Below are 839,770 nucleotides of genomic sequence, written 5' to 3' on the forward strand. Positions count from 1 at the left end.
GTTTTTTTTAAAAAGTACGTACTTACTTGATGAATAAAAATGATAAAAATAAGTCCAAAAACTGATATTAATTCCCCAAATTCAAATTTCACCATTTCCAGCTATTCTGGAGCATCCAGCGCGATTTTTCAATTTCTCCAGAATTTTGGATTTGTTCCAGAAGGCGTGAATATGAAGCTGGGCAACTAAAAATCGAGTTGTGCATTATATTCGACCTATTTAACGAGTTTATCCACATTTGAGCCGATTTTGGGAGGGACACCTCAAGAATGGTTTTTTGTCCAGCTCTTTTAATAATAAAAATATATCCAAAAAATCAAAAGTATCACGTTTGCCAGGAAATTTTTGAAATTTGCGCGAATCGCTGTATTCGTCTACAACTAACCTCTCGAGGACGAATTTTGCCGTTTCCAGCCGATCTGGAGTCTCCAGGGCGATTTTCAATTTCTCCAGAATTTTGAATTTGCTTCTCAGAAGGCGTGAATATGAAATTGGACAGCTAAAAATCGAGTTGTGTGTTATACTCGATCTGTTTAACGAGTTTATCCACATTTGAGCTGATTTTGGGAGTGACACCTCAAGAGTGGTTTTTTGAGCAGCTTATTTCATAACTAACGCCCTGAGGGACTGAGGGAGAATTTCGGCATTTCCGCAAATTCAAAATACGGAAGAAATAGAAAATTACCTACCTACTGTTTTTATGCTTCTGTAATCTAAATTATTCCGCTTGAAAATCGCTCTTCCATGCAAAGAGATTCTCAAATCAATGAAAAAATTTGCGAAAAATTGAGTACCTAATACCTATTGTCCATATAATTCATTCTCATCTCATTCGTCGCGCCCCTTTACTGTATTCCCATTCCCATTATATTCTCTTCAGAGTTCAGAGCTTCGTATAAAAAATAATAAAGCTCTTTTCTACCATAAAACGCCCTCTACATAACATCCTCATCACCACGCTCATCAATTCAGCGCTCTCTACGAAATGTAGACGAACTTGAACTCATTTCGCTGATTATAATGTATGCGGTTCGACGATGATTATTTTGTTAGAGTATTTTTCAAAGAGCAGTCAAGCTGCCGACTTCATTTCACCTTGAACATAAATTTATTGTATTGGAAAATTTAAAAAAATAAAATGAACGTTCGAGTACCTAGACCTACGCCATACATAATCGATGTTTATTCATATTCTGAAATGGTAAATCAATTTATAGGCTACCCATAAAACAGCTCGGTGCTGCACCATCTGAAGATATTATTTATAATTGGTTCGCTCCTCAAAGGTAATCTCAACGAACTAGAATCATTTATAACATAGGTAGGTAGAGGTACCTATAAACTCTGCTTCTCGATCGTTACATTACATCGTTCAACGATGATTTTATTTTTAAATTTCGAAAAATGAACTTGCACCATGAAAAGCGGTTCAGTTTGCGAATTATGTACGTAACGTTTCAAATAAATTTTGTCGTATTTTATGAAAAAAAAAACACCTGCCATAGCTACGTTATTTTCCTCGTTCAATAATCGTCATAGGTTTATGTGTTAGTATTCATTTTTTTTTCGATTTCGAATATTACGGTGTTGTGTCGCGTTTACGTTTTGCGAAGTTACATAGTCTGAAAATTGATACCAAAGTTCGAGGTTTTTATCTTTTTTCGCGGAATCAGTAATCTTGATTGTTTTTCGAAGCAAGTACAGTGGAAATGTGCGTTATCATTGTGAAATTGAATGGCAACAAGTTGTGCTGTAAGTTGAAAGATACTGTGACCTCTTTCATTCGTGTAAATAAGCTTTATTCGGGGAAAATATCGGTTTAAATTACGAAAAATATTACAATTCGATGGTCATCAATCAGTTTGTAAGAAAAATTTGAAAAAAAAATTAAAAAATTTTAGGGGGCACCCGGGTTTGAACCGGGGACCTCTCGATCTGCAGTCGAATGCTCTACCACTGAGCTATACCCCCACATGGTGAAATCGGTAGAAAACTCGCCAGACTAGCAACGCTACGTTCAGGATATGTTTGTAACCAATTGTTTTGAAATATTCATGGTCCATTTCATTCCATGTGAAGGCATAAAACACCGAAAGAAAACTGGAAAGTTGAGATTTCACCCAATCGCGTATTTTTGAAAAATTCCAGTCTTCTCCAATGAAAATTCTTTTTGTCGTAATCACGATTTTTCATTGGACAACATCAAATGTCTGTTGAACTTTCCAGTACCTATCTTCGGAGTGTTTTATGCGCTCCTTATATGAAACGGACTATACTATTGTTTCTTATTTGTCGAATAATTTCACGTAATTTTTTTTACAATATGAAATTGATTCCTCTATGAAGAATATGCAATTGTTTACAACGTCGACATACCTTAATAATGGCGATAATAACTCTACGTACTCGGTCGCACCCTGCGTTTCTCTACCTTACCTACCTTAGCTTTATTATCGTGTCATTTGTTATCACTTTTATCGTCGAATGATGAATTTTTGCCATCAGTTGTTATTAATTTCATACCTCTTTTTTCGACGACGACGACAACGGTGCTTCTTCGTAGAAATTATAAAATGAGTTCAAAATTGTTATGCTTTTAGACAGGTAGGTAGGTATAGGTAATCGGTCGAAAAAAACTTGTAGTACAAAATTGGCACGTTGATGATGTTGCGTGAAAGTATTAGTAGGTTAGGTTGATAGGTACCTACCTATCTAAGTGAATATCTTATTCTATTCATCATTTTAATGCACATGCAGACTGATCATTGCTCGGAACGAGTATAGTAACGGGGAAATAAACAGGAGGAGGAGGGGGCAAATTGCATTGAAAAGTTTCATTTACAATACCTATCCTATCCTATTCGATAAATAGGTAGGTAATCTTTTCATACAGAAAACAGAAACAGATGAATATTCTATCGTGCCCCTGTATGCCCCCTTCCCCTGTTCTATAGGCTTGTTTCCTCATTAGTACATTAATATAAGGGATCTGAAAAAGTATCCGAAGCTTTTTTCATCTATAATTATCTAAAATTTTGGTTTAGGGGAAATAGAGATGCAAATTACGCGCTAGATGATTCGAACCGTGACCACTTAAATGAGTATTATCGTCGCGAAAATGTGTTCTAGATTGATTGTTAATTGTTTACGCATACGAAACATTCAACTCATACCTACCTACGTTTTGTTTTGTCACTGTTCCTTGAATTTGGCGCTATATTTTCGCTGCAACGATAAAGAAATGAGACCATGGAATGTGAAGTTCTAGCACACGAAACCATTGAAATAAACATTATGCCTGAACCTGACACTAGCGATTCTGAGATTATGGGTAAGTTATCGTATTTGTTGTAGAAAAATCTGTTTTTCTGGTGGCTTTGCTGTTTGCTTGCTTTGGTTTTTTTTTTTTTTTGAAATTGATGCAATTTTTGAGACATTTGAAGTGAGAAGAAACGTGTATGAAATGAGATTTGTTCCTTTCATTGTGTGATGGGAACACGCCCTCTCAGCTTGAAATTCTATTATTTGTAATTTTGTCTCAATACTCATGTTGAAGGAGCTATATGTACTTACAGCTTACGAACTTTCTCTGGTTAATTACTCTCATGCAGCTTAAAAACTTCCAAATTCCTTCATTGGTCTTCAATTCAGTTATCATCACAGATAGACAAAAGTTGAACAAGGTTCCTTTTGCAGGTCTCTTTGTGGTCTTCAAAAGTGGTCAAGTAGGGATTTTGCCTGTCTGTCATATTAAAGGCGTTAATAAGCATTCAAAATTTGCTCTTATTAAACATGAATTAAAGTTCTCGAAGAACAACTATCACAATGAGGCGCATTTAAATTTCAAAGTCGCACCCCCTCCAATTTTGAATTTTGAGTAAAATAGAATTGTTGTAAAATTATTCATAAGGGATTTAGCGATTTATCGAAATGAGCTGAAATTTTGCGAGAAATTCAAATATTTCGACGAGAATGTTTTTTGAAGAATTTCGAGCTCAAAATTGCGTCATGATTTTTGAGGTTTTTGCCAAAATTTCGATCGAGTCATGATTTTTGAGATTTTTGAAAAAGTGCCATGCAACTGACGTGACTTATCAAAATGGATTGAAATTTCGCGAAATATTCTAATATTTCAACGAGAATTTAAAAAAAAATTTTTTGAAGAATTTTGAGCTCAAAACTGAGCCATAATTTTTGAAATTTTTGGAAAAGTGCCACGTGATTCATCAAAATGGGTTAAAATTTTGCGAAAAACTACAATATTTGGACAAAAACGTTTTTTGAGAATTTTGGAAAGATTTTGAGCTCAAAATTGAGTCATGATTTTTGAGATTTTTGAAATAAAAAGTGCCATGCAATTTGTTAAAATGGGTTAAAATTTTTGTTGTTTTCTGCCCTGCTGTTGAGTTCAATTTGCTATGATTATTTTCATATCGTTTTTCCTGCTTTTGGAAGTGATGAGCATAAGTAATCTGTTGAGCTCCTTCTTCTTTTGGTCTAGCATCAAATTATTGATTTCATTAGGTACTGAAATAATTAAATGAATGTGAATTTATTTTGAATTGGTTGGGTACCTTTTCGAAAGATAACGTTTTATTGGTCTTTGTCTTTTGCATTTTCTTCGATGGAACCTTAATGAGCCATGCGATATTTAGTGTATGATAATTTATAACGATCGTAATTCGTAATGAGGCATTCTTTGTAAATTGGTTAACCATTTTCTTCGTTGACCAGACATCATACTTAATTTGTATAATGAATTTTATTATTTTTAGAAGTTTATTTACGATTTTTCGATTAACTTTATCGACATGCAGGTATTTAAATTTATTTTTATACCCAACCTAGTCAGTCTCTAAGTGCCTGTCTACCAATAATAATAACTATTTATCGTGAAAAACGTAACTGAAACGAATTTAACTTTGTTTACACGATATTTACTTTTTCTTTTTCTGTACAATGTCACAAGTCTCCGATGGTCTTGTTTCGGGCTAAATTCAACGTGAAAAATTAGCCGGCGAATTTCTTCGTGTATAATTTATTACAACCATACGTACTACGTAGATCTATGTAGATATAAAGAAAGAAACGTATGTGTAAGTAAAGTAAACCTCGACTTGGTTATTACACGATTATAACGTAAGAAGAATAATGCATAACGTTAACGTAACCAACATCTGTAAACTGAAAAAGGTTACTCCAAAACCCGTTTTACTCGAAGAAACGGGACGACACCGTCCTTTTTTCGGTACCAGGTGTGTGACGTCACTTGAAAGGAGATCCTACATTAATACAATGATGATCGCGTAATTTTTCATGGTTTTTTAATTTTTTTAGCAAAAGGAAGAGGTCTAGTAAAATTTTATTCAGAACATTATTCATAGATATTAACATTCTCTATTGATTGGTATATTTTTTTCTAATTTTATGTAGTAACTACGATTTTATAATTGTTTTTGTTCTCGGATTTTTACAGTATGTCAACTTTACATTAAAATTACTCGATATTTTCAGCAATCATTTTGGTGTTTTGAAATACAATATGTTCGGAATGTTTCGCTTTTCAATTTGTTTTTTTATTCGAAGTGCTAGCTTTTTTATCGTTCAAAAAATATTGTTAAAAGTTCAAAGTTGTAAAACATGACATGGCGCGCGTAGCAAAAATCTAACTTTATTTTCAGTCGGAACATGGGTGTTAAATTATCATTTATCATCATGCCAACATGTTCAGAATTTTATGCTATTCAAATTGCAATAAGTAATCATAAATAAATCCGGTGAAATAAACGTTTAAACTAGAAATGAATCATATTTTCATTCATTTCAATGAAATATCAAATTTGTTTACATTTAAATTACAATGATATGAAACCCTCTCGCCCCTTTGTCAAACTTTCTGCAACTTTGATTGAACTTGAATAACTTTTGAACATTTGAATTTGAAACTAGCGTTTTAAGGGGAAAATCATGGTAAAGACAATAAAATTTTGCATGTTCTAGTTTTTCAAAAACCCATACTCTCACTAGTCACTAATAATAAATTTTGAGTACCTATAATTTTAATTAATTAAATCTGAATTTTTTTTACTCCATGAGACAATTGAGACATGTTTTTACGCCTTCCAACTTTAATAACTGAACAACAAAAGCTAGCGCTAGCGCTTCGATTAAAAAACCAAATTGAAGAGCAAAAAATTCTGAACATTTTGTGTAATTGTACTTACAAGGGAATCTCTTTAGGTGTCACACTCCGATTTGAAAGGGACCGCGATTTTTGGAAAGAGCATAGTCTGAAACCCGCAAAACCAAATTTTCAGCTTCCCAAGTTCATTTTTCGATTTTTGGCGAATTTTTGAAAATTCAAAATTGACTGTTTTTGGCGAATTATGCCTTTTTTAAAAAAAGTACGTACCTGATCAGTAAAAATGGTCAAAATAAGTCCCAAAAATAATATTAATTACCCAAATCCAAATTTTACCATTTTCAGCCATTCTGGAGCCTCCAGCGCGATTTTTCAATTTCTCCAGAATTTTGAATTTGCTCCAGAAAGCGTGAATATGCAGTTGAGCAGCTAAAAATCGAGTTGTATATTAATCTCGACCTGTTTAACGAGTTTATCCACATTTGAGCCGATTTTGAGAGTGACACCTCAAGAGTGGTTTTTTGAGGTGTCACTCTCGCTCCAAAACGGCTGGAAATGGTAGAATTTGCGCTCCGGGGGGTTAGTTCTTGAAGAAATACAGCGATTCGCACAAATTTCAAAAATTTACTCACAAACAGTTATCTTTTGATTTTTTTGATTTTTTAATTTTGAAAAAAGCTGGTCAAAAAGCCACTTGAGGTGTCACTCTCAAAATCGGCTCAAATGTGGATAAACTCGTTAAACAGGTCGAGATTAATATACAACTGGATTTTTAGCTGCCCAACTGCATTTTCACGCCTTCTGGAGCAAATTCAAAATTCTGGAGAAATTGAAAAATCGCGCTGGAGGCTCCAGAATGGTTGAAAATGGTACAATTTGGATTTTGGTAATTAATATTAGTTTTGGGACTTATTTTGACCATTTTTACTGATCAGGTACGTACTTTTTCTAAAAAAAGCATAATTCGCCAAAAACAGTCAATTTTGAATTTTCAAAAATTCGCCAAAAATCGAAAAATGAACTTGGGAAGCTGAAAATTTGGTTTTGGGGGTTTTAAACTATGCTCTTTCCAAAAATCGTGGTTCCGTTCAAATCGGAGTGTGACACCTCAAGAGGTTCCCTTGTTAGTATGAAGTTGACGTGCAGTGAAAATCTGCGGATAAAAATAATTATAAAATTGTATTATCACAAAATTGAAAAAAAATTTATACCAATCGGTAGTAAATTTTGATATCTTCAAGTCTTTTCCAACAAAAATTTCACGTAAACCCTTTCACTTGGTCAAAAAATTTAAAAAACGCAACTTTTGTCATGTAAAAATGCATTGTAAACAATGTATCTCTACTTTCTAGCTTCTTCTGGATGACGTCACATCAGTCGATGGACGATTTCAAAACCGTATAACCATTAACTACCTAAGTATCTTCTTTTTGGCGTAACCTCTTTCAGTTTATCTTTATGGGATGTTGTAACGTAACGTGTCTACGTTGAAAAGAAAACGCAGCTTAGTAACCCCTGCGAACGTCTCTTACGATTGTAACCACTGATTTAATATGACCATGAATGTCTATTCATAGAATGAGATACGCACGCGCAGAGTAACTCAACAAGTAGTTCTGTTCTAACATGATGGTGGGGGGATTACCGGCGGCAAGGTTGATTGTGGCAGGCATTTTCGGTGATCAACGAGCAATAAGACGAGTTCAGTGCTTTCGCAGTAGTGTACTCATAACATGTGCATGAATTGTGCGGTAATCAATTGTACATGTATTTCGCGTTTTTTTTTCACTTCACTCTCATGATTACACACTCGTGATATAATCTGGGTTAACAGTATTGATGATTTTTTTTTTATCAATCTTAGACGTATCTTTAGTGCTATTATGGCTGTGTTCTTGCGTGTAGCTTGATCATCGTAGATCGTACAAGTGTCAAGTTAATTCGTCTCATTTGTTGTTTATTTTCCGAAGAAGAAGCGGTTGTCGTTGGCTTCAATAATGATAATGATAGCGTATTTCGAGTAAAAAATTGTCTGCCTTTTTTTGCGCGCGCTTTGTGGGCAATTTGTGCTGCCTGTTTTGTCAAGTCTTCGCCGCTATCGGGTGTTCACGTAGTTTGATGCAATTTCGTAGTTTATGCGGTTGTTTTAAATCGGACCGTCTTTTTGTAGGCGGCGAAGAGAATACCAGTGCTGTTGGTGGCATAAGTGAAAATATTAAACCTGTTTACCAACATTTTAGCAACATGACCGAAGGTTAGCGGCTATAAGTAAAAAATCTGTATTTTATTCTTAACCGAACACGAGTATATACATTTATAATGTAAGAGTCTACTGTAGGATTACCGCCGTTTACGTGTACTATCCATGTATTTTGAGCGAAAACGAGAAAAAGTTTGCAAACGTCGCCTTGTCGGTCGATTCCATGCTCTCTGCATTCTAATTTAGAACCTGTTTCGGTGACAAATTTCATGTCTGGTTTGGACGTACACACTTGGTGTACTTACGTATACGATAAGCCATCGAAGATCTGCATGCAAAACCATCGCATCCGATCCGAACCGATCACATTAGAACGTGTAAAATTCGTGAAAGAAATGCAACCCAATAACGTCCAGTTCGATAAGCTAACCAATCTGGTACGCCGTGTTTGGTTTGGTTGGTGTTTGGTGCCGAATTGAACGAGTCGAAATTTGTCTGCACGAAGGTAGATGTCCTTCCAGAATCTTCGTGACTAATTGCATACCACACACCTTTTGTAACTGGCGCAAATCTGTAAGGACAGCCACCTTGTGATAAGAATCTTACAAATGGCACGTAGTGTAGCCTTAAATATGCCGAAATTCGCCATACTTGTACCATTATCTGATCTCATTCGCCTTCGTGTTGATCTTAACGAGTTTACTCGAATACTTACTCGATGTATATTAATCATTTTTCTGATCATTTTTGTAGTTCCTTGTGTGGTATATTATGATTATGGAGGCGATTTGTTGTATATACGCCTTCGGATCAGTGTATCCTGCGGTCAGTGGCATCGAAGATGGCGGATCGTTCGATCAACTCGAATGAATATGTGTTTCTGAACGAAATGAACATGATTCTGGTCTGCATTCGTGGTATGGCATTCAAGTAGTGTTTACTGGTATTAGTACTAATCGAATATCATCTTGATGGGCTGCAGGTACATACATCATCTTGAACGAAATGTACCCAATTCTGGACTGTTTAGACGAACTGAATCGAACATTCAACAGGTGTCTGCTGGTATCAGTACGATTTAAATGTGATCCTGAATTATCGACGAACACTATCAATTGCTCAACTGGTGGTCTACGAATATACCAGACCAAGACTGTGCCTGAGATCATTTCCTCTACGAAATATGGAGTAAAATTAGTGCCAGTTCGAAGTGATGGTGAATCACGCCGTCGATATTTTAATCAATTACTGCTAGCGTTAGATTACCGAACGTGGCTACGAAGGATTAGTTCTTGATACTTCGAAATTACTCCTAATTTCCAACGTTATTACTATGTTGATCAAAGATATGGAAAGTTCAACTGCCGGCGTCGAGTAGATAATTTGTGAACCGTTCATCGTACCTATTCTGTGCATCAGCATCCTACACGAATCAGTACCATCAAAAGTTCAGGTAGTGAAGACTGAACGATCGTTAAACAAGTCTATTCGAGATTTCTTCCGGTTATATATGAAAATGGATTCGATACAAAGGAGGTTAATGGAATATTGAAATGGCGTATTGCCTATACCACGTTGATTTATCGAAGTTTTAATATTCGACGATAATACAGTATGCTTATTTTAGCGAGATAACAGCGTATTTCATAATTATTGCTTCTTATCTGCGCCGTTCGTATCCGTTGGGGTAGTCATGCCAGAGAGAAACGGAGAAGTCTGCGTTTTGATTGCTAACAGTCCGCGTGATACGGTTAATTTCCTACTTAACAATCTATTATTGGCTTATCGTATATAAATTACAAGTATTAAGAACGAATCGACAATGAAAATTAGTCATCGAAGCAAATTTTCAAATTAGAATACGCTGTCGAAGCGAAATTATTTCCAGCACGCGTTATTCGACTCGACTATGAACCTTTTTCGGGCCGAAAGGCGAAAATTTCGTATAAATAGGGAAATACTCGTATGTCGTCAATACTTACAACGACGACGACGCAATATTTCAGTCGTCGCATGTCGTCGCCGGCGCGGTGATGGTGATTCGCTGCCGATGATCGTGGATAAAAATTATTATGATTACGTCACTGTAGTATTTTGTTGTAACGCTTTCATTGGTATGTCTATATAAATCTATGTAGTATCATGCGGGAGTTCAGCCTGCGCTGCACCTTGTCAGCTAATTTAATACTTCCTTCATGCGGTTAAATATAATCGTCTCTGTGATATATTAAAAGAAAGAAATTACGTAGGTATTCTTCTTATGTTTCCCAAGATTACGTTACTTTCGTAATATGTAACGTGTCTTCGTGATTCGCGTGTTTCTATAATGATACAATTTGTAATCGAGATGACGACGTTTGATTGAGGGGGTAGGGGCGAGAAAATGACGAACTTCCTTCTTGGTGTTTATAAATCGTAAATTGATCGCGGCGAAATTCAAATTCGCCTCCACTGCGTTTGATATTGAACAGGTGATTTACATTCGCTGCGTTGTCATAATTTTGAAAAATTACCAACGAAAGTGTCTACCATTATGTACAATACTCGTGTTCCTTAGTGAGACTAGATCGTTAGTTATTTATTATTTTGGTTATCGATTCTGGTATCTGATTTTTTTCGTTTTTGTTCCAGCTCAAAAGATGCAGGAGATGCAGGAGAAGATAGAAAAACTCGAGAAAATGCTCCAAGTGAAAGAGCAGGAGATTGTCGATTTACGATCACAACTCGATAAATTCCAGAGTGTATTATTCAAAAGAGGCGAAACATCTTTCGGTGGTGGTGCTCAAACTCGAGTACGAAAGCAACGAGCTCAAGGAATTTCAGCCGAACCGCAAACCATCCACGATTTGAGTCAGAAGAAATTCCAAACGTATCCGAAGAATGACAGGTAATTTTTCGTTGCATCGTAATTCGTACCTATATAATTGTTTGGAGTTAGTACTCCTTTTCAAAATTCTATTGACTATGAGAAATGGGAGGCTCGACTTCGAGAGATGGCGAAAGGCAATGAAGCAAAATATGGAATTCGAGAGAGTGTGTGATAGAAGCATATGAGGAAACGTCCTCTCAGGTGGGTGAATATACAAAAACAAATTACATTGAAATGAATACACTTGTAGCTTGCTCTGAGAGACTGAGCGAGGGTGGCAAAATATGGCGAATGAATTATAGAAAATGGCACCATATCGCTTGGGTGTTTTATTTTTAAAACAGTAGCTTCTGCGATTCGTCTTTTGAATAGCAGAGATAAAGTGGATGCGAATCGCGTTCAAAGAATTTTATGGGTCATTAAGCTGTTGGAAGGCGACCACCTGTGGATTCCAGTGCTTCTGTCGGGAGGTGGTTTTATCCTATTCGAAGTGCAGGTTTCCAGTGTTAGTGAAATTAGCAAAATCGTGGGTACCTATTTCTAACCCGCATGAATACGTACATATATGACCTAAAATGTCTCACAAGTTTGAAATTTTATTCCGCAAATGGACGTAGCGCTGGCGTTGCAATATTATTATCAATTTACCTATACTCAGTGTTTTTTACATTATTCATTCGTCTGGTGTGAGAAATTTTTTTCCCACGTGCATTTATTTTAAAAGTTTCCAATTACGTGTTTTCATCGAATGCTAATTATATTTGCGGTGCCTTTGGTATTCCGATACCGTATCACTTATTTAGCGTTTTACCTTCTATTTTTGAACTGCGAGTATCTAATCCATTATGAGTTATAACGCGGTCTTCTTCTTGTTTCGTTGATGGATTTATATTTCTCGGACGTTGTCAGCTTTACTGCGATTTTAAAATTGAATCTTTTGTATGGTTGAAAGAAATATTTTTCAATCATCTCAATTTGAAATATCACGTGAAGTCGACAACTTGATAGCAGTGGCGCATGGCGTAGACAAGATTTTGCCAAGGCGGGGGCAAATCCAGATTTTTAGGCATTAAAAGTTGAAATTTGAGGAAATTTTCTGATAATGCTTTATGATGTACGAGTATGATAATTTTATGAAAATGAAGGCAAAATACTGTTCGAGGTAAGCGAGAGCAAATTGAAAAATAGGTTCAAAAAACAAAAATACGTCCATTTTTATGTTTAATTTTAAAATTTCATCCGCAAGGCGAGTAATCGCCCAAGTTGCCCCCCCCCCCCCCAGAAGCCATTGCTGGATATGTAATGGTCTCTCCCGCCACCAAAGCTTCAACAATTGAACTGTCATTTTATGCAGATTTTTTAAGCTTTATTGCAATTCGATTTTTTTTTATTATCGTTATACTGAAATTCCTTTCTCCGTCCCAATAAGCTGTCTTCGAAGCTAAGATGTTGGTCAATTTTATCAGTTTCTTGAGTGCGATCAAATTTTTGGAGAAGGATAGTCGCTCTTGGTTTTCATCAATTTTCATCTAATTTAAATTTTAATGAATTGGATTGAATTTCAGAAAATGTGGATCATTTTTGTTTTATTACTTAAAGCAAGTTCTGGAGCTGGGAAGTTTTTTTTTTTCAATTACGTGCAAAAGTACAAATGAAAATAATTGCCACTGAAAATATTAGTATTGTACGGAATGGGAGCAAGAAAATAGTAAATCTTCTCCGTACACCCATTTCCTGAAAAATTGCGAATCTGTAGGAAGGAGAGAAAGATGTTTTCCTGAAAAAGGAATTTCGATAGATTCCGACACTAAAATTGAACATTTTGAAACTTACTGATTCAAATTTTTCTGTTGATTTTTTATCATTCAAATACGTCCTTCAAATTGAAGCAACTTCATTTCTTCTCGTGATGTCTTCGCCTTTTTGCTGACGCTGAGTTCAAGTAGGCTCACCGTGGTGACTTTTATTTATTTTGTGGAGTAAGCTAACTCTTATACTCGTATACCACCTCGTTCAGTCGGGGTGAACTTCACCTTTAATTTATTGGCGGAATCATGGATTCGTGAAGTAACCATTCGAGGAATTTGTTTCGGAAAATTGCCCTGTAATCGGTGAAAATCGTACCTGTAATTCAAAAACCATTGATTCGAGTTGAGAAAATAACGACTCGAAGTGGGTGAAATTCATTTTTGATCTACAAAAAGAATGATGGAATTAAAAAAATATATATTATTCAAGTATAAATGGTGAAGTATTGGGAAAACTATGCTCCAAAAAAAAATTATAATTTGAGTGGAAAAAGTTGGAAAAATTCAAACTAGAACGATAAATTTCAGTCTGATGACGCATGCTGAAAGAAGCCAAAAAGAGTTGTGCTATTGATTAAGAAATTCTCTGAAAGTTTTTAAAATGATCATTTTTTGTTGTGATTTGAAAATGACGACTTCTGAGAAAATGTTACTTAGGTTTCATTTGGCAATACTTCTACCTTTATGTCCCTCTACCAGCTTCCTATATGGAATATTTCTGTACTTATCAAGATCGGAGGACAGGATTAGCCATTTTTCTGCATAAATATCTTATTTGCTGTTTTTGACGATACCATTATTCATAACTTAACAAAAGCGCATGCTCATATACCTATTTAGACCTACGTCAGTTCAGTATCTAATTCTATTGAATGGGCATATCGTATTCAAAGTGTGGTTAAATAATGTATAGGATAGGTATAGAATATAGGATAGTGGTATGTCAACCGCAAATGTTTTTTTCGCCTCTTTTGCATAGAATCTTGAATGATTGAACTGCTCGCCTTGCTCTCAACAAGGTAATTGTACCTGACTCGAGCTGGCTGCAGTTCTCCTATACTAATTAAATAGATACTAGTAGACGGGTGCACAATTTGACCATCGGCGACGCACGCAATTCGATTTAAATCACGGAATTCAAGAATGCTGATTAGTTGCCTCGAATAAGTTTCCACAACTTCACGTATGATTTACATTTTGAAACGTAATGATGGATTTTTCTAATGAAAAAAAAAGTAGTCATGAGTGTAGTTTGAAAATTTATGATGTATATAGAGGGAGGATATCAAAAGTCTCGATGTTCGAAGATAACTCATTTTGAATCTATACCAGGAGTAAAATGGAATAGGGAAAAGGAGGACGAGATCGCTTTGGATGAAAAAATTTGAAGTACCTACCCTGCGAACCATTTGATCCTTAAGGTATTTTTTTCGAATGTGAAAATTTTCTAAAATTTCATTTTGTAAGTGTAATAGGTAAAGGTACCATTTCTTGGTATACGAATCTCAAAAATGTTGAAAAATTTTTATATTGAGGTATATCTGGGAAGGTTTGGTAAGAACTTTTGTCTTGACCTGAGTTTGTTAAGATTTTCAATGATTTTTTTTTTTCATATGAATAAGGAGGAGATTTACTGTATCCAATCTACCGGAAACCGCCCGTGGTAACTTGTTAGAAAACATGTCCGATTATCCAAACATTTTAATCAATTAGGTACTTTGAGTAAAATGGCAATGAAATCAGAACCGCGACGAGGACGTCTCGATACCTTGCATTATACCATTTCTCAAGGGTGATATAAAGAATACGTTACTGATATTTTGCGTTAAACTCACTGTTTTTCTGAAAATCATAGATATAAGTGCACGAACATTGATTAAAATCATACAAGTAGGTATTGATTTAAAAAATGTGATCAAATTCTGTTGAGTATCATGTGCAAAAATTATTAAAAATTCGTTAAAATTATTGAAAATATTTCATTGAAAAAAAAATCAAAATTTTTCATTATAATGCAATTAATCAAAATTGCACTTTCAAACTTCTGTCCAATGGATCTCGAAACAAAGTCTTTTAGGAAAAAATGAATCTTACTCTGTCTTATGATCAGTTAATTTTTTCATTTCAAATTTTTTTTTTTAGCTATACCTGTTGAAAATGGCAATGGAATTTATTTCATCTACTCGTATGTACCTATTTGAAAATTATAGCTTAAATTATTAGCCAAATTCTTTCAGTACCAATCAACACGACAGTTTTGCTACTGAAATAATACTAATAATTACGCAATGGTGGTGCCTGAAAAGGCTAAAAAGCTGTGAATAGTGAATCAACATTGCAAATACAGTTCGTTTTTATGAAATTATGTACATTATGTATTAAAATTTCCAAATCTTGGGCAAATCAATTCCGCAATGTTTAATATCAAAAACATATATCGAAGTATAAAAACCTCCAATTCTGAATGATTTTGCTATAGTGAGCTTATCGACCATCTCAACGTTTCGAAACCTCGTAAGAAAGATGATGCAAGATTATTAAGTATTCAATATCTTTTTCGAAATATCTGCGTTAACTTGGCCATGAATTCTGAGAAGTTCTAAAATTTGTGAAATTAAGTTTAAGGTAGGTATATTTAGAAACGTTAGATGGCCACGTTTCGTCTATGAAGCCTCAACTTCCTGAACTTTCCGAGTAATCACTTAATATTATCAAATAAGATCGAGTTGCTTTCGTATTACCTTACTCGGATATGCCCCGAATAAGTAAATTGCGGTCGGATATCCTGAATTTTCAAAAGGCTAAAATAGATAATGATATTTTTTCAGTTTTTCACTCTAATGAAGTACTTGAGGTATTTAGCGGATGAAAAAGGTGTCTTTTTTTTTTTTGACTCGGATCCTGGCCTTGGCCGGTGGAGAAAGTTTATCGAATATTGATCTGATTAGAAGATTTTCATACGCGCCGTTTACAGGATTGTACGCAATTTTTTCTTTGAGCCCTTTCAAAAAATGCTTACCTATTATGTTTTTTCGTGATTTACACAATTTTTAAACCATTTTGGAACCTTTTTAGGGCTCTCAATTTTTTAATCGAGAAGCTAGAATTTCTTTGTGAGGTATCCTTCTGTGCCTTTACTACCTTCATGATTTTCTTCGCACTTCAACTTGTTTATTTGTAGCTTTCAAAATGTATCAAAAAGTGGAAAATTTTTCAAAATGCGGAAGAAGGTCACAAATTGAAATGGTAATGCACTAAGAACTCTTCGTTATTTATTCTGCTAATTTTCCTCCTTTCGACGGAATGAATTATGATTGTGAGTTAAGTGATTGATAATTTTCGTTTATTTATGCGAAGCACGAATAAATTGTTAATCGCATATTTTCCTCGAAATGATAAACAGACAGCGTTGAACGGCCATTCGTTTGCTTCCTTTTTGATGGATCATTCAAATTTCTTTCCTCAAACAATGTTCTTCGCTGTCAGCTGTGAAAAAATTCTCAAAACAGAAAATGATAGATTTTGATCGTCTACAGCTTTCATTTGAAATATTTTTCCATATCTTCGTTATCGTGTTTCCAACGCAAAACACTGAACTGTTTCAAAAAATTTAAATTTGAAAAAACTTTAAAATATTTGTGCAGATTTTTTTAGCGTATTTTAAATGTTGGATATTAATTATATTTCATTTATGAAGATGTACGTATATTTTTTTAAAAATTTACTTCAGTGTTTTTTTCTTCTTTTCGTACTCCACTCTTTTTACTGATGTTTTTTTTTTTTTTTTATATATATCTAAGTGAAGATGTTAATTTCGAATTAGTACGTCATTCTACACAATAATGATAAAAAGAGTTTGCATGACAAATTTATAAATGTAGATAAAATTAATAAAAGAGGTATGAAAAACTAAAAAAAATTTCAACTTGAGTCAGCCAGAGCGTTCAGTAATTATTCACAAGGTAGAATGAAACTATGTATTCAAATCGAGATTATAGGAAAACACCTAATAAATGAACTTTCCATCTATCAACATTCAACCATATCTCCATTATCTTTTGCGTATCTTAGATTATTTGAATATTCCAAAATATGTTTCATGATTTAAAAAAACATTGGATTAAAACGGTCCTATATCGGTGAAAAGAGAACAGAAAAAACTAAATCTGACGATGTAGGGCGTTAACTAGACCAAACTGGTTTTATTTTACCGTGTGAATCTGGCAATATCCCAAATTATCCGTCAATAATAAGATGACAATGGTTGGAGAAAAGTTCAAAACAGAGCCGAATGCGGCAATTACGACTCGTCGTGGATTTGTAAATTCCGGGTGGTAATTTCGCGGCGATTTGACGCCGGTGAAAAATTTCCAATCCTGCTTTCCAAAATCAACTTCTAAATAGGTACCTACTATTAACTTCTGCAAAATTCACTCGAATTGTAGAAAGATATACACACGCACTTATGCTCATCCCAAATAAATATTATCTCTAGAGCTTCTGCAAACAAAACAACTTGGCAATAATAAACAACCAACGGTAGTTAAACGAACAAATAAAGTAATCACACTTTTCTTTATCGCGAGCCAGCGCCATGGTAGTACACCAAACCAACAGGCCACCAAAGCCATAGACGCGACAAATGTATGGAAAGTTTTCGTTCGTGGCGCCATTTAAGGCCGTGTATATGCAACCTTTCCATCATGCCGGTACTTGAAAGGTATCACTATCCGTATCGCGATCCGCTGGTATAATTTTCGATGGACATGTTGTCCGCGATTTCGTTCGTATATTAGATCGAGAAGACTAAATTAAAACTACATACGTGATTTCGATTCTAAAAATACGTCGGTAACCTTTTACCTTTATTATTTCTGTCAGCCAGCTTAGGTATTTTTACGTGCACGTACGAGTATTGTATTTAATTCTTGTATCTGTCTATACTATCTACATTCATAAGTGTCAGGTAGCGAATCAGTAATATACTCGATCGTGAAGTAATTTTCCACACTCGAATAAATATCACTAATGTCACCAAAACAATAATACACAAAAATTATCGCGAATCACCCAGCAAATTGCCACTTCATATGTAATAATTATCGGTTATTTACTGGTAATATTACGGTAATTGAAGTAATTTAGTTGTAATTACTGTCGGAAACGTTTCAGTTTATTTGAAACGTGAATGTTTTTCCAAGATATTCTCCCGGTCGATGTGGAACTGAATTTTTGTGGAAATATGTACCCACTTACAAAAATTTTGATCGATAGTTTGCCGTTTGTGCAACTTTGGGTTTTGACTAAGTTGGTGTCCTTTTTCAACAGGAATACCTGAACTGTCTTTTTTAGCGTAATTTTTCCGCCTCAGTGATTAGGGGATTGTAGTATGTATTTATTGTTCGTATACGAATGTATTTACCTATGAATTGTAACACTTGGCTGGTTTAGATGGTCGATGTCATGAATTGGCCCCCTACGTTTGTCGTGTAATGGCCTCATTCCAACTGTGATCGAACTGATTATTTCGGAATTATCGTCAAGTTTAATTACGTATAGACGCTGACACAAGGTATCTATCGTGACCTAATTTTAGAACTTTCAGTTTTTATTCATTACGCCTTAATAATTATTTAGGGAGATTGGTGCCCAATTTCATGGTGTCCGTAGTAGAAACAACTGCTAATTTGGAAATGAATAAACAATACGAGGAAAATTACTCTGAAAAAGAGCATAGTAGGGGTAAAATACTGGTGATTTCCTCGGATTTTGAAACTAACCGCTGAAAGTTGATTGTTCTCTGTGTTCTAAAACTCCTGTGGTGAATTTTTTTAGGTCGGTTACTTCATTCCTATCCCTTCCAAAATGAGTGAAATGCAATTTCTGTCGAAAATTTCCATTTATAGCGGTTTCCACGAATGCAAAAAACTGATTTTTCACTATTTTTCCCACCCAAATATTTCAATTTTGGACATAATTTTTTTTCTTACATTATCATGAAAATCATCCAACTACATAGTTCATTAACCTGAAATTGGAGCTTTTTCAATTTTTTCTGCGGTTTATATGTAAGTATCTAGTAGGGCTAATTTTATTTGAAAAATTGAATCACGCAATTTTGGGAACAGCTTACCTCCTTCTTGGGTGACCATCTGACCAAAATTCATGTGTGCACTAATACCAACATGAAATGCATAATTGAATCGGTGAGAACAGAAAGGGACCAAGTCACATTTTAGGAAATTTTTTTTTCACAGATAGGTATAGGGGTTTCAAAGTACGGCGGATCGACTGGTGATGTCAGATCTCTGCAAAACTGCCGGGAAAGTGGTATTTGGGTGCAGAAAAAAACCGGATCCGCATTGATGACTTTTTTGTTAAATTTTTTGAATTCCTTGAAAAATAACTAACATTTTTGAGAAGACCATTTTTTTGAAATTTAAGTTCATCTCTGTACTGAAAAAAGACGAAAAAATTAACAACTTCGGTAAAAAGTCTTATACTTCAAGGGGTTTTTGGTCAATTTTAACGAGATAGCAGTCTAAGTGATGTACTGAGATGTAGAATCAAGCCCCATTCGTGCCCGAGCAATTTCAAGAGAAATTTTGGAGATTGAGTGCAGAAAGGGTCTAAGTCCCATTTGTTTAGGCAGCAACAGCGCCGGCGCACGTGAATATTTTTTTTTCTAAACAGTGCTAAAAATTGTGTCTTGGGGTCCTCTTTCAATGACCTTAAGCATGTTTACCAAAAATTTTTGATTTTCAAACTAATCAGTTTTTTGTTATTCCTGAAAAATGCGGAAATGGACTTAGCCCCTTTCTGTTCTCACCGACTCAACAATTTATATTGCAATTTCTGAGAAATTGAAAATCTTGGATTTTTTTACCTGTGATGAGCACATTTTTCCAAATTGAAGAAAACTCTCTGTTGGTGAAAATGAGTACCTAAAACAAATCAAAAATATCAATTTCTCTGAAATTACAATTTGAATATAGAACGTATGATATATTAATTCGAGTTAATAGTAGTATGAATTTTGACCTAGTGGGTAGTGGGTCTTCCAAAAGGGAGGTCAATGGTTCCCAAAACTTCGTGGTTGAATTTTTTGAATGAAAATACGAGTATAAAATATATCTTGATCAAATTGACAAATGTGGTTCGAATTCCAGTGTTCCTACCTATGTAGTTACTAAAGTTACCAATAGTACCTAAATTTGGTTACTTTTTAAAAATTTTGGATGCTTAACTTGAGTTACATTTTTTTTAAATATTCAAAAATTTAAATTGCCCAAGTCTTGCTTTTTGCCAAAAATTGCAAAAAATCTCGTCTTCGTCAGATTACTCAAAAAGTTTTGTTTGCTGACAAAAAAATTTTGTATTGTCATTTTTTGGCGAGAAGCTCCAAAAAGTCTCACTTTTTTGTAAAAACAGTCTAAAAATCTCATTTTTCAACTTAAAGTTGTGAAAAAGGTCTCGCTTGTGCTTATGCAAGAATTGGAAAAATCCACGTTTTTGCCACATTGGAAATTGTGATTTTATCCCTTTGAGTAGGGGGGGGGGGGTGAGGTTTGATCAATGAGACGAATAAATAAAAAAAAAACCTCTTTAGCCAGCTTCATCAAAAAAAAGCAATTCAGATTTGGTCAACGAGGTACATAATTAGATAGAAGCAGTATTAATTATTGACCATTGAGGTAGTTTCATCTCGATTGACTTTTCCTTGGGGGCGATTTTCATATCTACCATTTATATCCAAATTTTTGTTGACCAATTAAAATTCTAGGTAAATTTATTTTCAACCAGCACGTCTTTGTTTATTTTCTTTAGCCGTACTATTCTTATATTTTTTCGCAAAGTTTGGAACTTTGTTGTTGTTACGGATTATTCATGACATCAGAGTGTGTATCTAATCACGTTTATATACTGCCTACATCCTACGATGATTCACCCAAATATACATCTCATAAAAATTAAACTCAACTATAAATATTACGCATACGATGGCCATTAATTGAACGGATTAAACGTAAAAATAAAATGAAAAAAAAATTACCCACGATAAATATGTAAATGAATAGCGAAAGTTTTTAGGTTTAGCGCAACATTCCCTTCAGCCATTGCGAAATTTAAAAACAGCGTACAATGGCGCGTGGGCATCGAATTCGAATACATGCGCGTTTGATTTTTCGGCAAAATAAGCCACACCTGTCGTCGTATCATACAACGATAATTTTCGCCACCTGGAGGCTTCGATTTTGCCCATTCAAGGTTAACAATATGTATACTTGACGAAGTTTATTCACGTCCAAATTGTGTCTCGCTTTCACTTGGCAAGTGATAACCCATAATTACGAGTATAATGCCAATTTTTTTTAATTGGTGCAGTGGGACATGAGGTATACGTATTTCGTTGAATTCATTGGCATCTGTGAGGGGTTTAAAGAAATGAAAACATAGAAATTGGATCATCAGTTGTTATTGATCTTTTCATTGAATATGTAATTTTGAAAAATGTATTGTTTTAAAAAATGGGCAGGTGGGTTGTTGGATATTTTGATCCAAATTCGCAGGTATGGAATTTGAAGAGCTTTTCTCTCTGATTTCATTTGGAGAGGAGATGTTTTATTTCTTTCTATCCTTATTTTCAGTGCAAAATTGCAGATACATTTTAGATGCTTGTGATTGGACGATTTTATGGTTTTTTTCTCAGCTTACCTCTTTCCTCTCCTTTCCTGTTAGGAATTCGTGACTCGATGTTTATCGCAGCCCATCAAACCAATAAACTAACTGAACAATCGAATTCGTTTGATAGACATGGAGGAACGTGCGACTAAAAACTGAGCCTTAATTGGTTCTTTTTTAAAGAAGTACGAGTCACTCGAAGTCTAATTAATAAAATTTTTCAATTTTGGGTTTCTACATCTCGTCGATTGCTACTTCTCTGGAGTGGGCAGAATTTGTAAAAATTGATGCAGATTGAGAATCACCAATTTATATCTTTTTGTTTGATCGTTGATTTTACCTCTCATTTGTTTTATTTTCACATTAATTTTAATTATACCTAGTTGAATTCACCCAGGTCATCTACCTCTTATTCCTTCAAACCTTCGAAACGGAGTATCAATTATTTCTATACCTTTTACAGGATTAATAATTTATTAATAGCATGCTGCATAGCCACGTTCAGCATTACTATTCATAAATGCAATAAGAGTTTTCTTTCCCACTTGTCAGCATAATACCAACTCGTTTCGAATTTTTTCAGTGTATATTTTTTAAAGAAGTAGTGCGGTTGATTAATATGAATAATTTGGTAGATTAATCGTCTCTTCCAAAAAATAACCACTTACCTATCTGGTATCTTCTTGGCCCATTATATTCGTATTTTTTTTTTTTTTACGAAACCTCTCTATATGATAATTTGCACCAAATACGTTAAAATCACGATCGATTATCGATGATTTGCAAAACCTCGCTTGATGAAGAAACACAGGCACTGCTTTCGTAGGTGCTCTTTTTTAATTTATACTCCCAAGTTCGCTCTGTTGACCGGTTCTTCGCAATGCTGGAAATTTACTAGTACGGCTGCGGGTCTTTGAAACGAGAGGAAAAAAATTGCGCTCACGAATTGATATTCGTTCAACGTGCGAGAGCGGAGATGAAGGGGAATGCTAAAAATCTTTTAAACAGCCTTGCGTGTGTTTTTTTTCCTTGGTCGTTTCAATACAATGGATGGCCAACGGGTTAATTTCTTTCGGCTAAAAAGAATCATCTGCCCACAGATGCAGTAGGTGTGTTTGTACGCGATGTCAGTTTTGATTTTTTTTTCGCTTCAAACCATCGACGTTTGCGTAGGAATGCGAATAGTTTGCAGTGCGATTGTCTCGGAGCATAAATTAAAAAGGGTAAGAAGGCAGTATTTCTAGCTTGATTAATCAGAGTAAAGGTGAAGTTAACTAAACAGTGTTGTGATTAACGGGTGTCCGATCGTCGTGCGAAGTTTTGATCGATCGTGATTTTTAGCCTATTTTGTGCGAATTTCTGTACTGTCTCGGAAGAATTCTGTCGCAGTGGTTGTTACGATGTCGACCGATTGCGAGAACGGTGTTATGGATGAAAAAGAGAAATACATTGATAATCTGGAACGTCAGCTGGACGAGCAAAATGTGCAAATTAGATTGTTGAAGAATGAGATCGAAAAGTATAAGCAGATCGTGCAACCGTTGACTAGCATGGTGTTTAGTTTGCGTACAATTGGCTTGAATGATGTGCTCATCGATGACGGAGTCGGTAAAAGGATTAAGAAAATTGCCATCTCAGGTGAACCGACTGCTTCGAATGTCGAATTGGAAAATATGAAGATCGAGAAGGTGTCGAAATCGCAGAAGTAAGATTATGCTTTCGTCTCTTTAAACAATAACCGATCAAATTAGTTTTAGAAACTCGGATTAATGTCGAGATATACGTACAGAGTGGGCAAAAAGTCAGGCAGTTTGCCCCGGTCCCACATTTGAAAAACAAAATGTTAGTGAAGTTAATTTGTAGAAGAAAAAATGCAATCGTCATTTTTTCCAAAATGAAATAAGAGATGCATTTTTGAACAGAAAATGAAAAAAACATTTTTGATGAGAAAATTTAAATTTCATTCTGGAGCGAAAAATTAATACAACCTTTCATTTTCGGTTCATTTTTGAAGGGATAATGGAAACTTAATGGAACAGAAGTTATCAGACTTTGCTTTTAAAAAAAGTTTCTTGTGAAAAACTTTCTCGAAGAGAATTCACTGCAAGAGAAAAAAATTCTCCAAAGATTGTTTGTCTCAAAAAAAAATTTATCGTTGAGCTCATTGTCAGTTTTCATTTTTGAAGGAAACTTTTCCTTTAAAAAAAACTTATTTTAGAAGGAAATTCTCCCATTAATTTTTTTTGGAAACAATTATTATTTTTCGGAGCAGGGAGGAGGATTTTACGTAGAGGAAATTATGTGGATAAATTCTGTTTGGTAAGCAACTCATTTTTGGCCTCGATTGAAAAAAATAAAAAAAATATTGTCAATTCTATTCGAGAAATTATGAACGACATTTCAAGTTTTTTTTATGGATGAAAGGGACAGAATGATGTATTCACGTTGCATTCGTTAGATCGTTTTCATCTGTCGTGCAGACTGCAGTTGATGATCATCTAGTAACAGTGTTACCCCTTCAAATACTGGAGTTGGCAAACTCACTAGCGCCTGTGTCGATACGTCAGAGGATCGTTACCGAATAAGCGCGCCTTATCTCTAAAATAGTCCATAACGTTGTTATTTCAATTATCTTTAAACAATCTGTTGGCACAGATTAACATTCCAGAAAAGGCTGCGGCATTTTCAATATGTAGTACCTACTTTGATTTTGAAAAATTATCTGGAGGAACAGGACCGTCGAGAAGGGGGGGGGGCAATGAGGGCAGGTTACCCCGGATTCGCTCAAATTGTTTGCTATGTCCTTGGAGCATGTATTTCATACATTTTTCTATGTCACATGAAAACTATTAAAGTTGTCCGAACCCCCCCCCCCCCCTCCCCAAAGAAAGTGCGAGCTTTATTGAGAACCTAGTTTTTTTTCGTAAAAAATGGGAGGGGGCTGGAAAAAAGGTCGCGAAAAGTCGCGATTTTTGAATATTAAATTTTTGTAGACACCCTGTATAATCTAGACTAAACGATTTGGAAAAAAATGTATTCCTGGCATATGGCACACAAACATGGTAATTCTGCATGTTGATACAACCGTGAAAATTCAAAAAATCATTCGCCAACATTCTCGATCGGGTATTAACAGATGCTCGAACTCGCAAGTTCATGGCAATCAGTCGAGTCTCGTTCAAATGATTTTATTCCTTCAAATATTGGAGACGGCAACTCTTTCAACATCCAAGTACACACTTCCATCAATGTGTTGGAAGAAGGCAATTTGTGTGTCCATGTCCCGGCGATGGTGATTAAGACCTTAGTAAAATTCTTGAAAATACCGTGTTTTTTTTTCTTTTTTTTTTTTTTTGAAAAAGAGAATAGATATCGGGAAAGCAACCATAGGTTGGATGATGAAATGATTGATATATTTTTATGACGAGTGCATAAAATGTTTAAACCATGCCATTCGAGTGATAGACTTCCTGCCGCATACAAGGTTCTCGCCCAACTATAACATTAAAATAATACGATTTTTTATTCGCGAGCTGTACCTACAGACGTATAGGTACTTTCTGTTGAAATATATTGCTCTCAATTTTTCGGTGGCATCCTAGTTCTGGAGTAGAAATCTCACTCGAGCTCATCAACGACTTCACCATGTATGGAATAATAGCAAACAATTACCACAAATACCTACACTTGTGGGTTATTTCTGCTGTCTTCTTGATGATTTATCAACTCATTTTTTTTCCTATCCATCTGCTGGAAAATAATAAAATTGGCGATTGTCGGTGAGATTTCGCCTTATAATTTTTTACACTGAGTTCGCTGTGACTTATGTGTACAGTGACTCGCTAAAATTTCCGGATATCGGAGTATGTTTTCTTCAGCTGTGATTTTTCAAAGCTTTGAGTAAGCCTAATAATGAAAATACTCGTACTTGGTAGAACGAATGATGAACTGGACGCAAAAAGAAAAAAACACAGAGCATTTGCGATAAAATTCAATTTTTTCGATTTTTAGCGAATTTGAATTTGACTCATCTCCTTTGAAGAAATCAAAAATTGATTAAAGTGAGTTTGTACCTATACGCTATTTTTAGTTTATCTACTGAATTGATTGGGAGAGGTGTCGAGTCGTTCTGGGGCCGAGTGAATTTTTCTTTTAAAAAAATGTAAAAAGAGATGAAATTAAATGTAGCACCTGCATATACCTATAGGATTCGTCGTTCGAACGCAATTTTCAAAATCCGTGTTTATCCATCCCATACCTTATTTAATAGCATTTCTCAAGAACGTGGAAAATCGAAAAATCTGCCGCGATTTTAGAAACCTCAGAACCACAACAGATCGACTCAGAAAGTTGAGACTGAAGTACATTCTAAATTTCAGTTTTCTATCTAAAATGCAACTTTGATTTTTTTTTGTTGAGAAATGAGCTCAATTAGAATTTTTAAAAATTGAAAAAAGAAATAAAGCATCCAAAATTTTTCCTGGTGGCGTATTTTTGAACGTTCTTTTGTTTGTTTTTTGTACAGTCCAAATGATTTTCTGCTGATTGGAATATCTCTTCAGAATTAGCCTTTTCTTCGGCACGCTTTGCACTTGTTCCTCTTATGTCTTTTCATCGAAGTCTCAGGTCAGTCCAAATAAGAAACAAATCTTTTACGCGACAAAAAAATGAATCAACTTTTATCACAAGTTCAAATCATTATGCCAATTTTACGAAAAATCCGACTCATAAGTAACTAACGATGTAAATTTTGCATACTTATGCATCAATCGGTATTTCGCTATCACTCGAAAAAGCCATAATGGACGAAAATTATTTTTTTGTGTCTTGTCGACGTTTTTCGTTGTAATTTACGAAATAATTTCCTGCCATTAATAATATTACTCACGTGTTACAATGAGTCACCATTCGGTACATATGAATTTCCTCCTTGCGAATCATTCCGGCGTACTCGTACATTCTGTGCGCTGGCAGCTGGTTCTGCTACCTGTGAATCAGCCGGTTCTTCCGAATATTCGTGCATTAGATCACACTCCTAGTACCCATTTAATAAACACAATCAGCTGTACCGGAGTACCGGCTCAGCTCTGCTTTGAAGGTGTTATTATGCTCTCAACTCTTTGATCTGCATATTGCGAGTGCATACACTTTTGTTTTTTTATGAATTGTATCGCACCCTTTATTTAGGTAAGTTGGAATCTCAATTCTCAAGCGAAATTCACGAAATTCAACTATTCGAGCGGTGCATGGTGCATACAGTGTGAATGATCTTATCCTACTCGCCCTGTATAAAATCGAACTTGCTTCGTGTACACGTATGTATTATTATGTACCTTACTTGCGGTACTTGCTGCAGTACTTGATTGGATCATTTCAAAATTTCAAAGGAGAGTTCACGGAGAGCTATTTAAAGCAAATCAAGTTCTGACTTCGTTTCACTTACATTGTTGCACATTACGAATAATACAGCGAGCAGCTGTTCGCGAGTCAAGTGTGCATTCGTTGCGCGAAACTAATTTATTGAAGGTATTGTTGCGATTCAATTCGACAGCAGGCGATCATATCAATTCCGAGAACTTATATTTTAATGAAATCTTATTCCATGTACTATCAAATCCGAAACTTCATGAACGAATTTTCTTTTTAATGAACTTCAAACGCGAGTATTAATTTGTCCACCGAGTCTCAGAGTCTGCATGCAATGTTGCTTGCTGTATGGATTTTTTGTTACATGTTCAATATTTGCATTTCAGGTTATCGATTCCCATTTCACGTATAATAATTTTTTTTGTTTGCCTTCTCAAACTACATAAATACTTACCTATGTACAACTCAACAACGGATCTAAATATTTATGAATTTTGTGTGGAATTATAGGGGAAAAAATTGAATTATTGTTGAGCTGTCACCCAATTTCGCATTGTAATTTTCAATTTTCCAAATTTAGGAACGAGAAGGCATATCATTAAAGTCATTAAAGATTTTTCTTCATTTTTTTTTTTTTTTTTGAATAGTAAACTATGATGAATGAAATTAAAAAAAAATACTTTCTCTTACAGATCGAGAGAATTGATAAAAGCGGCGATTTTGGACAACGATTTCATGAAAAATTTGGAGATGACGCAGATTCTTGAAATCGTAGATTGTATGTATCCTGTCGAATATGCAGCTGGCAGTCTCATTATTACGGAAGGCGACGTTGGCAGTATTGTTTATGTCATGGAAGGTAAGAGACTTCGAATAATTTCAATTTTAGGAGTATTTTATGTTTCTTAATTATTTTGAATTTTTGTTCGTTACTTGAGGAGGTGGATAGCAAAACGCAATAACTCCATTTTTGGTTTTTTTGAGAAATTAGGAAAAATTGTCAGGAGGGGAAGGGTGGGGGGTCGAGTTCCGAAATTGGTGTCAAATGAAAGGGGAAGGTGCCACAAATAAAATTTCCACTCAATTTCAAAATTTCGGTCACCTGGGTAAGCACAGTGAGGAAAAGAAAAAAAAGTTATTGCGTTTTGAACGCAAAATTTTTTTTTTTGTGTTTTTCTGCAAAAAAACGTATTTTTTATTTGAAAAAATTGATGTTTAATCGAGAATTTTCGATGAAAAACAATTAAAAAACTGGAATGTGAAATTCAAACAATTCCTGTGTGTGATATGGCATTCAGAGAGTGGCAACGAAAGCACCATTTTTTTAAGTAACTCCTACCCAACGATTTTCAGTACCCACTCGATGAAAAAAAACAGTGTTACCACATCTGCGCAACTGAAATGTATAAAAAGTAGTGGAGTTATTGCGTTTTGCAAACAAAATCTCATTTTTCAATGCATTTAGCTCTAAAATCAGACTTGTTTTCCTCGATTGTGCTATGATATTCAACTGATGGACAAAATCTGACACCGGGAATGGATTCCCCGTTGAATTTTACATAAGGATAGATATCAAACTCAATTTTCGTAATTTTGGAGTTATTGCGTTTTGCTATCCACCTCCTCACTTGTTAATTTCTGTTTATCATCTGGAAGAAATATTTTCTGTCAATTTAACGTTCGCTGAACCATATTTTTAAAATGTGAACATTTTGGATTGATGTGGATCTGTGAGAACTCGAGTTAAATTTTTAGATTTTTGGCGAATTGTTTTTCAAGTTTTTACCCTACGGGTAGTGCTGCCTTGTATGGCCATATGAGCGTTACATTTAAAAATTTCAGATAAACTTCAGCAGGTGAAATTTTGACCGAAAGGTATGTGTTTGTTATACCAGATCATCCGATAAAATCATAGGTCAAAGATTACAGCTGCTAAAATTCATTGGTGCAGAGATTATGAGCAATTTTTTTTTCAATTCCACGTTCCATAATCAGCATTACTTGCAGACAAAAATTCCCTAAAAATCGAAAATAAACTCGAGTAACTGTAAAAAATAGTGAAATGAAGGTTTTATGAAGTTCTGTTTGGACTTATCCATGCTGGAAAATTTCGTAAATTCCAGTATAATAATTGTTTTTCTGTCATCGAATCTAAAAAAACGACGATGTATGTATTTTGAGAAAAAATTTCTCGAATGAAAAAGGCGATGTGTTGAGCAGGTTCGTCGAATACCGGAATACGTTCGAGATAGTGAATCGAAATAATGCTGAAAAATTTCCTGCACTTGGTTCAAAAAATTGATTTTTTTATTGGAAATTCATGAAAAAACTATCCGGGGGGGGGATAATCATTCTAATTCAATTAGACAATCCGACAAGAGTTTTCATCATTGTTTCTTCTATAAAAATTTTAGCTCAGAAAATTGTCACCATTTTTTGAGAAAAGTTCTTCGAAAAGACGTTTAACGCTTGTTCCCTTCCCTTCCCTTCCCTTCATCTTTCAATTAATTGTCAAATTTTTATTCTTGAAGAAGGTTGGGTTAAAGTGAACGAATTTTTGAAAATCAAGCAGTGTTCCATTAGAGTGTCTGTTGATTGAGAAAGTTAGGAAAATAAAGTCAAAAAATCGTCTCAAGCTGCGAAATTGTTCCAAAATTGAATTGAGTAAAAAGCGAGTTGGTAATATTTTTTTGCCTATTTAGAGTAATGTATTGCTCGATTAATTCATTTGGGGGGGGGAGGGTTGGCAGGAGTTACAAAATTGAATAAATGAAATGTAATATTTTTTGCCTACTTGAAGAAATACGCGATTGATTCCATTGATTGGGGGGGGGGGTTACGAATAAAAAAAGGAAATGTCCATTTTCATATTCCAGCAGCACAGGTCTGATTTTCCTCAAGCATATGTGAAGTACACTGGTTTACCTGTTGTGTAACCTGAGAGCTACTGCTACAAAAAACTACTTATTATTAAATATGATCCGCCTCTCTTTCTCTCTTTCTCTTTCACTGTGCGTGTAATTGTAAAATAAAAAATAAGAGGAGGCTTAACCCCAGCGTGTTGGTACTTGGCACCTCCACCGACCTGCCTTCTTCGAGCACACCATACGGAGCGAACGGGATCGGGATTCGGGAACTCCGTCGAGTGTCAGTGGCGGGTATTGTGTTGCTTTGCTTGGCAGTGGCAGTGGCAGTGGCAGTACCGTAGACCGTGGTTATCGGTGCAATATACGCGAGAACGGTGGTATTGTTGCCCACGCAGACGCTGTGTGATTCTCATCGCAGACGTGATCAATTGAATTCGCGTTCAGTGTGTGATTCACGGGCGATCGTGTATTTCGTGCGTACTGTGTGATGCGAATTCTCACGTGTATCGTGTGCGTGTACGAGTATTAATACGAAACATTGGAGAGAAAAGTCAGTTCGCGTCTCTCTAGTTACGTTTTCGCCAATGAAAAAATTTTCCTCCTTTTGTCAATCACGATCGTTGGTGTTTTAAGTGAATTCGCGTAAAATAGTTCGCGAAATGTTGCGAAGTGCTTTAGTGATGTGGTGACTGCGAATAAAGTGCAATTTTTAAAAAGTGAGTTGATTATCAATTTTCTGATTTCACGAGGTCGACGAACTGTTTCCTAGAAATGTTCTATCGAAGGAAAATCAAGTGATTTTTCCTATGAATTGGGAGTTTTCTTTGTTTTGAACAGGTATACACGATTTTGTGGAGTGTATTTTGGAATTGAATTGTCTATTTGGTTCGTTTTTCCTATAATCTGAATTGTCGACAGGATACCGGATAAATACTGGAAGTTGGAATTTTCCTCGTCATTTCGAATGAAAATTTTTTGAAAAATGTCGAAATTGAATCTTCAGTCAGCATTGCTGATTCCTTTTGACCAGGATCAACTTTTGATCGAAAGATCCACATCCATACAGCCTTGTTGGTCCTTCGTTGAGCAATGAAGAGGGTATGGAGTGAATGATTGTGATCACGATGCTCTCAGAGCAGGAAGTTCAGAACCTGCAGATTGATTCTCGGTTGTTTTACTTTTTTTCAATGTATACTCGTATTTTAAAAATCTGAGTAATTTGATATTCTACGCATGACCGGAGGTGTTATTTTTCCTTCATCTTGAGATTTACAATTTTCTCGACTTATACAATCATCTGGCCAGATAATTGATTGGTTTTTAAGAATATTTTTTCAAGTACATTGCTCGACAACTTAAGTATCATGTAAGGGACATTGGTTTTTATAAAGATGGTCATCAAATCGACAACTCGTATAGGTAAATATTTCTTCAGGCTTTGGTAAAATTTTCAATCAAGTTTAACCTTCGTTCTATAAATGCGTTTTAATTAATCGTTTCAAGTAATCTGCAGACCTACTCGTAGCAGTAACTTCAAATATTATTTTCGTTTTATTCGCTGATGGTTACGAAACCTTGAACGTGTGTTTGCGGTACGCGTGTGTTGATTGACAGTTGAGAAATTTTGAGGTGAGAATTCCGAAGTTGGAGGTGTGATTTTTGCTTTTGATTTCGTTATTTCACCGCGAACGTGTTCATTAAAAATCCATTGCAGACTGTAGAGATATTGTGAGGAAACAGTTACACGTATTACGATGTAGAAGGAGGCAAGATGGGATACTGAATTGGAATTGATTCGATGAGACAGCAACTGGACGGATATCGTCTATATGGAGTGAAATTACGTAACAAGTTAACAACGAGGATATTTTACGCGATGACTACGTTAATTGAGAATACAGTTGGTCGATCAGACCAGAGCACCTCGAAAGGTGTCAGATTATATTCCAAGTATCGATGACTTGCGTTAGACGTATCTATTGGACGACAATAAGGTGGAAAAATGATGCGATTTGGTATTGTGGTCAATTTGTCGGATGTGGCGGCGACGACGGACGTACGATACTGAGATGATTTTTTTCTGCATTTTTCTTCATTTCAGTTCAGGTTATTAGGTTACGGACTGATTACTCGAGTTCATTTAGCATCGGAAGTGTTACATCAGCATCGACATGATTTTCAACCGGTTTAAAAATAAAAATTAAGAAAAAAACGAAAAAAATGACTCGTTGGTATTAAAACAAAGGTGTTGCGAGTTCGTCACCTTCACGTTTGATTATTGTCGTCGCGATACAACGGTGACTGACGAAGATGGTGTTGTAATAATGTCTTATTAAACAGCAGTAACAATAATAACGACATTTGGAAATTATGAAGATTCGAGCGCTGAAAGAGAGGTAGAATGAGAGAATACGTGAAATGTTACGTTATTCATTTCGGTATTTGCAGTACCTAGTACATGAAGTAATTTTCATACGGATACGTTAAGTAGAGTACTTGGTATTATAGTCGAAGGTTAAATTAAATGTCCAGATACGCCTCGGTGTCCTTTTAACGATTAATTATGCTACGTGGAGAAGAATGCGCCATCCATCGTGGTGCTATGCTACAATAAGCAATCGTTGTAATTTTTACAAGAATGACGTAAACTTGGTTTTGGTGATGTGTGCGTGTAGTTGATTCATCTCGTGATCTTGACTCGATCTCTTCGTCTTTGTGGCTGTACTGTGTGAAATCTTAAATGTGTAATGAACGGTGACGGCAGCGGCAGCGGCAGCGCGGCGGTGACTCCAGCTAAAATATACCTAACGTTAAACCTATTACCTACAACAACCAACACTGATAGGTATCTATTTAGGAAGAATTGCGTTTAGACGATCAAAATGTCTAGTTTTTGGAAAAATTATTATATATTGGGTTTTTGTTTCCTGTCTTTGTCTCTTTCTTCTCACTCTATGGGTTCTTTAAATGTTTTTATTTAATGTGTTTTACCGTGTACCTTACCTATATACTTACCTGTGTAGCTGGCTATGTGTTTGAAATACACGATGTATTGGATTGGACTTGGTTGTATTAGGTATAGAGCTGTTCAGATTAGAGACCTTGGATCTACCTACAGATTTGGTACGAAGATATGGTCATTACGGAATGTATTTGTATGCGCATATATGATTTGGATACGGTATCGGTTTACGAATTCCATAAAGAGAGTTTGAATGTTATATTGAGAAAAAAAATACTCAACGAGTGTATGTTTTTGTGTACGAAATCAGTGGACCTGAAATTATCGAATTTTTCGAATTTCTTTATACGCTTTGTTTAGAATCGGAGATTAGGTCATGTTTGAGAGCTGAGTGGTACAGACGAAAAGGGAACCTACGTGGTGAGATTTTTTTTGACTGAGGAAAAAAAGAAGATCGCAAATTGATAATTTTGCGGAGGAGGGAGGGGGGTCGAAAATTGCTAATTCGGATGCTTTTTCCATAAATATCTACGAATACGCTCATTGAAATCTTGGTGCAATTTGTAGCACTTTCTGTTGTAAATTTTAAATGCTATCCAACAATTCTGGAAAATGAAAACCTTGAGTGTCAGAACAAAATTAGTCAGATTCGAATTCTCGGTGTGGGAAGAGTCATTGAAAGTCTTTGATCACCCAAAAAACATAAAATATCCACTCTCGGTTGCTTGTGAACGTATTAACCACATTTGGCCACAATCAAATGAAATCAGAATTGAACAGTCTAAATTCGAGTGTCCTAATTTTTGGATGGAAGGTGGGTGGATTAATCAAAGATTGAGAAATGTCAAATATGTTCACCTAGTATACACAATCCATAAAGAATCGAAAGCGTTGTATCACAGTTCAGATTTAGAATCATAATTTTGGAAAAATTTAATATGGAAAGGAATCCATTTTACAAATTTTTTAACCCCCCCCCCTCCCCTCCCCAATAGAACCTTAAAAATGGTCTTGGGTTTTGACGGCAATATAGCATAGATCGACGCAGAATCTCAAATACTTTCATTTAAGCTAGAAGGGCTCAAATCTCCCTTACAGGGGCTCCTCCGGGGCTGAAATTTTTTTTGAGTAATTTTCAACTCACAATGAAGGTTTTTATAATTAATTTGGTCAAAATCCGCCGACTTTTTTTTCGCGATCTATTGCAAATATTTTTTGTGTGGTCTTCAATGTATGTGATTTTGACCTAAGAGTTCCAAGTCAACACACTTCGTTCTATTTTTGAGTGTCTTATGCAGTCTCTATCCGTTTTTTTTGGAAACATTTCCCAGCCTTTATGAAGAGTATTTCCAGGTACTCTGCCAAACTGGACCGAACACTTTAGCGAACTAATCTTTAAGCGATCGTTTCTTCCAAATGAAATGTTCTATTGTGTCCACTCTCTTTCTGATACATTGTAACTCGCCGAAACTGTCGCTGCATGTCTCAACTCGCATTTTGTTTTGTTTTTTGAGTTATAAATCAGTCCTAAATCTCTGGAGTCTGAAACATTTTCCTATTTACGTTTACAATGTCCGTTAGTCAAAATGCCCTCGTCAAAGGAACGTGCCAAAAACGATGAAAATGAAGCCTATACAATACATAAACATACAGTATCTTACCGTAAGACCAAAGCAGCAGCTTCAACGTGCTTGAAAAGTAACAAAAAAGAAAATAGCAAAAGCCGCACCACGCTCTCTCGAACATACACAAAGATATAATTGATTCGTTTTATGAATTTTATTACTCCCTTAACAGCATCCAAATCAGTAATACCTACTATAACATAATGGGCAGCATTGTATATTTTTTGTTTAGGCGTTTGTTTCTACACGAAAACGCAACGTAAAAAAAACAACAACGATTTCTCGTATGTATGCATTTACAAGCACGAATAAAGCGATTTAGAATGCTAGTATAATGTAGCTTATGTATGTTACAAGCTAAAAAGGAGGATGGATATTGTAAAAAAAGTACCAGTATTTGTAGGTTTTTTTTTTGTAGTGTACAAGTATGATTTTTCCGTATTAGCTCAGCGGTGGTATTTCCGTTTACGGGTAATGGACGTGTACGGTGTATTTATGTTTACACGATGAGTGATTTCTTCGTTGGCGATTGTGTGTATTTATTGGGTTAGTCATCAAGTCATCACGAAATTATAGGAGAGGAAAGGAGGAGGACGGACGTAAATATTGTTTCAAGTTGCTATGTTAGTTTGGTCGAATTTTTTCTTACTATGTTGTGGTTTTTGTAGTGGTTTTTATGTAATTATTATTTGAATTGGAGGCGTATAGGTTTTCGCTTTTTTTTCTGCCATTTTTTCAATTCGAGCTGAATGAAAGGGAAAGGTGGGAAATTGAATTATTCCGAAAGGATCGTTAACTGCTGAAGTTGTTTTAAAAAATGATAGGCTACTGAAATCACTTTGAGATATGGCTATCATTGTCAGAAATTCAACACTAGACTTGATGATGGTTCAAAACACCTAATTATCATGATTTTTTTTGGGGGGGGGGTCTATGTATACTTGAAACTCCTTCCAAATTATAGAATAAAATGAAAAAACGTTTTATGGTTTTTTTACTCCAATTATTGGAACCGGAGCTACCTGAATTTGGAATTTTCAAACGACGCAATTTTGTAAAAATTTCAAATGCTCATCACTAGCAAATGGATCCAAAAGGAACGAGAAGTATTAACCTTCCGAGGTTTTATATTTTTCATCCCTCTTTCCAAATCTGAAATGTGACAAAATTTTGAAATCTGATCGCATTTGTTACAAATTTATCCTTTTTAGTAGACCTCATGATGTATAGGAAATTCAACTAAAAACTGAATCCAATTTTCATGCAGAATACGTTTTAAAACACTTACGAGTTACTAGCACAATATAATGGTTATGTAGGTAATATGTAATGTATACCTCTTTTTTTTACCTTCGATGGAAGGTTTGGGTTAGTCACGTCTATTATAGTATAGGATATCTCGATATACACGAGTGATGAGCGATAAAACGTCGATGATTATTCGCAGGTTAATTGGATTTGCTCGATGATATTGTAATTTGGCATATAGCACTATATACCTGAGTAATAAAGCACAAGAAGGAGGGAAAAGAAAAAGAAAAGCAGAAAGTGAAATTAACCGTAGAAGATAATCAACGTTGCGGATCATGCGTCCAAAAAACGTTTTAGCTACGTAAGAAAAAGAACGAGCAAGAGCAAAAAGCAGCTGTGTTAGCAGACGAAGGTTGAAGAGAGAGACAGGCTCAATCGACGTATCGGATTTATTCTTCGAAGATAACGAGATTTAACGCGCGATATAAAATTTCACCGCGCGCCAATGCATTTAATGAGTAATTTGTTTATAGAGACGATGATACTTAATTGAGTAGGTACTTGCGAAGATAGACGTCGAAAAAGGCTCGAAGCCAAGATGGCTAATGTACAACGATGTATACATTGTACTCGTACGTGTGGATAGGAGATTTGTCATTGGCTCGTATAAGGCAAGGTAAACGTCGAACTGGGCACGTTGAAAAAAAAGCAAATAGGGGAAAACTCGTTATCGAGAGTATGGTTCTTACTTATACTTATAGGTAAAGTACCATACACATCTAATGTACATACGATGGGCATTGGCTTGCCTGCTCAGCATGTGTGTGCGTAGCTTTTCTCTTTCTAGTTATTCTACTTTCACTGCTGAGACGATTATTTGTCTGAGTAACTAGAACGATTGTCCTTCTGTGGTCTAATTTCTTTGTTGCTATTGGCATAGCGTGCCTATGGATGTTTACGATGGTTATCGGATCGCGTTATTGCATGGTATGTTTTGCGTAATTACTCCGCCGGCTTGTCTATAGGTGATGGAAATATTGCGGATGTTTCCGGCAACGGTTCGTTGTACGTTTTACGAGCTCGAGCTCGTAGAACTCATGTTTATGTACGTAGATATGCGAGAGAATCATCGTGGCGAGATGACGATGGCGGATTTCTATGTCGTTTACGATGATCCGAGTATTGTGTTGGTGAAAGGTGGTTTTTCTCTTCTTTGGTCGTTTTTTTCTTTTTTTAGGGTCTGGTATTCATCGTAAGGTACCACGGGTAGTTAGACGAGCGCTGAACCATGATTCCAAAGTACCGGCAATGGGATTGTTTGGACGCGACAATGTAATATTACTATCTACTCGACGCTAGTTTACGATGATGCTCTTAACCAGTTTTGACTTCGATTTCGATAATTAAAATTTTTTTAGTCGTCGAATACTCGTACGGACAGTCGCATCGTTTCGGTTTTCTCTTATCTGGTATATCGCGCAAAAGTTAATTAGCCAAATACCTCGGTACTCGAAATCTGACTTGAGCTATAAATATACGTAGGTACCTATCTCGGTACTGCAGGTATTTATAGTTAATGTCGTAATTATATCATCGGACCGAATCGTCTTGATCTGTAATGTCGATGATGATACTCGGTGATTTAATTATCCCACAGAGTATGTGGGTCTTGAGCTTGGTTTTTTCCTCTCCCATCGAAGAAGGCTTTTTCAGAGATTAGCTGTTGGTTTTTTTTTGTCGGTAAAATGCGGATTACTAGTGGAATTTTAATGGCGTAGAGTACTCGACGAGTTCACCGAGGCAGAAGACTATAAAAATGGTGGGTTATGTAAAGGGTTGTCTAGATCTGATGTGTGTGTTTGAGCGATGACTAAACCGAAAGAGAAATGGCGATGGTGGTATCTGATTTTGGCAACGTTTTGGTGCGAAAGAGTTGACTGATTGAAGAATGAGAGAAATTGGTTGTATAGTTGTAGTATTCATCGTTTGTTAAATCATATTTTTTTTCTTTTCAAAAAAAAGTAATTTGGAATCAAAAAATCCTGAGTAAGTAACCAAAAGCGAGCCAAAAAATTACAAAATGTGAGCAAAACATTTTAATGTACAAAAAATTATCAAAGAAAAAAAAAACGTTCCTGTTGAAATTTAGTTTAATGAAACTTGATCGAGATTTCGTTAATTTCAGTTAAAAAAATGACCTTTTTATTTTTGAAAGACTGTTGACAAAAACTGTTACTTTTCTGCCATGTTCACTAAAAAAATGAGGTAATTTTGTAACTTTTTGGTAAAAAAGGTGATTGTTTCATGTTTGACAATTTTTGGCGAAAAGGTGAGAATTTTTCGACAATTTCAGCCGAAAAAGTCATACTTTTGTAACAACTTTTTGAAAAAGCAGGACTTCTGCGTCATTTTTGGCAAAAAGGCGAGATTTCTTGTCAATTTTTGACAGAAAAGCAAGATTTTGACAATATTAGTTAAAGGTGGCGAGATTTCAGTAAATTTTATTAAAAAGTAAGACTTTTTATGAGCTCTGGTAAGATGTAAGGCGATGTACGAGTAATTTTTGTTTAAAAGTGAATCTGTAGAGCAACTTATTGTTGAGAAAGCAAAATGTTGAGCAATTTTTGACCGAAAGTTGCTACAGAAAAGCAAAAGTTTTTATGCCAATTTTCAGCAAAAAATAAGACTTATAGTTTTTTTTTTTTTCTGCTAATGAGTGATGATTTTTGATGATTTTGACAGAAGGCAAGATTTTTTCAGGAAGTAAGGAGGACCCGGTTTTGAAAAAAAATAAATTTTTGAAAAATCAACTTTAAGAACTAAAATTGTTAAAGAGTAAACATTCGATGATTTTGAGTTACTTTCCTCGCTTCGCTCGGGAAATAAACCTCAAAAGGTCTTGGAAAACCCTTTGGATTCTTTCTCGCAACAATTTTAGAAAAAAATTTAAACAGTTGGGAAGAAAAGAACTACGAGGAATTAAGTTTTAAAAATCATACCTTTTCATTATGCCAGTTGAGTATTTGGAAGATGTAAAACCCAAATCTTCGAAGGGTCATCATATTCTGAAGTATGTTTGTGAGATCTATGCTTGTATAGTTGTAACATGTTGACACAATATGTGTTAGCTACAATTATAGATATTTCCTAAATAGTCCTCAGTTGTTCGCAACATGCCAACTTATACATGTTGGCTTCGGTGTCGGTGGATTTTCACATAATTATTCAACCCATCCGCAATAGGTACATAGTACATACCTACCTACTATAAGTCCAAAAAACTACCACAATTTTCTGCAACGTGTCTTAAATTTCACAGTCGCACAATCACACTTTCGACTATGGTACGTTATTCTGGTATCTGTGGAGCTGGTTCATGTTGACGTTTTCCCCCTTTGAATTGACGAGATTTTGGTTTCTTTGTAAATGGTTGGTTGATCGTGGAAGGTTTGTTTATGGCGACATTCGCGCCGGTGTAGTTCACGGGCGTATATTGGATGTGGTTCAAATAATGTTTGGATTGGAACTTGTTTAATGTACAGGCATGGTTTTTTTCTCTTTTTGGAAACAGTTCGTCGATTTTCTCTCGTATACAATTAGTTTGTAAAACAACGCCTCTCTCTCTACTGTGCTATGTACAAAAGTACAGACGTACAGTGAGAGAGATCTGGTGATGCGCGACACGACAACGACGAGCGATGGCGACGCCAAGTTTTGACGTTCGTGTTGCGAATATTGTCACCAAGTACGAAGCAGTTCGCAACGTAACCAGTGAATTTTGTTTATTTACAGAGAGTAACGAGAAAGAGTTTGTGGTATTGCGAATGATCGTGACTTATTGCGGTGCATGAATATACTTCTATACCTTTCACGCTGGTACCTATGTATACGTTCGTTGATATACATATTTACATCGATAATATTCGACATAGTACGAGTATTGTGTAAACTTTCATAGTCGTTTATATGTACACAACGCAAACGGTCGACGATCCGAAAAGCCGATGAATTATGACAAATGATGAAGATCAGGCCATACCCTGGTAAAATAGCCCTGGTACAAAATCAAGACGGTGTCGAAAAAGAAGTCTCCACGATGAATTACGAATCGAGCTGGCAAGAATGTCTGCAGCTTTGGGGACCTCAAAATGGCGGCACTTACGCTTACGGCGGCGTTCCGACGGTCAAAAGCGCGCATTACGCGATGAACGGTGGCTCAGGTGCTTACATTATCGCCGAGGATTACGAATGCGCGACGATTCCGGTGCAGAATCATCATCAGCTGATTAATAATAATAATAGTAATATCGTTAATAATAAAATCCGATCGAACGGATACGTTGCCACGGGTCAAGACGTTACCGGTGTGTATTCGGATTGTACCTCAGTTAGTAGCAATGACCATCGCCAGTACAATGGCAATAACGAACCAGTATCTAGTCATTCGTTTAATTATTACAATAATTACCCGAACGGAGATGCGACGACGATTGGAAATTTAGCTCTGAACTACGCTCCTCCGCCTCCGGTTACCATCAATGGTGGCGGTAGTCCTTCACCAACAATAGTACCTTCTGCGGAGGAAAAACCTAACGGCGTTGTTAGATATGCTTGTAGACAACAACAACCACAACAACCGCTGCAGCAACAGCAACAACAACAACTACCTCAACCTCCGCAACATCAACAGCAACAAAGATACCAGTACCAGCAACAAACGACGACCCCGGATTTCCAAGATAGTCATCAACAATTGCAACATAGTCAGCTCCAGCAACAACAAAACTCCATTCCTTATCAATCGGCCGGCGAGAATGTGGCCGGATGTTCGATCGAGTACGTTAATCCGTCGGCACCGATGCAGAGTTTTCCAGCTACCGAAACCACATCTTGGATTATACCGGAAACGGTGCCAGCAACGGCGACATTAGTCAACGGTTCTGCTGCTTTGCCAACAATACAAAACGGATATCTAACTACGAATCATTATCCGTATAAGAATCATCGCAAGTTATACCGTACTCCGACTATGATCGATAAAAGTATGACATCGGCGGCGGCGACAGCAGCTTTACCCTATGTTAGATCTGCCTCGGATTATGGTACAACTATAGCGGACGTGGCTGTGACCGCGGCTAATGCCGGAGCTGCCGCTGTTGAGATCAACTCGAGCAGAGTTCCATTGACGGATAATGGTTTCTTGATTCCTAGACCAAAATTAATAGTTCCTGTGCATACGTACGGATCTCGTAAACGACGTACCGGCAATATATTACATTCGAAGAGACGAGGCAGCGATACGGAACCGAGTGGCGGAGGCAGCAGTACCGATGGAGGCGGCGCAGGCGGTGGTAATTCGTCGATGAGCGTCGAAAGTAAAAAACATCATACCTCGTGTCCAGGTAAACAGAGAGAAATATAACTATAGCGTAATTTTTTTTCGTTTCTTGTTTATGTTTAATGTTCCCTTTTTGTCCCCATGCCCCCCTCCCCCTACGGTGTGTGTTAAATGACATGATTTTATACGCTTTTACCCGACTCGCCCGTCCGTCCATTCTTCAAATACCACCGCACGTTTTCCGAGAGACTCTTTTGAAGTCGCGTCGCGTTCAGAACTTGGGATGCTTCGTGATGGTGATTTACGACTCGGACGAATGAAGAACGGATAAGAAGCGTTTTCAGATAGATTGGTCGAGGGTTTGGGCTGGAATCGTGTCTAAAAGGTTTTTATTTTTTTGGTCGAAGTACCTGCGCTAATCCGGATGACGCTGAGGTGTGACAAAAATGGATAAATTAGGAGTGTCTGGTAGAGTTTTTTTTTGTTCCGAAGCAGCTCAAAATTTCAACTACCCAAATTGATTTTTCGGTTTTTCACATATTTTTGAATATCCAAAATTGACCACTTTCGAGCTTTTTCAGGAAGGTACATTTGCTTTTTTCAAAATTTTAATATTTCTAAGGAAGACTCACTTATGGAAAAATCAAAAATCGTGCTGGAAACTCCAGAATGGTTCAAAATAGTGAAATTTGTATTCGAGGGGTTGGCCTTACTTAAGATGAGGTACAGTCTTTTGTTAATGGGGGATCCTGTTCAAATCGGAGGCGGGCACCTCGAGGAGTTCGTTTGTAAGTCGCTAAAATGATGTGAAAAAATTAAAATCATAATTTTTCGCTCTCGTGCTCTCTTCTCCTCCTTGTAGGTATAGAAAGGTGCGAGAATGTTATTATTTTTTTGCCAAATAGTAGGACTTCATGAGGTCATGGGTTTGACCTGCTGGTAATTTGTTCTGTTGAGGGTCATTTGTAGTTCGTTTACCGAACCATTAAAGGGAAATACTCGACCGTTGTGATTTATCATTTTTTAATGATCCTCGAATTTTTTTTCAAATCAATTTCGCGGCGATTACTTGCTAGCTCTTAGATCGTGAAAATTTTTCAAAATCACGTGGAAAATTTGAACTCCAGGAATTGGTTGGTTTCATTATAGTGAAATCTGTAAATTAAAGACTGGGAGCGGTTTCTCATTTTTTTTCTAATGACTTTAGAAAGAACGGAAGAAAGAATTAGAAACCCGGTTGCGGTAATTTCAAAAAGAAGCCCGTCAGTGTATTGGATTTTTTGATCATTGCGAAGGTCGTTAAAGAGTTGTTGTTTATTTTTTTCTTTCTTCGGCAATTACCATACGTAAATTAGGTGCACGTTCGTGTGCTTGGATTGTTTGTAGTGTAGTAGGTCTAGGTACATAGAAGACATACGACTAAACGTATATGTATGTATGTATTTATTTGGTCTATTTCGTATTGTAGTGTACCTACTTATTTACCGAAAGTTTTATATATTCGACTCGGTAGTGAAATTTACGTAGGATGAGAAAATTCTCAAGTAGGTTCGCGAAGAATGCCAGAATACCACACACATTACGTTTGTACGCGTTCATACCTATAAGGAAGACGAGAGGAGCACGGAGGTGGAACCTATATCGCGCGAATACGTTGGTTATTCTTATTACGTAAACGTCGGAATCAATTAAAGAGACGAATCTGCGATGGAATAAGGTTAATGAAGCGCTCGTGTATTCCATTTCATTCTCGAGACAGCAACGATGCGATGTTTTGTGAATGATAAAAAAGAATTTGTAAAATTATTTTATCGAATTACCGCTTCGATGTACCCAGCCTAAGGAGGTGTGAGGGGGCGCATTGCGGAGGGCTATGCGAAGATTACGTAAGAATCCATCGAATATTTTTTTTTTTTTTTGCGTGCAATTTAATCGTTGCAGCGTCGAAATGATTATTGGGTATTGTATTGTGCTCGCGTATTTGTGCTCCTTATTATATTATACAAACGATGGCGGAATGATTACGAAATTCGAACAAATTGTCGATATTTACGTACTGTCGTCGTCGTAGTAATCGACGCTCGTACTACAGAGTATTTTCGGCGTGTCGAAATCGATGTCAATAATTGAGTTACCGTGCTACGCCGCCATAGCCATCGCCATTCATTACCTTATGCGTTACGTTCCCGCGTGAAATCGTAATCGTCGAGTCGCTCTATTACGACTGGTTCACGTTGCATGCGCGTAGCATAGCTTATTTTTTGGTTAAATATGCAAGAAAGATGTCCGAGTAATGCGAATTTTGACCGGTCCAGTTTACTCTTTACTCGGATTGTTTTTTTGCGTTCTTTTTTGCGGTTAATGAGATAGAAATTATTACGATATAGTCGAGAAGTCTCTTAACGTAAGGTAAGAGGCATGCGATAAGGAGGGATAGGTAGTGAAAAAATGAGCAGCTGGTTTTACTAACGTTGCAAGTAATTCGTCGACGATGCGATGGGCACCACAAGATTTTACGAGGTTTTATGATCACGTCTGCGTCTGGATGCGATGAGCTTATTGTACGAGCATAATGTACTCTGTGCTGCATTCACCTGATGCAGTTGGCATTTACGAGTAAATTACTGCAGTGGGTAATAATTTTGACCCAAGTATACGGGTGCTATCGTCTGTGATTGAGTTTATGTTGATTTCGTGGCCTATTTTTAGGCCGATCTTTTTTCTTGAATAAAAAATAAAACAGCCTGTTGCAGTACTCGTATATCAACCTATTACAAAAGTCGGAGTGGTTAAGATAGAAGTTCATCATAAAGCTGTCATATTTAGAGGAAAAAAAACGAAATATCATTTCGAGATTACTTCTTGAACTTGACGAAGATGAACTTGTTTTTTTAATGATTTAAACGCAAAAATACGATTAATTTTAAATTTCGGAACTAATGTCAAATTTTGAGTTTTTGTCAAGAGGTAACCAAACATTGACTTGTCAGCTCCATCAATTTTGTTTTTTTTTTTTTTTTAATGAAAAATGGCCCACCTCAATAAAGATTCCAACCTGCGCGGATGTTTTTTCTGCCCAAACATGCTTAGTCCTTCAGGCAAAATTTTCAGAGTTGAATTTCATTTTTCAATTTTTTTTTTTGAGAAATTTTGCTAAATCTCATGAAAACTTGAATTTTTTTTATGTGTCGAATAATCTTGAAAATCCCGTCAGTCTTTTTTTTCAACCGAACTTCAAATTCTTCTATTCACATTCTTCCTTTGTAGAATCTTGAAAAAAATTCATTGTAAAATTCTCCATTTGCTTACTCGCTGCTCTGAATTTGAAATTTGTCAATTTGTTCAAAACCTGTGGCTTAGCTAACAGAAAATACATGTAGAAGTTTTAAATCGTTTTGGGGGGGGGGGGGGGTGTTTATAATTACTAGATTATGAATTAATGTTTGTAAAATGTCTGTCGATGAAAAAATTGAATTGTAAAAATAGGTATTTTTGGCATTCCCTCTTCCGATATAAGCCTTGGGAAAACGAAAAATTGACATACGTATAAAATTTGTAACCCCCTCCCCTCCCCACCCCCAAAAAAGAAGAAATGAAGTGCTTGAAAAATGCTCTGCCAAAGTCCTGTTCTCTTTTATCTTGATATTTTCTTAGACCTTGTTGATCGTATTCTCAATTTTTGATGCTTTTGAGCTGTTTCGTTTTGAGAACGTTTTTCAAGTTCCTTTTCTGCCTGTTGTAACATTCATTTGTATACAGCGGGTATTTTTTGAAAAGTGGGTGATCTAAAAATCGGACAGAGCTAGACTCCTGAACAACTCAAAGGTACCACTAACAATTATTGATTAATTTTTTTCTGTTTTCGATAAAACTCGTTCTGTGTCTATTCATGAATTGTAATGATTTACATACTTCATTATGTGGAATTTTTTTACATTTCGTGGTGTGCTGCGGGAAGAAAGTGGTTGTCCTCACTCCCCAATTTTATTGCATCGGGCTTTAAGACATGATTTAAATGCATTCAAGAAATCGATGTTCAAAGTCAGTTTTTCTTATTCTCCCCCCCCCCCCCCCTCCAAAAAAAAACATCAGAAAAACTAAAATAAAAATTTCAATTTGAAAAAAAAAACTGAAGAATCTGCATCAAATCTGTTCAAACTTGTTGCATTATTCAATTACTTAGCTGTTTTCCCACAAATTCCGGCGTTACTCTTCAAATTCTTTGAAATATTTTGCATGTAATAAAAAAATGAAGTGTTATTTCTTTGAAAATATGTAGATATATATTTAATCCAAAGTATTGCAAAAAAAGAGAATGAAAAACCGGATCGTGCCTGTATCCACTTGTGCATATTTCTCTTCTCCCACTGATTATCTGGCTATGTGCATCTGAATGTGTTTAATTCTTTTCGCCGGATCATCTCCCGCGGTCTTCTCTGAAGCATCCTTTCTCGCAATTACATTGTATTTGGTGTGTTTTCAAAAGATCAAAGAGTTATGCGAAGGCATAGGTAATGTATGAGCTGGCGTGTATAGAAAGATACATAGAAACGTTATTGCGAATACGAACGAATATGTTGGAATTTTAGCTTACATATCGACTATTGACTGGGTTGACGTGTACCTCTACTTAGGTATATGTATAAGGCTTGGTCATCGGTTGTGTATGTAATATGTATGTATGTATGTATGTATGTATATTAAATACGTATACAATGTACATTTAAAAATAAATACCTACGTATATTTTATTGATAATTCACTAGCTGAATAATTTTTTCACGCATTCGGCTCGCGAGTCGCGATTTCCGCTCGAGTGGCAAAATTATTCAAGGTTTTGGATAGTTTTTTTTTCTTTTTTATGCGAATATCGATGTCGTGGTACATTATTTTGCGAATAGCTTGCTTATGGATGTGTGTGTGGTTTACGTATGGGTACTCATAGACGCTCAGACACCTCGAAGTGAACCATTACAATACGTGTTGTAATAGTTTTTACGAGTGGAATGAGGTGTACTGCTGAAAACGCGTAATGAGTACTCGCGTAATGTGGTTTTTTTTTTACAAACTCTTTTATGCATTTACTCGTACGTACGAGTATGTACTTTGCTATTGAAGTATAAATAGTCTATATCTAGTACAATGGAGAGGTATCTCTTCGAAAGAGAGAAAGAGAGAGACTGAACTAGAACTCCTCTTGTAATATGGTAAAATATTCACGCGATATGCTGTTTAATGCTTGCTAAAACGTTTTCATCTCCTGGAGGTGTACCATGGTTACAAGGTGTCGTAATACTCTCTGCAGCCAGCGGTATACGCGGCGATAAATCGTCTTTTTCGCGATATTTACGCGCGTTTATATACTTGTTGTAGGAGTTACCTACTGGTACATGAAGAAAGCGTAGGAGATACGTACAGTACGTGAAGTTAGTTAGAGCACCGCGAACGGTTGGTTTTGTCCTTGAAGGTTATTGACGTGCTTGAGTGAAACCGCAGGGTGTAATAAGAAACCAATTGTTATCTGGTCTGTTGTCATTTTTTTTTTCAATGCATCTGAAAGGCGGCGAAATCCGGTTCGGATATTTAGCAGATACGGTGCCATTATTTTACAGATATTTGTATTGTTTGAAGATGACCTGTATTTGATAATTTTCGTGTATTGCATCTTTCTTCAGTGGATGACATTTTGGGCTCAAAAGTTGATAGTTTGATGGGAGTTGGTGAGGAAAAAGGACAAAAGTGACCATTACCAAGCAGAATCAAACTTTTTCTAAGGTATACGTACTTTGGGGGTATCAGGTAACCCCCTCCCCTCCTTCCAATTGGAAATTGAAAGAGCTACGGTTTTAAAATGCTCAAAATGAAAATGATTTTTGAATACAAATAAAAAAGGTTCTCTATCGAAATGACATGGTTCTAAAATTAAAGGAGTTATAGTCAGTTGAAAATTGAGTAATTTTTTTGAGCCATTTTGAAATCTCCAGTCTAATTTTAATTCTTTCCAAAAATTTCAAGTTGTTACGGAAGCTCCAAAGTACATTTGAATGGTGCTTTTCAAGAAGGTCCTATCGACCGATAGGACCTTTTTGAGGAGTTCATGAAATTTGAATCTCTGACGTTTTCTACACAAGATGGTGCAAACCGCAGCGCTCCATGTGGTGTTGTTCACAAACAGCAGCTATATGAAGTTGGCTAGGAAACGCAACTAGAAAATGCGCGCATTACCTTCTTCTCCGAAATGGTTGATCACAACTATACCAGAAGGCACTCTTGAGTAGTAATTTTCAACGCAGAATTCAAATTTTGAGTCAATTTTGCCCCTCGACCCCAAGGGGGGTTGGTACCAAATGAAAATTTGGGGAAAATGTGAAAAAATCGAGTATAGTGTCGAAATCTTGATACTTTGGGTTAAAAACAACGATTTTTGAGTCAATTTACCTCGTAGCCCCCCGGGGGGGTGGTATCAAATAAAAATGCGAAAAAATCGAGTATAGTGTCGAAATCTTGGTACATTTGGGCTGAAAACCCGATTTTCGAGCCAATTTTGTCCTTCGCACGCCAGGGAGAAAGGGGGTGGTACCAAATCGAAATTTGGGGAAAACAGTGAAAAAATCGAGTGCGCACTCACACATGCATGGCTAAAGTATGAGATGATACAGACTTTCGCAGGTTTCCGCAGGTAAATCGATCGCAGTTATTTTACATACACTAAAATGCATAATTTTTCATATTCGTCGTTTTGGGGAATGCTGGCGGAAGAAACTTCTGCCCTACAGTATTAAAGATATTACATTAAAGTACTCAATTTTTTCACTTTTATCCTAAATTTTGATTAGGTACCACACCCCTCCCCCCGGAAGCCGAGGGACAAAATTGACTCGAAAATCGGGTTTTCAGCCCAAATGTACCAAGATTTCGACACTATACTCGATTTTTTCGCATTTTTATTTGGTACCACCCCCCCCTGGGGGGCTACGAGGGAAATTGACTCAAAAATCGTTGTTTTTAACCCAAAGTATCAAGATTTCGACACTATACTCGATTTTTTCACATTTTCCCCAAATTTTCATTTGGTACCACCCCCCTGGGGGGCTACGAAGGAAATTGACTCAAAAATCGTGGTTTTTAACTCAAAGTATCAAGATTTTGACACTATACTCGATTTTTTCACATTTTCCCCAAATTTTCATTTGGTACCACCCCCCCTGGGGGTCGAGGGGCAAAATTGACTCAAAATTTGAATTCTGCGTTGAAAATTACTACTCAAGAGTGACTATTTCATGTTTTTGGTGGGTTTGAGAAGGAATAAAATCGATTTTTAGGTGAATAACCGCAAGAAGGTCCTGTCGTTTCAAGAAGGTCCTATCGGGGTCTTTTTTGTAAAGCGCTCCCATGGAAATGTTGGTGGTGGAAAAAAAATTACTACGCAGGAAATAAATAGTGGAAAGATGCTTCTATTCAACAAAAAAAACCGGAGCTCGCTATATCATTTTAAACCAAAATGGCAAAACACTGAAATATAAAAATGCGTTTTTCTCAAAACCAGTTTTTTGTCGATAGGACCTTCTTGAAAAGCACCATTCATTTTAAAAGTGATTCTTTTCAAGTCAGATGGGAACATCAGACGATCTTTTTTAAAAATTACCGAGTTTTAGTCCAAATTAACTCATTAGGATTAAACTGGATTTGAATAAATTTTGATTTTGAATTTGCGTCTGTTGAATGGTGCTTATTACGGTAGAAGCAGTAGTGATAAGCAATATTCGAATATTATTGGAAATTCATTTGTTTATGTTTACTAAAGCGAAGAACAATCAAAGTTCAACGAACATTTTTATTTACGTATTGTGAATGAAATCGTGGGCGAGTGTTTAAATTTCAACTTTCCTGGGAAATTGTGTAAAATTAATCTATTACTTTGAACTAGAAAAAAAATCTTTCTTTTCACCAAAATTGTCTGCATTTTTCGCTCACTCAATGAGCTTTTGAACATATTTTTTAATCGAAAGAAGAGAGAGAGAAAACGATTTAGGACTATGCGATTTCCTAAAATCAGTAGAACAGTCAACCTGTGATACTGCTTGAACATCTTCAGCACAGGTGGGAAGTCTGCAGATGTTGCTTTAATATTAAATATTACATATACAGTGTTCATGTTAATTTTGTGTATGTATCCTACTCGTGGTGCGTATACTATATTTGAACAGGGTCAACGTTATTGCAATTGTACCCGCATTATAGGCGGTCCTTGATTCATCTCACGGCCATCTTACAATTATCATTGTACCTACGTATTACGAGCGATATTCAGAGAATAAGATCGTCAAATATGTGTGCATTACAATTAAATACATAATATTGTGCTGTCTGGTAATGAAAAATACAAAGATGAAGGCGAAGAAGGGAATAGTCTGATGATAATTATTTTTTTCATCAACACGACACCGATCCAAAAATGCGATCAGTGTAAGTTTAGTACTCGAGTATAATTAATCGAAAGAGACGTACGTTGATATGAACTTGAATTACCTCCATTTCCAATTATGGTAGGTGTCTGCGACAGTATTTGTCTCATTTCAATGATGTAGACTCGTTCCAAGACAGAAAAGTAAATATTATAGCGTTCTATATACGCTTCCATTCCATCGTATTTACAATGTTGAGTCTGCATCGATACTCCGTCTGTCATCTGAAGACTTTATATGAGGATGACGTGCTCTGCGGTGTTTGGCATACCTATTGTAATGAGTAAACCGAGCGAAAATTTTTACATAACCGCGCCTCCAAATACTTAATTTTTGATCGCGAATTCGATTATTGAACCGATGGAGGCGTAAAATGGATTTTTAGGGTGTAGATGCGAGTTACATGCTGTGCTGATTTGAGCCATGAAAGACTGAGAAGGAGAATTCAAGTCGTGTCGTGTAAACGTTTTGTAATTATTTCTCTTTTGAAATGCAGTCGAAAATCACGCGTGACTACCCTCACATGTAGTGGCTTGGTGGGTTTAATGTTGCATTACGTAGTCGTCATCGCTGGTACCGTTATTATTGAGTTTTGATTTCGTATCGTACATATTATTATTTCTGTTTGAAATACGTCTGTGCTGTCTGCAGTTTCGAAGGGTGTCTTGAAATGAGCATTTGAATTGAGATGGAAAGAGGAAAAAAAATGAGAATGTAACTTGGGGGTGTTTTTTTTAAAATTTTTTGGTGGCTTCGTTACAGAATTTGATGCTATTGGAAAAGGGTAGGGGTCGTATCATCTTTAAATATTTTTTATTATTTCAAAATTTTCTGTGTTTGATATCTGCCATCCAAACTGATTCATTTATACCGAATTTTGATAAAACAAGTTCACTTTGACTGTTTGATTTTTTTGCATAACAATCTTTATGTAATTTTCGTCGCCCCCTCCTTCGGCCCCTTAACCAAAAAATAGTCAAAATTTTTGCCATTCAAACCTGCATCCTCAATTTTCATCTTCAATTAATTTTGGATCTAAAATTCAAAATTTGAAGGTTCCTTATGTTTGGATGGATGTCTTTTAGATTTAAGAAAGAAATACCAGTTCAGTTTTTTAGCGTATCACAGTTTACACATCTCACCATGAAAATAAAGCCATAAAACAATTTATTCGACAATTTTACGGAAATTTTGGTTTGAAAAAATTTTACGAGGTTGAGAATTTCTCGATGAAACGATATCGTGATCAAAAACCACATGTAATTTTTATTTGAAATCTTTCGGTTTCCAATTTCCACAAATAATTTCACCTATCTTTTTTAATAAGAAATTTGCAATTTCAAGTTTCACAAGTAGGTTACTTACATTAAAAGGGAATTTTTAGTTTGATGTAAAATTGGCATTTTTTGATCGATTCCAGAATTTTCTTTCTCTAAATCATGATGTGGTTTGTGGTATTTGATGAAATTACACGTTCATTGTTCATTCGAAGTATTTGTATTCATTTAAAACGTGTCTTTATCGCTGGTTTTAGGAAAATGCTTCGCTAAAATCGTGTTAGTGAGTCTATTCAACTAAAATCCGGTTAAAATGTGGTCTGTGGCGGTCAAAAAAAAACGTTATTTGTACTATTGTACTGCTAAAAAATATTTCACCCAATTTTATGTACCGAGTTGACAGTTGCAATCGATGATCTGGGTTAAAAACAAATTATGTACTTACTTGCTGCTTTATTGAAGTTAAAAAATTTGGGGAACCCTGTAATATTAAATGATATTAATGATAATTTAGAAGTATAGTACGTGTCGTTTGTGGTGTAAAACCTCTTGAAATACCTACATAAAAACGACTATAAGAGTAAAATCTCGCGTATACGTTATTTACGAGGAGCTCGTATCAATTTATAACAGTAATCTGAAACGTGATAAGTCGGACGATTTGTTTTTACCGATGATTTATATATATTGTATTTTTCCTCGGAATCCCAAGTTCACTGGAATCTCGACACAAATATGATTATTTGTTGTATGTATTAATTAATACCCAAACACGCGATAAGCTCGACTCGATCGACTCCGACGTCATACCTTTGTCTTCGAAAGATGGTCGTGTGATCCCTTATCTGTTCACGTGTGTACGATATTCATTATCAATGATTATTAATTAATCGTTACGTTCAATTTATACTCTTATTACGAAATTACGTAGAGTACGTAACGTAGTGTAATTGATTTTTGGTTTTACGTAGTTGACGCAATGGCCTGAAATTAATTATTCCAGTGATACATAAAAGCCCAAAATTTCCCGTTTATTTTTATTTTTTCGGAAGTTCTAAATAATACTTCAACCATTAATTTTGAGCGAAAGGGGTTACCCTTAGTTCACAAACTTGAAAAATATTGCCCAAGCACGTAGAATTATAAAAATTGCTGAAAAAGGTGACCCATTTTGTCATTTTGTTTGAAAATTACCTTTCAAAAGTCGCTGTTTTCATGCTACAAGTACCATTCACCCAAACTACCCTCACCAAAAAAAAAAAAATGGTTTAAGGCAATGTTACGAAACACCCTTTGCGATAAAGGTCTTGTTTCTGGAACCTATGCTTTGAAAATGTACGATTCCAGTCGGATTATCTATCTTGATGCAGAACTGGCGTTTTGTGATTTCACAGCTGTCTTCGAATTAGGCATACTTATCTACGTATATATTTGCGTACGTGCGTTGGAAAGAGGCTGAAAGAGTGAAAATAAATAAAGGATCCAGACATCGTATTAGACATGGAAAGTATTACGGAGAACAGAGACAAAGTATGTACTCGTACTCGTACATAGACGTAAGCAGGCGACGAAAAACAGAGATAAGCCATTTCTGTATGACTGGGTCCGAAGCGAAGGGTTCAACTCGATCATGGCCTGCTCTGCAGTGCTAATGTAACGGTTCAGTGTTGAAATCTTTTTCATTTGCTATGGCTATGGTCTTATATTCTTGGTTGTAAGTAAATGTGCGCGATGGTATGGGGAGAAGTCGTGGTGTGTCTGGTGGCAACTGACAAGATACGGAGCATGTACTAGTATGAATTTTCGATGAGTGATGGGATACGGTTGGTAGATTTTCTATCGAGGGAGACGATATGGTAGCAGGCCATGTCAATGTAGCTGAATGTAATGTGTGGTGTACACTACAGCTTCGAGTTGGTATGCTACATGTGTAATTGTGTACCTACCGTACGATTTAATGTGTCAAGATTATCTATACTGTGTGTGCATTATGTGCTGGTTCTGAATCGAATAAAGGATGAAAAAATTTCTGATTTTTTTGTACTTACATGTGTTTGGATCTTTATAGTTGACTTGAAGCGCTGTAGTGTAATATTTCGTAATCGTTGTGATTGTACAGGGTGTCCTAGATGTCTCGTTAATAGGTGTATAGTCCAGTGTTCACGCGTCCAGCTGCATGATTTTGAGTATTTAGATGGCTGTGTTGCCTATTTGTGTGTTGGAAGGGGTAATATCTGTCGAAGGAAACCAAATTTTGAACGAATTTTTGACGATGGATGAACAGTACTTCAAAATTTTGGGAAATTTCCGTATGGGTAATTCTCAGAAAAAGGGTCGATTTTGATATGCATAATTTTGAAAAACGAAAATCATTTTTTTGGAAAATTTCAAGTGGGAATCATTTGTATATGTGTCCCAGATCCCTTTTCTAGTGTTGGCCTCAATTCAATCCCCCCCACTATGGACCCCGGCCCCCCTAAAACGGAGATAATTAGAATTCGACCCTCATCGATGTGTAATATGTCGATTGACATGTTTTCAAGGTCGTAGAATTCGAATCTGGAGTTATTTTTTTTGTAGAGGTGGAGGGTGAGGCGTGGGGAGGGGGAAAATGTCAAATTTTGCTTATATTATCGTGTAATATGCCGATTTATGTTTTTCAGGCCGCAGAGTTCGAATCTGGACTTATTTTTTTGGTAGGGGTAGAGGTGAAGTGTGGGAAGGGAGAAAATGTAAAATTTTGCTTGTATTATCGTGTAATATGCCGACTAGCGCGATAAAAGTACAGCTGTCTGAAATTTGGCCAAGTCGAAGGACAAATGGGCGCTGGACAAGCCGAAGGACAATCTCAACGTTTTTTCGTTTCTAGCCTTACCTACTGGACATTATTCGATTTTTAACACGTAATAAATGTGTACTTATCATGTAGAATAACTTCCCGTGCTCAATTATTGGTTTTGACGGGTTCATTGGCGTAAATGAAAACACCAAGCCGAAGGACACAGATTTTGCGAAATATCAAAACTTCACAGATAAGTACGATCAGAACGAGCTGTAATGTAGTTTTTAAAAAGAACGGTGCAGGGTAACATTTCTATGAGAACAGTGAACCAGTGCAGCCACTCACCAGAAAAAAATTTTGGATTGTGAAGCTACCAAAAATAATTGAAAATTGCTCGAAAATTTGCGCAAAAAGTGTGTGACAGTTTTCAAATGTGAAATGTCAGCTTCCTATGGACTTATTCCAATTGCAATTTGCACAATAATGGACCTTCGTGTTCTATGATAATGAGAATGTGTCAATTTTTCCAAAAAAAAATGAAGTTCATGACACTTTATAACATTCATTTTCAAAAACATGATGTGTGACAGCCAAGTCGAAGGACATTTGGGGTATAAAATCAAATGTACACCAATGAAAGGAGGGTCTAAAAACCTCAATACCATGTGTGAAATGTGTGCGGGGTCATTCTTGAATGGACCAAAAAAAAAAAAAAAAAATTCATGCTAAAACCGTTGAGAAATTTGCCATGTACACGAATTTTACCTTTTTCTGAGAATTACCCGTATACGTATGCTGTCAAGTGTTCAGTTTGAAAAAGCAAGCAATTATTTTTGAGGGAAGGGAAGGGAACTAATCGTAGATATGGTCAAGAGTATAACAACTGATCAAAGTTTGTTTCAAGCATTCTTGGGTCCTACGAGTAAATGAAAATTGAGTGAGTTTCAGAAGTCAGCTTACACTCTGCTGTGTTTGAATAGCTCTTTTCATCGTGACAATATTTATTCAGCTTTCAAAGTTGTAATCATATCCACTGTCATTTTTCCTCATCACTCACCAGTAATGTTTAGACACTCTTCCATGTAGGTACTGAAAATCCTCCAATTTCTTACGATCAATTTGGATTTTCCAAAGAGATATTTGCAGAAAAAAATCATTGAAATCCAAACCCAATCTGACTTGAAAGTCAGAAATTTTGGTTTCCAGCCACCCTCAAGATGATCAATAGGTTTTGAACCAATTTTCCAATTTCTTAAAATTTGGTTTGTAAGTTTGTTGCAAAATGCCCATTTTTAGATATCAAAGCTGTACATTTTAAGTGGTGCCTTTTCATTTTTGGCTGCTTTTTAGTACCCAAATTCCCGAATATAGCGAACGTTTGAGATTCGATGGGACATTGGGACACCCTGTAAGTGTAAAAATCCGGCTCGGATTTCATCTCACCAGACTGCATGTATTGTATAGAAATGGCGACGACGTCAACGACATACGTATGTTTTCGATGAAGCAGAAACAGACAAAAACGGTTACGCATGTAACATCATCATTACCGTCGTATCATCTCATCTCATCATCACGATAAATGTATGGATGGAAGGAAGGTTGATCGGAAATTATCTCGTATCTGGTGCCGAATCGGAATCAGATGCGTGAAAGAAGCCAAGTACAAGCTGTTGAGGCGCGGGCGCGGCGTCGGCGTACTTGGATATCACGTTCCAGGTTCCAGCACCAGTCGTCAGTTGGCGGCTTATTTATACACGAATTGATACCAAAGATCACATCTCTGGTTACCGCAGTCGAAGCGGTATTGTGTGATGTATTTGAGAGGTAGATATTAGGAGCGAATCCGGGAGGATGAGGGGGGGCAAGAAAGAGTAGAGGAAAAGTGCAGCGGAGAGCATGCACATAACATTTACGCGATGCGTTCGATTGTTAACGCGTTTGAGGTAATTGGATATGGTTGGTTAATGTTCGTGATTCGAAACAAAAGGGTTCATAATTTATTTATTGTTTTCACTTTTACTCGGCCAGATATTAACGCCGTGAACAACATCCTTCACGCGTTTTTATTACGCGACACGGTTTGTTGTTGTTGCTGTTTGTGTACTTATTATATATTTTTTTTCTTAAATGTTATTTTATTGTATTTTATTTAGGTACTTCTTTTTTTTCGCAAATACGATGTAAAAAGATATGAAATCGACGATGTTATGGTCGAAAAGTAATTTCACTTTTGTCGGTGTTTTATCGTCTGGAATTGTGCTCGCTGCGTGGGTTACTCACTCGCTCGACCTAGTTGTTTGACGAATATTCGATGTGTATCGGGATAATATGTTACAGATTGAATTGATTATGATGAGCTGCCATGGGTTGTGGAATTATATGGGGAGGGGAGAGGGGTAGTTTGCCGCTAGTTCGTAATGCATGAAAACTCAGTTCATATTCATGCAAAAAAAATTAAAAATGAAATTATTTCATCTTAACATATAATTTCTGTTTTTAAGTCAACGCCCCCCCCCCGAATCGATGTGACTATTTCTGAGCTGATTTGAAGCTTCAGGTTTCAACTGCCCGTGACATTATTGAATTTTCAGCTTCTAAAATTGATTAAAAGCCCTTTTGAAGTGCTTCCAATGCGCTGGGAAATATTCAGTATTTTTTGGAAATTCCAAATGGCTTGAACTGCTTGAAGTTTAAGTCAATTTAAAGAATCGACTTTATTTCAAAAACTGATTTTCTGAGTCTTATCTCGAGATTTAGGTTTTTTTTTTTGTTGAAAGAAGTCCTCATTTTTTCGAGAAAATTGTCAAAAATTGTAAAATCAACTTGAGCAGTTCATTCAAAAATGATTCCATGCCTCCTCTACATTATAGAGAAGAAAAAAAAGAAGTCTCTAAACCAGCGTTGCTTTGCTTCACTGGTGGCATTGAGAGATCAGCATCATATCTATACCACCAGCTCTCAAGTCATCACTGTGAGATCACTTCCTGTTACTTCCGTTTCTGCTGCGTGCATTTCTCCAACGTTGATTTGGTGCGTGAAATTGATCTACACACGTCTTATATCGAGGTGTATTAGGTAGTCGTTGGAATTACACCCATCAATATGATTTTTACGATCATCACCTGCTCGGTTTTATTAACGAAAGTGAACAAGTTCAACGGGTGTGCGTTTCGAGTCATAGAAATGCACCGTTATACTTTTTGATATCACTTATTTCTCTCTATTACCGAACTGGTATCACCATACACCGCGCATGTACATGTACACTCACGCGCAGACTCGCGAGCGAGCATAGAAAGTTAATTTTTAAAGTCATACGCGCATACACGTGCGCCTTTGCCGCGCCACGCCACAGACAGACGCCCGTCATCTTTGTAATTAATAATTTCGTTCATAACCACTTTTACTTTGTACCGTCGTAATAAGTCTCGCGTTATAAGTTCACAAATGGTAATGGTAATGACGATTTTACATACAGCACGTTTAGTATCTTGGTTGTTTGCTACTTTTAATCGATATGGTCGACGTATCGAAATAATTATAACGGTAGTCTAGACGTCGAGAGCCTTGTCAGACGAGTACAGATCATGTCGTGGATCCGAGTATACGAGTAGCTCGATCATTTACGTGAAATTTTCTCTCCCAATTCAAATCTAGAGTGAAATAGTAGCTCCTATATGCTCGAAAATCATCACCGCGAGGCACGTGAACACTGAACGTGATGTTCTTCTTTTTTCACTCGGGCTGACTTTTTTATCGAATGAAATATGTCATTTATTTTGATATCTTTTTCTTTTTTTAACTCGTAAATAGAGTTTTTCCGGTCTTCGCGTGTATAATAGGCATTAGGTACGACGTACACATAAATGTATACATTGTGCTACGGGTGATATGTCTACATTTTGTAGAGCTAAATGGTCAACGAGAGTGTAATTATAGCCATATCTCTCTCACAGTCTCACTCGAGTCTTCTTCTCACATGTTATACGCCAACTGACATCGCGTCCGTAGTCTTCGTCGTCGATAATAAACCAGATACTTAATCTTCGTTGACCTCTCTGGTATTATGCTTTTAAACGAGTCTCCCTTTTAACACTTTCGATTCAAACTACACGATACACATTCGTGAGATTCAAGTCGGTGTATTATTAAGGCTAATAATCTTCGTTTTCATTTAAAAGCCTCCACGAGTTGAACGCTAAATGTCCATCAACGTTCGTCCTGTTTTTATGCCTCGCTATTACTATTGTTTGACTCTGATTGGGGGGGGGGATTTTAATTCGGTATATATGATGAGGAACATACGAGATCAGGAGAAGGAATTGTTCAAAATTTTCCATGTAAAGTTGAAAGTTCGGTGTGAAAAATGAATTTTGAGCTACCAGCGGAAAATGATTGAATCCAATTTATAGATCCTGGCATTTCATGGATCCAATTTGACCCGACTAGACCTAATCAGATGTGGTCAGATCGAAGATTTGATTGGAGTAGATCTCTTCAGACGTGATTAGATCCAATGTGGGAGATCTGATTGGATCTGAATAGATCTCATCACACTGATTAATCAGATTTGATCAGATCCGGACATTCTTCTGATTCTATTGATCTAATCAAATCACAATTTTGATTGGGTTACATCTATTCATCCTGATCAAAGCTTATTATTTTCCGGCGGATTTAGGCAAATTTGACTGAAATTGAAAAAAAAATTGTTTATAATTTCTAAAGATTTTGATGTTTTTTTGAGTGTTTTATTTTTACATAATTTTAGTATGTTTTTTAAAACAATTTTTCGCATTCCTAAAAATGTATCAGTTACTTCTGAAAACATGAATTTTTGAAAGCTTTCGGCCTCCGTTTGATTTTTTTTTCAAATCATCATTCGAATTTTAAAATTAATTTTGAAACAAAAATAATAAATTTCTTAATTTTATTACACAAGAAAACATCGTTTTTATACCTCTCAAAAAACTGATTTTCGAGAGCTTTTGCCCTCGCTTCGCCAGGGCTAGTTTGTTTCTGTTTTCCATAGGTAATTACAAAATTCCGGACTTGAAAGAGAAATCAAAATTTTTATACGTTATATGAATACTTATTAGGCAGAATAATTATACATTTCGAATCACAAAAATTGTTATTTCACATCTCTCACTTATTTTACTTTAAAACTCGCCGTTTTGTTTCGAAAAATTTGAATTTTTTTCACAAAAATCGTTCAAATGCATTAAATTTTTATATATATTATATTTTTAACAAATTTTTGTTTATTTATTTATTTTTTGTAGACACCCTGAAAAAAGAGGAAAAAATCGATCCGGGGGAGGGGCTGAAAATAATTTAGAAGGTGATGATTTTTTTTTTTTTTGAAAGGTAGTGAAAAAGTAGTGAAAAGGTGATTTTCGATCAACAAATTTCTTTAGACACCCCCTGTGATGCCTGTTTGAGTGCTTTTACATCATTGGTCTTGATTAATATGAGATGTATGATTGTTCTTAGTACGTAGATGGCTGAACTTGGTTTTTAGGGATTGATGAAGGAATTTTATGGCATTACATAATGTCGAAAAATGAGATGCATTCCTTGTGCACGATTAGACATGACTGATGGAATTCTCCCTTTCAAAATGAAATAATACTTTCATAAATTTTCGAAGTTGAATTTTTAGCGCATAGCATAAATAAATACTTACATACAGTAATCACGGCTTCTATAGCCAATCATTGAAAATTTTTGTGTTCATCAAATGAAAGAATCCGGAATCACCCCCCCCCCATTTTGCATACTCTGTAAATTCCATCTAGAAGCACACTTGCTTCGATGTTCAAAGTGTAATTTTCCATCGTTGAATTAGTTAGATTACTCGAATCGCTGTACGTGTATGTTAGCTAGGCTGTAGCACGATCAATGAGACAATTTCGAAGGTATTTTCCCATATTAAACGCGTCATCGCACGCGGAATCTGGTCTTTCGTGATGTGTGTTATCCTCGAACCTCGAAGCAGAAGACACGGACTCGTTGTACTCAGCGTAAGATACTGTGAGAAGTATTTTCATTGAATTTTACTGTAGTAGCGCCACTGCAATGAACCAACGAACAAGAGGAAAGACGTGGTTTATACGAATTTAATTACTAGAGGTTATTTAGATCGAGGAGCGTAGCTGAGTGAGTAAGAGAGAAGGATGCTGCTATAGAACAGATAGGATACGTTTTTTTTTTGCACGAGGTATCGCATCTGTTTCTGTGTTCTGTATTACGAGGTCGCAACGATCATCGTCGTCGTCGTGTTTCAAGGAAATGGAATTCTCCGCGACGTGATCGTTTCATTGAGCTCGAATCGATCTTTTAGAATTGAACTTCCTGCAACTATTACACGACGAAAACGATTGAAGCGCGGCCACCTCTCTCGCGTTCGACTTGTCGTAAAATTGGAATCTGAATCTGAATCCGAATCTGCGAGATGCGCACTGCGCAGCAGGGCTGGGAGTGTGAATTGTTAGCTTTCTCAGGCCTCCTCGATGGCTGCGTTGCTACCGCCGCGCCGCGCCGCTGAAAGCGCAATATTAAGATCAACATCTCGCTCTGGTAATTTAATCGAGCAACGCGAGTCGTTTTAAATGAAGTAATTTAGAGCTTTTTAATCGATAATGTATGTTGACGGTGATCTGGGTACTTTCGATTTTTATTATTTTTCAAGGTTACCTCTCTCGTTGTTCGCCGTTTGGTGCGATAATTATGGTGTTTTGTGATGGAATTATCGCGTTGATTGTTGCGGAATGACCACCGACTAGCGTAGACTTGGGCTAGACGGAAGGGTGGAGCTGGTGAGCAATATACCGAGTGTACCGAATGTATCGGCGTGAACGTGAACGTCTCGGGTGGTGTGTGATTTCCTATCTATGTATTTTTTAGAAAAGTAGAACCGGTTGCCTACTTGAAGCCCCTGTATGTTGAACTTGAATGCGTGAAAAGGGATGGTGAAAAATTAGTTTGGACTGAAAAGCATATTGACAGAACTTACAGTATTCGTACGTTTTTGACATTTTACGTGAAAAATAAACATTTTTAGGAAAAAATTTTTACAAAAAATGAACTTGTAAAAAAAATGAATTTTCAATCCCATTTATGTGCTTAGTACCTATCAAATTTTTACCCGATGTTTTGCGAGTTATAAATTTAAAAAAAAAAAAAATAGTAAATCCTTTAGTCGATCATCAAAAAACAAAATTGTCATCATCTGCGAAATACGTAACAACGTATTGTGAGGGTAGTGTTTAGTCGTAGGTTCGCAGGGTCTCCAACTACGTAACATGAAGTTAGTATACGTGCTATCAGTTTTGCCTACTTCAAATGTTCAAGGAGTTGAATATAATTCGTTGATATCGTTTCTCTAATAATTGCTCTTGACTCATATTGTTGAATTTTCTCACAAAGAAAAACGTTCTGTGGTATGTCTGTAGGTTTGTGTACGTTGTTTCTGTATTAGGTTTATCTATATAAATTTTTGAAAATAGAATTTTTTTTCATTTTAAATCTAAAAAGGAAGCGTCGCACCGCACATGTTTGCGACTTGCGACAACATCGTTTCACATTATCAAATTTAATAAAAGTACAATACGTAACGTATGCATTTTCTTTGTGTATAAAATACGTACGCGTGTGTGTTTTTTTTTCTTATTCGGGCAAAATATACTACATATAAACAAAAAGGTTGACTCATTCAGGTGTTCTGCAGTGTACGCAGTTGTTTTATTCAAACCCGGCATTGTGTGTGATTTATAAAGAGCGCAAAGAATCAGCAGTAAGTAAATGAAGAAGAAGAAGAGGAAGAAGAAGTGGTTTAGGTTTACCTACCAAAAGGGAAACAAAGTGAACATTTTTTTTTGCAATTTAATATTCGTTCAGTTGTGCCTTGTTACGCTTCGAACACGTTGTATGTATAAGGTATTTCTTTTTTGGAATAATATCTTTTCCGAAGGAGACAAGAAGCGGAGGAGTGCGAAGTGTTCGCGGGTCGTGTATGGCGAGTGTTGCGAATACGTAATTGGTTTCGCGTGTGCTGAAATGATAATAAGAGGTTGCTTTTCGTAATAAGATGCAGAGTTGTACAGGTACGTTAATGTGCAATGCGAGCGTTGTCATTTTTTCCTTCTTTATGCCTTTTTTTCTTCTGTTCGTTGTTGTGATTTACGCCATCCAGCAGATTTTTCCATACTATGGGCGCGGGCTTGCTCGCTGAGCTAACTTGAATGTTGGTATATTATGGTAATTTCGAAATACATATACGCGTATATGAAGTCATTTTTGTGATAAGAAAGCATAAAGGAGTATGTGGCCTGTTTTTTAGACCCAGAGTGAAGCTCGTTTAACGAGTAATTTGAAAGAAAAATTAAATATGTGACTAATTCGCGTATGGTCGGCTGCGTAAAACGAATTTATCTACGAAGTGTTTCGTACTTATTATTTTCTGTGTTACGAAAAATTGAAATTTTGTGTGAATTGCTTGCATATATGTTACGTCTTTTCTTACTTATTATTTTTTATATGATTCGAGAGGGAACATTTTTAGATTCTCGATTTTTCTCAAGTACAAATATGTTGTTGATTTCAATTTTAAACTCATCCAAAAAAAATGTTCAGCTCTCAAGTTACAATTTGCCATCTAACCTCAGTGTTTCTCCATTTTGAAAATAAAACGCATTTTCTGCGAAATTCCCAATTTTCAAACTCGCAACTTTTAATTAAAAATTTGTCAACTTGTCATAACTTCTTATTTTGCAAATGGAAAATTTCTAAAATTTTCTGAAAACCCATTATATAAATAAATTTTTGAAGTGCATGATGTATATATTTTAAAAAATATAACGTTTTTTGATGTTCTAAACCGATAAACCGAAACTTTTTAAAAAGTGATTTTAAAAGAATCAATTTGCATTTTTTTTTTTTTTTTTTTAGAAGAATTATTATGCTGTAAATACCTATATTATTACTTATGATAATTGATGAACATTATAGGTATTAAAAATGCCTAAAAAGAAGTTCAAAATTGAGTACCTTAGAGTCAAACCCAGAATTCTCCAAATTTTTCAAAAATGAGGTTATGATTGTTTTGGGTATAGTTAGTAGGTACGCATCGATTGCCATTCTCCGTTTTTACATATCCGACACAATGACGCAGTCAGGGGGGTCCAAAGTACTGGGTCCGAGTCAAACTCCCAAAAATGTCCAAAATTTTCAAAAATGAGATTATGGTCGTTTTGGGTACAGTTAGTAGGTACGCATCAATTGCCATTTTACAATTTACCCCATCCGATACCATGATGGTTAGGGGGTCCAAAGTACCGGGTTCAAGTCAAACTTTGAAAAAATACTTCAAAAAAAATTTTTTTGTTTCATTCCAGTCTACTATAAACAACCTTGAGATACTTTCAACAGGCTTGAATCTAGAAGTATCCCTCATTTTATCATGCATTTTCGTGTGTTTTCGACATTTTTTACAGACTTGGAGTCAAAACCAGAATTCTCCAAAATGGTATCGTGAATTACTGCTATGGAAACACTTGAAAAAAAAATTTTTTTGTCAATTCGATTGTTATCTGAAGCACTATATATAGGCGAGATCAGAAACCTGCTACTACTTATACCCATCTTCCATCAGTTTTTTGCGTTTTTCCATTACCCACTGTAGTGGGTAATGGTTTTTCTCAAAATAGTGAAAAGTGGAGAATTCTGGGTTTGACTCTTAAGGTACTCAATTTCGTACACAAAAAACTGAAATGATGAAGTATTGTCAACAACTCCACCCCCCCTCCCCAAAAGAATTTCCAAAAACGTTGGAAAAGTGAAAAGTTGACGTGTAAAATGTTGACACCTCCGCCAGTCACCCACGCTCTAGAAGAAGTGTTGAAATGTTTACAGAGTTCCCAGTTGAAAAACATTAAAATAGTAAGTAATGGTATTCTTGACACTCCCGTCCTCCAAAAATGGGTGTAAAGTCTCCTCACCAGGGAAAGTTTTAAAATCATGGATATGTTTTTTGCTCAAGTTGACTCAAAAATTCATAGTTGCATATTTTTAAAAAACTTGATAAAATATATTGGAAAGCCATTTTTGAAAGTTAGATTAGCATAATTTTAGTACCTAATACGTACCTATCTACGATCCATTGATTTTTTTTTTCAAAGTCAATGTCAGAAAATCAACAAGCTTTTTTTGTTTTCAAAAGTCAGCCTCTGTAAAAGTCGATTGATTTTCTTCCAAGTTTTTAAAAATTTGACAGAATGTCAGAAAGTCATAACTGAACTTTTTTTACAAGTTTTCCAAAGGTCAAAGAAATCTTGAAATATTCGAAGACATCGAAAAATTGACGTTTGAAATTTTGACTCCCCCCCCCCTCCGTCCCAACAAATTTTGTGTGAACTTTTGTCAGCTTCAAAGGTAAATTCTCGTGTAACCTATGAAAACGAGGGAAAATGTTATTTCATGACATTGCCTTCTATTGACTTCGACGGAATTACGTGCTATAATTTACCAAATTTTGGAGCACCCTTGAAATTTTTTTTTGCTGAAGCGCACCTTCAATTTCAGAAATAGGCTATTTTGTAAGAAATTTTTTTTGTTTGTCTTGAAAAGTTGTACTAAAAACCATGGTCAAAAATTGGATTTTTAAAAATTCATCCTTGTTTTTAAAAAAATAGAAATTTGATTAAATTGAGGCAACTGCAAATAATTGAAATCTTATATGTAGATACTAGATACATATATCCGCATTGAAAAAACGTTATCCATGAGAAATTAAAATTTGTTGAAATTGTACCTATTTGCAAATGTGAGTTGTACGCAATATCTAAATTATTTCTCGGACGTGTGCTCACCAAAATGAAAGCAGAATAAACGCGAGTGAAAGATGAAAATAACCTCATCTTGGTAATGCGTATATAGAGTAATTACATAGCATGTATTACGAATTCTCGGCTCGCGATGATATTATTAGAAATAATTGAAAAAAAAAAAAATATTCCTAAGGAAAAGCTCTAATATAACCGTCAATACTGGTCATATCGTTTGTTTGGCTTCCTCGTTCCGGGTTTCGAATCACAGATCACCGCGCCGCATCAGATGATAAGTAGAGAGAAGAAAAATGTGTTGAAAATTTTTCTACTCGACTTCCGCGTAATTGCTGATACTTACCTGGTGGCTGGTAGCTGGTGCGTTTTTTTCGACGCCGTCGTCGTCGTCGTCGTCGCCGCCGCGATGATGAAAGGAAATGCTATAAGAATTGCGAAGAATTTGCGCCATTTTGAGCACGATAAATGCTCGTAAAGTAAGCGTACTGTTGCGGTTTATCGAATCGTAGTACTCGTATTATTGTCGAAGTGCGATTGAGAATTATGTTTAAGAGTACTTATTTATGTGTATTACCTACGAGTATTATAACCGCGAATTTCATCATGTGTAACGACATCTAGGTACGCACTAGATGTAGCCGATTACTTACCTATACTTATTTGAGCGTTATTTTTTATTTATGTTTCAGAGGGCAGAGTAGAAGTATCGAGAGAAAATAAGTATTTGAGTACCATCGCCGGAGGTAAAGTTTTCGGTGAATTGGCCATTCTTTATAATTGTAAAAGAACTGCTACCATTAAAGGTGAGAATGTAGTTTATTTATCTATACTTATACCTTATTTATTGCCTCGGGCTGCAGCTTTATTCTTTATATTATTTAAATGTAGATATACTATGTAGGTAGTTGGTAAGGTACCTAATCGAATATTATACGAGTATGTCTAATGGATAATGAACGATGGTCTCGAGATTGGAGACGCGAATTGAATGATATTATACTCGTACTGATGTGCAAATCTGTATTAACCACGAAAAGAGTTTGGAACTGAGTTCTTATTTGAAAGAATTTGCATATCGAAAATCTAAATGACATCTTTCAGAATGAACGTAACTGACTATATTGATATGTAGATCGAGAAGTTTAAACCTACCCATTATTTAGAATAACTTTATGCCCTTTGACAAATTTTTTAAACAATCTGCGGAAATTTTGAAATAATTTAGTTGTGGAACGTGGAAATATTTTTGAAAAGTTATATGCATTGTGTGATTGCTACGTATATCGTCGAAATGGTGCAATTGAAAGCTTTCCTTTGAAATGCCCTTAGCAAGTTCAACCAAAAAATGAGCCGTGTTGCAAAAAGAGCCATAAAATTCAGAATTACGATAAACAAATTTCTAAAAAATACCTGAAACTCGAAAATTTGCATTCGCCTTAAGATTTGATTAGGGGACGCCAATTTTTGAGTTATACCTTTTTCGACGATAATAGAGTTTTTATGAGCAATTTTTTCAGATTCTTTGGCAAAATTTTAAATTTTGTGGTTTTTTTAGCCACTCTTCTCAAATGTTTTTGCTGCGATTCTGATGCCTAAAAAAATAACTTTTTTTTCACAGGGTGTCTAAGGGTCATGAAAGTCATGAAAAAGTCATGAATTTTGCTAGAAACACTCTTGAAAATTCTTTAAAAAGTCCATAAAATGAAAAAAAAATCAAAAATTGTTCAAAAAATCAGACAAATTAAAAAATTGAAATACCTACTTGCCTACAAATTTTTTAAAAATTCCTCACAGTTTCAAGTTATTATTTGGGGGGGGGGGGATGGGATATTTTCATGCGGTAAAAATGTGAGAAATATGTAGATCATGAAAAGTCATGATTTTTTTTGTCTGGGAGTTTTGTTAGACACCCTAGCTGTTTCAGTTTTCATTCAAATCTTTTTATTTCTTTGAAGTAAGAGTCTTTCCTTCAGGAAAAAAATTGAAATAATTATTAAATTTTTTCAAGGACCTGTAACAATATTTATGTACCTCTTCCCTCGAGAGATCTAAATTTTGGTGGGTGAAACTGTTACTGAATTATTTTTTTCCTAGAAATTCAAATGATAACTGATAAGTAAAAAAGAATTTTTTTGAAAAATTTTACGGTTGGTCAAAATTTTACTCCCCTTTTCCTAAAAAAAATAATAAATAAATAAATTTCTCAATAAATTATACATCGGACTCGACACTTGACTCTCCAAATTTTATATAGGAACCATGTTGAAATATTTTTCGAAAATGTCAATTTGCCGAGCGTTAGATAAATGAAATTGAATTTCAATCTACATATATCTACTTATGTCTGTTTTGATATTCTGATTTCAAATGTCGTGTAGGAATTTTAGTCGCACCAAAAACAATCAAATTTCATTTTTTATGATGAAATATTTTTTGAAAGAAAGGGACGAATTTGTAATATTTATTTTAAATTGACGAGCATCATTATCGAACTTTTGTCCGCTTTTGCTTTGACATTACAATTTTCGACGTGTTGTGAAAATTCTAGTGCATCAAAACAAAAATGACATATTTAAAAAAAATAAATTTTCCGATCTATGGCATAAAACTTTCATCTGTTTTTTTTCCAAATTTCTCCGAAGTGAAAATTGTATTTTTTTTTATTTCCAACGTACAACACTGTTTCAATTTTTCAGGACTCCCCCCTCCACCCTCCTAAACACTATACCTCCTAATATGAAAATATGTAGTTAAAATAACGGCATTATTCCTGAACTTTAGGGAAAATTTCAGAATTTTTTCTGAAAAGTGGTCCATTTAGATTATTATAGATTTCTAATTTGAACTGGAAATTCATATACTTGAAAATCAGGTTTCAAAATTTCGGAGAGTATTTATCAAATATTTTTTGAATTGATGAAACATTTATTTTGAAAAGGAAAGCTCTCGTTGAATATAGAAAACATGCAAAAATGGACGTTTTTTTTGTTGTTTGGACCCATTTTTTCTAAAAATTTTCGCTCTCGCTTCGCTCGAGCAGTAATTTTGCCTTCATTTTCAAGATATCACCTTATATCACGATAGGTTTCCAGAAAATTACCCCTTATTTCGATTTTTCATGCCCAAAAATCTGGTTTTGTCCCCTCCTTGAGAAAATCCTGGCTACTACGCCACTGATTGAATATTTACTCCAAATATTGCAAAGAGCAGATTTTGATTTTTCTGTGCCTTTTTTGAGTGGGAGGGGGTGATGCCAAACTCAATACATAGAAATTTTGAAAAAAGTGTTTTCTTCGTGGCATTTCAAGTCGAAATCCAAAAACTGAATATTATGGATTTTATTTAGAGAGAGATATGCTCCAAAATTTTCGGTATTTTTAATCCTTTCTCATCCTTTGTTTCTTTATTTTTAAAGTAAATCAACTGAAACTGCCGCATCTTTTAGTACGGTTTCCCTGTCATCTATAGTCAAAATTTGAACCATTTTTCATTCATTCGAAGGTTCAAATTGTACAAATTTTTTCATTGTAACATCTCATTAATCGGTTCTTCATTTCGAGAATTGATTTTGCGAAAAATTTGACGGTCAAATCGGAAGAGTTCATCTCTATACCACTACCACTATACCATTACGCAGGCACGTATTACAAAATCAGCTGCTTATTTCATACGATCAATTTAATAGGCTTTGATTATATCATCGATTCAAAAAAAAAAATGGCCATACAGGGAGAGGAGAATCACTGAAAGGGCAGGCCAGCAGACTGCAGAGGCAGTTCGAATTTAGCAGTCGCCCGCAACTATGTTCACGACGATTGACGATACTGATATATCACATACAAGTACATACCATAATTGCCTGCCCTTCGGGCCTTCGCCTGCATGTCCATCGACTCGAAATAATTTATTAATTTGTAATTACTATTGAAAAGTGAGCGGTACGGTGCGATGGCGGTATCGGAACCGAATTGAACGTTACGGTACGCTGAGGAGGAATACGTGCACGCTTCGCGAGCGTGTTAAGGTTACAATTCTATTGGTCTTTGAAGAAAGACACATTAATGAAGAGAAGAAATCGATTCTACGAATAATAAATTCGCCATTCTCGATTATTAAAAAGTCATCAGCGGCATCGGCGACGACGTCATCGCCGTATTACTTACACTATCGTAACCGAATAGGAAGACCAACAACATAGCGATGAAGAGTATATGAACTGAAATGAACATGAAAAATTCATATAGACGAAGATAGAGAGGTATAGAATGGTATAATATGGAATACCATGTACATCTACGTACGTATCGTACTTTACCATTTCATTATTCTGGTATGTGCGATGTGTTTATCGTATAGTCGATCTCGATATGTGTGTGCGAAACCTCTCTAATATAGAACGACTTGACTTGTCGTCGTGGTTGTCATTGTGGTGGTTCGTTAACAAATTAACAATCGTTCATATTTCGTATTATAAACGTATATAAGTACTCTATACATAGGAGTACAAATAACGTCATCATCTGGTATAATGATCTGACGAAGTAGAAGAAGAAGAACAAACAACAAGAACAAGTGGTAGTAATAGAGAAACAACAGAAGCAGATAAAGAGCGAACAGAAGAGAAAAATAAGTCCATTTTCGCACTCTTATTCGTCGATAGAATAGTAAATGTGTCGTCGTCGGCGCGCGTACGTATTTGTATATTTCGCAAAATACCATGAACGACCTTTGCTCTTTCACAGTTGGACTCTCGATTGTCGCGAAACAATATTCACAATCATCAAAGACGCCATCTGCGATGATGCGTATTCTGCCTCCGCCAACGTTGGCCTAGGTATGGTTTCGTGGTCGCGTGACAATACAAGTTTTCAGTCAATTAGTGATTTTTCGGAGTGAAGGTGTCCGTAGTCTACCGGACGAGATTGTTTTTTCTTTTTTCGAAAAAAAAAGTCCGAAATGATTCCAAAAACTAGAGTATTCGTTTGGTTTGTCGGTCGGTTTTCGTTGGTTAGTTGACGAACGTGGAACGTGATCGAATTGAAATGCTTTTCATATGTAAACTTCGTGATTCGATCGTGATGGCTATTGGAAAAACGAAGAAGAAATTGAAAAAAGGTATGATCTAATTATTACGTATAATCGGTAAATATCGTAATGTGTAATTGAATTGATTAATGTAGTCGCCATTTTGTTGGTGGTATCTTTCGATGAAATCTCGCTCGTGTATTGTCGAGTTGATGGATTTTTTATTGTAGTTTGTGTCTTGTACCCCGGCATTGTGGTGTTACGTAAAATGCAGGTAGAGGTACCTCTGTCTACATATCGTATCGTGGTCGTTTCCTGGTCTGAGTCTGATTGTACTTACTATTATTATTGTAGGTACCTATGTAGACTTGGTCTTATTTTTGTACAGTATCATACCATAAGTATAATATAGTGTACCTACCTCTTCTTCTTCTTCGACTTATAGTACTCTTTACCTATGGCCAAAAAATAACGTACTTTTAACGATGGAGATTATTTTTATTGGTAATGGTAACTCAACTCTTTGAAAGTATATCCTACACAAAAGATTTCTGGATTCGGCTTTATGTAGTTATAATAGAGATAATGGTGGAAGTGTACACAGGTAAAGTACAAGACAAGGTACTATTTGCAATGATATTATCATTTACCATCATCTTAATCGTATTCAACTTGCAAACAAACACGTTGTGTATCTGCTGCGCGAGAAAATATCTTCGAATGTGGTATTATTGTTGCATGTAATATGTAGCTTAGCTTTAGCTTAGTGCCTATATCTTTGAATGTTGGAACACGCAGACGAATTCCTCATTTTTATGATTCAATGCGCGATATGTGCGAGTAAAACGACGACGAGTATTTTTAATATTATTTTTATTATGGCCTATAGTATTATCATTTACAACGATTTCACCGGTTAGAGAGTCTGGACAGGATTATCTGCGACTAGCTGGACTCTAATGTAAAATGGTCTCAGAAATCTCAAAACTGTGCCCAAGTTGGAGAAATTTTTTTTATTTTCAAATTTTGATTTATGATTTTGGGTCAAGATGGATCACAAAAAATTTGGAAGATTGTAACCTCATGTACAGTGTACACTGTGAATAGCAAAATTTGGTCGAAGTTGCAAATACACTCGAAAGCACGAATTTTTCTCTCAATTTTCTCTACTTATTTCGCTATGATATTACAAAAAATATGGAGAAAGTGTGTACCTACTTCCTTAAATCATATAAATTCTCGAATTCCAAAAGCTTTTGCCTTCGTTTCATTCTGGATCATTTAATTTTCTTTTTCAAAGTTGGAAGTTTCTGAAAAAGTACATATTGCTCAAGTCTGAAAAATGCCAAGGTTAGAAAAATCAGCTTCTCGCGTTGAAAAAAATGTCATTTTACTCGTATTTCTTGAAAAAAAATTTCCTAACGCTGTTGCCCTCATTTTGCTCGAACCAAATTACTTTTCCTTCTCAGAAATTGAAGTTTCATATCATTACTATTGATTCTTATGCTTCCAAAAGTTAGAGGGGAGAGGGGGAGAAGTATGGATTATGGGTAAAGTCGGGGTGATGTACGAATTTTTTTTTTCAAAATTACGAAAAATATGCGAATTTTGTTTCTTGGATTTTAGTTTACATCCTGTTGAAGATCTTCACTTCACTATATGGCTTAAAACTCACTAAGAAAAATTTCAGTCCCGAGGATGTTTTTAAAAGGGGCTCAAAATGGGGACATTTCTGAAAAAAATCGTACTGTTTTCGATCTCGCCCACAGGTATTTAGAATAGAGTATTCGAGGTTCTGCGTACATCTGGATAATAAGACGGTTCATTTTTTCTTCCATGGAGTGAAAATTTATTGAAAATCCGATTTTGTCGATTTATTGTGTAAGATTCCAAAGGTACAAAAGTTGCATTTTTCTTTGCTGACCGAACATGTCAATACCGAGTCATGATCAAGTAATTGATTTATGTAGACTGAGTACAGCCCATTTTTAAAAAAGAAGGGGGGCTGTAAATGTATAGGATACTGTGAAACCTCGAGGAAGAAATTTTTGAGAAAGGAACGGGGAAGGAGAACCATGATTTCAAAATTCTGAGATGCGCTTTGTTCAATGGTTACTGCAGAAATTTTGAGAAAGTCTTGCAAAAATCTTTTCATGTAGGAAATTTTGTTGGACATCCAGTGGAAAATCTAAGAAACAGTGTGGTCGAGATAGTGCTGCAGAAATTTTAATCAATCAATTGCTGCACAATTTAATTTGAAGATTTTGTTATAACCCCATCAAGTGCTGCAGGTATTATAATAAAGTTCTAAAAAAGACACTAGTACGTTTTTGAAAATTTTACTCAAGTTTTAAAATTGGTACCTTAAGTGTTTGGAAAAATTAAAATTAAAAAAAAAATAGGCATTCTAGTGAAATGAGTTTGGGTTATTCACAAAGGTCGCTTAATAATTGGAAAATTCAATTATTTTTTTGCATTCCTCTCAACTTCTGCCCTTCCCTCCCTTGGTTGAAGGAAGCAAATGTTGATGTTCTTATTGAAAAATAAATCAGGACTTCTTATTCCTCATGTGAATGGATTTCTCTTGATTTTTGGGATGGATTTTAATTCAAGGGTGTGTGTTTTTCGAAGGGATGAGATAGAAAATATGCATCTCTACCAAACTTTTGCAATACCTATATGTATTTTGATGTCGAAATTTTGTTACTTGTAAAATGATTCCTGATTTGATTATAATGAAATGATTTCAAAATTTTGATTCATGGTAAATCTTAAATCACATGACATTGTTTAATCCTTTTGGAGCATACTGTAGTGTATATTTAGCGAAAGGAAACATTTTTTGCCCATGTTTATTTAAATTATTTAGGTGGAGGTTTAATATTATGTACCTGTACCTATCCCTATTCCCTAGTGTAAGCTTAGCTGAGTTAATGCTTTTCATCATGATGACGACGACGATTGAAATCTGTAGAAGTGTGTATTGTATAATATCGAAAGACTATAAACGATTTATAATTGGATTTATTTCTTGATTAAAGATTTCCATTGTTATTTTATCAGTCTGCTGCAAAAATACTCTTTGTATTCGTGTACGTAATTCTAATTACTTACCTATATGGGATCTCGATTCCATAATGTACTTCTATGTACTGCGGATTATAATCAAATCGTCGCTTTCTTGTACGTTCAATAGATAAAGGTACATGGTAGTACATTACATACTACAGATTCAGGACGCACGTAACTCAAGCATGCAGATTGTAGATGTGCTTATATACCTACAAATCATATAGAATGGATGAAGATTTGATTACTACTGCAACGTAGCTATCTGAAAGAAAAGAAAAAAAATTAGTATACCTATCTTGAATTGGAATCTTATTAAACGCGATTAATTATCGAAATGGTGCGTGCCAAACGGTAAATATACAACGACACACGGTGCTACTTATGCATATCTCGGTGATATTACATATACCTATAAGGTATACAGTATACTGTATTATTGAGAAGAGTTTGCTATAGTATGGTACACAATGAGATAATTGGTGTCTTGCTGCGAATATACGCGTACAACACGTACCTTTACCTATACTTATACTTACCTTACCTACCTACATCGTATAATATCGCGTTTTCATTATGCAGATATTTAGACGACGTATGCTGGTAGAATTTTTCGCGATAATTATCATATCTTACGATACGAGCATAACTATATAGTAAGTGTTCGTCTACGCACAGTAACATCGAAATATGCGAGTAAGATACTAAAAATCGCCAACAAGATAAAACACATACTATGTATTGCTGAACTATGTATCTGTAATACACTTGTACTTGTACTTGTACTTAGACTCACATTCAGAACTGTATACTCAAACTTACCCATCCATGTATAGGGTACATGGTGTGTAACCTCGATTTCAACATTGTATAAATGTGTATTATAATGTATTTATATTGTTGTTTATGTATTCATTACGGTGGTTCGGATTCGTTAATGGTTTAGTGCTTATAATATAAACGTGTAATATTCTCTTGAGTTGAATTTGGTGTTAATACATATAATCATGTACCTACATATCATGGTGTTAAAAGGCTGTAAACCTGTGTACAAGATGGTCATTTGTTCTAAGTTCAAAGATATACTCGTATAATATGTATAGTAGATGCCGATACCGCTAAATAATAATAAAAATGTTACTATGTTGTAAAATACAATACTCGAGTGTATTCGCAAACTTTGTATCAAGACTTCTACTAGAAAACTAATCCTGTGTATTGTTTGATGATTACAGCCGCTACTGATTGTAAATTATGGGCTATCGAAAGACAATGCTTCCAAACTATTATGATGCGTACCGGTCTGATAAGACAAACGGAATATACAGATTTTTTGAAAAGGTAACTATGTCATAATTTTATTCTACCTTTTGTAAAAAAATTTGCTGTTTGAAAAATTTTGAAAATAGTATTTTTTTAAAATAACTTTTAAAATTTGCTCTTCATGTGGTAAAGGGTGCAAAACATGCCCAAAATAATAGGTAAGTCAAAAAATAGGGCAAAAATGAGAAAGTATGCCAAATGATTCATTGTAGGTTGAAATATGAAATCTAAAGTGTTTTCAAAGAATAAAGATCGATCTTTGCTAGATCTTGATTTTGTACGAGAAAAAAAAGAGTAAAAAATTTCAAAATTTCGAAAAATAAGTAAAAAAGCAAATACAAATGGAAAATTTATAAGTTTTATTATTGTACATAAAAATAGAAAAAGCCGAATTTTTTGAAATTTTGATTAAAAAATGAATTGTTTGCAATTTTGACGAAAAAAACAAATTTTTTTACAATATTGTGGCTAAACAGCAGCGTTTTTTGCTTTTTTTCCAGAATGCCAATTTTTTTCGATATTTTGACAGTTGAAAAAACAAAAAAAAACTGAATTTATATAATTGCAATTTTGGTAAAAAAAACAAGATTTTTTACAATTTTGACAAAAGAATAAAAATTTTGCATAATTTTAGCAAAGAAATTTTTTTTACCATTTCGTCGAATTTTCTTGCAATTTTGACCAAAAAAAAAATTTTTCTTAAATTTGTTCAGAAGAACAAGATTTTGTACTTTGATAAAATAGAGCCAAATTGTTTGCAATTATTGTTAAAAAGTGCTTTTTAAAAAAAATTTTCAAAAAAGTAGATACTGTTTTCTGAATTTTTGCAAAATAGTGCTTTTTTAAATTTTGACCATACCTGTCCTACCACGAATTTTTTTCAACTCTGAGGAAAAAAAACAATAAGTATCGTGTGCAATTTTGGTTAAGAAGCAAAATCTGTTTGCAATTTTAGATGAAAACCAAATTTGTTTGAAATTTTGGCAAAAAACAGAACTTTTTGGCTTTTGGCAATTTTATCAAACAAAGCAGAAGTGATCGAAAACTTTGACAATAGAGCAAGATAAAAGTGAGATCGTAAACACAGTGAGCAAAAAACTAGACAAAAGTCTGTTGAGACATCGCGTCGATTATTGAAGAATTTTCATGAAATTTAAAATTTTGGTTTTCATGTTTAGATATTATTATCTTGTGTTTCTCTTTCTAAAAAATTCCAGCCGTTCATCATTGAAAATGTGAACCAAAAAAAGCGGAAAAGCATATTGTCATAAGGATTTATGGTAATTCAGATTGTAACTTCCTGCGAAATTGACGAGAATTTTTTTTTCACGTTTACCAAAATGAATTAAAATTGAGAAGGAATGACGATAGATAAGTATGGAGGGGGGAGGGGAGAATGAAAAATTTTGCGAAAATTTTCTCTTCAAGTTCTCTAGCTACAATTTAGCATTACAGCATTGATATAGAATTTTGGTCTTTCGCGAACATTTTTCTCCATTTTTCTCTCAAATTTTTTTTGAAAATTTCGTGCTTAGTTTTAGAAAAATATTATGTATGTATTTTCAGTATTTCACTACTGTAATCTGCTGAATATCTACGTAAAATAATTGCGTCTAATTCTAATTCACCGATTTTCTTTGTTGCAGCGTACCTATTTTCAAAAATCTATCAGATGACACGTTAATTAAAATATCAGATGTATTGGAAGAAGTAAGTAGAACTTTTTGTGTTGTATTTACGATATGATATGACTTACGTTACTGTAATGAAAATGCTGCTTATCTGGATGGAATGTGGAAATTGGCGTTACTTTACTCTTTTCAAGTTGGTAAATACTCGTATTATGTATAGGTAAGAGCAGAGCCTATTTACTTTCTGTTTAATAACTTGAATTATTAGAAGTAGGAAATTGGAAGTTGTAAAAAAAAATTAGGTATAAAGTAATATTATCGCCAGCTCGTTGCACGCCTCCCATCATCTCATCATCAATTACTGGAAAATTTATCAATTTATTATGATGTGCTATGCCACAGCAGCACAGTGTACTGGTACTCGTATAAAGCAGTGGATTGGCAGGTCTACGTATATTTATTAGTCGAACAATCACCGGTACTTTAGTTCACGCTCGAACATACCGCATCAGTTAAATTAAACAAGGTGCATTAAATTTTTCTATCGAATCTCTCATCGTGAGTCCTCAGCCAGATGCCATGGTACTCGCGTAATATCCAATTACCGGCGACACCAACCAACGTGTATTTATTATACGAGTTTGTCAATCAGACAATCGAATCGCGACAGCTAACAGCAACGGCAAAGGCAATAACACCGGTCAGTTGTGGCGCTGGCGATTCTAGTGTGAAATTATTTGTGCAAGTATTGGCATTAGTGTGTCGATACTGGTTACTGGTTTCCTCGATGTCGATGTCGTGTAATAGCTGCTTGCCTTTGATCGATTGTTGTAATTAATATTCGGCCATTTGTCAGCCGTAATACCGCTGGTGACTTGGCAAAATATCTGCTTCTGTATATTCTGGCTTATTGAATACCGGTGTGTATGTTTATTCGTTTTACCTTCGGTTTGAATAACTATGCCTACTCGTATCCGTGACAAACTAGCAATACCTACGCGTAGATGGAATTTTTGTATTGGATGTGGCGACTGGCGGATGGCTAATTTTGAAATGTAGCCATAGATACGTACAAGGTGTCCTATCAGACGTTCGTTACTCGTGCTTCCAATTTGGATGTTACTTATTTCGAGGAGAAGTAAAGTTCAGTGTGTGTTTTTCTTTCTATCGAGTGACCTATTCTTATTTTTTTGTACATTCCATTTCAAAATTTGTCTCAAGTCATCCGTTCTTAAAAATCAATACCCCTTCAAATTTCAAGGTTGGCATACCTAACATCCTTGTAGGATTTTTTGCCTTTTTTACTTTTCTCTGCCCAACTCTGAAATACCTATACATACTAATACGTAGACGTACGTATAACAGATGTTTCGTGGGAAACCGGACACCCTGTATTTGCCTATTCGATGAATGTTTCTGTATTTATACCCTTTGATCCTCTACTACGAGTACTCTGAGGAATAGGTACACTTTACATTTGCCTGTGGGATTATCGATAGAAACCTGGATATATATTACATCGTAAATAATTACACGTTTGGCCAATTAGACTCATTGGAAACAATAGGTCGTATTTTCAAAACAGCCGCAGAGTAAACACAAAATGCTCGCGCCCTAGGGTAATAAAAAAAAATTAGGCAATTTTTAACGCGGCGGTTTAATTGTTTCGATAAGTTTTTCGTCTGATAAGACGTCTTATTATTACGTCAACGATTTAAATTGGCTAAAGAGTCGTTTAATCGTGATATGTATTTGCTGAAAGTATAAATATTTGTATGTTATTTTCATCGCTGCCTCGTCGCTAATGATCCTACAAGGTTGTTTGTTTTACAAATAGAAAATATAGAAGGAAATACAAAACGTTTAATCTCTTGTGTATACCTACGTGTAGAATTATACCTGGTTAAATAGGGTTGATTTTTTTGAACACCTGTTGGTACCTGGAAGCGGGGTTGTTAGTGTTGTTTCGATGGTTTAGGTGAACAAAGTCGAGTAGGTCTAGGTATACAAAAACAATAGAACATGTTTTTGAAATCTCGCTCTGGCATTCGAAACAGTCGGGTATTTTACGAAATAAGTCAGCGGTAGATATTCTAAATGGGAATTTCAACAAAGGCCCACTTCCTTTTTTTCTCGTCTTCGTTATTTTTTTAGAAAATTAAATTCGTCAGGTATGTCTGCTTATCTGATGTCGCTGTCTGGACTATGAACTCTGGAATATCTAGTAGTATGAGATTTTTGACCCGAGGGTTTACTATTTTCACTATCTGGTCGTATGGTTGGTCTGGTGTGTCAACTTTCGATTAACTACATACACTGAAAGAAATAAACGGTAATCGTTACATTAAAACGATGCACTCAGTGCATTAAAACGCGGTAATTTTGGTATAGGAATGAAACGCATTAATCAGTACATATTTAGAGAAGTAACTATTACACAGAAGTGCGGTAACCATTACATCGTTTTTATTCAAGAATATTTAAAAAGTGGGGTTAGGGGGTATACCAATTTCAAGTTTCTCCGCACATCTAAATAAGCCTCACTGGAACGAATTTTTCAAGACCTTATTTACCTACGAAAATTTTCCGACCTAACTGGGATTCGAACCTGCGACCTCTCGTTCCTAACTACCTGCACTTAACGACATGGCCACGAGTAGAATATTTGATTCAGGCCCTAGAAGTATTTATATGTTTTTCACTGTTTGGGAATAAAGGATTTCATTGCAGTACGGCGATGTACTCAGTACATCGTTTACTGTATTCAGTAAATCACTACAAGGTTCTCAGTCATGTTTAAGGAATGCAATCATTGCTTACTACATGATGTAATTATTACCCACCAAACGATGTTTTGAATACCATGTTTGCAGGACTGAGTCCCCAAAGAAATGCAATGAGAACATAGAAATGAATTTTAAAAAGTGATGCAATAAATCCATCCTGGCGATGTACTCATTCCATTATTTGATGCATTCTCTGATTTAAACTATGTAATCATTACATCAAAATGAGGTAATTTGAAAATTACTATACTGTGCAGTAACCATTGCATCAATTTCGGGACTGAATAACGCGTTTTGAAAATCATTTCTTTCAGTGTAGTACTAAAATCACCTTTTCTATCGTATTTTTTTCTCGGTGCAGCTGTGTTTGGAATATTTACGTGTGTAAAATGACTGATACGTGTATTAAAACAAAAGCTTGTGATTGATGAAAAAATTGGAAGTTTCTATAAGAGTAGATCTGAAGGAGTAATGTATTGTTAGATTTTTTAGCTATAGAAATCGATCATGAAAATGGTCGAAAATCATCATCAGGTACACAAATTTCTATAAATAGTGAGTCGATGATTGTGAGATTGAGACTAATAAATTAACAGATTATGGTCTATGGAGTTTGAAATGCATAATCGTCAGTTGTACTTAGCTTTTACCTAACATTTTGTTTAATTAACGAAGTAATTTAAGTATGTAGGTAATTGTCTATCAAGTGTGTATAGGAAAAGAATGGGAACTGCGTAATAAATTGCGAATCTGTCAATGAAAATATATTGAAATTTATTCAAGGAAGAAGTACTCGTAGAAAAAAAGATACAATTTCTCTGTATATCTAATTTTATTTTTCAAAATGCATAGGAAATTGTTGTTTTTAATGGGATCAAAATAATTTCAACCCTTGGTCGACTTGGTCTTATAAATTTGTGGATTGTGGCATGTTCATTGTTCATCTAAATTATTTTCAAAGCTAAACGTTAAGTAGTTAGGTACGTGACATTCCTAGCATCGCGTTTCTAAATTGAATGATGCATTGGGAAGCTATGAATTCTCGTAAATTAGGCATTTACATAATGTTAACTTATTAATGAGAACTAACCTTTGTCTCGCTATTTATATTTTTTTATTTCATTTATTCTATAAATTTGTACGTTGGTTAATAAAATAGATATTATGAGTAACTGCCTAAAAAAGGTACCAGTAATAACCTTGGATGACTCGTTTACGGTTGTCCACGATTTCACCGATATAATCGTAAAATTATAATACCTACTGGGTGTCTAACTGTCTATAGCCTGTTTACAAGTCATTAAAGTCGTGAAAATTAAGTCATATTTTCATTTAATGAGCGAGAGAATAATAATTGAGAATTTCTCAAAAATCGTCTTAGATTATAAATCCGTTGAAAATCGTTTTCTGGAATTTTTGCACTAAAGTCGATCATTTCTGGGATATTTGTTCAGTGTCGTAGTCAAAGAAATGGGACAGAGCTGGAACGGGGGGGGGGTATTTTAGTATAATAGCGCCACTTTTTGACCTTTGCATCCAGTTTCAAAAACCCCCAAAAAAAATTGATGAGTTTTTGCTTGTACCTACTTTTCGGGATTGGTAATAATATGTAACCAGAAATTGGTACCACTGTATTCCGAAATATTTTGTCGAAAAATTAGCGATTTGCAAATTTTCACCTGCTCAGTGGATCCTTAAAAATGATCTTGGATTTTGATAACACTAGAGGCAGAATCTCACGTGCTGTCTTTTGGAACTCGGTGTTTTTTCCAAAACAGGTTTGGGTAATAGTGGAGGCAAATTAGCATCATATTTCGAAAATAAAAACATTTTTGGCTACCAAAGATTTTATGATGAAAAATTGTCAAGGGTAGTCCCCTGAATAATTCCTGAGAATTACCACCCCACAGACCCCTTGCTAATTTTTTTATGGGGGGTTGAACCCCCCCAAAATAGGTTTTTTGCAGTTTTATCTTCAGGAGTTGATTTTACGTCAAAAATAGCTTTATATTTGAGTTCTACGTCAAATTTCCGATCTAGTGACATATCAACTGTCCTTCTACCTCCAAGGGGGGTGGGGCTAGAACCATTCAAATTAGAGGGGGTTTCTAAAAAACACAAAAAAGCTATCGGCACGTACGAGGGGTGAAATGGGCCCCGAGAGTGTTTGGGTTGATACTAGCTTGGAAGGTGGATACCATCGAGAAACTACCGCATGGAAAATTTCAGATCAACACCATCTCCCCTTTTTGGGGAACACCCCTTTTCTGAAATTTTAATAACACTTTTCTCAGCCCCATTTTAACCGATTTTGAAAATTTTTCAGCATGTTATGTATATCTTCAGTAGGTATCCCCACAAAAATTTTCAACCCCCTCCTCTCATATTTACCCCTCAAAATGGTGTAAAAATGTGTCTTAGGGAGAGTTGGGGGGTAAAATGGGAATTTTGGGGAAAATAACTGAGTATTAATGAGTAGGGTGGCGTTTTCTTATGATTCGATACTGCTGAGCACGAATATGACGTCAGAATTTTTGCTACACTCACCTAGCCCTCTCCAGCGCACTTAGCCCCCTCAATTTTTACTATTGTTAAAAAGCATCAAGTTAGTTGAAAAACGCTATTTTGAGGGGTAAATATGAGGGGAGGGGGTTGAAAATTTTTGTGGGGATACCTACTAAGAATATACATGACATACTGAAAAATTTTCAAAATCGGTTAAAATGGGGCTGAGAAAAGTGTTATTAAAATTTCAGAAAAGGGGGGTTCCCCAAAAAGGGGAGGTGGTGTGGATCTGAAATTTTCCACGCGATAGTTTCTCGATGGTGTCCACCTTCCAAGCTAGTATCAACCCAAACACTCTCGGGGCCCATTTCACCCCTCGTACGTGCCGATAAATTTTTTGTGTTTTTTAGAAAACCCCTCTAATTTGAATGGTTCTAGCCCCACCCCCCTTGGAGGTAGAAGGACAGTTGATATGTCACTAGATCGGAAATTTGACGTAGAACTCAAATATAAAGCTATTTTTGACGTAAAATCAACTCCTGAAGATAAAACTGCAAAAAACCTATTTTGGGGGGGTTCAACCCCCCATAAAAAAATTAGCAAGGGGTCTGTGGGGTGGTAATTCTCAGGAATTATTCAGGGGACTACCCTTGACAATTTTTCATCATAAAATTTTTGGTAGCCAAAAATGTTTTTATTTTTTCTTATTTGCCTCCACTATAAGCGATGAAGCGAAAAAACCACGATTTTTTTCAAAAATTCCCTCTCTTTGAGAGCCCATATCTCTTTTGTAGGGACACTTCCGAGGTTAACTTTTTTTTTAGGGTGCTTTTCAATTCTGACTGAAGGTCTTTGCCAAATTTGATCAACATTTTTCAACATTTTTTTTTCGCGATTCGGCCCAGTAATAAGTTTATTTTTTATGCCAAATACATCGAAATAGTGTTCTTAACTCGGTATGTGAACTATATCAGCTGTCAACCTATTGAATTTCACCGGGTTTTTAGATAACCCTTGATTGTTTACTCACCTAGAAGGCGATGAAATATAATAAATTCATTTTTGTATTTTGGCTTGAAAAAAATTTGACGACCGATATGACAATGAATCAGTTTATCTAATTATACCACAATACATTCTAATTGATGATCAAAGATTGAGTTAGATTATTTAAAAATAATGGGTAATAATAAAAAGCTGAATACTTTCATTAGGTACTATAGACACGTTTTATGACAACGTTCTATTTGCTATTAGTGATTGGAAAAAGTAGGAGGATTGTCTTCGAGTTCTCGTTTTGTTCGCAGAATTTTGATCAACGCTGACGATTCCATAATGATTCCTAAATAAATCAGAAAAACGATGTGAGATTAAAATATGTGGGTAAATCCTTAACTGAAGTTATCACTAATATAAACCGCTTTGAAAACACGTTGTTATTTTCATCCAATCAAAAATCAAAGACATCTGTCTGAACTAAGCGTACACTCAGTATTTATTCATTATAAAAAGTACTTTACATACGTGTAACCCAAATTCCATTCGAAATTATCCAAAAGAGACCAAACAGTGTAGCCAGTAATATTACACTTATCGTCGTATTTCGCTAATAGAAGTTGATTGAGATAATCCTATATGGATATACAAAAACGAATTAATTTTTAGTTAAAGACAATTTTAGTATGATTTGACTGATTCGATCAAATAAAATTTCGAATTTTTATTCTTACTCGATAATAATTTATGCGAACAGTGTCATTCATTTCGCCATCGTCGAGACCGTTTTCGCTGATGATGATTGCAGGATAGTTATACGCTTTCGAAACTGAATTCAACACAGATCTGAATCCTTCCGACTTCACCTGTAAATTGGTCAAATGATAAAATTCGCACGCGTTATCTAGGATTATTTTAGACCTGTCTATCATTTTTAGAAATACATAAGTATTTAAGCTTTACCTCCATTTTCTCGCCTTTGGTTTCAGGCGATGTTGTGTTTTCCTCCTTATTCGTCGCGTTTTTATCTTTAAAAAAATGCAATTGCGATTTTGAGTTTTCCTCCTCATTCATCACATTCATATCTTTGTAAAAAGGTAATGTGATGTTTTCAGGAGCATTTGCGGGAAGTGGACTGCAAATATAAGTTAGGTAATGGTTTAGACTGAAGAAGTCGGCAGCTCCTGTAAATTATAAAAGATTTGGTCACTTCGACAATATTTATATTGGAATTTTCGTTCAAATTTTGACCTTTCATCCAATGAAAGTGTAATCGTTAAAGCTTATACCTTTTAGAGATTTTTTTTCTTCTTCTGTAAATGCAGGAAGTCGCGACATCGTTAAACCTTCCGCCTTGCTATTATTATAGACTATTTCTCGCACCAGTTTTGGATAATCTCCCTCGGACGAAAAAATTGGATGAGCGAATATTCCTAACTGATTATATTTTCATTAAAAGTCGTATTTACTTTCAGAAAGTATTCTTTGATAAAATAGTTGTCGAATTAATGCGGATAGATGATACGAATGTATTTGTTAATTTACCTACATTGAATTCAAAGTATCTTTTCACAGCTTCTGCATCTTCTGGCGATTTTGTTTTTGGAAAACAAGCGTCGTAATTTAGAGTAATGCTGACTTTTCCTGAAAATATAATCGAGCAATTTCATTTAAAAAGCAGGTTACGTTTGCTGAAAAGAGTTTTTTTTTTTAGTGTATTAGAAATTTTTGGCGGTTGGTTCACGTTCAAAAATATTGGTCTTGTAGGTAATGCTTTATACCGTGTGTTATCTTAATTAGTTGCTTATCAGAAAATTTCTTTAGCGTCATCAAATCACATGCCATCTAATTTTAAAAAATCAATGGCACCCGAGCTTACCCACTTAGGCTAAGACTTTTGTATTTCCTTCAGCTGTTCAACCTTTGGGTATTCGCACCACACCCTTTAACGCCACAGAGTTGAATAATTCGATCCATCACTATCATTTGATTTGAAAATTGAAAATTTCCTAAAAATGATGATTTAGATTTCCGAAGCCAATTTTGAAAATGCAGAATTGCAGATGGATACACAAAGTCATGTTGTGTAAAGATTTGTTATAATTTTTTTTCCATCCCCCTATCTCAATTTTTTGAGTGTACCTCGTACAATTTTTCGCATGAAACATTTTAAAATTTATTTGTTGTACTACCCGCTGCATTTTTTGAAAATTTTTTTAAACAAAAAGCACGAACTTTCTCCAATTTAAAAGTTATTCCAAGTTCCCACCTATGACCTATCGAGATATTTAGTCAAACCTAATTTATACGAAAGTAAAATTTAATGAATTCAAGCTCACCATTTTGTTGTGCTTTATATTTCTTCTCATACAATCTGTAAATTCGCATGTGCGACAATAAAATATGATGACTGACCCTGTAGTCGGCCGGCGAACCTAAGCCTAATGCAGGTGCGTGATCGTCTTCGCTATACCCAAATACGATAAAATAAGGCTCGTTTATCGTTGTCCACCATTTCACCTGAATTCGAAAAAAATGAAACACTTCGGATTACTCAATTTTAAAAAATAATATGAAACGTTATTTTAAAGAAAATTATTTTACCCTGTCGCCGTAATTTTTAAATAAAATGTCAGCGTAATGCTCCATATGATCGACAATTGTCGGATTGAGCCAACCTCCGGCATCTTGAAGTTTCTGAGGTAAATCCCAATGATAAATGGTGATCTGCGAAATGAATATATCGATATTTTGGTTCAATACAAATTATATACTCGTACGTGTTTTTGGGGTAGACGTAGTTGCAATTTGTATACGTACCATGGGTTGAATGTTTTTTTCGAGTAGATAATTTATTACATTGTTGTAATACTGAATTCCAGCTGGATTGATTTTACTCAAGTCTCCATTTGGTAGGATGCGAGCCCAACTGATGGAAAATCTGTACAAATTGAACTGTGCAAACGTGTAAAGTATGTTCGAGGATCATTGATGCTGATATTGTTGAAACGTACCATGTACGATAGGTAACTAATGTTTATAAAAGACTTACCCCGATTTCTTTCAAAAGATCGATATCTTCTTTGTAAAAGTAATACGATTTAGCAGCATCATCGCCATTATCTTTATTCAAGATCGCATCTGGGTCCGAGTGAGTTAATCGGTCCCATATATTTTCTCCTTTTCCTGTAAAAAGAAAACGATAAAGGCTTCGAAACACACACGAATAAATTAAAAATCTAAACAATCTATACAATTACCATCGACATTCCATGCTCCTTCAATTTGATAGCTCGACGTAGCCACACCAAACAGAAAATCGTCGGGAAATTTTAAAGCGTGCGTGGTCGGATATTTCGTTAAAATATTCCACGCGCATAAAGTCAAAAAAAATTTTCCGAGCATTTTGATAGACTTTTCATTACTTTCACATGTGTCAGCAAGTGTTTCAGCTGACCAACTGCGTTTTGACAGTGATAACACCTATACTTATATCTACAAATTACATAAATATTTCTTCTTTTCATTTATTTTAGTTTTTTAAATCGTTTTTTAGAAAAAATAGAAATAAAATGAACAAGGTAGCGATAACACATACTAACTGTTCGAGCACAGACTATTTGAAAACGCTATTTATAAAATTGTGTATTTTCTTTTGTATTTTATTGCTGAGGGAGTTTCTACACTTATGGCGCGGTTTTATGTCGATTTCTGTGGTTTTTTTTGAAATAATTCGAGAAATATCCTCGAAAGACCAGGTGAGGTTGGTCTATACCCCAACATCAATTTGGTTCCACTCAAACTATGAGAACCTCGAAAGGGTCAAGGTAATGAAATGCAATAACTTTTGAGGTAACGATTTGCGAATTTTTTCATAAATATTTTCGGTCTTTGTTGCCGAGAAAATTGCTGCTCCTTCATGAGCTTTTTGTGGTCAGTATTTCTCGAGTTATTCCAAAAAAAATAATAAAATGAAATTAGAATTCACACCGCAAGTGTATCTACTCCATGGAACAGGAATAATACCTGGTACAGAACGCAACTTTTGACTGGCAACAGGAATGGCAACGAGAAGGTATGGCTGGTAAAGCACGGAACAGGAATAGGGAATAGGAACTCTAATATGTGACCAAAATCAAAAGCGCATGTTCTTGAAGGGCTGGTTTTTCAACGCTCAGATTAGGATTTTCATGCGCCTGGGGCGGTTAAATCCTTATCTGAGCAATGGAATTGGAAAAACCAGCCCTTAATGTTCCAAATTTATGTTTCCAGTTAACGTTCCGATGTCTTCAAATGGTCAATATTCCATTGAAAAAAAAAATCAAAATTCAGACATGGAAATTGGAACAATAACTGGAATGGTGAAGTCGGTGACTGGAAGGGGAACTGGAACTATGTTGGATCATCAGAATACGATCAGGACAGATAGAAATTAGGAGCTCTTATGAACAATGGTGATGCTAAGCTTATCAGTACGTATTGATAATGCAGGGTTGTCTGATATACTGTTGAAAATGTTGCATACTTATTATGTACCAGAAATTCGAACGTGGTTTTTTTTTTTTGGTCTTGAGTGGCTTTTCTCACCCTCACGTCCCCCTCACAAAATTTTTTGAATAGAATTCTAATGAATATCAATACAGCATTGTGGTATATTCATGCTGGCAGTGTGAGTACTAATTTAGGAATTGCTCACATTGCTCACCATAGGAAGAAATAGTGGAGTCGCGCTCCGAATTTTCTGGGGGTGGAGGGTGGAGGGTTCATATTATCTCATTTTAAACCATTTTAAAAGTTTGAAGTTGATTTTAATCGAATTTAGAGATTCTCAAAATAATAGTTCTTCCCTTTAAAATGTCATAATTTTGTGACCTTTTCATTCTTGGTGGGAGGAGGGGTAGGTTAAACAATGACCAAAAAATTTTTTGAATTTTTCTTGCGTTTAATTAATGTTAGTTGGCCATAAATTTTTGCAAAGCCATCAAGTTTTTTTCTAAATTAGAAAAAGACCTGCTATATTATCTTAGTATGGTGGTTAGGATGTCAAATAGGTCGCGAAAGTCGTGAAAAAGTCGCGATTTTTACCAAAAATCACCAAAAAGTCGCTGAAAATCGTCCTGACTTAAAAATGCAATTTTTTATTGAAGTACTTCCTACTTAATATCTAATATTGATTTCATTGAATTATAAATGAAGTTTTCAATTTTTTCATATTTCTTTAGTACAGAGTATGTTATTTTTAATACATTTTTCCATGGCACATGGGAACTGTTGAAAGTTGGCCAAAAACTCCCTTTAAAAAAGTGTGAATTTTACTAGAAATTGGAAACTCATTTTTAAAAAAAATTTTTGTTAAAAAAGGGGGGACTACTAAAAAAAAAGTCGCGAATTTTGAATATCAAATTTTGGTAGACACCCTGAGTGATTAGTGCATCAATAAAATTAGATTTCAATATTTTTCATCTAAAAGACCTCGCTCCAGAAAATACCTATTTATCTTGCAAATTCCAAATGTTCAAAACATTTTTTATTGCTCCAACTTTAGAGCTGTTTTTCTCAAAATCCACTTTTTTAACTTTATGTTCTTTTTTCTCGAGAATGGATGAACTGATTGATTTCATTTGGGAAGGGGGGGGGTCCTATGATGAATTAAAATTTATTGAAGTAGAACGCTTGAATTATTGCAACCAAACATGAAATGAATTAAATTTCAAAAAAAAAAAAAGTAGAACGCTGAAATTGATCTGACCTAAACAAATCACAACACATTTAAGAGAGAGAAATTTAATCGTCATCCGATAATCGGATGTCAGGTGTGATTACAAACGTATTGTGCATCGATGAAACTTTGTAGAGAACACATAATAAAATAACGCATCACCATTTTTCAAAATACGGTATTAATCTAAAGGATTTATCACATTTTTACCGGTTCACTTTTCTTCCTATCAAAAAAAAAAAAAAAAAAAAAAAATCAAACTGATGAAATCAAAAATTATACACAAGTCACAGTCACTGCACAAGGTACCACCACTCAATTTGTATCACGTCGCGTCAGTAATCACTTTTGTGAATTTTACAAAAATTATTTTTTTACGAATTCTACTCATTTTATAGTAAAATTCATTAACTTAAGTGCCATCTATCGCAGTGTTTTAAATTACAATATTCGCATTGTAATATTTACCACATCTGTGGTTAAGTTTTGTTTCATACTATGGTAATTATTTCTATGTAGGTGTTTTTACTATAGTGCATAATAGGTAATTGAAACAATGAACAAAGTACATATTTTTTTAAATACAATATTGGAAAATGCACCATGGTACATAGCCGAATACATATAATAAAGTTTTCTCTCAATGTACATAAGTTGTACTCGATATTTTGTAATGGGTCACTTTCTTATAATCATTGTGCCATTTGTTTATTCAATTAACTACGTTATAATAATGTTATTTCGATAACAACTCATTTCTTCTCCGATTTTCATACATTACATTTCATCTTATGTAATCAAATGCAAATAGGGAAAGAATATTTGCCAATCGGATGTAAATATGAATATCCTATTGTATGCTCATTTTGCTTACTTGTATTGGTATACTATTCGTTAAATATAGGTAATGATTGTCGAAGAAAAATGCACTTGTAGGTACATAGAAACCAAAATGATCTAGGGAACCTCACGACGACGTGTCCCTCAGGGATTTGGATGGAAAGTGGTCTCAGTGGTAGCCCTTCGACCATATATTACACCATTAAAATTTTAGCTGCCAGTTGTGAGTTTAGCTCCCACAGTAAGAAGTCCCTTGGTCAAGCGCGTGGGTCAGAATTTTCCCACGACAGCGCCGTGGGAGAAACCTGAGCGTCGGGGTACCGATTTTAGAAAATTTTAAAATTCAAAGTTTTACTGAAAGAACTCAACTTAAAACTGGCTGCTAAAATTTTAATGGGCTGGTTCTTGAGCCAAGGGCTATTAATGATACCACTCTCCATCCAAATCCCTCCGGGGGACACTTCATGAGGTTCCCTAGTTACAAATAGGATTCGAATATCGCAAAGTTGATAATACAAATAATCTATCTTCAAATAATAAATATTTCTGATTTCTCATGTACGTATGTTATTATGTTAAGGTATGGTAGGTATAGGTATTAGATGCCGGTAGTTGAGTTTATGTAATTAAATACATAGATTAGGTACCTAAGTAAATAATTCGCTTAAATCGGCAGAATTATTGTACGGATGAAATTGCCCAGTGTACTCCTCCCACCCCCACTGACAAGCAGTCCATGTCGTTGATCGTACAAGAAATTGAATAATACATATTACGTATAACGTGTGCAGACTACAGAATTGCAGATTTATTACGTTTTGTATCTATTGGTAGAAATGAAGAAATGATTATGTCTATATTTTATTTTAGAAAAATACGCTTCGGTAGTTGAAATCGAATCGTACCTATTCGATTGCTCGATGATTTGCAATAATTCTACGCTTTATTATTTATATAAAAATATAAATGATATGTTTTATCACTGTTAGCACCGTAGGATACAAAATATAAACATAATACTTGCGCGAATTTGTACAACTTAACGTACATATCGAAACGAAGAAATGTAAAAAAAAAAAATTATTATCATAATCGTGAGATGATAATCTACAATAGAATCCGGCATCTCGTAGGTATCTAGGTATCTATTTATGAGCGTTATAAGTACAGGCATTCTTGTACACATACCTACTTCTTGGTAGTACAAAAAAAATGTGCTCAAATCTCAACATAATATTACTTACGAGAGAGGGAAAGAGATAGAACGCAATTTCCACATAACCGTCGAAACATAGCGCAGCAGAGTACGAGTACATTTGAATTTGAATAATGTAGATGTTTCGGACTGCCATGCCATGTCCAGTATTAATACATACTCGTACATACTCGTAGTATGTCCTGTATGTCTATGTACTACATCCTTTTCATAAGTATTCGTACCAGAGAGAGAGTATATAAATATCTATGTATGTGCGGTATATTAACGACCGTGAAGTTTTCAATTACACTTACACGTACTAATTTTGTTGTTTAAAATTACAGATGTACTATAAAACCGGAGATTATATCATCAGACAAGGCGCTCGAGGAGATACGTTTTTCATAATCAGTAAAGGAAAGGTGAGTTATAATTAAGATGTTTCGGGCTAAAGTTGAATTTACTTTGTACTGTGCGAGAAATTATATGCCTATTTATGTTGCATTTTGTACGTTCTATGTTCCTATAGGTTAAAGTGACCAAAAAAGATCCGAATACTAATGAAGAAAAATTCATACGAAATTTGACTAAAGGCGATTTCTTCGGAGAAAAAGCATTACAGGGGTGAGTATTTTCTCGAGATATGTAGTATAGAGTTCGGATTGGTGACAATGATGTTGATTGATTACGTATCTAATTCGAGTAATTATCGAAATCTTCCCTCCCTGATCCCTTGTGGAGAAATTCAAGTTGATAATATTTTAAAAGTACTAATTTAAAAATAGATACTCCAATCACCACAAATGTTATCAACGTTGAGTATTTTGTTGTAAAAACGTAGTTTGGTGGTCGCCATTATCAGCAGAACCATTCTGAGGGACATGAGTGTTGAGCAATCTTGTAAGGTGTCAAAGGTTGTCACACGTAGAGATAGGTGAATTGCTCCCTTCGGCGTTTTTTTAAAAATTTTTTATCGCAGTCCTCGATGGGTACCGACGATAAGAAATTCCTCATCTGCTCTCATGTGTACGTATCCTCGAAATAGGAAATCCATTTATGTTTTTAGGTGCTATTGTCTCGTGCGTTTTTTGATCAACTGAAGCAAAAATTTTGGCGAATAGCAATTTTCTTGAATTCAATAAATATTCTAGGTAGGTAGGTACATTTTTTAGACTTTTTTTTTAATCGCATCAACTTCGAAAATCGACTTTAAAATTTCCAAAATGACTTACCGAGCGTCGTTGGAAGAAAATTGAAAAGTCGAAACATTCAAAGGGAGTGAAAATAGAATTTCTTCAATATGTACGAACAAGAACCAAATTTCAGCCTCTCAGGGGTCAACTTGGACAGGGTTTTTATGGGCCAAAACATGCAAATTGCAAACCCTCGAGTTCCTTCCATCCTATTGGTCTATAACGCTAAATTTTTTGATACCTTTTTTGTTCAAACGCTGTCCTTTCGATGTACTTATTCCTATTTTGACTTTTTCAAAACGATTTTTACTCTCGTACTCTACCCACCACTGAAAATTTAGACTGGTTTGAATTTTGAGTCAAGTGATTTCCTCTCAAACTGCTCATAAGGGAACTTCGTCAACCTCTCACTTCCTTCTGGAGCGATTCGATTATGCTGCAGAAAAACTAATTTCTGCTGGAGGCTTCAGATCGTCTCGACAATGATCGCAATCGATTCAGAAAGTCAACTTTAGTTTCCTAATTTAAAATCTCAGATTTTTATCTCGTGGTTTATCATTTTTTATGAAAACCTTGCGAGTAAATGGGGCTATTTCAGCCATTTTCAAAAATTCGGTTCTGAGAGGGGTAAGTGACATGCACTTTCAGTGAGCCAAATTTCAGTCAAATCGGAGTTGACGAGGTTCCCTTGTCAGTGCTGCTGACTGCTCAGATGAGTGTCTACTGGCAAGAAAATAGCAGGAAAGCAAGAAAAATACGAGAAATTGACTTGGGTGGCAAGAAAGCAAGAAAATAGTATAGAAATTCCTTCGAAAAGCAAGAAAATTTCCAAAAAGTTCACATAAAAAATCTGAAAAATTGAAGTTATTCCACCAATTTTGAGAAATGTTGAGATCAAAAAAATTTAATCCTTTCATCAGAATTGATGTTTTTCTACTTTTTGAATGACAAATTTTCCCGAAAAAATAAAGAAATTTGCTTTTTTGGTTTTAGTAGACACTCTGCTGCTGCCGCAGCTCAGTATGTTTAAGTATCGAATTACAAATTCAAATGCCAATTTTTTGTTCATATGTAAAATTTCGAACCGAACAAAATTAGGAAAGCATACAAAAATACATCCTCAATCAGAATTTCAGATGCTAAAGTGTTTTTTTTAAAGTGAATTTTCAAAAATTAAATTTTGATCCAGAAATGTAAAATTAAAATAAAAATCCCACTTAATTGATCAAGAAAGCTTAAAGAGCCTTTCAGGATAATATAGTAAAATCAACACTTTCTCTAGTTTTGATAAAACTCGCCCAAAATGTTAGTTTTGATGTAAAAAATCATCCTAAAAAAATGTTGATTCGTTTTGGGCTCCTTGTGCATCAAGCAAAATTTCATGCTTTTATCATGAAAATGCTGTTTGCCTCTGGTCTATTTGTTTTTACCTACATTTGAGGCTCATAATGGAAAATTGTTATTTTCGTGTCTTTTCACGTATATGTTGCATAAAATTTCATTTTTTCCAAACATTTTGACCTTGAAGGTCCAAACATGGCAAAAAAATGACGAAAAGGTACGCTTTTTTGCAAGATTTTGATTTTTTTGAGCATGTTGCACCGATTTTTGAGCTCCTAAAAAACATATGCTATACCTTAGGGTATAACTGAATTTCTGAAAAAAGTTCACAGGGGATAGGTAAGGTTCTCTTCGTTTTTTTCTACGAATTTTTAAAATTTTCAACCCCCAAAAAACCCCAAATATGAAATTTTTTCACACCTGCCTAGTGTCTATTTTCTATAACCAACGTGAAATTTCAATCTACGAAGTACCCATGATTCATGGAGACTTTGTACTCGTAGGTGATTTTCAGAAAAAATCAACATGGCAGTTTCAAAATTTTTGGATCACCCCTTCCGTAGAACGAGAATTTTGAATTTTGATCTCGTTTGAAAACTAACATTTTGGGTGAGTTTCGTCAAAATTGGAGAAAGTGCTGTTTTCACTATCTTATCCTGAAAGGCTCTTGGATATGTTCCCGATTTGACGATTTGATTGCAAAAAATAGTCCTTGTCAATATGTAATGAAAATAAAAAGAAGCAAAACAAAAAACCTCTGCCAAGTCCTGGTGGAAGAGGTTGCCTGGCTTTGTCTTTTTAGGTAGTAGATAGGATTTTTACTGAAAATGACGAGATAATCTACCAATACGTGTCTGCAATTAGTATTTTTCAAAAGCCTTGACCAGCTGCTAAAGTCACGGGGCTTTTTCGAATAGCTATCTTCTAATTTAAAGCATTATTTCATCACAAATATACCCCTAAAACTTTGAGGGGGAGGGTGTCAGTGGTTTCAAAATCTTATTATTATTATTTTTTTCATTCTCTCGTATTACTAATTGTATTTTAAATAAATTATAGCCTAATATCTAAGTATCTCAGTATCAGTTGGTAATCTTGAATGTATTTTTCCTATTTTTACAGAGACGACTTGAGAACCGCTAATATTATCGCTGACGACGAAAATGGAGTGAGTTGTTTGGTAATCGATCGCGAAACATTTAATCAGCTTATTTCAAATCTGGACGAAATCAGGACCAGATACGACGACGAAGGAGTCGAAAGAAAGAAGTACGTAATCATGATGGTATTGTTCTCACTTCGCGTGTAGGAAAGATCACCGCGTGTATTTCCTATGTTGGGAAAACTACATAGAAACGTGCGAGATTAAAAAATTAGCATTTTACAAAGTCATCTAAGAACGATCAGCTTGGGATTGGGAACTTATGATTTAGTTTAGCGCGACACAAGTCGTACGGAGAAAGAATTGCGAGACAATTATTATGGTATTTCATAAACCGTCGTCATCGTGTATTTTTGTATTATAAAAAATATGATTTTAATTGACGCATGCATACAAACTTTTAAAGGATTATTAACGCTATGTCATCGATGGTGAGTTAGAAAAGTTATAAAGATTTACCGCTAATGCTACATAGGTATTAGGTATACGTAAAAATACGAGAAGAAAAGTTGTTAGATAATTTTTTTTTTTTTAGTAATTTTGCATCGTGTGTGTTTTCTTTCACTTTTCCCTCATCTGTATCATTTTTTTTTCACTTTCTTAGTTGTTTGATGTGTAATACTTTAATATGCTTTTACGCAGGCTAAACGAAGAATTCCGCGCTGTTCGATTACAAGATTTAAGAGTTATTGCCACACTCGGTGTTGGAGGTTTTGGACGCGTGGAACTTGTACAAATTGCCAGCGACTCGAACCGTTCATTCGCTTTGAAACAGATGAAAAAGAGCCAAGTAAGGAGCCAGATCCAGATCTGTGGTCTTTGTAAAAGAGTAAACTACGCGTGTAAATATTAATCTTTTTTGTTGTTTTCGTTTTTGTAGATTGTAGAAACCCGCCAACAACAACATATCATGTCTGAAAAGGAAATCATGAGCGAAGCGAATTGCGAATTTATCGTTAAATTATATAAAACTTTCAAAGATCGAAAATATTTGTATATGTTGATGGAAGCCTGCCTAGGAGGAGAATTATGGACGATATTAAGGTAGGATGGAAATCCAAACTGGCTTTCTTCGGTTCAGATTTCGATGAAACAATCGAATAAATTCGATTTATTGTCGATATCTGGTGATAGACGATTTGATGAAGGGAATGGTGAGGATTATGATGAATTTGTGTGGAGTATTTCAAGTGTAGTAAATTACACAGACACCTTTGAAAATAATTTTCGTCACGAAAGCTAATTTAAAAGTTACTTTTGCTCTATGATGATGTGAAAAAAACACCAAAATCGAAACGAAGCAAGTTTGATTGAATTTTTATGAAATATCAAAATAGTTTTTGTTGTTTGTTTTGTTGGGTAGAACTTCACCTCTTTTTAAAAAACTGTATTTATTACCTGTCGAAGGGAACCAAACAAAATTGTATTTCAAAATCTCTCAAAAGTTTTCCCATTTTAAAAATTTAGCTGAAAAAGCACCGTACCTAATATTTTACAGTTATTTCTGTAAAGTTTAAGTACTATGTAGATAGATATATTTTGATGTATGTATTTTATTTTGATTGTTCACAGAGATAAAAGTTTCTTCGACGATAGCACGACGAGATTCTACACTGCATGCGTAGTTGAAGCATTTGCCTATTTACATTCTCGTAACATTATATACAGGGATTTGAAACCAGAGAATTTATTATTAGATGTAACCGGCTACGTGAAATTGGTGGATTTCGGTTTCGCTAAAAAATTACAGGTACGTGTCGATGATTTACGATTAAATAAAATAACAGGACGAAGCGGTGGCGTGTAATAATTAAAAATGGAAAAACAAAAATTAAAAGAAAAGTAAAAGTATTCGCCGCGTGTAGTCGTTAAAAATCTCGATCGTACCCGAGTGAAATTATATGATGAATTGGTTAACGGAATATTTTTTGATGTTTGGTATAAAAAATACCTACGTGAGTAATTATTGAAGAAATGAAATTTTTGTGTTACAGCACGGACGTAAAACTTGGACGTTCTGCGGTACGCCGGAATACGTTGCTCCAGAAGTAATCTTAAATAGAGGTCATGACATTAGCGCAGATTATTGGTCGTTGGGTGTGCTGATGTTTGAATTGTTAACCGGTGATTGAATTATGAAATTCGTGTTATCAATTTTTGTCGATTTTAGGAAAATTATGTTTCGCTGTTGTTCTTCCGCTTTTAAATACAAAAAAAAATCGAAAATACAGGTCTAATAATAAATGAGCTTTGATACATTTTTTTTTTAAAATTTTGTGTACTTTTTCGCGTTTTTTTTCAAACTTTTTTGAAATGTTTATAAAACAGGTACAAAAATTGTTTGTAGTTCATTCTTTTTAATTGTTCATGGGGAAAATTTTTCAAATTCTTCATTTAAATGACTCATTTTGATGCTTAAAAATTTTTTGAGCATATTTCATTTTTTTAAATTGAGTATTTTTCGTCATTTTTCTTATTGTGTTCATATTTTAAAATCTTTTCTGGAACTTGGAGAATTTCAGCAACTTTTTTTCTTCTAAAAAAATATTGAACCAACTTTTTTTGGATTTTTTTTTCAAGTTTTGGTATTTTTTAAAATACACTTTTGAGGAAAATATTTTCAAGTCTTTTCTATTTACTTGTTTGTCAATACATTCAGAATATTAGAAAAATTTCAGTTCTAATCGTTTGAAAAAATATTGTTTTTAATTTTTTTGAATTGGTTTCCAGTTCACTCAAATTATTTGTGGTCATTCGACATTGTCTATGAAGTAAATTGCTTCCATTTTCAAAAATTTTAATACACATAATTTAGGCCTTTTTGTCTCAAACGTGTTTTTTTTCTCGAAGAGGAATTTTTTTCTTTTTGGTTTTTAAAAGTCTGAGAAAAAAATTCAATCAATTCTGAAAATTACAATACATATTATTTTGTTAGATTTTTATAGACTAAAAAAAAAAAATTATAAAATTCTTGACGTCAAGTCAGACGTTTAAAGACTTTGAAAGTAATGAACAATTTCGGACATTTTGATGTTATCATTATCAGTCTGTTTAGTTGAAATTTCAAACATATCCATGGTTTAAACTTTCCTTGGAGAGGAGACTTTGCACCATTTTGAATTCAGAATATTTTCACCAGTTTCTTTGTGATCTGAGAATTATTTAATTTTATCAAAAATCTGTTTTACTCGAAAAGAATAAAATGGTTTTTTGGTTATGATTTTCCAATTTTTTGAATTTTTTGATCATTTTTTATGCCGTTCTTTGGCGTTTTTTTTTTTCATTTTTGGAAAGATTTTTTGCCCTTTCTTTTTATTTGTTTCTCAATTCCGTAATTCGAAGGTCAAATTGTTTGCGAATATTTCTTATTGCTTGCTTTCAGTTTTTTTTTTATTTTCTTTTGATTTATTTTTTGTAAACTGTAATTTTTCGCGTTTTACTGAATGTTTTAATATTTTAGTTTTTTTTCTTTGAGAAATTTTTTGCTCGACTCTTTTATTTGATTTCTTGGGGTTTAATATCACGAACCTATCTCTATTTTTGGCCTTTTTACTACGTTTACATTTTTTCCTTCCTCTTTAGAAGTATCTTTAGTACGTACTTAATTATTTTTGTTCGGTTTTCGAATTTATTCCCAGTATTTTGATGGTCCCTTTATTTTGTCTTTTGGAAAAAAATTTCTATTCTGAAACATTACTTGGACGAATTTTTTTCAAATCCAGTAACAATTAATAATTCAGCCAACCTTCGGATATATGTGGATTTCGCCCTATTCCGATTCAAAATTTGCCTAGGTATTTTTCATGGATCTGAAAAAAATTGGTAGTTCAAAAATGAACTGATACATCGATTTCATAAAGTATAAAATGGTATTGATAAAAAAGTTTTAATCGAAAAATCTTCTTTTGTTGCAGGTACACCACCGTTCACCGGATCAGACCCGATGAAAACCTACAACATTATACTTAAAGGAATAGACGCCATTGAATTTCCTCGAAATATTACCCGTAATGCTCGGGTGCTTATTAAAAAATTATGCAGGTAAAATTGATGAAAAATCTCCATGCAGATGATGCACTATCCCATGTCTGCATTCTTATACTAATAATTTTCTCGTATGTTGCAGGGATAACCCCGCTGAAAGATTAGGTTACCAGAAAGGTGGAATTAGTGAAGTTCAGAAGCACAAGTAAGTTGTTTTCTTGAAACATGATCTTTCTTTTTAGGCTGGAATTTTTCTAAAAATATTTGTTTCGCACAGATGGTTCGATGGCTTCAACTGGGAAGGTCTACGAAATCGAACCTTGATACCACCGATTCAGCCGAAAGTTCGAAGTGTTACGGATACGAGAAACTTTGACGAGTACCCTCCTGATGCGGATGGACCACCACCGGACGATTTAACCGGATGGGACGCAGAATTCTAATCCTCACTGCCATACGAATACTACTGTGTAGTGATATCGGTGTCTTCCTTGTGTTTTTTTTCTTTTTTTTTTTCGTAAACGTGACCGTTTCCGTTTTCCCATTTTTTAAATTATTATTATTTATGTAATATTGCGAGAACAGTGTAATATGCATATCGTATTACGGAAAGAATGCTCTCAAAAGATGATTATATTGTTATCGGAGAAATAATGGCTAAATATTTCCAATTTTTACTTTTGTTTTGTAAACGAAAATTATATCACTGGTATTAAGTACATGTTTTATTTTAAGGGCTTGACCTAGTCTTAACAGTGATGTTGTGTATACCATTAGACAGTTTTTATGTTGTTTTTATGTTTTTATTAATATACTTTTTTTTTTCGCGCGCGTAAATATTAAGACTAATATTGTTGAGAAAAATGAAAGTGTATTTTGTGAATTTATACTGCAAGGTACATTTGCCAGTAAATTATTTATTAATACGGACGCGTGTGGTTATTTTTATTCGAAGAAAAAATTACAATAGAAGGAATTGGCGAGTCTGTTTTATTTTTTGATGTAGCCAAATGCAAAGGTCGATTTTAATATGAATCTTATATATTTTAAAAATGAGTTGGAAAAAATGAATTTAAATTGAGTAAAAAAACGTCTCAAGGAATCAGAAGAGTGCATTTGACTTTTGCTAGCTTATGCTACAGTTTTGATTGATATTTCATATTTGTTTAAAGTGTAGGTATATCTACTTAGCTAAAATTCCTAATTTAAACCACCATGAAACAGTATCAGGTGTCCTAAGTTCATAAATGCACATAGATACGTAAATTTTTAGTACATAAATGTATAATTCTAATTGATTATGAAGGAGGAACTACGAAGTAAGGACAGCGAAGATACTGAGTATTTTCTTTCAATAAATATTCGAATTCGAAATTCCTGGCAGAATTACTCTGAACTTCACGAAAAATTTCTGAAATAAAATAAAGTAGCATTTGATCTGCGGCCAAATCCTCATCTCAAATATTCGCTGCATTAGGGCTTAGGTGTTGGTACAAGAAGGCCTAAATTTGTAGCCAGCACTGAGCACTGAGCAAGGTACCTATGGTACCTATATAAGGTAAAGGTAAGAAATTAAATTAATTATGAAAAGAGAAAAGACTGAAAAGAGCAATATCGTCTCTTCGTCTGTGTCTGATCTCTGCAATCTGTATTGATCGCATTGATTGATGCATCAATATTTTAAGCTTGGTATCAGCCAACAGAAGCTTGGAGCTTTGGCATAAGATATGTAGATGAAATCTGTAAAATTTTGAGAAAGTTTATACAAGTACAAGTAATAAGTACGAGAGAGAAAGAAAGAAAATACAGCTTCTCTCGAAAGTCGAAACACTTTAGGTTTGTTCGTTTTTAACCAGGTTTCTTACCCGGGTAAGGTTAAATCCAGAGACCTGTTATAGGTCTTTGGTTAAATCAGGGGTAAAAAGTGGAGAGCGGAGTAAGGAGAGTAAGGAAAGTGTAGACCCGGTTAGACCGAGTAATAAAAACGAACAAACCTTTTGACTTTTTCCGTTTTCGAAATGAAAATTTCACTAGCGTTCCTAATGGAGTCAAACCGAATCGAGATTTTATGAAATGTTTTGGACTGGCTTACTACAATTAACTGGTGGTTTGACCTTCAGCTGATAACATTTTGTCCTTTCATGCTATTTACCGGTGCACTCCTCTGCCTGAATGAAATATCGCCCTTGTACGTAACAATTTCAGTCATCTAGATACTTCCGAAGAAAGAAGTGGTCGATATCACGTCGTGGTTAATTAATTTCTCTTTCAAGTTCTTCTAACAAGTAAGTACAATTTTCAATTCAATATTCTATTCATTCCAACTTTCTAAAAATAATTAAAAATATTATCATTGTATATTTTGTGTGTTCCTAAATCCGAACTCCCATCTTTCGAAATGGTGAAATTTTCCAGTGCATTGCACAAGCATGCTTTGATAGATCCGTTTTCATCTAATACGTAACTGTGCATTGTGCTCATATTTGTCTCGTCTTGACGTGCCCATCTTGACTCGTACGAATACATATGGCAATAAGTTGATCACTTTCGGTTTCGAAATCTACTTTATTGTTGGGATTCATATCCAAATACCTTGATCTTGGCAACCTTGAGTTTTCTTTTAAAGCTATTTTTGTAATCGAATAGAATCTCGGCCAAGATTTTATTTACACTCGCTACAATCCTTTCGTTCGAACGCGTTAGTAATTCAGAGTATTGCTTATCGATCTGTTCTAGACAATAATTAAAAATGGCACCCGGTCCTGAAAATATTGGAATCAACGGTTTCGGACGTATTGGACGTTTGGTATTGAGAGCAGTTATCGAAAAAGGAGGCCGAGTAAGTACCAGAGTCCTGCACGGTATAGTTAAAATAGCCGAATAACCGCCGGAGCTATCGGCTAATTCAACTACACGTTACGAACTGTAGTTAGTTTTGTCGGCGCGCGCAACCGACAAATAACTAACTATAACTACCTGCCGAGGCAGCGGTAAGTTAGCTTCGGTTCTGTTGATGTCTCATCAATACATTTTGGTGACTCATCAAACAGATAAGAAAGAAGCAAACGTTATTTTTCCGATAAGAACGCGGTATAATCGCAGGTAGTGTAGTTATTTTAACTACAAGTTAGTCAATGGTTACGTTATCTGAGTTACAAATATTAATCGCACCGGCCGGTGCGGTTATAACCTGCCGTTAGGATGACTACTAACTATAGCTATCCGCCCTGGACACGCAACTAACGCAGATAACTTTTAACTATACCGTGCAGGACTCTGGTAAGTACCAAGTACACGGTTGAACGAACTCTATTAATTATCTATTTCGATTTCGATACTAATCCTTCGTTCTTGGTACAGGTATGCGCTGTTAACGATCCATTCCTTAATGTCGAATACATGGTTTACTTATTCAAACACGATTCTACTCATGGTCACTTCAAAGGAGAAGTTAAAGCCGAAGGTGGAGCTTTAGTCATCAACGGTGAGTATTTCTCATAATTACTGATTCGGCTCGAAGTTCTGTATAATTAAACGAATCGTTTTTATAGGTTGTAAAATCACCGTTTTCACCGAAAAGGACCCTAAATCTATCCCATGGGGTAGTGTAGGTGCTAATTACGTTGTTGAATCGACCGGTGTATTCACCACCATCGAAAAAGCCTCTGTGAGTATTCGCATCACTGTCGTTGAACGCTTTACGTCGACTCTTGTTTCTGATTTAACTCTTTTAACTCTTTGTTTTTACTCAGGCTCATATACAAGGTGGAGCTAAGAAAGTCATCATCTCAGCACCCAGTGCTGATGCTCCGATGTACGTCTGCGGTGTCAATTTGGACGCTTACGATCCATCTGCCAAAGTTGTCTCGAACGCCTCCTGTACCACCAACTGTTTAGCTCCGTTGGCTAAAGTCATCAACGATAAATTCGGTATCGTTGAAGGTTTAATGACCACCGTACACGCCACCACGGCTACCCAAAAAACCGTCGACGGACCATCCGGAAAAGTGAGCTTATTCAGATAACTAATTTTCACACATGACGTAGAATTGCAAATTTTATTTAAAATCCCATCCTGTAGTTATGGCGTGACGGACGTGGTGCCGCTCAAAACATCATCCCTGCTTCGACTGGCGCAGCCAAAGCTGTCGGCAAAGTTATTCCAGCTTTAAATGGCAAATTAACCGGTATGGCATTCCGTGTACCTGTACCTGATGTTTCCGTCGTTGATTTAACCTGCAGGTGAGCTTACACATTGTAACTCTCGAGTAGTCCATCGGCTTAGAGATATTTAATCTAAACTTTTCTTTGTGTAACCTTTTTGAATGTCATACCACTTGAATACATGATGAGCGATGTGTTATCATCGTTATATTATGTACGGTTTATCAGCGTTGAAAAAATATATTCCGAAATTAACTCGATCGTACAAGTACGATTATGAGAACGTTATCAACGAATGAACCAATATTTATCGGTCATTGAGGTACCCGAGCTTTCAATATAACGGAATATTATTCTACTAGGTCGTTCGATAATTTATACCTAAATTAAAATTAAAAACCTGAAGTTTTCAATTTGAACTTCATTATAATAAACCGGTTGAGCGAGTCGATTTTGTCTCGACATTGTAACTATAAGCCTGCGAAAATTCACCACGCTCGTGGTTATAGGTTTACGTATTTTTGTAGGTATTTTTAATATTTCGCTGCGTTGAAAAAATAGCATTATTTACTCAACGTTGACCTTGACCACCATAATACGCTTAATTGGTCGAAGTATTCGTTTATAACGGGTGGATTATTTACGCGAAAGTTAATTCTCGTTTTACAGACTCGAAAAAGATGCAACTTACGATGAAATTAAGAAAGCCGTTAAAGAAGCAGCCGAAGGCCCGTTGAAAGGTATCTTGGGATACACCGAAGAACAAGTCGTATCGTCTGATTTCATCGGAAGCAACTTATCGTCGGTGTTCGACGCCGAAGCCGGTATCTCTTTGAATTCAAAATTCGTGAAATTGATTTCATGGTGAGTGCACCTTTCCGCGTGTAATCGAGTGTTTGATTGATTGATAGAGATGAATTTAACCTTGGTATTTTTTTTCTTTTTGTCACAGGTACGATAACGAATATGGATACTCCAACCGTGTCGTAGACCTTATTTCGTACATGCAATCCAAAGATCAATAATTGCAAAGAGCACTTTGAAATGAATATATACACTCTGCTTATGTTTTACTGCTTGCGCTTCTAGTGATTATTTATTACCTGTCTTTTTTTGTCGTTCTCGTAATGAATTATTTTTTTATTATTATTTAATTTAATACTTACGCAAAGATTTAAATTCGAAGTTCCATTATGTAAATTAATTTTTAAAATTATCCGTTAATCGTGCTGATTCAATGTATTATTTGCTTCGTGAGATAAAAAATATAAGCAATAATTCCTAGCTCTGTTGTTATTCTGATTAGTGATTTAAGGTCAACGTTGTTCTTTGACGTGTAGAAACTTTTGTTTGTTTGTGATGCGATTACGATGATTAAAATCAAAGATTTTGGACGTTGTTCAAAAAGTTGCCTAAGCAGACGAGGGAGGTGAAAAATTGAAGTGTAATGAGATCGATGGCAGCTAAATGGTGTGATAAATTTCTGGGGATATTAGATGATGAAAGTTATGTCTCAGTATTTGAAAATGAATTTATTAAGATTGCTGAAAATTGAGTAAAATGATGGGATGATAGTTAATGAAATTGATCGAGTCAAAAGCTGGGTACTTCGCCATGACGCCATGACTATTTGAATTTAAGTTTACGAAAATAATTTTTTTTTTTAATTCGTAACATTTTCATAATTGAACCGTTGTTATTTTGAATTTAAATTGAGGATTCTATTCACTTTTTCTATGAATAATTCAAAATTTAGGTAAACAAATGTGTGATCTGTCACGAGAAAACCAACCTAGTGTCCAAAACGTAAATTTTACAGGAAGGGCATTTGAAGTTTTGAGTCTATGTATCAGGCGATCTAAAATTTGTAGGTCCCTGAAACTTGCACCACTTTTGGCCCTCATCAGTGCCAACATAACCCGATATTTTTTTTTTCAGAATCATCACATTCAAGGTTGCCAAGTCCAATAATCGAAATTTCCCAAAATCGATTTTTTCGATTTTTTTGAATTTTTTGCCAAAAATGTTGCAAAAACTACCCGAGTATGAATTATTAATGAAGAATAAGTTATTATTATTAAATTTATCACGTTTCTGACGTTTCTTAAAAAATTTGTTCAAGCTGAAAAGAGTTGATTTTTCCAGAGTGAACCTCATTCAAATTTCAAAAAAACGGCCTAAATCCTACAAATGTGAGCCGATATCCACAAAAATTTGTATGTTGACTCCCCCGGACATACATTTCAAGAAAATCAAAAAAAAAAAAAGTTTTTTATTTTTTTTGTAGTTGCTCAATTTTTTTGACCTTAAATTTAGGGTCAAAAGAATCGTTCGCGAACGTTTTTAGCACCGCAGGCAGATTCAGCACCCTGAGTACTACCAATATCCACCATAAAAAAAATATCGATTTTTTGGACACTAAGTTGGTTTTCTCGTGACAGATCACATGATGGTAATTTAAAAAAATGAATAAAAAATTATTCTTGAAACTTGGCGTAAAAAATGTAAATAAAAACATGAAATGAAAAGTATAGGAAAATTTATTTATTATTCATTTTCTAATGCGGTAAAATTTGTTTTTGGGAGAAAGAAGATCAATCCAATAAAAGAACCTAAAGCTGGAATTTATGCTGACTAGTCAGTTCAATGATTAACTGATAAAAAATAAAATATGGAAAACTTTGTTGCATGAAAATGAATCTTGCTAAAATATGGGAAGAGTATCGCGAAGAAATCGAGCGTCCAAATTTCATTTTTTAAAATCAATTTAGTGAAATAAGTCATTCCTGAGGTACTTTATTTTAATGAAAATGTTGGAGAAATTAGAACTTTTATTGTTATCGTAATTATTTAATTACTTAGGTTTATTTGGTTCATTTATTATCTAAGTAAGTTATATTCAGCATGAAATTGCGTTGTAGGAGTTGAATAATTTTTCAGACATGAGGGAAAAATTAGGAATCAAATCAAATTGTATAGGTACCTATAATAATGCTTTGATATGGCCTCTCCTTCACTTTTGGAATAAATACTCTCGCCAATCGCTCGAGTGATCAAAATACGCGTTTTCTTCCCACGATTGATGATCCCCTCACCCAAAATCTCAGCTGTCCGGGTTAATTTTCAGCTTTTCGGTGAATTTTTGAAAATCCTTTGACTAGATAATTCAGGGTAATTATGCTTTAGAAAAATATATTTATTCATTCAAAACGATAAAAATTAGTCCTAATACAGGGTGTTCCAGAATAACCTTTCACATTTGTTTTTTTTATTACTCTGAGAGAAAAATGTTTACAAAAATTCTTTTACAACCAAAATGAAGTAGAAATATGCCGTTTTTAGACCGCATATTTGAGTTTTCATTAAAAATGAAGTTTTAAAAATTTTTCCATCGAGATATTTTCCTTCATTTTTCACACATTCAACCAAACATTTTTTCAAATTATTGAACACTTCTCTTCCAATCAGTTGCGACTCATGAACCTAGAAGCTGTTTCAGAGTCCTAGATTTATCTCAATACACTTTTGACTTGGAATAACTCCATAAAAAAAAATCGCAGGCTGAAAAGTCAGGGGATCAAGGTGGCCATTAAATTTCTGGTTCAACACGTCGACCATAACAAAATTATTTGATGACCGAAGTGCTCACGCGCTAAACATATGTGTACATCCCTGGTAGTTCCAACATGTTGGAAGGAAGTAAGTAACTCTATTACATCGCGTCTGTCTTTTAGTTTGGAACAAGAAACTCGTTTAACATTTTGCCTTACCCCTCACCGTTACTGTTTCGTTAAACACACATGGTCCCACTATACCGAATTTAGCCACGCCCAACCAAACAGTCAACTTGGCGGAGGTTTAGATGTTTCTCAAGTATTATCAACTGATTCTTTGTACACTAGAAGCGCACATTCCAATTATTCACTTCACCATTTAGATAAAAATGAGCTTCGTTACTGATGAGTAAGGAGTAAAGAGTTACAGGAACCTTTATTTTTAAAAAAGGCCTTCACAGTAAAAGCACACTGTACAGCCATCTACTTCTCCAGGGCAAAAAATAACTATTGAAACATAATTCGGCATGCTTTGGCTACCTAGAACCGCCTTTACCATTCCCCTAGCTCCACTTGAACACAGATCAGTGGTTACCAAAATGTGAAAGGTTATTCTGGAACACCCTGTACTAATACCAATCCTCCGAATCCTAATTCCATAGTCTCGAGCCATTCTGGAGCCTTCAGCGCAATTTTAGATTTCTCCGCAATATTGAAATGGCTCTAGAATGGCGAAAACTGTGAAATATGGATTTAGGGGATTCGTTTTAGTTTAGAAACAACAATTTGTTCAAATTTCAAAAAATTTTTGTGGACAGGAAATTTGTAATTTTTTTTTACTCTTTTTTGTGAATATTCTGGTTTAAAAAACTCTTGAGGTGTTCGCCTGGAAATCGATGTGAATAAAATCGTTTAACAGGTCGAGTATAAGTCATTACGTAACTTAGCTGCCCCAGTAAATTTCTGAGGAAATCGAAAATCGCGCTAGAGGCTCGAGAGTCCAGTCCAGATTGGCTCGAAAGTGTGAAATTTGGATCAGAAAACGGAGCATCACATAGAGTAAACAAAGAGGAACTTTTGTGAAATGATGTAACAATTAGGCAGATATCGCAATACTTTGATCAGATCTGATTATGTCATACGAGGTTCTTAGCGAAAAACTCATCTCATCACAGAGTAACAATTTTCATTGTAATTTGAGAACAACTTGAAACCATTTTACTCGTTGAGTGATATTCAATGATTTTGGAATCAAGATGAATTTCTCTTGAATCTCCGTAGACGGAAGTTGGTACTTTCATTCGAAGATCTCCAAACTGAATCGAATATATAGTGATCTACTCACTCCTCATTTCAATTTAAATTAATTTGAATTTCTTCAATTCACGAGACTTGTATGCTTTCCATTGAGTTCATCGCTTCCTAGAAAACAGCAAAAATACCATAACCATGGTATACAGCGCAAAGCAGCTCAAAAACTAATTGAATTAATGCACACGAATATATAAAACCTTCGACACAATTTTCAAATAAAAAAATGACGAAATTTATTAGATAAATTATAAAATAAGTACGTATTACTTGATAAACTAATACAGTCGAAATTCTGCTAAGCAATATAAAAACTAAATAAACGAAACATAATTTTTTTCAAAACGTAGGTAGGTACAATAAATTTAACAAATAGGTCAAGAAAATCTTTCGGTAAATAACAAATATGTACATTATAAAGGTAATCACGTAATAAAAATAGGTACTTCGTTTCAATCAATAATAATAATAATAGGAAATAGAAAAATAATAATATTCGCATCAAAATTCGATCGAGTACCGCTGTCGAAGTTCCCGGAAGATATGTCTGGTCACTTCTTCGGTAAAGGATTCGGAATCGATTTCGAATCCAACATAATTACGAGTACTTAAAGGACGGTACGGACGCGGCGGAGTCGTTTGATAATATACCACACATTTTGGATTAAACGCGTCGTCTTCGAACTTTACGACCACCATATTACTCTTACTTTTGTAAGTATCTATATTCTTTCTGGGATACTGGGAGTAATTACAGGAAACTCGAAGTTCCTTTCCGGTCAACACTTCGCATAATACGAAAGCTCGAACAACACCTGTTGAATACATACCATTATGATACAGAGGTTAGGTTGGTGGTCAAATGAATCTCATACAGAAAAGAGACAAAATTGAAATCATTCAAATCTTACCATTTCGCTCATTACAGAATTTATTCGCGTAACTTGGACAGCTACTAAAGCTGACTCCACAACCGAATCTTGAACGTTTTACACGACGCCAGTCCAAGTTATCTTTCAAAATTGGAGTTACATTTTCTGCGGCTGTTGCATGATACAAGGTTTCAGTCGGGCAAGCAAATCCAACAGTTAATTCGTATTGCGCTTTACGAAGCTGATACGCAGCGTTTATAAATTTATTATGGACTGCTTCAACTCTCGTGATATAGATCTGAAATCGTACAGATATGATATTCTTATTATTCATATGAGCATCGTCACATACACCTAATGAACTGCAAATTACATACAATAGAATGTATTTATGTGAACATAATTAACAGGTAGATAAATGTATATAGTTACCTCCGGCATACGTGATCTTATAGTATCGCAGACATTATCTGCAAACGATGTTGAAATTTGAGTTTTTTTGGTTTCGGCAACTTGAACAATGTACGCCATTTTATGGCATAGATCACCGCTACTACTGACGAAGAAAATCTCCAAGCGGAATGCTGATATTTATATTTTCAATCCAAAGGAAAACGAACAATATTTGAATTTGATCAAGTTTCATCAGAACATTCGAACAATAATCGCAAATCCGCGCGTTATACTTAAATTATCACAATGCACAATCAACGCGATGAATCATGTATTTCTCGTCAACAAACAAAACAGCAATAGAACACAATATAGAACAACAACAGTCGACTGTCGAAGTGTCGACATTTGACATGTATTTACTTGCACTCACACACATGTAATGTTTCGTATGTCCACTGCCACTCTCCCAGCCCAGTTCTTTTTTTTTTTTGGTGTTCAAGAAAATGCTCTACGTATTAACGAGTTGCATAACTAAGAAGCCACAAGGCATGATTTGCGTTTTTGAATTGCTTTTTTTGATAATGTTTAGGACTATGTACCTCTACCTGTGCTACCAAAGTAAAGTGATTGAATGATTGAATATGCTTAAATAATATTCAATTATTTTATATCACAAGAAGTGAATAAAATCATTGGACACAATAAATGAAAATGATATAAAAGTTGTAGCAATCCGGTACTCAGGGCCTTCCCGGGGGAGGGGAGCTCCCCTCCAGGAGTCCGGAAGATGGAAAAATTTGGCAAATTGCAATTGGCGATTGTCGCTTGTCAGTTGGCAAAAAGGTCCTAATTTAAAAAAGTAAAAATTTTGGAAATTTTAACTTAAATTCCAGCATGAATTAGTTTGTTGCCAATTAAATTTTGAAACACCAAAATTCTTCATTTTTTCAAAAAAAAAAAAAAAAACGTATTGTTCAAAATCAAGAAAAATGTTCAAAGTTTGAATCTGAAAAATAAACTCAAATTTTAAAATTTTGAACCAAAAATAAAAAGCTCTATCATTTCATTTATTACACAAGAAAACGTCGTTTTTATACCTTTCAAAATTCTATTTGGTTTATATTTTCGACCTTTGTTCAATTGAATGGTTGCGAGGAGCAAAAGAACACCAAGAAATATCATCGACGAATTGATCATTATTACTGTTACGTACCTTATCTATGTACTACCTTCACTCGCTGGGTGCTACTCACGTCTGCTACTTCATATTTTGTCATCAGACAACTCTGACAACTTCGATTTTAGTCACTCTCAGAGTTCCAGCATTTACGATTACGGTGGTTTGAACGGTAATACTTAGTTGATGATTAATCGGACTGATTTGCAATGATGTTTCAGATTTTATCTGCTATCAGTTCCAACAACCATATGATTCGAATGTTGAACGGAAGAGCATCCTGTGAGTCTGCTGGGCAGTGGACAGTACAGCTGATTACTTGTTAGGTTGTTCTGTAATCACTCAAATTTTGTGAATACAGTACCAAAGTGGATTTTTCTTCTCATGTAGTTGTTTAAATGTGTTCAGGTGTACCTACTCATTTTAAAAGTGAATGTAAGTATCGCAATGCTAAATATAAAGTTTTTTTTAAAAATTACTTACCTATAATTTTTAATTAAAAAAAAAAATTATTAAAAATTTAAATGCTTGGTAAATACTTGTCTGCCTAATTATGATCTTCCTCAAATTCATTCATCAGATGACTAATCCTGGAATTTTATTCATTTTTAAGGATATAAGTACCCTACCTGTGTAACTTATTAACGAACGACTTATTTTCATTTCAGGTCAAGTGAAAGTATAATTTGCGAGCTTGAATGAATCGCAAATTTCTTACAATCATATATTTTGACAACACATTCCCAGCAGGTATTCACTGACAAGTTTTCTAAAAATCTTTTTGAATGCATCTTTCCTCTCAAAATTGACATCGAAACGATGACGGACAAGATGCTATATAGAATGAAATTCTTTACTCGAGGCATTTAAAAATAATATCTTCATTAGACATATGACATGGCAATATTTGGTTGCTAGCTAGCATATTTTATTGAAATGTTAACCTTATATTAATGAGATTTTCTCATCCACAGATCATTAAAAATGACCAATGGACAAGCAGAACCAGAATTGTATCTTCAACCAAATTTCGACCTATCTTCGCCTCAGTTCAATCATGCACAGTTCTCAATACTTGATGCGCAGTCACAGTCATATAAGCTGAGTTTGAATCCAGTTTGTATAGTTTGTCCTGAGTGCCACCGCGAAGTACTCACGAGGACGCTTTTTGATCCATCAATCAGTCAGCATTTGTGTTGTATTGTCATGTTACTGCTTGGTTGTATGTGTTTTGCATGTGTACCTTACATGATGGATTCTTTGAGCAACGTTCGTCACGAATGTCCTCGCTGTGACGCTTATTTGGGAACTTACAAGCGATTATTATGATTTGTTGTCCTTGTTTCGCGCTTGCAGCTGGCTTATAAAGTGCATACTTACTGCGTAAGTAGGTACTTATTTAGGTAAACTCGTAATAAATTTAAGATAGCGTAGGTATCTACGGTATTCAATTTTATTCGAATTTTCTTGAGACATTTCCATCATGAACAGGTTGTCACTTTGATTTTATTTTAATGATATAAATAAAAATTTAAGTACTTAATGTAAATGTGAAATGAAAATATCTGCTCAATAAATTATTTTTGGATGAACAAAAAGTGCACTTTATAATTTAATTTTACTATTGCTTCACTAAAATATCATTTAAATTAGGTAGGGTGGATCGCAAAAAAAAAGTCAGATTTTGACAAAATTTAGAGGTCGTCTTCATTTTGAAGTCAAAGAGTAGGCATTTTCGAAGAAATCGTGTTTTTTCGCTGCAGCCCCTACCCAACTTATTTTGGAAAAAGAAAATATAGGTATATAGTGTGTATTTGAGAATCCATGTTGATTGTTGACCTATAGCAGGACCATTCTAACCTGAAATGGGTAGTGCAAATCGCTTATTTTAGGGTAAATTCGACTTCGAACTTATAATATTTTTTTTTAATATTTTGCATTAATTATTCCAAAACGAAAATACATATTTTGGAATGCAGCGGTGTCGATTTTTCGGTTATATCGTTGCCAAATTTACAAAAAATTATCAGATGTCTCGGAATTCAAAATACGAATTTACCTCAAAATAGCGATTTGCAAAAATTCTCGATTCAACCGTTCAGTAAAATCTCAAGTGGTCTTAAATTTTAACGGCTATGGTTTAGATCGACGTAGAATCTCAAAAACTAACTTTTGAAATGCACCATTAATTCTCCCACAAAAAATACGATTTTTCATTTTTTTTTTTTTTTTAAATACTATCCCTGAACTAATAAAAATTTTTCAGAGTAACTTTCAACGCAAAATGGTTCCTACAGAATTTTTGTCAAAATCTTCCGGCATCTATTTTTATTTTTTTTCGCGATCCACCTGATCCTCTCTATAGAGAAATAGGATGTCCTGCTACCGAGTACCGACCCCATGGCCTTGAGCTTTGAATAAATTATACCCATTATACCAATATGCACAGACAGAAGCAACCCATTTGAAGTTAATGCGTGGATGTTTGCCTAGTCCCTTAATTGAAAGGTTCTATAGTTCGCCTAGTTCAAGGCTCGCCAAACCGAAAAATCGTGTACGGTTTCGGTTTGGCGATCCCTGGCCAAGTGGCCGTAACCAAGTTACTGCTCACTAGAAATTTTGTTCCATTTGGCTCTACGCCAACGGCCAATGCCAACAAAATGGTTTTTCATCTTTCCTATTCCTTTTTCCAGTTTTTCCAACGAAATAATTGATACAATATGTATATAGGCACATACTAACTACTTACCAGACATTTTTTTTATTCAATCCAAATTGATCCCAATTCCGAGCAAGTTTCAGAATGAAGCATTTTTTGTATCATTTTCTTTTTAAAGATGAAATAGCCTTCCTCAGAAAGAGAAACGTGAGTAATTCTGAATTCTGATAGAAAAGTGAACTATTATTTTCTTTGCTCACTATAATTTTTTAAAATAAAAATACAAACGTGAATATTATATTGTGCTTGTATTACTTCTTACAGGGTGCACAAAAATATCGAGTACCCCTAAAAAAGTTTTCTACTAAATGTTTCGATTGGTCACAATGAATGGTAATAATGACACATGATTGATAGTTGGACTAAAGTGATTACATTCCATCAATCATATGCATCTACATATATTTCACTTCACGTTGCTGGCCATCGTAAACCTTCATGAAAAAACTTTATTTGGGGTACTCGATATTTTTGCGCACCCTGTACTGTACTGTACTTCACCGCATCACACTCATTTGACACACTCGTTGACTCGCAATTTTCCTTGTATTGGTAATTTAGTTTGAGTGGGCGCTGAGATAAAAATATAGAAAACGTACCAAGTATTCTTATCTTATTTAGCACTTTATGACATTATAATCTAAAATTAGTGAAGTGGTGTGTTTCGAGTTTCGACGTTCAATTCATTTTTTAAAAATCGTTTCTTGACGATTTAAAGCGAATAAATTCGCCACAGAATAAAATTGGATAATTTAAATTTTCTCTTGTTTCTTGGTATTGTGTTTTATGTTTTGTGCTTTCGTGTAGGTAATCGTGTTACAAACGGAGATTGGTTATCGTTCGAGTGTGATTGATATTAGGTATGACTACGCATACCTCATACCTCCCTACTTGTTGTACACGTTATCGAAGTGCTGTTTTGAGTTTTACTCGACAAATTTTGTGATTTGAACTTTGGAGAAGTAATTTCAGAGTAAAGTAAGTTGTCGCTAACATATCTTAACTATTATTATGTAGTTTCTTTAGCGAGACGTGGATAGTGGAGTGATTGAGTGAATCCTTCAACTCTTTTAATTCGATGTGTGATATCAAGAAGAACAAAGAAACGCAAAGCATGTGTGTAAAAAACGCCAAACGACTGTTGAGTCAGCAATCATAGCATGATAGATATTATTATCGTATCAGTATAACATCCGGCAGTTGGTTGCCATTTTAGTTTCTAAGAATATAGTCTAGGTAGGTAATAGGTATAGGTTAGAGGTTAGTGACGAGATGATGGTTTAGTTTTATAAAGTCAGTTGACCAATAAAGATGTAAAAACGTTATTTGCTTTTTCTCTGCTAACAGGGTTATGGGCCCAGGCAGACGTGTCGCGAAGTAAAGTAAAAAAAAATAGTAATTTGTAAAAAGTTGAGTATTGAAAAGTTCGTGTTTTAGTTCGTTTTTTTTGAAAAGTAAATTTTTGAAAAATGACGAAAGAAGATAATTTTTTCAATTTAAATAATGAAGTCGTGTTCAGAGGAAAGGACTACCATGCCTGGAAATTCAGATTGAATTCGATTTTGGAGGCCAAAAGTGTAGAACATGTTTTAACGGAAAAATGTCCAACTGATGAAGAAAAGAAAAAAGCATGGGATAAATGTGAAAAGACAGCCAGAGCAATAATAATCCAGTTGTTGAGTAATGACCAGTTGAGCATCATACAAGGTACCAAAACGTCAAAAGAAATCATAGAAAAATTGGATGGAATGTATCTAGAAAAGGGTATGTTTGGAAAATATTACTTGAAGAAACAAGTGCTGAATATGAAAATGAAACCAGATGAAAATTTAAAAACTCATTTGGTGAAATTTGAAAATTTAATTCGAACAATGCAAACCGGTTCAGAAGAAATTAAAGAAGATGATAAAATCTGCTACCTATTTATGTCGTTGCCTGATAAATATGAAAACTACATTGAGTCGTTGGAAGGAGCAAGTGAAACTGGTAAAATGACTTATGATTATGTCGTTCGTAAATTGAAAAATTTTAATGAGAAGAAAAATGCTGGAAAGGAAGAAAACGGAGAAAATAGTGCAGTTTTTCTAACCAATTCTCAGTCCAATCAAGGTCGAGGTCAGAATCGAGGTCGAGGTCGTTCTTTTCATGGTGTTCGTGGATCAAATAATTTTCAAAATCGTAATTTTTCCAATGGTGCAGAAAATTCAAATTTTCCCAATGGTGCTGAAAATTCGAATAATTTTCCCAGAAATCAGAATAATTTCAATTCGAGAGGAAGATCAAATTTTCGTGGAAGAGGTCAGAATCAAAGTGTCCAGTGCCATAAGTGTGGGAAATTTGGCCATTTCAAAGCTGAATGCAAATCAGATAAGCAGTGTTTCAATTGTAAAAAATTTGGTCACCTGAAATCAGAGTGTTATTTCCTGGACAGAAATTCAAATGCAGGTGGTTCCAGTCAAAATCAAAGCCAAAATAAAAGAGAGGAAGTCTTGTTTTATTCAAATACGGAGGTGGAGGAACCTATGGCTTTAACAAGTTCGTCATCAAGCAACAAAATAAAATTCTATCTTGATTCTGGATGTTCCGAGCACATGGTGAATGATGACAAGTATTTTTCGTCAATGACAGTTCTTCAAAGTCCGATTAATATCAACGTTGCAAAAGATAAACAACAGCTATCAGCTTCAAAGTATGGTACAGTTAGAATAAAATTGCATAATGATATACCATGTAATATTAATGAGGTTTTATATGTGCCTGGTTTACGTATTAATTTATTATCTGTGTCAAGATTGGAGGATAATGGGTTTACTATTGTGTTTGCAAACAAAAGGGCTCTTATTAAAAAATTTGATAAAATTTATTGTACTGCTGAAAGGAAGGGTCGTATGTATGAACTTATTTTTGAAACTTATTTACCAGATATTATTCAGGCTAATGTTACTGATGCTGTTGCTATTGATATTCATAAGAAATTTGCTCATTTGAATTTTGATTCCTTGAAGGAATTATTTGAAAAAGGTATGTTGAAGAATACTGGAAAAATTAAATCGGAGATTTTTTGTAGAGATTTTTGTGAAAATTGTGTTTTGAGTAAGCAAACGAAAAACCCTTTTGTAGGTACATCTCCGAAGGCCACTCGCCCCCTTCAAATTATTCATACTGATTTGTGTGGTAAAATAACACCAGCTACCTATGATGGGTACAATTATTTTATGACTTTAATTGATGATTATACTAATTATACTGAAGTTTATTTGTTGAAAGAGAAGAGTGAGGCGTGTGATATTTTTATAGGATTCCATAAACGAATGACTGCTCTGTTTAGTGGTGTAAAAATAGCAATTTTGAGATCAGATAGGGGAGGCGAGTTTATGTCAAATAAATTTAAAAAGTATTGTTTCGAGAATGGTATTAGGCAGCAATTTACTGCAGGTTTTTGTCCTCAGCAAAATGGAAAGGCAGAACGTTATAATAGGTTGATAATTGAGAGAGGTAGGGCTTTGCTGTGTGAATCAAAATTGTCAAAATCATTTTGGGGAGAAGCTGTGAGGAGTGGTGTGTATATTATGAACAGGAGCCCAACAATACATGGAAAAACGCCTATAGAGTTGATGTTTGGATACAAACCAGATTTTGAAAGAATTAAGATGTTTGGTTGTGTGGCTTATAATTTTATTAACAAGCATGAGAGAGAAAAATTCGATGATACCAGTAAAAAGTGTATTTTTATAGGCTACTCGGAAAATGCTTATAGGTTATGGAGCATTCGTGACAAGAAGGTTATATTAGGTAGGCATGTGATGTTTAATGAGTCAGAAAATATCAAGGATGTAGCAGCTGATAAAAACGAATCTAAAAATATACCTTATGTATTGGAAAACGATAGCAGTGACGAAGAGCTAGAAATTGATGATGTAATCGATAATGAAAATAAGCATGTTGAAGAAGAAAGAGAGCCGACTCTAGCTGAAACGAAACCTAAGAGAAATACCAGCATGCCTGCTCGTTTTAAAGATTACCAAGTGTATGCGGCATTGACTTGTGCTGACGAGATACCTAATAATGTGAAGGAAGTTGAAACAGACGATGATTGTGAAAAATGGAAAGAGGCAATGAATGAAGAATTGAAAAGTTTAGAAAAGAATGGTACATGGGAACTTGTAGATAGGCCTAAGGATGTAAAAGTGATTCCAAATAAGTGGGTATTTGACAAGAAACTTGATGTAAAAGGAAATGTTAAAAGGTATAAAGCTCGTTTGGTGGCAAAAGGTTGTGCTCAAGGTGAGGTGGATTTTACTGAGACTTTTTCTCCAGTGGCGAGAGGATCAACGATTAGAACTATGTTGAGTGTTGCAAATCATAAGAAATATCATGCTGTACAGATGGATGTGAAAAGTGCTTTCTTGCATGGTTATTTGGAAAAGCCTATTTATATGGAGCAACCAGAGGGGATGAGTGATGGTACTAATAGGGTGTGTAAGTTGATAAAATCGATTTATGGGTTAAAAGAGTCTTCAAAATGCTGGAATGAAAGGTTTCATGAGGAGATGAAAAAGCTTGGATTTACTAGGTTGGAGAGTGATAGGTGCGTGTATGTGAAGAGGTGCGGAGGTGTGATTATTTACGTTTTGATATACGTAGATGATATTATTGTCGTTTCTAATAAGGTGAGTGCTTTAAAAGAGGTTACTTCCTTGTTGAGAGAAAAATTTGAGATGTCGAATTGTAGCTCTTTAGGTCAGTTTTTAGGTATGAGCATTGATTATGATAGGGAAAAAGGTGTACTTAAAATCAATCAGACAGCTTATATTGATAGAGTTTTGAAACGTTTTGGAATGACTCAGGCTACACCTAAGGAGGTGCCAATGGATAAGGGTGCGATTATTGTGCCAAATTTTGATGAGAGTTTGAGAACAAAACATCCTTTTCGCGAGTTGTTAGGTGCTCTTATGTATGCTATGTTGTTTTCTAGGCCTGATTTGAGTGTAGCTCTAAATTTATTAAGCAGAGTGCAGGAAATGCCTACTGATAATCATTGGAAATATTTGACGAGTGTTTTGAGGTATTTGAAGGGCACTAAAGATGTGTCGTTGGTATATAAAAGAAGTGACGAGACAGAAAGAATTTTATCTGGCTATGTAGATGCCGATTTTGCTCGCGATGTATCAGATCGTAAATCAACTTCAGGTTACTGTATGAGAGTTTTTAACAACACAGTTTTATGGGCTACTAGGAAACAGGCGTTAGTCACATTATCAACGACAGAAGCGGAGTATGTGGCTATGGCAATGGCTATGAGTGATTTAATCTATCTGAAAAATTTGCTGACAGAGATGGGAATAGAGATGGATAAAAAGATCGTTTTGTTTGAAGATAACATGGGTGCTATCTACATGAGTAAAAATGCTAGTAGTAAACGATGTAAGCACATTGATGTAAAATATCATTTTGTTAAACAGTTTATCTTAGATGGAACTGTATGTATTGAACATATTGATACTAAGAAACAGATAGCAGATATTTTTACGAAACCCTTGTGTAGTGTATTTTTCAAAATGCATTGTAATGGATTAGGTTTAGAATAAATATGAAGTAGGTACCTATCCGTTTTTGTAAACGATAGGTATAAAGTTTTCTATGGGTATTTTAATACTCAAGTTTTATTTTATTTTTAATTAGGCTACTATGCTATGATTGGGGAGGTGTTGTTGAGTCAGCAATCATAGCATGATAGATATTATTATCGTATCAGTATAACATCCGGCAGTTGGTTGCCATTTTAGTTTCTAAGAATATAGTCTAGGTAGGTAATAGGTATAGGTTAGAGGTTAGTGACGAGATGATGGTTTAGTTTTATAAAGTCAGTTGACCAATAAAGATGTAAAAACGTTATTTGCTTTTTCTCTGCTAACAACGACAGTATCCCTATCCTGTTCTTGGTGTCAATTTGAGCAATATTATTGTATGTAGGTACTTATTAGCTTTGGATGGGTTACATGTAGTTTTGAAAATGTAAATAAAATAAATGTTCTCTGAATGCGTTTAGCCTATGTCGGATTGTCTTTGTCTGACATGAGTAATTTGATCGGCTAAATGTAAATCTAAGTAATAATAAGAATGGACCGAATTTTTGAGTGAAAAAATTATTCTCATTTCTTTGAACCAGAAGTTTTGAATGTAGAAAGTTTCAACGAGTATTCAACTTTATGAAAGTATACAGTATCAAATTAGTGATTGTTGCTTCAGGGAGGTAAAAAAAAACTCGAACTGCATGCTATACATAGCTATACAATATACATATGAGGCGTTTCCTGTAGATATCACATTGTTTACGTCTTAATACCTTATCTGGGATTTTAGATTTTTGAAATACCTACTTACAATTTCTCATATCTTTATTTTCATTTTTACAGGACATCGAAAATGACTTACGTTCCTGAACCACAATTTCAGATCAACACGGCTCCACCTCATCTAGGTGAAAGCCCAGTCCGTATGACTTGTCCAAATTGCCGCAATGAAATATTAACCAAGGTGTCGACCGAATGCACAGCCAAACAGCATATAATATGTTGCCTCATGTTTATAACCGCATGCTGTACAATTTGCTCGTGTCTACCATACTGCTGCTCAAATTGCCAAAATTATCGTCATTCTTGTCCCAAATGTAAAATGCATATTGGATCGTATCAGCCATAAGGTGATGTCAGATGTGTTGTGTTAGCTTGGTCATATATGTATTTAGTTGCAATAATTACTTACCTTACTTACTCACGCATTAATCTTTGTTCTTACGCATGATCAAATTCATTACAGTAGACTCCCAATTATCCGCCATTCGATTATCCGCCCTTCGGCTTATCCGACCCAATTTCATCCGCCCTTCCCTCCGGGTTATCCGACCTACTGAGGGCGGATGCACACATATTTGCATATTTTGGCTGTTTTTAGCGCATATTTTAGCATATTTTGCTCTTTTTACTCGTTTCAATGCATATTTTTCTCATTTCTGCTCATTTTCTCAATTTTTTTGTAAAAAATCATGTTTTTTTCATTTTTTAGCTGGAAAGTTTTTTAAAAAATTTCACCCAAACGAAACGAATTTCCCTGAAAAAGTTATTTTGGATTATCCGCCATTTTTCGTTATCCGCCAGACCTTCAGCCCCAATTAGGGCGGATAATCGGGAGTTTACTGTATTTTTATTTTTCTTACGATTTTTTAATTATCTTTCATTTCTTATTTCAAGCCTTTTATTAATTCTTTGTATTGTGACTATGCAAACGTGCATACTTCGTTATAAACACTCAATTTATACTTATTTTTATTATTATGAAATCTAATATTTTCTTACTTAAATTTAGTTAGGCCTACAGAAATAAACTCAGCAGATATTTTTTTTGTACGAATCAATTAGTTATTTGTAATTGGCGAACATTAAAATTTTTTTTTACTTTTAGAGCATTCAAAAAAAATTAATCGTGATCTCTCACCAACATGGTGACTATACAATCACAACGTGATAGGTATTCCATCAACCTAACCCCGGATTAAATCTATTTTTTTGATAAACATCTTACCTTACTTATGTCCTTTGAATTTTATTGAGCTGCTTGATTAATGATTTCAGTTCAGTTTAATATTTCACTCAAGCAAGATTTATAGATAATGAAGGTACACTTGCTTAAAAAGTTATTGAGTTTGAACTCGAGTTCATCGAATAATGATTATGGTTCGAATTGAAATTCATTATTCTTTATTACATAATAGTTGGATAAATTGGCGCATTGCATAATCTAAATCTACAGGTAAGTTGGTAATACTATTAAGTAAGTACCTAGTTTTATTTTTCAAAAAATATATATACCTTACTTAATTAACGAAGAAAATTGGCGGAATTTTCGCTGACTGAAAATTGAAAATTTTTTTTTTTTTAAAATTCGTATTCGTCAACTTTTCACGGTTGCCTTCTGGTAAATTTAATAGGGTAACCTATTTTACTTCTGATATTCAAATCCATCTCTAACTGATCTTCCCTTAATTCTGTCACATTTGTTGAAACGTGATAATTATATAAAATGTACGTCAGTTGAGTTTTGATCGACTGCAATGAGTATTTTATTCCTGAAAATGAATTAAATTCGATTAAACATTTAAAATTACACTTTCAGTTATTGAATGATCAATAAATTACCTACCCACAGGCCACGTTATGTTAGTGAATCATCAATTTAGAGCTCGATATAATACGTGAAAAAAATACCCTAATATGGACATTATTAATATCTGTTTTTTTTCACCCCAAATATGGATGGCCAAAATATGCGACTTTAGTGAAAATATTCAAAAATTTGAAACAGCAATAGATATGTGTATCAATTTGCATCTTTTCAAACCCCAAATTTATTTGCTGCATAAATTTCACAATTATTCCATACTGTTACACCTAAATCAGGAATTGCAAGAAATTATAATTTTTTTTCTAAATCGTACTAATCATCATTTGAAAAACATGAATTTCCTGATCAGGCAGCAATTTACAAATCGCATAAAAGGGTTGTTTAATGAGAGGAATCATATTATTTTAATGAAGTTCATTTCGAAATTCAAAAACATAAAATCGTAAAAATAATGAAATTTTGATAATTCACACATGTAGGATATTTGAATTCTTTACCTATGCAAGATCGAGGTCCAGATCCGAAAGCCATGAAACTGCCTTTTGGACGCTTTTGTACAGCTTCTTCGCTGAAACGTTCAGGGTCCCAAATTTGAGGATTTTCGTACAACTCGGGATCATTATTGGCGAAATGTAAACAATAAACAACCTGGGTACCACTTGGTATAACAGTATTATCTGGAAGAATGTGGAATTGAAAATTAAAAGTTCACAAGTGGATTCGATGATTTTGAGGGAAATTTGAAATTTGCTGATTTTATACCTTTTAGTGTAGTATCTTTACGCAATCGTCTTGTAGTAAATGATACCGGACTGTATCTTCTGATTGTTTCATGTACAACTTGCTCCAAATATTTAAGTCCCTCCATTAAATGGTCCGGGGTGAGTGTGTTTCCTCCTCTGAAAACTTCTGCGACCTCTTCGTAAACTTTTTGCTGTAATAATGTTAAATCAGTTAGCACGTTCGTTAAATGTCAAATTTTTTAGGTAGGTACCTAGAGAAGTTTGGGTAAATAGGAACACTTTAACCCCATCGTAATTATTCGAGTTGAATAAGATATATTATGTAGGTCAAGACTTGCGGTTTGTTTTATTGACTTGCACTCTTCTTCGACTATAAAATGATATACAAACAAATACTTTTAGGGCCTTTCAAAAGCCCCAAATTTGAGTTTGAAAAAAAAGGTAAATAAGAATAATATGGGATGGGCATAAATGAGCTGCAATTTTAAAACATGACATGCATGACTTGAACATTGGGGATGTCTTATGTTATCAATTCGTGCATGACTTTTTATGGGTTAGAAGCTCTGTAGGGCATTTTAAAGTCATCTTTAATTGTTCAAGATTTTTTCAAAATTCTAGCCCAGGGCAAATAGGAATACTTTTTTTCAGTAAATTTCGTTTTTGCAATGTATAGAGATTCGTAGTTAATTTCAAAACTGTAGGTACTACTTATATTTTTTGAATACAAAATTATGTTTAAAAAAAACACATTTCAAGATTTTTGGAAGTTTCTCTTTTAAAAATTTCAGTATGACATTTGGTGAGAAGATAGGGCACTAGTGTGGGCAGGTGGGCACAAAAAGAAAACAAATTTTTGTTATATCTCGTCAAGGGGTCTCACAGAGTCGAATTATCGCGAATGTTCCGATTTATCTCGGTGTTCCTATACATATAACCGGACTTCCCCTAATAATAGATAAACATTTTTTATACTGGTGTCTATAGTTTTCATGTAAGTAAGTACATACATCCAGATCCAACATACCTGAACATCCTGATGAATTGCTAGCATTAAAAGTATACTGCTGATAGTTAAAGATGTGGTTTCAATCGCCTGTAAGAAAAAAAAATATAATCTATCATTTTGGTATCTAATATGCCCACACACACAGAATTATTTGTGAATAGCTTCTTACTAGGTCTAGGTAGGTAGGTAAAAAAAAATCACTCGTGTTTTTTCTTTTTTTCTTACAAAAATTAGTTCCTTTGTGCGTTCATTTTGAGCTCAGGGTTCATTTTAAGCTCAAAATGATTTCAAAACGGGTTTTTCCAAAACTCAATTTTCCTTTTAAATTTAAAGTCAAAATAATATTTTAAAAAATTGATCGAGTAGGTAGTATAAAGTGTGCGGATTCAGATAAATTAAGTAATAGGTACCTACTTTATATGAGATTTTCAATAATTTGACTTCTTATCCCTCTTTCTGAAATCTTTTCGGTTTTTTGACACCCAATTTTCGTTTTAGGATAAAAATAATTTCAAAATTGAATTCAAAATTTTTTTTTCATATCATTTATTCTTGTTTCTAATCCAAGAAATTTATTAAATTCAACTTAATAACAATCGTGTTCTTTTTGTAGTAAATTTTACAATTACATTTTTAATTACATATCTAACATTTGAAATGTAAGTATGAATAAAAGGTATACATAGTAAGTTAAGTACTCACTGCTATGATGATATGAAGTAGTTCATCTTTCATGCGGGTTTCAGTGAAGCCAGATTCGTGTACACCCCCTTTAATGACCAAGTCGATAATTGTTTTTGAATCAGCTGTTGAAAATTTGAATATTAGTTTGGTAAGTAGAAGTACCTACTTATTATAGTATGTAGGTATCATAGCACTAAAAAATATACTCTTTCAGATCAGCAATGAAAGACGACTCTGATAGTGAGCGCAAGTAAGCATGCTTAATTGTTTGCCTAACCTTCAAACTACAGGAGTAAAGAAACACGAAACCGTTATTATTTCAATTTTTTTTCAAATTCTTTCTGAACTCAAGTAGGTATGTACTTTTCCTCGGTAATCATTATAGGATAGGTAGATAGATCAATTTTATGTGAAATTTTTTTGAATATAAAGTGTGTCATTCCATACCCAACTAATCAAATATTTGATGGAAATTATACAAAATTAGTATAGGTAGATAAGTGTAGAAGTGTTTTCATTTCTCAAATAATTTTCCGAAAATTTTCCTTATAACACATCTTCTTATTTTGTATGTTGCAGAATGAAACTTATTTTACATATCACTGTTTTCCTTCTTCACATGCAAAAAAAAAATATGGTTAGGTATACTTCATTTTTGAGGAAAATGATGAATCAAATTTCAACATATGCAAATTTCAAGTACCTACGTAGTAAGTATACCTATGAAAATAAAGCATCAATGATCAAGATTTTAGAACCCTATTTTTCAAGTCACTATAATAAAGGACGATGAGCTATAATCTGCATAATATTACAAATATGTACTCAAACTCAGGATGAGTTGCCTAGCCTTTGAATTCCAGGTTAGGCAATTGTACATATTACACCCAGGATGAACTGCTTACTAACTAGTTTGAAGGGGAATCATTCGTTACAGCACACTTTTCGTACGTAATAAAACTAAATTAACTGACTAGGTAATAGGTATAAATAATTCAATGCAATTTCTATTACCATCTTCGAATGATGATCCACTTTTATTTCTGTATTCATTTAGTCTACTCTTCAATATCTAAAGAAAAAATAAAACAAGATTTAAATTTTACATCGTGCACGGTAAAAAAAATGCTATTCTCGAATAGAGTTTTCATTCAAAATGTGTATAGCGTTACCTTGGCAGGCAAATCGTGGAACTTGTTGACAGTCTTAATTTTTCCAGTTAGTTTTAAATACGCGTTGTACATGAAACGTGGATGCAACCATGGTGTTATTATTCGTTCCAAAATAGCGAAAGTTGCTCTGTAATATTAACAACAATAATTTATAAAAACAAAGTTTGTTCATTTTAATGTCACATCTTCATTCGTGGCATCAGTAGATACTTTAAAAGTACCACCTACCATCCTTATATGTACGTCCTGCAGTACTATACTTGTAGTAGGTACTTCCAAATTATTTATAGCATTTTTTACCATAATTATAAAAATTTTTAATGCAACTATAGTACTTTCAATCACTACAATTATAGTAATATTGACTATGTATATTATAGTGTCAAAAATGAAGATATTTTTCCAATTGTGAACATGTTTCAGAAATTTAGTATGGAAATTTAATTAGAACCAATACAGGTAAGTTAATCATTCATTTTATGCATTAAAATAATATGCTGTAATATCTTAAGTATCAAGTATTAGGAATTTAAAATATTTTTAAATCTTACTCTTCCATAACATCGCCATATTCTTTTCCTTTATCTCCCATGTTTTGCATCGCAACGCCTGTTGTATTTTCTGTAATAAAAAAAATGATATTTTTAGTTTATTTTTACTAGCAAAAGTACCTATCTAAAAACGATTCATTGCTTGTCAGCTAAATTGAGAAAATTTATGTAGGTATATTTTTCAAAGTACCTATACTTATGTTGACGAGTTGAGAAATTGGTGAAATAAAAAATTGAAAACTCTATAACCTTTTTTTTTTAAAAGTAAGTAGGTAAGCTCTCATCAGTCAAATTATAAGTAAGTACATACAACGTACAAACAAAAAAACTAAAATTGAAAAATAACTTGACTTATCAAAAAAAAACAAAAAAACATTTCAAGTATCTCAACAAAAATTCCCAACGTCTACCAACACAATAAGTAGGTACATACAATGAACAATTGAAAATGCTGCCACTTGTACATACAAAATGAAATGAAAATGTATTTTTTCCTTACCTACAATGATATAGATATTGTTCTTCATTGCGAGCTGGAAAATATCTATTATTTTTCCAGAATCTGCAGCGGGTTTTATCCAATCAACAATAGCCAATGATCTTTTTTTGAAAACCTCAACATATCTTGCTGTCATTTCTGAAGTAAAAGCTGGATTCAGAACTTTTCTCGATTTTTTCCATTCGTCTTCAGCTGTGATCAATTACACAATTAATTCAATTCGTGATATTAACACGATTTGTTATGTTACTCGTAAATATAATATTTATCAGAGGGTTTGTGATCGTATGTCTTATAGTCTTACGTTTGGCGCTAATGATTCCAAATCCAATCCATTCGTCAACGAAATGATGAAGATCACGATTATTGCACTGATTTGAAACAGTCTGGAAAAACGAGTAAATCGTACTAAGAACGGTGATACATTCAAGTGAGTGGTGACTTTTATCAAAAATAACTCACTATAATATCATCGTGCTTCCATAAAAACATGACTGGTTCGTGACAGACCCAAAAAAGCAGCCTACGATAGGGTAATATCACTTTGGCCATTTTTCTCAGAAATCCTGATAATTGTTGAAAATTACTTTCGTTTTATAAACAGTTAATCACAATCACGCAAATACATAAATATTAAAAAAAAAAAAAAAAAAAAAAAAAAACTTAAATCAAGTAGGTACTTACCATTTAATGAAAAAGACAGCAAACTCAAGTTTCCAATCAAAGGATACGTCGGATACGATGGAAAATCCTTGTATTTTTTCTTCCTTCTTTTTTCCTTGATTGTTATTAAAACAGCCAGTAGACTTAAAAATACGCTAAATAAAATTATTATTAAATAATTCATTTTTGAATAAAAATAACTCGTCTATTAGATAAAATAGCGAAATACTCGAATAACTCTTTGACAAAATGCAAGTAGGTAATTCTACGAGTGGTTTTCTTTCAGAGTACACACAGACTAGGTGGACAGGTAAGAAGCCAATCTACATGGAGTAAAGCTGGATACACGTGCTTGAGCAGAATGTGATGGGGATGCTGTTGATGGGCGTTGCAAAGAGAATGATAACAGTAAATCGCGATGAAAATAATGAGCGGCTTCCGACATACGGGGTTTTTCTGTTTTTCAAAACGAGTATTCTTTGCTCATGATTTTTTTTAGACCTACCGTAATATCAGATTTAGATAAATACATGAATTAGGTGTCAAAAGGTGACTTTTCTAACATCTGCAACGATTGTTGGAAACTACTCGCATAAATTTATAATTCCAGTTTTGTTTTGTAAAAAATTATATTTACGAGACAATTTTCCCATATTTGCTTATTCGCAAACTTGATTTATAATTGAAGGAAATAAAAAACTTGATTTTAATGACGTTAGTAGATAACTTTTCTACATAATCTTCTTTAATTTCTGTCCAAGTTTAAGGCTATTTCGGCCTCCAGGACTTCCCGGAGTTTTAACATGAATTACCTACTTTGTAGTTTTTCGATTTTAAAGGATGAAACCAAGAATGCAATTTTCGTAACTTTCGTTTAAATTGTTACTTTTTATTATTATTGTTCTCATTTCAGCGTCACATTCAAGTCAATCAAGAGGATAAATCTCAGTGATCTGGATTCTTCACTCGTAAGTAAACCTGCAACCAACGTGGCATCATGTTATAATGGTTGCATATCAGGACAGATCGTGGTTGATGGCACATTGCAGGATGTTGTCTGGGCTACGTTCCTTTATTACTCAATATAAGACATCTCTTGTATTTGAAAAGAGAGCCTTTTTCAAGAAACATAAAAAATTTGTTTTCAATTTGGACCCCTGAATTTTGTAAAGAGATCTATAACTGATTTTATTTAAAATATAGAAAAATTGGTTTGTTTCTTTGGTATAAAAACCAATCGCAGCGATTTTTCAAGTTCTCATCTTTTTTAAGGAGTGCCAAAAATATATACCTATTAGATATACTCTTTTGAAAAGTTACCAAATAATACTTTAGCATTTTGTTATTTTCTTTTAAAAAATAGGTAGGTATAACGGAAGAAATAGGTATGATTTTTCTGACGAGACTGTCTAGCAATTTTTCGTATTTTTTTTTCTTTCTAAAGTTCTAAAATTTCCTAATATCGAAGACCTTCTTAAGGAGAGGGAAAGCCATGTTTTTTGGTGTAAAAAAGTCAAAATTTGAGCTAATTTTTCAAAAGTCTTTTATATTAGGTAGGTATTTACTATGAAAAAGAAATTGAAAATAGGCAGGTATTTTTGGAACAAAGGTACAAGAGCAATTTTTTTTAAAAATTGAGCCGAAGGGCAAAATACGCTTATTTTTGTATTATTTACATCAAATTTCATCTGAAAAGGGAAAATTGTCCCTTCACTGCTTCCCTCGGCCGAGCCAACGGTTAGCGAAACGAGGTCTTACCCATAAAAATACTTGAGTAAAAAAATTTCACAGTAGGTAACTACATGGCTGCCCAACCGTACATTTCAAAGTTTTAGAGTTTTTTTTTTTTTTGGTAAAAAATTTGTCTTAATAGGTATTTTACTTTTTCTCACTCAAGTCAAAAGTAGATCTTGTTGAGTACGTATACATACATTTTGGGATTGCGGAGCATTTTCTGAAAAAAGTATTGGGTGTGAAATATGAGCTCACACTATTCCTTAACTCGTGTCGAAAGCACTTAGAAAACCATAGTTGGTAATTGGAACATTAGGGCGGGTCGAAAAAAAACGTAAGTCTCAGAATTTTCTGAAATTCACATATGTGGTTCCTTTTGAGTTGAAACCACCCCAAAAAAATTTTTAGCCCCCCGCGGCACCATGGGGCTGAGCCACGTGGCCTCAAAGTGGGGCCATTTTAGCTAAAAATTCACGTTTTTCAGGTTTAAAGCTCCAAAATCGATTTTTAAAATTTAGCCTTAGCACTCAATTTGTAGAGTTTGAGATGCTGAATCTCCCTGTGGAGTTCATTTTTTTTTCGGTGGTCGCTTACGTCGGCAACTTTTCGTTGAAAGTATGAAAATTGCTGATTTTAAGGTGTCAGAAAAACGTTTCCGCCAATTTATGCCCAAATGGTGTTTTGTAGGGGGACATATCGATGTAGTAAGTTGTATATGTAGTCGAGGGGTTAAATTTAGAATCATCAATATGCCCTCAGATCGCTGATAGGGTACATGATTCAACTTTTGTACAACATTTTAGGATTTTATCAATTTGAAAATTTCATCAGATTGCTTCTACCTACTTTTTTCATGTTTTCAAAAAAATTTTCATTTCATTTTTTAAAAATTCAATTTTGAATGAGACATGTATCTTGGAAGTACACAAAACCTTTTTTGAAAAATGTGATAATCATTCAAAAATATGAAAAAATGATAAGACAATCAAAAAACGACAAAAATCGAAAATAAATTGAGAAGCATCAACGCGATGCCTAAAGTGGAATCGAAAAAGGGGTTTTGTGGTCTTTGAGGTTTTTTTTGTTTTTTTTTCTAACTTTTTTAGGATAATTTGTACTTTGAATTTTGAAAATACATAAAAACTGTTTTTTTTTGGCTCAATTTTGACAATTTTTATGACACTTTCTGCAGTTTTGACAAATCATCATTCAATTTTGAGAATTTCCGATTAATTCTTGGCAGGTACTTTTCAATAAACCAAGCAGTCTGTGCAAAATTTTACGCGAATGAGACATTTTCTCAAATTTTTGTCGTTTTTTGATTGTCTTATCATTTTTTCATATTTTTGAATGATTATCACATTTTTCAAAAAAGGTTTTGTGTACTTCCAAGATACATGTCTCATTCAAAATTGAATTTTTAAAAAATGAAATGAAAATTTTTTTGAAAACATGAAAAAAGTAGGTAGAAGCAATCTGATGAAATTTTCAAATTGATAAAATCCTAAAATGTTGTACAAAAGTTGAATCATGTACCCTATCAGCGATCTGAGGGCATATTGATGATTCTAAATTTAACCCCTCGACTACATATACAACTTACTACATCGATATGTCCCCCTACAAAACACCATTTGGGCATAAATTGGCGGAAACGTTTTTCTGACACCTTAAAATCAGCAATTTTCATACTTTCAACGAAAAGTTGCCGACGTAAGCGACCACCGAAAAAAAAATGAACTCCACAGGGAGATTCAGCATCTCAAACTCTACAAATTGAGTGCTAAGGCTAAATTTTAAAAATCGATTTTGGAGCTTTAAACCTGAAAAACGTGAATTTTTAGCTGAAATGGCCCCACTTTGAGGCCACGTGGCTCAGCCCCATGGTGCCGCGGGGGGCTAAAAATTTTTTTGGGGTGGTTTCAACTCAAAAGGAACCACATATGTGAATTTCAGAAAATTCTGAGACCTACGTTTTTTTTCGACCCGCCCTATTGGAACATGACCTGATAATTTGATTTATTCTCTAAAAAAAAAACTGTAAACAAAGTGTGTCTTGGAATGTACCTACCTAGTGTACCATAAAATTTTCAAAAAAATTCAATCTTTAAATCAAAAAGCGAAAATTGAAAAAAAAAACTTTAGAAATTGAGGAAAAACATCCAAAAAAGCAGAGTACCTACGTATAATATATCAAACTCTTAATTTTATTTTTCAACTTTTAATGAACATTTGACAAAAATTGAAAAATTTTCAAAACTGAATCTCCAAATAAAAAGCTATGTTGGAACATTAGTAGGTATAGCATGAAGTTATTATGAAGGTTTCGTTTAGATAGCGTTCATGTATCTTTTTAAAAACGCAATTTGACAACTAACAATTATGGACAACTAACCACCCGTGACCCTACGTACTTATTTCAATGTTCTTGCTAGATTTTTCCAAAAAATTTTCTGTCTTGAAAACTTTTTGACTGTTTATGGTCGAGTCATATAGTTTCTGTCTCTTTTTGCAAAATGTTGGTAAGTTTTGTTGTTGGGTCATTCCATGTCAATTCGACCAACGTTTTTGAGTCATGTCTTTCGATTTCGCTCAAATTTTTTTTACAGTATCTACCCACCCAGTAAGTAAGAAACCCGTAATTAGTTTGGTCCCAGCCCCCTCAGGGGGCGGGTGGGGGAGGCTTCCATTATTTCCACATTGTTTCGAGGTATACTCAACTTCAGCAGCGCATTCCTCCAAAACTATGATACTTTGATCAAAACTGATTTCACAGTTCGAAGGGTATTAAATTTTGAACTTTTAATTTTCAAAATGGCTCTGTAAGTGGGAGCTACCATTTAAAATTCTGAAAAAATTTCCATAGATGTACCTTTTGATCCTTTATTTTCGAAATATCTAAGTTTCGAGATGGGATCTCTTGATGAAGGGGGAGCACCTCATTGGGGGAGGCTCTGAGAACTATGGATGAGGTCAATTTGAGAAACTAAAGCTATACTCGTGTTCAGCGATATCAAAAACATACTTTTTCATGTTTCGCACACGATTGAAACAATTTTTTTGTTAGTTTACCCCCCTCCCCCCTTGGAGAGGTGCTGGGGGCCGTAGATGGGTCCAATAAAAAATCTGACGTCGTATTCGTGTTCAGCGTCACCAAAAACATACTATTTGATGTGTCGCACGAAAAAAACCTATTTTGAACTTTTACCCCATTTGGGGAGGTGCTGGGGGCCGCGAATGGGGTCCAATCAAAAATCTAACGTCACATTCGTGTTCACCGGTACCAAAAACATGCAATTTGATGTATCACATGCCCCAGATTTTTTTCCGAAAGTTTTGCCCAATTGAGGGCGGGGGTGCTCCCCCTCCATCGAGAGATCCCATCTCGAAACTTGAATATTTCAAAAAAGCATCAGAAGGTACATTTATGGAAATTTTTTCAGAATTTTAAATAGTAGCTCCCACTTACAGCGTCATTTTGAAATTTTCAAAATGCTTAAAAAGTTCAATATTCAATACCTTTTGAACTGTGAAATCAGTTTTGATCAAAGTACATATAATAGTTTTGGAGGAATGCGCTCGAGACAATGTGAAAATAATGGAAGCCCCCCACCCGCCCACCGAGGGGACTGGGACCTAACTGATTTCGGGTTTCTTACTTACTGGGTGGATAGATATTGTAAAAAAAATTTGAGCGAAATCGAAAGACGTGACTTTCAAAATCGCATTATTTCACAAACGTGGTTCAAAAAAATCATTTTTTAAATTCTAGCACAATTTGACATCTAAGTATGCAGAGGGGCAGAGGGATTTAACGATTCAAGGAATTAAATTTTTGTTTGCATTGCAACGGCCAAAATTGTGATTCCAAACTTATCCGATAAATTTTCCAATTTTTCGAGGCATTCGCGAATTTTCTCAATAATATTTGGCCACGCTCGGTTTTTTGATTTTTGTTTATGTACTCACTAAAATTTTGTCTTTTTTTCCATTCCTTTTCGATTCGTTATACGTCAATGTACTTTTTCTTATGATTTTTTATGTACGCGAATTCGCGAAATTTATAAAATATCTATTTTTTCATGTACTTTTCATATTTTCTTTATAAATGATTTTGTTTAGATGACGATTTTTTATTTTTGTATCGTCATGTTGGTTACATAAATGGGGGCCCGTCCGGGATGGAAAAGAAACGGTTTGTAATTTCGTTTTACATATTATTTTGTTTTTAACTGTTTAAAAAAATGTTTGATCCAAGAAGTGATTTGGTTGAAATTTTATACCAAAATATAAACATCTGTATCGTCTGTACGTATCTACGACTACTATCTACAACTATGTTTTCTCCGCGGAGTTTGAATACGCCGAATGCGTCGACCTTGATATTACGTCACTACCTCCGATTTCTGTCAAATGAGTCTGCATAATTTGCCAAATTCGTTCGATTTTCTGCAATTATCGATGTCGTTTTTTCTCAGCCTGAACCGCCAGCACTTGTGTCAATTGATTGGTAATAATATTTCGCTGTTTTCATTTATTTCATTCAGCTCATCACCACTCAGGTCATCACATCATCGTTTTCATTTGGTATTCAAGTAGACCTGGTATTTATATTTTGAAAAAATATGTTTTTGTAATTTTTGTTTATTCGCAATGTTTTATTTGATAAATCGTCAATTTATTTTCACATACTTAAAACCCACGATATTACGTAATTAATTATTTTTTTTTTGAAAATCGATTGATCAAGGTAAGAAATGGAGGAATTTTCAAATAATCCAAAATTGTTCAATTGTCTCCTTACATTAACTAAAACTTTGATAAGACTTCATAATCATCTAGATTTATCAGAAGGTAACAATATCCAAAATGCAAATCAGTTAGATTTCTTGAAAAGATTTTATTACTCTGGTTTATTAGCCCAAAACAATGAAAAAGGTTTTTATCAGCCTTTTCCTCATCAATTACCTCAAATACCTGTGTCAAATTTTATAGAAACATTTAAAGGTAATGTTAATTTGTCTTCGAATAATGCAACCGATAATTATGATTCTACAAGCTTAATTCAAATTTATGAACAGAGTTATGGAAATTATCTCAATTTCAATGATACAAAAAGATGTCTTTCCGAAAATAAGGAAATTAATGATTTTATTGAACCAAAAATTGTACCTGTTTCTCAAGTTTACGAACAAACTTATGGAAATTATCTTGATTTAAGCCATGTAGGTACCAGATTTTCTAATTTTCACAAAAAACCAGATCACGTAATTATCGATATGTCTTTTATGGATGATTTTTGTGAGGAAAAAGTTTCGAGCAAATCTTTAGAACTTGTGAACGAAAGTACAAATAATTTCCAACTTGAAATTTTGAACTCAGACAAAAATCACGCATGTGATTTCACTCATAATTCTTTGAGAATGGAATTTAAAATCATTGATGATTTTCCCAAAGCAGAAAACTCAAATAATTTTTGTCCTGATTTTTCACCAAAGTTTGAAACTTGTGAGATCAAAATATCTGAAAAGGCTCATTCAGTTGAGAATTTTTCGGAGATTGAAAATATTAACATAGTTGAGATATCTGAACCCTCAATTTTATCTCAAGTTTGTTGTGATTCGGAAAACTATGTTTTCAGTCCAAGTTTTTTTGAATTTGATTTGTTAAAACTAGAAAATGAAATATTTTTTGAGCCAATCATGTTTGAGTCGTCTTCAAATAGTGTTACTAGACCACAAACTTCAAACTTGATAAATTTAGGATCGCAAATTCCAAAAGTTCATGATAAACTAGTTTTAGATGTAACTATAAGTGAGAACTCTCACGAATCCAACATGTCTGAAGATCTTAAAGTTGAAATCAAACTTATAAATCCTTTTTTCAAACTTGTCAATAATTTTGACACAAAATTTATAATCATCAGTATAACAAAATGTTATTTAAAAATGATTTTTGATAAAACCGAGCTCTCTTATTTTACTGCATTTTCTCATGCAGGGGGCAAGTCTGTATCTTTTGTAAAACCTTTGCAGGATGATAATTTTTGTGGATATAATAAAATGTTCGATGATCAATCGATTTTGAAATTTATTTTGATTTCCCTGAAACGCAAAAGGAAAAAATGTTTTTTAGATCTTTATGGTTAGCTTTACTCTGTAAATTTATTCGCTCAAACTGCTCGAAGTTATTGATTTTTCTGATCAATTAATTTTTATTCTCAAAATGATAATGATTAATTTTTTCTGATTTAGTGGCATTTCTATGCACATCTTTCTGATCAAATTTTCCAACTTTCCAGTTTTTCTTCCTAGTTTTTTCCTATTAATCTTTTTGTTTTCCTTTGTTTTCCTTTCCTACTCTCTGGAATGGGGTGAGGGACTTTTGTCCAAGCCTTACATTCCAGAGAAGGTGGCAGACCATGGTGCAGGCTTGTTGTTTTCCATCTACACAAGTCTCACGTTGGTGTCACTCTCTTCTCCTATTTTTTGTTTTTTCCCATGATGTCTCCCAATTTTTGTCTTCTCTTTCTCATAATATTGTCCTATATATTTTTTGTTTTTTTTTTAATTTATTGTTTTGTTTAATTTAGAACGCGATAAAATTAATTTAGGTAATTTTTGATTGTTTATTATTATTTCACAATTTTGTTATTTTCATCTATGGTCAATTCAATTTTCTCTAAGCTTGCTTTGAGAAATTTGAATTAGCCAGGGGGCATATGCAACGGCCAAAATTGTGATTCCAAACTTATCCGATAAATTTTCCAATTTTTCGAGGCATTCGCGAATTTTCTCAATAATATTTGGCCACGCTCGGTTTTTTGATTTTTGTTTATGTACTCACTAAAATTTTGTCTTTTTTTCCATTCCTTTTCGATTCGTTATACGTCAATGTACTTTTTCTTATGATTTTTTATGTACGCGAATTCGCGAAATTTATAAAATATCTATTTTTTCATGTACTTTTCATATTTTCTTTATAAATGATTTTGTTTAGATGACGATTTTTTATTTTTGTATCGTCATGTTGGTTACAGCATGCATTCCCAGTGACGTTTAAATCAGCTTTTTGACCCTGTGTTGAATGTCAAAGAATCAACGCAACGCCAAGACCATCATAGTATAGGAAGGTACGTCAAGGTACGTCCATGTTTAAATTTTTTATATTTTCAAAATACATATGTAGTAGGTACTTTCGTATTTTTTTTTCCAATTAGTTATCGGTGATTTTAAATTACATATGGTACATACTCGTATTTATGTACGTTGTTAAAGCTATAGTCTACGATGAAACTGTATAAGTAATCGAAATATTCGATACGATTGCGTCAGAGGTTTTTCCAAGCATGAAGAGAAAAATATACAGAATGTCAAAGTTGTTCAGCCGTAATCACTTGTTTCCTTAAAACAGGTCATTTGCATTATTTTCTGTTCTAATCTTGAACCCCTTGCGTGGGCATTTTCTTGTTTCGAATAACATCACGTAATAACGTGCGTATATAACTAACTACCTGTCTACGAAAATTCAAGTTTCCTGGGAATAAAATTCTGAAAAAGATGAAGAGGGATGTAGCACAAAGTTGAATGTGTTCCAATGCTCCATAATAATATGTATACCTAAACCTAGCTAAGAGTAACGTCATTGGTTGGAGGTCGATTTGACATTTAAAAAAACAGGATTATCCCGCCTCCTTTTTCTTGGAATCTCTATCGTCAATTTTGTCTTATACCTAGATAATATGCAAAAATAACTTGACTAGGTATTCACCTTTGATGTATGCCTATTGCCTATGGCTTACGATTGATTTGAAAACATGAAAGATGAAATAACGTTTGAGCATTCGCTCAATATAATTACTTACGCAAATATGGGTTTTCCATTTTGATTTAATAAAAAACAATAGCCTATACCTATCTTCTGTAGGTACCTATAATTATTTAATTTATCATCTTCTTTCTTCTTTCTCATGATTCAAATAGATAGGTAGGTATATTTAAACTTGTTACAATTTATTTTAAAATCAAAAAATATGAAGATAGGTACCTATATAAGTATACCTGCATTCTTAAGACTTGGATTTTCCCTCTCAAAAACATACTGGTGGAAATACTTAATCAATTATATGGCAGTTTGCAAATTCGAACACGAAATAAGGAAGGGAAAGAAGAAGAATCCCAAAGATGATTGTTTTCAAGATCATTTTAAAGACTCTGGAAAAGAACTAGAGCAGAAATACAATCTCAGAATTTTTTGTTTTCAATTTCTTAAATACTTCTTGCTATGTTTTCAACAATTTTTCATTCGTTTTTTTTGTTTTTTTGTTTTTGTTTGATAAGAAATCGGATGAATTTTTTTAAAAGTAAAAATGCGGAATTGCAGAGTCAAGCATTTTTTTACTTGACAGATGAAACTTGTACCTCAAAAAGAATAGGTAGGTATAGTAATAAAACGTTGACTCGCCGAAACAAACGTCTCCATTTTCAGTCTTCGACTGAAATTTTACTGAAAGGATAAAAATTTTGATCAACTTTTAAACAGCATCAATTTCCTAGTTGGTTGTGAAATTTCGAAAATTCACGGAGAAAAATCAAGTCTTGCTGAAGGCTCGTCAAGATCGGCTGAAAATGGCGAACTTTTCGATTCGGCGAGTTGAAATGCGAAGGCAGGCATTTGTTTTCTTAACCATTACCAACCTATTAGCTTTTTTGGCATTAAATTTTATTTAAATTATGAATTTTTGAGCCGGAAATTTCGAAAAGTGAACAGATAAAAAAATTTTCTCTGTCCCAATAAATTTTTAGGTAAAGTACTTCGTAGAATTCTGAAAATTCTTTAAGGAAAAATTTTCAATCTTTCTGGAAATTTCAGTTCGACCTCAAATAATAAAGTTAGTTACTACGTTTTGAAAGGCCGGTATTCGTAGGTACCTACCTACCTAGTTGACGAACAAAATTTTGTTACATGCTTTTAAACTAAAAGTTTATAATGTGATCCATTTAAATAAATTCCAAGGAATAATCGGCTCGATGAGATTAATTTGGTGTTGAAGTTTGGCCCATGTTTACGATGATTTTTTCAAAAAATAATGTTTTTTTTTCATTATAAAAAAGTAACGCTTACATAACGTAGATACTGAATAGTTGAGTCAGCAGAATGTGGACCTAACGGTACCACAGGGTTAAAATATTTGAATTGAACTCGTAATTTGGACAACGAAATCGAGAAAATGGAATTTCGGTAAACTAATAAATTACATAGGCACTTAAGTATTCAAATTAGGTTCGTAAAAACAGTAGGTAGTTTACGTCTTTCGTTCGTTGACCTTTCTAAATCGATTGATGACGGTTTCGGGTAGTTCTGACGTGATATGTTCAGCAGATGAGGTATTCCATATTTGTGACCATATCGATCGATTTAAACAAAACTTTCCAAAGCTCATTAATACCAGTTCAAATTCACGTTTTGCAGAGAAAGCCAAGAATTTGCCGGAGAGTTAATTTTCGCTATTGTTTGAATTCTTTCAGCCAAATTTAGCGGCTGAAAGTTTCAACTCGTAGAAATGATGCACTTTCGGTTGCTTAACATTTTGTTGTCTTACGTTTTGACACTAAATTTTGCTGCTAGTTTTGATACCCCTAGTAAATTACCTGTAGCTAACTGCTAAATTATATGAACAGAGTTGTACTCAACCTTGAAAAAGAAACTAGGTAAATTGTTGATTGGTCGTAAATCTGCGGTTCCGTTGGTAGGTACGTAACGGTTTGCACGTTCACTGTTTTTTAATAAAAGGAAAACAAAAATATTGCGAACAAGTTTTATTATTTCATAAAAACAATATAAAAAAATTTCATTCATTCATAAATAAATAAACAAACATACAAATAAAATAAATAAAAAACATAATCATGTACAGAAACAGAAGAGAGCAAACAAACAATTAAGGTAGGTATGGTCTAGGTAGATACATAAATAGATAGGTAGATGTACATCGTATGTACGCAAGTTTCTATCATTTAGGACTCACTAATGATTACTTTAAGATTTTACGTAGGTATAATTCGAGTGGAAAAATTTGTCTTAATAATTATTCGTTGTCGAATTTATAAAATTAACTATACCCCTGGCCCACCTTACATAATAACTGAAAGACGACTCCATCATTAAGTAAAAAATTAGATACTTTGTAATATTGGTGGTAGAGTATCATTAGGAGCAGTAAATGGGTCCCAATCTCCTAGTCCTACCATTTGTACGCTTAAATCCCACAATTTTTTCGCATCTTCGGATTTTCTCGCTCTGGCAGAAGGAGTCACTTTTTTGCAATCACTGTAACATGAAATTCAATTAGAACATAGTGGCGTAAAAGGGTTAAAAATTGTTCTTATTTATATGAATTTGTTATCCTAGTAAGGTAATTAGACATCATATTTACCTATAATAACATCCGGTCTCATCTTTCACCTTTTCGTCAACCGCGCAATAAATAGTTGTTTGTGCGCCTTCTTCTGGAGTTTTATCAAATGTACGTAAAAACATTCGAACAATAGGACGAGCACCAGGAATAAAAGCAGTATTCAAATGACGTGTTAATTCGGTACGAACGACTCCAGGATGCAAAGAATACGTATTCACTCCTTTGCCTAAAATAATAAAGCACAGTTCATCATTCTGTAAGACGTATTTTTTAAATCAAATATGTACGATATAATTAGGTACCTTTTAATCTTTCGGCGAGTTCTTTGCCGAATAAAATGTTGGCTAATTTGCTTTGGGCGTAGGCTATAATGGGCGTGTAACCACGTTCTAAATTGATATCATCGAAATGGATTTTTCCTCCCGCTAATTAAAGCAAAATAAACGATACAAAAAATTAGGGGTATTTCCACTGGAGAGATTATAAATAGATACTACACACAAAATGACAAAATAGTTGAGTACGAGTGTGATCTCAAATTTACAATAGTAAATAACAATAAGACGTACACGTGACATTTGTCCTTTTTGACTTACTTTTATGAGCTAAAGATGAAACGATCACTATTCTTGCCGGGGTAGAATGTCTGATACGAGGAAGTAATAAACATGTGAATAAAAAATGTCCAAGATGATTAGTTCCAAATTGTAATTCGATACCATCTTCAGTTTTATTTTTCGGGCACATCATAACACCTAAACAAAAAAAAATCAATATTACTCGTACTATTCGTGTTCTCTTTTTAAGTAGGTATAGGCCTCGATACGATTTTTTTAAAATGAAATTTACAAAAAATAATTATATGTAGTTATAGGTATTCAACAAGTTACCTACCTGCATTGTTAACTAAAATATCTATACGTTGTTCGGACTGAAGTATGTCTTTGGCACATCGTTTAACTGACGATAAAGAGGACAAATCTAACTGTTTGATAATCAATTCTCCTAAAAGTTTTTTATCCACCGAGCTGACAGACTGTTTGATCTCATCTACAGCTTTGGCTGCTTTATCTAAATCACGGCAGGCTATTATCACTCTTGCACCTAAATTGAATGACATTCGAAGAAACATAAATAATTGCAGTTTACTGAAGAGAAATCTGCGTAAAAAATTAAAGAAGATTTATTTAGGCTGTGTATCTTGTTCTTACCTCGAACATAAAAGTCTTTAGCAGTGATTTGACCAATTCCAGTATTTGCTCCGGTCACAATGGTTGTTTTATTATCCAATCTCGCGTTGCTCTCGCATTTTCCAGCTTTGAAAAAATTCATTTCTGAAACTTTACGTGATTTTTACTAATCATAGATACACTACACTCACATTGTAACTAAGTAACTCGCGTATACTAAGCGTATACGTGTAACATCGGGACAGATTAACCGACTTCTATGGACCCAACATGTTTGCTGAACTTGAAACGAGATAGCAAACATTTCTTAGTGATACATTTAGATGCTAGATGCCGCTAGCTGTTGGTATTGTATTAACTATTAAATTAACGTAGTTGGTCAGTTTTCAATGTTTTACATTACACGGAAATGTTAATTGTCAATTTAGATGTAAGTACATTGCATACATTTCGTACATTGTATAAGTTGCCTTCATTAGAAAAATAAAATAATCACAGGTGTCAGTGTCATGTGACATTGTGTACCTACATACATAGGTACAATGAGGGACTCGGGTAGAATTGTCATCAGACGTTCAGAGGCGTGCAAACAAGATTTTCAAGTTGATATGAAAAACGTACGTCATATTACTCAATTTTTTCACAAAAATATAGATGATGAAAATATTATGTTCAAGCGAAAATTTTTCGAACAAATTGGTTCAAAATGCAAAAAAAACAAGTTTTAGTAAGTAAGGTACCTACCTAGACCTACCCACCTATGTACCTACACCTACCTACCTCCAGTTGGGATAAAGTTCAAAAATCTGTGCTGTAAATAGTCTATTGTCAAGATAAAAGGAGTCAAAGACACTTGAAGATTTTTTTTAAATTATAGAATCCAGTTTCTCAAATTTTATGAACGAAGATTCGTTCTGATGGAAGCCAATCACACTGATCATCGTCCTTAAGGACAAAAACCCCCAAAATGAGATACCTACAGAATGAAATTTTGCCAAATAAAGTCGTTTCTCGAATCACTTCTAAAAAAATAAGTGGGGGGAGTAGGTACTTACAACTCACACGGCTCCAGCTCCAGACCCTTAACCAGTAGCACAAATACGATACTAATGAAAATAAAACAGTTAAAACAATTACACTTGACATTATAAAATATACACGAAAGTTTCCATGCGCGGCGGTCCGGAGTTATATATATAAACTCCTTCTTCAGATGATAGTGATACACGAATAATTATTTAATACGTCTATTACGAGTATCGTGCAGGCATTGACTATGAGCAGAAATTGGTAGCGAACGATCCCCCTCCACGTCCATCCTCTAATTCATCTCAACGTGCGATGAGAATTATACTCGTACATAGATTCAACGTAGGTACCTAAGTCGCGATTTAAAAAAAATATATAATATGTAGTATATTTGATAAACTAAGGAATCTACCTCGCATAAATTTTACATTACCTTCGCATTAATATCAAATTTTCAGCTGTTTATAGTTTTACAATAGATCATCGTTATTTTAATTTAAGGTACCTACCTACATATTCGTATTTATGCAAGTATTTATTTTATTTGTTTTGACGTTGTACCAACTTGACTAGGTAAGGTGCGCGGTCTATATGAGATATAAAGTATTGTTTTTTCTCCATCGACGCATACAGCAGTATACAATTCACAATTTGAATCCTGACTTAATTTAATACACTGACAATCGAATATCCCAATAAGCAAAAAAATATTTGAACTTGACTAACTTGAGAAAAAAAATCGAAAAAGTGTTCAAAAATACACCAACAAGTTAGATTTTCACGTGCTGAATTTAATTTTTAAATTTTTTGGTGAATTTTTAAAAATTTAAATTTGGCTTTGTTTTTTCCTCATGGAGCCTCCGATGAATTTTTATATTCTCACTCTTGTCGTGGAAAGGGTTAATCAGAGTTTATAAGTGCTGACTTTCATTTAGACCATTTTAATGGAATTTTTGAAAACTGAAAAATGCAAAAATTCGCTATACAGACTTCAGAAGGTCTTGAAATGAAGAAATACAGAAAAAAATCCACCTAATAATTTCGTTTCAAATTTCGTATGGTAAATTTATTTTGAAATACGTATCAATAGGTAAGGTAGAGTGGGGTAGTTGCAAAACGGGGTAATTGCAAAATTGTGACCTCATGCAAAAAAATATCAATTTTCTGGTTGTGCCAACTAGGGGGTGTCGAAGCAACGACCTTTACCGACATATTCACTTGGTCACAATTCGCGGGGTTCAACTTGTCGCTCCGTAGCAAACACTTTTATCAAAGCATCTTGAAATCACTCATAAGTAAAGTGAGAGGTGTTTTTTAAACAAATTCATGTGAAATAGAAAAAACTGTCGATTTATCTGGAACTTTCACGATTTAGGGTCATGAAGGATTAAAGTTTAAGGTAAGATATCGCAATTTGAATTTTTTTTTTTTATTTTGGCCGTAAATTGCGTTGTTGCAATTACCCCAGAAAAAACCGACTCGAGGTAATTGCAAAAACGATTTTTTTTTTCGTTTTTGTACTTAACACAAATATTTTTTTGCTCTAAATAACTTGAAAATGGTTTGAAATTACAAAAAAAATAAACTTCCACGGTCACATGATGAGTTACACGTTAGAGAAGTGATTAACAGTTTTACTGAATTTTAAAATTATTGCTCCTTTTTAACGTTTTACTAATTTACGAGTATTTGACGAAAAATATATTTCTATGACGAGTTTTTTTACATAAAAAACATCAGAAATGATCAATAGTTGATTTTTTGTTCATTTTAGCGAGTTTTAAAAAAAATATTTTTTCAACATTTTTTCACTCCCCTAAAAATTTTTTTGGGAAGTGGAAAAGTTATCGAATTTTTTACCGAATCAAGACCACGAATACATCAAAAGTGAGCAAATGACACGTAGAATACAGTGAGTGTGTTGAAAATGCAAAAAAAAAAAAAGATATTGCCCATTTTTGCATTTACCCTAACATGGGGTAAATGCAAAAGTCGATTTTCAAATTTTAAAATTGCAATTTTCTCCACGATTTGTGGACCAAACTGTACCAAAATTTTACCATTGATAGAGAACCCCCTGAAATATAAGTGGTACAAATTTCAGTTTCATCCGCACAATAGTCTTCTCACAGCGCCCTCTCAAAGTGTCACTTATCAAAAAGTGCTTTGCAATTACCCCACTCTACCTTACCTACTAAAAGTTTTTGAATTTTTTGAAAATTCGACAAAAATCGTAGAATAGAATAATTTCGCATCTTACTTGCATCTATTATAATACGTATGTAGGTAGGTATGTAGTGAGGTAGGAGTACCTACCTACGTATAAATCGAAGACAACTGCATTTATGTAGGTAAGTATAGGTTCGAATAACGTTTAATTCAATCTAGGCATATGGGTACAGGATTAAAGAATGCCTAAATAGTTCAGTGGCAAAATGTATTTTTTGGGCAATAAACGGCAAATTATGATAAAGCTTTGAAATTTGGTATGATGAACAAGGACACCAACTGGAAATTTTTAAGCCTGGGAGGCAATCGCTAAGTCCCATAGAAGAGGAATGGGGGTGATTTGGGAGAGGGTTCAACCCCTCATTTTTCCAAATGGGGCTAACGGGGTGATATTGGTGTCAATTCCATATGATTGAACCCTGCTGAGTTCAAAAATACCATTACTTTCAAAATCTGAGGAAGAGGCATGCCTCAAATTTGAGATTTCCTGAGTGAAGTTTTTGCATTTTTCTCAAAAAAACCCCAAAATTACAGTTTTTCAACCCTAGACGACACGCTGACCTTCCATCGACTTTTTTATGGTCATTTTCGGATTCTACAGGTCAATTACAATGCGAATCGACCATCAATACTTTCACATACCTCTACCCTGGGTGTACAGAGGGGTCTAAAGGGGTTAAAAATTGGCGTTTTCCGGAATTTTCTTGCAAAAATCGGGGTTTTTGAGCTGTGCGCTGGATACAATTAGCGGGAGAAGGTTCTAATGTCGATTTTCGAATACTACAAAGCAAATGCCATCGAATAAGACTCGGAGGCACTTTTTACACTCCTCCTGGGAGATAGTAGAGGGGGTCAAATTTGACCCTTATCTTGCTTATGTTGAATCAATTTTAGAAATGTAATCAACGTAAGTGTACATTTTCTTACTACCGAGATAATGATGTTTGTATCAATGTTTTTTGTACCGTCGAACCCAAATTTGCAATAATTTTTTCGATTTCGGGAGGGGGGGATGGTGAGACCATATAGGGGAGTAGGTCTATTTTTCACAAAAAATCGACATGTATATATCGAAATGTAGGTTTTCAAGGACGCTGATTTCAGAAATGCTATCAGTTATTCATTTTGGCCGAAGCTAAGGGGATGATACAGCATTCAAGCGGTGGGGGATGAAATTTTTCACAAAAAATCGACACGTATATCGAAATGTAGGTTTACAAGGATGCTGATTTCAGAAATTCTATCGATTTTTCCCCTATATGGTCTCACCATCCCCCCACCGAAATCGAAAAAATTAGAACCTTCTCCCGCTAATTGTATCCAGCGCACAGCTCAAAAACCCCGATTTTTGCAAGAAAATTCCGGAAAAACGCCAATTTTTAACCCCTTTAGACCCCTCTGTACACCCAGGGTAGAGGTATGTGAAAGTATTGATGGTCGATTCGCATTGTAATTGACCTGTAAAATCCGAAAATGACCATAAAAAAGTCGATGGAAGGTCAGCGTGTCGTCTAGGGTTGAAAAACTGTAATTTTGGGGTTTTTTTGAGAAAAATGCAAAAACTTCACTCAGAAAATCTCAAATTTGAGGCATGCCTCTTCCTCAGATTTTGAAAGTAATGGTATTTTTGAACTCAGCGGGGTTCAATCATATGGAATTGACACCAATATCACCCCGTTAGCCCCATTTGGAAAAATGAGGGGTTGAACCCTCCCCCAAATAACCCCCATTCCTCTCCTATGGGACTTAGCGATTGCCTCCCGGGCTTGAAAATTTCCAGTTGGTGTCCTTGTTCATCATACCAAATTTCAAAGCTTTATCATAATTTGCCGCTTACTTACAGTTTGCCACTGAACTAAAAGAAGTAACCTACTTGCATCATTAAAACCAAGTTTTTTTTGTTTTGATCGTTTACTGAAAATTAAACTTGCAAATTAACAACTTGTATTATGGGAAATACGTCATTTTTGTGTCGATCTCTCGCGAATAAAAATAATAATAAAAATATGAATGAACAAATAAATAAGTAGGTAAGCAAAACTGGAATACAACGAGTTAATGAGCGTAATTTCCAGGCACAATATTATACAAGGTATAATCACATATAGGTATGTACTTCAAAATCAAAACTTTTATTTCTGTTCATTCTTCTAACCTTTGCCCTGTAAATTTTCCGTATTACCTACCTACCAAAGTTCTGGAAAAAGTGAAGGTGAAATGTGCGTGATTTTTATTTTGAAAATGTAGGTAATGTTTTGCCAAGAGTGTAGAAATAAAGATGATTAAATTGAGGAGGTAATTTAATTTGAAAGCTCAGAGTTGACTAATTTTATAGCAGGATTGGACAGGCGATGTTTTTGGGGCTCCGGAAAATACTTTGACAGGGTCTCACTGGTCACTGAAAAATTTTCGAAGTGACGATTTGAGGTAGGTATATATATGGGAAAAAGAGGCGGTAAAGAGTAGTAATTTAGGGCAGGATGTTAACCGTGATCGTAATTTTTAACCAAAATGGATTTTAACCACTAAAACGAGCCAAAAACCGTACCCGTAACAATGAAAATTAACCGAAATTATTGATTTAGAATTTACGGTTATGGGCTGTGTGCACAAAGTTCAAGTAATTTAAACGATGTTTTATGCAATTTTAGCAAAATTTTGACAGCTTTTATGGAAATTTCATTGTTTTAATGATTTTCAGAGATTTTTTTGAAGTCTCAACATCAACATGTGTCAAAAGAAATTTCAACAATTACATACCTACGTATTTACGTAACTTTAGCTTAATCTTGTTGAATTTTACAAAATTTTCCTCACTTTTTGGGTGATTTTATAAGCTTTTTTGAGCGTTTTTACCTAGTTTTAGTAACACGTTTCAACACTCCTTCTAGCACTTTTGGAAAATTTTACCAAAATTTCATTAATTTGAAGATATTTTCAGTAGGTACATAATATCAATCATTCAATCAGTGCTCTTTATTTTTGGTCAAATTTTACACGTTATGTACATTTTTTTTTGCAATTTCGGCAAAGGCCCTAGGCAGATAAGTATGGTCGAGCGGACCCCGGAACCTTCGGAAGTGAAACTTATGTGATGTATAGGTACCCCCAAGATAAGTATTTTCCACAAGTTTTGGATCTCAACTCTGAATGGTTCTTGAGTAATTCCACAAAAATCGAAAATCGTTTTAAATTTTTTTCTCATCAGGATTGACTCGGTCGATTTTTTTCAAACTTGAACCAAAGTGTACCTACGTATGCATAAGGGCTTTTTACAAAAAAAATCTACAGCCTCCTCCCCCACTTTTCCCCCTCCAAAATTTCCATGCAATTTTTTGAGGTCCTCCTTACCCCCCCCAAGGCCTTTCGGCACACTTTTTGAAAAATATTTTTTAGATGCAGTATTGATCCTAGAACAGCATATAACTTACCCAAAATTGTACCTCGAGTGCGCCATAGTCAAATTCGACCAAAACCAACACCCTCTCACCTGTATAATAAGGTTAAGATGGTACCTACGCCACTGCTATTGAAGTAATTTCTGGAGTATTGTTTATAATGTTGTAATTTTTAAATGGAAATGATGTTTTTGAGAGTCGTTATTCACAAATTCCGATTAAGGGGAAGCGAAGCACCCCCTCCCCCAAATTTGGGCGAAACTTTCAAAAATACACCTGCGGCATGTGACATATCGAATTATATGTTTTTGGTAACGTTGAACACGAATATGACGTCAGATTTCTGATTGGACCCCGCCCACGGCCCCCAACACCTCCCCAAATGAGGTAAAAATTCAAAAAAGGCGCTTAGCTCAATTTATGAGCGTTTTGACTCTTTTGAACACGTTCTCTTGGTTGAAAGTTGACGCTTAACATTTTTTGTTCTATACATTTTTTGCATATGTATGTATATCGCATAATTTTGCAAAACAAACGCCGAAAACGCGTATTTTTCAGGGTTTTTCGCAAATATGTATGAGCCTTTTTCAGACAAAATTTTAATTTTATGGAATGGTAGGAAGAAAGTGCTTGTAAAAAGACACATTTTGGCGAAAACAGTTTTTATGATTAAACCATACAACCCGGAGCTGTGGCGGTTCAAAGTTTTCTTTTATCAATTTTACCTCTACCACTATGATAAAAAATTTTGAGAAAAATCACGTTGAGAAGCCCAGGCTTCCTCTACATATTCCGCGTAATACCAGAATTTTCTATTCACTACTCATGGATACAGAAATTTTCCCCCAAAAAACGCGTTTTTTGGCTATAGTGCCCAAGGGGGGGGGGGCATCATAATTTTCCAAATCTGGGAACAGCGCAATTTCGCCTATGTTACCGTGGAATACCCTTTCTGGTAAAGGTATGTAGGTATATCCCATCAACAAAAATGCAAACAGAAAATACAACGTTTGATTTCATTTGTAGTGTGTCGTGTGTCCGAATTTATGTTAGTATCGCTGTATTATATATCTTAAGGGTTCTCAAATCGATCGAAAAAATATCCAAAGCTCGAAGTGAATTTTGCATAAAGATTTTGTAGGTTGATAGCAGAAATCAGAAATACCTACTCGTACTTAATTCATACCTACCTACTCGTATGTAAGGTGAAGATTTCTTCAAAATTCATCTAGATGTTACTTCTTTTAGCTGAACTCATTCCGTAATAGAATTTCAATCGGTGGAAATTCGACACATCTCGTTGAAGATTGCTCGATATACGAGTATTTACCCACTACGTTTTTTACATTTCTAATACCCATGTGATGAGAAGAGGAAGACAGATCAGAGCACCAATTTGAGTAGGTACCTAATCAAATCACAGATATGTGATTTTGATCTATCGGTTGTCAGAAATAAGGACATAGTTTTGTTTTTTGCATAAGTAAAAACAGTAACATCTTTTTTCTAATAACTTTATTAAATAATACCTTACTTACTTAAAATTATTACATGTAAAATCGTAACAAAAACTAAAAGTAGTACAAGTGCCGGCATTCAAATAACAGATAATGATATAAATCAACATCGTCTAAAGTAAATCATTTTGGGTTGAATTAATTGAAATATAAGTTGATGAAAATTCTTCCTACTAAACATGAGAAAACTACTCCTACAAGGCTAAGTACAGCACCAATAGCGTAATACGCAATAAGAAATCTGAAAATGAAAAACAATAACAACATTGAAATTTAAAATGTCATACAATATACAAGTAATTGAAAAATATAATTCATAAGATCAGTTAGGTAGGTATGTGATGAAAATTTGACGAGAAACTCACCCATTTCTTCTTTGTTGAGCTCTCTGCACTGTGGTTTCTTTATCCTTGGCTAAATACAACCGTATCCCACGTGTAAGAACATCGAAATACTGCTCCGTATTCAAGTCATCCAAGTTGCAATAGAACAGTTTTTTATCCTTTTTAGATAAAGATGACCATATTTCACTGATATTATGATTCGTTACAGTCAATTCTTGCGTGGTGATGGGGATCATGGCGTTCAAATAATATTGCGATTCGCGATAAACCTTTTTCCATCTAAAATGAATTCATTTCAGTCAGAATTAAATCATGCAACAAAACATCGTTAGGTAAGTAATAGTTTCAGTTCATCGAATTTACCTGAAGTTTGAACGAATAATTAAGAAAAACGTATCATATATATCGGGTATGATTATATGAATGAAGACTAAAAATCTGTACAGTAAGTAGTTATTGACTAAATTCAGACTTGGTAAATTGACCTGAAAGAAAAAGTACCTATTATTAGAAAAATATTTATGTATTACAATATAAAAAATAGGTAGGTATTTCAAATAAGACTAAATTTACCATTTTTGTAAATGGGTATTTTTCCACTGATTTTGAATATTCCTTTACAAAATTTCCCCACGTAACTCCGAATTTGGTGGCGCAGTTGCTGTAATTAATTATGGGTACTTCGAATTCGGATTCTTCAGATTTACTTTCCCTATGAGAAGGAAAAACAACATAAAATCTTGTTAAAAATGTACCTCCAACAAATTAATTAAAGTTTGAATTCAGTATTGAAAAATTACCAGGATCGACTCATATGGTAGGCAGATAGAATTAACGCATTTGTACTGTAATCTCCGGGAACTAGGCTAGCTTTGCAAGTTTTATCAGCACATATAACTTTTGTCAGACCCATCGCATTGTTTTGAAGAACTCCAGCCATACCGTAAGAATTATTTATCCATCCTGGAGCAGGCTCCTTGTAAGTAGGTAATACTGGTAACAAAGAATACAATTTTAATAAAACGTACTTCTGTATGAAATATGAGCTTTGATGAGCTTTTTATTTACCTGCAGCTGGTCTGAAAATGCATATGGGTAATTCCGCAGCTTTCTCGCGACATAAATCTTCGGCAATTGATTTTGTAAACAGATACATATCTGGATTTGATTTCATTAATCTATTTAGAAAAAACAGTTAACAAACATGAGTACCGTAGTTATTTATTTAAAAAAAAAAAAAAAAAAAAAAAAAACAGATTTTTCATGAATGATAAAAATACCTTGGAGTGATTTCGGTGAGAATTGTGTCATCTAGCTGGTCTATTAATGACAATAATTTTTTTGGTTTCACTGGCGGATTGTGGAATTCTTCTTGAATAAATTTCGTCTCCGTGCATGCCGAATATGCCGTAGAAACGTACACAAAAGCCTGAAATTTGAAAATAAATGAAAATTGATTAGAACAACACGAAGTGTCTGACTATTGTCAAAGATTTAATGGTACCTGTACCGACATATTAAATTATTAAATGACAGTAATTTAGAGGTTCTGCATATATTTAGGTATCTGCACTCTGCACTCGAATCAGTGAATTTTTGTTATTTTAAGAATCAGGAAATTTTAATCGGCCATTTATTGGGAAAAAAATCCTGAATTACCCATCCGACGATTGAAAATTACACACAAAATTTAGTGATTTTTCTTAAGTTGGGCAGTACAACTGCTCAATAGGCTCATTAGAAACTCAATATTGACTTTTAAATAATTTTTCAATGATTTTTTTTTTTTTTCAAATACACCAACTAATCTCACACTATGTACATTTTAAAAATTTTTAAAATATAATAACCTACCTAATTCATTTATACTTAAATAGATGTAAGTACACGAAATAACTTCAACTTAGATTGATGGTTACATACCTTTAATTTCGTCATTTTCTTCGCCATGCCCAATAAAATATCCAGGGATCTGACATTGACATAACCAGCTTTTCGTAATGGAGCGTCGTAATTTACAATCGAAGCGACGTGAAAGACAATATCGACTTCATTTTCAATTATAGCTCGATCGTGGTCTGAAATTCCAAGATGATTTTCGAAGCAATCTCCCTGTATAGCTTTAACTTTTGATTCATAATCCGGGTGTAAATCTTTAGCACGTTCGAAGACCTGTCAAAAAAATTCAGTAGATATTAATGAAGGATTCGAGATAATGATTAAGTAGGTAGGTGCTTGGTAAAAAATGGATAATAATTATTACCGAACTATCGAATATTTCTTTGATCCTCTCATTAATGCGTTTCCCTCCTTTTTCTCTGATTAATAGGTAAATACAACGTATTTCTGGACACGAGCTGTAAATAAAATATTTTATATGTTTAATAGGTGCGAGAAAAATTTATTCCGCATGTTTAAAAATAAAAACAGTAATAGGTAAGGATTAAAAAAAAATCAAAAGGCGAAAAGCTAATCATTTTGGTGAATACATTTTCAAAGGATTGAACTCGGAACAGATAGAATTTTCAAAAAATCTCTGTACGAGCTCCGAGTACAACCTCCTCAGTTCATTCAAAATAATTGTGAATTTCTCATTCTGAAAATTTGTCTCAAATCCTCAAAAAATTTAAGTAAGTACATAGTTATTTTACGTATATTTACCACAGCAATTTTGAAAGCAACATTTGTCCTTGGAAGCCAGTTGCTCCGGTGATAAATATCGTTTTGGAGGAAAAAAAGTTTTGCACTTCGGACGACATCTTGAGAATAGGGATTAAGTAAATCAATAAAGAAAAGGATTATTCACCGGTGTAAATAAAGTAGGTACTTGATGAAAATATAAACGAGCGAAATTTTTTTACGAAATTCAAGTCAAATAAATAGCTAGATAGCTTGCGTACGAATTCTGAAAACTGAAAAAACTAGGTAGGTATTTTCATTTTCTTGAAGCACAAGGCGACTATCTGTAAAAAGTGCTTCCTCAGTAAAGTTTTCCGTATTTATACCTCCGTTATAAACTATCACCATGCACTGGAGGGATAGTGCGGAAACCTGGTTCATGCGTTGATATGTGTTGTAGTAGCCTATGGTCTCTCTTCACTCCTCCAAGGTGGATGACATGAAGTGGTGGAGTGTATGCTATATTCAACTTACGGTAAACCATCGTCAAGTTCAAGTTTACGAGAGTTTTATAAATATAACATTGGGATATCCAATTTTCGAAATTAAAAAACCCAAAGGTCCATTAAGAAAAATAGCAATTTTTTTTGAGCAGTGCTGAATTTTATTGGAGCTCATGTGATGGGATAAAGTAAAAAATGGAGAACCTCTAACAAGGGTCGAAAGTATCCCAACTCGCAAAAAAATTTTTCAACCGGACAAAGTTAGATCGAAAGAGCGCACAAAAAGATATCATCAGTCAAAATTTCTTGTGCTGAAATGTGGGCCAAAAGTGAGAAAAAATCAAAATTTCTCCAAATTGATCTAGAAATCTGAAATTTGGAATATACTCTATTTTATTTTTTCGACCCGTCAAATCGATTGTAAACAGTATTTTGAACCATTTTGAGCATTTCTGGAGCTTTCAGTAGATTTTTAAAACGTGAAATTTCCACCAAATTTCACCAAATGAAATTGGAAAGCTGAAATTCACCCTGCATATTAAATTCAACATGCTGAGTAGACTGGAGGTGGTTTCAAGCCGTTTTGAGGCTCCAGCAACTTTTTGGAAATTTCAATTTTCCAAAATACACGCCATGAATTGAAATCTGTCCATATCAACTTTACCACATACTTATGCTCGCGATTGGTTGAAAAAAAAATGGTACGTTATCAGTCGAGTAGGTCACTAACAAGCACCAATCGCGAGCATAAGCGCTGAAGTTTATTTAGACCGATTTTATGGCAATTTTTGGAAAACTGAGATTTTTAAAAAGTCACTGGAAGCACCTGAAACCACCTCCAGTCTACTTAGCATGTTGAAATTAAGGTGCAGATGTGAATTTCAACTTTCTAATTTCATATTTTGGTGAAATTTTGTGGGAATTTCAAGTTTCAAAAATCTTCTGAAGCCTTCAGAACTGCTCAAAACAGTTTGAAACCGTTTCCCATCGATTTGGCAGGTCGAAAATAGGGTACGGTGTATCCTTTTCAGCTTTCTTAGGACAATTAGGTAAAATTTTGATTTTTTTTCTCATTGTTGGTCTTTTGATTTATTTGAGGAAATGGCCATTCGGGCTAATATCCGTTAGGGCAAAATGGATTCGGGAATTTGTCTATGAATCCTGAAGTCGACCGCTCGAGTCAATGGCCATTATTTTCGAGTCGATCTGGAGCCACTAGGAGAATTTTCATCAAAATGGAAATCTCAGATTTTAACAAATTTTTAAATAATTGTGAGTTTTTGCGGTAAATCACTCTGAACTTCTTCTACCTCCTAAAGTTGACCTCAGCCCCCCCCCCATCTATTGCACTATGTTCAAGTCGATTTACAGCCTCTCGTGAAAGAATTGACTTTTTTTCCAGCAATTTTATGTCAATCCATAAGGCGTATAATAGATACATAATCTTACATCGGTAGCTGAAAATTTGATCCGGTCGTGGCTTCTGATCTAAACGTCCTACGGAAAAAATTATAACGTGTATTTTTTAAATTTACCCATCACCAGCCAAAATTTCAAGTGCTAAGGTGGATATTTCGATTTGTGGTGAATTTTTGACAATCAAATTTTGGTCAAAAATGATTTTAAAAAATCAAAATCTTAACAAATTGACCCATAAAGCTTAAATTTTGAATATACCCGATTTTTGACCTGCCAAATCGATTCGAAACGGTTTCAAACCGTTTTGAGCAGTACCAGCGCTTCCAGCAGATTTCTGAAACTTGAAATTTCCACAAAATTTCATCAAATGAGAGGCGTTTCGCGATATGGGTCCTTGTGGTGATTCGATGTTTTTTTTTTATATTGGCGATTCCGACTTACTTTTTCACGAGAAATCGAATGGTGCAATCAGATTTCGCCTATCTTATCAACTTCTCGTTTTAAAAATTACTTGAACATGAACACTCAAAAACTCACATTTTTGGGAAATCAAAAAACAAAGTTTTTGGTTGTGTTTGATTTTTTTTTTAAAAAAAAAGGTCGATGGAAAAATTATTTTATTGTTGTTACCTATGTAAAATTTCATGGCGAATCCGAATTTCTCGGTATTTTTTTGCGGGGTAGTCTGTAACGTTGTGTAAATTCGGCTGTTCACCACAAGGTCCCTTTTCTAAATCACGGATATCAGGCGATGATGAACGAATTTCGTCAAAATTTCCCATCCAACCTATGCGCAAGACAACCCTGCACCCGAAAATCAAAAAAAAAAAAAAAATCGAAAAAATCGAAGCAATTCGATGTTTTCTCTCTCCTGAAAAAATCGAAATATCACCACAAGGGCCCTTATCGCAAAACCCCTCTCAAATGCAGTTGGAAAGCCAAAATTTATTATGTGAACTAATTTCAATTCCTATGTTATGAAATCGACTGCAGGTTATAAATTTCAAGTAGTTTTGGAGCCTCAGCTCCGGCGACTTTTTGAAAACTACCTATACTTGAGCCTCCAATATCGATATTTTAAACTTGAAATTTATACAAAATTTCATCAAGTGGAATTAAAAAGCCGAAATTCATTTTGCACAGTACGTGCTAAAGTTATTTCGGACAGCAGCTGTCTAGAAGTCTAGGTCAATTTGGTAAAATTTTGATTTTTTTCTCTCATTTTTAACCTAAATTTGATTTTCAAAAATTCACCAAAAATCGAAAAATGCACTTTATAGCACTTGAAATTTTGTCAGGTGATAAGTAAATTTTTACACGCTCTTTCGATCTGATCTAGCTGTGTCCAATTCAAAAAATTTCGTGCTAGTCCCATGTTGGATCTGTCAATTAAAATAGCTGCCATTTTGTTAGTAAGGCCAACTTTTATTTTTGCAAGTTTGTTTTAAAATGTTCCTTAGGATGTCCCATTTAAGAAAAAAGTTGTCTCATAGGATCGGCGGGTGAGGGGGGTGGAATTATTCCTATTGTCACAATATGCTGGACTAAAAGTATGTATCCACTCGTATGTAGCAAAAAGTTCGAAAATTGTAGTTGAAAACTTGCTTATAACTCACAGAACTTCCAACCGATAAATTATGTAGTATGAGACATTCTAATAAGTGGATAATTTTTTCAAAAAATTGAAAATTTACTTTTCCGACCTTGGTGTTATTCAACTCTTAATTGCGCTTCGCACCTATATCATTTTTACTTGTAAATTTTTCGGCGAATTTTTCTAAAAAAAAAATCGCGTTTTGGCGAATCTATTGTCGAGTAGGGATACTCAAGTAGTTGATAAACGAGAATTTTTTTCGGGCTAGGTACTTAATTTAATTACCTAAATTTTAAAAATGAAGAAAACCTTTGGGTTCAATTGTTTGTAAAAATATTAATCACATTAAATTAATTAGGGTATTTAGATAGAACACGACTAGACAGACGAAAATTCGAGAATCTTAAATTTGAAGGTAGGTAGGTAGGTACCTACTTAAGTAAAGTTTTTATTCTAAAGCTACATTTATCGTTTCTGTCTTGCGTTAAAGCTGGCATATACCAATGCGTGTCTGCATAAATATTTGTTCCAACTTTTGGGATTCGGAAAAATTTTTATTCACTGGTTGTAATTTACAAATACCAACTACCTACTTATGTGGTTGCATGCGTTAGCGTACGAAAATGTACAGTTTAGCGCCATGTCCAAAATCACGCATTATGGTACACCAACTTACGCATAATTTTGTCAATAGGATAGGTATCATATTTACATAAATATAAAAAATAGGCTTTCATTTTTTAATTTATTCCACGGTGGATTTTTTTTGATGCAACTTTGTAGTAATTTGGTAGGTAGGCTACCTAACTTATGCTATAAATGATAAATTGTGGCTTTAAAATACGAGTAAAAACTTTGATTAAGTACTTTTACTTGCCTACCTAGGTACCTTTTAATTCAAGATTCTCGGATTTTTAACTATTTAATAGTCGTGTTATATCTAATTACCCACTTACCTATTACTCCAATTAATTTAGTGTGATTAATTGATATTTTTACAAACAATTGCAAACTCAAAGGTTTTCTTCATTTTTAGAATTTAGGTAATTAAATTAAGTACCTAGCTCCAGAAAACTTTCTCACTTATGTATTACCTAACTAGGTACTTACGTATTCCCATACAACAATAGATTCGTCGAAATGTGCGTATTTTTGTAAATTCGCTGGAGCCAGTAAAAATCAGCCGTTTTGAAAGCGTTTTTTAAAAAAACATTTTTCTTCGTCGGAAAATTTATTGTCACGAGGTTTTTTTAACTCAAGTAGGTAGGTACTACTGTAGATAAAAAAAAGAGTAAATTTATTATTAGGTATCATGGGAGGAGTGAAAATATATCAAAAAGAATGATAGGAATTATTTCATTATCACGGAATATTTTGTTCTGAGATATTGTTATTAGGTGGTTCAATAAAATCAACTTCAAATGGGAATTTTCCCTTTTTTAACCAAAAACTCAACTAGGTACCTGCCATAAATGCAGATCTCGGATTCGTATTTATACCGAACGAGTTGAACAGTTTGAATAATGATTCTTTTTACGATGATATTGGATTTTTTAACTGGATTTTTCATGAGAAATTGTGGATTTCAGAGCGAAGAAATAAAGAATAATCATCGCGAAATACTCGAGTGAAAATTGGGATAATATCACTTCCAAAAAAAAAAAAAAAAACTTTTGGGCGAATACGTTGTTCATCTTGAAAATTGAAAAATCGAGCATCGTTTAAAACAGAAAATTTTTACCCAAATAAAGGTTTTGAAGTCGAATTTTTAATTTTATAAGTAGGTACAGGTAGTACATACATAGATAAACACTCTTTGAAACTTTTGCAAACTTCATCGTTTAATTTAAAAAAAAAAAAATGCAAAATTGCATTTCCTAGATAGGCACCGATTTAAAACTTCGCACGCAACATAATTATATCCTCACAATAAAATGCAAATGTAAAATTATTATGCCCAAGTACCTATCTATGATCATTGATCACAGATGTGTATTGACGTCAAGACCTCGAAAATAATAGATGACCAGTTTGTAAATTGAAAACAAAAATGTCTTCCAAGAAATCGAAATGCACGAGCACAACTTGTTTTCAGCTTAAATAATGAGTACCTACCTACCTACCTAAAAAGACAGCTGGCCCTTTCAAGCCTACCTATGCTTAAAAAAAAGAGAGAAAAACGATGGGAAATTCAAGCAAGATGACAAGATTGTATCGTGACACTACTTCTATTTTAAAATTGTAACCGAAGAAACTTAAAAATAAGTAGGTATAATTTATTTTGATTACAAAAAGAAGTAGATGACCCTGTGAACTTTTAACGGTACGCATCAAGTAAACAGCTCGAGGAGCCACGTGCTTATAGTTAACTCGTATAGTGACGTATTAGGCTCAGGCTACGTTATGGCTTACGAGACGAATTTGTTTTATATACCTACCTATGTGTTTTTTGTTTTTTTTTGTGATTTACCTGCAAAACGAAAATATTATATATTTTTTATCCTGGGAAGTTCATATCTGGAAATACCAAAACAGTAAATATGTAATTACTAATTAGCGTGGAAAGGAATGTGACAAAACAGAATGATCTTCCAACTGAGAGGATATCCAGAACTACATCATCAGGCTACTTATATTTCAGGCACAGCACATCATTTTTCGATTCTAGGTGAAATTTGTGAAGTTCAAATTTAGCTCCATTTTTCACAAAGAACTCGAATTTTTATAAAATTGAGGTAGGAAGCTGAAATTTGACGTATGCCACATTTTTGACAGCGTTGCTTGATCAAGAAGGAGAAAAATCATTACTTTCAGAAGAAAATGTAGCGATAAGTTTTCACTTTCGAGTTTCGTGTTCTTAAATTATTTTTCCAAGAGTTGATCTTTTATAGAAGGGACGATGGACAAGAGAAGCCAAATTGATAGGAAGTGACAATTACTTCTGGCAAAGCTGTTTCGACCTGCTAGATCAGCTTATATGCATACCATACATTGATGAAACTTGAATTTTCTAATTTCTGAAATATCTCATTGGTTCATACTGTTCGTATTCCTAAGAGATTTTTTAAAACCGTTTAGTGCTAATGAAAGTAAAATCCAAAACTCTGCTAGAGAATCCAGAAACAATTTGTTGCCAGTAGTTGTCGATAAATTCAATGCTATCGTGTACGTTACTTTATGACCATGAAGAGAAAGAAAGAAATGTAGGTAATAGTATAAATTTGCATCGGGGATTCCATGTACGTAACGAGATATGAAATTAATGCATTTCGTTATTGATGTGTTCTAGAAAAATAGTCACGTAGGTATATCATACCTATTCTTAATTCTTTTGCCAACAGAGGTCAAAGCTGCTCCGAAATCGTATTTTTATTAGGGTTTTACCAGATCAGTCTTCTTCTCCATTTATTTTGTCGTTGGCTGGAGGTGGTTCGAGATGAATTCTTTTTTCTTTTTTTTCTCACGAGCCGGGAAGTACGCCTGTTTTTCAAGGTTTTTCAGAACTTGAAAAACTACATCGTTTAATTTTCAAGTTCCTTGTCCCCTTTTAAATCTCGCTACCTATCACTTAATTGTTGTTCAAACCATCCATCTTGGAATTTTCTGCAGATTCGGGCGTGTTCCATTTTAGACTTTCCTACATTGTATTACAAGACCTATTATGTAGCTTGTATAAAAACGTTAGGTATCCGCCTATTTTTTCGAACACGCGTACCTTTGAATTTTAGCGGTATTTTCTTGTAGAAAAACTTTGTGAACCTCAAAATTGAACTTCCAACTCTCATTTTAAGAGTCGATGTTGAAAACTATAGCCCATAAGTACATCCTACGTATCTTACCTACCATTCGAAAAAACAGTTAAATCGTAATGCAAACAACTTTTAAAAGTAAAATGTTTCATTGATTGATTACCATGGGTCAGTGGCAGATCCAAGAAAAAAAGGCTCAGTCAGCAAATCATTTCCAAAGGGTGTACTTTAAAAATGGTCATTAAGAACCCCCTCCCCTCCTTATGTACGGCGCTTTTATACCTACTAAAAATTGATATTCTTCAATTGATTTGAACACAGTTCTCAAAACTTTTGGAGTTGAGTTGACTTTTCTATCCTTATAGAAAGAACTTCGTCAAACGCCGATTTGAAACCCCCGTGATAAATTTTTTAAATTACTATCTCACCTTTGTAACCTCCACAAAAATGGTGAATTTGCAATTTCAGCTAAAAATGTCGATCTTTGACAGTTTCCAACCAAATTTTTTCAAACGTACCGCGACTCGTATCATTTTCGGTACCTCACTTACAAGTGAACCTCTCGAAGTGTCCACCACTGATTTAAATTTGACCACGTTTTTTAAAAACAGCATGGTCTGAAACTTTTATGGATATAACTTAAATTTCAGCAAACCAAATTGATTTTTCTATTTTCCAAAAAAAAATTATAACTCAAAAATTTACCATTTTTGGCGATTTATGCCTTTTTCAAAGATAGATGCCTATAATAATTATAGGTGTTTATCTAAACGTATTTATTCAGTGAAAATGACGGAAATTATTAATCCTGAATTTAACATCAACTTCCTCGAACCAAAGTTTACCATTTTCGGTCATTCTGCAGCTTCAAGCTTGATTTTAAATTTCTTCAGAACATTAAAAGACTCCAGGTGGGTAATTTTCAAAAAGTGGTAAATTTTGTGTCCACAGTAAATTTTTCAATGGTTTTAGCATGATTTTTTTTTTGTTGGTCGATGCAAGCATCACCTCCCTCACATTTTACACTTGATATTGAACTGTCCAGCCCCCTTTTCATTGGTGTACATTCGATTTTATACTCTAAATGTCCTTCGACTTGCCTGCCTCACACCATGTTTTTGAAAATAAATGTTATAAAGTGTTATGAAATCCTTTTTTTTGGGGAAAAATTGACACATTCTCATCATCATAGAACACTAAGGTATATTATTATGCAAATTGCATTCTCAATAAGTCCATAGGAAGCTCACATTTCACATTTGAAAACTGTCTCACAGTTTTTGCGCCAATTTTAGAGCAATTTTTAATTATTTTGGCCGACTTCCCAATCCAACATTTGTTTCTGGTGAGTGGCTGGACTGGTTCACTGCTCTCATAGAAATGTCACCCCGCACCGTTTTTTTAAAAACCTAAGTAGGTAACAGCTCCGCTCGTTCTGATCGTATTAATCGGTGAAGTTTTGATGTGTGGAAAAAAATGTGTCCTTCGGCTTGCGTTTTTATTTACCCTGATGAACCCGCCAAAAACGATAGTTGAGAAAGGAAAGTCATTCTACATGATAAGTACACATTTATTACGTGTTAGAAATCAAATAATGTCCAGTAACTAAGTAAGGCTAGAAACGAAAAAACGTTGAGATTGTCCTTCGGCTTGTCGAGGGCTCATTTGTCCTTCGACTTGGCCAAATTTCAGACAGCTGTACTTTTATCGTGCTAGTCGAGATATTACACAATAATACAAGCAAAATTTGACATTTTCTCCCTCCCCACGCCTCACCTCCACCCCTACCAAAAAAATAAGTCCAGATTCGAACTCTGCGGCCTCGAAAACACATCGATCCATATTACACGATAAATAAGCAAAATTTGACATTTTCCCCTTCCCCACGCCTCACCCCCCCCCACCTCTACAAAAAAAATAACTCCATATTCGAATTCTACGACCTCGAAAACATATTAATCGACATATTACACATCTATGAGGTTCGAATCCTAATTATCGCCATTTTAAGGGGTTCAGAGCCCACAGTGGGGGGGGGGGATTGAATTGAGGCCAACACTAGAAAAGAGATCTGGAACTCCTATACAAATGATTTCCTTTTGAAATTTTCCAAAAAAAATGATTTTTGTTTTTCAAAATTATGCATTTCAAAATTGACCTTTTTTTTTGAGAATTACCCAGGTACACTATAAACTAGAATTGGTTCCAAATCTGAAATTTTGGTTTCATAATTTTTACCTTTTAAACTCTGAACTATAAAAAAAATTGAATCGTGTAATTTTGGAAACTCTAGACTCCCTCCCCCGCCCTCTCGGATTACTCACCAGGCCAAAAATCATATGTATAGGAAGTAGGTACATATAATAGGTATGCTGAACATTACAATACATATAAATTTTGAATTGAATTAAATTGGATATTACCAATAAATATCCTATTATAATTTCAGAAAAATTAAAAATGTTTTATTTTTTTTAAAGACATTCATTTTAAGTAGGTAAGGTTTGTTTCGATCGATTTGGTAAATAAAAATGTACTAGTCATGACTAGAAGATAACTATAAAGGCAACTAAAATTTGGGTACTGAAAGTTGTTGACTTCCACTGAAATCGATGTAAGTAGTGTAAGTACCTAATAATGTACGTGTAACAAATTTTTTTTGCATGATCCTCGAACTACGAGTAGGTATACTTATATTAAATTGATAAAATATGGAAATTTGTGTCAATTCTGTTTCCTCACGACTCACAAAGCCAGTAGAGTGATCGACTGTTTCAGAAAATATTTCGATCATAAAAAATCAGGAAGTTCTTCTAACATTTTTTTCCATTTTCCTAACAAAATGCACTTTTGAGGGGGGGGGGGATTGAAAATCTACTCGAGCGAAAAGTGACGAACGAGAGATAATAAATGAAAATGATATCCGCGCATGATATTCACACGTCTTATCAATAGAAAATTTTTAAAAAAGTTTCAAGAAGTACTTACTTGGGTGTTAGAGATATTTAACAGTCGGCGGTAAAATTCTTGAATTTTTGAAATGAGTGGGCATGGACATGAGCAATTAGGCATATTTCTAGGCTTATATTTGAGCATTAACTACACAATTATACGACAACCTTCACTGCCTCCAACTTATACGAGTAGATTTGAATAACATAATGATAATACGCTAGATACCTCATAGCATGAAAAGTACATAATTATTTTGTTGAGCGATTTTTATAAAGTTGCAGATCTCATTCTAATTCGATGAGTAATTTTGCGGTACCTATCTACCTACCTACCTACTATCCATTTTTCTTTTAGAAAAGTCAAGATGTAAAACCGTTAAATTATTATCCACGCCTACACATCTACTATCGATTTTCTTCAATGTTTGATCATCGATAAAAAAATATCAGTGTAGAATACTCGGTTTCCATTCTCGTGAATTGTACATTTTATGCCTACCTACTTACTCTCTGTGATTTGTTTAATGCCATCGAACCATCGGTTGCCTCACATTACCTGGAACCATAAAATCGATTTTTTTCTCCTACCCTCGAATTTGTCAACGCAGATATTTTCAAGATTATTTACCTGGAAGGTACCTAACCTCTCAAATACTTACCTATTCAAATACTTACTTAGATGATTTCAGCAAGAAACAAGAATGTTGGGACTCGGGAGCATATTCGTGTACATAGAGCTGAGATGATTAGATGAATATGTTATGATGATTTTTTAATTTTTTTGTGTGTCAAAGTGAGTTGAATATACCTATGTAGATCGAATAGTTTGTAAAGACATTGTCAAAACAAGAACAAGTAGGTAGGTATACATGTAGTATTTTCATGGTATTGGGAAATATCAATTGTTAATTTGTTAGAATTTTTTTTAAATTTTTGATAAATTTTTAAAGTTTGAAAATATTTGCTTCTAAAATTAAAAATTGACTATTAAATAGATTTAGCTCCCTTTTTTACTTTTTCACATTCATTTTTTTTTTCATTTTCGAATTTTTCAAGCAAATAAAATGCAATACTTTTAATTTGGACACTTTTTTGCAGATACCTAATTCTGAGATCTGTTCGGATTTTGTTTCCACATTTTCAAAATAAAATCGAAAGTTAATTCAAAAAATCGAAATTTCGCCTGAAATGTGAATTGAAACGATTTTTTTTCATTGTCTGTGTAACAATCCGGGTGATTAATTACTTATTTTTAATAAAGTAGGTACTGTCAACAGCCTTAATTTCGGACATCGTCGAAGGTAATTTCGGACACTAACACTTTTTTCAATTTTTCTGATAGAAAATATGCATAAACGTAGTGGACCTTCTCCCTGAAGCAAAAGTTGTTATCTTTGATCTTATGCCATTCGTTCGACTATTCACGTGATTTTCCTGAATGTCACACATTAAAGTCCGGTGATAAAGTTATAGGTATCCACCGAACCTAGACAAACATTTAGATACCTTACCTAACAAAAAAAATTGTCCTAAATTAGCATAAAGTGACTTTCGATGAGGAAATAAAATATTCCATTTATTTTACTATTTACTTTTGCTAGAAAAAGTTCAAAAACTGTAAAACTCGGAATTTTCATCGAGGATCTTAAAATGTGGTAGATGGGAAATTTTCGCCTGCATGCTCATATAAAAGAAAATAGGCATCTTTCTGGAGGTCCAAATCAGCAGGAAATTCTAAAATTCGGGGTCTGAAAAATCGGTAGTAAATGAGGAATGAAACACCAATTTTTGAAAAAAATTAGTAATAATTTATTCGTTATTAATCGAATATCTTAAAAAAATTCAATAAATGGTAAAAACTCGAATTAATTTGGAACGGCTGAAATTTTCGATGCAGAGATTTTCGAACATAGGTTTGAGTAGGTCTCCAAGGGGCAGACATCCCAATTCTTAGGGTTTTTCTATATTTTAAATGTGTCGCTGACGTACTTACGAAAATCCCATGTGCATGAAAGCTGCCGATCAAAGTTTATCCTCCATAATCCATCCGCTGCGTATTTTTCTCATTATGATTACCGGTTTTGAATTCGCATGTGGTCTTTCACACCAGTGAGGAAACGATCACTTCGTTCTTGAATTTGCATTTCACTCGATCGACGCCAGCGAACGGACCTAGTCAACGAAGAAACGAACTTTGAACTGCACACTTCTGTTTGAACTACGTATGCGTAATATTTACCCGAGAATACGCATTTCGGTGCACTAGGTAAGTACTTAATGTTTATAGTTTTTAATTCCATTCTTTGCATTTATTTTTGACGGTGTCGGTCGGTAATTTTACCTTATATTTTTAATTATTAATTAGGTTGTCTCGATTCAGATTCACGATGTTGTCTGAGGTTCAAAGTTTTTACTATGGCAAAAAAATATTCATCACTGGAGCGACTGGTTTTTTGGGACAAATGCTAATATCAAAACTATTGTGGTGAGTACAAAATTATCTACTGTTATTTTTTCAAAATAATTATGTAAAATTTATGAACATGTATAAAAAAGATACCTGCTTACATAAACATATTTATACCTACTTATTTATAAAAAATGTGGAATGATATAGTACATACAAGAATAATGAGGAGAGATAACCTCTGCTGACTTCAAGCTTATAGTTGGAATTTGGATATTTTGTTTTCCAGTCTTCAGAAAGTGCGGGGTGATACTAATTTAAAATTTTGAAATAGTATAGCCAGGGTATTCCTGCATCTAAATTAGGTTTTTTAAGGGAAAGAAACGAATTTTGATTCGACTTGTATCTTTACTCATCATAGTTCACACCGTCACCCGCAGAAGGGGCATTGGACTAATTTGAAATTTCAATACTTTTAATTTAGCCTCATTAAGTATAGGTACTTACTTATGCGCACCTATACTTATCAAAATAATTTATTTTCAACGCCTTTTTTCTGTGCATTCAACAAGATCGAAAACAGTGGTCATCTACCAACTTTGACATGGATTTTTGGGAGAGAGGGGGGGGGGTTAAAGGTGCCCACACTTTGTTTTTTCGGTCATAACTTTTTAAATAACGCTGCAGATATGCAAAAAATATTCCAAAAGTTGTAGAAGACTAGAAAAAGAAAATTTTTTGTTATTACTGTTTTTTTTTCTGGGGCCTCGTCGTAGAGCTTAGAAGGACTGTACGCGGCTTTTTGAAAACAGTCATTTTTTAAAATTTTCAACAACACTGAAAAATTTATAGAATCGACGCAAACAAATTTTAGGAGTTCTTGTTTCGCAAATTTCTTCCAACTGGAAGGTATGTGGAATGAAAAAATTGGAAACCCACCCCCTCCCCCAATCATAGAGTGGGGGCCTATTTTGGAAGAATTTCAAATTTTGAAAAACGATCCAAATAACCGTTGTACAAAATTAGAAGAGGAATATTTATCACCCCAGAACTTTTTTGCCAAAAGTTAAACATTGAGGGGAGGTCAATCGCGTAGGTATTGAAAAAAATGTTATCAGAATTACCCTTAATCTCGATGAATAATTGGAACCACCTCTAATCTGCATTAAATCGAGGTACAGAGCATTATTTTAAAAAGTGGAGTAATTGGCCCCTAATTTCAAAGAAGGGGTGGGGAGGGAATTTTGAGTAAAGCTCAAAATGGCCAGTAATGCCGTGTGACATATCGTTAGTAGAGTACTTAGGTGTGCTGAGTTCGAATATCAACTTGGTTTTGTGATCAGGCCCTCGACGATCCCAACTCTTGCCTACAGACACCCCAATTTGACCCAAAGGTCAAAAAAACGATATAGCCGTGGACATATTGTTTGTTAGGGTTTGAAGGGTGCCAAGTCCAAATATCAACGTAGTTTCTTTATCTGTCCCTCCTAAATCCCATCACCTCCCTCCCACCCGCGCCAAACCTAAGTCTAAGGATGGGAAAAAAAATAATGATGCCATGTGACATATTGTTTGTCAGATTTATTAGGAGTGCTTACTCCGAATATCAACTCCATTTTCAGATCTGATCTTCCCAGCCCCTGATGAACACACCCTAATTTGGTTTCAAGGTCAAATATAAAACAATAATCCGCGTAACATTTCGTTTTTGTTTGTTTGTTTGTTTGTTATTTTATTATTTTTAATGCACTTTTTTATTTAAGGTTGTAAACAGTGGCAGACTGGGTCGGTTGGGGGCGTTTAAAATTTTATACCCTCCCCATTAAGAATCTTTTTCGTCCTGTTTTTTCTCCGGTTCGGATACTCGAATGCAAGTTGTGCTATTGATTTTTGTTTCTGTCTTCTTATTTAATTTCGCAAAAATTAGTCAAACTGACACGAACAAAACTAGAGATTTTTTTGGGGGGAAAGGACAAAAAATTTGCCAGGAGAAAAAAGTACCAATTTTGCCAAGTGAAATAAAAAAATAAAATTACAATTTTGTCAATTGATATAATTTGCATTAAGGCTTATAAAAAATTGTTATTTTCACTTTTGAATTTATGGAAGTTTTAAAAATGATTTTGGGGGGGGGGTTTAAGAAAAGAGATAAAAATTGACCCGAGCAAAACGAGGGTAAAAGCGTTTAAAAATTCGTATTTCGATAGGTAAAAAAACAATGTTTTCTAAAAATTTGCCAACTTTTGTACTCATAGCTAAAAAATTTTAGAATTTGAATAGGTAACCAATTTTTATAAATTTCAAGTTTGAAAATGAAAAGCAAACAGACTCGATCGGGGTGAGAGCAAAAATCTAGTCTCTAGAAGTAAAAAAACGATGTTTTTTTTTAGGTGAAAAGTGTGTTTTTTTGGTTTGAACTTTTCTTAAAATTTGAATAAGAAAGTATGTACTTAATAGATTTTTATAAAAATTCTATTTCAATTTGAAAAAAAAACCACAGAAGCCCAAGCAAAGCGAGGGCAAAAAAATTTTAAATCCGTGTTTTAAGAGGTAAAAAAGAATGTTTTTTATGATGAGTTTATTTTTTGACAACGCAATTTTGAATTTGAATATTATATCTACTTACTTACATATGTAAGGAATTGAAAATTTCTGTTTTGAAATAAAAGAAAAGTAAACTGACCTGAGCAAAGCGAGGGGAAAAGCTTGCAAAAATTTAAGTTTAGAGAAAATGAAAATAGCATATTTTTGGTTTAAACGTGGCCCGGTGGGGCCCTTGGAGTCTCAGAGCCTCGGGCAATAATTGCCAGGTAACATCATAGGCCAGTCTGCTGGTTGTAAATTTCTGCGAATTACAAAAATGTTGTGATGATTGTGCAATCATATCAAATACCTACTGCCCCAATAAATAAATTTTTATAGGTCTTCATTTTTTAATAAAAAAAAGTTCTAAAATGCGTGTTACAAGATGAAATTATGGAATAGAATCATAGAACTTGAAGTACCTACAAAAAGACCAGAACTGAACAAAACAAAAATCACGAATCAGAAGATAAAAAACAAATAACAGAAATCATGTACCTACCTACAAAAATTGCGAACCAAATAGGTACCTACATAGATCGTTTTGAACAGAGTCGACCTAGAAACTAAAAATTCCATTCTGCGATTCCAAATTTTAATAGGGGAGGATCAAACCTATTTTAAATTCAAACTATAGTACTTATAGGTACCTAATCTTTATTTTTGTAAATTATTCTTTAAAATATTGATCACTCATCAGTCATCAGCCATCAGCTCATCACTCTGTAGCATATTTATTTATGTTAACTAACATTAGCCTATTTCCTATTTTACACAGCTCATGTCCTGAAATAGACTGCATTTATATATTAATCCGCGAAAAATCTGGAAAAACCATACAAGATAGAATTAAAGCTATATTCAATCATCCGGTAAGCTTCTTTGATCAATTTTTCTATACCTACTTAATTTCACTTTTGTGTGTGTATTTTACAGTGATTAAAATCAATAAAACCTCATTTTTCTCGGTAGATCTTCGAACGTGCCAAAGAGTTACACCCTGACTATGAAACCAAAGTTAAACCAATACGAGGAGATTGTTACGAAGAGTATCTGGGTATTTCAGAGAAAGATCAGGCGATTATTGAAGATGAAGTTGACATTATATTTCATATTGCTTCCTTGGTAAACTTCAACGCTCCTTTACGAAGTGCAGGCTATATCAATATTAGATCTCTCGATAATTTATTCGAAATCGCGAGAAAAATGATCAAGTTGAAGGTAATTAGTCTTCTTGAGCACATATCTATTATCTATAAGTAACTAGGTAGGTACACTTTCCCGGTTGTACGCCTCAAAAATGTGTTTCTTTTCGTAAGAACCTTATGAGTCGCTAGTCCCTCAAACCACGATGTTTCGAGAATGTCCTCCCTTTGAGGAACGAAATCTCTCCTCCAGAGGCACCTCCGGAGCTAAAAAATGTTGTGGGTAGCTTTCAACTCAAAATGAAGGTCTCTGCTGAATTTGGTCAAAATCCGCGTCCTTTTTTCGGCGATTCGCCATAATATCTCTATATCTACCATATGAAATTTTTCAATTACGTTAAGGTACCTAGGTAATATGAATTGTAATTTTTTCAAATTCCAGGCTTTCGTTTACGTTTCTACAGCATATTCGGCCTGCATGGAAACGAAATTCATTCAAGAAGAATTCTACGAGCCGCCTGTAAAACCTCGTAAATTGTTGTCTCTCATCGAACATCTCGATGATGACGTTCTCGATGAAGTCGCTCCAAGGTAGGTAACTCTATCTACTATGATATGTTTAAATTTGAATGAACTAGAATGCTTCGTTTAAGTATTCTGTATTAACATCCATTGGGTCTTCTTTTCGGCCGATTGTTGCAGATTGGCGAAATCATACCCCAACAGATACGTGTTTACGAAATTAATCGCAGAAGACCTGTGTCGTGAAAACACTACCGATTTACCTGTATGCGTTTTCAGACCAGCTGGAGGTAATAATAATGATACTCATTGTCAATATTGATCATTTTTATTAAAAAAACAACAACAAATTAATTATAAGAACTGACGTAGGTAGGTTGAACTATCTAGGGTAACACCTACCTACCTATACCTATTAAGTTGTAGTCATCAGTTAATTTAATAATTTATTCTTTCCCCCATAGTGTTACCTTGCTTCAAAGAACCTCTACCTGGATGGATAAATAATTCTTACGGAGTGATTGGATTTTTCTTTGGTTTTGCACTCGGTATTACAAAAGTTGCATGCGTCAATGAATCATGTAGAGCTTGTGTAGTTCCAGGAGATTATAGCACCAATGCTTTAATCCTATCTGCATATCATATGAGTAAATCCTGGTAGGTACCTATATTAAATTCGTTTTTTAAAAAATACATGTAACTATATGTTTCAAGTTGGGAATACTTAAATTTTTTTATTATCGCAGGAAAAATAAATCAGAAGAACACGAATTCGATACACCAATAATTAATTACAGCAACTGCACCACTAACTTCAAAGTCACCTGGGGAAGTTTTCAAAGTGAATCCAATAGAGTTGTGAAAAAATACCCTTTTTACAATATGGTAAGTTGTTTGCAATAATGATTAATTTAACGTTTTGATTTTGAAGCATTATAAGTAGGTATACCTGCGTTTTAAGTAAGAATATTTTGCTAAAAATATGCTATAATATTTTCAGGTCGCTCTGCCAAATATATTATTAGTTAATAATTACGTCATGTATCGTTTATTCACCTTAGTATTGCATATTCTTCCTGCCATGGTATTTGATACAATGTTACAAATGATTCGTCAAAAACCCAGGTAAATACAACATTTTTAAAATTTATTTATAGGTATCAATACCTAACCTGAGTAACATTCTTCTAACTTGATTAATGATTACTTTTGATTGTTTCTCCTCAGAATGTTGAACACTTAAATAGCTGAACCAATTGTTGCTAATCTTTTGTAATGAATAATTATTTAATTTTGGTCACAGATTCCAAAAAATATATCAAAAAGTGCACACATTTCTGGATGTCATGGTGCCTTTCGCTACGCAAGAATGGACTGTAACTAATCGTAATATCAAGGAAATATGGAATTCGTTGTCTAAAAAAGACCAAAAACTATTTTACTGCAATTTGGATGATTTAAATATAGAACAGTATTTCGATACGGTTGCTCGAGGTGTCCGTTTATATTTAGCCAATGAGAATGAAGATAATATGACGAAAGCTAAATTGAAACGTTGTGGGTAAGTTTAAGTATCTACGTATAAAGCTGTTGATACCTAAAAGTTACATCACCAAAAATTGAAAGCACAAATTTTTGTGAAAAAAAATGAAGCTTACATTATGGGAAATAATTTGTACCATTTTAGATATCATTTCTTCCTTGGAAAAAATTCTCCTTATATTTGATTTTAGTCCGGCTTAATTATTTCAATTGCTCAAAACTCATTTAATTTTTCATTTTTTTGGCTATTTTTCTAATCACACTTATACCATAATATTTTTATTCATTTTAATTTATGTATTTTTAATTTTTTTTTTCAGGTTTCTTTTGATGTATTATACTGTGGTTACACTCATCGTTTGTGGATTCTTTTACCTTCTAAGAAAGTTATTTTTTGGATATTTAATTAATTTGTTTTAAAGTTACTTAAGTTATGCTCACGCAATGAAATGTATAAACAATAAAAAAATAATGTTCACAATATGATTTCATTTTTAATTTTTTTTTTTGGTTAGAAGTGTCAGAACTTTTCATAGGTACATATACGTGAGCTTGAACCTCAGTGAATCGATCATTTTCCATAAATGTTCAAATAATGAGAACATTAAAGCACTAAACCCAAGATGCTAATTTTCATTCAAAAAAAAAAAAAAAAAACTAAATGTGCTGAATCTCATTTTCTACTCAGCAAGGAAACCATCTCCAAAAATTCCTTCATCTGATTTTTTAAAATTTAGTACACTTGCACCCCTAAAACTTTTTAAAACTTTCTTTACTTGAAAAAAAAATTAATTGAAAAATACAAAAAATGCTTGTCAAAAATGGAGCTTAATATTCTCAAGGAGAGACTTGAATCATGAATATGTTTATGTTTTTTCCTTGAAACTTGATTATGAAAATATCATTGATAGGAATTCTATAACCTTACATGATTTTTCCAAATTTTCAAAAGCCTGATATCGAAAAAGTGACAGGAAATCATTTTTTGAATTTTTGGCATAATTACTCAATTTTAGCTATTAAATGACTTTTTTCTCAACTTTTCAACAGTCAGATTGTATAATGTATACCTATCTAATTAAAAATTGGTCATTTTTTCAAAGTTCTTAAAAGCAGACTAAATATTGTAAGATCAGATTTACTTTAAATGTCTGAAATAGATCTTTTTTCAAAACTTTTAAAAGTCAAATATATCATTTTAAAACGCCAAAAAGGGATTGTTTTTTCAGTTTTCAAAAAACTGACATAATATCAAGAATTTATTGACATTTCCCCCAAATTATGAAAAATCATTTATTGTAAAATCGATATAGACATGTAGACTGAATATCGGACATTTATCGATTGTATCTCCAAATTTTCAGATATTTTATATAATTTTAGGAACAAGTTTTCAAAAGTCAACGTTACACGAATCAGCGTCTCGTCGAACAGACGTCCCGTCGCAAAAAACACATTCACGCCAAAATCCTTCAAAATGAATTCTAATGGAGCTAATATTTACCTACCTAAGTACATATAATAAATATTGAAGAAATTGTTGGAAAAAATTTTTGAGCATCTGAACAAACCTCCCCATGAAAAAATCCTGGATGCGCTATTGTTCTAGGGTGATCCGAAAGGTTGTTTAAGGGTTTCCAAAATGGCGAGAATCAATTTTTTTAAATAAAAATAATAAAACACGAAAAAATGGATAAATTGGGTTCAAATTTGAGTTGATGGTGTGGTTGGATATCTTCTATGATATATTACGAGAACAAAATTTTCGGCTAAAATTGACCAAGTTAAGAAGGAAAAGCCATGAAAAAATCTGATTTTTTTGCATTTTTAAAAGTCATTCGCCTGTATAAAAAATTCAGAAAAAATATGTTTTATTTTATGTGCATCTATGTGAGGAATATATATGTAGTTACATTTCTGAATTAAGTGATCAAAAAGGCTGTTTGAAAGCTAAAAATGCTTGGTTTTCCCTGAAGATATGCTTGAAAAAATTTCAAAAAATTCTCATTCATTTTTTCCAGGCTATGTTTACTAAAATTACTGGATTTTGGTTTACATCAGTAGCATTGATAGGCAGTGGGATTCCAATTTTGTACTCGAGGCTCTAGAAAGTTAGAACGACTGGAAATGGAAAATGGAAAATGTTTGAAATGAATTTTCAGCTCTTAAAGTATTCAGTACTGCCATTTTGGAGATGAATATTTGAAATTCCTAAAGAATTTTGAACCGAAGACCCCACAACGACTGGAATTTGCGGAAAGTGGATAAATTTGTCAAATTCACGTCAATCAATAAAAAATTTCTCATTCCTGCATCAACACCGAATACGCAACCGGCCCAGACACCAACCAAATATGATACAACATTAACTCAAAAATGAAAAGTGATACTTTATATTTTGATATTTTCACAACATAAATTAAAATAACAAGCTAGCAAATAACAAGCGTGTTACATCAAGTTGAAAAAAAAGAAAATAAACAGCCTAAATTTTTATATAATTCCAATGAGATTAATGACCAGATCTTAATAATTGTAAATATACCGCTTGTGCATTATCCGACATTGTCTAATACGCGTTATAACATCACGTCTTAATAGATTTCCAAATACGGAAGACAAATACAAACTAATAGTTAAGTTTTTTCAATACGTTTTTCCACACGTTACGCGATGAAAATGGAAAAAGGTATCGTACAAAAAATAAATATATACAAAAACGCTTTTACTCTAATACCTGGTAACTGATGTACATTTAAGCATACGTATTGTTCATTTTTTAAAAATCGGTTTATTTAAAAAAACAAAAAAAAATCGTTACTCGATCACCAAAATCAAACGGATGTTTCGTCGAAGAGCGCTAAGTAAGTTTCTAAGGCCGCAAGTTACAAAATAATACTACACGAGTCTCCATTCGTGAATAAATATTCCGTAGGTACAGGTAAGTAACTTTTCTCTAGGAAAAACTGATACATACAATCCGATAAAGATTTATAGAATTTAACGTCGAAACGAAAAAAAAATATGTATATTTTGGTTATTACAAGCGCTTCATCGTCATCGTCATCAACATAATCGTATAATTTATAAACGCGCTCACGTAATATTTAAGGTATATCGTTCGCACTAAATAAAGAAAAAAATATTCTCCGGATTACTCCATACTCCACACGCGATATGATTATTTACAAAATTACGTTTAGTATCTCGTGTCTAGATGCACACGAAGCATAATACATACAGTGAATGGCTTGGAAAAATTTTCAGTGCCCGTAATGGCAGCTTTATAAAAATTTACCTCGCGCTAATATTTATGCTATCTACGTTACCGGTAATAATTTTATGTAGGCGCGGCACCATTGAATTGCTCTAATATGTAATGTAGAAAACCCAGCCTGCCTTTTCGTAATATGAAATACTGAAACGTTTCAAAGATACACACATATGAAATATATAAATAAAATATAACAAAAAAAAAAAAAAGAATCACCGTAAGTATATAAAATATATAAACATTTCAAATGAGTATAAATGGAAACAAAAATTGACGATTGTTAAAACGGATCGACGGGGGAAATGAATATAAAAAAAGTTATTAGATAAAATTCTGTAAAATTATGAAAAATGGAAGTTCCGGAGTAAACTTATTTATTTTTTATTTTTTGGTATATATTTCATATAGAACACAGTTTTTATATTCTTGAATGTAACGAAAAAAACAAAACAAAACGAGAAACGAAAGAGAAAAATTCAACGAAACCAACTACAACATACACGTAGGTAGATATATAGCCAAAATAAAAACGATTTTATTACATATTCAGTGGGAACGATTCAACACACGACGTATTAAACTAGGAAAAAAATTTCTTTCAAAGAGGAAAAGAGAGCCTACATTAATCTTTAAATAAGCTAAGTACACATTAAATAATTATAAATACATTTTTTTTGTTTTGTTTGTTTTTAAAAGAGAATTCAATATATCTATTAATACTTATTGCAGCTAAATAAATATAATTAATTTAATGTTATATAATTTAATTCGAAAAAAAAGTAATTCTTTAACGCAGTCAAATAAATTATTTATTGCACGCAGCACGAATTTTTATGTCCGTTTTTCATTTTTAATCGTGATTTCGGTCGGTATTTCTCTAGGAAAGCGAGTTGTTTAGAGTTAATTGCACCGCGCCTTTTCCTGCAAACAAAGGAAGAAACATGTACATTAGCATTGAATTGTTAATAAAACAAACTATCGCATGTAAACTAACATCCCGTGCAAGGTGATTCGAAAATATTTACAAAATGCACCTTAGAAGTACGTATATGTCATTATAAAGTGCATTTCACCAATTATTGATTTTAAAGAATAATCGATAGCGGATTAATTAATTTCTCAAGACTTGAAAGTTGTTTACAAATTAGTTGATTATCGGTCGATTAATTACACTTTAACATGGTGAATCATAAGACGATAGGTATTAACTGATAAAGTTCGTTCAGAACGATTTATTCGAATGGGTATCGAGTTTTTTATTCAAGGTTTCAGGATTTGAAATAGAAATTTTATTTGGTACCATCAATGATAAAAAATGTTAATTAATTATCATTTTTGTAATTATTAATCACAGATGTCGAGAAAATGGATTTCCATCTCGGTCATAATCAAAAATTGAGCGTAAAAGGATTTTTGATAATCAAACACCTACGTACTTCAAAATTCAAGATCGAAATTAGATTCATTATCACGAAAAAAAATCAATTATTTATAGAATTAATTTCGATGAAATTCAATAACCAACTAATCAATTCCAAAAGTATAGCTACCTAAGTACCTACCTATCAATTGATAACTCAGCAATTACGAATTTCAACTTTGTAATCTATAATAATATCGAAATGTCGATATTGAAAATGATTGAATTTAAAATTTTTACGTTAGAAATTTATTGGTCGAAAACTTAGCAACGAGTAAACAATCAAAATTACAAAATAATCTAATAATGATTCTGAATTTCTGAGAAAATAATAATTCCAGACTTTGAATATTAGTCGATAATTTTTCATAATTTGGTTCAAAATTAGTCTTCAAGCGATAATCTCATTTTAAAATTTAATGTTTTTATGACTATTGATAAATACGACCGGCCCGGGGGAGGGGGGGGTGTCCAAAAATTACCAAATTGCAAGTAATCAATTAAAAATTACAAAATTACAGGTACAAAATTACCGGTAATTTACCAGAAATTACAGAATTACCGGTAATTTACCAAAAATTACAAAATTATCAGTAATTTACCAAAAATTACAAAATTACCGGTAATTTACCAAAAATTACAAAATTACCGGTAATTTACCAAAAATTACAAAATTACCGGTAATTTACCAAAAATTACAAAATTACCGGTAATTTACCAAAAATTACAAAATTACCGGTAATTTACCAAAAATTACAAAATTACCAGTAATTTACCAAAAATTACAAAATTACCAGTAATTTATCAAAAAAAATCACAAAATTACCGGAAATTTTGCAGAAAACTGCCGCAGTAATTTAATTTTACCAAAAAAATACCAATAAATTACCAGAAAATACCAGTAATTGATCAGAAATTACCAGTAGGTATTTACCAAAAATAACCAGTCAAGTACCATAATGTACCAGAAATTTACCAAAAATTAGCCTTTATTTATGTATTTTTGACAAACTTGAAATGAAATGGAATAGAACGTCCTTTTTTTCAAAAAGATGATGGAAAATTAAAAATTTCGAAATGTAAAATTGAAGAAAATTGTCATTTAGATAGCGTGGGTGTTTTAGATATAGGTAGGTACTTTGAATCTATGAAAATAATTCTCAAATTTTCCGATTTCCCGAATGTCCAAATTTGCAAATGGGATCGCGATTCATTCCTTTATTCAACATTGATAAAATTACGGATTAAGTACATCAATCAATTTCGATATCAAAAAGCCTTAAAATCGATCCAATGATCGAAACAGAAGAATTAATTTTGAAATTGGACGCAATTCAATGGTTAAAACCAGCATCTCATTACTTATGAGAAAACATGATTCATCAAACTTTAATTCAATTTTTAAAAAACATTTTATGACTTGTTCTTCGCTCCTTATCGAATTATCGACTCATCGAGTAAAACACCGCTATCTACAGACAAAGTCGACAGAAATGGATAAAAATAGCATCTATAAAAATTACAATCTGTACCGCAAACAAGACAAACAGTCTGACGAAATTTTAGAAGAAAAAAATTCACTTCATTCATCAAACAAGTACATACTTCGTGCCTTTCATCAAAATTTTTCATTTTGATTCAAATTTTCAGCAACATGACCAATTCTCGAGAGAGAAATAATAATAACGAAGCGACGACGTTTTTTTTACCAAAAAGAAAAGAACTTATTTGAAAAATTTTCCAAATAGAACATTAATCATTATTTTTGTCATCTAGAACAATTTTCCCAATAAATTAAAATTCATTTTGTCATTATTTGACAAACCGAGTCATAATAAAACGTAAACTTCGCAATTTTCCATTCGTTAAAATTTATTACGTAGTATCACAAAGGTCTTGAAGAAAAAAAAGCTCGCGAATACTAATTCCTTTTTAGAGAAACGTGGCTTTAAATTGATCCACCATAGGTACGAGTACGATAAAAAGAACACTCGGAGGTAATTTTTGTTCTTCTACCTGCGTGCAATACGAGTATTATTTAAAATTCCGAAGAGAAGTTGAGAAAGGTCGTCTGAAACGTTTTTGAAATATCTAACATACACTGACACGTGGACTTTTTCACATGCACGAGTTACGTTAAAAATTTAACTCGCTTTAAATTATATTCGTTTTGCGATCAACTTGATTCTTTTTTATTAGCAAAAAAGCACTCAGTAACCCACCGTAGAGTAGGTACTTTACTCGAATGGATATGAAAAGATGAAAGAATCTTTACACAGATAGGTACGTATCTGTAGTGAAAAAATATGAAAATGTCAAAGCACCTGAAAGTGAAAAGTAATTTGAAATATTATCGAAATATTTCGTCGAAAAAATAAAGCTTTATAGAAGGTTATGAAATGATGAAAATTTCGAAGCGCGAATATCTCACTGACATCTTTCATCAGTCTGCGAATGACGTTAAAATTGCGAGTTTGCTACCTACGTTGATTAAATGTTATACAAAATCGATTAATTTCTATGTAATTTGAATTAGGTCAAATGGAACGAAGTTTTTCAATTTTTGTTTTAGCTCAAACTTTTCCACCATCAAATTCCTCATACCCCCCTCCCCCCACTAAAAAAAAATTGAAGAAAGGAAAAAAATCCAAGACAGGCGAATTGAAATCCATTACAAAAAAAAATTTCAAACACCAACAAAATGGACAAAATTGCGCGCTTATTCGACTATACTGCCTTTTGAACCAATCAAAAAACCTTGACCAAAAAAAAAAAATACACAGCTGTTCCACTCCCCTCTGTCTCATGCTTAGGCACATTTTCGATACACAGAAATTAAACGTCGAAACAAATCGTCGTTCAAACATTTAAACGTACTAATACTAAATTAAACAATTGACACGTACTGTCTTATCAATTCGACAGCATCTTCGTATTTCATTCCAAGTTCAATTAATGCTAAAGCTACCAAAACCGGCGCTCGTCCCAAGCCAGCAACACAATGAACTGCGATACACGCTTCGGGATTTTCTTTGGATCTTTTCTTTAATATTTCAAACCATTCGTCAATAACCTAGAAAATTAAAACACATTTTTAATCGTCTTCATCATGCAAATAGGAAGGATGAGAGGGCTAGGGAGGGTTTTATCGAATGTGTACATTTTGGGAAATTCGTTCGCGGATCAATGAAAAAGTAATAGGTATACGTTTTGCGTTGTATTTGACATTTTTTTTATTACCGGGGTACCTTTTAATAGTACTATACGTGTACGTATTTCGCTTCGTTGCCTAGTTTCATGGCAAATATGAAGACATTAGCCAAACTTTGAATTTGGCATCGAATAAAATGTAAATATTACGATATCGAGTAAAATAAATAAATGAATAAACATTATCCGAGTTCGATTAAAGATCGCGCTATTAATAAGCAGGTAGAGTACATATACGTATAGTATGCACCATATAAATGTAGATCGTAGAATATTATTTTATGTAAACAAACAAAAAATATATTTACTTCATTTGGGGGTGATGTACCGTCGTCGTATGCGAGATCAAAAACGTTAATACCTTCTTTCTTCAATTCTTCGACGCTATACGTTGGTTCGCAAACGCGTACAACATAATTAACATTGTGCTTTTTTAATTCCTGCGTAGAGAAAAACAAAACAAAATAGAACACCAATCGTGATTAGATCTCAAGGTCATAAAATGCATTCGTGTTATAGATTTATCGTACCTACGGTAAATTAATCAATTAATGGATAATATATGTATTATGTATTTGTATAATATTAAATTATGTAGTATCAAATATAATGGAGCCTCTCAAATTTTTACCTACAAGAACAACAATTGCAGTTTTCAAAAAAAATTTAGCTGCCCAAAACGAAAAATTTAGGATTTTACGGGAACTTGAATTTTCCAAAAATACCTACTCTAAAAATTGGACAAATTGATGGAAAAATAAAACTTGGCCACTTGACCAGCTATCATAGCAAAAATCACATTTCAAGTCACAGTTGAATTCCCATCCCATGAAGAGTCTCAATAATATGAATCTAAGCAAGGGTCGAGGTTTTTTTTGGGGCCAAAATTTAAAAAGAAAAACACCAAAAATCTTGAAAGATCCGATTATGCAAGTACAACCACTTTGAAAATCGTCTTTCTAGGTCATATTTTTACTTCAATTAGGAACGCGTTTTGAAGGCCATGTTTTTTAAATAAGCTAGGAAAAAAGTGTACCTTCCGATTTGAAATTTAAAAATATGCAAAATCTAGTCAAAATTAATCCTGTAAACGTCACTGTAATTCAATAAAATGAGGTTTTTATTCCACAATATCAACCTTAGATTTTTTGATCAATTTTCGCAATTTTTGGACAATTTTGGAATACATATCTATTTAAAACCTTGTAGGGCCTTCAATTTTTCTTCCAGGCAGTTGACATTTTTTAGGGGATTGGTCCCTAATTCTAATTTCCCATAATTTAGAAAAAAAAAACGAGAAAAATGGGTGACTAAGTTTGATACGTGCCAAAAAACAGTTCTCATAAAAAAATCGTATTTGCCAACAGAAAAAATTTCTCTTCTCCAGTAAACAAATTTCTGCGCATGGCCAAAAAATTTCTGATTCATCGATTGGAAAAATTATCAACAAAATTAGAAGGAAAACTTACAAAAATTTTAATTTCCTGGTGGGAATCCGGTACAATATCCAGTGTTACGACATCACTAGGATTTATTAATTTTCGTGAAATACATATCTAAAAATTCAAATTTGGAGCAAATTTCTACTAGTATAATCTACAATAGAGCCTGTGGAGCCACGAAAATCAATTACCCCCTTTATCGGCACTTCAAACCGTAATGAATTTTGACGAAAATAGCCAAATTTTTTGGAATTACTGCAATGAAAAAAAAAATTTCAATGGTAGATTGGTATTTTTGTAACCACACAAGTGAAGTACTGAAACTGGTTTTTGAGATCATTGAACTTTTTTGGAGTCGTGAGGTCCGTATTTCTAGTTTTAAAATTTGAAAAATATCAATTTCACAACCTTCCCGTTGAGCTCCGGTGATTTCTTTTTTATTGATAATTGTGCTCAAAGTGGCCCAATTTAGGGGGCTGTGAAAAATGGCGTTGGTATCAAAAAATTCGATTATCGATTTCCATTTAGTCAATTTTCAATATTATTTTTAAGAACCCCTAGGAAAAAGTAAAAATACTCGATTCGCAACAAACACATTGTTTATGGATGTATATTAGCATGATGCATTCAAAGTTGATTTCCAATATTGTTTTGGGATCATAATTCGAACCATTTTCTTTTTTTCTTGTCTATGTTTGGGTACCCCATGAAAAAAGTTGAAATTTTTTTTCTCAAACCAAAAGCTAAAAAACGTTGTCTTACATGGGACCTTCAGGGGTATTTCTGGATTTTCTGATTTCCAAAAAATCTCATAAGAAAGACCTTCAAAAATAACTTAAAAAGAATCAAAATTTTACTCGATTGGTGTGAAAATATGAAATTGGATTTACTGTATTTTCAACCTTCTAAATCGATTGATCACTGTTTTGAACTGTTCTGAAACATCCAACGGAGTTTTGATGGGATTTCCAAATTTCGAAAAATCTCATTAAAAACACTCGAACAAAATCTCGCATTGGTGAACTCATTTTTTAACCACTTCGTGACTCTCTTCAATCAGTTTGGACACGAATCATTTCAAAATCGTGTTCTGGGTTTAAAATGTTCAAACTCCCGAACAAATGAAGAAATGTTTCACTTTTGGAAAATTTTTTGTATCAAGTTAATATCCTATCCATTTTTTGACAAATACCAATCTAATCATAGTATCTAACGTAATTTTTTTTTTAAGTCAGTACTTTTTCACTACTTTTCCAACTTTATTTTCAGAAAGCTCTCCACTCGACTCCCTCCCCCCTCCACTCAACATAAATTAACAAAGTCGAATTTTTTACAGGAAAATTTTTAAAAAAATGAAATTGAAAGACAATTTGCATGCAAAGTATTTTTTAATTTCATCAAAAATAAACATTTTTTTCAATGATTTGAAGGTTTTTGTTGCACATTTGAATTTTTACATTTTTTTATCACCTTTTTGACTAAATTCACTACTTTTACTATTCATTTTTAAAATCACTACTTTCACTACCTGTTAGATACCCTGCTAATTTTTGCTTTTTTCGTAGTGAATTTTGTACCCAGGTAATAAACAACCAATTATCTTCAAAACATTTTTCAATCAATTCAAATATTTCTCAATTTCCTTGAAAATTTTCAACTCAAGGGAACCCTTTTCCCCTCCAATTTCAACACCCTTCTTCTCCCATGAATATCGAAAATAGCTTATGCGTTCAAATTCAAAAATCATCATTCAGCAGTGTTGAAAATTAAAATTCCAACTAGGGGTAGTTTCACTTTCAGCATGATCGCGGTAAGTACTGAGCTAAAGCCTTTCTGATTTTTTCATAGGAAATAGGATAAGTTGTCATTGGAAATTTAAAAATTTGTCAAAAACTCCTAGGACGGATCTTGGCGTAACTTTCAAAGATAGCCACTTTTTTTCTTGCATTTTCCCACTTTCAAGTTAGAAAAAAAAAAGGCCAAAGCTACACGCAGTGTATTTCAATGCACAGTTTTGTATCGAAGAGTCTAACCAAGCGCGTTTCAATTTTACTCAACCGACGTAGTAAAGAGAATTCGATGTCCCACAATAAACAGGATGTTTATGAATAATAATTTTGGCCTGCGCCCAGTCCATGATTGACAATTCATTAACCAAGTTTAGTTTTCAATCACTCGAGGAGGAGTATTCGTCAAAATAAAGTGCCAGACGCATTGAAACAAAAAAAGTACCGGGTAATTTCCACTCGGATATTAATACGATAATTATCGTTAGTTTGGCTTGTTTTTCAATATACAGCAATGGCAGTCTATACGGTATCGACAATGATATCGCGAAGGCGTCTTGATATGACAAAATTATCACCTAAATTGTTCGAGTGGTTTGCGTTTAAGTGGGCACTGTGCAATATTTCGCATATCCTCTACCATTCGACTCATACATATAGGGGTACCAGACCACATAATATTTCGTTAATATAGCCAGCCATACACGGCGGTGTTTCCTCGTTTCATTATTGTACGAGTACCTACACAGAATTGTATTTTGACGAAAATCCTTTTCGTGTGGCTGCGACCCAGCCATGGCCATGTTCTATGTTTCCATCTCGTATCTTTTTAGTAAAACAAAACGAGTAATTTTTCAGCGAATTACTCGCCGAATGCAATCTGTTATACGCCCGAGTCCAAAATGAGAAATTTTCAGCTTGATGGTAAAATTCGTTTTGCAGTCTTCGGGGGAATGAATTGGTCCGGTACAACGGCGAAGTCTACCTAAGTTGACTATACATATATACCTACGATGGGGGATGGACTGGGCGGCGAATGCCAAGAGTTTCCAAACGAATTTCACTCGATTTTTCTACAACGATAGACATACAGAGACAGACATATCGGGCTTCTCTCTCGCTCCCCGCGTAATATAAAATGAAAAACTACACGTCTCGTTTATCTCAGTTATTTCCAACTTCATCGAGGTTATTTTTTATTTTTTAACCTTGAATAACGCGAAACGCTCTGGGCGACGTAGTAAGACAAGGGAAAAAGTTAATTTTCCTCGGGTAACAAAATTTACTCGTAGTAGATACAAAATGATCCGACTTTAGGGGTCTTAAAGTATCAACGAGTTTACTATACGTATCTAATACGTACGTATAGCGTCGTAATAAAACAGTTACCAATGAATTCGCACGGAATAATCCGCGTCGGGAAATTGCTTCGAATCGTAAAAATTATGAAAACCGAAAATTTTTTTACACGAGATAACCGTTTCGACAAGGTAAAAAATTGGAAAAATTTTCAAGCTCGTGAAATTTGTTGGTTTTATCGAAACTGATATGATAGGTAGAACACAGGTCTACATCCTATTTATTTTATTTTTTTTTTCAAATTCAGTTTGACTGCAGAACTATTCCAATTTCAGAGACGGAAAATTCAATCGTAAACCTTATCTAATTGGATCTTCTCTTAAAATTTTTTTTATTTGTTTCAGTGGGACGAAAACCAACAACTTGCTACCTTTTCGAGTATATAGAACATTTAAGAATTGGGAGGATTAGTTGCAATCTGGGCAAATCACGATTTGTGATTGAAAGGAATTGACCCAACAAGTCGATTAAGCTGATTTTATGAATTATTTCAACTGTAATGTCGATAGGAAATTTTCAACAACAAAAAATCCTTTCCAAATTATGCACCTCCACTTCATGTGCTTCCATGAAACATTTTCTAATAACAAAAAACCTTACTTTTATGATGGCCTTATGGTTAAACAATTTTTGAATATTTTTTTCGTAATCACGTACTTTGAAATTTTATTTTAAAAAAAAACAAATGGACCGTTTTGATCTACTCACAGGTTCATATTATAATGGGCTTAAAAGGAAATTCAAGAATGCAAATTTTCCCTTCTTATTATGTACATGGTGGAGAGGTGGATTTTTAATCAAAAATATGTCTGAAATAAAAATGTTTCAAGGAAACGTCAAGAGAAGATTCAAGAGGTCTTTGGCGTTAATTTGATCAGAATCGCGATTTTCGGAAATAGCATGTTGTTCTGAAACCCCCACGACAAAAATTTCAGATGCCCAAATTGATTTTTCGATCTGACGACTTTTTGAAAATCCAAACTTGACTATTTTTAACGTGTTCATTCAGTAAAAAAGATAATAATTAGAATCGAATTTCACCACTTTGGAACATTCTGGAGCCTTCAGCGCAATTTTTCATTTCTCCAGAAGTGTAGAAATTAATTTAGCTAGACTGCTAAAAATCGAGTTGTGGCTAATTCTCGACCAGTTCATTCACATTAGAACCGATTTGTTTTTTTGATCACATTTACTACAAAACACACACTCGAGAAGTTCGCCTGGAACTTGGCTCAAATGTTGATCAATCCGTTGAAAAGGTCGAAATTAAGCAACAACTTTGATTTTTAGCTGCCTAAATTAATTTCTACAGTCACTTTCTGGAGATATGAAAAATTACGCTGAGGGCTTCAGAATGTTCCAAAATGGTGAAACTTGGTTCGGGTAATTTAGTTTCAGCACTGATTTTCTAATTTTTGCTGAATACCTTCGTCTTCGTCTACCATACATAATTTTTTTCAAATAAATTGCCGGGGGTTAATTTTGAAATTTCAAATATTTCCAAAAATTAGAAAATCAATTATGGGCAGCTAATTTTGGTAACAATAATTGCAGAACAAGCACTTTCCAAAACTCACGGTGCCGTTCAAATCGGAGGCGAATACTTCGAGAAATTCTATTACAATTAATCACTTTTATTGAAGCAAATATTAATTACCTCTTTAAAAAAATGCCCTCAAAAATAAAGAGCCCATAAATTTCCTCAAATCTCAACATTCAAAATTTTTTGAAAATTTGGTGACAGATAGGAAATCTTTTATTTCTCCAGATTTGCCTGAAATTGTATATTTTTTTTTGTTCTAAAAATGTTAATTGATTATTGCAATTTTGCCAAAGTCAACTTCCTTCTCACGCCTTTCAACTGAAAAACGCATGTTTACTCAAAAGAGGAACAATTTGTAGCCTAATATCATTTTTTTAAAAATCACATTAAATCAAGAAACAGAAATATGGGGGAGGGGACAGAGGGAACAAGCACACGATGCAAAAAAGTCTCGCCATATATGCCGAAAACATGTATTTCAAAACAGAAATTCTGGAAGAGTTCTCCTTATTTATAAATACGTAAATATGTGAAATGCTACCTCAAAACAGCCACATTTGGTATCAAAATTTTCCAAAGGGAATATTTTTCGAATTTTAGCCCTCTCAATGCATTATTAACGTTTGGGGGCATTTTTGAGGGGTTTTTGCCACCTCTTCACAATTTTTCAAAGAATTCCAAAAGATGAGAATGAGAACTACGTTCTCCTTTAAAAACATAACTGGTTCACCAAACTGAACTGTCCCACAACCTCCAAATTTTCTTTTTCAACTTTTTAGTTAATAGCTTCATCTTTCCATCTCTTTGCAGCTCATACTTTCCTCATCCAACGAGTAAAACTATTTTCCAACACATGGGCGATAAAGACAAAAATAGCTAAACTGTACATCCAAATCGAGCGTCATTCCAACACGCACAACCTGATAACCAACGACAATGAGGCAAGTCAGCAGCACGATGACATAACCCATACGTGCATATAATTCAAACTAGCACTCGATAAATGGCCGATAAAGGAAACCAGTGTTATCCGTAAGTATAGGTATAGGTAACGATTATACGACGAAAACAAACAAATTTAAATATACTAAGTAGCTTAAACACTAATTAGGTATACCCATTAGGTACCTAGACCTACGTAAATCTATTATTATACTAATTGTAAGTACTTCGAAGTAATAGTTGAAAATCAATACTCACAGTTACATAATACTGAACAGTTTGATCCGATGGTCTATCCGTTATTAAAAATTTCAAATTTTTATATTCAATCTCGGCCGGAGCTGGTCGTATATCCTTCGGGCGAATAACCGAATGATTACTCATTTTGGTAGGACTTGTCATTAAATTAAAATTATATAAAAACAAAGGATATACGAGAGAGGAAGAGAGAATAACACAAACGTACGAAGATCGTTAATCTATATCGATCTCGAAGAAAGGAAAAAAGAAGATACGAACGAAGGAAAAGCCCTTATAACAATAGGAAAAAAATAGTAAAAACGACTTATTCAACTAGTTTTGTACATCAACAAAGACGACAAACAAAAAGAACAAAAAAAAGAAAAGAAAAAAAAATTAGTACGATAATTTGTAATGCCTAACTACTTTTTAAGTCCAATACATGCGCCGACTGATCACCCTGATGAGCCGGAAGTCAGCAGCGGAATCGTATTCGAAATTTTATAATCGCTACGATGTTATTCGTGATAGCCGCCGCTGAACCATTCAACTAGAAAATTTGCACTCTTTCGCAAACGTACACTTGCTCTCTTTCTTTCTCTCAGGAACACGTCGTCTTCCGAACTCGATCACCAGATGATGTCGCGGCGCTCGAATTTTACACCACTTGGTGATATGGCGTATTAAAGTATCGCTCTCTCTCTTTATTTGTGTTGAGCTTGGCAATATTCGCTGCTATCTAACAAAAACTCCATGAAGGTAAAGCAGAGCGCAGATTTAGTCTGAAAACAAACCAGAAAAAAACAAAGCCAAAATTAGAAAAAAATATCTTGTAAACAAAATAAGTAGGTAACTAAGTAATATCTATTTTAGACGTATTTTTTTAAAACAAAAATTAATAAATTTTGATGTGTAGTCATGAAAATTGAAAAATGGGAGCATCCCCCACCCCAATCTTGAGTATAAATTTAATTTATAACCAAACAATGAATTTGTATTATCCTCACGTGCTGGGGGGAGGAGGGGAATGGCAAGTGTTCATAAAAATAGGCATCTTTAATATTCCTAATGGAGAACTGAGAAGTAAAAAAGGATAAAAAGAATTCTGATGACAAATTTTGAAGCAAGGACAAATACTTACGATATAACTTCTCAATATTGATGTTTCGACCGAACTTGGAACAGTTTTGGGTGAAAACATCATCGAAGGGAGAGAAAGGTCGAAATGAAGAATAATCACAAATTTCAAAATCAGAGGAAAATTTTAATTTATTTCAATGGGTTACATCGATATTTCCGAATTAGTATTTCAATATTAAATATTGTAATAAAAGGGGGATGGCAGTACCTTTTATCAGTTCACGCTGACACGAATTTTCCGAAAGTTTTTTCGCAGTTCGGTCTCTTGGAATAGTCCCATCTAACAAAAATATTCAGACCAATTAACGCCCCCCGCCCCAATCACGATGCCTTAAAACATGTTCAAAAGAATAGAGTGAAAGAAGAAAGTGCACAAAAGTTGATGTAAAATCGTTTTCGTGACCCACTTATCTTCAAGTGCTGAGTTGAGGGCTACAAGTGATCGAATTTCAAAGTCGATATTTTTTTCACTCCAGGTCCACATCAACGTTCAAAATACAAAAAATTGAAAATTACCAGTGATATCATCTGCTGGATTTTTGCAAGTTCTGAGTTTGAATATGGTATTTATTTTTCTTAGATACAACGCTTCAATACCCACGAAAAAATAAGAAAATGTGACGTGACAGATCAACACTTTCAATTAAGGTAGCTAAATCGAAAATATTACTCAAACTTCTGGATTTGATCACTCAATGTTTCCTCCCAACCCTGACTTTTTTCAAAATTAATGTCGAGCTGGGGAGACACCGAGGAGTTGAATTTAAAAAACAATTCCATATTCAAATTCTTCACCCCTCCTTCCTCCACTAGCTCCCCAAACATAGTCGAATCTCCAAGCCAAAAAAAAAACGACAAAATAGTAAAACGTCTTTTGCAGGGGTTCCGATTGCACCAAGTTTGAAAGTTCGCTTTTTTCATATTTTTACCGCATGAAAATACCCCCCTCCCCCAAAAATTAGATAATTTGAAACTGCGAGGAAATTTTTCTCAATTTGTAGGCAAGTAGGTAGGTATTTCAGTTTTTTCATTTTTCTGATTTTTTGAACGAATTTTTTATTTTGTATTTTTTATTTTATGGGCTTTTAAAAAAATTTTCAAATGTGTTTCGAGCAAACTTCATGACTTTTTCATGATTTTTCATGACCACCTACCAATAATCATGACTTTTTTTAAAACTTTTCATGACCGTTAGACAGCCTGGAGTTGGACGAAGCCTCAAATGGATTTTTTTGGCTTTTGATTAGTCAACAAATTTTTATCAAGTGAAATTCCAACACTTTCTTCCCCTCAAACCGTTAAAAATGTACGTGTACGTATATTAGTAAACGATACCTATGTGTGTACTGCGGACGAATTTTTGTCGAAATATTTCTGAAGCAAAAAGTGCATTTTCAAAAAAAAAAAAAAATGCCTGAAGATATTCATTTCAAATATTTTGTGATTTTAGATGAATTTTTAGAGTGTTTGGGCAATTTTTTCAACTTTTTTTTTGTTATGATTTTTCTGTTCCTAATCAATCAAGTACTTATTAATTATATAAATCTCATCACTTCTATAACGATCTATTTAATAAATACCTAAGCCACATCATCATTTCACTCAACTCAATTACATTTCGCATAATAAATACTTGGTTACCTGTTTATCATAATTACATTTAACCATATCGGTTTCACCGAAGTCTTCTAAATAGACATCTCGTAGGTATACTAAATTATCAAAACGGTTTCGTTACTCGGAGGAATTTGCATACGAAATAGGTCAAAGGATGTGTATTTAATGAGAAGGAAAATTGTTCCATGCCACTTGTTGCCTTTTACAACATAGCGAACCCAATAATAATAACTTATACTTTAGAATTTTATTCCTCCTCAGAGATGGTATTACCGTGGCGAAAAAAAGATCACCCCTAAAATATATCAAGAATCAGAAGGGATTTCTACAAAACGAAAAAAATATAAAATAAAACACGTCATGTGTTAAGAGAGAGGGAAAAAATTGATCCCATCACCAACAGATTTAGCTGCTCGAAGTTACATTTTTGTAACTTTGACGAATTTCAAACGGTATAAGGTTTGGCTATATAGGTACGCTATATTATATGTATAGTAATTTCTCTAAATACGTCATTGAACTCTACTCTATTCCCTCTCTCTCGGTCTATCTTCAAGCCCAAGCCACTTACTGTTACAGTGAGCATAGGTTACCAAGACGCGGTGCAGTATTTTGACCTCACCACTAAACAGCGTCAGTGTTTCTAGACACAGGGTCGATAAACTTACAAGTTATATGTACATTCGCGTATGGCGGTTTGGATTAAGGGTATACTATACATACAGTGTACCACTGTCTGTCTGTCTCTGCTCTCTGTTCTGTACCCAAACATCGTGTGCGAGGAATCTAGTTCGAGTGTTGCATTTACAATTAATGTAGATACACACAAAAGTGTATACGAGATATCTTTAAAGAGAGAGCTATTCTCTTGAAAAACAATCCGTAACACTGGTGACAATGTTCTTGTAACGATACATGTATTGTATACACGTACGGTATGCACAGTTCAATTTCTGATACAATATTACAGACTACAGTCCATCAAATTTATTACGCAGTAAAATATGACGAATTACACGAGAATAACTTACAACCATAAAAACTGTTGAAATTTTCAAGACAGCTATTAGATTAATAATGTAAGTGGACGAAAGCTTTCAGATAGAAAAAATTAGGAAAATATTTTTCATTCGAAATCATTAAATTTGCGATGATGACGATGAACAAAAAACGCGTTTCAAATAAATAATTGAGTATTTAAAAATTCAATTCTCGCGTGAAATGAAATTAAAATAAGAAATTTGTCAAAACAGTTTCATGCTGCCTCGCAAACGTGTCAAAAATGTTTTTAGAATCTTTTGAAGTTTTCACGAATCATCGCATCTTGAAATGACAGCTTCGCGTTGAGCAAAACAACTCTTCGAAGAGAGAACAGTGAAAAGTTTGTCAATTTTTTCAGAAAATATTCCATTCATTTGTACGACAAATTTCAGTTTTTTTTTTTTTTAATTTTTAGCGTTAGTGTGTCAAATGCAGAATTTTTTTTATTGATAGCAGATGGTGAGGAGAGGACCAAGGGGGTCAAAATTTTACTGACAAAAAACATATTAGCATAATGTCATGAAATTAACATAGTAAGATCAGTCTGCCATTTTCTTTTAAAATATTTTCAATTTGGAAGAGATGATCTCAATTCCCTTAGTTTTATTACACACCTTTCCAGGTTTTTGAAGTTTTCCAAACAAAAAAAATCAGAATTTGAAATCCTGGCAAGGCAACAAAATATGTATAGAAATGCCAGAAAGAGAAATTTTCAACATTAATGGGGGAGAGGGGGGGGGGGTGGAAAATCGTATTTTTTCAAACTTGAAGGAATAATATTTGTAGGTAATATACTATTTGAAGGACATTCCCTGAAATATTATTAAATTTCTACAGGGTATTTCACAGGTGACCTAATTCCTTACACCTTTTTAGGCAACACATGCTGCACACGAGTAAGTCTAGACAATGTTTGCCTACTTTTTAGATTAAAAGAGCTGGGTTAGGATAACATGAAAAATTTCATTTTTCTTCAATTTTTCTACAAAGTTACAGATCTTGTAAGCATTTACTTTTTTTTTCAAAAAAAGTAACTTCTGTGGCTAAAAAGTAACCAAAAAATAACAAAACATGGGTAATAAATATGTATTATAATGCAGAAAAAAATCACCAGAAAAATCAGAACCTTTTCATTTTCAATTAAAATTTTAATAAACGAGAATTTTTGCAATTTATGGCGACCTTTGACAATCTTAGCAAAAGAAAGGGCTTTTTTTAGCACTTCCTAGCGAAAAAGTGACAAAGTAGGGCAATTTTTAGAAAAGAGTGGGACCATCAATAGGAAAGGCTTCGGCAATAATTTCAGCAAAAAGTAGCGCTTCTTCGCAATTTGCGGAAACACAGCGAGACTCGGTGGCAATTTTCCAAAAAACGAGAATTTTTGTTAAAAAGTTAGATTTTAAAAAATTAACAAAAAAGCATGATCTGTTTGGCAATTATTGGCAAAAGTGATAAATATTTTTTCGAAATTTTTGTCAAAAAAGTTGGAATATTCAGCAACTTTTAGATAAAAAGCGAGATTTTTGCTGATTTTTGGCAAAAAAGCTAAAACTTTTGGATACTCAATAATGGGGAAAAAGGTGTTGTCAATTTTTTGCAAAAAGCAAGTGAAAACATTTGTTTTTGTTTTCTTCCAGAAATAAAGCCGGTCAAGATTTGGAAAAATTGGATTTTCGAAAAATTTTTAAAAAATGAAGTCTAAAAAATCAGTCTACAAAAAAATCAAAAAAAAAATTCAAAATAATTTTTTCACCTTCGAAATTTTTTTGAATTTTTAATGCAGCTTTATAATTATGAGTATGATAATTTCTTACAAAAATTTAAATAAATTATGGACAATCAAAAAGAAAATTTTTTTTGGAATTTTTTTCTGGACTAAAATTTTCATGACTTCAACTTACATTTTTCAACGGAAATTACTTAATTTAATTTAAAGAAAAAATTATATTCATGTTTGATTAACGAGTTCGAAAGCTTTTCGGAAGTACCTTCGAAAGACCACTTTGATATTTGGCTTGGAAATGAAATGCACATTTCAACAAGAAAACAAGAAAGAAAATTTCTACGAATGACCTCTTGGGTGATTCCATTATCTATTCAAGATAAAAAAATCACTTCTAACTATACTGGAAGAAATACGGGGGGGAGGGGTGACTGGAGGCTAAAAATTTCACAACGAATATGTAAATAACAGGTCTCAACTTCCATTAGCGAGATCTCCAATTTGAATCGGGGTTTATTGACCTGTCAATTCCTTCCTTAAAAATCTTCAAATATTCTTGGTTGAAAAATATTAAGATATGCAAGCAGCATTTTGAAGGGGACTGATGAACTGAAAATATGGTTTCAGCATTGTAATCGTATTTTTCGACAACGCCCTTCTCTTCCCCGTTTTCCCTTACCCATTTATTCAAACTCGAAAGTGGAAATCAACAAAAAAAAAAGCATACGTTAGCCAATTCCTCCGAAAGAATATTCACAACGTCGACCAATTTTTAAAAGTTATCGAAAGCTCGTCTTTCGAAAAAGTCTCGAATCGTACCACAAAACGCTAACTTGGTTCTTTTGGCGATAAAACGACGTGAAATTGGTACGATAAGTAAAATAAGACCACTTTACAACTTCACGGAAGCCAGAAAACGTGATATAACACTCGACGAGCATTACTATGCGCTGAGCAATACATAAGTACATACGATTTATCGAGAGCAATATGGCACCAATACTCAAACTCAATTGGACTTGACCTTGATATCAACAACTTGTACGTACATTACACAATATACATACGATTGTTCTGGCAAAGATCAAATTTCACTCCATAAGCGAGCGATGCACGATGCGGCGACGTTATGGTAAATTCTAGGCAAATTACACGCTCAAAACAACGCCATCGTACCGCAAAGAATAAAGAGTTTATGGAAAATAAAATCAGCATCGTAGTTTTAATAAACGCAAAGCGCGGCGCGACGTTAGACAAATATAAATGAAAATTGCTCGTAATAACACCCACGCAAATTGGCTAAAGAATTCGTAGAATTTAACCGTCTCTAGTTACGAGTTATCTGTTCGGCTCAGGTCACCCACCCGACCCTTATTTTTTGCCTTTTGCTTTCCCCATAAATTACCACGTTTTTGGAATTCGTAATGAAAATTGTGCATTAACGATAAGTAATTCTCGTTCTATACGTATACAATACGTAGTAGGTACGTTTACGTTTCACAAGCACAAAATGATTTTCGTATTCTACGTACAATTCCACGACGATTTTTAGACGATAGGTAATTGGATACGATTTTCCCTTTAATTTCAAATACTCCTGGCTAGGTTTTCAATTCAGTTATACAGATAAAACGACACGATGAGAAGATTAAATTGCATCAAAGGCTGCGCTGGGGCACAAGACAGTGTGGAGTGTGGAAAAAAATTCGTCAAATTTTTTCCACTACGTGATTTTGTTACTCGACGTAAGGAATTTACACGCGTGAACGATGTGTGAACATAATGACAAGGTTATACAAATTCTCATGTCTAATACACAAATATACGTACGTACTTATCGAAAATACACAACGGTGACGTATTCATTATTAAAGCAATATAACAGTTTACGACAACGACGACAAAGTTGGAGAAAATGTCGAAATAATATACGAACGAATTCGGCTTTTCTTTTTACACAACTATATGGCGATGAAACTGCCAAATGATAAAAGGTGTAATCGAGATTGGAACACATGTTTGTTTCGGTGTTTTCACCTCGTCACTCGAAGGTGGGGAAAATATAACTGAAACTGTTTTTGTGTTGATACGTTGTTTATTCGCTATTGACGTCATTTTTCAAGTTCAAGTTTTTTGTATTTGTATTCAAATTTTTTGCTCGGGAGAGTTCCACTTCTGTTGTTAACGCGAAAGCCCAAAAAATGGCGATTTTTCGTTTACAAATTCGTATACGATACAGTTTTTGAGGCGCAATTGAGGAAAATTCATTTGATCTTCGGGGTAAGTCCGATTCGAAGGTATTCTTTACTACGCGACATTTTTTCATAGAATATCGAGAAAAAATTGTGATCATTTTAAAACGTATCTAACAATTCGAAAAATTTCAATTTTTTTCATTTCACCAAGAGTACAGAAATTCTGCACTCCAAAATTTACATTATCATTTTTTTTTTGTTCTAATTCTGAGACTGAGCTAAGGATTCTCAAAGTGAGGCTTTTTTGGAAAATAGTGATTTTATTCCATTTTTGTAAAATTTCACTACAACGACTTTTCACCATGAATTGAAATTTAAAAACTTATTAAAAATTTGTCGATGATTTTTTTTCAGTTTTTCTGCGTATGTACTTTTCATTTCTTTTTATTTACAACGAGAAGTTAAAATTACACTAGTATTGAATGGTCAATTTAATATCGATATAATCTGACCAAAAAACACACTGATAACGTTGCCTAAAAACGTAAAACTCATCCACGAATGCACGTAGTTTTACGAAGATTTATTTATACGCCGATGAATGATGGGTAATTGCTTAATCAAAGATAAAGCCATCAAAATACATTATTTTTCAAGAATATTCTTCACATCTTATCAATGTTTACGTTTCCTTTCGAATAGAAACGTTTTTATCGCCTCGGCTCTGCTCATTAGCTATGAGAAAAAATTTAGGGGGGGGGGGATTAAAACAATAAGGTTTCAAGAAAATTGTATTTCAGCTTGGTTCAAAAATCAAAAAAATGGAATAAATGACAAAATGTTTCAAAAAATCATGACTTAGAAAAACATTGAACGAAAAAAAATTTTTTAATGAAACCACAACCTAAAACACTACGATCCAGCGCACACTCCACCAAACCACGGTGGCTCTTTACTGATCATTGATCAACTCTACACTCTACTCTTCTCAACGGTAAACATAACATGCTGCTGAACAACGAAAACTACCGCCGCCCCCCCCCCCCCATAAGCATACGTACATACGCGCAGAGATTTGTGATTGAATCATTCTTTCGTTCATTCGCGTGGGTGCAATATTGAATGATAAAAAAAATGAAAGTCATTCAAAATCAAATAATTTCAAAATTTTTAGACAAGTCGTAAAAAAAAATTGACTCCTAAAATTTTCAGATGAATATAGAAGGTCAACAATTGTCGAATTAGCAGCCCTTTGGCGGCTTTTTAAACAAAAATGAGTCTAAGGTGTCGACTACTCGGCCCAGAAATGGACGAAAATTATTATGAGAGTGGGGGTCAAAATGTGGTTTTCAATATAGATTTTTTCAACGTTCATCATATTCGGATAGAGAGTTCATATTTTCAGCAATAAATTCTCAGTGGTGAGAAAAATCTGTAACTTAAAAAAAAACACATTTTTCGCCAACTTGTGGCAAAAAAAAAATTAATTTAAATATCCTGTATTGAAGAATTTTTCTCGACGAGGTGTTGATCGACTCGATATTATTTGAATTTCAAAATTTCCAAAAATCACACACCTTTTGAGACTATTGGTAGCTGAAAAATCGCTTTTGAAAAAAAAAAGAGAACAAAAATAAAACACGTTCAGTTTCCACGAGGAATAATAATTAGGGCGAAAATTTTCAACAGTGACCTATTCCCCTTCAACACGTCCGAAGAAACCATATAAGGGAATTATCCAGCGTTAGCTCGGGTCAGTCCCCCAAAAAACCCTAATAATTGGGTTAGCTTCTTCGAAACTTCGGCAGTGAGTTGAATTAAACAGCAATAATCGAGTTACTTGTTCAGATTCTCTGCATACAACTCATCGAGTCGATGATTTTGATGTAGTTATTTGAACCCTCGAGTGAAAGTGTAGCTGTAGATACTTGTTGCTATACATATACTCGTGCAGACATCAGGTATACGCGGTACGTTTACGCTCATCATATTAGTTAAGTTTCTCCACAACCGAGAGACAAACTTTTAATAGAGAAATCCTTAAATTCGAACCAGAGAGATAACTTGAATAGCTGCGCCATACGAATGTGTTGAAAACAACAGTTGAAACTTTTCATTCGACGAACGGAGAAAAAAGATAAGTACAACTTGAGAGAAGCTCACTTTTACGAGAACTTGTTAAATAAATAAAATTTTCAAGTTCTCGATCTGCAAAGAAACTTTTGAACCGTCTATTTTTAGTATTTTATATTATGTATAGGAGAAATTCTACCAAAAAATGGTTTTTAAATGGTTTTAAAACGTAATAATGTGAACAAAAATAATTTTCAAAATCGAATATAGTTTCAAAGCGTATTAAAAACCAAGTCTTACTTTGCAGATCGTGTTTTCCGTATTTTAATCACAGCTTGGTGAAGATAGCCCTCTTTGGGGAACTAGCGCAAAATGTCGACTGAAAGTTGCACGTTTCTCTTGTTTAGAAAAATTCCAACTTTACTCCCCGTTCACTTACTTAAAATGCTTTCCCAGCTTCATCTCTCAAATATTTGATAAAAATGGTCAAGTGTTAGAAAATAATAATCTGAACATTCGGGGGAAAAACGCGAAAATTTCATAAAAACGTAAACGCAATTTTGCTCACTTCAGCTTCAATTTTTTTAATGAATTAATGACAATGACTCTCACATTCGTTTAGATTTGGCATCTTTCGTTTCTTTTCTCTTTTCAATTTTCAGTTACCTTAATCACGTCTTCACTTACATCCTCTCAACCTCTCTCTGCTTTTCGAAAACTATCGTTTCGCTTCTTATTTATTTTACAAATTGAATTCCATCTTCTGATAATTTTTTTTTCCAACAATTTCATAAAAAAATTCCATCTCGCAATATTTTGATTTGCTAACCTTATAGCGATGACAAGTTTGGAAATAGAAAAATGAACGATATGACGTAGAAAAACAAAGTGGAAAGTGAAAACAGCCGTATGACACGACTGCTCTAAGTGATGAAATTCTCACCCTTTGCGATATAGTTTACGAAAGGAAAGTTTGGCAATGAGGAAAACACCTTCGGCGTAGTAGAAAAAAACACACAGTCGCAGTCGCCTCTGCTTTTATCAGAAAACCGCCCAAAAGTTAGCAAAGTAAAAGCCTGACGAGCTGGAAGTAACTATGCGGCCGGCATTTATACGTTGTAGCGTTATTTCGCCATAAATCCGAGTGTAAATTTGACGTGTATATGCAAATTGAACTATTTCAGCTTTAAAGCTCTTTAGAAAAACGTGTAAAATATATAAAGGTCTTCTTTACCTCCCCTCATCCCGTTCGTGTTGCTTTTCTTATAGGCCGAAGTGGGTAATACGTTGCAAAAAGCAAACAGTACATACCTACATACAATGAAATTAGACGAACAGCCAGGGTATCGAAAAGTCGAGTATGTACGTACTACGTACATTGTGTACATAGACATACTTGTAGACCGTTTAATATGAATCTCTCTCCTCTCTCCCTGCCACAGCTATATCGATGAAAATTTGACAGTATTTTTATTTGGCGTAAATTGAGCTTTTTCCATGCGGTTTCACGTTGGGGTAACATGACGTAATACATGGTTAGTATGACGTCATCACAACAACACGATCGAATATTCCTCGTCGGCTGCGAATACTAAATGCCACCACCCGGTTTAAAGGCGAAGTTTTCCATTATCCGCCGGCACAGATTGGAGGGGAGGGGGGCAATCGAAGAGAGGGTTTTAAACCTCGTCCTCATCGTCGTCTTTTTTTCTTCTTTATCGTCTTTTCAGAATATATATTTTTATACATAGCTTGGATGCAGTCGTCGTCGCCGTCGCCACTGTGTACATTTGTTTGTGGAAAATATACGAGAGAAAAAACAGCGAAGTATCGACAAATACACATAAAATTTTCTAAAACTTTATTGACGAGAAACATGCGAGATATGAGCACAACCTACGGAGGAATACGTGCCCGGTAATTTATTTTCCCTTTAGGGAAAACACATACTTACACTATACATTTATAAGGGTGCGCGTTTGTGTACTCATGAAGTCTTCATATTGGTAAGGTACATATGTACTTGTGAGGTCTTGAAATGGGAATATTTTTTGAGTAAAAATCGTACATTATCGAGGCATTTTATAGTAAAATTATGTAAATATTATTCGTAGGTAGATCTCTTACAATTTTACTCCCTAAAGAAGGTGTGCAATACACAAAGGGACGAGCGAAATATCGCTCCGTTCTTTTAAATATCAAGCTCAAATACAGCTGTAAAATCGGCCATTGAATTCTCCTTCCCAAAATCTCTCTGATTCTCCGTAACATCATAGCTAATAAAAAAATGAAAAATTTTTCAGCATCTCAACAGCATCTGATTCTATAAATAAACACTCGTGAAATTTCAGAAATTTTCTTCGCCAGAATCCTCAAAATGCATAATAATATAAGTTCAAATTTAAATAAGTAAACAGAAATTGGCTCACATAAAGAAGTAAAAATTGAAAAAATTCGTAATTCATTTAAAATTTTAAATATCAGTTTGGTTCATTTTTCATTTAAAAAATCAAAATTTATCATGTGTAGATAAGTGAAAAAAAAATTTCTGAATTGCCCGGTGTTCGAAAAAAATAATTAAATACACGAATAAAAGGACAAAGCAGCGCCTAAAAACTGGGATTAGATTAGCCGCATTTTCTGCGACTTTGTGACTTCGAGCAATCTAGGTACGGTTTTCGAAAATCCGTTTCTGTTAGTTCATCAAAAATGCACAGAAAAATCTCATTATCTTAATTATCAAAATGACTGCTTCTTTTTAATCAAAACTGCCAACAAGTCTTTGTTGTATGAAATAATAGGCAGGTTTTATCAAAACGATGTAAGGTAGAGTGGGGTAATTGCAAAAATGGAGTAATAGCAAAATTGTGACTTTATGCAAAAAAATATCAATTTTCTGGGGTGTCGAAGCAACATCCTTTACCGTCTTACCGACATATTCACTTGGTCACAACTCGCGGGGTTCAACTTGTAGCTCCGTTCCGTAGCAAACACTTTTATCAAAGCATGTTGAAACCACTCATAAGTAAAGTGAGAGGTGTTTTTTTTTGAAAATGCATGTGAAATAGAAAGAACTGCCGATTTATCTGGAATTTTCACGATTTAGGGTCACAAAGGATTGAAATTTAAAGTGAGATATCGCTATTCGGAATTTTTTATATTATTTCGGCTGTAAATTGCGTTTTTGCAATCACCCCAGAAAAAATCGATTTGGGGTAATTGCAGAAACAATTTTTTTTTTCATTTTTGCATTTACTCCAAATATTCTTTTTACCCTAAACAGCTCGAAAATGGTTCGAAATTACAAAAAAAAAAAATAAACCTCCACGGTTACATGATGAGCTACACTCTAGAGAAGTGATTAACAGTGATGTACACGGTTCAACTGTCTCAGTACAAACTTACTGCCTAGCTTGATATCAACTTAATTATAAACAATATAAAAACGTCATGTTTGAGTGTCCCACTTATTCATTCTCACACTCTTCAACCTATTCCTTGAACTCTGACTCATCCAACTAGCTCACTCTCTGTAAACTCCTTTTCTCATACAATAGTCTTGTTTTTTGCCAAAATCTCAGAAACACCTCTTCTGTAAGTACGAGTATAGGTCAAAATAAATCGAACATTTTTGTCGCAAAAAATCTGCTTTCTTTGTTAAAATTTCAACAAAAAAAAATCAGTTTTTCATCAATTGCGAAAAATGCTACTTTTTTGTAAGAATTGTAAAAAAAAATTGTTATCTACCAAAATTTTCACAAAAGCCTGGTTTTTATTGTCAAAACTGCCAAAAAAAAGTTTGTTTTTTAAGCTAAAATCTCAAAAAGGTCTGTTTTTAGTTGACATAATAAATTTAGCCAAAAGTCTTACTTTCTGTTTGCCAGAATTGCAAAAAAAAATCCACTTCTCCATAAAAGTTGCAGGGAAGTCTCGTTTTTCATTGCCAAAATCACCTTAAAGTTTTGTGTTTTTTTTTTACTAAAATTGCAAGAAATTCGTACACTTGGAAATTCAAGTTTTTGAGGAAAATTCATTCGGGGGAATTTATTGGGGGGGGGGAGGGTGGTCATTTGGGAAGATATTAGTGAAAGATAATGGATAGAGGGATTGTCCCAGAATCGTTTTTAAGAATGTTGCGATCGTCGCAAAAAATGATATTCATTTTTCAAAGCACGCAAGGGATGGGAATTAAGGTAGCAAAGATAAAGGCTCCAAAAGAAATCGTCATTAACCTTCAAAAAATCACACGCCAGATTTTAGCTCATATGATCAACTAGGTAAGTAAGGTTCTAATGATAATGATGCATACAAAATTGAACTCTGCTTCCTAAAAAGACACGAAAATCTACTCACACCGTCACCCGGCTGTACAGGGGTGAGGAGGGTTGAAAATTGACACCCCTCTCCCAAACATCAAATTTTAGTTTCCTATTCTTATGATTTTGATGGTCCATTAACTCGATAGGAGATTTTCAAGGCCAACGAACGCATGCCTACATATATTTGGGTTCAAGGTCAGCCTAAAAAAACACCAATCACCATCAAATGATTTTACTGAAGAAAATCGAGCTAAAAAGTAGAAAACCCAACGTAGGAATTGTACAATTTATCGTCGTGGAATCCCCTCCCTCCTTAAATTTTATCGAATAAAACCACTGATTTTTCATAAAATTCAAATTTTCAAACAATTTTCTCAATGTTATCCATAATTTTTCGCGAAATAAGCTATACTTGTACACACACACGGGCACAGACTCCAGCAAAAAAATCTAAGACAGAAGGGGTCAAAAAACAGCCAAATCTAATTCTGCATCATATTATTCGACCATCATTAATAACCCGTTTATCGCGAATGTGAACGCGCGTGGAATAAAGCCGATAACTTTACATCCATCGTTCATTGAACTCGTGTAGGTAATGGTATACCGATCACATACAGTCTAAAGATTATCTGCTAATTAGACGGCATTTGCTCTTTTTCCTCCGTGTCTTTCCCCTCTCGTGCAGTCTTCGTAGAGTAAAAATGTCTGTTATCACGACGACGCGCCTTCATTGACCAAGCAAGCGCACTTGTCCGACGATTAACGCGAACAAAGTGCAAACGCTACAAATATTTCGAGTCACGTTCATTCATCATAGGAAAAATCTACGACAGGGCAAGGTCACTTGGAGTTATGTCATCGATAAACGATAGAACGAGATAAACTCGCGACACCGACCCACCGCGACCGTCGCTCTCCATAGTCGCATCGTCGTAATCGTAGTAATTACACCGGCACGCGTAGTAATTTGGCCACACTTGGCAAATGGCTCGTAATCTTGCGTTAAATTACCCATATTTTTTCAATTTTTGTGACATCTTTTCACAGACACATCGTATTCCATTGTACATCATAACATGCAGGTGCTGAAGATGAAACCAAAAAAACAACAAAAAATATTGCGAATACGCGACATAATAATATAAATACTAGAGACGTATAAAGAGTACAAATTGCAATACATATAAAAAATTTCGTCAGTCAGATACACTAGATCCCCCTCGTCTGTAGAAAAAATACGTATGTACTGTCACGTATATATGATGCTGGCGGATGAGGAAAAAAACTTGATTCGATTCCACCTAACGATGCCCTTTCTTTAACTTTTACGACGAGTACATTGAGGCTAAATTTAGAGACATGGGCGAACGTCAACGCTGACAATATTTGCGTTTTTTTGCTCCTCGCTTCATCTCTTTCTCTCTCTCTTTCTATCTAGGTACCTTTTACTGGTGTGACAATTGCGCATTCAACAGGCTTAATTTCCCACAGGAGCATGATAGAATTTATCTCGCAAATAACGTCAAATGGATTTCTATACCGAAAGAGGATGAAAATGTAAAGTAGCCTTGCGATTGATGCATTTCAATATTAATCAGTTTCCTATTACGTACTCATATGTATTCATCGGGAATAAGTGAATTGCACTTAATTGTACACATTATTATGGCTTGGAATTATAAATAATCGATCACTGATCGCTATTTGAATTTGAATAGCTGCGAAGGAAGTCACGATCATGTATGGAATGATCTATAGACCCAAAGACCTTCTTCTATGGCTCAGTTGTCCCATCCTCATTATTCTAGATTTACTGAAAATACCTTGGAATGAACTGTGCAGATGCACTCACACTATGTAGATACAATAGATTCATATACATTGAAATGGAACACCAGATTTAGATAAGCTGTAGACAGATCAGCAGTGAACTTTTGCTTCATCGTCTAAGGTAAGAAACACTACCACAATGTCTCGAGCTGTTACTCACAGCAATGGGGAAAATCAAAAAGGACATCATACCATTCATTCATGATATTTTTTCCAATCCTGACTTCAAAATCATTTAGATACCTAATACGAAATTTATCAGTCCAACTTTCAACAGCTCAACAAAAAAAATTTCAGCAGCTCAATCGTAGAACTTAAGGGTCTCAAAAGGCCAGTTACCACCAAGAAACCTAATTTGCAAACACAATCAGGTTTACAGACCAGCTTCTAGTACTTGTAACAGAATGTTAAAAAGATATTTTCATAAGACTCGTAGGTACTCAATTTTGTCCAAAATACCTACTTACATAAAAATAACTTTAGCGACCAATAAAGTGACAAAACGTGAGTAAAACATTTAAATGTAGAGAAAAATCACCAAAAAGCCCAGCACATTTCAAATTGAAGGGACTGACGGAAAAGGGGCCTTCTCGGCCGGAGGCCCTTTTTCCGCACTTTGGTGATTTGAGTTCCTTGAAGTCTTGGCTACCTTGGGTGTGAGTTTCAGTTCATGATCTTGTTCCTAGAGCAAGTTACATGATGTTTTATTCATATCATCTCTTTGAATAAAACATCTCAATCGGCATACCGCCATACCGTAGGTACGTGTTCGGTGTTACAGTTTCATAAAAATTGATCTGGAGGCGAAAGGAAGGAAGCATCCTACACAAATTTCAAGCAAACAAAGTTATAGAGAATTAAATTTTCAATCGACATCATGTTCTTAATTTTTTCTTAAAATGCCTTGTTTTTTTTTATTTATATCACGTAAAAGATGAATGTGAATAAAAATCAAAATCAGCTTAATGGAAAAAATTGATCTGGAGGTGAAAGGAAGCATCCTACGAAAATTTCAAAAAAACAAAGTTGTAGAGAATTAAATTTCCAATCGACATAATGTCGTTAGTTTTCTTATAAAATGCTTAGTTTTCGATTTAATCACGTTGAAAGATGAAGTTAATCAAAATCAACTTATGGAAGAAGGGCCTCCGACGCGAGTTTTTAAATCTCATTTTTTTCAAAGATGTGGATAAATTATTTGGCAGGTGATGGTCAATACTTGTTGCTGACACTTCAAATTTTTAAAAAACACCTACCTCAAATCAATACGTTGAGTAGTTTTTAATTGGCAACAAAAGTAAAACTTGAACGCGTTTTTCTCAAAACTATGTTTTTCCGAGGGAGCCCTTCTTTCATCAGGCCCTTCAATTGAAATGTTCCAGTTTTTAATTTTAAAAAGTTGGACTATTTTTCAACTTTTTGGTAGAAAAAGCGAAATATTTTAGCAAAAAGTAGGACTTTTTATAGACAACTTCTAGCATGAAAGGAATTCTTGAATATTTTTGCAAAACGAAAAATTGTAGCTATTTTTTTTCAAAATTTTCGAAACTTTGTTTTAAAAAAAAAAATTTTAATAAAACTTGAATTGAGATTTTTTAGCGAAAAAATCGAAAAGTTTTTGTCAATTTTTGAAAATTTAGAAATCTTCTTTGTATGACTTGGCAATCATCTTGCTAGGCCGTTTTGATACTCGTAGGTATCTAATTGTGGCAAAAAGGTGATACTTTTTGACAAAAAAAACGAGATTATTATTGAGTAATTCTTGAAAGAAGGGTAAACTTTATAGCAATATATTTTGCTACAAAGCGAGAATTTTTGTCAAAAAACAAGAATTTGACAATTTCAGCAAAGATAGATAAGGACTTTTGGTAATTATTGTAAAAAGGTAATACTTTTGGACAATACCTGGGAAAACAATGAGACTTTTGGTTTAAAAAAATGAGACTTCGTTGGATAAAATTTTGTCAATTTTTTCAAATTTTTGGAATAAAATATTTTTCATTTCATCCCCACCATTGGTTAAACTGTTTATTGAATGATGACTATAAACCGGAAATTATACAAATAGACTTGGAAACCAATTTGGATATCTATTTGTTTGGTTATTTTAAATAAATTGAAGAGACCGAAGAAAGTGTTGAGAACGTTAGTATGTACTTGAAAATCAGCTTTTTAATGAGCTTAATTTGTATCACGAATTCTTTTAAATGACGTACCTATATCCAGCTTATTTATAGTAACATTATTGTAATGGACTCAGTTTATTAAATATGCATATAACGCCGTACAGGAGAATTAGACATTGAGGTCGGAAAAATTCCTATCAAAGGGGACTTTTTTCTAAAACGTGTAGAATACCACCCTAAACAACATACTAAAAGTCCCCATCGCTAGGGGTGGTGCTAACCCCAGGAGGGGGGTGAGACCTCCCCCAATTTCAGTTTTTCGCCATTTTCTCCTCCGCATTGCATTTTAACGAAAAATGTGTAGTTAGGTAAAAAAATCTACGTCAAATTTCCGATCTAATGATGTATCAACTTTCCTTGTATGTTCAAGGGGGGTGGAACTACAACCATTCAAAAAAGGGGGGTTCCCTGTAAAATGCATAAAGGCTGTAGGCGCCTAAGAGGGGTGAAATGGTCCCCGAAAGCGTTCGAGTTGATATTAGCATAAAAGGTGGGTACCATAGAGAAACCTCCGCGCAAAAAATTTCAGATCCACACCCCCTCCTTTTTTTGGGGAACCCCCTTTTCTGAAATTTCAATAACACTTTTCTCAGTCCCATTTCAACCGATTTTGAAAATTTTTCAGTATGTTATGTATATCCTTAGTAGGTATCCCCATAAAAATTTTCAGCCCCCTCCCCACACATTTACCCCTGAAAATAGCCTTTTTCAACTTATTTTATGCTTTTCAACAATAGTAAAAAATGAAGGGGCTACGTGCTCTGGAGAGAGCTAGATGAGGGTAGCAAAAAATCTGACGTCATATTCGTGTTCAGCGGGATCAAATCATATGAAAACGACACCCTACTCATTGATATTTAGTTATTTCCCCCAAAATTCCCATTTTACCCCCACCCTCCCTGAGACACATTTCTACATCATTTTGAGGGGTAAATATGAGGGGAGGGGGCTGGAAATTTTTATGGGGATACCTACTAAGGTTATACATAACATACTGAAAAATTTTCAAAATCGGGTAAAATGGGGCCGAGAAAAGTGTTTTTGAAATTTTAAAAAAGGGGGGTTCCCAAAAAAGGGGAGGTGGCGTGGATATGAAATTTTTCACGCGGAAGTTTCTCAATGGTACCCATCTTCCATGCTAATATCAACTCGAACGCTTTCGGGGACCATTTCACCCCTCTTAGGCGCCTACAGCCTTTATGCATTTTACAGGGAACCCCCCTTTTTTGAATGGTTGTAGTTCCACCCCCCTTGAACATACAAGGAAAGTTGATACATCATTAGATCGGAAATTTGACGTAGATTTTTTTACCTAACTACACATTTTTCGTTAAAATGCAATGCGGAGGAGAAAATGGCGAAAAACTGAAATTGGGGGAAGTCTTACCCCCCTCCTGGGGTTAGCACCACCCCTAGCGATGGGGACTTTTACTATGTTGTTTAGGGCGGTATTCTACACGTTTTAGAAAAAAGTCCCCTTTGATAGGAATTTTTCCGACCTTTGGCTCATTTTATGTGTAATTCTACTGGGCTACTAATCTAATAATTCCAACGCTAACTCGGTGTCGGTGAATACGTATGATTAATGCTTTGATGATAGTCAAATGTTCACAATTAGTAGGTAGAGGTACGTCTACGTACGTACTTTTACAACGATGAAATATAAAAAAATTGATCCGTGAACAAATAAATAGGATGGGCATTTGAGCATACCTAATAGGTAATTATTACTGAAGACTTCATTATTTCTGAGCAATTGACAAGTAACTAAAGAAAGAAGTTACGACACAACATGAAAACAAGTCGTCTCAATTTTGATTATTTTTTTCCTTCTTCATTTTCAAATCGTAAATAAATGTAGATGAAAACTAGCGAATCAAAATCATAACAAAAACAAGGATTGTACGAGAGTATCTCATTCAATAATCTACACACGATGCTCGGTCTACAGTCTACACCTATTTAAACAGTCCTACACAATAAACACAAGTATCAGAATAATACTGAGAAACACGATCGATTATTCGTGAATAAACTTTTACTAGAATACAATAATTTAGGGTTATTACCGTATAAGTACTCATTACTACTCCGAAGAGTACCAAGAAATAAATAGCCATGATATTGATTCCCTGAAATACATATTATTTACAGGTACTTACATCTCAACTTCTAGTACGTATAGTAATTCATTAACCCTCCCCCCACCCCAGTTGAAGGGGGTAAAATGGAAAAACACAATGAAAATACTCGATCCGAATATACAATATGTACCTGAAAAAAGATGTTAAAGGGCATATTATTTTTATTTGATGTGAAATGACTTTAACGACGACGATGGGTACTTCATTAATTTGCAAGCTTTTCGACGAAGAGCTTCATTAAACTCGACGACTGAGTCGATGTCAAAAACGATAACGCATAGCTAAATCGCAACGTGTATAAATTTACAAAACAAGCTCATAAAAAATTCGTAAATAGGCGAATTCGGGTCACATCTAACGAAGGGTAAAATTATAGGTAAACAAATTTAAAGAGCATTTATTTATAAACGCTCGATGTCCGTGACTGGAGTTCATACAAGTCTCGTAACTACCTACATGTACTTAAATCAAATTTTGTTATGTACACAGTACACACGCATATAAATTAGTAAAATACCTGAAAAAATTCATTCATCTGTAACTATCGCAGAAATCTCTAAATACCTTTGAATGAATGAAATACTTATGTTCACATCATAATGCCAATCCTTTCTCGTATGACTTTGTATGATTGATATACCTTGATTTTTTAATTGATGAATTAATACAAGCAGACAAACCACATAGCCGAGTCTATCAGGGGTGCAAAAAAATTTTAGAATCATTCAAAATTAGATAAATTAAACACATTCAATCAGTCAAAAATTGCGAGTTTTCAAACATACAACAAATAAAAATCAGAATATCATTTTCAATAACAGAATTAATTTGGCATTATTTTAAAAACAAAAAAATGAAAAACGGAGGAAAGTGTTTCAAAAGAATAAGTTTTCTAATACCGGACCGGAATAAATTCTAAATCCATTAATATCGAGTTCATGTATGTAGCAAAGACCGGTCCATATTCAATTCACCAAAATACTACGACGAGCGCCATCTTATTGTCACTGAATTACTGATCGTTATCTTTTGCCAATTCTGTAAAGGTTAATGTCATGTAACATTTCCTTATCCTCACAATGTCTAACCAAACGATGGAATTATTTTGGAATTTGTAAAAATTAAAATCCCCAGCATGAGCAGAAACTTATCGTGTTCATTCCGGAATACTTCGAATCTTCGAGTTCGATTTTATCTTCTGAAAATCGAATTGGGATATACACGTATATTCGAAAGTGTATGGAGGAAATGAAATGGCTAAGTTGTTACTTCAACGGACAACGAATTCTGGTCCAGCAGAGTAATTCCATCCAGTATTTTAGTAACTATATCGCGAGTAATTCAAGTTCATGACGAATGAATAGAGAAACATTCAGAACTATTCATCAACTTCCGAAAGCTTTTTCTCGGGTGTTTAGTGCAGGGTGACCGATTCTAAACGATTTCCATTGAGCTTGGAAGGATAGCTGATGATCAAACTTCAGCTCAAAGACAGTTTTAAAGCCGAAATAATCGAATAAATCGGCGGAAACTTATTAGAATGAGCGAAAAATAAAATTATATCAACGAGTCCGATCAAAGATGACGTTGACTTTTGAAAGTTACAAATTTTGAGTAAATTGACAAAGTGTTAGGTGCTATGAGATTATAGTTATCGTACTGGAAAAATTGATTAAAACTTACCACAATATCCATCCAATTGTACACACAATAAAAGCAGCAAATTATTTTTAATTAGAATAACAGCACAAAACTACTTCGAAATGGAAAAATTTCTGTCGAACTGAAGAGAGAAGATATTTACTAGGCTTTAGAGGTTGTTAGGTGTTGATTTACTTTGGTGTCGGTATCGGAAAGGTTTACCCAAGTTCATGTTCAAAAATTCTCACAAGATTTTGATTTTTAGATTTATTCGTTCAAATTTTTTAAAAACTTTTTTAAAATGATTTTCATTACAAAAAATTCAAGATTATTTAATTTTTTATACTAAATTTTAATTTAATAATGAAAAAATTGAATAATTCAACAAACAAGTAAAACAAGTTACTATAGTGGGAGAAATTATTCAAGATAGTAACACTGCTTCTGAACTCATTGAGTAGTTTGCAAACAATGCTTAGGAAGCTAATCAAATTTTTTCTCGTAAACAAACAAAAACAAAATATTTTTGAAATTTTCATTTGGCAAAGTGAAATTTGAAATTTGAATGATGAAGAACTAATAAAAATAACTATTTATATGATCGAAAAATGTGATATAAACCATTTTCATGGTTTGTAAAAGCCTTTTAAAATGAATTATATTAAATTTGCTGTATTTACTCTGTGTGTATTATATAAGCTAGAGGGTGAGTGACTCAGTAACACCTTGCTAGGGTGTGTCCTTAAAATTTTGCTTTTTTACGAATGATCGAGAGTTTTTCTGACTAAATTTTCATTTTCAGATGCCAGATCGATAAAATGTTACCAGTGTTCAACAGCAGAAGATCCTGACGGCGAAGACAACTGTGGCGCTTATGAAGACTTTCGTCGAGAGAAACACGTCGCTGTTGACTGTTCAAGCGATGAATCCAAATCTCCTGGCTCATTTTGTATGAAAATAACACAACAAGGCCCTAGAGGCTTCATTTGTGAGTAGACGTACTACCTTATTTTAAAATTCTCGTGTCCAGTTCAAATGCAAAGTGATTATATTGATTTCCAGGGGATGGTCGCTGGAGACAAGTCATCAGGCAGTGTGCGTCGGTGGCGGAAAATGGAGTAACCGACGTTTGTCATTGGGGTGTTTTAGAAAATGGTGTTTATTGGGAAAAGTGTTACTGCTCCAAAGACGGTTGTAATTCTTCGGTGAAAAATATTGTATCGAAGAGTTTAATGTTCTTTGTAATGAGTGCCTATTTAATGTATTGTAAGTATTTATTTTAATTCACTCAGCCTTTCTTAATTCGTAACAGATCTTGAATATTTGTGTAAGCGAGTCCGTCCAAGCATTTCTCAAAATGCGTCTTCCATCAACCAGAGTATTATGTGATTTTCATAGTATTATAAGGTAATTTATTTTTTGTACTTTGTTATAATGTTGATTTTAAAGTTCTCATAATTTATTAGAAGTAGGTATATGGTCGACGAAGTATGATAGATGGATCTTTATACTTGAATATTTTCAAAAAGTCGTATTTGATACTACCAGTGTTGCAAGAGTGGAGTAAGAGTAGGAGTAAGGAGTGCAAGGAGTGAGATTTTTTGAGGAGTATATGCTTGGAGTAAGAGCACTCCATGCTGTAGTGTAGAGCCATACTCCTATGCTGGAGTACTCCCACTGTTTCAAAAAGGAGTAGGAGTGGAGTTGGAGTGTTGCCAAATCAAAACTCCTTACTCCTCCTTTTTTTCCTAATTTTGTGACTAATTACATCAAAATATTGCTGTTACTCACGTATTTTTAATTTTTTTATTTGTTTATTTTACTGTTTTTCTCATTTGTTATCGCCAATGATATAATTTCATCAATTATTGATATACTTTTACCATCTTACACCTTTTATTCATGGATATAATCAATCACTCAATATCCTGTAGAGGCTGTAGAGTCAAAATTCCTGAAAAATAATGAAAAATGATAGGAGTAAGGAGTGGAGTAGGAGTGGAGTAAGAGTGTTGACAGTTCCTTTGGAGTGAGTAAGGAGTGGAGTATAATGAGTAAATTCCAAAACTAGGAGTGGTGAGTGGAGTTTGGAGTATGATAAAAATGCTTGGAGTAAAAAGCACTCCTCCGGAGTGCTGAAACCAGCACTCTTGCAACACTGGATACTACATATTTGTAACTTTGTAAGCTATGTGAATGATGCACTGTTATATTATTTGATTAATAGAGTTTTTTTTTTTTAAAGTAGAAAATTTTATTTTAGATTCACGAAGTATTTAACTGAGTTGAAACCTGTAAACACACGTTCTTCTTGAATATGGAATGAAAAGGTAGATTCGTAAGTACCAATGAAATATGGCGCGTTGGAGCAAATTATTTGTTCAATAATTGCTATTCCACCAAACTTATACGTTCAATTGTGTAAGATAGGTGAAAAGTAACCACTCTGAACGATGGTAATAAGCTGCGGAAAATTTCAGCTACATCTGCGATATAAAGCCAAGTTAGAATTGCGAAATGCGAACCAAAATCCGTTTTAAAAAATTTACAACATACCTTCGTTCATTTCATCACTGATTAAAAATGCCGTGGATAAAATACTTTTTGAGCTTTTCTTCTATCTGTACAGAAGCCCATTTTATATTGGGAACATCTTTATAGATCGGCTTATAGCGAAATCTTTTCTTCTTAAATGTGTGCACAGATACGGGTTTCCTTTTACTTATTTATTTTTCTGAAAAAATTAAAAATTAAATTGATCAGCGGTGAAAATCTTCAACATGAACATAACGATAAATGTGCATATTATAGAGATTGTATACCGATGAAGTCCGTTCAAGTGTGAAACTGGAATTTAACTGAGTTTGCATAAAGTCTGAAGCGATTTGTTTCAAATTCTCGTTGAACTGCATACTTTTCCTACAATTCCAATAATCTTTTCCGCCATAAAAATCATGTAACACTACTGCTGCATGCTCCAACACGATGAATCTACCATTAAAAAAACTATGTTATGCAATTCTGAATCAATTTGATCAGGAATTAAATGTTATGTTTTGTACAGCGTACCTTCCTGAAAAATTATTCAAGAGGTTCTCCAATAGTGAAGCTGGTCCATGAAATGAAACACATTGGATTTTTTTCACCGGCATATTGTAACCAAGCACAGGCCATTTATTATAAAACCTTAAATCTTTAGCACTAAAATAACAGTCACGAATGAATAAATAAATAGGTAGGTAATTTTAAACGCTGGGAAAACTGAGAATTCAAATTTTACATCAATTTTATATGTTGACATTCCTCAACTGCCCACTTATCCTCCCAAGAGTAATTTCCGAACGAAATCTCTTTGAAATGTTGTAGAATAAGAATGTGATCTATTGCTTCTTTACCATAATCTGGAACTCATTTTGAAATAATTCGACAATGAAAAATAAACATATCGTGTGCGCTATTAAAAATATACCTTCTAAAAATTCGTACATTTTGACAACCGGAGCGAATGATTTTAAGCTTGAGGCTTGATACGTCAAAAAACAGATCCCAAGGAAGTTTGCTTTGAGAATCGATTTCAACAGATCTCCAGTGAGGTAAATGACTCCATGGTGGTAAAATCTGTGGAATTTGTAAGGATCATGTAGGTAGAGGTACTAAGTAATGTAGATATCTCAAATTATGATTTTAAAAATGTAAATTTCGAATCCTGTATTTACCAAGTGCCATTTGATTTCATCTTGTGGTAAATTTTTGATGAAAACAGCTAATCGCATGTACACATCACGTCTGAGGTTGAAACCTTCTGGAGAATTGACATCGTACAGTAGGTACCTATAAGAGATTAATGCGAATTTTTTATTAATCTAAAAATAAAATAATTTACCAAATAATTTGGAATTAAATGACGGGTACTTTTTGGGCATACGTCTTCGGTGTTCGCTTTTGAATGACATTCTTGAGAGTGGATACATGTGATAGGAAACAAAATTGAAATAATGCAAATCAATTTGAATGAAACCACTGTTAACTGTTAAGTTACTAAAGTTTGCCATCTCCGGTGAATCACATGATGAAGAAATTGACGCGGTTGTTCATTCATTTGTACAATATTATACCTATACGTAGGTATGAGTCGCTTTTATCTTAAAAATGTAGCATCTACAGTTCTATACTTCATATGATCAATCTTCATGCAATTTTCAGCTTCGAATCAAATTGAAATTTTGAAAATAGGCGAATTTCAATGTAGCGGTGACCAGATTCCTTTCCAACACCTTGAAGACTACCTATCAGGAAAATGGTGTTACCTTTACCTATAATGTGAAATAATCAGTGACAAATTGACAATGTCGGGGTCGGGCATATTAAAAAATATCTGTATCAGTGAATTCAAAATTCATTCTTTCGTCTCTCTCGTACTTCTTTTTCTTCTTGCCAATAGAAGTTGTTCAGTTCAGATTTTCGAGAAAGGAAAATTCGTCAAAAAGTGACCCATTTAACTACCTAAATTAATGAACAAAGCCTAGTACGTTTCCGTTCAAATTTTCAACAAAAGATGGCGTATGAAATGCAACAATAGCAATGGCGTTGCACGTTATCACTCCCAAATTTTCAAAATTTTGAATTTTCTATCAACAGATTTCAAAGTAAGAGTGGAAAATAAATCGAAGTGATACGAATTATATAAGTGTTCGTAAGTTGGCGATAAAAGTGTAAATTCTAATCGTGAGAATCTGTTCATAATTTCGGACTAATGACTTTACTATATCATTTTTTTTTTCGATCTTCAAGGCATTATTGCCATGCTTATTGATTGTTTCCGCGGATATTGTTTACAAATCGTAATTCTTTTTGCTATCATTCTTATTTCAACGTTTAATTTACGAACATTCGATGAAACGTGTTGAGTTTGATTGAGTAATGTACTTTAATAATGAATTATCAACGCTGACTTACTTAAACCCAGTGCACTTCACATCTTGAACGTGTTCAATTGTTCCTAGAGGTTTGTTTTGGTTCATTGAACATATTTCATTCGAAATCGTGTAAATTTTGTAATAATTTTGACTTGATTTCGTTTCAGTTCTGCTAACCAGTACATATACTAATATGACGGAACAAGTCGAGGATAACCCCATTTTGAATAATCCCGAAGTGGAACACCGCGAAGAAGCAAAATTTAACGAAGTGCCTCTCAGCGTATCTATCAGTGCTAATTCGAATAGTGCCTCTTCTCCTGTGAATCCTAATCGAGACAATACCAGTGCGATAGATAGTAAGGTCGATGACAACCATATTGAAAACAACTCCATAAGTAAGACTTGCGAACAAAAAAACGATACAACGTCGAATGCAGTTCCTGGGCAAGCTCTCGGAAGTGATTCGATTTTTGATACGATTAAAAGCCTCTCAGTTCAAAATTATCGCGATGACAATAGTGACGATAATTCCGATTCGAGTGATTCCGACAGCAGTTCTACGGTTTCCGAAGAAAACGAAGACAGTGACAATACTTCATTGAGGTGAGTTTGGTCGTAAATATTCAGGGCAATGGCATCTCTTTCTGTGGTTAATAATTGCCTGTCCTTATTGTTTTATATAGTGAATTGACTGACAAAAAAGCCTTCTCTTACGCTCGTACCAAAGGAGAATTGACTTTGCAGGATTTACCTCCCATCGAAGATTTAACAATTACGGTAGAAGAAAGCAAATGTAAACCTATAGGGTCTGTGTTTAATATGGTTGACACTATGGGTAAGATATTGGGTAGTTGCTAAAGTTACCGTTGTTGACTTCAAAATATCCGTAGACTGTGCTGTTTCTGCAGGTTATGGAGGATTCTTCAAATAAATCTACTAATTATTAATTGTTGTTTAGTGATTGTTCAATCGTTTCCGAATACACCACCGCTTGACATCGACACTGTTTTGTTTTTGGATCGTGGTCAACGTCCATTGGGTAAAATTTTCGACGTATTTGGACCGGTGCATGAGCCGTTATATTGCGTACGATTCAATTCGCCCGACCATATTAAAGAGAAAAATATTTCCAAAGAGCAAGTGGTATATTGCGCTCCTCAAACCGAGTATACTTCATTTATACATACAGCTGAATTAATGAAGTACGTATTGTTATTTTTACTATTAGGTCAATTGTTTCGCTCCTTATTTAACCGTTTTATTGCTTTATAGGAATAAAGGAAGTGATGCTTCTTGGACGGATAACAACGAACCACCGGTTTCATGTTTAGATTTTTCAGACGACGAAGAAGAGGCTCGTTCAAAACGTCGTTCGAAACCGGTAAGTAACATTGCTTACACAAATGTCGATGAAATAAAAGTTTAGCATTTAATAATGAAAATTTCAATCCAGGTACCGGGTTCGAAACGCGAAAACCAAGGAGAAACCGATTCCTTCGTAAAGAAAATGAATCAACGGAATCTAGAATTAACTGCTAAACGAAAAAAAGAAGACGAAGCGAAGCAAAAACGAAGCCCGTTAATCAGACGAGTAATGTCAAATTCTAGCAGCTCCGTAGAAATGGTGAACATGAATTCGCAGTCGTGTTTTCCGCCGTTTACCGCCAACGATAATTATAAACTGAAATCGAGACCTTTTGCGGGCGATTCGTCTCGATTAGCGAATTTCCATCACAACTCGAGCAGTACTCACGTAAATAAATTTGACGGACCGTCGCAATCGGTCAACTACATGGTCGGCGGATACAGCTCACCGTCGAATTTCACATTCCCTCCACAGCCGTTTTTATGCTCTTCACCACGCCAGTTACCAAGTGTGGCGCCAACGGCGCAAAATTATCTCACCGTGTATTCTCGTCCTCCGATGCATTCTCCTATGGCGCCTTATTCGTCGTTCAGCTCGACCAGTATTCCACCGCTGCCGTCATTCCCTCCGCAGCCTCCTCCAGCGATACATCGGCCTTTACCGCCGCCTCCGACCATGCATCCGTCGATGCCTCAATTTTCAAATTTTAACCCCATGTCAGCTCTTCCGTTACCTACGACAATGCCTCAAGCTAATTTCTTCCCTTGCCCCGATGCTCCACCTGTACCTCAACAAGCCTTTATTCCGTTGAACGTGAGGCCTAACTTATCGGCGTCATTCCATCCGCAATTCGTATTACCACCTCCGCCGCCGCCGCCTCCTCCTGCTTCTCAACATCATTCTCAGCAAAGAGATAATTCGCGGCCGGATAGAAGATCCCAAGCTACACATCAAAGTAATTCCTTTTATCCTACGTCTTATAACTCCTAATTTATTGTTCGTTCTACCTTGGTTTTTTTTCTAAATAGTATTTTTTCCCTTTGAAATAGTCATTTTTCTTCTGCGAATTTTTAATAACGTATTACAGAAATTTCTGACTACGTTAATTGATCGATACATAGCGTATAAATAGAAAGAACTAGTCAGTTTTTTTTCCTTTTGTATTTTAAAGTACAAAGCTTCGAATTATTTATTTTATTGTTTATTTTACAAAGTACCGGATAATATGAAAAACCACCCTTTTTACGCTGGTGTCAATATAGTTGCATACGTCTACTCTTCAAAAAAAATAATAATATGTATTTGGAGTTAATTGATTCACGTACATACATTGTCCTGTGAATAATGTGACGTATCGCTATATTTTTACGTATTTTATCGTAGTATCTAAGTGTTTTGAAATTTCACGTAATAATGTTTTACGTTTATACTTAATATTTTGTTTTGTTCAAGGTCATTGTGTTTATTTATTGACTAAAAGTGAGCTTTTGTAAAAGCGCCGAGTTGTGTTTAAATATTTTTAATTTAGTATATTATATTAGAAAGTGTATTATTAATACTGAACCAAGTTCTATGCCAATTACGCTTACTCAAATTTTACAAAGACGGCTATAATTTCAACTACAAAGATATCTCTGGTGAAATAGTTACCCTGCCTTGTTGAATCGGTAGTTGTGCCATAAGGGAAAAAAATTAAAAATGAAAATAGTTCAATCTACGACTTCGCCATTCTATCTTGATAGCGAAAATTTCTTCATTATTGTTTCATGTTTGATATTCTGTTTGATGAAAAATAAAAATTTCGAGATTATTTAACATCGGAGCTAACAGCATTGGAGATATTAAAGAGTAATTGCCTTTTTTAATATTCTATCCATCTTATGAAAATATTAATCGAGTTTTTTGGTTTTGTTTTTATGTGTTTCGATATTATATTACAAAATGTAATCCACTACGCTGTAGGAACTTAATTTCACTATTTTTTATGTATTAAAAGTTGTTATAAAATTTAGTTTTGTTATTTTAAAGACAGGCGAAATTCGAAGACATGAACGAAAAAGAGTGCTGCAGATATATATTTTTTAAAAATAAATTTCTGAGCTGAAGGATTTTTATGTGAAAATAGAATAGGTATAGGTAATCTTTTCTTTTTTCATTTTTCCATTAAAAAAATGAAATTTTCAATTTTTTTTTTGAGAAATCGTTTTGGCTTCACTTTTTTTGTTCATATTATTTCAACATCTTGTCCTTTGAAGCTACTTAAATTGAAGAGATGTATGAAGATTTGCCGAACTCAACGATTTGAAAGGGAAAAGTTATTTGAAAACAAATGCTGATGCTGATCACCTACATATAATTGATTAATCCCATACAAGTATCTATTGTAAAAAAAAGTCACGTTTACAAAAAAGTATTATGAAACTTGTATTTTATAGTTCCTGTCTAAAATTGAAACAGCTACACAGCTAGAGAATACATTTGTATGAAAGATATTATGAATGTATGTATTTACTACACAATCCTGATCATGACACAATTATACAAAAGGCTAAATAATTTATAATCAAAGTAACTACAGCATTTATGAAAGAAGACTAACATATGTATTAATTAGGCAATGGCGAGCATCTACATACACAACAAGAAGGAAATAAAAACCAATCCATGAAGATACCTTTGCAGTCATTGTCTGGATCATATGACAATAGACGATGCCATTTGTACTTCTGTTCGCAACGGCAGTCGTTTGAACACCTTGGAGTTTCACTCTTCCTGCAATCAAATGTAATTCATCATCATGTAGGTATCATCTTACCATTATAGGTATCAATCAGTATAGTAATTGTAAACACACAGTACCACAAAGATGGTAAAAATTGAAAAACAAACAAAAAACTTACGAGCATACTTCTTGATGTATTGCTTGTTCAAAATGCTGTGTATTTACAATAGCTCTTACTTTACCAGCACTATTGGAAGCCCAGTAAGGTGTAACTACTTCTAATTTTGATTCACAGGAATCCAATCTGTAAGATAGTAGGTACCTATTTATTATTTAATTACCTATCACTTATTAATATTGCCAAGGTGGCACTCCTACTTAGCATAACTTAAGCATGTACCTATGATAGCCATATGTACCATAGCACACCTTCACCAAGGTAGGTATACAATATACATTGCCTACCTATGTAAAAGTACAATATATATTTGAAGCAGATGACTGTAATAGTAAGGTAAAATTATACCAACTAAAGGTATATGTAAGCATTTAAAGAGACACTCCACACTAGAACTTGAATTTGTTACTATTTAATAGTTATTGATTTTGTTACATAATCCATGTATAGGCTACATTGGTGAAGCAAAAAAAAAAGAACTGTTGGATGGGCCACAAGTCTGCATTAAATTAGGCATTAAAGGAGTAGCAAATTTTTTAGATGTGGAAGTACGCGTATCAGTTAGTTTACAGGTAGATTAGATAGGTAGGTACCTACCTATACCTAATGTACATAAAAGAAAGAGAAGGTGATTTGTAAGTACACCATCCATAAGAAAACAAAAGACAACAAGAACAAACACTTCAAATCGATATTGAAGCTTAATAAAAATTCATCTATGCACCACAACAGTAATCATTATGATGTTTTACCATATATAGAGCAGATGCAAATTTGCTGTTAAATTTACCTGCCGCTTTCACTTTGCGGAGTTTTTGGTAAAGTTTGACGTTTATTTAATATTCTACTGAAATACGATTCGCCGCCATATGTCGCTGATGGAGGCTGCGGTGGGTAATTGCGAGTACGTTTGTTTCTTTGCGGATCATTAAATTGAGGTCCATAATCGACATTACTGGTTTCAAATTCTCCGTACATTCTTCGCATTAATGCTTTATTATCGTCAATAAATTTTTCTATTCGTTCTCTAAAGGACGGATTTCAAGAAGAAGCTGGTTGAAAAGCAATTTTAGAGGATTGATATGTGAAATGTAGGTACAATACATACATTGGGTAACTGTTACCAGCTGTTGGACAAAATAATTGATGGTAACGTTTGATACATGGAGCTCCTCGAATTATGTCTCCACGAATTTCGTATCCTAAAGCTAATGATAATGCTGCCCACATTATCTGAAACAGAGAAAATGCAAATGTGTCACATATTTTGCCATAAATGAAAAATGAAGGGGCCTGGAATGAGCTAAAAATTGAATAATTTCCCATTTTTTGCCATGTAAGATGCCTCGAGGGCGATACGTTGAGACTGACACGAAGTCACAAAAGTACAATCTAGAGGATTAGTCATTGCCTCGTCAGCTTATTGTCCAAGAATCCTAACACGTTACCTATCAGTGAGCTTTATTTCATTTCACCTGTGTCAATTATTTACAGGTAGGCACCTTTATTATTTTGATGATTACTGAACAGATGGGCATTTCTGATTCCTCTACCCACAGACATATGAATAAAATTATCTTAAGTAAAATAAAATGCATTGGCCACACGATTACCAAGAATGAACTGGGTACCTAATAATTTTCTCAACATTTCAAGATATTGTGGATTTGTGCTCCAGCAAGACAATGTCGCGTTTTTTTTTTGTTTTTTTTTTTGAAAGAATTTCGATTTTGGGTAAATTCAATAAACTACAAGGCTCAGTTATCGCAGGTCAAAAATTACGCAATTCCAAGTAAATTCTTTTTTACTACCTACCAATTTTCTAACAAACATTTTTTTTTTAGATTTAAAAATTTAAAAAAAAAACAATAACTAAGTAAGTATTTAAAATTGAATGAAGTATACCTACGTAGGTACATTCTTCCTGTTTTTTGGATGAATTTTGAATACCTATAGGTATTTTTAATGATTTCAAGTTTCAACTTTATGAAAAAACGTTAATTAAACCATTTGAACTCAAGTCTCAAATAGATGAACAACATTTTAATGAAACTCAATTTTAAATTCTTTTTAAATGTAAATAAATTTTTTAAATCTCATTTTAAAGCAAAAAATAAAATGTCTATAAAATCTGAAGGTTTTTCGATTTTTTTTTAATTTTCAATGTTTTAAACACATTTTGAATTCATTTAAAATATGTACTTACCCAGAAAGAAATTCACTCAACTTTTTGGAAAAAGTTCTGTTTTGTTTTGAATTATGATCAAAAGTCAGTGAGATTTAATTTTTTTTCCTATTATTATCAAAGTTCTCTTAAAGACATCAAAGTTGATGAAAGCTGCTAAACTTTTCATTTTTGAAAGTCTATTGTGCCGATGAATTTTATCCAAATAAATCAAATATAATGTTATAAATTCATTTCAAATTCTATGTTAAAAATGGTAAAATAGACGTTGTTCCGTAGACAAAACGAATCTCACTTCGAGGGTACGGAAATGTGGTTCTAAGTTTTAACTGAAAATTGATTTCCACCTACTTTTAAAATAGGTAGGTACTCAGTCTGAAAATTCCTCAACCCAAGTACATAATCCTCAAAATTTGTAAAAAAAAAAAAAAAAAAAACATGTTTCACTCGAGTTGAAAGAACTCAGAGCATGATCATAGCTAAAACATGACCAAAATAGAAGATTTTAAAATTTACATTTGCCAAATTACATTCCTTCGCGTTCCATAGGTTTTTTAAAATCCCTCCTTCCCACCCTCCCACTCTCTAGACTTCCTGTCGGTACGAAAAACTGGCACTCGAAACGTAATTGTACATATTTAAAATTGACCACGTGTATTTTTTCATCTACTTAGGTAAGTTGGTAAGTATGTATTTCAGTATTGGTTTTTTGGAAACTGGTGTCTTATTACTTAATAAAAATTGGCTCGAGGGGTTTTAAATAATCATATTTGTATTAGCGATTTCAGCATTTGCATAAAGACTTTCTTTGAAGTACCCGATATGTACATTCGTGTAGTCCTATCTATTCTATTTTTGGCTGACGAGTAGGTATAAATTAATGCAAGTAAAAAATTTGATCAGTTATGAAATACCACCTGTATTTGTGACAATAAAGGTGATTTATTAGATCATTTATCCACCGAAAAAAAGAATATGCACAATGAGAAGAATAAATAATCGTCGAATGATACGTATTAGGTAAAATTTTAATTCTCATCTTAGAAAACTATAGTTCATTTCTTGCATTGAAGCCTGCCAGCAGATACCTAAGTAAGATTTTATAAATCATGAAGTAATAAACTAATTAGTAAGTCGCACGTAGAATAAATATCGCATAAAATCTATTTCATAAGTAGTTTAACACAATAAAAGATGGTAATTATATCACGCGATACCATATTTCAACACCCACTATACCTAAGTAGGCACTACACATACTCGTAAATACAAAAATGCATCAAAGTACGAGTATAATAATTCGAATAACGCGTCTATGAGAAATGCTTGCGATCACGCATGCGGGCTCTGTCGTTGGTCTCATTAAACCTTGAAATTTTACAATAATTTATCATCGTATAATATGCAATACAGACTATACACACGTAGGCATCGTTTTAAATTCGGTTAATATAGGTAAGTATCTAAAGTTTTCAAGTTGTGATTTTTTAAACAATCGATTTTCATCTCATAAAAATGAACACTCCTTTTTGTGATTCTAGGAATTCACACCTTACTATAAGTACATCGTGACAGTTGATTAAAAAAATACCTATTTATTTCATAAGCATGATGAGCAACAGTTGGGTTGTGCACCTGACCTGAAGTGACGTAGATTCGAAAGCTTTTTTCTAATTACCCACTTGTTGATCTTTTTCTTTACTTAATTTTGGCCGCATTGTAAGTATGTATTTTTTTTTTTTTGGTTATTTTTTTCCTGGAATCTAATCGAGTTATGAAGGTTGTGTTTCGTTTGCAATGACGCATGTATTAAAAAATACAAACTATATAACTTACAAGCATACCCCTTCTGTATGGCGACTAAAAATTTTAAAAAATAATAATTTTTAACTCTATTTTTTCTTAATAAGAGTAGGTATTTTGCAGGGTTCCAAAACGTCAGAGGAAATGATGAACATTTCGAATACATAGGTAGGTATTGTATGTTTACTGTTTTATTTGACTGAGAATTATCATTTCTAAAAGTTATAGTTTGCTGTCATAATCACCGGATGTTCTGAAAATTAATTGCTCCTCGCAGAATAATTCTAATACATACCTATGAGGTGAGTAACTAAGTAGATGAAGAACAAACTCGATTATTTGAATAATGTAAGTATACCTATGTAGTCTTGAAATAAAGAGTTCAAGGATTAAAATTTATATTAATCGAAATTGTAATTTTTTTCGCCCAAATTTAAGATCAAATCAATCATATAATAAACAAGGGTGGGTGGTAAAGTAGACTTATGTAGGGCATAGTGCCAATCTGTAGTTCAAATTGAACTATAAGCATGGAGAATAAAACATTCTTCTGCAAGCCATTCTTACTCTTCATGAAGTGTTACGTGAATTTCAAAATTTTCCACAATGGTTCAGGAAGAAAAATTTAACAAAACCGGTTCAATACACCTTTAACCCACCTTCAATACTGAAAGCATAACATCATCATTGTTTAAAAGGAAATCAAAAAATTGAGAACTAAAGATACATATAAATCGAAACAACGGCTTCAATTTTGAAAATATTACACAAAATCATTAATCTTTGGATAAATTTATCAAATTATCATTTCAATTCCTTTCCTCAAACTTTTTTTTTTAATTTTTTTAAAAATTAGTTTGAGATAATTGAAAAACGAATTATGTTGGTAATAAGTAAGTAAGTATGTAACAAAATAAATCTCTAAAAAAAATAAAAAAAAAAAATTGAAAAATAAAAAAAAAGTTACGCTTAGCTCTTTTTGCGGGATACGAGTAGGCAATTCTTCCTGCAGGTATTCTGTTATAACGCCGAAGAAGGCTGAGAGTGTAAGAGCGGGGTTACATATTCACTCTTGAAGACAGCGAACAAAATTAAAAAGAATTTTGAAGTGAAGATAAGTAATTGTTCAATAAGAATCCGGGCTTATGAGCGTCGTAAAGATGATACGCGTTGGGCTAGGCGAAATATTCACATTTTAAATGAATTTTTATCACCCATACTTGTAGACGATATAGTACAATAAAGACTACGTACCGGTATCTGTACAAGACTGCCATTATTGACTTTTGGATAACTATACAGTGGTACGACAGGAACACTACCGTTCTTTAAAAAAATCGGCCCTTGAATCGGCGTCACCGTTGGCAGTCGATCATCGTTAAAATCATCGTCGTAATCGACGACGACGTGAACTGATGTTTTGCCATTTCGAGGATCTGTCCCGCCGGTAACCCTCGTATATGTCGGCTGATATGACTGATACGGCTTTCGAACAGATTGCTGCGACGTCTGCCGATCCTCAAAACCGAACAATTTTGGCGGTACATTTTGTTGCGCATTGGTATAATAAACTGGCGAAGGAGACGCGGTTTCAGGAACACCGAAATAACCAGCTGACGAATAAGGTAAACTAAAATTCTGCACAGACATTACAAATAGGAAAAAAAATTTAAAACTAGGGCGAAAAAACGCATCACATATAGGAACAATTTACGTTACTGATAACTTTTTTTTTAGAAAAAAAAGGCGAAAACCGCGTTATAAAATATCAACCCATACCGACGTATATTAGAAAAATTATTTTAAAAATTTATCTCTGCGAATACGTTAACCTACTAAACGAACTGGTTCGTTTTTACTGCGATACTGGTTCTTTAAGACTTGACTTCACCTTCTGATGGTACTCTAATCCGATCCAGCCAACATTCAAGTTCGGATAGACATGTTGCCTGCCTTGTAATTCGAAGGAACAAACGCTTTTGCCATTCTAAACGAGTAAAAAGTTACCTCCCTCCATCCCTTTCTAGTCACAAATATAAGTGAATTTATTTTCAGTCATACGAGTATCATAATTACATTTCCCCAGTGTCTTTGTTTTTTTAGGCTCCTTTTTGTACCACTTAATGAAAACGTTTCGTTTAAATTTTTCAGAAGTACCTACCTGATATGATATTTGACGTGAATGATTCATTATTTTATCACAGGTCAGTCACAAAACCTCAATAAGAAAAAAATAGACAATATTGGTTTCGGTTATTCTGAAAAATTGCACCGATTTGACATTGAAGATCTTGGTGCCAGCTCGGTGACCACTGGTGCCACGTGTCGGCGGCGACTGCCACCGGTTCAAGTTTGTTTTGAAAACTGTTCTCACCTAAATTGAGTTTAGTGATTCGTTTTGGTTACTTATAAATCTAATGTGGTTGGTTTTGGCGAGTAATTGAATTAATTAGGTAGGTATTTTAGCAAAACAAATCCTCTTCGAACACGAATGTGCGTATGAAAGGTAGCCTATCTATAGTTGCGAAGGTATAGTGTGAATATTGTAGGTACAGGCATTGATTTTAGCGTTAAAATCAATCTTTTTGATACGATTTTTCTCTTCTTTTCACCTGTGAAGAACACTTATCAACGATGAGAAATTTTTAAAAAAATGATTTAAATAAGTAATTATTATTCAGTACCTATTCTGTAATAGTTGCAATTTTTCTCATCTACATCACTTCATTTGAATAAATATTAAGGAATCCATCTCTAAATAACGCTGTAATTGTCAATTCAAGTTCCCCTGAACATACTCGCCTCTATCTACGAATGCCCTGGGTACCATACTGACCGTTTTTTGGTTTCCCCACTGCTGTTACAATTTCTCAATTACGTTACTTACACTCGTCGATTACGCTTTTAAACCCGTTCATCGTGAGCACTGAGCAGGATGAATGAATACCAAAAATGATAATAAACACGACAATACCTATCTTCATGTGTGAAATACTATAGTAAAGACAATTAAATGATCTGGTTTTCCCAAGGTTATGAGATAATACACGCCGAAAACAATGTGTAGATATAACGACGCAAGAAAACTATTCATATACCAACTCGTATAGGTAAGGTATACAGGTAAAGCAAATCTAGGCAGAGTTAAGCATCAAAAAGTATAATAATACAGTATGATTCATTGCATCGAGAAACTCCATCCGATACGCTTCATTCGACGAAATATGTCGTCAAAATATTCGCGCACGACATCCAAGTACCTTATCTATCAGTACACTATACAGATACACTGGGTTCTCATACAGCAATTCGTGCTCGTGCAATTACTGTAATTTTTTCAACCTGCCAAGCAACTGGTATATTACAAAAGGATGTGGTATAGGTACCATAAAGACCATGGTAAAAATCAAAAACGGAACTACGTGTACGAGTGCTCGATTGTTTTTCGATCTTGAAATTGGAAAACCCGCAAAATTTTAATGGTTTCAGATAACATCGTCATCTATTTGCAATGTTCATCCCCTCATCCGGGTTCAAGTGGTTTGGAAATTTTTCGACGTAATCCACTTTTATATGAATTGTCATTGTACGAGAAGGATATTTTTGTGACGTTATATGAGGGCTTGATAAAGACGTAAATGTTTGGAAGTTAGCCAATGGTTTGTAATCATCGAAAACATTTGAATTTTTTTCAAATTCAAAACAACGACCGTGTTGGTAAAATGTTCCATGTCATATCGATTACGAACGAATTTATAATTACAATGTACCTATAGGATGTACCTGTACCTACTCTCTGTGAACCTGAATAGTTTAAAAGTTGAATCAATTCATGGATATGGGCGTTGTTCCATTGTACCTGTGTTCGTGATTTGGTACCTATAATGACTGATTGAGAAATGACGAGTCGACGAGCATAAAATTTCAGAGCGAATCTTGATAAACATCGAAGCGTTATAAAATTTAAAAATTAAGAATTATGGGGCAACAGACTTCTCATAACATACTGTCAAAAACGTGAATTGCATAATATTGGGTAAACATACCTATAGCTGTGTTTACAAATTTATAAACTTTCGTTATAATGTAATGAGAAATGAAATTATTTTTTCAATATATGTTTCAAATCAAGCTTTATATTATATACCTATGTAGGTATATGCACAAGCAAATGTGATAATAGACATACTAACACTAAAAGTGCAAGTAAACAGAATTAGATATAGGTACATACATAAACTTGCGTGTACCTATATAATCTTTCCCATAAGTGCATTGTTCTTTTTCTTCAATAATGAGAAATAGAGGTACATCATTTATGCATATCCTACGTACACAGAAAGTACATTTCTCTCTGTGTAAAAATTATCTTTTAATGGAAATTTCACAACTTTTTACAATAGAGTACGATTGAATAAATTATATTGATGCCATTTCCTTCGCACAAGTTCACATGCAAACAAGGTAATATAATCATATAGTAATCAAAATTTATCTACGTTCATTTTATCGACCATAAATTATTTCATAAGCTTTTTCATTCCTCCAGTCAAATAGTATGTAGGTACCAAAATAAACCATTTTGTAGGCTTTTAGCATTAATTTCTAAAAATGTTTTATTCTCTCAGGCTCTCTCAGCAAACATAACATTATTGCTGACTCAAAAAACCCCAACCATAAGTAGTAAGGTAACATTATTCACTTCTTGAACAGACTTCGTTACGAAAATCCTTATCTTATGTTATCAGCAGAGTTACTTAATTTGAAATTGCAATCCTTATACTCAAGTTACTCCGATCGAATACCTATAAAGTACTAAATAAACGCCTGAGATACAAATATCGAGTTCATCTTATAGGTACCTAGTTACCTACGACATTATTCATGCGAAACACATTAAGGTTTACAGATCAATTTCACGTTACAGTTACACTTATTGATTTGGATCTTCGTATTTACCTCACAGATGTAGGTATCGTAACGTCCTTCACATCATTTATTCATCTCATCTGCGTATTCATTACCTACGCCTAATTGCGTTTATATGAAGAGATGATCGTCGAATATGATTGCTAGAGAACGATTTCAATCCAACGTGAGGTAACTAAACTTGGAAAAATTTTTTACGATGAAATGAAGCAATTGAATTGATGTGTTATTTTTGAAAATCAATGTACAGAAGGAAGAAATTAAAGTTACCGAGCAGCATCACTCAACCTTGGAGACTTCAATATAATAGGAAGACACTTGCACGGGACATCTCTGACAACCGGTTTTTTTTCTTCAAAAAAAAAAAAGCTATAGCTATGGTGTTGTATGTATTGAGATGATCAATTTTGTATAAACAAACAATATATTTACCGGCGATCTTATAACTTAAGTATTACGAGCATTAAAAAATGTTACAGGATAGGACAGTTTGAAAACACACTGCAGGTGGTGTACTTCTACCTAGCATTATTAATGACTGCTTAAAAACCTGCAACTCAGCTGATATGTCAAACATTTTACATTACGTACAATTTTGTAGACTAACATAGGTAGGTTTTGTACGAGTATGAAACCGCAATATACTTATATGCATATCAATTACCTACGTCGGCTCTACTTCGCATCTGAATAGCTCATCAAATTTACATTCAGCGCGTTTCAATGCTTCAACCTACGATATATTCCCATCTACTCGTACAATGTAATGTCAAGTTGAAACAGATTACGCGACGTCTAGACATCGGCAACGGTTTTAATCATTTATGCACACTACACGCTTATTTCTATAATTTCATTAAACAGTGATTCACGCCGAACCGTTCTTTCGTCCAAGTTCCTGTTCGTTATTGCGGTGAAAAATCTTCGATTATTCGTCACTATTACCTAAAAATACTCAGAATTAATCCAGTTAAAAACGCATCACAACTTGTTCGGCGATATACCTAGTTTCAAGGTTACGATGAAGTTGAACTTGTTATTGAGGTTAATTATTATTTAAAAATCGCTACATTCGAGCGTCAAAGTTTCGCAGATGTTGAAATTAAACGCTTCCTCGATAATCGATCGCAATTTTTAGCAAATTTAATTAAGAATATTACGATTAAAAAAAAAAAGAAATTTAAAAACGACAATAACGTGTATTTTTACTTTTTGACTATTTTACTGAAATATAAAGGTCCAAAATTAGCGGTTAGATGGGGTAATACAACAATTCCATATTTCAATCCGACATTTTCTCCGAAACAATACAGAACTTCAGCTGGTCTGAATGCTTCAGTCATGTCTCTGTAAAATAAAAAAAAATAAAATAATCAATTATTGTAAAATTTGCACCGAAATCCAACGAATATTCAATAATAAAACACGTACTGGACTACAAATTCGTATTCGTTTTCTTCCCACAAATTTTTCAGTGCCATTTGCACCACACCGTCATTTTGCACAGGAGATAACGAACATGTTGAGTATACCACAGTTCCTCCGGGAGCAACCAATCGCAATGCATTCCTGAAGGAGTGAAATTAATATGAAAATGCGTAGAACTTATCACCGCCACATAATTCATAATTAGATAACTTACGTTAGCAGGTCAGCCTGTAATTCAGGGAGTCTTAAACGTTGTTGCATTCTATTAGTCTCGAACCAATTACCCTCGTCTTTGTTGACAGAACGCCTATCATTTGTACAAGGTACGTCGACCAAGATCTGTTGTAAAAGGTAAAAATTAATTCTTGAAGGGGTAACGATTTACTCATAATGTTACAAAAAATGAGATTACTTTATTATAGAGATCTCTTTCTGTCATATTTAAGCCGTTGCGATGGGATATCTTGAATCTTTCTTTTTGCGGACAGTTGTACAAATATTCTTTCACAATTCTAGAGATACGATTAACTCTACTTTTGAAGCTATCGTTGCAAACTAATTCGTCTGCCAAGAAAAAAAAATATATAACATTTTCAGATAGGTATTCATAGTCAGCATAAATGTATGTAGTGTTATTTACCGAGTGATAATGTTTGAAAAGCAGTCATTGATTTTCCACCCGGAGCACCACACATATCGAGGAGTCGATCGCCAGGTTTCAAATCTAATGCTAACACTGGTAGAATAGATGCTCCGTCAAGAAGGTAAAAATCTGAGGAAAAACATGTCTTTCAATCAAAGTTGGAAATAAATGAATCAAATAAACATCATAGAGATTCGTTACCGAAAACGCCTGTTCGTCCTCTTTCTGGATGAGGAAACGACGTAACATTACATTTTTCATAAGAATAGATATCTAAATGTTCGGGAAAAGTTATGCTCAATTGCTTTTCAACGTTGATAGGAAAATCAACACTCTGCTTGTAAAATTCCAGCTGCGCGGTTTCAGACATTATTCTATCGATTCCCTTTATTTTAGATGCTGGTACAAATTCGTAAAGAGTAGATGTACTCAGACCATCTTTAATATTTATGATTCTACGATGGTCGATATGAGCATCCTTTATACCCTCTGCCAAAGACAATTTCCCTTCGTACTCCTTCGGTTCTTCGGTTTCTTTCGGTTCGTCTTTTTTCTCAGGCGGTTTTGCGTCTTTGTAATGCTCGTCGCTAGAAAAATTCAAATCAGCGTTTTATTCTCGAAAAACGCGAAGCTGATTCATGCGAACTCGTTGGCCGTTCATACTTACAGGACATTGACATAGTCGTATTTCGAGTAAGTGCCGGATATTAAATCTCTTTTCGCAGAAGCTTCGATAGCTTCCTCCATCCTTCGCTCTAGTGAACCTTCTTCGGAACTTACTTTTTTAACAGCAGTTTCTGATCGTTCTTCGCGTTTTTCCTCTACCAGAGCCAGCAATTCACGCATGTTTAACGCGCCACGATTCTAACACGTCGAAAATAGTTGTGAATTTCGTAATGTTTCCAGATTACAGTATTTTTATTGTGAAATTAAGTTACTTGTAAATTTTCCTTTACTGCATCCGGTTCGCTGAAATTATTAACAACGGCGCAATATTTGTTATTGCAAAGCAAGCCCAAACGAAGTGATCTCCATAATTTTTCACCGTAAATGTTTTTATAAAAATCATCGAAATGGGTAAGTGCTCTATATCGAGGAAAATCTCGGTTTTCATATTTTGTCTAGAAAAATGAAAAGGATTGAAAGGATACCACCTTTATTGCATCAGAAGAACACTATTTGAAAAATAAATTTTCATTACCCAATGGATGGATTTCTTGTAGAACCGTTTCCATTCTCTCAAAGGTATCAATAAATTTTGAAGGTTTTTATGACTGGTAGAGCAACGGCATTGAGGAAACATCTTCTGGAATCTGGAAAACGAAAAAATCCTTCAAAATTGTAGGTAAATGCATACCAAACTCATCTAATTTTGTGGGTTTCAAAAGCATTTAGAGCATAAACACTTACAGATAGAAATGTACTGAATCGTTGCTGATGAACCTAGATCTGAAATTTATAAATTCGGTTTTTCACCGACTGAAATTAATCCAGGGGAATGTTGAAAAATATGAATTTTCTCACTGACGATCTGACGAGTGAATGTTTTTATCAGAAAATTTTTTCTTATCACTCTACCGGGACCACGCGATTTGCTGGATACTCTGGGTCCGGGTCTGTTCATTGGATGGGATGCAGTTACATTACCTGATGCCAGATAGCACCACGTAATGTTGTATGAAAACACTTCGATCGCAAATCAACGCCGATCGGGCTGTCGGTGTTTCTTCAGTGGTTCGTTCTCTGGAGTTTGTGTTTGTAGCGAGTAGCAGCGAGAAGAAGCAATACAGTAGAAAGATTCAATATTCAAATTCGAAATTGAAATAATTACCTACGATTTTTTGTTCGGTCTGTACATATTTTAAAAAATTTTGTGAATTCGTTCGGCTCGATTAGTATAAATTTCCAATCCACTTGTTTCCGTACTCAATTAGAAGGAATGAAGTTCGATTGTTACAGATGATTTATGGACGTTAGCAACGATGAAAAACCATTAAGTTGAAATGACCAATACTCAAAAAGAAGAACAATCTTTGGTGTATTTGGATTTTTCTGAGGATGGCGAATTCAGTGAGTAACCCTAAAAAAATCTTCTTCATTTTCTATTATCACCATCATCATAAACCCATCTTATTGTAGTTGGCCGTGTTGTGATAAAATTATTCAAAGATATCGTTCCTAGATCAGCGGAGAATTTCCGAGCATTATGTACCGGAGAGAAAGGAATCGGAAAATTGGGAAAACCCCTGCATTACAAGAACAGCATCATTCACAAAGGTATGTTCATCCGAAATAAACTCGATACTTACTTACCTACTTAAAAACGTTTAATCGGTGTTTATTTTTCTCTCAGTTATGCCCAAATTCATGATTCAAGGAGGTGACATTACTGATTTCAATGGTAGTGGCGGTGAAAGTATTTATGGGCCATTTTTCGATGACGAAAATTTCACTATTAAAGTGAGTAAAACTAACGAGAATTTTCTGCAGACCATTCAAATCGAACTAAATGAGAATTTTTTTCTAGCATTCGGAGCCTGGTATGGTTAGCATGGTAAATGCCGGTAAACCGAATACCAATAATTCGCAATTTTTCATTACCGTTGTGGAAAGCGAGCATTTAAACAGTCAAAATGTTGTTATTGGGAAAGTAGTCAAAGGTTATCAAGTTGTTGAGTATATCAGCGAAACAAAAGCTGAAGATTATCGCCCCATTCATGTAAGATTTTTTTACACCGTAATTACCTATTTAATCAGAAATGGTTTTATGCAGTTGAGAAATGATAAAATTTTTCAGAAATATGTGATATCTGATTGCGGAGAAATGCCAGAAGAGGATCTCCATGTTACAAATCATTACGATGGTACGACTGATATTTATCCACTTTGGCCACAAGACTGGGACATTGATAAAGATAATTTAGATGTAAGCTTTTCTGGATTTTCTATCATTATCAAACTTATTTGAGAACTTGACCTGACCTGGTTCAAATTTAATTTTATCTTTGTTGCAGAAAACAAGATTATTGCAAGTACTCACCGATATTAGAAATTCTGGAAACGAATTCTTCAAAAAAAAGAGCTTTTCATTGGCTGGTGTGAAATATCGTAAAGCTCTCGAGTACATGAAGTGGTAATTAATTAATTGATTATTGCGTGTTACGATGGTTTATTTTACTTGAATATCGATGTGATTTTTAATTGCCTACAGTTTCAAATCAGTAGTCGATCAAGACACGGACGCATTTTCCAGTATAAAACTAATTTGTTTATTAAATTCATCAGCTGTGAAGTTAAAAATGAAAGACTACAAAGCATGCATTGATATATGCGACGAAGTGAGTAGTTTCAATGTTATATCTGCTTGAGAGGTTTTTTTTTCTCAGTATAGGTAATGTTTTTTTACTTTTAGGTGCTTAAATGTGATGAAAACAATGCAAAAGCAATTTATCGCAAAGGTAAAGCCAATGTTGCCCTGAATAATCATGATCTCGGGTTGCAATATTTGAAACAAGCGCGTAGGCTTGAACCTTACAATAAAGATATTATAAACGAAATTCGCGAAGTGAAAAGATTTATGAGCGAATATCTCATTATTGAAAAACAATTATTTGCTAAGATGTTGAAAAAATGATTTCTCTTTTGTTATGTCATGCTTTATGTTTTTTATTATATTTGTTCTTTTTTATGTACTTTTAATTAGCATTTTTTTATTCGACGTAGAATGGTAACTATCTTGAAAGCAGAAACTTTGGTGTTTAAAACTTTTTTATTAAAAAAAAAAAATGATAAAATTTTTATAATTTGATATCAAACATGTGAATAAAAAAATTAATATTTAGTTGTAGAAATTCGCTTATTAGCGGTGGAATCGTATGTCATAGGTTTACTTCGAATACAAGTGGTTATTACTGCGAAAAGTATTAGCAACTGGATTCCCAGGTTGATCAAGGCAGTTAATAAAATCGTTGTTTTTTGTTCCCGAAGCCAATTCTCTAACGGAATAATACATCCCTGCAACAAATATTCGTAAAATGGAGTTTACAAAATAAATAGAACATTATAATAATGAGAAGGTACGTTCTAAGAAATATTACTTCGATATGTCTCGCCGTGTGTATTTTTTCTGATTCAGGTTGTTGACATGTTGTGATATCTAAAGGAACCGGATCGAGGAATGATTTCGTTTGATTTTGGTCAAGATGGCAACATGATATTGGCACTGTTAAATTCGGAGCTGCAAGTTTTTCAGCATGCCATATTGAGCTCAAATAATCTTTTCCACTCGAAACTCCGCAACATTCTAACTACATTTTGCGACAAATATGTTCGTAAAAAAAGATAAGTAATTAGGTAATCGGTAAAAGAAAAGTTCTGCTGTAAATGAATGAAATGGAAACTTGAAAAAACTTTTACATAAGTTGTATGTACCTTTACTTGAATCAGATCAATAGCTACTGTGTACTGTTCTCTACCAGGTACTCCGTAATTACGCTGCCATACATCGGACAACGACTCTTTGTTAAATTTTAAACCCAAATACTCCGGACAAATTGCGGTTACAACGCCCATAACGCTTTCTCCGAGTAATAACACGATTACTCCAAAAACGTACTGCACATTTCAGAGAGAAAAAAAAATAGAAGTAATGACGATTTTCAACTTTCAAATGAGTACCTAGCTGTCAGTTTTAGGTGTTTTTAAAAAATACTTACTATCGAAAATAAACAATAATTATCGGTGTAAGTAGCCCAACATCCTACTGTTGACAAGACAGATATCAACAATCCTAGCAACAGCGTAGCCATACAAATGTAGTATAAAATCGGTTCATTGCTGTTAATCGGTATCAATCTCGAGATGAGAATTCTTTCGGAATCTGTGAGTATGATGATACTTCCAGCAACCAAGCAGAGGCCACATACCTACGTGAATTTTTATACACATTTTTGTACCGTTATCAACTTGAGAAGTTTATGTAGGTATAGGAATACAAGCAGAAAACTGAGCTTAGACAACGCGATATAAATAAATAATACAAAAATGTACTTACTAGATACAAAAAATTAACGAAATTGAAAAAACAATACTTAAAACTGGAATCGTTCATGATTTAAAATTGACCATTTCTGTTTCATAACTGAGTGATGTAAATATATGTGTGTTGCGATCGTTGTCCAGAGTATGATGATCACTTTGAGGAAGCATGGTTCAGTGATCACCACCTATTGTTGCAGGTGGGTTCCGTAATTTTCATCCATTCATCCCACGAATCACCGCAGAATAATTTTAATTTATAACGTAAATACGGTGTAAACACCTCGTACGTACTCTACATACAAGTTTCTTTCTATTCAAATGCATGCGTACGTAGTACGTAGTACCTAATTACTTTTTACTGTTTTTTTTTAGGACAGTTTTTTTCACTATACTGTGATTAAAATTAGGTAGGTATTTTGAAGCTGGAAACACAACTACATCATAAAGATAGATAATACATTTTGTTTCGGTATTTTCAGTTCATTAGCTGTTTTTAAAAGTGCATTGAGTACCTACTTGAGTTAGGTATACCCTTATCTTATTAAATAATCAAATCACGCGCCTTAAACCGGATTCAATGTTTCGTAAAAGTACGAGCATGTTTACGATAGTATAGGATTTCGAGAAAGAAAACCAACAACGCAACACAATATCCTACGATTAAAATGATGATAGGTTCTTTGAGAAAACGCAATCTTAATGTTCTACCTTTGAACCTTTCAACGGGTGAAATTTTGTTTGATCCTAAATGTAAAATCCAATAAGGTATGACCCCGGTCTCGAATAAACGATTCAAGATTACGTTTACGGGTTCTATCAAATAGGATCCTCGTTTAAACATGAAATGTGTAGTATGGGCTCTTAATAGGCATCCAGGAATAAACCTAAATGGTATTTTAACTTTGATACGTTTTGCTTCCCAAATCGAATGATAATACAAACTACGTTTAACGCCTAATACGGCGATGTCGCGTTTACGAACGACACGTGACATGACATCCTCATATTTACACGGTTTTAATACATTAAATCTGTGCAAATTTTGGTTGAGGATGCCACTTTTTACGCTCGTAGCGTTAAGCAAATTCAACATCTCCGGAGAGCCGTAAATTTTCAACGACGAGTTCAAAATATCCCTAACGTTCATAAAATCCCTACCATGAGACGATACGGTAATAAAACTACCAAAAGAAGCTTTATAGACAGCCGTAATAATCAAACTGTAAAAACTGAAATTTACGAACAACATTTTAAAACTATTCCTCGATTTGTGTTGAGTTACGGGCTGTTCGAGTAAAATTCGATACACCGATAATACGGAAAATATAATATTTTTGTGCATGAAATACACAAGACAAGCAGTAAGCAGGAATACGCAAACAATCAACATCCACGTGACGTTTTCAAATTCGTACGAATAGTACGCGTGATTAGGCGGTTTTGCTCCAGCACGATACGGTACAGCCCAACCAAAACAATCGATACTACTTACACGTGCCAGTTCAACGGTCAAATCTAAATTGTGGATTTCGATGCTTGCGTACGAAAACCATCCAAATGCTAAATCCGCTCCCTTTCTATAAATAGTCTCCGATACGTATTTTAATTCTTCGTAAAAATAATACCAAGTATGATCGGTGCTTAAATTAGTCGCCATTATGATAGGCGTAAAATTCAAATATTGGCTGACAATTTCCAACATTTTATACCCGACGCCAGTAGCATTCCAGACGTTTTTTTCAAAGTACATAATATTATCCGGTGGCTGATGGTTACCAATCGCCTTTAAAGTACATCCGTGTAAATTATGCACTTTAAGACTGGATAAAAATAAGTTGAAATTAAATTCGAAGTGTTTTTCACGAATATTCCACGTATCGATCAATACAGGATCTCCAACCGAATTGCATTTATCTTTGGTGTAGGGTAAAAAAGTGTAAATCTGGTTTTCAATTAATGCGATCACATTGATGTATTGAAAATACCAAAATTGTTCAAAAATATTTCGAACAAAAGACAAAGTTGCGTTATTTCGGTGACTCCAAACTAATAGGAATTTACTTTTATCGTAATTTTTTGCGTTGAATATTTCCGTATAGGATTCAGAATTTATGGGAAATAGTACGTAAAAGCCTTGAATATCAAAATTGTTTTTCTTCTCAACGATTAATGTAGGTTTTTTCAAATTTTTTATCAACGAATCGGACCACCATACTTGAGATACTTCATCTTTGAAAAATACAACCGGTACACGAAATACAAATCTGTCGACGATACGCTCGATACAGTCGAGTAAATACGATGGCTCTGAAAAATACGACATTTCATTTAGAATTTCTCCATGAGCAGGTACATACGTAACCAATAAAACGAACGCAGCATTAACGCACGCGAAATTCATATCGAATGGTTTGGCGTTTATGACATAAAAATAACAACACCGTGAAATCATTAAATAAAAAATTAGGGGAGTTTTAATTTTAATTAAAAATAGTGACGTACCTGTTTATGAACTAATTATCAAACTTTTTTCAAAAGGAGCCAAGTTGAAAAAAATTGTAAATACTCAAAGATTTGAACTTTTGCATTAATTAAAAAGCTTTTAATAAAATTACATTCTTATAAAACAGAACGAATTACCTGAAATTAATTCAACGAAAAATTATATCACAATGTATGTTGTACGTAGGTAGAAGTCAGTTGAAAATTTTCCATCTAGGAATATACTTACCAGTAATACATAAACAACGTTACATTCCATAAGAATATTTTCAAAATTGATTCGCAACCGATGCAATTATTTTCTGAGTTTCGTATTCTTTAGAAACGTCTTCACTTTCTCGGTGGGTGTTTTCTTGAATATCCGGAGAAATATGCAACTTCTGTAATTCATTTAAAAATGATTTTTCCATATTAGACATAGGTAATTAATAATACTCCCGATAGTTGATTTTATAGGTAGGTAATTAGGTACATATATCTTACTTCTATACGGAAATGTCTCTTTTTCGACTTGAATGCCCAATCATTACTTTCAGGAATATAACAATTCCAAGAATTAATCGCTGGTAATTTTTCCAAAAATAACAGACCATCGTAATCGCTGTACAATGGATTTCCATCGTTCAATAAAGACTGTAACCTGATAACTGTGTCGGACAAATGTTCGCTGCGATGAAGCTCGTGTTTTTTCTACGAAAGTGAAAATATTTCATTTTTATCAAAAAATAAGGTAATTAAGAATTAAAAAATTAAATAAAATTCAACTCACTTCAAATAAATTTGGTTGAACAGTAATAAAACAAGTTGAGCAAGTATTCCTTAACAAAACTCGTAATTTTATCAAAAACTTGATGAAATCTCCGGTCCAAAACATATTCCCGAGTAAATGAAGCGCGATTCTCAAAACTGTACGGTTCTCCACCGGAGCATTGAAACTATACTTGGTATCTTGCACGATATCTCGAAGAAAATTAAACAAGTCATCGTATGCGCACTTTTCTGAAATTATCAACAAATTAATATCTTTCTAGGTGTACAGGTGTAAATATTCGGATGATATAAAGGATGAAACGAATACCTTCTGAATTTACCCACGAATTTAGATGAATCTTATCCAAAACTGACTTATCAAAACGTTTAGTCAAGTCATAAGTATGGCCGAATAAAGTAGCTCCAGGTTCAGAAGATTCTTGCGTTTGATCACGGTATCGCCATGCAATTTTAAGTTCACCTGACATTGGTAAATCATCCTCCGTATCGACAGTCTGGCTTTCAGTAACAGGAGCTGGTAATTTCGAGATCTATAATGGAAGATATGCGTTAGAAGTATGCAAACCTTGTCACATTCGAGGAAAAAATATTACAATACTAACGAATTTTTTAACTTCTAATTCGGGACTGGCAAATACCAAAGTGTGGTCTGACAGTACACCTTCGGCTAAGTAATGCTTCAGTATTATCTGACTAAATGCTCCAAATTCATCTTCCTCTAAATAAAGCATAATTTACGATGATAATGTGTTTTATCAACAGGCAAAATTGATAGAAAAAAGTGTTACCTAATAAAAATATGCTGCCGACTGGAATACCACCTCCTGTAAGAAAAAAATTCAAGAGTAAGCATCAAAATACGTACGTTCGAGGATTTAATTTTCTTCCTTTTCTCGTAATACTTACCAATAATAGTATCTAACGAAGGAAGCCCAGTGGAAATGAGTAATTGATTATTAGCTAAGACCTTTTTAGTTCCTCTAACTTTTGGTAACCTGTTATTTAACATGCTGATGAATTGAGAAAACTATCGATAGAGACAACAATATCCATAAATTAGTCACAAATTTAACGGTACATTTGAATTAATTAATGATTAGAAAAATTTATGAAAATAGTGTAGCGTTTTACTTTTCTAATTAAAATTGAAATTGAAACACATGAGTGATAAGACGAGAGAAGATAACGTTTACCTGGCCATTGCGATTCTTTATGATCATTTTTTCGCCCGGGATATAGGTGGGGTAGTTGGTAGTGGTGTGGGTTTCAGGTAGTTTTTTCCTCCGGAGGAAAAAAACCTCCTGAAAAAAACAACCGGAGAACTACCGGAGATTTTGAAAAACTACCGGAGGAACTATCGGTTATAACCGGTAGTTTTTCACAGCTTTTAAAACGCATAAAGTGAATGTTGAATTATATATTTTTGGAACAGAATAATTAACGATGTTATTTAATCGTGTAAAATAACGCAAAAGTAGCCTAAAATGTCTAAAAAAGTTAGCCAAATTAATCTTGGCTCATTTTTTTCGAGAATTTAGGCACTTTTACGTTCATTTTTGGTAAAATTTGATGAAAATAGTACAATCGGTAGGTAGTTTTTTCCTCCGGTAGTTTCGGTACTACCTAACAAATTAAAGCGGTAGGAGGTTTTCGGTAGTTTTTGGGAAAACTACCGGTTCTTCTCGAGACGATCTATACTCACCACGTTCATGGAACACAAGTGAACGACTGACTGAATCATATGTTCGACTTCGGATTTGTAATCATTATCATTTCTACACTTAGCCGACTTCGGAAATTTTTTTATCAAAATTTTACCAATAAAATAATGTGAAATTTTAAAGGTGAAAAATGAAGGATGTGGACGAGTGTTTTTTAAGTAAATTGAAAACGTTTGATGGCGTTGTCCTATCCGATGACGCTTCTTCTTCTGGACTATGTAGTAACGTAAATTTTTACATAGATAATAAGGAAAACTTTGCGGATTTTTTAAAACACCTAAAAAGAGATGGCTACGAGTTCAGCAAGAGAAATTCTCGCTGTTTGGAAGGCAAGTATCCAATTTTTTTATTTTTTCAGTGCTTGTATACTTTTATGTACAATTACTGTTCTCATTATGTCATTAACAAAACCATAAATTTCAATTTTCATTTCATTTTGTAGGTTCTGTGCAAACTGAAATAAATGCATTAGATGTAAAAATCCCATACTTTGATCATCCTTTCGTAAAAGTTCAAACCTCCTACTATGAATGCAGTCACGGTGCGAAGTATTTTAAATCAAAAAATGATAATGTGGTAAGCTAATTGTGATATTATAATGACATATCTACACACTTTTCATGTTTCATTACTTTCACTGATTGATGTTATTGTTATGTTTGATAGCAACATCAAGATCATCCGGTTTGTAAAAAAAAGAAAAGATTCCGAATTCAAGACACGAAAAAAATGAACTGCCCTGTTGTTATGAAAGTGACTCGAATTGTATATTTCCCCAAAGTTGAATTGAAAAAAGATGTTAGCTCTTTTAAAAGGAAAAAAACCAAGGTATGGTGTCTATTTTGTATTGTAGTATTGAAAGTTCATATAAAATGAGATTCCTAATTTTTCTTCTTCTACTGTCAAAACCCCTAATTTCGGACAGGGTACGTAATTTCGGACACTCAGTGTTTTTGCTCTTTTATTGATAAGAACCAAGGGTACAAGTAAAAGTGAACACTTCTTCTATTAGTTTAGATCACGGACAATCTCCCTGATGTAAGAATTTTCATTTTACACTATTTATTTAGTTATTAAAATGGACTTTACAAAGTGCTTCATGTAAAGTGTGGGGAAAAAGTTATTCACAGAGTCTATCCAAATGCTTTCATAACCACGAAAATCGCTCTAAAATATCAAGAAGTCACTGGTAATTAAAAATAAAATTCATTTATCAAATTTCACGTTTTGTTTCTATTATTTAAATCATAAAAACTGAAAAAGTCGCGAAACGGATCATTATTTCGGACACTTTGGTTAACGCTTTACCGAGTTTGGAAGGGTAACACTGATGCACTTGCAAATGTGTATTTTTCGAGTTCGATGGTATTTTTTTAAGTGTTTTCAGTTTTGATGAAGATATTGTACTATTATTTCACTCATTTTCCTAAAAACCATACTGAAAAGTAAAAGTCGGAGTCGTAAAATCATCAACAAGGAGTTTGATAAGAAATTGTTCAATGTTACCAACTTATTTTTCTAATGAGAAAGTGGATAATGAGAGTGCTGAACATTTCCTTGAAAAATCGTTTTTCTCTACATTTCACATCATGATTCGAGCTGTTTTTGATTGGAGTTGTTTTTCAGAGGTAAATAATTTCTTTTTCAACTAAAATTTTCGAGTTCCCACGTTAAAGAAAAAGTGTCCGAAATTAGGGTACCTTGGACCTAATTTCGGACACTTTTCGGATTCAAATTAAATAAACAAAATCACGTAAAATTTATAAATTGATGCTCAAAAACGATTCACACGATGACATTCTATGAGAATGTGAAGACAAACACCAAGTTGAATCGCTCGTTTTAAAGCCTTTTTCGAAAAACGTGAAAAAGTGTCCGAAATTAGGGGTTTTGACAGTACTTTTAATAGATGATGAACGAAGTACGTAGAGTATTGCAACTGTCCGGTGATAAAAATGGTGAACTGGAGGGTAAAGAACGGTATTACTGCACGTTTTCGTTGCCAAGCAATCACAATCATCCGATAATGACCGCTTATTTGAATCAAAAATTGGACCCTTCCATCCAAGAAGAGATTAAAAAACTTGTCGAAAATGGTATAACAAATACGTACTTCGTGAAAGCTGCCCTGAAGAAGTTTGTATCTGAAATGCCAAATGGAAATAGCATACCTCGGATGTCTAAAGCGTTCTACCCATCCATTAAAATCATTTCCAATTACATCGCTAAATTTACGTTGGAAAATCGAGTAAGCAACATCGATCAAGTTGCATTGCAATCAAAAGTGAATAAATGGGAAAAGAACAAGTCCTGCAGTATTTTCTACCGTCCGCATGATACTGAGAATGATTTTTTACTTTGCTATCAAACTACATGGCAGAAACAACTATTGAAAACGTTCGGTGGAATCACTCTTCTAGATGCAACTTACAAAACTGTGAAATATGCCCTGCCAATGTTTTGTATTGCTGTCAAAACGAATGTAAATTATTGTATCGTCGGAATGTTTATCACGCTCTCGGAATCTTCTGAGAAAATAAAGGAGGCTCTCGAAATATTTAAATCATGGAACCCAGATTGGAATCCAGAATATTTTGTAGTCGATTATTCGGAAGCGGAAATTAATGCTATAAAATCGGCATTTGGATGCTACATTTACCTATGTGACTTCCACCGAGAACAGTCCTGGGGAAGATGGACAAAAAAACGTGATAATTTAGATTATGCTTCCGATGAAGATGAAATTATGGCGATTTTTAGAGCATTTGCGAACTGCAAAAGTAAGTCAGAATTTGAGGAGAAAATTGAAGATCTCAAATCTAATGACGTGTTTATTCGAAACCCAAAAGCACTTCGTTACTTCGAAAATACCTGGTTGCCTGTCAAAGAAATGTGGATAAGGTGCTTTTTTCCTGATGAATTTGTATTTAAAATTTCCACGAATAATGGGATCGAATCGCAATTTAAAATGCTAAAATACGGATACCTAAAAGTTCGTAATGTAAACACCTTAAGCGAGTTAATGACGTTAATGATTGAAGAAGTTTTCTACGATTTGCTGAATAAATACACCCAAAAGAACTCGTCGCTTTATCATGGTTATAAACTGTATAACAAAGAGATTCCTCATTTTCTTCAAAACCGTCCGAAGCCATTTATCAAACACGTCTGTAAACGATATGACACTGCTGAAGAGTACTCTTATGATTCAATTCTCTTTGAAGGTGGAAAATTGAAAGTTTGTAGCAAAACGAATCCTCTTACTCTTTATGAAGTAGATTTTACCAAACCATCTTGTAATTGTGAAGATTTTTGGCGATACCGGCTTCCATGTGTACATTTCTGTGCAGCTTTTCTATACTTACCGCATCTGCTCTCTTTTGAAGATTTGCCTGAAACGTATCGAAACTCTCCATACATCACGATCAATAAGGATTTCAACCTATTTGAAAATCAACCACAATGCGATTGGAATGCTGAAGCTCATTCGAATTACCAGTCTATTGAATGTTGTACTAATACTGCAGAACTTGGCTCGGATAACATGACGAAGAATACAAATGTGTTCGTTGAAGAAGTTTCCTCAGTTAATGTGAATGAGAAAAACCAAGCTCAAGACGATGTTGAAAATAAAAAGAAAGAAAAAAAAATTCGTAATATCCGAGAAATCTGTAAAATGTTGATCGATAAGACATATAACATGAGTTATGAACATGATAAAGTTCAAGTAATTGAAACGTTGCTTCAAGAAGTTGATGTAAAAATGAACGAGTTACAATCCTTTGAATTTTTACCTCTACGAAGTATTGAAAACAAGAAAAGAGGACCAGGATCACAGCTGCGAGACCTACCTAAACGAAAACGATTGAAGAAAACCAAAGCTGCCGGTGAAAATGATGCTAGTGCTATTGCAATGAATCTAGTTATGGAGGAAGCTACACCAGTGCTGATTGAAAGCACTTTAATCGATAATATATTAGTCTAATCCGCAATATGTTAGTCTTGTCTCTTATAAGTTGAAACGTTATATTTTTTAGTTACTCAACTCTAGTAATAGACATCAAACAAACTATTTTATTATACTCACTTATTATAGGTACCTTAAGATTTAAGAATGATTAATTCTAATCGTTACCTCGAATTTTTGTACCTTTTATTATTTTTAGGTATACTTCTGTTTCGTTTTTCATTTATGATAATTTAAGTCTACCTATTTTGTTACTTTCGTTTATGATTATTGAAAATTCAAGTCTTGTAATTTTCATTATTGGTGCCGAAGAATGATTATTTCTAATCGTTACCTCGAATTTTTGTACCTTTTATTATTTTTAGGTATACTTCTGTTTCGTTTTTCATTTATGATAATTTAAGTCTACCTATTTCGTTACTTTCGTTTATGATTATTGAAAATTCAAGTCTTGTAATTTTCATTATTGGTGCCGAAGAATGATTATTTCTAATCGTTACCTCGAATTTTTGTACCTTTTATTATTTTTAGGTATACTTCTGTTTTGTTTTTCATTTATGGTTATTTTAGTCTACCTATTTCGTTACTTTCGTTTATAATTATTGAAAATTCAAGTCTTGTAATTTTCATTATTGGTGCCGAAAAATGATTAATTCTAATCATTACCTCGAATTTTTGTACCTTTTATTATTTTTAGGTATACTTCTGTTTCATTTTTCGTTTATGATAATTTTAGTCTATTTCGTTACTTTTGTTTATGATTATTGAAAATTTAAGTCTTGTAATTTTCATTATTGGTGCCGTAGTGTTACCTAAAGACCTAAGACCTAAACTTTCAAGTGTTTGATTTTCCAAGTCATTATTATTATTATTATATTGGCAGTTATGTACTTTTATTTTTATTAAAGAACTGTCAGAAGTAAATAAACGCAATTGTTCATGATATTTCAAATTTTTATCAATTTGGGTACTTTCATAAAGAAAAAAATACGTGAACTCTTCTCTATTCATTGAAATAAAAAACAACAACTCATATGTTCGAAGTGCGAAGAAAAAAGAACGAATCTGCACTGATTCTTCATAGGCATGTTCCATGAACGTGGTGAGTATAGACCATCTCGTTATTCTCCGGTAGTTTTTCCTCCGCCCACACCACTAGTAGTTGGTGACATATGAACGAATCATTCAAAAGCTACCTTACATAATAAACACATGACAAACTACGAAGGAGGAGACCGAGGAGACACTCACTAGACAGATGCCGGTTCGAGGAAAAAAGTAACAAAAGGTAAAGTAAAGAAATGTAACTTTCGCTGAAAAGTTCAAAAAAAAGTGATTTGTAAAGCTACAAAATTTAATCAAAGTCTCAAGTGTTCGTGGACCCATAGTGATGTTGATTTTGATGTAGTTATAAGTAAGTTTTTTAATATGCTTCCAATGAAAATGTATTTTGTTCCAAAGAAGACCGTAAGCATGGTGGTTTCACTTTCATGTGTTTGTGTGTGTTTTGCAGACGTAGTGGTAGTTTCATCGTTCATCGAGAAAAGTTGCATCATCGAAAGTCAGGTCTATTCTGCGAGTCATCTGCATATCGGATCCGATTAGTTTGTTTGGCGTTCAATTTCATTTAAATGACAGCATGCATTCTATCAAATTGTCATCACTTTTACTCGGCGTTTCAATCGCAAGTGTAGGAATTATCGGTCTGATATTGTTTTACCGTAAGAAAAAGGTATATTTCTGCTGTATAATTGCTTATTACTTGACTAAGATACTTGATGTATTCTTACAATTCACAAATTACTAAATTTTAATTTCCACATTTCATGTGTTTCAGTCCAAATCGATAGAACAAGAACCAAAACACAAATCCGTGATCTATATACCGAACTCTTGCGTTCCTTTCATCTTCGGTAAATATGGCTGTGTTCTCAAAGTTCTTCAAAAAAAATGCTCCACGCGTTTCAGTTTCACTCCTCCAGGTAATCATTTTGTAACGCTACATCACTGACCAGCGTCGATTTGACTAAATGATCATTTATTTTTGTTAAAACCTGTAGGATTGCTTGCTGATGAAACCAAATGTGTAATAAAAGGAGATCAAGAAAACGTTGAACTAGCTGAATCAATCATCAGCAGTATCGTTCAGATTTTCAGGCACGAGTCGAGCACAGGTGTCGATATTGAAGGAATCTTGAACAGACACGAAATCCCTGATGACTCCGGTGTTTCCCTGGATCAAAAAGAAATCCTCACTGAAATTCTGAAATTGCTTTCCACGAATAATAAAGCAAATGGTACATACCATACTAGATTATCTCGTGGGAAACTTCCAAAAAAAGTTACTAATTTTGTAATTTTATTGTTGTAGAAACCACCGAACATAATGCCGTAGTTCCCGATTTACAGGTATTGTATAATTTTGAACGAAAAATCAGTTTATTTTAAGAATATCCCGTCTGATTACTCGTGTGTTTTTGTAGTATGATCTCGTGCAACATATTTCCGATTATAAAGACCGAACTCAAAAATTGGTATCAATCGGTGGAGATAAACGGATCCCGGTTTATGTTTCATCTGTCGCATATCCTAGTCAGTTTTGGGTTCAAGTGAGTACTCGAAGTTCAGTACAAGATGAATAGTCTATAGCCTTTATCCTGAAAATGCTAATTTATGGATTTCGTAAAGGCTCTAGGTACTAAAGAACATAGCGAGCTGGACCAAATGACGCAAGATATATACGATTATTTTGATTACAATCCAGAATGTAATTTTCCTCCCTCGTATGAAACGGTTCGTATCGTGTGTGATAGAATTGCAGATTTAATTTTCTTCATGTAATTGTTAAACGTGGGTATTTTGATAGGTTAAAATTGGAAATTTATACGCCGCGCTTATTGAAGGTAATAAAAACTGGTATCGAGTTGAAGTGGTCGCTGTAACGCCCAAAGATGAAGAAAACCCTCTGAGTACATGCATTGATCTCTACTTTTTGGATTATGGTTATTCTCTGTTCACTCCTTTAAAGGACATACGAATTTTACCGATTAAGTATTTTGAACTGAATTTCCAAGCTATCGAATGTTGTGCTGCTAATATTAAAGCGAAGTAAGTGCTCGGGTGGCTGTAGTGTATCATAATATGACCTGCAGGTCAAGCCCTTAAATATCATTATTTTATTTTATAGCGATAAAGATTGGTCTGAAGAAGCGATTGAGCAATTTGAACACTTGACGCATGCTGGTATGTGGTATAAGTTACATGCGGTTATCGAAAGCGTTCTTGAAGATCAAGGTACAATGAATCCTGTTCCATGTGTTACTCTCATCGATTCCAGTAACAATGTTGGTATTTTTTCAATTTTTCAAAACTACTTTCACGATATTGTGGAATATTAATTTTTTTTCGAAATGATTACAGGATTTGAACATCAATGATGAAATGGTGGCCACTGGATTTTCTCAGTATTCTGTTTGATGTGCAATGTGTTTGCATTGTACGGTTCCTTAAGACAATCCCAACGATAAAAACTGCATTTTTTACACGGAGTTTGAAATATTTTCGTTTTTGACTCGGTGATCATACTTCGTTTGATACATCAACTATTTTTTTTTCGGATTTTTTTGTTTTAGTATTTTTTCTACGTGTTATGTATTTATTGTTCTGTTTTTTCTGCAGTTTTTTATAAGTAGATACCTATTAACAATAATTTTTGTAACCGTACGGAGTTCTATTCGAAAAGAATAATATATTGTTATGCGAATTTGTCGTGACTTGATGTTGTATGTATTACTCTCGATGATAGATTATTGTTATTGTAATTTCTGGAAGTGATTAAGGTAAGAAAAACTTAGGATGGGGGAATAAGAGAGTTGTACTAAGAAGTATCTTCAGTTTCAGCTCAAAAAATTCAATGGACTCGTCGTCTGTGTACAATTTCAGATCTTTGAAGTGTGAAAGAAAGCCAGGTTCAGTGACGGGGGAATAAAATGTCTCAACAAGACAGCTCTTTTTCAGACTATCTGTCTCAAAATTACGCGATGAGTTTTCACGCCTCAACTTCCAATTTTGATGACATACCTAAATAGGTATTTTTCAGAGTTGATGAATCAACTTTCAACTGATCAATCGAGAAAAAAAATGGTAAAAATGATCGCATGAGACCAATGAAGGTAGTCCTGCTCGAGGGGGGGGGGGGTGTCTAAAAGTATTTCGAATTTTTTTTCGAACCAACGTATTCCTTGAACGTTTATCGATAAAATAACCTCAGTTGACCATTAATTCGATGGAATTTTTACACTAATTCATCCAGAACTGTAATCGTAATAGTTCTATGCTTCTGTGGAATGATATGTCATTATTTATCTGTATTAAATTACATTAGTTACACTTCGAGTTAGGTAATCGTTCGTTATATAGGCCTACATGCGAGCGCCTATTTGAGATATGATTAGATGTTCACGCTTGTATTGAAAAATATTCATTTTACGTTTTTTAATATTTTTTATATTCGGTCTCGTGATTGTACTCGTCGTCGCGACGAAATAAATTGTAATTATTGGTGAAAAAGAGAACTTAATTATTGATATTTGTGTGGTTTATGAATTCTGAATGAAGCAGTTACACTTCATTAGATAATATATATTAAACGCGAATAACGCATTCTTTTCACTTTTTTTTTGTGCATCGTGAAAGTGTTGAAAGTTAGTATAAAATAACCATAATATTTGTAAATGATTCAGTATTGATGTGATCACGAGCACCATGAAGTTGGTAAGTTTATGATTATTATTTTTTTTTCTAAGTATCTTATGCTTTTGTTTTATCGAGTAGGTATTTTTATTAATAATTTTTGCAAAGACTTTTATGGACGCTATTCAGTTAGCTTAAGTACACTTATATATGTACAGAAGGCAAGACCTTTTCAAAGTACCTTTACCTACCCACTAAGTATAATAATGGTGTTGTACCTATAGCTTCTGATAAAAGTACCTATTTTAACCTAAAAACGTACATTTAGGTGAATAAATAATTTTCGAACTAAGCCATACCTACATAAAGTCATAAACAATATTAGAATTTGCATAATTAATCGCTCGTAATCTCATGTAGAGCTTTTCAAGTAGTTCGAAATGAGGCACCTATTTGACCAAATTTATTATTTATAAATGAGAAAACAGTTCAATTATATCAAGAACGTGGTTACTATTTTGAATTTTTAATATTGTTTCGCTTTTTGTTTTATGGTTAGAAACATATTAAGTAGGTGCCTACGTTTTTAAACCGTATAGTAAACATTTTTAAATAGGTAATGAAATGACGTATAATAAGGTTCAATTTAATCTTCCCTCTATCATCTAGGTAAATTAGACAACTCCTTCCATAGGTTATAATCGATCTCTTCGAATTTCTAAAATTAAAATTGAAAATTTTTCCTCGATTTTCAAACTTGTAGTAAAGTTATCTACATCTGGGATGTTTACGTTTTTCTTTTTCAGATATATCAATTGTTTTGCCTCCTAGGCATTTTAGTCACAATTCAAGCCAGATCGAAATACATAGCAATACCTTTAGATAACTTGCAATTATTCGAAGTACCAGATCAAGATGCACACATGAACATGCCGATTATTCGTGTACCTAGACACGCTCTCAATAATAAACCAAAATTTAACGGGCACTACACGCAACAACCTCAGGCCGAAGCTTCATCTCATTTCGAGCAAGCCAATTTTAGTCCTCAAGAATATGTAGATTACGGAGCACATACCGGACATCACGGAGCTTTTGGATGGTATGCAGATTTCCCCGTGCATAAAGATAATTAATAGACGGTACATCTAGGATTACAGTTAAATAAGTACAAAGGCGAAGATCAACGGAAGCGTAAATACACAAACAAAAATATCGTTTATTTAACATTAAAACTACCTAACAAAAGAAAGAGAGAGATAGTAACATATGGCATACGTTGAGAATTACATTACAGTCTTTAATAAAATGCAAAAGTCTTGCCTGGGAAATTGCTGAAAATATTTTTTTAATAAATAAACATGGAAGAATTATTGCTAAGATTTCTTAATTATAATATTCGTTGTTTGATTATTATTCAATTTAACTGATATCCAAGCTTTCGATTTTACTACGGTAAAAAGAGGTAACAAAGCGGAAACCGCAAAGTAGCGGTGAATCGATTTGTAGTTCCAGTCTCTGGTAAGCAGATCCGTTCCAATCGTACAGTAATAGTTTACGTGACTAGAAAAATAATACAGTTTTGGTGAAATATTCACAATACAAACAGTAACAAACAAAAAAATAAAATAAAAAACACACAAAAAACAAAATTTAAAAAGCGCTGTAAACTCAACAAATAAAAAAAAGTGAAGAAAAACGACGAAAAAAATAAGTCATGTCAGCGGTAAGCTCACTTGGAAAAAAAAACATTTTTCGAAAAAATAGCGAGTAAGTATAATAAGTAGGTTCTTAAAAATACAATATGGTAAGTGAATTTATTAATTAGGTATGGTGCGTATCGTAATCGTAGAAAAGCGTCGAAACAATTACACCTTCCATGCCATCACAACTTTACGAAATGGAACAAACAGACCGCAATTTCTTTCGCTAAAATGAGAAGAAAACACTAGTGATCATCAAAAATGATTACGGAATTTAAAAACAAAATTGAATTTACCATGAAAAATATCGTAATCCTTGGAATGTTCCGTCTGTTTCACCCAAACTTGGAGGTAGCAGTATACCGATATATGGTTCAGATTTACCCGGAATGTTTCCGACAAATTGGATTCTTCCTCCGACCACTCTACCTTCTTTATTAATTACTTTGATGAAGTAATTGATTTTCAAGTCATTTACGGATCTAGCGATAAATGGCCTAGCTGAGAATGGTGGCGAAAATTCTGTAAATAAATTTAAAAAGGTGGGTGAATATCTCAGTAAAAGACATCGATTTTCGTTCATTTATAAATCATTCTATACCTAAAAATAAATTTGGCACCGAATGAGTACGTCCAACGTAATGATAACCAACATAGGGCCAATCTATTGCGGTCAAAGTAGAATCTATTGATTTCCTAACACATTCTTCCGATTCGTCTATGAGCGAGTCTGTCGATTCTTCGCCACTTTCAGTATCAACGTACATATTCGGTAATGACTGGCGAGATCCTGTGTTTTTTGAAAGGAGCGATTCTGCAGAATAAAAAACGTTTACGAAATAAATATCGTAGGTACAAAACTAGAACCTAAAATTCAACAGAAATTTGACGAATGTTTACCTTTGAAGGAAACTTTAGTCTTAGGTTTACGATTAATGGACGTAACGCTGGCATTTTTCAACGTCGAATTGGAAAAAGTCTTGACGCTAAATTTTTCTGGTAAAGGGTAATAAAACTGGGCCTCTGTGTTAGCTGAAGGAGAATATGATAATGCAGCTGAATGTCGTCTCAACGTGGGCGACGGAGGAACGGACGAGGTACGATTAACATAATACGCATCCAAAGAATACATCGATGGTCTCCAAGATTGTCTTCGTTTAGCATGTAAATCTTGTGCCGATCGGTCTTGATCTGATGCGTACGAATTTTCGTAACAATTCCAATTAGAATTACCCACGTTGAACTCGAATCTAGAATACGACGAACCAGTGCTAGCTAAAGCTGGACTTTTCAAATATTTCATCGCGAACGGAGTCTGTAAACTGGTGCTAGGTAAACGAATACCATTATGACATAAATGATCCACACTTCTTGATAGCTCCGGTACCATGCTAGTGAAATTTATATCAGATAGTAATATTCGCCTAGCCTCCTGCGTTTTTTCAGTCAATTTCAACGGAGGTTTTTGATGATGTTCTTTTATAGGTATTGCGAATTTAGATGGTAATGTGGGGAAGTTTTGAGACGCTTTGTTATTCACGAGAAAACTTTCAGATTTCCAACTAGGCGGTACAGCCGAAATATCAGTCTGGGCTTCGGAGTCGCGCATAGATGCGTTGTTCTCGTTCAGTACAGGTCTCACCAAGCTTACCACAGCTTTGACGGGAGCGTGAGCTAACCGGCTGGTTTTTCTTTCGATGGAATGTTCTTTTTTGAGTGCATTACGAAACGAAGTATTCAGTCCGGCCTGGCTGATTGGACTCAGAAACGTGTCTTCATCTTTGTAAACTATGCCACATTTCGAAATATCAGTCTCGACTAGAACAGATTGCGTCGCAATACCATGATGATTAATTTCCAATTTAGATTCGTACGGTTCGCCATCATCCGAAATAGGCTCGAGTTCTTCGTGTAAATTGATGATGTTGGTATCATCGGTGGTGAATATCAGTTCAATATCGTCGACTTCTTCGGATTCTTCGGAGTCGGTTTTATTTTTGAAAAACACGAACTGATTATCCTCGTCTCTTTTTTCTACATCTCTGAAATCATCTTGTCCGTTACCATCTGCCTCAGACGATGGTTCATTCGTTTCGTTTTCTTTATCTTCGTTTCGCGTATCTTGAGAAATATTATCCATCGAGAAGCATTTAATTTCGGCACCACGGTCGAAAAATGTGTTCTTATTTTTGGCAGCTGAGATCCTACGTCTTAGAATATGGTTCTCTAATGATAATTGTTCGATAGCGATATCATATTTACGACTAGAACTACGACTGGGTACTTTTTTCTTCAACGAATGCAATTCACTTTGCGATCTTTCCAACGCTGTCCTTAAGCAAACCACCGTTTGGTGCAAAGCACGAACAGCGTTTAAACAATCGTTATCAACGGGAATAGATTTTAATTCCGTCCTGACATCGTTCAACTTTCCGCAAGCAGCCATTTAATACACCTTTCCTCATATCGAATTTGTGAAAAAGCTCCATTTGGATTACATTCTACGATACAACTGTAATGAAAAACAAGAATTGTGTACAAAAACTGCAACAGATATAAGCATTTCAAGTAGAAATTTGGTCGATACTCTTACCTTGCTCGAATTGGCAAAACCTTGACACGAAATTCAACTTTCAAATGTTACACTTTGAAAGATTCCACTAGATTTTTTCGACAACTTGAGAAACGCTTTAATTCATTTCGTTTTCCACGAAAGTTTTATTACTGAAGCGAATTTATAACATTCATAATATTTACTATTGGCGCTGCATTGCTGCTACCCGAACAGTGAACTGATAATTCTTGGTGGGTGGCGTTGCGCCCTTACGTCACAAACGTCTGAACAGGTAGGTAACGTCCTATTCGACAGATAACCTTGTGGAAAATTTCGAAAATTTCAAGTTCGAGCTTCCAGCTTTTCGGGTGTTTTATTATTTATGTATTTTTATGAACCAAAAACGCCAATTTTTTTAAAAACTTTTCCCTCCATAATCTAATGAGAGTAGAAAGCAAAGTTCAATGAACTAATCGTACAAAAAGTCAACTTTATACTTCAATCAGTTTCGTAGAAGAAAAAAAACAGTTGCGCCCTTTATTTGTTTCCTCACCGCCTCCATTAAATATTCATGAAATGAGGTCGTCAATAGCGATGTTTCCTTTTAAATAAACCTTTCGCCTGTCTATTTATATTTCCCGAAACATTCATCCTTCCATTAAATACTTCATCAATTTTGAGGATATAAGTAGGTAGTAAAAGTTCATTGGTTGACATTTTTGACAAAGCTGTTAATGAAAACCCCATCAAGAAGGTGAGAAGTCCAAATTTGAATAGGTTGCTGAAAATGAAGATTTTGAGAACTTGAAGGCTCAAAGTTTATTTTGTGGGCGCTTTTCGCCTTCAACATTTTCAATCCTTTCTAGTCTTTCTGATTTTTTGAGGGTTTCAATTTTGTTTCACTTCTTCGGATCTTTCCACATCGACTGAAGAGCAAAGAAACTGAAAAATGTGGAGTGAAATTTTATATACCTATGTAGGTAGTTTCAGTGTTCGTGAGCACGATCAATTGATTCCTCATCGTTTGAATCCCTCTTTATTCGAGTATTTTTATTTTTAATGAGTACTGAACAGACTTCAAATTTTTTTTGCAACGACCTTTTCTAATGAAATTTTTTCAAATTCAGCTGTCAAGTTACTCCAGAGAGACCAAAAAGACAGTCCCTTCAAATGAAATTAATATCTTTTGCAAGATACTTCTACTTGCCAACTTCCTTAGCTCCAAAAACTAATTACAGCAAATTTCGCCTCAAGGGATGTTTTTCAATCTATTCAACTTTTACTCGTAGTTACTTACGTTTTTCAAATTAGCATAAAAACGACAACTTTATAATTACACCCAGTAAAAGTGTTGATATCTAAGAATAATGCGAATAAAACACCAGATAACTATGCAGTGCATTTATCTTTATTTCGTTTATGTATATTAATAAACCCCTAAAATCCCTACTAACACATTAAAAGTAGCTACGTAATTATAATCGTTAGAATGCATGAAAACGGATAGACGGTACAAAGGATTATAAAATAGTTACAATGAATATAAATAATGCAACATTATACCAATTATAATAAAATGGTCGATATATAAAAACATAATATGTAGTCAAAAGAGTAAATGAAAACTTTCAAAACCGGTTTAATAATAAAAATTTCAACTTGTACTTGATTACGTAGTAAATAAATTAAATAAACCAGATGAGTTTAAAAAAACAAAAAAAAACAAACAAATGAAGCCAAATCGATTTCTCTAAATATTCTAATATCACAGGTGCACAAAAATATGATATCTGTTTTTTTTTTTAATAAAAAAAATCTATGTAAGTGGATGCAAGTTGAATTTTGATTTTAAAATCACTCCTCGACTCGAGAAATCTTTTCAAAAGAAAATATGAATTCAAATTCGAATATTTTTTATACAAGAAAATTGAATTAAAAAAACCGATTCAAAGGACAAGAAGTTATATTCATCGAATATAAAAAAAAAATAAATGCCAACGGACATTTTTTTTTCATGGTAATCTGCTTCCACTAGATGAACTAGTTAGGTAGAGGTACTTAGGGGAAAAAAACTTTGGTCGAAGTTGATTCATTCACCGGACGATATAAAATATTCCTTTAAACCTTTTAATATTTACGTGCTACGTATTTCTATTATAAAGATACGTTCCAATAACCAAGAAGAGAAACTACATAGAGAAAAGCTTACGTTTGGAATAAACTATTTATAATGAAAGCCAGTTAAAAAGAGAAAAAAACTCCATCAAACACTTTACAAACTATTTTGTTTAAATTCCTCAATATTATAAAGCTATGTACTAAACCATTTTTTTTAAAAATACATAGCATATATTGTTTTTATTACCAACAATAATTTACACATCCATGATTTAATATTCTTAAATAATACGGTAAAATTAGAATTTATAGTATCTTTTATAATAGTAGTATAATGATGATAAATATTTCATCTTAGCTACACGTCACGTTGCTTTTCAAAGAAAACAGAAAAAAAACATACGATGAAAATATTTACACCATTACAGGGATTTTTTCTTTACACTGATATGTGTACTACGCAAACTAACTTCTCGTTTCAGAACAAAAAAAAAGATACAACGATTAGAATAAAAAAACTGCCTAACTACGATTTTTTACGTAAAATATAAATATCTTTTAAATTTTTTTTTAAAGCCAAAATTCACACGTCACGCCGCTAAACCAATGATTAATCAACTTATAAATTAGTATATCACTGAAAAATAAGCTCATAATTACTAATGAAAGAGGAAGAACGATACTGAATAATTTACCGTAATTTTGCACTCACACAAGCTTAAACCCTGTCCTTCCTCCTTTGTTCAGATACGTTACCCTGTAAAAAATAACTTCGTTAAATTAACGACGATTTCGTACTCCCTGGTTAAAAATTTCCAAAACCATTCGCTACTATGTTAAATATTTAAACCTTTGTACTATACTCGTACTAAGCACTGCTTCAGTCTAAAAAAATTTACGAGAAAAAAAATCCCTGAATTTGCCTCTCACTACGTAACAAAATGATCGAGGAATTTTCATTCGGGATACGAACGATAATCGAATATTGATCAGACGATACAACACTCTTAGGAGGTACCAGGAAGCCATTTGAATTCTGTAATACTCTCGATATTTGTACCAAAAATTGTGTAAAATGTAGCAAGGGGGAATGCGAGGTAGGAACTAAACAAATTACTCTAAAATTTACACTTAACGGAAGTCATTTACGTACAAAATAGCAAAAAAAACTCATCCTAAACTCCACAATCTTATTTCTTATACAACGAATAAATAAATAAATGAATAAATAAAGTATATACGATCCACAAAGAGAACATCCAGTTTCGTTTGTTTCTCGTACATTAAATTTACGTTAAAATTTCAGAGCGAGAGAGAGAGAGACACGAAATTTTGAGCCATCGAGGCACATTCATCATTTTCATTACGTCCAATCCTAATTTCGAGACGATTTAATCGCAACATCGTAATTTAACAAAGTTATACTTCATTACGAAACTCCTTTCTACGATAAATTAAAATATAAATAAAAACCAAACCGTTAGCATAGGAGGTAAGGAAAATGAAACGAAACGAAACTAAACGAAACGAAAAAAAAACACGAAGTCAACACAGAATTCTAGCGCACACATTTACAACTGCTAACACAACCGTAGTATTTACAATATAAAAGTATATAAACGACTTATTAAGTGCCAATTATCACAAAGCGAAAACATATTCCTGATTTAGTCAGCCTATTCATTGATTACGAAGAAAAAACACGAAAAAATAATTCGTTACAAATAGCCATAAAAAGAGAAAAAAAACCTGCATAGGCGAAAACACTCGTTTAGAAAAAGAAAACTGCAGTTAATTGACCAAATTAATATGTATAAAGCTACAATCAAACGCTATAATAAAAAAACAACTCGAATATATTATATATACGTGAATAAGCCACGAAATTGAAAAAAAAAATATTAACGTAAAATTTCAAATTTTTAAAAATTAATAAATATATCTTGGTTCACACAATAGTAAAAACACAGAAAATGCTGTAAATCACAAAAATATAATGACTACTTTTCTCTAAAAATTCTCTCTTTTCGTCTAAAATGATAAAAAAAATTATCCGTTAATAAAGGTAAAATATGTATAAAAATAAAATTCAAGAATCAATCCGAAAAAACAAATTAGGTACATATAAATTAAGTAAAACAAACACATCCCTCTTAATTTTGGTTCTATTAATGTACTCGACACCGAAGAATTAAAAGAAAAAGTCGATCGATTTGCACTTAACTATACATACACAGAAGACCAGACCTCACCGAGGAATTCCAATAATATCTCGCAACAATAAAATAATATTATTAATGACTACTATAATGAAAATACTGGTTAAAAAATACATAATATTTTATATATTATATAGGAGGAAAAAAATATAATAAAAAAGATTTCAAAATAAATAAGTGCAAATGATCCGATAACGTTAAATAAAAAAATCAACTTTGTACAATTCGCTTATTGCTAAATTCTATGTACAACTGGTAAAAATGCAAGAGATCTAAATACAACACGAATTCGTATCTAAGAGAAAAAAAAAGGATAACTAACATTTGAACAGAATTCCATCAACATAAAATTTCTCTCACATTACTTTTTCTCTCATGTCACCGACACACGTAAAATAAAAGAAGAAAAAAGTAAACAAAGAAATAAAAACAGAAGGGAACTACCGAGAGAACACGAATTAACGACTAAATTTACACTAAAACACGTCACACGACTAGGATCTCGTATTCGTTTGAAGTAGGTACTTCATAATTTTCGAATAAATCAAACATTCGTTTTCCAAAATTATAAATTCACAAAAACGGCACGTGTAGGTACGACGTCAATCGATATCGATGTCATTTCAAATGGTAAATAATTTAAAAATTTAACTCTATTCTAATAGTTATTTTATATAGGTAGGTAGGTAGGTACCGTAAGTAGAATTAAATAAAATATAAGAAACTAATACCTTCTCGTACACCTGATTTAAAAAAAGAAGTAAAGTTCTCGAGAATAAAAATTATTACAGGAAGAGAGGGGTCGACAAGAAAAAAAACAAACAAAGAAACAAACTAGTAAGTATCTACACAAGGTAGTTATCTTATAACTTATTACACCAAAACTATATGTAGTTAATTAGGTTGAGTAAAGAATAAATAATTACTATAACATTCAGTACGAAACCTTAACAAATTTCTTCTCACAATTTTTTTTTTCAATACAACAAAAAATAAATACGCATACGTGAAAATTAGTAGTACATACACAAAAATACTTCAAAAACATAATTTTGTTAAGAGGAACGCTAAACGTTAGACTTAAACTATCTCCATCAATCTTACTTCTCTTCTTTCACAAGCTACTATCATAAAAATAGTACAAATAACAATGATAACAACTCACACCATACATATCATAAATGAATTACACACACTCGATGATTAATTTTTTTTCTCACTCAGTAAACCATAATCCGGCCGAGGGCTGATGATGGTACTGTGTTTTTGGACTAAGGTACCCGTATGTAGCTGCCACCGCTTGTGGATGAGCCGGGAATACAGCTCCAGGCTGCATATGTGCTGGTAAAGGATGCGAAGTATGAGTAGTCAATAGAGGGCGAGCGCTGGCGTGATGAGCTGGAGGTGGTATTGCTCGTCTGCGGGATTGAAAATCAAATACCACTCGTTTAAGATATAATTATTTTTTCAAAGAAATGGTGACATTTCAAAGTGCAGAAAGAACAAAAAAATACTTTTTTCTTGAAGAAAAAATGATTGATGTTTTGCTGAGATCAAGATATGATTTGAGCATTTTTTGAGATTTTTTTAAAAAAAGAAATAAAAGAATTTCAGCTACTCAAATCAATTTGTCGATTTTTGAAAATTCAAAATTGATCATTTTCGGCAATTCGTATTTTTTTCACAAGAAATATAAATTCATTCAGCAAGCGATGGAAATTGGTTCTGAAACTAATCGACTACCTCGAATGAAATTTCATCATTTCTGGAAATTTTGGAAGCTCCAAAGCGATTTTTTACTTCTCCAGAGAGTAGGGACATTTATTTGGGTAACTAAAGATCAGTTGCAGCTTATCTCAACTGGCTTGAGGCATTTATCCTCATTTGAGCCGATTTCCAGGCGGACATCTCGAGGGTGTTTTTGACCAGCATTCTTTAGTTATTGTAAAAAATATTCTGTTCAAAAAAACGCACTAGGGGTATCTACCTAGAAATTGGTCAAGGTGTGGACAACTAGAGTTTCTTAGTTAAATGAATCCATAATAAGCCACAACTTGATTTTTAGCGTTCAAAATTGGTTTCCATGGCTCCTGAAGAAATTTCATAATCCTGGAGAAATCGAAAATTGCACTGGAAGTTCCAAAATTACACGAAATGGTGAAATTCGAATTTGGGAGGTTGACGAAGTGGTTTTTTGCGATGAAAAAATATGAAAAAAAATACAGACTTTTCATCACAATTAAACTAAGTTTCCGATTTGTCTCAAAGTATCTCAAAAACGGATCTGCCATGTAAAAAAAAATCGCACATCACTGTTGCGAAATTTCATGTTCGAGAATTTTACTTCTCTCGACTTCTCTAATAGGAATTAATTTTCAAAAATTTGAAAAATGAAACTGAGCACTTGAAATTTGGCCTAGTAATGTATTTTCAAGCACTTTCCCGATTTCTCTCTCAGTCTATAGCAAATATTTTCCTGTCAAGTGATGATTCACTCATGTAATCAAAATTATTCAACAAAAAAACCGCTGTGACTCAAAAAAAAATCCTACAGAAGAACAATACATTTTTGAAGCTATGCTTTTCGGTTCGAAATGTATTCTATCGCGGTATGTTACTCCGAGTCAGTATCTAATCATAATAGTGTACTTACCCAGTCGTAAAAGCTGCGGGCACTTGGGCGGCCGGTAAATACGCGGTGGCCGGTTGCGTTGTCGTTACATATACCGCTTGCCTACGGAATAAGTCACTTTGATGATAAATCGGTTGTCCAGCTAACGGTGATAGGCCCCTATTCGTGGCTAACGATTGCGGCGATAAGTGCGAAGTGCTGTAAGCAACAAAAACGTTCAACTTTTAGCTACGTACGCTCTCAATTCCAAAACCTTCATCAACCATTCCCGACTGTAAACAAATATCTGAACAGTCGACAGAAGAAAATCGCAACTCGCTCACCTGTAACCCTGATGCACCGGTAAAGCTTGCTGCTGCCATCCTGATGTTTTCGAACTGGTTATTACATGTTGTTCACGACCCGAATGGGCAGCTGGAGGTTGAACTTGATACGTATCGTTTGAACTTGGAACGCCTCTTTTATGAGCCGACGGAATCGAATACGACACGCGTTTATCTCTGCAAAATCAAAAGCGAGAAAAAAAAACGAAAATTAAACTCTGTATCGCTTCAAAGAACCGAAAACTACTTTTTTTCACTTTTTTTTTCTCTATCCTTCAAATACCCATAACCCTGACATTTATTCTATAATGATTTTTTTTTTCTTACACCACCGAGCCAATCTAATACGCTACGTAGGTATGTATTAAAATGTAGGAGTGCGTGTACGATACGGCAGCGTATAACAAAATTCGTTCGCACTTACGTCGCATAAACAATGTGCTGCTCTTGGGGAGCGACGCAGTGGTAAAGATCTTTACACGACGAACCTCCACTACAGTACTGTAATTCTGAAGTGACGTTCGAAGGTTCTTGCTTAGTAACCACCGAACCGTTATGTGTAGTAGCTGGTATAACAAATTCGTTCTGAGCTTTCGCCAGTAATCTCTTTTTCTGAGATTGCGTTATTGATGATGAATATGTCGAACTAAAGGGAAAATATTAAAACAAACATTAATATACCAGCCTTTCGATGAATATTACGCACACGCCCACACGTATCCTTCTTGGTCGCCTAATATCTCAATCATTTCAAGAGCAGCACCGCAATTTTTCCGTAGTCGAGACCGAATCAAACAACCAAAGTAGGGAGCAGACACATCGTTGATTCATGACCCCTTCCCCTCCCTACAGCACGTGTATGCCCTCGCATTCGATCGTATATTGCAGTCACTTACCTATGATGGGGTTCGTGTTTAACACTATGACTCGAAGCTGTTGGGGTTGGAACGTACATCTGAGATGAATTCGAATGGTGGTATTGGATGGAGCCGTTTTGGGGTTGATGGTGTTGTACGTAACGACCAGATTCCACTTTGGGACTACCGATGCAAATGGTCTGCGCAAAATTAACATATTTTCGTATTATAAAAACCGTACGTATCTTTCGAAATGGTAAATAAGGCCATAGCGTTACTTACAGGTTGATGTTGTACTATATTCGGAGTATGAGGGTAGATAACCGGCGTTACCCTGGTGCTTTGGTAATTCTGATGTTTGGGACTTTGTTGCGAATCTTCGTCACTGTCTCCGACGCTTACACATGAAATTACATTCTTCCTTTGATGCGATTTATGCGAATTTCTCGAATGTACCATCGAAGTTGGTTGGGGTGCACTGAAAAATCGCCAAAACGGATAATTAGCCTCGATTTTCATCACGATATCACCGGAATGTGGATTTTAACCGGTAATACTATACCTTTTAGGCGCAACATCGTCTTCACTATCTGAGATAGTGATAACAGTAACACTTGGTGAAGGTGTATCGTTGATGGTGATTGTTTGCTGACGATTAGGTATCTGCACGTAATTCAAATTATTAGTCAACTACGGATAACTACTTCACATGATTTGGTCGTTATTTCATCAAATGAAAATTTATTTACCGTATTTAGATGCGAAGAAGAGTTTCCGTTGCTATTCGAATGCTGCCAATGATGATTTAAATTCGAACTGATCACCGGAGAACCGCGATTACGACGACCGCTTATACATTCTGAAATAAAGTGTCGTAAATAAATAATGCAAACTTTTCGAACAACTTAAAGCTGTAATATTGGTCGAGATTCACTTACCATTAGGTGGAGTACCTTCCTTGACGCGTTTCTTTACTGGACTCAACTGCGTATCTTTCTTATCGCTGTTTCGTGGCACCGTCAAATGATGATGATAATGATGATGATGGTGGTGCGGAATGGACGACGGCGGAGCTAAATGTTGAGACGATTTCGACACACCACTAGATCGTTTTTCCCATGCGGTACTTCTAATCGTGCTCGGACTTTCCACCAATCCGTCGTACACTTCGGTGGTGAATGCGACGGGTCTTTGATCCTGAAAACGAGGAAAACGTTTATGAAAACCAAATTTAAAAATGTACAATTTGATATTTCTATCATTCAGCTGCGGATTCGATAAACAGAAGACTGGACAGTTTCTTTTCCATCTGAATTTTTTTCGGAAAAATTCCAACATTTCCCCCGATTTTTTCTACTAGAATATTCATAGGAGGATCTTGAATGCGCAGAATTCTTAATACTCGAAAAAAGGAGGACGAGGGGTGGGGAAAATTCAGAAAATTTTCAAACGTATGGAATCGATTATCAGAATGAGGGTTTCTAAAAACGCTGATTGTATTTTTGATATAATTTCCGCCTCTCAAAAGATGGTTCATTATCCGTCGACTCCGGCGCTGTCATCAGACACATTTCGTTTTAATATCAAACGTACCTGTATCAACGCCGACGAATCCACCAACAACGGCCTACCCCAATCGGTCAATTCAGATAACGGCTGTTGTATGGTGGCATGCTGGGTGGGAATGCCTTGCCACGACGGAACGATGGCAGTCATTTGTCGGCTCGACGTCGGCCAGGACGTCTGCACCGCCAACATCTGTCTACCACTCGGCTCTACCATCGATACGGGTACATACTGTTGTTGAGCAGCCACCTGTAATCCGTCCGGCCGATTATATCGGTGATTTCCACCAGTCGTACACAAGTCGGCGATCGCGCTGCCGTCGACGAAACCGACCTGTTGCGATAGTATAGGTGGCTGTATCTGTAGCTGCGGCGGTTGTTGAGTGACCACGGTGACGTGTTTGCCGGGAGATGGCATACCTTGATAGCTACCGGAACACAGTATCGATAATTGATGCTGAAACGGATCGCTACGTCCACTACCGCCGTACTGTCTGGCTACCGTACGACTGTTATACAACTGATACTGTAAAACGACGAAAAAATTGATATTTTACATATTTCACAGTCATATCTCATTAACAAACACCGGATGCTTACCAAATTATCGAAACTATGTGGCGGCGGTGCCGGAGGTGGTGCGGCGACCGCTCGCTCGCGCATAATACGCGGGACCTGGTTCGTTAGCTGATTATTAAACGCCAACGTAACGTTACCGTTCGAAGACGGTACGAAGTTAGCGACGACCGCTTGAGGTGGTCCGGCCGAACTATGATGATGGTGCGAGCTACCGCTAGAATTATTCACATAGCCGTTGCGGCGGCAAACCTCCATCATTTGAACGCTAGCTTTCACGTTGTTACAATGAGCGTAATCCACCAGATGGGCTAACGTCACAAACGCGTGATTCAAAGCTTCTCCCGGTGTAATACGTCGTTCCTGTAATTATAACGAAATCGATTAAATTCCATCGTAAAAATACCCCAATGTAAATGTTCAACGCGTAAAAATCGGTATTTGGTATTGCCACCTGGTCCATGGTAAGCATCCGTTTTAGAAGATCGATGAATTCGCGTCTATCGGCTTTCTCCGCCAGTAATTCACCCCCTTCAAGATCAGTAGGAACATTAACCTGACCAATATCGTCTAAGCAGTTGAATATGTATTTTCGAGCTTCCTTCGATTTAATCGCCGTCTCCGCTTCGTGTTCTTCCGGCGTCTATTTAAATAAAAAACGAAAATTAGATTTCATCCCACTTGCGTAGGTTTTTAGCCTGTTTCTGTGTGTTACCTTTAGCCTCCAAAATGGATATGTACTATCCATATCTCTATAGAAAAATTTCGTTGTTTTAGAAGCGTTATTTAACATATGCTCGGTTGGTAATCCTTGAGTCTGACTGATGTAACGTATTTGATCGTACTCCGACGATCCAGGATACAAAGGCCAGCCTAAAAATAATTCTGCTACTACACATCCCAACGACCACATGTCAATTGCTTCGCAAAACGGTAAACCTGCGCAAAAATACGTCAAAAATTAAACACTCGAATCGCAATTAAGATATAAATAATTCAACGTCGAAAAAAATTTTGCACCGCTGCGTAATTCACTGAAAATAAAAATCCGAAGCATACAGCTTTGATAACACGTCATTATTGACGCATTTCTAAAACATATCGAATAACCTTAATTACTCTTTTTTAATGCTCCTGCTTTTCGATGCATGATTACCTACGTATTAATTTCATGAAAGAAACAAAGATAAAGGAAAAGGTTTCCTTTGACGTATTACGCAATAATATTGGGAGAATACCAGATTAACCGATATGTACGTTGACGTACAGGAATTTCAAAGGAAAATTATCCATAAAAATATAAGGAAAAAGTGAACTTATATTGCTACATCCTACTGATAAAAATTAAACAAATACATAACAAAAACACGTGGAAAAAAGGGAGAGATAGAACGACAACCAAACTATTGCGGAAAAAACGACAGAATTCAAAGCCTTATCAAGAAAGCCGCTTTTTCATGAACACAATAACAATAAATTCATTCTTTTTTTAGTTTTCACGAATATACCAAAACTTGAGATAATTTTGCTGAGAATCGCAACATTTGAATGATTTAATTCTGAATAAAACCACATTCCTCATTGACCATTGTTACCTCAATTTCAAGCAGTCAATTTTTTTCTCATCGCAGAAATTTAGTAAATTATTCCAATCAAAGAACAAAAAAAGCGAATTAGAAAAAAAAAACAGAAATTGTAACTCAGGGATACAAGTACACGGTAGACGAAAACAGAAAAGAGAAAAAAATACAAAAGAAACGAAAAGGTGAACGTCTTGACAACACCATTCACCACCAACCCCATTCATTTCATTCGCTGTAAAATGATAAATGAATTTCTTTCTCATACCGACAACCGTATCACCTACGAAATCAAAGCTAGCTGGCGGGTTACAAGTGTTAGGAAGAACAAGCGATGAATTTTTTTTCAAAATTTACTCGACTGGTACGAAATGAACACTCGCTTCAGTAATAATTTATGTTAATGACCTCACGAACTTCTACCATTATCGTCAAGTCAATCGAAAAAAGCACCGAGTGTATTTTCGAACGAATTTTATTCTGTTTAAAGACGTGGCTGTCTAGAGGTATTATATTTCAACGAATTGATCGCGTATTTAAATTGAGAATTGAACGTACGATGAATACCATTGTTAAACAATCTCATGTACATCTGTACATAACGTTGTTAATTTTTTAGGAATTTGAATATAGGGAAAATTAACTCAAAACTTGTGTAATTTCATTCTCATCGAGATATCGTTACACATTTGAAGTAAAGCTTACTCAAAAAGAATACCGCTATATAACTGAAGTTATTAACAAATATTCAACTAACCTAAAATAATTTCCGGAGCTCGATAATATCTGCTTTGAAGATACGTGTTACAAACAGCTTTGCTAACATGTGAAGCACTACCAAAATCTATCACTTTGACACGATAAGGTTGGCGCACTGGATCAACCAACATGATATTTTCTGGCTTCAAATCGGCATGGATTAATCCCAGTTGCTGTTGAGAAAAAAATTATCGTTAATTATCATCATATCACAAAGCTATGTTCAAGTGTCTATGAAACTCATCACTGAAAACTGATAAAATTTTGATTACGAGAATCAGTCATCATTTTCAGTGAAATCGACAAGAAACACGTGAGCGCGAAGTAATAAATAATCGAATTTCGTAATAAATTACCTTCAATTTTAGTAAAGCTGTTAGCACTTGTTGCAGTATCGGACGAATGTATTTCAAAGGTAAAGGACTGAATTTATTCTGTTTTAGAAAATCGTATAAATTTTGTTCGAGCATCTCAAACACAAGACACGTGTGGTTCTTGTGCTGAAAACACTCGTAGGCACGTACAAAGTTGAATTCGTCGGCATTTTCTTGACTCAAGCGAGATAGAATACTGACCTATAATGATACGATTGTAAATTAATATGGTTTCAAATGCGTTTCCTCGAATAACTCGGTAAGAACTTACTTCAATTTGTCCTTGACGAGCGTAAGAGGGATGATTTTTGAGGATTTTTATAGCGACTATTTCGTTCGTACCTTTCTTCCAACATTTTACAACCTGACCAAATGTACCTCGACCTAAGAACTCCAATACTTCGTACTGCGTTGTCATTGAGTAGAGAACTTCGTGCTGCACCAGTTGATAGTCCCCGTCAGCAGATCCCGACTGGGTACCTGCTCCTGCCTGGGTACCCTTACTATGATTTGTTGTAGTGGTAATAGTTGTATTACAACTGTCTTCAGATCTCTCTGCATTACCTTCACAAGATTTTCGCTGCAAAGAAATACATCGAATTGGAGATTTTGTTCGTGAATTCGAACACTTACTACAGCGGGATACCGAAATGCGTACCTTTTGTCCACACCGTGTATAAGAATCTAATAACTTGATGGTAGATGCACGAATGAAACTTTGTTGACTGCCGCTAGACGGGCTTGTTTTGATGTGTGCATTCTGTCTCCGATAATTTATGGCACCACCATTAGTGGAATTGTTCGAGTTAGAAGATTCGTAAGTCGATGTCGTTGAAGAAACCACGTCAGATGAGGTAAAGTGATGGTGATCGAGTTTGCGTTTTTTATGATGCGTAAGGACGGTTCCCTCTGACACCACACACGATAGCTGTGGTTGGGTGAACATGTCACACTAGCGGTGTCTCTGTAAAAAAATAAAATAAAAAAACACATTATATTAAAATTTCATAATCTCCGAAATAAAGTCCAACAAAACATTTGTAAAAATAGGTTATTAAGGGGTTAACTATCGACGATTATTATGTAATTTATCCATATTTTCGTATCGTAAATACGAACGCAATACTTTGATAAAATCCAATCAATACGGTGTGTTTACGTAAACATCATTCTACGCATAAACAGCAAAGGCGACATTGTAATAAATTTCACATACGGTCGATTCCAAAATATCTTCAATTTCTAAAAATTTATCACTTTTACCGTTGGAAATTTCAATTACATAATCTTTGTTTACATTAAAATAAGACAACACATCACTCGTCACTGTACTCACTCTAACAAAAATTATTGATTAAAACCACCCACCGAGTATCAACAATATTGCACAATGATGTATAATACTAAAATATATTTTACAATATATAAAAATCTAACTTTGAAAATTCAGTTCAATATTTCAATTGAACACAATGAACATACATCCAACCATTCAGAAATAATTTTTCTTCTTTACATTCACCGACGTCATTCCGTCAATTAAATTTTTCAATGGGGGAATGATTTGCAGAAATTGTCAAAAAAGGACACGCGATGAAAAAGTTCAACATTAAAGTTACTCAACTTACCGTTCAAAATACCGTTTTCCTTTGAAAAATCCTTCTTTCATAATGAATACATCCGAAAGATTAGTATGCTTTCTTTCCAGCCATCTTGAAATATCTATATTAAGAACAACGTAAATTCCACTTTAGATGAGATTTGAGAAAGTCAACACATCTTGAAAACACAAAAATTGCAACTCATATTATCGAGGGTAAGGAACATTACCCTCACTCGATCACTTATTCACTAATTTATCGAAAATCTTAATTAATAACTTTCCAAAGTACGAACATCACACCACCACACTTTTACAGTCGAAAATGATAGAGTTTTCAGTTTTTGCTAGTTTTTGCAGTTGAAGTCTTGTGACGTGTAGTCTTTGTGCGAAGGGAGTACTTGTAACAACCAGCAGGCCAGAAATTATTTGTTACCATACAGGTAGCGCGCTCTGCAGGACAATGGAAGAATAAGAAGATGAATGGCAACAACCAATGAGAACGTTGAATATTGACGGAATTTTTTTCGATTTTTTTTCCAGAAAATAAATAAAATAAAAGCCCGAATAAATTCCCGAAATTCCGAAAGAAATACAAAAAATTGGAACCAGAGAACTGAGAGAACCCAAATTTGAAATTTGAATTTTGTACTTCCCTTGCCCTTGACCTGTAATGGCCGTGCCGTAACAACTACATAACATGGAAAAATTTCGGTCATTAAGGGTTCTGTTAAATTCGCATTCAATTCAATTTTGTATCCAATATCCATAACACTAAATTACAAAAAAAAAATCCAAGGTACTTACCTACATAACAAATTCTGAAAATGATTTGATTTTGAGGTTAATCAGAAATAGAAACTGGTATCTAAAAACATTTTTTTTTCTCTGATAGCGAACTATCCATCTTACTCGCTTATCCAATATCCAACCAACTCGTTATCAATGGGTAGGTACTTGAAGTTTAAATCAGCAAATCATTTCAAGAAAATTTTCAAGTATTGAGCAGCAGAAAGGTTATCAAAACCGGTATAAGAGTCAAACTCATATAAAATAAATATCACGAAACAGCGTGATTTTCTGATTCCTTCAGCAGAACAGTTATAATGCAAGTAGGTACTAATACTGAACAAAAACACCTCTCAAACGATACGTTTGAATTAGCAATCAAATCATTTTTAATTTTTTAAAGCATAAAACTAGATAACCGAGAAAATTTTATTAATCTGCAAACATGAATAATATAATAAAAATGAAGTAAATTATCATGAAACAAGAAGAAGAAAAAACTTATAACGAAAGAAAATATGAAACATTTTTCGGTAGGTAGTACCTACAAATACTGCTTTATTTATTTGTACGAATATCTGGAAGAAATATTTTTTATAAAAATTCACGTAAATAAATAGGTATTGTTTCTGTGACTAACTGTTGGAAAATTTTTTCTGATAAGGATATTAAAAAAAAAAAAAAACAAGTTCGTTAAACGCAACACAACGATAGTAAAATAACAAATTTCAGAAGTTTTAGATTGATATTCAGAATTTAAGACATATTCCAAGCTTACCTACTTCTCAATGTTATGTTGATTATGTCGTTTGTAACTTTTAATAGGGCATTTAAAAGTGACGTCACACCCGTCTGATAATTGAAGTGGTGTGCAAACGATGCGAAATGTACTAGGCATTGTGCTCGCTGTTTAAACTAAAATTACTCAAAATTTTCAACGAACACATTGATATTTTAATACAGCAAAATGTTCCTAGTTTTATCCTCTTTAAATTAGTTTTTTCCCGAAAGCTCTACCTTTTACCGTTCAAAAGTTTTAGTAGTTTAAAGTTGCGAAAACAATGCTAAAACCAGCTGCGGGCGGCAAGTATTGAACTTTGAACTAAAATTACTCAAAATTTTCATCGAACACATTGATATTTTAATACTGCAAAATGTTCGTAGTTTTATCCTCTTTACATTGATTCTTTCCCGAAAGCTCTACCCTTAACCGTTCAAAAGTTCTTGCAGGTCAAAGTTGCCAAAAGAGTTCATTACTTGCCGTCCGCAGCTGGTTTTTGCCTTGTTTCCGCAACTTTTAACTTCAAGAACTTTTGAACGGTAAAAGGTAGAGCTTTCGGGAAAAAATCAATGTAAAGAGGATAAAACTACGAACATTTTGCAGTATTAAAATATCAATGTGTTCGTTGAACATTTTGAGTAATTTTAGTAAACAGCGAGCACAATACGATTCTCCATTCAGTACTGTATATTATTCGTCTTGGTTTACACACCAGTTCGTTATCACGTGACTCGGATGACGTAGTTTGAAATGCCCTATATATACTATCAAATTATATTTCATTTTATGAAAATTTTCAAAAATGTGTCACACACGCGGTGCAGATAATTTCCAAGGTGAATGTTTTCAACACCTTAATGAAGGTTTAAATTTGGTTTAATTTTGTGTTTTGTTTAACGATGGACAAGTGGTGCAAGTCAACATTCTGGGTAAATCTCACATGTGTTTGCTAACTGTACTCGTTTTTTCCCCATGTATCCCGCGTATAATTATTTTTATATCACGAATAGGATTCCAATCTCACATGGTACGCTGAAGATCCAGAATTTACGCCATGTTTTCGACAAACTATACTAGTTTGGATACCTTGTGGTTTTTTATGGGGGTTTTTACCTTTGAAATTATACTACCTCAAGAAGAGCTATACCAGAGATATACCTTACAATACTTTCAATATTATTAAATTGGTAACTGGAATTTTATCATTTTAAAAAAATAATGATTTTGTTGGGGAATAATTAAAATATCAGAGTGCATTTTAGGTTTTCATTGTGATTGCGACATTACTCAAGTCAACTGATGTTGTTCAAAGCATTTTGTTCCAAAATTTCGAACCTCCGGTATATTTTTATTCTACTATTGTAGAATGTTTTACATTGGTGAGTGATTTTTTCCCTATGATAGGTATCTAGTTATATATACCTACCTATTTGCTCGTAATTCAAAACAAGGCAGTTCTGCAATTTTAATGATAATTTTGACCTCTTTGTCAACTTCAATTCTCTGCGATTTCAAGTAGAGTAGGTAGGTAGTAGGTACCTACTTACTCTATAACGAAGATGACCAACCAAATTCATTTTCAGATGTTATTTCTCATTTTAACTTGGGCTAATATCAAAAGAGGAATTAGATCATCTGGAATTTTATTCTGCTTTTCATTCCTTTCGGTGGTTTGCGGAATACCTGAAATTAAAGCAGTTGTTGAGAATGGTTACATCTTCATAGTGAGTAATAAATTCATGCAGTTTATTCGGTAAATTGTGCAATAATTACACCATAATAAAATTATAAAAATTAGAATCGCAGCAAAGACGATGCAAAGGTCTCCTACGCTCTGTATTATATTTGCATCATGGTTATATTTCTCATGAATTGTTTCGCCGATGAAAAGCCTCGACGTTCATTACGTATCTGTCGACAAGTAAGAATTGTCTTCTATGAAATGACAGATATTGGATGCTCATTGAGTACATTACATGGGAACTCATTTATAACATTTTTTTGTTTATAATTCCTGACAGAATATTTATCCAGCCAAAAAAGCTTCATTTTTATCAAAATTATTTTTAAACTGGTTCGGTACTTATGTTTGGAATAACCATAAACAACCGGTGAAGAATTACTTATGGGATTTAGATTCCAAAGATTGTGCAAAAGACATTACCACAAGGCCAGGCCCTGATCCTGGATTAACAAAACTATCAATTTTATTCATATTGCATAAAGAACATGGATTATATTTCTGGTTCATCACTGGTTTAAGAGTGGTGTTTGAAGTGCTCACTACTGATTTATTCATCATCTTTGAGTACGTGCATCGTGTTTTTTTTTTTCAACAACCAATTCGTTCATTATTCTGATTAAAGAATCAATTTTCTGTTTTTCAAGCTGGCTTCTCTCAAGTTTGCACGCCAACGAACCCATTTGGAAAGCATATTTTTACGCCAGTTTATTTTTCGTTAATATCTTAATTCAATCTGTTGTACTGACAAAATATACAGAACATGGCAGTCGAGTTGAAATCCGAGTAAGAAACACGGTGATCTCATGTTTGTACAAAAAAGTAAGCATAAATTGAAAAAAAAAAAAATAATTTAAAATCAATTTTAAAAATTGCATTTTAATTTTTTAAATTATGCATTGTTAATGGGCATTTACAGGCGTTACTCATTTCAAACGCAGTTAGAAAGAAATACAGTACTAGCGATATTGTGAATTTAATGTCCGTGGATACCTTTCAATTACAAAATGCTGTGAGAGTATTAATTTATTTTGTCTCTTTGTGCACACAAATGACGGTGTCTTACTTGTACCTTTGGTATCTTTTAGGTAAGATTGAACTAGTGAAATTAAACATAGATTAAGTATACCTAGGTAAATACAAAAGTCGTTGACCAGTGTCAGACAATGTTGTCGTTGGGTATTTAAAAAAAAAGGTATTCTAAGAATTTTATGTTTAACCTGATTTTTTTTCCAACTACACATAAATACCTACTTTTTGGCAAAATATTAAAAACAAAATTACCCACAACCACATGAATATTCAGATAATACGTATAAAACATTATCACGTATTTTTTTTCCACGAAGGTAAAAGTGTTATCGTCAGTATTTTGGTTGTATTGGGAATATTCCTAGCAGGCTACCTATTAACAAAGCGCATGAAACAACTCCAAAGAGAAGAAGTGAAAAATAAAGATATTCGAAGTAGATTCATGCAAGAAATTTTTTCTGGAATCAAAGTACGGTCTAGATGAACCTAATCAGAATAGGTATAATTATTTGAAATCATCTGTTAATCTGGACCAGATACTTGCTTAGGTTTTGAAAATGTACGCTTGGGAACGCAGTTTTGAAAAAGTGGCAATAAATTTAAGGCAGACGGAGAATAAAACGCTGAGAAAAATTGCAATTACTAATACACTATTTCAAAATCTATTTTTGAATTCTCCATTTTTGGTATACATATTTATTGGAAGTACCTACTTTTATGTTTTGAAGATTTAAACTCTTCATTATCATTTCTTTGTATTTTAATAGTCAAGTCTAGCAGCATATGCTAGTTTTGTTTTGGTGACACAGAATGTGATGGATGTTCGAATAACGTTTGTGTCCTTCGTCGTATTCAATTATTTTCGAATCGCTTTCGCTCATATACCTCAGCAACTCCTATTTTTGCAACAGGTGAGCAAAAATATTACAGCAGGAATCTCGAAAGTAGGCAAATATACATCTTTGTTGGTGGGATCAATTGCTTCTCTAATAAGTTGAAGGGGAAGTCTCCAAGCTCAAATCGAAACCCGCCACAGAAAACCTTATTTTCACTTTCGAGTGACTGTGATCGTTATAAATATTATACCTACCTATGTTTAATGTGAACATTTTTTAACTTGAGGGTTAATGGTATATTTTACAGCTTAGAATTTCAATAAAACGCATGAACGAATTTTTGAACTCCGAAGAATTGGATCAATCTGCAATATCTCACGATGCCACAAGTAATAATCACATTTGTGAACCAAAATCAATTTTAAAAAAAATTAATTTCTACTCAAGGGGGATTTTTTTCTCCGAGCAGCTGAAAGACTGATCATGCAGAATGCCTCGTTTTCTTGGATTTGTAAAGACGGACCAGTTACATTGGAAAATATGAACATAGAAATCAACAATTCTGAATTGGTTGCAATTATAGGACCAGTTGGCGCTGGGAAAAGTTCGCTGTTTTCCGCCTTTCTGGGAGAAATGTACAAAATTACAGGATACGTGAATACCAGAGTAATTAACCAAATTTGAACAGAAATCGTCAGATCTTCAAAACTGTTTAAACTCAGTTTTTCAAAAATGTTTTTTGTACCAACACCTACTTACAGGGAAAAATGGCGTATGTTCCTCAGCAAGCGTGGATTCTAAATACGACCATCAGAGAGAACATAAATCTAGGCGATGATATTGATAAAAATGTTTATGAAAGAACTATCAAAGCTTGCGCATTGAATCAAGATTTAAACGAATTAACTGATGGAGACTTGACGGAAATTGGAGAGAAGGTATATATACCTTTACCTACTTACCTACCTCATTAGTCATTATACATGTTTTTAAGATTGATTTTTTTTTTTTTTTGTTCAATTCAACATCCAAAAACACCCCAAAAAATGAGATTTTAATTTTCAAAGTTTTATCTAAGTATTTATGTTTTCACTTCAGGGCATTAATTTAAGTGGTGGTCAAAAACAAAGGATAAGTTTGGCCAGAGCCGTTTGTCAAAATGCTGACATTTATTTTTTCGATGATCCACTGAGTGCAGTCGATTCCAATGTTGCCAATCATATATTTCAAAACGTATTGGGACCAAATGGACTTTTGAAAGATAAAGTAAGCGAATGAGTACAAATTTGCATAGGTGTGACTGGAGCTTTTCAGGAGGTAGTGCCAAGATGGTGTGTGGGAGATGGGGGAGGGATATTCAATGTTCTCACAAGTTCTAAAACGTCAATATTCATGAAAGTATATATATCAAAAATATAATTACTTATTTGAAAAATAACACATTCAAAACATTGAAACAATTAAGAAAATAGGTACTTGAAATTTAATCAAAATTTATTATTTAAAGTTTTATTTGGCGATCTTTTTTATTTTTAAAATCAGCAATGACGGACTTCACATTCACATTTTTGGCTAAATCTTGTTCTACATATGACAGCATCAAATTATCAAGCCTTTCTTGTGACATCCTAAGACATAATTTTGATTTTACAGTTTTACACGAGTGAGCTTACAAAAACATCTTTCACATGAGCAACTAGTCACCTGAATAACTGTGAATTTTTGTAATAGGTAACGTGTTAAAGGTCGAAAAAGTTGCACTTGTGTTAAATTCACTCATCCATTTGATCCAGTTGTCCACAAGGTATCTTGAACTCTTTTTCTGGCTCACACGTTTGGCAGGTGAATTTTCAACTCTTTTGAGTAGGTGAGGCTAATTCAGCTCCAGGAAGTTATAGTCAAGCGAAATAAGTTCTCCGTAGAAAATATGTATAATATTATTCGTTTCTTGAGAAAAATGGTTATCTATTCTGGATATTAGAGAATCTAAGAAAGGGTAATTATGTGCAAATTCTCATTTCCTGTTCTTTACTTTCATATAAGAATTGATTTTCTGGATTTTCATCGATTTTTTTGGATACACGCCTCATATTTGCATGTATTTCTGGGATTTCAATACCAAGGCTTTCACATGTTTGGACAACCAATCAAAATTTATTTGGAAAACTATCGACATCATTTGGGTCATCTTCATTTCTGAGTTTAAGTAGTGCACTTCAGAGGAGTTTTACTATTATATGCTGTGCTGAGATTTGAATCAGGATCTTGGAGAGATTGACTACACTAGTCAGCAAAATTGAATTTAACACTGGCAATACTGTTTCTAAGCATAATGAAATTACTTTTTAAATTTTTCTTTAATAAATTGAAAATTTTAAATTTTACTTTCTTTTAAAGTGAAAAATGAATAGATAGTATTTTTTTTATTGAGAAATGATAATCAAGAAAGAAACTGGAAAAAGTAGGCAGTGCCAGAACATGCCTGGCATGCCCTGCAGTCACGCCTATGCAAATTTGCATGAGCAGAGTGAACGATTTCTACAAGTCATGATAATTTTCAGACGAGGATTCTCGTGACCCATAGCACTAAATTTTTTCCTTTTATGGATAAAATAATTGTGTTGAAAAATGGATGTATCTCTGAAATGGGTTCATATCAGGAATTATTGAACAATGAAGGCGAGTTTACGAATTTTGTTCGCACACATGTTGAAACTGACAAATCGCCTGAGACTCAGCAAAATGCAAGTGAGTGTATTTTAGGAAAAGATTCATTTTTTCCCTTCAATTTTCATACCTTTTGACAGGGTATATTTTAACCGAGGCAAAGATTGAGTTCATTTAGTAATTAATTACTTGTAGAAAAGGATGAAGCATTCGTGTAACTAACTAAATATTATGAAGAGAATATTCTTCCTCTTTTGTTCCTATTTCAAAATCGGTCATGCTTATGATTTTTTTCCCCAAGACAATTCAAACACTGAGAATGCCTCAGAACTGCCAAAAGAAAAAGATTCAAAACTTTCCAAACCACCGAAGAAAATCAGAAAATCAACTCCGCGTAAATTAATTGAAGACGAAAGAGTGAAATCAAAACAAGTGAGATGAAATTACCTACTTAAACGCTTTTCGTCTTACCTACATACATACAAAAATGAGATGAAATTTAGTAAATACGAATCTACCTAACCGAATTTTCAGATCGATGGCAAATTATACTGGAAATACTTCAAAGCAGGAGGGATTTTCCTCACTTTTGTATCGCTGTTCATGTTCGCATTTTTCCAAACTATTCTGATGGTTTCTAATGTATTTCTGTCAGAGTGGGTAACCAGCGAAGATGCTTTTCAAACAAAATATTCTTTCGTTGAAATCTACGTAGGATATGGAGTCGTTCAAGGTACGTGTAGGTATACCGTGGAAAGTTTCACCTGATATTTGTAATGAAACGTCATCGACTTTTGATTTTTGTTTTTACAAATTAGTGATTGTCATCTCTCTGGGTGCTCATTCATTTTACAAAGTCAATGTGAAAGCCTGCGAATACTTTTATCATAGTTTACTTCATAGCGTTCTGCGTTGGCCTATGGCTTCCTTTGATTCCACACCAATAGGAAGGATCATTTCAAGAATAAATGATGATGTGTACACTATCGATAACTTCATTGCAATGAAAATGGTGCAATTTGTCACCCTTTTCTTTAGGGTAAGTTCGATGTAAAATAGCGTCCTGTATTTATCACATTCAAGACTCTATTGGACAATCGCAATGTTACAAAATATCCTATTTTTTCAGTATTTTTCTATATTCGTGTTCATGATAATTACAATTCCGTTAAGTTGCATCATAATCATTCCTATCAACATTGTGTATTTTATAATACGAGTAAGTGGGCATAAATTATTACAGGTAATTTATATTTTTTTAAAGCACTGGGTTTTTCTTAAGACAGACGTTGGATATTTCAACTTGTGATACCAACATAACAGAAATTCAAAATACACAAGTGTAATAGATTTTTCGACCATAGAACTCAAAGGGGTTGAACTTTTCTAATCCCTCGACGCCTTCAATTTTTAACACGGGGAAAATATGAACATGACTTTTTTTTGTGAAGTGTTCAAAGTTCTATGCTGGGAACTGAGAGATGTATCATCTTTTGCCTAGCTTCAAAATTGAAGGAATTACAGCATGTTGACAATGTTGACAGTTTTCATCAGTTATGCTCCGTTCAATATTGAAATCGAAAAAAACTGTTGCTCCTTCAAATCTCAAAATCAGCAACACAATTTACGTAAATGTGGTGTGTGTTGCGTTGTTGCCACATATGCTAACGCAAGAGCAAAATTAGTCTAAAAAGTCACTTATATTCCAATAATTTTACGCTACCTATACCTAATAATTTTTAATCCTGTTTGATTATTAATTTGAATGCAGAAACATTACATTGGTCTTTCTCATCAATTAAAGCGGATTGAAACAATTCACAAATCACCACTTTACTCCCATTTAGTGGAAACTGTGACGGGTAGGTAAATAAAATAACTTCTAGTACCCATTATGTCATTTTTAATGTTTCTTGCGATTATTAAGAAAGCATTGGAACCCTTAATTTACGAATTTATCTGATCAAAAATTGATGTTTTTTCTAACAGGTATTCAAACAATTCGAGCTTTTGGATTACAAGAAAAATTCACGTCTCGATGTTATCAAAAAATTGACTTGTATTCCGCTTCATATCATTCTTCAGTTATCTGTACAAGGTTGTAATATTAATCCAATAAGCTGAGCTCAAGACAAGTCCAATACGCCTACCCTATTATTTGAGCACTCATCTCACTCTTTGTTTCTGTTTATATAGGTGGTTTTGTTCCAGAGTTGAATTTCTAGAAGGCATTATTTTGTGCTCATTGACAGCATTACTGCTTTTTGAAAGAAATTCTCTAACATTGGGTCAAATAGCTCTGCTAATTGCATTAGCATTACAAGTAAGACCACTCTTCATCAACAAAAATACTTCAAAAAAGTCCATTTTATCCATATCTTTAAAAAGGCATAAATTGTATACCTATTGAAAGATGATTCGAGGAATTGCCTACATGTCAGATGTCATAAATGAAGTCGAGGATGGTATCATAGCTGTTGAAAGAATCAGCGAATACCTTGCTTATCCTCAAGAACCTGATTGGGATGAATCATCAGTCAGTGTTTCTGACACTTGGCCAGATAAGGGAGAAATTATTTTCCATGATTACAAGCTGAGGTATCGCGAAGGTCTGGATTTAGTTCTGAAAGGAATTTCATTAACAATTAAAAGTGGAGAGAAGGTAATTCCAGGAAATTAATTTTATACTTATATTCTGCATTACTTAATTTATTTTGAATTGATAAATTTCAAAGGTGGGAATCGTGGGTCGTACTGGAGCAGGTAAAACATCAATAATCCAGGGACTGTTTAGGATTGTTGAACCAGACGATGGTACAATTTTCATTGATAATGTTTCTATAATGAATGTAGGATTGCATACATTACGATCTAAACTAACAGTCATTCCTCAGGTAGGTAGATGCCTATTTAAAAATTATTCTTTGTCAGATTTGATCTCATTGCAGTTTTCAGGTATTCAAAAATATTTTAATGAAATTTTTCAGGATCCTATTTTATTCTATGGAACATTACGTTTCAACTTGGATCCTTTCGATTGTTATAAAGATGAATATTTATGGAATATTTTAGAAAAATCTCATCTTAAAAATTTTGTCAACGAATTGCCTGGCGGTCTTCAACACATGATCGACGAAGGAGGCCAAAATTTAAGGTAAGCCCAAATCAAACAGGTATTATCTACACATACTCAAAGAATGGTGTGAATTGATTAAATTGGATTTTTGTGTTCGTCCTATACCTGATTTCAGTTTTGGTCAACGACAATTGATTTGTTTAGCGAGAGCTCTATTACGTAAAAGTAAAGTGCTGGTTTTAGATGAGGCAACAGCTTCAGTAGATGTGGAAACCGATGAACTGATTCAAAAAACAATTCGTGATGAATTTTCTGACTGTACAGTCATCACAATAGCTCATCGACTCAATACAATTCAAGACTACGACAAGTTAGTGAACGATGTCTTGTAATTGTTTTGAATAATTTACTAACCAGGCCTTATTCTTTTTTTTCTTTCATAAATTAGGTATTACAAACATAAAGTCAATGATCTTAAAGTATCTTTCAGAGTCCATTTATAAAAAATTCTGAGCTTCTCAAAACTATCGCAGATTCCACAAAAAAACTGTCAATAGTGACTTGCCCCTTCATGTCTCGTACATCTCTTGGCTTTTATCCACGTTTGACAGATTTTTTTTTAGTTTCACGACAATTCCTTCAAAATGTTGTATACCTACCTATAGTTTTTTTTTTGTAAGATTGAACTTTTACTAGTGATGTTTTTTTGTACTTTTTGTGCAGGATTTTAATATTAGATGGAGGTTGCGTGGTCAACTTTGATTCAGCAGAAAATCTACTAAATCCAGCAAATTCTCAACTTCGGAACATGGTTCTTGAATCAGGATTACAATGACGAGACGAATAGAAAGAGAATATTTGAGCGCTGAACTGAGCATTTTTATTCAAATATCATTATACTTTCAACATATGTACTACTTCAGAAAAATTTTAAGATACTGAAATACATTCTTTATAGACTGATTTTTGTAACGAACCGTGAAACCAAACCATTTCCAAAGTTTCAACACTTAGTTCATAGCTTATTTAAATTTTTGGCAAATTCTAAAAATAGTCTATCAAACTGAAATTTAAATTTTTACAAATAATGTCCACCAGACTCCAGTGAATGGACACTCCTTCGAACTAGGTACCTACCAATTTTTCAAGTTCTCGTAAAATTTTTGAATATTGCCAGGAATTTCTTGAAATTTAACAAGTTTAAACTGAAATAGATAGAACGCAAGTTTGCTTTATCTACTTATCTCACCTCCTGAGGCAACATTTCACTGTTTCAAATCATTTCGAAAACTTCAATTTTTCAGTTTGTTCAACTTCACTTCATGTTAGACGTCGAAATACGAAAATAGAGCAAATAATTCTTTCTACATTTTTCTTTTCAAAAAAAACATCAAATGAGTCCAGAAATTTGTTTGCGTGTGCGAGACATTTTTTTTTAGAGTCATTTGATACATATTTTCAAAAGTGAATAGAGATTCTTGAGATTGACATGGTTTTTTGTTATCTTTTCTATTTATGTAGGTACCTCTACCTAAGTACATACAAATACATACCTATATGAAAATTCGTAAATGTTCCATTTTTGAAACAACTTTTAAGAATAACCTCGAAAACTGAGTTGATGGGTAAGGTTTTAACACATTTTTATTGCCTATTTCAGCATTTTTGAAAACATGAAATTTCCACTCACTTTATGAGTAACATTCTAAACAATTATTACATTACTCGTATTTAAAGTTGGAGTAGATATAGGCAGCGGGTTTATTTTTGTTACATTGGTTTTAACTTCAAACGCAATACTACTCGAATTGTCACGATGTCTTAGGTTTTATCGCAATTTTTCGAGGTTAGTAAAGTATCATCATTAAGTAAGTAATAAGTACCTAAATATTATCTTTCAAATTTTAATATCGAATAAAGCTGGCACATTCAATTTCGACATCGAATTTCCAACTTTGCAATAAGTTCAAAGTCATACCTGATGGCAAATTTTTCAGTCAACGTGATGTATTATAGTAAATTAGTTATATTTTTGAAAAAAATTGAAATCAATACCTGTCGTTAATGAGTACTGTAGAGTAGGTATAAGGAATACTTTTCTGAGCCGTCATGTTTTATTACTCAAAATTTTTTTCAGAAATGTCATACGAGGCTGATAATACAAAAGTTATGGCGCACGTTTATCGAATTCACGATTAACTGAAAAAACACTTAGTTGTGTTCTTTCCTATCATTTACCTATCTACTAGAGTCAATTTTCAACTATGAGTCAAACTTGTTTAGGATTTTAAAAATGTCACACACTCGAGGCCATCGAAATTCATCTTTACGAGGAAGAATTTTGTTGCGTATTATGTCTCATTTTTTGAAGTGAGTAAGTTCTGCTTTTCGGATTTTAAATTTTACCGTAACAAAAAAGTCAATACCATCAATTTCGTTCAGTCGCGATTTTTTGCATAATATGTTTCAACCTGTCATAAATTTGATAACTATACGTTTATCCGAATTTGTCGAAAACTTGACGTAACTATCAAGCATATTACTGCATTAAACACTTAAATGTAATTACCATTGCTGCATTTCCCCTCTGAACAATTTTTATAGATAAAAAATAAGAGAGCTTCAAGTTGGAATATCACCCAGCAACAAACTACGTATACATTTTTTGGTCATTTTTGAAGGTAAACAACTTTTAACATGAGCTGGTTTTGTGGATCTTCCTTTTGGGTATGTATTATTTTCACTTGTGTAATTGTGCTAATTTGGTGATATTTGAAACATATTACATAAGTAGGTCAGTTTTTCATATCAATGTCTGATATTTAGGATGAGAAAAAAATTTGGTACACAAACAATCCAGATTTCAGTCTATGTTTCGAGAAAATTGTGCTTGGATGGACTCCGTGCCTTTTTTTGTGGATAGGATTCCCTTTTGAATGGTTAAATTTACGAAAAAAGAAATTGCATAATGGAAAATACAGCACGTACAGTAAAATTAAATTGGTAAATAGAAAATAATACGAAATACGAGTAGTATTTTATCCAATAAAAATCTACGGGCATTCATCTAATTTTGAATTTTAGGGAGCAATAGCCTTAATCATATATTTGGACGTTTTTGGGATTTTGTTAAATATTTTCAAGAATGATGGCAATGCACTCAATGTATATTGGTTCACAGGATTATTCATTACATACGTAAGTTGCCCAATATGGTTTTACTACTAGCTTATGAGTATTTTATTAGAATAATAGGTATATATTTCAATTGATGAAAAAAGCTACGTAATTATACAGGTTTTGTACTTTGGACTTTCTGTGATGCACGTGAGAAAAAAAATAGCATCGCCTGGAATATCGTTTCTATTTTCTCTTATCTCAGTTCTCTGTGGGCTTCCTCAATTGCGAACTGAGATTCGTTTTATGGAATATACAGTAAATAACTGATCCAACGTCTCGTAAATTTATAGTCTTTATCACGAGAATTCGATATTTAAAATACTTATCATTCGTAATATTACAGTCCTCAAAATATTCAAGCTGGGAATCCTACTTATACGCGGTGATATACGCGACTGTAATTATACTCTTTGTTTTAAATTGTTTTGCTGACTCAACATTAACAAATAAGGTAGGTAACGTGGGTAATTTCCAAGCGCATCATTTTTAGTAGGTACCTAATACCTGCCTAATTGCACCCTGGACTATGTAATCTTACGATAGAATGTTTGTTTTAGTATGAAAATCCAGAAGAACGAGCTTCATTTGTATCTAAAAGCTTGATGATTTGGATGCACCCATATGTTTTACAAAATTATAAAAACAGAGACACGCTCGGAAATCTTTGGAATGTCGACTACCGTACCACTATTCTGTATAGTATGCCTATTTTTGAAAAATATTGGAAACGAAAATCGAAAACGATAGGGTAAATTACGAGCTTACCTTACCATAATCTTAAACTAGCTGTACCTACAATTGGACCTACCTATTTTTACAAATGTAATTTCAGAAAAATACAAAACTACATGTCTGAAAAATCCACCGAGAATGATTCGACATCGAATAATATCTCACTCAGAGACGTATTAATGAGAATATCGAAACCGTTCCTCAAAATGATAATAATAGCGAATTTGATAGCAGCTTTATTTCAGTCAATTAATAATCAAGTTATTAAGTGAGTAAATAAATAAGCTTACAGCCTTTTAAATTTACATTTTTCAGTATTTACTCTATCTAATGGCAATGAATTTTTCAGTCCAATGATCACTTTTATGCTAGGTGGCACTTTTGAATGGCATGGGTATTATTTCGCAATTTTATTACTTTTTTATTCTGTCATTGGTTCAATTTTTTCGGTAATAGCTCATAAAATAATCTACAAGATGAAACTTTGTCAAGACATCTTTCTGCCTTCGATTATTTATAGAAAAGTAAGTACTATAGGTAAGTATACAAAATGTCCCAATTAGGTCCTTAGCAAGTTGACAGAGTGTGATGATATTTGCAAAAAATGACCAAAAAATTCTCAAAAAAATACTCATAGAGAATCAAAAATCAGTATGATCACGAAGATGTTTAATTATTTCCTCCCCATTTTTCTGCAGTAGAATAATGCTGTACCTATTTAATATAACAAACGTAAAATGACTTGTTTTAGGCGTTACGTTTATCGACGAATGCTCAAAAAATTTATGACAATAGCAAAATAATTGATCTAATAACCTCCGAAACTGATTCCTTGACTAACAGAGCAGCTTTAATTAGCAAACTATTCATGACATGTTTGGTTGCTATTTTTTGCATGGTCTATGTGGTAGAAATTCTAGGTATGTATTACTGGCTCAAATTTCCGAATGAGTAGGTATAAATTTAGTTACTCACTTAGGCACAGAAATAATTTTATGTGTAAATCTGATTGCTAAATTTAATGTTTTTAGGAGTCAACACTATAATATTACTAATCGTATTAGGTGTATTATTCATTATTGAAGAGAGTGCATCTAAAAAAATCAGTGAAAATATGCGTATAAAAAGCTCCATTATGAGGAAGCGTTTAAAACTTACTCAAGATGTTTTAAACGGATATAAAGTAGGTGCTCACAACCTATATCAACTTAATTACCTACCTATCTATTAGGATAGCGTTAATGAGATTCCATATTTTAAAAGCATATTGAAAATATACCTATTATTTTAGGTACTGAAATTATATGCTTGGGAAGCTGCATATGAAAACGAAATTTTAAATTACAGAAACGCTGAAATTAAACTTTTGGAAGAGAATAAAAAAATGGAGTCAATGTTAGGATCATTATGGTTTAGTTTCTCCATCGTAGTAAGTTGCAAGATCTTTTAAACATGCCTATTATACTAGATTGGTTTTTAAAAGAAGGAAATATTTTTGCTACGTTCATTAAGGTTCTGCTGTGCCCAATACTGTCATTGCTTCTTCTGAATGAACAAAAGGGTGTAACAATTCAACAAATTTTTCATTTGATTGGATTAATTAATTCATTGAACTCGTCGTGTTTAACTTTTCCCCAAATAGTCAGCAGTATTCAAATGGTAAGTAAAATTGTATAAAATCTATTTGAATACCCAGCTACAATTTGAGAAAGGTGCACCTCTGCCAAATGGCTCGTTTCACGAGCACCTGACATACTGTTGTGTACAATGGCTGCCTTTCACCTCACACTTTGATTTGATATTTTTACAGGTGAAATATTCTTTACGAAAAATCAATAACTTTTTAAACGCCGAAGAAAGAGATAACGAATATTTTTCTGCAAATAACGGTAGGTGAAATGATTGTGATTAGATAACTCATAACTCTGACTTACTAACCCAAATAATTTTTCATTTCATGTCAAGGTTATGCTTTGAGTATCGAGAATGGAAACTTTTCAAGGTACAAAAATGAAAATAAGGAAATTTTAAAAAACATTAACATTCATATTAGCAAAACCAAATTAGTAGCGGTAATAGGACCATTGGGTAGTGGAAAGACATCGTTATTACTAGCTTTTCTGAATGAACTGCATAAGTCCTCAGGAACCATAAACAAACAAGTAAATTTACCTAACACTAAAATTCATCAAAATTCATCCCTTCCTTTCGGGGGAAATGAATTAATAATTGATTCTGTTCAGGGTACCATAGCCTATGCTGACCAACAAGCGTGGATATTGAATAAAACAGTGAAAGATAATATCATCATGAATAAGCCTTTCATTGAAGAATTTTATAATACAGTGATAGAAGCTTGTGCTTTGAAACCAGATATAGATTCATTCAGTAATGGGAGTCTCACTCTAATTGGAGAAAAAGTAAATACCACAATGACGTCTCGTGAGCAGAAATGTATAGTGAGCTCCTCTCTCAATCTTTTAAAAAGTCTCTCGTTCCTGCTCATTTAATCAAAAAATTCCAATAATTTTCCAAAGCCTCTAAAAAAAATTCCAACCAAGCACAATTCACAGTGGAACAGTGGTTAGTTTCCTTACCTCAATTATATCAAATTTTTATATTTTCAGGGGTGATACTAGGTGAAAAAAATTCACCAAAATCGATAAATGTCTAGTCGTTTTTTTAAAAGTAGGTGCATACCTACTTACTTTAAAATTTTCTTCATTCGGTTCAACAATTTTTCAAGGACAGGACTTGCAATACAGACATCAAAAAAAGCTACATACTTTGTATTAGTGAGAGTTTTCTAATTTATATCCAAAACATTTTATTCGAACTTTTTTTTTAGTGAAAATGAGTGCAATTTCCTCGAAAAAAACTTCAAAACAAGTCTCGAGGAATATGAGGGGTTGGGAATCATTTTTTTAAAATTTCTATTCCTATCTACCTACTATACGAAAAAGTCAACTCGCAACATTTCTGCATACAAACAATCAGGATTTTTAAAAAACGAAACAGACATACTTGATAATGATCAAATTATTACATCTCATCAGGGAATAAATTTGAGTGGAGGTCAAAAACAAAGAATCAGCTTAGCAAGAGCCGTCTACACTGATGCAGATATCTATTTATTAGACGATATATTCAGTGCCCTGGATCTTTCCAGTGCTAGTCATATTTTTCAGAATGTAATCGGACCAGATGGACTATTAAAGCAAAAGGTTTGAGTTTCATTTTTAATCAGACTCATCGATATACTATTTTTTTACTCATAAAAAGAAAACTGTTACAGACTCGAGTTATTGTCACTCATAATACACAGTTTTTATCACAGATGGATTTCATAGTGATGCTAAACAATCAAACTATTGTTAAATCAGATTCCTATGCCAACTTAAAAGATACTGATGAAGATTTTATAAAATTGATGAATAAATTTTCCAATAAAATTCCAATAAAGGAAAATATAGGTAAGCCTGCAATTATTAACTAGAGTGTTATTTTTCAATTTGTGATGAAGATGTATGATGAATAGGTTCAAATTGGCAGACTATGAGCCCATTTTTTGTGGGATGAACTTATAGGTAATGGGAATTTTAAATTTTCTCGGCAGAATTTGCGATAATTTTTTTTTAAGTGATGGACGGGAGGTCCCGTTAACGCATGAATATAAATTTGTAAAACCAGAAACAACAATAATAATTTTTTCAAAATTTGAAAATTTTCATCCATATATGTAGTTTGCTAGTTAATTCATTGTCAAAAAACCCTCATAAATCTGACATTAACTTTTTATTATGAAATTATCAGGTAAAATAGATGATATAATGGAAAGTAAAGGTGCGATTCCTATCGAAAACTCTGATATAGAAATAAGCAATATATTCATAAGGCCCAAAACTAAGTACATTGACCTCAGAAACAATTCATCAACTCAGGTTGTTCTAAACGAAACGATTTCAAATAAGTGAGTGTAAATAATATGAAATTATTATCTAGGTAGGTAGGTACCTAATTAAATTCTCATTAAACTATGATTTTTTCATTTTATGCAACATAGTTTAGCAAAATCAAATGAAATAGAAACCACTATCACGAAACTCAGTTCAACAAAAAAATTGAAAAAAGAAAAGGTACGAACAGATGGCTCTGCAAATTTCGAGCTATATAGGTTAACTACCTACCTACTATACCTACCCAGGAATTTAATAAAACGATATTATTTTTTCAGGGGATCATAATGGCGTACCGTGATACTGTTCATCGCGGTGATTTACTGATGTCTGCTTCAATTGTAATCATGTGTATTGTGTACCATATTTTTCGAATATTCATAAATCTCGCCTTGGCTTATTGGAGTATGAAAATAAATGAAATTCACGCAACCAATTTGCAGTATTTGGAGATCCTTATCGCATTGATAATCATAAGTTGTAAGTACAAAGTAAGTTGGAAGATATAGGTACAAAAATTTAGAGCATTCGATAAAATTTCATGTATTTTCAGTTGTAATATGCTTCATTTATCAAGCAAGCATTGGTAGAATATCTTTCAATATTTCTCGACATGCCCACGACAAATTATTATCCACGTTTATGAAATGGCCAATGGTTCTATTCGAAGCTATTCCCAGTAGTAGAATCATCAATCGAGTTGGTTTATATTTAAGCATCTTGGATGATCGTACATCTTCATATGTAGCAGTGGTACTGATTAAAAAATCCCAGGTAGTAGAATAGCTAGGTACTCCAGTGAGAAATATTACTGAAACATTATTACGAGTACCTTACTATTAATAATTATGAACTTTTGAGACAGGTTTTTGTAACGCTTCTATTCGCCGTCTATGTCAATCCTTTCTATTTGATAATGGTTATACTTTCATTCATCTTTGTATACATCACTGAGGTATGAATTGGGTACATCTTAGCTACAGTACCTAATAAACTGCTCAATACATATAATCCATAATAATTTTCAGAAGCTGACCAAGAACCGAGTAACACGACTGGTTGAAGAAATATCAAAACAAACTTCAATTATTTCAGCTCATACTTCCGAAACGTTGCTAGGTAGGTCTAGGTACCTACCAATTAATTTTCCCTTCAATTAACTCCTACCTATACCATTTCTAAGTTTATTTTTGTAAAGCCAAACTCAATTTGATTTTTAGGTCTTACAAGCATTCGTGCCATGAATTTACAGTCATATGCCACTCAAAAAATGGATGAAATTGTACAACGGAAAGCAATCTTGCAGAATAATCGTGATCAATATCTGATGTACCTACTCAAAGCAAAACTCGATACCTACTTAAAGTTAATTTCAAGACCTGACTTATCTTCTGTTTTCCAGCTGGACATTATTCCAAAAATTCATGATTTGGATACTGCTTAGTTTTGTTGGTGTATTGGCAGTGATTTTTAAAAGACAAGATCCCATTGAAATTACCGGATTTGTAATCACTTATCTCCTAACGGTAGGCAACCTAACTGTCCCTGCAATACCTACCATGCCTAACTAGATAATCAAGTATTTATTTCGGTGAAATAAATAGTCAAGACATCTAATACCTATCGAAAATCAATTGATTAATGATTCGTCTTTTGTTACAGATGCCAAATGACTTTTACATTTGCGATAAATTAAAAGTAGAAACAGACAATTCGATAAATTCTCTTCGACGGATAACCGAATACATTGATACTCCTTGTGAAAATCTTACAGAAAAAAATACCATTAGGCCAAGTTGGCCTGAAAATGGAACAATTGTATTCAGAAATTTAAAAGTTCGTTATCGTCGAAGTGGAACTTTAATATTGAAAAATCTCAATTTTAGAGTCAATTCCGGTGAAAAAGTAAGCCTTTCATTCTTTTCTATACCTTATAATGAAAAATGATGATAACAATTAACATCGCAATAATTTTAAAGGTTGGAGTTATTGGACGAACCGGGGCTGGAAAAACCTCCTTGATTTCTAGTATTTTCAGAATGACTGAATTTGTCAACGGTTCCATAGAAATAGATGATGTAGATATCACAACAATCGCTTTATATGACTTGAGATCGAGATTAACAGTGATACCACAAGTTCGTTATAAGCATAAGAATTTCACCGATTAATGTTGATATCGAATTAATTTAATAACTTGAACATTTTCAGGATCCAGTATTATTTTCTGGAACATTACGATTAAATTTAGATCCACTGAAAGAACACTCCGATGAAAAATTATGGGCTATTTTACAACAAGCTCATCTCAAGTCTTTTGTGAACAATTTACCAAACAAATTAGATTACGTTATTGGAGCTGGTGGAGAAAGTATAAGGTCAATTCGAAAATTCCATTTCAATTAATTAATCAATCAAATTCTAACATAAATACCAACCTAATCATTATTTTGTTACAGTGTTGGCCAAAAGCAACTGATTTGTTTAGCCCGAGCATTATTACGCAGAACAAAAATACTAATTTTGGACGAAGCCACTGCCTCAGTAGATTTAGACACAGATGCTTTAATTCAATCCACCATACAGAGTGAATTTAAACATAGTACAGTATTGACAATTGCTCACAGAATACAGACGGTGTTCAATTATGATAAGTAAGTACTTTTGTTTTGCATTAATAATTCTCATCAGAATTTTAGTAGGCACCTTTCAATTCATAATCTTCACTTCAAAAACATCAAGTAGAATAAATAGAGGTGCACGATCAAATTTTAATTTCATAGAGTCATGAGACAAAACTTGGCTGAAAATGAGAGCGGTAAGTTGGCTCGAAAAAAGAGAAATTGGCCGAAAATTTTTCAAAATTTGCTGATTTGATGCTTAAGTTCCCACGAGTATATTAATACGAGTACCTATTGTCCGAAAATTTTCAACTTTTGGCAGATTTTGAGATGTGAGGGAAATAGAGCACTTTTCACCCTCCTTCATTTTTTACATTCATTTCAATAATCTAAACATCACTGAAAATTTTTTCAAAATGAAGAAATTATGATGGAGCTGTATTTCGTCACAATTTCTATTCCCTTCGAATTTCACATTTACCTAAGGATAAATTTGACGCCTTTATTGATATGTAATTTATTACATTTGTGTCATCATTTTCAGGATTCTAGTCTTAGATAACGGTTCAGTTATGGAATACGACACGCCTGAAAATTTGATTCAGAACGAAAATTCAGTTTTCCACAAGCTGGCCTCTATTGCTCAGTTGATTTAATCAATTCAATTCAAGATATCGATTTCCTATTCAATTTTTCACACGATAAATTAAGTGTTTTTCGATAAGATTGATGACATTATATTATCGCGAAAAAATTACGATTAATAAAAAATTTTCTGAGTAATGAACAGACATTTTTTTTTGATAAAATTTAATAAGAGGAAAAAATTGTTATCTTTGTGACAAAGTATGGCGATAACACGACCATTAATTTAAAAAATGGTTCAAGATTTGAAATCCAAAAAACCCGATGAAACGAAAAAAAAATTGGCATGTTTAATATTTCATCGGAAGAAAGTGCTAGGTCCTTTATTTGCCATTAGGAAACTTTAATTTGCGAATTTCGATTCAATTTAAAGTACCTCCAAGTACGAGTACCTACAGACAGGCCTTCGTCGCCTTCGAATACAAAATTGGAGTAGTATAAGGAGGAGTAGGTGAAATTAAACGTTAAGAGCTACATCATTTTGACTCGAATAGGTCTGAAAAATTCCGTCAAGTACCTACTACCTAGTACCTGTCTTTTACCCTCTTCCCCTAAAACAAAAAATTGGGTCGTATGCATGCCGCGAGATGATTAAAATACCTACCTATAGGTCTAACATGCTTACAAGTAAAAATTCGGGTAAAAATTGACAATTCAACATCCTGATGCGAAAATTACGACAATCATTGTAAATATAGCCTATAGGTAGGAAACAGCTGCACCAACCACAGCGACGGATGAATCAAGTACCAATAGTACCATAAATAGGTATTTATTTCGGACAAACGCTGAATTCAAAGATCCCCTCTTGGCTCTCGCAACTCGATGTTCATGACCTTATATGTATTATAGTCATATTTTTCTTATCAGTAAACATTTCAACAAGGAACAAAATAGACTATGGTGTATTACGACTCGTCGACGCGACGTCGACGTCGAATAACGTGTACAAGCGTTATTGCGTTGGCAACTACAACGCGAAAAGGATGTCTGTGCTGTGATTGCGAAACTTTTTGAAACGAATTGCGCGGTAAATCGATGAAATTGAAAATTGAATTTAAACGAGTTTCATTTTGCTGGCATTTCACAAACTCAGAAAAATGCTGTTTTCCGTAGAGGAAACGAACAGATACATGGATGCGTTTTGTAATTCAACCCTTTGGGTAAGAATTTCAAATATTTCTTTCCAAGTGCGATATACGAGTACATAGTTGGTGTTCAACACGAGAAAGATGATCGATTATATGTACTTAGCAATCATTCGTGAAATTTCAAGAATAGGTATAAGTACTTAATAGACAATTGTTTTTCTTCTTTTTTTTCCCTTCAGAATACCACATTAACATGGTATCAAGACACACCTGATTTCACACCATGTTTCAAGAGAAGTGTGTTGGTGTGGATTCCATGCTTTTTTCTATGGAGTTGCCTGCCTTTTGAAGTATACACTTTGAAAAATAGCAAATCGCGAGACATACCTTTGACGATGTTCAATATAAATAAACTAGTAAGTCAAGTAATATTTTGAAAAAGTTGGGGAAGTTACATTGTAATAATTATGACTATTACAATCATGTTGATTTACTTACTCACTTATTACAGACGTCTTGCATCATACTGATAACGTTATCTGTCGTACATTTCGTGCGAAATGTATTAATGAGCGATTCTTCAACTCTGGTTGACATTTACTCACCTGTAATTCAATTTTTCACTTTTGTAAGTAATGCTAATACATAGATAGGCACTATAAAATTACTCTTACCTACTCACCTACTAGATACATACAAAAATACAAACTGAAGTATCTATAACAATAAATTATGAAAAATGAAAAATTGTAGAAGTAACTCCCAATGGATTTTTTTAAAAAAATAGATTTTATTTCTCACACTGACATGGATGAATTTCAAGATGGGCATACGATCATCCGGGTCCTTATTTACATTCACATTACTCTTGGTGATTTGTGGAGCTCCAGAATTACGCGGTGAAATAATTATAATTCAAAATCTTTCGGCGGTAAGCAAACTATGTGTACGCATCTACTCATCGACACAGGTGAGAAATTTTTAGAAAATATTCCTTCTTTGAACGGCAGGTTTACGAAGAGCAAAGGCTGCAATTCATCCTGTACACCGTTTACTACGCGACGGTGTTGCTGTCATTTTTCTTGAATTGCTTCGTGGACCCCAAGCCAAGATACGTAATGTGCTCAAATGTGCCATCACGTAATAAAGAAAACCCAGAGGAAAATGCATCTTTCTGCTCTCGACTCTATTATTGCTGGTTTGATCGTGTTGTTTGGAAAGCATACAAAGAACCTTTGCGAGATGATGACTTTTGGGATTTGGATCAAGAATACACCAGCGCCGTTGTGGTGCCAAAATTTGAAAAACGATGGAATGCTTTGATAGAGAAAAATAAGAAGTAGGTAGTCAATATCTTTCATTATTATCTGCCTACCTATTCATTTTTTCAAAAAAGTAGTGAAACATAGTGAACATAGAATAGGTAGGTATTTTACCTAAACCTATGGATTTTTGACAGATCCTGAACTGAGGGCATGGTAATGGGAAACAATTTCAAGACACCGTAAATAGAAGTTGAAAAAAAAAATTTAATGAAAAAAAATTCTTCCAATTTGTATATTTACGTAAGGTAGAGTGGGGTATTGCAAAGCACTATTTGATTAGTGACACTTTAAGAGGGCACCGTGAGAAGACTATTACACGGATGAAGCTGAAATTTGTACCACTTATACTTCAAGGGGTTTTCTATCAATGGTAAAATTTTGGTACAATTTGGTCCACAAATCGTGGATAAAATTGCAATTTGAAAATTGACTTCTGCATTTACCCCATGTTGGGGTAAATGCAAAAGTAGGCGATATTTTTTTTATTTTTTCATTTTTTTTTTGCATTTTTAACACACTCACTGTATTCTACGTGTCATTTGCCAACTTTTGATGTATTCGTGGTCTTGATGCGGTAAAAAATTCGATAACTTTTCCATTTCCCAAAAAAATTTTAAAGGGAGTGAAAAAATTTTGAAATTTTTTTTTTAAACTCGCTAAAATGAACAAAAAATCAACTATTGATCATTTCTGATGTTTTTTATGTAAAAAACTCGTCATAGAAATACATTTTTCGTCAAACATATCAGTAAAACAATTAAAAAGGAGCAATAATTTTAAAATGCAGTAAAACTGTTAATCACTTAGCTAACGTGTAACTCATCATGTGACAGTGGAAGTTTATCGTTTTTCCAATTACCCCAAGTCGATTTTTTTCTGAGGTTATTGCAAAAACGCAATTTACGGCATAAATTTTTAAAAAAATTCAAATTGCGATATCTTACCTTAAACTTTAATCCTTCATGACCCTAAATCGTGAAAATTCCAGATAAATCGACAGTTTTTTCCCCATTTTTGCAATTACCCCACTCTACCTTATCATTTTAATTTTTCGTTAGGATGTATTTTTTGTTAAGTAACTACGTAGGTAGCCTAGGTACCTTGGTTTGGAAAAATGGTTTTAAAATGATATTGGCTATCAATTGCAGACCTTTAAATAGCTTACACTTTTTCTTCAAAAAATCACCCTTTTCAATCACTGCACCGTAAAGAATAGCAATTTGCATGCTTTCGAAAATTTTTCAAAAATTGAAAAAAGTCAATTTGATCAGCTGAAATTTTGTTTAGATTAGTTTAGAACTTGATCTTTTTAAAAATGAAGTTCTCGTCAAAATCACAGAACTAGATACCCCAAATGGATTTTTTGTTCGTACATAAAAATAAATTTCGTATTCGTGTGATTGAATACCTAGTTACCTACCTATTTATTCAAACACAGAAGTTTCATAATTCATTTTTTTTTTCAATTAAATTCTAACATGAGTCATTTTTATTTTTTCAGACTGGAAATTAGTACAAATGTTTCATCGAATCGTGCTTCAGAAAATAAATACGAAGTGGAGTACAGAACTCACCCACAAAAAAGTTCTTCTTTTGTGGTACCGTTATTTAGAATTTATTTACTTCAGTATGTCGTCATCATGTTTTATCTGCTGGTCGAGAATGGTCTTCTCTTCGTCAGTCCTCAAGTTCTCAAGTAATGTACCTTAATATATTTGTAAATTATTTAAAATACACAAAAATAGACTGTGCAAAATTGCACAGCATGAAGAGAGAGGAAGGCGAGGGAGGATTCGCTTAGGGCTTAAATTTCTTGAGAAACCTATTCAGCTGTAATTATTTGATTTTTCATGGGAAAGCGGGAGGGCGGGGAATAACATTGTCCTAAATCCGTTGGCTCTCGACGAATGCTCAGGAAAATTTTTATAACAAATTGACATCTAAAAATCCGCATAAAATTTCTGTTTTTTTTTTAAAATAAATTTTACCTCAATTTTTTGAATTTAATACAATATTTTTCAAATTTTATTTTCAAAAATGAGATGCTACTTCTATACATTAAAAACCCGGATTTTACCCACAGTAAAATGATCTATTTTGTAAACCTGACAGATGAACATTTATTTTCGTCACAGCTCATTGATTTCATTCGTAAGTGGAGATGAACCATCATGGAAAGGATACGTTTACTCAGCCCTCTTATTGGTAACAGCTTTGGGCCAATCACTCATATTATCCATTTACAATACCAAGTTATTACTCATTCAAATGGTAGTTAGATCTACAATGGTAGAAATCGTTTATAAAAAGGTAAAGTATCGGTATGGTTCATTTACAATTTCAATTCCTAATTTAAATTTAGGTATACCTCTATTTTTAAATTAATTTTAATCCAACAGACATTAAAAATATCCAACCAAGCAAGAAAAAATTTCACTACAGGTGAAATAGTGAATTTGATGTCCAGCGATATTCGTAAATTTACAAACATCATATGGAATTTCAACGTAATATGGTCAGCTCCCTTTCAAATCATAGGAGTATTTTATTTTCTCTGGACAATTCTAGGCAAGCAGAGCAAAATATCAGTCAATTTGAAAATTACGTTTCTATAAATCTGTTACATTTTTTCAGGGCCGAGTGCTTTTACTGGAATAATAGTTATATTGGCATTAATACCGTTAAACAGCTACTTGTCATCAAATTTGAAAATTTTACAAAGATTACGTCTCAAACATAAAGATAGACGTATTCGAATCATGAGCGAAATTTTAACGGGAATAAAGGTGGGTAAAAGTATTTTTTTATGTTTTTTAGTGCTCTGGAAATTAGTTTAGACTACTTACATTGAGTAGGTATACCTAGCCCATATAGCACCTACTTCCTGTCTAATTTTTTTCAGGTAATAAAATTATACGCATGGGAGAATAATTTCGAAAAACAAATTCAAGATATACGTAGCGAAGAACTGAGAACGTTAAGAAAACAAATAGGCTTAAACATTACTTTAATTTTGCTATGGAATATTATACCCTATCTGGTAGGTATAAATATCAGGTTCAACCCAGCTGCGTTATTATAAAGCAAAGGAATGTGTGTGCCTCTACCTATCAAAAATTTTGTAATTTTTTCAGATTTCTTTGGTCACATTTGCAACGTACGTGCTTTCCTCTGATCAGCATGTGTTAGATCCTCAAAAAGTATTTGTCTCCGTATCGTTGTTTAATATTTTAAAAAATCCTATGTCAATGTTGCCACAAGTTGTTTCTGAAATGATGCAAGTAAGTCGCGTACTCATCCTTGAGCAGAACACCTTTTGGAATTGCCTATACCTACTGATAGTATGCAAAAAATTTAATGTAATATTTTTCATTTAAAGGCCGGTGTTTCCATCACTCGAATAAATAAATTCCTGAATGCTGAAGAATTGGATCATCACGCTGTTACTCATAAAACTAATGGTAGGTTAAATAAACAGGTACCTAATGGAAATTCTCTCGTCTAAATCGATCATTTTGACTTATTTTAATAACGTAATTTTAGTTGGATCATTGGCCATAAAAAATGGCACGTTTTCGTGGACAAGATCAGACGAATCACCTCAACTGGAGCACATAAATTTAGAAATAAAACAAGGTGCTTTGGTGGCCATTGTTGGACCAGTAGGTTCTGGAAAAAGTTCACTAATTTCGGCATTTCTGGGCGAAATGTACAAGCTTACTGGCACAATAGATACAAAGGTGACGACAAATTACTCATCCATTTGGACTAACAAATAAGAATAAGACTTTACAAGGCATTAACTCTATTGATGATTTTCTCTGTTGAAGGGTTCAATAGCATACGTTCCTCAGATATCGTGGATTCGAAATACAACCCTGAGAGAAAATATTACTTTGGGATTTCCGATAGAAGAATCGTTTTATAAAACAATTATCGAATCGTGCGCTTTAACCCACGATTTGAAAATTTTACCAGGAGGCGATTTAACTGAAATTGGAGAAAAAGTAAGTAGGGCTATTTCCCACGACAAACTAAAAAAACAATCTGTTTCCTCAAATACTTATTTACACTCGCGAATTTGCACAGGGAATTAATTTAAGCGGCGGACAAAAACAAAGAGTTAGCCTAGCACGAGCCATTTGTTCAGAAGCAGATATATATTTCCTGGATGATCCTTTGAGTGCTGTTGATGCTCATGTAGGCAATCATATTTTTCAGCATGTGTTGGGTCCTGGTGGTATGCTTGAAAATAGAGTAAGACACAATTTTATTTTCTATCCAATCAAAATTTTGAATCATAGAATATTATTTTTGCAGAAAATATATCGCATTTTTATTACAGACTCGAGTCATGACTACTCACAGTACCACTTTTTTAGCACAAGCAGATCTCATTGTCGTCATGAAGAATGGAACGATTTCAGAAATTGGTACACTTTCTCAGCTGTTGAACAATAATGGAAGTTTTGCGGATTTTTTACGTAATTATTCCGCGGAAAAGGTTATTGAATCTGCTGCAAGTAATAAAATCGAGTAATCTATTTTAAATACAAATTTTATTTGGGTATAGGTAAAATAAATTCAAATCAGCCTCTAAATAATTTTTCAATCTTGAATAGATGAAATGGATTCAAATGAAGTTTCTGTGTCATCAAAAAAGTTTAAAACCAAAGACGATTTTTTAGAAGAAAATAAAACGTAAGTACATACTTACCTATGCAATTTCGCAATCGTGACAGAAAAAAGAATAGCCTAGTACAATCAGTAGGTATACTTTGAACTTTTGTCGTTTCAGGGAACAAGAATGCGGATTTTCAAAGATCTTCGTTCAGAACGAAGCAGTAACCAAACCATTAATTAAAAAGGAACACGTTGAAACAGGATATGTGAGGCATAATTCTACTTATACCTACTTACACAAAGAATTTTTTTTAAATAGTGGTATTTTTCAGGTAAAAGGAAAAGTATATCAGCATTTCATATCTTCCGTTGGTATATTTTTTCCTATCGCAACCATAGCTATGTTTTTCTGTCTTCAAAGCGTCATTGTGAGCTCCAATTTTTGGTTATCAAAGTGGTCAACTGATGAGAGTGTTTCTCAAGACGGAATACAACTCATTGATAAGAGGAATTATTATTTAGGATATTATGCCTTTTTTGGGTTGCTGCAAGGTAAGTTTAGTTTTTTTTTTTATATAGAGATAACCTACACCTCCGAGAGAGGAGGAAAATATGTCAGGAGGCGGGGAGGATTTAGATGAGGAATTCTGTAAATAATTTCGCATTTTTCTTTGATTTAATTTGACTGTATGACAAGTATTTAAAAAATTAATTAAAAATACCAAACCACCGAAGTGGAAAGGGGGTAGGACTCGTGGGTTTTGAAACAATTGTTACGATAATAGCAGGAAAAAATGGAAACCACTTCACTTTACGTACAGAAAACGTATTTTTCCTTTTAACTCAAACCTGGGATACATTAATAAAAAAAGTTTAAAATTTGAACATGGACAAAACACTGAACGAGACTAACGAGAGAATAAATCCGAATTTGCCACCCTTTCCAACGAGACTATAATTATGCGACGTAATTCTGATATAGCGTTTTCCTTCTGGGCATTTCCGTGTTTGATAAATTGTCTACCTGAATTGTAAAGGCATAAAACATATTTGTTATAATTTTCAGCTATTTTCACTATTTGTGGCAATTGCATTCTGTTCATTGGATTTTTAAGAGCATCGAGCAACATGCATGAAAAATTAGTATCAAAAGTACTGAAATGGCCTTTGAGAATTTTCAATGTCACACCATTGGGACGAATATTAAACCGATTTGGCTACGACATAGATGTTGTGGATTATACTTTAGCCATGAAGAGTAGTAAATTGCTTCTAAAACTTGGAATGGTAAGGAAATGACTTCCAACCTTTAAAAAAAATCCCGTTTTTCCCTTTGAATTTGATTATTTTTTTGGATTCTTTTCTCAGATTATTTCAACACTGGTTGTCGTCAGTTACACAACGCCACCTTTTATCTTCATATGCATCATATTACTGATTTTATTCCGCTTGATGCAGGTAAAATTTTAACGCAATAGGTGAGTCTAATTATATCGCGATAATTGTGATTAAGTACCTACATTTTTTGTCGCAGAAATTTTACTTAGCAACATCACAACAGCTGAAAAGAATGGAATCAAATTCGAGATCGCCGATATATTCTCATTTCGCTGAAACCGTAGCAGGTGTGTAGGGGGATCATTAATTAAATTAATTTAAAATGCATCAAATTTTATTTGTATTTCATTTATCATTGCGACAAGGTTCGTAAAATTTGTCGATATTTTCATGTACACATTAGCACATTACATATACTGATTTTTTTTTTCAATTTTGAAAATACTTAAACGCAGATGGTCAACGCTGAGGTTGGAAATAATTGCAAACATGGTGGTATTTTTTTCATCATTATTTGCAGTTATTTATAGATATCAACTCGACGCTGGACTTGTCGGCGTCTCTGTCAGTTATTCATTGCAAGTAAGAACCACTTGTACTTTAAAAACATTTTAAACAATTCATTATCCTGTTTTAGTTTTACACATTGCACCTTCGAGTTTTAAATCACGTAAAACCTGTTAATGAATCATATAAATTATACTCTAAACGATAGGTACTTTAAACACAAAAAACACATAAATTACGCTTCAATACTTTTCCTCTTGTGATTAGATATAAGTACCTAGGTGAATACATATATCTGTATGTACTAATGCAGATAACCAAAGGATTTTCTTGGCTTATGCGAAATCTCACTGAAATCGAAACTTTAATGGTGGCTGTCGAGCGAATCAAAGAATTTGAAGAATATCCTATCGAAGCAGCTTGGAATTTATTACCGAAAAACCTACCCAATAATTGGCCTCACAGTGGTGAAATACAATTATTCGATTATAAATTGCGATACGATAAAGATTTAGATTTAGTGTTGAAAGGATTAACATTTTCAGTCAAAGGTGGAGAAAAAGTAGGCCAATGATTTTTTCATACACCCATTTAGCGAATATCTTGCAGTTTTAAACATATTATTGGTACCATAAAAGTAATTAATTTTATAGGTAGGTATTGTTGGAAGAACGGGAGCTGGAAAATCCTCCTTGGCGCTCGGATTATTTAGAATATTGGAGCCAGCAGGTGGAAATATTTTTATTGATGGAGTAGATATATGTAGCGTTGGGTTACATAATTTACGATCCCGTTTGAGCATCATTCCACAGGTAAATAGAGAATTTTCGAATAAACATAGCGTAGGTAAGATTCTAACGGAATATTTTTTAAAGGATCCTGCGTTATTTTCTGGAACATTACGTGTCAACTTGGATCCATTTGAAAATTATTGTGATGAGTCTATATGGAATGTTTTGGAGCAAACTCGTCTGAAAAAATATTTCTCAGCAATGCCCGATGGTTTGCATTATATTATTGATGAAGGAGGCATCAATTTAAGGTAGGCATACGTTGACTACCTACTTTATGTAACTTTTATTGCAAAAAATACATATTGGAAAGGTAAAAATTCCATACATTTTACGTAACTAACTAGATACACAAAATTTTTGAGCCCACTGTGTAAGCGTTGGCATATCATGTAAGTGCATATGTCTCATCTTTTCGTTCTTTCTATTTTTTTGTTTTTTTTTTTTGTAGCGTTGGACAAAGGCAACTTATATGTTTGGCAAGAGCATTATTAAGGAAAAGTAAAATACTAATTTTAGACGAAGCTACTGCTGCTATTGATTTAGAGACTGATGAATTAATTCAAACCACAATTCGACGTGAATTTCGGAACCACACCGTGCTCACTATAGCTCATAGATTGAATACTATAATGGATTATGATAGGTAAAAATATTTTTTTAATAAACTTGAATTGAATCTTTTTCAGTTATGAAACTGAGGACTAACCATTGATTATAAAATTCTTCCAGAATCCTGGTTTTAAAAGATGGTTCGGCGGAGGATTACGATACACCTCAAGCTCTTTTAGAGAAAAAAACTTCATTTTATGAATGGGCACGAGAAGCTGGACTGATTTAATTAAGGCAGAAATTCTATTGTTCAATGTTGAGTTATGTATTTTTTTTTTTTTTTTTTTTGGTTCACAGTAGACTAGACTGAATGAGTCAAGATTTTGAATGGAGAAGTGATATTGTGAATGTGATATTACGCTTATCTACTATTCTACATATGTTTTTTACATAAGAGGAGTACAAATCCATTCCATGTCCATTTGTCAAATTAATTTTATATGTATTTCCAATATTCATTTTTGAAATTAAATTTTTTATACTAGATTATTCGATACCTATATGAATGATAAACAGTCATTTCTTCTGAAATAGTGATTCCGAACACGAAGGACGACGTAAAATTTACTTATTATGAAAATAAGAAGACAAAAATCATTAGATAGGTACTTAGGTAGGTACTTGTATAACTCAGTCAGCACATGGAATAAAACGAAACGAAGTAGGTACCAACTTACTAGTGCTTACAAGAGCACGAGTAGGTAGTAGGTACCATGTACCATGAGCATGTACATGAAACATTGAAGCAAAAAGAATGAGGGAAAACACAAAACATGCACAATGATTAATAAATTTGATACGAAACACAAAACTGAAAAGTAAAAAGTACCTATGAAAATAAATACGTAATTGTAATATGAAAACACATGACAGACACGATCAAGACAAGTACATGTACAATATGCAAGATTCATCAAGACCAAGAGATGATTCTATGCAAGCAGCGCGCACTGCGTATCCGAAGAGAAACAAAAAGCTTCATTCATTAGGTAGGTAAGAAAATAGGATAAAAGAATCAATCAGACACACTCACGTGGCATTGATGTAAAAATATAACAATAACAAACAAAAAATTTTCCGCATTTCATTTTGGTGATATGCTTTATCAAGTTGAAGAATCTACGAAGGTACGAACTGCGAAGATTCACAATAATTAGTTACTGATCGTCGATTTGTTCGATAATCAACATTATTGCCCTCATCAATATGTTAAATATGTGTTTGATGTATTAATTAAAATCATCGTAAGTATTTTCTACTTATTTCGCACTACTAGTATTATATTTGAGAAGGGGTATTCTAAACCTTGACAAACTGGTTTATGTTTATAAAATGACGCGATTGTTTTAAACATTACGTTACGATTACGAACGATGTAATTGTTAAGGAAAATTTCGTATTCTAAAAGTCGGGTTTTTCTTTCAAAGTAAAGTTCACGTGTGGTGTTTTTACAATGGAGGTTACAAAATTGGATAAAGAGGAGCTTCAATACGAGTTAAAAATCCGCGGATTCGAAGGAATTCAAGATGTGAATCAAATGAAAGTTTTATTGCGCGGTTTGTTAAAATCTGGTGACAATTATTTCGAACATCACGTTGTGTTAAATGCTAAAACCGAAATCGATACGTGTGTGATAAAAATCCGCGAACTTCAAGAACGCATTGATCAAATCACTGGTAGCAAAATGGACGACAGTTACAGAACTGCTGATACTAAGCTATGCCATTTACTCGGGCGTATAGATAGGATCACTACAGATGACGAAAAGTTACTTAAAACTAGATCTCTATTGCTTAAAACAATATTACATCTAATGACTACAATGGAATCAAAAGTGAACACTTTTTCGGACCCTTTGAAAGCTGCTTGTACTAATATTGTTCCTGGTACATGCATAGTTTATTACGTTTTATTCGATAATTATACATAATTTATTGTGTGACATCTGTGACGTAATATGATGCGTATTAATGTCATGTTTCGTAATTTTTCTTTACAGTTACCAGAACACTGACTGTTACGAAAAGCAAGATGCCCAATCCTACGACTGAGAATTCGCACTCTCATTCACATCCGAAGAATGGCGATGATGACCCTGGAGAGGTTGATTTTACATTTCATTGTTTTATACAACACGACGATTATTTTGAAGTACTTATTTGCATTCTCTTCTTCTTGTTTTTTTTTTTTTCAAGATGGTATTTTGTCATCAAGCAGTGGCGTTAAAAGTGCTCAATTCCGATAACAGTACTACGTTGAAACCAGGAATTCTCAGCATTGTACAATACGTATGTTTCAATTCAGCACTTAGTTTATAAAAGTGATGATAAAATTAAATGTATAAATCCTCCCAACAGAGAACTGGTAGATGGATCGAATGGAGATCCGATGAATCGTCATTCAAATTGGAGAACACCGATGCTGAATGGGATATAGTAGATGCAGTCAGAAGACGAACATGTTCCACCAGTAGTAAGTAGTTTGTTCAAAAAATTCATCGAAAAATGTACGGATTCCACTTAATAAAACTGAATTTTCAGGTAATGTCGATAATTGTTCGCTTATCCCAACGATTCGTATCCATATAGCGAATTTACGAAGTTACAAAGTCAAGGAACATGGAATTCAAATATCATTGATTGATCAGAACAACGATCGCTACTCGTTCGTGTTTCAAGCTGATAACAGCGACGGTTTTGTGCACCTTCTGCGTGGTTTTTTAAACACACGACGGTATGATGTCATTAAATGTTATTTTTATCAGTTTCGCTCGGCATCGATTACTTTCGCGAAGTACGATCCGAGTTGCGAGTTGCGATCCGTGTATTAAAACCTTATCAGTGTTTGTAAACGTGTACTTAACGAATACTGTTATTTCGAGTTGAATAATATGAGTGATGATTGCAGGGCTGGTCGTTCGAAAACTACGTTTATTGTGGTCGGAGAACGTAAAGAAGTTAAAGCATTGAAGACATTCGATGATGTGAACTTATATCCCGTTAATCGAGATCAAAAAGAGACCTACGTGTGGAATTTCGTCAGAAACTTGCACAGCAGACCGTATGAAACCACTTTACAAACTTTTTCTAAATTGAGTGAAATTATATGTAAGTTCTTGCTTGTCTTCGGAACAACATGTCAACGTAATTATTTCTAAACTGTGTTATTTTGTTCTAGTGTATAAGGGTCCTGAAGAAAGACCAGATGAAGTTGTTGACTTGCTTACTAAAAGTTTTCACGTAGATGAAGGCAATAAAACTCCTGAATCCGATTTCACAATTATCGAAGCTAAAAAAATATCTCTCAGTCCGAGACCATGTTTTACTCGCCAGAAACCTTTAAATATTCAACAATGGACATCGTTTTTGGATACAGAAGGCAGAATCAGTAATGCAGAAGCTATCAAGTTCATAGTCTTCAAAGGAGTAAGCTTTTTGATAATATTTTCTAGTTTCAATTCAACTGTAGAAAATTTTCCGCTCATAAATATCGTATTTTCTCTTACGGTTTTCTTCAGGGAATTGAACCTTCACTAAGACAAAAAGTATGGAAGTATTTGTTGAAATTCTATCCGTGGAATTATACTTCGACAGAATGCGATCAACTCCATAAAGAGAAGATGAACGAATATTTCATCATGAAAAGACAATGGCAGACGATGACACCAGGCCAGGAAGAACGTTTCTCAGGATTCAAAGAGAGAAAAAGTTTAATAGGTAAAGTAATTTGATTTGCTAAATAGTGCTCCCTTTATTGGAAAACACTGACTTGAACGTTATTGACATTATTGCAGAAAAAGACGTAAATAGAACTGATCGTACTATGCCCTTCTACGCCGGAGACAATAATCCCAATTTAACCATTTTATCAGATATTTTAATGACATACGTGATGTATAATTTTGATATCGGCTACGTTCAGGGAATGAGTGATTTGTTATCACCTATTTTATGCCTTATGAAAAACGAAGTAGATGCATTTTGGTGTTTCGTCGGTTTCATGGAAAGAGTCGTAAGTTATATGAAAAATAAAGAAAAAAGAAAAACTTGGCGGAAATGTGAATTGATGTTTGTTATTTATTTTCAGGGTAAAAATTTCGATCTGGATCAAGCCGGAATGAAGAAGCAGCTCAATGAAGTGTACCTTATATTGAAATTAATAGCGCCAGATCTCGCCACTCATTTGCATACTTTCGAATCTAATAACATGTTCTTCTGTTTCCGATGGTTATTGGTATTATTCAAGCGGGAATTCGTTCTGGAAGATATTATGGTATTATGGGAGGTAAGAAGGATAACAAAGAATGTTACTTTTTTAATCGAATTTCCATTTGAGAGAAAAGAAGTTGTAAAACGCATCAAATTTCAACTGTAAAATATGGTAAAAAGATCGTCAAATTAGTTTGTTGTATTTTCGCTACCTTTTATACCTTTATTGGTTTGTTATGAGGCCCTTTTTTTCAAAAGAAATTCGACTGAAAAAAATGTCTGTGCGAGACTTCAAAAAACGAAAAGTTTTAATTTTTCATAATGATGTCTAGGTATTGTGGACGGATCTACCGTGTCCTAATTTCCATTTATTGGTCGCTGCAAGTATACTCGAAATGGAGAAACATCAGCTAATGAAACCCGGAAATGGATTCACAGAAATTTTAAAAGTAAATCATGAGTTCATGACCACTCACAAACATATCCATTTCTTAGCTTACGAGTAATTTACGCTTAACTTCTATTTTTTTTTAGTACGTCAACGAACTCTCAATGAGGATGAAATTGGATGAGATTTTTGTTCAAGCAGAAGGTATTTTCTACCAATTGAAAGATGCAGGAGATAAATTACCTTTAGATATCAGACGCATTATCGGATTAGCCAGTCCTGAAGAAAATGACACCGATAATAGCGACGAAGAAGCTGCCCCTTTCAACCCTCACGATTCCTCAACTACTAAAAATTCTGATGATGATTCTCTTGCCGATGACATGGAACGTGTTTCATTTACAAACGAAATCGGATTTGAAGGGATAGAAAGAGACATGGCGTTGAACTATTATTAATTTATGAATCTTTTTTACGTAATCATAATGATTTGTGATTTTTATAAGCAATCTTTTTACTTTTTATCGAGGAATTTTTATTTCTTCTTAATTTTTTAAAATTTAATAGAATTAAAACTTCAGTTAATTAAACTGACCGTAACATGAATTGACTTACTCAGTATTTTATTCAATTAAAATACGTTTTGTGATCAAATTCTTTAGAGCAGATGGTATAGTTACCAATGATAATATTTTTTTTTCGCTCGCTAATGTTTCGTTATGATTTTTTTTCTTGAAACAATTTCCATACTCATCATAATTACAGTACTTCTTGTCACAAGTATTTTTTTTAATTGAGTATGCCAAAGTTGATCGATAATGTGATAAATTACGTTTCAATATTTGTAATTCTATTGTTTTGTACAAATTTTTTAAAGTAAGTTTCATATTTTAATATTTTGCTGCCTAAATCGTATGTAAAAAATTTAATATAAAAAATTTTGTAATGAAATATTTTTAAACGGTGCATGAAATACGTGCCTATTATGTATAAATTTTTAAGAATAACTAGCGGTGTTTGGTTACAACTTGCATTGTACCATAATTATGCAAGGTTGTGGTCCTGAAAAAAAAAAAAATTTAATTTACCGGTTTATAAAAATATTGTTTATATCTATATATTTTTGTAATTTTCAAATAAAGAAAAATTGTGCCACTGGTATACGTTCGAATTTGAAAAAAATCTCAACAGAGAAATTCGCGCATGCGAAATTATTATGCGAAAAGATGTTTTAAAAAAAGACAACTATGTGTACAATATTGCCTTATCTGCTGCATTTAGAGCTGACTTCTAAATTTAGAGCAATTATTAACTCTGACCTGCCTTCTGTCGTTGTATACTTAGTCGACTACACATACAAGCTGTGAATAAATGTGTAACATTTTAAAAACATCTGCAAGTTTATAATCGTTTCAATCTCGTGTTTTTCACCGGGTCAAGTGTTCGACGTTTTCGAGATTTTTTTTTACCGGAGGTGTTTTTCGAGTTCGCGAAAACATGCTATTTCGCGGACAGTGATAAGTGTTTCGCGGTGATCGGGTTACAACGTACGAATAGCTTGATGATAAGATTCGGGTTCCGGTGCTAGAAGAACACACGGAAGGAAATACTTTTTAGGTAAAAATTTGATGTAGGCTATAATGTTAAACACCGGTCAACTAGTAGAACTTGCGGAATTAATAAATAAAGTTAGGATATATCGAAGAAAAAATTAACCGACAGATATTTTTGGAAGGGAAATGAGTACTTCTAACTAATGGAGTAGTAAAATCACCATTGATTTGTTATAAAAACGAAATTACGAGCTGTTTACTACCTTGAAAAAACTGATGATGGATAATTTAATGGTTCTTAAGGGATCGAATAAACAAATGCCGATAAGAACCATTTAAATGCCGTTTAATTTTCGGGAAGTATCTCTATGATAAGTTTTCAATAAACAAATAGAACTAGGTAACCTAGCAAGAACATGGTTAAAAAAAAGATGTGATTTTCGTATTTCGGAATGAGAGAATAAAGTAAAACTGACGTGCAAGAAAAAATAAATTAAATCTTTTGTCCTAAACAGACCTAATATACCATCTCTCACACGCATTTAAAACAACCCTTAGGTTGACTAAAGACAATCCCAAGGGAAGACCTAGCTATCTAGTAGCTTCGCGAATGTCTGGCGAATTACCGCCTCGCCATTCGCTTTTCGGTGAAATAAAAAAATGTAAGCACTTTTTAAGCACTGGTAAATCCCATATATTTCAGGAATAAAACAAGATAATATATGGGTTAAAACAAAGGAACAAAAAGGCAAAAAATAAGGAACAAAAAGCAAACAAAAATAGTTAACAATGAATGGGATTATCCCAGCGCTACCCTACCAGTCCTATACCCCTCGGTACCGGGCACGAAAGCATCCGAGAGACAGGAGCACCCTCACTCCATACCTACCCAAAAGGTGTAGGTACAAGGTCGGATTCCCTATTCCGTAGCTAGCGGATAGGTAACCCTATGAGCTATGTACTTGCACTCGTAAGCGAAGTACATAGACTGAATTTTTACACGTAGAACCATCGCGTCGTTAGCCATAATCATAGCTAACGAATCCCTACCTAACAACGTCCCTATACATGCCGTAGCGGATAGGTACGCGGTCTGTTAGGTAGGTGCACTGCTCTAAATTCTAAAAGAAGTTACTTTTCTTCCCCCTTAGAGGAAATAAAAGTTTACTTTTTCTCGCACTACATTGCCCCGATTTATTTTACAAAAAATGCAAGCATTCTTTATAAGATAAATCTTCGACACGAAATACGGAAAAAGTGAAATTTTGAAAAAAATTACCCTGAAACCTACACACTCATGGGTGGTCTATGAGGAATGCCCCGATTTATTTTTTAAAGAAGGCACCGGTAACAAAAGGTATAGAATAACAAAAATATTTTGTAAAAAATAATAACTAAACAGAAGAAATTAAAAAAACTAGTCAGTCTTAGACTTTTCAAAAAAGAAAGAATGTTACGAAGTATTTATATAGACGTATCGTAACGTTATCAGTAAATAACCAAATAAAATAATACTTCTAAGTAGACATTAAATGTTTGTAATTAGTCATCTTAGAGCAATGAAACTCAAAAAGAATAAAAAAAACACTTGAAAAGACAAAATACTAGTAAAGACAAAACGATATGTCACGAATAAGAATTAAACAGAATTAATACTTCTAAGGGATATTAGAATGGCTAATATTTAAAAGGACATCTTAATGTTAGAAAAAATACGAAAATCATAAAATGGCCAAGGCCGGAAAACAAATCAAATTACGAAATAATAAAAAAATTGTCTATCTAGACATTGAGTATATGGAAGTAAAAATAGAAAAATTATGTACAACTTATTGATTTCGAAAATCATAGTATACCTATGGGTATTTATATAAGACATTAAAACTAAAATACTAAAGTATTTGGTAAAACAAAAATAAATTTCCAATTGAAAACACTCGAAATTGATCACAATCTAATCTTAATTAGGTTTGTATACAAACAAAAAAAAAATAAAAAATCAATTCGTATATTATTGGCAGCCCTGCTGTCTTCGGTTTTTTCGTCGCGTTGGTCAATCGGTTGGCAACATTGGTGCCGTGGAACGTTTGCCGGTGATAAGAAATCGAGATCGAAGGTGATAATAAATCGAATTTGAGTTGGTTCTTCGAATTTGTGAATAATTTTTCGAGTTGAAATCGTTAAAAACGCCGAGTAACACGCAGATGATGATCGGATATTTTATTTAGCGTGAGAAACGATCGGTAAGATCCTCGTGATGATCTCTAAAATGATCTGATTTAAAAGTCGCGGAATATCCGAGGTGATATCGTACATTGGCCCAGTACGATCCAATGAATCCTCTACGAACTCCAGGTACATTACCACGCCGGGGGCGGCCAACTTTGTTGCCTCTTCTCGCAACCACTTTCGGAGAGATCTTCTCTTGAGTGGGTGCACCCCATACAAGATCGGTGGAATTATCACGATTCTTAGCGCGTTGCGTTGCAACAAGAATTCAATCAACTGTTTAATTCCAACCCACATGAGATTCTCTGGAATGTTTTGAATCTCATGCTCCCCTATGCAGAGGAGAATGAACGAAGGTACGGTAATAAGATGATTTTCAATGTTCTTTCCGAGTAACTCCGCACTGATCATTTCGCCGTTGAACGAAGACTCGTATAAAGCCATTCTTCGATCTGGCTTGTTTCCAATGCAGTCCAATATCATGGTAAAGACGACCCCATCACCCAGCAGTAAATACTGCTGCAGATAGTAAAGGTATTCGTCGGCGCGGCGCTTTAATTGAACACGGGCTTCTGCCAAGTAATAATGAAAACGCTGCATCACCAGCTCAGGACGATGGATGTAAGGAGGAATGGTCTCTACAAGGTTGAAGCCACTATTCCTTACTATTGACTGGAAATTCGAAATATTAACTGGCAAATCGACGATATTATTATTGAACATGACTCGTGCGTCATGCCGGGTGGCGTACTCTCGGCGCGGATTTCTCGACGATGGCACTTTAAAATTTGCGCTATTTTGAAGCCTTCGGTTAGCTAGTTGTTCTAATCGCTGCTTACAACGTTCGCTGCGATTTATAGGAGGCGATATTGGTCGTAACCGATATGGTTTTTCAATTCTACCGTTGGCTACATCTCGCGATGGAAACTGTACACCCGAAGGACCTGCACGAGGAGAGTTTCCACCAGAAGGTACAGTTTGTTGATGGTTCGAATCAGAATTTCCAGCCTGTTTTACGTCCGCCGGTGGGGATGACTTAGGTTTGAACGGAGTCACCTTAGCTGTTGACCGTGATACTTTGGAAATGCTATTGATCGTAATGCGTGGTTGCCTCGAGTTCTGTTGCGCAACATGGCGTTTCCAAACGTCAGAATTATTCGAGTCTGAATTAAACTCGATGTTAGGAGACGTCATGAGATCCAAAGGTTCATCGACGTCGGATTTCATTGGAGAATCATCGCGGTAAGTCGGCTCGTCTCGAAGGGGGGTTCCTATGTTATTTTCGGTATCGATTGGTTTCCATAAAACTAATTGGTTTTCGATTTTTTCAGCCTTATTCGGCGTTGATGAGAACGGCGGTAGAAAACTGGCGTATGGTTCAGCAGGCACCGGAAAATCATCGTCCTCCTGCATAGCTGCTTCGTTTACAATGTCGATGATGTCACCATCGTTTGCCGGATGCTCAAGATCGTGGATCAATTGGTTGATTTTATCGCTTTTCGCGGTATCAACATACGCCTGTAGGGTATTCCAAACTTGTTCACCATCGATCGAGATTATAGAAGAGGAGTCGTCAATCATAGCCAACAATTCGTCGATGGCACCGTTCAAACGTGGAAATTTAAGCCGAAGGTCACGTAGGGCGATATGTACATCATGGATATGTTCGCGCTGCGCCTCAGCCTTCCGATCGAGTTCTGCATTTTTAGATTTTACTTCGGCGAGCTCTTGATTGAGCTGATGGAATATATTCTCTATTTCTTTCCTAGCAGCTGCTGTATAAACTAGGTGAGACTCAATAGCGGTATCGATGACTACGAATGAACTCCGATTAAGTCTTTGAATGCACAGTCGATACGCACAGGGAGCGGTATTCTTAAATGAAACTAGCTCGATATGTTCATCGTAGCATCTACGATGATATGTATGACCGCATTTTACTGCGGCTACGATTCCAATTTTGGCATAAATTCCCTGGAAATTACCAGCCAAAGACTGATTGCATTTTACACAAGTGGCTATCTTCAATCGAATTGAATCCATCCTGTTACAACACGTATGTTGTCTAATAGAAATGCGAACAAATATCTCCTAAGATATGCTATGAGAATAATACCAATAGTGCTTCGTAAAGCACACTAACCATTAACAAGAGAGACTGGGTTGTAAGCAAGAGGTGTTGCTTGTTGAACTAAAAAACACGTAATGATTTCTCAACTGGTTGGAGGTTTGAAGTCAGCTGCATAATATTCAGAGAGAAGTGGGGATAGAAATGATCAAGATCGGCCGTTACCATATATGGTAGTGATGCCGTAGAAATGCCTACAGCTTTTGCCTTATCTCGACCCCACCCTTTGTACTTGCATAGCGTAAATGTATGTATCATAAATGCACCGACCGTTAATGTTTTGTTTATCTGTTTCAGGACGTTCGAGCTACGTCAAGAGTAGGAGAGGCGAGCCTTTTCAAGATACCTGCCGTTGAACTACCAATGTTCCATGACTACAGCGACGAAACCGAATACTTTGATAATTAGATTGTAAAAATAAAATTTTAGTAATTTCAATTGGAATGTATATAATATGTAATAGAATAAAAAAAAATAAAATTAAAAATTAAAATATCTTCTGAGAAGAAAATAGAAATTTTGAATTATTCGTAGATTTTAATGCATAAATCCCGTAGGACTCTCTGTCTTTGTGAGCGATATGCGAAATTCTTCTCTATGTTGAGTTTTTCTTCGTATTGACACAACTTAGGCCTAAAAATTCGAAATGAGTGCTCGTAAGATGGTTTTTTGAAAAAATACAGGTTCGAGATGCCCATATTTAAGCGAGGAGGTCGTTCGAGATTTATTGAAATAAAATTTGACCTACTGTCTAAAAACGTAATAGATGAGTAATTATTATTTGTACTCATTTCATCGATAATGTTATTTAAAGTTGGAACAGAATTTTCAGCCATATTAAAACACCTTGGTGTTGCTAGCGTTAGACGAATAAAGATACTGTTGCTATCGAAAGACAAAGATGTACCACGAGACTTTTATAAAAATTCCTACCACCAATTTATAACGCTGCCATTATCACTTCTGTCCGAAGCAACGTCACTTCTATTAGACTCCATTCTACTCTGATCATTATTTGAATGAGAGTCTTGCTCAGAGCATGAATCAGAGTGACCATGATGATGGTGATGACAAAGTTGGGTTTGGAGGGCTTTAAAAACTATCGCTTTTTCTTTTTTGATTTGATTGAGCTCAGCCTTAAGCTCCAGGTTTTCATCTCGTTGCTTAATGATCAATCGATCATTGGTAGCGATGGATCTTTGCAAGTTTGCATTGTGTCGACGAACGTGTTTCAGTTTTCGTTGTAAATACTGAATTTCTGCTTTTAGATCGTCGTTTTCATTGCGAACGGTGGTAAAATCGTTGAGGTGAACAAACGGTCCAGCCGTGTATTCATCTATGGTCATTACTGACATATTAAATAATCGAGAATATTAGGCTTATTCGCAATGAAAATACTCAACACTTGTGTTGTCTAACCAGGCTAATGTTCAGCACAATTACTCGTAAGTAATTCTAAATCAGTAATGTGATATGGTATGTCTGTCCTTTACGTTAGTTGTTGAATTTATCTTTTAGTAGTGGGGGGTATTTCGTTCTGAATTCTTCCACCACCAGCAACGTTGAGTTTTAACTATAGTTCTTCGTAGTTACGCCTATGGGTTTTTCCTAAAAATAATAAGACAAGAAACGCTTTCGAGATATATTTATTTTCTGACATTGAAAATGCATCTTAATTCAATGTATTTGAAATCAAGCGTAAGAACAAAAAACAAAAACACGAAAAACGTAATGCGATTAAGAATACAAATTAACTCACAAAAAACTTCTTTTAAATTGATGCAAAATTAAATTGTCGAATCTTAATTCGAGCTACAATCCAAGTCAACCAAAAAAGCAAGAAAACGAAAGGAAAAAACCGTTTGAGTAATAATAAAAATGATATTGAATAATTCAACAACCATAATGGCAACCGAATGCAGTATTAGATACCGAAAGATTCAACATCGTAAAAAAATTGAGTCGTAACTTAAAGAATAATTCTGAGTATGTCAACACAAATGATCAAACTCTGAGTACTAATAAAACAAAAACAAAGTAAGGTAAATCGTAAAAAATATTGTAACTAATTCAAAAGACGAATACTCGTTTGTTTTTTCTATTGGTAATGGACCGGATAACGATAGTTACGTAAATAGAAAAAACAAGATCGTCGCGAAAATTACCTTTGACTTGTCTTAACAAGTAGCTACAAAAGAGATGACTCGAAATAAAAAAAAATAAAAAAATCTTCAACATATCTCGCTTTGTACGTTAACAAATATTTTAGGTAATGGACCACGAGAAATAACACTTATCTCTATTGAGTACAAAAACAAAAAAACTTGTACTATGAATACCATAGTCATGCAAAAATAAAAAAAAACGAATCAATGATTAAATGGCATGAGTACCGAGGTCATAATCTTGAGTACTAGAAAACTAAACTAAAAATAGAATTACCGACAATAACGAAATCGCGAGTATTTTTTGAAACGAAACTTAGAAAATAAAAAAAACTCTACAATTCTACGACCTTGTCTGAACGAATATCTACGATTTATCCTCCGCGATTAGTATACCGAGAATTCAGCAACGGCATGATATGCAGAATTGCTTCAAGCGAGGTCTTAAACCCGATAAACGGATTTCCATTGCCATCCGTACCGAAAGGGCTTCTGTCGAAGATAGGTTCTAGGCAGCTGAGATATTTCACGACGACATCGGGGTATTGAGTATTAATTTCTCGCGCTTCACCCTGGAGGAACTGCCTGAATTTTCGCCTGCGTTGCAAATGGTTCTCGTCATCTCCCAAGACGGTTGGGATGAGTATTAATTTTTTCACTCCATTTTGGATGAGTACCGCTAAAAGGTTTCGAATCCTTTTATAGTTTTCCTCTTGACCGGATATGTTTTTCATCTCGTAAAAACCGCACGATAACACTACATATGGTGACATCGTCTTTCCCATGTAATTAAGACACTCAGCGATGTCATTTGCTTGACGATTCGGGCCGGTTAACATAGACGAATGTAAAGATGCCAAATAGCTTTCTTCGTTGTTCAGCGCCGTCTTTAAAATAGAGAATGCCGCCCCGTCACCGTAGAATGCGTATCCGTTAATGAAAAATATACGAAGCGGTGCTGATTTGGAGGTCTTCTTGTATTCGGTGACGGTTACATATTTGATCACCTCTTTACAACCGTAGTGTTGGGACACTCTCGAGGGTAGATGATTCAGAATTGAGAGACCATTCGACGCCATTCGTTTGAAAAAGTCTTCAAAAGCTGCGGTTTCCTCCAGTTTCGATCGTGGGCGGACGTCCGAATTCTGATCATATGTCGATGATCTTTTTGGCGCTGCGAACGGCTCCTCTGTCGAATTTGTCCTATTCTCGGCAGTACGCTGCGAATACGATGAACAACCGCCTTGATTTTTGCGATTATTATCGTAATAGGGACGCTTACGTTGGTTCTGGCTATTACTTCCACCAGATCGGTAATAATGTCCGGAATTTTTTGGACGTAGCGAGGAACCACCGTCACTGCCGCGACCGTCATCATCATTGGGCTCGTTTTTCGGAGCTGGGTTCGCTGGAGCTGCGCTACGATGTTTGTAGTTGGCTAATTGTTGTTTTAGATCGTCTATTTCTTCATTAAGAGCCGCCAACGCAGTTTCATGTTCCGCTTTCGTCGTAATGGAGAGTTCAATTAGCCGTCGCGTTTCGTGTTCGAGAGTAGTAATGCGGACGTCTTTTTCCTGCATCAGTTGTTTCAGTAAATTATTTTCACCGATGATCGGAACGGTATCAAGACAGTTGCCAGGCAGCGGTAAGGCAATGCCGATCGGTTTTCTGCAATTTTCCACGGGACAGAGAGCAGCTACAGGAGCTCCACTAGGAGTCTGGCAGTGTGCGTATTCGTTAAAACAACGCTGATGTAAATAATGCGAGCATACATCGTTAGCAACAACTCCCAAGCTCTCTTTGCAACCGCCACAACAAGCTGGTCTCTCAGCCATCTATACGACGAAAATACTTGTTAAATACACGAAAGATAGCAATACCATACACGTATGTAGGTCTAATGTTGAAAAATTCTTACTTTTCGTCGTAATAAACACGGAGGATCGAGAAAAATAACGCAAAACTTGTCGTAAATGAATGGTAAATTCCGTTCTTCAGTCGTAACTGGAACCTATTGAATAAATGGTCAGTACGAAAGAAAAATCGTTCACACAATTTAGTACTGACTAAGTACTCACCAGTATCGACACGATCAGGAGTTAGGTAGAAACGAGATTAGTAGATAACTAAATATACTCTGCCGGAAAACGTACCAAGATTCCTACGTAAACGAGCCAAATTCTACGAACAAGAATAACGTGCTGTCGTTAATACACAATACACCATCGTAATGGTATCTAACGTATAAAATGCTCACCTCTTTAACGTAGAACTATTCTAAATCAATCGTACCGATGACAGAGCTTCGTTCGATCATATGTCCGTTGATGACGCTAAATCTATTTAACACACAGACAATTGATGTAATCATCCATCGTAATGAGATCTAATATTGAGACAGTAAACGTACCTTCCGAGATTAACTCTAACACACGAACAATAACGATACGGATTAGTTTTCGCCGTAGATTCTCTCTTCGTATATAGCGTTCAAATACACTTCACCTAACAGAAACAAATATCAACATCCATCGTAATGGAATCTAGTATAGAGAAATGCACTATTATCTGAATAAAATACATACCTTGGTATGTCTAACGTATGCAATATCGACAGACGCTACGCCAAATCTACACCGTAAAGGTCACTCTTCGGTACTCTGAAAATACATAACGTATTAGAAATCGAAAATTATTACACTCTTTCCTCTACAAGGGAAAATGGCCAACACGTGAGATGGTGTTTTGTTTTGAATTTTATTCAAAGCACGTGTATTTTGCTAATTATACTATTGAACCAGTCGTACATACCTGCTAACAGTCACTACGGTCAATCTTAATAGAAAACAAATATTTAGACGTAGAAAAATCACATTAATACGCATTTACAATTAGATAACACATTTAGTCCAAAGACAGCCATTAAACATATTCGAATAAAGTGATGAAAATTACATCTAATTCAATATTCGCTTTGTAATGCGTATTGTATCGGTTATCGCCAAAAACATCTGCTTCGAATCTAAAAGCAACCAGTTAAACGGAGTCAGCGGCAAGGGGTTTAGTATCCTCGTCGCTGATTGGCCAAGAACCGTAGGATCTGTACAGGTCTACGAAAAGCGTACTGTACTCGATCCCTACGTTGTTCAACAAGAGCTGATTGATATTTTTAGTGCGTTTGCGTTTTTTAATACGAATCTCTCGACCATTTTTAACTAAATTAACGTATCGTTTCTTATTTCGAGTATAATATTGGTGTTCGGATTTTTTTCTAAGTTCAGCAAACTCAGCATCATTAGCTATAGCCTTTTCAAGTGATTTTTCAAACTGTGTTTGTGTTTCCTTCGTGAGCTTTCTACGAGTGTTTTTTCTTATCTTACGATACTCTTTTACAGCTTCCGGTAATTCAATTTGAGATGGAAGATCGTTATTTTTCATCATCTCATCGTTATGAGATTCCGGTAGTTCTTCAAAGAAATCTTCGAGTACGTCTCGGTGTTTAGCGAATTCTTTGAGCTGTTGTTTCAAAGTTCGCTTATCAAATTTCGACCTCAACTTTAGATCCCGTCGAAGCTGTTCAATTTGATGTAAATTCAAGTAAGTAATTATTTGTCGTACATTTATTAAGCGTTTATCTTTTTTATCAGCTACGTGTTGGACTTCGTAGCAGTTCGGTTTTGCTTTAGCTTTAATAATGTACGGTCCATAACGTTTTGGATAGAGCTTTTTCGAGGTACCACGATCATATGATGATAAACGGTGATCAGTGATCAAGATCAATTCACCTTTTTCGAAGATTCTAGGATCTCCATGTTTCTCGTTAAACTTTTGCTCTTCCAGTTGAACTTTCCGATATCTTCGTTCACGAACCAAGTTCATCAAAGCTTGATGATTGGTCATATCTTCGATTCGCGTCTTTTCGAAATCATCAGTGTACACAGCTTTTCGAGCTAAACGATCAGCTGCAAAATTTCCAGCATCAGTTTGACGTGCATACGTGTGCTGAAGTTCGAATTCATCAAACTGAGCTTTCAAGCTGATGATTTCTTCAAAGAGATCTTTGTGAACTACCTCTTTTCTCGATGCATTTTTCCATTTATTTTCCTTCCATCGCTGGACCGATGAATTTATTGCCTCTGTGAGGTACCGAGAATCTGAAAAGACCTTGAACTTTGGAACTTTATGGTCGATCATAACCTCCATGGCTATCTTTAATGCCATTACTTCAGCGAGGTTATTAGTAGTTCGATATTTATCGTGTTTTATTGTTTCAGATACATTTTTCGAGCCTTCGGGATGCCAAGATATGCCAATTCCAGCAACAGCGTCGTCGGAACCGTTATTGGCGCAAGCGCCATCGATCCATGCCCAAGCGAAATTGTCAGTGCCATGGTACACATCTTCAAGGAGATTAAGACGAATTTTATACAACTCCGTTGAGGTTACTGAAGGTGTATCATTCTCTTTAATGGCTTCTCGTAAAGCTCTTAAGCTTTCTTTTGCGATGACTGCTGTATTTGGAACCGGTAAATCAGTGTCAAGGGCTTTTATGCCCCAGAGCTCGTAAGGTACGATATCGACATCATTTGGACAACTATTAATTTGTTTTTCGATGATATCAACGTGTTTGTGCCAACCATGGTGAGTATAAGCTCCATTTGAATCGAGATTCAAACGTACTCTGAGTTTTTCACCAATGGTTCGCATCATACGCTCGACCGGATTCGATTGAGGATTGTACGCTGTGGAATGATTCAGGTTCGTTTTATATTTCTTTAATAAATCTTTCCACATTTGGTTGGTAAATTGTGTAGCATTATCGGTTAGAATACGACGAACAGATACTTTGTGTTCATTTATCTGTTTCAGTACGAATTCCATTGATTCGCATACAGTTTCTTGGAGAATATTTTCCATTGGACGAAGCCAAACTCTACCGGAAAACATATCTTTGGCCACTAAAAGATATCTCGCCTCATCTGACTCATTAGCGATTGGACCAAGTATGTCTACCGATAAAATATCTCCTAAGGTATACGACTCTATTGTTGCGAATTCTAATGGTTTCTTTTCACTGTAGGATTTGTTAGCTTTACACTGAATACATGCCCCAGTGATGAATCTCGCGTAATGTTCGATATTCGGCGAATAATATATACGATGGAAAATCACAGCAAGTTTTTTAGAACCTACGTGACCGAATACTTCATGAATATAGAGCATAGTATCCCGAAACAGCGAGTCAGGAATTACAGGTACTAATGAACCATCATTATTTCGATGCATCAGTGTTTTACGACCTTGTAAATGTTCAATAGTATATTTATTAAGAATATTTTTCTTGGCTTCGAGTTTGGTTTTGTTTAGGAGATGATCAGGGGTTAGTATTTTTCTCATCTTCGAACGACAATGAGAATCACGTTTCTGATAAACTTCAATACGATTCAAACTTTCAATTAACCTGTCTTTTACACGAGAAATAAAATCACTCGGTTCAGATACGAAATGGACAAAATTTAGATGGTTGATAGTTAATTCAGGGGCTTGCAAACCAAACCACGATTTGTGTTTCGTTTTGATGTCGAAAATAAGGTCATAACCTTTAATTTCAACAATCCACCAAGCAGCTTTACGGTTAATTTCTGATAGAATTCTAAATTTCTCAACGATAGCTTCCAAATCGCGACGAACGTGAATTTTTCGTCCAATTAGCCAAAGTTTGAGCTTTCGTAAAAGCTTAGTTAACGTATACATTTCTTTTTCAACAATGGTGTATTCTTTTTGATGTTCTTTAAAACAATGGCTTGCGAACATAACAATTTGTTCTTTGCCATCAACGATTTGGTAAAGTACACCGTTGCTAGCATCGTGTGATGTGTACGTGTCTAAATACAAATCTAGACCGTTTAAAGCTGGTTGTAAGGTGAATTCTTTGGTATATTCTTGCTCCAGTAATGCAAGGGCTTCATCTTGGCGAGGACCCCAAACGAAGTCAGGGCCCTTTTTATTCACCAGTTCGTAAAGTGGTGCTAAAATTTGCTGATAGTTCTTGATAAAACGTCGGTACAAGACAGTTAAGCCAATAACTTGAAGGATTTCTTTGTCGTTACGAAGCTCAAATTTACCATTACGAATATGAGATAACTTGTAAGCCATGAATTTGTCTAATTTCTTCGAGTCTTTGCATATTTCACGATGTTTTAGAACAAAACCAAGATGATTTGTAGAGTCTCGAAAGAACGTAGTTTTATGTGCATTGAGTTTCAAACCATATTTTCTCAATAGTTTGAATATTTTCTCAATTAATGCAAGCATTTCTTTGAATGTTTTAGATCGAAGAAGAATATCATCAACATATTTGCTGATTCCATCGTCATCGGGGATGACTTTATTTACAAGATTAACAAATTCGGCTGACGAGATTTTTAAGCCGTACGGGAGACGTGTAAAATGATAAACGCGACCATCTACTTGGAAAGCACAATACTTTCGACAACTTTCATCCAACACGAGTTGCCAGAACCCTGAAACAAAGTCCAAGGAACTGAAAAATCTCGCGTCAGGATCGTCGGTGATTATTCGGTCTAAGAGACCTGCTTCGTTGTAATTCACTTCTAAAATAGGATTCAAATCTACGGGGTTAATGCAGATTCGAAGTTCACCAGTTTTCTTCAAGTTCGCAACGATTGGATTTATATAACGTGAGTTTGAAGGCTCGATTATGCCAAGTGCTAACATGATTAATAATTCTTGTCTAATACGATCCATTAATGATTTTGCAGGATTGTATTTTGCACCACGGTATTCAATTTCCTCAAGAGGAATATTAAATTCAAACTTCACCTTTTCTCCAACGTAACGGCCTGGGAAACGACTAAATATATCTTTGAATTGAGAAAGTACAGCGAATGCATAATCACACTCAGCTTGAGTAATTTGCTTCTTTTCAACGGCGAGTTTGAGATCTTCCTGTAATCGTTGGATGAAAACAGTTGGACCATCATCTTCAATACCTTCGGGTAGTCGTCGGTATTTACGAGCTAAATTTGCACGATTGAGAATTTTTGCAACTTCAGGCTCAAGTGAGATATCGAGTCTAATTTTATTAATTATTAGCGAGTCTTCGTATTCGTGTGGTTTTAAATACCTTAACATCTCCTTAGAGTGTTCTGACGTAGGTTGACAATATGCTACGCGCTCACTAATTTCAGGTTTGATTTTTAATAGATCCATAGTTCGAGTACCAATAATAAACGTTTGATTACAACCTGGTAATACGTAAAATGGAATTTTTAATTCGTGTTTTCCGAATTTCAATTTAGGAACTATGACGTAATCCGCGGTTTGTATTTCTTTATCATCAGCTAATGTACAATGGACCGGATTGTCCAAATTGATGTAATCTATTTCATCTGCGTGTTTTTTCCGCAGGAGATTAGCTGTTTCTTCAGAAATTACGTTGGGGACCGCACCGGAATCTAACTGGGTTGGATAAAATGATTCCCCTAAGCCGAGTGAAACAACACAGGTAATTATTTCTTCTGGTGGATACGTTAATTGATTTTGAACTAATGGATCCGCATGTTTTTTATTATAAACCTGTTTCGACGCTTTCACTTGATGAACTCTCAGCTTCTCATACGAATCTTGACCAGGGCGTTCGTTGATAGGTGGTTCACACATTAGCTTACCGACAGAAATTTTATCGCGAGGGGTAGTACGTCGATCGGGTAATTCAGAAAAATGTGTTACAATACCAGCGATTTCTCGCTTAGTACTTACGTGTGGATAATAATTCGTACCTTCTTTTGATAGGTAGAATTTGGATGCAATCGGGCTTACATTTTGATCCGCGTCTAACGCTGGCACGATTTGATCAGCAATACGAGCATGACTAGTGGCTTCGAGAAATAATAACGCGGGTTCAAGTAAAAATCTTACTCCCCGTAGCGAGCAGACTTCACTAAAAATTCGTCGAAACGAATACCATTTTGCACTTGGAACTTTTTCACCGGAAACTGCAGGTTTTACAAGTGGAAACAACACGATGATATCTTTAAAGCCTTTATTGATTATTATTATTAATATTTCATCGAGTTTAGATCGTATCCAATTGAAGTTCGTATTATTATTGTCACGATTTAATTCAGATTGTAGACATGATAGAACTGCATGTGGTTTCGTAAATTTAACTTGTTTAATTGCAGTAATTAAATCGTCAATATGAATACTTTCTCGACGAAATGGTTTACGTCGACGTGCAGTAACGTCAACCAATGAAGAAATAAAATATGCTAGCGAATCTCCAATTACCTCGTAGTCTTTTAACGGCGGAGCTCCAGTAGCAATAATTGAGTGAGTTGGTAATGTTTCTATTCCTCCGACTCCCCCTCGCTCGAGGACTCGGAGTTCGCTACCTCGTTTTTTGGAGGCTCTTCATTATTAGATGATTTGTTATTAATTTTAGCCAACACGTCCTCAAGCTGCGGTGGATTTGGATCAGGAGTACCGGTTGAATGAATGGGAGGTTTGTACCCAGATGCCCCAGAGCTCGAAGATTTTGAGTTATTGTTGGAGTTAGATTGGCCACCATTATTGGAATTATCGAAATTATTCCTAGATTTGCGAAAACCATGATTTTTCTTCGGAGTTTCAGAATGAGAACTCGTGTTTGGTGTTATTTCGTATGGGCAATCGTTATATTCTTCGGTCTTGGTAAGTTCACCTAACTTTTTATCAAATAAATGGTAGTCTCGACGTGCACGGCTATTAAACTTTACTTTTAGATCTTTTGGAATGCGTTCGTATACGGTCTCAATCAACATATGATCAGGAACGTCAGTTTCAGCCAAGATATGAAGCCATTTTCGAAGTTCAGCACAGATCTTTTTGGATGAACTGTGATTAATTCGTAATCGCAGAAACGTTTTACGGGCCTCGGTATGTTGCTCGCCATTCCAAAAGTGCTCATAGAAAGATTTTCTTAATTCTTTATACGATTTAATTGGTTTTGTGTTATCTCTCCAGAATTTTGCATCGGTGGTCTGAATGGCTGCTCGAAATAAACGGATCCATTTTTTCTCGGTAGCGTCGTATTCATCCATGAACTCTTCGAATTCAAAAATGAAGTCTACCACCTCGTATCGACGACTATCATCGAAAATGACACCATTACTAATGATGTGTTTGGTTTTAACGTCTTTTTTACCTTTACCAAACTTAATTTTTCGGTTGAGTTTACGACGACGTCTAAAAGCATTACCTTCGCCTTCCTCAACGGAATCAGAGGACTCTCCGTCGTCATCGTCGTCGTCGTCGGTAGATTCAGGAGTTTTAGTTACTTTCTTTGGTGACCTTTTACCACCACCTGAGCGATTAGTACGAATAGGCGTTTCATCAGCACCGCCATCTCCATCACCACTATGGTCAGCTCCACCAGAGGATGACAAAGGTATCGTTGTTGAGATGGCATTGGTTGAACCCTGCTGCTGACGAGTCTCGTTCAACGCTACAGCTAATTGAGTATAGCCATCTCTAATCGTCTGAAGTTCTCGTAATATGAACTCACGATCTTCGTGCATAAATTGACGTGTATTATTAGACCATGTTTTTAACCTCATCAGCTGATCACCAATACCCATCGTGCATAGCAAACCAGTATTATTGAGTTTAAAAGTTTGCTCAGCTTTTGAATTAGCGAGCTTTATTACGCGGTCAGTTTCGTCTAACTCAGCGCCGAGTACCTCACGCCACTTATGATCCATTTGTTCCATGTTCTTCTTAAGGAACTGTTGGACTTTACCGAAATGTGTGTTAATATCGTTTACGCTATCAACGTATATTTGATTAATGTCACGGCGTGTTTTGGATAACGATTTTTCGAGTCTCTTAATTCGCTTACGGGCTCCATCATCTTGCATACGATAATGGATAGCGAGCCAATCAAGCAATTTATTATAATTATCTTGAGTGACTATTTGCACATGAGCAAGTTGGAGATCGATTGGAGGATCTTCCGTATCGAATGCTTCATCAGAATTAAGTGGATCAAAATCAAATTCGCTGACATTATCGTTATTGTCATGATTTTCGGCAGTAGGTACTCGTGCTTCCAAATTGACAGTATTATTAGGAGCACTGGCTGCACCCTTTCCGCTAGCACCAGCTTGCGTTGAAAAAATTGTGCTGGTACTATTTACCGTAATAGTTGGGGCTACGGTCGCAGCACCAGTTGTACTTGAAGCAGTGGTTACCAAAGTTGTAGTCGGTACAGCAGCTACGGTGGTAGGCGGAGGAAAAAATATGCTCGAGTATCGACGATGACGAGCAGCTGATGATGATGTAAAATGTAAATCAGAATTATCCCATGATAGAGATCGAGCGTTAAATAATGGCATCGTCATGTCACGTCGAGTTGCACTGGGAATAGGTGAGATTTCAGGGCGTTCAGTCGACGGAGCTGTTGATTGACGCACCGTCGAACTAGCGACATTTTCCACGGTCGTAACTGGTGAACCAATTACTGTTTCGGGTAAAACCTCAGGAATCAAGGGTACTTTCGACACATCTGTAGGTTGGAATAGTACCCTCGGTGTAACCTGAGTTGGTGGATCTGAGAATTGAACATTAGTCCCAGAAGTGGAGGCTTCCGGTGAACCGTCCATTATACCTCGTTCAATTAATTCTTTCCGAATTTGCTCAAAATTAATTGGCAAATCACTGGTTAGAATTGGATCATCGGGAATTCTTAAATTCCTCATTTGCGCTAAATTACGAGTTATTGCACGGTTTGGAGCGCCTTGGGGAGCTGGTTGTCCCCCTTGCACATCCGGACTATTAGTAGGTGTTTGAGACATGAATACGCTATCTTCGGAGCAAAAGCTCGGTAACGAATTTTGTCTTGAAGGATATGGCGAACTCGCGTTGGAATGTGATTTCAAATCACTAGTTACTATGCAGGAATTGTTCGAAACCGTTGAGTTGATTCGTAAATCGCTCATACACTAAGTACGAAACACGTTTTGAATTTCTTCAATAAAACGAAACGAAAACTCAAAGGCACGAATAATAACGCGAAGCACAATTAACACGATTCGAAAAAATAATTCTTTACTATAACAGCATAGCAGTAGGAACAAAACCACGAATAATTCGATCACGTATGACTTTAACGACGGCATAAGCACCATAAAGGATACGCGAACTGAACACAATGAAGTAAAAAATTATAATGTTTCTTCTTGATTAAATTTACAAGGCTTGCAGACGACACCAAGTACCGATAAATGGAAGGGTTAAATCTATAACAATAGATTGGGCTTATCTCCCACTGCTCGGCGCGTAGGTCCGACTGCAAGGAAATTTTCTACCTATTTAATTGGTAAGATAACGGATGTGATATTTGCCAATTTTCGAATGTAATTATCGTTATCTTTTCGTTGCTGGTTGATATTGTGGTGGATAAAAAACCCTTGGGTTTTTCTAGCACTTAATTTTACAATAGGCTAGACACTTTTTAATTTATTCGGTTGATAAAAAAAACCGCAACGCTAACGATTAGGTAGGAACGTCAGTATTTTTAGTAACAGAATAATAGATTCTAGTTACTTGATTGATTTTGGTGCACAAAATTTTATCTCTGTAGAAATTTTCCCACGACAGTACCTATGATAGGTAGTCTGCATCAGATAACAGGGTTTTTACTACTTATTTTCAACCTACAACGTATATAATTTTTGACATGAATTATACACGAAAATTCGCGAAATGAAGAACTTTACAGATATTTGCACATTTAAAACAACGTCATAATCTCTTAGGACAGATACACATTGGCCGATGCATACCTATACCCATGAAAATAGACACGTTCGCATAATAACTTGCTCAGTAAATATTTCACTAGGAAGAAATACCTATAATAGGTACAGTAAGAACTAAACTACCTATGATAGGCTTCGAGAAAAAATTATCTTCAAACTTGCGTTCGTAAATCGCACTACATGGTGATAGGATTTCTCCATATGAAACACAAAAGACACAATTGTATCTAGAATCTGTTACTACCTACTCGTATGTATAGGCGAACCTACCAGTGACTTGAGGTGTTCTTCACAGAACTAGATACCCAAACACAAACACTTATGTATGTCTAATTACTGGGGCTACTAATCGTATAATAGGCGCAATGACTATCAGTGACTACTTTTCGCTATGTAATATAGAACACACTAAAAAAAAAAGTTGATCTGGTCTATCTGATCAGTACGTTTGATCTGCGTGAGCTGAATCAGTATCCTATTTGCTAATATGTGTTACATATAGCGCGAAAAATAGAGAACGCTTGCGAATGAGTGAAACATTCGACTTAGGCAAAACAAAGGAAAGAAAAAGCAAAAAAAACTGACCGTAGCTCTTTAGGCGAGGCGTGATGTTAAATATAACGCACTTTTAGATCACTAGTATATCTAAAGGACGTTCCCGGGTTTCGGCACCAAAAATGACGTGCAAGAAAAAATAAATTAAATCTTTTGTCCTAAACAGACCTAATATACCATCTCTCACACGCATTTAAAACAACCCTTAGGTTGACTAAAGACAATCCCAAGGGAAGACCTAGCTATCTAGTAGCTTCGCGAATGTCTGGCGAATTACCGCCTCGCCATTCGCTTTTCGGTGAAATAAAAAAATGTAAGCACTTTTTAAGCACTGGTAAATCCCATATATTTCAGGAATAAAACAAGATAATATATGGGTTAAAACAAAGGAACAAAAAGGCAAAAAATAAGGAACAAAAAGCAAACAAAAATAGTTAACAATGAATGGGATTATCCCAGCGCTACCCTACCAGTCCTATACCCCTCGGTACCGGGCACGAAAGCATCCGAGAGACAGGAGCACCCTCACTCCATACCTACCCAAAAGGTGTAGGTACAAGGTCGGATTCCCTATTCCGTAGCTAGCGGATAGGTAACCCTATGAGCTATGTACTTGCACTCGTAAGCGAAGTACATAGACTGAATTTTTACACGTAGAACCATCGCGTCGTTAGCCATAATCATAGCTAACGAATCCCTACCTAACAACGTCCCTATACATGCCGTAGCGGATAGGTACGCGGTCTGTTAGGTAGGTGCACTGCTCTAAATTCTAAAAGAAGTTACTTTTCTTCCCCCTTAGAGGAAATAAAAGTTTACTTTTTCTCGCACTACAAAACTTGAATGCAAAAAAATTGAAAAATTAGGTTTTAATATCCGAGAGAAAATTGAATAAATTTTTACTAGGCACATAAATAAGTACCTATGTAGTATCTCTACCTACCTATCAAACAAAACGCATTTTATTTTGATAGGAACAGATCGCAGAATCGTCTATGAAGAATATTGTAGATACAATTTTGTAATTTGTACATTATATTTAAAAGGAACATTTAAATAATACATAACGTCAGTCGCTATGTTTATAAAGGAAGGCATTCATTCCTTGCCAAGTTATTATTAGTTTGGTAAAAGTTGAAACTAAAACGATTCATTTTCTGCAAATTGTTTTAATGGTGACATTTATTATCGACAACCGTTAATTTGAATTTCAACAAGCATGTAAAATGCGTCACTTGATCAAAGAGAACATTTTATCAATTTGACCACAAATTATTTTATTTCGCTTTTTGTTGAAATTTTTCTACGAGTACTCACATTTTCCTTTTGTTTCTGATTACAGATTGGAATGGCTATAAGCTTGTGAACCATCAATGTCTTGGCAACCTCCAAATTATCCAAAAGGATGGGGGAAACCGCCTCCTCATACTCCATCTCCTATTCCATTCCGTCAGATGTACACACCATCGCCTCCTCATATTACATCCTCTAAACATTATCCTGCTGGCTCACCATGCATGTCTCCGACAAGCAGCTCAGCGTCGTCTTCGAGATTGCCGCCTCCTTATATCCCTTGCCCCAAACCCACACGTCCTTTAGCGATTTCTCCCTTAGCCATGCCGGTGTATCTGCCTGATCAGCATGTAAGTAGACATATGCAATGGAAACATGATATGAATATCATGGTGAAAGTCTCATTTCAAGCACGTGACAATGAATACTTTTTTCTTAATTTTTAGGGTGGTCCATCTCAACATATTAATCCTACGCAAAATTATTTATATCAAGATAACCACATGCCAGCCAATGTTTACTTAGAGCCACTTAGTTCGATATTGCACGAAAATTCATACAACGACCAAAACGATGGCAGATCAACCGCTGAGATTATCGCTAATCAATCTCAAGATTACGTTGATGAAAAATTGGCAGAGTATCAAGCGACGATATTCCAGTTGCAAGGTACCACCGTTGTGTACATGTAGTACATATAACACGTAAATAACTAACATCGTCTCGCTGTTTCTTTCGTTTTATGTTTTTCGTTTTGCTTATCATCGTAACTCAATAAATTCTATTAATATTTATTACGAAGTAATACATATTATACTAATATCATTCGATGAAACAAACGTATTTATTTACGATACCTACGTGTATTATATTATTTGCCCGAATTGAAACTTGCAAGACACAAATGAGGCTAATTTTACATTTAAAAAATATCCAACTGATCAAATTGACCCGTAGCTAGAGCTAAACAGAACAACAGTTCAGCTACTTGTTAACGCAATAAGATTAAGGGAATGAGTATATGTACTGTGTAATATGAATTTCAAAAAACATGATGATTTTGCATCAAATGCATCATCGTTTTTTCATTCTGCGAATGCATCATACGTTTTATAAAATATCAAGAAATGATGTAAGAAAGTAAGAATGCAACGAAAGTTACCTAGGCCTACATCATGTTCCCAGTGAAAAGTTTTCAGTTCATTTCTTAGAACAGATTTTCTATGGATTTCTTAGTTTTACCTACAGGCGGCATAGTACTTCATAGCAAGTAATAATCATTCATTGAAATAGGCAAATCAACAAAATAATTACTTACAATTTACAAGGATATGAATGCGTTCATTTCTGTCGAATAATCCAGCGGAAAAACTGGAAAAAACTTCAGCAATCTACCCGGACAATGTACAACTACTTGTAATCTTTTCATTTTCACTGATCAGGATCACAATTCACAACTCACAAATTCACAAATTTTCCTGGAAAAGAAAATGAAAACAAAAAGTGTGAAAAAAAAATGAAAAACTTCATTATGATGATAAAAAGTTGGTAGTCTACATAAATTTTTCGAACACTTTGCCTTATCAAAATACGTCATCCAGTTCAAGGTCATGTTTTGTTGTCATCATTTTTGTTTTCACTTTCTCTTTCGATAACGACGCAACTTTTATAACCGGGGTTTTCGAAATTGTGCCATGTGCAATTTTTGAAATATTTTGAGTTTACTCTTTATGATATAGATTGAAATGTTTTCTGAGTTCCCTTTCATTGAACGTATCGATTTGAGTGATCAACTTGATAATGTGCCATTCGCACAATGTAATATTTACAAGTCTTTTAGAGTGTTCGAATAATATGTAGACTATGTAGACCTCGACCTGTGTTATCGTCGATTTTCAGTATGATTTTAAAATGAACTTCGCTGTTCCTTTTATTTTTGGAATGAAATATCCCATCAAACGTGAGATATGACATAGTTTTGAAACTTGCCATCAAAACTATGAAGCAATTCCATCAAAATCCGTTAATATCGTCCATGGTAAGCTTATCACATACTTCAAAATTGTTGATTAACTTATGTCAATTGTCAATATACTGCACCTTGGTTATATTTTTTAAATTCAGATCACAAGAGTTATATTTTGAGTGATACAATTCTATACAAACGAAAAGAAATTCTCGTGTCGTTTATTACGGCTACTTTCGTTTTCTATGCATTGCAATAATCAATAAAAGTCGCGTATTAAGCTTCCTTTATAGTGGCGATAAGCTGGCAATAGAAAATTTCTACAGAAAATCGTGGAATTTTTTCAAACTCAATTTTAAGCACTTTTGAACCTCTAAACTTGTAAAATAATAACATTTCTTATAAATTCTGATGATTATTCACTTTAATAAAAAGTTTTCAATCTTCATCTCATTCATCACTTTTCTATGGAAAAGTTAAAAAATTTTGACTTTTCCATAGAAAATTGATAAAATTCCACAGCCAGTATAAATGCTTCCATTTGAATGTACACATTTGACTTTTCTGTAGAAAAATTCCACGGCCACTATAAAGGAAGCTTTAAGTATTTCGGTGTTGTAGAAAGGGTAATCCTCTTTTGTAGCTTTATTAGGTCAGTAAATCAAGGAGTACGATTCATAATGTAAGCTAAAGATCGATAAAAGTGATTATAGAACTGTAAAATGATTTTTGATCATTAATTTTACATTTTATCCAGTGATGATGTTGAAGAAAAAAATGAGTTGATAAACAATATAAATTCACATCGTATATACTTGGGTAATATTTCCGAGTAAAAATACGACATTGTTCATCAGAAAGAAAACACTTCATAGTTCATATTATTTACAAAATTCTCTCTTTGCATATTGTCAAAGTAAATATAACAAACTCCTAGAACATCAATTACAAAATAACAATAATATCGTGATTCTTGTACTGCATTCTCAATACATACTCAATACAGATACGTTATCTTAGCCAAGAACAAACTGGTTTGAAAACCAATACCGTATATTTTGGTCAACGAAGTACAGCGGAATACAACCGGCTGTAGTATGTTATTGGTGTTCGAAGTTACCGTACACTTTTTTTCGTGTGAATCGTTAAAACTTTTACGTTGTAAATTGTGAATTTTTTGTGCATTATTTTGAACAATTTTTTTTTGTTGAGTGTGTTACCAAACTGTAAGAGCGATTCATTTTTTGTTAATTTCGAGTATCATTTTTTTTTATTCAATGACGATTTCTAAAAATTTTCATCATTATTAGCAAGTTTAGATCTGCATGTGCATGAAAATTTTTGCATAAGCTCAAGTTCTTTTCTCAAATTTCTCGTAAAATTGTTTTTATTTTTGCTCATATGAAATTAAAATTTGTTACTGGGTATCGTTTCTTAATTTATTCCCAAAAATCGTACTCCATTGATGGTATAATTATTTTGAAATATAAGGTACTAAGCGTACATGATTCTTGTTGAAAATTGCAATGTTCCATTTTGCTTAGGTATTTCTAATTCTACCTCTGTTTTATCGATGCGATTTCTGCATACATGAACTATGAAGTAGTCAAGTTCTCGCTTGAATTACATAATGCTAAATTTATTTTTTTACTATTCGAAAATTTACCAATTTCATTGGAACTACATACGTAGATGATGCATAATTGCAAATTAATAGGTAAAAGCAATAATTCAGCCAAAAATAAATCTATTATTGCTCTGATAATAATTTTTTAAAGCTCTATTTAATTTGTTATTGTGTTAATTGCCCTTTTATTCTTGAAATAATCCTTAATTACTTTTTTTGTAAAAAGAATTGTGGGCGAAAATCCATAAAACATAGATACCTATTTGTAAATTTATCAAATTTTCATTAAAAAAATGATTTTAGTGGGTATTATACGTATGTTTAGCTTTGATTAGATAACGTTTTCAGAAGGCAAGGAAATAATTAGAAAAATTTTGAGAATTTATCATCAAATATGTAGTATAAATTGGTATGTTCTATAGTGCTGAAGTTCATAAATTTTACAAAGTAAAAAAAGTTAGAGCTGTCATAAATTAAACATTTTTTTTGTTCTAAAATTTCATAGCAATTTTTTCTCAGCTCAAAAAAATTAAAATAGTCGTCATTGTAGGCTAATTAGAACCGCCCACGACTGAATTTCGTGTAATAAAATTGCAAATTGTTATTTCTAGATGAATCGCTTAATAAATTCGTTCGGTCATGATCGTGTTTAAAGTGCGAAAAATGGTTACAAAATGAATAGGTTTAATTCGTTCCGAAAATAATGGACCAGTCACCATCAACGTCGTCGAAACTGAAGAAATTCTTCGGATTTTCAAGTTCCGACAAGGGCGAAAGCTCTTCCACTTCATCGGATAAAAAATCCAAGTCGTCGGAAAGCAGCTCCTCTAATTCTAAAAATGGTAAGTGTTTTACAATGTGATTTATCTTATCTGTAGTGCGATGTGTAATGAACTTTGGTATTTTATCTTTCTTTTCGTGTTATTAATTTTCATTTCAATGGTACGATGTAAAACAGTGACAGAAAATCGTCGTTTATCAAAATCAATATTGAAGCACTAAATTTATCAATGCACATACTGTATGTACATAGCATTGTACATAGCCCTATGTATGTCTGCAATTTTTTCGAATCATAGATATCAATCATCGTCGTTTGAAAAATTACCTTAAATTACGATCAGTTCGAAGAACTCGTAAAAATTCAAGGCTATGACTGAAAAATTTGAAAATTCAGTGCATCTATGAAAAATTATTCTGACTCCCTGCGGGTTCTTCATTATTATAATTTTTTATGTTCACAGTTACCGGCAAAGGCAAATTGAAGAAAGACGCGTCCGGAGAATGTTACGAAAAAGTAGTCAGCGAAAGTGAGATCGTCGATAGCACCGGCAAAAAGAAAGGTAAAATTATACACGTCGATCGAGTAATCGTTCATAAGAAGAAGAAGACTAAAAAATCGAATTCGGAAAAACCTAACTCGAAACCGGCTACCAACGAATCTCCCAGCATCGCAAAACCAGATCTCATACCCGAAGATGACAAACGTGAAGAAAAGGTTCAAGAACCTGTCTACGTCGATACCGCAAAGGCTGATATCGATGTTGCTCATAAACCAGCGCGTGTTGTTGATACTACAAAGGCTGACGTCAATGCTGCCCCTAAACCAGCGTACGTTGATAATACAAAGGCTGATGTGGACGTAGCTCCTAAACCTGTGTACTCCGGTACTTCAAAGGCTGCAGTCGATGCTACTCCTATTCCAGCTACGTGCACAAAACCTCTCGATAATGTTACCCCTAACAGTGATTCCTCCGGCTTGACTACATCTCCCGATTATATCGCAGCTTTTGATGAACTTGTCAATGCTGACGATGGTGAAAAAATCAATGTCTCAGGCACTTTCGATTCATTCTACGAAAGTTTGAAACCAGAAATGAACGACGATATTAAAAGCAGAGTACCGTTTAACGAAGAAAGCTGGAAAAAATTGGATAACGAAAATGAAGCCGTTAAGTACGTGGTGAGAAATAACGACGGTGACGAATTGACAGTCGACAGCGTCGAAAGCGTGCCGCCAGGATACCAGATATTTAAAACAATCCTTACGAAATCTAGCGAACATAAATTAATCGGTACTTCCAAGCTGAACGTCCCCAAAGATTTGGGTGATCCGGAAAATTGGCTCGAGTTCGAAAACGAAAATGAGTCGTTCAAATACGTAGTCAAAGATAAAGACGGCAAAGAAATGATTTACGATAATAAAGAAAGTATTCCTGTCGGATATGAGGTAATAAATGTGATAAAAGTTCGCTCAAAACAACGCCAAGTAGTCGGTAATTCGAAACGCGAAGTGACTGCCGAATTTAGCGGACCCGATAAATGGCAAGAATTTGAAAATCAACACGAAATGGTCAGATACGTAATTCGAGATCCCAGCGGTAAAGAATCAACGGTCGATAATGTCGATAACTTAGCTCCTGGTTACGAAATTGTGAAAACAGTCAAATATAAGACCAACGAGAAGAAAATTATCGGTATTACCAAACTAGAAACCAAACGTGAAGTTCAGCACCCTTCCAATTGGCAAGAAACCGAAAATGAAAGCGAAATTGTACAATATATTTGTAAAGATCCGGAAGGTAACGAAGTAACGTTTGGAAACTTAGATGAAATCCCCTCGAATTACCAGTTATTCAAGACAATCAAGTTCAAAACAAATCAGCGTCAGATAATCGGCTCATCGTTAAGAACTACTTCTCGTAATGTAAACCAAACTATCAAGTATGTCATCACCAAAGATGGTAAAAAAGTTTTGGCGGATGATTCTCAAAATAACTCTGAAACCTTTGAATTACAACCCGATATCACCGAATACCTTGTGAAAGATTCGACTGGCAAAGAATTCAAAGTAGATAATATCGACAATTTACCCCCTGGATACGAAGTATTGAAAACCTTTAAATACGTCTCGAGTGGGTCTGCTCAGTTTCCAAGTGATGCGGATACAACCACCGACGATAGCTCTGAGGTGACAAAATATGTTGTCAAAGACGCCAGCGGCCAAGAAATCACCTTAGATTCCATCGAAAATCTACCACCAGAGTATACGTTACTTAAAACCCTGAAATATAGAACAACCACTCGTCGAATCACCTCCAATGAATCGCACATAGATCAATATATTGTCTCCGGTGAAAATCAAGCTCACAGTAGAAATGAAATAATCAAATACATCTTCGTCGACAAAGCTGGTAAAGAAATAACCTTAGATAACCTCGATGACATTCCACCTGGATACGAATTATTGAAAACGTTCAAATACGTTACTAGTGATTTCGTTCAATTTCCGAGTGATGCTGATTCAACTTCCGACAATAGCTCTGAGGTGATTAAATATGTCGTCAAAGACGCTAGCGGTCAAGAAATCACTTTAGATTCTATCGAAAATCTACCTTCGGAGTATACTTTGATTAAAACGCTGAAATATAGAACAACCAGTCGTCAAATCATCCCTGGCGAATCGCAAATTGATAAATATATTATTACCGGTGAAAATCAAGCTCACGATAAAAATGAAGTTGTCAAGTACATCTTCAGAGACGAAACTGGTAAAGAAATTACCCTCGATAGCCTGAACAACGTCCCACCTGGATACAAATTATTCAAAACGCTCAAATACGTTTCGGGTGATTTTGCTCAGTTTCCGAGTGATGTCGATTCGAGTACCGACGATACCTCAGAGGTGATCAAATATGTTGTCAAAGACGCTAACGGTGAAGAAATCACCTTAGATTCTATCGAAAATTTACCACCGGAGTATACTTTGATCAAAACATTGAAGTATAGAACAACCACTCGTCGAATTGTTTCTAACGAATCGCAAAGTCATAAATATATCGTTAGCGGTGATGAAAATCAAGCATACGATAAAAATGAGATAATCAAATACATCTTTAAAGACGAAACCGGCAAAGAAATAACTCTCGATAATGTTGATAACATCCCACCTGGATTCGAATTACTGAAAACGTATAAATTCGTCACAAACGTGCCTACCGTTAAAGGAGCGTTAAACGTTAATGACCCTGAAAATTGGAAAGAATTAGAGAGCCAATCTGAAGTCATAAAATATCTCATTAAGGATCCAACGGGTAAAGAAACCTATTGGAATAATGCTGATAATCTGCCTCCGGGCCACGAACTCGTCAAAGCTCTGAAATTCAGAAAAGCGAAATTATCAGAAATTACGTCTCCACACCTCGAAGGATTCGAGGATCGCGTCGAAGAGCCCAAAGATGTTATCAAGTTCATCTGCAAAGATGAAAGTGGCCGAGAAGTGACCCTCGACGATACTGATAATATTCCAGTTGGATTTGAAGTTATTAAAAGCTACAAACTTGTCGCCAAAAAACCAACTGTAATGGGATCCTTGAATTTAAACGATTCTTTGAATTTCAAAGAACTCGAAAGTCAACCCGAAGTTATAAAATACGTAGCTAAAGATCCTACCGGCAAGGATGCACTTTTTGATAAAATCGAAGAAATCCCAACCAACTTCGAATTTGTAAAAGCACTAAAATTCCGTTTCAGCGAACCGGTTTTATCTGATGAAAAAATCGTGATCGGTGATAATTCGGAACATATTGATGCAGAGCCAAAACACATCATAAAATTCATCTGTCGAGATGAAAATGGTCAAGAAGTTACGTTAGATGACGTTGATAATTTACCAGCTGGCTACGAAGTATTGAAAAGTTTCAAGTTCATCATCACCGAACCGACGTTGACTACTTCGCCGCCAATTCACGATCCCGAAATTTGGAAAGAATTGGAAAATCAAGGCGAAATCACCAAATACGTAATCAGAAATGCCGAAGGCGAAGAAAAATTCTGCGATACTTTGGAAAACATTCCCTCGGGATATGAATTTGTAAAAGCTCTCAAATTCCGACTTAATAAACCTGATATCGAACAGACAGCTCCCGCCGTCGATGTTGAACCCAAAAGCGTCATGAAATACATCTGTCGTGACGAAAATGGTTGTGAAGTCACTCTGGAAGATATCGATAACCTACCAGCCGGATACGAGATTATTAAAAGCTTCAAATTCGTCGTAACTAAACCCACGTTGACTGATTCAACTCATATCAATGATCCTGAAATGTGGAAACAGTTGGAAAGTGTCGGCGAAGTGGTCAAATACGTAGTCAGAGATCCCAGCGGCCATGAAACCCTGGTGGATTCCATCGATGATCTTCCAACCGGATATGTTCTCGTAAAAGCTTTGAAATACCGAATGGAGACGCCTCCTAAGCCACTGACCGACGACGAAAACGACGTATTCGATCATACAGAAACCAAAAAATACGTGATCAGGAATAAAATCGGAAAGCAGCTGATTGTCGACCGTCTGGACGACATTCCAGACGATTACGAACTAATTCAATGTCTTGATTTTGGTAAACGCCCTCCGACTTCACCCGATGCATCTGAAAATAACGCCAGAGAAGTGATCAAGTACGTGATCAAAGCCCCGAACGGCGAAACAACTACAATCGATAGCTTGGAAGACGTTCCAGCAGATCACGAAATCGTCAAAAGCGTAAGATTCATCGTATTTGGATCATCGCCAGTAACAGGACCTCAAAACTGGACTGAGTTAGAAGATCAAACGCAGGTATTCAAATACATCGTTCGAGACGATGATGGTAAAGAAATCACAATTGATAATCGCGACGATATTCCTGCCGGTTTCAAGCTAGTCAGAGCCTTGAAATTTACCAACGTTGGCCCATCAAGTCAATACGAACACGTTGAAAATCCGATACGCGAAATCGATCTCGTTAAATACGTATTCAAAGGTCCATCAGGGGATGAAATCACTTTGGAGGCCGATACCGAACCACCGGCCGGATATAAGCTCATCAAGACATTGAAAATAAAGAGAACCTTTTCATCGACTGACGAACCAGATGGGTCGTTTAATACCCAAATTAAATTACCGGGTGGTTCGTCGAAGTATATTTTTAAAAATCATCTCGGCGATGAAATCGTTCTCGACGATGTCGACAATGTGCCATCCGATTACAAGTTAATCAGCAGACTAAACGCTGGTCCGAATGACGGAAATACGACACCCACATCGCCGTCTAAAGAAATCATCAAAGATGTGTATCGTTACATTGTAAAAAGTCCTAAAGGAGAAGAACAAATCATCGACAACGTTGACGAACTACCATCCGGATTCACCTTGGTTAAAACCTTGAAAGTACGACCAGATGGCAGGGTCATCGAACAACCACCTGCATCGGCTCTGAAAGTTGATGAAAGTCACGTAAAGAAACTCGTGCAAAATGTTTTCGAGCCGAATAAATCGACGCAATCTTCATCCTCGCCGAGTAAATCTAACACCATATCGTCAAATTCATCAAACGAATTACCTTTAGATCCTGCTTCGAGTAAAATGAAAAAGTCTGTTTCAACCGGTAGCTTCCGATCTCAAAGCAGCGACACAGACGGGTCAATACCCGAAAAGGTCGTCGCGAAGGCTCCGTCTGAGGAAACCATACAACGAATCGAGAAATACATGGTCGACGCTGACTACGTTCCTTCGTCTAAATCGTTACCATTGCCGAACAGCTCTCAAAGGACTGATAAGGATCTACCGTCTATGGATTCGTTATCAGAACGATCAATATCGACAGATTCGTTCCAGGCCAGCTCCGATGACGCGTCTTGGTATTCGGATTACAAAAAAAATCAAAGTTCTTCCAACGCATCCTTTGGATTCGAACACAAACCAAGGAGCAAGGCTGAATATGACAGTCATATCGCCCAAGTTAAAGGTTCGTTAATTTCAATTACATATTCGGTGACGGTATTAAGCATGTATTTATTATTATTGTAGGTTAAGTGGTGTTGTAAATTGCTGCACTTTGAGATGAACGCGTCGCGGTCGAATTTATTCGAGTGAGAAATTATTCGGTCAGTAGAAGTACATGTAGCGAGTAGTTGTATTTACATCTTAACTACCTATTTAATTGAAACAATCGATAACTTAACCCATTTGTTAGGCTTTAAAGTCAGGTATACTCGTGTCGAGTTTGTATGAAAGAAGAAATCGTGCCTATAATTTTTCAAATTTGTCTCGCTGTAGTCGACAAATTATCAATGGTTCAATTCGTATATGCCAATGCATTTCCTCCGCTTAAATGAGTGATTTATGTGTTTCTGTCCAGTCTGGTTTATAATTATTATTTATAAAAATGACCGCTACGCTGGCAAAATTAGAAACCATGTCTTAGGTTTTTTACGCGAAAACGCCCGAATGAGTAACTCGCTCGTAAATCATACTCGTGCGAATTCGCGTGCGTGTTATCCTATCCTATATCTTTACCCCCACGAGACTATTAGCACCAGTTTTCCAAAACGACGCGACGACCGGGTCCGGCTAAAAATCTTTGCGGATCTGAAATTGTGTACTTACACGTTGAATAATTTTTTGTCTTGATTAAATTTTTCATCTTGAAAATCTGATCTATAATGAAAACCGTGACCTAATCTTTATTCAGAAATTACGTCATGAAGCAGGTCGATTCGTCTGCCATTGACCACCGGTGGCGAGTAATTCGCTTTAATGCATACAGTTAAGTAATGAATAAGTACCGCTTCTCCGCTTCTTTGATGAACTGTCACGGTTGATATATTGCCAAATAACGCCCACCATTCTTTCCCACCTTGTCCCGTACTCGTGTGTTAATTTTCTACGCGTAATTAGTATTATCCTTGTATTTAGTTTGTATCGAACGAGTTGCATTCTTCGAGGAAGCCTTTGAAATTTCATTTCATTTTTACGTGTAGGTATGATTTTTTAGCGGCTTTTTTGTTACCTTGGTTTTATCGATAAGGGTACGAGTCACCCCCGTATACTTATTAGAATAGAGGGTATTCTTATAGTGTTCATGATTTGTAAACATGTCGTGCATGCTCACGTATCAGAATTTAGTTTAGTAGGTAACATGAGACATCTATCAACACGTGTAAGATATATGTTTTCTACAATGTAATCTCTACTTAATCACCTAATGATTTCCATTTTGGTACGATAAGGTTGCTTGGTTTTGAATTACTATTTAATTGAAGTGGAAAGTTTGAAGTGCATAATGTATTAATTTTTTTCCATGGTTGATTTGAATTTTAAAGAAATTCGAAGAAAAAATAAAATACCTCCCTAAGTTTGTATTGATGTCAAGATGAAAAATATTTTTTGATATTGTCAGAAGTCTCGTCTTTCAAGTCAACTTCCACAAACCATTTGCTCTGATCAAGCTAAAACTTGACGTATTGAAAAAACATGTCAGTCACTTTTCAAAAGCAAAATTTGAGCTTTCAGAGTTAATTTTTCAATACCTATACTTGAAACATTTTTGAAAATTGCGAAAATATTTTTATTAATCGGTGTAATTGTTTACCAAATATGTGAGGGCGCATACGAAAAGGGACCATACGATCAAAAAAAAAAGTTCCCTGAAATTGTTGTAGGAAGTCTTTAAAAGTCCTACAACAATTTCAGGGAACTTTTTTTTTTGGTCATTTGGACCCTTTTCGTATGCGCCCTCACATGTATAATGAAAGTATTGAGATCAAAATTTTGAATATTCTGAAGATCTCAGCAAAAGTACATACGGTTTTCTTCAACTTACTGGAAATGCTCCAGAAAACGTTTATTATCAATTTTGGTTTTCCTGCAGGATCTAGATCTGTTCAAAGATAATTTACAAGGAATCTATTTTGTTTAATGGGGGGGGCAGAGGAATTAGTTTGTGGTAATTTATTGTAGATATTCTGTAATTTTCTTTTTTTTAAATACTCGTATGTAATTTTCAACTCGCGAAGAAGAATACTTTTGTACCCTAAAGAAATCTCATATCGAGCTTATGACAAGATTGAATTTTCAGCTAGTTCACAGCAGCAATTTTTTGTGAGCAATTTCAATATACGTATGCTGTAGAAAAATCAATTTTTTCTGGGAGTATCAGATCGGCTTGAAAGTGTTCTCAATCGATTTTTAGATTTTTATTTGAACTGTTTCCACAAGATCTTAAAACTTCACCAAAAATCGAAAAATGAGTAAACTTCGACAGCTCAAAATTTGGTTTTTGAAGAGTAGGTGACATGCTTTCTTAGTGAGCCAAATTTCAACGCGATCAGAGTTGAAAGGGTTGGGAATATTAGGTAACTTATTCGCAAACAGATTCAATACTTTAAATTTAAAAGCGAATCAGGGATTTAGATTTTTAAGAAGTTTTAAAGTTTATTGCTCATGCCCAAAAGGTTCAGTCTGAACTTACATTGTGCATACTACATATTTGTGAGAGCATATTTTCTAGGTACCTATCGAAAAATTGAGGAGGAAGAAAAGGAAGTAGGTATAGATGAAATATTCGATTTTTTCCCTGCCTCATGGGATAGGAGGGGTTGAAAACTAATGAATTATTCCTGACAATTTTTATGCCATAATTAAACTTCGAGTGGATAAAAAACGAGTCTTCGAGAAGATTAAAAATTCCTTTAAACTACTCTTGAATTGAATATACAATTTAACATAATAAAGGCCTTGGCAAAAAAAATTTGTTCAAAAATTTAGAGGTATTGTCTTTTTAATAATTGCAACGAGGGAAATGAATTTGAAAAGTTTTTCTTACCCATACCTTTTACGTTTAATTAAGGTCTTCAAATAAATCATTTATTAGTACATATTTTTATTCCATACAAAATCATTTTTGTTCGTACGAAGGTCAACTCGTTAAAGAAATATGCTGAAAGATCGATTTCTTTTCTCAACGGGGGAGTTCCTGCGAATCCAAGTTGCCATAAAATACATTTTTTATGAATTTTGTTTCTTTTTATACTCGTAAGATCTGATGATTTTTTTTTTTCAAAAAGTACTTTTTGTTGGTTATTTTTATTAACAATAGTAGCATAGTAATAAAAATTGTCATAAATTTTACGTTTGATTTTTAAATAGCCGCATCCTTATTCTATTGGTTTTAAAAATTGAAGAAGACATGCGTTCCTACGGCTTTCCGTATCCAATATTAATTAAAATCTGGAATCGCTATTTTCGGTGTAAAAATTACGAAGTGCTCGACTCGTTAATATAGGTTTTGAAATAGTTATGTACCTATTTTATTTGGTGAATCGTTATAGAAAAAGGTGAGAGGAGAGATTGGAATGCCCTCCTTACTCTCTGATTGGTAAGATTTGGCGAAATTGTTTTCCGAACAAGTCTCCGTATTGTATGAAAGTTCACGTAGACGTCGATGTACATATGTGGGTGTTTGGGAGCATAGCAACACTCGAAATCAAAACTTGAAAGCACCAAAGACGGTCGAAGATTTTCTCTTGGCGTGCAGTGACAAGAACTAACGACCATGGCCTATCGTTCGTTCGTGTGTGCAAATTTTCAATATTTTTCTCAGCCAGGATGTTTAGTTGCTAGTCCATGAAGGTCTAAGAAAGTTCGTTTTAATATATGTGATTTGAATCACGTTCCCCTTGTTAAAGCTGATTGCGAGTAGGTAGGGGTACAGTTTGTTCATGTAGGATCCATCAGGAGCTAATAATCCAAATGTACGTTACTGCTATTCACGATTACGATATAGAGTGTAATAAATTCCTGTAGTATCATGCAGTTTATGCAATTACATATTCGAGTACTTGTGCGATAAACCCGGGTAAACGAATTTATCCATTGTACGCATCGTTCTATACCGGTCGAAATTATCGACAATGTTAAATTGATTATCATCGTGAAGATATTAAACGTTTTGGATTTTACAGAGGTACTTGTAAATACCAACAACGTTTGGTGGTACTAAAGAAGTCGCTACACGAATGTTAACACGATGCTGCATGATTAGACAATAGAATCATGCTTATAATTAACTCGTGTCTTCTCAATTGTTCTATACGTAATTGCCAAATAATTACGTTCTGTGGCTTATGTCTCCTACAAAGCGAATGCGTGGAGATTAATTGAAAAATTCTCCGCGTTAATAGATTTTCTGTGTTCTTCCAAGTTTACTAACCCTTAGCAGACTACTCGATAAATTTAGCGATTTCGTAGTATCGAAAAGATATAGGAAGAATTGAAGAGATTGAAAAAATTCATGGACAGGAGAATTATCAGAGATGTACAATTGTACATACATCGCGAATCGATACAATACTTTGTCATAGATGTGTTTTTCATTCATTTTTTCTCCAAAAAATTTGCATACTAGGGAAGGGAAGGGAAGGGAAGGGCAAACTCAAGGAGTTATGAAGGCTTGTCAGGACTATGTACTGGCAATCGGTGAACTGTTCATCCTCTCCCCCCCCTCCTTTCTAATGACGATTTTCTTCCAGTTAAAATTTTTTGAGGTCAATATTGGAGCAAAAGAAGGAGAATTGAAGGTTAAGAACTTCATATCGTTTAAATTTTTTGTAATTTCAACATGAATTTGAGAGCATTTGAAAGCTGCAAACCTTTCCACGGTGGACTAAATGTCAAAAAACATCAGGTTTCTAGTCGATAGGACGAAAGTGGTTTATACTAGATGGGCGAAATTGGTAGATTTGATGGACAGTGCAGAATCTGGTTCACCAGCAGATAATTTTAAACATATTCCGCTTCATTTGCAAAAAAAAAAAAAACAACTGACAAATTGGCCCAAAAAAAGGGGCGAAAACAGATCTGGATACAATTTTTAAGACTCGTTAAGCATAATGTTTTTCGTGAAAACAGTTTTCAATTTTTCGTTTTTTTTTTCATGATAAATTTTTTTAAAAATTAAAAGCAAGAAGTCGTGTAAGTTTTTGAGGCCTTTTTTTTACCAATTAACCCCCCCCCCCACACCCATTAAGGAGACAAAGAGGTGTATCTTGAGAATCTTTCAATATCACTTTTTTCTGTTGAATGTGTGGAGTGGAGAAAGTAAATGAACAAAAGGTAAACTCATGACATCGTTGTTTATGAATAGTTTTCAATTTACGAGTAAATTAATGTTTTCCGAACTGTGTGTGTGAGCAATTAAATTTCAAAGAGAAGATGAAAAAATAATTATGAAAAATTTTCCAAATTGTGAATCTCTGAGCCCAACATTTTTCATTAAAAATTTGTTTAAAATCCCAATTTGGTGCAAACAAAGCTGTAATAAAGTTCAGTTTAGTAGAAATCCAAAAAAAAGTTCGCAAATGTTGAGAAGGAATTTTGTTTCAGAATAGGAACGAAGCTCAAAAATCCGAAAGCAACCAACTCTCAAGCGCTTTTTTGAAGGGGGGGGGGGGGATCTAAAAAGTGATGTAAAAATGTGAAGCCCTGTGAAAAATCCAACCTTTTGATATAGTAAGTAGAGTCAAGTGTGTCGTCTTGTCTCGATCAGCAATGCACACTTCTGATAATTCGCTGACGAATAAAATATTACCTTCCTTCAATTTTTTTTTCATAAAGTAGGTAGGTACCTACTACACAAAGTTGCAGTTTCGTAGAAATGTTTCACCATTTCACGAGTTGAACATCAATCACCTGTCGTCGTCGCCATCGTCATCGCCATCGCATGGTTCAGCCTACGCGACTAATTTGCGCTCATGCAAAATTTACATAAAATAACCTATAAAACATACTCGGTGAGAATTTTCATTCAACCGCAATTGCAAAGTATTTCACCCGTACAATCTCGCGCAGCCAGACACGATATTCGATATAAATTATCAACATGATTATTAAGTGAATGAAGGTAGGGACAGGGACAGAGACAGGAGCAGATGCGGTGTCTCGCACTCATGAACTCGTTAAACACTTCATTAACCCAGGCGAATGCATTGATCGCCTTCAAAATACTATACTGCCAGTGAAGAAAATTTCGTTGAAAATTTTATTAGCGCTACATTAGCCGCGTAATTACGTTCCTCTTTTGTCGGTATGCGTACAAAATGAAGGTCGTATAACTGAATAGTTCTCACAGATGCGATAAATTTATTAAAAAATTTTTCTCGAGGATGCAACTAGTCTCCGCCGCCGGCGTTTAGTATAATTTTATAAATGTTGGCAGTGTTTTTGAACTTTTCCCCCTCCCACGACTTGTCGTCACAATTTTATTCTCGCCTGTCATGTGCTGTGAATTTTTTATTCGGTTGCGTGAAATGGAATTTTTTCACGCTAAAAAGTTTCTTTCGAAAGTTGTCGATAGAGTAATTTTGATTTTTAATTTCTTTTTCTTTCTTATCGTAACGTACAACACGACGATTAAATAAACTCGCCGCACAGCGTTTACTTGAAAGTAAACCATTGCCTGATAGAGCATTCCTAGAATTGATCACGATATGTTGGAAAAAGTTGTACTTTGTTTTTCTTTTTCATCGCTAATTGAAATTTTTAAACGGCGAAATTTAAAAACTTACCATTACCAATGTTTAAACGGGAATTCATATCATCGCACGAACTTAATTATTCGTTTCACGTTTAAATTACCTATACGTATACAAAATATCTACTTAAAGTTCTGATACGAGTGTTTTATTTTGGCCCACTGATTATTCAGGAAATTTTTCCCACTTTTGATATACCTAAGACCTATACTCGTGAAGTAGGAAATAGCATTTTTGGAAGACCCAATTTTTCCAAAAAACATAGTAAAATATCAAAAAATCAATTTTTTGCTCATGTTAAGAGTTGATTTCAAAATGCTATGGAAGGGAGAATACCCGAATGGAAGAATTTTCAGAGTTGTAGATGCACAATTGCACATTTCGGGATTCAGTTTTGGGGGAGGGAGATATTTTGGCTCAAAAAATTCATTTTTCCTTGCTCATGTCAAAAGTGATCCTCAGAAAGTGATGGAAGTTGGCTTGGAGTATGATATGCCTCAGTAATTGAATGGTGCTTTTCAAGAAGGTCCTATCGACCGATAGGACCTTTTTGAGGAGTTCATGAAATTTGAATCTCTGACGTTTTCTACATAAGATGGTGCAAACCGCAGCGCTCCATGTGGTGTTGTTCACAAACAGCAGCTATATGAAGTTGGCTAGGAAACGCAACTGGAAAATGCGCGCATTACCTTCTTCTCCGAAATGGTTGATCACAACTATACCAGAAGGCAGTCTTGAGTAGTAATTTTCAACGCAGAATTCAAATTTTGAGTCAATTTTGCCCCTCGACCCCAAGAGGGGGTGGTACCAAATGAAAATTTGGGGAAAATGTGGAAAAATCGAGTATAGTGTCGAAATCTTGATACTTTGGGTTAAAAACAACGATTTTTGAGTCAATTTACCTCGTAGCCCCCCAGGGGGGGTGGTATCAAATAAAAATGCGAAAAAATCGAGTATAGTGTCGAAATCTTGGTACATTTGGGCTGAAAACCCGATTTTCGAGCCAATTTTGTCCTTCGCACGCCAGGGAGGAAGGGGGTGGTACCAAATCGAAATTTGGGGAAAACAGTGAAAAAATCGAGTGCGCACTCACACATGCATGGCTAAAGTATGAGATGATACAGATTTTCGCAGGTTTCCGCAGGTAAATCGATCGCAGTTGTTTTACATACACTAAAATGCATAACTTTTCATATTCGTCGTTTAGGGGAATGCTGGCGGAAGAAACTTCTGCCCTACAGTATTAAAGATATTACATTAAAGTACTCAATTTTTTCACTTTTATCCTAAATTTTGATTAGGTACCACACCCCTCCCCCCGGAAGCCGAGGGACAAAATTGACTCGAAAATCGGGTTTTCAGCCCAAATGTACCAAGATTTCGACACTATACTCGATTTTTTCGCATTTTTATTTGGTACCACCCCCCCTGGGGGGCTACGAGGGAAATTGACTCAAAAATCGTTGTTTTTAACCCAAAGTATCAAGATTTCGACACTATACTCGATTTTTTCACATTTTCCCCAAATTTTCATTTGGTACCACCCCCTCCCCCCTGGGGGCTTACGAGGGAAATTGACTCAAAAATCGTGGTTTTTAACTCAAAGTATCAAGATTTTGACACTATACTCGATTTTTTCACATTTTCCCCAAATTTTCATTTGGTACCACCCCCCTGGGGGTCGAGGGGCAAAATTGACTCAAAATTTGAATTCTGCGTTGAAAATTACTTCTCAAGAGTGACTATTTCATGTTTTTGGTGGGTTTGAGAAGGAATAAAATCGATTTTTAGGTGAATAACCGCAAGAAGGTCCTGTCGTTTCAAGAAGGTCCTATCGAGGTCTCTTTTGTAAAGCGCTCCCATGGAAATGTTGGTGGTGGAAAAAAAATTACTACGCAGGAAATAAATAGTGGAAAGATGCTTCTATTCAACAAAAAAAAACCGGAGCTCGCTATATCATTTTAAACCAAAATGGCAAAACACTGAAATATAAAAATGCGTTTTTCTCAAAACCAGTTTTTTGTCGATAGGACCTTCTTGAAAAGCACCATTCAATTAGGAAAAAAATTCCTGGGGATATATTTTCGGATTTTGAATTTTTTTTTGAAAAATGTTCCTCTCTCCACCCTTGCTACCTTAGGAAAACAACATTATTCCCACGTTTGTCACTTACGTCAAAATGAGGCCCCTAAATTGAAAATTGATCAAAAATGTGTTTTCTAAAATGGAAACTAAACTCGACGTCATTTGATTTTTTTCATTATAAAATGTGCCATTTTTGGACAATTTTGCTGAATTTAAATCCCCCATGGACTCTCAATTTTTCGTTTGAAGAGCTGAATTTTTTTGAGAACTATCCTATGGGTTGCTATGATTTTTTAATAAAGTGAGTAAAATTGATGACTGAGTGACCGAGTGGTTTCTTTGTTGAGAAAAAAAAATAATCATATACAAGGATCGCAAAAAAAAAATCGGAAGATTTTGACCAAACTCTATTTTGTGTCAAAAGTCACTTGGAAAATGGGTCGTCAAAGATGGTAAATTTTCAAAAAAATTGCGGTTATTTCGCTCTAGTCCCTACATAACCTGTTTTGGGAAAAATGACTCAGTTCCAGAAGATTATTGTATTTGAAATTCTGCGTCGACCTCGGCCATTGCCATCAAAACCCAAGACCACTTTATGTTTTGGGTTCTACTGAGTGGTTCAAAATTTTAAAATCACTCATTTTTCGGTTAATTCGTTTTTTGAAAAGTTTTTCTTCTCACAACATTTCGCATTAATTAAACCAAAAAATCGAAAGATTTTGTTTCTGACACTGAGGATGTTCTGAAATACAGTGTTACCAATTTTTTGGTCATTATTGCCGGTTTCAAAGAATCGAGAAAAGTATGTAGCCAGAAACTTGACTATTTTTCAATTTTTTTGAAATTGGCTAAAATGAACAAAAAATTAGCTTTACTGTATTTCAAAATATTTCCCAACTTAAATACAATAACCACCTTATGAGAGTGGCAAGTGTGCGTCCTTAAAGATGTGCTGAGGAGACTCTCTTCTCCCTCCCCTTCCGTGTTTCTTTCACCTCTCTTTATTAAGATTTTGTTATTCATTTAAAATGAATGTATATTTCATTTTCTAAGAACATGAAATTAATGCTTCAAGTTTCCTAAATAAAATTGACTTCTCTCCCATCCCCCTAAATGTAAATCATTCAAGGATTCTTCATGATAATTTTTCTAATTTTTTTCATAAATAAAGCTAATAAATATGTATACGTATTTATAACCCTCGAAAACGATGTTTCGGAAAGTTGGTCATTGGGGCATTAGTTTATTGTTTCGAAGTTCGACATGACATGTACCTATGATTGACGTGTATACGGTGAAAATTTCATGTTTTATCAGTTCATTAAGTTAATGCTGCTACTTTTTGCGATAACTCACTAAAAACAATGCATTTTTCAAAAAACGCAAACCAACAAGGTGCTAACCATGGCAGACCAGTTATACGGCTAATTCCTGCTGTGAATTTTTCCTCGGGGCAGTTATGTCTATACTACTTGTATATTTTTTCGTATACCAAAAATATTTTCATTTCGTTTTCGTACCTAAAATCGACGGTAGGAATTTATAATTACCCATGCTTGTGTTGGAATACATGCATGTTTAGAATCACTTATCAACCAATTAAGAAAGAAATATGTATTACATCATTTCTGGATGTTGTATTTACTTATTTCCATGTTATGAGATATTTCTAGTTCAAACTTCTGTGATAAATGTCTTGATTATAGAATATTGTATCAACGCTTGGTATATTTTCATCACTCGTTTCTCTCTCTCTCTCTCTCTCTCGTTCATCCGAACACGTTCGTTCGTCAATATTATATAAATAATATTTTAATGGCTTGAATATGGAAATTAGTCAACGTTGTTTTTGTCCTATGCGAACAAATTTGTCTTTACGAAGGTCAGGGATGTGATTTTTCTCGACAGTGTCGATAATGAATTTTCGCTGTGAGGGATAACCTTGTACGGTGCTGTATACACGAACATGTAAAATCTTGTTGCTGTAGCTAGAACTACATCTCCCATCTTCTCTGTATGTTTTCGTATATGTCGGAAAGCTTATAAACAAAATGATCCGACGGTGTTAGAAAAATTTAATAAAAAAATTGGCAGAGTACGATGTTCTGAAATTTCGAACACATGTTCTAATAAATACGAGCCGCGGTGAGTCGAATGTATTCTGAAACATTTACCTAATGCGCGCGTGTAGCCTATGGTACCTAATATCCGATTTTGAGGTCACAATTTGACTGGTGACTGGTATTTTACGTAGATCCAGTGTCATGTTGTAGGAGAGAATATCTTCATTTCATTAGTATCAGACATACCACCTGAGATGGACCAAACATCGACCTTGAAAAATTCAATAAAATTTTTCACCGGGTTATCTATAGGTACCTAGTTGCTTCTCGTTCTCTCTTTTCGATCATCTCACGTATGTGTGTATTAGCGAGATTCTGCGACTACGAGTCGATTGAAACTTGTGTAAAATTCACTAACCTATTCCGAGCGACTTTGTATTTAGCTAATTTCAACCTCGTCGGCCTCAATTCAAGGCGATGTATTAATTGTGATAGAAATTACACGGTGTAGTCATTACGACAAACGTTATGGTTCATTGGGTTCAAAATTAACTATGTACTCGTAGGTGACTGAAGTCTCGTCGTTCGTTGATGCACCTGGGCAGATTTATTAATTCGCGTGATCAAAACTGGCTCGATGGTCGAGTCTTCCTCCGATATGATGAAAAGTGATGTGACATTGTAAACAAAGATTCAAGGTTGTTGTATTGAACATTTCGTCCGATATTTGCTTTTGTTATTCGCGATCCATAATCAAAATTTGATAAAAAAAATTAATCTGAGTAACTGGAATGGTGTCTCGAGGCTTTTTACATTGTATTTGAATTAGCCTACCTTGAATGGTAAGAAGAAAGTTGAAGCTATTTTTGAATTTACAATAGGTACTAGGTAGGGTGTTGCTTTGGATGTAAGCAAAGGAACATGCTGGTTCTACTTCAAAACATTCTTAAAGCCCTTGAAGGTATAACTGGTGGACTTGGACGGGCCCGTATTATCGTATAGTTAGGTGTTTAGATGTGGAGGTGGAGGTGCATCTTATAGCTAATTCATGCTAATATGCAGATGCACATCTGCACAAGCCATAGGGTAATTTATTAATTTGTTGAGATGTACAAAAATGAAATTTTCGAGGACGGGTGCAGGCATAATTGTTGGAGATACATAAAAGAGGTGCTTTTAGGCAGTTGGATAGTTTCGAAATTTAAGGAGCTGTACCAATTTGTTCATTAAAGCACCAAAGTCAGAACTGAGTTTGGCCCTTGATAAAAGTCAAATGTCCTTGAAAATATGCCTGATACGAAGTTTTTTTTTTTTTTAAATATCTCCATAAAAAATATGCAACTCCAAGTGTGAAGTTCAGCACTGACATTCTGACTTCAATGTTTTCAACCCCAATCTTAGCTGCCGAGAGCTGCCAAAGTTGATTTTTCGAATTTTGACGAATTTTTAAAAATGGCTAAAATAGCTTATGTACTGACAAGGTTTTCATAAAAATGGTAAACCACGAGATAAAAATCTGAAATTTGGCTTAGATATTAAAGTTGACCTCTCGAATCGATTGCAACCATTTTCGAGACAATCTGGAGTCTTCCAGCAGAAACGAGTTTTTCTCCAACACATTGGAATCTCCTCTAGAAAGCGCTGTAATTAACTTCGGAAGATGAAAATTTGGTTCTGAGATGTTAGTGAATGAACTTTCAGTATGTCAAATTTCAGCCAAATCGGAGGAGACGAGTTGACGAGTTTCTCTTGTCAGGAGAAAATAGTGAGAAATTCTCCCTGTTGATCCGAAAAAGAACTCTGCGTACAAATATGCCTGATGAAGTGATACCTTAAATTCAGTTTGTTCGACACAAGGCTGTCTGAATTTCTAAAAAAATTTCAGACCGTGGTTTCTGGCAAAACTTTTACTATGCACAAAAAAGGTTCTCAAAATAGCCTTACTCATCTTTAGATTTGAAACGTCTATTTTAAAAAAAAAAAGCGCTGTTTAAAGTCAAATAAACTTCTGAAGTTCCTCTTACCTACTGAAAAAAATTACTCATTATTAGGACGAAAAAACGAAAAAAAAACATCAAAATTTCACCGAATTGAGCTAGAAAGCGGAAATTTGGTACGTATCTTATTTAAGCAATTCTAAAGCCTCCAGCAACATTTCGAAAATTCCAGCTTTCCAAAAAAATGTACCAAAATACATAATTACATATGCCCGAATGAATTTGAGCACTTGAGTAAAAAAAAATGTTCATTTAGATTACGAAACGAAAACGTTTTCAAGAAACTGATTGTGAGATGAAAATTTGGTACACCAGCCCTCCAGGTAGATTGTGAAAATTCAGGGAAAGTTGCTGTGATATGTAGAAAATTTACGTTTTTTAAAACCAATGTGCCTACCTACCCTACAACTTTTCAACTTGACACACAATATACTGGACGAAATGATAAAAGGTGCACTGGTGCAGGATCTCAGTGTTATATTCGTCCTCATGTATGTACTCGTATGTGTAAATAGAAATGCCCGGTTGATAAAATACCTAATCTGAAACACGTGTATTAAGTATCAAATCGCTATTTTCTTGATCGATTTCTATAACTAGTTTTTTTTTTTTTTTAATGTTGACTATCAATTAGTTTCCGCTCCATTAATTTAAAAGAACCATCAAACAATCTAAATTTACAATTTACCTCCTACGTAATCATTTTTTTTTTTTTAGGTAAGTTATTCATAAAAAAATTCGACCTTTTATAATATAAATTGGTAAATTTCTCTTACAATTTTTTTAAATCGAAAATTGTCCAAAATCAAAACTTTTTTAGTCTCAATTTTTTTCAAAATTTCATTTTTAATTGAACGTTTACAATACTGTACCAAATTTTTACAATACTGTATGTACCATGTTGCAGACTCTATTGACTTCATAATAAAAATAAGCTAGTAAGTAGGCAGCAGGTAGCAGTGGCGTAGCCAGGATTTTCTCAAGGAGGGGGCAAAACCAGATTTTTAGGCATGAAAAATCGAAATGAGGGGTAATTTTCTGGAAATCTATTGTAATGTGTAGTGATTTCGTGAAAATGAAGGCAAAATTACTGCTCGAGCGAAGCGAGAGCGAAATTTTTTAGAAAAAATGGGTCCATACAACGAAAAAACGTCCATTTTTGCATGTTTTCTTTCAAATTTTCGCTCGCAAGGGGGGGCCATGGCCCCCTTCGCCCCCCCCTTGGCTACGCCACTGGCAGGTAGTACCTTTCTCTACCTATATGTAGCTACCTACTTGAGCTTTTTCTATTTTTCTTGATCAGATGTACCGATTGGAAAAATACTGTGAAAAGATACTGAATCACCTTGCATATTCAATGTGAGAATTTACATACATACCTAATATGTTGAATACGATTCAATACTTTTTGTAAATTTTACATCGAGCGTACGCGTAGCAAGAGCAATGTATGTACATTGTACCTACCTATACAGATCTGGAAACCTACACATCCGTTTATGTACTCGTACTCAGACTTACTTACACCTATTTTTTGATGCACGATTTTATCATATTCAAACGTGTTCCAAGTTTTATAAGTATTTACGAGGTTATCGATATGATGACCGCTAATATACGTACTCGTATGTATCTATATGAACGCGAGCGCGAAATCCAAACCAATTCATTAAAATTAAAAAAATTTAATATCCTATTTAATGCCTACTTTATCAACAGTGTTGAGTTAATATATCCATAGCACATCATCGTTATAATACATATGTAATGTATTTATAATTATACGATCAATAATCTTTTATAAGTTTGTATGCATACAAACAAGATAAAAGGTTATCGTTCATTTACATAATATTCATAGAACCTACTACATATGACTTTAGGTTATGGTACGAGAGAGATAGTATAATTGTTATTAAATACATGTACAACTTTACGATGATTATACAAACTATATTTTGTATGGTTACTGATGGGCTATTTTTAATGCGGCTAGAAATTTTGCCAATTTTTTCATAATGCACATGCAGTTGGACTAAATATGACATGAGATATGTTTTATTATACAAACGTAACTTTACTATAATATTAAAAGCTCAGTTTTTCAAAATGGTGGTCCAGTTTTCAGATTTATTTTCATTACGTAATATTGTCACTTGCTTTTATTTATAAGTTTTTTTTATGCATTTTCACGAATGCATTAAATACTTATTCATAATTATGCACATACGAATTACGATATATTCTCGATGTGAATTTTAATTGACTCGCATGCTTTGGGCGTTATAAATGGCTGCTCCTTGTCCTTAAATAGCGTTTCATTTGAAGAAGTAATTTGTTACTGTAATTGAGTATAAGGAGAAGACTCGTGCCGATTTGTTACACGATCAGTAATATCGATAAGAACTGGTTTTCTATTGAAGGAGTACTTTTTTTATGAATGAATCGAGTATAGTGATGTTGATAGCTGATGTCCCATGATTTTATCACCTTATAAATGTCCCATTATACGACATGCTGACATGTTTACCGTTTGTGGGATTATGATAGAATTATTATTGCTTCGTTGGTTTTTATTCTGAAGTGTTCATATGTCATTATGAGTGATAGGAGGAAGGATTTTTTTTTTTTTTTGGAAAAAGGTAAAACTTGGAGGAAAGGATTAGCGTTTAGTGATCCCCTGTCCCTGTATACGTGTCTGAAAATGAATACCTAGTATTTATTTCAATCAATTTTTCCAACACCTTTAGGGCCAGGTTTCAAAATATTCTACTAGTTGAAAATTAAAATTTCAAGAATTGAAAGAAATTAAAGGAACAATGGGACAAAAAATGTAATTTTGCCTACGTGAGTTGGAAAATTGAAATTTTATTAATCTATACCCATGATTGACTCCTCCTTGCCTCTCTTTCTTCCTTCGTCTGTCCTCCCCCCTCCTCCAGCTGATTGGAAGTGATTTCAAACCATTTTGTGTTGTAAGTAGTTGTAAAATAAATGGAAAAATACAAAATCTGGTAAAAAATATATTTTTATACCAAAAGTCATTTAAAAAAAAGGTTTTTCGTCAATTATGCTTTGAATATCGACAAGATTTCCCGGGTCGTGTTTTTGAATAGATCTAAGAGATTGTCTGAGTGTTCACAAATCCAAAGCACATCCTATCATCCATGTTTGACGAAACACTGTATATTATTAATTGTAGTAGGGTACACTCGATAGCGAAAAAAAAAATGTTGGAGAATTTTGACCAAATTCATTGGAGATCTTTATTTTGATTGAAAGTCACCCTGAAAAAATTTCAGCTCTGGAGGTACTTTTGGAGGGGAAATATGAGTTCTCAAAGAGGAGGCATTTTTGAAAAAAATCGTGTTTTTTTTGCTCCAGCACCATATCGAAAGATATCATTTCTGAAACTGGGGGAATATTTTGGAATCTAGTGGTGCCAATTTTTTAGCCATTGTTGCCAATTCCAAAAACTTGAAAAAATTTGTTTAGTTTTTGCTGTTAATTTTCTCGATTTTTTGTAATCGCCGGTAATGACCAAGAAATTGGCACCACTAGATTCCGAAATATTTCTCCAGATTATTACCCCTTCTTTAAGGACTCATATCTCTCTTCCAAAGACACGTGCAAGGTTAAAATTTTTGTTTGTGTTTTCTAACTCAAAAATGAAGGTTTTTGCTAAATTTAGCCAAAATTCTTCCACTTTTTTTCGCGATCTACCGTCATGAATAGTATAAATTCCTTTTTGGCAACAAAACCAACTATTCAACATTTTTGTTGTAAAAAATAATCGTTAGTTAAATATTCAATTACAAGTTGATTAGTTTTTTTTTTTGAATCAAGTTGGATTTTTTGTCAGAAAAAAAGTTGTTTATATTTTTATTACGTCTTATTTTTGAATCATCTTGAAAACAATCATGTATTTAATTTAATTTTTGTTTTGCCTTGAAACGTCAATATGAATCATTTTTATTGAATAGGCCAATATTTGATCATTTCTGTTTCGATATAGGTTAGCAGAAAATAATAGTTTCGTCGAAGAATAAGATCCGAAAAAAGCACGAAATTTCATCGAATGATTTTTTTTCTCGAGCTTTTCATTAATAAAATTAACAAAATGTGCGTCAGCCATAACAAATCATCTTTTTTAGTTCACGTAGACGTACGCATAGCCTTAGATACGATCGTACTATAACATACGAAAATCGCATTAACAATGCGTGCGTATCAAATTCGGTCAATTTTTCAAAACCAATAGGCCTACCTTTGCGCGAAACTCGTATATCTTACCTACCTACGCTGCTCATGGTGGCGTTATGGGTTATAGTTCCTGAGACAGACATACATTTTTATTCTTCATTCGTTTGTATATTGGAATTGCGTGTAAAATCTACACGTGACAATTTGTTTTTCCCCAATGCAGCTCGATCGCTTACCCTACTAACATTGTAAACCACTTTTTATGGATGTAGGTGAAAAAAAGAAAGAAAAAAGTTTTACTTTTACTCTAAAACGAATAAAAACTATAGGCAGTTGTATCGAACGCATCAAATATACGTATTTTTCGTATATAATACGAATTTTCTCTCTCTCGTGTCTACATTCATTGAGGAAAATTCAATTTATCTTACGAAACGTGCGGAAAAATGCTGAATACACGTATTATTCATTATGGCATATTTCAAAAAAGAATAATTTTTATTGAGTCGTGCTTTTGTTCAAACAAATTATTTTGCATACTTAGAAACTTAGGAATAGGGTAGTTGACTCTGTTCTTTCCGTTTTAAAGTTAGTGCCAGCCAGTACTTTGCCTTTGTTAGGAATATTAAGTTTTTTTTTTAACCCCTTACAATATCCGGTGAAACCGATCAAAAATACTTTCATTCAACAGTATGTGACCTATGGTTGTGGTAGAGTGGTTTTTTTTCATGCCGAAAATTTGTTTTTGTCGTAATTTTTTAGCGTTGGTGCTTTGTTGTAAAAAAGTTTGTGTGTGTCGATTTGATGGAACGTGTGCCTTCTTTTTATGAAGTCTGTAAACATAAACAAGGTATTGTGTTGGATTTCGAGTGATAATGTGCTGTTTCGATATTAATATATTTTCGATTAACGTTTTTGCTTGGTTAATCTATACTAAATTAGCGAATTAATCTTCGGTGTTGGTTTTTTGTACATATGATTTTATTTGCGAAAAAATTTTTAATTCAATTTTTTTTCCAATCGTTTACAGATGAACAAGAACGAGTACAGAAGAAAACATTTGTTAATTGGATCAACTCGTATTTATCGAAAGTAAGTTACGAAATTTTTCACTCGTTTTTCTATATTATAATTTGCTTATAAATTGGTCGACATTTGCGATGAAAATATTCACAGTCTGGGGTACTTGGCGAGTTAAAGCTACCAGCCGGTCATTTGCGTTAATATATTCAAACCGCTGCAACAATTTTTTTCCTCAGCTGAAACAAGGTCAAATTCGGCGTGTTTTTAAAATTATCAAATGTGAAATGCATGTTAAACAAAATGACTAAATTGTAAATATCGAATGTAGCCAAGTTTTCACAATTTTATTGAAAATTTATTCATGATTTTTTTTAATCGTCGTGACGAATAGACGATAATGAATCTTGCGGCAAAAAATTCAAATAAAATTGCAAATTTGCATTTATGTATAATTATTCGTCTTAGATATTTTTCTGGCATTGTTTTAAGAACAGGTTTATTTGAAGAGATTTAACGGAGTGATTAATGAGATCGATTATCTATCGTATAATGAACTGGCAAATTTGATTGCTAAATTTATACCTAGGGGTATTTTTGATGAAATTTACATTTTTTTTAAATAGACGTAAAATCGCTGATGAAAGTGGGTATGTCGTATGTCGATCAATGGAAAATTAGAACGTTTTTTGTCGTATTTTTTAAATGATTGACGAACTGTATTTTTCAAATTTGTTTTATTATTTTTTACAGAGAAATCCGCCTCTACGAATAAACGACCTGATCGATGATTTAAAAGATGGAACTAAGTTATTAGCTCTTCTAGAAGTGTTATCCGGAGAAAAACTGGTAAATAAATGAATTATTTTATTTAAATTTTTGCCACTTGTTCAAGTTCAGCTTGAAAATGGTATATTTAATGAGTTGCTTTTTTTGCTAAGTCAAATGCCTGCAGAGATATTTGGTGAAAAATAATATTACCCAATGTTTTGCAAGCGTATGTAAATAGGAAAAAATTTTATGCTTGGGTAGTGCCAATTTTGGATTTTAAAAGAATATACTTATTTCGAAATATTAATTGCGGAAAAATACCTGTATCTTCTGGCTCTTATACCTACTTATCGTATGATTATTCAAAAGAAAAAAAAATGCTTCCTCTATGAAATTACACATTTTTAAAACTGTAGGATTTATATTCAAAATTTCTAATATTTTAGTCTCAAAATATTTAAAGTTATAATATCTAATCAGAAATTGTCAGTCTTCGCATCCTTCGGAATTGGAGAATTTTTACGGAACGTACCGACAATTTTTTCGTTGAGTATTTGTTCCCTCGTAGTTTTGCAAGTCCTTCTGAGAACTTGATCATTGCTATGTCTGCAACTCTGGGTTAAAGTCAGAGGCTTCTACTTGGCATTAAGAGCCTCGCGGCCACTAAATTTGAAACCGAAATTGAAGTATTTTGAGTATCTTGACTTCAATCTCAAATTTTTTCAAATCATCAATAAAACATTGAATTTTTTTTGAAAAATTCCAAGATTTTTTCTTTTTAAAAGAATATGAAACTGATTTTTATTTTCACTTCTTTTTTTTTGAGAAGGAAGAAAAAATAAAATTTTCTATTCTTTTCAAAAATAATGTGCGAATTTTGCCGTTCACGTGTTATTATTACCCAAATTATTCCAAAATTCCTCCTAAATTCATTGTACATATACTTAACTGTTTGGTACAAACAAGAGGCTACAATAAAATTTCAAAAAATTGTCGTAGCCGATTCACCATAAAATACTTTTTAAAAATTTTTTAGATTTGAAACTAAAAAGAAGGAGGGAGCAATTTTTAATTCATTTTTCCATTAAATTTTTCTTTGCTGTAAATTTTGTTTGAACAAATATGAAATAGGGACTCGTATTCAAAAAATATGTTTTAAAAAGTCTGATTTTCACAAAAAAAAAAAAAAAAACTAAAACCGTTTGGAAAAAGAACAGAATCTCATAGCTCAAAAAAGGAGTCATCCCTCCCTTCCTTCGCATCACTCAAATGTTTTTCAAAAAATTTCTACATAGTTGGACAACCTAGAAAAATAAAAGAAATACATTTTTGATGCCATGTTGTCAGCAAAAAAAATAATTTTTGGTCAGAACATGTTCAGATTTGTTGTAGTTGTGATTTCACAGACATCCTGCTTATAAATGTGCAAAAAAAGTCAAACCTTTTAATTCCAAAATATTAATTTAAATTTTGTATTTTGCAGCCTATGGAGAGAGGATCGAAATTACGAAGACCTCATTTCCTGAGCAATGTGAACACAGCTTTACAATTTCTACAGAGCAAAAAGGTAAACTTTTTTATTCAATTTTATGTTTTAGTAACTACTACCTATCTCTTTGATTTATTTGATAGTCACGAAGGAAAACCTGCAAATAATTTCTTGATTAGGTTCTGGCGAATCCGCGGGCTTTATGAAATAAGAAAGTAGTTTTCCTTCAATTTCTTAGAAAATTTACATTTTTTCAAATTGAACTACATTTCCTTTGATTTAGTTCATTTTTCGAACTGGTTCTTAGAATTGGTTACATAGGACTATCACTTATTTACATAGGTATTATTAAACAGTGAGTGCAGTTACATTCCTCGGCGGAGTTTTCCAATCAAATTCGATTATAATGACGTAATGCAAATAATGTTTGTTTTCTTCCTTGTAATAACTGCGAAAAAAGTGTCTATCGGATACTAATCGTTCAGCCTTGTAGGTTACCAAGTACAACGACAATTAAATAAGGCGTGTTAAATACTAAATACTGTTATTAAAAGTTTTTTAAATATTACTCCGGTCATTTGGATTTCATCGCCATTAGTTAGGCTACCTTCTTTTCACGGCATGATGAGGCGTTAAAGATTGAAAAAATTTCGTCGGTCCGGAAAGGTGATAAAACGTGGTTATGTTTTTATAAATATTTGTATAATAATTTTGTTGATAAAATTGGCATACCTAGCTCGAAAAGGTGTGTTTATTTAATTCTAAATTTTCCTTATAGCAGGATAAAATTTACATAACCTGTTTGGGCATACCTATTTTAAAAATAAATTTTTATTTGGAAGCATCCCGAGTTGCATAGCATATGTATATGTAATATAAAATCTCAAGTATTTGTATTTTTATGTTCAATCGAGAGCATAATGTGTTTTATTAGTGGGGCAGTGTGGATGTATGGCTACAGCTAGTATGCTATAGGATCCGGATTGCCTTGAGAAGTTCGCAAACGAAACGTAAAGTAAATCTTGTGACATCCTAACTTGTATTTTATGCATGTTTTCGTTTACTTTTATTTTATCTACTCGAAATGGTAAAGGGTTGAGAATTTTTAAATTTGTAGCTGTCATATTGGCATACCTACACGGGTATTTTACTCGCTTGAGTATATTATTAGAATCGTTTAGATCTTCTCGCTTCTTCAAAGACTGCGTCGTCGTCGTGACGTAGAAAAAATTCTATACCTTGTGGGTGAATTTTAAACCAGTTTGTGAATTAGCCAGCGTATTAAATCAAAACGATAATTACTAGGTACCTGTGTGGATAATACATATTCTGTGAGCGTATTGTTAATTAAACCATTTCTCTGGCTTGTGCTGCCCCCCCCCTGAAGTCTATAACATCCTTCGTGCAAGTTGTTGGTAAATCTTTGCTTTGGATGTTTATGTGATAATGACCTCGTTTTTTTTTCTTTTTATCGGAACTCTATTGTTATAAAAATTGATTTTTTATTTCCTTTTCGCAATCATTGAAAGTGATTCCTGTAATGTGTCCGTGTATGCCATGTTACATACGTGGTATAATGCCCTCTTCTGCGTATCAATATTCTGTGGTGGAATCGAAACCATTCCTACGATTAGGCTGACTATGAGAGTCATATAGGTATAAGTTGCTTATAGCTGTTCTGCGAATGGTTATCTAATGAACGGAATTAGGGTTCAAAAGACATTGAAATGTTTGTACAATGTTCCATCGAGTATAATGTGAATGTAAACATTGCACGTAGTACGCATAGATTTGCCTCGAGTACTTCGTCTAAACAATCAACTTATACAGAGTTAGACATTGGCGAAATTTTTCTGGGAAGTTTGTAGGTCGTTGTTGAGTCAGAGACGTCGTTGAGTAACTCACGTATGCGATTATTTTGAAAATTGTCTCAAGTAGAAGGTAGAGAGAAGGTAAATGAGAAAGGATCCGGATCCATCCTGTTCCTGTTGTTAAATTTTGAAACGGTCGCGCCTCGTGCCTCAATGCTGATCGAAATGAGTGAAAGATATTTATCGAAAAGTTTTTCGTTTTTGTAACCTTGACCGAGGTATGCTGAACGTAATTGAAGTTGTTAAATAAACGAACTTTTAAAATCATTAGATCCCATATAAACTATTAACAATTAAGTAACTCGAAACGTAAATTAGTTCAACGGTTTATTACATTCACTTCCTCGGCGAGAATCGCAATTACTTACTTACTTTTTTCCAAGGTTAGCATTATTTTTGGTTTATTATGTCAGTCGTTCGTTGGTCGTTACGGATGCGTGAGATATTCCAAAAAAAAGTATGAGTAGTGTGGTTTAGTTTTTTGCTCGATTGTAAAATTATCATTAATTTTTCTTTTGCGAGTTTAAACTTTGATGTTGAGCACTACAGAGTTCTTGTTTGGAAATTGCAATTTTTATGGCAAAATTTTCGTTTCTGAGAAAGGCCTAAAATCTGTCGTACAAACAATTTTTTAACAAAAATTCTTAAATATCAACTTTTGATTATCAATAAAATTTTCCTTATCACTTTTTATTTCTAATTTCAATCCCAAAGCTATTATTTGGTGCAAACTTTTTAAAAATCCCTCTGTGAAGTGAAAAATCTCTCAATTTCTACCGCAAATCTTCACTCGAGGGCATTTTAGACTGGGTGACCTTGTAGTACGAGCTAATCAAGTTAGTCTCAGTCTATATGCTATACGTTTTCAAGTTCGTTGATCTATCTCGGAAATCTTCGCAACCACCCCTCTTCCGGATAATTAGGAAATGTTATACTAACTTGACTCGTGTTGAGCAGTGATGACTGGATGAGGTGGTGGTGTTTTACTGGCAAAATTTTGGGAGTCCATTCTATTGGGTCATTCCATGCCAAATCAGCCAAAATTTGCACGACGGGTCACCGATTTTTTAAATATTTTGCACGGTGCAAAGCGGAGGTTCTTACGACTTTTTTTGAAATTTTCGACGAGTAGTTATTATTTGATTTCATTTTTAAAATAAAATCGGTACTTTTTCTGAATTTGACAATTTTTTAAAATTTTATTTTCCACCGATTTTTATACTTTTGGCAGATAAAAAGCTCATGCAAAATTGCAAAAACTACGTTCATAAAAAATTGGCTGTACCTATTTAGGTAAATCATTCAAATACATAATTTTGGAACCACTGAATGCAGTTTTTTTTTAAATTTTCAGTTCTTTTTACTTTTTTGAAGGCTGTATACATAATTTTTACTAATTTTTAACCCAAATATGATTTTAGAATGGGGGGGGGGGATGTGAATAAAACATGACATGTTTTTTGAAATTTTGAAACAGCGCATCCTGTCACATCCAATGCTCTGTAAGGATTGAAGGTTTAAAATTTTCGGCACGTTCATTTTAGCTCATGTTTATTTTTCAAAATTTGAAAAAAATATACAAAAATAACCCATTTTTTGAAATTTAGCACTTTCAAAATCCATTTCTTCCTATTCAGATTCAAATTTTTATGATATTTTTTGAAAATTGGAAAATTCAAGGTACTCCTGAATAACTTTAAAGTATAGATTTTTATGCAAAATAACACAAATTCGCGAACATAAATCACATCTGATAAATAACGAGGAAAACGTCTCAGCATGGTGAAAATACGGCATCCCTCCTTCTCAAAATTCAAATTTTCTCTAATACATAAGCTAATTATCAATAATTATCTAGGTATTTTTTCTGCTCGCATTTTTTTTTTGGTCGAAATACGCCCATATGATGGACATTGTGCAGTCTATGGGTTGTTTATATGCTTACCTATTGAATTTCCTCAAGTATGATGCCAAATTTAAAAATTTTGGCATTTCAGCCATCTCTTAACGAATTTGAAATGCACGTCTGTCTCAAACTAATAAGATTGTTTTTTCTATGTAGTTAGGTATTTCAAAAAAGGAAACTAGTTAAGAAATTCCCGTTGAAATGCTCTTTACGTCAAGGTCGAATAATTTTTTTTTCGCTAATGAATCAATGCTTGAACAACAAATTATGTCATTATGTCTTTATAACATCTCTTCGAGAAGATCGTTTTAAAAATAGGTGTATCTGTATAGTATACTCTTAAGCCGAGGAATTACATGAATTCAATTTTACTCGTATCAACGAAACTGCATGCGCTATAATAAAATTACAAAATCGTTCTGCAGTATGATTTATGTCGGTCATTTATCTTCGTCTATTGTTACTTTTTACATCACAGACTATTGTTTAACGTTCAAATTTTCAATTTTTTATGTATTGATTTCAGATTAAATTGGTGAATATAAATTCGACAGATTTAGTCGATGGAAGACCGGCTGTGGTATTGGGTCTCATATGGACGATTATCTTATACTTCCAAGTACGCGTCTGAATCACTTAACTAACTTATAAGCGTAATTTTATTACCACTTTGTTGCGGTATATTCCTAAAACCTTGAGAAGAATTTGCCATTTAAAGAAAATTTTATTCGGCGACGACGAATTTGACTGTAGACGCGATTGTTGTCGGCATTGATAAGTGAAATTTTAGAAGACTTTCGCGTTTCGTACCGTTTATCTTTTATGGTTTTGGCTAACGTTGGTCGAGTATGTAAGGGAAGATGATTTTGGTGAATTAAATGTCCTCTAAATACATCGTCGATGATAACACAAATCGCGACAAAAATAAAAATTGAAAATTATTCATTTTTTTTTTGTTGCTACCTCTGGTGCTCGTGTCATAAGAATAACATTACTTGATGCATAATGGATGAACATTGTCATCTTGCAAAATTTAATCGACATCACGAAAAGAAAAGTAATTGTGGAAAAGTATTCTCATATGCAGTACGGCACTCTAAGTATTTAATTAGTCGTTTCTATGAACAATAAATTGACCCAACTATGCGAGATGTTTTTTTTTTCTGGCTCGTGATCAAAATATTCTCGGAAATCGTATCGCTGATTTTTATGAATGATACCTCCGTTTTGATGAGTAAAAATTTGATAAATAGGTCAAAACAAGGTATTTTAATAAAACATTTAAAGTAAACATGACCTTAAGTAGTAAATTTTTGGCCCCCTTGAGACATGCTCAAAGAGAAAAATAATTGCTTTTTGTAGCATTTTAATTGTCAAATTAATCTGGCCTGCTTTTTGACGAATGTTTTTTTACTCGAGATTTACGATATTTTAATTTTTTTATGCAAGCTTCGCCATGAAAAAAATAAGGAATTTTTAGCAGTAAGTTATTCGACTCGATGGTGAACAAATTTAAAACGATGATGTTTGATAATTTATTTTTGTTTTACAGATTGAAGAAGGTACACGTGCTATGTCATCTTTGAGTTCGCATTTCGACGGCAGTACGAGCAGTTTGGAAAGTTTACGATCTCCTACACCTGATAAAAAAATTAGCGGAGCCAGAAAATCTCTGTTGAAATGGGTTAAAAATGTTTTACCTAGGTAATAACATGTTATCATGTTTCTGTGTAGAAATGAGTCTATTATGGAGCAATTATAGCTCGGTAAATGAGTGAACAAATTCACCCTAAAGATAAAATCTTGCTCGGGTCGTTGGGTATGGCCTGTTTATCGACTTTTCAATTTAGAAACGATGAGACATTGGTGCTTTAACGAATTTTCAAAGAAAAAATTGATTTCATTGCGTAAATTTTAAACTTGGGCAAAATTATCGGCCCTCCTTCCTTCCTTTTCTATCTTCCTTCTGATAAATTCTGATTTTTTTTAAAAGTGGAAGTCTAAATTCATTTGGAGTATTCAAGTGCAAAAAATAGCTATTTCGGAGAGTTGGAGTTATTTTTTTTATTTTTTATTGTGGAGCCATTTCTTTCAAGATCTACCTACTATTCAAACTGGATGTCTCTCAATGAGAAATTTACTTCTTAAAAAGCCGTTTTTGTTTATTCATTTACTAGAATAAAATATAAATATCATTTATTCGGATTTGAGTAACAAAATTGAAATATTTCAGAGAGTGCGGCTTCGAAGTAACAGATTTCGGACCCAGTTGGCGAGACGGGCATTTGTTCCTCAATATTATTAATACTATTCAATCGAATTTAATCGATATGTCATCGATGCGCACGGTTACTAACCGTCAACGCTTAGAAACAGCTTTTACTGCCGCTGAGCAAGGCCTAGGCATATCTAGATTGTTAGATCCTGAGGTATGTGCAAGTTTTAACTACCCAATTTCAAATTCCGGAAACTCGCCGATGAAATAACGCTCAATTGTTGTATCGCAGGATGTAGACGTAGATCGACCAGATGAAAGATCAGTGATGACTTACGTTGCCCAATTCGTATACAAGTATCCGGAAGTTCGTAGCTACTCCGGTGAAACGATTAGCGTTGTACAAGAGGAATATAATAAATTTATTTCGTGGTTGACTGATCGTACTCAATTGTTATCTGTACCCCAAAATATTACCAGTAATTATTCGGTAATTATAAAAGCCTTTAATTAATTACTTGTTAAATTCGTTATCTTCATTTCAAGGTTACGTGTGAAATTTTTTACTCAAATGTTACAGGATTACTACGAGATCTATAACGAAAAAGAAAACTACTCGCCGTTATTCGAAAAACTAAAGAAACTCGTTCTTTTCCAAGGAGCTATTAGTATTACTCCGGAATCATGGAGAGAAATCGAACGACTGTGGCGATTACTCGAAACTCAAGTATGATTTTTTTAAAAATAGGTGTTGGAAATGGAAATATCCCCGATCTAATTGAATCGAGTAATTTTACAGTTGAATCAATGGCGGTGGGCGTTGGACAATAATTTACCTTCACCTTTCGATAAAATTGCCGATTGGCTAATTAAAGCGGAAAATGTTATTTATAACGATGATATACCGACCATAATGAATGAGGATACGGCTACTTTAATTAATCAGAAATTAGAAGAACATAAAGTAATATTTCAAATCATGCGTGTATCCGCACTTATGCTTACCTACCTGTTTATTTCTTTTTCCTCGATTTAATTAATTTTTTTCTATTATAGGCATTTTTCTCGCAATTACCTACCGTGCGAGCGAAATTAGAAGAAGCCGTTGGAACTATTCCTATTTCGTCTCAAATCTTGGAAAATCAAATAAACAACATGTTCGCTCGTTTGGACGATATTACTGTCAAAGCTGCTCAACGTAGAATTAGATTAAAATATTTAGAACATAAGGTGAGATCATTTTCTGACGATATTCAGTCTCAAAAGGATAAAATTTTTCATAAATGATTTTATTGCAGTGTTGTCTTATCGCCTTCCTTAATCTAACGGAAAAGAAATTAAAAGGCTGGACTGTGAAATATGGTTACGAAGAAAATGTACAAGCGCTTCTTGACCAATACAATAATTATGTGATCGGAAACGAAATAATTCAAGAATTCAATAGAGCTTTTAATGATATGCAAAATGTCGTTATAGAATATAAACGCGATGGAAATATTGGTAATTTTATACCTATTTACACATTAAAATTTATTTTTTTGAACTTTTTAAAAATTTTTTGAAAAATTTTTGTAGATAAAACAGAGGCAGCAAATGTAGATCGATTTTTACGTGACATAGAAGAAAGATGGAAAACGGTTTCGGTTGAATTGTATTGCGCTCAGAGTATGTTAGAAGAAGTTGTAGCCTACTGGAAACGTTGGAAATCGCTTTCTACCGAATTGGAGAACTGGATCGATGCTTCGAGATATAAACTGAATGCGTCCGAAGATGAAAAATTAGAATACTTCCACGTAAATATTTTTTTTTCTCAAATAGATTCAAAATTAATGTATGATTTGATGTTTAATTATGCGTATTTTTCAGGACCTAAAAGCTTGGCAGGAAAAATACTTGAATTTAGAAGATAATGTTAACTTTTTAATAGCCACCTGTGAAGATTCTATTGGTGCCGAATTACGTGAAAAATTCGCTAGAATTACGGGAAAATGGAAAGATTTATTCGACGTGAGTTTTCCTGTCATAGATATCAAAATTTGAACCAAATTTCATGTTTTTATTTCGTATTTGATTCTGTTTTTGTCCAGGTTGTTGGGAAATATATGAACGCCAGTTCGATATCTAAACTTCGAAAAGAGTATTACGAGTCAATGGAAGATTTACAGACGTGGATTACTAAAGCTGAGCATATTTTGAGCTCAACACAGCCGAATTCCGATGAAGGATTGCATTTCTTTGGCCGTGAGCTTGCGGTATGATTTTCAATTTGATAACTTATAAAAAAAAGTGTGTGAAAAATATTACATTTTACATTCTGGTTTGTTTTCTAAAAACAGAATTTACAAGAAGAAATTTCCGAAAAAGACGAAATACTTAAAAATATTTCTAAATTGTTGCAAAACCTAATTCAAGATCTCAGTAAAGAAGAAGTTGAACAAATGGTCAAGGAAGTGAAACGAGAGAAAGGTTTGTATGGTGGTTTTAGATGTTCACGTAGTGTGCGTATTCATCCATCTAATTTGTTTTTGTTTTTTTTTTTTTAGAATCGTTGCTTCAAATTCGTACTCTTATTCCAATGCAACTGAATCTCTTCAATCAATTGATCGTTCAAAGAGAAGCATTGAGAGAAGGCCAATCAGAAATTAATTCTTGGTTGGATAAAGCTGAAAATCTTCTCGACTCTTATACGCTTACCGGTGGCAAAGAGCAAATTCAGACTCAACTGGAACGACATAAGGTGAGAAATTTATTCATTTTTTAAAATTATTTTAGTTGCGAAATGGTTATATTTTCTGTGGCATTTTTTAGGCATTTTTCTCTCGCATTTCTTACTACCAATCAATGGTGGAAAGTAAAAACAAGCAGTTTCAGAGTATCGTAAAATCGATTGATTCCGAAGAAAAACTAGAACTCGGAGATTTTGTACAAAAAATGGCTGACTTGAACTCGCGTTTCGAACGAGTTTCAAATGATGCTCAAGATTGGCAAGTTGTAAGTGTTCTGAAAATAAATGAAAAATATTCTTGATATTTCTGCAACTTTTTACGATAATTTGTATTTTGTTTCGTAGAAACTCGAAGAAGCCATTCGTTACTGGCATAATTTCAAAGAAATCGAACGTGTCATTACCGAATGGTTACAAACCGCTCAAAAATTATTGACTGAAAAGAACATCGATTCGAAACAATTCATCCAGACCGAAAAAGTAAAATAAAATTTTGGAAACCCCAGCTTTGGAGAACGAAAAAAAAGTCTAATACAATTTTACTTTTTTTAGGCGTATTTCGAAAATGCAGACCAGAGTCGTATTAATGAGCTCACGTCAGCAGGTAAAGAATTGAAGAAACACATATCTCCAAATGATCACAGTTATGTCAATAGGCGAGTTGAAGCATTGCAACAAGCTTGGAAGGTATATTCGAATAATAAATTATGCATACATCTGAGTATAACTTGTTTAAAAAACTTGAGAAATTCTTTATTGTGTTTTAGGAAGCGTTTGAAGTTGCTCATCCTCATCTAATTAGGTCAGAATTTTCACTCGATTTAACTTCGTACAATCAGCTAATAAAAGAGATGGAAAAAGAATTGATCTCGGAGCAACAAGCTTTCACTCAACATGAGGATATTGAAATGCTGCTTGCTAAACATAACGTTAGTTCTGGGAAATCCTTTTTTTTTCAAATTCAACGAATTTTAGTGATTAATTGTTTGATTAAAATTGCAGGAATATTTTAACGACCAAAGTGCCTACATAAGTGATGCTAAAGAATTGATGAATAATCTCGCTAGGCTAAGCGCTTCCTATGAATCGATGAATCGAAATTCTGAAAGCGATACTCTCAATGATGCCTACGAACGTGTCTTACAAAACTGGAAAGTCATTCAGAGTAATATCAGTGTTGTAAAGAAACAACTTCAGCAAGTACCTGAGCAATGGAAAGAATTTACTCAGAGGTAGGCATACGTCAATGAAAGAATCAATTGAAATAAAAATTGAATTATTTATTTATAACACCATCTGTTTTTTACAGAATGGACGAAATATCTGCATGGATGGACTCAGTCGATGGAAATGTTAAAGTCTTGTTACAAGATTTGACCACAGCCGAAGAATTCGAAAACCAGAAAGCTACCTTCCAAGTAATTTTATCAATAATAAAATTACATTGCATTTGCCATAACATTGTCTCATCGATCGATGTTTGAATTTTATCAGGAGATTTGTCGTGATGTGGATAAGAAACGAGCTGACATTCAGTGGTTGGTGCAAACGTCAGACATGCTGTCTCAGTTCTATCCCAAGACTTCTACCGATGTACAAAAACAAGTCGATCAAATGGTTACCCGATATAAATCCTTATTACCTACCATCGAGCTTATTATCACTCGTACCGAACTGTATTCAAGATGCTACACGTACAAAAAACAAGTTACCGAAGTAAGTATTGGAAAATTTTAAGCCATTTCCTCAGATAATTTTATATTAATTTTTTTTTTCAATTCAGGTATGTCAGTTACTGCAGAAAGTTCGAGAAGACATTAAATCGAAACCGAAATCTATTGAAAATATCGATCAATTGGTGATTCAACAACAAGAAGCTGTTAATTTGCTAAATGACCAGAGGGCAAATGTCGTCTCTATGATTCAACGCGGCAAAGAATTAGCTAGACATGGTGACCAATCTCCAGAATTTTTGAATGATTTGGTCTCCAATTTGGAAGTAGAATGGGAAGATTCTTATTCCAAAACTGTGGAGAACTTGAATAATTTGAAAGGTAAATGTTTAACTAAGATTCGCAAATTCGACTAGAAAATCCATTCAGTCTCATTAAATACTCTAATTATTGTTTCAGAAACTCAAAAAGTATGGACTACTTACCAAGAACAAAAAGAGGCTGTTATGACGTTACTCAAAAAGGCGGAAAAGGAATTGAAAGACGTGCCTGTGAAGTATTCCAACTCTAAACAACTCGTCGCCGAATTGAACTCCAAGAAGGAATTAAAACTGGAATTGAAAAAAGCCATTGAAATCAACCTGAAAAAATTGAGAGATTTGTCTAGCCATGTTGGTAGAATCGCTTCACCTGAACGTGTTGAAATCATTAATAAAGAGGTACTAGGATCAATTTTTTTGTACTTTAAAATACTCGTAGAATCTGAAGTATAATCATTTCGAAACTTTTTTCAGGTGGAAGATATCTCCAAAGATTTAACCGACTATGAAAAACAAGCCGAAAAGAAAACCGATGATTTAGAAAAATTGTCTTCTAAATGGTCTGATCTGGAAAGCAATATCAAGCAAGTCAAAACATGGACTACTGAATTAGCGCCATCATCCATAACGGCCATCAATACTACAACATTGTCGCCGGAAGAACAAGCTAAAACTACTCAAAATTTACAGAATCAGTTGACGTCTCATATCTCTACAGTGGAAAAATTGAACGATGACGTTGATTCTCTTATTGGTAAATACAAAATATTCCATACCTATTTCATTTTGTATTTGCAAAGTTGAAAGTATTATTCGAATGTTGTTTTATTGTAGATATTGTCGAAGAACCAATTCTGATCAAGAAAGAAATAGAAACTTTGCATTCTACTGTACACGATGTGAAGCAAAAAATGGATGTTCAAAGTGCTCAGTTGCAAAAGCAGTTGGCTACTATCGAAGAGTATAAAAAAGAAATCGAAGAACTTACTCCATGGATTGCCAATGCAGAATCTGAAACCGAAATCAGCGCTATTAAACCGGCTGCTATCAAAGATATCGAAAAACACTTAGCCGACGTTAAAGTAATTTTTAAACCATATTTCTTAATTTAATCATTTTTTTTATTCGAGTATTAAATCTTAATTTTTTGTTCAGAATTTCAAATCCGAATGCGCAGAAAAAGAAAGTAAATTGAAAAAACTTTTTGCTATCGAAAAAGAGAATCCAAATTTGCAAGAAACTGAGACCCTGGTTTTACGTTTAAATGTCATAAAAGCGAATGCTGACAATAAAGTGAAACGTTTGCAAAAACTCAACGAAAATTGGAGAGAATTAGAAATAAAAGAACTCGAGATTAAAAACAAATTGAATAATTTCGATTTCAAGCATCTGCTCGACAGTCCTATTGAAAAAGACACCGAGCTGCAAGTTTTGCAGAGTCGTCTCGTAGAATTAAAGGTAAAGCTTTGAAATTCATTTATTGCCAATGAAAACGTTTCATATTTTTGTCATTTTTTCTTTAAAATTTTTTAGAGCGCTGCACAAAGCACGGCTGAATTACAAAACGAAGTTTCATCCTTGGGCAACTCTTGTAACGTTATTGCAAATAATGTCTCTTTACAAGCTGCCGAAGAGAAGAGAAACAATATCGATGCTCTGAAAGCCCAGTGTAAAAATGCATTGAACGGTATTCGAGAGCGAATCAATTTGTTATCTGATATCATTGTATCGAGGTACTAAAAAATAAGTTCATCTAAATGAAAAAATTTCCGAATCAAATATAATCTGATTTCAACTTTTTACAGAGAAGTGTACGAAGAACAAATCACCTCCTTCAGTTCGTGGCTTCACGATGTGGAGACGAATGCTGCTGATATGCAAGAAATAGAAGATGATGACTTGGGCAACACTCTACAAAAGCTTCACGCCTTTTCGGTGGAGTGCTCTGAGAAGAAACCCTACCTTGAAGATGTCGAAGTGAAGTTACATGCTGCTGTAGGACAAAAACCACCGCAGAAGAATTTCGCTGTAACCCATTTCAACGAAGCTAAACTCAAATTTGCGGTAGGTTAATTTCCGAAATTTTTTAGTATAATTTTGAATAATTTTTTTATCGAGTCTCTTCTTCTTTTTTTAGGACATTACGAATTTACTCGATAAAAGGAAAACAGCCATTGAACAGTACAAAGCCTTTAGAGACTGGTATCTTGGCGTCACCGAAACCGTCAATAATTTGAAATATCAAGTGGAGTCGAATCAATATCCAAGTTCGATTAATGCCGATCTCGATAAATGTTGGGCTGATTTGAATGCTCACGAGCAAGAATTTGGAACTATTCAAAAACTGTGTAAAGACGCCAATATCAATGTGAAGTATAAGGTCGAACCGCTGTCTTCGTTGAAAGATATGAAAGCTACGATCGATAACTTGAGGTTAGTTGCATTCATTTATCAATTATTCGTTATTTTTTGCTATTTTTGATTAAAATACATCGTACGTATTTCTTTCAGAGTGGATATCGCCAAGAAACGTGAAAAAGATAAAGTCATCGAAACCCACAAGAAGAATTTCCTCGAAACTAAAGAACGTTTCATTAAAGAAATTGGCAGTTGCAAAAAAGATCTCGAAAAGGCCCTGTCTGACATCAAAACTCCGGAAAAACTCCGTCCCGGAGTGGACGATTTGATGAAACTAGAAACGAAATTCGCTCAAGTCACTCCAATTAGAGACGAAATGCAGAAAAAAGCAAATTCTCTCATCAAAGAAGACGATACCGTTATACTCGATGTACAAAACGAAGTCACTGGATTGCTAAGTGACTGGGAAAACTTGAACGATCAGCTGAAACAAGAAATCGACGCATATTGCAACCTCCAGCAAGCCTTAACCAGTTTCAACGTAATTAAAAATGAAACCGGTAACATGCTAAATGATTTCGAGGGTTCTCTTGGCAACATTAAGTCACCTAACGATTTGACCGAAGCTTACATCACGAAAGAAAAATACAACGAATTGAGCAAGTCGATCTCAAACAGTAAAAATTACTTGGATAAGATGGATAGTTCGAGTAAAAATATCTTCAAATTGAGCAGAAATGTTCCGCAATTCGATGTTCAAGTTATTGAAAACGAAATGAAAACCACGGTGAAAAAATGGAACGATGTTTCCGCCAAAGTAAATGATCAGTTATCCACAATTGATACCGAAATCGCTTTGTGGCAACAGATCGAAGAATCGAAAAGCTACTTGCTTCCATGGCTAAAAGAAACCGTCGAAGATACCAATAACCAGTTGAAAACTTTGGTCGATGTGAACAACGCTCAAGTAAAATGGAAATCCTACAAAGAGCAACTTGCTGTTAACGAAAAATTGAAAGATGGAATTCAAAAAAGACGCCAACAGTTGGTAGAATTGAATGAAAACAAACCAATTCCTAATTTGGACTCGTTGATGTCTGTATTGAACGACGGATTCAGTGAATTAGATCAAGAATTGAAACAACTGGGTGATTTAATCGGCACCTGCGAATCCAAAGAGAGTATTCTTAAAGATGAACTCAAAGAAGCAGTCTCTGAAATGAATTCGATTCGGGAGAAGTTAATGAAATGCGACGATTTGACGGGCGATATTACTCCAATTTGCGAACGTCTAATGATCTGCCGAGAAAAAAATAAAGATTTGGAGAAAATTCAGCCAAAATTAGAGAAAATGGACAAAATCTGCGCGGAAATTGTAGCAGCTAATCCTAGTTACGCGAATTCTAGCGTGGCAAAAGAATTAAACGCGATCAAGAAACGCTATGCCGATACGTCCTCTTATTTGGTTAAAATCGAGAACACTCTTATTTTGTTCGTTAATAAGAGTTTCAAAGATAAACTCACGAATTTGAAAGATACCGTCGACATGTGCAATAATAAAATCGTCTGGTGTCTGCCAGAAGAAAATTTCGATGTAGAACACCTAGAATCAAAGCTAACTTGCATAAAAGAATTGGAAAAAGAACTAGATTCCGTCAAAGGCGTCAAGCAAGATATCGAATCAATGATTGAACCTTTGAATGGAATCCAGTGTCCTGAAATCACCGAAGAAGTGAGTTATTTTCTTACATTCTGCCTATTCTGCCACAATGTGTATTTTTGAATGTGTTTCTAAGTTTTATTTTTATATGTTTTCAGGTCTTTCCTATCCGTGATAAAATCTTCGCCGATTTGGATGCTCTTCAAGCGAAAACCGACAACGTGAAGACAGTTTTGGAGAAAAATATCAAGTTACTTAACACCTACCAAGATGACTACGAAAAAGTATCATCGGATTTGCAAAATTTGGAGAAAGCATTGAATACGAAATCTCGCGATTTGATCGACGTTTCACAAATCGATAGTTACTTAGAAAAAACCAACAACATGAATTCCAAAATTTCGGACATCATTTCCAAAATCAAGACTCTAAAAGGAAGTTACGACAAATTACAAAAACTCGATACTAAGCCGCATATAAGTAACACCGATTCTTTCGAAAACAAAGCCAAGAATATCAAAGACACCGTCGATTCTCGTTTAGAGAAGCTCAAAAATGTATCAGACTTACATGCCAAATACGAGAACAAAGTCAATCTGATGAACGACTTTCTAACGAAAAATACCGCCAAGTTGGATAAATTTGAGAAAGCTTTTAACGAAGGAAACAAGAACACGGAGCTTTTGAAAAATACATTGAAAGAACTCAAAGATTTTGCTCAAATTAAAGAACAAGGTTTGGCTCAAATGAATGAAATTATCGAATTAAGCGAATCTTTATTCTTGGAAATTATTCCTCAAAATCGCGACACGATGCGAGTTCAACTCAAAGGTCTACGAAACGCCTTGGAAGCATTGAACGAGAAATGGACATTACTTTTGAAGAAAAACGAAAGCATCGTGATGCAAAGAGCCAGTATCGAAGACAGTCGTAACCAAGTTCTTCAATGGCTAACTGCCGTTGAAAATAAAGTCGAATCGAAACCTCAGCTGAAGGAAATTTTACCAGAAAAGAAAAAAGCTCTGAATACCTATCGAACCTTATTACAAGATGTACAATCGCACAAGGCCATCATTGATCAACTAAATCAAAAAATGGAATCATTATCCGAAGGTGGTCTCGATGATCTGGTTGAAAGATATGGCCAGTTGCACAATATCGTTTCCAATCACGTCGATTTGCATGAAAAATACGTTCTCAATCATGAAAACTATCTCCATGCTTTTGAAAAGTTCAGAGATTTCTTCGATGTTCTCTTAGCCGAAGAGAACAAATCTGCCAAATGCGACGTTGAAAATCAAATCGCTATTTACGAAAGTATTCTGCAACAAGATAAATCTGGCGATGAACTGATCGCAGAATGCGAACAGTTACTGAAACCTGTTCTGTCTGAGACTGATGACACCGGAAAAGAGTTTTTACAAAATGAAATAAATAGTCAAAAAAAGAACTGGCGCGAATTTCTCGATAAATGTAAACAGGCCAAAGAAAAACTGATTATCAAGAAAGGTCAAGCTGAAAAGCTTCAGAGTAAAATTACATCATTGGATGAGTTTTTGAAAAACGCCGAAAATAAATTCAAAGATCAAAGCTTGAAAAATTGTTTGGAGTCGAAGAAACTTTATTTGGACGATGTAAAAAGTATCTTCAACGATTTAAATAGTAAAAATATCGAATTCGAAGATCTTAAAAAAGAACCCGGTGCAACGAATCCTGAGCTTACCGAAATAGTCATGAAATTAATAGCGAGATATCAAAACGTCAAACAGAAAGCAAAGGTGAGAATGATTTTCATTCACTATATAAATTATTCTGCTCTCAAAGTGGTAGACTACATGTAATTATGACTCTTCGCAGTTGGAGTAATTTTCAAATGTCCATTGTCTCCTTATTCTCATTTGTTTATTTTTATTTTAAAGGAATGTGTTACCAGATATGAGAAATTCGTCAAGGAACATGAAACTTTTGAAAACGATTATAACAACTTTTTACAGAAATGTAATAAACTAAAAGAAGAAGTTGAACAAAACAGTAAACCGATCGGAAATGTCAGTTCATTAAAGGTTAGCATATCCGCGAAATTAATTTCTTACAATAAATAGGTAATAACATTTTGTAAATATTAAATATTAAAATTCTTATAATTATGTAATTATTAGGAAAGGCAGAAAAAACTGAACGAATTGCTGGATTCAAAAACGAATGAAAACGTACAATTCGAATTGATCAACGAACAAGGGGAGAAGCTATATGCTCATACGTCACCTGACGGAAGAGAATTAATCAGAAAAAATTTGAGGTAAAATTTTACAAATCTCTTTGAAAAAAGAACGATTTACATTAAGTAAAAATTATTATATTTGTTTGAGTTTATAAAATCGCCAAAATTTATTCTCGTTCACTCTTCAGCCATATTCTCAACACGAAAGGTTCGCTTAATTTTTTGTAATATGCTGTTGATATAGGTATTCATCATGTATATTCTAGTTTTAGTGAAACTCGGCGGTAATTTCGAGATTTTCAGCGGCGTTATAATTTCGTCTTCGATTTTAAATTCATTCTTCAAGATTAATATAATACGCGACATATTATCCAGAACGTAAATTCCGCAATCTGTGTTGTTAGTCTGTTGTTCGCAGTCGACGTCGAATATTTGGTAAACTTCGAAGTATTCGCTTAACTTTTTGGATAACTCGAGAGCTATTTTGTAATTCATTCCTTTTAAAGAGTCGTAGTGGCAGAACGCTTCCATGTCTTTACTTAATAACAAAAGTGACCAGTGAGTGCCTCGGCTTCCGTTACTCGTGTCATTAATTACGAAAAAAATATTATCGTATTTCTTAGCTTCGATAGGTTCTAGGAAAGAGACGACCTCGTTGTCTTGTGAAAATTGTATGCACTGGGTTATGCACGGATTTACGAATAGGATATCCGGGTGTTTTTCTTGGCATGCTTCCATAACGGTAGTGATGACGTCGTCATCTAAGAGTTCGCCCATTGCTACGTTATTTATGTCCTGTAAATCGTGAAGTATATTAATTATTAGGTAATCTACGTACGCCTCTTTTTCAGCCCTGTTCAAAGGTTCTGGCAAACGTACGAATTGCTGGTCCAAACTGATAACTTGATCTTTAATCGTGTCGCGTTTCACCTCTTGTATGCGCATAGCAGCCTTCTTAGCTTCCACCTCCAAACATACTTGCTTATATTGGTCGCGCATTTCCTCGAGTTTCCGCTCCATTTGTTGGTCGATTTGTTGAAGTCGTTCTCGAGCCAGGATCTCTTGGTTTTTAACACTCGGATATACGTTACGTTGATAGGTTTCGAAAAGTTCTTGCATGTTACATCCTCCGTCTAGCGAATAAGCTTGATTAGGGTGCAAGTGAAATAATTGCTTTTGCGTGTCTTCGAACGGTTCGCCGTTAGGGGCGTCTTTTTCGAGTAACTGCGCTTCTGAGACGTCACATGCTATCAACGATGCGTGAGCTGTTCTGAGATCGCTCTGCGATGGCATGTTAGTTTGGTATACAGAAGGGATACTATGTGCTGATGTCGTGTTCCGGTGATCTAAATGTTTCTGGTAATTTCTGCTTCTGAATGGAGTTAAATTATAATTTTTTACCATTTCAGAAACACATTCTAATAAACAATTAAACGATTGCATTAATATCAGCGACATTAGCATCAGCTGGTGACCTTGCTCTTAGAGACGTACTTTGCTTTACCTGATGTACTTTGCTTTACCTGATTTACGATTCGAAGCGAATCTACCATTTTACCTATTTGCTTAGTAATTTGAAAAAAGTTGAGAATCATTTTCGTGTATGGCTTCAACTTTGGAGTATTTCCAAAAATATTGGAAATTCAACGATTCAGCGTGAACTATAAATTCATCTCTTATTAATTTTTATTTCAGAAAATTGCGCTCTATTTGGAATGAGCTGAGTGATGATTTACAACGAGAAATAGGCGTAGCTGACCAATGTCTTTTGAAATTAGCCGAGTTCAATGTTGCTCAAGATGAACTAACTGCTTGGTTAACCGGTGTGGAAAATTCTATCAACCAAAACTCAGAGTTATGTTCGACTTTACAAGAAAAACTCGCCCAATTTCAGGTATTATTTGGGAAACAAATATCTGCAGCTGTATATCTGCAAATGTAGTTTTTGTTTTAAAAATGAATAATTGCCAAATTGTAATGATCTGTTTGCTTGCAGAATCACGTTAATAAACACCAAGAAACTCTTAATCAAAAGAATGCCATCGCTAATGTTTCTAAATTGGTATCACAGCTCTCAGAGCACACCGACCATTCTGCCTTTGGAGATTACTCAGCATCTATCGAAAAGCAGTATGCTAGTATTATAGCCAAATCCGAGGTATCTGTTTTTTTTGTCGGTAGTTTTGAGTATAAACTTTTATATAATTGATCGTAATTTACCTTCATTTTCTGAACCGTTAGGAACTGAAAAACACTTTGGAACAAAATGTTAAGATTCATAAAGATTTTAAAGCAGCTTGTGACAAAATGCAAGATAAGCTGAAAAACGAAGCTGAGCATTTGAAACAGAATGAAGCTGTGTCTGGCGAAAAGTCAGACGTGGAAAAGAGATTGAAAAATGTTGAGGTAAATTGAGGCTTGTCGAAGGTTAATTTTTTATTCTCACGTAATTTCAATTTTTTCTTTATAATTTATAGTCGCTACAAAAATTCGAACCCGAGGGAAAGGAAACATTCAAAAAGTTGAAAGAATTATTCGAAGCTACTTATAAAACCACTGCTAAGAAAGGCATCCCTGCTTTGGAGAAAGAATTATTCGATTGCAACGCTGCTCTTAATAAACACTTGAATAATTTAGGTAAAAATTTACCTACCGAATTTTTAAATTGATTAATTAGTTCAAGATTTAATTCATCATATTTTTAGATCAAGCTCAAGATAAACTCAACGAAGCGTTGAATTTATGGTTGAAATTCGAAAGAGAACAAGAGAACATTACCAACTGGCTTCAAGAACACGAGATCGTGTTTAAAAATCAACAGTTGAAAAATACCTTGGACGAAAAATTGGAGCAATTGAATGAATTCAAAGAAATTGGAAACGCCATCAACCATAAAGAGAAAGATATCGATGGGTTCATCGACGTTGGTCATCTGTTGTTACAAACCTGTTCGGCAGATCATGTAAAAACAGCTTTGTCGCAGATTAGCAACAGGTATTCTACAGCACATTAACGACCTTTTCTTTCGAATTCAAGTTTTACCTGTCATGTGGGTAAATTTTCAGGTATCAATCGTTGGTGAATCAATATAAAGAAACAGTCGAAAAATGGGAAACCATTTGTGACGAGCATCGTACCTATTCGATCAAACGTACCGAAATTCTCAAATTATTGGATGATTTGGAGAAACAGTTCACCGATTTGCAAACCGACACAGACTCAGATGTTTCGAAAAAAGTCAAAAAATCACAACATATTATTACCGAATGTAATCAAAATGCCAATCAAGTATCGGAATTTTTGCTGAATGGCGAATCACTATTCCCTGATACTGCCGCCAGTGGACGTGAGGATATTCGTAATGAGTTGAAAGATATCAAAGAAAGGTTATTCGACTTATATTTTCATTTTGTACTCCCACATTTTGGATTTTTCTTCAATTTAAAAAAAATTTTTTTTTTAGATGGGATTCGCTCTGTGATAAATTGAAATCTTTCGATAAATCCCTCGGAGCTTTGAATATCCAATGGAACGTCTATCAAGAACTTTACTCTCAACTGTTAAACTGGTTGCAACAAATGGAAAAAAATGTTCAACAAGATCGAACTTCAAATTGGACCACGTTACAAGAATTACGCTCGAAATTGTTCAAAGAAAAGGTAAATTTCTTACCTAATCAAAATGTAACCATCTGAGCATATTTTTATTTTTTATTTTTGTCGACAGACAATGCTCCAAGAAGCCTCTTCTCGTAAACGTACCATTGAAAATTTAAAGGAAAAGGCTGACAGCGTTGCTCAAGTTGTCGATTCAAAAAATATCAACGAGACTGCTCAAGATGTCGTTACTCGTTACGATCACCTGATTTCAAATTTGACCGAAATTGTCAGTACGAATGAGAAGTGCCTGGAAAATGTCCAGCAATTCTTAGATAGCCTGAAACAATTTAGGGATAATTTGAAGCAACTTTGGGAGACCCTATCGAGTCACACAGGTAACGTTTTTTGCTCATTTATCGCCGATATTTGAAAATAATTTTAGATTAATCGGAGTGGCATGTTTTCTTACAGATTACACGGGCAACAAAGAGATGCTTAATAAGAGACTGGAAAAATTGAACAGTATGAAAGAAACATTCCCAGAACACGAAGAAAAACTGAAGACGATTGAAGCGGAAGTTGACGCAGTAGCGGCTAATTTACCTGTTCATTATAAAGAATCCATGGTTCGAGATTTAGCCAACGTTAGGTAATTCATTTTTGAACCATTCCTATTCATTCATTAATTAATTCTTGAAATTTTTCCTCTAATGCGTTTTATATTTTAATGAAGGTTCGATTACGAAAAATTCGTTACTGCTTTGAACGAGCTTGAACAAGGACTGCAGAAACAGCTGAATCAGTGGTATCAATACGAGTTGTCACTTCAACAGGTGGTTTCCTGGTTGAACGATGTTGAAGCTGCGTTGAGAAATTATACCGAACAGAATACGTTGGAAGAAAAGCAGGAACAACTTAACAATTACATGGTTAGTATTGATTTTTCATGAAGCTCTCATGCTGAAAAATAAAAAATTTAAGTATTAAATTTCTATGAAAAAAAATTAATAAAATATTCGCGTACGTATAATTAGGACCAACAAAAAATGGTAGAAGGAAAAAAGAACGCTATTAATGAAATAATTACGATGGTTGACCATTTAGAACAAGTAAGAGGGAGTGAAATGTTGACATTCTTTGTGTTTCTGAGTAACGAGTGATAATTTTTCAACTTGATCATCTAACTTAATCCTTTTTTCCCCTCAATTTCATTTGTTATTTCTAGCTTTAAAAAATCATTTCATTATTAATTGAATTCGGTTGTTTCCTAACGACGTTTTTTCGTGTTATTTGAATTAATATTTTAGTAGTTGTGTGATCTAACCTTTATAAATTCAACAGTTTTCACGTTATTTTATAACGCATGCTTATTTTATTTCAGTCATTAGTTGTGAACGCCACACAAAATGAGCCTGTATTGGAAAAGTTGAAAGATGACGCCAGCGAATTATCAGACTACAACGAACGCCTATCCAATAATGTCCAGCATGTTTCATCAAGATTCCAAACAATTCAGAGAATGTTGAAGGTGAAATTGAAATTCATTGAATTGGTATAAAATCGATTATCGCAAGTTTCACTGATGGACATTTCTAATTTTCAGGACTTGTTGAAAAAATGTCAACAATCCGTCAACGATCACAAAGCATACTCGAATAAATATACAGAATTCAACGATTGGATAACTCAGGCAGAAGATAAGCTCAGCAAATGTCTGAACGCTTTGTCTTCCTTGGCTGTTCAATCCGAAATGACTGATAATTTGAATAACTTGAAAAACTTGATCGGTGAAAGACCTCAAGCGGTTTCTCTTCTAAATTCAGTCGTAGAATCGGGTGAAAAATTATACAATGCTACCGCGCCAGAAGGTCGAGAAATCATCAGAACTCAACTAGAAGAAGCTCAAAATCGATTGGATAAATTATTTGACCGTGCTACTGCCACCGAACGCGATGTGCAGTCTAAATTATCAAGGTATGTAGATTTGGTTTTATGAATTACTCGTATACTAACAACATGAATCAATACCCAATACTTATGAAATCGTTTTATTTTCAGTTGGAGCGGCTTTGAGCAATGTTTACTCGATCTCCAAACGTGGCTGAAAGAAATCGAAGCCACTTTGGCCAACGAACCACAACTCAAGTGCACCCTTGATGAGAAACGAGCACAATTACAGAAGTATAGGGGTTTGTTGAACGATGTTAATCAACATAATCAAGGTTTCGTTAAACTCAGATCTATGTATGATGAATTACCTCAAAAAGACGACGATATTAAAGAAACGCTCGAATCCGTTATTTCGAAATACGATGATATTGTCAAGAAAACTAAAGTAAGTTAAAATGATGCCTAAAGAAAATAATTTTTCAATGCGATTTTGAGATATAACAATGGATTTTTGTTTTTTCTTTTAATTTTTAGGACCTAGTAGATCAGTATGAAAGAATTGTTGATGAACATCAACATTACTGCAAAGCGATTATGGAAGCTCAGGAATGGTTAGATGCTACGAATAACACAGTTATATTATGGAGTGACTTGGACCCTGAAAGAGTCTCCGTTGAAAATAATCTGGAAAAATTAAAAGTAAACACTTCATAAATTCGTAATTTTGATTCCTAAAAAAAACAATGTTTACATTTTTTGAAAATTTCATATCAAAACAGAATCTAGAGAAAAAGTTACCTGAAGAGAAGTATAGAATTGATGAAATTTGTAATTACGGAGAGAAAGTTTTACCTGGAACGAGTGATGAAGGTAAAACCAACATCACCAAGCAAATTGATACATCTCAACAAGACTGGGAAATTTTGTCGACATCTGTAAGGTAAATGAAACCCAGATACATACAAGGTTGTATTTTTTTGTATTACATATTATTAAGAATGAAATTGATACATTTTAACAAATTTTCAGGAATGCAATTACCGTTTTGCAAACCAAATTACAGCACTGGGGTGAATATGAAGCATTGAGGGATGAATGTATGTCTTGGTTAAGAGACACCGATTCAATCGTTCATGCTATAGATTTAAAAGCCACTCTCGATGAAAAACGCGAACAATCTGATTTACTCAAGGTGAGTATTGAAGTTTCAGCAGTGTTCTTTAAATATGTCCGAATTTGAGAACCTTATTGTTGTATTTTTTTTTCTACAGAAATTGCAAGGTGAAGTTAGAGCTAAAGAAATCGAAATAGACTCGCTGATGGAAAAATCTCAACATCTGTACAAAAGTTCTTCCATACCACGTTCATTTTCCATCACTGAAATAGGTCAAAAATATCATCAATTATCAGCTACCGTCAAAGTACGAGTTATTTTTTCATTTAGAGTAGAAATTTCTAAAATGAAATGTGAGTTTGATTACCTAATATTGATTCTACAGGATTTGAACAATCGTTGGCAACAATATCTAACCGACCATCTGGAATACGAAAAACAAATAAATGAGAATGTTAGTTGGTTGGATGGTATCCGAAATAAATTGGAATACTGTTCGGATTTGAGCGCTTCGTCGCAAGATGATTTGGAACGTAAATTGGAAACCATACAAGTAAGCTGATTAAAATTTTGTAGTTATTTTTGGTCATTTCAAGTTTCATCAAAAACTAAAATTATTTATCGTATTAGGACTTGATTATGTACAAAGAAGAAGGATACGGTAGAATGCAACGTTGTAACGAACAAGCTCACATTGTTCTTGCAAATACCGCTCCTTCCGGTCACGACGCTATCAACTCGAATTTACAAAAATTACAAGAAGATTGGAATATGTTGGCAGCCAAAATGGTTGAAACAAAGGTATGATTTAATTAATATTTTGTGTCTGAGATTTTGACTTTGAGGCGTAAAAAAAATCTTGAATTATTTCTTTATTCGAAATTTCAGAGAATACTGGATGATTCGATTTTGAAATGGTTTGATTTCCTGGAACAAGTACAACAGCTTCATTCCGTTGTCGAATTATTAGAAAAATCTATCCCAGAACTGAGTCAGTTCCAATCTACGTTACCCGAAAAACGTTCTCAATTAGATCAAATAAAAGTACGATTGAATTTTTATTCATTAATAAAATGGACCATGGCGTACTCATCTAATTGATTTTTTGATCCGTTATCAGAAATTGGACGAAAGAACAAGATCAGAAACTCTCGAAGTGGATGCTTTGAAAGCTAAAGCCGATGAAATGCTAGCCAGTGGACAACAGTCTCATGCTGCTAATCAAGCGAAGGAGATTCTTGATAAATTGGACCACTTACAAGATCAGTTGAAAGTATGTGTGCTTCTGATTCATTTCATCTCACGCTAATACGAGTACATTTTATTAATAATATTTTAAATTATTAGAAATTGGTTTTGGATCGTGAAGAACAATGTAAAGATCACAAAGCGTACAAAGATTCAACGGAATCGTTGCAAATTTGGTTGAATCACGCTAAACAAAAAATACCTTCCATGAAAGAACGCTCTCTCAGCGATAAATTAGCCATTGAAAACGTTTTAACTCCGCTGGAAAATATTTTGAACACCAAAGCTCAAGGCGAAGCTTTGTGGGAAAATGTTAAATATAAAAGCGAAATCGTCATTCCCAGTACATCGGATGAGGGCAAAAAAATCATTAAGAAGGAAGTTTCGGATTTAACCAACGGTTTCAATTCCTTCTTCCAAGGTATGTGAATTCAGCTATCAGAGGAAATTGTGGATCAAATTGTGATACGATCGGTGATTTTTTTTTTTAGATGTGAATAATCAAAAAGCTCAATTAGAAGAGATCATCATTCAATGGAGAGCATATAAAGAAGAATATGAACGTATTTCGGATTGGTTGCAAAAAATAGAAGACGCTATTAAAATGCATAAAACTACCCTGTTTTCCAATGTCCCTGAAAAAGAGAACCAAGTAGCTGAAGTTCAGGTATCTATTTTGACAGATTAAAAAAATGTTTGAGATTTTTTTCAATTCAATATTGATACATTTTTTTTGATACCCAGAAACTTTACAAAGAACTTGACGATGGCCAGTCGCAGATAGAAAAATTCAACAATACTGCAGCCGTATTATTGGCTTCTCATTTAGATACTTATGTTAATAATCAGCTACGTCATTTAAATTCGAGATACCAGGTAAGGAAACCAAATCTTGTATAATACGATAATTCGTGCATATTTCATGAAGAATTTCATCTTCAATAAATATTGTCTCTAGGTTCAAATGAATATAACCAAGGATGTCTTGAAAAAAGTAGAAACCAATTGCGAACAACACAAAGAATTCGAATCGTTACTTTCTCGAGCTAAAGTATGGATAGAAACGGCCAAACAAACCGTCAAAGAATGCAGCGAAGTACCATCTAGCAGTACTCACGAAGAATTGCAAGAAAAATTGGATCGCATTCAAGTAAGAAATTTAATAGATTTATCAATAAATATTATATTTGTTGTTAATAATATTTCATTTTTATTCTGATAGGAATTGCTTCGCGAACGTGACGATGTCCAAAATCTAATCCATTCTACTGTCAATAGCGGTGAGAAGGTGTTACGTAACACAAGAGCTGACGGCAGAGATGTCATTAATGAAAACCTGAAGGAAATCCAAGCCGATTGGGATCGACTTAATCGTAAAATCTTGACTGCCAAAGTTCAACTGGAAACCAGCTTGTTGCAATGGGCTGATTATAGTTCGTCTTATTCCCAACTTCAGCAACTTCTCTCTGAAAGAGAAAATAAATTACAACAAGTTTGCGAACAAAAGGTAATTATATGCGTTTTTCGCTTGGGCATAGCTTTGGGAAATTCGACTATATTTTAATTTTTTTTTTTTAGATCTCGAAAGCTAAGGTGAAAGACGTCGAATCCGGTATTGTGAACAGTTCTCGCTTGGGAAAGAAAAAAGACAGATTACGTGAAACTAATAACATAGTTCGAGACATCGCCAGTATCGAACCTATGATTCAGTCAGTACATGTTAGAGCTGGCGATTTACAACAGGCTGTGCCCGCATCGGAAATCTCTTCAAAATATGAAACTCTTTCGAAACAAGCCCAAGAACTTTACCAAAAACAGAAGGAAGCTATCGATAGTCATCAACAGTTTATTGACGCGGCTCTGATATTTACTCAATGGTTACGAAACGCTCGCGATCGTTTGAGTAAAATTTCTGATACCACTGGGGACAAAGAAGCGCTGAGTGGAAGAATGACTCAGCTAACGGTAAATCATTTCTCGAAGTACTGAAAATTATTCGTTGATCAATTTGATTAATTTTTGTGGTGTTTCAGATTTTACAAGGCGAGTTGCCCGAAGCGCAGAAAAAATTAGAAACTGCTCTCAGATTCGGAGACGCTGCTTGCACCAAAGCTGATGAACATGAAAAAGAAGAACTCGAAGAAGAAGTTGCATTATTGCAAGAAGAATACGATAACTATACTGAAGCTTTGGTTCAAATGAAAACATCCCTTGAGGTAGAGATTTCTCAATTATTTGCCATTTTTAGTCAAGTTCTGAGGTTATAATGTGGTTTTTTTTTGGCAGCGTGGCATTGCTAAATGGTCAGAATTCGAAGATTACCAAAAACGAGCCAATAATTGGTTAATTGAAGCCGAAAAATTGGTGCAGTCGTTCAATAAACTTAAACCTAATTTGGAAGAAAAGAAAACTGTTTTGGAACAATTTCAAGTTCATCTTGAAGCTCTATTTGATTGGCAAAAAGAGCTTGATGAACTGAATGTTAAAGCTCAGGTATTTTTCTCTTTTGAAAAATGACCAACCATATATTTTTCGATATTGTTCAAACACTCATGATTTTTTTTTTTTTTTTGTAGGAACTGTTGAATATCTGTTCGGATGCAAGAGTGTCCAGCATGGTTACCCAAATGTCGACTAAATACAACGCTTTACTTTCCATGGCTAAAGAAACCATGCGTAAGTTGGAACTTCATTATCAAGAACATCAGCAACTTAATTCGCTGTATCAAGAATGTCTAGATTTTGTTGCTCGAACTAAAGAAAAGGTTCGATATTTGTTGTCTTCATATTTTTCCTTTTTTCTGTATTTCTTCGAGAAAAGAACTTTATTCGATACTTAATATGTTTTCAGATAACTGAATGTGAAGATCTACCGAATACGTTGACTGAAATTAATAATAAATTACAAATGCTTAAAACAATCAAGAACACTTTAGAACAAGGTCAAAATAAATTACGTTATGCTTTGGAGCTCAAAGAAAAAGTTATTCTTAGTACTGAACAAACCGGAGCTACGAAAATTGTCGACGATATCGAGTCTTTGAAGGGAGAATTTGACAAGTTGATGAACGATGTTCAGGTACGATTCAGATTATAAAATAATTTTTCACGATAATTTGAAATTTTGGTTTAATGTTTACTGAAATTAAATGATATACAGGATCTAAGACAGAAATTATCAGTTCGTGCTACCCAACTTGAAGAAGTCAACAAAGTTTACATCTTGTTATCCGATTGGCTGAAAGATGTTGAACAAAATATCAAAAGAGATCAAGGTGAAGGGCCATTCCGCGATTTCAGTGAAAAGAAAACAGCGTACGATAAGTTTAAATTGATACACGCGGATATTCAGCAACATTCTGAGATGGTAATAATTTATTATATGTAAAATTAATCCCTCACCCTAAAATATCCTTTGGGTACTTATTCTATTGATTGATTTACATTCTAGATTGATCGCTTGAAAGGATTCCTAGCTGATGACAGTTCTTTATCTAATAAAGATTTCCAGGAAGTCTTCGATAACTATGAAAGCGTTGAAAAACACGTATGGCTCAGTTTTCTAATTTTTCATTTGATTGAGTGAAGATTTTATTTAATATTTTCTAATTATATAGGTGAAAGACGTTATCGATAAACTGAATAAGAGTGTTAAAGATCACGAATCTTATCGCGAGCTCCACGACAAAGCTTTGGAGTGGATTAAAGTTACGAAAATTCAAGCTCAGTCGTATACAGATTCTCATGGGAAGAAAGAAGATGTGTTGGAAAAATCGGACAGGTTATCCAAGTTGAAAGAAAAACTTCCTCATGGTAAGTACGATTATAGCTCTCCATTGTGTAGTGATCTATCAACATATACTGACGTGATGGTTTTTTCAGGTAATGACTTGATCGAAAAAGCCAAACAACTTAGCACCGTTGTAATTGAAAACACAGATTCTGAAGGCAGCGATAAAATAAGACAAGATATTGAACATTTGGAAAACGAAAGAGACGAAATCAATAAACTTATCGAAGAAAACGAAGATACTTTATCGAAATGTGTCGTAGCATGGGATAATTTCCTTACTGTTTTTAATGCTTTATCCGAATGGCAAAACAGTGTCTTGAAAAAAGTCAACGAAATCAGCAATCGAGACATGAAAGCTTGTACTACGAAAGATTTAGATGACTGTATTGTTTTAATGGATGAAGTAAGCGATCAAAAAGTCCCCGTCGAAGAATTAGCCGATAGATGCGAAACACTGATGGAGCTTTCAGCTTATACCCCTGTTAGAGATGATACACTACATGTCCAGACAACGTACACTACTTTGTTAACCAACGTTCAGAGGTATTTTAATATTCATAAATTCGGCAAAAATGTCCAAATATGAATTAATTTTAAATTTAATGTTTAATTTTTTCAGCCTCGTATCGAAAATCGAAAAGAATATTTCCGACCATAGCGAATTCACGAAGGCCAAAGAAAGCTTACAAGACTGGATCAAAGATACTCGAAAGGACATTCAAAGTTGTGTTGGAGAAGGTGATCTATCTTGGGTCAATGATAAAACGAAAACCCTTAGTGCAGTTTCCCAACGTTTACCCGAAGGTAAAAATTGACTGAATTATTTGCAATAAAATGATATTACTTACCTCTATTAATCAACTCGATAATGTATTGTAGGTGAACAATTATGGAACTCGATTCAAGAAATATTTACGAAAGCGCTGAATGCTTCTCCGGCCAATAATCAAGTTTCTCTGAGAGATGTCATGACTGAACTTCGAAACGATTGGACTTTACTCAACAACGAGTTCAGTTCAATTTCCGGTCACTTGAAAGTATCTAAAACTCGATGGGAAGATTTCAATGATTCCATTGAGAAATTCAAAAAATGGCTCATTAACGCTAAAGAAAATGTTAAAAAACAAGAAACAAAATCTGAGCTTTCTGAAATGAAGACTCAATTAGAAAAGTATGTTATCGGTTTCTTATTTGAGATATTTTCAAGGACGCAGAATAAATCAATTTTTTTTCTGTTTCAGAATGAAAACTATTCACGAAGAAATCTCGAGTAAACGAATCGATGTTGATCATTTGCTGAAAGAAAGTGAAGTGCTATCTTCGTGGGCTAAAAATGACAAAGTTAAAAAAGAACCCGAAACTCTACAGAAGAATTGGCAACAATTACTTGAAGAGTGTTCCAAGAACGAAAAACAACTAGAATCTGAAATACAAGACTGCTCTAATTATCACCAATCTTTACAAGATTTGGAAAAATGGGTATTACAAATGTCCTTCCAATTGATGGCTCATAATTCGTTGTATATTACTAATAAAGCTCAGACAGAGGAACAAATCTCTCAACATAACGAATTATTACAAGAGATTCTCAGGTAAATATTCTTGATTTAAAGTAATCTATTCTGACGTTGCATAAAAATTGAAAATGTTTCCTTTTCAGTTATCAAAAAGTAATCGAGGATGTAAAAGAGAAAGGAAATCAACAGATTGATCGTTACGAACCGGTCAATCCAGCGATTCGAGATGTTATCGAACAACAACTTAGTAATGTACAAGACAGTTACGATTCATTGATTAAGACGGCTAACCAGATCAAGGCTCGTTTGGAAAATTCATTATTGAAATTCCAAGAATATGAAGATACATTGGACAGTATTTGGAAGAACTTGGATGAATTAGAGACATCGATTAATATCGATATTGACGTACCAACAGATTTAGGCAAAGCAAAAATATTATTGGAGTCTATGCGAGTGAGTTATTTTGTAAACATTTTTATCGCTCTTTGTAAAATAATTTTGAACAATTTCATTCACCATAAATATTTTCTTAGTTACTCCATAATAAATTACAAGCGGAAAAAACACGATTAGCTCATGCTGTTCAGAATTGCGAAGCAGCTATTGCTTGCGTTTCCCGACCTGGTAGTCCTACTGGAGCTCTTCATCCTCCAGTTTTCGACAAAGAAATTACCGTTCGATTGAGACTCGAAGATAATATCGATCAGGTATGGATTGAATTTTCTAAAGTGTGGGTTAACGTTTGAAAATTATGTATGAAAGTATTATTTGGTGACGTCCTGTGTGTTTCACATGTTATTATATTAGTTCATGTGTGCCGTCCAATTCACTTGTAGATAGTTATTGGGTTTTTTAAAAACATTTACCTATAATTTACATTAACATTTTTCAACTGGGGAAACAGTTGATTATTTTTTTTGCACGTTTGTTTGTATTTAATGCGTTCTTGCTTGCTATAACCAGCCTCCCCTTGGAAATATTTTGTCGATTGAACCTTCTCCAAGAATTGTGAAATTATTAAACGATGCTGAGTCTACTGGTATTGTTGAGAAACTTAATAACTATTCCACTCCCGTAAGTAGCGTGAATGTTTTGCTTTATATTTAATAAGCATAATAATTGATCATTCCATACTAATAAATATTGATATAAATTATTTTTTGAAAATTATGACTATTTAACATTTGGAAAAATATTTACTTACTTAATTTTTCATATTTGTTGGAAAAATGAATAATGATCTCATATGGAGAAATTGAAAAATATAGTACAATTTGATTGAAAAATTTCGATTGAATTTTTAGGTTCAGAATCACCTGTCAATGTTGACGAAAACTGTGGCTCAGCTGGAAGGAGCGGAGAAACAAAAAGACGAATTATTAGACTGGATGAAAGAACAAACTACTATCGTAGCGGAATGGAAATCAAAACCAGTGAAATTACGTGTCGAAGCAAACTCCCCCGAGCTGTCGAATATTCAATCAATTATTCCTTTGGTCGACGAGAAACGCAAAGAAATTCCTGATTTACCAGATGATGATGAATTATCGAAACAGTTAGATTCCTTGGAAGAATTTGTTCGTATTTCAGTTTTTATTAATTTTAAATAATCGTAATATTGATTTAATTAACATTTGTTTTTCCCTCAGATCAACGATACCTTGACTACAAAACGTAACCACATCAAAGATATTGAAGAATTCAACTTATGTATGGCCCATCTGCACCATTACTACGATGAAATTATAAAGAAAATAGACGCTACCGATTTGGGATGTGGTTTAACTTGCAAGCAAAAATTAGACACGTTGAAAAATTTACAAGAAAATTTCGAAGATGAAAGCTCGAAGAAAATGGCCGATGTAACATCGACTGCTGAGAAAATTTCTAAACATGTTAATAATTTCGATGTTAAGCAAGTTGAAGATCAAGTGAGTTTTACAATAAAAAAAAGTATTGGGTAATAAGTTTATACCTATTTAAACATATTATTCTATTTTCAAACAGACTAAATCATTGCAACGCCGCCATAAAGATATTCTTAAACGCCTGGAGAGGAAACTCAACGGTTTAGATTCAACGATTAAAATTTACGATGTTATTACACAAGAAATCGCTGATACCCGTAATTGGATCAAAGAGAAGATAACAGCCCTTCAAAATCCTCCTCATTTGGGTTACGAATTAGCAGTTGTTGAGAAATATATTCAAAGTCTGAAGGTAATTTTTTTTCCGTTTTTAGAGGTGTGATTTTTCATTTCAATCGGTATTAATTTTGTGCTACATATTTTCAGGCTGTGATGAAAGAAAAGAACAGTAAACAGGTGCTTTTAAATTCTCTAGTGAAAAAATCCAACTCACTTCAGTCGCAGCTAGAACCTGCCGAATTCGAGGTTTTAGAAAGTAAAGAGTTGAAATCACTGGAATCCGAATTGAACGAATTAAATGACAGTACGTTCGAAAGAATTTCCAATGTACCATTTTAGACGAGAAATTTCATGAGAATTTATTTGCAGAAATTTCCACTGAGATGACGAACGCTGAAAAATACAAAAATGCTCGAAAAGAATTCGAAGACTTGTTGGCATTCTGCCAGACTTGGCTGAAAGAGAAATCTGGCGATGGATTTATTCTGAAACACGAACCTCTATCGTCTTCAGCTGTCCAACAAGCTCTACAAAATTTGAAGGTTCGTAGTGGAGATTGGTGAAAAGTTGATTTGATTAGATTTGATTTTTTACGTGTATTCGTTTAATTGATTTCAGAACTACGAATCAACCTTTATATCATTTGAAACTGAAGAGCTTGATCAATTGCAAAAACAATCCGGTGCTTTGCTCAAAGACTGCAGTAAAGAAGATTCCGATAAACTGAAATCGTTACTGGAAGGTACTACATAGTACATACATATAAATGAATGAGACGGAATTTTTCACGTATGAAGAGGAAAATATTAATTAATGATATAATTTTTTTTATAGATGTGTCTACAGGCTTCGATAAATTATCCAACAAGCTAGCGCCACAGCTCGAAAAACTCGAAAATTTGATAATTAATCGTAAAGGTTTCGAAGCCGAAGTGGAAAGTGTCACTAATTGGCTCAATAATACGGAAAATCTACTCAACACTGAATTGAAGACTACGTCCTTGAATGTAATTCAGGAACAATTGAATCAGGTATTATATTACTTCATCGTGTGCTTAAAACGACGACTTGAAAAAATTACTCTTTAAATTAATGCCACTTTTGACGATTTCAGTTCACCAATTTTGAAACATCAATTGATGAAATCGGTTCACAAATTGATAAACTATTCAATACATCCTCTGAAATGAAACTCAACAACCTCGACAGCATCACAGTTACAGATATGTTATCCTTGATCAAGACAAGATATACTCGTGTCCTTAATGGAATGAAAGATCGCCGCGCTCATCTCGAGAAGATGCTCGAAAAACACAACGACACTCAAAAGAAAATCGAGCAAACCTTAGAACTGATTAAACGAGCCGAAGAAGAGATGAAAGAACTTAATCAGCCCATTGGACGTAACGTTGAAGATGTTTATGAAAGAACTGCCGCCTATCAGAATTTATTATACGAACTGAAAAATTGGCGAACTGGTCTAAGTGACGTTGACGGAATCACTGAGATACAAAACGTCACCCATCAAGTAGACGATTTGATCTCAGCTGTAGAAAAACGTATCGCCAAACTCAAACAAGCTGTAACAATCAGAGAACAGTTTATCGATCTTGTTTCAGACATCAACATGTTTATCACTAAATATACCGAAGTTATTAGAGAAATCGAACGACCCGGTTACACGATCCAGGATAAAATCAAAAAATACGAAGATGTTATCGCCAAGATACAAGAATACGAAGCTAAATTGTTGTCGGCTTCCGAAAAAGGCGAACAAATCGCCAACGAAGGCACCGTCATCGATCGCAATAATATTATGGAACAATTACAGCAACTTAAACAGCAATTGCTTACTTTGCGTAAGACTGTCGAGCAACAAATTCAGCATCACGCAGCTACTGCTGCTGAGCAAGCAAAATTAGTACAAGAACTGGAAGAGGTTATCGAATGGTTTTACGGACGTGAGGCTCAAGTTCAATCTCGTCCTTTGCTTTTGATATCTATCGACAGTGTCAACGAAGAGATCGATAAACATCAGGTAATCATCTGTTTTTTTTTTATCCCAGTAATTTTACAAATTTTTTTGAATATTTTTATCAATTTTTCTGCGTTTTAGGAGTTGAAAGATGAAATTGAAAAACAGCTGGCTCGTATGAAAACCATCAAAGAGACAATTCAAGGTAGTGATGCTGCATCGAGTGCTGTAAAGGAAAAATTAAGCGAGGCTCAAGTTCTACTGACTAGATTACCGATCGAATTACAAAATCGAGCCGATTACTTGCAAACCAATCTTAACTATCGAGTCGAATATGACAACTTGAGGGAGAAGTTTTTCGAATGGATTAATTTAGCTGGCGAAAAATTAAACGCCAATGAAAAAGGAATCAATTTGGATACTGTCCAGTTGGATTTAGAAGATCATATTGTGAGTTTTCTAGAAAATGATTAATTTATGCTTCATTTCAGCTTGAATGATAAAAATGAATTTTTGGTATTTCAGGCCTACTTCAATAATGAAAGCAGTATTCGCGAATTAATTAGCGAAAATATTCAAAATTGTAGTGATCTCATTAAAGTATCTCTTACCCTCGAAGAACAAGAAGAACTCGCTATGAATCAGCAACAGCTTCTTCAAATACTTAAAAATACGCTTAATAGTGCCCGGTCTAAACAAGCTACCCTTTCTCAAGCTAACGAATTATGGAAAGAATTTACCGCTATGATCAATCAAATTGAATTGGTTATATCTAAAGCGTCTCTAGTCGAAGAACCAATTTGTAATTTGTCCGGTTTACTATCAAAAATGCAAAAAATTACAAATGTATTGGACGATATTAAGGTACCTACTTAATTTATAATTGATACCTATTATATTATCTTGACTTGACAAATTTCAGCTAATAAAATAATTAAATTAATTTTATGTTTATAGAGTCATCATACCTTATTAGACTCGTTAGCAGAAAAAGGCGAAGAGTTGAAGAAAATATCGAACGAAAAAAGTAAACAACAGGTTACCTTGAATGTTGATGAAATCACCGCTAAATGGAATGCTTTCGTTGAATCCCTAGAAAGTCAAAGAGATGATCTGAATAAGTTAGGCGAAGAATGGAACGTAAGTGTTCTTAATTGTTTTTTTTTCCAATTGTTTATTAAAAGAACAAGTTCTGATGATATTCTATTAATTTTTTAGGATTTTGAGTCAAATTTACAAAATTTCGAATCTTCTGTTCAATTTATGGAAGATAATTTGAAAAATGTCGATTTAATTGTTCGTAGCAAACCAGATATAATAAAAACTAAAGAAACTTTACAGGTACGTAAAAATAATTATTTTCAAGATTTAAAGTATTTAATGTCCTTTGCAATTTTTTTTTCAAATATGCATTTTTGCCATTAAATTTATGTTTACAGAATTATTTGATCGAATCAGAAGGTTTCATTTCATTATACGATGAGACTGTAAAATCGTCGAAAAATATTCTAGCTTACTTAGATGAAAAATCTGAAGATGGATCTACTATTTATCAGAATAAAATCAAATCTGCTCATTTAGCATATCAAACGTGAGTACATATTCACCTATTATTTTTTAAAAATCATAATCGCCTCCTTCTCTGTACTTGATCCTATTCCAAAAAATGCCCTAAATAAGACCATAATTCCAAATGAAGCCCTATTTTTGCATATTACATCATCAGTGTGTAAAAAGCATGTACCTACTGATTATTTTATTTTTGCCCTGATTTCAAAAATTCTGAGAATTATAACAGTTTGTTCTTCTAGCTCTTTCACCTTTTAATTACTGTTTGGGTACAATACAAATGGGGCGTTTTCTTTCTTCCATTTCTTAAAATTCATAGCTGAACTAGATCATGTAGATTGAAGTACCGTCGGAGCAAAAAATCACAAACAAGTGACACATTAAAACGCAGATTTGAAATTGTTTACAATATACGTTCATCTTGAACCGTATTAAAAATAGACTTGTCTTGTTGTTCTTTACAATGTGCTCGCACATTTTAGTTTTGCATCTACTGTTTAGCAATTAAGTATCGTAAAAATTAGGTTTCCCGCTGATTTATCATTTTTTTGTGTGAATTTGCGTGGTGAACAAACTGTAGACAGTGTAGAAAAAAAATTCGTTAGTATAGTGTTTTTTTGTGCGAAATTTAAAAAAATCGATAGTCGTGTATCGCGCCAAAATTCGAATCGAAAAGTGATGCTGTTGGGTGAATATTGAGGGTATGATTTTTCTTTATTTTGTATCTGGTGTCGTGTCGTATTAATTTTTTATCGATGAAATTATTGAAATGGTAAAGTTTTGTGATATTTTCGTGGATTTTTTGTTGTTGTTTTTTTTTTGCTGATCGACGATTATCAGGTCTTGATAAATCAATTTATATTTTCTTGATTATATTTTCGCTTTCCAACTTTTATAAAATTGTATTAAAAAATATTTAATCATCGAATATGTTAAGTATTTAAATTCTTTTTCATAAGATGAAAGTACTGTTCAACGAGCAGATGAATTTATATTTTTAGATTTCTTAGCGTAGGTCGACTTTTGCAAGAATACTGCATACTTTTGATAATATGCCAACATCTTCTTATATTTTTTTAACGATTATGTCCTATAATCGTTTACGATCCCTTGCTAACTTCACAATGATATTCAACTAGCATTTCTTTAACAAAACTTTTTTATTTTAATTACATTGAAATTAAAATAAGTACCGTTGTTGAGTACAATTTCTAAAAATAAAATAGATCACGAAATTAAGACAAAATTCCAGACAAAATTACCAACATGTCTCTAAAAATCTCCGTGAGTTTTTCGACTCACTTTATTTCGTTTATTTTAAACTAGGTGTAGGTACATTATAATATATCGTGTGAATTTTTAAATACCTATTTTACGTTTGCTCATATGGATTGATGATTTTTGTTTCAGATTAATACAAAAATTGAAACAGAACATTTCTAAGGTCATTGCAGATTTAGATAGCTTCATTGCTATTGAAAAAGTCATCGACGATTTGAACTCGGAGTTACAATCTTTGAAGACCGAAATCGAAAGTCTTAGTGTGTTTGGAACAGATTTACCGAATATTGAAGAATCGTTCAAGGTTACTTTCAAATCTAATAGACTTTTTAAAGAAGGTTTGAAGTCTTTTCCGGTGCATGTAACTCTCAAGTCACTGTGACGTTTGAGTCCACAGGGCCCAGTGTCCCTGAGACATTAGAATTTAGTGACCTCGAGTCAGTCGGAAATTGGGGAGCTGAAGGGGTATTTAGGGGGATGTGCCCAAAAAATAAGGAAATATTCAAACTAGGTTCCTTCGAAAACTTGAACAATGCGTCACACGTTATTTTTTAATTTTATTGTTGTTTTATGTTTTTTTGATTTTTTTTCTTTCTTTTTAAGGCAGAAGGATTTGAGCGCAAAAACAAGCCGTTATTGGAACTTGAAATCTTTAAAATAATTACTAAAAATGCCACTTCAATCTGACATTTTTTAAATTTTCACCAAAATTGAGAGATCTTGTGCCCTGAGATGTGTTGATACGTAAATAACGGTGACGTTGTTTTAGTAAACGATCGAAAAGAATTTGAAAAAAATATATTTCATTATTTCTGTTCCGAAATTTTTTAAGTGATCATTTTCTGAGGGGTTGGTAATTAAATGAAAGTCACTGATTTAGTTTCAAAAAAAATTTATTTTTGTCAAAAACACGGACACATAGAAATGACTTTGTTAACCACCTTTTAAAGTAGCGTTTATTCACTGGTAGTTTTTATGTTCACAGATCATCGAAAACAAAGTACGAGATAGATCTCATCGAGTAAAAGATCTCTGCTTGGATACCAGGCATTCGTATACAACTTCTCAAAAACTAGTACCCGAAGATATCAATAAAAAAGTAAATTATTTCATCTCCATTAGAACTAAAATATTGGTGAGAATTTTAATAACAATTTAATTAATTCACAGCTAACATCATTGGAGTTATTCGCTGAACAAGTGATGAGTCTGATGGAGGAGAAGAGCAAGTCAGTGAAACGTGCTCGAACAATTCGATTCGAGTATAATTCCTGTGTAGATAAAATACAAAAATGGCTGCAAGAAGTAGAAGTAAAGGTTCAAGACAGAATTATCGAAGCATCTCAATTAAAGCAAATCTTGCAAGTACGTCTAAGAAGTAAATTAAAGGACTTTTTTTATGTTGCCCAAATACACGATGTTATTTTCATCTGTTCGCAGCAATTACTGAACGAAGCCGTAACGATGAACGATCACCTGGAAAAAGCCTCGGCCAATGGTAAACAAATTATCGAAAGCTCCAAGGACGACAGCGAAAAACAATTTATTAATAAAACATTAGATTCATTGAGCCAGGGATTAAGCGAAACAAAAACTCTAATCGAAGATAAAAAGAAACAGGTAATTTGGCATCAATATACGCTCTATTTCGCATACCCAGCTAGTGAAATATTTTACCTAACGTTTTAAATTCCCACTTTGAGCGAATTATTTGAAATAAAATCACATCTGTGTACATTCAATTTAATTTTGTCCACGTTATGCCAAGTTTTCGGCGACAAAATCATTTGCATTAGTGCCAAAATATTTTTATCAATTCTTATTACGAATTTTTTTTTCAGGTTGATAAGTCGGTAGAAGCGTGTGAAAGATTTTTGAACCTATACGAAATCGTCATCAAATGGATCGCTGAGAATAAAACTTTCACTTCCGAAATCTTAATTTTGAGCACGTTATCTCAAACAAAACAAAAATTACAATTGTATTCGGTAGGTTGATTACGTATTTATAATAATTCTCATCACTATGTCATGTTGTCATGACGACTTTTGTTTATTTTAACTAATTTTTCTCACGATTTGTTTAGTCATTGATCAAGATTTTTCTCTTTCATTTTTCAGAATGCTGCCAAAAGTTGTAAGCAAGCTACGAAAAATGTTAGTGATATGAGTAAAGAATTAGAGACTATTTTAGTTACCACTGATACGACTAAATTACAAGAAAAAATGGACGAAGCTAAATACGTTTACGATATCGAAGCTATTCTATTAGAAAAGGTGCGATTTTATGCCAGTCACGAGTACAAATTTCTACGATATCCTTACCCTAAATTTTTTATTATAATTTTTGTATTATTTTTAGACTGCCTTATTATCCGAATTAGCCGAAGAATGGGAACAATGCGAGAAAAAAATGAAAGAAGTTAAAGTATTCATCGATAAAACGAGAGAAACTTTAGATGCACCGCCGCCTAAAAAACGAACATTACGTGATCAATTAGCCAATCGAGAAAAAATTATTGCCGATATTACGATTCAATCAAATAAAATAAGCATGTCCATTGAAAAATTAGAGGTAGTGTATTGATTTCGATGCAACGAATTTTTTCAACTTGAAAATTCGGTTCTTTGAGTAAAACAAGATTCTATTTGTTGAATTTTTAGGTTCATTTTCGATCGTCACAAATTAGAGGAGATGGTAGTGTACGAAAAGCAGTCGACGAATTACTCAACGAGCTTAAATCTTTATCCGCTGTTGTTCAAGAACAAGTACATTCCACTCAACAAAGTCTCGCTCAAATCGATACCTACCAACAAGTGAGATACTTCAATATTCTGACAATTTCCCCATTACCTATACATTTTTTTTTCACGTTGTAATTTTTCTAGGAAATTCAACAATTACATTCTCAAATTGTACATATCGAACAACAATTACGACTGGTCCAAAGTCCACTCTATCAATCTCAAGAAAAAGACAAAGCTATTCAAGAACAAAATGTAAGTAATTTTCATACCCTCGGGCACATTTCGGTAAATGCATATTTGGTTCACTGAAATGCTTTTGTAAATTCTATTAAGTTTATTTCGCATAGTACGTATTTTTCGTTCAAAATTATATTAAATAGGTGGAACTGAAGTTAAATTAGTCTGCGTATAGCCTGCGATTATTGTTTTGGATTCGCGTTGAACCAAGTTCATTTTTCGATAGCTTTTGTAGTTTAATTATATAGCACCGGTTTAGTGGGATAATTGGAAATACTCAATTTTTCATAGAACATATACCACAACGGAACAAAAAATTAATAATTTCGTGCTGGGAAATTCGCACATTCGGTATTCGTTGTTTCTGTTTTTTACGCTTATCAATGTTTGGTGCTGGAAAAGCGAGAAACTTTGGTCTGTAAATACAGCTTGATGCTTATCTATTATACCATAATTTAAGGCTCTACGCAGTGATTTAAAAATCAGTTACACCTATCACTGGAAATTTTGATTTTTTTTTCTTCGCTCTCTCCTGAGACGCACGTATTAGTAAACGCTCTTGAAATTCTTCGAGCTTTTGTGGTAGCTGGTTATTTTTTATTTATTTTGTAAAATGTTTATTTGGTATCTGTATAGTTTCTTACTTGCTTGCTTTTTTTTTTGTTTCTGTTTGATTCGTAAAATACAGTCCTATAGAGAACGAATTCAAGTCGCACAGAACAAAGTATCTGCATTTACGGAACGAATTAAATTAATTAACCAGCATGGATTACCTGGCACGGAATTATTTCATAATCTTTAAACCGATTTATTCTTTTTAACCGTTTTTCGTCTACCGTACCGCGTACGAACGCATTTAATTTTTACGATAACATTTTATTATCTATTTATCCGAAATATACTATTTGCAAAAAAATTTCCAACTCCTGTCATTTTTTTTTCTGTTGTGGTGTTCTGTTAAGATTGAGTATTTTATCAATTTTTATACGGTATTTTGTTGAATTTTACCCATTTCGAAAGTAAAATGTAATCGTGCCAGTGCCATATGTAAGTTCCGAAGGGTACTCTTTCACCTGTATTCATATTTTATAGTAGTTAGATAGCTTTGGAGGTTATATTATTTTGGGTAGATTCACTTTTATTATTATTTGGTGCGCTCTTTTTATTTTGTGCTATGCAAATTTTCAGTTGAAATTCTTGTTGCGTATTGATTGCTTAATTTGTGGATTCGTGTATCTTTTTTTTTTTTTTTTTTGAACGAATGAAATATGTGTTTCATTTTGGTCTACATCAAAAATCATCAGTCGTAATACGCACAGTAAAAAACTGTTGAACAGGGAACGTCATCGATAATTATTTTTATTTTTTTAAAATTGATAATCCAAATTTCCTCCTGCTTAAATGTGAGGTATAATTGTGTAAATATGAAATAATCTGGGGCTTAACGATGTTAAATATCAAAGGTACTTGATATTCTTTATTTCGTATCTGTCTTCGGTCTCTCTAACACATGGAAAATCACTTTCCTAATGCTTTATACACCTATTGTACCTATTATAAAAAAAGACCTGTGTCATTCTATGTCAATTCAGTTCATTTTTCATCTTGGGTTCTTCCAATTTTCATTTTTTTATTTTTCATCTCACGGATTTTTCTCATTTCAAAAATAGAAGAGATTATCGTCACATCTTCTGCTCCCCTCATCCATCTTGAGGAGTTTGTAGGAGAAGCTTTGTGGGTTTTTTCCTTTCCTCATTTTCCAGACGTTTTCATATTTCATGGTGGAGATTAGGTAATTGTGCCTGCAGTTTTTCTCAAAATTGAAATAGAATTTGAAATCGCTTTGTAAAATTATGAAAATTTAAAAGATTAAAAATTTTTGTGCGAAACTTTTAATATTTTGAAGGTTTTTGAAAATCCAAATCCATCAAATTATGAAAAATCGCATGAACAAATATTTTTTGGCCTCCTATTTCTTCATCGTCACTTTTTTTCATGAAAAATATAGGATTTTTGAAAAATTCACTCATCAGTTTCTGGATCTTGGAAAGTTGAAAATCTTGGACATGATGAGAAATGTACAATAGAGAAAAGAGGAACAGAATTGAGAAAAGGTGAATGAGAGAGAGACGGGAATGGTGGAGGAAAAAACATCATCGACTTGAAAATGTCGTTGTACATTTTCATTTTTTCTCACAATACCCTTTGTTGATTAAAACGCAGTTATTTGTATTTACGGCGAATCGAGTAGGCAACTTATCTTACATCATCTTTTTTTTACATCGCATATTCACGGCAAACTGGATAGGCAACTTATCTTACGCCATTTTTTACCTATAATATGCTGGAAAATGACAATATTCTGGAATCTGGATATAAAATCTGGCATAAGTTGTGATGGCGAACAAAAAACTTTCTCTGACAAAATGGTCCATTTTCGAAAACTGAAAACGTTTCAGAAACTGATTATTTTTTTGGGTGTTGAATAGAAGTTTTGGTGTAAATTTTTTCATCTTCGAAATACCAGAATTCGTTTTAAGAAGCGTAAGTTTTTGCCCTATTAAATTATTTTGAACAAACTTGAAAGGCTCATGATCAAAGATGGTAGGTCGAATTGACATAGAATAATTCAAAAGTGATTCTTTTTTTGGATTTATTTCACATGTCACTTCGAATTGTGATTAATATTTACCCACGATGTGTTACTTTCGGAATAATGGTACCTAATTCAATGAAATACTAATATACTTCTACGTTGAATAACGAATACCTACTTGTTTAAAAGTGTAAAACCTACATCACCTGCATACTTACACGTTACTAAAAACCAGGTATATGTATCTTAGGATTTGCAACGTGTCTTGAAAACGTTTCACCATAGAGTACGATATCTGGCCAGATTGATACTTCAAATCGATTCTAATTACACGTTTAAATTCAAACTCGAAAGATTAGATTCGTGCGACGAAAACGCTCTGTCGTACCAATCCACTTTCTCAGACATCCACTTACCTAATTTATTCATAAAAGAAGATTCCGAAACTCGTCTCTCAGTCGAATTCGAAACTCCCATTATTGACTCTACCAAAGATACTACCCATTTTCCTACTATTATGGTCAGTGATTTGGGTGAAGAGAAGCAGGCCATCGAAAGAGGTAGAAAATCACGATTGTGTTCTTTCAACGAAGCTAAAAATCTCCTCGGTGCTGGATTAAGTAGTAAAACAAGTCGATCGTCTAGTCCTGTCTGGATTCCTGGTGAAACTTCATCGTATGCTGAAGTTGTTCGAAGTGGGTCCGTTTCCAGAAGCGGAAGCCGTTGTACGTCGCCGGAAAATATGTCGCAGATCCAGTTGCAGAATGTCTCCGCGTATGTTGATCGTGATTTTGTTCGAGCTGATCATAAACGAGAAACTCAAGATCATGATTTTATAGAACATTCGCCTTTCGAGGGTGCCGGTAAACAAAAGAAGCAAAAAAGTGAAAAATCCAAGCGCTGCGTCAATAAAAACGAACAATTTTCTCTCTCAGAAAATCAACCATTGATGCCTGAAATGTACAACGTAATTCGTAGCCCTGAATCAGAATTTTCGGTTCCTTTTACCAACCTGTCTGGAAGTAGTTATCCCCCTGCATCTACTTTTTCTGAAATTCCGTACCAGATTGCTGCATGTTCTCAAACAAGCGAAAATCAAGGCTCACATGATTCATTCACTATTCCTGATACTGTCTATGACGAGTGTTACAGGTCAAATATTAGATCATTGACTGAAATGATCGACGATAAAAATGATAACGAGGCTAGTTCTCGTTCAGTATTTTCTGAAATCATTACTAAAACCACAATTACTCAAATCACCGAGAAAATTATCACAAAAAGTGAAGAAGTTCGAAATGAAAAGTTCCCATCTGATCAGAATGATGTGATCAAAGTCCTGCCTGATTCTGTACCAAAAAGTGATGAAGATACCAAAAAATCTCGTAAGAACAAAAAGAAAGAATCAAAAAACGTTGAACTAAAGACCCGATTTGACCAAGCTGAAAAATCGTTGAAGCAAAATGATGATGTATCTCAATTTATCGAAGAATTTAAACCGCCTGTTTCTCAGTTTGAGGTGCCAAAAGACGATAGAGAAGAGAAACCCTCAGATCTGTCCCAGGATACAATTTGTGAAAAGCAAACGTCCGTCATTACTCTTGCTTCCTTAGATATTTCTCCGTCAGAAAAAAATAAGGTAGAGAGTTGTGGAAGCAAAAAGAAGAAGCAAAAAAACAAAAAAGCTACACAAAGTACTGAACCCATTGCCAATGATGAAATTTCTCCGATTGAAGAAAATATTCACTCACCTAAACCACAGTTTGATGCAAAAAAATCTGAACCAATTGCTGATAAAAACAAAGAAGAAAGTTCTCTGGAAAAAACTGATCAAAAGAGCGTTTCATCTGAAGATAAAAAAACAGCTGATAGTCTTAGTGATTGTATTCGATTGAGACCAGACAAACCAGATGCTGGTCAAAAATCAAAAAAGCAAAAGAAAAAAGATTCAACTGAGGAAATCACCAAACCAGATTTGTTGAAAAACACTTTTGAGGAAAATCAGCAGTTCAAAAAAGATAAACTGACAGAAGTTGATTCTATAGAAAAATCTGTGAAAAGCGAAACAGTTCAAATTGAACTTTTGGAAAAATCAACAAAAGAACAGAAAATTAAAGCAGATAAGCCCTCTCCAAAACTTGTCAAAGAAGACCTAAAAATGAAACAACAATCTGAGAAAAATAAATCTCAAAACAAGAAAAACACAGATGACCTTGTATTAGAAGTTGCCAAAAATCTGGAGAAAATTGAAAAAGATTTAGCCAAAGTTGGTTCTGTGGAAAAACCTAAAAAGAATAAAAAAGACCAAGAAATTCATTCAGAAGAATTCGCAGAAATTCAGCAATATCTCAAAACAGACGAATCGTCACAAAAATGTGCCATCAAAGACTCAGAAACACATCCGAAATGTGTTGATAAGGTCGAGTCTGTAGAAAAGAAGATTCATAATACTGCTTCAAAAGTCGCAAAACATCATAAAGATCTTGAAAAAGATTCTATCAAAATTGGCTCAGAGAAAAAACCTACAAAAAACAAAAAGGATGAAAGCATACCATCAAAAGAAATTGTAAATGCAGAAGAATTATCTCCAAAATCACTGAAAGAAGACTCAAAAACCAGTTTGCAATTTTCTGAAAATCCCAAGGCTTCAGAAGAGGAGACTAATGAAGTTGATGTGAAAGTTACCAAAAATCAAGTTGAACTTGAAAAGAGTTCTGACAAGGTTTCCGTGATAAAATCAAAAAAGAACGAGAAAGATGGAACAATGTTCCAAAAAGAATTGTCAAAAAATCAACAATCTTTCAAAACAGATGAATTGTCACAAAAATCTGCAAACAAAAACTTGGTAAAAGATCAGAAACACGTTGAAAAGGCTGAGTCTACAGAAAACAAGAACACTGATGATGCTGTCAAAAATCATGAAAAGTTTGAAAAAGAATCCACCGAAATTGATTCTGAGAAGAAATCTACAAAGAACAAAAAAGATGAAATTATGCCTTCCAAAGAATTTGTAAAACCACAATCTTCAAAAACTAAAGAATCGTCACAAAAATCCCTGAAAGAAGATTTGAAAACCAACCTGCAATTTCCTGAAAACTCCGAGTCTTTAAAGAAGGAGACGGTTGAAGTTGATGTAAAAGTTGCCGAAAGTCAAGGAAAATTTGATGAAAGTTCTGGTAATATTTCTGCAAAAAAATCGAAAAAGAACAAGAAAGATGCAGTTATATTATCAAGGGAATTGGCAAAAAATCAGGAATTTTCCAAAACTGATGAATCTTTACAAAAATCTACAGATGACTCGAAAACGAATCAGCCAAGTATTGAAGAAACTGAGTCTACAGAAAAAGATACCAAGGATGTTACTTCAGAAGTCACCAAAAATAAACCTGTCAAAACAAATGAATCATCACAAAAATCATCAACAGCAAACTCGAAAACCAATCTACAATTATCAGAGGAAATCAACTTTACAGAAAAGAAAGAGGCTGATGAAGTTGAAGTAAAAGTTGATGAAAATCAACAGAAAGTGGAAAAAATTGATACCAAAGTTTCTACAATAAAATCAAAGAAGAACAAGAAAGATGAAGCCATGTCCTCAAAAGAATTGGCCAAAAATCAGCAACCTTTCAAAACAGACAAATCTTCACAAAAATCTAAAAGTGACTCAAAAACGAATCAGCAATGCATTGAAAAAGCCAAGTCCTCAAAAATGGAGACTGAACATGTTGCTTCAGAAGACTCCAAAAATCAGCAACCTTTCAAGACAGACAAAATGTCAAAAATGTCTACAAAAGAAGACTTAAAAATCAATCTGAAAATTGACTCTTCAGAAAAGAAAGAGACTGATGAAGTTGAAGTAAAAGTTGATGAAAATCAAAAGAAAGTTGAAAAAATTTCTCCTGAAGTTTTTGTGAAAAAATCGAAAAAGAATAAAAAAGATGAATTTGTGCCTTCAAAAGAATTGACCAAAAAACAATCTTCAAATGAATCAAAAATAAATCAGCAATGTGTTAAAATAATTGAGTCCATGAAAACAGAGACTAAAAATGTTTTATCACAACCCTCCAAAAATCAGCAACCTATCAAAACAGACGAATCCTCGCAAAAATCCGCTTACGAGGATTCAAATACAAATGTTCAATCTCATGAAAAAACCAAATCTCCAGAAGAAAGTAAGGTTGATGATGTGGACGTAAATGTTTTCAAAAATCAAGAGAAAGTTGAAAAGTGTTCTGCTGTGGTTGATTCTGTGAAAAATTCCAAGAAATGCAACAAAGACAAAACAATCCCTTCAGAAGAATTGGCAAAAACCCAGCAATCTTTGAAAACTGATGAATCCTCACAAAAATCTATCATTGAGGACTCAAAAACAAGTGTGCAATTTGAGTCACCAGAAAATAAAGAGACAAATAACATTTCTCCAGAAATAATTAAAGATGATGAAAAACTTGAAAAAGAGAAGAAAAACAAATCAAGGAAGAAAGGTGAAAATAAAACTCCCAAAAATCAGGAAATATCTATTAAAAATCAATCTGATGGCAAATATAAGCAGTCTAATGAGAAAAATGAAGATAAAATTGAAAATGAAGCCCAAGTGGTCTCAATCAATCCAGCAATAGAATCTATAGTTACAACAGAAACTGAAGAGGAAATTGTATTCAGCAAGAAAACCAAGTCTCAAAAAACGATTAAAATTGAAAATCAAACTTCATCATCTGGAAAAATTGAAGTAGAACCAAAACCTATCAATGAAAAAGATTCAAAAAAATCAAAATCAAAAGAAAAATCACAAGTTACCACAGAAGAATCCTTTAAAAATGATGATATACCTTCTCAGCCTGTAAAAATGACCCCTAAAGAAAAAATTGGTGCTAAAAATGGCAATAAATCAATCGATATTTCAGAAAAAATTGAAATTCCTACAAAAACCGTCAGGTTTGAAACAACAGTTGCTGCAGAAGAGCCAAACATTTCGAAGAAAACTGTCGTTGAATTTGATGGTAACAAAACAGAGAAGGATAAAATTGTTCAGAAAGCAAATGAAGAAATTATTGTTGATCAAACAGGCATTGAATTTGAATCTAAACAAATGGAGTTATTGGATGAGAGCAAGAACTTTTCTGATAAAAGTTATGAGCCAAAGGTAGCTGGAAATCAGGAAACAAATTCCAGTTCCAAAAAAAGTAAAAATAAATCTGGAAAGAGAAATATTGCTCAAGAATCTGTACCTATAACATCTCAATCAACAAATGATGTGGTCAGTGAACTGGCTGTCCCTACAGCCATTGAGCTAGATACTATCATAATAAGCTCTGAAAAAGAAGGAAAGATTCCTGAAGAATTATCATCAATATCTTCTTCTTCTGGTGATATTTCGGGCAATTTTGAAAAAGAAAGTCAGAATGAAATCCATAATTCCGCTAAAATAACAATTTATGAATCTAAAAGTGACGAAATAAAATTAGTAGTGGTGAAAAAAAATGAAACAGAAATAAAGAAATCTGAGGAAATACCTGTCTCTGAAATTTCTTCAACTAATGAATCCATAGCCCAGCCCTATGTAAAGACTATGGTTACCGAGGGCACAAACACAGAGCCTGTTAGCAAGAAAAATAAAAAGACATTAAAACCAGAGAGCAAAAAAATTATGGCTGCAATGAAAGAAACGGTGACTCCTGTTGAGGAGAAAGTACCTGATGAAAGCGTGGGCCCATTGGGTGCTGAAACAATATCTTCTGTCAAAATTGAAAAAGAAAACATATCTTCTGATTCAAAGGAAGTTGTTAGTGAAAATCCAAATGTGGAATCTGCTGATATATCATCAATTCCAGATGAAATACCAACTAGATTAAATATTTCCAAAATAGAAAAAAAATCTAAAAATCAGAAACTTTCATTCCCTACTTTGTTGGAATTGGAAAAAACATCTGAAATTCCAAACGAAAAAACAGCAAAAAGTGAATCGAGTGAAGCTAAACCTCTGGATCAGATAATTTTAGTTCCTACAGAAACAGAACAAATTGAAAGAGAATTTACTGAAAACGCTTATAAAACAACTACAGATTTGAAGAAAGTAGTTTCATCTCCAGATGCATCTACTTCCAAGCCTTCAAAAATTATCAGTGACAAACCTGCTGAAAAAATATCCAAAAAGAATAAAATATCGGACAAAAATGAAATTTTACTTCCATTAGCCTCATCAGAGCTAATTTCATTGACAGAGAAAGTCCCAGAAGATATGGTTTCTACAACATCCAAAGATGATGACAATATGGAAATCCCACTGGAAGGAAAAGAGCAAATGAATGAACCAATAAACAACACTGACAAATTCAACTCAAAGAAGAATAAATCAAAAAATAAAAAATTTGATTCCAAGAAGTTACCTAAAGATTTACTGGAACAAAACCCAAAAGATGTTGTAGAGTCTGTTAATGACATTATAGCTGATCAGCAATCCCTTGATGCGGTTGGGATAGTAAACAAGTCTGTTGAAAAATCACATGAAATGCCTGAAGAAACACCTGAAACTGCAATTTTGAAAACTCACGAAGAAAAAGATATTGTGAAATCCACTCAAACAAATAACGATTTTACAATTTCGGAAACTAACTCTAAACCTCAGATTTCAACCAACATTGTAGTATCTTCATCAGAACTATTGATACCATGCTCTTCCAAAAAATCCAAAAAAGATAAAAAGAATTCAAAAGATTTAAAATCCAACTCAGCAAAATTTTCTGCGAATTTCAAGCCTACTGAGCTAGAAGTAACATCTTCACAAACCAACCCTTTGTCTGAGGTTGTTGATTTGAAAACTGAAGAAAATGAATTTGTATCATCTGAGGTTCCTCAGTCAACAAGATCTAGGGATGAAAGAATTCCAGAAGAAAAATCTTCAGTATCTTCTTCAGAACCACCAATGCCGGAATTTTCCAAAAAAACAAAAAAAGATAAAAAGAATTCAAAAGATTCGAAATTCAACTCAGCAAAAGCCAAAGTTGAAGAAAATGAACTTGCATCAGAATCAATTTCTTCTGAGGTTCCTGAATCAAAAAAATCTGGGGATGAAAAGATTTTAGAGGAAAAACAATCAGAGAGGTATTGTGAAAAACCTATAATTTCAGATTCTCTAAAAATAGATGAACCTTCAGTGACTGTTCAAACCCAAATTTCTCAAACTGGTAAAAAGAATAAGAAGTCAAAGAAAAATATTTCAGAAGAAACTCAGCAAAAGGAATTAATAACCTCTGAGAAAAAAATTGATGAATCAATTGTTGAACTAACAAAGCCTGAATTGCTTCCTGATGCAGGCTCTTCATCTCAGATTGATATTTCTACTGATGACTTCCAATGTATTGGTGTTTCAAATGATGTAACATTGAAAGAAAGTGTGAAACAGTTGAAAACTTCAACAATAGTAGAAGAAACTATTGATCCCATTCTTCCTCAATCCAAAAGACCAAACAAGAGAACTAAAAATCAGAAATCGCCTGATTTACCAAATACTAGGGCTGAAGAAAGAAATTCAAAGCAAATCAAAGAATCTACTGCTTCTCAAGATTTACCCCAAAAAATACGTGAGGTTAATAACGCATTATTAGAAATGGATAAATTGTTGTCTGATACTTTAAGACCTGAAATAGGAGAACCACAAGAGCCGGAAAAGTCCAAGCAGTATGCAAAATCTGTACCTATTAATGATGAAATTGGGAAGCATACAAAATTGATGGATGGTGACATAAAATCGCCTCAGATCAAACAAATTTCAAATGAAATTCTTAAGATTGAGGAAAAAGACCCATCATCTACAACTGACTTGTTGAAATCATGTAAAATTTCCAGTCCCCCCTTTACCATTGTAGAAACAACTTCTGAGCTACTTTTATCTACACAACACTTGGAAGAAGAAACAGCAAAAGAAAACTCCGAATTGCAGTATAAATCTTCAAAACTTGATTCAAATGAAAAAACTGTTGAATCAAAAAATGAAAACAAAATTTTGAATCAACCTTCTTCATTTCCAAATAATGAAGTTTTTCCATCAAATAAGTCTAGAGATAATAAAAAGAAATCTAAAAAATCTGACAAAAAGTCTTTTTATCCAGAGAAACTGCAGGATGTTAAAACTGAGAAAGATGATGAGAAATTTGCTGAGAATTTACTTGAAACAGATATCAAATCTGATTTGCAGACAGAAATCCGAGAACAAATATTTTGTTCAGAGAAGAAATCTTCAGATATTGAAAACCTGTTCTCCACAACTTCAAAATTGGAATCGTCTAATAAAGAATCACAGAATTGCGAATTTACACCTACAATTATTGATTCAACAGCATCAGACATGAAATTTGAACAAATCATAGAAACTGAAAAATTGAATGATGAAGTTTTCAATAAATCTGGTACTTTGAAGAACACAATTACCAAAACCATACTTTCTGAAAACGATGTCCCCATTCCACAAACAAAAGAGGTTTCAAAGAAATGTAAAACAAACAGAGAACAAAAAGGAAAAAATTATCAGCTTGAACCAAAGAAGGATGACTCTCATGAAGTTCCTGTTTCTCTTGAAACCAAAGAAATTGTTGAAAAAGTATTAGAATCTGAAACTATCTCCGCAGATGAAGCAAATGAGCCAAAGAACAAAATTAAAGAGTCTATAATACCTGAACAACCTATAAGTTCTGAAGATAATGTTGATAAACCAATTTTGTCAACTGAAAAATCAGTTGCAGTTATCCAACAAAATGATATTCTTCCAACAAAAAAATCTGACAAAGACTACAAGAAAAAATCAAAAAAGAACAAAAAAGTTACAGAGGATGAGAAAGATACCTCAGATGTTTCCAACAATTCAAGTTCAGATCAATCAAATAAAGTTACATCCAAAATTGAGAAAGAGGTTTGTGATATCTCTGAAAAAAATACACCAATTGAAGACAGCAAATCATGCACAGATATAAAATCCGAACCTGCAGCAGAGACTTGTGATATCACTTCTGAAGTAAGCATACATTCAGAAAGTTGCCCTGCTGTTGATTCTAATGAAACAATTGATAAACTTTTGCCAGATTTCACATTACCAGAAAATTTGAAAACAACCCCATTGGGTAAGAAAAAAAATAAAAAATCAGGCAAGTCTGTTCTTGAAAGTTTGACTGCTCTTCAGACTGGAAATGTATCTGTGGATGTAGTTACAGGATCTGATGATAAAACTGATTCATTGATACCATCCACTGTTGCACTCTCATGTGAAATTAAAGAATCCCCAAAAGACACATTTTCAAAAAAATCCAAGAGCAAAAAAAAATCTGGAAAAGTAACAATCAATGCTGTTCAAGAGAAATCAATACTTGGTTTATCTACTGATCTAGATTCAAATGATGATAATACAAAAAATGTTGACGTAGCTACTACAGAATTCCCATCTACAACTTCTGACAATACTAAAAGTGAAACCTCCGAATCACAATCTAAAAAAGTGAAATGTGTCAGCTTCAGTGACACAGAAGATATAATTGAAATCGAACCATTTGTAGGGGAATATTCTTCTTCTCTAGATCCACTGAGTAATGATTCGACAGAAACTGATAAAATTGTTGATCAATCTGAAATCAGCATTGAGTCTGAAATCCAAGAGCAACCTCCTGTTGCACCCAAAAGAAAGTTGAGAAAATCCAAATGTGTAATTGAGTCTTCTCAAGACCATAGTCCTCCGTCATCAACACTTTCAGATACATTAGAGCCCAGTATAAAGTTATGTGAGATCTTTCAAATACCCAAAATGGATTTTTCTCCAGAAGGCTCAAAACATGACTTTGATGAAGTATTTGTCGAATCCATCCCTGAAACAGAAGTACCAGAATTCCAAGAACCTCCACCTGTGGCTCCTAAACGAAGACCAAAAAAATCAAAAGATAAACCTGAAATTCAACCCGAAGATACGACCTCTGAGAAATTAGAAGTGGATCAAGCAACTTCAGAGTCACTTGAAACTCTCGATTTCATAAATACAGAACAAACATGTTTATTGGATAACAGTGTCTTGAAATCAAAACGAAATTTAAAAAAGCGAAAGCCCAAAAAAGACGAATCACAAGCATCAGTTTCTGAAGACAGTATCTTCGAAGAAGCTGATCTGATCAAAGGTTGGTTGACCAAGCAAAGCACAATCATTCAGAAACCGCCTGAACCGACTCCACTCACATCTGTTTCCCTGCCTGAAATTGAGTCCTCAAGTAAAAATACTTCACCCAGATTGAGCATAGACTCTGTTTACTCGAATCCACCAAGTCACAGGCCTAGTATAGAAGGCATATCACCTGATAACATCATCCTAGAAGCTCAGTTGAATGGGATATTTGGCTCAGTTATGGACAAACATTACAGAATGCCAGAACTTAGTGATAATGATAAACCTAATGTTCTGCCTGCATCATTAGAAACTGAAGTGAAAAACATTTTCAAAACTGATAAAAAATCTAAAAATAAAAAGAAAGAAAGTTCCAGTCAAGTGTTTGAAACTGTATCATTATCCCCAAAACCAGACACCCCCAAAATATCACAATCTTTACCAAGTTCACCTCATAAATTGATGCATACATTGCCTCAATATTTTGTAAAACCTACTGGTGAGGTTATTAGAGAATTTCCTTCACTGCCACAACAGTCCAGTGACCCTGGATTTTCGTATGTAACTGACGAACCTAATATTGAAATGTGGTTTGTTAAAGATGATAAACCAAAGATTACTTCTCCTACATTAGAACATACTGAAAAACTAGAACATCCCTCAGTATGGTTTGATGTCCAAGAAAGTGGATTGGCTGTCGCCAATAAATCTTTAGGTAAATGCGATCTTAAGGGGGGGAAATTGAAGAAAAGAGATAAGGGAATATCCAAAGACAACGTCGAATTGAAGCAAGAACAAATCCAATATCTTAGGAATTATATCGAAAAGGTTTGATTTTCATTATTCTTGAGTTCAATAGCCTGGTACACTTATGTACACTTAACGCCAAGGTGTGATTTTATACCTAATACGCATTTGAATTACTTACCTGCATATTTGGGGTGACTTAATTATTTTCAGTTTCAATATTGAATGATGCTTTGTGAGATGAATAATGATTTGAATTTTATTAAAATGATCCACTCATATTGAGTCAATAGTTTTCATCCTTGAAGTTTGATGGAGATTTTAATTTTTTGAGATAGGTACTTACCTGGTAAACACACCACGTACTATTCAAATGAAAAAAGAAGAAAATCATATCAATAGCTCGCGAATAGTGTGCAAAAATCGCGGTCCATTTGTGGGTGAAAATCTCCACTTTTTTGCAGAAAAATTTGAAGGCGAATAACCTGCAAAAAAAAAATCATCATGAAAAATTCAACTACTTACTTACCTAAATAAAAAAATTGAATTCTAAATCACTATAGGAAAATTTATTATTTCTGAAAATCACCAAAAAAAATTATCAAAAATTTAAAACTAAATAATCACTGAACAATTTATTCTAATCCACAATGAAAATTACACTAGAAATCATCACAAAAAAATTTGCTGTAATCACTCAAAAAAGTTTATATTAGAATTATATTTTTAACTCAAAAGAATTTGAAATCAGATTGAAATATCAGGCTGAGTTTAAAAAATGAATTGTAAATCATAAGAAGGAAAATTATCCAAAAAATCTCAAAAAAATTATTAAAAATTACCACGAAAAAATCATTTGAAATAATCATGAAAGAGTTCCAAACTACGTAAATTATCACAGAATACTTTATTATAAATTGTTGGGAAAAATCCACTCAGAATCTTCACGAAAAAAATTCATTTGTAAATCATTTTAAAAATATTCATTGGAATTCAACACTATAGAAAATCAATTTGATTTTTGAAATCAACTCGAAGCAAAACCTGAAATTCACAAAATTCTAATCTTTATTGGTTATTGGGAGGCAAATCAAATGTGAAAATCTTGTGAAAAAATTTTCTTAACTCGTGTTCTATTTGAATGCGAATAGAATGCAAAAATCGCATTGGAAAAATGGAAAAAAATCACTGTTGAATTTGCCAGCGAAACGCACTCCAATTTAACAGTGATTTTTTCCTTTTTTTTTCAGCGCGGTTTTCACGTTCATATTCTAATTTAAATAGAACGCAAATTTAGAGGAAGTTTTTGCATAGTTGTATCCTATGTAAGTACCTAGGTATGTACCTATTTGATTGCGAATTAAATGCAATTTTATCCATCATGATTTTTGCCGGCAAATAGCATTTGGTGTGTTTACTATGTAGGTAGGTACCTGCCTATATGTATACTTACTTAGTTCCTAATCTCATGAATTTATTCATTTTGTACTTCGTTACCTACTCTGTTTTTAGGTTTGCAATTGTGTGTAATCATGTGTTTTGTGCTTTTTATGTCACATTGTTTAATTAATATTGTATTCAGTGGCAGATTTCAAGTGTGAAGAACTGAATTTTTATTTTTGATACAATTTTTTACTATGTTTCAATTTTGAAGTAACCACAGAAAAATTGCTGAGAAAAAATTGTTCTACATATGAAAAAGTAATTATGGTTTGGTCTTGTGTATGAAGAATAATCTTGAATTTGAAAACTAAATCAATTTTGTCATCAGGGCTTTTCGTTTCATCATGATAGAATCTGTTTTATTCTTGAAATCTTGGGCTCAAAGCTAGAAAAATTTGAAAATTTTTGATATTTTTTGAAAAAAGTTTCTTCATTATTCATACCTACTTCTTTTGAAAGAAAGGTCTAAGTATCGCATATTTTGAGAACTCCTGAACTCGACAAAGATGAACTTGGAGCTTTTCTAATGGTTTTTTTTTTCGTAATTATAAGACGTACAAATCAATTTTTTAAAGCATACGGAAATTTTTGAAATTTTGCAAAATTTGTATTTTTGTCAAATGAGGAGGTAAACATTGATCTAAAAATTAAAAAAATTTCCAATGTGTTGTTGAGATCATTTGCAGCCAGGATTTTTTGCTTGACTATCTTTGAAAAAAATAAATTGAAAAAGGACTGACCCCAGTAAACATAAAGTGTACAGTAACATCTCAGATAACCTACCAATGACCATTTTTGCAGGTGTACGACTGAATGTTACCCCCTTCCTACTACTTATTCATAGCACACAAAATGATCTGCCACTGAATGTAGGTAATGTACTCGCTACCTACCTACGTACCTGCGCTTGATGTGTTTAATATTTTTTAAATTTTGTGTTACCAGTAGTCTTGGTTATGGTGTATTTTTTAAATGATGATTCGTAATGTTTGTTTTAATTTATTGTAGCTAGGTACTCACATTGTATGTAGTTGGTGCGTTTTCAGCTTAAGTAAAATAATGTTTCATTGTATCGCTTCTTTGTGTAGGTACATCGCTTTTTTTTGTGTACAAAAAAGGAGTGTAGAAAGCGTTCTCAGCTAACAGTTTTCATTTTCAAGTTTTGCTGTAGGTCCCTATTTTTTATTTTAAAATGTCATATTTTTGAAACCAGAGTTACCCACCAATTTTTCATTTTTAAAAAATGAAACTGTTAAAAATTTACTTTGCAATTTGCATCTAACACCTACTCGTGTCTCGTAGAATAGCCAAAAATTTGATTTTCACCTACATACTACATTTCATACTGTGTTTCTTCAAATATTATGTTTACCTTTACCTTAAAATTAAAATGTGTAAAATTTTTGAATTGAGCTGCAATGCATACAAGCAGGTTAAAAAACAAATGTTCGGCTAACAAAATAAATTTACGCATCCATGGTCATTGTGATGGTCTCAAACATTTTCCAAAATTTGAAAAATGAATTGCGTTGCTGAGATTTTGTTTGTGGGAGTTTTGGATCATGCTCTTTTAAAAAATTCATTTCTCATTAAAAATGGAATTATACACATTTTGACTCCTCCCCTCATCTTATCGAGCCCCTCAAATCTTATGGGAGACATGTCCTCAATCTCAGTTTATTTTTTGAGACAGTAATATTATACTCACATTGTTTGTATAATACTATGATTTAAAAAATGACTTAAATTTCAAATACTTGTTCTCTAATATATTGAAAAATTCATGAAATTTTAGATCCAAGAGAATTTAGATGGTGCCAAAAGTTTACTGAAGGGTAAAAGCCCAAAAGAAAAATCTAAAATGATGCAAATTTCGGAAGACGTGAACAAAAAAATTGGCATAGTCAGAAGTAAATCGGAAAACCTTGATGATTCGACCGAATACGATGAGCTGGTTTCAGAATTGAAAATTTTGGAGGATAAAGTTGACCGATTGAAATCACTCTTATTGGGAGTTCCTGAGGTAATGTATTGAAAATAAAATTATATCTAACAAAACTACAGTGACAGAGTGTTAATGAATTAAATTAAAATTTTCAGGAGGAACAAAAAAGTCCTCTAAAGAAACATATCAAAGAACCAGAAATCTCAGTTAAACCGGAGCCAAAAGTTACCGAAATTCCTGCCAAAGCACAGGATCTAGTCAAATGTAAAGAGTACCTGATTAGATCGGAAAATTGGATCAAGACAGCCGAATTAAAATTAGCTGCTGCGGATGATGCCGATCATCCTGCCGAGGAACGAAAAGTATGCGAGGTGAGTACCTTTTTTAATTTTAGTTGGGCTTGGTTCTTATTTTGCACATTATTTATAATTTTTTTGGTACATATCTTCCTGAAGGAGATACAAGAAGAAATCGCTCATCAAATACAACAAAATAAAGAGCATGCTGAAATCTGTGTTCCATATCTGACTCTGAATCCAAGTGATCCAGACTTCAAATCTATTTTAACCAATATAGATCAAAGAAATATTGAAATTACCAACGTTATAAAATTAATCGAGGAAAAACTTGATAATATTCAGGTAGCCCCAAAATTTAATTAAAAAGCACATGGTGTTAGAACCTATTATAGGCTTTCTTTATCTACCTACTCGTATAATATTCGTTGCATGCATGGGATTTGCTTTCGCTTTGGTATCTTTATTTATATACTTTATTGTTGAATTTTATTATTTTTGATTCGATTCATGACATAGAGGTTTGCTTGTAGGATTAGTTTTAGTTGAACACGATTATACAGGCATCGTATGTAAATATTAAAGGTTCGATTGTACAAAGATGTGTTCATTATATCTTAAATTGGTAATGAAACTCATCTATATATGTCGTACAAAAATAATGCTCTCTGTATAAAATGCTTGAATGGGAGCACATATTATTTTGACGTTCATTTGGAATAATGTTTCTTTGCCTAATCTGCATCACCAAATTCCCTAAATGTTTTTCTTCTCCTTAAAATATATGAAAATAATCTAAAATTTTGACGTTTCTTATCCTACTTATGTGTGCTTTACACATTTTTAAAAATCCCATGCTGTGAAATATAGGCACTTTCAAATTTTGATCCCATAAAAATAATTTAAAATGATGTTTCTTATCCTACCTATGTGTGCTTTACACATTGTATCAATCCTATGTTGTGATATCTGGTGCTTTTGAATATTGATCCTTCTTGTGTTGTCAAAAATGTGTATTGTTTTCAAAAAAATTTTTGCTTGAGAAAAATCAACAAATAGGTAGATTTTAGTTGTACCTACATATTTTCCAAAAATTGATTATTCTTGATCTCTCAAAATTTCATTTTTTTTCTTATTAAATAGATACCTTTACTTAATTTATTGAGTTACCATTATATATGACTGTTTGCTCTCATTGGTTACCACCTATTTTCTTTATTATTAATTTCACAATGATGATGTAAATATTATTATTGTGTTTTTTCTCCTTTTTTTCAATAAATAAGTAACTATGTATGTTTTATTTTTTTATTTTTTTTTGTTCAATTAAAAATGAGGTATAAGGTGTGGTGATTGTTGTGATGAATTATATTGGTTCTGTTCTTTGTGGCGAATGTGAATTTTGTTTTGTCAGACTGGTGATGGGTATGCTTGTTTGGAAAAAAGAATTGGTATCTATTAATGTCAGTATATTTTTAAAATACGACCTATTGAAATAAGCTGCACAACTGCACATGATCGATCATTTTATCATTATCACGTTTCGTTTTTACCATGCAAAGTAAGGAATTCTTTCAGTTTCTTCTATTTATTTTTTTCTATTTCAGGTTCTAATTGATTGAATAAAATATTGCTAATTTAACCTGCCTTGTCTCATTAACTTTCCGTCTTTCTTGAATACTGCTACTGCCTATATCTAATTCTGCTATGAATTTATGTGCATAATATCTCGTCAATCAAGTTTATTAAGTTTTATTTATAAGAAGCAATTAAAAATTACCAAACCTCTTCAATTAACAATACCCAATATAAGCGCTTTGAATTTGGTGTATCTGCTGGATTTTTATTGGATCAGTAGCTGCGTTTACTGTAATAAAACTATTGTTTTTTAGGTAAAGGAACGTAAACTTGCATCTGATGCTTCAAAACGTTCTGATGAACCAGCCACCCAATTGGTAGAAGATTCAATAATTGCTCCTGGTGCAATCAATGAAAAAGAGCAAGTATCACCTGCAAATGTTTCTGGAAAAAATATTGCAAAAACAGCCAAAAAACCTCTTTCAGCACCACTTGATGTTGAAAAAGATTTGCAAGCAGCTCCTGACAATACTGGAAAAGATATGGTTGTACAACCTTATGATGTTTCTCCTGATCATCCACTGAATGTGGTTGAAAATGCTGTATCAATTTCTCAAACAATGAAAGATTTGCAAGCTGTTCCTGACAAACCTGAAAAAGAAATGAGTGTACAATCTCATGATGTATCTTTTAAGCACTCTCAAGAGACTTCTGAGAAAGCTGCATCCGTTTCTCATGGCTCAGAAAAAGAAAGTTTTTCAACTGGTCCCAATGAAATCGAAAAAGACAAACATGTGCAATCACATGATTTGGTTTTCAAGCACTCTTCAGAAATGGTTGAGGAAGTGGCACTGCCACCTACTAGCACAGTAAAAGATCTACAAGGTTTTCCATATAAAATTGATAATGCTGATGGAGAGAAAAACATTTTGTATGAGTATTCTCTACCAACTGTTGAAATTCCTGAACCAGTTATTCCTGACTCAGAAAAAGGAGATTTACAAGTCTTTCCCAGTAGCACTGAAGAAAAAGTTGAAAAGCAATCATCACCTCCCATTTCACACAAAGATTTTGAAGAAACTATTGAGGAAACAATATCAGCTTATCCAATCACAGTTGAACAAACAAAACTAAAACATCCTAGTTTTTCACGCAAGCACCCTGATGAAGAATCAGCACATACTGGTTTTGAATTAGACACAGCCAGAGAAAAACATTTTGAAGAAATGGCCTATATTGCTCCTGGTGCAGAACCAACTATGGAAAATGAAAATTCTCTTAATGCTTCTAACAGTCCAATTTTGAAAACTATCAAGAATGCAGTAAATTCTGCTCAGAAATATTTATCTGGAAAACCATCAGAAAAAGAACCTACATTTAAGGAATGTGAATTGATTCAAGACTCACCCAAACCTGACAATGAAGAGCTTAAACATGGATTAGAATCAGAAAAATTAGGCGTAGAAAAAATTGCATCTTCTAATGAACTTGGAAATATTCCTTCAGAAGCTGTATCAGTGATATTCACTGCTGATGTAAAACCTGAAATGATTGTGACAGAGGTGCAATCAGATGTTGAAATTCATAATGTTGAACAAGTTCCAACAGCTTTTTCTAGTGCTGAAAAAAAAGCAGATATTTCTTCTAAAAAAACTAAAAAAGGCAAGAGATCTCATAAACATGCAAAACCATCTAATGATTGTGAGGTTCCTGTTTTAGAACAACAAATTTCTTCTGTAGAGGTGAATAGGTTTGTAGATGATGAAAAACCAACTCAGACACCAGTTTCCTCTATCAGTGATGAATTAGAAAAATGTGTGATTCCAAAGAGATTATCTAGGCACGAATCTGAAAAGGTTTCATCAAATAAACCTTTGGATGAACATACTTCTAAAAACAAAGCTATTGAACCTACAGATGATCCTGATCAAAAGCCTATTTCTTCTGAACAGGGAAAAATTACTTCTGATCTGATTATATCAATCAAACCAGTTGGAGATTCAAAAATAAAACTTGAGGAAATTGAAGTTGATGCCAAAGAGCTGCCAATTTCTTTGGAGAAATCACCTCATGATATAAAGGTACACTCAACAGATCCAGTATTCATAGAAAAAATATCCACAGCTCCTATGAAACATTTCAATGATTTAAAAACAGAACCACTTACTTCACAATGTAAAATCACAGGTGAATCATTGCTTTGTCCTGACATTAAGAAAATCACAAAATCTTCATCAACAGGCAAAGATGAATCTGTTGTGCCCATTCAGATATCCCCTGAATCTGAGATAGAACCAATCAAATTTGACTCAGTTGAACTTGTTCATGATAGTCAGTTGGTCTCAGTTCCTGATAATGAATTGTCTCTAAATAAAAAAGGGCTGCCAATTGAATCATTTGATTTGCAGAAAGTTCCCAAACGCCAATCTGTATCACCAATATTTGAATTTAGTCCAGAAACAGAAAAGGTTGCTTCACAGATCAGAAAAAGTAAGAAAAGAGGCAAACCTACAAAACCAGTTGAATCATCTGATACTTTTGAAAATAAATCAGCCTCTCCTTTGACTATGAGTCTTGGAGATCAGACAAAACCTATTGGAACAATAAATGAACCAATAGAAAAACTCATTCAAATCAGGAATGAAGGCACAGAAAAACCTGGGTCATTAATTTCTGAGTCACCAAATTTGCAAAGTACAAAAATTATTGACCTAATTAACGAATCAATAGAGAACCCTGATCAAACCACAAACAAATTGTCAATTTCTGATTTACCTCAGGATTCTATTAGTAAACCTCATATACCTGTGCAGGAAATTGCACAGATACATGAGAAGTCAGGAAAATCACCAGATAGAAAACCACAAAAAAAGAAAAAAGTTGCATTTACTGATCATGTTGAAGAAGTATTCATATCATCCGAGTCCATTTGTGAAATGGATGAAGCAGAGTTCAATACTGAAATAGAACAGAAAATCATGGAACATTTTGATAAAGAATTTGAATCTGATGTATCAAGAACTAAAACACATTCTTACTTGGAAGAACCAACTTCATTTATTCATAATGTTGAAGAAAAGTCAACTTCAATAGATGAGCCAAAAAGCAAAAAAAGTAGTAAGAAAAAGAAATCTAAAAAACAAATCAGTGAACCTGAACAGTATAATGTAGTAATAAAATCTACTACATCAACTTCTGATCTTGAAAAGCAATCTGGTGGGTTTCCTAAACTTCTGATCTCTATTGAAAATCAACAAGAAAAACTTGATATGTTGACTGAGTCTAAATCTAACCACAAAGAAATATTGGTAGCATCTGACCTTAACAATAGAGAAAAATGCTCAATGTTTATTGAACATGAGAGAAAAATGTTGGAGATGGAACGCAGAGTTGTGGAGATACCTATTACAAGCCCTGCTCTATCTGACAATTTTGAGACCACTTCAACTGAACTTCCAGAGGAAGTACACAAAGTGGTAGAGACACCTGTTGAGAGCCCTGATTTATCTAATAGTTCTACTGAACCTTCTCAGAAAACTATTGGTGAACATGGAGAAACATCTTATGATTCTGGAACAGTTCATAGAAAATTTACACCTCCCCTGCGCAGTCCACCAAAGAAATTATTAGCACCATTATATCAAGAAACATCCTTAGAGTTTATACCTGAAAGACCATCTGTGCCAATGTTCAACTTGGAAAACAAACCTGTACCAATCATATATAATTTTAAAGGAAAATCATTCATACCTTTATTTGACACTAATGATGATGTTCTTCTACCTGTATATGATGGGCATGGTAACTTGGTTGTCCCTTCCTTTGACAACAATGGAAAACTCATCACACCTTTGTATGATGCTCAGGGAAATCCCATTGTGCTATCATATGATCAAGATGGTAAACCACTTGTTGCTTTGCAGGACATACATGGAAACCCTACAATATTCTTGCAAGATAAAAGTGGGCAGACAATTGATTTTAAAACAAAGGATAAGGCAGAATCAATATTTACCTTATCAGTAGACAATCAGAAACAACTATTTAATACCGAAGGAAAACCCCTTACTGTGTTTTTTGATACCAGAGGGTCTCCAATGGTATCTTTGTGTGATTCAAAGTATAAGGCATTAATTCCAACTTATGATGCTCAAGGTAAAGCAATGAAACCCTTATTTGATGAAAATGGGAGGTTAACTAAACCCCTTTATAATGCAAAAGGGAAACCATTACAAGTTATTTATGATTTGGAGAGAGAACCACTTGTTCTGTTATTTGATGATGAAGGAGAACCTATAGTGACTTTATATGATGGTGATGGTAGTCCAGTGCCCATTGCAAATGTACTGCAATATCAACAACCTTCTTTCAAGATTGCAATAACTGGGCATGATGATCATAATATTTGTACTAGTGATGAGGCAACATCTTCAGGAAATTCTGGTGATGCATCAAAAATGTTAATAGCAGATTCATGTGTGAAGGAGCAATTAATGGCACCTTTGAAAAAATCAGAAATACTTTTGTTTGATGAGCATGGAAATATTGTAAAACTATTCCATGACAAGCAAGGATTACCACTAGTACCTTTGTATGATTTGAACAATAAGCCTATCATACCATTGTATGATTCTAAAGCCAAGCCAATAAAGCTATCTTTCAACAAAAAAGGACAGCCAACAAAACCTATTTATAATTCTACAAATAAACCATTAAAGTTAATCTTTATTGAAAAGCAGCCATTGTTCTATTTGTATGATGAGAAGAGAGAGCCTCTACTTTCTTTATTTGATGAACATGGCTCTCCTATCAATGTTGAAGAATTTCTATCATCCCAAACCTTACTTGAAAAACAAGTGAGCCCAGATACTTCATCTTCTGATGCATTAGATCCATCTGGAAAGCTACTTGAGAAACCTCCTAAAAGTGAGCTGGAGACTGTGTATTCTTTGGAACATACCAGTTCACCTGAGAAACTTGAAAATATTGCAGTTTGTGAAAGATTTGATTCCTCTACAGCATCATTACCATACTTATTAGAATGTTTTTACAACAGAGATGGAAAACAAATTTCTGTATTTTATGATAAACAAGGATTACCCATGATTCCTTTATATGATTCAAAACACAAATTATTGATTAATGTGTATGATTCTCGAGGTAAATCTCTCAAGCCATCCTTTAAAGATGGTCAACCCACTACACCACTTTATGATTCGAAGAGAAAACCTTTAAAGTTGGTTTTTAGCCATGAAAACCAAGCATTGATACCATTTTATGATGATGAAAGTAAACCTATTATACCCTGTTTTGACAGAAGTGGAAATTCTTTACCTGTTGAAAAATTACCTAAAATGCAACTGAAACTTGATGAAGATATTTCATTGGAACATGTGCTTCTTGAAGATTTAAAACCAATCAAGCAACCTTCTTCTTCACAATCAAATTCTGCCAAACTTATTGCAACTCCTGAAAAACTTGAAATAGAACCTTCTCATAAAAAAATTCAAATTTTACCTGCTTCACAAAATGAACAGTTGAAACTTGACAAACAACAATTGACATCAATTGTTGAAAATATTGAAATACAAAAAGCAATGTCTGTTCCATTACCTGAACAAATTTCAACTTCAGTGCATGATGATAGTTGTAAATTGGAGGTGGCAGTTGAAACACCTGAAGTAGATTTGTTCACTGAAAAAATGAAGGTCTTATCTCCTCTACCTACCCAACCTTTGGGGTATGATGAACAACCTTCTGTGTTGAGCCACATTCACAAAATTGAGTCTGAAGAAGCTTTCCCCAGCAATTCTGATATTGCTAAAGAGCTAGAAATTCATTTATTCAAATCATCTTCTGATGATAAAAAATCAATATCTTCTTCCAAAATTGAACCTGTAATTATACTGCCTAGCTCTGATGATCATCTAGTAAAATCCACAAAGCAGAAAAGGAAATCATCTAGTAAAAAGCTTAAGTCATCTGCTTCACCGCCTAAAACATTCACCTCTAGTGAATCACCTGTTGCATCAATCTATGAAGAAAAAACTGAGCTGCAAATCAATTTGGCAGATCAGGATAATGTTTCAATAAAATCCAAACACGAATCTATTCCTATTTTCTCTCAACCACTGAAAGAGGATGACCAACCATTATCACCTCCTCATGAGGAAAAAATTGAAAGAACATCTCATGATCAAGATGATCTCTTAAAAGTCTCATCCCTTGAGAAAAACATATCCAGTTCATCACCTAAATCATCTGAATCGAATAAGCAGCAATACACATTGAGTTATGATGAGAAAGAAGTTGAACTTGAAGAAACATTAATCCATGATTATTTACCACTACAATCAGAAAAACTTGAAAGATCATCTCCTGCAAAGCAAGAAACACTCATTTCAGCAATTAAAACTTCAGAACTGAGTGAGCAACCATTTGTATCTGCCAAAGGAGAAGAGGCCAAACCTTTGGAATCATCCATTCATAATAATGAACCTCCAAATGTTGAAAAATCCAAAAAAGGATCACCTGAAAATAATAAAGTCCAGATTTCATCATCTAAATCATCTGTACCAGGTGAACAGCTTCCTGAAAAAACTCATCTTCCCAAAGTTCAGTCTGAAGAAACGTTACCTACCCATTATAATGTTCTTGTAAAATCTGAACCTCCCAAAATAGAACCATGCTCAGAGGAGAATTCTTTATTGGTGATATCCAAGTACATTGATAATCCCGTATTTGATGCAAATGGAAAACGTATTATAATCTGTGACTACCAAGGAATACCTGTGGTACGCCTATATGACTTGGAATCCACATCTATCATACCTTTATTTGATTCAAAAGGTAAACTTATCAAACCATCATATTTTAAAGGAGGCGAGTCATCCAAACATCTTTTCAATGCCAAAGGTAAACCTTTGAATCTGATACATGAAGTTGAAGGACAGCCAGTAATTTCATTATATGATGACGATGGTGAACCTATTGTAGCTTTATTTGATGAGCAAGGTAATCCTATAACCATCAAAGAATCAGCCTTAGACATGCAGTTACATGATGTTACTGAAAAGCTCACACAATGCCTAAATATTGAATCTATCATCCCAACAACAACAATTTCTCATGACCAGCCAGCACTTTCAACTCCAGAAAAGGGAACTGATCCAAAATCTGAATCCACAAAAGTGAAATTTGAATCACCTGATCAAGAACTCCAAATATCCAGTACGCCATCTCTGCAGGTTGACAAATCAGTTTTTAATATTGATGGAAAGCTTATTTCTCTATGCTGTAATGATGAAGGAGTTCCCATGATACCTCTCTACGGCATAAATCATGAACCCAACATATTATTGTTTGATTCTCAAGGAAATCCTACAAACACTTCATTTAATAAAAAAGGACAACTCAAAAAAAAATTGTATAATTCAGAAGGAAAACTATTGCGTTTTGCTTATAAAAACAAACAACCTTTTGTACTTATATTTGATGGCAAAAAAGAACCAGTAATATCATTGTTTGATGAAGCCAAAAATCCAGTTAATGTTGAAGAATTGGTCAGACCAATGGAAACATCAAAAGAAAAAATTACCCTTGCACAATCTGATGACTCAAAAGTTTTAGACCTTGGAGAAATTGTAGAAAATGAAGCATTGGATTCAATTTCTGAACAATTTGCTGAAACATCTTCTGAGAAATACAAAGATGTCCCCATTGACATTGGAAACAAACTGATGTCTTCTTCTGACCCTAAACATATCCGTAATACTTCTGAACAATTGATTAAAACACCAGTGGAAGCATCTATAGTTGTTCCAATTGACATTAAACATAAAGTGGAGTCTTCTGATGATACTGAACAAGTTATTAGCAAACATATTGAAACTCAAAATTGTCAAGTCAACAATGAAACCAAAATGGTGCCTGCTTCCATTCCTGAACATTTCACCAGTAAACCTGCCAAAACTGTTGAAGATATCCAGATTGACATTGATAGCAAAATTATGCCTTCAGCCCCTGAATATTCCGCTATTACACCTATCAAAGTTCGTGAAGATGGTCGAGTGAGAATTGAAGCCAAAATTGTATCTTCTTCAAGACCTGAACATTTCATAAGCACACCTCCTAAATCTCTTGAAGATAGCCAAGTTGATGGCGATGGCAAAGTTGTGTCTTCAGTTTCTGAATGTTTCACCACCACGTCATCTACCAAAGCACCTGAAGGTGGTCAAGTCGAAATCAGAACCAAAATCAGCGCACCTGTTCAAATTGTTGAATGCAGGGGAGGTGGTATTGAAAGCAAAACTGTACCTTCTTCAGTTCATGAATGCTCCACCGCCGCACCTATCAAAGCTCCCGAACATGATCAAATCAACATCAACAGTACAATACCACGATTGTCAGAGCATACCAGCAATGCAGCTGTTCAAGCTTCTAAAGATGACCTGCAGGTCGACGTGGAAAGAACTGTAACATCTTCTGTTTCTAAACAATACACCAATGCGCCTACTAAATCTCCAAAAGATTTTCCAACTGACACCATCGAAGTACCTCCTAAAGATGCTGTTCCTACTAAATCAAAGAAGAAGAAAATTCGTCGCTGTGATACCAAAGCTTTACCAATCATTCCTAAGAACTTGTCAGACGATGAAGAGGAACTTGCAGCTTTAGATGAACAATATGATGAAATCAAACAAAAACCTGTTCCTGTTTCTACCGATGATTTAGAACATGTCAGCGATTCATTGGTTACCAAATTACATGATGTTTATACTGTTCCATATACGATTCTTTATCTTAAACCTCAACTAGATTTGGATCATATTAAAAAGAAAACAAAAGATTTCCAAACAATTTTGAAACCCATTGAGATTTACGTTCAAAATCACGATGTTGATGGTATTAGAAAATCGATTGTAGATTCTGTGCAGTATGCTTCTGACTTGTTGGAAAGTCTTGAATATCACATTACCACTTTAGAGGTGAGTCATTTTTTGTAAATACTTACATATTTTGCAGCAAAAATAATTTTCATTGAATAAGAGCGTAATTATTTGAGTATGACTTATGAGGCGTTTCAGTTGTGAATAATGCATTCTTGAAGTGTTGAGATGAGATGTAAATAGGTACCTACTACCTACATTATTTAGCATAGCGCATATTTTCATAACCTCCATATCTTGAGGGAGTGGGAGAGTATGGATGGTATACTCTGATAATGATTCATACCTATACATTTCCCATTTTCATTATCTTCGACCTCAGATAGGAAAATTGTGTAGTTCAAAATAGATAATCGGTAGGTTTAGGTTTCTAAAATAATTGAGAAATTCAAATTGTATGTAGATTTCACTTAAAGCACGATCAGCAAATGAATGAAACGTCTTTGTACCTGCCTTTGTTGCATGAGTTGTTGGTGTTTTGTGTTGCACCCATTTGTATTTCTTTGTATTATATCCACAGTAATATTGTGAATGCATTCAATGCTTATTGGAATTTTTTCCATAGCATTCCCATTAGGCCTACATTTTTAGTTTATAAATGTCAAATTTTGTTCGTCCTAATAATGATTGATTTCAATATTGTAGCATTCATCGGAGCCTCAAGCTCCTGCAGAACAACAGGCTATCCTTACATCTATCGTCGAGGTCGAAACTATTGTCAAAGAAGAAGTTATCGATGTTTTGACGAAATCTAGTGGTACAGCTCTCGAACATTTGCCATCCGAAGATGCCGAAAAATGCAAATACATTTTAGGCCTACTCTATAATCAAGTGGAAAACGTAAGCAATGTGATCAAGTCAAGAGCTGTTGATTTGGAACATGCTCAAGTTTCTATTGATGATTTCAATGCCAAATTGAACGAGACCGTTGAATTTATTCGATCGTTGAAGTCCAATATTGAAAATGTAATGTATGATGATGCGGATCTACCTGTTGAGGTAAGATATATTGGTTCACTTCACTTTTTCTGCCTGTTAGTGATCCAAAAAATATCGATTTATATCGATATACCTAATATTTTACCTTGATACTGCATCACTAGGTGTGACGTGTACTTAATTTTATTATAATTAATTACATACCTGTTTTTTTTTTCTTCAGAGAAAATTGGCAGCTCTGGAAGAGTTTGAAGAAGAGAATCAAAATCGCATATCTCAACTTCCAGCTTTAATGGCGACAGTTGAAGAAATTCTGCGATGCTATCCTACTTTCGAAGTTCCCATGGAAATTTACGACGTTTATACCGATACCAGGAATATGGAAAGTAACATAACCGCCGAAAAAGATAGATTATTGCAAATTATTTGCCTAATCGAAGAGTACGAATTAACGTTGAAAGAATTCGATAAAATCATGGATATTGCGGATTGCTTGATGGTTTTGCCCATAAATGTTTCATCATTCAGTCACTTGCAGGTACCTACCTAAATTTTTACCTACCTACTTGTTTAATTTTTGTATACTGTACCTACATGATCTGTAATTAAAATTCTGTCTACCTACCTAATTATTTTGAAAAATTTCTCAGGATGAAATGCAAACCCATCGCAATTTCTTCGTGAACTTGAACCACTGCAAAAGTATATTAGAGTCTCTGGAAAGCCATCTAGATAACGATACCCGTAACAAATACCATCCGCAACATTCCGAATTAATCAAAAGATCATCGGAAATATTGGATAAAGCTTCTTCGCACTCTCAGCAAATGTCTTTAATTGCGTCAAGATGGATGATCATTAATAAAGGCATTGAAGAAGAAAGATTATGGCTGAAATTGGCTTATCAAAGGTTACCAGACATATCAGCGGTGAAATCTACCGATTACCAGCAATTAATGATTTTATATCAAGTGAGTGATTGCCTATATCGTTTAATCGAATACGTATTTTAAAAGATACATACAAGCGTTAATTTTCGATACCATGTGGTGTATTTTTGTCACCAATGAAACTACGAAAATTAATTATAAGCTTGGGCGGTTTTTATGGTTTTTATTACGTCGATTTATGACTCGTGTACATGTAACAAAATACGTAAATTTTCAACTCACGACTATTTTATCAAATATCAAATTGAGAACTCATTAACATTTTTTTACGTGTTGCATATTTTGGGACGGATGGTTGATCTCCTTCAAATATTCGTCTAATTAGAATCTTTTTTTAAGAAAAGAATATGTACCTACCTACTGCAATAAATTGGTAGAAAATTTGTAGGTATATTTGATGAAACTAATGAATATTTCATTTTCTCGTTAGTCCTTATCCAACGACATCAATCAACATTTAGCGAGAATAACGCAACTCATCGAGACAGCTCAGAGTTTACATCATTTGGTTAAATCCCCCCAACTGCAATTCGGTTACGAGAATGTCAAACAAGAAGTGATCGCATTACGTGACAATGTAAACAACAACAACAGTTTATTGGACATGTTCGACGAAAACTGGAGTCAGTACGAGATGAATAAAAAGAAATTAATGTCATGGATGAATACCAAAGAAAAAGTAATCAACCAATGCGATCAGACTAGCGACATGAAAAAGTTCTGGGTTGGTATTAGCAGTCACTACGGCAGAGAAAATAAAAAATAAAATGTATCGTAAAATTAATTAATTTTGATTTTTTTTGCAGGATTTACTGGCCCAGTTTGACGTACACAAGAAAATGTTTGAAAAATTGAGCGCCCAGTTTAATCAGGCTTTGAAAACGCTATCTCTAATCGATGCTGAAGAGCAACGCAAGAAATTCCTCGATCTGGAGCAAAAATGGGAAGCACTTTCGAATACGATGATCGATCTGCAAGCCAAAGTTACATATAATTTTGCCGATTCCAATATACCTCTGGATCAGAAATTAATATCTTTGGAACAAGATTTAAATAATTTATCAACTTTGTTTGGTGAATTGGGAAAAACCATAGATAACGAAGAAGATTTTCAGTTTTGTTTGAATCAAGTTCAAGTTAGTTCAGTTTACTTTTTCCTGCAGTCGGTATCGGGTAGTTTGGTCTTCAAAATTGAATGTGTGGAGATATGAGATTGCCTTCTGAGAAATTTGAAAGTATCAATTTTCCTGCAGTCTGTATCGTTAATCCATTTTATCAGTTTAGTATGTCCTTTGTCTTGTGAGGTCCGCTTGAAAAGTCGAATGATTTGCCTGATAATATTGTAAGAGAGCTATACATAGATGTAAATTGAATTGCAGATCCTCAGATTTGAAGGATCAGATCAAAAAAATCATCAAAAATCGTTCATAATGGACTATCTTGATTTTTGATCAAAGTTTAAAATTTTGAAACAGACTGCATATGATGCAAATTTTCAAAGTCTCTTAACAACACTTCAGTTTTGAACTTGTACTAAAAATAGAAATTATTTTTTGCGATATTTCAAAATAATTCGAAATCTGCATGTGACTCAAGTACCCGATAGGTATAATTTGCAAAAAAATTAAACTTTCGTCCTTTAACAATTTAATATCTATATTTTTAGGTAATGGAAAAAGCAGCTCAGAATATCGAAAACGAGCTCCTCTGCTATAGATTATTAACAGTCGACGAATCGGAAAAAGTAGGTGCTCTCACCTCTAGAGTACAAGATATCCATCGAAACCTTAGCGATGAAGTCGCCAACGTACAAAATATCGACGATCACATTAATTCGATCAAAGACGGCATAAAGAAAATCAATCGAGAGCAATCTCGCCAAAATGTTATCCTCGATCAATGCGAAAAAAGCTTAAAACTGAGACAAAATGACGTCAATCAAGCTCTGAGAGATTGCGAGGTAGATTATTTTAACACCATTATTTTTTTATGTTTCTTTCCTGGAATTTGACTCATCCGGTCTATTTTTCATTCGTATCAGATACTCGACGGTGAACTGAAATCTCAATGGCAAGATATTACTAAATTACGTCAAATATTCCACATGATACCGAAATCGTCAAGAATTGCGGTCTGTTTACCCGAACTCGATCAAAAAATCGCTCTGATACAGAAGAATCAAGAAACCTTGGAATCTCGATGCAATTCAGTGCTACAGATTTTAAAAGAACGGTCTAATTTATGGAAGAAATTCACCGATAATGTTCAAAACGTCAAACAATCCGTTGAAGAGGTCGATTTCATGGTGGACTTGATGTCAGTTCATAGTCACATTGATTATCCCAGACTTGCTACGGCTACTGAAAATTTACAGGTGAGTTATCAACCTTTTGAGATTTTTTTTATCGCGTGTAATTGCTCACGTACATTTATTTAGTAATTCTTTCAAACGTGATTTTTCCCATCTTATTCAAATACCTGAGTGAAAATTCTTCGTATTCTGTTTGATTGAAGAATACGAAATTACCGATTATACCTATTACCTACCTACCTACTTCGTGTACCTTATCGTTGAATTTCAAGGTGTTTTATCCATATATGATTCAAGAAGTGAATATACGAAGATCGCATGTGTTGTACGGAGTTTATTCGGATATATTCGTGGACAAAATTTAGTCTCGTCTCGTGTTATTAAATACAAGTTGTATTCGACGTGCATATGTAGGTAATCGTACTGATGTTACGAGTTACGACGTCATTATATTTGCCATAAATGAAAATGTTCCAATGATTCTCATTTTAGTCATTCGAATACCATACCGATAATTTAAAAAAATTATTTCCCATCAAATTCTTCGATAACATTTTGCGATAAGAATTTTTTTCACCGTTATGATGCTATCATGCATACTTAGTATGCGTCAAATTCGTGACAATTTGAAATCAAAAATCAAAACCTTCATGATTTGAAGTTTTGTACATATGTCATAGTAATGTTAAAAAGACCAAGGATTTTTCCCTCCGTAATTAGCTCGAAAATGGGCAAAGGATCGGTCGAAGAGCGAGGGAGGCTGAGTAATTTTTTGTAAGAAACGAAGATGTATTTTTTAAACGTGAAATTTTTAACGTTAAAATAATACTACTGTTCTCAATCACCAGTCTCTTCGGATTTGCGATTTACCTATTTTAATCAGCTTACGATGTCGAAATTATGACAGAAATATATTTTCAACTGACGAAGTCAATTACAGTGCATTCTAAAACAATTTCAATTAGCTGGAGAAAAGTTAATTTTTTGCTTGAGGCTGCAGATATGACTTGAAAGTTGTCGCAATGATTTTCATGTGTTTATCTCGACGATTTATCGTTCTTTTGGACATTTTCAAAAAGTCGTCGAAAATCGATAAATCGACTTCGGTAGTTCGAAATTTGGTTTTGAGGTGTGAATGACATGCTGCCCTTTCAAAGAGACAAATTTTAGCTCAATCGAAGCGAACAGGTTGTAAAAGGTTCCCATTCGATAAAAAATATGCACACCTGTTTTGTGTAGGTACCTATATCTATTTATCTGTGCTGCGGAAATTTTTTTAATTCGTAGCTAATAAGTCATTTTATTGCAGAAGTGCAAAATTTTAGGAACCTCTCAGAAAAAATTAGCCTAATTACTTACTTACCTCAATCTATTTTTTTTTTTTTTTTTTTTTTTTTTTTAGTTTGAAACTTTTGGCTTATTATGTAGTTTCTTTTCATTAATTTGTTAAATTTGAGTAATTTTCATGTCACAATTAAAAATAAATTCTGAATGAATCAAAAATGAAAAACTCATCACTCACTTAAAAAAATTGATTCTTTAGCCAAAAAAGCACACCAGAAAAAACATGAATAGAAATGAAATGATAGGGTGTAAAATTTCATATTAGTAAAGTTTAATAGGTAACATTTTTGTCTGAGAAGCTTGGTTTTCGTAGCCTTATAAATAGCTTTCCTGCGAAAAATAATTTTTTTAGACGAAAAAAACTTCAACGAAAATAAATACATAGAAACAAAATTGCAGACTGTAAAATTTTCAAATTGATAAGGTTCTATTCGATTTTTTATATAAACGCTTAGTTTTCTTGGAATCTAAAAAAATTGTAATTAGGTTGGTCTAAAAAAATCTATTCTCATGTAGAAAGTGTCAAAAAAAAAAAAAAAAATGAACAAATCCATTTTCAATTTTTATACAAATTTTTTGTGATTTCTCTTGACCCTTCTTCTCTCTCACTCGCTTTCTAATCTTGAAAGTAGAAACTTGCTTACATCTATGTTAAAATAATTACCTAATTTTTTCTCTAATATTTGATAACGAATGATAAAAATGTTATGTATAAATCTGGCCCTGTAACTGTACTGACCTATTTATGACGTACCTATATGAAAGTACGTACTTTATCACTGAGTAGCCTACCTCATTGAAATAACGTCATTGTAAAGTTCGAAGCTCGCGTACCGAACTACTGAGCCACGTGAGTTCGAAAGCAGATTTATTTATAATTTTTGGCAGAAGGTACTGGAACGAGGTAAATGAATTATTAGGAATACAAAAATAACAGTAGTTGATCGCGATTTAATTAATGGTATTTTTTTTTCAAGGTACATTTATTTAGATAATATTCTTTTTCTGGAGTTTTACTTTGTGATTTACCTACCTATTTAAATACTTAGGTAGCTTGGTACGTCTACGTAAGTATTAAATTGTGTGTTTTTTTTTAAATATTCGTTTCAAAGTGAAAGGATGGGCAATTTTGCGATTAAATGAAGTGAATATACTCAGTAGAGGATGATTAAATCACATAATAATTTTATCGACGGTATTTTTTTTATCTTTTCATAATGATAATGATAAATGTTGCGCAATAAAATTCAACCGTTGATAGATGATCGTGTTTCAGTATTGTCGTTAAAGTTTTTATTCTTCAATCCGGAATAAAATTAACTACAATAACCGATACCTACTTAAGAAGTGGCTATTCCTAAGCGACTCGTATATATGAGATTGGTAAACGTTTGTTTATCAATAGGTCGCAATACGTCAGCATTTTCGTAGCGTATTGTTTTAAAATTTTCTGGTACTTATTTACATAAATTATTTCTGTCAATAAAGCCAATCCTCAGCTCTGTTGGCCTAGGTTTGCCTGTATGGTATACGATTTCTCGGTTCGTGTGAAAATTAGTAATCGAAGCGTACATATAACTAAAAAGGAGTCTTAATTCGTAAAACAAACATTCGTTAACGCTAACGCCACGTAGTTATCGAAAAAGTTTACAATACTGTAATGGTATCGCCCCGAGTACCAGTACAGTAAACTTTTCAAGTGCAACTTTAAAATTTTCATTAACGCGAAAAAATTATGTTACGATAGCAACGGGTAATTTCGTTCGTTTCCGTTACGTCTAGCGTCTACGAGTGTAACGTAATTTCGCGATCGAGGTAATTTGAATTTTATCGTATTTTTACAACTTTTAAATTAATACTGGTAATAGATCGAGATGCTAGAAAATTAAAGTGTTCCGATCGAATGACATTCATACCTATGTATCAATTACCTCTGTCACTGTAGGAGGCAAACGTGCCAATATGACCGATTTTCTATCCGGCGTATTGTGATTCGTTATTCTTCAAATATTCGACTCGCTGCTGTAGTAATTTTTTCTCGTCAGTTATGCGTAAATAAATAACCGACGAGGTAGTGCGTGTTAATGAAGGTTTTTAATTAGTTATACCTACGAGGTTTTCGATGATAACACGCTTAATTAAAACTACGTGATTGTCGACCAGCTGATGATACCTGAATTCGGTGTTATTTTTGTACATAAGATTACGTGATACGAATGTTTTTAAACGAAATTCATTTGAGACCGGTGTAAAAACGTTGATAAAATGTGAAATTTTGCGCGAAAATTTTCGTGAATTTTTTTTTTGATTAATGGTGACTAAAAATTTACGATTTTTTTGACTGTTTGTTGTGTTCGGAATGGTGACTTGGTGCTTGGAAAATTTTTTTGTTTTGAAATTTATTTTAATATTTTTTGGACATAAATTTTAACTGTGCCGACTACTTTTTTTTTACTTGAAGTTATCAAGGTGAGCTCGATTCTAGAATTTTACGTAGTAATTACCTACTTATGTCAATAACAGCGTTAATCCTCCACTCAGACCAATATTGGTTTATTTATAATTGGTTAATTTACAATTTGCCATAACTACCTGCTTCAAGAAATGAGCTTTGAAAAATTCTTTGTTTTTAAAAAAAATGTCATTCCATATGTGACAGTGAGTGTTGAACAGGGCTAGCCACCCATTTCCTATCGATTAGGGCGTTTTTGAGATAACTAACATCTGTCTCAACTATATATGTCTGGTGTCTGGGAATTGATTTGATACTTCGTTTTTTCTTGTTTTTTTTTTTTTTAATTTTTGGAAAATTATTGGTCTGAAAATGTTTGAAAATTTTGCCTACGAATTTTCAAGAAGTGGGCTTTGTAATTGAATTTGTGAAGAGACAGGATTCCCCAAAATTTATGATAGCAAAACACGTTGTTTTCGCAGATTTTCTTTCAAATTCAAGTAGTTTTTGTTTAAAATCTGAAAAATGACTTGTCCATCCATTTTAATATTAAATTTGTATTTTCAAATCTTCTTCCGGATTTGTGCAACTGAAAATTTTTCTGGATATTGGCTGCAGAGGAGGGGAGAGCTGCTAATGGAATAACTTGTCCCAGGTCCCAACTTTCGGGTGTGTCAGAGAAATGAAAAGTATTTTTTTTTAAATTTTTTTTATATATCATTATTATTCTTGTTTCTAACCTATGAACAAAATTTCATCGTCAAATAAAACATCAACACCAAAACTTTTTGCGTGTTTTTCTCGAAAAATTGATTTTAGTCACTTACATCCAACCCAATCTTATTGTATGTACGATACATTATATCGAAAGTGCTGGACCCCTTAACAAAAATAAAAGATTCTCAAAGTTACTACCTATTAGATAGTTACTTGATTGCTTTTTTTTCGAGGTCTTTTAAAAAATAAAAAATAATTTTTGAAAAATTCAATTTTTTTGACTCATATTTAAAGTGGATCATAAAACTTTATGGAAATTAGAATACGACCAAAAGAAGTGCTTCTCGGAGCTTCTCGATCGCATTTTTTTGAGATTTTACAGTTACTTGAGAAAATTTGAGTCCAAAAAATACACTTTTTTCATTTTGTGGAAAGTAACCCTCAAACAATTTAAACCCCCTTTTTTTTAAGTTTACCTAGATAGTTATGTATTAAAAAATTGTTTTTTTTTGGATTTTTTTTCTCAAAAATTCGTCAAAAGTTGAAATTGGGCTGTTGAAATTTTGGTTACATAAGTTTCAGTTTCAAACCATGCTTATTTTTATGTAAGAATCGCGTTCTCATCTGAATCGAAAGTAGATATCTACCTCCAATGATTCCCACCCCTCTTGCTAGAATGTTTTAAAGTTAGGTATAGAACTGGGGTATTGGTAAGATAGGTATACCTTATGATGAGTGAAAAATGAGCCAACATATTTATCCTCGTACCATAAGTAGTACAGCTATCAGTATTGCATTTCAGAAGCATTTCACCAGCTTTTTAACACCCTCGATTATCTCCCTATTTTACCACCATCGCTAATAAGGAACCGAACACTAGCACGTGACTTCTGAGTCAAACATATGTGTGAACTGAGAATTTGTGTGTGTGTACCTATAGTGTACTCGGCTTAGGTAGGTATGTAATTAAATAGACAAAAGTCTCGAGTATCTAAACAAGCAGGAAATAATAAAAATCAACTTGGCAGATTGCCAAATTAGTAGGTACATATAATTTCATTTTTCAAATCCGTTAAGTGATTTCAATTCTTTTGAGATATTTTAAAAGGATCGCTGTGTTCCAGAAACTATATTTTCTAGCGAAATATTTTTGTTCGCTCTTAATATTCTATTTTTAGGATGGGGCTAGGTGACAGGATAGGCAGATAGGAAAGAAGGAAGTACGTACTAGGTTCTATCGTTTGTCATAATGAAAAAATATATGTAGTTCGTAGTCTGTTAGGTAGTAAAGTAGTAAATTAAATACATACAGTCCAGAAAATATGTAATCATGCACCATTTTGGGGGTGAGAAGGAGGAGAGGGGATCAATTTGAAGGAAAGGTGTAGTTTTCATGTGGTGTAGGCACGTCTACAGAGTGCCCAGAAATATCGACTACTCCTAAGAAAGTTTTTCATTAAAAATATAGGTTGGCAACGTGAAATAGATGCATATGATTGGTGGAATGTTATCTCTCCAGTCCAGTCCAACAACCAATCATGTGCTATCATTATTATCATTCACTGTGACCAACCAAAGTATTTTAGTAGAAAACTTTTTTAGGGGTAGGTACTCGATATTTCTGGGCACCCTGTACGTAGTATTTAGGATTACATATGTATTTCAATTAGAAGACTTTAAGGTTGATGACTAGAACTTTTTTAAAAATTACTTACCCAAAATTACAGATTGGTAACTATGTGACTTGAAATCTATAGATAGGTAGAGATACACTCAATAAGACAATAACCGGTTTCTATGACTTTCGTAAGCAATTTTAATTTAAACGAATGGAAATTAGATACGCACATGGACCGTCTCCTGTTTGTTCCTGTCTTATGTACACAATTCCGCTGACATTGGATCACTTGTGTTTGGCTCTTTTGAACCCCATCCCCACCCATTTACACCATTCGAGTTACCTTGAATTTTTGACAAGTTTTGATTCAGATTGATAAAAAGTCTAAGAAAATTTTGAATAAATAATTATGAACAATCTTCCTTCGCCCTTGTTGCGTTTTGCGTTGCATTAATTTCAAAAGCTGAATTAATTTTGAATATTTTTTGAATTATTTGAACTCAAGCCCATGCTTGTCGTCTATTGGTCCATTGTTGTTTATTATTAGTGGACTGGCGGGAATTGTAACACGTGATTAGAGATAGAGATGATAACGATTGTAAATAGCATTTTCGACAAAAATGTGTTTAAGCTGTTCATTCTAATCTAAACTAATAATAGACGAACAAGTGCTGCGATGTAATAATAAAATTGGTCTTTTAACTGAATATTTCTTTCGAATGACTATAGTAACTATTTGACGATGGATATGGTATGTTCAAATTTCCTCATGTAGATTTTTTCGCTCCTTGTGTTTATTTTAAGAATCATTCGCGTTCGTAGGTAATTATTTCTCAAAAACAATACTTATCTATGTGTAATACTTTACAGGAACTTTCCGAATCATTATCGACTCGAGAACCCGATATACTTGGAGAATTACGCTCAGCTGCCGATCACTTGAAATCCTGTTCTTCGCCGGAGGTTCAAAATGAGATCGAAACCACTGTCGAGGAGTCTGTCGTACAGTGGAACGATTCTCGTAAATCATTACGAAACTTATGCGAACGGTATCAAAACGCCATCAAAATCTGGACAGTGTATAGAAAAAATAGCGATATCGTTAACGAATGGGTTGATAATCAGTTGAGTTCGTTATCGACTCTACCAGCCGAAGAAGCTGTCCAGCAGTTACAAGTACGTATTTTCCTTCATACTTGTGGAAAATTATCCGCGCAGAATTTCTTAAAACTCGATCTTTACGTAGATATACGAAGAAGCAGTTAATGAACAATCGGAAAAACTCGTCGAGCTACGCGGTATGGTTATGGAAATCGCTACCGAAGTCGGTGTCAAGGAAGATAACTTATTAGCCGATGAGATCGCCTTATTGAGTAGGAAACTGGAAGATGTTAGATCAGCTATTAGTACTTTGCAGGATGTTACCGTTTTCGAAAAACGTAAAATCGTCAATGGCGAGTTGGCTGAGACGCAGAAAACACTCGATTCTATGAAACAAGTACGTATAGAAATCATTTCGTGACGAGTAAGCTTGTGAAAAGTTTTAATGAATTGTACGGCCTTGATAATGGTACAACTTCACACCCGATCAAATGAAAAAACTTTGTATATTATTTTCTTCAGGAGCTATCATCGAAAGGCGATGTGAACCCGACGATTAATACCGAACATATACAAAAGCTCAACGATCACCTTCGTGCGCTCGCTAAAACCGATACTTTATTGAATAACATCAAGGAAGAACAAGCTGAAATTCTAACCGATCCAGATGCTTCGTCTGATAGGCAAAAAATTTCAGTTGTGAATTTGCTCGAGGTAAAATAATATAATTTTTGTGCTTATATAATTAGTGTTTTTCGATCATTTTAAATTTATTTTCGGTTCCAGTCGTGGCAACAAGTGTTCAAAGAAACGTTCCAACAGTATCACGGATTGTTCTCGTCTGTATCAGGCGAACAGAACTATCTTGAAGCTTTAAAACTATGGACTGATTATTTACATTACATTCAAGACTTCCTCGCATCCGCTATTCCTGATAATTATCATAATTTAAACAGCGACGATCAAATTTGCCAGGTATTGCTCGTTCGTTTTATATTGCTGATTTTTTTCTATCGTATTTTAACGTCGATTTGTTTGCAGCTGTACGAAAATCTTTTACTATCGCAAAGTGCTATTCTGCTTGATGAAAAAACCAAACGAATAGGATCATCTTTGAGTGGAGAGTTCGAATCTTTGAATAAACTTCACAATGAAACTCTTTCCGATGTCATCGCCAGGCATCATCAAGTAATGTTTTAAAATTTGAATTCTTTTTAGTCAATTCTTTGAGATTTTACTGATTTTTTATGAAAAATTGCTGCTTCAATCTAGGTTAAACAAAGACTATTATTATGGCAACGTTACCAAAAAGACCAAAGAGAGCTGTTATCGTTTTTACGTTGTATTGAGTCTGAACAGTCACATCTTAACTTGAGATTTATTTATATTCGAACAATAGACACATCATTACGTAAAATCGAAGTAAGTAAATACAGTTTCGTCAAAAGTTGCTGTGATTCATGTATTTCATGATATTTTTTCTTTCATCAGGATTTGCTGAATAAAATAACTAAAGGTATCTCAATGGCTGATAATCTACGCGACCAACATGACGCTCTGTTGAGTGGCTGCAGTCAAAGCGTCGTTACGTCGGTTAAGGTCGAGTTGGATTCTAGCTACAAAAGACTTCATAATTCAGAAGCGGCTCTCAAAACATGGCACGAATATCTTTTCAAGATCAAAAGTGTAGCCAAACTGTACGACGACATAGCTTCCAATATCGAACAAATATTTATTAAAATTCACGAAGGCCTCGATAGCGAACATTGTCCTTCTAAAGAGACAACTTACGCCGTAGCTGAAATTAAACAAAAAATTGATAAGCTTACGGTAATTATTTTATTTATTTTTTTATGCGAATTTCCGAAAAAATAATTCATGTTTTTACGTTTCATAGAAATTCAAAGAGGAAATTGTCGCTCTGGACGAAGAAACGAACGAATTAACAAATCTAGAAGAGAAACTCAAACAGTCAGTGAATCCCAAAGATATGAAAGTCGTTAGGCAAAGAATATGGTTATTGAAACAACAACAAAATGATATAAAATACCAGTTGTCAAATTTGATCTTTAAATTAGAAGAAAAATTAGCTCTTTGGGATACATTCGATAAAAGGTACAACTTGTAACTTCAATTAACTATAATATTGATTTTCTTCCGGTTGAATTTATTTATACCGGTTTCATTTTGAATTTACAGACAACAGAGTTTCATGAGTTGGGCAAACGACCTGAACACAAATTTGGAAAAATTCAGTGAGAACCAAGATTATCCCGAAGTTGTACTGAGACGATTAGAAAACGAATTCTGTACCGATGTAGATTCCAAACACGGTGAATACAGTTGGCTGTTGAGTACCGGCGAATGTTTATCAAAATACGAATCTGAATCTGCGACTGAACCAATCTGCGGCCGGATTAATAATGTAATGGATGCTTGGAAGAAAGTCAACGACAATACGAAAGGAGAAGTTGAAAAAGTTAAACATATCATAAAGGTATGAAATATAAGATGCTCGTTTACGATTTCAATTTTAATGAACGAATAATTAACGTGATTTTTCATTTAATAGGAATCGACAATATTAAGAACCAATATCAAGGACCTTATTGTATGGATTCGAGAATTGAGTTTTACGCTAAACACGATTATATTTTTCGAACGATTCGATGAATCTGCTTTAAATGAGAAAATTCAAGAACACGAGGTACTTTTCGTGTTGTAGCGATGTGGAATTCCGTATCAGATTTAATTATAGCTATCTATATTTTGTAGGCATTGCAAAAAGAAATCGATCAGCGGAAGCAAGAAGTATCTGATGTGTTGCAAAGGTGCGAGATATTTGTAATGGATTGTGAACATTGCAACGTTTCATTGGATATTAAATCCTTCATAGTGAGATACGCCTCGTTGGACAGAAAGTAGGCTAAATATTTTTTAGGAAGTTCGTATTCGTGTTTTATCGTTTTGATAAACGAAAATGATTTCTTTTGCAGTTGGACTTCGTTGCAAATGGAATCAGCTCAATGCAAAGATCGTATATTTGTCGTATGGAAAATGATTCAAGAAGTATTATCTTTATGTCGATCGGAAGATCCGTGGTTGACAGAGCAACACGAACTTTTGACTAACATACAGTCGCAATGTGATAAAGTACCATTTTCTGATATTAATAGCCTGGCTGTCAAGTTGAACGTAATTTATTTTTCATTTTAATCGATTACCTGCTTTAAAATTCAGATTTGCTATAATCTTCTTCACTTTTTACAGTCAATTTCTGTAGCGATAAATAATCATAGTACACAGTTCAAATTATTGGAAGAATCGTACGCTGATTTACTGTCTAAAAATCACATTCGTAACTCCAGCCTTGTTCAAGAAACGTTGGATCGGTATTTGGCTCTGAAAAAATTCGTCATACGATTGAATGGAAAAATAGACGAAGATTCGTTAAAATGGAAGGAGTTCTTATCGTCTCATGGTAACCTGATTTTGAAACTTAGTCAATTGGACGCGAAATTAACCCAACTTCAGCATGTAAATGACTCCAACGCCGGTGACGCTGAAGATGTGAACAAAGCAAAATTGGAAAAATTATTGGTACATTTATTTTTTGTTTTTTAACCTTTTTTATTTTTCGTGTTTGTTAATGAATGAATTTCTCAGGCTCTCGAATCGGAGTTTGAATCATATAACGAGCCAATTACCACGACGAATCAAATGGCCACCGAATTAATGTCCAATAAAAATCGACCGGATGGTAAAGACGTGCAACAGATGATGGATGAATACCTGGTCATGTACAAAGATATCAAAAAACGTATCAAAACGCTGAAGCAATTCTACCGTAAAACCAAATCAATTAAATCGGTAAATAGACTGAAATCTGAAATCAAAATATTTGCCAAACGAACTACCTATCTAAATTTGAATTTTACTTTAGCAACAGAACGTCAGCGAAGAAGTACAAGTGCAGACTTTGAAATTCGAGCAAGATTTCGCAGCTCAAGTGGATACGTTACCTACGTCTTTACAACGAAAGGACGCCTTCTATTACGAATTACAAAGTACCAAGAAAGAGTCGCAAGATAATATAGAACGATTAATCGAACTATCAAACGAAAATCCCAATTCTGAAGAAACGGTAAATATTTCTGTTGCATTGAAAAAAAATAAGAATGATTTGTATTGAAATTGCGTTATTTTTTAGACCAAGGCAATGGCATGTTGTCAATCTTCTGTCGACTTGATGAAGCACTTGAGCGCTGTTTTAATTGGCCAGTGTGGAATGTTATCCGACGAAGTAGTTCTGGTTGAAGTAGACGAGCTCGTTAATAAATATCAATTGCTTTTATCTGAAATCAGGTTCAAGCAACAGCATTACCAGCAACAACAAATGGAAAATAATAGGTGAGAGCTGGTTATGATTTTAAAAACTGAATGTATTCTTTTGTATATTTTGAATCTCCTTTACATTGTATATTTACGCCTTACTCCTATTCCTTACCGTAGGTCTAGCAATGAGGAAGGATATGTATTTTTTTGTAAACAGTTGAGTAACCTTGGCTTAGTTTAGTTGATTGAAAATTTTCTGAAATACGAATCAAGTTGCGGCGATATTAATTTTTATGAATTTTTGCAGCGAACTTGGTCGTCTAAGATGTCCATTGTGCTCTCAAAGAAACTGGTCGCAACTCGATAATGACATTTGGAGATTAGAAAAATGGCTCGAGCATGCTCAAGGCACACTGCAAGCGAATCCAGCAACTCCTCCTCATAATATCGAACAGTTAGAGGATGTTATTCAAGAGCACAAGGTACCTAGCATTTTTATTGAAAATCGATGTCAAATCAAGTTAATGCCAAGATTCATCAATACAATTTTTGGTTTTCTTATTCGCAGGAATTTATGGTGTATTTGGACAGCCATCGCGATGTTATCGTCAGCTTGAACATCGTCGGTAAACATTTAATGGAGCATTCGGATAACGAGCAACAGTCGGTAGTACTTCAAGATCGTTTGGCTCGAGTGAACGAAAAATGGGAAAAAGTGTGTACTCAATCGTTGGCTTGGCAGCATAAATTACAAGCAGCTTTAATGGAGGTAGGATATAAACTATTTGATATTTATTCGTCGTCAGATGGTCAGATCATTTGTTTAACGCTGATTTTTCAATTCAACAGAACGAAGAATTCCATAATATAATAGAAGAACTCTTGATCTGGATTGAAGAAACCGAGAATTCCATCAAGAGCTGCGAACCGGTCGATTTAACCGAAGAGACGTCTGTGATAAAAGAAAAATATAATAAATTCAAGGTATTCGTCTATCCATTATAGTAATTTTAGTTTTTCAAAATTTCGTATTCGATCATCACATTTACTCTTTTATTGGGCAGAAATTACACAAATCATTGAAACGATGCGAGCCTCGAGTCGCCTCATTGCAAGCCGCCAATCAAGTCTGCATTACTCAACAAACCAACGAACTGGAAACATCGCAAAATAAACTAGATCACTTGAGATTGAGATTACAATCTTTGATACGACTCACGTGGCTGTATATGATGAAATTAGGCTCTGTGCTCGGATACGATGTTAGAAATTACTACTCTGGAATGGATCTGAGTACAACCTCTACAATGACCTTGTCTCAAGAGGTACGTGTGTACTTTTGAACGAATTTTATCAAATTTTTTAGCATGCGTAGTTAAATGGTAGACGCACTTACACTTGTGATGGAGAGAAAATACAGTCTTGTCGAGTGTTTTACTCTTTTGTCTTAAGTAACGAAACGTAGATACCGATCGGATATTATTGTAAATGCACCATAAATTAATGGCTTGTTTTTCACTGTATTTAATAGTTTTTGGACGAACATGCAATCGAACCGATGGACCGGGCCGATACACCCGAATCAACTACATCGAAGTAATTATTTTAGTTTATTAGATTTTTTTTTCTCGTCGAATATCTTATTTTGAATATTTATACTTATTTTCAATCGTGTCGTACTAATTAATTAATTTTTGTCTGCTTTCTGTGTTACAGCGAAGACGAAAACCGAAGTATACTGTCTCGTGGAAATAGATTCTTCGGACGAGTAATACGAGCTTCTTTGCCTATACAGGCGTTCATTTTTGTCATGTTAGGCGTCGTAACGCTGTTTCCGCGGGTCGACGATGAATATACATGTTCGACTGCGAATAACATGGCATGGAGCTTGGAACCCATGTTGAGGTATCCGGATGGACCACCACCGACGTAATTCCATTTAATTTATGTAACCTATTTAAAAAGATAAGATTTAAAATTAATCCTAATAAGGGTTGTGATGTTAAGTGTCCTTATTGATATTATTTGTGTTGTTTATTATTAAGTTAACCATGTTATTTTGAAGCTCATTATTTAAGTTTAAAACCATTGAGCTTGTAAAAATTATTTTTGTATAAAGTTGAAGTATCAATACGCTTACAACGTGATTTATACCAAATTTTGTAATTTTCAAATATATTGCGGTTGTTTATTTAGGTAGGTTGTTTTGTTCATTACAGATTTGAGATTTGCAATAGTTCTACGAAAGTTGGAAGGTTCAGGTTGGAACGTGAATATTTTCAAATCAAGACTGCCAGGAATATTTTAAATTTTGAGAATTTGTCTTAGATTACAATTGTTGGAATTGGAATGACACAAAACATTGTAATATAATGAAAACTCGTTTAGACTCGATGATCGATGATAGTAGTTTTAAATTTCATTAAAATTTTGTTTTAGTTTAAATTCAAGGCTGAAAAAAATCAACGTGGCGAAAAAATGTTCGAAAGTACACAAAATAACTGAATTTCAAACGTTCGAGTGCGTTTATTCCGCCCCGCTAACCGTCCCAAACCTTCGTATCTAGAATGTGATTAAAAAGTATTTACCTACTCGTCATATTAATCGGCAAAATTGTCATTTATCATTCATTCAACTTGAAAAAAACACCGTTTTATTTGGCGAAATTGGTGTTTTTCCCCTCATAATCAGTCGGAAAATATTTATTAGGCCCCCCTCCTCCCCAATATAGTTTCGTTCTTGGTAGATATTCGAATAATGTAAAATAAAAAAAAAAGTAAAACGGTATAATAAACGTACCTACGTTTAAATTACCGCGAAAATTTGTGGAATTTATTTATGACAAATTTCCCAGTTATCCTCCAGTAACTCGAGAATTTTCTTAATGAAATTTTAAGAAAACATTGCTTACATCTTGAGTCATCAATCATGTTGTTGTTTTTGTATACCTACTCGTGTTCATTTCACCTAATAGGTATAAGTAAAATATGTACATAGCATTAATACGATTAACACGACAACTGACAACACGTGTAATTAATTGATAATTATCAAATTCTCACCTACCTGATTATCTTATTTAATGATTTTTTGACCACAAAATAATAAATATTGTCGTTTACTTTTCACATGTAAGTAATCACTGTAATTTCAACGGTTTTTAAATTTCATGCACATTGCACAACCTGTTTCCGAGGAATGCCTGAACTTGACTTTTACGGCAAACTACTTATGCAATATTAGACACCTATTTTACGCAATGGTTGCCTAATCGATTCCTTTGAAACATTATTTAGCGGAAAATTTTTTAGTCATGGAAGAAAGTAAACCTGATGGAAAATAAATATACCTAGGATTTTCTAATATCAAAAAGCGCAGTAAATAGACTGAAAATTAAATTCATCACTTATGAACTCGGATTTATCCTCTTTCATAGGGTGCAAACAAAATTGCAGCATTTCTTAATTTTTGGAGAATTTTTGTAATTTTAAAGTCCCATCCCTATTATATGGTGATGGTTTCAAGTCATGTGAGGCTTTCAAGTCGTCAATGAGAAATAATTTTCGAAAAAATCACATCCTTTTGAGTATAAGTCTCAAAAAATTTGTGTCCCCCCATGGACCATTGAGCGCTCAAAAGTACTTGAAAAATGGAACATCTCATTCTGGTGTTTAAAAATTTCACCAAGCGTTGAAACATCAATAAGAGCAAGTCGTTTTGATGCTCATAAATTAATTTTAATTTCAAAAATCCATTTCACCGTAAAAAAGAAGAGATAAAATTTTAATTGTAGGTATAGAGTTAAGCTACCTACCACATACGTATGTAAGTAGGTAATATGGATAATCGTAAGAAAAAGGAGAAAATATGAATTACGATATACGAGTATGTCGAGTTAAACTAGGCACCTGTATCCATATGTAAATGTATGGATGGTCGAGCCGAAACAAGCTTCGAACGTAGACGTACATTCATACGAGTATTAGATATAGCAAATTACTTTTTGTCATATTTTCTTTCCACACCCGAATGAACTTAAACGTGGAGCCGGTACCCGGTTCGCAAGGACATCAAGTAAATACAGCGCCCAAACTATGAACTTTTTCACGACCGTTTTCTCTCGGTTTTCCTCCGATATAGGTATGAATTTGAATATCAAAGGGAGATTCATTCGATTAGTCGATGTCAACATACTGTTATGAAACCATGGACTGTCGAGTAACAAGAATTGTGTATTTCGTTCTCGTTTACACGTACTGTTCGTTGTTTTGCGTGGTAGCTTTGGAAAATAATACTGCTGAAGATGCGTTCACAAACGAAAAGAAGTTACTTGGGAGTATTTACAATGAGAGTTTTCATAACTTTGAATCAAATACTCCTCAAAGGAAATGGATTACACAATTGTTTCACGAGGCCGAAACAGTTTTTGAAATGGATTCCAACGTGAATACAGAGTGTAAAAGAGATTTCGATTTGTATAAATTGCATCTAAGAAATCAATCTGTGTGGGCTGTCAGAAGTGAGTATTTCTTCTTTTTTTATCCATTTATTTTTCCATATTTAATATTCCTTTGCAGCATCATTAATAAGCTAAATTTAAAAAATTTATTAAAATTTTTTTTCAAAATTGATAATAGGAAGATTTTTGATTTTATCCTGCTTGTAAAAATAGGAAAAGGTATTCCTTTTTTTTAAAAGCAATTTAAAACGTGAACCAAAACTCTATTTTTGACTGAATCGATTGGTGGTGGTTTCGAGCCATTCTGTGTTCTTCACTATAGATTTTCGGATTTTCTTAAACTGTTAGGAAAAAGCCAAAATAAAATTCAGTAAATTATTTTTAATATATACCATCTTTCCTTTGTGACTCTTTCAAAAAAATTTCAAAAATTGTTTCCCTTTGTTTCAAATCCATGGCATTTTGCTTAATGATTGTCATTTTATTTAATTTTTTATTTTTTTGAAAAATGGAAGATTTAAAAACCCGATGGAGGCTCTAGTATGGTTCAAAAATATCACCAATCGATTTTGGAAGTAAAAAATTGAGATACCAAATTTTAGTCTTTAACGTTAACGCGTTAGTAAACGAGAATAAAATTTTGAATTTTTCAAAAATTTGAACTAGGCATTTAGATTTTTAAAAATTTACGAAGAATTGAAAAATGTAGGTAATTCGGCGTCCAAAGTTTGGTCAATTTCTCTTTATTCGGTTAAAAAAAATTTCTGACCTTGGTCTCGTCTTCTCGACCTTCGTAAGACGATTTTATTTTTTATTTTTCGTATCTAGGTAAATTCAATGTTTAGGAAATTTTCTTTTGAAATAGGTAGGTAATCTTCCGTTTCCCCAATTTTCTGACTCGAGTTGGTTGGATAAAAACAATATCACACATCGCTTCGCTTGAAGCTGAGATTTCCCCATTCATTTAATATTCTAATGACTAGCGCATAGTTTTTCTCTGAAGGTTTGAAAAATTGAATAGGTACCTAATTTTTAGAACGCAAAGTACAGGAAATCGAATTTTTTGGGCTAAAGAGGTAAAGGAGAAGTGTTCAAACTCATGAAAGGCTCATGTATAGAGTATTTTCGGAATGTGCATGTCAAATTTTGGCTTTCTGGAGTAGTTTGAAGGGGAGGGGAGGCTCAGAATAAAATAATTGAAACCTATAAAAAAAAGGCATAGAAATAGATTTTTTGAGAGTATGTTAGGATGGGGAAGGAGAGAAATTAAAGGGATTTAATCTTTCTACCTACCCTTGATGGTCTATAAGTTTCAGTTTTGGGTCATTCCATTGCATTTAAACTTGTTATAGGTACCTATGTAGTCTACTATCAAACTAGCAAAAAGTGCTCTAGAAATCGAATTTGACTTACTTTTTTGCAGCTCAAAAAATTCAGTTAGCATTGTGTAGACATAGGTTGAACAAGTCGTCAGTACGTACCTATTTTTGATTTCGCAGTTGCACATTTGGGGAGAGGGTGCTTAAAACTCTTGATTTCTAAAATGGCTGGGGCCTAAAAAATTGTTTACATGTTAACCTCGTCCATTACTTAAGCCAAAATCTGAGAAAAACTGCTTGCACAATAGGGGGTAAACGAACTTCAAAGTGGTGCTCCCTCCAATTTCGAGTAAAAATGAATCGCCGTAGAATTATTCTAAAGTGACCGTGGTAAAAATGTTTTTTTGAAAGTTTTTGAAGAATTTTGAGCGTAAAATGGCGACATAATTTTTGATATATTTGAAAAAATGTCATGTGACTTATCAAAATGTGTTGAAATTTTGCCAGAAATTCAAATATTTCCACGAAAATGCTTTTAAAAACTTTTTGAAGAATTTTAAGCCCCAAAATTGGGCCATGATTCTTGGAATTTTTGAAAAAGTGTCATGCAACATATCAAAATGTGCTGAAATTTTGCCAGAAATTCAATTTTTTCGACGAAAATGCATTTAAAAACTTTTTGAAGAATAGCCTCATAATTGGGTCATGATTTTTGGAATTTTTGAAACAGAGTCATGCAACCTATCAAAATTTGTTAAAAGTTTGCCAAAAATTCAAATACTTATTTCGACTCAAATGTATTTTGAACATTTTTGAAAGATTTTGAGCACCAACATCAACGGATAATAGTTTTTGGAATTTAAAAAAAAAGTTTCATGCGAAGATGTAGAATGAAATTTTGTGAGAAATTGCAATAGGTAGGTATCGATAGTAATCGGATTATTTCCATGTCATTTTCATTGTTGGAAATGTCTTAGAATGGGTGCTCGTGTATCTACTTTGGTATTAATTTTCTGGGTTGTTTCCATATTATGAAAAGATTATATATTTTATTAATTTATTTAGATATGATTTAAAAGCATTTCATATAATTTTTTTCCTCGTAATACAGTTTCAACCTGTTTCAATAGACCGTATGTGTATCACTTTTTCAATAGTTTTCAAAAATCGATCTTTGAAGCTGCTGTTTTTCAAAACTGCTCAATAGAAGCTTCGATAGAAATTTTCAATCTTGTGCTGAAACTTTAATCCATTTTGATAGGTTGAACTACATTTATATTAAAAAATCTCGAAAATCATAATTCCATTTTGGCCTCAACATTTTTCGAAGCTTCTTTTAAAGAAGCATTGAGTTCTAAAGTTTTAATCCATTATGATACTTTTTCAAAAATTCCAAAAATCCTGGCCCAATTTTGGTGCTTAAAATTTTTTAAAAAATCCTAAAATTCATTACCGTAGAAATATTTGAATTTTTAACGAAATTTCAAATTTTGATAGGTCGCGTGACACTTTTTCAAAATCCCAAAGTGCGCACCCATTTTTAGGCTCAAAAGTTTTCAAATTTACCCCACTTGAACATTACAATATCCCTATTTTCCTCAAACGGTGATTTGACATGGAATGACCCATTAGATACCAGATACCTGCGTAGGCAAACTAAATTTCAGCTTTCTGGCTCGAGGTTTTCTAATTTTTTTTTACCTTTGGCTCTTCCATTTTTAGCACTTAAAATATTGGCTGGCGCACAGTGACTCGGATGGTGAAAAAAGAAGAGCTGAAAGTAGTTATTTTGTAGTAATTTTCAACGAGGAATTCGAATCCGATGCCCTTTTTTTCGCCAGACCCCTGAGGGAGGGGGTGGACCAAAATCAAATTTTGTAAAAATGAAAAAAAAACGAGTGGTATGTCAAAATGTAGGTTTTTTGGATCGAGAAACACAAATCTGAGGTTCTTTTTTCCCTCAGACCCCATAGGGAGGTGCTACCAAAATCAAATTTTGTAATAATGGAAAAAAATCGAGTGATATGTTAAAATATAGGTTTTTTGGGTCGAGGAACACGAATCTGAGGTACTTTTTTCCCTCAGACCCCTCGGGGGCCCTTGAAGAGTTGCCACCATTCTTGAGATATTTTGTATCAAACGCGACTACATTTTAACTAAATTAACACGAAGTAATTGCAAGGGAATAAGGCATACGTTTTTTCATTCAACTACCTTCAAAACCGCGATTGCGTGAAAATGTGTATTGAAGTGTGTAGAATTTGGGCGTGCTTAGTTACTTTGAGAATAGGAGCGATTTTTCAAGTTATGATATAAAATAACCGACGATATCGGGTCGAATTATTGAAAAACTGACTAATAAAACCCCTCAACCAAAAAAATCTAGATTTTGATAAACTACTCAAATTTTTGTGATTTTCTAAAAATTTTATTTCGGTAGCACCTCCCCTAGGGGCTGAATGAAAAAAAAGACTTCAGATTCGTGTTTCTCGACCCAAAAAACCTATATTTTAACATATCACTCGATTTTTTTCATTTTTACAAAATTTGATTTTGGTAGCACCTTCCCAAGGGCCCCCAAAGGGTCGGGTCTGAGGGAAAAAAGGACCTCAGATTCGTGTTTCTCGACCCAAAAAACATATAATTTGACATATCACTCGATTTTTTTTTCATTTTTACAAAATTTGGTTTCGGTACCAACACCCCCCCTTCCCAGGGGTCTGGCGAAGACGATATCGGGTAGAATTATTGAAAAACTGACTAATAAAACTCCTCAACCAAAAAATCTAGATTTTCATAAACTACTCAAATTTTTGTGATTTTCTAACAATTTGATTTCGGTAGCACCTCCTTTAGGGGCTGAATGAAAAAAAGGACTTCAGATTCGGCGGTATATTCTTGCGTGCTTTTTCGATTTAGCTTTGCTTGGATATAGAATTTTTTGTCGATTCGAAAATCAATGTGGCAGATTAAAAATTTTCCACTTTTCAGAGCAATCTCATAGGTAGAAGGTATACTCGTAGAAACATACCCACGATCCTACTGTCATATCGGGGTAAATTATTTCGAGCTGATACTGAAATTACGTTAATACATCTTGGTAGATACAAGTTATACAGGGTGCCCAGAAATATCGAGTACCCCTGAAAAAGTTTTCTACCAAATACTTGGGTTGGTCACAGTGAATGATAATAATGATAGCACATGATTGGTTGTTGGACTGGAGAGATAACATTCCACCAATCATATGCATCTATTTCACGTTGCCAAACTATATGTATTTTTAATGAAAAACTTTTTTAGGGGTACTCGATATTTCTGGGCACCCTGTACATATGGTATAAGTGCGTATTTAGGTAGGTACTTTTTGGTGTTTATATCCGCTTGAAAATTTACCATTACGCTATCGCGCTAATGTTGTTAGAAGAGGAAATATTTGGAAAAAATAATTTACAATATAGGTTGGGATGCTGATGCTTATCATAATCATGGCGGGTGTAATAAATGTTTATGATCTCATGGCCATTGTACTCGATCAAAACATTCATTACTTACCTAGCTCAGTACCTATACCGCAAAAACCTCAAACGTACAAAAATTCTTCGTAGTCTTAGGTGAAAAAATGTATTCACGTCTACTGAATTCACGCGCGAGATGAGGCATCCAGATTATTTATTCGATCTGGAATTTTAGTTCATTTACGTAGGTACCCGTTTATCTACGTATTTATTTAGAAAAACTCGTTAATGCATGAATTTACACCGGAACGTAGTTAGGTACCTATAGCTCGCGCTATTAAAGTTAAATGAAATTATACAACCATTTTGTCAATCTTCCAAGTTATGATATCCTTGTTTCGTAATATTTTTCCATGATGCGATAATTAAATTCTTTACTTTGTACAGATGTGGAATAATTTGTATCCATGTGTTATCATGCTAATAAAAACGAGTGTGAATAGGTAACTAAGTTCCGTTTTTTTGCGTTTTTGTGAATATTTATAATTCAAGTAGATTTGGCTAGTACTTTAAGGTAAACGGCATGAGTATACCTATAAATTGTGTAATTAGTCTGGCATATAAGGGTACCTACGCGTTGATTTGTACACGATACCCCCTAAAGGGGTGTTACGTCACGATGATGATTCATGATGAGTCTAGTAAACTAATTATACCTAGTAATTAGGCCCACTAAGGAGCAGATTTATATGAACTTATGATTTTTTTTTAAATTTGAAGTTGAAGTGATATATTCCAGATATACTTTTTCGTTTCCTGAACCTAAGTAATTTCAAAGCGAATGAGCCCAACTTGTTTTTTATATTTTGCATATTTTTCCTATAAATTCATATTTTTGATATTTTTATATATGGATTTTGGCCATTTACAGTAGCACATATTTTGATAAATTATCTTTATCACATATTTTGACGTTTTTTAAAATTTTTTATCGCCTTATTTATGGTATTTTTCAATTTTCAACTTTTCTGACTTCCGGATTTCGATAAATGTTCAGTTTTAGATTACTTTAGAAGTCAAATTTATTGTTGTTCAATCCTATAATAAAAATTCTGTTATATGAAAAAAATTAAAAATCTAAGACGTTGAACCTTGAAATTAAAAAAAAAAAATTGAACCACAATGAACGAAATTTTGAAAATCTACAAGAACAAAATTAATTAAGTAGGTAATCGAGAGAATATTTTATTACAGTGATGGAATCATCGGAATGGCCATCAGTCGGTATCTTCTCTGGTACGGGGGCTCATTTGGGAAATTTCGAAGAATGTTTGACGATTTCATCATACAACATCAAAGGACAATATTGTCTGGCCGACGCTATTTACGATTACCCGGATATTCTTCAAAATGAACTCGTGGAAGTGCCCGATGAAAGAATATCTGCTTGGGAAGCTGTCTTAATGGTACCTATACTTTGTAAAAATATTAATTTACCTTATTTGAAATCTCACCTTTTCGTTAAATTTAATTTCATAGCTTTCTATGTAGGTAATTTAATTTTTTGTCATCTTTAAAAGATCAAATTTTCCTCTTTATTGTTTTTCAGTATGAAAAAAATCCAGTCAGAGTGAGCAGAAAAAAATTGAACTTCGCCATGTGCATACCGTCATCTTGTAAACCTACTGATTTAAAGATTTCCCTCAATAACACCTTGTACCCGTTGTTCAAAAATCACGGGCTCGATATGACAATTGACGTAAATCCTACATTATGTAAAGTTCGGAAAGAAAACACTTATCCGCAGGGATATTTCATTGTCAAGTTAGTCACAGCAAAAATTTTCTTATAAAAATGTAAAAATAAAATATTTAAAAATAATAATAGGTAATAATAATTTTCAGGTGGCTTTTTGCGGTTCTATTTTTGGTTGTAATGTTATCTACTTGTTTAGATTTCAGAGAAAGTACGTAAAATCCTCGATAAATGACTTCTGACTATTACTTTTGAAAATAGACTACCTCAATTTACTCAATTTTTTAAAATTTTATTTTCATATTTTGTGCAGATGAAGCAGTTAACAGATTCACAGACATCCTACAATGCTTTTCTTTGGCGAAAAATTTCAAAAAACTGGGAAAATTCGATCCAAAAACTGATTATGCTTCTTTACATTTCGTGAAAATTTTCAACATTTTATTTGTGATTTACGGACATCGTTTCATTTATTTCCTCGGGTATCCTAAATTCAATCCCGAAACTTTAGAGAAAGTGCGTTGAAGAAAAACTCTCACGTACCTACTACTGGATGTTTTCAGTACCTAAATAATACATATGTACCTATTTGCTTATTTTTTTTCCAGTGGTATAATGCTTCCAGCATTGAATTAATACATACGAACGTTGTAGATGTGTTTTTCGCGATTAGTGGTTTTTTATGCTTTCATTTCGGGTATTCATCAATGGTTAAAGGAGGAGGATTTTCACTTATATTTAGTGTCCTGTTTCGATGGATAAGGTAAAGATTCCATGTTCATTGTTCATTTCTAATCTCTATATAAGTAGGTATAGGTACTTTGTTAGTTACCAACCAGCATTGGTGATATTAAAAACAGGATTACGTATACGTACATCTCATACTGAGATCTATAGGACTGCATTGCATTCATTTTGTTAATAAATGGTTTGGTAATCATTTTTTTATTTATTTTTTTAAATTTATTTGGGAAGTTGGAGAAGGAATGAGAAAAAAATGTAACATGATAATAATAAAAAAAAAAAAAAAAACAGAATTACCCGTCATCTAAGTGGAACTAAAAATTTTAAATCCTCAAAAAATTTTAAAAAAAAACAATTTTCCCCATTTTATTGATCATTTGTTACCTATTAAAAATTAAAAAAAAAACTTGTGCTTTACCGAGGGGTTTTTAAGGTTTTCTGGAATAAAAGCTGTTTATGTAGGTCCTAATTAATTAATCATACTTTGTGTACTAGTTTATTTTTTTCCTTTTTTTAAATTATTTTTTCAATATTTAGGCAGGCCTGATTTAATTTCAAGATATTCGCATTAAAAATGACGATTTTGTAGGTTTAATAAGTCTTTTAAGTTTTTAATTTTTTTTCAGATTGGTTCCAGTGTTTTGTATTGTAATCTTATACATCATATACATATTACCTTACACGGGTGAAGGTCCAATGTGGGATTATAGAGTAATGAATGAAGTTACCAAATGCAAGGAGAGTTGGTGGGCAAATCTTTTAGCCATCAATAATATTGTTAAAACTGATCAACAGGTAAGTGCGTAGTTCCTAGACCTATAGATGACTTCTTTGCTTACGATTATTATACCTGCAAAGAATTGTAGCAGATATATATTTGCAAATTGTTTGGCGTCAGCATGGATACTTTGTCTACCTACGTATACCTATTTTAAATGTGTGTGTTTTTTTTAGTGTTTAGTGATCAGCTGGTATATATCAACGGATATTCAATTGGCTATCATTGGTGGTATTTTATTGTACATTTTCACCAAGAATGAAAAAATTGGAATTTACGCCATAGGATTTACTTTAGTTGTATCTATTACCACCACATTCACCGTAGCCTACATAAACAAATTCCATGGACTTTTAAGACTTTACATGAGGTAATTTCGATATGAAATTTGGCAGTACTTTTCGCAAAAATTGTTCAATGACAAGGAAACAACCTACTTTAACTGGCACTTTTTGATTTGAACAAATCTTAGGTTGATCTTTTTTTTCTGAATTGTTAAAAATTTAAACAAACATTGAAAGGGGGTTGTTTTGCTGACCGGATTGGAATAGAACATAATTGCATACCTAGGTACTTACCTATACGCTGCTTGATTTTTAAATGCTTTCATTTGAATTTTTTATAGTTTATTGGAAGAACCAAGAAATGAACCCGAGTTTACCAATTTTTACATTGCTCCATATGTAAGAGCAGGTCCTTACTTGATCGGTGTTATTGCAGCTGTTGCAGTTAAATTACTGAAAGACAGAGAATTCAAATTAACCAACGTAAGCGGAATGAGTGGCATAAAAATTGAAAAGTTCACAGATTTGCTAATTTTTTTTTTTTTGAATTTATTGCAGAAACAAATATATTTAATTTCATTTCTATCCATATTAATAAGCGAAGGAAGTCAATACTACGGATGTTTATTTTACAATTTTAATAGACCATATAACAGATTTGAAAGCGCTTTATTTGCGTCACTTAATCGTTCGTTATTCGTATTCACATACGCAGTGCATATATTTTTGTATTTCACTTCTGGATTAGGTGAGTAAATTACTGAACACTTGCGATTTGGCAAAAGTATTGATTGATTCCTACTTATTTTATTTTTTTTCTCTCAGGATTTATAACTAAAATTACAGGTTTAAAAGTATGGGTTCCACTTGGACGATTAACCTATTCGGTTTTCTTAATCAATACAGTGATCCAATTGTATCACGCTTCCATACAAAAACAACCAATGCCATTATCTAAATTGAATTTGGTGAGTCACAATTTCATCGTACCTCTCCTACAACTAATTTAAGTTACCTACTTGATTACCTTACCTACTTAGTATAATTTTTGGATATTTTATCTTTTGTAGCTATGGTTGGCACTTGGCGATGCAGTATGGAGCTACGTGATAGGATTAATTTTACATTTATTTGTTGAAGCTCCGATTGCGAATTTGTCAAAACTGATCCAGAAACCATTAGTGAAGTACGGAAGATCAATTATTCAATTCCTTACAAAATCATTCACCTCGTTTTGTTTTCGAATATTTAAAAGATTATGACATTAAGTATACCTTTATCAATTTATGTTTTACAGGGCGATCATAAAAATAAAATCGGATAAACCCAGTGAAAAGACTAATTCGAACGTTGAAACCAATGAAGTGAAAAATGGAAAAATAAATGATCTCGTGAGGTAAGTTTCAATTTTAATCCTTGAACGCTGTCTCTTGCACGAAAGACATTAGTGATACCAGCTTGCTCTTTTTTTTTTTTTTTTTTTTTTTTTTTTTTTTAGAACAAATGGAAAATCCCTTCCATACATTTACAATAATGAAACGTTCGTTAATGAAGAAAATTCTTCAGAGGTTCCAAAGTCGTAGAGGTAGATTCTAAAACAGGTGTCAGCCATTTCCTGATTTTGAACTTGAAGTGGATACCAAACGAGAAAAGAACAACGGAGAGCAGAACCTGAAATAATCGATCTTATGGTTGCATTGAAAGAAGATGAACTTGACATTCCCAGCTGATTCCGGCTGTGATGAGACGCCGGGTTTTTCATTCAGAGTACAGCTTTTTCATTCGTAACCCTCAAAAAAATTTTCAATGCAGATCATCAGTTTCAAAAATTAGTTGATTTAGTTTATAACTTCCCAACAATGTAATTGTGAAATTCTAGAGAAGAGGACTGCCCCGTGATTAAGATAATTTAGATGTAATGAAGGGCGTTGCTTCTACCTATTAAGTAATTTGAATAAAGAAATTATAATATGATTTTTCAACTTTTCAACTTTCAACTACATGACTTTCTTGACCATCTCAATTTTTCATGTATTTTTTCTCATTTGTAAAAATAGAGATAGGTATACTATTACTATATGTACTATTTTGTGTTGAATTTACTTGGTTAGTAGATACCTAATCGAAAAGAATGAATTACATCTTTGATCTTTTATTCATCTTTCGAACATTTGTTTTTCATGCTTTATTATCACAGCTTTGGTCATTATTTAAGCAACTTTAGCACGTCAAGGAGTTGATAGACGAGGGAAAAGAATATCTCCGATACAGCGGGACATTTTGATGCGACGTATAGAGTTGTTGTAGGGGCGTTTGAAATCATTAAATTCAATGAATTACAAATTGGCGAACCTACTCGAAAAACAATCGCCCCATCTGCAACTGAAAACAGAATTTGTGATGCAATAAAAACACACATTCTTTAGATAACTTCAAGTACCTATTGGCTATTTGTATGCATGTTTGTTGTAGGTAACACGTCGTGTAGATTGTACCTGGCTGGTCATTTATCGTAGGTATACTATACTTAGGTAAGACCGCGTAAGAGTACAACAGCCCTCACCGATATTTATTTTTATCAACTGCCTGCAATGAAATTATCTTCTCAGTTCTCAGCAATCAGTTTTAAAAGTACTAATGGTATGGGAACTTGGGAAAGGAAGTGAGGGACTGAGGAGTGAGGAGCACCTGAGTGTGAGCGATTTTCAGTTGTATCTGATTCCCTTTCAGTAGCAAGATCACTTGAATTAAATCAAATTAACCTTTATATTTTCATTCTTTTCTGAAAAAATACGTGTAGGTTTTACACACTTGCGAGGCAGCAAGGCTACGAGTGCGAAAAAGATTGAACAAAAAATCAAACCGATCAAACGTGTATGCACAGGCAGGATGGGTGCTGATTATTTTGATTCGAGATGAATATGATATTAGAACATCTGATTGGCTGAGCTACCAAAATAAAGTCTTCCTATTGGATGGATTCTTTTAGCCTAGCTTACCTTACCCAGTTGAATTGAAAGGAACTGAGCGGAAATCTATTCTGTATGGTCTGCGGCAAGCTGATATCTAAAAATTTTTTATCAATCACGAAACAGAAGAAAAATAAAACATTTTATTTTTAATGAAATATCAACCAAAATTATGATTAATGATCTAAGTGTTCAGGTTTATTGTTTCGAAGTCTGTTAATACAAGCTATCAGTTATTTAAAACCGCATAACATATTCTAGGTATTCGACCAGGTATGTCAAGAAATGAAGATTCGTCCAATAAACCATCTAAAATGGGACCTCATGGATTAGGTAAATTGATGAATAATTCTCCAGAGGACGGTTTTAATTTTATAGTTATTCATTCTGCATTATGAAATGCAACTTAGTGACATTATTAGACTATGCTGGTTTTGTAATATCGAACTTACGGAATGGTGCTTGTAGTATAGATAGTTCCAATGAAGCCGGTCTCTATCTATTTCGATTATTAAATCATTTTTTTTTTTTTAAACGAAGGTGATCCTGATGATAAATCATTATCTAAGAATGAAAGAAATTTACTAATACCTCAAATAAGAAGAAGAATTGTCAAGGAAGAAAAATGTCCCAATGAAATCAAAGGTAATGATGTAACACTCTTCTTATCAGTTGTTATTACTGATGAGCATCTTATTAATCTTTCCATTTTTTTGCTACAATTTCTACAACAATTTGTAGCAGTGATATGTAAATACATTTGCGACCACTCCTTCAATATCCTGCAGTATTGTAGATTGTAGAAAATTGCAGGAAGTTGCAGCAAATAAAACGAACCTAACAATTTTTGTAAATTTTGCAGAGTACGAAGAATGTGTTTGTAGTATTGGTCTCATGATGGCCGGAATAAAATGCAAAGATTTGAAAGTCAAGATGTCAGATTGTCTAGAATTTTGGAACGATTGCGACGAATTGCAAAAGAGAGCCAGGAGAGAATATCTCGAAGAAAGAGCAGAATACAGACGTTCCGGTATTTGCTCTGATAATCGTAAATTTATGGATGAATATTTAGCAGCGAAAAAGAATGGAGAAAATTTAACAACTTAGCGAGTTATTTTACCACTTGTGACTTAAAAAAAAATCGAAAGATGCTTCTTTTTAAAGTAACAAGAAGATACGTTGAAGGGTGATCGAGTTATTCAGATTGCAGAGTTCTATTTCTGTACAATGTAGATTCATTTCGTAATTAAATTTGTTGAATTTCACTTTTTTGTTTGTTTTTTTTTCAATATTTATATTTTTACTTCGATACATAATACTCAGTACATTTTCATAATAATCTAACAACAACACAAATAATAACATTTATTAACTTATTCCCGCCGGCATGGATCTTTTATATAAATATTCGGAAATCGTACAACGACTAATCTGATCAACATCTTTGTAATCCAAGTCTTCAGGTATGTAAATTTGAGCGATCAATAGCTCCTGAAAAAAAAATCAGTCAATACATTAACGTATACTTGATACTTGTAAATTAAAAACCACTTATTTTACTTTTTTGACTTGTTCAACTCCTCTATTAATAGCTTTCAAAGTATCACAGTCAATATTCTTCATATCCTCATTAACGTTCGAGATAATTAAAACTACAGCAGATCCATGGTAGAATGGAGGACCTTGCTTGTAAAGTACTGAAAAAAAAACACGAAAACTTGAGCTTCCCCATTCTCCAAAAACTTCATTCTAAACATCAATGTACGAATACAAACACTAACCAAAATCTCCACCGAATTTCAAAGCTGATTTGACTACCCATCCTCTAGAGCGGTAGTAATGATAAGTGACGTATCTTTCTACAAAATAAGGCTGCACTTGTTGAAATTTCTCCCACATTTCTTCCACTTTCATAGCACTATTTTGATGTTGCACAGTGAGACATTCCAGCACGAATGATAGAAAAAAAGCTTCCTCTAGCATTAAATGAAGATATTCTACGACGTGATTGCCTTCCGAAATTAGAACGTCGGTTTGTTTATTTTTCGTATCATCGACTCCTGAAGAATGATTATTCCCATTAATTTTGATTATTTTTTCCAAACCTGTAAGAAAAGTGATAAATTTATGTATGTAAATCAAGTATCAACCTCATCGAAAAGATGAAAATACATCATGATCAGTACGTTTTCTTTTTCTTTGGTTGAAGGCTGGATACGCTTGAGAAAGAGATCCTTTACCAAAATATCCCTGAAAAATTCATCTCATTAAAATTGGTTCAAAACATACACAAATACGAAAAGATTATAAAATCCTACCATCGTGTATAAGGCTTCCATGCTCTCTCGTTTTTCGATCACTATACTCAAACCGTTGAAAGTGCCATTATAATGAGGCTGTTCGTCTTCATCGTCTTGATCGTAAATATTGACGGGGAAAGGAGCTTTTGGAGCAAATGCACATCTTTTGGGAATCGGCGGACGAAGTCTTATCATGTTTCGCGATTTTAAAATACATCTCTACAATACGAACGTAAGAATAGGAATACTGTGATTGAAATACTCAGCGAATTCAAAATGTACCAGAGCTTTCAAAGCAACTTGACATTCAGGATTATGAAACTATGTTTTATTTTTCCAATCATCATTAAAAAATAATCGTAGAAGTTTTAAAACATCCATTTGAAACACATTTTTGATTTTTTAATTAGTCGATTGATAAAAATAATTATTTAAAAATAAAAATAATAACACGTGTCTCATAGACCAACTACGGACAGAACAACCACTCAACCAATTCTGAATTTTCATTGGTGCAAAGTTTCAAGACGTCATAAAATTAAAGAATTTCATTGGTCGGACATAATTGCAACATTGCAATATTCTGTGGCAACGTTGCTCTATTTGGAAATGAAAATATTGGAAAAAGGAAGTGATAAGCGACGTTTTCATTTCATTTTCTTTCTAAAAAATTAAAATATCTGGATTGTGGTGTTATTTGTGTACTTTTCAACATGTCAGAAGAACAAGATAAAACGTTATCGAAAAACCTATCATTTCAAGAAAGAAACGCCGAACGCCTTAAACGTTTACGTGATTTACACACTCAACGAGTAAGTTGATATTTTCGCTCAAAAACCACCATAAACTATCAGATTCTGAAAAATGTACTGTTTCAGAATGAAGCTAGACGTCTAAATCACGAGGCAGTCAAGGAAGAAGAATTGAGACACTCATTACCTATCAATTGGGAAGCTAGAAAACGTCGAGCTGAATGGATCTTGAATGATGAAACCCAACGTGAAGATGCCAAGAAGAAGGTAAGCAGTGCACGTACCATATTGAAAATATAATTATTAAACGCTGTTATTTCATTACCATTATTTAATAATTCAAGGGTGAAGACTTCGATCGAGTTAAATTACTCAACGTCACCGCAAGCGAAGCTGAAGCGCTTGAAAAGAAGAAAAAGAAAAAGAACCCTGACACTGGATTCGCTGATTTCGAGCAAGCGACAATTCGTCAGTATAATCGTCTCGTGAAACAAATCAAACCCAATATGGACGAATACGAAAGACAGAAGGAAACTTTGGGTGGAGCTTTCTACGGTGACAGAAATACCATTTTACAAGGGCTGCATAAAGATTCCAAAGAAAGCATCGATAGAATGGTTGAAGATTTACAGAAACAGTACGTCATTTCTAGTTACATATTTCTTATCAATTATCATTACAAATAAATCAAGAATACAATTCATTTGTCTTTCTTGCATTACAGGATCGATAAACGTGAGAAATACAGTAGAAGAAGAGCGCATAACGACGACGAAGATATTGATTACATCAACGAGCGTAATGCGAAATTCAACAAGAAACTGGAAAGATTTTACGGAGAACATACGTTGGAAATTAAACAGAACTTGGAAAGAGGAACGGCTGTTTGAATTATATTTTTATTTGCAATTGTACAGGTCGATTTACGTATATTTGATGTCCAGTCACTGAAATGATTTCGTTGTGATGGATTATAACTTATAAGACGAACTTTTAATGAAAATAAATTTGAAAATTATGATCATTATGATCTAATCGATTTTATATAGTTGAAATTATCGCCATTCGCTTAGGATCCCATGGGTTCTAAAATCATGTATTTTTAGAGTATTTTGTACATATTTTGTATATAAATTGAAACGCAAATTAAATTTTCAATAAAATTATACAATTTTATTTAATTCTTTGAATAAAATATCAAGTAAGAACAACACAAAAAAACCGACAACTTCACATCGGTCATATAATAAATTCAATAAGTTCATTATACAATAATAAAATACTTATAAAAATGAAAGTGTATCCTTAAATACCGGATTCAGAATAAAGCTCGTCTAGGAAGACAATTTTTTCTATTATCGAAACGATCAAATCATTATTTTAAATAGAGTTTCGTCTAAATAAATAATTCGTTTTTCAACAATATCGTACGATTGTACTTTTCAATCATACTCCATTTATTAGGCACGTAAATGTGAATACCTAATTATTGCTTTGGAAAAGTTTTCGGTAAATGAGAACATTATGAAAGACATGAAACATTAAAAGCTCTTTTGAATAAAATCATCTATTATTCATTAATCAAAATAATTTTCTTCGAATTCAAAATAAAACTACCTTCGCGTGAAACAGGTAAAATAACCCCAACTTTAACAATACGCAATAACAAAAAAAGAAAAAAAAATGAAACAAAACGAAAAAAATTTACAATAGGAACTTAATGTTTAATATTGCGCCATACACATAACTACCTTTCGAAAAAATAATTTTATATAACTTTCACCCGTTTCGAAATCGAAACCCTAGTGTTGACATTATCTCGTGACACGACTAACAACAAAACGGTTAATAAATATCGAGGAATGTAAAAGATATACGAAGTCTTCAAATTTTAACCAATCTTCATCTGTACAGCTTCGAATCCGAACCGTCGCGTCGTCTTGACTCTTGATACAATTCACGTGAACGATTCAACCGGCAATGTAACCATTCAATTCTTGGTTAAAACATCGTGAAAACAAAGTAAAAAACCTGTAAACATTTTCAAAAGTTATAATAATTTACTCGTAATTTCATTATTTCAAATTAACATTTTTCAAACATCAACACCTACTTACCATAACCACACGAATTTTTCTAGTCTATCTACACGCGAGGATGTATGGCTGGTAACTGTGGTGAAGCTGTATGTGGTCTGATAATATTCGGTAATAAACTGAACTCGGCTTTGGCCATATCACATTGCTCACATTTTGGTAACATCGGATGATTCTTGAACGTACACATAAGACATGTCCAATTACCATTATCGACAGCTGGAAAATAACGATTCAATTAATATCAAAAATCAAATCATATATTTTTTGTATGATTTACATTGTTTTCATAATTATAATTGATGCAGTAATTTTGAGGAAAGAAAACATTAGGGGAAGGAAGGGGTATGAAAAAAGATATGTACCACAGCAATTGGTTAGAAATGAGGGCCAAATCAACGCCGATCGCCCACGTAAACCACGAAACTCCCAATCCCAATAAGTACCTGGTACAGGCACTCTTGTTTTTTACCTTTATCTAAATACCACTCGAGTAATCAAACAACTTGAAAAATTCCTAGAATGCGTGAGTTCGACGTGCAAAACGTGAAAGCCATATTTGAGTGACTCTCTTTTTACCAGATAGGTAATGTAGGTTCATTTTAAAACACAGGAATCTTTGTTACAAAACAAGTACCTACAAGTATTATCTAACAAGAAACCTACCATCATCCAAAAGTAGATTTTGAAGAATTCTCTACGATAGTTTACAAAAAAATAAGCTGTACAGTTGAGAAATTAAGCATTCAACAAGGTTATAAATTTTCCAAAACGGTCCAAAAATTGTATTATTGTATGGAAAAAATTAAACTGTCAAAAATTACAGGGCAAAACGTTGCTTCTCTGGTGACATTTAATTTCAACAAGGGGCCTAATAAACAGGACAACTTGCAGAAGCAATGTTTCAACTCACAATCAGAGAGAGGGGAGAACATTTATCAGACTCAAAATTTCTCCTCTTCAAAAAAAAAAAAAAAAAAAAAAAATGGGAGAAATCAAAATTCTGGAAAAAGAAGAAAACAAAAATCGAAAATTTCGAAGTCTGAATAGACATTTTTTCAAATATTTTCAGACAAAAATTTTTATCTGAAAATTATTTTAAAAAATCAAAATTTTTAAAGAGAAAAAAAATAAAATAAAATTTTGAAGTTTGATTCAAAGACAGGAACCAGATCTTTTAGCAAGATTTTTTCAGAAATTCGATTTTTTGGGAGGCTAGAAAAGTGGAGGGGAGGACATTTATCAGACTCAACATTTTTCCACTTCAAAAAAAAAAGAGAAATCAAAATTTTGGAAAAAAGAAAACAAAAATCGAAAATTTCGAAGTCTGAATAGTATAGATATTTTTTTCAAATGTTTTCAGGCAAAAATTTTTATATTTCTGAAAATTATGAAAAAAATCAAAATTTTGAAAGAAAAAAAGAATGAAAAAGAACATTTTGAAGTTTGATTCAAAGACAGGAAAACAGCAGGACTTTTTTTGGTTTGAAAAACCAGATCAGAAATTCAATTTTTTGGGAGGTTAGAAAAGTGGTCAACATTCATTCAAGTATTTTACCACTGAATCAGATGTCGGAATATGAAGATTATCTTAGAGATGAATACATAGAAAAGAAAAACACAAATCCATAGCATAAACGAAATGACAGACTGAACTTGCAGACGAATTTGTATTCGCCGATTCCCAGAAAAATTTTATGACTTGATAAAAAATCCTATCTTTGCAGCCTAGAGTTTTGTTTTCTTTATTTTTAGGACAAGAGCATTTCTTTCAACAAGTTTTCATTTTTGCTCAAATGGGGAAATGCCAGATGACCTTTTTTTTACTATTGTTATTATTATTTTTTTTCTTATTTATTTTTATAGAATGTTTTCAAAAAGTGCTTTTGACGTATGATCTCTAATATGTACTTAACTTATGTTATTGAATTATTTTTGAAAAAAATTTACAACTTATACTGTATCAAGTAATTTGTTCCTTTTTTCTTGGAAATAATAAAGGATTTGGCTTTTTCAAAACTTTCATTTTCCAAAATGATTTTTCGTTGAAAGCTCAAATTTTTTGTGATTTGGTCAATTGGTCAAGGTATGCTATTACACTCTTCAATGCAATTTATTTCCCCAACATGGAAACCTGGCTGGAGATCCTCCAAAGTGTTGAAACATTTGAAAAATTGAAGAGTGAAGACCCTTTTCGATTTTTTTTCTAGCAAATTAATTTCCAAAATTGGATATCTACTTCGGGGGAGGGGGTGGCGTTGCATAAGGAGGGAGGGGTCCCCATTTTATCGATCCGACACCCCCGAACCCCCATCCCTTCTCATCTATGCTTTTGAACATGGCCAAAATACGGAAATATTGAAAAAACGAGTCCTTTGTTAGGTTTCCGAAAGTACTAATGGTCGACTGGTCGTCTTAATAAAAATTTAGTAATTTTTTTGGCTACTGATTTTTATTGCCTCTGCACCCTTCCCCTATACATATTCTGAAAAATTGTTTGGATATGGTAAAAATACAAAGTGACACGTCAATTTTGAAAATTATTCACTTTTTAAACTTCGTTTCACGTAGTTCTCTCAGTTACGATTTTTTTCAAAATGGGAGGGCTAGAGGGATATTTGTCATTCGATTGTTTATTCTCATAAATATTTATGCGATTGGAACCATCTCAAGGGATTAAAAATCTTGAAAGATCATTAACTTTTTAATGGGAAGGGGAGGGGTTAGGTAATTTTCCAAGTTCAAGACACCCTTAGGTTAAACTAAACAATGAAAAGGAAAAATTGACAACTCTGTGGATAACCCTAAAGCCTGAATGAAAATATTCTTCACATTGAGTACATACTTCTTTTGTAAATAAAAAATACTCGATCGTTATTATATGGGAACTTACCAGCAGGTAAATACATGTTGCAGGGTTGTTCGGCCATATCTATTTGATCATTGATTTGAGCACAGGCCATTTGTAAAGTACGAACTTCCGCTCTTAAAGCTAAGATCTGTAACAGAAAGAAATACGTCAAGATAAGTAAGTACATATATATACATAAATCAATAAACAGTTGGAACGAATGGAATGGAAATATGTTTACTTAATAACATACACTATACACTCTGCGGCTCGCATATACTCTACACTACACACGTTTCCCTATATTTTTTCGTACTTACATTTTTTTTGAAAAAACTGAAGGTCTTTTGAAGAAAACGAAGAGAAACAAAACGAAATACTTGATTGATGAAAAAAATACCCCTTTCTAGAAAAATAATTTTTAAAGTAAGATCTCAAAAACTCTGGAGTCACAGGTGGTCTCCAAAAACATTAAAAATTTGAATCAATTTTAAAAGTTGAGAGGGACAACGGGACATCGATTATTACTGACTCGAGAGGGTTCAATTCGAAAATGGGTTCAATTTTTCGAACACACTGCAACATTTGGACCAACTGCACTTTCCAACTTTTTCACGTCGTTTTGAAAACCTGTCTAATACTTTTTCCTGAAAATTTACGAGTTTTTTCACCCTTGGTAAGCGCATTTTCTTCTATTTAAAATTGGTACGTAAAAACAATTTAAAATTTTCAATATCGGTATCACTAAACGCGCATTTTGGGATACCATAAACACTTGTAAACAAATAAAAAATTCCAATATTGTTCTCATTCTAAGATCCGAATATTCCGAGAAAGTGTCTACGGTCGTATAAAAAATAGGCACTGAAAATGAAAACAAAAATGTGAAAAATTTCCCAAATAGCCTCATCCCACGATATCTCGAGTAACGCTTATTTTTAAATAAAAATTCTACAAAATTCGGCGAAAATAAAATCTGCATACACAGATAAACAACGGTACGCTACTACGGTAAAACCTCCATCCACTAAATCCGAGCAATAAATACGACGAAGCATTCTACTCCTCGAAACACTTCAGAGAAAACCTCATCCGCTGAAATAAAAATCAAGGCAAAAAAATTACGAGTGACGGAACGCTCTGGTAGAAATTTCGCTAATGATATCAAACCTATTAAAAGATGCATTTCTCAGAAGAGAACAAGTCGTATGTGTAGAATATCGTACGTACTACGTACGTACGTAGAAATGTACACAAAATCAGAAGGTGTGAAAAGTTGCGTAGGCAAGCTTCGAAAATAATGAAACTCGCGCGTTTTGCAGCAAATATTTTCACACATGTAGGCAGGAGGTACGTAGAGGTACCTACTCGTACACAATATAGTTATAGTACACACGACATTCGCAATTTCGCACCGAGAAAAAAGAAAGAAAGGGAAAGAAAAGAAAACCCCACCGTAGAACATTCCACTATATGGGAATTATAATCTAATTTCAGAGATATAGTCCGTGACACTATCACCTAAACTTTTTGAATGGCAGTAAAAATTTCGCTATGCATACCACAGCTATAGTCGAACCACCCCCTCATTTGGCATACATCCGATATCTCTCCCCGTATATGTCGTATGTACATGTAGTATGTATATTATATTATCTCTTAGTAACGTTTTAATTCATTAAGTTACGTCTTATTTACCAGAGAAACTATTACAATACGCATCTTTATCGCGCATTTGTCGCGATGAAATAATTTTCATTAATAAAACGCGTTGGTTCGCCCAAGTATTCCGATTCCTTTGAGCCTATTTCGGAGAAAATTTCTTGTTATAACGATGTCGCATAGCTGTAGAAAAAATTTCGCGTTTCCTGTCACAACCTAATCCACACATATCCGACCAACATCCGCGCTTTTTTTTTCACGCCGCGATTTTCGGATCTTCTTTCAACACATATGCCAGTTTCGCAAACTGTGTACGGTGTACCCTCTCGGCTGAAATCTCGTGCATGCTACAATTCACTCCACACATTCGAATTCACCATCCATTATAAAACCCTCGAACCATAGATTAAAAAGTGTTTCATACCTTTATATACTCTTAAATAATGTAGCTCGATAGCACATGTGCCAAAAACAACGACGCCGACACATTTACCCATTCGTTATATATTTATAGACCAGAAATGGTAATTAAGGCTACACACTATGACAATTTAATTAACACGAAAATATGTACTTAGTACCTAGAATACTTGCGAAGTTCACTTAAGTTCAAGGACATCGACGACACAACCATCGAGCTTATACGCTTCAAAATGTTAGGGATTCAATTTTTTTCCTCCTTTCTAATAGGTAAGGTACCCTACTCCGTTGCACTTATGCACAATTTATTTTTAAGCATACGTTCGTACAATGTAAATGAGTTTTTTCTCTCATTTTAAATGTCTCATTAAACGCGAATGCTGTCGCTGCAGTGCAGTCGAACCACCAAATACCAGTTTGCAAAAAATTCCTAGATGTCTCGTATAAAATAGATCGTGTCACGTTGAAAACAAGATTTTTTCGTGTTTAGAAAGTTGGAATGATTTTAGATTTTTCGTGAATGGAAAACATAATTTTATGGGTTATCGTTCTACTTTCCAAGTACCAATGATTTCGGTTTGATTATGCAACAGCTATTTTTTATGAACTTTTTTGCATCAGAATATATCAACGGGGCAACAAATCATTTTACAATAATACATTTGAAAAATTCAGTATTTTTTAAGAATGAAATTCATGGTATTAAACAGTCCCATTTTCTACTTCATCGCAGTCATCACTAATGTCATTGGGGAGGGGAGGGGAGGGGGAGATAACTAGAGATATTAACAACATCAGAAACAAATACATATCGATAAAGCACAAGATTCAAATTTTTTCCCCTCCGACTTCATCCTCCTCACCTCAAGTAATGCCAGATTTGGAATTTAAAAAAGTAGGATTTCAACAAAATTCAAGGGAGGCCTTCATTTTGAGTTGAAAGCACTCAGAATTTTTTTATAGCTTCGAAGGTGCTCCTGGAGGAGAGATAATGGTCCATGATTTTTCTCCAAGTTCCATCACATTTCAAAAAATGTTGGAAAACAACTTACCCTAATCCTTCCCCTCTCCTCTTTGTACAAACGAAGTGACAATTTTAAAACTGCGGTTTTTGAATGGAATCGGCGGTACCTTCATAGGATTGTGGTCTAATTGAGAATTTTGATTGTCTTTAGCTGCTCCCGTGCAAACAGAATCAAAAGCCAGTCAGCCGAATTCAAAAGAAGAAATTTTGAAAACGACAGAATTAATTTTGTTTTTGGTTTTTACTTTTCACGTGTACCTACTTATTGGTTTTTGTTTTTATTAATTGGCAGTTTCAGTGGTTTTGGTTCTTTACTCTTGACCTCTGTAACGTTGATTCCAAATGTGACATGGGATAGAATTGAAATTCGTCCAATATTGGCTTCTATCATCATTAGTTTGGCATATTACAATAGGAATAAGTGCACCCCCTTCGGTTCTCTGGGACAACTTTTATCTCTTAAAGAGGACATCCTGAGGAACAGTTTAAAGCAAAATTGCAAAAAAAAAGTAGGCTCTAAAATAGTGTCCATTTTGAATGACAGGTCAGCCGAAATCGCAGATATTGCTCGCACGGAATTTTCTGAACTGGAAGAAGCTGAATCGAAAGAGCTTGTAAAAATTTATCACCAGTCAAAATTTCAGTAACAAAAGTGTATTTTTCAATTTTTGATGCATTTTTAAAAATCAAAATTTTACCAAATTGAGCCAGAAAGCTTAAATTCGGAATATACCATATCTACGACCTGCCAACTCGATTGGAAACTGTTTCGAACCATTTTGAGCTATTCTGGAGCCTCCAGAAGATTTTGAAACTTGAAATTTCCACAAAATTTCATCAAATGAAATTGGAAATCCGAAATTCACGTTTCACTCCAAATTAAACACGCTACATATATTAAGTCGACTCAATTTTTCTGAAATTCTCAAAAGTGACCAAAGAATTGCCATCACTGCATTCCACATTTTTTTCCTCATTTCAGAAATGATACAATCATTTCCTTGTTCTGGCTCTATTGGAGTGAGGGAAAAAAATTTCAAAACATTAATTTATTCAAAATTAAGTGATCTGCAAATTTTCAACCGCTCTATAGGACCTTAAAAGTGGTCTTGGATCTTGATCGCAATGGCCTAGGTCGACGCGAAAATGTCACCTCTTTGAGGATAAATAAACTCAACAAGACGCAGAAAAATTCCTGATATTTAGGGTATGTACATGTTTAATCACCCACCTCCCCTCCACCTTCCTCCAGTGTTGAAAAAATTAAAATTTTCTGTGTGTGGGATTTTTTTTACAATTTTTTTTATGAGATCCACAATCATCACAGTGGCTCAATTCAAATTTCACCATCTAAGAAAATAACAACAGCCTTGCCTACTAAAAACATAAAGAAATCGCCTGATTGTTTTTTTTTTTTTTTTTTGAAATCGAAACATTTGAAAATGTTAGAATCTTTCAAACTTGAAGTTTTAGTCCAGGAGAGGGTTAAATGAGGACCTATTAACAATTTGAATTTTATTCGCATCTTGTTGAGGTCATTTGAATATTATGTTTGGCAAAAATACAATTCAAATTTCGAAAAAAGTTGAAAACGACCCACCCCAGGGAACCTCACCAGAGGTGATTTTGGGTATGTAATCGTAGTAACAAAAAACTCGACGGATTTATGCGGGGAATGGGGGAGGGGGGGGTGAGGGGGGGGTCTCTTGATCTGATTTTTCCCCATAACACCCGACACAATTGCATTCTCTATTCCGCTTTGAATGCAATTTTTATGCATTTTTGACCATTTTTTTTTTGAATGAAAAATAGCTCTGTTCACCCGAGTTTAGATTGAAACTAAAAAATTTGTACTGAAACTTTCATCTGAAACTCTCTCGGTGAAGATTTATGCACTTAACTGAATCCAAGTAACAAACGCAAACATTTTTTGCAAATTACGCAACGATAATGAGGATTAGTCGGTTCTTTCGCGTCATGTTGTACAAAAATTTTATTCTCATCTTCTCAAAGGATTAAATTTCTTGATCTATCTTTCTCAATTTCGAGTGGGTACATACCTAAACTTACGTAAATTTATATGTACTTAGTACCTACGTCATTCATTCCGAAACATATGTATAATCACACGATATAAGTACGTAAATACTCTATTTCATTATCAGAATAAAGATATATGCGTGTACCATCTACGTCATCAAATATAATCACTGTGAAATTCATCTGAAACTTCCTCCTTCCCAGTAATAGTAGTTTCCATAATCGGCAAATTTATAAACGAGCGTAGGTTGATTTCCGAAAACAAAATTTATAATTTTTTTTCTATTCTAATTTGAACTCTTTCTCATAAATTCAGCATTGAGCTTCCTTGATTACGCAGAATTCGCAAAGCATACAAGTGAAAAATAATTTCGTATTATTTCAATTTGGCTGATTTATTTTTACTTGAAGAAAAAAATGATCATCTTCTTCAAAAATTCAAAAAAAAACGAATTTCAACTTATTTTTTGCTATGAGTGTAATTTTTATCAACTTTTTCGTGAAATACGTCAGAAGGAGGTAAAAATAAGGCAACTGAATAAATTCAAACTTTTTTTGATGTTTAGAATTGAAAATTGAATTTTTTCGAATGTTCATTTCAACGAGTGAGAGGGGTTTTTCAACTTTTTCAACAGATACGTAATAGCAGGGGTCAAATGAGTCAACTTCACCAATCAAAACTATTTGCCATGTTTCAAATCAAAAAATCACATTTTTTTCGATAACTTTCAATTTTTTAAAATCAACTTTATGAATAACGCCATCCAAATTTTTAAATAGGTATGTTGTTTGGCATGAAAAGTTGTCCAAAATATAAGTATTTTTTTCAGAATTTTCAAGAATCGGAAAGATATGAAAACTACGTTTTGAAACTTTTCGAGCCAATCTTTCGTACGAAAAAAAGTGGAAACACTGATTTTTATGATACCACTTAAAGCTCTTTAATATCATCAAAAAGCCTTTCAAAACTCCTAACTAACGGAAAAAGTTCCATTTTGGTAGGTATCGTGGTTATCGTGTAAATCCACTGCTGACATGGATGATATTTCAAGTTCACTGAAAACGTTGACACCCCCCTAGCAGTCTTTAAAAAAGGGATAGCGAGCTGCGATTTGCGCCATTGGTCAATTGGTCATCCCTTCGGAAGGTCTTCCCACAGAAAAAATTGCAAAAAAAATCACCGACCCCCCCCCCCACCACCACTTCTTTGTCGAATTGACGTAGAATGACCCACAGGCCATTCTCTATGACAAAGCTCAGTAGTTCTGATCGCACAAAATTCCTCTAACATTCATTAGGTCAGGTAAGGTACCTACGTATTATTAAATATATGTACTGTATTTGGCCTCTGAAGACAGACCTCCACCTCTCCTCGCACCAGAAGATTCACCTCTTTGTTTGAGTAGAACTTCCTCTTCAAGTTGCTGGTATTCGAGAGTAGGTAAATTTGTTTCCTCCGAAGGGTCAAAGGAAACTACTTATCAAGTAACTCATGCTGGCCAGCATCAAATCACTCAAACTACATATTTATAGTTAACAAAAACAAAATTAATTACTTCTTTCGAAACGACCGGAACTTTTCTTCTATTTTGCAAGTCTATCTCTAAAGTTTCGATATCTTGACGCATCCGGTGAAGTTTCAATTTATCTCGATCCAGTTCCCGTTTCAGAATATTCTTGCGTTTAATCTGTTCTTGCAGTCTTACTACAAATACAAACAGAGAAGGAAAAAAACGAATAATTAATAAGTACATCGTGTTCATTGTTTTATAGTCTACAAAAAAGATAGGTACGATATTCGCGCACATGCCGCGAATTTCCATACCATTAACAAGACTACAAGTACGTATAATATGCATATAACAGTCATTCTAATTAATCGTTTACTCGTCAAGTGACGCGATAAACTCGCGTATACGGAGGTAATTAAAATGCCAAAATACACGTTTATAAACATCACGAAAAGAAGACGAGGACGACTATACAGTGTGAGGCGTCGTGTCAATTGGATAAAATTTTTCTAATTTCACCACCACGTGCGCGTCTAGTATATTTCCTCCCTTAATTCATCGCTCCTGTACATAAGCATTATATTATTTCTTATATATTTTTTTTCTTTCTTTTTATATAACTAATATCCACATTATTTATAATCGCTTTTTACGTCATATATTTTGAATTTTTTTGGCTTCCAACCATCAACTTATTCGCCATAGTTTTGTCGTTTGTAATATATACGCGTCGGTGAGAAATATGTAGGAGTCCGGGTCTTTCTTTTTTACCCATTTTTTTTCAACACGATTATTGTACGAAGAAAACATACTTATACGTATACGCCAGCGAGAAAAAATCTATCGCGAAAGTACCCAGAGAAAATTATTTGAACGGTTTATTTTTACCAAAAAAATACGTCTTTTTTAGACGGAGTACTGAAGGAGATCAAGGGGAGTTCTACTATTCATTCAGTCTCTCATATTCTAGTTAAATTTAAATACTCGTGCAAAAAATCCCTGTATTAAAAAGTTGATGGAGGCGTAGCCGTGGAATTCAAACAGCATTCTATACCTTCCCCCCTCATTCTGTGCCTGTGTCTCGAGTTTTGAAAAAATTGAACAAAAAATAATGTAAAATGGTGAAATCAGCTATTAGGCTTAGAATCGTGAAATTTTCAGTCGGACAACAACAACAGACGAAAAATAATTTTTTTCAGAATTGAGGTGTCTAGCGGGAATTTTTTGAAATGGTAATCTTTTCAGGTTTAGAGCCTACAAAACATAATATAGAAATCAAAATTTTCAAAGGATATCAATCAAATAATGTAGGTAAATGATTAAATTAAGTAAGGTATTCGTCTTGAAAAATGATTAAATTTTTATAATGAGCCAACAACAATAGGTGAAAAGTACATATAATTTCACCCAAAATTGAGGGATTTGGCTGCAATTTTTTGGAATAGTGCCCACCTAAGTTTTCAGCTAAAAAGCCTCAAAAGTAAATGAAGTCCAATTAATTTCAGGGGTCCAATCAATTTTTATACCTACCCCTAATTTCAATTTTTTTTGGAGAAATCGAAATGTCCCGAAGACCTTATCGATCATGTTCTAAAGTACTGAACTTCAACTTTTTACGAAATTCTACTAGAATTTTATAACACATAATTTGAAAATAAGTATCATCTTTTCCCTGAAAACTAATTGCTTTCAATGAAAAAATGTTCAAAAATTCAGCAAGAATTGAAAAACTAATTTGAGCAGCTGAAATTTTTGGCAACGAGAACAATAGAGCTTTGAAACTTCACTGAACTTGCTCTCTCCAAAAGTTCCATTTTCACAGAAACGGAGGTTGAATGGGTCCAATACCTTGACTGGTTCCTTTTTTAGTTGATTCACAAAAAATTACATAGGTAGGTATTTTAGAAAATTCTGCACTTCGGTCATTTTTTTTAGAATCAATGGCTATTGGTTCAAAACTATACAGAAACCAGAAACCACAGGGTTCATTTATCTCGTACCTCACAAATTCAGCAATAATCGACAATTTTTTTCTGAGTCAAAAAAGGAGGGGATAGGGATGATATTCCAATTAAGCCGTTTTTTAAACACCTTGTGATCAACTTTTCCAGTATTTTACATAATTTTCAAGATTTGGTTTGAATTTGGGTCTATTTGGAGAGATAGTCTAATTTGTGATCAACTGATCAGTTTTTTTGCTATAATTTTTTTTGTTGGTCATTTCAATAAATTTTTTCGATGCTTCTTACAATTTTTTGGAATACTACATACTTATAAAACTTTAGGCACCAGGGCACCATTCATCACTTTTTCACCACTTTCAAGAATTTTTCGAAACTTTTGAATAGTATTAGGTACGAGAAATTTTTAGAATTTTCAAACTTATTTCTTGCATATTTTACATAATTAACTTACCTAAATTTTGATATTTTTTCAATATGCTGCAATTTTTGCAATTTCTAATGGTTTCGAGAAATTTTATGGAATTTAATAAGATTTTGAAATAAAATAGGTACTTAAGTAGCAGGACTTTGTAAACAATTTACAAATTTTTTTTGGCAAGTCCAAAATTTTACACATAGATTCTTTGCCTTTTGCAATGTCCTCCTGAGTGCAATACAATATTTTTTTTGAAAATGGATCAGAGGAGGGGGAGGGGGGGGTCAAACAACACCTTCATCATTTCAATTTTTCATTGGCAGGGCATTTTGCAAACAGGTGGACATTTCTTTTTTTTGGGATGGGGAAGAGGTTGAATAGATTACTTTCGTACATATTTGAGCAATTTGCTTCCAATAATTTTAATAATCTATGGATTTTTGACAGATTATTGTAGAATTCAGTTTTTTTTTAATTCCTGACACTTTAGTGGACACATATTGAAGAAATTAGGGAAGGTAGGTAGGTACATATAAATTAGGATCAGAGATCGGAATGGAAATAGCAGAAAATGTAAAACCTTCAAACGATCAAAAGCAAAAATCAAAGTTTTAAAGCGATTACGAGAGAAAAAACTGGCATCTTTGAGTGCATTTGATATTAAAGCACCTCTCCCTCCAGACCTGAAATGTCCCATGCAAAATTTGAGACAAGTTTTACGTAGTGAGAAGTATCACAGTGACAACGAACGTACCTAGTTTTTCGATTCAAAATCACAACTCATACCAATTCCACGTTCTCCTAACCTAACACCAATCAACACCCAAACTATCGGCTTACTCATCAAAACAAACAAACCCCAGCTGCGTTCGAACGTAATAAAAATTCATCACGCGCACTACCGCAGATATTCCGTTCGGCTGATCCGAATTCTAATAATTTTAATCACATTGACCCAATTCCCTCGCAAATTCTCCAAATCCCGTACAGTAGCCCGGCTAAATTTCACAATTATAACCCTCCTGGCTTCTTCGCATCACTGCCGGCAATAATTATCAATTATCATTTAAAATCCGCACCCAAAACATGTCTCGCCTAATGACAAATCGTCGCCGACGGTACATTCAAATTTCCAAGACCAGAAGACGAAAAAAAATAGTAATCACACATAAAAAACAAATGTACTGGCGACGAGAAATCGTCGCCTATCGGCTATGTTTCAAACCACATAGTCATAAATTTGCGACTTTTATTCAACTCGACTATGGCCTTTTGCCAAAAAATTGGCATGAAGTAATACAGAAGGATCATCCAGAGGCTCCGGCTGCGACGTCTGGATGATGCCGATCAAATGTTCGCCGTACGAGTACGACACCTAAAATACGTACAGTACATGTAACTTTGGAATTACGAATTTAAACGCGAAAGTACGCCACACATGACACACGGTGAGTCGTTTATATGCACCTACCTCTACGAGTACGAGTACTTACTGAAGTGAAAAATTTTCGAGCACATGGTAATATTAAAATTCAACGTAGCGCGTTAATTCGTACTACAATTGATTACAGGGTAAATTAGGCGAAACAAAATTGCTCTTTTACGTAAGCTGTGAAAAAACTGTCTGCCAACCTTCACCCGTTTCTAATTACATCTCAACATCTTGCGAACACCGGGTCAGAAATAGTACCTTTAAATGTTTTTCCTTTAGAGGGTGAAATTCGTGTTGAAAATGCCCGAATCAGGCTTCAACGTCAGTCAAAAATAGAATGAATTTATAGAAGAAAGCAGCAAAGGTTTCAGACCATATTATTCTGAAATTGTTTCGGCGTAAATAAAATATCGTAAGTCACATAATCGAGTTAGAAGAATAGAATTGAATGGAATTCCAGGCTTCAAAGTTCACTTTCTAAACTTTCAATGTGTAGGTGTTGAGCATTGAGCCTGAGGAGAATGGTGCCTGGATAGAGGTTGGGATCTCGGACTTTTCAGGTGGAAAGGAGCTTGAATTAAGAGAAAATCACTTTTTTTCTTTCACCAAATTTTCACGAAAAAAAAATTGTACAAATAAGTACGAGTAACAAAAAATCGTCGTTTTTCGAATATTTACGCGATTTGAAAAGTTATTGCCAAAAAAGCCAAGATGTGGACCCTTCTGACCCTCAAAAAGAACACAAGATTCACATTTTTTTCAGTCATGAGTGAAAAAGCACTAAAATACAACAACGAGAAAACTGCATAAGCCACCTACATACGTCCTAAAAAAATAATGCACTCGCTCATGGACGTCCTTGGACACTGACCGAGTTCAATGTAAATTAGATGGAACAACGAAGAAGGAAAATACCTACCTACATAAAAATATGGATGAAATTAGTACACGTGATGGTGAGATGGTATCCCATCTACGATTACTCTGAGGCGATGAGCAGCAGAACAGAACAGAAGCGAGGAAAAAATAATCTCAACGAACTCGTGTCTGGTGTACGTTTTGCCTCGTTGACAAGATAAATGCGTGACAAAACTGAACAAATTTAGCGCCAACGCGCCCGTTTTCTGTTTGTCTATTTCATTGTATTTAAGGCCATCGAAAAACTATATGGCAGACTGTTGATTTTGGCAACAATGCTCGTAATTTAACGCAAACCACATATGTTTTCAATCAATACGCTCATTATCAACGATATGATAGTCTAGGTCTACCGATGAGTGCGGCATTGTTTTTCTTTATTGATTAATTGATAAACCTGGAAGGCTTCACTATGGGGTAAACATTCACCTGTGTACTTAGTCTTGAATCTTGATGTATGTAGCACAAATTTAGCACCGAATACCATTCTGGTGAATTATCGTCGGGAGATTCGTTACATTAATATTATAAACATCGTTCGATTTGATTGATAATCAAGCACTTGTTGATAAAATAATTATTCAATTTGGTTACGACCACGCGATGCTTGAAATAATGCTGGTGTAATTTGAGTAGGATTTTCACACGGAACGATGAAAGGAAACTACTTGTGATACAAAAAACCAACACTCTGACCAAATGATCACACTTAACTAAACATAGAGTATGCACTATGCATGAATTAAAACGAATCAGTGTAGCAGATGTTCTGGAGTATTTTGATCAACAAGGAGTCAACGACTTTTTTTTTCTTTTTTTTTTTCATATACATTTATAGGAGTTTGAAGGCATGGCTCAAGTGGGTGAACGAAATTCGATTATTTGAAAGAGCCTCTAATTTCGATCGTATAAATTTTAAGTGTCGAATATTGGTTGATTTTTTGATCTGACTTTCCTGAATACCTCAAAAATTGCTTTACACACGGCCGAAAAAGCGAAAAATTATGAAAAAATAACGAATAACGCATGAAAGTGCTGACAAGGCAACTTCTCGAGTCGTCCAACTTCGATTTGAACGTGACTGCAACTTTAGAAAGAGCACTGAGCAATGTGCATGGTCTAAGTTGCCCAAATTGATTTTCGCTTATTAGCGAATTTTTGATTCTAAAGCCCCCAGTGCGAGTTTACAACCTTCCAGAATTTCAAAATTTATCCAAAAGAGATGGAAGTTGATTTGGGGAGCTGGAAATTGAATTGTAGCTTACTTTCCACTTGTTAAAAAGGGGGTTTCCACATTTGATCCGATTTCTAAGCGAACTTCTTCATCGATTAGAATTTTCCAGTAACCGTATTAAAAATATGCCGGATTGCTGATCAAAAAAACACACCCAGGTGTCAGCCTAGAAATGGGGCCAAATATGGATAAACTACTTGTAGCTGAATAAACTCGATTTTTAGCTGTTGAGTTCAAATGATTGATTTCTTTGCCTTCCGGAAAAATCTAAAATCTCACTGGAGGCTCCAGAAAGGCTCAAAGTGATGAAATTCGGATTTCCGGGGTTAGTTTAAGGCAAAGAAATATGATCATTTCTGCAAATTTCTAAAATTTCTCTATGAAAAAAATTCCAATTTTTCCCTCGTAATGCAGGTCGGAAAAACGCACTTGAGGGGTCCGTCTGGAAATCGGCATAAATGAGGATGAACTCGTTAAATAGACCAAGAATACGCAACAACTCGATTTTTAGCTGCCTACATCAATTTCCACGTCTTCTGGAGAAATTTTGAAATTTAATTCTAAGGAAATCTAAACCGTGGCTGGAAGCTCCAGAATGGCCGGAAATGATGAAATTCAATTTGGGGGAGTTGATATTAAATTTCAAGAATCGAAAAATCGATTTAGCCAGCTGGAATTTTGGTAGTGGGGTTTCACACCATGCTCTTTCCAAAAATCGCAGTCCCATTCAAATATTTCAATGTCTGACAGGAATCTTACGAGTAAAAAAATTCAAAACATCAGTGGTATGACACATTGATTTCTACTAATTCAAGGATGTTGTTTCAAACATCAATTTGTTTATCTAGATTACATCCCTGGGTATTCCCCATGAACGGCTCCAATTTCATAAAGAAATACCGAGATCTCCGACATACATACCTAGGGAGGTGAAGAGCACAAGGACTCCCCTTTGAATCAAGATTTAAAAACTGTTATCAATAATAAAGTCACTTCTCAATTACCAGAAATCACTTAAAATGATGGAAAAATAACATAGAAATGAAAGTTGGAAATGAAAAACGTAATTACCGAAGCATTTTTCTATGTAACCTTTCAATCTTACTTCCTTCATTTCCCTTTCACGTCATAATTCATCATTGAATCTGTTGACGTCATATCAATATGTAATACTAATATATAAATTTCTGATTAGTGAAATAAATTAGGTCTAAAATAGTTCAGGTGTTTCGCTCCAAAGGAAATCAAAATTAAATTTCTTTCTATAATTATCATATTACATAACATTAAGTCTCGAAATGACGTCAAACATTTTAGAAAGACGATTGAAATAGAAATTTAAATCAAGAGATTAAAAGTTAAAAAAGCGTTGATTAATTTTGGAATTGAATAAATTAGTGATTAATAATAATTAATTACATTTCATCGATTGAAGCTTACGATAGATTTCCGTCCTTTTTACGTCAACTTCAAAATTTCAATTTTTGGCGATAAAGTTGAGAAATTTATTCATCGAATGTTCATTTTTCATGAAAGTCATCAACGCATTGAAATCAAAAATAATTTTCACCAGGAACTGATTTTGAAAAATGGCTCGAGTTTGTTTATTTTTCTTTTCAACTTGGAAAATTGAAAGTGAAATTTTTCAAACAGATGCTCTGAAAAGGAATCATTGAGAATGAACCTGATTTTTCTCCACTATTTTACATAATTCAGTACCTATGTAGTTGCTCTTTTTGTTTTAAAAAAATAAAAATATATTGATCAATTTTGTGGTCCGAAAACCGCGGTAAATGTAAAATTTAGTTACATTCAAAAATTACAGTAAGTACAACACGACGAAAAATACTTCAAGTTTTAAAAAATTTACAGAAAAATTCGAGAAACAAAAATCTCATCAAATACAGAAAAATTCACAACAGCAAGAAATTCTCGGAATTTAGAAAACGAAGGAAACTAGGAACATTAACTATTTCTATAAATTCCTAGAATAATTCTGAGATTTTATCAACCCTGCTTGATGGCCAAATCAGTTCCGTTGACTAGAAAATTTCCCAGTATCGGCGTTTACGGGATTTCCTTCGGTTTTATCATATTTTCATGCAGTTCGGTCGTAGGACCGTTGCCAATAATTTTACACGTTGAAATTACTAAGAAATGGGCCGTTAAATCTCAAAACAAACGACAATTATATCTACCGACAATATCTCCAACTAAACAAACGCAGACGTCGACGAAATTTGATACCTTACGTTTTTGATGAACATGATGAGGAATTGAGGACATGCAGCAGCATTAATACTTGCTCAAGTAGCAGGTATATGGTATATGTATTTATCTCTGAATCAGCGAATATTGGCAATGATGCGCGCGCAAGTCAGCATAACGACACGTTAATTAGTCTTGAATTATGAGTACTTAATACGAAAACTTTCATCATCCAATTACAATAAATTCCTACGAGTCAATAAACAGCCATGATCGGCGACTAAATCACTAGACTTACTTTCAGTAGTGGACGATAAGGGTTGAATGAACCCCGGCACGATACTGGAACACGTATCATCAACTTCTGTATCACATTCGACTTGAGGTTCGATGGTTGGAATGGCCTTAGGCGAAGGTGCCTTCGTACGAGACGCTGACAGCGTAGTATTGCCTTCTTCGCTTATACTGATTTGCAGCTGATTTTGGTAGCCTTGTTTGGAATTATAGCTGCACGCAGAATAGGTCAAATTGGATCCCTTGGTTAGGATATTGATCGGCGCCGGTTGTCGTTCCGAACACGGCGGTCGCAGGGTAAGATTGACTGACGTAAACGGTCTTTTGATTTCGGAACTCGGCGAAGCGACCGAACGATCTACCGTCAACGATGAACGATGTTTCCGCGCGTCGTTTTCGCTCGCGATACACTTCTGGAAAGAGGAAGGCGTCGTAGGCGCCGAATGCGAAGCACCGCCGCCATTTTTCTTATACCGAACACGTAAACTAGTTCTTTCGCAGCCGCAATTATCATTTTCGAAACGTAACTTGAGATCACTAACAAACACATCCGACTGGTTACTCGATATCTCGATATTTTTCACCGATTCGCTAACATCGACTACGTCGCGATCACCTTCACCTTTCTCGTAACTCGCGCATTTCGCACCTTCATTTTCACGAATCGACGAATCGCGCCGCAAATCCATATCGTAGTTTTTATCCGCGTCCGACGCTCGCGAACCGGATTCCACTTCTTCGATTGAGACCGCTTCGCGAACACGACCGTCTCGCGAATATCGCCGAAATGTCGACGTCGGAGTCGTATCAACGACACTTTGCAGCGATAACGTTTTAGGACGTTCTTTGTTTCCTTCCGTCATTTTATCAACGATGCCAATCGGGTAACTATGCAGCTGATAACGTTGATATTCCTTAATTAATTTTCTTTCGCATTCTTCTCGGTTGTACGCCACCTAAAACAACAAACACCACGTTATAATACGAGTACGTAAACATAATACGCTTTCAATGAAACACATTTATAACCCAATGGCCAATATGAATGAGAGACAATGGGACCTTGAAACAAACAACACGTATCGTTTATTATTGTCCGACTGTGTGTTTTCTTTCTTTTTTTTTCTTCTGCTTTTCGAAAGGAAAGACGTTAATATATTCTTACGCGATATTTTTTTCCCTCTCAACTAAATGGTGTTAGTCCATACGGATGAGGTTAGTAGAATGTCAACGCTGGCAATGTTTCAGTTCTCAGCCAAATATCGCTACCAAGTTATAAACACGCTTTTATGTAAGAAATTAATTTTAAATGTCGAAAAAAACCTAACAAATTTACCAGAATTCAAACAGCACGAAAAATAAATACAACTGACGACATACTTAAATTTAAAAGCTCGCCGTTCGAATCGGTATAATAACCCCGCGTATGAAATTCGCAGAAATTAGTCAAAAATCGCTCCTACTCGTATCTTTATCGAAGACGCATCTTTATAACCCAATTGAATATTTCCATTTAATTTCGCACGTAATTTTTTTGGCGACTACCCTCTTCTCTCGCGATTCCGAAGAGAAAACATCGTCGTAAATGTAACATTTGCCACGCCAGACGCTACAACGTCGTTAATTTTCATTAGTATAGACGAGAGAACGTTAAACTTGACGTGATTTTTTAATCCTTCGAAAGAATACATCGTCGCCGCTATCACCGCCGCCGCCGTCACCAGACTAAATAATTTCGGGGTTAGATTTTATCGCGACGAGATCACAAATGCGCTCAACAATTCAAAGTCACTGCAAAAAAAAAAGAAAGAAATTCGCATGAAATTCGCTCGATAAATATTTCAAGAATGCACTCGGAGGCGTCTCGAACCAACAGGCTAAAGTTCACACTAACGATGTTGACTAGACATATTTATGATTATAATTCAAATAGGAACATTCCACAATCTCGACTCTAGTGAGAAAAAAAAAGGAATATAGAATTTACACGTAAGAAATAACACGTATTCGAAATACCTCAATTCGCTGTTAATGAATAGTTAGTAGTTTATAGACACCAACGTCATAACACCTAACACAATAGTACCAATAACCGAATGATATTCAACAATACGTGAAACACGACAAAATTTTAAAAGCTCCGAAATAAATATCGCAGAGAAATCATTCGAGAGCTCGAAGTGAGCAACAGTTTATACGAAAACTCGAGAGTATTTTGACAGCTGAACTCATTCAGAAAAAAATATACCAAGGTAATCAATCATGTTAATGGTTCTAAACAAACGTTTGCAGCTTTAAAAAAAATTTTACATCGTACAAGCGCGGAATTCACCCACTCGATAGAGCTAAGCGACGATTGTTAATTGAAGAAGCGAAAAGCTATTTGCTCGAGGATTATGGTACCTGATGCATAAAGTCTGTCACTACTTGATCCGGAATGGTAGGAAATTTTTGCTTCAATTCGTAAAATAATTGCATGACTGCTATCTTGTTGTACGGACAATCAGCCATTACCATACATTACGAATGTACTTTTATTTCCCGTTCTATAATAAAAGAAAAGTGAAACAAACGGATAAATAAAATACCGAACAAACTAAGATGTCGAGAGACTGTTTCGTGGTTTCGTTAGCTACGCGTAGAAGAGCGATTTTCAAACATATTAGACAAGCGACTGAGTGTTAGGTACTTGGGTTACTGATTTTTAAGAAGGATCATTTTCTAAAAATTAAAATCATTAGAGATACCTCGCTGTTATCTATATTTTACACTTACAATGATTACGAATATGTTATGCCCAACATCAACAACTATGGAGTTCACAGGTCAACTTTGAAATCACTTTTCGAACTAAACACCGAATCGATTTCGACGCGAGATAAAATTATGCGAGGAAAAGAGTTGAACGATCAAACGTGAAAAAATTAACGCCTAAAATGAACCAAAAACAATTCCGATAAATAATTATTCAAACCCACACGAAAGCACAGTTTCCAACTCTTCTCTTGACCGTCTTCTCTTGTTGATTCTTTAGTTTTCTGATAAAATGGATGATATGTAATACGTAATTAAAATGGTGCGATTCCTCTGAATCCTAAAATTCCCATTTACGCAATACTGAGAACCATTGAATCATAGATGTATTTCGAATGGATCGGATCTAGCCAACCTGGCCAAGTCGAAACTTTTTTTTTTCACCGATAGAGAATGCTAAATACATTGTCTTGAAAAAATATGATAACAAAATGCAGCGAAATTGATAAGAAAATGAGAAAAATTTGAAAATAATTTCAAAAATTACTGATGTGACACGAGAAATTGGACTTTTAAAAGTTTAAAAAGAGCAAAAATGTTATTTAGAAACTTTGGAGGAACTTTCTCAGCTCTTGGTGGACTACCTGTGCAGCACTTTTGCATATTTTCTCCAAAAGTAAGCAACATGATTCAATTTTATTTCAATCAAAATGCGCTAGCTTCAACAAGTTGCAACCTACGATATTTGTCAGATGTTTTGCTTTCATCAAAATTTATTCGTTTTCAAAATTGCTATGACAAAAGATATGTTTGGGATAGTGATATGTAATTTTGAAAGTAATCTTTTTATTAACAGGCTGCTACCACATCACATCATACTCGCCGTAGATCTATAAAAGTCACCATGGATGTTCACTTTTTCAGACATACTTTACAACCGAAGCCTGGGAAGGAATGGAAGCGCTTTCGAATTTCCAAGTAATAATCAAGATCTAATTTGATCAAGGATTAATGAATTAAATTCAATGTAATTTTTAGGCATAGAGAATCTTATTGATGTCATCAGAAGTACGATGCCCGATGCCTGCTGTTTCTGAAGCTGACTACGGAATCTGAATCTTGTTAGTTGTTCATTCTTCTCTTTTGTATCTAGTACATACATTTTTAAAATTTTGTAAAGTTTCTCAACGTATCATTTTCTTTTTTTTTTAGGTGTTTTCTGTGGTTCGTTGATACTTACGGAGAAATTACCAACTTTTAATCGAACTATTGGCAGTAGAACTGCTTGGGCGGAGAATATGAGAATTGGTTGACTTCAGAACTCGATCAACATATTTTCATGTTGTTCCATTGAAGTATTCCCTCTATTAATGAGTGGCAAGTGTGCTCGCCGTCGATAAATAGGTAATTTTTTGACACCGATTTTTATGAAAATAATTTCATCGAATATTAAAATGATCAAACATGAAATTCAAATTTCTTTCTCAAAATTACAATTAATTTTAGAAAGCCCGATGACAGATTGCCACAAACTTCTCCCCGAGAAAATTTTGAAAAACCATCCTTCCATAGGTTCATTCTAAATAATGATCTCTAACTATGCTTTTTAACCTTCTATTGATCCTTTAAAAAAATATTAAATAGCAATTTTTTGGCAGCAGATGAATAATGATAACCATTTGAAAGATTAATGATGCTAAATTATGCCATAAGTGTACTTCGAGAACGAAGTCAATCAATAACAACCCCATTTTAAAATGTTTTATTCATTGTTACTCGTTAATTTATCATCCTTAAGTACACACACGAGGTACATACAGCTGAGCTCGTGCTTTTGCATTAAGTTTCCTAACGTAATTTAGTCATCTTCAGGCTTGAGAAACCTGACTGAATGCTTGTAAATAAAATGCGTTTCTTTTACTCCGATTTGATAGGTTTTCAGATTTAAAGGTGAAAAAAAATCGATTTCAGCTAAAAGGTACGAGATTTTTTTAATATAAAAAAAAAAATATCCACCTGTTCACAAGGATACTTTTACTCACGAAGGAAAGTAAATAATGAAAGCGTTGTCGTATTTTTCTAAAACAATGAATTGTTAACGAATGTTATTTAATATCCGCAAATTTACCTACTGCCAGGTTGTTCTAATGTTTCAAACACCCTTCGCTCAATTAACTGAGAATGCTTTTTACTCGTCCTCTGTCTTACTGACATACCGTCCGTAAAAAGTCGACATTCTACTTAAATACCTTCATTTTGAAAAGTTTTAGCTTACAAAGCAAAAAAAAAATCATCTTCAACGATATCAAGCACGATTTACTTGAGAAAATAATGCTCATTTTGTTGTTCTTTTTGCTTAGGGCGTTTCCCCGCGTGCTTATCCTTTGACGCAAGCTACGTGACAAAAACTTGAAGCTATGATGCTTTTAAAAAAACCTCCTGTTGCTAATAAACAAAAGCATCAAATAAAAGAGCAAATTTTACTCCGTTTGAACTGCGCATACTCATCAACAGACCGAAACCTTTGTTGCATTGCGCGAAATTTCACGGCGAGGATACTTTTATATTGAGTGCCGAACGAGCAACATTATTCTGGATATACGAGGTAAGAATAAACTAGTAAATATATTTAGTAGATTTACGAAAATTCATTTCATTTTATTTAATTAAAAAAAAAATTATAATTTTAAATGCACAGAATACAATTTGATATTTGGTTGAAATTTAAAAACACAAAATTTAAAAGATTTTGGATAGGAAGTATTAGATCAAATAAATTTAATGTAAGAGTACATCTCATTAGCATTTCAAATTGCTTATTTAGGTAAACCAGGATGCAATCCTTTAAACGAGGGATTTATTTTATTCGACGTTTACACAAATTTATTTTCATTATAAAATGTCGAGTAGGATTTTCAAAATGAAAACCAAGCAAAATTTCAACATTGGGATTATAGTCGAATTACGAGTTTGTGAAAATTATTTGTAATGCATTGTGAATGGAGAACATCTCTGCGTATTGTTATCGTGAAATATTTAGATAATAAGTGGAAACTTTCGTCAGAGAGATGCTTTCTACAGAGATACCTAATCGATTTGACGAAAGGATTCTGTAAACAGTCGTAAAGATGAAACGTAACGCTTATCTTGTCATTTGAAGTGGTATTACTTTGGTTTCAATGCTTTAGGGTGAGCTTTTCAACTGAAATGCTGCTTATCTTTGTTGTACATTACCCAACATCTACCTGTAGTATTTTTACGTAGACCTCACATACACAATTTAAGGTTTTCCAGACATTCATTTTCTAAGCAGTGGAATAACTTTCCAAAATACGTTTATGAAAACATCAAATTCTCTCGTATTATCTTTCGTTTTGTTGGCTTAATAGAACTGTTTTGGAGTAAAGTTCCTTTGAAAAGGGTTATAGGCAATTTTGTTTACATTCATGTCAAATATTTCATCATATTAAGTTACCTGTGTTTTTTCTTCCTCATTCAGAAGGTACCTATTCGTCATTTTAGTTATTTTGTAATTTTAATTCAAGTCCTCTGTACGAGTAGGTATAGGAAAATGTGCAAAAAATGTGAAACTTTCCCATATACACGTAAATTTCATTTCATGAATAAAACAACAGTTCGATTTAAAAACAAAATGAATACTGTTACACACTCGTAGGCCTACTCGACTCAAAAGTGTTTTTTTTTCTAATTCCTTTTGACAAACAAGCGTGTAGGTAGGTAAATCTATGTATGTATTTCAATTCGTTCGCCAAAATAATGCCACTTGGAATTGGTAATGATGAAACTAGCTACATAAATATTAAACTGCCAAAGCTAGTGGTATTTTTTTCACACTATCAATCTTTTTCATAATGTGAAAACGTAAGAAGTTACTCACGTTTGTGAGTAAAAATCGTTTATTTTCTTCATCGCAACGATCTGATTCAAGTTTACAATGTAGTCAAATAAAACTGCATGGCTGTGGATAGAATTCGTTTAATATTTATAGCACACAGCACACAGTTAGAAACTTACTCGCGTCAATTTTTTCGTGATAAGGGTTTACTTAGGAACGTTTTGGGTTTGTTTGAAATTTTATTTGCTCGAATCCGCGGTGTTCTTTTAATATAATTGCATTAGCATTTTCATTGGTTATTTACATTTACCATTGTTTGATTCTAAAATTTTATCGTGTAATTCGGTTAGAATACGGAAAACGTGTGCTCCTAAAAGCACCCACCTACGTATCTGTCTACACGTTAAATTCTAACGTTATTTTGACCTCTTTTGTATAAGATTAAGATGGATTTTGTCCGCGAGTAATGGTTTCGAATACCTGCAGTTTTATTACGGTCTACGTCGTGTAACGTGTGCGGATTTTCTTACCGAAAGGGTATATTATCTGAAAATGAACATGGGATGTAAGAAGTAGTTTAATGGCAGGAGGTGCATGTACATAGGTATATTCTATTGTATTAATTCACATACAATACAATATACATTTACATATTGTTTTTGATTTGGGTAGGTAATTAGGTATAGGTATAATCATGTGGGTACCTACTTCTAATTATCATGGAAACTACTTGATCTGATACTGATCAAGTTGAGTTAAACGGAAAAATAACGGCAAAAGCGTCGTTTCAGAAATGGGAAATTTTGATTTTCACCCTTCTCTCTCTCTTCCTCAAAAACTGAATTTTTCATGGAAAATACTGCAGGTAAAAAAAATAATCAAAAATTCAGGATTGTAAAGATTTTTTTCTCAATAAGGTACCTATTGAATTTATGATAAATTTGAAAAAAAGTTAGTTATATTGAGAAAAAAATATTGAAGTTTTATCTGCACAAATTTTTCAGAAATTCATTAAGAATGTTGCTCTTTTGATTTAAAGTAGGTACCTAACCTTTGTGGCTATGTTCGTGAATTTTTTCCTCTAAATATTTCGGTATGCTTTGATGTCTTAACACTGGCGTCTGAAACCAAACTGACATATTATGTGCCCTATACATTCATCAAAAATATCAATTTCAGCATGTCCGGCATTTTTAGTCTCATCTCGACTACTTTGATGAGTAGGAAATTGATAAGTAATTTGGAAATTTTTTTCAGTTCATTATTATTATTAATATAGGTACATATTTCTGAATGAAGAAAGTTGGGTATAATTCAAAAGTACAAAGTGTGCATTTAAATTTAAAAAAAAAAAAAAAAAAAAAAAAAACTGTAAAAATGTATTTATTTCTTGACAATTTTTCAAATTTATTTGTGTATTTTTCTTTTGATCTAGACAGACAAATGACGTTAGCACTACTAAAAAAAAAACGATCTCTATTTAGAAACGTATTGATGATACCTGAGAATACAAAAGGCGTTCCAAAACTCTACTGTCACTTTATTTTACCTTCGCCTACACTACTTTCTTTGCAACAAAATGACGTCGGATTCTTAAAATTCGACCTTCTTGTTCTCTTGAAGAAATTTTTTCGAGATCGATCAGACCTAAGAAAGGATAGGACATGGAAAAGCTAAAAATATCACATATTTTTTACCTCGTGAATTTTAAAAAAATTGTTGTTTTTGATAAAAGTTGAAAACTTTTGATTAGGCACATATTAAAATTGTTTTGAAATTTGAGATCAATTTTAATTTACATCAATGGATGAAAATTTAAAAAAAATTGAAAATCTAAATTTTACAAACGATTAAGGAGAGTTAGAGAGAAGAAATGATTCGAAATTTGAACATGGATTTCTGAAATCTGCCTTATTTCACATTGGTTTTAGGGGGAAAACTTTAATGCTAAAATCCAGAGTCACGGATGCATGGAATAGGCTCAAATTGGAAATAGGTACGTACTTGCTTTTTAAGCCATTTCAAACAATCCTATGCATGCATTTTTCAATTCATTGAATACCTAGTTTTTGAAAAAATACGGTTTCAATAAATGTTGGGTTTTCATAAAAAAGTCCAACTCATAAACTGTGATTTTTTGTTTTAGTACTTCCTATCTAGCTATTGCTCCGCATCTCTTTATTTGGTTTGATCGACCGCAGAAAATTATTTTTCACGTTATAGGCCCATGATAAACGATCTTTCGTAGAAATTTTTTGTGAAATGCTCTTTTTTGCAACTCAAGGATCAAACACTAATTTTCTGTCTATTACAGTTGAAATTGAGTACAATCAAATTCAGATGCTAAAATTTATTTTTGAAAATTCAGAGGAATTTTTGAAAACTAAATTGAAGTAAAAAATGTTGAAAATATCAACATATTGAGCTGGAAAGCTGAAATTCAGTAGTACTCTATTTTCGACAACCAAATTCGATTAAAAACAGTTTTGAGACATTTTGTCCTACAGTTCTGAAGCCTTCAGTAAATTTTTCGATCATATATTTTCTACGCATTGAGTCAACTGGAGGTGCTTTCAAATCGTTCTGGAGCCTCCAGAAAGATTTTCAAAATTTCACTTTTTTAAAAGATGCCTTAAAATCTGTCTATAAGAACAGCACTTATAAAAATTGAGAAAATGAATGTTATTATAGCTCCTGAAATTTCGACTGGTGGGTTTTTTTTTGCATATTCTTTCGATCTTTCTTCATTCATTCTGAAATTGTCTTGCTGGTTAGACCACTTTGAAAATTTTTTAGAACTATTGGAAAAATCTTTTTAGTCTCAATAAACTATAGGCTTACTGAAAATAAAAAAAAATAACTTGAGCAGTCTAATTAATGAAAATTGTCTTTCAAGGGTTTCGTTCAGTTTGATATCAGTTTTGATTTGACCGATTCCCTATGGTAATGAAGGTCATCTTAATCTCAATAAATATGCAATAACACAGAGATAGAGAATATAATAATGCTGTAACACCTGTCGTAATTCATAATTAGACCATATGATGAACAAATTACGTATATTTGAATGGTTACTTTCGTATACCGTGTACCGTAACTAGACCTATCAACTGATTTAAATTCATGAATATACCTATTTCCATTTATGTGCTAAAAGCATTTTCGTTCAAGATATAAATTTATTATTCAGCAGTTTCACCTACGCACTCTTTATAAATCGACTAATTTGCACCAAATTATCAAAATAAGTTTCGGCTCGAAAAAGCTCGCGTAGCTTTTATAATAGCTAGGTGTGTAATTTTATTAGTGAGGGAAAAAATTACAAAATTAAAATCTCATCTTTCAAAGATTTTTTACAGCTGCGAAAGAAATTAGTTTTTAATGAAAGCGACGTACTAAATTATTACTGAATTCAATTAACCTACCTGTTATTAAAATTTTCAAAATTCAACAAAATAATGAAAATCAATTTTTTACCGTCCTCTGTGACTTCATTACGTACCATTTGAAAAATTCTAATTGCGTTTTGTTTGCCCAATTTTTATTTTCGAGTTGATTTTTTGAAATATTTTGTCTGAAAAGTGTATCTACTTTTATTCAAAGTTATATTCCTTCGAAAGAATATTAATATAGATTTGTTCAAGTTTTTTTGGGTTTTTTGTTTTATATTATTCTCCGAGTTTTATCAAAAATATATCCGTAATATTTACAATTTTCATTTTTTCGTTTTCCTTTTTGCAATGAGTTATTCGAGCAGATTTTTTCCATTTCGTCAAATTTATTATTTTCTTTTAAAACACATTTTAGCCATTAAGTATAGTTACAATTGTACAACTCTGGATGGTTTTATAAGTTGTTATTTCCATTGCGAAAGAAATATGTAGGTAGGAAGGTATCTAAATAGAACAGATTTTCTTTTTTGTGCCGGGTATTTGGGATTGAAACAAAATGGCTAATAAAATTATCGATTAGAGTGTATGAATTTCGGTTCGGAATGAATTTTCAATTTCTGAAAAGGTTTTTATTTATTATTTATTCGCCTGGTTGACGAATCTACGAAGAGAATTGAATAAATCTGACCGGCTACGAAAATAAATCAATTCGAGTTTTATTATTATTTTTTTTCATCAGGGTTGTTTTTGTACTCTGACGTTGATCTTGATTTTCGTAGTATTGTTTTCGTTGAACTCTATCTTCAAAAAAAGGATAAAAATAGTACGAGGTTATTACGTATAGAAAGAAATTGTTCGAGGGTAACGAATGATGATGTAAAATAAAGCCATCAGAGTACGGATTTTTCCTTATAGTGTAGTTGTAATGTCCCCAGATGAATGTTATTTTCAAATTAATAAACCTACATTCAATTTGTCCGGATGAGATGATTCGTTAAACGTTGAAATCGATTCGCGATACAACAGGTTTTAACGATATTGATATTAGAATCTGATAACCTTTTCAAATTTCGCGAGTGTTTTCAATGAGTATTTTTGAAAGTCATTTATAAAAGGTATAGGTTTCTTAGGTTTTTGTACCCTTGCTACCTACACTCATTTGTTGAAAAACATTATAAAAATAATATACCTACCTAGACTTACCTATGCACGTGTTTCATCATTTTTGATTTGTTGATATTTTATTCGCTACAACTTTCATCTAATTGAATTTATTCCTGTATAGAGATAGAGTAAGACTTTAAAATTTGTCCATATTTTTGTATTCCAGATTCCCAAGACGATGGCACGACACAACAATCAGTCTGGGTAAGCGTTGCAATATAATTTCATCGTCGAAGATGATTATCCTGCTATTCAAAGCATAATTAGCTGTGAATTGAAAATCATCGCCCGGTTACGACGAACGCGCCCTAAGAAAATATAATTTGGTTACAGGTCTTGCAAAAGATGTATGCATTCGAATTACTGTTCAATTATTAAAGTATTCACGATAATTTTCATCTCGGCTAGTTTCGATGTCGGTACCGTATGTGGGCTACAATCGATCGTTTTAGCAGATTTGAAACAGGTAGAAAGGGCTCCAGCTCGTATCTCTAATAAAGGTAAGCCAAGGAATTGATTTTGGGACGTAAGGTTTCCATGGTGACGAAATTTTTTTCGCTGCAAATTCTCTCCGTTTTATAACTTAATGCAAACTATGCTATTAATATTTTCATAACGGCAATTTTTTTCCTCGCGAAGAATCATCTTTCATTTACATGGCGCCGTGTGATGCTGTAATATGCTATTTCTTTTTTGTATTTTTCAGTTAAGCGAGCTCAAGAAGTTGTTATGTTTGGCAATCAACAGAATAAATTATCCGAACATAATTATGTTCGAGCGGATAAAAGAGGTAGGTGTTTGTTTGTTTGTCTGATTGGTTTTGATCCATTTGACATGAATGTTTTTGAAAAGGTACCGACGGATTGAAGTTTTTTATGGTTTATTATTTTCCGCATTAAGATGCCTAGGCGGAAAATTTGAAATTTTGAAATAAAAAAGAAAGCGGAGATTGATAAAAATATGATCAATTGTGTCAACCACAATTTTGTGGTGTTCAGTTCTTTTTTTAATCCAGGCAATTATTCTTGCGAGTCATTCAGTGATTAATGAAATTGAAAGAATATTATTAGGCGTATTTTATCTTTCTATTTCTAAAAAAATGAAAACAAGAAACAAAAACCTGTAGATGGATTCAGATTTAGATCTGCTCAGCTATCATCAAAATTGATTTTTAATAAAAATGAATAAATAAAAACAGTTCCAGCCTAGCACAGATTTTAGTCAGTTGTGGCATTTCTCAAAAAAATTATAGGTAATCTCAAAAATTACCTCACTGATGCGAGATATTTTACTACCTATTTATTGAAAATTAATGTAACATTTTTGTTGACAGACATTCCAAATATTCCAGTACCTGATGTACAAAACAATTTAGACAAGGATGACTCAGATGATTCAATTCCTTATGAAGCAATCGATCGCATACCAGCTTATCAGCAGTTACCACTTCGTTCTAATTATTATTACGAACGTCCAGGTAAATGCAATGAATTACCTATCAACAAATTTTATTTGACGTAAAAAAGGGTAGTTCTAGGCCTACCAACTTTTCCTTATTGGTGATGATGTTGGTCTGATTCTCTTTGGAAAATTTGAACTAGGCTGTTGATACCTACTCATTGTTGCGAATGAAACCGCGTTACAAAAATTAATTTTGTGGTTCAGAAAATATGTAGAGTAATCCAAATTAGAAGTAAAGCATCAAAACTACATACATTGTTTTGGAATTTCTTGGCTCATTTGAAAAAAAATGACCAGACATAAAAATGGACTTACTTTTTTTAAATTTTGGATTCATTAATATTATCAGACTTACAATTAGATTTTTTTTTCATTTTGGTTCATTGAAGATTGAGTCATCAATTCATCAAATTTTGATTAATTCACGAAATTTTGACAGAAGAATGTTGAATATGAAGTATTTTTTTCTCTTGCAAACGTTAATTGAAAAGTTTGAGCTGGGATTACGAGTGACCTTGAATTATAAAAAAAGTACGATTCGTTATCAAAAAAAGGGAGGGGTAGGAGATAAAAATTGTATTCAAAAAGTTGAAACTCGAATCAACTGTTAGTACGAAATAAAAATTATTCAGAGTATTCAAAATTTGGCGTTCTATTAATATCGGAAGGAGGATGGAGCATTTCCCTGTTCTTTCGGAGGTGTTGACTTTTCAACTCCTCTCCATTCCTTTCCAGTTTTGAAAAGTCAAAATTGCAATATCAAAAAGGTGCTGGTTTTTTTCTTTCAAAATTGCAAAGAAGTTTTACCTGTGCTAAAATTTTGAGAAGAACGAAACGGAACGCAAACTTCTGTTTCTGGAATCCCCGTTTTCGTCAAAATTCCAAAAAAAGTCTTTCTTTATTTCAAATTTTGATTTTTTGCCAAAATTGCGAAAAATTCTGATTTTTTTTCAAAATTGCTAAAATGCGTTGTCTTTTCCTCAAAATTTGTAAAGAAGTTATGTTTTTCCTCAAAATTGCAAATAAGGAATGTTTGGCAAAAAAGTTTTTTTTTTTTTTTTTTTAATTTTGACACCAAAATATTTTTGCAATTTTGAAAAGGGAAAAAGACGGATTTTTTTTTTGAAATTTCAACAAAAAAAAACAGGATTTTTTGAAAAAGGCTAATTTTTTGGATTTTAATAATAAAAAAAAAGGGAATCTACTTATTTGAACTTTTTTCGGCGGTTTTCAATTTTTTTTTATCATGGCTGAAGCTAATCCTAATTGACCTAGTAGAGAATTAAAATTTTCCAAGTTAATACTTTTTTCAGTTTCGACTTTCTAGACTAATTTTTACCCCTATTTTAAGTGTTTTTGATTTCATGTAATGACTGAAAGGCACTGTATTTAATCCGAGGAGTTTCTCTACCCTTTTACAGCTTTTAAAAAGTTGACTTCGCGCCCCTTTTCTGCGTCTTTGCAAAAACACACCCTAATGGACTCAGAAAGTCAACATTTGGCGACTTAATGTGCAGAATGGATGTGGTCTTTTGACGAGCTAGACTATTAAACTTCTCTCATATTTTTTTTTTCATATGTATTAATGGTAAAGATCAGGGAAGAGAGGGGAAGGGCTTGACATTATCGTGTAGTAAGGTCGAAAAACGACGCTTTGCAAAGCGTCGATTTTGGTCTGAGCCTACGGGGGAGGTGTAGGCAAAAAATCCATTTTTTCCGTCTATCCTATTATTAATTTTTTTAAATTATTAAAATCAAAAACTTACTAATGTGAGTACATTCTATACCTTGTACTTTTTATTTTCAACAGAAGTCTACGATATGGAAATGTACGAAGATCGTCAGAAAAGAAATATCCACAAAAGATCTCCTTTAAAACGAAGGTAAAATGCTCACTAAAACAACAATACGTACGCTTTAGAATGTAGGTTGTACCGTCGCTCAAAATGCGTGTTAATGTTTCACGTCTAACCACCGAACAAATTTGCTTTTGTAGCACCATTCTAGTTTAATAATTAATGGCGGATGAATCTCAATTTTAACTGTCTCCTATTGAATGGAAAATTCATAAGAATAGAGCTTTAGGTGTGTTTTAATCATGTATGATTTTATTACGAGAAGCCATGTTAGCCTTTTCCCACACAATGTAACGTACAAATTGGCGGTATTAAACTTTGCGATTAGACCTGAAATAATGCGGTAGGCGAAAGTATCGTCTTACTCGTTGACAATATACCAAGTTGAATTTTACTTTAAATTGGCGGTTTGTTAGTTTTGACAGATGGAGGAAAATAATCGGATTAGTTCTCGTGCGTATTTATACTCGACTACCTTTGCGTACTTTTGATACTACGATGACTTTTTTTTTAATCTTATTATTTTGAGATTTGCGAGTTGTGATTTAGTGAAAATTCAAAAAAAAAAAAAAGTCATTCGAGGGTTTCTACACGGATTTAGTTGTGATGAATCATGTCACAGTATGCATTGCTCACTTGAATAACTTTTATGTGATTTACCTAACCTACCAATTTGTTCATTTTTGAAAAAAAGATTCTTTGACGTAATGTGTAGTGTAATTAATTGATTTTTTTTTTTGTTAGTGATCGAGTATTTCGTTCAGTTTCCGAAGACAATGGACGAATAAAACGAGAATCTCAACTAGATCCGGAAGAATTACTCTCTCTGTTAGCAATGTGGGAAGCCGAGCAACGTCGTAAACATCCTTCAGATTCGAGGTACTTATTTCAAGTTCATTCTAAAGCCGAAATGATTCTGTAGAATAACTGTAAAATAAATTTACTTTGCAGACCTCAAGTTCACTATGGCCAAACTGAATACGAACCCTATACAAACGAAGGTCTGAACGAAATCGAAAATGACGACGTAGATAGCGAAGGTAAATACCAAATACCCACTTGATTAATTTAACAACAGCTGCGAACTTGACTCATCAATGTTTACATAAATCAATCACCAATGAAAATGTCAGATGTTGATATAACATTTTTTTCAGGCACTTGGTTAGACGAGCCATTATTTCCTCACCGTTACAACCTGAAACCGCGATTTTATCCGCCCTACAATAATTTAATCCCGAGTAGACCAGCGAGGAGATACAGTTCGGTAATTTTTCTTTAAAACTGAAATCGAAATTATAGTTATTATTTCACACGCCACGTCGGGTGAAAAGTATCTAAAAATATGATTTGTTTATCTTTACTGTTTCCTAGTTGAAAACAACCACCACCGTATAATTTGTAAATCGATAAGAGTTTTATGACGTGAAAGTTTTCGTACCTATTTTTTTGATGATTTTTCAGTCGCGTGAAAATACGCGTGAACAGTGAAGAGGCTTTATTGATTTTGAAATAAAACAAAGGCGTACTCGAGAAAAAATTTAATTAAAAAAGCCAATAAACAAACAACAACATTAAGTTATTATGAACAAAGAATTACTCTCTATAGTAGACAATAATAAACAGGTTCTTCGAAAAAATGCCTTTTTAGTGTATTTTACGCAATTCATTTAATTTCGATTTCATACTTTTATTCGTCCTGTAAAAAGAAATAATACAAATATACCAAAAGTAATCAATTTCATTTCGCAGGATAATGATTACACGCGAGCATTATCGCAATTGGCGCAGAACGGTCGTCCATCTGATCAACGCAGTCCATTCCAAAGACGACATATTCTATAAGAAACGGTTCGTTTAATCGATATTTAAAAATAAATTCATTCCGTTCGTATTAAAGTGTTTTTTTTTCTTTACGTTGTAGGTGTTACCATAACGATCAACATGATTGGTCTAACTTAAAATATTTTTATTATTAATTCTCAAATTTATACTATTAACACTTGAATATTAATTGCACTTAAGGACTTGCGCTGTTTTACATTGAATAACGTAATTTTAATCTTATTATCTACTATTTTCTTACCAAAATTATAACTTACCACAATAAAAAATTTTTCTTTATTTTTAGTCATTTGTTCTACGTTGTTGTAAGGGATGATATACTATGGGTAACATCTGACATGTGATCGTTATTAGAAGGATTCAGTTTAGTTCTTTTGATACTTGGTTCTTCGTCATCGTCTTTAGTGCTTAGTTCGACGGTAATGGCAACCTTTCCATATCTTCTACCAGCTGTAATGAAATTGGTATTATTATTATTAAGTCTACAACGAATGCTCAAAAGATGAGAATTTAATAATTATTTACCAGCAGTCAGTATCAGCATTTTACAATTACGAGTCAATGAACATTTAGATTGCTCTTCACTAAGCCCAAGTAATAATCCTCTGTAAAAAAAATATGATAATTTAAATATTAATTTGTGCAGTAATATCAAATGAATATGTAGTATAATGAGATTGAAAAAAATGCTCACAAATTTGCTACATCAAATGGATTCCTCAACTCGAGATAGTTAACAGCACCACTAGAAATTATAACATTCTAAAAAAAAAAATTAAATTAAAATGGTTATTTAACGTATAGCGAAACCATTTACATACAAAGGTAACTTGAAAACATTACTTTTGATTTTCCATAAATGTGAAAATATTGAGCCATTGTGATAGTTTCTTGTCGTCTCACAGATGATTTTAAAGCTTGCGAATACATGATTTCAAAATATCCATTTCTATCGGTCAACTGCTTATGTAATTTCCGATTCGGTCTATAATGGGTAACTTCAATTTCAAATGATAACAAATCGATAGAACTATTGCCACAAGCGTGCTGTAGAATGAAATATAATGTCATCGATATCCAAAAATTACAATTACCTAAATCATTTCAATGTCAACGAAAAAGAATATTACCTGATAAGCCACATCAGTTGTAGGTAACACTGCAGTAATATCATAAGATTTGTACTGTTGAGAGCTGAACTGAAATTACAATAATAAATGTATTAATTTTACTCGATTGGAATTTCACGATGATACCGAAAAGTACGCAAACTGAACGTACCACTTGTTTAAGTTGATCCGGCTTTGAAAATACTATCGTGATCCTAAGGAAAACTTTTAATTTATCTGAATATTTCTGTAAATTGTCATGTCAACTCGATTAATCCAATGCAGCAAAAAATTTAAATCATTAACGCAATTTTGCTACTTACAGAGATCAAATTTTTCTGAGCAGAAATCAGTTCTTTTGGAAGTATCACTAGATTTGAATTATTATCTTCGTTACCTTTTTTCTTCTTACTGGGTAACTTTCCGTCGGTTTTGCTCACATCGACAGTCCAGTTCAAAGCTATCGCTTTATATCCATCTGTCATAAGTAGAAATGAAATTTAAAAAATTGATGAGAACAATGCAAAAAAGATTTGAAAAGCATAAACTATATTTACATTCAATGACCCTCTGGATGAGACGATTATCTGCATTGTGAGCGATATTCAGATCGCAGAATCCATTTACTGAAGGAAAGCTCATATCACTTGTACTATTGTGTATAGATGTAATATATGAACATTTTACAATTTAAAATTCTGGTTCTTCATTTAATTCAGTTCTTCAGTATAAATTTCATTTCGGCGGTCCATCGAAAAAAAATCACATGGTAAATATTATTGATAACGTTAATGTTATCAAACAACACAGACATCATCAAAATGGACAAGCATCTTGTTTTTGAAAAAAGTCCAGCGCATGCGCAGTGTTTTTTTTCTGAAAAACGCGTTTTTAAAATTTTAAATTTTTTATTTAAAAAAAAAAATTGATGAAAATTGAAAATAATGAAAATTAAGAAAATTTATTTAAAATATTGAAATAAAAAAAAATTCAAAAAATTGTTTTTGGTTCTATAGTTCATTATCATTGGTATTTGGTTGAATAAAAATTTGAAAAATAAAGGTTGAATTTCATATTTTTGATTTTTTGAAATAAATTTTGAATGCTATTTTACAGATACTAAACAAACCTAAACTAATTATAAATTAATAGAATTATTGGGACTTTTCATCAGTTTTTTGTTTTTGGTTACCTGAAAATTTCGATTCGAAGTTTATTCGATGACTCCAGATGAGAGATGACTCATATATTTTTTGAAAGTTTTACAATTTTGGTTACCTACATTTTGATCAGGGCTGTAAGGTAATTTATGTTGGTAAATTACGGCGGTATTTTACCGTATTTTACGGTATTTTACCAAAAGTTTATTACCGTATTTTACCGTAATTTACCAAAAAGCTAAATTAACACTTTTTTTTTCATCTTTCCTTCATAAATTTCCAAATTTCCATGGAATTTTATGATTTGAAAGTTACCAAAAATTTTCCCCATAAATTTCCAAAAAATCGGGGATTGTGGAGCGGTCCGGGAGCAGGAGCCGAAGCAAGAGGTACTTGAAATTTTTCTACTGGAGCCGGAGGTGGAGGCGGAGGCACTTACAAAAAAACCCCAGAGCCGGAGCTGGAGCCGGAGGTATTTTTTTTCAAATAACCGGAGGGGAAGGCTCTAACCCCCCCTCCTCGACCTCCGGAGGCGGAGCTGGAGGGCAGGAGCCCCCCGGAGGGTACCCTTTTTGGGGCCTTGCTCCGGGAGCCGGAACAGGAGGTTCTTGAAATTTTTCAAGTGGAGCCGGAGGTGGAGATGGAGGTACTCATAAAAAATCTCCGGAACCAGAGGTATTTTTTTTCAAATTTGGAAGCCGGAGCTGGATATGGAGGCACTGACACCCCCCCCCCCCCCCCGCGATTCCTGCAAAAAATGTCCATGGACAATTTTCTATATTCTTTAATAAGATCTAAAACAGATGAATATTAGAAAATTTACTTCAGAGGCAGGTCAGAAGTTCTGAACTTCGAAGTCAAACTACAAAAAATAACTCATCATATCCAAATTAGTAAAATACCATAATTACCGTAAAATACCGTATTTTACCGTATTTTACCGCCGTATTTTACCAGCGAATAAATTACGGTAATTTAACAGCCCTGATTTTGATACATACCTACCAAGTATCTCAATCTCATTACCCCTCTTTTACTTTGATACACAACACCGGCAATGGCAGCTGAGGTCAGTTTTTCATCGAAACATCACAGAAAATTCAAATCAACTTGTCAAACAGAAAACATAAAAATTCACGGAGATACAATATACAGAAATTTGTAAAGAAAAGTTCAAGGCTCGCAGAAACAAGAAGTGAATGGTTGTCGGAGTTCATACGCATTTTCGAGAAGTTGAAAATACTCGGAAATTTTATTAAGTAACGAGTTCAAGAAACGTGACGTGGTAGAATTAGAAGAAAAAAATTTCAATGAAAACAATATAAGAGCATGATCAAGGATGTAAATTACATAGGTAGATGTGAATTTAAAGCAAGCGTTTTTGAAGTGAGCAAGCTGAAATTAAATAATTAGAAAAGAAGCACATGAATTTGAATACTAAATTAAATTTTATTTCAACTTTCAAGAAACAAGATCACCTGTTGAAAATTGTATAGTAATAACATCACTGAAACACGAAATTAAGCTTGTGGTACGAAAAAATTAAACGTCCAACTTCTCATTATTTTAGCAAATGACAAACGAAAAAATGAAAATAAATGAATGAAAACAAAAAAGATCCACAATTTACCATGCCTACCGGCCTACGATTAATTAAATGCACTGTACTACCTAATGTAAGAATTACGTCGGTTTTGCACAAATTGCGGTATCTTATTCCTACTTTCAGATTGAATTGTAGACATAAGACATTACTACTGCGGTAATTCCAGGATGGTTTGCCGACATCGACGAATAATTCAGTGACGCGGTGAAGTAAATTGAACAGGAGATCGGTATTAAAATAAAAATATGTAGGTACCTAATAAGCAATTTTCATACTCCGGATTTCTCGATATTAGAAGGACCGAACTGCAGTCGTCTTCTTGCAATTCTACGCTTTGCCCATTCTTTTCTCTGAATTTTTCTTCTTTCTTTCAAGAGCAATCTTCTGACTTCTTGTTCTAATAACATCGCCAGACATCTAATCATAGCATTTAAGATCTCTGAATCCATAATTATTCTGAAGAATAACTTGCATAAAATTCAAAATTGTGTTCAAACTAAATTAAACCACAAATGAAAGAATCGATGTTATCAGTTTATCACTTTAGACCTCTCGGAAAGTTTACTGTCTGCGTGTGAACACAAATCGGCAAGTTTACTGGCCACTTAGAGCATATAGTATAGCTACATGCTCTAAGAGGAGTTGTCTTTAAGTATTCAATAGAATGGGTCGTTTGACTTTTTTTTTGAAAAATTAGAAGGGGATTGGATATAGTCAAAGGATAAAAGTAATAGGTGGACCTCAAAAGATTGCAAGAAAAATTTTGCATCTCTGGCTTGAACCTTCACTTTTTTCACCAAGGTTTCAAATTTTAATATTTAGCCTACCTATATAAAAAATGAAAAAAAAAATTTTTGAAAATTTTTCAGGTGATGTTAAGTAGGTAAGTAGGTATGTATTATATAATTTTGGTCTTATTAAAAAATGTGTAAAATGATCCAAAAAAAGCGTAAAAAAATTTCAAAAACGGTATTCTTATTTGAAGTAGGTAGATTAAATTTAATATGATCAATCACCATTCACCACCAATGTGGCGTAGGTAGGCTACACAATAAGTAGGTTTCAAGTATTAATTATACAGATCTTAAAATTTATTTTTCAGCGAAAACCGTGATCACAGAGTACTCATAAGTGACTTCGTTTGTTTCATGTAAGACACATAATTTCTCATCCCATAATGTTTTTTTCCAGGCTCGATCGTATTCATCTAAGACATTTTGTGGAATATTTTTCAGGAATGGGTTTACTCCGTCCATCCATTCTGAAATAAAAATTACCACATAGCCAAATCAATAAAATTCAACTTTATATCAGACAGCTGGTGAAAAAAAACTTCCTTCAGGCTTTTTTATTCGTGACTTACTGTGGAAAATTTCTTTTGTAGGAAACGTGTAAGATTTCATTGCATAAGAAGAATTCTTAATATGAAAACCTACATCTTGAAATAAATTTCTAACATCAGATACAGGGTCATTGCTGTAACGATAAGGTGATATAGTATCTCTGTAATTCTGTAAATAAGTATAAACCAATAAAAATGGAAGCGTTCTTACACACACAAGCAATCAAAGGTAGGCCAACACCTTCAACTTACCTCCATATAAGGGGACCATTTTGGAGAAGCTGCCAATAGCTCATGGAGCGGATAATTTGGACAATCGACGACCAGAATAACTAAAATTTCACCATCTGATTTCAATACCGAATACATATTCTTCATTGCACTTCTGCAGATAGGTAGGTAAATATAAATTCAGTTACAACGTACAATATACTCAGTGCTACAGATTCTGCTGCCATAATTGTTGCCTATTCTACGGATAAACTTACTGCTGATCAGGTATCCAGTTTAAGCAATAAAATGAAAACACCGTATCGAAATTTGACTCGTATTTTTCAACAATTTTTGGTTTGGTTACATCCAGAACTTCGAAATTTAAACGAGGATCGGTCCAATATTGACTTTTTGCCAAGCCTATCATCGTTTCAGACATATCAATAGCAAGCTACACAGATGAATTCGAAAATTCAGCTGATTTAGTGAACGAGAACATTCAAATAGGTATAATTTCGTCATTTTACCAGTTCTGCATCTCTCGGAATTAAAGGCAACAAATAGTTGCACGTCGTGTCTCCAGGACCACAGCCAATATCAATAATTTTCTGTTTACTGCTCCATTTTATTTTCGATTTGAATTCCTGTAAAAGCATATCAACATCTCGAGCTTGCACCGCGTGATATGCATGATATTTTTTAGCATGGAACATCCTGAAACTGCATAATTATATACGACAAAAATGTCAACTACGAAGAAAATAGGTATAATTTATATGTACCTACCTAATTCAAAAATAATTGAGGACTTTGTTAAGGTATGCCCCAAAAAAAACAAATTATTATATTTTATTAATGCATAGGTACTTAGTACTTACAATAAAAATCAGGTTCAACACAATTTTAGGAATTAATGCTGTAACTCGATCACTTTTCTTTTGCAAAATAAACTCGCAAATGATTATTCAAAAGTAGGTAATATTATAAAAAACAAAAATGAACAGAATTCAGATTAACGAACATCTACCTGAAAAAAATACCATTAGAAAGAAAAAAGTTCAATTTTCGGTTTCTTCAAAGTATTTTCATTCGATTCTTACTACCTATTTGAAAATAAGTATGCTACACTAAAAACGATAAAGTTATTTACCTTTTAAGAAATACCAACGAAAACTCTGTTCAAGTACTTGTAGAGATAAAAATTTGAAATTTAACTTGTAAAAAAACATGAATATCTACTCAAAACGACGGCAACGAATATGTACGTTGATTATAACGAAGACAACAAGAAACAAAATTTTTATACAAATTTATCTCACTACCAATAACAGATGAACTGTGCTATAGCTAATTTAATATTCGAAAAATTTGTAGGTAAACAGAATAAATTACACGCAAACGCCTACGGCTAATGGACAGAAGGACAAAACCATTGCAAAACGCACATTGGCGTCACACAAAGTTCTTCATACTAATTCTTCGATGGACGATGATTGTAATCAGAAAATCATTACTTTTATGTAAATTCAGAACCGGTTCAATATTTACATATTATCAACATTTTCGATTAGAAAACGGTCAATCAGGAAACCTTTAGCACATTTCCCTCGTTTCTGTCATGCTTAAAATGGGTTCAAGCGATCTGCCTTAGGGCGGCCTCAGAGTAGGCAACTTATTCAACTCGTACGTACTACGTACATACCAATCCGCTGTTGGGTCAAATCCTGTTTTAAAAGTACCAGTTAGTTACGTCCAAATTGAAAAAAAATATGCTGAAAAATTCGTCGAAAATATTTACGAAGTTAAAATTAATTTAATAAAAATATTTGATAAAATAAAAATTTTATTATTACCAATATTTTTCACAGAACATACAAAAATTCAACACTTAAAACACACAAGCAAGAATTAAAAATGTATTTAGTAAATTATATGTATAAGGGTAACAAGAACATATTTTATACTATTTACACAATGAAGTAGTATTATTATGAACAGTTGGTATAACGGAAATATTGATATCGTAAAATACGTGTGTCTACTTTCGAATTAAATTTTAGTCAACCCGCAGCCCGCAGCATTTCGATAAAAAATTTCATAAATTTATAATCGATTCTAAAAAAAAAAAAAAAAAAAAAAATTAGAAAATAACTAAAAAAGGAAATAAAAAAAAAGGAAACTAGGTCATAAATCACATATGATAATATTCTGCTTTCGAATTTTCCATAAACTTTGTAAACGGAGATTAAAAAATAACTTATTTTATAGATTTGGTTAAACCGAAAGAAAAAATACGATTTATGATCCACAGCGAAACAAAACAGAAAAAAACGCGCAATAAAACTTAATGTAATTAGAACCACTGAGATCATTTGTGATATTAAATTTCGAATGGGGGCGAAACTGATGGAATCCATTATTCGTGTATTTTAAAATACAACCGAGCCTTGTGAAAACTTCCACGTTTTTTTTTTTAAATAAATATTTTCTGTATTCTTCGGGTTTTTCTCTCTTTCAGTTATTCTTTTCAGTTTATTTTCGGTATCACAGTTCATTAACGAATTTTCAATGTAACTACAAACATTATAATAAATCTGTAACAAAATAATAAAAAAAGATAGGTATGAAAGATGTTCACATTTTTCCAACTGATGTCTGATAAGAGCCAGGGAAATGAATAATTTATTCGCCTTAATATACCCTACCTTAATTTACATCCTTCATTGCATACATAAATGTCACCTTCTTGGCATATGGTAATTGGTAACCATCAACGAACAAAGTGTTAATAAGCAAATGGTGATCAGACAAGAAACCATGGTATTTGAACAACCGCCATGTATCGCTGCAGGTAGCTCACCTGAAAAAATTACTCATTTAGTTAGAATCTCAACAGCAGTGAAACTGAAAAAAAAAAAAAAAATGAAAAAAGGAACGATCCGTGAGAAAAAAACATCTTTTCCGGAAGAACACCAACATACACATAACAAGTCAATAAAAAGATAAGCATTTCAATCCGTATAAGTTGATCTGGCATCCATAAAATTGAACGTAATTTATGGAGGAACATGCTCGTAACATCTTGCGAACGGAGGCCACTCAATTTTCTAAAATCTACGCCAACTGATCCGCTCAATATTTTTTTTCTGCGCTTTTGAATAAAAAATGAAGAAAAGAGATTGAAAGTTTATGTGTCCGAAAATAAACACGATTCTATAATGGTTCGCGAATTCATGTTTTTTCTGTATTTCGTTGACCCTTTAGAAAAAGGGTTATTTCTTGTCGAATATGGTTCGAAACGCAATAAGGATTTTTTCGGTATCGTATCTTTGGTTTGAATCGCCAGTTGGGTGCGTAGTACAAGTAGATAGGTACATTAGGTACGATTCCGTAGGCATTTTGTGACTATGTTTCGTGCATTGTACAACTCCGCAAATTAGAACAAGTATATGTTAAATAGGTATGATTAGGGACCTATTTGTATTACATATGTAGAATCTACCTACATTACCACTCAGCCAAATTTCAATTTAGTATTTAATTCTTCACTCTTGTTCGTACGTTACATTGTTAGAAAATTAGATTAGATTCTCAAGTTTTCAAGCGTTGAAGATTTTACGTTAATTTCGTTGTCTACAACGACAAGTAGCATACTTCCGGTCGTTTTATACATTTCCGTGTAATAGAAGTTGAACCGCAAAAGCCCCATCGAAATATTTAAATTAGTTTTCCCTTTAGTAATTAGTAAATAAGTGAGTTGTGATTTAGATGCTTTTTCCCCAATTTATAAGCGCAGGTATGATTATTAAATATCTTGTAAAGTACCTACCTACCTACCTACCTACCCTATGTGTACATAACCACCTACACTACGCTTTGCTCTTTTATTTGAAAAGAAATCGTACTTGTACCTTTTTCATATAATTTTATAACAGAATTTAACACTTCAAAGATTAACAGAAATGCGGATTATCGATTGTAAAAGCAGCTTAACTCAAAGTACGATAATTGGACCGCAGTAAGCGATAAGTTTGCTTAATGAAAATAGCGAGACGGTTATTTCCAGTATAATTAATGCGGAAAAGATTAACAAACTTTCTGATCTGCCAGGGAGGAGGATGGGATTTTTCTTTTTTCTGAGAAAATGTGACGTGTACTGCGGTAATAGGTCTTAGCGATTTGAATGCTAATTCTCTACATTTTGATATGAGAACTACAGTTGTGGTTTACTTTACACATTAACTGGCAAGAGGCGTCGGCGGACTTTAATATTTTTTAATAAAATGGGTGGCTAGAGAAGAGGTGAAAGTTAGCCATAGGGAGGGGGGAGAGGATCCGTTCAATTTTTCTTTGAAACATTAAACAAAGAATTCCGAAATCTTGAGAAATACAAGTTGGGAGTAGGTATTCGGGTAGTTTTTGATAATGATAGAAAAAGTTTGAAAAATTCTGTTTATTCTTTAAAAATCCTTTGAGAAGAATTTCTACTTAAAATATGAGCTGGAAAATTGAAAAATAAAACTAGTTATCTCACTAGGTATTTTTTGAAATACCTACGCGAAAACAAGGAAATTGTATTTTTTAAATGCATTTAGAAAGAGGGAAGATCCTCCCAAAATTTTAAAACTGGAGAGGAAAGAGCAAAGTCTCTCAGTATCTTTTTCTTTATCCGTCATAATCAGTGGGTGTTTTCAGACCCAAGCGAGGACCTGTGGTTGAGACAAACACTGATAAGTGGTGTTTCCAGACCCAAGTAAGCGAGTCTTTCTGCCTTTCACGTTTTTTCGCCTTTTCGCTTTACCGCCTTAAAAAAAAATGTTGCTAAAGTTCTTTATCAGGGGCTGTAAAGTGCGAACAGCAGGTTTTTATGGGTAATAGTCAAATGGGTGTCTGAAAATAATTTTAGAGAAAAAATTGCTGAAACTAATATACAAAAAATTGTAAGTAAATTTTGAAATTTCAGGCAATTTTCACAGCTGATTTTTCAATAAAACAATAGTCATAATTTTCAATAATTTTTAAAATTTTTTTAAAAATGAAGCAAAATTTAGAACAACTTAGGGAAGAACAGTATGATCGGATTAGATCGGTTCAGACCTGATTAGATTGTATACATAGTTGTACAACGACATTTTGAGTGACTACCTATTTTTGAAAACTTCACAACTAAACGTCCAATTTTTCCAACTTTAAAATGTTCAACATGAGAAAGGGTGAATTATTTGAATCTTATTCATTCAATTCAACTATTTGAAGATACTTTTGGCAGAAATGCTCCATTTTTACATTAAAAAAGAAAAACTATTAGGTAGTGATTTTCAGTAACCTATTTTCTAACAACAACAAAAAAAAACATCCTAAAAACCACAACAGACGAAACTATAGCATATTTTTATTCGGCCGAATGATTCAAAAAAGAAAAAAGAAAAAAAGGTGAAATATGGCATGCATTGAAAGCTAAGAAAATGTTTACGGTCTTTTTTCAACATCCTGAATTGATTGAAAACGATTTTAAGCCAATCTGAAGTCTTTACAATGGATTTTTTGGTCCTAAATTTTTGAAAAATTGCACAAAAATGCACGAAAAATGTGATTAGGTATACTCGTAGCTATAACTTTGGAAACCAGTTTTTCTTGTCAGAAGTACCTACACTTTCTGACGATTCTAAAAGTTGTAGCAGCCTTGAGGTCCTCACTTGGGTCTGAAAACACCCACTAATTGAAAACTGTGTTTGAAAACTTATCCACAGATCCTTACTTGGGTATGAATACACCTACTGATTAAAATTTACAACGGTGTTTGTCTGAAACACAGGTCCTCATTTAGGGTCTGGAAACACCCACTTATTAAAACAGTGTTTGTCTCAACCATAGGTCCGTTCTTGGGTCTGGAAACACCCACTGATTAAATCAGTGTTTGTCACAACCACAGGTCCTCACTTGGGTCTGGAAACACCCACCAATTGAACACTGTGTCTGAGAACTCATCCACAGATCCTTACTTGGTTATGAAAACACCTACTGATTAAAACAGTGTTTGTCTCAACCACAGTTCCTAGCTTGGTCTGAAAACACCAACTAAATAAACCGGGTGTTTGTCTGAAACACAGATCCTCACTTGGGTCTGAAAACAGCCACTGGTTAAAACGGTGTTTGTCTCAAACACAGGTCCTCACATGAGTCTGGAAACACCCACTGATTAAATCAGTGTTTGTCTCAACCACAGGTCCTCACTTGGGTATAAAAACACCTACTGATTAAAACAGTGTTTGTCTCAACCACAGGTCCTAGCTTGGGCCTGAAAACATCCACTTATTGAATTAGTGTTTGTTTCAACCACAGGTCCTCACATGGGTCTGAAAACACCCACCAATTGAAAACTGTGTCTGAGAACTCATCCACAGATCCTTACTTGAATATGAAAACAGCCACTGATTAAAACCGGGTTTGTCTCAACTACAGCTGTCCTTTCTTGTGTCTGATAACACTCACTGATTAAAACTGTTTTTGTCTAAACTACAGGTCCTTTCTTAGGTCTGAAAACACCCACTAGTTAAAACGGTGTTTGTCTCAAACACAGGTCCTCACATGGGTCTGAAAACACCCACCAATTGAAAACTGTGTCTGAGAACTCATCCACAGATCCTTACTTGAATATGAAAACAGCCACTGATTAAAACCGGGTTTGTCTCAACTACAGCTGTCCTTTCTTGTGTCTGATAACACTCACTGATTAAAACTGTTTTTGTCTAAACTACAGGTCCTTTCTTAGGTCTGAAAACACCCACTGGTTAAAACGGTGTTTGTCTCAAACACAGGTCCTCACATGAGTCTGGAAACACCCACCAATTGAAAACCGTGTCTGTCTAAACTAAGTACACATCCTTTCTTGGGTCTGAAAACACCCAATCATTTCAGATGCGCAGACTCGAAATCCTGTCTAAACCACAGGAAACTAGACTTGTGACTATAGAAAAGATGATTTCTACAGTTGTTGCTGCCAATCACATTTTTCAAATATTTTGGGTCCAAAAATACCCTTTCGAATGTGCAGATTCAAAATCACGCCCAAACCCGATTTTTTGAAAATTTTGGACCCAAAAAATACCTTTTGAATGCGGAGACTCGAAATCGTGTGACTAGAAAATATGACTCCCAAAGTTGTATGGTCGCCCAATCATATTTTTCGACCATTTTTAGACAATTTTTCCAAAATTTGAGGCCCAATAATACCTTATGGGTCCTATGACTTTTTGACGCAAAATAGGCCAAAAATAGAAATTTTGAGACCTTCGGACCTCAATGGAACCCATAGTTTTGCGATTGGCCTAGTTGAAACGTGACCAAAAACATGACGTTTTCTGCGCCAGTTAATCGATCAATATACAATTCTTGGACTATTTGGAAAAATCCAAGCCGCTGTCGGGTTCTTGGTTTCCTAATTACCAAAGCAACTGAAATTTCTTCAGCTATTCTATCAATGTTCATATTCTAGAAAAAAAGTGAATGAAAATTGATGACTGGTGGACCAAAAAAGGTTTTCTTGAAAATTTTAAAATTTTAAAGTCAAGTAGCCCTCAATCATTGTCAGAGGAATTTAAAAAATTTTAAAAATTTACAAATATTTCTAGAATAAATGAAGACAATTTTTTAGAGGAGTGGAGTTGTTGAATTCACAATTCACTTTACATATGCACTATGCAGCTACACCATTAAAGAAATCAGATCGTTGGCCAAATCATTTTTTATTTACTCGCTGCGAATTGAATCGAATCGAATAGAATTAAATTGAATAGAAAAACAGAAACTGACAAAATAAATTTTAAGTCAGCCGCGGATAAATTAACTGATCACCATTTGATAAATTCAACAGTGAAAAGAATTCGCTAAAGGCAACAAAAGCTTCATCAAGCAAGAGAAAACATGGCGTGGTAATTTCATATAATAAATCACGAGAGCAATTTAATTTTCAACCCTTCTCGAGACGTTTTATCGGTTCGATGACATTTGCGCAGAGAGATACTTAAGCTTCACACTGTAAATATAAATGATAGTACGAAATAGTTACGCGCGTATAGTTCAAAAAATTATAAATTTTTTCACAATTTACATTTCTTATTAAAATATAGCCCTTATTTTTACTCCGCGCTATAGCTCTAAGAGGGGGGGGGAGAAACCTAACACGATGATGGCGGTTTTCGCGAGATGGTACATTGTTTTCTTGTTTTTTTTTGGATATTTTTGCAGTTATGTATGCGTAAATTACACCAGGACGATAAATTATATTTATTTACGACATCTTGCAATGTCAAAAGATTGGATTATTTTGTTTCCGCATTCGTTAAGACTCAGATATAAATAACAATACCGAAAGGGTCAGGTTTCCAGTAATCTGTGTTAAAAACGCACAGAAGCTCTAACGACGCTCTGTAGCTTTCGTCGGTTTTAAAACAAAAGAGAAGTACAGCTTAGTTCTCGTCTTTGCCGACAATTTATCTATGTTTTTGCCCGGTGTGTTTTAAAACGAGCATCGTTTTGAAATAACCGAGAAGGGTTTCATGACGGCCGCGTTAACAAGTTTGATTATTTGCCAACATGCTGTTCTTCTAATACATCGTAGAGGAGAGAACGCAATTTAACTTATATGGACTTATAACAAGACTTTCTTCAACTTTGCAACTTGTATTTTTTTTTCAACTTTTATCATGAAATTTATCGTTATTACTTCTCCTATTCATATCACTTTACCCAGTATCACCCAACTATAAATGGATTCAAGTCGAAATTTCGGTACCGTTTGGTACCACACATCGTTTCACGCGTATAAATCGTTCCTTTTGAAATATAAAATAGGTACACGTGTCCATCTAGTTACCATTTAGTATATGTATTGTAACCGACGCCGATGCTAACTGGTCCACTGTACAAGTGTATAAACCACTGTGGTGTTTCTGAGCTTTGGAGATTTTCATGTGGGATACAATCTCACCTGGGCTCGAATTCGAATTGGTCCTGTAAACAAAAAGAAAAATCATCGAATCAGCGACTGAAATCCAAAACTAAAAGTTTTATCTCGAGATTATAACTCCGCACGGACAAATATCACAGCCTTATTCACTCGATAGTGAAATACTTTAATTTTTATCCGGCTTTTCGGAATTGTAAATGACGACCCGTTTTTGCTTGTACACACCCGACACAAAACTCGAATAAATTTTCCTACTTAAGAAAATTAAATCGTTTATTTTCGTTCTGCCTTCTTCGATATCGTCTTGTATACGCGATGTTTCAAAACAATCATACTGAAACGAAAATTTGCATTACAAATTTCACTTTTTCTTACCAACAACGCCCTCGAACTTCTTGGTCGCGTAATTATGACGCTGCGAAAAACATTTAACGAACGAATTCCTTAAATCAACCGAATATCGTTAGGTTTGAAAATGAGTAGCACGTGTTTCGCGCGATGTCATTAATGCGATGTAGTTTTTCTCTCAGACTAATACTTCGGTATACGAAGGTTCCATAGCCAAAAAAACGCAAGAATTTTGCAAATTTTGAAAATTAAAAAAAAACGGAAGAAAATATGCGAGAGAATTATAACGAATTAAAATGGTTGCTGCATTCCTGGTAAATGTGTAGGCAGTTTAGTGAATTTAGGTATTTTTTTCGCTGTAGATTTTTTAATTTATTTATCAAAACAAAAGGATAGAGATGATTATGAGAAAACGGATGCGGAAAAGATGAAAAAGTTGAAAGACACCGCACACAAAAATGTACTTAAGTATACCAAACAGCAGGCAAATTTTGGATGAAAAAAAGTCGAAAAGGTACACAAAAGTGTCTCGAATTTCATTTTATAATTTTAGACAAATTTTTAAAGACTCAAAATTTCTTAAATTTTTATAGAAAAATCAAAATTCTGATAAAATTGTGATATAAATTAAACTGAAATATTTTCGACTTTTCAAATCAATTGGCGGTGGTTTTAAGCTCTTTTAGAGTCTCGGATTTACCAGATTTTTATGTTTTCCAGGTTTTCCTAGGTTGAGAAAAGATGCTGAATTTCAGTTTGATTCTTTTTACAATAATGTTTTCCAAAAACTGTACAATATAAAAATTTGCTGGAGGAGGCCTCAAAGCAGCTTGAAAACATCACTAATTGGTTCGAGAGATCAAAAATAAGACATGAATTTCACCTCAGTTTCATCAAATTTGATTTTTTCCCACAGGAAATAGATCATTTGAATTTTATTACAAAATTTTGGAAAAAACCAACATAGTGATGTAATTAAAAGAGCCTATCAAGAACTAAAATACATAATTACCAAAATTGTGTCAAAATATTCACAGATGGATCAAAATATGGCTCATTTGTTGGATGTGCAGTGCTCAGTGATAACTTTGATGTTATTCGTTAATTCACTACCATCATTCTACTCTATTCTCTCTGCTGAATTATTTGCAATCAAATTAGCAGTTCAACAAACTTCAAGCATGCAAAATAAATCTCTCATTCTTACTGATTCAGCTAGTGCACTTCATTGCCTATTGGATCCTCATCACCATTCTCAACATCCACTCGCCAAAGAAATAATCGCTTATTTGACCTGATTACCTATTGGTCAAGTTACACTGGCATGGATTCCTGGACACAAAGGCATTGAAGGGAACGAATCAGTTGACAAAATGACAAAAGAAGCAGCCTCACTTCAACCAGTACCAAACATACCAGTCCATAGTGTTGACTTCAAAACTGTAGTGAAAAACCAGTTATATGTAGTATGTACTCAGAATGGTCTAACAAGCACATCTAATAAACTGAGATCCATCAAACCTTCAGCCAAATTCTGGTCCACCTCCTACCAAATTAACCGCCAAGAGGAAACAGTTCTGTGTAAAATGCGTATTGGCCACTCAAAACTTACTCATGCCTATCTCCTTGAAAAAAAAACTCCTCCTTTATGTAGGTACCCTATGTTCTGTCCAAATCATAATCCAGCACATATTAGTGACTGTCCAAAATATCGTGAATTAAGAAATAAGTTCAAACTACTAACTACTTTACCAGACATTCTACTTGATGACCCAGAGACCATAGCCAACCTATTCAAGTTTCTTCACTCCAGTGGTGAGTGGACTAATAACTCAACTGTAACATTTTTACCTGCTGTGCCTCTGCCCTTTGTTGCAGTAAAGGCACGTTAATGGAAAAAAGCAAAAGTAAGTAAGAATTGCCAAAAATTGCCAAAAATTCATCAAAAATTCAAAAATAAAATTCAACACTAGAAAAGTTAAAACCTCGACAATTTATCACATAAAACCAAAAGAGATGTGTTTTTTAGCCATAATTTTTCACGTTCTCATGTAGGCACATATGTAGTAACTTAGTAGGTATAGAATAGATAAAAGTCAAAAGTTTACATTACTATTTTACTAATTAGTAATTACTAATACAAACAACAGTACAAGAAGAAACTATGTGTAGTATAAGGCACTTGTCTTTCTTTTTATAGTTCTAAAATTTACACCTCCTCCCGAGTGTAACTTCATAAGAATGCAGTAAAAAAGTTGGCAAATTGATTGATAATTCAGGGTCTGTTTCCTTTATTAGAAGTGTTTTTTTCCAAACTACCAAAAAGATAATATAGATAGGTATGCAGTTTGTTTTCCACCCAAAATACTTGACAAAAAATATCCTGTTTTGTCAGAATCGCCTGAGAGTCCCATTTTTGCCAAAATTAATCTATAAGTTCCATCTTTTGTAAAGTTACAAAAAAGTCTTAATTTTTGCTTAAATTGCCAAAAAAAAGTACTATTTTTTTGTCAGATGTGTCAGAAAAATGTGGGTGTGATTTATCGGCACGACATAAAAAGGCGTTTTAACGACGAAAAAAGGGCATTTTAACGACAGAAAAAGGCATTGCACGGGAAAAGAATTATTTCACGACGAAAAAAGTTTTTGAACGACAGTAAATCAATGTCAACGACGATATAAGGTATTACCCGACAGAATAATTTAATGCACGTCTATATAATACATTTAACGACAAATCGTGCACGGCAAAGAAATAAAATAGTGAACGACAGAAAAAATATACGAATTGCGCATCAAAAATTGATAAAAAGCACGACATTAAAAAAAACACACAATTCATTTAGTACGTATCATTATACAAGTAGTGCTTTTTTGATTTTTGAGGATCTGCCTCTCTTCCGTTTCTGTCCCAAAGGAATTGACTTCCCTTCAGCAGGAACTTCAATGAGCTTGAGACGAATGTGCATAGGTACCTACCTAAAGTATGCTTGCACAGTGCTGATTTTAGTGTTGTAGGGGCAGGAACAAATTGACGTACATAGGTACGCTTTTCTTTGCTCGACTTATGCAGATCACCAGGCAGCAAACCCAAATAAAAAATTGGAACATCTCCAAACGAATTAAAATCTGAGCTGAACTGAGCAAGAGGCAGGAGACAGTTTACCTTCCTCCAGAGTGATTTTGAAGTTAAAAAATTGTTTAACATGAGGAAATTGAGAAAAATTGCGAAAAATTGCAGTATCTGATTAAAGAAAGAGAAAATAGTGTATTTAATTGAGGTTTATTACTCAAAATATATGAGTTTTTTGACCTTGCTCAGCAATTAGTTCAGCCATATGAAATCAAGAAACTCAAAAATGAACTTCTTGCATAGTCACAAAATGAGTTATTTCTCTGAAAAAAATTTTTCGGCGGGAAATAATTTATTTTGCCGGGCATTTTGTTTTTTTTTGGCGGGGAATAATTTATTTTTCCGGGCAATTCTTTTTTTGGCGGGGAATAATTTATTTGGATGTGGATTACATTTCTTTCGTTGTTTGTATGAGATCGAATTGTCATTTGTATCACTTCAGTTGTTGTGCTGGACTGTCGTTGAAAATTGTTGAAAATTGTCGTTAGAATGCTTTATTTTGTCGTTTGAATGTCCTGTCGTTCGAATCACTTTTTCTGTCGTGCCAATATATATTCCCCGAAAAATGTGTATTTGCAGCACTGTCTTTAATTTATGCCATAATTGTCAAAAGTCTTTTCTCGAGGCGTAGATTGCAGAAAAATTTTGTTTTTTGTCAAAGTTGTCAGAAAGCCAAATTTCTGGAAAAAAAATTGTCAAAAAGTAGGTAGGTATTAACTTTTGTCTAAATTGTCAAAAAGTTCCAACTTGTGCCAAAAATTGTCAAAAAGTCCTGTTTTTTGCCAAAATTGTCAAAAAACGGTTCTCTTTCCCGCCAAAATTGACAGATAAAAGATTTTTTAAATCAAAATCGTCAGAAAGTCGCATTTTTGGTAAAACAGTTGAAAATATCTTCATTTTTGCCTAAAAATGTCAAAAAATTGTTGTATGGATTAAAATTGTCAAAAGTCCTGTTTTTGCCAAAATTATCAAAAAAAGTATTAAGTAGGACTGTTTCTCGTCAAAATTATCAAAAAGTCTCATTTCTGACAAAATTGTCAAAAAGTTTCAATTTATGCCAAAATAGTCAATTATCAATTAATTTTGTTGTAGGTACGTCAAATTAGTCAAGAAATCCCAATTTTCTCAAACATCGTCACAAAGTCCTTTTTACCAAAATTGTTAAAGAAATAAGTAGATATAGGTAGGTAGGTTCCTGCTCACTGTATTTAGCCAAAAATTGACAGAAAATTAGAAATTATTTTTTTTTGTCAAAATTGCCAGAAAGTCCCAATGTTTGCCGAGTTGTCAAAAAGTCCTATTTTTGTTAAAATTGTCAAAGAGTAGGTACATATTGTTTTTTTTGCCAATGAATTAAAATTCTTGTATTTTTGTCAAAAAATCCCACCTTTTGCCTAAATATTCAATATTGATTGTTGAATGATTGAAAAAAAAAAAAAAACGCACGAAACCAACGTAAAACATTGAAAGATGAATCATGCATAATTTTTTTGTACGACTATGAAAATGTTTTTCTGTTCTCCTGAAAAAGTCAGTACACCACTAAACCGAGGTGCTTATTATCACACGCTCTTCTGACCTAGCTTTTCTGAACTTGAAATTTTTCTACCTACTCGAATACCAAATTACCTACCCCGATTCCGAGTGTTATTAAACAGTTTAATAACAGGCAAACACACACACACACACACACACACGCGGGAGCTCTCAGAAAAAATGCTCATACTTTTCAACTGCGTCTGATATACCTCGACTTGGTGAAAAGTTTTTAATAGGAATACGTCTTATTGTATTCGCTGCGGATTAAAGTGATTGATGCCAGATATCGCTTCCCTTTCGTATATATTCAAATTCCCAACAACTTTATATTAATGAAAAAGTTTTTAAATATTGGATCATACTAGAAAGTATTAAATTTCTCGCCGCAGAAATACCACATTACATTTAAAATGAAATTCAATCTTTTTCTTCGATATACCGTATCTGTGCGCGTAATGGATCTATTTCGTAAAGGAAAGCACTTTAGGCTGCTGCTGTACTGATTTTACATATAGAATTATTCTCTCTATTTGAGAATCATTCATTTTATTGGAGATGATGAAAAAATGGAAAATTTTTGAACATTTATTGATCTTTAGGTCATCTACGAGATGATATAAATGTGAAGCTGTTTCAGCATATTCTGGTCTATCTTGATATGAGAAGCAACAATAAGTACGGTTTGCTGTTCTTTTTATTTTTATTTTAGCTATCTCAAATAAAATATGAAATGATTTTTTTTTAGATTACAGTATATCTAATAATGAAGCTGACTCTGACCTGAAAATGCTCCTATAAAACATTTAAGACATCTAGATCAAAGAAAGATGGATTTAAAATACATTTTCTTGCTCCCCCCGACTTCATAATCGTACTTCCGTGAATTTCTGAAGTTTTGCAAAACGTTATCTGTTTATTTTATTTTCTCATCAGATTAAATATAGCTCATGTGATTTCAGATAGAGAAGTGAATACGTAAATGATTAGGGAATGTTTCATACCTATCGAAAATATGAATCAGATAACTCTCCATTCTGAAAAAATATGTTCTCATGTAAACGTTATACGATCTCAAGAATATGTTGAAAAAATTTAACAACCTCAAAAACGGTAAAATCAAAGCCCATTTTCAATCAAAAATTTCCACCGAGTCATGACAATATTAGAAGATTAAAAAGGTAGGTAAATAATCTTTAAAATTCTTTAATTAATTTGTTCCAGACTACAAAATGCATTCGATGAATACTTCTCATTGAATTTTAATTCAATTTTGATATTTATTCACAACAGAAATGTTCCAGAATATCCATTTTCTATTTATATTTCTCACCGGAGTAGCATCATTCCCGAAGTCACGGGTCACTTGCCCAAACCCATATTTCGAAGAGGGTTGGAAAAAATATGGCGATTGTATGGATGATTGCTTTGACAAGTGCATATACAAAGGAGAAATAGGTTTTTATTGTACACATGAAGTAGATAAGAAATTTCATTGTTTTTGCGGTACAATAGGAGAAACAGTGACTTATTTTGAATTCCAGACAGAGAAGCTGACAAAAAGCGTCTTGTTCAGGAATTGATTTTCTAACAGGGAAGATCGCTATAGTGTTTTAATTATTACGAGGCACGAGTATGGAGTATTTTTTGATCAAGCTTAGATATGTATTGGTCTTAATGGGCCATTGAAAATAAAGAAGTTCGAGAAGAGTTGCGAAGAGATCACCTGATACGTGGTATGTTGGATAAAAAAAAGAGGTGTCCCTAAAAAGGCTACTCTTCATTTTGAGCAGATTTTTGAGCTACGTACCGTAGATTTTTATAAATACAAATGTAACTTCAAATCCTTCACTTTACATTGACCTAGTTGATTTCCCCCTTCCCCAATTAATTGAAAAATATTAAACGAAAATGATCTCATTCGGAATACTTAGCTATCCAGCTTTACGAAGACTGCTTTACATTTTAAAAGAAGATAATGTATTATTTTGAAGAAAGGTTATCTAATAATATTTTTTCATAAAATTTACTTTACCAAAATCTCTTTTTGAGACCTGAAAGACTCTGAACACGCTTATTTGGCACCTTTAAAGTGTTTTGATACTTCTAAACAATGTGTTTTTTTTTGGAATAATTTCTTATATTTCACTGTTTGTTTACAGTGGCTTCATTAGGAACCTACGTACAATATTCATTTTTAATATGGATGTCCAAATTTTCATGAATTATACATACTTTTAGTATTTTCTAGCATCCTTGAAAATTTGAAAAAATTCAATTGAAAACTGCCAAAGATGAAATTTTTAAGCAGAAAAGTCAATTTCATTCTTTTGGAGGGGGTAGGGAGTAATCTATTGATCTGAAATTCTGGTCGCGGAGGTAAATTGAATTATTATTGAAATCAATTTAGCTGTAAAACCTCTTACCTACTGTTGTTGAAAAGTACATTATAACCATTAGGTATACCTAAGCAATAAACTCTTCTTATTCTTTTTCAAATAACGTGGATTTAAAAAATTTTGAGATACAAACCACATCTAAGGTGAAAGTATAAACTCTGGTTGGAAAATGCCCCATAAAAAATGTGAAATCGCTAGATCGAAGATCATTCAATTTACTTCAACGTTAGTTACTTTTGGACAAATCAATGTTTTATATGTAAAACGCTAATCTGTTTATTCAATTTTCACTCTCATCGTAATAGCTAATATTGAAAACTTCTCAAGTAGGTAGGTACCTAGATTCGAAATTTTTGACCTACAACCAATCTGATTAAGCGTATGTACATATTTCACGTAATTTCAGATAAAGAAGAGAATTATCGAGGTAGGTAATTAAGGAATGTTTCATATCGAAAATACGTATAAAGCAGATAACTCTCGATTTTAAAATGATGATACATGTTTATAAGAAAGTGTTGAAAGTTGAAATACTTCAAAACGATGAAATCGCAGCCTTTTTTTCAGAATAATCGTCACCAAACCATGCTGATAGTAAAAAATTAAGCAATCAATTGTTGGGTAAGTAAAAAGCCTTCGATTTATTTGTTCCAGATTAAAAAATGCATTTGATGAATAAGTGATAGGCCTATACCTACTTCGTTCTTACTGAATTTTGATTCAATTTCAATATTTTCAACAGAAATGTTTCAGAATATTTATTTACTATTCATAATATTCGTTGTTGGAGTGACGTCATTAAAAGAGCCACCAATGCCACCACACAATCCATCTTCATACCGCTCAAAGGGTTGGAAAAAAATAGACAAATGTTTAGAAGAGTGCTTTTCCGAGTGCATTTCCCCATGGGAATTGAATTATTACTGTTCAAAAGAAAAGGATAAGAAATTTCATTGTTTTTGTGGTATAAATCCAATCGGACCTACAGTGACTTTCGCAGTAGAGGGGACGACATAAAGTGTTTAATTCGAGAACTTGTTTTTCAGCAATGAAATCAATGGCGTTTGAATTGTGTATACTCATTGAGTATTTTTTGATCTACATAAAAGGGCAATTAAAATAAAAAAGTTCGAGAAGAGTTTTCAAGAAAACAGACCAAAGTATCCCTTAAAGTTGGCCATATTTATGCTGGGTGAAAATTACTAATGACTAGCATAAGGATTGATTAACTCTGATTTTTAGTAGTTGGTTTTTATATTAAAAAAATTGTCTAATTTCAGTATAAAGCACCTTCTTATAAAAAAATAAATTTTTTACGTTTTTACATTCTAATACTTACAATTAGATTTGGTGCATTTTCGTGCATTTTCATAAGAAAGGCCCAATGTAATATAGCCTTCATAAGCTCGGGTATTAAACTTTCTGTAATAGGCTATATGGGGTCGGTTTATATCCCATGACTTTTTGGTCATAGAAGACTTTGTGGGGTCATGAACTCATCACAAAAAAATCAATTTAAAAAAAATTCAATTTTCAATTCCAAACATCAAAAAAGTTCAAATTTATTCAGTTGTCTTATTTTGACCTTTTTCTGACGTACCTATTTCATGAAAAAGTTGATAAAAATTACACTCGTAGCAAAAAAAAATAAAATTTGTTTATTTTCTCAACTTCCTCAGAATTTTGATTTTTTTGTGATTACCTTAGTTCATTTCATCGAGTGTACGAGTTTTTGCAACTTTTTCAACGGATACGTAAAAATAGGGGTCAAATAGGTCAACTTCGCCAATCAAAACTTTTTTTTCATGTTTTAAATCAAAAAATCGCATTTTTTCGCAAACTTTCAATTTTTTAAAATCGAATTTACGAAATAATGCCATCCTAATTTTTTAATATGTTGTTCAACACAAAAAGTTGTCTAAGTATAATATATTTTTTTCAGAATTTTTGAGGGTCGGAATGATGTGAATACTACGTTTTGAAACTTTTCGAGCTAATTTTTTGTACGAAAAAAAGCGGCAACACTGGTTTTTATGATATCGCCAAAAAGCTTTTCAAAACCCCTAACTATTGGAAAAACTTCAATTTTGGTAGGTATCGCGGTTATCGAGTAATCCACTGCTGAAATGAATGATATTTAAAGTTCACTGAAAACTTTGACACCCCCTAGCACTCTAGCAGCCTTTAAAAGAGGGCTAGAGGGCTGCGATTCACGCCATTGGTCATCTCTTCGGAAGGTCTTTCTACAGGAAAAATTTCAAAAAAATCGCCGACCCCCCCCCCACTATTCTTCGTCGAATTGACGTAGAATGACCCACATTTATCTTCGGAGAGGAGACTTTACCTCGATTTTTTTCGTAAAAAATGGGCGAATTTTCACCGTTAATATCGAAGAACGTATCCAAACAAATTTACCTTTTCAGCTTACTTAATATTGTAATGTATCATTAAAAATACTTCTCGACGAATACCGAATGAGCGGAAATTTCCATCGTATTCGAGTTTCATATAAAAGTCAGCAGTAACGAAAACACCAAAAGTCACCGATAAAAGTTTCGTATATTAATGTACAGCGAGCAACAATCAACAAACGTCCAGATAAAGTTACAATTCTCGAGTGTACACACGATTACAATTTCATATTTTGTAATTCTTAGCGAAAAATAAGCTTGGTACAGCGAATAAATTCAGCACGATGGGGAGCGTTGCGTTCGCTCTTCGCTCTTCGTTGTAGCATGACTGATATGGCAAAATACTATAAGTAATACGTATACAGTGGTACAAGACCTCGGCGGACGAAGTATGCAGTATAAAATAGTCTCTAATAAAAAGTGGAATACTTAACCGCCATAAATCAGTATGCATATCAGCTGAATATATATACCGCGAATCGCGAATCGCGAATACGAATGCACAGTGTAAATATTTGCATTCACTTTGGGAATCACCGACAAGTTTCTAATCTAGCGATGCACGCGCCGAACATGATGAAGACATGCGAATAGATACCGTCGCTAATACACCGGGGGTTTAAAATTTAATTTTGTCTCTTCGGATAATTTCACGGTAGAGAGGTGGAAAACACCTTCGCATAAACAAAAATCACACAGCATACTCACGTAATTCCTGTCGAAAGTAACTTTCCACGAGTACTCCAAACTATACTATCGGCTGGATTTCCTTCGGCTTGCTTGGCAACGCACGATACTCGTACCATACTACCGGCTTTGTAATATCGTTCCGAGACCGGCCTACCTTTTTCGTCCAATATTTGCACTTCGGGAGCTGCGAAACAGAAAAAAAATTCGCAAACGTGATTTTTCTGCCATAATGGTATTTGGAAATTGTTCTCATTTTCTAATGTACTTTTCCCAAGTGTAAGTATATATAAGAAAACTACGTCCAATTCCCCGTTGCTACATACGAGTAAGTATAACTAAGCGAGAAGTTTCTTTCTTCTTTTTAAAAAAAGAAGCCACGTCAGCACATATCAATATTATTTTATTTAACGAAACTCGAACCGTCGAAATGCAATAATTTACACATGAAATAGTTCAAATGATACGAACATCGTAAACGATTGTTTTTTTTTCTCTCTACCAAACGATTCTCCGTCTTCTTCCTTCTATTTCTCCATTTTTTTTTTTCAGTAAGAGCGAAACATTTCGCTCACATTTTATACTTAAGTATGACACTAATGCAAGCGCATTATGTCAGTTTAATATTCCGCTTAAAAATTCTACAAGATTGTTTTACAATAGCTTTTGAGAAGTAGTGTTACGAAATAAGAATTTTTTGAAAACTTTTTATAACGTGCTATCTGCACAGTTATGTAAAAAGTTGAAACTATACAGAGAATGATTTCGTATAACGAATCACACGACATGAAATTAATAAGTGTTTTCGTCCAATGAAAACACAATTTTATAAACCCCTATTATATTGTAAGTACCTACATAGTAAGTATACGTAGGTACTCATTACCTATACTTTTACGAGTATATCCTAACAGTTTACTTGCATAAATGCATATAGCAGATACACCATTTTTTTCACATTAAGTACCCACTTACCGATCCATCCACCTACATACCTAACGTAATATAACTTCACGTGTAAGTACGCGGTAACATTCCGCAATCCACAAAAAAGAGACCAATTTTACTTTCAAATTCGGAGTACCTTGAAGTTTCTATGACATTAATTTTTATACAGAATAACAAAAAGTTGCCGGTATAGAAAAACTTGGGCATAACTTTATGAACACGTCTCACCAAAAAACGATAAATAATGTAACTTGGCATGACATTAAGCATAGCAAGGCACATGTATTAGCCCTTTTGTGCCTGGAAGGAAACTAAAGGTTACTTTTTAAAAAATTTTTCGTACAAATGCGTTTCATATCGCAGGTTTTGTATGGAAACAATTTCGAGCAATTTGTCCAAATTTAATACACTGTAGGAAATATGTACCTTACCTCTCTACCAATCTACCTACTTGAGTGATCTAGTATTACAGTTCCATTTTCAAGCATGAACAATGATTTTTTTTATTCAAGATTTAATTTCCAAGAAACACGAAGAATCGCTCGTGATCATTTACCTAGCTGTTTCAAAAATTCTATCTTGGATTTTTCGTCTTGGATCACTTTTAAAAAAAATTTAAAAATAGAGAAAAAAATACTGAAAATAATATTGCTGCTCGAGACTAAAATATTAGATAGGTGGGCGAACAATTTTTTCCATCACAACTTTTACTAGGTTTTGAGTTACAACAATTTGAAATTCTTTTTTGGACTTTCTCGCTAAAATGCAGCATCTTTTTTTTCAATTATGACAAATTGGTCTACACTTCCTCAAAACACCACAGAAATTTCAAAATTGTAGGCTGAATTTGAAATGAAAACCTAAGACCTTTTGGGCGAACATCGTGATTTTTTCACAAAAAGGACGAGTAAAAGGGAATTTTTGTCACCTTTCAAGTGTTTTAATCTTGCAAAAAATCCAAACCAAGAGCCGAGTCACCTTTCAACTCGATTTTTAATTTATTCAAGTAGTACTTAGTTGCCTATAATTCTTCCCAAATTCCCCACCCTCCAAAAAAAAGTTTGTTATTGAAAAAATCTCCAAGTGAGCATAATTCAATTTTTATACAAAAAATACTAATATTCTCTCTTCCTCCTTCCCTCTCCACCTCCCACTATCCTCCTTCCCTCTCCACCTCCCACTACGAAAAGTCATTTTTCATCCTTATAAAATATAATGTGAAAAATTATCACTCAGATGGACTGTTTCAGTGAAAATATAGCCTATTTTCAAAATATCCATTTTTCAAGTTGAAAATTTTCGAAAAATTTAAAACTTCAATTCAAGTGTGGGGGGGGGGGTCCATTTCTCACACTGTGCGATATTGTTACATACAACAATTTGAATCGTTTAAATGTCAAAAAACAGACTGGGTCTTCTCATCACCTTTTTGTTTTTTTTCCAAATAAAAACTTTAATTTTTCCATTTAAATGAGCAATTTTTTAGTACTTACGTATCTAATTATTTCCAATTTGAAAATCAATAATATTTCAACTGGCAAGAGACAGATGCGAGCTGATCCGTTCTCTGCCTCTTTCCACCAGTCACAAATACATACGTAGTGTATTGCTCTTCTACACTGTCGAGTTCTGTACCTCGAATTGCAAAGTTTAAACAGATAATTTGAAATCAAAAAGTACATAATACGGTGTGAGAAGATTTTGAAAATACGACAAATATTAAAAAATAGACGTACTTATCTCAATGGGACAAAAATTTAAAAAAATTCTAGTCACGAAATTTCTTCACAATTCTTGAAAATTTTGCGTTGAAATTTTCAGCATACAAAAAATTTAGAATACACAGACCAATTTTTTGAAATTCTTTTTTACATAAGTACATACTTAATCATTTTCAGACGACATGACTTATAATTTGCTAAAATTGAAATTCCAAAAAATGTTGTCCATTTTCAACAATGATTTATAATTTTATAATTTTAACATATTCCAGAAGTGATGAGGGTGTAAGGGAAGGGGATCAACATTTTTGTTTAGATACCGAATAATAATATTTTGGGTTACTTTTGACGCAATTTGGATGGAGCATTGTTTTCATTTCACAAAAATTCATCTCCCTAGTAGAAAACATCGGCCTCACAAACCAAATCTAGCCCCCCCCCCCTTACGGGTGTAATAATCTTGTAATTATAAACACCCCAAAAAAAAAAAAAAAAAAAAAAAAAACGTTCTTATCAAAAAAGACACGTTGAAAAAACAAAAAAACACCTACAAATTTTTCAAAATTTTCGAAATCAGGAATTTTCTTTAAACAAATTTCTTGTTTTACTTTTAGTAGTACAACCAAAGATATCAATTTGCGACTGTAGTAGTTTTTCGGGAATACGGTTTCAACTTGAAATTAACCGCAGAGTATTCTGATTTTACCATGAAATAGAAGATTTGTGAATATAAAGTTTCCACGCATTTGTTGGTAGGCTCTAGCCTAGCTGACTCATCGTTCATTTAACAACCATTTCTTTGAAAAATTGTGCAAAAAGCTCCAGATCTGCTGAAAATGAAGGATTTAAAGTGCCCATTTGTATTACTTCATTTAATCTGCTTTCATCATCATTCGTGTTAATTGAATTGCATAACAGTTCGCCGTAAATATAAATAAGGTATTTTACACAGCTGTTAATAAAATTGCATAACCAGTTTGCCGTAAAAACGATATTGCGCCATTCCTGATGATTTCATCTTTATAAAATAGGTACTATTTTTGATGCCAAGTCAAATTTAAAACTTGGAAATAGATTCTCATAACTGAATAGCATGAAATTAATTTCCAGCAATAAGTATGAAAGAATAGGTAGTAACTCAAGTTCAAAACCGTGTTAATTTTAATCCGATGACTTTTGACAAATTTCCAAGTCGAAGGAGCTCTAACAAACTGTGCTTTCAATGCAAGAAATTTTGAAAAAATTGTATGCACCTAGCCTTGAACGAAATTCCAGAAATATTAATTTAAAAAAAATTGAAAGTCCAACATCAAAACTGAAGGAAGTACATGATACAAGACATTTGAAATTGATCATGATCAACTCTAAAAATTCATAGGAATCCTCGAAAGACTGAAATAAATCGTTCAAGGGGTTAAGAGCCCAAAAATGAAAGCAGACAAATTTGGGATGGAGGGAGGGAGGGGGGAGGGAGGGAGGGAGAGAGTAACCAAAGGGGTATTTGAAATACTAACTATTCAAAAAACTTAGCATATGGAAATCACATCACACACATATTTTTTTCCAAAAGGTAATCTATCAGTTTCCTCCCATATTACCCACTAGCTAGAATCTCGACATCGTGAAACTTTTGATTTTCTCTAACGCTCGTTTTTCTTCACTAACGTCGCATCGTGTCGCGTTAATCTGGACAATATGTACCTTTGAAACGTCTACAGGGAGCTTTCGTATAAAATCTCAAGTTCAAATATTGAATATCTAATAATTATTTTTAAACCAGCGCGGCGTGTATAAGCGAAATCCCAAAACAAATGAACACTTGCTTAAAACTAAAACTATTAAGCTTTGGATTACATGAAAGTTTTAACCAGATCGAAAGTTTAAAACATTTTGCACAGATACATTGTCAACTCTGCTTGTTGACGTGTAAGATCATAAAAGGGTAAAGATATCATTTAGTATTTTCGCATCGCTTAATACAACGGGCGCTGTATTCGTTTCCTTTTCGAATACCATACAACGTTTCGAAAATTTCACCAGACACGTGAGTTGAGTATCGCGGTAACTAAAATAATATAGGTATACCTCCTATCGCGTAAAACCTGAATCATCAGTATGAATTTTTACTTTTATCGAACACTCGTTGTATATAGAAGTGTATGTTCCATTGTGCATATCTACAACGTTTTTCCATTTTTCAAGCCACATTATGTTATAGGTAGGTAAAGTAAAGCCGATCTAAAACATACGAGTACTTACGTATAAAAGAACGAATTGGAAAAGGGAACTTTTAGTATGCACTGTAACCATCTTCAGACATCATGTCGCAATAACTTACTCAAATAAACTTCCAAAGAGTAATTCGTTCCAGTGAATTAACATTTGATTTACGAGGTAGCAGCAATTGCTGAATCCCTGGGTAATTCGTCTTAATCACTTGATAAACGCAATTTATGCGCTGCTTAAAAATTAACGTGGTGTACCAAGTGAGTCCAACTCAAAGACTGCCAGGCGAATTCTTTAAAATTAAATTACTTCTCTATATTTAATTTCAAGAGTCCACGTGCCAATGTAGCTTATACAATGCCAACAAAAAACTATAACTTGATTTCTGTGGTAAAGTAAGTTGATTAGTGAGAGCCTATGTAGATTTAGAATTCTGAACACACGGATGTTGAAAAAGAAGAGTAAACCACCCTTTTCCTAATTTTTCCAACTTTTTTTTTTTGCATCAAAAATATAAAATTTTGAGGAATAAGTAGACGTATGCTTTAAATCGAGAAAAATTATTTCTGAAACTAGGATGAAGTACATATTTTAGAATACAGGTACCAATCTTTTAGTGTATATTTCAAATTTCAAAAAAAAAATCGAGAAAAATACCCAAAAACTCAAGTAAGTACCCATCTACTTACTTACCTACCTACCTAATCAATTTTTTTGACCTCGAATCTTGATAGCAATTGTCCAGGTCAACGCAGAATCTCAAGAGCTATCTTTTAGACCATTTTCTTCAAACCAGGTTAGGTAGAGACTAGAACGAAAAAAATCGCAATTTTTTCCTCTCGGAATTCAAAATTACGACTGTCGAAGCAAAAACGTTTGATGTTCCATTTTACTAATTTTTTAGTTTAGTAAATTTGAAGTCGATTTAAAGAACTGCCCATTTTTCTGTTCAGAATTACACAAATCATTTTCAGGACATGTCGTTTTATTACTGCACTTTTCCATTCACTCTTCCTCAATTTTCCATTCCACTTGATTCATCCTAGTACATACAAGAGAACTTACATTTTTTCCAGCGAATTTCGATTTAACCCAAAATCAAGCAGCTCATTCTCAATTTCTTACGCACTTATTTCAGTGACAATTCAACGAAAAGAGGCAAAGTTTTTTATTTTTTATTTTATTGTTTACGTTCGTCAAAGTTTTCATAACCAAGAACATAATCTGTGTGGTTTGAAAGCTTTTCCAATTTCCGAATGAAGCAGCCATGAAAATAAATTCGCACAACTTTAAAATAATATTTCGTTCCATTTCATTTAAATTGTTCAATAAATTAGGTATTAGATATATTTGTTAGGTAAGTAAGTGTTTCAAAATTCATTGAAAATTTATGTACTCTTCAAAAATAAAAGTGAAGTGAATGCAGAACAATAAAAATAAATAAATAATACTTAAATAAAATATAAAATGGACAGTGCACGACGCACGTTATTAAAAGAGCATTTATTACCTACAAAAAAACAATTCTGACAACGAGTAGATTGTGTAAGTTCAAATTTTTGACACTAAAATATGCAAGATATAAAATTCAAAAGAGACCTTCATTTTGAATTGAAAATCATCCAGAAAAATGTTTTGTCCCGGAGATGCCCCTGAGAGAAATGGGTCCTCAAAGAGGGGTCAAAATTGTGTTTTTATCGCGCTAGCCCTTTCCCATTATATTTTGGAAAAAATGGTGTAGAACCAAAAGATAATACTTATTTAGTCTAAGATTCTGCGTTGACGTAGGCCATTTCCTTCAAAATCTAAAATCACTTTCAGGGTTCTATTGAGCATTCAAAAAATTTCTAATCGTTTATTTTTTAGCTGATTCGGGTTTTGAAGATATTTTCTTCTCGAAATCATTTCTGCAACTGGGGGAATATATTGAAACTAGGGGGCTACGCCCCCTGAGCCGCTTCGCGGCTCCAACCCCCGGCTCGCGCCCTCGCTTCGCTCGGGCTGCTCGCATGGCCCTCGCTTCGCTCAGGCTTTGCCTCCTCCTTTCACTCAACAGCTCGCGCCCTCGCTTTGCTCGGGCTGCTCGCCTGATCTTCACGTTGCTCAAGCCTCTTACTCTTGTTTTCATACAGTCATTGTTAGAAGTGATATTTAAAAATAAAAAATGTAACTAAGAAGCTCGAAAACAAATGAAAGAACCCTCAAGAAATAAGTTTTTTGGATTTTTGACCGAGGTCCACCACTTCAAAAAATTTGAAAAAAATACCTATGTACTTTGGTTTGCACCACTTTTAGGTTTAAAGTAATAGCAGTTTGAAATTATTTTCTTTTCAGCTTTTTGCCTGGCATACAGTCCATGAAATTTGTAAAAAATCTACGGATTCACCTTCCGTATTTCTATACACCACAGAAGTTTAAAATTCTATTTTTTTTTTTTTTTTTTGGTTCCCCAAAAGATACTCTGCGATTTATTAATTTGATAACATATTCTTGAACATATGAATATTTTCAAAATTTGGGCTTTAAAAAACCTATTCACTCAGTGATGGGATATCAAAATTGTATTTTCCTCCTTATCTTCGATTTTAGAAGCGGGAAATTCCCCACTTTTTCCGACAAAAATTCATGATAATTATTATTTCCCTTGGTTTTCCCATTTTTTTGAAATTAAAATTACGAAAAAAGTACCTACTTATAAAAAAACAAAAAAAGAAAAAAGTGAGGAAAAAATAAAAATCACAACTGCTAATTTTAAAACTTTGGTATAAAAAATGGTCCGATATTATTATAATTTTTTTAAGAGTAAAGCAACTCAAATCTCAAAATCTCTTCACTTTCTCACTTTTTTGGGCGAAATCTCAAAATTTCCTACATTTTTTCCTCATTTTGAGAATCAATTTCTCATGTTTTTTCCTATTTTACAATTTCCCACGATATCTCATCACCAAATTATTCACTTATCACAACAGGGGTACCCTTTAATGATTTTTTTCTTGAGTGATAAGTAAAAATCTATTTCAACATGAATAAAATTTCAAACATTGTTTTTTCAAGTTCTTAAAATGCAGACAAAATATTCTAAAATCTGATGTATCTAATATCTCTATCTATCCTTTCTGTGTTTCCCAACTCACCCCCTCCCTCCCTTCCTTCCTTCGAAATGCAAATTCAGATTTACTGGTGTATAATGTATGTATGCATGTATGTAATGTATGTAAGCCTATGTGATCTGGTTTTCGTGGAAATTGTGTACAATAAGGCTTGGCTGTTAATTATTGTCTTATTCATATTATTGATGCATGTGTCTGGTGTTGTGGAGTGTTTGGAAACGGCAAAAAAAATATACATTGTATCCTGAAATGCTTTAAATCATGAAATGTAGGGTGAAGAGGAAGAGGCGATTTTCTGTATTGTTGTGAGATACCACAGTCAGGTATTCGCGAAAGAGCCACAAAATACTCGCCAACCAAACCGGTTTTAGTGCATGATGACGTGTTGAACATCCCTAAACGTTCCAAAACGTCGCTTTACTGGATTCGGCTGTATAAGTTCTCAACTTTCAACTCACTCTAGAAGCTTTTCTAATTAACTTTTCAAAGTTTTTAGATTTTTCCTGACAACCTGTTATCCACACCTTTCCACACCCCAAGTTTGAGCTTTCTAGCTATCATAGTTTCTCTAATAATTTCTATCACCAAGTAAGTAAGTAACATTCGGCGATATATATATTGATGCATAGTAGTATCACTTTTTTGACCATTAGATACCTATTGTAAATTTCAAAAATCCCGCAAAATTTGATAAGTTTTTGACTAACAAAGCAAATATTTCAACTGAGACAAAAAATTTTGACACAGATGAAGGAGCATCGAAAGAGGACCTCTTTATGTAAATAGCCAGAAAAATTAATTTATTCTGGCGAATTTTGAAAATTTTAATCATTTGGTCCACTCGGTTATAATTATGAAAAAAAATCAAAATTTGATCAAATTGACTTACAAGGCTAAAATTTGTTTTGTGCTCTGTTTGCGATCTTCTGACTTGTTTCGTGATTGTATCGAACCACTTTGGAACCTCCGGATGATTTTTATGACTTTTTTTCCAAAAATAATCGTTGGAGAAAATTTTTGATTTGAACAACACAAAAAGATTTTAAAAATGTGTCCCTAGAACGATCGAAAATGTCATAAAGATGCTCAATCCGAGTCTATTGCTGAGGAATTTAATTGTCACATACTTACCTACGTTGTTTTCTCTAAAGATGTAGAGTCCAAAAATCTGCTGCAGGAGAGTCCAGAACAGTTCGAAAGCATCAGCAAACAGTTTGGGAGGTTGAAAATGAGATGAAAATCATAATTTAAGCATTTTATGCAGATCAATTGATCATTTTTTTAAAATCAGAAATAGTTCTTTTGAATTTTTGAAAATTCAAAGAAAAACGAAAAACGAATTTCAGCATTTGAACTTTTCGATTTTTTGGAATCAGCAATTTATGTTATAATTTCAAATGCATGCCTTATTTTAGGACTGCCTAGAGTGGGCTATTTTTCAAAACAGGTTGGATAGAGGCAAACGTGAAAAAAATCGCAATTCTTACGATCTTACGAAAATAGTTCCTCTTTGAAGACTCATATCTCCACTCCAGAGACACATCCGAGGCTGAAATTGTTTGGGGTGACTTTTGATACAGGTACTGAACAGAATAGCTGAAATAAACGAAACCCCCCCGTTTCCCTCTCTGGGAAAGTTGGGCCAAATTATGGTTTTCTCAACTTTTAGGTGAATAAGCTTTTTTCATAAATTCTAGTGGAACCGAAAGATAGGCATGAGATCGACACCTTGGCCAAATTGACATAAAATGAACCATTTTCAGAAATACAAAAAGTGAAGAATCACATCCTAAAGAATGATCACAATTCGCCATTTTTTTACCCCTCCTCCTAAAAGTAGTTTTTTACAGTTTCAAAACACCAACTCAATTTTTTTTTTTTTTGAAATCGAAAATATACGAGACAAGTACACGTAATATGTAAGTATGTACCACCAACGAAAGTAGAAGATATTGAATTCATGTTCGTGAACAATTTCCTTAAAATATTTGGTAGGTACTCGAATACACTCAGACTTATGTACAGTACACTCTCGGAAAGCAACAGAAAATTGACGATGAAACATTTTAAATTTTATGTATGTATACAGGCGGAGATGTTTCGTTGCTGGCAATAAAGTTGAGCAACGCCTCGGACTATGAGTAGCACAATAAAAACTTACGGGCTCGATGATGGTTGTTGAGATACTTGAGGCGCCAACGCACACCATCATGGACGGACCACTAATGATAGAAATTCACGCACGAACGTACCTAAAAGTCGGCTATAGGTGGATATAAATTCAAAAATGGTTCTGCAACGGGTCACGTATACATATATGCAACCGCCATAAAACGTTTCGATATATTTATAAAACAAACGCGAAAGGAATATATTTCAAAATGGGCCAGATTTTGCACCCGAAAACAACATCGCGGCTACATTGAGATTTATTTCATTTTAAGCGAAAGTTATTCTTATATGGTTGTTTCTATAAGGGTAAGGGTATTCTGTCGCTGATAGACTATCGTATTATTTATTAAATAATTTATCCGTGCAAAACGACCGCAAAAATATGTCTGGGTCAAAGTTCAAAATCGCGCATTATACACATTTAATACCCTATCAGAAAAACTTTCTACATTCTTTGATTCGAAAACAATTTTTTTTTTTTTAGAATATGGTTATTTGTTAAGCACGTGTTACTCGATAAATATTGATAAAAGAAGAGTATAGAGAAAAACGCCCATAAAAATGAGAGCTTTTCCTAGTTTTTTTTTTCATCCTCCCCGAAAATATTCGAAGGAAGTTTACGTGTCGTGCAACTTTCAAAAGAAAAAGCACAAGATCAGAATAGAGCGAAAGAAAAAAAAGAAGAGAAGAACAGAAAGGAAAATGTACATAACTCTAGCGAGCGAATTCTGTTATCAAGAAGGGCTACATTAGCGTTATACTATCAATACGTGTAGAATTTCCATTCTTAAAATGCAGTCTGTATTTTATCTAGGCGTTGTATCTTTAAAGACGCTTTCTCTCAGTCACCAGCAACCACAGATATACGAAGGAATTACAAGTTTGCGCTTGTATTTCATCCGGAATACCGCACACGGGGTGTGCTTTTCTTATGCCATATTTCAACGGTGAAGTTTACACCGCGTCGCGTGAAACAAACGCCGCCGGAGAGAATGTCATTTATCAGGGTACCGAAAAAAAAACTCGCACAGTACGGTTATTTTTTTGAAAAATTTCGAAACCACGTTCAATTCGTTCTATTGTTTGATAAAATTTTACAAAAATTACGTTTCACCGAGCTCACGACGACGTACTCGTATTTGCAAGCTTCGGAGTTTTTATCCTAGCTTTTCTGCCTGTGTATACAGTACCATACTCGTATACACGAATTTACGGATATTTTAATTTTATGTATCAGCTGTGTCTCTTCGTTGAAAAAAAAAAAAATGGTTTAATATTTGAAAAAAATTCGTCTGCTAATAATTTTGAATTATGGGAATATCTCGCAATAAATTCAAAGTAAGATGCAAGCTAAATTTAGATGACATTTTTTTCACTCGTGCAAGCTGTGTTGGATTTTAGGCTACGAACAGGATGCACGAAAATTTTGAAATTATCAAAATCCTAGGTTTTAATTTATGGATACGTAGGGTTGAATTTGTTATTCTATTCGTAAACTTGGCCTTGTACAGAATAGCACGTCGTAAATACTAATTTGCAGCTATTGAAAAAGTAACACGATTACCTCTTAAATTTTTATCTTCGCAAGAACTAAGCTTATATATACCCTACATATATTACGTATCATCAGTCATAGTCAAGTCATTGAATGAGATGAGTTGATCATTCTTCATGGATAATGTCACAAATTTACTATTAAACAATTGGCCCTACATTTTTTTGATGCTAAGTGAATGGTCATATAACCTATCAATTCTAAATTAAGCTACAATTTGACACATAGAAGAAGTAAATCATTCAGATTTTCGAATCAAGCTTTGAACAGAAAAGGCTATTTTTTGATTTTTGGCGGTTTTTTTGAAAATATGTAGCAGAAATAGCACATATGGGTCATTCCACGTCAATTCGATCAAGAAGTAATAGGGGGAGGGGGTCGCCGATTTTTTTGGAATTTTTTCTGTGGAAAGACCTCCCAAAGAAATGACCAATGGCGCAAATCGCAGCCCTCTAGCCCTTTTTCAAAGGCTGCTAGGGGGTGTCAAAGTTTTCAGTGAATTAGAAGTATCATCCATTTCAGCAATGGATTACTCGATAACCGCGATACCTACCAAAATTGAACTTTTTCCAATAGTTAGGGGTTTTGAATGGCTTTTTGATGATAACATGAAAATCAGTGTTGCCACTCATTTTCGTCCGAAAAATTAGCTCGAAAAGTTTCAAAATGTAGTTTTCATATATCATTCCGACTTTCAAAAGTTCTGAAAAAAATATATTATGGACAACTTTTTATGCTGAACAGCGTATTAAAAAATTAGAATGGCATTATTTTGTAAAGTCGATTAAAAAAAATTGCAAGTTTGCGAAAAAATGCGATTTTTTGATTTAAAACATGAAAAAAAGTTTTGATTGGTGAAGTTGACTCATTTGACTCCTATTTTTACGTACCCGGTGAAAAAGTTGAAAAAACCTCTTTCACTCGATAAAATGAACTCATATATGAACATCAAAAAAAGTTTAAATTTATTCAGTTCTCTTATTTTGACCTCTTTCATGAAAAAGTAGATAAAAATTACACTCATAGCAAAACAATTAATAATTTGTTCATTTATTTGTTTCAATTTACTCAGAATTTTGATTTTTTGTGACGAGATCATTTTATCGAGTGAAAGGGTTTTTTCAAGTTTTTCAACGGATACGTAAAAATAGGAGTCAAATGCGTCAACTTCACCAATCAAAACTTTTTTCTATGTTTTAAATAAAAAAATCGCATTTCTTTCGACAACTTTCAATTTTTTAAAATCGACTTTACGAAATAATGCCAGCCTAATTTTTTAATACGTAGTTTACTTGTTCAGCATGAAAAGTTGTCCATAATATATTTTTTTCAGAATTTTTGAGAGTCGGAACAAAATGAAAACTACGTTTTGAAACTTTTCGAGCTAATTTTTCGCACAAAATGAAGTGGCAACACTGATTTTTATAGCACCAAAAAGCCTTTGAGAACCTCTAACTATTGGAAAAAGTTCAATTTCGGTAGGTATCGCAGTTATCGAGTAATCCACTGCTGTAATGGATGATATTTCAAGTTCTCTGAAAACGTTGATACCCCCTAGCAGCCTTTAAAAAAGGGCTAGAGGGCTGCGATTTGCGCTATTGGTCATCCCTTTGGGAGACTTTCCACAGGAAAAATTTCAAAAAAATCGCCGATCCCCCCCTTACCACTTCTTGGTTGAATAATGAATTGACGTGGAATGGCACTTGACTGCTGTCAAGTCATAAAATCTATTCCCCCTTTACGGTCTTTATTCCGGCCTTTGAGGCAAGTTGAAAAAATATATATAAAATCAAACCATCACCAACCTATAGTAAACCAGAAGACCATCCAGTTCAAAAAAATTGACCATATCTTGGAGTGTAGTTATATGTTTCTGAACCCACAGATTACGAATCCGACGTTAATTATGCACTTCAGTTTTGAGGTAGTCGGGCAGTTTCCTTATCACTTTCCACTGTCATACTAATCACTGTTTTTTAACTGACTGAAGGTATGTATTTTAGAAGCACGCAAGTAATTAGTCGGAATTCATAGCTGTTCCAACTTATCACAATTTAGGAAGAGGGAATACGACACCACAGGTAGGTATAAGAAAATCAGCTCGCCACTACGATTCATTCCACTGAGCAAAAATTACTTTGACGATTGCGTTCAAAATTTTACCACAGGTTAGAAACCCTTGTACATAAGATAACAGAGAAAAAATGTAAGCCATATCAGTTCGTTTTCAAAGGCCAGTACCACGTTGCTGGTTACGGTTGAAATAGTGAAAAAAATCGTCCCAACTCACCCCCGTAAACCTCATTTGAAAAAGCTAAAAAGACAATTTCAAGATAGGTACCTTACCTATGCACTTCATTTTCCCATTTTCAGTTCTTCGCACAGAGGATATCTTGCGAATACTTCAACTCACAATGCATACTGAGAAAATCGTTTCGAGAAAACTTTTATTGTAGTAATTTCGCTGCTTCTTTCAATTATAATGAACACTTCAATTTTGAAAAAAGTACAAATCAACGGGTTTCTTTTGCAACTACACGTAACTACGAGCACATACCAAGTCTGATTGTTATTTAAAAAGATAACATTAACGCTGCGCAAAAGCAGCAATTATTTAGGGCGAAAAAGCGATTAAAAGAATATTCGAAAACTATCTGCTTCATCCTATAAAGCTGCAAGAAAAGAGAACGAAAAATACTTGAAAAAATCGGGAAAAATCCTGAGCTCCATCTATGACACCTGGAGAGCCAATTTTTTAAAAAATCGACACCTTAATGCCTCTATAATAATATAGGAAAAATACGAAGCCCAAAAATTTTGAAATTAAGGACCCAAATTTCGAGAAAAAATGGGCCGTTTTTACCGTTATCTCGATTATTCTTAAATATATCAACAACAAAAAAAGCAATAAAGGAGGTTAATGTCTCATTTTAAAGAGCATGAAATTTTGAACATTCTCCTCGCTTACATTACCCCTCTAGGGTTCTTAGATTTTGAACTATTTCGTATCCAGATTTTAAATTTCGGTTACAAAATTTTGAATTTAATTATATTGTATCTCGAAAACTAAAAATGCTAGATCGGAGGAAAATGTTCAAAATTTCATGCTGTTTACAATGGCGTAAATTTTGTTAATCAAAAAATTGATTAGATCATGCGATTTTCATTGTTTTTGTGAGGCATTTTTAAGCATAACATTTTCAAAAATGCAATATTCATTAAGAGCTATTCCCTAACTATTTTCGTATTTTCAGGGATTGTTTTTTTTTAGAATGCGTGCTGAATAAAGTAATTGTTTGGTGGCTGAGGAAAATTTGAGTCCAAGCGAGCAACCCAAAAGCGAAGAGAAGGCGCGAGCCGAGGGTTGGGACAGTATTTAAAACTTTCCAACACATTTTCATTTCACACATAACTTCATTACGTCTAAATTACATTTCATAATTCACTTTTAAATTGATGTTTTTACGACTAAAAACTCTCCGCGAGTTTTCTTCGAGATTAAGTTTTAATTATTGGTAACTTTGCCGAAATATTTTCTTTGGAATCGCTCGAAAGTGTGCGAAGATTTGCTATAGAACAAAAACGCAGGCATGGACTTTTTTAAGAGTTTACCAAGTATCAAGGCTGAAACAGTTTAGTTTTCGAGGAGAATTTATTTTTCACCGAAGAAGGAAGTGGACCTGAGAGAAAAGTGATTTTAACGCTAGATTATTTGAAAAAAAAGAAGGGAAGGAATAAAGAAAATTTTCAAGGAGGATTTTGTGAGGTGTCATAAATATTTTGTAACGTACCAAGTCTCATTTGAAGACGAATTTTCTACAAAGTAAAGTAATTCATTGTTCACATTATTTAGTCTATCCCCAAAAATTGAATGCGAGAATACTTTGAAAATTTTAATCGATCACAGCTCCTTCAGTTTCTGGGATCGTCAATGGTCCAACCAAGTTATCAGACTACCACATAACACCCAGTACATATAATTTTTTTAATTTTAATTTTATTTGTGGTAAGGTATCCTAAGTATTGACTACACAATTCTCTGAACCCCCTGTATATCCTGCCTCAATAATTTTTGTACACGAAATATAAAATAAGGCCCAAAACAACGTAAGGTATTCGATATTACGTGTATATGAAAAATTTCATCGTATTTCTAACACAGTAAGTATACCAAAAACGATCGCATAGCAAAGGAATAAAATTACCTATAGCATGGTTTTCGGTCTTATTAAGGCATAATCTCAGCGAATAAAGTGGATCACCGACCCTAAAATAGATTTACGGTTGAATTATTTCGAGTAAAGGGCGACTCTAGCTATAATATTTAAATGCTAAAAGTATATCCTTCCGCTTTATCGTACACACGGTGGTTTTTTTTCCTCTTCCGAACAACGCAAATTAGGAAACACTCTAATCGAGAAGAATGTGTGTATATCTATATGCGGAACTAATACCCTAAAATTTCAAAATTCGCAACCACGATTCACGAACAGTGGTTTATCGTGGCTCGGTTGGCCGCGGTCGTTGATTATTTTACCGTGTACATTTCTCACTTTATAGTGACATATTCGAACAGAATCCAAGAACCGAATTAAGCTGCGGCAAGCGGCGGCGGTGGTGGCGTCATTAGTTAAGAAAATGTAATTTTATCGAAATGTTGACGATTTGCCAAAGAATGGATTTACGTAATGCGTAATTTCAAGGATACGCTTTTTCATGGAGAAAATTCAACCATCTCTGGTGCAAGTAAACTACATCGTATCGCTTTTTAACACATAACTCGACTATGTAATACATATAAGTACAACGCTGATACTTTTGGTATCAGTTAAAATGAAAACAATACTTCGTTTTCAATTCAAAAAATACTTACGTACATATAAAGTAATCTGCAGTTTTGGAATTTTTATCAAATCATATTGAAAAGCTTCGAGCGTTATAAATACCTAATTCGACTAAAAGAAACGACATAGGTACCTAAAATTGAGAATTTTTTTCCTACCACACCTGAGAGCATTTGTTACAAACTGGAGCCGTTTAAACAGCCTTTAAAATATTTATCGTTGACGCAAACTCTTATATTGACAAGATTACTTTCATCAATTCGTTTTTTTAACTCGACAAAGAAACGAGAAAACTTCTCAAATAAATTGGTTGGTAAAAATTTCCAACGTAAGGATAAAATTAAAAATGCCCCTAGCAACGAAAAATTCTCACATCCGTTTTTTTTCCTTCAATTTCACTGCCGATGTTCTTGTATAGACTTAATGGAACGATTTGGTAATTATTCAATGAAACAATAAACGAAAATGAAAACTACTTTGAAAACAAAGAACTATTCTAGCAATTCGACTTATTGGAAAATGTTACTCGAAAAAAAGAAAAGAACGAAATATCGAAACAGACGAGCAACATTTAACGCAGCAAAGAAAATTAAAATATCGAAAAAGATAAAAGCGCGAAAAAAGAAAATTTTGAATAGGCCACGAGGAAAAAAAAATCGAATTTCGGGTACCTAACAAAAGAACCGAAGAAAAGAACAGAGCGAATAAAACTCAGTATTTTTCCAAAATCGAAAACTTTTCCAACGAGACGAAGTAAGTAAGTATTAATAAAGAAAAACAGAAACCTCATCATTATCAAAAATCGACTTAGGTATACAAGTATTTTAATAAAAAAAAAAAATACTTACCTAGAACTTTGAGGAAAATTTTTTTCACCGTTGTAGGATGGGTTGCGATTTGGCATTCGTATAATCCATCGTCTCTTCTAGTAACTGAAGTAATTTGTAATCTCCAGTTATTGGGATATCGAAAATTCAACTCTATCCTTTGATCAGCGCTATAAGTTGTTCTTCCAACGGTAAGTATATGCATTATATCGCCTTTCCTTCTGACCCAACTCACCTGAAAGAATTGAAGAATAATTATATTAGGTACAATTACCTCGAACTCGACGAGAAGAAACTCTCGAGCTAGACTTGGACTATACTTTTGCCAATAAATATAAAATTGATGGCTATCTTTATCATGAAAAGGCGTACACTTTCGACAAGAAAGTTAGCTTTCTCTACAGCACATAAATCACTATACAGTAAAAAGGTCAGTTAAAAATTTCCCGCCAACAGGAAACATTCGATACCTCGAGTTTCGCACTTGGCTGATTATTAATTTAATTTCACAATTCGAATAACCAACGATTACTTGGTTCGTTTGGTTGTTTGCACGAGTAAAAGCCTCGCTTAAAGTAAAGCTACACGCTAATATAATGTTCGTAGTATACCTCGCTGATAAACGAGCTTTACACGTACCCAGCTACACTCTTTCTCTTCCCCCCACCATTCGAGCAATGTACATGGTGATGGCGTGTGATAAATGGTAACAGATTTATTTGCTTTTGATTCGCTATTAAGTATGCAATTTGTTGAAAGATTTTATCAACTTGGAAAAATGTTTGAAAATTTGTAAATTGGTAGGTATTTATAGAGAAAATACTTGTAAGTAGGTAATATTTTTCATATTTCAGGTAGGAATCATTATTAGAGGCGGTCAGGGAGGATCTGAAGAAAAATCATCACCCATCAAGAGGTAAAAAAAATGAAAATTATTGAATAATGTTCAAATGAGATTATTCTCGTCTTCATAAGTATGTAATTTTTTTATGAAAGCAGCAACTGAAGAAAGAGCTACTTTACCGTCTTCACTAATGCCTGTAGTCTGATCTACGTTGATCGTTTCTTTCCTCACGATTCAGAAATTAGTGAAAAAGTATCAATTATACCTTCACGAGAGATGCATTTTAGTCTATAGATAAATTTGTGGACCTTAGACAAAGGAAAATCGAAAGAGTATCCAAAAATGCACCAACAGCCAAAATTCTGGAGTTGAATATTACATATTTTTCCATTATTAGCAAATTTTGGAAATTCAAGAGCTCGTTTTCCATAAAAAAAATTAGAATTCGATCAAATTGAAGTAGAAGCATATTAACCCATATTTACTGTCTACAAGACTATTTCCAGTGATTCAGCTACAAATTTTTGAAAATTAGCCTCTGTCAGGTTAAATCCAAAATAATTTTGGATTTACTCATGCTTTGAAAAAAAAATTAAGAACGTATTAACTGAATGAAAAAGCTGAAATTTTGTTCATAAAGACGATCCCTAATACTAATTGAAGCAGGGAAATACAATGTCGGCTAAGTGCCAATCACGTTTTTTACGGGAGAGCGTAAACGAGTTCGCATAACAGGTACATCTTATAAAAAGCTCTATCTCTCGGTGTTCCATAGTACAACTTGGACTCCAAGTTGTACTATGGAACACCGAGAGATAGCGCTTTCTATAAGATGTACCTGTTATGCGAACTCGTTTTCGCTCTCCCGTAAAAAACGTGATTGGCACTTAGCCGACATTGTATTTCCCTGCTTCAATTCATGTTGGCCCCTTTTATACTCAAAATCTTTTCCGAAACAAGAAAATACAAAAATCAACAGGAATCCACCAATCGATTCGGTAAATCAAAAAATCAAAAATAAGGGACCAATTTCAATTTTTGGAGAATTTTTGAAAAACAAATTTACCTCTCAATGAAAATTATGGAAATTAGTCCTGAAATTGATATGAACTTCTATAAATAAAATCCCACCTTCTCGAGTCATTTTAAATCCTTCATTGAGGTTTTCGATTTATCCAGAAGATTTTGACGAAAATTGGCGAGGAAATTCATCTTGAGTGAAAAACTACCTATCCAGAAAGTTTTTGAGTCCCCTAGAAGTACGAGATACTGAATTAGGGGTTCTCAAAGTGGAGTCATTTTTGAAAAAAAAACATGATTTTGTTTTGCTATTTTGGGTATATGTAGGTATTGTAGGTAATGTAACCTGTTCAGAATCACAGTTATCCACCTAAAAAATGGCGATTAATTTTGAATTTTCAAATCAACCCGACCAACTAACTTTGAGATTCGAAACCATTTTCAGTCCTTTACCAGGCACCTGAAATCAATTCTATAGCTTTTTTCCACCATTACAAATTCTTTTTATAAAAAGCTAACAAGGAATTCTGTTTAGCAAATCGAATACATTGATTACCAAACTACTCGTATTTACAATTACCTACTTCGATTATACTTCCCAAATTCACTTTTTTTACGTCAATTTTTATTCGCACCTTGATCAAAATAATGGCAAAAAACGTGTTTAGGGATATTTGAACCTACTGAACACGTATTTAGGGTCAGTTGAGGACTCCTTGGTTCAACTCCTAGCATGGCTAGGGGGCTCAAAATCTTTCCAGATGGTCTCCCACTCAAAGTTGACTTCCTCACAAATTTATTTCGTCAAATTCCAAGATTTGTTTTTTCCGCTACAGTCAAATGTGAATGCGTATTGACGATAAGAGAAAAAAATTCACAAGATCAAAATTTCAGTTCGTAGACAAATTTTTAAAATTTGCAAGAACGGCTGTAATTTGTCTACAATCAACAACTTGGATTAGAATTTCCACATCTTGAGACATTCTAGAGCCTCCAGGACGCTTTTTTTAATGTCTCCTGAATTTTTTTATTTCTTCAGAAGACGTGGAAATTAATTTGAACAGCTAAAAATCGTTGTAGGTGGATGTACTTCAAAATGAAAAATTGCACTCCGAAAATAAACTATCAAAATAATATCGCAGTCAATTCTACGCCAGTAAATCAACCACCTGTTAAGTTAACTAGGTTATTCGACGAATCAATTTTTCTATTACAAACAAACTCAATCATAACCCATCATTAAACAAAATTAAATAAAACCTGGCAAATTGTTTAACTTGATCCAAATTTGGCTAAATAAGTAATCATTCCTTATTTAGGTAGGTAATTGGAAAAAAAGAATGGATTTTTCATTATACCGCCTCGTTTACCTTAATATTTTTTACATTACTGGTTTATTTAAATTTCGCTGCAATTCAGCTGGCTAACCCCGGAAAATGGAATAATTTTTATATTATTTTTTTTTCGCTTTTTTGTCGTCGCAGTGAAAATTGTAACAGCCGAGTGAAAAGAAGATAGAAACATCTTTTATTTTTCTCTCGCTCAGTGCAAGAAACACATCATTGTTTCGCTTGTTAGTTTTTAATTTTCTTACACGAAGCCGACGCGACGTCCTTGGCTGGAAATTTTTTTGGCTCGCGAAGTATTTTCATTTTAGGTGCGTTTTCGTGACGACGACGACGACGACAACGACAACGACGTTAGTACGAGTAGAAAATAGGAATTGTGTTCTGTATGCGTAGTCTTAATTTAAGTTACGCAATGACGATAAATTGTTGTATTATGAATTTGAAGTAGGTAGCGACAATTTAACAAATTAATTTCAAACCATTGAAATTCATTTAAATTGGTGTATACGCGACCTTATCGCGTCGTGTGTTAAAATGAAAGAAATTTTCGCCTGGTTTGATACCGTAGCGTTAATGAAAGCTAGCTGAGTAGTGGGGTGCTTTTTGCCATTTATACTTACACGATGTCTGTTTCTTGATGTCGCAATGTTTATTGGAAATTTACAACTTTGGCAGTGGAATAGAAAAGTTAATCTTTGAGATGTAAGTAATAATACACATTTATAAAGGCGATAGTCTCGAGCAAAGCTTCATTATAACATTACATTTTATTGGTTATCTGTGACACATGTTTGAACCGCATATAATAAACTTTTATGCGAAATTTAACCGCGCAAAATCCAAATATTCGCGTCGTTTCGTTTGTATGTTGTAAAGACGACGAAACATTTAAGGGTTTGAAAAATGACGTTTAAAGTAGAATTACGCATCGCTACTGTATCATTTTTTTGAGAATATGAAATTCGCTTGTTCTCTTCAAAATAGCATTCTAAAAGTAAAAACGAAAAAAATACTAGATTTAATCGCGGTTTTCGCGCCGGTTTCATTGTAAATACTTGTTTATAGGCAATTTTGAGTGAGGAATACAAAAATTACATTCGGCTTTATGATTATTTACAAGTTTTATTTTACGAGAGGCGTTTCTTCTTGTAAAATTTGTAAACAAGGTAGTTAAAAAGTTTTCGCAAGGTTTTCTCTACTCTGTAATAAATTGGCTTAGCTCAGAATTGCAACGATTTACGAGAACAGGACTAAATTATTAGTTCGCTTTACGAACAGGTGTGTCGCAGGATGTAAATTTTCTCAGGTTTTATTTTCCTTGTAATTTGCCTTCATGTTTTCAACAAGTTTTTAGATGGAATAGCTTGCAAGCTGTCTTTATTTGTTATGGGCGCATTTTGTTGAGATGTTTATATACAGCTTAATATGCTGAGCAAGGCGTGGTATGTAGCGTACAGATAGCGTAAGAATTCATTATACGTGTGTCCAACTGATCCTACTTATTCATGCTTATGAATTGTCTTACTTTTTTGCCAAAATAAGAGGATTAGCAGTTTTGTCATTTAGAAATGTGCCTAAATCTAGGTAGTAGGTAGGTAGGTATTGTTTCTCTTTTCCTCAATGGATCTTGAGTCTTGTTTGAGCGAATCATTCTCACGTATACAAATTAAGTCAAAATGACTTGTTTACGTTAAAAAATTTTCTCCGAACGTTTTTCCGGGGAACCCATGATGCTCTTCTTACAAATGAATTTCTTGTATGTATTGGCACTATTCGATTTCATTGAAATTAAGCTAGATCAAAAATAAAAAGCACATCCCGAAACTTCCACAGTCAAAATTCTATGCGCTGATGTTTCTTCTTGAATTTTTGCCGAATTTTAGAGGATTGCTTCTTCTTGAATTTTCGTATTTTTATTTTGTATTTTTTCTATGGACTTGGTCCCATCGCACTCCTCTACAGGAGATAGTGTATACTTCCATCTATATTAGCCGGTTTCTAGTGTATCTGATCTGATTGTTTCTTTCGGGGTCTTACAGGAAGAGTTGGCTAGTGAGTTTGTTGTTAACAGCTCAAATTGTTTCCTCTCTCTCGTCGTTCTTCCTTAGATTTTCCCCTGTGCCAGTAGCATGAAAATACCATTTTGTCCTATTTTATGAGCTACTTAAATACTTCAGCTTTCTATTCTTAATATCTTCCACAATAACTTTCCACTCTTCTCCCATTCTTGCTAAGACTTCCTTGTTGGTAATGAAGTCGTTCCATGAGATCCGTAGTAGCCTTAGATAGCACCACATGTTGTAAGCGGATTCGGAGTCAACAAACAAGTGTTGCACTCTGGCGGTGAAATGCATGAAATACATGTTATCATGCTGAAAGGGGGATATTTCCATACTCACGCACGCTTACACGCGCGCACACTCGACCAATTCTCTACAAAATGACGTCAAAATGTCCCCTTTTCAGCAAGTCGATGGTGGCGCTGCCACGAGATGTCAACGCCGGATACTTTCTTCTCGCATTCTGCACGCATGGTCCATGTTTTGCAGGTATACTTCAGAATGGTCCATACGTAGCATCGCATAATTCTCTTCCTCAGAATTAGACTCATTGTTTGATTTCCCAGAACATTGGCGAGGTTATTGAAAGCACTTTTTGTGATTCCAATCCAGGATTCAATTACTTTATGATCTCTACCATCATTGTTTATCATTATCAGTGCTCCAGGGTACCTATCTGAAATAGTTTACATTTTCAATTTCTTGCGTTCCAATGTTGATGTTGACCTCTTTATCATCCCCTTTTGTAAATCTCATCACCTTGGTCTTGCTACCGTTTATTTTCATTCCGTATTTTAATCCAGCGCTGTTAATTCGGTCAACGACTGGTTTCAGCTTGACCTCTAATCTTACAAGTAGTATCCTCTCTGATTTTGGAATTATGGCACTGATTTTATAGCTGATTCTAGTATGTATTAATATACCCACGCTGTGTTTGTGTGTGTCTTTCCCTGAGTAAATCATGTCATAGTCTTTATCTGCCCAGTTTCTACCATTTCCAGTCCACCAGGTCTCATTTATTCCTAATACGTCGATTTGTAATCTCCTAGCTTCTGTAATTTCATTAGCAAGTTTTCCAATTTGATACAAAGTTCTTACAATCCAAGTTGTGACGTTGATGTCCCGCCATGTTTTAACTCCAAATATTCTTCGCACCCTATCTGGCTGTCTTAGCGGATGAGGATCAGCCTGATGGAGACTTAGGGCCATTGCTAAATTGATATCCATAATATGATTCTAGGGAAATGTAATGGTAGTGGTTTCCTATTGCCTTCCACCATGATTTTCTGTTGGGGTTTACTCCCTTGGCCAAATTTGCCAGTTTTACGCGCTGGTATTCGCCTTCTCACTCTGAAGCTCTTGCGTTTCCCTGGGGCTGGAACGAGTGAGTTGTTGGTGTTCTGCAGCTCTTATGCATTCTTGTTGTAATCCATATTTATGTAGAGGCTTGGCCCTTAATTGGCTTGTCACTCCTCCCAGTCGTTCCACCAACTGGAAAATTCTGCTTTAGCCATGTTTATCAATTATTCCAATCAATCAAACAGCACCATGTTACCACCCCGCATGACGTAGACTCGCATTTCCTTTTAATCATCTCATAGTTCTGGAATGCCCCAAAATTGATTGCTCTCAAGTTGGAAAGCTATGCAGACCCAGCAGACGATATTTCAGTTTGTCTTTTTCCCAGAATTGTTTGTTGGTCAAGAATTCATTTTTGAACTAGCACACTAATTATAATGGATTGCGGGAAAAAAAATGCTGGGGGATTTTGACCAAATTCAGTAGAGACCTTCATTTTGAGTTGAACGTCACTCAGAAAAAATTTGAGCTCCAGATGTGCCTTTGGAGGGGAGATATGAGTCCTCAAAGAGGACAAATTTAAAAAAGAAATGTTTTTTTTTGCTCTAGCTCTAATACAACCTGTTTTGGAAAAAACAGCTAGGTCCCAAAAAAATAGTATTTGAGATTCTGCATGGATCTAGGTTAATGTCATGAAAATTTAAGACCACTTTTGAGGTTCTACAGAGCAGTTGAAAATTTTCAAATAGCTTATTTCTGAGTAAATTCATATTTTTAAAATTTCTGAAGTTGGGAAAATATTTTAGAACGCAGTGGTGCCAGTTTCAGAAATATTTTTTATAAATTTGGGAGGCCAAAAATATATTATTGTCAAAATGTTACTTGATGAGATACAAGATACAATATTGTTCGATAGGTACTTAGGTACATACTTGAATATGTAGAACCTAATTCCAAATTTTCTTTAAAATTTATTTTGCTTCTTTTCAGAAGAAATTAAAAAAAAATTATGAAATACAGCAACATTTCAGTTTTGCGAGTTTTGGATCAAAGAAATTTCGTTTTGGTCTCAAATAAAAGGGTTTGAAAAATTAGAAAATTTTTGATATTGAACATTTTTATTTTCAGGGACACCATTTTGAAGAAAAATAACCTAAGTATACGTATTGGCAGCGTATTTGTTTATTTCGAGCGTGAGAGCTGGAAATGAGACATGCAATTTCCCACAATTTGTTCCGAATTGTTTTTCTGAGCTCTAATTTTTTCGCAGACTTAAGCCTGCCACCCAATAAAAAAATGAGTACCTATCACATGTTTTTTTCTTACAGATAGCCATCAAAGATTGCGTATTTCATACAAAAGATCATTCCAGTAGTAAAAGTGATCTAAATAAACCGCACAAAACTTTCATAACAAAGGAAGTAGATTCTCGAATACGATTTCGATTGCTTTTTACTCGCCTTAGGCAGTTGATTGTTGTTTTCCGAGTCTTACATAAATAGTAAATACTCGCCAAATAACCCGCCATTATGCGTGAAATAAAAGATGAAGCAATTCGCTTGACTGGTTTAGAATCATCAAGATCGCAATATAATGTTGAATCGAGAAAAATAGCAGATAAAACATCAAAGGATCAATGCTCAACATGCTACGACTCCACTACAGTATATCATTTGAGAGATTTTCTTAACAGGAAAGTATTTTTATAGCGAAATACTCGGATACATTTTGACAGCGATGACATATATTGAAGCTAGCCAAGCGAATCAACGTTTAGTAAATAGCCAACACGGAACAACTCGTATAAAAACTGTTGAAAGTCCTGTTGCGATGATAATAAGACTAGACAATATTGTTCGAGCATAAATGAATGATTTCTTTTACCAGATTTCTCTCCTCGAATGCGTTTTTTTTTCAGTGTGGTAAATTATGTCGCAGATTATAGGCAATAACTGCGGTACCTATATTTCATACGAAAAACATCGTAAAACTTTGAAACATAAAAATAAATATACCTATTTCTACCTATACGACGAAAATATATGTAGGTACCTAGACGTATCGAATCACCTGAACGAAATTTTCCAACGTTAATTTTACGCGGGGCGTTAAGTATTGAATTTCGAAATGAAAAATTCACGCATTTACCAAAAGTTTCACACGAGCGTCTGTAAGTACATTTGTGAAATGGTGTTTTTCCCCTTTTCGGCGTAACTAATATATTGCTCAGATATGTATACAACTTGAAAGTAATAAGTTTCCATGCCTAATACCAACAATCGAGATAGACAGTTCGCGTGACAAAGTTTAGTGAAAATTTACCGTCATTCCTCACTATCGTACTAGGCAATAAGCTTATGAGAAATAATAAAGTGACATTTTTTCCAACGAAAAAAAATCTTCTTACACGTAAAGAATAGCACGACGATTTTTCAAATGTTCAACAATTTCTTATACTTTTCAAAAATCTGCAATTTATTCGATAATTTCAGGTACTTTCGAAAGATAAATGACAAGAACGTATTATCTATGGCTATCCTATTTATTTATTTTTGGCTGGTTTAAGTAACTAACTGGGGGAGGGGGCTATCTCAACTGCCACAAAAAATTTTGAACAGGGCAAATCTAAATCGAAAGATCATTACATCACCAGCCCAAAGTGCAGTTTTCGATTTTTGATGAATTTTTAAAAATCAAATTTGGACCAAAAAAGGGGGGAAATCAAAATTTCACGAAATCGATCTAGAATGCTTAAATTTGGTAAGTACCCTATTTTAGAACTCCTGATTGGAAATGGTTTTAAACCATTTTGAGTATTCTGGAACTCAGATTTTTGAAAATTGAAATTTTCACAAAACTTCACTAAATAAAGTTAGAACGCTAAAATTCACTCTATACTTACCTAACTTCAACATTTTGAGTAAACTGAAAGTGGTTTCAAGCCGTGTTGTGGCCGTCAAAGACTTTTTGGAATTTTAGCTTTCAAATTTTATGAGGTGAAATTTTGTGGGAATTTCAACTTTTAAATCTGCTAGATACTCTATAACTGCTCAAAATGGTAATGATGATTTTTTCCTAGGTATATTTTTGACCTAAATTTAATTTTCAAAACTTCAACAAAAAATCGAAAAATGACTTGAAATTTTTGCTGGTGATATATTTCTGTTTGATCTTTCGGTCTAGTTTTGTCCAGTTCAAAAATTTTGAAAAGACCAGAAATTACCAGAAAAGAAAAAAAAGTTGAAGGACACCCTAAAAAGAAAGATTTTTTGTTACCACAAATTTTTTCTTAGAAGCTCATAAAACAGATTCAAAGTGTTCGGGAAACAGTGATTTTTGAAAACTTGCTACCAACACTAAAAAATTCACGAAATCAACCTACCATATTTTTAGAGGTGATTTTCATGCTACATTGCGCCACCTGAATACAAAATGAAGGTGGGGTTGGGGGGGGGGGGGTTATTTTGGAAAAACAGTGACAAAAGTCGGTAATGTCAATGACTCCACATTATTTGAAAATTTCTTTTGAAGACCTATATTGCATCTCGTTTAAAACACAAAAGCACTCACCTTGTAAATGTCTCAGCACCAGAGACATTCAAGCTATGTTTCAAAACAAAAAACATTCGCGGTGAATTATTCATTTTTCGACTCTTCTCTAGCTAGAGTAGAATATGAAAAAACACCTATAATTTAAGTCCAGGTACTATACATATAATAAAGAGTCAGCAGGCCTATTTTTTTCCTGAACATATGTTACGGTTATGATGACAAAATAATCCTTATCGTTGTCAACAAACTCTCCATTTCACAATGAAGTTAAATCTTTCGAGTTTTATGACTTATGAAACATACTGCTTGATTAAATTTTTGGTAGCCTTTTTTCACGTAGTATGGCAATCATACATCACTTTTTTTTTTATTCTTCCACGTTGTACGTACTTCTGCCACAATGAAGAGTCAATTTTATTTAATATGTTGAACTTGTTGCTCCGGCGTACGAAATGATTAATGGCGATATTCCATTTATAAGGCTTCAGAATTGAAAAATTTCACCCCGAATAAGCAAAGACGAAAAAATCAATACGGTTGTGATGAAAAAAAAAAGAATTGAAAAATTTCGTATTCTCATATTTTTTGGCGTAGGTAGGCAGCTAGGTATACCTATTCCTTTGTATATAAATCAGAAATTGTGTGAAAACGACAAAGTTAATTTCTTATTCTCGCATATCTGAACTTACATTACTACCTTAGTAGGTACATTCCTCATACAATTTCAGTGGCAATTTTTTTCTTCACGAATAAAATGGTTTTTTACTTTCTCGTACTAGCTGTTTCGTCGTCGTTTGAATCGTATCCAGACCTTGAAATTTTATTAACTTTCAACGAATATAAACATTTCTTCGGGCAAATTTTTATTCGCTTTTTTTTTATTGCAATTTCTATCATTTATTTTTACGCTTATGTTTGTTTCTTTTTTTTTCTTTTTTTCTTTTTCGTAGCAAATGATATTTTCACGTGAGTCACGAATCATTGAATTATACCAACGTGAATGTACGTATAGTTGCATATCGAATCAATTTTTTACCATTTTCGAGTAAATTCTGCCTGTTTGATTTGTCTGAACGAAACGCAATCTTCTTTGGAAGAAAGACGTTGCGCGTAATTTATACACCTAATCATCGCTGGAAGACAAACGAAAAATAATTTTGTTTCTGACGATGAAATTTACGTCTGGAAAAATTTTCCAAGGAGATGATATGAGAAATATTTCATTAAATATTCACCTTTGGCAATAATATTCTCGTTCGTATGCATAAGACGTGCTAAATGTTACACGAATAAACAAATAGGCGACGAAAAATTAAATTCTTCAATTTTTTATGAAATTTTTTGAGAATAATTTTCTATTTATTCCCTCAAAAAATCTTCAGTGAAGACAAAAAAACTTAAAGAGCATCCAAAAAATAAACGATCGTGCATAATTTCATGGACCGAATTTGAAGATCTACTTTTTTCAACTCATACTGATTTAGTATGCAAAAAACGGGGCATGTAGCTTCTCATAATGGTAATTTTCACCGCCGAAATTCATTTTGAGATTTTTTTTCGTCAGACCACGAAGGAAGTGGTCCCCAAAATTCAAATTCGAACCAAAATCAAAAAAATCAATTTTATGTCAAAATCTTTGTTTTTTTTTGAGGGGAAAAATACGATTTTGCGGTGATTTTCAAAACTGGTCCTTCGGGTGAAAGAGAAAAGAGATGTACAAATTTCAAATTTGAGAAAAAATCCATCAAGTTTGGTGTAAATGTCCAAGCTAGAGCTATAGAGAACTATTTTTTTTTTTCAAAAAATCGAAAGCTCTCAATGAGAACTTGCTCCTAAAACTATAGTGAAGGGCCAATTTTGATTTTAAGGGCCCCAAATTTGGAGGAGGGGTCCTAAAATTGCCATGACAAATTTTGAATTTTTTTTTCTGAATTGCATATAATCTCAAATCCAAAATTTGAACCGTTTTCACATTTTGGCTCCATAGAAACTAAGATATGCAAAATCATCCAAAAATCAAATTTTTGAAATTTTTGGATCCCATTCCCATTAAAATATTTAAGAAACCGAAATATGTACTTGTGCAACCACAACACCTTTTGGTACACAGTACCTATTATATTCTTATTATGTAGTATCTGGTGAAAATTCGAACCGTTTGTCCTCCATTGAGGAGTGGGGGGGGGGAGGGGTTACTTATAATAAAAACCAAAAATATGTTATTTTACATGCCAGATATTGGATTTTAATTTTGAAAAAAACGTTCAACAGCTTGACAGCGAAACCGGTTTTTAATTAGATGACTGACTACCTACTCATAAAAATTATTTTCATGTTGAAAACATTCAACAGTAAAAAATCAAGCTAACCATCTCATTATGTAATACCAAATAACCTCGCATCAAAAAGGCGCTCATTTGGTTACGCTTTTGATTAATTTAGACAAAAGAGAAATTCAACAGCACGAGCGCCAAATATTACCCGAATCTAATAATAACGTCGGTATAAACGACTATAGATCGTAGTCATTAGCAAATAAGTAGGTCTACGTATAGTGTAAACTCCAAAGAGGTAGAGAATAGTACTCACTGTTTTATCATAAAGTAGACCGATTTTACAATCGAGCAGAACGGTTGTTCCTAATTTAGCGGTCACATTTTGAGGTTCAGCTCCATCTTCAAAAAACGGTCCCCAAGCGGATGCTTTGTTATTCGGCGAACGAGGAGGTGGCTGCGCAAGGGTAATTCCAGGTCTTGATGTTTCGGTGATCATACTGCGAACATCGTCAACAACTGCATTTTCCGTTTCCGTTTCGTGACTGTTATCAATTTCATTTTCCGCCAAGTTTATTGTTACGTTGCCTAATAAACTCGCTTCGTAGGGGGTAGTTCCATTTTCTTGAAACAAAATGAAAATCATAAAATAAAAAAAGAATACAAGAAAGTGTAGTCGTAAGTATAAATGAACGCGAGAAGCTCGGGTGCGAGTAAATAGAGAACGAAAACTCATCTGGAAAATCGCAAATAACATATGAAAATAAACAAAATACTCCGCTTTAAACTTATACGTATTCTCGTTTTACAAATAACGTCTGCCATTTTACCAAACACGTACTCGATTCTGGTCACGTTTTTAGGGGGCTTTATAAGAAGGAAGGCAAAAAATTAAATATATTACAAAACTTTCGCCTTACATAATTAAGTAATCGCGTTGCATATTAAATCAGTCGCATCTGCCTGAAAATTCAATCTCATCAAGACTTTTAACCGCGCAAAAATATCAAATTAGCCACGCATTTTTAACCTTGAATTTTTTTGAAAATTTTCATTCAACAAAACGCGTAATTTTACATCGATTTGTAGGCAATGATTTTATAATTTTGTAAACGAACCTAGAAACATGTCCTTCGGTTTTGTTTATTTTCACTCCTATTTTAATGAAATTTCAGAAAGGTCCGAAAACAGTTCGCGTAAAATGATAATAATTCAAACTAGAAATCGAAATTATAAGCGACGTTATTGGCATCTAGGGTTCAATTTTGTACTTAATTTTCATATTAAATTAATTGATATCTATTCAGATTTTCCAATCGTCCACTGTTGCAGGGTTAGTGAATTTTGTTACACCACCAATGTAAACTCGAGCTTGACTGTCTTTTCAAATCAAATTTTCCGATCATTTTGTTGAGCTGTGTTCTCTCAATAGCGTGATACATAGTATATCTACTTAATTTAGTACTTTCTTCTCCGGTCTATGTTCTTTCTGTTTCAACATCGCCAACTTTTCCATTTACTACCTACCCCTTTCACTTCCTTTAGACGTACTTTTTATTTTTCTACACCACCTGCTTCCTTCATACAATTTAAAATCTTTCAAACGAATTCTTTTTAGGTACAGGTTCGATGTGAAGTAGATACCTGCCTATGGTATAAAATAAGTACCTACCGTGAAACACTTATTTAGAAGATAGCTAACTTTCAAAGGCCCATAAAAAGTGTTTCTCAAACAATTTACAGGGAATTTAAACTTCCAAGAATAGGTTTATTGAAAAAAACGAAAAAAGGAAAAATATAACTTTCAAAAAATGAAAACGAAGAATTTTAAGTGAAATTGTAGTACGCATTTGAAATACATAATGAGAATAATATAGATAAAATTAAATTTGCTCCAGGTCAGTTCTGGCTCTCGACGGCTATGCATGAAGCATTCTTAGAACTGAATTGATTTGGAAAGTAAAAATATAAGAGAGAGCTTCTTCTTCAAAGGTGGGAATTTTTTGAGCTGAGTGAATAAAGGAGCTAAATATTTTCTCCCTCTCCTCAAATTTCAAGTACAACTCCCGCCTTTCTCAGAAATTGCCTAAACTCTTGTTCCAATCATCCAATTTCAAATAGAGCGGATCGATCGAGTAGGAAAACAATGGCGAATCAGCTCTCGGCTGAGATTTTAAAATTAATCAATGGAAATTGGGGTTCTTGTGGTCCAAATACATCTGAAACTCCGGTGGAAAATTTTCAGATTGTCTTATCACCTTCACCTCCAAAAGAAGTGAAATTTGACACTTCTGTTCAAAAATTTTTATCGTTGGCAGTTTTCAATCAAATTTTTCCAACCTTGCAGGAATTCTAGGTCTAAGAAATTGAAATTTTCTTTGGGATATAGGCAATTTCTTGATAAAATGCACACTAAACTTATTCAATGGCACTTTCGACGGCTTTCTTCAGAGGTACACTACACACAATAAAGAAAAATTGTCATTCATGATTTAAAATCACTTTTTTCTTTTTTCATAGATAATCTGAATTCGTAAATGTAAATGAGTAATTTTTCATTCATCTCTCTCCAAAAAATGTAAAAAAATTACTGAAGAAGAAGATGCCTTATTTCTAGAGAACCTTTCGAGTACAAAAATGGTAATAAAAATATTGACTAAAAATAATACAACGATTTTCACTTAAAAATTTTTTTTAATTAAAAAAATTTCAAGAACTTTTGACCATTAGTTTCAAGAGTAAATTCCTCGCACAGAGAAGCAAACATATTGTCAAGTTTTCAATCAAATGGATAAGACAATTTTATACGTAAAGCAACCAAAAAGGCATCACATCTGCCAAACAGACGCTGAAATCCATTTTTCGAATTTTGATTAATTTAAAAAAATTCAAAAACCCTGCAAATGATTTTAAAATTTTGAGTCAGCAGCGATAGAAAGCTGAAATTTAATTCGCGCCATTTACATTATTTGATTACCTGAATCGATTGGTAGTAATTTCAAAATATTCAAAAGTTTCAATCGGAGTTTAAAATTTTTCAGATTTAGAAAAACGTCACAAAAAAGTCTTGATAAAATTCAGCACCAACAAAACTCAAGTATAAGTGGTCTTGTGGGTTTTGTGACCTCTGCAAATCATTTTTAGGGTTCCCCCCACCTGTGGGGAACCCTATTAAAATCGCTCAGTTTTCAGGTTTTCAGGTTTTCAGTTTTTCAACACATCGATACTAGCGCTATCTGGAGTACCAATGTCAAATCCGAGACTGATTTAGAATTCAATTTTCAATTTGTTTACATACGTATGAATGCTTTTATAAATTTGAATGTTTAAATCTAAAAGAAATTGATCCGACTTCATTTCAATAAAACCATGTATACTCTTTTTTGGAAATTATCAATTAATTCCCAAAGATTGCATTAAGCCTGGTACACACGATCCAATATATTTGACAAAACAGGCTTGTCAAATTGGATGAAATTTATCACATATATTTGGTTACATGGAAAGTCAAATATATTAGATCATGTAAACGCTCTGATAATCTAAGTTTTTTTTTACAAATTTTCAACGTTTTGTTGATCGATGACATCAATACTGAAAATAGAAATTATTTATATTTTCAGAATTATTTTCAGAGTTGTGTCTATGGTGTCTCCGATCAACAAAACGTTAAAAATTTGAGAAAGGCATCAACAGAGCGTCCACACAACCGAATATGTTTGATTAAATTCAATTTGATTTGACAAATCGAGTTTGTCAAATATATTGGATCATGTGTACGCTCCTTTATCAAAAATCAAAATTAATTTCGAATATTTTAGAGACTAATATAAACATGGCCAAATATTTCTACTATGAATGTACATGAAAATGAAATGCCAACACTTGACCAATCAGCGATTATTATTTTCAATACCAAATCCGGGACTGATTTAAGAATTCTATTTTTTATTTTTTATTATCAGTACCTTGGTACATACTTATAATTTATTATTATAGTCCGTTCCAAATAAGAAACGCAAACTTTTTTAAGGAGCAAAACATAGGGTCCACACGAATAAGCAAGGTTGAGCACTGCGCTAAACCAACGAAATTGATAACCGGTTTGCTTTTCGTTGCTGTGTAAAGTGGTTTACCTCCCTGTCAGTTCCCCGGAACATCATGCCTCGTCGTGTGTTGCGGGTTGCAGTTTGCGTTTCTTATTTGGAACGGACTATAAAGCTTTGTGTATGTCAAATTTATTTAATCCGATATTTTAATAAAACTAGTGTACCCTATAACCAAAAAACTCTTGTCCGAATTGAATATTGATTTTTCAATTTCTGCTTTCGGATTTTTGAATATTTGAATTTTTAATTTTGGAAAAAATCTTATTGACGATTTTGGACTTGGATTTATTTCATTATTCATTTCAGTGTAGTGTAAAACAGAACAGAGAAATAGCAAAAATTAATCACTTTGGTTACCTATACATATAGAAAATTTTAGAAACAAGTTTTATCAAATCTGGGGAACCCTCTTGCCAGGTCCCCCGGACCTCGCTTGTTTCAAAATCAGTGTCTCCAAGTTCAAATGTTTTTTTCAGGTTTTTTTGTGGGGGGAGGGGAAGGAATAACCATAAAATTATCAAGCACTCGTCTCCTAAATTGATTAGTGACGATTTTGAGAAGTTTCAGAGCACCAAGTAAATTTTTTTTGATTTCCTAATCCTCAAAATTTTTTATGAAAATATAGATTCGAATCTTAGAAACGAATTAAAAAAATATGTGCTTGAATAAATTGAAGGAGTTACAATTGTTTCACTGGGCAAATTCCGATAAAACGCCTATATCCAGCTTGTTCTACAATAAATTGTAAATAAACTCAGAAATTCTTCAAAATTTTGTGTCGTTCCTTCACTTGGACCCATATCACCTCATTTTTTCATCTTTTTTGAAAGAAAGAGGCTTTTTTCCTCTACTCAAGCCTACATTATTGGTACATACGAGTATATTCGACATTCGTACACTATTTACTCGAAATCTACATAACTTTCAGATTAGTTATACAGTCACCGAAGTCCTTCCTTAAAAAAAAAATAAATAAATAAAATGACCTAGGTACTTATTTCATAATGAAGAAAATGATTTTGAAGTTTTTGGAAAAAATCAACGTATGTAATTGCATGAAATGAAATGGTGTTCAAAAGATATTATGTTGATTCATTTTTTTGCTCACTAGCGACCTAAAAATCTTGTGAACCATGATAATTCATTATTTATCTGAGATCTCTTATTTTTCAAGGTCTCCAGGAAATTGGGGTCCTGCAAAAAACCAGAGCCAGGATTCACGTTTAAAAATGCTAAAGAATGAATTATACAGCTAAGTCATTCAATTTTATTTTTTCATTAGGTAGATTGGTATCATTGTTGGGCAATTTTGGAACATTCAAAACCTCGTGGGACCCTTAATTTTTCGTTGGGACAATTAATAATTTTTTGTAGTCGCACTTTGAATCTTCATGCTCTCACTCTGCTAAAAAAAAAAAAAAAAAATGGGTGGAATCGGCGACTGACTGAATTGAAAGGTTCCCTCGTGAGTATACACTTAATAATAATAACATCGATCAAATTCTACGTGGAATAAAAACTCTAAAACACAACTACGAGTAAATCTGTTTACAAAATTTATACCATAATAATAAGGATATAAAATTAATAACAATTACCGGCTTCCAAAACCACCAGAAGAGCGACTGGTAACAGTGCCAATAAGCTGCATGATATTATGAACATTCTGTTGAACTTATCTTCTTAGTTCACATTTTCCTGTAAAAATGAAAATAAAATTTTCTTAGTCAAAGGGAACTTTAGCAGTTAATGGTTATTCGCGCCAAGTTTGCAGGGAATTAAAGACTTACGACTTTCGTATAATTTCGTGTCTTTGCATAATGAACGTCTTATTATTATATTATCTTAATATATCCTTCGATGTTACTATAATAGTACATTACATTACTAGATTAATAATGTGGGTGATTATGAACGAGTGCAAAGTTACTGCGCGAGTCGAATCACACACTTTAATAATCGCGTAATGTAAGGTGCTTTACATAATAAACACTCGTAACCTCACCATTACACTTCTGTTGTTTAGATGCAAAAAATGTGCGTCTTTACGAGTGACCAAACTAACCAAACTTCACCAGTTAAATTATGTCCAAACGTAACGCGTACGTAATGAGGAGTTTCGCGGTGTTGCCACATAACACCACGTACATAATACGGCTATTACGTACGTGTTTGACCCGGCATTAGGTCGCTCATAATGACGTACATTTTGCATCTAGCGACAGAGGTGTAATGATGAGATTACGAGTGTGTATTACGTAAATAAGATTTTTTCTTTTTTTGAACTCGGGCTTTGTCGGCGTCGTTGTCGTCGCCATGATACACAACCCATTAACCCTACCTACAAAATCGACTAAAATATGTTTCCGATATAGACTCTCATAGTACGTAAGTTGTAAAAATGTATTATTTTCGAATGTATTTCATATTAGTACGGTATTACACAATTTAAGTACCTATACCTAAGGACTACCGGCTGCAAATTAGTCAAGCGACGAGTAGGTTTATGGCAAGATACAAGTATCGGGGAGGACGTATGGTATGGTACACATCAGAGACACAGGCAGTTATTACGGTGTAAGTAAACATAGTAGAACCCGTGGTAATCTACGAAAGTACAAGTTACTTGGAATTTAATCTCTTCGTATACAATACTATCCGCAAGTTCACGTGCATAGCTTTAAAACGGTACGCACTAATTTGCTTACTAAGCCTGGAGAAATAATTTATAGCTACGTTGCCCCTCACTCAGCCCAACCTCAGGTAGAGGTATCTACATGGTACCGCGAATGGTAAAACATTCGCTGGTATTACCGGATCAATATCTATTAATGAAAACCCGCACATTTTGTCTCAATTACAAATTTTCAAAATCAGAAATATCCCGGTTTCGAGTTACAACGGCGGAGAGTGCAAACCTTTCACTTCATGGTTTGGCGACAAATTTTATCGTTTTACAAGTTAACCGTGTACTCTGCTAATCGATAAATAAAGCGCGGTATTTTTCTAAGCCGATGGATTACACGTTATTTCCCTTCGGCTGCGTTTTATTTGCAATGAATATAGTTATAAACGCGATAAAATACAACAAAGAGATCGCATACGGAATGTTAACTACACGTATATGCCACACGCTGTATAGACAGGGCAGGGTTGCGCTCCGCGCACGTTTTCTTTTTATTCTCATTCGATTAACTAAATCAACATTAACCCTTGAAACCAATTATTTTAATAGGTTAAATTAATTAAAAATGTTTATCCAACCGGCATAACCGAACAACTGTTATAAAAACAATCCTGCGTTATACACGACCGTTCAATTTTCACGTCTGAAAACGCACCGGAGTATCTACTACGTATCCTAGCTATCTATCTACCTCCTACATATGTACGATACGTAGCCCAGCGTACGAGTAGATATATCTCGATATGAAAGTCAAAATTACGCAGCTCCGTTTCAATTTTGTGAGCTTGCAGTTCTACACCAAAAGTCTGCGGCCTTTCTTGAAATAATGTCGTCGTATATAGCCCTTGGGCGTGCGGTCGCTGTTGTCATATGGTTTGAAATTTTAGTAGACCTTTATTTAACTATCAACTGGATGTTTTTTCTCTCTCTCACTACGAAAATAACGACGACGAAAATTAGCTCCTTTCCCTCGGTGATCGTATCGAGTTAGTTGGTGATGAGGGTTTTTATGTAGGTAGATAAGTATAGTACAATGGCACATTCTTACCGCAATATTACTTAATTTTGTCTTTTATAGTATCATTTGGAAAAAAAATTATTTAAAAGGAGTGAATTATAGCTGAAGATATTACGTTCATAAGCTGAGGAAAAATCTAAAAGGAAAAGGGGAGGAAAAAACGGCGTGATTTGCTACAACCACTGATGAGGGGGGAGGGGCGAGGGTCAAAAAACGAAGTATCTGACCAGGGTATCTCTCGATGAGGTGTTCGCCTGCGATTTGAAATTGATCACGATTTTTAGCAAAAGTATGCTCTGAAACCTTCGTAACCAAAAATTCAGCTGCACAAATTGATTTTTCAATTTTTTTTACGAATTTTTAAAAATTCAAAATTTATTATAACCGGCGAGTAGGGTAGTTGATTTTTGCTTCATGAATAATTTTCATACTTTTTACAGAATAAATAATTATACATGCAGGTACGTACCTATTATTTTTAAAAATCAAGGAGACAAGTAATAGATAGTCAGATTACAATTTTGGATTTTCAAAAATTTTCCTAAAATTGAAAAATGAATTTGGGCAGTTGAAATTTTGGAAAAATGTTCTTCAGACTAGGATTTTTCGAAAAATTGTAGTCCAATTCAAATCGAAATCAGACATCTTGAGAAGTTCCCTACTAAGATTTCAATTTTCATGTTTTTTAAAACGAAAAACTCTAACGATATGTGTTGGAAAAGATTGATTTTCCATACGGTAATTGAGATCGTTCAATAATTCTACTAAAAAATAATTAAATTAAAAATCAGAACGCGAAACAGGCATAGGTACATAAAGAATGGGCAGCCATATTTTTTTGACTCTTGAAAAAGTCTTACTTTGATAGAAAATTTCCTTCTGTTTCAAGTAAATTGTGTAGTGTATTTGAGGTAAGAATTGCCTTCGAAGGTCTTGCAAATCTCACTGCCTTTTAAAAGTGAATTGGGATTCATACATGTTAATTAAATTGCCTAACCAGTTTGCCGTAAATACGACTGTTGTTCAGGAAAAAATGTTTTTATTTCGCAACCGGTCAACAGGTAGCTGCATTCCAAAAAATACCTAAACTGATGATTTAAATTCAGGAGTCAAGATTCAGAATGTTCAAAATTGAACTTTTAAAGTGAGAGCTCAACTTTTCATGATGAATACAAAATTTGAAGTGATCATTAACGAACTTGAAAAAGCTACAGTAAAGGCCTCTTGCATCCCTTTTAATAAAAAGTTAATATCAGTATGGAATCTGAACACTCGAAAAGGAATACAAGGCCAGTGGTGGTTCAAAGCCATGTTTTTTGAGAAAGGGGAGGGAGATTTGGCTGTAGGTGAGTTGATTCTCGTTTGATTTTTTTTGAAATGAAGGTGTCCGAATTGATTCCCACCTTTTCTTTTCACATGTACGAATTGATTCTCATCTTTTCTTTTCACATGTACGAATTGATTCCCACTTTTTATTTTCGAGTGTACGAATTAATTCCCATGTAATTTTTTATTGCGTATGAATGAATTGATTGCATTTCGCACCTTGGGAGTAATAAGGTTACATCTCAAAAAAGTGAATTTAATGTCAACAAAGTTGTAGAGAATTAAATTTCCAATCGACACGATGTCGTTAGTTTTTTTCTAGAGGGCTTACTTTTTGAGTTTTTCTCAAAAAACTAAAATTTCATAATATGTGCAAATTCATTCTTTTGAAAAGTGATCAATTTAAAAACTTTTTTCCATTTGGTACAAACCAATAAAAAATGCACTTCTTCTGACTATTTCTATCTGACAAACATTCAAAACAATCAAAACTGTTTGTTTACACTTTGTATGTACGAAATTTGCTCAAAAAAGGATACAGTTTTTTAAGATGAACCCTTATAACTCCAAACAACTTGCAATGTTGTAGGGATTTTGAGCTGACTTCCTCGTGGTGTCTCCTGGGTAACGCTAATAGACTGGAATCAATTCGTACACTCGAAAATAAAATGTGGGAATCAATTCGTACATGTGAAAAGAAAAGGTGGGAATCAATTCGGACATGTGAAAAGAAAAGGTGGGAATCAATTCGGACACTTTTTTCATTTTGGGAATCAACTCACCAACTCCCGGAGATTTATATCATGCCATTTATTCTGACAAAAATTGAAATTTTGACTTTCTTTAGCATAAAAGGGCATAAATTATTTTGAAAAGGCATGTACCTACTAACTAGGTCTAGGTAACTAGAGATTTTGTTCAAAAAAATTGGCATTCTTCAAATAATTGGAGCAAACAGGAATTATATTATATTTTTGAAATTTTTCGGTACAATTTTTCTGATTTATATTCTTAAAAAGAATTGAAAAATTCATAATTCAAAAAATGAAACAAACTCTCGGGTTTTCTTATTACTAGAGCTGGAATTTTTATGTTTCGCATATTTTTCAATGGACTAGAAAAAGTGCATATTTAATAAGATCTCCACGAATCACGACATTTCTTGGCGAACGAGCCCAATATCATTTTGCATATTTTGCATTTTTCAGACCAAATTGCATATTTTAGCATAATTGTGTTAGGAGAAAAACCTGCATATTTCTGTATATTTGAGCATTCTCTGGTATGTTTTTTGCATATTTACGAAAACTTTAAACATTTTCTTCGTTCAAAAATTGAAACACTGCTAAAATGCCATCAAGAAAATTTTTTCCCAAAATAGTTAATTTATGAATTTGTGAATGACTTCTTTTGCTTATTTTAAAAAAGAAAAATGTATTTTTCGATCACTGGGTTCATTTTGTTTTGAACTAACAGTTTTCATGTTTTTCAGCTCGAAAAATTCTTCTCAAGGGTACGTCATTCAAACTGAAATTTTTGCATTTATTGTTTGCATATTCTGGATGAAAAAATTGCATAAAATATTGCATTATTTTCATCATATTTCTGCATAAAAATCCCAGCTCATTTCAACATTTTTCATTATATTTGATCAATGGTTTTTTGAAATTCTAATTTCGGAGAAGAAAACCAAATGGGCTCGGGCAAAACGTGGACAAAAACTTTGCAAAATTTTGTAATTCAAGAAGTGAAACAGCGTTAATTCATCAAAATTTTAAAAAATCCAAAAGTAAATTGGAAGATACTTGAAAACAGTTGGTAGAATCCATCTGTGAATACATTTATGTACTTTATTTTTTTACAAAAAGAGTAAGCCTTAAGACAAGCAACGGAAAATCTAAACTTGCATCTTACAGTAAATATGACTACTTACTCCAAAATTTACTTTCAAGTAGGTATCTCTAGAATTAACCTAAAGGAAATTTTTGCTACTAAAATTTTAAGGCGGCGCACGCCCACATTCAACTCAAGTTCAACATGACATCGTCGGAGGTAGGTAGTGCTGATAGACCTACAAACTTATTAGACATATCTACCTACTGCATTCCATTCTGTTGGAATTCATAGAAAGCTCTTATGGGACTAACGTTGACATGTTTCCATAATGTTTTTCATCAAATGAAGAGCAAACAGTAAAATATTTACTTTGCAAAACTATAAAGTTTTGAAAGCTATACCTAGTGACCTACCTTTGAAATTATCTGATTGAAAGCTTCTTAGCCGTAGGTAGTAGAAGGTACATATACTTATTACGATTCACTTGAAATAAAATATACTTAGGTGCTTAAAATGACAAACTTATCAAAAAAAAAAAAGGCAAAACTTTCAAAACACGGTGAAACTAAAGTATTTCACAAAAGTACTGAAACATTTTAACATTTAAAAGTGCCCGAGGTATTTTTTAGCCATACTACTTTTTGTTGCAATTTTTGTTCTCCATTTTCTACTCACCTCCACTCCGCCAAATTTTCAATCAGCATGAAAACAATCAAGCAGTGTTCCCAAATCTGAGCTTTTAATTGACCACATATGCTCATTTCAAGAAAATTAATCGAGTGATCCTTAAACTCACCTATACAAATAATGCCAATCTACGAGTAAGTACCTATAATACCTATAGTAAGAGAATTCCTAGACAAAATACTTTATGTTCAAAATCTTCTCGATCGTTCGCTTCAAATGCATGGCTAATTTTTCATCTCATGTTTGTGTAAATTACTTAATATTCAAAAAAGGACAGAGCTAATGTACCACGTTTGGGTATTTACTATTAAAAGCAAGATTCCGTATTATACCTCAAAGATATAATAAAGCATATACGAGTAAGTACGTACGTATAAGTAAGTTTCACCACAACAATTACGTAACCATTCCGAATTGGAAAAAAATTTCAATAACTGTATCGTAAAACGTTCCATTTCGTTCGCAAAAAGCTTACTCGTACACAAATTCCGAATTCAGCCATTCAGAACCAGATAGATATGGCTCGAATTTCCTTTCAAAAAGATAAAAATTTCACCCTTAGTACATCTCTTTTTCGGCGAAATGTTAAACGTGAGTTAAAAGCGATAGGTTTTTCTCTTCATTTTCATAATTCCAGTCGAATAGTGCCTTAAACGCTTCCACATGATGATTCACGGTTACAGCTATAATTTCCCAAGAGTGAAAATAAGAAAGTTTAAAGATTTTTTTTCCTCTTCAAAAAATGTCAACAAGCGATAAAATTTTGCACTACTCTGTGGAAACACCATTTATTCTGGATTTACATTCGATTATACGAAACTCGATTTTTGGGAGGTCAACACACGTGGGAATGTTATTGGTATTTGATAATCTTCGACAAATAAGTTTCGCCAGAGTTTGTAACATTCGAATTTCAAATTAACCTATCACGAAACAGGTACTCGTTACCTATTTATATAAAAGCAAAGAACCGCGATGTATTTACGTGTTTTCTTTGACGAGATATTAAATTCACTTTTATACCAATTAACTAATATACCATTACTAAAGCGAATCTAGAACACACGATTGACGATAGGTACGTTTAATTGCCATTCAACGTGCCTATTTAATTACTTTCCTCGAGTAATGTCTATTTTCTGTCTGCTCGTGTATCGAAAACATCGAACCAGGAGGGAAAAAATGCTTTCTATACGTTAAAGTTGAGTTATTTGAAAAACGAACAAAGATACCGTTTCGTCGAAAACTCATATAGTTGATGGTAGAAATAGTCAAAATTTTCGCCGAGTTCATTTTGCAAAACACACTATCTCCGGAATAAAAGTAAATTAACTAAATTTAAGAAGATGAGCCAGTTTATCACGTTCGTGCTATCGATAACGACATGATAAGTTTCTTGAAATGCTGGACGAAAAATCGAAAAATGTTGTGAAAACGCCGAGAAAAGAATACTAACTAGGTTCGAACGAAGAGGAAAAATACCATTAAAATGAAAAATATATATTTCCTTGTCAGTAGAATCGTTCAGAATGTTTCCAAGTAGAATGAATTTTGTAGCATTCACAAAATTCAAAAATATTTCCACGAATGAAAATTTTACCCTCTTATATAAAAACATGACATTTTAATAAATTAAAACCCCAGCAAATGATATTTATCAGTTTTTTATTCAACAATTTTTTTTTTCACGATAATATTGCGATTCTAATTTTTTTTTCTAGAAAAAAAAACTTTTGATATTTTTTTAAAACACAGAATCGTAAAATAATTCAACCGCGAATCGTTTAAAACAAAATTCTTTCAACGGCTCAATATGCTCGAAAGGTGATTAAAAAAAAAATTCGTGTTATCGAACACAGCCTCTCCTATCGTGTAATTCGTATTAATGGGTTATCCATTTTTAATTTTTTTTTCACCTTACTTATCGTTAGTGCAGCCAACGAGTTGAAAATCCATTTCGACTTTTATTTATCCAATTGAACTTCTATTACGAAAATTCCACTCGATTACCACGTTAGAAAATTTATTCGATTCAAAATTAGTCCAATTTCGCGCACGTTAACCTATTTTTATTTTATTTTTTGTCTCTTTTAAAATTTCTTCTCCGGCAGAGATTCGCTTTACGAGTTGCATTTACGGTATCTGGCTTACACCAATTTGTCTACATTGAGAGTAAAAAATTTAAGACCAAACGTAAAACTGGTATTATGTGTGCGTGTATGAGCCATAAAAAATAAAAATATGTAAAATATTCATCAGTTTTGCGGATAAAAACAGGGAAAAAAATCGCTAACCGAATACAAATAAAATTATAGTAATTACAAGCACTTTTTTTTACGATCTCGCGTAAACTTGTATGTAGTACAATCCTGGCCATAAATTGAAAATAATGATAACAAAAGTTTTATAAGCTTTAATATCCATTTGGGAAAGATGCTCGAATTATTTCTATCATCGATATATATATTTTTTAATAGAAGCTCACTAAAATGATGACAAAAGGCGTAGAATTTTATTTTATTTTATTTTTCCATATACTCTCTGAAAATTCGAAAGCTTCTTCATCAATACATTATACACGTACGTCACATTTCGTCGTAAATTTCCTCTACGATTGAGATTTCTCAAAGGAATGATCACATAGAATGTATAGCAAGATTGAGTTTTTTCGCTTCGTTCTTTTTTTTTCTCATTTTATAGGTCCGTGTACTATACTATGTTCTGTAGGTTTTAAGATTTAACGTGCGGGAGTTATTTATAAATTTATATCACTATTGGCCAAAGGTTAAGGTCGTAATGGTCAGATTAGGTAGTTTCGCTTGAATTCTGCTTCTCTTGAAGCTTGAAACGTCGTAAAAATCAACGATATCGCGAATTTCAAGAATTAAGGAAATAAAATGGTAGATATTTTCATTAAATGTTCGTTTTTTTTTGGAATTTGAACAGTCAAAAGCTGTAGGCTAAAGAGATTCTTGAGAATGCTTTTTGCAAATGGTACTTCGTCTTTTTTTTTTTTTTTGAAGTCGAAATTCTTCTAAGATTTGTTTTAATACTAAGTAGTATAAGTTTGAATAGAAAATGTTTGTTAAATTATTTTTGAAAAGTTTGAAAATGGAGTTTCTTTGTACGTATGACATTATTTGACGAACGATTTGATTTGGTCGTTTGAAAATAGTACGATATGGTTGACGATTATTTCAATAATTCGTGAGCTGGTAACAAGGTCATCGAAGGATAGTAAATGGAACAATTCTCTATCAAGTGTCAGTAATTTTTTCCAGTAAAATGATAAGGTCTTGAAAGAGCATCATGGGATGAGAGATGGGTGAAATTGTATAGAGCTGAAATCGAAACTAATCTCAATTCTCACAAGTGAGGTAGGCACCCCCATTGGCAGAAAAGTACCTAATCGAAGAGCATGCAGAAATAAGTACATCACTAGTCAAAATTTCAGCAGCTGAAGATGTTTATTTTTTATTTTTGATGATTTTTGAAAATCAAATTCGTCGATATTTTAAAAAGCCAAGTTGGAATTTTTTTTAGGAATTAGAAATTACGCTTTCAATTTGGCGTTGTCTCGTTTAAAAAAATGCCTGCCAGTTGGAATATCTCTTTGTACGTAAATAGATAACTTTCAAAATTCAATTTTAAAATGAGCTTTCATCTATAAATAGAAATAAGCTCATATCAAAACTTTATTCGTATTACGAGTAAAAAATCTCTTTAAGCTGAGAGGATCTCGTTGAGAAGAAAAATCCTTAAAATTAGCTCTTTTTTTATTTTAGCATTTTTCGTACTTGTTTTAACTTTGCAAGAAAACAGATTCATCTCGAGTAGGTGCTAGATAGGTAGGTGTCAGTAACCCAAGCCCATATTTCTGCCACCTAGGTTACTTTATAATCATAAAATCATAATATAAAAACGTGTCTGAGAAAACCTTTCAAACATGCGATGATAAGGTGAATGTTCGTTCGGTGTGAAAGAAAAATTACATATAAATTACGAAGGAGTAAAATTTTACGAGGTAAGAATCTGACAGGCTTATCTTAGTTCTTTCCTATATTTCCATATAAAAAGTTACAAAAGGATTAAAGTTCGAAATATCATATATTTAAGCAGCAGCTTTTTTTAATATAAAAGCCTTTCTAGCAGCTAAACTTATATATATAACTTTTTTGGTATAGGTAGGTAAACAGCTAAAGATGAAATTTATACCAAACCTGTATAAATTGTTCGTCTACCTGGGAATTTTTATCGTCTAAAAATACGTATAAGATACCTTATATAGATAAGGTAAACGAGAAAAAAAAATCATTTCCATGTGTTCCTTTCTATTTTTTGAAAAGTCACTGCGTTATACACAGCCAAACGTGCGAAATTCAAGTACCGAGTCAATTCGAGAAAAAAAACTGTTTCCAAGAGCCGCCTTATAAGTAAGTTATTCTAACTATTTGACCTTCCAAAATGGCGGTTGCTAAGGTGTACTCGATAAGCTGACCATTTCGCCATCAGCGTAAACTTTTACTGTAACTTCTTTTGTTTCGAAAAACTCTCCATAATCCAACTCGAAAAAGCTTTTTGTACTGGGGCGAAATTTTAACAAAAATACACGGCTGCCAGTCTACATCAAGATCTTTTCGCAAACGTAATTAAAGCGATGATAGAAAAAAATGGCTCATATAGTTGGCGCGATATTATCAATTTTAATAGACTATATTTTACGTTTTTTTGAATTCATACTGAGGAAAATATTTTATAAAAATCTTCCTCCGGATTCGTTTACCAAGTTGATCAACGATGCTAAATGGGATATCAGCGAAAATATCGAATTGTTGGACGAAATAGAACACTTGATCAAAGTGATTCGACGTAATCCCCGCAAGAAGTGCAGAAAACATATGCATAGTTCTATACCATTCTTCGATAAATTCCACTAAATGGTGAGTACTTACATAATACCTATTTTTATACGAGTATAGCTCGAGAATTCCAACCATACGAAATATGCTTCAATGGAGCTTATAAATTGAAAAAAAAAAAAATCACTTCATCATCTAATAGTACCAACGAATACCTACAAGGTACGTCTACTATTTTGAGAAAATTTGCGAGTAACGAATTGAGATTTAAAAGCAGAGTTTTTGCTTGTTAACGTGATTATGCGCTTTTTGCAAATAATACGGCGAAAATAGCCAACAGCTGTTTATGTTATAGCTGACTCGTTTTCCAGTTATCGCGAGGGTATAAAATTTAGCAAAAACTTATCGCACCATCGTTTAAATAATGCAACGTCATAAAACTAACGCAGCTATTTAATCGCTGGAATAATATATTAACGTATTATTAGAGAGATAATAATTTTGAACGTGAATTTTCAACTTCTATATACAATGGAATGAACATTGAATTATCTGTGTTTGTTTTTTATTTCGAAGGGGGAAATATGGGGGAGAAGATCCAGGTATCTTCTTTGAAAACGAATCGCAAAACAATTCAAACTTTAACAGGAAAATACATTTATGAAAGGGTATAGGAGGATAAGGTACGGTTTTGGGCCCAGAAATGGATTTCGACGAAATTCACACCAAAGGTTACCCATGATGAGAAGATACGCTCAAAAAATTTTCAGACCCCCAGACCTTTTTTTCAGGGGGGGAGGGGCCAAAATGTGTTTTTTAAACTTTATTTTCCAGTGTTTCGCCAAAAGTAGATAAAAATTTCGCGTTTTTTTGTATCGATTCTTAAGGGTGAGGGGAAGCCCCTGAAATTTTTTCAAAATTTTTCGGACCATTTTTCACCAAATTGTGGCGTTTTGAAAATTTTGAGCGGCCATTTTGTAAAGAAGTTGCGGAGGTACAGTCACCATTTTTTTCCCTAAAATACGTTATTTAGTCAAGATTATACCATAAAAGTTTCAATGAGTTTGAGTTGGTGCAACATTGTCAAAAAAAATAAAAACTGACCACGCGTCATATTTGCCGGGGGTTGGGCATGATAGTCCACGGCGCTATCGTGGGAAGTTACGTAGCGTTCGCGCGCGTTACTGTCGTTCGTGGTTGTCTCATAGTCCAGTCAAATAGGGGGGGAAAATGGGTGAACCACATACTCGTTATTCCAATCAAATATTTTTTGGTGAATATTGTCAAGAGTAGGGTGGTGAACAACATATTAAAATCCCCCCGACCCCTCCCACAGTGGATCACACCCCTTCAAAATCAGATTTTCGTTAAAAACTTCTAAAATATCAACTTTCGAGTAGAATGAGCTTTGTGATCATTTTATGTCCTCTCAAATACCTATCGAATGATCTATCAACCAACTCCCTAGCCCCAAGGGGGTGGCGATACGATCCCTCGAAGTGACGTAATTTTTAGAAATGGGCTCCGTGAGCTTTTGGATTGATATTTGCATGTTAGGTAGGTAGGTACTACATAGGTAGGTAAAGGTACTTAACGAGGAACTTTCGCATTGAAAGTTTCAGATCTCCAGACCCCCTCATCCCATTTTTGAAAAACACCCTTTTTCTGGAATGGAATAAAAATTATTTTCTTAGCCCCATGTGAACCGATTTTTCTCATTTTTAAGTACGTTGTAAACATTTGTAAGGGGTGTACCCATAAGAAATTCCAACCCCCTCCCTTCATATTTACCCCCTCATAATGACGTTATGATACTGGTGTCGTTCGAACCTCCCAAGCGCAAATGTTGCGTCAGATTTTGTTTTACACTTACCCGGCCCCTGTAGAAGCTCTGGAGGGGCTGGGTGCGAGTAAAACGAAATCTGACGTTTGTATTTCCATTCGGGTAGTTCGGTTCACTTGAAAACTACACCAATATTATAAAAGTAGTTCCGTTTAAAAAACAGTAGAAATTGAGGAGGGGACTGAGGCCCTGGAGAGGCCAGGTAGGTGCAAAACAAAATCTGACATAAAATTTGTGCTCCGTAGGTTTGAAACATATGAAAACACCAATATCATCAAAATAACTATATTTCAAAAATATTAAAAATTGAGGAGGAGGCTGAAGGAGTGAAGACACGGGGGGGGGGGGGCTTGATGAGTCCAGCAGAAAATCTGACGTCATATTCGTGCTTAGTGGTATCGAATCATGCGGAAACGACACCTCACTCATTAATACGTAGTTAATTCTTCCAAAATACTCATTTTACCCCCTCTATGACTCGTTTTTTCAAATTTTCACCATGACGGACCTGCCAAAACAAAAATTTCGAAAAAATATATGATATTGAGGGGTCGTAAATACATCCAAAAAACATGTTTAGAAAATTGTTCCTCGCAATTTTCATTGTTAAAAAACATGAAATAAGACGAAAAAACGCCATTTCGAGGGGTATATATGAAGGGAGGGGGTTGACATTTCTGACAATATTCACCAAAAAATATTTGATTGGAATAACGAGTATGTGGTTCACCCATTTTTCCCCCCTATTTGACTGGACTATGAGACAACCACGAACGACAGTAACGCGCGCGAACGCTACGTAACTTCCCACGATAGCGCCGTGGACTATCATGCCCAACCCCCGGCAAATATGACGCGTGGTCAGTTTTTATTTTTTTTGACAATGTTGCACCAACTCAAACTCGTTGAAACTTTTATGGTATAATCTTGACTAAATAACGTATTTTAGGAAAAAAAATGGTGACTGTACCTCCGCAACTTCTTTACAAAATGGCCGCTCAACATTTTCAAAACGCCACAATTTGGTGAAAAATGGTCCGAAAAATGTTGAAAAAATTTCAGGGGCTTCCCCTCACCCTTAAGAATCGATACAAAAAAACGCGAAATTTTTATCTACTTTTGGCGAAACACTGGAAAATAAAGTTTAAAAAACACATTTTGGCCCCTCCCCCCCTGAAAAAAAGGTCTGGGGGTCTGAAAATTTTTTGAGCGTATCTTCTCATCATGGGTAACCTTTGGTGTGAATTTCGTCGAAATCCATTTCTGGGCCCAAAACCGTACCTTATCCTCCTATACCCTTTGGTAGATGTTTTCCAATTTCTTAAACAGAAAGAGAGAACCGGGAGGGGGAAAGCAGGAATGAGAGGAAATTCAAAACGTCTATAGGTAGCGAAAGAACAAAAAATTCTCCAATCCAAGTGTACACGTGAGAAAAGGGAAAGGGACCAGCAGCCTGAAAACTTCCATTTTTCTCAAAGGAGAGGGGAGAGGGGGAAATACACAGGGTTACAGAAGGAGTACTTTTTTGACCTCAAACATGCATTCAAATTACTGAGCTTCTGGCACGATCACAATTTACATCATTGTGAATTATGGCTATTTAGGGTCCAGATTTAACCCATAAATCCACGATTAAACTAGAGGAAAGGGGCAAAAAAAACAGCAACATAAGTACTCGTAGCTCTATTAATTACTCGTAGAAGGTCAATGAACTCTCGTTTTTGTAAATTGGTTTGAATAATAAGGCCTTTTGAAATTTTGAATTTAACGAAAAATATCATTGCAATTTATTGAAATGAGAAAAAATTTTGCTCTGAAATGAAAAAAAAAAAATTATAAAATCATTCACTTGAAAATTTTCCAAGTCCAGAGTGTTGAGAGGTGCATATAAAGCATTCAACACCCACTCTTCCATCAGCTCCAGTAGTCTAGTAGGAAAGTCAGATGGATAAGCAAGTGATGAGCAGGAGTTCTCGGGTTCAAACCCCACTCCGGGTGGAAAATTTTTTTAAGGTTTTCAATACTTTTTTTGGAAATAATTCTTCAATTTTAGCACTGCAGCTTACAGGGAAGCACTAAATTCGATCATCAAGCAACATATTTCCATTTTTTACATTCACAATGTAAATACGAGTAATTTTCAGTCAAATCACTAACAATTATTGTTAGTGATTTGACTAACAGTTACTTAGCCTACGGGCCGAATTCATAGACGTTACTTAAAGGACACTTGGCCAAGTAGTGAATTTTGATTCAATTTTTCTCACGAACGAATAAAAATTTTATATTTTTAAAATGATAAATCAACACTTCGGAGTCCAATCTCTCAATTTATTCAAAAACAAAATTTCAAAAATTCAATCACGCCTGGAAAAATTGCTTCAAAATTCACCACGTAGCCAAGTGATCCCTAAGTAACGTCTATGAATCTGGCCCTAAATCCTTAGAAGGTGACGAATACAAACAATGTCTGACAAGGAATTTCTGCAAGGGACTGAACTCAAAAACATGAATGAATTGAGGGGCTTCACGGAAAAGGGGCATTGGTCGATTTTTTTCACTGATTTTTACAAGTTCAAAATAGGCTTAAAACTTTTTTCTATAAGGAAACATTTTCCAATTCGTTTTTTTTTCATGGAAGAACACTTCAATATCACTAATGGTGAATTCAATAAAAAAAAATGTTTAATACATTCAGAATTTTGTAAAAATTAAAAAAAAAAACAAAAAAAAAATTCGAACGTTCGTCCCTTTTCTATGAAGCCCCTCAATTTTACCCTGACCGCAAAACTAAAATTTTTAGCAGAAAATACCTACTTGGTTTCTTTAGCGAATTTTTGCAATCTTGAAAACAGCCACGATAAAAACACCTCGATTTCTCTTCCCAACCAATTTTTTTAAAAATTCCAATCAAAAAATAATAATTTCAATAATTGAAACGCTGAATTTGAATATTACAAAATTGAAAATTTTTTGGTGGGTTTCAATTTTCTTATTGGATTAGACTCGCCAAATGAAAATAAATGTCTGTTTTTTTGAATAAGTATTTTGGGAATACTAAAATGCAGCAAAAATGATTTAAAATTTCAATAATGAAAAAAGGGTAGCTTTTGAAAAAAATTCAGAGACGACAGCAATTTTCCTTTTCACTTAGAAAACTATCTACTTGTTTTAGTCCGTTCTGGAGATTTCAGCGAGTTTTTAATTTCCTCCAAAAATTCCAAATTGTTCTGAAGGGTCCAAAAATTAACTTCCGCGTCTATGACTTTGATCATAGTGCTATTGGACACTCACTCGACCTTTTTAAACGATTAGCGCAGAGTTCGAAGGGGGTCAGTTCAAACCTGAATTTTTGACCATTTTGTAAATTCCAGATAAAATGAACCAATAAGAAAATCAAAAATTTCTTAAAAACGATGTAGGTATCATGATCCTGTCCGACTTGAAAACAACCGATTTTTAAAACATTTTGGAGTTTTGATATAAAATAAAATTTCTTCGACTTAATATATTCGCGATTTCAATCCCCCTTGTCGATGTCGTGTCGTTACGAATCACATCGTTCAAAAAACTTGGATAATTTCAAACGTACAAAAACAAATTGTCCGTTCATCCATAAGACAGAGTGAAATTTTCAAGCGAAAAGTTTCTTAAAACTGACATCGAAAAATCCATAACAATTAACACTTTTAAAACAAAAGCACTACGCGCCATTACAATTTTACGACCTTTTTTTTCGCTTCGAACAAAAGTAAGCACCTAGATATAGGAATACAGCGAGCCAAAATGAAAGATATTAGATGAAATTTCTTTCGCGAACTTCGCGATTCTTATTAGCTTTTCTGTAGTAAAATTCTCCACTATTGCAAACGGAGAATAATAATTATTCCAGGAGAATCTGGAAAACGTTGATCGTAACTCATATTTTACTGCGAGGAGAAAAGTAAAAGATTGTTTTCGCCGTCATCATCTCGCAACTCCCCAGTCTATAGTCCCTGGTGACCGATGAATAGCTCGTTAGGCGGTTTGAGAATTAAAATTATAATCACGCAATTTTAAACTCGCATTTAAACTGCACGAGGCACGTGTTTCGTTCATGAAATCACGCTCCACGTATATAATATTCCTACCTACACCTACCACTACCTACCTACATTGTACCTACGTAAGGAGCAAAAAAAAGGGGAGATGCACGTCGATATACGCGTCAATGTAATCCAAGTACTTAGCTTTTCCATTCTTCTCACGACAACGATAGCGTATATAGCTTCTTCAGCAAACTAAAGATTACACTACGACGACGCCTTTTTATTATTATTTTTTTTATTTTATTTTTAATAATACGAATAAAATTGAGGAAAAATCACGCGTATTTTTTCGCAAATGTTCTTACGCGACGAGAAAATCTAAAATTATTCGCCGCGCGTATAAATTGAAAAATAATGTAACTCGGTATTGTTTTCAAATTATTCCTATGCCATTGATATTTGAACCGAACCATTTTACCATCACACGCGAGTAAAACTTATTTAAAAATAATTCTTTCTAAAGAATGTGTAAGTATAACGCCGGAGTATCTGCGAGAAAAAAAAATTAAAACCGGCGATACCCCGTTTTTTCCACCATTTTTTCAGCTACATATATCGTCATCACACGAAATTTACATAATGACGGATCCTATAAAGAAATTTGTTTTCCGTAGAATTAAATTTCAAAGGTACACAAATGGTACAGAGGAAAAAAAAAGGTAAAAGAAGTTTTAAAACTTGCGAACCCGCAACGATGACGCGTAACGCGGAATATTTACAAGGTAAACTCGACTCGTCGACAAATTAACAATGAAAATGCGCTTTTACCGAGTAACTTTTCTCTCGCGAATGTTAATGCGAACTTTTTTTTAATAGACTGCACACCCGGTAACGTTGTTCATCATAAATCTTACACTCGTAAATGAGACGATTACGCCACAAATGTAACCGCAAAACACCGAAACTTGTTTTAAAATTTTTACTACTCAAGTTTTAATTAAATTATCCGCCGAGAGTTTCGGATTACATTTTTCTATTAAAATGTACTTATGGTGACTTTAGCCGGGTTACCTTTCGACGTAAATGTGTAGGGTATTGTGGGTGTCACTTTTTTACCTCTCAAAAGTGGCTAGTGGGATAAAATGTGAGCAATTGGTTACGTTTTAATTTATGCGATATAAAATACTCGAGTTTCACATTGTTCGTTATTTCAGGTTAGGTATTATTATGTATGATGACAAAAATGAGAGCGATTAAAAGTGAAATAAAATGAACTCGAAATCAAAAATAAGTTCCCAAGTATCAACGTAAAAGTGGCTTATTTATTTTTAAGGATGAAATCAGTAAAAAATTAATTTTTGTCACCTCTTTGTGGGATCCATTATTTTGCCCAGGAAATAGGATCCTGTCAAACTTGCCTACTTAATTGAAATTTTCATGATCAACAGGTAGAAAAACCTACTCCAATCAGGTCATACCTGTACCCGTACCTGAATACCCGAACAAAAATCCATAAATTTGTGTACCCAAACCCTCACCCATACCCGAAAAAATAAAACTAGGAATACCTGTACCTGTACCTGTACCCATACCCATACCCAATAGAACCATTTTAACCCCGAATACCGGATACATCGGGTACTTTTTTCAGGTATTTTATCAAAATTGTATCCAAAATAGCAAAAAAATGAAAAAAATCCAATACCCTACCCGATACCTGTACCCGAAAACATTTGGGTATGAAGCCCTGGATCATTTCAATCAAGTTGTATCAAGGCTATGAATAATTTTTACTCAACTCTGAAGTCATTGACTCTTGATTTGATTTTCAAGTTGTGGCAAAGACAACAGCAATGTGGTCGATAAATGGGAGAGATTTGCCAATTCAGTTCAATGTGATGAAGAAATGACAATCGAGTAAGTATTTATCCTTGACAAACTCCGTCTTACTCAAGATGTTGGCGCTTTGGTAACTTATAGCAAAATTCCATTCACTCTGGCTTAAAATTATCTGAAATTGCCGAATATCTCAGTCTTTGACCATAAGAAAGCAGCAGACTGGATAAAATGTATCAGAAAAATCTAATCAAGCAAATCAATTCAACACCAGCAAATGATTCATCATCAAAAATAACAATGTTGCTGAAAATGAAAAACCAGCCAGTTTTGAAGAGAAGAAGTCCGAATTGGTGCTATTATCCAATACATTGTTGGTTAGGTATTGTTTGAGAAAAGTACTAATGAGAAGAAGGGGCTTATCAATGGAAAACAGATTTTGGAAGAGTTGATGGATAATGGAAGTAGTGTTTGTGTGATGTGAGTGTCAACAGCAGTTACCCTATGTAAAACCATTCAACCCCCTTCAAAAACCAGAATTTTTGGAGTTGGTAACTTCGAAAATCAAACCAAAGTGCTTCGAAAAATCATGAGTAAGTACAATTTTAATCAATAACGTAGCAGTCTCAGATACAGAAATCCTGATCATACCCAGTTCCATTGGTCATCAATTCAATTTCAATGTTTGACTTTTCAAAAACACAATATGAAATTTCTGATAGGTAATTTACCATTATCAATGGGAATTTCAGTAAGGAATCATCAAATTTATACCTCAATTGTAATTTCCTCCAAATCTTATCTGTTTTTTTGAGGTGAGAAAATCACAAAAATTCAACATTTCCTATATAAAGAAATGTAAACTTGTAGAGGAGAGGGAGGATGTTCTGGACAAAAAAGTTCAAACTCAATTTTTGACTCCCAGTAATGTGGAAAAAATTTATCAAGTGCGGTAAATGATTCCTTTGGGTGACACATACATCATATATTTTTTGCAAATTTTTAAATACAAAACTGGTGGAGTAATTCAAATAACTTTGGGTGCCATGTTCTGGATGCGAGGGTGCCATGTTCTGGACAGCATACAAATCGTACCTATAAAATCAACGATGTGGTATTCTAATCAAAGGAAAAACAATTGAAATTTATTAAAAAACAGTTTATGCGTTTATTCAGAACATTTAGGGCATTCTACAACATCTTGGTCATTTTTTGAAAATCCGAGGCAAACATCATGCAAAAAGATGACACATTTTGAAAAAGGACGCATATCCACGCAAAACCAAGCTTTCTTTCTTTCTAGGCCAGTTTTCAGTGAGTACATTTTAGTAGAAACAGAATTTAAAAATATGCAATAGGTTCGGAGTAATACAGGTTCTACAAAAAGGTTCCCATATTAGGGCAGGTTACCTTATAATTACTTTATAACAACTAAAATCGAGTAAATTGATGAAAACTACTCACTTTTAGTTGAATTTATTCATATTCAGTACATTTCGACATATCACACATCATTATAGTCAAATTTTGAATTTTTCACCGTTTTCACCCATTTCAGCCCCCACCATTGACCCCTATGAAAAAAATATTGTCAAATTCGTGATCTACACCCTCAAAAACATACATTTCGACATATCACACATCATTATAGTCAAATTTTGAATTTTTCGCCCCCCTCACCCCCCCACTCCTACAAAAAATATTGTCAAATTCGTATTCTGCGACCCCAAAAACATAAGGGAGGATATCATTGTACCATTGTACCATTGTTTTAGAGTTCATTGTAAGTTTTTGAATTACGCCCGTTTTGAGGGTTCTCATATAGCCCACTGTGCAACATAACCAGTGGAGTTTTTTGTGTATGATTAGTGGTCTACGTTAACTAAAATGTTGATGGTTGGTACTAGAGCTGAAAACGGTACTCGCTGACAGCGGGTAACTATCGTATCCGTATGGTAAATTCTCGCTAATTGCTAGTAGCGGGTAGCGAATTGAAAAAATGTCGCACCGGTTCAGGATATAACTAGTAGCGTATTGAATGCGTAGCTGGTGTACCAGCATGACATCATCATTGTCATCAATCATGTCAAACGTCAATCACACATACGAACGACAGGTGTCGAAGCGTAACTCCTCCCACTTACACATTATCAAATTTTGAGGTGCGTGCGCAGACCAAGTGCGAAAACATTCGGGTTGTACCGTCGACCGTATATAATGGACGAATAATTCAAATCGCAGGAAATGACGGCCACATTTTGGATGCAGAATCCTGGAAACGTTCTGCACATGCGCCAAACATGATGCTTACGGCACTGGTGGAGAGAGAGACGGTTCCCTGGTTCAGCCCATGTTCAACGAGTAAACCGTCTCTCTCTCCACCAGCACCGTAAGCGTCTTGTTTGGCGCATGAGCAGAAGGTTTCCAGGATTCTGCATCCAAAATCTAGCCGTCACATTTTGTCATTTTTTCACCGTTGAATTATTCGTCCATTATATACGGTCGACGGGTTGTACGCGCTATACGCTACATCTATATCCGAATCAACCCGATACAACCACTAGCGGGTTTAGCCGGTATTTTAACCAGATACCGGTAAGCGGGTAGCGTAACCGTTTTCACCTCTAGTTGGTACATACTACATCCATTACAGATTAGATCTCTTACAAAAACATGTTTGTGTTAAAATTTTTATATACAACCTACTATCTAAATTATTCGTTTTCTTTACAAATTTTGTTATTTTTGTCTATTTTATCAATTTTTTATGTTCACTTTGTGATCATAATGCTGATGGTCAAAGAATTAGAGCACTTCTGTAACTGCATATTTCATTTTTTATTGTGCTGTAATTGTATTCCAAATAATAATTTATTGGTTATTTCTGGAAAAATTTTATCTTTGAACGATAAGGAGGCTGACCTTCAGATAAGTAGCAGCATATAACCCATTAATCATGGAAATTAGACCTTTGAACAATCACACTATAAGATTATTGAATTTCTATAACCTAAAGATCAATTAGGGATCTATTTGTACACTTCATTTTCCAAACTAATAACTTCAAGTAAGAGGTCACATTTCAAGCTCATTTGTACATATATTAAAATATGTTGAGAATATATCTCATTCCTAAAAATTTTGAGCTGTAAGATGTATTTTCAAGTCTTAAGAAGTATTGTCTTTTTATTTTATAATTAAATGTTTTTAATTGTTGTTTGAGTCGTTTAATATGTCCTACATGTATGACTCTCCCTTGCTTAAAAAATTCAAAATTGGTAACTTTGTTCAACTCCTATTCCCATCTGAAAAAAAGATTGTACCTATTCGATTTACTATCAGCATGACTTTGTTGTGTATACTATACCAATACCATACCCCTCTCTAACCAACCTACACTTCCAGTCTAGCCCGCAAATAAGTTGTAAACATGACAACAAAATGATACTACTGCTCCTAGCGGATGATACGTCAACTGGCCTGGGTCAGGTCGTCCATTTCTACCTTACTTACCTCTGCTCTCCCCTTTCATAGAAAATCCAAGTTAGCACACAAATTGTGCAAAGAATTCCATAGACTTCACGCAACACAAGTGAAAAATTTTCAATCGTTTTTGTATGCCAAAGCTATACTAGATATAGATAACAAGACTCCGCTTTGTTCTAGAAATCCTTTCTTCGGTACAGTTCAAATCCATCCGAGTGAAAGAGAGAAAAATATGAATACACAAGATTTGATTTTCAAGTACATTATTTCGAACACGAATATCAAATTAATTTTACATTATAGCGACAATAGTTAATAAAAACTTATCCCCGGAGGTTTACAGCTATTGCTTGTAGTACGAGTATTTCCTCCGCAAAGGCGACCAAGATCGGGTAATAATTTTATTAAAAGAAAGGTTCGGGGCAGTTAGTTAACTGGCAATATGCCTGAGTCTTGTGTAGGCCTACGCCCGTAGTCTACTTATCTTACGCAGGAAGGAAATGTACCAGAAGTTTTCTATGTTGAAAAACGTTTCTGAATTATGGAAGCCATTCTGTTTTCTTATTATTGCATCTCTTTTCCGTTATGCTGGCGAAGAAAATTTCTTATCTAGTTTGCCCAATTGCTGGCATCTTCGTCGTTCTATTATATTTCTACAATGTAGCAGCTATAGGGTAGGAAGGTAGGTAGGTATACGTATAGTGGTTTCGCGCGCGTTGAAAAACTTCGATTTTTCATTATCGAGAAAACGAATATGTTTTTAATCTTTATTGTTATCGAATGAAATACGATGACAAGCCTGTGTATTATCAACGTGCAGACTACTCTCTTGCGTATTTGCGCCTTGTTGGTAATTACCTGGAAAATTGATTGCGTCGGAGATTTCTTTTTTTTTTACCTACCTATCTCTAATTTCCCAGTTCGTTGTAGGTACAAAATAATTATAGAGGATTTTCCCTCTTTTTCTCGCTTCTTCTCGTTTGTTTGTAATACTTGTCCGAAGAAAATAAGTGAAAACAGAGGGTTTTAATAAGATTGTAAGGATTTTTTTTCTTTATTATTATTATGGGCTTATATCGCAAACGATCATGTTTCCATTTGTTGGATTTGTCATTTTGTATCGAAAACTACTAGTTATGGTCAGAATAATTTAATCCTGACAAGGTGTTCTGTTACCTACGCTTGCGTATATCTATCGGAGAAATGAAATTGACAATTTCATGTGGAATTTCATGTGGATGGCCAAACATTTTTTCGCAGTTTGAAAATGACCTTTTATAATTTTTAAAAGTAGTTACCTATCATTTTTCTCTAAAAAATTTCCCCCTTTTACTTCCAGCATTTTATGAAATTTCACTGCGAAGCTAACAAGAAAGATATTTGAACCGGCAGAAAAATTTGGATGCATGAATAGAATTGTAGTTCGAAAAGAGCGTACAAAACACTTCATTAGTAGAAATGTCAGGCAATGAATTACGTTTTTTGAATTTGGAAGGCCAAAGAAGGAATTTCAAAATTTTACAAAATCCAACTAGAAAACTGAAATCCACCATGAGCCTTATTTTTGACCTTCTACTTCAATCTACTGAAAGTGATTTTAAACAATTTTAAGCAGTTCTGAAAATGTTTATTGCTTTTGTAAACAGCAAACTTCATTTTTATGGTCACATTTCTACGTACTGCAATTTCATTTTGAGCTCCAAATAATGGCAAATTATAAAAATATAGGGGGGGGGATTTCTGAAAAAAAAATAGAACATAATCAAATCTCGAAAAGTGCTAATGAACAGCTGTAATAGAATTAAAAATTAATCTCAATGTGTAATGGGGGGGGGGGAAACTTTGTTTATCGAGGTAAATTTCAGATTTTTTGAAAAAAAATCTGTAAATTTTGAGTATTTGAAGTCCACAGAGTTACTTTTTCAACATTTTCCCACACAATTCCATAAATTTATTTACTTCCTGAAAATTTTCTAAAAAAGTTCCACGAAAACCCGCTTCAATAGTCTAATTGCTTGTTGAATGTTGATGGTATGCCTATCTCTTGTGTATTCATGTAGAGCTATCAAAGTACATAAGTAAATCAATCGCTCTGATAGGTGGAATTTCGTCACGAAGTCACACATTAGAGGAATGAAAAGCATCGATGAAGATGCAACCATCAAAGCACAACAAGCTTTATGCATTACAATGCAAAAAAAAACGAAACTCGATCAATTAGTTCATTTACAAAACCGGGTAATTGAGATAAGTACCAGAACAATAGAATAGCACGACTGTAACGACGATTTTCCCGATGATTAAATTCTCGATAGGAAAATTGGTGGTATAGAAATCAACGAACGAGCACGAGAACACGACGACTATACGACGACAACGAAGTATATTCATCGAAGCGACTAAAATATCAAACCAATTATCAGCATCGTGCATCGACTGCGAGGAAGATGCTGGTGGGGGGGGGGGAGTCGATATGAAAATGGGAATCGAGCTAAAACGAACGAAAAGCAGTATTAAAAACCTTTTACCCCCGAAAAAAAAGAAGGCAAGAAAACTGCGAAATTGCCGTTTTTTTCACTTTCTCCCCCCGAAGCTTAAGAAATTAAATATTAATGACGGGGAAAAAGAGCGTTCATGGGGAAAAAATTTAATGGGTACAAAAGTCGATTTAAATGTTAATACTCGAGAATAAACGTTGGAAACAGAACGAAGCAATAAAAAGTGAAATTATATCCTTATGGAAAAAACTCGGTTATTTCAACGGACAATAACATTTGACGCGAGAGAAAAAAAATACGAAAAAAGGGAGCAAAATAGCCAAGTCTTGGTTCGGCCAGGCAGCCGTTTCGAAAAGAAAGCCAAATCCGGAAACGCTCGCAAGTTTTTCTCGCAGGACGGAAAATTAAATTAGCGCGAATAAACGCGATAATTTTTCGAAACATTAATTATATAAAATCCTCGCTGCAAAGGTTAGGTGCTTTGCGAGATGGGCAAACGGCGACCACGACGACCACGACGACGTACCAGAGGAAGGAAGAAAATTCTCCGGATGTCATAGATGAAATGAGCAAGCAGCAGGGTAGAAGTGAGGTGTTATTATACAATACAGCTTATTATATGCAGATTACACATATAATATATTAATCACCATTTTACCGTTACTGCGACGCTATTAATCACAATGATACGTCGCGTCAACCTCGCCGCGGATAACCAAGCCGCGTCCGGTGTTGCCGTCCATTTCATCTCCTCCACGTAGACCTATGGTGTATATTGGCTAGGCTACCTGTGTAATTTATAGAACGCACACCTCCCCAGTTCCAACCTTATAGCCCGCAGAAATGCACTACAATCTGAAGGAGAGAGGCAAATTACTCGCGTGGTTTGGAATTTCCCAAGCGACCTCGTAATGGACATTTTTGCGGTCAAAAGCTCGCCACAGTTTTTTCTCCTCTAAATCTAACCAGTATACACGTTGTTTTTCATAGGTACCTACTTAATATAATCAAATCACTCACGCCCCCCTCTTCCCACACATTTCTAACAATACAGACAATTTTTTAAACGACATTTTCTTGATTTTGTTTGTTGTAGAAACCGAGCTACGTAAACGCAAATCTGCCTACGAACTGGCCAGATGTGGATGACATTTCGAATACACCGTTATGACAATTTTCAAGTCAGTTTTCCGATTACAGGCTTCACCATTTTCCCTACATATCTACGTTGTACGTTGCTGCGGTGAAACACTCGTTATAGTGAATTGTGCGAAACCATACGCGAAATAAAATAATAATTGAATTCGTTCGAGTATAACGAATTTAAATATGTTTTCGATAAGATCTGTTACGTATAGGCTATATGTAGAATGTCAAGATCGCATCGTTGTGTGTACAGAATGATGATTGTATGATTTTTTTTTTTCAATCACCGATGTTTTTACTACACAGTTGAAAAGTCACGATATCAATTTCGTGATTTTTATTCTTTTTTTTTCGATTAAAAATTACGCGTATTTTTTCAAAATTGAATTGTAATGAAGGGTGAAGAGAGAAAGAGAGAGTGTTTATACAGTTCGAAATGTCATCAAAATTATTAAATAATCCGCTTATAAATAAACGATGAACTAAAAGTAGCGGGTTTTCCAGCTGAATTTTCTCAATGTTAAATAAATAGGTCTAGATTTTTTTTCTACCTAACTATTTATTTTTTAATTTTAGAGGGTAGACATTTCTTCAAGTTTAACTTTTTTTTTCAGTGGATGAAAATATTCAATGTTCCTAAAAAATACTTGCAGTACCTATTTCTTTGGATTTACACTAGAATTTACTTTTGTGACCAATATACCTAGGTAGAGGTACCTACCTACTTGTCTATTCAAGGTGATTTTCATTTTTGAATCTTTTTTTTGTTTCTAAAATAATTCCCTCCTCCAATAAAAATGGTTTCGGAGTTCATTGTGAATTTGTTGAAGTGACGGTTTGAGGGTGAGGTGGAGGGAATGGTCATTCGTGAAAATGAAAAATAAATTTGCTTTTTCTTTCAAATACTATTTTAATCACTTCCTCATCTAAAAAAAAATCTTCAAGAATGGAGTTGTTTGAGTCAAAAAAGCAATAACTACTTACTTATTTTTCTGAAAATTTTTTGACAAGTGAAATTTTCAATATTTTTTCTCACTTGTTCAAAGGCATGAAGAACAATTATCAAGTAAATGCTGATAAGGGAAGTAATTATTGCAACTGGCGTGAAAATGTTTGAATCCGACTAAGAAGACTTGACACTTTAAAACACATCACCAGCCAAAATTTCAGCCACTGAAGTTCATTTTCCAATTTTTGGCGAATTTAAAAAATCAAAATTTTACCAAACTGGCATAGAACGATGAAATTAGTTCATATCCTATTTTCTATCTCCCGAGTTGATTGGCGACAGCTTTGAATCTTTTTAGAGCTTCCAGCAGATTTTTGAAATCTTCAATTTTCGAAAAGACGTAATAAGTACCTACGGCTGGAAATGAAATTCAGCACGTATAAACTTGGATTTACACTTAACCTGGCCGTTAACGGTCATTGGCCCATTTGTACTGACTCTAAAGTTCACTGACCAACCAGTCCAGCTTGCCAAAGTAATGTATTTACTTGGCGGGTCTCTTGAGAACATTTTCTTCGTAAAAATGGTTTTCCAAGGTAGACACTGTCTGGCTTTTAAAGGTCACTGGCCCACCTGTGTAGCCTCCCAAGGTCGTATGTCTGCCTGTCTGGTCTCTGAAGGTCATTGACATTTTAGTGTGTCTTCCCAAGATTATCTGTCACCTATCTGTCTTTTCAAGGTAATCTGTGTGTCTGTCTGTCATTGACCGCGAGTCTGGATCTCAAGGTCACCTCGGGTTGTCTATCTGCTTGTCTGGCCTCTCACAGTCATTGATCCATCAGTATGGCTTCCCAAAGTCGTTTGTCTGTCTGTCTGGTCTCTTATGTGAGGTTGTTTGACTGCCTGTTTGGTTGACTAAGGTCGTCTGTCTGTCTGTCTGGTCTCTTAAGTGAGGTTGTTTGACTGCCTGTTTGGTTGACTAAGGTCGTCTGTCTGTCTGTCTGTCTGGCTGGCTGACTGGCTGACTGGCTGACTGGCTTCCTAATATCATTGACCCACTTGTCTGGTCTGTCAAGGTCATATGTATTTTGTCTGGCTTGTCAAGGTCGTCTGTATTCTTGGTTAATTTGGTAAAATTTCAATTTTTCTTTATTTTTGAAAAAAATCCATAATCCGCCAAAAATCGAAAAATTAATTTCAGCATTTGAAATTTTGGCTGGTGGTCGAAATTCCTCGAGTATCATACTTTTCCCTATACTTTTGATCAAAACATATCTACAAGTTTACATTTTTTATTTAAATTAAAAAAAAATTTTATCAATAGGTTTTACCTATTCATCAAAATGCGAAATTGGGTGCCATGTTTGTTTTTTGTGGTTGTCTGTTGAACATGTCATCAGCCTTTTCATCAAAAAATTTTGACTATAGCACCCAGATCTCTATTTACAGTAGTAGGGTAGGTGGTATAGTATTCCGTATCAACAGAGGGACAAAACCACATTTTTAAGCATAAAAAAATTGAAACGAGAGGCAATTTTTTGAAAACCCCTCGTAATATTACAATAATTTTATGAAAAAAAAGCGAAAACTTTTCGAAAAAATGGGTCCAAAAAACGAAAAAACGTCCATTTTTGCATGCTTTACTCTAAATTTTCGCTCACAAGGGAGATAGGACGATGGACCACGCCGCCCCCTCGCTGGGCTACGTCACTGTTACTCACCAAGAGAGGTAGAGTGAGAGTACCTAAAGAATGCGGAAGGACATAAAAATTTGTCAACCCCACCCTCTTTTCTCCGCTATAAATTGTTCGATCAAATGTTTCGAATTATTTCGAGATATTTCGCGAATAAATTTAATTTTATATACCGACCCACGTAAGATATTCGCGTAAAATTTGTAATGGTGCCTTATTGATGTCTCAATTCTTTTGAAATTTAACATTTGGAACTCTTCACAACAATTCGCTAAATCCATTAGGTATTTCTCGTATTGCGAGGTTATTCACCAAAGATACGTAATTTAGAAGTCAAAAACATCGAAGTAGATGGTCTTTTCAAAGTAAGAATTTTACGCATTTATCAAGACAGCGCGAATCATTCGAGAGATTAAAAAATTGCGAAAATTTTTGTTTCAAAGTTATTAAATTCTGCGAAAGATCAATTTTGGAAATTCTTTTTAAAGTATCGCGCGAAGGGAGTTTTAGTGTTTATAAAGTGAAAGTTTTCATTTCAAAGAGGAGAAAACTCGATGAAACTCGCGGATTAGTTTCCGACAATTATTTAATTCGAGTTCTCGACGTTCAGGTAGAGAAAGACTGAAAACAGTTTTTGTGTAGGATACACGACGAAGGCGAAAGTTGTATAAAATCTTGAAGAATTCTAAAATATATGTTCGACGAGGCTGGCGGCGTATTGAAAGCTATAAATATGCGAATGGCAGTATGTTACGTATAGACGTATAGCATAGGTTAATTAGTCAACAGTGTGAACCAGTACACAATAAATCGCGTTTAATCAGAAGTATATGGTATGGTAGGTTGTGCGCTTTTACGTATATAAAGCATTAAATTAATGCGCTTCGCTAAATTCGCAGCATTATATAATTAAGTATGTTTGACGTTAATAATTAATGAATTCGTAACTATGGTCTGTTTCGCTATTTGCTTTGGTAAATTTTAAAATTAACAGAAATACCGGTAACAAGCAGTAATGGGAAATACCGAACGTATGTAAATTAAGCTTTTATAACTCTCAAGGGTGGTAAGTTTGCGTGAAAATCTTGCCACACTGATAACGACAAATTTCTAAACCACTCCGTCATTCTTACTGATTAATTCGCTATTTATCTTATCAAGAGAAATTATGTACATTCAACGGAACGTTGATGTTTTTGAATAGTAGTCGTTTAAAGTGCCAACATTATGCAGCTTTGTGCAACGAGCTAGGTACGTAGTATGGCTCTGGTTTATACTTTTACGAGTGTATTACAATAAAAGCAGTAAGCAGTAAGCACCCTACCTGTCTACGAAAAGAAACAAGCTTTTAAAATATTCGAGTGGTCTTGGGTCTTCGTTGATGAAAAATCTCTCGTACTTTAAACTCTCCTTCCCTTCCCCTTGCCCTTCACATGCTATGGTACCAACTATGGCGGAAAAGAAAGCTCGTTAGGCAGAATCTTCATCACTGTTTAACGAATTCTCAAATGCTTAGCATTAACGTGTCGAGTCTTCATGTCTTGCTAGGCGTCCGTTTTTGTTGGCACGTTAGATGAACCGTATAGCGTAGGTATAGGTACTACCTATTAGGTAGCTAGATACTATGTGTGTTGAACCATTACCATAGTCCAACAGTAATAAAACGTGTTGCTAATTATCGCTATAAACAGTAATAATGGCGTTTACTCTGACGCTAAAACGTTTTGTATGCGGTAAGGTAACCAGAGCTTGGCAAAAATGAAGTGTATAATATACACAAATTTTACCAGATGTCAAAAGTTTGCCTTGTTCTCCAAGTAATTTCGTTCGCCTTTGTTCGCTGTTGACTCGAATGTCTTGGGTTTTGAATCGATTAGCAAGGGGAGTCGCTAGTGGGTGATTTAAATTCAATGTAGAAATTGATTTAGTACAGTTCGATATGTTTCTATTTTACTTATGTAGCTAAGTTGGCCTATCTATATGATTCAGTATACGACGTTGTTCTGAAATGAACAGCTTCAATTTAACACAACAATACGTATTTTCTTGCACTAGGTATCTCAATTATTATTACACATTGCGAAGTAGCTGATTTGACATTATAATACATAGGTACCTACCTACCTACTAACCAAAAAAGTATTTTCAAGAGTCTAATACTTTGAAAAAATAAAAATTTAAAATTTCAGTAAATTTTAAAGAAAGCAGTTGGGTTACGTGTATTTCGAAAAATTGTCTTTTTTGATCTCTCATAACGCTTTGAGAGCTTCAAGATTTGAAATATGTTCATTTTAGGGTCCGAATTTTTCAAAGTGAACCCAAAATTGTGGAAAACTGCAACAGTCATTCCAATATTAAAACCTGATAAAAACCCAAATCTGGTATATCGCCCCTTCTCCTTAACTTCAGCTCCTTTCAAAATACTTGAAAAAATGGTTATTAAACGTCTTAATTGGTATATTGATTCCTTAAACTCTCGTAGCATTTATCAAAGTGGTTTCAGAAAGAAAAGATCTACCCTAGACCACCTCTTTAGTCTCCAAAAAGAAATTAGTTCAGCCTTCCAGAATAAAGAAAGTGTTCTTTCAGTCTTTTTTGATCTTGAAAAGGCATTTGATAAAGCCTGGCGTAATAAAATTCTCCAAAAATTACATTCAATTATAACATTTTATGTAAAGTCCGTTAATAAAGGTTATTTTGATTTGGAATTAGAGGACATTTGTCCTACTTTATTCAGAATTTCTTAACAAACCATACTTTTAGAGTGAGAGTTAACAATACATACTCAGAATTTTTTGAAATTGAAAATGGAGTCCCCCAAGGTTCAGTTCTTAGCACAGTTTTATTTATATTTTTAATTGATGACATTTCCAATGTTGTTTCTAGACACATTTCTCTGAGAATCTTTGCTGATGATATAAACATTTCCTTTTGTTCAATATAATATTCAACTAGCTCTTCAAGTAATTCAAGAAACCCTTGAAAAAATTGAATCATGGGCAGATTCTGATGGTCTAACCTTCTCACAGTCAAAAACTCACTGTGTACTTTTCACCAAAAAAATAAGATTCCTCCAGATCTCATTCTCAACTTCAAAGGACACTCTTTAGAATTCAAAACCACTACTAAATTTCTTAGCTTAAATTTTGATAGAAAACTAAATTGGATCCCCTAGAAGTAAAATCAGATCTCATGAAACGCCTAAATCTGTTAAAAATAATCAAAAATACTAAGTACATAATCCATCCCGCAAACTATTACTTTACTTGTATAAATCTCTAATTCGCAGCAAAATTGAGTATGGAAGCCCATGTTTTGCAAATATCTCAAATAAGACTTCTAATATCATAAAAACAATTCAAATTTCAGCCCTAAGGATCTGTATAGGAGCCCTCCATTCCTCTCCAATAGATAGCATTTATTGTGAAGCAGCAGAATTACCCCCAGATTTTAGAAGAACTCTTATAACAAACAAATTCATCTCAAATGCATCCACCAACCCTTCCCATCCACTCCAAAACTCAATTAACCCACCCAACCCCTAACATTTTGATCATATCGAAGGACCCATTTCTAAATTCATCACAATGTTGAATGATCTTCAAATCAATCCTAAAACACTCATCCAAAAACCAATATTATATCCCCCTTGGCTCCTCAAACCTCCTCAAGTCAATACACAACTTATTAACTTCTCAAAAAATAGTCACTCTCCACTAGTAATGAAAAAAAACTATCTTGAACTCTTATCAGAATACAAAAAATTCAATCTCTGCTTTAAAGATGGATCAAAAATACCAACACTTCATTCAGGGTATGCCTACTCTATTAATGATAAAATTTCAAATTTTAAAATCCATAACTGCTCTTTAATCTACACTGCCGAACTCACAGCTATTTTCCACTGCCTCTGTGATATATTCACTTATGAATCAGAAAATAAGTCTTTCTTAATTCAGAGTGATTCCCTCAGCTCACTAACTGTTATCCAAAATCTATTTTCTGACAACCCCTCAATTCAAAATATTCATAAAACTCTATTTAATTCACAAAATTCAAACTTCTCCATCCAGTTTATGTATGTACCCAGCCATGTTGGAATCACAGGAAATGAAATTGTAGATGAAAATGCAAAATCTGGCACAACTCTTTCTCCTCTCACATTTATCACAGCTGACGACCTTAAATCTACGTATCTTCACCCAAAACACACGTAAGGAATGACAAAACTTTTGCTCCCTCCAAACATCAAACAAGCTCTTTCACCACAAAAAAACTACTCAGCCTTGGAAAAACCTAAGTATCTCAACTAAAATAGACTTGAAGAAATCATTATAACCAGATTGAGAATTGGCCACACAAAAATCACCCACAATCACCTCTATGAAAAGGCCCCAAAACCCACATGCCAGTTCTGCCTGTCAGAACTTATATCTGTCCAACACTTACTATTTCACTGTCCCTCCTTACATCAGCACAGACTATCCCTACAAATAGAATGATGAAAGATCCCTATTCATACCAGACGACCCTTCCAAAATTAAAAAATTCTTAGACCCAATTAAAAAACTTGACCTTACCAACTCGATTTAAATCTCACACGACGGGTGTAATAATCAAGTAATTACAAACACCCCCCCCCCCCAAAAAAAAAAAACTTCTAAAAAATATCGCTTGATAAAATAATAATTTGATAATATTTTGTAAAAATCTCATCATCTGTATTATTCTACTCGTATAGTGAAAAGAAGTTCATAACGTTTACCTCCCCCTGCTGCTTACTTCACTGCCTTCAAAGATGGATTGGAATGTGTACATGTTAATAAAATTGCATAACCAGTTTGTCGTAAATATACACGAAAAAAAGATTGGTATTGTAGGTATACTGAAGCCTCAAATCGCCATACTGAAAACACCATTAGAACCCCCCCCCCCCCAGATAATTCCAAATGAAGACCTCCATGAACTTTGGTTAATGCACTTTAATCTAGGTAAATTAGAGTAGGTATACCAACTAGAAAAAAAATAAAAAATGACCTAAAATTATTCGCAGGTTGAAAAAAAATGCTTCCAATTACTTTTTATCACTACTTATCACCGGAATGCAAACTAGAAACAATTGAATTAGTACCTTAAAAACTTTGCAACTAACACTTCATCCGAAATAATTTTTTTCCTCTCGAGAAGAATAAAATTGGCGTAGAAAAAAAATGCGTTTTTATTAAAACGTTTCCTATTCCGATGAATTATACGAAACGAAACTTTTTTTTGAAAACTTCCAGATAAGTTTCAAGGAGCAAATTTTTTTTTCTTTCGCATCTAAACAAACATCGAGATTTTAGAATTTATTCAAATCAGCTTGGATTCTTTTCGTTGTTATCCGCGCGCATGGTAATTTTCCTAAATTGGGAGTACATTTCTCATTTTTAGGCTTAAGCAAATTCAAAAGCAATACTAGGTTCGTTTTGTATACGAAAAGCATGAAAATCGAATTTGTATGCAGGACTCGGTATCACGTAGTTACTAACAATACTTTTACATAACTATTGGTGCACGCAAACGTGATCCATGTATCATTTTCTTTCTTCATTCGTTATATGAGTATAGGCTACATATATGTAGCTGTAGGTGAGAATGAATTATGTGGAAAAAATTCCTAACAGGCTTATAACATCTAAAATACTGATAAATTAGAGATAACTGGCCGATTACGTGCAAAATGTATAAAGTGTAACTAGATTTCAAGCCATTCGAGTGTACGTTGGTTGTTTCGAGGTTAACTCAGTAGCAGGCTATGCGGCGCGAGATAGCAGTATAAAATTGAATCCAGCGTAGGATTAGAATTACCTAGGTTCACCTCGAGAGAATCAAATTTTCAGCTTATGTAAAATTTAAACGAAATTTTACGGAGATGGAATAAGGCGTTATTTTTATTACTGATTTCTTTTTAAATATTCGATTAATAGTCAAGTTTTTGGGAAGGGAGTCAGACTAAAGATGAAAATTTGATAAAACTTACGTAACGAGCAAAATTATATTTCCCATTTGATATTAGGCAATTTTTTGTCATAATTTAAACGACAACGATGGTTTTTTTCCACTCGATATAATATGTACAGTACACGATTATCGTCAGTAGCTTCTCATGCAAATAAGAGGCTTCATTTTAAATTCTATTTACAACGTAGGTAGGTATCAGATTTCTTCTCGTGTAGCCGGAAATACGCGACCTTTGCTTTTATATAGCCAAATGCATATATGGGAAAACGTTAAAAGCCTGCACGTCTGTGTGTTTCCTTATCCACCACCACCACCGCCGGCGGTACCAACGTGCACGATTACACGTAGAAAGTTAAACTAGGCGTGCTTAAATTTAGTAGCAAAGTTTTTAAAAAATTTTTCGCCAACAATCGTACCGGGATATAAGTTTAATTATTGTCCAATGTAAAAACCGTAAGGGTTGAAAATTTCGCGGCAACTGTTCCGTTTGGCGTTTACAATGAAATTAATTTCCAAACGACCTATTTCATTCAACTTTGAATAATGTTTCAACCTATACCGCAGACGAATCCAATTTTAAAATCACGCTAGGTAACCTAGCAGTAGTACTTGCCTACAACGCGAATGCGAAATCTTACCTAATCCAAGGTATTCTCTCTACTGTTGGCCAAAGTGTTAATAAAATTATCGCAGATGCTGATTTATACGTTTTAATATTAATTTTCCATTTGACTAAAACGTTCGTTGGCTCCCGCACTTCCTCTCCATAGCGTGAAGAATACGTATTTACGGCGGTTTCCGTATGCAACTTATCGAACATTTATTTCGCTAATTCTCTACTTCCTACAAAATCGTCGTTTATGTCATCGAAGTAATGTATTTTACACTTATCTATTTCACTCTCTACACTTCCTTCATTTACCATGTTCTTAAAGAATACATTTTTCATTTTGTTTTGTTTTTTCTCCCTTACTAGCTCAGGAGCGACAAAATATGGGAAAAGTTCTCATGAAAGTGAAGTGACTTTTGCTATGTTGTTTTTAACCTACATTTACACCTGAAGGTTCCCTATATGATCTGAGGTGAGCTTACAGAATACAGTTGGCTCTGTATGGAAGAGTCCTCTGTCAATTTATCGCAAAAAAAAAAGATTCATGAGAAAAATAGATGGTTCGACACAAAATTTTTCTGCTCTAAATTCTCTATTGAAAAGGTTCTAGGTAACTAATTTTTCAATTAACTTAACCCCTTCTCCACTTTGTAAAACACTCCTTTAAAAGTTGTATCTCTTATGATTGTTATTCAAGGTGGCTGAAAAAAAAGGTTTATGTTTTCGAGCCGAATACATCTATATAATAATTATGTATAGAAGAATCCTGAGAAAAGTTTGTCTCACCGACCCTGGCTCTCCTAACTAACCGATTTTGCTCAAATTTTTAAAAAAATGTTCGTTATGACATGTAGGTAGAATGGTAGATATTATGTTATGAAACATTTTTTTGAAACAGTTTCACCAAGCAGTGATGAGCATATGTGATCGATTTTGTACTTGGTGACTTTCCTGGTGATTTTTGGTGAGTCAGTCACCAAGAAGTCGCCAAAACATAGAAAATTCTCACTTGACTGTCTGGTGACTTTTTGGAGATAGGTTCACCAACCAGTGAGCATATGTGATCGATTTTGTACTTGGTGACTTTCCTGGCGACTTTTGGTGAGCCAGTCACCAAGAAGTCACCAAAACAATGACATATGAAAATTGTTACTTAACTGTCTGTAGACTTTTTGGTAACAGGTTCACCAAGCAGTGATCAATTTTGTACTTGGTGAATTTTGGTGAGTCCTGGTGACTTTTGATTAGTCATTCACCAAAAAAGGCATCAAAAAATATGAAAATTATTACCTATTTGACTGTCTGTTGACTTTTTGGTGACAGGTTCACCGAGCAGTGATCATAATATTGTGATCAATTTTGTACTTGGTGAATCCTGGTGACTTTTGGTTAGTCATTCACCAAAAAAGTCACCAAAAAATATGAAAATTATTACCTATTTGACTGTCTGTCGACTTTTTGGTGACAGGTTCACCAAAAGTTTTTTGGATTAAACATCCTACAAATAATTCGTCATACTCAACAATATGTATAGGTAGTCCAATGTCCAAGGGAAATCGCGAAAAAAATTTAAAAGGGGATAACTCGAGTTATCCCATCTGTTATCTGCTTGCGCTGCTTTCAATTTTTTTAGGATTAGAGACTGGAGGCCACCAAGGAGTACTAATTTCAAGGAGCACGTAAATATTCAAACTCAGCGTCCTTAAAAATTGAAAACAGTGATGGAAAGGGATGGGAGTTGATAGCTAAAAAAAGTTGATGTAATCAGAGCCTAAAATGGGCGTTGATATCGAAATCTCATTCAGAAAATTAGTTCGTTGAAAAACATGAGAAGAAACCTGTTTCTTTTCAAATTTTTAATAGGTACAATTGTATCTGGGCTTTCGCTTTGAAAGTTCATTTTTGGGCTTTTCAAATATGTAAGTACCTCCATATCAATTATTTTTCTTGAATTTTTCATCATTTTTTTTGTTCGAAACTCCGCAAATAGATTTTCTCAAAGTTCATCCAACCCTGAAACACATATTATACCTAAATTTTCAGGTCTCAGTGTAGAAAAGGTAGTGAAAAATTATCCTGAATGATTTTTAAAGGCCTCAAAATTTTACCAAAAGTAGTGTTTTTTCTCAAGGCCCATGTCAAAAAATGACAAAAAATTGAAAAGACAAGAATTTTCATTGTTGTTTGAAACAAAAGGTGGATGAGCATCTGAAGCTGAATCGAAAAAATTAATGTTTATAAATTAATTTTTAGAAAATACCTATACAATTCTGGTGACTGTTTTTACTTTTAACGTCGTTCATTCCTTGAATCATGAATGCATCTAATTTACCCAAAACAACGATTTTTTTTGTGATACTTTCCAAAACCTTAGCACCTCCACAGCTAAAATTTATTCTGCAATGTGTCTCATAAGCTCCAAAAATGGAAAAATCTCAAAATCGTTGATTTTTTGAGATGTAACTTGTATACGATATTTTCATAATTTGTCAGAACTTGTGCATCAAAATCGAAGAGAGAAGAGAGCGAGGGTGCTTCGAAGGATCGTGTTCCGAAAATAAGAGGATACTCAAACTTAGCGCCTTATTTACGGCGAACTGTTTAGGCAATTTTATTAACATGCATGAATCTCGACTTACTTTTTTTGAAAGGCAGCGAAGTAGATGGACGATTATCAAAGGTTTGCATAATTATTTTTGGTTAGAGTTTATGTGGAATAAGAGCCTACAAAGATTATTTTTCGACGTAGTCACATTGTAAGTATAAATGTAAAACCTGAGTCAAGAGGATGAAACTGCCATTCTGAAGTATACACCCAGACTAGACATAGGTACTTTTGCTTTTCCTTCCCCGATTCAAATTTCAAATAAATAAATAAATAAATAAATAAATAAATAAAATAAAAATCAAATAAATTGGGACTTTTTTTCATGAAATCCAACTTTGTTAAATGAAATACAACCAAACAACCGAACCATCCATCACATTCACCAAATGACCAGTGTAACTCGAAACCGTCCAAAATTTATACGTAACTTAGAAACGATTCAATTATAAAAACAGCCATTCACTTCGGCAAAAAAGAAAAAAAAGTGCTATAAGATGTGAAAAACGACGAAATGTGGGCTCGTTAAAGAAAAAACCAAATAGTCTCGATGCGATTGGATGCGTTTAAAAGGCCACTGTAAATTAATTCCTAAAGAAACAAATTAATTACCTTTAAAACTTTTTTCAAGCGAAATGAAACGAAATCGCGACGGTGTAACTTAATTACCATTATAAATCCAATACACGGTAACAGAACACCATAACACTACAGCGACAAGGACACACGACTAATTAAAAACCTAATTTCCACCCTTAATCCGACTGCGGTTTGTTTCCTATAATTTTGTCACAAACTAAAATGTGAAATATGTAGGGTGAAAAAAAAAGGAGCAAAAAAGCACACAGTCTATGTCAACAATTCTTTCCTCCGGAAATATTGCCAGAACCCTTACTCAGAGATGCCCGAGATGAAAATAACGTCGAGTTTATATCGTATGGGTACTTTTATTTGACGATTTGATGTTTTTTTTTGTTTTGTGTGTTTTTTTTATAGCCTACTACATGAGAAAAAAATACACGAATAATGATCATATTCGAGGGGGAAAAGTTATGACGTAGATAGTTTATAAAACCAAGATTATGAGGTAAATATAGATTATTAAACTGAAAACTGATGTTAGACAGTTTCGGACCCCTGGTGATTTTTTTTTGCCTGACTCAAGGCTGTAGATAAAAAGAAGGATGAACACGGGAAAGTATCTTTTTGTGTCAGAATGGTTTAGTATTTTTGCTGAGAGAGGGGAGGGAACTAGAAAAGGACACGATCAATTAATTTCATATAAAACAGCACAGCTTGTATTTCCTTACTCTAACAAAAAAAAACCTACATTTTAAATGCTCCTACAAAAAATATTATCAATCCATTTTTTGACCTCGATGACCTATTTCATCAACAATTTCTTCGTATGTATTATTTTATTTACACAATGCACATCCTCAAAAGAAAAAATCGAATTCTAAAAACAATCATATTGGTATCCAGCTTTCCAGTCGTAAATCAAAGTGTGACGAACCAATCTTGGTAAAAATTGTTCTCTAATAAATTGATCGAGTGTAAATGGGAAAATACAAATTACATTTCGTTCATGAAGCGTTATCATTTGTCAGTCGACAAAACACATAGTAGGTAAATAGATGAATGGAACCGTCAAAGCGTCGAATCGCAAATTATAAAACTTTGTATTGAAATTTTACGCTCAAAAAGAAACAATAAAAATACCTATAAACCGAATTTCCTTGTTTTCGTCACATTTCGAATATAAAAGGGTTTAAAAAACAAAATAAACCCGGCGAACGAACTTGATTATCTATCTATAAAAAATTCGACGAGTAGAAATTGGCTTACCTTAATAATATGTTTACGAAGAGCACGTGAAATACCGAGTTTTTCTACACCGTGTGAAATTTCGCCTCATGTTTTTTACTAATTCTTGATCAGTTATTTTCATGTATGGATTTGGCAAATGTTTGAAATCTGAAAAACATATACACACTGATTAAAAATATGTACTTAGCTTCGGTAAGTATATCGAAAAATAAAAAATAAAATAAATATTCGTCGTCGTCGTTTCATAAAATTCTGCCAGTATACCGCCACGCATACATCAAATATGTAAGGAAGCCGAGTAATTCGCAAAATTATTTTCAAAATTCCTAAAGCGACCCGGCAAAAGGTTGTTTTTTCATCGACAGATAACATACCACATTCTATATCCCGGATACGCTTCAGGGTCGAGTTAACCTTACATAAAAATTCATAGAATTTAATTTCAACACGTACACGTATTTATAAACTCGTAGACTTTTAAAAGCTCACAACCGTCATTATTTTTCAGGTTTTTTCATCCCTACGAATACGTGCACCAATCTTTGCTTGTGACTAGATAATTGCGTATTCGTGAGTGTTTCAGCTTTACACGAGCAATATTGATATTTTGTTAGCGAAGACTGTAATTAAGCGTGACAAGTTCCAAGTTGACCAACCTACACGTCGCGTCTCGTGTCGTATGTCGTGATATGTATTTCGGTTATTTTACACCCACTTGACAGAGTTTGTATTGTTTAATTATGCCCTTTTGACTTGCAACAGCCCGAGAATGGGTTTCATTTAATAATCGTCATAACTTATTCACCATCTTCAAAGTTCACCGTGTGAATGCGTGTATCAGGATGACGGCAATGAAACGAATCCCAAAAGAAAATAGAAGAGGCGGAGACTTTAATTTTGAGTGATTTTGTACCATTTCATTATTCAATAAACCTGGGAAATGAATGAATGTCTACACAAAAAAATTCAGTAACCTATATCTACTTTTTTCTAAAAAAAAATCAGATGAAGGTGTAGGTACTGTGAGAAAAATTTAATATGTAGAAGGAATTTTTGGTTACAAGCACATTTCAACAAAAATATGCAGTTTTTTCGGTAATTTTGACAAGAAATGGTTCTATATTCAACTGTTTTTGCAAAAAAGTAGGATTTTTCACAATTTTGGCAAAAAGTTGATATAGTGAGATTCGGAATTACTGGGATATAGAGAAATTATAATTATAACTGGTTAGGTGGTCAAGTCAAGAATTATTCCCTAGAGAGTGAATAATTACTCAGTCCTGGATAGCTCTGGGAGAAAAGACCTTGGGTAAAACCAATCCACAATATACACAAAAATCATACTAAAATACCAAGAAAGTACTCAAGATCGCAGAAATATTCTTAAAAAGCAATTTATTAATATTTTAGCACAACAAAATACATGTAGGGAACTAGAAATATATAAAATAACTAGGTATCATTATTTTATATTCGATAAAGGCCTCAGCCTCTACCTGACGTCTTGCGTTATTATAGAGAAAATCGTAATATAATTAAGTTTAAGCTTAATTAGTACTACTTAGCGATGCAGTTATGTATTATTTAATTAGACTAGGTGTGTTACATCCCTCAAATATATTATCATTAAACAAGTAAGTATATTCCACAACTTACGACACTGTGCTTTTCTTCTGCCTCTCCTATGCTCCACTAATACTAAGAGCGGTGACAGACTTGGGTTATTTTGTTCCATATTTCCCGAAATAGGTACCAGATCGGAGAAATAACCATGAAATGATTAATTTAAATGAACTTATTTAATTGATTCACATTATTGAACAAATTATCCACAGAGATAGTGGTCAAAATCAGTTAAGAGGGACGATGGTTTTAAGGCCTTCATTGACTATACGTCTATTTGTTGACGAAGAACCAGCCATCTCGAATGGCTTATTCCAAGTGAGGATCATGGCTGGAAATCCGATGCTCGTACCCTCGAGTTTTCACTCGATCTATGAGCTACCGGATAAATAAATCATTTTCCCCTCTTTACATAGTTCTCACGTTGCCATACTTCCAGTATACGTAAATCTTATATACCTAAGCGAGTAAATACTACGTGTAAATGTACGAAGGGATTAATTTAATTATCGCTAAGGCAATCAGGGCATATCGTTACCTTAATGCAAAATCCGAGTATGTCCAGGTCCATCCAAAAAAACATCGTCGTTTTGCGTCACTGATAAGACTCTGGGAAGCCCTGAATTGAAAAATTTGCATCTGACTACAGTTAAAATGCACCACCAAAGATGCACAAAGCTGACCGATGTTCAATCAGAACTCAACGAGCCCTTCCGAGCATATCCGAACCTTATCAGTGATGCGTAAAATCGTACTTTTTTTGTATGGACATACTCGGATTTGGCATTAAGGTAACGATATTTCCTCATATGTATCAAAGTACAGTGGAGTCTCGATAACTCGAAGCTGAAGGGAGAAGGAGTTGACTTCGAGTTATCAGAGTTTTTGAGTTATCAGAGTTCGAGTTATAGAGGTTAATTTTGGTATATTTCGAGTTAGCAAAGTTTTGAATTGGATGAGTGTTTTTTTACTAGAATGAAATGGAAACACATATTATACCTGGTCGAAAAGATTAAATTATGGAATGAGATTGTACAATAGATACCATTGAAGATACTGATATGTGAATGTGAAAGAGTTTTGTATCAATAAGATTCGAATTTACAAGACTTGTAAATTCGAGAAATTCGAGTTATAGAGGCAAAACGCTGGCAACGTTCGACTTACAGAGGTTTTTTCTTGTCTTTTTCGAAAATTTTACTTCGAGTTATCGGAGTTTTTGGACTTGTTACTTCGAGGTAAAGAAGTGAATTTTACATTGAGTCTTATGGAGAGTTGAAGGGAAACAGACTTTGCTTCGAGTTCTCGGAGTTTTCAGTTAACGGAGTTTGAGTTATCGAGACTCCACTGTAGTTTTTTTTAGTAATTTCGATAAAAAAATTGATTTTTTTGCAATTTTGCCAAAAAGAAAGAAAGCAGATTTTTTAAAACAAAGAAGCAAAACTTTCTGGAAATTTTGACCAAGAGAAGTTTTTTCTGCAGTTTTGGCAAAAAATAAGTACTTTTGGCAATTTTATTTTTTTCACAATTTTGGTTCAAAAAGTAGGCAGGATTTTTTGCAACGTTTGCCAAAAAAAAAAACAGATTTCTTGAGAAGTTTGACCAAAGAAAATTGTCTTTTCAGCAACGTTGGCAAAAAACTGAACGTTTGCTTGCTTTTATGCATTCGAGAGAAAGGGTTTCGTGCTTTCGTGGAAAGTGGATTCATAATGATGACCATTCGGGTTTTTTCTCGAGAAAATATGTTGGGGGAATGCCCGAGAACCCTCTCTCACGTCACACCGATTAGGTACAGAGACTTCCCTAAGGCAACACGTTTAAAAATATTTCGAAATATGCAAACCAGGTCTGATTCGTCTTATTGACCTATACAACACGGATTGGCGAACAAGCGGATTCAAAGTGTCAATCTGTCAATCCTGGAGAGAATTTCAGCCTAATTGACTGGGTACATGTTTCACGATTAAGTTAAACGTCACCGTGGCTTATATTTGCGTTGAATTATACGGTCGAGAAAAAGTAGCTAAAACGTATTAACTGAGGATTTTTACATTCATTTGAAATTCAAAAGCTCTGTTGTATTACACTGTAGGTACGAGTATCTATGTAACAAACTGTACCTACTCAGCTACTACGAGCAACTTATCTGAGCGGAATTTATTGTTTCTTTTGAGAATATTTTATTTTGCCTTTGTCCGCACACCTGAGGCTTTTTTCTCCTAGTTGATAAAATACAAATATAACATAAATTTAAGACGAGTGTTTTATAAAAGTATACCAAAGCTACCTTTATATTCTCTCGTTATGTAAATTCTTTTTTCTTAAAATGAGATCGTCGTAAAATATTTTATATTTTATCCCATTATGCAACATATTTTTTCAATCACGATAGAAAGTATACCTACACTCTATGAAGAATATTTTATCCGTACTTGATATTTTTATTACGAATGTTTTAATTGAATAAGAGAGCCTATTTCGTATAGATGAGTCGAATTTTGCTATGTACTTACAAATTTCTTTCTTTCTTTTCTTTTTTTTTTGCGCATACATGATTAGCGTAAAATATCGCGAAACGCGTCGAGCTAGGAAATTTTTTTATCCTCGTATGAATAAATCCTGGTATAAAAGTTCTTCGTTTAAGTACTTTTTTTCCTTACGCGGTGCGCTGAAAAGCGTAATTATGTTTTTTACGCGTAATATTACGTCTTTGTGTTAGGAAAGCCTTTCGTACAAGACCACACCACCATGGTCATGGTTCAGGTTTCACGAATAAATAAAAAGTATTCCGAGGAGAGATGTATTTGGCGACTAACTTCTTGAATTTTTTTACATGGAGAATAGTTCGGTCGTTCAATGTCATTCTTGATGACACTCTTTATCCTCCTTCTGTTCCCTCGACATGAATTTTTGTTTCATTTCATCATTGTATATCCTAGATAGAAAAAAATTCAGGAATAACATCATTGTAATACCTATAGAGTTTTAATTTTACTTAGTTGAATTGACATTTTTAATTTTTATAAACTTCATATCTACCATAACAAAAGGGTTAATATTTTTTCGCACACAGAATCGTACAAAATTGCATTATACGTAGTCTGAGTCTCTCTTTAAAACACGTTAAAAGTTCAAAAATTGAACGTAAAAATATTTGATTCAATTATCTCAACTTCTCTGTGAACATACTTCGATAAAAATTACCCCCACTAGCTTGGGAAAATCAAACTTTTGCTTTAAAAGCGAGATTATAACTCAAAAAGCGACTTTTTGCCTACAGGAAAAAAAACAATTATTTCAAAAAAATATTTTAATCTTCTTATTAAACTTCATCGAAATATTCCGGTTTTAACAAGTAATAAAAAAGTAAAATCTTACATTCTAATGCTTTCCACCAGAACGAAGAAAACTTTGCGTCGCAATTCGCAAATAAAAAAAATAGAAAGAGAGCGTTTCACCAAACAATTCCACAGTTTTTGTGAAATTACTTTTTTACCCCGTAGGCTTTTAAGAGAATACATAAAAATATCCGCACCTAATCTTGCTGCTATGTATTCTGTGTGCATGCATCATATTTTTTTAAGTACATTTTTATTTATGTTGGGTAATTAAAATAGGTAAATTTTTGATTGAAAACGTCCGTACCTATGTTGTTTTTTTTTTTTTAGGGTGAAACTAATTTTCATGACGTTTCGTAGTGAATTTATAAAATGTTTCGAATGCTTCAACGATATTTTGAATTAATTTCGAAATATTAATTATCATTGCTCTCTTCTCTCCCCTCCTTCTTGTATCGCTTTTTTGTCAAAAGTATGTGTTTCAAGATGATCTAACAAAAAAATGAAAAAAAAAGTATTAAAATTCAATCAAAAAGCCTATTTAAACGTTGGTAGGTATACAATGATACCGTAAGGCATACGAAAAGATATTCATCGCGAGAATATGGCATTTCATTTCTACCCTTGTGTGTCCCTATATACGTACGAAAGCACGCACTCATTCGAGTTACATGAAAATAACAATCGAGAATATTTTTTAATTTCACATCGACGGTCCGAATAAAATGTCATTCTGTTTCAAAACCAACCATACAATGAGAATAGCGGAAGTACATACTCATTGTTTGATAAAATAAACAAAGAACAACGCTGTCCGCGCGTTTTAACCGGAAGGAAGTCCATATTTGCAAATGCGTTCGAATAAAGAGAAAGTACTCGAGTTTTACAGAAAGCCCGCGCTTTTCTCACATTATTACAATACATAGGGTAGTTATGTTTGTATACATCAGAATAATCTTCCGATACTTTGTTGTTATTTTTTTTTTGCGCCGACTTAACAGATCATTAACAACGCTATGTTTGCTATGGATGGTGGTTCAAAATATCACGTTCAATGTTTGTATGTAATACGATTTTTTTGAACTTGAAAATAATAATTTCTGTCTTGCAAAGTTGAATTGGTTGTTATTATTTTTTAAAAAATTATGTTAGCAATTTTTTTTAAACCATGATTTTATGATCAATGAGTTTTTAAATAGAGAAAAGAGAGACAGGAGGTATTTCGAAATACATGCCCAAAAAAACTGATTTAAAATATCAATAGAAAGTATCTGTCAAATTGTTATTTTTTTTGATGGTCTTCTGATTGTATTTGATCTTTGCCGATTCTTCAGATGCGATTTTCAGAATTTTTGGACGAAATCTCACCTAATAAGGAAGGTGATTGCCTCTTATTCGAACGGGACCGCAATTTTTAGAAAGAGTATTGAAACCTCAATAGCCAAATTTTCAGCTGCTCAAATTGATTTTTTGGTTTTTGGCGAATTTTTGAAAATCCAAAATTGACCATTTTCGACGACGATTCGTGCTTTTAAAAAAAATGTATTTCATTCAGTAAAAGTAAAGAAAATTAGCCCTGAAACTAATATCAACTCTCCTGAACCGAATTTCTCAATTTCGAACCATTCTGGAGCCTCCAGTGCTACTCTGAATTTCTCCAGAATATTTGGATTTCTACAGAAGAAGTGGAAATTAATTTAAAGAACTAAAAAATAATTGAGCTTTGATTTGTTCCGAACCTGTTTAACAAATACATATATTCAAGTTTGAGCCAATTTCCAGGTGCATGCTTCGGGCGTGTTTTTTAAACTAGCAGAAGAATTTTTTTTTGGAAATTCAAAAAACATCCTCGAAGTGTTTGCTTTGAAATCGACACACGTTTGGATAAATTCATTAAACATGTAGAAAATGCACCTCGACTCGATTTGTAGCTGCCCGAATTAATTTCCAAATTTCTTCTGCAGAAATTCAAAAATTTTGATGAAATCGAAAATCACGCTGAAGGCTTCAGAATAACTTGAAATTATTGAGCAATTTTGATTTGAAGAATTGGTTTTAGGCAAGATACAACCATTCGTGCAAATTCAACAAAAATTTGTTCAAACAGAAAATTTTCAAGTTTTTTAATTTTATTTCTTGAAAATCATACTCGACGTTCCACCAAGAAATCAACCCAAATGTGGATAAATTCGTTGAACAGGTTGAGAATAAACTACAATGTGATATTCAGCGACCCAAAATAATTTTCATACGTTCTGGAGAAATCGAAATACTCTGGAGGAATTCAAAAATCATGCTGGAGAATGCAGAATGACTCAAACACTCCTTATGAGGTTTCAATTACATAACCTCCCTCAAGCATTCAGAGCATTTAATATAGTGAAACCTAGCAGAACCTATGATATAGTGGAAGTTGGACTGACTTTTTAATAGAATCGGCTAAGAAATATTTACTAGGGGGTGAATATTTTCCTCTTGTCCCTGACTTCGCGGGATCCTATACGTATATGATCACTCGTGCGAGCTTTAAAAGAGTTTACCACATTACCCCACTTCCGGTATATGGAGAATTGGAGATAAAGCATAGACTCTGCTAGAGAAACGTATTTATAGAAGCATCTCTTAAGGGGAAATTATGAGAATAACTACCAGGTGGTGAGGGCATTCCTGCTCATCACACATTCTCTCATCTTTTTTGAACTCTACATTTGACTTCGTAAGACTCCTATCTTTTCTTTTATTCAAAATTCCACCTCTCTCAGTCAAACTTTCTCTATGATTGTGAATCAGCTCTTGAGAAGTTCAATGACACGGGGAACAATTTGCTTTTAGGTACTTTGATCGCTGCTGACATGAGAACGAACCAAGCTAAGTCGTCGTCGTCGTCGTAGTCGCGCTCCTTTACAGGAGATAGCGTATATGTCCATCTATATTACATAGATAGACTTGAAAATCTGATCTGTGGACGAATATCATACATTTATGCAAACGTTTGATTATCATGTCTTATATGGGCTTATGATTTGATCTTGTCTAGAAAAATCAGAATTTTAGTGCTCTACAGGGTGTTCAGAAAATGATTGGCAAAATTAAACATTTTAATTTAATGAAGTTCCATATCTCAAATAATTGTAGATGAATTCTTTTTACTTTTAATCTTGAAAATTTTTGGATTAAAGAGCAAGGTACTGAACAAAATACTGTGAAAATTGTGAATACGTCAACTTCGGACATTAATGCCTTTTAAAAATTAAGTTCTTTGTTGTCGAGAAGTTGTCATAGTAAAATTTGGTCACTTTTGAATTTTTACCCATTTCAGCTTTTCAACTTCATTTTTGTTAAAATTTTGGAGAAATATTAACTTCTGAACATTTTTTGGAGGCTCTAGAGCTTTCAAAATGGTTCTCAAGCGTTTCTAATAAATCTAATGGAGAGGGAGACCAGACAAAAGAGGGCACATACAAATTTTTAAACTCAACTTTTCCAATACTTATTTCATGTAGATCTAGGTATTTCAGTATACGTACACGGCATAAGCCAATTTTATTATTCACGTCGACTTCAACAACACATGTTGAGATACCAGGATTATAATAACTACACATACGTATAATACATTTCGAATGCCTACTTACTGTGAGAAAAAATATCAACAGTGATTTGCATTCAAAAAGCATGCTACCTATTCTGATTCCTTTATACATATTTTTATTCGACAACATTTGTTCGGAAAACGTACTAGCGAAGTAATCAGATGCTTAGTTACTGTAAAAGTACCTCCTTAAAGTTTGACGAGTTTAATGTTCTCACTGTGTATTTGTAGTTCCAGTTCTCCACGGAACCGTTATCATTTTAGTTGTACAACTGCGCCAGTAAGTAAGTATAAAACGTCACCATTCTACAAGTTTGAAAACTCCATTGCTAAAATGTACGTAGTACTTTGATTTTTGAAACTTTGCAGCACAATTTCAGAAACAAACACTTATTTACATTCAACTCAACAAATATTTCCTGTTATACTGGTGTACATTGGAAATATACTTTTTTTTCTTCTCCCTATCCTCAACTTCAATCTACGTACAATCGAACTTGTCACGATTTCACGTCTAAATTTACACATGGAACAGTTTATCTTGAAAGTAATGACAAAGACGAATTTTCAATCTTCCTGGTTTGTTGTGATTCAGTTCAGCTCACAGATTTGCGAGTGAAATATTTCTTTTCTGGAGTTGGAAAAAAATGAATATAAGTGTTGAAAGTTTTAAAATTGAATTGTTGCTTTTGACGCAGGTTGGTAATAGGTAGGTAATGCAGGTAAATAATATCGAATTTGGAAATTTAAAACGTATATCTAGGTATCAAGATCAACAATGTAGATTTTTCAAAATGCTACCAAATGAACTTTCCTACTATCATAGATAATTCACGATAAACTGACAGAGCGCAATTCAATATTTTCCACGTACCTATATTTGTATTTTTGAATAAATAACAAACATATAGCCAAGAGCTAGGTATTTTAATTATCGTCAGAATTTAATTTGTTGAAATATACGTACAGAACATCGAAATATTAAAATCGCTGATAGGTACATGTTTTTCATTTCGAAAAATCGTACATCTATTTATACCTATCATGCTTTGGTACCTGATACAAAACTGATTATGAGCCAGTATGTAACGTGAAATAAAATTTTATATTTAAAAAAATAAGGCACAATTCGTTAAACAATAAAATTATAAAAATTATAATATTTATAAGGAAACTGCGACGCGACAACGACGACGCGAATTTTTTCCAACGAAGAAAGCCTCCGATCAATTTTAATATTTTCTGTAAAGTATGTTAATTTTTCGATATTTCGAATTTAGCGATTGATTTATTAGTTGAAAAAAGTAGGACGCAATCTCCATTTTAAAACTGCATTTTATATATTATTCTCGCCAAATAAGATTTATAAAAATTTCTCTGCCACATATAAATTTCTCGGCCAGGCCACGGCGGTATACTTCGATATATACGATTTTATATAAACTAACTTGGTCAGCGGCGCTCGGAGTACGTTTATGAAATTGTTCGTGTCCAGAACATGTACCTACTTTATACAGTGAGTTTGTCCGATATAATATGGAAATTCAATTCACTTCGGATAACAAAAAGATACGGCTTTACTGCTCGTGTAAATCCTGTTTATGCATGAAAAAAATTCTATTCGAAAGAAGCAAATAAGAGAATAAATTATTAATGAAAAAATACATCGCACGAGACTTTCTGTAAAGTTATCTAGTATTTTAGATACATATTAACATGAAAGGCGCGGAAAAGCCGGAAAAATATTTATGAGACGTGAAATCCCTTTCGATAGAATAAAACTTGAAATTAATTTTACTTTTTAATGATGTGGCGGCAAATCTACCTATCTGAGTATTAAATAATATTTGGCGTTGAAACGTATACCTAATGTCATAGTCGAATTCAAACATGACGTACGATTTCACTGATCATGTTTTTCCTACGATCTAGTAAGTATAGGCAACGAAATTTATGTTGATACATAGTACATATGTATATTTGCCTAAACCAAAAAGTTCAGGGGTCAAATTGAGCTATACATGTTTTGAATGTTGCAAAGATTGTGGGATTATTGGTAAAATTCTTTAAAAATTTACAGTATACGAGATGAAAAGAAAAAAAATCAAATTCAACTGATTGAAACAACAAGCAAGTAAAATAATATAGAAATGCAAAATGAAGAAGTAGTTTTTAAAATCATGTCCTAAGACCATGACTAAAAAAATTGAAAGTTTTGAGAAAAATATACGAATTTCTGAGCAGGATTTCCATTTTAATTTATAGTAAAATTTTGAACTGTAAGTATTTGGCACAAAAAAAACACACACAATTTGACTAAGATGCGGCAACAATCTAATAAATAGAGTTATCCCAACTGGAAGAAAAAATTTTGAACCAGAAAAGTACCTACGTAGAGCAGGAAAATAACGTAAAAAAGCGAGGACAAAAAGGAAAAAATTGGCACATAAATTTTTTCTTCGGGAATGTGTTCAGATGAACCCCCCGAACTACCAAAAAAAAACCGAACCTCCTAACCCTGGAGTTAATTTTTTTAGGGGGCTACTAGGGGGCTCCGCCCCCTGGCCGCTTCGCGGCCCAACCCCCGACTCGTTCCTCGGGCTGCGCCCTCGGAACTTCGCTTGGGGGGCGGAGCCCCCCAAACCCCCCTCATGGCCCGTCAACCATTACTATCTGCGTAATAGAAGAAACCTTCTGGAAAAAATTGATATTTCATATTTTTTGATACATTGAGCTTTAAAATCTTGTTTTCTATTGCACCGATAACTTTCTAACTTAACTCTATCTTGTACAGAACTTAGCCTTGATCGTCTTCCATACCCCAAACACGTATGTCCTTATTCAACATTTCGAGTAAATTTGTAGGTAATATGTACTTATTTTAAATACTAAAAACAATTTTTTCCAAGAGTTTTACAAATTTTAGTTTTTATAACTTTTTTTCTATCGCATGGATAACTTTTTAAGCTACTCCATCTTGTAGAGAATTTTACGTAGATTATTTTCCTTACCTCAAACACCTATGTTCTCACTCAAAATTTCGTTTAAATTGTATTTTTTTTAAATAACACGTTTCTCAGCCCCATTTCAACAGATTTTGAAAATTTTTCAGTACGTTATGTATATCTTTATTAGGTATCCCCACAAAAATTTTCAACCCCCTCCCCTCATTATTTAACCCTCAAGATGGCGTTTTTTTTCATTTTTTTATGCATATCAAGAATCAAGATTGCGAGGTACAGTTTTAGAAACGCGTTTTTTGGATGTAATTTTGACCCCCAAACGTCATGTACTTTTTTCGACATTTTTTCAATGGTGCGGCGTGCTGAAAAGTTGGAAAAATGTGTCTTAAGGGGGGGGGGGTGAAATGGGAATTTTGGCAAATATAAATATCAATGAGTAGGGTGTCGTTTTCTTATGATTCGGTACCGCTGGGCACGAATATGACGTCAGATTTTGTTTTACACTCACACAGCCCCTCCGGAGCCCTAAGCCCTCCTCAATTTTTAATATTTGAAAAATAAACTTACTTTGATGATTTTAGTCTCGTTTTCTTATGATTCGATACCGCTGAGCACGAAAATGACGTCAGATTTTCTGCTACAATCACATAGCCCCTGAGAAGCCATCAGCCTTAGTGATGTTATGAGCATATGCTCACCGAGCAAATTCGCGAAATATGCGTGAAGAAAAAAGCATGTGACATATCAAAATACACGCCAGAGGTCGCTATTAATGAATAAACTGATAAAAACGCTATCAACTCAACTCACCTCCTCGAAGTCAGAAAATCGAATGATTTGAGCCGTTTTTAATTTTATTCCATAACAATTTCTCAGTAAAGACTGAAAAGTGATGAATTTTGGTTTCATTTGATTCCCAACGTTTAAAATATTTGAAAAAGTTGTCTTTCACTCCAGAAAGTTCTGCTGTTTTCCTCTTTTTTACATGACGTCCTGTTTGTTTGACACTTTGTAGTCTACTAACTTCTTCTATTTTTTTAATCATGAAACAAAATTTGAGACACTCCCTTCTGAAAAATATTGAAGTACCTATTTTTAAGAGGAAATGATTTATTTTTTCACATTTTAAATAACAATTTTTGTACTTCCCATTTATTCTTTTTTTTCTTCTTATCATTTTTTTTAAATAGGTATGAATTTCTAAAAATTTTCTGTCAAGTGATGATGAAATCAAAGTAAGTTTATTTTTCAAATATTAAAAATTGAGGGGGGCTTAGGGCTCGGGAGGGGCTGTGTGAGTGTAAAACAAAATCTGACGTCATATTCGTGCCCAGCGGTACCGAATCATAAGAAAACGACACCCTACTCATTGATATTTATATTTGCCAAAATTCCCATTTCACCCCCCCCCCCTTAAGACACATTTTTCCAACTTTTCAGCACGCCGCACCATTGAAAAAATGTCGAAAAAAGTACATGACGTTTGGGGGTCAAAATTACATCCAAAAAACGCGTTTCTAAAACTGTACCTCGCAATCTTGATTCTTGATATGCATAAAAAAATGAAAAAAAACGCCATCTTGAGGGTTAAATAATGAGGGGAGGGGGTTGAAAATTTTTGTGGGGAAACCTTATAAAGATATACATAACGTACTGAAAAATTTTCAAAATCTGTTGAAATGGTTCTGAGAAACGTGTTATTGATGTTTCAGAAAAGTAGGGTTCCCCAAAAAGGGGAAGGGGTGTGGATCTGAAACTTTCCACGCGGAAGTTTCTCAATGGTACCTACCTTCCATGCTAATATCAACTCGAACGTTTTCAGGGACCATTTCACCCCTCTTAGGCGCCTATAGCCTTTATGTATTTTTCAGAAAACCTCCCTCATTTAAATGGTTGCCATGTGATGGTAAAGAAGCGTAGTTTTTTTCTTTCAACAACTAAAGCAAAATCTATGTAAGATGAAATTAAATATATAGCATTGCGAAGTAAAGTTTCTGTACAAAGTAGGGTGGGTTTAAATGTCATCTGCGTGATAGAAGAAAACTTCTGGAAAAAATTGATATTTCATATTTTTTTGTACTTGAGCTTTAAAATCTTGTTTTCTATTGCACTTTCAAACATGCCTAATTTTGTAGAGAATTTTACTTTCCTTACATTTTTTTTTCTTCCTTTATAAAAACAAAAAAAATCAGTGCATTACGTTGTGAGGTCAGCTCTAACAGCCTAACATGCTTGAATGTAAAGCTCACCACTACAAACACAGTACTATGTTAGTACACGTCACCTTGCAATTCCACCACTCGAACATTTTCAGTGTATTTCAACTCTCACTACCACAAACATACAGCGTCTTGTAAACGTCTTGTAAACGCCTTACTAACACATCTCCGACTTCCGAGTCATTCGCTCTCCTCCAGAAGTTGTTTGACGGGTTTTGATTTTTTAATTATAGAGAGACATCAAAAAGTAAATTTGGGACTTTCCACCTCCCACGCCTCATCTCCCAACCTCTACTGCAAAACTAACTCCAGATTCGAACTCTGCGACCTCGAAAACATATTAATCGATATATTACACGATAATATAAGCAAAATTTAAAATTTTCTCGCTCCCCACGCCTCACCCCCACTCCTACAAAAAAAATAAGTGCATATTCGAATTCTACGACCTCGAAAACATACTTATTGACATATTTCACATCAATGAGGGTTGAATCCTAATTATCGCCGTTTTTGGGGGGGGGGGATCTGTGGCCCACTGTGTACTTCAAGAATTCGTATAGCAACATACTATTGTTTTGCGAAAAAAACACGCGGAACTGTGTTCACTCGAAGTTCAAATTGAATTTTTCGAATATCAAACATTAAAAAGAAAAATTAGTCGTACGCACTTGAAACTTTGAAAATCAAAAATCAGGGAAATTTGTTTATGTAAAAAAGTCAGTAGAATCTGAAAACTACCTTAAACAACTGAAATTAAAACTCACTCTTTTTTATTTAGGGTCTAAACATCTATTAAGCCCATGATTTTTTCAAAATCCGTAAATTTCGAGTTTTGCGAAGCAATTGGCTCCTTCAACTCACAAAAAAATCAACCAGTCATAATAACGATATACAGTTGAATTTAATAAAATCCTGAAAGTTTAAATTTAAAATCTCAAAACTAAATCTAACCGATGCCTCAGGATGATTGAAGTCACATAACATTTTTTGAGCGTCGATGGATTCTTGCCCACGGTGGCACCGCAGAATGAATTCGTTATAACGCGGGAACTACGAAAATTCGCAACCATATCCCCCCCTCCCATCAAAAAATAGCAGGACGTACTTCGGCGATCTAGTGATATCCGCATCCTCGCTTCATCTATCCTTCTCTCCTGTACTTGAACCACACCAGTTCTTTCAATATAATGTACTGCTTTCCCGCTCTCCTTGTCCCTCTACCTTCTTTCATCACCTACACTGTCCGTTCTCCTTTCTCCTGTTCCTTACTGCACAGTACTATGTTAATACACGTCACGTTGCAATTCCACCACTCGAACATTTTCGGTGAATTTCGGCTCTCACTACCACAAACATACAGCGTCTTGTAAACATCTTGTAAACGCTTTACTAACACATCTCCGACTTCCGAGTCGTTCGCTCTCGTCCAGAAGTTGTTTGACGGGTTTTGATTTTTTAATATAGAGAGAAAACCGGTTCCGATTCACGTTTTTTGCGATTTACTCCGAAAATATTAGGTTTACGAGAAAAACTACTATGACTAAAAAGGTTCCTCTTCAAATTCTCGACAATTTGATACTAGGCTCGATACCCACCCCTCAAGAGGGGTGTCTGAAAAAAGTGGTGGAAAGAGTAGGTGTTTGAAAAAAAGTCAGTCCAATAAATTGATCAAAGTTACCACTTAATATCATTCGTTTTCGCTCAAATTTTTTTTGCAAAGTCTACTCACCCAACTATTGATCACATCACCATTGATTCATGATTGGTCTTCAGCCCTCCCAAGGGGTTGGTAAGGGGTTGGTGGGGGATGCTTGGTTTTTCAAGTAAGTAACACACAACTGAATCATATATTTGAAAAACGAATCTGGACATGCAATATATCGAATGGTATGTATTCGAGGTCACTGAATACGAATACCAACTTATTTTCTGGGTCCGACTCCTCAAAGCCCCTCTGTGCCCCAAAAAGGGGGTTAAAATTTTGAAAAATCGTGAAAAGTCGAGTGATATATTGAATGGTATGTTTTCGAGGTCGCTGAGTACGAATATGAACTTATTTTTTGTGTCCCACCCCCCAATGTCCCTCTGAGCCCCAACAAGGGGGCCAAAATTTCAAAAAATCATCAAAAAGTCGAGTGATATATCAAATAGAATGTTTTATGAGGTCGCCAAGCACAAATATGAACTTACTTTTGGGTCACAATATATTTATCAATCGACTTTTCATGATTTTTCAAAATTTGGAACCATTTTTGGAGCGAAGAGGGACATTGTGGGGTGGGACCCAAAAGTAAGTTCATATTTGTGCTTGGCGACCTCATAAAACATTCTATTTGATATATCACTCGACTTTTTGATGATTTTTTGAAATTTTGGCCCCCTTGTTGGGGCCCAGAGGGACATTGGGGGGTGGGACACAAAAAAATAAGTTCATATTCGTACTCAGCAACCTCGAAAACATACCATTCGATATATCACGCGACTTTTCACGATTTTTCAAAATTCGCTCTCTGCAAGTCATCAGCAAAGACCACCTGACCATCAGGGAATAGCAGGGTAAGTATTGACATGGGTGTCATTGATGTCTAGCCCTTTTGGCTTGGTTTTCAGCCGTTCTTTAATCATGTCGAACAGGCTACATGACATTGGGCATCCCTGTCTTACTCCTTTTCCTATCTTCTTTGCTTCCAACATGTTTCCGGATCTTACTCTCATTACATTATCCGTGTATATATCTTCAATTAAGCATACTAATTGTTCATTCACTTCGGTTTTCCTCAGGATTTCAAACAACTTTTTCCTTTGTACTCAGTTGCACAGTGCACACCTTCTCCAGATCAACAAAGCACATGTGGGTTTTTAGTTATACTCTTGTCTCTTCTCCATCTGCAGCTTCGTTGTGTACATTCCATGACAAAAGAAATGTAATCCACGTCCAAATAAAATTTTGACCCCCCTCCCCCAAAAAAATTATTGCCTGGAAAAATGAATGATTCCCCGCCAAAAAAAAATTCCAGGAGAATAACTCGTTTTGCAATAGAAAAATTTTTTATAAAAATAAATAAATAAATTTTACAAATGGGAAGTCTTTCATTTTTTGAAAAAACTCCTTTTTGAGACGAGTTTGAAAAAGTTTTGCTTTCCAAAAAAATTTGGTTTCTTGCAGAAATTGCTAAAAATTATGAAAAAAGTTGTTTTTTTATTTAGTTGCTAAAATTGTGAAAAAGATCTGTTTTTTTGGTCAAAATTTTCAAAAATTTTCAAAGTCTTTCTTTTACCCAGAATTCTGAATAAATTTTGCTTTTTCCAAAACTGCCAAAAGTCCTGTTTTTTTTCAAAAACTGCCATAAGTTTTCTATTTTTTGAAAAAATGTTCCTTCCATGTTTTTTTGTGAAATTCCAAAAAAAAACTCCAAATTACTAAAAAAAAATGTAAATTTCAAACTAGTTTTGCGATTTTTGGATTACATATATCTTAGAACATTTAGAACCCCGTAGCGTTTTTGGTCAGAGTGAGAGGATGCATCAAAAGTTCCTTCACGAGTACATAGGTACCATATACTGCTCTTGAATGAAAAATGATTATATTGGAGTGCATCAAACTTATCTAGAAATAATGGAAATTGGTTTCCGCAATCGTGGAATGTTGTTTACACACATTCTTCCTGCCGCATCCACACATAAGTTTATATATCGTAATAACCTAGGTTTCCTTTAGAAAAAATTCGGTTAAAACTACATCAAAGGTTTCTTTCAATTTACAATCAGATAGGAGAACCGAATGAGATATAAGTACACTTCTTTCGGTCAAAAGTCTTTCGTTTCATAAAATACACTACAACAGCGGCGACGTCGACGACGACGACGAAATCGAACAGTACAATCAATTTTATTGCGAATAAAAATTCGCTCAAATAAACTGTCCACTTTTACCTCATAAATCTATACAGTGAACCGTGACTCGAAAACATGTGCAGCAAATTTAAAACAGCCCGAGTTATGTCTTTTCTTGCACATCGTCACGCCTTTTTTCATTATCTAAGTGTACCCTTTTTAATAAATTTGCAATCGTGGACAAAAAAAAATCGCCGTCAAGTCTCAAAACGAAACCACAGCATGAAGAATATAATTCTTGATTCTTTTTTTTTTTTTTTCAAGTGATAAATACGCAAATGTCCAGCACACCCAGCCTATAATATAGAATCGTGGTAGTGTGGCTTAACCACATAATACGAGTAGCGCAGAAATTCAAATAGGTCGAATCGTTTTATTTGAAAAAATACTCTGTTATTCTTTTTCAAAGGCGCTTATAAATCATTACCTACAGTTATTCATTTTTCTCTATTTTCAATAAACTGCGCGCGGACTTCGCAAGGAAACGTTTCCACGTAATAACACGATTGTAATAGAGTATAATTTAATTTAAAAAATATCCGCAACTTGCCACTGTTGCGGGTAGGTGCGTATTAAATAATTTTAGCAGAGTTTCGCGTTTGCATCGTGGCTTAGGTAAGCGGTAAATTTACATAAAACAATATGTAATTTTTGCCCGTCCAATTTGGATAGTTTTCATTTTGATAAACCTTTTTATTCGTATATTTTCTCATTGTAGCCGAATGGCTAAAACAAAAACACAAAAAGCCGCAAATATTAGTACGTGTCTAGTCTAGAAAACGTGTAAGGAAAACGAAGTAATAAGGGAAAAATATAATAAATCTCTCCCTCTTTTGTATCCCCAAAAGGGATTCGAATACAAAATGGAGGGAAACAGATTATAACAGTTGTCTTTAGTAAAGGCACCACACCGCAAGAGGACGAAATTATACACGCGCAAGGAAATCCCGGTTTAGATGGCCCACCATTAAACCAGCCAGATTTTCAGGAAAAGTGGATGACATTGCGACTATATACACGATTGCCTCGACGACGACGACGACTACTACTACTACTACTACTACTATGTACTACGATACCCCGAAGAAGAAAAAAAATGACAGAATAACCACACCGTATTACACCACTAAATTCCTCGTGAAAAAAGAAGACTATTTTTTTTCTCTCGCAACGAAATTATAAAGATAAATGGAGCGTTTCATCGGAATATTCGTCTTTTTCCCGTCCCTTGCCGAGGTCTAATACGAGAAAAATATTCTCGCAGAACCCTTTTGTAAAACTCGGCCGATACCAGAAAAATTATGTATCAGGAAATTACGTCGTGTTTATAAATTTTATACAAGGCGACTGTTAAAAACAAAAATAGAATATTCCGGCGATTTCGTGACGTGTGGGCGGCGCGGGGGAGTAAGAATGCTTAGGTTTGTGTTGCGGTTTTCTTTTTCCTTTCTGGTTTTCTGTATATTCTTTATGTGCTGAAGGAGTATAGTTTATACGAACATCAACGATGGAATAATTAAGAGAGAAACTTCCTTAAATAGTTTGAAAAATCATCTTAACGAAGAAATTACTACAAAAATGTTCATAAATTCGAAGAATTTACCTCGGAGTCTTCACAAGAGCTTTCACTTTCAATCATGGTTGGCTTATGAAGAACTAAAATACCTGGTAAGCTCACCTGAAATCAAACAAGCATAACAAAAAACCAAAATTAATATTTTCGTGATTAAAAGAAAGTTAGGAATTGGGATACTTCATTTTCAATTTCCACAAATTTTTTCAATAAGGCAAAAAGTGTCCAAATGTGGCTCACTTTGGTTTTTTTTTTGGATAAATCTTACCTCGCAAGCCATAGATGAAACTTGCCGGATTCAAAATCACATCGGTTGAAAGTAGAGAGAATTTTGCATTAATTGGGCACCTTACTTTTTGAAATTTGATCGCTTTCAAAATTGCGATGTTTTGTCCACATGTGGCCACTTTGAATTCGTGAAAAACCTCGCTTGAAAATGTTTCGGGATGCATTTCTACTTTCAACAAGTGCAGTAAAGTTGAACCTTCCCTTACAAATTATCAAACTTACCAAAATCCCTACTTGGCTTTTAATTTTTCCTGTTGGACATAAAGTGGCTATTATGTGGGTAGGTGGTCACTTTTACTTTGCCGACTTTTCATTTTCATGCTCACAAAAATAAAAAATGGAAACTTCTAAAAATAGGACTCACTAATCATGAGAAGAAAGATTAAGTTATCTCTAGAAATAAATAGAAAAGAAGGTGTACAGTTGTGGATCCTTCAGTAATTTTCAAGTCTCTTCAAAAATTTCAAATTGTTGTAAAAGAGCCAAAAATGATCTTTGGTTCCTGAAAATTAGACTGGTGCTTATTAGGGCTCTTCTTTACCATTTTAGTTTACCTTCACGAAATTCTAGGGATGTCAGCTGAAAGTGAATTTTTTGATCAACGAATTACGTAGGTATTTATTTAGTAAGTATAGGCAATCAAGAATATTCTTATGTTCAACAAACACACCAATAATTCTGCGTTTTTTGCATCTTCCTCAGTCACGAAAGAGGTAAAAAAAAACACTCAAGCATTTGATGCGGCATGAGAAGACCGGCTCTTCTTCAAATTCAATTCTTTTACGAACAAATTGAGTAACTTTTTTTGAAACATTTGTATAGCAATTGATCTGTTTTCAAACGAAGTGAATCGAATCGAATCAAAGCATTCACAACCGATTAGCGATTGGACAAATTGATTAATTTCTAGATGAATCACTCGCGAACGAATTGATTAATAGTTCGTGAATCATTCACGAACGAATTGAATAATTTTCGGTGAATCATTCGCGAATGGATTGAATTTTTTAGTGAATCATTCGCGAACGAATTGAATAACACTAGGCAACAGCATATTTGTGTTCGGGTTGAAAATGGGCTTAATCGATAGTTTAGACCCTAAAACAAAAAACAGAGAGGGGATTTTCAATTTGAGTTGTTTTTGTAGTCAGGAGAGATGATCAAAGTTGCAAAAATGGCCGTTTTTGCCATATTGTACGAGAAAGGCGTCTATAACAAGCAAAGGGGCACCGTGCGTACGTATGCGCGTACGCGTGTATACGCGTATATGTGTACGCGCATGGGGGGGGGGTAGTTTCCGACGGTAATGTGCAACATGTATATCGATGAAAAACACATCTCAGCAAGCAGCTCCAGTAGCTGAACGGCTAGGGTAACGGATTTCAGTGCGAAAGGTGTGGGTTCAAATCCTGCGTCGGGCACAAATTTTTTCAAAATTTTTTTTCGCAATTTTTATTTTTACGAGTTGAATTTTTACAGACAAAGTAATGAAATTATTTTTTTTGTTTTCAAACAATGAATAAATTTATTAATATTATTTTTCGAATGGCATGCCGAATTAGGCGAGGCGAAGCCGAGCCGTTTGTTTATTTTCGTAGTGATATCCCCTTGGTATGAAGCGAAAAAGGTGACACACCGACATCCCCTTGGAATAAAGCGAAAACAGCGGTTGTATATAAAAAACTGTACTCACCGAGGCCGAAGGCCGAGGGAAGTTAACAGACATAGTATGAACAACAAAGCGACCCGCGCAACCGAGGCGAAGCCGAGGTGAGCGGACACAACGCCCCCCAAAAAGGTGCCCCTTTGCTTTCCATAGACGCTTGTTTTCACGAGTTTGTGGAGACATCAGTATTATGTTTCAAAAAAAACCAAGGTCATATTCGGATTCTACGCACTTTTTTAAGTAAACAATTTCACCGGATTTTTGATTTTCGAAGTTTCAAGCGCACACGGAAGATTTTTGTTTGTAACATATTTTAAAACTTGGAGCGAGAGCCTCGCCCGCGCGAACACGGTTCCGAGCCACGATTACGTGGTGGAGTAACGCCAGCGTCGCGCGCTCCGAGTTTTAAAATATGTTACAAACAAAAATCTTCCGTATGCGCTTGAAACTTCAAAAATCAAAAATCCGGTGAAATTGTTTACTTAAAAAAGTGCGTAGAATCCGAATATGACCTTGGTTTTTTTTGAAACATAATACTGATGTCTCCACAAACTCGTGAAATAGGGCAAAAACGGCCATTTTTGCAACTTTGATCATCTCTCCTGACTACAAAAACAACTCAAATTGAAAAACCCCACTCTGTTTTTTGTTTTAGGGTCTAAACTATCGATTAAGCCCATTTTCAACCCGAACACAAAAAAAAGGTGTGAATCATTCACGAAAAAATTGATTTGTGGGTAATTCTCAGAAAAAGGGTCGATTTTGATATGCATAATTTTGAAAAACGAAAATCATTTTTTTGGAAAATTTCAAGTGGGAATCATTTGTATATGTGTCCCAGATCCCTTTTCTAGTGTTGGCCTCAATTCAATCCCCCCCACTGTGGACCCCGGCCCCCCTAAAACGGCGATAATTAGATTTCGACCCTCATCGATGTGTAATATGTCGATTGACATGTTTTCAAGGTCGTAGAATTCGAATCTGGAGTTATTTTTTTTGTAGAGGTGGAGGGTGAGGCGTGGGGAGGGGGAAAATGTCAAATTTTGCTTATATTATCGTGTAATATGTCGATTCATGTTTTTCAGGCCGCAGAGTTTGAATCTGGACTTATTTTTTTGGTAGGGGTAGAGGTGAAGTGTGGGGAGGGAGAAAATGTAAAATTTTGCTTGTATTATCGTGTAATATGCCGACTAGCGCGATAAAAGTACAGCTGTCTGAAATTTGGCCAAGTCGAAGGACAAATGGGCGCTGGACAAGCCGAAGGACAATCTCAACGTTTTTTCGTTTCTAGCCTTACCTACTGGACATTATTCGATTTTTAACACGTAGTAAATGTGTATTTATCATGTAGAATAACTTCCCGTGCTCAATTATTGGTTTTGGCGGGTTCATTGGCGTAAATGAAAACACCAAGCCGAAGGACACAGATTTTGCGAAATATCAAAACTTCACAGATAAGTACGATCAGAACGAGCTGTAATGTAGTTTTTAAAAAGAACGGTGCGGGGTAACATTTCTATGAGAACAGTGAACCAGTGCAGCCACTCACCAGAAAAAAATTTTGGATTGGGAAGCTACCAAAAATAATTGAAAATTGCTCGAAAATTTGCGCAAAAAGTGTGTGACAGTTTTCAAATGTGAATTGTGAGCTTCCTATAGACTTCTTGCAATTGCAATTTGCACAATAAGAGACCTTCATGTTCTATGATAATGAGAATGTGTCAATTTTTTCCCAAAAAAATGAAGTTCATGACACTTTATAACATTCATTTTCAAAAACATGATGTGTGACAGCCAAGTCGAAGGACATTTGGGGTATAAAATCAAATGTACACCAATGAAAGGAGGGTCTAAAAACCTCAATACCATGTGTGAAATGTGTGCGGGGTCATTCTTGAATGGACCAAAAAAAAAAAAAAAAAATTCATGCTAAAACCATTGAGAAATTTGCCATGTACACGAATTTTACCTTTTTCTGAGAATTACCCTTGTATAAGTGACTCGTTCACGAACGAATCGATTCATTTACTCAATTTTTGGTGAATCATTCATGAACGAATTGAATCATTTTTGTTGAATCATTCGCGAACGAATTGAATAATTTTTGGTGAATCATTCGCGAACGAATTGATTCGTAAATTGAAAAATTTATTAATTCGTTCGCGAATGGTTCATTCAAAAAATAATTCGTTCATGAATGATTCCCTTAAATGAATTGTTAATACTCTCACGAACAGTTCACTCATAATTTGAATCAATTTATACGTAAACAATTCGTTTAAAAACAGATCGATTTGCTAATAATTCGAAAGCTGCGAACTTTTGGACCGTGGTGATTGTGTTCCCTTGAAGGAATGGTGGAGGCCTATAGTGAGATTTCAAGTTTCATCAAAATCGGTTCAGCCGTTTTCTAGATAATGAGTTTTAAAAAATGTCAAAAAAAATTTTGTCGCTCGATGAACTTGGAAGCTTTAGAACACTCCGTCAAAAGTTTCAAGACTTCACGACCGCCTCTCCCGTTTTTGAAATATGCCCCATTTTCTAAAATTATTATAATTTTTTTTCTCAGCCTCATTTGGGCCGAATTTCTCAAGTTTTTTCAGTATGTTGCGTAGAGATCCGTTGGTGGTTTCCATAAACATTTACACCTCCCTCTCGCCATATTTTCCCGCAATGAACGGCTTAAAATTACTCTCAATTGACAAAGCATGTTGAAATTAGGATATGAAGACAATTTTAGCTACGTATTCAACTTCTTTGGGTGGAAATTTCAATTTTTTAAAAACTGCTGGAGGCTCCAGAACTATTCAAAACGGCTTGCAAACGTTTCAAATCAGTATTGTGGATTAAAAATAATATAGGTAGAGGTAAGTACATTACATGCCTATAAAATTTAAGCTTTCTGGGTCAATTTGTAGAAATTTTGATTTTTTTTATATTTTCGGTTCAAAAATTTTCAAAAATTTACCAAAATGTAAAATTGCATTGTACTCGTAGCATCTAAAATTACCTATGTCTGGTGATCGTTGATCGTATATTTTCATGCTTTTTCGGTTTAAATGCTTTCGTTTAAAAATTATTGTTTCTGTAATACTTACTTGGGATACTGATTTTGAGTGAAAGTGGTGTGACCAAACCACTATCGGCGGTGGTCCTTGGTCGGATACTTAAGTACTTCGGACGGCTCACGAGAGCGGATGCCATGGAGGTGATATTTGTGCAAGGCAGAGTAGAAGGAGCCAGAGCCAGACGACAATCGTCGACCCGGTGGACTGACTTCATTCGCAAAGCAACATTCTTTGTTAGAAATATTTTCCGAATCGGAGTAAATCATAGATTTTAATGGAGCCTTCTTTGAAAAAATTGAAAATTGCTTTGGAAAATATCGTATAGGTACTAGGTAGTATATTTAATCAACTTCTAAATTGACTACTCGTATAATTATATTCAGATCGTTCTCTTGAGATTTTCAGTCTAAGGGAGGATGGGGGGGGGGTTGTTGTCTATGGAGGATGGTAAAAGTTTCGGAGATTTACTTCAAAAATGGACAATTTTAGAATTTTTTCAAATGTATATAAAAATCCTACCAACCAAAAAATGATTGGATATGATCAGATCAGATCAGACTGAATCGGGATACTCCCTAAATCTAATCATATCTGACCAGATCTAATCAGATAAACATTCTTATTGGATTAGATTTGTTCACAACTGATCAGATCAGATCACATCTAATTTTTCCTATGGTACATGCGTTTCCAAAAACTATTTATTCCTTTAAGCATAGCAAATGGACACTTGAAGCTGAAAATAATTCCTTCGTCTGCAAGCAAATAGCAATAATCAATTTACTTCATCCGCTTTGGAATGGAAAAATACGCCAACACTATAAAAATAGTCTACAATGGACTTGAAGAAAATATTTAGAAAAGGGTTTAGGTATACATGGGTATGTATTCGTTTTTCGTTTCATGGGCATCTATAGGTACCTACACCTACCTTCTACGCAGTAGGAAATTGTAAGGAATTTATGTATCTTTGACCGCAGCGCGACTTGTTCGCAACATTAAGCTCAAACGGGAGTGAAAAGTATTAAAGAGGCTTTTCAACAGTCATTTATCGCGAGTCATTTACCCAGAGAATTGAGGATAAGGTTTTGGTTAACATGAATGTTACTTTCGCTCGAAACGTAGGCTACAAATGACCGATAAGTCCATTTCTGAAGTATTTCTTCTTTTGAAAGTTGATAAACCGAGCGAGCTGACAGGTGCTAAAACGTAAAAGGTTGAAGAAGAAGGATATGCTCGAGTCCGTTATGAAAGCTGTAATATTCTTAGGTACCACCGCCGCCATCGCCGCCGACGAAACTTCGTTGTAAGCGTGAAAAAGTTTTCAAATGTCAACTCGAAAGCTGACGTAAGAGATGGTACACTACACACGTATACCACCTACCTAGTACCTACCTATAGTACTCTTCTTACTCTCGAACGAACCTCGTGTTAATTTAGTATTGTAACCCGTCAGCAAATTACTTAATGAGGCGTTCATCTCAGTTTGCGGATAAATTTGTCAAAGTACTAATTCGCGACGTCATTTTTTAGCGAGTGAATTTTATTTTGTTCAAGGTGAAACGTTAAAACACGAAGAAATATTTCAAAATGTTTCTCGTAGAAAATAGAAAAGCAGAAAAAAACACGCGCACACACAGACGCGTAACCTAAAAGATAGCTATTTTATGTTGGCGTCGTGAAAACGTTGCAAAAAAATACGATATATGCGACGGAAATGGTTCGTAAAAAAGTGTTATATTTTTGCCGCTACTGTATATATAAGAAAACAGGTGTTCGTAAGTTTTCCAACTATTTTACGGCCCCGTTTTCTGCCCCAACACTTATTGGCAGCGGCTAAACTGTGGTTATTGGAGACCACTTTTACGCACGACTTTGGCATTAAATTTTGCACCATTGTGCATACACCTACCACCTATCTCTCTACCTGTGCCATGCTATTAGGGTTATGCTTGTGAACGCTTCGACGAGCTTGGTAAGGATTTAGGTACATTCGGCTCGAAAGCGAACCGCATCGATGTGAAAATTTTCTCCGCGTTATTCCTTCAGGGAAAAAGAAACGAAAACCAGACCGGTATATTTTTGACGTGATTATAGTTTTTCGATAAAAATGATAGCTAAAGAATAGGCTGTATTTGGTGGAAATGAATTTCTGGATTCCCTCGCTGTTGCGGTCGTACGTTTATGATTAATTTTCAACAGCTACCTGTTTAAAATTCCACTTTCATAATTTCAGTTAAGTACTTAATCGAGAATCTGCGAGGGATCTCTTTTTTTTTCACGCGTCCCAATTGACAAAATTCTAATGAATTATCGCTAGCGAAGGCTGCTTTTTGATACTGAATTCAAGCGTGTTAATTCCTAGACTTTTTAAAATTTAAATTTTCAAGTTGACTTCATAAAATTTTAGGTTGGTGAGTCTAAGTATCATTATCACCAAATTCGCAGCACGAAATCAATTGCACACAATTCCGGATCAAATCTTATCACACTCAATTTAGCCAAATTCCAGCACTTCAGCATAAAATATCTACCAAAAAAATTGAATTTCTCACAATGAGCTAGCTGAAAGCCAATAAAGTTGCTTTTTTTCCTACAAAGTAGGTATAGCTAGTTTGTGAACATGATTTCAATGATACATTCATTTTTCAGTTTCGTTAGCAGCTCAGAATCTTTAAATGCTAGCAAAACTGCAGAAAATCTACATTTATGCAAGGTAGCTACCTAGTCAATTGGGGTTGTACGGAATTGATTCCCAAGCGAGAAATGCGACGTGTCAACGAGTGAGAATGTCATTTAAACGAGGCCTTGTGGTAAGTGTGAGAGATTGCGAAATAAATGTAGCTCTATGTCTAACGTTAAAGGATAAAGTACTTAAATAGCTTAAGGTAAGTTTCCATATAGATATAGCCTATACGTAGTATATGGTAAGGACCCAGAACATGTAGGTATGTGTATTTCATTCGATACATTATATAATGCTTATCTAAGCGTTTACATTGAAAAGAGCCGTATCGTGAAAGGATATTGGGACGAAGCTTGAATCGTACATGAAATACGAGAAGGTCTAATCGAATATATTTTACCCCGCTTACTAAACGATTACGTTTTCGTTTTTGTCTGCTCATTGTGGAACGCCTTTTTTTGTATTTTCTTGAATTCCTCGGTAATAAAATTATAACGACGGTTTCCGACATTCCGGTGCCAAAATTTTTTCAAATTGATCTTTTGTTCTTAAATTATACGTATTCCATTCCGGATTCCCGATGCTAAGACCTGCGTCCTTGTACTGCATTTATGTGAGATGAATTTTTTTTTCATTTCGTTTAGCTTTTACCGCAATGAATACCGTACTGTATAGGTTAGGTTTTCATAATCGAATACTGCTAGATAGCAACCCTTCTTATTTCGTCCTATAGTGAATTGGGTGAAATTTTCGATAACATTTTTAATGTAAGAACATCCGTTTGGAAAATTTTGCAATTTAAAAACCAGATGTCCTTATTATATTAACTCCTCGTCGTCCACCCTTTGATATTCTTATTTATAGACTACTTATCGTTTAACAACCACTTTTCAACCATTCTGGAGCCTCAAGCAAGTTTCTATTGTCCGAAGCATGTATTTATAACTTTGGTTAGTGGTTCTACTTTTTGGGTATTTTCTCGAGTTTTTTAGAGGTCAAGTCCCTGATCTTTTACAGCAAGTTCAAGTTCAGTCAGTAAACTTTTTCTGATGAACTTGGTAAAGAACTCGTTCACTTTCGAGTTCAATATTTACGATTCGTACTATTCTTTTTATTTTCATTTCATGGCAATTTTGCATTCTTAAATTCACGTTTATTAGCCGCTAGGTAACATGATTATCATGGAATCACCTCTATTTCAAAATTGATTTATGTATGCATTTTTGCTCGTCAAAATTTCTCGTTTTGTTTTTTTTTCCTAAGGGATAACAGCCTAGTCGTAGGTGTAAAAAATATAAATTTGAGCTGGTATATCATGGAAGCAGATTTTGGAAAAATTGTACCCAAAATGATGGAGGGGGTCACTAAAATAATTAACACGAGTTTAGGTTGGCTAGGTAATTTTTATTTGAGCAATTTTAAAAAATAAGTTCAAAAGTTATGAATTTATAAATCCTTTGGAGGCTTCTGAGCTTCCCAAACCTGTTCTCATTCGGCTTGGAAGGTTTGAAGTCGGATAAAAATTCTAACATCAGTTCTCTACCTCGATTGTATCAGATTTTTAATCAAAAAATTCACCCCCTAAAACTATTGTTTTTCACATTCCCAAATTTTTCGGGGAGGTATTATTTTAAACATTTTTTTTTTCAAAATTTCAAAATGCTGAGCTGATGTATATACCTACATTTCTAATCAATTTAACCATCTGGTGTAAATTCCAAGCTTGCATGAAAATGACTTTTTTCAATTTTTTTTTCATATTGTAAAAAATGCAGAAACTTTATTTTGAACAGAAAATGAAAATATTAGGTTGCTGAGGTCGTACCTAACCTATGCCTATTTCGTTTTTGAAGAGGACATGAAAACTTCATTTTTGAACAGAAAATACATAAATATAAGTAATCTTCATTTGTGAAGGGAAAACGGAAACTTTACGAAACGGGCATATACAATTTGGGCACATTCTCACTCCTGGCATACAAACTGGGCACACTGCTAGAAATCGCCCTCTAATGACACATACAAATTGGGCACATTAGAAAAAATGAACGAAATCGAAAAGAAGCCATACTACAAATTCGACACACTAGAAAATAATCAAATATGTAAAATAGATAGGACATGTATCCACACATATGTTCTCAATAGATTTCATCCAAGATGTACAATTGAGGTATGCGGATGATAGCTATGATCACCGCATGCCCAGTTTGTATGTGTCATTACTGACCCCCTGGTGTGCTTGCTTATCTTGTGCCCAAATTGTATATGCCCTACGAAACAGAAGCGATTAAACTTTGCTTTAAAAAAATATCTTGAAAAAAAAATGTTTCGAAAAAAAAATTTTCTAGAGAAAAAAACAAAAACTGTTTCTTGCGAAACAAAATTTGTTCTTTACTTTTTTCGACAGAAAATACACACAGTGTTAATTTTTGGAGAAAAACTGAAAACTTCATTTTTGAAAGAAAAACGCAAACTTCTTGGAATAGAAGCAATTAAATTTTGCTTTTGAAAAAAATCTCTTGAAAATAACTTTACCCAAAAAAAGTCTCTAGAATAGAAAAACCCCTGTTTTCTTTGTTGCGAAACAAAATGTGCACTTACTTCAACTTTGAGAAAACTTCTTTTTGAAAAATTTCTTCAGAAGAAACTTTTCCAGTAAAATTTTTGTTGAAACCCAAATTATCATGGGGAGGGGGGCAACTTCTTCATTGGGAAAATTTGTGGAAAAATTGAGGAGACAGTGAGAAAAATATTCAGGAAGCCTTCGTTTTTCGGCAGCACTGCGTCCCACAAAAAATAAAAATAGAGAATTAAATTTTTGGTCATTTTTTTATTTAGTGGCTATAAACTTTATTGTTATTGAGGCACCTAGATATTTACTTTGAGCGAAAATTGGAAAGTTCAAATAAATGATAATCTTATTTAATAAAAGTAAAAAATTGAACAAGATTGGAAAAATTTTGAATTTTTGATTTTTTTCAAAATCCATGTCGAGTGCATTCTTTTAAACGGATTTACCAAAAATGATTTTAAAAAATGAAAATTTTCAACTTAGTAAGTAATATTATGATGTATTGAGTTAAGCATCTCACTCGATAGGAAGGCACCCACAAAGTAGACATAATACGAGAAAAATAAATATATTAGGTAGGTAGCTGGATACCCACGATTAATTTTTGATAGAAGTAAGAAAATTTTTTGAAAGTGACTCAAGATTACCGAAAAGATACTATCAAGTATATAATTTTTTGTAGATACGCTTGTTTTCATATTTTCAATTTTACTTTTATTTTTCCACTTTTGAGCACTTGAATATAGAAAAAAGTTACCTATACATTCCATGCAAAAATAACCCTTGGCATTGGCTATCTTTACCTTTCGAATCTCAGCTATATCAAAACTATCAACATTTATACGGTTTGAGTTGCCGTGATATGAGACCGAAGGCAACGAAGTACAATCAATAAACTCGATAGGTATGCAATATGCATTCTTGTATGTATTGAATGACTTTATCTAGATTTGCAAAAAACTCGGTGCGAATGTTCATTCTAGACTCAAATGGCACAACGAAGAAAACTCCTATACACTACGTACGAACATGAATCAACAAACAATTCCGTTTTTGCGATTTCTCTTGAGAAAAACTTTCACACGTTATAAGATATAGGTAGAGAGGTATACCTTCTACCTTCCTTTTACTATACTCGTATGCCAGTCCCTTTGCTCTTTTTGATAACTCGATCGTAAAGAATATCTTTTGGAAATTTAGTAGAAAAAAGAGTGCAAAAGAGAGAATTTTAATAGCGCAGATCATAATTTATAATTGATAACTTATGTTTACATTGTTCATGTTCAGAGTAAAAAGCACGATGCTTGATGGGTCGATGCTGAAATATGATTATAACATAATGATGATGTACGAGCGTAAATATTCCTTTGATGATTAATTGTATTATACGAACCATAACGTTTCTTATATATGCCTGAAATGACTTACTAATGAATTATTCTTCGCAGGCTTTTATCATTTACCGATTCCATATTGTTTTAGAAAATTTTAACCAAGTTTCTATTTCGTTATACTTATATACCTCTACCTACCAAACCTTTGGTGTAGGTACTCGCGAGTTGCAATATTTAAATAGAATTTTCAAAAAGTTGAAAATTTGTGTACGAGTTCGCGGTGTGATGACTTTTTTTTTCTCCAAAGTTCAACTCGAACTCGTGTTACAACAATAAAATTTGTAAAGCTGCTCGAATAACTATACACGAGTCAAAAAGTCATTGATTTTACCAGACGCAATTGTTCATTCATATATACGTCTGTGGCAAGGTATATCTAATTTTCTCAGCTCAACTATAATTATATCTTGTAGGTAGTTGGCGTATTCGTAAATTTCGAAATTAAATATTACCAGTGAAAATTACAAAGTTTATTCGAAAAAGTTTGCTTTTTAATTACAGGGTTGAAAATGAAATGTTAATTTTTAATCTATTCATTTTACAAATTTTTTTCACTTTTTTCCCCTTTCTCAGGAAGTTGGATCGTCCAACGATGGCTGATTGTAAACCTATTATTACGACGTTACTTCGGAGTAGGTAGGTAGCTGTTTATTTAAAAAATTACAAAGTAATTATTAACATCGGCTGAATAAAATTTTCAAACAAAAGTTTCCAGTTTCCATAAAAATTCTAATTTAGTTTCATTCAAGTGTTTGGAAAAATTACGCAGTGGACTCAACCCGGCTGTAATTTCCTACATTTCTACCTCAACATGTTTTTGCTTTGTTTGATTAAAAATTCGTATACGAAAAAATCGCCATCTTCTAGATTAAATTTTTTCCTACTTTCAAATAAATTACGCGTAATATAACTTTCGTAATTTCACTATGTTAAGGTAAAGTTTTATACATAACAATTTAGATTTTATTATTCAAGTTACCACATTAAAGCGACACTGTATAAATAAACGTCGAACTTACGCTTTTGTAAGTATACCCATAGTTTACTTTAGAAAAAGAAAAAAAAAGATACTCAAATTTTCATAAATATCTTAAAGTGTAATGTCAAAACGGTAGGCTAACTGCTGTAAGGCATTGACAAATTGAATTTCTTTTTCGAAATCATCTGACATGCATTTTTTATGTAACTTGGCGAAAAAAAAGGTCTCGAGTAGTGTTTTGAAAGATACCAACACGAAATGTGTGTCAGAGTTTTGTTCGCTTAATCAGTACATCTTTTTGTTACGGTTTACTTTTCATTGACGTCTGTGTAACGTCGAAATATTTGCTGATTCGGTTATTTTTTTCGTAAGTATTAAATCACGGTGTACTGACTTGAAAATCATCGTTTTAGGTAGCATCGAACGTGTCATTTCGTCAAGATTTTATTTACTTAGTACATAAATCTGAATCCAAATAGAGAAAACATCGCATCAGTGCGGTCACATAACACCCTTCTCCCAACTCTAATCATTTTAAAATAAATTTACAAAAAAAAAAATTCAAATTTCTGGTCAACTTTCTGTACAGACTTTTTTTGCACGAGGGACCTTTTCATAGTGCAAGACACGATTAGAAGTCGAGAATTTTTCTTTAAAAAATAAAAAAAATTCTTACTAAAGTAGTCTATGCAAAATTTTACCCAAACGAGACATTTTTAAAATTTTGGTCGTTTTTCGACAGTCCATTGATTTTTGATATTTTTGAGTGGTTTTTACAATAAAGGAGGAGTCTCGATATATAAAGCCCATTTTTTGGGCCCAGCACAGTTATCGACTCAGCTACTCTTGAAATGTTGTAGTAAACGTCCCAAATACGAATCCGTGGTTATAGTTAACTCAAAATTATCATTTTTTGACCTCCAGGGGTTCCCAAAGTTGTGAATAAAAAATTTTTTAGGAACCACTGAGTATTATTTTCAAAAACTTTTTAAACGTAAAATATCAGTTTGAACCCGATAATCGTTATGCGAGGTGATTTTCCCATTTTCGACCCTCAGGGGCAGAAATTGGTGGGTTTCAATTTTTGGAAAATTTTGGAATCGCAATTTTGACCTAACCTCTTTGAACCCCGCTAAAAAGCTTTTTACAGTTTATTAGTATCCGAAAGACCTTCATACTACCAAATTTTAAGCTCAATAAAATTTTGTGCTGGTACTCAAAAATCCAATTTTCCAATTTTTTGTAATTTCAATGTTTTGGGAGTCCCTGGAAAGCTGAAAATCTGCGATTTGCGCAAAACGTAATGTTTTGAGGTATATATTCAATTATCTAGATGAAAAAGTTTAATTGAGCTTCCTCTATGTTGGTAACTTTGAACCCCCTTTTTTTAGAGGACCCCACTTTAGGCACCCCTAAGGGCCTAAAAAATGTGTTTATGCATATTTTTTCAAATAAATTGAAGAATTTGCGTTTGAAAAACACTAGCAAGAGCTCAATAATTTTTCACTTGATTTTTCCTGTAACATTCATAATTGAGGTTTTTTGGGCCAAATTCTGAGATTTAACTCTTCGAAAAAACATTTAAATCACGTTTTCACGATTTCAACGAAGTAAAATCACAGAATTTGGCCCAAAAAAGCTCAATTATGAATGTTACAGGAAAAATCAAGTGAAAAATTATTGAGCTCTTGCTAGTGTTTTTCAAACGCAAATTCTTCAATTTATCTGAAAAAATATGCATAAAGAGCATTGGGAAATCTTACAAATAGTATTCGCTGCGCCGTACATTCATGTCAAATCACCACTAACAAACCACGGAGCAACTAACGAACTTGCAACTGAGTATGGTCGGAGCAAAATTCTGTTATTCGCCGGGCATCCGCTTGGAGCGCTAATGTCGCCACCCAATCAGCGCAGGACGAAGTGGTTTGTTGATGTTTATTTGACATGGACGTACGGCGCAGCGAATACTATTTGTAACATTTATACAATGCTCTAAACACCTTTTTCAGGCCCTTAGGGGTGCCTTAAGTGGGGGCCATTAAAAAAAAGGGGTTCAAAGTTACCAACATAGAGGAAGCTCAAATTAAACTTTTTCATCTAGATAATGGAATATATACCTCAAAACATTACGTTTTGCGCAAATCGCAGATTTTCAGCTGTCCAGGGACTCCCAAAATATTGAAATTACGAAAAATTGGAAAATTGGATTTTTGAGTACCAGCGCAAAATTTTATTGAGCTCAAAATTTGGTAGGATGAAGATCTTTCGGATACTAATAAACTGTAAAAAGCTTTTTAGCGGGGTTCAAAAGGGTAAGGTCAAAATTGCGATTCCAAAATTTTCCAAAAATTGAAACCCACCAATTTCTGCCCTTGACGGTCGAAAATGGGAAAATCACCTCGCATAACGATGATCGGGTTCAAACTGTTATTTTACGCTTAAAAAGTTTTTGAAAATAATAAATCCTTTTTTTATTCACAACTTTGGGAACCCCTGGAGGCCAAAAAATGATAATTTTGAGTTAACTAATCACGGATTCGTATTTAGGACGTTCATTACAACATTTTAAGCGTAGTCGAGTCGATAACTGTGCGGGGCCCAAAAAATAGCCTTATCGGGCCTCCTCCTTTTACAATTTTTAGGGTACCTACTTCATTTGTGAATAATCATTCCTTGCACTTGCTTTCATCGACGTTCATTGTTTCATATATTTGTAAACGTAAAGATAAGGTAGAGCAAGAAAACAATTTTAGGGCATCTTCCTCTAATGAAACATATTTTAAATGGAAAATGAGTCAAATTCTTTTTTTTCTGAGTACCTATTGATTCCTGATCCGTGATTTTAATCATAGTTTTCGTAATTTTACCCAACCTTGACCGTTACTGTGCTATCTGATTACCACTTCCAAGAATGGAAAATTATGGAAAATCAAGGTTTGAAAATTTTTTTAACAGATACCTACTTTTACCCGTTTAGTTTGTAAGAAGGTTAAGCAAACGCACCTGCTAGGATTAGGTTGATGTTGAGTACCCCAATCTAACGAATGGATTATGTTCCTTTTAACGTGAAACACGTCTGTATTTAAAGCATAACTTTGAATTTTATCCGAGTAGTATTACACTTTGCTTCATTTCAAGTATCCTTCTGACTCATTTGCTGACCCTGAAAGTTTTACAACTGTTGTTTCTCGAAGCGATTTTTTGTTTCGTTTGTTTTATTTATGTACAACTTTACGCTGGATATACCAAAATCGCAACTCTTGATTTTACGAGATCCCTGTTTATGATGATACACGAGGCTTAGTATCCTCAAACTAAAGCACAATGGTTATATCATTTGGGCTGCCTACCATATACGTACTTACCTTTGGGTATTATTTTGAAAACGTACGCACGTATCTTGCTGAAGAATCAAAAAATAAGGCATCATTTTCACTACACTCCTAATCTCGTCGATTTAACAAACACTCGAAAAATCATACCTATTTTTAAACCTATAGTAAAATTTTATTAAACCAAAACTAAAAAGAAAAAATCAAACGACGAGACATATGCGTTAATTTTAGGGAAAACTTTGAAGAAAAAAGCACTTATGCGTATAGAAGAAGCGAAGGCGAAAGAAATTATGAAAAGAATATCGTCCCCAAAGGCGTTCCGAATGTCAAGCCAAGATTAAGAGAACACTTCTGATCGTTATCTTGAATTTTCGTTACATTCGATGGAATCGTTACACACTTCTCTATCATATTTAGAGAAGAGAGAACAGTAACAAATTCTTCAGCTCTTTCTCAAGTACAATTTCTCTACTCGTATTTGGTGAATTGAAAGTTGATATATCCTCACGTACGCGGGCCAAACGTACCACATACAAATTACTCGTAGACGTGACTGTTTAAATGTATAAGCTCTTCGGTGGCCTTTTTATCGCTTTATCAATACAACACTATTTGGATTTACCGCACCGACAACATCGTTTCAATCTCTATATATGAATTTTTTTCGCTAATGTACTCGTATTCGTAGTACGAAAATCGTACATATCCAGATACTCGTATAAGCGTAAGATTTAAGTGCGCTTTGCCGCGAAATTCTAATCTTTAATGTATTTTAGGCTGTAAAATTAATTCGGTTGGGAGACAACGCGATGCGATGCGATGGTTTCGGTATATTTCGTTTAATTGTAATGAACGTCGTAGGTTCATATAAGAAGATGCGAGTCGTTCTATAACACAACGTCGTACAGCATCGTTTCGTATACGAGAATACATATGAGAAGAGGAACCTTCATTGTTTTTCCTTATCTGCATCAGTGCGTGATTTGGGCTAAAAAAAAATAAACTCGTTGCGTAATCATGGGAATTTTTTCTCCCGAAAACGAGTTTCTCATTAATTTAAGGATGAAGGGAACCTCCACCAAAGTATCGTGTTTTCAACAATTATTCATTGTACTTAATTTAACAACTAGCGTAAGCAAGTATTCATTCTTGAATAGATTGTAGATGACGAAAGTCATATGCTGTATTTTCATCGCATATACGATGAGGAAATCCGGCTAAAAATCAGTATTTTGAAAAATAGTTGGAGAAAAGTTTCCTTTCGGAGATATAATATTTTGCCTTGTTGTGAAAAAAATTGTAGGCGAACGACCGAACTGCGTAAACTTTTTTCGGCTACTTTTTTTTAATTACTTCGAAAATAATTGGAAGCCGTTATCAATTAAAGTCTACATTCGAATTTTTGTTTCTGTGGAATTTTCATTAATTGAAAATTATTCCAAAATTGTAGCATTATGCTATGCCTCCTTTTTTTTTAACGAAATTTCGAACTGAAACTTAATTAAAAATTCGATAAGATCGAAACAATTTTTTTGTTGAAAAAATGCTTATGAAACGAAAGTATACTCGTACAGTAGAACAATGGTCTACCTACTGTGAAATACGATAACCCTTGAAAATTTTTTAATGTTTATACAGTTACCGACCGCTCGTTTTTATAGTAGAAATGAAAATATTTTTCAAAACGCAAGGATATCCAAACCGTGATGATATTATCTGCAAAAAAATTACTCCGGGTGAAGCTTCTAGAGGCAAATTTTTATGTTTCAAAATATCATTTGCAACTTATGATTTTTCAACAGCTTTTCAGGGATTTTTTTGTAATCAATTCCAGTCGACTTACATCGTTTTCTTTCTTTTCTTTTTTTTGAATTCGCGAGAAAAGGGTGGGATTTAAGAGGACGACAATATCCATGACAAAACATGGTGTCCAGTTCAGCTTCTCAACTTCATTTCGGTACCTAAATTTTTCCTAATTCCTAGTGAAATTTCTTGTTCTTGAGTTATGAACAAAAAAATGAACTGAGAAATTCAGAATCTTGAAAAGCATCCAATTTTGTAGCATCTTTTTTGCATTTAGGATCATTCGCGTTAATTCGACCAAGAAGTGGTAAGCGGGGTGGGCGATTTCTTTGAAATTTTTCCTGTGGAAAGACGTTCCGAAGGAATGACCAATGACGCAAATCGCAGCCCTCTATCCTTTTTTTTTGAAAGGCTGCTAGGGGGTGTCAAAGTTTTCAGTGAACTTGAAATATCATCCATACATTTCAGCAGTGGATTACTCGATAATCGCGATACCTACCAAAATGGAACTTTATCCAATAGTTTAGGGGTTTTGAAAGGCTGTTTGACGATATCATAAAAATCAGTGTTGCCACTTTTTTTCGACAAAAAATTGACTCGAAAAGTTTCAAAACGTAGTTTTCATATCGTTCCGACTCTCAAAAATTCTGAAAAAAATATGTTATGGACAACTTTTCATGCCGAACAACATATTAAACAATTGGGATGGCGTTATTTCGTAAAGTCGATTTTAAAAAATTGAAAGTTTGCGAAAAAATGCGATTTTTTTATTTAAAACACGAAAAAAAGTTTCGATTGGTAAAGTTGACCCATTTGCCTCCTATTTTTACGTAGGTATCCGTTTAAAAAGTTGAAAAAACTCTTTCACTCAATGAAATAAACTCATCGCAAAAAAATCAAAATTCAAAAAAATTCAATTTCTAATTCCAAACATCAAAAAAATATTTACCCCTTCTGGAGCATATTCAAAATTCTGGAGAAATTGAAAAATCGCGCTGGATGCTCCAGAATGGCTGGAAACGGTGGGATTTGGGAAATTAATGTAAGTTTTTTGGGTTTTAGACCATGCTCTTTCTAAAAATCGCGGTCCCGTTCAAATCGGAGGTTGACACCTCAAGAGGCCCCTTTGTTAGATTATTGAAAAATATCAACAATTGATCAGAAATTCTCAAAATTGATCAAAATTGCAGAACAAGTCATAAAATTTGTCAAATTGAGCCCCCAAAAATTGAAAATTACTACGAGAAGTTGATTTAAAAAATCAGCAAAATTCAGCACTGTTGTGAGAAAACTGCTCAAACATTTGTCACAGTGACATAAAAATAGATATTAAAAATTAGCTAAGAATTAATCGAACATAATGAAAGTTGAACTGAATATTGCAAAAACACTCCATTTGTTAAAAATTACGAAAAAAGTGAAATGAAATTGGGAGAAAATCACCCGAATCATGAATTACGTTTGAATGAATAATTCGAGCTACAAATCAAATCACCATTTGAATCGTCTCTAAACCTAGCAACAGTTAAAAATACGGTTCAAAGGATGTTAAAAAAATATCACGAATAAAATCCTTATTCAACGATGAAAAAATGTTCAAAACTATTTTTCCTGCTGCTTGCATCACTGCCTTCTAAAAATGCACTGGATTTGGAATTTCTGAATGTTAATAAAATTGCCTAACCAGTTTGCCGTAAATATGGATCATGAAGCCTCTCTCTTATTGTCTAGTTAAATAACCATCCCATCATTTCCGCCCCAACCTAACCCTTCAGAGGTTTGCAGGCAGAACTCGTACATTATCACACATTTGTGATCATTTCATTTCTTGTGAAATTATATAAGGGTCGAGGGTTCATTTTTGGCTACTTGTTGAATATTTCGCAGCTGGTTTCAAAGAAAGTGAATAAGAGATGAAAATTGATCCGTAATTTGAATTTGAACGTTTCAAAATTGAACTTTCACAGTGAAAACTCAGCTTTTTATGATAAGAGAACAAAAGCTGAAAAGTACACGTTCAATTAGTAATTTTACTAGGTGTTTTCAGCATTTTACAAGCAATACGTCGATAATTATAAACTCCAGTCATCGTGGGAAAAAAAACTCATATTATCGTAAAAGTTTTCCACTTTTTATTGAAATTGCCGTCTACGAGTATTTGACATTCAACTTCATTTTCTCGAATAAATTTCAATAAAACACGAATAATCAAAATTTGTCTCTTATGAGTAGGTAGATGTACTCCACCTTTCTCCCAGACATCAATTTAATTGAAATGGTTTCGTTGCAGTGGAAATGTTCATCTTGGTGGGAACTTTTGATGAAATACACGACACATACAATATTGAATTATTCATAACCAGTAATTTCGCAGTATCGGTTCGATTTTCATTTCATCTAAAGTTGGAAATTAATTTTCGGTAAATTTTTCAATCATTATTGAAAATGCTTTTTAATTACGAAAATAAATTTCTCTATCTACGTTTTAATACTTCGATAGGTTTCTCTTATAAGGAAGGTATACGTATGCTAGCTGTTTAATGAGAATATAGTGGTCAGAATTTCTCCTTTAAAACATATAAAGATGAAAGCTACACTGAAATTCACATTTACTCGACAACACAACAACGTCTTGCTTTCAAGTTATACAGAGGTGTATCATGTATCTACATCGTAAAAGATTAGATTTCACGTGCCTTCAAATACACGTAAAAGCAATCTCACTCCTGGAACGAGTAAAATTACATAATAAACACTCGACTCTATTCAACGCGCTAACTAGAAGATTATTTGATTTCAGTACCTTATAGGTTGTTTTTCCAACCTATTTCTAGAGAGGAACTTAAACTGACCAACTGAAAATGAACTCGAGTCGAGAAAAAAAGACGTAACATCGTCAAAATGATAACGCTTACCTTTTCTCTCGAAGACGAATCGCTTATCCTAAGTAATTACACTGTGGCTAGGCAACAACACTTGACGGTACCGCGAAACCGCGAACAGTCCTGTAAATAAAACGTAAATTTGAATAAGACATGGAATTTAAAGAAGCAAAAAAAGAAAAAAAAAAACATAGTATCATAGATTAATCAACAGCATATCCCAAGTGAGTGAAATTTGTAAGTTTTATACTGCATCTAAACTTTACACAACTTAAACCGATAAGGAAAGAAAGCCACAGCCTCGGGGAACATTTCAAGCTTCAACGATAGTCGAAAATAAATACGCTCTTGATTTCCCTGGTGCTTAATTCAAAATTACACTAAATTTTTTCCACCAAATGTTTCGACTGAGTCGTATTAAAGTTTTGCTTTCAAAAATAATTTTTCCCTAGCTTAAATTATTAAGATAAATATTTAGTCGACTAAAAAGTTGAGTTTTTTCAATTGAGCTATTTATTTTTATAACTGCGCGACGAAAACTTCCGCCGAGTATTTACCTAATTTTTATAAAATATACAACTTGCACGTAACAATGTCAACGTAAAAACCAAAATTTTCGTCAATTTAATTACGAATGAAAAGTGACTAGAGAAGGAAAAAAAACTTCAACTCGACAAGTTTTCTAGCTGTTTTCTCGCCCATTTTTGCCAACTTGCGAACGGAAGTTGATTCGTATTTTTCTTTACATTTTTATTGCACTGTTCCGCTGTCACGTAATTGCACAAAGATGGAAACGAATCGACGTATTTTTCTAAACGAGATCATGGTGTAGAGGAAAAATCTCATCATGTTCGATGCACTCTTGTTTTAAAATGAGAAAATATTCGTCGAAAAGATACCGAAGAGAAAAATGAGTCAATCAACAAGTAAGTACTTGGATTGCAAAGTGCAACGGGGCAAAAACACTTTTATATCCAACTTGGATACGGATACCTACATAAAGTACCTCATTACAGCACTTTTACCACGCTCATAACTTCCCCTCCCCGATCAATTTTTATAGACACTAAATTTAAGGTCGAGAAAAATATGCATAAAACCCATGTACATAGGTATGTTTTTTAATTTTTTAAAAACGTTTCACAAGATTTTATTTACCAACATATTTTTTCCAACTTTGATTGCCTCGTCGTGCTACCAAAACTGGCCGAAAAATATGCAGTGGTCATCTTTTTATGCGGAATGAACCATTTTCATGTAAACGGTATTCTCGGGTAAGATAGGTGAAATGTCTCTATTCCAAGATTTGGGAAAGTACATATGATGGATTATTGTTCGGAACCTCTAAAAAAATTTTCAACCCAAAAATCCACCTCCCCCTCCCATTCTTCTTGACCGGTATAGCTAAAACCACGCGTTTTCTGCGAGAAAAAAAACAACATCTACGAGTATGAGTAGTGAAGGTAAAATTTAGGTACTACCTGGAATATATAGAGGAAGGGTGAGCCTTTCGACACAATTTTTAAAATATTTTTTATCGCAGTGGTAGGGGTAAAATTGACAAAAGAAAACTTTGTATCGACGCGACGTCGTTCCGGACTGAAAGGGGGCACAAAAAAATTGTTTTCACCGAAATGCGTTGTTTGATGAGTACTTTCACCCAACATAGGAGTTTAATAAAAAAAATTGTCTGCAACGTGCTCATTTTTTCAAAAAACCTCTCAAAATACCAGATTTTTGCGGATTTTTTTTGGAAAAAAATATGCATAATACGTAAAAATGTTTGCAACAAAATTTTTCAGCGCAGAATTCCAACTCCAAAAATGTGTCAACAATTTGTCAAAAACACTTACCAACGAATTTTGGGCAAGACCACACTTCATATTTGAAGCAAATTCCTAAAATAGGGCACTACAGCAGCTGTACTTATCAGAGTAACCTTCAGAACTTTTAGAGGTGGTACATTTAGATTTTAATTCAATAATACTAGATCGAGAAAGAATGTCCAAAAACCCTCCAATTCATGTTCCGTAAATTGATTTTTCGATTTTTTTTAAAACCAATATTTTTGAATTTTTTTCAGTCATGGATTTGCAAAATCTTGTGTAAGAATGCGATTTACAATTCTAGCATTTTTTATGTAGAACCCTCTTTCAATTGATTGGAAGTTCTTTCGAGTCATTTTGAGCAGTTCTGGAACTTTCAGCCAATTTTTGAAAAACATACTTTCTATAAGTACGAAAGCTGAAATTTTATATGTATCATACGTTCGACTTCGCAGATCAATGTGTGTGGGAGGGGTGGGGGTGATATTTGGCACTTAGGTATAAAGCGATACGATCGATACAGATTTTATTATTTGCATCAGTGATCAATACTCGACCAATTACACACCATTTTTCCAAAATCGGTTTCACATGCGTGGAATTTTCCCCGGCTTAAAAATACCTCACAGTCGACTCAAGGTGAATTTTTGAATTCTTCAGTTTTTAAAGACTTGGGCGGTGATGCTTGAAATTCGTAATCGGCTTTATCAGTGTGATCGGTCGTAATGAAAATTTTGACGAAAACAGCGTGAACTGTCGTATTGGGAAACTGCTATGCTTGAAAAGTTGATAATAATGATAAATTTTTTTTTGAGAAATTGTTGGCTGCTTGAAATGAAACTGGAGTGGCAAATTTTTTCATATCTATATCTCGTTCTACGTTTTTTAAAATGTATATTAGAAATTTTAAATTCAAATTGAATTGCATTTGATCGCGTATTGAAAATGAAATTAATTGAAAATCCAATGAAAATGGACAAAGATCGAATTAGATTAGAAAACTTTTACATTTTTTACTCGTAAGTAACCACGTAATTTTCATTTTTGGACGCAAAATTCCACAATCATTACGATACCTTACGCTCATTACGATTTTCAAGCATTGCAAACCAAAAAAAAATAACTACCGATGAGGCCAATTACGATCGATTGCGATTTTCAAGCATCACCGCCTTGGTATACAAAAAAGCCCAATTAAAACTCAATTTCTAAAAAATTGTGATGAGTAGACATGCCTTAACTGCCTATGGTAGTTCTGGTGTAATCCGCTCTAGGGTGGTTATTATCAGAATAACCAGTTTGTAGGTCAAGACACAAGGTTACTTGTAAAATACCGCGATCCTGGGTCTGGACCAGGATTGCGAAGAACATCTTCTTCACTTCTTTACGAGATCTCGAGCTCTTCGTAATGTAGTCAACGTTTTGGTGATTTTAGCCCTCGTGGCTCCTTGCATTTTTTATAATTTAAGAATTACCCGCTTGTTCGGATAAAATTGTGTATTTTAACGGTATTCGCGGTATGTTTCGAATCGGACGTCGCGATTATTCGGAATCTTGGTAGGCCTCCTATTTGTCGACCATAGGAGAGTCTACTTGCTGAAGGTGTACAAGATTAAATCATAATCATCGCTGGGCCTAGTATTGGTGAGCCCCTGAAGAGATGATTAACGTGAACAGTTGGGTAAGTGTTGAAACACACTCCAAACGATCATTATTTAATTATAATTATATCGTAATTAAATAATAGAAATGACTCAATGTAGTGGAGCATTTGCACCTAACTACATTGAGCAACGAATAAATTAGAAATTAAGGAATAGCTTGTTCTAATTTCACTTATGTAACCATCGTTAGACCAGGATTCGTCCTGAGATGCAAGCTTAATATACATAACGTAAAATTAGGTCTATTCACCAGTTTATGGTAATTTCATTGATTATCCTTACGATAATTAATGCAATATTATTTGCACTATTAATTAGGTTATTTTATTGGTATTTATTTCATCAATAAATAATTTAAAATGGTTGTCTCGTAATTATTTATTAGTTACGAACTTGGTTTTAGTATGTACAGATGAGAATGTGATTTAGGTTGCATAGAGATATGCAACCAGGCATAGGTAATTTCTCACCCCTTAGGAAAATATTTCTATCCAACTCAACTAAAGAATTTTCACATTATCAGTTACTTTTGGTAACCAAAAACTGACATGTCGAAAAGTTAAAATCTTTCTGTACCATGTTCTATCACAGAACCGGGGCAGAAAATTTAATAAATTTGGTGTATTATATAGAACAAAATGTGCTGAAGATTACGTAAAGTGGATAGTTAAGATGAATTAATTTTACCGAATCATCTTCTTCCACAAATCATGATCTATTTTTAATCACTACAAGAACTAAATCTCATAAAATACAAGAAAAAGTGTGGTGAATCTTCGAGAATATTCTTCTGAGGCAATCTCCACAGGCGGTGGAATGAGCTGAAGGAATATTTAATTCCAAGAAAATCTCATCACACTCATATTGCGTTTTGTGAGATATAAAAAATAGATATGGTTATTTTTCGAGAATATGCTTCTAAGGCAATCTTCACAGGCGGTGAAATGAGCCAGCGACATATTTAATTTCGAAAAATACCATCATGAATCGTAACCTACATGCACTACATTCTCTGAATACACCAAATAACACCTATTTTCTCCAAAAATTTTCGAGTATAGAAATTTTCAAACTTTTCGTAGACTTGTGAATTTTCTCGTACACGAAAATAAGCTCTATCAATAAGGTTATTCCTGTCAAAGAGACAGTTACCTACATAACAAAACTAGCCCCAATTTTTTCCAATAATTATTTTTCAAAACCCCAAAGATTGATGCTTTTCCATTTTAAAAATTCCCTAACTGAAAAATCCCATAATTTTTATAGCATTAATCTAGATGAAATGTGAGACCAATTTTTCATAACGAAAAATGAGCTCTCAAAAGACATCGCAAAAATATACCCAAATTCCAACATTTGTACTCTGTACAAATTATTCTTCCAAAGATTCGTCTTGAAAACTATAGCTCGCCACCTCGTTTTCCACACGAGATCTTATACAGCTATAACACCTCGTGTACTATTTTCAGACATGGCACACATTTCAGTAGGTCATTTGGTTGTGACTTTGAACCATTGTCAAGGTAAAAACCGCCACATTTGACACTCAATGCATGGTACTTGTTTCTATATTCTTCCGAGCATAGAGAAATGATCTTTACCAGGCATCGATGAAAATGGCGTGAGATTTTCTCCTTCAGCCACCTTGGGCTCACATGGCGAAGTTTTACCCATATTCACAAAATATGGCGCGAATTTTGTCACGTAGCTCAAGCTGGCTATAGATGGCAGAAATATCAGTTCAATTCTTTACCAATATTTGACACAGTTCTCAGCAACCACCTTGACCACTTTTTCAATGCCAAGGACGAAAAATCCTAGCATCTCTGTCAAGACGAAAATCATTTCATATTGTACATCGAATACAATATTTTTCCTCCCATACCCCACCTCCTCCCGGCAGAAACTTCAAAGACCACTGCCGACACAGTCATTAAATGAGCAAAATTCTTCCTTGTGAACTGCTCATGTACATCTAGAAGGTGTAATAAAATTGGTTAGATAGGTGACAATTGTCAACCTACACCTCTTTGTACCTTCTAGGATGCCGACAAAAACCATTAAATTTCAACTGTACAAGCTTAAAATAGAAGCACAAGTACAGCATCTCCGAATCGTCTTGTAAATTTTTGACAAACAAGACAATAAAACTCGAAAAAATCTGCTCTTAGTACTGTACTGAACCAGCCATTTTTATAGTCGTTTTGTCCTTGTCTAACAAGTCGTTCTCACTCTAACATATGTAATGTATTGTTTTACGATATGTAATTAGTTTTAGCACCTAATTATCTATTAAGCTGTACATACTAACCCTTAGATCTTGCCGACTCCAGCAACTCAAGATTTCACTGTTAAATGAATTGTCATAGGAAATGTATTCAAGGCCAACAAGTTGACAATTGGACAAAGTTAAAGGTCAAAACTTTACATCTTCGACACTTCTATGAAGCTGGAACTATGACCACACCAGTACAGTGATTTTCTTCGCGCCGAATGGAACTTTGTATTCGAGTTATACTTTCGAATTCGTGATTCTTTTTAGTTCGAGTTCATTTGATTAAAACACATTTATTTCGTTTCGAATTTAATTCGTTGCATTAATTTGCAAAATTTTTGAAAAATCATTCTTTAGATTTGCAATCATTTTTAATTTTGAAAATGTCCGAATGCGAATCCAATGATAAAAAAGATGCATCTGCATCTGAGAAGGACTTGGAGCCTTCTCCAGAAATCAAAATTGAAAATTCTTCGGAAAAGTGCAGTGATCCTGAACCAGTTGACTTGACGACGACTCCTGCTACACTTCCTCCATTCTCAACTTTAAAATATTTGTCAAATTCAGAATCGTCACACTTCGTGATAAAATCATTCTCGATACCCCTACCTCGAATTGAGCTAGACTACACTGATGACATCGAAGACCCAGTCGAATTTTCAGCAGTAGAAAGTGAGGAAATTGATGAAATTTCAATTGCCGATGCACTTCGTGTAATTTTGGATGATCCTATCGACGATGAAATAATAGAAGCTCCTGTCAATATGATGACTTCGGAAATTTCCAGAAAATTGAGTGCTTCAGAAAGCTCAATTTCTTCAAGTGGAAAATTATCAACACATCCGAGACCAAATTCTCCAAATTTTCCAGCTCCAACGGAACCTATTTTGGCAAATTTCATTTGGGTAGGCGATAGTCTAGCTTACTATATGGCGAGAGGTAGAATGGCACTAAATAGAGAACTTCCGGAGTATCTCCGCGATCAGATTTCAATTACTGAGCTTTTCGAAAAATTGAGGACAGTGACCTTCCCACCTAGGTCCAAATTCATTCTGTCAGCTTGCCAATTAGAATTGAATTATTCTAAAAAGCCCTACAGAATTGTAGAAGAACAATTACGACGCGTTATAAATCTACTGCTCCAGAAAGATGCAGAATGCATCGTCCTATTGTTTCCTCTGGTGAAACCAAGGACTCCTGATGACCAGGATGTGAAGATACTCAGGTATATTGAATTTAAAAATATATTCCTGAATGTCGCGATTGATCCTCGTATAATTTTTCTGAGAGGTCCCTCTATGCAATTTCTAGAGATAGAAACTGTCACTAGAGCTGGCACTCAATATGTTCGACCTAAACGCGGAAATAATGATGAAATTTTACCAATTTTTCGGAAATTTCATTTTGTGCCTAATCTTCACCGATATTTTCCCGCTACTTCAGAATACAAAGAAGTCTACGAAGCAATCGAAACTGAAATTACTCGATTAGGAATAACCTTGAATGAACATTCACGATGCAACTCGAGATTTTGGTTTCGAGGTGAGTTGAAACAACTCTTCAACCCCCACCGAGCTCCCAAAATTGACCCAGGGTGGCCAGAGACGGAATTGGATGCCTTCAATATTCAAACTCGAAGACGAACCAGTAGTTACAGGGATGACTCCCCCCGCCCAGTTATTTTTCAAGATTCATCTCAAGCAGAGTTACCTATTGAGGGAACTTTAGGCGAATTGACAATGGAAAATATCAGTCAATTTTTGGAACCGCCACATACGAGCCAGAAATGGCATACTTGTAGAATAAAACACAATTCTCAAGAAAATACCTCAACTCCAAAGCCAACACCACCGAGAGAGCTTTGTGAATCTGCTGAATCTCTCTCTGAGTCCACTCAAACTCAACTTTTACATAATGACATACGTGATCCAGCTTGCATTATTCCAGTTAAGATTGGGTACCGCCAGGTTGCATTACAGCTGGATTCAGGGGCACTCCCGAACGTGATATCGAGACCTGTATTAAATACATTCATCTTAGACGCCCCTGATGACCTTAAATACGTAAAATTGCGATACAGAGTGGACTTAAATTTAGCCAATGCTGCGAAAGTGACAACGTCGGATTATGCGGTACAAATAACCATGTTCATCGGAAACGCCATGGTCAAAGTACCATTTTACATTATTGAGTCAAATGAGAATACTTTTATTTTTGGCCGTCTTTCCATGTATTTCTACAAAATGACCTTAGACATCTCAGAAAGGGTCGTGTGGTGTAAACCACCACTCCACCTCAAATTTAAGATCGACTTTCTACCCTCAAATACCCAAGGTGAGATTGTTCCAGTCTTGGCCATGGAGATAGATGTAGAAAATATCTCAAGAATGAACTCAAATGATGAAAAATCACTCGAAAATAATCAGGACAAAGATCATGCATATGTTAAAGTACCCATCTATAATCCAACTCATCCGCAGAAAGTTCAACGAGTCATTAATGGTAAAATTTATAAATTCAAAACCCTACCATCGAGATATTCAAATATAACATTTGCAGCTCAAAATCTCTTGGACAGAATGGCTAAGAATAAAATATTACAAGCCAGAATGGCAAGAGAAAGAAGAGCCTTTGAACGAAAATTCCCTTGGAATTCAAGAAATCGTCCTTTCTACAATCGAGATCTCACTGGCTCATTCTATTGCTCAGTATTTCACACTCCTCCTAATTCTCCAACAGGCGAATTCCAGGACGAAGCTGAACTTGAAGCTCAAATTGCAGATGCGCTTGAATTAATTAAACTCGATCAAGACAACGCACAATCATCAAAAAGTCAATGAAAGTTTGTAAAATCGTCAATCAGGTAAAATTGAACAAAAATTCTTGCTTTTAATTTTTTCTCGAAATAAAAGTCTCATTTTTGCAAAATTTTATCAACATTTTCATGAAGTTTTATTCATTCATGAAAATTCATAATTCCCTTTTCCATAAATTTTTGTGCATTTCTTTCCATTCATCATACCTATAAATTCTAAGATTCCATTAAAAAATCATTTCACCCCATTCCTTCTTGAACCATAAAATATACCATTCTTTGGTATCAAATTTTGAAAACTTTAACAAATATTCTAATTTTCCATAAAAATATCTAAAACTTTGATCAAAAACAACTATTTTCACTTCTAAAAAGATTTAAAAACTTATACAAAAATCACTAAAAAAGATTAAAATTCGAATTCAAAAATCCTATTTTGAAAATAAAATACACCTCTCTAAAAATATAAAACTGTCAAAAGAATTAAAAGTTGCATAATTGGACATCTTAAAATCAAATTTCAAAATTTTTTAAATTCAGACAAAAAATCAAAATCAGTATTTGAATAACAAAATGCATCACTATGTGACGCCAAAAACCACTAAAAGACTTATTCAATTATTTTGGTATTAAGATTCAAAAACACTTCATCTTTAAGTACCTTTCAAAATTTTTTCTCAAAAAACCCAAAAATCTCTTCTTTTAATAAAATCCCAAAACTCCTAATTAAAATCCTTCATTTCTCCACCTAGATTCTCAATATATCGTCTGATTAAAATTTCACCTTCAAAACTCATTTTTCACATTTTTTGAAAAATCCTAAAATTTCCCAATACAAATATGTACATTCCCAAATGTGTGCATTTCAAATCCTATCATTCATGCTAAAAATCACGATCTTTTTACCTTCAAACAACTTTCTCAAATTTTTCCAAATTTTTCCAAAACCTTTTTATGCAATTCCTTACCTACCTACCTACGAGTCAACACCTCTTCACCATCCTATACCCCAATCAAACTTTCCATATTCTGAACCCACTATCCAAAAATCATTATTTCATAAGCCAATATGTCAAAATATAGCAATATTTGGTATTTTCCTGCCTTTTTTTCCAACTTTGGTAGGTATATACCTACCCAGTCAAAAACGCAACTTGTTTATCACGAGTGTACATTCCTGTTGCATATGCGGCAGTTGAACGGAACGTTTTTGAAAAGGCTATAAAAACCACCACATTTTATTGTAGTGAATTTGCTGTCTTGACATATCCCAACTGGCTTATACTGATACGCAAGCTACATATCCAAATACAATGTAATCAGCTCTAGTCGATGGTCGAGATAACTGACTCATTGACAGACCTGCGTTACATCTGATTTTTATTACCCATTGGTAATATTTCGTCGACTATGTTTATAAACATAATATCATAGATCGGTAATTTCCGGTCCAGTTTAGGCAAGAAAAGACATTTTTTCGTCTACTCTTGCTAAACTCGAAGACCAAAAGCCAACGATTTATTTTTTCTATACTTTCATCATCCACTATAAGTTGTTATATATTCGTGCAACATTGTGCCTGATACTTGTATATTTGGTCATATCTCCTGTGCTTTTTGTCCATTTTTTGCGGCCATCGAGTTAATCGTATTGAATTTTGCGTATCCTGAACAATATTAGTGAGTAAAAATCCAATTATACATAGAATACATGCATGTTCTTACCCATATGACAATGAGAATGTACTTTGTTAAGATGGTCTGCTCTGTCATTCGAGATTGTTACACGTTTCGCTCCAATACCTGAAAATCATAATAAAAGTGGAAGTATTTCATTTCTATAAAGTGTCAAAGTCTAAAACAACTAGGTTTCTACCTACTAAATTCTAAATCAATTGACCAAACAAAATCAAATGGCTACAAAAACATAAATTTTCCTCTCAACAGATGAGAATTCGTGACAATTTTTCGCAAATAGGTATCTTCAATACCTACCAAATTTGTCTCTCCCCCCTCTTTTTGAAATTTTTTACATTTTTATCATATACTTAACATAATGATATCAAATACGGAGAAAATTCGATCATTTTTACTCAAATTTTCAATAGATAGGTACATACCTACCAACACAAAAATCTAATTTTATGACCAAAATTCATGTAGTATAGATAGTTAGTTAGGATAAAACGTTCTGACTTCAAAATTAATCAAAATTCTAAGATAAATAGGCACATTGAAATTACCTATTTACCTACCTACCTATTTCTCACGATTCAAAAATTATGACTTTCAACTGGAAATTCAACACAAAAGTTCATGTTTCTTTCAACAATCTCTATGTCAAAGAATTTAGTCACTGAATTAACAAATTTTCAGTGATATTTATCTTCGGTAATGTATCTAATCAACTCTTGCATGCTTTTTGTTTTTGTTTTCTTCCTACACAGAAAAATGTCGGGAATACCAGGAATTCATATTGGAACAGAAACGTATTCCATACTCCCCAATCCCTGCACTGTGATACCAACTAATATCACCCGACCAACCTATCTTGTTGGCGTCCGTGAGAGAAAAATTTATGTGATCAAATACGGCATAATAAAAGAATATTGGGTAAAGCCAAACATCTACAACCAAATTATTCTACAACAACAGAATTTGGCAAACGAAATTGATAAAATACTCCAATAATGTTCTACTGTTATAAAGAACTATTCTTTGTAGTATTACTCCTAGAATTTTAATATGATAGCTTATCTTTATAACTTTTATTTTAATTTTTTCTCTGGCTAAACAGTAATGTAATTTTTCAATTTCAAATTAACGTAATATCAAAAAGTTATCGCACTTAACGAAAATATTCAAAAGAAGCTTCATTTCTCATTCTTTACATTTTTATTAACGTAAAACAACTAATAAATAGAACCAGAACGAAATAAAGCTTACCTTCCACAAGGATGAATCCACCCCCATAACACCACAATCTGGAAGAATTTCTTCGAATCCAGATCACCTATTCAATCATAATTTAGCACATTATTGTTTGTATAAATAAGTATAAATCTTATGTACAAAAAATAAAAAATAAGTTGTTTCGTACGCATTAATTATTAATAAGAGCTAGGGTACCTGGCTTGACGTAGATTAATAGCGGTACGAGGCAAAAAATGATCACTTGGTTATAAGGTGAACTTTAATATCATTTTGTCAGCAGAAAATCCAACTTTTTGAACTCGAAATTCTCGATTGCTGCGTTGACCGCACCTTTTTGATTTCTAAACAAAAGTATATCTTCAATTAATAACAGAACATCAATATTGATTGGTAATATGACTAGAAAGATTCAAATTCAGTTACCTATATAACATGAATCTTCGAAGACAATAGGAATAATACTTTACAGCTGAATACTCCAATGTTTCGACTTGGAATTTTGCTACTGGCTGTAAAAAATTACAAAGCTCATTAATATTCGGATGAGCCAATATGTTATGTAAACATATTGAAACTACAAGCAACGAAAATCACTCACTTGCAAATATTGTGTTATGCTTCTTCTCTTCGAGTAAAATCAGCTGCTGAATCATCTTAAATTATCCTATTCTGTAAAAAAGTCAAAAATAAACATCTTTTTAATATTTTATTCAAAAATTATACATTTTTATATCACTTTGGTTCGATATAAAAATTTCAACTTATCTGAATTTTGAATCTTCGTGAATAAAATCTCTACTTTCTGGAACTCCAAATTTACTCCTTCGGTCACCATTTTTCACCTTCGATTCAGTAAACAGAAAACATTTTAGATCAGTTATTTTGATTTTTAAACATAATCAAATACTTTAGCACTGAAATGTAAATATTCTAAAATCAAAATTACTCACCCAAATTTGATTTTTTGAAAATTATCTGCACTCCAAACGTTCGATTACTTTCAAAATAGCTAGCTACGAAACCAGTTCTCTTTGGACTCCTGAAACAGATAAAACAATAACATTTGGATTAATTATTGATATTTTTATACAAAATTAAACATAGCTAGCCTATTTATCTAAAATAATACCTAAATTTTTTCAAAAAATTCCCCTTATCACTCAAAATTCTCAAAATCAACAGATTTCCAAATCTCTTAGTTTATCTAAATTTCACCAGGAGTGCCAACATTAGTCAGATCAAAATCCAAGTGTATTTACTTTTTTTTTTAACCACTTGAAGTGCTAAAGTAGAAGTTCAAAAATTATTTTTCTAAAAAATTCCTAGTTCAATTTTTTCACCACCAGGAACGCTAAAATCAATCATTTTTTCATCTTTTCCGCTAATTCCTTTTTCTATCACTAGATTCGCCCTCATCTCAAGTCAAAATATAAACAATTTTCTTATCAAAAATATTCAACATGTTGTTTTTGAATTTCATATGATGATTTTATATGCTTGATTTTACAATTTTTTACAGATTTCTTTTCGCTATGAAAAAGAACAATCCCCCAAGTACGACTACCTGTGCGAAATGCGGACGCCTCCTATCGATGTACGACAACGAGGTTAAATATCAGTCAACATGCGGACATTTTTTCCACCACAGATGCTACCAAGAAATCATTCTGAGAAATTTAAAGTAACAGAACGTTTGCCCTTGTTGTAACGCCCCAATAAACGCGAATAGTTTTCGATCGATAGACACGCTGCCACGACCGGATCCTAGAAAAGAAAGTGAGACGAAGACTGAGATGCGTACGGACTTACTCCAAAACCAAGTAAACTCCTTAACTTTGAAATGTGCTATGCTACAAACGCAAATGCGAGATCTCTCTGCGAGATACTCGCACGCACTCGATAGCATAACGACACCTGCTCCACCTGTTCCACCGATTACGCCACTCACGATTATTCCACCTCGACCTGGGACATACCGTTTACAAACTCCAGCACGTCCAACGTTACACTTCGACCAAACGATTATACCACCGATAGTACGTCTTCGTAGCAGATCTCTTTCCAACTCCCTTCCTATTCGCCCTCCAATTCGTGATACTCAATCAGAATTTGGCGGTTGTACTCAAGATCCAGAACACGAAGCGGCTAAACGACGTATCTACGCTGCGATGAAAGCAAGAGGAAGAGGACTACGAACGGTGCGACCAAAAATCCCAAAACCTAAATCGAAAAAAGGCACAAGTGCAAACGCGGCGCATATCATCGAAAATACCGCCATCGCTACGGAATTACTTCTGACGCGCTAAAACCCTACTATCCATTAAATAGCTATCCATACTATTTCACTGCGGCCGGATTTAAATTACGAGAAAATGAATATCTCACGGCATTCTTTGCATATACGGTATTATTGGTTGGCGACGGCCATATTTGCGCAATCGTTGAATTATTACAAAGAGGAAAACCATACGATGATGAACAAGATTTCAACCTATACCGCCGAGACCTTTTGCTTTCGGATCTTATTCGATATTTGAACACCTTCGAGATGCTACCATCTCGAATCATGTTATCAATAGGACATTTCGATATTGCATGTAACACCTCCTCTGACGAATTCACAGCGCTGTTGAACAACTTGTGCGTGTTATTAAAACATTTCCACGTTGAAGAAGTGATATTGGTACCACTTCTACCGCACCCTCGCGCTTCGCATCGATCATTCACCGCAATCAGAGACGTATTGGATTCCAATTGGGGACCTTTATTCAATGGAACAATTACACGCGTTCCTGAGCTATTTCAGTCAGTCGTTACTCGTATACCATTCCACGACCCAATTGGACCGTTCTACTCACCGCTCGCGTACAGAGAAGCACTTGACGCTATTCGACAACGATATATCCCGGAAATAAAAAAGAAACAAAAAACCGGAGAAAGTGGCAACGAATCTGCAACGTCAACTGGAGCTACTGATTCGGCGGTAGAATCCGAAAACCCTACCAGCCCTGAACAGATTTCACCCTCGACAAATCCAACAGAAACCAATTCACTGTATTCGGGTCAATTCGACGATGCAATGGAGGAAACCATCACAGAACCTTCTCCGGGTCCCTCATCGCAACCCGCAGCTCCTATAACTCTCACGGACGAACAACTTGAAAAAGCGACTGATGAACTCGTCAAAAGACTCGCTGCTAAAAATGCTGAAAGAAAAATTGCCGAAGACAATCTCGATAAAATCAACAGGCGTCGTGCGCTATTTCGAAAACAGCAATTACGTGAACAGTATGCTGCCAGAAAAAAGGCGGAAATGGAAAAATCAATCGAACAAGAAAAATCAGCGAATCACCAGAAGAGTAACGACAACATCACTGAATCGTCATCGCCGATGATGATAGATTTAACCCAATCGCCAGTACACGTTTCCGAAGCTGTCACTGTAGAAGTCCAAACAGATCCTCTATCGCAAGAAGCCCAATTGGCCCTTAATATGGCACAATTTGAAGAAGGACTTAACATCCCTTCTCCCACTGACGATGATAAGGAAACCGGCGAAACTTCCACAGAAGGGGAAGAATCTGCTCAAGATTCTGATATTGAAATGATCAATGAGGGCGAGGAATAATTCTTCATTCCCTCCCCTACCCCCTTCTGTACAAAATCATAGTGCATTTGCGCTGAAGTTGGAACCGTTATGAATAATTCATAACCTTATTTTATATTTGTCCTAGTTTAAGCCAACTTTCAAATGCATTTTGGTTTCGACCAATATCAGTCATTTTTGTTTATTTTATATTTTTTTTTTTTTTTTAGTTCTTTTCTTTTATTTTTTATACCTCATTTTTTCGAAGTTTTCATAATTTCTTTTATTTTCATTTTGTATCGCTGGTGTCGATTTATTTTATCGGAAAATATTGCATTTTGTGCATAATTTTTCAAGCGAAGACTTATTTTTTGCATTTTTCTTAATTTTTTTTATCTATGTTTACATGTTGATTCTTGTAATTTCCAAAAGATTTACCATGATCATGAAACTTTCAATTTTGGCACTTTTCAATTTTTCCAGATATATCGTCTGCGAATACTTTTGAAGTTTGTTCAAAATTATTACTTCTTATCATTGGCTGTAATCTCATTTTTTTTTTTTTACTCTTATTTCATTATTTTTTTGTGTGTTTTCGCATTCACTCATACAACCAGTGATATTATATTTACTTATCCTTTTTACGTTTATATCATTGTCGAAAAAGTTGTATATACTTTTTCTTGTATTTTTTGCAATCAAAATATAAATTTTGCATCGAAAAATAAATGAGATAATAACATCTCATCATTTGTGTATTTTTTGCATTTGTTTTCTCTTTTTCATCACAAATAGGAAACTTTACAGAACTGGGGCACATTACAAAGAAAACCATAAAAAACCTACAAAAAAAATGCAGCCCAGAAAACACTACAACTGGATGAAATTGAGTAAGAATGTATCATTTTTTCGAACATTTTCTTTCAAAAATTTTAGCATCAAGCCATACAGTCATCAACGAATCTTCCTACAAGACAATATATGCAATTGGTCACCTATTAGAAAAGTCCAAATTTATGGCCTGCCAGCAAAGGATTCAAGTTCGAAAATTAATTATTCATCTTTCTTTTCCATGCAAATTTTATCAAATTTAGGTAGAAATTTTGGCTGCTAATAAGGTCCAAATGGAACTCAAAGAATGAGAACAATACAGTAATTGCTGAACAGTTCAAGCTGAAATTTGCCAATGTACTCCAAAAAGGACTCAAGTTCGAAAAAATTTAGCCCACAATAACTTTATCATAATTTACGATAGACTAGCTAGACTACAATAATACCTACGTATAAAAACGTATGTACTTACCCAATTGTTTCTGTCTGACAGCCTCGATTCCATTCATTTTCTTAATCATCTGTATACGAGTTGTTAAATATCATTTCTTGCTATACTGCACTACATCCATTATTGCTGCCCTTAAAATTCTGCAATTTCCACAAATTGAACTGCAAAGCTGAAAAAGTTCACATCAATTAATCATCATGCCTTCAATCAACAACTTATGCAAATTATTGACCAAATATGCTAATTAATTAGACGATGCATTTTTTGACAGATGTTCTCATGATGTAATATTGTACTTGAATTTTTTGCATCTTGTACTTACAATTACGCAAAATTCCACATTATTGTACCCAATTTGGTTCTTACGTATAAGTCCATCCATCATTTCCATAATTTTTTCTCAACTTTTGAAAACCTTTGATATTTTTTTTTTTTGGTTTGTTTGTATAATGAGACCAACTGTTGAGTAATATTTGCTCAACTAGCTCTTAGCAAATTCAAAATTTGTGCAATACACCTACCTATGCTTGTTCACTGATATCATTCTCGCTTTTTTCACCATTATTTTGGATTATTTTTTCAAAATTTCCGGTTCTTTCTTCTGTTCTTCATTTTGAACACCTGGAACAGAAAAACAAAAATTCTAAATTAATACCCTAATGTTGCAGACTATCCACATTATACTAAAAATTGAAACGATGTCGACAAACCCTTCTGGAACCATTTTTCTTATTCTTGAACTGCACCTGCAACAATTAAAAAATTGTTACTAAATTATTCTAAATTTATTTAACGCTCAAAATTAAATACTACTTACCAGATGCTCGCAAATATGTACTTCCGCATATTTATAGTGAAGAAATCCAGATTGACCCCCTCCTGACCCCAAATTAACCTTTGGCGTAAAACATGTGGGATGGAGTCAAAATTTATACTTTATGATTTATATAAAATCGTGGGTTATTCCCAAATATTGTAACCTCTTTTTGTGTCTATTTCTATCTTTTTCACCTTTTTGACCTTTTGTTTTGATGTCATTTTTGTGCACCTCGTCTTTGATGTATATTTTGGCTTTGCACTGAGTTACTTTCGATTGAACGTAACCATTCATTCTTGGTGCTCAGTGGGGTCACTTTTGTATCAAGTGAGTGCACAACTGACACCATTCTAAATTATTTTTCTTCTCTCTGTCTACCTTTTGTTCTTTTGCCTTACCATTTGGCCTGCGGTCCTCGTAGCAGACCAAGGGGGGCATATAGGCATATCCTTAGGGATATTAGGTACGGTGGGGGGGAGAGGGGCACCTCTGGCATGTCACTCTATCATTTGTCTCTTGTTCCATGGTCTCCCCCGATGACCTTGTTCATAGGGTAAGTCCATGGGGGGCATTTGTGATGAGCAGACATGCCTTAACTGCCTATGGTAGTTCTGGTGTAATCCGCTCTAGGGTGGTTATTATCAGAATAACCAGTTTGTAGGTCAAGACACAAGGTTACTTGTAAAATACCGCGATCCTGGGTCTGGACCAGGATTGCGAAGAACATCTTCTTCACTTCTTTACGAGATCTCGAGCTCTTCGTAATGTAGTCAACGTTTTGGTGATTTTAGCCCTCGTGGCTCCTTGCATTTTTTATAATTTAAGAATTACCCGCTTGTTCGGATAAAATTGTGTATTTTAACGGTATTCGCGGTATGTTTCGAATCGGACGTCGCGATTATTCGGAATCTTGGTAGGCCTCCTATTTGTCGACCATAGGAGAGTCTACTTGCTGAAGGTGTACAAGATTAAATCATAATCATCGCTGGGCCTAGTATTGGTGAGCCCCCGAAGAGATGATTAACGTGAACAGTTGGGTAAGTGTTGAAACACACTCCAAACGATCATTATTTAATTATAATTATATCGTAATTAAATAATAGAAATGACTCAATGTAGTGGAGCATTTGCACCTAACTACATTGAGCAACGAATAAATTAGAAATTAAGGAATAGCTTGTTCTAATTTCACTTATGTAACCATCGTTAGACCAGGATTCGTCCTGAGATGCAAGCTTAATATACATAACGTAAAATTAGGTCTATTCACCAGTTTATGGTAATTTCATTGATTATCCTTACGATAATTAATGCAATATTATTTGCACTATTAATTAGGTTATTTTATTGGTATTTATTTCATCAATAAATAATTTAAAATGGTTGTCTCGTAATTATTTATTAGTTACGAACTTGGTTTTAGTATGTACAGATGAGAATGTGATTTAGGTTGCATAGAGATATGCAACCAGGCATAGGTAATTTCTCACCCCTTAGGAAAATATTTCTATCCAACTCAACTAAAGAATTTATATCACCCTAATTACCACTCCTCACTATTACATTCCCTATCTTTACAAAATTAATTAATTGTTTTTGTGACCTCTTTATTCGTTCAATTTAGACATGAGTTTTCAAAATTTATTTGTTCTGCTTTTAATCCATATGTATTTTTTTTTTTTGACAGCTGCAAAATTTTTAAATCCATTGAAAACTTCAAAACGAATCAAAAAAACAACCATAATCAATTTCCCTAATCAAAAATGGAATAACTAAGTACATATAAAGAAACCAACTACCCTGGTTTTCTATTTTTTTATTTATTTTGGGGGGGGGGTGTTTGTAATTAGTTGATTATTACACCCGTCGTGTGCGATTTTATATCGAGTTGGTAAGGTCCAGTTTTTTAATTATGTCTAAAATTTTTCTTATTTTGGAAGGGTCATCTGGTATTGCAGGGATAGTCTGTGCTGATGTAAGGAGTGACAGTGAAATAGTAAGTGTTGGACAGATAGAAGCTCTGACAGGCAGAACAACTGGCATGTGGCTTTTGGGGCCTATTCATAGAGATGATTGTAGGTGATTTTTGTGTGGCCAATTCTCAATCTGGTTATAATGATTTCTTCAAGTCTATTTAGTTGAGATAGGTTTTTCCAAGGCTGAGTATTTTTTTTTGTGGTGAAAGAGCTTGTTTGATGTTTGGAGGGACCAAAAGTTTTGCCATTCCTTAAGTGTGCTTTGGGTGAAGATAGATTTAAGGTCGTCAGTTGTGATCAATGTGAGAGGAGAAAGAGTAGTGGCGGATTTTGCATTTTTATCTACAATTTCATTTCCTGTGATTCCAACATGGCTGGTACATACATAAACTGGATAAAGTTCGATTTTTTCGTGGGAGATGGACCTTTGAATTTTCAAAATTCACCAAAAATTAAAAAATTCAACTGAGCATTTTAAATTTATTTTTTGCCACTTTTACGATTATTATTTGTCGCATTTTATTACTGGAATTCAAGATACTCATACATACCTTATTCCTCGCCAAAAATATTGAAAAAGACCCGGCCATCTACCGTAAGATATCCCTCCCCCCCCCCCAATGGAAAACTGTTTACGAGAAATGCCATTTCTTTTGAGTACCAAGTACACCTAGATAAAGAATTTTTCTCAAAAAAGAAAATGACCCAGTTCCTCGTACAAAAAGTGCACCCATTATTGGTTCATTGCAAGTAGATAATAGCAGGAAAAAATTCTGAATTCGCCAAAACATCTCGAAGCATTCAAGTACTATTTAAATCTCGGATGAAAATTTCCACAGAATAAAAAGACAATTTAAATGGTAATTTTACCTAAAATACATTACAAGCTATAGACAAAAGTTATCTGAACTAGTGAGAAGGTATTTACTCATCTTTTCAATTATGTGTAGGTACATACAACTTACAAGCATGGCGTACCTATTGCAGAGAATTCGCTTTAGAAGTTACAAGACGCGGTTTAAAATCAAAAGAAATAATGACATAAGTTTTCTGTAACAACACGTCATAAAAATACACTCGTTACACGAGGGCGCGTTTTTAATTAAAGTTGCAAGTAAGAAATGCAACCGAGCTTGTGCAACGAAAAAATACGTAAATGAAGAAAATATTTAAGTCAGTACCTGAAGTTTCAACAATGTGGTATCTATCATTTTGACGAGAGATACGTATTACGATGCTCGTCATAATGTTATTAAATGAGATAGAACATAATAAGTACACGTACAAGGTGTCCCACTTTTATTCCACAAGCAAAAACTTGGCGACAAAACATGTCGAAGTGAATAGAAAAAATTCATGCTATCATGCAAACATATTTTCTTATTCAAGATAATATGAAAGAGTGGCATAAATTTATTGGTTATTTTTTGCAGCTTCCTAATCGTAGGTACCTTTAACATGAAAGATGGACAAAAAATTCATAGATAACACTAGGCAACAATTTTTGACCTTTTTTTTGTGTTCGGGTTGAAAATGGGCTTAATCGATAGTTTAGACCCTAAAACAAAAAACAGAGTGGGGTTTTTCAATTTGAGTTGTTTTTGTAGTCAGGAGAGATGATCAAAGTTGCAAAAATGGCCGTTTTTGCCCTATTTCACGAGTTTGTGGAGACATCAGTATTATGTTTCAAAAAAAACCAAGGTCATATTCGGATTCTACGCACTTTCTTAAGTAAACAATTTCACCGGATTTTTGATTTTCGAAGTTTCAAGCGCATACGGAAGATTTTTGTTTGTAACATATTTTAAAACTCGGAGCGCGCGACGCTGGCGTTACTCCACCACGTAATCGTGGCTCGGAACCGTGTTCGCGCGGGCGAGGCTCTCGCTCCAAGTTTTAAAATATGTTACAATCAAAAATCTTCCGTTTGCGCTTGAAACTTCGAAAATCAAAATTCCGGAGAAATTGTATACTTAAAAAATTGCGTAGAATCCGAATATGACCTTGGTTTTTTTTGAAACATAATACTGATGTCTCCACAAACTCGTGAAATAGGGCAAAAACGGCCATTTTTGCAACTTTGATCATCTCTCCTGACTACAAGAACAACTCAAATTGAAAATCCCCACTCTGTTTTTTGTTTTAGGGTCTAAACTATCGATTAAGCCCATTTTCAACCCGAACACAAATATGCCGTTGCCTAGTGTAATTATGAATACTTTCTCGCACTCTTTTTCTACTTTTTACTTGACATCATCAAGTTTCCTTTCTAGTGACCCTCCCCCCCCCCCCGAAAATTCCATTTATTATAATTTGAAATGGGATCATTTGATTTTGATCGCATTAGACGGAATATTATTCCAATAAGCGAAATCCGTTTTAAAATCTTTTTGATTATTACGAAGTATGAAGGAAACCTCATTTTTTGAACTAAACGTGGTTGATTTATACATCTTATCGGTAAATTTCATTGTTTTGAACGACTTTTTGGAAATATATTTAACCGATCTGAACTATCGAAATTATTATTTACTGTATTTCTACGTAAGAAAATAGAGTCGTTTTTATTTTGAAAACAGGCCACCTCCTCGTATAAAATTCATCGTTAATTTCAACGAGTGTCATCAAAAAGTACTCTGCTAGCTTCCCACGCCAAACTGAAGTACCTTGGGTACACTTCGCGAAAAATTGTAAAAAACCAAAAAAAAAGCATCCACCTAAGATACAATCGACAAAAAGACAAATTTCCGCAAATAAAGCGACGACGACGACGACGTAATTTAGATAAGAAAATAAATCGAATTAATTTCTTTACGATGCGGTATGCTTTTGCTAAAAACTTCTTTTGAATCTAAATTCGAGAAAGTTTCGAATTGACGTGCTTTCGTCTGAGCGTCGTACTAATTGATGGAGAATCAAACTCCGGCAATTCGTTAAATTAATACCTTACGCAAACGAATTCATAATCACTTCTTAAAAATTTATACCTTACAATTCGTTGATTTCTATTTACTTTATACTTTTCCCTTCTCGCTATAAAACTGCGACATCAACATCGGTATGGTAACAATCAAAAAATTCCATGTTTTCGCTCAAGTTCGCGAAATGAAAAACTACAGCAACGCGAGAAGTGAGAAAAAAAACAAATTAAATTTTATCGTTTGTCGAATCACACAATTCCGCATGGGATTTAAATGCTCATTTCAATTTCAGAAAGTTTAGCTTTTAAACAAAAGATGTATATTGTTGAAAGTTCCATCTCGTTAAATGAACTTGGTATACTAGGTTGTTTCTCAATGTAAGTGATCCTTTTGTTTGATTTAACAACCGTCGATTTGCGACTAATTGTTGAGAAGTTTTGACGAAATTAATGAGTTTTTTTCCCTCTTCGTTCTCTTTCTAGTTCACTCTGGTACTCTCTAAACCACAGAATAGGCATTCCGGAAAAAGGCATACGAGATTAATGCTTCGTTTCGTATACAGAGCTTAGGCTACATGTATGGACGAAATTCGCGTGTAAATTAAAAATACGTTTGTTTTCGGGTTGCGAAAAGTTTAGATTTAATCCGAGTACAATTATAGGCTCGGTGATCGAGTATAATTGATGAGGTTTCGATGAGCTGGTAACTGCGAGATAGAGAAAATGAAATTTTACCATTCGTTATTTCAAGGCTTGATATTGGTTCGAGAACGAAAGTAATCAACAACGACGTCGCCATCATTGCAGATTGATTAACAATCTTTCGAAGAAAAAATTAGCCAAGAGTTTGAATCAAGAACATTTTTTGGATCCTCAGCAACTAATATTCGATGTGATCTTAGGCTGAATTTTCAAAATGTTTGTTCATTTGAAGCATTTCCTATTTAAAGTCCTTTGGGAGCCAGTCGCTAGTTTTTATTTCACAATAGGTTCACGAATTTCCAACCGTAGAGAATGTAAGGCTGAAAAAATCTCTCTGTCGAGCTGCTAACACAGGTATAAAAACTTTAACACATACGAGATAGGCCTAAATAGTCTCAGCACAATTATAAAAATTCAATTAATACCAGAGAAAATTGATTTACTCTTCGAACACTTTCATCGCCTAATTTTTTACACCCCCCATTTCAGTCCTCCAAACTAGGAAAATAGAGGTGGGCTATTCGTATTGTTAATACGATGTGGTAACGGATGAAACGAACATGAAAATCTAAATGTAAAAGGACTTCCGAACGTTATAATTTACGATCGGAAAGTTGGCCACAGTTTGACATTTTTACAACCGCTTATAAAATTTTAAATCAGCAGCCGGAGCTAAAATGTAAATAACGAATAGTATATGGGTATTTGTTTTTAGGAAAAATAACGTTATTTTATTGTGTACGTATCGGCAGTTGATACAAAACAAATTAGCTAACAAAACACAAAGAATAGTTGATAGATTTAGCAATGCGAAAGGGGTACAAAAGCACGTTTAAAATTTGACCAATTTCGTAATGTATTCCGAATTCCGATACACTTACTATATATACGAGTAGTATCTGCGTATGCTCGATTTGCAAGTGAGAAATTTTCTTCTTGGTGGGTGGATTAATTTAACCGATAAGGTAATTGAATAGAGACTGGGCTGTATTTCGCTCTACATCCTTTGGGAATGAAATGCAGGGGTTTTCTGCTCTATGTGTTGGCTATAGGATATTGTTAGACGGAGCTTTGAACTTTTATTCACATAAAAAACTTTCAAATGTCTCGGTTTCGTCTCACTAGCCTATTGAAAACTTTCACCGCAAACCCTGTTGAATTTTTTTTTACTTTCCAAGCTGCAGTTGTGATATACGAAAGCAAAGTTTTAAATGGAACGAGAATAATGCATAGCGGACTTTTTTTTCTTTCTCGTTAATTTACTATTATGGGTTAACTTAACGCGGGTTGAGTTATAAAATGATTAATGTTTTTCTTACGAGACTGTTAAATATTCTGTAGCAACGGTATAGTCGGTATATATGTACCTAGGTATACCTATAATGCTGTCGTTATTAATTATTTCGTTCCTGAAAAAATATCAGGAGTAGAATAACGAGTGATCATGTTTCATTTTTTGTAACTTCAGTGACCAACGTTGGTTTCAATGTTTTTTAATAAGTTTGCTTCGATGATCTCACTTATAAGTATATCTACCTACTTTATTGCGTTGTATGGACTCCAAATTACAAAATTTCAATTTGTATTTTGGAACTTATGCATGGCCTTCGCACTACGAAAAAACTAATCAATTTTTACAGCTTGCATAGAATCCAAATAACGAAATTTTAAATCAATTTTTGGAGTTTGCGTAGCCTCTAAATTACGACATTCAATTTGCATTTTTGAGCGTTGGGAAGCAAAAAAACGAGTAGACGACCCTGATAGACTTGACAGACGGGTCAATGCCAGTAAGAGGCCAGATAGGAGAATAGACGACCTTGAGAAGCCAGACTGACGGGTCAATGACCTTAAGAGACCAGATAAGAGGACAGATAGACGATGTCGAGAGGCTAGAGAAGTGAGCCATGTGACTAGAAAGCCAAGTCAAAAAAAGTTGATGACCTTGAGAGGACAGCCGCGAAGGTCAATGACCTTGAGAGACAGCCACAAAGGTCGATGACCTTGATAGATTCGACAGTCAGTCAGACGACCTTGAGAGGCTACACTGTCGAGACCAAGTCAAAAAGGTTAATGACCTTGAGAGGACAACAGCAAAGGTTAATGACCTTGAGAGACAGTCGCACATGTCTATGACCTTGATAGGTTCGACAGTCAGCCAGACGACCTTGAGAGGCTACACTGACGAGACGGTGACTTGAGAGCCCGAAAACCAATCAGAAAGACCAATGCCCTTGGAAGGGCCAACTGGCAGGTCGATGACCTTAAAGAGGCCAGGCAGGTAAATGACCTCATGATGCCAGATCTAATTACACCTGTTCAGATAAAATTGAGTAACTTGGTAAGCCAGGTAGGCAGACAGACAACTTTTGGATTTCACATTAGATCCAAACTACATACATAAATGGAAAAGCGAATCAACCCCAATTAGGTATCTACAATATTTCAATTTGATGAGTGATATTCCAAAACGGCCTCAGTACATTTTTCAAACGTTCACGGCAGAATAAGAAAATCTGGTAATAATGCCAATGAGGTTGCCTATCAGTAAAATACATCTTTTACAATTGATTTTGTCCCTCATTAGCAACCCTTATTAACCGATTTTTGGAGCATTTTCGACCACGAAGAGGGCTAGAAAATATTCTAGAGACTGTTTAGAATATCTAGAGTACCTCACTCTTCACTTGTATTTTGAAGTTCTCATGACCTTCAAATTCTGAAAAATCGAATTAATTTTTGGAGCTTCTCTGGCCTCCAAATTTACAAAATTTCACATTTTGATATTTGAAGCTCTCATGGACTTCACGTACGAAATTTTGAATCAATTTTTGAAGCTTGCATGGCCTCTGAGTTACGAAATTTCAAACCATTTTTCAGAATTCGTATAGCCTTTGAAGTATGAACAATCAAATCAATTTTTGGAATTTACATGGCTTCAAAAACCTATTGACAATTGAATCAATTTGGTTTCATATCGATTGGTTTCACTTTTTTGACCTTTTTCATCACTTTTCACCACCTCCCAAAAATGTGAAATCTCGCATATTTTAAGTTAACGTCACCCCCACTCAACCCTCTAAAATCCAAGCCAAATCAAGCCTAAATTTCGAATATGAGCGAATTTTGTAGAAATCTCTCCGGCTGGAATGTTTTTATAGTTCAAAAAAAAAGAAAAAAGTACCTTTTAGTTATGCGAAATATCGACGGAAACAGACTCCTGCGATCCCAAAACGAATTTCGTGAATCATCCCATTCCCCATTCCGGAATCAGGATACTAGGCTGTGTGAGCCTTATTTTTCATTCATTCAGAGAAAAATCAAAATGAAATAATTGAAGGATGAGAATACTTCATTTTCGGTTCGAGTTCGAATGGACAATCAGGATGAATCCGGAGTCGTCTGATTATAAATTCAACTGTATGTAGATAGTACTCGAGGAAATGAACAAAAAACGTTATTATGATAAGTTGCCTATCTTGTAAAATGAAGGGGCTATGTGCTCCGCAAAATCGGAAATTTACCTATTTTGAAAATTTTATAAAAAATAATAAAGTGCTTGAATCATTTAAATGATGCCCCTTATTACCCATAGTACTCGAGTGGACGAACAAAAAAATGTTATTGTAACCAACTGCCTATCTTCAAAATTGAAGGGGCAAACCGGATTCGAAACTTTCAAATTTCGAGTGTCCCAAATTTGAGTTTTAAATTGTGCTTGCCCCTTCAATTTTGAAGATAGGCAATTGGTCATGATAACATTGTTTGTTCATCCACTCAAGTATTATGAGCTAGGAGCATTATTTAAATGATAGGTACAAACATTTTCTTACTGTCTGCAATTTGAAGAAATTACACCATTTTTTGAACTAAAATTTACCTGTTTTGAAAAATTCTTCTAAAATAAGTAAATGTTTGAATCATTCAAATGATGCCCCTAACCCATAGTACTCGAGCGGGCGAACAAAAAATGCTATTATAACCAATTTCAAAATTGAAGGGGCAAGCACAATTTCAAAACTTAAATTTGGGGCACTCGAAATTTGGAAATTTTGAATCAGGTTTGCCCCTTCAATTTTGAAGATAGGCAATTGGTTACAATAGCATTTTTTGTTCGTCCACTCGAGTACTATGGGTTAGGGGCATCATTTAAATGATTCAAACATTTTCTTATTTTTGATAATTTTTTCAAAATTGGTACATAAATTTACGGTTTTGCGAAGCACATAGCCCCTTCATTTTACAAGATAAGCAACTTATCATAATAACGTGTTTTGTTCGTCTCCTCGAGTACTATCTATGTGTACAGTTGAATTTAACCAGACGACTCCGGATTCATCCTGCCACATGTTAATAAAATTGCCTAACCAGTTCGCCGTAAAAATGAATGTTAACGAGTTGCTCATTTCCATCCTAAATCTCCGGTGAGATGCACAAACGGGTGAGGGGGGTACTCGTAATCTATTAAACATTGATGATTACTGGCGAAATTTCTATCTCGGAATTGATTGAACTTGGAGCTAATCTGTTTGTGACTTTTTGAGTTCAAACGGGGAAAATCGAGAAAATTCTAAATTCTAACTTGAAAACCATTTTTATGACACTCTTATATTATACTCGTAGCTACGTATGTGCAATGTGCATACCTATAATCGAAAGTAAACTTTTCTCTGTAGCATCACTGGAACGTGCAAAACATCAAAAAATACACAATAAAGAACTACAGTTTACCGAGTAGTTTGCATTTGCGATTTTATTATTTTTATTTATTTTTTTCTGCACGTTGTAATAATTCTATTCATAACACCAGGGAACTGGTAAATTATGATAAAACATTTACGTTGAATTTCAATTTCAGTACAAAGTGTAAATACATAGAGTGAGTAAAAAAAAAAAAAGACATAATAATTTCATTATTCGTTTGTGGCAAAAAACTTGTTACGGTACCTATATATAAAAGTTTTTCTTCGTTTCTTGTACTACATTTACTGGGCAAACAAAACGATGAAATGATTTTGGAAGCGGTGCATCAGAAAATTTCGTTATTGGTGTTTGCGAAATAACGTTGCGACGTAGCTACATATATACGATGAATAAAATTATATAACTTGGTAAGAGGTAGTCTGCCATAATAAAGCCGAGGTTTTCCTATTTTGTTACGTAGTTGGATCGGATCTGCCATAGTGGTCAACCAAAGCAAAAAAAAAAATGTTTATCAATCTTGCGGTGTAAATCGATAATACTGGTAGGAAACCGTCGAACCCGAAGGCATTTCCTTCTGAGAAGTAAATTTAACTGGAATACATCCAGAAAGTTGGTTCAAATTTGATTGGTATATTTTTGCCGGAGGAGATTTTGATTTTGACCAGAGGGGAGAGAATTTTCAGTGAAAAAAATAAAACTCGTGAATTTTTTAAAACGAATTTCAAGTTTTATTATTCGCGAAGAGAGCAGAATACACAACAGTCGGCTAGTGGGAATTTAAATTAACCTTGGCGTTCGAACCTTTCAACCGAAATCCGTAAAGTTTTATAATTTTGTCATTAATATTTTAGCGGGTTTAAATTAAATTTCTTAGTGTGATTTGAAAACATAATGAAGATCCGCCGAATAGTGATAACTTTAACGTTGTATGGTAGGTGTATTAAAGGACTAAAAAAAATAAATAAATAAAGTAGATTCGTATTATAATAGTGAGAAAAAAAATATCCTGTTATACGAGGATAATATTTTTAAAAGTTTTTCAAAAAAAAAGAGAAGCAGAGTAGGCGAAAAAAATAATGTAAGTATAAGATGAAGACGAGGAACGAACGAGAAAGTGTAAGTATACCGCGTGCGTGGTTTATGAATGAACGAAGGAAAGAGAAATTTCCTGTTTTTATAATTCAAAATTTTTTAACCAAAAAATGCCTACATTACGGCAGTTAAATTAATCCGAGGCACTTGAAGGAGAAGAAAGAGAAAGAGAGAGAGAAAAAAAAACGTAATGTATCCGACGTTGTATAAATTAGAAAACAACATTTCGAGAATAAAAAGGTTCACCAAAAGGTATACGTGACTGTCTCGTGACGTTTTTCTTTCCGATAAGTAGTGTTGTACGAGTAAAGTGGAAAATGTGTCTCGCATTTGGATGAGAGAACGAGCAGAGGTCTGCTCATTCGTTGATGCGTTATCATCTGCTGCCTGCTTTTTCTGCGTTTGAATAAACGGTATCATAAAGGAAAATTAACTGCTAGAGAAATATCATTAATTTTCATTACTAGCGAAATTCATTTTCATGGCAAGTAGCTTTTGTTTTTGGTAACCTTCTCTCGCGGCTGGAGAAAACACCACAGCTCGCGAAAGAAAGCAGACATTTCTTGCCGTTTATTTCACACTTCATATAACAATAGAGATACTGGATCTGGGTGTCTTTGATGAAATCCGTTTTACCCCTTCGCGTCGAATAGCAAAGATGCTATTGTTAGCAAAGAATTATCTTTTGAGAGAAAATTTCTGCATTGTGTCATCTATGTTCGCGCAGTCATAGGTAACATTCTACTAGAGAGGATAGGTTTTCTTCCTCCTTTTTTCTCCTATACTTTTTCGAATAATGTAAGTAATTTTTTTAGTATTTCGAGTGTCTTCGCTCGAGTGTTCTTTTATGTTCGCGTAGGCTGTCGTAAATTTTATACAAATTAAATGAACCAGGAATTCGTGTGATTTTGAGACATTGCTTTACCTAGTCTACTGCTCTGCGCTTCGTATACGTAATAAAATATCGTTCTAGTTTCAGAGCACCTGAAGCATTATTTATTTCAATGGGAATATTATTATTATTATATGAAGGTTTTTAAACTCTTTTGCGTCTCATTCCTTCCGGGTTCATCAACATTGCATGTTTTGGGAACACCGATAAAATTATGGAATATTGCTCGAAGGCTGAAGCAGAGTAAAGAAAAGCGAATCTCATTTTTTTCTTCACAAATCGGATGTGTAAGTGGTGATTTTCAGAGATTTTAGAGCGTACTACACATTTTCACACTCATAAAAAAAAAGTGCGACACACCTACCTACCTACATATTGGTGTGGTTTTTTTAAAAACTGGAGAATCTGAAAATGCACTGGAGGCTCCAGAACGACTTGAAACCATCACTAATCGTCTCGGCAAGTTAAAAATAGGGTAAAGCCCCCAAATTTCAGCCTGTCAATTTGATCAAATTTTTTTCATGAAAAATGGGCCAAATTTGAATATTTTTTAAAAATTTAAGTACATAGGTACAAAAAATTGAAAAATTAATTCAATTTTTATGGTTTTTTATTATACCTACGAAAAAAGCAATTACATTATTGTGAGAGAATTGCCAAAAAAAATTAGAACAAAAAAGAAAAAAAATGAAGCTACCTGCGAGTATTTATTTGTCTTTGAAGTCTGAGTTCCTACTGTTTTTTTAATAATATAGATAGAGGTACTTTAAAATCCTCTATAAGTACCTACCTACCTCTTCTAAGAGAAATTCAAAATCAGGACTATGATGAGGATTTAGGAAAAATTTCAAGGTCAGCTGAGAATTTGCATGCAACATCTTTCCCTCATACCCTGTAAGCATAAGAATCTTAAGTGCACAGATGCCTTCATTTGTAATTCTTTCTCAATTTTGGAACTTAAGCGGGAAGTCGAGGACCTCTCAATGACCCTGCCACTGATTTTGTCCAATTTTTCTCAAAACACGAGATTCCATAGGACGATTTTTAAAAAAATCACATTTATCTTAACAAAACATAGAAAGTACTAAGAGCTTTTAAATTTTAAAAAATACCCAAAAATTGCATATCGAATCGAATAAAAATTCAAGGCATGGCTTTTTCGGGACAGCGAATTCATTTGAAGCATAATTATGTTTCCAAAACGCACTAAGTCCAAAAAAATATTGATAAGAAATTCATGGTACTTAGTACGATTTGGAAACGTAGAAATGGCCCAAATTGGCTGATTTTTTGATATGTTATAGGCAAGACCTTTGGGCACAACATATCAAAAAATCAGCCATTTTGGGCCGCAACTTTATGCTATATAGCCTTGCAACCTCAGAATCTTTAAAAATGGGCTTAGCCCAGTTTGGAAACATTTATGCTTCAATTACATTGTAACAAAAAACTTCCCATTTTTGGCGCGAAATTTGTCCAAAAATATATCAAATTTGACTATTTTTGACTAATTTGGGATCGTTGAGTCCGAATCTCGTGGCGTAGTATCCGAGAAAGACGTTAGTTTTCGAGGAAGAAGGCTGCGGTGTTCAAATTGGACAACAAACTCGAACTCGGTGACCTCGAATTACTCGAAAAACATCTTTTTATCCATTTTTTGGGGGAAAAAATTAATGGAGCAATATTTGGCCAGAAAAATACTCCCGAAATTTTGAGACATTTTCCAAAAGAAATTTTTTCATCATTTATGCAATTTTTGGACTATTTTGAAAAATTCAAATTCTCACAGAACCCTCAATTTTTCGTTTGAACAGCTGGTTTTTTTTGAAAGCTGTCCTATGGGTTTCTAGTATAGTATGCTCAGCTAAAAAACATTAAAATCTGAGAAAGGAACTGCGAATCGCGTTTTTTATGAACCCAAATGAAACGATTTATTTAAAAAATTATTTAAACGTAGGTACAATTTATCAAATTCAGCACAAATCATGAGTCTGAAAACAATGAAATAAAAATTAAAGACCCCATTATCGCCTATTTTCTCAACATTTCGTCATTAAGAATCAACACTCGAACTTTGAAAAATTGTCGGCGCTTTTCCCAAGGATTTCAAAAATGAGAAAAACTTTCAAACGAGAAAATTTATACCAAAGAATTTTTAATATTTGATAAAGCGATTTTAATTACGCATTTTTCTAAAACTTTTCTTTCGAGAAAACGAAATTAGACCTACTTATTTACGATTTAAGGCTCTAATTTTATTTCAACTTCCTAAAGGAAATTTTCAGAACGAAATCGATCTTGCTATATGTCAAAGTAATCGCATAATGGAACACTTCTAACACATTTACCCCGAACTACTTTCCCCAAGCTGATCCCTGAATTGAAGTTTTCATCGACGAATGAAAAAAAAACCAGTCGAATGTTTTCTCTTCGTTTCATCATTATAATTTATGTATCGACTGTTAAGTTCACGGCAGCGAGTTCGATTTATGAATAAATTTCGAAATTTTACTTCTCTTGATTATTTGCCAGTTTAAAAAAAAACCTTGATTTTTTTCGTCGCAATTTTGCGTCTGGGAATTTTCTGAACAAAAAACGCCTTCTTTTTATAAATTCAAAATCCCACGTTGCTAACAATTGAAAACGAAAACAATGGAACACGGAGCCTGCAAAAAATAAAACTGATCGGATATTTTTTTCGGATACTATAAGAAAACCTATACCTAAGAGTAATTTCGATTTGGAAAATAATTAAAAGACGCGACGTTGAAAATAAATAAATAAAAAGTTGAAACGTGTTGAAAAAGTATACAACTTTTTGACAGATTTCCCAAGTGTACAAACGTTGATGACAATCAGCTTAAAAACAACAGCAAAGTAGTCCACAATTTATCGAAAAATAAGGCCGGAGAAAGTATTCGGTAAACTGCTAATTCTAGAGGAAAAAAATTCAATCTTTACAAATAAGAAGATTAGATTCACACTCGACGAAAGTGGAAAGAAAAAGACGGAGATAAACTTTTCTTTTCTGGGCGAAAAAAGGTTTAAAATAATGAAGAAGCTCAAACGGTTCGCAATCCACATAAAAACACTTTTACAAAAAGTATATACTTAATAAACTTAGGAATAAAAACAACCCTTAAATGTTTTATTTCGAGACTCTTTTTTCATTACTTTTCAATAATTTTCGTCTTCGCCAAAGATAAAATTATAATAACGAAGATTACTTCGAAATGCTTAAAAAAAATTACCGATGGAAACAACTCGAGGTTACCAGAAAAAAAATCGACCAAAAGATACTTTTTCTTATTAGTACAAAATTCTCGAAATTTTTAACATTTCTGGCGAAATCTTAGATCTTTAATACAACGTTTCACAAAGGCGTTAGACGATGCTATTGTGTTTCTATGAAATTTTCTATGGGAAGATAAATATTCGTCGCAAAGCGAGATATTTAATCAAACGAAAATGTAAGTTGTATCGTGTTGACTTTTATTACGCGAAAAGTACATGCAATGAAAATTGAAGATTTATTAATTTTACATAAGAAAAGCTCATCATTAATTTGCCGTAATGCTAAGCATCATATGGCTTTAATTTGCTTTCTTACGTCTTACGTCAGAGAATATTGCGTAGAAAATATTTAAGCAGCGAAACGAAGATGGTGTTTTTTTCTTAATCTAATTTGTTTATCGATTCGAGTAAATTAATAATTGAAAATTCCACGAAAAAACTTTCCTCTGATGAAAAAAAAAGGCTGATACTTTTATACAATTTATTTGATATAACAACGAATATTTTCAATTTCGTTGGCTAGATTTTTAAATAAACTTGACAGATTTAACAAAGCTCGATTTTTTTTACTGCGCTGTTTGCAAACAATTCTTTTGCAAAATTTTGATCCGTCAATGCTGGCGATAGCTTTTATTTTAGAGCAACATATGATAGAGCGAATACGAAGACAACGTTTATACCAAAATTTATATTATCAAGTCGTTTAATGTAATTTTTTAAAGAGAGAATTTTAATAATTTCAACTCAAATTTCCCTTTTTATACGTTAAATCATGAGGAAAAATCTCCATTTTGTACGACGGAAATTCCACACGAGACGCACATCATATGATTCTAACAGAAAAAATAATAAAATTCTATCGTTTAAATGTATAATAAAAAGTAAAAATATTTTAGAAAGCACGCAGAATGAAAATATTACGAAATGAGAATAAGAATCTCACAAATGCAAAAATAAATAGGTACATGACGAACCGAAAAAATAAAAAATAAAAAAAAACAATAGGAAGTTCAACAAGTCTAAGCCTATGCCTGCATGCTTACAATTTTTTTATTTGCCAAATGAATTTAAAAGGCACCGTCTTCTCAATACTTGAGCCTTCAATCCAAAAATCTGGTAATTTTCGATAAATTATTGGTAATTTGTTGCAAATAAGTAGTAATTTATAGTAAATTAAGTACTGCTAATTTGGTAAATTGCTTGTAATTTTTAATACAGCTAGTACTGGCCAATTTGAGTAAATTACTGGTAATTTCAAATTTGGTACTTTTTGATAATTTCTGGTAAGGTAACTACCTGTAATTTTGGGGAAATTATTGGACATTTTTTTGGTAAATTACTGGTAATTTTTTGGTAAATTACTGGTAATTTTTTGGTAAATTACTGGTAATTTTTTGGTAAATTACTGGTAATTTTTTGGTAAATTACTGGTGATTTTTTGGTAAATTACTGGTAATTTTTTGGTAAATTACTGGTAATTTTTTGGTAAATTACTGGTCATTTTTTGGTAAATTACTGGTCATTTTTTGGTAAATTACTGGTAATTTTTTTGGTAATTTTCCAGTTTTTTTTTGGTAAATTATTGGAAATTTTTTGGTATATCACTGGTAATTTTTTGGTAAATAACTGGTAATTTTTTGGTAAATAACTGGTAATTTTTTGGTAAATTACTGGTAATTTTGCGTATCTTTTGCCAATTCTCTCACTCATTTCAGTCATTTTACCCACCGGCCAAAAACTTCCAATCTTAATTATTCATACGAAACTTCAAACCATTCGGCGATCTTTACCGGGTAAAAAACTGACTTCAGTTCAAAAAAGGTATGTAACTCGTTGGTACATGAAACTGCACATCATTGCTTTTTCTTCAATGTCACCTTTTTCTTTTTATAGGTAACGAGGTCAACACTTAAGAGCAAAATGTTTTTCTTTATTTTTCAGAACAACGAGAAAATTATATTCGTCGGACGACGAGTTGTACACTCATATAATAATGTTTTGATGAAATTGTTCGGAACCAAGGTAGTTTATAAATGCTTCATCCAAGTTAAAATTCAACGTATCAAAAACTATTGTAATGGAAATTTTTTTTCCAGATATTGGTGGGAAAAGGAAATTACTTCGGCGAAAGGAATATTATGTTTCGCTGAAATATCAACTATCAAGGTACCTAACTGTTCCAGTAAATATTTTTGTTTACTTTTTCGCAACAACTCTCGCTGATAATGGCAACATTCAAATGTTATTACGTTTCCAGAATTAGGTAGCTAACCTTTTCTATGTATTTGTGAAAAGGCTCGTTTTCGAAATGATACAAAAAGTTGGTATTCGTCTCTATTGACCAGTTTCTGTTCAGCTCACTAACTATCGCTTAACATAGTTCGGAGCATACGTATTTACTCATTTATTTGGTCGAAAGTCATCGCATCGTCACGTATCATTTCAGCTACCTAACATTTTGACATCAACTTTAAATTAGCTTTTTAAATTACTAATAGAATAGACGTCCGTTTTTCGCAAACAAAACAAAGTAAGTAACGTTTATAAAGATTTCAGGATTAAAAAATAATATATATCGCAGGTACATAGGGTCACGGGTGGTTAGTTGTCAAAAAAAAATGTTTTTTGAAGTTTCTGAAGCCATTTATGAATATTTTTTTGCGGTTTTGGGCTCATTTGAAAGCTTGATTCTTTGCGCATGTTTTCTTTTTTTAAAATTGAATTTTGGTTCATGTGATGAATAGTTGATGATGGATTTAGTGAGATACTTTTTTGTGACAACTAACAACCACCCCTGTTGTAAGTTGTCAAACACGCATTCACTATTGATAAAAAAAAAATTACAATTCAATTTTCGAAAATTTTCAAAAAAATAACACGTGAGAAGGACTAAACATTTAGATAAACCCAAAAACTTGAAAAAATATCCATAGACGACTTGAAAATTGACTGGTCATTCTTTGAATTTTTTTTTGCGTAGGTAAATCGATCAATTCAACTTTTTATTCGTTTTATAGAATGAAAGGCAGAAAAAAAATGATTCAATAATGCAATAGATAATTTTCTAAAAATATTTTTCCACTTTGATGCATATTTTGGTAAACTATCTCATTGACAACTAACAATATTCCCTTTTTTGACAACTAACAACTTCTCGTTTTTTATCTTTGTACCTAAAAATTTTATTCATTTCAAAATTTTTTGTAATTGAACATGTGATTACTGAATCTGTGATAAAATCTATATATTAAAATTATGACCGGATTTTTGTAATACTGAGATCTCAGGAACGGCTGAAACGATTTTGATCGATAAAGTCTCAAAAAAAAGCTTTTGACTCGTAGATGTGCAGGTTTTTATCAAAAGTTCAAAAAGTTGCGCCGTAAAGCTCAAAAAAGCTCAATAATTGATTTTAGCCTTTACGTAGCGCATTTGACGTATATGCAGTAGTACGTATATTATAACTTGAAAGAGCATCAAAAGAAGTTAAATGTTGAAGAAAAAAGTTTACAAAAAAGTTGCGCCTTAAAGCTCAAAAAAGCTCAATAAATGATTTTAGCCTATACGTAGCGCATTTAATGGATACAGAGAAGTACATATATTATACCTTGAAAGAGCATCAAAAGAAGTCTAATGTCAAAGAAAAAAGTTTACAAAAAAGTTGCGCCTTAAAGCTCAAAAAAGCTCAATAATTGATTTTAGCCTATACGTAGCGCATTCGATGTATACACAGTAGTATGCATATTATACCTTGAAAGAGCATCAAAAGAAGTCAAATGTAGAAGAAAAAAGTTCACAAAAAAGCTGTGCCTTAAAGCTCAAAAAAGCTCAATAATTGATTTTAGCCTACACGTAGTGTATTCGACATATATAGAGAAGTAGATACGTATATTATACCTTGAAAGAGCATCAAACGAAGTCTAATGTTGAAGAAAAATATTTACAAAAAAAGCTGTGCTGTAAAAAGCTCAAAAAAGCTCAATTATGACTGGATTCTTTTGACTGTAAGATCTCAGCAACGGCTTAACCAATTTTGCTCGAAGATGTCTCAAAAAAAAAGCTTTTGACCCGTAGATGTGCAGGTTTTAATCAAAAGTTCGAAAAGTTTCGCTGTAAAGCTCAAAAAAGCTCAACAATTGATTTTATCCTATATGTACTGTATGTAGCGCATTCTATATAATACACAGTAGTACGTACATTACACCTTGAAAGAGCATCGAAAGAAGTCAAATATTGAAGAAAAAAGTTCACAAAAAATTTGTACCTTAAAGCTCAAAAAAGCTCAATAATTGATTTTAGCCTATACGTAGTGCATTTGACATATACAGAGAAGTACATACATATATTATACCTTGAAAGAGCATCAAATGAAGTCCAATGTCAAAAAAAAGATTACAAAAAAGTTGTGCTGTAAAGCTCAAAAAAGCTCATTTTGTCATGGTTTTGAGAATCAGCCCATTTGATCTATACAAAGAAGTACGTATATTATACCTTGAAAGAGCATCAAAAGAAGTCTAATGTCAAAGAAAAAATTTTACAAAAAAAGTTGTGCTATAAGCTCAAAAAAGCTCAATAATCGATGTTAACCCTATACTCAATGGTTTCAACGTATACAAAAAAGTATGTAATATATTATATACCTTAAAAGAGCATCACAAAAAGACAAAATCTTGAAGATTGAAGAAAAAAAGCTTACAAAAGTCTGTGGTCAAAGCTATGTGAAAGCTTGAAAGTTTTGGCCATGTAGTATTTGATCTTATTTGATGTGTAAAAAAAATATACAGATTGTACTTTGATAGATCATCACGAAAAAACCATTCTAGACAGTAAAAAACTTTGGAAAATTGTCAGCAAAAGTTCAGGGAATGTTTGAAAGTTCATTATAACAGTTTTTTGTCACAGCAAGATCTCTGCAACGGCTGAACTGATTTTGATAAACAGCCACTTGATATGTAGAAAGGTTTTAAATAGTAGATATGCAGGTTTATGTTGAAAGTTCAACAATTTTCACCATGAGCTAAAAAAGCTCAAAACACCATTTACTAAATTTTAAAATGTGAAGTGAAATTACAACAAAAAATTGATTTTAACTTGGATCTTTCAGGGTACAACATAAGTATATTATTATGTATGTACTTTGAAAGAGCTTTACAAGAAGATAAATCTTGGCAGGCTTTAGAGAAAATTTGCAGAAGTTTAACACAGAACTTGAAAAAGCTGGATATAAGCTTATTAAAATATACATAAACTGCTGAACTGATTTTCATGAACGATGTATCAATAGAAAGCTTTAAAGTGTAGGTGTGCAGGTTTATGTTGAAAGTACAAATGGTTGCATTGTGAGCTGAAAAAAGTTCAATAATTGATCTTATGCATCCTCAATGTGTACATAAAATTACTTAGGTACCTATATTGTACCTTGAAAGATCAAAAACAATTTTTGACAGAAAAACAATTTTGAAAGTTGACTGTGAAAGCTAAGCGAAAGCTCAAAATTTCGTGATAGGTTGAAGTTGAATGGTGACTTATAAAATTCCCATTAATCATGGAGACTTCATAAGTAATCATCCACAAAAAAAGCATCATGGAGGTTAAAGATCTTCACAATTTGCGCACATGAACGAGTCATTTGTGTAGGGGCAGGGAGTGCGCAGATTGAGTCATTATACAAGGTTGAAAGTTTTTACCAATTTATGTGAATGTGCAGCAGATTGAATCATTTTAGTCGAGGCTTTAACAATCTTAGCAAACAGCAAAAGAATTACTGAGATTTTTGGTGATTTCTGATTTTAAAAAATGATTTTTTTACTAAAAACAATCAATTTTTGTAAATTAAAAAAAAAAAAAACGAAATTGTTGATTTGGTGAAAGACAAGAAAGATTGTCATAATTTTGGTATTTATCAACAAAAAAAATTATGTACTTTTTTTGTACTTATTTTTGTCACTTTTATTAAAACTATAGGGTAAAAACGAGTTTTTTTTTGGTATTTTTGGTAAGAGTTTGCAATGTTGCCAAAAAGTGAACATTTTTGTAAAAGTTAAGAAATGAAACCAGGACTTTTTGCCAATTGTTGGAAAGAAAGGTAATACTTTTCCGCAATTTTTATTGGAAAATGGGACATTATTTTGATTTTTGATGAGAGTGATTGAGTGTTTTTAGAATACATATTTGGAGAAAAATCGATGCTTCAGGGTAATTTTTGGTGAAAAAAGTTGAAATTAAGTACCTATTGGAATTTTTTGCGATAAAACAAACTTTTTCTTTTAATTTTTGAAAAAGGCACATTATCTTTCACAATTTTTGGTGAAAAGCAAGAATCACAATGTTAGCCAAGAGAGTTTTTTGAGAATTGGATACAAGCAAAGAAACACCATTTCATGACTTTTCAATAATTATGTATTGAGAAAAAAGTAAAACTTTTTAGTGATTATCAATCAACAATTTCTGGCAAAACAGGTAGATTTTTGAACAATTTTTTGGGGAAAAAAAGTAAGCTGAAGATTTTTTACAAATTTTATTAAAAGCAATATTTTTTATCAATTTTTGCCAAAAAGCAAAATTTTGACTATTGAAAAAAAAGCTTTTTGACGATAATTGTCAAAAAAATACCTTTTCGCAATTCTTTTTGAAAAAGTTAAGCTCATTTTTTCAAGTACATACCTATGCTATATTTTGAGAGAAGATAATTCTTTGATTACAAGAGGTTCCAAAGCTGATTTCAAAGTTGAGGAAGCGTTAAAAAATTTTATATGTATACACTTCAATGGTATGAATATGCAGGCACTCAATATACACATGAGATTATAAGAGTTATGAGAACATATTGTACTTTAATAATACAACGTTCAAAAGTTGATTGCAAAGTTTGGGAAGGTGCAGAATTGGACCCAAGCGTCAAGCTGCAAAGAAAATATGGGTGACCTGCCATTTATACAGCCCAAATTATAGGAAAGGAAAGACACTATTAGATCAATCACTGAAAAGGTGTTTAGTAATCAACTTATTTGCCTTATTGCGAAAAACGCATGTGTTATCTGCACAAACAGCTTCATACATAAAAATATTATTCTTATACTTCCAAAAAATCCAAAAGTTGCATGAAAAGTCAAGCGAATACTCAAAATTCAAATACATTTTTAAATACCTACCCATGTACTTATTTTTTTTCAGTAGTTTTAAAGAATTTGCACTAATTTTGAAAAAAGTTGTGATCATTTTAAGTATTAATTAGTGAATTTTTAAAATATACATTCACGTTTTGAAGAATCGCGCAGTATGCGCGATTAACGGGTTTGCTAGTTTCCTTTAAATTGATGTATAATTTATTTACTTTTGACAAATTTTTGATGTTTAAAAACGAAAAGTTCCAATTTAACATGTGTAACTTCGCACCTGTAAAATCACTTTTTTCAAAACTGTATCCCCAAATAAAAAGTTATGTTGCCAATTTTGCATGTTGGAACATTAGTAGGTATAACATGAAGTTATTATGAAGGTTTCGTGGAGATAGCGTTCATGTATCCTTTTAAAAACGCAATTTGACAACTAACAATTATTGACAACTAACCACCCGTGACCCTACGCATATTCAACACGTAGCCCAACCTAACTGGCCTACAAAGGATTGTTACCTTTTGCGGAAAAGGTTAATGGCGCAATGGTGGCGTCTCTTCAGGTAAATTAATATTTCATTTTTCGTCTGTATTCAGAAGCTTACTTTAAACATTTCACAATAAATGGAAAAATTCCTTACACACGAAAAACGTAAGGGTATATGGTAAACCTACGCTGGAATGTTTTAAGTAATTTATCAAAACACGTAACGACTTTTATTTCGAAACGTTTCAACTTTATAATAAAACTTTAATCTCATTACCGTACCCATTAAAAAAAAAAGCAGCGACGAAAAAACGTACTAGGAATTGTTTTTCGTCAACGGTAACAGATGGCAAGCGAAATTACAAAAGCAGATTTCGTGGTAATTGATCTCGAAAATTTATTTTTTATTTTCTCCAAATTGTAAATATTTCAAATAATACGTTCCCTAAAAATAAAATGAAAATTTTCCCGAAAATATAAAAAAAGCCACATAAATTTCTCACGTAATTCAGAACGTTAAGAATAAAGATAAGAGAGAATTGAAATTCTGCAAAAAAATTTAAGTATTCTGAGCTGGTATTAGATAGATATAAGTTTCGCACAGTCAGCGTACCTTATCTGCCCACAATGTTTTTATTGAAAGCAATAACGCCAAAAAAATTTCAGTAGGAGTTACCTAGGTATATATGTAGGTACCTACTCAAGCAGCTATTTACAAGGCGTTCTATTACTTTTAAATTTCCTTTCATTGTGAAGAAATTATTGCGAAGAAGTTACAAACAAATATTGGCTGAATTAGGAAGGAAAAATTGAACGAGCTGGCATCGTGTTTATAAAAGTAGGTACATATATGTTCAGGTATTATCGAGAGAACAACAAGGAAAAAACATGATTGAGAGAAAAAAATTCACAAGATGTAGAAAAGTCATAAATTACTAGCTATACAGAATTTACTGTTCGCCAACGAAAGAAAAAAGTCATAAAATAAAAACTAGATATTAATTATCAGGCTAATTATAAACAGAATTATTCAGTAAGTACCTTACCTTTTTTCAACTTTTCTTTTTTCTTGAGTTTTACGACATTTTTACGACAACGCACTAACTTTGGAACAAATCGAAAAAAGTTCTGAAACAAAAAATGATCAAATTTTAGTAAGTATACTTTCATTCGAATTAATTTTTTTCGTACTTATTTTCAATTTTTTAAGCAAAGATAACTGAGCTCAGTGAGCTGTTCTTCAGATTTATACTTCTTCTCTTTTACATTTCCTCTCTTTTAAAAAAAGGATGAGTACAGTTATAATTTTACACATTTCTGAGATTTTCAATTAGCACCCGAATAAGAATCTGTAAAGTAGTAATTATGTAACTAATTGCCTTGAAAAAATATTACGTTTCAACATTTAATGAGTAATCCATCTTCATTATAAATTTATTCGTTTTCAAGATTCTACTTTAATAACAGATCTTAAGAGACATATACTTTTAAACAAACATTATTATTCATTTGCTCCTAATCAACAAACTCATTTGACGAATAAACAACTACCCACGAGCATATTTATAAGTATTCGTCTGCTTTCAATCAAACCCTCTCGAAAATCTTTTCCTGGTACTTAAAAAAGCATCAGGTCGTATTTTACTCATTGGAAAAAGAATTAAATTCATAAAAGCCACACTTGATCTTTTAAAATGACTATACCGCACGGCGCGGCGCACTACACTATACAGCTAAATTAAGTTATTTTCATAGCCCGGTGTAAAACTGGCGAAAAGATACACGCTTAAATTTGCACGAATAATAAGCCTCATTTTCAACAGCTACGGCAACAAGAAATTACTTAATTGCTGCGTAAAATTTACACGTCAAAAAGGCAGGTACTTATAAACCGCGACGAGCTTTTTCATATGATTATATTTACCTACCTACTCGAAAAACTTGGCCCGATATGAAAATTACTCGCGCTAAAAATTCGCAAAACGTTTTTCAAAAAGTCGTTTTTCTTCGCCACTTGAAGAATTGTTTCAAGTAGCAGATTTTAAGTACCTGTCGAATAAATTTGTTAGAAGGGTCGTAAGTGGTTTTATAAAGACGATTACGTCACGTTCGTTGTATTTTATTCGCAAATATTTTTTCCGCGTTTAAAATAAAAGCAAAAAAAACCCTCCCATTTACATATATCGTATTTCAGCTACGCGGGAACGGAGCATGTTGCCAAAATTTCGCTGTTATGAATACCTATGCTTACTCCTACTTTAGATACCTACCTGAAAATAATTTACTTGTCTATCAAAATTTTATTCATATACTTTAATACGTAAAATATTCCGCTATTATCCCTCAAGAGAAAAATAATATTCGAGCTTCCTTTAAATCAAGCAAACAGTGTTTGTTTAATCATGTTGACACATTTACTTACCAACAAACCGAGAAAATGAAAAAATGAAGATATATCTCGTGAGAATGTTACCTATAATAATGTAAATAGTACCTAACTCGTGTTTCTTTGCGGGTCTAACGATTTCTTCGCATGCATTGATTGTTTCATCGAATACATACAAATACCTACAACATACTCGTATTATAGGACTATTTTTTTTTTTTTTTTTGGTTGACAAATTTACATATTATTACACGATATCGGGGTAATTTTGTTAGATCGTGGCTACACTGGAGTAGGCCACGCCTATATTCTCCGACGATCTGTATATGCGTTGTGTATAATGTTCACGGAGACCAGTTCTCCAGTATGTTATGTACGTATTCGTGTGTGTGTTTTCTGTGTACAAGTGGCGCGATGTTTTGATGTTTAATAAAGGCGTTTAAGCCCCTGTTTGTGTTGTTATTTCGCGATCGCGATGATACATAAGTTAGAAACGTATTTTCTAACATGGTGGAGGCGAAGCCGGGTAACCCCTCAAACGGTAATTCCCGCAGTGACGCGAATTTGAAGGTCCGAGGTCCGAGAACAAAATACCTATCTACCAAGAGATTAGGTATCAAGGTGACGATGACGCGAACGCGAATTCGGATGCGAGGAGAAGAACAAGATACCTGCCAAGTGATCAAGTATCAAGGAGATGAGTAAAATATTATCTGGGTAATATGTATCCTTTTCATACTATATTTTTGTGCATGTTAGTTGGCCAACTTAGGTAGGTTAATGTTATTTGCATGTACATGTATATGTGTGTGGTGGGTAGATAGGTAGGTACATATCCACATACGGATAGGTATAATATTGTGTGTATTTTAGATAGGTATATACCTACTTACCAATAGGTATTATATGTTGCATCAGATTGCTTTTAGTAGATCTACGTATTCGTTCGCTGTTGTCTGCAGCAGCAGCGGCGGATACAGGTTAGGGTGACAGATTCTAAAAATAGCATGTGTTTTAGAGTTCCCTTTTGGCGGCATCATTTTACGACTTTGCTTGTTTTACTTGCATGCGTGTGTATAGGTATAGGTACCTATTTTATTACGTTAAATATTATGCAGTGGTCATATACTCGTACATGAGTATTTTAAAGGAGTGCTTATGTTTTGAGATCTGCCGCTTGGCTAAAATAATAAGATTTAATGATGCAGAACTTTTTTATTGTTTTTAAAAAATGTCAACCGGCCGGTGATAAAAGGGATGCGACAAGTGTATGTGTATTTGGAGCTGGAATACTGTGTATTTTTCAATTGTGGTGTGCTGTATTTTTCATGATGTATGGAATTTGAAAATTACGAGCTCTTAGTAAATTTTAATACCTAAGATTTCTTTTACCACAAAGAAATCTTGCAGCTGCAGAGTGGCGAGTTGAGATGCGAGGCACAGAGGTGTGGTTTATTCTTTCAAGTGCCTGTATGTAGTGTAGTACCTACTAGGTTTACATTTAGTATTGTGACTGTGACTGTGGTGTATGTTCACGATCTTTTGTGTGCTTTCTTTGGAGATTATTTTTCAATTTTAAATTGATAAAACTACTGAACTATTGATTGTGCTTTGTGGTGTGTACTCTAGTACAGTTCGAGAGTGTGATTTGCTGATTTGTTTATTGCAGTCAAGGTGAGAAATGATATATGTTTACCTAGGTACTACCTACTTAAAATGTGATAAGAGTGTGGGTTCATTGTTACACACTGGTTTCAGGATCTCAATATGAGTGTTCCATATTGCTGAAAATGAATCTCAGTGGGTAACATGAACGAAAAGTGAGCTATCAAGCAAGTTAATAGCTGGGAATATGAGAGTACCATATTCTTGGGGATGGACTTGTGAGATAGTAGGTATAGGTGAGTTTGATATTTCTTTATGAAGAAATTTTATTTGATGAAAATTTTAAAAATGAAATTTTGAATTATGTGAGGACCTTCAATCAGTTCAGTAACTGAAAATAATGAGTGTGCCATATTTTCGGTGACAGTTCTGTTTGATTGTTGTTTTGAGATGTGAAAAATTATTAATTGAATTTTAAATTTAAATTATGATATGAGATCTGTCTTTTGTGTGTTCATCTGGGTACATGAGTGTTCCATGGCTCATGATTGGATGCATGGAAAGTCAGGAGAATTATTTAATAATCTTATTGAGTGGTACTTGCTATTTTTATAGATGAGTAGTCGAGGTCGAGGAAGAGGTCGAGGTCGAGGTCAAGGTCAAGACCAAGGTGGTGACCCAGATTTGATAACTACTATTTTACGACAGCAAACAGAAATCCTAAGGGCCCTGCAAGGAAATCCCTCAGGTACAATTTCGATAAAAACTGATTATAAGCTTACCTCTGATATGCGCTTTGATGTGTGGTATGATAGTTTCTCAAGTGAACTGTCTGCACTTGATCTGCTCGATATAATTCAAACTAATATTATTCCGAATCGTAATTATACTTCGAATGAAATTGTGATTAGAAAGAATAAGGTTCGGCATATTTTGATTAATCGAATTGATACTAGTTATCACAATAAAATTGTAAATATTCGTGACCCTCTTGAAGCATTGACTAAAATCAAGGAATTTAGGAAAGCCGAAATAAATTCTACATCATCGACTTTGCAAAAACAACTTGAGGATCTACGTTTTAATAAAGGTTCCGAATCTGTGGCAGAATTTATTTTGAGATTTGAGGCAGCCGTTCAAAAATTTGAAATGTTATGTAAACCTCTTGAAAACGATGCCAAATGCAATCGTTTCATAATTGCAGTTAGGGAGCAGTACTCGTTATATGAGTTGACTGCTGAGACTAGGTTCATACAGTCAAATTATGACGAATTGATGAAATTATGTTTATGGTTCGAATCAAATGAGAAAGAAAAGCAAGTGCTTGTTACAGAGCCTGCTTCAGCTTTTCGATTTGGAGATGATAGAGGAGGTGTTTCTCAAGGTCAAAATAGTCGAGGTGGACGTGGCTTTGGAGGACGTGGACATAGAGGTGGTGGACGTGGATTTGGTGCTGGGCGTGGCAACCGTGGAAATCGAAGTAATCGTGGCAGTGGCGTAGGACGTGGAACTGGTCGTGGAAATGGCTATGGAAATGGCTATGGAAATTTTTCAAATTATGGAAATTTTCCAACTCGTGGAGGTTTTCAACATCGAGGAAGGTTTCAAAATCCCAGGCATAGTTCCGAAGAAAGGCGAACGGATTATTGCTTCAATTGCGGTGCAAATAAGCATCGAGCGTCGGAATGCTTCATCGAGCCTGGCAGCGGTATACGGTTTTGTTACAAATGCCACAAATACGCTCAGCACATCTCCTCCTCATGTCCCCTAGCCACTCGAGGTAAAATTAAGAACAAAACTCCCAAAAATAAAGATGATAGTGAAAAAGACAAAAAGTAATTAAAAACTTGAATTATAGCGCTACACGAGGTGAGATTAACAAATGAGACGAGTACATCAAATGAGATAAGCACTTCTGGTCAAAGTGGTGTAGTGCTAGCAGCAGGTGTGGAACAAATGAGATCTGAGATAGGTAAGTCAAAAATTACTTTTGTAGCTGATTGTGGTGCCAGTGAACATCTTATTCGAGAATGTGATATTTTGAAAAATAAAAGAGATAGGCAAGTATCATTGCGTGGTGCGAGCGAAGATGTTCACGTAGATATTACTCAAAGTGGTGAGTTATATGTAAAAAGTCTGTGTGGTGAGCCATTTACTCTGAAAAATGTTATGTATGCTAAAAATGCTTCTGAAAATCTATTATCTCTGAGAAAATTTACTGATAATGGATATTCAATTATTTTGAATTCAAATACTATTGAAATTTTTAATCCTAAAACAAAACGTACTTTATTTACTGGAGTTTATAAAAATAATGTGTGGGTTGTAAATTTTGATTTATGTGATGAGAATGAAAAATCTGTGAGGGGCGCAGCTTTTGTAGCGAAGAAACGTAAAATTGATGAGGTCAGCAATGCAAATGAGACAAGTAACGAACCAGATAAGAAATTTAAAAGTGACGTGAATGTCAAAAGTGAAGGTTTCAAAATTCATGAAAATTTAGGGCATATTTCACGATCATATTTGCAGCAAATGGCTAAACGTGATGAGAAACTGAAAAATATAAATTTTGATGAGTCTATACTTGATTGTGAGGTGTGCATTGCTGCAAAGATGACGCAATTACCTTTTAAGAATGATAGGAGATTAGCTATTAGGCCTTTAGAAATTATCAATTCTGACGTGATGGGACCTATTAGGCCAATGACCTTTCCTCATAAGTATAGGTATGTTGTATCTTTTGTTGATGAGTTTTCAAGATATGCAAGTACCTACTCAATAAGAACTAGAGATGAGGTTCCTGCTTGTTTTGAGAAATTTCTGGTGAGAGCAAGGAACAAATTGGGAAGTGATGTGAAAGTTTGCTATTTGAGGTGCGATGGTGCGAAGGAATATACTCAAGGTAAGATGAAAGAAATTTGTGAAAAAGAAAAGATTGAACTTGATGTATCTCCTCCTGATACTCAACAATTGAATGGTAAGTCCGAGCGCTGGAATCGTAAACTTCAAAATACCGTTAGGTGTTTTATGATTGATTCAGGATTACCAGCTAACCTGTGGCATTTAGCTGTTGATGCTGCAACTTATGTGTTGAATAGAACATGTCATAAGGGTATCAATTTTGAAATACCGTTGAATAAATTTGATCCTAGAGAGAAGAGTGGTCTCAAGTATATTTCTCGTTTTGGTTGTCTTGCTTATCGCAAAATCTTGAAGAAAAGTGATCTTAAGAAGTTTTCTACTCGAACTTATAGTCAGGAAAAATCGTCAAAGAACAAAGATAGTCTGAAGCGTTATTTCTTAGTAGGATATTCTTCAAACAGCTATAAACTACTTGATATTCAAAGTGGCGAGATTATTAATACACGTGATGTGAGACTGAGACCATCAGTAGTTTATAAGGACGTGTGTGATGAGATTAAGTCGTCGGCTATACCAACTGTTGATGAGACTATCAACTATGATGAGTGGCTTTCAAATGCTAATGCTGAACTTGAGATTTTGAAGCAAACTAGTTTGAATAAACCATTTACGAGATCAGAGGCGCGAAAATTGGAGATTCAGCAAAATTTGATTGCCTTAGCCAAGTTTGATGATAAAGGTGATATTTTTGCTTTGATAAACCAGGATCCTGTAAATTATTCAGAGGCCATTTCGAGAGAAGATGGCAAAGAATGGCTGGAGGCTATTGAAGAGGAAAAATCATCTATGGTTGAGAATGACGTTTGGGATATCGTAAGGCGAGATGAGTTAGAACCTGGAACTAAGATATTGTCTCATAGATGGGTGTTTCGTAAGAAACTTTGTGTAGGTGGTATTACAAAATATAAGGCGAGGCTAGTTGTTCGTGGGTTTGAAGATACTAATAATTACGAGTTGTATGAAACATTTGCACCAGTGGAAAGACTACCGAATATTCGAACTATTTTCTCTCTTATTAATAAGCTAGATCTTGAGGTGACTCAGTTGGATGTCAAGACAGCTTTTCTTTATGGTATATTAGATGAGCCAGTTTATATGGAGGTTCCTGAAGGAGTGTTGTCAGATGATGTGCGGGGGGAGTATGTTTGTAAATTGAAGAAGAGTCTCTATGGTTTAAAGATAAGTCCGAAGAAGTGGAATGAGAGGCTTGAATCTGAAATCCGAGAGATAGGTTTGGAGAATACTTTGAATGAGCCATGTTTATTTACATTTCATCAGGATGGAATAATTGCTGTTATTGTTATCTACGTGGATGATTTGATTGTGGCCAGCAACAATGCGGAGAAAATGAAAGAAATTGTTGATAAATTGTCTTCAAATTTTAAGATCAGTGATCTAGGCGAGTTAAAGAAATATTTAGGAATAAATATAACACGTGATAAGAAAAATAAAGTGATAACATTAGATCAGCGTGAATATGTTGATAAGATCTTGGAGCGTTTTGAGATGAGTAATTGTAAATCAGTAAAGACTCCAATGGTTGAACGTGGCGTGATGAATAAGGAGTTAAAAGCTTTAGAAGAGAGTGAAGAGGGAAGTGAAAGTAGGAAAATGTTGGAATTAACTGAATTTCCATTTCGTAAATTGATAGGTTCTTTACGATATTTAACGGATGGTACTAGGCCTGATATTGCTTATGCAGTTCATGAGTTGAGTACTCATATGTCAGCACCTACAAATTACGATTGGATGAGAGCTAAACATGTGTTGAGATATTTAAAAGGAACTCGAGATTACTCATTGAGGTACGAAGGAAAATGCGATGAGTTGGAAGTTTATGCCGATGCAAGTTTTCGTGATGTGCAACCTTCAATGAAAACAACTGAAGGATATATTATTAAATTATTTGGTGATGTGATTTCTTGGGCGGCGCGTAAAAGAAAGAGACGTGTAACCTCAACTTGCGAGGCTGAATTCCGTGCTTTAAATGAAGCATTACGTGAGATGAAGTGTTTGCAAAGCACTATAAAAGGTGTGATGAATCGATATTTATATCCAGTGGTTGCATATTGTGATAGTGATTCAGCTGTGAAATGCACTACTGTTACAAGTAAGCCAAAGTTGAAACATGTGATAGAAACTGAAGCTCAACTGGTAAGAGAGTGTGTGAAATTTGGAGAGGTGAGAGTAGAGAAAGTAACTTCAGAAGAGCAGTTGGCGGATATCTGCACAAAACCGCTACCTATACCTCGTTTTTCTATTTTAAGAGATGAGCTCCTATCTATTATTTAAATTCTAATGCTTTTGTTGTAAGTTTCAGATACACACGATTTAAATGTGGAAAGTTACCTGGACATCGATCTTAATGAAGATGAACTTGATCTAAAATGATTGTTGGTGAGAAAAAGATTATGTGATGTGTCTCAAAATTTTATTCTATGTAAACAGAGTGATGCGAATATAAATAGTCACAGTGTTTTGGCTTTACTGTGGCAGGGCTTCTGTGTGGTGTGATTTATGAATTTTTCTTTTTCAAAATTTTTTTAAATTGTACATCATCGGAGAATAGGGGGAGTGTTAGATCGTGGCTACACTGGAGTAGGCCACGCCTATATTCTCCGATGATCTGTATATGCGTTGTGTATAATGTTCACGGAGACCAGTTCTCCAGTATGTTATGTACGTATTCGTGTGTGTGTTTTCTGTGTACAAGTGGCGCGATGTTTTGATGTTTAATAAAGGCGTTTAAGCCCCTGTTTGTGTTGTTATTTCGCGATTGCGATGATACGTAAGTTAGAAACGTATTTTCTAACAAATTTTACCAAGAAAAAAGATGAAGTGGGTGGGTAATTGCTGGCATACGTCCTGTACCTAGACCTAAGTACATGTGAAGGCGGAAAAAGTCAATTTTAATTAATTCTGTTGAAATAATGAAAAATATGCCACGATGCCTTTAGAAGCAAGTGGATTTTTTTCGGAATGTGAAGCAATAAGAAATATAAATTTTGAATTCTAAAAAATCACATTCAGAATTTTTAATGCTGAGAAATTTCAAAGATTCTTGACTTCCCCCTTTTTCTCAAAAACTTTGATTTTTAATAAAATGTTCAAAGTTTGAGTAAGTAAGTGAAATTTTATTTTAAACCTAGTCAAATCATTCAATAAATGATACTAAAACCACCGATTCAATGCATGAAACTGACTGATTTTCCAAAAAATGTCACTTGGTAGATGAACAAATTTACATAGATAAAGCTATTTAGCTTCAATGTATTCCAACTTTTAAAGTTTTCAATGAGTATTTTGGTCCAAAATGGATTCAAGAACAGATTTGGAAAATTAACAGAGAGATGCAAATTTTATATTACACACCAATAATTTTGAAAAAAATTCCACTGCCAGTCCTTTTTATGCTCCACTCTTCTACACCACAGAACCCTTCCGGTAACTCAAGTATGCTAGAAGTCTTCATGAAAAATATTAAAATTGAAACTAAATATTATATATTTTTTTAAAGCAACAATAAAACCAAATGAAAATTATTTTGAAACGTACCACAAACATACGCAATGCAAACGCAGGATTTAAGCAAATTGTAAATTCTTCCTCTCTCTCTTTTCCAAATTTTACTAAAATTCCATAACTTACTGAAATTTAGAAGAGGTTGAACGACGACCAAAATTCAATTAGTTTTTGTAGATTTGTAGTGATTCTAATGATTTCTTCATGCTTTCAAGTCATTTAAACAATTTTTCAATTTTTAATAAATTTTGCTAAATTTTCAGTGCCGCTGATAAGAGAGGGGGCAAGTAAGGGAATTTGCCCCTGGCTTTGCTGCTTCCAGAGAGCAATAGTTTTTTTTTTAAAATTTGCGAATGTCATTTTCTGAAGAGAAAATGCAATTGTCATTTTTGAAAATTAAATGATGGGTAACTTTATTTTCGAACAGAAAATGAAACCTTTGTTTTTTTTTGAAGAAAGTACCTCTACCTACCTAAGTATGAACAACTTTCATCGCAAACGTGGCCTGCTCTCTAAATTTGAAACAGTCAATTTCACTGCTTAGCAGTCACGACATTTTGCCTTTTTAAAGCAGTAGTTTTTTTTACTGCAAAACAGTGAAAAATTACTGAATTGGTCAGTCAAAATGATTTTTTACTGACCAATTCAGTAATTTTTCACTGTTTTGCAGTAAAAAAAACTACTGCTTTAAAAAGGCAAAATGTCGTGACTGCTAAGCAGTGAAATTTGACTGCTTTAAATTTAGAGAGTGGGCCCACACAGAGCATCAACCTTCAAATCTACAATACTGAAATTATAAGTAGTCCTGTTCATAAATTTCTTGTACCTACTCTTGTACTAGTAGATGAACGTATGAATTGGAAGACTCACCTCAACTATGATAAACAGAGAGGAAACAATGCTATCAGTATTCTGAAAAAACTCAGTCATACCAGATGGGGCGCAGACAGACGGACATTATTACGAATATAATGTATATACAAGTCACCTTCAATCCATTATTAACTACGGATCGATTATCTATAATTCAGCTGCCAAATCAGACCTAGATAAATTAAATTCCATTAGAAATCATGCCCTTCTTCTCTATATAGGAGCTTTTCGCACAAGCCTCATCTCAAAACTTATCACAGAAATAGGCACCACCACTCTGCAAGAAAGGAGAAACTGCCTTGCTCTGAAATACTATCTCAAGATTGCCATGAACCTATACCACCTGAATTACTTCAAGATTTTTCATTCCAGCCTTAAAAACCAATACTCTACCTATAAACCTTTTGGAAATCACACTAGAGATCTGCTTGTTTCCTACAATATCGATCCTGCCAACTTGAATGATATTAAAGGAAAAATTCAATCTTATAAAAACATTATATGCCGAATCCAGCCACCTCATAGTTATCGCTTAAGCGGGCGAAAAGAAGTAATTTTAGCTACAACTAGTATCCGCATAGGCTACACCTCATTCACACATAGCTCACTTTTCTTGGAAAAATCTCTGAAAAAATGCCCAACTAGTGATACAAATGTAACCATTCAACGTATACTGGACTCATGCATACTATACATACAAACCAAATGTACAAAATATACTAGGCAATGACTTCAAATACAATCATCTGAAAACTAATTATGAAAATCTGTGCCAAAAATTGCTCATTTTTTAAAAAGTGTCTAATTTATTCAATGATATTTAAACACATTACTTTTTCTTAGTGCTTTTCTCAAGTTTTTTTTCGATGTTATTTTTCTTTTTGCATGTTATACATAAATTTCTTGTTTATTTTTCGTGTTATATTTTGTTATATTGTTGAACTTATTTGTAATCATATGTGCAAAATGAATGAATTAATACTTGTAATGTGTGTCACACAAATGCAAAAAAAGCCTGAGTGAATGCAAACTTCATTTTAAAAAGAAAATTCAACCTTAATTTTTGGAGAAAAACTTAAAATTTCATTTTTGAGGAAAAAGTGAAAACTTCATGGAGCGAAAGTTATTAAAGTTTAAAAATGAAAACACTAAAAATGAAGTTTTCATTTTTGAAGGAAAATTTTCATTTGAGAAGACTTCGTTTTGAAAAAACGTTTTAAATGAAACTTCTCCAATAATTAAAAATCATCAATTTTTGTCTGAGGGGAGGGGGGAGGGGACATTTTTAACAGGAAAACAAACGAGAAAATTATGTTTCGAAAACGATTCATTTTCGAACCAATTTATAAGAATAGGTACCTATAGTTGCTTTAGGGGATGTGAAAAATTTTCAGGAAGCTCTAATTTTTTTGCCCCTGACCCACATTGAAAACACTTACCATCATAAGCTGATAAGAGTAGTGAAATTAAAGCAGAAATGAAAAGAGAAGAAAAGAAAGGAAAACGTCTTTCTTGAGACCTTACGTACTTATAACATTATTTCAACTTATCTATTTCACGACACCTTCAAAGACAACAATAGGCACTACACTGGAACACGTAGAACATGAAGTTTAGTACAGCCTACTCAAATATGCCTAGGTGTAGGTACATTTTATTTCCACCAATATCGCCACCTAAACAGAATACCTACGTAAAGTACGAGTATTTACGCCACATCTATTCGATCTCAGCTCGGTCATATCGGTTAACCCTAAGATTACCCAAAGGAAGCCAAAACATGGAAATCAAGCGTTGCTAAATGAACAAAATTGCACTTAAAATCCTTCCGTTAAAACTTAAGCCAATCCTACGGGCCAAATAAATAATAAACAAGAGCGTAGTATCTCAGAATACATCATTACTATGCGTGAACCAGCGTAAATATTGAAATAGTAAATTAAACTTTCCCAAATGGAATTTCTACTACAAATCATCGAAAAAGAACACAAAAAAAATACGTCGTATCGTTCCAAATATAGCTAGAATACTTGTAGTCTACTTATTTAGTAAAAAGAAAACCTTAAAATTAACGAGAGGGAAAAAAAAGGATAGTCTACATCCACACCCATTCATTTAAACAATTTCAATACTTTAACCTATTTCAAAAGAAATTTAAAAGTCTACCAAACGCATAAATACTTTGGTTTTTATACTAAAAAGCTTCTATAAATCAATTCTTTGGGGTTTACTTTCAGGCCATATTAACTTTTTGTTTATTCGTTATTTAAAATTTATTTTTTAAGATACCCGAAGCATTTGTTGTAATTTAAAATACCGCCATTTTTCTTCTTCCTTTTTAGAGGGCACTTTTAAACTTTCATCGCGTGACAGGCCACTTTACACGATATTTTTAAAATAATTCTTAAGCCAAAAATCGGTATTCGAAAAAAATGGACAAGTTTCAAACATTCTCACATTTTTTTTTGTTTACGAAATTTTTTAGACACAAAGTTTACTTTTATGGATGAAAACAAAGGGTAAAAAGCAATTAGGAATTCTCAGAATGTATTCCTTCTTCGTATCGAAGTGTAACATTTCTACAAAAAATAAAGTCTCTTTGGCCAAACAAATATTCGTTAGAAAGTAAATAGGTAGTTGATACCTAGCTTAGTGTAAAAAGGAGTCAATGGCACAACGAATGCGAAGATTGCTCATTATTATTTTTGTTAGTAGCTTCGAAGAAATATAGAGACAAGAGCATTATGTTTAACCTTTTCAAACCCGCGTATTTTATATTCTTTTGCATTTGCTGAAGAGAGAAAAATTATTTATGACTGTCATTTGTTACCTAAGGTTTTGTTTATACGAGAGATAAACAATTAAAATAAGAATCATTATTTCGAACCTTACGCGAGTTTTTCTTCGCTTCGTTCGAGCTTATTTTTTTGCTCTTTCATGGTTAAAAACAAAGTAAAAATATGCATCCTATCCTATGAAGTTGTTGTTTTATACTCCTACTACATACAAACGCTTCCAATAAAAAAGAGAACTGCTGTCGTGAAATGTGAAAATTGAAACGTTTACAATGCTAAATAGACATACTGTATACAAACCATTACTCAGAATTAGACAACGCGTGACGTTTCAATAATCGAACGAAATTATGACCTTTTCTCGTCTATCTTTTCATTAAATGACGTACATCTATACGTGGAAAATTTCAATTCATTTCCCACATGCACGCGCATCTTATACACGTATCATTAATCACAGAAACGCAGGCGAAAACTGAATCAAGTAAAAACTTGATATTTTGTAATTTTATAGCTTAATACGAACTACGAAGTGGTGTGAACATGGTGAAGTTCCAACATCGCGTGCCAAACGATTTATTAACAAAGCTTTAGCAAATAAAAGCCTTGTTTTTTTATTAACCAGAGATACACTTGATTTTAAAGGCCAATTGCCTTCTTTTTGTACACCGCAACTCGTATCAGATTTTTTCCCCCAACAAACATCCGCTAAATTAATTGTAACTGGAACACAGAGAGGAAAAAACAAGATTTTGACTCTTTCTGTTTCCCTTTTTGTATACATATCCTGGTACCAGCTACAGTATACCCAAACCTTGCCACATAGGTTAAATGATCAACTCTAATGAATACCGAGGTCCGACCAAAGCTAACTAATTTTTTATGCTTTCTAAACATCATTACATAGACTGAGCACGTTTTTCTACGACAACAAAACAAAAATACCCCATATTTTGAGAAATTAAGGCTCCAGTGACTTCGGATGATGCTGAGAGAAGTGTATTCGCAGAATACGAATATCAGCTACCGAAAGTGAAACCGTATGAAACGTACAGAACGTTATTTCGTTTCAAGTTTTCGTACTTTGCTGTGTATTGTATAACTTGCGAGTTGAATTAAATTTACAAAAATTGTACAACAGAGTATGTGAGTAGAAAAAAAACCCATAGATGGAAATTTGCGCTAGGTCATGGTTGTTGTTCTCTTCGATGCTTTTACCCTTCTTTAGAAAATTACTTACGGTTCGTTATCAAACACATAACGATAAATTTATCCCTTTGCACCCTTCGTTTGTTGGCAACTTTTTAAACCAAGATGTAATCCATTTATTTATTTTTTTTACATATAGGTACCTATTACGAATGAGAATTTAAACAGAAATGGATTTTTGTGGTGGTACAATTTCCGGATGTTTTTGTTGAAGTTTCTCGTCCGTCTGAAAAAGTTTTCTCATATTAAGATTTAAAGGGTGGCGATAATCGCGACATCACGTATCTATCTACGTATATCTAATTTATTAAAAATTCCAAATAGAAGAAAACTTGTATGACATAAAGTATGTACAAGTACTTTGTAAAGCAAGGAAACTTTTAAAATTTTTGTAAAAAAATATGTTCTGATATTTTTGAATAGGTACCAAAGTAGTTGATTTGTCTGTTGAGGGCTCAAAAAAAAAATACCTATACCTGCACAAAATCCATTTGATGCACCTAGAAATCGTATTTCAATTTATGTAATGTTTTTATTTTTTCTCATAAAGAAGGATAGCTCAAGGTGGAGTTTAGTTGGAGTACGTTTGTGACTTATAATTTATTGGAATTTCCGCGAGAAGAAGACAACTTTTTTCACCCCTCCCTCCTCCCTCAGCCAACAATGTCTCAATCGAAACCATATTAACAAAATTTCTTAAATTTGGTATTACGCAGATGAAAATTTATGAATTAAAAACATCAGAATATTGTAGTTCATGAATGTGCAACAAAGGGAGCATTTTAAACCGGCACAAAAAATTTTGAATATTGGATAAAGTGAAATCGAAAGAAGACCCCAAAATGCACTAGCATATAAGTAACAAAAATTTCAGCTGCTGAAATTCTTTCCTCAATTTTCTGTGAATTATTGAAATTTTAAATTTATTCCATTATTTCCAACGAAAAAAAAAAACAAAATTTGAATAAATTAACGTAAGATGCTGAAATTTGGTTAATACACTGTTTTCTCTGATGGTTTTGAGCCATTCTGGAGCCTCCATAGCAAAGGGTACCCCCGGATAAGATAGGCAAAATGCCCTTAACCTCAGATTTCGATGAAACTCACAGGGTATGTTTAGTACCCTCAAAAAATAATTTTGGGCCCATAGCCCGCTCCCCACCCCACCCCCCTCAGCCAGGGGGGCCAAAAAACGCGTTTTTCAGGGGAAAAATTCTGTATCAGCGCGTAATTAAGATGAATTGATTCTGTAAACGAATATAGTTAGAGGATACATGGGCGTACCTCCCTGAATTTTTTCAGAATTTTTCATTGCATGGGGGGAGAAGGGGAGACAAAAGAAAACTTTAAATCGACATTACTCCGGAACGAAAAAACATACCAAAACGATTTTTTCGTCAAATATGTATCTTTAGGTGTACTTTCTATAGAAGTCATCACCCGGCCATTTGGAGTGGTGGGTCAAGCTCAAAAGCTCAAAAAACTCTCAAAAAACCATGTTTTTTGCGTTTTTCTCCAAAAATATGGACAAATGGCGGAAATTGAAGAGAACCAAGTTGTTCAGCGTGAAATTTTACCTCAGAATTGTGTATTTGAAAATTCATTTACACCGTGATCGTAAAACTACATGCGCAGAAGTATTGAAAGGGTATTCCTGGGTGAAATAGGTGAAATGCCCCTGTCCTCGGATTTCTGAAATTTTGATGGAACATTGTTGGGTACCATTTAAAAAAATTTTCGGAGGCAAAAAATTCTCCCCTCACCCCCTCCCTTGCTCATAATAGCGAAAAAAGGGCCTTTTTCGGGGAGAAAAAATCCATGCTTCAACGAGTTTTGAAAAAAATAGATTTTTTTCAAAACTCGTTGAAGCATGGATTTTTTCTCCCCGAAAAAGGCCCTTTTTTCGCTATTATGAGCAAGGGAGGGGGTGAGGGGAGAATTTTTTGCCTCCGAAAATTTTTTTAAATGGTACCCAACAATGTTCCATCAAAATTTCAGAAATCCGAGGACAGGGGCATTTCACCTATTTCACCCAGGAATACCCTTTCAATACTTCTGCGCATGTAGTTTTACGATCACGGTGTAAATGAATTTTCAAATACACAATTCTGAGGTAAAATTTCACGCTGAACAACTTGGTTCTCTTCAATTTCCGCCATTTGTCCATATTTTTGGAGAAAAACGCAAAAAACATGGTTTTTTGAGAGTTTTTTGAGCTTTTGAGCTTGACCCACCACTCCAAATGGCCGGGTGATGACTTCTATAGAAAGTACACCTAAAGATACATATTTGACGAAAAAATCGTTTTGGTATGTTTTTTCGTTCCGGAGTAATGTCGATTTAAAGTTTTCTTTTGTCTCCCCTTCTCCCCCCATGCAATGAAAAATTCTGAAAAAATTCAGGGAGGTACGCCCATGTATCCTCTAACTATATTCGTTTACAGAATCAATTCATCTTAATTACGCGCTGATACAGAATTTTTCCCCTGAAAAACGCGTTTTTTGGCCCCCCTGGCTGAGGGGGGTGGGGTGGGGAGCGGGCTATGGGCCCAAAATTATTTTTTGAGGGTACTAAACATACCCTGTGAGTTTCATCGAAATCTGAGGTTAAGGGCATTTTGCCTATCTTATCCGGGGGTACCCTTTTCAGATTCTCCAATTTTAGATAAAAAAGTCATAAATAAGGTCAAGATGAGATTCAGCGCCCTTAAATTCAGATTTACCGATATTGTGACCCTTCAAATCAATTTAGGCACATGTTTTTGAACTTTTTTTGTGCTAGTTCAGATCCAAAATTGTATAAATAAAAAATTCGTCGTTCGCAAACGATCTGAACAAAAAACGCTGAAATTCAGGTTGAACTCTATTTTCAACATTTCTAATCGTAATTCCGAGTTTTTAGATGCTGAATTTCATGTTGACTTTGCTTATGACATTTTTTTTCGAAAAAAAAGAATCCAGAATTTTTTTTAAAATTTAAAAATTAAACTGTATAGAAACCTGTATATCAGTAAAAAAAACAGGACTCAAAATGATATTTTTTCTCAATTTTCCCAAAAATTTAATCTACGTATTTCGCTACTAAGTAAGTACAGATAGACAACGTATTTCGCAGTATTTTTTGATAAAAAAGCGAGTTTTTTTGGCAATTTTGGGTAACAAAGGGAGAATTTCCCTAATTTCTGGCAAGAAGTGAGACTTGAAAATTTTAAGCAAAAAAACAGGACTTTCAGTCATCGAAAGGAGGGAGACTTTTTGGTATTTTTTTTTTCAAAAACCCACAATTTTTAAGGCAAAACAATAGACTTGGCAATTTAGACACAAAGCGAGATTTTTTGTAATTTGTGACAGAAAATGATCAGACATGATCAAATCAAATCATTTTCTCCCTGGGCTACCGATCCAAAAAATGCCACGAGCCGATTAAGAGAAGAGCCTTTAATTTTTCTCGTTTTTTTCACTTCTTAAAAACTTGGTTCGAGCTCTAAATTCCTTTCAAATCGATCTAGGGACGCAAAAATTTGACATGAAAATTACGAAGATACTTTACATATGGAAGCTCGGACTTTTTAATCCCTCTTCTTCTCTTACCAGTGTCGAAAAAACTGTAATTTGTCCTATTTCGGACATTTCAAATGAGTGTCATGACCTCACTTTCTACAAATTGACTTCAGCAGATGAAATTTGGCATGAACATCAAGAGAAATGTACTTTTGATGCGTGTTTTGAGGGCATGCAATTTTCAACCCCCTTCCCCTCCTTTTCTAGCTATCAATAATGGATTTCTGACCTTCTCGAGTAGATTTTATTTTTTTCATGCTGCCAGCCACTAAAAGGAAGAAAGGCATACAGATTATAAGAGCATTTGTTCCTCATCCCCAACCCCTGTAAATTAATCCAAAAAACAGAAATTTGGAAAATACATTCAGACAGCTTTTGATGATTTTCACCCTTCAATCTATATCTACTGCCATTTCCAGCAACAAAAGGTGGACTCTTGAAATTTTGTTCTATGCTACCAGCTCCTCAAAAATTGATCTAGAAGGCCAAAATTTGTCCATGTACTTTTGGAGAGTATCTGAGAGCCTTGAAACAGTTGGTTTTCCAGTACAAAGTCAGGGGAGCAATCTGAACGATACGAGAAGCGATCTTTTAGATGAAAAGTAATACACAATGGTGAGTCTTGAACGGGTAAACCCTCCGGACCAACTGACTTTGTTCTTTCGTTATTATTTTTCTACGGGTACATCTCCCTTAATCCTCGCTAGATGCACATTTTAGCATGCCGATAATAGCTTTATACGTACAACGATCGATTCCTCTATTGTGACACCACAAATTTACTGCTTCAAACAAAAAATAACCACCATAAACACATAAATCTGACATTTTTTCGTTTCAAGCTTGAAATTACCGCAGTGTAACAAAATTACTGCATTCGCATCTGTATAATCAAATTTATAGCGTTAAGTAGTTCTTTTTGCTCTTGACTTACTTAAATTCTTCTCCATTCTGCACTAAAACCTGAGATTTTTTTATCACAAAAAGAAGTTTATTTCAACGTATTGCGAAGATAATTACAAACGTACGAAATGACCCGCGATACAAAGCACTGCAATAAATCTATCGACATATTTCTATACTGTTGATGATGGGGTAAAAAAAAATCGTGAATAAAAACACGTTGCAATAGGGTAGCGGAAAAATTACTTATACGGCATTAACGAGCGATATTTTTGTTTTAATTTCAAAACTTGAGTCGTATTCTTTTCACGTTCATTCCACGGTAATAAAACCCATTAAATATGTTGACTGAATTTTCGCTCCGTTGCAACCAGGTCGTTGATATTTTTTTTTCACGTGGAGAGAGTTAAATTTTTAAAACTTTTTATCCGCGAATCAGCGAATGTATATACTAACGCAATGCTCTGTTTCGAATAATGATTGTGATTTCGAGGCGTAAATTTATATGTATACTTTTCTCGTTCGTATACAGTAGGTATGCCTTGATAATAAAACGAAAGAAAAAGTATAAAGTAAAATCATAACATCTGAAATAAAACTAAATCATTTTAATAGGTGTTTCAAATAAAATTCATCCCTGCGCGAGTATAAGTAAGTATATAAGAGCATTCATATTTTCCACAAAGAGACATCAAACCAAATTATCACACCTTTTAAAAAGAATCCCGAACACTTTGATATAATACAAGCTGGCTGAGAAATTATACCTACGCATCTCGCTAAACATACGAGTATGTATGCGATATATCGAAAGAAAACATATTATTATCGCTAGTGAAAACAAAACAACTCGAGGGAAAACGGTTTTTCAAAGGCAAACTTAAATCAATAAGATAACAAATTTTTAAAGGCTTAAAAATCTACGCAGCTTAAGGTTAATAGCGCTTTTTGAAACAAACCAAAAAAAAAAAAAGGGGGAAACTTGGGTTTTTTGTTATGACATTTATGAGGTAAGTTAGGGGATATAGAATATAAAAATATAGGCACAAAACTCCACACTGTAATTTCTCGTTCGAGAAAATTCTTTTCAATCGCTGAAGCGGCAAATAATCGACGGAAAATAAAACAACTTTGAAGTCGAGCTAACTGTTAGAAAATGGGCAAGTCTAAAAATAAAAATGAAAAAATAAACTATATCAAAAACATTATAGGTACCTATATAATAGCGATAGATTTTTCGGCGAATTTTTCTTGTCAAAATGAAGAAAATTTAATCTGTTATAAAAGTGGTCGACTTTTTTTTTTCTTTCTCAAAGGGAAAATACAACCATAAGATGTTATCGATAGCGAACACGAGATATTTATTTACAGGAAATAGCTACGTAATTAATACGATGATGGTTGAAACTGCAAGTTAACGACCTCAAGCACTACGAAGGGTGCTAATTGCTTAATTTCAGACTCGAGATGGTAGTTTAATTACCTACCTATCGTCAGATTTGATCGCAATCGAGAAGTGGAAACTGAGAAGAAATACAGGTTAGAAAAAAGGTAAAAGAGGAGGAGGTAAGCGATGTTTGAATTGCTCGAATCGAAAAATTTGTAACCGGAATTTCTCTTGGTATTATTTTTTCATGGATAGGTAAGTATACGAGTCACGTTGAAGGAAAAAAAACACTGATTGGAAAGTAAGAAGGATTTTCAATCAAGTTCATCGAACTGCTTTCATATTTTTGGTTCAATAAACTAAGAATTGGCATATCATATTATCTAAAGTTACGAGATAATACTATAATTTTTGAGCACACAAAAAAAATAATTCGCAACACGCCTTCACACAATAGAATAAATATTATTCAAAACTTCTGACGCTTTCGATCAACGTACAGCCTTTAAAATGTTCAAGTATAGGCAACCGATGATTTGAAAATTTCATACTTCGACTTTGACAGGAGATAAGCAGTAAAGTTCTTTTCCTTGTACACCCTTGGTCCCTCTTTGAAATATCAATACCCTTTAAAATCTTATCAAAAAATTGAGCATGAATTTGAAAGTGGGATATTGCTGACTGATATCTATTGTTTTTCAGAGTTCCACCACAAATTCTATACACGAGAAGAGGAGGGGACCTCGAAATTTTCATCGATTGATTTGTAGAAAGAATTGTTTGCAGGGTTTAAAATAAAATGTGTAGATTGGAGAATGGAGATTCGAAATCAGTAACTGAAATTTGAAAAGCTCAGTTTCACGATTAATGCAAAAGTTCAGAAACAAGAACAACGATTTGAAAATTTGAAAAAAAAATACAATGATACAGCCATTTTTACCCCTTTTTGAAACAAAATAATTTCCAAAATACTATCTCAACATTCCTGAAGAGCACCAGTGGCCTCTACTGTAATGAAAATTCAAAAAAAAAATATCGAGAATGAAATGATTTATTGCAAGCAACGCCATTTCTAAATTTTTTATCTTCTCACTCCTCCAATATTTCAAAAAATAATACTCGATCCATCTCCACGTACGATTTTTATTTCAAATTTATTCTCACCACAAAAAAAAATCCTACGCATAACTTTGAGTAAAGTAAGTACTATACGTAGGTATTCCAAGCAGGGAATTTTTTATACACACATCTCAGATATTGATAACATTTTGCATAATTTACTCGAATAAAAATGTTGACTTAAGGTCGGTCACGAATTCCATATTACGCGGCTTCATCACGTTTGCAAATTACACATAATCGAATTATAAATTTTAAATGACCCGAGAGAATTGGAAGGAAAAAATGGCCCATATCAGCGCCGCCAACGGCCAGTATAAAGCTTTCAGAAGCTATTCATTGATAACGAATACCACAATAGAAATTCAAAGAATACGCATTGCGAAAAAGTTGGGTTCGTGTTCTGTTCTGTAATAAATCAACCATAACGATAGAGTTAATATTTGATAACCTTATAATTACCAGTTTCGATAAAACCAACAAAATATATAATTTTTTTCATTTCATAAAATCTCTCCATCGTTCATAATTTATTTGTCTTTGGGAAAAAAAAGTTACAAAAAGTTGTAAGTTTTTTCCACTTTCATTTTCATTTTATTTCGAGTAAGAGACTGTGAACATTTCAATGCTTAAAGTGCAAAATGATTTCATCATAGTAAAGACCAAAAAAAAACATTAAAATTTTTAAAAATATTGCCACGATACTTTCAAAATTCAAATAAGTCGAAAAACATGATAAAAATGAACCATCTTGATAAATATCTAAAAAAAAGTTACCCAGGTACACTTGAGTAGCAATTGTCACGTTTCATCGAGCAAGTTATTGTGTGGGTAGGTAGGTACTTTAAATTTAAACTTTACTACTCGTACCTACCTACATCAGATTCCAGCAGCCTTTTTGACGAGAAATTTTTTCAACATATACGAATCTAAAATCTTGATTTTAAAGATACCATGAAGGTACAATAGGTTTTTCGTCAGTTTTTCTGTTTCTATAAAGTCTCCAATTTTTAGAGATGATGATGCTTAAAGGATAACTTCAATTTTAACTCTTCAACGTGCGTAGGAAGAAAAGTGGAAATTGTTCGGCTTTGGTTTTATTACACTTAGGAGTGAAAATTTTGATTTTCATTCAACATTCTACTGTTTTGCTGATATCTGTAGGTGCTATTGAAGAGAAACTTTACAAAAACATTATAAAATTTTGAAACGCCACGAGAAAAAAAAATTTTGATTGAAAATACTTGTTCAAGCAGTGTATTTAGTTTATAAAATCGTCCATCTGTCAAACTGAGGGTTAAATGACTTTGAAAAGAAACTACCCAATCTTAAATTATTCAGTCATGGAAATGGAAAATAATTCAAAAATTTGATACATTTCCAAATAATGAATTTTTGGGGCCTAAGGGTTGAAAATAAAATATTTTTTCAGAGGGAAATACCTACGTGTGTATTTATTAATGAAAAAATAACTTCCTTAAATAATGAGTGGAGTTTTCAAAATTGAATAAATTTTCCACGATGATTTTTTTTTACCAGAAATGAAAAAAAAAAGAAGTTTAACATGATTTTTCGTGTATAATTTTGCCCCTCCTGCCACCCAATCAGAGCCAGAAAAATTTTGATTTTTCTAAAATACGTTCACTCGAGCACTGTCATGTTGCATATTTTTATGAAACTGAAAACTACCGAAGTATATTTCGAATCAAATTAAAAATGTACGTAATTGAATAAAACGAGTACTACGTACTGCAAACTATGCCATTTTACTTCTCTTAGATATAGTTTGTCGCAGCAACGCGTGGTATATATACGATACGATTACTTCGATCTTCTGTCTCCGTCGAATCTCATGTGGGGATTACAAACGAGGTACACTGTTACCAATGCATCCTCGGGAAAGTCGCCGGATCGCTAGTGAGAAAGAGGAGCGTGTAAAGACCGACGGGAGGGTGTCTAGTTTTCACCGATAAATTACTGTTTTGATGGGGAGTGAAACATTTTCCACGGCTATTTATCACCAATAAATCATCTTTCCGCTTATCACGCTCCTGTTTGTAAACATTGTTAGAGAGGTATATTTTTCTTACGTACGAGAGATTATGTTCATCCTTTTTGAGTTCTTTTTTCCGAAAAATGACTGAGAAAACTACTCTTACGTGTTTTCATTGCAGTGCATCGTTTACCAGAAAAGATAATTTGGTTCGTCATATCAAAAACTTTCATCTTAATCCAAAAATAAATAAGAAAAATGGTAATCTTGATCTAATTGAGTACTGCATTCCAACTTCCTATCTATCATTCTGTTTGAAATTTTCATGTTTAAAAATCATTTTCCTGAATTTGTTTTAGTCAAAGTTAAAGTAAGACGAATTGTATGTCCTCTGTGTAATGTGATTATACCTGGTAAATTCTCCAATTTTCACCACCATCTAACACTAATACACAATGTTAATCTTGAGCAACAATGTGTTACTTTCAACTCTTTCAGTGGTAAGTAATAGGTACATTAATTAAGATTCTCGCATATTGTTAATTCAATTGACTAAATTATCACTGAGCTGTCATTTTTCTTTCATTTTTTCTTAGAATTCCAAACATGGAAGTTGGAAGAGGAAAACAAAACGATGTCTAAATTCGTGAAACGTAGGAGAGAATATACTCGGAAGAATGGTAGTACTGTCGGATATTACGTCTGTCACCGCAGTTTTCATTTCAAATGCACGAAAAAAAGAAAAACATCTCGAAGGAAAAATCGTGGATCAAATAAAATCGGATATGCATGTTCAGCTAACATGAAAGTGACGAAAACAAATCAACAAATCACAGTAAACTATTGCAATTCACATGTTGGTCATTGCTGTGAAGTTGGTAGGCTAACGTTGAATGCTGAAGAAAAAGCTGAATTAGCAGGTACCAATCTTTCTCTTACAATCAAGTTAATTAATGTTAATTGAATCAAAAATTTGTTTACATTGTATTGTTATTTTGTGGATAGGTAAAATGAAACAAGGTGTTCCGTTGTCCAGAGTTTTGGATGATATCCGAGAAGAGGAGCCTACCACCATTAAAAGAATACATCTCACTGACAGAAATGACCTCCATAACATAAAAAAAACTTATGGAATTAATTGCCCTTTGAGGTACGATAATAACGATCCTACAAGTGTAGCTGTCTTCATAGAGAAAATGAAAATGAATGAAAAAGGCAACCCAATAATTTTTTTCAAAGATCAACAAACGGAGCTGGAATCGTTTGAGAAAAAAGATTTTATTCTGATAATGATGTCCGAGTTCCAAAAGGAAATGTTTGTAAAATATGGCCATCGTTGCGTCTGTATTGATGGTACTCATGGATTAAACGAATATAAATTCATTTTGTACACCATCGTAGTCTTGGATGAATTTGACAACGGAATCCCAGTGGCATTCTGCTTTAGTAATCGCGGCACGCTTCAATTGTATACGCTTTTCTTTGAAAAAGTCAAAGAATCCTTGGGAAAAACGATTACTACGAAGATATTCATGTCCGATGGCGAAGTCACCTTTTACACAGCTTGGGCTGCAGTTATGGGTTCAGCTGAGCGGCAATTGTTGTGCTTGTGGCATCTGTATAAAACGTGGAACCAACATTTTCCGAAGATTGATGACTTGAACAAAAGAAAACTAGTGAAAAAAACGTTGTATGCAGTAGCAGCTGAACCTAATGTTGAAAATTTTTGCCAAGAGTATAAAAACTTTTTGAAGCAGTTGGAAGAAGACGAAGATACTGTTAAATTTTATAAGTACTTGAATGATTATTATACTAAAAACACTGAATCATGGGCTGCCTGTTACCGATCTCATGCTGTAATTCAAACGAACATGCATTTGGAAAGTTTTCATAAAACGATCAAGTATCATTACTTGAATGGTAAACGATGCTCGCGATTGGATAATACTATTTATCAGCTGTTCCGCTACCTTCGAGATAAGAAATATGACCATCTTATAAAGTTAGCCAAAGAAAAACCCACGAAGAAATCCAAAGCCATCCGAGAAAGTCATGCTAAATCTGCTGATTATATCAATTCAGTAGAAATAATTGACAATGGAAAATATCAAGTCAAGGACTACGAGGTCACGTTACAACAACCTGAACCATGCTGTTTTCATGTATGCAAAGAATGCAAAATCTGCATTTGTATGTACGTGTGTTCATGCAGAGATAGTCAGATCAATAGAAATATGTGTAAGCACATTCATGCTTGTGTGCAAAAAGACGAAGAGATCAATCAAGAATTGGCCGATGATGAAAATTGTAACTCTTTATCCGTAGTACCTACCAACAGCGATATACCTACCAACAGTGTAACAGAAAACAGCAACCAGAACCTATTGTTGGAAAGTTACCACTTCGGAGACGAAATATTACCAACTGTTCAAAGAGAATCTTTAGATGATGCAAAAGTTGATTTAATTGCTCGCTGTAATGTAATTTCTGGTTATTTATCCAACCGAAGTGTAAAGAAAGAAAGTATTGACATCGTCAGGAAACTACTAGATCGAGCGACAGCAGTTTTAATGGAAGAGGAAAATTCAGAGAAAGAGAAGCGTTCGAATCCTGTCAACACGAACAGTAAAATAGAAAAGCAGACGTATCTAACTATTAATACACAAAAGTTGGAGCCTTTGTCTCCCTTTTGCGCCGATTGTACGGCCGTTTTTGGTTTTTGCGAATGAATTTCGACATGTAGACATATCAGTTACTGTGCGAATGCCATTGAGTCTTTTTGAAAATTTACATTTTTCCAAAAAAATCGTAATTAAAAAATGTTTGGATTTTGGAATTAGAGAGAATGTTTTGGTTTTCGTCTTTCGATCACGAAAATAGATCCGCAGTACCTCTATCATTTTTAAACCTTGGAAACATCAACGAAACTTGGTTGATATTTGTGTGACGTCATGCAAATGCGTTTTTTTTTCGTTTTTGAAAACTTGAAAAGATAGAACGAAAGGTTAAAGTTGATGAGATTTTGAATTTTGTTTTTGTTGAATGAGACTTCTGTAAAATTAAATTAAATCTTTCAATTAATTTTTCAAATCATCGTCAATTTGTCATACATCATGAAAATATGTAGATTTTTCAACAGAAAACAACTGAAATATAGGCCTATAATGTGTAATGAGGCAGTGCTTTCCGAAGTACGTATCATTTCGTAGATTTCGATAAAAAATTTAAAATATGATTTTTTACACGACCTTTGAGAGTTGAGCTCACTGTATTGTATGACTTTTGAACTTTGAAGTTTTTTTTCTTGAAATTTGAACTACTTTTTGAGAATTTCACAACAATTCCTTCAAATGGGTACGTAATTTTTTGCTGAGCTTTACATGACCTATAAGTGTAAGATGACATGTTTTGGAGGAAGGGATGTTTTAGAAAATTAGTAGAAAATAAGTAGTAAGCAAATAAATTGACCAATTTTTTTTTGTTCTCGCCCCTGGTTTAGCTAGCCTCAGGGTTGCGGAACGATACCAATACCAAAAAACCAATACCGGCAAAACCGCCTAATTTTTGAAAAAAATTGAAAAAACCGAAAACCGATACCAATAAGTTGACAAATGAAAAACCGATTTAGAAAATACCAATATAATTTCAAAGTCGGTACAAAATACCAAAAACCAATACCGAAATTATTTTAAAATCTGTATTTTGGTACTCATTTTTGCAAATTTCTGCAAATGAAACAATTCCAACATCAAACAAAATGAGTTTATTCATTTTAATAATCACTTTTCTTTGTTGATTTTCCTCTCATTTCAACTTTTATACTACTACTCTCTCAATTTCTGAATTTTAAGCCAAAGTGTTCTGTAATTAGCTTGATTTTTGGGTGATAAAATACCAATACCGAAACCGAAAACCGAAATAAAATTCACAAAAATTGGAAAAACCGATACCAAAAACCGAAATTTTGAGGTAGAAATTGATGAAAACCGAAAAACCAATACCGTTTTAGCCACCACATTTGAAATACCAATACCACGTACCAATACCGTTTTGTTTTATCGTTCCGCAACCCTGGCTAGCCTACAGAAAGTAAAAAATTCATAATTTTTTTCGTGCATTTTTTTATTTTTTATTTACATTTTGGTAATTGATTCAAAAATTAAAAAAAAATAAAAACCAACGAATTCATGAGAGACTTTGATAAAAAAAATACCCTATGATAGGTATTTTCATTTGAAACTATTTTTTTTTTACTATAGGGAATGGAAATGAATATATACTCAATGATCAATACTCATAAATTCATCTCAAATTAGTCAAATTTAATATAAAACAATGGCAATAAAAAAAAAACATCAACTTCTCTACTATAACAGACTGGACAATACAACTGGAAAGAATTGATAATTGGCCCATTTATGCTCAGGTTAAGGACTCTACTTCAGATTTTTTGATTTTGGTTGAAGGTTACTGAATAAAATTTTTTCTACAAGTAGGTATTATGAAAGTTTTTGAGCCAACTCAGCCTCTCAGGTTATGGTAAGGCTAACAATTCCAACTCGCATCCCTGGTAAATATAATTATCAACGGAAACTAGCGGAAACGTGACATAAATCTATTTCTCAGTGGTCAGTGCACCTCACTCACTGGCCAAGGGGCCACCTTTTTCTCCTGAGCAGTTTTCAGCACAAAGTTATTTTTCTAAGAAGGATCGCAAATGTAGATCTTTAAAAAAATTGTATTATATGTATCATTGTATCAGAGGAAGGAAGATAAAATTTCCTTATTAATGGTATAAGACTAAGTATAAGAAAATTATGGGGTCCAGGTCCAGCTATACATAGAATAGATGGATTTTGAGCGAAAAAAAAAATCAAACTTCTGCAATTCTCCACTTGGAAAGTTTTTATCCATTCTCTTGCATGTAGCCAAGTGCAAGAGTATTCTGTTTAAATTAATCAAATTAACTTCTAAATAGTTCTAACAAATATACCTATTTGTTAGAACTTAGAAATGAAGAATTTGATTGACACGAAATTCATTTCATTTTTTACAATGACGTCATCAAACGTTACATTTTCATGTAGCAATTGTTGCGGAATTCTCCGCAACTGGCCGACTTGTTATTTTAAAAAAGAAAAGAAGAAAAAACGTATACGCCCCTGTTTATCAGGAGATTCTGAAAACATCATCTTGGAGCCACTTCGAAGAGAGGATGGTGACACAGCAGAAGCTTTAAATATTATCGACTTCGAAGACAGTTCACATTGTTATGATGTTAAAAAAAAGGTAATCATAATCAGTATAAAAATGTTGTTTTATTGACGATTCAGAGTTTTTAAAGTTGTGCATTTGAATAATTCGATAAATTGTTTCAGAAAAAAAAACAAGATGCGCCGATAGCAGATTTACTAGCCAAACCGGAAAAGACTTCACTAGACATCCCGGACATCCGAATTGAAAACCTGATCAACGGCGTCATCGGCGATGAATCTTCACTAGACATCCGAATTGAAAACCTGATCAATGGTGATGAATCCCGAATTGACGTACCCGACTTTGCAGCATCAGTGGAGGTACACTCTACTAATGCAACCTTGCCGGCTTCGAATAAAGTGAACATTGCTATGTAGAAAAAAAAAGGTAACAGTATAACAATGTTTTATTGTCTTATTGACGATTCAAAATTTTCAAAGTTGTGAATTTGAATAAATAATTCGATCATTAGTTTCAGAAATAACAGCGAGATGTAACGTTGGTAACCGAGAAATATAGTAATGGAGCTATAGTTCTTGTTTTCGTGGTTGATGGGAACTGGGAAGTCCAATTTCAATGCTCGTTTTGAATACTTGGATGATTTTTAAAAAATATGCACGTATAATAAGCATATTTATTCGTATCTGTTCTACAGTTCTGTTTTTTTATTTTTTTATAATTCGATTCGTATTATTAAATTAGATAATATGTTCAGAGTTCGCAAGTTCGCAAAAATTATTATTTGTAGTACTCCTCCGCAAAAAAAGAAGCTACATAAGAGATAAATAGCCGTGGAAAAAGTTTCACTCCCCATCAAAACAGTAATTTATCGGTGAAAACTAGACACCCTCCCGTCGGTCTTTACACGCTCCTGTGAGAAAGTCAGTGACGGTGACCGTCATCACCTGCGGGGATAAGGAGGCAAAACGCCGGGAAGTGAGCGTGTATTCGCGATCCCGCCTTCGCCCCTGTAGATCTGATCAAAGTGATGAGAAATGTGAGAGAAGAGTTGCCACTCTTTCTACTTAACGGCGCCTATTTCGACGGAACATTTTTTTACCAATAATTTTATTTTTTTTTTATTTTTGAAAGGTATCCAAGCACAAATGAGTTTTTTCTCATTTTTTTATAATACGGGAGCAGGAATTGAGAAAACTGATCCGGTTTTGGAAAAAATCGTGAAAAACTTGATTTTTTTAAACCAAAAAATAAAAATAAGAAAGGGGCCTTGGTAAAGTTTTTTTATACTGACTTATACAAGTTCAAATACTTAGACTTGAATTTTTTTTCAATAAGCAAACATTTTCCAATTCGTTTTTTTTTCACGGAAGAACACTTCAATATCGCTGAATATGGTGGAATTAATAAAAGAAAATAATTTTAAATATATTAAAAATTGTAAAAATCAGAAAAACAAAAAAAATTGACTAAATAAGGCCTCTTTTCCATGGAACCCTTCAATTCAATGTATGTCAGCTTCCTCTCCTTCCCTCACCAAATCGTAAAATAAAAAGTGATGTTTTACAAGACTGATCTGGTGAAACAATGACAATTTTCAAATCAAAAAGATTACCATCTAATCATTATTTTTGTCAACGGAACCAAAAGAGTGAAACATATTAGTAACGAAAGATATCTCTGAATTCTAAGTGAAAATTGACCGAACTTTTTGTGTGAAACATACATATGAAAAAGTTTCTAATAGGTACTCAAAAAGATCTCTAGAAATTGGATGCAATGTAATGCACCTAGTTTCAAAAGCACGTACCTATTTAACAGATGAAAAAAACTTGACATTCTCGGTTGTATAAGTTGAAGTTATCTTATTTTTTCCTCTTTTCCAAACTTACACTTTGGAAAAGACCAGAAGAATTATTATAATTTATTAAAGAATACGTAAATTGAATTAATTTCAGATTGCATAAAAAATCTAGAACAAAGATAAATATAATGTTTTGCATAAATTTACTTGGAACCACTATTAATAAAACTTTGTTATATAAGTTTTTAACGATGAACAAAAAAAATGTACTGCCAGCACAAAAGCGTTCAGCTCCTATATATTTTGTAGAAAAAAAAAAAAAAAATAGAGAAATTTCTAGCGCTGTTTTTTAGAAGCTTCTTCTCCTCTCTCTTTTTTTTTTAAATAGGTCGTTAGTTGGCGATTACATCCGTTTTTACTCAAAATAGAAACGAAAACATGGTCCGACTAAACCTTAGTTTTAACGACAGTAGAGGATACACGCATAATTTCCAGAGGCCATTAGTGGTAAAAAGAATTTTTTCCGAGGAAAAATCCGCCCTTTCTGCGAATTGACTTTAATCCTTTCAAACTGAACATTCTTAATACCATACTCTTTATTTAGATTCACTCGGCGGGATTTCTTTTAAAAGTATTTTTTAACCAGCGGGGTCCTCTCTTTTTTTTCTCACTTCGGCATCGGTAACGAATTTTTTATCATTTCAACGTCTCGTCTCGTCTGCGGTCTCTGCTCGTCGAAAAGTATACGTACGCATACGATTTAAGACGTATAAAAAAAACCAACACACTATGACGCGTCGTAATTTCCTAGTTTTTTTCCTCGAGCCTTTGCCGCTTCGAGAAGAAAATTGGTATTTTTTTCCTCGTTTGAAGCGAGCAAAGTTTTCGCGAAAGAAGTTGCAGAAAAACCATTGCACGATTTCCTTTTTAAAAGGCAACATACGTATGCAATATGAGCTTCGATAAATTATAATGCATTTGTGTATATTGTTATTTGTATACGGTAACGTTTATAAAAAGAACTTTATTATTTTTCCATGCAATATATTTTTCATTCCTTTAAGCCTTCTGCGACGCGGAAAATATAGCCGGAATAACACAAATTTTATTCCAAAATCTCGAAACAGATCATTCACTTTTTAAAAGAGCAGGAATAAAATCACGAAAACGTACGATGAATTTTATCATACAGGAGGTGTCATTGCACCGAAACCCGAGGCGAGTAAAAATACCCGTAACTTTGTCATTTATCCTTTCTGGAGAAGTGTCATACCTACTATAAGTATTATATGGCATGTAGGTATGTATGTATAGTTGCCTCTTAGGAGTTGAACGCTGTCAAAGTTGAACTATAATATTGGAAACACGTTGGAAAATCGCAAGTAAGTATACAATAAGTACAATATACACGAGATGAAAATGAAAACCAATTCTATATCTCCTCTTGATTACCGAAATTATATACGAGTCAAGTTGTTGCCGTTGACGTAGCAAGAAAACAAGTGTGAAGTTACGTTCTACTTCTCTTTTCCCTAACTTCGGTTACTTTCTAAGTATCTTTTTTATTCTACTAAAATTCCAAAATTACCCAAGTTATTACGGCGACATTTGTTTCCAATGTGAGATGAAATGAAGCAGAAATGAAGCTACAGATTGAGATGTTATTCGCCAATGGGAACAGATTTTTTCAAATTTTCAAAAAATTATTTGTCATAACTAAGCAGTCTTGTTTTGTAAAAGTTTGGAAAAATAAGCTCAAACACATACGCCATTTTAGAGGTCGCTGTACAACATTTTCATGAGGAAATTTCAGCACAAAAAACATGTAGAGTGGGTAAGTATGTACTTAAGGATAATTTTGCAAAAGGAGACGTTTTCTGCAATTTCGTTAAAAAAAACAAGGCTTTTCTAACAAATCTTGGTTTAAAAAAAAACGGGACTTTTCAAACAATTTTGGCAAAAAGGCAGGGTTTGGCATTTACATACATAATTCAAAAATGAGAACTTTTCAAGATGCATCGACTTCAGAAACAGTCCAAAGCTTTCTTGGAAATTTTGGCTAAAAAAGTAACTAGCCAGTACTTTTTCGAAATTTCAGCAACAGAGTGTAACTTTTAGATGATTTTGGCAGAAAACAGAACTTTTCAGACAATTTTGACAAAAGGTTAAAACTTTGTCAAGTTGGCAAAGAAAGTAGGATTTCCTGGTTATTTTGATCTGAAAATGTTGGCAAATACAGGATTTTTGAGGTTAGAAAATCAGGACTTTTTGAAAGTTTTAGTACTGGCTGGCAGAAAAATAAAACTTTATTTGAAATTTTGGCTAAAAAGTAATATTTATTATATACGTAGGTACTTGATGGGGGTAATTCTGGCAAAAAATGCCTCATAGGACTTCTTGAGCACAGATAGGCAACCTGCGAGAGAATTGTTTTTATGACAGAGAGCTATTTGAAATTAAGAAGAGACTTCTTCTTAATTTGAATTAACTTCTTGAGCATTTATATTAGGCAAAAAATAATATTCGTAGAGCTTTTTTTTTGGGGGGGGGGAGAGAAATTGTAATCATAAGGACCATTTTTTGTTTTCAAATTTGACGAAAAACAAAAGTTTTTTTAATGATTTTGACAAAAAATAGGACTTGAGGCAATTTTGGAGAAAACAGGCTTTTTCGACAATTAAGACAAAAATTAGGACTTTTTGGATGTTCTCGTTTTGGCAAGAAAAAAACTATCTGGTTTGTTGGAAATTTTGGAAAAGGAATAAACCTTTATGAAAGTTTCAGCAAGGAGGTATAGTACTTTCGGACAATTTTGGAAAAAACTTTTTTTCACAATTGAAGGGCCTGATGGAAAAAGGACCTCCTCGGCCGGAGGCCTTTTTTCCGCACTTTGGTAATTTGAGTTCCTTGATGTCTTAACTACCTTTAGGTGTGAGTTTCAGTTCATGATCTTGTTCCTAGAGCAAGCTACATGATGTTTTATTCACGTCTCTTTGAATAAAACATCTCAATCGGTGTTACGCCATACTACAGGTACGTGTTACAGTTTCATAAAAATTGATCTGGAGGCGAAAGGAAGCATCCCACAAAAATTTCAAATACACGAAGTTGTAGAGAATTAAATTTCCAATCGACATAACGTCGTTAGTTTTTTCCTAAAATGCTTAGTTTTTGAATATCACGTAAAAGATGAATGTGAATAAAAATAAAAATCAGCTTAGGTAATGGAAAAAATTGATCTAGAGGTGAAAGGAAGCATCCTACAAAAATTTCAAATACACGAAGTTGTGGAGAATTCAATTTCCAATCGACGTATAATGTCGTTCATTTTTTTCTAAAATGCTTAGTTTTCGATTTAATCACGTTAAAAGATGAAGTTGATCAAAATCAAAATCAACTCATGGAAGAAGGGCCCCCTATGCGAGTTTTTAAATCTCATTTTTTTCGAAGATGTGGATAAATTATTTGGCAGTTGATGGTCAATACCTGTTGCTGACACTTCAGATGAAAAAAAAAACACTTACCTCAAATCAATACGTTGAGTAGTTTTTAATTTGTAACAAAAGTAAAACTTTAAACGCGTTTTTCTCAAAACTATGTTTTTCTGAGGGAGCCCTTCTTCCATCAGGTCCTTCAATTTTGACAAGAACTGGATTCTTTGCATTTTAGGCGCAAAAAAGCATGCACTTTTTTCAATGAAGGCAATTTTGGCAAACAATCAAAAATTTTTCATTTTTGGATTAAGACAAAGATTAGAACTTTTTAAGTAAGTATTTTGGTTTCAGCAAAAAAAGAAGGCTTTCTTGACAATTTTTGCAAAAAAGTAGTACCTACATGTTGCAAATTTTATCAAAAAAATAAATACAACTAAAAAAAAAAAAAAAAAAAAAAAACTTCTTAGCAACTTCTCTTGATAATTATGAAAAAAAAATATAGATTTTTTTGACAATTATTATGGCAGAGAAGGAGACTATTATAGTATTTACCAATTAACTTGTCAAAAAATCAGGAGTTTCTTAGCTATTTCAACAAAAAGTAAGGGTAAAGAGTATGCCAACCAGGAATCAGTGTTTTTTCAATTGTTTCCACTTTTTGAAAATACGTAAGTAGGTACCCATAACAATAGACGAGCAAACAATTGTTCGCGATCAAGACTTACTCGCAGAATTCCATCATTCCCTTACTTGAAGATCAAAATGTTCATAGGTAAAATGAATGCTTAAATACTCACCTAGAACAAAAAACAAACATAATCATGGATTAGTGGATTGTTATCAATAATTATGTAGGTTATCTACTTTGAGTACTTTGAGAAGGTTCTTATATTTCTAGTTTATCTATCAATAAACACCTGCAACACTGATGCATCTGATTTTTTTGAATCAAATTCTAGAAATTTGAGCCAGAAAACAAATAAATGCATTTTTTATTAGTAAAAAGTTGATGTTTGCCATCACTAAAAAAAAATAGGTATTTAGAATCTGCAACACGTTGTGTTCTCCACAATTCGGCGAATGGAAATGACGAACGTAGGTATTCAAATCAGGTGGTGAAGATTTAATAAAATGATTCCTTTAAGAAATTATGTTGACAGGTCCTCAACGACAATCACATCATCATTTATTTCAAGAAGATCACTTCACTTTAAAATGAAGACATTGAAGACAGTATATTTTTTGCGATACAAAAAAGGTATTGGGATGCCACTTTACTTAGAATAATACGAAATAATTCAAAGTGGTAGAAGTTTGAAATTTTTTTTAAACAAAACCGAATGATTTAAGATCACCATCTTGTTAAAATGGTAGGAATGGCTCAAACGTAATTGGTAAGAAAGGATTTGGATAAGTTAGTGGATTATCTTGACATCAAGATTTTTTTCAGAATCCAAGGCTTATTACGTTTTTTTCCACTCGTTCTTCTTCAATTAAATAAAATCAAAGTAAATTGCTCCTTACTCAAGTTGAAAAATGATCTGTTTTTGCTCTTATTTCACTTCACATGTGTAAGTTCTCTGTTCATTACATCTATTTACCTATGGTACCTGCTGCGGGTTCCAAATTCTGAAGCAAGTAGGTATTAAAAGTTAAGTCTTCAAGGTCAACCTTTTTTTTTGGGTGCTATGGTGGAATGAGTATAGTCTATGCAATACAGTAACGATTTCGACATCGACATGCATAGATTGGAAAACAAACGTACCCTGTACTGTGTAGTATGTACCTACCCACATTTTGTACAGGTTGGCCTCAAAAATAAGAAAATACCATCTGCGTAACGAGCGCACTCGAACACGTTTTACTCGTTGCGAATATATTACACGCCGTTGCGAACCGCCATTTCGCCAAGATTTTCTTGACAATAACGAATATCCTAACATCGGCAGATTTTGTTGGGTTTTGCCGCGCGCCATGTTTCGCCTGGCCAAATTCTATCAACAGCTTACACAATCTTCTCACGCACTATTTTTATTGCTTTGACGGCTCAATCAGCCGAGTTCGCCAAGAAAATCATTGTGCTGCGTTGTAAGTTGCCGAAAACGTTATTCTAACACGAAAATCTTCGCCAAATAAAAATGGTAATTGGCGAAATAAAGCCATGTTCTTCATTATAAGTTAACAAACGTATTGTTTGTTCGGGGGCGTGTATTTGTTCATCCGCTGCTGGGGTCATACGTCGATGACATAGTTATGAAATTTTTTGCAGCCCTAGTGTGCTGCGAACGTGGTGTTCGGTATCGTAGCATGAGACGACTTTTTTTTTTTGGAATCAATTTTATTACGTGAACTACATAGGTGCAGGGTTGTTTCAAGATGGGAGAAAGGCCTTCCCACCCATCTCAGTACATGTAGATATGTTTGCATTGCTTATCTCTAGATTGCAGGAGGCAGATTACGTTGATTTTTTTTAAAAATTTACGAAAGTGAAAAAATTATTTTGTGTACTCCACCTCCCTCCTTCTAGTTGATTACCTATATGCGAAAGGTTGCTTCATCAAAGATGCATGCAGTTCATTTCAAATCGTAATCCTACCTAATTAAAAATCAATCTCAAAAATATGATGGCAGATATACGAGTTGAAAAATATCTATCTACTATTTTCGATGATGTACCTATCTAATTGTGTGGTTGGTGTTTTTTCAAGGTTTCGGATTCTGCAATAGTTGGGTAAATCCGACGAAAAATAACAACAAAAACAAAAACCCAAGTAACGAGGAATATTTTAAATAAAGAACTGTTTGTTTTTTAAATTTCTATTTTCATCGGTTAATGGAAAATTAATGTTGGTGCGATATTTCGCTGCAGAAAAGATAAAGATGAATATTTTTAATTTGACTTTGAGCTTCCGGCTTAAATAAAAAATTTTCAATGAGGTGTTAATTTTTATTGTTGCCTTCTGTCAGGTGCGATGAAAGATTTACATTTTTTTGTCCTTTTTTTTTCATTCAACTTTCAGGTTTTGGAAAGATTTTTAATCTTTGTTGAAAGCGTTTTACTTTAGTAGTCGAGCGTCCTTTTTGTGAAATAAACAAAAAAAAACCGTTATGTACTCGTAGGTTGTTTTTTCTTGACGAGATGGCATTACGGAGCTTTGTTTTGGTGCTTTTACACATACACCTATGAAAGCGTTACTTTGTTCGGATGCTCGATGTGTTCGATTTTGTTTCAGAGCTCGAGCAAAACTTTCAAATTGTGGAGTTTGCGAGCGTTACAATTACAGAAAAAGCTAAAATCTACCTCGTTCGGTAAACGAGACATGGCTAAAGCTATTGTACGTAGATACCTACACCTTACATAGTAACGAAGACAAACACCAGTCCATCTTAATGAAGATGGATAAAATTCTCAACCTCGAAAGTTTAGACGAATAGAAAATTTCCTTTTGACAAAGCGTATTTATTTTTATTATTTTTAAGCAGTTCGCAATGGTTGGATATTTGTAAGACGTAGGTTAGGTAGCTTACCTATTAGGTAAGAGAGTGCAGAATCGTAAATTAACGTGTTCGTAACATGTGCTTCGCATACACGTCCCATGTTTTCGCCAAGTACTAGTATAGGTAAGGTACTGTATGTGTAGTGTACCTTGAGCAATCCTAGGTTATACGATAATTTAACTAAAAACGTTCTCTTTGGACACAAATCATGTTCTGGCTTCCATATTTCTTTACCAGATGCTCGCTCAATTTCTCTTGTGGAAACAACCAAGAATTACTTTGCTTTTGATATTCGTTAGGCTTCTATACGAGTCGACTATAAGAACGCTAGTTTTTTTCTTTCTAGTACAGTGTTTTCTTTTCTGGTGTTTTTGAAATTAAACTTAATCAGAATATATGGACGGGATGAAACGAGAGAAGTGAAAAAACCTCGATTCTAGATGTGAAATTAAATTGGAAAGTTTTGTTCTCGGCGCTTAAACTCCATTGGCGATTTGTTGTCCGGATTTATTATGGCGAACGTGTTCGAAAAAAATACCATCTAGCTTCGTAAACAAGTAAAGGTAAACGATTTTGTTTTGTTCGTTGAACAAAATTGTTTATTTGGTTGGTCTGTTTGTAACACATGTATAAGGGTGTCTTTTGAACGTGAGAAACATAATTAAAAATCGTATCCTCAGAAGTTATTGCTTTTCGATAATACGAGATGAGGATTTTTTTTCCGTTAATAATGCCGAGTTTTGTTACGAGAGAGTGTTGAATGAAGATATTATCGTATTTGGTGGGCTGAAAACCCCTTATACAGACAGTGCGACGTAGAAGCGAAAAAATACAATACTCCATAGTTATCCAGGTTTTCTCCTCAAAAAAGTCCTAACTAGGTACATATGTGTTTGCTGAATTCTTTTATGATGCTCAAATTCTGTCTACATGAAACTTTCCTAAATGGCCCAGGGAGCTAAAATTTGACACGAGAAGTACACCAAGAGGAAGCCCTGGGTTAGTTCAAGAATATTGGACAAATTTTTCACCCTAGTATTACAGTTCCCCATTGAGAAAATTTGTTTTTCAACACAATAGATCTCTATTGGGGCATAAGTACCTGACTTTGGAATTTCCATCTTCCAGCCTCTGAAGTTTTTACCTCGATTGAGTAAATTATGCCCTATTTTTTTTTACACCCCACTACCTAATGAGTAAAAAAAGTTGAACCGACAGCTCCCTTCGTAGTTGAGAAAAAATTGAACTCATCCAAAAAAATGATTTCGGAATCAGGCCTTTTCTAAATAAACTTTATCAAGAAAAAACTTTCCTTGGTCCTCCAAGCGGAAACGATCCACCGAATCCATTAACCGTTATCATCCTGAAGGACCATTTCCCTGAATAAAATTTTCCGAACGTTTTTTTCCTGATTAAGTACCTAATGAATTCTCGAATTCAATTTCCAGAGTTAATCCTTATTTCCAGAAGATCATTCCCATCAAATGAATAAAATAATTTTTGACCAATGGAGTAAAACAAACAAAATTTTTAGGCCATTTGGGCAAAAAATGAATCTTCTCTACAATTTTGTTTTTAAAAAAGCAGAAAAAGTAAAATTTTTAGGCAGATTATGACAGAAAAATAGGTCTTTTTGGGAGTTCAACATTTGACAAAAAAAAACATACTTTTTTGGAAATTTTGACAAAAAGGCTTGTTTTCTTACGATTTTTACAAAACACTACGATTTTTGAAGTGGGAAAAAAGTATCTCAGATTTTTTATTAATACCTATTTATTTTATTTTTTTTAAGTTCTTCTGCATTTAAGTAACAAAAAAAAACAGATTTTCAATACTAAAAAAGCAAAACTTTCCAGAAATTTTGACTAAAAACAAAGTGGTTTTTTATAATTTTAGCTAATAACTTCAAATTTAATGAAATACCTATTAGTAGGTAATTTTTTGCAATTTTCATAAAAAATGAGTTTTTCTTGCAGTTGTTACATAAAAGTAGGAAGACATTTTGTTAATTCTGACAACAAACAGATTTTTCTGGGTAATTTTGGTTTTAAAAAGTAGAACGTTTTTTAAATTTTTGCAAAAAAAAAACTGAACTTTTGCTCACTTTTGTGTACTTTGGATAAAAAGATGCGGGGAAAATTGATTATTGGAAAATTGACCATTCTGAAAAATGACAGCTCAGAATTTTTCCATTCGGTAAGTAAAATGTATTCAAGGGAATTCCTGGGAACTTTTGGTACATTTGAAGCCTCCAAGTTGGAAAAAATCAAGGAAAATTGAATAAATCAAAATTTTGGAAAATTTCCCATCTCTGCATCAGAATTCTTCAAAATACCCTCTTTTACAAGAAAAAAATCTTTCTCAGCTCCCCAAATAATGCCGGTGCTCCTTGTATGGGACTGCCTATAAATTTGAAAAAAGGTCATAAAAATTTAAAATTGAAATCTGTACAAATTTTTCAATTTCCGAGCAACATATTTTTAAATAGACAACTCCCTTTTCAAGAAAAATCTTCCCTCAGTTTTCAAAACAATGTCGGTCTTATTTCATACACAAGCCCTTAAAATTGGAATCAAAAAGAAAAGAATTCTGAAAAAATTTCTAAAAGTTTTCAATTTCTGATCAAAATCCTTATTGAATAACCCAACTTTCTTTTCAAGTTTCGAAGATGGCCAGGAGGGACAAGCTCCACATTTTCAGAGCGTAGGGGACGGGACGGGGATCGAAACTTTAAAAAGTGTTTTTTTGATGAAAATGTAACAAATCTATGGATTAAAATGTAAAAATGTAACAATTTCAATTTTTTAGTCTTTTATTATTTTTAGAGCACTTGGAGAGGGGTATCTTGGCACAACTTACTTTCGCCAACATTTCAAGAGAATTTTTTCAGAACAACAAAGTAAAAACTTTGAGGCGTGGGAGCAAAAAAATGAATTGCAAACCGTTTTTTCTCAAGGAAGTAAGAGTCACCCTAGTTCAAATGTTGACCATGGGTGGGGATGGGGGGGGGCAAAATTTGTATACGAGTAAATTTTACCCAAGCATGGGATGAATTCGGGGGTTGGTTGAATGTATAAAGTTTTCAGTTTAAGGAAAAATCATTTATGTATTTGCAGTTCTGTGACGTCACGTAACAAAAAGTGTTTTTTTTTCTGAAATGGACACAGCGTGTTCCAAATTTTTTTAAACAATAAAATGTAGAAAACCTATACTTACATAAGACCTTTTCAAAAAAATCAAAAAAAAATATGTAGGTAAGTATGTATATTTTTGAACCAAAATTTCCTGCTTGGTATTCAAGATTAAGCTTCAGCGAATACCAGACTAATTTTTTATTCGTTGGTGCATCCCGATTACGACACATGTCACCGTTTCAGAATTTCTTTTCTAGTAAAGATTTTTACTCGCAAAATCCAACCACCGCTGGAAACATCCACAAACCAAATATTCAACTTTATGTTACATTCGAACGCATACCCGACAAGGGAAAAAATTATTAAACACATCTGCATACGAATGAATCACTTTTCGGTACCCTATTGCACGAAGAAATTGCGCTGATTTCACTCAACGTTCGACTATTAAGTTTCAAATACTCGTAGTACGCAATAACGAAGAATTTCCACAACTGAAATTCGATCTGAAAAAATTCAATCTCGCTCGTAAAAATGATAATCGTATGGAAAATGACAGCGCACATCGCTCCGATACGCGTATTCTTGTTACATCAAACGAAAATCCATTAACAATAGCAAAAAGAAAAAAAAAACTACTTCATTGGTAATTTCATCAATCGATAAATTCATGAATTAACTGACCTCAAATGCCTATATATACCATTTCACAGTACACGGTATATGCTTTAAACGTCGAGATAAAAGCTGAACTTTCTAAGCTATACCTTGGCGAAATCGTTTTTCTTATAAAGTTAACCTTTTTTTTTTCACTTTCTATAGATATCATTGAAACGCCTATAAGACGAGAATAAAAAGATCTACTTGAACGTATCACAGCTCATTAAACACGAATACCTTTGCGAAAGTTGATAGAAACGAGAGTAACTTACTATTTGACTTATTTGCTGATCTTATAAAAATAACTCGCCACCCATATCTACAATTCAGCAAAAAAAAAAATTTCTAAAAAAATCAAAAAATACCTAATGCGATATTTCTACCTTGCAGTAGCTCGAGAGAGATGCCAAATTACAACCTTTTAACTCGTCAATTAGGAAATTAAGCTGTAATATACATATTTATGAAATTTCCATCACTCGTTTACGACTTTTATTCCCACAACAATTTGTTCGTTACTTTCTTCAACTTTTACTCATGCAAATGTATGTAAATTTTATTTATGACACTTTTGTCAACCAAAAATCTAACAACTTCTGACTGCCGTAGTAGGTACCGATTATATTTCAACCAACTAGTTTATATTCTCGCGCCACAATGATTTTGTCGTATTAAACCAACAGTTATAGTTGAATTACGACCAAAAGCAAGCTTGACAAATTTTCCTCTCACAACTTCCTTATTCAGGATATAAGGTACTGGTACTTACTTGAAACAATTTTTCTTTTACAAACTGCCAACTTTTTATTTTCTTGTGATAACTTTCAGTTCGGAAGAAATCACGTATTTCGTTTCAAATTTAATTAACTTGATTTTGGTAGGTAGCTAGGTATATACCTAGGTATTCGATGAATTAGTGATACAAGTTTTGATTATATGAGGTGTAAGGATATCGTATTACTTACGCAACTAATTATTTTAGGAATATTTTCAAATAAAGATTCAGTAAGTACCTAGTATTAGAATCTCCTTTGAGGAACTCATCGTTAGAATAACGAGTATCTTCTTCCTACTTGTGAAAAAAATTCCTTATCACAATGGCCATTAGTTGTACCTATCATTTTACAATGAGATATCCAGTCATTTTCAAACTGACCAAAGCAAAATTCATAATCAAAGCATCCTCATCTTAATACCACCTACAAGTAAAACCGAATCAAAAAGAGATACCATAGAAGTGAAAATCCAACATAGCTTTGTTCTAGCCTAATACAGAACTATAGGTATCTGCTGATTAAATGAGGACATATTTCGCCTTGATAATAATGAAGCATCAGCATAAACGTTTAGACGTGATACCTATAACTTTAATAATATCGTTTTACTCATTAACGCAGAATTGAAATACAACATAGCTGACTCGCTGAAAAGAAATTCTTCGGTCATTTCGAGTAAATACGCTAAAGTATCCATTATAAAATGAAATTCGACTTGAAGTGCATTATAAAGATGTAATTTTAATCTATCGTCTATTATGTTTAACGCATTTTAACACGAGCTCGCAATAAAGTTGAATTTAAAGACGAGCTAATAAATTGCTGTAAAGAAAAGAGTGTTTTTATATGGCTAGGTAAGTATGTACATTGTTTTAAATTCATGATCTTTATTTTATGCTAACTTAAGGGGTTCTTTATTGTTTTTTATATCTTCGCCATTTTTCACCCCAATTTTTTTGTTTATTCGTCGCGTAAAACGTATTCGTGAAATAATTTATAGGTAGGTAATGGTTTTTGACAAATTTTCAGTTCGTCGAATTTCAAGGCTAGGCAATTTTAACCATATAAAGAAAAAATAGTTACGAATTCAAGGACAAGATAGGTAGCTATACATCAACACAATAAAAAACATATTTCCTGAATGAAAATATGATATAACAAGACAGATTCATATCAAGATGTCAGGAAAAAATAAATTCCTCGTAAGTCTCCAAGAAATACGAAAATTGTTTCGATATTACGTAGGTACGTATATGTCAATATTGTATAGTCTTCATACAGGAAATTTCCACTCGAAAAATAGTTTTTATGCTTGCTTTTGGGAATTTTCAACCAAAAATATGAGAAAAACAACCACAAGACTTCCACGAGGAAAAAATCTTTAAAGTTGTAAATATGCATGTTTTAGAAAGTCGTGGCTTTAAAAAAAGAGAAACCTTTAAATGAAAAATTACGTAGTAAATTCATACATAATTAAATTGAGTTACTTATCTATTTAATCATAATTTTTAGACCAGCTACTTTTTCAAAAATTTTCTAAATAGGTACTTACAATAAGATTAGGTATTTTTTTTCAAAGAAGAAAAAAATTCTTACTGTCATTCCATCTCAATTCGATCAACGTTTTTGAGTCATGTCCTTCGATTTCCCTCAATTTTTTTCACAATGTCTACCCACCCAATAAGTAAGAAACCCACGCAATTGGTTTGGTCCCAGCCCCCTCAGGGGTGGGGGGCTTCAATTATTTTCACATTGTCTCGAGGGGTCGAGGTACTCAACTTCAGCAGCTCATCCCTCCAAAGCTATGATACTTTGATCAAAACTGATTTCACAGTTCAAAAGGGCATTGCATTTTAAACGTTTTAATTATTTTGAAATTTTCAAAAGTTGAAAGTTAAAATTTCAAAATGGCGCTGTAAGTACGTAGGAGCTACCATTAAAATTATGAAAAAATTTCCATAGATGTACCTTTTGATGTTTTTTGAAATATCCAATTTTCGAGATGGGATCTTTTGATGGAAGGGAGCACCTGCTTCCTCAAAAGGCAAAACTTTCAAAAAAAAATCTGGGGCATGTGATATATCGAATTGTATGTTTTTGGTGACACTGAACACGAATATGAAGTCAGATTTTTGATTGGACACATCCACGGCCCCCAGCACCTCCCCAAAGGGGGTAAAAGTCAAAAAAATGGTTTCATTTGTGTGACACATGAAATATAGTATGTTTTCGATATCGCTGAACACGAATATAGCCTTAGTTTTTCAAATTGACCTCACCCATGGCTCCCAGAACATCCCAAAATAGGTAAAAGTCCAACAAATAAGTAATCATTTCCATATTCATTCAGAGAAAGATCGCATTGGAATACCTAGGTAATATCTTTATTATATTATTAATAAAAAAAAAAAAAAACAAAGGCTGTATTCGAGTTCAGCGTTATCGAAAACATAATATGTATTATTTCGTGTGTTACACAAATGAAACAGATTTTTTGGAATTTAAAAATCCACTATCGATCCACAGTTTTTTTTAAATTATTTTTCTGGTTAAAAATTCGGCTAAAAAAAAGACCACCCAGTTGGGTGAAAATCTGCTCTTCTGCCAATAAATACGCGGTAAAGAGCAGTTTAATTGGCGTTTTATACTTCAACGCGACTTTAAACTGCTGCCATGCAGCAGATTTTACAGTTTTCAAAATCGCGCTTCAATTCACGGGCGTAATTTGAAGCGACTTTTTCGGTTGTTACATTTTCTGCACAGCAGAATAAAATTTCTGCTGATAAACACGCCACAAAAATATTTCGTAGCGTATTTTTATCGCGTAAAGCCGCTACGCTTCTAAATTATGTGGCGTATTTTTGCACGTTGAAAAAACCAGCCACAAAATACGCTACGCAAATATTTCGTAGCGTATTTATGCGCGTATTTGCTGAAAAACGCGCGTAAATGTGGTATTTTGCGTGTGTATTATAGATTAGTATATAAATATTTGTTCAGTTCTACCAAGTTCCCTAGTGGAGTAGGTAGCAAGGAGTCCGCTTACAGATCCGGGGACCCGAGTTCGATCCCCGCTGGTGCCGAAAAATTTTTCACGAATATTGATCAATGGCAGATTTTTACGCGTAAATAAAATACGCGCCGATTTATGGGCAGAAAAGGCATTGGCGTAAAGTCCAAATTTCCTGCCGCGTTTTTATGTCGCGTAAGAGCAGATTTTCACCCAACTGGGCACCATCTTCCTCACTCGTGTAAATTCTAAAAAACGAAAAATTATAACCAGTATCGTGGATTGTTTTATCTCATCTGTGGTGGAACTATGAAATTATAAAAAGACATCATTTCAGTTTGTCGAGAAAATTGATAATTTAACGCGTAATTTATACAGCAGAAAAGTGACGTAATTTGGCGAAAAATATATTCCTTATCTGACAATTATTGATGAACGTGAGTCGTTTATGTTGAAGTGGCATTATATTTTGTCTTCCACTCGCCAACCACTATAGATCAAAATGAAGGATATACCCCAACAGAATGTTTAATAGCCGTTTAGGTTTTCATATTAAACAGCAAATAAGTTTTATATTCGCGTTGATAGAATGTCGAGGAAAAGGAAGCCCGGCACTATGATAGAACAATCCAATAATATCGTCGAACCTGGCCGGGAGAATTTTTTTCAAAATTCCATCCTTTTGTATACGCGTTGCATTCGATTAAATTACAACACGCTTCTAATGAGCTGTATTTATTACACGCGAGCGAGAAAAAAAAATTCCTATTGATCTGGTATGGCATGGCACGTTGCGATAGGGCAGGCAACTTTCGTATTATACACTTCATTAAAATAAAATAATCACCAAACTTTTTGACTGGAACGTATAAAACTTTCAATGCAGAAAATTTTTTACTATGGTTTTAGCGTGAGTCAAACTTATATACGGACCTTTTTTTTTTCTTTGTTGTTCTGAATAGACTTTTTAACGTTTTAACGCGCAATTTTTTCCTATTCTTTTTTTCGCTAGAATTTCAACGACTGAATAACTGTGAGTTGGAAAGCTTGAATATCTGTCGCTGTTCCGAGTTTACTGTACTATGTTTTGATTCGTAATCTGTCAACAGGTTGTTGTAATTTATGGACTTTGAATTTCTAGTGAGTCGTGGATTTTATTCTATTTTGAGGCATATTTTTTAAAACGTTTTTTTGATTGAGTTCAGTTTATGTTCAGGTTCAATGTTTTGTGCTTATCTATACTTTTGTAGAAATTTTCAGAGCGATGCGAACAGCATAAGGCTATACGAGTACGAGTATTAAAGATTTTAGAAAAATTTTCGAATAGGATGGTATTATAAAGAAGGCCTTGAATTTAATAGTACTGTATAACGTTGACTTTGTGATCTGTAATGTCCTTCGTATTCAGACGAAGTTCATTGAATTTTTCTTGGATTGAAGGCAATGAAGTAACATCATTGCTATTAAGTTTCTTACAATGGGCACTTTTTAAATCCATACAAGGTGTTCTAAAAATAACATTATTTATCTCGAAAAGTTCTCATTACAAAAACCAATTTTAGTTTCAGGTCCTTTGATGCCCCCTGCTTCTTCATAAGAAAAATTAAGAAAATGATGAGAATGAGGTGTGACGTATCGACTGCTACTGCTTAATTATTAATTATACTTTTGAGCTCTCTCTGTCCCTATATAGTCATTCATTTTTTTCGAAATGGGAGACTGAAGCATATTGAGAAGATTCGGTGAATTCAACGGGAGAGGAGGTGTGACAAGGCCTCCCAAAATTTACACAACATTTCTAAAAAAAAAAATTTAACCTCTAATCCTTCTTATGACCTTTTTTGAATTACGTACCATAAAAATCCAATGAATTCAAAAAATTGTGTGACGTATCATAATAGTCAAATTATTACGAGAGCAAAAAATTCGCTCAACGCAGCAACCGCACGCAGCTTGCCGAGATGTCTTTTTTTCTCGTTAATTTTCCCATATTCAACAACTCGTTCCAAGGCGAATATCTCATAAAAGTAATTACTATTAAAGATATCAACATTCGGACGCGATTATTAATACCAATAACGTGAACGGCGCGCGGATTATTAGAGGCCGTTTTATATAAGCACACTTGTCGTTAACACTGCTGCTTTATGATGAAAGTTGGCCGACTCGATTACTCAAGAAAGAAGAGAAAAAGGACACAATTGGTTTTTATGGACGTTTACGAAAGTTTTCAGTTTTGCTATAGACGAAAAGGAAATACAAATGGACTTATAAATAGTTAACCAAGCCGGACGATAAACTGGAACGCGCTATGTCCGCTGTATTGAAAACTTAAAGAAGTAGAATCTCGCGTGCGTGACACCCAGGAATCCTTCAGCTTTTGGCAACTTATCAAAAACTTTTTTATAACTTGGCAACAAACTGGCAAAAAGAAGATACAAAGAAGTTCGAGTTACTTTAAAAACCTTGGATCTTTTACGAAGGCTTATTTATTTGAGTAAAACGAAGACGTATGTAAAAATGCTGACTATTCGTGGAAAATTTCCCTCGTTTTTAAATTGGCTTCGGTGTAAATTCTATCTCGACGGGGGTTTCCCTATGATTTCACCCTTAAACCAAAGTTAGCGTATAGTAGCACGGTGGACAAAATATTTTGTTTACGTAAGATGCCAAAGTTTTACGTTGGAGGTCAGTGATATCCTCTTGTTCGACTTTCGTTTTTAAACGTAACGCAATAGCTGTGTTTCTTTTTCTCCTTTTTTTTTTGTCTACGAAGCTAATGTTTTTTTATTTTATTTTTTCCCGCTTTCTCGACAACTTATAGGATGTGTTTCGTGTAAATCGAGTCGAGTGCAGAGATTATTTGGCTTTTTTTTGTCGAAGGTGTTTTTTCAAGCTGAACGGTTTATACGTGTCGAGGTGAATTTTTTTCGAGTTGAACGTTTTGTATCTTGTGGACATTGGACAATTTTCAAATTACGATATTGGATCGCACCCAACGCATAATTCGGTGGGAACCGGTTTTTTAAATTTTCGATGTTGAATTGATTGCTAAATGCGGTATACGTACTTGTATACGTACAAGTGGACTTCATTATAGGAGCCTCTTATGTGTTGGTCTTGTTTTTTTTCGCTTCCATTCTAAAAAAAAAATCTAGGTAAAATATTCCAAATTTGGAATTTTTGACTATTTTACTTATCTTATACATACAGGGTGCCCCAAAAGTCTTTGACCGGTTGCGTTTTTAGTGGTTCACATTTTTCTCTGTATGTTCTCCTTCAATAAGAAAAACTATACATACGGAAGCATATATGAACCACTAAGGAAAAAACAGTCAAAGGCTTTTGGGCCACCCTGTATATCATCAATCATTGAAGCAATTTTTCAAAAAATTTTAAAAAATGAAAAAATAGTCGAAAAAATGTCAATTAAAATGGTCAAAGGCCTAATATGATATTTTTACTTTAAAAGAACACTAAGCGAATTTTCAGCTTCCTTTCTTCTAAACAATAAATTGAAGAAATTCTTCATTTTTCAATAAGGAAAATAAGCCTATACTATATATTTGAAAAAATTTCAATTAAAATGTAGAAAGTTTCTACCTGCGCTGTTATTTTCTCAAAAGCAATTCTTTACTTTTTTTAGTGGTTCCAAAATAACTCAATTTTAATGATATACCTGCGTTATTTTTTCGATTATTAGAAGTGGTTTAAAATACCCACTCGTAGGCGTATTATCCTTACGTAGATATTTTATTTAAATTTATTTTAAAATACGAAAAATAATTTTTTTTCTTGCTTTCTTTTGAGAGAATACAGAAGATAGGTATGAGAAAATAAATACGTTGAAATCGTCTCAAATAATAATATTTAGACATTATTCTAAAATTCCATTTTTACTTCCATTCTTATTCAAGTTTTCTTCAACATTTTTTTTGATATTTTGAAATGGTTGAAACTTTGTAGACATTCGAGAGAGGCTCGTGTAATTTTTACTTTATTTCTGACAAATTTTTTCCAAGTTTTATTCTATGTGACGTAATTTTCCAACTTTTATTAATTTTTTTTAAAGTTTAATTTGGAGTAGGTTAACAATTTCTTTTTGGAAAATTTCTTCGTGAAAATGATGATGGCGAAGTGTTTTAAATTGTAAAATATCTTCATCAATTTTCTTCGGGTACCCACGTTTTTCATTTTCTAAAAAAATAAAACCAGCCTTTCCGTCCAGTTTGAATAATTAAATTACTTAACAATTTTAAACAGAGATTTAAAAAAAAAAAAACGAAATTTTCTAGCTCTTAACTTACTCCTCGCTTCCTCACAAATTTTTATCTTGTCTCGCGGCTTTCAAATCTCAGCCAGTTTTCAGAGAATCGGACAAATGCATCGAATATCATGCTTCGATTCAATTGTTAGTGGATACCTTTAACTTGCCACTTAATTAATGACTTACTTGACCACCATATTGCAAGCTCTCATGACGAAAATTTGTACTCACCTGAAACAAAAAACAAAACAAATTGTCAATTAAGAGGATTAGCAATTACAACCTAGTTTCTCATCTCGAGATGTCCGCCTCTGGTTTGTACAGGGCCGAGATTTTAGAAGAAAGCATTATCTGAAGCCTCTATAGCCTAAATTTCAGCTGCCCAAATTGATTTTTTAGATTTTTGACAATTTCCTTTAAATTCAAAATACACCTTATTCATTAAAAATTATGGAAATTAGTCCTGAAACTAAGAGTACATAATATCTACTTTTTCGAACGGAATTTCACTTTTTCTGGCCATTCCGGAGCCTCCAATGCGATTTAAAATTTTTCCTGAGTTTTAAAATTTCTCTACAAGGAGTTAAAATCAATTTGAGCTGCGAAAAATCTAGTTGTGATTTATCCTTGGCATTTTTGAAAGATTTACCCACCTTTGAGCAAATTTCCAGGTGGACACCTCAAGTGTAATTCTTTGAGCAGAGAAATAATGTGAAAAAAATTCAAAATCAACTCCCCCCTCCCAAAAATGAAAAATCGCAGTGGGAGCTCCAGATGCGTAGAAATAGTGAAATTCGGATCGAGGGAGTTGATGTTTCAGGGTGAATTTCAATATTTTCTACTGAATGATGCGTAAGTAGACTACGTATACATAATTTTTTTTTATTTAAAAAAACCTAAATTACCAAAAATTGTCAATTTTGGAATTTTCAAAAAATTTTTAAAAATCGAAAAAGCAATTTGAGCAGTTGAAATTTTGGTTACGGAGGTTTCAGATTGCGCTCTTTTCAAAAATCGTGGATCGGTTCAAATCGGAAGTAAACACCGCGAGAAATCATTATTCCTCTTCATGTTAAATACTACGTATAGGTACTAAATTACAAGAAAGGAAAAATTTTGTATTGCCTCGACCGTGGTGTCAATTATAATATTTAAGGAGTTATCTATTCTGGAAAAATTAACGCTAACCAGTCCATAACTTTACACTCCTTCAGTTTCCTGAGTACTAAACAAATTTACATTGGCGGACTATGCGACACTACGAACAGAACACTCGATAATGTAAGTACTCTTTACATCATTCTAAATATCTACTTCAGAGATTCGTTTCAGTTTCCATAATAGAGTGGAAAAATGTTCATACTCGTAAGAATTGCTTCCCTTTTCATTTAACCGAACGACTGAAAAGTTGAAACTCATTCGCCAGAAATTCTCAAAAAATCCTGTTTTTTTTTCCATATAAGTAAGTACCTAGAAATACCAACACACATAGGGTAAAATGTTTTTTCCATTTAAAATAGAGTTTAAAACGAATAAATATATTTTCGGACCTACAACCTCACCAGCAAAAATTATACATCAAATAATAACCACGCCCATTTTGGCTCTTTGGACACTTGTTATATTTTACACAAAATACATTTTGACTCCTGGCGCACAACTTCACATTTAAAATGATTCGATAAAATTTACTGCCTGTACACGAAATCATTGACCCTACAGCGAATTCAATTTATTCGGATGAAAGCCTGCTCTTTTTTCTCATCTGACTCTTGACCTTCCTCGAGCGGCTCGAGCAGTCGTCTTGCAGAAGTATTAAAACATTTATATAAATTTATTGCCAAAGAAAAAACCTAACAGCTAACAGTTTCTTTTTCATAAACGAAGCAGGTATAAAAATAAAAAGGTAGTTTTTCAGAGAAAATCTCGCGCAGTGTAGGCCATTCGTCTCATTCGCCAAACGTTAAAAAAGAATTCAGTTACCTACTCGACGCGTAAAACTAAAATCCTTACAAGCTAACTGAATCGTGAAAACGATTTAAATATGTATCAAGAATATAATCATTCAAATTATTCGCCATTCTGAAAAATATTTTCGCTACAAAATGAATCTGGAATTCGAACTAAATTTAAATCGAGATGATAAAAAAAAGGGTAAATTTTGATAAATCGACAATATGAAACTGGCTTCCAGATTACAGCCGAGTAAATTAATTTTTCTCGACTTTTTCTCAAGACGTCACGCCATTTGGAGAACTTATTAACAAAGCTATACCATTTCCCAAAAGCCCAACGAGTTTTCTTATACGAAACATGATACGAGCTACATTCGAAAAGTTTCTTCAGTTTTGGAACACGATGAGGACGAGGTGGCGAAGGGCGGTGGCAGTGAAACTACGTCAAATAACAAAAGTCTCGGGGAACGTACGATTTGAATTTTCCACACGTTCGTTGATGAAGCGAAAATAAACAGAAAAAGCGCATCGCGAATAACAGAGCCAAAAAATAACAATGTTCAGCAAATCTGAACAGGGAAAAAAAATTACTTCATAACACGACGGTCGTATTTCACCGCCGTGTTTCATGTTCGACGTTATAATTGAAAATATAAACAGGTCCATCTACTCACCTACTACACTACACTATACACTCCATGAGATTGTGTCGAATTTTCCTTAATTTTGGGATATATGCTTAGCTTTGAAAAAGATTTAATAAATTTTAGCTTAGTTTGGCGCGTAATAGCGAACAAAAGCCAGAACTAACGTTATTAAATTTGCTTCATAAAATGGTGCACGTGTATATATTTATATGGTACACTCGGAATATACTATCTCAAAACTATGCTACACACACACAAGATTGAAGATACCCAGCAGGTGATACAAGTTTATTACACGCTGTATCCTCTACATGTCCTTCGGTGACCCAAAAATTTTTATTATTACGTCAACTCGCAGTCTATATAGGTAGGTATCTTTTCTCAAAAGTATTTTAATTGAACAACATAATACCTACATATAAAAGTCCTCGTATCGCCCACAAGAAATTTTTTCATTAGTCTTCAATAGAATACGTATGCATTGAATTGCGAAAACCCTTCAGGGCACCTACCTATGCTCGAACAAAATCCAGACATATTTTTTCCTTGACCAACCCCAGCACTCCAGCAACTTCCCGTTCTTTATTAAACATCGTGGAAACATACCTATACATGTCACAGTCTTCCTACATCATAACCTAAAATAAATTTCAATAGAAAACAGGACATTGGAGTAGAATAGCTTCTCAATACTCCAAACTGTTTTTATAAAAGCGAGTTGTATAGGTATAATATTAAGAGACAAATGTATAAAAAAGAATTTCCAATAGCTTAAATATTTTGGCGTCAAATTACGAGACAGACTCAAAATCTAATATAAATACTGTATTTCGTTCGTCACTTTCATCTTTTTCCAATAACGCTACGATGGGAAAATCTACTTTTAAAAAAATCAAAATTCAGTTTACCATTCGCAAAGTCCCGTAACAAGTAGGTATATTTACCTACCTATCTATACATTTTTTTTTTTGAAAAACGAGCCAATTTAATAAAGAACGGGTACAAAATTACGATAATTTTCAGGTTTTAGCTGATTTCACCACCGCTTGACAATTTTCACCGCGCTAATGAGTCATTAGAAAGCACGCTTCAGGGAACGCAAAAGCGATTCCCATGTTTAAAAAATTTTCAACTAGGTTTCGTTAAATAACCGATCATATTTTACGTATATTTTTATTATTCCGAGCTCAGCATTGAATGATGTTTTAACCGCTAGGCATTCTGAGTTAAATAAACAGATAGGTACAGTTTAGATTTCAAAAAGTGGCTGTTTTATTTATTTTATAATTATCAAATCCGCTCAACTTCACGATGAGAATTTTTTTGCGGGATTTTGCTTGGTTTGTGAAAATTAATAATTTAAGAGAAATGATTCCAATCAGTTTACGAAGTTATAATCTTTAACGAGAACTGAATTTTCAAACGAATTTCCAATATTTTAAAATGTATCCATCCAATTAGGTGGAATTTTAAAATTACGTACGTCAAAAGAAATGCCTGGTCTGACAAATATCTACAAATATATTTGTTTAAAACATAAAACAAGGTAGGCAGGAAAATGTTTTTTTTTTCAAAATTTTTATCTTAATTTGAAAGTGATCCAGAAAAAATTTCAGCCACCCAGTTTCTGAAAGAGAGATACTTAAGCCCTCAAAGAAAAGGCAGTTTTGAAAAAATTATTTTTTTTCGCTGTGAATCAGAATCCAGTTTTGGCCTCAAAATTCTTGAGAAGTGCTCAACGAAAATTCTGACTGAAATTTTTAATTTTCTACCAAAATTTAGACTTGTTTTGATACGTCGCATGACACTTTTTCAGAAATCTCTGAAATCATGATCCAATTTTGGACTCAAAATTCTTCAAAACTGGCTCAAAAAGTGTGTTCACTGAGAGATTTAGTTTTTTCACAAAATTTCAACTTATATTGATAGATTGCGAGATATGTTTTCAAAAATCAAAAAATCCGTAACATAAGTTTGAGATTAAAATTCTTCAGAAGTGCTTTAAAATAAACTCCAGTACAATTTGATTTTATGACATTGGTGGGTTTTTAAAAGAACCCCTGAATTTCAATGCTCATTTTTCCTCCATTTGTTTTTTTTATCCATAACTTCAGAGCATTTTGTTTCGCATAACTCACGCATAAGCGTACATTTGAAGGAGGAGAGAGGTTAAATCCTTCTATCTATGGTTAGAAAAACTGATTTTATTCAAGTTTTTCTTGATATTACATGTAACAACCTTTACTGCACGAAAGATGAGAAAATCATCTCAAATTCACCTCTCTTCCCCTTGGCCATTCCCTCTCCATTTACAGATTTTTACATGATTTAGAAATTGTTAATAGTGTAATTGGAAATTGAACTTTCACGAAAAAATTCGCCCACTTTTCAAATTCTCAAAGCTTTTTAAGTTATTTTGAATCTTTTTAAAGAAATTTTTTGAAACGGCAGGAACAGATTTATGTACTTACTCTAAGTGTGATCAATCTCGAAAAAAATTCTGAGATTTAGATAACGGAAAAAAGGATAAGAATAAGTTGGAAAACGACTACCTCATCCTCCTCCTCCTGATGATTCTTCGTGAGAATTGGAGACAAAATGGTTTAGAAAAAATATTGGTAGGTTCTAATACCTAAATGAATTGGTTTCCGGAATAAAAGTTAATACCCACCTGCCTTGAACCTTGAATGTACTTATCTTTCGAAACCTGAGTTTTTTTTTTCAGACAGAAAGCAATCTCAGATAAGCAGAAATCTTTTAAATAGCCGACTAAAAACGGTTATTAAGGTGGATAAATAAAAAAACGTAATGTTGAAATAATACAGCAACTCGAATAAAAATGAGAAAAATAATTTTGAAAATATGATACGACAATTCCGGAAAATGAAACGGTTATTTCGTTTCGTTTCTCGAGAAAACCGAGATTTTAAATGAAGAAAAAATGACGACGACTTTTTCATCGTCTCTTTCGGTAATACGAGAGCTTTCACCTAGTTATACCTAAATACACATTATATCACTCCATTGTCATGAACTTGACATAATTTAACATTCAACGACATCGACCACATCACTTACTTAATTAGCCCATAGGGTACAGGTACATAATATAGATACACATGCATCTTGAGTGAAATGATGAATTTCTTCGCTATTAATTTTAATTTCAAATGCTGCATATACGAGCACGTATAATCAGATTACATTTCATTTTTGAATAATTCCAGATGAAAATTCACGAGTACGAATTTCCACACAATCCTTTCGCATATGTAAATGTATCAACATCTTGCCATATTATATGTCATCTACTATTCGCGGATTTAAGAACAACATTCAGATTACTGCGAGTTAATTGTTTATTATTCATTGTATTCCTTTGACACGAATTACCTACCGTGTTTTTAATCTCGTATTCAGTTTGATGAATATGATGAGTATATCTTGTATGTAGTTGGGAACATTACCACATACTCGTATGTAGATAGATATGTACATATCAGTAAGGAACCATTAAATAAATTATAACTATGGGTGCGCTAAATTCTAATAATTCTATTGATTTTGTTGGTACCTACCTATCTAATTAAAATTTCTTAATCATGTAAGTATGCTTTTAATTAAGCAATGAATTGATTTAGTAGCTAATTTCTACGAGACCCTTCCTCTCTTCACTCTAAATTTTCGAGTGGCTAACCTCATAAAAATTCAATAAAGATCGTCGCCAGAACAAACAGTTCGAACAAGTACTTTTGGAACACCCTATGTAGGTATATTCGTCTAAAGCTCCAATTTTTCTTTACAAATTAATCGAAATATTTTCCCTTGATGAATGAAAATCTTTAAACTCTTCGCCAGGTTCGTGTAAGTCTCGTTGCACTATAAAGCACACTCCAATTCACACAACAATTTAAAATAGGCACCTTATTAGTATTAACGATATGTACGAAAGAAGCTTTCAGAGTTGAGTACATCGTTTAGTAGAAGCTTTCAAATTTGAATACGTAGAACTTGTTTATAACACCAAATCGTATTGAATAATGAATGCGAATTAAAACCTTAATTTTCACTTATAAGGTACGTAGCGCAGAATTTGCTCAGCTTTGGTGTGATAAAGGTATAAGAAGTACTACCAAGCATCAATAATCCGCTTAATAAACACGATACTTTATTGTATAATGTAAAACTTAAGTATAACAGCTCTTCGAATAATAAACTATACACTATTTGAATTAAGTAAGTAATTCATTTAGCATCTACTGTATTTCTTTCTATAGGTTTCGGTTCATCGATGATTCCAATACGAGTAGAAGAAGTGCAGTTAGATGTATGCAAAAAGGGGTTAATTTTATCGTCAATTAGTTCAACATGGAAAATACGCTATACCCTAAAATTACTCGTAATAGGTAATTAAATTGAGGAATAAAAATCCAGAAAAAAAGTCCTAGCTATTTTTAACATGGAACTCGTAAAAGATATTTATTATCGTGAAATGCTACAGATATAAAATCGTTTCGTTACGACGTATCTCATTTGTAACAAAATCGAAGAACCGCAGAACAATATGAAACTGTTTTTGAAGAAAATTTTTTTAAAAAAGATTTCTCCCTAGCCTGTTACCCATACCAGTAGCATTTATATTCAAATCAGTTTGCCATCATAAAAAGCCCATTGTGAGCTTGAATAATTTCCACATTCTTTTTTTTTCGTTTATTTTTCGTTTCGTTGGTTTACGCAACGTTTATTTTAACGAAGCGTATCGTTTTTAGATGTTGAGTCAAGGTTACCGACTATTGAAAATCTTTATAGGTTGAACATTTTTCTCGATGGGTACCCCCTCGCTGAAATTTCGGTAGGAAGTAAATTCGTCGATTTAGAGGCAAAATAACGAGGTTAATTATCAAAGAATATACCGCTATCAAATTGTTAATAAAGTGACGGCGAAGTGAAGTTCGCATTGCATGCGACATTTCGCATTAATTCGTCGAGTTAATAAATTCTATTAATGATTATGTGTTTGTGGCATGGAATTTTCGCCAACCTAATTTTTTTCTACCCTAAAATGCAACCCTCTAGATTGAGATTTAAAATAAAATCTACGGCGAAAAAAGGAATGTGATTTATGTTATCTCGATTAGTAAATTTTCATAGGCTATTCATTAAGTTTTTCATTCTCTCGTGTCAGAAAATGTGAGAAAATACTTCAAAAATTTCCACAACAAGAAAGTAGGTACTCGAACTTTTCGCAAAATTCGCACAATACACGTAAACACGAGTACATATGAACATTTTGAAGACGTACAGAAGAAATTCATTTTTCTTTTATCGATAAAATTTTCAGTTTCGTTTTCCATTAAACCTTCTGTGTGAAGTGGATCGTAAAACAAATGGAAAATTTTCAAATACCGAAAACCGTTTATTTCTCGAACAAACAAATCATACAAAGTGGTTCAAATGGACTAGCCCACCTTAAATGAATGATAAGGTAGACCGAAGTGGACACGTGTAAGAGTGTTTCCCACAAGCCTGAGATTTATTGAGACAACAATATTAAATCTTATGATGTGCTTTCTATATGAAATTATTGGATGACAAAATTTGAATTTTGTCGTTGTAATTGAATTCATGCAGAAAGTTCTGTGTTTTCAAGGGCTGTTGCAGGTTGACAGAGATTGATGTTTGCATTTCTCGCTGATATACCTATCTAGCATCGCGCAACGATCGATTTGAAACGGCAAGGGATTGAAATTTTATGACTTTTATTTATCGTCTGGCAATGAGACTATTTTGAGCTAATGTGGTTAGCTTCCCTACCTCAACTACAGAAATATGTTTTTCACTAGATAAATGAATACACACAGTTTAATCCTCAACGCTAATTTGATTTTTCCAACAAACAAAATCACACATTCAAACTTTTACCCATAACACAACGATAAGCAACTGAGTTTCGTCTTAATCTCTTTTGCATAATTTATTCAATTTTGCAAATTCAGTCACATAAAGTAACTGGTGATTTAATTACGCCCACCTTCGTACTTTAATCTTATTTTGAACTACTTCAATTTGAGGCACGAATGCTGAGATGAGAAAAGATCAAAGTGAGCGTAATCAGTAAAAACTGTTAGTAATTAATCTGATTAATGGAACTGTAAGCAACTGAAGGAAAATTATTTAAAATGAACAGTAATCGAATTTGAAAGTGAATAATATAATCTACATAGGGTACCTTCATTTTACAGTGGATTGCGAGAAAAAAAATGTTAAAGGATTTTGACCAAATTCAGTGTAAACCTTTATTTGAGTTGACAGTTTCTCAAAATGACACAGTCCTAAAAGATTGTATTATTTGTGATTCTGCGTCGACTTACAGTACCCTTGCCATCAAAATCAAAAATTACTAATAGGGTTCTACTGAATGGTTAAAAATTTGCAAATCGCTTATTTTTGAGTAAATTTGTGATTTGAAACTCCCCCCTTCCCTCCAAATATTTCACCTTATTCGAGCCAATTTAGCATGGAAAGGTATCATTTCTGAAACTGGAGAAATATTTTGCAACGCATTGGTGTCATCTAGAAAAATAAATAAAAACATACCCAATTTTTCAGGTTATTGAGATCAGCAATATTAATATTCTCGAATATTTCCAAAATCCGTACATATCTTGTCTCTCTTTGAGAAGGTGTCGAAAGGGTCCACATTTTAGTTTTTTGATTGTAACTTTTTGAATTAGGTACCTACCCGAATATCTTCTTCTCCTTCGCTTCCCCATATCCGGACATTGCGACCACAAAATCCCCGCAACCAGTTCCTTCCAGCTATCTCTGTCCTCGGCCTTTCTCATGCATTCTCCCATTGACATTTTGGCAGTTTTCTTGATTAAGTCCGTGTATCGGGTGGGTGATCTTCCCCTTCCTCTCTTGCCCTCTATGTGGCCTTGGACTGCCAATTTTTCCAAGTTTTCCTGTCTCATGATGTGTCCGAAGTAGCGTAGTATTTATCTCCTGATTACTGTGCTTAGCCTTTCCTTTACAACCAGTTGTTGAAGTATTGAGGCATTTGTTCTTTTCTGGACCCATGATATCCTTAGCATGTGTCTGTAGCAGTACATTTCAAATGCGTCAATTTTATCTTGATCTGCCTTGCGTACTGTCCAGCACTCTGATGCGTACAGAAAGATGGAGAAGACTAGCGTTTTTATGATTCTCAGCTATGTGGCCTTCGGCCTTCCTAATGTTGTGGCTTTTCCATATGTGGTTGAGCTTTCCCATTGCTGTCTTTGTTATAGCCGACCTTCTCCTGATTTCTCCTGCTGAGCTTCCCTGATTCATTATTAATGAACCAAGGTACACAAAGTCCTGTACAACCTCTATACCATCAATCTCCAATATTTCAGGTCTGTTCTTTTATTGCTCCCTATTGATTATCATTATTTTCATTTTTCCTTTGTTGACTCTCAGGCCTGCCTCATTGCTTCCTTCATCTCATCTGGCGTCTCTGTGAGCAGGGTTGTGTCATCCACATAATATTGTAAGTTTGACAATGTCTTTCGTCCAATTCTGACTCCCTTTTCCCAATCCTCTGGGGCAGTTCTCATTACCCATTCTCCATATATGTACAGATATTTCAAAAGGGCTCATCAGGTTGGTGCCGAGAAGGGTATAAATTTTATTTTTCAAAAATCAGTACAATCTTCCAACGATTTCCAATTGATCTAAATGGCGCGGGAATGTGAAGCTCTCATGGACAGCTTCACACTCAAACACCATTGGGATCCACAGGAGAACGTTGGAAATTTATTTTGATTTTTGAAAAATAAAATCTATACCCTTCTCAGCACCGACCAAATGGGCCCTTTTGGAATATCTGTACACATATGCATTGAAGAGAATTGGGCTGAGTATGCATCCCTGTCTTACTCCTTTTGCTGTATGGAAATGATTGGTGAGCACTCTTTCAACTCTCACCTGTGCCACGTTGCCCTCATACAGACTCTCCATGAGACTGACAAGGTGCTCTGGTACGGTACTCCAAGCTTTTTGAGGTTTTGCCAGGGAGAATCTTCCACTTCACATTGTCAAGTACCTTCTCATAGTCAATGAAGCACATGTACACTGGCTTGTTGAATTCTCTTGCCTTTTCAATCACTTGGTGTACATTTAGGATTTGTTCTCTTGTGATTTTCCTGGCACACAACCCACATGTTCTGGTGATATCTGTGGTAGGATGTACGCTTTGATATGCTTGTGTATGATTGCCAGTAGTACCTTGCTTGCATGTGATATCAATGATATAGTTCTGTAGTTTGAGCACTCCATCATTGAGCCTTTCTTGTGCAGAGGTACATGCACAGATGTAGTCCAGTCTTTAGGCCAATCTTCTTCCCAGACCTTGTTGCAGATTCTCTGCAGCACTCTTATGCTTTCCTCTTCTACTGCTGTTATCATTTCTGCTACAATTCCATCCACTCCTGCTGATTTGCCTGAATATAAGTAATGAAAATGTCGAAACAAAAGTTACCTATAGCATCAAAAAGAGGGAAGATTTTTTACATCACAATTTTTTTTTGTGAGAGCTCATAAGTCATAATGGGGACATACAACGCTTGGAAAAACTTTATTTTTGATTACTCACACTAGAAAAATTATAAGATCATTCATTACCAATCATATTTTTTCAAATCAAAATTTTAAGCACATAATCTTGAAAACTGATTGAAACAATATTTTGGTGGATCACAAAAAACAAAAATGTTGGAGAATTTTGGCCAAATTCAGTGGAGAGTTTCATTCTGAGTTTAAAGTCATTCAGAAAAAATTTACGCTTCGAAGATGCTCCTGGAATGGGTCCTCAAAGAGAAGGTATTTTCAAAAAAATCAAGGTTTTATCATTGTAGCCCTTACCCAACCTGTTTTGTGGAAAATGGTCCAGTTTCAAAAGTTAATATTTAAGATTCTACGTCAACCTAGGAAAATCCAAAACCACTTTATGGGTACAACAGAACTGCAAAAAATTTGCAAATCGCTTAGTTTTGGGTGCAATTCGGGGTTTTTAAAATGTTTCCTTTTGATATATTTCACAATAATGAGGCCCAAACATGGCAAGACATCATTTCTGAAACTGGGAAATATTTTGGAATGCAGTGATGCCAATTTTTTGATCAGTACAAATTTCAAAAAATTGAAAAAAATATCCAAATAAGTATTTATAAAATTTTTGGGATTTTTTGAAAGTTGTAATAACGATTGAAAAATTCGCACCACTGCATTCCAAAATTATATTGTCTAGCATGTCACATTGTTACATGTAGGTAATTTTTTGGCCTTGAAAATGAGCTTTATCAACAGCAAAACCACTTTTTGGGAAATTTGCAATCAGGTAGACGATGGAATTTGTTGATCTGACGAAATTCGCCAACAATTATACAAGTGCCTATTATAATTCAAAATTAAAATATGATAGGGGAGAAGAGGGAAGTGCATTAAGAGAATGTTTGGAAGAAATTGTTCATAAAAATGAATAAAAAATTGTAAATGCTTAATCCTACTCCTCTTCATTTTTATATGCACAGCTTATCGTTTATTTTGTAGAATTGTCTTCTTCGTTTCTGAGAACATAATATAGGCTTATTTATACCCTATAACCTTGGTAAGTATATTAGAAAAATTAACGGCACGTGGAAAATACAACGCTCGATACAGCCTAACTTTACCCATTACACTTACCTATAATACAAATACGATATAGTTTTTATATACCTATGTATTTAAGTACCTTGCCTGTATCTCAAAATAGGTAAACCTATATCAACATTTGTCCAATTCAAATTGCAACCCTCCAAAACTACGTCTAAAATACTCCCATCAGCCAAAAGTAGAAATTTTTCGCTCGGAAAAAACTCTCACAGAGTCTCGGAGTGAATTTTCATGCCATAAAGCAAACGTTTAAAAACTTCATTTGGCATCGCGACCGCCGACCGACCTCATCACATCATCTCGTTAAGAGCAACGATATGACAAATAAAAGAGGCAATTAAAAAGCCAGTGCAAGACAAAAGTTAACATTATTATGACACTGCAAATGGACCAACTTAGTTAACAACCACACGATACCCCATATAAATGCAAAGCTTTTATACTTGACGATGAAAACACCTTTCTCTACATCAACTAAAAATAAATAATGAAACCGAGTTTAACCTTTCCAAATACTCGAACGTTTATTCGGCGGTTGAACGCGTCGTTACGCAAATTCGCGTCCTTTTCAAAGAGCAACGATCGTATTTGATGTGAAATTTTCCACACCACAATTTTTATTCCAAAAGAAGCATCCCTACAAAGCTTATGAGTAATTTCAAGGTTAGCGGTAAATTTACCATTTTTTCAAATTACCATAAATCTAACTTTTTTTATAAAAAAATATTTACTCGAGTTGGAAGGTTTTTTTTGCTTGCAAATTCTTTGTCTCAACGTTGAAGAGTGTAATTTAACAGGAAACTTTGATAAGAAAATCCTTTCGTAACATTCCATCATAAACCGCTGTTCAGAAAAAGAAGCTTTAAATACTTACTATATACGCAGATATTCGTCGAGCATAACAAAAACAAAACATAAAATGACATGGTAACACAGCAATAAAATATTTTCACCATGTAATGGTACTACGAGCACTAAACTGTACATTAAAGTATAGGAAAAACTTCTCATATTTTAAATCAACTCGCTCAGAGTTGAATAAACTTTCCTTCTTTTGGCGAATATTTTTAAATCAATACTTTAAAGTTTTTTGAATACTCGTAAAATTACTGCGTTTTCATGTACCTTCCTAACAATTTCATTTGAATTTTCCATACATTTCTGATTTATCAAGCGAGAATAGAAATACGCTGCAAAAAAAGTATATCGAATGCGATAAGTTATTAAAAATTGAGAAAAAACATCATCGTGATTTTTCCCAAGAGAATGGTTATGCTGCTCTGGAAAGGACAGACAAAATAAAATGCTTCTCAAAAAAATTCATTACACGAGGAAAACGAACGCTCTTAAATAAGAAAGGAAAAAAATAATAATAAGGTATACGATGCAAGGTTCGATGATTTCAAAAAATATTACCTCCAATGACAATTGACGATACATTATTATAAGAAATAAACGGACAAGGATGAGAATGACGGCTATCTCAATAAAAAGGTTATTTTCACTGTTTCACTTTCTAAAATATAATTGGATAAAAAATTGGCAAAGATGTTTTTTGCATCGATTTTCCAGATAAATGAATCTGCTGAGTAGCGTGATTAAAATCAGAAAATAAATAGCCCCAGACGGGTAGGTACTCAAATTTATAGAGATGTTGGTACATACAATTTCGATCGTCTCATGAAAATATGATAGAAATTTTAAAGACCTTAATGAGAAAAAATTTAGAAACGTTGAAAAGTTCTTATATCTTTACTAAAAATAAGATCACTTTGTTGTTCGTTGATTCGGAAATTATTTTTTTATTAGCGTATTATTAAAACGTCTCAAAGTATAAATAAATTTAATTTTCATATAGGTATATTTTTTTTTTAAATTAAAATTTTAAATTAATTTATCAGGAAAGCATACAGCATTTTTTTCCAAAAGAACACCTGCTCCTTTCAAAGTCAAGCAACAAGTAAATACTACGTAGTAGGTAGGTAACGTCACAATTAGGCTACAAAAAAATTAATTTGAAAAAAAAGAGAAAAAAAACTTTTCAAAAGTTTCTTGAAAAAAATGATACAAAAAAACAACAACTAAAGAATACTTCGCTTACCTCATAAGATTTTCGCCAAGAGATACTCGAGTAAAGTTCTTATTTTTATCAGTTAATAGAATCACAAGTACCTCTATTTTTTTCTTATCAAAGATTGAAAACAAACTTTGCATTCATGTTCTCATTAAAATTACACTTGTTTTAATTTAGGAATTAATTTGTAAAGTATCCGGTATTTAATCCAATTAAAAAAAAATTCCCAAGAAGTTAAAAAAAAAAAGAATAAATAATTACAGAAATTTGTTTCAAATTAAGTACTTACTTCATTAAAGTAAAAACTCAATTTACGAAAAATTCGTAGAAAAAAACGAAGAACGAACGTAATTCGAGTAGATTTTCCAGAAACGAAACACAACTGAAGCCGTCAACGACAGGGCACGAACTGATACCGTCGACAATCTCGTTTTGGAAAATTATTCAACTCGAAACCACCCCAATTCCATGTGCACCGTGTAATACTCCTATCATTATAGCTTTTCGGTGTAATGCCATTAGTGGGTAATACTCGAGAATTAACGAAAATCATTTCTTTTTTCGCACGCGTGCCTATCCGAATTTTTTTCTTTAATAAAATAATTATTGATAAATATAGCGATGAGGGTATTAGGTTTATATTTCAATTATTTTATCAGATTTGGCGGGAGATGAATTTTCGAGATGGTTTTATCAAGTTCTTGTAGCGGTGTGTGTACCTTTTATAGGCAATTAAAATAAAAATACCCACGTAAAATTACCTAGTCTTATAACAGCCGATTTGAAAAAAGCTTGCATGAATAGAATACCCCCATCCTTCCAAAAAATTAATAAAATAAAATGATGAGGCATCGAAGCTTTTCCACAATAGAGAATTTGAATCCATTTTCCATATAAGTGAATTCGTTTGAAACCAGTTTAATAAAAAGAAATACCCCCTCTTGAGGATCCATATCTTCCAGTACTTCTTCCAGGGAAATTATTCAGGCTGAAATTTTATTTATATGGTTTTTAAAAATCTTTGGGATTTTTTTTTGAGATCCATTCCTATGTAGGTACCTCCAAATACAACAAGTAAATGATATCTCCTACTTTATAATGCTAAGCTTCACAAAAAATTATTACATGTGGTTCTTTCGGTGGTGGATATTGAACTAATACCTAAGTACGACAGACATCTCGTAATCTACTCTCCATTAAGCACACGAAAAAGTCGATAATTAATTACAGTCGTTTATAAATCAAATCAGATAGATAGAAACCCAACTTTGTACAAAGTTTTTCACCAAACCAGAGAAAAGTTTTAATTAAAGTTCAACTCTCAATTACTCGAAAGAAACCCAATTAACACCCAGAACAAATAAGATTGATCCATAAAAAAATACACAAAAACAAATAATTTCATGTTTCCAAAAAATATATAGAAGGTCCGCACTTAACTGCAGTTCATCAAAATAATTATGGTGACTAAGTATATTATAGAAAGCTCGATGAATTTAATAAAAATGTAATTTTTCAAAAGTTGAATTAAAATTTAAAAAAAGAAGCTACGTAGCCTAGATAGAGGTACAAGTTATATGATATTCTTTGAAACTAGATAAATATATATGCGTTATATTATTCATTAATTCGTTTCAACACTTATCAAAGAAAAAGATGCGCTCACATTCTAAGTATCTACGCTTTTTGATGAATGCACTTTTTGTATACTTGTGCTTTGATAATATTTCATGAGGAAAAAAGTCACTATTAATTATGAAAATTTGATCCCGAAGTTGAAGCTGAGGAAAACTGCAAGCTGACTGATGTACCTACCTATGTACGTAATAATATAGGTAAGCGTTGAATAAGAATTTTTTTTTGAACTTCGTTATAAACAACCGACACTTTATTTCATCATGACGAATCCCTTGGAAATCGAGCCAAGGTTTTAACACGGTGTCTGACAGAATTTCAAAATTTCAAAAGCAGGACTTGGGCAGTACCTACTTTTGGCTGGGCATTTTTCAGATACTTTACCACTTCTGTATGGAGGGTGGGGGAAGGTTCGACATTTTCACGTCAATTTTTCGTTTTTTTTAAGTCTTTGGGCATTTTAAGCTTTTTTTGAGAAGGGGGAGTGTCAAAAATACCTTCAACATTTCAATTTTCATGGAGAAAATATTCTGCAAACGCTTCAAGACTTTTTTTTTTAAAGAAGGAGAAAGAAGGATAAACATTTTACGCCTAAATTTTTCACTTTTCCAGTGCTAAAAGGTTTTCCGATCATTTTCTCAGGGGAGCAGGGGGGACGAGAGATGGAAATATTTTTACCATCTGGGTTATTCCACGTCAATTGGACCAAGAAGTGGTAGGTGGGTTCGGCGATTTTTTTGAAATTTTTCCTGTGGAAAGACCTTCCGAAGGGATGATCAATGGCGCAAATCGCAGCCTTCTAGCCCATTTTCAACGGCAGCCAGGGGGTGTCAAAGTGTTTAGTGAATATAAAATATCAACAATTTCTGGAGTGGATTACTCGATAACCGCGATACCTACCAAAATGGAACTTTTTCCCATAGTTAGGGGTTTTGAAAGGATTTTTGGTGATATTAAAGCTCTTTAATACAAGTATGGAAATAGATTATACTCTTAAGAAAGTCATAGGATTTTACGTAAGTTTTACGTACTGCGCAGTGCGCGAGCAAGCATCAAATCAGCTGTTCACGTACAACGTTGCACCCCATTGGTTGCTCCACCCACCTCCACCGCGTGACGACACCAACCAGCCATGCGCAGTACGTAATACATACGTAAAATGCTAAGACTTTCTTGAGAGCATAATCTATTTCCATACTTGTATTAAAGAGCTTTAGGTGATATCATAAAAATCAGTGTTGCCACTTTTTTTCGTACAAAAAATTAGCTCAAAAAGTTTCAAAACGTAGTTTTCATATCGTTCCGACTCTCAAAAATTCTGAACAAAATATATTGTGGACAACTGTTTATGCTGAACAATATATTGAAAAATTGGGATGGTAACTTGTCGCAAAGTCGATTTAAAAAAATTTAAACTTTGCGAAAAAATGCGATTATTTGATTTAAAACATGAAAAAAAGTTTTGATTGGTAAAGTTGACCCATTTGACCTCTATTTTTACGTACCTGTTGAAAAAGTTGAAAAACCTCTTTCACTCGATGAAATGAACTCATCACAAAAAAATCAAAATTCAAAAAAAAATCTATTTTCAACTCCAAACATCAAAAAAAGTTTAAATTTATTCAGTTGTCTTATTTTGACTTCTTTCTGACGAATTTCATGAAAAAGTTGATAAAAATCACACTCACAGCAAAAAAATTAAAATTTGTTTATTTTTTGAATTTTGATTTTTTTTGTGATGAGTTAATTTCATCGAGTGAAGGGATTTTTTCAGTTTTTTCAACAGACACGTAAAAATAGGGGTCAAATGAGTCAACTTTACCAATAAAAACTTTTTTTCATGTTTTTAATCAAATAATCGCATTTTTTCGCAAAGTTTAAATTTTTTTAAATCGACTTTGCGACAAGTTACCATCCCAATTTTTCAATATGTTGTTCAGCATGAACAGTTGTCTTTAATATACTTTTTTCAGAATTTTTGAGAGTCGGAAAGATATGAAAACTACGTTTTGAAACTTTTTGAGCTAATTTTTTGTACGAAAAAAAGTGGCAACACTGATTTTTATGATATCACCAAAAATCCTTTCAAAACCACTAACTATGGGAAAAAGTTCCATTTTGGTAGGTATCGCGGTTATCGAGTAATCCACTCCAGAAATTGATGATATTTTAGGTTCACTGAAAACTTTGACACCCCCTGGCTGCCGCTAATAATGGTCAGAGGGCTGCGATTTGCGCCATTGGTCATCCCTTCGGAAGGTCTTTCCACAGGAAAAATTTCAAAAAAATCGCCGAACCCACCTACCACTTGTTGGTCCAATTGACGTGGAATGACCCATCTGAATTTTTCCTTTTTCAAATTTTTTCAACTTGTTTTGAGTGTTTTTGATGAAATTATTGTCATACTTTTTCAACGTAATGATGTTCTGAAAAATGCAAATTAATTCATCGAAAATTACTTTAAAAAGCGAAACGAAGCGTAACATTCTTGGGATTTTTTTTTTCAAGTATCAGAAGAAATGTCTTATTTATTATACTTTTTAAACGTTTTTTTCAACAAAAAAAACACGTCTCGAGAAATTTTCTGAAATTTTTGTATTTTATTATTGGTTAAACACAACTTCTGCATAACATTTTTTCAGTCAGGAGGGAAAAAACATTTCTTCAAAATTCCACGAAAAAGATAAATAAATTTCAAGTTTAAAGCGTGATTGAAAAAAAAAGCAGACAACTGTGGGACTAGCAGGACATTATCGCAAAATGCAAGACAAAAGTAGGATTAGCCAGACACCCTGCCAAAGATACAAAAACAGAGATCATGTCAAATTGTTAAAAATTCAAATTTTCAATAAGCAAGATACTACTTTTCATGAAAAAATCAAAAATTCAGACTGAAGAAGAAAGCTAAAATTTGATTTTATTCAGTTTTTACTAACTCTGGAATCAAATTGGTGGTGGTTTCAATTCGATCTGAAGCTTTTCCAGTTTTGAAAACATAAAATGAAGAAAATTTTTCAAGCATCGAAATTTTGAACTTGAATTACATTGACCTATATCTTTACCGCTTTACGTACTTTAGAAAAAATTTTATTGAAAAAAAGTTGTTGAAAAAATTAGTTCTGAAATATAGTTGCAAGTGATTTCAGTTGGTGCATAATTTGAGTAATTTTCAAAAATGGAAACATTGTTCCAATAAATGAGTGTAACTCTGTAACCTAATAGAAAATTGTACAAATATATTAAGTATATAAGTAGCTACATTTTAGACAAGATCATCAAAATCAATTTCCCTCATTGCTTTGAAAAAACAGGACGGTCAACCTTTATTTTTTTTACAAATAATTGGTACCTCAAAAAAATTGGTTGTGATGAAGTATCAATTCATGATAGCAAATTTTTTAATTTTAATAAAAATCTGATTCAATCGAAGTAGAAAGTTGATGTATGAATTATCATTCTATTTCCGACCTTGTGAACCGATTGGAGGCAGGTTTGAGCTGCATGTAAAGCTTATAGTGGATTAATGAACTAAATTGTAGTTTTTGAACAATTATTTTAAAAATGGCTCAAAAAAATGCAAACATGCATTCTATATTTTAAACTTTGAAATTTAGGTACATCCCAATTGAACAGATGAGCAGCGAATTCCCATTTAAATACGTAAGTATTTCTCATCCATATAGTTGAGAGCTTGCCCAGAAAACGATGTTCAAGTAATACGAGGCAGTAAAACAAATTTAAACCACGAGAATTGCTTAGGATAGGTACCTAGGTACCCAAGTAATTATTTTTCTTTCGTAATGAAGCACTTTTCCTACAACAAATTGTAAAAATAACTAAGGCTACACCCATAGTCTTCAGTAAGAGAACCACGCAGCAAAAAAATTCACTCAAGAAATTTTAAAAGTCATCCGCATCGTTGAAGAGTTCCACTACTACACGCAAACTTATATTAAATTAACTCTCAAGACACACCGCGCGTTGTTTTATTTCAAAATTTACGAATTCTTTCTGTTGTACCTAAACATCGACAACGGCTTACAGTTAGTTTTAATTCACGGCACGATATTTTGGTGACCGCGCCGAGTCCACACCATGTCGATGTTAATTTTCACTTTGACTAATTCACGCTCGTCTTTGGGTCCAAATTCACCATGCAACAAACTTCATTTTATCGCTGTAAAGTTAGTGAACGAGAAACATCGATAGTTAATTTATGACATTATCAAAGGAATGTAAATCTACGTATAAAATTTTTCCAAACGAAACCCCGTCGTTAATTGAATTAACATAACACTTGACAGTTTATGCTATGGAGAATATTCATTATATGGTGGTAATTCCGTAGGTAATTTTTTTTTCGACTCTGCGTCTGTCGTATTTTGACTATAGGTCTATTGAATATGCAATTCGTTCGGTTTTCGCGAAAAGGCACACGGGCTATGATACTTGTAATTCAGCTCGAATACGTGTAATGAAGTAGGTATAAAAAGTTCATTACACAATTTGAAATCTAAAACCCATTAATTTAAATAAATAAATAAAAGGAGGAAAAAATTGACTACACGTGTGACTGTGCCTGGAATGGAAACAAAACGTGAAGCACATATATAGCTATAAATTTAAATACATATAGGTAGAAAAGCGTGTGTGTGCGAGTAAGTAATCAAATCGAAAATATTAAGCATTTTTATCTGCTGCGCTATATCTACGTACCTACTTAATACTTGCCACCTACCTACATCTATATTTGAGCTTCGTTAATGTGTACTTTTTAGCAGAACAATAAAGCTCTACTAAAGGATAAATAAATGTCTCTTGAAAAGTTTTCCCAAAACGCACAACAGCAAGGTAGTATAATAATGATAAGGGATAAAATTAATTTCTCAAATATTCCAGCTACATTTAACTTTACCCTTAGTTTTGGTAAATTTCATAACCATTTCTTCTTGAAAGTATCTTTAGTTTTGATATTAATAGAGTTAAATGTTTACCCGGCAATTTTTACTTTGTTTCTACTTCGCTTCTTATAAGAAGATTTTATCGAGATAGAAACCAGTTTTAATACGACGAGTTTTAGCAGAGTAGAAAAAAGCTCAATGAATAGGTAAAGAAAAACTTCTTGCAAATGTACAAACTTTTTGTTATTTCGAGTAAAATTCATACTTACGACATCTTTCGATACCGTTCTGATTATACAAACACCACACGTGGATCGAAGGAATTTCAAGTTTTTGAATCTTTTCCAAAATTTCTATCGAGTGGCTAAAAAATCGAACAATTTTTGCACGTGGCAGAAAGTATCATATGACTTAAGGGGGGTTGTAAATCAGAAACAGAAACAATAAATGGGAATAGTTTGGGTAGGAAGGTATCTAGGTATCTATTTTTAAAATGAACGAAACGTGTTTCGTAATTTCAGCAGAATACCACGTGAAATTGCCATTGGTGTAGAAATCATAGAGAAACTGATGACAGTGGCAAGATTAATAAACACAAAATTGAAATACCTACCTATCCCATTCAGTTATTCTCAAAACTGATACGTATTCGTGAAAAATATAAAAGCGAGCAACCAGACAACATCATATCATCTCGCCTGAGGAGTTCTTTTTAGAAACATGGGCATATGATGTCATTCTCAGTAACGCCTTCGGCTACATGGATCATCATTAGGATAGTTGTGTTGCCTATATTCGAATGGAAGGCAAAATGAATACAGCATGTTTAGCTGTTAAAACAAGCTCGATTTGTAACTGACATTAGGTACATTCTACATATGTATTTACATGAGAATATACAACATACATGCATAGGTATCAATTTATGAACTATTTTTGAAAATTAATTAATAATGAACTACCTAACATGTAATATACAAACTAATTCATATATTATGTACTAGTAGTTACCCACAAATGCAACTCATTTCCCACGAAAAGTTATGAATTTTATTTCAATTAATTAATCCAAATTCAAAAATTACCCTCCAATAAAGTTTATAAGCCAAAAACATCTAACTCAGCACTGTATTTGAATTTAGATCAGAAATCGTTTCAATATAAAAATAGATCTTATTGTATGTCAAATTAATGGAAATTTGCAGTCTCACAACAACCTTGAAAATGAAACTATAGGCATACATACACAAGCAGCTTTAGATGCGGGAAATTATCCGCAAAGTAAATATCATTTTCATTATACTTGAATTACGACGCACGGTTAATTTATTTTACCAACTTTGACGAACAATGTAGCACTACGTAAATGCCCTTGGTATAGTAAAATTGTAAAAAAGATTTACGACTAAAATAACTGCCACTGAAAACTTGAACGAGCTCGAAGCTTTCGATGACGTCGACCTTTCTCTCAGAAATGTACGTAAAATTAAAATTTTTCAGTAGGTAAATGTATGTAGTAAAATCTCGTGGCACACACGTACCTACCTCTTACGTGTATCCATTAGACCTATTCCACCTACCTAGCTTCTACCGTACTACACAACTTGAGCGCATATAAAACTTATTTTACTTTTTTCTTCCAATTTTTATTTTATCAATGTCATTAAGTTTTTTAGAATTTTTTTTAGCTAGAAAAGTTTCGTTTCTTAATTGCAAGCTGTTTGCACAAAGTATTAAGAGTAGGTATGCAGCATGCTTCAGAGTCGTATTTTAATTTTACGAACAAATTTTTATTCGGGTTGTTAAAGTTGCAAGGTTGAAAGTAAGGAGTTGAATGATTCGCATATGCAATGAAATAAAGGCAAAAGGCAAAACACTAAGTAAATCTGGAATGCGAAGTGCATTGTGACTTTGACTTGGATATTAACAAAAAATATTTTATTTTTTTTGAAAAAGTGACAGTTTGCAGTAAAGTCGCATTTCGTATCCATGTAGAAAAGGAAGTAATTACCGTAGCCTATTTTTCACCAAGAAAACTTTTTTTTAGGATACACCCGAATCAAAAGATGTAGGTATAGTAGTGCTTTTTAAGAAAAAGATTTTTGTTCGAAGAATGAGAAACTGTACTGCAATTACCTAAATTGGATCAATCGGTCATTCCATGTCAAATCGTATGAACTTTTGCTGGCATGGCATGGTCTCCATCTGTCTGCCCGGCTGAACTCTCAAGATTGTTAGTCTGCCAGTCCAGCCTCTGAAGGTCATTGACCCGTCTGTCTGACTTCTCAAGGTCGTCTGTCTACTTGACTGGCTTCCCAAAACTTCAAAATGCAGATTGTAATTTGGTAATTTAAAGACCATGCAAAAACTTCAAAAATTGATTTTAAATTTTCGAATTCGGAGCTCCTGCAAACTCCAAAACTCATTGCCAATTTCATAGCTCCAGCAAACTCCGAAATGGACAATTTCAAATTGATTTTTAAAGTTTGCATGGCCTCCAAATTACGAAATTTCAAATTGATTTCTAGAGCTTGTGTGGCCTCTACTCTATAAAAAAAACAAATCAATTTTTGAGCTTTCGTGCCTCCAAATTAACGAAATTTTGAATTTTATTTTTGAAAATTACTAAATTATGTAGAACTTTTTATGCTAAGTAACATTAAAATATTGGTGGGATTTTTTTCCGTTTTCACAATTTATAAAATTTTACAGGTTACGAGAAAATAGGTAATATTTTTTTTCTCGCGCAAACTGAAGAGAAACAATTTTAAAACAATCAACACATATCTAGTTACCCGGGTACATACAATTGATGCAATAAATGAGCAAAAATCAAGAACCTTGCAATCAGCAACTACCAGCGTTGGAAAAAAACTTTTTTTTTTTTTGTTTAAAACGTGATTTAAAAACTGCTGGATTCTCACATTTTTAAAATACAAATTCGTTTGTTTTGGATTCAGTTTTTCAAATATCCATATTGAAAAATTGAAATCAAAATACAAAATTTGTCTTTAAAAAAGTGTAGGAAGAAAAATTAAAATCTAAAAATACAGTTCATTCAAATTCATTACTTACTTTTTCAATGAAAAATTGAAAAAATTTCATTTTTTTAGGAAATTGAAGTTGAAAAAGAAACCGAGTTTAAAACAAAAAAAAAAACAAAAGTTTTAAACAGAATTTTGTTTTAAACACTCTCTGTTTTTTTCTCGACATTTAAAACACTGTTTTAAACATACGGTACTGTTTTAAACTGACAACACTGGCGAATACTGAGATTATTGACCTCGCAGTTCTGCCTCCATCACTTGGAAGCCAGCTAGACAGGCATACGCAACTGTAAGATGAGTTGCCTAAATCATTATTGAAAGGAGTTGGGTACCTATATCTTTAACGATGCTTCCAACCAATATTTTACGCTTTCAACTACATATGTACTTTCAATTAGAATCAATTCAGAATTCAGATGTTTGAAGATTTATGTACCATGATTCTAACTGGCTGTTTTCTCATCTATTAAAACAATTCCTCATTCGGTTGATTGTTTTTCCATCGGCACTGAGTGAAATTAAAATTATGAAAATATGCATTGATTCGATTATGAATTGATCGTGTTATGAGGATAACATTGAATCAGGTGACAGTGAAGATCAAAACTACCTACTTTTATGACAATCATTTTTTGTCAGTAAAAATTTTCGTTGAAAATTGTCAACTTAGGTCATTTAATCTCTAATCGAAGTTTTGTTTCCGTTTCTTGATTTTTGAAAACAATGTAGTGCTACTCCGGATTGAAATGAAACGGCAGGGATAAAAAATTATTGAGACACTTTTGAAAAATTTTAAGCATCAAGGAAAGAAACGAAAATTTCTAAGATCATGTAGATATTTACCAGACAGATTTTTCTAAAATTCAAAAAAAGTATGTAATCCAAAAAATCACAAAAATTTCTAATTTTGGTCTAAATTTTAGTAAAGTACAAATTCGGTAATGTAAAATTTGTTGACTTACTTTCTCGTCTGAATTTTTGTTGTTTTTTCAAATAAACAAGTTTTTTTAAAATGTTGGTGTGGCATTAGGCATTACAACGATTCCCCCAATTTTGAGGTGTTGTATAGGGTGAGTGGTGGTGAGTGAAAACAGAAAAATAATAGCGAAAGTTGCAATATTTTTTCATTTAAAATTTATAGATTTGAAAAAACATCTTGGAAAACGTCAAAAATGCACTCAAAAACACCAATCAAAATTATAGCTGGTAAAGTTCTTTTTTGTCTTTCTCGGGAAAATTCCGATTTTTTTTAGAAAATTTTCAACTCACTGAAAGTCTAAAATGGCCTAAAATTGGTATAGTTTTCGAGTTGGAGGGTTGAAATGAAGAGATTATCTCCACATGAATTTGTTTCATTTGAAAGAAAATCAAGAAAATGTTTTAAAGTTCGTCATAGGAAGCTATAGATATGTACCTAATTATGCTTTTTTGAATTTTTTTTAAATTACAAAAATTGACCAAAAATTTAAAAATAAACTTTAGCGCCTAAAATTTTAGTTACCACAAATTTTTAGACACGTTTATTCAAAAAAAAAAATAAATAAAAAAATTTCATTTTTAAGCCACTTCAATTTTGATGATATAAAAAAAATTTGCGAATATTTTTTACTGGAAATTCAATTTTTTTCAACAATGGTGCCCCCAAATATTTTCCATAAAACGAAGTTTTGGTAAAAGAAATGAAGAAATTGGCAAAAAAAGATTTTTTGAAAAAAAAATAATTTAAGATAGGCACAACCCCAACATAGCCTTTCCTCTCCGCTGTTCTATTGACTTTTGGTAATAAAAATAGAAACGATCATTTTAAGCACCTGTAAAGTTTCAAAAAAAATTTTTTTTTTCACCTGAACCGTATTAAGTAAGTATGTAGGTTTATTTGCATGTAATAGTGGATTCGTGGTCTTTTCAATACATACGTTAGTAATACGGATTAAAATTGATATGACTGGTGACCGAATTTGACAACCATCCCTATCTTAATATGACTACAAAGTAAACGAAGTTGTTGTTCGTGTGAGAATGAATCTCAGTCTCTTCTCGTGCCTACGTATAAGTTATATACATACAATACCACACATCTGCAGAGAATCATTCTCATTGTAAATTACCGGTAAAAAAGTAAATCCCGACGAGATGTCGGAAAAGATCTCATATAAATACGTATTCGCACTCCTACGAGGATTAATGCTGTAAAATGTGGTTGATCTGATTGGTAAAAGGTTTAATCGCGAGAGGCGATATCGCATATACGCCAAGGTGGAATTAGCTGTAAGTACAACAGATCATTACAAAAGACAACATCGTGATGGTACGGTTGTTGTTTTTTGTTTTAAACATACTATATAAGGGGGTGTCGATGTCGTCGGCCTCACCCCTGTGAAGAATTTGACGCCATTAATCACGATAAAATGTTCAATACAAGGTATTTACACGTTTATCTCCAGCAGTGGTATAGTGTGTACTTATTTGTCACAATGTTTCGCGGCGGCTACCGGGTGATGATGTGGTGGTATACGAGGTATCATCGACATCGCCATCTCGCAGGCTATTTTAATGAACTGAAACCACCCAGAGGTCCGATTTCAAATTAACGTAACATTTGTGCACGAAAATAAAACATCGATACGTTATTTAGATTACGTTACACGTCAAGTAGAAGGAATCTGTCCACTGTGCCATTTTCGCGTACCTATACATAATAGTATCGACGACAAAATACATATCTCGAATGAAAACGATACACTTTGCGTACAATAGAAACAATAATGAAAATACCTTTGTAAAATGCCGGCACCTCTTTCTTTTTTTATCCAGGGGGGTTGTTGAGCGAGGCCAAATACCTTGACCGATGCCGCCCAACCTGTCGACACGACCGGGGTGGCCTTAAGATATATGGGCTAAACTCATTCATATCTTTCACGCGTGTATAAAAACTATTCGGCCAGACTTGTCGGCACCCATATTAAAAACTTTGCTTGATTTCGAATCGCCACAACAAACGCATCCAGGATATAAAAATTACCTCCCTGTTGCGCCTTCCTTGTCGCTGTCGAGCTGAATACCTCTCTCTGTTTTTGCGCGTATAGCTGTGTATAAGAGGTATGAATGAATTCGCGATGAAAAACCTAGCTAGGTATACAGACACACGTGCGTTAGCGAGTATTGTGTTATACGCGTGAAACCGCATTACGACTGAAATACGATACCAAATTTTCTATGCTAATTTAACCGTAGCCGATAAATTCGTTCGAGGATAAATTTGCGAGAAATTTTAAGCTCGTGATGCCTACAGTCATATGTACGTAGACTATAATACCTTTGAAAGTCTCTCTTATATCCCTTAAAATCGCCAAGTACCTGGATATAAATTTAATCCGAATGTAAAATTGGATTGCTTGAAACGATCGAGTTGGATTATTCGCAAAATTTAACGCCCTCTTTATTTTACAGTCGTAAAGAATGAGAATAACCTACGGTGTGAGTTGCAAATTTCAAGGTTTTCGAAATTGAGAAAAAGGTACCAAGTACCTACCTAATCTTATGAAAACAAAAAATTTTAAATTAATGGAAGGATTATTTCAAAAAAAAATTTTAATAGTTTTATGTTGAAATTTTAATAAATAATATAAGGTAAAGTGCCCAAATGTGACCACCTACCAGAAGTGGCCATTTTGATATTCATCTGGGAAAATTCGTCAGAGCCATCAACATCAATACTCTCATCAAAAATAGTTGAAACCAAAAAAAATTTCAAGAAATTTAATTTTACAGGTATCATGTTGAATTCTGAGCCAAAAAATTTCAAAAATTTCGTGATTTTCTTAAGAAAGAACATTGTTAAGAAAAATTAAATGTTTAAATTGGAATTATAAATGTGCAGTAAACTGCAGACAGTTGATATTTAGGTATTAACAAAATTCTAATTTTGGATGATATATTTTGTATTTTACATCACGTAAATTATGATAAACAGACCAAATGATTTTTTGGTGACCAGGTTCAACAAAAAGTTTCCTATTTTATCCAAAAGTGACCACTTGGTCTAAAATCATTTTATAAAGGAGTTATGCCAACCATGCAGAAAACTTTTTGAACGGGACATAGCTGAATCTTAAGAGCATGCAAATTATACATCATTAGCCAAAATTTCAGAGACTAAAAGTGCATTTTTCGATTTTTGGTGAATTTTTAAAAAATTAAATCTGAGCCAAAAAATGAAATAAAAAAATTAAAATTTTACCAAATTGACCTAGAAGGCTGAAATTCGGTATGTACACTATTTTTGACTCTCCGAATTGAATGGAAACAGTGTCGAACCATTCTGAGTAGTTCTGAGCCTCTGACAAATTGTTGAATATTGAAATTTCCGCAAAATTTTACTCGAAGAAGTTGCAAAGTTAAAATTTACTTTATGTCCTGATTTCAACATTTTGAGTCAACTGGAAATAATTTAAGGCCGCTTTGGAACTGCTACTATTTTCTGAGGACATTTCTCAGTTCCCCAAAAAATATTGTAAAATCTGTCGAAATGAACTTAAACACCTATACCAATGTGTTCAATGCATGTTAGTAACCTACTTGATCGACCACCAAAATTAGTTTCCATCAGTTCAGAACTGTATATTGTTCAATTTTTCAATCATAAAATCGATAGGAGAAATAATATGTCTCCAAACTGGCAGAAACCGATTCTGCAAGTCACAAACAAGTACGAATTGCATTCGCATAGGTTAGGTACTAACTGCTAAAGTCAATTTATACAGATTTTTATGGCACTTTATAAAAATCTGGACTTTCCAAAATATCGCTGGTGGCTTCAGAACGACTTAAAACCACCCTCAGTCGACTAACACTCAAGGAGTCCGCCTTTGATTTGATCAGGACCGCAATTTCTGGAAAAAGCATGATCTAAAACCCCCATAATCAAAGTTTCAGCTGCCCAAATCCTTTTTTTCGATTTTTGGCGAATTTTTGAAAATCCAAAATTGACTATTTTCAGTACCTAATTCATTTTTTTCAAAAATAAAAATAAATAAGTACTTGATCTGTAAAAATGACGAAAATGAATTAGAAATTAACGTTGACACCTACCCCCACTCCAAATTCGAATTTAATCGTTTTGAATAATTCTGGAGCCACCAGCACGATTTTTGATTTCTCCAGAACTCTAAATCTGCTCCAGAATGACGTGGATACCAACTTGGGCAAGCTAAAAATCGAGTTGTGCCTTGTACTCGGCCTGTTTAACGAGTTTATCCATATTTCAGCCGATTTCAAGGCGGACAACTCAAGGGTGTTTTTCGATCAGTTTCTTTATAAGAAAAATTGTTAAAAATAATCACAAGTGTTCCTGGATGCTCCAGAAAGGTTTAAAACGGCAAAATTTGGACTGGGCGGATTGAATTTGGGTTGGAAATAAGTTGTTCAAAATAATTATGCCAAATTCTCTCTAATTTCAATTGATATGTACATATGATTTTGTAGCCAGAGAGTGAGATCTATGGCCTAGCAGGTTACATTTCTCTGAGAAAAAAAAACTCAAAGTGGCCACATTTGAGCATGCACTTTACCTGACGACTTGAGAACAAGAAAAGAAGATAAAATTGAATTTGGAAGCAAAATTAAATCATTCATATTTTTTAATTTATAATTTTCTCCATTAAAATGGCTAAATAAAATCCGATGGAAAAAGCATAGGTACATATATAAATTTTTGATATACTTACTCGTACCTACTCAAGTAAGTAATATATATATATTACGTAATCGAATATTGGAGCTTTTTCTCTCGAGACTGAAACTGAATGATACTGACACATCAACCACGATTATAAATAAATTTCCAAGCGAATGAAATATAGTAACCTTGAACTCGAATTTGATTTCACTGTCGCAACCCTCGTCTACGCAGTCTTTCAAATCACTACCGAAAAAAATCCCACATCTCGCCGATCTCTTCGTCCAAATGTTGGAATAATCCCTATAGAAAATTTTCCACAACATCGTCAAGTGTCGGAACGAATCCGCGTTAAAATTCACGTTAACTGAAACGGACACCGTCTCGTCTTCATAACCTTATACACTGTTGGGAGTTGAATTAAAGTCAGTTTACTACGCGAAAACGTGAATCTGGAGCAAAATTGGCGGATAAGAATATCGTACGTATGACGATAACCGCAACGTACTACGTATATTTACGTAGGGGTTATCAAAAAGGGTTAAGTATAGTGTAGTTCGCGTCATATCCTCGTCCTCATAAAACGCTCGAACACGTAAAATTGCGTAATCCTCTATTCCGATCATAATGTCCCAAAGATTACAAAGATGTACCTAGCTACCTACGTACTCATTTTGAAACGAACGTTTGCATCATTTTTAGCGTATTACGCCCGCAAACGATCCCATTAAACTATCAATAAACTTCAAAATACGGTAATAATTTTCGCGTAAAATTCACTTAATTATAAGTTAAATTGGAGTATAAAGGTGTTTTCTACGACCGATAAAAAATGATACATAAATACTGGCAAATTTTCTACCTTCTTTGGTATAAGCCACAAGTTGAACTTTTTAACAATGGAAAAAAATAACCGGTGGTAGCATTGTATACAGACCACATACATTGGTACTGTACTGTACATGTATATTATGTAGTATGTACTCCACTGGGGCTAAAATTTCTACTTTATGTGTGTATGGTTGGCTGGAACATTCTAATGAATCACGTTCGTTGAACTATCTACATAGTAGCTTTTTAAATGTAATCGACCATTTACCTCGCTTTTCGATGACCTCTTGACTTTGCCAGTTATACGTTGAAAAACAACTACATATTACACTTTGTTAACGTCATTTTTCTAACGTGTGTGAAATTTCAACATATGGAGCTCGTTTTGAGTCTGGTGTGTAACCTTCAACCTTTTTTTTTGTTTTGGTTGCAACAAATATTACGTAGGTTAGGTTTCAAGTTTTTAATTTTTCAATTCACATTTTAGAAATTTTACTATGAATGTCTTTAGAATTTTTAGAACGAAATGTTATATAGTGAGCCGTAAGGGGCTTTAAAAAGGTTCGAAAAAAAGAGCCATAACGTTGTGATGAAATTGTGCTGTTTAAAAAACAAAAATACTGAGTTGGTCGCTTTTCAATTTTTCAATTTTTTTTTTTTAGAAGGGGCTTATCAAAGTTATAGTTGAATGAGCTCGACAAGGAGTGGAAAAAATTTCAAATTTTTTGGTACCTGAATGGTTTCCTTACCTCTTTCTCCCAGTAAAATTTCAAAATTTTCTAGTCGTTTTTCAATTTTTCAATTTTTTTATTTTGGAAGGGGCCTATCAAAGTTATAGTTAGATAAATGAGCGCTCGACAATGAGTGGAAAAAATTTCAAATTTTTTGGTACCTGAATGGTTTTCTTACCTCTCTCTCCCAGTAAGATTTTAAAATTTTAAAATTAGGAATTCAGAATTTGTTCTTTTTTGGTTCAGATGATTTTTTTATCCACAATTGCTCAGATTTGATAAAACAACTTGCAACAGATTATCACGAAATGATCATTTTCATCCCAAATACCTACATGTACTCGTATTCTTCACGAAAAAAAAAAAAAAAAACAAAAACACAGAAATTGGTCCCTTTTTTTACAGTCATCATTTTGCAGAAATTTCCATAATGTTCTTTTTTTACACCACTCTTGTCTCACTGATTGTCAGCAAGAAAACATTATTAGATATAGAAATTGGTGGGGAAAAGTTCAAAATGCCATTAAACCATATGGAAACGCATTTTTCCCGCTTATAAAGTGGTCAATTTTGGCCAACATTTTTTTTCTCGCAATACATTAAGTATGCCGAGCTATACAATCAACCTCATTTTGGAACCCCTGACACTCTATCCGGATAACATTCACAGCTAAAATTCATGTCCACACTATCAACTCAAAATACATAGGTACATTAGGTACCTTGCAATTTCAGAAAAATTTGAAATCTTCGATTTTTCTACCAATAGGTGCCTGTACTTACAAGGGAACCTCACGAGTGTGCAGTAACTGTTTTGACTCAACATTTTTTTAAATTGAGAGTAAGAAAATCCTTAGGGCAATCCCCCCAAAATTTATAGCCGCCCAATCGCAAAAGTATGGATTCCACAGAGGCTCAAAGGTCTCAAAATTTTGATTTTGGGCCACTTCGAACAATTACAAAATGAAAACATGCGCTTAAACAGTAAAATAGTAATTGCCATTAAAAAGTCATAGGGCCCATAGGGTAGTTTTTGGTGTCCACATTTTCGAAAAATTGCTCAAAAATTACCGAAAAATACGATTGGGCAGCTAAAATTTTGGAATTCACCATTATTAAACACAAGTTCAGTTTTTGGGAATTTTGGCGCAATTTCAAGTCTGCGGATCCAAAAGGGTATTTTTTGGACACTAGTTTTCAAAAAATTACCCAAAAATGGTCGAAAAAATGTAATTGGGCAGCTAATAACTCTGGGATTCATCTATTCTAATCATAAATCCAGATTCCTGTATTTTTGCAGGGATTTCGAGTCTGCGTATCCGAAAGAGTATTTTCTTGGGCCCAAAATTTTCAAAAAAATTCCCAAAAATGGTCGAAAAATGTTATTGGGCCGTTGCAACTTTGGCAATCGTTTTTTATAGTGACAAGTCGAGTTTTCTGGGGGGGTTTGGACCCAAAATTATCAAAAAAATGGTAGAAAAATGTGATTGGACAGCTTCAATTTTGAGGTTCGTTTTTTCTAGTCAACAAGCCGAGTTTTCAAGGGTTTGGGCACAATTTCAAGACTGCGTATCTAAAATAGCATTTTTTTGGCTCCAAAATTTTCAAAAAATCCCAAAAATAGTCAAAAAATGCGATTGGACTGCTACAACTTTCGAAATCGTCTAAAACTCAATTTGTGACTAGAAAAGACGATTGCCAAAGCTGTAGCAGCTCGGTCGCATTTCTCGACTATTTTCGGGCAATTTTTTGATAATTTGAGGCTCAAAAAATACCCTTAGGTAAGTCGAAGCCAATAATGAGCAAAATGACGGTAGCCTACTTCAGATTTTCAGAATTTATCTTTAAAAAACCTTATCACAATTGTGTGATTTGAACATATCTACATACTCGTAGATCTACTAAGTAAATTACCTATACGTATATTTTGAGAAAAATGAAAATTTATATATTTCTCCTGTCAAGGCATAAAGTACGTATGCTAACCTCAATGCAGATCCCCCTATACTTGGTTTCCTTTATACATACGTACTTATTGGCAAAGGAACCTGCTGCAGAATAGCTATGCTATTTTATTGATACTTTTACAAAATAACCTACAAATTTTAATCAAGTACAGTCAATACTGAATACAGACTTCCCTGTACGTTTTTCAATTATTGACATTGAAATGCCCGTCTTTACAATCACAACAAACTCGCTTTAAGTATAACGTAGCTTCCGGAAGACCAATCTGTTTATTATGTTATACCTAGACCTACTCGTAGTACTCGTCCTATGTATACATATTTTACTCGAATAAAATATATACGAGTAAATAAACAATAAATTTGCCAACTATTTACTATATACATACTACGAGATATGATCAAATATTTCAGCCAATTTTTGGGATATTTGAAAAGTTCAATATTTGTTCAATAAACCGAACAAGAAAGCAAAGAAGAAAAGATAGAAAACATTCAAACATTAAATGGGCGATTAGTAAACCACACTGGATTTCCTGTTCGTTATCAAGAATTCCAAATCCAAGTCGAACATTTTGAAAGAAAAAAAAACTGCGATTTATAAGAGAAAAAAAACCTACATTCATATCACACTACCAAGTTGCGTTTAATATCTGAAAAATAAACAGCCGAATATATATTTATCATATAAAACCGGTTGGTTTTTTATCATTTTGAGAAAAAATATTTTAGCATAGAGACCAGCGAGTCTATCTTATACATGACTCCGTTGTAATACTGAATGTGTAATCCTCTTATATGACATGAATACAGGTATTTATTGTTAAATAACGAAAAGGTATAATAACAAGGTGAATGGCGATCGGCAAATCTTTGGCGGTGGTCTTTGTAAAAGGCGAAGCGCCTATTGTGTCATGTTTTTAACTTCTTCCGGTTAAGTAAGTCTAAAAAGACGATCGGGTTCTCTTTTAGGACACCTTTGGCTGCTGCTGATGGTAGCTCCTTGGTGCGGCCAACCAAAAGAATTTCAAAAAAGGAGGCATTTTTTAGGCAGTAGGCATTAGCGAATTAATTACTCTGTAGTACAGAAGTATTAAAGGGAGAAATATTCGGTAAATCGCGACTAAACATATTACACATCACATAGTGGACATTTCAAAAGCCGTGTGAACTGTTGATTGCGCCAAAGACGGCGTGATTCGGTTTGTACAATAATAATGCTATATTCTTTCGTACTGTTTCTCTCTCCTTCTCACTACAGTGGAGTAAGAATCTTGATTTATCGTGAATCGTTGACACCCGCCATCTTTTCTGAGCACCGGGTGGTCCCCACACTGTCGTTCATTCACAAAAGGTGTCCTGCTCATTTACACCCCAGGAGACCTCTTACAGAACAGAATCAAACCGATTTAACCTAATACACCGGACTATTAAAACTCAACGAAAAAAAAACCTTACGCGTTCGTTTGATCGTGAGCTAAATGCCGGCCGGCTGACTTCAACCGGCTTCGTATTCTGACGTATTTTAATTACTTGGGAGCTTACCGCGGTAGCTATTAGCTAATTTTTAAATCATTGTTGCCCGATTAGTATTCAACACGATGCCGTTTTAAAATTATCGGAAAATGATTAATAATGTGACGCGGTTTTTAAGAAATGAACACCGGTAGAAAATTGTGAACGGTCAGAAGTGGACCTATAACGATCCATTTTCTGCATCTTGTACACCGGGGAATTCTTTATTTTTTCGATACTACATAATGATCTGCGTTTGGGTCTACAAATCTTTCTACTTTTTTTTCTTTCTTTTTACGTGGCCACACATCATACATTATGAGGTGCGTGTAAGTTGTTTTATTAACTTTTTTTTTCTCGAGAATTCTAGTTATAGGTATTTTGTCCAATGTTGAAATACTCCAACGTATACTGGTTTATATTTTCATAGGTAGTAACTGGCTACCTTATTCAGATGAGAAAAAGAGTTAATAGGTATAATATGATCATGAAAAAATAATTCATCGAAGCCAAACCGAACAGTTGCAGGTATTTTTCGCGTTTTTGTCGAAAAACTGAAATCGAGGACGCATTATGCTTCAGGGGGATCTTCTTCAGGATTGAGAATTTGTTAAAATAGAATAAACATCAGACAAAGTGTGTCTATAGCTGAGTTGAACACATGTGAAGGCAAAACAATTCTGAAAATCAAAACATGACCTGGGTTGATGCAGACTCTTGGATACCATACTTTTCCATAAAGGAAGTTGAGCATATGTAGGTCCAAGTTGAAACCCACAATTTCGAAAATTCTCTTCTTTGAGGCTTACACGCTATAGCTTCCCTTTAAAGAAACATTTAGCCAGCAATCCTTTCTGAAAAATTTCCAACTGAAAATGAAAGTTTTCGTGAAATTTAGGGGCCATATTTTTAAAAAAGGGCGTTTTTTTTTCAACTTTTGGTCACTTCTGATGAAGTGTCTCAGTCAGTCTACTCTCTTCTAAAAAGGTGCGATTTCAATTTCACACTCTCGCCGAATTTGGCAAAACACGCCGAAAAGTTTGGTATTAATCCGTAACCATATCAAAAAAGTTCAAGTCAACCCTTTCCCCTCGCACCACAGTGATATAGTACAGTCCCAATTCACTATCCGCTCGATCCGAATGTTAAAAGCGATTTTATGATTGATTATTGTTCTACACCCATGAACGAATAAATTTAGCCAGTCTGCCTATTTTTCCTGCTCCCCCCTTTCCGAGGATCCACCCCCCCCCCCCACTTGAAAATCGCTCAATCTCCTTATCTATGGGCCGTACGAAAAAAATGTTCAAACAAAAATTGTTCCTTGATGCATTTTTTGTAATTTTAGTTATTAGCAAAATTCAGTTTGAAGCAACCTTTACCCCTGCAGAACTCAAAGCTCATTTCTAAGAAAAGTCAAAATCACGTTTTTACTATTTTGATAGAAAAATATCGAAAAAATGAAAAACTGATAATCACTATAAGTGTTCAGAATTGAATTTCCTTTCAAATGAGCTACATCAGGATAGATTTCACCCTTTCCTACTGCTACTCTCCTTGAGAATCACCCCCCACACCTCCCCCCATAATTTTCCAATCCATCTATGGGCTGTACGTGAAAATTTTTCAAACAAAAGTTGTTCTCTGATAATTTTTCTATAACTTTTGTTCTATGCAAAATTGAGGTTAAAGCAATCTTTGCGCCTCAAAAAGTCCAAAAACTCAAAAAGTCGACATTTACAATTTTTGCATTTTCTATGAAAAATAAGTATCGAAAATACTTTATGAAAAATTATGTAATCGGCAAAGATAATTTTTGATTTGATTTTACCTGTAACTTTCAAAATTGAGCTTTTTTGGGTCAAATTCTGACATTTTTACTTCGTTGAAATCGTGAAAACGTTATTTTCACGGTTTTTCGATGAGTTAAATCCCAGAATTTGACCCAAAATAGCTCAATTTTGAAAGTTACAGGAAAAATCGTATGAAAAATTATCGAGTACTTGCTAGTGTGTTTCAAATGTAAATTCTTCAAATTATTTGAAAAAATATGCATAAACGCCTTTTTTAGGGGTTCCTAAAGTGGGGGGCTCTAAAAAAGGGGTTCAAAATTACGAATATACAAGGAGCTTAATTCAACTTTTTCATCTAGATAATTGAATATATACCTCAAGACGTTACGTTTCGCGCAAATCGCAGGTTTCTAGTTTTCCAGGGGTTCCCAAAATATCGAAATTACGAAAAATTGGAAAATTGGATTTTTGAGTACCACCGGAAAATTTTATTGAGCTCAAAATTTGGTAGGATGGAGGTCTTTTGGATGCTAATAAACTGTAGAAAGCTTTTTAGTGGGGTTCAAAGGGGTAGGTTCAAAATTGTGGTTTCGAAATTTTCAAAAAATTGAACCCCCCACCATTTCTGCCCTCGAGGGTCGAAAATAAGACAATTATCTCGCATAACGTTTATCGGGTTCCAACAGATATTTTACGCTAAAAAAGTTTTTGAAAATAATACTCAGTGGTTCCTAAAATTATTTTTTTATTCACGACTTTGGGAACCCCTGGAGCTCAAAAAATGGTCATTTTGGGATAACTAACCACGGATTCGTACTGGGGGAATTTATTACAACATTTTTAGGGAAGTTCAGTCGAAAACTGTGCGGGCCCAAAAAATGGCCTTATCGCAACTCCTCCTTTATTCATAAATTTGCTAATTCTGATAAAAATAGGAGTAGGTAGGCGTTTGTACTGAAAAACAAAAAAATGGGATGGGGACGGTGAAAATGAAGAACCATCAAAAAACATCGAACATCTTGTCGAATATTTTTCATACCTACCTGTGTGAAACGATCGAAGATGAGTGAAATGAAAACCCTCTCAATAGGTCAGTTTTTTGGATTTTTTACTCATTGAAAATGACGACTGGCTCAAGATCAACAGTTTGTCAACAAATTACCTATAGGTATAAGTAATAACGTTAATATAGGTCCAGAGTCAGATACAGCAATTTGATCTTTCATTTTAGGCTTTCTGGCTAGAATGTACCTAGTTCAAAAAAATAACATTGAAAAAACATACATAAATTGGTCCTTATTTAACCTAAATTCCACAGAAATTTTAAAACTTTCACTCAACTTGATAAATAATGAATACCTAACAGTTTTTTATGCTAAAATCACAATTTTTCAAATGGTGAAATCTTTTCGCCTTTCAATTTTTTAAGCCTTCGATTGTGGATACAATATACCTTGAAAGTTATTATTTTAGATTCATTTTCAAAAATTCATACGGTTTATTCCTCATGAAAAAAATCAAAATTTTATTTAATCAAAGCTGAAACTAAAATCTGCTTTTTGGCCTGTTTTCAACTCTCTTATCATCCAAAGTCTTTCCAGCACCTCCAGTGAATTTAAAAAAATTTTCCATCTCTATTTTTTTTTTTTGAAAGATTTTCATGAATCCCTCTACTTTGGGTTGGAAAATGGGGGGGGGGGTGATCCTCAAGGAGGGTAGGAGAGTAGGAGAGAGTGAAATCTATCCTGATATTTAATTCTGAACACTTTTAGTGATTATCAGTTATTCATTTTTTCGATATTTTTCCATAAAAATAGAAAAAACGTGATTTTGACTTTTCTTAGAAATGAGTTTTGAGTTCTGCAGGGGTAAGGGTTGCTTCAAACTGAATTTTGCTAATAACTAAAATTATAGAAAATACATCAAGGAACAACTTTTGTTTGAAATTTTTTTTCGTACGACCCATAGATAAAGAGATTGAGCGATTTTCAAGTTGGGGGGGGGGGATCCTCGGAAAGGGGGGAGCAGGAAAAATAGGCAGACTGGCTAAATTTATTCGTTCATGGGTGTAGAACAATAATCAATAATAAAATCGCTTTCAACATTACGATCGAGCAGATCGCCTTTTTTCGTGTACTAATTGGGACCATACTAAAGTACATCAAAACAGAGGGTGAAATGAAATACATGAAAACTAAACTGATTTTTAGGGTACTCTTGAAAATGAAGTTGACTTTTTAGGAATTCTTGTAGTCGTATTTCCTGAAAAAATGTTGATCGGTATATAGTTTTTGTACTTTCGTTTTACCAACGTCAACTTCGTACTTTTTTCGCAATCCCAAAAGTAATGCACCGATATTCCAGTTTCTGTTTCTTCCGCAAAAGAAAAATAAAAAAACAGCCGCAAAATTCCAGTTGCTGATAAAAATCCTCTTCATAGACGAACAGTAGATACGCCGGTTATCGGTCAATTCCAGCGTGTTATACACGATTACAAGTAATTAATAACTGTCGGGGTCAAATTAAACAATTACGACGAGCCTGATGCGATTTGACACAGGAAACCGATTAAATTCAATTACTTTGATGGCCAGATTAAAAATAATTAAACCGGATAATTTTCTTAACACGATTTACATCGTCATTTAACCATTATACCCATTCTACTCTGTTAGTCACTACACAAACACAGTACAACAAATACACGCTTCTGCCTTCCATCTATGTAACACCGCCACCACCGCACCATCTTGCTATTCCATTTAAAATCTTCATTTTAAAATCACCGCAGTTATTTAAATTAAAAATGAATTTAATCCTTTATAATATTCAATTCGAAACATTTTGCTTTCGCGTCCGTTTTCAAGGCGTAGGTATTTTATCGCGAATAATCCAGGCGCATTCGCTGTATTATGAAAAGGTGTTAAATAATTCCTAAAAGCCAGAGGTTACATTACGAGTTGTGGTAATTACGAGCGGTTAAATTATACGTATGGAAAGATATACTCGTATTTAGGGTGGATGCCTGCAGAACCGAAAATATTTGTACTATTGCTCCGATTACCCTTCTTTTTTCTTATATATGTACTTATATGTATTTATATCCCACGCATTAATTACGATTGTTCGATATAGTTATTGAGAAATTATTATTGCATAACGGTACAGAAGCGCATGTATGGTCTATATTTTCGTGGGTAAGTGTAGCATAAGTATCTATGTACCTATTTGATTATTGTACATTACATAACTGCGTGTATACGATCGCGATGCACATTATCTAGATACCTATATTTAAAATTGTGAGAATTTCGAACGACACCGACAAAATTGTACACATGTGTTGAAATGATCGAAATTTGTTTTCAACATGTTTTTTTCCTTTTCTTTATTCAGTTTATCAACGACTGTTGAAATCTTTTCTAAAAGGGCTTGTTTGTTGGAATCCTTCGATAGTACAAAAAAAGCTCGAAAAATATAGATACAAAAAAATACCTGAAAAATATTTTTACAAGTTATGTACGCAACGTACTAACAAAAAATAAGAAGCTTTGATGATACGCCTACAGCGTCACAAGGTGTACCAAATACCAATATCAATTTTAACAATGGTTAAAAAGTATGATGAAAAAATCTCAACATGGAATTCACTAATATTACATCTTATATCTTTATTGAACGTACTCGTACAAAAATGTACTTAGATAGTTTCAAAATACGAATGTGAGAATAGCCTGGTATTATTTTTCAATCGCTACCTGACTTTGAAAGGGGTAAAAATCAAAAGCGTAGCAGCTGTACTGGGATAGGTACCTAAGAGATGAACTTTTTCTAGAGAAAGTATGATTATTTTTTACTTTTTGCCAGTTGGAAAAATTGAAGGAACCTCAATCTAAAACATTAAAGGCGTGTTTTGATGAAGCACTGAGAAACTGAAAAATAAAATGTCTCGGATCTGAGTCTGAAAAAGAAAGGACTGCGTTAGACCTTTCCATGGATACCTATGCTAAAACTTACCCTAATTAACTGATTTTTCTAATTCAGATTTTTTCCCATTCATTGTTATGTTTTATGAGGCGATTTTAATTGTGTATTTTCAGATATAGGTAGAGAGGCCCATAGTAAAGTGTTAGTTAAATGGGCCACTTTGGAACTTTCCCACTCACAAAGTCGCTCGTGCTAAATAGTTTTTCCATTTCAGAATTTTTGCATTTTTAGAAAATAACTGTTCTGACTTTTTAAAATGTCAAAACTAGAAAAATTGACATATAAATTTTCGAAAACTTCTGTCGTTGCTTCGCTTGGACCTCTTTGTTTTTCTTTTTCTGAATTGGTTTTCCTTAAAAATAAAATTACTTATTTACGTAAAATGTATCAAATGTTGGTACCTGCCCTCTCAATTTAAAGAACAGGTACATACAATCAAGAAAAATCAATAGAATATACTACCTCTTGAGGTGCCACACTCCAATTTGAACAGAGCCGCGATTTTTGGAAAGAGCATAGTCTAAAACCCCCAAAACCAAATTTTCAGCTGCCCAAGTTCATTTTTCGATTTTTAGCGAATTTTTGAAAATTCAAAATTGACTGTTTTTGGCAATTTATGCTTTTCTTTTAAAAGTACGTACTTGATCAGTAAAAATGGTCAAAATAAGACCCAAAACAAATATTAATTCCCCAAATCCAAATTTTACCATTTCCAGCCATTCTGGAGCCTCCAGCGCGATTTTTCAATTTCTCCAGAATTTTGAATTTGCTCCAAAAGGCGTGAATATGAAGTTGGGCAGCTAAAAATATCCACATTTGAGCCTATTTTGAGAGAGACACCTCAAAAGTGGCTTTATGACCAGCTTTTTTCAAAATTGAAAAATCCAAAAAATCAAAAGTTTCCCGTTTATGTGGAAATTTTCGAAATTCACGCGAATCGCTGTGTTTTGTCCGAAGCTAACCCCCCAAATCCAAATTTCACAATTTCTCGCCATTCTGGAGCCTCCAGCGCGATTTTTCAATTTCTCCAGAATTTTGAATTTGCTCCAGAAGGCGTGAATATGAAGTTGGGCAGCTAAAAATCGAGTTGTATATTACACTCGACCTGTTTAACGAGTTTATCTACATTTGAGCCGATTTTAAGAGTGACACCTGAAGAGTGGTTTTTTGAGGTGTCACTCTCGCTCCAAAACGGCTGGAAATTGTGAAATTTGGATTTGGGGGGTTAGCTTTGGACAAAATACAGCGATTCGCGTGAATTTCAAAAATTTTCCACACAAACGGGAAACTTTTGTTTTTTTGAATTTTGAAAAAAAACGGTCAAAAAGCCACTCTTGAGGTGTCACTCCAAAAATCGGCTCAAATGTAGATAAACTCGTTAAACAGGCCGAGTATAATACACAGCTCGATTTTTAGCTGCCCAACTGCATATTCACGCCTTCTGGAGCAAATTCAAAATTCTGGAGAAATTGAAATATCGCGCTGAAGGCTCCAGAATGACTGGAAATGGTAAAATTTGGATTTGGGTAATTAATATTAGTTTTGGGACTTATTTTGACCATTTTTACTGATCAAGTTCGTACTTTTAAAAAAACGCATAAATCGCCAAAAAAAGTCAATTTTGAATTTTCAAAAATTCGCCAAAAATCGAAAAATGAACTTGGGCAGCTGAAAATTTGGTTTTGGGGGTTTTAGACTATGCGCTTTCCAAAAATCGCGGTATCGTTCAAATCAGAGTGTGACACCTCAAGAGGTTCCCTTGTATAAGTTAGCAAAGCATCGTTCGGATAGGTGAAAGGCACCTCTGAACCTGTCCTTGTTCATTCATAAGTTGATTAGAAATTTGAAATTAAGGTTTCGTGTTTGTCTTATTTCAAAATAGTTCTTTTAGGATCAATTTGTTGAACTAATTTTATAATTTTAAAAGGTCTTAAAACCAAATGAGCCATTCTGGAAGTTTTATGTCAACACATGCTCATAATTAACAAGTGGGTGGAAAATTTGAAATTTGAGATTCGTATTTCTGGCTCCTGAGCCTGTAGCCTTTGGGATAGGAGCCATTTTAGTGATAGAATTGAAGATCAATTCAGACTCCAATCTAGGATCATTAAAATAAGTATTCAAAATTATGGAATTTGACCATAATTATTTTGTTCCTTATGTGTCAAAAACATAATTTAGCCAATTTTTTTCTGAAAAAAGTTCGCCAGAGAATTGACAATTTTTCCAAATAAAAATGGCGGCAAGTTTTCTTCAGCAAGAAAGAGGCCTTTTTAATAACCAAATCAACATTAACAGGCTCGTAGAGAAACCAAAGAATTGGATATTAAACTGAAAAACGTTGCTTAGCAGTAGCTGGACAGCTTACGAGTACTTTTATAATCGGATTACACAGCAGCGGGTAACCGCTTCTGTAGAACACCTAGGAATATGTAGTGATTCAATTTGTTTGTCTATTCTCGGCGTGTTTCTTCATTATAGTACGTGTTTTTCACTAGATCGCGGCGTTGTGTCTTTGGATTTAAATCGGAGATTTTTATCGCAACCGGAATAATTCATCGGTGGAAATTAATTTTTTAAGCTTCCGTATACGATATTTTACGCTAATAAATCGTTATAGGCAACTTATACTACTTCTTCTACGAGTGTATCAGCGGCAATTTATACGCACATTGACTAAACTTTGAGAACTGAGCGGAGGGTAAAGTTGAGGTATTATTTTCGAAACTATACGCGCAGGTAATAGTGAGTATAAAAACCGACTGTGACAAATTCAAATCTCTTGCAGTATTTCAGCGTATTTTCAAGTACATAAACAATTTTCAGTTTGGGAAATAAAGAGAGTAAAAAAACAGGTATTTTTTCGTATATGCACAGGTACATCTATGTTGATGATACGATTGTACTTGTTTACGGGGCGTGTGCCGTAGAAGGCCTGCCGACAAGCGTAGACATCTCAGAGCTTGTAATCAGCGAGCCGCCGACAGTTCTAGACACAAAGATCACTAATTGCTTCGGACACGCCTAATACACCCGCTAATCGCACCTCTTTGGACACTATACATTATAATAATAACAACATATCTACCACACATCGGAATACTCTTTAACTATTAAAATTCCGATTTTATCTTCCGATCGTACCTTTCGTCGAACGCACAGTACTTTTTTTCTTTCCTTTTCATAAAAGAATCGAACGCGTGCTTGTTTTGGCAGAGTACATGGTATCTATGGACTGTATGCTAATGCCATTGATGGCACTTGCCGAAGTATACGGCTCTTGTTCTTTTTTTCGGTTTCTAACGAATTCTATTCATATTAAGATGCTGCGCCGCCGGTCGGCGCTTGGATGTGAAAGCTTTTGATTTTTCTCCAAATACCGGCCATGTGTGCTAAAGAAGTAGAAATTGTACACATACGATGACTGGATTGGAATACAGTTGGCTATGGTTTATTTCAGGAGCTCAAACTGATCTACCAGGGGCCAACAATTTTTCCAGACAATTTTCAAGCTTAACAAGGAAGACATCCCAATCTGCAGACAATTCTTTGAACCCTGCGAAGCTGAATCGAAATAGGTGCCTAGCATTGAAAAATACATCATTAAAATATCTCAAAAGCTGAAAAGCATTTTTCGATTTTTGGTGAATTTTTGAAAATCAAAGAGCATTTGTCGGGTGTAAACTTTACGGTGGATCCCCCCTCCAAAAAAATTGGCAGATCTTGACCAAATTCAGCAGAGCCCTTTATTTTGAGTTAAAACCTACTTAGAAAAAATTTTAGCTTCAGAGGTGTCCCTGGAAGAGAGATATGGGTCCTCAAAAACAAGGAATTTCGGAGAAAAAAAAACATAATTTTTTCGCTTTAGCCTCTACCCAAACCAGTTTTGGAAAAAATGACGAAGTCCTTTTTAAGATGGTATTTGAGATTCTGAGTCGATTTAAGTTAGGTCATTGACATAAAAATCCAAGACTGCTTCCACTGCCAGGGTTCTACTGAAGGGTTGAAAATTTGCAAATCACTTATTTTTAGATAAATTTGTGTTTAGAAAATTTTTCCTTCGCAAATATTTTGCATTAATAATTTAGCCAAAACATTTAAAGATATCATTACTGAAACTGGGGAAATATTTTGAAACGCAGTTGAACCAGTTTTTCGGTCATTTCTGTCAATTTCAAAAAATCGAGAAAAATAGCCAAAAGCTTACAAATTTTTTTCAAATTTTTCCTCGCGAACAGTCGAAATTGTCCAAATGAGGAATTGAAATTTTGTGCTTTGAAACATTAAATTTTTCCTCTATGCATCTTATAAAAAAATGATAAAGAATCAAAGATAATTGCAGCTGATGAAGTTTTACAGCAAATTTTTTTATCAACTTGGCTTCCCGAAATGAGTGACTAGATCACTCAAATTCATTTTTTTTTTTTTTTTTTTGTCAAATACCTACGACTATCACAATCTATACCTCTTCAGTCCAACTTCTCTCATTAAAATTTTTGAAATTTATCGTTTGACCCGATTTTAATCAAATTTGAAATTTCACAACCAGGCTACACTAGCCGGACATTTCGCCATTATCATCATGTTCCAAAAGCTCAAAGCTTCCAAGTTTATTGAGCGACAAATTTTTTTTCAAAATTTTTTAAAACACATTACCTAGAAAACGGCTGAGTTGATTTTGATGAAACTTGAAATCGCACAAAGCCTCCACCATTCTAACGAATCGTTTACTAACAAGTTGATCTGTTTTCAAACGAATTGTTTATACGTATAAATTGATGAATTTCTCATCAGTGAATTGTTCGTGAGAATATTAATTCATTTAAGGGAATCATTCATGAACGAATTGATTAATTTTATGAAAGAACCATTCCCGAACGTATTGATCAATTCTTCAATTTATGAATCAATTCGTTCGTGAACGAGTCACTTGAACAAATAAATTCGTTTGCGAATGATTCACCGAAAATTAGGTAAATGAATCGATTCGTTCGCGAATGATTCACCAAAAATTAGGTAAATGAATCGATTCGTTCGCGAACGAGTTTTTTGAACGAATCAATTCGTTCGCGAATGATTCACCAAAAATTGGTAAATGAATCGATTCGTTCGCGAACGAGTCACTTGAATGAGTCAATTCATTCGCGAATGATTCACCAAAAATTATTTGATTCGTTCGCGAATGATTTAACAAAAAAAAATTATTTGATTCGTTCGCGAACAAATCACTTGAACGAATCAATTCGTCCGCGAATGATTTACCAAAAATTAAGAAAATGAATCGATTCGTTCGCGAACGAGTCACTTGAACGAGTCAATTCGTTCGCGAATGATTCATCAAAAATCAAGTAAATGAACCGATTCATTCGTGAACGAGTTCTTTGAACAAATCAATTCGTTCGCGAATGATTCACCAAAAATTATACAATTTGTTCGTGAATGATTTACCATAAATTAGGTAAATGAATCGATTCGTTCGCGAATGATTCGCCAAACATTAAATAAATGAATCGATTCGATTGTTAACAGATCAATTTTGCTACACAAATGTTTCAAAAAAAGTGAATCAATTCATTCGTAAAAGATTTTTATTTGAAGAAAAGTCGGTTTTCTCACGCGTGTATTTTTTTTATTACACGCTTACAGTTCAACAAAGTGGGATTTTTCAAAACTTTTGACCCAAGTATGATAATGGCTTTCCTTTTGTACAAGTTTTTCATGAATAGTGTTCAATACCCAAAGCTTTTTTTTATCTAACAAGAATAACAGAGGATGATCAGTCAATTCGAATTATCTATCTCATCTGTTTATTTTTACTCAGCTTTAGTTTTCTTTCCAACGTTTAATTTATTCTTACACCAATTGTAAGTTTTTCAATCACTCTCGCAGTCTCGCGTTTCTTCCAATTACAGTAACATTTTGAACTCGTGGTCAGTACATATTATCAGCACCCAAATGACGGTACCTACCCAAATCACTAACGACATTCAATCCAAAGATACACCAAAGTACATCGCCATTGGTTCGCCTATCCAGAGAAAACCATTCTCATTCAAGCTGACGTAGATTCCCATCAATATCAAACAGTTGCCGAGACCATAGTGTTGAAATGTACCCAAGATTAAACGTCTGGAAAGGTTGTAATTTCATCAAAACTTCTTTATTCGCGTCTTCGAATACGCGAACGAAACGATTGAGATTCAAAAAAAAAAAAAAAAGGAAAAAAATGCCTAGAGTCGGCTTCTCCTTCGGAGGTCTCTTCAAAAATTGGAAGTCGACAATAGAAAGGGTCTTTAACGATTTTAACTTATTTGTTCGACTAATTCACGGTCATTTAGCGAAAAGGTTCGAAACTAAAGCCACCCACCCTTGGTCGCATGCACATGTGCCTCTGCTTATAGCTGCCTACGAGAGTATAGAGAGATGCACACTGCACACGCATGCGCAGCTGATCCGAATCGTTCCGGCGAATTAGAAATTTATATTATGCGGCGAAAAGCGAAATTTATCATAACGATTATAAAAGATAAGTCGTCGTATGTTAGCCGGTTTATGGGAAATTTGTTCCGGACTTTAAGGTGATTTTTGGCAGAAGCCTGCTATAGATTCATCATTCGGTATTCGCGGCACAACGCTGCGGTTATCACCTGCTTAGTGCAAACGGACACAAAAAAATACCTCATAGAATATTATAGGTACGAGAGTATCAGACGTAGGTGGCAGAAGGTGCAGCACCGAATCAGGAAGAGAAAAAAAAAGGATGAAAATCTTAAAAGGCGATTTATCATAGTAACACCACCACGCCGGCGTTTTTAATTACCAAAGGATGAAATTTTTTACTTACAATTATTCACGGTTTTGGGATACCTAACACACGTGATGTATTTATAAATGGAACAATAGACAGAGAGAAGATCATCACATAACAACGAAAATGTCCATCTTGGAAGAAGCCGAAGATAAATCAACACTTTGAAGAATACGTCGTATCAATTTGGTTGGAAACAAAACACAGAAAAAAATCATTAAAATCCAAACAAACCGCAATTAGTTCACAAGCGAGGAAAATAAATTAACGTCAGCAATAAAGTGGTATTCCTTTTGACATTGTCGCTACAAAAACATGATTGGTTCATGGTTCGAATGGAGGACGTTTTGTTAAACTTACATGTACATAAGTAATTTACATAAATATAGATGATAAACAAGCGACAATTTTCAAAGCCAGACCTTAGGTAAACCCCACTTCGTATGCGCTTGGCTAATATAACGATTTATTTCAACAATAGCAGGCGTAACTAAAAACTTGCCTATTTAAATTTAGCGCTTAATATTGCCTAGAATTTATGTAGGACATCCCATTTTTAATTAGTTGCCATATTAGTATACCAATACTGATATACTTCTTCACTATTATTCCTATACATGGTACACTTAATACAGCACCTTATGGTATCTGCAGACATTGGCTCGGTTAATTATGCTAATATGTTTTTTTTTTCTCAATTATTCAATCTTTTTTCTTCGATACTTCGTTCGCAGATATTTCTGTCTATAAGTAGGCCTACACTTCAAAAATAGTATAGCTTTACCTTCCCCATCTAAAAAAAAAAGTCAGAATTTTAGTACTCTTAATCTTAATTGAAATTCTAAACGATTAGCAAACACAATGGCGAGAAAATACTTTATGGAGATTAATTTTTCCTCTGGAAAATTTTCCAAAGCTCGCAAATCGCGAATAGCCAACTTTCCCCATAAAAATATCAACGTCGTTTTGTCGTTACCGTGTAAAAAGTTCATTAGATGGATTTCATTTAAACTTCATTAATTTTATGAAAGCTAAAAATCATGCAATAATTTTGTACCTTTACTGCGCATAAAAATATATTTATTATATGCACTTAAGTATGAAAAAATACGTATTAAAAATGAAAATACGCTGAAAAAGTGGAATAAATATCCTGTTGAGAGTTGGGTACTAGTTAATTAGCGTTGTCTTTCACAGGTGCATTCGTTTACAAATACCTATTCAGTCTCTGTTTATTCAGCAAGTACAAGCTAGCTAATTTTATGATTTTTAATAAACATCGCTGTCGATGTGACAGATATCAGTACCTACAATCGCAGAAAATTCTTCTTCATAAACACGAATGCTAAAATGAATTTCTCCATATTAGATACTCAAACATATTATGAGTAGTGAGTGAGCTCACCTCACTTCGTGTCGCTTCTTCTCTGATGAAGCACGCATTCAGAAATTATTATTGATCCGTCTCAATTCCCAAGTGAACTTGTCTACGCTGAAAAGATGATTAAAAGATCGGAAATGAATCAGTAGAAAATTGGTTAAAAATCATCATAGAAAATTAATCACTAGAAAATTAGCAACAAAATCATTGGAAAAAAACACAGGAAAATTGAAAAAAAAAAAGATCTATAAATAACTAGTAGAAAACCAGTAGAAAACGATACGTGAAAAAAATGACTGAAAATTTGTAGGTATTTGAAAGATGTATTGCTTGAAAGTCGGCGATAAATCACAAGGAAAATTACTGAAAAATTATTTATAGAAAATTGACTCAAATGTCATAAGATAAGAAAGTAAGTTTAGAAACCAATTTGAAAATTGGAAATGAAATCGCGGAGAAATTAAGAAATCCCCAGAAAATTGTTGAAAAAAGAAAAAGAATCAGTAGAAAATTGGTTTACAAATCACTAGAAAATTAGCAACGAAATCATCGGGGAAAAAACAGTGGAAAATTGGGGGGAAATCTAGATAACGAGTAGAAAATCACCAGAAAAAAGGTCAGTGAAAAATGATTGAATTTTTTTTTTGAAAGATAAGTAAGTATGTATTACTTGAAAGTTGACGATGAATCACAAGAAAATACTGAAAAAATTTACATAAAACTGGCTTAAATGATATCTGGAAGTTTGTTTAGAAATGACTTGAAAATTAACAATAAAATGGCTGAGAAAACAGTAAGAAATCATTATAAAATTTGTGAAAATAATAAAAATATCAGAGAAAAATCACTACAGGGAATTGGTTCAAACATCACTAGAAAATTATTCAAAAATCACTAGAAAAAGAAACATTAAAAAAACTAATAAAAAAATGATATTTGGAAGAAAAAAAATACAGGGAAGTCAGTGATAAATCTCCAGGAGATTCGTAAAAGAAATAATCTAAAAATTAGAATCGCTATAGAAAACCAGCGGAAAAAATACTTATGACTGAGCGATAAGAAATAACCAGAAAATTATTGTACATTATATAAGATTACAAGAAAATAAGTAAAATAATAGCTATATAGAAAATTCTAAAATCCAATTTTGAGAATTCGCGTATTTTTTTCTGACTTATAGGACTTGAGGGATGAATTAGCAGGTATAACTATTATTAAAAAAATAAAAAATATGATTTTCATGAGAAATTTTCAATTTCTACGATAGAGCTCCTTTCAGCAACCTACTTTTTGGAGAAAAACCCTCCACTGCAAGTCTTCCAAGAAGTACAATTGGTCCCCCTTTACCAAGCTGCTAAAATCGAAAAAGCTCAAAAAAAATAAGTAGATATTACATACCTACCTATCTACCTACCCATAAAATTATAGAAGAAAGTTATAAGGAAATTTTTTCAAAGCTCTTAATTTCTAGGTACTTCAAAATTCTTCAAAATAACTTCTTTTTCAAGAAAAACGGTACCCTATTTCCCCAAGCGATGTAGGTTCCCCTCTGCAGTGCTCTAAAAATTGAAAAAATCAAAGAAAAATCGAGCGTTATTATTGCTATTTTAAATGTTCGTGTCAAAATTCATCTGAATAACCCCCTTTACAAGAAAAAAAACTACATCCCCACTCCCAAAATTTTATCTCAAAAATTTATTTTGTTTTATTTTTTTATTTTTATGAGCTCGGAGTGGAGGGAGGGAGCCGTATAGGAAGACCAACGTTATTCAAGAGCCCAGGGTACTTTTTTCAATCAAGTATTATCGAGTATATTACTATTATTTTTTTTAATTTTTTTTTTTTGAAAAAAAAGTTATTCAGAGCGATAAACTCTTAAAAAAATTACAATTTCATTCCTAATATAAGGTCCTAGGAAGCTTCGTACAGAAAAGTCAAAAGTACGAGTACCTACCCGGTGGAATGGAGAAGTTTTTTTCGATTGAAATCGCGGGGAATATTTCTAAGAAAACTAATATTGAACTGACTCTCTCCGATTTGAACGAAACTAAGCTACATCGAAAGAGCATGTCCTAAAACCCTCGTAATAAAAATTTCTTGCATTAAAATTTATTTTTGGATTTTTGGCAAATTTTTAAAAATTTTAAAAATTTACTTTTATACAACTTTGGTTAGTACATAGTTACCTACTTATTGGGCATCCTGGTTCATTTTGCTCAAAAAAATTTCATTGCAATAGGAGGTGCAAAAATTGCACTTGAAACAGTTCTTCTGAATTCTTTTTAATTTCAACAACTCGCCAAAAATTCGTAATAATGAACTTAAAGACTTGAAATTTTGAATACGGCGCGGTTTTAGCACATGCACTTTCGATCTAGCTTGATTTCGTTCAAATCGGAGAATGCCCGTTCAGTAAGTTCCGATGTTGAAATAATTTTGCCACAGAAATTTTCAATTTTTGAAAGATTTTCGTCGTCTTTTCTTCTACGGACAAATTAAATTTTTTTCAATTTTTTAAATTTTTACACTCTTTGTGCAAAAGAACCAACATTGTTTGAAGAGCCAGGGGTGATTTTTCCTCGAAAGGGGGTTTACTTATTGAGAAGAATTTTCGTTGGAGGCTAAAATTCCCAGTGATTTTTCTTATCATAAAAAACAATGAGACCGAAAAATAAAAATTGAAAAACAATTTTTGACAAATACAAACAATTAATGACCCTCCTTTAGGAGGTCATGTAGCTATAGGGCCCCGGATTTTTTTGAAAAAGCTTGCCTATAACTGTTACCACTGTTACCTAATACCTAAAATGTGTATACACTAAAAAATTCATCATAGATCGCTTCATGCGGAGGACATTTTGACATCCACTTTTGCGAAAAAATTCAAAATTTCCAGTCACATTTAAATGTTGGAGAATTAGGTTCCAAACTTCATTTTTTTTCATTAATTTTCATAACCTCTCTTGGCATCTAGGAGTAAAGTTTGCCCCCTCCCTTGCAAAGCATACGACTTTTCGAAACTTCGACAACGGATACCTACCTAGATTATTTGTAATTAAAGTTGAAAAATGATACTCGGTTTTACAAAGACTTACTGTACAAAGGATAAATTCACCCTTACGTACGTACATTTTAATAGGATGTCACTCGAAATCGAACTCGCAAATGCGAACAAATCGAAAATCGGGTACATAACATATACATCCCTCGTATATATTATGTATAAAACATACACACACACAGGACATGGAAAAAAGGAGGGGTACATAGATATTACCCGTACAGTCAACTTACGCCATTCATGTAGGCCGAGGAAAAAACCCACAAAAGACTTATACGAATCAAAAGTATCATATCGTTGGCGATAGCTCGCCTTTGATAAATGATTAACGTCGCAAAGACAACGACCTGAAATCCCCTTTGCCCGGTGGTGGTGCCGATACACGCGGTGATTTTAATACGCGAATCTGTAACGAATTTCTTGTCTCGATTTAAAGCTAGTAGCACGCCGGGCATCCGCACCCTGCCTTACGCACTCGCACATCCATCCCTTCTCAATGTAAAATGTGTTATTTGAACTTGCCTACTGACTCAGTTCTCACACCGTGTTTATTTTTCTGTTCGACGTTACGCGTTCATTAATCATTAAAAAATTAATTCCCCTTTTACTCGAGGCCTAAGAGTGTAGTATTTTTTTACATTTTTCATATCGCAAATTTATACCGATCATCTTGATCGAGCTGCAAATTTCGCGTAAAATTAAAAATCAAATTATTTAGGCGAGTTTTCCACGCCGTCGATAACGATACCAAACCAACGTTGAACACGTATATCAGGCTCATATTGGTGTAGGTCTATAGGTCTATATAGGTACCTACATCATACCTATACTACATATAAATGTACGTACTTTCCTAATATAGCCTACCATTGCGCCGTAGTGCGTGGAAAAATTGACGAATGGCCTCGTTCCACATTATTTATTACAGGATTGCTGGCTAGTTATTACTTACCGCAGTGATATATGTTATTGAATATTCGCTTTACGTACTCTATCATTTACCTTTTTACACCTTGGTTGTAACTTAACCACATGTTATTCTACGTATCTCGAGCTCTCGACGATGAATCTCGAGAAAATTTCCAACCCCGCCAAGCTCTACAAGTTTTTCTTCCTTACGCCATAAAATACGAAGGTTTAGGATTTTCGACGAAGGTATTTTATAGTCGTGACATACCCCGACGCGTTCGCGTTGAATTTTCTCCACCGAAATTACGATTTTTTCGGCGCGAAGATTAAACGGATATTCTTTATGGTTGCTGATTCGAGCACCTGAAAAATTTTACGCGGTTATGAATTCTCGAGAAATTTTTATAAGTATCTTCTACGCTTTGTCAGAGCCAAGAATTTGAAACATTTTTAAGCGAAATTTTGATAAAGATGCGAATAGAGGTAAGCATTGTTCAGTCGCTTTGGTTATTTTTATAAAATGTTCAATTTTCTTAAACGTACAAAGTTTAATCTTTCCAAATGGAATGAGCGAGCGCTTTTTTTTTTCAAATTATCTAGATAAATTTAATTTTTCGACTTTAATAAAAATTCGAAACAGTGTTATTATTACAACCATTTTCTCTAGTGAGTTCAATAACTACCTACTTACTTATTTTTTTTTTTCTTCAAAAATTACACTCGGTATTATGTTTTTAATCAGTATGGAAGGGTTGGGGAGAACAAATCGTGAAAGAAGACCAGTGAGAATACGGCTCCAAAATATACGAAAGTACATAATTCATTTAAGAAGGCACATTTTTTTTACAATTTTTCAAGAAATGGGAAAGATTGGGAAGTTGGAAAAATCCAAAAATGAGATAATGATTCTAAACCTCTCCCTACCCAAGCATCTTCTTATTTAGGTCTTTTTGAAGAAAATATTTGGTTTGAGATCTTCACCAGAAATATTATACCGTTGAGCCCCAAACTACACTATGAAGCCTTCTTCTTACCCCACTATTTGTCAACAATGAAAACGACGATAATTAAACGCATTTAATTCGAGGCGCGCTAACTGGAGCCAAAACTATGATACATTCCGTATTATTGCATCTTTAAAACACGGATGCGACAAACTATCCAAGAGTCGACGAATTTCCGTGGAAAAACACCTCCGTAAACGAGCTCTTTGATGATACACGGTTTCGCGAGCAGATAGAATTATAACGCCTAAAATAGCTGGTAGGTCTTTTGAGAAACTTAACTCTTCGTCTCGTTCCACCTACCTACATTTGAACAAATTAATTTCAACAAACTTTTGTAATATTTACAAGTGTAAAAGGTAACGAGTAAATTTAATGAACATCGAATTGAAAGAAGACGATAGAATTTCACACATTGCGAAATTATAAAGCGAAAAAGTTATCATTTAGCATTTAGCTAAGTTTGCCAAGTGTGCGAAGGCGTCTAAAAAGTTACCTTTTTAAACTATCAACCGGTATTATATTGTATTTTTATTCAATGGCGGCATGTTGCGGCAGCGTTTTCCGTCTAAACGAGATATTATTCGTCTAGGTATTCCCGAGCATAGGTATAGAATAAGCTGCGGCTATGGCATTCGAGGCGCAAAGCAATGCAAAAAATTCCTTTTTAACGGAAAAATCTCATTAATTTTATGGAGGAAAAATTTCCGTAATTATATTCGTTCGTTGGCTATATACCTACCTACCTATCTGTATAGTTGGGTATCTCCGGAGGAAAAAAGCTCCCTTCTTTGAATTTATTCGGTATACTGCGCCGTACACGGTATACCTTATACCTACCTACTCGTATTTATACAGCTTTTTTCTAACATACACGCGCCATTATCCAGCCTCAGGTACAAAAATATGGGTAGGTCTACCTATTTATATTAAGGTAGATCGCAAAAAAAATATCGGAGAATTTCGACCGAATTCGGCGGAGATCATTATTTTGAGTTGAAAGTCAACCAGAAATTTTTTTAGTTTCAAAGGTGTGTGTGGAGGGGAAACACAGACCTTCAAAGAATATGCATTTTCGATAAAGTCATGGTTTTTTATTCTTAGCTCCTATACCTAACCCGTATTGCTAAGAATATCCTGGTTCCAAAAGATAGTACATAATATTGAGATTCTGTGTCGACCCAGGCTATTTCTGTCAAAATTCAAGACCAGTTTTAGAGTTATTTCTACTGAACGGTTGAAAATTTGCAAATCACCAATTTTTAAACAAATCCAATCAAAATGCGCATTTTTAAAATTTGAAAAAATTGACGAAAACAATTTTGTTTTTTTGAAAAAGCAGTTTCACTGTCATTTTATCGTCAAATTTTCATTCGAAAATGGTAATTTTTTAAAATTTAAATTGTATTTTATGAGTCATATTATGCAGCTATATAAAATAATCGTAAACTTTTAGATTGGTGGTTTTTTAAACCAACCGAGGCCTTCAATTGTACAACTGTTGAACATATCTAAACCTCAGTTAATAATTTTCTCAAGAGACCATTTTTACAAGGGTGGAGGATTGAGAAGCGGGGGGAGGGGGTCAAAATAATATCTGCCTTGGGCCCGTCTTGTCTCTCGATGACTTCGCTATTTTTTCGAAGGTAATTCAACCGATAGTTGAATGAAATTTTGAGAACTCCTGAACTCATTTTTTCGATGCTGCACAAAAAACGCAATTAATAAATTGGAGCATAAAAAATGATATTTTCTACGCGATCATCCTCCTCTCATCTCCCCACCAAAAAAGTTGACTTACTTAGTTGGAATTGAAAAAAAAAAACTGAGCTTGAATTTTGTAAAAGAGTGTACATTTTAGATTTTGATTAGATTCTTTCACCGCTCTTCCCCTTTCTAATAGGGAATTATTAAATAAATGAATTTGCCTCTCTTTTAAATCTTGTACTTACCTAATTAAGTTCATTTTTGATGACATGTTTTCGATTTTTTTTTTTAATTTTGAAAATTTGGACTATTTGGGTGGAGGAGTAGGCGAAGAAAAAGTTGTGGAAAATTACTTGACTAGATTAAATTTTCAACGTATCTACATTTTTGGGATCATTTCAAGGTGATTCTACGCCAAATTAATCGCAATTTTCAGAAAAAGTTTGGAATTGATTCACTTTTACAGACACCCTATTCCCAAACTCGTATAAATAAGAATGAGTCATTAGTGTTAGTAAATTCTATTGGTTTAGAAGTCAATTATTTTCATTTCACTACAGTTTATTTTTCTTGTGCAGCAGTCTCGTTGAATTTCGCGAAAGAATCGTCAAAATGGCTGACCACTGATCAGAATGAAACTTTGTTTACCATTTTCACACAAAAGAGGTCGCGTTTGCCATGTTCCCTGATTATCTGCAATTTACCCCCAGTAAAGTAACCTACAGTTGCTGGAGCACTAATTTTAAAATTTTCAGAAATGAAAAATGTTCAAAACGAATTTAGGTGCAGCTTCTTTTTGGACAAGAAAAGCAGTCCCAAAAGGAAATGGATTTTCTTTAAAATTTACAAAAAAAACCCACAAATTTCAATGACTCTATGTAGATTAGCTGAGTTCGTTTTGACGCGGATTCTTGCAGATTCTTTCGGATTCTCGAGAATCAGGTTTTTATGACGATTAGAATCTACTCGAGATGTCAAGAGTGGATTCTGAAAATGGATTTTGGATTTTGTTATCAGTAAGTACCCTAACGAAAGAAGACTGATAACTGTTTACATTTTGAAGGTAGGTAATTTTGTTACAGAGCATGTTCCATTTTGTCTTCAATACCGTGTAACGTAGTCAACACTAAAATCGAATCGATGATCAAAATAAAAAAATCAAATTAGAACATTTTTCGAAACCTTTAGAATTGAAAAAAAAAAACTTATCAAAATGTTTGTAACTTATCCAATTTTGAGATTGGCCACTTCAGCAAACAGAAAGGGGCTTCATTTATCTAACTTTAAAAATTAATGCCAGTATTGATCTATGCTGATAAAAATTTTCATTTATTCAATGTTTAATAAAAAAAAAAAAAAAAAAAAAAAAAACCAGAAAAATTGTCCTTAGAAGACATTCCTCGCCAATAATCACGTACCATAGGCTCTGTTGCTCTCAAGATCGGTGACTTATCATATCACTGACTGAAGTGACCGTTCACTCGTTAGTGATATTTTTCATTGAAAGACGAAAGATTCTACTTGCAAGAAAATGTTTTAATTGCATGTCACTTTAAATTTGAGCAAAATTGCAACAAATGAAAAAAACATGTCGAAAACTTTTCAAAACAAAATTCTTAGCTGCAGCCACGTTGATTAGAACACCATTCAGAGCAGTGGATTATACCAAGGGGGCGACTGAGGTAATTTCTCCACCCCCTTGCTGATGATAATTTACAATAAAACATGAAATGATGACCGTTTCTTAAAACAATTTCTTCCTAAAAATATTCGCTCAAGCAGAAATTTTGCCTTTGTTTTCATGAAAGCAATCATACAAGTACATTATGAAAGTCTTTCAGAAAATGACCTCAAATTTCGATTTTTCAAGCCTGAAAATCTGCCCCCCCCCCTTGGAAAAATTTTGACTACGCCACTGATTCAGAAAAATTTGGCAATAAAACTTCGAAATTACTCATAAAAGAACAAAATTTTTGGTACCGACGGCATTTTCACTCAAAAAAGATAAGTACCTAAAACTTTCTTCTTTATTGTATTTTTACCTCATGACAATTCTATTCTACGTATTTTCATAAATTTTGCCCGCAAATTGAAAAAAAAAATCTTCGATAAGTACAGGTTTAGCTGTAAATCTGGACCTGTTTTCCATTTCACCTTGGTTTCTTGGTACCTTACTCACCTACCGAAGTTTTATTTGAATTTGATTCGACATGGTCAAGAGGTTCGTTTATTTAGTAAATCTGCAAAGTATGGTACTATACCAATGATGGCGGCAGAGATTCGATGGAGCACCCTGTACAACCTGCTGTTATCGCATATTATACGACTGCAAAAACCTCAAGATGTAAAAATTAACGCTAGTGTAACTAAATTAATTCGTCATTTGCGTTCGACGCGATAAGCAATTTCGCCATTAGCCACGCCTGCGCCTTGCGTGTACCCATATTAGACGTCTACTCGTATTTATCGCACCTAACCTACCTATACCGAGTACCTGGTCTTTTCGGATTCATATAGATCAATTTTCACCAGTTGGAAAATTTTTATACGGCTCACAATATACCCGAAAGTATTAATTTTAAACGTTAATTTAACCGATGTTAAACGCTTGTAAATGACGATAATAGTACGAATTACTACGGTACCATACCGTACGCGAGAAACGCGTCGAGAGGCCGACGATAGGATAATAAGCCATATCCTATCAAATTTTTCATCCCAAATTAGCCGACATGGTTACGCGTCTTTTAAACGGTTTTTCGTTTCAGGACATGTTGGACGAGAGAAAAAAAAAACCATCGTCACATTATCCTACCGATTCGGTGGAATCGCATGGCATAGTACATGAGTATTTTGGTACATTACAGAGATATAAACCAACCCCTCTACGTAGCAGTCCTTTCGGATCGAATGAAAGATGAAATTTTCTTCGACGATTGGCGTGTTTTTCTCTTCGTCCCTTCGACACAAGGAGTCACGGACAAAGGGCAGGGAAGGGAGTCTACGAGTCGAAGAAACAATTAAGTCGACTTGGCGGAAACGTTGCGTGAATTTCGATGAGTTCGCGATGAATTTGTTATTTTAAAGAAAAGGGTTGGTTATATCTATCCGAAGTATCGACGAAGTTATGCGCTTTGATTGATGACTTTATTTCGCGCTGAATATATTACCACTCAACTTTCTGGCCTGAGCTAAGTTTTCGCCTTAGTTTTTCTTTTTTATTTAAATATTTACCAGTATTTTTTAGACGAATTAAGAAATCATCTCGCGCTTTACTCTCTCATAGTCTATCAACAAAGTAATATAACTTTTGAAGTATATGAATAAATCCTATTATCTTAACGCTCAATAATTCGAACGTCGTATTAAAGAGAAAATTGAGGAATTATACTACATCAAATAAGCTTCGATCAGTTTTTAAAATTACACGTATGAATCAAATAGCTAAAAATATGAGTACCTAAATAAGCAATGGAAAAACAATGCAACAGTTCGAGTCAAACGAATGCCCAGAAGATACGATGAGTATAGGTATCCGTAGATGTACATGTAGCTCAATGTGAACCTGCCAACACACTAAAAATGCCGGATCGTACTTTCATTTAAGGTATCCACTTCTGGTTTCTTCACGGCTATAATACGTGTACGGTGAATAGTGAATACGTATATGTTTATTATGTACAAATTGTTAATCATGCTAAATTAGCCACAGTTCAACCTTTTATAAACAACTAGCTGTGTACCCGTGATCTCATGTGTAGGAAATTAAAAAACAAACAAATAAACTATTTTCTAAACGAATAATACTTAATGAATCCTTCAGGATCGAAGAATTGTAAGAAATGAGCTAAAAATGAATTCAGATAATGTGATTGAAAAAACTCATACTCGTACTCAAGCTGGCACAAAAGTTTCGTATTTGGGTGAATTTTCCATTTCCATTAATAGGTAACTAGACCTACCTATCTTACATTTTTCTTCAATCTTTGAATTACTTCTGAACTCTTGATTATCATCCAACCAATTTTAAATAAAAATAATCAACTTCTTGACACCAAATACTTACTTGGTTAAGCAATGGTCCGAAGGTCTATAAAAAAATTCAAAAAAGTATCTCCTATTAGTTTTGACGCGATGTGGGGACAAAAAAACCACTTTCAATTTATTATATTGATTATAAACCTCTGCATGAATAAATTAATAGGTATGTACTTCAAAGGAAAACATTTGTAGGTATAATGTTTGGATTTGCCCACATTGATCGCATCATCGCTGTGTAGAACTAACTTAATATACCTGCGTATTTTTTTAAGAAGGCAAAGATTACACTATTTAGCAGGTCTAGGTATTACAAAACTCGCGAAATAGCATAACACGTTCCAGAAATTGGTAAATAAGAGAGTTTAGTTACCAAATGATAATTTTTAAATACCTACCTACTTACACAGCAATTATGCAAGTAATTATCATTCTTTGCAGCGTTTACAGATATAATAGCAGCAGCATGCTTGGAAATTCTCCAAAGACGAGAAGCAAATTTTAAAGCATATCTTATATCAACGGCATTTATCCACGCTCATTATTTTTTTAACTTGGATATTTCGAGATAAACAACTACCCGCCTAATATTAATTAAAAGATACGGTTTGCGATGACATTTTTTTTTTTACAAAATGTCCCATTTACCTATTTTTACATCTAATATTGTACCCGATGCCGAAAAAACCTCAGATTTGAATGGTTGAGAAGTGCATTTATTCTCGTGTAGAAAATAAAAATCTCTAATTTGCAAACTTCCTGTTCCATTTGCATTCGAATCGAACGTAAAAAAAATATTCTGACGAGGGAACGATTAGGAAAGTACAAATTACCAACTCTGATTAAAACCATCATAAAAGTTATCATTATTTTCAAACTCAGCGAGAAATTTTGGGTAATCTACTTCGATTGGTTGAAAGGGTAAGTTTTATTAAGCTAAAAACGATTACCAATTTTTAGTGTGAAAAATTTCTGTTTTGGATCTAAAAAAAATCATTGTCATTTTTTAACTCAACGAAACATTGTGATCCATTTCAAGAGGTCACAAAAGAATAGTTTTCGCTCAGATCATGGAAATTCACCAGGAAAATTCCACTTTTGAATCTGAAAATTTTAGTTTCGAGGTTAAAGGGAAAAAAATTCACTATTTTTGAGCTTGGCACAAAATTTTAATCCATTTCAATTGGTCTCATAAAAGAGTTTTTGTCCAGATCTAGGAAATTCGTAAAAAATGTCATTCTTGAAACTGAAAATTTCAGTTTTGGGTTCAACGTAAGACTCGTAATTATTTCTGAGTTCAGCGCAACATTTCAATTAAATTCAATAGGTCACAAGAATGTTTGTCTTAATCAAAGAAATTTGTAGAAAAAAATGTCATTTTTGAAGCTAAAAATTTCAGTTTTGGAGCCAATGTAAAAATTACCAATGTTTTTGAATTGAGTGCAAAATTGCAAAATTTTAATCCATTTCAATAAGTCAAAAACTAAGTAAGTATTCTATTTTTTTTTCTTCAAATTTTTGAAAAATTCCCATATTTTAGCCTCTTTTATTTTAAGGTTTCGTGCTCATTATGACAAAAATCTAGAATGTGTTTCTCTAGGGGAGTAAAAATTTAAAAACGAGTACACACTTCTACAACCTCTCAACTCTCTCTTCATAGCTACTGAAAAACTCATATAATTACCCACCTACTAACTACAATTTTTTGAATTATTTTTAACGATTACATAATTTTGAAAACGTTGAAATTTGATTTTTAAAATGGTTTCATACTTTCATTGAATTTTACGTCCAGATGATTTTCTTTTAATTTTAATATTGACTAAATTTCACACTCGCGTTATCAATTTCGGGCAATGCGCCAACTTAGCCTATCATTAAACAGGCCTCCAAAGTTACAGCGATAATTAGACTAAGTATTGCTGAATGGAACCGCAAAGTTTTTCTATTTTAATAGTTGGTCTCAGTACTTTGAAACATTCCCAATTCCAAGAATTTTTCATATTTATCATCTAAAAAATGATAAATTTAATTTAATATGAGAGAAAACTACATCCGTACAGGGCTGTTGAAAAAGTGAGCATATCTTTCAAAAATGCTACACTATAAACGAGATTCATTTAAATGATCGTTATAATATGGCTCAACGTGTGAAACACTACATAGTACACACACACGTAGGTACCATGAAATTGTAATCAATTCAAGCTGATTTCCGTCTAACACCTCGGACCCACCTAAACCCGCCTCAAAGGCGTGAATGCGTTGATAAGGCGAAAACAAGACATATCTGTACAAATTTGAACCCTATAATAGTGGAAAAAATTCCACACCACACATCGGCATCGGCATCAGACCCGATTTAAAAAGACCATACGTCCGTGCAGGTATATCACATCGAAAAAAACATTTTGGAAAAGAACAAACGTTTAAACGATTTGAAAATTCTGTCACCAATACGAAACGTCTACGTATAGATCAGATGATACGCGCAGGGTGAAGTACGTTCGCTTCAACATGATGAATTTATGAGGGCAGCCCCCATAAATCAACGGCCACTCGCATACCTCACGCGCGCTTCCTTCGGCATGCAATACTCTCCAACCTGAAACTAAATTACAAAACAAGTTTAATTGATTTTTTTTCTCCTGTATTTCGAACACCCGCCAGCCAAGAGGGGAATTATTATTAATTTCGATCACAAATGAGGCGTATTTGTTAAACGTCAGATCAACCGCGCTTCGGAATAGCCCAGCAAACGACGAAGCCCTCGTAAATCTATCAAACAAATTAGCGCTTATGACACGTACTAAAACATGCTCTCTCTCGTGTAACCTATCGCTCTACGTTTTTTTTTTTTCAGTTTTCCGCATCGGTTCTTAATTTTTCTGTGTACACATTCTTTTCGTTCGAGTCTACGTTTCGTACATAGTTGTGTGGTTTACCATACGCTCAGGTACTTTTTTTTAGACGAATTTTTCTCTTCTCGAAAAATTTGACTATTGAGTTGGGTTCTTTCTTTGAAATCGAAAAATGAAAGCAAAAATCATTTTTCATTCTATTTTAGGACCCCGTAGAACATTTTTTCTAGCTTTTCAAGATTACGTAGAGTATAGTACCTAAAGGTATTTCTGCGGGAAAATGCGAATGGGCAAAACCAAATTATCTAAAGGTGGAGAAGGAGGGAGAGAGGGAGAGGAAATAGTATCAATTAGTCGTCCTTGACTTTTTTTTATACTTAATGTTAAAAAAAGGATTCGAGAAACAATAAGTACCAATGGGAGATATTAACACTCAATAGACTGTAAAAAAAATTTGGGTCTCTCACCCCTTGACAAAATAAAAAGTTGCCATCCATGCCCCCATCCCTCCTAAAAATTTGTTCGATTGTGGTTTTTTTTCAAATTCAAAATGCATCCCAAGAATTTTTAAGAACACAAACACTAGGTATTCGTTTTTTTTTTTTTGTTGAAAAAATACAATAAAACTATTTAAAAGACATTTATTTTAGGGAAGGAAAGGTTATAATGCAGTCAGCACCTAATTTCAATTTGACAAGATCATTAAGATTGAGTTTTCATCGCTTATTTCGAATTTTCGAATTTTGATGGACCGTGGACGTAAAACATCGAAAAATGGTGGGGACAGAATTTTTGAGTATCTGAAAAAATTCCAACAATTTTTCTGGAAATAATACGCATCATTATGATTTACCTATGAAGTCGAATTTCAGATTTTTAATACCTACTGAAAAATGTTGATAATTTCAGAATCTGAAATTTGATAAGCTGAAATTTTAAGATGAAAGTTCAAATTTTCACAATTGATAAGCACAAAAGTTGAACACATCAGTTTGAAATTTTTTAAAAATTAATTCGCGACGACTCTTTTTTACTGATTTTTTTATTCAACAAACTAAATTTTCAAAATGGGATCTCAATACTTTTGGGGGTAAAATGACATTTGCGCACACTTAATGAAGTTTTGTCAGTGGTTCTCAAACGAAGCAATATTTTATTTAAGCAAGAATTAAAATAGAACGATTTTTTAAAATTTTGGCTCTTTTTTGCGGCACAGAGGGACGTGAGAGGTTGGACCCAAAAAATAAGTTCATATTACGTCACAGAGTGGCTTTACGTCCAAAGTTTACCAAATATAGCCTATGTATGATTCAGTTGAGGAGCTCAGTGCAAAAATAGACCTTGTCAAAAATGGAAATAAAAAACAAGCAAAACAAAAAACCACTGTAAAGTCCTGATGAATTGGTATACTATGGTCAAAATAATTTTTTATATCAACTTGAGTAGTTCCTGTTACTCTCAGAAAAACTTTTGGAGGGCTATAATACTGATGCATCCATAAAATGGAGTGGAGAAAATCACCTTCCCAATTTTTTTCCAAACTGACAAGGGATATTTTTGCAATGAGCTCCTCAGTTGTGTGTTACTTGAAAAATCAAGGCACCCCCCCCCCCGACCAATCCCCGGGAAGGGTTGAAGACTAATCAATAGAGGTTTGATTAGTAGTTGGGTGATTATTTTCGTCACACCTGACATAAAATTAACATTGTGTGCAAATGTCCTGCTTTCCGAAAAAATCCATTAAACATTTCTCGTCCCATTGTTATAAAACTGTGCGCAAATGTCCTATAGCCCTTTTGGGAAAGGGCACAAGGGTCACCAATTTTGATCTATTTGTAGAAAAAATTTATGATTAGAATAATGACATATTGAGTAGGTACTCAATTGATTTAATTTGAAAGCCCTGAATTTATATATGTATTGGCTCATTGTTTCGATCTGACCCATTTGAATTCCTCCTTCGCCTCCTATAAGTGTTTTTTAAACATGGTCAAAATGCTGAAAAAAAATGAATATAAGTGTGACTCGTCATTTATTGGGTTATTGGGGGTGCTGAGTTGAATATACCTGTTTTATTTCTTGGATAAGGCTTCGTCAGTGTCCCTTTCATGTGCGAGTAGTCCTAAGTTTGAAAAGCAATTTTTAAAAAAAATTATTTTAATATTTGTATCAATGTATAAAAGCACTCTCACTTATACTGCAATCTCTGCCAATCTTCGACGTTCATCTTGGAATTGGGTGCAAATATTCAAAGTTTCATTTTTTTTTTTTTTTTTGCAAATACTTATCTATGTACTTGGATTTGTTTAAAATTCAATTTTAAAAATTGCTTATCAAACTTGGGAACCACATAATGAAGGACACTGAGGGGTATAATCGAACTCAGCACTCCCTATAACCCAATAAATGATGAGTCACGCCAGATCAAAATTGGTGGCCCTTGTGCCCTTTCCCAAAAGTATTGAGATCCCATTTTGAAAATTTTATTTGTTGATAAGACTTATTAATTTTTTCAAATTTTTAAACTGAAGTGTTCAACTTTTGTACTCATTAATTGTGAAACTTTGAACTTTCATCTTGAAATTTCAGTTTAGAGCTCTATTTTGTTCAACAAGCCAAAAACATCTGCTTGAAGCTCAACTAATGTTAAGGTATGGATCATCAAAGTTTGATAGGTGCATGCAATAGATTTCTTTTTTAAAAATTCGGCACTCGAGCATCGTCTGCTCGTCCGCTACGCCTTTCTATTTATTTCAATAAAAAATTTATTTCCTTAACCTTGCACCGATATTCTACATACATATGTTTTGATCTCGGTACGTGTGGTTTTGAAGACGACCAACGGAAAATATGACATAATGTGACAAGCGTTTGAAATTAATTTCCCATAGAAATTAATCTCGTGATAAATTGAATTAGTTTTCGTGTCTAGAATGATGAGAATTGCCAGCGTTGATTTACCATCGTCGTGAGTTCAAACGCAAGAATTTATCAATGCTCTATTCCATCTCGTTAGAAATTTCGAAAATTTCACCGCATCTTGTTAAATTCGACTCGAACGGTAAGCTTATACTGCTAAATACGAAACCCGAATGTTAAATTCGATTTGTCGTTAAAACACGAAACTTGTATGTAGTCTACTACGGTACAAAATTTCACCACTTTGATTCGGCTTGTATGTGTACCATTTTATTCAGACTGGAAAGTAAATTTATTGCGAATAAACGCTTTTTCAGTTCATATACGACAGATACGAATAATTCACGTTTTATTAATATGTATCTGCATAATACGTACACTATACATTGTGTTTTTGTAACAAGGGGGTCGTAAAAAGAAACACGATCGGTTCGTTTTCAAAATACCGCATCAAATTAGACGAGTCACTGTCCATACGTATAAATCAGCGCGATGTTCGACACGAATATCCGATGTATTTAAATTAATCAACTGTCTGCGATCGAGAGATTTCCTACGAGTTGATACCGATCGCTTAGAATAGATATAAAATCATTAATTCGCCCAACGACTCGTATATTATGAATATGTATGTAAACATTTTGATGATCGGTGTGATTAGCCTATCACATCACCAAAGAGAGATGCCGATCGATGCCGCGTCGATTAATTAATTGTCCCGAGGAGTAATTTTAAAACATGCGAGTTTTCGACCTAAAGGAATTTCGAGAACAAAACCGTTTTGAAAATTTAATAAACGTTTGAAAATCAGCATATCTTTTTTCCCCTTAATTTTTCGTTCACGGTTCTATTGTCTTTAATTTTGCTTAATTAGATATACAACATATATGTTGACCAGAGAAAAAACGACGCCATGTACCATATTTATCATTTTAAAAAATGCTCTCAACGACCTTCAACATTTATAATACCAGTATTAACATCTATTACTAAGTATTGTTCTGCGACATAAATTGAATTCGTGAAAATATCGCAACGAGAATATTTTATTCGAGATCTTGAATTTCAACGAGTTTTTCAAAACGAAATTATCAAGTTAATTTATAAACTCAAAAATTAGGTTGACTTGTTTATGAAGGAAAAGACCATCACGATCACCATCACAGCTACTTTTATGGCTGAATTTTCTAAATTTCAAGTCATCAAAAATAAAAAAAAACTTGAATTTCGACATTCGCGTTAATTTTTTCTCAAATTTCAAAAAGCCCCTCTCCCACTCCGGGAACAATTTGGAGTCAAAGGTCAAAGTAGATAAATAAATATTAAAAACGAAAGCAGTGACCTCAAAATTCTCAACATTTTTTTAAAACTTCTTCTTGAAAATAAACCTCCGGCCCAAAAACACCTCTTACCCAGTCTTCATATCTCTTAATATTTCTTACTTGTCGTTTGAGCAGTAGTGCGTATTTGTATTTCACTTCAAAAAATAATATAGGAAAGAAAATTCGACCAGTAAAAGTAAAAGAGGCGATTAATTCACCCTTTTACGAGCTGAAACAGTGAATGGGAAATTTTACAACCCATTTTAATTTAATTTCTTTTATATAACCAGATCAATGTCAAGTTCAAAAGGGTACATATTAAAGCGGATGAGTTTTGGCGATAAATTCGTCCCACATTCGTTTCAATTCGTCAAAAACGAAAAAGAAAGATATTAAAATCAGTCGCAAAACGAGATGTAGTACGAGAGTTTCGAAAAACCTATTTATGTACTTATTTCCTTGAAAAATACGAAAATTTTTTGATGTACCTACCTATGTACTTACTTTTAACGAATAAAAAATACATAATTTGAAATTATAATTACAAAAATCAACTTTATAATATATTGCTATCAGGTAAAGTCGACTTAAATTATGTAGTTAAGGAGTACTGTTTTGGAGATACTCCACATTGGCTGATTTTATATGTTAAAGTTGACTCTAACTAAGTATAGGGAAAGTAGACTTGAACTGAAAAATCGACACGAAGGTTAAAAGTGTTAACACATATCGATGGTGTTGTGGATAAAAGGCCAAACTGTTTTTTTTTTCCAAAGGGCAAATCTGTTCTCGGTCATTTTGAGTAAATACAAAAGGGCCAATCTGCATTTTTTTACATGAAAGTATAATCCAAAACGGCGAAACTGAACTATTTTTTTACTTTTTTTTTACATTACAGACCACTACAAATTTATCTTTGATGGCCAGTAATTTAAAAAAAATTGCAAATGTACCAAAATGATCTCAGAAAACCCAGACCTACGAGTAAACAAAATAATACGAGGGTGGATTAAAAAGTATCGCCAACAGTGCTCTGGAGGAGAGCCTATATGGAGGTACGAGTATTTTGAACCAAATGAGCGCTCATTTTATAGCTTGAAAGATACCTACAACTCGAAAAAATGTTGATCGTATTTGAAATTTTTGAGAAAAGTTATTCGGTTGATGGGGCTGGAGTATCGTACATTGCGGTCTAGTAGCAAGTCTAATATCTATATCAAGCAGTGTGTGCAATCATTTGATAGTCCAAAGCCTCAGGAACACGGCGGTGTATTCAGTTTTTTTTGTTTGACTTGTACAAATATTCTTGAATGAATTCAACGAGATCATGGTATAGCTAAGTGATGTTAATTTTCACTAAAAAAAAAACGCCCAAGTCACTTTGGACATGTTCAACATTGTTACAACATGTTGTACAGAAAAACTAAATACATCACCATGTTCCTGTAACTTCAGACTACAAAATTACTGCTCATGCAGCTTGCTATAAGAATTAGTCTCGCCGGTAGAGCGCAAAGTGTACCTACTTGTGTATCCTGCATGACCTGAAATTTTTTCCTCGGCCCATTCGAAGGCCTCCAAAATTTTTTCTATAACTCATAAAGAAAAATTAAGCACATCATCGTGTACCTGAGACTTCAGGCTACAAAATCACAACTTCTTTCTCAATAGAAATGAAATGAGGAAGGATCGAGATGACGGATTTGCTAAACTATTTGAACCTGAACCAAAGACCAAAAATTCAGGTAATTTGAGTACGCTGTATAAGTATTTGGCATTACTTGGACACATTTGAGTAATTCTGTTGGTTTTTCTAGAAATTAAAATATCAAAAGAGCCTCAGGAAACGAATTTTATCCGTCAAAAAAAAGAGTTCATTCTGAAGATGATTAAAAAAGATACCAAAGCTCGAACCTTCACTGATGACTGATAACAAATCGATTTCACCCCTACATACAATATTAGACTATATGAGCTTTCATTTCGCGGCCGAATATTTCCCATTTGCTAAGCATTTGCCATTTATCAACAACAAAACATCTATTATTTTTTGCCAAATTTATCAGATTGGCCCTTTTTTTCATGTTGAACCTGTAGGTTGAACAAATACAAAAGGGCCAATCTGTCCACTCTCGAACTATTTCATCATTATAAATTTCTCAAGCTAGAAAAAATATTATCAGTGGATAATAATGGAAAGCGAATGAGTTGCCTTCATCAAAAAAATTGATACATCGGCCAAACTACTCCTTAGTACGATGATATGACACTTTCGAGTTTAGAATGCAAGTTGGAAACTCAGTTTGGCCTTTTATCCACAACACCATCGATATATGAACAGATGATACAGAGCAAATGAGAATACTTAACTAGATGGCAGGGGTAAAAGTTGCAAAAGCGTTGAAAAAATCAGCGTTAAAAAGTATAGGGGTTCAGAAAGTCATAAAGGTACCTAGACGTAGTAGGCTAAAAGAGCAAATACATCAAACAGTATAACACCAGGAAAACTCCAAGTATCATCGCGTTTGTTAAAGTGAAGGAAACGCCAAGCTAAAGTGAAAGGCCGACGATAAAAGCGGAAAAGAATAAAGTAGCACGGGACATTAAATAAAAATAATCGAGGAGGAAAAAAAAGAAGAGAGAAAAAGACTGGTATTTATATTTGTTATTTAGCGGCTTACGCTGGCTGTGCTGTATGAAATGCAATGGCTCATAAATGAATGCGGCTGCTGCTGTGGAACTACCCCTCGCCCCCGTAGGTACTTAGGAAACATGGCCGTGGTCTGAAAATGCACTAAGATATGACGATGGTGCAGATCGCCAGCTGCAATGATTGAAAACCAGCACCGCGTCGAATGCATTGCGGCGCTTTATTCACGTGAGTCATTCGAACAAGAAGAGGTGACAAGCGAATCCCTTGCGAAAATCTTCCCGCCTATATATAGGTCTCCCTTTCTAAATGTCCCTCATTTTAGCGTAAATATATTATCATATAAAAATGGCGACCCGTTGGCCTTAATTTTCTTTCATTTGGCGATCGAATACACGACAGCGGACACTCCATGCTCGACAGAAGAAGACGAAAGGGCCTGGTTGAAAATTCGAGTATAAATTACACGACGAATTTCTTTTTCATTTTTTCCGTATTTTTCATCCGCTGAACAATCAACGCAGCCAGCATTGAGCATATCTTGACATTCAAACGCGGAAAACGCGTTTTGAAGTTATTAAATTCTTAATTTCAAAATTTATACCGGAAAAATTAAACGCTTAGTTTCATATCGTCTCGCCTCTTCAATGTTATACGAAGTGTAGGAATTCCGGAATGCTTTCGCAGCAGTTTTAATAAAATACGCGCCGACGATTTTCACTCTTCCGTTTAGGTGTTTTACTCTCGAGCCATATGCCCAGAAAATTTAACTAATTTCGCGTAGTTTAACCGCGTTGTTGAGAAAATTGTTGAATCATTTTTTGACAAATGAAATCCACACATTCGTAAGATCAAAGAAATAAATCATCATTCTCGGGTAAGTACTCAGGTAACTCATTTTGTTTATTCTGTTTTCCGCAAAGCATAGCGACTCATTTGGGCAACCCTCGAAAACATTTCTGTACTCTCCAAATGAGATCTGTCACGAGAAAACCTGCTTAGTGTTCAAAAAATCGATATCTTTTTTATGGTGGATATTAGTAGTAATTAGGGTGCTGAATCCGACTGTGGGGGTTGAAACGTTCGCGAACGATTCTCTTGACCCTAAATCTGAGGTCAAAAAAACAGAGCAACTACAGTAAAAGTTGAAAAAAAAAATTTTTTATCTTGAAAGGCAAGGTATGTTCTGGGGAGTCGAAATGCAAATTTTTGCAACAATCGGCCCAGTACATTTGGAGAATTTGTGCCATATTTTGAAATTTGAGTAAGGCTTCAGCAGGAAAAATCAACTCTTTTCACCTTGAACAAATTTGTCAAGAAACGTAATAAATTTTTTTGGCAAAAAATTCAAATAAATCGAAAAAATTGATTTTGGGAAATTTTGATTATTGGATCTGGCAACCTTGAATGTGATGATTCCGAAAAAATATCGGGTTATGTTGGCACTCATGGGGGCCGAAAGTGGTGTAAGTTTCACGGACCTTCAAATTTTAGATCGCCTGATACTGTGATACATAGACTCAAAACTTCAAATGCCCAGAATGCCCTTCCTGTAAAATTTACGTTTTGGACACTAGGTTGGTTTTCTCGTGACAGATCACAAATGAGAACTTGACGGTTCTAATAGTTTTTTAATTTTCCAAAATTATTCAAAAATTGCATAACTAATGAAAAATTAAATCGGGAGTTTTTATCTTAGAAAAACTCATTTTCTGATCACATTTTCAATTGCAAGAGTTCATTCAGTCCAATTTTCAAAATTTTAAAGATTTTTTTGGGAAAAATAGGATCTTAACTAAGGTTATGTTAATGTTATTCACTTTTTCATACTTACTCATGTTGAAAGTTGGCCAAAATTACAAGAGCTGTAGCTGCCCAATTCCCCTTTTTTGAAAAAATCCATCGAAAATGAACATTTTTCACTCATAACCAAAGATGGCTTTCAAAACGTGTCGATGGTTAGAATAACACCATTACAAAGAAGACTTCTAAAACTGACATAAGAAATTCTCAAACAATTTGGCCTCCTAAAAAATCACTATTTCCGACTCTCAAATCGAAAGTAAGACACTCGACTCGTACCTAGCTTGAAACTGAAAACACGTTGATGTTGATAGTTGGAATAATATGACAGGAAAATATATTCCTATGTAGCTCTAGCTTCCCAATCGCACATTTAGAATTAGAGGTTTTCAGTAAGTATAATGTACTTGACTGATAATTTTTTGGAAAAATTTGGGCCGTCAAAAATATCTACACTTTTTTCTCGTTCGCCTCAACAGTTAACTCACCCTAAAATTCGTTGGCAGTTGAAATACTCGTATGGTCGTGAAAAAAAGAATGCTATCAAGCTGTAACTGCCCAGTGCCCAATCGCTCATTTTGGGATGATGCATTTGTGTCTCTAGGCATTTGAAACAAATTGGACCCCTAAAAAGTATTATTTAGAACGCGGAATGAAAAACAAAACGATATAGGTATAATATAACTTATGAAAAAAGCACATAACTCATGATGAAAGTTTCATTTAAAAAATAACAACAACAAAACCTTTAGGTTTTCCACTTACCCATCAGATTGATTTTCATCGGCAGATCAGCACAATAGTCACAACATTATAAACGAGTGGAACACGAACACAGCTCATTAGATCAGTAAGTAACTACCAATTTCGATCCGATTTGAAATTGTATAGAAATTCTCGATTAAATTTCACAAAAGCATAAGCAAACACTTCTGAATCAAATCTACTATGCTAACGATGTAGAAATAGAAATGCGAAATCACATAAAGTTACAACCGAACCGAAGGAACCGGTCATAAAAACGGAACTAAGTAATTGTAAGAACTAAGAAGCTATTGGAATTAACTCAAAAAGAAATAGATCATAATAAATATTGAATTTCAAAACCGAAAACGAAAAATATTTAGACTTAGAGAAACACCATGAAACTCAACATCATGAAACTAGATGAAACGTGACAATGTACCTGTACCTGACAATAATTTTGATAAGAAACTAGAAACACTGATAACGGGTCAATTTTTCAATTGCAATGTAAACGTGCCATGAATTCGGATTTCGGATCGGGCAGTGGGTGGGCAGTGGGCACTCAGCCACTCACAAAAAGGGCGCTAGTGAGCTAGGTATGTACTGTAATAGTTATTAATTAATATTATTATTCACTTATTCAATTCAGTATCTCAGCTATCAGTGATTCAGTATTTTATTTTTCGAAAGGGAGCTTTTCATATTTTTCGACTAACACAATACAACACACTTGCTTCGTAGTTCGTACGTTAGGGTGGTAAACAGTGAAGTGCGGAGGGGGGGCTATGGGTTAAATTAAAATTCAAAATTTGTACTTTGTATTTGTAGCAAAAATCGACCAATTAAGTAGGTATGTCAAAATCTACGTTTCTAAGAACGTTGAGTCGCTGGTCGCTGCATTTAAACGTAACGTATGGGTCGTCTATTTTCGAACTTGATTAATTTGGCCCCGGGGGGAGGGCTCCAAATTATAATTTTAACCCTGATCAGTGATCACATAGGTTTAAAAAATATACATCGCATTTGAGCTTCCCTCGTGCTTAGGTTATAGGTCAAGGTGTAGGCTTGATACCTAATCATGTGAATTTCCATTTTTTTTTTTTTTTTTTTTTTTTTTAATATTATTTTTGTACGTTTATACTAAATGAATTTTGATATCTTACTAATTATTCACGATTAGAATTTATTTTATAATAATCATAAACTATGCTCCTTAAAGCATTCAAATGGTTCAACTAAAACCTCTCAAATTTTTTTAAGTTGAAAAAACCACACAAGTGGACATTCATTTGATAAATGATTTACGAATAGGTATTTTTTCGGGAAAATCTATCCCCGAACTTGAGTCATATAAGAATGGTTTGAAGTGTACAAAATTGAAATCGTATTATGTCGAGACATCGAGTTTGGAAATTGGTAGGATTAATTTTGATTCATGAAGATTTGACAATTTAATAGAGTTTTTGTACAGATGCGTCGAAGTTAAGTTGTTTTTTTTTTCTTCTCGAAAACTTCGATGATAAATAAGAACTTTACAGCCCGTATTGTTACGGTTCAACTTTTTCTGTAATCTTTTGTTGCAAAAGTATATAGAGGAAATAAGATAGCGTAAGGTAGTTTTCAGATTTCGATGTGCTGTAGGTATGTGTATTGTGTACGTAGATAGATACATCCGTGCGTGGTTTTGTTTTCGAAAAAGGTGTCAGACTAAAGATCCAAAAAGTAGGCACATTTTAAGGCATTGATTTTAATTCGTGAAGCCTACAAACTTGAGTAATACCAACCTACTTAACATACAAATACACTCATACGAAATGAGAAAATTGTAGGGGAAAAAACGTTCCTTTTTTCAATACAAATTGTCATCTTACGAATGTTTAAAATGGATGATATACCTAATAATTTTTTGTAATTGATCAAAATGTTTCAGATAGATACCTACATACATAAAGCACACTCTTGAAAAGCCATTACAATGGTCAGGTATGTACTTCGAAAAAAAAGACACACGGAAAAGGATAACTTCAATTCTTTGATTTTAAAATTGATACCGAAGTGTGCGAGGGTCTCTTTTTCGACGTGTTCTATATTATTCGAAGACTTTGTGTCGTTTAGATATCTAGTACCAGGCAAACCGTGTGTATAAAAATTTGACCCTCCGAATTGAAAACACGTGGGCGTGTTGTCGGATTTTGTATTACAGGTCTCATAACGTGAATCTTCAAAGTTGTAATCATCATGAATGCGGAAAATAAAGAGCACATATATAAACTATAATCACCAGCACACCTCTGAGGTGTATCAACTAATGTTACAGTCTTGATCTAGTGTGTAACATTAAGTAAGTTTTAATATATCTTCTCGCCTAATGTCTTATGCTATGTAATTGCGTAATAAGTAAAGTGTCTTCGTACAGCTGACGTGAGCTGAGTAAGTGTAAGAGTAGTTTTTCATTACGTTTTTGGCTACCTATGTGTTTTCGGCGTTAGTTCTCAAAAGCTTAGAACATTAAAAATAAAAAATTTTGATTATAATTTTTAAAATTTTCAGTTCCATTTTTATATTGTGAAAACGTCGCAATTGTAATTCAAATTTATTTTTTATAAAAATATATGGTATACCTACTTAGATCTTAGATACTCAATTATATGCTTGCTTTGTCATCCCAAATGACAATAATAAGTAAAATAAGTATGAGTAAGATAAAGATACCTAGACATACCATAATTTATTTGAGTAAACTTATTGTGAATTCCTCTCTGAAACAATAAATATTGGTATCTTAAAAACGTAGTAGATTCGCAATTTATCGTTCACGTACCCATATACAAAAAGATCATTAAGTAAGAACATAATATACTTACATATGCAGTACTTACTTGGAATTGCGACGAAGTTTTTACGACATTATTAACATAAATCGTGAAAATAAAGCTGTCAGTGTAATGTAAGACAGAGAGTGATTTGAAGTTTTTTTGTCTTTTTTTTTCAACCAATTACCAACGTTTTATTAAGTCAGATAATTCACACAGGTAAAAATTAATCTGTCACTTCTTTCAATTGTTTTTTTTCTTTCTTTTTTTCAGAAAGGTGTCGAAGATACTTGTAGGTACCTAACAAGGGAACGTTTTCAATTCTTGAACAATCGAACTCGATCTTCTGTAACCTCGAACAATAGCTCATCACATGGGATCCATTTGCGTACACTTCTTCACCTACTTTCAAGAAGTCAGAAAACATCAACAGAGAGTTTTTCTACTACAATAGTAAACATCTGAAAGCATCTTCCAGCTCCATCACACGTATTTTAGAAAGGATTATGCTACTTTAATAGCATTCGCGTCAAAAATTGCTCATTTTCGTAACATTTTAAAATTCAGTCTTTTATTTAGTTAACGCTTTAATAACTCTGCATATCCATACCCAAACTTATTGCTGAAAAAACTACGCCAAAAAGAGATTTGTTAAATAAAGTGTAACTTGTTTATACATCTCGTATTGTTACAGATGTCAAAAGCCATGTCAATGGTAACGGATCCCTGTAGCAAATGTCAATACTTTGACAAGCTAATTTAAAATTTCATTGAAAATTGGAAACCCCGTGTAGTTGACTTCTATCTAATATCTCGGAAATCCTTTTGTCTCGAGTTATTTTTTAATATTTGGAGAGTCGACGATAGAATGGGTTGAATACACATACGTATAGGTAGGTAGTAGGTACCTGCATTCTAGTCTGCGTACTATCTCAAAAAGACATTTCAATTACCTATATTATTATCTACACTATTTCGTATACCTTTACCTATCTATATCTTATTAACTTGGAGAGTGCGTGTGTAGTGAAAGTGTTAAAGGATGGAATGAAAGTAAAAGAGTTAGGTGGTATAGACACGTTGAAGTTAGTTAGAGGCCACCCATACGGTTGTTGTACAGGAGCTACCTTAATGATCATTTAATTACGGCCAAATTACTAGATCACAGTGATCAATTAGAAGATGAATCGTTTAAAAAGACCTTCATTAACGATTAACGCGTCTAATTTAAAATCGGTTATTTGAAGCACATATTGGGAGAGAGGAGATGCTAAAACACTTGAGGTGTTTTTTTGTTCCAAAACAGGAATGAGCATTTGCGATTTTGCTGAAATATTCATTTTTTCAAGGGCACCTAGTACCTACTCGTACCTATCAAAATACATTTTATTTCAATGAAAAAAAAATTAATCTAGTAAGCCATTCGAAACTATTGAGAACTTTGTCAGTGAATAAGAGAGGAATGGATCGAAATATATATAATTGAATGCATTGTTCATAATAGAATTTTTAATGAAAGTTTGGGCTCTGATTACTATTTTCATTTATTTATTTTTGAATGATATTTTTCTAAAATTGGGAAGTAAAATTGGCTCACCTGCGAATAGTTTTCTTAAAAGTTTGACCAAGCACCTAAGTACCATAATTATCTGTTGTGGGCATCTACATATTTCATTCCTGAAATCATGTTTCCCATTGACCTTGATGTGGTGCAATGTATATGATGGGGATTTGAAAAAATGAAAGTGAATAGGAATCATAACAATATTGAAAATTTCAACTCTCCTTCAATTCAAAACAATTTATCTTCGCAAAATTCTAAAATTCAGGACTTTCAATCTGTGATATTGACTTTTGAATCTAAATTTTAATTTTTTGAAAGGATAAACCTTGACAGAAAAAACACCTCTTATGTATTTGAAAAATTTCGTTTTTGGGTTGACCAAGCGTTACCAAAGAAAGAACAACTTTTTGTTAAATTAATACTTAAACCTGGGAAAATCGTGCTCTAGTTGGAAATTATTCTGAAACTGTAATTTCCTAGGAAAATTATGATTAATTCACGTTCGAGTGAAAATTTGAAAAAAAATTTATGATTTGTGTTCAAAAAATTGGTTGAACTGAATTCTAATCAGAAAATAGAGATACGTAGTTTATAATTTTCATGTTTTTAGCCAATTTTTTTCGTTGGCACTGTTTCTACTGATTTTTAAAATAAGATTTTGGGCCTGATTCTTCGCTCACCCCTTCCGCCCCCAAAAAAATTCATTTATCAAATTACATTTTCACAGAACTATAATGTGACATCGTTCAGTTGAGGTAAATTGAATTCCAGCTAAGGTAGAGAAATAATTTTGAGTAGTACTAGGGAATGCATGGCGGCATATTTTGAGTTTCTTGAAAGATCGAAATGAGCTACTTAGATAAAACGTAGGTAAGTAGGTATCCTGTATTCTTACAAAAATGAATGAGAAAGTTTACTTTAAGAGGACGACTACTTAGATTCATTTTAATTTTTTTTCTCACCACAAGAGCTGAGCCAGGGATCTTCAAAATTGAGTCATTTTCGACAGTTAAGGAGCCAACATTTTTCCAAGGGGGGGGGGACATGATAAATTTTTTAGGTACGTATAAAAAAGTCTAAATTTTCCTGAGAATACCTACTTCATAGTGTAAAGTATATAGGTACGTATTACATAGGTATTTTATGAAAATAAAATTCAAATTATTGTTTTAACGAAGCGAGAGCAAAATTTTTTGAAAAACCTGGTTCTCTAAGCAAAGCAAAAAAATTTCTATTTTTGTTCCTATGTTTTACCTATATTGAATTCTCACTCGTTGGAATCCCCTCTCTTTGGCTAAGTCACTAGATGGAACTTATTTTTGAAAAACTTATTTTTTCCTCTTTTATGCAGATAGTGTCACAGGATGAAAACTTGTGGGATTTTTCCCCTATCATAGGAGATTTTGAGGCGTGAGAGAATGGTATGGGAAAAATAAAGAGAAATGAGGAAATCTCAAACTTCAAAGTGAGTTAACATTTCACGGTGAGATCCAAAATGGCAACAGTTTTCATGTCGCATATGTTCCACTTGTATTGACTTTCCCCTCAGAACCCCAATTTCCCAACTTTAACTTCTTTTATGAAAAAAAAAACTCGGGGGAAAAAAATTTAAAATTGGCTTTAATTTTTTTCAGCCTCAGCACGAAAAAATTGTTTTTGATGGTTCCACAAGGGGAGGGGAATAATTTGAAAAATATCAACATTAATTATACTTATAGAAACTTTTCCATGAAATTTCATCACCAAGTGGTCAAAAATTTTAATACTTTTCAAAAGAATTTTATTTCAAATAAATAAGAATTTCAGAAACCGAATCATTTCCATTGGATTGATAAGGAGGCTAACGGGTAGGAGAGAGGGATTTGGAACGCGAATCATGAAAGTTTTCTTTGAAAATTTCTAGATCTTTATTGGCATCCTATCTACATATTTTCTCAAATCAAACTGTTGAAGCACCAATTCAAATACAGTAGACTTCCGCTTATCCGGACAGCCGTATTATCCGGACGAAAAAAAATTATCCTTATTATCCGGACTTTCCGATTATCCGGACAAAATCCGTATTATCCGGACAAGTACACATGAATTACATACGAGTACATGCTCAAAAATTTTTGTTATCTTCGTTTTTCGTTTGTTTTTCTCTATTTTGTGAAGAAATAAAATTCATCTTTCGCACATTTCATTAAAAATTACAAAAATACACCATTATCATCAAAAAAACAGTCATTTTTGGCCAAAAATTCAACCAAAAACATATTAATCCGTATTATCCGGATTTTTGCTTATCCGGACATCCAAATTCCCCAGTTAGTCCGGATAAGCGGAAGTCTACTGTACCTACCTACGTACACGAATTTTTTGAACTTTTCTACGAAAGCTGACAGAGTGACAGAGTAAACCCAACGAGCTCATATTTAGCCGTGTAAAAAATGGGATGTTTCCATTGACGATATTATTCGCAAAGCGGAATTAATTCGGCGAAAAGCTAAGAAGAGATTCGTTAAGAAAACAATACACTTTTGAACGGCTATTAGTTGAAAATGGTTTAGCGGCGGGCGGCATTTCACCGAGTTGTGTTAAAACTAAAGAAACATAATTCCGCTCTACGTTGGAGCGCAAATGACCTCTTCATTAATTAAAATTATTATCAAGACGAACAAAAAACAATTTTAGTACCCCACACAGGTAACCCATTAAGAAATGAAATAATATGCAAGATACGTCCGAGCTAATGCAAATTTTTACGCGCACGTGATACATACAGCGACACGGTAATAAAATCACTTTTTATACCTTTGTCTAAAGCCGGTAATAATTTCAGTTACTGCTGATAGGGCATACGGCAGGTTGAAGCTCATTCTTTTTATAACTTGAGCTGAGGTGACGTCGCGCGAGACTCAGCTTTATTTGCTTTTCAACAATTTAAAATGCCCGCCTATATTACGAGCATTTATACGCGTTCATTCTTGGACACTTGGTACCTCTACCTATGTATGCCTAGGTACGTGCGAATGTAAAATAATAAATTATATTATTATGTATTACTAATACATATATGTACCTACACATATTATTTCAAGTTTTCTTCTCGTACTTATACATTATTTCTTCTTGGTAAAGGCGCGTAATTCACTTCAACGGTCGAGAACTACGATCGCAGGTGAGGTAGGTTAGGTTTCAGGTGGGAATACGGATTACAGGTGCAACAACGAGACGCGGTTATCTGATTTTTCATCAATGAACTGAAGAAATGTACTATAATATAGTATTAATTTATGTGTCAATAGAAAATGCGTGAAATCGCCATAATTGCATAAAATAAACAATAGTGATAAAAGTTCTTCTGTACAGTTCCGATGTAAAATGATTATGTGATTTTTGTCGGTCATGTTAATTAGTTTTGCCTATTAATAATGAATCTAGACTGTGTAGCATTGCATCGTAAAAGAATTTGATACAGTTATATTTTAATGGTGTGTATTTTGCAATACCTATACCTTGCGTTAAGCCAAAAGCATCGTAAATTACCTAACTTATAGTAAAAACGTTGGTTATTTTCAAAATTGGTAAATATTTATGAAGCATCAGATCACTGATATAATTTCTTGTAAGAATGCCTCCATGATGTGTAAGTTTAAAAGCTCTATTCAAAAATGCCAAGATGGGAGAATCTTTGACTTATAGGCACTTACCATCTACCTACTTTTTTTCGCAATACTAACTCATACAGAATTACCACAGAAAAACTGTAGGTACCTGAATTGAATCTACAGAAGTGGATAACCCAGGTGTAAACATCCCATTTCATTCATTAAAATTGCCTACATGTTTTCATCAGGATGCACTCTTCTTGCGGTAGGTACTCGATGCAACGCCCATGTCCCATATTAGATACATTCTGATTCTATTTATTTTTTTTTATCATTATTAATGTGCTAAAAGATGTTAGCTGTTGTAAAAGGCTACATATGTCATGAAAATATCGAGTGGACCTATCGCATTTCACGACTCAAACTCAGGTATATGAAATTGAAACATCGTTGCTTGAATATAACGACTTGGGCGGGTAATGCGAATGTAAAAGGTGTTGCGGTAAGCCACCTATCAAGTCATTCTATTTGGTCGCCTCTTCACGTTGAGACATTGTGTGAAGGCATCGCGGTAGTGAATAAATACGAATCACTGCGTGGATTATTATAAAATGCCCAATAAAGAAACTTGTTTGAAACCGTAGTACCTTGTAGATAGATCGTTAAATTATACTGTAGTTGTATAACTACCTCACTACCAGCTACCTACTGGGCAATCTTTGATGATTGCATTGTTTGATCTTCAATTATATACTTGAGTATGAATGGGTTGAAGAAAGTGTTATGTAAAACATTTGCAGGAATTTGATTTTGATTTTTAAAACGGAGGAAGGGGTACCTATTTTAGATGAAAAAGTATTTTCGTCAAATCAAAGTTTTCCAAAATCTAGATTCTAATTTCCTAAAAAGAATTTCTACTTGATCCCTTCTTCTAAGTCCCAAATGGCTGCTTTTTAAAACTCATTCTTCAGGTTACGTATTACGATTATGGATTTAATTGTTGCCAAAATCCGAAAGTTGTGGTATACTTTAGTTCTTTACATGCTTGAAAATGGTCACATGTTACAAATCGAACCAATTTACTTACTGAATTAAACTCGAAAATCTCCTAAGACATTTCTTGGTAACTATTTGGAGATTTTCCGGAATTTCTCAACATAAATATCGAAAAACATGTCAAGGAATTCATAAAAATGTTCAGAAAATTGCACATTGAATTTTTTTACATTTTTTTCGAGATTCCCTCAATTTTTCGATGAAATTCTTCTCAAAAAGAAGGTACTCAAATATTTATGTACACAATATTATTAATTTGCACGTTATTTTTTTAAAAAATCCTAAATAATCGGACCTTGGTTTTAAAGAGGGGAGCAGAAAAAAACTTGAAAAATTTCTGGGCACCAGCCACCAGATAAATATCTACATAGAACGGAAGGGGTGAAGAGAGTGGATATCCACTCTCTTCACCCCTTCCCCCTACTCCCAAAACCCAAGAATATCGATCAATTTTTTTTCACTCAAACAGATTTTTTTTGTGAAAATCATTCTATGAAATTTCTGAACTTTCGATTCGAAATTATAAACTCACTGGTAGTTTTCCCAATCACAGAAAAATTTTGAATCAAAGAGGAAGAGAGAGATAAAACGAAAGAGCGTGCAAAAATACATGCAATCAAAATTTCCGTTACTAAAATGCGTTTTTTAATTTTTGGTGAATTTTTAAAAATCAAATTTGGGCAGAAATGTGAAAGCCCCAAAATTTTACCGAATGCTTAAAAAGCTGAAATTTGGTTTGTACTTCACTTTACACTTTTGCCTCCCTTTCGAATCTATTTCCAAAATAGGTATAAGTATGGCTGGAAATCGTCGACTCAGCAGCAATTAAAATAGAGGTATACCGTAAAGCAAACAACTTCCCAACTTTATTTAGTAAAATTTTGTAGAAATTTCAACTTTAAAACATTTTATGCAGGCTTCAAAACTGCTCAAAACGGTTTGAAACCGTTTCCAATTGATCTGTGGGGTCGAAAATAGGGAACATTCCAAATTTCCGCTTTCCCAGTCAATTTGGTTAAATGTTGATCAGTTGATCTCACATTTTTGTGGCCCTTTGATTTTCAAGAATTCGCCAAAAATCAAAAAAAGCACTTTAAATCCCATGAAATTTTTGAGTGGTGATGTATTTTTTGCATGCTCTTTTGATTTAGTTTTGAAAAAACCTACCTCCTTAATCATTAATCCTTTCTCACGTTCAAAGCTTGTTTCAAAAAATGGGTTTTATTAGATTAATATCAAGTGCATTTAGGTAGGTAGATCCATAAATACTTACCGAAAATGTGCTCGAAATTGAGGGAATGTATTTACATTCTCCCGAAGCTGCCCACATACATTTTCAAACTAGTGAAATCAAATTCGACAAAAAGCAATCAAAAAAAAAAAAAAAAATCCTGAAAAATTTGAAAGAATTACAGAACAGAATTTGAAAAATTGGAATTACTTTCTATTTTGAATGGGAACAATCAAGATAAGAGCAATTTCAGTTCAAAGTTCAGAATTGATATTTCTGTTGATTTTCACCCCCCCCCCCCTTCCTTGAGCCTTACTGTTCTATCATAATTTTACCCAATCACACTCGAATACGTTCCTCTTTTGAATCAAAATTGCTCTAACCACTCGGTTTTTTTTTAACTTCAACGTCTAGAAAACCATTGCTCAAATTAGTCAACCATCAGTTTTAAATCAATAAAATCAAGGAAGAAAAATGGAATGATAAATTTTGATTTCAATTGCACATTCCATACCTCATTTATTCTCAATCTTCCATAATACTTACTGAAAAATAGATGAAGTTGCAATCACAAGCGATACCTACTTATTTTAAAACAAACATATGTTTATTTTCTTGGGATGGTGTGCAACGTTGCCGCATATCAGTTTTATGTAGCTTTTTGTACAACCATAAAGTTGAATGTATAATGACATGAAATGCTTCTCTTCATAAAAATAAGCAGTAAGTAGGTACCCAACTGATGAATTTTGTGATTATGAAATGAATGTCATTAAAATGAATACAATTTATTCGATATTAATTTTACATCAGTCTTTACGTGTAGTGCAGTTACAAGTTATACATAAACATAGTATACTATGGTGACAATTTTTATCTATAACTCTTTACACAATAGGAGAAAAAATACGCTATACAATACACCTTGTAGCATGCAAAACACGAATCTTTGGCTAACACACATCGATAAAGGAAAAAAGAAACCTTAAAACTAATAAACAATCACATGAACTTTTATACTATTTCTAAAATACAATTACATCTAGTGAATCCTTCCACAAACAACTCCAGCTTCCACGCTGCTTAGTTGACCAAAATACGGGTAACCTGATTTAGCTTCAGTAGGAGAATGAGGAGCTAAATTTGAACTAGAGTTGTACATTTGACTTCCAGTTTGAAATAAACTGAAACATTATGAAAATCTGTAACTAAAATCCGTTCTAACAAAAAACCATAAAACAAATTTTCCGAATAGGATGGGTATATGTAATTAGACACCTACTTATAATTATCTGACCACGGTGACAATGAATCAAGTTTTGCAGAACTTTGGTGCCTGGACCAAGTAGGATGTTGAGTTGGTAAAGGTGGCACAGAACAATGACTCGATTGCGACGAATAGGCAGAAAATTGTGACACTGCGTTTTCACTACCGACTCCCGATGGTGTACCAGAAGTACCCGAATACATGGAATTGTAACTACCTAAAGGACTGGTTGTAGGATATGAAGCAGTTTGTGGTGTCCATGATGACGAATGATCTGTAACAGAAAAAGAAAAAAAATTATTAAATTACGTAGATACCCATAATTATTGCAGTTGCATTTATGCATAAAGCTTAAAAAATAGTTAGGTTGTAGTCGGTATACACGTCATGACGTATTCAGGGTCAAAAACAGAAAAATAATTCACATTAGCGGCATCACTTCCGCGTATTTTTCGGACGTGATAAGAACTCATTGGTCACAGGAGTGTTCACACGAACCCTACAGCTAGGTTAAAGTTTGGTATATTAGCCGCGTTTATATGTACATTAGTTTGATATGGCTAATATTATGATAAAAATGAGTCAGCATTTTGAATCCATGTGGGAACGAAGATGACCGCTAGGTGTAAATTTAATGATAGCGTCTTATGCTTATAACAAGTTGCTGTATAATGAAATTATACGCCACTCTGTACAATAATATTCTATTAATAATAGTTTATCTTTAACATGTTGATCTCATATATAGCTAAAGTAGGCTATATACCCAGAATTGATCAATACAGAACACCCTCCTCTTTTAATGCTTTATTCACGCAATTGAGATTTAAAGTTGCAACTTGGGAGGACCATATGTAATGCCTAAACATCAAATTTCTTGCATAATCTCATAGTTGGTGGTATCTGGTAGGTAATATTATCTATTGTAAGTGTAGGTATATGGGCTATGTACAGTTACATGAATTTTTCATAAAGGAACCAAAATTAAAATTTCAATATTTTCAGCAAATTCCACGATGGAAAAGAATGAAAAGTAAAAGAAATGGTTCGTGAACGTGATTCATGGCTCATACGTCATGAATCACGAATGACCTACAGCTGAAAAAAATGACTCGGATCACGAATCAAATCACGACTTTTTTTTTTATTCCAATCATCCCCAAGATTGATTTTAATGGTATTTTCAATGCTGGTTCTGGCAAAGGTTCCCTCGTTAGCGATGTTTTAGCTTGTAATTTTCATAAGCAGATAGGTGGGTATTACTAATAGGTGGTCCAGCACTTCCACTCTTCGTATTGGTACATCAAAGATCGAAAAAATCTCGATTCTCGTTCACAGAAGAGCAGGAAATGCCAGATAATTAATAACCTAATGACAGTAAAGACAAGTACAGTACACAAGTATAGCACACAAACGAGGAGGGTTGGAAAATGGTGTATACACTCGGTGCGGTGGGCTTCGCCATTGGATGATATCGGAAGTATACGAGATACATTACATATATCACAAGTTTTCCAACCATTAACATTAATAATACCCCTGTATTGTGCGAAACTCCCTTGGTTAATCATACTCTCTATTGTAACGAAAACCCTATAACGATAACGTCGAATCCGGACGACGCGAAAAATAGCAGTTACGCAAGAATTGACAATTTATACTTAACAAAGCGAGCTCATTGTTCGTTGGTAGTGGTTGAAAAATGGTATTTCAATTCGATTTTCAGGGTTAATAAATACAGCAAAAATGTTTGTTTTCGAATAGGGGGCCTAAGGGGTTTCCCCCACACTAAATCTACACAACGGACATGTACGTAACTCTCTAACCAGTTTTCACGCATTTCGTTCACTTTTCATCGCAGGCTCGTTGGGGAAAAAATTTTCATTCCTGTTTCCGGTTTTGTAATCGCATTGGAGAGAAAAAAAATGAGTCGCAGACAATCGCAGGCTCGTTTTAAATCATTTGCGAATGTCATATTATAGACTTTTTTTTCAAAACTTGGAGCTCGCTTCAATACATAAATAAACCTACGTAGGTACCTATAGTAATAACGTTGATAAGGTATAGCATGTACGTGTAACTATATGATGGAATTATTTACGAGAAGGTCTAAAATAGAAGCCAAGTTCTGAGAATTTGGCTCATTCTATTAGGTAATCATTTCAGGTGGAGGAAAAAAACTAAACACTCACTTTGCGAAGTGAAATTAGTGGTAACCTCCGAATGCGAAACTGACGGAGGTGGCGGATATTGCGACGGACCAAACGTCGGCTGCAATGACATAGAGTTGAATTGCATGTGCTGGCTGTTTAGATGTTTTCTCATTCTGGCTCGTCGATTACTAAACCATACCTGAACTCTGGCTTCTGTAAGTTTAGTGCTGCGAGCAAAAATCATATTTTTAATTTAATTGGAAACTTGGTTGAGGATGACGGTGATGCTGGTTGATGCATCGCGGCTAACAATTGAAGACCTTATACGTACATGGTACGAGTACATTTAAGGTGTATAGGTAAGTCTAAGTATATATTTCAAATCTTTGTTAATTACCTCTGCGCGAGCTCTTCTCTGGTATAAACATCTGGGTATTGGGTACGCTGAAAAGCTCTTTCTAATTCGTCTAATTGTTCCCCGGTGAATGTAGTTCTGCTTCTTCTTTGTTTGCGTTTTAACGGTATTCCAGGTTCGGATTCTGTATCTGTATCGTCGCCGCTGCTACCACCTATTAACATAAAATTAACGAATTTATTGAAAACATTTTCGACCAGATACAAGATGAGTTCGCTGCGAAAAAAAGAAGGAAAAAACAATTAACCGGTATAGCTCGCGGTTGGCTATTTATCATTGTAACCATATTACTGTTTAAGTAGGTAGACTTAGGTATGTACTTTGGTTTTGAAAACCTACTGACAGGCTACCTGTGCCAAAGTTAGTAGATAGGTATGTGCCTATTCGGGTGAAGTGATGAAAAGTCTGACGCGAGCTTGATATTTTTTCATTATGCAAATGACTGTAGGTAAATTTGGAAATGCTTTTTGACTTTAAAAAAAAAATTATCAATTTTGGCTCCTTTTCGTTCCAAATGGGTGCACTACTCGCATTTTTAGAAAATCTCCAAAATTCAAGTGTAGTTTTGACATCTATAGGATGGATGATTAAAAATTGGTAGAACACCCCAAAAAACAATTTTTGGCAAAATTTAAAAAAATTAAATGATAGGATAAGGTATTTACCTTACCTATATACTCGTAGAAAATTGAAATTTTGTTACTACTTATCGTATTTTCAACTCACCCAATTGATTTCTCGAGATTTCAAACCCGTTCAAAAGCTTCAGCAAATTATTGGATTTTTCAGTTTTCAAAAATAAAAACAACACCATACCTAAAAATGGCTCCAACATAAAATTCAGTGCCCACAAACTCTAATCAACATGTTTTCAAGATATCTATCAATTTGGGCAAAAATTTTCCGACATTCATTTCCACCGATCCATTCCATATTCAATCAAAACTTTATAATATGTATTTTTTAAGAGCTAGAAAAGTTGAAAATCTGTTGGAGATTTCAGAACGGTTTAGAACCTCTACTAATCAATTAAGAAAGTAAAAAATAGGAGAAAAACTTGACTTATTCGGCTGTTTACCTCAATTCGTTCAAATTTTAAGTCTTGCCATGAAAAATGGAATGCATTTTTTACAAATATGAAGAATTTTCAAAAAAAAAATTAGAAAAGTTAATGCAGAGCGGGGTATTTTAAAGTTGGCCTTGCATGAGCTGTGAGCTCCCCAACCACCATCCGCAAAATCACGCCATGGACGCTTGGAATTTTACTGTTTTTTAAAACAAAAATGGTTAGGTACTTATCTAGGTTGGGTTAGGTTAGGTTGAGAAAAATTGTTTAATAGTAGGAAAAACACACGAAAATACTTTTCAACAGATTATTCTCGCAGATCCGTGAGTAAGCAATTTTTGCCTGCTTCTTTGTGATTTTTTACGTTTTTCTCAACACAACAAAAAATGACAAAACTAAAACTGAAATTGAAGGGGAAGAAACTAAAAACTTCAAGAATTGAAAACTGAAAATTAGAAAATGAAAATCGAAATTTTTATTTTTTAGTTTTCTTAGCTAGCCCAACATATTGTATAATGTTTTGAAACCCTATAAAAAAAAACGTTGTAAAAAACTAAGAAACTTTCATTTAAAAATTCATGAGGTTTTTAAAACATCTTCCAAGTTTCGAACAATTGTCTATGGCATAATTTCAAACATTTTAGAATTTCGAAAATCCCTGTGAGGCAATTGAAAAAATAGCAATAATTCTTGAATCAAATTGATCTCACTTTGTTATATTTTTTTGAGAAATGCCTCAAAATGAATAGTATCTAACTAATTATGAAAAATTTGGAACACCTACTAAAAGAAGAGCCTGTTTTTCCGAAATGTGTCGCTATCCCAAACAAAAGAAAAAAAAAAAAAACACCGAAATGAAACTAAGCACAAAATTGGCACAACTTTCTGAAGAATTAGCACATTTTTTTGTTGAGTAGCAAAATTTGCAGAAATATGTAGGAAAAGAGCAGAATTATTTAGACACTCACAAAGAATATTCACATGATCTTTATTCACTATAGTCGAAAGAATTTTCTAGAAAATTCGCTTCATCGGTCTACACTGAGAAAAATGTATAGTATAAATTACAATAAATTTATAGTAAACGTGCTCCAGTTTTGGAATTATAGTCGAAATTACTATAACTATAGTAAATGAAATACCATAATTATAATAAAAAATACTATAGTATAGTAAACATTACCATACGTATAGTATTTAATTTACTATAGTTAGAGTAATTTCGACTATAATGCCAATACTGGAGCACGTTTACTACAAATTATGATAATTTATACTAAAAAAATTTCTCTCAGTGTATCCAAAGTTTCTCTTCTGTTCTTTGAGAGGTTTACTTGCAGAGGGGGGGGGGGGGGTGATCCTGCTAACTTCAATCCTCTTTCCTCTTCTACTGCACAATTATTTTAATTGCAAAAATATAAAATCAAAATGTAGATTCAAATTTTCCCAATTTAAGTTTTTCATAAACTAATGCAGCTTTTTTTGAACTTCATTCTTTAAATTTCTCTTTTGTATTTTTTATCGTTGTAACTTTAAAATGTACGTACGTACCTATCTGAGATATAAAGAAAAATTAAATTTTAAAAATTCAGTGTAGGAACATTTCTTATTGCTGAAGGCGAAGGGATGAGAAGGATTCATTATGCAGCCAACTGACAGACAAGTATTTTCAATTCGTGAAATTTTTTAGCTGGTAACAATTTTTTTTGCCACATTGTTTCCATGTAATTTGAACTGGAAGGCCTTTCGGTACATACCTCAACTTTTAAATATTCGTGACAGTAAATTTGTCACGAATTTGCAAAAATATTGTAAAATTTGAGATGATTTTGAAGTGAACATGTTTTTCCTTTATAGTAAAATGTGCAAAATTAACAATTTGCTTCGGAAAAGTTTTACCCATCACCCAAAAAAATTCCAAATGCTTCTAAAATACCAGCATAAAATTCCTCTAAATTAATTTCCGGCATGAAAAATAAATTCCAAATAGGTAGGTATAGGCAACCCTGGCCCAATTCACCCACTCAACGCTGCATAAGTAAAGTACTTACGTACATACCTACGAGTAGAATATAATACTTTCCTATAATAGTATTGATTTAACGAAATCTCGTCAATTTCTCGACAAGTTAAATAAATCGTAAAATAATTGGCATAACAAGCAGCATTCGTTTTCAATTTCATTGCTCGGTTGCTTTCTCAAACATTTATAAAAATTGAAAAATGATTTCGACTTTGAAAAATATAAAATTAGTCGTAGACGAAAAAAAAAAAGATTAAAAACCAGTTGTATGTACCTACAACTTGGGTAAGTAAGTATATATGAATTTAAAAACGAATGCCAAGTTAAATGTGTAGATAAAAGACACAAAAGAAGGGATTAATACGCAGAGGCAATGAGTGATAGCTAAGAGTTTATTCTCATTACACGTTTTAATGACAGATACATATGCTGACTGGCTTACAGCTAGATTTATGTGTGGCCTAGTCTATCGGTACCTCTTTCCGCACCACATGCTCAGATCAATCATGATCAAACGAAAGCGTGTATTGTTGCCTATACTGCTTTAGGGCTGTTTGAATATTTAAAGAAAAAATAAAGTATATTAATTTTTTATAGTAATAAAAAACACCATCGACGAGTTGGAAGATGAAACGTGCTACGTGTGCGCCTTGCCCATATAGATTTGTTTATCTCGTGCTATGTCTTATGTAAAAAGAAGGGAAAAAATGGATAGATACTTATAGGCAGATAGATATTGAGTATTGGCAGGTATAACTTACAAACGAAACACGAAAAAAAAATTCTTTATCGTGGTAAACACTCGTATTTTTATGTATCATTGAATTGCGAGCGAAAAACCAAAGGGTGAAAAACCGAACCAACATGGTTTTAAAATCGTTTCGCAGACAATTACCATCTTGTATTCGAAAAAAATCATGACCCATTGAAAATCATAAATTTGTCTCGCTCTCAGTACACAGCAGAAAGAGTAAACTTGCGGGTGCGAATAGTGGTAAGCATAAAAATGCGGCGAACCATGTTTTTTTATTAGCCGCATTTGGAAAATGTAGTAACTCGAAAATATAACTCAAACAAGGGTTTTTTCTAACTCTGTGCTCTTTTTCCCACTACTATCATTTCGTATATTTATAATACTTTAAGTAATGTCTTATGAATTCACATAGTAATTCGCATCCTGGACCATTTTTTCGGGGGGTATTTCTCTTTCTTCTTAGAAAAAAATTATACACTGTGGAGACCGTATAGAGCTGAGGAAAAATAATTAAATTATTCCCACTTTTTTACGCTATTTCTTAAAATATGTCAGTTGAGTGTACTTCTCTTATGCATCTTATGGGGATAGAAGGGATTTAGCGCTATGTTGCTTCAATTTATTGTGTTTTTTTTTTTGTTTTACAAACGATAAAACGGATTTAATTCCGGTATACTTGGAACATTATAGTACCTAGAATTTTAGTGTATTTTTATATAAAGAAAAATTTGCACTACATAATTCAGTTTTAATTTCGATGCCCTGTGAGTAAAAAATTCAAAACAAACCTCTTCATCGTTCAGAGAGGAAAGTTTCACAAAAAGACAAATCGCCTCGTTTCGGATTTACGTACATACATTTTAACTACAATATACAATGGTACCGCTGCTTATACATTGTCGCGTTACAATCGTAAAAAAAAATAAAATAAAATGGCCGTAATTTACAACGCGTTCGAGCACAGAAAACATAAATTCATCGAAACAGAAATAAGCAAAAATGCTTCGAGTAATCTGTTGACAGGAATGGATACGGTAAAAAGGTAATTTACCACGTAGACTTTATATGCGCATATCTCCATTCCGGGTAATTTTAAGATCACTATTGCATAGCACACAATAGCACCGAACACGTTCCTCGTTTCGTTTTTCCAAAGCTGCGTCAAAAAAAAATTTTTTTACGTGATCCGATGACCGAAAGGAATCGATGTCGAACGAAATAAAAATGAATTTCAAAAGGCATCGAATAGTAAGCGCCATCGGCCCAAATCAAAGCGTTTATCGGAGCAATAAAAATAAATATAGAGAAAGAGACGCCTAAGAGGAAAAATAAACACCTCAATTTTATCTGCTCTGATTACAATTCTATTCAAGTTTTTATCACCCACGAACCAAATAACTTCTGGTAAATATTCGGCGAGATCTCAAAGACGCACGTATCGATATTATAGAATTGTCAGGCTCGACGAGTATACTATATCTCTCGCTATCGTGCGCTAATATGCATACGCGATGGTATAAAAATCATGTTTTAAGGTGTTGAAAGTCAGAAACCGCGAATTAGCTAAGCATAATATAACATGTCACGTATATGTTTATCATCTTGGTGGTCTTAATCTTTGTTCTCTTTCACACATACATTCTCGCACCTGTCTCACCTTTATCCGCCTATTCTAAAAAATAGGTTCCTAAGGTGTAATATTAGGTTGTTATACATATCTATCTGTATTGTATCTCTATACAGGGTGTCCCATCAAACGTCTGTTATTGGTGTGCTTCAGATTTGGGTAAGACCAGACAAGCGAGTCGGGAAATGGAAAAAAAGACTTTAGATGATCGCAGTGTGTATTTTATTGGTGGAAGGAGGGGGGGGGGGCTTTGATCTTATGGATTTAATATCTGAAGAAAAAAACATGTCTCAATTAGGTAGGTACTGACATTCGTCATAAAAATTATTTCGAATCATATTAAAAGAAAATTTTTAAAAATCGCAAAGAAATTGCTGTTAAAAATTAATGAATATTTTCTACTTTTCAAACATTTTTTAAATACCTATAAAAAAATTTTTGAGCCGGCTTTCTTTTTGAGAAATTGAAAAGATTCTACAAAAAGCAGACTTTATTGTTGAAGACATATTTTGTAGGTACTACTTACATCTGTTTTGCTTTGAATATTTTTCAAACATAAGGTAAGATACTTTTCGAATCTCAAAATTATGTTGACAGGTTCTTTCGAAAAATTGAGCATACCTACACCAGGATTTTGAAAAATATATTTTTTTAAAAATACAATCATAAGCAGGTTTCAATTTTTAAAATATCCTAAAAAATTCATGTTGGAGCCAGAATTGAGAAAAAATGTTTTCAAATAGGTACACAAAAAAGCTTAATGTGGTATACGTACACCTGGGTAGTTCATTTCTATGTTAGTTATTTATGCGTACGAGTTTTATGATCTTCCAGTTGGCTTTGTAGATTAGATACCTATGGTATTGCTTGATTAGTCAATAATTTAGGGGTTTACGATTTCAGTTTTCACCTACTCAACTAATCTTTTACATTCCTTCTCAAAATTTGAAAAGTTTTGAAATTACAATATGAGTTGAAGTGGTCTGTGAAGATCTATAGAGACCTGGAAAGTGTAGAATTTTGAATTTATATTAACCATACCTACTCTTTTTTTTTACTGGGAAGTGGGAATGATACTTTTATACTCAAATTCCAAAAATGGCAGATATTTGCAGTAGGACACCTTGTATATCTACAATACAGAACGTTAGTTACATTGAAATCTGATTCTTATATTGTTTCAAAAACTTCCTCACATATAATAATTGCAAATTCGTGAATCGCGTTCGACTGATTAATTCTCCTTTCTCACTCAGATAACGGTTTTTAAAACTGAAATTTTTTGCACAGTTAGGTATGATTAGGTATAGGGAAATTTATACCTACCTATCATTGATAATCTAAGCCTATATATGCAACAAATATAGATGTGAATATAATTTCACTGAAAACGATCATATTTTCGTATATCTACATCAAATGAATATTAATACAACGTAGGTAATCGTAAAAATCACCTAGGTGTTTCGCTTTGGCGGTCTAATAATGCTTCTTAATAAAGGTAATAAAAGCTTTCCTTCATTTGACAGTTTGTATAGTTAGGTAATAGGTATACGGTGAATAGATATCCAGCTGTTAAAGCTATTAGCCGATGAGATTTTATAATATTGGTATTACAATTTTTATATTCTTTTTGTCACTTTTAAACTCTTAATTATTCGGCTGCGTCGAGCGCAAGCGCGTCTCATAAGATGGAGCATGCCATACAGAGCTATTATACCTCTATAATAGGTAGTAGGTATAGGTACTAGGTACATACAACAGGCTGAAAAATTACATATGTGGATGATGAACTTACCGAGGATTCCATGGATAGTGTGATTTTTACTATCTCCTCGCCCGCTTCCACCTCGCAGCAGTCGACTTATGGAACTGACCGATGGAGCGTTGTTTTTATCACAGACACCATCCTGTAAAGTGAAAGGAAAAAATCAATTCGTGTTCGACTATATGAGGTGTTCGGCTGGTCATATAAGTGAGAAGATTTTTAGTATTAGGGTAATGCGTTTTTTTTTTCTTTCCGGTACTCTTATTACTTCGTAATAAGTAGGTACTCGTGTATATGTAGATATTTGAGGCGAGATGAACATTTAAGTAGGTAGGTAGGTACCAGGTTATATGTACCACCAGGACCACCACATATGGGCACAGTTTTCAAAAAAATGTATAAGTATACTTAATCGGTCTAAGTCATGAATCGACGCTTATTTATTATGATCTTGATTGTGTGTTTGGCTGTTTTTTGGAGGGGGGGGGGGTTCTTCTGCGTCTTGTCTACTCAAATTTTAGAATTCGTCTCACATGTACATACGTCTAGTATTTCATTCAACATTTGAAAAAAATAAAATATGAGCACAGATCAAGACTTACTGACTGCACTAAGGATTTGATCATTAGAGAGGGGGTAAGAGGAAGGGGAAGGGTAAATCATCTTCTCTAAAAAAATTTGTGATTGCGAAAGCGAGGTTTTATTCAATACCTAGTAAAAGTAATTTCTGCGTTCCACAATTGTAGTTCTTCTTCATAGGTAGATAAGTAAAGTTGACGCCCTATGTTTATTTATGCATCGTTCTTAAGAGGGTTCAAACGATTTCTGTTTGGGTACCCAGTCCGTTCCCTAATCCTTGCCGTTCCTTCTGAATTAGATTTTTCTTTTTTCGACCAGCAGTGAGAAGGGGGAAAACAGGGCAATTTACCCTAGGTTCAGCTTCCTTAGAGAGGTCGAGGAATAAAAAATCCAAGAAAAATAATGATTCATCAATCGTGCAAGTGCATATTAGATTTCCAAAATTTTATTCGGTAATCCGGAAAAAGAAGTCAAATTTCTCAGGCTTCTCGACGCGACGTTTAATCAAAAGTTACCACTTTCCTTACGAGAGAACCTTTATTACAGCCGTCAACTTTGATTGAGCTGAAATTTGGCTCGTCAAAAAAGAATGCAAACCAGATCTCTGAGCAAAATTTTGAGCAACCAAAATTGATTTTTCAATTTTTGGTGAATTTCTGAAAATGACTTAAGTAGTCTTTGGTAGGTCTAGGTAGGTATACTTGCAGTAATTTTTTTACAAAAAGAGTGGGTTAATAAGATAAAGTCCTAAAATTGGTTTATATCGACCACTATACCGACTCTCCGAATCGATTTCTACCATTTTCGAGCAAATCTGGAGCCTCTAGCAAAATTTGAGGTACTTCAGAAGGCTTGTATATATGATCAACTTCAGCAGCTGAAAATTTAACCTGTCATAAATTTGACATCCCAAATCGATTACAGCAAATAATCAAAAAATTTTAGGTAACTGATCGAAAAGCAGTATTGAAAAAAAACGGTTTTTTTAAAAAAAGACAAAACAAACGGTTTTTTTTGTTTAAAACATGGTTTTAAACTGCTGGATTTTGTGTTTTAAACACGTTTTTAACACAAATTCATTTGTTTTGGATTTTGTTTTTCAAATATACGTTATCCAGTCATCAACTTTTAAGATGCGGTGTCATAAAATAGCTATATAAGGCTCAAGAAATATTAAAAAATTGAAATCAAAAAAAAAATTGCCTTTAAAAAAAGTATAGGAAGAAGAATGCAAATCTAAAAATTCAGTTCCTTCAATTTCACTACTTTTTCAACAAAAAAATTGAAAAAACCTGTTTTTTAGGAAATTGGAGTTGAAAAAAAACTTGTTTAAAACAAAAAAAAAAACATTTTAAACAGAATTTTGTTTTAAACACTGTCTGTTTTTTTCTCGATGTTTAAAACACTGTTTTAAACTGACAACACTGTCGAAAGGAGTATTTTTCACGTGTTGGAAATCTCAAATTTAAAAAAAACTTCAAAATTTGACATTTTTACAAGAAATCACTGAATACCTCTACCCCTCCCCCAACGTCGACTCTTCGAATAAATTGCCACCATTTTTGAAGGGATGTGGAACCTCCAGAAAAAGTTGAATTTTTTCAGAAGTATTAAATTGTTCCAGAAAGACATTCCGAATCGATTCGAAATAGTGAAGTGGAAATCCAAGGTGACAAATTAAAAAAAAATATTTCATCTTCAGTTGGAAATCTTATCATGAAATTTAACCCCCTCTAATCATGGCATGAAGCAGAAAGAAAGCATTAAAGCAAATATGATTTGTTTATAAAAGGAAACAACGAAAGTTGATACGAGTACTTCAGTAAAATTTATTCACATGGTTGCAAGCACTTTGAAGCCTGAGTTGTAAAAATGCCCCTGCTTCGGCTGCTTCCTGCTCTTCACCTACTGTACCTGCCTAATTGCTTTATCAGAATTCAGAACACTAAATTGGTGAATTTAATCTGAACATCGTACAACAGGACTTAAGTATATTAGGTAGGTATACCTAAACCTATAGATAAATGACGTAAAATTTGACGTCAGAAATGAGCACTGTTATGACAATTTGAAATTTTCGACGTCAATATTTCAGTGACGTGGGCAAATTTGATATTAGAAGGAGATTTGAAGGTTGAACTAACCTAACAATGGTTATCTATTATTGGAATCGGAAATTTTCATTTTCTTGTTAGAAACTGCTGGAAAACAATTTTTCACACATACGATTCATTAAAGAAAAATTTTAATAGATAAAGTATGTAAATCATCTGTGAAAAAAACTGTTTCTTTTTACTTTGTCATTCCTCTCCCCTTCTAATACCCTTTTTATCATCATCAACAATAGTCTAAGGGTAGCTCAGGGTAGGTCGTTTATAAATTTTTGATAAATTTTATTATAAACCCATTATAGAAAAACTGATGAGTAATTAATTTTTTCTATGTTCATGAAATTCTCAAAATAATGTACTCGGACCCACCTATTTTTTTTCCTTCAAAATAATGATATGTAGTTTTCCGACTATTGGAAAAAAAATTTTCGAACCACATGAAAATCTTAAATTTTTCCGAACTTTGAGCTCTCACCGAGGAATGGATCGAGAGTTAAGCATTGAGCTTGAACTTTGAAATTTTTCCCACGTCTTTTCGATTTTTCTAGCTCCATTAAATTTTGGAAAATTTGGATGACGACGCATCCTATTAGCTCATATTAGTCATATCATAATGCTAATTTAACACGGGGCAGTTGAATATTTGCAGGATATCAAAAGAAGATTTAAAACAAAAATTTAAAAGACTCAATATTCAGATTTCAAAGTGGGAACTCAACACTGAACGAATACGAAAATTGAAAACTGTCATTAGTGACTTCAAATCAGTGAAAATTGGCATGTCTCAAAATTTTTCACATACCTACCTAGGTAGGTAGTTAGGTACATTTTTTCGTAAGTGCAGGAAGTCAGCTTTCAGCTCTCATAGATGATAAACTTGTAGCCTTGAATCTAGATATTTTGATTTCTGGCATCATTTGGTCAATAATATTGAATCAACGATTCGGTTCTCATGCTAAGTAAACAAAGATGAGTAGGTATTTCGTAAACCACGCCTCTCGATATAAAAGCCTCAAAATAGTAAACACCGTGACCATATCGACTCATCGAGTAAATGCCATTTTTATAAAATTACTCAACGAATCGTGCATTTGAATCAATCATCGATGATGAATCAAGGTCCAAAGGTGTGGTAAAAATTTAACATGCCCTCGGGTGAAATGATTTAACTCATTCATAAGGAGCAATTTCACATTTAAAAAAAAAAGTTCATCCGGTAGGTAGAAAAAATTTCCACCATCTAAACCCTAAATGAGGTGAATAATTTTCCAACACCGACGCATTTCACACTCTATTACTAAAAACCAGCTCAAATGAAAATCTTACTTTTACCAATCTGTCTCGTATTTCCCAGCTGAAGATACCAGGGCAGTTTTTCCTATACTCTTCGATTTTACGTTCAACGTCCGGAGTAGCAACACGCGGTTTACTACCGCCAATCACGCCCGGCCTAATGCTACCCGTCTCTTGATACCGGTTCAAGATCTTGGAAACGCATCCGTGAGACACTCTGAGTTGTCTCGATATAACGCATGGTCTAACTCCAGATGCGGCTAATTCGACAATTTGCAATCGTATTTGATTCGGTAGAGGGCGGCCGTTTATAAATACTCCTCCGAGCTGATTTATTCTACCTTGACCTGGAACAGAAATTCGAAAATTGCCTAATTTAATTAACAAATATACACATACGCGCGTAACATATTTGTATGAAGAGGTTAATAACATTCGGTGATGCGCGGTTTGTGAATAAAGATGATTGATTAAGGCCACCCAAACGGTAGCAATTCATCAAACGAGGATTACAATCAGTTAACTGCATTTCAATAGATGGTCGAGTCACATCTCTACTTCTTACGAGATCTCGGTGGTACCCGCTTCGTGTGCGCTGCGCCGATTACCGCGATATTACTCGTAGGTCCAGCCTATAAGCTACTTTTCAATATACGAGTACGTTCGTGCCCCTGGTTTGATGATGCTAATTCGCCGAAAAAGGAGCAATTTCTATACATCAGGCGACTTGCATATGCTAAATTTAACGCATTCGTGCCAAATTAATCGTGAATATTTGTTAAAAGTGGCCTATTGTTGTCGTCCAGGAGGCATGTTAAGTGGAAAATTATACAACGTGTATTGTTACATTTTCCACTTATTAAACATGAGAAGATGACAGAGGTGATGCTTGTGTTATAGGTTCGTACTCGTATAGGTATGAAGGTACGCGAATATCTCGATACTCAGTTCGTAAAATTCAAAGACATTATAATTTGAATGGAAAAGGAGCTAGTTTGTCTATTCTCAGGTATCTAAACAAATTTTCAAGTACAGAACTATAGATCTAATAAATTGACGAAATAGATTTTTTTAATTACATTTTTTTCGTTGATTCGCTGAAAAGTCAGCAACGAATCATCTTGAACGTCCCCACTTTCCAGCCTAATAAACCAAAATCAGACATTTCTGCCAAAATTCATTAATTTGCACTTTAAGGATATAGTGATTATTCCATTGGATTCCACTTCCTATGAATATTCGTAAGCTCCACACTCTCATCGAATCATCTCCAATTCAAACCAAATTTGAAAAGTCAACAAAATGTGCCCAAACTATAATTAAGGAAATCAACATTTAAAGTTGAGGAAATGTATTTTCATCCCTCTCCATCAAATTCCTCTTCTGTAGGTACATATGAGTTCAATTTCATTTTTTGATAACATTTCAAGAAAAGTTTCAAAAATTAAGTATAAAGTCAACGAAGAAGTATTCTTGAGAAAATCATAAAACTCAAAAAACAAAAGGAATTCAGTTCATGAATTTAATGAGCTAAATTTACCTCCTTATCCAAAAATTCGTTTATGAAAAGGGGCAAATAAAACAGGAAAAAATGTGATCTATATGAAGGTAGGTATCTACATATAAAAATTTGTTTTGCAACATCAGATTCCAAATTAAAAACGCCTAATATGTATCTGCCCACTTAAAGAAAGATCATCGAGACATCTTATTGAAATGACAGGCAGAAAAATTGAACAAAATGCTATTTTGCCCCCCCCCTCCTCGGAAAAGTTATTGAATTGGAGAAACCCAACAGTTCGTAGCTAATTTTTGAATTAAGGATACTTGCACTTTGAAGGCAAATTTGGGCGGAAAATAATTTTTTTTTAATTTGTGGAATGGATGAAAAAATTCCAGTTTACCCATTTTGAAAGACGTTGACCAAATTCTTTGTAGACCTTCATTTTGAATTAAAAATAAGCCTGAAAAATGTTTAGTTCCGGGAATACTTCAGAAAGGGAAATACAGCTCATCAAGGAGGGTACCTAATTTCGGAAAAAATAATTTTTTTTCTCTCTAGCACTTACTGTTACACTACTCGACCTGATTTTGCATTCATCGATCTAAGGCACCATTTTCGCTACATGAGAGGTTAAAAATTTGCAAACCATCTTAAAAATTGATTCATGCGCTGTAAAGACCTACATTTTGACACACCAGCACGATACATTTCAAAATTACGGATTTTCTCCTCCTCTCTAAAGAGGATTCTTTCATTAAACACGAGTCAAAAAGTTTTCTGACATTAATTCAAATTTTAGGTTTTGGTTCCCTCCCCCAAAAGGGAATTTTTCATGAGACAAGGTAAAAATGAGTTCAGAAAATTCATCACACCAAAAAACTCTTGTTTTTATAATTTTTTCTTACAACTCACAAATTTGTTTTTGGCGCATTGAATTCTCAGATTTCCCAGTGTAATTTTGGTCCTCCCCTTTGGAAATTAACCAGCAAAAACTTATTTTATTACAAACCTGAGGATTTCCAATTCGAAGTCAAAATTTCAAGATTCGTAAACATCATCTTAAGTCTGTTAGAAAATGTGACGCGACCAGCGATACCATACCATAAGTCGGAAAACTTTTTTTTGAGATAATCGCGTTTTCATGGAAAAAGTCAGAAAATATCAAAAAAAAATTTTTTGTCGATTCATATACTATGAAGCCTATACTTTGGAATGGGTGTACCCACCGATCTCAAACACGTCGTTTTAGTGATGAAAAACCGGTTTTACAAAAGTGCTTTTCATAAAAAAATGTCAAAAAAAAAAAAAAATATTATGATGTAAAACCATTAAAAGATGAAGAAAATCAAAAAAAAAAAATACTGTTCACTGATTTTTAAAAATGTTACAAAAATAACCCAAACTTTCAAAAACGTTTTTCTCAGAATTTTGGTTTTTGAATTTCAAAAAATACGCAACTTTGAAATTTTGCAAATTTGTCAGATTTTAATATTTTGAAAATCTGTTTGCACCATTGAAAAGAGGAAGAAAAACACTACTAGAAACCACAATAAAACGAAAAAAATTTTGCCGACATATGGTATGGTATCGCTGGTCGCGTCACAAATATAGATTCGCAAAAAATAAATTATCCCCATCATTGGCTCTTTCTTCTATACCTATACGGTCCTAATTTTTGATTCATTTTTGGGCTTTTTTAATCAAATGGGGAAATATGTCATTTCCAACATGTGTCTTTTATCAATTATGAAATCGCAGATAATTTTTAAATTGATATCCAGATTTTGAAAGAGGCCAAATGCGAGTACCTCTGAGAAAGAAATATCGAATCATGTATTTTGTTAAAATGGCCCAAAAAAATATTAGAAAGAAAATCTGTAAAAAAAATATATTCCATTCTATAGCCTTTTTCTCAAAACAAAATATTTTGATCCAAACTTTTCAAGAACATTTTCATGATTTGAATGACTTGTTCTCCAAGAGGGAACAATATTGTAAATTACCTGCAAGTATGATTTATGAGGGGGGGGGGTGTCCTGAAAAATATGTAAATTCATCCAATGAAATTTTTAAAAATCAGGTCGGATTTTAAACAAAAATGCCTGTATCCGATTTTATCATAAAGAAACAATTTTGACCGGAAAAAAAAGCTCCAAAAATTCATTGTAAAATAAAAAATTTATAAGTTATTGAAAAAAGGCAATAAAATTAAATAATTTATTACCTCATCTACAAAATGAATAATATAAATGTATTGACAAAAATTAAAACGATGACAAACTATACACGCTGCGCGCTGATTCAAAGCAGGAATCCCCTGCAAAAAGAAAACGCAATGGCGACTATGTTGTCTACGCTGCCCTCTTTTTTGAATTTCGCCCCCTTCTCGATTGTATCTATTGCGGCGAGTGCAAATCATGCATCCCTTTTTGCTGCCCTAGTTTCTCACTAACAAAAGCGATCTACTTTCTGAATGTTACCCTTGCGATTAATTCAACCCGCCCAAACGTTTAACACACTTACACCTTTTGTCGTTATGTATTTTCAAATTTTATTCACTTTTATATTTCTACAGTTTCGTGTATGCATAAGGGAGGGTCGTGGATCTTTTCTAAAATCATTCAGATGATAGGTGGGTAGGGGTACTCATTTTTACTCAACGCGACAAAAAGGCCTACCAAGATGTATTGATGGGTCCGTTCTCTGTAATTTATGAACTGAATGATTTTAGACTTTTATATAATAGATTCCTTTTTCTCCGAGTCTTGTGATTTTCTCAGGACTGGTTTAGATTGATTTGAGGAGCTTCTAAAATTAACTTTCAAGTTGAGAGAAGAACGCGTGTAAATAAGTAATAATAAGCTGAAAAAATCGTTCTCCAATTGGATTTATTTCACTCTATGCAATATCAAATTTTCATATGGAAATCTTCGAGGATATACGTAGGTATACCTATAGGTAAATATAAGTTAGACACATGGAAAAATACATACCAACTTTCCGAAACCAACCGATCAATCGTTAAATGGTTCTGTTCGGTGGTAAATTTAGACAACTTACGAACCACGTAGGGGATTTGGCTTTTTGAAAACTTGGTTGGTAAATTGACTTGAAGTGTTGCGGTTAGTTGTGAATTAAAATTTACACTCAACTTTTTACTAACATTTCTACACCATAAAGCCTTTAGGTGAATTGATTCTTTGTTTGCAAATTAATGGCTATATACCTACCTAAAAAGGACCGATAATTTCCTTTGAAGTACATAAGTTTCTAAAAAGTTACCAAGTAAAGTTTGAAAACTCGAATATTTAGACGAAGCTCGTTTTATTTCGAGAACGTTTGGTCCATTTCATTTTTACGAGGCGAAAATGCTTCAATTTTTGAACACGAGACTGTATTTTGTTGAAATTTTCCATACATTTTGATGGAGGAAAATTTGACGATTATTTCTTTATGGGACGTTTAGTTGTTAATTTTATCTAACTTTTATGCTTTTCTGATTTCAGAAGTACCTAATTTGTATTATCCTCTCTGTCTTTTCGAGAATATGTAAATGAATTAGGTACCTAGATTGTGATCCTTTTGAATCGATTAAGTATTAAAATTATTGTAAGTATGGGATTCTCATCGAAGGAAAAGTTCCATCATAATTTATAATAGGTAGGTGCTTATAAATGTATAGAGGCCATAACGTTAACATAAATTGAATTTAAAAACAAATCAAAGTTAATAATCATACCTTGAAACGGATATGTGCCAGGAAAATAAGGAGCCATATTCAAAGTAGAAACAGCCATTAAAATATACAAACGAAAAAATTCACGAAACCACAAAATACTACTCGAAATATTCGAAAATGTTCATAAAATTTGAAAACGCGACAAAATAAAAGCTGAAATTCGATACGAGTCGCACAAAAACGCGTAACTTTGAGACTTTGCAAGTCTAACGAATCGATATCGAACTAACCGTGCGTTCAAGTCACCACTACTAAAGATCTGCACTAGAGAACTGTGGAATACGATCCCCACATGTAGGATGATGAACGATTGTGTTCATCTTAGACCCTACTTTTCTAACCACTCCTTATTCTATTATTCTTTCTCACGGATCACTAGTGTTAGATTTTCCAAGTCGATGGTGATTGGGAGACGAGTTTTTATAGGCGGAGTCTTTGGTAGATCGATTTCATCTGTGTTTGCGAATAACTAGGATGCTGATTAATGTCTCTATGTATATACAGTATTTAAATCAAGCGAGCGAAAAACCTTGAAATACGACTCATTGACTTCTGTTTTGTGGATCGTTTTCACGTTCATGTTGACGTGATTTAGCGAGAACTAGGATGACATTGATTTCATGTTTAAATGGCATTTCAAAATGTTTCAATACCTAAGTCGAGTAGGGATAGATATGCTACATTTTCGAACCCTTTTTACACTTTCGATGGTCGATTATTCGATTAGTAACCTATATTATTTAGTTACGTATTGGTGAAATGTAAATAAGATGGAAAGAATTGGGAATATTAAATTGTTATCAGAAAGATGGTTCAATTTAAATGTCGGTTACATTGTATAATAGGTTTCAGTGATTTTTTGGATCAAGATATCAATTAAGTAAATAAAAGGCATTCAGAAGCAATAGTTACCCCATTATAGTTAGGTAATTAAAATCACTTTCTGCCTTATTAGGTACATACTATTTTGGAATTTTTGGAAAACCATAAATTTCGAAAAAAAAGCAATCAAGAAGTGAAGGCAAAAATTTAAAAAGAATTACCTATACTTGATTACAAAATCCCTCAAAAGTCAGCTTCAAGAATAATCGCCTTTTTTTTGATGCTGAAATACATATTTCAGCGCACTCAAACTTCAAATCCCATTTTTCCACAATTCCACACACAGTACCTATATCATTTCAAACAAGGGTTTTTTACCATTTTAGTTTTGAACAATCTTAAAAATCACAAAATTCACTTTTACTTCCTGTTTACCAATGCTGCCAACAATTGTTTAAAAAACTGGATAAACCATTATTTACAATATTTATACAGTACTTATTTATTTTAATGTAGTATAGCAGTTTTTCACCCATACTCATTTGAACTTAAAATTTGTCCTACTACTCTGAACAATTTGAGCAGCTGTGTAAAACAATGTAATACCTAAACGTAGGAACAAACATGAACATTCTAAGAGAAGTGAAAATGTGACATTTTTGGAAACAGATAAGTACATACAATATATAAGATACTTTTTCAGAAAAACCGATCTAAAATTTGTGCCAATCTCCTAAAATCAATCACAATTTTCAGTAAATCTGGAGCCAGAAAGCTCCCATAGTAAATATTTGTATTTTTCTCTGCCATTTTCGAACTTTTTTCAAAAATGTAAAAATTCATTTGAGCCACTATAAAAGCTTTATTTCGATCCTACTTCGAGGTGCTTGGTTTACGTATAAAAGTCCACTATTTCATCAGAATTATTGAAATCGAACATCTCAAGTTGTGGTGTTTTGACTTAGTTTTGACTAACTACCCACATTTTGAAATAGATATGTACCTACTGAAAAAGCCAAATTATTTATTGAAAAATGCTAAACTGCTGTGTTGATATAATTGTCTGCAAGGGTGGGTCGCGTTTTTTATTTCTTTGAAAATTTAATGGAGTCCGGTAAAAAAAAAAAATGCCAAATAACCTCAACAAACGTAGCAAAATTTTCATATTTTTAGGGTACCTACTATTGAACTTTTCCCTCTGTCTACTTTTTGGTAAGAACTAAAGTTTGAAAATGTTTCACATATTCTGCATGAAAAAAAAAAACAATAATTTTATTGATTCATATACACATACCTACGAATGATCTTTTCATGTCCACTATTGCAAGCATAAATGACAAATGAGTACCTTAGAATCAAACCCAGAATTCTCCAAATTTTTCAAAAATGAGGTTAATTATGATCGTTTTGGGTACTGTTAATAGGTACGCATCGATTGCCATTCTACATTTTACCCCGTCCGATACCATGATGGTTAGGGAGTCCAAAAGTACCGGGTTCGAGTCAAACTTTGAAAAAAATACTTCAAAAATGATTATTTTTTTCATTCCAGTCGACTGTAAACAATCTTGAGATACTTTCAACAGACTTGAATATAGAATTATCCCTCATTTTATCATGTATTTTTGACATTTTTTTGATTTTTTTATGGACTTGGAGTCATAACCAGAATTCTCCAAAATGGTATCGTGAATTACGTACTGCTATGGAAAGACTTGAAAAAAAATTTTTTTGTCAATTCGATTGTTACCAGAAGCACTAAGTATATAATAGGTGAGATCAGAAACCTGCTACTACTGATACCCACATTCTATCAGTTTTTTGCGTTTTTCTCGAAATGATGAAAAGTGGAGAATTCTGGGTTTAACTCTAAGGTACTCAAATGTATGTATTAGTTGTTTAATTCTAATTCATCTGAAGGATGTCTAACCAAAAAAGTTTCAATTTCGAAAGAAAAAACCATCAAGTAGGTATTTTAAGAACTCTCGAATTTGATAAAAATAAACTAAAAAAATTATGGAACATTTCAAACTTTTTAATTTTTCAACTTTTTGCTCTCGCCGGAGAATTTTCTAGTAAGTATTTTTGAGGTCATTTGACTTTAATTTTCATCAAATTTCAAAAAAAGAAGAAGAAAGAAAGAAACTAAGAAAAAAATCACCCGAATTGGTTCGCTATTATACAACATTCACACCAAAGATTCTGATTTTACCATTTTCATTCTTTTCTTTTAGATTTGAATCTGCCCAAATTGCTTGACTATAAAATTCTCTTGTAAAAAGGTTTTTTTTAATGACGTTGGGAAGAAATTTGAAAATAATGGATGCATTCGTAATCTTTCTTATTAAGTAATTGAAAGCTCCAGTTTGACTGAAAATGGTGAAATTCGGTTTTAGAAGATTTTTTTGTGTCAGGAATGACCTGTTCGCCAAAAAAAAGAGACAGAAAGCTCAATTCGTTAGGTACTTTTACACATAATAATCGGAATCAGATTTCAAAAACCACATTTGATTAGTCCAGCGGAAATTCGTTGTGGTGATCAAATTTTCAGCAACTTTAGTCAATTTCAGTGCCTTTGGAAGAAAATCAAAAATTGTATATAGGAAAAATAAAAATACCTACTCATATTAAGCCTCCCTACTATAGAGGCTCAAAATTAACTACGAATGATGATAGTTGATTTTTCGGAAAACCGATGTTAAGATCATAAATTCTTCATGGCCGAAAAAAATTGCCCAAGTAATTATTTTTTAGTTTTTAAAAATTTTTTCAAAATTGAAAAATAATTTGCTGGTTGAAATTTTAGTTATGGTAGTTTTGGAATGCATAGGAGTTGAATATCTCGCAGGGATTGGCGGGTAAGTACCTATACTCAGGTAGACCATATCTAATTTTAGAGCTGAAAGTCAATATGGCATCGGCAGTGAAATGAAAAAGGAGGGAATGCGGATTTTCAAAATTTCATATCCATTTAATCCTCTTTCCAATACCTTAAATACTTGGATATTCCGAGTATGATTGAAAAAATCACTTCGATTCTTTGGTAGGAAAAATTCCTGAATTATGTGAATTTTCTCTGTTTTAAAAGTTTACTGTACAGATAAAAGTGTGTTGCACACAATCATCATCTCTCTCCTGATACATCCTTTTAAGATCAAAATTATTCCTCGATGCTCCGTTGCTCACCTTGCATGAATTTTCAAGTTATTTCCCTATCTTGATCTCCATTATAAGAAATACGTAGGAAGTTTGAACACGGATTGAAATTAATTCAAGCCAAAGTTTCCACGATCTATAATTTTTTACCTAGGTACTAAAAAGGCGGGCTAATTCAGCCGCTAATACGAGCGATAAAATTGGAATTTTCAAAATAAGGGCTATCCTATACCTATGGTCCAACCCTTTGTATCTCCATTTGCATTTTTTTTTTAATCTTCGAGAAAATGCTCATAGCTCTGCTGCTCTAACAATATTTCGCCAACTACATACCCAATCCTTCATCTCGTATAAACTCGATGTCAACTCGAATGAAACCATCAGTAGTCGCTATATAGATACGTTTTAATGCACCCAAGTAAGCAGATGACATGGATGAGGCCTATAACATGACAAGATTCAATCGAAATGCTCCTCGATAAGAATGTAAAACCCTAAACAAAGCACAGTAAATATCAAGGGACTATCATTTATCAGTTACAGATACTCAAACGCGTCGTATTGAAAGAGCATAGAGCGGACTCTTACAAATAGGTAGGCAATTTTGACACGTAAATTTGTTTAACACGTATTCGCCATTTATTCTCTGGAGGTTGTAGCCTTCCAGAATTAACACGTATAAGTATTTATAGTGAATTGAATTTTTGCCCAGTGATCGATCAAATGAACAAATGACTAGATTGCACGAGTTATTGTAGATGGAAAACTGCCACTGTTAATACTGGTTTCTGGTTTCAATGTATCGGACGCCGTGAATTAAAGATTCAACACTTTTGTGCGTTATTTTGATGTATCTGTATTCTGTGGTATTTTCAGTATTCGGATTGAATTGGCCAAATCCCTCTAACTCCTTCTCCATACATATGTAAGTATAAAAACCTCAAGAGCTATAACACGAGCTAGGCACCTTTTATTTATGAAAGCGTAGGTAGGTAGGTATCTATGTATCGAATTCTATACAAAATCCTTTACACGTACATATAAAAATTAGCCATTCTTCGCTTCTAATTCATCTGGAAAAATGACGCTAAAATGTTATTTTCAAACTTATACTTGTAGCCAGTTAAGCAGCTTCTGGTTTTGTATAAACTGGTCGATAACCATTCGCAGTGTTTTTAATTCACGAGTCGACCTAATTGATGCACTCGGTGGTATTTTTTCCACTCGCCTTAATCGGTAGCAATTCAAGCATAGATACGAAGAAGAGACGCCTTGAATTTGAAAAAAAAGCCTTGACAAAGCGTCTTAATTTTTTTTCTGTATAAAAAATTAAATAAATTACCGTAATCGCGTTCAAGATTACGGTAATTCTTTTTAAAATGCGGTATACATTTTTTTAATTATTCGTTTAATTGTTGAATTAAAATTTTCGTGTTGATCGTCTACGTCTCGCGTCCGCATTCGCGTCGACTGCGATGTAATTAAAAAAAAATTACCAATTTTGGCGAATTTTTCTTCGGTCACCTGAAATTAAAGGAAAATATATTTTCAATCGCGCCGAAAGAAATATATAGCTTCACGTTTACGTAATTTGTAAACCTTTACAAAATGGGTACCCATTAACTTCGTGTCTTTTTAATAATCGAAAATTCGCGAATCGTAAACTCAGCATCAAAAAACAATTTTACTTCGATTTATCAATGTTGGTGGCCGCCGCGAACAAATCTATAATTATGTACCCAAAAAGGCGAAAAAAAACCTATTTGCGATATTTTCAGCCAATCTTTATAGGTACCTAAATAGAAATAGCTCATTCATCAACGGAAAGAGAAAGTGAAAAACGAGTATTATAGGGTTAAAACGACCTTTATTCCCTGCTGATATTTATTAATAGTTAACTCAAAAACCACAACATTCACCCTTTTATATGGTTTTCTCTCACGTTGTTGACATAATTAATTCATCCGTCTGAACCTATTCTCGTTAAGGTACCTACTACGTATTTTTCGAATATTTAGAAATTGTTTCGATAGACGTGCGTGTGTTGCGAACTATTTGGAATTTTGATGTTTTTCGCATTCTTTTTATGGTCTAGCTGAATTTTGTTCGAAAATGAAAGCGATTGCAGACAACTTGGTGTTTAGCGAAGTTGGGATGAGAACCTAGAATTTTCAAGATCACATGATTCCCATTTTATGACTTGATTTTTCTTCGACCTGTAACTGAATCCCCCCCCCCGGGGCGGGGTTAAGTTTCAAAAATTTGAAAATTACAGCATTAGGTATGGATAAAATGTAGATATTAGTTTTTGATATCACTGATGCTGATTTTTTTACTTATTGCTGAGCCCCTATCCCTTGGGAAGAATAGATTCAAATTTTTTGAAAATTGTTTCATGAATATGGAAATCTAAAAGTTTTCGAGGTTACTTATTTTCACGTTCATCATTATTTTTCCATTACTATATCCGAAATCTAGCCTCATCTCGGGAAATATTGGTTTTAAAAATGCCAAAAATTGAAATAGAGATGCAGAAATACAGGTTTTGAGGTCCAAATTTGGAACCAACAACAAAAACCTAATTTCTGTACTCGTGAAACAATTTTCCAAACTCTTGAAATTAATCTCTCGGGATGAGGGGCTGAGTTGTTAGTCATCATTAGGGAATTAATCAAGTATCAAATCAGCCACCCCATCAACGTAAATTTTCTTTCTCACCATAAAATACGGAAATTTTCCAACTAGGAAAGTATCCCAATTGGCACAAAAATTTTTGAACCGGACATAGCTAGATCGGAAAAGCGTGCCAAGATAGGTCATTACTTCATCAGCCAAAAATTCCAAGTGCTAAAGTGCATTTTCCGATTTTTGGTGAATTTTTGAAAATCGAATTTGGTCAAAAAATGCCAAAAAAAACTCAAAATTTTCTCAAATTGATCCGAAAAGCTAAAATTTAAAATACATCCTATTTTTGACCTTTTAAATCGATTAAAAACTGATTCGAACGGTTTTGGAGCCTTCAGAAAATGTTTGAAGGTTGAAATTTTCACAAAATTTTACCAAATGAAATTGGAGTACCCTATAATGTTAACATGCTGAGTCAACTGAAAACGATCTCAAGCTGTTCTGGAGCCTCCAGCAACATTTCAGAAATAGGTATTCGTTTTCCATTTTTTTTTGTCTACAGATTTCATAATTGAAAATTTGAAAAATGCTGGAGGTTTCAGAATGACTTGAAGCCACCTGAGATCAACTCGGAAAATGTCAAAACTAGTGTGTAAATAGACTAAATTTAAGCTTTTAAGCTTTTTACATTAAATGGAAGGCGAACAGTGAATTTTTAAAATTTTCAATCATATCAAGTTGCTAGACAAAAATATGATTCCGAACTGGAACACATTGATTTTGGTAAAATGTGTGTAATCGATCTAGTTGGGTCACTAACCATCAGCATCATCGCATTTAGGTACAAGTAGGTACATATAAAGTTGATTTGGATTATTCTTATGGCACTTTTCGAAAAATCAGGAATTTTCAAAATATGGCTGGAGACTCTGAAACGATTTTAAAACCATCTTCAATCGACTCAACATGTTGAAATAATTTGAAAATTTCAACTTTCAAAAATCTTCTGAAGGCTCTAGAATTGCTCAAAATGGGTCGAAATTGTTTCGTAAAAAATATGAATTTTGAAAATTTGGTCAAGATATCCACAAAAAATGTGTTTATTATCAAATTAATTGGAGAAAATTGCAAAAAATCTAAATCAATCAATTCTAGATTAATTTTTTGCAATTATCTTATAAAAATCAATTTTTATTGAACATTTTTTTTACTCATTTCAAAATTTTGAACCTCGCTGTCAACAGAAAAATGAAGTATAGAGTTTTAGTCTGAAATGCAAAATGTTCCTCTTTTCTTGCCTGGGTTATCCCCGTCTTTCTCTCAAATCCCCTCCAACTTTTCAAAATGAACCAAAAACAACCAATCTTAGAGTAGAGAAATCTCTCGAACTGATCCATTCTCAACACTCCCGACCATCGGCGAGTAGGTTTTTTGCATTTGAGATGAGACCTTGCGATCCCCATCCTCCAAAATGAAAAAAAAAACTCACAAAACACACACTTCGCTCCATTCTTCTCTCTGCCTCGATCACGATGACAACTCAAGTACCTGAGATTTCGGTACTTGAAATAAACACAGGCTGATTTGTAACCATAGGCTACGAAAGAGATGAAAAAAAACCACGAAGTACTTATAAAAATAGGTTTGAAAAACTACCTTCGCTTCGCCTCTATAATTTCACATTTTATCGCGTAAAATTATATCAGGTTTTTAACGCGTGAAATATCCCATCCAAGTTCGTATAATATACTTACAGAGGGAGACAAGATGTCTAAATATGTATCGTTATAAAGTACGCTAATTTAAAAAATCTAAAAGTCCATTAATGCGCGTCCAACTCGAATTCAATGGATTATCAGATGAAACCGAATTTACTTAGTTCTGATTTAAATACGTACCTAGTAGTATAAGAGGAAGATGAAAAAAGAAGAAGAAAACGGAAAAAGCGCCGTTATGAGCTCGTAACTCAAGACTTTTTAAGAGATTTACCTCGAAACACGAGTACAGAATATGGTGTCAGTTTAAAGAGAGTATGATTAGCATAACAAGAGATCTGTGAGCTGGTATTACTGGCGACAAGGCGTACAGAAAACGCGGCTTCCTTCAAAGAAACGCTCGACACTAAATTTCAATAATAATATAACGAATTGTGTCCAACATACAGTGCCGCCGTCTTCTTGATAAATTACAACAGCGCGTGTTTACCACCGAACAATTTTTCCTACAGATCGGTGAAACAGTACTTGAAATTTCTCACTATCTAATCATATAAACTACTCCTTTTGTTAAGCGCAGAATTTATTGAATTTTATTTTAATGTATATCTTATATGTAGGTACAATAAGTGTGGTTGCTGGGAGTCCGCGTCTACTGTGCGTAATGCACAGTCACAGTGCACACCTGTTGGCTACCTATATGGAAAGATTTACATTCATGCTAGAGAATATTACTCTTATTTTATGACGGACGATTCCTAAAAATCGTACATAATCGGATAGCTAATTTGAATTTTTTTTCACAAGTTCAGAAACTATTACTACACTCGTAGTATCTAGATGGTACCTATTACTTTATTGGAATAATAGTTTAGAAAATTGAAAGTTCTAATAGGTATAAGTAAATGGTGAGTTTATTTCTGTCTCTCCTTAAAGAAAAGAGTTATTCGAATTAGGTATTGTGGCTGACGGTAGATGTAAAAAAGTAAAAATAGGTAGGTATAGGTACTAGGTACAATTTTGTCCCTTTAGAGAAAGTATTATCTATGTGAAAATTTTTTTAGATATAGGTAGATATTTCTAACGCGGTCAAAAACATACACCTATATGGGTATTTTTTTGAAATGTTCACTATTTTTCATCTTCTACAATATTATGTTTATACGAGAAAAAAATTCCAGCACAACATAGGAATCTAAAAAATTTTCGTGTTTCCTATTTTTTCCTTCTATATACTTACTCGTACAACCACAATAACTTTGAGGTCGCCAAGATTTAATACAATTTTTTCGGAAATCGAAAGAGAGAAAGTGGAAAGTAAATAGTTGCCAAATGACCTAAAAACAGACATTACGAAGAATTCAATCTCTTATCTTCATTTCCAACTGCCCATCCCCATCATTTTCGAAGTTTGAAAATTTATACCTACACAATTGAGCAGGACCAACACCGACAAAATAAACGAATTGATTTTTCTGGCTGTTGAGGCTTTGCCCAAGTTCAAAGTTTGAAACTTACCCACTGGGAAGGGATTAAGAGCCAAATTGGAGGATAAAATTTTCAACTTCGTCCTTTTAAGGTCACATAAATTATTTACTTTCTGTACAATAAATTTTGAAAAAAGAATTCTTACTCGTCGAAACAAAGAATAATGCGTCCTATAAACAAATTTCACTCCTGTACGATGTAGGATCAAAGAAGCAAAAATTTTCCCGAAATTTAACTATAAAATACGAAATTTGCAAGCCTAAAATGAGAAAATTGGGCAGTCTTCACTACTGAAAAATTATGTAAACACTTACCTAAGTTTCAAAGAGAAAAAACACAAAATAATACAATTATGCTTGCCACAGTTTCGTTGAGAAAAATGAAATTTTTCTGATGAAACGTGAACGCGAATTTCACGAATGATTATAAAAATACTAAATAAAAGACTATCTATTTTGGATTTTTTTTTAGTTTTGAAATTTTTTCTCATTAAATCAAGTGTTATAAAAATTCTTGAAATTTTAGATAAATAAGTAAGTTTTAGAACCTACATATGAAGGGAGAGGGTGAGCCAAGAATAACCAACAGTTGCTTTTTTTTACTCAAGAAGTGTTGCAACGATAACATGAGAATCGCGATTACTTATACATGTACCTACTTAAAATTTCAAGTCAGCATGGAATTTTTTTATTTATAAAATAAAATTATGCGTGACGATTTCATTTTTCCTACAGAATTTTTAAATTTCACACCAGTCTTGTGCCTAATACTTCTTTCTATTATGATTTTTTCTCTAAAGCAATTCTTCAAGGTTTTTTCACATTACAAACCAAGTATAGTTATAATTTATTTATTTAATGAAACAATCAATAAACAGCAATTCAAAAAAAAATACAAAATCTATTTCCGTCTATTTGAGGCTTTTTTCCTTTCAAAAATTGTTTGTTGAGGGAAAATTGACATCGGTTTATGAACAGATCTTGAAAATTGGTTCCTTAATTCATAGAAGAGATCCCAACTGTCACACATAGGCTATAATTAATCCAAGTTTTTAGGACTGGCTAAAATTTTATTTGTACCAATAGAAAAAAATTGTCCTACACCGTGAATTTAGAACTCCACTGGAGGCTCTCGGGAAGATCAATGCAAATTAAATCATCAGCTTTATACTTCGATTCGATCAAATTTTAATATTTTTCATGAGGCTAGATATAATAAAGTTAGGAAAACCACGAAATTCGTCTAAAATTCTACATCGTGATGTTTTATTATCACTACGAACTTTTCGGAGTATTATTATTTTTTTTTAATGCCAAAGGTTGTTTTCATTCGCATTTTTAAATCAGTCTGGGTCTTCTAGAGCATTTTCTGATTGAACGTGTAATGGATAAATTACTGGTATCAACATTTTTTCTGAAAGTTCTTGAATGGAATTTCAAATTGAAGAAAAACAAGTGAACTACTTTGCTGTAGAAGAAGGGGGGAGATAACGATTATCATTCCACCTGGTACCCAAAAATGTAGAATTTGCTTCTGATTATAATAACTAGGTAGTAGGTACATACTTTGAAATGTGTTTTCTTTCGAGCAGGTTCAAAAATTAAGCAAAACAAAATTTTTTACAAAGCCAATTCGAGAAAAAAATTCAATAGGGAAATTTTAGGGACACCATCAACATTTTTTTGAACGAGAAAACTCGTCCATGAGCGAATACTAGGTATAGGTAATAGGCACTCTATAAAAATGAATGAAAAAATTCATCGAAAAACTACTACACTACTACATATCAACCAAACGCCATCTCTCATCTTGTCATGTAACTCACAAACAAAGTTGCAAAAATACGTACAGTTTTTTCATCGCGTTAATAAAATCATTCGCAATAATTAATGAAATTATCAATGGTATTATATCTGTATGGGATGTTGGCCCAGCAGTCCAAAAATTCTGCATAAAAATGATATTCAAGTATTGACGTGAGAGATGGGAGCAACTTTATCCATTAACAATATTCTTACATGTAAACGATCAGGTAGGAAAACTAGCGTATAGAATGTGTTTTCTGCCTTTATTTCAGGTGGCCATTCACTGTGTTACTCCTTCATTCAAAATTAAGTCACGTAGCATTTAAAAAAACCTGTAGCCATGATCAATTGTTCAAAGGTGTTCTCTTGCTAAAGGTAACAAGCACGAGACATTGGAGCATTGACGCGCATAATTACTGGATTATCGTTTCTCTTTTTTTATTTGTAAAGACTGGTGTACCTGCTGTATCATATGTGTTCGTTTTTTTTTTTTTTTTTGGATACTGAAAATTAATAGGTCGGATTTCTCGTGGAAATTATAGTTTTTTGAAATGAAACTATGGAAGTTCCCATTAAGACTATTGGTTCATCTTGAATGTACCTACTTAATTTATTTTAATGAAGAAATTTTAGTGAAATTGTCTTATTTGTCGGTGAACGATTGCAAAGTGCTAAATTAACTGGGCACAAAATTGGGACAAAATGTTTCAATCAAAACACAAAAAAATCCTCCTAAAAGTATAAGAAAAAAAATTTTTGCGTTTCCAAAAAAATGTTGCAAAAAGATATTATCTTCAGAAATATTTTTTTTTTGATTTCTTGCATTTTTACTATACTTACGTTCAAATTGTATGAAATTTTTGCCAAATTTGGCCACTTTTATCTCTTTGACGTCATTGTTGGGCCATTTTTTATCCAAATGTAACACTGAATGGATTTCTTCAGTGGGAAATCTTTTTTCTTTTTGATTATTTTCCATTCGATTTCAAAATTTTTTTTTTATTTTTTGTTTTTTAGGGGGTGGGGAGGGATTTTGATTGTAATTTCAAATTAACTGAAAATTGTTTAAAATATTTTTCCACTTTGCTCTTTTATGGAGCTTTTTTGATTTTTTGGCATTCATTTTTTCTTTTCAGTGACTTTTTACTTTATTCTAAGGAATTCTAATTACCTTATAAAAAAAGAAAGAGAGAGGGATGTAGTGTAAGGACTTGAAAATTTATATTATCACTCGATATTTATGCGTATAAAAATTTTTAAAAGATAATTCTCTAAAGGATACCTACATTGAAATAAGTATGTACATATGTATAATGTACAATTGTACATCCATAAAATAGTTTTGAGAAAATTCTCAATCACAAAATCCACCCACAATCTGAATTTCATAGTCAACTTGATCCAAGCGTCAGCAACTTAGTTATGTAGTTCCATCACAATGCCCATAAAAATTCTAAACTGTATCCATCCGGCATCCGTAGCGTAGGAGTTGCGGGTGAAACAGCTTTTTCATTTTATTAAAACGCCTTCATCCGACCACTCCGAGTCATCTATTATCCTATGTGCTGAAATAATTGCATCCTACGTTTCTGCAGGAATGGAATGAGGAAAAGCAGCACTCGATGACGCAACGTTAGTTAGGTTGCCTTTTCAGACTACAAGGCGAAAAAAGATTCACCATTACGAAAAGTTTTATACGATTTGTGTATAAAATATGAAGGCGTCAAAGGTCTAGACTTATCGATTAAACTTATATTCCACCTACACGTTAAACTTACAATGTAAATACCACTGTGGGAAAACGCATTCATTCGCGAATAATTTTTGTTTATTTTATTACGAGCAATATTTTGTATTTTTTTTTTTTTTTTTGCAAGGGTAATGAACTATGAAATGCATTGTATTGGCGTATTTATGTATATTTTTTGAAAAAAAAAAAAACAAAAAAACATTCGAACTGAAGTAGTTGCAATGATCATGGGGTACTTTAATGGTTAAAATAAAAATGTAGCGTACATTTAAATATTTATACAACTTGACGAGAAAATTGTACACTTGAGATTTTATCAAATTCAGACCAGCCTCGCTTAATTTTTTATTCCTATGCTACGCCCTAGTGGGATTTTTCAGCTTAAATGGACTTAAAAGCTCGTCGATAGCATCTCATAGATAAACTTTCAACTTTTTTCAATCGTATACTCGGATCACGCGAAGATTTGAAAATATCAGTAATATAATTAATCTATTGTCAAAGGTCAGTGACAAAATGATGGTTTTTCGAATAGCTGTGATAAGTTTCACAGTAATTATTTAGGTAACCTTTAACCGTAGATATTCGCAGATGCGCATTCGAGCCCTTTTGAACGTTCGTTTAACAAGGTCATGGTCTTGGATGGGCTTTCCTGGGTACCATAGTCAAGGGTGTTATTTAAAGAATTCGACGATGGTTATAAATCTAGACAATATGTTTCTTAGGTGGTGAATTAGAATTAAGTATTCGTACCTGACTCGGTTTAGCACTCGTATTATCAGTTGGTGGTTTCGTTTCACGTTAGGTACCATTAATTATGTATTTTGTAAAAAAATTAATGTTTTCTCGAGTCACTTATGATTATGTATTACATATTTAGGTATACACCCATATAATTTCTAATCAATTTCCTAGGTTTTGCTTAGATTCAAAGATAAACAAATTGTCTATATTTTCGACTAGTTAGTTATTTAGATATTAATAAAATTTATCAATCATGATACAACGATAAGTATTTTATGAAGGCACGAATATTGCAGTACCGATGTTTATTATTAGTTATCTATAGAGTTTCTGAGTAAAATAGGTATAGACAAAAATAAATTCAGTATGAATTGGAAATATAATCAAGGATCCTAAACAGCTCAAAGGAATATCTTTAAAAAACAAAAAAATCACCTGAAGAAAAAAATGGAAAAAGTACCTACCAAAATGTTTTGGGTCGTTGCGAAAAAAAGTCGACAGATTTGAACCAAATAAGACGTTACTCAGAAAAAAATTTAGCTTCGAAGTTGCCCTTGCAGGGGAAATATGGGCCCGCGAAGAAGAAGCATTTTGGTTTTTTCACTCTATAGTCCTTACCCGTCCTGTTTTGGAAAAAAATGGCCCAGTGCCGAATGAATGTATCTCAGATTTTGCGTCGATCTACCTTTCACAAATATTTTACATTAATCATGCTAAAACGTTGAAATATTTCATTTCTGAAACTGGCGAAATATTTTAGAACGCAGCTGTGCCATTTTTTTAGTTATTGTAGTCAACTTTGAAAACTCGAAAAAAAGTCATAGGTTTTTGGATATTTTTTTCGATTTTTTCAAGCACACCTACTGCAATTTGAAATCGCTTTCCTTATGTTCGAGTATTAAATTCGCCACATTCTGCGATTAAAATTTCAACTTCGAGTAGGTATAGTATTGCCTACGTGAGCTATTCACTTTAACCTTAATGTTACTCTGTGACTGGAAATTAAACGACGCTTTCTTCTATACCATTCTTCTATCTATAGATATAAAACATGAGTTTGTATGCAAGCATTACGTATGTCGTAATTTTCAAGTAGGTCCTCATAAAATAATGATAAGAACAATGTCTTGAGTTTTTTTTTTTTTTTGAATTTACAAGACTGAAGACTTTTATTACTTATTAGGTAGGTAGTCAAGAAGATGGTTGGTCTACTGGTTTTCTAAATTAGTTTTTTTTTTCGTAGGTACCTACCTATCTACATTTATTTGTGGAGTTCAAGGTTTTGGGGTTGAAAGTATATCAGCAAAAGTGTGAGTAAATTATAGAGACATTAGTACTCGAAATGAGACATCGGCTGATTAAAGTAGTTGAATAATTTATCTACGTACTTAAGTATGTATTTTTTAAATCAGTGACAACATTAAAGCTAGCATTTAAAAATAGTATATTTTTAGTAAAAGAAAATGAAAACTTCCTACACTTTTTTCAGATTTTGGATAATTTTTAATGAAAGTTGAGTGGAGTATTTTGGATTTTTTCTGTGCTTGTCTTTTCAACTAATTAGACTAGATACAGAAATAATCCTGATATTAATACTTATAAAGAGGATAAATCTTCTTGAGATTTTCAAAAAAAATGAAAAAAGTTATCAACTTTTGAACACACTTTTCAGATATTTTAAGCTGTATGCTACTTGCTAATCAACAACAACAGTGATAATCCATTAATTGTTAAAAAGTTGCACAAAAATTTTGCTACATAGCGCCATAAAGCGCAACTCTCCGCCAATCAAGCTAAACTTTTGTATTCGAGCAAAACTCAGCCCCTTCAAGTCCCAGGCCAGGCAAATGTAACTTGTAGATTATCACCATGAGTTGCCTAATCACGTATTTGTAAGATACCTAGTTATCTGTTTGGTACACCCTCCATTTTATTTTTGTACAAATAGGTAATTAATAATTGTGCCAATGAGGCTCTCATAGGTAATGCAATAAAATACCGTAACATTTAGGTATTATTAGGAACTAAAAATCTTCTGTGAAATACATACACGTATTTTTTAATGAGCAAAGAAAAATGCATCGTTTATATATTTTTCCATTAAAAAAATCTGTAATATTCTAATAGAATAATGAATACGATGAATACGACGTTGAATGCGATAATAGTATCCAAAAGCATGCATTAAAAAATTGCAGGTGAGTAAGTAAGTAATAATTTTGACCACGTACGTAATAATTTCAAGGGTACAAGTCAAAACAAAATGAAGTAGACTATAGCCATATGCTGATAAGAGATATGTGAAACTTGACTTGGTCTCTCAATAGTGAACATGCCGTTTTTAAAAACTTCAGTTTTCCTTATACGAATACTTATGACCCGACAGACTTCGCAGAAGCGAGTACGAAATTTTAGAAAATCCCTCCCTTCCTATCGTGAAAAAATAAAATAATGAAAAATAATTTACAAAATAAATCACTCTGGAGTCTGGGGCCAGAGTATCTGATATTCTGAGAGAAAGTCGAAAGTATATAACATTCAAAATTATGAAATTTTTCATCATTTAATTTATCAGGTTCCTTCTGAAAATAAATGAAAAACATTTAAGAGAAGAAAGAGGATTTCCAAAACTTCTCGACACAATCACCCCATTG

The 839,770-nt window shown here is 33.8% G+C and overlaps 39 protein-coding genes, 6 long non-coding RNA genes and 1 other non-coding gene across 91 annotated transcripts; 25 read left to right on the forward strand and 21 right to left on the reverse strand.

Moving 5' to 3' along the window:
- Nucleotides 1-1,899: 1,899 nt before the first annotated feature.
- On the reverse strand, nt 1,900-1,971 carry TRNAC-GCA (transfer RNA cysteine (anticodon GCA)). The gene has a single exon. It is a non-coding gene; the product is annotated as a tRNA-Cys (tRNA).
- A 5,858-nt stretch (nt 1,972-7,829) lies between these two features.
- for (cGMP-dependent protein kinase for) lies at nt 7,830-98,184 on the forward strand. 4 transcript variants are annotated; one of them, XM_065350271.1, is made up of 16 exons: nt 7,830-8,396; nt 10,974-11,229; nt 27,761-27,927; nt 65,172-65,285; nt 73,812-73,917; nt 75,546-75,609; nt 89,919-89,996; nt 90,104-90,198; nt 93,231-93,377; nt 93,913-94,060; nt 94,151-94,314; nt 94,843-95,020; nt 95,265-95,394; nt 97,185-97,311; nt 97,397-97,459; nt 97,532-98,184. In XM_065350271.1, the coding sequence occupies exons 1-16, from the start codon at nt 8,261-8,263 to the stop codon at nt 97,695-97,697; spliced, it is 2,139 nt and encodes a 712-aa protein (XP_065206343.1). In that variant the 5' UTR covers nt 7,830-8,260; the 3' UTR covers nt 97,698-98,184. The 4 variants fall into 4 exon arrangements, with proteins under 4 accessions (XP_065206343.1, XP_065206342.1, XP_065206344.1 ...); XM_065350270.1 differs by lacking the exons at nt 7,830-8,396; nt 10,974-11,229; nt 27,761-27,927 and adding exons at nt 30,281-30,651; nt 39,566-41,175; XM_065350272.1 differs by lacking the exons at nt 7,830-8,396; nt 10,974-11,229; nt 27,761-27,927 and adding an exon at nt 61,535-61,746.
- LOC135835835 (myrosinase 1-like) lies at nt 81,920-88,051 on the reverse strand. 3 transcript variants are annotated; one of them, XM_065350275.1, is made up of 13 exons: nt 87,747-88,051; nt 85,844-85,935; nt 85,078-85,312; nt 84,870-85,003; nt 84,638-84,772; nt 84,422-84,544; nt 84,157-84,337; nt 83,367-83,461; nt 83,107-83,254; nt 82,781-83,001; nt 82,552-82,683; nt 82,346-82,452; nt 81,920-82,163 (listed from the first exon to the last, which is right to left on the reverse strand). In XM_065350275.1, exons 3-13 carry the CDS (start codon nt 85,220-85,222, stop codon nt 82,052-82,054), a joined length of 1,533 nt encoding a protein of 510 aa, XP_065206347.1. In that variant the 5' UTR covers nt 85,223-85,312; nt 85,844-85,935; nt 87,747-88,051; the 3' UTR covers nt 81,920-82,051. The 3 variants fall into 3 exon arrangements, with proteins under 3 accessions (XP_065206347.1, XP_065206348.1, XP_065206346.1); XM_065350276.1 differs by lacking the exon at nt 85,844-85,935 and having other exon boundaries at nt 85,078-85,300; XM_065350274.1 differs by lacking the exon at nt 85,844-85,935.
- A 1,218-nt stretch (nt 98,185-99,402) lies between the features above and the next one.
- Nucleotides 99,403-102,702, forward strand: LOC135835836 (glyceraldehyde-3-phosphate dehydrogenase 2-like). The gene is made up of 8 exons (XM_065350277.1): nt 99,403-99,539; nt 99,991-100,093; nt 100,615-100,738; nt 100,806-100,921; nt 101,007-101,261; nt 101,336-101,496; nt 102,088-102,282; nt 102,371-102,702. The coding sequence occupies exons 2-8, from the start codon at nt 100,004-100,006 to the stop codon at nt 102,441-102,443; spliced, it is 1,014 nt and encodes a 337-aa protein (XP_065206349.1). The 5' UTR covers nt 99,403-99,539; nt 99,991-100,003; the 3' UTR covers nt 102,444-102,702.
- A 3,792-nt stretch (nt 102,703-106,494) lies between these two features.
- On the reverse strand, nt 106,495-108,047 carry LOC135835838 (uncharacterized). The gene is made up of 3 exons (XM_065350278.1): nt 107,588-108,047; nt 107,195-107,453; nt 106,495-107,098 (listed from the first exon to the last, which is right to left on the reverse strand). Exons 1-3 carry the CDS (start codon nt 107,684-107,686, stop codon nt 106,785-106,787), a joined length of 672 nt encoding a protein of 223 aa, XP_065206350.1. The 5' UTR covers nt 107,687-108,047; the 3' UTR covers nt 106,495-106,784.
- Nucleotides 108,048-119,187: 11,140 nt separating this feature from the next.
- LOC135835839 (cytochrome P450 4C1-like) lies at nt 119,188-125,344 on the reverse strand. The gene is made up of 12 exons (XM_065350279.1): nt 124,971-125,344; nt 124,749-124,852; nt 124,591-124,672; nt 124,287-124,478; nt 123,788-123,857; nt 123,237-123,363; nt 123,079-123,136; nt 122,083-122,186; nt 121,399-121,467; nt 120,391-120,562; nt 120,126-120,305; nt 119,188-119,572 (listed from the first exon to the last, which is right to left on the reverse strand). Exons 1-12 carry the CDS (start codon nt 125,131-125,133, stop codon nt 119,406-119,408), a joined length of 1,488 nt encoding a protein of 495 aa, XP_065206351.1. The 5' UTR covers nt 125,134-125,344; the 3' UTR covers nt 119,188-119,405.
- On the forward strand, nt 122,075-124,958 carry LOC135835840 (uncharacterized). Its single transcript, XR_010556957.1, has 3 exons — nt 122,075-122,212; nt 122,279-122,419; nt 122,644-124,958. It is a non-coding gene; the product is annotated as an uncharacterized LOC135835840 (long non-coding RNA).
- An 11,142-nt stretch (nt 125,345-136,486) lies between the features above and the next one.
- Nucleotides 136,487-139,558, reverse strand: LOC135835841 (retinol dehydrogenase 12-like). 3 transcript variants are annotated; one of them, XM_065350283.1, is made up of 7 exons: nt 139,346-139,558; nt 138,312-138,434; nt 137,995-138,204; nt 137,697-137,855; nt 137,403-137,525; nt 137,119-137,326; nt 136,487-137,012 (listed from the first exon to the last, which is right to left on the reverse strand). In XM_065350283.1, the coding sequence occupies exons 2-7, from the start codon at nt 138,430-138,432 to the stop codon at nt 136,859-136,861; spliced, it is 975 nt and encodes a 324-aa protein (XP_065206355.1). In that variant the 5' UTR covers nt 138,433-138,434; nt 139,346-139,558; the 3' UTR covers nt 136,487-136,858. The 3 variants fall into 3 exon arrangements, with proteins under 3 accessions (XP_065206355.1, XP_065206353.1, XP_065206354.1); XM_065350281.1 differs by having other exon boundaries at nt 138,312-138,440; XM_065350282.1 differs by lacking the exon at nt 139,346-139,558 and having other exon boundaries at nt 138,312-138,602.
- A 6,890-nt stretch (nt 139,559-146,448) lies between these two features.
- LOC135835842 (fatty acyl-CoA reductase wat-like) lies at nt 146,449-149,799 on the reverse strand. The gene is made up of 10 exons (XM_065350284.1): nt 149,469-149,799; nt 149,071-149,164; nt 148,731-148,979; nt 148,088-148,236; nt 147,876-147,985; nt 147,608-147,800; nt 147,381-147,519; nt 147,171-147,292; nt 146,829-147,086; nt 146,449-146,704 (listed from the first exon to the last, which is right to left on the reverse strand). The coding sequence occupies exons 1-10, from the start codon at nt 149,564-149,566 to the stop codon at nt 146,602-146,604; spliced, it is 1,515 nt and encodes a 504-aa protein (XP_065206356.1). The 5' UTR covers nt 149,567-149,799; the 3' UTR covers nt 146,449-146,601.
- Nucleotides 149,800-161,710: 11,911 nt separating this feature from the next.
- On the forward strand, nt 161,711-168,330 carry LOC135835844 (fatty acyl-CoA reductase wat-like). Of its 2 annotated transcripts, none has more exons than XM_065350287.1 (11): nt 161,711-161,911; nt 162,011-162,130; nt 165,414-165,507; nt 165,608-165,856; nt 166,223-166,371; nt 166,483-166,592; nt 166,767-166,959; nt 167,049-167,187; nt 167,303-167,427; nt 167,606-167,863; nt 168,165-168,330. In XM_065350287.1, the coding sequence occupies exons 2-11, from the start codon at nt 162,033-162,035 to the stop codon at nt 168,262-168,264; spliced, it is 1,515 nt and encodes a 504-aa protein (XP_065206359.1). In that variant the 5' UTR covers nt 161,711-161,911; nt 162,011-162,032; the 3' UTR covers nt 168,265-168,330. The 2 variants fall into 2 exon arrangements, with proteins under 2 accessions (XP_065206359.1, XP_065206358.1); XM_065350286.1 differs by having other exon boundaries at nt 162,026-162,130.
- A 1,891-nt stretch (nt 168,331-170,221) lies between these two features.
- PRL-1 (PRL-1 phosphatase) lies at nt 170,222-205,174 on the reverse strand. Of its 2 annotated transcripts, none has more exons than XM_065350294.1 (5): nt 205,016-205,174; nt 183,080-183,843; nt 176,057-176,188; nt 175,445-175,611; nt 170,222-172,039 (listed from the first exon to the last, which is right to left on the reverse strand). In XM_065350294.1, the coding sequence occupies exons 2-5, from the start codon at nt 183,221-183,223 to the stop codon at nt 171,928-171,930; spliced, it is 555 nt and encodes a 184-aa protein (XP_065206366.1). In that variant the 5' UTR covers nt 183,224-183,843; nt 205,016-205,174; the 3' UTR covers nt 170,222-171,927. The 2 variants fall into 2 exon arrangements, with proteins under 2 accessions (XP_065206366.1, XP_065206367.1); XM_065350295.1 differs by lacking the exon at nt 205,016-205,174 and adding an exon at nt 190,417-190,572.
- A 196-nt stretch (nt 205,175-205,370) lies between these two features.
- Nucleotides 205,371-209,131, forward strand: LOC135835846 (uncharacterized). Of its 4 annotated transcripts, none has more exons than XM_065350291.1 (6): nt 205,474-205,679; nt 205,776-205,961; nt 206,036-206,214; nt 206,286-206,380; nt 207,237-207,311; nt 208,038-209,131. In XM_065350291.1, exons 1-5 carry the CDS (start codon nt 205,625-205,627, stop codon nt 207,286-207,288), a joined length of 567 nt encoding a protein of 188 aa, XP_065206363.1. In that variant the 5' UTR covers nt 205,474-205,624; the 3' UTR covers nt 207,289-207,311; nt 208,038-209,131. The 4 variants fall into 4 exon arrangements, with proteins under 4 accessions (XP_065206365.1, XP_065206363.1, XP_065206364.1 ...); XM_065350292.1 differs by having other exon boundaries at nt 207,237-207,303; XM_065350293.1 differs by having other exon boundaries at nt 205,371-205,679; nt 205,776-205,922; nt 207,237-209,131.
- A 395-nt stretch (nt 209,132-209,526) lies between these two features.
- Nucleotides 209,527-213,265, forward strand: LOC135835843 (H/ACA ribonucleoprotein complex non-core subunit NAF1). Its single transcript, XM_065350285.1, has 6 exons — nt 209,527-209,978; nt 210,057-210,495; nt 210,576-210,727; nt 210,851-211,094; nt 211,165-211,273; nt 211,346-213,265. The coding sequence occupies exons 2-6, from the start codon at nt 210,083-210,085 to the stop codon at nt 212,246-212,248; spliced, it is 1,821 nt and encodes a 606-aa protein (XP_065206357.1). The 5' UTR covers nt 209,527-209,978; nt 210,057-210,082; the 3' UTR covers nt 212,249-213,265.
- Nucleotides 213,266-213,746: 481 nt separating this feature from the next.
- On the reverse strand, nt 213,747-220,052 carry LOC135835845 (protein spaetzle 3-like). The gene is made up of 5 exons (XM_065350288.1): nt 219,401-220,052; nt 215,267-215,391; nt 214,949-215,185; nt 214,159-214,284; nt 213,747-214,030 (listed from the first exon to the last, which is right to left on the reverse strand). The coding sequence occupies exons 1-5, from the start codon at nt 219,794-219,796 to the stop codon at nt 213,865-213,867; spliced, it is 1,050 nt and encodes a 349-aa protein (XP_065206360.1). The 5' UTR covers nt 219,797-220,052; the 3' UTR covers nt 213,747-213,864.
- Nucleotides 217,583-218,557, forward strand: LOC135835848 (uncharacterized). Its single transcript, XR_010556958.1, has 2 exons — nt 217,583-217,798; nt 217,885-218,557. It is a non-coding gene; the product is annotated as an uncharacterized LOC135835848 (long non-coding RNA).
- Nucleotides 220,053-224,254: 4,202 nt separating the features above from the next.
- Nucleotides 224,255-226,716, reverse strand: l(2)10685 (5-methylcytosine rRNA methyltransferase l(2)10685). The gene is made up of 10 exons (XM_065350320.1): nt 226,557-226,716; nt 226,348-226,459; nt 226,085-226,267; nt 225,814-226,010; nt 225,348-225,733; nt 225,144-225,275; nt 224,916-225,067; nt 224,718-224,842; nt 224,507-224,644; nt 224,255-224,422 (listed from the first exon to the last, which is right to left on the reverse strand). The coding sequence occupies exons 2-10, from the start codon at nt 226,447-226,449 to the stop codon at nt 224,281-224,283; spliced, it is 1,557 nt and encodes a 518-aa protein (XP_065206392.1). The 5' UTR covers nt 226,450-226,459; nt 226,557-226,716; the 3' UTR covers nt 224,255-224,280.
- Nucleotides 226,717-226,862: 146 nt separating this feature from the next.
- Nucleotides 226,863-228,838, forward strand: Cyp40 (Cyclophilin 40). Its single transcript, XM_065350322.1, has 8 exons — nt 226,863-227,216; nt 227,286-227,423; nt 227,500-227,606; nt 227,674-227,865; nt 227,944-228,072; nt 228,161-228,279; nt 228,358-228,484; nt 228,559-228,838. The coding sequence occupies exons 1-8, from the start codon at nt 227,150-227,152 to the stop codon at nt 228,778-228,780; spliced, it is 1,101 nt and encodes a 366-aa protein (XP_065206394.1). The 5' UTR covers nt 226,863-227,149; the 3' UTR covers nt 228,781-228,838.
- A 58-nt stretch (nt 228,839-228,896) lies between these two features.
- Nucleotides 228,897-230,422, reverse strand: Tsp68C (Tetraspanin 68C). Its single transcript, XM_065350325.1, has 5 exons — nt 230,200-230,422; nt 229,862-230,071; nt 229,578-229,760; nt 229,244-229,453; nt 228,897-229,160 (listed from the first exon to the last, which is right to left on the reverse strand). Exons 1-5 carry the CDS (start codon nt 230,254-230,256, stop codon nt 228,978-228,980), a joined length of 843 nt encoding a protein of 280 aa, XP_065206397.1. The 5' UTR covers nt 230,257-230,422; the 3' UTR covers nt 228,897-228,977.
- A 283-nt stretch (nt 230,423-230,705) lies between these two features.
- Nucleotides 230,706-232,695, reverse strand: LOC135835859 (uncharacterized). Its single transcript, XM_065350319.1, has one exon. The coding sequence runs from the start codon at nt 232,636-232,638 to the stop codon at nt 230,761-230,763; it is 1,878 nt and encodes a 625-aa protein (XP_065206391.1). The 5' UTR covers nt 232,639-232,695; the 3' UTR covers nt 230,706-230,760.
- A 64-nt stretch (nt 232,696-232,759) lies between these two features.
- Elp4 (Elongator complex protein 4) lies at nt 232,760-234,930 on the reverse strand. 2 transcript variants are annotated; one of them, XM_065350323.1, is made up of 8 exons: nt 234,653-234,930; nt 234,366-234,486; nt 234,248-234,283; nt 234,062-234,177; nt 233,767-233,989; nt 233,458-233,687; nt 233,172-233,378; nt 232,760-233,068 (listed from the first exon to the last, which is right to left on the reverse strand). In XM_065350323.1, exons 1-8 carry the CDS (start codon nt 234,677-234,679, stop codon nt 232,958-232,960), a joined length of 1,071 nt encoding a protein of 356 aa, XP_065206395.1. In that variant the 5' UTR covers nt 234,680-234,930; the 3' UTR covers nt 232,760-232,957. The 2 variants fall into 2 exon arrangements, with proteins under 2 accessions (XP_065206395.1, XP_065206396.1); XM_065350324.1 differs by having other exon boundaries at nt 234,591-234,695.
- Nucleotides 234,931-235,174: 244 nt separating this feature from the next.
- On the forward strand, nt 235,175-240,092 carry LOC135835857 (uncharacterized). 2 transcript variants are annotated; one of them, XM_065350317.1, is made up of 4 exons: nt 235,175-235,509; nt 235,623-235,756; nt 235,847-236,008; nt 236,106-236,403. In XM_065350317.1, the coding sequence occupies exons 1-4, from the start codon at nt 235,311-235,313 to the stop codon at nt 236,112-236,114; spliced, it is 504 nt and encodes a 167-aa protein (XP_065206389.1). In that variant the 5' UTR covers nt 235,175-235,310; the 3' UTR covers nt 236,115-236,403. The 2 variants fall into 2 exon arrangements, with proteins under 2 accessions (XP_065206389.1, XP_065206388.1); XM_065350316.1 differs by having other exon boundaries at nt 235,255-235,509; nt 236,106-240,092.
- A 128-nt stretch (nt 240,093-240,220) lies between these two features.
- Nucleotides 240,221-242,920, forward strand: papi. Its single transcript, XM_065350321.1, has 10 exons — nt 240,221-240,561; nt 240,661-240,879; nt 240,985-241,129; nt 241,208-241,444; nt 241,519-241,556; nt 241,631-241,756; nt 241,836-241,940; nt 242,014-242,255; nt 242,335-242,491; nt 242,568-242,920. Exons 2-10 carry the CDS (start codon nt 240,787-240,789, stop codon nt 242,622-242,624), a joined length of 1,200 nt encoding a protein of 399 aa, XP_065206393.1. The 5' UTR covers nt 240,221-240,561; nt 240,661-240,786; the 3' UTR covers nt 242,625-242,920.
- A 145-nt stretch (nt 242,921-243,065) lies between these two features.
- On the forward strand, nt 243,066-245,249 carry LOC135835867 (uncharacterized). The gene is made up of 2 exons (XM_065350328.1): nt 243,066-243,920; nt 244,646-245,249. Exons 1-2 carry the CDS (start codon nt 243,912-243,914, stop codon nt 244,973-244,975), a joined length of 339 nt encoding a protein of 112 aa, XP_065206400.1. The 5' UTR covers nt 243,066-243,911; the 3' UTR covers nt 244,976-245,249.
- Nucleotides 245,039-248,568, reverse strand: LOC135835858 (uncharacterized). Its single transcript, XM_065350318.1, has 5 exons — nt 248,136-248,568; nt 246,443-248,054; nt 246,144-246,356; nt 245,839-246,064; nt 245,039-245,768 (listed from the first exon to the last, which is right to left on the reverse strand). The coding sequence occupies exons 2-5, from the start codon at nt 247,986-247,988 to the stop codon at nt 245,708-245,710; spliced, it is 2,046 nt and encodes a 681-aa protein (XP_065206390.1). The 5' UTR covers nt 247,989-248,054; nt 248,136-248,568; the 3' UTR covers nt 245,039-245,707.
- A 914-nt stretch (nt 248,569-249,482) lies between these two features.
- Nucleotides 249,483-263,069, reverse strand: Hipk (Homeodomain interacting protein kinase). Of its 4 annotated transcripts, XM_065350310.1 has the most exons (19): nt 262,728-263,069; nt 261,758-262,063; nt 261,371-261,679; nt 261,082-261,300; nt 260,724-260,898; nt 259,102-259,325; nt 258,838-259,029; nt 258,411-258,749; nt 258,145-258,336; nt 257,839-258,060; nt 257,184-257,442; nt 256,995-257,104; nt 256,808-256,908; nt 256,528-256,723; nt 256,285-256,445; nt 255,813-256,034; nt 255,389-255,565; nt 255,087-255,263; nt 249,483-253,851 (listed from the first exon to the last, which is right to left on the reverse strand). In XM_065350310.1, exons 2-19 carry the CDS (start codon nt 262,043-262,045, stop codon nt 253,650-253,652), a joined length of 3,765 nt encoding a protein of 1,254 aa, XP_065206382.1. In that variant the 5' UTR covers nt 262,046-262,063; nt 262,728-263,069; the 3' UTR covers nt 249,483-253,649. The 4 variants fall into 4 exon arrangements, with proteins under 4 accessions (XP_065206382.1, XP_065206381.1, XP_065206380.1 ...); XM_065350309.1 differs by having other exon boundaries at nt 257,839-258,336; nt 258,841-259,029; XM_065350308.1 differs by having other exon boundaries at nt 257,839-258,336.
- Nucleotides 263,070-264,253: 1,184 nt separating this feature from the next.
- On the forward strand, nt 264,254-274,584 carry LOC135835852 (multidrug resistance-associated protein 1-like). 2 transcript variants are annotated; one of them, XM_065350307.1, is made up of 29 exons: nt 264,254-264,375; nt 264,918-265,198; nt 265,280-265,456; nt 265,532-265,648; nt 265,853-265,993; nt 266,068-266,190; nt 266,291-266,577; nt 266,658-266,832; nt 266,930-267,098; nt 267,360-267,511; nt 267,591-267,728; nt 267,810-267,953; nt 268,186-268,267; nt 268,348-268,544; nt 268,640-268,816; nt 268,977-269,144; nt 270,440-270,626; nt 270,847-270,977; nt 271,080-271,278; nt 271,364-271,584; nt 271,675-271,764; nt 272,317-272,407; nt 272,535-272,643; nt 272,742-272,868; nt 272,959-273,207; nt 273,281-273,439; nt 273,533-273,699; nt 273,797-273,991; nt 274,345-274,584. In XM_065350307.1, exons 2-29 carry the CDS (start codon nt 265,169-265,171, stop codon nt 274,454-274,456), a joined length of 4,314 nt encoding a protein of 1,437 aa, XP_065206379.1. In that variant the 5' UTR covers nt 264,254-264,375; nt 264,918-265,168; the 3' UTR covers nt 274,457-274,584. The 2 variants fall into 2 exon arrangements, with proteins under 2 accessions (XP_065206379.1, XP_065206378.1); XM_065350306.1 differs by having other exon boundaries at nt 264,254-265,198.
- Nucleotides 274,585-275,680: 1,096 nt separating this feature from the next.
- On the forward strand, nt 275,681-284,897 carry LOC135835851 (multidrug resistance-associated protein 1-like). Of its 3 annotated transcripts, XM_065350303.1 has the most exons (30): nt 275,707-276,348; nt 276,448-276,624; nt 276,706-276,819; nt 276,919-277,056; nt 277,145-277,252; nt 277,359-277,549; nt 277,634-277,801; nt 277,883-278,057; nt 278,285-278,453; nt 278,565-278,716; nt 278,825-278,962; nt 279,046-279,192; nt 279,344-279,422; nt 279,499-279,695; nt 279,777-279,953; nt 280,590-280,757; nt 280,829-281,006; nt 281,347-281,503; nt 281,597-281,669; nt 281,768-281,969; nt 282,043-282,263; nt 282,355-282,444; nt 282,518-282,608; nt 282,710-282,818; nt 282,892-283,015; nt 283,152-283,394; nt 283,469-283,627; nt 283,701-283,867; nt 283,949-284,143; nt 284,655-284,897. In XM_065350303.1, exons 1-30 carry the CDS (start codon nt 276,319-276,321, stop codon nt 284,764-284,766), a joined length of 4,449 nt encoding a protein of 1,482 aa, XP_065206375.1. In that variant the 5' UTR covers nt 275,707-276,318; the 3' UTR covers nt 284,767-284,897. The 3 variants fall into 3 exon arrangements, with proteins under 3 accessions (XP_065206377.1, XP_065206375.1, XP_065206376.1); XM_065350304.1 differs by lacking the exons at nt 275,707-276,348; nt 276,448-276,624 and having other exon boundaries at nt 276,705-276,819; nt 276,903-277,056; XM_065350305.1 differs by lacking the exons at nt 283,469-283,627; nt 283,701-283,867; nt 283,949-284,143; nt 284,655-284,897 and having other exon boundaries at nt 275,681-276,348; nt 282,892-283,068; nt 283,152-283,269.
- On the reverse strand, nt 282,008-322,881 carry LOC135835868 (uncharacterized). 2 transcript variants are annotated; one of them, XR_010556962.1, is made up of 3 exons: nt 322,702-322,881; nt 286,345-286,451; nt 282,008-282,300 (listed from the first exon to the last, which is right to left on the reverse strand). It is a non-coding gene; the product is annotated as an uncharacterized LOC135835868 (long non-coding RNA). The 2 variants fall into 2 exon arrangements; XR_010556961.1 differs by lacking the exon at nt 322,702-322,881 and adding an exon at nt 296,076-296,191.
- LOC135835855 (ATP-binding cassette sub-family C member 3-like) lies at nt 285,630-294,286 on the forward strand. 2 transcript variants are annotated; one of them, XR_010556960.1, is made up of 24 exons: nt 285,630-285,918; nt 286,086-286,262; nt 286,358-286,474; nt 286,634-286,777; nt 286,857-287,185; nt 288,673-288,867; nt 289,307-289,481; nt 289,571-289,739; nt 289,806-289,957; nt 290,074-290,211; nt 290,306-290,452; nt 290,551-290,632; nt 290,715-290,911; nt 291,002-291,178; nt 291,261-291,428; nt 291,517-291,694; nt 291,794-291,872; nt 291,970-292,060; nt 292,127-292,346; nt 292,861-293,081; nt 293,163-293,252; nt 293,329-293,419; nt 293,588-293,714; nt 293,953-294,286. XR_010556960.1 is itself a non-coding variant. In XM_065350312.1 (23 exons), the coding sequence occupies exons 1-23, from the start codon at nt 285,856-285,858 to the stop codon at nt 293,991-293,993; spliced, it is 3,441 nt and encodes a 1,146-aa protein (XP_065206384.1). In that variant the 5' UTR covers nt 285,630-285,855; the 3' UTR covers nt 293,994-294,286. The 2 variants fall into 2 exon arrangements, 1 of the variants encoding a protein (XP_065206384.1); XM_065350312.1 differs by lacking the exon at nt 293,588-293,714.
- On the forward strand, nt 296,145-300,799 carry Tbc1d15-17 (TBC1 domain family member 15/17). 2 transcript variants are annotated; one of them, XM_065350314.1, is made up of 12 exons: nt 296,145-296,286; nt 297,042-297,145; nt 297,238-297,330; nt 297,400-297,514; nt 297,583-297,775; nt 297,950-298,149; nt 298,220-298,467; nt 298,560-298,758; nt 298,836-299,053; nt 299,129-299,326; nt 299,583-299,699; nt 299,785-300,799. In XM_065350314.1, the coding sequence occupies exons 2-12, from the start codon at nt 297,074-297,076 to the stop codon at nt 300,094-300,096; spliced, it is 1,965 nt and encodes a 654-aa protein (XP_065206386.1). In that variant the 5' UTR covers nt 296,145-296,286; nt 297,042-297,073; the 3' UTR covers nt 300,097-300,799. The 2 variants fall into 2 exon arrangements, with proteins under 2 accessions (XP_065206386.1, XP_065206385.1); XM_065350313.1 differs by lacking the exon at nt 296,145-296,286 and adding an exon at nt 296,381-296,928.
- On the forward strand, nt 300,980-322,239 carry LOC135835866 (uncharacterized). The gene is made up of 3 exons (XM_065350326.1): nt 300,980-301,255; nt 321,433-321,733; nt 321,830-322,239. The coding sequence occupies exons 2-3, from the start codon at nt 321,464-321,466 to the stop codon at nt 322,073-322,075; spliced, it is 516 nt and encodes a 171-aa protein (XP_065206398.1). The 5' UTR covers nt 300,980-301,255; nt 321,433-321,463; the 3' UTR covers nt 322,076-322,239.
- Nucleotides 322,882-324,461: 1,580 nt separating the features above from the next.
- Msp300 (Muscle-specific protein 300 kDa) lies at nt 324,462-437,676 on the forward strand. 6 transcript variants are annotated; one of them, XM_065350296.1, is made up of 137 exons: nt 324,462-324,575; nt 325,588-325,818; nt 326,221-331,764; nt 349,708-349,769; nt 350,451-350,546; nt 351,952-352,035; nt 356,261-356,353; nt 357,287-357,438; nt 357,968-358,163; nt 358,242-358,439; nt 358,530-358,676; nt 358,749-358,913; nt 359,006-359,179; nt 359,248-359,449; nt 359,525-359,742; nt 359,816-359,956; nt 360,037-360,201; nt 360,286-360,415; nt 360,493-360,686; nt 360,758-360,940; nt 361,020-361,154; nt 361,227-361,361; nt 361,442-361,603; nt 361,677-361,906; nt 361,984-362,092; nt 362,169-362,390; nt 362,458-362,728; nt 362,807-363,066; nt 363,142-363,421; nt 363,502-363,749; nt 363,823-364,125; nt 364,201-364,400; nt 364,473-364,731; nt 364,805-365,100; nt 365,179-366,757; nt 366,844-368,463; nt 368,605-368,748; nt 368,845-368,984; nt 370,602-370,800; nt 370,903-371,064; nt 371,148-371,312; nt 371,384-371,543; nt 371,612-371,900; nt 371,972-372,292; nt 372,370-372,565; nt 372,633-372,900; nt 372,977-373,154; nt 373,239-373,434; nt 373,540-373,614; nt 373,887-374,033; nt 374,109-374,479; nt 374,564-374,840; nt 374,930-375,094; nt 375,175-375,335; nt 375,425-375,587; nt 375,667-375,816; nt 375,895-376,062; nt 376,140-376,310; nt 376,398-376,553; nt 376,630-376,782; nt 376,857-377,178; nt 377,249-377,424; nt 377,502-377,633; nt 377,716-377,907; nt 377,980-378,264; nt 378,336-378,722; nt 378,791-378,973; nt 379,044-379,250; nt 379,334-379,522; nt 379,609-379,836; nt 379,918-380,124; nt 380,209-380,304; nt 380,375-380,570; nt 380,640-381,093; nt 381,170-381,354; nt 381,430-381,721; nt 381,792-382,142; nt 382,211-382,523; nt 382,604-382,777; nt 383,034-383,144; nt 383,375-383,647; nt 383,720-384,001; nt 384,078-384,290; nt 384,365-384,521; nt 384,587-384,759; nt 384,836-384,959; nt 385,052-385,248; nt 385,332-386,255; nt 386,334-386,642; nt 386,718-387,056; nt 387,150-387,332; nt 387,411-387,533; nt 387,632-387,783; nt 389,172-389,346; nt 390,028-390,141; nt 390,213-390,407; nt 390,483-390,662; nt 390,884-391,030; nt 391,163-391,318; nt 391,404-391,616; nt 391,706-391,858; nt 391,931-392,041; nt 394,873-405,585; nt 408,743-408,970; nt 409,048-409,263; nt 409,348-409,533; nt 411,081-419,753; nt 420,360-420,713; nt 420,877-421,191; nt 421,304-421,624; nt 422,034-422,327; nt 422,410-422,739; nt 423,270-423,563; nt 423,645-423,977; nt 430,916-431,221; nt 431,292-431,543; nt 431,669-431,860; nt 431,933-432,121; nt 432,188-432,334; nt 432,419-432,568; nt 432,638-432,976; nt 433,044-433,261; nt 433,346-433,643; nt 433,719-433,853; nt 433,922-434,067; nt 434,143-434,341; nt 434,417-434,746; nt 434,813-435,016; nt 435,090-435,290; nt 435,357-435,556; nt 435,659-435,697; nt 435,789-435,963; nt 436,050-436,250; nt 436,331-436,465; nt 436,546-436,806; nt 437,013-437,077; nt 437,198-437,676. In XM_065350296.1, the coding sequence occupies exons 2-137, from the start codon at nt 325,680-325,682 to the stop codon at nt 437,412-437,414; spliced, it is 55,596 nt and encodes an 18,531-aa protein (XP_065206368.1). In that variant the 5' UTR covers nt 324,462-324,575; nt 325,588-325,679; the 3' UTR covers nt 437,415-437,676. The 6 variants fall into 6 exon arrangements, with proteins under 6 accessions (XP_065206368.1, XP_065206369.1, XP_065206371.1 ...); XM_065350297.1 differs by lacking the exon at nt 435,659-435,697; XM_065350299.1 differs by lacking the exon at nt 383,034-383,144.
- A 1,825-nt stretch (nt 437,677-439,501) lies between these two features.
- On the forward strand, nt 439,502-450,431 carry LOC135835869 (O-acyltransferase like protein-like). 2 transcript variants are annotated; one of them, XM_065350330.1, is made up of 14 exons: nt 439,502-440,000; nt 445,972-446,183; nt 446,327-446,541; nt 446,622-446,683; nt 446,786-446,988; nt 447,081-447,235; nt 447,843-448,011; nt 448,171-448,364; nt 448,620-448,761; nt 448,837-449,026; nt 449,125-449,246; nt 449,349-449,464; nt 449,576-449,674; nt 449,777-450,431. In XM_065350330.1, exons 1-14 carry the CDS (start codon nt 439,664-439,666, stop codon nt 449,859-449,861), a joined length of 2,301 nt encoding a protein of 766 aa, XP_065206402.1. In that variant the 5' UTR covers nt 439,502-439,663; the 3' UTR covers nt 449,862-450,431. The 2 variants fall into 2 exon arrangements, with proteins under 2 accessions (XP_065206402.1, XP_065206401.1); XM_065350329.1 differs by having other exon boundaries at nt 439,506-440,000; nt 449,104-449,246.
- A 903-nt stretch (nt 450,432-451,334) lies between these two features.
- Nucleotides 451,335-452,512, forward strand: LOC135835876 (COX assembly mitochondrial protein homolog). Its single transcript, XM_065350342.1, has 3 exons — nt 451,335-451,580; nt 451,788-451,892; nt 452,110-452,512. The coding sequence occupies exons 1-3, from the start codon at nt 451,523-451,525 to the stop codon at nt 452,352-452,354; spliced, it is 408 nt and encodes a 135-aa protein (XP_065206414.1). The 5' UTR covers nt 451,335-451,522; the 3' UTR covers nt 452,355-452,512.
- Nucleotides 452,513-452,598: 86 nt separating this feature from the next.
- Tsen2 (tRNA splicing endonuclease subunit 2) lies at nt 452,599-454,002 on the reverse strand. The gene is made up of 5 exons (XM_065350340.1): nt 453,566-454,002; nt 453,434-453,497; nt 453,029-453,352; nt 452,808-452,944; nt 452,599-452,738 (listed from the first exon to the last, which is right to left on the reverse strand). The coding sequence occupies exons 1-5, from the start codon at nt 453,740-453,742 to the stop codon at nt 452,616-452,618; spliced, it is 825 nt and encodes a 274-aa protein (XP_065206412.1). The 5' UTR covers nt 453,743-454,002; the 3' UTR covers nt 452,599-452,615.
- A 150-nt stretch (nt 454,003-454,152) lies between these two features.
- LOC135835875 (pre-mRNA-splicing factor SYF2) lies at nt 454,153-455,475 on the forward strand. Its single transcript, XM_065350341.1, has 4 exons — nt 454,153-454,359; nt 454,426-454,566; nt 454,644-454,936; nt 455,024-455,475. Exons 1-4 carry the CDS (start codon nt 454,261-454,263, stop codon nt 455,187-455,189), a joined length of 699 nt encoding a protein of 232 aa, XP_065206413.1. The 5' UTR covers nt 454,153-454,260; the 3' UTR covers nt 455,190-455,475.
- LOC135835870 (uncharacterized) lies at nt 455,446-477,462 on the reverse strand. 2 transcript variants are annotated; one of them, XM_065350331.1, is made up of 7 exons: nt 477,144-477,462; nt 476,772-476,914; nt 474,373-475,324; nt 465,949-466,097; nt 459,289-459,394; nt 456,417-456,614; nt 455,446-456,330 (listed from the first exon to the last, which is right to left on the reverse strand). In XM_065350331.1, the coding sequence occupies exons 2-6, from the start codon at nt 476,883-476,885 to the stop codon at nt 456,445-456,447; spliced, it is 1,491 nt and encodes a 496-aa protein (XP_065206403.1). In that variant the 5' UTR covers nt 476,886-476,914; nt 477,144-477,462; the 3' UTR covers nt 455,446-456,330; nt 456,417-456,444. The 2 variants fall into 2 exon arrangements, with proteins under 2 accessions (XP_065206403.1, XP_065206404.1); XM_065350332.1 differs by lacking the exon at nt 476,772-476,914.
- Nucleotides 477,463-477,669: 207 nt separating this feature from the next.
- LOC135835871 (prohormone-2-like) lies at nt 477,670-490,981 on the forward strand. 5 transcript variants are annotated; one of them, XM_065350335.1, is made up of 15 exons: nt 477,670-477,798; nt 477,979-478,100; nt 478,161-478,243; nt 478,335-478,526; nt 479,483-479,727; nt 482,910-482,974; nt 485,701-485,738; nt 485,868-486,034; nt 486,241-486,324; nt 486,868-487,011; nt 488,806-488,878; nt 489,596-489,730; nt 489,803-489,891; nt 490,009-490,118; nt 490,604-490,981. In XM_065350335.1, exons 7-15 carry the CDS (start codon nt 485,713-485,715, stop codon nt 490,694-490,696), a joined length of 921 nt encoding a protein of 306 aa, XP_065206407.1. In that variant the 5' UTR covers nt 477,670-477,798; nt 477,979-478,100; nt 478,161-478,243; nt 478,335-478,526; nt 479,483-479,727; nt 482,910-482,974; nt 485,701-485,712; the 3' UTR covers nt 490,697-490,981. The 5 variants fall into 5 exon arrangements, 4 of the variants coding, with proteins under 4 accessions (XP_065206407.1, XP_065206406.1, XP_065206405.1 ...); XM_065350334.1 differs by lacking the exon at nt 482,910-482,974 and having other exon boundaries at nt 490,604-490,702; nt 490,776-490,981; XR_010556963.1 differs by lacking the exon at nt 482,910-482,974 and having other exon boundaries at nt 477,671-477,798; nt 490,009-490,113; nt 490,604-490,702; nt 490,776-490,981.
- Nucleotides 490,378-492,601, reverse strand: Rpp30 (ribonuclease P protein subunit Rpp30). Of its 2 annotated transcripts, XM_065350339.1 has the most exons (9): nt 492,363-492,601; nt 492,129-492,283; nt 491,978-492,052; nt 491,827-491,895; nt 491,540-491,743; nt 491,391-491,458; nt 491,222-491,301; nt 490,954-491,146; nt 490,378-490,550 (listed from the first exon to the last, which is right to left on the reverse strand). In XM_065350339.1, the coding sequence occupies exons 1-8, from the start codon at nt 492,445-492,447 to the stop codon at nt 490,992-490,994; spliced, it is 891 nt and encodes a 296-aa protein (XP_065206411.1). In that variant the 5' UTR covers nt 492,448-492,601; the 3' UTR covers nt 490,378-490,550; nt 490,954-490,991. The 2 variants fall into 2 exon arrangements, with proteins under 2 accessions (XP_065206411.1, XP_065206409.1); XM_065350337.1 differs by having other exon boundaries at nt 490,378-491,146.
- A 1,793-nt stretch (nt 492,602-494,394) lies between these two features.
- LOC135835881 (juvenile hormone acid O-methyltransferase-like) lies at nt 494,395-497,454 on the reverse strand. 3 transcript variants are annotated; one of them, XM_065350352.1, is made up of 7 exons: nt 497,277-497,454; nt 497,005-497,153; nt 496,654-496,840; nt 496,402-496,577; nt 496,166-496,298; nt 495,935-496,082; nt 494,395-495,832 (listed from the first exon to the last, which is right to left on the reverse strand). In XM_065350352.1, the coding sequence occupies exons 3-7, from the start codon at nt 496,837-496,839 to the stop codon at nt 495,663-495,665; spliced, it is 813 nt and encodes a 270-aa protein (XP_065206424.1). In that variant the 5' UTR covers nt 496,840; nt 497,005-497,153; nt 497,277-497,454; the 3' UTR covers nt 494,395-495,662. The 3 variants fall into 3 exon arrangements, with proteins under 3 accessions (XP_065206424.1, XP_065206423.1, XP_065206425.1); XM_065350351.1 differs by having other exon boundaries at nt 496,654-496,846; XM_065350353.1 differs by lacking the exon at nt 497,005-497,153.
- A 574-nt stretch (nt 497,455-498,028) lies between these two features.
- Nucleotides 498,029-792,840, reverse strand: LOC135835880 (zwei Ig domain protein zig-8-like). 7 transcript variants are annotated; one of them, XM_065350347.1, is made up of 12 exons: nt 735,451-735,570; nt 671,765-671,846; nt 630,372-630,461; nt 609,690-609,764; nt 590,473-590,601; nt 551,116-551,215; nt 545,725-546,032; nt 533,033-533,246; nt 515,630-515,795; nt 505,002-505,138; nt 498,832-498,986; nt 498,029-498,720 (listed from the first exon to the last, which is right to left on the reverse strand). In XM_065350347.1, the coding sequence occupies exons 6-11, from the start codon at nt 551,180-551,182 to the stop codon at nt 498,865-498,867; spliced, it is 1,014 nt and encodes a 337-aa protein (XP_065206419.1). In that variant the 5' UTR covers nt 551,183-551,215; nt 590,473-590,601; nt 609,690-609,764; nt 630,372-630,461; nt 671,765-671,846; nt 735,451-735,570; the 3' UTR covers nt 498,029-498,720; nt 498,832-498,864. The 7 variants fall into 7 exon arrangements, with proteins under 7 accessions (XP_065206419.1, XP_065206416.1, XP_065206418.1 ...); XM_065350344.1 differs by lacking the exons at nt 609,690-609,764; nt 735,451-735,570 and adding an exon at nt 792,474-792,840; XM_065350346.1 differs by lacking the exons at nt 609,690-609,764; nt 735,451-735,570 and adding an exon at nt 768,090-768,112.
- LOC135835877 (uncharacterized) lies at nt 511,075-513,834 on the forward strand. The gene is made up of 3 exons (XR_010556964.1): nt 511,075-511,292; nt 511,405-513,131; nt 513,253-513,834. It is a non-coding gene; the product is annotated as an uncharacterized LOC135835877 (long non-coding RNA).
- LOC135834080 (uncharacterized) lies at nt 695,136-697,721 on the forward strand. Its single transcript, XM_065347917.1, has 4 exons — nt 695,136-695,253; nt 695,352-695,492; nt 695,589-695,912; nt 695,998-697,721. Exons 1-4 carry the CDS (start codon nt 695,136-695,138, stop codon nt 697,719-697,721), a joined length of 2,307 nt encoding a protein of 768 aa, XP_065203989.1.
- LOC135833776 (uncharacterized) lies at nt 700,068-700,974 on the forward strand. The gene is made up of 3 exons (XR_010556545.1): nt 700,068-700,281; nt 700,371-700,635; nt 700,721-700,974. It is a non-coding gene; the product is annotated as an uncharacterized LOC135833776 (long non-coding RNA).
- On the forward strand, nt 790,499-800,306 carry LOC135835882 (uncharacterized). Its single transcript, XR_010556965.1, has 3 exons — nt 790,499-790,782; nt 794,386-799,836; nt 799,956-800,306. It is a non-coding gene; the product is annotated as an uncharacterized LOC135835882 (long non-coding RNA).
- Nucleotides 800,307-803,484: 3,178 nt separating this feature from the next.
- On the reverse strand, nt 803,485-823,336 carry LOC135835883 (protein gooseberry-like). 3 transcript variants are annotated; one of them, XM_065350355.1, is made up of 7 exons: nt 823,012-823,334; nt 817,808-818,115; nt 813,816-813,927; nt 806,530-806,701; nt 806,172-806,359; nt 803,995-804,253; nt 803,485-803,896 (listed from the first exon to the last, which is right to left on the reverse strand). In XM_065350355.1, the coding sequence occupies exons 1-7, from the start codon at nt 823,067-823,069 to the stop codon at nt 803,755-803,757; spliced, it is 1,239 nt and encodes a 412-aa protein (XP_065206427.1). In that variant the 5' UTR covers nt 823,070-823,334; the 3' UTR covers nt 803,485-803,754. The 3 variants fall into 3 exon arrangements, with proteins under 3 accessions (XP_065206427.1, XP_065206426.1, XP_065206428.1); XM_065350354.1 differs by having other exon boundaries at nt 817,802-818,115; nt 823,012-823,333; XM_065350356.1 differs by having other exon boundaries at nt 803,784-803,920; nt 817,802-818,115; nt 823,012-823,336.
- Between the last annotated feature and the right edge of the window lie 16,434 nt (nt 823,337-839,770).

The sequence above is a fragment of the Planococcus citri genome, chromosome 2 (genome assembly GCF_950023065.1).
Source record: "Planococcus citri chromosome 2, ihPlaCitr1.1, whole genome shotgun sequence".
Classification (NCBI taxonomy): Eukaryota; Metazoa; Arthropoda; class Insecta; order Hemiptera; family Pseudococcidae; genus Planococcus; species Planococcus citri.

Coding starts and splice junctions, on each gene's coding strand:
- for (XM_065350270.1), top strand. CDS start 39,792: ATGATGAAGATCAGGCCATACCCTGGTAAAATAGCCCTGGTACAAAAT. Junction 41,176..65,171: donor ACATCATACCTCGTGTCCAG/GTAAACAGAGAG, acceptor TTTATGTTTCAG/AGGGCAGAGTAGAAGTATCG. Junction 94,061..94,150: donor AACAGATGAAAAAGAGCCAA/GTAAGGAGCCAG, acceptor TCGTTTTTGTAG/ATTGTAGAAACCCGCCAACA.
- LOC135835835 (XM_065350276.1), bottom strand. CDS start 85,222: ATGCTCGGAAAATTTTTTTTGACTTTATGCGCGTGGAATATTTTAACG. Junction 82,453..82,551: donor TTCGCATAAATTATTATCGA/GTAAGAATAAAA, acceptor ATATCCATATAG/GATTATCTCAATCAACTTCT. Junction 82,164..82,345: donor GAATGGAATTTGGGTTACAC/GTATGTAAAGTA, acceptor TGATTTATTTAG/GAATCATTATGGAATCGTCA.
- LOC135835836 (XM_065350277.1), top strand. CDS start 100,004: ATGGCACCCGGTCCTGAAAATATTGGAATCAACGGTTTCGGACGTATT. Junction 100,739..100,805: donor TGGAGCTTTAGTCATCAACG/GTGAGTATTTCT, acceptor TCGTTTTTATAG/GTTGTAAAATCACCGTTTTC. Junction 102,283..102,370: donor TTCGTGAAATTGATTTCATG/GTGAGTGCACCT, acceptor TTTTTGTCACAG/GTACGATAACGAATATGGAT.
- LOC135835838 (XM_065350278.1), bottom strand. CDS start 107,686: ATGGCGTACATTGTTCAAGTTGCCGAAACCAAAAAAACTCAAATTTCA. Junction 107,454..107,587: donor TAAGATCACGTATGCCGGAG/GTAACTATATAC, acceptor GTACGATTTCAG/ATCTATATCACGAGAGTTGA. Junction 107,099..107,194: donor ATTCTGTAATGAGCGAAATG/GTAAGATTTGAA, acceptor TGTATTCAACAG/GTGTTGTTCGAGCTTTCGTA.
- LOC135835839 (XM_065350279.1), bottom strand. CDS start 125,133: ATGAATTATTTAATAATAATTTTATTTAGCGTATTTTTAAGTCTACTG. Junction 123,364..123,787: donor TATGGCGATGTTATGGAAGA/GTAAGATTTAAA, acceptor TTAATATTACAG/AGCAACTTTCGCTATTTTGG. Junction 123,137..123,236: donor TCCACGATTTGCCTGCCAAG/GTAACGCTATAC, acceptor TTTTTTCTTTAG/ATATTGAAGAGTAGACTAAA.
- LOC135835841 (XM_065350281.1), bottom strand. CDS start 139,436: ATGTCAAGTGTAATTGTTTTAACTGTTTTATTTTCATTAGTATCGTAT. Junction 138,441..139,345: donor GAGCTGGAGCCGTGTGAGTT/GTAAGTACCTAC, acceptor AATCACGTAAAG/TTTCAGAAATGAATTTTTTC. Junction 137,013..137,118: donor GAGACCGGATGTTATTATAG/GTAAATATGATG, acceptor TTCATGTTACAG/TGATTGCAAAAAAGTGACTC.
- LOC135835842 (XM_065350284.1), bottom strand. CDS start 149,566: ATGTCGTCCGAAGTGCAAAACTTTTTTTCCTCCAAAACGATATTTATC. Junction 147,801..147,875: donor CATTTTCAGACCAGCTGCAG/GTAAATAAAAAG, acceptor CTTTGTTACCAG/TATTACCTACTTACAAGGAG. Junction 147,520..147,607: donor TACCATATGAGTCGATCCTG/GTAATTTTTCAA, acceptor TCCTTCTCATAG/GGAAAGTAAATCTGAAGAAT.
- LOC135835844 (XM_065350287.1), top strand. CDS start 162,033: ATGTTGTCTGAGGTTCAAAGTTTTTACTATGGCAAAAAAATATTCATC. Junction 165,857..166,222: donor GAAAAATGATCAAGTTGAAG/GTAATTAGTCTT, acceptor TTCAAATTCCAG/GCTTTCGTTTACGTTTCTAC. Junction 167,864..168,164: donor GCTAAATTGAAACGTTGTGG/GTAAGTTTAAGT, acceptor TTTTTTTTTCAG/GTTTCTTTTGATGTATTATA.
- PRL-1 (XM_065350294.1), bottom strand. CDS start 183,223: ATGACAAGTCCTACCAAAATGAGTAATCATTCGGTTATTCGCCCGAAG. Junction 175,612..176,056: donor GTACATCACCCCCAAATGAA/GTAAATATATTT, acceptor TTAATTTTCTAG/GTTATTGACGAATGGTTTGA. Junction 172,040..175,444: donor GCTGTCGAATTGATAAGACA/GTACGTGTCAAT, acceptor CTTTGTTTGCAG/GAAAAGGCGCGGTGCAATTA.
- LOC135835846 (XM_065350291.1), top strand. CDS start 205,625: ATGAATTATATTAAATTTGCTGTATTTACTCTGTGTGTATTATATAAG. Junction 205,680..205,775: donor TGTATTATATAAGCTAGAGG/GTGAGTGACTCA, acceptor TTTCATTTTCAG/ATGCCAGATCGATAAAATGT. Junction 206,381..207,236: donor GATTTTCATAGTATTATAAG/GTAATTTATTTT, acceptor ATTTTATTTTAG/ATTCACGAAGTATTTAACTG.
- LOC135835843 (XM_065350285.1), top strand. CDS start 210,083: ATGACGGAACAAGTCGAGGATAACCCCATTTTGAATAATCCCGAAGTG. Junction 210,496..210,575: donor AGTGACAATACTTCATTGAG/GTGAGTTTGGTC, acceptor TGTTTTATATAG/TGAATTGACTGACAAAAAAG. Junction 210,728..210,850: donor TAATATGGTTGACACTATGG/GTAAGATATTGG, acceptor ATTGTTGTTTAG/TGATTGTTCAATCGTTTCCG.
- LOC135835845 (XM_065350288.1), bottom strand. CDS start 219,796: ATGTCTGTGCAGAATTTTAGTTTACCTTATTCGTCAGCTGGTTATTTC. Junction 215,392..219,400: donor GCAGTCTTGTACAGATACCG/GTACGTAGTCTT, acceptor TCTCTGTTTCAG/ATAATGTGGGCAGCATTATC. Junction 215,186..215,266: donor GCTGGTAACAGTTACCCAAT/GTATGTATTGTA, acceptor TCCGTCCTTTAG/AGAACGAATAGAAAAATTTA.
- Cyp40 (XM_065350322.1), top strand. CDS start 227,150: ATGACCAATACTCAAAAAGAAGAACAATCTTTGGTGTATTTGGATTTT. Junction 227,607..227,673: donor ACGAAAATTTCACTATTAAA/GTGAGTAAAACT, acceptor ATTTTTTTCTAG/CATTCGGAGCCTGGTATGGT. Junction 228,485..228,558: donor GCATTGATATATGCGACGAA/GTGAGTAGTTTC, acceptor TTTTACTTTTAG/GTGCTTAAATGTGATGAAAA.
- Tsp68C (XM_065350325.1), bottom strand. CDS start 230,256: ATGAACGATTCCAGTTTTAAGTATTGTTTTTTCAATTTCGTTAATTTT. Junction 230,072..230,199: donor TCGTTAATTTTTTGTATCTA/GTAAGTACATTT, acceptor AAATTCACGTAG/GTATGTGGCCTCTGCTTGGT. Junction 229,161..229,243: donor ACACGGCGAGACATATCGAA/GTAATATTTCTT, acceptor TATTTGTTGCAG/GGATGTATTATTCCGTTAGA.
- LOC135835859 (XM_065350319.1), bottom strand. CDS start 232,638: ATGATTTCACGGTGTTGTTATTTTTATGTCATAAACGCCAAACCATTC.
- Elp4 (XM_065350323.1), bottom strand. CDS start 234,679: ATGATCATAAAGAATCGCAATGGCCAG. Junction 234,284..234,365: donor TTCGTTAGATACTATTATTG/GTAAGTATTACG, acceptor TTTTTCTTACAG/GAGGTGGTATTCCAGTCGGC. Junction 233,379..233,457: donor TTCAACCAAATTTATTTGAA/GTGAGTTGAATT, acceptor TCACTTTCGTAG/AAAAAACACGAGCTTCATCG.
- LOC135835857 (XM_065350316.1), top strand. CDS start 237,090: ATGATGAACGAAGTACGTAGAGTATTGCAACTGTCCGGTGATAAAAAT.
- papi (XM_065350321.1), top strand. CDS start 240,787: ATGCATTCTATCAAATTGTCATCACTTTTACTCGGCGTTTCAATCGCA. Junction 240,880..240,984: donor TGTTTTACCGTAAGAAAAAG/GTATATTTCTGC, acceptor CATGTGTTTCAG/TCCAAATCGATAGAACAAGA. Junction 242,256..242,334: donor GCTGCTAATATTAAAGCGAA/GTAAGTGCTCGG, acceptor TTTATTTTATAG/CGATAAAGATTGGTCTGAAG.
- LOC135835858 (XM_065350318.1), bottom strand. CDS start 247,988: ATGGCTGCTTGCGGAAAGTTGAACGATGTCAGGACGGAATTAAAATCT. Junction 246,065..246,143: donor GGTGCCAAATTTATTTTTAG/GTATAGAATGAT, acceptor ATTTATTTACAG/AATTTTCGCCACCATTCTCA. Junction 245,769..245,838: donor GGATTACGATATTTTTCATG/GTAAATTCAATT, acceptor TTCTCATTTTAG/CGAAAGAAATTGCGGTCTGT.
- Hipk (XM_065350308.1), bottom strand. CDS start 262,045: ATGTTCACCCAACCACAGCTATCGTGTGTGGTGTCAGAGGGAACCGTC. Junction 261,301..261,370: donor CTCGTCAAGGACAAATTGAA/GTAAGTTCTTAC, acceptor GTATCATTATAG/GTCAGTATTCTATCTCGCTT. Junction 258,750..258,837: donor TGCTTACCATGGACCAGGTG/GCAATACCAAAT, acceptor TTATAATTACAG/GAACGACGTATTACACCGGG.
- LOC135835852 (XM_065350306.1), top strand. CDS start 265,169: ATGGACAAGTGGTGCAAGTCAACATTCTGG. Junction 267,729..267,809: donor TTTTGAATTCTCCATTTTTG/GTATACATATTT, acceptor GTATTTTAATAG/TCAAGTCTAGCAGCATATGC. Junction 270,978..271,079: donor AAAGAGTGAAATCAAAACAA/GTGAGATGAAAT, acceptor CCGAATTTTCAG/ATCGATGGCAAATTATACTG.
- LOC135835851 (XM_065350303.1), top strand. CDS start 276,319: ATGAGCTGGTTTTGTGGATCTTCCTTTTGG. Junction 276,349..276,447: donor TTTGTGGATCTTCCTTTTGG/GTATGTATTATT, acceptor TCTGATATTTAG/GATGAGAAAAAAATTTGGTA. Junction 283,395..283,468: donor GAGTCAATTCCGGTGAAAAA/GTAAGCCTTTCA, acceptor ATAATTTTAAAG/GTTGGAGTTATTGGACGAAC.
- LOC135835855 (XM_065350312.1), top strand. CDS start 285,856: ATGCTGTTTTCCGTAGAGGAAACGAACAGATACATGGATGCGTTTTGT. Junction 289,958..290,073: donor AAATTTTAACGGGAATAAAG/GTGGGTAAAAGT, acceptor AATTTTTTTCAG/GTAATAAAATTATACGCATG. Junction 290,633..290,714: donor TGTTACTCATAAAACTAATG/GTAGGTTAAATA, acceptor ACGTAATTTTAG/TTGGATCATTGGCCATAAAA.
- Tbc1d15-17 (XM_065350313.1), top strand. CDS start 296,496: ATGGAGGTTACAAAATTGGATAAAGAGGAGCTTCAATACGAGTTAAAA. Junction 296,929..297,041: donor TTGTACTAATATTGTTCCTG/GTACATGCATAG, acceptor TTTTCTTTACAG/TTACCAGAACACTGACTGTT. Junction 298,150..298,219: donor TAAATTGAGTGAAATTATAT/GTAAGTTCTTGC, acceptor ATTTTGTTCTAG/TGTATAAGGGTCCTGAAGAA.
- LOC135835866 (XM_065350326.1), top strand. CDS start 321,464: ATGTCTTGGCAACCTCCAAATTATCCAAAAGGATGGGGGAAACCGCCT. Junction 321,734..321,829: donor TGTATCTGCCTGATCAGCAT/GTAAGTAGACAT, acceptor CTTAATTTTTAG/GGTGGTCCATCTCAACATAT.
- Msp300 (XM_065350296.1), top strand. CDS start 325,680: ATGGACCAGTCACCATCAACGTCGTCGAAACTGAAGAAATTCTTCGGA. Junction 380,305..380,374: donor ATGAAAGCGTTGAAAAACAC/GTATGGCTCAGT, acceptor CTAATTATATAG/GTGAAAGACGTTATCGATAA. Junction 436,807..437,012: donor CAATGACCTTGTCTCAAGAG/GTACGTGTGTAC, acceptor TGTATTTAATAG/TTTTTGGACGAACATGCAAT.
- LOC135835869 (XM_065350329.1), top strand. CDS start 439,664: ATGTCAACATACTGTTATGAAACCATGGACTGTCGAGTAACAAGAATT. Junction 448,012..448,170: donor TTGTTAAAACTGATCAACAG/GTAAGTGCGTAG, acceptor TGTTTTTTTTAG/TGTTTAGTGATCAGCTGGTA. Junction 448,762..448,836: donor GAGAATTCAAATTAACCAAC/GTAAGCGGAATG, acceptor AATTTATTGCAG/AAACAAATATATTTAATTTC.
- LOC135835876 (XM_065350342.1), top strand. CDS start 451,523: ATGTCAAGAAATGAAGATTCGTCCAATAAACCATCTAAAATGGGACCT. Junction 451,581..451,787: donor AATGGGACCTCATGGATTAG/GTAAATTGATGA, acceptor TTTTAAACGAAG/GTGATCCTGATGATAAATCA. Junction 451,893..452,109: donor ATGTCCCAATGAAATCAAAG/GTAATGATGTAA, acceptor TAAATTTTGCAG/AGTACGAAGAATGTGTTTGT.
- Tsen2 (XM_065350340.1), bottom strand. CDS start 453,742: ATGATAAGACTTCGTCCGCCGATTCCCAAAAGATGTGCATTTGCTCCA. Junction 453,498..453,565: donor TGGAAGCCTTATACACGATG/GTAGGATTTTAT, acceptor TGAATTTTTCAG/GGATATTTTGGTAAAGGATC. Junction 453,353..453,433: donor CAACCAAAGAAAAAGAAAAC/GTACTGATCATG, acceptor CTTTTCTTACAG/GTTTGGAAAAAATAATCAAA.
- LOC135835875 (XM_065350341.1), top strand. CDS start 454,261: ATGTCAGAAGAACAAGATAAAACGTTATCGAAAAACCTATCATTTCAA. Junction 454,360..454,425: donor GTGATTTACACACTCAACGA/GTAAGTTGATAT, acceptor GTACTGTTTCAG/AATGAAGCTAGACGTCTAAA. Junction 454,567..454,643: donor GTGAAGATGCCAAGAAGAAG/GTAAGCAGTGCA, acceptor TAATAATTCAAG/GGTGAAGACTTCGATCGAGT.
- LOC135835870 (XM_065350331.1), bottom strand. CDS start 476,885: ATGGTAATGGCTGATTGTCCGTACAACAAGATAGCAGTCATGCAATTA. Junction 466,098..474,372: donor CTTATCGTCCACTACTGAAA/GTAAGTCTAGTG, acceptor TTGTATTTGTAG/TAAGACTGCAAGAACAGATT. Junction 459,395..465,948: donor TTCCGGTCGTTTCGAAAGAA/GTAATTAATTTT, acceptor TTTCTGTTACAG/ATCTTAGCTTTAAGAGCGGA.
- LOC135835871 (XM_065350335.1), top strand. CDS start 485,713: ATGGCACGACACAACAATCAGTCTGG. Junction 487,012..488,805: donor TTATTATTACGAACGTCCAG/GTAAATGCAATG, acceptor TATTTTCAACAG/AAGTCTACGATATGGAAATG. Junction 490,119..490,603: donor CAGCGAGGAGATACAGTTCG/GTAATTTTTCTT, acceptor TTCATTTCGCAG/GATAATGATTACACGCGAGC.
- Rpp30 (XM_065350339.1), bottom strand. CDS start 492,447: ATGAGCTTTCCTTCAGTAAATGGATTCTGCGATCTGAATATCGCTCAC. Junction 491,896..491,977: donor CGGATCAACTTAAACAAGTG/GTACGTTCAGTT, acceptor TTGTAATTTCAG/TTCAGCTCTCAACAGTACAA. Junction 491,744..491,826: donor CAACTGATGTGGCTTATCAG/GTAATATTCTTT, acceptor TTCATTCTACAG/CACGCTTGTGGCAATAGTTC.
- LOC135835881 (XM_065350353.1), bottom strand. CDS start 496,839: ATGTTCCATGCTAAAAAATATCATGCATATCACGCGGTGCAAGCTCGA. Junction 496,299..496,401: donor AACTGGATACCTGATCAGCA/GTAAGTTTATCC, acceptor ACCTATCTGCAG/AAGTGCAATGAAGAATATGT. Junction 495,833..495,934: donor TACAAAAGAAATTTTCCACA/GTAAGTCACGAA, acceptor TTTTTATTTCAG/AATGGATGGACGGAGTAAAC.
- LOC135835880 (XM_065350350.1), bottom strand. CDS start 551,182: ATGTTCATAATATCATGCAGCTTATTGGCACTGTTACCAGTCGCTCTT. Junction 533,247..545,724: donor GTCTACTTTATGATAAAACA/GTGAGTACTATT, acceptor CAATTCTTTCAG/GTGAGTTGGGTCAGAAGGAA. Junction 498,987..505,001: donor TACAATACATATACTAAATG/GTAACTAGATGG, acceptor TAATTTTTTCAG/GTGAGCTACCTGCAGCGATA.
- LOC135834080 (XM_065347917.1), top strand. CDS start 695,136: ATGACTGAGAAAACTACTCTTACGTGTTTTCATTGCAGTGCATCGTTT. Junction 695,493..695,588: donor TACTTTCAACTCTTTCAGTG/GTAAGTAATAGG, acceptor ATTTTTTCTTAG/AATTCCAAACATGGAAGTTG. Junction 695,913..695,997: donor AGAAAAAGCTGAATTAGCAG/GTACCAATCTTT, acceptor TTTTGTGGATAG/GTAAAATGAAACAAGGTGTT.
- LOC135835883 (XM_065350354.1), bottom strand. CDS start 823,069: ATGGCTGTTTCTACTTTGAATATGGCTCCTTATTTTCCTGGCACATAT. Junction 818,116..823,011: donor TGGCACATATCCGTTTCAAG/GTATGATTATTA, acceptor TTTCTGTTCCAG/GTCAAGGTAGAATAAATCAG. Junction 813,928..817,801: donor TACGAGACAGATTGGTAAAA/GTAAGATTTTCA, acceptor TTCACTTTACAG/GATGGTGTCTGTGATAAAAA.